The sequence below is a fragment of the Notamacropus eugenii genome, chromosome 3, assembly GCF_028372415.1.
Source record: "Notamacropus eugenii isolate mMacEug1 chromosome 3, mMacEug1.pri_v2, whole genome shotgun sequence".
Classification (NCBI taxonomy): Eukaryota; Metazoa; Chordata; class Mammalia; order Diprotodontia; family Macropodidae; genus Notamacropus; species Notamacropus eugenii.
The window spans coordinates 141,402,799-142,556,231 of NC_092874.1; the positions used below are offsets into that span (position 1 = coordinate 141,402,799).

At 37.5% G+C, this 1,153,433-nt stretch overlaps 6 protein-coding genes, 1 long non-coding RNA gene, 1 other non-coding gene and 2 pseudogenes across 15 annotated transcripts; 3 read left to right on the forward strand and 7 right to left on the reverse strand.

The window, feature by feature from the left end:
• Nucleotides 1-533, forward strand: part of LOC140531900 (Golgi pH regulator pseudogene) — a 10,998-nt pseudogene extending 10,465 nt beyond the window's left edge.
• A 96,046-nt stretch (nt 534-96,579) lies between these two features.
• On the reverse strand, nt 96,580-109,785 carry LSMEM1 (leucine rich single-pass membrane protein 1). Its single transcript, XM_072650310.1, has 3 exons — nt 109,659-109,785; nt 102,709-102,843; nt 96,580-98,029 (listed from the first exon to the last, which is right to left on the reverse strand). Exons 1-3 carry the CDS (start codon nt 109,783-109,785, stop codon nt 97,899-97,901), a joined length of 393 nt encoding a protein of 130 aa, XP_072506411.1. The 3' UTR covers nt 96,580-97,898.
• Nucleotides 109,786-131,014: 21,229 nt separating this feature from the next.
• IFRD1 (interferon related developmental regulator 1) lies at nt 131,015-151,730 on the reverse strand. The gene is made up of 12 exons (XM_072653011.1): nt 151,602-151,730; nt 144,518-144,622; nt 144,277-144,361; nt 143,610-143,734; nt 142,362-142,519; nt 139,938-139,988; nt 139,461-139,639; nt 139,222-139,330; nt 135,034-135,168; nt 132,914-133,042; nt 132,198-132,293; nt 131,015-131,368 (listed from the first exon to the last, which is right to left on the reverse strand). Exons 1-12 carry the CDS (start codon nt 151,672-151,674, stop codon nt 131,279-131,281), a joined length of 1,335 nt encoding a protein of 444 aa, XP_072509112.1. The 5' UTR covers nt 151,675-151,730; the 3' UTR covers nt 131,015-131,278.
• On the reverse strand, nt 151,719-151,877 carry LOC140533366 (uncharacterized). The gene has a single exon (XM_072653012.1). The coding sequence runs from the start codon at nt 151,875-151,877 to the stop codon at nt 151,719-151,721; it is 159 nt and encodes a 52-aa protein (XP_072509113.1).
• A 102,028-nt stretch (nt 151,878-253,905) lies between these two features.
• LOC140533368 (uncharacterized) lies at nt 253,906-284,716 on the forward strand. 2 transcript variants are annotated; one of them, XR_011976896.1, is made up of 4 exons: nt 253,906-253,955; nt 254,188-254,226; nt 257,990-258,095; nt 283,059-284,716. It is a non-coding gene; the product is annotated as an uncharacterized lncRNA (long non-coding RNA). The 2 variants fall into 2 exon arrangements; XR_011976895.1 differs by lacking the exon at nt 253,906-253,955 and having other exon boundaries at nt 254,032-254,226; nt 283,059-283,457.
• Nucleotides 269,361-437,428, reverse strand: ZNF277 (zinc finger protein 277). Its single transcript, XM_072653014.1, has 12 exons — nt 437,158-437,428; nt 352,420-352,621; nt 341,082-341,170; nt 340,745-340,827; nt 308,787-308,878; nt 295,615-295,725; nt 292,626-292,758; nt 283,131-283,198; nt 279,977-280,073; nt 275,832-275,874; nt 274,490-274,664; nt 269,361-270,875 (listed from the first exon to the last, which is right to left on the reverse strand). The coding sequence occupies exons 1-12, from the start codon at nt 437,234-437,236 to the stop codon at nt 270,674-270,676; spliced, it is 1,374 nt and encodes a 457-aa protein (XP_072509115.1). The 5' UTR covers nt 437,237-437,428; the 3' UTR covers nt 269,361-270,673.
• Nucleotides 437,429-437,569: 141 nt separating this feature from the next.
• Nucleotides 437,570-974,591, forward strand: DOCK4 (dedicator of cytokinesis 4). 7 transcript variants are annotated; one of them, XM_072653018.1, is made up of 52 exons: nt 437,570-437,939; nt 659,375-659,458; nt 662,127-662,167; nt 664,850-664,905; nt 669,575-669,671; nt 681,989-682,137; nt 687,339-687,423; nt 697,690-697,841; nt 733,452-733,533; nt 734,392-734,452; nt 737,136-737,268; nt 743,299-743,387; nt 768,745-768,870; nt 786,996-787,120; nt 788,652-788,814; nt 799,386-799,492; nt 805,019-805,175; nt 811,189-811,286; nt 811,423-811,506; nt 811,672-811,772; nt 818,058-818,139; nt 819,508-819,678; nt 821,327-821,519; nt 835,134-835,261; nt 838,755-838,889; nt 858,227-858,325; nt 875,078-875,172; nt 886,676-886,751; nt 889,660-889,760; nt 890,303-890,361; nt 908,009-908,157; nt 912,247-912,332; nt 917,828-917,923; nt 918,683-918,743; nt 929,691-929,784; nt 937,369-937,517; nt 940,449-940,535; nt 941,990-942,094; nt 945,031-945,172; nt 946,372-946,538; nt 950,615-950,701; nt 952,915-953,091; nt 954,529-954,612; nt 957,490-957,609; nt 957,982-958,103; nt 958,434-958,554; nt 960,036-960,117; nt 960,338-960,447; nt 962,994-963,066; nt 965,060-965,173; nt 967,822-967,883; nt 971,970-974,591. In XM_072653018.1, the coding sequence occupies exons 1-52, from the start codon at nt 437,903-437,905 to the stop codon at nt 972,393-972,395; spliced, it is 5,880 nt and encodes a 1,959-aa protein (XP_072509119.1). In that variant the 5' UTR covers nt 437,570-437,902; the 3' UTR covers nt 972,396-974,591. The 7 variants fall into 7 exon arrangements, with proteins under 7 accessions (XP_072509119.1, XP_072509120.1, XP_072509126.1 ...); XM_072653020.1 differs by lacking the exon at nt 437,570-437,939 and adding an exon at nt 635,829-636,928; XM_072653019.1 differs by lacking the exon at nt 965,060-965,173.
• On the reverse strand, nt 611,312-613,648 carry LOC140533369 (small ribosomal subunit protein uS3-like). The gene has a single exon (XM_072653015.1). The coding sequence runs from the start codon at nt 612,140-612,142 to the stop codon at nt 611,411-611,413; it is 732 nt and encodes a 243-aa protein (XP_072509116.1). The 5' UTR covers nt 612,143-613,648; the 3' UTR covers nt 611,312-611,410.
• LOC140533371 (small ribosomal subunit protein eS1-like) lies at nt 716,121-716,842 on the reverse strand (annotated as a pseudogene).
• LOC140497991 (U6 spliceosomal RNA) lies at nt 804,696-804,802 on the reverse strand. The gene has a single exon (XR_011964985.1). It is a non-coding gene; the product is annotated as a U6 spliceosomal RNA (small nuclear RNA).
• Nucleotides 974,592-1,153,433: the final 178,842 nt, after the last annotated feature.

A 1,153,433-nucleotide genomic window follows, 5' to 3' on the forward strand; every position in this document is an offset into this window, starting at 1 on the left:
GGAGAGAATAGAACATTCTAAAACTTTCAAGGGAAGATTCTTTAATTTTCTAAGTTATTTTTTCTCTATTACTTCACTTGGAAAGTTTTAATGGCAACAATCAACATTGTATTTGATCGAGTATGGGAGACTGATCCTGTCACAAGAGGCATTGAGATCACAGTGAACTACCTAGGAATCCAGTATGATGTGAGAATCTGGTTCCAGCACATTTCCTTTATCATTGTTGGAATTATAATTGTCAGAGCTATCAGAGCATTACTGATCGCTTTTACTAAGTTAGTTTACTCCATTTTCAGCAGCAAGTCCTGCTCTTAGCACAGATCACAGGCTTGTATTTTGTTTCTTCAGTGCTTCTCACCTGAATGAGGACACCCCTTCAGGACTGTCCAATAATCATAATCCTTGGAGAACTGAAGTTTAACTTCTACCAATTCATGTTTGAAGTGATCTTTCTGGTCAGTGCTCTTCCCAGCACTCTCTTCTTCTACCTAGCTCACAAGCAAACCTCTGAGACACATGTGACATCATGAACAGAGAAGATTCAAACCTGTCTCAAACTGCTGAAAGCTCGAGAAGCACTCAGAACATCACAGAGGAGGGAAACTGAGCAGGTTGGGTTTTTTAGGTAACAGAAATGCCTACCTCGAGTATTTCTAGACTTCCTCTCATAAGGAAACAGCATTCATTTATGCTATCAGTATTGGCAGGAGAGAGGACAAGGAGATTCAACCTTTGGGTCACGGAACATTTTCTGTATGCAATATGGCACCCACATCAGAAAAATCAAAGGGAGTCAAGATAAAAGGAAAAGACACACTGGAAGATCAAGGCAGAAGGGATTGCATTATTGCTATTCTTGGGTGATTTTTTGTTTGTTTACATTCTGATTTCATCAAGAACAAGACGGGGAAACATAAAAGTTTTTGTGATATATTGGTTTTGATTCACTTCTTATGTCCTATTTGGGAACATTTTGCCCAGGTAAGACCACAGGCCGTGGGAACATGAACTGTGCTCACTGGAGCTGGAGCCCAAAACTGACAAATGGAACAAAAACCTTCTACATTTAAAACATAATCACAAAAGAAAGAGAGACACACAGAGAGAGAATGAGAGAGAAATTTATGACTGTAAATGGATGAGAATACGACAAGATGAGAAGGTCTGGCTAGACCGTAATTTGCATTGTTAATGGAAGTACCTAAATCAAGAAGAACATGAATCTTTGGAAGCACAGAAAATGATAATAATAATAATAACACAAGCTAGCATATACATAGTGCTTTAAGTATTGCAAAGCACTCTACAAGTATTACCACATTTGATCCTTACAATAACTCTAAGAGGTAGGTATTAGGATTATCACTATTTTACAAATGAGGAAACTGAGGCAGACAGAGGTTGAGTCATTTGTGCAGAGTCACACAGTTTGAGGCCAGATTTGAGCTCAGGTCTTCCTGATTCCAAGCCCAGCACTCTATCCAGTACACTGCTTAGCTGCCTCTAAGAGTTTAACTGACTTGCCCAGAGTCACACAGGTTGCATCTGAAACAGGATTTGAACTCAGACATTCTAGGCTTAAGTTCAGCACTTTAGCTACTATACCACCCAGCTCATACCATCTATTTTTACTTAAATGATCTAAGATTTTACCTGGATCACTTCTCCTTCTATTGATACAGGTCACAACCTCTTTGCAACTCAGTAGATAGTTGAATGAGTTGTTGAGCCTCATCATCCTCCTCCAAAATTCACCACTTGATGGCTGAACTCCTGGTGAGGAGCTTCTTCTAACTTAATTAGGTTGATCTTTGGTAAACAGATACACAATCTGTTCCTGGGCCTACTGTGTTCGATCTAGCACAGCTTTCACTCCACTGACATAGCCTTCAAGAGCCCATGGCTCAGTGGAGCCCACTCAACACAGCTCAGGAAATGCAGAGCACAGCTAGACTTCAGGGAGCCACTAGCAGCACCAGTTCCCAGATTCCTCAACCCACAAATAGCTTCAAAGGTCAGTGGGAGGGCCCCTTCACCCAGGAGAGGGGAGCTCAGTCTGGACCTCCAGCAGCAGATTCCATTTTTGAAGCCCTCCACCTAGAGCCCCTGGGGGGAATTGAGCAGCTGATCTGAATCTCAGCCCTGAGTGGCAGCCCTGACAAAGTACTCAAAAGTCAAGTAACTTGCTGGAAAAATGCCCCAAAAGGGGAAAAAGAATAAGACAATAAAAGGTTACTTTCTTGGTGAGCAGGTATTTCCTTCCATCCTTTTGGATGAGGAGGAACAATTTAGGTCTTCAGAGGAAGACTTAAAAGTCAAGGCTTCTATGGGCAAAACTTCCAAAATAAATATGCAATGATCTCAGGCCATGGAAGAACTCAAAAAGATTTTTTTTTTTATTAATTTATTTAACTTTTAACATTCATTTTCACAAAATTTGGGGTCCCACATTTTCTTCCCTTTTGTCCCCTCCCCCCAAGCCAAAATACTGAGCGTTCTAATTGCCCCTGTCTGCCAATCTGCCCTCCCTCCCTCCCCACCCCTTCCCTTTGGAAGGCAAGCAATTCAATATAGGCCAGATCTGTGTAGTTTTGCAAATGACTTCCATAATAGTAATGTTGTGTAATTAATTATATTTCCCTCCATCCTATCCTGTCCCCCATTACTTCTATTCTCTTTTGATCCTGTCCCTCCCCATGAGTGTTGACCTCAAATTGCTCCCTCCTCCCCATGCCCTCCCTTCCATCATCCCCCCCACCCTGTTTATCCCCTTCTCCCCCACTTTCCTGTATTGTAAGATAGGTTTTCATACCAAAATGACTGTGCATTTTATTCCTTCCTTTAGTGGAATGTGATGAGAGTAAACTTCATGTTTTTCTCTCACCTCCCCTCTTTATCCCTCCACTAATAAGTCTTTTGCTTGCCTCTTTTATGAGAGATAATTTGCCCCATTCCATTTCTCCCTTTCTCCTCCCAATATATTTCTCTCTCACTGCTTGATTTCATTTTTTTAAGATATGATCCCATCCTCTTCAATTCACTCTGTGCACTCTGTCTCTATGTGTGTGTGTGCATGTGCATGTGTGTGTGTGTAATCCCACCCAGTACCCAGATACCGAATAGTTTCAAGAGTTACAAATATTGTCTTTCCATGTAGGAAAGTAAACAGTTCAACTTTAGTAAAGCCCCTTATGACTTCTCTTTGCTGTTTACCTTTTCATACTTCTCTTCATTCTTGTGTTTGAAAGTCAAATTTTCTTTTCAGCTCTGGTCTTTTCATCAAGAATGCTTGAAAGTCCTCTATTTCATTGAAAGACCAATTTTTCCCCTGAAGTATTATACTCAGTTTTGCTGGGTAGGTGATTCTTGGTTTTAGTCCTAGTTCCTTTGACTTCTGGAATAGCATATTCCACGCCCTTCAATCCCTTAATGTAGAAGCTGCTAGATCTTGTGTTATCCTGATTGTATTTCCACAATACTTGAATTGTTTCTTTCTAGTTGCTTGCAATATTTTCTCCTTGATCTGAGAACTCTGGAATTTGGCCACAATGTTCCTAGGAGTTTCTCTTTTTGGATGTCTTTTAGGCAGTGATCTGTGGATTCCTTGAATGCTTATTTTGCCCTCTGGTTCTAGAATCTCAGGGCAGTTTTCCTTGATAATTTCATGAAAGATGATGTCTAGGCTCTTTTTTTGATCCTGGCTTTCAGGTAGGCCCATAATTTTTAAATTGTCTCTCCTGGATCTATTGTCCAGGTCTGTTGTTTTTCCAATGAGATATTTCATATTATCTTCCATTTTTTCATTCTTTTGGTTTTGTTTTGTGATTTCTTGGTTTCTCATAAAGTCATTAGCCTCCATCTGTTCCATTCTAATTTTGAAAGAATTATTTTCTTCAGTGAGCTTTTGAATCTCCTTTTCCATTTGGCTAATTCTGCTTTTCAAAGCATTCTTCTCCTCATTGGCTTTTTGAACCTCTTTTGCCAATTGAGTTAGCCTATTTTTCAAGGTGTTATTTTCTTCAGCATTTTTTTGGGTCTCCTTTAGCAGGGAGCTGATCTGCTGTTCATGCTTTGACTGCATGTCTCTCATTTCTCTTCCCAGCTTTTCTTCCACCTCTCTAACTTGATTTTCGATGAGCTCTTCTATGGCCTGAGCCCACTGAGTGGGCTGGGATATAGAGGCCTTGACTTCTGTGTCTTTGCCTGATGGTAAGCATTGTTCTTCCTCATCAGAAAGGAAGGGAGGAAATGCCTGTTCACCAAGAAAGTACCCTTCTATAGTCTTATTTCTTTTCCCTTTTCTGGGCATTTTCCCAGCCATTGACTTGACCTCTGAATATTCTCCTCACACCCACCTCGCCTCCTGATCCTCCCAGCCAGCGCTTGGGGTTTGAGATTCAAATGCTGCTTGCCAGCCTCAGGGCTTTATGTGGGGGCAGGGCTGCTATTCAGTGTGTGATTAAGTTCAGGTGCTCAAGTCGGGGCAGGGCCGCCTCACGGGCTCAGTTCCCTCAGGGAGTCTATGCAGAGACCTTCAACAATGGATCCAGGCTCCTGCCTGCTTGGGGAGCCCCGGTCTGCTCCCGTCTCCGCTGTTGCCTCCCAAGGGGGCCTGAGTTATGGGGGCACCCCACTCCCCACTCGACCCGCCAAAGAGACCCTCTCACCAACCCCTGTCACCTGTGGGTGGAGGGACCCGCGTGCCCACTGTAGATTCCGTCCCTGAAGCCTGCTCGGATCTTTTCTTCTCGGTGCCACGGCCGCGGCAGGGCTGTACTCAGCTCCCAGTCCCAGCGCCCAGTCCACAGTGCGAAGGACCTTTTGTGAGAGGTTTGCAGGTCTCTCTGGAACAGAAATCTCCCTCACTCCAATGTTCTGTGGCCTCTGGGTGCAGAATTCGCCGTGAGTTACTTTTTTGTAGATGTTCTATGGGTTGTGGGTTTGGAGCTATGTGTATGTGCGTCTTTCTACTCAGCCATCTTGGCTCCACCCTCCGAACTCAAAAAGATTTTGAAAATCAAGTAACAGGGGTGGAGGAAAAGTTGAGAAGAGAAATGAGAGTGATGCAAGAAAACCATGAAAAGCAAGTCAACAGCTTGCTAAAGGAAACCCCCAAAAATGCTGAAGAAATTAACACCTTAAAAAACAGACTAACTCAAATGACAATGAGTCAATGAGGAGAAGAATGCTTTAAAAAGCATTCTGGAAAAGGAGGTTCAAAATCTCACTGAAGAAAATAGTTCTTTAAAAATTAGAATGGAACAGATGGAAGCTAATGACTTTATGAGAAACCAAGAAATTACAAAACAAAACCAAAAGAATGAAACAATAGAAGACAATGTAAAATATCTCATTGGGAAAGCAACTGACTTGGAAAGAGATCCAGGAGAGACAATTTAAAAATTATGGCTATACCTGAAAGCCATGATCAAAAAAAGAGCCTAGACATCATCTTCCAAGAAATTATAAAGGAAAACTGCCCTGATATTCTAGAACCAGAGGGTAAAATAAATATTGAAAAAATATACCAATCAATTCCTGAAGGTGATCCCAAGAGAGAAACTCCTAGGAATATTGTAGCCAAATTCCAGAGTTCCCAGGTCAAGGAGAAAATATTGCAAGCAGCTATTGGAGTATTGTAGAAATAAAATCAGGGTAACACAGGATCTAGCAGCTTCTACATTAAGGGATCAAAGGGCTTGGAATATGATATTCCAGAAGTCAAAGGAACTAGGATTAAAACCAAGAATCACCTACCCAGCAAAACTGAGTATAATCCTTCAGAGGGAAAAATGGTCATTCAGTGATATAGAGGACTTTCAAGCATTCTTGATGAAAAGATCAGACCTAAAAAGAAAATTTGACTTTCAAACACAAGAATCAAGAGAAGCATGAAAAGGTAAACAGGAAAGAGAAATCATAAAGGACTTTCTGAAGTTGAACTATTTACATTCCTACATGAAAAGACAATATTTGTAACTCTTGAGACTTTTTTCAGTATTTGGATAGTTGGAGGGATTACACACACACACACACACACACACACACACGCACGCACGCACGCACGCACGCACGCACATACATACATAAACAGAGAGTCCAGGGTGAGTTGAATAAGAAGAGATGATATCTAAAAAAATAAAATTAAGGAGTGAGAAAGGAATATATTGGGAGGAGAAAGGGAGAAAAGGAATGGTGCAAATTATCTCTCATAAAAGAGGCAAGAAAAAACTTTTTCAATGGAGGAGAAAAGGGAGGAGACGAGAGAGAAAAAGTGAAGCTTTCTCTCTTCACATTTGGCTTAAGGAGAGAATAACATGCTCCCTCAATTTGTTATGAAAATCTATATTGTATTGCAGGAAAGTAGGGGAGAAAGGGACAAGTGGGGTGAGGGGGACAATAGAAGGGAGGGCAAATGGGAGAAGAGAGTAATTAGAAGTAAACACTTATGGGGAGGGACAAGGTCAAAAGAGAGAATAGAATAAATGGGGGGAGCAGGATAGGATGGAGGAAAATACCATTAGTCTTACACAACATGACTATTATGGAAGTCTTCTGCAAAACTGCACATATATAGCCTATATTGAATTGCTTGCCTTCTCAGGAAGGGGTGGGGAGGGAGGAAGGGAGAGAAGTTGGAGTTCAAAGTATTAGTAACGAATGTTCAGAAATGTTTTTGCATACAACTGGGAAATAAGAATACAGGTAATGGAGTACAGAAATCTATCTTGCCCTACAAGAAAAGAGAGAAGATGAGGATAAGGGAAGAGAGGGGTATGATAGAAGGGAGGGCATATTGAGGGAAGGGGTAATCAGAATGCAAGATGTTATGGGATGAGGGAGGGGAGAGACAGAGAAAATTTGGAACTCAAAATTTTATGGAAATGAATGTTCAAACCTAAAAATTAATAAGTAAACATTTAAAATTTAAAAAAAAGAACCCATGGCTCTTTCTACATTGCCATGATGACTACAGGGCAGATATTCAGTGGAGGAGTACATTTATTATTACTACACAAATCCTACTTAATTTGTTTTCTAAATATGTAAAAACAGTTTGGCAGACTTCACTTACATAGGTTAAATATTTCTCTCATTTATATGATTCATTTTTGCAGCAATCCCATTTTTCACAGAGTGAAGGTAAACTCTTGTTCTGCATACCTGAATTATCACCAAGTCCAGTGACATCTGTTAATGAGGTTTTACTGTACAGTACCATTCAAACCATTAGCGCACATCCCAGGTAGCTTGTAACTGTATTTTTCTCATTCTGCAATCAAGCAAATTCACAGGGATGCAGTGCCCTTGTCTGTTTCACTACATTTGTTTGCTTACTTGGTGACTTATAAAAGGCAATATGCTATACAGGCTCTCTGAGGCATTATGGAAAATTACTAAGGTCCTACAAAGTAATTCTTGTTATGCTATAACAAGAACTCACATGAAACTCAAGTTAATGCAGGCCAAAGATTAAGGTCTCACCTATGTGATGTCAAATATCATCAACTCACATGGGATAAGATGAAGGATAATATGACACAGAAGACAAGGAATTGGACACAGCATCAGGAGAGAATTATGTTTTTAGCCCAGCACCAACATTTACTAGATATATGAACTTGGGCAAGTCACTTAATCTCTGTGAACTTCAGGTTCTTTATATGTAAAATGGGGAGAATAGTAGTTAAAATGCTTACCTCACATGGTCATCGTGAACAAAGTACCAAATAAATATTAGTTATTAGACATTTCTCTGGGTAGGAAAAACTCAAGATTTGATGCCAGAGAAGATGAGTTCCAATCCTGGCTCATACTACCCTTGGGACTTTGGACAAATCACTTAACCTATCTGGGCCTCAGTTCCTCCTGTTTTAAACGTAGGAGATGGATTAAATTGTTATGAAGTTCTCTTCTGGCAAGGGCCAATGATCTTGTAAATCTCTCCCTCTCTGCAAGAGATAATGAAGGAGGTATGAATTGATACACTACAATATCATTACCCACTGTGCTTTCCATCACAACTCTTTGGGCACTGAAGACTAGCAATTACTAGGACAGAGGAAGGGAAATATAGATCGAGAGAGTGGGAAAGAAACAAGTTTCATCTGTCCTAGCACAAGGGCTTCATAACCGTGGGGACCAGGAGTAAGACTGCTAAAGATCTAGGAAGCCTCTGTCCTCAAGGGGTCTGTTGGGTGAACATTTTGGGGGAAGGGTTAAGATGGGATAACTGTTAATACCAGAAGGGCACTGGGTGCCTATTAACAGTACAAGGGCCTTCTGGGTCAATTTTCTCCTTGAAGGATAAGGGAAAAGGCCAGAGAGTATCAATCAATGAATTTTGCCCTCAAAACTTAGCCTCAAAGGAACCATGCTCCTAGAATCAAAATGTCACCCACCTGACCTTTTCTCTAGTGCAATGGAGAACTGTCCATATAGTTTGTGTGTATGTCCATTTTGTCCATTTGAAAGTAGGGACTGGGTCTTATTTACTCGTCTATCCCCAGCTTTGTGCATATTAGATGCTTAATTAATGTTGTTGAATTGGTGAACATCCTCCCATATTGGTCTTGGTCTGCATCTACATGTCTCCAGAGGATAATCTGTGGGGCCCAAAAAATTTGAAGCAGAAGAACACAAAAAAAAGTTTGATAATGGATACCACAGAAATGATAAAAAATAGTATCACAATCTGGAACACAGAAAAGCAGAGCTTAAGGTAAAATAATCTTTTCTGGGGGAGCCTAGCATTCATGAAAAATGAGTGGTTTTTATAAGGGACTGTATATCTGCTTTACTAGACAATTAAGGTACTGGGGAGAAAGGGGTTCTAATATGTAGTGAATAAGATTGTTTCTGAAATCTACCTAGGCAACTTATCTCTAATTCCATCATCATCAAACAAATCTTAAATATTATTTTATCCTTTTGAACAGTTCTTAGCACCAGTAAAGAAAGGCTTTTAAAAAAAAGAATGGATTTAATTTCTAATATGAATACATTCCTTACAGTGAATGGAGAAGAGGAAGAAGCTTAGATATCAGATTCCAATATGAAATGATAAAAAATATCCCTTAAAACACCTGAATTACTTATTTTCATGCTTATTAAGCATTTTCTTACATTATCCTAACTTCCCAGGTAGGTTTCCATACCACGAAAGATTGTTTTTTAAAGATAAAATTGGATTTAACTTGCTATCCCAAATAAATCTCTCATTATAAATTAAATAAGTTGATAACCATGGTGTGGCTTACAAATAATGTAACCTCATTGTGAGTGAGAATTGAGTGTCCAAGAACTTATCAGTCCTGGGTTCAGTGACCACTGAATTCTCATGTCAACCAAAAAAGACTGATCGGAAATCAGAACAAATGTCCTACCCATCCTTTAATACCTTCCTCCTTACTCTGCCTCCTCAGTATCTTCTCTTGACATTAGTCTACAATGACCTTTTCTTCCTCTGAACTCCTTCAGCATTTGTCTATACCTGCCTCTGTGCATGGATCACATAATGCCTCATGTTTTTAGGCACAATTTCATGTATAAATGTTTCATCTTCTTCAGCAGAGTGAAGTTACTAAGGAGGAAGAACACGATATTATTATTTCCTATTGACAGGGGAAGAGATTGGTTACTGAAAGCCTTGGAACTAATTACAGAAAAGGGGCTGACATGGAGCTGTTAAACTAACAAAGGGTTCTGCCAGTCCAAGGGGTCTCTTTATGAGGTGCTAATTAGTCCCTTGGAATGGCGTAGAAACAATAACATAGAATGATGAATGATTGCGATCTTTAAAAGTCAGTTCACTTCATCTTGGAGACAGACAGGAAGAGGAACCCAGCTCCAAACAGGACACATTGTAGACTCATAGAAGTGGAGAATGGGAAACTATAAGAAGCTGTGTGAAGTTGGGAGAAGAGAGCTGCATGGTCAGAAGTAACTGTTACAAAGCATAATTGCAAACATTTCATAGTGCTTTGAAGTTTGTATCACACATCAAGATTTTTATCTCTTAGAGGCAGGAGCTATTCCTATTTTACAGATGAGGAAACTAAGGCAAACTGAGGGTAAGTGGCTTGCCTGGGATCCAGTAAGTGTCTCAGACCAGATATTAACTTCCTGAATCTCTGTCTCACATCATGGAGTGTATTGGGACAGAAGATGATTTACTGAAATCCACTGGATTATAGACCATGACGTGGTAATTCTGTATCTCCTTTTTTCCACTTTGAGTTCCTCCTTCAGGGCTATTTTCTGAGCACAGTGAAAGTCTGTTTACCTTTCTTTAAAAAAAAAAGTGTACTTTGTCCTTTATAAAGCAAGCTAACCACCAATATTTTCTGGATGAGGTGTACTTATTGGGAATACAGTCAGAAAGAGGTCATTGAAAGGGAAATACCTGGAGAAAAGAAAGAGATGAATTTAACAGTGAATGGTTTTTGCTAAAAGTTGTATATCTCTCTGGAGGTTCAGAACTAACAAGAAAGTAAAGAGAATTACAAATCCTTTCCTACTAGTTCCCAAGATGGAGAAGAGGCAGTTGTACCGGGAAGTAAATCAATAGTAGAGTGAGGGGCAAATAGGAATCATTGATCAAGAGTAATGCTCACACCATCTCTTTAATAGTACCACCAATAACTTACGATTATGAATTCTTTACCCAATTAGTATTTAAGGCTAACAAGCACACAAAACGAGGAATAAATGTCACCTAAAACCCACAGCATTTTACAAAAGAAAACCACAGAGATTAGCAGACAACTAACAATCAAGTGTTTGATTACTGTTTTTATCTCAAGTTGGTGTTTATATATACCCAGTCATCATTCTGCAGATCTCTTTGTGTAAAATCCTTCATCTCTTGCTATGCTTTCTTTTATGCTTCATTTTATATAAATGTGTATTTACTACCTACAGTGAGGTGACGCAGTCGATAGAGTGCCAGGCCTGGAGTTAAGACGACTCATCATTCTGAGTTCAAATCTTACCTCAGACACTTACTAGCTGTGTGACCCTGGGCAAGTTACTTTAACCCCCTTTGTCTCTGTTTCCTCATCTGTAAAATGAGTTGGAGAAGTGATGGCAAATCAATCCAGTGTCTTTGCCAAGAAAATCCCAAATGGGGTCACAAAGAGTTGGACATAACTGAAAATGAACGAACACCAATAATAACAGATATTTACTACCTGACTCCAGTCTACCATCTCATCCTTATTTCCTACTTCTCTCCTTATGCCTCCTGTATTCTAACTAACCTAGATTGCCAGCTGTTGCCCTATCCTGACAAGATATGCATTTGTACATACCCAGAATTCCCTCCTTCCATACCGCTGCCCATTAAAATCTTACCTACAGAATTTCTCCAGAAGAAAACAATCTCTCGCCTCATGTTTTCTCAGACCATTTTGTCTAGAGCTCTCATTTGCCCTTATCACATTTTACCTTATCCCAAGTTTTCATGTCTTATCTTCTCCCTGTTAAGTTATAAGCTCCCTGAGGTCAGGAACTATATCAATTATTCATTTTCATATCCCTAATATCTAACCTGTTGCTTTGCACACTGTAGGTGCTTAATAAATGCTTGTTGAATTGAATTATATTTCTATGTATATGCCACTTTGCCTAATACAGTACTGGATCCACAACACCAACAAAACCCCACAAACAGTATTAAGCACCTACTCTATACAAGGTATCCTTCTGCTTATGGGAAATCCAAGGTGGTGTTTCCTAAACTTATTGGATTTGGGGACAGATTGAGTAATGGTGGCTTAGAGCGACCAGAAATGAAGGCATAAACCTCAAATACTTGTATTAATTGAACAAGGTCAAAAGCAACTCAAACTGGCACAGCAGCTGTAAGAAAGAAATGAAATGACTAAGTTCTCTTCTCAATGTTGTTGTCAGGGGTTGTATCTAATTTACACAGAATGTCCCAAAAGCCATAGTGCAGTCTTAAGCTTAACATCACACTAAAACTTTTGGTACATTCTGTATGGATCAAAGAGAGTTCAGTTGTAGGGTTGATAGTAGGATAATTGAGTCAGTCTACAAAATTTTAAATTATTAATAACAATAGCTAACATTTATATAGGATCATAGATTTAGATTTTGAGGGAACCTTAGAAGCTACCAAGTTTATCTCCCCTGTTTTACAGATGAGGAAGGTGAAGTACACAGAGGTAAAGTGACTTATCTAGGGTCACATAACTAACAAGTACCTGAGGCAGGATTTGAATTCAGGTCTTCCTGGCCAGTACACTATTGATTATTTCACCTAGCAGCTTGAATTTTACAAAATGTTCTATGTATTATCTTATTTGACCCAGTGAGACAGGTACCATAGGCACAATTTCCCCCATTCACAGATAAGGATAATCAACAACAGATAATCACCTACTGTATACAAATCACTATGGTGTGTGCTGGGGGCAGGGATGGGGAAAACAATATGAAAATAAATATGATACAATCTCTGTCTCAATGAAGTTTACATTTCAGAGTTTAGTTGAATAAATTAGGGACATGCAAATTTTGGAACTCTTTTTGGTTTACACAGACCAAAGAGACTGAAAAAACTGGAAAAAAAAGAAATATAATTTGGAAAGAAGAAAGTGAACATGACCAAATTATACTGCCTCATTTAAGGCCTATAAGGAAAGTTATCAGTTGGAAAGTCAAGGGATTAAAGGGACTTAGAAGGGCTTTCAAAATGTATCTAGAAGAAATGACTAGAGAGAAAACATGCCTTCCTAATAACTGTGAAACACCATGAAATTAATGATCATTCAAATTGGAAAACTAAATTCATTTTTATTACTTGTCTTCAATAGAAGAAATAAAGAAAATAACGTTGGACAATTAGTATGCCATGAAGACCTTGTAAAAAATAGCTTTAAGGAACAAAGATTATACGGGAATGTTCCTGGAAAAAACATCACCTAAAAAGAGCAAACCAAATTCTTGTTCCCTGATTTTTGTGATGAGGTCAGCTTTATTACTCCACTTTATTTGTGTTGGATTCTCCTAAGTGCAAGAAAGAAGCTATTCATAGCCTCGCTTCAGTGCCATCCCTCTAAGGACGATAATGTCTTACCAAAGGGAATATCCCAGGGAACTGAACGGTAGGAGATAACTGGTGCTTACGTGCTCTATGACAGAATCACATCCTTGTCTCTTTCCACCTTTGCAGAAGTAGAGGGAGGTATCACGAGAACTCCCTGGAAGAGACAGTCCCTGGTCCCCAGTCTGACTACAGGCAGACACTACCAGTACCTACCTTTCCCAAGTCATTTATGACATCCTCATGAAGGATGTTGGCTCACTCAAGCCAAAGGATTCATTGGACCATTGCAACATTACATGGCATTTTGTGTATCACAGTTCAACTGAGATGAGACCTATCAGTTAGCAGAGGAATAAGGGTAATGAGCTCCGTTACTACAGAGCCCAGATGACACTTATAGAAAAGATTTATGCTTTAACTAGAGGATTGCACATGGTGATTTCTGAGGTTTCTTCCAAATCTGAAATTCTTTTCCTAAGGAAGGTGTTTTTTACTCTGGTAGTAAAGTACTCTGGTAGTACTCTGGTACTAAAGGCCCTGTTTACAATCTTTAATTCTCTTTACTTTCAGGGAAAGCATCAAATTATATGCTTTATATCCTATATTTATTTCATTAAATTAGAGAATTTAAAGTGAGATAACATTTTGTCCAACCTGTCTCATCTTGCAGATGAGTAAACTGAGACGGGGGAGTGACTTAGCCAACACACTAAATTACTGGCAGAACCGGTATAAGAAATTTCAATCTTTTGACTCCTAGGCTGGCGTATTTCATTATACCAAGATATTGTCTTCCACTGAAACAAATTCCTCATAGTTCCCATGACCACAACCCAGAGTGATCGTATTTTCACGCATTCACACCACTTTGGTCCAGCCCTTCATGCAAACCAAACAAAATTAGAAGGGCCAAGCAGACCACCACCCCAAAAAGGTCTCTGTTTTCCGTGAGTGACAGGGTCTGGCAGCCTATCAAGTATGATCAGATCAGATGCCCTCTGGCAAAGCTTGATTAATGATAAAGCTAAGCAGTACTATGGATCTAGACCTGGAGGCAAAAAGACCCTAGTTCACCTCTAGCCTCAGACACTTCCTCGATGTAAGGCCCTAAGCAAGTTACTTAACTACTTACTGCTTCAGTTTCCTCATCTATAAAATGGGGATAATAGTAGCACCTGCCTCCTGGGGTAGTTGTGAGAATAAAATGAGATAATAATTGTAAAGCAACCTGCAAGCCTTGCATATATCAATACAAGGTATTATTACTTTTATTACTTTTTATTATCGTTTATTATCACCATCCTCCAGCAGATTTCCTTTATCATGCACAAATTTGCTTTCTCTGACTCTCCTAAAATTCACCCCATCTCTCACACTCTTTGCCCAAGTCCCTCAGGAAAAAGACTATGCTTTCCTTAACAATTCACCTCCCGCCATGACTCCCCTCATAAAATAATCAAGTCCAGAGAACCCTAGATTCCAAGGAATTCCAGAGTTTCTTGCATGGCCAGATTGATTCAGAAAGCTGCCAAGTACTAGTTTTAAATTCAGAAGGCCCATATTCATCTTCCAGCACTGCTACTAGCTAACTCTGTGATTTGGGACAAGTCAACCTCCCTTCTTCAAGACTGTTTCCTTATCGGTAAAAACTGGAGGGTTGAATTTAAAATTTCCCTTCTAGTTTTAAAGCTATGATCCTAAAATTCTATGATTCTGGAAACAAGTGCAGCATGTTCATGTCCCTGCAAACAGATAAATCTTCCACCATACCTACTCTAACTCTGTGGGATTCAAAAGTACAGTGTGGACCCTCTCTGGCAAGAGCATATGTATTGTGGTAACTCTAGAAGAGCTGCATGCCTATAGTCCTGTTAAAATCAGAATTAATAGCACCCTTGCCTCTCTCTGGTTATAACACATGCCTGCCCCTTTGCTCACTCTCACAAAAGAAAGCATAAACTCAAGAAAGAGAAGCAAGAGCCTCTGGCACAGGATGAGAGGTCAAAAGCCACTCTCATTAGCTTCTTTGTTCCCCTCTACCTTGGTAGACCTTCTCAGACGTTGAACTTGGCTCATCTACCGCCTACCTGCACCTTCTGACCTTCTGACATTTCAAACTCCATCTTCTACTTCTTTACTTGTAATGGCAGTGCTTTGTGGTTTCCTTTCTTCACTAACCCACTGACCTTGACCCAATTTTGACCGGTACAAACCTTCAATAATTCCTTGAATTCTCCCACTTAGCTAACCATTCTAATCCTTAGTAGCTCCTAGCTTGCCTTGGCCTGTGAATACTTGGGGGCTAACATAGCACTTAGGACTACGTAAGCACAAAATCTGAGATGCTAAATGCTGTTAGTTCTGCTATAATGCTTTAAAAACCTGATTTTGTTCCTTAATATATTAGGAATAATATATTAGCATAAGCATATACATATTAATATATTAGTATAAGCATATCTGAATTTTGAGTTTATGTGATAGAGATGGAGGGGCGGGGTAGGGGAGGTGTCACCAGAATGCATGGGTGGAGGCAGGAGTAGCATTTTAGGGACTCAGGAAAGCAGTGTGGAATCATCTTCCTCCACCCAGAATGCTTCAGAGAAGGGAAGAGAAAAGATTGGGAGACCTCCAATGTCCCTCTCCCCTTCTCTAGCCTAGGAAGCAATGTGACACACCCAGCCCAAGGAAAAGCCTGGCCAGAGACGGTCACAGCTCACCAATTTCGCTCAAATGGTCCGGGCATCCTGGGCATCTCACAGAGAAGGATACCCACTGGGCTCAAGTATCTGATCCTAGAGCCATGCAAATTTGCTGCTGGGGCAGCTGCTCACATGATCTGTGACCAAGTTTCCACCATGAGGGTTCCTTGTGTTGACTGCTGTGGTAGCTTCAAGTGGAGTTGACTTCAGACACCCATTTCCAACTTCAGGTCTTATTCAAGGTAAAGTGCCATATTTATTGTATATCTTTTTTTTTTTTATTTGACATTCATTTTAACAAAATTTTGGGTTACAAATTTTCTCCCCTTTTATCCCCCTCCAAAACACCAAGCATTCTAATTGCCCCTGTGACCAATCTGCTCTCTCTTCTATCATCCCTCTCTGCCCTTGTCTCCGTCTTCTCTTTTGTCCTGTAGGGCCAGATAACTTTCTATACCCCTTTACCTGTATTTCTTATTTCCTAGTGGCAAGAACATTACTCGACAGTTGTTCCTAACACTTTGAGTTCCATCTTCTTTACCTCCCTCCCTCCCCACCCCTTCCCTTTGGAGGGCAAGCAATTCAACATAGGCCAAATCTGTGTAGTTTTGCAAAGGACTTCCATAAGAGTTATGTTGTATAAGACTAACTATATTTCCCTCCATCCTATCCTGTCCCCCATTACTTCTATTCTCTTTTGATCCTGTCCCTCCCCATGAGTGTTGACCTCAAATTGCTCCCTCCTCCCCATGCCCTCCCTTCCATCATCCCCCCCACCCTGTTTATCCCCTTCTCCCCCACTTTCCTGTATTGTAAGATAGGTTTTCATACCAAAATGACTGTGCATTTTATTCCTTCCTTTAGTGGAATGTGATGAGAGTAAACTTCATGTTTTTCTCTCACCTCCCCTCTTTACCCCTCCACTAATAAGTCTTTTGCTTGCCTCTTTTATGAGAGATAATTTGCCCCATTCCATTTCTCCCTTTCTCCTCCCAATATATTTCTCTCTCACTGCTTGATTTCATTTTTTTAAGATATGATCCCATCCCCTTCAATTCACTCTGTGCACTCTGTCTCTATGTGTGTGTGCATGTGCATGTGCATGTGCGTGTGTGTGTGTTATCCCACCCAGTACCCAGACATTGAAAAGTTTCAAGAGTTACAAATATTGTCTTTCCATGTAGGAATGTAAACAGTTCAACTTTAGTAAGTCCCTTATGACTTCTCTTTGCTGTTCACCTTTTCATGCTTCTCTTCATTCTTGTGTTTGAAAGTCAGATTTCCTTTTCAGCTCTAGTCTTTTCATCAAGAATGCTTGAAAGTCCTCTATTTCATTGAAAGACCAATTTTTCCCCTGCAGTATTATACTCAGTTTTGCTGGTTAGGTGATTCTTGGTTTTAGTCCTAGTTCCTTTGACTTCTGAAATATCCTATTCCAGCCCTTCGATCCCTTAATGTAGAAGCTGCTAGATCTTGTGTTATCCTGATTGTATTTCCACAATACTTGAATTGTTTCTTTCTAGCTGCTTGCAATATTTTCTCCTTGATCTGGGAACTCTGAAATTTGGCCACAATGTTCCTAGGAGTTTCTCTTTTTGGATCTCTTTCAGGCGGTGATCTGTGGATTCCTTGAATACTTATTTTGCCCTCTGGTTCTAGAATCTCAGGGCAGTTTTCCTTGATAATTTCATGAAAGATGATGTCTAGGCTCTTTTTCTGATCATGGCTTTCAGGTAGGCCCATAATTTTTAAATTGTCTCTCCTGGATCTATTTTCCAGGTCAGTTGTTTTTCCGATGAGATATTTCACATTATCTTCCATTTTTTCATTCTTTTGGTTTTGTTTTGTGATTTCTTGGTTTCTCATAAAGTCATTAGCCTCCATCTGTTCCATTCTAATTTTGAAAGAACTATTTTCTTCAGTGAGCTTTTGAATCTCCTTTTCCATTTGGCTAATTCTGCTTTTGAAAGCCTTCTTCTCCTCATTGGCTTTTTGAACCTCTTTTGCCAATTGAGTTAGCCTATTTTTCAAGGTGTTATTTTCTTCAACATTTTTTTGGGTCTCCTTTAGCAAGGTGCTGACCTGCTGTTCATGCTTTGACTTCATGTCTCTCATTTCTCTTCCCAGCTTTTCTTCCACCTTTCTAACTTGATTTTCAAAATTCTTTTTGAGCTCTTCCATGGCCTGAGCCCATGGTATATTTATTTTGGATGTGTGGGATACAGAAGCCTTGATTTCTGTGTCTTTCCCTGATGGTAAGCATTGTTCTTCCTCATCAGAAAGGAAGGGAGGAAATGCCTGTTCACCAAGAAAGTACCCTTCTATAGTCTTATTTCTTTTCCCTTTTCTGGGCATTTTCCCAGCAAGTGACTTGACCTCTGAATATTCTCCTCACACCCACCTCGCCTCCTGATCCTCCCAGCCAGCATTTGGGGTCTGAGATTCAAATGCTGCTCCCCAGCCTCGGAGCTTCGGCAGGGGCAGGGCTGCTATTCAGTGTGAGATTAAGTTCAGGTGCTCAGGTTGGGGCAGGGCTACCTCTCAGGCTCAGTTCCCTCAGGGGGTTTATGCACAGACCTTCAACAATGGATACAGGCTCCTGCCTGCTTGGGCAGCCCTGGTCTGCCGCTGCCTCAGCTTCTGCCTCCCGATGGGGCCTGAGTTATGGGGGCATCCCACTCCCCTCTCAACCCACCAAAGAGACCCTCTCACTGGCCCCCGTCACCTGTGGGTGGAGGGACCTGCGCGGCCGCTGGAGATTCCGTCCCTGAAGCCTGCTCGGATCTGTTCCTCTCGGTGCCGTGGCCGCAGCAGGGCTGGGCTGGACTCCGCGTCCACAGTGCGACAGACCTTTTGCAAGAGGTTTGCAGGTCCTTCTGGAACAGAAATCTCCTTCGCTCCACTGTTCTGTGGCCTCTACTGCTCCAGAATTCGCCATGAGTTACTTTATACAGATGATCTATGGGTTGTGGGTTCAGAGCTATGTGTATGTGTGTCTTTCTACTCCGCCATCTTGGCTCCGCCCCCTCTTGTATATCTTTTGATGCAGTAGCGGCCATGAGCTGAGGAAGGGGTGGTCTGCTCTTCTCCCCTCTCCCCTCTCCCACCTCCCACCACAGCCTGATGCCATTGAGGCTCCACCGTCTGGGTGGTACCAGAAGACCAGGATGCAGATGCAGCCACTATTTATTATAGTATTTATATATTTCTTAATCATGTAACTTGTATGAAACCATGCTGCTATGTAGCTTAGGTTCCTATCTTTTTCATGCCAATGACGAAGTTTTCGAGAGTTGTACCCCTAATCCCATTTTCCCATAGGCTCCGTAGTTTTTAATTGCACAGATTTGTATATTATGCTTTTCAGGAATGCATAGGTCACCTTATAGCAGAATTGACTTGTGTTTTGTTCTGTGGCTCATTTTCATTATAATCCCAGATCTTTTACTCTCTACCTTTGTGACTTTGGGCGTGTTGCTCATCCTCTGTGGGTCTTAGTTTTCTCATCTGTAAAATGAGTGGGTATTAGAGGGCTTATTCTAGCTCCCAGCAGATTGCCTGCTATTACATCTCATAAATGTAAAACATTCCAACATATGAAGTGCCAAACAAAGAACACCGAGTGAATGTTAACCTAGAATTTGGAGATTGGTTCAGAAAATATAAGAGGTAAGTCAGGAATTAAGGAAATGAATACACTTAATGGCATCTTTCCTTGGACAGTCCCTTATGAGCTAGTGGGGCACCTGCATGGATTGATGAACCTCTGGGTGCTATAGGAATTTAAAGGTAAATATTGCAGAGTCCAACTTTCTGGTCATGATAGCAGGCCCCTATTTACATAAAAACAGGTAAAATAAATTTGCAGCCATAGAGCTAGTAAGAATCTCTGTCTCTTCCTTTTCTCTCTTATTGGTCCCTCTTAACATCACAGTGCTCAAAGATCTGAGTGTGACTCTAGAATCAGAAGTTTTAAAAAAAATTAGTATCTTCTTTTTCTCCACCTGTTGCTGCCCTATAACCCCTAGGAAGCAAGGAAAACTGATGAATATCACTAACACATGTCCAAGATAAGACCTTTCTTGTATAAAAAGGAAAATTACAGTTATTTTTGTTGCAATATTCTCATGAGTTGGCCTGGTGCCAAAGACACTCACTGTAGAAATCTAGTAGAGCCCTACCTTGAGCTATATACTTGAAGATCTGTAAGCATCTCTCATCTCCAGCCTGAGACACCTCAGTCAGTTATAAGAAATATTCTTTAATAAATCTTATTTAGATATATAAATTTTGTGGAAAGGCTGTCCTCTCCTCTTGACTGATTTACACTCTCTCCCCCATGCCAAATCACTTGTTTAGAATAGCATTTACTACTCAATGGCAGGGAAATATGGACAAGAGCTATTGATCACCTTTCTTTTTTTTTTTTTAATCTTTACCAATCTAGACGACTGCTAAGTCCCTTCCAATTCTAAACCTTTGAAATTATGACTCTTAAGTGATTCCATAGCCTATTCTCCATGGCAACTATTCCAATCTTTCTCCTCTCTTGAGGTCCCCAACTCCACTCCCACTGCCACCTCCCTAAGCAGATTTCCTTACCTTCTACTTTCCTGATAGCCTTCCAAATATTTAAAGACAGGTGTTATGATCATCCTAAATCTTCTCTTCTTAAGAATAAATATGTATAGCTTCTTCAGTGGGGAAGACACTGAATCCTGAGAATCAAATGATAGCACTGTCATAGAAATAAAGGGAGGAAAAGGGATCCAGAAATAAGACCTCTGTAGAAAGCTCTCCTTCTCACCACAAAATCCAAATATGTCTCTACCCTTGTTCTATTGTCTGATGGCATGTTCTTCTTTGGCAACAAAGGACGAACACAACAATCCTTCTATGAGGTTGCCCTCATCCTAGCCACAGCTAACCCTTCTATTTTTACCTTTGATCCCATCGTCTTTCTTATCTGGGATCTTGCCTGATTGATCATTCTGTCTTTCATTTTAAATCACACACGCTTTATTTTTTCTTTACTTTACAATAACAGACAAGCTCAGATCTTTGATATTTGTGTTTTTAATGCCTTCTTTTGATTCCTTTACTCTCTTGAGATATTATCCTATATTTATCCAATTCACTGTTAAATTTCTTGAAAGAACTGCATAGAATTGCTGCCTCCACTCTCTAACCAAATATTCATTCCCTTACTTCCTTGCAATCTGTCTTCTATCACTCTATTGAAATTGCTGTCTCCACAGTAACCTCATTCAGTGGCCTTTTCTCAGTTCTCATCCTTAATGTTTGTGTAGATTTTTGACACTATTGACTTCTCCCTCACACCAACAATCTTCCCTAAAATTCTTTCTCAGTAAATATATATTTGTTAAGCACCTATGTATTATGCACTGTGCTATGCACTGTGCTAAGTGCAGGGGATACAAAAAGTGCAAAAGGCAGTCCCTTATCTCAAGGAGCTTTTTAGCCTTTCTCCTTTGTTTTCTTATGACAGATATCTCCTGGTTCTCATTCTGCTATTCTGAGTCTTCAACCAATCTAATGATTCACAAATTGAAGAAATTTAATATTTTTAATTTAAGTTAAGATTATCATGGCTAATGAAGACTTAGGGAGGACCTGTTAGCTATCCTCAGATATTTGAAGGGTCACATAGTGGAAAAAGGATAAGCCCCAGATAACAAAACTAAAAGCAGTGAATGAAAAGTGCAAAGTTGCAAACTTCAACTCAATGCAAGAAAAAAATTCTCTAACCACTAATGAATGGCTGCTACTACTTCTGTTGATTCCTTTGGGCACAATCACTGCTGGCAAACAGAATCTAGAAAGCATTGACAAAGATTGTGAAATCTTGTTCAAGAAAATGGGATCCCAAGACTCTAGATCACTTTCATGTTATGGACCCTTTTGGCAATCTGGTGAAGCCAAGAACCCCTTCTCAGAATAATGTTTTTAAATGCATAAAATAAAATACATAGGATTACAAATCAAAGGTTAGTGAAAATAAAGATGTATTTTTTTCTCATCCATGTGCATAGACCCCTGGTTAAAGAACAGTTGCTCTAGACCCTGGCACTTCTATTGCCCAAAATCCTATTCTAAGCTACAAGAAAAAATCTAGTCTTGGTTCATCAAGACTCTCCCAAATAACATGGTAACATTTTCCTCCCTATTCATGTATTCTCTGATATACTCTCTGCCTCCATTTCCCTCTCATGCTACCACTCCACCTCCCCAACCCCCATGAAAGAAACTTATTGGGCCAAGTAACACTTCTTGGTAATAGGAAGAGTCGCTCTTGCCCCCATATCTGTTTAGACTATGGGTATGTATGAGACATTCTTCATTTGAGAGTTTTTAAGTCAGGAAGTATTTATAAAACAATTTCACAAGTAAGATTTCTGAAATAATAATAATAATAGCTAGCATTTTATAACACTTTATGGTTTACAAAGCACCTTATATGTATTATCCCATTTGATCTTCACAGCAACATCATGGGACAGGCATTATTATTGTTATTATTACACCTATTTTAGACATAAAGAAAAGGCTGAAAGAAGTTAAATGACTTGGCCAAGCACACACAGCTAAGAAGTGTCTGAGGCAAGATTTTAATTCAGGCCTCCCTGATTCCAAGTTCAGAACTCCATGCTACCTGTCTATTAAGGTATTAAGACATCAAGTGATTTTTCTCAAGGTCATTTACTAGGAAATAAATATTCTCTAGTAGCTGGGCATAGACATTGCTCTTCAGTTTTATTTCTACCAGTCAAATATTCTAATTCATAGAGAACATAGATGCATAACAAACTGCTTCATTCGGAGATGGTAAATGTGTATTTGTTACAGGCTTTATAATAATATAAATGGGTTGGTCAACTTACAAGTGATCAAGTCAATTACTCCCTGTTTGGAAGGGGGAAATAGGTTGATTTAGTACTTTAATAGAATTCCAAACAATAACAATAACTTATTTCAGTCTTAATATTGAGTACAAAAATGGTTTGCGAAGATAGTCTCACTTTTTAAATCTAATAAATGTCTTTCTTCTCTCTCTTTGTAAATGTGTATGCACAACCTGAGTGAAATAACTTCAAAAAAAAAATACATTGTCATCAGAGCCATAAGTGGTGAGTTAGGCACACTTGGCAAGTCCCACAAAATGTTTTGTAGAGTAAGTAGCAAGTCCTTAAAACAAGTGTTTAAAGATAAATTCAGTTGAGATGAGGAAGACATCAAGAAGAGATCTCAGGCAATTCTAGGATACTATGACACTACCACCTGGGACTGCCAGGAGAGAGAGAGCAAGAGGCAAGGAGAAGCTCATATAAGATGAAATACAGGGATAGGGGAAAGAAGAAAATCTCATCTAGTAGCTTTCTATTTTAACTAATTATTCTTGTTAACTAAATATTAAGTTTAGTTGTTTCCACCTGGTGAAGGATTATACGTGGACTGTGACCTCTAGGTTTCAGCAAAGTCTTGCCCTACCCTAGCAATGGCTAGGTTTTTCTTATTCTATGAGACTTTATTTTTCAGGGTCATTTAAAAATCATCTGGCATCAGTCACATCAGGACAGCTGAAAGTCAAGCTTCAGATCTGAAGATTTTATTTCAATCATCAAATTATTTTTCTAGTTGTTTAAAACTCTCTAGAAAAGAAAGTGCTTTGGATATACAAAGTTCTCCTGGGACATGAGGTCTAACAGACTTAATTTTTTTTGAACCACAAAATTGTTGAAATCTCTAATAATGACAAAACCTTTTTTATTCTTTTTAAAGAACAAAACAAGTTGAAGGAGGATGTGTTCTGAAGGTTTAAATTTCAAATAAAATTTTAAAGTACAACTTTGTCATTCATACAGGGCAAAATGAAAGGCAACATTAATTCTCAAAAGGTTTAAATTTTTTAAAATTCTGGGATAGCACTGAACTCTCACTATAGCCATGGAAGAAGACAACACCATCTTCTTTCTGTCAACATTAAAAATTTGAGAGGTAAGAACTTCACAAATCAAGAACAGAATTGAGATAAAAATTTAACTTTACCATAGGGCCAGGTCTACATTATTTGATGTGATAAAAGTAACTGAAAAGTGGAAGCCAAAAGCCTGATTTTTATAAGGAACCTGATCCTAAAAGGGGAACTAACATTTATTAAGTACCTACTATGTGCCAGGAACTGTTCTAAGCACTTTACAAATATTATCTCATTATCTTCACAATAACTCTGGGAGGTGAGTGCTGTTATTGTCTTCATTTTACAACCAAGGAGACTGAGGCACAGAGACATTAAATCAGGGTTGGGGAAATGTGAAGTTTGAATTCAGTCAAAGGGCCACACTTGAGGACCTAGAGGGCCACATGTGACCTTGAGCCTGCAGGTTCTCCATTCCTGCTAAATGATTTGCCCAGGGTCACAGAGCTAGTAAATGTCTAAATCTGGATTTGAATTCAGATCTTCCTGACTCCACTCCTAGCGCTCTATCCCTTGCTCCACTTAACTGCCCTAAAAAGACTATAGAGGGGAAAGAAAAGGAATAAGCATTTAAACAGTGCCTGCTGTGAACCAGGCACTGTGATAAGTGCTTTACAAATGCAATGTCATTTGATCCTCACAACAGCCAAGAGAGTAATAGATCATATAACCTTGGAATATTAGAGGTGACCCTTAGAAATCAATCTAAGAAATCACCTGAAAGACCCTATTCATCTTAAAATGAGAGTAATAAGGCCCGTGGAAGCCAAGCCACTTAATCTAACTCCTACAAATACTTAATGGCAAAGCATGGAGCACAGTCAGAAATTGTGCTAGCTTCTTCAAAGCATGAGTGACTCACTTACCCAGCCTCTGCATGGGAAAATCAGACCCTTCTGTAGATTTTGGTCTTTCAGTTGTAAAAAGGGAACAGTTCCTCTGGGCACACTTGCCTTCCACATCAAACAGCTTAGACTAAATCTTTTATTATAATGATGATACACCTTGTTCTTCTCATCATTTTTGATGGAATTCAGATAGAAATCATCACAGTTGATATCTTTCTATTATCCTTTACAAAAGACTATGTGGATTAATGCATGGGTGGATAAAATAAGCTTTTTTGGGTAATCGAGTAAAAGTATTGAAAGGTTAGTTTATATTGTCTGGGCTAGCTAAAAACACCTTCAAGGTAACTTTAGTAGCAGACAGAATGTTAGAAATGTTATGTACCTCATTCTTTTCCCCCTTGGGGAGAAAGGTGTCTTTATATGTATTTTTAATTTATTACTTATTTGCTTATTTTTAATATTTTCTTAAAATTTTGAGCGCCAAATTCTTTCCTTTCTTCCAGTTGCTCTCCACCCATTGATAAGGCCATCAATAGGATATCAGTTATATATGTAAAAAAATGCAAAATTTTGCCAAAAAAAAAGGCAAGACAAAGAAAGTAAAAAATACTTTGATTTGCCTTTAGAGTTCATTAATTCTCTCTCTGGAGATAAATAGCATGTTTCATCATGATTTCTTCAGAATTTTCTCGGGTCATTATATTGATTAGAGTAGCTGTCTTTTTTTTTTTTTTTAACAGTATTGCTGTTACAATTTACAAAGTTCTCCTGGTTCTGGTCACTTCACTTTGCTTAGTTCATACATCTTCTCAGATTTTCTGAAATCATCCTTTTCATCATTTCTTCTAGCACAATAGTATTCTATCACAACCATATACCACAACTTGTTCAGCCATTCCCCAACTGATGGGCATGCCCTCAATTTCCAATTTTTGCCACCACAAAAACAATTGCTACAAATATTTTTGTACATATAGATCTTTTTTCTTTTTCTTTGATCTTTTTGGGATAGAGGAGGTCTTTATATTTTGAAAGGTTTTCATTTCATTGGTTTTGAGTTTATGATTTTTTGATATGGCAACATCTACTAAAACATTGTTGTTAAATTTTTATGGATCAATATTATGTCTTTATAATTTAGGGCAACAGCTTTAAGTTCCTGTTCAGTTAATTTGTTGAATCTTCAGGGATATTTTAAGACTTATATTTTTAATATTGGAATTTGTTGTCCACAAAAGATAGCAAGTTTCTGATGCATAATTTTTGTCACCAGGTGATGTATTGCTAAGTATTCAGTAAGTGACTAAATTTTTTACTACCTGTAGTCATGTGATTGCTAATGCTACCTCCTGCTTTCATTCTCTAAGAGTAGGAGCTGGAGAGAAGTTGCCAGTCTGTGTTGGTAGAGGAAGTTTCTCTTACTGACAAAACCACAGGTTCATTCCTTATCCCTGTCCCTTTTCTCAGATAAATATGGTTAACCAATGCACTGCTGATCTGTATGTTTTATTACTCCAGTGAAGTAGGGGAAAGGCAAATAGGAGTAGAGTACTAAGGAAAGAGAGGAAAAAAACAGATTTTTACAACTGGGATATACATTTGCTAAGGTAATTTTTTCCTGGCTAAGGGCTTGAGCTAAACAAGCAAACAAAAATGGTTATTGACTGATGTTTTTGTAACTTCTTCAAGTAGGTAGAGAAAAATGTTGACTTGCGTCTTTTTAGACAAAAAATAATTTAGTCAGCGGCTTTGGTTGGATAATGCTGACTAGTAGTAGAGATTGTACCACCACTATTTTTCCTTTTCATTCTCCCCCCTGTCAAGTTTGGTCTGAAAGAAAATCAATTCCTTTGGAAGAATGGAGTTGAGGGAGTGGAAGGTTCCAAATTTCTCTGACTGAGGAATCTCCTATAACCTTGGGGTGTTCTTTTTAATAACAAAAGAAAAGGTCAAGTATCTCCATATTGATTATAGGTAGTAGTTTAACCAGTCATTATGCTTACAAACAGGGGCACTCTGGGGTGGGTGCCAGAAATTTTGTGGATCCCACACACACCAGAACCCCAGAATCCCCATGGTAATTATGGAAAACAGATAGGCAGGAAGAGATAGAGAGTGTATCACCACTGATTGGTGGATATTCTTGGTTTTCTGTTCAGTAATAAGCTTGGGGGTTAAGCCAATGTTGTGCCCAAATGTAAGTTTGTGTAGTGATCATGTCCTGCTCACAATATTCTTGTTTTGGTTTTAATAGGTCATAGTGTCTTAAGTTTTGATTCAGTGTCTAAGTTATGATTTAGTACCTAAGACACAATTTGTAAACAGGTCACCATGTTTGAATTTCCACCTTTTGCAGAGGTTAAGTTTTTATGGATTTTCATTTTTTACTGTATTTTAGGACTTCTTTCCAATTTGAACCCTATAGAGATTAGCTAAAGAGAAAGCCACACCTGAAAGGAAGAACTGGAGGAAAATGACATTGTCCACATGAAGGTGGGGGAGAGGAGGAAGTAAATGACTAGCCCTCTTCACCATCATAATAATACTCCCCTCATCACTGTTCTCTCTCTCTCTCTCTCTCTCTCTCTCTCTCTCTCTCTCTCTCTCCCTCTCTCTCTCTCTCCATATATATATATATACAAATATGTATATATATACAAATATGCATATATATACACACATGCATATGATTTTTATGCATGTATGTATAGGTGTGTATATATGTATGTATATAGAGAGGTATATACATATAGATATACACATGTTTGTATGTTCAATCATTTCAGTTATGTCCAACTCTTCATGACCCCGTTAGGGGTTTCCTTGGCAAAGATACTGGAGTGGTTTGCCATTTCATTCTTCGTCTCATTTTACAGATGAGGAAACTGAGGCAAACAGGGTTTAAGTGACTAGTCCAGCTACTAAGTATCTGAGGAATTAAACTCCGCAAGATGGGAAGATAAGTCTTCTGGTCTTCAAACCTAGCACTCTATCCATTTATGCCACCTCTCTGCACCACATACACATACGTAGATTCAACAAAAATCTGTAATTTATTCAGCATGGAAAATTTCCATTCCCACAGATCCTAACCTTCCTATAACTGAATAGATATGATCAGTGAAAGTTGCTAAAGCTGAAGAATCATTATATAGCAGTCAACCAGGTGAGGTAAATACAGATACAGATATGTAACTTTTCTTGTCATCATTTAATTTCCTTTAGAAATTTTTTAATGAGAAAAAATTTGCAAAAATTATTTTTTTTGTACTTGATTATACCAATCTGCAGAAAGATATCTCAATAAATATAATTTAGAAGTTATTCACTCTGAGAACCTTTCATAAAATAACTTGCTATCAATTTGAGCATGCAAAATGGTGTGCAATCTTATAAGCCCACACAAACTTTTCAATTAGTTCATTCTACTTTCAGAAAGCAACCTGCTGTTTGGGTCAGTTTACCAACTAGTGTAGTTTAGTGTTAGTTGTGGACAATCTTACAACACTTAAGCTGTCCTTAATTAACCATAATGGTTTCTTAGGGAAGATTATAGCATGTAACATTAATCTACACTTGGAAATAGATGTATTTGCACTTAGTACTACCTCCTTTGAAGCTATTTCATAGCTCCCCAATGATTCTACTTCCTGCATTAATGTAGCATCTCAATTCTTGAGTCAATATAGATGCTGAGCCCATTTTTCATCCAATTCCCTTGCCCCGCAGAGTTCATCTGAATCACTGAGAGCTGTAGATCAGATGAGCTTAGCAAGGTGCAAGGAAAGAATGGAAATTAATCTTACATGCATACTAAACATATTGAAGCTAAATACTGATAGAATAGCTGCTAAAGTTGTTTATGTTGCCAAAAGTGAATTGAAATTTTACAAGCAATATCTATAAAGACGAGCAGATGGCTAGACTCCTCAATGCAATTTTTGCTTTTGTTTCAGTCTAAAGTGAGTGTCAGATATGAATGTAGCCAAGGGAACAATATACAAAGCAAGGTTTTGGTTTGGGGAAAGAGATAGGAGGAGGTCTAGTGGATTCTATTTAATTTAGGGTGTTTGTCCAAGTCTTTGCTCTGTTCTGTAGATTTAATTCAAATCAATTCAACTAGTATTTATTAAGTACCTAAATAGATACAAGGTACTGTGTCAAATGACACTATGTGTGACCCTGGGCAAGTCACTTAACCCTGTTTGCCTCAGTTTCCTCATCTGTAAATTGAGCTACAGAAGGAAAAGGCAAACTACCCCACTAGCTCTGCCAAGAAAAGAGCAAAAAGGGACATGGAGTTGAATACAACTGAAAAAACCACTAAACAACACTATACCAAGTATTAGAACACAGAGACCAAAACCCAAATAGTACCTGACCTCAACGAGTTTATGCTGTACCAGTTTCCATTTGGCTCCAGTTTACCTGATCACACACAGCTGCCCCCATCCCCTAGATGCTTCAGACAAACAGGCTGTTCCCTGTCCTCAATATTCTATTTCCAGCCTCTGCACCATTGTTCACGCTTTCCCTCTTGCCTGAAGCTCTCTCCCTCTATACGTCTGCTTCCTGGGATCCCTAATGCCCTTCTCAGTTTATTTCAGTACTATCTCCTTCAAGATGGCTTTCCCAGTTTTCCAAGCTCTTAGTGCCTGCCTCCTGAAACACTTTGCATTCATTTTGTTGCAATTTGGTATTTGTTTTGCATGTATCTTGCAATCTGTGAATATGTTATTTCAGTGCAGCAGCACATAAAGCAGTAGTTCTCAAACTCTTTGGTCTCAGTACCCCTTTATATATATTATATACATATACATATACATATATATATACATATACATATATATATATATAAAACTTAAAAATTATTGTGGCCCCCAAAGAGCTTTTGCTTGTGTTGGTTCTAGCTATCAATATCACATTAGAAATTTAAATGTCTTGGTACTATTACGAAAATAGTTTTGATTTTGAAGATTCTCCTCAAACGGTCTTGGGGACTCCCATGGGTCTCCAACTACACTTTGGAATCATTGGATTATAGAGAGTGAGAAACTTATTTTTGTTTTTATATCCCTCAGAGCTAAGTACAATGTACAGTAGGCACTCAAAGTTGGTTCATTGATTGAATACAACATGTAAACAAATAAATGCAAACTGATTTGAGGAGGAAGAGAAGACTAATACATGAGGGAAAGAGGATAGGCTTCCTGTAGGAGGTAACCCCTGAGGTGAGCCTTGCAGAAAGCTGGAGATTCTAAGAAGCAGAACTGAGGGGTGTCACAGCATCCAAAAGGTCAAATTGGCTTCCACTGGAGCAAGCCTGGAACTAGTATGGTTTCCCAAGAGAAATTTGGAACAGTGCACATCCCTGCTTATGTAGAGAACCATGCACCAGGAGTCAGCTCAGAATATAATTGACTTTAAAGAAGCAAAAGAGATTGGACTCACCATAACTGTTTAAACATTTTCCCCTATCTCTCTATTCATCTAAAACTCAGCTCTGTATGGGAAAAGAAAAAAGACCTTATTTATCACATCCTTCCATTTTGTGGAAAAATTGCCTAGGAATTTCAGATAGTAACACCAAACCACGGAGCATTTGATTGGAGTATAGAATATATGACAAAATATAATTCATAAGTAAATAATCCATAAGTAATAAATGAGACAAATGTGATCTTGAAAACTCTCCTCAAACAATGTATCTTTAACTATATTTCAAAGATTACATGAGATTTTATGGCAGATATAATTTCAGAGGAAATTTTGTTCAATATTCTCCCAAATATTAGAAGTATTAAACAGGAAGGTACACATGTTTGCTAAAGGTTTATGCCAATTTCAATCAATCAGCAAATGTCTATTAAGCAAAGCAGAAGCAAAATAGTACTTACCTTCAATGAGCTTACATTCTGTGATAAGAGACAACATGTACAACATAGGTTTATACAAAATGGATATGAGGCGATTTTAGGAGAAGGAGGATGCTGACAACTGGCGTGATCAGGAAAGGCTCCACTTAGAAGATGATATTTGAGCAGAGTCTTGAAAAAGAAGAACAACTAGCTATTCTAAAAGACAAGAGAACAGAATACACTCCAAGTATGGCAGAGGGCTAGTAGAAAGGCACAGAAATAGGAAAGGAAGTGCCACATTGCAGGGGACGGCCAGCATCCCCAAGTGGTTCAGTGGAGCGGTGATGAAGAAAAGATACAGGTCAGGCAAGGAACATAAAGAATCCCATTTATTAATTTGAGGGCAGGGGTTTATTTAGATTTTCTACAGGCAAGCAAGCAGGGTTATTCCCATGAGAACATTCAAGCAAACATGGTTATTCCCATGAGAACATTTTTAGTTTACTTCTAATACTTCCTAATCTAGTTTCTCTGGTGAGACAACCTTGGGGTACACAGGCAGGATCAGGATGTTCTCATCCTTGCATATCAGGATACAAGTCTCAAGTAAAACCTGGACAGTACCTCACATTCCGGACTCCATCAGTACTGACCCTCTACACTACATATGAGAAGCAGTAAGAAAACTATTTTGTCTAAACCATAGGCAGAGTAAAAGAGAGTGATGTAGAGCACCAAACAAAAGAAGGATTTTGTATTGAAAGCAAGGTCCTTTAGAAGTTCCAGTTCCCAGATGACATTATAATTCCATCGTGCCCCAAAAGACTATAAGACTTCCTCTGTGAAATCCAGAGTAATCATCCACATTTAAAAAACAAAATAGACCAAAAATCCATATTTCCCAGATCATGACATGTAGCTGGGTGGACAATTATTTAATTTCAGCAATGTGGCTATTTTGGACAAGTACTGAAGGATGATGGATTTGGGCCCAGAATTGAGTAGGAAGAGAATAATCTTTTTAGAACTTATAAGCAAAAAGAGAAAGAGCACATGCCCTCTTGATTTCCATGTGGATGGGTGATACAGGATAGGAGACAGGAATGAAGAAAAAAAGAGAAAGCCTTTGGAGAAATTCAATGAGACAGTCTGTATTATTATTTTACCAGGTAGAAAGTCACTAATAGAGGTAGTTTGAAAACAGGAACCAGTTGCTTAAAGGAATTTCCCCAGGCTTGTCTCACTAATTCAGACAAATTGAAGGTAGTCTGTATTATTAAAAAGTTTGGAATAAAGACCACTTAATAAGAAGTGATGATATTTATATCAAGTAACTGAAAATAGATCAATAAAGTGTTACCTAATAGAGTTCCTTGTGAGAATTGCTTTAGTAAAGAGATAAGAATGATTTGTAATTAGCATATCAGATATATGTATTTGAATAGATGTTCCTAAAGTACTTAAGGGCAGAAAATAGCTTTTCTGTTCATTAAATTAAGCAACCTTGATACTATTATCATTTGCTTAATAAACCAAAGATAGTGAACTTTAGCCAAAGTCTCCTCCAAAGTATCATAAATTTCAAATTGGTCTCTAAATTAATGAAGTTATTATATTTTTGCCATTTTAGTTGAAGTTACTTTACAGCCTTGCATAACACTAGCAAGTGTTTTGGAATCAAGTATTCTAGTGTCTGGTGGGAGAGAAGAGAGAGCAAGACCTTGAGAAGGAATCACTTGGTTGGGGGTCAATAGGGGTGGGGGAGGGTAAGATGGAAGTGTCCTGGTCTCAGTATTGATCTTTTTCTCCTCCCCTATCCTTAAAAAAAGAGTTTTGTGAAGTTCAAAAGATTGAAGTATTTGGTCTTCTTAGCAATATTTTAACAGTATCCTTAGAAAAGCAGTGATTGGTGACAGTGTCTATTTTGGGAACTGAGGACAAACTAGAAACACAGAGAAAAGGCAGCTTCAGGAGCCTACAAGTAACTGAGCAGAAAGCTCCAATACGTCTAAAGGAAACTTCATTCATGCCTCATGAAGGGAGAAAAAACTTCTAGCAACCAGGAGCCGTGAATTACCACTTTGCCATATGCACTCTCTAAGCTTGAGTCTACATTCCCCTGGACTCTATACTTACTTGTGGGGGAGACTTTGGAAGGATGTGTTGTATCAAATGCCCTTTCTTACTATACCTCCTTGTTAAATATTCATTTCTAAAAGCTAATTAAATCTGACTGTTTAGTTAATATAAGCTGATAATTGTAGGAAGCACACCAGTGGGGGCTCATGAGCTATAGCATTAGGAAAAAAGTTTCACTTCTTCAAAGATACCCCTAGAATTCAAAGGAGAAATCTGATAAGTGTGCTTTGGGAATCTGGTCTGCCTGAAGAAATGGAGAGTGAGATCCAAAGCACGTGTTACAAGTCTTTGGGAACTGATTGGTACAGACAGTGCCCCAGAGTGTGATTGTACAGAGTGTGACTCAGGGTCACACAGTTATTAAAAGTCAGAGGTGAGACACACATGAACATTTTCCTGACTTCAAGTCACTACACTAGTTTACTTCTCAAAGGATAGATTAAAAAAATGTAATATATCATATTCATTTAATACTTTCCAAGAATGCAATAGTTTCTTCCCCCCTACGTGACACTACCCACGGAACTCAGATTCTGTTTATTATTGACTTCCTGTGTCCTGGTTGATGCCCAGTTAGCAATAATTGCCCCATGTTTGTGGTCTTTCAAGCCTATATATTACCATGAGTATACTTTCCCTAGCTGAGCCATAAAGAGGTCATACGGGGCAGAAAACAAAAGAAAATAAAAGCAACCCATCTTACTGCAATCAAGACTCAGGTGGCCTGTACCTTTCTTGAGAATTCAACCAAAATAACTTTGCTTGACTTGTTCTTCATGGTACTATTGTTTGTTAGTGTCTTGTGCTCTTACAGTATCCATGGAAATGGAATTTCCATGACCTTTGAGTTGTTGAATTTAAAAATTATTGTAGTGAGTGCCAAGTATTGAATTCTAGGCTTTTATCTCTGAAAGGGTCTCTGTCAGGCTAGGAATACAGCCTGAGACTTCGGACTGTGTAAATAGTCACAGTGTGGTGTTCATGATTTATACCTCATGTGATCCTTCTTCCTTGCCCATGCATGCAGCTGCAGGAGCTGAGAGCTAGATCATCAAGAAGGTTTAATTGTGCCTAGCAGATATTCCCAATGATGGTTGTGCCTGCAGGTTATCAGATGGCATCATGTACCCAGCTGTCAACACATAGAAACATTTTTATTTAACATGAAACCTCTTCCTACCCTTGGCCACAGGTGCATTCGATTTGGTTTCTTCAATGCTTGTGGCTAAAAAGGATCTGAAATAGAAAAGCGACAAGAAAAGAGAAATGAGTAAGAGTCAAATAATTGAAAAAAAACTCCCAACATTTCAGCACTTCCCAGAGGACTCAGAATGACCCACAAAATTGCCACAAAATATGACCTTAGAATGAAAACTGCTGTATATTTTAAAATGCCTTCCAGACCAGCATGGAGCCAAAATAGCGCATATTATAGCATGGGCTACCTTTGCCTCCTGGACATCTCCTTAGTCTAGTTCAGTTCTGATTATCCTAGAGGCATGTGTTTTGGTTTAGTCAAGTATGGGGAAACCAGTTTTAATCTAGAGTTAATATGTGAGAACCAATTTATATTTAGCAATATAATGTGGAGGAAAGCAAAACAGATTTAAGAGTCAGAAGATCTGAGTTTAAGTTCCTTTTCTGTTAATTATTAGCTCTATGACCTTGGGCAGTATCTGCCTTAACACAGACTCAGGGAGGTTTGAAATATCCTAGTCCAGGACAGGAAAATGTGACATCTCCTTTATCTGCTACTTGTGTTGCCAAGGGAGGAAGTCTGGAAGGTATATGGTTCAGGGAAGTGCTTCTACTCAAAGTCAGGGGCTCTTACATTAGGGCACACAGTTCCCAAGTCAGCGCTTGCTTTCTACATTCCCTAAATGAAAGATTTGGAATATAGGCACAGCTGCGAGGACTCATCATCACAGTCCTAAATGACTGATGGCTCTTGCTTCTTAGGAAAGAATTGGTATGACTGGGAGGTGCAGCCCCACCAGATGCAAAATGGAGCACAAGACTGATGTGGCCAGAAGGTAAAGCGGGAAAGGTTTGTTGAGAGAGACACTTGTACAATGAAGGGTAGATGAGAGGGGATGGACACAGGGCAACCCTCTGGGTATGCAGAGGGAATGGGAAATCCTCTCCCTAACCAGTTATATCTGGTAGATCATTATCTGGGTCTAGCAAGACCAGACATATAGAAAGGAATAAGAACATGGGGGGTGGGAGGTGGAAGATAGGGAGAGAACAGGAGAATTGAAGGATTGTTAATGTTTGAATTCCCCAAAGGTGGGGAAAGTGCATTGGTCCCTTTGTTACAGGCAGGTTAACAACCCCTCTGAGCCTGTTTGACTTTTAAAATGTAGATCGTAATTGTGGCTCTATTTACTTTGCAGAGTTGTTTTGGGGATAGAAGTTAAGCTCTTTGAAGGTAGGAGACTTCACTTTTAAAGTTTTTATCATTAGTACCTAAGGTATTTTTGGGCACATAGTAGGTGCTTAATAAATGGGATAGATCAATAAACATACTTTGCAACTGTGAAGCACTATATAAATACATTTTTTGAAAGAGTTCTTGTACAGAAAAGTTTAATTTCCTAGTAGCTACTAGTCTAACATACCCTCTTCCAGAGACTTTCGATTTTCTTAGCATTTTATTCATTCGTTCAATACTTCTTGAGCATTTCATGAATTAGTTGGATCAGATTCCTGTAGCTGTATTATGTCAATTGCATTTTAGGCCTAGATACAAAATAACTATTATTCTGTTCACTCTGACACACTAAGCTTCCTACAAACAGAATAGTGATGACTCTAAAGATATCCTTTGTCTTGTGTATTGTTAGCCAGACTCTGTAGAGTTTATGTCTGTTCTGGAATGCTTGGCACCAAGGCTTGTAAAGTTCCCAACCCATATGTGTGCTTGCTGACACCTCAGTGTGATAGGCTTGATAACAGCTTATGCATGTATAGCCCTTCACCATTAGGAAGCACTCTCACACAAGATCACATTTGATTCTTAAAACAACCCTGAGAGGTAAGACAGGTATTATTATTATTGGTTTAGAGATCATAAGGCTGAGAGTCAGAGAAAGCACAGGGGCTAGCACAAAGTAAGAACTTAATAAATGCCCATTGATTGACTAATCAATTGGCTTCACTGAAAGATAAGAATCTAGCTAACAAAAAAGGTTATAGACTCAAACCTGGTTCTTCTGAATCCATGTATCCATGTTCAGTGTTTTTTCCTATTACAATATAATGCCAGAATGCTAAGGCCTAACAATCTCTATGCTCCCATCCAAAGTCTACAGTCATGGTTTGGGGGAGATGTTAAGTTACCATGTCACTTGAGGCCACAAATATCTGGATGACTCCCAAAATTTCTTTGCCTCCAGCTGTCCTAGTGCAAAACCAGAACAGGAACTTAGCTGTCATTGAGTTAGCTAGCTGTCAAAGCAGACAAAATTGAAATTTTGTTGAGGTAAATAAATTTTGGGAATTTTTTGCAAAGATCATATCTTTCCCTAGGAGCTTGGGAAACGTATTTATAAATTACTTTTTAGGGCAGTAGTGCTGAAAAATTTATTTTTTAATTGCTAATTTGCATTTTCCAGATAGTGTTAGTGATCAGAAAACTTTTTTACTCCCCAGGTATTTTTGTAGTTGTTGTTATAGTTACAGGTGACTGAGTAAGAGAAATAGGTAGACACTTACATGATGTGATGTCAGGGTGCCGCACAGCACCGCCTGATCCAATATATTTCTCTAGCTAGTCTGCTATAATGTGGAAGTTTATCCCACTACAGGTGATTATTTGGTTTCTCACATTGGTTAAGAAGACAGTGGGCTACCTGAACAGAAAAAGAGTAAAAATTGATTCTCTTCTTGGAGAATTTTATCCATCATCACCATAGTTATATTGAAAGTAAGCCACGGGAGCAGGAGAGAACAGAATGGACAGATAAGCACTGGGAGAGGGGAGATCAAGGACCCCACAAAGAACTGATGCCTCATCATGACATAAAAGTGACTCTGGTGCTTTGCTCGGGGTCAGGGCCCCAGCCCCCTGGATCCCCCTGACCCACGGGCCTCTAATCTGTGGGCCCTGAAGGAAGGAGACTGGAGACAAGATGATCCAGGCAACAACTCTTTATTCAGCTGAGGGTTAGGGTTTATAAAAGCTGATCCACCAATCACATACATTCTGAGCTCATCCCATTACTTCACCATCTCATGACTATTCCACATCCTTACACCCGCAGTAAGGAAGGAAGTTATCTTGTTCCTGCAGCTAGTTCCTGGGTTCCCAGGCTCACTTGTAACTTTACTGTACAGGACATTGGTATCTGCAGGAACATCAGGTTCCAGGGTCACACAGAGCTCCTGCCAGGGTGTGCATCAGCACCGTTCCCACGGGAACAGGCTTTGCCTCTGACTTGCACCCCCTGGGACCCTCTGGGCCCCTCACAACGTGCTTGAAGACTGTTAATGGAGAACAAGAATTGGAATGTCTGTTATTCTGGAAAGGCTTCAAGTGTGGTTCCAGTAACAGACATTGTTAACTTTCTAAGAACCAGCGTAGCCACTAAATACAAAGAGGTTCATCACTAATGCATTGGCCACTTGGTTATGAACTATAGCCATCCTTAACCAAGTGTAATGGAGGGGACTGGCCAATAGGTCAAGTCCTTAGAAAATGTTTTGTCTTGCTCTTCCTAGTTGATTACACAGAGCATTTATATGCAGGCATTCCCCATCTGATTGCAATCCAGGAACTTGTCCATGAGTGTTATAGAGGTTAATACAGTATGGGATGAAAAGTCTCCTAACTGGCTATAGAGTTAGAAGAACCAGTGATTCAGGAACTATTGAGCCAGAGCTAAATTCACATATGAAAGGAAGACACACAGTCTCTTTTCTTTCCAGAGAGCAAGTGAAGCAAGAATTGCTATGAATTATATGATCAGGGAGGGACAGCAAACTACATTCCCCTACCCAGTCACCATGTATCTGCAAGCACTTAGTCTCTCTATTTCTTGCATCTATTCTTCTGTAACATTAGGTGATTGACTCTCCAAAAGCAAAGTTGATCAGGGTATGAGCTTGTGTTCTTTGAAAGTTCTTAAGAATGAGCAGAGGACCCTCTGGCAGTAAAGAGTCAGTAGCAGAGATCACAGTACGTGATAGTGGCTAATGAGAGAGAAAATGCCTATAAACAGATGTGGAAAAACAGTCACTCAAAGAGAAACATTAAGAAATGTAGGCCTAGTATTATTGAGAGGAGCACCAGCTAGAGACTCTAGAAAGACACATATTCAGAACCAAGTAGAGAGTTACAATTAAGGGAAAGTTTATGAAGATTCCACAAAAGAGAGAAAAAGGCCTCAAGGAAGCCATATGGAAATACATTCAAAAAGTTACTAAAATGCATAAAAGAATACCTCAGAAATACTTTGGGTTTGGTTCCAGACTATGGCAATGAAGTGATTATTGAAATAAAACAAGTTACATGAAGCTTTTGGCTTCCCAGTGCATATAAAAGTTATGTTTACACCATACTGTAGTCTGTTAAGAGTACAATAGCATTATGTCTAAAAAAACTCAATGTACAAAAAATTGCTACCCATCATCTGAGCCTTCAATGACTCATAATCTTTTTTCTGGTAGAGAGTCTTGCCTCAGTGTTGATGGCTGCTGGTTGCTCAGGGTGATGATTGCTAAAGGTTGAGGGCAATTTCTTAAAATAAGACAACAATGAAGTTTGCCTCATTAATTGATTCTTCCTTTCACTTGAACACTTAGACGTCATTGCAGGGTTATTAATTGGCTCAATTTCAATATTGTTGTGTCTCAGAGAGCAGGGACACCCAAGGAGAGGGAGAGAGACAAAAACACACAATCAGAACACACAATATTTATCAATGAAGTTAGCAGGCTTACATGGGCATGGTTTGTGGCACCCCAAAACAATTACCCCAAAAACATGGCAACATCAAAGATCACTAATCAGAGATCACCATAACACATATAATAATAATCATAATGAAAAAGTTTCAAATATTACAAAAATTACCAGAATGTGACATAGATATGATGTTAGCATGACTTGTTGGGAAAATGGTGCCAATTGACTTGTTCAATGCAGGGTTGTCACAAACCTTCAATTTGTAAAAAAATGCAGTATCTGCAAAGTGCAATAAAGGGAAATGCATAAAACTAGGTGTGCCTTGACATTGTTGCTCAGGGATACTAATAACAAGTAAACACCTGAAAACATCAAAGAAAGAGTGGAAGTGCCTAAATGTGCAAAAAATATTTATTAATAGCAGTGCATTTGGGGTTGACAAAGAACTAGAAACTAAGGCGTTGCCCATCCACTGGGGAATGGCTGAACAAATATGGTATATGTATGTGACGGAATTCTATTGTGCTGTAAAATACGATGAATGGGAGCTTCAGAGAAGCCTTGAAAGATTCGTATGAACTGAAACAGAGTGAAATGAGCATAATCAGGAAAACAATTTATATAAAAACAATATGACAAAGATAGTCACTTTGCAAGACTTAATAACACTAATCAATGCAATGGCCAAGCATGGTTTCAGAGATACAATGATGAAGCATGCTTCTCAAGGTACAGAATTTGTATGTGTATGTGTGTGTGTGTATGTGTGTGTGTGTGTAATTTTTTTTAACTTAGGCTGATGTGGGAATTTGTTAACTATGCATATTTGTTTTGAGGACTTGGTTTCTCTTTTCTTTTTCCAGTGGGGATGAGGAAGAAGAGGGCAGGGGGAAAATAAATTTTTGTTGCTTTAAAGAAATAAAATTTAATTTTAAATGTTTTTGAAAAGACTTTTAGGCTGGGAGTTGGAGGTACTCTTTGGCCACATGTGCCCTCCACTACCTTTGTTTCTTTCAGTTTGAGTCTACTCTCTCCAGAGACCTTGTATGTTCAAAGGGAGACTATTCCCTGGTATGAGGACATTGGGTATTGTGGTTTTTTTTTTTAACTATTGTTGTTGCTAAAACTTTTCAGCAATTCTCTTTTCTTAAAGCTAAGTTCTACTGATTGTTAATGGGGAGCACACCATTGCTCTTCATGGGGGCTCAAAAGCTATCTTACTAAAAATCTCAACCCTCAGAATAACTCCTAACACCCAAAGGGAGTGATTTTCATTGCTTTTGGAGGATGGAAAGTGCCAATGACAGTATGAATTTGAAGAGTGTGTCAGAGGTGGTACTAAAATGAAACAAAGAAAAATATACATCCTACACATCCCTTTTCCTACTCTGCAGGGACAGTGACAGAGTATTTGAAGAAGGACAGAGGGTGCCAAGAAGCACACATTTTTTGACTATGTTTAAACATTAAAAGTTGCTAGTACTATAAGTGGAAGATCCTGGTCCAATCACCAGTAAGTACTAGAACTCAATCATTATCAATCTCCACATTCTCATGATGAATTATATGAGAAACAAAAGGCAGTGGCAGCTACATGGAGGATAGATCGCAGGCTGCCAGCACACACTAGGACCCAGCCCCAGCAAACCTGGAGCAGGCCTTGGGAGTGACTGCATCAGCCATGGTAGTGGCTGTTTCTGGAGCTCTCAGTCCTCAGACAGTAAGGGGGTCAAACAACAGGGGTCTTTTTGCTCACACTGGAGCAGCACTCTGTTGCTTTACTCATACTTGGATCTGGGTCCCTGTCCTTGGTGGCACTTTCAGGGTAAAAAGGAGCAATAGCTTAGCAGAGTTTGCAGCCTCAGTGGAAGGGGGACCCACTTCACAGTTCCAGGTCACTCACAGACCAGAGTGCAGACCAGGAGAATAGTAAACACCTCTTCTTAGATCATACCACCTTGGAAGAACTGAAAACTTACAGTTCCCTAGAAATACCTCTGAAAATAGCTGTACAAACCCCCTGAAGTTTGGGACAGTGCACCCTCTACCCTAGAAACAGAACCCTACTTTAACAACAAATTCAAAGTCAAATAATAGGCTGGGAAAATGAACAAACAGCAAAAAAGAAGCTCTGACTATAGAAATTTACTATGGTGACAAGGAAGATCAAAACACACACTCATAAGAAGACAACAAGTCAAAGCTCCTGAATCCAAAGCCTCCAAGATAAATATGAATTGGTCTTAGGTCATGGAAGAACTAAAAAAGGATTTTGAAAAATTACATATACACACACACATACACACACACACACTGAAGAAAATAACACCTGTAAAAATAAACTAATCCAAATGGCAAAAGAGGTCCAAAAAAGCCAATGAGGAGAAGAATGCCTTAAAAAACAAAACTGGTCAAATGGAAAAGGAGGTCCAAAGGCTCACTGAAGAAAACAATTCCTTCAAAATTAGAATGAAGCAAATGGAAACTAATGACTTTATGAGAAATCAAGAAACAATAAAACAAAGTCGAAAGGATGAAAAAATAGAAGAAAATGTGAAATATCTCATTGGAAAAACAACTTACCTGGAAAATAGATCCAGGAGAGATAATTTAAAAATTATTGGGCTACCTGAAAGCTGTGATTAGGCATCATCTTTCAAGAAATTGTCAAGGAAAGCTACTCTGATATTCTAGAACCAGAGGATAAGATAGAAATTGAAAGAATCCACCAATCATCTCTTGAAAAGGATCACCAAATGAAAGCAGTCAGGAATATTATACTCAAAATTCAGACTTCCCAGGTCAAGGAGAAAATATTGCAAGCAGCAGAAAGAAACAATTCAAGTATTGTGGAAATACAATCAGGATAACACAAGACCTAGCAGCTTCTACATTAAGGGATCGAAGGGCATGGAATAGGATATTCCAGAAGTCAAAGGAACTAGGACTAAAACCAAGAATCACCTACACAACAAAACTGAGTATCATAAGGGGTGGAAAGGGAAGAATGTCTGAGGAGAAAGAGAAAGGGAAAGGTAGAATGTAGTAAAGCATCTCACATAAAAGAGGCAAGAAAGAGCTTTTTAAAATGGAGGGGAAGAAGGGGGAGGTGAGAGGGAATAAATGAGCCTTACTCTCATTGGATTTGGGTTAAGGAGGGAACAACACACATTCACTTGGGTATGAAAATCTATCTTACCCTACAGGAAGGCAGGGGGGAAGTGGATAGGAGAGGGAGGATAATAGAAGGGATGGAAGATTGGGGGAAAGGATAATCAGAAGCAAACACTATTGTGGGGGGACAGGTCAAGGGAGAGAATGGAATAAATGGAAGGCACAGTAAAATAGAAGGAAATGTGATTAGCTTTTCAGAACATGACTGTTATGGAAGTGTTTGGCATGGCTACACATGTATGACCTATATCAAACTGCTTGCTTTCTCATTGAGGGTGGGTGGGGAAGGAGGAAGGAAGAAAATGTGGAACTCAAAGCTATAAAAGTGAATGTGAAAATTTGGTTTTGCATGCAACTGGGAAACAGGCAATGGGAAATAAAAATCTATCTTGCCCTATAGGAATAAAGAGGGGAGGGGGATGGGAGAAGGAGGGTGATAGAAGGGAAGGTAGATTAGGGAAATGGGTGGTTGGGATACACACTGTCCTGGGGTGGAAGGAGGGGAAAGATGAGGAGAAAATTTAGAATTCAAAATCTTATGGAAGTGAATGTTGAAAACTGAAAATAAACAAATTATATATTAAAAAATATATATCCCTACCATTTAGTATAGTGTCTGGTACATGATAGGCACTTAATAAATGCTTATTTACTGATTTGCTGAGGGATTTCTCTAATTATACTGCTAATATTAAGCTCTTCAGGCCATTTGTTGTTCCTGAAATGAACTCCATCCACATTTTGCTAATTGAAATCCTCTTTCTTAATCTCTAGCTCACATACATCTTCTCAGTGACTGAGGTCCAAAACAACAAAGAAAGGATATGAAGAATAACTAGAGTAGGAAGTATGAGGTAGGGAGTCCAACTTTTTTGCAAGAAGTGATGAGATTCTAAACTAGGCTCTGTGGGTATGGAGAGAAGGGGATGCATACAGTAGATGTTGGAAAGATAGACATTGTAAGATTTGACAATTGTCTCAAAATATCAGTGAGTAAGAATGAGAATTTTGGGAAGACACCCAGGACGTGAATCTGGGTGACTTGAAAAAAAAAGTGTAACCAAGAACTATCCAGTTGAAACAAAATATTATCCCCAGGGGAAGCCTGGAAAAAGAGAAGGTATAGGTTTGTTGAAAAGTATTTATATCTAAACACTTACATAAATAAAATAGAGAAAGAACAGACCAATAAATTGGGTACACAATTTCAAAAACTAGAAAAAGAACAAACCAAACCCCCAATTAAATCCCTAAGTAAACACTAAATTAGAAATCCTAAAAATTAAAATTGAGGGCGGAGCCAGGATGGCAGAGTAGAAAGATGTACACACTCTAGCTCTTCCCCAACAGCCCATAAAATACCTGGAAAGAATGACTCTCAAAAAATTCTAGAGCAGCAGAAGCCACAGAACAATGGAGTGGAGATTTCCAGCCCAGGGTAACCTGGAAGGCTGACAGGAAAGGTCTGTCTCATCAGATGTGGAGCAGAATGTAGCTTGACTTTCACCATGGGGCTCTAGGAGGAACAGGGTCAGAGCAGGGGGCAGATTCTGCAGCAGCAGCGGAGGTTCTCAAATCCCTTAACCCACAGGCGACAAAGACACTTCAAAGGTCAATGAGAGGGTTTTTTCACCTCCATGACAATGGAGCAGGGTCCTCCCCTAGCTCTGGCCCCAGGCGGTGGCAGCAACAGCAGCAGTGGGCAGTGGAGTGGTGGCCACAGCAGGCGGCAGCCAGCCTCCATTTTTGGAGCCTCAGCTTAAAGCCCCTGGGGGAATTGAGCAGCTGATCTGCACCTCAGCTGCCAACAAGGCCAAGGGGTAAACTCTTCTCCCTTGATTGTGCCATGTTGGAGGAATTGAGAACTTCCAGGTCCCCAGAGTATACCCTACTCTTGAAAAAGGACCCTAAAGTCAAGTAACTGGTTGGGAAAATGTCCAAAAAAGGGGAAAAAATAAGACTATAGAAGGTTATTTTCTTACTGAACAGGTATTCTCTCTCATTCTTTCAGATGAGGAAGAACAATGCTTACCATCAGGGAAAGAAACAGAAATCAAGGCTTCTGTATCCCACACATCCAAAATAAATATACCATGGGCTCAGGCCATGGAAGAGCTCAAAAAGGATTTTGAAAATCAAGTAAGAGAGGTGGAGGAAAAACTGGGAAGAGAAATGAGAGAGATGAAAGAAAAGCATGAAAAGCAGGTCAACACCTTGCTAAAGGAGACCCAAAAAAATGCTGAAGAAAATAACACCTTGAAAAATAGGCTAACTCAACTGGCAAAAGAGGTTCAAAAAGCCAATGAGGAGAAGAAGGCTTTCAAAAGCAGAATTAGCCAAATGGAAAAGGAGGTTGAAAAGCTCACTGAAGAAAATAGTTCTTTAAAATTAGAATGGAACAGATGGAGGCTAATGACTTTATGAGAAACCAAGAAATCACAAAACAAAACCAAAAGAATGAAAAAATGGAAGATAATGTGAAATATCTCATTGGAAAAAACAACTGACCTGGACAATAGATCCAGGAGAGACAATGTAAAAATTCTGGGCCTACCTGAAAGCCATGATCAGAAAAAGAGCCTAGACATCATCTTTCATGAAATTATCAAGGAAAACTGCCCTGAGATTCTAGAACCAGAGGGCAAAATAAGTATTCAAGGAATCCACAGATCACCACCTGAAAGAGATCCAAAAAGAGAAACTGCTAGGAACATTGTGGCCAAATTCCAGAGTTCCCAGATCAAGGAGAAAATATTGCAAGCAGCTAGAAAGAAACAATTCAAGTATTGTGGAAATACAATCAGGATAACACAGGATCTTGCAGCTTCTACATGAAGGGATTGAAGGGCATGGAATATGCTATTCCAGAAGTCAAAGGAACTAGGACTAAAACCAAGAATCACCTACCCAGCAAAAGTGAGTATAATACTTCAGGGGAAAAAATGGTCTTTCAATGAAATCAAGGACTTTCAAGCATTCTTGATGAAAAGACCAGAGCTGAAAAGAAAATTTGACTTTCAAACACAAGAATGAAGAGAAGCATGAAAAGAGCTGTCCAGTCACTATTCCTGGTTCCAGGTGACAATAAAGAAGCATGTAAGGGTGAGGAAGGATGACCAATTTGCAATGGATTTGCACTGGGAGATGATGAGTCCCTCAATTGGATGCCAAACTGGAAAATAGATGGCTTAATGGATACGCAAAATGGATATACAATTTGCTCTTCCTTTTCTCTTTTTCTTTCTATCCACATATGGACTATTTTCAAGCAGCACCTGGAAAATCCAGCGGGGGGGAAAGTGGAGATTGCTCACTATGCTTCCATGTGTCCATGAGCTTCTTTGATGGATGTTCTTTCCTGATCTTAGGCAGGTGAACATGGTGAACATATCCAGGAGTGGTAGGGATGCTGTTTCAAAAGGTCTGAAGGACTTGAGACACCTTTGAGTACACTGGGTATCATGTTTCCAGAGTGGCAGTGGCTAGTCACAGTGGAAGATTCTCTGTCAGTGAGAATGGCCATTAGCAAAATAATTGGTCTAAGCCTGGCAACTTCAACCAGTCCTGGGAGTGGTTAACAAATGTCAAGCCAAGTTGAAATATAACATGGCTAATTAGTAATATTGCAAAACTCTCATCAGAGGCAGGCTTCCCAAGACTTAACCTTGTCCACAAATTGCAACGGCAGAGCACAAAACAGGAAGGAGCAAGTGCCCCAATATCATTAGTCCCAGCAGTAGTTCTTTCAAAACTAGATGTTATTTCATGAAAATCTTTCCAAATAATTATTGGTCTTTTCCAGATTACAGTATTCAATCACATTAATGCCTCATAGTTTATTTAACCATTGTCCTATTGTTTGGTCATTTCCAATTTGAGGAGTTTATGGAGTTTTTTGTTTGTTTTTGAGTTTTGTGTTTTACAATTGCATATTATACTGCTAGGAAAATTTTTGAACAGGAGAATTTTTCCATTTTTAGTCATAATTTCAGGGTTTATTATCAATGGAATGTTTGAGTCATAGACTATGAATCTAAAATTTTACCACATGCTTCCAGATTGCTCTCTAAAGATATTTTACAAGTTTGCAATTCCATCAGCAATGAATAAGAGTACCTATTATTCTACAATTCTATAAATAACAATATTCTCATTTTATAGATGAGGAAACAAGGTCACATAAGAGTTCGTGGCAAGGTCCAGAGCTCAGGTCTCCTGCCTCCAAGTTCACTGCTCTTTGATTTTGAGAGACTAGAATGTCTGTCCCATGCCTGGGTTGGACTGTTCTCTAGCCAGTGTGACACAATGATCCCACTGCAAATGATACAAAGATCCTTTGTTCTATAGGTCAGAGAGAGCAACACTGTACTCTAGCAGCATCCCTTGCTGTGCAAAGGCCTGAGTCAGCAAGTCTTTCTGCTGACTCAGTCAGCAGTGTTGATGTCTGCTAGGAAGGCACTGGCTTAACTGAACTCTCCTTGCCAAAAACCATGGCTCCTATGAACAAGTTTATAACCAACTAACATTCAGTGGGAACACATATCTGAAGCAACCTCACAGCTGAATTTAAAATAGTATTCTAAGACAGCAGGGAAAATGATGCTTTGGTCACTAGAACTACATCTTACACTGAAGGATAGGGTCAATTATAACAGTCAATTGGTCCTGGGAAAATAGCCAAGCAGGACCAAAGAAATACTCCCCAATATATTTTCTGTTCTGGGTCAAACTTATTTATTAAGAAAAATAATAATAATGGCACCCATCTCTATAGTACTTTGATGAGGACACAGGAACCCTATGAGACTGAAAGTATATTTTACAGGTAAAGGAGCTGTGGCCCAGAGAAGCAAAATGTCTTGTCCGTAGTCATGCAGGTGGGCAGTATGGGAACCAAGACCATAACTCAGTTCTTCATCTGTGAGTCAAGTGGTCTTTCTACCTCACATTGCCTCATTTGGCAAGAACAGTAAAAGGAGGAGAGCATAGGAAGAAGAAGCCAAGGGAAAGGGTTTATGCCCAGAATGACTGCTTTGGGATAACAGAGACTAAAGGAGCAAACCATTGAGTATTAATAGGTATAGGACCTTACTTATTATAGAACAGGTGATAAATTGACTCTTTTCAACCTATACCTGTTATGAGCATTTAATCAAAATAGGAAGAGTTGACTGAGGGCAAATTTGTGGAGTTGTCTCAAAATTTACCATCCCTATTAGTCCAAAAATCAGAAGCTCTGCCATTCAGCAGTTATGAGAACTTGGGCAAATCCATTAACCTGCCCAAGCCTCAATTTACTTTCTTGAGCAATTGAGAAAATAATACCTGTACCTCATAAGGGCGTGGTAAAAAAAAAAAGAGATATAAAGAAATGGGGTGGGAGTCAAGGAATCCTGATTCTAATCTGGTTTTTTGCTATTAATAATACATTGTGTCATGTAAAATCAATATCAAATTGCTTGCCTTCTTGAGAAAGGGAGAGGGAGGAAATGAATTTAGAACTCAAAAATGCTAAAAAAAAAAATGAATGGTAAAATGTTTATATGTAATTAGGAAGTATTTAATGAAATAAATATATTTTTAAAAATAGAATATAAGCTTCTTGAGGGCAAGACTATGTATTTTTTCTTTCATATTCTCAGGCAAAAGTATCTGTCACATTGTAGACATTCAATAAATGTTTGTTGAATTTAAAAAAAAGAAAAAATTATATAGAATATCTAAATTTTCTGTTTTAGAAAATGAAATTGAATAGATCATAAACAAGCATTCTAAGAAAAAAGCACCAGGACTAGATGGATTTGTAAGTGAATTCTATCAAACATTTACAGATCAACTAATTACAATGTTAAATAAATTATTTGGAACAATAGACAATGAAGGGATCCTACCAGACTCACTTTATGAAACAAATGTGATGCTTATTCCTAAACACAGAGGAGTAAAAACAGAGAAAAAAATTATAAACCAATTTTATTAATCAATATGGGATGCAAAAATCCTAAATAAAATACTAACTAAAAGATTACAACAATATGTTACAAAGATTATACATTTTGACCAAGCAGGATTTACACCAGAAACACAGAGATGGCTTAATATAAGGAAAATTGTTTACATAGTTGATTATATCAACAATAAAAGTAACAAAAATCATGATTATATCAATAAATGCAGAAAAAGTTTTTGATAAAGTACAATATTCATTTCTATTAAAAATTTTGAACATATAATATAAATAGATTTTTTAAATTATAAAAAGCATTTACCTAAAACCATAAGCAAGCATTTTTTGTAATGGGGATAAGCTAAAAGTCTTCCCAGTAAGATTATATTTGAGACAAGGATGCTCACTGTCATCAATGTTCTTCAATATTGTATTGGAAATCTTAGTAATAGGAATAAGAGAAGAAAAAGAAATAGAAGTAATTAGAATTGAAAATGAAATAATAAAACTATCTTTTTTACAGACAATGTGTTGATATACTTGGAAAATCCTAGAGTAAATTAAAAAGTTAGTTGAAACAATTAACAATTTTTTAAAAGTATTTGTTCCCCTCAGTTACATGCCAAAACAATTTTTAGCGTTCATTTTTACAAGATTTTGAGTTCTAAATTTTTCTCCCCTCCCTTCCTCCCGTCCCCTATTTTGAAAATGGCAGCCAACTTGATATAGGTTATAAATGTGCTACCATGTAAAACATTTCTATATTCGTCACAGTTGTGAAAGAAAAACATCAAATGAGAAAAAAAAACATGAAAAAGAATAAAATAAGTGAAAAAAATATGCTTCATTCTATATCCAGAGTCCATCAGTTATTTACTTAGATGTGGATAGCATTTTTTGTACAAAAGATTTTTTTATTTTAATATAATCAAAATTATCTATTTTACATTTCATAATGCTTTCTATTTCTTGCATGGTCATGAATTCTTCCCTTCGTCATGGATATGACAGGTAGACTATCCCTTGCTCTTCTAATTTGCTTATGGTGTCACCCTTTGTATCCAAATCTTGCATCCATTTTGACCTTATGTTGGTATATGGTACGAGATGTTGATCTATACCTTGTTCATGTTCTATTGTTTTCCAGTTTTCCCAGCAGTTTTTGTCAAATAGTGAGTTCTTATCCTAAAGGCCAGGGTCTTTGGGTTTATCAAACTCTAGGTTACTATAGTTATTGACAACTGTGTCTTATATACCTAATCTATTCCACTGATCCACCACTCTATTTCTTAGCCAGTACCAGATAATTTTGATGATTACTGCTATATTGTAGCAATAATTATTACTGGTATATCATAAAATATAGGTTGAGATCTGGTATTGCTAGGTCACCTTCCTTTGTATTTTTTTTCATTAATTTTTTAAATTCTTGAGTTTTTATTCTTCCAGATGAATTTTGTTGTTTTCTCTATCAAAAAAATTTTTGGGGTAGTTTGATTGGTATGGTACTGGATAAGTAAATTAGTTTAGACAGAATTGCATTTTTATTACATTGGCTCACCCAACCCATAACATTTTTCCAGTTGTTTAAATCTGACTTTATTTCTTGACAAATGTTTTGTAATTGTTCCTGGGTTTGTCTTGGCAGGTAGATTCCCCAGTAATTTATATTGTTTACAGTTATTTTAAATAGAATTTCTCTATCTCTTGCTGCTGGGTTTGTTGATCATATAAACAAATGCTGATGATTTATGTAGATTTATCTTACATCTTGCAACTTTGCTAAAGTTGTTCATTATTTCCAGTAGATTTTTTAGTTGATTCTCTAGAATTTTCTAAGTGTAACATCATATCATCTGCAAAGAGTGATAGTTTTGTTTCCTTATTGCCTGTTCTAATTCCTTCCATTTCTTTTTCTTCTCTTATTTCTATAGCTAACATTAGGAATCAATACTGAATAATAGCAGTGATAATGGGCATCCTTGCTTCACCCCTGATCTTACTGGGGAGACTTCTAGTTTATCCACAATACAGATAATGCTTGCTGACAGTTTTAGATAGATACTGCTTATCATTTTAAGGAATTCTCCTATGTTCTCTAGTACTTTTAATAGGAATGGGTGCTTTTTTCAGGATCAATTGAGATAATATGATTTCTGCTGGTTTTGTTCTTGTTACGGTCAATTATGTTGATTGTTTTCCTAATATTGAACTAATCCAGCATTCCTGGCATAAATCCTACCTGGACATAATGTATAATCCTTGTGATATATTGCTGTAATCTCCTTGTTAATATTTTGTTAAAAATTCTGCATTAATATTCATTAGGGAAATTGTTCTATAATTTTCTTTCTCTATTTTTGCTCTTCCTGGTTTAGGTATCATATTTCTGTCATAAAAGAACTTTGGTAGGGCTCCTTCACCTATTTTTCAAACTATTCATATGGTATTGAAATTAATTGTTCTTTAATGGTAGAATTCACTTGTGAATCCATCTGATCCTGGGGATTCTTCTCAGGGAGTTCATTAACGGCTTATTCAATTTTTTTTTCTAAGGTGGGGTTATTTAGGTTTTCTATTTTCTGATCTGTTAATCTGAGTAATTTATACTATATGTATATATATGTATATTTATATTCACTGATTTTGCTCAGATTGTCAGATTTATTGGCATGTAATTAGGCAAAATATTTCTTGATGATTGTTTTAATTTCTTCTTCATTGATGGTGAATTCACCCTTTTCATTTTTGATAGTGGACATTTGGTTTTCTTCTTTCTTTTTTTTTATTCCAATTAACCAATGGATTATCTGTTTTACTGTCTGTTTGTTTGTTTGTTTTTATAAAATCAGCTCCTGAATTTATTTATTAGCTTGGTAGTTTACTTTACTTTCAGTCTTATTAATCTCACCTTTGATTTTCAGGATTTCCAATTTGGTGCTCAGTTGAGGATTTTTAATTTGTTCTTTTTCTGTTTTGTTGATATAAGAATTTAGAGAAATATATTCTCTCCTAAGCACTGTTTTGGCTGCATACCATAGATTTTTTTATATTGTATCGTTGTTATTCTCTTTAATGAAATTATTATTTTTATGATTTATTCTTTGATCCATTCATTCTTTAGGACTAGATTATGTAGTTTTTAATTAATTTTTAATCTATCTTTCCATTGCCTTTTGTTTAATGTTATTTTTATTGCATTTTGATATGAAGAGAATACATTCAATATTTCTGCCTTTTTACATTTGATTTTGAGATTTTTATGCCCTGATATTTGGTCTATAGTTGCCATGTGCTGCTGAGTAAAAGGTAGATTTCTTTCTGTTCCCATTCAATTTTTGCCAAAGGTCTTTTATATCTAACTTTTCTAACATGTTATTTACTTCCTTGTTTCTTTCTTTATTTTTTGGCTGGATTTATTGAGTTCTGAGAGGGGACAGTTGAAGTTCACCACTCATATAGTGTTGTTATTTCTTCATGTAAATCACTTAATTTCTCCTTTAAGAATTTAAATGCTGTATCATTTGGTGCATATATGTTTAGTACTAATATTGCTTCATTGTTTATGGTACCTTTTAGCAAGATGTAGTTTCATTACTTATCTCTTCTAATTTGTTTTTGGGTTGTTTTTGTTTTGTTTTGTTTTGTTTTTGCTTTTTCTTTGCTACCCCTGCCTTTTTTCTTTTTACTCCAGTGGAAGCATAGTAGATTCTACTCCAGCCCCTTAACTTTATTCTGTGTGTGGGTCTCTCTCTGCTTCAAATGTGTTTCTTGTAAACAACATATTGTAGGATTCTGGTTTTTTTATCTATTCCACTATCTGCTTCTGTTTTATGGGAGAGTTTATCTATTCACGTTCACAGGTGTGATTACTATGTATTTCCATCCATCCTATTTTTTCCTCCTTTTTGTCCTTTCTCTCCTTTCACCCTTTCCTTCTTCACAAGTGTTTTGCTTCTGTCTACAACCTCCCCTAATATGCTCTCCCTTCTGTCTCCCCTTTATTTAATCTCCTCCCCTCCTACTTCCCTATTGAATAAGATAAATTTCTGTATTCAACTGATTGTGAATATTATTCCCTCTTTGTGCCAGTATTGATGAGAATAAAGTTCAAGTAATGACCATCACCAACCCTTCCATCTTCTTCACTGTAATGTGTTTTTCACACTTTTTTATGTGAAATATTTTATCCCATTCTACCTCTCCCTTCCTTCTGCAACCAGTGTACTCCTCTTTCTCATTCCTTAACTCTTTTACATCATTCCTTCGAATTCACCTTATACCCATACCTTCTGTCTATGTATATTTCTTCTAGCTGCGCTATTAGTGGTATAATTTTTAGGAATTACAAGTGTCATCTTCTGTGTAAGAATGTTAACAGTTTAGCTGTATTGAAATCTGTATTTGCTCTTTTCCCCTTTTACTAGATATTAGAGATTAAATTTTTGGTTTAATTCTTGTCTTCTCCTTTTGAAAGCTTGAAATCCTTCTATTTCATTGCATGACCATTTCCCCCCTTGATTTATCATACTTAGTTTATCCAGGTAAGTGATTCTTGGTTATAGTCTTAGCTCCTTTGCCTTTCAGAATATCAAGTTCCATGACCTCTGATCTTTTAATGTTGCAGCTGCTAAGTCCTATGTCATTCCAATTGTGTCTCCCTGATATTTAAATTGTTTCTTTCTGGTCACTTGAAGTATTTTTTTCCTGATAATTCTATAATTTGACGATAATTTAGAGTTTTTATTTTGGAATCTCTTTTCTAAGGTGATCAGTAGATTATTTCAATGTTTATTTTGACCTGTTTCCAGGATATCAGGGTGTTTTTCTTTGATAATTTCTTGAAAGATGCTGTCTAGGTCCTCCTTTTTGATAATGACTTTCAGATACTCCAATGACTATGACATTGTCTTTCATGGATCTATTTTCCAGGTCAGTTGTTTTTCTCATGAGTTATTTCACTATTTTTTCTATTTTTTCATTCTTTTGAATTTGTCTGATTGGTTCTTGATGTCTCACAGAGTCATTAGCTTCCACTTACCAAATTCTAACTTTTATATAGTTGTTTTCCTTGATTAGCTTTTGTACTTTCTTTTCTATTTGATCAACTGTACTTTTTAAGGAGTTTTCTTCTTCAGTGGATTTTTCTGTCCCCTTTTCCATTTGGCCAAATCTGTTTTTTTAAGCAATTGTTTTCTTTTTCAAAACTTGATTCTTTTTTTCACAATTCTCTTACATCACTCATTTCTTTTCCCAACTTTTCTTTTACCTCTCTTATATGATTTTTAAGCTTTCTTTTGAGCTCTTTCATGAGTTCTTTCATTGCCTGAGATCATTTCCTATTTTTCTTTGAGGTTTTGTCCATAGGTGTTTTGGCATTGTTGTCCTTTTCTAACTTCCTGTCTTGAGCTTTCCTGTCAACATAATATCTTTCTATGGTTAGATTATATTTTTGTTCTTTTTTATTTTAAATTTGACCTCTGGTCCCAGGATGGAAGGGGCACTGACTCAGGCCTCTTGTGCCAGAGGCCACAGGACCTGGGTGTTTACCTGGTGCTTCAATGATATAGCTTTGAGACCCATAGGGGACCCTTGTTTCTGGTGCTGTGTTGAAGAGATGGGATGAGGGTGGCTGATGCTGCTGGAGGCCTTAGAAGTCTGGCAGCTTACCTAGTGCTAAGGTGGGGTCCTAGTGGTGATATCTGGTATATGCTAAAGCCAGTGGAGCATTTCTGCCTTTCCCTGGCAATACACTGAAGCACATGATGGTCTGGTTTCTGGAGGTTTCCTATTTGCCCTGAGGTAAGTTGAAGCACATGGGAGTTCTCAGAGCTGGAATCTGCTGGTTCCCCTGGCTATGCTAAGGCATGTGAGGGCCCTGGTGTTGGCATTTGCCTGCTCTACCACAATGGGACTCAGGATCTACCACTGATTTGCTGTGGTGGGACTTGCTGGGACAATTCCTGTCCTGGTCTGCCTTCTCTTTTTATCTGAGTGAGACACAACCTTCCTGACTATTTTCCAAATATCTTGGCCTCAAAGATTGTTTCACCCCTATCTTTTTGCTAGTTCTGCTGTTCCAGGATTTGTTTGGGGGTACTATTTTATGGTTGTTTGAAGGTAAATATGGGAGAGTTACAGCAATTTACTGCTTACTCTGCCATCTTGGTTCCCAGAAGCTCAGGTTTACAACATTTAATAATTTTCCCAAAGTGCAGAATATAAATTAAATTCACATAAGTCATCAGAGTTTCTATATGTTACAAACAAAATCCTACAAGAAGAAATATTAAGAGATATTCAATTTAAAATAACTCTAGATAGTATAAACTATCTGGGAATATACCTGCTAAAACAAACCTAAGAACTATATGAACAAAATTATTTTAAAAATTTATAAAAATAAAATCAGATTTAAAAAATTAGAGAAATATTCATTGTTCATGGGTAGGCAGGGCCAATAAAATAAAAATGACAATCTTACCTAAACTGATTCATATATTCAATGCCATCCCAGTTAAATTACAAAAAAATTATTTTACTGAGTTGGAAAAAAATAACAGAATTTATTTAGAAGAACAAAAGATAAACAATATTAAAGGAAATAATGAAAAATATGTAAAGGAAGAAAGTTTAGCAGTACCAGATATTAAACTACGTTATAAGGCAATAATTATCACAACTATCTGATACTGGCTAAGAAATAGAAAGGTAGATCAATTGGAACAGAGTAGACATACAATTTACAGCAGCAAATGACTATAGTAACCTTGTATTTGACAAGTGGAAATTCTTAAGTTTTAGGGAATAAGAATTCATTATTTGGTAAAAATTGTTGCGAAAGCTAGAAAGCAGTCAGGCAGAAACTGGGTATAGACTAATATCTTACAGTATTTGCCAAAATAAGGTCAAAATGGATACATGGCCAAGATAGAAAAAGAGACATTACAAGAAAATTTGAAGAACTTTGAACATATTGCCTATCAGACTTATAGATAGGTGAACAATTTATGAATAAACAAGAGATAAAGAGCAGTATGAGGTATAAAATAAATAATTTCAATTACATTAAATTAAAAAGGGTTTGTACAAATAAAAAAATGTAGCTAAGATCAGAAACAAAGCAGAAAATTGAGGGGGGAAGTTTATAGATAGTTTCTCAGATAAAGGTTTTGTATCTCAAACATATAGTTTATAAGAATTTATAAGAACATGAATCATTCCTCAATTGAAAAATGGTCAAAGAATATAAACAGGCAATTTCCTGATGAAATCAAAACAGAATATAGTCACATGAAAAATGCTCTAAATCAGTGCTTCTTAAACTGTGAGTTGTGAATTTGGCAACAGTAAAAGGTTTCTGAAAGAGCAACAACCAAAATTTAATTAAAAATCAAATGTGTAATTCATTCAAGGTGTTTCTGGCAGCATTTGTCCATGTCACACAACTTCACTGCAGCCTTGGTTCTGAACACACTTTGCACTGTGTATGCCCTCAGGCCACACAACACCAACTACTGCTGCCAAAACTAGGAAGGGTCTCAAGTGGGATAAGGTTAAGAAATTCTGCTCTAAATCATTATTGATTAAGGAAATGCAAATTAGAATAGCCTTGAGCTTTTGTTTCATACCTATGGGGATTGGCTAAAATGGTAGAAGAGGAAAGTAGCAAATTTTATAGGAGATGTAGAAAAATTGGGACTCTAATTCACTATTGGTGGAACTGTGAACTGATCCAACTATTTTGGAGAGCAATATGGAATTATGCCCAGAGTCATTAAACTATCTATACCTTTTGATCCAGCAGTACCACTACTAGGTCTGTTTCCAAAGATGATTAGGGGAAAAGGAATAGAACTTTATAGCAGCTCTCTTTGTGGTGGCAAAGAGCTAGAAATTGTGGGGATGTCTGTCAGTTGGGGAATGGTTGAACAAGTTGATGGAATACTACTGTTCTAAAAGAAATGATGAACTTAATGACCTTAGAAGAACATGGAAAGACTAGCACAAAATAATGAAGCATAAAATGAACAGAGGCAAAAGAACATTGTAACAGCAATATTGTTTTAAGAAAACTTTGAGTGACTAAGTCATTTTGACCATAATGAATACCCAAATGAACTACAAAGGATATGTGAAGGAAGACGCTATCTGCATTCAGAGAAAGAACATATACATATGTGTGTCTGTATATACATATAGACATATATATGTATGTCTGTATATGTGTGTGTGTATATACATATTTGCATCTATTGGTAGCCATCTGTAGACCAGGCTGGAGGGAAGAAAAAATGTTGCATGATAACTTTATTGCATATTTAAAAGGGATAGCAAGTTGTACATAATAGATTTGCAGTTTCATGTACAATCATCTTTTTTTTCTATTCTATGCTATGGAAATGTTTGTTTTATATTATATTGATATTTTATATTATATATGATATGTATTATCAGAATAAATTTTTGTTTTAAATTTATAAAAGAGTGCTACAGAACCTCATTACCTTGGTTTTTAGTGTAATTCAAATAAAATGGAAAGGCCCACTCAGAAAAAGGTAATAATGAAATTTGATACATTTAAGATGTCATATCTTAAGGGAAACTATACGTGTATCAATGCTGTAATAGGTGAAAGATGAAATGAGGAAGAAACAAAAGTTTGAGCTTCTGAGCATATCAATTTATTAAGTGATCCATGACAATTGCTCAACAAAAGAGTACCAGGCCTCCTCGGCTGAATGTGGTGGGGGGTAGGGTAAGGTGTAGGGGACTGGGGGGATAGGGGTAAGTGTAGGGGGGGGGAGGTGAGAGGAACAGATTTATAAACCTTAAGAACAATTAATCAATTAAGATCAAACAATTAATAGAAAACAATAAACCAGCACTCAAAATTAGGTAATTTGATTTCTAGTTGGAAGAAACTTTAGGGATTTTCCAAGTTGGAAGGGGGAGAGCAAACAGGTAAAATTCCTTGAAATCAGAAAAAGAGATGCCCCACTACCCCAAGCATCTGTATTCAATAAAAGGAACATAGAAACAATAATTAATTGACCAGTACAGAGTCAGTGTTCAGAAATGTATAGTTGTGAGAAAACTCCTTGTATCAGTCTTTGTATTTGACCAAACTTTCTATTCTGCATAACCTAGGTCCTTAGTTAAGGGCCTCTAAGCAGCAGGTAGGGGTGGTCCATCTTCCCAGCCATGTAGGACTAGGTTCAAACAATGCAGTAAAGTTTTCTCATACTTCCCACAATTGAGTAAAGTTTTCTCATGAGACAGAAATTGGATTAGACCCATAATTAAATAGAAAAGTAATTGAACTAGCTCCAGAACTGAGTCACAAGATGGAATCAGTGTGGTTCATTCTATTTCCGCTACCACTTGCTGTTCTAATCCCCTCAGTTCTCTCAATGTACAAGGCTATTCATATATATTTTTATGTATGAATATATATTTAATATATATTGTATATAATATTATATGTTATATATAATTTATATAATGTATACATATATATCATATAATATATATTTTAACCAAAAACTTTTTAAAATTCCTTTTTTACTTAAGAGAAAGCCAGGACATTAATTTTCATTTTCTATGCAATCCAAAGAATTTTGAAGGGTTTTTGGAATTGATCTTTGATTTTATTAATGTAGGAAACTCCTGGTTGGGGGCACGCTCTACTGATTCAGATCAGTATCAGATCTTAGAGAGTTCCCTGAGGGTACTGATGAGTAAGATGATTTTCCTGTCATATGCTGCAGAGTTTGGGGATCTCTGGCAATATTACATTGTTTTCTACTGGGCATAAAACCTTATTTTAAAAAAAGCAAAGGTATAGTTCTGCCAAGCTCATGTAGCCTTTTTGCCCCTAAGTTTATTCACATTCTGTTTAGAAGAGCCTCACAGACAAAGTACTTACAGAACTTCTTTGAGATTTCTTTGGATTTCTTTTGTCTGCATCTCTTTTCTCTGCTAGCTGTCACATTGTCTCTCTTAGGCATTGCGTCATCTCCCATAGGTGTCTCCCCTGTCTTATTCTCAGGCTGCTCTCTGCTACCATCTTCTGGGCTTCAGCTGGTCAGTCTCTTCAGGAGTTTTAGTTCTGCTGCTTGCAGGGGTACAAGTGGCCTCTCCCTGGCACAGGTAGTCTAACGTTCACTTTTAGTTCATTGCCTTAGTCGAAGGTCCACTGCAGCTTACCAAGAAATAAGCAAATGGAGTCTAATGTCCATTTTTAATGCATTTCCTTGGTCTAAGATCCATTGTACCTTGCCAAAAAAATGAGCAAAGGTCAAGAGAAATACTGAGGTTAGGATTAAGCCTGTCTTTCTTTTTCTTCAAGTCAGTGATCCCAGACTACTATTTAACTCAGGATTAGAAAATTGCCTGTTAAATGCCTTCTGGTAAGTTATCCCCACAAACATTTAGGGGCTCTACCCAACCAAACCTCACAGAAACCTTGTAGGATCTGAACCTATGAGGCTTTTCTGAATAGCATATGAATAAATTTAGGGGTGAAACCAAAAAGACTATGTGAACCTGGCAGGGCTTGTGCCTTTGTTTTCTTCTACATTCCCACCATTATGATGAAGACTTGGCAAAAACAAAATTCTTGATTATTTTTACATTCTGGCCTTGTTAGAAATTCTAAACACTTGAGGAGAAAGAGGAAAGTGATTTCTTTGACAGGCAACAAATGACCTAAGGAGGTTGAAACTAGGTATGCTCAGGATCCTGGCCATTTAATGTCACTACATCCCATGCCATCAGTCATCACTTGGTATGCTTACCTGAATTGATTAGGGAAGTTTGCAAGATCTGGGAAACACCTCATTAATGTGATTGGAGCTTAAGGCTGCCTAAGGTACAACATGGCAGATAAGAAGGCTCTCAAAAAAAGCAAAGGACGGCTATTTGTGTGGTGAAACTTCCACCTTCTTTATCCAAAGCATATGGAAACAACATACTGCCTCAACAGGTCTTATCACTGATATATAACCTTTAAACAAAATAACTTCTGAATTCTAGCAATATTCTGGTGCAGGCACATTGTGTGTAGAGCAACAACAGCCTTGGAGTAGTCACACAAATAAGTGTAATTAACATAAACTTTGCAGAAATTATGTGATGATTTTTGAGGGCAAAGCAGAAAAATGCAAAATACAAAGCCTAATATTAGATGAAGTAACTAATGAATGATGAATGCTTAGAAGGGGCTTCTGAATGGCCATAGAATGTAGGCATGGAGTTCATTGCGCTCCCTCTGCTTCCTCTCTTCCAACTTCCATTCCCCCTCCCCTCCCCCAATAAAAACTGCCTTCAGCTACTGGATGATCCTTCAGAAACCAAATGGGAACAAAAAAAGGAACTTTCCCCATTAGCATCTATACCATAATATGCCGCCTGCTTCTATTCAACCCCAAGCCACAGCTAGGGGATCTAAAAAAAAGGGCAAACGTGCTATTCATCTAATTACCTCCACAGAAGAAAAATGTGTTAATTAACTGGTCTTAATAATTCATAGATATTTGAACCGAGGGATCGTTAGGCTTAGGCACAAGGACTAACTAGTGTTGAAATTCAGGATCTCTGAACTCTAGGACACCCAGGAGACAGCCACAGCTTGGAGACCTAATCTATTTTTTTCCCCAAGAACAAATTTGCCACATCCAGGATGATTGAAGAACCACTCTGCTGATGAGAGGTTTGCTGTAGTCCCTTGATTCCTCAAATTTGTCACACTGCTTCCCCACTCCCCAGGAGACTAGGGGCCTATTTTTAGAACCACAACTGCCCAATGAATTAATTAGAGTTCATCTTGATGACTGCTGATTGAAACATAGAGTAGGAAAGAACACTGGTAAGTATCCACTACAGATCCCCAAATCAGGAAGAAAAGGAGGACAAAGCCTTCCCAAACTTCCATCCTTAATAAGATCATCAAAATCAGGGGAGCCTGGTAGAGACAGAGATGTACTTTACTTAGGTGGCTGCAAGGAAGGCAGTACAGCAGGCCACACACTGTCTAATCAAGTTTGTTTGCTTGATTTTGGTTTGTTTTAATAATCAGTTGCTGATTATTACTTAACACAAGATAGAGGCGGGCCCCTTTGGCTCATAGAAGGAGCTGCTTTAAAAACTTTGTAACTTGATTGTTAACCATTTCCTTCTAGGTGTCTCAAGAAGACATTTCTCCTCTGCCCCCCTTTACAACGCATAAATCAGAAAAACAGCATATGTTTACACAACACTTTCAGAGAGAAGAGAATAAAATCACCCAAATAAAAAATGAACAAGGTGAAATCACAACTGACGGAGAAGAAATAAAAAGAAAAATCAGAACCACTATGCAGTCATAAAGCAGCAACACTTAGAATTTAACATATGAATTCATATATATCATGTGTTCTACATGTCATACAAAAATTAACAAAGAGTACATAGAAATCTTAAAGAATACAATTTTAGGAGAAGAAATTGAAATTCTTGTAAAAGAAATATCAAAAGGAGGAAAAAAACTTGGTCTAGATGAATGTACAGATTCATTCTAGCAAATGTTTAAAGAATAATTAATATATTTGCTTTATAAATTATTCTCAAAAAAAGTGAAAAAGAATATGCTTTAGTGCTTTTTTGTGAGACAAATATGATTCTAACACCCAAAACAAGGGTGGATGAAGCCAAGAAAAAGAACTATAAACTAAATAATCCGTATAAGTACCAATTTTAAAAAATTAAATAAAATCCTAGCAAAAAGACCAAAGAATTATTTTTTAAAATGATTCATTATGATCAAATTGGATTTATGAAGGAAGGAGAGTTCAACATTAGGAAAACTATTGTTATACTTAACCATATTTAAATACAAAAAAATCAAAATCATGTGATTATATTAATAGATACAGAAATAATCTGTCTGAGTACAACACTTAATTACTCTAAAAATCTTACAAAGCATAAGCACAAAAGTGTCATTTTTAATATGTTAAAAGTATGTGTGTATACCCCTTTACATAAATTAGTGTTATGCAAATTCAACTTCACTAGAGAATGCTGAGAGAAATTTGCATTCCAAAGAAATTACGAAAATTTCTTACACAAAGCATGTTGTATGATGCAGGCAGCATAAAAGCGGTGGTGAGAAGTTGAGAAGCATCTCTAAGTCAGTTCTCGCATGCCTGCAGACAGTGAATGATACCGTGCTTCTCTCTCTGCTCGATAGTGACCCTGGCTGGCAGCAAACTTGCTCTTGAGGGGAAAAGAGAACATCTCATAAATGTAAACCAGTAGACTTGGAATGAAAATAAAAATAATTTGAAAATATGGAGGAGCACAAAAATTGCCATCTACAGTACACGAACTTAGCCTTGCAGTGTTGGCTGTGAACATGGTGGTGAAGGATGATGCCTGGACAAATGAGCATACAAAAGTCAGGGTTTGCATGAAGTTGACTTATCAGCTGAACACAAAGAGAAAGTGCAATTTTAGAGATGGAAAAACTATTAATTCTGTGGATAGAAGACCAGACTTAGAAAAATATTTCTTTAAACTTGATGGCAATTCAAGGCAAAGCTTGAAGCCTCTTTGAACATTTAAAGGTAAAGTACCCTGAAAGAACACATGTATTTGTAGCAGGCAGTGGTTGGGTTGCATGATTTCAAACTCATGCAGTATTTCATAATGTGCAAGTGTCAGGAAAGGCTGCTAGTTCAGATACTGAAGCAGCAAAGAAGTTCCTAGAGACTGAAAAAATAATAGACGATGATCCCTACTTGTCAGAGCAAATCTTTAACATAGACAAAATCAGACTATTTTATCAAAGTGGGTCATCATCTTGAATATACATCTTGGTGGAGGAAAAAATTATGCTGGGGCATAAAGCTTTGAAACATAGTTACTCTTCTTCTTGGAGGAAATGCATCTGGGACTTGTCAATTGAAATACATTCTTATACACCTCTCAGAAAAATCCCAGAGCATTGAAAGGAATCAGCAAGGCAATACTGTCTGTGCGTTATTTCCACTAATCCTAAGACATGGATAACTCTTATCATCTTTTAACAATGGTTTATGCACTGCTTCATTTCCAAAGTTGAGAGGTTTTGTATTAATAATGGCATTTCTTTCAAGATTCTTGGACTTTGGATGATGCCCCAGGTCAACCTCCCCATCAGAATGATTTTAATGAAAAAGCTACCTCCTCCGTTACACCACCTTATTATTACAACCTATGGATGAGGAATGATTGTGAATTTCAAGGAGTATACATTTGCCCTTGCATTTGCAGCTTGGATGCAGATAAGGATTTCTGTACATCCTATCATATTTACCATGAAATCTGGAATATTGCTAACGCATAGGAAAATGTAACAGAAGCAAGTATGAAAAGAGCTTGGGAAAAAAAATGTGTCTGCAGTTCCTTCCTGATTTTCATGGATCTGACCAAGATGAACATTTGAAGAAATGACAATTTTGTAAAATTAGCACAAGAATTGGAGCTGGAAGTGGATAATAATGATGTGAAGGTGTTCATTGAGTCTCACGGAACTGTCAAATGAAGGACTGATTGAGCTTCTAGCTGCCAAGATCACAGAAGAAGAAAGGTTCACAACCAAACAGTTGGTAGAAGCATTTCATTATTTAACTGAATTTTTTTCTTGTATATCAAAAAGATGGGTCCAAATACTTCAATATTTTTGAATTTCAAAGATTAGTTGAGGATAATATTGTTTGCTATTGTCAGATATATGAGGGAAAAAAGAGAGTCACTGTCCAAACCTCACTGGATAGCTTCATTTAAAAAAAGTTGCACAGATGATAAAGGCTAGTGGGGAACAAGGAACACAGTACAAACTTATGTTTACTTTACTGTACAGTACTGTGCAGACTTTGTCATTAACTTTGCTTTTTATTTCATGATTCTGTTTACTATCATGGTACATTATTTAATATGTCTGCTTTTTAGAACATTTTACGACTTACACAAAAGTCATGTTTTTGTATACCTTTGTTATATAGGTTAAGTAAAATGGGTAGGTAGGGGCAAATGCACATTGTGTAAAAATCACTTTAGGTAGAGGTCTGTGCAAAGCTCCACTTATGTAAAGCAAGAACTCTCTGCATATGTGTGTGTATGTGTATGTATATTAACAGAAAAATTGTTAATATCAAATATAATATTACCTATTACTTTCCACCTCCTCCTAATAATTCTAGTAATGTCAGAATTCTTGTAATATTCTTGCATTCCTACTCTTAAGATGTTAACTCTCAATTAGGTGGAACTGACCACACCCTAGTTCCTCATCCTGGGATTTTACTTTGTAAGGAACTTAGACAAACAGCTCCTAATGTCTTTGTCCTGTTTATTGAGTTTTATGGTGAGTTTGATCATGAATGGTAAATTAACCAGAATGAATGGGTATTCTTGTCTGGATTGCAGTGGGTGACAGAGTCTCATGACTAGGCTCCCTCACCTCATAGGACCCTCCTCCCCCTTTCTCCTAAAAGTATAAAAGTTTTTTCTGTAAGTTCCTTTACTGGACGTCTGTATATTCAGATGTAGGTGACTCCAGGGCTGTATACTTGGGACTATGTTATCTTGATTAAAGACAGCCTATTCCTCTACTTATAATCTTGATTTATTTCAGGGTTTAACTGTATATATATATATATATATATATATGTGTGTGTGTGTGTGTGTGTGTGTGTGTGTGTATGGATATACCTATCCATATATATGTATATGTACATATATACACACATACATATATATACACACACATTATATGTATCATGTATATGTATACACATACACACACACAGAGTCAAAATCTAGCATTATTTGCAATGGGAAAATACTGGAAACTTTTGCAATAAATTAAAAAATAAAGCAAAATGTTCCCTTTCCCCAGTGTTATTTGACATGATTCTGGAAATGCAAGTAATAGCAATAAGATAATAGAAGTAAATTACAGGCATGCACATAGGTAAAGAGGAGACAAAACTATAACTGTTTGCTGACATAAGAGTTTAGTTAGAAAACCCTAGGGAAAACAGAAATTAATTGAGACAATTAATAACTTTAGTAATAAAGCAGGATACAAAACCAATCCACAACAATCAACAGCCTTTCTACAGAGTGTTTGCTATTTCCTAATCTCACTCACCCAACTCACACACTTGACCAGTTGGGATCCCAGAGGGGCTGTTATTACTATGCCAAAGAGTTTTTATGGCAACTCTATGATTGTCTATCCTCCCAAATAATAATTCATGAGCCCCTACTGGTGGGTCCCCTTAACAATACACTTAGAACTTTAGCAAAAGCATTTGCTCAAAAAGTATAGCAACAAAAGTGATTAGAAATCAACCTTCCACCATCAACACCAGGGACAAATATACCTAGAATCCAAGAAGAGGAAGAGTGAACAAGAAATCAAAAGGACGATGATAGTGAGGCACATTTGGAGGAGTCCCACATGGCCAAAGAAACTCATAATTCTGGAATAGCAGGGACTTAATATCCTTTCTCTCTCCAGAGGGTCCTCATGAAGTTCACTATAACTTGCTCCACTGTTCAACTGGGCTGACTGTTTCTAAGGCAATATCTCCTCTGGACTGTTGGCTCATTTAGACTCTAATCTGTAACAGGTCAGGGTCAACAAGGGCACTTGCTCACTAACCAGGTCCCACTGCTGGTTGGGATCGGGCAGCCACAGGGCAGCTGCTGCCAGTTAATGCTAACCAGAGCACTGGACAGTGGCTACCAGACAGGCATGCCACTACACCAAGGGCAGATATTGCCAGGGTGGGCCAAGCAGACCACCTTGTGACTGGTCTCTTCTCAGTGTGTGGCATCTCTGCTGGACTGCTTCATCTCCTGGTCTTTGGGGCTTGCTTTTTAATGGGCAACTGCAGCTACTGGCTGGGCTTAGGAATACTGTGTTTGCACAGCTGGCATGCTACCTCCATCTTTTCGGGTGGAGTATTACAGAAGTTCATTCAGCAAGGTAATAAGCCTTAGCTTAGTATAGAAAAAGCTTCTTACCTTCGATGCCCTCAGAGTCTGAGGATTGGGGTTATCTCTGACCTCCACACGGTAGATAAGAGAAGACTTGCTTTTCCTTTTTTGACAGATTCTTCCTCAGTGAAAAACCCCTTCCTTCCATAAACAACTCTGTTCCATTGGGGTAACCAGTCCTTTTTTTTTTTATAAACTTTCCAAACTCCTCTAAGCATCTGATATAGATGAGCAGCTAGGGACAACTGTGTAAATGCAGTTTATGCCTGGGAGGAATATTTACTGGTTTTCTGGTCTCTTCAAATGCCATTAAGGTACTTAAATCTCCCACCCTTTTTAACAGTAAGGAATGTCTATTTTACCTCTGAAAGCCCTGCTCTTTACCATTCTGTGTCTTCAGCTTTTGCTGAACTCTCGCTGGAGTACCCCCTTTACTACAGTCATAACAAAAACCTTGGGGACATCATAGAAAAGGGAATTCCACTCAAAATAACTCCAAAATACAAAAAATATCTGGGAGTCCATCTACCCAGGCTACCCAGGACTCGTATAGTTATAATTATAAAACACACCTTCCTTAAAGAAATGAAGACCTTCTCATGGCTGGATCAATCAATCAATACACATTTAATACATGTCTATTATTTCCCAGTTCTATGCCAGACCAGTACTGGGAAGAAAATACTCTCAAGCTGCGGACAATATAATAAAAATAAAGATACAAGTGCCAAGGGGAAACTTTAGATAAGACAAAATAATTTTAAGAATTCATTTGAAGGAACAAAAAGTCTTGAATCTCCAGGGAAATAATTAAGAAATATAAGAATGAAGCAGGAATAGCATTTTCAGCACTCAGATTACACAGTAAGGCAGTAATCATCGCAATTATTTGGTGCTGGTTAAAAATTAGAAAAGCACCAATGGAACACATTAAATGAAATATAGTAACTAAAAATTAGAGATGGATGGTTGAACATACTAGGTAAAGACAAATTGGGAACAACCGAACTCAATAATTCAATGTATGAAAAATCTGAGAATATAAATTATTTGGGGAAGAACTCCCTATTTGAGAAGAACTGTTGGGAAGACAGTGTAGGTTTAGACTTCTAGCTTAAATTGCATACTACAATCAGCTCAAAACAGTTATAGAACCTAAGTATTTAAGGGTAAACCATTGAAAAATAGCAGAGAACCAGATCTATCACAACTATGACTGGGGGAATGGGGAAAAGTTTGTTTGGTTTTTTTTAATTAGTACTTTATTTTTCCCCAGACCCATGTAAAAACAATTTTTAACAATTGTTTTTAAAACTTTGAGTTCCAAATTTCTTCCCTTTCTCCCTCATCACCCTCCCTCCCCAAGAGAAGGCAAGCAATTTGATATAGGTTATGCATGCAAAACATATCCATAATAGTCATGTCATGAAAGAAAACATAAACCCCCCAAAAAACTCAAGAAAAAAAAAGACCAAAAAAATTATGCTTCAATCTGTATTCAGACACCAGTTCTTTCTCAGGGAAAGGACAGCATTTTTCATCCTAAATCTTTCAGAGTTGTCTTGGATTGTTGTATTTCTGAGAATAGCTAAGTCATTCACAGCTGATCATCTTACAACATTGCTGTTAATTTGGACACAGTTCACTTCACTTTGCATCAGCCCATGTAAGTTATTCCAGGCTTTTCTGAGAGCAACTTGCTCATCATTTGTGGGGGAACAAGTTCTTAACCAGACAAGAGATTGAACTAATAACCACAAATAAAACAGGTCAGCTATATGAAAGTGAAAATCTTTTGGCATAAACATAGTTAATGCACCTAGGCAAAGGGAGTGGTGGGAGTGGTTTTCATCTTTGATCAGCCATATAAGGGTGTTCATGATTAGATACTAAATTTTTTGCTATAAACCCTTTGGAGGGGGGCGTCTAGGCCAAACTTTACTCCTTACGTCCCTGGTCTGGAAGGCATGAACTCTGTTAATGTACTTTCTTACCACTGGAAAAATAGAGAGCTAGAGGCTTCCTAGTTCTCTTAGTGGGCTCTCTTTTTTCTTTCTTTTCCGCCTGCATAATTTAGGATTTCTAGGCCTAGCATCTGGCATTTGGATTAACATGGAAACATATCCTTCACTATGTGTATGGGTGTGCATATTAAATTTAAGGGTTGGTTTGAAAAATTATACTCTCAAATTGTAGAATTTATTTTTAAAATATTTTTTACAAGTTTGTGATGAGTTTTCTGTTTCTCTGTTCATCTACTGATTGCCAGTCCTTTGCCTCATTAATAAACTCATTCAAAAATTAAAGGCAGTGTAGAATAGTTGGTAAGAAAACTGGTCCTGGAGTCAGGAGAAGCTGTGTTTAAATCCTGCATCTGACACTTATAAGCCATGTGATCTGTGTAACCTGTGACTCAATCTTTTTGAACCTGTTTCCTTGTCTGATAGGTGGACCTACTTTGCAGTTTATTGTGAGGATCAAATGGGATATTATATGTAAATCACTTTTCAAATCTTAAGGTATTATAATTTAGATTAAATTTTGCTAATTCAATTGACTTGTGTGGTTCAGTGAAAATAACAAAATAACACTGAAAATTGAGTCAGAGGACAAGGATTAAAGTCAAAATGTGTTTGTGTGTGTGTGTGTGTGTGAGAGAGAGAGAGAGAGAGAGAGAGAGACAGAGAGACAGAGACAGAGACAGAGAGAGACAGAGAGAGAGAGAGAGAGAAGTAATTATAGATCTATAAGAAAGAGAATATTTGAACATTACTGCATCAAAGACTCATGTACCAGAATGATGACAACTGATTAACATGCTTACTGAAGCACGTGCTGTTACAATATACCTTAATCAAAAAGATGCTAAAAATTGCCTGGAACAAGAGAGATCCTGCATGGTTTGTGATATTAATAAAACATTAAAAATTCATATGTATCTAGCATAATTCATTCCCTTTTATGATCCTCACAATAACCCTACTGAGGTAGGTGCTATTATTAGCTCCATTTTAAAGATAACTGAGAGGTTAACTGACTTCCCCAAGATCATGCATCTGTTTTGTATCTGAGGTGGCATGTCTACATTTCAGTTTCCTCAACTATAAAATAAGGGAAGTGTATTAGATGATATCTAAGGGTTTTTTTTCCCCAGCTTTAAGAGATTTTTTTCTTACCTCTACTCAAGATACTAGGTTATTTTCCCCCTCATTATAGTCCAGGCTGGGTAGAGGGGAGACCACTAGGAAGTTAAATTTGATTACCCACATCCTGGTCATGGTCTGAGAGGTACTTAGGTAGTCTATCTAAATAAGAAACAGAATTTAATAAGTATTAAATAATAATGGTGATTCCTAGAGAAAGGCTCAATGGCTACATCCAAGTATTAGGCAATAAGACATGGTGGGACATCATTTAATTCCTGTTCTAACACATTCTTCCAGAGACAACTAGATGGTACAATGAAAAGAATACTGAGCCTTGAGTCAGGAAGACCTGAGTTCAAATTCAGTTTAGGACACTTGCTAGCTTTGTGACTGAGCAAGACATCCCCTCTGTCTGCCTCAGTTTCCCCAACTATAAAATGGGGATAATAATAGTGCCTCCCTCCCAGGATTGTTGCAAGGAATAAATCAGATAATATTTTTAAAGTGTTTGATACAATGCCTGGCATATGGTAGGGAATTAAGAAATGCTTATTTCCTTCCCTCTTAAGAATATTTGCTTCATTTGTAAGTGAGATTTTAGGAACAGCTGTAAATTAAAATGTGCTGGATCTGGAATGAGGAAGACCTGAGTTCAAATCCAGTTTTGGATACTTAGAGGAAGACCTGAGTTCAAATCCAGTTTTGGATACTTAGGAGTTGTATAAGCTCTAGACAAGTCACTTCACCCTTGTCCGCTTCAGTTTCCTCAACTGCAAAATGGAGATCGTAATAGCACCTATCTCACAGGGATGTTGTGAGGATCAAATGAGATGGTGTTTGTAAAGTGCTTAGCACAGTGCCTCACATGTCTTAGGTGCTTTGTTCCCATCCCTTCCTCTATTTAGAATATTAGAGATTAATGTATAAACCTTTGGCCATTTGCAGTTTGCTGCCATCCTCAGGATACCTATGGACAAAACCAGTTACAGTTTAATGAACAGTTGAAGGTAAGTGACAGAAACACAAATTTTGAGACATTTAAGCTGATTGGGAAATACTTTAATAATAAAAGTAGCTTAGATGTATTATGCTCCAAATACTATGTCTATTTTTAACCTTTGAGGGGGAAAAAAGAAAGAGAAACAATAAAATAAATTTCTTGAATTCAAGACATCATTGCAAATAAAGAGGTCTTCTAATAGAACACTAAAGAAGAAAATACTTGGAAGTACTGCTTGCATCCAAGGTGAGATGTCCCAGAATGAAGTCAGAATTGATTAGTGTGCTTCCTGGAGCAGACATTATCTCCTCTTAATAAATCTAGCTAAGTCAAAAGGATGGTGAAGGTTGCCCAAAACAAGGGAGGGCAAATTGTGATAGTGAGAACAGATAATATGTAAATCTGACACAAGGATATATGTTAGGAAAAAATTCATAGGCAGTACAGTCTTCAAGTTATTACGTATATGTCTCAGTGAAAACAGTGTCTAATTTGTTAAATTAATCCGGCATTTAAGGTGCTCAGCAATTTTCCCATTGACTTCCATAGACTGACTAATCCTTAACACAAAACTTGTCCATGCATCAGGACAGACCCTTTACTACCCCCAAACTGTACTATGCCAATTTCCCCATATGTCTCTGCAAAGAGAGGGTAGCCCATAGATATGGAATGATCAAACATGGACAACATACTAATTTGTTTTGCTTGATTATTTGTTATTTGTTGTCTATTAACTTATTTGTTATAAGGTAGAGTTTGGAAGGAAGAAGGAAAGGGGAGTCATTGGGAAATGATAATATTGTGAAATAAAATAAGAGTACCACAGAAACATTTAAAAAGAAAAAAATACTATGCTAATTTCCCAATCTTGTACCTTTGTATAAATCTCTTTCTCCTGGGATGCCTTCTTTTACCTGAACTAACTCGTCATCTGGGACAAAGTCAGGTCATTCCTCATCCATGAAGCCTACCCAACTATGTTCACCTGCATCAATTTCTCCCTTCTCTGAGCTCCTTTCATATGTATTCTCTGCATTACTTATTTCTACAGCTAATATTTTTAGTAATATTTACTGCTTTATAACTTGTTTCTCCAACTATATTGAAAGCTCATTGAGGGCAAAGATGAAATCTTATATTTCTTTGTAATGCTCTTAAAAACTAGCCACACAATGGGTTTTTCATAAAGAAATGTTGAATTGTTAGCAGGCAGACAATTCTGAAACACCAAAAAGAGTCTTAGGAAAAATATCTGTGAATCTAACTAATAAGATATTAATATGAGGTCCTGGCATTGGCACCAGTTTAATCAAGCAAGCAAGCATGCCTCTGTTAAGCACTTACTATGTGCCAAGTTACTGCTTTTCAGAAATTTGTTATTAATCCTAAAATCACAAACATAGACATATGCAAGTAAATATTAATATTCAGGAAATTCGGGCCAAAACACCAAAGGGAAATTTAACAAGCAATAATGACTCACATTTACATAACACTTAAAAGTTACAAAGAGCTTTACACATATCATTTCATTTGCAGCTCACAACAACCTTTTCAGATAAGCACAATTGGTATTATTATCAACATTTTACCCATGTAGAAACTGAGGTTAAGAGAGTTTTAGTGATTTACCCATGGTCACAAAACTAGCAAGTGCCCAGCTTGGGATTTGAACTCAGATCTGACTACGAAGTCAAACACTGTATCTACTTTTTCCTAATGATCTTGTATACTGTTTGTACATAGTGGTTTACATGTTGTCTCCCCCATTAGACTGTGAGTTTCCTAAGGTAAGGGACTGACTTTCACCTTTTCTTGTATCTCCAGTACTTAGCACAGTGCCTGACACATAGTAAGCACTTAATAAAGGTTTATGGACTGGTTGACTGAATCCTAGAATATTGAAAACTCAATTGAGTTCAATATCTGGAATAAGAAAATCTCAAGGACCTTGCATGGAAATATTGACCCCAGAGAATTCTGCTTACCATTTATTGTAAAAGATGAGTACAAGGTCAGCTGCTTCTGATAAATTCACTTGATAAAAATTCACTTGCTAAATTCACTTGGTTACAGTGCTATTGAGGTCAAGAATTGTGAAATCATGCAGAGCACAACTCACTTTCTCTTTAAGTCAACGAGATTCACTCAGTTTCATGGGCTGAGTCCTAATCACAACCTAACAATTTGCCTTATAAATGAAAGCTATTGGTCCTAAGGTTCACCAGGCAAGTCAATATGGATGGAATTTACCTGATGGATTAACACTAAGTAATCCCAAATACTAAAAAAAATAATTCCCCATATGTGCCCTACTGACTACCTGTCCATCCATAGTGCTATCTTTCTGTTTGAAGGATCGCACCTATTCATTCATTACTAGTCTTTAAGAATAAAGGATAACTTTATTTAACATTGTTTCCTAGCAAAAAAATGTATGCAGTATTTGTGGATGGATATTCTAATCTTTCAGATGAATTTCATCCATATCTACCATTGAAAAAAAGAGTAGGGTTGGAGGTCACTGAACAGAAGGACACTCACTGCTTTGTAGGATATTAAGTCAGGCTCTAGACGTCAGTGGCTTTGAAACCAAGCAAATTTGCTGGTTGCCACCACAATTGACTTTACTCACCTTGTATATTAAAGGAGAAACAAGCCCATAGGACTAGATTGGGCTTCAATCAGATGTGTTCCAAGAAGGTATGGTGATTGTTGAGAAGTTTATTGATAGTACCAAGAAGGTACTATTACTCAGTAACATAAATAATGCTTCAAATTATGGTCTTCATTTGAAGGGATTTCTAGTTCCAACAAGATGATTCTACAGGAAAATGATGGCCTAATGGGCCTGTGCATTACTGTTCTTCAGGGTGGCAATGGAAGGGGGTATGTGACCTCCAATACACATAGTATTCAATAGACTTGCCAAAGTAAACCCCATTCTTCTTGTACTAGGTATAGCACTTAGCCAACTCAACCAATATCTTTGGCTGGTAGTCTTACTATTAGAGGTCCTTGTCAAGGGTCATTCTTCTGTACCTGAGTGTCCATGATACCTTCCTTGGCCTTTGTGACTTTGGAAAGAAACAACAAAATCAGGAAAGTGAAGTCCAGAGAAGTTAAGTGACTTGACACACAGGTAGTAAGTAGCAGAGCTTAGAGTTGAACCCAGGTCCTCCAACTCCAAATTCAGTGCTATTTCCTTTATACTACAGTACATCATTCCTCATTGTACTACCTCTGTCTAATCTGTGTACAATAAGGGACTCTTCCACCTTTTATTTTTTCTTATTAAATTGTTGTTTGGTAGTGGGAATAGGTTGATGAAGGTCAACTATGACCTTACGTTAGACTATATCTTGTGTCAAAGGATGACACCTCCAGTGTACTTGTTCACCTTGACTTCTACTATCAGAAACAGCTATCAAGAGAGAAACCAGTTCTCCTCTGTATTCATAGCTTCAATGATCTCTTTGCTATGGTACCAGTGAGCTCACTTGTTGCCAGGTTTCTATTGTCCAGAGAAACAGGCCATATGAGTGATCATAGACAGTTCTGTATTCTGCTCCAGTGTTAATTTTAGGTATTGATAAGGTATGTTGCCTTTGGCTCTACTGGTATTTCCTGCCCTTTGATAGTGAGGGTAGAAACATAAGAAGGAAGAACAACTGACTGCAGCCTAAACAGAACCAGTTATGGCTAAGATCCCCAAATTCTGTGCTTTGCAAATTCTAAGATTGACTATTTAGCTTGGTAGATGGCATGAATGTGGAGTCTTTGCTAACCTTTTGCCAGAATAAAATCACTTCCCTGTTGAGGACCCCATCCCTATACTGAAAAAAAGAGAATAGTAGAGAATTTCCCTTTCTTGGAAAAGAAATGCAGTTCTTCCTGCATTAAAACTGTAATGCAGTGTGACCCAAGTGTCTCCACTTTATAGTTTCTCCCTTGAACTATGGGTCCCACCAACTTCTTTCCTCACAGAAATTTTCTCAAAGATCAGAAAAGGTACAAAAAAGTACCTCCCCCACCCATCCTCATTCTACTTGAAGCCATGACCCAACAAAATCACTTAACTATTCTGTGCCTCAGGTTCCTCATCTGTAAAATGAAGAGGATGGAATCAATGACCACCAAGGTCCCTTGTACTTCTAAATTTATAATCCTATAAGCATTTCCAAATGATTCTCAGCCATTCTTTCAAGTTCTAATTCCAAAGCTGATGTCCATATTCCAATACTCAGATATTTATTGAACAGGTGAACACTTTCCATAAGTTTGGAAGGTTGATAAAATATCCCCAGTTTTTCTGCAATTGTCTTTCTATTCTCTCTAAGGGTCTCTGGGGCAACTGGGTGTGGTTATTCAAATGACCTAGTGCTGCTTGCCACCATTCTGTCAATAATAGTCAAATGGATCTTGAGCTCATCAATTCAGACCCCTTCAGAGAAGAAAACTACAACCCATTCATGTCTACCAATCCTGTGTGACTCTTGATCAAGTCCTCCTGCAAATTCACTAGGCATCCCTTTAATAACTTAGAGGTCTTCCTGGATTTCTCCTAACATTAGGCAGAAACCAGTGGAACACTCATGTGTCCATCAACTATTCCTCCTTCTTGCCATGTAACCAGTCCATTTTCTTTACCTGTCATACAATTCCTTGATGACATATTTTATTCTTGGACTTCTCTGGAGTTCCTAATTAAAGACTGGAATATGCTGACACACACCATGTTATTCTTTATTGACCTCCATGTGATATTTATTCTAAATGATTCAGCAATGGGGGGGAGGGGAGAGGAGGGAGAGAGAGGTTGGAGTCAAGATGGCAGAGTAGCAGTGCAGACCTGCTCTAGCTCCTCCCCCATAGCCCTTAAAATACCTGTAAAAAATGATCCTAAACCAATTCTAGAGCAGCAAAATCCACAAAATGACAGAGTGAAACAGATTTCCAGCCCAAGACAGCCTGGAAGGCTGACAGAAAAGGTCTATCCCACTGGGCTCAGAGCAAAGCACAGCCCAGTGTGGGCCACTCAGCATGGACAGGATTGGAGAAGACTTCAGGGTGCTAAATCATGGGTAGCTGCTGTGGTTTCCAGATTTCTCAACCCACAAATGCCAAAGACAGCTTCAAAGGTCAGTAAGAAAACTCTTTCACCCAGGTGAGAGGGGAATTAATCCACTTTAGCCCTGGCCCCTGGGCAGCAGCAGCCATTTTTGGAGCCTATGGCCTAAAGACCCCGGGGGAATTTAGCTGTTGATCTGGGTCTCAGTCCTGAGTGGCTATCCTGGGGTGAGGAAGAACACTGGCATGGTAGAGCTGGTGGCAGCTATGGAGAGAGAATCCTACTTACAGGGAAGAAAAGAGTGCTTTTGGTTATGCATAGGCCAGAGTGCAGGCCAAGAGAGGAGTAAACTCCTCTCTCTTGATCGTGCCACCTTGGAAGAACTGAGAACTTATAGGTTCCCAGAGATATCTCAGAGAACAGGTGCACAAAACCTCTGAAGTCTAGGGTAGTATACTCTCCACTTGACAAAGGATTCAAAAGTCAAGTAATTGGCTGGAAAAATGGCCAGAAAGGGGTAAAAACAAGACTATTTTCTTGGTGAAAGGTATTTTCTTCCATCCCTTTGGATGAGGAGAAGAAAAGTATACAATCAGAAGAAGACAGCAAGGTTAAGGCTTCTACATCCAAAGCCTCCAAAAAATATGCAATGGTCTCAGACCATGGAAGAGCTCAAAAAGAATTTTGAAAATCAAGTAAGAGAGGTGGAGGAAAAATTGGGAAGAGAAATGAGAGCAATGCAAGAAAATCATGAAAAGTGAGTCAACAGCTTGCCAAAGGAGATCCCAAAAAAATGCTAAAGAAAATAACACCTTTAAAAATAGACTAACCCAAATGGCAAAAGAGGTCCAAAAAGCCAATGAGGAGAAGAATGCTTTAAAAAGTAGAACTGGACAAATGGAAAAGGAGAATCAAAAGCTCACTGAAGAAAATAGTTCTTTAAAATTTTAAATGGACCAGATGGAAGCAAATGACTTTATGAAAAACCAAGAAATTATAAAACAAAATCAAAAGAATTTAAAAACAGGAAACAATGTGAAATATCTCATTGAAAAAACAACTGACCTGGAAACTAGATCTAGGAGAAATAACTTCAAAATTATTCATCTACCTGAAAACCATGATAAAAAAAGAGCCTAGACATCATCTTCCAAGAAATTATCAAGGAAAACTGCTCTGATATTCTAGAACCAGAGGGTAAAATAGAAATGGAAAGAATTCACCAATCTCCTGAAAGAGATCCCAGAAGGAAAACTCCTAGGAATATTCCAGAGTTCCCAGGTCAAGGAGAAGATATTACAAGCAGTCAGAAAGAAACAATTCAAATATTGTGGAAATACAATCAGGATAACACAGGATTTAGCAGCTTCTACACTAAGAGATGAAAGGGCTTGGAATATGATATTCCAGAGGTCAAAGGAGATAGGATTCCAATCAAGAATCACCTACCCAGCAAAACTGAGCATAACATTTCAGGGAAAAAATGGAATTTCAATGAAATAGAGGACTTCCAAACATTCTTGTTGAAAAGACCAGAGTTGAATAGAAAATTTGACTTTCAAATATTAGTCAAGAGAAACATGAAAAGGTAAACAGGAAAGAGAAACCTTAAGGAACTCAATAAAGTTGAACTGTTTCCTTTCCTACATGGAAAGATGTTATTTGTAACTCATGATACCTTTTTCAGCATTAGGGTAGAACATATATATGTATATGTGTGCATATATGTATATATGTGTGTATGTATGTGTATATAATATATGTGTGTACATGTGTATATGTATGTATATGTACGTGTGTGTGTGTGTGTATACATGGACAGAGGGCACAGGGTGAGCTGAATATGATGGGAGAGTACCCAAAAAATAAAATTTACTATTGAGTGGAATGTACTAGGAATAAGAGACAGGGAGAGGTAGAACATAGCAAATCATCTCACACAAAACAGGCAAAAAAGAGCTTACAATGGAAGGGGAAAAGGAGGAGATGAAAGAAAACAAGTGAGCCTTACTCTCATGAGATTTGACTTAAGGAAAGAATAACTCAATTGGATATGGAAATCTATTTTACCCTGCAGGAAGGCAGGGGGAAAGGGGATAGGAGAGGAAACATAACAGAAGGGACAGCAAAGTGGGGAAAGAGATAATCAGAAGCAAATATTATTGTGGGAGGACAGGTCAAGGGAGAAAATAGAATAAATGGAGGGCAGGATAGGACAGAGGGAAATGTGATTAGTCTTTCACAACATAACTATTATGGAAGTGTTTTGCATGGTTACACATATATGACCTATATTGAATTGCTTGTTTTCTCAATGAGGGTGAGTGGGGAGGGAGGAAGGGACAGAATATGGACCTCAAAGCTTTAATGACGAATGTTAGAAATTGTGTTAGCATGCAACTGGAGAATAAGATGTACACTCAATGGGGTATAAAAATCTATTTTGCCCTACAGGAAAATAGAGGGGAGGGGATATAAGAAGGGGGGGTAAAACAAGGGAGGACAGACTGGAGAAAGGAGTGGATGGGGTGCATGCTATCTTGGGGTGGGGGTGGGAGTGGGGAGAAATGGGGAGAAAATTTCAAATTCAAATTTGACAAAACAAATTATATATTTAAAAAAATGATTCAGCAGCAGTTGTATTTCACTATATCTAAAGTAAAAAGGCATAAGTGGTTTAAGTGGCTTACAGAGCATGGGTATGGTACAGGGGGAACAGAAAAGAAACAATACTTACTACAAATCCAAATATAGGCTGCCTAATATCATCCCTGATCAGGTTTTCTCAACATAAAGAGTTTTGTCAATAGATCTCATCTGAAAAGTCAGTCAAATAAAAACTTAACCAGTTTTGACAAATATAAGAGAGACTTGCTAACTGAATTGCTATTTCATATAAGAGAAGAGTGAGGGTCCTGCCAAAACTAAGAGCTTTAAAAAAAACCTTGCTATTATATATTCTATTTTTCTTCCTAAAAATTTAGAACACCAGATTTACTTAGTTAATTTTTTTTCAAAAAAACAGCATTAAGAAAAAGTTTCCATTTTTGGATCAAGAAAATAAATCCATTTAATCAATACCTAGTATTGTTTTAAATCATTTTCTATCTAAATTTAAATTTTCTTAATTAAATTATTCCCTTCCCCCTACGCTTTTAAAATCTATGTCCATGGCAGAATTCCACCACCTAGTGGAAAGCTCTCTACTCTTTCCTATAAATGCTTTTTCTTTTCAGAGAATTGAGTATTTCATAGATGCTCCCAACTACAAAGTTAGCAACTATATGTACTATCTGGTAAATCACTTTTAAAATATTCATTCTAAAGGCTATAACTAGTGCAAAAAGTCTATAATCAATCAGAACTTCAGCAAAATGGAGACACAAAGGATGCCATTTACATAGGCAGAATATGGAGTGGATACTAGGAACTTGTGAAATACAGTTCCATCTTCATCATGGCTTTTTTCTTTATTATTGTATAAGTTTGATGTTCATGGAAATCAAAGTATAGATACAAATCAATAGACATCAGCTTCTGCCTACAGAGTTCTACTTGAGATGACAGAAATACCCTTTCAAGCTAGGTAATAAGTTCCACAGTAGTACAGCTATCCCAGGTTTACTCAAGTCCTTAAAACCTTCCCATGGGAGACTTTTCAGCTGTAACACCAGATTATATTTTTATGTAGTTTATGCAATAATGCTATTTGTCTTCCATTTTATTAAAAATATATAGAATTCCTGTTATATCATGCATTCTGGCTGTGTCAAGTTGCTCTCTTCCATCACAAGCAATTATCTTGAGGAGAGGGACCTGAGGGAAGGATTGAGGATAGAGGAGCTGCCTGAGGCAGTAGGGAAGAAGGTTGGGGGAGAAGGTCAATCCCCTGGGAAACCTCCAGGCAGTTTCTATGCAAGGACCCAACCTGCATCAGTAACAGACAAACTAGAAGGCAGATGATCTTTTAGGCTTGCCACTTGAATATATCATTTGGGGAAAAAGTGCAACTTTACCTGATTCTGTTTATCTGTCTCAGTGACTATTTGGACAAATATTCCTCTTACCAAGTATCCTCAGTGTACTTGGTCCATGCCTCTGTAAATGCTATGCTCCATAAAAAACAATACCCTTCTCCTCTGCTTGTCTCATTCTACTTCCAATCCCAGTACTTTATTCCTACTCCCTACATCCATTCCCCTGCAAACAAACTTTTCACACGTGCTAGCCCCACTCACACCTACACAGTACTCAACCTACAGTACCCTCTACTCTATCCCATCTGTCAACACTCCACTTCTTCCACTTTAACTCATTTCTTAATCTTTTCAATCTGGCTTAAAGTCTCACCTCTTCATTGAAATAGCTATTTGTAAAGTCGTCAGTGAACTTTTAATTGCCAAATCTTATGCCTTTTTTTCTCAATTCTCATCCTCTTTGACTTTTTTCAATTTTTAACATGTTTATCATAGGTTCCTCTTGTATACTCTCTCAGTAATCCATACCACACCTCTTATGTGTGAATGTAACTCAACACTGTGTCCTAAGTCCTCTCGTATTCTCTATTTGGTCATTTCATCAGCTCCCATGGATTTAATTATCTCTGAGTTGATATCTCCCAGATCTAGATTTCCAACTCTATTGAGTTCCAGGACCACATCACAAATTACCTACTCAGAATTTCAAACTACATATTCTATAGGTATTTCAAACTCAACATGACCAAAACAGAACTCATTATCTTATCTCCCAAATCAACCCCTCTTCTTACCATTCCTATTTCTATTGAAGACACTACTATCCTCCCAATCACCCAGGTTCATAACCTCAATGTCATCCTTAACTTGTCGCTTTTATTCACCCCGTATATAAAATCTATTGTCCAATCTTGTCATTTCTACTTCCATATCTTCTCTGATATTTGATCCCTGCCACCCATTCACATAACTACCACTTTAATTCAGGCCCTCATCACCTCTTACCTGGACTATTGCGATAGCTTCCTAATCGCTCTCTCCACTCAGCTGCCAAAGTGATTTTCCTAAGTACAAATCTGACTCTATCACTCTTCTATTAAATAGACTCCAAAAGCTCCTGTAACAGCAAAGACTCTGGCATTCACAGGAGGGCTTTTGTACAAGTTTTTGATCTGCTTTTCTTAAAGGAAAGGCAACTTTTGAGGCATCAACAATCTACTTTAATTAAGCACATATATCATTTACTTAGTTCAGGGGGGAAAGTCAGCACCCTGAACTTCAGAGTAAATACAAACAGAGAAATAAAAACCAACAGACAGGGCTTCCAACTGTCTGACCATTGCATATATACATAGTTACCAGAGAGAGAAGCACCAACATCTGTGTTTTCAAAAGGGTGGGGGGGGCTCATTAGCGGCTACCCAGAGCCTCATCTGGCCAAACAAACATTTTCCAACGAGTAAGCCCCGAAACAAAACCTCACCTCAGAGTATATATACACTTTTCAGAGCCAGAGGGCATCACAACGCACGAGAACTAATGCCTCATTAGAAATTAACAAAAGATGTGGGCCTTCCTATAAAACAAATCTCCCCTAATCAAGTTTCCCTTAATGGGCCAGTCCATTAATGAATGGAGAAGAACTTTAACTCTCATTAATATAATTAACGTTATAGCTCCCTATTATCTCTAGAATCAAATTTAAACTCTTTGGTTTGGCATTTGTAACTGTTCATAACCTAACTCCAACCTATATTACCAACCTTATTACGCACTACACTCTGCCACACCTGTCATAGCCCACTCAAAGTGTTCTTCCTCCTATTCCTCATACATAACACTCCATCTCCCATCTCAATACCATTGTACGGTCTGTCCTATGCCTGGAATGTTCTCCCTCCTCATGTCCATCTCAGAAAATTCCTAGTTTCCTTCAAGGTTCAGTTCAATCACCACATGAAACCTTTTCTGATTTCCTTACTTACAGTTCCTTCTCCCCAAAATTATCTTCTATCTACTTTGTATCTTGTATCAACTTTGTATTTTTTTTCTCTGTAAAGATAATGTCTTTATAGAGGACAGGAGTTATTTCACTTTGTCTTTATATCACTGGCACCCAACACAGTGCCTGGAACATAGTAGACACTTGACACACACTCAAACACATTTATTCACTCTCTTCTTCCCTATTCCTTTTATCCATTCCATGGAGAAAGTCAATGACATTTTTTTTTTATTATTAACTTTATTTATTTTCAGTGCTCTACAATCACTACCACATAACTTAGATTTTTCCCCCTCCCCCCTCCCTCCCCAAGATGGCATACAATTTTATATAGGTTCTACACATACATTCCTATTACATACATTTCCACTATACTCATGCTGTGTAGAAGAATTAAAATGAATGGGAGAAATCATATAACAAACCAAAATGTAATACAAAAGAAAATGATCTGTTACATTCTGCGATTGAATTCTGCAGTTCTTTCTCTGGATGTGGAAGGCATTTTGCCTTAAAAGACCATTGGAAACTTTTTTAAGTACTTGCATTGCAATGAAGCTCCAAGTCTACCAGAAAAAACTCTCACACACTGTGGTCGTTGCTATGCACAAAGTTCTCCTGGTTCTGCTCCTTTCACTCAGCATTAGATCATATAAGTCTTTCCAGGCCTCTCTGAAGTCTTCTTGTTCATCATTTCTTATAGCATGGTAGTATTCTATTACATTCATATACCATAATTTATTCAGCCATTCCCCAATTGATGGGCATCCCCTTGATTTCCAGTTTTTGACCAGCACAAAGAGTGCTGCTATAAATATTTTTGTACATGTGAGACTCTTTCCTATTTTTATGATCTCTTGGGGATATAGTCCTAGAAGCGATACTGCTGGGTCAAAGGGTATGCATATTTTTGTAGGCCTTTGGGGATAGTTCCAAAGTGCTCTCCAGAGTGGTTGGATCAGCTCACAGCTCCACCAACAATGAATTAGTGTTCCAAATGTCCCACATCCTCTCCAACATTTATCATCTTCCTGTTCTGTCATGTTAGCCAATCTGATAGGTGTGATGTGGCATCTCAGAGTTGTTTTGATTTGCATCTCTCTAATCAATAGTGATTTAGAGCATTGTTTCATAATACTATAGATATCTTTAATTTTTTTCTCTGAAATCTCCTTTGACCATTTATCACTTGGGGAATGATTTGTATTCTTGTACATTTGACTCAATTCTCTATATATTTTAGAAATGAAGCCTTTATCACAGATACTAGCTGCAAAAATTCTTTCCCAGTTTTCTGAATCCCTCCAAATCTTGGATGCATTGGGTTTGGTTGTGCAAAAACTTTTCAGTTTAATGTAATCAAAATTATCCATCTTGCACTTCATAATGCTTTCTATCTCTTCTTTAGTCAAAAATTCTTCCCCTCTCCACAAATCTGATAAATACACTATTTCTTGCTCCACCAATTTGTCCATAGTATCTTTATACCTAGATTATGTACCATAATTATTTACCTTTTCTACTTCCTCCTTTTCACATTTCCTTTAGAATCCCTTCGAATGCTTAAATCACATTTTTATCATCACATAATTTACTTTGTACCCATTCCCTCTATCTCTGTATATCCCTTTTATATTTCATAATAGATATACAGTTCTCAAGATTAACAAGTATCATCTTCCCTTATAGGGAGGTAAACAATTTGCCCAAATTGAGTAACAAGTTTTCTTTTCCCCTGTTTACCTTTTTATGCCTCTCTGGAGACCTGCATTTGAAGATCGAATTTTCTATTGAGTTCTGGTCTTTTTATCAGGAAGGTCTGGAAATCCTTATTTCATTGAATGTCCATCTCCTTCCCTGAAATATTATGCTGAACTTTGCTAGGTAATTGATCCTTGGTTGTAGTTCCAGCTCTTTTGCCTTGAGAAATACCATATTCCTTTGATCTTTTTATGTAGAAGCTGCAAAGTCCTATGTGATCCTGACTGTAGATCTTCGATATTTGAATGGCTTCTTTCTAGCTGCCTATAGTATTTTCTCCTTCACTTGATAGTTCTGGAATTTGGCAACAATATTTCTTGGTGTTTTTAGTTTGGAATCCCTTTTGGGAGGTGAACGGTGGATTCTTTTGATGACTATTTTGCCCTCTGGATCTAGCACTTTTGGGCAATTTTCCTTGATGATTTCTTGTAAGATAATGTCCAGACTCTTTTTTTTTTCATCAAGGCTTTCTGGTAGACCAATAATTCTTAAATGTTTTCTCCTGGATCTATTTTCCAGGTCAGTTGCTTTTCCAGTTAGATATTTTACATTTTCTTCTATCTTTTCATTCTTTAGATTTTATTTGACTGATTCTTGATGTTTCATAGAGTCATTAGTTTCTACTAGTCCAATTCTAAATTTCATCAAATTGTTTTCTTCAATTAACTTTTGCATCTCCTTTTCCATCTGTCCAATTGTTCCTTTTAAAGAATTATTTTCTCCAGTTAGTTTTTCTACTTCCTTTTCCATTTGTCCAGTTTTCCCAGTTAGGTGTTGTGCTTCCTTTTCCATTTGTTCAATTTTCCTTTTTAAAGAGCTGTTCTCTTCAAGGAATTTTTTTTCATACTTTTAAAATCATTGATCATTTTATCTTCTATTTCCTTCTTCAGTTGTTCCAGGAGTGCCCTTTGTGCATGTGAGCAGTTTATAGTCCCTTCTGAAGTTTCAGATGGGAGTTCAGTCTCAATACTGACCTCTTTTGTATTTGTGTTTTAGTCCTTGTCCCCAAAAAAAGATTCTGTGGTCCTTTCCTTCCCCCTTTGCTTCTTTCTCATGATGGTGAGGCTTTGTTTGTTGTGACCTCTGGTTCTTTCAGCTAGGTGCTGAAGAACCTGGTGCTGAGCTGGCTGGTGTGAGAAAGTGAAGGCAGGTGAATTCTGTTTGTGTTTCCCTGGATTAGTCCTGAAGCTAGCTTGTTAAGTGTGAAGGAGGAATGGTCTGGTCACAGGAGATCTCCTCTGCTGAGCTAGAACAAAGGCAAGTTCAGTGCTTGGTGATCCCAGCTGCTGTAGTGTCTTCTCATTTCCCCCAGCTGTCTGGGACAGTTCAGTCCTCTGCTACAGTAAGAGGAATCCCCCTTAGCTATTTTCCTAGCCTCAGGTGCTATGAGACTGTTTGCCCCTTCTTCTGATCCCACTGATCCAGGATTTTTCTGGGGAAATATTTTATGGTTCTTTCAAGGTCAACAACAGGAGTGGGAGAGAGCATTTACTGATTACTCCACCATTTTGGCTCCTGGAAGTTCAAGTAGGTGACTTAAAGATATTTAATCTGTGAGTTGAAAGTCTTGGGTGCAGCTGCTGCAGATACCTGGGCCTCTTTTCACAGTGGCTCTCACTCACTTGGCTCTGCTTGACTCTCACCCTGAGCTGCTATCCCACCATACTGCCACTTCCTCAGACCATCCTGGGGCTTTCCTGCTTGGCCCTGCCATGCTGGCCAGACTTGCTGTGCTGTGTGCTGTATGCTCCTCCACCCTTGTGGGACAGATTCTTCCTATCGATCTTCCAGTCTGTCCTGGGCTGTGAAACTGCTGCAGTCTGTCTCCTATTGGATTCTGCCCCTTCAAAATTTGGTCAGATTCTCTTTTTAGAGATATCTGAGGGAGTTTATCTAAGAGTTTAGGTGAATAGGTGCTCTCACTCCACCATCTTGGCTTTGCCTCCAAGTCAGTTACATCCTAATCCATTCTCTTTATTTCTAAACTAATTGTAAAATATATTCTTTTTATCTTTTCATTTAAACATAAAGTTAATCTTTGTGGACAAAACACAGTTCCCTCTACCTTCTCCAGCGGCACTTTTTCTACTTACGGATAGAGTTAGCTTTCTCTCCAGATCATACCATTTTCACTTCTCATTATTTAAGTTCATGACCAATCAGCTATGTTGCTTTCTACAAATAATCACCTCTTTTGTCTTATATCTCCTAGGATTCACTCAAAACTTTCTGGATAATTTTAGAACTCAACTCATGTTCTTCCTCTTTTCCTTATCAGTATCACTTTTATTTTCAATACCATTGGTCCATTGAACTCCATGACATACTGGTCTCTGTTTATTTCTATCTCCACTCAAGGGTTTGCTGGAACCAGGTCCTATCTGCTCAAATAACTGATTGTTAAATTTGCATTATGAGCATTAATAACTCAGAAATCAGCAAAAAATAAATCAGAACTCAATTTCCTGTTTTGATAATTGTCTAGATTTAAGAAAGTGATGCAGAAAATGTTAATTATGTAGACTAAACTTTAAAGTATTTTGTGTATTATTTTTTCTCCAGAGAATTAGTTGTTAAACATTTACCATCATAACCTGTCTCTATTCTACATCAATCCATACCATTATGGCAACATACTAGACTACATCATCACAAGACCTCCAATATTTGGACCTAGACCACTACCTCTCTGACCACAATCTCCTCATCTATCTCTCTTTGCCACCACAAAGTTGTCATGTAACTCCTCTGGATGGTCCAGGAATTTCTCAGTGCTTTATCCAGAAGCTCCTTATACCTGCCTAGGATATATAGCCTGGTTTATGGTCCTCATTGCTCCTGCCTTATGGGAAAATGTCAGTTTAGAATGAGCCATTCTTGCATCAATATGCCTCCAAAATACTCAAAATATTTCCAGATTTTAGTCAGACCTACAGATATTCTTGGGTAACCAAAAAGGATTTTAGCTAAGCAACTATGAACTCCTCCGGAAGACCTTTCTCTCACCCTTATTATCCAAAACTGACCAGACCTCAGTCCTAGCCAAGATAGGATGAATGAATTACAAGTAACTGTTCCCTGTCTCAGGATTTAGAGTGTCCCTTAAACATAGTCAGTACTTCTTGCCAAGTCTTTCTGAAGCCATAGAAAACCATTTTAGGACTTTTAGTTTTCCTTTCTAACTACTGTCATTACCACACAAGACAAGCCAGGACAAGCAAACTACCGTACATCTTGAGAAAGCTTCAGGATGTGTGTGTGTATGTATGTGTACATATATATATATATACATGTACACATACGTACACACACATATATGTGTGTGTGTTTTAATTTCCATAAAAATACAGTGAATTTTGTATTAGATAGTACTTTCAATGGACATTCCCAAAAGTCTTCATTCAATGCCTTCTTGTCATAAAGAGATAATCCTGGGTTCCAGAAGAATAGAGCACAAGTTCTGATGAGTTCTACCAAGTTGGAAGTGCTTTAGGTATGATCCTGATGATGGATTGTGTCTGTTGTCCAATGCCCAGCCTAGCTAAGTGTGGAAAGGTTAATCCTCAATTGGCTGGCTAATAGTGGACAAATTCTTTGGCAACCCATGAAATAGGCAAAAACAAAAATGACTCTCAGTCCTGTAAGGCCCTCTTCCTCTTCTGCATTGAGAGAATGGTGGAATGGTTAAAGAGAAGACAAATAGTGTTAACAATTACGTAGGTTTTTGGACCATCTATAGACATTAATTTAATGAATTGAATACTCCAAATGTAAGGTCCATGTCCAATAATACATTCTTAGAGGAATTAAGCACATTAATTTTTTTACATTCTTCCTATAAGCAAAAACCCAAGGGCATGTAAGGAGGGCAACAATCTGGTTGTAGTTACAGAAATGTAAGACAAAATTCACCCTTTCTACCCAGACCACTATAGTACTGCTAAGTGAAACTCCAGGGTAATTTACATGCAGGTCCTAGCTGCCAGGGGCATGATAGGAATTGAAAGGAGTTTATTTACTCCAACTTAAATACCGTATGGGTCTGATGAGTTCAGATTGAAGGAGGAAGAGAATGTCAAACAGACAGTTTAACCAGAAATATTCTTTGCTATAATAGCAGAGCATGACTGCTCAGGCATTTTTCCCCCTCAAAATCACTCTTTTAAGACTATCCAAGACCGTTGCTGTTTCAGGTCTAGAAAAAGAAATAAAAATATGCAGACAGTCCTAGATTAGAGTGTTTTAGCCAGGGCTGTCTTCCAAAATAGTGGTAAGACTGGAAGATGGAAAAACCCCAGTAGCTGAAGAAAACTCCAGTAGATGGCAGTAGTTCAGCAAAGAAGTAGCCACATGACTGCCTCTGACTGGCATAGAAACAGTAGCTTTATAAATGGTGTGGATTAGCAGTGAGGCAAATGAGGAGCATCATAGTGTAGTGAATGCTGGGAGATAGAGTCATTAAAGGTGTGACATCCAAGATGCAACTCTAGTATTCCTAAGTTCATGAGCTATTCCAGGAGTGTTCCCTTTCCCAATTGTGACGTGGAAATCTGGAGACTTTTTGTGTGGTAAGGGTAGAAGAATTTTTCCTTATTATTTGCCATACTTATTTCATTAAATATTTTTTCTTTGAATTCATAACTCACCTGCTTTGATTTGGGAGGGGAATGAAACACTGAATGAGAGTTTGTGAGAGATGGATTTGAATAAATGCTGAATCAGAGAGTCCTTTGAACCAGGATCTAACTGTCAAGGAGCTATGCCATGTTGAAGGAGCCCGGATACGGACATAAAAAATTGCTGGTATCCAGAAAACAAAACAATATCTGTTACAGACTGTGTACTGCTCAATTTTTTCAAATATTTCAAGAACAAATAATCCCTATACAAAGTAGATTGTTCATAAATACAGGGAAAGATGGAAGCAATGCTAAATACCTTTTATGAGGCAAATATGATATTGATATTAAAAACCTAGTAAGAGAGCTCTAAATAAGAAAATTATATACCAACTTCTCTAATGAATATAGCTACAGAAATGCTAAATAAATGATCAGTTAACTGAATACAGCAGTACAATTTTTAAAAATAATTTATCAACAAGCAGAGAATGAGAAAATTTAGAAGGAAGCATAGGAAGCAAAGTAGCTTTGAAAATGGTGTACAGTACTTACATGGTTTTGCAAAAAAAGTAAACAATACGAAATGTAAATTCATGGTTTTACAGTGGATTTTCTCCATGTTGCACTGTGTACATGAAAATGCTCTTTTTTGTCTTTATATATCTAAGTTCAACATGAATTAAAAAATAATAATAATTCATCATGACCAAAGTTTATAACAAGCATGCAAGGCTCATTCAATATCAGAAAAACTATCAAAATAATAAGCCATGAATTAAAAAACTCCTCCAAACATGATTATATCATATATCAGAAAAAAAACCTTTGATAAAATCTAACATTCTATATTCCTGATAAAAACACTAGAAAGAATAGGTATAGAAGGATTCTTCCCCTCAGTACAATAACAGCATCTATCTTAATCCAAAGGCCAATATAATATGCAGTGGAGAAACATTAGTCACTAACTTTTTTAAACTTGTATTATTTATAGCAGCTCTCTTTCTGGTGGCCAAAAACTGGAAATCAAGGGGATGCCCATCATTTGGGGAATGACTGAACAAGTTGTGGTATATGAATGGAACGGAATACTATTGTTCTATAAGAAATGAACAGGAAGACTTCAGAGAGGCCTGGAAAGACTTACATGAACTGATGCTGAGTGAAAGGAACAGGACCAGGAGAACTTTGTACACAGCAACAACCACAGTGTGCAAGGACTTTCTCTGGCAGACTGAGTCCTTCACAGCAATGCGAGGACCTAAAAAATTCCCGATGAACTTGAGACAAAACACCTTCTACATCCAGAGAAAGAACTATGCAATTGGATCACAGAATGAAGTAGAACACTTTCTCTTGTGTTTTGTTTTGTTTTGTTTTATGATTTCTCTTATTCATTTTAATTCTTCTGTGCAACATGACTAAGGTGAAAATGTATTTAATAGGAATGTATGTATAGAACCTATATAAGATTGCACACTGCCTCAGGAAGGGTGTGGGGAGGGAGGGTGGGAGAAGGGAGAGGGAGGGGGAAAAACATCTAAAATACATGGAAGTGATTGTAGATAACTGAAAACAAATAAAATAATTAAAACAATTTTTTATTAAGTACTTACTCTGTGCCAGATACTCTGTTAGGTTATGGAGGAAAGAAGAAAAAAATAAAGCAATGGCTACCTTCAAGGTCAGTGGGGATTCTGCCTTGAGAGACAATATATACATATACTGTATTGGTATATGCAGAATAGATACAAGGTAATAGATGGAAGGGCACTAGCAGGTATGTTTGTGGTGAGGTAGGAATCAGGAAAGGTCTTCTATGGTCCTTTCACTGAGTCTTAAAGGAGCCTCAGGGTTCTGTGACATAGAGGTAGATGTGAAGGGCAAATTGAATGGAATGCCTTGTGTGAAGAGCATGAAGGCCTTTTGGGTGGAGTAATATGTAAGAAGACTTAGGGCTTTAAATGCCACATAGTGAGGTCTATCCTTGTTTCCCAGATGAGGACACTGAAGCTCCTAGAAGGTGAGTGATTGACTGAGGCTCAAAGACAGTGTTGAAATCAGGATTCTGATCCTGGTTTTGCTGACTCCAAGGCCAGTGCTCTCTCCACAATGCCTCTCAAAGTAGAATGGGAAGTGCCTTGGGAAAAAGTGGGTTCTCCTTTACTTGAAGTCTTTAAGCAGTAGCTGGATGACCACTTGTTAGAGATGTTGTAGATATAGATAAGTGTATATATGTTTTAATTTCCATATAGATACAGTTAATTTTGTATGAAATAGATACTACCTTCAATGGTAGTTGGAAATGCTTCATTTATGATTCTGGTGATAGATTGCGTCTGTTGTCCAATACCCAGCCTAGCTAAATGTGGAAAGGCTAATCCCCAACTGGCTGGCTAATAGGGACAAATTGTTTGGCACTGTCAACCCAGGACAGCTGTGGATTAGATTCTATGACCTTTGAACTTTCATCCACTTCTTCGATTTTGTAATTGTGAAGATCCTTTTAAAACCACAGTTCACCTTCAGTGTCCTCCTCTCACCCTTTGGCCCATTCAAAACTTCCCATGAATCCTCTTTTGATTACACCATCCTTAATAATGCTTTCTCTCCTCTGAACTCCTATGATGTTTTTCAATGTATACCACACAATTTAGGGCTTAATTTTATCTTGTTTACTATGGTTTCCTATAATATTAACCTTACCTCTACACAAGAGTCAAAAGAAGATTTGTTCTGGAGTCAAAGGACCTGGGTTCAAATCACACTCTAAAGCTTACTACCTATGAGACTTTGGGTAAGACCCAACTTATTTTGGTTGGCCTCTGTTTCCTCATTTATAAAAGAAAGGTCAGATTGGATTAGATGCCTTCTGAGGTTCCTTCCATCTCCGGATTGGTAATCCTATGATCCTATACCAGATGGATATACCATCTCCTTTAGATACCAGATCTCCTTTAGATCAGAGATTATGAATTATACTATTCCCCTTGACCACTTTAGGAAGTGAGTGATTCACTGACTGATTTATCTGAGTGTTGTCTTAGAATTTTTCTCCACTTCATTAGGAAGTGGGAAGGGGTCATTTATCTAGCCTGGGGCCTTCTAAAAATCATTAAATAGCTAATGGACTCCATAAAAAGTAATGCCAGACGATGATGCTTTGGAAAATGTTTAATAGCTGGATGTGTGAAGGAATAATTTATGTGGAACTTACTTTTAAGGTTTATGTTCTTATTCAGTCATTTCAGTCATATCCTACTCTTCGGGACTCCATTTGGGATTTTATTGGCAAAAATACTGAGTGGTTTGCAATGTTCTTCTTCTCCAGCTCATTTTACAGAGGAGGAAACTGACACAAAGAGGATTAAATGACTTCCCAGGGTCATAGAGCTAAGAAGTGTCTGAGCCCAAATTTGAACTCAGGAAAATGAGTGTTCCTGATTTCAGGCCCAGTACTCTATCTACTGCCCAACCTAACTGACCTGCTTGACTAGTATTTACTTTATCACTTTCTTAAGTCTAGACTGTCAACAAAACAATGAATCAAGTCCTGATTTGTAACATTTTGCTTATTTTGGAGTTGTAAATGCTTGCCCTGAAAACTGAAGAATTATCTCTTGAGAGCCAGTAGGAGCTGGCTGCACCATACCCTTGCTACCAGACCATGTGCCTGGAGCAGAAGCTGGGAAGGGCAAGGAAATCTCAATGGCAATAAGGACTTCAAAAGCAGGTGTTTCCTTAGTCTAAGACTTATGTTTTTCTTTTCCTCCCCTTCTTCCACTCTGATTTTCTGCTGACCTCTTTTCCCTCGATGTGGTGATTGTTCTTTAGCTGTTCTATTTCTATGGCTGGGTTCAGTTTTTTCTCTTCCTCCCTCTTTGTATTTCCCACTCCTTCATCACTGTTTTATGTGAAATAGAATAGTGGAAGGAATATCATTCTCCTTCCCCCAAAATTGGTGGTGTGATTTTTTTCTGCATATACTTATAAATGTACACGTTGTCTCACCCCACCCCCTACCCAGAATATAAACACCTTAAGAGCAGGGATTGTTTCATTCTTTATTTTTCCAGCATTTAGCATAGTGACTGTCAAGTCAACAAGCATTTAATAAGCACCTACTATGTTCCAGCCACTGTCCTAAGTTCTGGATATATACAGAAAAACACAGAATATGTGCTTACTAAAAACCTTTTCCTATTGATAGACTGATCTTCATCAGTCTTTATCTGTTCTGTCTCATTTCTTTGGCCAAATTTGTTGCCTTAACTTGTAATTATCAGCTGCCACCAGGTGTCCCTCCTCTCCTTTTAGTCAGTATTGCTTCCGGTTAATTATAAGCTATTAGCAACTTAAACAGAGAACTGTTTGTGGTTTTGCACTCTGTCAGTGTACAAAGCACAGGAAAGCTTTGTGCTGAAAAATAAAATCTCTTACCTGGAGGGAAACTGGGTTCTCTAAAGTGAAAGACAGTCTTCTAAATTGCTTTAACTCTTAAAAATGATTTTTCCTTATATGTTATTTTTAAAAGTTTCATTTATCCTAGAATGAGAGGAAGGGAAAATGGATAAAATAATCAAAGTAAGAAGAAGGGCAAAGGAGAGAGAAGAAGAAAACAGAAAATGGAGGCAACTGCCAAAAAGAAAATTAATTAGAGAATAAAGATGGAAGAAGAAACAGTATAAACACTGGGCTGTGTGTGTTTATCCTTCGTTGCCAAACAAGACCATGCCACCAGAGAAATGATGACATGACTTGCACTTGACTTTGTTTTGAGTGAGGGAGGGTTATGCAGGTCACCAGCCTCACTTCTCCTCCAGAGCCATCTGAATCCAGTGACCAGATAGTCATCAGGATGACTGGAGATGGCCAGGATAAGGCAATTGAGATTAAGTGATTTGCCCAAGGTCACACAGCTAGTGAGTGTCAAGTGTCTGAGGTGAAATTTGAACTCAGATCCTCCTGACTCCTGCACTGGTACTCTATCCACTGCATCAACTAGCTGCCCCATGATTCTTTGATTTAGCATAGTCATCTTGGAGTAGTAGATTGAGAAATAGCCTTGGATAAAGTACCATATTTTGACTGGGGCAGCTAAACAAAGTCAAGTGAAAGTCATGTCATTATTTCTCTGATGGCATGGTCTTCTTTGGCAAAGAATGACAAACACACACACTCACACACTATACAAAGACAAAAAATAAAATGGTCCCTGCCCTCAAGAGCATATGTTCTATTAGGGAGACAACATGTACAGATGCAAGCATATGTAAAATGTATACATAGTAAGCACATAGTAATTGAGGGGGGCACTAGAAGCTGTGGGAAGGGATCAAGAAAGACTTCATATAGACAGTAACACTTAAAATGATTTTTTTTAATTAATTTTTTTATTTTTTTTAATGTTTAACAATCACTGCCATACAATTGCGATTTTATCCCTCCCCACCCACCCCCCACTACCTCCCTCCCTCCCCACGACTGCATACAATTCTGTATAGATTCTACATATACTTTCCTATTGAGTATATTTTCACTATCGTCATGCTATGTAGTCAGACTAAGATAAATGAAAGAATCCGTATAACAAATCAGAACATGATACACAAACAGATACACATACACAAACATGATCTGCTACATTATGTGAGTGACTTCCATATTTCTCTCTCTGAATGTGGAAGACTTTTTGCCTTGAGGTCCACCATTGGGATTTTTTTTTTTTTTTCAGAAGTTCTTGTGTTATTACAAAAATCTAAGTCTACCAGAAAAAACTCTCACACACTGTGGTTGTTGCTGTGCATAAAGTTCTCCTGGTTCTGCTCCTTTCACTCAGCATCAGGTCATATAAGTCCTTCCAGGCCTCTCTGAAGTCTTCTTGTTCATCATTTCTTATGGCACAATAGTACTCCATTACATTCATATACCATAATTTATTCAGCCATTCCCCAATTGATGGACATCCCCTTGACTTCCAGTTTTTGGCAACTACATAGAGTGCTGCTATAAATATTTTTGTACATGTGGGACCCTTTCCCATTTTTATGATCTCTTGGGGATATAGTCCTAGTAGCGATATTGCTGGATCAAAGGGTATGCACATTTTTGTAGCCCTTTGGGCATAGTTCCAAATTGCTCTCCAGAATGGTTGGATGCGCTCACAGCTCCACCAACAATGAATTAGTGTTCCAACTCTCCCACATCCTCTCCAGCATTTATCATTTTCTTGTTCTGTCATGTTTGCCAATCTTATAGGTGTGATGTGGTACCTCAGAGTTGTTTTGATTTGCATCTCTCTAACCAATAGTGATTTAGAGCATTTTTTCATATGATTATAGATAGCTTTAATTTCTTCCTTTGAAAATTGCCTGTTCATATCCTTTGACCATTTATCAATTGGGGAATGACTTGTATGATTATACATTTGGGTCAATTCTCTATATATTCTAGAAATGAGGCCTTTATCCCCGAGCTTAGCTGTAAAAATTTTTTCCCAATTTACTACATCCCTCCGGATTTTGGTTGCATTGGGTTTGGTTGTGCAAAAACTTCTCAGTTTAATGTACTCAAAGTTATCCATTTTGCATTTCATAATGCATTCTATCTCTTCTTTAGTAAAGAATTCTTCCCTTCTCCATAGATCTGATAAATACACTATTCCTTGCTTCTCCAGTTTATTCATGGTATCAATCTTTATACCTAAATCATGTACCCATTTGGACTTTATTCTTGTGTACGGTACTTAAAATGATTTTTAAAAGAAACAAAGGCTTCCAAGTAAGAGGGTTTGAGGGGAGTGCATGGCAGATATGGAGGACATCCTTTGAAAAGCCACAGGGGCAAATGGGAGATGACATAACGCACATGAGGAAAAGTAAGAAAATCAGTTTAGCTGGATCATAGAGTATGTGAAAGGAAGTAACATATAACAAAAGCTCTAAAGGTAGATTGGGACTAGATAGTAAATTGTGTATAAATAATACACAAAGAACTGTTCCTAAAGGCAATAGGGAATCATTAAAGTTTATTGAATAGGGGAGTGACATGGTCAGATTATTTTTTGCTTTAGGAAAATCACTTTGGCAGCTATATGGAGAATTCTTCTACTCTTTGATTAACTGATTAATACCCTTTGAGGTCAGGCCAGGACTCCCATTTTGGAGATCATTACTGTAGAACAGAGATGTCAAACATGGAGTCCCTAATGCTCCTCAATACAACCAGAACCAGATTAAAGTATAATTGGAGATATTTAACAAAATAAATAAGAAATATTTAAAACATGAATAACATTCATGTGTGGTTTTCTAAGTCAATATACAGCCTGCAGGAATCCTCGTATAAAGTTTAGTGACCCCTGTTTTATGTGAGTTTGAAACCAGAGCACTGAAGCACAAGCAGTTGAAATCCCTTACTCAATGTCCAATATAGTTACCTATTTCATGGTAAATATAAATTGTAATTTTACATTCAGTAAGATTACAAGCCACGTGAGGGCAAGAAAAATGGCTTCTATTCTGTACCCAACCCCAATAGGTCCTAGCACAGATCTGGGAATATAGTAGATTCTTAATCCAAACTTAATCAAAATGGAAATGTCATTATTTCATTTCATCATTATCAAAGAATCTTTCCTCATCCATGAAAATGAAGTTAAATTTTACTACTATTTTTCCAATAATAATGTTTTAATCTTCATTCACCAAATAGAAAAGAAGAGACAGTACAGAAAACCTTTCCCCCAAGGGAGATTCTGGATCTAAAGCTGCCACTATCTATTTATAATTTCTTTTTTTGAGGAAGAGGACAAAGTCATTAATTATTAATTATTAGTAATTACTCATTTCTTTTGATGTTCCATTTCTCTTGTATTTTTACTCTTGTTCCCCCTACCAAAATGTAACTTTGAGTCAGGGGATAATGGAAAGAAAAAATAAAAGTTCACCCATTTATTGTGTTATTATTTTATAACTATTATTATCATTACTGTTAAGGAATACTCTGGAGGTAGGTATCCAATGACTAATTCAATCATGTAGTTTCCAGAGAGCATACAGAAAATTACCTCTAGGAAATAGATGGGTAGTTACTCAGGGAAGTTGAGGTTTCCTATCTCCCAGATGCCCAGTTTCATCAAACCAAATGTAGACCCTGTGGTTACAGTTTATTTCAATGATGGTAAGCAGAGTTCAGGTCAGTGAAATGCTAATTAATTTATGAAATTATGAAAGGGGGGCAGGTACTCCTGAGTCTTTGTTACTCTCCAGGAAAAATCACAATGGCAATGGGAAGTAAGTCTTCAATCACATTTTAATAAGACACAGAGGATGCAAGGGCAAATAGTAAACAAAGTATGAAGACAGAGCACAATAAGAAGGATACAGAGGCAGATGACATGAAAGGGATGGAGTAAGATAGGCAGCATGCAGAAGAGAATGAGAATCACTTACATAATCGAAGGTTGGAGTTGGGAGCCCTTAAGCAGCATGGACCCAGATGGAGATGGGGGAAAGTTCAGACATCAGGAGTTTGGAGTTTCATTTCTACAGGGTTTTCGTGGGGGACAGACTAGCTGTTTTCTGTGCTACCTTGGGGTTAGTTCATTAACACACCCACATTATCTCAAAGTTATCAGTAGCATTTAGTGTTCTACTGGTCTTACTGCAGAAGTCTGGAGCTTATCTGAGCTTTACAGCTCGTAGTACCAAAAGGCCCTGAGAGCAAGGTCTAGAGGGCTTCCCCAATTTAGCAGAGACTCAGGATGTGATTTTTAGTTAATATATGATACAGTTTGCAAATTATTGATCTATTGGACAATCTATAAGTGACTTCTAAGTTCTCTTTTGCAATCTAAATTCCTACTATTGTTACTTTATACTGGCCAACCCATACCTATACTGGCTACTTATAAACTTACTATACTAACTAGAAGGGGGTGGGTCAGGGGAACCAGAACAAGTTACCATTTTAACACAGTTTTACACATAGGTTGCATAGATAGTCAACTAAGTGGAGTCACTTGACAGGTGCCAGGAAAGTCTCTCGCCTCCTAAATATCTCATTTACCAGACTGTCACCAATAGTTATCAATCATACAGCAATTAATAGACTCCTGTAATGTGCCAGGCACTGTTCTATGTGCTAGATATGAAAGAAAGGAAGGAAGGAAGGAAGGAAAGAAGGAAGGAAGGAAGGAAGGAAGGAAGGAAGGAAGGAAGAAAGGAAGGAAGGAAGGAAGGAAGGAAGGAAGAAAGGAAGAAAGGAAGGAGGAAAGGAGGAAGGAAAGGAAGGAAGCAGGGAGGAAAGAAGGAAAGAAGAGTTTCTGCCTTCAAGGAGTTTACATTTCTATCAGGAGGGACAGCATATGTGTATATGTATGTATGACTGTATGTATGTATGTATGTATGTATACATTTGCAGAAAAATAGAAAATTAATACAAGGTGATTTTTTTTTTTTAGAAAGGGATGGCAGCTGATGGGAGACGTCAAACTAAGGACAGTTTCTATGTAGAAACTAGTGTTTGAGCTGAGTTTGGGCTTGAGCCGAAGTAAACTAGGCATTCTAAAAGGGAATGGTAAGGAGGGAATGTGTTCCAGGCATGGAAGATATCTAGTGCAAAAGAACAGTAATATGTAATAAATACTTTAAGTTAAGTTAAGGAATTATTTTAAGTTAAGGAATTATCTCTCATAGAAGGGCAAAAATCCTTGAGAAAACCAATACATGAAGTCATTGATAGTTATTAATACAGAATCACAGAATGTCTGGTATGTGAGGCCTTTTAGGTCAACCCATACTTGAATAATAACCCGTTCTACAGCTTACCTGCTGTGGTAATCTATTCTTTGACATTGGAATGAATGTCAATTGGAAACTCCAGTGAGCAGGAATCTACTCCCTCAAAAAACAGTCCATTCTATTTTTGGACAGCTCTAATAGGAAATTTTTTTTTGTAACATTAACCCTGATTTACCTTTTTGCAGCTTCTACCCATCAATGCTAGTTTGGCCCTTTTGGTTCAAGTAGGAAAAAAAAATCATTCTTCTATGTGACAACCCTTTGAATACTTGAGGATAGCAGTCATATCCTAAATCCTTAAGTCTGCAATTCCTCATATGGCATGAAATAAAAACTTTTCAACATGAACTCAAGGTCCTTCACCAACAGGTTAGGGTCATCCAAAAAAGTTTTCTTGTGGGAAATTAAATAAACAAGATAAATTTACAATATAAACTTACTGAAGGAGAATAAATTTATTTTTCTCTCTTTTCCACACAGACACAAGTACATATATCATATACACAGGAAACCACTCTGGAAATATCTTTTATTGTTTTATTTAGAGTCAAATGAAGTAAAAAATCATTTACTTAGTGCGTATTGTATGCCAGGCAATGCAGATACAAGGAAAAGCACAAAACAATCCCTGCAGGCTCTCAAGGAGCTCACAGTCTAAGAGAGACAACATAAAAATAACTACGTACAGACAAGCTACATACAGAATAATCTGGAGAAAATCAACAGATTAGCATTAAGAGATCAGCAAGCAAGGCTTCTTGTAAAAGATAGTACTTTAGATGAGTTTTTAAGGAAGTCAGGGAAGCCATGAGGCAGAGAGAGTTCCAGCCATGGGGCTTAGCCATTGAAAATGACTAGAAATGGGTGATGGGATGTCATGTATGAGGAACACAAAGAAGACTGGTGTCAGATAGTAGAATATGTAGAGGGAAAGGTAGAAAAGTAGAGGAGAAAAAAAGGCTGGAAAGGTAGAGAGAATAGCAAAAGTACAATAATCTCTCAGAAGAATTTTTTTTTAAATATTAAAGACATTGCTTCTGCTTATCATTAGAACCAATTATTATAAGAAGTAACTTCTCAAGTCTTTTTAGGAAATACATATAGAGTATTATAAATTTGTGACAGATATATTGTCATGTATGGAAACAAACATTCTTAAAGGATATGTTTAAAATCTATTTAAGAGGTTTTAATGTCATTCATACCAGTATTTTAACATAGAACATAAAACATGTCAGTGTTGGAAAAAACCTTAGAACTCATCTAGTACAACTTTCTCATTTTAGACTTAAGGATAGGCATTGTAGTATAATGGAAAGAGCAAGGACTCTAAGGTGAACGGACTTGAATTAAAATCCTAATCTTTACTACCTGTGTGACCTTGAGCAAGTCATTGAACTTCCCTGGGCTTCCGTTTTCTCTGTAAAATGAGAAGGTTGGAGGTTCCTTCCAACTCTCAGTCTATGATACTATAATCCTATGAAGCTAATGCCCAGAGAGGTTATGTGATGTGCCCACAGTCACACACTGTCACACACTGGCAATGCCAAGAATAGAACCCAAGTCTTCTGACTACAAATCGAGGACTCTCTCCAGAACATGCTCTCATTCACATCATTTAGCCTCACAAAGAATTAACAACTGTTATCACTGAGACTTGAGAAACTCAACTGCCATTTCTAGAATTGTTTCTTATGGAAACAACCAAATGTCACCAACCTAGGCAATATGTTGCCTTCTTATTGTAACCTCTGGAAAAGTTCACCTTGAAGATCCTTTGTAAGTTAAGAGTCTGTGGACTTTTGCCGTTGATGCTACTCATCACTTTTTTAGTTTTCAATAGCATCCAATTGATTGAGACGGTTTAATATCAAGCTGTTTATTTTCTTGAGCTCATCGATATCCTTTCCTTCAGCTGTTAATCTTCTTGATACTTCATCCATTTTGGTTCCAGTTTGAACTTTAAAAAGGAAAATAAATTATATCAATTGGTTTGAATGTGTTCTATCATGATTCTTCAATGCTTAACATTAATCTAGGTACCATACAACTGTACAAGGGCAAGTCTGCCTGTCTGGAAGTGAAACAAACATTCTGTCAAGTGAAGGAGCAGAAGGGAGAACAGAAAAGAAAATTCACCCTTTATCCAAAAGTTTTGGTGATTGATTGGTGCCAATATTGAACACCCTTGGCTGACAAATGTAAACCTTGGTTAGGCCAAAAACATTTTTGAAAACAATAATAATCAATTTATCATCTCATTTGATCCTTACACAATGCTGTGAAGTGAGTTATTATGACCCCATTTTAGAAATGAAGAAATTTGGGTCTAGAATCATGTAGCTAGTAAGTATCTGAGGCAACATTCAAACTCAGGTCTTCCTGACTCTTAAGTCCAGCATTCTATCCATTGTACCACCACTGAAATGGCCAGCAGAATTATTCCCTTCAAAGTTATGATTACAATATCTCATTCTGAAAAGCATCCTTCAAAATGGACTTGATTCTTCATTTTGGAAACTCTATTTGTTGTGATACAACATACTTCCTTCCATAGAGAGGTGATGGAACTTGGGGGTCAGAATGTTGTCTGATATAGTTTCAATTTTTACTGGTTTTGTTTAACTGTTTTTCTTTGTTACAAGGGAAGGGTTGGTAGGATGTATCAGTATATCAAGAAATGACATAAAAACATAAAATTTTAAAAGATTCCATTTTTAGAATTATTTGAACCTAGAGCAGCCAGCCCTGGAACAATAATTCCCTTGAAATACTTTTGAGAGAGGAAGAAAAAATATTTTCAAGTCAATTAAATTCAATAAGTACTTATTTGAACGTCAACTATGTGCCAGGCACCATGCCAAGCACTGGGGATCCAAAGTCAGAAATAAAACAATACCTGACCTCAATAGAGCTACTGGCAATTTAGTAATCTAGAAAATACCACCTTCAGTTGTATTTACAAAAGTTAAAGTTTTCCAGAACTATAGAACAAAATCTATTACTCTATTGGAGCTGCTATTTATATCAGTTTCTTGAAGTTTTTTCCAAAGTCTGCCATTCAAGGACTAATTAAACTGATACGCTGCTACTGTTCTCAGCTGATAAAGTGTCATGGAAACTAAGTTTTCAGACTGGACCTTCCAACCTTGAAATAAGTGGATCATAGAGCAGCTGTTCCTCCTTGATTCTGAACTTATTTTAAATGAATTGTAGCATTCAAGTCACGAGGGAAAGATAGAAGCTGTAGCAGGGCTGCAATGTTGGGCAGAGCTAACCATGTGGTTTGAGGAGGAAGTAGGTGATTCAAGTTATTTCACAGCATCTCCACCAACATTTGTCATTTTATCCTTTGACAGTAACGCTTTTTCTTCTCTGGAGGAACCCAATTTTAAAAAGAGCCTTATTAGCCCAAGACAAGAAAGTCAAATTTTTCTCTCCATTCAAAACTAAGGATTTGTAGCTAGGAGGAACCTTAGAGTCATCTAATCATAAGATCATAGCATCATAGCTCTAGAGATGGAAGGGTCCTAGAAGTTAAGTGGCTTCCCAAAGGTGACATGAATGCCAAATGACATAGCTAGGATTCAAATCCAGGTTCTCTAACTACAAACCAAGCAACAAGAATTTGACATGCTTCACTAATGTAAATGAAAATGACACTAAAAGGAAGGTGACCTCTAATTAATTTTAATGACCAATCTTGGACCCAGAACATGGATAATGAAACACACCTCTTTCCTTTCAGTAAAGAAATGGGGAACTATGGTGTGGGATGTTGTGTACCCCGATGATGTCAACTGGTTTTGCTCAATTGTTTTTCTTTGTGATGGAAGAGATTTCATTTTTTAGGAGAATGTGGAATTATCAGAGAGAGAGAGAGAGAGAGAGAGAGAGAGAGATATTTATATAGTTCCTACTATATGCCAGGTACCGCGCTAAATGCTTCACAAATATTATTTATCTGATGTTCATAACAACTCTGGGAGGCATATGCTATTATAATCCCTATATTATAGATGAGGAAACTGAGGCAAAAAGTTCTTAAGTAACTTGCCTGGGATCACACAGCTAATAAGTGTCTGAAGTTGGACTTGAACTAGATGTTCCTCACTCCAGGTCTAATGATGATGATGATGATGATATATATAGATATAGGCACACACATATATGTGTGTAAACATACACATATGCACAGTATTTACACATATACATATATGTATATACGTTATATGTACAAAACCCATCCCTAAAGGGGACAAAATACATTTTTAATAATTCATTCTCTCTTGTATTCACTTCCTTTCCAAGGCAAACATTGTGAGCAAGTTGAGACATCAAATAAGTAAGGTATGGTCAAATAATTTAACAAGAATTAAATAAACTAAGAAACAAATTTATTCCTGTTTAATGCCAAAATATTAAAATATGCAGGTTTGCCCTTTAGAAGCTAATCCTGACATCCCCACAGCCTTCCCCATATCCTCATTCTCCCTCAAATCCCATAAGAAAAGGGTTTCTATATCAAGTCTTTCACATATTTTTGGTCAATTTCTGGTCTAAAGGCTTCCAGAAACGTTTCCTGTCTCAAGAACTATATTGAAAGTGTGTTTCTCCTTGGTCTCCTCAACTAGAAGTGATCTCCTTCCTCTAAAAGTCTCTCAGACCACTCAGATTGAGCTCTCCTGTGTGCTTAATGATTTTCTAATTTTTGTCCAAAATATTTGTATGAGTCTCATCCCCTTATTAGGTTATAAGCTCCTGAGGGAACAAAGTCATTTTCCAGTCTTTGCACCACTAGCACATAGGACAGTGATCTATAGACAACAGGCACTTAATTTCATTTGATAAAAATTTATTAATGCAAGAAGCACTTTTTAAAGTGCCTATCACTTGCAAGGTACTACACAAGTGGTGGGAACACAAAGGCAGAAATGATAAAGTCAGTCCTCAAGGAGTTAGAATTCTACAGGCAGAGACAAAGAAAGATAAGTAAAGAGGAGATAATTTGAAGGACAGTAGAATAATTAACAATGGAAGAATCAGAAAAGTCTTCCTAGAAGTAAGAAATTTTCAAGAGAAAAGAGCATTCCAGGCATAGAGGAGGGCCTACATAAAGGCAAAGGTGCAGTAGATAGAATTTCAAGTTTGTGGAGCAGAAAACTGGCCAATTTGGTTAGAAAGTGAAGTACTTGAAGGGGGAAGTTGTGAAATGTCTACAAAGATAAGTTGGAATCCACATTAATGAATGTTTGATGAATTGGTGAACTAAAATAAGGTGTTCTTTTTTTTCTATTTTTCTATAGGATCCTTCCATGTTAAATGCAAAAAAAAAAAAAGAAGAAGAAGAATGTCTAAGCAGCTGGAGATCAGTATAAAACCTAATAACCTCTTGCCTATAAACACAGTTTAGGTCATTGATTTTAACTTTACTATCATCATATATAAGAAGAGAGATAGAAAGAGGAAATGTGTACAGGATTCCCTGCACTTTGTAAGCCTTCCTTAAATTTCCTGTCAATTTCATATATGATGATAACAGTGAAAATTATAAAGTTGGTGGCAATGAATGATTTTCTATAGGCATGTGGCCCCAGTGACCACAGAGACAAGCACTTCTCTCTGAAGTAAAATAATATACATAAATAATTTTTCTTTCAGTTTCTTCAAACACTTCTATAGAGAATTCCCAGATGTGCATAACTCCTTCCAAGAAAACAATTCTTCATTGTCACAGTCTTTGTCATCATCATCATCATCACCACCTCCATTTACCTAACATTGTGAGGTTTTTGTAGAGTATCAGATTTGGATTCAAGAAGACCTGAGTTCAAATTCTGCCTCAGTCACTTATTTAGGGGCATGATCCTGGGGAAGTCATTTAACCTCTCCAAGCCTTTGTTTCTTCTTCTGTAAAATGGAGATAATAATACTACCCACCAGACAGGATTGTTTCAAGTATCGAATGAGATGATACATGTAAAGTACTTTGCAAAACTTAAAGCTACACAAATAGTAATGATTTTTATTATCATTGTTAAAAAGAATAAATTTCTTTCTTGGACAGAGTTACATCAGTGGAGGATTTTGAAATAACTACTATATTCCAAATACTGTGCTAAGGTACTGGGTCAATCAATGAACCAACAAGCATTTACTGAAAGTCCAAAAAAAAAAAAGGAAAACCAGCCTCTGCCCCAGACAGCTTGCATTCAAATGGAGGAGATAATATGCGAATATATACAAATTATGTAAATATGTCCACATCTATACATATTATGTAAATATGTCCACATATATACATATATTATACGTATAAATATATATACATATACAAAATTATATATATACACATACATATACAGCATATACAAAGAATGAAAATTTATATTCTCAAGGAATTTACATTCTTTTATTTTATCTTGTTATTTTGTGTTATTTTGTATCTTTCATCCTAGAGAAGCCATAAATGCTTCATAAAACTGAAAGATAAGTCATTCATGCCTACTCTTGCACCCTCTGGAGAAGTGCTACACAAAGGGTTGATAACTAGCTGTGAAACTGACTGAAGGACGCACGTTCTATTAAAGCCTTAAGTAACATTTTAAGTAATGAGGTCCCTGCTAGGTTTTTACTTACTTAGTAAGAAAATCACAAAAGAAACCAGGGTCAAGCTGACGATCAAGGCAATGATCAACCCCACAAAGAATAAGCTTCGGTTTCTGATTCCATTGCCTATGTTAAAAACACCTCCGATGAACTTCTTTTCTTGAGCTAATATAAAACAAATGAAAAAAAGACTTAGTGACTCAAACTTTATTCCACGGTTCCCTATGGAAAGCAGATGGAATGATAATTCAGCACAGTAGTTGTTAGGAAAACTGTGATGAAGTGGAAAGAGTGTTGAATTTAGACCTGAGTTCAAATCTCAGCTCAACTCCCCACTGTCAGTGAAACTTTGGGCACTTCAGTCACTTAACCTTTGGACCTCAACTTCCTTATCTGCAGAATGAGAGAACTGAATAAAATGGCCTCTGAGATTACTTTCTCCTCTAAATCTATGATAATGTGGCAGTGAGGTAATGCAGCGAATAGACCAAGTTTGGAGTGACAAAGACCTGAATCCAAATCCAGCCTCAGACACTTATTAGCTGCATGACCTTGGGTAATTCGCTTACCCTCTGTTTGTCTCAGTTTCCTCATCTGTAAAGTGGGGATAATAATAACACCTGCCTTCTGCGGTTGTCATGAGGATTAAATGAGAAAATAATTATAAAGCACTTAGTACAGTGCCTGGTACATAGTAAGGACTACATAATTGTGAATTACTGTTACTATGATCTTTGAGAAAGTTGATTTGAGTGAGGAGGGACTGTCTTTGGACAGCAAGCATAAATTAGTCAGTTTTTTCCTAGGACTTGTGGACTATAGATAGGACTACAGATCCCCCCCTTCTTTCCTTCATTCTCATCCAAAGAATAAGCAGGATTGGATTTGTTGTCGTTGTTCAGTCAGTCTGACTCTTCATGGCCTCCTTGGCCTCCATACCGGAGTGGTTTGCTGTTTCCTTCTCCAGCTCATTTTACAGATGAGGAAACATGTTAAGTGACTTGCCCTGAGTTACATAGTTAGTGAATGTCAGAGGCCAGATTTAAATTCAGGAAGATGAGTCTTCTTGACTCTAGACAGGTCACTCTATCCACTGTACCACTAGCTGCCCAGGTTTAGGTTACTTCCTTAACTATGGCTAACATTTATATAACTTTTTAATGTTTTCAGAAAGTTTTGTGTATACTTCAAGTCCCAAAAGTCTTAGTGCATTTTAAAGCTATAATAGCCTAAAAGTCCTAGTACAGTTTTAAGCTTTAATAGTCTAAATAGCTTTAATCGAATAAATAAATAAATATTTATATCATTAAATAAACTTAAATAATAATTTAAACTTTAGTAGCACAACTAAAACTTTTGAGAAACATATTATCTCATTTGATCTTTGCAATAACTAGGTAAAATATCTCCATCACTTCTATCTCCATTTTGCAGATGAGGAAATTTTGAATAAGAAAAGTTAAGTGATTTGGCTAGGGTCACACAGCTAATAAACAGCAGGATTCTAATGTAGGGCCTTCTGATTCTGCTGCCTATTTGCCCTTTCCTTTAAAAGGGTCAGATAATTTCCAAGAAGTCAGAGCACTCAGGTGGCAGCCAATTATCGAAGTGGGCCTATTGCTTTATGTAGGATTTATTTTTATGTTGAGCGGTAGAGAAGAAAAGTCAGGTAGAAGAGCTGGTAAATATTCTCTATCCTTTTCCCTGAAATAGGCAAAAGTATAATGGAGACTGAGGCCCAACTATTGCACTGACTATGGGATTTCTTTCTCTGAAAAATTGGGGCCCTAGAATTTTCCCTGAGGAGTTATTTGGAATAATCTTTGGTGCCTGAATCTGGCCCTGAGACATTCCTGGTTCTTAAAGGTGTTTCTAAGCCTGGTGTGCTCTGTGAAAAAAGGTTTGTTAACTGCTTCATTGCTGAGATAAAAATATAACTATGAAAGGTATTAAACTTGCTTTCACAGAACTTTTCCAATGAGGAAATCAGAAACTTGGGGAAGGATAAACTGAACTGTGCAAGTGTTCACTGGAACCCCTTTAACTCTCCTTCATCCATCAAATGTATTTGCTACAGATTGAAGCTAAAGCAGAGATATCGAACTCAAGGCCTATGGGCTACAAACTATAAGCAAAACTCCCACATGCTACCCTAATCAGATTAAAATGTAACTGGGAAATGTTTAACAAAAGAAATAAAAATACAATGCAACATAGGTAATGTTAATTTGTGGTTTTCTAAGTCAATAGTGGCTCAGATTGTTTCCATTTGAGTTTAGCACTAAAGATACCTTTTCATATATACACATGATTATGTATTTATTTTTTAAATCTGAGCAGCACTGGTGGTAAATGTCTAACAGCTGATATTCCAGGAAAAAAATGTATGCACTTCTACATTTCATCTGCACTATTAGCAGTTTCTTTGTCACTCTTCAAAGTGTAGACAATCAACAAAACAATAAATCAAGGCCATATTGGTAGCAAATGCTCATATTGAAAATTTAACAATTGGCTATCTCAATACTTTAGTAAGTTCCAGCATAGCTATGAGTCAAAGCCTCTGTTTTCATAGTTATGGAGAGTCTATAAGGTTACAATCTCTAGGGGTGGGGGACCTGCAGCCTCAAGGCCACATGTGACCTTCTAGGTCCTTGGGTGTGGCCTTTTGATTGAGTCCAAGTTTTACAGAACAGATCTTTTTATTAAGGGGATTTGTTCTGTAAAGTTTGCTTTCAGTCAATGTGAGGACCTTGAGGGCCACATAATGGCCTCAAGGCTGCAAGTTTCCCACCCCTGATGCTAAACTATAACTTTGGTTGAAATAGATCTGAAATAGAACTGAAGTGAATTTTAAAGAGAATCTATTTGAACCGATTATTTTGAGATGGGAAAACTGAGTCTAGAGAGATGAGCTGTTTAGCTAGTATACATAAGTAGCAGAGTCAGGACCATAATTCAAGTGAAAGAAAGGTCCTGTTTTTCTTTCATTCTGAATTTTAAGCTAGATGATGCAGTGGATAAAGCACTGGGCCTGGAGTTAGGAAGAAGACCTGAGTTCAAATCCAATGTCAGACAAGTACTAGCTATGTGACCCTGGGCAAGTCATGTAACCCTGTTTGCCTCAGTTTCCTCATCTGTAAAATGAACTGGAGAAGGAAATGGCAAACAATTCTAGTATGTTTGCCAAGAAAACCCCAAATGGGGTCACAAAGAGTCAGATATGACTGAACAACAACTATGCTGCCGGGACTGATTACGCATTTCTCTCCTTTATACACCCTACACTCCAGCCAACTTGGTCTATTTTTTGTATATAATATTCCATCATTTTGTAAATTATATTCTATCATTCCCTTCTATGTCTTTACAGAGATTGTCCCCCATGCCTGGAATGTTCTCCCTTTGCCTCCTCTACCTCTTAGAATCTCTAGCTTCCTTCAAGGCTCAACGCAAGTACCAGCTCCTTCAAGAAGCTTTATCTGATTTCCCTAGCTGTTAGTCTCCTTACCCAAGCCCCATCTATCACTGTGTATTGCACATGCGTGTATACCCTACATGCATCACATGTGAATATGTTATATACAAATTGCATGTTACTAGCCATATACAACATATTCACATACGAATAAGGTATTGATAGGAAGGTCGGAGGAAAAGGTAGATCACAGAGGGATCTGGGCAAGCTGAGTCAGGCGTAGCCCAATCTACTCTGCACCCCTGCTGACTGTAGAGTACAACCCTTTGATTCATCCACCCATTCATTCATCTTAATAAGTTATACCAAGTTATGCCAAGGCTCTAGTAAATGAAGTAGAAGCTTAGGTCTTTACCTAAGTCATCTACCTCTTTATTAATAAATTTTTCCCCCAAGAAGCTTCTCCAGGGGTGCTGTCTCTAGCTTGCTCAGTAAGCAATTTTCATCATCCAAAACTGGTGTTCCAGGTCTAGATTAATCACAGGCTTGTTTAGCCTGGTCTTGAGAATCCTGTTGTTGAAGATGGGGTTCTGATTCAGGCTCTGGCAGGATCTGGCTACAGCTGAAAGTCACATCCATTTGCTTCATGTATTGCTTCTGTCAGTACGAGGGGCAGAAGGCAAATTTGCCCAAATCCCAGAAATGGTCAGATTTTGTAGCACTAGACAAAAGAACTCTAGTACCTTGAAGTGGGGGATGGGAAGCTATCATTAGTCTGCATACAATATTTTGCAAAGTCTACCCACTCAGGTTACTGGTGTTTAGTCTCCTGGATAAGGAGTGTCAGACTGGAATGGATACCTGGCTATCATTTCAACTACTACCTGGGAGAGGCAAAGTTGGAAAAGCTTGTTGGTCAAGGTCCAAGTCTATTTTATTTGATGTAGCATCCAAGCCCACAAAACGTGGCACTTGTAGCAATTCAGTTGATTGAAAGCCTGATTTTGAAGTTCAGGAATATGTGGGCCATGGAGAGGGCTTTTTAGGACCACAAACAATTCAACCATTGTCTGAGCTCTGGGTGGGAGTGAAGTTTGTTTAATTTTTATCCTAAAACTGTACTCTTTGATACCCTAAGGAAGAGAATGGAGATTTAGGTGGCCTTCTACATAAGAAGTTGGGGTTCAAAATAATCTAATAATAGCTTACCAGGGCTTCAAGTTTTGCAAAATACTTCATACATACGTGTGTGTGTATGTGTGTGTGTGTGTGTGTGTGTGTAATTTGAGCCTCAAAATAACTCTGAGTAGGTGCTTATTGTCTTCATTTTTACATTTTATTGAAATTGAGACTCAGAAGTTAAATGACTTACCTAGGGTGGTGTTGCTAGCAAATATTTAAGGTCTTTTTGAAGTGCCTTCTAATTCAATGTTGCACTTAGAGTTAGGAAGACCTGAATTCAAATCATCCCTCAGACACTACTGCTATGGTCAATTCACTTATCTGCCAGTCTCAGTTTCCTCATCTATTAAATGGGGATGACAATACCTACCTCATAGGGTTGTTGTGGGGGACAAATGAGATGGTGCAAATAAAACATTTTGTAAACCTTGAAGTACTGTGCAAATTAGTAGTAGCAACAGTAATAGTAGTAATTATTTTATTATCCAAGTAAGACTAAAGCAGAGACCATTTCAGGGCAAGCCAAAATTCATCATAAATCCCAAGAGCAAAATGAAAGCAGGGGGCAGAAATAAGTCAACATACAGAATCAGGGAATTTAAATTCAGGTCTTCCTAATGCCGTTCCAGGATTCTAACCACTGCACCATGCCACCTTGGCCCAGGTTCTGCATTGATGGAGGGAGATTTTGTCCCAGGTCGTTCCCCAAATTGATGAAATTGTAGGTCTAGTTTTTTCATTTTTATCATTGCTATTATTATTGTAAGCTTTTTTAGAGCAGAACCAGCCTCGTAGCTTTTATGTCCCCCACTGTACCTAGCATTGTCTTACACATAGTGTTTCATATTTTGTTCATTGATTAAACTTGTGCCAACTCCTCCTTCATTTGCATAGGATAAGTGGGCTTTATGTCTTTGTGGTATATGAAATATTATAAATTTCCCTTAGGTTAAAAAATAAAAAGGAACTGCCATCTATGTTGATTTCCTTTTGGTGGTAATATAATTACTATAATAGTCTTACTGTCAAAGCCGAATAAAAAGAGCTATGGAGCCTAAGATTCAGTTATAGTATGTCTCTTCATGGTCACTGAACCAGACAGTTCATATCAGCCATTTTCTTGATCAATATCAATTTACTATGGCCAAAATGATCTTGCAGTGATCCATATCAGATGGGAAGAGGGCTCAGATGAATGGAGTGGCCATATCCCACTTCTATTCATTTCACAGCTTGTAACCATACCTAGTAATAGTTGACTTAAGGTTCTGAAGAAGTTAGGAGTATGTTTAACAGGAAAGGAAAAGGGAGAAGGGAGAAAGAATACTTTGAATGAGTACAGGATAGGTTACCTGCAAGTACTTGCAGTGTTTTCATGAGAAAGAGTGAATAGACCAGTTCTATTTGGCCTCAGAAGGTAAAACTTAGAGCAATGGATATAACTTATAAAGAGATAAATTTAAGTTTCACATTAGGAAAAAATTTCTTAATTAGAAGTATCCAAAAGTTGAACAGTCTGCATTAGAATACATATTCCTTGTCACCAAAGGCTTCAAGCAAAGACTGGATGACCACTTGTAGTCCATGTTCTGTAAAAGATCCTTTTTCAGGTGTATGTTAGACTACTTGGTCACTAAGGTCCTCTTCTAAGTCTGAGTTTCTAGGATTTTATGGAAAGTACAAAAGATTTTTTAAAAGTACCCCTGAAGGAAGATAGAAATTTAGGGAGAAGTTAATAAATGAGAATGGAAACTTTGAGCTGATGGCCCTAAGTGGCAGAAAAGCAAGAGTTGTGGAGAAATGCTCCTAGAATTGGTGGTGGGAGTAGGGCTGTATTTGTTCCTTCTTGGCATTTGAAAAGCTTTTTAAGAGTAACCTCCCCAGGTGGGCATTGTGGCACACACCTATAATCCCATCTGCTGGTGACACTAAGGCAGATGGATCATTTGAGTGTTGGCATTCAGTATCTATACCAAGTTTGGAACCAATAGGGTAAGTCCCTACTAGCAAGAGGTCAACAGACTATTTAAGGAGGGGTCAATCAGCCCAGGTCAGTAACAGAGCAGGTCAAAGCTCCAATGTTGATTAGTAATGGGTTTGTGACTGTGAGAAGCTGCTACCCTTATGAGCTGGACAGCACAGAGACCCAATCTTTAAAAAAAAAAAAGGAATTAAAAGACTTCCCATGTTACTTTGAGCAATTCTATAATTCTGTCAAGAATTTAGTGAACCAAAGCAAAAAGCATGATCAGTTTTCTGGTGATAAACGATTAATTCCAAATGTTGAAGATGAACCCACATTCTCATACTAACATTTGTTAATTTTAGACACACTATAAAAAAGAAAGCAGCTGCCAGACCTCAGCTGACACACACATACAGATTACATGCTGGGATCCAGCAGGAGAGAGGTTCACTTTGTTTAAGTCATTTAAGGAATCAATAACATAGAGCTTTGTCTCTTCGTGCGTGTCATAGGAGTCAATTTCCAGGGCAGAATGATTCATTGTTCCTGAAAGAAAACAAGGGGTTAAAAATAAATAGCCTAGAAAGGCAAGTTCTACCACAGAGAAATAGAGTATCACTGGAGAGTAAGTCAAGTTGACCATGATTGAGGTGATTGCCAGAGAAAGCATTGCTATAGATAATTATCTAAGTGTACAATATATCAGTAAGCTGTTAGGTTTGCATTTTTTTCTCAATTTCTCAATTTTATCAATTGTACATACTCAAATGTACAAAAAATGTACATTTTTACTACCTTCTTCATTGTTATGGTGAAGAAAATATTTTATAAACCTTAAATCTCTATAAATGGGACATTATTAGTATTACACTAAATTCCCTTTTCATGGCCATGAAAAGTTGCTGACTTTGGATCATTCAGATAAAGCTTTGGAAACAAAGGCTTTAAAAAAACTGACAAAACAGATAAGCTATTAGCACCTTGGGTTCTTTTTTGTTTTTTTTTTTGTTTTGTTTTGTTTTGTTTTGGAGAGAAAGAGTATAACCTAATCACCAAATTTTTTTAATGAGAAGGGGTAATTCATAATTAATGGACTGGAAATAAAGAAAATTATAACTACATTATCCAATTATATGTCAATAAATCTGAAAACAAATTAATGGGTATGTATAAAATTATAAAATAGGCAGATTGACAAAATAAGATAGAGTCTAAATAATCCACTATCAGAAAGAAAAATCTAGCAAGTCATAAATAAGTTCCAAAAAGGGGGAAAACCCCTAATCCAGACAGACTTATAGGGTAGATGCTATAAAACATTTTTTAAACCCTATGCTAAATAAAATGTTTGTAAAAGAGTGAAAAAGGCACCTTACCAAATTCCCTTCCTTCAGAAAAATATAATACCTAAAACAAGGAGAGATAAGTAGAGAAAGGAAATTCTAGTTCACTATCACTAATTAATATTGACACAAAATATTAACTATAATATTAACAAAGAGCTACCGAAATAGAATAAAATTGTTCTCTATCATCATGTTGATTTATGGGATAGGTCAACATTAGGATGACTATACACATAAATGATGGTAATGGCAAAAATCATTTAAAAATCATAATTTCCTTTTCCAAAGCTTTCATTTCATCTCATTGGTATGAGGAAGGAAACTTCTTTTATCAACGTAAGATTATCAATTTTCCTTCAATCTATTTTTTTAGTTTGTTTTTTGTCTGCAAGGCAATTGGGGTTAAGTGACTTGGCCAAGGTCACACAGCTACTAAGTGTCAAGTGTCTGAGGCCAGATTTGAACTGGTCCTCCTGTCTCTAGGACCAGTGGTCTATCTACTGCACCACCTAGCTACCCTTTCAAGCTTGTTATTTGAGATATTGTTTCAACAGACGCAGGAAAAAGCCTTTACCAAAATATGGCATTCATTGATGAGAGTTTTTAAAGCAATAAAAACACAGGGATAAAAGGTACATTTCTTAATATTATAAAAAACCATCTGTCTAAGTCAACAGCAAGTGGTTGTTGTTGTTTTTTTAATAATAGAATCAAGGGAATCTTTCCCAGTAATCTCAAAGACAAAGCAAATATGCCAATGTTTCCAGCATTATTTGAAATAATGTTCTAGTTATGTTAGCTATAGCAATTATAAAAAAAATTGAAGGAATAAGCATAAACAAACTTATCAGTATTTGCATATGATCAAATGTCTTAAAAAATATCCTAGAGAATCAGCCAAAAATTAATACCTCAAGGACTGTGATTTTATTGGTATAGGAATTCTTCCCACTAATGTAACTTACTATTCATCCACAACTTACTACTCAGATAACTTAATTGTCTGAGGTTCTTGGAGATTAAGTGATTTGCCCTTGGTCACATACAGCTTGTGGCAGAAGCAGTATTTTAAGCCAGGTTTTCCTGACTCCATTCTGAGAATTTTATGCTCTATCTCATACCACTTCTCTCAGAAAATAAATTGTTTCAATAACATAGCAAGATGTAAAGTAAATCCATAAAAATCAGTAACTTTTCTGTATATTATTAACAATCCTAGGAAGAAGAGAAAGAGAAATTCTGTTTAAAATAACAACCTAATATATACTAAATGTATGGGAAATGAGAGAGAGAGAGACAGAGAGAGAGCTCAGTAGTAGCTCAGGTTGCTTGTTTTTCTCTCTTTCTGAAGATAGTATGCACCTGGCATGATTTGTAGAAGAGACTTGGTAGAATAAAGACTGCGATCCCCTTACCAGGAAGGAATTACTTCCCTCTGGAGTCATGTTGATCCCTGAGAAGTGTTACAGAGGTAGACCTTCAGATTAAAAGGATATTATTGCCTGGGATTGGGGAAGAGGGGGGATAGGATGGTGTTGAGCTAAGGAAGCAGCTCAGGTACTTGCAGATTTGGAGAGACATTCAATGTTCATAGTTTGGTCACACCAATATAAAAAAAAATAACTACACTTTTCAAATTATTCTGCAGATTTAGTATTATATTATTAAGTTGTAAATGTATGAATTTACCAAAGTTCTCATTTATTTATATCAATAATATCAAGAAATATAATGGGGAAGGAAGTAGGAAGACAAGAGGATTTACCCTTCTGGACCTCAGACTGTAGTACAAAGAAGTAATTATTAAAATTATTTAGTACTATATTAAAAAATTAAAAAGGAAACCAGTGGAATGAACTAGCTAAGTAAAAGCTAGAAAAAATATGCTAAAGTCATAATAAGCTAAAAGCAAAAAACTACTAGAGAAAGAACTCTTTATTCAACAAAAACTTCTGGAAGAACTGGGAAGCAGTCTGTCAAAGCATAGGTGTGTGTGTATGTGTATTTGTATATGTATATACAAATACACATGTAATATACATATGTATACATGTACATATATACATATATATACATACACATATATACACCCTATACTTTCTACTATATTAAGTTCCAGTAGATGAACAATCTAAATGTGAAAAAATTATAAAGAATTAGAGAATAGAAGATTTTTATCTTTCAGTTATTAAGAGGGGGAAAATTTATAACCAGATACTGGATAAAAATAATACTTAAAGCAGACAGTGGTGTAGTAGGAAGAATCCCCAATTTGGTATCAGAGGAACTTAGTTGAAATTCCAGGTCTGCAACTTATGTGATCTTGGGTAAGTCATTTAACCTCTCTAGGCTTAATTCCTCATCTTTAATAGGCGAATCTTGGTGCAGATGACTTTAAAGGTCCCTTCCATCTCTAAATTTATGAGTCTATAATTTACAGAAAATTAAGAAGCTCTTCCATGAATAAAATCTTTATAGTTTCAGGGGGGAAAATAAATTGAATATCTCTTAAAAGTCAGATATTCAAAATCTAAAAGGTACTGACACAAATGTTAAGTTTAAGAGCCATTCCCCATATATCTGGTCAAAAAATATAAACTTGTCAAAAGAAGAAATACAAACTATTAACCATTTTTTCAAAAAAGTTCCAAATCACTCACAATAAGAGAAATGCATATTAAAATATCTCTGAGGTATCACTCACACCCAGAAAGATGAAAAACATGCTAAAAGATGGAAAAATTCATTGCTGGATAGAGTTTGGGGGACAGGCATAAAAATTCACTGCTAGTAGGGCTATGAATTGGTTCAACTTCTAGAGAGGAATTTATAATTTTGCAAGGAAAGTTACTAAATTGTTCATTCCATTGGACTAGGAGATCCTACCACCACTGAAACTATGCCCCGAGAAGCAAGACTGTAAGAAAAGACATATTTACAAAAAGGTTCATAGTTATTTGTGATAACAAAAAGCTAGAAACAAAATATGACTAACAGGGGAATGAATAAAATATTCATACACATACATTTACATGCACTTGTACATACACATACACATATGTGTACATATACATGCATGCATATATATATATTTACCAGGAGAGTGTGTTGCATCAAAACAGAATGGTAACAAATGACCAATGAGATTAATTTATAGACACTTGGAAAGACATGTATGAAATAATAGAGAGTAAAAATAGTGGAGAATAAAAAGCAATATCCATAATAACTGTGTAATAGGAATCAGAGAACTGGTGAGAATTTTGAATTTTGTCATTCAGAGAGACAAGTGTTCCTCTCAGTCCTGAGAAGAGTTTTGGACTATTGTGACCTCTGAGCCAAGAGGCAGGCTTGGATCACAGCCAGGAGTTTTCAAAGAGACACATATAGGCTGTGAAATAAGAAATCAGAAGGAAGGAGTTCTGACAGTTTGAACCGCAGTGTTAATGGAGCAGATACTTAATGGGCTGAGCTTGAGAGAAAGGCAGAAGAGGGGGGAGGGAGAAGAAAAATAGAAGGGAAGGAGGGAAAGAGATAAAGACAGGGAGATGGAGACAGACAGAGATAAGAGGACCAGAGACAGAGAGAAGAGACACAAAACAGACAGGTAGACAGAGATCTGTGCCCTATTGATGTCCTGGAACAAAGAACTTGGACTGAAGCCGCCCGTTTTAATTTCCTCTTCAAAGATGTAGGGAATTCTGAAAGGTCTGTTCTGTGCTCCAACTTCCCTTTCTTATGTCTGATAAAAGATGCTTCTATACACTCTTCTTTTTATGCAAGTTTCTTTACTTTGGCCTGTACTTTGGCCTGTACATTCTAGGCCTGAGGGCAGGAGCCAACACCTCTATCCTAGAATAAATTCAGTCCAATTCTACAAATGCGTATTTTGTGTATATCATGTGCAAGTGAATACTAGAATAGAAATGATACACACTCTGCTCTCTATGAGCTCACAAGTATACAGATAAATACGACACCAGTGGTATAAGGGCAAAGAAGTACAGGAAAAGTGCTGTGAGGAATTTGAAGAAGGAGAGAGAATTTTCATCGAGGCAAAACGAAGAAGTTTCATGTAGGAAGTGAGGTAAATTTCAACAGGCCATTTCAGCCATGGGTGACAGAATGAGCAAAGGCGGAGGAGGGGCCAAATCAAGAACAAGGAAGTAGAGTTTGGCTGGACTAAGCAGTAATAACGACTGTTAACAGCTTGACTGGACTTTATAGTTTGCAAACGGCTTTACAGTTTGCAGAGCATTTTAATACACTAAAAGCTTAAAGCTTCCTCCTTAAAGCTTCACTATTACCCTGGGGTAATGTAGCCTAGGGTAATATCTACCCTGTAGTAGATACGATAGATATTATTACTGTTAGTAGTAGGAGCGTTAGTATTCTCATTTTGCCCATAAGAAAACTGAGGCTCACAGAGCTACTATCAAAAGGCAGGACTTTGAACTTGCTCATCCTGAGTCCAAATTTAGCCCTCAATCCACTATGCCTCCTAGTATATGATGGGAAATGATATGCAATGAGGCTGATAGCTTAGCATAAGATGGTAGAGGGAATTGAATCTCTAGATAAGGAGTTAATACTTAATTCTGGAGGCATGGGAAACTGACTAAAGGTTTTGGAGTAGAGGAATGACATGGTCAGAGAAGTATATTTGGGCAGCTATAAGTCACTGAGGGAAGAATGAAAGGTAGTCTGGCATCACAAACAGATAACCAGCCCTGGAATCAAGAAAAGCTGGACTCAGTTCCCACCTCTTGACACTGTCAATTAGACAGGAACCAGCCTCTAACCTGTGGGTGGCCAGAGCCGAACAAAGCAGGTTAGAGGCAAGAGAGGAATCAAACAGAAGTTTAGTTTCATAGTGAGGAAAACAGGTTTGCAAACTGAAGTCCTCCTAAGGAGGGCTTGTAGCTTGTGGCCCAGATAGGGCTTTTAAACATGAAAACCACAGGACCTAACACAGTCATACCTAGGTGTTAAGTAAACAGTTTCCATGGCAGACCTACATGTGCAGGCATTTTTGGGGATGATACTGTGGAAAGAGTCCCCAAGTTATTAGAATCATTGAGCCTAGTGATTGTCTCAAGTCTTAAGGGTTGTTGAGTCTTGTGATTGTTTAGTGGGGTACAGAACCAGAGTTAGTATGTCAAGAACAGGAGTGCAGCACCTGGTTCAGTTCACTTAGAAGTTACAATCATGGAAATTGTTCAGAGTGTCAGGAGACGTGATTGATCACTTTCTGTTGTGGCACGTTGGCTGTAGCTCCAGCCCTCAGGCCAGGATCCCCTGGGAAATGGGGCTAAAAAGTTAAAATCATAAATCCCAATTCCGTGGTTTTGCTGTGGCAGAGATCATTCAGAGGATGAGCACAAGGATTTTTGTCATGCTAAGCTCAGGGCATGGCTTGCTTGCTGGAACTTAGCTTGGGAAAACAGGATGTCTCATAAAAAATCGTAACTATGGGAAGCATGGGGATATTTGCATGAATCAACAGTGTGAAGCAAGCAAAATCAGGAAAATAATGTAAATGACAACCTATAAACAAAAAGAACAAAGAAAGGAAATTGAATGCTGAGTAAGTATGATGACCCTGGAGAAGGGATGAAAAAATGTGCTCTCCTTCTCTTTTTTGATGGAGGGGGAAGGGAATAAGCATTTATATGGCACCTACTATATGCCAGGCACTGCGCTAAGCACTTTACAAATATTTGATCCTCACAACTGTGAGAGGTAGGTGTTGTTATTATTTTCTTTTTTTTACTCTTTGTTATGAGAGTGGCTTGCTGGGTAGGAGTGGATTGGGGATAGAATCAGAAATGAAAGTAAAGTAAAACAAAAAAATTAAATTAAAAAAGAAACCATAATCAAGGAAACATGATAAAAGGAAGGTTCTACCATTGTTTCTTTGGAAAAATCACCACTCATTGGAAAACTATAGTTTAGATGACAGCTAAAGAAGATGAGGGTTGACTGGTAATTTACAAAGTAACATCTATTGGAAATATGAAAAATTACTTGTCATCTCAGTTCCTGTATAAATGAGTTGGGTTATTCTTCACATCCTGTGGAAGACATGTAAGTTGAACATTTTTTTTTTCTGGAGGACGTATCTTGATTAGACTTTTCTTCTATGATATCTCCAAGCATTTAAGGAGGATTAATCATCACTGGTAACTACCTGAATGTGTATCAAGGTACTGAGGAGAAACTGAATACTAAAGGACACTAGGAAATGATTTTTTTTTTTAAAGCACATTTCAAGAGTGAATCACAAAGGAATCAGTGTTCATTCTTTTACTTAATTGGCATTCAGGTTAGGTCTTTGTGTCAAGTGGTAAAATTAGACTAGATTGGACCTGTCATACTGCTTGGCTACCTATATAGTATGAAGTCAGAGAATATTTTAGCATTGTGGAGGACTTTAGAGACTGTCTAATTGAATACCCTCATTTTACAAGTAAAGGCCTGAGAGATGAATATCTTGGCCTCATCAGTAACGTAGATGCCTTGGTTATCTTGACATGGATGCAAAACATCTTAATTATATAAAAATATCATTAAATCCCTGAATACTTTTGCCTATAGTCATATATTGCTGGCCACTTCCAGTCAGGAGTAGAACTCAGGGCTAATCCCAGGACCTAGGTCCACTCCCCCTTTCCAAAGCCTATACTTTTGCACTCTACTTTTAGAAGAGAGGGGGAAATGCAAGAGAAGAACCGAAGATCAGAGATTTGTTCAAAAAAGCAAATTCCAGGGTTTGTCCTCATGTGAGTACAGATTCAGCTCAATATTCTTCACCTCTATCTACAGTACGATAAGAATATACAATCAGAATGACTGAAGGCACTGTAGCATCCTCCTCAATGAAGAAAGAAAAGTGAACAAATATTAATTAAGTACCCATAATGTGCCAGACACTGTACTTGGTGTTTTATAAATATTATGCCATTTTATCCTCGCAATAACCCGGGAGGTGGATGCTATTATTATTGTCCCCATTTTACAGTTGAGGAAACTGAGGTAGGCAGAAATTATGTGAATGTGTTCATCTTTCTTTGCCAAAGAAGACCATGCCATCAGAGAAATGATGACATGATTTGCACTTGACTTTGTTTTGAGTGAGGGAGGGCTGTGTAGGTCACCAGCCTCACTTCTCCTCCAGAGCCATCTGAATCCAGTGACCAGATATTCGTCAGGATGACTGGAGATGACCCAGGATGAGGCAATTGGAGTTAAGTGACTTGCCCAAAGTCACAGCTAGTGAGTGTCAAGTGTCTGAGTTGAGATTTGAACTCAGGTCCTCCTGACTCCTGCACTGGTGCTGTATCCACTGTACCACCTAGCTTCCCCTCAGGCAGAAATTAAGTGACTTGCCCAAGGTCATACAGCTAGTAGGTGTTTGGGATCATATTTGAACTCAGTCTCAGGACTTCAGGCCCAGTTGTGTATACTATGCCACGTAGCTGTGGTGACTAAAAATCCAGTTAGCTTTACCATGCTAATATACTACAAAAGTCTGAAAAACGGAAAACCACAGTACGGTTCTTAAAATTTTTTGAAATCTTTGTTGTCTTCATAATTTTTTAAAATCATGATTTTTGATCAAAAAGTTGTTTCATTCATGTGTATAGCAAATGGACTAAAATTCCAAAAAAATTCCGCAGGTTTCTATATCTATAATTCGATAGAACTCTTGTTCTCTTCCTCTTTGGAGGGGAAAGTATACTCAGAATCTACTGTGGCAGTCATATTAAACAATGATGGCTGATGAATTGCAAGTCAAGATTTGTCGGGGGTGGGGGCAAGGGTGGGGGATAGAGATCATTGCAAGGAGGCACAATGCCTTTCTTCCCAGACCTTGTTACCCTGGATCAAAGCTCGATTCACTCCATACTAGTTACAATGCAGCTGATTTGTGGCCAGAGATTATATGGAGTGTGGAGCTGAAATAATAAAATAATGCTCTTTTTTTAAATTTAGGATTTTTATCCTACTTTTTTCACAAAGGATGGAAGGTGGGAAGTACAAATAAGTCATAAATAGTCATAGCTATACATAGCTATATACATGTATAGCTATATGTATACATATATATATGTATACATAACATACATAGCTGTATGAGCTCAAACCAGTTCCTGAGCAAATTGTTAAATTTTCAGCAGGAATGTATATGCCTCAGAAATTAGCAAATTCTACAAATCAGGGTTTGATTTATTGTTTTGTTGAATGATTTATTGATTAAGATAGTGATGGAGAAAATGTTAATAAAGCAGATCAAACTTAAAAATCTCTCAATATTGCTCTCCTCATGTTACATATTTACCAACACAACCTGAATATCAGGGTGGTGACATGGAGTAGGGCAGGGGAAGGCTGTTCTCTACATTATTATTTTGCTATATAACGCAAAGGAAAAACAAATGCAATAAATTTTCCACTAGTATGCTGTTCATTTTCCAACGTGACCCTTGATTGTACTTGGTAACAAATGCCCCACTTTAAATATCAGCATATGAGTAGCATTTCAGGATAATTTCCTTCCACAAATTTAAAACAGAAAAAGGTTAATTTCACACACAAAAAGTTAAGCTTACTAACAATTTCAGAACACTCAGATCACCAACAATTTGAGAAGCTGTGGGAGTAAAAAAAAAAATCTCAGACTGATAATAGTTTAAGGATTTTTTAGCAGTAAAACTGAGATACTTCTCTTTCCCCACCACAAACACATACATTCCTTCATCCCACCCTAAGATTTTTGGTAAATAGAGATATTACTGGGTCAATTCTATGTAAATGTTATTGAAGTCCACGTAATTTTGGGGGTCTTTTCCCAGGGAAAAGAGGAAATGGCATGAAGAATGAAATACTTTTAAGGAAGAATCATATTTGAAAGCTGGAAGAAACTAGAGATCATCTAATTCACCTTACAGATAAAAAAACTGAGACGTCATAGGGGTAAGTTGTGTACCTATCCAAAGTCACACAGATAGCAAGATTTTCGCATGTTTTTAGGCTGGCCTTTTAGAAGTATTATAGGGGAGTTGTAATTCACTAGTATTAAATCTTCAGATTATCCATAATACCTAGGATCAACATGAGAATACTTTTCTGAGTTATATTTGTTAAATTCCAAGAGGGGTTTATTATTAAATTCCAAACTCATGGTTCTTACTTATTACCTCTGACTGACTCATGTTACATTCTTGGATCAGTGATTTGATCCTCTTGTACCTTAGCTTCCTCCACTGGAAAATGGTGCTGCTATTAATTAATAATTAATTGATGTTTGTAAAGTACTAGATCAGTAGCTGGAAGAGTCATAGCTACAGGAACTGAAAAACAACAATTCAGTTGACAGAAGTAGACATGCTGGAATTTCCACCCACTCAAAATATGTGTCCCTAAGTAGTTACTTACTGGACACAAGAGAATTCAGCAAGCAGCCCAGAGCTGACAAATGAAATCTGAACATTGTTCTCTTGGGAGGAAATAGCATGCTGATATTGGAAGCCATGAAAATGAAAGATTGTTATATAATTTTTTAAAAGAAATTGTAAAATACAAATCTCAAAGAGTCAAGAAATAACTGAGAGAGGATCAAGTTGGGTGAGGTTTTCAGGAGTGTGGTCCAGGTCGTTGGTGCACTATTGGATAACTAAAAAGGTTCTGGATTTGAAGCCAGAGGACATGAGCTCAAATCCTGACTGTTTTACTTAGGCAATAGTCTTCATTTCTCTAGGCTCCTGTTTTCGGGCCACCATTTCTCCATCACATTGCCTGCTTTTCAGTCATCTTCCTCATATCTCTCTTTCTGCCCCTAATGCTCACCTTTGACACCAGCTTCTAATAGCTAAGTGGTTGCCTTCTCTTGCTTGAAATAACAACAATTATGATATTGGCTACCATGTACATCATATTTTACATACACTATTTCATTACTCCTTCGAGATAATGCTTTTATTATCATCTCAGTTTTGAAGATCAGGAAACAGGCTGAGAGGTTAAATAACTTGCCAAGCAGTCACACAGAAAGTAGATATCTGAAGCTGGATTGAACTCAGGTCTTCCTGATTCCCAATCTTGTGTTCTAACCATTATGCCACCAAGTTTCTGGAACCAGGTCTTTATGCCATTTATCAATGATCATTTCCAAACCATCCCTACCCATCTCCCATTTCAGCTCTCCTTTACATGTTGTCCGTCCCAATTAGAATATAAGCTCCCTCAGGGCAGGAACTATCTTGCTTACTTGTATTCCAAGCATTTAGTAGAGCAGTGCCTAGAACATAGAAATTCTTTGATAAATGTTCTATTTCTTTCCATATCTAAAATGAAGACATTGGACTAGGTGACTTCCGAAGTCCCTTCCATTTTTAAATCTATTTCTGCCTATCCACAGTTTTGAGCAGCCTACAAAGTCACAACTTGCAGCTGCTGGTCACATAGCTATTGCTATTTCTAGCCTCTCCTTATGAAACTGTCTGGGACAGCTGGGTTTGCTGGGTGTCTCAGTTTTAATAGCCTTTCTTCATTGTCATAATGACCCTTCAGTCGTACCACATTTACTAAGCCAGATGTTAGTGGCACCCTTCAAAAGCAACTTTTTACCAAGATCTCTTCAAACCTGAGCTCAAATACCTGTGAGTATTTCCACTTTTCTCTCCAGTTATCTCAATGCTAACTATTAATTTTTCTCCTTGTCACTATTTGAAAGCACTCTGATTAAAATTATAAAAATGTGACAAATAAAAATGACTTTCTATAAACACTGTTTTACTGTTTATTTTCTCTACAGATTCTTAGTAACAAGCCACAGAAACAAGTACACATTTATATTTCTGTCTACCAAATAGAAATTGCTTCCCAAAAGAGTTTAATTCAAAAGTAATAAAAATCTTTATTGAATGAATCACTGTAATTTGTTTTTTAATCCGATTTGAGGGTTATTGTGTCTTCCTAATCAGAATTTTTAAAAATATGATCTAAAAGAGTTAAATAATAGCTATTAAAAGCTATGACCATCTAGATTGAACAGTTAAAACTCCCTCCCCTCCATTTCTCTCTCCCTCCCCCACAGAAAGCCAACTCAGTCCTCAGAAGTGTGATGGCATGCAAATGACTTACACCAATTCCAAGGTTGTTTCTCAAATGGGCCAGTTCGAAATGGAAATCACTCAGGAAGCCACTACAGGAAAAATAGTAGCCAAAAATTAAAAAACTTTCTACAAGTTCCAGCACTTTTCTTTCCGCCTTTCCTCAGAGCATGTGAGTTCCTATAGGTCCTGTAAAACGCAGCATGAAACTGTCATCTATATTTAGTGTTCAATTAGACCCAGTAGTGTGGGTTCCAAATATTGATCATTTTTTTCATTACTGTTTTTTTAAACAAGTAATACTCTTTTTCCATTTCTAGAGAAGGAAGGGCCAGGGATTTTTGTGAACCTATCCTAGCTTCAAAAAAATGCTGTGATGAAATTGCTAAGAACTATTTCTTCAGATCCACTTTTAAGTTTGGAGTTTATTATGCCTCTGTGTAAAGTGATACTGGGATTTTTAAGGTCTCTTTCTCATATTGAACTGCATATAAATATCCTGGAGAAGGCTGGAAATATTCCACTGGGCAAGGAGGAGTCCAGCTTAAGTAACAGTAGCTGTAGACTACACTGTGATTGCTACAGTAGCCAAAATAGGGGCTCTTTTTTTTTCAGGGCCCGTCTTTCAATAATCCTTCTTGTATCTCCTGTTCAATATGAAATAGGAAAGGAAATAAACTCTAGAGTTTACCATATATAAGTAAATAAGAAACAAAATAGATAATTTTTTATAAAGAAATTGTCATATTCAGCATAATATGTTCAAGCTACCAGTTAATCAATAAACATGATTAAGCATGTGGTGTGTAGCAGGCACTGTGCTTACGTGCTAGAGATACAAGAGGCAGAAGGCTGTCCCTGCTCTCAAAGAGCTTACAATGTTATGGATTTGATTGAGAACAGGACTGAGAATCCTAATTTACATAGATAAATTGTTATTAATGGAATCAAAGCCTTGTGAACACCTTCAGCAAGAATTATTTTCATATCTAGTAAGGATTTCTTGTTTCTCCAATGATACACCAAAAACTTTGTCACCATTGATTGGAAATCAGTTCAAGAGTTTGTAAAACTTGATTAGCTCATCTTTCACTGGGTCACTCCCATTGGATTTTTTTTTTTTTTGACAACCTGAAAAGAGTACTTTATACATACTTCATTCATTTGGTTTTGGTCATTAAGAATTATTCTTTCAATCATCTCTTTCAAATTTTCCAGACAATAACATTGCCCTTTCCCACCTCTCTTCTGCCTTCCTCCCCTTTCTCTCTCCAGTCCACAATCCCACCCCATCCCCACCTAACAGTACTCTTTTTGGAATATTTCACTAGACTAATATAGCTATTAACCAAATATTTCCTGTACCCCTGACAAAATTCTCATATCCCCAGAGTATAAGAACGTTAATTCCAGGGTTTCCTGGAACTACATTCATAGTTGACACTGAAAAGCTAATGGCAGGAGAGAAAACCTAGAGAAAAGGTACAAACACCCCATTACTACCACTCAGAAGAAATTAGTTGTTTTAATTGGTAGAAACATATCCCTATGAAATTACCAATGAAAAAAATAACTGTTTTATAAAAGTTTACTTTTCAGTACATTGGTACAGGGACTTTTAGGGATATTTTTTGCCCGGCCCTTTCCTCAAAATGGAATTTCTGAGAGGAGCTCACAAATGAAAGAAAGGGGCTACAGGGTAGAAGGAACTTGCAAGGTGGGAAGACAGCTGAGTCATGTTATTTGGCAGCATATTGTGCAAAGTCAGCTACTTGTGCAGAGTCAGTCTGAGTGACCCCAATTTAAAACTCTGTTTAGATTTTGAGGCTCCCCAAATCTCTCACAGCTAAAGTAAATGTTTGTGAGTTTTCTCATGTGTGTCCTCATAAAGAATGTGTGTTTCTTGTGTTCATAGTTTCTTCCTTGTTGCAAAGAAATGATTCCCAAGCTGACTCCCAAATTACAAGCAGTAGAGGTTGATGTATTTGAGGATAGAGGAGCACTATGGGTCCAGTTGTGGTGCTGCATCATGAAAACAGCATCAAAGCAGGGATTGTGCAAAGTCAGTCTGAGTGACCCCGTTTTAAAACCCTGTTTAGATTTTGAGTATCTGCACAGTCAGTCTGCCGTAAATGGTTGTCCAGAAGCAGCCTTGAGCATGACCACTGATGCCTTCTCCCTATGATGCTGTAACACTAATTCCATCTCCTCATAATTACATATACCAATCAAAATACTTTTGTCCTTATATGGAAGTTGTTTATTCCTGTCTATAAAAAGCATCTTGAAGTTTGAATCTGAGCCTGTGGTACTCCAAATACTTGATGCCTTAGTATACTAATGAACTCCTTTGTCTTATTTTCTGAGTTTACCTTATTGACTAGGGTGAAGCTTGAACAAAGATTTCCTTTAACAATATGATATATATGTATATATTACATATATACACATATGTATAACATTTATTGCCAATATTATTTAGTGACATCTTATATTTTGATTTCATTCAGATCTGCAGAAAGAAAAAACAGAAAGTATTTTATATCTTAATTGAAAAGAAAGTAAACAGAATAATCCTGCCTTGGTTTAAAAATAGGCTATTTTTCCTATTTGGAAACAAGGTGGAGAAAAGAGTGTCCTCTTTCACTGGTGGACTTAAATGAATTAAGCAGAGCTGGGTGGATCTTAATGACAATTTAGTGAATATTAATTCGATGTTATATATTTTTTAAAAATTTACTTTCCTCAAGTAGTTTCCATGAATTAATTCATGATTTCTCATAGATTAAGGCACTATCATTATCGGCATTATAATTTACATATCCACTAGAAAACATTAATAATATTTGAAGACAATGGATTTTGTGTGCAGTAAAGTACATCATATGACCTTGAATGCATTAACCTTTGGGAAAGTAGCATTAAACTGTATGCAAATCTAAGAGTCATAGTTGTTAATTTCCTTTAAATTAACTATGTAATAGACATCAGTTTAAAGGAATATAGGGAAAAGTAAATTTCCTTAGACTAGACTATTTTGGAAAAAGTTATACTTTTTAAGTAGCAAGTAATTTCATTTTTTTAAAAAATCACTTAAATGATGCATTATTTTGGCATAGTATATAGACTAATTGATGGCAGCAAAGAATCGATGGCCTTCCTTTTTTATTGCAGTCATCCCTTCACTGGGTCAGTCTGCCTTGAAGTCAGACAACAGCAATCAATCCCTAGAATGATATCATGTTCCCTAACCTAGCGAGTAAGACCTTAGGAGCAAACAGAACCCTCGCAGCTACTATTAGACCACCAGGTGCTTTAATAGTTTTTATATACTTGTACCTGAGCTAGTTCTCCCCTGGGAGTACTTTATCACTTCAGCCTGTGAGAGGACTTTATTGCATTGTTTGAACCTCGCCCTGCATGGCTGGAAAACAGTACCATCTCCACCTGTTGCTGAGCCCCTTAAGTAAGGACTTAGGTTATGAAGACCAGAAACCTGTCAGATCCAAAGATTGATGCAAGGAATTTTCTCACAGTTTTTAATCTCAAGCAACCGATAAGTCTTACTTGAAAACTGACCCCAGATTGGTTAACCAGTTATTGTTTTCATGTTCCTTTGATTGGATAGATCCTTGGGGAGACACCTCTTTTTCTGATTTCAGGAAATTGCACCTGCTTACACTCACCCTCCCAACTTGGAAAGTCCCTAATCTTTCCTCCAACTGGAAATCAAATTACCTAATTTTGTATCCTGGTTAATGGTTTTCCTTTAATTAATTGCTCTTATTTGACTAACTGCTTTTAATGTATAAAACCTGACTCCTCCTGTATTCGGGAGCCAGTGTTTAAGATGAGGGGCCTATAACCTATTGGCTTGCATTGCTTAATAAATCAATATACTCAGAAGCTCAAATCTTTGTTTCGTCAGTCATGTCATCTTCTACCTGCCACAAGCTCACCTGTCTTCTTTTGGCCACTCTAACAGAGCTTTTAAATCAGAAATCTAACACCACATATCATTGTCCACCCAAATGCCTTATAGAAATCTATCTAAACTACATCATCAATTAACAAATAGTAAGTTTGTCCTATGAAGCACCACGCTAAGCACTGGGAATAAAAAAAATGCTTTTTGTAGAGTTTCCTGACTTCAGGGAGCTCACATTTTAATAGAGGAGATAACATGCTGACAATCACGCCCATCGAATATATATACAGATGGAAGCAGTGTCAAAGAAAGATAATCTCAGAAGAAAGGTACTAGGAGTGTGGGGAGAGCAGGGAGGGAGGCTTCAGCAGAAAATGGGAATTGAGCTGAGTGTTGAAGGAAACTAGGGAAACCAAGAGGCAGAGGTGAGAAGGTAGAGCACTGTAGGTATGAGAAACAGCCAGTGAAGAGGCATGAAGTTGGAAGGTAAAGTGTGTGCAAGAAACATCAATTAGTGTCACTGGGTCACAGAACACATGGAGGTGACTAAAGTGTAAGAAGCCTAGAAAGGTAGGAAGGGGGCAGATGGTGAAGGGCTTTATTTTTTTTTAATGTATTTTTAATTAAGTCTATTTTTGCATTTGCTTTGAGAATTACCTATTGCTACCCCCTGACTTTTTTACTTCAGCTGAAGCATATTAGATTCTCCTCCAGCCCTTTAATTCTTTGTGTGTCTGATTCAACTGTGACCCTTGCAAACAACACAGTGTTAGATTCTGGTTTCTAATCCATTCTGCTGCTTCCATTTTATGGATGTGCTGATCCCATTCACATTCACAGTTATTTCTATGTACTTCCCTCCTTTTTGTTTTCATGTTTTTTTTTAATCCTGTCCCTCCTCAAGTCTATTTTGCTTCTAACTCCTGCCTCTTTCAATCTAACCTCTTACATTATCCCCTGTCTTTCTCCTATCTCCTTCCTGTCTGCTATCCTATTATATTCTTACCTCTTTGAATCAATTCCAATGAGCATAAAGCTGAAGCATTTCTTACTACCACTCCCCTCCTATTTTCACATTCATTTCAAAAGCTTTAAAAGTCCTCCCCATTCTCAACCCCTTCTCTTCGCACTTAGAACAGTGACTGGAACATATGTCACTTAATAATTGCTTCTTGACTTGACATTTCCAACATCTGTTATTTCATCAGCCTGGTTCCCTCCACTGATTCACACTGTGCACAGCTCACAACAATCTCCATAAGTTGTTGTGACTCAAAGAGGTCATTACCTGGTGACCAGGACTCTAGTGAACAACCTCTCAAAATTTAATTTGTTGGACCAGAACCAGGGGTGGGGACCTTGTGGCCTCGAGGTCACATGTGGCCTTCTAAGTCCTGGGGCGCAGTTTTTTGACTGAGTTCAAGTTTTACAGAATAAATCCTTTTATTAAATGGACTTGTTCTGTGAAGTTCGGACTCATTCAGTCGAAGTGCCACACTTGAAACCCTAGAGGGCCACATGGGGCCTTGAGTTTACAGGTTACCCACCCCTAGACCAGGCCAATGCTCAGTCTTTACAACTTGGAAGGCCCTCCTAGGGATTTGTATTCTGCTGACATGGCTTTCCAGAACATAGGGTCACCTTCAACACCAAGTTATTTGGAATAGGATGTTTTAGGAAGAAAGCATATGCTACAAGTTAAATGATTAAAGCAGAAAAATTCTCTGCAAATGTAATGAAGAATTATACTTATTTATACGTAAAGCTACTTCCTAGGATGTTGGTCAGGAGGAAGCCAAGGCAAAATAATCCAACATAAGAAGTCTTTTTCCAACATACCACCCTTTTCTTGAAGATGTCTAGTGATGGGAAACCCTATACTTCCTAAAGCGTTCCAATTCTAGTTTGAAGCTTTTCTTGTATTAAATTTTATATCAGTCTCTGTAAATTTAGCACCTTTAGTTTTTGGTCCTGGGGCCAAGTAGAATAGATCTAATTCTTCTACGTAAAAGTTAGTCAGGTATTATATTCCTCTAAGGATTCTCTTCTCTAAGGTAGACATTCCCAGGTCCTTTAACAAGTGTTCATGACATCATCTTGAGATACTTTACCAGTCTTGCTGTCTTCCTCTGTATTTTCAAATCAATAAACGTTTATTAAACACCTACCATGTGCCAGAATTTTGCTAAGTGCATGAGTATGTTAAAATTCTAGCCCCCTGACCATCTCTACCCGCTTCTAGTCAGCACAGTAAGTATATAATTAGCCCAAATAAGGGAGCAATAGCATGAAGACTGCAAAGGGGAATCTGGAAGTGACATACAAACCATCCCAGAGATCTAAAGAGCATAGTTTTAAAATCCTATCATATATTAACCAAAATTCACAGCCTGGTAACATGATGAATCAGTGGAAGTCAGCTAGGCTTTGCTGCTAAGGCTTTCTACTCCTGAGATATGCAATTTCCAGCCCTCCATAGCTCCAGATCAAAAGAATATGGAAAAGGTGCTGATAACTTTGAGATATAACTGCAGTTTTGTGGTAACATTTGAAATGATTTGATATTTGCAGTGAACTTTACCCCAAGGTTGTGACAGATAGGAATATCCCCCCAAAAAAACCCTACTAAAAATGAGACCTCAAACTCCTGCCCCCTGATCACCCTTTCCTTTCCATCTCCCATCCATGGTTACTTGAGTGATACTCCGCCCTCCCCATCCTTTTCCCCACAATGCCTGCTTTTCCTATCTTCACTATCACATTTCCTGTCTCAGTACTGCTGTGTACCTCTGTACCGTCTCTCTGCCTTAATGGACTTTTTGCTCCCATACCCTGTGTTTAATTAGTGTTGATTGCCGCCTTGGTTCCTGCTAATCATGATCTTCCCAGTGTGATTATCTCTATTTCATAATTTATCATTTCAATGGGATACAAAAATAAAAAAGCAAAAGTACTTCCTGCAACGGTTCTCCTGGACAATTTCCTCCTAAAACTCCTCAGGGTTTCCTGAGAATGAACACGGTACTGAAGATGTACTGTGGAGGTAGTTAGAAGCAGGTCTATTTCCTGAATGCTATGCAGGCCAGCATGGCTTTGTTTTTTGGGTTTTTTTGAAGTAGCCTAATATAGTGAAGAGAATATCAGATTTGGGAGTCATAAACACCTGGGTTTAAATTCCATTTGATAGTAATATGCTCATGAAGAAGTCATTTACTTCACTTCCAAAAGCTTGTTTCCTCATTTGCAAAATGGGGCAAAACGTGCTTGTAGTACTAGCCTCAGAGTTTGGAGAATCAAATGTTTTGCAAATCAATAATTATCTCTCTCCCCCCAAACATACTCACACCCGTATTCAGAATGTTCAGTCAGTATTCCAGGAGAGTACAAGAAAAAATTAGGATGGTCTTGTTCTGTATATGCATGATAGAGAGCATCTTTTCCAACACCCACCCCTTTCAAAGCATACAGACATCCTCTCACTGATTTCTGTTGGTCATCCATCACATAAGGGCATTCGTATTGTGTGATTGATGATAAAGCCTTAAGTGGCTGCTAGTAGTCAACCTCAATAGTTATGCTAAAGAAGTGTTACCACCCCAACTTCCTCAACTGGGTAGCAAGTACTTCCAGTGAAAGAAGGAAAGCTACATCTACCTCCCTTCTTTTTTATTTATCCCTTGCAGATTTTAAGTAAGCAAGTGGGAGTACCTAGATAATGTCTCTTTGGAAGGTCTATCAAAAAGGTCTTATCAGCAACTTTAGCTAGTAGCAAATACAGCTAAATATGATTGAGCTAGTTTGACTCAGCCCAGCAGTGGATTAACCTGTCAGCCTTCAAGAAGCAAAGTCAGCAGAGCAAGGCAACAATTTGTCTTCTGCCAATCCCGTGTCCCAAAGTGAGCTTGGTAGGTGGTCTAGGAAGAGACTCCTAGGGTCAGACCTCTTTCCCAGGGCTCTGTGTAAGCAAAAGGGAGAGGGCACCTTCTTGTTTGGAGGGGAGGATTCCTGTGTAACTACTGCTATTGCCCTTATCTTCTCGGTAAACATCCCACAGTAAAAGTCAATTGATGTCAATTGGTTGACTTATGGGGCACATAAGATGGGAAGTCCATCAATGAGCTAGAAACTTCAACCCCTCTGATTTATACCTAGATACCATTCAGCTTGTCAAGATGAATGTTGGTTAGGCAACTAGCCCAAGGCAATATTGTACAAACAGTGATGTCAAGTAAATATCGGTTATCATTTGGCAACCATATCATACTATTCTCACAAATGAAGCTTGTACAAATTATTTTTTTTCAGATTAACTGTGTACCGGACCTTCCCTCATTTTTTACTTGTAAATTTAACTTTGTCCCTATTAATAATGAAGTCTTAATTATTATTAGATGGGCCATGTTCTTTGATCAACTAGCCATCTCTGCCTTTATCCAAATCATTAATAAAAATATTAATTTAGCACTTGACCTTGCCGAATTCTTTTCCATAATTACTAATCTAACATTCTACCCCTGTAAAAAGAAGAATTAAAGTTAACCTGGCAAGATTTATTGTTTGAGAAAGCATTCTGGCTACCTGATCATCACATAATTTCTACATTCTAGATTTTTAATGAGTTTCAAACTTTTAAACAATGTTTTGTAGAATATTTCAAAGAATTAGGACATTAGAAAGTTGATTTTAATTTTTTTTGGTGTGCTTGCCAAAGAAAAAATATTTCAAGGAGGTATCTAATCAGTCCTGTTATTAGTCATTAGCTCTTTGTATCAATCATATGGCACACACATTTACAGATTTTTGGCATCACATAAGACAGTACAAAGATTAAATCTGTTTGTTCTTCCAAATTTAATTAGGAGTATTTACCTCAATTAATAAAAAGCTTCCCATTGTTGGAAAAAAAAACACTTAATGAGAAAAGACTTTTATTTTAAAGCAATGAACACATGGTCTTACACTGGAGATAAAATCAGTGTTATTGCTTTTAAAGATGTTTGATAAGTGCTATGGTATATAACATTTCATTAATATTAAGAGCACTGTTGTCTAATGCCTTTGTGTAGCTGAAAGTTTGCACATATTGTGCAGTGGAATGCCTTATAAGTCCAGTCTGCTAACTGAACAACTAGTTATCAAGTTCCTTTTAAAGGGCAAATATAGCAGCTTTTTAAGAGACTAAGAAACTTTCAGAATTCGGTCAATTATTTTTCTACCTTATGGCAAAAATTCATAAACCTTAAGGGGTAGAGATATGGATTGGTAATAGTCAATTAACATGAGAGACCTTGTATACAATTTATAACATGTCATGTTCATTCAAGGAATTATCTGAGGTGAACCATGAAAATGTTTGCCCTGCTTCACAAATGGATTCTGATCAAATATTATAAAAACTTTATTAAAAGTTTACTAATTCTATATACAAAGAAGCTTCAATAATTACACTCATTTGCAATACTGCATTAATAAATGTTATACAGTATTAATAAATGTTATAAGGAATGGGCCCCATTACAAAATTTATCTAAGTTATATGTTCACCCTGTCCCCCACCCCCCATGATAAAAATTATTAAATACTTTGGAAATTATAGAAAAGATTGTTGAATTAGGAAATGAATAGTTGTCTTCAAATAGCCGAAATCTAGAAGAATTCTCCAACGTCTGCTCTCTTGTCACGGCATTTACTCCTAGCTTTTGTTCGAGCTTTGAATGCTGCAGAGTTATATAAATGCTGAAAAAAACAAAAACAAACAAAAGAACAACAAACAATGAGTCACGTAAAACTCGTATGTGCTTACACGGCTAAACTTTATACATTTTTTGGCCTAACACTGAAAAGGACCGTGTTACAAAAGGTGAGTTTACAAACTGGTTGTTTGAAACTATGAATTTTCTTGTGGAAATGTTACATATGTTTAGATTCAAAAGCCAGAACAATAGACCTATTGAGCCTATAATGTACAATTTCTAAACTGCAATACTCCAAACATGCTTCTGGCCTCTGCTCCACCCTTTCTCACTTTCCCCTTCATTACTGACAACCCACATACTGCCACAGAGAATCTACACATGAGGTAGTGCTACAAGGTAAGAACCTAAGAGATTATCTATGATCAATCTCAGACAGTGACAGGACAGCTGTCAGGGGGAAGACAAAAGACAGGAGGAGAGAAATCTCAAATATAGGGAGCTAAGACAAAAAAGGGAACTTTTTCAGGTGTAGTCATTCCTAGGCAGCCATTTGTGTTGGGGGTAGAGGAGCGTCATTCATAAATAATATGTGTACATGTGTATGTGTGCTCATGTGTACCCACAAACAAGTCAGGTAGACTATGCAAAGGATTTAGTCAATCAAATCATAATTCAGGAATACGAAAAAAAATCCCAACCCAACAGAAATAAAGCTAAGGCCATAGCAACAGCATCATCATCACAGTAACATAAAATCATTAAGTCCAAATCACTGGAAGATATGGTTAAAACTTATCTACTTCATAGTGCAAATGTTATTTTTAGTTCAATTTTTCTTTAATACATTGAATAAGGCTTTAAAAACCTACCCTTTCAAAACGAGAAATTTTCATTGTTTTAAGTGTTGCGGCATCAAGCATCACTGGTGGTCCAAGCTCAAATACATTCCGAAGAAATTCATTTGACTAACAAAATAAACCAATGAGAATTTAAGATCTGTCAGTAAATATTACCATAACAACCTTAAAGAATACCAGCGTAAATAAAAATTTCAACAAGCTGTTTTCCATTTCTGGACTCATAATAAATTGTCCCTACATGTTTTATACTTAAAGAAAGATATTATGGCACAGTGAATAGAGGGCTAGCCCTGAAGTCAGGAAAACAGGGGTTCCAGTCTTGCCTTTGACATATATTGGCTATGGTGACTCTGGGCAAGATACTTAATCTTAGTAATTCCAGGTAATTGTCTAAGACTATAGAGTTGCAAAGAAAGTAAAGACCTGCATTGGCAATGGGAGTTTCTTTACCCAGGAGAGTTTGCTACACAATAAAAACATTGTTACGGTTCTTATCCTTATCACAGAAACTAAATTTTTGTGGTAGACTGAAATAAAGATATTCCTAACTGTACAGTGTATTTTCAAAAAGTTTTATCAAAATAATCTATTTACTTCTAAAATATCATATGAAAAGCATTCATTTGCATCCCAAATATAAAAGTTAAACTTATTCAAAATTTGCAACTTTGAAGAATTGCTCAAAATGTTAAAAAGAAAACATGCAGACAATGACAGCAACTCACCTGTAGATGATACTGCAACCCTGTTCCCAGAATCTCCTTAAAAGTATCATAAGTTTGTTTTTTGACCCAGCAATCGATATACATACGCTCAGGTCCAAATTTAACAGTTTCTGTTTGAAAATCACGTTCCTATAAAAAAAAAAAAAAGGAAAATTTAAGGCATTTCCTTAAGTAATTAAATTTCTAACCACATAAATGTGCATATACGTACTGAAATAAATGCACTGCTCAGTAGTTTTGCAAAAAGTGACTTGGCTTTCTATCCAGACACTTAAAACATGAATACATTTTTAAAAAGTCATAGTTTGAAAGGACCTTGGAGGTCACCTTAGTTTTACATTCTATTATTTTACAGATGTGAGAGCTTAATTAGGCTCAGGTAAGTTAAATGTCATATATTAAATAGAAGAGCCAAAACTGGAAAGCCCATCACTTTCCAGTATGGAGCAAAAAACACCAAACTTTCCCACTGAACTTGGAAGTCAGAAGATCCTAGTTTGAAACAGCTCTGTCCCTTAATGCCTCTATGTATTTTCTTGGCAAAGTCATAATCTCTCTGGGGGTCTAGTTTACTATTCTATAAAATAGGGTGACTGATATCAAATGGTGATATCTAATGTCTCAGCACTCTGTCTAAAATCCTATGATTCCAAAATTATTGCTCTTTTTAAGACACTATATCAAGGACACAGGAAGCTGTCTTCCTGTATTATCTTGTATGAAATTTCCAAATTTTTACAGGCAGAGGAATGACAGCCTGGGAGTATTGTATCCTGGCTATATTTCCTTACATTCTAAGTACTCAAGTAAGGTTATTAGAATCACAGAATTTTAGAACTCTAAGGTCCCTTGAGAGATGAACTAGTTCATTTCTGCTAAGTTACAGTATTCTAAATTTTATGTATATTCAAATAAAAACTATTATCACAGCATTATTTTAAGAGCAAAACAATGGAAAATTACAGTAAAACACAAAATGGGCATGGGAGGGAACAATCAATTAATATGTCTTTATTAAACATCTATGTGCCAGGCATAAAAGACACATAAGTTGTAAGGATGCAAAGTAACTGATTATTTCAACCCAAGGCCCTCAAATGAATAATATAAAAGGAATATTTTTAAAAAGTTATGTGGTGAAGAATGATTGTGCTTTGTGATTATGATGGAATACTACTGTGCTATAAGAAAGAATGAACAGGATGCTCTCAGAAAAACCAGGAAAGACTTACATGAGCTGATGCAAAGTGAAATGTACTGTACACAAGTAACAGCAATATTCCAAGATGATCAGCTGTGAAAGACTTAGCTATTCTTAGCAATACAATGATCCAATGATGAAAAATGCTATCTATCTCCAGAGAAAGAACAGATGACGTCTGAATACAGATACCAATTTTTTTTACTTTGTTTTACTTTGTTTTTCTTGGATTTTTTTTTTTGCTCTCTTTTTTTCACATGACTATTACGGAAATGTTTTACATGACTACACAAGTATAATCTATATCAAATTACCTGCTTTCTTAATGGGAATTAGGGGGGAGAGGAAGGGAAAGAATTTGGAACTAAAAGTTTTAAAAATGAATGTTAAAAAATTATTTTTATGTTACTGGGGAAAAATAAAATATCAAATTTCTTTAAAAAGTGGTGACTACAGTAACAAAGCTAATTCTACAAAAGTCATGTACTTCTAACATAAAAGCTAATCTAACGTCATATAGCCCAAAATCTACAGCAGTTAGTACACCTAGGCTAGGCAAACAGCTTAATCTAAAGACAGAGAATGAGGCTGAGAGAAGCTGTAAATTTTATTCCCAGCTCTACCAATAATTAGTTATATAACTGATTTAGGCTAGCTACTACCTTCTCTGTGCCTTAGTTCTTCATCTGTAAAACTGGGATTTATATTGGTCTTATCTGCCTCAGTGTTTTTTGTTGGAAAAAAAATGAAAAATTACTTTGAAAAATTAAAAGTGGTAATATTTAATTTACTGTGGCTCTAACTCACTTTATGAAATCTCATTCTTTACTAACAGAGTATACAATAATTATTTGGCTTTTCTGGTGACTATAAAAGTAGCTCCAGCATCACATAACTTAGGCAAAGAATTTTAGATTACCTCCACGGCTCTCAGAACATCTCTGAAGACAGACCGCTGCTTCCTTTTGTCAACTTTGGCTCTGTGTTTATTCCCATCGGTAGCCAAAGCTCTGAGCTTCTGAGTCAAAGACTCCATGTCTTCATAATAAAAATCCTAGTAAAGAAAACAAAACTGGTTTTTCCTGGTCATATTTCTAACCTTTTCTAAAGATCACATTGTAAAGAGATTTTCTTTCTGGAAAACAAGCACTAACTTCCTCATCAGTATCCCGCTATTCCTACACTTTAGTTGAGACTTTAGCATATGTATATAAGCATGCTGACATGTAAACATCAAATGCAGGACCACTTATTTGCCAAACACTTTCTCAAATGGATAAAGCAGTTGCCTTTCCTCTTCTAAATTCATTTCTATAGAACAGTTCAACCTGACTCTGTATTCCAAGTCTGTCCACAGCACTGGGCAGGAAATAAGGAGACACAACATGGTCCTTGCCTGCTGGGGATGGAAGCTTAATTCCATGTGGACAGTCTTGGGCAGGTAAAGGTGGGAACTTCTAAATCTTAGAGTTCTCACGAGACCCCCCAGGAAACGACTGGGAATCGAGGTGAACCGAGCTGTCTCGTGTATTTCCGCCTCTTCCCGTGAGAGACGTGATGGGAGAGAGCTCTCCCCGCCCTCGAGATTGTCCCGGATCTGGGCACACCTAACAGCACGGTATTCAGATGCAAACTATGCTGCTGGAGAGCTTAAGTAGGATCAGGAAAGCCTTAAAGTTCTCTTAGGCGGAGGGGCGCGGAGCGGACAGGACAGAAGGCTCCGCTTTTCCTCTTTCTTCTCTCCCCTCCCCCTCTCTCCCCACTTATACTTCTACTTCCAATCTCTTATTGTAAGATCTTTGCCTCCTTGGGAGATTCTTCGCTCCCTCCTAAGGAAGAATTCCCCTGCACTTGTAACTAGACCCTGAAATAAAGCTCAACCCTTGTTCGACTCTGGAACGTCCTTTCTCTCATACGAGCATCCGGTTTGGCCAGCCGAAGACCTCCGATAGAGGTAAGGGAAGACTCGGGTAGCCCACAGGCCTCTAGGCCTGGCACTTGCCCAATAGGACCTTGGAGTTGGAGAAAGGAGGCAGATACACCCAAACAAACAACTTCTCAAGGCAATCTTGCATGCCAAAGGGGTGATACAGACTGGGAGTCATCTACAATCAGATAACTGAACCCACAGGAACTGATAAAATAACCAAGGGAAAACATGTAGGGAGGATAGAACTTCGGGGAATATGAGGATCCAGCAAAGGAGGCTGAAAAGGAGCAGAGGCAAGAGGTCAAACAGAATGAGAACTGAGATAGAAGCCACTGGATTTAGCAATTATAAGATCATAGGAGTCAAACTGAAAGGAAATGAAAATAAGTCAAAGAATTGAAAATTAATTAAGATAATCCCTTCTAGAAGTTTGGCTGTCAAAGGAAGAAGAGACCTAGGATGATAACCTGATAAAATGGCAAGGTCAATGCAAGGGTTTTTTTTATTTTAAGGAAGGAGGAGACCTAGGTAATGTTTTTAAGGGACCATAAAAGGAGCTAGTGGATAAGAAAGAGTAAATGATTAAGGGCAACAAGCTCCCAAAAGAAATGAGACAGAAGGGGATGGAGAGAACAAGTAGAGTGATTGTGATACAAGGAGAATATCCTACCTCTTAATCAGAGATTGGAGGAAAGGAAGAGATAACGGGTAATGGTAAAGAATAGTTCTGAGGTGAAGAGTAAAGAGACAGTAGTTTGCAACACAAGCCTCTATTTTATTAGTCAAAAAGAAGATAGATCCTTCCTAAGGATCAAGGAGGCAGATATGTAAAAAGCTCAAGGACAGAGAACATCTGAATAGCCACTATGAAGAGTGTTAAGAGTTAAGCAAGGAAACACCTAAAGGATTTCCATGTAGCAGTGAGGGCTGAGATGAAAGCAGAGAACAAATTTGTAGTATATTCAGTGAGCACAAGCTACGTTTCTCCAACTATTCAGCTGACCAAAATATTCCAAAAACTAATAACACTTCCATCTTGCTAGTTAAACTTTAAACCAAAAATTTGGAACTATGCCCAAAGGATTACAAAACTGCACATACCCTTTGACAAAGCAATACCACTACTGGCTCTATATCCCAAAAAGATAAAAGAAAAAATGACCTACATGTAGAAAAATATTTATAACAGCTCTTTTTTTGGTGTATAAGAATTGGAAATTGAAGGGATGCAAATCAATTAGGGAATGATTGAACAAGTTGTGACATAAAATTGTGATGGAATGTTATCACACTGTATGAAACAATGAGCAGAATAGTTTCAGAAAAACCTCAGAAGATCGATACGAACTGAAGCAAAATGAAGCAAACAGATCAGGAAACCATAGTATACAGTAACAGCAATACCATAACTATGATCAACTGTGAGAGACTCAGCTACTCAGATCAATACAATGATTCAAGACAATTCCAAAGCACTCATGATGAAAAATGCTATCCACCCTCTAGGGAGAGAGCTGAAGAACTCTGAATGCAAACAGAAGAATATTTTTTCACTTTTTTTTTCTTTCTCAACATGGTTAACAGGAAAATATATTTTACATGACTTCTCATATCTAATAGGTATTATATTGCTTGCCTTCTCAGTGAATCGGGGAGGGGATGGAAAAGAGAATTTAGAACTCAAACTTTAAAAAAAATTGTTAAAAAATATTCCCTTTTATGCAAAAACAAAAACAAAACAAAACCCTCCCACAATAAGATGCCAAGAAGTATGACTGGTTCTCTCTAATTTCAGAAGTTTGTAATTATCAAAGAAAACAAATTCAGGACTTGAGCAAATCAATACATGTTCTTGGAATGTGTTCATTACAACTAAACAAAGTGTAAGAATAATAGAGAAATGCTTTCAGAAACATGGTAGTAAGACTGGTAGCAATTCTGAATAATTTATAAATAGTGGGTAACTTTTGGAAATAAGAAAAGTTTAGGCTTTGAAGTTCATGCTTTCTGCCTACTTATGACTAGGTATGCCTTTGTACAAAGCTCACCGTGAATTCTACTTGAAATTGCTTACCACTGTCAATTCCAGAAAATCTGCCTTTTGAAGACAAGGATGAATCCAGGCATGGAGACACATTACACTGTTCTACTAGTTATTCTCAAACCTAAAGAAAACCTTATTCTACTCTCCTCTACTTGGTGTTCTCTCACTATTTCAATTAGGATCTTACAACAATATGTATGGTAAGAGCCCCTGTTATCAATCTTTAGACATATTACAGTACACAAGAGCTACAGACTTTAAAAATAAAACACCCTCCAATTTTTAGGCATGCTGTGGAGAAACATACACGCCACTGCTTTACTCAACTAGATGCCAGATTTTATGTCCAATTAACAATTAATCTGTTCCTTAATAAAAGAATTAACACTATTGGTCTTATTAACCATGAGCTTGTATCACGCTAAGGCTAATTGCACTAGACTTGGCATCAGGAAGATTTTGAGTCCTGTTCAGAAACCGGTGGTGAGATGGGCCAAGTGCATAAGAATACTGGGCCTGCAGTCAGGAAGACTCATCTTTCTGAGTTCAAATTTGACCTCAGACACTTACTAGCTATGTCACCCTGGGCAAATCACTTAACCCCGTTTGCCTCAGTTTCCTCATTTGTAAAATGAGTTGAAGAAGGAAATGGCAAACCACTCCAGTATCTTTGCCAAGAAAGCCCCAAAATGGGGTCACAAAAAGTTGGACAGTACTGAAAAACGACTGAATAGATACTGTATGATCTGAGAAAAAAAAAACATCACTTAATTTCTCTGAGGTTGTTTACTTAGCTATAACATGGGATGGACTTACCCCACCTACATCTTCGAATAATTTTGTGAATCAAAAGAGATATATTGCAAAAGCATTCTGTAAACTACAAAATACTACATAAATTGTATGTAACATTATTACTCCTTTGATATTTTTAGGCATTCAAGCCAACCTAATGAGCTTGCAATTCTTGTACCTATTTAATGCGATCTTTTTTCCCCTTGAGATATACCAAGTCTTCACATAAATAACAGTACACAACTCTAAATCCAAAAGGTTGGTAAAAGAACAAAAAAATCAAGTACAACTATGCCATAAACAACAAATATAATTCACTAAGCACCTGACATACTTACATTATCAGTTTCTCTTGCAAGTTCAAAAAGAAGAGCCAAAGCTTCACCAGCAGCAATTCTCATGTTTACATCATCACAAGAGAGCAGGCTCGGAAGTTTGTGTAAATGCCTAGAAAATAGTTAGTTGTTATTAGACTATTAAAAAGAACTCTTTCCAAATGAAATTAACACCTTAAATGTACTATCAGAAGATAAATATTGCTTTCTGGAAATCAAACAGACAAAAATTAAATACATACATCTCAATCTTTTTCTTCACTTCACTGATTGGGCAGATAGTCAATAACAATGTCCACACTAAAAGAGAGCTGATATGAAGCACTGTATTAGGGGTGCTGCAGATGCCATTAGTGTCTTTCTCTTTGTGATATGACTTGGTGAAGATATTTTCCAAACATTCCATAGTTGAATATAACTCCTAATTCACAAGAACATAAATTAAAATGACCAATTTAAATTTTATTATACTAGACCAGGGGTGGGAACCTGCAGCCTTGAGGCCACGTGGCCTTCTAGGTCCTTGGGTTTGGCCTTTTGACTGAGTCCAAGTTGTACAGAACAAATTCTTTCATTAAGTGGATTTGTTCTGTGAAGTTTGGATTCAGTCAAAGGACAGCACCTGAGGACTTAGAGGGCCACATATGACCTACAGGCGGCAGGTTTCCTCCCCCATATACTAGACACATAATAAAATGTATTTTAAATTTTATACTTACAGTAATGTCATCTGTGGCAATAAAACAGCAAACTCCAAAGCAAGTTGTACACTAAACACAGAAGAGAAGGGAGGTAATTTAATGCCATTTTATTTCTATTTAATTGAAGGCTTTCTAATTAAATTGTAATTTAAGTTCATGAGAAAATTGTTTAAATTACATCTATTTCTGAAGTCTCTAAGAGCAGCGCGGCAGAAAAGCATTGGAGCAGGAGTTCACATACTTGGGGACTAATTCTGGTTCTGTTAGAATTTGACTATGGATTTTGGTAAATTTTTGCATGATCCTAGTTTTCTTTAAACAGTTTCACAAGTCTAACTGATAGAGAATGGAATAAATGGAGGGCAGGATAGGACAGAGGGAAATGCAGTTAGTCTTTCACAACATAACTATTATGGATGCGTTTTGCATTGTAACACATGTATGACCTATATTAAATTGTTTGTTTTCTCAATGAGGGTGGGTGGGGAGAGAGGAAGGGAGAGAAAATGGAACTCACAGCTTTAATAATGAATGTTAAGAACTGTTTCAGCATGCAACTGGAAAATAAAATATACAAGTAAGGGGGTATAGAAATCTATTTTGTCCTACAGGAAAAGAGGGGGGAGGTGGTAGTATAAGGGAGTACAGACTGGAGGAAGAGATAGATGGGGTACATGCTGTCCTGGGGTGGGGGGTAGGGAGAGAAGGGGAGAAAATTTTGAATTCAAATTCTTGTGGAAGTGAATGTTGAGAACTGAAAAATAAATAAATTATATAATTTTTTAAAAAAACAAGTCTAACTCATATAAATAATATAAATTGTATTATAAACTGAAGCCATCAATTCTATCCCCATAATCAAGAAAGATCACTAATTCCATTATCTCCTCTCCCTAATCATATCAAATGAAATCTTATACAATTCGTCAAAAAATGTCATGAAATACATTTAAGCAAAAGGGAAAAGGTTAAAAAGAAACTGCTTTGTCAGCACCTAGGGTTGATACATTTTTCTTTATATTAATTTGGATAATTAGTCAGTTAGATTTTTATGCTAGATCAAGTTAAGAAATCTCACTCCTGTAGAAACAAAGAAAAATGGCATTTTTCTAACTAAAATCAATCTACTTGTTATCTTTTGTGAATGAAACAGAATTTTTTAAATGCTCAAGGACAGTTATTTTAAATTAACTCAAAGTTAATTGCTAATCGCAGAGAAGTTTACTCTTTGCTCCTTTGTCAATCCAAATCCTAGGACCAGACTTTTCTTGGGTCAGATAGAAATTGCTTTTTGCCTAATAATGACTTATCCTAGACTAATTACATATTATCAAGGTCTTTGCAATTACTGCCACAACATGACAGGAATTTTTCTTTTCTATGCATTACCTGAAATCGATTGTATACAATTTAAAACAATGAGTTTGAAAATAACCTCTATTCCTAATTAGTTGCCAAGTCAGAAAATCATAAATTTAGAACTGAAACAGATCTAACAGGCAATCCAGTCCAATAGATGAGGAAGCTGAACTGGGATAAGTTAGGTGACCACTAGCATCAGACATCTAGTAAGCATCTGAGGCAAAACTGGAACTAGAGTCTTAATTTGTAATCCTTATTCTATAAAAATTTGAGTTTTAACATTTAAGATTTTCTAAATCAGAAGAAGTACGTTGAAAACAACATCTCTGAATCTTATCTAGTCCAAGTAATCATTCAAATCCAATCTAATAAGCATTAACTCTGTAAAGCACTCTTCTAGAGTCTGGGGATGAAAGGTCCAAAGTAAAATGCATACCCCTAAGGAGCACACATTCTAGTTGAAGAATAAAACAGTTAAGCATATATGTAAGCATCTGAAGAGGAAGAGAGTACTTAATCAAAGTACTTCCATTAGTTAAGACCAATAGTAGATTGGCTAGACAAATCAGCAAATGGAGCAATTATGGCTCAGATTAAATCCTAGCCCTGCAAGGTACTCCTGATTCTCTGCCCCATTTGAAGAAAAAAAAAAAAGAAACAGCTGATATTTATTCCTGCTACATACTTAGGTAAGTAGCCAGATGCTTTATTTTTTTAAACTGTTTGCATAGCTGATCCTAAACTATTCAAAGAAGATGGAGGATAGGATTATTTTAAGAGATTTTCAACAACCTTCCTTGGTAACAGATTCTATTATTTAATGGTACGACATACTTTAACTTTCAAAAATCTGCCAAATTAAGATTCAAGATAAAAATCTCAAAAAATAAGAGGCAAGAGATAAAATTTGATTAACATTAAATGCTGTCCCTAAAACTAAAGGAAAAATCATTAAGGACTACTACTAAGAAGAAACAGAGATGATTATCAAAGAAGAAGAATATTAAAATACATGCACTGCTTATGCGTGGATTCCCCTGAGGAATACTTTAACTGGGGACATTGACGCATAATACTTACAGCCTGTCTAGCCTGGATACTAGCTGTTCCATCACAAATTATTTTCCTTAGAATAGGTCCAAGAGTCTTTAAAACCTCTTCACTTTCAATTCCAGGCCCCAGCTGTACACAAAGAATACATGCCAGTCCTGCAGCTGCACGCTGTTCATCGCTTTTTCCTGCAGAGTAAAACAAAAGTAAAAAGTAACTGACTATGCAAGGGCCACAAGTACATTAACCTTGATTTAGGAGGGAAAATTAGCATTTTTCTAAAAATGGCAACACTATAGTGATATTTGACTTTATAAAATGCCTATTCCCTAAGCTCCTATAAGTGTTGTATGGATAGTTAAAACAAGTAATCTTTGTAGCCTCTGTATAGTCAATAAATGCTTAAAATTTAATAAAATATGAAAAGTAAACAAGAGCTTAGGGCAGCTGGGTGGCACAATGGATAGAGTGTGGAGCCTGCAGTCAGGAAGACTCATCTTCCTGAGTTCAAATCTGGCCCTAGACACTTACTAGCTGTGTGACCCTAGGCAAGTCACTTAAACTGTTTGCCTCAGTTTCCTCATCTGTTAAAAGAGCTGAAGAAGAAAACGGCAAACCACTCCAGTATCTTTGCCAAGAAAACCCCACAGGGTCACAAAAATTCAGACATGACTGAAATAACTGAACAACAACAAAAAGAGCTTAATAACTGCTTGCTGATTGATTTCTCCAAAGCATTTCAGACTATTTCTATTACTGCTTAACCTAAACTACATCTTTAAACAGGACTTTGATCTGCAAAATACACATTTACTTGTATATTTTTTCTTTCTTTCTTAGGGTTAATACCATCCCTCTCCTCACCCCATCCTCTAAGTGTGCCTGAAGAGTCCTCTATCACAGCCACTGCTTCCACCTAAATGGAGATGTGTTCTAATTTATTTTACATAATCTATTTACTATGTATTATATACAATATATTATATATTATTTTGTATATATTTTACAAATATTATATTTATTTGTTGGTTTATTTTAATTTAGATTAATAAAAAAGCCAAAAGGGAGAAGGATGGGTGAGGAGGAAGAAGGGGGGATTGCCTTTAGAATAAAAGGGAAAATTTTCTCCTAGGCTAGCAGTCTACATAGAGCTCTTTGTAAAATTTTCCTTAATCACCCCAAAGGAAGGCAACTCACAATTTTTATGACCATTATAATGCTATTCTAAGGAAGGTGCAAAACATAATTAAGACTTTTAGCAATTTTTAAAAGTATTACCTTTTTTTAAGCAGCGTTCAATGCTGTCTGTTAATGTTATTCTTCTCTCCAGAATAAATTCATAAAGAATTTTAGAAGCCATTGCATTTTTAATGCCTTCAAGAGCAGCCTGCCTTGTCTTCGCACTGTAGAAAACAAAACATTTGGACATGATAAAGCTAAAATATTTTTAGATTGACATTTGTTAGCTTGTTTTTTAATATCTCTAGGACTCTATACATTTCAAGTATTTTCTAATAAAATCTAAAAATACTTTACTCACAAAAAAACTACATGGTTCTTATGAAACTACTCAATAGATTTGTTTCTCCATTTTCCTCTTTCATCACATTACCAGATAGAAGGACAAACCTAAGGCTACTTTTGTACTTTCTAGTTAAAAATTAATTTTCATTATGCCAAATATATTTCAAAAATTTTTAAAAACCCAGGCATCTACAAGTCGCATGTAAACACCACTCTAAAAAATTACTCATTTTAATCTATTTATCTATATTCAGGTGATTAATTTCATAGCCTGGGTTCAGAAGCCAAAATAAAAAGAAAAACATTAAAATTCAATAGCTTGGGCCTTAGAAAAAATATATGTAATAACAGAGAACTACCTACACAAAAAGTAAAGCAATTAATATGTTCCACATGATTTTCCCCCCCAAATGCTGCTTACCTCTTGTCAAATGTTAGGTCAATTAATCCCTTCAGTTTGTATTCTAAATCTTCCTGAGTTCCTTCTTCATCAAGGACTTCTGGCCCTAATGAAATATAAGCCAAGAAATATGAGCTTTAATAAAAAGAGGAAGGAATAGGGCAACTGCTTGTCTCAGTTTCTAAAAAGATTTTCCATCTACTCTTATAGTTGCATCTACTTATAGTTTCATCTATTCTTACAGTTGTAAAAGGAAGCATACCATCCTCAGCAAAGCTAGCAGGATCACTGAAACCACTGCAATGGCTCATAGTTTCAATTGATGCATCTTCATCACTAAAAGGCTGCACATTTCGATGTTGTCCACCTGAGAGGGAAGGAGAAAAAGTCAGACAATCTGATAATATATTCACCTGATTTTCATGAGGATTAATTGACCTAACATTTGACAAGAGGTAAGCAGCATTTGAGGGGGAAAATCATGTGGAATATCTTAATTGCTACAGGAGTGACCCATTTTGAGCATTTTGCTTCTTACACATGAATACGACCTATATCACCATTATTTACGTATGTAATGTTTCTTCTTAATAAGACCATAAAACCATGACCCACAAGGACCTCTAATGTCTAGCAGAGTTACACACATAGTAACTCCTTAATAATAATCTCATTAAGGGAACCATATGATAGTGAAAAGAGCCAGACTTGGAACCTGGGGCTATGTCAGTCTATCAATCAATAATCATTTATGAAATGCCTACTATATGCCAGGCACTGCGCCAAGTGCACTGTATATAAGTTTGAATTTCAAATCTTTTATAGCATTAGTATCTATATTACCTCGAGCAAATCACTTTCTGGGCCTCAGTTTCCTAACCTACAAAATGAGGGAGTTGGAATCAAAGATCTCCAATTCCTTCCAGTTCTATAATCTTAACAACAAAAGTCCAAATTTATAAAATTGAGGGGTGGAGCGAGTATGGAGAAGTCATTCATAATGGAAATGTATTCATTACTTTACCTCAACAAACTCCTCATTCTTAGCCTAATCAGTGCTGACCAATACAGATTAAGGATGGGATTACATTTATATACATGATATTTAAAGAAAAAGAGGCTTTTTTGGTTCTAAATTACTAATTCAATACTTTCACATTAAAGCCTCCTTTTGGAACTATAATGCTTCAATTATCCTAACCAAGTGATATCATCAATTTGCATAGCAATTTAACTCATATTATTAATATTATTTCAGATTTCATGTGTGATTTCATTGGCTTAGGCACCTCCAAGTAGAATGCAGATTCTGTACCCACTCTGCAACTTACAGTCTCAGCTGCTCAAAACGCAGGGAATGGAAAGGAATACATGACAATGCCCAGAACCCAAGTTAGTATTTGCCAGAGGGGACTTGAATCAGGGTTCTCCTGATTCCAAAGTCAACACCTCTCACCAACATACAATGCTGCCTCTCCTTTTTAGGATTAAAAAATTTTACATCAAATACACTTGACAGTGATGATAATGAGAATCACCCAAAATACTGAACAAGATAAGTATGTGTTTGTATATGTGTGTATCTTAATAGAGCACTGCATGATTATGCCTACTATTCTCATGTCCAAGAAAGAATATATGTCATAGGAACCTTCAAATTCTTGTTTACAAGAATTAAATAGACATTAAATAAACATCTCCAACTGTTTTCACTAGACCATGATTGATAATTATCAGTAAGCACAAGTGTTTGGCTTTGATAGTTTTCTAGTTCTATACTTAACTCTCTGTAATTATTTTCCATAATGTAATCTTTATAGATGGCCAGCCTTTAAGTGCTACACTATTATCCACAAAATATTAAAAGATCCCGAAGAGCAAAGAAATGGAAACAAAGCAGATGCCCGTTGCATAAGAAATGGATGAATATAACAAATGGGCTAACAAATTGTTAATGTGATGAAACTGACTCAGCTATAACAAAGAATAAGATGAATATAAAGCACGGAAAAAAATTCATGAACTGAAACAAACTGAAGCAAGCAGAGCCAAGAGAATAAAATACACAACAACTAAGAGAATGAAAATGGAAAGAACCCACAAAACAATAAAAAATAAATGTTGCAAAATTACAAACAAGAAGGTTGGCTACAAAGAAGAGATATTTTTTTGCAAAGGTGGGTTCACTGGGGTGGAATATTGCATGTGCTCTCAGAATTTTTTCCCTATTCTTCCTCTTTTTATTTTAATTCTGTAATATGGAACGGCTCTCTGGAAAGGGGAGGGGTAACATGAGGAAAATTTAGGCAGATATAAAAAGATATCAGTTAAAATTTATCTTTAAAAAGCATATTTATGTAATGTACATTACTGGGTCCACACAGATGAAATCTTGAAGATCTAACCCTAAAAATTTTCTTCCCACTTGCTGTCTCCTTCTACATGGGTCATTTTGATCCTAAATTGGTACCTACCAGAACCAAAGAATTTGATTACATGAATTTTATCACTTTCATTGTAGGAAAATGGTGACACAAGTCAACACAAATCTCTAAAGGAAACTTTGAAAAGCTCCCTTTCATTTCAGAATGTCTCCGTTTGTGCTACTCTTTAAGTTAACATACTTGTAGAAGAAAGAGCACTGGATTTGGAAGCTAGACCTGTGTTCAAAACCTGACATTTACTAGATACACGATACCATAGACAAATATAGCTATCCCTTCCATATCATGGGGTTATGGGCATGAAACCCTCACAATCTAGAAAATCCATATAGGTGTTGACCTCCCTTCATACCAGAGAAGAAGTCTGAATTTTTTGTTTTTCTTTTATGGGGTGTTTATGATACTTTATTATAAAATTTGGGTTAAGTATTTGGTCACAGGCTCTGAGTTATTTGGTTGCCTTTGCATGTCATTCTAACTTTGGCACAATTGCCCCCAAATTCCCATTTAATTTCTTATGTTGGCTCGAGATATATGGAAACCATAGTGGGGAAAGTCAAGATGTGGAAGGGTAACTAGTTTAACCACGTTGAGACTCATCCGTAAAATGAAGTTAATATTTGAAGTCTGTAATTCAGAAGATGATTATGTGATGTTGCTATATTTATAGCACTTTGAAAAATCTTATAAAGCACCACCATAAATAGAAGTTGATTATCTATAGCACCTTTCAGTTGTTATGGAAAAAGATAATATAAGATAACAAAACTAGAACTAGAATCTGTCCCCATCTTTCCATGGACATCCTCTAAAGGATTCCACCCAAATACGTATTTAGCATGTATTAACTAGACAGTACTAGATTAGAGAGTGTAGAATTGACAAGGTTAAGTCTCAGTCCTCAAATCCAAATTTAAGGAATTTGACCAAGATCAGATTCATATAATACAGAATCATAGGATTTTTAAATCAGGAAGGGACTTTACAAACCACAACAAGCACTTAAGTAGGGCTTTAAGATTTGCAAAGTGTCTTACAAGTATTTATCTATCATTTCACTCTCAAAATACTGTGAGGCAGGTATGATTCACCCTCTTTACAGATGAAGAAATGGAGGCAAAAGAGGTTAAGGGACTTGTCCAGTGTTGTACTGGCAGTGTCAAACACTAGATTTGAACTCAGGACTTCCTGACTCCCAGATGGCATTATAAACTTTGTCACAGCAGCCTCTCAAAGTTAACTAGATCAACAATTCAAAACCACCAAAGCCAGAATGACTAATTAACGTCCCATGTTAGAGGAGACACTCCTTTTGGACCCACCAGTATCCCATTTCCCATGGTTCATCTTCCTCCCACCACTGCTTTCTCTCACTTGTTGCCACCGTTTCAAGGGTCATAGGCAACAGATCATATTCTCTAGGGAAATATATTCCTCCATTCCAAGGGTAACTGCACTAGATGGGAGCAGACTGTCTCCTGTGTCAAGTAAACAAGCATTTATTATGTGCCGCTGTTCCCCGTACTGTCCTGAAGTACTGGGGATACAAAGAAAGGCAAACCACAGTCCCTGCTCTCAAGGAGTTCACAGTCTAATGGGGAGGCAACACATAAACAAATATGTGCAAACCTGCTATATACATGATAAACTGGAGATAATCTCAGAAAGAAGTCATTAATATTGAAGACCATGACTCTGAAAATGCAGAGTCAGGAGACCTTTGAGAAATACATTGCAAGGAAGCCCATATCACTGAAAAGTAGACAGAAAGAAGTTCTAAGGATATTGGAAAGGTAGGAAAGGGCCAGGTTACAAAGAGCTTTAAAAAGAAGGGATTTTATATTTGATTCAAGAGGTAATAGGAAGCCACTGGAGTTTACTGAATAAGAAGGCAGGCTGACATGTTCAGATCTATACTTTAGTCAACAGGGAAGCTGAGTGGAGGATATTCTGGAGTGGGGAGAGAGCTGAAGCACTGCAGATTATTGAAATAGTCCAAGTGTGAGGTAATGAGGCTCTGGACTCAGAGTGGAGCAGTGTCAAAGGAAAAAGGTGGTATGTAGAAGAAATATTATGAAGGCAGAATTGACAGAACTTGGCAACTGATTAGATATGTGGTGATGAGAAAGAGTCTGACACTTATGCTGTAAGCCTGGTAACTGAAGGTAATATTGGTGATAGTAAAAGGGAAATTAGGAAGAGGAGGGGGTTTAGGAAAAATGACAGATTAATTAGCTCAGTTTTGGCCATGCTGAGTTTAAGTTTAACATGGTTTGAGAAGTGAGAAAGGATAGAGGTTAGGAAAAAAGATCTGAGAATCATTTGCATAGAGATGATCACTGAATCCATGGGAGAATGTCTAGAATCAGTACCTGCGTCAGGGCACAGCACTAAGGTAGGATCTTAAAGCCTTTCCCACCAGCACCAGAGTGCACTCCCACCAGCCCCCAATTCGCTCCCTTCACAGTAGCCTCCTTAGCATAAAGATCTTTCTCCATGTCTAAACAGAAAACAGATTATATCATGGGAAGAAAAACCAAAAACTTGAAAATACAGGAGTAGGGTTTGACAACTTGAACTTAAAACTCAGATGCAATGCAGTTACAGTATGTTTCTAATACACGAAAGGCATTAATATCAGCATTACTCATGCTCCCACTATCACGTCAGTTTCTAAGGTCCTTCCCCCCTTCCATAATTTCTATGTTGACAATATAACAAGGTTCATCAGAACACAGAACATGAAAGGAATAGAGTTGAAAGAAACCTTAGGAAAGTTGTCTAAGTTTGTCCTCATTTTACAGTTAAGATAAATGAAGTCCAGAGAGGATGAAGCAAATTATTCAAAGCCTCTTGGCTACAGAATCAACACTAATTGCCAGAAACAGAAATCAGTTAAGTTTATGTATACATATCACTTAAGCACCCAAATTTGATGAACACATGCTTCAGGAATGATGCCAACTTCATTCTTCACTGACCACACATCTAACAACTGATGTACAAAGCACTCTATTTTGGAAACATCACCTACTTGGGATAGCAGCTGAAAACATTTTCTTTTGAGGGAGAAAGTGGGCTAGTTTGGGGATGGGGAACCTGCAGGGCTGCTTTTATTAAAGGGATTTGTTCTGTGAAGTTTGGATTCAGTCAAAAGGTCGAACCTGAGGACCACACGTAGCCTCAGGCAGAAGGTTCCCTTGATCTAGGTCATAATTTGGAATGGGGAACTTCTTCCATTGATACAAGGCTGCCAGGGGTGCTGAGGTTTTGTCTAATCACGCAGCTATTATATATGTCAAAAGACAGTACTTTATCCAAGGCTATTTTTCTATCTACTACTCCAAGATGACTATGCCAAATCAAAGAATCAGACATTTTAGTGAAAATCAAAGTTGAGAGGCAGAGAAAAATAGATAAAATATTGTTTTAAAAAGCATTTTGTAGAACATAGCAATTATTCAGTAAGTTTTCTGATAAGAATACAAGCTTTAAGCAGGGAGTAGTAATCCTATCAGTAAATTCTAGTAGTGAATCCTATGAGCACTGTTCCCAGAGTTCTAACTCAGAATCATCCTCTAAGCTAAAATTTTACCTATTCTATATGCAATAAGGCAAATCATTCTGAATTTCAACTATCAGTGATGTTCATCAAAACTTTACAAAAAACTTGCATTATTTATTTACATTCTTACATTGACTGATGATATAAGACACTCAACCATCTAAGAATATCTTGGAAGGCTAACGCTGTGTTTTGGTTTTACACTGTTTAGTTCTATACAGAATATGAGTTTAGCTCAGATGAGAACAGTAACTCAACTATAAGTAGAGAAAAAATGAATAAAGCAAAGTTCTCATACCATTTGCTCATCAGGAATCAAAGAATATTTTATACATCAGTTTCTAAGGAAGGAAACAAGAGTTTCTGGGGGGTTTTTTTTTTCGTTAATCTTTTACTGGTTTGGTGCTCTCCTCGCCCTTTCCTTCTCCTTTTTACTAGTTTTCAGACTATCTGGTGGATGAATGTAAAGAGATGTGTGTTCCTTCAAGTCATTACTTCACGCGAATTCGGTCTACAACTGCAAGTATCCCCCAGGGAAAGGAATAAGAGTATTGAGGGGAGTGGGGGGCAGTAATCTGAGTCTGGGGAGAGAAGAGCCATGTCCTGAGATGGCAGTAAGGGCCAGTGGCTGCTAAAGCAAAGGCTGACGGATGAGGGAAACCCAGCTCCCTGCTGCTGCGCTCCAAGGCCACCCCGGGAGGATGGGGGGCAGGGAGGGGGGGAGGGGAAGTGGAGATCACCGACCCGGGGGATGTAGAACTAGGATCCCTGCTGTCACCCCCCAGCGTCTGACGCAGGAGCCGGCCGGTCCTACGCACGGGGGGGGGGGGGGGGGGGGCAAAAGGAAAGGTCAGAAGCAACCGGGAATCCCAACTCCGAGATGGGAAGTGCCAAGGCGGGCGGGTCACATTCCCCAGAGACTCCATTTTGGAAAGGGGGTCAGAAGGGAGGGGACGGGAATGTCCCGGAACGAAGTCCAGCAACAGCAGATAAAACAGTCCGAGACCCTTCTGCGACCTGCCACCCCGACCACGGGAAAACACCTTCCTCCCAGCCGCCCGCTTCCTTCTCAGGTTCAGGGACCCAGCGCACACCCCCAACTCGCACCCCGCCTCTTCTCCCTAGGAGCCCCACGGCCTCCGCCATTGTGCGCGAGGGGACAGCGCAGCACCGTCTCCAAGGCATGTCGGAAGTAGTAGTTCTCCTGTCCCGTACAGGGGTAACCCCCAACTAGATGGCACGGAGGAGCACTACAACTCCCACAATGCCCGAGTCCGGGGGCGACGCGTGGACTAGGCCGACAGCGACGGGGATGCCGGCTGTAGGACGGCCCTCACCTGCTGCCGCCGCCGCTGCCGCTCCTGCGCCGCCGCCGCGGTGGGGAGTGTTCCGCTTCTTATTCTTCGGCATCGTGGGACGCCCGGTGCCGCCTGAAGTTGGAAGCACAACGAGGATCAGCCGATGGAGCTGCACTTTTTACTCGTGCGTCTGTGCGGAGGGTGACTAAGAGTTAAATCTTCGACTAACAACAAAGGCGAGAAACGACGAGGGGAAGAGTGGGCGATGGCGGCAGCAGAAATCCCCGTGAAGAGCTGTGAGCGGAATCGATACATGTTTCTCTCTAGCGCGGGAGCTAAGGCGGGGCGGGCTGGGGCCACAACGCCTTATGTACTGGGGCCGCTTGTCGTCACCATCTATGGGCGGGGCCTCCGCCCTTACCAACCAATCCGGACGGACCAACCGACCCCTGCTCCTCACCCCCGCCCCGCATCCGGTCTGGTCTGTCAGAGGCGTAGGCTCCCAATCCCATCCTGCAAGACGCCGCGTGGAACCTAAAGGTCGGGCGGTCGTTGCTGCGCTGCATGCTGGGGGATGTCGTTTCTAGGAGCGCAGCGATCCGTAGGAGCACTTTTCCTACTCCCTCAAATCAGCTTCTCCCCTTGTCTTGCCGGCTTCGCCCACGTGACTTCGCCCTCGTCCCCGCCCCCTCTGGGTCTCCGCCCAGTGAGTGAGTAATAGGACCGACTCGCGTGTTGGACTGCGCCCCTGGGGCCCTTCCCTCTTTTACGAAGCCTCACGTCAGCCGCCGGGGAATCACGCTGCAAGTCCGCTCTCTGATTCACACTTCTATTTTCTCCGCCGCTCTTTTCCTTCCTCTCTTGGCCTTGCGTGCGTCGGGTCCAGGTTGTCTGGTTTGTTCCCAAAGGACATGTTCTCGTTTACTTAGCTTCTTGTAGCAGCCGCGGAAATTTTCTACGAGTCAGTGCTGTTATCAGTTTACTGCCCCGCCTTGCCAGTACGGGGCTGATTTGGGGGTACAGCTGGGAGGGCCAACAGCCACCCTCCACGGTGTTTACAAGTTACCCACGCGTGACTCCTTCCCAACCTCTGTCATTCCGGGCCGGTTGGACTCATCTCCACTGAAAGATCTCCTTAGGCCTGTGCCTTCTCTGGGGTGGGAGGGGAGCCAGGCCCTCGTGGGCAGCGTCAGCCCGCGCTGGTGGTCCTACGGGCTTCAGTCGTTGGAGGCCAGCCTCTTTAGGCCATGGAAAGAGACCATCCCTGCCAGTGAGGTCAGGGGAATGCCCTGCAGCTCTGGCAGCCGTAAGCGCGATTCTCTGGAGTTAGGATGTTGAGATCTCGGGCATCCAGCTCAGCCTCTTTGGGTCAGCATCGTATCGGTTATTGTAAATGGGATCGATGTGTTCCATCTATCCCCCCGCACATCCTAAAAACCACTTCCTTTGACCCTGCCATCTTTCTGCGTCTTTCCACTCACCACCAGATCCCTAGAAAGTCCTCTCTCTTCCTCGCTTCTTCCTCCTTTCTCAGACCTTTCTGGAGGGTTTAACCTCCCACCGCCAGAAGAAAGCGCTCTGCCCGCGGACACCGTCGCCTTGGTCATTCTTGAGCTTTCTCCAGCCTCCGCACCACTGACCTCTCCTCTCTACTCCCTTCTCTCACGTTCCTGTGCCTAGGCTTTGGGGAAGCTTCTCTACTGATCCTTTTCCTGCTTGCCAAGCCGTTCCTGCTCAGTTTTGTTTTTGTTTTGCTGGATTACCATCTCTTTGTATTCCGACATCTCCAGACCGTATCCTGGATTCTTTTCTCCCTTTACACGCTTTCGTTTGGTGATTATCCCCTTCGGTTTCAAGCATCCAGTTATGCAGATGAGTCTCAGATTCATGTATCTAGCTTTCCTCTCTCCTGGTTACCAGTCCTGCCTTACCAACTGCTGACTGAATGTTGCCACCTTGCTGTCCCATAGGCATCTCAAATTCAGCTTGTCCGAAACAGCTCATCTTCACCTACAAAACCATCCTTTTTTCTTTGTAAAATTGTTACTTATTTTATTCTGAACTTAAGAAATAAAGCAAGCATTTCCATAACGTAGTAGAATAGAAAAAAATGATTGTACATGAAACTGCAAATCTAATAGGTATTCCTTTTAAATATGTAATAAAGTTATGCAACTTTCTCTTTTTTCTTCCCCTCCCCCAAGATACCACCAGACAATATGTATGTATTAATATACAATATGTATATATACACACAAACGTGTAAAACCATTCTATACATACTTCTATTTATCATTTCTTTCTCTGGTTGTAAACAGTGCCTTCCCTCATATGTCCTTGTAGTTAATTTGGGTATTTATGATAGACAAAATGACTCAGTCACACCAACCCTCTTGTTTTATATTTATATTTCTGTTGAGGTTGCCACTCTCAGTCACTTAGATTTGCAACCTCAGAATCATTCTCAACTCTTTCCTCTCCTTTGCCTCAGTTATTTTCTATCTTTTGCCAGTTCAGCCTCCATAATATTTCTCTCACTTCTCTATACTCACATGGCATCAGCCTTAATTAGTTCAGAAGGTAAGCTCTTTAGGGCAAGGGCTGTTTCATTTTTGCCATTTTATCCCCATTGCTTAGTGTGTTGCTTGGCATATAGTAGATCGTGAAGAAATGTTTGTTGAATTGAATTGAATTTGTTCTCTGCAGCTTAGACAAAGAAAGACACCTAATGTCATTAGGTATGTCAAGATAAATTAATTTGCAGTATAACCAAATTTGTAGGATTTCATTGAAACTCTTCAGTTGGAAGGAACCTCAGAGATTATATAATCAGGAGTTTTTAACCGGGGGCCCATGAACTCCCAAGTAGTCCATGGATAGATTTCAAGGGACCACTGACATTTGATGGGGAAAAAAATATATTTTTTTGTTTTCACTAACATGTAACTTAAGTTTGTCATTTCCTTTATTTAAAAACATCATTCTGAGTAGAGGATTATCGATTTCACTAGACTGTCAAAGTGGTTCATGACACAAAAATGGATCTAATTCATTTTGTCAACTCCTATCTCATTCCTCACAAAAACCATTCCAAACTATGCCCTATTTCCTTTACCCCTACCCTGAACACTTAAAGCAGATGACTTTATTTCCTACTTTATGGAGAATGTTGAGGCCATTTGGTATCAACTTACTCATCTCTTCTATTTCTCAGCATAATCATATTTTTTTTCTTTCTTTCATGGAGATGGGGGATACAGTAGTTACAGCATTGGATCTGGAAACAGAAGATCTGAGTTCAAATACTACATCCGATAGTTTCTAGCCATCTGAACCTGGGCAAACCATTTAACCTCTGTCTGCCTCAGCTTTCTCATCTATAAAATGGAGATAATAATAGCACCTGCCTCGCAGAGTTGGTGTGAGGATCACATGAGATAATATTTGTAAAGTGCTTAGCACAGTATCTGATACACAATAGGCACTTAATAAATGAATGCTCCCTTCCCTTTCTATTTTTTCCTTTGGTCCTAGAGGAAGAGGAATCTCAATTCTTCACTTAGGCTAATCTCTCTTCCTGCTTCCTTGATGCTATACCTTCCCCATCCTTGAGGATTTTGTATCAGGAGTCCAACCCTTTTGTTAGCATTTTCAATCTTTCTCTTAACATGGCTACTTCCTTTCTATTTGCCTGCAAACATGCATAGGTCTCTTCCATCTTTAACCTTTCTCTCTCTTCTAGCTACCATCTTTCATTCTTTTTCCTTCCAAACTTTTTTAAAATTTGTTTATAACATTTCTTCTACTTTCCCACTATCGATTTTCTTCTCAATAAATCTCCTGCATTATTGTTTCTGTACCCTAGCTGTTCTGGTGTTTCACTATCTCTAGCTCGCTGGGTTTTGTTCTCTCTAGACTAGCTCATGACTTAGCTTTTGTGCCTACCAGATCTGGCCTCCTTTTTTTTAAACTGACCCATGTCAATCATGTCTGGTAGCTTCGGTTGCGCTTTTTGTAACCAGTTCTGATCTCTGCCTGTCTAGATACAATTCTGCCTAAATCTCTTAGTCCCCATGGCCCTACCCCATGTCTTCAGCTCTCTTGTTTGACTACTACTACATTAAACTCCCGTGACCCGGTTAGCTGCCTTGCCACCTAAGAAAGGTTTTATATCATTTGTTGATGTTCCAATAAGAAATGATATTTTGTCATATTAAATATAATAAATCAAAACTTTACCATATTCATATCTGATAAATGGTAACAGACAAATATGAGTTAAAATTCTAAATTTAGTAAAAATCAAAAAGTAAGCACATAGTTATTATGTAGTAGGGCCTCTGTTATGCAATGCAAAAACCATAAAGATGAATTCAGAAAATTGATTGATTGGCAAGTTTTAAGTTTCATTTTTATTAGGCTGTATTCAAGTATAGTTTGACTTTATTTGGAATTTTGCTAATGGAGTTCAGACAAAGGACTTTAGCACCTCTGGGCTTTGACTGTTTGGGATCTTCCAAAAGGTTCAGAACAACCAATGACTACATCAGGGTCAATTCTTAGCAAAATTGTCAAGCTTGTTTTTCCCCAAATTCCTCAGTTGGTCTCTTTTTCTTTCTTCAGATTTTAGTGGCACACTTTTCATCTCTCTGGCACCTGTATCCTTATTTCAAGTAATTTTAATGAGCACTTATTAAGTGACTATTGTGTGCTATTTTAAATTACATTACTCATACTGCTATATGTGTGTGAAATAAATGTGCTGTACCATTCTTATTGAAATCTAAGTGGCTTTAGGTGTAGGTATAGTTGATATAAATTTCTAAAATAAAAATATTTAAGTCAAGAGTAAAGAAAGGAAAATACAAATGAGATTTCAGTGTTAAACTAGAATAATGCACTCAGTGTCCTTCATTTTAATAGTTCCAAGTACTCTACTACTTGGTGTTGTAGCAAAAAAGGAATGGGGTTGGGGTGGCACTGGAGGCAAAGAGAGAGACAAAGACAAAATCAAAATTGTTGCTCAAGAATTCATATCCTGATGGGGGGAACAACATGTACATTTATAAATACAAAGTAATGTTAGTGGGTGGGAAAGCAGTAGCACTGATGAGATCAGGATAAAGCCCTTTGCCTGAGAGAGCTGCTGAGCTTGGCTTCCAAGGTAGTTAGGCACTTGAAGAGGCAGAGATGATGAAAAAGAACATTCCAGATATGGAAGACAGCATATCCAGAGACACCAAGGCAGGAAATGAAATGCCCTAGATGGCAAACAGCAAGCAGTCCAGTTTGACTGGAATGTAGTGTGTATGTGAGGGGGAGTAATGTGAAATCATACCAGAAAAAATAAGCTTGAGCCAAAGATCATGAAGGACTTTAAAGTCCAAACAAGGAGTTTTTATTTTATTCTAAAGGAAATATAAGTAGCTAGTAAAGCTTCTTGATTAAGAGAATGTTGTGGCCAACTCTATACTTCAGGAATATCAGTTTGACATCTCTGTAGAGAATGAATTGGAGGGAAGGGAGAGATTAGAAGCAAAGAGAATAATAAGGAACCTATTCAAATAGTTCCATAGCAAGAGGTTATGAAGGTCTGGAATAGAATTCTGTCCACATGAGCAGAGAGAAGAGGTGAGATGTATGAGATATTGTTGAGGCTAAAAATAAGGCCTGACAACTAACTGAATATTGAGAAGGCAAGGGAAAAGGGAGGAGAGGGAGAGTGAAAAGTCAAGAATAAATAACTCTCCAGTTACGTTGTGGACTTGACTGGCTGGAAGGAAAGCAGTGCCTGCAACAGTAAAAGGAAAGTTAAGGGAGGTGAGTTCTTTTTGTCCTTTCCCCCAAAAAAATTTGACTTCAAGGAAAGAACTGATAAACTCATTAAAATGAATGAGTTGTCATCCAGCAATGTCCAACTCTTTGTGTTCCCATTTGGGGTCTTCTTGGCAAAGATTCTGGAGTGGTTTGCCATTTCCTTCTCCAGTTCATTTTATACAAGAGTAAACTCAACTAAGTATCTAGAGTAAACTTTTAATTCATTATTTCCTGACCCTAGGCCTAGTGCTTTGTCACCTACATGGGCAGAGCACTGTACCTAGCATATAGTGGAAGAGAAAAAATTTAAATAAAACAACAGTCCCTGCTGGTCATGTAGCTTATAGTCTAGTAGAAAACATAGCATACATAATATGTAAAAGTGACACGTAAGTACATCAGAGATGCAAGAAAAGTGCTATCTGTGAACCAGATGAGAAGGTTGTCTCCAAGGTAAATCAGAGAAAGCTTTCTGGGAGGAGCTGGACTTTAAAGACTGAGTAGAAGTTGTATTGAATTCCTATGGCATTCTGTGCATAGGAAATGTCATGAGTAAAGACACAGGCATTGGAAAGCACAGGTCATATATAGGGATAGCAAGCATTCCAGTTTATCTGGAATTTTGAGTATGTGGAAAGGAGTAGTATTAAATTATTAATTATGAATGCCAGACTAATGATTCTGAACTTCATTCAAAAGACAATAGGGAGTCATTGAAAAGTACTGAGCAGAGGAATGACATGACAAGATCTTTTTGTAAAGGCCTAATTGGTAGTATTATAAAAGTTAGTTTGGAGAGGGAAAAGAACAGAGACAAGAAGAAATGCTTAATAAGTCATTGCAGTGATGATAAACAATTTTCTAGAGGACTGAGGATGAAACATACAACCTACCTCCTGCCAGACGAAGGATAGATTTAGAATGCAGAATGACACATTTTTTGGACATGGCCAGTATAAGAATTGGTTTTGGTGAACTCTGTGTATTTCTTTTGAGGGTTTTCTTTTTTTTTTCTTTTTCTTGGGCCTGGTTGGGTTGGAAAGGAGAAATAATGAATGCTTGTAAAATAAACCGGTAAATAATTTTCTAGTAGTCCCCTAGTAATCAGGGCTTGAATTAAGTTGGTGGCAGTTCGAACAGTGCATAGGGAAGACAGAAATAAGATTCTGAGAATTCAGAAAATTTGGCAACTGATTGAATATAAAGTGTAAAAGAAAAAAGTCAAAGAGAACAACCAAGATTTAAATGTGACACATTGGGCAAAAAATGCCACTGATAGAAATAGCGAAGGTTTTGGAAGAAAGATAAGACATTTGGTTTTGTAATATTGTGTTCAAGATGCTGATGGGACATCCAGATGGAGGCAGTTATCAATGCAGGTCAGGAGCTGGTAAGAGAGGTGTGAGTTTCCTGTATAGATTTGGAAGTTACCTCTGTAAATGTGAGAGTTGAAGTGGGGAAAGACTGCCAAAGGAGTGAGAAATGAAAAGGAATGAAGACAAACCCTTCAGGAGCACACATATTAAATGATAGGGAAGAGGAACATCGGAACAGGCAGAAAAGTAGTGGTTAGAAATTTAAGAGAAACAGGAGAATATGGTGTTCCTTTAGCCAGAACAGAAATGAAAGCTAGGAGGGGGTGGTCAATAGTTTGAATGCTGCAGAAAGTTCTAGGAGGATGAAGGATGAAGGAAAGCCATTGGCTTTCCCCATTTTAATTTTCCTCTGTCAATAAATTTATTCAGAAACAGTGTTGACAAGAGTAGGTGGCAATTTTCCTTCAAAACAAGGGTTGAACTAATGCTTCAGGGTTATTTTACCAGTTCAGTAGAAGCTCTGCTTCATTCCAGATACAAAAGGAATGAAGTATGTCCAACCCATCTGATCAAAGGCTTCACTTCGTTCATAGAGCTCATAGGTCAAATTCATAGAAGTTTTTTGTTTGTATTTTTATAGCTTGAACCTTTCTATATGGCATTTTTACCCTTATATTTTTTTTACTTTTGCTAGGTTCAGTTTCCAATGACCCATTTCCCCCAGCTTAACCCTGATATGTTTGATGAGTTCTAGAGAAATGTTTGATAAACACATACCCTGCATAGTTAAGGAATACTCAGATACTGTGACCAAATATAGGAGTTTTCTGATACCCCACTTTCTACCATTTTTCTGTTTTTACTCCAGCCCCACCCCCTCTCCTTTTCTGTGTGTGCTTTGTTGTTACAGCAATATGTTGTTACAACACTATAGTACTTTGGAACAGACTACTTGCAGGAGTACCCTACTAAGTCTCATGTTTAACTTAAGGTCTATACAGTTTATTACTCTAGGCCTAACATTGAAATTTCTTTTGTCTTTTCCCTTCTTTACTTTGACCGGAATATTTTTATTTTAGAAATTGATATCATATATGCCTATGCCTAAGGCTACTTAGATTTCAGTAAGGATAATGTAGTACGTGTTTATTTCATAAATGTATAGTAATGTAAATAATAAATTCAATTCAGTATCTTCAAAGAAGATGTGCAGAATATGAAGTGCAGTGAAGTTATAAATCAAAGCCAGAACAAATCAGCAGGTGTTTACTGAACATCTTCATGCAAGGCAAAGACAACTGCCAGCCCATCAAACATGATCAAAATCTTGAAAATTATCACTAATCACTCTTACAACCAGTCCTAGCCATTACCATCCTATATCGTGCAACAGCATGTGTTTGCTTTGAAGTCTCAGTTTATATTTGTTGCATTCAGCTTTTATGTGCTGTTAAGGTTTATCTGCCTCACTTAAGCCAAGGGAAATTAGGCACTAGATAGTATACTATAGGCCAGTGATTTCAAACTCAAATAGATACAGATCTCTGCTCATTTCATATTGACTTAGAAAACCACAAAGTAACAATATCTATATTGTAATGCATTTTTATTTATTTTGCTAAACATTTCCCAATTACATTTTAATCTGGTTCTGACAACATTCAAGAGTTTTATAGACTTCAATTTATAGACTTCAATTCCTCTGTTGAAGGGAGCCAGCAGTGTAGGTCTGGAGCTGGGAAGAGAAGTCAGGACAATAGGTATAGATTTGGAAGTCATTTCTGTTATATCATAGTACATACTCGTATCTATTTAGAATAGCATTATTGCATGACTCTCAGAAAAGTATAATGGCAAAGTTTCAGTATATTGAAAAGAGTATATTACAGTGAAAAGAGCATTGGCTCTGATGTCAGAGGACTTTTACTACCTTTGGGCAAGTCACTTAATCTCCTCAGTTGCCTCAATTGTAAAATGGGAGCATTAGACTCAACAGACACTGGGGTTCCTTCTAGCTCTTGATCTATGACAGTATTGAGAGGCATAGATTTGTGGCCAGAGCACTAAACATGAAGTAAGAAGATCAGGGTGCTAACTTTTCATTACTACCCCACTTCTGTGTGGCAATGAATAAGTCCTCAACCCTCTGAGGAAGCCTGTAGTTGCCTCATCTGTAAAATAAGGATGCATATTCTTACACAATGTATCTCATGGGGTTGTAGTGAAAAAACAAAGTGAGCTATTATCATAATCCACATTTATATGATTATAGTTCACATCTTTGATCCCAAAGTAATGTAGTCTCTAAAAAATAGGCAGTCTTTTGTCTGTCCTCTATAGAACTTAAAACCTCCTGAATTTAATAAATGATAATCAAGATTACCTTATTAATAATTCAGTCATTAATCTTTTACATTTTCTCTCAGTTGTATCATTGAAGAATTTTATTGGCCCCATTTTGCATATAGACAAACTGGGGGGTGGGGAAGGGCAAGGTGAACTACTCAAGGTTACACAATAACTAAACTGAGATAAAATTCCAACACCCACTCCTCCAATCTATTACGGAATACTACCCCCAAATGATTTATAAGTAGCATTTATGCACCCTGGGGAGTTTTGGGACAAACACTTAATCTCCCAGCGTTGTTTTGAGAATAAAATGAGATAATTTGCAAAATATTTTGCAAACTTTAAAGTGCTGTATAAATGCTAGCTATTATTATTGAACCACTCCTATATGATAAAAGAAAGTAAAACAATTTTATGGCAGTTCTCATAGAATAAAATAGAATTGTAGAGTTTTTATAACCAAGGGATCTGGTAAATCACCTACCCTATTCCTTCAATTTTTATTGAAGGGAAAATAGACCCAAAGAAGTTAAGAAACCTTTCCAAAGTCACACAATTAACTAATGGGAGAGTCAGAACTAAAATTCATATCTCTCTACTCCTAGTCTAGTAGTCTTTTCACAACATCTTGCCTCTAGCTTAAAGATTTATAGCCACACCAGTATGACTTGAGGCAGAAAAAATGGAATTATTTCCTCATCTTTATTCCCACACTCATTTAAAATTGGATCACATATATTGCTACTTTTGTTTGTAGATTCAGAAATTCCTCAAAAAAGTTCATAGTTGTCATAGTGACCATAAAATTATGAACCACCACTCCAGTGTTCGTCTCCATGGTAGTTGAAATTCCCCCAAACAAAAAGCCTTTAATAAAGCATAGTGATCCAGTGAGGTGTTTGCCTCCTACCAGAATTTGCCAGAATACCTGAAATGCTATTGGCATTATAATTCCATAAATGATCTTCAGCTCTACAGAGAACAGGAAAACTAGACTAATAATTGTGGTTAGATTTTTTTCCCCCCTCGGCCCAGTGCCATTTCTAGAAAATATTATTTTGCTTGCTATAAAGTTGTTCAGGAAGATGGAGTTGAGTCTGTGGCATATATACAGCCTAAGTCTGTACCTGTATTTATTTTTTGGACTATACCTGTGATTTTATTGGCATGAGGAACCACTAATGTGGAAATTCCTTCTGCCAATGCAGGTGATCACCTACTCTGAAACTCAGCGTGTTAGAGAATTGCCTTTGATCACTGAGTGTTTAAGTGATTTGCCCACAATCACACAATCAGTATGTATCAGGGGTTAGACGTGAACCCAGGTCTTTCTAATTCAAGGCCATCTCATGACTCTACCAGACTGCCTCTCCACTCATTTTCAACCCAAAACTAAGACAATTAACATATCACAGTCACTAGGAAAAAATAAAATCAAATTATCTAGCAATAGTACATACATTATTAATATAATTCAATCAAAATTGTTCTCTCCAAAATTACTCTCTTAATTGAAAATCTAATGACCTTTTCTTGATCCTTATCCTTCTTGACCTCTCTGTAGCCTTTGACACTATTCATTATTCTCTTTTCTGTGATGTTCTCTTCTCTCTAGATGTTCATGACGGTGCTGTCTCCTGTGTCTCCTCCTAGTTATCTAACTACTCTTCAGTCTCTTTCTGCTGGACCTTCATCCAGGTCACACCCTCTAATTGTGAGTGTTCCACTTAGGCTATCTTTTCTTCTTCCTCTACATTATTTCACTTGGTGATCTCATCAGCTCCCATGAATTCAATTTTCATCTCTATGTTGATAATTCTCAAAGCTACTTATCCCACCCTAACCTCTCTCTAGTCTCCCATCTCCAACTCCCTATTGGACATCTCATACTGGATGTCCTGTAGGTATCTTATTCTTAACATGTCAAAAAAGGAAACCATTTTCTTTCCCCTCAAACCTCCCCCTCTTCCTTTCTATGACTACAACCATCTTCTCAGTCATCCAGGCTCACAACCAGATGCCATCCTCCACCCCTCACTCACTCTCACCCTCTACGTACAATCTGTTGTCAAAGTGTGTCAATTTAACATTTATAAAATCTCATATATGCTTTCTTTTCTACTCTGACACTGTTGGCGCCCTAGTACAGTCCATTATGTCCTCATTTTAGTAGTTTTCTGGTTGCCCTCCCTCCCACAAATCTTTCCAACTCAGTCCTTCTCACATGTAGCTGCCAAAGTGATCATCTTAAAGTGCAGGTCTAACCATGCCTTTCTCTCACCTCCAACAAATTCCAGTCCCTCCCTAACACCTCCAGGATCAAATATAAAATCCTCTGTTTGACTTTCAAAACCTTTTATAACCTGCCCCCCCTCATCATCTTTGCAGTCTCCTTACGCCCTACACCCCACCATGTGTTTCACAATCCAATGACTCTGGCCTCCTTGATATTCTTCACAAAAGACATTCATTCCATCTTCCAACTACAGGCACTGGTTGTCCCCTGTCCAGAATACTTTCTCCTCATCTCTGCCTCCTGACTTCCTTCAAGTTCCAGATAAAGTTCCACTTTTGACAGGATATTTTCCCTCAGTCCTCCTTAATTTTTGTGTGTCCCCTCTGTTGATTATTTTCAAATTATATACTTCGTATTGCACGTAGTTGTTTGCATGTTGTAGCCTGAATTAAACTGGGAGCTCCTGGGGGCAAGGCCTGTCTTTTGTATCTCTTTTTAACCCCAAGCACGTAGCATAGTGCCTGGCACATTGTAGGTACTTAATAAATGTTTATTGACCGACTGACTGATTTTCTAATACAAATGAAAGCTATATTTATAAAATAACATGATTGTCTGGAGAATCAACATGGCATAGTGAACAGAAGGATAATGTTGGAGTCAGGATTTTACCTCTGACACATACTGGCTGTATTACCATGACCATGGGAAAATCACTAACTTCCCAGTGTCCCTTTGCAGCCCTCAAAATTATAAATTATCTATTTTGGTGGAGGTAGTTTCAATCCCAGGAATTTCTTATGCTGATAAAACCATAGACCTTCTCCCTCAACACCTCCAAAAAAAAAGGATGCTCTTTGAAATCCAAAGGAGGTTAGGATTTTTGTTTAGTTTGATACTGTCATCAATTGTAGTATTGTCATCTATTATTCCCATCAAGGATTACAAAGAAGCAAGGATCCACCTATAATGTAGCTATAGGTTTTTCATAGCATACAAACTACTTATGGATAACTCACTGAAAAAAAGATACAATGAGATATGCTTTTGTGTCATTAATATCTTTTGATTTCTATATGGGTCCAGTTCTTGAAAATGAGGCTTCATTTAGACTGACCTGAGGTGATGAAATTCTAGGTGGGATTATATCTCTGGGTATGAAGAGAAAGACTGCCTGAGGCACAAGTCTTAGGTAAAGGAATTTCTGTACATGCCTGAGCATACAAATTAGGATCAAATCCATTAAAAAAAGGCACTTTGAAGTTGATACCAGTCTCTTTGGCATGATGAATCCACTAATGCTATCCTGTTGACCCTGTTGAGATATATTGATTTAATTTCCCTCTCTACACAGTGCTGGAGGGAAGGAGGAACAGTCCAATCCTAATCAGCCTACATCATCCTAGCAACAAAAACAAAATATTCCAATGACACACTTTGTTTTTCTAGACAGCCTTAAGAATTTTCTCTCCTCTCCTCTCCTCTCCTCTCCTCTCCTCTCCTGTCCTTTCCTCTCCTTCCTTCATGAATAGAGACCTCCTTGGACTTGGAAAGACCTGGTTTCAACTCTCACATCTGATACACATTGGTTTAAAACATGGGCCAATGACTTGATCTCTCAGTGCCCCAGGCAATTCTTTAAGATTATAAATTACACCAAAGGTGGGAATCTGCATTGGTAGAGGAAGTTCCTTATGAGGAAGAGCTTCCTACATTGACAAAATTACTAGTCTAGTTAAAAAAAAAGTCTGAAACACAAACTTATCTGGAATTTCAGAACAGAAGAAAAAGTGAAAGTTTAGGGGAACAGAGGGTAAAGGCTCAGGCAAGGAACACAAGAGAGCACTGATAGAGTCAGTTAAGAGGAGATCTAATGGACTGAGTTCCACTAGGATGCAGTTGATTATAGGTCCTGGAAAAAAGTGCCACCCTAACTTCAAGTGCCAGCTTCATGCTATTAAATTATACCATAGTGTAATATTAAAGATTAAATAGAGAGCCAGTTTCAAAGAGAAGATCTGGATTCAAGTACAGTCTATGACATATTGACTTTGAGATAAACCATATTAAAAGGAAGATACAAGGCAAAATTCAGGTCAAGAGAATTAAAAGGAATTTATTAAAAATGCATCAAGGTAGCAACACATTCAGTTGCTGATCACTGAAGATCATTGAGGGTTTCAGAAAGGAGCCAGCTTTTATTGATAACTTTCATTAATGAGATCAAGACAATTTGGATAGGTACATGTCAGTAACAGGGATAGGTTATTGCAGATCAGCAACTCCCCAGTGGCCAATTGTAAGGGCTATCAGGTACTTCTATGGGATGTATAGCAGATAATAAAAAAGCTGCAGACTGCATAATGCCTCCTCCAGCAGTGCCTCTCCCAACACTGATTTACTAGATGCACTGGAAACAATAGGCCACTGAATCAGCATAGCTTTCAATGGTCATTTAACCTCTCAGCGCTCTGGACAACTCTAGAAAACCACAGAGAAGGTGCCAATCCGCACTGGTATAGGGAATTCTCTCACCCTGGAGTTCCCTATACCAGTGAAATCACAAGTTCATTCTGCACACTAGGGGAATGACTTAAAGGACCAGCAACAGAGTCAACAATGTGAACACCTCAAGAGTTTCTAAGAGATGCAAACACCCAGTTTTTTATTCATCCTAAGGTAATAGCATCCTAAATAGGTCTAAGACACTGGTCCACCTGCTAAAAGTGGAGTATTTTTGGTGCTCAAACTACCCATCGTAATATCATTTCAGGTAGAAAATCAGAGAGCCATGTTGGGGGCAGATCTTCTTTCCTTCGTTGCACCCATTGTGTGACCTTTTGAAACCAGAAGGGACAAATTGGCCAGAGTGAAATACAGCTTATATTAATCAATCAATCAATCAATCAAAATGTATTAAGTCCCAGGCACTCTGCTAATCAGTGGAAGCACAGACAAAAGTGAAAGTCCCTACACTGTAGGTTCTTATTTTCTCCAAAGGGGAGGGAAGACATGTAGATGTATACATAGGAGACAGTTTGGGGAAGGAAGGCACCAAAAGCTGAGGAAAGGGAAAATTATGCCACACTACCTCTTTCCAACCCAAATTCCTGGACTTTGTTTCCTTTCTTTGTCTTCTTCTCTCTACCAAAAGTCGACAGGGCCACCAGTTTCTCTGATTAATTCTTTCATTTCTTCTACATCTGTTGGCCTCCCACTCTTATCAGTCCACACAACCAGGGTGGGTCATGGAAAAAAAACAGTAGTATGTGGGAGACTTCAAGATGACATTGGTCTCCACAGAACACCAGGTGGTTTATGCTAGACTAAAACAGAGCTTCTGGGAAAGTAAGGAGAGCTGGAGAGGGGCTATCTAGGGAAGGGAGAAAGGGAAAAAGATGTGAATTACTGACCAGGTAAAACTACCAGGGCTAACTTTGGCAGTATGGATGTTTTTTACTATTTCTAACAAAACATCCAACCTTTATTTTGCTTATTTATTAAGGTTTTTTGTAATGATAATTCTATTTTTTAATGTAAAATTTAACCGTGTTAATACAGCACAGCATGTTGAGTTTTGAAAAAGATGCTAGACCTATCCTTATCCTGTAGGCAGAAAGAACATTTTGTGCCAGCCCTATTTACTGAGATCACGAAGATAATAAATTGCCATTTGGGCTCTGTTTTGATGTATCTGGATGGGAATCTGCTGAAGTACACGGGATAGTGTTAGAGAGAAGCTTATACATTAAATAGATTTTTCATAAATGTAGCAACAGCTGATTGGAAAACAGAACTCCAGAAATAATTTGCCAGTCACTGACAAAATAAAGCAATGAAGAAAGTCACTCTTTCAGAGAAGAAAAAAAGACTTGTAGTCAAACTCTATGCCTTGACGGATAGTTATATGTGTAATAGTTACTTTGATTCTATAAGAGAGACTTTTGTTTCAGATGCTGGAATGAACCTTCTGGCATTCAGAATTATTCTAATTAAATAATAAAAAAAGTGAATTTTAAAGTGTAATCAGATATTTAATGAAACCCAAGATCATAATTAGTGGTAGGGTTGATGTTTATGTCATATGTTTTTGGTAGATACAGATGTTTCAAACCAATAGTTATCATTTGAATTTAACAAATGTAATGCTTAATAGATCTGAATTTTAAAGCAGAAATTCATAACTAGTATAAAAACAAAACACAAATCCATAATTGGTATAAAAATAAAATCACTAGATCACCTGCTGATTGACTGCCTCAGGGGTTCCCCTCCCTGTAAATCTGCCCAGAAACAATAATCAGAAATAAGGGGAAAGACCTAGAGATGTGGGCTCTTGATGAGGGCCCATCATGTACATAGACTACTTGTGATTGATGTCCATGGGCCAGTGGAGTTGAGGGGCTGCACATTTGCATTCTTGTAATGAACTGCCTGACTCTTAATCTTTTGAATGCTTCTTTTCTCTTTGGGTATCTCACCCATAATTTCACATGGGCAAAAAGGTTTAGCCAAGAGAACTGCCAATAAAAAGTCAAAAGAATCATATTCTTTTTTCAAAGAAGTCACTTCAAGGAGAAATGTGTGTTGTTTGTGTTTATGCCATTACCCACTAATAAACATATTAGGATGAAGTGAAAGTTGGGTGAAAGAGCCAGAGGAATGTGTCTCTTCTATCCAGGTTATCAGACAGAAGAAAGTGCTCCTCAAGGTATTTGTAACAGGCTTTGGTTTTCTTGCTTCTCGTTGGGTAGGGCAGGGTGCCTGGAGAGAATTTGGAACTGAAAATAAAATAAAATTGAATTTAGAAAAAAAAGAAAGGAATGTGTTGTGTTAAGTAGACGTGTTAAGAAGGAAACAAAGGTCTGTACCCTGATCAAAGGGGGACCTTTGAGGAAGTCAGTCAGCAGGTGATCAGGATTGCACACTCCTCACCCCAATATCATCCACAAGAACTTTGTGATCAGCAAAGTCTGTTAACCTGACTTGCCTGGATTAGATGAGGTTGGCTAAACAGGTTATGATTAAGAGAGCTTTACATTAGTTGTCTAAGTGTAGCTGACCAAATCAATATCGGGTACATAGGAACTTCCCAGTAAATAGGTGGGTCAATCAGTGATCAAACATGGGATTACTTCTGTCATTGAGGGCCCAGCAACAGTCTGGTTCTCATAGCTCACTATTGTGGCAACCTATTGTGGCAACACTGTTGGCCACACTGGTTCTCTGTCGCTCAGTCACTGGGGCTCAATTGTTTGGCCCTTCTGAGGAAAGTCTCATTGCTTTGTTTTGAGTTTCCCTACATGAGGACAGTATTGCTCAGCTACCTTTATTTAACAATTACCTCATTCCTGTCTTTAATGGAAAATAGATTCTAAAGGTTAAATGGTTCTACAAAGTCCATTCTTGATTGTTAATTTTTCTCCAGGGTGTAAAGTGATGTCACCAAAGTGGCCAGGTGAAAGGCAAGCCAAGATCTGATAACCAGGAAGATTATCTAATTCAGTTGAATTACTCAACTGCTTCCTCCTGTTCTATATCTCTCCAGATGATTCCTTACTCTTTCCAGGTCACTTTACTCTTTGGATCTGGGACCAAAGATCTAGATTTGGGAGTCATCTGAATGAATACAGGTGATGTTACAAAAATAGATAAGGTCTCCCAAGTAAAGAATATTTATTGAAAATAACAGAGTTAAGAAGTCAACGTTGGGGTATGGCCATAAAGTATTTAAGGAATATGATAAAATCTGGACAGATTTTGCCACCTCCCACATAAGGAAAAGGAGACAGATGGAAATAGCTAGAATTACTGATATCTAGAACTGGATTAATCAAAGTAGAAAGGAGAAAAAGGGTCTATCTAAGGATACAAATTCAATTGGTCATTCATCAGTACTTACTAAGTGCAGGCACTGCTAAGTGCTAAGCATATGGAGAGGAAAACACATAACAATGATAATAGAGTAGAAGTCAAGGAGATGAGACCATTTCAAGAAGGGCAGGGAGGTCAGCACATTCAAATATTTCAGCAAGACAAAAAAAGGAATAATAACTGATATATATATATTATATATATAATTTTTGCAAAATGTTTTACATAAATTATCTCATTTGATTCTCTCAAGTCTGGGAGGCACTGCTAATAAAATTATCCTTGTTTTACAAATAAGACCCTCTTGTAGTCTGAGCTCCAGTGCTACTTCTATCAAGAGCCCTTTCCTGATTTTCTCGTTCATTAGAGACATTCTCTACCTGTGTTTTCAGTGCTGGGGAGAAGAAAGAAAGACTAAAAGAGGACAAGTAACCAAACTAGTATATCTTGGAGGTAGGATCTGAACCCACATCTTTCTTGTCTCCAAATTTAATGTTTTTATTTTACTATGCCATACTACTCCTCCAAAAAAAGAATTTCGGAGAATAAGGTGGTTATTAAAATAATTTCAGTAGAGTGATGAGAACAAAAGTTTGATTATGAAAGCTTAGAGAGCAAATAAACAGGATATGATAGTCTGGTGGTAGATCATTAAGCTGAGAAATTCTATTGAAACAAAGAATTGAAATATGATATTAATTAAAGGCAGTATCAAGATCAAGTGAAGATTTTGTTGGGTTAAGAGAAATGTATTCATATCTATGGGCGTGGAGGAAGGAACGCATGGAAAGGAAGAGACTGAAGATTCTAGGAGGAAAAAAGGTTTTTGAAGAGGAAGAAAGGAATGGAATTAGTGGGGTAAGTGGAAGTTTTAGCCTTGGATAAAAGGGATATTTCCTCTTCTGAAATGGAAGAAAATGAAAAACAAAAAGTAGGCATAACAGGAGAGATTGTGAGATTAGAAGAATTAATTACTGTCCTGAGACCTGCTGTCACATCTCAGGAAAGTTTCTGTTTCATCCACCCAGAATTCTCTTCACTGCTTTCTAAGATGATACTGTAAACCTGCCAAAATAGTCTATAATAATGTACCAAGCAGTATTTATGAGTATTCCTCCCTCTCAAGAAGTTCAAATCAGGTAGAAGAGCCTGACAGCTTCACAGCAGGCTACCAGTGAACTACAAACTACTTGAGAGGCAAACACTATTTCATTTTTTGCTATGTATCCAGCAGAATGCCTTGCATATTATAGGCATGTAGTAATCATTTGGTGAAGTGTAGGTAAATGAAAGGACTTGGTTAATGGATCAATAGAAATCACACAGATAGCAGAATATTATTATAGCCTGGCAATTGTGTAGAGATTTTAGGAGGATGCATAATATACCAGACATGGCTTTATATGAGCATAGTTCCTATAGCTGCCTAAATCTATCTTTCCACTATTCATATAGCCTTCTCCGGCCTCTATTCCCCATACCCTTCTATTCCTCCTCCCCTCCCCTCCTTTCCCTTCCCCTGTTTCTCTCCCTTCCTTTCCCTTCTCATCACTTTCCCTCCCTTCCCTTCTTTTTTCATACAAGATGAAAGTACATCCAAGTACAACCTGAGAACATTACCCTACTGGTAATGTTGAACTGGTGAACAGCTCAGGCCTGGTGGAATATCTTGAAAGTAAAAATCCATTCAACACTGAGAGAAATTATACAATAAATTACATTTTGGAGTTCCGTTTTTTTATTATAGACCCAGAGGAAACCAGTGGCTAGAGACACTAGAATAAGAATTTTCAAAGTAGGTGGGGGTGGGGAGGGATATCAGCTTTGGCAGGGCTACTTGTGGTCTGGACTTGACAAAGGAACAGAAACTGCTGAGTCATTCTTCCTACACAAAGAATACTCAGAAAACATCCTTCCAAATACAGTCTTCCTGCTGGTAGTATTGTATGAATTCTTGTTTCTTACGCCACTTTAATATGTCCACCTTTGACTCTCATCTCCTGGCTCCTGCCCTGTTATACCTATCTTCTTCTTTGCCTAATGTATATTTACATTCTGATTTCCTGATTACTGAGTCTGTTGGGTTTTTGATTCATGTCATTTCTACATTAACCTCCTCTAATCTAGTCCTTGAACAATATCCAAAAGTCCAGGCATTTTGTCACTGTGGCAACAAGTTAGTCAAACTTCCCTTGATAAGATTTCTATGAATCAAGGCCTGTGAATCAGTACAACTACTCCCTCAACTAGGAGAAATAATAACTTCCTTGAAAAAAAAAAATTATTGATCTTGTAAAGGCATTGTGGGAAGGTAGGGGCAGAGATAGGGTGAGAAAGCCAGGATAAAACATACAGTATGATAAAAGGGAAGAAAAGAAAGTCCAGGGAAGCTATTTTATTAATTTCTTAATCATTTCTATTTGACCTAAAGATGCTTCCAAAATTACAACCACTTTATAAATGTGGTTTATTTTATGCTATAATACCTCCTTTGAAAGTCTCTCCCTAATAAATATCTATTTTTGTAATATATGAAAATCATGATGTCTAGGGCTTTAACAGACTTAAAGATCATTTCATTCGAAGTCTTTATTTTAAAGATGTTAACTGAGCTCCTGAAAGGTAAAAGTCATAATGGTAGTAATTAGGAGACCTGAGATTCAAACTCTTTGTATGAGATTACTCTACTGAGTTTCTTTGGTTTCAAATCCAGTGCTCTTGCCACTGTATACTGCTGGGCCTTATCACATCACTGTATGAGTCTGATTTAATTCTGACTTGTTGCCTTACATGTATCAATTTGACAAACATGATTAAAAATTTTTTTTTCTTTAAAAATATCAATAGCTGTTTAATTTGTGTTAGCCAAAACCTGGAAGCATTTCTAATAAAGGATGACAAATTATGGTATATTTCTGTACTTAAATAATACTTATAAATATATATTTACATAAAGTGAAGCACTAAATATGGCAATATATGAAGGGTTACTATATGAAGAGGTCAGGAGAATGATGGATAAAAAATTTAGTGTTGGAAGGACTGAGAGAAAGCAGTCACATTAATCCACTGATGATGGAGCTGCAAATTAGTTTAACTAGTTTAGAAAATAATTTAGATTTATTACCCCTCCCCCTAAAATTACAAGATTCGTCGTACCCTTTGGCCCAGCCTCCAGCTAGAAGGTTTATAACTTTAAAAAGGTTATTGATGGGAACAGAAAGATGTATCTGTATGAAAATATTCATAGCAGCTCTATTTGTAATAGCAGAAAAGTTGGAAACTAGCTATATTTGCTTACAGTTGTCAGGTGTGTTCAAAGTTCATCAGTTAAAAAAACCACAAATATGCTTTAATTTCATCAGGTGTGTAGCCTTGAAGCAAGTTAACTTGATACAATCCGAACATCAAATAAGTTCATCATATGAAGGGTCCTGATTATTTGTGGAGATGTCCTACTTCTTTTGAACTCCTTCTACAACTCTCCCAGCTAGGCACCTCCTAGTCTAACCTTCCACTATGTCACCTCCTGAATCTTTGGGTTACTATAATATACTTATTGTAAAACACAGAAGGGGCAGCTAGGTGGTGCAGTGGATAGAGCACCAGTGCAGGAGTCAGGAGGATCTGAATTCAGATCTCAACTCAGACATGTGACACTCACTAGGTGTGTGACCTTGGGCAAGTCACTTATCCCAGTTTCCTCATCCTGGGTCATCTCCAGTCATCCTGGTAAGTATCTGGTCACTGGATTCAGATGGCTCTGGAGGAAAAGTGAGGCTGGTGACCTGCACAGCCTTCCCTTACTCAAAACAAAGTCAAGTGCAAGTCATGTCATTATTTCTCTGATGGCATGGTCTTCTTTGGCAACGAAGGACAAACACACACACACACACACACACACACACACACACACAACTCTCCCATTTCAGGAAAATCTCTTCACTTATCCCAGGAGGCTGACACCAGTACAATTTAACAAATATTTATTAAGTGTATACTGTTAAGTACTGGGGACGGAAAAACAAAACAATCCTTGCCCTCAATGAACTCACATTCTATTAGAGAGATACAAAATGTGCTGAGAAAAGTAAAAATAGGGCAGTTTCAAGAGAGAACACCAATAACTGACCAGTTAGGAAGAAAGACTTTGCTGAGGAGGTGGCACCTGAGCTGAGCCACCCCCTCCTTACTTAGAAGCAATCTGGCTACAGTGTATTAAAGGAAGAGTTTTATTAAAAGAAAAGGAAGTCAAAGCCATTCTATTTTGTTGTTGTTGAGTCATTTCAATCACTCATGACCCCATTTGGGCTTTCCTTGGTAAAGATACTGGAAGGGTTTGCCATTTCCTTCTCCAGCTCATTTTGTAGATGAAGAAACTGAGGAAAGCAGGGTTAAGTGGCTTGCCCAGGGCCATATAGCCAGTAAGTATCTGAATGTAGATTTGAACTCAGGTCTTCCTGACTCCATGCTTGCTCTGTCTACTGTACCACATAGTTGCCCTTTCTATGTTTTACAATAAGTATATTATAGTAACCCAAAGATTTAGGAGGTGACATAGTGGAAGTTTAGACTGGGAGTTAGGAAGATCTGAGTTCAAATCCTGCCTTATGCACTCACTTAATCTTTTGGTGCCTCAGTTTCCTCATCTGTAAAGTGATAGTTGTACTTGGTGGCTTCTAAGGTCCCTTCCAGTGCTAGTTCTATAGTAGTGTGATCAATACATATCTTTCACTGCTCAGGCAAAAAGAATGCTCTGTGACAATTTCTTCTCTCTGGTTCCTCAGTTATTGAGGGGATCACTGAGCCCAAGAGTTCTGTTCCTGTTCGGGCTGGGAATCACTAGCTCTTCCATGCAGAGGTCACAGTTCCTGAAAGGAGGCAGCAGATCTAGAGCCAAGCCCTCACACCTCTCCTTCCTGAGGTTTACAACTTCTGCATAGACACAGAAGAACTTCCTAGGACTAGAATCACGGTGTCATTTTCCCCTTCTTCTTTTGGGCTCTGCTTTTGTCCTGAGTTAAAAAAGAGCCCAAAACACTAGTCTTGTTTGCAAATAAAGTGTCAGAAACTCAAAATCTACTCTCAAGCTAAGCAAGCATATGCCAGTAAGAGTTTCTGCTCAGGTTGGCAGTGAAAGTGATGCAGTGAAATCCTGTGCAGTTTCCTACAATTTAACTTTTATTAAAAATCCACCAGTGGTAAGAACATCTTACTTAAGCAGTATATTCAGTTCCTCCCACCCCAAGCTCTATAAACCCCTTATTTCCTGAACCTTGATTTGGGAGTTGAGAATGGTTAGCATGCACATAATCTGGAGGATGGAATGAAAAAGGATGCCTCCTCCTACTCACTCTCCTCCAGCTAGCAGCCCTGACAAGTCTTCCCTGTTGATCAAAGGTGACCAGGGTGGAGGCTGATGACTGGCATGAAGTGAGGCAAAATTACAGGCCCCACCACTTCCTCTGTCCTCACAGTACTCGTCCTGAACTTGAGATTACACCATCCTGGCCAATGGTAATTTCCCTTTAGGATGGTGCAATTAGTCTCCCAACAGCACATACCCTATCTCTGCTGTCTGTCTTACTAAGGCAAGGTACATTGATGAGTAGCTGAGTATAGAAACATCAAAGAAATAGTCTCAAGATGTCATTGTGCTTTAATCATCCTCCATTCATCATACAATAATGCATCTGAATATGCCATGTGTGCTAAGGGTTGGGTCTCTGGTATCTGTCACTTTCTTATACATTGCAATCTAATTTATTCCTATTGGGTACAAAGAATAAATTTCACAAGCATAAGACTGAAGAAAGAATGTTTGGATGGAAATTGTTCTGAAAAGTTTTGGGGGTTTTAAGGCAGAGGTCTCAGACACAGGGTCTGGATGCATGTGGTCTATAGCAAATTTGAGCATGGCCCAAACCAGATTAAAATGTACTTCTTATATGATTTTAATGTGTTATATATACACATATGTATATTATATATGTATGTGTTTACATATACCTATGCATACATACATATGTATGTGTATATATACACATGTGGGTTTTTTAAGTTAATATGTATCCCACAAACCACATATTTTATATAGTTTGCAGACAACACAGTTATACATAGTTAGTGTTCCCTATTTATATTTGAGTTTGATACCACTGTTTTAGGGGACTGCAAATTCAGTGTGAGACATCAGTGTGATGTGGCAACCAAAAAAGCTAATAGGATCTTGGGCTACATTAACAGAAGCATGCTATCCAGGAAAAAAGAAGAGAATAATCCTCCTCTACCCTGCTGGGGTCAGACCTCATCTGTGTTTGATTCTAGGTATGATGGTTGAAGGATATTGATAAACTGGAAAGTATCCAGAAGAGGACAACCAGGATGGTGAAAGATCTTGAGTCCATGGCCATGAGATTTAGTTGAAGGAAATAAAGTGTATTCAGCCTGGAGAAGAAAAGATTCAGGAGAGATATGGTAGCTATGTTCAAGCATTTCAAGGACTGTCCTGTGGAGGAGGGATTAACCTTACTCTGCTGGGAGACAGAGGACAGAAGCAGGAACAATGGGTGGAAACAACAAAGGAATAAATTTAGGCTTGATGTAAGGAATAACTTCCTAACAATTAGTAGTCTAAAAACAGAATAGGTTGTTTGGAGAGGTGATAGGTTCTTCCTCCTTAGAGGAGGTATCCGGTCATCCAGAGACTCCCTGACCACTTCTTGGCTATATTCCACTAGGGATTGCCTTCATGTATGCATTATGCTAGATGGCCATTGACATTTCTTCCAGATTCTTATTGTTTTTGGCTCTGCTTCTGAGATCCATAGTAATTCTCAAGGGTTCTAACAAGATGAGCCAGCCCAATTTAATTTGTTTTGGTGGTGGTGTTATTATTACTTTACTTCAGTCCAATTATAAAAGTTGGCCTGGTCTTTGAAAGTTTTCAGATCAAGGCTAAAAGATTTTTTCGAAGTTTCTCCAATAGGGAATCACAAAAATTACAGAATTAAAAGGGGCCTCAGAGTTCATCTAGTTCAACCTGCACCTGAAAAAAAATTCTCTCTACAAAGCACCTAATAGATCATCCAACCTTTGCTCAAAGACTTCCAGTGAAAGGGAACTTACTATCTTCCTAGGTAGCTTATATGAGTTTTGGATAATTCTAATGGATACAAAGCTTCCCCCCTAATTTCAAGCCTAAATTTGCCCTTTTATAACTTTCTGTCATTGCTGATTGTTTTGCCTTCTGGGTCTAAGTGGATCATATCCAATCTCTCCATATGAAAGTCTTTCAAATGCTTGAAGATATCTATCCTATTCCCCCTGAGTCTTCCGTTCTCCAGGTTAAACATCTTTCCTTCAACTGATTGTCATAGGACATGGACTCTTTACCATGCTGGTTGCCATCTTCTGGTTGCAGACTGATACTCTTTCAGTTTATCGATGTCCTTAGTGGTGCCCAGAATCAAACACAATACTACAGATGAGATTTGACCAGAGCAGAGTACAGTAGCATTACCTTATCTTTATTCCTAGAAGTTATAATCTCTTAATGCAAACTAAGATGGTTAACATTCTTGACTTTCACTTCACAGTTCTTTCTACCTTAGAAAAACCACATAAATAGGAGTCTTGGAGACAATCATATCTACTCAGTCTGGTCAGGCTAGCCCTATGGAAAGAAACAACCCCATCCATGCTTAACTTCTAGAAACAAGCATTTTTAAAAGTGCCTGCTCTGTTCCAGGTACTGTTCTAATTTGTGAGGATAAGTAGAAAAAAGCAAATACCTTTAAACTCCACTTTTAGCAGAACCAAAGGTAGAGATCTTTCTAAAAGGTCCATAAAGACCCTCAGCAAGCAGCACAATGAAGGAGAAGGGAGAATAAATCTTCATTTGCTTTGGCTACTTTTAATGGGAAAATGCCACTATAGCCATGTGTTTCCAGTAATAGATACCCTGGCTGCTGGCCAACCCATGCAGAGCTGCCAGCAGGGATAGAACAGCTGCAGCCCCACAAACCACTGGCTCAGGTGGGATAATAATAATGATAACAACTCACAATCGTATACCACTTTAAGGTTTGCAAAGTGCTTTCCTCACCAAAACCTTCTAAGCTAGGCAGGCAAATATTGGTCATCTCTGACAGACAAAGGAACCGTGTCTCTGAGGGGATAAGTGACTTGTGTCTGGTCACAGAAAGTATTTGAAATGGGAATGATCAATCAAAAACTATTGATAAATTACCAAGTATGTGCCCAGTATTATTCTAGCTAGGCACAATGAGATTTCAAAAAAGTAGATATAAGACATGATCCCTACCATGGAACCCTGGTTTATACGGTGAAATTGAAGATCTTGTTGGGGAGGCATGAAACAATTAGTGAAAAAAAGACAATGCAGTGTAGGCTCCTTGAAGGCAGGGGTTGTTTTCATTTTTATTTTTGAATCCCTAGGATATATACGCATTCTTTTTCTTCCTTCCCTCCCTCCCTTCTTCCCTCCTTCCTTCCTTTCCTCTCTCCCTCCTTCTCTCCTTCCTTCTTCCCTCCCTCCTCTCTCCTTCCTTCCTTCCTTCCTTCCTTCCTTCCTTCCTTCCTTCCTTCCTTCCTTCCTTCCTTCCTTCCTTCCTTCTTTCTTTTAACTCAGACCTATGATTTCATTGGTATAAGGAGTTCCTGGTGAGGAACTGTCCGTACCAATATAGATGGACACAGACAGACTTTACAATTTATAGTCTTAGAGAGTTGCTAGGTGAACCTTCTGCCTTATCTTGTGGGTAATTAGGCTTCCACTGCACTTCCTGTAGTCTCCTTTGCCACAGTCTCTTCTAAGTACCCTTTTCCTCTTCCTTGTTTCCCAGAACTCCTGTATGTGTCTTTACTTATTAGAATATAAATTCTTTGGAGGCATCACAGTCTTGTTTACTTGAATTCGTATACCTAGTTGGTAGCATAGTGCCTGGAACACAGTAAGTGCTTAATAAATGTCCTTTCCTCTTCTCTCTCTCCTAGGTGCCTCAGTAGCTAGAATGTCAGGCATAGAGTCATGAAGACCTGAGTTCAGATTTGACCTCAGATACTTACTAGCTGTGTGACCCTGAGCAAGTCACTTAACTTCTGTTTGTCTCAGTTTCCTCACCTGTAAAATGAGGATAATAATGGCACTTACCTCTCAGTGTAATTGTGAAGATCAAAGGAAGTATTATTTGTAAAGTATTTAGCACAGTGCCTGACACATAGTAGGTATTATATAAATGTCTCATTACTATCTCTCTTTACCTGTTATACCATGTCACCTCATTGTATATTCACATTCATATAGGATCAACATTATATACCACTAACTTTTTTGGGAGGGAGAAGGATGAAAATTGTGATTTTCTTGGGGTCGATAACTCCCTGTAACCTAACAATACAAGTCAGCATATATTTGCTAATTCTAAGCACTTGTCTTAGGGATAAATGGAATTTGAAAATTCCCTCCAATATAACTATAGGCTTGGTGCTATACCTATAGACATAGGTATGTCTATGCCAAAAAAAAACAAAAAACTGAACTACAGATTTGGCTATGCTTTAAAATGACATGGAAAATAGAGACCTCCCCAACAGATAAAATAAGAATTGTGCCTTGCCATTCCTGCTAATACAGCTGTCTCCTGTTCAAGAATCAGGAAGATTCAGTTGTTGAGCCCAAATATCTCACTGTGCATCAAAAACTTCAGGTAGCAAGATAAGCTTTACATCTTTCTGAGATTTCACAGGCCTCAGAGCTCACTGAGCATGACAAACGCTTGTAGAATAGAATTAAATCACAGCGAGCTATTTCAACAAGCTTGGAACCTGGCTATTATAGGTCAGAGAACAAATGATTTATTCAAGGTAACATAAGTAAACTTTGGGAATCTGTCTGCACTGGGGCAGATATGTGGTATAATGGGTAGAAGAAAAATTGGGAAAAGAAATAAAAGTGGTGCAAGAGAATTATGTGAAAAGAGTCAACAGCTTGGAAAAAGAAACAATTCCTTAAAAAGTAGAATTGACCAAATGAAAAAGGAGAGACGAAAGTAGACTGAGGAAAATAATTCCTGAAAATAAGAACTGGGCAAGTAGAAACTAATGACGCTGCAAGGCATCAAGAATCAATCAAACAAAATCAAAAGAGTGAAAAAATAGAAGAAAATGTAGAATACCTCACTGGAAAAACAATTGACCTGAAAAATAGATACAGGAGCAATACAATCATTGGATTACCCTGAAAGCCATAATCAAAAGGAGAACCTGGATGTCATACTCCAAGAAATTATCAAAGAAAACTGCCTGATATCCTGGAACCACAGTGCAAAATGGACTTTGAAAGAATCCATCAATCACATCTTGAAAGAGATCCCAAAATGAAAACTCCAAGGAACATTATCGCCAAATTTCAGGACTATCAGGTCAAGGAAAAAAATATTGCAAGCAACTGGAAAGAAACAATTCAAATACTAGGGAGCCTTATCTATCATACTCCTTGCTCCCTATTGCCATTTTCTGGTTTTTCCCTTTTTCCATCACACTTTCCATCACCATTCCTTCTTTGAGGTTCATGCTGTTCATATCTATCACCCAATCAAAATCTTGGTAGCTGTTGTCTAGAGACCCCCAGATCACTCACCTCAATAAGTTCAATATCTGACTTACAATTTTTCTCCCCTCCCCTGACTCCTGCCCTCATACTGAGGAACTTTAACATACCTATTGATTCTCCCTCAAATACCCTAGCCACTCTTCCCGTGAGCTAATCACCTCAGCTACATACAAAGATAGTCATACACTTGATCATGCCATAACCCTCTCATGTATTACCTCCTTTTTAAAGAATTCTGAAATTCTCTTATCTGACAAAATCTATTAGCTTTTTATCTCTCTTTGCCTTCCCTTAAAAATCCCTATTCTTTGCCAACACTTGTGACTTCTAATCCCTTGACCTTTCAATTCCCTCATTAGCCATCTCTCCTGCACTAGCCACTCTCTCCTCTTTCCCTTAGTGAACCAATTCAGTGTTACACTGTCCTCCTCTCTTGAATCCTTAGCTCCATTATCACATTACTGATTATGCCCTGCCAAGCCTCAGCTCTGGATCATTCCCATTATTCACTGCCTTCACTCCTATATCCATGCTGCTTAATAAAGGTTAAAAAAAAAATCACACAACTATTCTGATTGTGTCCACTACAAATTAATATTGTTGGTCAGTCATGTCCAATTATTTATGACCGTTTGGACCCTAGCATGCCAATACTGTCCATGGACTTTTCTTGGCAAAGGTACTGGAGTGGTTTGTCATTTCCTTCTCTAGTGGATTAAGGCAAACAGAGGTTAAGTGACTTGCCCAGGGTCACACAGCTAGTAAGTCTATGAGGCTGGATTTGAACTCAGGTCTTCCTGACTCCAAGCCCAACCCTCTACATAATGAGCCATCTGGCTTCCTGCAAATTTATATTATGCAACCTCAACTAGCTCAACACTGCTGCCAGACAATCCTATTGTACCTCCCTTATCAACTCACTATCCAACTCTTCCAACCCTTTTCATCTGTCTCTCCATCTCTCCCTCCACCTTCTCAGCTGAGACCTCATATTTTGTAGAAAAAAAATTGATGCCATCTGCTGCAAGCTCTCTCTTCCCTCCTCTTCCTCATCTCCTATCACTCAGATGCCTTCTGTCACTATCTTCTCCTTCACATATTTCATATGACGAAATGACTTTACTCCTCAACAAGGTTACTTGTTCTAGTGATCCCATTCCATCCCATCTCCTCCAACAGATTGCCTCCTTTGTCATCCTCAATCTAATATTTTTCATTCTCTCCCTATTTACCTGCTTCTTGTCTACTGCCTAAAATGCCCTCCCCTCCCATTTTGAGAAAACCTTAACTTGATCCTTCTATCCACGCTATCATTTCAACCTCTTATGGACTCTGTACCAAAACTTCTCAAAAAGGCTGTCAACAATAGATGCTTCTATGTTCTCTCTTTTCACCTCTTCTCTACCTCTTACAACCTCTGCTTCTGTCCTTATCATTCCACCAAAATTGCTCTCTCTGAAGTTATCTTACCTCGTAGTTGCCAAATCCAATGACCTTTTCTTAGTTCTCATTCTCCTTGACCTCTCTGCAGCCTTTGACACTGCTGACCACTCTCTCCTTGGTACTTTTCTCTCTAGGTTTTTGGGAACTCATTCCCTCCTGTCTCTTCTCTTACCTATCTGACTGCTCCTTCTCAGTCTCCTTTGCTGGATCTTCATCTGGATCATGACTTCTAACTGTAGATGTCTTTCAGAGTTCTGTTAGGGGCTCTCTTCTCTTCTCTCTCTATTTTACTTCTTGATTTCACTAGTTCCCATGAATATGACTACCATATATACACTACTGATGTTCAAATCTACCCATCCTACTCCAATCTCTCTACTGACCTCCAATGACATATCTCTGACTGCCTTTCAGACATCTCAAGCTGAATGTCCAGTAGACATGTTAGACTCCACATGTCCTAAGCAGAACTCATTATCTTCCCCCTAAAGCCTCCCTCCCTCTTACCATTCTCCCCACCCCTCAGGCTCACAACTTAAGTCATCCTTCATTGCTCACCATCCCTTATTTCTCATTCCTGATCTGTTGCTAAGGCCTGCCAGTTTCACCTTTGCATCTCTCAGGTATGCACCTTTATCTCCTCTGACACTGTTACCAATCTAGCACAAGCCCTCATCACCTCACATTTGGAATATTGCAGTAACCCACTGGTGGGTCTGCCTGCTTCAACTTTCTTCCCACTCCAATGAATCTTCCATTCAGCCATTAAAGTGATTTCTCTAAAGCACAGGCTTGACCATGTCACTTTCCTATTCAATAAATTCCAATGGCTCCCTGTTACCTCCAGGATCAAATAGAAAATGCTGTTTGGCACTCAAAATTCTTCATCATCTAGCCTCCTCCTGCCTTTCTACTCTTACATCTTACTCCCTACATACATTTTGATCCAGTGACAATGGCCTCCTGCCTATTTCACAAACAACACATTCCATCTTTCAGCTCTAGAATTTCCTCTGGCTATCCCCAATTCTTGGAATGTTTTTCCTCTGCATTTCTACCTACTGACTTCCTTTAAATCACAAATAAAATCTCAGCTTCTATAGGAAGCTTTTCCAACTCCTCTTAATTCCAATGCCTTCCCTTTGTTAATTACTTTCTATTTATCCTATATATAGCTTGCTTTGTATATATTTCTTTGCATACTGTCTCTTCCATTAGAATTCAAGTTCCTTAAGGACAAAGATTATCTTTTGTTTCTTTTTGTATTCCCAGTAAACATTAATAAATGTTTACTGATGGACTGACAGAAATACTAATGATTTATAGCAAGCAAGTTCCCAAGTAGGTACAAGTCCATGCTATGAAAATTAACAATCAAACATTTGCTTAGAATACTTATAGCTTGGATTTTCACTTGCACATATTTGGGTTGGTTTGAGAGACTTAGGCTTCCGTTCCTTGGTCTTACCACTTACCAGTTGTAAAACTTTTAGGAATAAGACTAACTATCATTGCTTTTCCTTCCTTCCTAGCTAATTCCTTTTTTATTTCATTTAAATTTAGCCAAAGACATATTTCTTATATGCTTCATAGTTTCAATTTTTCTGCTTTTCTCTGTGATTCCTTAGGTTATTCAGTTTCCTTTCTTTTGGAAGAAAAGGCACAGGACTCAAAAGCACTGGTAGCCTTTTTTTTTATCCATGACTTTCCCTGGAAGATGACGGGAAGTATTTTCTAAGAAGGATCTATTCCTGTACAAATACTGAACATTTCAACACTAGGCCAATAGAGAGCACTACCATTCTGCAGCTCCCCTTGCTTTTCCTTTGCAGGAAGCAAAGAGCCAAAAGCTGAGAGACAGGCTTCTCAGTTCTCACATACACAATACAGTTCATTTTTTGTTTCTGTCTACTCAAGACTTTGGAGCTACTATTTTACACAAAGGCATTTTAATTGTGCACTGATAAAATGTCAGGATTGTTATGCACGAAGAATCTGTGTATTCTAACAATTTCCCCAGGGTTAAGAGAGACTTTTGACCCTGTCGGTGAAAAGTCATTTTGCCTATAAGAAAAGGGTTCTTATAATCGCCACAGTCATTAGCTTGTCTTTGCACCTATATAGCATTGTAAAGCTAAATTGATACCAGAAGCCTGTAGTCGGCAAATGTGTATGTATGGTTATGGTTGTTATGTTTTTATTTTTTGACCTTTTTTATCCCTAGAATTTATGCTCATCACATAGTAGGCAGTAAATACTAGTTGACTCAACTTGTTGGATGCCTCACTTGCCAACCTAAAGTGGTGGGTTGTTTTTTTTTTAAGTACCTTACTGTGTAAACCTCAAATGTGATCAAGCTTCATTTCCTGAGATTATGATCTTTTAGAGAACACAGCAGCTATGGACCTTTAAAAAGAGAAACATAGGCTCTACATTAAGGAAATGGGTTGGTCATCACTAAATTAGTAAACAAAATTTCTCAGTTTTGGACTAGCAGTGAGAAACTGATAAAATCCTAGTTCAACCACTTTTAACCTGTGCAACCTTGAATTTGATTTCACTTCTCTGGGCCTCAGTTTCCTCATCTGCAAAATGAGTAGATTGGAATCAGTGACATCTAAGGTCCCTCCCAGCTCTAAATCTTGTGATACTGTGACCACTAAGAGTCTCCCAATTCTGAGATTCTCTGATTCAGTGTTATCTCTATCCTAGCAATTTCATATGAAAAATAGGATGAGGCTATATCTTCTTATGGTAGGGAAAGGGAATAAACATTTATTAAGTATTTACTAAGTCCTAGGCTCTATGTTAATAACTATAAATTTTATCTTATTTGATCTTCACAACAACCCTATGGGACAGGTACTATTAATAGTCTCATTTTATAGTTGAGGAAACTGAGCCAGAGATTAAGAGACTTGCCTAGCGTTACAGGACTAATAATTGTTTGAGGCTGGATTTGAACTGTGCTATCTAACTGCTTCAGTGAGCTGCCTCATGAGATTCCTTGACAGTTTGCTACCATTCTGGTTTGACTGACCCTTCTTTTAATAGAGGCTGTGTAGTATGTTGGGAAAAGCAATCAATTCATCAAGAAATATTTATTAAGTGCCAGGCAGGTTGAATCAGTGGTGTGAGGTCTTAATTCCCTCACTTTGTGCCTATCTTTTTCCTATATCACTGACTTTTAGGTCCTGAAACAAAATCTCGGAGATTCTTGACAGAGAGGTAATCTTTGCCTGCCAACAGAGCCCCTTCAGATACAAATGGCAGCAAGGAGATGGCCCCATTGCTCCTCCTAAATTTCCTTAAAAAAGCCTGCACGAAAAGAGTGCTGCTCTTGGGAATGTGTCCTTAGCTGAGTCACACCATACCCGTTATATTATTTTTATAAACACAATAACCTGCTCAATAAAATCTGGACTTATTAAACTTTAATTCAATTCTATAGATAACTTATTAAGTTCTAACTATATTCAAGGCACTGTGTTAGGTTCTAGGAATATGAAGAGCACAGATCCTCCTCTCAAACATTACAGTCTAAGAAATGAAATACAGAAATAGCTATGATACAATTGCTAAGTGCAAAGGTGTTATAGGATTAATATCTCCCAGCATTTCTTCATAACATTGGTAAGGAAGGTCCAACCCTTCCTTCTTCTTGCAAGAGAGATTAGTTTTCCCTAAAAGGCAATAAAGAACACAGCTGTCTCTAGGATTTGATTGGCCATGGCCTCCCTTGATTTGAAATTGCCTCCAAGTCCAAAAACCATGAGAGTCACCATACTGTGGTGGCTAGGTGCTGTCATATCCTTGTTGTATATCCTTTCTACATTAAGGCAAAGTAAACCTTCTTTTGCTAATGGTTCACTGATTTTCAAATAACTTTCACTGCATCCTAACAAAAAACCTCAACTAAGAGAGGGCTGTTATTAAGCCTGCCTCTAACAAAAAGAGAGATCTAGGTAAGGGGTTACGAGAAATTTGCGGAGAGAAACATAACTTTCAGCTTGGGCTTGGGGGGAATTAGGAAAGCCTCAAAGAAAGTGGTTCATGTGATCCTTTCATGGGCAAACTATGCCCCTTGAAGACCTCTAATTTTGAACGATGTAATGGACCTGTGATGTCCTAACCGGGAATATTCCTTGTTCAGTGTCCTCCACCCACACACTGCTCACTCTAAAAACAAACTTGCCCACAATTCGGTACTAGCCAAAATTGGGGCTTCTAACTTTTCACTATTATTTACTCCATAATGGTTTTGCTACACAGAAGGAAGGCACTAGCAATCAGATCACAGTCCCAATATGGGCATCATTGGCAGCTTTATGGATTCACAGTTTCCCAAAGGTGATTCAGCCCACTTTCCTACTCCTAGTTCAATTCTAGGTTCAACCCTTTTGTCTATTTGCATCATCTTTTCAAGACATACATACTGATAGATGATTTTCACATCATTGTCCTTCCAGATTTGTATCATCTGAAAAATATGCATTCTTTATCTACTTGGGTTTTACTGTATGAATAGTCTGACCAAATTCCTTTCAGTGATTATCAGTATCATTTAGGAGGCTCTGTAATATTTTATGGTCTTAATGCCATGACAATATCATCCACACAGGAATCTGAAGGACCTCACCATCTATACAGTATACCTCTTCAATTCAGATCTCATCCATGACAGAAGAGAACATATCTTCCTGTTTTGTGCTTTGACTAATATTGATCAGAAGGTCATTGAACAAGGTTGCCTCTGTTTGTCATTCAAGGATGCATAGTCAAGCAATTGTGCAATTTTGACATCTTTATGAGAGAAATGTTGGAGAAAAGCTTTTAAATCTGTTTCTCCCCCCCCCCCCCCCCCATAAATCCTTCACTCAGGATCTATTCAATGTACCAGAAGCATTTCTCTGGGTTTTTTTTTTATAATACTTTGTTAATCCCAGTTCCACATTTAGATATCTATTATTCCTCACTCTGACCACGTGACTGTTTTGGGGGTTTTTTTGCCAGTTTTTGTATGTGGTCATAACTGGTAACATGCTTCAATCTACTTATATGCACAGTGCACCTTCTATTAGGTTACTTGAAATTTCAATTCTTCTAAGACTGTGACATTCAATTATTTGCAACAATTTAATCTCCAGAAGAATATTTGTGTTAAGAAGATAGGGCTTTGTAATATGGAAATTTATTTTTCTTGACTATGCATACGTTACAAGAGTTTTGTTCTTTTTCTTTTTCCAGTGGGAAAGGAGGTAGGAAGGAAAGAAAATAAATGCTTGTTAATTGAAAAAACAAAATTTAATTAAAAATATATAGGGCTTTGCTGTAGCAGGTCCCTTAGGGTCGGTAAGCACTGCAGTCTTCCAAATGCAATCCATCCAAATAGTCTCTTTTTATCTAATTTTGTTCTTAGCTCATGCTTATCTGAAGGAAATTATACTTTTTGTATAAGAATATTTTTAAATTCTAGAGATTTTAACAGGACATGTATCTTTTTGGTTAACAGTGATTGCCAGTGTGACTCCTGAATCTCATGAAAGACTATTACTGCTTTAAAGCAACACTATCATGAATCCTTTTGTAAACAGAGGAGTGTCCTCAGTATGTGTAAATATTAACTTAATAGAGGGACAGTAAACAGAGACATCTGCAGCTAGTATGGAATCATTGTGAAGTGAAGATCAATCTGAATAATAGTAATGTCACATTTATATGGCACTTAAAGGTTTTCAAGGGTCTTTCCTAATAGCAACCCTACAAGACAGTAAGTGCCATTATTATTTTCCCCATTTTACAGGTGAAGATGCTGAGAGTTTAAGGGGATCTGTTCATGGTCATACATCTAGCACGTTGCAGGGCCAGGATACTAACTGCAGTGCTCCCCATTACCTCCAGGATCAAATGTAAAATCTTGTTTGGCTTTTAAAGCCTTTCTCAGTGTGACCCTTTCTTACATTTCTAGTCTTACCATTTAATCCGTTAGCTTCCTTACTGTTCCTTACACAAGATATTCTACCACCCAATTTTGTGCATTTTGACTGGCTATCCCTGGAGTGCTCCCCTTCCTCATCTCCCCTCCTGGTTCCACTGACTTTCCTTCAAGTCTCAGCTAAAATCCCACATTCTACAAGAAGCCTTTCTCATTTGTCCTCAATGCTAGTGCCTTTCCTCTGCAACCACCCCCAAACCTGTTTATTTTCTGTGTGTATATAGTTTTTTGCATGTTGCTTCTTGTATTAGAATGTGAACTTCTTGAGGTTAGAGACTGTTTTGACTTGTTTTAGCACAGTGCCTGGCACATGGTAGACACTAAATACATGCTTGTTGACTTGATATGAAAATGCATCTTTAAAGGATCTTTTCAAACCAGATATCTCCCATGTCTTTAAAAATATTAAGTTATTTGGTAGTGGTAGCTGTGAAGATAATTTTGTTCATTGGTTTTACTGGGTACAACATCAAGGAAGCTGTAAAATGGACTTATCTATGAAACTCTACTTGCCTAAGGTGGCCGTCGGTGTCAAGGAAGATGTCTTGTACAGAGCTCAAGAAGAATGTCCTATTAATGAAAGGGTTCTCCAAATGTTCCTATTAACAGAAGGCATTAATTGTGTTAAGCCTATAACCCCCAATGAAAAGCCTCCTCAGCAAAATCCTTGCTTACTTGAAAGAGACTGATTTAACTATCCACACTGGAAAAACAAAGAAAGTGACAAAGGTATTATACCTAAATTATGGCAGGTAGCTTGATGAATAGCCAATTGAATTGATCCATATTTATCCATCTGACCATCTATCCATCTATCTAAGAGACAGCATGGTATAGTACACTTAGAGTCAGAAGCAACCTGGGTTCAGATTTTTCTTCTAACACTTACTAGTTCCATGCTATAATAATAGCACCTATGTTTCAAGGTTATTCTAAGGATATGAGATGTTTTTTAATAAAACAATTTAAAGTAAAATGATGATAATAATGACTTTACTATTTCTCTCACAGTGATGTTACAGTTATCAAATGTGATTATATATGTGTGTGTTTGGGTGTGTGTATATATATAGATAGATAAATATTTGTGTATAGGTGTGTGTACACACACACACACATACATACACACACACACACACACACATATATATATAATATATACATATACACACCCACACCTATACCATTGAAAACCTAAAAGCATTATATAAATGTAGGGTGTTTATCAAAGGAGATTGCTAACCAACTCGATGAGTTTACAGGATTATTACCCTTTAATTGGAACTTTTGAATATCTACTTGAAAGGAATATCTACTTGAAGATGTCTCTTGGAGGATAAATCTCATTGATCATGGAGGAAATGATTGGCTTGAACCCCTGTAGAACAGAGAGTTATGGGAGGGACTATCCTTTGTGTTGACCTATATGAGACAGTATTAAATTACTGACAAGTCTTTTTTTCTTCTGGGCTTTCTCTCCCCACTCTCTCCCCCAACATGGAGGACAAACCAGAGCACAGCAAAATTGATCTAGATTTTGGTTGTGTTACCACCTTCCTCTCCATCTAGGAGATGCTAGTGGCTACTTTGCAGCAAATGAACATGGAAGTTACAAGTGCTATCATACGTATAGAGTCCATAAAAAGAGAGTTGGGCCCCAAATTTCTTGCCCTACTCTTGAATAAGCAGTGCTACAATCTCTCAGCCTAAAATGCTTGGAGATATGACAACTACATGTTCAAGTGAGGAAAATGACTAAATTCTAGCTTCTTAGATTGAGTATGGGAAATTTCCTGGCCAGAACTCAGTCCTAGAATTTGGTCTTCTAGTAAGAGAGGGATTTCTTGAACAGTACAAGCCTTGAAGTTTCCTCTTTAGCCATTTCAGTAAAAGTCCTCAAATCTAGCTTTTATCAAGACAAGGGGGAATTTCTGGGTAACTCCTAACTTTTAGAAAGAGTTTACACACATGCCCTGAAGCTAGAGGAATACATTTAAGCCATATCATGGGAAAGTAGAAGATCTAGACATTGCCAATTGCTATTATCATTACATATTTGGACAGTGTAGGTTCCATGAGAAAGGAGTTTGCTTCTTTATCAAACTCAAGTTCATTTCTTTCCATGGGGAATCCAAGCCCCTTAAGGTTGAGTGCCTGCATGAGTTCCTGAGGGTAAAGGCAAAATCCAGTAGAATGTCATGGGATTGACTATCTAGCAATATCAAGTTTGTTTGCGTTTTGAGGGGACTCCAGATCATAGGTACTACTGTGATTCTAGAGAGATTCTGGAGGACTTTAGGACTCCAGTAAAGGTAGAACTCACTGGAGAAGGAAGAGATTCATATTGCTTATATGTGGGTTATTTATTGTTTGCAATTTCTGTGGAGTATAATAAAGGCTGTCCTGTACCTGATGTATACATTGTTACTTTTAGTACTTATGTAGGGTCTGGGGAGCCTTCTCCCCAATTTTCAATTCTTTCCCACTACAAAGAGAACTGCTATGAACATTTTAGAATATATAGGTTCTTTTCCTTTCTCTCTAACCACCTTTGGAAATAGACCAAGTGGTGGTTACTGGGTCAAAAGGTATTGGTAGTTTAATAACTCTTTGGGCATAATTCCAAATTGTTTCCAAAAATGGTTGGAATGTTTCACAGTTCCACCAACAATGAATTAGTGTCCCATTTTAGTCCACATCTTCTCCAACATTTGTCACTTTCTTCTTCCATCATTTTAGCCAATCTTGCAGGTGTAAAATATCTCAAGGTTGTTTTAACCTTCATTTCTCCAGTCAATAATGATTTAGAGCATTTTTATGTAACTATAAATTGTTTTGTTCTCTTCTTTGGAATACTGCCTATTCATATCCTTTGACCATTTATCAATCAGAGAATGACTATTATTTCTTTATACATTTTTTATATGAGACCTTTATCTGATAAACTGTCTGTAAAATTGTTTCCCAATTTTCTGCTTTCCTTCTGATTTTTGCTACATTTGTTTTATTAGTATGAAACCTTTTAAATTTAATGTGTAGAATTATATTCAACTTATTTTTATATTTCTAAGTGGCAACTCTAGTTAGAGGGACCAGATGCCAGATTGAATCCGGTTTGACTCTATGTTAAAAATATTATGCAAAATTACATACTATAAGGGATATAGAATCTTGCAGACAGCAGTTTCTAAAGAATTTTCTTACTGATGCAATTAATAAAAGTTGCAGATTGCTAAGCTTTGGCATTGCTAAAAGAATAGTTTGAACAGATACCCAGATATGAAATGCAGGATGCCCTCTCAATGCTGTTGTGCCATATAGCTTTACTTGAATATGCTTCTTTGTTATAAGGAAGGCTTTAATGGTAGAAGCTGAACACAGTGAAGGGGAAATGATTGTGATATTAAAGACAAAACAAAATAAATTTTTTTCAGCCACAAAACTGAATAAATTGGAGCATTCCATCCCCCTGTATGGAGAGAATCTGTTCACAGAGGCATCTGTCTCTTGTTTCTTCTGCCATGGGACAATGAGGAAAGAATTCTCATTGGTTTATAAAAGAAGTGAATTCTGTGGGGAATTATTTGAATGCTCTATTGCCAAAGAAGATTGCGGAGGAAATAATTGTTCAGGTTGAGATACCTATATTTGAGAGATGAGAAAAACTCTAATGGCTGATATAGTAAGCTGACCTGGAAGTCCTGAAGCTGTATCCCAGGCCTGAGAGACCAAAGATAGACTTGAGGTTGGGTTAGGCAATTTTAATCACATCCTGGATATAATCAATGGCCTATTATCATCATAGAAAAAATAGCCTTCAGTTCAGAGACCCAAATTAAATCTTAGAGGTTTCTCAATAATTAATACACTTTGGCTAGTATTTACCCCCATTCAAAAATTTCTGGGAATGTTAAAATCATTTTAGCCCCAACTTCCCAACAGATATTTAATTTTCTTTGGGTAGGGAACTGAGATTACAAAGGCATTTAAACTTAAAGCAATGTCCATCAAACTGAGTCCTCTGGTCCTTCCCCACAACTCTGATCCCTGTCTTAGTAATAGTTTGGCTGAATTGCTGTTGTAGTATGAGATCCTTTTAGCCTGGCTCTTGGGTTTTACTGCCACCTGCTTGTCACTCTCATCCTCTGTTGTGGATCTCCTCAGGGACTTCTGGCCAAGTAGCTGAAATTCTTTTCTAATATCACCAGATGCTACTCTGTCCATCAATGAAGCTGGTTTTTTTTCTCTAGTATTTTCAGCTCAATTCATTCTTTGCATTGGCTCTAGGCCTACAGAATTATGGGAAAAGGAGTCTTCAGAGAAGAATCATATCCATTTTGAGCCAGCATAGGCAGGAAAGAAAAACGTTGTTTTCAGTTCCTTTCACTGTAAGGAGTAACCATTTCTTCTGCGGTCTACAATTTAAATGAGGAGAAGAGAGGGTAAAGTTGCACTGAAACCAGAACTAGCAGTTGTGATTTTGACTAATCTTGAATCTGATATCATAGACCTCAGCTGTCTTGATACTCATTTAATCTGTGTCTGATAATCAGTAGAAAGATACCCAATTGTACCTAGAGTTGGCTGATTTTTAAAAGCTTGGAGTTTTGAAGGAATACTTACTTGATTTATTATTTTTTTAACCTTTAAAAATGAAGAAATTGCTATAAATTTATGGAGGGCTTGAGCAGAAAGCCCCATTTGGACAAAACATGCACTTTGTATGTATTCCCAAGTCTGTGACTAAGGCACCCCAACCACCTGGTGGCAGCATATTTAAATGATGGGTTAACAATGTGAGTTTCTTTTTATGTTCTGAGTTGTTCAATAGGTACATACCCTTGCTGAAGGTTAAATGTACAGACCTCAAGGTATTAAATGATAACAAATGCCATTCACAGATCAAAAGAGGGAAGGAACCTGGAAGTGTCAGTTTCAGGCCCTCTCTCTAAGTCCCAGCTTGGTCCTAGAAGCTCTGCCATAGTGACTCTAGTCTTAAGGGTTCCAACACCTAAAATACCATCACTGAGAGCAATTAATGAGGCTCTGGTGACACTAGCAATCAGCATTCTTTCATGGCTCCCCTAGGCTTACGTCAGGTATTTTTGTTCTATCCTCCTCCGCCCAATGGATTATAAGATGGTTATTTTGAAAGAAATCATCATCTTCACAAATCTCATTGCTACAAGTGAATCACCCAGTGCATTTCAAAGGCAAAATTTGTGGAATTCTTTATCATTTGGCAAGAGCTTAGTTGTAGAGATTTGGCATCCATATTTTATTAATTAGCTGATACAGGAAGCATCCCTATGAATCGGAGTATTGGAAAACTGACATCAGCACAGGATACAGCTAGTACCGCCATTCATCTTTATTTCAGAGATATAATTCTATTGGGAGGCGAACTTCAAGTACAGTATTAAATTAACAATAGAATTTGGACTAACTGGAACTCACAATTCAGTGGAAATTTTTTATTCTTTACTTTTTTGGGGAGAAAAAAGTCAATAAAAAAGATCTGTTAAGGAAATTTGTATCTAGAACTGGCACCAGCAGTACGGAGGATACCAGAAAAAGGCAAATGTCAAGAAAACAAGTTGATATCAGATAGTTTATTTAAAAAATAGGAAGATAGGGAAGATGGCAAAATAAGACAGGAAGCTACCTGGCTCTCCTAAATTCCCCCACAAATAACTTAAATAATGCCTAAAAGTAAATTTTAGAGCAGCAGAAATAATCAAAGCAGTCATCTAGCCTAAGATAAATTGAGAGGACTTTATAGAAAGATCTGATCTCCTGAGGTGGTGGTCTAGCCTGATTGAAATGAAGATATCAGAGTCAAACTCTGAGGATAGCTATGTACATGACAGCCTTAGCCTCAGAAACTTATACACACACACATACATACACACACAGTGTGAGGGGTTGGGTGACTGATTTGGTTAAGACTATGGGGCCCTCTGCTGGTGTTGGATGTGAGGCCCAGGTGTGATGACTAGATGATCAGCTGTGGCTACATGCCAAGAGGAGAAAGCATGTGCTGGTGAGTATGGTTGCAGAGGGATGGGGTCCTGCTGGTTATGGTGTAGAGTCCCTGGTTTTTGGTTCAGGGGCAAAGTGGCCAGCGGATACTTATAGCTTACCTGAGGGACTACAGGGAGCAAGAGTGTTTGCACTGGCAGTGGTGCTAGGAGCTCTGGTTATGGCTCTGGGGCAGAGAGGAGTACCTGAGGTCACTTAGAAACCAAGGTATGAACAAAAGGAAGAGTGACCATGCCTGGTCTTGGATTATAGGACACTGGAAGAACCAAAAAGTCAAAGACCTTCAGGTGAAGCTCAGAAAACAACAGCACGAAAAAATTGAAACCTGAGACATTATCCCCCATACCCCAAAAGCAGAGATGGACTGTGATATAAAGTTAACAGCCAAGAAATAAGCCATTTAAAAATAAGTAAAAAACAGAAAAAACCCGACCATAGCTACTATAGTGGTAGAGAAGATCAAAGTTCAAACTTAGAAGACAAAATAGTCTCTTGTAAAAATTCAAAGAAAAATGTAAAGTAGGCACAAGCCTCAAAAGTATTCTTGGAAGAGCTTAAAAAAAGAGAAGTCAAAGAAAAATTGAGGAAAAATAGGTATAATGCAAGAAAACCAAGAGAATTATGAAAAGAAAATCAACCAATTGGAAAAAGAAAAACCTACTGAAGAAAATAACTCCTTAGAAATTTGAATTGATTAAAAAAGAAAGGAGTGGCACAGTGGATAGAGAACTGGCCCTGAAGTCAAGAGGATCACAGTTCAAATTCAGCCTCAGACACTTACTAGTTGTGTGACACTGGGGAAGTCACTTAACCCCAATTGCCTCCAATAAAAAAAAAAAATTTTGAGTTGGGTAAGGGGAAGCTAATGATTTCATTCAAGAAATAATAAAACAAAATCAAAAGAATGGAAAAATAGCAGAGAATGTGAAACATGTCAGAAAAACAACTGACCTAGAAAATAAGAAAAGATAATATAAGAATTGTTGGGCTACCTGAAATTTATGATAAAAATGGAGTCTAAACACTATGCTTCAAGAAATTACTGAAGAAAGTTTCCCTGAAGTAGAATAAAATAGAAAAAAAATCCATTGATCACTGCCTGAAAGAAATCCCAAAATGAAAACACATAAGAATATTACAGCTAAGTTTCAGAGCTCCCAGATCAAAAAGAAATATTACAAGCAACTAGAAAGGAACAGTTTAAACATCATGGAGTTACAGTCAGGATAGCACAAGATTTCACACCTGCTACATTAAAAGACTGAAGAGCATGGAACTCCAAAGAGCAAAAGAACTGAGTTTGCAACCAAAAATTCCGTACCCATCAAAACTGTGTGCAATCCTACATAGAAAAAAATGGATATTTAATGAATTGAAGGACCTTCAGGTATTCTTGAGGAAAAGATCAAAACTAAATGGAAAATTTAACTTACAAGAACCAGGAGAAACATAAGGAAGGTAAATATGAAGGATTAATACGGGATTTAATAAGGCTAAACTGGGAAAATGACATGTGTAACTCTTAAGAATGTTATCATTTGGAGTTTGAATGCAGATCAAAGCACACTATTTTCATTTTATTTTTTTCTTGTTTATTTCCTTTTGCAAACCAGTTTTTTTTTTGTAAATTGTTTCTTCTTTCACAACATGACTAATATGGAAATAGGATTCGCAGGATTGTACATATATAACCTATAACAAATTACTTACTGTCTTAGGGAGGGCGAGGGAAGGAGAAAATTTGGAGCTCAAAATTTTATTAAGAATGAATGCTAAAAAATGTAATTGAAAAAATAAAATACTAGTAAAAGGGGGAAATATGGTTATTACTAGGTAGTTTTTTAAAATTATATGTAAAAATAAATATAAAAAGCTTGGGATTGAGTTGATTATGATGGAATCATCCTAAAAAATAAAATTGGGCAGGGAGAGGTAAAATTAGACTAAATAACCTAATCTTAAAGAATGAGTGGGTTAAAGAACAAGTCATAGAAACAATAATTTTTTTCAAATGATGATAATGAGACAACATATCAAAACTTATGGGATACAGAAAAATCCATAATCAGAGGAAAATTTATATCTCTAAGAGCTTGTTCAGTCATTTTCAGTCATGTCTGACTCTTCATACCCATTTGGGATTTTCTTGGCAAAGATATTAGGGAGGTTTGTCATTTCTTTCTCCAGCTCATTTTATATATGAAGAAACCGAGGCAAATAGGGTTAAGTGACTTACCCAGGGTCATACATCTAGTAAGTTCCTAAGACCATATTTAAACTCAGGAAGATTAGTCTTTCTGATGCCAAGCCGTCACTCTATCCACTGTGGCACCTAGCAGCCCCCAGTAATCTTGTGACAAGCCTCAAAGACTCAACCTCTCATATAGTCCCTTATAGTTTTATATACATATACTCATTTGAGACTCACAACAACCCTGTGAGGTAGAGAGAGTGCTATTATTATCATTTCACAGATAAGGAAACTAAAGCCGAGAGAAGTTAAGTGAGTTGGCCACTTTGTCATCAACAGGGTGACCACTAGTCATCAACACAGACTAGGCAATGAAGATACAAATGATCAGCTACTAGCCTTTCTCAAGTCCTCAAGAATATTCAAGAATCTGTGTGTACGTATGTATACACACATGCATGTGTACATACACACATCTATTAACAAATGCATACATGCACATGCAAGCACACACACGTGTGTGTACTGTATATCTATACATGTATGCATTTTTATGTACATATATATATATACACACATATATGCTTGCAGAACATGATTTAAAGGGGCAAGAACACAAGGCTAAACTCTATGGCAGTCTCCATGTGAACTAATGTCTTAAATTTCACACCCATCTAGGCACAGAACTTTCACCTCTTTCTTGTCTTCATTTTTCATAATATATGAGGTATATTTCAGTATAGAGCATGAAAAATAGACTCTCTCTGCCTGATAAAGGTGATCACTCAAAAATAACACTGTAGATTTATGATGCAAGTTTAAAATGAACTGTTTCAATCTGATGTGCTGTCCTTGGTACACAACAGTAGGACATGATCCTGGAGTTGCTCTTCCAAAAGTAATAATGGATTGTTCTGATGAATTTTTCTGTCCATTCCCCTTCTTTATTTTTTTCTTCTAGACCCCTGACTTCAATAGTATAGGGATTTCCTGGTGAGAAAAGTTATTTCTATACAGGATAGTAGTTATTCTATAACTTATAGTCTTAAAAGTTGCCTGGGGCACAGAAAGGTCTAGCGATTTACTGAAGGTTACACAGCCAGTATGTGTCAGTGGAAGGACCTGAACTCAGGTCTTCCTGACTCTAAAGCTAACTCATCTGCTTCTACCACTTCACAGTCCATGATATAATGATGCTACTATTATTACTAACAACTATAATCTTTGATTTAGCACTTTATAGGTACAAAGCACTTTACTGACATTACTATTGCAAAATTTGATTCACAGTCCAGAATAAGTCAACTGGCAGTCTTATGTTCTCAGCCATGGTAAGCAATGACTTTTTCAGTCTATCTTCACCTTTCAGGTTAACCCCCTATTTGCCCTGGCACCTGGCTTCCCATTGAACCCTAACATTTTTTCCAATGTGATTTCTTCTTTCATAGAAAAGCTCTGCCAATCCTCTTTTTAATCTCACCTCAAAAATCTCCTATAAACCTACTTCCTTTGTGAAATCATCATTAGTGAAGAAAGGGGAAAGGAGACTATCTTTATATCTAAAACCTGTTCTCAAATAGACTCTTTGGAGTCTACTCCACACAGGGAAAAGAATAAGAAAGTAAGATCTGAGTCAATATATAGCAGAGATCAGCAGCACTTCCCAGGTCCAGAAGGAAAGAACACATCTGGGGAGTTCTGGGCATGGATAAAGCAAGAATAAAGCAAGTAAACAGAAAGATAGGCCAAGTTTAAAGCCAGGGGTTCAGAAAGTTAACCAATTTAGAGGTCAAGGCAAAAAATAATCCATTGAGTTCAAGAGTTCAGTGCTGAGAGAGGTCAACATGGAGCAAGGCTAAGAAAATACCAAACTGATATTCCTAAAGCATAGGTCACACTCCTGCTCAAAAAGCTTCAGTGATTTCCTATTAGCTTCCAGGTTAAAATACAAGCTCTTTAATTTAAAAAACTTTACTATCTGACTTGCCACCTGAATGTATTTCCAAATTAAGTTCACATTACTATATTTCACATATTCTATGTTCCAGCCAAACTGAAATATTTTCTTTCCACCCTTCACTCCCTGACATTCTATCTCCTTTCTCACAGTCTGTCCTCTATGCCTAGGTGATGTCCTTCTACACCTTGGTCTACATCTTGGAATCCGCAGCTTCATTTAAGACTTAGCTCAAGTATCACCTCCTTCAGGAGGCCATTCTCTCCCCAATTGCTAGAGTTTCCCACATTACAAATTGCTTTTTCCTTTATACACATCTTATATATTTATCTGTATACATCTTGTTTTCCTTCCAATAGAATTATGAGTTCATTGAGGACAAGGACTGTTCTCATTTTTTCTCATGTAGTCCCTGCTTGGCTTTGTTGGAGAATTTCTCAACTTGGGTCCCTGAAGAGCCTTAGCAGATTCTCACTCATCAATTGGATCTGCTAACTAGGAGTTAGAAAAAAAAAAAGAATATCCAAGCTGGGGGAAAAAAAAGATTTAATAGCATGTTAAGGAAGACTTCTTTTTTTAAAAAATTAATTAATTTATTTGTTTTCAGTTTTCTACAATCACTTCCATATATCTTAGGTTTTTCCCCTCCCTCTTCCACCTTCTCTCCTTCCTCCCCACTCCCTCCCTGAGATGGCGTGCAATCTTATATAGGTTCTACACATACATTCTTATTAAATACATTTTCACCTTAGTCATGTTGCATAGAAAAATTAAAATGAATGAGAGAAACCATGAAAACAAAACAAAACATAGCACAAAAGAAAATATTCTGCTTCATTCTGTGAACCAGTTTCATAGTTCTTTCTCTGGATGTGGAAGATGTTTTGCCTCAAAAGTTTAAGGAAGACTTCTTACTTGTAGTAGCTTCAACAGGTTTAGATTTTTGTAACTTTTCAGGCCTACTTAAGAGTACACTGCTGCAGTTTAGGATAGATAAGTAACAGCTTTCTCAGGAGAGGGAGGTGCAGAGGAAGGGGGAACATAACAGGGAGAAAAAAGAAGTTTGGAGAAGTATTTAGCAAGCAACTGGCAGTGTTTTTTGTAAGAATTAATATCAATCAGTAAAGATTTGCTAAATACCTATCATGTGCCAGGTGCTGTGCTAAGCACAGGGGATACAAAAAAAAGAGGCGAAAGACAGTCTCTGCCCTTGAAGAGCTTACAATGTAATGAGGGAGACATTAGGCAAATAAATATATACAAAACAAGCTATATACACAATAAATAGGAAATAAATTACAGAGAGAAGACAAGAGAATTAAGATGGATTAGGAAAGGCTTCCAGTAAAAAATAGGAATGGAAGCCAGGGAGGTCAGTAGAACAGGAAGGGGGTGGGAGAAAGGAGAACAAGAATTCTCTGTCCAAGGTAACAAAAGAAGAAGAGTTTGACCAAATACTTTTATAATTGTTAAAGAAATCCACTTAATCTGTGACTGCAGGGTTGAGGTAATCTTTTCTGTATTCTTGACTTTTAGAAATATCTACACGTGTCACCTTATCCAAGGACTACGCGAATAGTTTTTACAATAGGGGATGAAACCATCTGCTTTACTATGTCCTTGCACATTGCAGAGACTAAATTGATATTTGTTGAATTGAATTGTTAAAGAGAGATTGAAAATTGGTGGGAGTGTGGATGTATGGTGATGGGTATGCGCATTGGGGTAGTGCGTGTAGGGGAGCTGAAGGAGGCTTGGGTGATCCAAGTGACTCAGCTGAATCTGTTCACTTGTGAGCCTAGATAACCAAGATGAAGGAGGTATAAAATACAAGGCAATCAAACCTAAAAACATATGCAATTGCAATGTCAACTTTATTTTGCCTTTGTAGGCTTATTATTGGTTTACCATAGTGTATCTGGGGTTGTGCTCTCTTCTTACATTTAACCTCAGGGGTCAGAGCCAAGAATTTTCTTTATGTTTTGAAAAATTCAATTTCTTTTAGAACACCTAGTTGAATGATGTTTAACATATTTTGAACCAAATTCTATCCATATCAAAGTTACTTATTTGTTCGGGGTCAGAGCCCGAACCCCTGGATCCCCCTGACCCACAGGCTTCTACTCTGTGGGCCCTGAAGGAAGGAGACTGGAGACAAGATGATCCAGGCAACAACAACTCTTTATTCAGCTGAGGGTTAGGGTTTATAAAGGCTGATCCACCAATCACATACATGCTGAGCTCATCCCATTACTTCACCATCTCATGACTGTTCCACATCCTTACACCCGCAGTAAGGAAGAAAGCTTATCTTGTTCCTGCAGCTAGTTCCTGGGTTCCCAGGCTCACTTGTAACTTTACTGTACAGGACATTGGTATCTGCAGGAACATCAGGTTCCAGGGTCACACAGAGCTTCTGCCAGGGTGCGCATCAGCACCGTTCCCACGGGAACAGGCTTTGCCTCTGACTTGCACCCCCTGGGACCCTCTGGGCCCCTTACAACTCCCCCTTTTTGTTTTTGCAGCTCTGAGGTACCATACAAGCAAGTCCAGGGGAGCCACAGTTTTGATCCAAGTCCGTAGTTCTATACAGGTGAAGTCTGGTATCTGTCCCATCACAATCACTACTATTATACTGCTCTGCACCTCTGCCCACATTCTTGCTAACCCTCCTACATATAGTACATATAGCTAATTAGCAGGCCTAAGGCCATAGCAGATGTAAAGAAACAAGCAATCACAACACAGCTAATACATAGTTTTTGTCACATCTGACAGCCAGATGTTGCACCATCTCTTTCTACAGAGAATGTATACTCTTGAGTTTGATACCAAGTATGATTTACCTTAGCAGGGTACATAGCAAATGTGGGTTGCTGTATAATCATAGCAAAGGGGTCTGATTGAGAATTGATACATCGAGGTAAAGTACAATACATATCATCCTTAATACCTCATGGTGGTGTGTCTGGTCTTGAAGGAGTGGTGGCCTAATAAGTGAGGATCCTGTTCCAATCACAATAGCAATATATACATCTGAGTAACAATATACATACATCTGACATCTGAGTGACCTGACATCTGAGTGACAACATAAATACAACTGAGTCTAGGATACACATGACTGGTCCGTGAACAGTAATACGTAACTGGCACATGAATCCTATAGGTTCAGCTGACTACTACAGGAGGAAGGAGGAAGGGAGATAACGGCTGCTGCTGGGGCAGACTGTGTCCTTGAGGGAGATAACGGCTGCTGCTGGGGCAGACTGTGTCCTTGAGGGAGATAACGGCTGCCTGAGATGGTATTTAGGGGCTAGAGGGAAACATATTTGGGAAAAGTGATTTCAGTATTAGGGTCCGAGGACATACGTTCCAGGGTCCGAGGCCATACGTTCAACTGTATACAATGCGAATTCAGTCTTAGGGCCCAAGTACATCTGGCCAAACTGAGGGCCCACTACGGCCAAACTGAGGGCCCACGTCACTCCCCCTTTTTGTTTTTTGATGAAGAGAAGAACCCAGATCTACGGCGTAAGGCAGCCGGCATCCTGATGAGAGGGGACGGAGAGCCGTCCCAGGCACACAAGGTCCCGATAGTGGAGAGGCCACAGCAGTCCAGAGGGTAACGAGCCGCAGACAGTAAGTCACATAGAGCCAGAACCGGTACCTCCAAAGTGGAAGACACGAAACCTGGAGGAGACAAAGCTGGCAAGGAGGTGAAGCAAGCAAAGGCCAAAATCGACCAGAAGGGGTTAAAAATGGTGGTTACGTCATTCTGCTGTCTTCTGAACATACGTCCCCACACTGTCCCTACATGCTTAAACCCCCTGAAACTGGCACAAAAGTACCTGGAGCAACGATCGGGGGATATGAAGGACCTTGATGACCCCACACACCCCACCTTCCCGTCTGCTTTCCCTAGTGTCAATCAAACCTGTTATGCATCCAAAGCTGTTGAACCCACCATCCAGACTGCTTTCCCTTCCACAATCTTCCTACCACAGACAGGTAGCACACAAGGCATAGCGTCACTACCAGAGCTGTAGGGCCATACACAAAAGAGACCCCTAACTCGAACTGCACAACTGAAGAGACGTCCAGCAATGTTGCACAGGCTTGTTTATGTCCATGCTGGAAGAAAACTCGTAGAAATGAAGTGGAGAATACATGCACACATGGATTTCAACCTTTGCGTGTCAAAATAGCAAGATCTTTTCTGCTGCAGCACATCTTCCAGAAATCTGTCCGGTGCCTTTACAACAGTGTCACTTGAAGACAAAACCGTTTACAATGATAGGGAAAGCGAAAGTAACATTCCTCAAATGAACCAAAGCCGTAATCATCACAGAATGCCCAGGGAAAAGGCGCAGGGGAATTTCGTGTTGGTAACAGTATAAGACTGAGTACAGAAAAATGGTACTTCTTTTAAAATGCTTCTACACAATGAGGACATCTTAGGGTGAAAGGAATGTACAGAACTGTTTGATCATACCAAGTTCAGGTAAACTAATATCAGTGTTCCGATAAAACTAATATTGGTGTTCCCAGTACAAAAGGGCTCACATATGTTGCTGGTCACTTGCTATATTCAGAGAAATTTGCTATAGAAGGAAAAGCAGGGACATGTGGCATACCAACTAAGACAGGGTAAAACATCCCTGACTCTGTTTGAATTGGGTAACAGTGCAATACTCCAAACCATGCAGTATCTATTCCATAGCCAGACTCAGGACTAGTCAGGTGAGAAACATTCCTTTTTCCAGGACACAAGGGAAAAACTGACCAGGAGGATCCCATCCTAGAGTGAGTCTAGAATTGTCCCCTCGGTGTTTCCTATCCAGATACAAACTTCACCTGTTAACAGTGCAGGATCACAGTCCTTCTGAGTAACTTGTGGCAATTCTCTCAGATACTGATTTAATGCAAGCAACGATACCCAAATTCAAACTCAAACGTAAAATGAAACTAGCTATAGTCCCAAATGCCTTTACCTTAAACAGCAAGTTTCACTGCTCACAGCTCAGAACCAGACACAGTTCTTTCTATACTCATGGAGTTGCAATAAGCAATGAAGATTAACAGGGCTCACATACATATGGGATTTCATTTACAATCCTTCCTTCTCAAATTTAAAACTTGTCCTGATGTAAAAGTCAATTATTAAAAATCTTTTCTATCTATTACAACTATTGAGCAAGTCACATTCATTGTTTATGAATTATGTAAGCTAAACAAATATCTTTCTTGGGACTGATGACCTTGTCCACATGAAAGAGGCCTTGGCAGTTTGACAAACTAAAAGGAATTGGTATGGATCCCATGCTTGCCAAACCCCAAACATATAGGAGGACTGTTCTGAATGGGCAGAACCAGTCTAAATAAAATTTTTACTCCGTTCCTTTTTTTTTACACAGTAATCAATTAACAATTTTAGGTTTAGCATTAAAACAGCAACTGCAAAACGTAGGGGGAAAATACCTGGTTACTCTGAAGGGCAATCACATAACACTATAAGACAAGGGTACAGGACAGGTAAAGTTTACAATAACATAACTTGCTTTACACGAGCTTCCCAACATCTCTAGCCTTTTGTAACACAATTTCTGGAATACCACGATCACTTAATGTACAATACAAGACAGTGTTATTACAGTTTAGGAACACAATAGTAACCCAAACAGTGAACTGTAGGTACCATTATTTACATTTCCAATATACACTCATAAGTGACTAGCAAGCACTGCCTTCTCCTCAGGCTTGATCAGTGGGACACTATACCCCTGACCCATGGTTCCCGTTTAACTGCGAGGCGCTGCTACCCAGCGACTTCTTCCCGCTTCCTGCGAGGCTCTCTCTGCGCTGTTAATCAGCGACTTCTTCCCACTACGCGCGTGGGGATCTCTGCGCCGGCTGACGGCGACTTCTTCCCGCTGCGCGCGCGGGGCTCACTGCGCTGTCTAACAGCGTCTTCTTCCCGCTCCCAGCGGGGCTCCCCCGTCTCCCCACTGCACGCAGTGAGGGACTCGCGCTGGCTGTCCAGCGACTTCTTCCCGCGGTTAGCGGGGATCTCTGCGCTGCCTGGCAGCGACTTCTTCCCGCGGTCAGCGGGGATCTCTGCGCTGATGAACAGCGACTTCTTCCCGCTCCCAGCGGGGCTCACCTTACTCGCTTACGGGCGTTTGGTCCTTCTTCCCAGCTACGGGGGGCCTTCGGTCCCTGTACTTACCCCAGTCCCCAAAACTTTGTGAATCTGCCCTGTCTGAACTATCCAATGAGAAGTGACATCATACACTTAAAACAATTACAGCAAAGAAACTTGTTCTCTTTTTGGTGAGACATGAGATGATTAAAACACTAGTTGGGTTGCCTCCATAGGATGAGGGGAAAAAGTTCCCCAATTTCTGGTCTGTCTCCCCACCTTCACAACCTGGCCAGGGTTAAAAGGTAGAAAGAGAGAGAGAATTTTACCAACAACTTTTCAAGGTACTACCCAAGTTATTCTAGTGGGCTTAGATAGCAGCCCCTACTAAAACTGTACATACATTGTTTCTTGGTACGTGTTTCTGACCTGACCTGAACTGACTTTAGCAGTCACAGAAACTAAACAAGAGGAGTTCCTCTCTTTCTCTCTCCCATTCTCTTCCCTGATGCTGCAGCCATCAGAGAGAAACAGAGGGGGAGGAAAAGAGATAACTGCATTCCAACCAGCACAAGGGCATCGGCGGTATTAACACACAAACACATGCACACAAATTACAGAAAGACAGAACACAGACACAGACACTATGTACAACCTAGGTATGTGGCTTTCTTTCTTTCACTGTGGCCACTCGGTACCATTGTCTGAGGCGTTGAGTCTCCTTGTTGGGCTTGGCTCTCCATGCTGTCAGGTTTGTCCCTCCTTCAGGTCCTGGGCTAGAGTATTGTTGTGGCAGGGCTCCTCGGCATTCTGAGGGCCAATGACCCTTTCTTCTACGCTTTGGGCATGGTGTTTTAGGCCTCACTCCTGGCCTGCTCCTACAGTCTTGTTTAAAATGACCTGTTTTTCCACAGCCATAACATTTCTGTCCTTGTCTCATGCTGGCAGCTTCAGTTCTATACTGTCTCTTTACCCGTTCCTTCACATGAGCCGCGAATGTTACCGAACCTACATCTTCACACCTTTGCATCATCTCTTCCACTCCTGCAGTTCTGGGCAATCCTGTCATAGCCATTCTGCCATCTGTATAAGTTCCTGTTCGTTTTTTCTGTAGCTTTGGATATAATCTCTCTGGACTAAGCTCTCTACCTGTTTTATCTATAAGCAGGGTTACTCACAGTCTGTAACTTTCTTCTTCTTGTCCCAGTCAGCCGAGTGCACGTCTCTCCCAAGCTCCACAGAACCACCGGGGCACTGACTGGAGCATGCAGGTGGCATCACTCTCGTGCGATTCCGAGCCCACGCCTTGCAGGGGGACCTCGGTTTCCCTTCCGGTCCCTGTTCGGGCGCCAATTGTTCGGGGTCAGAGCCCGAACCCCTGGATCCCCCTGACCCACAGGCTTCTACTCTGTGGGCCCTGAAGGAAGGAGACTGGAGACAAGATGATCCAGGCAACAACAACTCTTTATTCAGCTGAGGGTTAGGGTTTATAAAGGCTGATCCACCAATCACATACATGCTGAGCTCATCCCATTACTTCACCATCTCATGACTGTTCCACATCCTTACACCCGCAGTAAGGAAGAAAGCTTATCTTGTTCCTGCAGCTAGTTCCTGGGTTCCCAGGCTCACTTGTAACTTTACTGTACAGGACATTGGTATCTGCAGGAACATCAGGTTCCAGGGTCACACAGAGCTTCTGCCAGGGTGCGCATCAGCACCGTTCCCACGGGAACAGGCTTTGCCTCTGACTTGCACCCCCTGGGACCCTCTGGGCCCCTTACACTTATTGTCTGGTGGGGGCAGCTAGGTAGTGCAGTGGATAGAGCACCAGTGCAGGAGTCAGGAGGACTTGAGTTCAAATCTCATCTCAGACACTTGATACTCACTACCTGTGTGACCTTGGGTAAGTCACTTAACCCCAGTTGCCTCATCCTGGGTCATCTCCATTCATCCTGATGAATATCTGGTCACTAGATTCAGATGGCTCTGGAGAAGTGAGGCTGGTGACCTGCACAGCCCTCCCTCACTCAAAACAAAGTCAAGTGCAAGTCATGTCATCATTTCTCTGATGGCATGGTCTTCTTTGGCAATTAAGGACAAACACACACACACACTTATTCTCTGGTTATGAGTTAAGCACCTTTGGGAGCTATACTATTTAGCAACAAAGCAATAATTGCCCAATTGATATACATTAGGCCAATGAAAATGGCATATAGGGATCTCCATCTCTCTACATACATTTATAAACATATACTGTGTGTCAGGCCCTGTGCTAAGCACTGGATTACAATGAAAGGCAAAATAGACGTTCTTGCTTTCAAGGAAGTTACATTACTTATAAGTAAGACAACACATGGTCTGGGATCAGTGTTTCTGTTAAATGCTTAACCACAGGCTCTCCCCCCCAAAATGTTCTCATAATACACTTTTCAGTTTGATTTGCATTGCTAACATTTTCTCCACAACTTGAAGTCACTCTGAACAATCAACACAACAATAAGTCAAGTCCTATTGTAGCCTTTGCTGGTTTCTGAGGAAATTCACACTAAAAATTTAACAGAGTGAAGCAATTAGCATGAGCTCTGAATTACCCTTGCCTGGGATCAACATTTCTCTATGTGGTTGTTTGTAGATTCTTTAGCTTGCCATTCTAACAAATATCATTGTTTTTTATCCAGTGTTAGTTACTGCTTAATAACAAAACCATTTCTTTAAAAATAAGGGGGGGAGGCTTATATAAGAAAATTATTTGAAAGATTTTGAAATTGCTCTCTTATAATTCAGTTAAGTATCCTGTTAATGAAAAAAATGGAGAAAACACTATCTGCATAATTTAGAAGACACTTTTGCTTGCTTTTCAACATATTACGAGATCCTCTTGCATCTGCCAACAGAATAAATTGACATGTAGCAAACAATTAATGAGTGACTCACAACCTGTAAGGACTTGATGCCATAAATTATTTAGCTGTTTTCAGAAAGAGACAAAATGAAGCTGTGGCCACTGTTTTCCTAGAACCACTTAATTTTATGATCATAAAGAATTAACTGTTTTATTTCAGAAGTACTCCATAGAGATATATTCAGAATGCTGGTGTTAGGTTTAAGCTAAGTCATTTTCTACATTCATGAGGCCAAGTGATTAGAATTACATGGCAACCCTCACATTCACTGATGTCTGTCTCTTCACTGAGCAAAAGTTCACAAATTCTAATTATTGGATATCTGGACTAAAATTCACTTTGAGTGCTAATTACTAGAGCTCCCTGAGAACTCTAAAAGAGGCAACAGGGTACAATGTAAAGAGCTGGAGTTCTACAGTCAGAGAAAGAGGTTCAACTCCTGCCAAATTCTTACTACCTGTCTGACCTTGTCCAAAGTCGTGTTAGATTTATGATTTATTATTATTTTTCCATAGGCTATAGATTTATTATTTATAAAAAGGATTGAGCTAGTTGTCTTCTGTTTTTGTAGGCTTTTCTAACTCTAAAATCTGTACTGTACACATTTAATGTACTAATCCCTTCCAGCTGAAGTGGTCTCAGGAACCCTTGAGATTCTACTTTGAGAACTGCTGCTCTAAACTGCTCAAAGTTTTTCTTTGGATAATTTTTTTTTCTAGTTCAAGCAGCCAAATACTCAGAGCCAAAATCCACCTTCCCTTCCAGACATAAACAGAATGACCATATTTGTTATGGATAAAGGAGGCCCAAAGATATGGGAATGGATGGTTACTGTGGAATTTTTATTTCTTGTGCAGAAATTTATAGCCCCATTCAATGCAATGCCATAAACCACCCAGAAAAAGGAGCATCAGGTAGTTTACTCTTCTGAAAATGAATTTGAGGCTCAGAGAGAAGCATATGCACACTCACATCTGCCTAAATCTTGGTATAAATGCAATTCAGAATAAATCTTTATCTGGGATTTTTTAAAACACTGAGTCAGAACCATGCAGGAGAGAGACAGACAGAGAGAAAGAGAGAGAGAGAGAGAGAGAGAGAGAGAGAGAGAGAGAGAGAGAGAGAGAGAGAGAGAGAGAGAAGAAAAAGAGAGAGAGAGAGGAGATTATGTTGCTGCATGTAGGTGAACTGAAAGAATGGATGAAGCATTTATTAAGCACTTAAATGCCTGGCACCCTGCTAAGTAATAGGGATACAAATGGAAAATCAAGACAATCCTTGCCCTCAGGGAGCTTTTAGTCTAATTATGCTAGGTACAGATCCTTTCTTGATTTCCTTATCTGCAAAATGGAAAGACTGGACTAGTTGAACTCTGAAGTCCCTTCCAGCCCTGATGTTCTGTGATGCTGCAATTAATGTGTTGACTTCATACTATTTAAAGAATATCCCCCCAAGAAATGTTGCCTATGAACATCAAATTGAAATTGTGGCTCCTCACTATTGTCTGATAGTTTTCATTTGGTGTATTGAACAGAGTTAAACTGTTGGTCATATAGTGGGAGAGAGAACACTGGATTTGGGGTCAAATGAGCAGATTAAAACCGTGGGTCTGCCACTTAGAAGTTAATATGATTTTGGATAAGGGATGTAATTTCTCAGTTTCAGTGACTTCATCTGTAAAATGGATCTAATAATACCTGATCAAATGAGATATATGTGGTCTATCATAAATTGCAAAGCACAATCTAAATGTCAGTGGCTATTTTTATTATTCCACGTGACACACTGAAGAGCATTGGAGTGTACTTGTCCCCTTCGGGAGGTCACCAAAACTAGGGTCAGTGAATCCAATTAAATCTATGCTCAGTTTACTGAGCCAAGCAACAGGAAAGCAATTGATGATGTGTGATAAAGGACAAAAAGAAGGACAAATCAATCTGGTTCATTTCCTGCGTGGTTGTCCTCACTAAACACAGTCCATTTCATACCCTGACAGAGGCATGCAGTAAAGGAGATTGGGGAGAAACTGTATACAAGAACACAATCCTACTATCTCCTAAATCCATCAGTTTATAGACAAAAGCATTATAAATTCACTCTTCTACAGTTACAGATGTGTATTGTATCAGGGATAAAGACTGCCTATTGTGTTACCCATCTCCTGATAGAGAGATGATCAACTTAAGAAGCAAAATAAACATATATTTTTTGAAATGGCCAATGGGGGCGGAGGAGATTTGTCTTCCTTGTCTATACATAATTATTACAAGATTTGTGTTTTCCTTTTTCATTTGGGGTTGGGAGTTGGGAGGAAAAGGAGGGTTAGAAATTCACTTCCTCCCCCCTTTCCCAAATGAGAAGAGAACAGAAGGAGGGACATAAGGAATTATAAACACAGAGTAAAGCTTTGAAATTACATGTTGAATTCATTACATGCTTAAAAAGAAAAGCAAGCTCTGTGTACTAGAGATGTGCAATTTCTTGTGCAATCTTGTTGTACCATGTTTATGGGAATGTTCATTTTATTTAGATGCTTATATTTTATTTAGTTTTTGTTAAATTCAGACAAAATGGAAAAAAAGACTAAGTGCTGTTAATACTCATGAAAAGAAGTAACAGTTAACACATCTGAATCATATACCATGTATACTTTAAAACAAATAAGCTAAACTTAAACTAATCTTTGATACTTTCATTATTAATCATAACTAGTGAATAGTAAATTAAATTGTATTTACATCTGTGTTAGAAACAATTATAGATAATGTTGTCATTGCAATTTAAGGTTTGCATATATTATTGATTGTCATGACAATATGGGGAGTGCAAATATTACAGATATAATAATCCTCATTTTACAGAAGTTCCTTGAGGACAGGGATTGTCTTTTGCCCTTGTGTATTCTCAGTGCTTAGTGCCTGGCACATAGTAGGTGCTTCATAAATGTTTATTGATTGATTGATAGAGCTCAGACAGGTTTTTGTGTAGCTACTAAGTGTCAGAGGCAGTTTTTAATCTAGGCCCCTCCAGATAAATGCAATGTTTCTTTTCACTTCATCTAATATGTTTTCTTATATTTCCAACTCAGGAAGTAGGCCTCAACACTTTTTATGTTATCATGCATCTTCCAAGCAAAAAGCATTGTTTGACCATGTTTACCTTTAGTTCCTACAACTGACATATAAACAGAACAATTAGTTAATTTCCTAATTGTTCTTTTCTAATACTTTTAATAGCCAGTCGACTTACATAGCTATTTAGCTCAGTTGGTTAGAACACTGTGTTGGTGAAATTGAAATGTAAACTAAGCTTACAACACAGGTTGAAAAGTGGAGGAAGGAAGTAGAGAAGAAAGGAAAGGGAAAGACAAAAAGCCGAGCTTAATGAAAAAATAAAAAACTTCCTCCCACAGATTTTCAATAAGTTTTGAGGAGCAAATAGTGGTGAAAAGAGCTGAGAGGCACCAAAGACCTAAAGATCACCCCTAAGTTGGTGTGGCTGGTCAGTTGGCTGACAAAAGGAAAAGCTTGCTGAGCTGCCTCTTCACACAGAAGCTGTGAAGGAGCAAGGAAGAGAGGAGGACATAGCTGATGGCAGAAGGAGCCAATAAAAGTCCCAATGGCACCCAGGCTGCTTAGAACTAGCAAGGATGCTGACAGCAGAGAAGAGAGCTGTTAACAGAGACAAGATGGAGCAGTTCTGAGGTCTAGACTGGAGCCTGGGGGAGAGGGTGAACAGCTGTCAGTAACTCAGTTCTGTATGGAGCCTTGAAGAACAAGCACAAGGAATCTAGGGTCAGGGTGGGGAGCTGCTGAAGAGGAAACCAGGTCGGTCAGTGGATAAACGTTTAAGGGCCTACTATGTGCCAGACTGTGCTCAGCACTAGGGATACAAAGAAAGGAAAAACAACACAAAAGAGTCTCTGCTCTCAAGCAGCCCAGTGGGAGAGACAACATGAAAGCAACTGTGTACAAATGCACTATATAGAAGACAAATTGGAAATAATCAAGAGTGAAGATGCCAACATTAAATAGTTCCTAAGGGTATCCGTGTGTTACACTAATGTCATGCTAATTTGGATAATTAACTGTTATCTTCCTTATATTCCACACTATCTGCATCTATAATCACATGTATTTCACAGTACAACCAGGAGTAGAATAAGCATTTATTAAGCACTTACTATATGCCAGTCACTATGTGAAGCAATTTATAAATATCATCTCCTTGGATCCTCACCACAATTCTGGGAGGTAGGTACTATCATTTTTTACACTTGAGGAAACTGAGGCAAGTATAGGTTTAAGTGTACAAGGTCACAGATCTAGTAATGGCTACAGCTAGATTTGAACTCAGATCTTCCTGATTACAGGCCTAGCACTCTATCCATTGTGCCACACAGTTGCCAGTAGTCCTCAGTGACAACCTCCTTACCTCCCAGACATCCCCCACCTTCCTTGCCACCACAGAAAAACTGTTGCTTAGTCTTACATTTATTCCCTCAGACTGGAGTTAAATAATGTCCCTTTGTGTCCTTCAAATCGAAGAGAAACAATGTCGCTGGCTTTCTCCTTCACTTAGGAAAATCAAAAATCGATTTCTCACAGGACTAGAGTCAAGAGGGTATATACCCAGCCTCCTGGAGGTTATCTGAGAGCCCTTCTGACTGTACTGACCCATCTCCTTACCCTACCGCCATCTCAGAACATGAGTTATAAATATAGGAATATAAAAGTTCAAGAATACATTATATGTCTAGTCACTGCATCCTGGAGTTCATTCCCAACAGTAGAAAAATTCATATCACAATTCTGCTTTTTGAATTCATAGTCTAGTGATGTGTATGTTTTACAAAGGGAGCTCAAGTGGGGAAATGTGAAATATAGTATTTGATACAGAACTTAAATATAGACTCTTGACTATCCAGAAAATCCTTTTCCCATTATTTATTTTCTAATAATTCTGTATAACCAAAGATGTACCATAGCTCTATTCTAAAAGTTCCCAGATACAACAATTAAATTAGCAAACATTTACTGAGCTTGTAGGTATGAAGTACTGTGTTGGCATTGGGTACTATTGAATGGATCAAGTAGCTACCAGTTACTAGGCAGGCTAATATATACATACATACACATACATACATACATACATACATATATACATACAAACATATAATATGTATATGTTATACTTATACATATTATATGTATTATAATATGTGTATATACATATTATATGTATGTATATGGGTATATGTATGCGTATATACACACATAGAGTAACTAGAGCTATATGTAGGATGATGGCTATTTGATCCATATAGAATAATAGGAAATCTTTAATAAAAGAAAACTATAATAGAAAATCTTTTAATTGACTTCTTGAGGCAGAACTTTGGAGCTGGACCTTTGTATGTACATAAAAAGCACAGAAAAACAAAAGAACTCTCTCTCTCTCTCTCTCTCTATCTATCTATCTACCTATCTATCTATCTCTCTGTCTTCTCCCCCTACCTCTGCCATCTCTGACTACATCTTTCTGTCTCCTTTCCCCTCTTTCCCAACCCCCCTCTCTCCCTCCCCTTCTTTCTCTCCCTCCCTTCCTTTTTCCCTTTTCTTTCTCTTTCCCTCCCTCTCTTTCCCATCTTCTCTTTCCCTCCTTTGCTCCCCTCTCTCTCTCTCTTTCTTTCCTCTCTCCCTCTCCTTTTTCTTCCTTGTCCCTTTCTCTCCCTCTCTTTTTCTCTCTCCTCCCTCTCTCTCCCTATCCACAAAGACATAGCTGCCTTTTTTGGTCTCTGTTGTCTGTTTTCTTTCCCGACCTTAGATGAATGAGTATCAGAAATAAACTGGATCAGGTTACACCTTTGTGAGCTTTTTTTGGGTGGGTGGAACAACAATAACAACAACAACCAAGAAAGCCAACTATCAGTAGCCCAGTATTAGAAGTATACAGTAGAAAAGAAAAGAATGCTAAAAAATAAATACATTTAAAAAAACAAACAAACTCTGGTATTTAAAAAAAAAAAGTACATAGTAGAGTCAGTTGGTAGATACAGCAACTAGTCCTGGTGAGGAGAAAGTCCTGAGAAGTGAACTTTTTGACCCTTCCCAACAGTGAATTGACTCAGCTGCCAAGATACCATGTCCTACAAAAGAGAGACTTATCACTGGTTATGCCACACTCAGAGGTGAACCTCGTGGTGATAATTCTTTGTTTGAGTTAAGTTTGAGTCCACTCTCTCCAGGATCAAGGCATTTTTATAAAGGATGGAGGGTACTCCAATTTGGGAGAAAGTTTTCATAGCTTTTTCATTCCTATGCTTTTTCAGTAAATATCCTTTTGTTAAAGGTAATCTATATTAATTGGTTATTAATGTTATTGAGGAGATCACTGGTCGCTATTGTGTTGGTGCAGTGATCGATGGTTAGATAATATTGTGGAAATACTAATTGTTAATTGATATTGAGAAGCTAGTAACTGATTGACTGATATTGCAGAGAAATGCACTGGAAGAAACCCAAGAGTAACAGTCACAGAAAAAGATACCCCACAACCTCTTAAAGCTACCCTTAGATTATGAGGGAAGAGGTAGCTTGGCTCTGGAGACCCAGTCTGCCAGCAGCAATGAAAGCTGGGATGGTAACCCCATTCCCTCCAGCCTGAGGTCATCTATCTATTACATATATCCTTATTTTGTATATGGTATATGTCAACTAATTAGCTCCCTGAGTCAGATGTGAGCTCCTTGAGGGCAGGGTCTATCTCACTTTTGTATTCCCAGTGCTTTGTAGATGTAGAGTAGATGCTTAATAATTGCTTTTAGATGGATGGATTCTGAGAAGCCTTGCTCCCTTATACCAGGTCAAAACAGGAACCTGAAGATAGAGAGCATATATATCTTGTACATATGTGTCTTGTACCCTTTTCTTACAAATAGGTGGTAAATAAATATGCAAAAGTGCTGGCATGTCCAAGTGGTTAAAGAGCTAAGGTTAGTGAGGAAGAGTTGGGTTCAGGTCCTTCTTCTCATACATACTGGTTCTGTGACTTTGGCAGAGTCATTTAACCTCTAAGTGCTTCAGGCAATTCTCCAAGACTACCTCCTTGCTCCTGCTATTTGTTCTTCACTCTTGAAGAGGACCAATGATATCACAAGACTGATGTCTTGACTTGCAAGTGAATTGGATTTAAGTGACGCAGAGCTGAGCAAAGTCCTCAACCCCACTATAGCCCAGAGTCTATAAGTGAATACACAAGACTAGGAGTAACAGAGCACTAATAAAGACACTTTGCTGGCTGGGAGCCCTCTATACCAATGACATTGTGGGGAAGTGTTCAGCTGGTGGCTGGCCTGCTACTATCCAATAGATCTTGGAGTCACCTTAAGGTAAATGCTGTTGCTCTCCACTCTTTGAATTTCCAGGCCAGCCTAGCTTAATTAGAAATCATTTTCCTTGAATTCCCTAAATCTGACTAGCTCAAGAATAGAAACAACTGAGCTTAGCACCCAGTTAGCAAGATTAATGAGCAAAAATAGGAACCTGCCAGATGGCTTGTTTCCTATGCCTCACAGGAGGGGTCCAATTGTGCCAAGTAAGCTACTCTCTGGCCTCACCTGCCTTGATCTCCTCTACTCTCAGTGAGATGCCAGGTACCTTATGGCTTCTCTGGTTGCAAGGTTTTGTGTTTGGCGATCTATAGCAATGCTAATCAAAGGAATTTGTATTTTATAAACTGATTGTAGGGTATATTTCATGCTGCTTGGGCTAGGTGCAGTTTGCAAAGCTTGTCCCTGGCCCCAAGATTTCTAGTTAAGGCTCTGATGATAACAGGTGTCCCACTTCATTTAAGGTAGTATCAGATACCATCAATGTGTATGTGAAGTACCTAAGGGAATGTACGATGTCTATGTTTTGTGTCAGGCAAATTTTTTTCAGAATGAAAGATTTGTGACTAGAAATTTGGGAACTACTGATCAAAAAGAAACAAACAAATAGATAAATTTAAAAATAAGCCCTCCAAAACTCATTAATTGGATAATAAACAAATATCCAGCCCACCCACAATACAAAGGTTGTTCTTTTAGCATTAATGCATCTCAAGAAAGGAAAGTGCGGATTTCAGCACTTTCACTATGCAGACAAGTGCCACAGGCATAATTAACCCAGACTAGCTGCTACTGCTCTTCTGTGTGCTGAGTGATTGATCGTCAGTAAATTCTTGTGACCTTCAGAGAGTACTTAAACAGCTAGCCCTAGGAAAAACTGGAACCGGGACAATTTTTAAAACCTCCCTTTTCTACTTCTTTTTCTTATTTCTCTGCTCCTGGTACCCCATATTCTTCTTCCTCCCCACTTTAAGTTGCCCATTCTCTGGTCCTCCCCCTCTCAAAAAGGACCTTAAGGAAAGGACCTGAAATAATCGCTTAAACTTTCCTAGAAATTCTCACAGAAGTATTTGCACTTGAGCTTTCTCTCTGATTTTAGGGATTCTTCTCCTTAACAGCATTTTAGTTAGCAGTGAGCAGATGGATAATTTTTTTTGTGGAGGGGGGACTTACTAGTGCTCCTGAAATCAAGCCATTAGTTATAATGTGCTGATCCTGTGGATTCTACATGGAAAGTTACTGTTTTGTGAAGTCTGAAATATAATACACCATAAATATTCTTTGCTGAATGAGTTGAACCATGAGTTCGATGGAATGAAGCAATCCCATTACTCTGATTTCAGTACTGATGTTATAGGGCTCCCTTACTCCAAAATCAATGCGGCCCTAATACCTCAGGTGAATTTAAGTTCCATACCATCAGTCATCAGTTGGATAGCTCCTTGATGTTTCCAAAAAATTTCAAACTCCACCCACAAAGTCTAAACCATTTTCTTCTCCCTTAAATTTTTTCCTCCTCCAAACTTCCCTATTTCTTTTGAGGGGACCACAGTCTTCCTAATAATCAGTCAATAAAAATTTGTTATGTGCTTCCAATGGGCCACGCATTGTACTAAGTAAGCACTGGGGATACAAAGAAAAGTGAAAGACAGTCCCTGCTCTTAAAAAGCTTAAGATGTGGAGAGAATCACAAATAACTAAGTATACACTATATGCATGAGGTTCTGGAAATAATCAACATGTAAGGGAGATAATCATCTAGGGAAGGCACTAGAATTAAGGAGGATGAAGAAGAAGGATGTAGAAGGTATGATTTTAATTGGGATTTGAAAGAAACTTGGAGGTGGATGGGGATGAAGACTGAGAGCATTCTAGGCATGGAAGACAACTACTGTAAATACCTGAAGTGAGGGCATATAGAATTTCATTCCAGGTACAGCAAAGAGACTTGTGTTACTGGATTGAAGAGTATTGCCACGGGGAGGGAAGAGTGTAAGGTTTAAGGAGATTCGAAAAGAAAGGGAAGAGGTAAGTTATGAAGGGTTTTGAATAACAGAGGATTTTATATTTGATTCTAGAAGTGAAAGAGAGTCATTGGAATTTCACAGGAGGGAAGGGGAAGGGAATGACATGATCAGACTTTTGCTTTAGGAAGATTACTTTGACAGTTGAGTGAAGGATGAAATGGAAAGGGGAGAGATTTGTTTCAGGGAAAACAACCATCAGGCTATTGCAATAGTCCAGACATGAAGTGAGAAGTGTCTCCACCAGGTTGGGTGGCAGTGTCAGAAGAAAGAAGGAAATATATACTAGAGATATTACAAAGTTAAAGTTGACAGGGTCATGGCAGTGAATTAGATATGAGTAGGGGTGGGGTGATAGAGAGTGAGGGGTGGAGGAGGACATCCAGGCTGCAACTTGCAAGATGATGCCACCCTCTGCAATCATAAGGAAGTTAAGAAGAAAGGAGAGTTGGGAGGAAAAGATAACAAGTTCAATTTTTAACAAGTTGAGTTTATGATGTCTACAGGACATCCAGCTCAAGATGTCCAACAGGCAGTTGGAAACTGAGACTGGTGGTCAGTAGAGATGTTAAGTTTGGATAATTAGATTTGGAAATCATATATTTGATATACCAAATGTGATAATATCAAATATGATGAGTCATATTTGAGAATCTCAATAAAGATGATAAATGTGAGCTGAGGAGATCACCAAGTGAAATAATATGTAGGGAGAAGAGAGGAAGGGTCAGGAAAGAGCCCTGTGAGTCACTGTTAGCAGATGTAACCTGGACAGGGATTCAGCAAAGGAATCTAAGGAGGGGTTTGGCAAGGAAAACCAGAAAAGAGAAGTTATCACAAAAACCTAGAAAGAAGAGAATATTAAAATATCAAATATCAGAATATCAAAAAGAATAAAGTGATTGACAGTGTCAAAGGCTGCAGAAAGGTCAGGAAGGATGGAGAGTGAGAAAAGATCTTTAGATCTGGTGATTAAGAGTCCTTTAACAATTTTTGGAGAAAGAATTTCTGTTCACTGATGAGGTTGGAAGTCAAATTGTAGAGTTAAAAACAGAGTAAGAAGAAAGGAAGTGGAGGTACCTATTGCAGAAGGAATAAAGGAGATATGGGATGATATTTGTAATCTGATACTTTCTCCCCCCTTCTTTCCTCCCTCTTAACCCACACTGTAGTCACTCACCAAGGACTACTTTTCAGTCCTATCTCTAAAATATCTCTCACATCTGACCCCTTCTCTCCATTCATCTTCTCTTGTCTGGACTACTGTAATAGCTTTTAAATTAGTCTTACATCTTCTGGGCTCTCCCCTCTCCATCCTCTGCAAAGCTACCATCACATAGATCTCACTGTATTAATTCCCAGCTCAAAAAACTTCTCTGGCTTTCCATTGCCTTTGGGATAAAATACAAACTCCTTAGCCTAGCATTTAAGGACATCCACAATCTGGCCCCAGCCTACCTTTCCATCTGTATTTTAAATGACTTCCCTTCATGCACTTGATTTTCCAGCCAATTAGCTGCTCCTCTGTCTTAACATTTTATCCCACTTATGACTCCTCCATGCATCCCCAACCTTTGTATTCATGCTCAACCATGCCTGAATGTATTCCTTTCTCAGTTCTGACCCTCACAATCTTTGACAACCTTCAAAGCCCAGTTCGGGCACCACCTCATTTGAGTTTTTGCTTATCCTTTCCATTATGATATTATTTTATTTCATCTTCAAATTAGCTCATATTATACTTTCTATCTGCATACTGTATCTGTCCACTAAAATGTAAATGTGTCATTTTTGCATTTATATTCCCCAAACCTAGCACAGTACCTTATGAATAGTAGTTGTTTGATAAATGTTTGTTGAATGGAGTTTACAAGACTTTCTGAACCACCGGGGATGAAGGGGGATGCCTGGGATGTGGTGGTATGTGTGAATATTCTTACCAGAACTTAAATGTAAATGTGGAATGTTAATTGAGTAAATCAATCAAGTCACCCCTCCCTATTTAAAGTAAGCATTAAGATGCCCTGGTACCTTAATCAGGTGAAAACAAGCAATAGACCTCATTCCTAGGCTTTGATTTCAGTCAGTTAATCAATCGTAGACTTTAGGCTAGGTGTGAAAAATTCTTGGAACTAGAGTGACATTGCACAGGAATCATGTTTGGATAGGATGAATAAACAAGGGCAGACCCTAGGACTCATCTATGAAATATCAAACAAGTTGAGAACTGAGGTTATTCCAAAGCTAGGAATGAGAGTGGTATTTCAGTAAAATCCCTGAGGAGTAACCAGTAGGCAGGGAAGTAGAGACTCTGTTTTTAGTTTGACTTAGGTGTCTCCAGACCCCTCCTCCCACACACACACACACACACTTTAGCTGGGGGAGACCCAGTGAAGTTTTCAGAGGATTTTAGACTTCCCATCTTTCTCTTGGCATCCTAGCAACATTCCTTGTTATAGTGGAGGCTGGTGGTCAGAGGCCACATCAATAATAAAAAAACAACAGATTGAATACAGATTCACAGCTCTATAAAGAGTTCAGTAAAGAAACTACACTATGCCTTAGGCAAATTTCTTGAGCACTCCTGAGAAGAAGAGAAAGGAACAAGAAACTCACTCTTCAGATGTGCTTCCTAAGCTTGAGCCCACTTTTCCCTGGATTTGGTATGTACTTGATGGAGAGTGTATCACAGACTTTTGGAGGAGTGTTTTGTATCATCTTAGTAAATACCCGTTTTAAAAAAAGCTAATTGAATCTGACTGACTAAAGGATTATCAACTCATTAGATTGGGAGCTTGATCTGATAATACTATCCCCATTCCCATTCAGGGTATCCCTAGAGCCCTGGAGTGCTGGGGAGAGGGGCATAGTAGCCACATTCTGGGTAGGAGTTAGCATAGCAGATTCAGAACATTTGTTACCCACACGTTCAAATGAGTGCCATCCTGGAGAAGATGTCTTGAAAGGATATATATTAATCACAACTATTCTAGCTTGTTCAAAGCATTATTTTTTAAATCTATTTGTGTAATTTCCTTCAGACATAAAACACATGATTTAAATATCCTTAGTAGTGGTAAACCTGATTCACTAAGGGGAGGATTTTATTATTATTATTTTTTAAATACCCAAAAGTCATTTAGTGCCACATTTGACAGTTAATCAAGCTAGAGGGTAATCCTGATTTAGGTAAAAAAAAAATTAGGCAGTGAGATAAAATGATGAGAATAAGTTTCTTCTGTGACTCAGACACTGACTGAAGGAAATTGTCCCACAATTCAAATTTCACAAACATTTGGAGCTGTGACAGCCTATTAGCTCCATCTACTAGGAAGGTTGGAATCAATGAGTGGCCTCTCCAGAGGAGTACTTGGAAGGATTGCACATTTCACTTAGGCAATCCCATATCATGCATCCTTTAAGGACCAGCTCAAATGACACCTCTTTCAGGATTCCTTTTCTGTCCACTCCAGCTGGAAGTAATATCTCCCTCTTAAGAATTCTTACAACACACAATTTGTATCTTTCATTTGGCATTTATTCTATTCAGTTCAATTCAAGTCTCCAAGCACTTATTATGTGCGTAGTACATGTTTGACATTGTGCTAGGTGATGGGGATACAATGACAAAAACAAAACAATCTTTACACTCAAGGAGATTATATTCTACTTAGGGAATATAACGTTACATTGAGAAGTAAATACAAAACATAGAGAAAATAAATATAAAAAAAATGTTGAGTACAAATTAATGATCTGAGGCATCAGGAAGTTCCTCTTGTAGGAAATGGTACTAGAGTAGTGTCTTGAAGGAGATTAAGAGTTCAGAAGCATGGAGATGAGAGAGAAAAGCCTCCTTGATGTAGAGGACAGCCTGTGGAAATGTGTAAAGATTAGAGAGAGAACAGAGGGAGGGAGGAAGGAAGGGGGAGAATGGGAGAGAAATCCCACTGATCAAGGCAACTTGATCAGTTTTGTGAGTTTATATGTAGGTGAGCTGTTTGTTTGTTTTTGTTTTGTTTTGTTTTTGTACTATGGTGGTATCTTCCTATGAAGACTGGGAACATATCCACTGGTATTCCTTTAAGAGAATTGAAAACATCTCTTTAACTCTCCATGACTAGGGATTATTGAGTTGGCTTTAGGTTTTGTAGGTCATAATTGAGCCTATAAATGGAGGCTAAAAGACCTGGGATGACCTTTTCTTTTGAGAGATCCAGAAAGAAAACTGGACACAAATCAGTAACCACAGATCTTAGTTTTAGCCTGGATACCAGAGAAGGAGCAGGAAACTTATATAGTAATAGAACCTTTCCTCTGGGAGTCACTGATGACAGCTTTGGAGCAGACATATTACAAGTACATGTGCTTTCATCCACAGAGCCTGAGCGGTTTTAGCAAAAGGAAGTAGCAGACCTCTAAACCACATATCCTCAGGAGAACTCCGGGTTATAAGATTCTGACCTCAACCATGGTACCATATTTCAGCCCTAGAGAGGGTAGCTATGGAGAGAGAAATCATCTTTCTGAGTTTTGGGAATTTCTTTAAAACTAAATACTAAATTTTACTTTTTTTCAATTAAAAAAAATCTCTTTTTCTCTCCCACCTCTCCCTTCCTTATTAAAAAAATTACCTTATAAATATGTGTAGTGAAGCAACGCAAATAACTGCATTGACCATATCCAAAAAATATGTATCTCATTCTACACTCTGCACCCTACCTCCAACATCTCTTTGTTAAGAGGGTGTGTTTTATGCTTCATCATTGGTCCTCTGGAAGAATGATCAGAGTTGTCAAGTCTTTAAAAACTGTTTTTCTCTATGATATCGTTGTTATTACATATATTCTCTTGGTTCTGCTTTCTTCACTTTGCATGAATTCATACGTCTTCCCAGATTTCTCTAAAGTTATCCCTTTTATGATTTCTTATGGCACAGTAATATTCCATTATATTAATATATCATAATTTCTTCAGTCATTTTTCAAATGATGGGCACATATTATATTTTTCTCACCATAAAAAGAGCTACTATAAATATTTTTGTGCATGTACACTTCTTCTTTCTTTCATCTCTTTGTTAGTGGTATTACTGGGTCAAGATATATGCATAGTTTAGTAACATTTAAGGTATAGTTCCAAATTGCTTTCCAGAATGGTTAGACCAATTTATAGCTCTCCAGAAGTTCTTTTGCCCTATAGTCCTTCCAACATTTGTCATTTTTCCCTTTTTGTCATCCTTGCCTGTCTGATGGGTATGAGGTAGAAACTCAGAGTAGATGTAATTTACGTTTCTCTAACAATTAGTGATTTGGAGCATTTTCCATGTTTGTTGATGACTAGAATTTCTCCCTTTAAAAACTGACTATTTACATCCTTTGAATTTTTATCTATTAGGGGATGATTCTTAGTCTTATACATTTAGATCACTTCCTTATATTTGAAATGAGACCTTTTTCAGAGAAACTTACTGCAATGAATTCCCTCCAGTTATTGTTTTTTTCTGAATTTTAGCTGTATTGATTGTGCTTGTGCAAAAATATTTTTATTTGCTTTAGTCAGAATTGTCCATTTTATCTTCTGTGGTCCCCTCTGTCCCTTATTTAGTCATGAATTATTTCCCTAGATATGAAAAATAAATCCTTTGTTGTTCCTCTAATTTTTTTTAATGTCTCACTCTGTTAACAAGTGTTAGTGTATTCCTTTATTTACTCTTAACTTAACAGGACTAAATTAAGAATACTAAAGGTACTCCTTTAATGTCATTTCCTCCTAACAAAGAGATATTGGATGCAGAGTGCAGGGTGCAGAATGAGACACATATTTTTGGGACATAGCCAATGTAGAAATTTGCATGGCTTCACTATACATATTTATAAGGTGCTATTTTCAATAAGGAAAGAAGAGGTGGAAGAGAAAAAAATTTAACATCATATACTCATTTAAATTTATCTTGGTATACAGTATGAGATGTTGGTCTATCCTAGTTTCTGCCAGAATGCTTTCCCATTTTCCCAGAAGTTTTGTCAAATAGTGAGACCTTTTCCCAGCATCTGGGAGTCTTTGTGCTTATCAAATACTAGGTTGTAGAACTAATTTTCTTCTACATTTTTTTATACCTAATATGTTCCACTGATCAATATTTCTATGTCTTGTTCAGTCTTTTCAGTTGTGTCTGACTCTTTGTGACCCCATTTGGGGTTTTCTTGGCAAAAATACTGAAGTGTTTGCTATTTCCTTCTCCAGTTCATCTTACAGATGAGGAAACTGAGGCAAAGAAGGTCAAGTGACTTGCCCAAGTTCCCACAGCTAGCATGTATCTGAGACCAGATCTGAATTCAGAAAAATGAGTGTTCCCAATTTCAGGCCCAGAACTCTATCTACTGTGCCATCCAGATGCCACTTTCTCTTAACCAGTAACAAATAGATTCGATGAATAATGCTTTTTAGTATAGTTTAAGATATAGTACTGCCAAGCCCCATCCCTTCTCACTGCATGGTAGGAATTCTCTAACTTAATTTTCTGGAAGATTGAGAACCTCTTGACTGAGGTTCTACTGTGTAGTTCTGGAGTTTGTTGAGCAGCAAGAGACTTAGTTATTACTATGTACAAGAGCAAAATACTACCTATACTTTTACCTCTGACATGATTGTAAGTTATTTGCATTATTTTAGTCTAATGGGAAAAAAAGGATTCCCTCTGTAGCAATCCTAGTTCATTCTCTTTTGCAGGTAGTCCGGATCTTTAGGATAACAGACAAGCCCAAAGAGCTCTCTTTGTTCCTAGTTGAAGTTCGTACTCACCAGAGTGCTGGGGGAAGTTGCCTGAGAACTTGAGATTTATTTCCCTTCCTAGGAAAATTCCAGCATTCTTGGATCGTGGACCTAGAGCTAGAAGGGACCTCAGAGGTTATTGAGTTGAATTCCCTCTTTAAGAGATGAGGAGCGGGGCAGAGCCAAGATGGTGGAGTAAAAGCAGGGACTTGCTTGAGCTCTCTCCCAAACCCCTCCAAATACCTATAAAAATGACTCAGACAAATTCTAGAGCAGCAGAACTCGCAAAATGACAGAGTGAAACACATTTCCAGCCCAAGACTGCTGGAAAGATCGACAGGAATGGTCTGTTGCATCAGTCTGAGAGAAGAGTAAAGTCCAGTATGGGCCATAAAGGCACAGGCTCCCCCAGGGAAGACCTTAGGTGACTGTCACTGGCAGCTATGGTGGTTTCCAGAATTCTCAACCCACAAATGCCAAAGACATTAGCATACTTGACAAAATGTTGCCCAAGATGACACAGCTAATAAATGTCTAAGCTGAGATTTAAATCCAGGCCTCCTGGACTCCAAATCCAGAATTCTACCCACCGCACCATCACAGCTAGAAGACTATATAGATCCCAGGGGAAAAGATAGAACTCACTGGAAAGGGGAGAGAAGTTGAATAAACTATTTATGGGTTAGTATGTATTCTTTGTTTGCTTTTCATTTTCTTTTAGGCAAATAAAAGCTCTTCTGTATCTGATACACATTGTCACCTTTCATAGGAGCTGTTGTTTTTACTTATTTACTTATTTTATTCATAGCAGCGGAGATATAGTTCAAGCCAAATTGTGACGTTCTCAGAGAAAATTGGTTAGGGAAAAAAGAAGTTTTACCCCAAGATTGACTCTATTGTGTTTATTCAAAGATAGGATACATAGCCAAGAGGTATTTCTGGAATTCTTATATGCTACCCAACACCTTGTATTTTTTTCCAGTAAAGCTAGGGTATTTAACTTTTCATTAGTATAAAGAAGGAAACTCTCTTTTTGATTGCTTCCTCAAAGTATTAAATGACATGTATCATGTGTACAGTTTCCAGTTTCCAAAGTCTACTAAAAGTTTACTTCCTGTCACTAACAGAAATTATTCTGAACGAGACAGAGGTCCAAGGCAAAAGGCTTAGTAGAAGACTCTTTTGTAGTCTTCAATCAAATTGAATAATAAATAAAAATACTAAAAGAATGACAGTCTGTTAATAATAGTCACTCAAATAACTTTCCAATGACTACTTATTGCACTTGATGACGCTACAGGCATTTCACAATTCACCTACCACAGTATGGTGTTTCAGTAACAAATTTTAATTGATCAGATGAAGCACTTGTTCCATAGGAGATAGGGGAGGAGGGAAGCAACATGTCAGAAATGAAAAAATGAGAAAAAACATGAGCTACTGTAGAATTTGGCAACATCTTGTCAAGCATGCTAAGCTGGCCAGGCAGACAGCCAAAAACCCCGGAGTGTGCTCTCCTTCAGTCCAGACTAACTACAAATAATGGATGATTAGAAGAGTTAATTATATTGAAATAGAATTAGCAATAAGTAAACATGAGATTGTTACAGTAACATAAGAATGTGATGTGTATTTGTGCTATCAACTGATTTAATTACAAATGTGGTTTTCAGTGAATAACAACATCAACCACAAAAATAATTTTAAAAAAAAATCACACATTGGTTGTTGTGGTTTAAAGCAGCAGGCACAAAAATGCCACTATGTGATAGGAGTTTACCAGCAATTACCCTCAAATATGGGTTGTTGAGAACACACACACACACACACACGCTCACACACACACATACACACACACACACACACACACACACACACACACACACACACACACACACACACACACACACACACACACACACCCTTAGGCTACTATAACATTTCCCAAACTGTTTGCAGAACTCTTTTATTCAATGAGATGTAGGCAAAAAAAAATGAAGACGATATAAGTACGGGTTTTGAAATTTTTTTTCATTATTGCCAGAGCCATCTCTAAGTATTCTAATCACTGAGGTAAATTTAGTGGGGTGGAATTCAATGAATAGTTCTTCCCCTTTAGGGACAGTCATGCTGGGTAATCCCCAGGAGAGAGCAGAGGGGTAGGGTGGGGCTGAGTATGTGAAGATAATATCTTCATTTTTGATCAGGACAATCCAGGGAAGATATAACAAAAGTGTGGAAATGGCACATACAAAGGACAGCCCACTCCATCAAGTCTTCTGGGCAATTCCCAGAAGAAGACAGTAGGGAGGAATACATGGCAGGCAGAGTATGGTGGAACAATACTTAAGGTGAGTCCCAATTTAAAGCCGATAGAGTTTGGCTTTTTGGCTTTTCTACATTTCCGACTCTGTCAGGGTGGGTGAAGGATGTCAGGGATGGGAATGCAAAGTGATAGGGGTATGTAGAGATGTGTTTGTGGCCAAAGGAAGATAGAACCCCACAGATAATCATTTTCAACTGATAAAGTAGAAGCAAATGTCTAGTCCTTTTCAAAATTTCTTACTTTACCTTAAAAACTATGGAATTGACTCCTCATAGACTTAGAGAATGAGGGCAAAGCTACCCATATGAGGTGCATGAATAAACAACCTTTTTTAAACTTTTTGGATGTAGTTTTCCAGTGGTCCTTAAAGGAGACATATTTATTTGGAAATTACTGAAAAATTGGATGTGACAAGGGCATTAATTGAAATTACCAGGAACTCAGAGATACTTCATGCCACATTTAAGTGCCAAGTATGATTGCCCCTCTTCCACAGAGGGCTAATTAGATAGACAAAGATGTTATGAAGGTTTTCTAAAAATGTCACGTAGAATCACTGGTGGGGCCCATTTGTTAGCTATCCCATTGAATTCATGGAGGCTAATGAAGGCAGCACTGGAATGAGGGGTTTTCCAGCTCATAGGGTTTGAGGTGAGTTGAGAAAATGGATTTCACTGGCACACAGCTGAGCTTGAAACTAGCTTACATCTGGATAACCCCTAAGGGAGAAAAAAAATATAAACTCATGCCTTTTTCTCTCAGTCTCTTGTCTATTTCCTGGCAATGCAGCGTAGAAGCTGCTCTTAATATAAGACCCATTTTTTGACTCTTCTTAATCTGTGGTTTAGATCCTGTTTCTGTCCCTGCTACAGCCTCCTGTTTCTGGCTCTTCTAAGCAGCTGACCTATTCACTCAATGCCTGGTGTTATTAAATCATAGATCTTCAGAGTTGGAAAGTGCCCCAGTGGCCATCTATTCTAACTAGCACCTGAAAAAGAATCCCCACTACAACATACCAGACTAGTGATCATCTGGCCTTTTCTTGAAGGTTTCCAATAAGAGGGGAACTCACTGCTCCCCACATAGCCTATTCCAACCTTTGATGACTGTTAGAAAGTTTTCCCTGACATCAAGTCTACATTTGCTTTTGCAATTTCCACTGACTACCTAATTCTACTCTTTTGGGTAATATGGAACAATTCCAGTCCCTGTTCCATTTGACAACCTTTAAAGTGCTTAAAAATATTTATCATGTTCCTTTTAAATCTCTTTCAAGTAAAACATCTCTGCTTCCTTCAACCAAGCTTCACCAAGCACAGACTTGAGGACCTTCATCCTTCTGATCTCGTCTCTAGGCATTGGATATTCTCCTATTAAAGTATTGAGCCGAGAACTGAACACAGTACTCCAGATGTAATCTGATCAGGAGAAGGAACAACTGGACTGTCCTCTTTTTTTATTCCTGGAAACTATATCTTTCTTAATACAGTTCAAGAAAGCAATTAATTTTGAGGGCTGCCAGATCACACTTTTGATGAATATTACATTAACCTCTCTTCCTCCCTTCCCCATCCTACTGTGCTGAGCCTAATTCAAGCTGATTTCTTTGTAGTATAATTCCAGTACTGGAATTAAATGAGACATTCATAGATCATTTAGCAGTTAACAAAAGGAGTTTTACTTAGTCATAGCTTAGAAAGGATTCTCATTGAGGGAAAAATATTCATTTTGGATGGTCATGTATCTCTTTACCTCCAGAAAGAAAGGTATATGGTCAACAGACTCAGTCAGTCAATAAATTTTTATTAAGCCCCTATTGTATGCTACACACTTGCTAAGTGTACAAGTATAATAAAGACAAGAAACTTACAAAGCTGATTGGCAAAGATAACATTCAAAAGGAAACTCAAAAAGGATAGATGGTACTGGGAGCATGATAAAGACTGAAGGAGTCTGCCAGGTGGGAAACAGATTCATGAAGTGTTCAGAAATCTGCTAATTCTGAAGAGCCACAATTATAGATGGGCTGTAGATGAACAGGAACCTAAGTTAATATTTCCTGAGGCCATTAGTTGATTTCAGTTTTAGAATACTGGGCCAGTCAAGTTTTGAGGACAGCTTCCTTAGTTTTCAGGAAAAGAAACCTACATTGGTGAGGGGAGAGAAATCTTGGCCTATCACACCTTACCTCTTCCATCTTGGGCATGTGAAGCAGATTGTTTAGAAAATGAAAAGCAAGACTAGATATTTATGCTGATTACATTTCATTTTATTAGGTTCAGCTATATATTCTAACCTGTTAAGTTTTAGAGGTATCCTGATTCAGTCATCCAGTGTGTTATTAATGTGAGGGAAGGGGAACTGGGTACTTTAGCAACTGAGCTTGATGAGGGAGCCAATCCTCTCCTCTTAAATTAGGTTGTTGTTTCTTGATACCCACTTCCACCTCTTCTAGAACTGCCCCTAGTGACTTTCTCCCTTGCTCCTGGAGCACAGGTGGGTTTAACCTGCACTGTGGATCCTGCCTACCTATGGTCTTCAGCAAATCCCAGTACAGTCTCTACCCAGGACCTGTAAGACCATTCAGTATTGTCATATCACGGCAATTTCTTACTCCTAAGAAAAGTAAACTTTCCAATAGGCAGAAGTGGAGATCCAGAATTTTATATATGTATTCTGCATTTGGGAATGTGATTCTTCTGGGCAAGATGGCCAAACTGAATGAAGAAAACACTAGATAGCTTTGTGGATAAGCTTTCCTGACAAGTTCCCCATTTGAGTCACAAATCTTCCTTGGTTAATTACACAATTAATATCATTGTTTAACTTCTGACTTTAGGATTTCAGCTGAGCTTATCAATAATTTTTTCTGACACTATTCTCTGGGCCAGATGCTATCTGGTCCATGAACACTTCATGCTCATAACTTTGAGGCATTCATCTAGAAGTTACAGGAAGCTTTCAATGAAGTTTCATTGCTAAAAGTAACAATAAATGGATCTACAATCTCCAAAAGAAGTGTTGGTGTGGGAGTTCTAATGGAATCAAATGTTTCTGATAGACCAGTTTATGGAGGATTTGGCAGACATATTCTAAGATGTGCAATAAAGAATTGAGCTGAGGACACCTTCTGGATAGAGCTCATTAAAGGATAAGATGAGACCTGGCTCAACACCTTGCCAAGCCCACAATAAACTTCTTAAGTGCCACTATTCATTTTCTTCCCATTTGACCCCATGATTCACCTCCTCCCACCCTTCCATAGATGGTTTAACTTTGACATTGGTGGGATGGATCTAATTCATAAAAATGGACCATGTTTCTGTTGTAAGATACCTAGGTCCAATGCAGAAACATGGCCAGCCCAGCGTCCAAAGGGGAAAAGCAAGGTTTCACAATGAAGGGTCAGGTGGAACCAAATCTCCCCGCTGACCCTCTTCACCTAGAAATGTGACCTGTTGATTTTTGTCTTTCTACTTGGATTTACCAAAAGAAGGCTGTGTCTAAGCTCCATAGGCTTGAGGACTACTTCTTAAACATAAAATTTCTTGGCCTAATTGGGATTGGTTGCCCCTAAAACACAAAGTAAAGCCAGTGGTCTACCATTAATATCTTCAAATCAGGACCAGAGTCTCAAGATACCAGCTTTTTATGGACCAGATCATGAGAACATGGTAAAAGCCATACTTTGACATGACATAGTATCCAGTGTCTTCAGTAATCTTGGGGGTCAAACAGGTGGCTCAGTATGACCTGGACAGTACTTAGGACATTAAGTTTGTTCCATTCTATCTACCGACAAGACAACAGAAGGAAAAGTGAGTGAGAGGCAGAATAGAATGTAGATGGTTCAATAATTTCAATTCAATAAACATTTATTAAGTACCCATTTTATGACAGACACTAGGGTAAACAACAGGAATAGAAAAAGAGGCAAAAAACCTAGTCCCTGCCCTCAAGGAGCTTGCCATCCAACGGGGGAGACAATATGCCAACATATATAGAAAATAAGCTGTATACAGTATAAATAGAAAATAATTAAGAGAAGGAAACCAAACAGGTCAGTAGTCAGAGTAGAAAAGGAAGAGCCTTCCAGGCATGAGGGACAGTCGAAGAAAATGTCTAGAGCCAAGAGATGGAGTGTCTTGTTTGCAGAGCATCCAAGATACCGATGTCATTAGATCAAAGAGTATGTGTCAGGGAGCAAGGTGTAAGAAGACTGGAAAGGCAGGAGAGTGTGAGGATATGAAGGGCTTTGAATGCCAAACAGAAATTTTTGTATTTGTTTCTGGAAGAAATAAGAAGCCATTGGGGTTTATTGAGTATGGGGGGGGGTGTGTATGATATCATCAGACTTGCATTTTAGGAAAATCACTTTCATGGCTAAACGGAGAATAGATTGGAGCTGGGAGAGACCTGAGGCAGGCAGACTTATCAGTATGCTATCCTTGTAATCAAGGTGTCAGGTGACGAAGGCCTGCACTAGAGTGGTAGCAGTGTCAGAGGAAAGGGGAGTGTATTTGGGAGATGTTGTAAAGGCGAAATTGACAGGCCTTGGTAACAGCTTGGATGGGGGTGTGGGGGTGGTAAGAGACAGTGAAGAATTTAGGGTGATTCCTAGGCTGCAAGTCTGAGGGAGTAGGAGGATGGGGTTGCCCTCTACAGTAACAAGGAAGGTAGGGGTAGGGGAAGGTTTAGGGGTAAAAATAGATAAGAAGTTCTGTTTGGGATATATTGAGTTTCTGATGTCCACTGGACATCCAGTTGGAGATGTCAAAGAAGATCAGAGATATGAAACTGGAGGACAGAACAGAGATTGGGGCAGGAAAGGTAGATTTGAGAAATAGCATAAAGACAGTAATGAAATTCAAGAGAGCTGATAAGATCATCAAGTAAAGTAGCTTTTCATGAACTCATGTTTTCTTGACATTTTTTATCAGTGAATAGCAGGTTACTTTTAATCATATTCTGATCTCCAGGGAGATCAGACAGTAGGTCATCTTGATAAAAAACAAAACAAAACTGTCCTCCAGTGTTTGTACTAAATATATCTATTCCGGAAGCTACAGAAGGACAAGCTTAAGAAAGGGATGCTACAGTTTTGGGGATGTATAACAGAGTTTTCAGGGAAGAGAATAGAAGGGAGGCACTGACAAGCATGAAGGACCTCTAAAAGATTCCTAGAATTGAGAGGTTCTTGCCTTCTTTCATTCTATTGCAATCCTGAACAAACTTTTCATGGATTGTCTCTGTCCTCCAAGTACTTTTCATTAGACTCTTACTGCTAAAGAAGGATTTTAAGAATTATAAAGATGTCCCCATGTCTCCAGGACTAACATACCTAGACTCACAGATGCTATCCATTCTGATAGGATTAACTTCTCCAATACTAGTTCCTTCTCTGAGTTACATCGTCTACTTAAAAATTTTAACTATTATTTCAAAGAAATTAATATATTTAATTACATTATTTATTCAGTTTTTTATTTAACATGAAAAAAGAAAGTTCTCATACACATAGAGTACAAAAAGATTTTCTGTGAAAATATGAATCTCTATTTTTCAGGGCTTGTTATTTTTTAGAATGTGTAATAAATTCTAGATGTCACTCGAAACAAATTAACATAGTCTGGCAAGATGAATCCATACAGTGGCCAAGTCCAAAAATTTATGTCTCTGCGCCTTGTATTGCTCCCTTCTTTGTCGAGAGGTAGGTAACGTGCTTCGTAATAGGTCATTTGGAGACATGATCAAGGTCATTGCTTTGATCAGAGTTCCTAAGTCTTGCAAAATTGTTTTTCTTTACCATGTTATCTGTGTATAAATTGTTCTTCTGGTTCTGATCACTGTTTCAGTTCATGCGATCCAGGGTTTTCTAGAACGAACTTTCCTCACTTCCTATGGTGCAATAGCATTTCATTACATTCATACACCACAATTGTTTAGTCACTTTCTCATTGTCTAAAAGGCAATCTAAAGCACTCCCTTAGATTCTAGTTCTTTTCTATTCTCCTTCTTAACTGTCCCCCTTCCCCACCCATCTCCTCTTTAGAATCAGTAAATTTGTTTTGTTTATGACTATTTCTTTATGACTATTTCCTTGCTGGCACTATATTCTATCCTGACCGCCTCTCCCCTGTCCTTGATGGTGTGCCTGTTGAGTCAAGGTATTTCTGCAACAGATTCTTTCAGCTCCTTTTCTCTTGGAAACTTTCCACAACTGAAAAAAAAAAGAAATTATTATCAAATTGGATTATACCAGTGTCCAAAACTGCAATCCTGGGAATTTACCTGAATTTGAATTAAAAACTACTCACAATAATGCCCCAAGCCCCCGCACACTAAAGATCCCTGTTTAGAATAATCACAGTCTATCACAGGACCTCATATTGTGGTGAGAACAAGAACAAAAATTTTAAATAGAAAGTATCATATGTCAAGGACATACATGAATAACAGACTCTCCTCACACCTGCGGCACCTCAGAAAAAACCCCTTATTTCCTTCCAGCCCCCTAGTGATGGAAAGTTTCAAATCTAGCCTGTTCCTGGCCCTGTGTCCAAACTAGAGAAGTTGGAAATCCGGGGGTGACAAAGCCCACTGGAGTGCGGTCACCTCCATGCCCCCCACCCCAAACATTTACCACAGCAACATTGTAACCATGATGTCTAGAAGCCACCGTTGCTTCCTCAGGTTCTGGAGTCACCACTGTTTGATGGGAACACTACCAGCATCTTGGGAAGAGGAGGTCTGCATTTAATCGAAAAGCAGAGAATGCATTAAGCCCCATGTCAGGCAAGCAGCAAGAGCAAACAATTCTCTGGGTACTTCAATAATGATAACAATTATGATAACTAGCATTTATAGAGTATCTACTATTTGACAAGCCCTATGCTAAGCGCTTTTGAATATGATCTCATTTGATCCTCACAACAGCCCTGGGCAGTAGGCTTTATTATTATAACATTTTCACAGGTAAGGAAGCTGAAGCAGGCAGAGGTTAAATGACTTGCCCAGGGTCACACAGCTAGTAAGTGTCTGAGGCAGGATTTTTGTCTCTCATCTTTTCGACTCCAGGCCTAGCACTCCATCCCCTCCAACATCTGGTTGCCACATCAATGCTGCTTCAGTCTCTAAGCTTGGAAAAGAGGGGAGGTAAAATAGCTAAGTTTCTCAGCTGCCTAATAGGAAATCATGCCATCTATGTGGTGGGAAGAACTGTCTTTTACCAAGTTGGCTGCTCCCCCGAGGTCAGCTCTGTAGGTATTTGTCATGGAAGTTAATTCTTCAGGTTTTATCAGCTGAGACCTCTCAGTCTGATGAGGGCCATGATTTGGAATTTTGCACAAAAAAACTTTGTGTTTTCTGTATATAAAGAAACGTCCCCTTGGAATGATGGCCTCTTATTTTGATATGTAATTAAGTAGGTATGAAAGATGTTGATCATGTCTCCTTGACAGAACTTGTAGATAATGCTTCTTGAGAGGAGGGCTGTTGCATCTTTTGTTTGTGTATTCCCAGGAGGGTTTTAATAGGGTACTTTCCACATAGTAGGAACTTGAATTGAATGTTCCTATGCATTGACATCTTTCAGTTTGGGGTTGATTTGCTTGCCTTTGGCTATTGTGGAATAGAACCACCCCTTGGTACTGAACATCTGAAACGTTGAGTCAGTCTTGAGTTTCACAGTTAAACAAGCAGAGAGACCCTCTGTTAAAAAAAAAATCTCTCCTACAAATTCCTCCAAGTGGAATTTCTCTTTTTAGAAACTACTCTTTTGAAAAACAAAATTCCACTGAGAGCTGTTAACTGGTCATCCATATCTTTGTGTTTATCATTTTTGTTGGATCACTAAGTAGCTGAGATTCCTGAGTAAGGGAAGTTCTAAATTGGGGTGAGGTAGGAGTGGGATATAGCTTCTCCAGTTACCTGGGACCTTCAGAATCTAAACCCTGTGGAAACTGCAAGCCTTGTGTGTCATAAAATGCCAGTGTTGTTGTTTTTATCTGTTACACTACCAATGGAAGCTGTGATGGGACTAGCATTTTTCTGACACAAATTCTTTCAGCCTCAGCTTCCCAGATGGCTCCAGTTTCCTTTAACTATGCAACCACATTGGCTCCAACTTCCAGTTTCCCCCTTCCTCTTCCCACACAATGTGATTGGCTTCAGTTTCCTTGACTCTGTTTCCTGGTCTGGGGGCAGAAAAGACTGCCACAACACATTGTCTGGGACTCACAGATTTGGTGAATGTTTTAACACTATGGCAGTCACCAAGAGTGGCCGTGCCCTGATGATTTACTGACCAGTCATGTTTCCAAAAGGAGACAGATAAGAGTGAAGACCTGTTTCCAAATACTGACCAGCCTTGTTTTCAAATGGAGACAGCCAGGGTGGAGATGAGGTGGGACATCCCAAGAGAAGCTAAGTACCAGTGTATTCTTGTGGCACATTCTTGTTGCATTAGGGCAAGGTAAACCTCTTCCTTTCTTAAATGTTCAGTGACTTCTGAGTATCTCATTTCCTCCCAAGATCAAATCTGAACTAAGAGGGGGCTTACCTTAGAGCCATTACCTCTGACAGAAGCTATATCAAAGTACAACTAAGTTAATCAAATATGTTAAACACAATAAAATACTAGAAGTTATAAGTGATCCTTAATAATACTCAATAACATTAATCAAACAGGTTAATCAAAATACAATAAAATAATGAAATAAGTGATGTTTAATAATGCAATACTTTATTAGATATAATGCTACTTCATGTGTGCAAAACAGTGACTCCTGGAAAAAAAGAAATATCATTTATGATTGCCATTCAGATCGATGAGAATGAAGAGTCAACATAACACATTCAACTCCAAACCATGCTCAGTACTTTTGAAGTACTATGAGTCATGGAAGGGATTGAAGTGGTGAGGGCAATCAATTCTAGAGCTCTATTGCTATTAACATACAGGAAAACCAGATCCAGTTTCTCCCTCTTTTATTTTCAATTTTAAAACAATTCCAACTTTTGGTCAGGTGAGACTTCTTTTAAGGCATTTACAATATAGACCACAAATGAATGTTTTTTTTTTAACATTAACCAACTGAGTCCCAAATAATAATTATGTGTGCTAACTTCACAAGCCCTTGACCTAATTATCTCCATAGTATTTCTAAGAATTAAAGGACCCTAACTTATTGTTGTTGGTCTAAAGTCCCAAGCCTAATAGCTTAATTTTAGACTTAACCTCAGATGTTCCCCTACCAACAATCTATAATTCAAAAGATCTGATATTAAGCTTACAAACTTTTTGACTATAGGAAATTGCCACTAAGAGTAGGGACATTGCAGGGAAATAATGTCTCCCCAACTTCATGTCACTTCCAGGTAGGAGTAGATCGTCAACTTGCATTCAGTCAGGCTTAAAGTCTGCCAGGTGTCAGTGGGGAAATTGAGTCAGGAGAATCCTACCTCAGCCCAGGCTGAACAGCCCAGGCTCTCCCACCCTTCCCATGAGATCACCTTTTTTAGTTCATACCAGCATCTCACAGGCATCATGGATTGGAGACTCAGACTGCCTTTCTTGCTATCCATACCTGGAGTTACACTCAGAAGAAGAGTCAGTTAATAGTCCCATAGAATCTTAAAATAGCAAGTTCCAATAACCAGGTTTCAGATGTGACTATAATTTCACCTTGGCTAAGGAACATCTTTTGAGGCAAGTCTTAAGTGGCTTACATGCCTTTCTATACATGTTCTAGTTCCTGATTAAATAACAATCATAAAATCAAATTTACCATTAAAACCTTAACTTTTCCATCAATGCCAAATTTTGCCTGAGGTTATCTGCCTCTAGGAAGTTCAGACTAAAATTCTTTTCCCCGAACTAAAGATGTCTCTGATTTAGTCTCAATAATTAATTCAGTCAATTGTTTTAATACTAATTGCTTTTACATCACTTTGTAACATGTCCAATTTTTCTCCCCATCTCTCCCCTCCCCCCACTCCCTAATACCTTGCATTCTGATTACCCCTTCCCTTAATGTACCCTCCTTTCTATCACACCCCACCTTTCCCTTATCCCCATCTTCTCTCTTTTCTTGTAGGGCAAGATAAATTTCTATACTCCATTATGTGTGTTTCTTATTTCCTGGTTATATGTAATAATAATTCTCAACATTTGTTTCTAATACTTTGAATTCCAACTTCTCTCCCTGTCTCCCTCCCTACACATCTCCACTGAGAAGGCAAGCAATTCAATACAGATTAACTATGTGTCATTTTGCAAAAGACTTCCATAATAATCATGTTATGTAATACTAACTATATGGTCCTCTATCTTACTCTATCCCCCCTTACTTTTTTATTTCCTCATTTGACCTTGTCCCTTCCCAAAAGTGTTTATTTCTAGTTACTCCCTTCTCCCATTTGCCCTCCCTTCTATCATTCCCTTCACCCCACTTGTTGCCTACTCCCCTACTTTCCTGTAGCATAAGATAGATTTTCATACCAAATTTAGTAAGCATGTTATTCCCTCCTTAAGCCATATGTGAAGAGAGTAGCTTCACTTTTCCCTTCTCCCTTTTTCTCCTCCATTGAACAAGATTTTTCTTATCTCTTTTATGAGTTATAGCCTGCCCCATTCCATTTCTCCCTTTCTCTTCCAAGTATTTTCCTCCCTCACCCCTTAATTTTTATTTTATATCTTTTTTTTGTGGATATCATCTCTCTTGATTCAACATAGCCTGTACTCTGTGTGTGTGTGTGTGTGTGTATGTACAATCCCTCCACTTACCCAAATACTGAGAAAAGTCTCAAAAGTTATAAATATTTTCTTTCCATGTAGGAATGTTAACAGTTCAGCTTTAGAAAGTCTTTTCTGATTTCTCTTTCTTGTTTACCTTTTCATGATTCTCTTGATTCTTGTGTTTGAAAGTCAAATTTTCTCTTCAATTCTGGTCTTTTCATCATCAGTGCTTGAAAGTCCTCTATATCATTGACTGACCATTTATTCCCTTGAAGTATTATACCCACTTTTGCTGGGTAGGTGATTCTTGGTTTTAATCCCAGTTCCTTTGACTTCTGGAATGTCCTATTCCAAGCCCTTTCATCCCTTAATGTTGAAGCTGCCAGATCCTGTTGTATTTCCAAAATACTCGAATTGTTTCTTTGTAGCTGCTTTCAGTATTTTCTCCTTGACCTGGGAACTCTGAAATTTGGCCACAATATTTCTAGGAGTTTCTCACTTCAGGTCTCTTTCAGGAAGTGGTTGGTGGATTCTTTCAATATTTATTTTGCCCTCTGGCTCTAGAATATCAGGACAGTTTTCCTTGATAATTTCATGGAAGATAATGTCTAGGCTCTTTTTTTGATCAAGGCTTTCAAGTAGTCCCATAATTTTTAAATTGTCTCTCCTGGATCTATTTTCTAGGTCAGTTGTTTTTCCAATGAGATGTTTCACATTTTCTTCTATATTTTCAAACTTTTGGTTTTGTTTTTTAACTGCTTGGTTTATCTCATAGTCATTCATTTCCCTGAACTCAATTAACTCTTTCAACAAACTATTTTGTTCAGTGAGCTTTTGAACCTTCTCCTCCATTTGGTTAATTGTGCTTTTTAAAGTCTCCTTCTCCTTATTGGCTTTTTGGACCTCTTTTTCCAATTGAGTTAGCCTCTTTTTAAAGGTATTATTTTCCTCAGTATTCTTTTGGTTCTCCTTTAGTAAACTGTTAACTCACTTTTCAAGCTTTTTTATTGCCTGAGCCCAGTTTAAGTTCCCTTTGGATGCCCTGGAGGCAGGGGCCTCGACTTCCTGTGACAGTAAACCTTGTTCTTCCTCATCCCAAAAGATGGGAGGAGACACCTGTTCACCAAGAAAGTAGCCTTCTATGGTCTTATTTTTTTCCCTTTTTTGGGCATTTTCCAAGACAGTTATTTGACTTCTGAATCCTTTGTCAAGAGGATGGTCCTATTGTCCCTCCTTTCCCCAGTGCTGTGTTCAAGGTTGAGATTTGATTCAGTGGCTCGATTTCCCCAGGCTTTGGGTGGGGACTGGGCCATCACTCAGGGCTGAGGTTTAGATCAGCTGCTCCCTACTGCCAGAGGATTTAAGCTGAGCTGCTTGGACAATGGACCTAGGTTGCTTCCCAGCTACAGTAGCTACCTACAGTCTGCTGCTGCTGCCTCTGCTGTCACTTGGGGCTATTGCTGAAGGAACCCCTTCCTTCTCATACAGCTGGGAAAGCCCTCCCACACTGACCTTTGGTGCTTTCTTTGTCCCTTGTGGGTTGAAGGATCTGGCATCCTCCCTGCTGGGAACGCTGCCGCAGAGTCTGTTCAGGTCCTGTTCCTCCCAGTGCCATGTGGCCAGGGCTGGGCTCCACTCTGTTCTGTGTCCCATGAGATAGACCTTTCTGGTTGGTCTTCCAGGTTACCTTTGGCTGGAAACCTCTTTCTCTCTATTGTTCTGTGGCTTCTGCTGCTCTAGAATTTGTTGAGAGTCATTTTTTACAGGTATTTTGTGGACTGTGGGGGAAGTGATAGAGTATATGCATCTTTCTACTTGGCCATCTTGGCTCAGCTCCCCCCTCCCCACCCCCACCAGATCCAGTCTCTTTTGCTTATCTCTTTTATGAGAGATAATTTGCCCCATTGCATTTCTCCCTTTCTCCTCCCAATATATTTCTCTCTCACCGCTTAATTTCATTTTTTTAATATATGATCCCATCCTATTCAATTCACTCTGTGCTCTTTGTCTCTGTGTGAGTGTGCGTGCATGCGTGCGTGTGCGTGTGCGTGTGCGTGTGTGTGTGTGTGTGTGTGTGTGTGTGTGTAATCCCACCAACTACTCAGACACTGAAAAGTTTCAAGAGTTACAAATATTGTCTTTCCATGTAGGAATGTAAACAGTTCAACTTTAGTAAGTCCCTTATGACTTCTCTTTGCTGTTCACCTTTTCATGCTTCTCTTCATTCTTGTGTTTGAAAGTCAAATTTTCTTTTCAGCTCTGGTCTTTTCATCAAGAGTGCTTGAAAGTCCCTGATTTCATTGAAAGACCATTTTTTCCCCTGAAGTATTATACTCAGTTTTGCTGGGTAGGTGATTCTTGGTTTTAGTCCTAGTTCCTTTGACTTCTGGAATATCATATTCTACACCCTTTGATCCCTTAATGTAGAAGTTGCTAGATCTTGTGTTATCCTGATTGTATTTCCACAATACTTGAATTGTTTCTTTCTAGCTGCTTGCAATATTTTCTCCTTGACCAGGGAACTCTGGAATTTGGCCACAATGTTCCTAGGAGTTTCTCTTTTTGGATCTCTTTCAGGTGGTGATTGGTGGATTCCTTGAATACTTATTTTGCCCTCTGGTTCTAGAATATCAGGGAAGTTTTCTTTGACAATTTCATGAAGGATGATATCTAGGCTGTTTTTTTGATCATGGCTTTCAAGTGGTCCCATAATTTTTAAATTGTCTCTCCTGGATCCATTTTCCAGGTCAGTTGTTTTTCCAGCGAGATATTTCACATTATCTTCCATTTTTTCATTCTTTTGGTTTTGTTTTGTGATTTCTTGGTTTCTCATAAAGTCATTAGCCTCCATCTGTTCCATTCTAATTTTGAAAGAACTATTTTCTTCAGTGAGCTTTTGAACCTCCTTTTCCATTTGGTTAATTCTGCTTTTGAAAGCATTCTTCTCCTCATTGGCTTTTGGAACCTCTTTTGCCAATTAATTGAGTTAGCCTATTTTTCAAGGTGTTATTTTCTTCAGCATTTTTTGGATCTCCTTTAGCAAGGTGTTGACCTGCTTTTCATGCTTTTCTTGCATCTCTCTCATTTCTCTTCCCAGTTTTTCCTCCACCTCTCTAACTTGATTTTCAAAATCCTTTTTGAGCTCTTCTATGGCCTGAGCCCCTTGAATATTTATTCTGGATGTTTGGGATAGAGAAGCCTTGACTTCTGTGTCTTTCCGTGATGGTAAGCCTTGTTCTTCCTCATCTGAAAGAATGAGAGGAGATATCTGTTCACCGAGAAAGTAACCTTCTATGGTCTTATTTTTTTTTCCCTTTTCTGGGCATTTTCCCAGCCAGTGACTTGACTTCTGAGTGTCCTGTCCACACCCACCATGCCTCTAGATCCACCCAGCTAGTGCTTGGGGTCTGAGATTCAAATGCTGCTTCCCAGCCTCAGGGCTTTTGGTTGAGGTGGGGCTGCCATTCAGTGTGAGATTAAGTTCAGGAGCTCAGGTGGGGGCAGGGCCGCCTCATGGGGTTCAGTTCCCTCAGGGGGTTTATGCAGAGACCTTCAACAATGGATCCAAGCTCCTGCCTGCTTTGGGAGCCCCTGTCTGCTGCTGCCCTGCTGCTGCCTCCCAAGGGGGCCTGGGTTGTGGGGACACCCCACTCCCCTCCCGGCAAGCCAAAGAGACTCTCTCACTGACCTTTAGCACCCGTGGGTGGAGGGACCTGCGTGGCTGCTGGAGATTCCATCCCTGAAGCCTGCTCCAGTCTGCTCCTCTTGGTGCCGCGTGGCCAAGGCGGTGCTGGGCTCTGCTGTAGTCTGGTGCACAGACCTTTTGCATTGGTTTTTCAGGTCCCTCTGGAACAGAAATCTCCTCCACTCATTGTTCTGTGACTTCTGCTGCTCCCAAATTTGTCGGGAGTTCTTCTTTACAGGTATTTTATGGGCTGTGTGTTTGGAGCTAGCATATGTGTATCTTTCTATTCCACCATCTTGGCTCCTCCCCCCAGATCCAGTCTCTTAAGACAGATAAAAACATCTGGGAAATAAGACATCCTCTAAAGAGGAGACCTAGGTTAAATAAACGTCTGCAGAAGAAGTAATTAGTCCTTTGACTTCATCTGGCTCCAGATCCTTATTACTTTGTCTCTGGAATATATGTTTGATGGTTTGCAGAAAATAACCATGCAATCAGCTATTGACATTGTAATAATAATAAAGGTCCAAATATATACTTGACCTCAAAGCTAATTTATAAAGTGCTTTAGAAAACAGTAAGCAGTTAGGTATGCTCATTATTTAGTAAACTGATTCTTTTAAAAGGTTAACAGTATAAAAGACTTTTTGCAAGAGGCAAAAATAAGGAAGAAATAGGAGAATATAATTTGATTGAAAGGGGTACCTAAGTAGTGTAGTGAATAGAGTTCTGGGACTATAGTCAGGAAAACTCATCTTCCTGAGTTCAAATCTGGCCTCAGACACCTACTAGCTGTGTCACCATGGGCAAGGCACTTAACCCTGTTTGCCTCAGTTCCCTCATCTGTGAAATGCCTTGGATAACGAAATGGGCAAACTACTCTGGTATCTTTGCAAGGAAACACCAAATTGGGTCATGAAGTGTCAGAAGTGACTGAAAACAAGTGAACAATAACAACAGCTAATTTAACTGGAAGGAGGAGAAAAAGAGAATAAGTTTTGGATTCATGATCTCCAGTAGCACTGAGCTTGCTGGATATTTGATCCCATGTCAGTGAGACCTTAGACCACACAATTCTCTGCCAACATTCCCCAGTTAGAGCAAGCAGAGGGGACAAGGGGACATCAGCAGTGAGATGCTTTACTCTTCTTTTTTTTTCAATTAAAATACATGCATGGAAGTCTGGCTGTTCAGACAAGGCCGTATGAACCTATCCACTTTGACACTTTGCCTAAATTGTACACAAATAGGACCCAGAAGGATATATTAGCTTAAGAGCTTTAAAATCCCACACCTATAAAATAAAAACTAATGTTATACCTTTTCATAAATACTACAGGACTGCTATAGTATTAACATTACAAATAGTACAAGTCCACAGCAATAGTATTAGATAAGGCTGGCCCTATAAAGTTATGAAGTATGTGGTTTTTATCTTCTATATCTTCTCATGTCCCTTTTATGCTCCTCTCACCCTCCTCTTAAACACTAACCCAGTCCAGGTGCCCAGTAGGGTCTTTTTTTTTTTTCATGGAGGGGGGAAGTGAGGCAATTGGGGTTAAGTGACTTGCCCAAGATCACACAGCTACTGTCAAGTGTCTGAGGTCGAATTTGAACTCAGGTCTTCTTAACTGAGGAGGAGCTTCTCCAGGGCCTTTTTTTTTTTAAGCCAAGATATAAGCTTCTATTATGCCGCAGAACTAATGTTGATGGTATTACTGTTATCATTATTTATGGCAGTAACTCATTTTAATAGAATAATGTACAGAATCTTTCTGCAAAATCACATGGCAAATGAATTGCTTGGAAAGGCAAGGGTGTTGGATGTCCTGGAAACTATTAGCTACTGAAAAGCCACTGGTTAGCTCATGGAGCAAGAATTACAGATAATGGAGAAACTACTTGATTTGCAGATTATATCTCACAGGTCCTCAAACAGCCACTCAATGGGATTCAGTTATTCAGACAGACGCCAAAGGTGAACAGGGTTCTAGTATTTGGCACAGTAGGACATCAGCTCATCAAAGGCAAGGGCAAGGCCATTTTTATCTTTGTGTTGCCAGTGCCTAACACATAGTAGGTGCCTAAAAGTTTGTTGAATTGAATTGAAAATGTGCTTTCATCCTATCCTTCCCAGCAAGAGATCCAAATGAATAGATGGTTTATGTTTATATGGTGCTGATGATTGCAAAGTCCTTTTCATATATTTCATTTAATCCTTTATTAACGAGTCAGCAAATATTTATTACAGATCTACTAGGTAACTGGCACTGTATTAGGCACTGAGGGTACAAATACAAATGAAACAAATCCTACTGTCAAGAGGTAGTCATTCTTCTGTCATTATGTCTTAAGAGAGGAACATTTAGGGGCAGCTAGATGGGTCAGTGGATAGAGCACTGGTCCTGGAGTCAAGAAGATCTCAGTTCAAATCCAGCCTCAGACAATCAGTCTCTCCCCAAAGAAAAGAGGAGAACATTTGTTATGGGAACAGTTTTGGCATTTTTAAAAGAAGAGCATTTCCCAGGGGTATGTGCATTTTAAAAGAAATTTGCTTAACCTAAAAGGACGGGTCCTAAATGATAAACTTTCAGACAATGGGACAGGATTGGGGAGGAAGAATTTCAATAAACCCCTCAAATCCCACTTCATAGTTATGAGGGTAACCATGATTCTGCTCTCATACCAAACAACATGACATAGAATGGAAGTTGCTGTGAACAGAGTTCATGAATACTGTCACAAGCTGTGGTTCATTATAGAAAAAGGAAATATCTCTTTTCCCACCCCCACCTCAGTCATTCTTCATATATTTTGTTGTTGAACAAAGTATAAAAGGCATTATTCAATAGCCAAGGACTAAAATAATGTCACAGACCTTCAATGAAAATGATTAGGTGTTAGAAACTTGAATGGATAGGGGAATTTTCCATTCTGCCCCTTTAATGCTTAACCTATGATTATAGTAAGAATGAAGCTCTAAGCTTGTGCACTTGGTAGGAACAAGAAAACAGGTATTCCATTGGTGGGTTAGATTTTTGCATGGGGTGCTACAAGCTAGTCTTATTCTACCATCTACAGTGAGGCCCAATTATTTTAAAAGCACAAAGAGATAATAACTATTCCATTGCCTCACTGAGACACATATTTCAGCTCTAAATGGATTTGGAGTAAGGGCATGGATTTTGCTCTATGAGTGAACTATTGATGGAAGCAAAGAGCTTGTATTCAGTCCCTCCTGTTTCCCATCTCATATGAGTTTTTTTTTTTCTGACATAAAAAAGTGCTACTGTGTGGAAATGTAGGTTTAAAGATTGTGGGTATCTGTTGATAGGATGTCTATACTATTAGGAAAATGGGGTTAAATACTGAACTCCCTTTGACTATTTTTTAGCACACCTAAACCATTGGTACAACCCCACTGATGGAAAAGATGTCTCCTGTCCTTACCCTGACTGACTTCTAAGGAACAATTTGGTCCCTCTGACTAGCTCTATGGGTCTTAGTGTGAACAAACTCCTTTCCATTTTAGCTTAGTCAGGACAAGGTTGGGAGTTTTTCAAAAGGAAATTTTCGAGGTAAATTAATACCAAACAAAATACAAAAACAGGTAATGAAGGAGTCTATAGAGCATGGAAATCTTATCTCCAATATGGACATATTGGACAACATAGTCTACAGGGTACCCACCACCATGTTCCCCTTTCTCAGCTTCAAACCGCCTTTTCATTCTGTGTGTTTCTACCCTCTGTTGGTTCCCATTTATTTCACAGTAGAGTTGGAACAAGAGGTGACTAGGAGGATAGTACATATCATCTCACTGTTGCATGGGTTATATGTCCTGGAGCAAGCAATCAATCCATTAATTTAAAGGCAGCTAGAGGAGAAGATAGAGAGCTAGCCTTGGAGTCAGGAAGACCTGAGTTCAAATTCTGTACAAGTTGCTGAATTGCTGTGAGAATTAAACAAGATAATATATTTCAAAGTGCTTTTCAAGCTTTAAAGCTCTGTACTAATGTTAGTTATTTTTAAAGTATGGACAAAATAATATCAAGTGATTTGGTTCCATCTGTAGCCTAGACAGGATACCAATTAGGATCATAGGAACCTCTTTGTCCAATATCCTAGAAATTCTGTATGGGGTTCTAGCATCCCCAACTACCCTTCAGGATAAGCACAAAATGGAATGGCACTTGATACATAAACTTCTAGATTTGATAGCTAACATTTATATAGTTACTTAAGGTTTGCAAAACACTGTACATTACCTCATTTGAGCCTCACAACTGGGAAGTAGGTGCTACTATTATCCCTTTTTTATATATGGAGAAACTGAGGCTGAGGTATGTTAAATAACTTGCCCAGTGTTACACAGCTACTAAATACCTGAAACAGGGATTTGAACTTAGGCCTTCTTGTATTCAAGTCCAATGCTCTATCGATGGTGCCATCTAGTTTCCTAGAAATGAATGGGAACTATGAGGTCATCTAGTCTAACATAATCATTTTACAAATGAGGAAACTGAGGCACAGAAAGGTTAAATGAGTTGTCCAAGGCCACCAAGTAGCAAGTAGCAAAGTCAAGGTTTGTCCCTAGTTGCTGTGACTCCAAATCCAGCACTCCTTATGCTGCACTACTAAGTGATATTAATTATCCATGCTATGACACACATTAACCTCATTGATAACCCTGAAAGTATTTAAGCTAGAAAAGAAATTTAATCTTTTTTTTTTTTTTTGGCCCCTATATTCATTTATTTATTTCTTTATTTTTTCATTTTTTTTTTTTTATTTATTTAGCTTTTAACATTCATTTTCACAAAATTTTGGGTTACAAATTTTCTCCCCTTTTCTCCCCTCCCCCCCCAAACACCAAGCATTCTAATTGCCCCTATGACCAATCTGCTCTCTCTTCTATCATCCCTCTCTGCCCTTGTCTCTGTCTTCTCTTTTGTCCTGTAGGGCCAGATAGCTTTCTATACCCCTTTACCTGTATAAGAAATTTAATCTTGTTAAGATTCATGGACAAATTTTGAGCTTAATTTGGGGAGGCAGCCTATGTAAAGACTTGGAGGTAGAAGGTGGAATATCCAGGTATCAGCCTAGTTTAGCTTCACTAGAGAGGGACTAGATCAGGGTCACACAGTGTGTGTTAGAGTCAGGACCTGGAGATCTCCCTGATACTAAGGCTCAGCTTCTGATATCCTCAGACTGCTCCCCACTAAAGGGATGTGGCAGGGAGAAAAATAAAGCGCCCCTTACATAGACCAGGGGTGGGGAACTTGCAGCCTCGAGGCCATATGTGGTCCTCTACCTCCTTGGGTGCAGGCTTCTGAGTCCAAGTTTTATAGAACAAATCCTTTTATTAAGGGAATTTTTTCTGTGAAGTGTGGCTTCAAAGGTCTGCACTTGAGGACCTAGAGGGCCACATGTGGCCTTGAGACTGCAGGTTTCTGTCCCCTGTTCTAAACCATTCAAGATCATAGGACCATATGCAAAAATATCACCCAATACGAACTTTAGAGTAAAAAGTTCTATTAAATGTGACAAGAAAGCAGACTGTATTCCTGATATGAACCTTTCTGTGTGAAGATGTAACAGGTATTAAAGATGACATAAACCTATAGATTCCCATCAGCAGAACACACTGGAGAAAATTACCTTTAGATGGAAATCCCACTCGGGGTGGTAGTCAGTACTAAATATTACTTTGAGACCTATGGAGAACTATCCTCAGTCCCGTGGGAATTACTATTGAGGAGAACTCAATCCTTTATGGTATCAAAGCATGGAAAAAAAAGCAAGCAATTTGAACTTAAATGTCAGATTTCCCCCTGAAAGGACAGGGATTCTTTTCTGGCATTTTTAAGCACATTGTGTCAGTGAACATTCAGAAATCTGTCCTGCTGTCTTCTTCAATACCATAGACCAAGATAGCTGGAGACCCTAAAAAAACCCCTAAAAACCCACATGTGGAACTTCCAGAATTGGGCCAGTCCTAGATAATTACAGACCTGTGAGAGCTTTTTGAAAGTCTTTATCGTGGGATGCTAGGCCTACACTGAGATTCCCTAAATAAGGAGGTTCCTAGATTTAGACTCTTGGAATGATTCCATTTCCTCCTTTGTGTGTCCATACCTTTAAATACGATGAATATATTGTGAACACCAGGAAAAAACAAAACAAAGCAAATGTGACTCTTCTAAACTATCAGACTCTGAATAAGCTGGTTAAAAATAATGCTAGTGTCTTTCTTCTAAGATCACCTCCAATATATCCTGTATATGTTTTGTTTATAAATGGTTGTTTGCATGTAGAGTCTCCTTGAAAGCAGGGCTATTTTTTGCCTTTCATTCATTGTATCCCTAGCATTAACAAAGTGCCTAGCATGTAGTAGATGCTTTAAAAAATCCTTGATGTAATTGTTCTTTTTACATACCACTCTCTTCCTTTCAGGATTCCCATTTTATTTTGGTTTGAACTCTGATTTTTCCCCCTTCTCAACTGATTCCTAAGGTCTGGCAGCAATTATAATTGGCAATGAAATTGGGGACCTTAATTCTTAATCAGAACCCTGGGAGATTAGACCCTAGGAGCCTTAGACAAGCTGGAAAGAATCTACAAGAGCATCTAGTCACAGGATCATGGGAAGACAGAGCTGGAGCTGAAAGGAACAGAAGAAGCTATGTATTCAGAGGATCATAGATCTATTGCTGGAAAGGCCCTCAAAAAGCCAAGCCCCTCATTGGCAGGGGAGCAAACTAACTGAACTAAAGTCACTTGCATAAGACTACATAGCTAATAAGTATCTCAGGTAGGTTTGAACCCAAGTCCTCTGACTCCAGAAACTGTGAGCGTTCCACTGTACACTTCTGTCTCTCTCAAACCCCTCATTTTACAAAAGAGGAAAACGAGGCCCAGAAAGGTTGTTACTAGTCCAAGTTCCCACAGATAGAATAAGTAGTAGAGCTAAGATTTAAACCCACAACTTCTGATTCCAGGTCCACTCTTTGTTCTGTTATGCTATATGTAGCAAAGGTTCTCTTCTCCATCTTCCTCTGTTCTTGTTTATAAACTTTATTGTGAAATTCTAAGTTTCTTTTTAAAAATATTTATTCATTTTTAAAAATTTATGGAATAAAGCAAGCATTTATATAACATAGTATACTTTGAAAAATGATTGCACAAATAATACAAGTCATTCCCCAATTGATAAATGGTCAAAGGATATGAACAGGCAGTTTTCAGAGAAAAAAATCAAAGCTATCTATAGTCATGTGAAAAAATGTTCTAAATCACTATTGATTAGAGAGATGCAAATCAAAACAACTCTGAGATACCATTTCACACCTATCAGATTGGCTAACATGACAAAACAGGATGATGATAAATGTTGGAGAAGATATGGGAGAGTTGGAACACTAATTCATTGTTGGTGGAGCTGTGAGCTGATCCAGCCGTTCTGGAGAGCAATTTGGAACTATGCCCAAAGGGCTACAAAAATGTGCATACCCTTTGACCCAGCAATACCTCTTCCAGGACTCTGTCCCTGAGAGATCATAAAAATGGGAAAGGGTCCCACATGTACAAAAATATTTATAACAGCACTCTTTGTGGTGACCAAAAACTGGAAATCAAGGGGATGCCCACCAGTTGAGGAATGGCTGAATAAATTGTGGTATATAAATGTAGTGGAATACTATTGAGCTGTAAGAAATGAGGAGCAGGAAGACTTCAGAGAGACCTGGAAAGACTTATATGAACTGATGCTGAGTGAAAGGAGCAGAACCAGGAGAACTTATACACAGTAACAACCACAGTGTGTGAGGATTTTTTCTGGTAGATTTAGAACTACCTTGCAATGCAAGGGCTGAAAAAATTCCCAATGGTCTCTTAAAGCAAAATACCTTCCATGTCCAGAGAAAGAACTATGGAATTCAATCGCAGAATGTAGCAGATCATTTTCTTTTGTATTATGTTTTGGTTTGTTTTATGATTTCTCCCATTCATTTTAATTCTTCTATGCAACATGACTAAGGTGAAAATGTATCTAATAGGAATGTATGTATAGGATGTATGTATGTATGTATAGGAATAGAATCTGTATAAAATTGTATGCCATCTTGGGGAGGGAGGGGGAGAGGGGGAAAGGAGGGAAGGGAGGGGGGAAAATCTAAGTTTTATGGAAGTGATTGTAGAACACTGAAAACAAATAAAATAATATAAAAAAGATTGCACATGAAACTGCAAGTCTCTTATGTACAACTTGCTATTCCTTTGAAATATACAAAAAAGTTATCATGTATATTTCTTTTTTTTTTCTTCCACCCTAGGAATGGCTACCACTAGACACAAATACATATATATGTAAAATCATTCAGTATATACTTCTATTCATACATTCTTCCTCTGGATACAGATCTTCCTTGATATGTACTTTATAGCTGATTTGGATATTTATAATAATCAAAATAACTTATTTGCTCAAAGCTGTTCTTAAAATAATAATGTTGTTATTAAGAAGCAAAGAGATAGGGGGGCAGAGCTAAGATGGTAGAGTAAAAGCAGGGACTCACTTGAGCTCTCCCCTAAACCCTTCCAAATACCTGTAAAAAAATGACTGTAAACAAATTCTAGAGGACAGAGTGAACAAATTTCCAGCCCAAGGCAACCTGGATGATTGATGGGAAAGGTCTGTTGCACTGTGTTGGGAGAGGAACACAGTCCAGCATGGGCTGCACCTGGCACATATAGAGCCCTGATAAACTCAGAGCAAGCCTCAAGGGACTGAATTACTGGTAGCTGAGACAGTTTTCAGACTTCTCAATCCACAAATGCCAAAGACAGCTTAGAAGGTCAGTAGGAAAGGTCTGTCAGAACTGGGTGAGAGAGGAGCGTGGTCCAACCCTGGCCCCAGCACAGCCCTGGGGTGGCAGCAGCGGTATTGGTGGCAGCTACTTCCAGATCTCTTGGCCCACAGATAGTAAGGGGATTAAACAACTAATCAGAAAGAGATTAGAGGGATTTCTTTGCTGGAACTGAGGCAGGATTCTGCTGTTTTGCCCATGCTTGGAACTGGATTGTAGTCCTTGGTGGTGGTCCTGGGGCAAGAAAGACCACTGGCATAGCAGAGCTTGTCACAGCAGCCGAGAGGGGACCCTCCTCACAATTTCAGGGCAGAAAAGAGTGCTCGTAGTCACTCACTGACCAGACCACAGACAAGGGGAGGAGTAAATACCTCTTAGATCATATCACCTTAGAAGAATTGAAAACTTAGAGGTCCCTAGAAGTATCTCTGAAAACAGCTGCACAAAGCCCCTGAAGCATGGGTCAATATGTCCTTCACACTGGAAGCAGAGCCCCACCTTAACAAAGAGTTAAAAAGTCAAGTAATTGACTGGAAAAAATGAGCAAGCAGCAGAAAAAATTCAGATTATAGAAGCTTACTTTGGTAACAAGGAAGATCAAAACATACACTCAGAAGAAGACATCAAAGTCAAAGCTCTTACATCCAAAGCCTCCAAGAAAAATATGAATTGGTCTCAGGCCATGGAGGAGTGCAAAAAGGATTTTGAAAATCAAGAAAGAAAAATAGAGGAACAATTGGGAAGAGAAATGAGAGTGAGGCAACAAAATCATGAAAAATGAGTCAATAGCTCACTAAAGGAGACCCCCCCAAAAAAGACTGAAGAAAATAACACCTAAAAATAGACTAGACCAAATGGCAAAAGGGATCCAAAAAGTCAATGAGGAGAAGAATGCCATAAAAAGCAGAACTGACCAAATGGAAAAGGAGCCCCAAAAACTCACTGGAGAAAATAATTCCTTTATATTTAGAATGGAGCAAATGGAAGTTAATGACTCTATGAGAAATCAAGAAATTATTTTTTAAAAAACCTGAAAGAATGAAAAATAGAAGACAATGTGAATTATCTAATCAGAAGATAGACCCAGGAGAGATAATTTAAAAATTATTGGACTACTTGAAAGTCATGATAAAAAAAAAAGGTTAGACATCATCTTTCAAGAAATTATCAAGGAAAACTGCCCAGATATTCTAGAACCAGAGGAGGAAACAGAAATTGAAAGAATCTACCAGTCACCTCCTGAAAGACATCCCAGAAGGAAAACTCTCAGGAATATTATAGCTAAATTCCAGAGTTCCCAGGTCAAGGAGAAAATATTGTGAGCAGCCAGAAAGAAACAGTTCAAGCATTATAGAACCACAATCAGGATAACACAAGATTTGGCAGCATCTACATTAAGGGATCAGAGGGCTTGGAATATGATATTCTTGAGGTCAAAGGAACTAGCAAAATAGTGTAATAAATGAAGGGGAAAACTGACTGTAGAGGAATTTAATGCATTCTTGAGAATCCAAAGCTAAATAGAAAAACTGACTTCCAAATACAAGACTCAAGAGAAGCATGAAAAGGTAAACAGGAAAGAGATATTATAAGGCACTTATTAAAGTTGAACTGTTGACATTCCTACATGGAATGATTATATTTGTAACTCATGAGTCCTTTCTCACTATTAGGGTATTTAGAGGGTATATATATATATATATATATATATATATATATATATATATATATATATATATATATATATAGACAGAAGACACAGGATGAGTTGAATATGAAGGGATGATATCTAAAAAATAAAATTAAGGGTTGAGAGAGGAATGTATTGGGAGAAGCATAAAGGGAAAAGTTGAATGGGAGTAAATTATCTCACATAAAAGAGACAAAAAAAGCTTTTACAGTAGAGGGGGAAAAGGAGGAGGTAAGAGGGAATGAGTGAACCTTAGTCTCATCAGATTTGGCTTAAGAAGGGAATAATATATACATTCAATTGGGTATGGAAATCTGTCCTATCCTATAGAAAAGTATGGGAGAAGGGGAGAAGAGGGGGATTAATAGAAGAGAGGGCATATAAGGGGAGAGGGTAATCAGAAACAAATACTTTTGAGGAGGAGAGAATAGAATAAATGGGGAGGGCAGGATGGAATGGAGGGAAATACTATATTTCTTTAACAAGATAACCATTAAAGAAGTGTTTTGCATGATTACACATGTACAACCTATCTCGAATCGCTTGCCTCTCAATGAGGGTGGGGAGGTGGGGAGGAAGGGAGAGAATTTGGAACTCAAAATTTCAAAAAATGAATGTTAAAAACATTTTACATGCAACTGGGAAATAAGATATACAGGCAGTGGTGTGTAGAAATCTAGGTTACGCTATAGGAAAATAGAAAGGGAAGATGATAAGAGAAGAGCAGTGGGGTGAAAGAAGGGAGATTAGTTTAGGTGAAGAGGGTAAGCACAATGCAGGCTGTCATGGAGTGGAAAGAGGGGAGAGATGAGGAGAAAATTTGGAATTCAAAATCTTGTGCACATGAATGTTGAAAGCCAAAATAAATAAATTGAAATGTGGGGGAAAAGAAGCAGAGTTACACTGAAAAAAAGAGACATATTGTTTGGCTTGGATGAATTGGAAAGTACATTGGGAGAGAAACGGGAGGAAAATTATGTATTTCTTTTTTATTATATTATTTTGTTATATAATTTTAATTATATATTTTATAATGTATTTAATGGTAATATAATATTTCATAATGATTCCATTATTACATTATCTCAAGTATAATTGGAAATTATATTTCCAAACTATATTTCTGATTCTGCCACCATCAGAGAATTTCACGTGATGAGAACTTGGGAAAGCTAATAGGTTTCTTTCTGTAAGCCCTTCCTCAGCCTGGTAGAAGTGTAAAGCTGGTGAGAAAGACACATTTGGAGCCGGTGATTAACATAAATCTTTGTGTTAGGATCCAGCATAACAGGCTTTTGAACTCTTATCCAGTGATGAAAATAAAATGAATCTAGTCATCTGTAGGAAAGGTTCACCATCTGCTAGCCTGTTACTTACTTTCTTGGTGATGTCAAGCTAAGTCTCAGATTCTATTACAATTTTAAAAAGACATTCTGTCCTGTGAATACAGAGGTGTCATCACTGACCTACATTTAGATGGTCATGTGCTTGGAATTTGTTTTCTAGTATAATGGATTTTTCCTGTTTTGTATTTTATCTGATTCCTCTCACGATCACCAACATAAAATTTTTGAGGTAGATGGCAGGGGTTAGGGAGGTTCTTTGCAACCTTGGAATGAAATTAAACAAACTGATTTGTTCCTAGAAAGAATCTTAGCCTCATTAGCATCATGGTATAACTTCAATTGTGCTAAAATAGTATTCTTATTTTTATATGTTAACCAATCGTCTTTCAGGGGATTGTGTATGGTTTCTGAGTTAGTACCAATCCTAGAGCAATATAGGGACATAAGTCTGGAGCAAATCATAGTTTGCTCCAGTTATTTATGGGGGAAATCAGATTAAAATAAACATCAAAAGCCACCTTAATTGGTGGGGAAAAGTCATTAAAACATCCTGAAGGGAGGGCAAATGGAAGAAGTGAGAGGCACTCACAGTTCCGGAACTCATTAAAATTCAAGTGTGTGTGTGTGTGCGCGCGCGCGCGTGCACGCACACACGTGTGCATATGCGCACGTGAACTCAAATCTAGCCTCAAATACATATTAGCTGTGTGAACCTGGCTAAGTCACTTATTGCTGTTTACCTTAGTTTCCTCACCTATAAAATGCCCTGGAGAAGGAAATATTAAATCATTCTAGCATCTTTGCCAAGAAAACCTCAAAGAAGTAACAAAGAGCGGCACATAATTGAAAAACAACCGAACAATTACTACGTCTATTTCAAACTTCTTTCCCCAAAAGACAAAAAAAAAAATCCTTAAATAAAATATAGTTACCCAAAATAAGGCCACACATTGACTGTATCTGAGAATCTGTTTTATTTTGTACCTCTAGTTTATATTCTTTCTCCTCCCTCTCTGACATGGGCAGCACACTGGTACAAACCCTCATCTCACACCTAGTCTACTGCAAGTTTTCTGGTTGGCCTTCCTGCCTCTAGTCTCTTTCCATTCCAGTATACCTTTCGCTCAAAGTAATAATCTTCCAGAAGTGAAGATCTGACTAATATCCCACCCCCATTCAAGAAATTCCAGAGTCTCCTTATTTTCTTCCAGGATACATACACACACACACACACACACACACACACACACACACGCACGCACTCTACATGCTCTACCATCCAGACTCTTGACCTCCAGACTCCATGCATCTGCACTGATTATCCTCTGTGCCTGGAATGCTCTCTCTCTTCATCCCTTTCTCCCTCTTGTGCAGTTGTTTCAGTTGTGTCTGACTCTTCATGATCTCATTTGAGGTTTTTCTTGGCAAAGATACTAGAGTGCTTTGCTATTACCTTTTCCAGCTCATTTTACAAATGAGCAAACTGGGGCAAAGTATTAAGTGACTTGCACAGGGTCACACAGCTTATAAGTTTCTGAGGCTGGACCTTCCTGATTTCAGATCAAGTACTCTATCCACTTGGCCACCTAGCTGCCTTTTTCTCCCTGTCTTCATTCAGATCTCAGCAAAAAAAATCCCACCTTCTGTAAGAAACCCACCTGGGTCTCACTTAATGTTCATGCCTTCCTTCTGAAATTTCCTCCAATTGATTCTGCATTTATTTTGTTTGTACATAAGGGTTCATATGCTTTCTCCCCCCATAGACCATGAGCTTCTTGAGGACAGGGATTGATTTTTTTGGAGGTGGGGTGATTTTCTCTGTATCCTTAGAGCTCACTCCAGTGCCATACTTGTTGCTGATGATGCCACTCCATCATTTCGCAGGCAAGAGGTGAGAAGTATGGTTCTTCACCAGTCTCTGGGAGTTCTATCTGGACATTGCCTTGATGATAACAGGGATTAATCTAGCTGCCACTGCTCAGGAAGCAGGTGTAATGTATGTCACCCCTTTCCCAGGGTTCTGGGAGTTTGGGAGTCTCTGCTATTAGCTTAAGCCCATATTGCTGGTGTTACCTTAATTTTAGGGGTTCCCAGCATCTCAATTCCATTTAAACATTTAATAGTTTACCTTTAAAAAGAAATATTTACTTCAAAGCTATAACAGGAATAAATATATAAATGTTCCCTTGAGGTATGGGGAGGCATAATCTCCCCCTTATACCATCTTGGTCTCTAAAACAAAGAAGGAGATTAGGTTCACAGCTTAGTTAAATGTCTATATAGTATAGTTCTACCAAATTTCATATCCAGAGTTCACCTAAGCTTATATCCTGGGTCTCTGGCTTCTCAGGGCTTCCCTGCTGGGCTTGAAGAAATATAAGCCTATCTCTAGAGATTACAGGGCCTAAAAGGTGGGGGGAGGGGGAGGTCCTTTCCCTTAACTAGCTCAGTTCATGGTGCCCTTGCCATTGGTCAACAGGACCTTTACGCTTCCGCATACCTCTAGGAAGAGAGAATGAAACTGGTAGTTTTAAAGGTGTTGCTTATTAAAGCTATCAAGCTAATTGAGTAAAGCTATTCCTACCCATTTAGTGGGGAACACAGAACCTTTTCTCCCAGAAGCAGCTGTCTGGCATCTCCATTGTAGGTGAAATGGGCTTGTGTCAAAACCTTGTGACGTGATGTCATCATTGTATAAATTGTCCTCCTCGTGCAGGTCATTTAACTTGTATGTAGCAGTATGCAGAAGAGCTACCAGGCTCCTCTGAATCTTACTCGTTTGTCATCTTGTAGGGCACCATAATCTTCTGTTACATTTATATATCATAATTTGTTTAGTTATGTCCCAATTGATAAGTACTCATTTTGCTTCCAGTTCTTTGCTGCAACTAAAAGTTCTGCTACAAATATTTATGTAAGTATGGATCCTCTTCTTTCTTTTTTGTAAATAGTGGTCTTTAGGAGTAGTGTCAACTGGATCAAAGGGTATCCACAATTTAGTGAATTTCAAACAAATTGATTTAAAGCCTGGTTGAACGATGTCACAGCTTCACCGACAGTATATTAACTTCTTGTCCTCCTAGATTCCTTCCAATAATTGTCATAATCCTTTTCCCCTCCATTTTTCTGAATATGATTCATTTGAGGTGGGACCCCAGAATTGTTTTAATTTGCATTTATCTTATTGACAATTTAAACAGTTTTCATAATTGTTAATAATTTACCTTTCTCCTTTTGAGAACTATTTATTTATGTCCTTTAACATAAAACTGATAGGAAAGATGGTGAGCAGTTTTGTTTTATTAGGGAGTGGTCTTGTTCCTATATATTTATATCAGTTCCTTATCTTTCTTGGATATCAGATCATTTTCAGTGAAATTTGAAGCAAACATTTTCCCCATCTAACAGTTTCTTTTCTAATTCTAACTGCATTAATTTTGTTTAAAATTTTTAAATTTCTATAAATTATGTGATCAGAATTATTAATTTTATTTCCTTTGATTCCTCTCTATGCATTGTTGGCTAAAGAACTTTTCCTCTCCATAATTGTGAACATATATCTTTCCCTGCTCCCCTAATTTAGTTATAATATAACTTTTTATATCTAAGTCTTGAATATATTTGGAACTTATTGTATATGGTGCGAGATATTAGCCTAAGCTTAATTTCTGCCAGACTGCTTTCCAACATTATTTTCTGTTAAACTATGACTTCCTATCCATACACTGGGGATCCTAAGCTTTTATCAAATATACATTGCTTTCAATGTATTTTATCCTTTCAATTTATTGACTTCCCCCACCCCCCAAATATCATGGATGATTGCTGGTTTATAATATAATTAGAGGTCTGTTACTATGAGTCTCCCTTCCTTCCTCCTTTTTAAAAAAATATTTACCTTGTGGCTATTGAATTTTATTTTATTTTATGTTTTTCTAGCTCTGCAAAGTAATCCATTAGTAGTTTGATTGGTATGGCCCTGAATCTGTAAATTAATTTTGGTCATATTGTCACTTTTATTATATTTGTATGGCCCAGCTATGTGCAGTAAATGTCTCTCCAATTATTTAGGTCTATTTTTATTTCTGTAAAGATTATTTTATAGTTATGTCCACTCAATTCCTTTGTGGGACTTGGTAGTTGGACTTTCATATGTTTTATACATTCTGTAGTTATTTTGAATGAAATTTCTCTTTCTATCTCTTTGTGCTGAATTTTGTTGGTAATATACAAAAAGGCTAATTTGGGGGACATTTTTCTTATGTCTTGCTATTTATTGTTTTGATTTTTAACTACTCTCTAGGCTTCTCTAAATAAAGCATCATGTCATTTGTGGGGGGAAAAAGGAATAATTCTGTTTCCTCGTTGCCTGTAAATATTTTTTCTCATCTTATTGGCATAGCTAGAATTTCTAGAATTATAACAAATAATGGTGATGACAGTTAATATTCTTGCTTTACCTCTGATCTTATTGAAAAGGACTGCAGTGTTTCTCCATTACAGATAATGCTAATTCTTGGTTTTAGATCAATCTTATTTATTGTGTTAGCACTAAAATGATTAAGTACATCAGTTGATGCAGGAATTTTAATGTAAGTTTACTTTGAGATAAAAAATTTTATTCTAACTCTGTTTTCCTTATTGATAAAAAGTAATGCTTTGTGCCATTTGACGCAGCCCAGCCTTTTAAGGCATCGATTCTTTAAGCCTATGTTTTCCATTAAGGAATGGTCCCTTTGATCTCGTACTCTTATATGTAAATATAAATAGTTTCTTTTGCTAACTTAATGTTGTTACTTTATGAAAGAAACTACCCTTCCCTCTCTATAGACAAGGACATGAACAAGAGAATCTTTTTCCCTTCACCAAAAAAACCTCTCTCAAACATAGTGGCCACCCATGTTATTTGTTTCAAGGATAATTTTGAAATAATCAAGTAGATACACAGTGAGCCAAAGAATACTTTTCAGAAATGAAAGCTACTTTATAAATCAATGAGATAAATTGTCCCCAGAGGATAAACCACTCTTTATAAGTAAGTTGGGTACTTAGAAAAGAAACATATCATAATGAGGGAAGGAGAGAGAGAGAGAGCACTAAGTTTTACACTGAAGTCTGACTTAATAGATTCCAACTTCTAAAATGTTTAGAAGAAAAGTTTGAAGGTTTTCTTCATTTAAAATTTATCATAAAAAAGTCTTTAAGTTCTGAGTGGTGTCCTTCATAGATTATAGGCCTTTCACAGTAAATCATCCATTTAGAGCCAGCATTAGACAAACTTCAGAAGTGGGAGGCCAAGTGATTGTCCTCAGTTTTTTTTTCAGGAGTGTTCATCAGAGTGTGGAAATGGTGTTAGTGGTAAATTGTTTTTTTAAAAATGGAATCATTTTTAATGTATCAAGGAAATTTGCTGTAATTTTTACTCCAAGGACTGTCAACAAAGCTAACCCCTCCCCACCAAAAAACCCAAACCTTATCACTTTTTGTGGATTTTCTTTTCTATATGGTGAGGGGGTTTGGAATAAATAATCTCCAACACCCCCTTCTACACCTAAAACCCTATGATTGATTTTGGTATAAAGATAGATTTTTATATGCCAGATTTTTAAAGGGTATTTAAATTAATTTCAATTAAACAAGTATTCATTAAACAATTAGAGGGTGCTGTGCTAGGCATTGGAAACATAAAGATAATAAATCACATTACACCACCCTCCAAGAGGTTAGAGTCATTTAAAAATATTTTTATTTTGTGTAAATTTTTTAAACATTTATTTTTAAATATTTTTAATTCTAAATTCTCTCCTTCCCTCCTCCCCCTCCGCTATTCTTGAGAAGGCAAGTTGTATGATATCAAGTATGCATGTGAAATCATGCAAAACTTATTTCCATATTAGCCATACTGCAAAACACACACATACACACACACACACACACACACACACACACGCACGCATTCACGCACAAGAAAAATAAAGAAAATAAAAAATGCTTCAATCTGCACTCAGAATTAATAAGATTTCTCTCTGGAGGTGGATAGCATTTTTTTTTTATCCTGAGTCTTTTGGAATTGATTGAAGAGCAGCCAAACAAGTTGTGATATGTGATTGTGATGGAATACTATTGTGCTATAAGAAATGATGAGCAGGATGCTCTTAGAGAAAGCTGGGAAGACATATATGAACTGATGCAAAGTAGAGTGAGCAGAACCAGGAAAACACATTATCCACAGTAATAGTAATATTGCATGATGATCAACTGTAAATGACTTAGCTGCTCTGGCTATTCTGCAGTTGATGGGCATCCCCTCAATTTCCAATCAAAGAGCTTATAGTCTAATAGAGAGGGTTAAAATCTTTACAAAATGGGCATTATGCATTTATATGTGCATGTACCTACATGCATTAGCACACATACATCCACATGTTTTTATTATTTTTTCTAGTTCTATAAAGTAATCCTTTGGTAATTTAGTATGGTAAGGCACTAAATCTCTAAATTAATTTAGGTAGCATTGTCATCTTTATTATATCGAGTCTACCTATTTCTGTAACGAGTGTTTTATAGCTGTTGTTCAGTTGTTTCAGTCATGTCTGATTCTTTGTGACCCCACTTGGAATTTTCTTGGTAAAGATCCTGGCATTGTTCATCATTTCTTTCTTTTGCTCATTTTACAGATGAGGAACAAACAGGGCTAAGTGACTTGCCCAGGATTACACAGCTAGGAAGAATTTGCGGCTGGAACTGAACTCAGGAAAATGAGTTTTCCTGACTTCAGACCAGGTACTCTATCCACTGTGCCACCATATTCAAATAATTCTATGTATATATTTCAGTGACTGAATTCCTACATATTTCATGTATACTGTAGTTATTTTGAATGGAATTAATTTTTCTATCTTTTCTTTATGGATTTTCTATAGAAAGATGGACAATTTGGGGGGCTTTATTTTATACCTTATTTTTGTTGTTGTTTCCATTCACATTGTTGTAAAGAGCAACTGCACTGGTGTTATTGGAATAGGGAACTCCCAGATAAAGAAACTCCTTCTTCTCTGTAAGTTAATAGAGTCCTGAAAACTTGACTAGAGCATTGGGAGGTCAAATGACTAGCAGAGGATCATAGTGCCATAACGTGTCAGAGAGGGGACTTGAACTCAAGTCTTCTTGGCTCTGAGGGCAGCTATCTATCCACAATACCACTGGCCACACACCATGCATTCAGGCAGGCACAGGCTTGTGTTTTACAACTTCGCCTTTTAAGGGCTAGGACTTACAGCTTCCTGTGTTTGTTTCCCTTTCTGACCTACCCTCCTTGTTCAAAGATTTGCAGTAATCCAACAAGCATAGAACACATCCCGAAACACATTTATATCATACCAATTTCCCATAACACTGATGGAGAGGGAAGATCAACAGTATATTTTGGTAACCATATACCCCACTAACCACATAAAATTGTTTGGCCATGAGTAAAGGGAAGGAAGAGCTGAGGGATCCTTTTTGTTACCGAAAGGAACATGTAATGATTTATATCACGTGGTTTAGGGGAAAGAGTCTAGAAGACCTGAGTTCAAATCCCAGCTCTGATATTTAATAAACTATGTGACCTAAAGTAAATCACCTAATGTTTTGGGGACTTTAATTCCCTTATCTGTAAAATGAAGGGCTGGACTGGATAACTCCCAAGATCCTTCTCACTCTGAATTATGTCTTTAGGTATGTAGTTTCAGCACTTGTACAGGTTGATTTTTTCTGTTAGGTACTTTCCTTGCAATTAGAGTACCTTTCACACCAGTTGGTAGTGGTTGCCTTGGTCTCCATCATATGATATAAAGTAAAAGGCATGTGTTTTATCTGGGATCCAGATTATAACAATTGATTTCCTTTGTTTTCTATTTGTAGACCCACATAATTATTCAAACAGCTTAACATATAATAAAATACTTGTTTCACATAAATACGAATATTTAAAGAGACATTCAGATGTAATTTTGTACCTTTCTCACTACTCTTCAATGAACAGTCACATTTTAATCTAACCAAAACCTTATTTTCAAAATTTAATTAGGTTCTTCTTCTCCTTCTCCTCCTTTTTCTTCCTTTTCTTCTTCTTCCTCTTCTTCCTCCTTCTCTTCCTCCTCCTCTTCCTCCTCTTCTCCCTCCTCTTCTCCCTCCTCTTCTCTTTCTTCCTCCTCCTCCTCCTCCTCCTCCTCCTCCTCCTCCTCCTCCTCCTTCTTCTTCTTCTTCTTCTTCTTCTTCTTCTTCTTCTTCTTCTTCTTCTTCTTCTTCTTCTTCTTCTTCTTCTTCTTCTTCTTCTTCTTCATCCCTATATCTTAGATTTAAATCCTAAGAACAGTGGATTCAGAGTTAGAGATCTGAGGTACAAATCCTAGGTTTGTTACTACGTATCCCATCTTGATAAGTCATTTCAACACTCTGAGCCTCATTTTCCTCACTTGCAAAATGGAAATGAGAGTACTTGATGATATTTACGAATTTTTCTGACTCAAAATCCTAGGATTTTCCTAGGTTTGTTTAGATATCGCAGACTATAAACATATTTGGCATCAGAATAAGTTTGCTTTCTCCAATCAGCTACCAGTTTTTCCTTATTTCAGTCACAGGAATCTATTCATCCCGCTTTGGTAGGATACAGAAAGTAGGACAACCTAATGGATAACCTAAATGGATATCCATTTAGGATAGTTTTAGGTTGTCTTTGTAATATTCTTTTTTTACCTTTTAAATATTTTTTTGATTTTTTATATGACCAACATTTCCCAATGTGTTTCTTTCCTCTTACTGTCAGAGGGACATCCCTTGTAATACACAATAAAAAGGAGAAAAAAGTTCCAAAGAATAACCAGCAAACATATCACCTTAGTCTAGCATTAGATATAGTGTTGCATCCCTACAGTTCCCCACCTCTGAAAAGAATTGTAGAAGGTATATTTTCATATATCTCCTGTGACAAGGACCAAGCTTCCTCATATAATTTTGCAGCATTCAATTTCAGTTGTTGTTGTCGTTCATTCCATTTACATTGCTGTGATCATTGTGCCTTGTTTTTTTCTTGGTTCTATTGACTTTGCTTTGAATCAGTTTGTTTTCTCATTCTTTTCTGAATTCATCCTATTCATTGTTTATTATAGCACAATACTTCATTCATGTACCACAAGTTGTTTATTTTGATGGGTATCTATTTTTACTTTCAAATGCTATCAAAAAACTAAAAGTCTGTATCACTCTCTATTTCTCATTACCCCCTGTTTTGTGTAGACAGTATTTTTTTCCTTAAGGGAAAGATTCAATGTATTTTTGCTGTCAAGCCACTAGGAGTCCTAAGTCTAAGAGCTAGAAGAAATCCTAGGGATCATTTAGTCTAACCAGATTACCCCACAGAAGTGGTGCTCAAAGTCACACTTGATCAGAATCAACAAAAATATAACTTTCATTGAAAAAATATCATAGATATGAAACTACTGCTTATGTTGGGAAATTCTACATTTAGAAGATTAAAAGAAACATTACAAAAGCAACTAAAATTGGGTTACAAGAGCATAATGTTAGTTCCAATATCAGTATTATTTTTTTCAGTTTCTTCATTTTTTCATAATTTATTTACCATTTATTTTAAAAATTCATTTCTAAACATTTTGAGTGCTAAATTATCTCCCTCTATCTAGCCCCTCTGCTCACCCATTGAAAAGACAGGAAATATATCAGTTATACATGTGTAGTCATGCAGAACAAATGTCCACATTAGCCATATTGCAAAAAAAAGCAAGAAATAACCATTACCTGTATTACAATAATTTAAATTTTTAAATTTATTTTAAAGACTGGAGTTTTCTGTGTCATCCAGACTGGAAGTGCAGGGACTACTCACAGCCTTGTCCTTCTCCGATTAGCATGGAAACCTTGTCTGCTCTGTTTCTGACCTGTGCTAGTTCACCACTCTTTAGGGAACCAGGTTGCTCCTTTGTCCCCCTGGGTCATCGTAGCAATGCCAGAGTTAGTGCAGACATCTGATTAGCTCAGACCACTGCAGCTCAGAATCCTGAACTCAGCCTCCCTGGTAACAGTAAGACACATAGATGTGTGCCACCAATGTTCAGGTTTAAAGATATTTTAAAATAAGATGGAGAAATACCTAGAAAAAGTACTACTTTTTTTTTCAATTGATAAGAGGAGGGACAGTGGATAGAGTGCCAGACCTGGAGTTAGGAAGATTTGAGTTCAAATCCAGCCTCAAACACTTACTGGCTGTGTGACCCTGGGTAAGTCACTTAACCCTGTTTGCTTCAGTTTTCTCATCTGTAAAATGAGCTGGAGAAAGAAAGGGCAAACCACCTAAATATCTATGCTAAGGAAACTCCAAATGAGGTCACAGGGAGTCAGACGCTACTGTAACAACTGTCCAACAACAGTACTTAATACCTATCTTTATCATTCTAAGACCTCGGTTATCACAGATTACACTTTAGTTCACATGGCAGCCTCTGACTATTCTGGTTTTTTGAGGAATAGTGAAAGAGTAGAATTTTATCAACTTGCTGTGAGTTCTGGGAGCAAGACTCCTGCTTCAAGGGTGGCATAGTTTTAATTCTGACTATAAATTTTAGAAAGTATATATATATATATACATATATATATATACATATGTGTGTGTGTGTATATATATATATGTGTGTATATATATGTGTGTGTGTACATTTTTTGTAATATATACACACATACATATACACACATATGTGTGTGTAAAAGCATATATATATATATATATGTGCACATCTACATTCTGATTAGTACAAATACTGAATCCTCTGAAGTGGCTGCATATATTCAAATGTACACTATTCCAAGGTAATATTATGTAAAGTATGGGAACTCTTTTCAACCCAATAGACAGATGCAGTGCAAATTTAAATAATGTAACCACTTCTGAGGATTCATTATTTACTCTAATTGGGACCTTAGCTATATTTGTTTATGCATGTGTGTGTGCTGTGTATATAGGTATATGTATATATGCATGCATTTCTTTTCATGCTCTGGTTTCCAGCTTCACTCTGCTGTCAGAAGAATAAATCTCTGTAATTATGGTTTGAAAGCAGTACACATATATACAAAAAAAATTACAATTTCTTGGGTCTTTAAAAAAAAGTCAAGGGCCAATTTGGAAGTCCCTCTCATACCATAATTCCCTACCATTTCGTTGTATTATGTTGTTGTTCATGAAAGTTATCATGTTATAGTGGTTAGTGAGCTGGCTTTGGAATCAGACATCAATGAACTGAGGCATTTGGTATGTTTTTACCATGTGTCAGGATCAGTGCTAGACTATGGGCTACAAAGTCGGAAGCATTTAGTGCTTAGGCTAGTTTGGTTGGACCACATGCAGATTAATAATAATGACAGCTATTACTTATATAGCGCTTTAAGATTTACAGAGCACTTTTTTACACGCATTGTGCCATTTTATCTTCACAACAACTCTAAGCAGCTGGTGCTATTATCCCCATTTTACAGGTGAGGAAACTGAGGCAGTTCCCAGGTTAAGTGATTTTCTGAGAGTCCCATAGTTACAGATTGTGAGACTGCATTTGAATTCAGGTCTTCCTAGCTCTGGCTCCATCACTCTGTCTATTGTGTTGTATACCTTGGGTGGAGAGAAGGCTAGAAGTATTGGCTAGGACTCAGTTGTAAAAGTTTTAGGTGCCAGGCAGGGGTGTTTGCATTTGATGCTAGAAGTAACCGCTTCACATCAGCAACCTAAGAAGACCTTGGTTCAAGTCCTGCCTCGGACATATATTGACTATGTAACCCTGGGCCAGTTTTGAATTCTTAGTGCCATCCATGGGCAAATCTGGAAGACTAACTTGGACAGCAAGTGCCAGTTTATATTAGAAGAGGTAATTTTCTTACCAGGAATTCACTATACCAGAGAAATAACTAATTTGACTTAAAAGATAACTTAAGGAATAGGGACCTGGCCTTGGAATCAAAGCAAATGCTTAGTCTCTCCTTGCTTCAGGTAACTCTAAAAGTGGATAGAACCCTGGATTTGGAATGAGAAAGACCTGAGTTCAAATCCTACTGTAGACAGGTACTTGCAGTTCCAACCTGGGCAAGTCAGCTAGCCTCTGTCACCCTCAGTTTCCTCATCTATAAAATGGGGATAATACCTAATTCCTAGGGTTGTTGTGAAGATAAAATGAGCTAATATTTGCAAACCTTACCGTGCTATATGAACACTGCTTATCATCATCATTATCTAAGATCTGCTTTGGTAGGAGGAGTTTCCACATTAGATGATTTCCTATACTGATGAAATCAGAAGTGATTTTTCTCTAATATTTCTTCCTCCCCTGAAGTTATTTTATAGAAAATAGTTTTGTCACTACTGTTCTTAATTTTATTTTACATAATACATGAGTTTTACATTTAATTTTACAGGATCATTCTTACTTAGGGTTCATTTGGAAGCATTCTGTCCAGTAGTTTTTATGCACTTATTTCTCCTAATGAGTTAATCAGCTTAGTGATCAGCTGATCTATCGTTACATAAGCTATAGGAAAAGACTGAGGCCCAGAGGTAAAGAAATAATGATGAAGAATCAGAATTATGTCCAATTCATTGCTTGGCTCACTAGATCCCATGTACCACTTCTATCTTGAATCCCCACACCACTCATGTTCTCTTTGCAGGTTTTTTCTTGTTCCTCCAGACCCTAGTTATTAATCAACTCTTCCTCTCTGTTTACCCTGTTTTCCTTCTTGAGTGACCAGGCTCCCTCAAGCAGTCAGCTACCTGTTTGGAATGCCAAAGTATTTAGAATTTGTTTATTGCTATAGGACTATCACCCCAAGTTTTCTACAAAAGACCCTTGGGCATTTATGAAACCATTTTATCTCTTTAAGCACTTTTTAAAAAATATGGGTTATATGCCACCCATTTTCATAAATAAACTGAACACTCCTTGAGACAGTGGCAACATCCTGCATATATTTTGACAGCTTGATCCAAATGCGAGAATCTGTGAAATTGGATAAACTCATATAAAAATGGATGCAAAAAACCATCCCTCCCTCAGAGAGCATCAAACATTTTATTCACTTCAAAATGCAGCCAGAGAAGGAGACACTCCTGGGAGCTCAGAGAGTAAGGAAATTGTGCAATGTAAACCTAGTGAGGATCTGAGGCCTATGGAGATCTCATCCCTTCAGTAAATGAAAGCCAAACAGAAAGCAGGGGAATAAAAAGGAAGAGTCAATCATAACAGAATTAAACTGCCAAAGGTGGGGGAAAGCAAGATTCAAGCGTCCATTAGCATGGTGATCAAGCCAAAAATGACAACCTAGGTTTCAACTTTGCAAATGCATTTAGTCAAAATTTTGCAGTGGCTGTAACATGTCTTTTAATTTTCTTGGAATTCAGTCTGCAAAATAGGGTTACCATCCATCCATAACCTGCTGAATTCTCTCTGCTCTTTCCTTTCTTTGTACAAAGTTATTGGTATTGATGTATATGTATATTGATGTATATGTACCTGTTTTATGCTGTAATTATAAGTACTCCATTTATACCAAGACCATTGAGAAAAGACCTACATCTGTTTTTCCTCAATCTCATCTCGAAAGTGTCAATCATTTGATTCAATTGACTATTTATTAAGGACCTGCTATATGGATAGCACTATGAATGCTAGATGCTGGGGGAGATCTAAAGATTAGATCCTTGCCCAGATAATGATAATATCCTTCCTATTGCCTTCAGATATGCCCAAGTCTTCCATATCCTTATATATCCTTCAGTAGCTCCTGCCAGCCTCTTAAACTATTGTCCTATATCTCTCTTCTCTTTCTTGGCTAAACTCCTTGACACAACTCTCTACACCTGTTGCCTTCACTTCCTCTCATCTTATTCATTCCTCAACCCTTTGGAGGATGGCTTCTGACTTCATTGCTCAATTAAAAGTGCCCTCTCCAAAGGTACCAATGATTTCTTTATGACCAAATCTAAAGGTCTTTTCTCAGTCCTCATCTTTCTTGGCTTATCTGCTGCATTTCACCTTGTGGATCATTTCTTCCTCCTGGATTCTTTCTCCTTTCTGTGTTTTTATGACTGCACTCTCCTGGTTCTACCAAGTCTACTGACTTTGCACAGCCCTCCCTCACTTAAATTCAATTCACTTGTAAGTCATGGCATCACTTCCTGATGTCATGGTCCTCAGTGAAGGACAAACAGCAATCACCACCACCTAACCACTCCCGTTTCCTTGGCTGACTCACCCTTCATATCACACCCCTTAAAGTGGGTTCTGTCTGAAATTCTGTCCTAGGTCCTTATTTCTCTCAGTAACCTTATCTGTTCCTATGGGCTCAACTAGTATCTCTACATAGATGACTCACAGATAACAACGGAAAAATAAGTATTAAGTTCTTACAATGTGCCCAGCATTGTTCGAGGTGCAGGGGATGCACCTACAAAAATGAAAAAATCTCTACTCTCAGGGAGTACACTAAGTAGCTATATGATTTTATATAGCATAAATATAAATGAATAAATACAAATATACACACATAAAATAGCAGACCAGGTAGTTTAGGGAGTGAGGACACTGGTAATTTGAAGGATCAAAAAAGTCTTCATGTACTGCTTAATGGAAGAGAGGAACTTCATGAGGCAGAGGTAAGGCTGGAGTTCATTCCAGACATGGAGGACTGCCACTACAAAGACATTAAAGGATATTAAAGATGGACTATATCATGTGTGAGGAACTGAGAGAAGGCCAGTTTGACTGAATCAAAAAGTATGGGAGAGGGAATCATGTCCAACTTAGGACGCAAATACAATAAAGAGCTAGATTGTATAGGTTTTAACAGATAAACAGAGGAGTTTACCTTTTATTACAGAGGAAGTAGGAGGCCACTGGAGTTGATTGAGGAGTCACATAGTCAGGTCTGCACTTAAGGAGATTTACTTTGGCATCTGTGTGTAAGGTAGACAGGAATGGGGAGAGACTTGAGACCAGTGAGGTGGTTGCAATAATCTAGACAAGGTGGTATGAGGACCTGAAAGATGGTAATAGCTCTCTGAGTGGAGAGAAGGGTTTAGCTTCTCTAGATGTTGAGGTAGAAATGACATTTGGCAACTGATTGGCTGTATGAGGTGAGGGAGAATGAGAAAGTTAAGGTAAATGTTGGGATTATGAACCTGGGAGACTGGAAAGATGCTGCTGCCTTCAACAGAAATAGGGCAGTTTGGGTGAGGGAAGGCTTGAGGGAGAAGATAATGAACTCCATTTTGTCTATGTTGAGTTTGAGATGTCTCAGGAACAGCTAGTTTGAAATGTCCAATAGACAGTTGGTGATGCTCAGGGGATGTAAGATTGGCCTACATTTGAGATTACAGACAAACCCATGGGAACCAATGTCATCAAGAGAGGATATAGAAGAAAGGAAGAAAAGGACCTATCTAGAACTGTCTTGGGAAATATCTCTAATCTCTCTCATAAGCTTTAGTCCTAGGTGGGCAAGCATAGAGCTTATATTCAGTTCATGTGTGAAGACAGGCCCAGGAGATATAAATCTATACCTATATACACACATACAAGCTATACTACTATTGTTGGTAGAGGAGAACAAGGGTATAAGGGGGAAGGGTGGTGTAGGGACTACCTGCTGGGGGAGGAGTCTAGTACACCTAGTACCTCATATTGGACATATCCCACTTTGACCACTATACTAATTTATAGAGGGGTGGAGGGAATATCCACATAGATGAAATAACTGGTCCTTGAAGTTCTGAAATTTGTGTTTTAGAATTTATTAGTCAAGAAGCATTTATTAAGTACCACATGCCAGGCAATGAGTAGGGTGCTATGAAAACAGATATAGGAAATTAAATAATTCCTCTTCTCAAGTATTTACATTCTAGAAGGCACCAACACATAAATACTTAAGTCTTTAGAGAGTAAATATCTTCAGAATACATATAAAATAAACAAAGGTAGGTGGGTAAGAAGGGTACTGGCAATTGTGAGCATCAAGTAAGACTTCATATGAACAGGGGCTCTTAACCTTTTTTGTGTTAGAGCCCTTCAGTAGTGTGGTAAATCCTATATATCCTTCCTCAGAATGATGTTTTTAAATGCATAAAATACAGAGGATTATGAAGGTAAGCTGTTGTATCGAAATACAATCATCAAAAATATTTATAGAAGAAAGTACACAGATTTCCTCATTGATATAGAAAGTGGTGACATGCTGTATCTTTGGAGAGAGGGATTTTTTGAGGCAGAAGTGAGAAAACATTTCAGATATGAACTGAAATGATGGATAGTACAGATATGGAGATGGGAAATAGAAATCCATGTGTGATGAACAGGAAGCATCGGTAGGGTAATATATAATGAAGCTGGAAAGGAGGATGGGGCTAGTCTATGAACTGCTTTTAAAACCAGAGTTTTTACTTTAACCTAGACGCAATGGGGAATCATTGGAGTTGAGTAGGGGAGTGACATTTATGGAAAATCATTTTTGCAGCTGTGTGATGGATGGATTAGAATGGGGAGAGACTTGAGGCAGAGTATAAACACAAGTTATATCATTTATGATTGATTAAAAATGGTGTTTAAAATTATTTCTAGAAAAAAAGGAACATAGCTGATTATTACATAAGATTGTTTCATGGGAAAATCAAATTCCATTTCCAGCACTTTTTCCAAGAAAAAATTTTGGGAAAATTTCCAAGAAAAATTTCCAAAAAAGGTTCACTACAGGATAGGTATAGAGGCAAAAAGTTAATTAAGGTTTTGAGGAAAAATCTATTGCTGGATGATAAGTCTACCTTACTAAACTGGAAGTTCACTGAGGGCAGGGGCCATGGCATATAGCTTTGTATTCCCCATAGTGTCTTTTGTGCTTTGCAAATAGCAGTTGTTCAATAAATATTCCAGCTGAGTCATGAGGGTATGTTGAATTTGCTTTTTAATTGCTATTCCAGCAAGATAGGAAATGTGTGGAATCAAGAAAATGATAGACTTCCTGAGGCAAGAATTTTTTACCTTTCAGTTTAATACATCCTTTGGGATGGGGGCACTTGTAAAGCCCAGTTAGAATGGGCAAAGTGTAACCATACTGCAAGAAGTCTTGGCCCTATAAAAATATTGGTTCAGAGTATCACAATCAGGAAACAATGAAATATATGGATTCAGAAATACATGATTCCTGAACAGATTATATAAAGAAAAGCATTTTTTTGGTGATCCCAGTCTGTAATTTTATTGGGGAACTCCTGGTATGAACATTTTTTTCACTGATGCAAACAGCACTTTATGTGTTAACCTATCTTTAGAAAATAATTTTGTATCATCATGGAAAAATTTGAAAATATGCAAAATCCTGCTATTTAGCATTGCATTGGAATCTTGAAATTGAAACAAATTTAAAAAACAACTCTTTACAAAGACAGTTATACTTTTAAAAAATTTGAAATAACTTTTTTGCTTGCAATTATTTGTAGGACAAAACTAAATCCTACACCAGATTCTAAGTTAGATTAGTGTCAAAGTAATTGAGACAGATTTTTTCTTTCTCTTGGAATGTGAGCTACCTGGCTTTCAGTACCTCTCATACTTAAATGTAAAATTGGAGCAAAGCCATCCCATGAAACACGGCAACAGAGGAATTCCATTGGACCTATACTGAAAAACTAGGGATAATCATTTCCCTTCCAACATCTTGAGTCTATACGTTTCTAAAGTATATTGCTGTTTTTTAGTTGTTTGCAGTCATGTCTGACTCTTCATGACCCCATTTGGGGTTTTCTTGGCAAAGATACTGGAGTGGTTTGCCATTTCCTTCTTCAGCTCTTCTTACAGATGAGGAAACTGAGACAAAGTGGGTCAAGTGACTTGCCCAGGGTCACATTTGAACTCAAGTCTTCCTGACTCCAGGTCCAGCACTCTACTAATAACACCTACCTACTCCATGGATTGCTGTTCTGTCATTGAAATTAGGGTCATTATAACTCCAAAGCAAAATTCAGCAAGGATTTATTAAGTGTTCATTGCATATCATGCACACAGAATGCCAGAACTACAAATACAAAAATGAGATACATTCTGCCCTCAAAGAGCTTATATTCTACTGAGAGAAAATAACACATATCTAGACAAATAAATGAACACACACACACACATACACACACACAGAAAATTCAGTCATTTCAGGGAGGTGGGTGGGAGGCCACTAACAACTGGGACAAAATCAGCAAAGGCCCCTTGGAAAAGGGGGCAATCAAACTGAACTTTGAAGGGAGCTAGAGATTTCAAGAGGCGGAGGGAAAGAAGGAAGATAGAGGGAGGAAGAAGATGGAATTCTGTTCTTGGGGAACAGCAAGCAGTCCAGTTTGATGGTGCTGAGGGGGAACAAGGCGAAGAGTAGACATAGAAAGACAGAGAAAGAATATGTGTAGGGAGGCAGTTATTGTTAAATCATTGTAGAAAGACAGTTTGGAGTCAGATTTTGATGGGTTTTAATGCAAGTAAAAAACTTATAGAATTTTATCTTTAAGATGAGAGCAAGAGCTAATAAATAGGAAAAAAAAGGCTTTTGATTGTACCAAAATAAAGAATTTTTCCATTTGTTAAAAAAACCCAAACACTACATTTATGGAAAATTAAAAAATGATGCTCCCGATGAGGGCACAAAAAGATCTGCTTTTTCTTACTTCCTGTAGATGTCACTTGAGCTTAGCTTTGAAGAAAGGTAGGGATTCTGAGGCAAAGGTGAGAAAAAAGTACATTTCAAGTATGAGAGCTTGTACAAAATCACAGAGGGGGGAGATTTTTGCCTTATGCTTTCATGCCAAGAGTTCCCTTTGCCTGCAGTCACTCTCCCAAGAGAATGGCACAATGAAAAACCAGTCACTGTTTTCTAAAACAATTCATGTGGAAATTTTATTCAGAATAATTTAGGTAAAAGTTGTAAGCATTGCAAAGGAATAAGCACATTTAAGTTGTCTAGACTTCATTTTCCCTTGGCAGGTGACCAAAGCCTAATCATGATCTGCTGAATTCTGGACCACAATTCCATGTTTTCTCCTTTTGGATTGATCTCCTCTCTTAGAATCAGAGAAACTGAGTTAGAATGTTGTTTCTGCAAGTTATTCCTAGTCTTTTCCAAGGCAAATCACAAAATCTTTTGGGAGTTGAGTTTTCTCGTCTATAAAATGACAGGGTTGGACAAGATGATTTCCAAAGTTCTCTCTAAGTTTAAAACCTGTGTTGAAATCTGAACTGTCCTTTTGTGATTGGGTTTTAAAGCTAGCCCAACATTCTTGCTGCTGGCTATAGTTTTCTCTGGCTTTTTGAGCCTTTTCCTTGGAGCAACTGGTTCAAAACGCTGCTTTGTTTCAGAGCCTGCAGATTGGAGACATCCTCGCTGATGATGGGGATGTCATCCTCTTTTAGCCCCTCAGCACTCAGGTCACCTTCGCTGTCAGACAGCACACACAGGAGGGTGTCATTTTCATAGGTTGGAAAGTAATACCTGAAAACACAACCACACATGCGTAAGTAACCTCATCCTTAATGGACGATTGCAGTCAGCTGTAGTCTATTCTGTTCTTGGTAGTGACAGCTAAAACACTTGCCAACAATGTATGCTGAATTTTGTAAACACTGCAAGCAAGACAACATTTGAATTGTCTACACTTTATTTTTCACTGGCAGACCTCTTTAAGCTGGATGATGACCAGGGACAATCCCCGTGAATTCCAACATGTCATGCTTCCTTTTTCATCTATTGCAATGCTTCCTAATATGTGGCAGTAAAGGGAACTTCCCTTTCTCCAGACTCTGGGATTCTTGCCCACTTGGCTTTCCTGTCCCCTTTCTGGGTCAGTTTTCCAGGTCAATCAGAATCCAGATTTTCTAAATACATATGACTTGAGGAGAAAAGGACCACCACAATACACTCATTTCAGGGAGGTCCAGCTGTTCCCTGGGTGACATTCAAACCAATTAGAGGAAATTGAAGGCTCTGGAATCATGGCCACACTCCAATATCAGAATAATTCCTGTTGGTTTCAAAAAAGCATTTGGATGATTTCAGGACACATTCTTATCCCATTCTTACCCATTATTTCACAGGATATCAGGGAAAGTGAAGTAGACATTGGTGTCCACAGCAGAGAGAAGGAATACTTCCAAATTTTTTGAAAAGAAGAAGTGAATTAAAAACAAAGATGTGGGGAGAAAGATAATAGAAGGGAAGAAAGGAAGGGACTGTAGGGGTAAGAAAGGAGAAAGAAGGGAGGAACAGAGAAGAAAAGAAATGGGCAGAGTAGAAAAAAAGGGAGGACAATCTACTTTCCCAGGCTTCCTTCATGTTACTACCATTCTAGTCAATCTTCTACTTAGAGATATAATAAGAGCATAGATTTTGGAGCTAGAAAGAACCTTAAATGTTAGTGGGTCCAACTGTCTCATTTGACATACTGGGCAGCTGAGAAACAGAGAAGTAAAATGATTAAACCAGGATCGCACAACTAGTAAACGTCTGAAGTGGTGGGATTTGTCTTCTATCACTTTCACCATGCTGCGGCTCAGACTTGTCTTCCTCAAAGCCTTTCATCTTGGCATAGGTTGTCCTGCATTCCATCCTAACCTCTTAGAATGCACAGTTTAATTCAAGGCTTGGCTCTGGCCCACCTCTAACAGGAATTCTTTCCTGATCTGCCCCTTGTGGTTAGTGTTTGCTTCTTTTTCCTTCAGATTACTGTGTGTATACTTCTTTGTTCACATGTTGTATCCCCTCAGTGTAAGAGGCGGACAAAAAACTCCTTAGGGTTGGAGCTATTTTTCATCTTGTCTTTGTATCCTCAGAACCCTGCACACAACAGACATTGAAAAGGTGCTTGTTGGATTAGAGTGGACAGAAAGGAAAGATTGAGACTAGAGGGAAGGTACTGGAACATTCTGGCATATTACATACAGGTGCACCCAATGATGAATGATCAGCAATCTATTGAACTCTCAGTACCACCACTGAGTCCAAGTGATGGCTGTTGGTGGCACTTTCAGAGCCAAGCACTGATAGATAAGGGAGACTGAAAGAAAGAAGAGGAGAAAGAAAGTGTAAGAAAGGAAGATGAGAGGAAAGAGACAAAACAGAGTGCAGAAAATTAAAGAAAGATGTAATGCTGTACACCCATGGTCATAAGGGTGAGGATAATGAGTTGTGTGTGGTGGGATGTGGTATTGTGTGGACAGCAATTACTCCAGGCACAACTCAGCTTTCTCTACCTTTTGAGTGATGTGGGGAGTGCTGCCGTGTGTGTGTGTGTGTGTGTGTGTGTGTGTGTGCATAAAAATACATCCACCTATGTCTTGAACCTCTAGGTTACCTCAGCCCTCATTCTTTAGGTCCACAATTATCCACATAGGTCTGCTGCTTTAAATATTCAATTAGAACAATATCCAAAGGTCCAGGTCGTTTGGAGGTAATAAGAGTTAACAATGACATAGTTTTAGCAAGGTACTTTATATACATGATCTCCTGTCATTATCACAACAGCTCTTTTAGGTAAGTTCTGTAGGTATTATTACCTCCCCAGTTTACAGATGAGGAAACTGAGGCTCATAAAAGGAAAGTCCAGAACTCTTACCATCCTGCCATAAATTATACTGCTGCTCATATGATCTTGGTGATTTGGGGAATCGCACACAAGGGGAAAGGAGGGAAAAAAAGAGAAAATTAAAGCAAGATACAATACTCTACACTAAGTTGCCAAAGCAACATGGAATCTTAGAATCAAAAGGGATGTTGGGAGATAATCTAATCCAGTGGTGTCAGGCTCAAATAGAAACTGGGGCCACTAAATAATACACAAGGACCCCTGCTGGCCTTATGGTAACTTGGAAGACCATGTATAAATTTTATCTATTATTATCTATATCATACATATATACATATATTATTATATATAATTGTTATATATAATATATTATAATAATCATATATAAAATTATCATATATATTATATTATAATCTATTATTATATTATGCATTATTATAGATAATACCTCTATTATATTTTGTATATTAAGTTTTATTTTTGTTTTTATTCAATTTTTATTTCTTTGGTTAAATATTTCCCAATTACATTTTAATCTGGTTTGGGTGGCACTCAGGAAAGTTGTGGGGTGCATGTTGGACACCTCTGATCTAATCTGACCTCCTCCCAATATAGGAATATTTTCTACAAAAGACAGCCATTCAATTTCTGCTTGGATACTTGCATGAACAAAAAACTCATTATCTTATGATATGGTCAGCTCCCTCACTGAGCTGAAATCTGCTTGCCTATCTGTAACTCTTTCTCACTTATTCAAGTGTTTATGCCTTTTGGAAAAACACAGAACAAGTCTATGCCCACTTGCATTAGACAGTCATGAAGACATTTGGAGATGCCTAACATAAATTCATCTGAGTTTTCTACCCACTTGGGAAGATGCCTACTTGAAGGATGACTCTCAGGATTCATAAGGTCCTTTTCTAAGGAATCCATCTTGGGGGAGGGATAGAGTTGTGTAGACTCCACTGAAGCAAGCACACTTTGTAGTGAAATACAGTAGAGAGATGGATTTGGAAGCAGAGGATGTGGGTTTGATTTCTGGCTCTGTCACTTATTACCTGTGTGACCTTAGACTATTATGGCCTCAGTTTCCTCATCTGTAGAATGAAGGAGTTGGACAAGATTGCCTCCAAAGGTCTCTTTCAGCTTTAGATCTATGACCCAAAGCTTCCATACTGGAATCTTTGGGGGACTTCAACTTCCCAGGAGCCTTCTGAACTGGTGTTATCCAAGGGATATATAAGATCTTATATGTGTGTGTGTATATGTATGTATGTATATGTATGTGTATATATACACACACACACATATATGCATATATACACACATACACACACACACAGGGTCCCTCAAAACAAGCTTGAAATATGGGCCAGGCCAAGGGAAGCTTGTAGGATTAATAACTCACATTCAAGCAGTTGCAAACCAGCTAGTCAGTTTTTCAGCAATTTAATAATATTGAAATGTGGTAGGTAGGAAGATGGGGGAGAAGAAAGATAGATACATGTAATCGATCAATACTTACTGTGGCTGGTCCCATGTGGTTCTATCAGGAAGCATTGATATGTGTTTAGTTTTCTCCATGTGATTCCTTAATTCAGCTTTGGACGTAAATTTCAAGTGGCAGCCATAACATCTACATTGGTGAACTTCCCTCCGAATGAAGTTGACTAGTTTTACTTGCTGATAGAAATGTAATCCTGGGAAGATAGAAGGAAGTAAAATCATGCCAGATGATTCATTAGACAATTGCTTTTGCAATCTCGTCCACTGAGGTATACTGGCAGCATACTTCTAATTCAGTCTTGGACAGTTGTCAGGTACATTGAGAAGGTAAGTGATTGCCTATGGTTAAGTAGGATATGTACATATCAGAACTAGGATTTGAACTCTGGTTTTCCTGATTTCAAAGTCACTCTTCTATCCATCTTGTCATGCTAGCTCTCTAATTTTAATCACATTTATTAATTTATCCAAGTATGGTAGCATGAAGGAGTCCCACAGTGCTGGATAAAGCGCTAGAAGATCTGCCTTCAGGTCCCACCTCTGACCCAGATGGCTGTGTGGTCTGGCAAGTCAATCTCTCAGTGCTCTAGGTAACTCTCTAATACTATATGTTGCAAAAAGGCTACTGACCTGCACTGGAAGGATAGACTTCCCTCAGGAGTTCTTTATACCAATGAAATTACAGTCTTAGTTTCAATCCCTGGTCCTTATGATAGCATAAGGTATCAACAGGGTCAGTGGTGGATGGCTGGGTCTTCTAGTGTTCATGTGTGCAAAAGAACTAAGTTTTTGCATTCCCAAAGAAAAAAATCTCAGGAGATCTGTATTCCTAGGGTGCCTGCGAGCTATACTTGGCTCATGGGCTGCATATGGGCTTCCAGCTTAGGATGAAGCACTTGTAAAAAGGACCAATAAAGGGTATGGAGAAGTCAGATTAAAAAACAATGAGAGCGTGAAATTTCAAAACACCTGTGAAAAATTACTTTTAAATAGAATCCTCTGTTATATAAACATGGAAAACATTTTGAGCAGATAGTTTCCATCTCTGACTATAGAAATGTCATTATAGTTTAAAAGAAGGAAAATTTAGATTTTCTCAAAGTCAAGAAAAGGTAGATCTCTTCCTACCTTTCCTCTATATATTATTTAAAAATACACACACACACACACACACACACAGTTTCTCTTTCACTCTCTCTATATATGTAGTAAAAAAAAAAAAAGATAAAAGAATCCAGCAAAACACACAATCTTACCACCTTCTAGTGGTACATAAGAAAAGCACATTTAAGATTGGTAGATTGTTTTACAGACTCTTAATGAAAAATGTGTCATTGCAGGGTAGAGTATACCATACTCACCAAGTTCTGATTTTATTTTCAGAAGATCAAATTCATGTGCCTCCTGTAAATAAATATTCATTATTCATTTATATACATTGCCACACAAATTCATAATCCAGTGAGTTCTTATAGCATTCATGTTGAAGCTTTAAACAGAAAGTGAGTTTACCATGAATTCCTAGCATTTCAAGCTCCTTAGAAGCTCAAGTTGTGTCCAACAACTTCCTTTTCTGAATTCTTTAAAATCTAAGTGCTATTTCCACCTCCCAGAAGAAACAGATCACATGGACTGGAAATACCTTTTCAGCAGTTACGGCAGTGTTTCTTAAGCATGTCCTGCATGTATTCTACAATCTGACCAAAGGTGTCCTCAGTCTTCCGGTAGAATGTGTCTGTCACTCCTGCACTCTGTATTAAAGTACTAGAAATCCACCATACTTCACCATACTTGATAACCTTGAAAAGTTTCCTGTTTTACTTTACTTTATTAAAGCATGTGTTGTACAAATGGTCAACTCCTCCATCTCCCCAGGCTCTCCCCCAAAATACACTGACTTATTTGATTTCTCTAATATAAACCCTCTTCTCACTTATGAAATACCTGCTAAGGAGGCTCCATTGGGAATTTGGGAAGGTAGAATGAAGTAGATAACCTTGGAGGTCCTTTTCAATGATGTGATTCTGTAACATTTCCATGTTAGGAGTTTTTCACCTGAGGTCTATCAATTTGTTTTTGAAAAATATTTTCATAACTGTATTTTAATAAAGTTGGTTTTCTTTATAATTAATAAACTTGTATTAAGCCCCTACTATGCGCCAGACACAAAGAGGCAAAAGATAGTCTCTGCCCTCAAGGAGCTTAAAAGCTAAAGAGGGAGACAAAATACAAACAAATACACACAAGGCAAGCTATCTATAGGATAAACAGCAATTAACAGAGAGAAGGCACTGCAATTAAGAGGGGTTAGGGAAAGCTTCCCATAGAAGGTAGGATTTTAGATGGGACCTAACGGTTGCCAGAGAGTCAGTAGTCAGAACACAGGAGGGAAAGCATTCTAGGAATGGGCAACATTCAGAGAAAATGCTTGGAGCTAAGAGATGTAGTTATTCCTTCCAAGAGTAGGAATACAGCACCCCTGGGATCCAGAAAGATCCACATAAAATTTTTTGGCCTTCCCTTCACACCAGAGAAGTCATCTGAGTTTTTTTTTCTTTTATGGACTCTTTACAGACCTTATTGTTAAATTTTGGTTAAGTATTTGCTCATAGGCTACATTATACAATACTATACATATATTTTATGCATTTCTGAGTTTCTAAACTTTTTCTGTGTTATCTGCTGGCCTTCATGTATCATCAAAAGCTTCTACAAAACTCCCCCTCAAATTCCCATTTAATTTCTTATGTCAATCCGCGATATACTGAAATTGTGATGGGGAAAATTGAGATGTGGAAAGGATAATTGTAGTATCTTGATGGTGAAGCAACCAGGAGGCAACTGTGTGTCTGGATTGAAGAGTATGTGTTGGGGAGTGAGATGTAAGAAGACAAGAAAAGTAGTAGGGGGCTAGATTATAAAGGACTTTGAATGACAAATGGAGCATTTTGTATTTGATCCTGGAGGCAATAGGGAGCTACGTGTGTGTGTGTGTGTGTGTGATAGGATTGGACTTGTGCTTATAATCCTATGTATCATGTTTCATACATTTAGGAACATTATTCTGAGAAGGGGCTCATGGGCTTCACCAGATTGACAAAGAAGTCCACAGCACACAAAAGGTGTGCCTTGTTCTTGGATCAGACTTGTCTTGTGTCCTTTAGAGTTCCCCAGGAGCTGCCAGAGGCTTGTACTAGGTTTTTTGGGGTTATTCTGATCTTGGTTAGATTCTTAAGGTTTCCACGAAGGAGAATAGGATCAGATTTTTGACTCAGACTGGACTTACTGTCTAGATTCTAGATCCTTCCTCTTAGTTGTAAGATCCAAGAGTGAGAAATAGAAGGGATCTTGAAGATCAGCTAGCCCATCCCCTTATTTTATTTATAAGGAACCTGAAGCCCAGAGAGGGACTTGCCCAAGATGAGCTAATAGTAGAGACAGATTTTGAACCTAGTTTCTCTGGCTTGAAAATGAATGCACTTTTCACTTTACCACAAAGTCCTCCAGCCCACAGCATGTCTGAATGATAGATTCATGGTTTGTGGATATTTTGTTGTTCTGATTTACATGCTCAAAATAGGCAACACCCATTCTTAACTCAGTTTAGACAATGTCTAGCATAGGCATTATGCTGAAATAGGCACTCCATGCCTTTGGTAAGTTCATCATCATCATCATCATCATCATAGTTAGCATTTCCATAGCACTGTAAGTTTTGCCCACTGCTTTATATATATTATGTCACTGATCCCAATAACAACTTGTAAGGTTAATTATGTTAATGAGAGTTAAAGATCTTCCCCACCCATTAATGGGCCTGTCCAATAAAGAGAAGCCTGATTAGAGGACATTTGTTTTGTAGGAAGGCCCACACCCGTTAATTTCTAAGGAGGCACTGGTTCTCAAGGGTTGTGATGTCCTCTGGCTCTGAAAAGTGTAGATATACTCTGAGGTGAGGTTTTATGTTGGGGCTTACTCATTGGAAGTGTTTGTTTGGTCATACTAGACTCTGGGTACCTGCTAAGGAGCCCCCCACTTTTGAAAATCCAGATGTCGGAACTTTTCTCTCTGGTAACTATGTATGTATGTAAAGGTCAGACAGTTGGAAGCCCTGTCTGTGGGTCTTTATTTCTCTGCTTGTATTTTCTCTGTTGAGACATGTGTTTGATTAAAGTAATTGTTGACCCCTCAAAAGTTGCTTTCCTTTTAGAAAAGCAGATCTAAGAACCTGTACAGCAGGTCCTCTGGTGTATGCCGGGGTCCTTGCTGTTACATAAGTCTGTGAGGGATGTGTTATTTCTATTCTTATTTCACAGATGAGGTAACTAAGGGTAAGAGGGGTTAAGTGACTTGCCCAGGGTCATATGGCTAGTAAATGTCTGTGGTGGGATTTGAACTCAGGTTTTCCTGACTCCAAGGCCAGCCACTGTGCCACCTAGCTGCCCTAGGTCATATATATGGAAATTCATTCCACTTCATCATGAAGTGTTTAAGTAGAGACAGATAGTCATGTGCTGGGCATTGGGCACTGGGTCTATAGTTAGGAAAACTCCTCTTTCTGATATTTCTTTAATGGTCTGGCAGGGTAACTTCTAAGTTCTCAAAGTCTATGGGTTGGCAATCTTACACAGTCACCTACATTAATGACCAGGTGCTGCTCTATTTTTTAGGTTGAAGCGAGGAGCTTGAAGGGCATTCCTGCTTCAGGGAGCTCTGCTTCCACATGAGTTAACATTCATGGCCCCATGACTACCTTCTAGGCAGAGGCAAAATTATGATCATATGATCCTAGCCTTGTTCATCTTGCAGTTTTAATTTTGTTTTAAATAGAAACATGTTGTAGTGAATGAGAAGGAAAATTCTTAACTGTGGGATACTTCCAGTTTTCTTTATAAAAGTATGACCCTGGCCCTGTTTTTCACAATGCTTGCACTACAGCTTTGTACAGCATAGAACAGATTTCTGTAATCTCTATCCAGGGCAAGAAGCCCTGGAATGAGACTCAGAACTTGGACATATCTCTACTGACACTAGTCTGAGTGCTTATCTTCATTCATATTTGCCTTTTTGGGCTAGAATTATACCAAAATTAACCTAAAAGCTTAGCCACACATGTTGGATCATTAAATCACATTGAGTGGATTATGTGTTGTCACCATACTTCCAAACCTTGCCTTCAGGATAGGGATAGATAAGAGGTTCTAGGCAGCTAGATAGTGCAGTGGATAGGGCACTGGGTTTGTAGTTAGGAAAACTCTTCTTTCTGAGTTCAAATCTGGCCTTAGACACTTACTAGCTGTATAACCCTGGACAAGTCATTTAAACTCAGTTTCCTCATCTATAAAATAAGCTGGAGTAGGAAATGGCAAGAAAACCCTGAATGGGATCACAAAGAGTCAGACATGACTGAAAAATGACTTAAGAACAAGAGGAGCTAGCTAACGGCTGTTAAGGTTGAAGTAATGATCTGTATTCTTTTTATATAACAATGCAAACAACATCTCACCTCCATGTGGATATGTAATTTTTCAGTAGTATCTGCTTGTTTTTCACAAAACAAACAAATGGCACAGACAGGGTGTTCTTCCCAATCAGACCAGTCACTGCATGCAGAAAACATAAAACAGAGATTGCCTTCATTATTAGTTTATCAGGTCACAAAGCATTAAAAGAAGCAAAACAATGGTAGCTGGGCTATGGAGGAAGAGACACATTCATCCATTGTTGGTGGAATTGCAAGTATGTAGAATCTTTTTGCATTGCTATCCAAAAAGTAAAAGTACATGATAAAAGCCATAAAGCTTTCTGCCATTGGGAATACACCTGTAAGTATTGTTACAACAACAAAAAAGAGCTAGTTATTCTAAGATTTCAGCAGCAGAAATATATATTATATATAATATATGCATGTATATATATATACATAGACACATAAGTATATATTTCATATATACATATGTGCATATGTTTGTATATATACAGGTGTGCATATACATACACACATATGTATATGTAATTTAAAGATGGAAATAGTCTAAAGGTCCACCAGTAAGGGAATGGTTAAATTAACTGTGGAACAAGAGTGTAATGGAATCCTGTAATATAGTGGAGACTGCTGAGTATGAGAGATACAAAGAAATCTGGAAAGCCCTGAAATAATGCAAAATAAGCACAACTAAAAGACTAACTATCACTCCTGGGAGGAAAAGTATATGCAAATGAACAGAGAACCCTGATAAGGACTTGGAGTGAATGGGTAAATTGATTGAAATTAATTAATTTAAAGGTAAATAGCTATTAGGCAAATTTAGCTGGTAATATTCTCACTGTAATGCCTTTGATAAAAGATTCAAAACAAACAATGAAATAAATCGATGCATTTTTTCCAGAGTGTGTACGTGGGAGGTGTGCCCGAGCCCTCTGTGCCCAAGCCTGCTCTGTGCAGTGGTTCATAGGTGGGTGGCACTGGCCAGTAGGTTCTCCCCTCCCAGTCTGCCAGAGGGAGACCAGCCAGATCTTTTTTCAACCTTGACATTTACCCAGAGATTGTCACAACACATTATGTTTATCTTTCAGCTTTTGAAATTCTAAGAAGTACCATGAAATTAATATAAATGACAAACAGGTGCTGATTCTTTTTCTCATATTTTCCTCTCCTCCAAACAGTTATCCCACTACTGAACGAGTGGGAATCATGAAACAGCAGTTGTTTCTGGCAGACTCTGTTCTGAGACAACTAGGTCTAATTTGCACAAGGAGACATATCAAGGGATGTGTTAACTACAGCCACTGAGTGTACACACAGTCAGGCAAGATGCTGGGAACGTGTTTCTGCATGACAAATGGGGCATACTGCATTTCAAAACAATCTGTTTTTTTTTTCCCATCACAGAAATAATGGTTATTTTACCAGGAGCTCCTAGGGAATCTTGTAGTAGAGCAGACACCCCTTTTTCCTCCTTTCTCTTTCGAAATGCTAATAATTACCTTCAGGGAGGCAGGTATCAGGGAATGTACTCTTCTTGAAGTCTACCCAAAGAGCAAGGAAACTTAATACTTAGAATCAATGACTACTCAAGAAGCCACTAACTCCTAGTGGGGTCTTATATGACTCATCTCCCTATTTTCAAGGGTAGAGCAGAGAGAGAGAGAGTGAAACAGAGCTGGGAAAGAGCAGGCAGAACAGAGTAGAGCAGCTAGTATGAGTGAGAGAGGGAGTAATTTTGTCTAAGGGGGTTTGTTTGTGGGGATGCCTGATGGAGGGAAGGTTTGGGGATGGCTGTCCTCCCAGCAATGATAATGTGTGTAGATTTCTTTGTTGCTATGATGTATTTGGCTTTCTGGTGTTTGAATAAATGTCTTGGCTTTCTCTTTGAGGACGAGAGTTTATACTTTGCAAATTGACCCTGGAAATACGCATGCATATCCTTAGCGGCTGCTGTGGGTATAGCACTAGTTTCAGAGGGTACCCTAAAGAAATGCTGTTTTCCAAAGTCTAGAGAACCTACTGGTTCCTTGTTACAAAGAAGATAGCAGACCTTCTGTTACCAATTTTGGTATTCACGTTAGTAAAATATTAATTAAAATCCCAGGAGACCAAGAAAAAAAGCCAAACAATTTGTAATGAAAATAGCACGAGGCAAGCACTTCTTAAACATGATAACTAAGATGCAGAAGATGCAGGTGATTTCCAGTTAGTCTTAAGACAGGATGAACAGTAATTCCCCCTCCTCCACTTCACAGATAGTCAGTTAGAAGGGATCTCAGAGACTATTTTGGTCCAACCCATACTAAAAAAGAATCCATTTCACAAGTGGTCTAGCATGTCTTTGAACACTGGAAACCACTACCTTCCCCAGCCATCCTATGCCATTTTGTGATAACTAATTGTTAGGAAGTTCTGAATTTGCCTTAGTTTGACTCTTTGCAACTCCCACTCCTTGCTCCTCCCAGTTCTGACTTCTGGGCCAAGGAAAGCAAGTCTAAGTCTCTCCCATATGACACTGCTTCAGATATTTGAACACCCTCCTTCCCACAAGTATTCTCTTCTCCATGACAAACATCTCTAGTTCCTTTGGTTAATCCTTATTATAGTAGCAATTTCATTCATTCTCACTGCCTTCTTCTGAGTTCTTTCCATTTGATCAATGTTCTTAAAATATGGCCACCAGAATTGAACATGATCCTCTCAATGTGGTCTGATCTGGGCAGAGCTGACAGTAATTGGAGCAGTCCAAAGATCACATCACTTATTTCAAGTTTTTAGACCAACTTAATAATGCAAGACACTCTGGGATGCAATTTCGTCTTTGAATTATATATCTCTCTCTCTACACACACACACACACGCGCACACACACATACATACACACACACACACACACACACACACGCCTTAATGGCAAAATCTAGTAGCAATAACAATTGCTTTGGCTATTATCTTAGAAGCTCTTTTCAATTAACCAATTTCAAATCAATGAAGTTTTGCTTAACTATAGTAAAAGATCTGTTGTCAAATACCATCAAATAAGAGTCAAGTCACTGAATTCATGGTCCAGTGAGAAACATGTCCCTGTTACTTCTCTTAGACAGCACAACTGCAAATATCAATTTTAATTCTCGTGAAAGAAGAGGCTGCAAACAACAGCACCAATACTTACTCTTCCTGATGGTCGAGCAGCTCCTGATCATCTTCCAACTGAACTTCTTCCCACGACTTTCCGAGCTCCTGTGTAAGTTAAGACAAAAAGATCAGGAAGACGAAGAATGGATCAAGAATATGTTCACAAAGCTGCGGGAAGATTCCCAGTTCTGTTGCTGAATTTAAAATGATACAAACTTGGAAAGATTTATGCAGACTCTATGCTTGTCCTTCTCACAATGTCTTCACTTCACGAAGGGAAAACAGGAATTCTCAAAAATTTCAATAAGTACAATTTAAATGGAAGCTCATTTTAAAAATAAAGAATCATTCCACTCATTTGAAATTGGTGATTGTTTTAAAAAAAGGTTGACAGTTCTAGATTATATGTACTCTCTGGATTCTTTTAAAATGAGTTCTATGCCTCTATTCAACTAAAATTTTAAACCATCTCCCAAAAGCAAGGGAATGGAAATAACAGAGTGAAATATTTAAACCACCCCTGCCTTTTAGTAGCTTATATTCTGCTGAATCTAAAGTGCTTCACAGCATTTTTGATTTGAGTCATCTAATGTAACAGAGTGAGCCACGGAGAGAAGAATCGTTTGCATTTTCAAAATTGGGCCTAGTGAAGACTGACACCTATCTCATGTTTGTCATCTGACAATCAACCAAGCTAACAAGAGTCTTTTCCTCATCTAACTTGACTAAAGGCAATGAATCTTTCAGCCACCGTAACTCTCAGAGACCACTTACTGGCTAGATTAGAGGAATGTTGGTCTATTAACAACATTATAAATCTTTTCCATTGTTTCCAGAAAAAAAGATCTAAATCATGAAGGCTACACTAGAATCCATTTCCTTTCTCCCCTGTCAACTGGAGAAAGTGATACTTGAGTAGTCTTGTCACTTGTATGTGCAGCTGGACCAAAGATGCTCGGTCTAATAGTTTCTGTTTTCTCCTCAAATCCTGTCCCTCAGTTTCAGCAGATCTTATTTATACAATCTTAATGCCATCTGTCCCTTTTCTGCCCTTTTCTGCTCCAGTGATCTAGACAAAAACAGCTTGCATACTGGTCTGGGGAGGACAAGGTATAGTGGGAAACACTACCTTTCCCAAGACAAGTCAAGCCTGAGAGTTATGGGGGCAAATGAGGCATTAGACTTACTCCCTCTGCTTTTTAAAAAGATGAGGAAATTGAGGCCCACTGATGTAAAATGACTCATATAAGACCGAATAGCTAATGGCAGAGACAAATGGGTAGCTAAATCTATGACCCTACTATCCCACTACCGGCACACTACCCACTACCCAGAAGCACCCTATGCTTCTTTCATGGGAAAAAAAAAATTGGCCTAAACTTTCAAGTTCTGGTATCACCTTTGAATACCAGTGCCTAAGAAATTGTCTTGATTGTGGTAGGTGCTTTATGAATGTTGAATCTTAACATTCAAATACAACAGGTATTCAAATATCCTCACAAAATCAAGGACTACTAATGCTACCAGAGGCACTTTCCTCCCCTTTTTTGAGGGGGGAAAGGGAGGTGGGAATAGGTGTGAAAAGGGAGAAAAATAAAATTAATACATCATTTATCAGCTTAATGAGAGGTTTCAGTGTTGTCACAATCTATGAGGCTAATGATGCATAAAGTCATATGTCATTGGGGCACTTCATCACTAAGTCGTTGGAGTAAAGATGGGATAGTTACTTCAGAAACACACAACTATGGTGTGAACTCTGCATAAAAACAATTATGGCGTATATTTATGTAGTGTGTTATAAAGAGTACACCACTGGCAAGAACCATTATATAACTTTGCTACAACATAAGCAATCAGATCTTAGTGAACAGAGACAGAAATAAGATATGTTTGAGGCAGCTAGGTGGCACAGTGGGTAGAGTGCTGGGCTTAGATGAAGAAAGACCCAAAGTGAAATCCAACCCTAGACACTTACTGACTGTGTGACCTCAGGCAAGACACTTAACCTCTGTTTGCATCAGCTTTGTCATCTGTAAAAATGAGTTATAATAATAGCATCCCTTCCATCCACATTGTTGTGAGGATCAAATTAGATAAATTGTAAAGTGCCTACAACAGTGCCTGGCACACAATAAGCACTATATAGATGTTAACCATCATCATCACCATATTTTGAGTGGCATCAACTCCTTTGGGTATTGAGGTATTGCTTACTCTGGGACTGAGCTGAGGCCTTACTGGCTACATTCTATCTCGTCCAACTCTTCGTGACCCTGTTTGGGGTTTTCTTGGCAGAGATACTAGAGTGGTTGGCCACTTTCTTTTCCAGCTCATTTTACAGATGAGGAAACTGAGGCAAAGAGGTTAAATGACTTGCCCAGGGTCACACAGCTAGTGTCTGAGGCCAGATTTGAACTCAGGAAGATGAATCTTCCTTACGCTCCATCCACTGAGCCACTTAGCTGCCTTAGGCCAAGGCATGAGATAGAATTCCTCATTTGGATTAAGAAAGATGTGAATTCCAGCTTCTGATAATTGCTGCTTGAGTCACTTAAGCTCTTCTTAAGATTCAAGTATCACCTAAGTTTTGGATAGATTTTGATCAGCATGGATGGAGTCACAGATCTTTTGCCAGTAAGTACCCAAGGATGATCATTGTGGATGTCATCATCCACTTCTACTCCTTGATAGTTTATCATTAGAGAGTAGCTTATCATTGACTTTTTGTCATTAAATAGCTTGATCAAAAAGTGATAAGAAAACATCTTCAACTGCCAAAGTAATTTGCAATATCCTTTGAACTTAGTGCAACATCCAAGGACTTATCCAGGAAGTACAGCAGAAACTGCATTCAACTGTGGAAGGAAATGAAAATAGAACCCACACAGTGAATTAGGAAAATAGCTATTTGTACAAAACAAGTACCCAGACATTTATGTAGATCTCTCTTATGGTACAGCTAAGTTAGCCATTTACTAAAGGACCAGGACTCAGAGGAAAAAAAAACACAACATAACTTTCTAATTAAGAGATCGTGTCTGGTAATGAATCACATCATGAAAGAACAGAACAGGAGAAAAACAAAGTTGGGAAGACATGTCAATAAAGCCTTGTGGTCCACCCCCTCAAACCTCTGCATCAGATGGCTCATGCGAGGGTTGGAAAAAGTATGTGATATGAAAGGCAGACCCACACCCACGCACTTAGACAAAAGTGGGTTAGGAACAGACGAGGAAGGCAATGTGTTTTAAATGTGAATGGGTTCTTTTATGACAGAGACCTACAAGGAGAGCTCCTTGAAGATTCACTCAAGGTCTCGAAGTCACTAGAAGCAGCTTGTTTTTGTGTATCTTAAGAGGAAAAAAAATTTTTTAAATCAAGGAAGACTGAAGGTTCAGCAAAAATAAAAGCCAGAGCCCCACAAAACCTGGCATGTGGAGAGAATGTAGCTGGTGCCTGGATATTAATGTGAAAGCAGGGAAGAGTCAGGGAGACCAGAATTAAAATACAGCCTAACACACTTATGTGCTGTATGACCTCTGAGCAAGTCACTTAACTGGTGTCTGCCCAGTTTCCTTAACAGTAAAATGGAGATACTAATAGCACCTAACTTGAAGGGTTATTGTGAGAATCAAATGAGATAATATTTATAATTAGCTTAGCATAATACCTGGCACACAGTAGGCACTATATAAATGCTTATTCCCTTCCCCTCACCCCACCTCCTTAAAGCAGGAAAAGCTGGGAATAAAGCTATATAGCTTACAGTGACCTAACCACCCTGAGGGTTATCTCAGTCCTTCTCAACCTGCTGTAGGGGAAATCAAACAAGGGTTTTTCTGGGTGACCTAGAACATGTAAATGACCTAATGAAGCAAGTGGAATCACAAGACCTGGGTTCAAATCTTGACTCTGATGTTTACTATCTGAGACCTTGGGCAAGTTACATAACTTCTTTGGGCCTCAGTTTCCTCAACTGTTAAATGAGTGGGTTGGACTAGATGACCTTCATGGCCCAGAAACCAGTTCTTTAAAATACCTGCCTGAGAAGAGGTCCGCAGATGTCAAATCAAAGACACTGCCCTATAGGAAGCAGCATTGAGAATGGGAACAGGGAATGGGGATATTAACACACTTCATCTTTCCTTCTGATTGCCCCTAAAGGAGCACTTTTAAACGATGAGTGTTTCCTTTCTGCCTTCCTTTCCATTTTATATTTGGTCAAATTTCTTTATAAATAAAATTCTATTAAGTAGCTAAAAGAACAAATAGGAGGATCATAGATTTAGAGCTGAAAAGGACCCTAGAGGCCATTCAGCCTAATCTCATTTACCCTATGAAGAAACTGAGACTCAGAGACTTCAAATGAATAATCTAGGTGACCCAGAGAGTCAGAATCAGAGGTGCTTTCTACTGTACCATCCTGCCTCCTACTTTAGGCAGGAGGCCTAAAACCAGATGACTCCAGAGTCTTTATGCCCCAGTTTTCTCTAATTCTTTTTTTACTATTAAAGGTTCTTTTCCTCCTCTCCCCCTCTCTCCCCCTCAACTACTCATTTGACAGTTAATTAAAATGGTTTTAATTCCCAATGGCCTAAGGAATTCATGACCATATCTCTCTTACATTGGTCACAACTCCTAAGGTGGTATGTAGCTGGTAACCTGGGAAGCAGCTTCTCTGGACCCATGCCTCAAACACACCTGTAGGCAATTCTTCACAGCTCCCTTTGGCTCTGTTAGAGAGCATGCACTTCATCATATAACTCTAAGGAACAAAGTACTCGCTAAGCTCCGAGCACTTAAGGGTCTTGTTCTTTAGCTCAGTAGGGCAGAGTATGGTGCTAAGGCTGGGGGGATGATTTTTGCATAGGCCACCTGGTATCAGTTACAACCCTGGCCAATGGAAAACATGAACCACGAGGCGGACTAGGCCACAGCTGGGGGGAGGCATTGGTACAAATCCCTTTTTGCTACTACAAAAACAACTCACAGCATATCTTATTACTATTAGGACATCACATCAGAGTACAACACAATAAGAATTTGTTTGTTGTTCCTCCTGGTCACAATATTACTATCTCAGAATTGTAATGAAATTTAAAACTTTGGGTTTTTAAAAAATATACATACATGTATATGTATATATATGTACACATATAATACACACACACACATATGTGTATACACACACACACATATGTATGTGGTTGGTGACCTTGCACAGCCCTCCCTCACTCAAATCAGTCAACTGCAAGTCATGTCATCAACACGAAGTCATGGTCCTCTTAGAGAACAAAGGACAAACACAACAATATATATACATATATATATCTATATCTATCTGTCTGTCTATCTATCTGTCTGTCTATCTATCTATCTATCTATCTATCTATCTAGATATAGACATAGATATATATATATAAATTGGACTTATAATGGTGTAGGGAACTCCCAGTGAAGAAACTCTCCTTACCAATATAAATCAGTTCCAGTTCTACAATTTGTTCTCCTAGGAAGTTGCCCGAGGGCACTAAGAAATTAAAGGACTGGCCAAGGGTGATCTAGCCAGTAGGAATCAGAATCAGTACTTGAATCCAGAACTTCCTGACTGCAATATGGGCTCTCTAGGCATTAGGACATGCTGTCTCTCATTTTGTCCATCTCTGTATTTGAAAAGAGACAGAACGGTGTAAGGAATGGTGTGACAAACTCAGTATAGGAAGACCTAGGTTTCAATCATCCCGCCCACGATACTTATTAGCTGTGTGATCATGGACAAGTCACACTGTGACTATATGATGATGACATATCTACTGTAGTTACAGTTTATTAATCATTTGGCAAATAAGAATGCTACCTTTAACACCAGGCAGCTAGGTGGGCCAACGGATAGAGTGCTGGACCTGAAGTCAGGAAGACCAGAATTCAGATCTGGCCTCAAGACACTTACTAGTTGTGTGACCTTGGGCAAGGCATTTAGACCTGTTTTACCCCACTTTCTTCATCTGTAATACGAGCTGAAGAAGGAAATGGCAAACCACTCCAGTATCTTTGCCCAGAAAACCCCAAAAAGGGGTCATGAAGAGTTGAACGTAACTGAAAACAACTCACCAATAAATGTAATAATACATACAGTACTTTGTTAACTTGAAAGTACCATATAAACACTGGTAATTATTAGTCTTGAAGCTTATTATTGAAGTCTTTGTTAGAGAAGCTGGAAACATTACACGTAGGACACATGGAACCCTAAATACGTGCATTAATAGCAGCCATGCCAAGGTGAAATTGACAGGGCCCAACAGTTTACACCAGGAAAGGCTGGGTGGTTCTGTTAAGGACAGAAGGTTTACAACCATAGGAGCTGCAGTGAACTATGGGTTAGTAGTACATTTACTTTTCTAAATGTGCCAGAGGAAATTTAATGATCTGGTTCTTTGAAGTCTTGTTGAGAAGATGAGTTCCTCTGGCCATTGGGTGCTCTCCTAAATCCCATGCTGAGGTATTAGTTTAAAAGAGTCTCAGAAGGAAAGAGCCCTATTCAGTTCTCCTCCATTTTTTGCTGTACCTCCCTATTTCTTGGAGGTTTAATACTGAGGCCCACTCTCTAATAAATTCTGCTGAACCCTGAAGGCACATTTGCTGGGGGAGATGAGATTGAGTGATTTTAGGAGAAGACTGGAGGACTCACATGATGCATGTGGCTTTGCTGTTAGCTAGTTGTGAAACATTTGTCATGCACCATGGTAACTCACAGAGCCAGCCTGCAAACACACGCTAAACTAGCCTCATGAGGAGAATTTTTTTTTTAAACTTTAAATGCCAAAAGGATTAGAACAGGCAGAAATTGCTCCCTCCAGCCAGGAAGAAGATTTACATCCCAATTCAGGACACGCATGTTCCTTTTTGGAAGATAAATGTATCACCCTTAAAAGAAAACAACTTTACTGGATCCAATTATGCTTTTGTGGACAATGGCTATCGATTTTAATTCAGCACTCATAACAACAGGAAAAAGCCTCTCCCATTTGCTCAGAGGAAATGTCAATGAAAGACAAAACTCTTCTATCTGGCATCCTATTCCATTGTTAAGTCAATTGACCCTCTATGCATAACTGCCTACCAATCTGCCATATGCAACCAAGAATGAGTGGGTGCTCAGGTGGGTGGCTGAACCCTAGGCTGATCTGGTGGGAGATGTATTCTGGTGCTGTATCACCATGGGGATGTTCCTGGGCCAGCTCTTTCAGTCTCTGATGCTGTAGCTGCTATGATATCTCTAGTGCTAGTAGTATGTCCCAAAGATACCCCAGAGATCCATATAACTGGACAGAGATCTGTGTATAGGTAGGCCTGGAATGAGGCATGGGAGCAGAACCAGGAATAAACACCTTGCCCCCCAGGAAAGGGCACTGAATAATAATGATGATGACTGAGATTTATATAGGACTTTCAGGTTTACAAAGCACTTGGCTAAGATTTATCTCCTTGATCTTCACAAAAACCCTTTGAACCAAGTGCTGTTCTTATCTCCACTTTCTAGATGAGAAAACTGAGGTTAAGCAAGGTTAAGTGACTTGTCCAGAGTCACACAGATAGCATTGGTCTCTGGTGGGATTTGACCTCAGATCTTCCTGAATCTGAGTTCAATGTTCTTTCCACTGTTGTGACTATACCCTGGAAACATTATGAAAAAACGTGGAAAAGAAAAAGCTAGGGGTAGCTAGACCCTCCTTGAGAGGTTCTGAGCCTGGTAGATCACTTGAAGCACTGGAGGGCTGAGCTGCAGGAAGGTTAGAGGCAAGTGGGTATCAGCACTAATATGGTGAGCCCTTGGGAATGGGGAGGCAGAGCTAAGTTGCCTAAAGATGGCTGAAATGAGTCAAGAAAGAAAGAAAGAGAGAAAGAAAAGAAAAAGAAAGAAAGAAGAAAGGAGGGAATAGAAAAAGGAAAAAAGAAAACTTATTTTAAAAATTTTTCATAGAAGCATTATATGTAACTGCAAAAAATTGGAAGCAGCCCTAGAGCAGCTAGGGGATGCAATGGATAGTGTTGAGCCGAGAGTCAGAAAGATGCATGTTCCTCAGACATTTGCTAGCTATGTGACCCTGAACAATTCACTTAACCCTGTTCACCTCAGTTTCTTCATTTGTAATATGAAAGAAATGGCAAACCATCCCAGTATCTTGGCCAAAACAAAGCCAAACCAAACCCAAATGAGTTGCAAAAAGTTGGATGCAAAACAACTGAAACAAGTGAAGGACAACCACATAGGAAGCAACCTGCCCACCTTTGGGCTAACATCCACCTGGTCGCCCAATTATATGTGGTCGCACTGAGCTATGTGATCTTTGTGAAGTCACAATATGTAACAGCAATGTCCCACAGACTAACAGGGATTTTTGCAGAAACGGTGAGTTTTCTGACTTTTGAGACTTACTCTCCAAGGGGTAGCAGGCCATCCCTACCTCAGATGACACCTTAGCCATTCCACCCTCTTGCCACCATGTCTGGGCAGAACTACGAAGCAGATCTAGTGGATCCTTCCTCTCTCTCTGCCTTCAGGTTTTCTGCAACCTTGGAATACCTAGGGTTTCTGACGATGGCCATACATGAATTTTTGCTCTCTCTGTTAATAGCTCATGCTCTGTACTTCTGTTTCCTTTTAACCCTACTTAAAAATTTACTTGCACTATGACCCCCATGGGTTAATGTGTTTGTTAGTCCTCTCATGTAATATTTATACTTTGATAAGGCCTTTCTGGACACAACAGTCTAACGTGGCAGCTTAGTGGGAAATAGTTCTGTGCAGGCAGGACTTTTAGGTGCCACTTAAAAGAAAGCCATTTAGGTATTTGCTGAGCTATGGCTTAAAACTGCAAGCAGGAACCCTCTTGGTCAGTAGGGGATTTGATCACTATCCTTGGCAAGGGTTGGGGTGGGACAGGGTGAAGTGAGACATGGGGAAGGGAGAAGGAAAACTTGAGGTAGCCAAATAGGAAGCCAGGCAGTGTTAGCCCACTATTAAGGATGCCAGCTCTGGAGTCAGAGGACCCAGGTCTGAATCCTGGCTTTGCCATATATTAGCCACATGACCCTGAGAAATTTAATTCATCTCTCTGGCCCTCACTTTTCTCATCTAGAAAATAAGAAGTGGGAATTCAAAAGTTCTCTTCTGCTTCTGAGTCTATGATAATTGTGTTTTGATGTAAGGCCTAAAGTCAACATACTGCACATGAAAAACAGGTCATATGAGTGACTACTTTGAAATTTGTTTTAGTTAAATTGTTAATATTAAGATTGCTGTTAAAGTGGGTGACATTTTATTTTATTTTTTGTAATCCACAAATGTTTGTTCAGCTGTTTTATAAACTCACCATTCTTATGAGGAACATAATTCTGAAGAGCCCTTCAGTTGCATTTTGACATTAGTGCTAAGTAGCTTGTTCAAAAATTAGAGATGGGTCTTTAACAAGATTGTGTTTGCAGTACTTCAATCAATTTTTTAATTAGGAAGGGAAAACCTTACCAAATAATTAATGACATAAAATCGGTCATATTCTTTATTCTTAGCATTGATCCTGCGGTGCTGCTTTTTCCTCATGTGATCCTTAAGTGTATTTTTGTCTCTGAAGAACTTTTCACAGTACAAACACTGCAAGCTAAAATAAAAGCATAAATGATATCTGAATTGAAAAATTTCTCAGTGTGCACTATAATGGTACATTAGACTGTAAGAAGTTTTATGGGCCCTTTTATTGACCTCTGGGTCACCAGCAGCTTTGGGGTATTTAGAGATTGTGGTGTTGTCTGATTTATAACCACCTGTATTAAATTAAAATGAAAAAAAAGGAAAGGTTTTTGTGCCAGGGAATATCTTGGGAATAACTGAAAACATTGTACAGGTTCCGAAATGTAAATCAACCTCTTTTAACTATTTAATTCTGGGTCCAACTCATCCTCCATCTGAAGTGTCTTTTTGTATGAATGTGCAAACTTAAATTGCTAGTTGTTCTAATGCATAGTATGATCAGGACAATTGGCATTTTTTCATCCATTTAGTTTTTCCCAAATATATGGTTAGGCCAATCACTTTTGAGTAATTATTGATCCCACTGAGGAGGCCTTGTCATACTATGGAGATGGATGTAGTCAGCACACGATCACCTACAAACAGGCATCTTTGGAGGACCTCAACATTTATATACATGCTTAAGATATCCTCATGATAGTGAACTCCTCTGGTGAGCAGACATCTTCCTGCATTATACCTTATTTGACACTGATAATCAGATAATCAATAATGGGTCACAAAGACTTCTATTTTCAGCAATGGATAATATTAGTGTAAAAGATAACATGTAGGAGATTATGACTAGAAAATGAGGTAAATTAATCAGTTATGGGGTAAAGAGTAATATAGGTCAGCCCCAGTATCCACTGTCTATTGGTATCCATGAAATATAAAATAACCTGAAGGAAGGACTCCAGAATCTTGGTTGATGAGGGTTAATGGGAAACATGGACAGAAATGCACAGGATGAGAAGGTGGGACTGGTTTGCTCTGTGCACCAATGAAGAGGATACTTAGAGTGATAAGATCACAGATTTAAGCATTATTCATAATCACCCACTCTCAGTCAATCAAGCTTTAAAGGGCCAAGCAAATACTTTTAAGAATTCATGGAGCTTTAGCTAAGGCTTAAAAATCTTATACTGAAATAGTCATCTTAATAGGATTTTACCTTTGGGATTAGAATTATTTGCTACAACTTCTACTAGGGGATGTTTTTATCTTCATTTTTATAGATAGACATGGAGGCATGATGGAGTTAAGTGTGCAGCTTGGGATCAAGCAGTGTTGATATGAAAATTAGAACTAAATGCCTGTTGAGAATTGCCCATTGCTTCTTTGGGGCTATGGTGACTTTCCGGAAAGACTTCAAAAGGATATTCAGTAACACCTCATTAGTTTGCTTTTACCAGGAAGGCAGGTGCTCCACATAAGTGCATTTCCCCAATAACTGAAGCTAAGCCCTTTAACCACTGATGCTTTTAAAAGTTTAACCATTTCTGATGCAAATTCTTCTAAAATGTCACACACACTCTCTTACCTTCTTACGCTGGGTAAGCTGAATGTAATTCAACTTAATCTTGATGACTCAGAGTCATCCCTATGAAGCTTCATTTCTGTCTTAAAAGATAAAGGTGCTTATATTTTGAAGAAAAATTCTCCTACCTACCCCTGCTTGATAAGGTAGGATAGACACTGATGATTAACCAGCTTGTAAATGGAAATCTGGAGTGACATGAGGAAGCAGTGAACTACAGAAAGTGGGAAGGATTTTTTAAAAAAATTAAGTTAGAAAGGTCAACTTAAACTAAACACTTAAAAACAGGGTGAAGTAATCACAGTCTTACAACTGTAAGCCTCTAGTCTATTCAATCCAACAAGCCTTTATTAAGCTCCTACTATATGCAACGTACCTGGCAGATGGTTGGGGGTATACGTGACAGTATCTGCTTATATATGTGAGATGAAAATATAACATTCAGTCAAGTAAGTGTACACATGGTAACGTGAGGCAGGAGAGGGCACTTGAGAACTATGGAGATCAGAAAAGAATTCCTGTAGGAAGTGGAACGTGAGCTCAACCTGGGAAGGATTCAAAGAGGTGGAAAAGAGGGACTGCATTCTTGGAGGCAGGGGATGGAATGCCAGTTTCAGAGAACAGCAAATCATCATGTCTGGATGACCTACTTCACAGGTCATTTTGGGGCTCAAATAAGATGATACCCAAACCCTCATTTCACAGATGAAGTGCAGAGCCATGCTATCATAATTATTTCAATAGTTACTGAGGTGTGTGAAGTTAATTATCCCTACACTAGATGGCCCCCAATTTTGCCATGTTTTTTTTTTTTTTTTGAGTTCTTAGGTATATACAGGCTGTCCCAAGAGTGTTAGTGCAGTTTTAAGTTTATTAAGCTAAAAACATAACAGTTTTTCTATCTCCTCCCTTCCTTCCTGGTTGTTAACTATTATTTCTTTCAACTGCACTAGCCTGTTTCCAGGCTATCATTCTAATCTGCTATTCAGTTTTTATGGGTTGGAAAACCAGACAACCAAGTTTTTTTAGAATTGTGTCTAAAGTAAAGTTCTGTATAAGGACCCAAGAAGCTACAGAGTAAAGGATTTGGGGGTTCGTGCATAGGCTTGGTGGACAACTCTTTCATCAACTCAGAGTCTCAATTTTAGATCTTACATCCCATCCCAGATAATCAAGGTTTCTCAATGTTTGACCCCTGGTTAAGCTGCATTTACAGGAAACGTGAATTAAAATTAAATGGAAATATAATCTAGGAGAGTGAGAATTATTCTTCAATGCTCCAACCTTTTAAATATTTCAAATAAGCAGGTTATACTTCACTAATTACCTTTGACTATTAAATCAATTAAAAACAACTCCATTGAGATGAACATGACTTCAGGGTATACTTCATAAAACAGTACTTACTTGTCAAGCTTGTTCTGTAATATCTCAAGAAATTCATTGCAATGTACAATATTGTCTGGCAGTCCAATGTTGAAAGCATGCTCTCTTGCCATGTGGTTTAAAAGGACAGCCCTACAATGAAATTAAGAGATTAGATGAGATTACTTATAGAAATAATCACTAGCTAACAGTGAAAGGCAGCTAGGTGTTGCGGTGGATAGAGTACCCAGGTTGGAGTCAGAAAGACTCGTTTTCCTGAATTCAAATCTGGCCTCAGACACTTGACTGTATGACTCTGGATAAGTCACTTAATTCTGTTTGCCTCAGTTTCCTCATCTGTAAGCTGGAGAAAGACATGGCAAACCAGTCCAGAATCTTTGCCAAGAAAACTGCAAATGGGATGATGAAGAGTCAGACACAACTGAACAACATTAGTGAAGAAAGCAGTTAGGTGGTGCAGCAGATTGAGTGTTGGACCTGGAGTTAGGAATCATAGAGTTCAAATTCTACCTCAAATACTTCTTAGCTATGTGACCCTGGGCAAGTCACTTATCCTTCTATGTCTGTTTCCTCATCTGTAAAATGGGGACCTCTCTCCCAGGGTGGTTGTGAAGATAAAATGAGATATTTGTGAAGTACTTTGCAAACCTTAAACACTACATAAATACTAGCAATAATTATTACGACGATTACCTTAGAATTCATCCCCTTCCTGCAGCTCCATATTTCGCTAGTCTAGGCTGCATCTCTCATCTTTGAGTAATTCTCTCCCAGCACCTAACTTCTGCAGTAGGAAGAACACTGCTTTTTAGAGTCATAAGAACTAGACTGAAAGTTCACCTCTGCTACTTACTATCTATGAAGACATATCATATAATTTCCCTGGGTCTTCATATCTCTATCTATGAATTAGGGGGTGAGAGAAGATGACCTTCTAGCTCAAAATCTATCACTGTATTCTAGTACTGTGTTGAACATCAATGAAGAAAATCTCAAAACCAAAAGGACTTTGCCCACTGTAATTATATGTTAATATTCCTACTGGTTATTCAATTCTTTCCAATCCAGATTTTCTACCACTTCCCTTCTACTGAAACTACAGTCTCAAAAGTCCCTAATGACCCCTTAATCACCAATCTAATTACTTTTTTGAAGGCTCTCTTGTGATTTTTTTTTTTGCTGATCCTGGCAGCAACCATTCCTAATGAATGAATACTCTCTTCTCCCTTGGCTTCAGAGATACCACCTTGTCTGGATGCTTCTTCTACTATTTTTATTATTTCTTTTCTGCCACCTTCATGGATACCTCATTTTCCCCACCCCTTCCTCTCCTCTCCTTTCTCCTGTCCTGTCCTCTCCTAAAACCTTAAACCTACTGTACTCTGAAACTGGGACTCCATTGGGGGGACCCTCCTAGCTTGAGAGTGATTATCAATAGTAACTGTTGCTGTTTCCCACCCAGTCCGATGTCTTTCTTTTTCTTGACCTCGTTAAAGGGGCCATCCCCTGGCTACTTCTTAAACAGACCTATTCAATGAATGGGCATTGCCTCACCCTAAGTGAGTACCTGCAAAGACCTTGACCTAAAGGGCCCAGGGTCTCCCAGTGCATCCTGGGTCATCTCCAGTCATCCTGAGGAATATCAAGTCTCTGGATTCAGATGGCTCTGCAGGAGAAGTGAGGCTGGTGACCTTGCACAGCCCTCCCTCACTCAAAACAAAGTCAAGTGCAAGTCATATCATCATTTCTCTGAGGGCACGGTCTTCTTTGGCAACGAAGGACGAACACAATCCCCACCCCTTAATAAAGGTGACCCCTAATAATTTACTGTAGCTTCCCTCCATACTATCGGCCTTGCTATCTCATTCTCACATTTTCAATCACCATGTCTACACAGGTGACTTCCAAAACTTCGGAATACTGGGAGAGAAGGCTGGCCTTGGAGTTAGGAAAACTTGGGTTTGAATGCTGATTCAGATAGTTACTAGCTCTATGTCTCTGGGAAAATCATTTAAATCTCCCTGAGACCCATTTACATTATCTATAGAATATAAAGGGTTGGACTCCATGACCTCAGGTAGAGGACCAATGACCAGAAGAGGGTAATGTCCTTAATTTGCATGTGAACTGGACGTCAGGCAGAGCTGTGCAAAGTTGTCAGTTTCACTCTCCTCCACAGTCATCAAAGTCCATTGACTAGACAGAAGTGGGGACAACCAGTGATGGCCTGGGACTTTGGCCTTTCTTAGGTCTTTCCCAGGTCTCAGTTTGTCTCACTACCAGCTTTCAAAATGTCATACTATATATCGAGCTCTGATTTCATTTTTGAGCTTCAGACCTGTATTTCCAACTGTCTTCAGGGCTGGATGTTTCACCTCAAACTCAACATGTCTCAAACAGGGCTTATTGTGTTTCCCTGTAAATCTGCTCTTTCCTTTTGACTTTGCCATTTTAGTGTGCTGCTTAATGATACTCTTTTTTTTTTCCTGTAGCTAGCCCCTTTCCAAATAGGTCCCCTCTAAATAGGAAAAAAAAGAAAAGAAAAAATAAAACTCTTCTGACAAATTCAAATAGTAAAACAAAACAAATTCCACATTGGCCATGGACTATGATATAAATGAAAAGATCATCAAAAGTATTATGAATTGAGAAAACGGTAGAGAACAAATAATGAAATATGCGTTCACCTCATGGTAGGCAAGTGGAGGCCTACTAGGATACAATACTGTATATACTGTCAGATATAGTCATTATACCCAGGGTTTTGCTTCATTGTTTTTCTTTGTCACAAGGAAGGGTTCATTCTAGAGGATTGATTAAAATGACTAAGATATAAAAGACAAAAGTCTTGCATTAAATTTACTTTTTAAATTAAATTAAAAAAAGGTATGTCTCATTCTGATGTATCAGCTAGCACTATGAATTCTAGTTTTTTTGGTACGTTATCACAAAATCTCAGTGTAACCAAAAGAGTCCAATCTGTAGCAGTCTAAGAAGTCTTTCTACAATATCCCTAAAGAATAGTCATCCAGCTTGCCACTGAGACCTCTAGTGAGGGGGAACTCACTACATCTTTTTGCAATCCTTTGAACTTTTGGAAAGCTTGAATTCTTAGAAAGTTGGTGAATTCTTGGAAAGAAGGTAAATCCATCAATTTACCCATTAGGGCAGAGCAGAATGAATCTAATCCCTTCTATACATGACAATCCTTCAAAGACTTGACTACCACTATCATATCTTCTCTAAGGATTCTCTTCTTCAGGTCCAATATACCCAGTTCATTTGGCAGATTCCTATATCACACTACCTCAAGGCTCCCTTTAGAGTGTCTGGGTTATCACTAACAGTAATTAATAATTATCATTGTTAGAATTAATAATTATTACTAATAACTAAAGGTTTACAATAATGATTATATATAATATATATGTAATTTAATCATACATTTATAATAATATAAATTATATATAATGTACAAATAATGAATAATTATACATATGCAATAATAATACAATTAATAATAAAGGTTTACAAGCTTTGTTCTTCACAATAAGAAGGTAGATAGTCTCAGCTAACATTCCACCTTCTGCAAGAAGTCATTCTGGTCCTCTTTAATCTTTAGTGCTTAGCCTCAGATATTATCCCCAGTTGATTCTCTATAAACATTGTTTGAACATAGTTGATTGTATGATGTCTCTCCCAACAGACTGTAAGCTCCTTTAGAGTAGAGACTGACTGTTTTTCCCTTTCTTTGAATTCTCAGCACTTAGCAGAATGCCTGGCACATAGTAGGTGCTTAATAAATATGTTCCGAGAGACTGACTGCAAACATTTTACAAGAACTTCAGAGAACGACTTGTTCATGGTCACACAGTTAGTGCTACTACATTGTAAGCTTATGAGAGCAGGGATTCTGCCTTTTCTAAACTTTGTATTTCTCCTGGTACCTTGGCACAATACTCTGAACAAAGTAGGCACCTAATAAAGGTTTGCAGAATATGTGAAATATGAAAAGTATATAACTTTAAGAGTTATAAAATCAATCAACAAGCATTTATTAAATGCTTACTACGTGTGAGACACTATGCTAGGTGCTGGGCTACAAAGACAATAATGAAATTGTCTCTCCTCTCAAGGATTTTACACTCAACTGGGGTAAACAACATATATATATATGGTAGGTTTACACAGAATAAAAATGTGCAGAATAAAAACAAAAATCAATCAACCACTCAATCAGCACTTATTATGTGTTCACTAGGAGCCAGGCACCGTTCTAAGCACTGGAGATTCAAATAGAAAGGAGGAATGAATCCCTTCTCTCAAAGAGCTTATATTCTAATTGAGGAGACAAGTGCTACATATATGTGTGTACAATATAGTTAAATACAAGGTAGTAAGGGTAGGAGGGCATATTAGAAATTGGGTAGGGGAGATCAAGTAAGGCTTTATGCAGAAGAGGGTACTTGAGCTGTGTCTTGAAGCAAGGTAGGGATTTGATGAAGCAGAGATGAAGAGAAAGAACATGCCAGGTAGAGGAAATGGCAAATGTATCCCATACACCAGTACCATTAGAGAGATAAACAACTGTTACATGATGTCATACATATGCTGACTAGCCAGTAAGGGAGGAACTAGAAGATATAAATGGGTAGTATGTGCACCAGAAGTACATGAGTTATTGCACCATGTCTGGATTACAAGACCAAGTTTTTGCTCCTTTCTACTCGGGTAAGAGATTCACATGGCTCTAAAGATAAGCTATGCATTTGCTCTCTGATCTGCAAAATAACTTGCTCTTTATGTACTTATTCTTCCAAGTTATGGGGAAGGAAAGGAGACAGTGCCCTGTTACATGGAAACTGTTATCTAGAGTCAGGGGAAGAGCCTAAAAACTACCTAATCCTTAACACTGTCCTTTTCTTTTTTTCCTACCAGGGATACCATCACTGCAGAAGTACAATGGCCCTCGGGCCATTTTGTATCTTTCTTTTTTCCCCCACAAATTGCCCAAGGCCAAAGAATTTATCACCCAGAGGCAAGACTCTTCCTGATGAGCTCGTTGGTGTTCAGTTACTCTGTTCTTTGCAAAGCAGGCAAAGACTGCTGCTGGGACTATACTCGGAACCTCTGTATCATAACAGACACCTCAGAGCTTGTGCTCCATTGGTTGAGCTTTTGGGAATCCATGATCAACTCCACACCACTATGAGACATCAGAGAAGGACATTTAATACAGGCATCTCTTCACCTTAAAACTGAACCTTCAGTCTTATTAATATAATCTTTCAACTTAAGATGTGTGGGGAAAAAAGAAGGTAAGGGCTCAGCATCCTTTGTTTCCCGGTTTGTCCCATAAGATCCTCTGATTTCATGGCATCTGACAATTCAATGTGATTGTCACTTGATTGGGGGTAAGGGTTGTCTTTATTTACTCATTCCATATTTGCCATTTTGATGGGATTCAATCAAGCATGATATTTTAAGTTGTCCAACTTTACAACTGTTTCTAATCATCTGTTTCACTATTACCAGAAAGTTAGCTTCATCTCCTAATTACAATTACCTCAGCCAGCATTTCAGTTTCCTGCCTTATAACATTTCTATCTTGAGTCCACAAATCTACTTTTACACATAATTACAGATGATCCTTCATGAAGAATTCTTAGAATCACACAATTCAGAGACTGGCCATAATTTTCAGAGATGCAATACTATTTACTGACGTTTTCCCACTTCTACACTTTAAGAAAATGATTTACTTACACAATTTTCCCCAACTTCAATGTTATTTTTATATCCTTGTTAACATTTTATACTCCTGATAGAATGAGCTTGGGGCAGACGAAAGGTTAAGTTAAGGACTGCCCAGCTGCTTTCCTTTGACTGAGGTGTAGAGATGAGAACGCTGCCTCTTAGCCCTCTTCCTCTTCATTTGTCTCTCTTTTCCCTCCACTGGGCTGAAATGCCAGCATTTTATTGCACTTTTTGGATCTTTCCAAATTATACAGATAAGGGAAGGAGCAGTTATAGCCTGGGTTGAGAGTACAGGGCTGTCGGGGCTCATAATGAACCTAACCTGTGGGGAGCTGCCTGAATTAGCTGGGCTGCAGTTTCTCATTCAATATTGAGCTTCTCTTTTGAACATGTAGAACTTCTGAAGGAAAAAAGAAATTTTAAGAAATCTGGATAGCAACTGATGCTGAAAGATTTAAGATTTTTTCACTCCTCTGCTAAGAAGAGAGATAAAGATATGATTTCATCACATAATTCTTTCCTCATTTTAGTGGGAAATTATCAGAGGAAACATGGAGGGTAAGGAATTGAACTAATAAACAGAATATCAATAACAATTCATGTTCTATACTTGATGGTCACAAAGTACTTGACGTATGTTTTCCTTTGATCCCCTTAACCTTATAAAGGCACAAGTTACAGGTACAACATCAATTTCAGTAGTGTCTCCCACAGACACTAGATATATCTATTGTTACTGAATCTTTATTGTCTTTAGGGTGTTGAGGAATTGGTGGCTTTAACAGTCATTTGTGACCAGGACTATTTTCTTGCCAAGGCTAGAAAATCTGGGTGAGGTACAAGGAAAGGTGGAAGAGTCCTTATTTCTTTAGTGAACATTTCTGACCTTTTGCCTTACAAAAAGGATGAACAAAGAAAATTCTTCTTGAGAAGAGACATAACTTGATATCTTGAGATATACGAATGATAGGACTATATCATAGAAATGAGGAGTCAAGCAGTGTAAGTGATGGTCAAAGCTGACCTGCTGGGATCTTTGATCTTAAGCAATGCAAATGACAATTTCTGTCGGCTTTATTATTGACTATCTTATACTAAGAAAATAATTAAGTTGTTCTGCCAGGAACTTTAATATTTATTTATTTCTCAGCGGTTAGGGATTTTGATGTGTAGAAAGTGACAAGAGCATTTGGAAAAGAAGTTGCTTAAGTTTATAAAATTCATACTGTTACATGAAGAAATGAAACTCTGAGAGATTCAATGATTTGCATCCAGAACCTAGAGAAGCTGGGTCCTGAACACCGTGCTTTTGACTAGAAGTCCAGTGCTATTTGCCCTACACCATGTAGTCTAAAAAAAATGTGGAGTTTTAGACTAATAAAAACTCTAGTCCATCCTCTATTTAGATGTTAAAGTGATATTCCTAAGTATAGGTCTGACTCCATCCTCTCCTATTAAGTACCTTAAAAAAAACCCCAAAACTTCAGTGGCTACCTACTGTATCTAGGATTAAACATAAGACTGAACACAGCTGGTGCTATAGTGGGACAGAGCTCTGAGCCTAGAGTCAGGAAAACCTGAATTCAAATCCAGCTATAGACACTTATTAACTTTGTTACCCTGGCAAGTGATTTGACTTCTGTTAGCCTCAGTTTCCCCAACTATAAATGTGACTAACAATAGCACTTGCTTTGCCAAGTTGTTGTGAGGATCAAATGAGATAATATTTGTAAAAAGCACTTACTGCCGTGTCTGGCTCATAACAGGAGCTATAGAAATGTTTGGTTTTTTGCTCTTCCTCCTAAAATCCTCTGACTTTAAAAGGCCTTCATAACCTGGCTTCTTTCCACCTTTCCACACATGACTTCTCACACATGACTTTCCACCATATACTCTGTGATCCAGTGACATTGCAGTGACATTGGTCTCCTTGTTGTCCCTTGACCAAGACATTCCATCTTTTGACCCTAGGTATTTTCATTGGCTATCATGCATACCTAGGATTCTCTCCCTTCTGGCTTCCGTCAAGTTCCAGCTAAAATCATGTTTTCTACAAGGCTTTCTCAATCCCCCTTAATGCTAGTGCCTTTCCTCTGTTGATTAGCTCCAATGTATCCTATATATAGCTTGTTTGTAACTAGTTGTTTTTATGTTGTCTTCACCACTGGATTGTGAACTCCATGACAGCAGGGACTTTCTTTAACCTTTCCTCATATTCTCATCACTTAGCAGCTAAGTAGATAATTAAGAAATGCTTGTTGACTGACCTACTGATGCCTACCTTAGGAAGGAGGTGAACCCACAGTCCCAAATTCCCAATACTTAAATGTCTGTGTCATCTGAATTTCAGATAATTTTGAAACCCATCTGCCTTTTCTCTTAGATATTAGGTGCCTTAAAAGTAGTGACCATGTTTAATCTATCTTTGTGCCTTTTAGTTCCCTGGAGTGATATGAACACTTAATAATATGCTTAATATTTGTTGGATTAAAGATTCAACTACCACATCTTTCTATGGGAAAGCTCAACCATGGAATAAAAATGTCATTGCAGCTACTTAGAGATACAGTTTGATACTAAGTAATTGAATGTTAGGTGGCTCCTTAGATTTTTTTCCTCTCCAAATTTATTTATTTGTTTTCAATGTTCATCAATCACTTTCATAAATTTTAAAATTTCTCCCCCTCCCTACACCCTCCGCAAGATGGCATGCAATGTTATATGGGCTCTACACATACATTCTTATTAAACACATTTTCACATTAGTCATGCTGCATAGAAGAATTAAAATGAATGGGGGAAAGCATGAGTAAAACTAAACAAAACCAAACATAATAAATGAGAAAATAGTCTGCTTAATTCTGTTCTTTGGATGTGGATGGCATTTTTCATCATGAGCCCTTTGGGGATGTTTTAGGTCCTTACCTTGCTGTGAAGGGCTAAGTCTATCAGAAACAGTACTTGCACACTGTGGCTGTTACTGTGTACAATGTTCTCCTAGTTCTGCTCACTTCATTCAGCATCAGTTCATATAAGTCTTTCTGAAGTCTGCCTGTTTATCATTTCTTATAGCACGATAGTATTCCATTACATTCATATACCACAACTTGCTCAGCCATTCCCCAATTGATGGACATTCCCTCGATTTCAGTTCTTGGAGGTGGCTCCTTAGATTAAGGAAGTGCAACTCAAATTTTATCTTTTAGTAATAATTCTTAGGACCATAGATTGTGAGCTAGAAGGGAACTAAGCAGTCTCTCCAGTTTCTTACATATGATAGAATGTAAGAGCCTTGAGGGCAAGTACTGCCTAATTTTTGCTTCTGTATCCCTGGGAGCTAGCACAATGCCTAGCACATATTAAGCATTTAAGAAATACTTTTTGACTGACTGGTGAGGCAATTGACAAAATAATAGTCTCTGAACATTAAAGTCACTAGTTCAATGGACCACCCCTAAAATAAAATAAATGTTTCATTATTTGTATGTGAAAAGAGGATGTGTAATTTTCTGGTAGTGGCACTGATGGGCTGGTACTGAGGCACATGAACATTACATGATGCCCACTGTTAATAACAGCATCAATTTTGGGAAGGCTGGGCAGGATTAGTCATATAATTAATGACAATGGAGCAGACCCTCTTACTGCTAAAGGTAACTGGCTTTCATTTATCTTGCTATTCACTTCACTTATTTGTTCTAAGTGTAAGGACAGATATGAAGACAGATAAGATATACTTTTTACCCTTGAAGAATTTACAGTCTAAAAGAGAAGAGATAACACATTTCCAATGTTACATATAACACAAATTAGAAAACAAGCATGAAGAACACAAAGTGATATTAGATAAGGGAAAGATTACTGGCAGATAAGGAATGTCAGGTACAGAGGGAACAAAGGGATGGTGGCGCTGGCAGATAGTTGGGTTTAGCTAGAATGTAGAACGTCATATGAGATAAAGCTAGAAAGAGAGAATTGAGATAGATTGTGAGGAATCCTGAATGGCAAGATGATGAGTGTGGCAATAAGAATAAGGGCTTTGGAAGAGTGGACTAGCATGAGGAGATCTGCACAGTGGTTAGATCAAGCAGGAGATGGATTAGGAAATTATTTTGATATTTCAGTTTAGAGGTGAGGAGGGCAGTGTCAGTGAAAGAATAAGGAAGTGAGATATTAGAAAGACACTGTAAAGTTGAAACTCACCAAATTTGCTGATGGACTGGATGTGGGAGACAAGGATAAGGGAAACTGATTCTCTGATGACTGAGATTTTTGAGCCCCCAGTGAACAAAGGTGGTGTTTTTGATACAGACATTGTACTCTCTTAACATTCTAAAATTTGAACCAACCCTCTTGTCTCAATTTTAAGTATGATCCAATTCCTCTTTAATTTCTCCATACAAGTGTTTCTTATTACTTTGTTCTCTGCATATATGGTTTTAAAGGGGGTAGCAGGCTATCCTTACAGAGCACCATGCTATGCGTAGAGCCTCCCCCTAAAATTCCCCTACTCCCTAGTCTTGTATAGGGAAGAAGAAAATATAGAGGAGTTAGGGCAGCTAGGTGGCGCAGTGGATAGAGCACCAGTGCAGGAGTCAAGAGGATCTGAGTTCAAATCTCACCTCAGACACTTGACACTCACTAGCTGTGTGACCTTGGGCAAGTCACTTAACCCCAGTTGCCTCATCCTGGGTCATCTCCAGTCATCCTGATGAATGTCTGGTCACTGGATTCAGATGGCTCTGGAGGAGAAGTGAGGTTGGTGATCTGCACAGTCCTCCCTCACTCAAAACAAAGTCAAGTGCAAGTCATGTCATTATTTCTCTGATGGCATGGTCTTCCTCAGCAACCAAGGACGAACACACACAACAGAGGAGTTACAGTCTGATGGTGGTGCATGGATTCGTTTTTGTATACCTACCATTGCACATTCATGTTTGCTTTTATGCTTTCTCATGTTATAATATTTAAGTTACTAAATGAAAAAAAAGCCCTCAGAAGTTTGGAGCTGATGATTTAAATAGATGCCTTAAAAATTATCTAGCTTGATATGGTCTCCCAGATAGCCATCTATGCAATCCCCCTGACACAAAACAGTGTTGCTTTTTTTTATTATATGGAGGTTTTTAAAATAAATTATTTTATTTTAAATAAATATTAATAAATTAAATATTAAATAAATAAAAATAAAATATTTATTATATGGAAGCTTTAAAAAATTTATTTTCATGTTGTTCTCAGGCTTCTGATTAGTTCAAGTATAGTTCTTTTTTTGGTCAGACCCACTCCCAATGAATATGGCAAGAAGATTATGGAAACAAGATTCATCATCTGTAAAACAAACTCAATAATCTTTAACACATTGTCTTTAAAACTCTGAAATAAAATTTTTTTAGCCTACTGTCTTTTTTTTTTTATAGATTAAAAAATCATTGCATTAATTGATGCAGCTTAATTCTTTAAGGTATTCTTAAATTCTGGTCCTTTTAGTATTAAGGTTTCTTCTATTTCCAAAATTTTATTCCTCAATTAAGTCTTTACTGGTTCAATAAACCAAAAGATTTTCAGCTGGAGCCCCAATCCTGCTGCTTTTTACAAATAAAGCATTTTCAATTCTTTTCATTCTCTTCAAGACTTCAAGGCTGTTTCTTTGAAACATTTAGAAAGAACAATTTAAACTCCATCTTTGCTGTGTCAGAAAGAATCTCGAATTCAGTCAAAATCATTTCACCAAGAATCTACTTAGTCTCCTGTCTCAATCCTCAACAGTCACAGCCTCAGAGCAATGAAAATAAAGTAGGATTTTCTTGAGAAGATGTCAGACCTTGATACTTACATGGGCTCAAAAATATCTTTTTTTAAGTTCTATACTCAGATTTCTCATTTCTGACCTAAATTAATTATTAGTTTATTTTTAAGAACTTTAAATCTCTTCTGAAACATTCTGCTCTTGTTTTTTGCTCTCTGAGGAGTCTACCTGATTCTCTCTCTTTTAAGAGGTTGCTTGTTATTCAGTCATTTTTTCAATTGTGTCTGACTTGTGACCCTATTTGGGGTTTTCTTGGCAAAGATACTGGCGTGGTTTGCCATTTCTAAAGCTCACACAGATGAGGAAACTAAGGCAAACAGGATTAAGTGACTTGCCGAGGGTCACACAGTAAGTGTCTAAAGCCATATTTGAACTCAGGAAGATGAGTCTTCCTGACTTCAGGCTCAGTGCTCTATCCACTGTGTCACCCTAGCTGCCCCTTTCAAGAGGTAATATTTGGTTAATTTTCCTTGTTCAAAGAGCTTTAAGGTTTTACATTATCCTTTCTTCTGTTGGTTTATTTACTTGTGAACTAGGTAATTATTTAGTCTGTCCATGGACCTTTTGGTCTCTTAGCTTTTCCCTTGTATTCTCCCTCATTCGTATCTGGATTCTCTTCCCATTCTTGACCCCCTTCCCCCTTCCACAGCTACACAAACCCCTTGAAGCTTGGATGCTTGCCATCTTCAAACTTTCTCAGGTTGGATGATATAGCGTTTGGCTGGTTTTGGGTCTTTGCACTAATAACCTTTGGGAGAAGAAGGAAATGGAGAGTCCTGGCCTCAGCTGAGTTTCCAGTCCCCTTTCCCTCAGGCCTTCTGTTTGATCCCCTCATGTCTGTCTTTGAGAATAGTGTTCATTTCCCACCCAACCTGAATTTCATCATCTGGTCACTATAACTTTCCTTTGTGTGACTAGTCAGATATCAGTGTCTGCTACCTGACTCTTGATGGGTTGGTGACAGATGAAGAGTAGGGCTGGTGATATTGACTTTGGTCTAGTTACTTTCATTGAGAATTCCTACAGTCAGAATTTAGGCTACATTTCTGAGAGTTTGTCCTCACTACAGTGGGTAGTAGTGTAGGTTGAGATGTTGAACAAGAAGTCTAAATATTAAAGTTTCTAGAGTCAATTCACTTTTTAAACCTATTTGGGGAGGAGGGTGGTTCTTTCTTCTTATTATTTAGATTCAACAACTCTATACCTGGTACACAATTCCTTTCTTTTTAGGTTTTGAGATTGGAGAAGTTGTCAGGGAAGAACTTCTCCACCATCTTGCTGGCTATGTGATATATGTGTCTCAGCAGATCTTTGTTAAATGACAGAGTTTTAGAAACCTGATCCTTAAGAAATTTTTATCTTCCTACAGCTTTTTGTTGTTTTTTTTTAAGAAAAGAAGAAAAGGGAAGGGACAATATAGGCCAACAAAATAAGTCTTACTCAGGATACACCTTCTTGACTTCTAGTAGATGCTGTTGAGGAGTTCTAGTGGGTCAGACCATAAGGTTTAATGCTTTGGGCCAGTCCATACAAAACAAAACACACACACACACACACACACACACACACACACACAAGTTTGCAAATAAAAGAAAAGTGAGCATTTGAACATGTGAAAAACTCAAACCTGTTTCCTGTGAATTCTTCACTACAAAACATACACACTCCATGGAAACTGGTATCATATCTTTCATGCTGTTGCTGCTCTAGAATTTCTTTCTGTAAAACAAAGGCAGATTTGATCAATATTAGTTTAGCAAATTCATGATTAAGTGCTTTTGAATTACTTTTTACCAACTTGTCATATAATCAACCAAATACTACTTTTTAAAAAAAGAGGGTGGATGGAAGTTGAGGTGAGAACACAAAAGGAGAATGAGCATCTGACAATACCCTAAATCTCTACCTTCAGTAACGTTCTGTTGCCAAAATTCATGTCTTCAGTCTCTAATTGCTTACTGAACATTTCCATCTGAATGTCCCGCAGTCACTATAAACTCAGCATGTTTAAAACTGAACTAATCATCTTCTCTTCCAAATCAGCTCAGCCACTCTCCTGACTTCCCAATTGCTGTCACCACTAAAAACACTCCTATAATTATTCAGGCTAAAAACCTTGAGAGTCATCTTTGATTCATCTTGCTGGTTCCTCCTCCATATGCAGTCAAGTCAATCATCAAGTCCTATTGATTTTATTTTTGATTTAAAATGTCTTTTCAATCCCTCCACTTCTTCTTCATTCCAAATACAAGCATGTATTCCAGGCCTTCATTGTATTGCAGCAGGATTACTATAATGTCCTCCCTACTGTCAGTTTTTACCTGATTTTATGCATCTTATGTACTACTGCCAGATGAATTTATCTTACATAGATACCCATGCTAAACTTCCTCAATGGCTCCTAGTTTCTTACTCTATTAAGTCTAAACTCATCTGCCTTCTCCCTCCATGGCCAGTCTTGTCTGACCTACTCCCTAAAACACATTCAAACTCCAGTCATTCTTGGTCTCCACATTATGTCACAAAGATATGATTCTCATTCTTGCATCTTTACCCTAGATTACATGGCTCTTACCTGAATACTTCCACTTAATTTAAGTGATGCCTACATTTCAAGGCCAAGCTCAAATCTGAATTTCTTCCATGTAGCTCATTCTCATCCCAATCTCCTCCTCAGAACTTACTGTTCTCACCACATGATTTAGCATTTAAATATATTTAATTGTATTAGTCATTAATTGTTTTGTTATAGAATATCTTCCCAAGCTCTTATATGCTACATTAGGGGATGAACCATGTCTTATGCCTCTACAATTCCTTACTGCACCTGACAAAGTGCTGAACTTGCAGTAGGTACTCTATATATACCTGATTGTTTTATAATATATTACTGAACTTCACACAGTCTGGAAACTCACCAAATTTCTCTATGCCAATCACAACAGGTATCCTGAGCTTTTTCTGCTCTCTTTAAGACTCATATCCCACTCCCCAACCCCAGTCTCTCTGCTGAGGACCTCATCTCATACTTTATCAAAAAAGAAAAAGTCATTCCATAAGAGTTCCCTCTTCTCTCCTCACTTCCCATCTCTCTGATATCAGTCACCCACTCTCTCCTCCTTCCCTTCAGTTTATGATCATAAGACGGCCCTTTAGCCCACCAAGGCCAACACCTTCTGTCTTCCTATCAGATTGCCCCTGCTATCATCACTCTCTAATGTGCAGTTTCACCCTTCCTACTGGCTTCTTAGCTGCTGCCTATAAATACTCCCAAGTCTCCTTTTTCTTTAAAATAACTCTCACTAGATTAAACTATGTGTGCCAATAATTGTTCTATATCTCTATTTCTCTTCTCTACTAACATCTTTGGGGAGAAAAATATCTATTCTAGGTACCTTACATTCCCTTAAACCCTCTGCAACATGGCTTCCAATATTATTATTCAAATAAAACTGCTCTCTTCAACTTTACCAGTGATGTCTTATTTGCCGAAACTAATGGTCCTTCTTGATCCTCAGCCTTTCTGATCCATCCACAGCATCTGACACTGTCGACCATCTTCTCTTTTTTGATACTCTCCCTTGTCTGAGTTTATGCGTATCTGTTCTCTTGGTTCTCCTCCAACCTGTTTGGCCACACATTCCTCAGTCTCTTGCTGGATCTTCATCCAGGTCACTCCCACTAACTGTGGAGATCCCTCAGGGCTCTTGCCTGAGCTTGCTTCTCTTTCTTCTAGATTCTCAGATCCTATCTCCCATTGGATCAAATATTACCTCTTGCAGATCATACCCAGATTTTTGTATGCAAGCCTAGTCTCTCTCCTGAGCTCCAGTACCACAATACTAATTGCCTGTGGAACAACAAACTGGATATCCAAAGGCATTTCACACTCAACATGTCTGTACAAATCACTTTTTTCCCCAAACCCTCTCTTCTTGTGAAATTCCTTATGAGGAACTTAATGAGTGCACCACCTCCCTTCCAGTCACCCAGCTTTGAAACCTTAGTATCACTTTTGACCCCTCTCTCTTGCTCATCCACTAATTCCTGCCAAATCTCATCATGTTTACTTTCACAGCATCTCATATATGTCCTCTTCTTTCTACTCACACAGCCACCACCCTAGTTCACGACTTGATCATTTTTGTGTGCTGCAACAGCCTTCTAATTGGTCTCCCTGCATCTCTCTACTCCAATCCACCCTTCACACAGCGGCCAAATTGTATGTCTGACCATGTTACCTCCACCTACTTATTAATGAACCTCAGTGGCTCATTGTTACCTACACAATCAAATATAAACATCTCTGGTTGAATGTCTTTACAATCTCACCCCTTCCTTCCCTTCCAATTTATGAAGATTCTATTCTGGTCCATACAGTCTATGACCTCTAGATTCCAGCATATGGCCTCTATGCTGTTCCTTGACCATGAAACTTTGCATTCTGTCTCCGTCCTCTGCACATAGGTTGTACCCCATACCTGCAATGCTGTCTGTTCTAGCTTCCTATGCTTAAAATCCTTGGCTTTCTTGAAGTCTCAAACTAAACGCTACTTACTCCAAGAGGCCTTTCTTGGTCCTGCCTGCTTCTGCTGCTGTTCCTTCTAAGGTTATCTTCCATCTACTCTGTATTTTATGGTGTAAGATGTGCTCTGTGTATGTTGTCTACCTCATCACTATAATATGCTCCTTGAAAGGAATGACTTATTTTTATTTTTCCTTTGTATTCCCAGGGCTTTAGTACCTGCGTGGAACATAGCAAGGACCAAACAGGTTTTAAAAAAATTAATAATCACTCTCTTATTCTTTATCAATAGAGGACATAATATTGATATTTAGCTCCACAATGAAAAAAAAATTTAAAGCTACCAAGTTAACAATACTTCTATCTGAAATTTTTTTTGTACTTTTTCTTCTTCTTAGTACATTTTTTGGTTTCTATTTCTCTTGATTGTGTTCCTTCCTCTTTTTTTATTAAAACTAATTTATTGTTTTGCTTCTATGTGTGAGAAATATTTACTGCTGCAAAGTTTTATGTACTGTGCCTTTAGAGGAAAAGCAGTATACACATTTTTTTTTAAAGGAAAAAAATCAGAGTTCTGACTCCCATTTCTCTGGATCATAACCTCATTCTCATAAGAGCCATTCCAGTCGGTAATTATTTTGTCTGACTTAGGGTAGGAAACAGCTTTATTGTATTAGAACTTTGTATATATTGACCAAAGACAGGGAAATATAATGCACTTAAACAGTTTAGCTTAGGCCTTCTTAATTTTCCTTTGTACCTACACTGGGAGCAAGGAATGAGATCGCAATCATTTAAACTCTTGCTGGGTTCCTTAGCTCATGAATGAACAGAGGAAAGAACTGGAGGTATTCTACTTGTTGTATTGCCGTACTTGGTTATGGGAGTGGAGGTGAAGAGTTGGAAATAAGTTTTTCTCCCTCTTGACAGGTGTGTGCACTGTTTGTGCAGTCCCCAATACAAAGATCTCCAAACTTAATGTCATTATTACCACATGCTTATAGTACCGTTATGTCTATCCCAAAATCCACCAGGAAATGAACTTGTGCTTGTTTTATAAATACTTTTGATCCTAAAAACCAATGAAAATCCACTGACCTTTGTTTTGTACTCCTTTATACTACTGCCCCCCTCCCTTTGCATCTCCCTTCTCTATTTTATTTCTTTAAAAATGTTTTATTTTGATACCTCTTGTTTTCATATCATAGTCATCTTTAGATCTTCTCTTTTTCCCGTCCCTTTGGAACTGAACCCTGTTTTGTGACCAAGAAATACAGTTATGCCAAAACCAGTGAATACACTAACAATGTGTAAACTATTATGGTCTTGTAGTCCTCTACCTCTCTGCTGGGGGCTATCTCTAGTAGTCCTGATCTATATCTGGCCACTGTATCCAGATGGTTCCAGAGGAGAAAGTGAGGTTGGTGACTTTACACAGCCCTCGCTCATTTAAATCCATTGTATGTCATGGCATCACCTCCCCAATGTCATGGTCCTCTTCAAGAATGAAGGGTAAACAACAAATTTCTGTCCTGCTTGTTACCTATACGTGAAGGGGCAGCTAGGTGGTGCAGTGGATAGAGCACCAGTACAGGAGTCAGGAGGACTTGAGTTCAAATGTCACTTCAGACACTTGACACTAACTAGCTGTGTGACCTTGGGCAAGTCACTTAACCCCAGTTGCCTCATCCTGGGTCATCTCTAGTCATCCTGATGACTAAAATCTGGTCACTGGATTCAGATGGCTCTGGAGGAGAAATGAGGCTGGTGACCTGCACAGCCCTCCCTCACTCAAAACAAAGTCAAGTGCAAGTCATGTCATTATTTCTCTGATGGCATGGTCTTCTTCAGCAATGAAGGATGAATACATGTGTACATGTACATGCAACAAGTATACACAAGCATACATATATAATACCCATGTATGTAACTATGAGGAATTCAGAGAAACGTGGGCACCAGCATCTGAATTTGGTAAAAGGTGAAGCAAACACAAATTCTCTTTTTCTCCAAATCCCTCATATTTATCATTTTATTCTGCGCAGTAGTCCATTACATTCACAGACCACAACAATTTCAGCCTTCCTCAATCACCTTCTTCACTGTTCTCAAGTTCAGTGACCAATAAACTCCTTGAAAGGCAATTTAACCATCAAAATCCACTTATCCCCAAAAGGTATTACCCTCAAGCCTTGGCCAAATCAGGCGGCAAAGTAGATAAGTCACTCTGTGTTTCAATGCTGTACATTTTCTCTCTTGTGATTTATTAATAGCAATGCACTCTTCTGGGTAAATGAAAAACTCCTTCTTGTAAAAGGAAGAGCTCATTTTAACCTCAAATAGGAGGGCATGGTCAGGAAGCATATAATCACTACTCGGCATAGGTCAAGATGCCCTGAATGGTGAAAAGGTTGGGACTTAATAACTGAAAACTTAGGTGGATTCCATGTGATCTGCCCACATACACTTTGTCAAAATACTAACCACAGAGCAAGACAGCTTTAATGCAATCAGACAAGGCTAGTCTTAACTTCCAGGGGTAGGATTCTGGGGGTGTGGAGGTAAAAAGCATAAGAGTAATGAAGTAGTAGGCTTATTCAATAGATTACTTTCAATAGTTGTTTTAAATGTTAAAGCAACCACAGGAGCATGGACCTGCTTTCTGAAGTGAGGAAAGTTGGAAAAATAAAAGCTGCCCTTGTCACAGTTGAGAGAAATGATTATTAATAACCAATTATGGGGGAGATCCAGGCTTTTTACCTGTCCTATTTTCTTGTTTGAAGCCCAGTCTTTGAAGGATATTACTGACCTCTGCCAAAAATTTACCCCACTTAGACCCTTTTATCTAAGGTATCCTGCCCATTGTGTTCCACTCAAACAAGTTTGGGTGGATGTAGATCCTTTGCCTACACTGTCCAAGGCTGGAGGTGGTCTGGGTATAAAGGTAGTTTCTTTGTCCAAAAGTGACATGAAGTCACTCGTTGGAGTAAGTCCACTTCTCACTGGAATATTCATTCTCTCATTAATTGTTAACTTATCAGAATTAATTGCCACCTTTACGAATACCGACTCTTCCAAGTGAACCCACAGTCATGAGTTGTCTTTGATCTAAGAAGGAGATGGCCAAATTACCATTCCTTTTATTAATAAAATGTAACATTATTAATGAAATGCTTAATTACCCAGAAATTATGTCTCTTGAACTTTTAAAATGTCACACAGTCTTAGGTAGTTTGATACACAGAGACAACATAATTTGGAAAAATGTAGGGATAACATTCCGGGAAGGTGGTGTTTCTAAGGGGAAAGAGAAATCCAGCAAAGAGTTAAGTATAATTATCCCTCACACATTGTGACTTTCCCCATTGTGGTTTTGGTATATCACAGGTTGACATAAGAAATTAAATGGGAATTTTGGGGAGTTTTGTGGAAGCCACAGACAACATGTAAAGGCCAGTAGACAACGCAGAAATAGTTTAGGAACTCAAATGCATAAAATATGTGTAGTATTGTATAATATTAACATAGTCTATCTTTTAATACCATAACAATTCAGATATCTTCTCTGGTACAAAGGGAGGGTTAAAAATTTCTGATTTTCCAGACTGCAGGGGGTACCATTCCCCTAATCTCCTCAGATGTGGAAGGGAAAAGTGTGCTATGAATGCAGGTCATTTTTGTTGTGGCCTCAGGGACTGGGATAAGAAATGGATTTATGATTTCACTAGTCTGTGGAACTTTATGTGAGCAGACCTCTACCACTGCATATCCAATTTACCCTCCTGGAGAGGATGCTGAGAGATTAAGTGATCAATGCCAGATTACACAGCCAGTAGGTGTCAAGTCTTGAGACTTGAAGCCAGGTCTTCCTGGCTTTTAGGCCAGTTTCCATCCATTATGCCACCCTGGATCTCTGTTAGCTTTGCAGAGAAATAGAAGGTACAGTTCCTGCCAAGAGGGAACTTCTATTTCATCTTTTCTTGAGCACAAGATGGCCTGGAATTCTTAGGAAAAGTTATCTTTGTGGTTCATGCTTGGCCTGAACCTAAACAACATGTTAGAGATTTGCCCTCTTCCTTTAGTGTAAGTACCCTTCCACTAACAGATCACCACTACAACTTTAGAAACAGCTGGCGGTGCAGTGGATAGAGCACTAGGCCTAGAATCAGGAAGACCTGAGCTCAAATCTGACCACAGACACGTACTAGCTGTGTGACTTTGGGGAAGTCACTTGACCTCTCTTTGCCTCAGCCTCCTCAACTATAAAATGGGAATAATAACAGCATCTATCTCCTAAGGTTGTTGTGAGCATCAAATGAGATAATGCCTTTAAAATTTCTTAGCACAGTACCTGGCACATAGGAGGCACTTAATAAATTATTTTTCCTTCCCACTTCCTTTCTTAAAAAGTAAATATGACCGAACAATTGACCACCTCATCATGAGCCCAATTTCCAAAGTATGTTTCTGTCAAACCAACATTATATCGCTTGCCTTAAACTGTCTAGACTGGGGTTTCTTAAATTTTTTCCACTTGAGACCCTTTTTGAGTTTTGGCAGTATTCACTGGCACTACATGGCCTGGGGGCACATGCAGTGAAAATGTATGTGCTTTGTGTTCAGAACCAAGGGTGCAATGAAGTTGCGAGATGCGACATAGGCAAGAACTGCCAGCAACACCTTGGATTCATTATATATTTGGTTTTTAACTCATTTTGGGTCATTGCACACTCAGAAACCTTTTACTGTTGCCACATTTTTTCACAACCCCCATATGGAGTCACGACCCACAAGTTAAGAAAAGCTGCTAGGCTAAGAGCCCAGGCTGCTGAAATTATACAGGAACTAGTCATCATACAATTTTTGTGCTAGAGTAGACCTCAGAGATCAGGTAAACCAACTTCAAGAAAGGTTACCTTACTTACCACACTCTTAGTTACTGACAGAAGTAGCCAGAGAGCAAAGGTCTACTGAACAATACTTGGTCCTGTTCTACTATATCACATTAGTCTTTCACCCAAAGGATGCCCTTTCTACCCTACGCTTCTGTGCATTCAGTCCACAAAGGCACAGAATAATGTCAAGTGATTAGACTGCTAAGAAAAGAAGGAAGAGTGAGTGACAGGAGATGCCACAACCTGCCAAAGGAAAATCATTCTGAGAATTAGTGCTTGGCACATAGTAGGCACTTTATAAATGCTTGTTGATTGATAGCATCCGGGAGCTGACAGACCAAGACAAGTCATCTAGCCCACCCTCATCCCAACAAGGGCAGATGTTCTGCAGCCTTCATCTGTTGCCTATCTATATAAAATAAAGAAAGAAAACTAAGGACACAAAACATTCACTGACAGTTGTCTGACTGATCTTGGTCACAAGTCAAAAAGTATCATTTTTTTGGTGGGGAAGGGTGTTGGTGCTTGACAAATCTGCTTTTTTGGTTCATTGCTCAGATATCATATGCAATTAATGACTCATTTAGCTGGCATCACTGGGGAACAAGATGGTCTGGATAAGGGAATTTTCCAGATAACTACAAGTACATCCTTTAAGTACAAACACTTGAATTTAAGTTTTTGAAGTAATTCTTGCTACAATATGCAAGGAACAAAGATCACCATCATAAAATGTCAGTTACTGAATTATAACTCATCTTGGGACTTAGGTCAAGTCACTTAGACTCAGTGGGAACCAGTTTCCTCATTTGTAAAATGAAGTGGTTATATCTTTAAAGCTCTGAAACCTGGTGACTTTAATACTGGGATCATTGCCGCAGAGAACACTACTATTGTCCTTCATTCTCAAAGAGGACCATGACATCAGGAAGATGATGTCATGACTTGCAAGTGAATTGGATATGAGTGAGGGAGGGCTGTGCAAAGACACCAGCCTCACTTTCTCCTCAGAGCCATCTGCATCCAGTGACAAGATATAGATAAGGATGACTGGAAATGGCCCTCAGGAGGCAGGTGGGTGAAAGGGGAAAGAATGAAGGATCTCATGTCAGACCTGAGTTCAGACCTTGCCTCTGCCACTTATCCCCTGTTATTTTGGGTAACAAGATGGCCTAGAATTTTAAGAAAATGTCATGCTTGAGCTTCAAATTCTTATTGGTCTGGGCCTCAATATCTTGTCTATAAAATGGAGCAATTAGACCAGATAACTTTTAAGGTTCCCTTCAAGCACTAAATCTATGACCTTATGGTCCTATACCTAAGCTACAGGGAAGGGATGGTGAAACTATTGCCAGGAGTATTGAGGGGTGAACCATCTTCTCTCCCATGCAAACATTATCAATCAGTAGACACTTATTAAGCACCTACCCTGTGACAGGCACTGTGTTAAACACTGGGAAAAGGGAAAAGAGGCAAAAGACAGTATCTGCCTTCAAGGAACTCACAGTCTAATGTGGGGGAAGGGGAGGAGGAGGAGGAGATAAACAAATATGTACTAAGAAGCTACAAAACAATAAATAGGAATTAATTAACAGAGGGTTTGGGCAAGGCTTCTTATAGAAGATAGGATTTTAATTGGAAATTATAGGAAGAAAGGGATGATGATGCAGAACATTCCAAGCATGAGGGGAGGGAGAATGATAGCCAGAAAAAATGCCAGAGTTCAAGAAATGGAGGCTCTGGTTCATGGGACAGTCAGGAGGATGGGGTTACTAGATTGAAGAACATGTATTGTGGAGTAAGGTGTAAGAAGACTGGATAAGGCATGAAAGGATCTAGGCTTATGGAAGATTTTGAATGTCAGGTAGAGGATTTCATATTTGATCCTGCAGGATCAGCTTCATTGGTTGAACAAAAGACGGATTGGAGTGGGGAGAGACTTGAAGCACGCAGACCCATCAGCAGGTTATTACAAGAGGGTGATAAGCAGGATGAAGCAAGGCCTCCCTGCTGGTGTGCTCAAGGCTGGCCTATCATACTATTAAGGAGAGAGAAAGACTCAGGTTGGACCTCAGGACAGACAGCGGAGCTGTTCTGTACAAGTCTACTGTCAATGGAGGCCTTTTTCTGTATGTAGGTGCTTGTGAGATTGATATATAAATATAGCTCAAGAGAGTGGATTGTTAAATTTTCATTGTGAGCATTCAAACCTTGGAAATCAGCAAATGCTAGAAATCAAGGTTTGAGTTACTGTGCTGTTAATTGTCTAGGCTTAAGAAAGTGATACAAAATGTTAATTGCACAGATTAAACTTGAAAGTGTGTTTTCAGAAAGACAGTATTAAACATTTACTGGAGCATCAATACAAACATTTATGTTAAACAAATACTTCTATAAGATATGGATACCAGTATGTATCTCAAAAATGTGCTCACACACTCACACATGCACACACACACACATACACACACTCACCAGACAAGCCTTGTTTTGTATTATAATTTTTCATATGCTGGATCATGCTGTAAGACTGTTTGATATCTTGAGTACAGAGCATAACAAAGGGATTGACAGATATGAATATATGTCCCAAGACAAGTGAAAGTTGTATCCCAATAGTACCTTCTTCGACAGTCCCATCTTACCAGATTATGTCTGTATCAAAATAACCAAGGGATCCCATTTGAAATTCCCACAAGTGAAATTGAAGTTTGTTTCATCTGCCTTCCTACTGATTTTGCAACGACTCCACTGCCCTTCAAGCTGGAGGTGATTGTCTCTCCTACCCTTGAGACCACGTTATTTCTCTAAAGTTCCTTCCCTCTGTTGATCTGTTGATCAGTTTTTATTGCTACCAGTTTTGAGTCACCCACCCCAACCTCCCCAAATCCAATCAGATTAGTCATCTCTGCTTTCTGGCTGTTATTTAGGACACAGCTAAAAGTGGCTAGAGGAAACCAGATAATTGAGTATCACATGAAAAATTAAGTCAAATATGATATGTCTCAGAAGGAAAAATATAACTATATATAACTAAACTTCTTTCCGGTGTGGTGAAATCCAGGTAATTTGTGGAAGTTATTTTCATTGGAGTTAGAGGTTTTGTTGTATATTTTTTGGTGCCTGAGGTTGTCAGATACTCAATTAACAGATAATTGGACATTATTTTACACAAGCAAATTTTTTTTCCAGGAATGTTTGATGCATGCTCAGCAATGATAAAAGACAAAAGCCTGACTATAAATGGAGATTTGAGAGAGGTTAACTGTATGTCAAATTTGTTAGCATGTGACAGTTAAATCTAAATGTGAAACAAATCTAGAACAGGGTTTTGAAAGAACATAATCATGGAGGTTGCTATTGATACTCTAATTTGGTAAACTCATCAGTGCTCATAGGTTTAATGATCATTTCTATGCAAATGACTCCCAGAGCTTGACTGAGTCTTTCCTATCTTGTAGTCATGTATAACCAGTAACCTATTAGGTATTTCAAAATGGATTAAGCATCCCAAACTCAACACATCCAAAACAGAAATCATTATCTTTCCTGTTAAACCTACTTTTCTTTTGAAATTCCTTACTTCTATCAAGGGTAGATCATCCTTCCAGTTATGCAGACTTACAATCATGACATCATCCTTGATTCCTCATTCTCACTACCCCATATCAGATCAGATGCCAAATCTTAACATTTTTACCTTTATGACATCTCTTTTGTCTATCTCCTCTCATTCAGACAGCCTAGTTCAGACCATCATCACTTCTAGGTCAGATTATTGCAATGATCTCCAAGCTTCATCTTCCCTCACTCCACTGTCCACATACATAGTCACCAAAGCGATTTTCCTACTAACCCCTATTCAAATTCCAGGTGCTTCCTATTAATTCCAAGGTAAACTATAAATTCTTACTTTTGACATTTAAAGCCCTTTACAATATGGATCCAACCTATCTTTTCAGTCTTATAAAGATATTCTTCTTTATGTTCTCTGTAGTCTAATGAACTTAAAAAAAAAAAAACAACCCAAAAAACAGTTCCTCATATATAGTATGCTACCTTCCATTTCTCTGCCTTTGCATGGACTGTGCCATCCTGGAATCCACTCACTCCCTTCTCTCCTTTACCTCTCTGAATTCCAAGCTTTCTTCAAGACTCAGTTCATATGCCATCTTCTACATGTAGCCTTTCCTCATTCTCCCAGTTGCTAGACACCCCCTCCCTGAAATTTGCTTTTATTTTGCTTATAACTATATATGTATGGTCTCCTTTGTAAGAATGTAGACTACTTGAGGGTATGAACCGTTTTACTTTTGTCTTGTCAAAGCATGAAATGTCTAAAACACCAGCTCCACTAGCAAGCACATTGCCTGGAATAAAGTGGGTTGTAACAAAATAAAAGGGTTGTTGGGTGACTGATGGAAAGTTTCTCTAGTGAATTATTAGAAATTATTTTGCCCAACTATATGCCAAAAATCTGAAAACTTATATAAAATAGATAATACAAAATGTTCAAATGAACAGAGCAAGAAATAGAGAATTTAAATAACCTATCCTTGGGGAAAAAAACACAAAGTAACCATAAATGAATTTCCAAAGTGGGTGAAGAACTAGGACTATATGAATTTGGAAACAAATACTATCAAACATTCATTTGGAAGATTAAAAGGTCAAGAACATTCAGAGAAATAATAGGACAAAAAGTTGTAAGAAAGCAGGACCAGCAGTACAAGACCTCCAATTATACTACAAAGTACTAATTCTCAAAATGTTTTGGTCATGGTTAAAAAATGAAGAGGCAGATTCACAGACTAATTATACAACACACGGAAATAAACAAGCTTAGTAACCTATTGATCAACAAAAACAAACACTGCAATTACTGGGGTAAGGATTCACTACTTGACAAAAATTGATGAGATAATTGAAATTTAGAACAATACCTCATACTATATATACACCAGTAGACATATGTCCCAAAGGGTTATATGATAAAAAAATTTAGAACAAAGAAGAAATTACATTTCAGAAATAAGTATAGAAAAAGCATTCATGACCAAACAAGTGACAGAGAGCATCACAGAAAATAAAATGGCCAGCGCAACTAGGAGGGAAAAAAGTCTTTGCAGCAAGTTTGCCAAATAAAGGTTTCTTTATGTATATGTATATGTGCATATACATTATATTTATACACAAAACTGTTCAAATTCATGCCAATAAGAGCCATTCCCTAAATGATAAATGGTCAAAAGAAGTGAACAATTTTCAAAATAATAAATAGAAGTTATCAGTAGTCATATGAAAAATGCTCTAAATCACTAACAGAAAAACAAATTAGAGCAGCTCTGAGGTTTCTCTTAATACCCATCATACTAGCAAATATGACAAAACAGGAAAATGGCAAATACTGGGGAGCAGCAGGAAGGCAGGTATGCACTGCTGATGGAGCTATGAATTGGTACAACCATTCAGGAAAGAAACTGGGAACTATGGCCTAGAAGTCACTAAGCTGCGCACACCTTTTGAATCAGCTATACCTTGACTAGGCCCATATCTCAAAGGATCAGAGAGAACAAAAGTGTAAAAATGTACAAAAATATTTATAGCAGCTCTTTTTGTAGTGGTAAAGAATGAGAAACTAAGATAAACCTCATAAACTAGGAGATGGGTGAGTAAAATTATACTATGTGAATGTAAAGAAACACTTATTTTGCCATAAAAAAACCTGTTGACAGGGTGGGTTGAGAGAGAGCTGGGAAGGCTTGTATGAACGGATGAAGAGTGCAATAAGCAGAACCAGGAGAACAAGTTAAATAAAAACACCCACCCTGCACAGGAAAAGCAACTTTGAAATTATTAAAAACTTTGATCAAAAAATGAAACCTGAAAGCACTAACCTGAAAGAAAGAAAGAACGGCCTCAAGCTGCAGATTGGGACAAATATTTTTGAACATGGTCAGTGCAGAGATTTGTTTTGCTAAACTAGGCATATTTGTTATAGTTTTTTAAAATTTACATTGGGGGTAATTTCCATGTGGGAATGAAAAAAAATAAATTCCAATTATCTGAAAAAAAATTTTTTGAAATGAATCTGGAATGCCTGCACGATTAAGTCCAAACTCTTTATCCTGACACTCTCCCAAGACGGGCTCAGTTCTTCTTTTGCAAACACTACAAATACAGAACTTATGCTTGAACAAATCTGTATTATTTCTTCCCTGAACACTTTGTCCACCTCCATGAATCTGCTCACTCTGTTCTTTTTACCTAGAATGCTCTCTTCTACAACTTTACTTAAAAAAAAAAAAATCTTACCTGCCCAGCAAAGCCTAATTCAAATGCCATCTCCATGAGTTCTTCCTTGATCATCCCAGCAGGAACCTAATCCCACTTCCTCTGCACTCTTAAAATATTGAGTTCATACCATTTAACATGTGTTGTTTTGTATTGGAGATAAAATCTCTTGGAATTTACTTCCACACATACCCACAATCTAGACCAATGGTTCCCAGTGATTTAGTGATTTTTGTTTTTTGAATCTCTTTCAACAACAGCAAAAAACCACTAGGAAAATTTAATACACTACTCCTTTTATGTCTGCTGCTTTTTTCCTTACTATTTACAGTTTTATTTTACTACTATTTTGCATATTTATCACTTAAATGGCCAATAAAAATATTAGCACAAACCCCTTGGAGCATTGTTATAAATACCCAAGAGGTTTGAGAACCACTAGATGGGAATCATTGCTCTAGACTACAAACACTATAAGGAAAAGATCTTGCCTGGTACAACTTTCTATATCACAGAGTGCCTTGTACTAAGGAGATACTCAGTTAATATTTCTAGAATGGATGAAGAAACATTCAGCTTACCTAAAATATACAACATATCTAGGAAAGGCAAATGTTAATTCATCCATGGAAAAGTCTCTTTCTGCAGAGTGAGTTATAGCAGATTTGTTCTCATAGTGGTTTCTCTCATCACCTCTCTACATATGGACATAGTAGGCACAATTATACCCTGGTTTCTATTTTAGGCATACTACCTGGAAGTTGCCCAAACTTTAACATGAAAAGGACATTTGCTTGAAGAAACTTGCCTATTGAGAACATTATATATCCTAAGAGAGGGGAACCATTATACCTTATTAAAAAAAATTCAAGAGCTTTTACAAAGTGAGCAAGTTTCCACTCTAGTGAGAATACAAAGTCATCATTGCCAACCTGAACACTCTATAGCTATGGTTTGAAGGATCTCGGGTTTGTGTTTGAGATTGTATATGTTGATTGTGCAGTTAGATGAGTAAATTCAGTGGGTATATTTGTTACCATGGAAACAAATTCTGAGAAAAGAACTCAAGCTGCAATTCAAGACAAATGAAGTAATCCGCTTGCAGCTCTTCTCTAAATGGAATGTGGGTGAGAGTTATCGTACAGAACTTTGGAGGAAATTTCAGGTGTGGCAACACTGCATTACACTGAGTTTTTGCTTTTTATGTTTTTTAAACCTGTGAGGATCTAAATTAACCTGATAAAGAAGTGGTTTTCTCTCTAAGTTTCCTCAAAGAAGACAATTCTATATGATGTTTGCTTCTTCCAGAAAAGGGTAACTAACGTGTTAGACATTTCCCCCTTCTCCTCAGGGCATGGAACTGAAGTGTCTAAAGGAATCATATTTTATATGGCAGTCATTGAGTTATACATTTAAGTACTTAAGAGTTCTCCACTCTTAAGTCAACTTAATGATCAGTCATGTTTCCAGAGGACCAAGGATGAAGAATGCTACTTATCTCCTAACAGAGACATGATGGACCAAACACAGAGAATGAGACACATAGTTTTGCATATGGTCAATATGGGAGTTCTTAAAAAAAATGTATTTCAGTTTGTTTTGGGACTAGGTGTCCTTATTTTATCCAGGCTGAAAATACCATGGCTACTCATAAGCTTGACCACCTTACCTGTTCTGGACCAGAACAGAAGCTTTGACCTACTACTCTGTTACTTTCTTGGGTCAGAAAAGCAGCCTGGTGACCCACTACCATATTGGTGCTGAAGTTAGTTCAGACACCAGATAGGTTTTAGTCCTGTTTCAGAACAAAACTCCTGAACTCAAGAGACACCTCAGACTCAGTCTTCACACTACAGGTGTGTAGTTATCATGTTGGGTGGCTATGCAGATTTTTTATAAGGGTTTCCATTTTCTTTTTTGGAGAATGAGGGTAAAAGAGTAAATATTTGTAAATTGAAAAAAAATTAAAAATGTTTACAGTAACATCAAATGAAATCATGACAGAAATGAGAGGCAAGTGGTTTAAACTCTGAGACTCTGACAGCTACTCTTTTTATATGAAAAATGCTCATGCTCCTCCTTCCTTTAATTCAGTTCATCAAAAGAGGAAGAGGGGTTTTTCTAAAGTCAAACTGAAATATTCCCACTGCTTACAAGCTTTTGTTGTCTTTGTTGTGGTGGCTGTTATAATGGATTATATTCAATGGCTCCAGTAACAAAGGAACTTCCTTACAATGAACTCCTAATACTTCAAGCAGAAACCTGGCAAGTTCTTCCACTGATTTGCCAAGACACCTGGATCCCCATGGATCACCCTAGTAGACAAAGGAACTTGCTATTCTGGACCTAGACTTTTCATGGGTGGAAAAGGACAAATTTTAAAAACTCTTTAATAGTTTTCTAAAGTGTGTGAATTGCTAAAAAAAAAAAAAAAGAATCTGCCAATTCTTTAATGCAGTTTAACTAAATCAGGGTTGAACCTCAGATCTCAGAGGCAAAAGTGGCTATTTACTGATCCTCTCTGAACACTGTACAGAAGCTTTATGTTCATTGATTGTGAGGGGTTCTGGATTTAAAATAACACTTACTCCAGGTAGTTGACCAGCCAGAAGGCATGTTACTGAATGGAACGAGCCCTTCAGAATGTGGGCAGGAATCACTTAAAAGGAACCAGTAAATGTCTATAAGGTCTAAGGATTTCTGGACAGACTGGAACATTCTGACCTCAGATTACTACATAATCTCTGGAGACTGGGGCTGGCAGTCTTAGAAGACTATGTATTTTAGAAAATGTGTGTGGGGAGAACAGCATTCCTTTTTTTTTTAGCCTGAATTCTGTTCTTGCAGTCCAGGGCAGTCTAGTACATCCTACATCTCTTCCTCTCTCATCTTACCTTGCCTCTCTGTGAAGAACTAAAGTGGTTTGTGATTGGCAGGTTGTAGAGTGTAATCATGTTGGAAACAGGGTTGAACTAGTTAGTCTAGAAGAGCCCTTCCAATTCTAAATTTATGACCTTATGAACCTAAATTATTCCATTTATCCTTACTTCTCACTTCTGGTGTTAACTCTTTTTTTTTTTTTTTTTTGGTCACAATTACAACTTCAAGACATGTGGTAATGCCAGCACTCTGTTGTTCAGGATGGTTTGGAGGAAAAATGATACACTTGTAAGTCACTGAACACTTACCTGCCATGTTGTTACCCTTTGCTCAAAAAGCGTTTATAGTTCCCTATTGCTCTAAGGATAATACACTCTTCTGCTCAACATTTAAAACTCTTCAGAAGCTGGCTCCAATCTATCCTGCTAGGCTGATTTCACACTATTTTCGTGTATTCTACATTCTAGCCAAATTAGAATTAATGAGTACATAGGAAGTAATTTGTTCCCCATATGAGAGATTTTATCTCTTGCCTCCAACCTTTGCATATTGTCCCCAAGCCTAAATACTCTTTCTCTTCCCCTTCACCTCTTGGATTCTCTAGGTCCGTTTTTAAAAACACACTTATTTTAAAAAATTATGGAATAAAACAAGCATTTCCATAACACAGCAAGATTAAAAATACAAGATTGCTCATGAAATTGTAAGTCTGTAATGCACAACTCGCTATTCCTTTTAAATATATAATAAAGTTATGTAAATTTCTTTTTTTTCTTCCCTCCCCACCCACCCTAGAGGTGACTACCATTAGACATGAATTTTTATACACACACACACATACATACACACCCATATATACATACATATGTAAAATTATTCTGTACATACTTCTGTTTATCAGTTCTTTCTCTGGATGCAACAATGTCTTTATATGTCCTTTGTAGTTAATCTGAGTATTTATAATAGTCAAAATGACTTCTTCAAAGTCATTCTTAAAATAATGTTGTTCAAGTCTTTCCATGTTTTTTAAAGATCACTGAACTCATCATTTCTCACAGCCCAGCAGTATTTCATCACAATCACATCTTGTTCAGCCATTCCCCAGTTGATGGACATGCCTGCAATTTCCATTTCTTTGCCACCACAGAGAGTTGCTATAAACATTTAAGAACATACAGATCCCTTTAAGGCTCAGAACAAGTGACACCTCTTACACACTGCCTTCTTTTATTACTCTTCTCCACCCCAAAGAATCAATGCTTTCCCTCATTCGTGGAAGGCTTTGTATTTACTACACATACACTTGGTCTACATGTTGTAAACCACCTCCACTCCCCTTTCCCCAAGTGGAATATAACTTCCTTGAGGTCAGGAATTATTTTTGTTTATGCCTTTGTATTCTCAGTGCCTTGCACACAGTAGGTACATAATAAAAATCCAGGTCTCACAGAATCACACAGTTGGAGAGTTGGAAGGGACCATGACAGCCATCTAGTTCAAACCATATACAAAACGAATCCCCACAATAACAGACCTGACAAGTGGTCATCCAGGCTCTACTTGAAGACTTCTGAAAAGAGGAAATCTACTACCTCCTGGTCCGTCCATCTCACTTTTGAATAGCTCTAATTTTAAGTAAGCTTTTCCTGATATCAAACTTAAATTTGACTTTTTGTAACTTCTACCCAAATAGAACCAAGTCTAATCACTCTTTCACATTACACCCCTTTAAAACCTTGAAAACAGCCATCATATCTACATTTCTCCCTTCATCTTTTCTTCTCTGTGCTAAATAAACATGCCTAATTCCTTCAGATAACCCTCATAAAAAAATGGACTTAAAGCCCTTTACCATCCTAGCTGCTCTCAAGCAAACTCCCCAACTCATTAATGTCATTCTTAAACAGGGACACTTGGATCTGATAAGTCATGCATACTGTGAGTATGAATGGGACTATTGCTTTCCTGTTACTAGAAGGTGAGCCAATCATAATGCATCTCTTTATTCTTCTATGGTCCATTTCTTCCCTGAAGTGGAGGATTAGGAGAAACTCACATTTTTGAAATTTAAAAATTCCTGTTTTAAGGCCTTACTGAAGCATGCAGAAATGATTATGTTTTTCAAGGTTGTTCCAGAAGCACACAAGCCCTTGCAGGTCTGTGCTAATCAAGAAAGGCTTTCGGGACAGATCATATATATGCCTATCCTTGGAGCACCAGCTTAGCTAAGTTTGGAGAGTTCTTTATTAGCTTGGCTACAGAGTAATAAATTATTCCATCACAGAAACTTCTAAAAACCATCTACCATGATGCAGAGGACTTGTCATCTATATCAGTGTATGTCATACATACAATAACAAAACCATGGCTCTTTGAAGTATGTGTGTGTGTGTGTGTGTGTGTGCGTGTGTGTGGTGAGTATATACATATATACAGACACATATACGCATAAAACTTGTGTGTGTATATATATATATATATATATATGTATGTGTAGGTATATGTAAACTTCTTAATAGAGCTGTCCAGCTGTGTGTGTGATTTAAATTTGTTTTAAATACATTTTAATTAAAATTTTTTGTTGTTTTTTGTTTTAAAAGTTTTACTCTTAGCTTTTATTTTTAGACCACTCTAATTTTCAAATATATTTAGCTTCTCTCCCCTCCCCAGCAAACCATCTCTTATAACAAAGAATAAAAGAGAAAGAAAAAAAGCAACTTAGCAAAACTAACATGTCAACCGAGTCTGACATTTCTGTGTCAGATTATTATAATATTTCATATGTAATGCTCCATATCCATAGTTTCCTATCTTTGTAAAGAAGAGGGGGAGGTACATTTCTCATCTGGGGCCACATTTGGTCATTATAATGAGAAAGCTTTGAAGTATTTTTTAAAAAATATTATCTTGATATATATCATGGCTAGGCTATGCTGGGACCACTACTTCTGTTCTAATTCTTCTAGTATAATTGGTAGGAGATTAAGTAGGCTGCAAGTCATCTGGACAATCAAAACATAATTTGCAAGGTTAATATATTGGATAATTTCACCCACAAAAATGTTTAAAATCACCTTAGGGTAAAATAATATTGTAAAACAAGAAAACCATAAAATACACACACACACACACACACACACACACACACAGACCTCCCAGTCATAAATTCACAAGCTCTGTGACTTTATAAAAACAAACAAACAAACAAACAAAAACCCAAACCCAAAGAGAAACATGACCTACAGGGACTAGGTTATATTAATGGAATTACAGAACTGAGAAATGACAGGAAGGTCACAGATGCTGCCTATTTGAATTTCAGCAATGCAACTGATGAAATCAAATAAAATTTTAGAGCAGAGCAGTCTTGGAGAAAAATTACCATGTATGGCTCAAAGATCAGTTGATATACTAGATAAAGGGCAAAAATAAAGAATCAGGTGCCTTCCTCCTACTTGGTACAAAGTGTCAAGTGTGGCATGGAAAAGATTAGCACCCAGTCTCTTCTGCATTCATAAGTGGAAAATGAAGGAAACATTAACAAAACTTTAGGTGACTACAAATTAGATATAGTACTTACTGTGTTGGAAGCAAATAAAAATTGTAATTATAGCTGGACATGCCCATGGAAATGGGTATATTTAGAAGGAAAGTAGTTCTTTCATATTGATATACCACAGGCAAAAGACAGGAAGAAAAAACAAAAGCCAAGGCTGAGCAAAGAATCTATTAGCAATTACTTCACATACAGCGATTCTCCTGGCTGAATGTGTAAGTGGCTTTGAGTGAAAAACAAGGGCAGTCCCCCATGGCTGCTCCCTCAATTCATGAATGAAAAATCATTATTAAGCATTTGCTTTCCATGTGCCAAGAACTATTCTAAATATGGGCGATAGGAATAAAAGTAAGCTAAATAAGTCACTTGCCCTCAAGTAATTTACAGTCTAATGGGGGAAGCCATTATAATGTTAAGGGAACTAGTCAAGGTGATTCCTGACCCTCAAACACCAAATTTCATTCAAAAGCTACACCCATGTCCTAGAAGACCATGTAAGGGGCAAGTTCTTCCTCGGATTTCCTGGTTTCTACTTTTGAAATATGGCACCATTCTTTTTAAAACAGAATCAGAGTTATAAAATACCTTAGGGTCTATCAAGTCTAACCTTTGCCTGGATGAGAGTACCTTCTACAGCATCCCCAACAAGTGTTCACCCAATCTTCCACAGGTGATCTCTAATGAGGGGAGAACTCACTGTACCTCGAGAAAATCCTTTTCCTTTTGGCAAAGCTCAGTTGTCAGGGTTTTCTTTTCTTTTATGTCATACCTAAATCTGTCTCTGAAACTTCCATCCTTTGTTTCCCATTGTGCCTTCTGGGGCAAGGCAGAAGTTTAATACTCATTCCATATTTCAGACCTTCAAATACTTGAAACTAGTTATCATGCCCCTTTCATGTTTTCTCTTCCTCAGGTTAAAGATGCCTCAATCTTTCAGCTGATCCTTGTATGGGATGACCTTTAGACTCCCTTGAATGGTGAAATCACAGTACATTGGTTAGTGATATCCTGAGTCTAGTAATACTACTGAGAGAAATGATCACTTTTCTCTTGTATTAATAACTAATTATTGAATCAGAACCAAGGCTTTTCCCTTTGCTATTTCCTTCTCTAGAAATCAACCAGTGTGAGAAGTCTCTCTAAAAGATTTGCCAAGCCGGGATGGCTGAGATCTAATCAAAGACAGCAAAAGAAATTCTAAATTAATAGGTTAACAGGTGCATTCCTGCTTATTGTGTTTGCTCCAACAGGTCTGGGGAAAATGTGGATCCTCCCTTTCATCAGACAGGTGATATGGAAACTGATAAGTCTTTCTGACCAAAATTTGGGTGATACAACTCACGTACTCCAAGACCTCCATTGTAATATAACTTACCCTTTCATTGTAATATTCATTCTCTTATTAATTGTTAACTAATCAGAGTTGATAACCACCCTCAACACCTTCCCTACCAAGGATATATAAACTGTGAGCCCACTGCCAGGAGAGGTCTTTGGTCTAAGAGAGAAATGACCAAATGACCATCCTTTTATTAAAAAGCTAGCATTATTAAGAAAATGATTAAATTAGCAGAAATTACATCTCTTAAACTTTTTGAGTGCCACACTATTAAACACTACACTATTAAACACCACACTATCATGGTGCAGCAGATAGAGAATTGGCCGTAAAGTCAGAAAGATCTAAATTTTACTCCTTTGTGTAGCACACAGTGGGCTGTGCCACCACGGGCAAGTCACCTAACCTCTCAGTGACCCAGGGAATTCTCATAATACAAGTTGCAGAGAAGCTATTAATTTTCGTTGGTAGAGGGGATTCTTCATTAGAAGATCTCTAGATCAATGAAATCTCTGGTCTTATCCAAAAATAAAACCATCAACCATTGCCATCCCTTAAAATCCATACAATATTTTTCTCAAAATCCTATAAGTTAATTGATACAATTATTAAAATCATCATTTTACAATGGAAAAAAATTGAGACAGGTATGCCCATTCCCACATAGCTGGGGCTCCTAATCTAGCATTTGTCCAATTGCATCACTGTCTTTCAATGCTCATCAGTATAGAAATTTATTACTCTGCTATGACTTCATTGTTCCAATAGTCTCAGTAGAGGCCTAAAAAAGGGTCATAAAAAGGTAGTGGGGGAAAATGGCAGACAGGAGGTCCTCTCTTATTCCATTTATCTTCTTCTTATTATCTCTTTACTGATGACTTTCAAACCAACCTTTCCTGCCCCAGTCTCTCTCCTGACTTCTGATCTTGCATCTCCAATTGCCTATCAGACATCTCAAACTGGATATCCAATAGAAACTTAAAGAACATTTCCAAAATGGAACTTACTATTTTTCTCCTAAACCCTCTTCCATTCCTACCTTCCCTATCACTATAGAGGGGGGCAGCTAGATGGTGCAGTGGATAGAGCACCAGTGCAGGAGTCAGGAGGCCCAGAGTTCAAATCTCACCTCAGACACTTGACTCTCACTAGCTGTGTGTGACCTTGGGCAAGTCACTTAACTTCAATTGCCTCATCCTGGGTCATCTCCAGTCATCCTGATGAATATCTGGTCACTGGATTCAGATGGCTCTGGAGGAGAAGTGAGACTGGTGACCTGCACAGCCCTCCCTCACTCAGAACAAAGTCAAGTGCAAGTCAGGTCATCATTTCTCTGATGGCATGGTCTTCTTTAGCAATGAAGGATGAACACACCTTACCATAGAGGGCAATAGCATCCTTCCAGTCTCTCATGTTCGCAACATAGGAATCATCTTGGATTCTTCGTTATCTCTTACCCCGCCATATCTAATCTGTTGCCAAGGCCTGCTGACTTTACTTTTGCAACATTTGTTAATAAGCCTCCTTCTCTCCTCTGACATTGCCACCACCACTCTACTGTAGGCCCTTATCGCCTCACACCTGGACTACTGCAGTAGCATTCTAGTTTCTCTCCCTGCTTCAGGCCTCTCCCCAGTCCAATCCATCTTCCACTCAGCCACTAAAGCCATATCAGCCACCAAAGTGATCTAACTAAAATGCAAGTCTGATCATATCACCCCCTTAACTCAATAAATCCCAATGGCTTCCTATTGCCTCCAAGAGCAAATACCAAGTTAACCTAGTCTCCTCCTACCTTTCTAGTTTGTTAATACTTTACTTCCTGAATGTACTCGTCTATCCAATGACACTGGTTTCCTGGTTATTCCACAAACAAGACCCTCCATCTCTTAGCTCCCTGCATTTCCTCTGGCTGTCCCCCATGCCTGGAATACTCTCCCTCCTCAACCTTTCTGACTTTCTTTAAATCCCATCTAATACAGGAAGGCTTCTCCAACCCTTCATTCCAGTGCCTTCCCTTTGTTAATTCCTGTTTACCCAGTGTATACTTTGCATTGCCTGTTCTCTCCCACATTAGTTTGTAAGTCTCTTGAGGTCAGAGACTGCATTTTGTCTCTTTTTGTATTCCTAATGTTTAGCACAGTCCTAGGCTCTTTATGTTTATTGATTAACTACTGATTGATTTTCTCTATTCTTAGGGCAAATGGGGAGGGAGCATCAGCAGATTGGGATGCCACGCTGATTTCCTCTATCTCAGTTCTCTTTATCCCTTTATTACTGTCCCTCTAAGGCTGAGTGGCTTAGTAAAAATTCACATAAGCAGACCTGTTTTTCAGTTTATATGTCCAGATTATACAATATTTTTCCAAGAGCAGGGGTAGAAACACTGACACCCAGGAATTCAGAGGGGGATAAAATCCTGAAGAGGAAGAAATCCTGTAACAGATTACAAAGTATGATTTCAATGACTCTTCAGCTTTTGATGAAGGAAAACAAATGAATAAACTGAGTGACAAGGAAAACTAAAGCAATAAGTAATGAAAAAAAAAGGTCTGCCCAATGCACTGCCACTAGAAATGAATCACAGAGTGCCAGACTTCTTTTGAGATAACTTGTTTACAATTCCAGTGTCCAGACTGCTTACCAAATGGTAAAGTCACTAATGCATTAGGAAAGATGATGGACAGATCTTTAGAAAAAAAGAGGGTGGAAATTCTGAGCTATTTACTCCCAGGCACAGAATGAGCAAAGTGAGTTGTGCAATTGGGAGATAAAGTAAATGGGATTAAGCCTGATGAAGCAAGGTGAAGGAAGGGCTTGGAAAAGGCCAGCTCACCCTCTAGTATCCAGGAAGGGATATATATGAATGAGTCAAAATGATTCAGGAGGGATGGAGAAAACTGACTTGTTGGTCACAGTGGGTATCTCAGGATACTGACTTCAGGTGGCCCTGGAGCCCCCTGCTTCCAACTCCTTTTGAGTAGCACAGTCTTATTCTCAATTGACTTAGGGTATCATTGAAGTGCCAGAAATGTAGTCCATGTGTGGATGATATAATGTTTTTCAAAAAGGTAGAAATTACTTTTTCTTTTATGGGCAGAACAGATACTCTTCTGTGCCTAGGGATTTTAGGTATTTTGTAAAATAAGAATTTATAAACTGTAAACTCCTTGAGGGCAGGGAATATCTTTTGTTTCTTTTTTGCATCCCAGTGCTTAGCACAGTGCCTGGCACATGTGAAGCACTTAAGGAATATTTACTGATTGACTAGGAGGGAAATCAGAAGCAATCTGATTCATTATAAATTCAAATCCGGCCCCAGACACTGGGCAAGTCACTTAATGTCTGCCTCAATTTCCTCCTCTGTAAAAAAGGGATAAATAACAGTGTCAATCTCCCAGGATTTTTATGAGTGTAAAATGAGCTAACTTATCTAAAGCACTTTGCAAACCTTCAATGCTAGTTATACATACCTGGCCCAAAGATTCTATATAACACTTAAAACTACATTAGACAAAGAAGTGTCGTAAAGATTTTTAGTGACTCTGTGACCTCCACCATAATCCCACTCCAGAACAAGATTGCATGCTGTTTCCAAGGAAATCACATCAAATTCCTGTAAAGAATCTTGAGTGGTCAGTTAGACAAGGAAGGGCATTTAAATAATCACTAACAGATGAGAACCAGTTGAATAAAATAAAAAAGTCAATAATATTCATTGAATATCTATTGTACACAAGGTGCAAACATCTACAGCGATTATTGCTAACCTTGATACACTATATACAAGTGTGTAAAGCATATACAAAACACCCATTTGCCTGTGGTAAAATATAGTAATTTTATAACAATAACTATATGGGGATAGCCCTTATCACAAAGACTACAATTCTTATGTTACTAAAGATGAAAATGAGATGACGATGAGAATCCCTTAAAAATCCCTCTTCCTCAAGCATTACATATCACAAGCTCACTAGCCTTTAAAAATGAATAGATGAAAATCTCTAGACCACAACTGTTGTTCAGTCATTTCAGTCATGTCCAATTCTTTGTGATCCCATCTGGGGTTCTATTTGGCAAAGATACTGGAGTAGCTTACCATATCCTTTTCCAGTTCCTTTTACAAATGAGTAAACTGAGACATACAAGGTTAAGTGACTCACTCAGGGTTACACAGCTAGTAAGTCTCTGAGGCCAGATTTGAAGGCCAGGTCTTTCTGACTCTAGGATTGGTGCTCCATCCACTGTTCCACCTAACTACCCCACACCACAAATACACCCTCCACAACGTCCTTGAAAATTCAACAAATAAATTCTACTAGACCCAGAGCATCAATATACATAAATATTGCCTACAAATGACTGTATCTGATATTCATTCATAAAATTTTAAGAACATATTTACTAGATACTGCTGTACCAAAAATACTCATAACCCTGAAAGCACATGAAATGAAAAGCTTTTAAAACAAAGAGACCTAATAAAGGAAATTGAAACTCTCTGACAATAGGATGAGAAGCATCTCATCCCTGTTACCCTTACTGCTTGCTACTAGAGTGGTTTGCATCTCCCACTGGATTTATCTTTTAAAATGTTTTCATGAGTCAATGGAAGACAAGCTAATATCTATACTTTTATTCAATTATAAAAAGTGACTTTTCTGTCCATCTGTACAATAGCCCAAAGAAAATGAAATATTAAAGAAGGATAGAAGAACAGCAACTTGTCCTTAGATTGTTTATTTCTCAGCTGTCAAAAGAGATGGAAAGAATGATATGTCATAATCATAATTATACTAACATCTATCTGTATATAGCACTTAAGGTGTGCACAGCACTTCACAGACATTTTCTCACTTGATCCTCAACAAAGTCCAGATGAGCCCTGGAGAGGTTAACTGCCTTTTTTCTACCATATAGCTAGTAAAGATCTGCCAAGGCTGGCTTCCAAACCAATTTAAACATTTTACAAAATTCATAGGGATCTATAACATAAAACTATTTCCTCCTGTTCTTCCTACAATGCAGTAGAGGTAGATTAATTATCCTCCTAGTATCCTTCATTTTTTCTGAGTTGAGGAACAGGAATTACATTAGTTTTTATTTTAAACTCAGTGGTTGATTTGGTATTCAATGCAGAAGACCTAATACCTATCACCATTAATAAATAAAAGCATATGAAACAATAGTCATGGCATTTTCCACTCAGATATAACACGCAACACAAAAACATTTAGCCAGAAAATGGCCAATAAATGCTAAGAGTTAAGGACTGGAGGAGATCAGCATTTAGATTAGTTAACAAATTAAAAATGAAATCATGACCCACTTTTGTCTTTGGATGCATGTAACATAAACCAGCTTTCAGCACAGCATCAACCTCTAAGTTTCTTAAATTTTTAGAAGCAATCTCCAAGGTAACTTTTTTTGCTTTGGGTTCCCCTTGAAGTGTTGAGGAATGCCAAGCAGCCCTGGGGGATGTTCATATTTCTCTGCCAGCATTTAATACATTAAGATTCAATTCTTCAGCATTCAGTGTAGGCAGGAGGGATTAGCTACTTGATGTGAAACACCTAAAACCAAACAAGCCCTGCCATGTCAGGGAAGGTTTAAGTCAACTAAAAAAAAAAAAAAGTAACATCAAGATTGCATGCTGTTTCCAAGGAAATCACGACTGCTCTGGGTTTCCTAGACAGTAATTGCAGGAAGCATAGAGATGATACAAGAACTCTTGAGAAGTCGGCTTTCTGCTGGTTACCAAGATTGCCAACTGGTGTCAAACCACAGCACACTAGCAAATGATTGCTTAACTGGATGCTAAGTGCCTGATATCCAAGAGATATGATCTGACTAATATCTCTCCTTCTTGAGAGACATCAGTACCTCCCACCCTTTCTAGAATCATAATGTTAGAAGCAGATGCCATCTGCTTGCTACACAGGATAGAAAGGCCATATTTTCCTTTCTTCTATGACACTCACTGGGGTGACTTGAAGAGGAGGAAAGAAGTAAGGGCAAGTGTGGGCTGAACTTCTAAGAAGTGTGAACAAGAGTGTGGGAGACAGAGAGTTAAATGAATGACTTCCTTAGGTGCTCAAATAAAATGGATCAAACGTAATGGGTAAGGAGAGGAAGGAAGAAAACACAGGTAGCTAACAGGAGAAATCCAAGGCCTGAGTGCATTTTTCTGGTTGAAGAAAAAACTGAGGGAAAGTCTACATGAATAAAAGTAGGAGTTGTTAGAAACTAGAATCAGTAGCTCAGGAAGAATGTCATCTATCCTCCTTGCAGATTTCTAATACCATGATAGAATAATCATCACCATGAGATGGCAGAGTATATATAGCATTGTCTGGAATCAAAAGAACTGGTCAGGTGGCTTAAAGGTCAACTCCAGTTCCAGGAGGGTTCTCTAAGGATATCCTACAATCTTGGAAGGTTATCACTGAATTAAAAAAGAGATATAAGACTCTCAGGCACCAGGGCATTAGTAATTCTTGTCTTCCTCCAATTTAGGGAAACCAATAAGAAATCTGAGTTTAAAAAATCTCAGCAATGGAAGGGAAAAAAGTGAGTTTTATCTTTTGCTTTGATTATTTTGCAGAAAAATCATTCAAGAAAACAGAATTTGGTTGAATCTGTAACAAAAAGAAATGAATCAAAGACTAAGCATTTGTTAAGTACCTACTTTATATGTCAGGCATTGAGTTAACACAGAAGATATGTAGGTAAAAATGAAACAGTTTCAGCTCTCCAGGAGGTTACCGACCTGACATGAGTCTTTCATGCTAAAGTTCTACTTCAAAGCACCTGAAGCTGGTCAAACAATTATCAAGAAGTTCGGGAGCACAGTGGATAGAGTGCCAGGTCTGGAGTCAACAAGACTCATCTTCCTGAGTTCAAATCTGGCCTCAGATACTAGCTGTGTGACCCTGGGCAAGTTACTAAAACCCTGTTTGTCTTCATTTCCTCATCTGTAAAATCAGCTGGAGAAGGAAATGATGAACCATTCCAGTATCTTAGCTATGAAAGCTCCAAAAGGGGTCACAGAGAGTAGGACACCACTGAATATGATTGAACAAACAAATAAAAAAGTTTGAATATCAGTATCTCTCCCCCAGTAATAATTTTATCTACTGCACTCTTATTTATATCTATTATCCAAGAAAAGTAGGTGGGAAACATTACTACCCATTCATTATGAAATGGAGTTACTACTGTATCTGCCAAATGAGTAAGTAATCTTTGTGTCATGCCATCACTTTTCACCTGGACTATTACAATAGCTTTCTTGATTTTTCTCCCTGAATCTAGTCCTTCCTCTCTACAATCCCTCCTCTACTTTGCTACCAAATTGGTATTTCTAAAGCTTTATAATCTTGTTCAACAAAGTTCAGCAACTCCCCAGTCTCTGTCTGACCAAATACAAATTCCTCAGTTTGGCATTTGATGTTCTTACAATCTGGTGCCAGTCTATCTTTCTAGAATGATCATACGTTACTCCCCATCATGCACTTTATTCTCTAGCCAAATTGGTCTGCTTGCTGTTCTCCAACATGACATTCTCCATCAGTGTCTTTTTTGACTTGTTCTCTATTCCTGGAATGCTCTTGCTGCTCACTCCAAGTCTTGGAATCCTCATTTCCCTTCAGGGCCCAGATCAACTACCACCCCTTCCAAGAGGCTTGTCATGATTTCATTCAGTTGTTAGCCTTTTCCTCACCCTGCCCCTAAACAGTATCATTTATTTGCCATAACTCCTGTATTTGCTTACCTGCAAGCACATTAAATCCCATCAAAAAGTAAGCTCCTTGAGGGTAGGAACCACGTTTCTGTTGTGTATTTATATCTCATAGGGCCTGGCACATGGGGATACTTAATAAGCACTTGACTGATTGATGGTGCAAACTAAGGTCAAGCAAAGAAAGGGAGAAATGTGTACTTTTTTTTAATACTCCTGCTGACTGTTTTAAAACAGTCTGATCTTGTAGACAAAACAGAGAAAACACAAGCCAGTTCGGGTGTATTATGTTTATCACTACAAGTGAAAATATTAGAGAAAATTAGTACAAGACAAGATTTCGATAACATATTCTTTAAGAGGTGTGTAATTTATTGGGGGTGAGGTAGGATGGGAGGGAAGTAATATCTAAAGCTCCATTTGTTTCAAAAACACTGTATTTCCTTCCAACAGAGAAAACTGTCAAATTGGTTAAAAATTAGATAAAATATTTATTGCTGCCATTAAGAGAGTTTCTGAAGTGATATCTTTTAAATCACACAAAATTCAACTGTAGTTTCTTCTAATTTAAATAAAAGTTATATTTCACTACTGAGTGCTCATAAACACTAAATGTTTGTTGCAACCAGCAAATGAGTTGAGCATCAACATTTACAGTGGCAAACATGTACAGAGTTACATTAGAGAAACACTGAAATATTTTATGTACTTAACTGGAACAAATTCTAGTAATTCAAGAAGATAGGGCCTAAGTCAGACATTCTATTATTGACCAGAAGTAGTGATCATATGGTTCGGGTGAACATTGTCAGCACTTTAGGATGTCAGGAAAGAAGATCAGTAAAGGTCACCTTTTAAACCATCGAAGGCCCTGTCCAGTCTTCAGTTTCCTAGCTTATTGTTACTAGGAGAACCTAACTATGTTAGGTATGATAGGATTGCTTCAAGTAATCAATGCATAAGCATTATGTTACTTTGATATATGTTTGGAAAAAAGAGGGAAGTCAAGAAATCTGATTTCAATCATTTAACCAAAGTGAGACTTTCTTCAGATGATACCACATCCACCTGTTTCTACTTCAGTGGAAAATTCCATTTCCCACTTTGCTAAACATAAGGGGTGAGGATGGGTTGATCTGTTCTTTCTTCCCTATGCATTACTCCCACTCTACTGATCTATCATCACAATCTACTTCTGTTCTTTTAAAGGCTAATTTCCCCATGAGGTTCATCTTTCTTTTCCCTACCTTGCCTTGTGTCTTAAGCCTCAGGACTTCAATATGACTGTTAAATGATCCATGTGGTACCCTGACCTCCCTGCTCCTCATTCTCCAGGATTCCAGTCATCTTCATCTTCTCCTGCTTCAGTTACTTACCAGCCTTTGACTTTATTATCACCTGGCAGTGTTATTGCTTCAAGATCTCAAAACTTGGGACTCTCGTTCTCTGACCATAACACCCATAAACCTGCTCTTGGTCCCCATTAAAAACTTCCCATTACTTTATTCTTTTAGTTCCTCCTAACTACGCTTGCCTCTGCCCATTTCAATTCTGTCCTCACAAATACTCCGGAATCCTTCACTCTCTTGTTTTTCCTTTTGTGCACAGTTTACAAAAACCCAACCCTGATTTTGCTTCTGTTACTTTTGTTCTGTTTCAAGGTCAAATGGTGTGGCTGGAAAAAGTCACATGGGAGGAATATAAGGAGAAACATGTGGATAATAGCTGTTTCTACAGTCTGGGGAAATTAAACTAAGGTAAGGAGATGACAGGATTTAAAGGAAAATGGAAAAAAAAATTTTACAAAATTTTTTACTTTTCCTAATTTGTTAGCTCATGGTTAATTAACTTTTTTTTAAAAAAGAAATACTTCCTTAAATCTGTTTTTTTATTAAGGTATTATAGAATCTCAAATTATTTGTGGTAGAAAAAGTACTTTTGCAGGGATTAAAATGACCCTACCAAATAGTAATCTCTAAACATTAAAAATGACATATTTATTGAGCCATGTGCTTAATTTGTAGACTGAAATAAAGTAAGCATTAATGCACAGCACATTCCAGGGAGAGGGGAGGAGGAAGCAAAAGAGTGATCAATTCAACTCAATGTTAGCTTAGGGCATTTTTCCATGACTGTTGAACCCCTAGCAAGTGTCAGGCAGCTAAAGTTACACTGAAATGTGTAAGTGATGTTGTTATCTTAGTGATGATCCAGGAAACAAGATAAAAACAAAATTTCTGCGTGAAGTCAACACAAAATACTTCAGTCGTTGCATAAATTACTACATGTGTTCATTAATACTTGGGTCTTTCCCCCAAAGCAAGTGGCATTAAATAAAAAAAAAATTCTTACCAATCTCTGTTTTTGTAACTCTTCTCTAAGAACTCTATCTTCTGGTAAAACGTCACATAATAAAAAATAATTGTCTTGCTCCTCTGTTGAGAGATTAGAAAGATAAGTGAGAAATATGTATTTCTAATGCTTTTTCCTCAAAAGATTTATTTTTAAAAATACATATCTCTGTCAAGACTTATCCTGGCATATGGTTCTGTTTGAGCCTTTTTCAAACTGGGTAAGACAAGTAAAACTATTCAATTTTAGCTATTATGAAATTAATTTAAGATTCCAAGATTATTATTTTGCATTCTTGGATTGAAAGGAATAGAAAGAAGCTGAGTGGCATACTCACCAAATGGAGCTTTGGAATTAGTTCTTATGACACTACAGAAATCTGTGATAGGCTGCTCAGTGAACCTCTTCCTCCAATACAAAACATACCTTAAAATAATCCAAAAACAGAGAGTTGAAGGGAGTTTCAGTATTTCTCTAGAGTGATAGACTTTTAGAAGAATACCTATTTACCACAAAGTGACAAATTAGTTCATGATGGAAAATTGCTTGGAAATTTGTGATAAAAAAGGAAAGGCACTGTACTGTGCCATTTGTGCTACCAAATTTGACATTAATGTTTTATGAAGTTGCCAGGCCTAGAGGCCTGTGGGCTACCCGAGTCTTCCCTTACCTCTATCGGAGGTCTTCGGTTGGCCAAACCGGATGCTCGTATGAGAGAAAGGACGTTCCAGAGTCGAACAAGGGTTGAGCTTTATTTCAGGGTCTAGTTACAAGTGCAGGGGAATTCTTCCTTAGGAGGGAGCGAAGAATCTCCCAAGGAGGCAAAGATCTTACAATAAGAGATTGGAAGTAGAAGTATAAGTGGGGAGAGAGGTGGAGGGGAGAGAAGAAAGAGGGAAAGCGGAGCCTTGTCCTGTCCGCTCCGCTCCCCTCCGCCCAAGCGAGCTTTCAGGCTTTCCTGATCCTACTTAAGCTCTCCAGTCGCATAGTTTGCATCTGAATACTGTGCTGTTAGATAACAATAGTGTGCCCAGATCCAGGACAATCTCGAGGGTGGGGAGAGCTCTCTCCCATCACGTTTCTCACAGGAAGAGGCGGAAATACATGAGATAGCTCGGTTCACCTCAATTCCCAGTCATTTCCTGGGGGGTCTCGTGAGAACTCTAAGATTTAGAAGTTCCCACCTTTACCCGCCCGAGACTGTCCACATGGAATTGAGCTTCCATCCCCAGCATGAAGTAAAATGATATGGCATGGAAATGATTCAGTTGTACTGGCTCCTCTCTTTACTCTTCATCAGGTGCTGTGCTCTCCAAAGTCCCTAAATGATGTCCTTATTGCCAAATCCACTGGCTATTTTTCAGTCTCATTGTCCCTGATCATTTTGCAACATTTGATACTGTTGTCCATTCCCTCCTTTCTTAGCTTCCATGACACTATACTTTATGATATTCTCTTCTATCTTAATTGTTCTTTCTCTGCCTCCATTGGCTCATCACCCTCCTCCTGTCCCTTTAACATGAGTGTCACCCAAGCTTCTTTACTTGACCCTTTTCTGTGTCTACATTCTCTTCCTTGAAAATAACATTAACTCTTATGGTTTCAAATATCATTTCTAGGTAGATAATTCTCAAATCTATATTTGAGCCCTCTACTCTTGTCCTTTATCTCCAAATATCTGCCATATATCTATACATGAATATGCTCGGTCACTCCCTGACATCTCATACTCAACATACAAAAAATATTTCTTAAAGTACTTTTGTGAAGACCTCTTTGGTATACTTATTACAATCTAACCTGTATCAGTGATTTGGGTAGATTATATATCTACCTTGTATGCTTTACTTTGTTAGGCTGTGAAGTGTTTCACCTAAACAAAAGATGAAATCAGATTACTTGAAACTAGATCCTCTACATGAGAAAGTTACTTAGAATGTATACTGATTTCTACAATTATTGTAAAACCTACATGCAAACAAACAGATGGGCAAAGAAAGGACAAGCAGGAAAGGGCTGCTGGGGATGGAAGCTCAATTCCATGTGGACAGTCTCAGGCGGGTAAAGGTGGGAACTTCTAAATCTTAGAGTTCTCATGAGGCCCCCCAGATAACAGCAGGGAATCGAGGAGTGAGACCGAGCAATCTCGTGTATTTCCGCCTCTTCCCGTGAGAAACGTGATGGGAGGAGCATCCCCCTCGAGACTGTCCCGGGTCTGGGCACACCTATTGTTATCTAACAGGCACGGTATTCAGGTGCAAACTATGCGGCTGGAGAGCTTAATTAGGATCAGGAAAAGCCTGAAGGTGCTCTTAGCGCGGGAGGGGCGCGGACAGGACAGAAGGCTCCGTTTTTCCTCTCTTCGCTCTCCCCTCCCCCTCTCTCCCCACTTACACTTCTACTTCCAATCTCTTATTATAAGATCTTTGCCTCCTTGGGAGATTCCTCGCTCCCTCCTAAGGAAGAATTCCCCCTGCACTTGTAACCAGGACCCTGAATAAAAGCTTAACCCTTGTTCGACTCCGGAAAGTCTCTTCTCTCATACGTTTATCCGGTTTGGCCAACCGAAGACCTGCGATAGAGGTAAGGTAAGACTCGGGTAGCCCTCAGGCCTCTAGGCCTGGCAAAGGGCAGCTTTTTAATCACTCTCCTCCCTAACTTCAATCAGACTGTAAAGTACTCAAGGTCAAAACCTCTGTTTCATTTAATCTCTACATCCTCAATGACTAAGTAAGTATCTTACACATAGTTAAGCACTGAACACGTTACTGAATTCACTGTATGTTAATAACTATTACTGAATTCAGAGTGTTATGTTCAGTTCTTGTCATCCTGTTCTAGGAAGGTTATTGATAATCTAGAGAGTATCCATAAGAAGGCAACCAGGTTGATTAAGGTCCTTAAATTTATGTCATGTAAGAATTAGTTTAACAGACTGTCTTGGGATGTTTATTGTAGAGAAAACTGAGGGGGACCATGGTAGTTTGCACATGGAGAAAGAATTACACATGTTCTGCTTGGTCCCAGACTGTAGAATTGGAAGCAGTGTAGGGAAATTGCAATGAGCTAGGCTTGATGTAAACAAGTGCCTCCAGAGGTCAAGGGTAGCTGCTCTTGGGAGATCCTCATGCAAATGTTAGAAGGCTTTGATCTGCGTAGACAAGAGGAATGGTCAAATGAGATATTCCTGTGGTACATTCAAACCTTTTCCAAAATGATCTTTTAAGTGTGATGTCAACGTATCATCTATTAAATAGGCCAGATTTCATATTCTCCAATAAAACTGAATATTGGGTGATTATCAGTTATATAGAGAATTGTAAAATCAGGTAATAAGAATTCAGTTGTTAATTTCACTTTTTATAACAACATAGTAAGAGTCTACACGTACAGTTTGGGTCTAAATAAGACAAACTGAATGGTGGGAGCAAGATAGACAAGGTTACAACTCACTCGATGAATGTAATGAGCAGAGTTAGCTGCTGCACACTGGCTAAATTTAAAAGCTTAACATCCAGACCTCCATTTCTGATGAGAGAGGGGGAAAGATGACAGGAGTCAGTGATCTGTTCATCTTCCCATTTATCTAACAAGATTTATGCTGCCAATTGGAAACTCATTTGTCAAATGGTACAAGGGGAGATTGTAGTTGCCTTCCCAGGGAGAAAGGAAATGGAAAAGTTGGCTTCATGTGCAACAGCTAAGCTATCTACAGACACAGCTGATGGATAAAATAGAAACTTACAATAAAAGACCAGACCCTGTAACAGTGACAGGTGTCAATTAAAAAAAATATAAAGGAGAAAAACATTTGTGTGTCTGGATGTGAGAAATGTACATATAAATACAACATCCAGCCCAGACATAATAAAAAATTAAGAGACCTGACAGATCTTATTAATTTGTATTTGATTCTTTGTATTCCCCCATATTAACCAAAACCCTCCTCTGCATAGTAGCTGCTGTGAACAGATTGTGAGTTGCTCAGGGACCGGACTGTTTTTTGCCTTTCTTTGTATCTCCAGCACTTAGCACGGTGTCTGGCACTTAAAAAACTGTTGAATGAATACTCCAAAAGTATGGGTTATAATATAAGTGGTGATATAAGGGTTGTATTTCCTGTTGCACTCCCCTTCCCCTCCCCCCCACTATTCTGGAAGGTTTTCCAAATAGTAGCTTCCTTACCCCAATAATAATTTGCCTTCTGTTATTTTACTCTCCCCCGCTTTTTTCCAAAATTTCCCTACCCCCAATTACCAGATATCTTGAAGTATTGCCAAAAGGGTGCTGATACCTAAAAGAAAAGTCAGAGAGCTTTGTTCTCAAAACTAGTTGGGAAATTTCAGTACTGGTATCTTCCATGGACAATTTGCTAGTTAGCTGCATGTGGCAACAATGTAAGAGCTCTATAGAAAGAATGAGTCATGATTCTTTGTCTAATAGATAAATATAATTCAGAAAAGAGAAACATAACGGAGCACAGAATCATAGATTTAGGGATGGAAGGGATCTGAGAAACCACCTAGTCCAGGCTGCTCTTGTTACAGATGAAGAAACTGAAGCCCAGAGAAATTAAGTGATTTGCTCAATGTCTCATAGGAAGAAAGTATCAAGGATGGGATCTGAACTCAGTTCTTTTAGACTCTACAGTCAGATCTCTATCACCTATGTCATGCTGCCATTCCAAAGGCAAAAGAGACAAAAGGACAACAGTAGTATCCATGTTTGTTGTTGTTTAGTCATTCTTAGTTGTGTCCAACTCTTTGTAATCCCCTTTGGAATTTTCTTGGCAAAGATGCTGGAGTGGTTTGCCATTTCCTTCTTCAGCTCATTTTGCAGATGAGGAACTGAGGCAAACTGGGTTAAGTGACTTGCCCATGGTCACACAGCATCTGAGACTGGATTTGAATCCATGAATATGAGTCTTCCTGATTCTAGGGCTGGCACTCTATCCACTGCACCACCTAACTGCTCGATAGTAGAATCAGTACATGTACTGTAAATGAATATTAGAAGTATTAAATGAAACAATAATAACAGATTTATATAGAATCTTACGGTGTACAAAGCACTCTATTCACAACAACCCACTGAGTTATGCACTACAAGTATTGCTATCACTGTTTTACAGATGAGGAAATTGAGACTTGGAGAGGGTAAATGACATGACCATGGTCCCACAGTTAGTATCCGGAAGTTTGAGTTGGGGGTGGTGAGAACTGGACCTGAGATCTCCTGACTCCAAGTCTAGAACCCTTTGAACTTGCTTCTCAATGAATGACATACTTCATTGTCTCTTTATTCAGTAAAACTGACAGTCCCTGAGGGCCCTGCTTAATCCTTCCTTACAGCAGTGAAATATGGAACCTCCTAAGATAACTGAGAGTGAACATCATGTGATACATCTCAGTCCCTAGGCTTGTTTTTGATGCACAGTGTGTTAAAACTACAAACATGCTATTTGAAATGTTGCTCACAGACATCACCAGTAACCTTTTCATCCTTCATACCAGAGTTCTATCAGGAACTGAACACAACATTTTTTCAAATATACTGGAGAGCAAAGCAAAGGAAGATGAATCCAAACCAGGATGGAGCTGTGATCCTACAGCAATCTTGAGATACAATCTCATCTGGAAATAACCATCTATATTTCCCTCCCCTCCCCTTCCACCCCTCCCCCCCAAATCCCTTTCTACCCTGGAAGAGGAAATGGGCAAGAAAAAATAAAGGGAATATAGGAGAGAATATCAGAAGAACAAAAACAATATTCCACTAAATCCCTGCTACCTCAAACCCTACTTCACTGACCAGTTAGTGACAGGAGCCTAAGGACTTGTCAAACTACATCCGAGGGAGGGGCAAAGACAAGATAGCTGAGAGGTAGGAAGAAGTGCCAGGCATTCCACTCGACCAACTTCCCCAAACAGACTAGAAAATGTACCAGATCAAATCCTGATGGGGAAATCTAGAAAAAGTCACAGTCATTTTCCTAGCTAAGCTTGGCATCAGGAGACAGACAAAGAGGTCTGAGGACACTGGAGGCTCTGAGCCAGGAGTACATGGAGCATTGCAACATTTGGGGAGAGACTGTGCACCAGGGCAGTAGGAAAGTACAAAACTGTACTGGGGACTTTCAGACTTACAGGGGCCACTGAAACAGGGACAGGTGTCCACTGATAATTTTGCTACCCACTGTCTAGTTCTGGATCAATATCTAGGGCAGACTAAGAAGACTTGCTCAGGGGAGTGGTGTTCCTTGGGCAGGGAGGTCATGGGTGGTATACTGAGAAAGGACAAAGTTCAGAAGCCAGCAGAAGCAATAGTTCAAACCCTCATAAAGAGAGCAGGATCTTAATCAAAGTATCTGCTGAGGAATAGGAATCTCAGAGCAAAGAGTAGCCTACATTTCTGCCACTCTGAGCTTTCCAAATGGCTAATAGGGCCTGAATCCAGCATTTACTGGATGTCTACTCATGCACAGACCTAAACCCAGATGAACTTGTAGAGCTCAAACCAGGGAGGCAGCAATCAGATCACTTTGGAAGCACTGAAAACTTGCCGGTCCCCCAGCCTATCCCTAAGGCCCTAAATAACTCAATAAAAAGCGACAATGAGACCAGCACAGTACCTTCCCTATAGAAGTGAGGCAAAGCCCAGACCTAACATCAACTCCAAAATCAAGAATCAGACTGGAAGAATGGGCAAACAAGAGAAGAACCCCATCAAAATGAACTATTATGGTTGCAGGGATGCTCAAGATACAAAAGCAGGGAAAGAGAATAACTCCAAAAGTCTGCAGGTAATGACTCAGAAAAGAACAACAAAAACCAGCTTGGGGACAAATTCAACCAGAATTCCTGGAAAAGATGAAGCAAGAGTTAATTTAAAAAATGTAATTAGAGTGCTTGAGGAAAAACTGGGAAAGAAATGAGAGCTATGGAAGAAAAAATTGGAAAAGGAATTAGTAGCTTGGAACAAGAATTATAAAACCTTTGTCAAACAACAAAGTCCCCCCAAATTAGAGTCAACCAAATAGAAGCTAATGATTCCATGAGACAACAAGAAATACTTGAACAAAGACAAAAGGCTGAACAAAATAGAAAATTTAAAGTATCTCATAGTAAAAACAACTGATCTAGAAAACAGATTGAGGAGAAAAAAAATTAAAAATCATTGGACTGCCTGAATGCCAAAGAAAAGGGGGCCTGTACACGATATTTTTTAATATCTTGAAGGAAAACTGCCCAGATCTTAGAACCAGAAGTCAAAAATGGAAATTAAAAGAATTCACTTATCATCTTCTGAAAGAAACCCTAAAATGAAAACTCCCAGGAATATCATAGCCAAAATCCAGAGAAAAGATAGCATAAGTAGCCAGAAAGAAAGTATTTAGGTACCAAAAAGCCACAATTACAATCACATGTGATATAGTAACCATCAACATAAAGGAGAGAACTTAGAATATGATATTCTAGAATGCAAGAATAAGAGCTTACAGCCAAGAATAACTTACCAACAAGGAAAGGGAAGAAGGGCAAAAGGGGAATTAGAGGGAGGCAAGATTAAGTGAAGAGTTAGTGCTAAGCCAAAAACCAGTAAGGATACAGAAAATATTTGAGGCAGCAATAATCTGAGAGGAATCTGATGGGATCCCCATAAATTGGACAATGAATGAATAGGTTAAGGCATGTAAATGTGATGGAATACTATTGTGTTGAACTTGTATCAGCATAATGACCAACCAGAATTTCAGAGGGCTAATGATGAAACATGCAACTTACTTCTTGACTGAGAGATAAAGGACCCAGAATGGAGGATGAGACAGACTTCTTTTGGATGTGACTAATGTGGAAATTTGTTTCAGCTGACTACACATGTTTATAGTGGGTTTTGTTTCTGTTATTTTCTCAATTGGGGAGTGCGGTAGGGTAGGGTGGAAGGCTGAGATATTGGCCGACTAAAACAAATTAAATTTAAAAAACAATAAATAAATACTTTCCAAGACACATGGGCACTTAATTTTCAGGACTGGTCAAGGCATATAAACAACTCATTTTCATGTTGTATAAGATTAGCTAACTACAAACCAAGGTTTTATCACTTGCTATATCACTGTGTAAGTCCATTAAGTGTAGAAGAGTTTGGTTTGGTAACTATAAAAATCGATGGTGATTCTAACTGCTTTTGCTAAGGTGCTACCAGATTGATATTCCAAAGGAACTCTGAGAGCCTCAGTGTTACTATAAATAAAAAATTATTTGTCATTAATTCATCTTGCTCCTTTAGAATGGGTTATTAGGAGTCAATACTGAAAACAATAAATGGTACTAAATGATAACTTAATTGGCAACTATCACCATCTTCACTTCTCACCAGAAGGTCAGTACCAATGACTTTAAAAAGGGGAAGCTCAAAATATAAGAGAAGCAGTGTAGAGAAGGGGCAGCTAGGTGGTGCTGGTGATGGAATGCTGAGACTGGAGTCAGGAAGACCTGAATTCAAATCCTACTTCAGACATTTACCAGCTGTATAACCTTGGGCAAGTTAGCCCTGTTTGCTTCAGAACCTCATCTGTAAAACGATCTAGAGAAGAAAATGGCAAACTATTCCAGTATCTCTGCCACAAAACCCCCCCAAAAGTGTCACAAATTGTCACATATGAAAGAGTAATGACAAAAGCATTATAATACAAAAAGTATCCAGGTCAAAAATACCTAGGTTGTAGTCTCATCTCTGCCACAACCTACAGGATTTGAGGCCCAAGTCACTCAAACCTCTAAAACGCTTGTTTCCTTGTCTATAAAATAATGTATGCAGACTAGATCTCTGAGTTAATTTCTAGCTCCAACATTCTACAACCTTTCATAGTATCTTTCACAGATTTGCCAATAAAAATATAAGCCCATATTCTATTAATGCAATTGTCTATGCATTTGCACATCAGTGGAAATGTCTGATGAATGAAAAAGGCATGGAAAATTGAAGTCCGGCTGTTAAGTTAGGTAACTGCAAATGAGAGGAGGGCAATGCACATAGCAGCGTGAGGCAAGAAACATTTCTGTTTTGTCTGCTGGAAACAATATCATTGCAACAAGAAAAGCAATTAAATTGTAGCTCTATGCATGCAAGTGGGTTAGCTAACAGATTCAATCTTTTCAGTGAGATCTCCTTCATTAGAATAACCAGGGGTGCTGCCTTGAGGCCACATGTGGCCCATTAGATCCTCAAGTGAGACCCTTGCAGATTCCCTACCCCTGAAATAACCTAAGAGATCAAGTGTTGAATTTAGAGTGTTTGTGTTCAAAACAGGCATTTTCTTTCTTGGAGCCAGAATAAGCTCATCTGCTTATCAACTTTGTATCTTCTAATAAGATTGTATATAACTTTTAATAAGAAATGGCAACTTCTCTAAGTATTTGTGTTTGTATGTATGTGATCTTCCTGTATCTGAATCTATGTGAAAACAGTTCCTGTTCCATGAGTCTTTTTTTTTCTATTTTTTTCCTTAAGAAAGCACCCAGGTTATCACAAAGAAGGAAATCTTTTGCTTTCTATTCAAAGTGTCAAAGGAGCACTTGACCACTCAATAGGATCACATCAAGTTAAACCTATAGTATAGAAGGTACTATATAAATAATGGGAATGGAGTCCCAACTAAATGGGACACCAAACAATGACAAAAACTTTTCATTAACTATATATTATAAGATAGGCATTAGTCACAGGAGACTAACGAATTTCTTGAAAAGGGAACATGTTTAAGGAAAGAGATGACCACTCCTGGTAGATTTGAATTAGGTACACCTCTTTTTGCTGCACTTTTCATTTAATTAAAAAGACTGACAATGTTGAGAATTTTGGTATCAAAATCAAAGAAGATATCAACTAGTCAGCAATATAGCCATATAAATCAGATCATCAAAATTAAAATTTCCTATTAAAATCAAGCACTGTCCGTTTTCATTTCCTATTTTACTTCTAATATTCACTTTATTGAATGGATGCATCTTGTGGATGACTGATCCTTACAGTTATTTCTAGACTCCTAAACATGGAGGCCTATTAAATAACTAATGTGTGATTGTCTTCCTCCCCTCTGTCCCCCCAATTGATAAAAAGATCAATAACCTTGACGAAGAATTAGGGAAATAGATAAGAATGGATCCAGTTTCTTAACTACTATATGCAGGCATAGGGAAAAAGATGCAAAGCTGGATTTTTAGGAGGAAAGAGAGGAAAAAGTTTTATGTTTCTCCACTGACCATCACTGCTGGTTGATTAGCTGTTTCTTCAAATTCCAAGGGAATTTCACATCATCAGGACAGAATAAAGTAGAAGACAGAATAATTTCACACAAATAGAAAAGCTGACCTTAGTGAGAATTAGAATAGCATACTTACTTGATGGTTTTCTAAAGTATTAGCTGTTATATCATTACTGCAGAAAAGAGCTAACAAGAGACCCTTTACTTTGAAAAGGTAAACCCCAAACAATAAAATTTTAGGTTTGATTACAAAGAACAAGATACCATATATAAAGAAATTACTAGAATGTGTGCTATGTTTCTACATTCACTGTAAAGGAGAGGAAAGATGGGGAGAGAAGAGGGTACAGAGGGAGTGAGAGAGAAAGACCAAGATGAAGACCAGACAGAGACAAAGAGATGCGAACAGAGAGACAGAAAAAAACAGACAGAAAAAGGTACAGATGCACAGATGGAGAGGAACAGAGAAAGAAAAAGAAAGTGAGAATAAGGGATTGAAAAATAAATGGTACAGATAGAAATCAAGTAAAAGCAACCCTTCATAAAATATCATATATCCACAAGATGCTCAATAAACATTTGCTGTCAATGCTCAAAGTAGGATTAGAAATGATATTTAAGGGGTGGGGGAGGGAGGGAGGAAGGGAAAGAATATGGAACTCAAAGTTTTAAAAACAAATGTTAAAAATTGTTTTTATATGCAACTAGGAGAAAATAAAATATTAAATTTTTAAAAAAAGAAATGATATTTAATAATTCAAAGGACAGAAGCCAAGACTAGAATAGCACCTTTGGCTAAGCAGGTAGTTCCTACTCCTAAATATAAGTTGCATTCTGGAAGTGTGTTTGTAAATCATTTGATTGGTTCTTAAAACCTACTTTTTCATAAAAATGATTTAATAGTGGTTTGCACTCTAGGGACAATACACAAAAGCCTATTTTACTCATCATTAGTGTAGAGGCAACTGGTCATAAGGGACAGAGTAATCCTAAAGTTAAATGCTCATAAGTCAGGGACTGTCTGTACTGTGAAATATACCTGATCCACCCCAAGAGGCTAGGAAAGAACTCCCAACAGGAAGATGGACTCCAGTAGACAGATGGCTTCCAATAGCAACATGTGTAAAGAGTGTGACAAAGGGAGTATTACCAGCTGGTGGGTAAGTTTCCTCATTTTCAGGGTTATCAGAGTAATACATAGTAATACAAACAAACACACTCTAGTAAGCAATGGAGTACAAAGATAACAAATACTAAACAACTGGAAACTTCAAAGGGAATGCCTGCCATTTACCTTGGCCATATTCAATTTACATAACTATAGGCACATACATATATGTACACACAGAATGCTTTTTCCTCTAAAGAGAATCAGTTTCACTCCTACGTGAAATGAAAGGAAATGTACCTTCGGAAATCAGCAACCAGCTTGACATCAGCTATGACAATCTTGTGCTCAATAATCATGTGCTTCAGAAGTTTGTCTTGTTCAGCCACGGGAAAATGTTCTTCACAGAAGATACAAGGCACAGATGGGGAACCTTCTAAAGTGGTGATGCCACCTGGACTTTCTGGCAGGGAAAGAGGCTCCAAGATACAATCCCTACTGTCTGGGGGAGAAAAAAAGAAGAAAAGCTGAACATAACTCCTAGGATTGATGATTTTTCACTTCATGAATTAAAAAACCCGAAACAAAGTTGATCTGGAAATAAAAAGGGAAAGGGGGAAGACTGCGTGAATGAGAGAGGGGACTTTATTATATAGAGCTCTCTTAACTGAAAGGAGGGGCATAGTGCATGGCTGGCTCAAACCTCCTGGGCTGTGCTTGCTGGCTGGAGTGGGGGAAGCCCATTTGCTTGGGCAGCTGTCCAAGGTTTCTTCTTGGCAGTTGGCCAATGGCAGCAATCCCAGGGGCGCACCTGGAGGGGGAAGGCTGCTTATTGCTGAGTTAGGGCTGTGAGGACCAATTGTGACCCAGGGATGGGAGTCATGAAGGCAAGGGAAGGAAACTCGATATTCTGAGGATGCAGATGCCAGGCAGGTCTCGAAGCTGCTTCCTGCTGCACCTGCAGTTCACTTCCTGAATACATTTACTTGCCATGCAGCAAACAGGGGAAAGCCCTTGTACTGAGCTGGGGTCCCTGTTGATGCAGAATGTACCACCCAGTTGACAGGTTTCTATGTTGTTTTATGCCTATCTGTTGCTTGCTGAATTATCATGCATCATGATTAAAAAGACATGCACTGTATGTAGTGGAGATTTTTCCATCTTGCTTGAGACAGTATGTCTACAACTACTGTCCACTTGAGAGATGAAGGGAGCTAGCTGAGAGCACAGGACACCAAACTGGAAACAAGAAATAGGGCTTTGCAAGGGGACAAGGCAGCAAGGACTCCTAAGTAGCAGTGCCTATCAGTGCTAGGCTGGAATTCCAGGTCTGCTACTCTTGTGCTGACTAGAGAGTATTTAGTAACCAGGCAACCAGAAGGAAATGTCTGGCATCTTAGGGAGTGCAAAGTACCTACATACCCTGGAGGCAAAATAGTGTTTCCATAGACAATAGCTCTGGAATTAGATTAATCTCAATTTCCTCCTCTTTCAGCCTTCACAAGCAATGAATAGTTTACTAATAACTTGTCTAATAGCACATAGTCAGGGATTATCCTCTGGCAAACATTCTGAAAAGGTAGCCGCTAGTCCCTTCCAGAGAGAGAAAAATAACAATTTTAATAGGGTAGGGGAGATACTCCCTCCTCCTATTAATGATAAATTAGAGACAGAACAAGAATTATAGCATTTATAAAGCGCTTTACAAATATTATCTTATTTTATCTTCCCAACAACCCTGGGAGGTATGTGTACTTATTCTCTCTGTTTTACATATAAGGAAACTGAGGCAAACTGAGGTTAAGTGATTTGTCTTGGGTCACACATCTAGTTAAGTGTCTGAGGTAGAATCTGAACTGAAGTCTTCCTGACTCAGGTTTAGTGCTCTATCCACCTAGCTGCAATGAATTTGCACTTCCCTCAGGGGTCAAAGTTCCTATGTACCTCTTCTGTATTTTTTCCCCTTTGATGGTGAATCCAGAATCTCCTCTTCATCATACTCACAGGAAGTCCCTTCATTGTGCTCAGGCTCATAGAGCTAACCAAAAGATAGGTTCACCTTCGCTGGTTTTCATAGCATTCCTAGGCAACTAGCAAAATCCCTGCTGAGTTCTCTATGATTCTTTTGGGTCCTCTCTGACTTCCTGGTACAGCGGGACAAAGAAGTTCAATTTCAATCCAATTCAGTAAACATTTATCAAGCACCTACTATGTATCAGTCATGCTGACTTTCGTATGACACTGGAAGAGAGAGTGAGACTGACTACTTTGTGAAACTCTGCTTCACAAACCCAGTTTACAGACAAGTCAAGACATCCCTAGCAACACCACTGGCCCTCCGAAAATGACAGATGAACAACAACTATGTGTCACACACAGTTGTGTGGTAGTGTATGCACAATCTAATGTAATCATACTATGTAAAAACCCTTTTAAGAATTTTTTCTCCCTTTATCATGAGTTTTCCTGTAAGTTACCTGTTTCTGTTTTCCTCTATTTGAGCAGAAGTCCTGGTTCCCTGCTCTTAGCTAGGCACTGTGCAAGAGTACAACTTAAAGTCAACTTTTTCATAGCAACTATATTAGGCTCTTCTGCTCTCTGAAATAGACAACTTTTTTAAAAAAGAGAATCCAACCCTCTTGCAGCTATAAGTCTTTAAAGATACTATATTTTTTTAATGGGTAGTTTAAAGGATTTACAAGGATGATTTTGAAAGAAAACATGGTATGGTACACAGAGCCAGTCTTAGGGGCTCAAATCTTGCCTTTGGTACATTTGGTCTGGGAGACCAAGAATAATTCACTTAAATTCTCAGTGCCCCAGGCAATTCTCCAAGACTAAATTGGATAATAATTATATGCATTGGGAGATGAGAGTTTCCTGACTGGGAGTACACTATAAGAATGAAATTGCAGATCTGAACTCCAAAATTTTGATCAAAAAGATTTTTTTTTTGCTTTCCTCATCCTCCCACCCCTACCCCAGATGCTTGCCTGCATATGACCCTTCAAAGATTATAACCATTTTGATGGCAGGAACTATATCTCATTTATACTTACTTGCTCCTTCAGCATCTTCTCCCTCCAACAGTTCACTGCATATAGCAGGTACTTTAAAAAGTATATAAAATGGGAATAAATGGATGATATACTTCTCATAGAACAAGGATCGATCATAGACTTGTTATTTGATCTGGACTGTGACAATGGGAGTTCTTTAGCAACAGAATTAGAAAGAGCTATGCGATGTTCCCACTGATTTTAAGTAAGGTCTTTCTCAGGAAGGTTTTGGCTTCTTTCAAGTAGATGTCTGTGTTAGTGAAGTCATGGCCACATAAATCACCTCTTCATCTTTCATTCTGACAGGCCATTTGGCATAGGAATAGAATGGCTACCAAAATTCCCAGGTCCCAGGCATAAAGAATTTGGGTCCTCCAAGCAAAGGTAGGGTAAATCGGTTAGGGCCACACTATCTCCATAGTTCCCTTTTGGCTCCCAAACTACTTCATACTCATCACAGTAAATGACTAGTGCCAAAGTACCTTCTCTGGTCCTCATGTTGTGGGGTGGTCTCCTCTGTTGAAAGGCATGGTTAACTAATACTAACAAAAGAGAAGGTGACTTTGTGCTAAGAAAAGCAGCCTGGTATGGTGGGAAGAGCACAGGATTCAGAATCAAAGGGCCTGATTTCCAATGCTGTTCTGACATTTATCATCTATATGACTTAACTCCTGTAGGCCTCAGTTTACTCAGTTGTAAAATGAAGAGGCTGGACTGAATGATCCCTGAAAGTCCTATCTAGATCTAGATTCTGTTATTATGAAAATTTCTGAATAAAAGGAGTATTTTCCCTTACCACCAGGCAACTGACATATTAATTCACCCTGGAAGGGACAAATTCCTTAGGCAAGAAATGTTTAGCCAGTAAACCTCAGGAACATCACATCCATGATCTTAGCACCTATAAAATGCACGATCCCAGAATGCACCTATATAGCAGCAATGGTAAAAAAAAAAAAAAAAGTCAACTTGCTATTAGTGGAGGTAGAAGGCAATGATTCCTCCTGTTTCAAAGCTCTTTGCTTTGAGGACCCTCTCTAATCTAGGAGAGAGAAAAATGTGTACCAGTAGCGAGCTGGCAAAACCATTTCCTGAGCCCTGTCTCAAAAGACCAGAGGCCACATAATAACCACAAATAACTGGCATTTACATAGTCTAAAGTGTTTGCAGTTGCTTTCTTTACATCCACTGCATGAGGCAGGTAGAATGATGGCATACTATTCCCCTTTTGGCCTTGCAACATAAGCACCATTTTCCAAAATCAGAAAACATTTGCCTTAGTTTCCTATCCCCTCTACCACTGGTGGTACATAATCAATTATTCAATAAATCCTCATAAGGGCTAAGGAAAGAATCTTCACCAGAAAATGATTGATTCTCTGATTTTCTGCTCTTCTCTCATCTCCATAAAACAGCTTTGTGACAAAAGAAAGAGCATGTCCCTATCCAGATGGAGGAAGGAAGGTTGCTTTCAGAAGGAAGATTCATAGAAGGATAGTTTTAGGGATGAAAAGAATCTTACAAATTATCTAGTCCAAACCCTTCATATTAGAGATAAGAAAACCCAGGTCCCTTGCTCAGAGTAACAGAGTAAAGGACTGCAAGGCAGGGCTGTAATTTGAACAAGTACCAATTCCCCTGGATTAATAATCGGTTACTTTGTAAACAGAACTGCTGAATGAATGTTAGAATGTTGCAGAACCTTAAAGTCAGTCAATAAGCATTTATTAAGTACCTACTATGTGCCAAGTCCTATGCCAAGATCTTGATTATCATTTTACAGATGAGAAAACCTGAGGCACTGAGAAATGACTTGATTTTATTTAGTAATGACCAACCTCCTCTAGCCACTAATGGTCCTTATAAAACACTTAAAAGATTTTATTAAGCATTCATGCTCAGAACAGTGCTAAGTGCTAGGGGTACAAATACAGAATGAAAACAGTCTCTCCTGCTCCCCAGGAGCTCACTTTCTGATGGGAGAGAGGGCACATATAAAGGAATGGTGGCCAGGGAAGGGCAGAAGGTTACTAGGCTGGTGAGTGGGTCCACAGGGGATCAGACTAACATCCAGGAGCAATGGCAGAGGTGATTTGACTGTGGCTCAAAGATCCAGAACTATAGGGGGAGGTTGGCAGGAAGGCCGTTGTTGAGACTGAGGAAGAAGATGAAGTCAAGTAAAGTGTGCTGCCTAGGGTTGTCCTAAAACAGTAAACTAAGAGAGGAAGTCACTAGTCAGAAGAAGACCCCTGTCTCCTCCCCTCACCCCCACAGTGTTCCTCATATAGATTCCCAAAGTGGGTGATACCACTGGAACGATGGGAGGAAGGCGGTATTTTTTTTGAAATGACCCAATTGAAAAAAACAAACAATAAAGGGTTAAAGACAGTAAATTTCCAAGGGGAACAGGAGGTGGGTAGAGAGGAAGGAGTGAAGTGCTATACACATAGTTTTGTACTTGTTTGTTGTTGTCCTTTTCATCTGTGTTGTGACCCATTTGGGATTTTCTTGGCAAAGATAATGGAGCAGTTTGCCATTTCCTTCTCCAGCTCATTTTATAGACAAGGAAACAGAGGCAAATAGGGTGAAGTGACTTGCCCAGGGTCACACAGCTAGTTAAATATCTGAGGCTAGATCTGAACTTCTTGACTTCAGGCCTAGCACTCTACTCATTGCACCACCTCGATGTCCAGTTCTGTATGTCCATAGTTGGTGCCAAATAAATGTCCGCTGAATTGAACACTCTCAGGCATAAATACAGAAGCACTTTTCTAATAGTTTTATAAGTCAGTGGTGCAAGTCTCCTTCCCTAGTACTACAGACCCTCCTCACCTTTCACTTGGATTATTGCAAGAGTTTTCCAATCAGTCTCCCTGTTTACCTTCCATCTACTCTGTATATATCTTGTATATGCATAGTTTAGATGTGGTATCCCTCATTACAGTGTGAGTTTCCTAAAGGCAATGGCCTTTTTTTTATCTGTCTTTGAATCCCCAGTGCTTAGCATAGTGCCCAGGTACATAGTGTCATTTAATAAATGCCGAAAAAATAAATAAATTTATTAAATTTATTTCAAAAATAAACAATAAAAGCCATTTAATAATGACTGTCAATAATACTAGCTTCTATTTTGTGTCATTTATATAATAAGCTTCTTGACTGTCAATATTACCATTCTCTTTTTTGTGCAATTCATATAATTCTATTTACATTTTTTCAATTATCAAGCATTTCCTTCCTTTCCTATCCACCTCTCTCAAATGAAGAAAATCCTTGTGACAAACATGGTAGTCAAGCCTTTTTTAGCTTCAGTTTTCCTATTTGTAAAAAAAAAAGCGGGGGGAGGGATAATAAAAGTACCTACCACACAAGGTTGTTGTGAGGGTGAAATAACATGTAAAATGTTCTATAAACCTTAAAGCTCTACACAAATGCGATTATTATCATTTTCAAAGCAAAAACAACATCCCATATTATTAGCTATGTCCAAAAGCATGGGATTCATTCAATCAGCATGAGCTGATTTAGGCCACCATCTCTCTATCAGGGGTGAGCAGTATCCTTCATCAGGAGTCTTTTGGCGTCATCACTGGTCAATACACAGATCAGAATTCTTAAGTGTTTCCAAATTGTTTGATTTTCCAGTATTGTGGTTAGAGTACAAACTGTTCTAATTCTACTCACTTCACTCTAGGAAGGTTCACTGAAGTCTTTCCAGGCTTCTCTAAAACTGTCCCTTTCAGATTTTCTTACAGAACAAGAGTACTCTACCATCATCTGCTCCACCATTGATGGAATAGTTCCTCTTTAGTTTCCAGTTCTCTGCCACCACAAAGAGCAGCTATAAAATGCTTGTGTATATATAGGACAGTTTTCTTCTTTCTTTGATCTCTCTGAGTTACAGGCCTAGTAGTAGTATTGTGGGATCAAGGGTTTCATAACTTAAAAATTGCTTTCCACAATAGCTGTGCCAATTTATAGCTCTATCAACAATACACTGACGGCCCTGTTTTCTAACAGCCCTACAACATTTATCATTTTTCTTCTTTGTCTTGTACTTTTTTTTTTGGAGGCAATCTGGGTTAAATGATATGCCCAGGGTCACACAACTAGCAAGTATCTCAGACTGGGTTTGGATTTAGATTCTCCAGACTCCGGGGCCAGTCCTCTATTCACTAAGTTAGCTGCCCCATCATATACTTTTTAATCACTAAAACAAAATGCCTATTTGAGCTAGGAGAGGCCTAGTAGAAAGAATACCGATCTAGTCAGAAGATCCAGGTTCAAATCTCAGTTGTGCTATTCACTACCTGTATGACCTTGTGTTGATCACATCACCTCTTTACTCACTCAGTTTCATCTCTAAAACAAGGATAAGAATAGTTACACTGTTTCAAAGGATTTAATCATGGCTACTATGTATACAATTGCTAGCACTGATAAAGGTTTGCAAAGGATTTCATGGATATTATTGCATTTTAACTTCATAATACTTTGGGAAGTAGACACTATTCTTATTCCTACTTTACACAGGAGGAAACGGACCCAGACAAAGGTTAAGTGATTTGCTATTAAATATATAAAGCAGAACTTGAATTCAGGTCTTCCTGGGTCCAGGTCCCGAGCTCTATCATGGTACCACTTAGCTGCCCACATGGTAGATTTAGAGACAGAAGTTTTATGGAAAAAAAATGAAAACAAATGTTGTATTCTATTTAGGCTGCAGTCTGCCATAAACAGTTTAATTTATCATTAAATCTATATCCAAGACATTTCTAGTTTAGAGAGACAGGGATGTCCAAACTGCCATAACCCTCCCACAACTTCCAACATGACTCTGCCCCAAGATTTTTGGTAACATTTATAGTAACAGTGAAAAAATAAAAACAATTTTAAAATACAGTTTGGGTTAGCATCCTAGAATCAAGTCACCAAAGTCACTACCTCATTTCTGCTGGGCCACTCCCCTGGACGAATCCCTGGAGTCGCCCTCAGAGATCTATATCAAGAATCTAAATTAAATAATATGAGACTGTAAGAATATCTCCAATTCAGTAGAGGAGGGAACTTCCCCTGGGGTGGACTGAAGTCTAATCCCTTTGGGGATAAAGAAAGATTACCCTTTAATCCATTCACCAAATGAAAGGTCTTTTTGTTCTCAACCTATCACCTGCCAATCCAAGGGCCTTTTCCCCTGGGAGTCTGCGATAGGCTTTAGAGAAAAATATTATTTCTTAATGTTTTCAGTCTTACTATAAGTGAAGTTTTAAATATGCTTCCTCAGAACAAAACTATGGAATTATTTTGTCCCAACTCTTCAGTTTAATAGTGAAGAAATTGAGGGAGGTCCAGAATGGCCAAAAGGGCATTCAGATGGTGAAGTGCATAGACTGCTGGGCCTGATGGCAGGAAGGCTCATCTTCCGGAGTTCAAATCTTGCCTCAGACACTTACTAACTGTGTGACCCTGGTCAAGTCCCTTGACTCTATTTGCCTCAGTTCCTCATCTGTAAAATGAACTGGAGAAGGAAATGGCAAATCATTCCAGTATCTCTGCCAAGAAAACCCCAAATGGGGACATGAAGAGTTGGACACAACTGAAAAATGACAGAAAGAACAAAAGCACATAGCTGGTTTTACTTAGAGGTAGGTCCAGGGCTTGGGCCTAGCTTACTTGACTGTCTGTCCCAGGATTAATGATTTGACATTAATAATGTTAATAATATTATTCTTAATATTAATTAACATTAATAATGTTAATAATAACATTATTCCTAATAATGTTAACTCTTCTTCAGTTAAACTTGCTGTATCTTCTACAAAAGATTTGTATTCTGGACCTAAGGGGAAAATGTTTTTCAGGTTTATTTCTGCTTTGTATTACAAATCAACCGGTTCTATACAGATGCCTACATATATAGTCAACAATCCTGAAGAAAAGGTCCTTACCTTAAAAATTCATTGTTTAAGACCCTCCCTCCAAAAATAGCTATCTAATAATTGGATTGAAGGAAAAATACCTTTCATTGTTTGTGACCAATGTTCTGACTTGGAAACTCTATTTACATAGCTACTGAATTAACCACCATCCAAGGACTTGAGTTTATATCTTATTCTGTACACAGAACAAGTAGTCCTGGCCCTAGGTGATATCTGAATAGGCAGCTGCTTCCTGGGTGAGACAGGAAAGATAAGGCAAAGTCCACTTGTTAGATGGTATCTCCCCAGGGTGCTGATGGTCCTAGAATTAAAGATACTCCAGTGAAAATGGCTTTTTTTGGAAGGTTCTGTTAAATCTAGGTAGGGTAGGTTGTGGAGGAGGAAAGTGAGAGATCACGATAATCAGTTGTCTCCTGAAATGACCACTGCATACATTCATCATCCCAATTCACTCACAAAGAGCAGGGCCTTTGGGGAATGGGGACTCAAAGCAAGGAAAGTTCTTTTGGAGGAAAGGAAAGTTCTGCAGCATAGTGTAGTTGGACGACTACAGAAGGCACATCAGCATAAGGCCACCAAGGAATGACCAGGGACTAGGGAGAGTGTTAAAGATACTTTTATCTAGTCACCTTTTCATTCTGCTTAAGGCTCATCCTGAGAGTATATTTACTATACTGGAGACCCTCTGTACTTACATATGGGTGGGGGTGGGGAGAGAAGAGTGTATTATGGTGTAGAGGCGCCCCTATGCTGATACTGTACTAGTACAGCCATAACTGAGCCTTATGGGCAGAGAAGGTTTTTACCACAGGATACTTCAGTCAATCACCTTCCCAAATCTTTCTGCTTTTCAAGGCTTTGGATTGTATGAGGAAAAAGTACCTCTAGTAAGGGCTTCTCTCTTTAAGATCTTGAAGCTTCTGCTCATTTCCAACTAAAAAGGGTGGAGGGCATATGCTTGGGGAAGCTTCAGGCAGTAGCAGCAAAGGAGGAGGGGGAGGCTGGGCTAGTCTGGCAGAGGAAGGCAGCTATATAGCGCTCCCTTGAACAGAAGGACTGAGACCCAATTTTCTACAAATAGCTCTTTCATATGAACCACCTTCATCCTAGGGGAGCTGTCTGCTTTCAGCGAGGGAGCACAGTACAGTGAAAAGAGCACTGATTCCAGAATGAAAGGACCAACATTGATAGCTCAGATGTGATGCTCCCTATCTTGGAGGCACTGGGCAAATGAAGTATCATGAGCCTAGGTTTCTTTATCCGCCAAAAGTAAGAACAGATGAGATGGCCTCCAAGGTGCCTTTTAGCTCGAGATCTAGAAACCTAGGTTTTAGTAATACTTCTCAGTTTTTCTTTAAAATTCTTGTCTATGGGCAGGATGGATATTTTTACATAAGCCTTTTCCTGTCCCTTCACTTGGATAATTCTTAGTCACCTTAGGAGTGATTTCATATAGGGAGAGATTAAATTTCAGGGTTTAGACTGGATTGGGTGTCCCAGTTCTCTCACTAACTAAGTCACTTTAATCTTTTTAAATCTGTTTTCTTAGCTGTAAAATCGGGGTATTGGACTCTATCACCTTTAATGTCCAAACTAGCCCTCTCTCACTCAAAAAAAAAAAAACAAAGCAAAGTCAAGTGCAAGTCATGTCATTATTTCTCTGATGGCATGATCTTCTTTGGCAACGAAGGACGAACACATACAATGGTTTTCGAGAGATCCAACAGATATATAAATTGGAAATGCTACTGATATCATGACTTGAATATTCTAAGGCAGGGGTGGGGAACCTGCAACCTCGAGGGCATATGTGGGCTTCTAGGTCCTTGAGTGCTGTCTTTTGACTGAGTTCAAGTTTTACAGAACCAATCCTTTTATTAAAGGGATTTATTTATTCTGTGAAGTTTAGATTCAGTCAAATGGCCACACTTGAGGACCTAGAAGGCCACATGTGGCCTTCAGGCTACAGGTTTCCCACCCCTAGTCTAAGATTTCAGGAGATTAATTCTAATCTAGTGAAACAGAACTAGACATGTAACTTGGTCATAGTGCCCAGGCTTTGCCCCAGGAAGCACACACACATCTTCTCTACCGTCCTTCATTAGGTTAGGTTGCCTCACTCCCAATCACCATTCTAATGGTTCCACTAAAATGAAACCCCATTATTAGTAGCCACATTTCCTCAAGGCCACACCCTTCTGTCTCCTTGTTGTTTTTCCTTCTTACCTAGAATTGGGAGGTCCTAAAATGTTAGCTGCACTGTGACTCTGGAGCATGGCTATCCTGTCTGCTCTGATTTCAGTGTAATTTCACCCAGGAGGGATTATTTTGTGTATTATACCACTTGCCTCAATTGACTTTGCCATAAAGACAAGGATGACCAAATATGGCTCTCAAGATAGCAGAACCTAAATTTCTAAGGTATTTAAAACACTGGGAGGCTAGGTTTCTCCTCCTTCAAAATTATAAAATTCTTTAATGCTAAGCAGGAAGTTTCTTTCTTAGTAGTGTTTAAGAAATGAGGGGAGAAGGAACTGAAAAAGAAAGAGTATGAGTAAAGAAACTAAACAGGCAAATCAGCTTTATTTTATTTCTTCTAGATTATTCATGCATCTGGGAATCTCTTCAATTAGTTTATCCTATGAAATCAGGAACTATCCAATGAAGGAGCAAAAGATTAATGATTTAGATGGATCTAGAAGGGCCACTAGAGGTCATCTAGTCTAATCCCTTCATTTCATAGATGAGAGTAGGCGAGTAATTTGTCCAAGGTCATCCAAATGGTAAGTGGCAAAGCCAAGATGTTAGATCTATGTATGTAGACCTTTCAATTCCAGATTCGTTATGTTCTTTCCACTCAATCACCCTGTAGTTATTTAAGGTATGGTAATCTGTAAGCATTTTAAGGGAGAAAGATCTTAGGTAGTGAATCCCAATGTGAGAAACATAAAAAAGCAAGTCCTTCATGTAAATCCACATTTAATAAATGATAACTATTTGGCTTGGTTGTGGACCAATGGGAACTCTTTTAAGAGGTTCTCTAAGAGGTTTACATAGTGTTTCAATAAAGGTATGCACAGTGAACCTGAGGTTTCTTGGTGTTTACAGAAACACACAGCTAAAAATCTTTCATCTTTTTTAATATTTTATGGCTGTAAGGGAATTAGAGTCAGAGCTTTGAGTAAGCACATGCAAAATCCACTCCTATTAAGCTTTTTTTATTTCATTAATATTGGTAAAATATGCTTGTGTGCGCATACATGAGTGTGTGCACACGCGCATGCATGGGCACACACACACGCACTCTACCACCCCTTATCCCTTCCCCCTCCAAAAAAAAAATCAATGGTATAAGATAGAGACAGAAAGTTGAAAAAGAGCACAATTCATAATTTTAATAAACTTTTTCATGAGAGAGTAAATGAAATTAAATACAAAATAAATGAAATTAATCAACAGAGTACAGAAAACCATATATAATAAAATGAAGATTATGGGGCCTCTTCAGTAAGATCCAAAGTCACTTAAATAAGATTGGTCAAGTAAGCAAAACAGGAAAAACCCAACGTGCATAAAGACTGTAGATTACCATTTTCTCTTAGTGCCATTTTGCTGATTTCTACTCTGGTGTTGGAGCCAAGTGTAGGAAGAAGCAAATGTGCAGGTTGAAGTGCAAATGGAGAAATATGAGGCCGAAGTCCAAGGAGCTTAACCGTGGCTGACCACAGAGGTCACAGAAACAGAGAGATGAAATGCCAGGATTGTGCTTTCACTTGGCTGGTCTCTGGAAATGTCATGATAACCAGAACTGTATCAGCTTTCTGCCTCAATCAGAACTTTTTCTACTATTTGAATCCTCTCTGACAGACAGAGGAATTTCTGTCTTTTAATTACATCAGGAAGATCCATTTGCCTGAAATCCTTTCAATTAATCTTGTGCCACAGACCCTCTTGATATTTTAGACTGACTGGCTTCTGTGGCTAGGTGTAAGTAACAACTGTAAAATAAAATCTTCTTTTTTGTTAAACAAATGTATGATGCTAAGACTAAGATTTGCAACTAAACAGCAACCTATAGAATTAGTCTGTTATTACATAAAGCTTGGATAGACACAGTAGATAGGAAAAGAGATGGGTCCAAAACTCAACAGGAGGAAACCACATTGGGTTTTAGGTGGGAAATTGTTGTATCAGGGTTTTCAAGAATCCCAGATTGTTCCCTACCACAAAAGCTCATCTTTTCAGTGATGGTCTAGACCAAAGGGTCTAGATTTTTAGGGGAGGTTGTGAACTTGGATGGGGGAAAAATTACATCTTCATTTTGACTATACTCGGAAATTAAACAATTTTTAAATTGTGACTATATGCAACAACTGTAGTACCTGTTACTTTAACAATAGAAATTAGATATTTTCATATAACATTACAATTGTTGACTATATCTCAAATTATCCTTTAAAATCAGTACTATTTTGAAAGTAGTTAATTAGTAACAGGATTATTAATCTAGTTAATAGATCTGCCATTAGATATTTAGTGATGACAGTCTTTCCAATTCCTTTATAAGTATTTTACTTTATGTATTTAAAAATATGACTCTGAGAAGTATAGAGATATCATGGGACTGCTAAAGAGCTCCATGACAAAAGAGGATTAAGAACCCCTATTTTAAATCAATATTCTTCATATTCTGTATGTTTGTGAATCATGGAGCACCACGCTCTCTGAAGATTCCAAATTGCAGCTGATCCAAAGGATGTTGTAATGGTCCTTGGTGGATATATGTAAGCTCCAGCATATTCCAAAAATTACTTGTACCCAAGAAGTGACATAAAAGACAGTATCAGGGCATGTGACTAGAAAAAGAAATGGGCCATCATGGAGAAAAATCGAGGAAAAATAGATGCACAGAGTAAATACTGCACTGGTAAACACAAAATGTTAATAGACCAACAAGAAGACCTCCAGCATAGTAGGTGGATCCTCTGTGGAGGATTTATAGAAGGATGAGAGTAAGAATTACACAGGAGGAGAAGGTGCATATATAAATATTATGGGTTTCCATCTACACCAACTGATGAGATGATTGATCTATAGAAATATCAAAATATAATGGTGACACGAAATTATTATCTTTGTTAAAGTAATAGAATATCTCACATTTCTATAATGCTTTAGGGTTTACAATGTACTTTCCTCACAGCAACCCAAAGAAGTAATGTGGACAAGGCAGGTGCATCCATCTGTTTATCCATCTATCCATGTATCTGTTTTTACATAATAAAATAAAGTGGCCATGGGTGGATGAAACAGATTCCAAGTTTGTTTGGTTTTTTTTACAACCAATATGACAACTAAAATGTCAGTATATAGAATTTACAAATAACTGATATAATATCTACAAGAACAAACACCTACTTCAATTCAAATGATATCACCTGTCAGTTTCATTAAGTGAAAATATAAATTTTAAATAAAATAAGTGAAAAAATTTACATCATCAATAAATGACTTTACTTATCAAACTGGTAAATATAAGTAAAAATGATAGAAATCCATGATGGCAGAGGGGTGGAGAATAAGGTATACATTCATAATGGAATTGCAAGCCAGTGTAGTCTTTTTGGAGAATACATTGATTTAAAGGTAGAAGGAACTGAGAAATCAATCAGGTCAATCCTTCATTTTACAGAGGAGGAAACTCAGATAGACAGAAATGATTTGCCCATCACTACTAAAGCAGAAACTATCAGCAAGAATATGAATCCAGGACTTCTGTGCTTAAATTCAGTCTCTTCCATGATAGCACAGTTGTTCAAAAGCTACAGTAGCATATTATCATTAAGTTGATTTGGACCACTACTACTATTGGGAATATACTGCTAAGGAAGTAATTAAAAAGGAATAAAGATGTGTATATAGATGCTGAGAGCTATACTATCTATAATATCTAAGAGTTACAAACAACCTAAATGTACAATGATTGGCTGTAACTGAATAAACCATGGTCTATTAATATAATCGAATGCCACAGGATAAGGATAGTGACTAGATGTTAAGCCCCTACTCTTAAACATCACTTATGATTTCCCCCAAACAGCTTTTGTTTATGTGGATTGTATCTATCAATATTTAAAATTATGAAGAGTTTTGACCTCATAGATTCACTGAAAGGGTCTCAGGGAACACCAGAGGTCCCTGGATCACACTCTGAGAAACTCTGATATAGGAGAACTTCCATGTGAATAAACTACTTCAGATTGGCACCGTCTTTGCAACTAAGGATCTTTGAGTATTACTTAGAGAGCACTGAGACATAAGGGGTCTTCCCTAGGACCACACAGCCAGCACGTGGCAGACGTGGGGGTTGAATTAAGATCTTTCTGCCTTCAAGGTCAGCTCATTAATCCACCACCTTACAATACTTTTCTCTCTAATCTAATACTATATAAATAGTTCTATAAAATGACAAGTATGAGGAATATCAACTGTCATTATTTTTCCAAAATAATTCAAAGTGAAAAAAGCAGGACAGGAATAGTATATGCACTGACTTCAATTACCTTTACAAAGCCTAAGACATTTACAACCATAAGAATGGGAGGGAATTTAGATGGAGTTACTAATAAGGTATTAATTAGTACATTTAAGTATGCTACACATTTAAAATACAAATACAGTGCTTAGTAGGCTTTAAAAATGTAAGTCAGGATCTTCTTTAATTTGCTTATTCTACATTATGAAAGACTTTCTGGAGCACAGGGAGATGGAGCTTCAATAGATTTTATGGTTGTAGGGCCAAGGTAGAAGGGATGGCTTCCATCGGGATATACCCTAGAGTGGGGGATTCTTTGACTATCTCCCTTCCACCAGTAGAGGGCAGCTAGTAGCTAGAGAAGAAACAAAAGTCATCTGACACTGTGTAGGGTTTAAGAAAATGTTCAGCAGTAAGCCATGAAATAAAAACGGGAGTTCTGATTAAATCTCAGTTAACCATCAATTCAATTAACCAGAAAAAAAGCATTTCATTATTATTTTGGATTAATAAGGGTTTTGTTGAACGTCAAGGACATGTTTACCTGGTAATGTCCCTTTAGAGAAATGCTGTTTAAGACCAGCTTATTTCTAATATGAAAAAAAAATAAAGGGACTTGGACACTTCTATTCTATCTTGTCTCCTACCTCTCAGTTTTCTGAATATTAGAGTATAGGAAGAGAGAACAAGACTGACCCCAGAGGACAGGCAGCCCTGTTTTTTTGAAGTATGCTCTGTAATTCCATTTTCTAAATGAGTTTTTGTCAAACAGAAGCTTTATAATACCATCAAGTGAGGTTGAGTTTAATGTGACTTACTTGATTTGATCTGACAGGCAATTATTTTGGAGTAAATCCTGTAGTCAATTTTTTAATGAAACGGGTCAATAACTTGAAAATCGTAAATCACCTGTCCAGTGCTCCATATTAAGTATAATTAGTACCTTTGATAGAAGCATAAATTTCTGAATTATGGGACAAATATATCTCTAAAACATTACATAGTTGTGCCATTTCTGCAGGTCTTATTTCACTTTCAAATGTTCAGTGTTTAAAAGATCAAGTACTTTCTCAAAACATAAAATGACTTTTTCTATGGTATACATTAATGATGATAGTTTTCTAGGTACATGTGAACAAAAATGACATAACCGATGTACATGAATATTTTTAAAATGTCTATAACCACCTCACCCTTTCCTCAAGACTTTCAGGTCTATATTCTAATTCTAGAGTATCTATACTTTGTAAAATTATATACATTAATGGCAAGGGCTTCCCCCATAAGAAATATGAGAATCTTATCTGTTCAATGAATGACTGAAAAAATAAGCTTTCTTTTAAAAAAAAAAATCTCATGTTAGACCAAATATAGGTTAGACTCCTTCCTAGAATCCTATTTCGTTCAAACCTCAGTTCAGGCACCATCTTCTAAATAAATCCTTTCTTGGTCTGCCTAGTGGCTAGTCCCCCAACCCCAAATAATCTTGTATTTAGTTTGTATATATACTTATACATGGACATGTTTTCTTTTCCTATAGAATATTAAGTTTTTTGAAGAGAACTCTTTAATTTGTTTTTTTAAATCCCCATTGCCCAGAATTATGCCTAGTACATAGCTCCTTCCTTCCTTCCTTCCTTCCTTCCTTCCTTCCTTCCTTCCTTCCTTCCTTCCTTCCTTCCTTCCTTCCTTCCTTTCTTCCTTCCTTCCCTTTCTCTCTCTCTTTCTTTCTCTTTACAATGCAAACAGCCCTGGCTTTATTTTGCTGATTCTGAATAAATTATTATTGACTAATGGGTAGCTTTTTAAATTTTTATTCTTTTCATGGGTTTCAACGATCAAAAACTGTACTACCTAGTGATCTTCTTACTGTGGATAAGTCTGTAATTAGACAGGCTGTTTGGACAACAGATTAGCGTGTGGCCGATACCATGTTGAAAGCCTTTCCAGTTTTCAATAATCTAGTGCATCTCCTCCTATTTGCTGTCCAGGATGAAAGCTCCCCTCCACATCACAATGAGGCATTACTGTAAGATTCTGTGGAAGCCTTTTAGACATGATCAAATGAACTGTGTGTACATAAGTACACATATAATCAATTAGGGACTCCTTTACAAGAAATTTTTACTCTTCAATGAATTTTTTTAAGGGGGAAAAGACTATTGTAGTCAAATAATTCTTTGTGATTCTTGTCTATAGCTAAGGAATCTCCTGGAAATGGTCTGGCTGCTTAGATATTTAAGTTTTTGGTTCTAGCCTCCTCTTCTTAATGTTTACGATTACATTATATTATTATACAGTGCAATGCTTTTACAACATTTACATTTAGCACTCTTAGCTTGAATGAATATAGGTTCATTTGCTCACTATCTTTATAGCCTTAGGCAAGTCACATAACTTCTCTAGGCCTCAGTTTCCTTCACTGTGAAGTGTTGACTGCTCTATTTGTGACCCTAGTATGAGGCAAGCTTTCTGGAACTTTGTCCAAGGGGTTTCAGTTACTGAGATACCAAGATAATTTAAACCACTTCCATTGAAAAGGCATGATAACAGGACTCTAACAGATTAACAGTTAAGCTTTCTTTTAGTATTGGTGTGTACCTGGATAAAGGACTGGTCTTACAGTCAGAAGCTCTGGATTCAAGTTTTGCTTGTGACATATAATAGCTCTGTGACCTTGGACAAGATCATGGGAAAACCTGTGAGACTATAAATTACAGACAAGCTTCTTATCTGCATTGTTGGGGGAAGTTCCCTATATCAGGACGACTGGGTACAAAACAAGGTATTCCAGAGATTTTCCTTGGTTTTGGCAGGAAGAGGCTTACAGACGAAAGGCACGTCAGAGCTAGAGGAGATTGTCCCTTAGAGATTATCCTGGTTCAATGCCTATATTTTACAAGTGAGTAAACTGAAGATCAAATAGGATCTTTTCACTATTACTCTTTTGGACCTTTAATGTTAACGGCCATCAACTCCCTTCCTTGACAGTAAATTTACCACTAACATTTCCTCTGCCACGTTACCCAGGAAATATTTTCCTTCTTTCATTCACTTCCACCATATTCATTGACTGTCCTCAGTACTCAAAGCATTGTAGAGGATTCAAAAAAAAAAAGAGAGAGAGAAACAGTGCCTGCTCATCAAGGACCATTAGGAAAGAGGAGATGCTTCACTAAATAATTGTAACACAATAAGCCGCATCGAGATTGAATATAATCTAGCATTTCCAAACGGGCTTATACGTAACACCAAGCAACATGAGTGTCTAATTACTAACAGAGACACTGAAGCATTAGATTTACTTCTTGGTTTCAAGTCACATAGCAGCCCCTGGGGGCAGGTGGCCTGGTCTCAGTCTGGGGTCCAGCATTTGACAAATTGGTACATTCACAGAGTTCTATCTTTATCCTTATTCTCCCAGCTGCTCTGCCAGCTTGAATTCTAGTTGCTCTCTCTCTCTTTGTATTTTTTAGAAACAAAAAGATGTAATGAAGTGTTGTGGATATATTAAAACTTCTCTGTTTATTTGTACAATGATACTTCTCATTCCTCAATAGACAAATTTTAGTTTCACAGATTGGATGTTCCCATCTCTTTGGGGTCATTCCCTTGTACAATATGTTAATTTACCATGTAAAATAATTTGAAAAACTCTATCAAATGATCAAAGGAGAAAATATATGAAAGGCACATTGCAAAACCTAAAAGTGCTCTAGAAATGTGATTTTTTAAAATAAATTAGAATAGATAGTGATATTATTTGTAGCTATGATTACTGCTGTTGTTATGCATCTATCAACACCCACAGTTCAATGCTGATTATTTTCTTTTTTGAGATAGGGAAGGTGCAGGGAGGGGAGCTGGATCTTTGATTTCACTAGTATAGAGAACTGTGGATGAAGACATTTCCTGTACTAAGGTAGATGGGCACCTGCTCTGCAGTTTGTGACCTTACCGATCTGTCTTGAACAGAGAAAGGTTAGTGCAGGGGTGGGGAACTGCAGCCTGGAGGCTTCATGTGGCCCTCTTGGTCTTCAGGTGAGACCCAGGTTCCCCACCCCTGGGTTAGTGCCTTCACAAGGTCACACGGCCATCAGGACATGCTTGAGGCAGAACTTGAACTCAGGTCTTCCTTCCCTTATCTACTAGGTCTTGTTGCCTTTCTTCATTCGCTTATATGTGTCTTTTAAAACTGCAAGGATCTGTGATTTCCTTCGTGTTCCTTTCACTGACAAAGACTGCAACCCTTCCAAAGCCTTCACATTTTAGTACACGGTTTTTGTAAGTTGCAATGTTGGAAAAACTTCCAATACTTGGTGGCTAAACTTCTAAGACTTGAATGTTAGGCTAGGTTGTTCCTCAGACCACAGGCAAGACTATACTTAAAGTCCACTGAGCTTGGTAAGATTTGCCAGAGATTGTGCTCTACTTAAAAGTGATAGCCTTTAAGAATACGGGGTCATCTTGATGCCAAGAGACTTTAGGAGATAAGATACAAAATGAATAACTGGGGCAAGTTAGTTAATGCAATTGATGCATATTACAAACCATTCATATAGGGTAGCTTGGTGGCTCAGTGGTTAGAGGACCGGGCATAGAGGCAGGAAGATTTATCTTCCTGATTTGAGTTCAAATCTGGCTTCAAATATTTACTAGCTATGTGACCCTGAGCAAGTCATTTAACCCTGTTTGTCTCAGTTTTCTCATTTGTAAAATGAGCTGGAGAAGGAAATGGCAAACCACTCCAGTATCTTTGCCAAGAAAACCCCCAAATGGGGTCACAAAGATTTGGACACGACTGAAACAACTCAACAACTATAAACCATTCGCTGTTCCAGGAAACAATAAGGAGGATAGGAACTGGGGAGTGATAAGAATGGGCTACAAGCAGAAGCAAAGGGAAAAAAAGTTTCTCACTTTTATCTGGTAACTCAATCACAGGCACCGGGAGAAAAAGAGGGGTGGTAAGTTTGCTGACTACAGTCGGTCTATCAGTCAATAATATTGCACAGGCACTATGCCAAACATTGGGGATACAAGAAGAGACAAAAGACAGTCCCTGTCCCCCAGGAGCTCATGATCTAGGGAGAAAGACAACAAGCTAAAAAATATTTACAAACAAGCTATATATAAAGTAAATAGGAAATAATCAACAGAGGGAAAACACTAGACTTAAGAAGAATGAGAAAAGACTTCCTGTACCTGAAGGAATCCAGAGATGTCAGGAGGCAGAGATGAGGAAGGAGAGCATTCCAGGCATGGGGAACAGTCAGAAAAAAATGCCCAGAGCTGAGAGCTAGAGTGTCTTGTTTGTGAAACAGCAAAGAGGTCATTGTCACTAGACTGAAGAGTGTGTGGTGTAAAGTGTAAGAAGACTTAAATTCCCTGGGCCTTACTTTCTTTGTAAAATGAGGGAAAAAGACTAGATAACCTCTAAAATCTTCTGGTCCTAAATTCTATGATGGATAAAATCACTGAAGATTCCCAGGCAATTAAATTTGGAGCAACGACTCATGGAATGAAATAGCAGTATCAAAGTGTTGGAAGGAGATCTTAAAAGTGAGGAAACCACCTAAGATAATGAGATTAAAACAAAATACTAAACTAACTGTTTACTTGAAGTCATTTAAACATAATCAATTTACCTTTTATGAGCTCCTAACCGATAGTTCACATAAGCCACATGAAACTGGCATACCTTCATTATCTTCATAAAATAATGACAAGCAACCAAGCGAAGGAAAAATTAGGGGCATGGCCTAGATATCGTCATTGTAATCCATTCACCATGCACGGGACACTTTGATCTGGAGAAGGTTAAACTGATTACAGAGATTTATTTTTTCCTGACCTCAAAATTAATACAGACAGAACACAGAAAAACTCAGAAATGATGAACTGTCTCAAAAGCCAGTCAGTGAATTCATCTTTTTTTCTTTTTAATTAAGAAAAAGTGATAAGCCCACATTCCTAGTGTTCTCAAACTGATGACCTGCTGATTGTCAGAAAATTCTAGACAGGAGGGAAAAAAAGAAATAGCTCATGATAAATCACTGAAATACTCCACATGCAGCATACAGGACCACAGATTTAGAATTTAAAATGACTTTGGAGGTTGTCTTCTACCTCCTTATTTTATGGTCCAATCCCCTTATTTTAAGAATGAGGAAGCTGAGGCCTACAGAGATTAAGTGACTTGCCTCAAGTCACATAATTAATGAATAAAAGAGCCTAGATTTAAAAACCAGGTCCTCAGATTCAAAATCCTTCTCTCTTTACTGGTGGATCATACTGTACCAATGTGCTAGGCTGCATTATTTTCAAGAGCTTTCCAATTGGGTATTCCGATCTCTTTGGCATGTGCTTACACCCTTTGTAAAGGATGAGGTCCTCTCAAATGAATTTCTGTTTTTTTCTTTGTGCTCTTATAGCCTAGCAGAGTGCAGTAGAAGTAGGATACAGGTTTATTGATTTAGAACAAGAAGGTACCTTAATGGTCATCCAGTCTAATCCTCTCATTCTATAGATGAGACATTAAGGCCCTGAGAGTTAAGTGACTTGTCCAGGATCACACAGCTAGGAAGTGACTAAAGAAGAACTGAAGCCTAGATATTCCAGATTCTGTGTTCAACACTCCATACTGCCAGTAAAGGTTTAATAACTGCTTGTTAACAGATGTTCGTTATTAGGAAAGAACCTTTCTTTTAGATGTGGTGAACAAAGCAAAAGGCTGTGTTTTGGATTCTGCTTTTTCTTAAATCTGTAACTAGCACTAACTTTTCTATTGGGGGTCGGTTTTTATCTTTTTATTTCTTTCTTACTCTTTTGTGTTTTCCTCTTGGCTGTTTCCTTAGCCACAAAAAAAGAGATGCAGTGACTCAGGATGAGTGAAACCTTCTTATGACTCCAATAAGGGGCCTTTAAATTAGGCTGTAAAGCAAATTAGATATGCACTATCTCTTGGTCCTACCACCCACCCCAGAAATATACACAAAAGAACCAGCTCCTGCAAAAATAAGCAGATGAATCTATTTAGACTTCTCTGAAGGGGGCTCAGACAAGACTGGGGTTGTTACTTGCCTTTTCTAGGAAAGGAGCAAAGCAGTGCTTGCTGCTTAAGAATTTCAATCATCTGTGGGAGGAACACAGTGAAAGCCTTGGAAATGACAGGTCTGGGCAAGTAGCCACAGCTGCTTATTGGGATGTTCTAAGGGTCCAGTTCTTCAGGTAGCCTGGACAAAGTCAATGTCAGTACAGGAGGGAATTTTATGCCCTAGGAATTATAATGTTGCTTTCTACAATCACTCTGTTTGCTAGTAAAAACCTTAAGTTTTTACTCTAAGGAAAGCTAATGTAAAAAATAAAAAGTGGTTTCTTCCCCTGGCCAGCTGGCACAATCACTAACTTCTACAAAGGCAAAAAAACAGAAAGGGAGTTGGGGGTAGAAAGCAAGATGCTGATAGGCAAACTCACACCTACTCAAAAGCAGGGAGTCTTCTGTAACTCTGCACTCATCCTCTCATCCCATCAGCTGCTAGGACTTGTCATTTCATCTCTACAAACTTCCATCAGACTCCGTTCTGAATGGAAATAATGCTGGACTTAGAGTCAGAGAAATTGGGTTCAAATCCCAGTCTGACAGTATTAGATGACCTTGGGCTTCACTTCTCTGTCCTTCCAAGTTTCGTCTGCCAAATGAGGAGTTTGGACTTTATGTTCGGATCTGATGCTTGTTATTCAGGTCTAAATCTAAGATCCTACAATCTTCACCCTAAGACAGTCAGTCAGTCAACAAACATTTAAGTGCCTGCTGTCACCTCTCAGTTGCACAAAAACTTCCAAGTTGTTCTCCAATGTTTGCCCACCTCATCCTTCATCCAGAATGAAAAGTGCTCACTTTCTTTTCAAATTACCCCATATTTCATTTATCTGTGTGTGTTATATACCTTTATAGAAAGTGGACTCTCTGAAAGTAGGTAATGATCTATTTTTGTTTTTGTCTCCCTAGCACTTGGGCCAGTGATGTGCACATAGGAGGTGCTCAAGTCTTTTATTGTTAACTATGAAAAGACCATGGGCATTGTTGTGAAAAGAAGTATTATGGAAAAATTGGAGGAGGGAAGGGAGACTCATGAACTCACAGTAGGTCCATTCACTGAGGCTGAAAACAATTATAATTTAGTCCTTTGAGGGCAGAAGTCCTTAACTTGGGATTCATGAACTACTTGGTTTTTTTTTTAATCCATTTTAGCAACTATGTTGTTGTTCAGTCATGTCCAACTCTCTGTAACCCCATTTGAGTTTTTCTTGACAAAGATATTAGAGTACTTTGCCATTTCCTTCTCCAGTTCATTTTATAGATGAGGAAACTGAGGCAAACAGGGTTAAAGGATTTGCCCAGTGTCACAAAGCTAAGTGTTTCAAGTTGAATTTGAATTCAGGTCCTCCAGAATTCAAACCCAGGGCTCTATCCATTATACCACCTAGCTGCTCCAATTTCAATGTAATTGATTTCCTTTGGAATCCTGTGTATTTTATTTCATGCATCAGGTAACATCATTCTGAGAAGGGTCCATAAGCTTCGCTAGACTGCCAAAGGGATCCAACAGATAAAAGGTCAAGGAGTCCTCTTTTAGGGGGCTCTTCAAGAAGGGGTATCATGAAGGTAATTCATGATGTAACTCTCCCAGGAGGACTTCTTTTCTGGGCAGAGAGAGGTTAAGTACACAGCAATTATGGAGAATGTTAGCAAGCCACTTAATAAATGCTTACTGATTGAGATATGGAGAGGATTAGGAAGACAGAAATAAATGAAGATGTTAGTTTGTCCATCATATGATAAACAGCATGAGACTAAATACTGGAGTTTCACTTTCTTTAAGGCCAGATGCCTATACAAGGATGTATTCCCTTTAGAGCATAAGCTCCTTTAGAGTGGCAAGTATGGCCTGTCACTATGTATTAATCCTTTCCTCCCCTCTTCCCTTATCCCGAATAGCACAGACCTATGGACATACTGGGGTAGCTGGGTGGCACAACAGATAGAGGGCTGGGCCTGAAGTCAGGAAGACTCATCTTCATGAGTTCACATCTAGCCTCAAACACCTACTAACTGTGTGAACCTGGACACAGGGTTTGCCTCAGCTTCCTCATCTGTAAAATGAGCTGGAGAAGGAATCTGCAAACTATTCCAGTATCTCTCCCAAGAAAACCCCCAAATGGGATCACAAAGTGTTGGATACAAATGAAACAATTCAACAGCAACAAGGACAGAGGGACTGGACCTGTGATTTCACTGGTGTAGGAATCTTTTGAATGAGGAAACTTTCTCTAACCAATACAAACTTCTCTGCCAATTAGTCTTAGGGAAATGAGGGTCACAAAGGTAGGATGCATTAGAGATGGGACCCAAATCCCAGCCTTCTAGGATGATTTTTAGTCACTACATCATGACAGATTTTGTAGACATGTAATAAATTTACAAATTCTTTGGCAAATGTAGATTTTAGTTTCAGATACAAATGACTATCTTTTTTCAAAATGTTCAAGGATATATGTATATATTAAGGACACTGTCAGTGGCAAAGTTCCTCAGGGTTAGCTGGCCCTTTTTACCTATAGTCCAGCAAGGCATCTATTCATGCAGTTCTCATTTTAACAAATTTAATGCAAAGAAACCTCTGGAAATGACTTAAGTGGTAAGCTTGGAAAAATTGTTTCAGAGTATTAACAGCGGTTACTTTCCATCACTTATTTATGCCAAAACTCTTTAATCTTTCACTTTAATAGGACTGAGCATCAATACAATATTCCCAAAGTGACAGATTTTTTTTGGGGGGGCGTCTATGGAGAGAATGTTATAACACTGAGATAAAATGAAATATTGTCAGGGTGTATTTATATAGATCATAATACAGTGCTGAAGTGAAATTAAGCACTACCATTTTGCATTTACTGAAAGCAGAGAACAACGTCAAAACAGAATGGAAGTTGTCAAATTATTTTTTAAAAAATTCTCCCCCCACACAGTTATTTGTTTAAAAAAATCATATGACATACAGCATGGATAATCGGAGCTGTAATTATAATGTAGGGAACCAATGAGATGGTTAAATACAACTAGTTCACATCTCAAGCCAGGTAACCATCTATTAAGTATCTAATGTGTACAAAACACTAAGTTAGGCAGTAGGAGTTGCCAGGATGAAAATCAATTGTCCTCAAGAAACTTACAATCTAATAAGGAGATGAAATGCTTATATGAATAAGGATAATACCAAATAGGATATAAAGCAAAGAAATGAAAGAGATTGATAAAACACTATAAGGGTTTTGAGGAAAGTACTTTGTCTATTTTGAAGTCCTGATAAATGATATAATAAATGATAAATCTGAGTTACTATTAATTTAAGCAGGGAATTATTATAGAGAATAAGAGATAAGTTTCAGCTGGAAGGTGGGAGACAGCAAGGATGAGGAAGTATCTGAGCTAGGCCTTGAAGGCAGATATTTTAACAGGAAAGGCATGTAGGGAGGTTCCCTTCAATTTATGAGTCTTATCATCTTAGAAGATCTAAGGAATCATCTCAACTATATGGAGCTAAGGGAAGACAGAACAAGACTGAGAAGAATAATTTAATTTAATGAGGTAGCAAAATAAAATTCTTAGAGTTGAAAGGGACCTTACAGAGGAACTGATCCAACCCATTTTACAAATTCACTTGAAAACAAGGAAACTGAGGTCTGGAGAAGTTAACATAAGTAAATAAACGGCAGATCTGGGATTCACAAATAGCTCCTCTGAGCTCACTAATGAAGGTGAAGGCAGCTCTGGTTTTCAGGGTGGATCTAGAGAACCTATCCACACAGATGAGGTTGATGCACACACTGCCAAAGCTGACTCAGTGTTTGGGAGGCTCGGAAGGAAAGTGTGGGAGAGAAGAGATGTTAGGTTGCATATCAAACTCAAGAGTCTTGCTTATTGACTTGTTGCATGTCTGTTAAATCTAGACAGTATACCAGTGCCATGCCAGAAAATGGAACCATATCCACTTGAACTGTCTTAGGAAGATTCTGAAGATTACCTGGCAAGATAAGGTACCAGACACTGGAAAGCCTGAGTAGAGGCTTGGTGACAGAATGCACAATTCTTTTCCGAGGAAGTTCAAAGGTGCTCACCATTAGACTGGTGAGGAAGTTTTCACCCACAGAACTATCAAAGGTCATCTACTAAGTCACAAAGGGGTTTAGATCATATTTACTGAGGCTTTAATCCCCTTCCCCTAATTAAAGATATACAAAATCACAGACTTTGAGAGCTAGAGGGGATCTCTGCAGCCATCTAGTTTATTTTATACCACAAAGGAATCCCGATATAACCAGTAAGTGTTATCTGGCCTCTGCTTGATGACCTCCAAGGAGGGGGAATCTATCATCTTTTGAGGTATCCCATCACATTTTTGGATAACTCTAATTGTTGGGAAGTTATTCCTAATGCCAAGTCTAAATTTGTCTCTTTGAAATTTCCACTCATTGCCCCTGGGGCCAAACAGAGCAATTACAATTCCTCTTCTACATAGTGGCCCTCTAGACATTTGAGGAAAGTTGTCATGATCTCCTCAAGTCTTCCCTTCTCTATGCTGAATGTGCCCGATTCCTTTAATAGGCATCCTTCATATGAAATAGACTCAAGACACCTCACAATTGCCCTCTTCTGCACACCATATCCATGTTCTTAAATAGCTCTGACCAGAACTGAATGCAATACTCCAGATGAGGTCCAGTGAGGGCAATATAAAATGAGACTGTCACCTTTCTACTTCTAGAAATTGTGCCTCTCTTAGGCTTATTTGTCTCCCCTTCCTTTTCCATACTCCCAGTAATTCTGAAAAAGGAACAAGCAAAGATGTAAAGAAATCTATTGAAATGTCAAAACTGGGGTAGTAGACTGTAGAAAGGAACACAATTAAACTGAATAAGACTGATGGAAGTATAAGGAACTCATTGTGGATAAATATAAAATAACGAGGCTGAGAACAATAATTCCACCCAAAATGAATACCCCCTTGGAAGTCATTGCCTGTAAAACGTTGAGCCTAGACGAATAAATGGTTATTGGAGGATGTGATTCCAAAAACTTTAGCTCACTGTTTAAGAAACAAAATAGAATTATAGGATGTTTATTACCTTGGTACAAGTCAGAGGATGTTATTCAAAGACTAAATAACTGAAGTTATATTTGGAACAAGGGTGATTCAGGTCATCTTGCTACAAAAGCAGTTGTTTTTTTTAAACAAGTATAGAATATACAGCTAAGGGCAAGCAGAATGATAGCCAGGCTTTGACTAGAGGCTTTGTTATTCAAGAGGATTAGACAAATGAGGGCTGCAGTCTTTAAAGGAGAGAAGATTATGAAGTAGCCTCATAGAAATACACACAATTCTAGAGGGAATATGAAAACTGAAAAGATAATAAGGATTTGGGGGTAGTGTTACAAGCAGTCACATTCAGACACAAGGGAGTATGAAAATAAATTAGGGCAGAGGTTAGTATTAAAGAAACTGAAGACATTTCCCCCCTCCCTACTTCAATACAGAATGTCACCATTATTATTTCATATGTACACAGGGTCTTTCTTTCCAGAAATGCAAGGAGAAATGGTTAGCCTCTGAAACACAGTCTTACATAGAGCTCAAATGGATTGATTATTTTCACTAACTCTTTCTTTTTTGAAAAGGCAGAGCATAGATATAACTTGGCCATTATCATCCATATGAAATATTAACTCATGCCATTTGTTAGCCCTTTATGAAATCCAGCAAATGTAATTTCCATAATTTCATGCTTTTTATGGACAAAATGTTCTGATGCGGGGAAGGAGGGAATCTTTGGTTATTAAAATTAAGTAGATTGTACTTAAAATAGTGATGAAGAGAGGCTTAACACAACTTGAATTCCAGTTTTGCCCCAGACTAGCTGACTGTGCCTTTGCAAATGAGCACCAGATCAGGAGATAGGGTTATTCTATATGGGTTATGGGCCCATCAGTTGGGAATGTTAAGTGTGCTGAATAGGTGCTCAAAGATCCCTCTCAAGTTTGGCAGGTGACGTTAGCCATCCTTGCTTTCCTGGCTTTCTCCAATTGTCTGAATAAATCATTAAAAAGGAGTTCTTCTAGAAGCTAACTATGAGAAATTTTGGATAGGCAGCGGAAATAAGAAGCTGCAGAGGAGTTGCCCTTTGTCATGTCTGAGTTCTCCCCCATGGCTGGTGTTGCTCAGGTGCGGCCCATGAATGGGCTGGCCCCGGTGCCTTTCTCAGTCACTAATGGGCTCACCTATTTTATTACCATCTAGAACCTCACAATCCTCAGCCTCAATTTTATTTTTGAGATGCTGCTGGGTCAGAAGTTAGTGGTACAGACTTGGGGGGTGTGGTCTGACCTCCGCACATCCCCTGTTTTTATTCTTCTGCTCCCTGTCATGTCAAGTACTCCTGTTCTGAGAAAGAAAGAAACCAAACACTTGCCCTGTTGGACTAACAGAAGGACAGAGTTTAATGAGAAGCAGTGAGTCCCATTTGCTCATGAGCTCTTCCAGCTTCTCTTCATGGTTTTCCATCCTAACTACTATGGGGGGCGGGGGGAGACAAGTCTGTGTGGAAACTTTGGAGGAGTTGTCCTAATCTCTACCCCATCCTCTTGGCCATCAAAATTAGCAAGGTCTACCCACTATGCCTTGAAAGAAAACCAGCAGGACTTCAAGGAAAATGATGACAACTTAAAATTGAATCCTGAGTGAAAAACTCAATCAAAGGCACAAGAAGACTATTTATGGCTATCAGGATTAATTCAAAGGGTCATAGATTTAGAGCTAGAAAGGGCCTGAGATGCACAGGGTTCAAGCACTTCACTTTACAAAAGAAAATGAAGCCCAGAAAGATGATGAGACTTACCCAAGGCTGGAGGCAGAGTGAGCATTCAAATCTGCTCCTTTTTCTCCAGGTTCAGTGTTTTTCCCATTGAACCACACCTGCCCTCTGGTTGGCAGCCTATGACAAATATGCCACAGAAGGTTTTCAAGAAGACCCCCAGTTTCCCCATTTTTAAAATGAAAGTGTACTTGAGAGATTCTTCACTTTTTATGCGTCATTGACCATTTTGGGTAGTCTGGTAAGCTTATGAACCCTTTCTCAGAATAGTGCTTTTCAATAACTAAATGCTAAATTTTAGCGAGATGTTAATGGAAATTCTCATTCAAATTCATAGACCTCCCCTGAAATCTATCCCCAGACCCTTTAACTATCCCTTGGTCCAATGCTCTCTAGGATCCCATATAGCTTTAAATATTAGTTTTATTATTTTAAAGTGTGTAATATGGCCTTAGTGGAATATTTTCTTTTATCTCCTATCGGTCCTTTCTCTTGCCTCCTAACTTAGCTCTACATTTTAGGTACTCCATCTTGGTCTTGAGGAGTCTGCTTTGTGTGTCTCAATAAGGTATGTTAGTTGATAACTGAGGCTGACCCCTCCTAGACATATCTTTCTTTAAAAAGGAAGAGTAAAGCAGTTCTCCCATCCTTTCTTCAACTTCTCTGCCTTTGACTGATTCCTTATCACATTCTCAAACCTTTGGCTCATTTCTTAATCCAACTGCACCCTCATCAACCCAGTTCCTAGCAGATGATCTTCTTAATTTCAAAGACTGGTAGTTTTTCTGTTGTGGACCTCTTCATTTCCCTTTCTCCACATCTCAGAACCTGAGTCTTCACTCAACTTCTTATCCTTCCATGCAGTTTCAGAGTATGGGATAGCCCATCTCTATTCATCTTCACACAACTTCCAGAAGAACCTTCTACATGCATAAGCTTGACTATGATATTTTCCTATTTAAGAACCATGAATGGTTGCCTGTTGATTTTAGGATGAATGCAAATTCCTTAGATGACCCTTAGCCATCTGGTTCCAACCTACCTTTATAGCTTTATTTTACAGTTTACATGTATTATGTTCCAGTCAAACTGGACTACCAGGTATTTGCTGATTTCTTTCCTCCCATTCCTGCCTTCTGAACGCATACTTGAAGTTTCCCACCCTAGATTATGATCCCTACTATGACAAGCTCTCTCACTTTAAGGCTCAGCTCTTGATCTTTCTTAGATCCTTTCCTAGACCTTCTCCCCCTTCCCCCACTGAAAGTCAGCTTTTTTCCCTCAAATTTTCTTAAAGTATTTTGTTTGGAGTTCTCTTTCATCCTTATCATATTCCACTTGGCTTAATAATTATTTGTGTACATGTGTTATCCTGCCATTATGACTATAAACTCCCTGAAGGCAGGTGTTATGTTGTTTTTTAATCTCTGTAGTCCACCTATAACTTACCACATAGGCAGTTGTTTAATAAGTATTTATTGAATTGAATGACTACATTCCTGGAAACCTATGGACAGTCTCCTTGAAAGATTTTCATCCTTCCTTGTTCAGATTAGCATAGTGAAAATTCACAGAAAAGCAAATTTTTAAAAAATCTATCTGCCTATCTAGACATCCATCTATCTATTTATCTATAAGACAGGTGTGGCTTGTACCATGTTATTCAGTAATCTGTTCATTGCAATTGCTTCAGCTCTCCCTCAGAAATGGGAAAATGGCTAATGATTTCTCAAAGTTCAAAAAGGAGAATTATGTTAACATGCTTTATGGACCCAGAATCACCATCGTTGTGTTTGTCCTTTATTGCCGAAGAAGACCCTGCCATCAGAGAAATGATGACATGACTTGCACTTGATTTTGTTTTGAGGGAAGGAGGGTTGTGCAAGGTCACTTCTCCTCCTGAGCCATCTGAATACAATGACCAGATATTCGTCAGGATGACTAGAGATGGCCCAGGATGCAATGGGAGACCTTGGCCCCTTGAGGCCAAGGTCTATTCAGGTATTCACTTAGGGTGAGGTAATGCCCATTCAGTGAATAGGCCTGTTTAAGAAGTAATCAGGGATGGCCCCTTTAATGAGGCAAAGAAAAATAACTACATCCAGAAAACAGCTCTTAGGTGGAGCTTGGACAGGGGTGTAGTGTTGTCCAATCTATGGGCTTCAGAATACAGTAAGGTTTAAGGTTTGGGGAAAGGAAAGGAAAAGGAAAGGAAAAAGAAAAGGGAAAGGGAAAAGGAAGAAATCTAGCCAGTAAACCCCAAGTTAACTGGGCATTCTCTGGCCATCCAAATTTACCTTCCTTTGGAGAGGAGAAGGAAGGGGAGGGGGAGACAAACAGGAGAGGAGGAGCTGAGTTATCCAGCTGTGTCTACTCAGATTGTTGCCTTCTTCCCCAGAATCAAAGAGTTTAAGAGCTGGAAGCTATCTAATCCAACCCGAGCATAAAAAAGAATTTCTACCATGATATACCAGTCTCCATTTAAACATTTCCAAGCAAGAGGAACCCACCATTTTAGAAACATCCCATTCCACTTTTGGACAACTGTCATTGTTAAGAAATTTTTCCTGATACCAAGTCTAAATTTCCCACTTTGAAACTCCATCCATTGCTCCTGTTTCTTCTGCCTTCTTGGTCCAAAGAAAAGATGTCTAATTCTTCTTCCACATGCCCATTCTTTAGTTATTTAAGGTCATCTATCATGTCTTCCCCACAGCTTTATTTTTCTGCAAGGCTAAACTTGTCCAATTCCTTCAATAGATCATCATATGACACAGGCTCAAAGCCCTTTTGCCATCTGGAGTACCCTCCTCTGAATACTGTCCAGCTTATCAATTTCCTTTTTATAAACTGTGGCACCCCAGAACTCAACTAAATATTCTAGATGAGATCTCATGAGAGGAGAATATACAGGGATCCTTTTTCAGGGAAATGATGCCTCTCTTAATATAACCCAAGAATACATTAGCATTACTTTTCCTCCCTATCAACTTCATTAATTAATAATTTTTTTATGTATAAGAAACCACTTAGATTATCTAACTTAACCCTTACCACATGTGGAATTTCTTCAAGAATTATTCCCGAAAATCAACCCATTCTTCAAATCCTAAATTCTGTAGAGCAAAGAATGATACCTGGACATCAGTATCTAAAACTAGGAATATGAACCATGGTATTATATATCATGAACAAGAAAAAAAAATTAAGCCACACACATGAATGCAAACCCTGAACAAAACACCACAAACAAAACCAGATAGGATTCAGGTACTATCCACAGAAATCACAGAATTCTAAAATCTGAAGCGAACTCAGTGACCATTTAGGCCAACCCATAACTGAAGAGATAACCCCAATTTAAATATATCCTACATGTGGTCATCTACCCTCTACTTGCAGACATCCAAGGAAGGGGACTCACTGCCTCCTAAATAAAGCAGCTCATTTTGTTTGTGGAAAACAAGTGTTTTCTAAGTTGTAAAAGTACTTAGGTAATAGGAGTCTGAAAAAACTCACAGCAGAAGATTTGGGGTGCTTCTATGACTCTAAGGAGTTGGTAGCCATGTCACCTCTCTATTCCTGGAAGCATCTAACTAGCAACTGCCAGTTATCATTAGCTAGGTGTTTTAGAAGGGAAATTACCCCTTATTTTTAGAGTACATTGGTTACAAACCCCCACCAATTTGTCCATTTATAATTTATGAAACAGTAACCAATCTCTGGCTGAGTTTAATTTATGCAAAATACATATAAATTCATTGTGTTTTGTTTCATTATATTTGGGGATAATGAAACAAAATCAGAACATCTGCTAGTATGTTAAATGTCTTTCTAATTAAATTCAGCAGTTGAATGAATCAATTCATTAGCAACAAGCCTGGTTTATTATCTCATTAATACAGATGGTTAATATCAGGAAAGGAAGAATCAGAGAACTTCGAAAAGTGCAGCAACAATGGCCAAGTCAAACGTGCAGAGGCAAAAACACTATTTAGAACAAAGGGCACAGAGCTTGGCTTTTCAGAGATTAAGAATTCCTGTCAATTTGTTTAACATGAAAAAGGAGGACATTTAAAAGATAGGTAAAAACAGGAGGAAAAATATAGTACAAGGCTATCAGAAGCATAGTGATGAATGGGCAGATACAAATGAAGCTCATTCAACACCAGGGACAAAACAATCTATTATACACTATGAAAATGAAATACAGTGAAACTCTTTACAGAAGCTTGTACTTATTTTAAAACTTAAACAACCCACCCACATTTTAGACCCAGATTTCATTATTTTTTTTCATTTCCCTTTTAAAGATTTTCTCCAGTGAAGGCAAACCAGGGGAAAAAGACTAATAAACTGGTGAACTCACTTACCCAGGGGTCAATTACCCAGCAGCCTCCACTATCTGGAGCTCAGCTGGACTCCAAGGACTGAGCCTAAACAACCTTTTTTAAGATGTCACAAAGCCAATAATACATTTGTTTTTGTTTTATACTCTAGAACTACTATCCCTAACCCAGACTCTGTCTCAAAGCCTATTTACTTTTATTTGACATGAAATTCTACTAACTAAAGTAGCCTGATTTCCCAGGCAGCTATAGATTTAAAGGACAAAATTAGATGAATTATCAGGAGGCTGCTTAAGACAGGCACATTGACAAAAGAAAGAAATAACAGCTGGTAGCCTAACGTTAGGAAAACAGACAGAAAAACTCTAAAAGCAGACATGAGAATTGAAAAAAAGAATAGTATTTTCATATTGTGTTGGATGGTGTCAAATAACCCTACATGCTTTCCTGAAGGTTTTACAATACAGTAACTGAAGTTTGTGGCTCTGAGTCATTAAGAAAGGTTATATGATGTTCACTACACTCAGCACTTTGTAGTGCATAGAGAGTCAACCTCAGAGTAAGAAGACCTGAGTTTAAGCCCAGCCCCTGACACATACCTGTCCTATGACCCCTGGCAAGTCATTTAACCTCTGGGTGCCTCGGTCAACTAAACCTATAAATTGTCAAGTGGGTACAGCTCTGCATTTCGGGGAGGGAGAGGACTTTCTTTATTGGGAGTTAGTTCCTGGTACGAAAGAAATCATAGATATGGATCCCAACCTCTTCTCCCATCCCCCTCTTCCCCCAGTCTCCATCTAAGAAGCCAGAGAACCATTTAATGAAATTTTAAAAGTTTTGTAAAATCATTACCATGAAGTGTAAAATGATTAACATAATTGCAATCACGCAAAATGAAAACATAAATATTAGGGCATTTAGAAATTAACTTGATATGATGGAATACATCATTTTCTGACAATGCTGGAGAAATAAAGTGTTGGAATACTTTACCAAAAGAATCTGTCATGACTGGAGAGAGGCTGAAGGGGATGGGGGTGGAGAGTGGATGATGGCAATAGGAACTGGCCCAGCACTTTCAGTCTGGGATATATTGGGGCAGGGAGAGGAGAGAGGGGAATAACAGAACAGGAAATTTAGAGCATCTCTCTTCAGAACTGAGGCAATGGCACCAAGCCTCATACCTGCCTTCTTCCTCATGGCTCTATTTCACATCCTCCACCAACTGGAGCAAAGAAAGGGAGGTGGTGTGGTTTCTTTCACGATCTTGAGAGTTATTTTTTTATGGGGTAAACCAGCTATCTTTGTGGAATGGTATAAATTCAGTTCTGCCCAGGGGCAGAAAGGGAGGTGAGATGCTACATTCATGAGCTCTCACAGATGCAATAAAACAAACTTCCCTTTTTACAATATAGTAGCTCCTCTGTCTGGGCTACAGTGAGGATCAGAGCACAGTTCACAGGATCTTAAAGCTAGAGTTGGAAAGAACCTCATAAGCCATCTAACCCAACCCCCTCCATTTATTTTTTAAATTAAATTCTTTTTCAATGAACAAACATTTATTTTCTTTCCTTCCCACCATAAAATCCCAGAAATAAAGAAAATAAAATACTTGTAACAAATCTATATAGTCAGGCACAAAAAAAGTCCACATTAGCCATGTCCAAAAAATGTATGTCTCATTTTGTGTCCTGATTTTCTTCTCTCTCAGGAGGTGGGTTATATTTATCATTGGTCCTCTGGAATCATGACTGAGTATTGCATTGTCCAGAGTTCTTATGTCTTTCAAATTCGTTTGTTTGAACAACGTTTTTATCATTCAACAAACTATTTATCTGGTTCTGCTCTCTTCACGCTGCATCAGTTCATACAGGTTTTCTCAGTTTTCTTCACAACTATTGCTTTTGCATGTCTTACAGCACAATATTCTATAATATCCACATCCCATAGTTTGTTCACTCGTTCCGTAATTGATGGGTACCTTTTTAGTTTCCAGTTCTTTACCACTACAAAAAGAGCCTCCACATATATTTTTGTTCAAATAGGTTCTTTTCCTCATTTTTTGATCTCTTTGACAGTCCCCTCAATTTACAAATGAAAAAAAGTCCCAGGCTTTATGACTCTCTCTTAAACTGGGAGTATGTTGCCTGCACTTAACAGGAACATTTTCTCCCCTAAAAGCACAGAGAACAAATAGTCCCTGATCTAGGATAAAGCTCACATTGGGTGTTAGTGCTCACTGATGTCTTCTTAAATACTTCAGCTTTTGGATTTTTTGACTCTGTTGCTTTGACTTCAGAGATAGACTCCCTGGCCTTTTAGCCCTTCAGTTTAGCCCCTTTCTATGGAGAACTGAAACTCCCTTGGCCTCTGGCCTGGGTCTCTGGTTTCCAGACTCCTCTTTTTCTCTGAACTCTCATACCAGTGGGATCCAAATCCTTCTATCCAGACTTCCTGGCCTTCTCAGTCTCTACCCTACCTGACCATTCCTGAGTTGTCCTTAGATGACATAACACATAAAAACCAGTTTTTCTCTCTTTCAATTTTGCATCATTTTTCAATTCAACAGTCTTCTTTTATTGAGCCTTCATATTTTTTTTCTTTGTATCATATATAACCTTCTTTGCTTTTCAGGATATGAAGTAAGAAAGAATTATTATATATCATAATCCTGACTGAGTCTCTGCATCCACATCAAATTTTGCTCATTTCCATATATGGAACAACAGAAACCATTAAAAAAAAGAGAAAGGAGTGATGATATTTTTAAGAGCCCGAATTACTGCCTATCAGCAAAAAGTTATTGACAATTATTTAGCTTTTGCTTCTGTTTGTTAGAAACATCTACCAGATAAACGGGATTAGGTAACTTTCCCATTAGCACCCAAAGATCAATAAGTTGTTTCCAAACTGCTGAATTTTACTGAATGCAAATTAATATTCCTGCTTATATTTTCAAAATATTGTAGCTTAGAATGTGAAAGGGATGAATTTACCAATAAAACAGAAATGGATAGCAGATTAAAAATTTGAATTCAACAATAAGTTGCTTTCAGGAAACATAAAAATGAGAGACACAAAGACGAAATAAAGGGCAGGAGTAGAATTTAGTATGTAAAAAAAGCAGTGATCTTGATCTCAAAGCTCAAGTGAAAACAGATTTAATCAAAAAACGAAAAATAGAGAAACTACACTGTCAGCAATATTATTCAATATTGTTTTTAATCATTTAAAATGCCTAGACAATATAAAATACCTAGACAAAATACCTGCAAAAACAGACTCAGGAACTATATGAACATAAACATAAAACACTTTATAGAAATAAACTCAGATGTAAGTAACTGAAGTAATATTTATTGATCCTGGATAGGTAAAGCCAATATAATTTTTTAAATGACAATTGTCCTTAACCTATTTATTCAATGTCATCCCAATTAAATTACTAAAAAAATTTTTACTGAGTTAGAAAAAATAATAACAAAGTTCATTTGGAAAAAGAAAATATCAGGAACTTAAAAGAAACCAGGGAAAAAAGATGTAAAGGAAGTAGATTCAGCAATATCAGACCTTAAACTCTATTATTAGGCAAAAGCATTGTTAAAGTGTAATAAGTCTATTTTTGATTATTTTAAATAAAAATTTTCTTGTATAAATAAAACTTATGTAGCCATGAACAGAAGGAATGCAGAAAACTGGGGCGGAGGGCGGATTTCATAGACAATCTCTCAGATAAGATGTGATTGGCTTAGAATATTGTGGTGGAATAGGAAATGATGAGCTGGTTGATTTAGAAAAACATGGAAAGACTTAGATTTATGAAAGAAGATACTATCTACCTCCAGAGAAACAGACAAGTGGAAATAAGAATGGTACGGTCTTACAGATGAGAGTATGAGTGTATATGTGTATATTTATAGATATCTATGTATATGTATCCATGTTTAATTGCAGCCTTCTTTAGGGTAGGGGCAGGGAAGGAAGGGGAAAAATAAATTTTAAAGTGCACAGCAGGGAACAAAAGAAAACCAAAGCAAAGAAAAACTGGGAAGCTTTGAAAACAATATATAGTATTTATTACATATATTTTCTTGAAATAGAAACTTCTTATTGTTTTATATTGAATCCTCTAGTATGGTCTGCTGTGTACATGACAGTTTTTTTTTCTTTCCCATTTTGTATTTAAGTTTAAATACTTAAGCCTGAGAGATATAAAAACAAATTCAGTAAAATCTTTTAAAATCACAGCCTCCCCTAAATATAGTTATGTAAACAGAAGCCTGACAAAATATGGGTAATTATTCCTATCCCCTAATGGTGGGAATCACTGGGATATCTCACATAAATACAGTGTGGGCTTATATATCTAAACTCGTACTTAATGGTGCCCCTAAGCTTAAAAACAACAACCACACCCCCCCCCCCCCCCCCCCACAAACAAACAAACTCAGATTCCCTTCTCATTATCAGACAGATTTAAGAAGTTACTAAATCTGGGTTTTCTGGGAAAGAGCTTCCATGATGCAGGTATCTTTTCAGGGGAAGAAATCACAAAAATGCCACTGTGCTTAATGGCTATTTTAACAGAGATGCTCTGTAGGAGAGCTGAAGATGTTGCTGTTTCATTAGCATTAACAAGTGTTGCTATGGGTACCAGAGTGGAATCATCAGTACACAAGTGAATGAAAAGCAGGGAATTGAGGAGTAAAAAAAAAATGTTACTGTTAAAAGTAAATAAAACAAAGCTATACTGCCCATTTCCCCAATAGTCTACTACTTGAGAACATATTTAAACTAAGTATAAGAACATTTTTTGACATTGTTAATAATTGTCATATCAACTGGTATGTTATTCCAACTTTATTAACTCTTTTGAAAGACAGAGGTTTGCTTTCTGATTTCTAGATTTTGATTTCTGTGGGATTCCCAAGGGGAGGGGAGGGAAGAATTGGTGACTGAGTAAAGAAAATGAGGCAGATGAAAAAAATGAGAGACAAAAGCTTGAGACTTTGCTAGAGAGTGTTAGTCACAAGGATGAGGGCTAGGGGCTTGTGGTAGGGGGTACCTACTAAACAAATTCATTAAACTTAGTCTCTAACAGAATGGAGAAGAGCTAATAAGCTACTCACTATTTTTTTTTACCTGAAGAAGGGAGGAAGAAAGAAAAGGTTCATACATTATGCCACTAACACCCGAGTGTGATTTAGTTTTATGAGACCACTTGTCATCACATTGGAAAAAATGAGAGCAGTCAACAACCACTGACTACAAATGGGACCACAGCTTTAGAGTAGGAAGGAAGCTCAAAAGCCATTATCTGAACCTCTCTCATAACTTTCTAGAAATGCCAAGAGCCTCCTACTGTGTTAAGCAAGGTAGGGGAGAGGAGGACAGGAGAACCTAATTCATTAAACTTTTATTAAATGCTTCCAGGTACCCTGCTAGGCACTGACTTTGAACTATAGTAGCCTTTGCTCTTGAAGAGCTTATATTCTTTTGGAGGGAGCCAGGGACTAGGCTTCCCACCCATTAAAAAGCTTAAGTTTGAGTTAAAGAAGATGCAAGAGAGAACAATATATTTAGAGTTTAACAATACTTTAGAGACTGTCTAGTCCAACTATGTCATTTTATACAGGAAGAAACAGGCCCTATGAGGTTAAATGTTGACTAAGGTCAAAAAGTCAGGATTTGAACTTGAAATGCTGCCATTTTTTCCACTGCTATACAATTAGCAAGTAATAGAAACAAGATTAGGATTTAGATAAGCAGATATACTTGACCTCTTGGCTTGTATGGGAGACATTGAAGAAACTAGCCTGACTAGATTAAAAGGCACTTATTGGACAATAGTGGGGAACACATTACGAATGGCCATTTGAAAGTAACTCATAACAGGGTATTAATGTATCTGTTTTCCCACAGCTCCACCAACATTTGTCATTTTCCTTTTCTGTCAATTTCACCAACTGATGGCTCAGGAGAAGAAGGTGAGGTTGGTGACCTTGCACAGCCCTCCTCTACTCAAATCACAGTCAACTGCAAGTCACGTCATCATCTTGAGGTCATGGTCCTCTTCAAGAATGAAGGACAAACACAACAACAATTTTACCAAGCTGACGAGCATAAGGTAGAGCCTCAGAGTTGCTTTAATTTATATTTTGCTAATTACTAGAGGATCACTAGCCTAAGTTTCTAACCTTGAAAACTGCCTCTTAAATCCTTTGCCCATTTATCAATTGGGAGATTGCTCTTATTCTTATTCATTTGACTGGGTGCCTTATATATTTGAGAAATGAGGCTTTTATCAGAGAAAATTTGCTGAAAAGATTCCTCCCCCCACCCCTGCAGTTAACTGTTTCCTTTCTCATCCTCAGAATGACTAATTTTGTGTTTGCAAAAAATTGCACAGTTTTATGTAATCAAAATTGCCCATTTTATCTTTTGAAGTCCTCTCTAAGAAAGATCTTAATATCACTGATAACCATGATGGTTTGCTTACTGATCTGAAGCCAGATATCTTGAAGAACGAAGTTAAGTGGGCCTTAGGAAGCATTGTTAATAATAACGCTAGTGGAGGTGATGCAATAAAATGATAAAACCCTAAAAGATGATGCTGTTAAAGTGCTGTCTTCAATATAACAGTAAATTTGGAAAACACAATAGTGGCCACTGGTTTGGAAAAGATCAATTTACATCTCAATACTAAAGAAGGGCAGTGTCAAGGAATGTTCAAACTACCAAACAATGCACTCATTTCACATGCCAGCAAGGTATTGTTTAAAATTCTTCAAGCTAGGCTTTGGCAACATGTGAACACAAAATTACCAGAATTGATTGTTTTTTGAAGAGGCAGAGGACCTAAAGACCAAACTGCCAACATTCACTCAATTATGGAGAAAGCGAGGGAGTTCCAGAAAAATTTCTACTTCAACTTCACTGACTACACTAAAGCCTGTGACTGTGTGGATCACAACAAAAGGTGGCGGGTCCTCTCAAAGAGATGGGAGTGTTAGGTCATCTTACTCACCTCCTGAGGAACCTGTATGTGGGGCAAGAAGCAACGGTTACAACTGAATGTGGATCAACTAATTAGTTTAAGATTGGAAAAGGATTATAACAAGTCTGCATATTGTCACCTTATTTAACTTATATAGAGAGTATTTAATTTGAAATGCAGGCTGGGTAAATCAAATTGAAATTAAGATTGCCAGGAGAAATCTCCACAATTTCATATTTGCAGATGATACCACTCTGATGGCAGAAAGTGAAGAGCAGTTAAGAAGCCTCCCGATGAGGATGAAAGAGAAGAGTGTAAAAACCAGTTACAAGATTAACATAAAAAAACCCCAAACAAATGAAGATCTTGGCAACTGGTTCCATCACTACTTGGCAAATAGAGAGAAAAGAGATGGAAGCAGTGACAGATTTTACATTCTTGGGCTCAAAGATCACTGTAGATGGCAACTGCAGCCATGAAATTAAAAGACACCAGATCCTTGAAAGGAAAGCTATGGCAAATCTGGAAAGTATATTAAAAAGCAGAGACATTACCTTGCCAACAAAGGTGTGTATAGTCAAAGTTATGTTTTTTTTTTTCTAGTAGCAATATATAGCTGTGAGAGTTGGACTATAAGGGAAGTTGAGTGCCACAAAATCAATGTTTTTGAATTATGGTGCTGGAGAAGACTTCTGAGAGTCCCCTGGACAGCAAGAAGATCAAATCAGTCAATACTTAAAGAAATTAATTCAGGCCAATTACTGGAAGGTCCAAGACTGAAACTGACACTTAAATACTTTGGCTACATGATGAGAAGGCAGGACTCACTGGAAAACACCCTGATGTCAAGAAAGTTTGAAGGCGAAAGGAAAAGGAGATGGCAGAGGATGAGATGGATATATAGTATCATGGAAACAAAAAACATGAATTTGGACAAACTTCAAGAGAAAGTGTGGGTGGGGCAGAAGGGCCTATCATGCTACAGTCCAAGGAGTCAGTAAGAGCTGGACATACTGAACAATTGAATGACAACAACAACTACCTCTAGCCTGGTGGAAATATAAATTGCTAATGGCCAAATAAAAAAGCTGTTAAAATTATCAAGTCATTAGTGAAATGAAAATAACTTAAAGATATTACTTTATGACCTGATTGTCTTCCCCAGATGCTAGTGCCTTCCTTTTCCTCATTACTTTGTATTTATTTTATTCACTTGTATTTACTTGGATGGGTATATGTTGTTTCCCCAGATAGAATGGAAGCTCTTTGATGTTCTTGTATACAGAAAGCTGAATTCAAGGTCTGAAAGATCTGGGTTCACGTTCAGCTCCTGATAAATACTGGCTATTTAATTCTGAGCAAATCACAGTCTCTCACTACCCCCAGGCAATCTTCTAAGACGCTAAATTGTAGAATAGTTGCTGACCTGCCTTGACTGGCAAGGAGTATTTGTTCATTGGGAGTTCCTTATACCAATGAAGTCACAGAATATATATTTATGTACCTTCACAAAAGTCTTATTTTGATGCCTTACTGTGGCTTGGAAGTGATGTAGGATCCCTGTCTCATTCAACTTCAAACTAATCCATTCCACAGTTTACCCAAAAACCAACAAACCAAATAACAAAAGACTTCTCCTTGACTTTGTCATCCCTTCAAGTTACACCTTGCCAGTTCCTCTTACTACAAAACTTCTAAGAAAGAAATTTACATGCTTTTACTTCGTTTGTCTGCTAAAATTCTAATAATCTGATTTCCATGCTTTCTACTCTACTGTCAAGATCCAATGTTTTTTTTTCTCAGTACTCATCCTTAGTTCAGTCATCAATTCCTTTTGATTCCATCTCCACAATATCTTTTGTATCCATCTTTTCCTCTTTATTTTCAGTAATACTAGCCTAAATTTATATCTTCATTTCTTCTTACCTTGACTTGCAATTGGTACTTAAAACCACTTAAACCAATTCCAGTCTCTTCCCTCTTACAATCTATAGGGCACATGACTACCATATTATTCTCTCTAGTGCCCAGTCAAATGCTGTTACTCTCTTGCTCAAAAATCTTCAATGTCTCTCCATTGCTTCCGAAATAATTAGTGATTACTTAGCCTGGTATTTCAGGTAACGTAGACTCAATCTACCTTTCTGGCCTTCTTTCTATCATGGCATTCATGTATACACGACTATGCTATTGGTCAAGATATACTATTCCTCAGATGTTTTCCTGAATTTCACATTTCCCCCAAGTATTTGGTCTAACTGTGTTCTTCTCTCCTATCTCTGCCTACCCAAAATTTATTCTTCCTTCAACATATAGTTCATATTTCACAGCCCCTATGAAACCTTCCCTGATTACTCCACAAATGGAAGTGATTTCTCTTTTTCTTGTGCTCCTGCAGCACTGAGCCTCCACTGTTGCACTTATCATACATATCCTATCTTGTACTATAGTTAGGGTGTGTGTGTGTGTGTGTGTGTGTGTGTGTGTGTGTGTGTGTGTGTGTGTGTGTGTGCATGCGTGCATGCACGTATCTATATCTTCTTATGTCCCTTGCTAGACCATAAGTGACTTAAGGGGCAGGAACTATGTTTTGTTGACGAATAAAAAAATCGCTTATTAAATCTGCATCTGGTTTCTCATCTATTAAAAGGAGAAAAGAGAACCTACCATATATGCCCTAAAAAGGAACTTCACAATTTTGTTTCAAGCCACTGCCTTGAGCCAGACCTGCTTATTTATATATGAATATGCTGTTGATTCCCACAGGCTGGTGAAATAGGCTGGTGGCTGCTACACCCTTTACTGACCCCACCCAAATCTAGTTCTTTCTCACCTTATCAAATAATAAAGTTACTTTGTAAACCTTAAAGTAGCACTACATGTAAGCTATAATTATTTTTCTAATTCTAGACAAATGGCAACTTGGTTTCCTCCCCTGCTCACCAAGATTCTTTGCAAGTGAAACACATCCAGCACTTACATCATAGTCACATACTTAGGGCTATTTAGGTCATCAATTTTGAGTAGAAAGGGATACGAGTTTACTTATTTCACTGTCTGCATACTTTGTTCAGGATGGGACATCTTTTGGACTTAGAGGCAAACATAGACTATATATTTAAGAGTGCCCAATGTCTTGGGCATCAGAAGTGAGTTTGAGTGTTTTCTCTGTTATACACCCTGTACATGATGCCTGGAATCTCTCTCCTTACCTATATATCTATATATATCTATCTATATATATCTATATCTTCCTTCAAAATTCAATTCAAGTATTACCTCCTGTAGGAAGCCTCTCTTGATCCCCCAATTACTGGTGCTTTTTGAAGGTGAAAGCATCTTGGATATATTTTATATTTAATTGCCTATGTACATGTACATGTTGTTTCAGCTCCAAAGAATGTAAACTCCTTGAGGCCAGGGCCAGTTTAGTTTTTTTTGTCTTTGTATTCTTGGAGCCCAGCACAGTGTCTAGGACACAGCAGGCAAAGAAATATGTGATGAATGAATGTTGAATAACTATGAGCAAGTTACTAAATCTATTTAAGTCTCAGTTTTCTCATTTGTAAAAACTAGTATAATGTTTGCGCCACCTATTTCACAGGGATGTTAGAAGTTTTGTAAATGATAGAATTTTATATAAATATGAGGTATATGATTTGTGACTTCCTAGCCACACATACTAATACCCAGAAGCCTCTTGAAGTAATTTGTTAGTTCTCTCTGGGAGAGGATTGTGCCCCTGATTTAACTCAATATAATGCTCCTTTGGCTCCTCAGGAAGTCATATGGCACAAATGGACTTGGATTCAAAGGAACTGGTTCTGATATACCAGTACCTTTGTGGCCTCAGGCAACTCATATAACCTCTCTTGGTCTCAGTTTCTTCATGACCTCTGAAGTGCCTTTTGATTCTCAATCTCAGGTTTATTTTAATTTATAAGCCATCTTGCTGCCAGAACACTTTCCCTAAATGTGTCACTATTCTGGCTCAAGAACTAATAATGGTTCCCACTGCCTCTTGCACCCTGACTCCCCAGACTTCCTTTAAAGACCTTTCATTGTCTGACCCAATTTTAGTTCTTACTACCTTTGCTCTAGTTGAAAATGCTCACAGTTCCAATCTATATCCTCCCTTGGACATGTAATCTTAATAAGTACTCTTGCTTATGCTGTTTTTCTAACCTAAAACACTTTCCCCTTCTTTTCTCTGCCTATCCAAATTCAGCTAGTACTTCAAGGTCACCTTCTCCCTCCATGAAGCCAAATTTCCTAGTCTCTGTAAGCTTATCACACTAACAATCTACATTATACTATTTGGCAATTGATCACTACATCTACTATTCTATCCTGCTCTTTAATGTTGTCCTATATTAGTTCATAGATATTAGTGTCTCTCCAACTGTACCATAAGCTTCTTAAGGTCAAGAATCATGTTTCCTATTAACTTGTATTACCTACAGTAGCCTACTTCATTGCTGGGCACATAGTAGGTACTTAATAGGCAGTTTTATGATCTAAATTGAACACTGAAGTAAGGAAAATCTAAGTTCAGATCCTGTCTTAGAACTTCTTAGCTATTTGATCCTGGGTAAGTAACTTAACATCTGTCTGTCTCAGTTTCCTTATCTATAAATCAGGGATAATTGCACCTATGTTCTGGGCTTGCTGGGAGTATCAAATGAGATAACATTTATTAAGTGCTTTGCAAACTGTAAAGCGCTATGTAAATGTTAGCATTCTTCTTATTTATCTTCTTATTTTATTATATTTATTATATTATCTTTTTCTTATTATTAATCATTCAATGATTTAAAATTAAAAAACATGGAAAGATTGATCACGTGTTGAGTACAATCACAATGTTTTTTTTCCCTAATTTTCAGGGTGACTATGTACAAGGTCCATTAGCACACCAGAAATAAAAAGATGAGACTCTATATCCGTGAGCCTCTACTCTGTTTAGGGAGTCTCCACTGTTTCATTGGTATTGCTCAACCAATTCATTTCAATTTTACAGTGATGTAATACTTTTAGGAGGGAGGAAGGGTGTGGCAAAATAAAACCACCAATAGCAGACTGGGGTTCAGAACTTCATCATTGCTCTATATTTTAAAATTCATTAAATGCAAAAGGGAAAACATCTTTTTCACGAGACTATAGTAATTAGGAGATTGGTTCACTTTGGCTACAATCTAGAGTAGGAAATAAGACAGCAAGGGTAATTTGGAGTCCAAGTACAGAGGGCTTCTCTTGAGTGGGATAGGGATGTTGGGATGGTGACATGCTTGTTGCTAGTTGAATGACCATGTTAGCAGGTTCAAGCAAGTGCATTGGGAAAAAAAGAGTGTTAATGAACAATGTAAAACTGAAGAGAGATCTCTACTGATATGCTACAAGGCTCTATATTTGGCCCTTGGGAGTATGTGTTTGTGTGTTTGTGATGGGGGAGATAGAATTTTAAAATTAATGACTTGGATAATAACTGGAATGCTTATGAGGTGTTCAGATGACATAAAGCTATGACAGGATAGCTGAATGACAAAATCATCATTCAAAAAAGCTTGAGACAAAAGGTCCAAATTAATTCTCTAGCAAGACAAACATTAAATACTAACAAATGTAAAATCACAGAATTATAGTTCCAGAGATGAAAAGGATCACAGAGACCACAGTTCAATCATTTTATTGTTCAGATTAGGAAAATGAGGCTTAGAAAGACTAAGCAATTTTCCCAAGGTCACACAGCCAGATTTGTCTGGAGCAGCACTGGAACCCTGGAGTTCCTGACTATGTAGTGGGGGACTACCAAGGTGGAACACAGCAGAATGTGAGATATGATTAAATTACTGATTAGTTTCGCTAAACTACCCTTTGTTTCTCTTTCCATTTTATTTGTTGTCATAAGGGACAGTTCTCTGGGCAGGGAAGGAAGAAAGGAAATGTTGGGAAATAGAGGTGATGTAAGATGAAAAAAAATCAAATTTTTTTGAAAGGGCAATTCAATGTCAGGAAGCATTAATAAATGTACAACATCCAGAAAAACACTGGTTGGCCCATATTTCAATTCCTGGAGTAACACTTAAGAGAGGCACTGAAAAATTGGAGCTTGCCCAGGTAACAGACTGTGAATCCATGTCATAATAAGAACTGTTAGAGAACAGCCCTTCATATGTAGAAAGCTTAGGGGAGATAAGGAAGTTATCTACAGATATCTGAAGGACTGAAATGTAGAAGAAGGATAAACATATTTCAGTAATTTCACAGAATAAGTCTAAGTTCTTCCCTCCCTCCAAAAACAAAACCAAAACAAAATGAAAAACACCTAGAGCTGTTCAACAAAGGAAATACCTGCCTGGCAGGATACTAAGCTTCCTACTTTGCATATATTTTATCATTACTTTTTTGTTTCTGCCTCCTTTTTTTTTTCTCTAAATGAGCTCCTTAAGGGAAGGGATGATTTTGTTTTTGTCTTTATATTTTCAATTCCTAGCAAGGCAGACAATTGCAAGAAAGGGTAACAAACAGGGAGGAAATGACCACCTGAGTGCAATGCTGTAGACCAGAGATTAGTGAAAAGAAAGGTGTAATTTTTTCCCCATCCAAATTCACAGGCCCCCTAAAATCTATCAACAGACCCCTTGGGAGTCCACGGACCCTAGGATAAGAACTCCTGTCATGAGGGAATGCCTATGGTGAATGGAAGATTAGATTTGATGACCTGTAAGATCTTTTCTAACTCTAGATTCCATAATTTTATGATTTGCAAAATCGTTATTTCTCTTTAGCTAAAGCAAACTCCTGAGAATTCTGAGACTGCTGACATACTTTATGGATCATTCTGGCCAACTGCTTTTCCTTTTTTCCCCTGGTACGGACGTTCCACTCATTAAAAGCTTCATTATAAGGACAACAAGAAGAAAAAGAAGAAGGAACTTTAAGTGGTACCATTGGTTACTAGCTGGCAATCTGATAATACTTATTATGAATAGCATGAAAATGGCTAATTTAAACTAGTTGAAGTATCTGGAATATAACTATCCATATTATCCTTGCTCTGCAATACCCCAAATAATTGTGAATTGACTCTTCAATGAGAAAATATACTAAAACTGGCTTTGTTTTCAGGCTTTGCCTCACATTCTTTCTTTTCCTAGAAAGATGTGATAATAATGAAAAAGGGTAACTCACAAATATCATTTTTTTTTGTTCACTACTTGACATATTGAATTTTTTAAAAAATGCAGTTTTAAGTAGTACAAATCATCTATTTTGGCCTTCTTTTACTATTTTTCTTGTTTATTCTCACTACCAGTAAGTTGTTAGATTTTTACTGCTAAGACATTAAAGTCTAAAGTGCTGCTTACACCTGGGAATTTCTTATTTTCTGTGGGTCTCACTGGTTTATGGAATGTAATGCTCAGAAAAAGTTTAAGAGATAGTAATATTAATAGTCATGTGTTTTCATCACTAAGGAATTCATCACCAGTAATCAATCTTCTTAGGATAATGAGCCTCTGAGTTTAACAGGATTGGTCCTTGGAAAGCAGATTTCGTTTCTGGGATTGTAACAGATTTTTTTTCAGTGGGATAGAACCTGCTAGAATTCATGATCCACGGACAGCCTCCAAGAACCTTTAGTAATGAATATCATCAATGAAACGTATGAGAAAAAAGATCAGTTGGTCATGCACAAAAGCAAAGAATAAGATGATAAGACTGCCAGTATGACACATTATTGTTCTTATGATGTCAGGAGCAGGGATTAAGTGATATGCCCAATTATCAGACAGTTATCATGTAGACTAAGGATTAGAAGCCAAGTTTTCTGACATTGAGGCCAACCCTAGGTAGAGTTCCACCCTTGGAAGGACTTGTCATTCAGTCACTGGCTCTGTGGCCCTGGATGAGCTACTAGAACTTTCTCAGTCTTAATTTCTATATGTGTAAAATGGGGATAGCACCTATCATGCAGTGTTGTTGTAAGGCTCAGATGAAATAATACATGAAGGTGCTTTGTAAAACTTGAAAAGAATACTAAAAAAACCAAGGGAAGGAGGCCCCCAGCATATCAGGTTGAACCCCAAAGGATAACTTCACACAAGGATAAGGATGAGTCACATGACCAGAGACTACTGAGGAGATCACAGATCCATTTGATTTCATAGTTAATGCTTTCTCCACACTGTTGACAGTAACCTCAGTGCAAACGAAAGCTCTAGGAGCTAAGAAATGTGAACTATTAGAGCATGAACTAACTCCCTCAGCTTAATATATGGATAAGAAGAATCTTAGAAAAATCAAGTAACTTACCCAAGATCATACAGCTAGATAGTGCTATGCCAAGACTAGAACCCAGGTCTATTGACCATTAGTCCAAGAGTCTTTCCATTTTCATTTATAGTACCTACCACTGTACCAGACACATAGCATTTATTAAATGTTTATGGAATTGAATTATACCATGTCACTTTTCCATGAGGTATGTATTTTTGTTTGTTTTTTTCATAAGAAAGCCTAGAAAATTCTCTGTAAGCATGGAGTGTTAATATCTCATAGAGCTAAAAGACAAGTTTGTAATTGGTGGCATTTTCTGCAGCTGTTTTTTGGTCCTGACCCATGGCTAAAATCTCTGGGATTTGAGCATTATTGGTATATAGCTTGAATTCCTTAGACAACATATTATACCTTGACTTAAAGTAGATCATAACCTTTTTCTAGCAGCATTTCATGCATTATATAAATTAATTGAGATTATGAAGGTCCAAACAGAATTATAGATATCTATTTCATGCAAACTGCCCCAGCAGCATACATGTGAAAAAGACAGTTCAATTTTGTCTTCATTAGCAAAGTGAAATAGAGAACTGAAGCTATATTCCAGACAATTCAGACATGCTTTTCAACTTTAATTAGTTATCCAGATAATTTTCTACTCTTTCTTTGCCCGTGAAGACAGCTTCAAACTAAGCAAAATTAACTTTGTCTTGATTTCTTTGTCTTGATAGACCAGCTCATATCATTATAAGAAACTGGATTGTACCAAGTTAAAAACCCAATTTAACCTCTCTCTCTCTCTCTCTCTTTCTCTCTCTCTCTCTCTCTCTCTCTGTCTCTCTCTCTCTCTCTCACACTCACACACACACACACACACACACACTCTTTAAATTAAAAAACAAATAGGGTAGGTTAATGGTTTAAGCAACAGGGTGGAAACTCACAAGGCTGATAGTTTCAATCTAGATTCTTTACTAATAGATATGGGAACCAGGAGATGCTAGAAAAAATATATTAGGTATTCTGTAATGATTGTCTAATTAAGAAAATAATTTTTCTTTAAAAAATAACTTCTTATCCCAAATTATATGGAAGTTCAAGGTACTTCTACTCATAAACATAAGGAAGTCAATTGTAGTTCAGCAAGAAAATAGTACAATATAAGAATATCAATATTAAAGAGAGTCATTTGTAGCAGCAAGCAGTTTAGAGTCTCTGAAAGCATTCTGAAACTTCCTAAATATTAAACTCACTATATTTGTTCATCTTATTCAATTCTAGGCTGTTTGAGGCCAGCCTCACTGAGATCAGGCCAATTCAGTGATCTAGGTTCATTGTTAGAATGCAAGGAGGCACTCAGGAACCATAAAAAAAAAACAAAAAAAAAACAACCCCAAACCAACTTGTCTTGTAAGTAAAAACAATACAATTCCTAACTAAATTAAACTAAACTCTACTCCACTGTACTTTTTTATTTACCACAGCAATTGGCAATTTGTTGTTGTTCAATCATTTGGTCACATGCAAGACCCTGCGGACCATATTACGTTAATACTGTCCAAGGGATTTTCTTGGCAAAGATACTGGAGTGGTTTTCCATTTCCTTCTCCAGTGGATTAAGGCAAACACAGGTTCAGTGACTTGCCCAGGGTCACACAGCTAGTAAGTGTCTAAGGCCATATTTGAACTCAAGTCTTCCTGCCTCCAGGGTCAGCACTCTATCCACTGCACCACCTAGCTGCCTCGTCCTATTGGCAATACTGGGTTAACAACAACAACAGTGACTGTAAGGGCAATAAGAATTCATTTTAAAATCTGGGGAGTACTCATTCACCATAGGCTCTACCTCAAGGAGAAGGAAAAAAACCCCAATAGTTTAGCCCCAGTCTACTAAATTAGTCAAATGCCAAGAATAGCTTCCCTGCCCCCTTAAAGAGAAGCCAGATTATTCTACATAAAACTGGAACTATTCCTGTCACATAGGCTCAAGTCAGTATCCATCTGCAGCACTTGAACAGGAGGTAACAACTGATAGACAAACTTGACAGGTTATCCATTCAGCTATATGATGTCATCCACTTTGTTTTTTAAGAATAGATAGTCCAATCTAATTCATATTACCAGATTTCACAAAGGAGGCTTTGTGGTATTTGTGAACAGGAGCATTTGGAGGGCATCCTCATCATTTAACGAAAAAACCCCATCATTCTTCTGTTTAGTCTTTAAATATGGTATCATACAAGATTTATTTTACTTGCTTTTCCCCATGCATCACACTATATCTCCAATATCTGTGATATTCCAAAGGCTAGCCTCCATCTCTTGAATGTTCTTCCTCAGTCCTATCCCTAGCTTCCTAAACTCAAGTACCACCATCTACATAAGAAAATAGTTGTTAGAGTATCCCCCAGAAATTATTTTGTATTTCTTCATATGCTGTTTCCTATCTCCCCCCCCCCCAAAGGATATAATGTCTTTGAAAGAACTGTTAAGTTTGTCTTTGTATCTTCAGTACCAGGCCTAAAGTTCCTGTCATATTGTAAATGCTTCATACATGCTTGTTGAATGAATGAATGCTATTGGTAAACATACTTAGTTAATATATATCTCATGGTAAATACCTCATTTGATGCTAATCAGAAGATTATCCAGGGAGCAGATATTTTCAAAGAATGATGCTTTTTGGATTCTAATTTAAAATATCATATATTGATCCCCAACAAGGATGTCAAGGACAGAGAAAGGTTAAATATACAGCAGCATTTTTGTGCTACCAAAAAACTATGAACTAAGTGGTGTCCATAGAAAAGAATGGTTCAACTGAATATAGCACATGAATATAATAGAATTGGGGCCAATAAAAAATGGTGAATATGAAAAATTCAGAGAAACATGGTAAACTGTGTATGGATACAGGATGATATGAGCAGAATTTGATTAATGCTACACACAATGATATAAATGATATTAATGAAAAGAATGCTAAAAGGAATGAAACTGAGTAATTATAATAAATAATCTTGTTTCAAGAGAAGAGAGAAGTAGAGAACTATGAGAGCAGAATGCTGTCTACAGTCTAGCTTGCATACAGTAGTATTGGTTACATTTACTTAATGATTTTCCTTTGTTACAAAGTAGGGTGTTATGGGAGGTGGGATCTGCAAGTGTGGAACATTGTATATATTATCCGATTTTTAAATGATTTTGGTTTTTGCTAATGTTTTCTTCCTTTATAAATTTAAATTTAATTTTCAAAAAAAAAATTCTTTGTAAGACATGGCTTTCTGGGAAGTGTGGTGGAGAAGACTATATGGGAAAATTTAGCTGATGTGATAAACAAAAGGTATCAAATTTTATTTTAGAAAAAAAGGTAGGGGGAGGTTCATATCAATTTGCCAGTGAGAGGGAGATTCAGAAACAAAAGGCATAAAGAAAATATCAAAAAAAAATTTAAATTACACATGATATTCAACTTTTAAGAGAGGGAACAAAGAATGATTATTAGTAGAATTGAATTTTTAGCAATTTCTAAGAACCAATGAAACCTGGGCTGTTAACCACAGTGTGAGCATTCCTGTCTTCATTCTAAAACTGTCAACCCAGTGTATCAACAATTTTGACTTAGCAGAAAATTCCCAGCTGTACTGACTGATCTGTTAAACTGTGAATCAGAACAGAGCAGGGGTTATGGGAGTGGTACCTTTAAAAGAGCTCACTAAAACATAGATTTCAAGATTTCAAGGACATGCTCCTCATTAGTGCACTCTAGCAAAAGGCTATGGCCATTGCCTTTCTTTTGATGTGCTCTGGGGTTGGAGGCTCAGCAGGCAGCTTTTGAAAGGCTAAGGTATAAAAGTATTTTAAAACACCAGTGAGGTGAGTCTAAAAAACCCTATCATTCAGAGTACTTACTATCTGTCAAACAGCGCACAAAAGTGTTTTATAATATTTGAAAGAGAGCTGGGCAAGGGAGCAGTTAGTATAAATAGAAGAGATGTAGCCCAAATAGTAACAAGAGGATTCATTTTATTTACAGTCTCATTTTTAAACAAAGCTCATTACAAATCTTGAGGAAGCAATATAGTGAAAAGACTTTTATCACAACTGGACCCCAAAGTGAATACCCACAGATAAGAGACTCAGAAGATTGCAGAAGGACTAATTTCCATCTAAATTTTCAACCAGGTACTTAAGTGAAATTATTACTTTGTCAGATGATCAGGGTTCATGTTCCTATCTTCATGCTTCTGTTGTGAATGGAAGAAACTGGCAATTAAATGAAGATATTCAGTGACTTGAGCTCAGTTTTTCAACTTTTGTCTCTTAGATTTGAATGGGGCAACTAGGTGGTGCAGTGGATAGAGCACCAGTGCAAGAGTCAGGAGGACCTGAGTTCAAATCTCATCTCAGACACTTGACATTTACTAGCTGTGTGACATTGGTCAAGTCACTTAACCCCAATTGCCTCATCCTGGGTCATCTCCAGTCATCCTGATGAATATCTGGTCACTGGATTCAAATGGCTCTGGAGGAGAAGTGAGGCTGGCGACCTGCACAGCCCTCCCTCACTCAAAACAAAAGTCAAGTGCAAGTCATGTCATTATTCTCTGATGGCATGGTCTTCTTTGGCGACGAAGGATGAATACACATCAGATTTGAATATCTTCTCATTTTCATCTTATTTCATCTAATCTAGATTTAGGGATATGATTATTTCTTAGGATTGCTAGGAGCTTAGGCAGGGAACCTGTGGCATGTTGTAAAAAGAGAGGACCAAAGCTTTGTAATTCATACAGAAGACTCATATCTTTATGTCATTAATACTTCCTTAAAGATAAAAGTCTTAAGTTGCAGGATATGACAGACACCAAATAAGATCACACAAAGAAAATGAAACAGAATATTTAAGTAGACAGGAAACTCATGGTTCTTGATATGGGAATCATTGCTGTTTTGATACCATAAGACCATTTTGGCCAACTTGTAGAACAGAGATCTAGAATACAGAAGAATCAAAATACAGTGAAGGGAAGTTCAATATGACCTACCTGAATAAGCTGTTGATGCCAACAAGTAGGAAATTGATTTTTTTTAAAAGAACAGATGACAGTAAAGACTATCATAACATCCCTAAAGAATGTTAACTGATAAAGCAGTTCTCACAATGACCAAAAGAAAGCTAGAAAAGCTGTATCAGTAAAAAAAACCCTTGGTGTCCTTGCCAAATTGAATTATGGAAGCCAAGCACAGCATTCATTAACAAAATCTTATAAAAGAGGATGGTCAAAGATTTTGTGCAATATTACTTCATAAGACAACAAGGAAGTCGTGGAGGGAAGAAAGTAAGTGTAACTGGGAGGCGATGACGTATTATGATGGCCAGAGAATTGTCTTTGGAGTTATAAAGGCCTGGGTTCAAGTTTTGCCTTATTTAATCCTACACACACATAATGGCTGTAGGACCCTGGCCAAGTCAGTCAACCTTTTATTGCCTTGGGCAACTTACTAAAACTGAGGTACAGAGAAAGTTCGGATCTGCATTAGTATAGGGAGTTTCTGTCTCAAGAGTTCCACAGACAGATTAAAATGCAAGGTTCACTCTAAAAAAATAAACTTTGTAGAAAGATTGCTGGGAGTGCCAAATAAGCAAAGCCATCGCAAGGGCATTTAACAGATAGGAAAGGGAAAAGATCTGTTAAGACTTTGGAAGCAAACTCTTTTCTTAGTGGAACCACCAAATTTGGACTCTAACATCACACAGATCAAAATGTGCTATATGTGCTACGTAAGGACCACAAAAATGGGAAAGTCAGCTAGACCAACCAAGTGTACCCAGACAAAATCTAAGCTGGAGGTGACACAGTTCTGAGGGGGTTGAGGGATTAATTTTAAAGGCATCTGAAAAGAGGGAGGATACTGAACGGATAAAAAATAATAAGAATTTATTACTCTCCCCAAAAAGGCAACTGAGAAAATAGGAATAATGACTGACCAGTAGTTTCCTACTTTCCTAGGTCTACAAAATTTTTATGAGAATAATCTACATTCACATGGAGGTATGCTTGATGGAAGTATAAGATGTTATCATGCAAGCTTTTTACAGATGACAGTCTGCCAGAGACTATATTTCTATAGTTACAAGAGTGACCAAATGGTGCAAAGAATACAAGATGCAACTGTGGTCATTGTTTGACTATGAAAAGATCTCATTTTCGTAGAACAAAATACTGCTTTAAAGGATCTCCTCAACAAAGTGTTCCACATTCTGGACATAGCCAATATGGGAATTTGTTTTGTGGGAATTTGGGAATTTGTTACCAGGGTTTTGATTTTCTTTTAAATTGGGGGGGGGGGTGAACAGGAGAGAGAAAATAAGTATTTGATAATTGAAAATAAAATGAAAACCAAAAAAAAAAAACCATATAGAACTCCTTGGGAGAAAGTGTGGTCTATCAACAGGAATACTGGATTTGGAGACAGATAATTTGGATTTGAATCTAAGCACTTCTACTAACTACCTGTATGGCTTATGGGAATACACTTGATGCCTCTTGGTTTCTATTTCCTCTAATAAAATCAGGAAGTTGCAATAAATGACATTTCTACTTTTCCATATATGCTACTATGGTTCCTGAAAGATGTAATAATAGGGAACTCTGACATTTTTCTGATTATTAATTAGTCATCAAGTGGGACATAACACAAAGAAATATATGCTTCACAAAGTTGTTTGTTGTCATCATGGAGGACTGTCCTGCCCAAGGCCAAATGAATGAGGGTTTCTCTACAGAATGCGAAATTTTGCAGTTTGGGGGTTCCATTGTGTTGATTGCTGATCTTGTAAATAAGAATAATGATCACTCAAAAGAACTTAGTATATCTCATTTGTTGAATAGAAAAAAAATTGTCTCTATTTTGTCCTATTTTTAAACAGATTTTTTAAAAAAATATTTAATTCTCTTAGTCTCTTAGAATTCTCTGGGTTATATGGGTTAAGATTTAAGTCCAAATTCTTTTCCCAATGAATTCACAACCAGTTTTTCCAAGTACAATTGTTAAGTAGTGAAAACCTACTTAGGTTTTTGTTTTCCAAAGGCTGGTCAAACACTCATCTTTTGTATACACTTGCTTCCATATCTGATATTTCTGTTTTATTCCATTGATTTTTTCCCCCTTCTTTTTCACCAAGGAACAGATAGTCTTGATGGTAACTATTTTGTAATATGCTTTAAAAATCTTGAGGTTTTAAAAGGCCCTCTTTTATAAACCTTTCTTTTCATTGTGCTCCTGAATTTTCTTGTGTGTTTGTTTTTCCATTGTTGGGAATATTATCTGACAGTCTTTTTTTCTGATAGTTATAAAAAAATGAGCTACCCAAAGATTTTCATAGTAGAATTTTATGTAATTACACACACACAGCTGGAATTAGCCTAAGTCCAACAAAACGGTAATGATTAAATAAGTTGTAGCACATTAATAAAATGGACTACTATGTAGCAATTGAGATAAGCCAAGGACTTTATGAAATAATACAAAATGAAAAAAGCAGTACCAGGAGAATGGAATACATGCAAACTATGATCATATGAGGAAAAGTGCATGAAAATGGACAAAGAATCCCACTGGGGACTTGGAGGGACTGAAAATGTATTACGATATTTTACATATTCAAATTAGGTTGTGTAAATAATAATAATAATAATAAGTTTATTACTAATATTTCTCTTTTTTAGTAAAACATTTAATTTAAAAATTGGCCTAATTGTCTACACTGAAAAAATCAAGTGGATAAAGAATGCCTTGTGTCAAAATTGTGATATGTGGCTCAATGGGCAATTCTCAGAGACAGTCAGTTAGTATCTATCTATCCATTTATCTACTCATCATCTATATCTACATGTCTTGGTTAGACCTAACAGAAGGACAATGAACTGTGAAGAGAATGGAAAAAACAGAGAATGAGCTGGATTACCTTTCTCTTAAAGTATCTTTACGAAACAAAGTCTCATATTTTTGACATCAGTTTTCTTCCAGTAATGATGTATGACTGTAAGTCATAGAATACCACACTCTCCAAAGGAATAAAGGGATAGATTATTTATGGGTGTTGGAGAGACACATAAGTATGAATAGCACATTACACATTTCAATATTCCTTCTGACCTTTTTGATGATTCCTCTCTAGCTCCCTGATCTAAGAACCTTAGAATAGCTACATTGGATTACCCTTTAGGGTCAGTCTTAAAAACAATATGATTTAATGGTCAAGGAGAAGGTTGAATTATTGCCTTAGTCCTTACTCCCTACTTGACATCTGAAAGTCATAGAAAGAGCAAAGGATTTGGAAGCTTAAGAACTGGGTTTTGTTTGTAGTGGGTTAGCACACACAAGTAATACCTGTCAAAGGGGAGGCTAATGTTAGTGGATCAGTTGAGCTTAGGAATTTTGAGATGCCCTCGGCTAAGCTGATCAGGTGTCTGCACTAAGTTCAACACCAAAATGGTAAGCCCCCAGGAATAGAGGGCCACTAGGCTGCCAAAGAGGCAGGTGGAGATGTGTGTACGTGTGTGAGTGTGTGAGAGTGTGTGTGTGTGTGTGTGTGTGTGTATGTGTTGCCCCAAGTCAGAAACAGTGTAGGTCTTAGCTTCCATGCAGAACAGTAGTGGAATCTAGCCCAGGAGTGGCCACTGAACTTTCAGCCAGGACAAGATAGGGAGACTCTATCTTCTCTTTTTATTTTGGCTCCCCCCCCATCCCTCAAGACCTGGTTTTCAATCCTTGCTCTCCTACTTCTTAACTGTTTATTGAAATCTCTCTAGGTTAAATTTAACTTTAACTTTCTCCTTGGTCAATGAGAAGGTTGGGATGAAATTATTTCTAAAACCCTGTCCAGCTCTAATTCTAATTCTAAATTCCTTTAATAGAAGAAAAAGTATTTTCATTCCTCAAAATAACAATGTTATTAATTATAATAAAGAACAACCATAGTAAAGTTTTGCCAGGACACAGAGATGAGGAGAACAGTATTCCAGGCATGAGGATAGGCAGTGAAAAGGAATAGAGTCAGAGGTTGGCATATCCTGTTCAAGAAAGAGCAAGAGTACATAGAAAGAAGTGTAAGTGTTCCTAATGGAAAAAATAGGAAGAGGTCAGCTTGTGAAAGTCTTCAAATGACAAATATTGTATTTTATATTTGATCCTTGAGGTAATAGGGACCCATTGTAGCTTATTCAGCTGAGTGTGTGTGTGTGTGTGTGTGCGTGTGCATGTGTGTGTGCTTTAGGAAGTTCACTTCAGCAGTTGAATAAAGGATGGATTGGAATTGGGAGAGACTTGAGGCAAGGGACAAGAACTAGAGAACTACTGTAGTAGTCCAGGTGTGAGGTGACAAAGGTTTGCACTAGGGTGCTGGCTGTGTGACTGGAGAAAAAAAAGGACATTGTAAGATGCTGTTAAGGTGGTAAGAAGGAAGAAAAAAAGGAAGGATATAGCCATTTATTAAACACATATTATGTGCTGTGCACTGTTCTAAGGGCTTTACAAATATCTCATTTAATCCTCATAACAACCCTAAGAGACTGATACAACTCACTCTCATTTCAGAGATAAAGAAACGGAGGCAGACAGAAGTCAAGTGACATGCCCAAGACTATATAACTAGTAAGTGTCTGAGGCCACATTTGAACTCAGATCTTCCTAATTCCAAGTCCAGTGCTTGATAAGCTATTAACACAGAATGGTTATATCGTCTGAGTCTAAGAGACGCATCAAGGAAGACACCTAGGTTGCAGACCCAAATGACTGGGATGATGGTGGGGCCCTTGAGAATCATAGATGGATGAAGAACTGGTTATTTTTTTTTAGAGGGGAAGAGGGAGGAAGAAAGAAAATAGGTTTGATTTTAGATGTTCTGAATAGCTTACAGGGCATTCAATCTGAGTTGTCCAAAAGTGAGTTGGTGATGAGAGACCATAGCTCAGAAGAGAGAATTAAGCTGGGATGTAGATCTGGACATAGTGATGATAAAAAAAGTCTTAGGAGCTGATGAGATTACCAAGAGCAATAGTGCAAACTCTATACCTTTAGAGGGAGCAGAGAAGAGGACTCCAGAAAGAAACTGTGGGGATACCTGTGGTTAATGGTTGTGACCTGGAAGAACATTCAGCAAAGGAGACTGAGATAGTGCTGTCAGATATTTAAGAGGAAAGCCAGGAGAGAAGAGGGTCACAAAAATTCAGAGAGGAGAAGGTAATCCAAAGTGTCAACTTCTTCAATAAAGTCTGAGAAAAGACCATTATATTTGGCAATTTAGAGATTATCAGAAACTGCAGAGGGAGTAGTTTCAGTGGAATGATGAGGTCAGAAGCCGGTCTACAGAAAAGTAAGAAGATAAAGTAAGAAGAAAAAAGGCAGAGTAACATATGGTAGAAGGCTTTCTCAAATAATTTAGTTGAATCAAGTCAAGTCAAGTCAACAAGCATTTACTAAGCTCTTACTATGTGCCAGGAACCATTTTGTATTCTGGGAATGGAAATACAAACAAGAAGGATGATAATCCCTACCCTCAAGGAGCTTACCTTCAAATGAGAGAAGAAAATATATAAAGGGGAACTGAAAAAGATGATGGTGGTAAAGGTCCCTGCTTTCCCCCTTAAAGGGACATGGCAGAGAAAGTCTAATGAGTTAGAACTGATTCCTGGGGAGGAATGAAGACATAGTTGGCCTGGGACTCCTCCTTAAAAATGGATATTTCTGGGAGGAACCAGATAATCAGAGGGAGAGACCAGAAGAGCTGGAAGATTTTTCTAATGTGGGAAACAGCCCAAGGATGGAGAAAGCTTCCAAGGAGAAGAGGTTTCTATAGCATGGTAGAGAAAGGCCTGTGGACATGAGCCAGAAGAGCAGCCTAGAGAGGAATGAGATATCTCTGAGAAGAAGAGACATATAGGACAAGGATGATGAGATCAAGAGAGGGTTTTTTAAAACATGTTGAATGGTTTGCCTTGAAAGAAGGACTACCTCTTTATCTGAGGCAGGGATGAAGGAGGTAGTCAAAGAAGAAATATGACTTATAGATGAAGAAGAGAGAAGAAGAGGAGAAAGAATCTCAAATTTTTTTTCAGTGAAGTATGTAGGAAAATCCTAGGCTGAGAGGGTTGGGTAAGGGGAGCAGAGGTATTGCAGGGCACCTGAGAGATGAGAATATTTGGAGAAGCAGCTTCGATGAGTGGGCTAACAAACTGATTACAGACATTTAAAAGAGTGCCTTGATGCAGAGAGGGCCCAGTTGAGATTAGAGAACATAAATTTGTAGTGGACCCAGTTAGCACTGTTTCATGATTTTCTCTAGCTCTGCTAAGCAGCATGTGAATAGGAATGAAAGAAATAGATGGTAGCGATAAACCAAAACTGGAATGTGGTAAGCCTTCATCAGCTATAGGTCAAGGAGGCAAGAGATTCAGGTGCAGACAGTAGCACAGAGTTGAATTGATTCATCAAGGGATGAATGGAAGAAAAAGTTGTGTAGCCAGTGCAGGAATGATGGCCCAGAAAAAAACTAAGAGGTAGAGGGATGATGCGGACAAATCAGGGTTAGGAGTCACAGCCTTAGGACTATGCAGGAAAATTATCTAGGAAGAGATAAAATAATAAAAAATCATGGCCAGATAAAATACTTTCAGGGCACGGAAGTAGAACACTTGTGGATGGTGTCAGGATCAAGGAAATTATCAACTTTATGTGAAACTAAGGTGGAATAAAGGAGTAGGTCATGTGAATTAAGTTGGTTGAGGAACAAGGAAGTTAAAATATTTGAGGGAGCATTAATATCTGTGTGGAGGTTCCTTAGCATGAAGGCAGGGTTGAAGAGGAAAAAGGCTGCTCCTTGACAACCAGCTGGATTGGCTGATAAATTTAAATAGTGTGAACCTCAAAGGAAGAGAGGTGGCTGCCTTATGGTGGTAGAGGTAGTATTTGTAAGAAGCAATGGGGAGGCAAGACTATTCTGAATCTGAGGTGTGAGTGTTTAGGTCTTATGTAACTACACAGGTACACAGTGGCCCTTAGCTAAAAATATGATTGGGTTGATATGTGAAAGAGAGAGACTAAAGAAGATAGAGTAAGTTCAAATTCATTATGAATATACTATATAAGAATGCTGACAATCCTAGGACATCAAATCTGTGATATTCAAGTGCAAAAAAGAACATGAAAAGAATACAGTCACAGTCATTCTGCTGCCCAAAGATAAAACCCGACTGTAGTGAACCTTAAAGGATAAGGATCACGCCCATCTATGACTCACTTTTACACTGTGTGAAATGCTTAATCAATTAACAAGTGTTTATTAAGCACTTATTATGTCCCAGGAACTGGGGTAAGTGCTGGGAGAATGATGAAAAAGTGGAAACTGTTCCTGTCCTCAAGGAGTTTATATTTTAATAAAGGAAAGAACATGTACATATATAGCTGTCTGTAAGATAAATAGAAATTAAGTACAAAATAGATATACAGTAAGGCAAACAAGGCTCAGCAAATAAAGAAATTGCTGATATACAACACAGCTCAATGTCAGACCTCTGAATATGGAACTCTGGATTCCAAGTTATGGTACTTGGGCCTAAAATCTCTGCCTTGCCACTTGCTAACACTGTGACCTGGCACATCATTTAATCTCTCTGGGCCTCAATGTCCTCACTGTAAAATGAAAAGGGCTACAGCTTGATACTCCCTTACAGCTCTAGATCTGATCTTATGATTTTCTGAAAATCAACATGTGAGGCTTCTTTGACAGCAGCCAAGGTGCCTCATCCATTCTTTGGGACGCCTAGCCTTCTTCATCAACAAACATGAAGTGGAAATGTTCTTCCATTCCTTGTTCTCACAATGCATGTCTCCTTTGACCTTGTAAAAGCCATTGGAGTTTGTTCTTAGTAATTTATTTGCCTGACTTCTAAGGAGTCAAAGCAGAATATGAACTGGGGTGAACAGCTCTTTGAAAATGAAACCCAACAGCTTATATGAATGTTAAGTGTTGACCTACAGAATTAATTCAGTCAGGCCGCTTTCTCCCAGTGTTCCAGCCTGACATTTCTCTTTTGATTTTACAGTATCGTTCTCTGTCTTCCAGTTGGATACCTTGATCCTTTGTCTCCCAAATGATATTCTGCTTCTTTGTCTTCCCTGGAGACCTTAATTCCAGTTGCTCTCGATTCCCAATCCCCTGTGAATTCCCTAGATCCTCATTACTTACTTTTTAAGCCTCTTGTCCAGGGACTTCCCTGCATGACACTTATGTGACTAAAGCTTTGAAATAGCTTTCAGTGAAGGAATAAAATATTTTTTTGTACTCCCTAAACACGGCTGCTGTTTTCACCAAAGGAGCTAATTGGGAGAAAGCAGAGGAACACTTTAAATTGATACCAATCTTCTTTCTTAATGAAGTGGAAACTACTATCTTTTTCTCTTTTTGAAATAATGGGCTAGATCCTTTTCCCCCCAAAATTATCTCTTCACAACAAATGCATTCAATATTAGGAAAGAATACACAATAGACAATTTGTACATTGATCTCTGAATTAAATAAAGTCTATGGCTGTTTCTATATGGGGACAAACACAGGGAACCGGATCTGGTATGTAGACAGTGCAAATTAAGAGAAATTCTGCCATTTCAATTTTACAAAATGTTTAAAAGAAAGAGTACTTTAAGTTTTAATATATTTAGGCAAAAGAAATTCATGTGTTTTGAAACTGCTATATAATTATCTGTAGTAATATTAGGAAAATAAAAAAGAAAAGGAGAATAGGAAGATGGAGGAAGCCACAAGACAATCTAAGAAATTAAATTGCAATACATCATTAGCACCAGATGGCATTCATCAGAGACTTCAGAAGTAGCTGAGCTACTAACAAAACATGCCTCTTATAGGGGAAAAAGAGCTACTACCCTGAAAGATCAAATTGTGGCAACATGGGGTCTGGCTCAGGAAAACTGGCCAAAGGTGACTTTGGGATTTATCAGCAGCCAAGTGAGAAAAGATTTTGAGGTACAGTTATGAATATAGCTAGGTAAGTTTAGAATCACACATACATATATATTAGAGACAAAGAGAAAAGGTGAGAAACAGATAAAATGGCAGAACAATAATTTTTTCCCTTTATAATTTTATCATTTGTACAGAGATAAAGTTTAGATTTTTGGAGTGTCTAAAATAAAATTCAAGGGGACATCATGAGAAAACTCAGATTTGGGTACAAACTGGAAAATATTCTTAGAAAATTTTAAGTAAACTTGGTATAGTTGCAGATTTTAAAAGCATTTAAATGAATTTCCTATAAAGGAAATCAGTTACGAGACTTCTTACCTATAAAATTAAGACCACAATTTTTCACACTTATATTCTAGAAAATGACTTGATCAAAAAAAAAAAAAAAGAGCATTGTTGTGTTCCTCCTCTTCTCCCTTCTTCCCCAAATCAGGTTTTTAAATCAATCACAGAATGTCAAAGTTGGTGGGGTCCCTAAAGTTCAAATACTCCAGTAGTTCTCCAGCCTTTTTGACTTTGCAGATCTCTTTTTAAAGAAAAAAAAAGACACTCCTCCATGACATAATCATTCTATTAAAATACATGTTACCCATTTTCCAATCATCTCTTAATTCTTGGATTAGGGTTCAGATCCAGTGAATACTTTTCCATGAATAATTTCTTTCTTCTGATAAATTATCCATTTTAGTTTACTCTGTCTCTACCCAGTTAAAATGGAGATTTCTATTGTCAATTACTTTCAACTTTTGAGTTAGGATACTGTTTCCTGCAAAGAGCCTTTCCTGATTATACTGTCAGAACTGGTCAGTCTACCAATCAGAATTTATTTAGCACTTACTATATATTTATACTATGTTTACATGTTGAATTTCTAGAGTAACTGTTATCTGTACCAGTAATCTGGTATTTCATCTTCTGTGTGTTGCTGTGCAACAATTTATGTGGGTGTATATCTCTTCTCCAACTAGATCATAGGAACCTTCATTTAGAGGTAGGAAAATAAACTGGGCCCCAGGGAGGTTAAACAATTTGCCCAAAGTCACATGGGGAGCAAGTGAGCAGAGGTGAGATTTGAACCCAGATCCTCTGACTCAAGACTTCATGCTCTTTTCATGGCAGCAGGATTGTTAGCTCATAGAGAATAGCTGGTCATCCTTCCTTAGTATCTTTCACAGTGCTTAGCAGAATGCCTTGCTAAGGCACTCAACACCAATTTGTCAAATAAATGATCAAGGAAGAGGCACTTTGAAGGACAACTAGAGAGATGACAGGACTTGCCTTACTTAGTCATGCATGGTTAACACTGCTCAGTCACTAATGCTAATTCCAAAGCAGGCTAAGCTTACAAAAAAAGGGAAGAGAGGCAGCTTCAAAGATGTGACACCATATGCTTTAAGGCAGCAGACCCCAACTCAAGGGATGGGAATATATAGGTAAGCTATTTACATCTAATTCCTCAACTGTAAGGAAGGGTGAATAGTGGCAACCTGGTATCCTTGTGAAGAATAGTGAAAAAGCAAAATGATCTGCATGAACACTCTGTATGTAACTTGAAACATTAATGGAAATCATAGTGAAGGTGTGGCATAGACAAAGAAAAGGAATACAAAGTTTAAAAATCCCATCTGCATAGGTAGGATCAGCATGAAAATTCTGTTCCTCTGCAGGTTGTTGCAAAATGTACAGAGGAAGATTTTGATTAATGATAAAGTCTTTAGGGCTGGCTGTCTAGGGAAAGTTTAATATTCATGAGAACTAAGGTCAACACACAAGACTGAATGTCCAGAAAGTCAAGCAGCAGGCACCATCTGCTATAAAGGGCTGAAAAAAAAATTCTTGGCCAGATGAGCTGGTAGACTACACGGACATATGGAAGTGTCTATAGTTCAGTCTAATATATACCAGCCAGTTGAATGATTTAAAATTAGCCTCTCTTCAATGAGGTAGTGGCATTCATTACAATAAGCATAAATTGAGAACTAGGCTATTAGTTCTGATCTGTATTTTACTCATTTAATGACCCCAGGAAATACTCAAACCTGGTCCTAATTTTCTTGGTCTTTAAGAGGAAAATGGCAAGGAATTCACCAGCAACTAGTGAAAATAAAGCACTGGAAATTATTTCATGTTCATATCACAAAGTTTCTGATTAATGGCCCTAAAGGAGAAGAACCATGAGCAAAAAATGCAAACTGGAGTTTTAAGTATTGCATTCATCCTTTGTTGCTGAAGAAGACCATGCCATCAGAGAAATGATGACATGACTTGCACTTGACTTTGTTTTGAGGGGAGGAGGGCTGTGCCAGTTCATCAGCCTCACTTCTCCTCTAGAGCCATCTGAAACCAGTGACCAGACATTCATCAGGATGACTGGAGATGACCCAGGATGCAATGGGAGACCTTGGCCCCTTGAGGCCAAGGTCTATTCAGGTACTTAGGGTGAGGTAATGCCCATTCAATGAACAGGCCTGTTTAAGAAGTAGCCAGGGGATGGCCCCTTTAATGAGGCAAAGAAAAATAACTATATCAGGCTGAGAGGAAACAGTAACAGTTACTACTGATAATCACTCTTAAGCCAGGAGGATCCAGAAGAGAGCCCTTAGGCAAGGACCTTTCTCTGATGGCATGGTCTTCTTCAGGCAAGGAAAGATGAACACAACAATCTGTGAGTAGACACAGCTGCCTGAATGGAGACCCAGCTAGCTGGGTAACTCAGCTCTTCCTCTCCTGTATGTTTCCCTCTCACCTTCCTTCTCCTCTCCAAAGGAATGTAAATTTGGATGGTCAGAAGATGTCCAGTTAACTTGGATTTTACTGGCTAGATTCCTTTCCCTTTTCTCCTTTCCTTCCCTTCCCTTCCTTTCCTTTCCCAAAACCTTAAATCTACTGCACTCTGAGGTTCACACATTGGACAACACTAGGCCCCTGCCTAAGGGCTCTCTTCTGGACTCTCCTGGCTTAAGAATATTTAAGTATATTATCAAAATGAAGCATTCAAAAAGAATTTTTTCACCTTGTGAAAAAAGAATGTTTCACCTTGACTGAAGTCATTTATCCCCATAGATAGGTCTATGATCTTATCATTAGAAGTATTTCATCCAACAATGCAGACTATAATCCATTCGCACCTTCCTTTTCACTCTCGCCCAAATTGGCCAATAAGTCTTTACAGGTGTCTACCCAATACTTTTCGAGTCTGCCTCTCCATCTCTCCTGATGTGAAAGGTGGGTTATTTATTCCTCACTCTGGCAATCAGCCCAAATCCTTTTCTTGTTAAACATTCCTTGATATTAATTTTTATTCAGTTGCTTTATGCTTTGTTTTAACTTTTATGCTTCTCATCACCTTTCCCACAAACCCACCTCTGTTTGGCATTTTAAGTCTTTTAAAACTTGGCTCCAGACTGTCTTTTAAGCCCTATTATACATTATTTCTCCCTCATACACTTCATAGTCCAGGTGAACCGTCCTTCTTGTTGTTCCTCCCACATGATGCACCATCTTCCATCTTGTGACTTTGCTTAAACTATTTCCTTAGATTTCATTCCCTTCTCAGCTCTATGTCTTAAAATTCTTGGTTCCTTTCTAAACTTAGCTCATATATCATGAGGGATTTATTGATTCTAACTACTTGTGATTTTTCCTCCCCAAAATTACGTGGTATGTACTGATATATGTAGATGCTGTCTCTGCCAACAGAATGTAAACTCCTCAAGGGCAGAGGATAGCTATTTCATTTATTTTTTCCTTTGTATCCGCATAAATACTTAATAACTGACTGGTTTTCCTGGTTTGCTTTTTGAAGATGATATGCTTCTTCCTGTCCACATATATCTTGGACAGAGCTCTCAATTATCCTTTGAGTGACCAAAGGATAGCTTAAATTCTTCAAAAATTAAAGTATCCCATGATTTGCATTCAGATAGTATTACCATAAGGATAATGGCAATAAAAATATGGGCCTTTGTTTCTAGGGGTAACTTTTCCTTAAAAGCACTAAGTAATAGACCTTGATCCAGCAAAACCATTGCTATGTCTACATATCCTAAAGATATCCAACAAAAGAGAAAAGGACCTATTTATACGCAAATATTTCTAGCATGTCTTTTTTTTGTGGTGTCTAAGAACTAGAAATTGAAGGGATACCTAAACAAGCTGTGTGGTTTATGACTGTAATAGAATAGTACCATACTGTAAGAAATGACAAGCAGGAGGATTTCAGAAAAATCTGGAAAGACTTACATGAACTGATGCATAGTGAAGTGAACAGCACCAGGACAACACTGTACACAGTAACAGCAATATTGTTTAATGACTTAGCTGTTTTCAGCAATACAATGATCCAAGATCAAAGGACCAATGATGAAGCATGCTATCGGATTATAGAGAAAGAACTGATATTCTTTGAATACATACTGAAGCATGCTATTTTTCATTTTCTTTCCTTTTTTTTTCTTTTGAGTCTTCTTCTACAAAATGACTTTTACATAATTACACATGTATAACCTATATCTGATTGTTTACCATTGCAGGGAGGGGGAAGCAGAGGGAGAGAGGGATAGAATTTGGAACTTAACAATTTAAATAAAAATGTTTAAAAATTGGGGAAAAAGGGGCTCTAGTTAGAAAAAATAAGTTAAAAAATAAAAAGATGCAGTATTGAAACAGAAAAAAAAAAGCACTAATTTCTTGGATGCAATTCAATTCTCCCATACATTCTGGACACAGTGTATCCATACACAGTATCCACATGAAATGCATATACTGATGGATCAACTGTATAGACTGTTCTTTCAACCTCGAATTAGTCTGGAAAATAGGAATTCTTTACCTATCCTTTATTTATTCTGTGTACTTAGCAAGGCTGAGCTCTTTCAAGTGGTGGCAGATCTTCTCTGTGTCTGCACTTCTTTGTTTAATGAACACTCTCATCTTCACCAAGTCTTACTTGGATGTCTCAGTGTAATAGCGAGATGAGTCTGGGTTCTCAAAGGCAATTCCAGCATAAGCTCTGGCAGATTCCACTCCACTGGAAAAGCTTCTGGTAAGGTCCCTCCTGGCAACAGAAATGCATTCTGAGCACAAACCTAGTTAAGTATATAGAGACTCATCACTGATAGGCTGATTCCAGAGCCAGGGTTCTGAGCAATGTCTCCAACTATGAGTTACAAATAAAATCTGAAATCTACTGTCATACAGTCAAAGAACATATCCAGGATGTAGAGATGCATACTTTCTATGCAGACTACATACTTTTAGAGGAGTTGTTAAGTTGTCCATTAATATTAGCTTATGCTAGGTGTGAGAATCTATTTGTAGGTGACCAATGAGGGAATACAGTACAGGAGAAATGGAATCATATTAATCTTAATGTCTTCTTTATTAATGAAAGTAGAAATCAAAAGAAAGCTGTAGTTAAAAGGAATAATGACTCACAGGTTCTCCTTGGAGACAAATAAAGGAATTGACTGTTGGTTTTACTGTGTGCCCAAGGGCAACAAAAATATTTCCTGAGACATTTGGTCATGTAATAGTACCTACCCATGGTCACTATTATCAAAGAGACTACCATGAAAATAATAATAGCTTACACACAACCATCTGTGGCTAAAGATGAAGAAGTAGAGGAATTTTATGAAGAATTTACTAAAACCTTTCAAATTAAATAAAAACCTGATAATTTGGTGGCTTCTTGCAAAAGTAAGAATGGATATGAATGGGGGGAAATATATTGGAAAATATGATTGAAGGGTAAGAAAGGAGATGCTAGAAATTTGTAGGTACACATATATATCATAGATGCATTCTTTGCTTGTAGACACTAGATTTATAGTTATAACTCTTATTAGTGTAAGAAGTCTTTACTGCTTTAACTACTTCAACCTAAATTAAAAAAAAAAAATTCATGATTCATCCCTATAAAAGACTCCCAGTGGGAAATTTCCCTTCAGTAACATAAGATCAGCAACTTATGTGTAACTAATGTACAATCTCAGAGAGCTGTTGGGGTTGTGGGAGGTTGAGGGACTTGTTGACTTATTGTTCATGCAGACAAAAAGATGTCTGAGACAGGGTTCAAACCTAGGTCTTCTAGACACTCAGGTCAGCCCTCTATCCGTATTCTGTGCTGTCTCTTAAGAGTGATATAAATACATGTTAGACTTTGCCTAATTTCAAGACTTCATAAAAATATTCTTGTCTGTCTAAATTTAATTCCCTTCAAGAGTTAAAGAACTACCTTCAGCATGATGTCTTTCCTAGTTTCTCCAGCTGCTAGTGCTTCCCTTTCTCCTAATGCTACCAGGCATCTGCTTTGTGTGCATTTAGCATATTCCTATATATGTTCATTGCCTATCTCCACTAAAATTCAGGATTCCTGAGGACAGGTTTTAAGTTTTGTTTTTGTTTCTATAGGACATACCCCAGAGCCTGACACATAGTAGGAACTTAATAAATGCCAGTTGAGAAAAGAATCAAGGCATTGAACATGGTAAATATCAAATAACATCACAAAAAATGAAACTGATTCTATTTTTAATTTTATATTGTTATATTACATAGGAATGCTTCCTTACTGATACAGGACTCATTCTTTAACCAGCCATCTCTATAATAAAACCACTGACCTGGTGGAGCAAAGATGAAAGCTGATACAAAGGCAGAAGAATAAAAATGAGGGAGAAATATGGCACCCAAAATGAACTCTAATGTGAACTATCTAAAAGAGCTTTGGATATTTTAGAAAAAAAATGGAAATGGAATAAGAAAATGCCATTGCCACTAATTTTATAAATTTCATGCAGAAGCTTAACTTGCTATAAACTAGTCACCATAACAAGAAGACCAAAAGTGTTAAAGTCCGCTTTAATCTGCAAACATTTGATTTACTCATTGAGAAGAAATACATGCCAGCCAAAGGGAACCCCTGTTCAGAATATGCGTATTTGAAAAATCTTATAGATAAGGATGGGACAAGATCATATGAGCTGTTTTATCTTGTGGAACAATAGTAAGAAGAGGTGATGATAGATGGTAAAAACCAGTTTAAGGAGAGATTGATAAGAAACTCAGGTAAGCAGTCATTCTGAAGCCATTCAAGAATGAAAATTGGAAAGTAAGCAACAGAGAAAAGATCGAAGGGTATTTAGATCCTGGTAATAAACTTTTTTTCATCAGTGAGGACAGTGAAGCCATCATATTGGGAGTCAACTTCACAGTTCTAAATGTGCTTATAAAGGAAGTGGAAATAATGCTGAGGAAAACAAAAGTGAGAAAAACAGAGTAGTGGACACAGAGGAGGTCTGTGCTAGGAGTGAAACAATCTTAAGGGTGTCGAATAAATTCTTAAAGCAAAATAATAGTAGCTAACATTTATATATGGCTTAAAAGATTAAAAAATGCTTTACATATATAATTTCATTTAATTATCATAACAACCTGAAGAAGGTACTATTATTATCCCCATTTTACAGATGAGGGAACTGAGAATGAGAAAAGTTAAGTGGCTTTCCAGTGTTAATGAGCTAGTAATCTGGGATTTGAACCAAGTTCTTCCAGATTTTAAAGGCCATAACTCTACCCATCTTGCTATGCTCCTTCCACTGAGACATAAAACAAAGATGCTCGCACTGTAATGGAGGAGACCTTCCAGAAGCCAAGTAAAAGAAGTCCTCCCAAGAGATGCTAAGGTTTTCCATTTTCATGAAGACAGTATGCTGATTGCATTGAGGAACATGGCAAAACCTCCTAAATGAGAGTCAAAATATATTAAAATAACTATACTGAAAGATCCAAATGGATAAAGAATACTTATTGTCCAGGCCAATAGACAATTTGCAGAACCTATCCAATAGCACATATTTGGGAGACATCTAGCAGACTGATAATAATGTGGGCTCAGTAATCAATATTAGGAAGACAGTCAATAAAATTTTCTTTGGGGAAATAGAAAAGTTCTTTTAATGAGCTTAAACTTCTCCATGAAATAAAGGCAAATCTCCATACTAATCTTCCAGTGATGGCACATGTCTGTAATACTACTACTACAACCACAACTACTATTACTAATCATGATGATGATAGCAGCTACCATTTATATAATGCCTACTATATGCCAGACATCATGCTAAGTGCATTACAAATATATCCTTTGATCCTCACAATAACCCTGCGAGGCAGATACTATTATTATCCTCATTTTGCCATTTAGGAAACTGAAGCAAACAACAACTAAGGGACTTTAACTGGTGTTACACAGATAGTCAGGTTTGAGCTCAGGGATTCCTGACTCCAGGCTCAGTGCTCTATCCACTGAACCACCTAGCAGCTTCTAAGTTATGGAACGCTAAAGTTTTAAAATGAGGATCATTTGAAAGGCAAGGGATATACACATAATGGCCCTAGGCAGGTTAGAAAACATTTTTTAAAAAAGCAAGAAAAAAGATGAAATGGTATAAAGATGTCATCAAAGAAATGCATGAGTGAAAAAGATGGGCTGGTCTTATAGCAAGAGCAAGGGATAACTGATGAATAGCCTATTAGCTCTATTAGCATCCTCATGCTATTGAGAGAAAGCAAGGAAGGCCCCCAGCACATAGGGCAGACCTCCACTGGTGAACTTACAGGAGGAAATGAGAGTCACACAGGATAGTTAGGCATGGATAAGTTATGATCTGTATCCCTAGAGAGAATACCACTATTAGTAAAATTACAGATCCATCTGTGTAAAAATACTATCTCACTTAGTGAATAGTAGAGGGAAAAACACAAATGACCACTAGCAAATGATCATGTGGCTTGACTTTCCATAAGGATGTTTTCATTTTTGAGAAGGGACCTGACTCTAGACAAATCTAGATCAAATGCTTATAGAAATAGCAAATTTTAAGAATTGATAATCTTTCAGAGCTATATACAGAATCTGACTTAAGGATGTCCTAATTGTTTTTCTTGTAAAGAGAGATATACAATTTTTTAAAAAAGGAATGAGAGCAAAGATTATATGACTTGAGGGATGAGAATGGTCTCTTACCCTTGTACACATCCTGTCAGTACACTGGAGCATAGAGGAAGGTCAGAAAGGAGACAGGAAGAACTGCATAAAAAGACCATGACTCCAGAAAAACAGAAGCAGACAAAGGTCAGCTCCTTCACCCTTCTTGCATTTTTTCTTCTGATTTAGCATTGCTCTCTGCATTCTGAATCTTTACTCTGGTAACAGCTTTTCCCATTTGCCTTGGATGGTTAGATTACACCTCTCCATAGCCTTCCTGGTATACCAACTCAGACTAGCTTTTTGGTTTACTCTTGCTCCCTTCCTAGATCAATCAGCCTCTCTGCTACAGCTCCCCTTCCTCCTTACTTTTCCCCTCCTTCAAGGAGTCACACCATCAACCACACAGCACCCTTGCTTTGGGCAGAATCCAATAAAGTAAAAATGTTTGTCAGACCTGTGTCAAAAGCAGTCTACCTTTCCATCACACTTTCCATGAATGTGCATTCTGAAGAAATGGAGTCCAGGTAGCCTTAAACATTTTAGTTCATCCTCAGTAAACACTTGTTGAATCAAGCAAGTGAGTTGCTTAGAGAAGGCTCCATGAATCATTCTTAAGCTCATTTATAAAACAAGAAAGGCAACATTAATGGCTGTGGTACTCAGGAGATTTGGGTTCTAGTCTCAGCTCTGCCACCCAGATGGGTGATTTTTATCAAGTCATTTGACTTTTCTGGGATCCTGTGTCCATATCTATGCGATAAGAGGGGTTCTCTGAACCCTTCTGACTCTAAAATTCTATGTTATAATGCTTTTTTAACAAACAACTAACAAAACAAACCAGATCAGCAGGTGAATTTCTCACCTGCCACATGTGTGGAACATGTATGATTTTATTGACAAATAATCATTTAATCACTGATAGTTTCTACCTCTCCCCAACTTTTCCAACAGTGGTTCCAGAGACAGTTTAAAAAAATTCTACCATACCTACATTCTTGAAGGAAATGAAAGTTGATCAAAGAATGCAAATTAAATTTTTATGACTCTAAATAATGCATTAAATAGCTATGGTTACCTGAATTAATAAGAAGACTAGGTCTGAGTACTTTAGAACAGTATGTCAGAATCTGATTATTTAAGAACATTGTCTTTTTGTTCCATTTTTTAAGAAAAAGTCCTTCTATTTCAAATGTGCTAAAGAAGGGACATTGTAATACCTCAGTGACACACATTGACTTAAAGAGAGAATGTTTTCACAACATGCTAAACTAGAATGATTTTGTACAGAGAGATATTTAGTTTAATGCATACATACCAGAGAGAATTTTAGAAGAATCTTAGCTCTTGATGTTCTGAAATGAAACCCTACTTCTTGGCCCATATGGGGATCACCCTATGGTATTATTGCCTTATTGGAGGGAGGCACCAAGCAATACTCATTAGGTACCTACTACGTGCCAAGTACAGATCATTGGAGTTACAGAGACAAAAATGAAAAGAAACTTACTTTCTACTGGGAAAGTATATGTTATGCTATTCTATTTGACTATGGCATATATACTAAAAGTATCCTTACTCCATTGTGAAAATCAGAACAGATGAGCATAGATTTGAGGATGAGAGGGATCTCACTTTATATTTAAGAAAACTCAGGCTCAGGGAGAATGACTTGACTGTGGTCACACTGCTAAAAAAAAAAATGAGGAAGAATTTGAACTCAGGTCTTACTATCTCCAAATCTACTACTCTATCAATTACACTGTTTAGCTGCCTACACTCAAGGAATAATTCTCTATTATTTAATACTGAAATTGGTTATAGCCATAAATTATATCATATTTCTCAGGAGGTTTTTGAAAACAGGATAATTTCATATTATTACCTGTAAAACGAGAAAGGTTGGATTAGATGACCTCCAGAGTCCCTTCTAATGTTAATTCTATGATCCCATGATGTAGTCTACATAGGCTGTTCATTGAAAGGATGACCATAAAGCATAGGTGTGCTGGAGCATGCTCTAACTGGCTGGGAAAGTAGGTTGTTAAATTTTCACAATGAAAATTTATACTCTGGAAATGGCAAACTACAAATTAGGGATAGATTCCTTGTTTTGTTAATTGTCTGGATTTAAGAAAGGGCCAGAGAAAATGTTAACAATGCAGATTAAATTTAAGAGTGTTCTGTGCTGCCAAAACTCCCCTGCCTTGACCTAGCAGATTTCTCAAAGTACATACCCATGTGTACAGCATGGAATACTCACTTTCAAAAGGATAAACAGCCCACCAAATTTGCATTGACAATGCCTACAATTAATAATGTTCCCAGAGAATCTCAGAGCTTGAAGGGGACTCAAGTGACATCTAGTCAAACCTTGACAGAATTCAGTACAATTGGGATGACAACTTACTGATCCAGAAAGAGACCCTGAGAAAGCCATCTAGCCCAACTCCTTCATTTTGTAAATAAGGACTTTGAGGCACAGGGAGAAACTGAGGGAACTGCCCAAAGTCACAAAGATGGTGGAGCTCAATCCAGGTCCTCTAAACCCAATGTCCTTTAGACTCTACCATTCTGACTGTCTCTTCCCTCTACATCCTTTCCAACTAGACACTCAGTCTTCAGTTGAAGACCTCTGAAGGAGAACCCATTAAGGTAAACACTTTCACTTTTGGAAAGCACAAATTGTTAAGATAAATCTGTCTCTAATTTTCACCTAACGCTGTTAGTTTTGCCTTTGGAGATCCAACTGAACAAGTTTAACCCCTCATCCTCAAGGCAGTATTTCAAATCCTAGCAGACAGTTATCCTGTCCACTCTAAGCCTTCTTTTCCGTAGGCTAAAACATTCCATTTTATTTTTCCTTAAATAACCCTTATATGCCATGCTCCACAAGGCTCTTCTCCCTCTTATCAGTATCTGACTTTCCCTACATAGCACAGCTAAGAGAGCACACATTCCAATGAAAACTTTTCAAATATAAGCAAGGAAGGGAGTTTATTTCTTTTAGGATCATTGCCCAACCACCACTGGGTTTAGCCTCTGCATGATGGGAGATTAGGGTTAATTGACAGCCCCTAGAGTGGTTAATATATGGATACTATTAGCTGCATTCATATTCTCTCACCTCACAAAAAGGGCAACTTTGTAAACCAGGAAAATACATTAGCAAAGAAATCCGTTGGATTGTAAATAATTTTCTAACATTAATGCAAATCTAGAACTGTATCTTCTTTCACCTCTAAAGTGCATAAAATGGGATATTCTATTCCTTCAGGACACATTCTACAGTTGTGTTGGGGATCATAAGGAAGGAATTGAACATTAGAATGATGTTCAGTTCAGTAATCTGGTGCTAATAAACTCAAGGTCATGAAATTTATGCCCATATTCGGAGTATATTCTATTGGGTTGACTTTCAGGATAATATAGTAGAAAAAGCACTGTCTCTGGACTTGTACAGGTTAACCTGACTTCAAATCTTACCTTTGATGCTTGCTATCTGTATGACCTTAGGTAAGTCCCTTAATTGTGAAATGAGGAGTTTGGCTAGATGGTCTTTGAGGACCTATGTTGTTCACCTATGATCCTATGAACTCAGCCAGGTCAAGAAAATTTCAAGGGACTGAGGATGTTTTTGAGGTGCTAGGTCATACAGCCTTTAATGTGTTGGTCTCAGAGTTAGAATGATCCAAGTTCAAAATTCTTAAGATTTAACTAGTCAGATACTTACCAACTGTGTGACCCTAGGCAAGTCACTTAACTTCTATCAGACTCAGTTTCCTTATCTATATGAAAAAGATTTTGACCTCAATGGCTTCTAATATCCCCAACTAGCTCTAAATCTATGATCTGTGGTCAACATGAGGAGTTGAGGGAAACAGAGTTGTGAGAGCATGCAAAAATAAGAGTGGTAGTTTTACTGCCAGAAGAACTTTTCCCACCAAGAGTCAGCGTCTAGTACAATGTCTTCATTTTAAAGAAAAGAAAACCAGCCTAGAATAGTTTTCTGGCTTATCAATGATCAGAGTAGCTCTAGATTGGCCTAGATCCCAAATCTCGTGATTCCCAGTCCAGTGTACCATGATGTCACCATGGTATTGTGTAAGAGAGACCACTAGGGGAAAAAAGAACTGGAAGCACACCATCTTCTAATAGAGGGTTTTCACAAATGAAGGGTAAATAAATTATCTGAAAAACCAGATTATAAGAATTACCCTGGCCCTCTTTCTTTTTTCCATTGTCCTCCCCTCTAGCCATTTTGATGGCCTTGTTTTTCAGTAAGAAGTCTGATTGACATTCTATTATTACTCAAATGATTCCTACTATTAATTAGTTTAGAGATGTAATCACGATCAGTGAGTACAAGATATTTTCTTTTCTAATTGGCTATTACTGTTGAATACTAACATGTTGCTTAACAGAGCATTGTGTTAAATATGCAACCAGTTCAGTGTTAGAAATTAAACATCTATGCATATTTTGATAAACACACTCAAAATAATTTATAACAGGTGTGGCCTCTGTAATTACAAGATGACTCATCTTTCATGGCAGAAAAATTAAAAAATCAAGCCTGGTGAAAGCATGAGGCTGATCATGAACTTCTCTTCTTTGTAAAAATGAACATAATTAAAAAATCAAGCCTGTCCATTTCTCTAAGTAATAGGTGACTATAAATTTTTTTTTCTATGCTAGACTTGTAACTTCATGAGTAGAGGGAACTCTCCAAAAGAAAATTCCCTCTACCAAAGCAGATACCTTCTCAATAAAGGACAATGAGAAGTTACTTCCTTGCTCAAGGTCACACAGTCAAGATGTATCAGAGGCAGGTCTTGAATACAAGTCTTTCTTCCTTATTCTGAGGTTAGCTTTTTCTCCACTGTGCCACACTGTATCACACAACTTAAAGCTGTATACCTATTGTTACATCACAGAATTAAATTTGTCTCCTTCCTAGCAGGAATATACCACATGATATCCATTATAAGATATCACAGGCATTTGTCCCTTCAGGTAGATTGTAAGCTCCTTGTGGTCAGGATCCATGCGGTCTAACTTCTTTTGTATCTCACACAACATTGGGCATGTACTAGGAGTTCAACAGGTACTGGATGACTGATTTAAATTCATCCTATTGAGATAACTCAATAGCACCTCATTTCTCCTAAATGTCGTTTAATGCATTCAAGCCACTCGAATTATCATGAAGGTATAAGCAAGTATGCCACATACCTTGCTGAGAGCCCAAGATACAAAGAAAGGCAAAATGTTCCCTGCTCTCAAGGATCTCCCAGAGGGGTGGGTCAGTAAACTCTGCTCTGTTCCATGGCCACAGAGTTACCCCCTAACCTTAGGGAGCAAGTTTTGAAATATATCTCCACTTCACAAAGTGGATCAGATAAAAGAGTGTATTAATGAATGGGCTGATGGAATATACGAGCTCATTTGTCAAATCTATCATCACTCCTGGGGAAAAAAATCCAAAATACGTGACCTACTGATTATGGCTCAGTGGTGTCATCTTCATCTACAAATGTCATCTACATTTTGTTCTTGGAGAGGAAGCAGCCTATATTCTCTACCTGGAGTACTGATTCATTTCAGGGTAACTTAGTTTATAGTCTCTGATATAGGATCTGCAGCATAAAATAACCCATCACTTTGTGGTAAGAGTCTAAACACATAAGTAAGCACAGACACTTAAGGACTAAACCAGTACAAGTGAGAGAGCTTGTTCATTTTGTAATTTCCTACTCATTCTTAGATGACTACTGAATTACACTTAGAAGGAAGCTTCCTAAATCATGTATTTGGAGATGTCACAAGACTATGCCAGAAATGTATAAACTGAATAGCTCTATCATTTTCTTACTCGAGGACCAGGGGAGCTATGCAAAAAATGATTAACCCCTCCCCCTATATGATATGAGGCTCAACACAATTCAGTTACTGAGAAACAGAGCAGAAACCCATGCTTAAAGTGACCATATGGACACAATGAAAAATTAAAGGGCAGTGCTAGTAACAATTACTAGCAAATTTCTGAGGTTCTAACAATTGTGTCACTGTATAGGCAATGTCAAAGACATTAGGAGACACCGGGTTGAACTAATGGCTCAACTTGAACTTCTAGCCAGAATTATCTTGTATTGGTTCAATCACCCTACGTGTAGAAAAAGGCATTAGTCTCCCCCCTTCACTGAATTCACATTAGATCTTGGGTACAGACAGGTGGGCAAGGAAGGAAGGTGACAGCAAGGGCACTGACATAAAGTAATCTTGTTCTGAGAAGCAGAAAAGTGACAAAGATAAATTTTACCTAATTCCAAATTCTGCCAAGGGTCTAGAACAGGGGTGGAGAACCTGTAGCCTTGGGGATATCCTTCCATCCTGCTGATTGCCTGGAGATTCTTCTCTGATTGGCAAGTTCCTCCTGGAACTTCCATTTTGAGAACGTGCCCAGGCCAGACTTCAGCCATGTTCATTCCTGGTCCTCACTTCTCTTACCTTCCTCCCTGCATTTCAGTTACCTGTTGTGTGTTGTCTTCCTCCAATGGAATATAAGCCCCTTAAGAGAAGGAACTGTATTTTTGGGGGGCTGAGTCTGTATTTGTATTGCCAGCGCTTAGCACTGTGTACTAGTACACAAGTCTTCTGACTCCCACAAAAATTGGATTTAAGTGAGATGGAGATGCACAAAGTCCTTGGCCTCACTCTGCCAGAGTAATCAAAGTTCAGTGGCAAGACAAAAATCAAGACGACTGGTGATGGCTAGGGATGCAGTGGATGATCTTGGGTCTTCGATGTCTAACCAAGTTCCAATCATTCCACAGCACCTGCTTCTGCCATTGGAACAAATGGTTCCCATTCCATAAGGGAAGTCTTCACAAGCTTGGAGTAGACACCTCCCTAGGTAGATTGGAAGCCCATTGGTCACCTTCCATCTGGTTTAGCTGCTTTGCAGAAAGGGTTACAGGAGTGTGACCACTCCTCTTGGAGCCACAGGTGAGAGTTAGGTGGCAGGTGGACACCAAAGGTGAAAAGCAACTCTGAAAAGGGCTTGGCAGCCCTCCCACCAGAGGTACTCAGTCTTCCTTGACATCTGTACACCCTGGCACACAAGTAGCATACAACAAGTAAATGCTTCTTGACTAAAAGGGTGGCCAGCTCTGGCTATAAGGTTTGGGGGGTGGAGTGGGATTTAGAATGAAATTTGCTAAGAATTTGGTAATTTAATTTTTGAGTTAGACTCTATCCAAGGACCATTAGTTATTCAAGTACCAAAAAGATTAACAAAAGTACCATAAGATTGTTTCAACTATAAAGGTGTTTTCTTTGCCTGGCTCCAGTATTACGTGTGTGTGTGTGTGCGTGTATGTGTGCATATATATATACACACATACACATATGTTTCTATGTATACACACACTCATATTTGTCTTTCATTCCCATCTCACCCCAAGAACTCACTGCAAGAATAGGTTCATTCTACTTTCTCTCATATTTTGGCATGTGCTTTGCCACATCAAGCTCATTCTTGGAGATTAAGCAGTATCCAGAGAAAGAATTTGGGGAAGATAACTTTCAGAGCCCACTAATATTTTCTTTCTCAGTCTGGAAATTCCAGAAACGCACCTACCAGTAGCAGAAATCATAATCATCAACACATTTCTCACCCTTCCCAGGATTATTTTGTAAAACCTAGAAATTCTGGAGATTGGAAACATTAAAAGAAAGGGGAACTGATTGCCTTTTCTGCTGGTTTTCTTCCCCACCGAAGGAGAAAAGCATGAAAGGTATATGAGATTTGGCTTAATTCAGCTCTACAGTATATAGCTTGCTGACAGCATGTTGCTTCACAGATAGCTAGAAAAGCTTAACTACAGCCCTCCAAGTCCCAGCCCATCTGGAAACAGCCCCAAAGATGATGACACAGGGCCCTCAAGGACAAGTATGGCAGGACATTGCCAGAGACTGAATACTGGACAGGTCAGCCTTAACATATTCTTCTACAAAGCTTATTCACTGAGGTAGAGGGAAGTTTGACTCTTCCTAAAATAGTATCTCCTTTTAACCAGGGTACTGAAATAAGAAATTCATTCTCTCTCCCTGGTTAACCCACCAACTTGTGTTGCCTCTTATGTGCCTGTAATCTTGTTTTTCTGGTTTTCCTGAAAAGCTTGCCTTCTGCAACTCTGAGGAAGAAGGCGGCAAGATAACAAGTCTGGATGGTATTAATTGACACTGTTGGTGTTGTGACGCCTTTAGGATGTTTTTTAAAGATTGGGGCATTTTCTTTTCTAGCAATATCAGCATAGATCTGTTTTTTCTAAGAGACAGACTAAGATGACTTTTTTCCTACATGTCAACCAGATAAGAATCATAATATCTTAGATAGATAGCACTCTTACTCTGGAGACCTCTTATCTTATTTGGGCTCCATTATCTATTATGAGATGGATGAAGAAAGCAAGTGGTGTTATCCTGTAATTACAAAAGGAGAAATTGAGGCAACAATGAAGACTAAGTCACAGACCTGTCTGGTAGTAAAGTTGGTACTGGAGACTATGCCTCCTCTCTTAAAATCCAGTGCTCCAGACTAGATTTCAAAGGGCATGGAGACTTCCTGGTTGTTGTCCATATGCACAGGAGGGGATGATGATGATGATTTGGTATGACCTCACCCAGTAATCAACCACAAAATGTTAAATTAGCAGAGATATCAGAAATCATTCCTCTAACCCCCTCATTTCATAGATGAAGAAATCCGGGCAATGAGAAAGAAATGGACTTGCCAGGACCACATAGCTAGCATGTAAGCGAGAAAAGCTGGATGGAAGGTGAGTCTTCTGACTTCAATAAATCACCATGCAGTTATTAATAGCTTACTATGTGTCAGGCACTGGCCTAGGAGCTGAGGAAGCAAATTCAAAACTGACAGAGCCTCTGCCCTTTTCAAGTACCATCAGTACTATGTTCACTACCCAAAGAATACTAAACTGGAGGTCAAAAGATACCAATGCCTGAGTCACTAACTGTGTGACCTTGGGTAAGTCACTTACCCTTGCTAAACTTTTTTCCTCATCTCTAAAGTAGGGATCAGAGCAACACCTACCTAACAAAGTTGTTGCAAGATTGGATGAGAAGGAACATAAATCCCTCTTTAAAACTCAATGCTATATAACTATCTGCTAGCATCATCATTATTACCTGTGGGATCTTCTCTGACCTCCCCGTCACAAGAATGATCACCCTGTCCTTGCAGCATCTTGCCAAAACCTTACTCACAATTTCTCTTGCTTGTATCATAATTGTTTGTGTACATGTGTCCTCATCTAGTCCTTAGTCCCTAACCTCCTTAAGAGCAAGGCAAGACCTGTGTGGTTTCTATGGAGTTTAGATCTCTGAGGTCTAATCTGGTCCTAGCCACCTAACATAGTGTCTCACACATGATAGGCACGTAGAAAATAGAACTGCACTCATAAATTCTCGCTGAAGTAGTAGATGGTGATATGAGAAATTTCTGGGATCCTTGTAGTCCTAGAGTTTCTCAGAAAGCAAGAGTTTTCATCAGACTTCTCATTAGGACTGGCGATACTGCTGAGAGAGTCCCTCCCCTACCACCTGCACCTATACCAGGCGCTAGGAACAAATGCCTGAGCAAGCTAGGGCCCTCTCCTGCAAAGGAGTCTGGGAGAAGCACCTGGTATAGAAGGCTAATTTCAAGTGCTTTTCGTGGGAGTGAGTGAATGCTCAGGTGTGGCTAGGGGGAAGCTTGCAAGAACACCTCTGGTATTTCTGCCAGCTTTCCTCAAGTTCCATTCTGTATGACTGGCTGCTGAACCTCTGGTAGAGGCATCCTGGGGCAGATGTGACATCTCCATGTTTCCCCAAGATGTCTCTGGTAGGTGAATCTCCAGTGTTGTGCTGTACTGTTCCAAAATCCGACACCAAATATATCAAAGAAGGAATCTGGGCAATAGTGACAGGTCCTCCATCCCTGAGCATAACTCCCCATTGCATAGGAATGGGTCTCATACTAAGATATTAGGCTAGGCCTAGAAAATCTTACAAGTACTAGCCTAGACTTTTATAGCACTTCATAGCTTTAAAACTGCTTTATGCACAGTAGGTAAGTGCAAATATTATCTTTTTTTTTACAGATAATTAAATGGAGTCTCAGAGCAGTTCCCCATAATTTACTTGCTTGTACATAGTTGCTCGCATAATGTTGTCCCTAATAGATTATGAGCTCCTAGAGGGCAAAGATTGTCTTTTGCTTTTCTTTGCGGCCCCAGGGTTTAATAGAACATCTGGCACTTAGTAGGTGCTTAATAAATGTTTATTGACTAAGTTACTCCAGGTCACGAAGTTAGTAAGAGGTGGAGCCAGAGCTCAAAGCAAGGCTTTCTGGTTCCCAGATTCAGTATTCTTTCCATTATTGCATGCTACTTTAGAATTAGAAGGCATATCTTGAAGGAGTTGTTTTAGATCAATTCAGTGGGAATACTACAATACACAACAGGCAAAAAACAAAAAATGCATGTTTTATTAGGCTGAGTTTTTACTGATGAAAAATAGAAATGTGTTTGATAACAATGCTCTTTTAAATTTTATAGTAATTTACAGTTTTGAAGTAGTCTGGAAAAATTTTATGTAATGTTATGAATGGGTTACTAAAGGGGAGTTTGGGGGTAGAATGCTAAATGTGTGCTGCGATGTTATGAAAGTCAACTAATATAAATGTGACATTTATGATGTAATAAGATTTGTGCCTTGTTTACACATATTATCTCATCTGACCCCACAACAGCCTTTAAGCTAGTAATTATTGTTCCTATTTCATAGATGAAGAAACTGTGGCTAAGAGGTTAAATGACTAGTTAGAGTCACAGAATAAATGCCTTTCAGGTTTTCCTGATTCTAAGTCCAGCATTCTATGCACTCCACGGTGGCTTCTCTTTATAACATCCCTTTGTCCATTCCAAGAGAGATAACGGCTGGTCTGAGCTAGGAAGCCATTTCCTGTAATTTTGTAAACTGTCTTCAGCGAATGGTTTCAAGTCCATCTTTTGGTAGTCCTTCATTAGATTACACTGTCCCCTCCTTTAATGCTGATTTCAGGAATTTCTAATGGCATTAAAACAAAAAACTGAGAGTCACTTTTCCATTCAGCTTTCTCATTTTGGTCCATTTCCATTTTAAGAACCTCTTGTAGAAACAAATGTGAAAGTTTAGGAATCATTTTCTCTTCAACAGTCAGCTTGTTGACAATTCTAAATGTGACATCTCTGGGTCTTAAATAACCTTCTTGAGATGCTAGCATCTAGAGAACTTTAATTATATGTTTCCCCCAAATGAGAGTTGGGTCAAGCACTTGGTCCACCAAAATGAATACCAAATAACTCAATAATTAACTGTCTAGGATGTGGAGGTGGATAAACATTTGACTCAGCAGCCAGTTTAAGATATATAGCACTGACAGAGGTACTTTTAAAAAATAATTTCAGGGTTAGGGAATTTTGATAATAGAAGTGGCTGGTAACAGCACTTTTAACTTTGTGGTGATGAGACTCAGTTTTTGACCACACAATTATTAACTGTAAAAGCAAAAAACAAAACAAAAAAGCCTTCAGCAAAGGTGTATCAAACCTTATCTAGGGCAAAAATAACTTTTTTCCCCTCCTGAAATGGCAACTTCCAAATCACTATTACAGCTCTCTGCATTCTTTGCCCGGAGGCCCTCTTTTCCTTCAGGGGAAAGGAGGAAGAATCCGGGAAGTAGGAAAGCAATCTGAGACGGGTGGGCAGAAGGCAGAACTGGAGCGGTCACTCACTACTTGTGCACCCCCGGGAAAGTAATTTAACTCTCTCCCCGCTCCTATTTTTGTGATTGTTGTTTCTCCATCAGTAAAACGAGGAGGCTGAGCTTCCTTATGATCCTGCACCTAAAATCCCAGAAAAGACACATCCTGGAGGCTCCTCCCCCAAAGTTGGTTGCTCACCAAAGAGGCTCCTCCCCCAAATTTAGTTTCTGACCCAGGGTGCTCCTCCCTCAAAGTTTAGTTTCTTATTTCTGACACCATACAAAAGTCCTCCAGAGAACCCAAACCCATAGACTGGTAAAAGTAACTGTGATGGCCAAAACGCAACCCAAAAGAGTGTTACTGAAAAGTCCAGAGACCTCTGAATCGTCTCTGAAGCTGAGTGCAAGCTCTCTCCTCCTCTTCCCTTCCTTCATGTCCTCGGTTCCCTGACAAGAGTTCCAGCAACAGTATTCTACCCTCAAGGAGACTTTGGCAGAGATCCCAGAGAGGTCAGCGGACACAGCCTTCCTCCAGTGCGGAAGAAAACTGTAAGATACCGCTACACAAATGTCCAGGAACGAACATTTCATACCTGGAAGACGCAAGACGCACATAAAACAAGTTTCTTGATGCCAAACAAAGCCCAAAAGAGTCTAAGCTGAGGAAATGGAGGTGGAAAGACTTGCTAATTTGCAATGCCATACATACACGCCCCCAAATCAATCCACCCAACCGAAACCGATTGAACGGGTAGGAGCTCAAGTGGGGAGCTACTTCAGAACCGGAAGGGAAGAACCAAGAGAGGGTTCCCTAACAGCTCGGGGAGGGGAGGTGGCATTTCCTCCTCCTTTCTCCACCCGCTCTAAGGCAAACAGCTGCCAAATATGCGCCTCCGCCTCCTGCCCTCCCCGGGTTCACAGCGCCATTCCCAGGGCACACGTGGCTGCAGAAAGCTCAGCCTTTAAGACTCTGGCTAGCTCCTACAAGTCAGTTTGACTTGAGGGTTTGTGTTGCAGCAGGGACGACTGGAATAGAAAGCAGGAAAGAAAACTAATGCCACTGGCACCAAGGGCCCTGCTTCAAGGGGGCCACCAAACTCACCTGCATCACTGAATTTGCTGCTGCTGCCGCCAGCACCATCTTCTCCAGCTGCAGCCCCCTCAATCCCAAGAGAAGCCATTCCGCTGGGAGAGTGGGGGAGAGAAATGAGGAGGTGGGGTCTAGTTCCAATGAGAACCTAGGACTCAGTTTACACCTCACCTCACCCCACCCCCAACTTCAGCCTTTCCTCCACTCCCCAACGTAGCCACCAACAGCTCTTATTCAGCAGAACCGAACAAGGGAGAATGGGAGGGACCTCCATAAGCCCCACCCCAATCGCTAGGGTGTCCTGTCCCTTCTCTGGAGTGAGGTGGAAAACTACACTTCCCACCATGCATCGGGGAGTGCAGAGGAGGGAGGAGGGAAGAGGGGGGGAGTGGAGTGGAGGAAAGCAGTGGGGGCGGTGCGCCCGAGAGTGCCCCGGCGTGTTCGCTTAGTTCAGTGAATCAGAACAATGCCTGCGCGTCTGAATCCCCGGGAGCGCGTCTGAGGAAGCTGCGGAGAGGTGCAGCAGCGGCCCCAGCTCCAGCAGCCCGAGCAGCCTTAGCATCAGTCGGAGCACAGCCCGCGCACTGTCAGCGCTTGGGCAGGCTCCAGTCCTGACCCTTCTCCCTCTTGCCCAAGGACTGAGAGCGCTGAGCTGCCTTTAGCCCTTTCGCTGCTGCTGCTACTCTGGCTTCTGGTTTATTGTTTTGAGCTCCTGAGAGGAGGTGTGAGAGAGGGACAACAGAATCTTCCTTCAGCCATGTGGATACCTACAGAGCACGAGAAATACGGCGTAGGTGAGTCTTTCTCCGGGCGAACTTTTATTCTCTCTCCTGGGCTTGCAATTTTCCTCTTTCTCTTCTTTTCTGCTCTTGTTATTTGCCCCCTATATTTAGGTGAGGCTGGAAATGGATAGTTGGGGCATAATATAGTCCCCCGTTTGTTTCCCTCTTTTGCCTTGATACGGTGCTGTGCTATGCAGATCATCTCAAAGCGGAGAGAGATACACACATCCTTGCCCCCCCCAACTCGCTGGATTGGGGGCTCGCGCCCGCCCCAACGAAACCCTACGCACCCACCCCCTTCTCTACCACCCTCCGCTTTCAGATCCGCTGGCTAGCGATCAGCCGCCGATGCAAAGGGAACGGATCCCTTAGTTCTGCGTTGCCGACTCTCATCTCCGTCTTTGGAGTTTGGAAGTGGAGATGGGTGCATGTGTGTGTCAAGTTGCAAGGGAAAGGGCGAGCCCCTTTCCTAGTCTTCCCCTTCGTCCCTTCCCCCCCAAACCCCGGGATTTGAAACGACAATCAGCTGCAGAGATTTCCCGGGAGGAGGGTTGGGGACAGAGAAGAGAGGAAGGGGAGGGGGAAAAAACCCGAAACCAACAAAACCAGAAAGGGAAGGCAAACCCTTCCTTCTGGCTCGCATGAACATCCCCAGAGTGCAAAATGTGCAATAATCTACAAAGGACAATTCTGACAGGAGACTGAGCCCGTTCTATTTCCTTCCCCAACGCCCTTCTCCTCTCCACCCCCCCCCCCCCGCACATTTTTGTTTGTATTTTGTATTAAGTGTTTTTGAGGGTTGGGGGAGTTTCTCTGTGAATTTCCGTTGAATTGCTCCCTTTCCTTGTCATTTGAAAAGGAACGAGGACTTGGTTATGTTTCCACTTCTGGCTACTGCGTCCGGTCCGATCCTGGGGTCACTGCGGGGAGCCGGGCGTGGGGTGGGGTTTTTTTGGTGGGGGGTCAGTTGGAAAGTGCATTTTCAGTTCTGGGGAGTGAGCTAGGGATAGCCGTGGGTCAGACGGAGGCAGGAGGGTACGTTTTAAGGAAAGACCTGTCTGACTTTGGCGTTTTGAGAAAAAGGAAAACAGTGTAACACTCGCTCCTCTGTGCAAAGGTGAACAACAAAGGACATTAATGTTGACTGATGAACGCTGGATTCTCCCTTCCTCTCCCTCCTCCCATTTAATACGGACTAGAGTTCCCGTTCTTGTTTGAATTAAACTGGGTTCTTCCCTTCTCCCCATCCCCCTCCCCTCTTTCTGGGTTTTCAGGATTTGCCTTAAAAAAAAGAAAAGAAAGAAATGGGGCTTTCAGTGAAGGTCCTGAAACACGAACGGGCTAACCACGGCCCTAAAGGTCTCTCTGAGATCAGAACATTTATAGAATTTATCTATTATCCCCTTATTTCTTATCTGCCATCTACTGCCGCTAGGCAGTGCTTTTGAAAAGGGCAAATCTCTGTAGATGTGGATACTGTGGAAAATCTGCTTTCTTCCCATCTCATTCGTTTCCTGCAATTAAAAAAGGAAGATCAAAGTGCTGTTTGTGGGAGTCATTTTCACAGGGGACCCTCTCTCCCCAATTTTGCCTGGAGGAGAGACCGTGGAGTCCTCTGAACTGACTTCGTGAAGTGATTAAACAAAGTCAGCTCATCTTTTGCTTGACCTACTAAAAGCCTTCGTTCTGTGTTGAGTGGTTAGCAAGACAATAGTTTCTTCTAGATGTGTTTGGAGTATGTTTGACAGCCATTCTTTCCAGCTTCCTTCTTTTCCTTGGTCGCTTTTATATTTTTTCCATATTTAGGTAGAAGCCTAAAGAGTTTGTCTTTGTTTCTGAGCTTGAGGAAGAGGGTATCATCTCAGTATCATCTCATTGCACCGGGTTTAACAATTAGTGCAAGAAGCCAAGACCCATTCAGGGCAACCCCGTCCCATTTGGAGTTGATCCCAGATGTTGCTTTCTTCCAAGTGTTAAATTATAGAGATTATCGATGGGATTCATTTTCTTTTATTTTTCTATGTGCCAGGTCACAGCTGGGTTGCTAGTATCGATTAGCTCCCCTAGTCTCTTTTCTTTACTGCTGTGGGCAGGGTCTGATAAACCACTCTAGGGTTTGCTGGAGTAGCAAACAGGATATTATCAGTGAAGTATTTCAAGCTGCAGCAAAATCACTCAGATTTGTGTGGTGGTAGTTGTGATTTGGAGGCCACTTATCTGAGTGGGAAAAGGTGGCAAAGGAAGGGGGAGAGTGGAAAGATGAGTATTTCTTGCCAGAATTATTGCTTCCCTTTGTCATTTATACTGCAAACCTTTGAGGGCTAATAATATTTTTTTTTATTATTTTTCAAGCATTTGGCTTGTGGTTGCTTAGTTGTTCACCATCCATCTGTTAGAATTTTTTGGAGTACTGAGAAAAATTTGCTAGGATACTCCTGCATGCGGAGCTTCTTTCTTCACCATGGAGAGAACTATTTGTGGCTGTTAGTGCTTCAAGGCTTCTTCTCCTCCTCCTCCCTTTTACCCTTGATATAAATGTGTGTGTTTTCTGTAGTTCTTATGAATACCAGGGAAGAGTATTTTGTGGTTATCAAAGATTTGCAATTCTTGGTTCAGTTCAGTTTCATCAGTAATTGAAATAAATTGATCCTTTCCAACCTGAAGTGTTCAGATACCTCTGAAAATCTACCACTTTTACTGTGGGACTTTTTAAAAAATCTGTAGTGATCCGTGTGTGTCCACAGAGAAAATATTTGTGTCTTTAATATATCTGTGTTAACATTTCACAAATATAATGCATATTCTTCATTTTCTTTTATAATAAATAGTATATGTATACATGTACATGTGTGTATATGTAGATGTACATATATGTATGTGTGTGTATATATATTACATATATATATTTCAAAGTGGTTTGAAAATGTAAATTCTCTCACCTGGGCAATAGAATAGCCTATAGTGTTTAAGTGATAACCCACCTTTATGTCAAAACCATCTATGTTTTGTCATGGGCCTGAATTGTCTAAAATTGGAAAATTATGAAAGATAAGAATCAAACTAAATTTCTGAGCATAATATAACTCTTTTCTTTTTAGTGTGATTAAAAAAAGTTGTTCATGATGAAATGAGGATTTTTTTTTTAAGTTGAACAATTCTGGTTATTGACTCCATCAATTAGCAGAGTAGAAAAGAGGCATTGGACTCAAATGCCAGAGACCAGGGTTCCAGTTCTGAATTTACCATTGACTTGCTTTGTGTCTTTAGGCACAAGTCAGTAACTTTGTTGGGCCTCAGTCTCTTTACCTGTAAAATGAAGGAGTCAGACTACGTGATGATTTACATTCCCATAAGCGGTAGCTTTACAGTTTTAAAGCTACTAATCACATGTACCCTTTAGAAAGAAGAGCAAAGCTTGCTGTGTGGTATATACTTTTTCCATGGCATGCCAAAAATGATTTTTAAACAAGATGAAGAGCTAAGCAAAAGCCACCCGGTTTCTTGGAGGGACTGCTAGGATCCAGGTGGCAGTTGCTCACTTTCACAGTCTGTCTGATCCTTTCAAGAGGAGTTCCTCTGATGGTGAGTAAAGCAGATTCCCCCCGCCCCCAAAATGTTTTCTGATTTCCTGCAGACTGAATAATTTTACAAAGATAAAGAGGTCACCTTCCTTCTCTGTGTAAGTGGGGATTGCCCACAGAAATAGTTCAGAGCATTGAAGGCGTAACTGCTCCAAGATTCCTTCAGCAGATAGTTGTGTGGTGCCTACAATGAAGAGACATTCTGGCATGCAGCATAGAAAAGAGGCCTGAACTACAAATGAAGGGACTTGTGCTTAAAGAAGGCTCTCCCATTAAACTAGCTCTGTGCTCTAGGGCAACTTATTTTTAATCTTTCTGAGCTGAAATTTCTTCACCTGTAAAATGTGAATAAAATTTGCCCAGTCTACCTCACAGTGCTTTTGTGAGGCTCAAGTGAGATAACAGATAAAAATACTTTATAATCCTAAAACACTATATACAGATGAGTTATTTTATTGTCTCTAATATCCCTATGTGGATTAGTTATTTTTTTATGTTCCATAACCATAGACAGCACTTCTAACTTTGTCAGCTATCTAGTTCATAAATGTACACCCTTGGCTGGGCAAAGGATTAGGGATGAATCAGTGCAAAGCCATTAACATAACAGGTAAAACAACTCTGAATGCATGTTATACATACTAACTCTAGTTAATAGTATAATCTTGTATGTGAAGGATCTACTTAGTATTACCTCTACTATTGTACTGTTGTCGAGATCAACATTAATATTATTACTAGTCATTCATTAATCTGACAAATATTTGTTAGGTCAGTCAGGGGATAGCTATAATACAAAAAAAAAGACAAAAGACCATTCTTGTCCTCAAGGAGCTCAGAATCTACTGAGGGAGATGACATACGAAGAACTATGTACAAACTATATACAGAAGAAATTGGAAGTAAGCAACATAGAGAATTCACTAAAATTATGGACTATATGTTCTGGGTATCGGAGGAGATAAAATTTTAATTAGATGGGGTATCTGCTCTTGAGGACTTCGTAAACTTACGCAGTCTTAAAAAAGTACCTGCCTATATTTTTCAGGAAGAGGAAAAGTATGGTATCATACAAAGAGCATAAGACTTAAAGTTAGAAGATCAGTTTTGAACAGCTGTGTGGAAAGTGTGTGACCTTGGACAAATCACTTATTCCCTAGGAAGCTCCATTTTCCCAACTGTAAAAAGAGGATGATGACTTCATAGGATTGTTGAAGTGAAAATACTGTATAAACTCTTAAACACTATATAAATATAAGTTATCATTTTCTAGAGATGTTTTGGCTTAATTTGATTTGTTTTTCTTTTTAAAGTCCTTCTATTGTAACAGAACTAATTCCTGCCTCTTTATAAAAGTTATTTTAGAGTGGTATTTCCTTCAAAAAGAAAATATAATTATACTCTTTATAATTAATTTGTTTTTAGTTTTCAACATTCACTTCCATAAGATTTTGAGTTTTAAATTTTCTCCCCCTCCCTGTTCTCCCATGTAATTGTACTCTTGTCTGGGAGAGAATAAGGAGAGTGTGATTTTTCTTTTAGTTTTTGTTCATTGCTATTGCAAACTCATTTTACAGAGTTTAAAAAGAATGTTTATTTCATGACTTTTTTTGTTTCCAAATACTGTGTGGTTGTAATGCTATGGAAGCAGCATTCAGAAGGAATCCAACTGTATACACTAACTGTATAATTTTGAACTTTTTCTTAAGTATTTGGGGTAAGAGTGATTTCTATCTCTTGGTAAAATCTCACCAATTGGTTTGAACACATTAGGAAGATGACAGATGCATGTGGTTTAGCATGTTGTCTGCTTTGGTATTATACTATCGATTTCCTTTTCTTACAACTCCTTCCCAAGTGACAATTCTTCCAGAAGGACCACATTAGACCACATTTTCATACAATAGATCAATAATTGTGCCTTCCTTTACTTCTTGGTTGGAGGATGGTTCTTGAAGTGGCAGAATCCTAGATGATTATAGTCATTTAACTTAACCTGTTCTTAACAGTTTTAATAATAAATAATAATGTTCAAGAATCCTCATGGTGATAAAAGCTTACATTTGTGTGGCTCTTGTTTTGAATCAGTTTCACTTGTACTGTGTTTTGATTATCACTGCAACTGGATGAAGTAGGAACAGATTTTACATAAAAGAAACTGAACTTAAAGAGGTTTTGATTTGTTTTAGCTCAATAGGGGTAGAGTCACAGTCTCATAGAAAACTTCCTACAAGGAGACCAAAATAGAAGTCCTCTGTTAGTAGATTCATTCATTCATTCCTTCATCAACAACTACATGAACAACAAGCTATGTTTAGTGTTGGGAAAACTACAGAAATGAATACCTTGGTCCTTACACTCCAATGTGAGGTGGAAATTGGATGTGAAGTCAAAGAGATCTGACTATGACACTTACCAGATGTATGACTATAGGCAAATTCTTTCTTTCTCTTAAAATATTATATTTTCCCCCCAGTTATATGTAAAAACATTTAAACATTCAATTGTTTTTTGTTTTGAGTTCCAAACTGCATTCCTCCTTCCCCTTCCCTCTTCTTGATACAGTAGTAAGCAATCTCATATAGGTTATACATGTGCAGTCATGTAAAATTCATTTCCATATTAGTCATTTTGTGGAGGAAAACTTGAACAAAAAAAAAGATGAAAGGGAAGAATAGTATGCTTCAGTCTGTACTCAGACTCTATCAGTTCTTCCTTTGGAGGCAGATAGCATTTTCATCATTCGTTCTTTGGAATTGCCTTGGATTATTGTATTGCTGAGAATAGCCTTAGTTGTTCATTGTACAATATTGCTGTTATTGTGAACAATGTTTCCCTGGTTCTGCTCACTTCACTCTGTATCAGTTCATGTAAGTCTTTCCAGGTTTTTCTGAAATCAGCCTTATCATTTCGTGTTGCACAATTATATTCCATTACAATCACATACCACAACTTGTTCAGTTGATGAGCATGCCCTCAATTTCCAGTTCTTAGCCACCACAAAAACAATTGCTCTAAATATTTTTGTAAAAATAGGTCCTTTACCTTTTAAAATGAAAATCTCTTTGGGATACAGACCTGGTCAAAGAGTTCATGCACAGTTTGATTGCCCTTTCGTCATAGTTCCAAATTGTTCTCCAGTATGGTTGGATCAATTCAGAATTCCACCAGCAATGCATCAGTATCCCAGTTTTCCCACCTCTCCTCCAACAATTAACAATTTAGAATCCAGTAGGAGAGATAAGGATGAAGTATCCAAGATGTTTGTTCATTGAGTTTTTGTACTTACAAAATGGAAAGCAGCACAATGTGGTAGAATGGATGAGTGCTGGATTTGGGGTCTGAAGGCCTGGATTAGAAGCTTGGCTGAACTACTTACTACCTCTGTGACTTTGGGCTTGTAATTTTACTGCTGTGGACATTGATTTCCTCATCCTTAGAAGGAGAATGGATCTAAGATAACCCCTAAGGTCTATACTGGCTCTAAATTCATGATTAACTGATGATTATAAGTGAGTGATCTACAAGGTACTACGAATCAGTTAATCAACAAATACTTATTAAACACCTCCTACTTCCCAGGCACTTAACCTCAGTACTTAGCTGGTGTCTGACCCTTGGTAAGCTTTTAATAAATGTTTACTGACTTGCTGACACATACAAAGAATGAAACAGTTCCCACTCACAAGGTGTTTACAATGTAATGCAAAGTAGTTATGAGAAATTGGTAGGAAAGTTGATCGGCTTATTAAGCATAAGGTTTTTGTTCTCATTTGGAAACACTGTTTGTCTTTAAAGCTATTTCCTTGCAATTGTTAGTGGACAAGATAATTAGAGGCAAGGACTACTTGTTTTTCATCTTCAGTTCTAGCATAATGCCTTGCTTATAGAAGATCCTTAAATATTTGTTGGGTTGAATTGAGAATTTTAAAGATATAAAATAGATTTAATTGTGAGCGTTCTCATTTATGAGTAGAAGATGATTCTTCATCCTTTTTCATCCTAAATAAATAAATATTTCAATTAACTCTCCCCCCCACCAAAAAAAAAAAGAATTAGAAAGAAAACAAGAAATTTGGCAGTACAGATTTAGAAAGTTTGAAGCTGAGATATTTTTTTGGAGTTTAATTTCTGTAAAAGACATGATCTGGGAAGGATTCTTGGAGGAAGTGTCACGTAAGTAGGGTAAGAGTTTAAGAATTTCAGTGAACTTGCCTCTTCCAGAATTCTTTTGAGAATCAAATCCTCTTTCATCCCTGCTATTACTCCTGAAAATGTTCAAACACTGCTAGTCACAATTACAGATCATTTAGTCATTCTGATTCTATAAGAGGAGGGCCATTGTGGCATAGTGGATAGATTGCTGAATTTTGTAATTAGGAATCCTACCTAAGTTAAAATACCACCTAACACTACCATCCTAGAAGATCATAAACAACCTCTTAATCTCCTGGTGCCTCTGGCATTTCTATGACTCATCAGTCAAGTTATATATTTGCTACCATCTTCATGGGTGTGGGTTATAAATTCATAGATATTTGATATGCCCTAAGTATTCATTTCACTTAGAAGATATGTCCCTCAAATCCACTTACTCAAAGTCAAAAATCATTTATACAAATAACATTAACAAAAAATATTTAAAAATGTTTAGTAGTAACACCGTTACTGCTTTCATTACTGCGTATTGTCTGAATCACATTAATGAAAAAAACTTTGTACATAGTAGATTGTACAAATTTAGAGAACAAATGACCAGATCAAAGTTCATATGATATGATAGGCATATGACAACTATCCTGTGTTTATACACTTTCTACAATACTTACAATGCCTTCTAAACGTAAACTTGGTTCTGATTTGAGCAAAAAAAAAAAAAAAAACCTAACCCAACCTCAAACCGAATAAACTGTTACTTCTTAAACATGGGATAAATGCATTTCTTTGTTCTAAGCTGTTGTAACTTTTAAGATAGGTGCCTCTCTAATTTCTGGAATCTCTTCTTTCTTGGACTTAAAAAAGTAATGAGACCAATCAACTATGTATTGATCACTTATTCTTAGACTTTATTTCCAGGGTAAAAGAAAAAAAGCCTCTTATTGACCTTAAGAAAGGAATGCACAATCAGTTTCACCGGGATGCATTATCAGTTGTAGGACTCCAAAGGAGAGCATGCCACTTGGCATCAGCTCCTCCATTTGACCAAGTTTGCTGATCGTAATTAGAAGGAATGAGAAGGCTTATGTGACTTGTTTTCTAAATAAGCTGGAGCAGTAAGCTCAATTGTCCTGATTACAGCACAGAACTATTGTGAGGATCAAATGAGGATAAAGTTTGTGAAAGAGTTTTTGTGAAGTATTCAAGAAGGGGTCAGATGACCACTTGTTGGGATGTTGCTTGAGGGGATTCAAGCTTCAGGTTGCTGTTGGACTCTCCTTGAAATTCTGGATTTGTTGCTTCTATGACTAATCCTAATGAGGCTAAAATCATGGGGTTCTATTCCTATATAGGTCAGTTAGTCATGAAAAACTACTGTTTTGCCTTCTAACTGGTCTTCAGTCATAAGAATAATATCATGCAAAACTGAAACCATTACAGGAAAATTAATTAGTTCAAAGTGAATGCTCTGTTGACTGTGGGATAGTGTCACCTTTGTATACAAAGGATGACAAGCACATTACTCATTCACTTACTGAATTGAATTATCAAAAATGTAGATGAAATACAATCAGATTTATCTTTGAAGTGTCAATTTATCCCTTTTATTAGTCATGTAATTGGTTGGTGGCCCAGTTTATATAGTCTTAGATTATTTTTGATATTGTGAGTAGACAAAGGGACTTTTCCCCAACTGTAGAACTGTTGTTTGGTTGTTTCAATTCTATCTGATTCTCTGTGACCCCATTTTGGGGTTTTCTTAGCAGAGATATTTGAGTGGTTGGTCAGTTCCTATTCCAACTCATTTTACAGATGAGGAACTGAGGCAAAAAGGACTGTGACTTGCCAAGGGTTACACAGCTTGTAAGTGTCTGAGGTCAGATTTGAACTACAGTCTTCCTGAATCCAGGTCTGGTACTCTATCCACTGAGCTACCTAGTTGTCCCTAACTGTAGAGCAGCTATCACTTTATTGATGTATATTCAGGACTATAAGAATAGGTATAATAATAATTAGCATCTAGATAGCACTTTTAAGATTTGCAAAAATTTAGTAATGTCTCATTTTACCAGTAATACAAATGAAGAAACTAAATCCAGTACTGTTTAAGTACTTTGCTCAGTCACACAGTTATTAAATGTGGGACTGGATTTGAACTCAAGTCTTCCCGAATCTATGTCCAGCATATTCTATTCACTGTGCCATCTACCTTCTAACTCACTAAAAGAACTAAGTTCTGTCATTGATCTTTGTAAAACTGGTAATATATAAACTTTTATTTTTTCTTAAAATAGTAAAATTTTCTTTCTCATCAGTATGTTCTTTGGCTAAGGTGCTACTTATTTCTATTTCTGTGACAGTTTCTACCCAAACAAATATTTTATGCCAGATTGCACATGTTTTTGAGGTTTTCATAAAGTATGTTGAACCACAGAATGCATAAATAACATTTTAGTAAATAGAATTCAGAGTTATTCCTCCTTGTGTTGCATAATAAAGCAATAGGATTATGGGATTTTAGATCTTGAGTGTAAGGAATCTCAGAGGCCAGCTGATTTATAGGGAGGTTTAAATTATTTATTCAGTATCGCAGAGGTATTAATCATTAGAATCAGGATTTGAACTTGGAGCTTCTGACTCCAGATCCAAATTAGCCTTAGGGAAATATTCTTATGTAGTTGAATATTGGGGTAAATATGTAAATAGTCCCCAAAGACTCACCAGTTTATACCAGCACTTCAATATTTGTAAAGCACTTTCCTTATTTGCATGATACTATGGAAATCGTGCTGTATTTTGGAGTCTGAGAGGATGGGATTTTTAATATGGGCTCTGCTGCTTATTTCCTGTGTGACCTTAGATAAGTGACAGGCTCTCAGGGCTTCATTCTTCTCCCTCATGAGATAAGACCACTGAGTTTTAAGGTACTTTTCAGCCCTGAATCCATGATATTATCAATAATAGCTTGCCTTTGTCTGGTGCTTGTCATATGTTAGCTCATTTGATCTTCACAAAGACCAAATGAGGTAGTTGCTATCATCTTCATTTTACAGATGGGGAAACTGAGACTGAGAATTGTTAAATGACTTGCCTGGTGTTACACAACTAGTGTCTGAAACAGGATTTAAACTCAGATCTTATTGATTCCAAGTCCATCTCTAGCTTCTTAGATCCTGTAACTCTTGTAAGGAGGGTGGTTCTAGTATTGTTGTCCTCATTTTACATATGAGGATACTGAGGCACAGTTAAATGAATGACCCATCCTCATAATAACTAACTAGGGTAGAGCTGGCTTTTGAACCTAGACTCCAAATTCAGTGCTCTTTCTATTACATATATTATGCAGCATTTGACATCCTATCAGAGATGACTTAGCATGAATGAAAATTTTTTTTTATTGTGATACATAAAGTGCTTTGAATGTAAAAATTGAGCTACCTACTGTAGAGGTAGAGGGTATTTCCTTTGGAAGAAAGGGTTGACTGGGATGGGTTGTATCTGAAGCAGCTGACTTCAGTTTGTCATTCAACTCTATTAAGTTTCCTCTTCCAGAGTTATAAATTTAAACCAATTTTCCTCTCCAAAATAGTTTGCTTGCATGTGATACTGCTACCGCATAACACCCTCTCTCAACCATTGTTATAGTCACTTTGGGCCTGAGTATTCACATTGCCTTTTTAAGTTCACATTGTGAAAAAAGAGAATATTCATCTCTTCTCTAAAGCTATGAAACAAATTCACATTTAATAAAAATTCAACACCCTTTATGAAGCACTCAGGAGTTTCAGCTTGAGAATGAATGTGCACATTCTATTATATTGTAAATTCTCCACCCCAGCACCTCCACACATCCTTTTTTTTCCCCCTTAAGACAAGAATTTATATCCCAGAAATATTTTGGAAAAGTTTGTTATGGTGCTTAACTCAGTTTGACCAGACTCTGGTTTGCTGTTACAAGAGTTTAAATGAAATAGCCTCACTTTTTTAGTGATTGTCCAGTCTGACAGAAGAGTTAAATGAATAGATTTCTTGCCCTTGGGAGCTTGTTAAGTAAGCCCTCTGGTTTTAATGTAAACTGCTGTTTATAATCTTAATACCATTGTCTGTTTAATATCTCTCTCCCTCCCCTCTCCCGCTTCTTTCCACACCTTTCCACACCACAGCCTTGGTCACACACTTGTCAGTGATCCAAATGTTTTTTAATTATTTTTACTGCATGTGCATTTTCCTGAAGAATGACCCTGCTTGGACTGATCTTTTCACACCTTCCATATGTATCTCCTTGTGACATATAGAACCAGCAAATGATCCAAGTGTTTGAAGTGCTTCCTTGTTCTTTTGTTTTCTAGGGGCTGCTGCTTGCAACAAAGTTATGGGAGTTCTAACAAATTTCTAGGTATCCTTTCTTATGACTTATTTCCTGGCTGCCGAAGAAGGTGAAAATCCACCTGCTATTCTCACTGGATCCTAGAAATGTGGGGGCAACTAGGTGGCACAGTGGATAGAGCCCCCAGCCTTCAATCAGGAAGACTCATCTTCCTGAGTTCAAATCTAGCCTTAGATGCTTTCAGGCTGTGTGACCTTGGGCAAGTCACTTAACCATATTTGCTTCATTTCTCTCAACTGTAAAATAATCTGGAGAAGGAAATGGCAAACAAACCATTCCAGTATCTTTGACAAGAAAACCCTAAAATGGGGTCATGAAGAGTGAATACACCTGAACAACAATAACAAACACCGGAGATGTGACAATGGCATGAAACACCTAGAATGTAACTGATCTGGTACTGAGGAACACTGCTTCTCTGAATAGAGTACTGAGTTCATTCATCTAACAAACATTTATTATGTATACATTACGTACTGCACAAATCTGTTTGATACTGGGGGAAAAGGAGTGAGTGGAGATAAAGATGAATAAAACTCAATTCCTGCTTTCCAGAAGCTTAAGATCTAGTAAGCTAACTACAGAGATAAGTAGAACACAAAATAAAATATAAGTAAATAAGAAGAATGCAAAATAGGATGAGATCTGGGAGAAAACTTCAGAAAGGAAAGAAGGTTAGGGTGTGCTGGATCCAACTTGAACCATGATTGTTAAATTTTCAGCATGAGCATTGACATCATGATAATAGGCAAATGTTACAAATCAGGTGATGTTTGAATTGGGCCTTGAAGGAGGTGAAAGTAGAGAAGTAAGAAGCTTCTGGTCCTGGGGAACAGGCCTGTCCTTGGGAGAGAGAAAGGAGACAAAAATCATGTTCTTTATCTTAGTTTAGTCCTTCCAGTGGTTCAACACCAGCATGACATGGAACATCCACTGGGAACCAGAAATAATCAACACAGTTACTGATATATATGTGTTTGGCACTGTGCTGGACTCCAAGAAACATAATGTGCCTTCCTGTATTTTTTTCTTAAGGTATTATATGACATGTTTGCTTGTTTCAGAGGAATTAGTTTGGTGTTCAGAACAAGGCAGGTATATTTTTCTTGCATATTTTTAAAGTGGAGATTTTGACTTGAGATGATGATAGTGACATGGCTTACTAAGACTCTACAGTTCAGATGTGTGCCTGAGGAAATAGTTCTCTGATGGAGTGTCTCATATCCTGGCCAACTCAGCGTCCTCCAGCAGAAGAATAGATTTTTTTTTTTTTTGGTTAGTTGGAGATTCTCCCCACCCTGCTTGAGGTAGACAGCTGTAATGAATGACTAGTTTTCAAGTACAATAGAAACACCTGAGTTCAGCTACAATTTAAATAGCTGGAAGATGTTTTTCTTTTTTCTCTTCCTTCCTGGGAGGATTTCCACCTCAGCCTTGGCTGATCTTATGCTTAATGTACAATACTTTGCCTTTAAAAAAAAAATGTTTTCCAAGATTTGGCAAAGGAAATAAAATGGGTGCAGTTTTGTTACTCTTTTTCAAAAAAAATACTTGGAGGGGTAAATATAAGTGACTACTAAATATTTATAGATAAATAAGAGTTGGCTAGGGTAAGTGCTTTTTCTTTCCTCCTTTCTTTCTCTCTCTTTCTTCTCTTTTTATTCCTTCCTATCTTAAAAGGCAGTGAAACTGTGGGTTGGCCATAATCAGTCAACAAGTGTTGCTAAAGTATGAACACAACATTAATTGATGCTCAGAGAGACCTACTTTTTCTCTCCCTTCACCCTTCTGCACCCCACTCCAGACCAGCTATCTAGCATAAGGAATGCCCAGAGATAGAAGGCAGATTCAAAAGAGGAAACTTCGGAATGTCAGTTTGGTAGCAGCATACCAGTTCCTCAGCCCTAGACTTGACACCCTCCAAAATCTGTCCACAGCCTGTTTTCTGTCCTAATTTCATGATGCTACTTTTATAGGCTCTGAATTCTATTTAAACTAGACTACTGGCTATTAGCCAGACTCAGCATTCCATTGACTGCCTCCATGTCTTCATATATGCCTAGAATATACTTCCCCTTCATCTCCATCTCTCCAAATGTTTTCTTTCTTTCAGCGCTAGAGCCCTGGTACCCCCTTCTTCATTCAGCCTTCCCAAATTCTACTCCTTTCCCCCATTCTTCTCTCCAATGACCCTGTATTTGTTTATAATTTCCAGCAGATTGTAAAGTTCTTGAGGAGAGTAACTATTGAATCTCTATTGTGCAAGCTCCTCAGTAAAAGCTTATTGAATTGATTTATATTAAAAAAAAAAAAGGGACTGATATAAGAGTTTGCTTGGATGGAGGGTTAATAAGATAGGAATATCAAAGAGTGGAGAGGTTTCTTAAATGGAAGAAAAATGCATCGTTGAAATGATGGACCATTATGATAAAACTGAGTAAGCAGGAAAATGAGGGCAGAACTGGGCTGATAGACTGGTAAAATATGGAAGGAACTGATGAGCTGAAAGACATGTGCAGATGTAGGTTCAAGAGTAATTTTTATGTCTTGACTTCTAAATATTTAGCTCTGTTCTTTCTCCTGAGATCCAGTTACACATCAGCAGCATCTGGATGTCTCCAACCATGTGATCCATAGCCATCTCCTAGTCAATGTTTCTAAAACCAGAGCCAATCATGCCCTTCTCATCCCCACCCAGTCTATCTCTCCTCCAAAATTCCCAGTTTTTTTTGAAGTTTGCCACCATCATTTGAGTCATCTTTAATTCTTCACTCTTCTCTCTCCTTCAAATCTAGTCATTTACCAAGTCTTGATTCTATCTTTACAACCTCTCTTGCATCCTTCCCTTTGTTCACATGACCACCACCCTAGTTGAAATCCTTCTCATCTTTCACCTGACTATTGTATTAGCATCCTAACTAGGCTCCCTAATTCCTTTTTCTTACTTCTCCAATATGTTTCCTACATAGCTGCAAAATCCTAAAGCACACACAGTTCTGACCATGTCACTCCCCTGCTTAGGTATCTTCAGTGGCTCCCTATTGCTCTAGGAAAAAAAATTAAATTCCTCTTTTGAGCATTTAAAACCTTTTGTAATATGATTCCATTGTATCTGTTTGGACTTACTTCACATTATTTCCCTTTGTCCCCTCTGTTTTACAGCTGTGGTTGTCTACCTCCTGTTCTCTGAACTTGGTATTCTATCCCCAGTCTTTGTGCTTTTGGACAGGCAGTCCCTCCTGCTTAGAGTACACTCCCTCTTGACCTTTGCGTTTTAGAACTAGCTGCCTTTAAGGCTCCTCAGTTCATGTACCATTTCCTGTGAGTCCTTTCTTGGTCACCTCAGTTGTTAATGCTCCATCCCTCCTGAAACTGTTATACTTACTTGTCTATGTGTTTTATTCCCCCAAGAGAATGTGAGCTCCCTGAAGTCAGGAGCATTTCACTTTTGGGTTTTTTGACCTCTAGAACTTAGCACAGTGCCTTGCATTTAGTACAAGCTTGAATTAAATTAAAAGAACAGGTTTGGGAGGAGTATGGGAGCAGAAGAGCTGGAAGGACTGCTAAGAGATAGGGAAATTCAGTGTCTTAGAGTCCCGTGGTAAGGGTGGTGTAGTTGTAAGCAATGGTGAGATAGAAGATGTGACCAAACCAATGGTATGAATGACTGAAATACAGTGGAGATGGAGGATCACAGGTCATAGATGATAGTCCTTCTACAATGCCATGTGGTATTTATGGTTTGTAATAATGCAATGCAGTGGTTTATCCCAAAAAAACAAAACAAAATAAACTTTTGAGTTTTATTCTGATTCTGTGAAAAGTCTCTGTGGCAGGCAGGGTTAATGAGATCCTGGAAGTGATCTGTTTTTATTTCAAACTCTACATATGATTCGCTGTATGAACTTAGACATGTTGCTTCATTTCTTCCAGATTGTGGGTCTCCATAGTCCCATACAGCTTTCCCTTAGAACTCATTAGTGAGCCTCTCACAATCACAACTTTGCTGTTACCTTTGACTCTACTATCAATCACTTCTCCTGTCCAGTCACAGTCACCCCCATTGCCACCAGCCTAGAATGGGGGCTCTTCACTACCTACGTGGCCCATTTCAATAAGTCTCTTAACAGGTTACACTTAATGATCCCCACTTTTCACTCACAAATCTTATCTTTCAAGCTGCTGCCAGAATTATTTTTCTTATGCATTGGTTTGTCACATCCCTTCTTTGCTCTAAAAATTTCAGTGGTTTCGTATTGTCTCCTGAGTAAAGTTCAAACTCCCAAGCCTAACATTCAAGGTTCTCATTTTAACAAGCACCTAGTAAGTACTTTACTCTACTATGCCAGGCCCCAGTGCTGAGGATAAAAAAAAGCGGGAGAGGGGAACTTTGAAGGCGTTTACATTTTAATGAGGGCAGTAAACAGCATGTAACCTAGGGAGATAGAATATATTATATATTGTGCATGTACACAATTTTGAGAAAAAAAGACATTAACAGCTATGGAAAACCTAGAAAGGCTTCTTGGAGTAGGTGGAATTTGATCTGAGTCTTGAAAGAAGTCAGAGAAACTTCAAGATGAAGGTAAATTTATAGATCATTCCAGGCATGGTGGACAGTGAGCACTGAAGGAGGCCAGTGTTGTTGGAACATGAATAGTGTGTGTGGAGGAGACCAAAGTCTAAGAAGCCTCGAAAGGGATGAAGAGATCAGGTGATGAAGTCAGATCAAGGAGTTTATATTTACTTCATATTTTTAGTTTATCCTCCACAGGTTAGTGCAGTTTTACCCTCCCAGCCCCATTAATCTAGCCTTCTGTGCAGTGCGCACAAGCCAAACCGACCCACCAAGCCTATCTCTGTGTGTTGGCTCATTCAGGGAAGGCAACAGGCATTTCTACAATATTTTTTATTATCTCATTTCGTCCTTTCAGCAACTCTGGGTGTTGTTATTTTCATTTTGTAGATGAGGAAACTGAGGCAAACAGACTTGGGTCATACAGGGTCATACAGCTAATAAGTATGCAAGGTCATATTTGAGCTTAGGCCTTCCTGACTCCACCTCTGGTGCTTTAGCCACTGAACCACCATCGACCTCAGCAAAATCTGTGCCTGTAATGTTATGTTCCTAACTACTTTTTCATTGAGTGCCTCAGTGAACTCCCAAAGCCCTTCCCGATTTCCTTCCTCAGTGCATCTCAGATAACACATTGTTTGATAGTCCTCCAATTATCTAATAGGTAGTATGGTTTACTTAATGAATTGGGCTTTTGTCTTAAGCTCAGTGAAGGGAGGCAGCTATGTCTTATCTAAAAATAAGTTCTGGACTTGTCTTTTATCTGAACCTAAGATCACTGATTTAAAGCTGAAAGGGACTTTCAGGGGTCTTTGGTTCAACCCCATCATTATACCGATGAGGAAACTGAGTCCCAGCAAAGTTAAGCAACTTGACCTGTTCTTCTCGTAGGAGGAGAAATGTTTATGGAATTAATTTCTAGGTTATTCTTAAACTTTAATAGTGCTTGCTCTCTGAAACTGTTTTTGTTTTCCTAATAAGACTGGTTTATGTTCAGAAAGATAAAAATAATTTCTGTATGATATTGCTTAGTCCATGTGCTACTAATCTTTCATGCAAAGAATTGAAAAAAAATATTTGCTGATTTAGCAATTGTGTGTGTGTGTGTGTGTGTGTGTGTGTGTGTGTGTGTGTGTGTGTGTGTGTGTGTGTATCTTAAACTGCTTAGGCTTCCATAAAGCTACTGTCTTTGCTTTTGCTTTGCTGTATTAAAAAGATTCCCACCGGAAACAGATTTTGTCCCTACTGCTACATTGGCCAAGGTTGTTAACATCTTATTTGTAGACTCTCAGCTATAATTTTGCAGTATATGAGAAAACCTCAAAGAAAATATATTTTAGAAAGAGAATTCCTTAATTATTTTAAGTATCCCTTTGCTTTTTTATCCCAAAGAACTCATGAATAGAAATATAATGAAACTCTAAGACATACAGAAAGGCAAAACACCATGTAAGATCTCATTTCCCATTCAGTTTAGAGCACTGGCTGCCCATACTGTGCAAGACTGGTCAGATTTCACTGACTGGTCGCATTTATTCCCCTAATTGGAAAAAATTAGGACTATTAATCATTGTGACACAAGGCAAAATGTCACTGTGGCATGATATTCTTATTTTCCACCTGAAAAATGAGAGCCTCTGAAAGCAAAAACAAACTCCTCCTTCCTACCCCTCCCTTCCCATTTGCTTTCTGGCTGCCATTCATATAATATATCAGACAAAGACTAGCCAACCACTGGTCCTATTTAAACACGGGAAGAAAGCTGTCCTTCCTTCTACTTCTACAGAAGCAGCTGTGAAAATGAAAATGTGTGTGTGTGTGTGCGTGTGTGTCTATGTTTGTTGCCAGCTATTGGGAGGGAAAAGAAACCCTTAATTAGGGTACCCCTTGAAAGGAGAAATCTTTCTTCATTTGCAATCCAAATTAATTATTTGTAATAATCTGCTTGGTTTTTTTTTTTTTTTGTTCTTAGCAAAAATGACTTAGGTTTGAGTTGTATTTTTATTATTCTGGATTAAACCAGAAAAGAGTAATGTTTTTGGAAATTGCCTGAGTTGTCTTATGAGAATAGTAATTTTCTAACTACAGAAGTAATTAGGGATGTAGCACATGAATTATTCTGGTATTGGGTTTTGTAATTTTTGGTGTTTTGGCAAACTTAAAATGTATTTAGGCATGTGAATTTTTTTTTAATAAAAGGAGCCTTAATTACATTTCTAGAAACATTTGAAGTAAAAAGTAGATAGAACATATGCAGATTTAACTTAAGTCATTTTTACCTATTTGGAAGATATCTGATCTTTATTTTTAAGGGTTCATCACAACTAATCAGTTTAACAAAGCAGAATTAAAACAAAATCCCCAAGTGAATATCAAGCTATTTGCTAAAAAAACAAAAAAAACAAAAAAAAAACTTTCTTTAAGCTTTTTTGTTGTTGCTTTTTTGCTGTCTTAGCTGAATTTGGGTCTTTCGCTAGATTTCCCTAAAACATTATCCATGCTCCCCGTAGAGCTCAGGTAAGATGTGGTGTAGGTGAAAAGGACTTGAGGTCAGGATATTTGTTTTTTCAGGCTGTGTTTGCGACTTGCTGTCAAGGCACTTAAATTTTCTGAGCCTCATTTCCCTCATCTAGAATATGAGGATAATAATTACTGCCATTAGAAGCAATTTGCGTTAAGTAGTGAGTAGGTAGAATGTTGGTCTGAAGATTTGAAAAAACAGGGTTCAAATCCACTTCTGACCCTACTTAACTTTAGTCTGTTAACTTCAGTATGGTTCAGACAACTCCCTAGGACTTTATGAAGTCATAGATGGTGTGGATAAGTTAGGTCAGATATGGAAGATGCCAATCTGCATTATTGAAGGGAGTGTTCCCTAAGCTGAAAGCATGGATCCCTCTAAATTACTAAGCCTTCCTGTGTTCCAGTAATAGTTGTATTGTTTAATCCCATGACCAAATGGGATAGAATTCTCCTTAGAATGTGCTTGTTACATTTATGTACTACTTCCAAAGAATAACAATAAACTGATATTTCCCCTTTCTGCAAATGGTAGAGAAAGGAAGATATTGCCATGTAGTTTTTAGTTATCTGATGTGTTTGTTTATTATTATTGCTTGCTTTTGGGGTTATTTTATTTTTAAAATGCCTAACAAAAACTTCATTTTAGAGTTATCTAACACCTAACAGTGTTACCAAGATATGATTTAACCTTATCACATTTTAACACCATACAACAGGATAAAGCTGTCTATACTTGGGAATCAACAGGATGGCAATACAATGGAGCATTAACAGCAGTGTGTTACAGTTTAAATGTTAATTTTCAAATCAGCTGGGTGTCCTTTGCCAGATGTCTCCTGGAAAGCAAAGTATAGCTTCCTTCTTGGGAATATGAAACCCCTGGTAAGAAAGTCGGAAAAATCATGAGTTTGAAAAGTTTTGATGTAGCTTTCTAATGTGGTTTAAGTTTTGATCCCTCTAAAAATCTCCTCTTCATTATTGTTTGACTTGAAATGTTTATAATTCACTTTTCTTATGACTTTAAGAAGATCACCTTATGATTGTAATAGGGCCTTAATCTTTCTAAAATGCTTACATACCCATCATCAAATTGGATACTTTGGGAGACATTGTCCTTATTTACCGTCTGTACCCACCTTGTTGTGTTGCGTGAAATACCAGCTTACGAGAAAACTGACCAAGTTCTGTGTATATATAAGTCACTTGTTATTTAGATGATGAAACAAAGCCCCAAAGAGGTGGTAGGGTGAGCTGTCACACAGATAATGAAGAATAAATAGAACCCAGGTCTCTTATTTGTATACATGTATGTTTATGTTCCACCTACTTCCATTCTACCCTTTATGGAAACATAATGGTGACTTGTATGAAGATGACTTCTACTTACATTTGCCCTTACCAGTATTGCTGTTGTTTTGTCATGTCCGACTCTTCATGACCCCGTTTGGGGTTTTCTTGGCAAAGGTACTGCAGTGGTTTGCCATTTCCTTCTCCAGCTCATTTTACAGATGAGGGAACTGAGGCAAACAGGGTCTTGCCCAGGGTCACACAGCTAGTAAGTGTCTGAGGCCAGATTTGAACTCAGAAAGATGAGTCTTCCTGACTCTGGGCTGGGCACTCTACCCACTGTGCCACCTAGCTGCCCACACCAAATAATATACCAAGACACATTTGGATTAGTGACACCTTTGGATTAGTGACACCTTTCTTCACAGAGAACTCTGATTGTCTTCTCTCTTCTTCTGTCCTCCCTCTCTCCTATTTTCTCATTTCTTGATTCCCACTTCTCTGTTTTGAAATGTATACATGCTATATTTGCTCATTGTAAAGAATTAATCTACCAATATATTCCACAATCGATGTCTGTTTTTTACTTGTCTATGGGTAATTAAAACTTTTGTGTGAAAGTGGTAAATTTTGCGTCTTCTCCTACCCAAGATAGTTACCAGAAGTTTTCATTTTTGGAGATAAAAAGTTTTAAAACTCTTAAACAGCATTTCCTTTTAGGCTGTTGCAGAACAGAGAGCTGACATTGCTACCATTCTTTTTTACTCCCCTGACAGCTTGTCAGCTTACCTAACTGAGAGAACGTCAAAAGTTCATGGAATATAAAGAATCTAAATTGGAAAAATACTTGTGCTAAAGTAATACAAGCCTGAATTTAATATTCATCACCCCTTTTAACTGTCTTGCTTTCATCCACAGATCCTGAGCTCTCGGAGGTTTAAATGAGCTGTCCTAGTATCCTAAATACTGCAGATTGAGCTTCTGGTTTTATTGGAAGCCTTCTCATTAAGCTTAGTTTTGTGGGATGTGGGATATGGTTTGCACAATGACCTTGTGTATCTGTAAAGAATAGATAGGGAGTTATTTTTGAGGTTCTTCCTGTTGATGTAACCTGTTTCCTTGGAGTTCAGAGAGCATTGTATTTTCTCTTCTAAGGATATATGTTCATTTTTTTTGTGGGTACATAGGTTCTATGTGTATTTACTTGGGTCTTTAACATCTCCCCCTCCCCCCCTTTTTTTCTGTGTGATACTGATGGCCTCTGGTAGGTGATAATGCTTTTAAATGTTGTCAGCCCCACTTGATGACTATCTGGCACAGTTTTTAGAGATTTGGGAGGAAAAGCATCTGGTTTAAGTTTACTCCCCTCTCCATCTCTGCCTTAACCAGTTGTAATGTTGGAATTTGTTATCCCATTTCTAGGATTTGAGGAATTGACTAAGGGATCTTAACTTCTAACTTTTCCTTCAAACAAGAGACAAGCCAGAAAGCACAGATCATTTCCTTAGCCCTCATAATTTTATTTCTTTGGTTTAAAATCATCCTGTTCATCAGATGACTTCTACAATGGATTATAGCATCATACATTTAGAGTTGGAAGGGACAAATATCATCTGGTCCAATCACTTCATTTTAGAGATTAGGAAACTGAGGCACAAAGAGGTTAGATAGGTTATGGCTGTCTGAACCCATGTAGTAAAGTTGGTGCATTCAGAATTTTCAAAAGATCCAATAATTTTGTTGTTTGTGGTTTGAGTGTAAGCAGGCTTTAGATTTTGCTTTTTCAGTGAGGGGAGAAGATAAGAAAGTAACTGAGGGGAAATGTTGATACAAGAAAGATTTTCTTGATTCACTTTTTATCAAAATGCACATAAAACTGATGATTTAATCCACATGCCTAGTTGCTGCAGGGAACAAAAATGATGTCCCTGTCACTGTAATTGAAGCAGATTCTGTGGTTCAGATAAGGGACAATGCAGTGATGTAGATGGGAAGCCCTGGGAGAGAAGGGAAGAAGAAATGGGAAGTTGTGAGTTCATATGTTTTTCTAGTATTGCCACATTTCCTTTTCTGGCTCCTTTGTTGGAGAGAATGAAGAAAAGAGATGCCCAGGAAGTTTCTTTTCCTCCTATCCAGATCTTGGAAAATCTAGCTATATTTGTCCTAAACAAAGGTTAAAAATGATAATCTCCGTGTTCTTTTATAGAAATAGGAACTGGCATTGTGATTTCATTGGTATATGGAACTCCCAGCTATGGATGCTCCCTCAAAGAATGTTGACAGCTTAGCAATTTATAGTCTGAGATTTGCCTAGGAAGAACCCTGAGAGGGTTAATGACTTACCAAGGATAACAAGGCTAGTATGTGTCAGAGGCAGTACTTGAACCCAGGTCTTTGTAGCTTCAAGGCCAGCTCTCTGTCCACTAGACTGCACTGCCTTCCTCTCATTCATACAGTACTCATTGTACAACGCTTTGTTCCCAACAACCCTGTGAGGCTGGTAGTGTAAGTATGATTGTTCCCTTTTCACAGATAAGAATACTGACTTGCCTGTGATCACATAGCTAGCAGTGCCTGAGATGTGGGAGAAGAATGCAGTTTGGCCTTACAAGCTAACTATGTGCTGTGTGTTATGGATTGCAGAATTTTGTGTCTTTAAAAAAATGCACACTTATCAAAGGTAATAATTTAAAAGGTTTGCCCTCATTCTGTTCCCCTTAATGGTTTTTTGTTCCAAGTGGCTGCTTATTTTATGTACCTGTAATCATGACCCTGCTTGTCCACAGCATCATGGCATTTGCTCTTGGCTCTTGCTGTCTTCATTGCTTTCTCCTCCACACAGATGGCAGTCTGTTTTGAAGGTGGGTAGCACAGCTGTAAAAACAGCCTACAGTGTGGTCATTTTTATGTACTATGAAAAAGATGGATAAAGAAAAGTAATGGGAAGGTTCCCTTACTTAAAAAAAAAAAGAACAATGCACTTTATAGATGAGCTGTACCGTCTATATGTTATTGAAGAAACAAAGCTGTATTTCAAGTCTGATCCAGATGTTAACCATAATCTGCAGCTTTCATTAAAAAGAATGAGATATGGAGTAATCTGCATCGTTTCCTGACAGCAGTGCGGAGAGAGAGATCAGGAGAGAGGACGATTCATTCCAATGACTGTGCATTGCAAAGCTGGGCGCACAGTAGGCATTTAATGCTTAGTGAGGTGAATTGATTGTTGTCCCATCACTGTATTCTATTATTAGTTTCAGAAGTCTTGTTTCCAAGGAATTATGTTCCCCAGGTGTGCTTCTCCCATGATACAGCATGCATCAAGCTTGTGAATGCCACTGAATGGTGAATGGTCATGCCTAAATAACTCCCCATAACACCCTCAGTGACGAGAAGAGTTACTGTAATGCAGCTGTATTTTGCCTTAAGCAAGGGTAATATCGTTGAAGAAAATTGGAATTTATGGCAAATGATAAATTGGTGAGTGAGGGAGGTGGTGAGTATTTGCTTTTTTATAAAGATTCTCCATAAGATTCCTTTTTAAATAGGTACACCCTCTGTGAATTTTAAATACTTCCAATGAGTTATAAAAAATAAATTTCCATACCATGTTTGAGGACATATTAATTGTATAAAGCAAAGCGTACATTTGCCTATCCTTGTTTTTTTCCATTTTCTCCATAAGGCTGTCAAATTTAACTTTTCCCTATTGTTGCTGTTTCTGGTATCAGGAAGAGAAAATTTTGGCCTTAGTGGGTCTTTTTTTGGAAAATAAAAATACATTTCCTCAGCTTTTAGTCACAAAGTCAGATATATAAGCATATTCCTTTAGTAGCAAATAGGACCTATTCTGTAATACTCATTTTTCAAAAACTTCATTCCTGTGGGGTAGAAATAACATAGGAGACATTACTAATAATAGCCAGCCTTTATAGGGCTTTAGAGATGTCTCATTTGATCCTTACAACAAACCTTGGGGGATAGGTATTGTTATTCTCATTTGACAATTGAGGAAACTGAGGAAGAGAGAGGTTAAGTGACCTTCCCAGATTCACATATTTAGTGTCTGAGGCTGGATTTGAACTCTAGTCTTCCTGACTTTAGGTCTAGTGCTAGAGATCCACTGTGCCATCTAGGGAAACTATCACAAAAAAAGGGGGTGGAGTGCAGGATTGTAGAATTATCACTGAGAGCTAATTAAAATAATGTCATATGTGCTGGAGAGCATTAGAATATATGCAACAGGATATAATCTTGCTACCCTTGTCTCTGTGCTTGACAGCAGCCTCTAGATTCTACAGAATCAGCCCAGATTAATAGCACCAAACACTTACTTTGGATATTGATTTCTGTCCCAGAGGTGAATTAATTGCATGAATGGCCACTGTTAGGGAAGATGGAATAGTTTGTTGGGGAGGATCCCGTTCACCTTTGTTTACCTTGAAACATAGATTACATCTTGATTTTCTAGAACTTGTTATTTTAAATGTTGCCTTAACTAGGGATCTAACTTCCATTTTGGTTGATTCACCATCCCCCTAATCCCCTTCCTTCGAGAAAGACTGACTTGATATTGTTCAAGGATCTTGGGCTGATATTTAGAAGGTGAAGATATACTGAGCTTCAATTGTTGCCTATTCGACATTTCAAGTTGAATGGGCTGGAGACACTTACCATGATCCAAACTACTCATTCTCTCCAAACCTTTCTTTCTTCCCAAATTCCATGTTTACATAGAAATTTTTCCTGTCTGCTAAGTTCATAATCTTAGTGATATCCTTGACATCTTACTCTTTCATCCCATATATCCCCTTAGTTGTCAGATCTCCACCACATCCTAGAATCTGATGCCTTCTTTCTTATTACTTATGAATAAGGTGATGACCTCGTTCAGGTTATCACCTGTCATCTAGATTATTAGTCTCCTTGCCTTAAGCTTCTCTGTTCCTTTCTCTAGATTACTGCCAAATTGATTTTCTACCAGTACAGATCTGACCCTACTCAGTAAAGACCAGTGACTGCCTCTTGTCTCTAGGATAAAATAGAAACTCTTCTGTTTCGCTTTTAAAGCCCCTGCCTGCAGCCTTATCTCTACCAGCTGCATTATATATTTCTACCCCTTGGCTATCCTGCCATATAGCAAAGCTGCCCTTTTCTTTGTTCTCCCTCCAAAACTCCTTGCAGCTCTTTTCCTTCCTCTTGGCTTCATAGAGATCATCTCTTCCTTGAAGACGCAGCTCTGACACCACTTCTACATGAAGTCTTTCCTGATACCTTTAACTACTAGAGCCTGCTCTCTCTTTCTAATTGTAACAACGGTTAACTAAATTAACAATTAACTAAACGTAGTTGTTTCGTAGTCTTGTCCAACTCTTTGTGACCCTTTTGGGGGGTTTCTTGCCAAAGATACTGGAGTGGTTTGTCATTTCCTTCTCCAGCTCATTTTACAGGTAAGGAAACTGAGGCAAATAGAATGAAATGATTTGCCCAGCATCACACCGTTATTAAGTATCTGAGACTGGATTTGAACACAGGTCTTCCTGACTCCAGGCCTGGCACTCTATTCACTGTCCTTTCCCTTCCTAATTACCTTGTAGTCAACTATTTTGTATTTATTTTCTATATATACATGATATATGTAGTATGTATACACCCCCCACACCCTTATGTTTTTATTCCCAACTCCCTTTCACCTTACAGTGTAAGTTTCTTATGAATATATTTAATTCTTGATATATAGAGAGGTATAGGTATAGATACAATATCTGTATCTCTAGCACTCAGCAGAATGTCTGGCATGTTGGTGGCACTTCTGTTATTGTGCAGGCTTTTTTAGCCAAGTCTGACTCTTCATGACCCCATTTGGAGTTTTCTTGGCAGATACTGGAGAGATTTGCCATTTCCTTCTCCAGCTCATTTTACAGATGAGGAAACTGAGGTAAATAGGATGAAATGACTTGCTCAGGGTCACATAGCTAGTAAGTGTCTGAGGCCAGATCTGAACTCAGGAAGATGAATCATCCTGATTCCAGGTCACTGCATTATCCCAGCTGCCCCATACACTAAGTGAGTGCTTATTGATTGATTATCATTTAGAAGATCAAGATCTATTTCACTCAAAAAACAAACCATTCTTACTGATCAGTAATCTTAATATTGAACCCTATTATCTCTGCAGTTGTATTTAGTTAGAAAGGTGCATGCCCAGGGGATACTTTACTTAAATGAGTCTAGTTCTTAAATTGTAACTGGTAGGGCTATGTGGTTGTACAGACTCTGGGGGGTAGAAATGACTGTAATTTAAAATGCAGTAATTGGCAGTTTGGTACAAAATGCAGGTTTTTGTTGCAGCCAAATATGGAAAGAGTATATGTGCATTTATTTTTTACTCAAATACACTTTTCTTTGCTAGAAAATTGGTCTTTGAGTCAAATTTATTTTTGTGCCTTATCTTTATTAATAATGAGAAGATACAGTGAAAGGTCCTCAGGCAATTATACCTGTGTCAGTGGGGGAGGAAGGAACTCTAATACTCCCACGACTTCCATGGTCTTTGAAAGCCAAGGACCAAATAGAGCCCCTACACTTGGAATAAACCATGGTAATTGAGCTGATCAGTGAAGTAAGAAGACAAAAGTATGCTGGGAGAGGTCTTAAATTGCTGGAGAACTGGAATCTGGAACCTTTTGGGGAGTGAATTGGAAGCAGCTAGGAAAAGGACCTTATTACTCTGAGTGGAAATATATCCCTTTCCTCATGTCTTTTCTCTGTAGACTCTAGAATAGAACACCAAGCTCTGGGTTCACACAGACTGAGTTTAGTTTAGAGAGAGGAACTATCCCAAATCATACGTCTTGACTTGCTTTGTCTCCACCATTAGTTTTCTTTCAGAACTTCAGAATATAATTTGTGTCTCTGCAGATATAGTGAAGCAGTCTTAGTTCCTGCGTAAGCATTAAAGGTAACAATGCATAATAGTTATGGGAAAGCACTTGTTTTCCTCACAGACAATTCAAAGAAACATAAAGGACTTACAGTAGCATATAGACAAGGGTAAAATTTCACTCTCCTTTCTGGTGGATATTCCATTCTTCAGAGACCTATGTAACCCTGCCACTTTATAGTGCCCTAGAGTTTGGGGGTCATCTGCAGTCATCCTGATCTATATCTTACCACTGGACCCATAAGGCTCCAGCAGAAAAAGCCCTGCCTCACTTAAATCCAATTAATTTGCAAGTCATGAGTCTTGGTCCTCTTGTAGAAGGAAGGACTTAGAGTAACAACAACAACAGCCTCGGGCTTTATCATTTGTCCTCAAAGAGGTGTGAATCCTTTCCTTTTCAACTCCCAGTAACTTTATCAAGCTGTCCTACTCTAGTCACTCCCTACCCTAAGACCATGGAGCCTCTAAGGTACTATTTTATAGATGAGAAAACTGAAACCCAGAGAGATTAGGTAAATTGACCAATGTCTCACATTTAGCGTCAGTCATAAAATTTGAACTTAGATCTTCCTCACTTTGAGTCCAACTCTGTCCATTCCAGCAGGCTGTTTCTCTTAAACCATTCCTCTTTATCTTTCCTTAGCCTTTATGAAAGCTTAAAGAAAAGCCTTGTTAATGGAACAAGCATATCATAGATTTGTGGCTTTGTGGAAAGCAACAGATGAATCATTTTCCTTCCAAAGTGTCAGTCACCTTTAAATTGAGCAGAGAGGATCATGGGCTTCTTTCCAGCTAAAAGCATTGAAATATGAGTGAAGAGAAAGAATGTGGAATTGGGTTTTCAAGACCACAGGAGAAGTGTCTGGACTGAATCTATTTACATACGTAGATTTATTTACCTCCAACTTATCAGTTTGCTTTAAATGAAGAATTTCATGTTTGGATCCCTCAAAAGGAGGATTTAGAGATAATCTACTGCTGGTGTTCATGTGGTCTCATAGATCAGAAATGACAAATGTGCTCTTAGTCTTTTCCCTTTGCTATAAAATGTGGACATAGATATATGAAGATAAAGCCTAATCATGTGTGGTTTTGTTGATTTGTAGAAGACTTGATATAGCTGGCCATGCTTTTTCACTCTTTTTGCTTCTGTTCTAAAGTTGCATGACAATAACATGCTCATATTGATCTTTTTCCTCTTCTGTTGTTTCCAAGAATTTCATATGCATGTTTTTTGAAGTTATTTGCATTTCATAGCATTTTTTTTTTTACCTCATTTGACCATATAACTTCTTCTAAGGGATATTCCTTTGATGATAGTAACAATGGTAAAAACTAACATTTATAATATATATCAAGGTTTTCAAAGTCCTTTTTATAGTCTTATTTAAACCTCATAAAAAACTCTGTGATATAAATGCTGCAAGCGTTGTGATTCCCATTTACCTGTCAGGAAATTTGAGTCAGAGAGCAGTTAAATGACACACCTAGGGAATCAACAGGTGTCTGAGGTAGAATTTGAACTCAGCTCTTCTGACTCTAAATCCAGTGCTCTATCCATCATGTGACATTACCTGTAAGAATAGTTTTTTTCTTTTTTGGACTGACAGTACATATATGTATATATGTATATATATAGTATTATAACATTCACAAAATGTTTACATTCCATTCTTTCTGTGAATCTTATTCTAAGGCAAAGGTGTGAGATACACCCAAAACACTTCCCAGTGTGGCCCAAGCTAGATTAAAATGTAATAGGGAAATATTTAACAAATAAATAAAAATTCAGTAGTCTATAAATAACATTTTGTTTTAAAACTAAGTCAATGTGTGACCCACAGGGTTCCTTATACTTGGTTTAGGGGCCCATGGTTCTGTTTGAATTTGACCCTGTTGGCGTAGAGGCAGGCCCTGACTAGTGGGGAAAGTATTTTGAATAAATACTAGAATACTTGCAGCCTGGCTATTCTCTGGATGATAATTTCTAACCAGTAAACTATGGACTTTTTTCAGGGTATCATTGCAAGACATCCACAAATCCATATGTGAATTCATAAATAAACACAGTGTTTGTAGACTGAATAATATCAGCATTCATTTAGTAATCACTAAATAGGTGGCTCAGTGGATAGAGTGGACCTGGAATCTGGAAGGCCTGAGTTCAGATGTAGCCTCAGGCACTTAGTAGCTGTGTGACTCAGGGTAAATCACTTAACCCTGTTTGCTTCAGTTCCCTTATCTGTAAAATGACCTGCAGAAGGAAATGGCAAACCGCTCCAGTATCTTTGCAAGAAAATCCCAAAATGGGGCCACAAAGAGGCACAACCAAAAACAACTAAACAACAGCCAATACATGCCAGGCACAGGGCCAAGTGCTAGAGAGAGACACAGGTATAATAAATGAAACAATCTCTCCTAAAAAATAGTTAACACTCTGTTGGAGAAGACAACAAGGATGTACATTAGTATATACAAAATGAAATAATACATCTCACACTTTTCATGCATCACTGTTTTTCAAATGTATGTAGATATTATTACAAAGAACAAAGCACATTGGAAAGCATGATTGAATTTGTGTCAGTTTTGCCCTTTTGTATTTTCTTCCAGGAAGCCTGGCATTAACAGAGAGAGCTAGCTTCACAGTAAGTAGTCAGAGTTCTGGGCCTGTTTTTGATAGCTGTGTCAATGCAACTCTCAATGCCCTTGCAGGCCTGCAGGCTAAACCCTCGGTGCCCCACTTCACTGCGGAGGAGGGCCTTATATGCTTTGGGAAAGGGAGTTTCCTCACTGATGAATTCACAGGTGTGGTTAAAAAAATCTGTAAATGTTCTTAATAGAAACTAATATTAAAACCTTTAGAATGGGAGGTTCTATGCATTTTTTTTTTTTTGTTAAAAAGGAGTCTTTCTACTTTAAAAAAAAAGAGTGGGTATCATTGCTCTACGATTTGACCATAGTTATTGTGGGGAAAGGTGGTGAAGATTCCATCAGTGTGCTTGGGCCTGGTCTTGTCAGGCCCAAACTAAAACCCTGCTCTAGAGTGGAAATGCCTAGATTTTAAAGCCCTTTGTGATGACAGTTGGATGCCCATTGATCCCTTTGATGTTGGCTTTAGGCAGAAGTAGAGTAGGAGGCAAAAATGTAGAGGATCAAGAGACAAAACCAACAGGCCCTTAAAGCAATGTTTTCCATGCATAGATTCTAAGGCAACATTGTCAGGGTGGCCTCAACACCGCCAGTCCCAAAGCTTTAACACTAGCCCACTTTAGAACTTCCTCAGTTCTGCTGGAGGCACCATTATCCTTCTCTTAACCCAGGTTCATGAACATTTCTGTGTATAAGTCTCACTTTGCCTCAATATAGTATAAATTTAAGGAAGGAAGTGGCTTCATTTTTCTCTGTCCCATATATACAACATGGTGCTTTGCAGTTAGTAGGCACTTAATAAACATTCCTTGAATTGAATTAAATGTTGTGATCAGTACACTATATAATAAGTAAAACTCAAATGTAGATTTGTAACTATATAGTAAGTAAGTCTCAAATGTAGAGGGAAAGGACAGAAGTCAGAGAAGAAACAACAAATGGGGCAAGTAGAACATGTAAAGATGTTTTTTTCTTGTGTGTGTGTGTGTGAGAGAGACACACACACACACACACAGATAGAGACAGAGAGACAGAGACTTTTATGTGCAAGGCCAAATAGAGTTGCTAGTCCATATGGTGGTGCAGTGGATAGAGCACCAGTGCAGGAGTCAGGAGGATCTGAGTTCAAATCTCACCTCAGACACTTGATACTCACTAGCTATGTGACCTTGGGCAAGTCACTTAACCCCAATTGCCTCATCCTGGGTCATCTCCAGTCATCCTGATGAGTATCTGGTCGCTGGATTCAGATGGCTCTGGAGGAGAAGTGAGGCTGGTGACCTGCACAGCCCTCCCTCACTCAAAACAAAGTCAAGTGCAAGTCATGTCATCATTTCTCTGATGGCATGGTCTTCTTCAGCAACAAAGGACAAACACACACACAGTATTGAGTCAGCCTCCTCTTTGTACTACCTTTTTGCTGCCTGAACCACTATGGCTTTCTTGATTGACTTACTGACTTTTGTGTGTACTGCTTGGAAAGAACTAGTAACTCAAACACATGGCTTTATTGGTATGGGGAACTCCCAGGTGAGGTAACTCTTTCCACCAGTGGTGATTACCTTTTCTATAATGTACAGCCATAGAAAGGTTACTTGTAGAGCACTGAGTGATTAAATGCCTTGCCCAGGGTCTCAATGCTAGTATGTAATAAAGATGGGATTTGAGTCAAGGTCTTTTTGACTTTTTGAGATTGTCTTTCTACTCAGGGTTGCTTCAATTATAACAGTATATGACATTAACTCTATTAAAATAATATGCTATACTTTTTTCTTTTTTGCGCCTGGAGAACATGGTTGCTTTCTGGATTGATTTTTGTTTGTACTATTTAGGCAGCCTAATTCAGTGATAGCTTGCGTTTTTTCTATCAGCAGTACAAATCACTCGTGAATTTTTTCCTGGTGCCCTGGTCAGTATATATTTCTTGCATGTTAAAGGTCTAGCATCATTTAGTATTGCTGTGCCCACCCTGCTGAGCAAGTCATGATCTCTTGATGGTCTCTTTTGTCTCTTTTCTGTGTACATGTGCGTTGCAGGTGTGGATATTTCCTAAGCACAATTATTAGTGTGCTCAGCAACCCTCTGGAGCAAGTGAAGCCTAAATATTACCCAACTTAATAGCAATTTTAAAAGCTAAAATAGATCCCAGTGAAACCCTTTGGAATTAGCTGTTGACAGCTTTTGAACAAATAGCATATTCTTCAGAGCCATTTCTGTTTGACTGTCTTATTAATCTCTATAGGAAACGGTCCCATTGGGACAACAGGCTGAGGACCCGCTGCCTACAAAACAGCTGCCCCACCACTAAATCTTTAGGAAGATACAGTGGAAAATAATGTAGTGCAACAAGGGTTATTGTCTAGAAAAAACATCTTTCCGCACTCTTCTGCTGAGTTGAAACCAGTTATACTAAAGCTGGGAAAAGTAATTACAGATCCCAGAGGGAAAGAAACAGAATCTTTCCTTTTCTTCTCAGTTGATGCATTGAGGAGATGATGCCTTTTTTCTTAAGATTATATTTTTTCTTTTTTTTTTTCTGAATAGATCTACTCATGTATCTGTGAAAAACCCAATTCTAAATTAATCAAGCAAATGTATAGAAGGTCAGAGGGATTACATTGGATCTAGCATAGTCTTCAGTTGCCCTTTGAGTTATTGAAATGCCAGATGTCTTTGGTATCAGCCAAATAATAAAAGGCTGCATGATCAGATTTGTTGTAGTGAGGGAGTCAGAGAGGATTACTCTTGTTCCTGTTACTCACATTTTTCTTTTTCTATGATTGTTCTCTGTCCAGCTCAAATTAATTAATGTGGTCCTTCTGGTATTACGCGTAAAATTTTCTTGTCTAGTTATGCAACATTTCTGTGTGACATTCTATAGGTAGTGAAACATTGGAAAGGATATTTATGGCAAACATTAGAATTTAGCGTTGTCTAATTTTGGAGAAAGAGGCCATGTAATATGGTGGTCTGAGTCAGATCCCAACCTTAATACATTCCGATTGTCACCCTGCCTCACTGGGTACTTAACCTCTTAAAAAATGCTGGCAGATGGAGTGACAGAGAAGTTGCTAACCTTCATTGGTAGAGGGAGTTTTCTTACCTTGAAGGTTACTCCACTGATGAAATCACAGGTTAGATCCCCATCCCGAATTTGAAAGAGGGCAATTGATGGGAAAATTGACCTTTACTTTTGGATGAGTTTCCAGAAGAACTAATCTCTGTGTGACCCAAAGATAAGAATAATGTAGACTTCTAATTAAGGATTCATTCATTTTCTCCTTCTTAGCAAATTGACTGAAGAGCTCTCTTCTTTCTGTAAAAAAAAAAAATCCTGTAAGATAAGTTTCTGTACACGCACTCTTCTCACTGTGCAGGGAATAATGATTTATATAGTGACTACTGTGATCCATTTGATTTTTGAAATAATCATGGGACTTAGGTACTGCTATTATCTGCATTCTACAGTTGAGGAAACTGAGGCAAAGAGAAGTTAAATGGCATGTCCAGCATCACACAGCAAGTAAGTGTCTGAGGCCAGATTTGAAGTCTGGTTCCCTGACTCTGGGCCCAACTCTCTATCATGCCCTCCAGCTTGTCTATGTCCGAACAAAATATGTTCAACATAAATTGGAAATAATCAATAGAGGGAAGGCCTTAGGGATTAAAGAGGATAAATTATTCTGGGCAGTCAAGTTTTCTAGGAAACTGAATTTTTACCCATTTAAGCATTTTTTGTACCTTTAAACCTTACTTAATCATTTCTTTATTATTGTTCAGACCTTTGATTTTATCAGAGGAAAAATTACCTCCTCTGATGTGGGTCTGAAAATGATTTCTAACAATAGTCTGAGAGTTGCCTGGTACACTGTTCATAGTTACTCAGACTGCATGTGTTCAGAAGCAGGGTGTGTTCTTAACTCCAAGGTCAAGCTGCCTCTCATTTCCCCATTTAAGCAATAAATTAAAAATTAGGCATGAAAACTATTTTGGATTAAAATATTTCAAAACATACATACTCTTTTGTCTTTTAAAATTCAGGGCCATCATTATATCTAATATTGTACTGTGCACAGGGCTTAGAGGGTTGTTGATGCTTATTTTAAATGGCATCCTATTACTGCATTTTCTGTTCTTTTGAGTTTTCCTGGGAAACTTTGAGGGTCTTCCCTTACCAGACTGATTCTTTTATGAAGGCAAACTAGACTACCTTTTGCCTCAATTCTTACCTAGCTTTTAATTACTGAATGGGCTTTGCCCCAGACAAACTGAGGCCTGAGAAAGATCTTAAGACCTTCAAAAGGCCAAGGTCTCCCACTATTTTTGGGTCATCTCCAATTGTCTTTACCTACGTCTTACTATTGAACACTGATGATTCTGGAGGAGAGAATGAGGCTGATGACTTTGCATAGCTCTGTCTCACTTAAATCCAATTCATTTCCAAGTCAAGACGTCACCCTGCTGGTGTCATTGAACTTCTTTGAGAATAAGGGTGAACAATAGTTTTCCTTTCTCCTCCACTGGGGTCACCTTTCACATCTCCAGTTTGCCATGTTGGTGTCTCTTTCTCCTGATTTGCTGCTTCTAATTTATTATAGGCTTTGAAAGTATGTAACCAGGGTTCTCAGAATTGCATATCAACTAAAAGAAAATAGATTTTTGAGCATTTTGTAAGTTTGCCTAAACTGAATGGAGTTGTTTGGTGGTTTGAAAGTTTTTTGTTAGTATTTAGTTTTTGGCATGTTTCATAACAGTGGTAATTGTTGATGGCTCAGTCTCAGATAGGGGAGGTGGTACTGTAACTTCAGCTTCTTCCCTAACTATGTCATAGCTAGGAAGCCATAGATGTGACAAATTGGTAAGGGAGGCGGTGTGGTAACTTGTAGTGAAAAGAGCAGTGAGCAGGCAGGAGACCTTCAGTCATGTTTATTACTCGTTTCATTTTGGGATAGTCACTTCAACTGCCTGGGTCTCAGGATCCTCATCAGAAAAATATATTGGACTCAATGGTCTTTGAGGGCCTCTGGAGCTTCAGATTTTAAATTCTGTGATCTTTTGTCTCTCTTGATGATTAAATTGTGGCCTCTGTAGATGACATTGTTTCCTAAGAAAAAAGGCAAACCAGTAACCGAGTAGTGCCCAACTATGTTGATTTTTGTTCTGTTTAGCCACAGGGCTAGCGTTTTTCAAAAATGCCTTCCACAATTGAACATTTCATTATTTATGTAGAGAGTAATTACATCCAAAAACCAATGTTTGGGTGATAGAACTCTGTTTAATCCCCTGAAGGTTTAAATGTTAAGGTACTAAGCAGAGCTTTCCTTTTGCGTGTCTGATTTTTTTTTTCTGCCCTTAAATTGTATTACTGCTGAATGTACTTGGAAAGCTTCATCACAGAATTGATAATGTCGTGCATGTTAATTTTTCTGATAAGGCCCACACAGTGTGCTGTTTTTGAAAGACTGTTCTGCTTAACTTGCAATTTTTCATGGATTTGTGCTATAAACTAGGCTGACAGTTGTCTACCTGGTTTTCCCTTTCGATGTTTTGCAAATGTAGTCTGTAAGTAGGATTCCAGCACTTCACTTTCTATTAAATGACATGGTCAGCATTTTACTAATGCCTATTCCCATGTTACCCAGCCTTGTTATTTAAGGGGAATTTTATGTCTTCCCTGACTATTCAGTCATATTGAAAACACTCAGTTTCTTGCACTTTGAGTGTATATTATTCAAGGGGAAATAGTCTCCAAAAAAACCTTGTTTAATATATGAAGCATAGAGTAAAAGCCTGAGTAAAAAAACCTAGGACCTGAGTTCACATCTGGCCTCAGATGCTTACTTAGCTCTGTCACCCTGGGCAAGTCACTTAACCCTGTTTGCCTCAGTTTCCTCATCTGTAAAATGAACTGGAAGAGTTGGACACAACTGAAAATGAGCAGTGACACCAAAAAACTCTTATCTGTGGAAGATATTGTGGACCTAGAAGGCTTGAATTCATTTCTCATTCTGCACCCCTACCCCACCTCTGAAATATCTGGGTTGATCAGAATGTTCATGAGAATTTTAAATTCATTTGTATATATATGTATGTGTATATGCATATATGTATGTATGTATGTATGTATTTTAAAGTGTAGTGCATTTGTTTTCGCCCTAATTATAACTCATATCAAATTTAGGACCATGGAAGCTCAGCTGGCTCAGTGGATGGTATTTTTTGGTCAATAAGAACTCCGTACAAGTGAGTGTCATATCCTGTGTTCTCAGAAGAGTTGTAAAACTAGACTTTAAATGAGATGTAAATGACTATGGTATGAATCACATTTGCCTGCTCCCAGTCCTGAAGATTTTGTAGTCATATCCTTGCTCCCGTTCAGAGCAACAGTGAATAAGGGGTAGGAAAGCAAAACCACATGCAGGAATGTTGTACTACTAGTGTGGCCTTATAAAAAACATTAGGGGACCCATTAAATTGCTGATAAACTTCTGCCTATGGCCTGCCCTCCTCATGTTCTACATTGTCCCAGAACATGAGAAAGTCGGATAGCTTGAACAATTTTCAGAGGAAGTCCTGATGTGCATATAGTTCAACTCTTGTCATCTTACATTTGAGGGAACTGAGGGGAAATTGCTTGTGTGGGGTATGATAGCTGTTTCTCTGCAAGGACAGGACTAGAATTCAAGGTGCAATTGATTGGAAAAGCAGAGCCCATATTACTTAATGAGATAAATGATCTTCTCTAAAAGAATGTAGATAAAAGTATGGGCTGGATAAAAGTTTATTGCTCTCCTGCCATATTATAATCAATGACTTGAACAGATCATGCCTTGATAAATCTTTTTGGATGTCTAGCCATTGATTGGTCAGCTTCTTGGTGTTTGTTGTAATGTTTGAAACTTAGGTATATGTTTCTGTTGGGTATGGGTTTTTTTTATTATTTTGCCATAAGTATTTTTTTTAAAGTTCCAAGTAACCAGCATATAATTGGGTGCTAGGAGGATATTAGTGACCTCAGCAAAAATTGATTTCAGGCCATCCGGCTGGTAGCCAATAGCTTTGCCAGCTTAGCTACTTGACCACCTGCTTCTGTTTTTCTGTTCCGTTTGCAAATGCAGGGTATTTGTTCATTTTCTGGCATGTGAAGTGATTTGTTTGTTTTTTTCCCCCCTTCTTTTCTATTCTGTGTGTGTGTGTGTGTGTGTGTGTGTGTTCCTCCCTTCCTCTTTGTTGTTTTCAGGATGAAGAGGGAAAAAGACTGGTAGTGGTCATTCCCTTTTCCTAGAGAATATAATGACCTTACCTGAAGTTCTTTATCACACAGCTCCCATATCTTTGGTCTCTTTACAGGCTGCCTGGTTTTCAATGAAAAGGTTAAATAGGAATACTAGCTCAGTGACTATCCCAGTTGTTGACAGTTGGCACATCAGGAGCAAGATAGGTAACATCATGATCACCTCCCCTTCCTTCTTTGCAGCACATAACACACACTGATGTGGAAGATGCATCTGAAGGAATGAGATGGATTCTTCACACTACCAGAACTCATTGTCAAATGAGGTCTGCCCTTTCAGGGCAATCATCTTGGTATGTAGTGTGATTATCGGAATGATTCTATCATCACTCAAAACATTTTTGGAATTCTGCTTTTGAAATTGTTTTCTGACTCTGTTTATGTCACATAAGACCACCTTGTTTCAATTTTGTTGTAACACTTTATTTTTCTACATCCCTTCCCCCTACCCAGAAGAGTATTAATTGTCTTGATTTCCCCACCTGATTTAATTGCCCACCTGGGCATTAATGATTTTGAACTATGGAGAAGAAAAATCACATTTACCCTCAAAGGGTAAATATTTCTTCCATTCAAAAATATTCAGAATAATGTGGCACAGAAATGGGAGGTAATGAGGTTCGATGAGGTTCATAGATTGAGAGCTAAAATGGACATCAGAAATCTAGTCCTACCTCATCTTTTTACAAATGAAAAAATTAAAGTGTGGAGATTTCCAGTGATTGTGCCGATGCCTCACAGTTAGTGAGTGATGGAAGCAGCATTCAAAGTCTGAATTTCTGACGCTTGGTCTTGTTACCTTTCTTGATATCATGCTGCATTTCCACAATGGAATTCCAGATAAGGTATCAGCTATGGCTTCGGTGGAATGAGTCCTTTGGATCATTATTTCTTCAAATAAGAGTAATAAAGCTTTTACTTGAATGTATACATTCTCAGATTTTTTTTTTTTGTTAGCCTGTATTCCACTGGTACATACAATTCAACATGTGAGAAAATCTTTCATTGGTGTTCCAAATTCCTGCACAAAGCAGAATACACACACACACACACACACACACACACACACACACACACACACACACATACACACACACACACACACATACACATACTGCATTGTTGCATATACAGTAAAGTATTTCTTTAATCTGCATTTGAGAAGCTTTCTATTGTTGTCGTGTGTTTTTTTTTTTTTACGAGATTACCACTTCCTACAGGATGAAATATTTTTCAACCAGAAACAGTATTTGTGATTTGTCCTGGAGGAAGGAAAGACAGGAATTGACTTGGGGGAGTAACTCTTAAGGAAAGGTAAATAGAAGAAAGATTCGAACTAGAATCCATAGCTCTAAGGTTGATCTTACTTAAGAGAGTTTTTTGACTCACCTAGTTGGATCTCAAAGCTCTTAAAAAAAAAAAACACAACTCAAACAACTTTGCCTTAGTTTACTCAACTGTAAAATGGGAATAACATCAGCACCTACCTCCCAGAGTTGTGAGGATCAAAGAAGATATTTGTAATAGTGCTTAGCATGGTGCTTGGCACATAGTAGGCACTGTATAAATGCTTATATCCTTCCCACAAGAATGAGAGAGAGAGATTATTTGGTGAGGTTGCATGAATAAGTAAATAGTTGGATGGCACTCTTTTAGCTCTTACTGCATCTTGCCTTTTGTTACCGCCATCTGTGGCAAAAATCACAGAATGTTAGAGTTAGAGGAGACCTGAGAGGTAATTGAGTGCAGCTCTCTCATTTTGTAGTTAGGAAATTGAAGACTAGAGAACATCGCTATTTACTGGCATAATCATGCCTTGAACCCACCATGTCTTCTTACTCTGAGTTTAGGGCTCTACGTATCTATATGTACATACATTGGGACACAGACTACACAAAGGCAGCAATTATGTCTTATGTAAATTTTGAGTTTCCCTGAGCAATGTTCAGTATTTAATAGCTACTCAGTGTATATTGAATTGAAGTAAGGGCAGCTTTTCAGACTGTAATTGGCGCTTAGTTGGCGCTTAATAGATGCTTGTTGACTTAGTGCTGGACTGAAAGGGCCTTTATACCCTGAAATACTTTAAGATATACAGATTCTCATTATAGCTTTGTCTGCTTGTATCTGAACTTAGTATTTTCCTTTAACTGAATTCTGTAGAGAGAAATAGCAGATTTACTGCTCTTCTGAATTTTCCAATATTCATTAAAATCCCGCATTTTAAAGATCAAGAGAGAAGCATCTTTCATGTCTGTGATGGAGGGTCAGTAGTGTTTTAGGTTAAGAATGGGTACGTATTTATATATGTAGCAGATGATAAAGCCAACGACAGCATTTTATCTAATATTAACATCAGCTATAGAAATTGAATTAATGTCAAATACTACAAAAAATAGAAGTGGACTTGTTCATTAATTGGAAATTTTAGAATTACTTGAAATTATAATAATTGATTGGATCTATTTACATGACTATAGTGTTCAGTGTTGAAAGATTTGCAGTCCATTTCTCTCCTCCAGTTAGTTAGACATCCCTAGATAATGCAAGATTAGCAACACATGAGAATACATAATTTCTCAAACATTTGTATAATTTGGCCTATATGTAGAAGTCTTTTTTCTAAGTGTTATCATCAGGGCAAGGGAGGTCTGCCACAGTAAATTAGTATGTATGATAACAAAGTCAGGACAACCAGGTGACTCAGTGGATAGAGTGCTGAGTTTGGAATGAGGAAGACTCATCTTCCTGAGTTCAAATCTAGTCTCATACATTTGCTGGCTGTGTGATCATGGTTAAGTCACTTTACTCTGTTTGCCTCAGTTTCCTCATCTGTAAAATAAGCTGGAGAAGGAAATGGCAAACCACTCCTGTATGTTTGCCAAGAAAACCTCAAACAGAGTCATGAAGATTCAGGCATGCCTGAACAATAAAACAATGCCTAGGGGAAATGTCAATACTTGGTTAGGAAAGGTGGAGGGGGCAGCACTGACCTGTGGTTACGTACATTTCTGGAGTTGACCATTTTCAGAAGCAATCAATTGTGGAGAAGGGCTTTGTGGTTGGTGGGTTTTCATTCCTTGTTGTCAATCTGCAAGTGCCTCAAGATGTTAGCATCATAAGAAACCCCAAAGCTGATGAATAATTATTGACTAGTTAGGGAATTCTACCTTTGGGAAAGCATGATACTCACATTGAGTTAAGACATCTATTTCCCCAAATAAAATTTTCTGTTGTGATCCACCATATCACTTGTGGAAAATTGGGGAGGGATACAGCTAGTCCATGAGTTGGACTAGATGGCCGTTGACTTCTCTTCCAATGCTCATATTTTGTTTCTGTGATTTTATTTTTCATTATCTGTTCAATTTCCTCTTCTTACTCATACCCTGAATCTTCTGCTTATCCACAAGTACCTTCTCTCTTCTAAAAGCATGGAATACATATCACATACAGGCAGTGACACCTGTGTCAGGTTATTTAACTTTGCAGTGCTCTAGGTACTTCCCTAAGACTAAGTGTCAAAGAAGCACCATTGGTAGAAGGAGTTTACTCTCCTGGAAGTTCTCTCTACCAATGAAACCATGGGTATAGTTCATAATCCCATGCATACATACAGTGCACATGTGTGTATATCAATACAAACAAGTGTATATAGAAATAATTTATATAAATTTCTATGCAGATTTACTTATATAGATAAGTAAGTAGAATAATCAGCTAATTTTGATTTTTTTTGACAGTTCTCTCATCATCAGTAAGATGCCATGTAAATATGTCAAATGAACTAGTTTTATATCTATTAATACATATGTGTATATGTACATAAAACTATATATAATATATGTGTGAGTTTGCATATATTCATGTGTATGTATATATCATAAGTAAAAGACCATTGATAATTTGTGTGACAACTCAGAATTGTGCATTATTGGCTTATGTTGTTGTACATATGTATATGCATATACAAATATACACAAAGAATATATTTTCTGTATATATATATGTATATATATTCTTTGCTGTTTGAAGAATTCTGTGAAATTTATCAACTGCTGGTAAAAATAGTGCATTGAGTGGAATAATAGATTTTTTTTCTTTTTTTGGAATTTTCTGGCAATGTAGTTTAATGAAATTCTAATTCCTTATCCTTTGTAGCATGCTTATACTTCAACGGGCAACTTTCACTTTTTCCCTACTAGTGATTGTGGGACATCAACAGTATACAGAATGTAAGGAGAACAAGTATGAAGCAGAAAAAAATGCTCTGATGTCAGGAAGGTGTATTAGTGTCAAGCAGAGGCCTTCATGCAACTGGAAGTATTTTCAAACTTAGTTTAAACAGTGACATGTTAGAGTACTTCTCCCTGCAGTCAACAGGAATCCATTTAGTAAAAATCGGGTGAGTAAGGAGGAGTCATTCCCTTAGGGACAAAGAGCCCCACATAACTAAGTAGCTCCTGAAGATATCCCTGGAGACAATAGGATTGGTAAGGAACACAGTACAGCATTTTTGAAATTCAGTGAAAAGTGAAGCCTCACACTATACATCTGTTTCCTGAAGGTATTATTGTGTGACACTGTTGTATATAAATGTGGCACATATTCATGACCTTGTTTAGTATGCTCATTTTTATTATGGTGAGGGATTAACATATTAATATTACATTAATAATAATAACTAATATTTTAAGGTTTGCAAAAGGTTTCCAGACAGCACCTCATTTGATTCTCTCCATAACCATGTGAGGGAGGTATTATTATTATCATCTCGATGAAGAAACTGGGGTTTCAGAGAGGTTAAGGAGCTCACCCAGGGTCACCCAGCCTGAACTCAGCTCTCTGGCCACTGAGCTTCATGAACTAGGAAGTACTCCATAAAAACATTATAGTTTTTTTTTTAATGTGAAGCTTTATGAAAAAGAATAATTAAGCTCCAGTTACTTATGAAAAGAGTTATTCAGACTGCCATCCCTCATAGTGGATAAATAAGGAATATACACCACTTTATTTGGAGCTTTTTAATATCTAGAAGGTAGCATGGATTAATGGATTGATTGCTTGGTTCAGAATCAGGAAGACATGGGTTCAGGTGACATTTTTAGTGCTAACTTTGTGACCTTGCCTCTTCCTCAGTTTCCCTTTTAGTACAGTCAAGATCCAAATACTGTAATAACTATCTACATCATAGGGTTGTTATAATACTTAGAAATGGCATCATGTATTAATTTCCTTAAACACATTAAAGCATTATTGTGTCCTTTGTTATTTTCATCATCTTTAGGATCAAGAAAAATAAATATCACAGTTTTAATGAATTATACTCTTCCTTTAATGAAAATTAACCTTTCTTAGGGAATACCTTTGTGATTTTAATAGAAAAAGTTCAGATTCACTCCCCTATCTCTGACCGTTTAAAGTATGTCATTATGGGTGGAGAGTAGTAATGATGCCCTGTTTATTTTGTTGGGACATTTCTGGGAAGCTCAGAATTGGGACTCTTTGTCATCCTTTACTTACTGTCACTGTGGGGGAAAAAATTACTTGGCTTAAAGGTTCTCCAGTTTTTGTTATGCTACATTAACCAAGATGTGCAAATGTCATAAGTGAACTATCGATACTGCTTAAGCAGTCCAGAGAGACTGGTCTCAGTGCTCAAGTTGTTATACCCAAGGGACCTTAACCTTTCTTCCCTTCATGAATAATTCATGTGTTACACTAGTAGATCAGCACAACCTTTATTCAGTCTGAATGACCAGAAAGTTGTCAGGTAAAAAAAAAATTGTTGCTGCAGAAATTTGGAGAATGGAGTTATTGAGCTACGTACTTTCAAAGTTTTAAGCATTCTGAGTTTGGTTACAGATTATATGCTAAGCAGACTGATCTCAGCAGCTAAACAAAACCCTGTGATTACCTCTTCCAGCCAATCAAATTGGAAGCTGTATGAAAGAAATACTGCCTTCCAGGATGAAATTGCACTTCTTCAATTAGGTTTTCCAAGCCAGGCCTAAAAGACATATTTAGCATTGCCTTCTGTTACCCTGCCCCTAGACAGATTGGAGCTCACTGTTGGTAGCCTTAGAGTTTATTGCAGTGGAAGATTTTCTTTTATTTTAAGAGTATGTGGTAGACACGTGCCCTATTCAGCTTAATGAAGTGGTATACAACTTTGATTAGTTTATAAAAAAATGTTTTCCCTAGCTTGTTCTCCTGTATGGACCATATACCAGGTAATAACAAATAGGATAAAATTCCTGAGATGTGCATATGCAGATATTAAGACTAAAGCCTTAATATCAGGTTAGGTTCCCAACACAGGGAAAATACAAATACGATTCACCAATTACTTTGCAACATTTCTCATAAAACAATGTTTATTTGTGCTTCTATTTTCAAGACTAGTGTTTGTTTAATTAAAATTGTTTTTAAGTCTTTAGAGTTATTAGCCTGTTTGCTGAGCCTGGCTTTTTAATTCCATACCCAGGAGTTGGGAAGTACTTGTGAATACTTTAGTAATAATAGATGTAACTACTCAAGGACTGTGCTGTTAATTTAAAAAAAGCAGACATTTAGCTTTAGGAATGGAAGTGTAAATAAAAGCATAATTGATTAATTTGCTGCTTATGATTTGTCCCGTCCCTCTCTCTACTCCAGGAGACACTAGCTGTTGACAATGGCAGTGACATTTGTTTAAGATCTTCACCCAAATGGTCCATACAAGAGTGGTTCTTTTAACAAGTGGCTGTCAGATTTTTGCTCATGTGTAGCCCAGAAATTCATGCAAGAAAATTGAGCTAATGCCATTCAAAAAACGATAAAGTCTTTTAGACTAGCTTCATTTATGCACACACACATATATACATATACACACATAACATATATATGCACATCATACACACATATATATGGCATGCTGATCTCCTCCTTGCTCCTGCAAGCATTATATTTACTTTTAGATCTACCTTACATGTCACTTCTTCTATTAAGCCTTTTTGGATTATTCTAGCACAAAATATTTGATTTTTCTGAAAGTCAGTAATAATTTAGTTTGTGAGAGGGTTTGTGCTATTTTGTTTCATATATATATATATATATATATATATATATATATATATATATATATATATATATATAAAATTTCTAATTAGATGAAAGAACTAATTCCATATATTTATATCATGGTTTGAGCTATTCAGAGATCTTTCATACATGTCTTACTCAGTATTTACCATTTTCCTGTGTAGAGAACTGGACAGATAGAAAAACAGGGAAGTTGCAGTTTACTCAGCAAATCGTTGAGTACCCATTACATGCGAATCATTGTGATAGACTTTGTGGGTGATACAAAATAAGAAAGCTTAAGACATAAAACAGAGACATGAAAAAGTTTCCAATCCAATAGGGAGGATAAACCATGCATAAATAATTGTAATGATTAAACCCATATATAAGAGGTACCATATAATGATAAAGGCAATAGAAATCAAAGGATGGAAATTGATCATGAAAAGCTAGAGGTAGTGTTTGAGTTTTGCCTTGAAGGATAGTAGTAATATGAAGGCTAGAGCTTATGGGGTAGGGAATGGGTTATGGGAACAGGAAAGCATCACGTGTATTAAGTGGGGCAATGACTGGCAATGGAGAGTCTGTGTATTGGCTTATCACTGCCAAGATGTCAGTCCAACTGTGCAGGATGTTGAATACAAGGCAAAGGAGTCTGAACTTTGTTTAGCCAGAGGGAGCCAGTGAGAGTTTTAAAGCAGAGGAGCTATGTGGTCAAAGAAATGTTTTAAGAAGATTAGTTTGTCAATAGTGTACATGACAGAATAGAGTGGGGAAAGACCAGAGGGATACAGAGAGAGACTAGGTAGACTTTTGCCATATTTTAGGTGTGTGGTAATAAGGACCTCACCTTGGATAATAGCCATAAGACTGAAAGGGAATTGAGGAAGGTGGGAGAAATTGTGATAAAATTGGTTTCTAGATGTAGGGATTGTCAAAGACAATATGGGTGTGTGACCCAGGGTGGGAATGAGAAAGAATGGTGGTGCCAAGGGAAGTTGGAAAATAATGATGAGTTCAGTTATGTTGAGGTGACCTGGTATATATAAAAATGATATGGCACTGTCACATAGCTGATTTGTGATAGATCAATCCCTTGACTCCTAGATAAATGCTCTTTCCATTCCCCCACAGTGACCCTGTTGAATGATTCTTTTGCATCTCCCATGGTGTAGACTACAGTTTTGGATACCTCCTGTAGATACTAAATGAGTACTTGTAGACTTGATTAATTGAACTCCTGTAATTGAGGTACACTTACTCAGACAGAATGGGATGAATTTTATGTCTATTTAAGCAAATACTTTCTTAATGGCTAAGTAAAATTACAAGAGAAAAATCTAGACCAAACTGGTTTTAAACCTTTGAAAGAACTTGAAATATTTGTTTACAATTGACAAACTAATTCTGATTCACTCATCCACTCATCACAAAGCAGGTCCTTTAGAGACTTCTACCAGACCACATGTTATTAACCTCATTTGATTCACCTTGTATATTTTAAATGATTTTATTTTTTTTAAAAAAAATCTTTATTCTGTGAGGTTATTATGTGTAATGTTATATCTTTCTCCTTTACAAAATGTTAACCAATGAGTTTGAACTTAAAAGTTGGTGCTACCCTTGCCTATCATGCCTCTCCTCGGTGCTACCCTTGCCTATCATGCCTCTCCTCTTGGAAAGGAGATAAACTGTTTTGTATTGGTTTAACTTGACTAAGAAGAGCTGATGAAGTCATTTTATTTGGTTTTGTACATTTCCTATTTTTCCAGTCAAGAGTTTACTTAAACAGTTTGGGTTGGAGCTGCTGTAATTCTAAGCAGAATCTTCTTTAGATCTTTATTGTTTCTTTGTTTCTAATTGATTTCAATCTTCCCTCTATTTAGTTGATATGGCTTCAAATTGGACAGCACTCACACAGAATGACTGCTATGTTGTTAGCCAGTCCTTTCCTCTATTAATATTCAAATACATCTAACAAACATATATTTGATAACTCCTACGTCACTATATGTAAGACCCTGGGCACAAGGGATGCAAAGATGAAAACCAAATAGTCCCTGTTTTCAAGAAATCTGTGTTCTACTAGCGGGGATAGCAGGGAGCACAATGAAGATATATAAATACTAAGTTTATACATAGTTCAGTATAGAAGTCCTGAGAGTTAGTTGACACATGAATAAATATATGATTCAGCAAGTCTCAGAGTTTGCTCTTACATATGCAAATTAAGTGACTGGTCCAGAGCTGTATATCTAGTGTCAGGCAAGATTGGAACCCAACTTTTCCTGGGTCCAAAACTAGGACTCTGTTAAGCCATATAGATTCTACAAATACAGTATCAATTTTTGTCACCCTAAAAACAGCAGGAGGAAAATGGCTATAAGAAGCTTAGTATAAGATCCAGTTAAACCAACATTTTGTGGTTTTTTTCACTTTATTTAAAAAAAATTTTTTAATTGTTTTTTCCCCAATTCCATGTAAAAACAATTAACATTCATTCTTTAAAATTTTGAGTTCCAAATTCTTTCTCTCCCTCCTCTCCCCCATCCTTGAGAAGACAAGCAATTTTATATAGATTATACATGTGCAGGCATGCAAAATGTATTTCCATGTTGTGAAAGAAGAAAACACAGAAAAAAAAGAAAAATAAAGTTAGAAAAAAGTATGCTTCAATCTGCATCCAGACTCCCATCATTTCTTTTCCTGGGGGTAGGTAGCATTTTTTATCATTAGTCCTTCAGAGCTGCCTTGGACCATTGTATTGCTGAGAAGAGCTAAGTCATTCACATTTGATTATCATACACTATTGCTATTATCATGTCATATTGCAGTTTCAACCAGAAGACAATATATAGACACAATCAAGAACATATCTCCTGTTATCTATAGATTTATTTCTTTTCATTTCAGACTTTTGGACTCTCCCTTGTGATGTCAGTGTATAAAGAGATGGCAAATATCCCTTAAGAAGTTGGGGGAAATAGTTGACTGGACTTCATGAAGATAGCTGTGCTTGAGAGAATATGATTTTAAAGGCATTTAACAAAAAGCAGTATGATGTAGTGTAATGGTTCTCAAAGTGTAGTTCAGGAAATGTTGGATCCCCAAGACCTTGATGTTAAAATTATTTTAATAATAATACTAAGATGTTTTCATTCTATAGTAAATATTGATAGTCATAACCCACATAACCAAAAGTTTCTTGGACCCACTCAGTAATTTTTAATAACATAAAGGAGTCCTGAGGCTAAAAACGTTGAAAACCACTGGTATAAGAGATAGAACATTGAACTTGGAGATAGGAAGGCCTCTGTGATCCTGGGAAAGTCAATAGTTCCTCAGCCTCAATTCCATCACATGGGGATAATACAAGTTAACTATTTCATGGGGCTGTGAATTTCAAATGTGCTTGGTAAAGTTTAAAAAATTTTGAACTGCTGTGACTTAATAATAATTTATTTTCAAATAATCCCAAAGAGGAAAAGATTTCCAAAAAAAGAAGGAAATCATATACGATAATTTTATTTACCCTTCTAAGTGATCCAGGAGACATCAATGTCTTCTGAGTCTTGTAACGGTCTATACATATATCAAAGATGAACTTGATCAGAACATAGGATGGGGGCAACCATCAGGCTTTCACAGGTGATTTTCTACAACAAATCACATCTTTATAATCGCACAACCAAGAAGTATAGAGTCTGTAAAACCCTGCTGTGTCCATCTTTTTAAAATAAATTCTTGATAAAATTTGGTTTAGGATAACAAAGTATGCAGCCATCAAAGACTTCTCTCCAAAAAAAGTGTCGCCCTTGTAAAAGTCTGTCACACAAAATTATGACTGTTAAAACCATGGAAGTAACACTGCGTGTCAACACCAAGTAAGGCATAACACCAGGGAATTTGTTGACCAATGTTAGAGAAACTATTCTGAGCAAAGTCCAAAATACGATTCCTATTCATGATGATCTTCTCCAAATGCACCTATTAATGACTGATGACATACTAATTGTGCTAAGAACCTAGAATAGTACAAAGCCTCTTTAATGAGATCTAGAGTAATTTGAGAGACTAAGCTAATCACACACAATGGAAAAATAAAGTAGATAAAAAACATATTACCCAGATCATAGCATGTAGTTGTAGAGACCTATTGCATTCATTTGTGTGCACACATGTGGATGTATATTTAAATTCCATTATATGTCTCTTTGATGGGTACCACAGATAGAGAATGGGCTGGGATAAGTATTAAGTAGTAGATCAGGTTTGATTACATTTTAGAAATTACAGAACATTTTTCATGATTTTTAAATTCCTTGGTGCTAAAAATGCTCTTTATTTTTAATATCAATATTTTTCTGGCAGTATTATATGAGTCCTGGAACAAAACACTTTTATCTCAAAAGAATAAAATCACACCTGATCCAAAAGATATTGGAAAGATGAATGGTACATGTGAGCCACAGCATGTACAGCAGTAATGTTAATTAGAGCTAAAGATCTTCCCTGCCCATTATTAGGCCTCACCAGGAGTCCATTAAGGGGAGCTTGTTTTGTAGGAAGGCCCACACCTCTTGTCAATTAATGAGGCACTGGGTCATGTCCTCCAGTTCTGAAAAGTGTATATATACTCTGAGATGAGGTTTTACTTTGGGGGTTTACTCTTTGGAAGAAGGTTTATGTGCTCAATGAGACTCTAGGTAGCTGTTATGGAGCCCCTCCCCCCCTTTAGGAACCCAGGTGTTAGTAGCTTGGGTCTCTGGTAACTACGTATATATGTAATGGTAAGACAAGTTGGATCTCTGTCTGTTGATCTGTGATGTATGTACTGCTTCTGTTCAGACAGAAGCTCCAACTCCTGATCTTTATTTCTCTCCTTGTATTTTCTATCTTGGCAAATGCTATAAAGAGATTGTTGACCCCTCAAAAGTTGCTTTCTTTTTAGAAAAACAGATCAAAGAACCTGTGCTAGCGGGTCATCTTGGATGCCTCATGGTGTTTGCTGCTGACTTTTGTTTGGTTAATGGCTAAAAGCCATCATTGGAGACACTGGAAAAGATGAGTCAGTTCATGTACAGGAAGTGAGGAAAAACAGGTTCACATCCAAATTCTGCATTGCTTCCTTTATGGAAGATTATCAGTAAGAATGCCACAGAATTCTAAGATATTCTGATCTGCTGTGGTAGAAAGAGTTCTCACCAATAAGATTATGGATCCCTCATAGTATCAGATAGCATATAATTTGACTGGAGAGATGTTTGAAATCTTTTTTGTTGACCATCCTAAAATCTTGAAGAGAATACTATTTTCTCCTGAGAGACAACTGAAATGTTGATGTGGTTTTTGTCTTTTTTCCCCATTTAAGATTTTTATTATCATTATGAACACTTATTTATTAAAACCCTCTGTTTTCATTCGATTTAAATCTAGAAGGGACCTTACGAATCATCCTGTATATGGTTTTTTTCCTGCTTTGTTTTCAGTATAGAAATTTTAAAACTTGATTTAGTTGATTTTAAAAGGTTTCTTTTTTGATGCATATATCTCTTCTCCTTTCTTCAGGAAATCTATATGTTTGTAGTTCCCAAATGCAGACTATATCATGTGAGTAAAGTTAGTCAATATTGAAAAATAATAAATAGATAAGCCCTCTCAGCACTTGCTTAAACTAATCACAGGTAATAAAATTGAAAAGCTTATTAGGACTCTCTAGAATTTGTAGCTCAGTTCCAAACAGCTGGTACATGTGTAATATTGAGCATTCAAGAACATGTGCACACAGATAAACATAAAGCATAAGTGGATCGAACTATGTGAATGATTTGTTCAGTAACACAACACTGGGGCTATTACTGAAGAATAGTTTACAAATAAAATGAAGTCTGCCATAATAAACGATATGGCAGAATTAAACAGCATGCTTCTCTCTCCTGGAGTCTCTGGGTGACATTAAGCTGACTCGATGTCTTGGAAACTGTAGCAACTTGTAAGTGCTCAGATCACTTTCAAAGCTAACTCTAAGCCTTTGTAATTCCTCCTCTTTCCTCCCTGGCCTCTTCTCTTTCCTCTAAGAGATACAAATTGGGGAGGATCGGCTTTCTTGGTTACAAACCAAGAGAATAGAAAGTAACCAGATTAATTAAAGGAGAGTTATTGACTTAAAGGAAAGAGATAGGCAGTTTGGGCTGTGTCTGCCCTATCTGCCGTTTGCTTTGTGTAGTGTAATTACCTGGTTAATTGATCAATTCTGATAGTCTCATTAGATGTTGACCTTTTCCCCAAACCTGGTTGGCTCTCTCCATTGCCTACATGAATCAGGTGACTTCCAGAGCTCTACTTCACTGAAATTTTATTTTGTCTTCAGGATTTAACTTTCCTAGTTCTCTTGAAGGTGAACAGAATGGATCATGGGTAAAGAGCTCTTTCATCTCCCAAATTCAAGAAGAATTATAAATAAAACCGTTAGCTTTTTTCTCTGTCCTTGCACACTCCCTCTCCTGCCATTGTATTAAGGTACTGTCCTCAAGCTGAGTGACCAGATCTCCAATTAGTTATTTCATTCTGTCCTACTATATTTCATTATTATGGGGACACATCTTTCACCCTTGAAATGTTACTATTGCCCCTCAGGTAGAATCTGGCAGCTGCTGAAAGGACCCAGAAACAATATGCTATCGTTTGAGGAAGGAAAGGGGTGTTTCTAATTGTAGCCACAGGGAGAGACTTGGAGAGGTACTATGTAGTTTATCCTCATTGGAAGATAGCCAAAATGCTGAGGCTTAAAATGCCAACTTAACAGCTCCTCTTGGAAATTTTGTTTTAAGCCTTTTATAGTGTCCCAACACCATGAGATACATTATCCTGACTCTAAAGAGGTGAAAGGGAAAATATAATAAAGTGGTCACTATAATAAGACCATAATGAAAGGGCCACTATGTAAATAGGTTTTTGGGAATTCATGTAGACTGATGCTACATGTATAAAGGACTCATACCAAATGGAATCCACATGTCCCACCTCAAATAACATTACATTCAATCATTAGTGAGCTCCTGGACATACACAGGGCTTTGCTAAGTGATTCAGTGCTTGTGCTCAATGCAGAAAAGGAGGCACCTTTTGCACATGTTAATGTATAGATTATCACTGTGGTATGAAAGACTGTGGCTCGTGAAATAAAGACGGCCGAGAGTGGGTTCTTGTGACTGCAGAATGAGAAGAAAATTGCAAAGAGCTTAGCAAAAGGAGAAAGCCCATGGCCTCTTGTATTCCAAAGACCTATTAGATCTGGTAAAACAGTTGGAGTCATCATGTACTGGATAGAGCGCCAGCTTCAGAGCCAAGAAGATTCCACTTTGAATATTCTGGTTATGTGACCCTTGATAATTCCTTTAACCTCTCCGTGTTCTAGGTAAATTTTTAAAGCTATAAATTGCAGGCGATGTGTCAACCTTTGTAGACAGTGGTTTTCCATCCCAGAATTCTTCATACCAACCACAGGTTCAGTCTCTATCTTCATGATGAGCAGACTGCACATGCAGAATAGTTGCCGATTTGTATTGGTAGGGAGAATTTCTTTATGGAGAATTCTTTAAAGAAATGAAATTACAAGTTCAGTTTAAAAAAAAAGAAAATGAAAATTTTTTTTGTATGATCTTTTTCCCAAGGAGTTTATAACAATTTACATGGATTTATTTTTAAGGCTATCCCTCACCCCTTAGGGGAGGGAGATTTCAAATACTGTTTGCATAATATAGAGGAAATTGAGACAAAGAAAACTTTACCATATGATAGTAACTTGATCTTTTAATTCTCATGTTCAGTGACCCAGTTATTCTCCATGTTGTTTCTAAGGAAGTCATTATAGTCAGCTGTCTGTTGTCTTCACTACCAGAGGTGTAGATAATCTGTAGATCATTTATTGGGGAGCTTGAAATGCATTTGTCCTTTGACATGCACTTGCTCCACTGTTCTGATTCTACTATCAGTAGCATGAGACCCAGCTGGATATTGGAACAGAAGCAGCCGTGGATAATCCACTTGTGGATCATTGCAGAATAACTATAATAGTGTTTTTATATGCAGCTTTATTCAGGGACTGCTTTTCTTCAAAAGGTCAGTCCATGAGAAGAAAGCATTTTCTATTTGTCAGCGTGCTTAATGCTAAACAGTTTGTTCCAATGGTGCAGACTATTCTCTGAATATTTTTTTAAAAAGTGAGCTCTTAGCAGGATGTGAACTGCAGCTCGCAAAGCCCCAAAGGGAGGGTAATTAGTGAGAGTTAAAATTTGGAATATACTCTGGTGAGTTCAAAACAGATTAAAGGAATCCTCAAAATTCTCTTGGGAAAGATTTTATGAAGCAGAGAATAGAGTTTTTAAAATGATTGAAGCCTCCAATTCTCCAAAATTAGCATTATGAATGAATAAAAAAAATTGATTAGGTATCAGTCAATATTAATATTAATAATATTTATTATTAAGCACCTACTATGTGCCAGGCACTGTGCTAATAAAGCACTCAGGATGAAAAGCAAAGCAAAAAACCAATGTTTACTATATGCTAAGCTTTGTGCAAATGTCTGAACTGTAAGTAGGAGACTCTGCCCTTGAGGAACTTATATTCTAAGAAAGAGAGACTACACATTGGGAATTCATGGCCAGAGAAGAGTGTTTTGTGGATGGTGAGTGGAATAATAGGATAATCCATTTTTGTAACCTTTGCGGAGGGAATGGTAGTGTTGAGATGGTTAGAATTTTTGGAGCAAAAGGTAAAGTGTGTGTGTGTGTGTGTGTGTGTGTGTGTGTGTGTGTGTGTGTGTGTGTGTGTGTGTGTGTTGAGAGGGCTGGGTAGTATGTGCTGCAGCATCCATGGTTCCAGTGAATTCAGAGTGAAGTCACTTAGCTCTTCTAAGGCATTGTCTCTGGAGGTTCAATTTAGAGCAGCAGTAGCAGCTTAGAGAATTATTTACATAGGTAGACATATTGTACACACACGTGGGGTTTGATACAGATGACCGCTGTGTCTTCTTAAAAGATCACTTTTGATATTGCACCATAATGGACTTTCAGGAACGTTGGACTCAGAGTTCAGAGACCTGGATCCTATTCCTGGGTCAATCATTTACTAACCTAATAGAATTTAAGCTTCATATGAAGTCTGGGATGGTGCTTGGCCCATTTGGCACAGCGAAAAGAGCACTGGACCTGGGATGTGACAAATTTGAATTAAAGTTTGACCTTAGATACTTATTAGCTATGTTATCCCGGACAAATCACTTAACCTCTGCTTCAGTTTCTTCATCTATAAAATGGGGATGATGATAACAATAGCACCGACTTCCCCATGATTTTGTAAGGAAAAAAATGAGATAATATTTGTAAAGTGCTTTGCAAACCTTTAAAGCACTATAAAATGCTATTTATTTTTACTATAGTTTTAAAAGTGTAAGGAGCTCGAAGTGAGGAACTTTAGTCTATCAGTGTAGATGGACACCCCACCAACTTAACGTTAGAGACATGCCTGGGCCATTTTGAAATTTAAGTTTTGCCTGAGTCACACACTGGTTGTGTGAGTCAGAAGCAAAATTCAAGCCCAGGAGAGAACCAGACTTTCCATTATGCCATCCTGCCTCTCTCCTGGTACGGCTGTTTAATAAGCATTTGTCGATTTGATTTACTAGCCATGAGGCCAGAGACAAGTCAGTTAACCACACTGACCTTTCTTCCTCTATAAAGTTAATATAATAGTAACTGCCCTGTTACTGTGAATCACAGTGAAATCATGAGAATTTGGTAACAAAATGTATGTGACAATCCTTGGTGTTATTACCTGCAAGAGAGTGACATTTTCTTATCAATAATACGATCATCTATTTTGTTTTATCTTCCTGCTAAACTTATATGAGAGTAGACAGTACATCTCATTCCAAAGCACTGTAGAGGAAAAGCATGTTACCACTACAATTTAGTGTTTTGGGGGCACTGAAAATGTTTTCAGTGAAAGATCTTTTGTTGTTATGTGCACAGTAAGATGTGATTGACAGGAAGAAAAATTCTCTGTTTGAAGAGATGGATCTCGGATACCCATCAGCTGCATTAGAGGTTCTCCCTTCATGAACTCATTCAAACTGAGCCAATATTCCTGGGAGATGAGACAGTCTTTATCTCAGGGAAGAATAAATACCAGTCTCCATCTTTACAGATCCTTTGCAGGGAGTACTTGTCTTGATTTATAGTAGACAGTACTCTATGTATCAGCTGTAATCTCTATTCATGAAACAGGGAAGTTGTCTAGCAATTTTAATAACTGCAGCTTTAAGGACTATGTGAATGATATACATCATTCTAATATTCCATATTACTCTATTTATGAAGCTAAGCACAAGTCAAAATGCAGGACTGTTAGGGTAAAATCTAGGCATGTGAAAAAATGTTGCTCACAGTTTGCAGAGCACATTTTCTTGAATAGTAATGATAATTATCAGCTCTCAAAACTGCAGGTTCTTTCGGCTTCAGTACCCTTTCATGCTAATTCATGATGCTTTTCAGCTAAGATGAGTAAGTTGTAAATTATTACACATAGTGAGAGTATGCTGATTGGGAATTTGTCACCTCTCTTACAATATTCCTCTTCCTTGTTGGCTGGTAGCTGGGAAGCCAGTCCTACTGGGTGTCTGGTGTCTTTGATCATTCTTGGTATCAGGTCCACATTTGGGGATTCTGTACAGGGTTACTGTGGATCCTTTTCTGTGCTCAGACTGCATGCTCCCTGTATGACTGGTGAAAGTGTACCTGACAAGGTCAGGTATACTTTTACTTTGGGACTCTTTTCTTTTTTTTCTTTTTTCTTTTTTCTTTTTTGCAGTGAGCTTCCCTTCAGAGAAAGGAACCAAATTTGATCTGAGTACTTGGAAATAGATTTGGAGCAGGCAACTATTAGTGCTGGTACTACTCAAATCTCAGTTTTCTCACATTAGAGTTAGAAAATTTTAAAGTTAAAAATGACCTTATAAGAACAATTAGTTCAGTCCTCTTATTTTACAGATGAGGAAATGGAGACAATTTCTGATGGCTCAACTTTGAAATGTTCCAAAAATATGTTGAGTGAACTTCCTTCTGTAGGAATATTTATTGTCATGGGGGAGTCACAGCTTCTGCTGCTGCACGCTCTTGTTCATTCGTTTCAGTTGTGTCCAACTCTTTGTGACCCCAATTGTGATTTTCTTGGTAAAGATACTGGAGTGGTTTGCCATTTCCTTCTCCAGTTAGTTTTACAGATGAGGAAGCTGACACAAACAGGGTTAAGTGACTTGCCTGGGATCACACAGAGGTACTAAGTGTCAGAGACTGGATTTGAACTCAGGAAGATCAGTCTTCCTGACTCCAGGCCTGACACTCTATCCACTGCACCAGTTAGCTGCCCTCTTATGGGCTTTTAGTGGACTCAGTGTGAGCCAGCATTAGGCTGTGAAATGACCATTTTATTCTTAGGCTACATTAATAGAATATTGTATTATATTCAGGAGGGAAATATTGTTCTTCTCATGCTCTTTGCTAATTCGCTCACATTTAGGATGTTGGATTGAGTTCAGCACATCACACTAAATAATATCTATTGATAGCCCATCACCTTCATTTCCCAATATATCCTTTCCCCCTCCACCTCAAAATATTTCTTTTATAATTATTAATAAAAAGGGGGAAAGGGATCGGTCTAGGAAAACTAACATATTCATCAAATCCAACATATGCTGTATTCTATTTATGTGATCTACTTCTGCAAAAAACAGGGAGGAATGCTACTCACCACAGTTTAAGAGAGACAATAGCAAAAGATTTCCAGAGGAAAGAGTAGAAACAGCTCTGGATGTGTAGTCAGAGGACTGAAGTTTGAATCTTGGAACCTACTAACCTGTGCAACCTCTCTGGACTTCAATCTTCTCATTTATAAAATGGAGGGGTTGGACTAAATCACCTTTAAGGTATGATCTAGGTCTAAATATATGATCTAGTCATTTTAGAGTCAGGGTCTAGAAATCGTGCATATGTGATTTATATTTCTAGACCCCATTCCCCCTATCCCCAGCTTTCCCTAAGGTTCCTATCCTTAACCCTCTTCTCTCTGTTCTTTTGTCTAATAAACTCTTTTTCTCTCATGATTTTGACTATCACTTCCGCCCTCATGATTTTTCACAACTGTATTTCCAGTCCTGCCCCTTTTCCTCCAGCTCTGGACCTGTATTTTTAACTGTCTACCAGATATCTTGACCTGAATATCCTGCTTGAATTGCAAATTCAGATTGTCTGATTTAATTTTTGTCACCTTTACTTATTTGAAGCTTTTCCTGATTTCTCTTTCTATTAATAATACTGCCATTCCCCTAATCCACTAAGGCTCAAAAATTTCCAAGTCATCTTGGGTCTATCCTTTCTTTCCCTCATTCTCCACATTCAATCAGCAGCTGAGTTCTTTTGATCTCAGAAATATGTTTTTTTCTTCCAATCTACCTTTCTGAAGATAGAATGAAAATTTTCCCCAAGTGGGAATGTGCTGTACAAATGTAAGCCACTACTGCTCTCAGGACAATGATGACTTACTGTCTTCTTCTGCTACTACTATTACCTTGGATTATCTGCATTATTGTGATAGCCTTCTAACTGTTCTACATACCACTGATTTTTCTTCTCCTATTCATCCTAAATGGCTTATCTCTGTTAGATATCTCCACATAGTTAACGCAGTTTTCTAAGTCTACCATCTTCTTCATAGCCTCAAACCCCTACTGTCTCCTGGATTAAGTCTAAACTCTTTCACTTAACACTCAAGAAATCCCATAATTTGAATTCCCCTTCCATTCTGAAGCAACTTCTCCTTCCTTAGGTTTCTCCCAGTTCTTGGCATATTGCTTTCTTTGCATATCTCACTTAGGTTTGTTTGAATTATTTGAAACCAAAGAATCTGAAGGATATAAAATTCAAGCAGTGTAATTAAATTTCATTTTCACTTTCTGATCCTCAAGTTGTGCTGATCCAAAAATTACTTAGCAATACCCTTCTTATATAAGGCATTTTATTCCTTTATTCAATTAAATATGGTATATACTGATCACAGTTAATTTATTGTTTCCTTTTATGTGATTGAAGTCACTAAAAACTCAATAAGTCAATAGGTTGTGATAGCAAGACTGTAATATCAATGTTTGTAATAATATATCATTTTTATCCCACAAAGGTGAATACATATTACTCTAAAATAGTGATGAAGTTTAAGGAATACATTACAATATTTCCCATCTGTTACCCTAAACCCTGCAATCTCCACGTTGCCATGGAAACTGACATTGATACCACATGGCATTATTAATCTCTTTTCTCTGGTAGTTTTTGAACTGGTAGTAATAGAGTACGGGAGTAATGCAAATCACCAAGACTTATAAAAATACCCCCATAGGCCACTAGATTGAATGACTTTTGACTGCAGACCTTAGATATTTTGGTATTTCTGTTAGATACATCTAAATATCTTTCTTCATTTTTTTAATTCTACTTAGTGGCTTCAGTGGGCACTTGGAATTGGTCCTGCTTTTGAACCTGTCTGTGGTGTATTTTCAATTAATCAAATGAGGTTATTTTTGTGATTTAAAATCTGTTCCAAGGACATTTGTACAGCATGCCTTCCATTTGCAAATTTTTGTTATATCAGAGGACAGAGTATTGTCTTAATGCTTCAAGTAAAAAATGCTGTTCAAATAGCCTTCAGGATTAATCAGTGACCAGGAAACTCACATCACACAAGTTTTATCTGTAGGAAACCATGCTGTGCTACATGTGGACACAATTATCAGTGTAATAACGGTTTAATTTGGTAGAAATTCTGTAGTAAATCAAGACCTATTAAGTCCATTCATTAGTATTCAAATCTTGAGAAGGCAGCTGTGATGAAATGATTTATTTATAGTTATAGACCAGTTTGTTAAATGCTAACACTTAACTATCACATGGTGCCCTTTAGTTTCTGATTTCTGAACCTTCTTTTATAAAGAGTAGAGTCAAGAATGATTTGCTTTCCATCAGTTTTTAAGAAATTAAAATTCAGAATGGAAACTAATATGAACAGGACCTTTTTTTAAAAGAGCATTTGAAGCAATTATTTTTTTTTGTATGAAAGTGTTTTCGTTTTTTAAAGCATCCCTTTTCCGCCCTCACCTCAGATGCAGCCGGCATCATGTTTATTTCAATTTAGTTTGATTAGTCAGGAATAATAGGAGGCCTCTGTCTCATCTCAGTGGGTTCTGAAAAATACCCGCAGCAATTGTGACCTTATTAGACATAAAAAAATGTGATGTGTAAGAATGCAATATTTGCTGCATGATACTGATCACTTGTAGTATATGCTATGTCCAAGTGACTTGACTGTTGGTCCAGCCAACAGTATTCTTTCCTCCCATCTGATAAACAGGTAGGTAGTAGGGAGAGAGAACTTCACATTTGCCCACCCCCACCCCCAGCTTCTCTTAATTAGAAACAAAAAGCACTCTTTGAAAAAAGACACAGGTGTACAAGAAAGAAACCCTAGGACCCAGAAAAAAAGCATCACCACCATTTTTCAAAGTTAGCGTTGGACTAGAATGGAACATACAAACATTAGATCTTCTTTGGTTCAGAGAAAACATAGAGAACTCAAGGTTAGTCCCAGATGTATGGGAAACAGCATGGTGGACCAAATCCTAGGGAAACTGAGTTCTAAGCCCCATTGTGCTGCTAACTAGATTTGTGGCCTGAGACCTCTTTGTGCCTCAATTTATGTGCCCCCCCCCCAAATAAAGGGGGTCTGACTAGATAAACGATAATGTCTTTTCCATTGCTAAGGTCTGTCGTCTGTCTGGTAACAGTTTCAACTGTGGGTTCCAAAGAAAAAGTTTCAGAAAGCTCTCCTTTGATTTTTTTTTAAATTACAAAATTACAATTTTAAATTACAAAATGATATCAGTACTGCAGTTGAAATCCATTTTTTGTTTTTTCACTTATTAGTAATAATAATAATAATGACAACTAACACTAATTGCCAGAAACTATACTAAGAAATTGACAAATATCTCATTTGATCTTTACAACAGCCCTGTGAAGTAGGTGCTATTATTATCCCCATTTTACAGTTGAGGAAACTGAGCCCAAAAGAAGTTAAAGCATTTGCCTAAGGTCACACAGTTAGTAAATGTCCAAGTTTGGTTTTGAACTTTGGACTTCTTGTCTCTAGGTCCAGAATTCTATGCTCTGCATCCCTTAACTGCCAATTAGCAATTGATGGTATCAGGAAGATGGTGACTCTTAAATCAGGGTTTTCAGCCTCTTTTTGTTGGCATGGATCCATTTGGCAGGTTGATGAAACCTATGGACTCCTTTTTAGAATAATATTTTTAAGCACATGGTATAAAATTGCCATGCAAACAAAATATTTTGAAATAGTTATCTATGTCTGTCTGTCTATCTATCTTATTTAAAAGTTAATGGAATCCAGGTTAAAAACTCCTGTGATTTAAAAGAAGAGAGCAGAGATGGTTGCGATCTGTGTTGGTAGATGGAGCTTCTTCCCTTGGGAATTTTCCATACCATGTAGTCCCTGCTTTCTTTAGAAAGAAAATCATATGTGGATTTGGGAGTGTCCCCAGTCTGGCTGGGGCCAGATTAAGTGAACTGTAATTAGGTTCTATGGATGTTTTGGTTGCATACTAATTTTAGTCTGAGAGGAAATAGTGACCTGGAGATAAGTGTCTGGATGTGTGATTACCTGAGGAGATGTGAACATAGGAGTTTGAAAATCCTGCAATGGGGACGATCATGGGGATTCTTCTGTGAGAATCTAGACCTAGCAGGGAGAAGGATTAGAGAAAATGAAGTGTTGCACAGCCAATTCTGGGAGGTCGAGGTGAAGAAAGTCTAGAGAAGAGGCTCCATTCAGAGGAACTGAACTGATTGGTTGTTGTCCGCGCAGAATCAAGAACGACTATTTCAGGGAATTTCTCTGGGCACGCAGGCTCCAGGGATACAATTTTGTTGAAGTTCAAGGGGCTTTGAGAAGTGCAGTTTTGACCTGAAACTGAAGTGGGGTGGAGCTCATGTCTGGAGAGAAAAGCACCTTGCTTCTTTAATGATTATGGAACTGTCAGATCTAGCTCAGTGGGATACAGAGAATTGGAAGTAAGGGTGAACTAACAAGGCAGGACAAAATGCCCTGCGGTGTCCAGATTAGTGAGGAGCTGGCTGAATCAGAGGGCATAGAGCAGGGTATACCTGGAAAGACTGCATCAGGCTTACAGCTGAGTCAGGATAATTGAATAACAGGAGAACATGTACCTGTCGCTTCCCTGATTTCTAATTTGTATCCTGAGATTCCCTGGTTTCATAATAGAATAACCCATGCTATGACCTTTAATTAAATCTAGCCCAACAATGTTTATTTTGTCTACGTTGTGCTACTTGCAGTGGTCACTCTGGGAGTGGAGTGGAAGGGTGCTTCAGAAAAAGTGAAGGGGTAAAGGGCTTGAAATCTAGAAATTTCCATTCATTCCTGAGGAATCTCCCAGAGAGTTACCCATCCATTGATCAATGAGCATATATTTATTTGTTGCCTACTATGTGCCAGGAACTGTGTTAGGTTTTAGGAATATAAGATAAAAAGTAAAAAAAACAAAACAAAACAGGCTCTGTCCTCCAGGAGTTTAAAGATGAAAGTAGAAGTATTAACAAAACAAATACTAGGTGATTTTTATCAGAGGAGAGTTCTAGCAGCAGAGTTGATCAGGAAAAGACCTAATCATGAAAGTTGTGCTTGAGCCAAGTTTGAAGGAGACTAGTGATTATAAGAGACAGAAATGAGGGGCATTTCTGACATGGAGGAGAGCCAGTAGAGAAAGAGGGAAATAAGAAATGGATTGCCATGTGCAGGAAGCAGCAAGAAATAGATTGACTTCACTGGGGAACGGATGAAGGTGAGTTGATTTGAGATAAGCCTGGTTAAACCAGGTAGTCAAGTGTTCTTAATTTGGGGTCTGTGGTAGATTTCAGGTGATCTATGAGCTTGGATGGGAAAAAGTGGCATCTTTATTTCAGTAGCATTGGTTTGCTTTGTAATCCTATGCATTTTGATTTTATGCATTTTAAAACATAATTTTGAGAAGGATGTCCATCCTTTTCACCAGACTGCCAAAGGGGTCCATGACACCCAACATAGCAAACCCTTTCCTAGAGGTAATAGGGAGCCACTGGAGTTTAAATCAAGGAGTGACATGGTCAGAATGTGCTCCTATATGTAGTACATGTACATGTTGCAGTGGAGCTTAGCTCCAGAGTCTTCTGTTTGGGTGAGATCAACCTGGGGACCATGCTTCATGGCCTGCTACTTTTCAGTTGATCAGACAACCAGATCCAGATGAATAGATCAGGAAGGTGATTTCTCTTTTCAAAGTCATTCATTTCTCATTTTCCCTACAAATGTCATGAATTTTTATAAAGGCATCATGGGCTGTTTAAAATTTTTTTTTTATTTTTTACATTTTTAAGCTTTTTATTGTCAAAATTTAGTAATTCATGTTGGAAATAGTAGTATGGAATCTTTCTGGTAACAAGCAGTGGATTTTCTTGATATAAATGATAAATATTTTATCGTGCATAGGATACAATTTATCCTATATATGGTGGCTTTATTTTCCTAGGGGAAAGCAAAAACAAAACAAGTTTTCTGATACTTTGCCATTTGTCTCCTTTATGGCTTTATTGTGGCTGTTTATGGATTCAACTTGAATATCAGAGAATGTCTTAGAAAATTTAGTTATAGAGAAGCTGTAAAGCTTTAATAGGGAAGGGATAGTGGTAGAAAATATATACACCCCAACTGGAAATGACTTTCAGTTGAATGTCTTTGAACAAGATGTGGGTTGTGCAATTCTATTTAGTTCATATTGATCAAGTCCCCAGTGCATTCAAGGTACTATGTGCCAGGTATTATGTTCTCAGAATATGGTGGTTGTGTAGGTATAAATGTTTCAGAAATGCCTTTTGACTGTGATGGAAAATTTCTAGAAGAGGTATAATTTTCACAGCCAAAATATGACATTTTAGTAAATACTATTCTTTTATCGGGAAAAACAAAACACCAAAAATAGTATCAAAAAGTGTGAAGGAAAAATAAAACATATACAAATCCAATGTCTAATCTTTTGAAAGTATCTTGATATTCTATGTGTTAAAATATCTTCTCCATAAGAATACTTGATTTACTTCCAGTATTATAAATTAAATTGATGAGCAAGAAATAATGTGATTTTCACTTAAGTTACAACCAAATCTACCAGATATTGCTAAGGGTCTGTCTGGGGCAGGGTTGGAGCAGGGAAGGGGATGGTAAAAAGGATGACATGCTAACACTGGACAGGAATAACCTTACTGTATAGTTGCAAAAAGTTTCCAGTGGGTTTTGACTAGAGCAGCAAATAGCACTGGATGGTAAAGGTTTTGCCCCAGGGTGCCAACATTGGGCAGGTATGTATGTTTCTTTCCGATTGACTTTCCTCTCTTGGCCATGTAGCTTTTCAAGTTATTGCCATCTTCTTGTTCCCTCCCTCACTTCTGGATGCCACTCCCCAATGATTCTGACCCTGTCATTGCCCCTTTCCAAGACCCAGTCTGCCCCCATTACTGACCTGGTGTCCAACTAAGCCAAACTACCAGCATCATACCCAGGATTGGTATCGGATCATAGACTTGAATCTGGAAGGGACCTTAGAGGTCATCTGAGCCAATAGATGACCCCATTTTACAGATGAGAAAACTGAGGCTTAGAGATATGAAAGGAATCAAACAAGGTAACTCACGAGCTTAGTGGCAATTGAGGGATTTGAACCCAGGGACTCTCTTCTTCTATGCAACCCTGAAAATGATGTCATGAACGATTACTCCTGTTCCTGGAAGTTAGTCTTTATGTATATGTCTTCTCCCAGATAGGATTCAAAAGGGAGATGTGGAAAGTGGGGCTTGAATGAAATAATCTCTAAGATCCTTTCCAATTGTAAATCCCCTAATCCTTTGATCGTGTCATCTCAACACTAATGCTGAGCCTCTGAGAGGAGATGTAACAGCCTATATTCATCCCAGATGTTTGAAGATGTACAGACTAAAACAGTTTAACTAGAAGGCCAGTTAAGTGCTGATTTTCAGTGCATAAAGAAGTCATCATGGAAAGCTAGGATGTGCTGTGGAAGAATCTCTCAAATTGTTTTAATGCCTTTTCTTTCCTTTCCCCAATACTTTTCTTCACTAATTGGCCAACTATCAGTCCCGGGACACGCCCCATTTGGCCATTGTTTGGGTCCTGATTGGCTCAGAATAAATGTAAATAGCAGTTGTTTCTGTTTTATCCAGAAACCCAGGAAGTCTTTCCTCCCCAGATTGTTTTGTTTTATTAGATAAAGAGGCCATTCTCTGCCTCATTTCTTATTTAACCTTAATCACTGAATGAGCATTACCTCAGTCAAACTGAGACCTGTTAAAGACCTTAGTTTAAAAAGGCCAAGGGCTTCCACTGCATCCAGGGCCATCTCCACTTATCTTGATCTATACCTCACCACTGGACTCTAATGGCTCCAGAGGAGAAAATGAGGCTGGTGACTTTGCATAGCCCTCCCTCACATATATCCAACTCACTTGCAAGTCATGGTGCTCTTCGAGAATGAAGGACAAAGAACAACAACTTTTCTTCATCGAAGTCTCAGTCAAGTCGAGTTGAGTGTTTTACTTGCCTCACTGGGAGGCAGCCTATGGAGAGGACTGTCTTTTACACGTAAATATAGGAGATCAGGGTAAGGAATGCCCAAGTGGGGAAACTTCCTTTTCCAGTGCAGGTTGGCACCTTTTCTGCAATTTATACAATGTGAAACCTGGTAAGAACCATTTCTGGTCTCCCTTCATGCTGGTGCCATCCCTTTGAGATGATCTTTTATTGAGAACATATCTTGTTTGTTCGTAGCCCTTTACATTTTGTGTCTCCTAAGAGATTGTGAACTTCATGAGGGCAGGGGGCTGTTTGTGCCTTTGTTCGTATCCCCGCTGTTTAGTACACTGCCTGGCACAGAGGAGGCACTTCATAAATCCTTGTTGTCTTTACTTGAGAATTGCCTGTAGCACTGGAAAGTTAAGTGATACACTCAGGGAAGATCTACTAGCTGGTAGGAGGCAGAGGTAGCACTCTGAATCTTCCTCTCATCTTTGAGGGGCAGGGGAACATTGACTGGGTGTTAGTAAATATACTGCTAGTCTCAGATGATGTTTGGGTTTGTTTTCAGGCATGGCTTTTCCTCCTCATTGTTCTTTTTTATCCTTTGTTACACAGGATGGCTTTCTGAGTAGGGAAGGGGCAAGAAACATTTTTGGAAGTGAAAGTGATGTGAAAACAGAGGTATCAATAGATATAAGAAAGAAAATTAAAACGTTCCGGATTTGTTTATTCTGACATTTAAAGGTCATAATACCTGTAGAAGTCAGTAAAATTTCTTCTCCATATCCTGTCCTTGATGTCTTCTCCCATGGTTAATTCCCATATGTCTCAGATTATGTTAGGAGAATTAAAATAGCAAACCCTTAGACTAGAGCTTCTGAAGGTTTAGTGTGAGCCTGAACTTTGCTGAACTATTTTATCTGAATGAGCCCAGTAGTGTTCTCTGTCTCTAGTTTTGTCTATTTTATCTTCCTTAAAGGCGATATCGACTATTTCTTTCATTATAACTCTTGCGTCTGGTATGGTGCTTTGTACACTGGCACTGGATGAGAGTTGTTGACTCTGCCGAGAGTTAACTGGGAAATCAGATGTGGTGTTGGTTAGACAACAGAAGAAATAGAGAATGTTAAACTTTGCAAGGAGAGCCAAGGGAGAGGAGAGTGATAATAAAGAGCCCAAGAGGGAGAGATGGTGAAGAAATGTTTAATGAGATAAGGGACGTAGTGAGTTGGGTGGAATAATCAAGAGATTGAAAAATTAATTAAGCTGAGGTTTTTCTTTCTCTGTACACCCAGAAGAAGGCTTCTCTTGATCAAAATCCAACTCTTCTTTTGGGAGTTAGATATGAGGACTTAAGGAAGTATTGTTCAACTTGACCTTCTATAATCAATTTAAATTATAATAGTTTTCTGTTCATTTCATGGTACCTGATCATATTATTTCAACATTTTTTTGGCCTCATTGTGAACTCCATCGTTATAGTCCAAGGGCCTTAGAATCCTCAGGCCCTAGTTTCAGATCTCATCTCTGACACTTAAACTGTATGACCATAGACAATTTACTGGAATAATTAATAAATATTATAATTCAATTACATTATGGATTTTGATTTTAATAATTCTCTTTCTCTTAAATGACTAATTTGCTTAGTCAGAAAGTCAGGGTGGCATAATGGTCCCAAGTCACTTGCTTACTAGTTATTAGTCTTGTAACTTCAGCCAGATAAAGTAAGATGATAGATTTAAAGCTGGAAAGGACCTTAGATGTGACCCTGTTCCACCCTTTTATAGATAAGGAAACTGAGGCTTAACGATGTTAAAGGGCTTGCCAAGAGTCACACAGTTAACTAAGTATCTAAGGTAAGATTTGAATCTAAGTCTCCCTGATGGCAAATCCAACGCTATTAAACCCCCTGCTATGTCATTTCATGTTTCTGAAACTTTTCCCTGGGCCAAGATTGGAAAAATGCTACAGTAGTATAGTCTTTCCTGGCATTAACTGTGGAGACAACGCTAGAGTTTAGTCATTTCACAGAATACCCATGGAGGGATACCTGAGATAGAACCTTGATAAATGCTATTTTGTTATAACTTTGATTTTAGAATATTTTACATTGGTTTATAAGCTTCAGTGAGGCAGATGCTGTCCTATAAAAATAGATTTTGGTATTGTAACTAAATCATTAGTACATCTTGAATATTGATTGTCATTACTAAATATGATAATTATGGGATTGTATCTACTCATCATCTTCTCCTCTTTCTCTTTTCTCTTCGCTCTCTTTTTCCACCACCATCTCCCTCTCTCTAGTAGTTTTTTTTTTAATTTTGTGGCTCAGATACTGCCTTGAAGATCTGACCTTTTGATTTTAGAGATGTTAAATAAGTAAGACATTTCATTGCTAATGGTGTATTTATAAAATCATTCCTATTAGGGACATCAAGCCTGTGGGATAACAATCATATGAAAGGAGTTCAATGAACTATGATGCATCCTTATTCCTTCTGGCTCTCTTCTCCCCCACCTTTTCCCCCTTTTCTCTCATTTATCAACTCTTTCTCTGTCTCTGGAAATTTACTTTATTTTCCTTTAACTTGTTATCTAATTCTTCCCCTCCTTTTCCATCTCAGTTTAAGTAGTTCAAAATCCCCATTATTCATCTCTTCCATCTTGTTCTGTTCGTTTTTCTTTTTCTTCACTTTTTTCTAAGAAGAATTTCTTTACCTTCTTTTCATCATTAGTTCTCTACATTTCCTTTCTATTCTCAACTTTATTTTTTGATGCATGATCTGTATACATAATCATTCCTTATTTAATCTCTTTGTGTTCTTTATGGAATTAGAGTTTCTGAACTTTCTTTTCTAGTGAATTTATATATTGCTAGGGTTGGAAGCTCAATTCCATGTGGACAGTCTCGGGCGGGTAAAGGTGGGAACTTCTAAATCTTAGAGTTCTCACGAGACCTCCCAGGAAACGACTGGGAATTGAGGTGAACCGAGCTATCTCGTGTATTTCCGCCTCTTCCCGTGAGAAACGTGATGGGAGAGAGCTCTCCCCGCCCTCGAGATTGTCCCGGATCTGGGCACACCTACAGCACAGTATTCAGATGCAAACTATGCTGCTGGAGAGTTTAAGTAGGATCAGGAAAGCCTGAAAGTTCTCTTGGGTGGAGGGGCGCGGAGCGGTGAGGACAACAAGGCTCCGCTTTTCCTCTCTCTTCTCTCCCCTCCGCCTCTCTCCCCGCTTATACTTCTACTTCCAATCTCTTATTGTAAGATCTTTGCCTCCTTGGGAGATTCTTCGCTCCCTCCTAAGGAAGAATTCCCCTGCACTTGTAACTAGACCCTGAAATAAAGCTCAACCCTTGTTCGACTCTGGAACGTCCTTTCTCTCATACGAGCATCCGGTTTGGCCAACCGAAGACCTCGGGAGGTGAGGTAAGAAGACTCGGGTAGCCCTCAGGCCTCTAGGCCTGGCAATATATCATTGCCTTTTTTACATCGTGCTCCATTGTCCCATTTTTCTGTTGTGCCTCTCTCTTAAAAATGTCAATTCATAAGGGAAATAAAGGGAAAGAAGCATATTATTATTCCCATAACAGAACGTTCCTGTTCCCATGATCATTCTTTGTCCCATTCATTTACTGTCTAATCTGCTCCTTGGGTCTGTTTCTTCCAACTCTTCTGTTTGCCCTCAGGAATGGCAATTTAAATTCTCCTGCGGCAGAAAATTGTCACAGAGGGACAGTAATCTCTCAGAAAAAGTAGTGCACCAATTCTCCCATGGTAAAGTCTTCATCTCCTATTACAGAGGTATACTTCTACATTGAAGAACTCTTTTGTAGTACCTTACCTTTTCATGCCCCCTGTTTCCTGTGTCTCCCTTCCACTAACCTCTCCAATTCTTCTTCACTCCTCTTTTCAATGAGGGAAACTTAGAGTTCTCTTCCCTTTCTGGTTCAATTGGATTTGATAAAAGGCACATTAGATACTCCCCTTGTCTCTTACCTTCTCTTTTCTTGTTTATTCACTCAGTCACTGCTATTTTGTCTCACAAAGTACATTGATTGACCTGTAGGACGGTTATAGGATTCACTCCTTAGTGTATCATCCCTGCTTCTCCACTGTCACTTTCTTCTTTCTTTATATTATTTTCTCCATTTTTCCAGTGTACTTTAATAAATCTCTTAATAGCCTCCTCTGTTGTTTTTTTTTTTTTAACTCTTTAGGTCAATCTTTCTCTTTGGGGGATAATTTATTTCCTTACTTATTCTGTTTCTGATAGCTGTATTTATTTACCTTCCTTGTGTTTCTTTTGTTTGGGGTATTTGCAAGTCAAATATTCTGCTTATGCTTAGATTTTTTTGTTGTTTTATTTTTGTAGAAATGCCTGAAATACTTTGATTTAACATACATATTTTTATTGATGACTATAATGGCTCAGATGTGTAGGGTATGTCAGAAGAAGTTTTCAGAATACGTTATTCCATTCCATCCTTAGGTTTCTGGTGTGTGTGGAATAGTCTGGTGTTACTCAAATTTCCTTTACATTTGAAGGTTTTTCTCTTGGCTTCTTGCAGAATTTGTTGCTCGTCATTGAAATGATTAAATTTAACCACTATGCTCTGGAATTGAAAGGATACTTTTTGCTGGTTTTTTTTGGAGGAAATCTGTGTGTTCTTTTAATGGATTTTTTTGTTTTCTTTATACAGAAGCTCAGAAATTCCTGTATTATTTCCTAAATTATAGCATTCAGGATTTTTTTTTGACTTGAACATTTTTCTGGGAGACCTTTAACCCTTAAGTTATCTTTTCACATCCTGTTTTCATAGAGATCATATATTCTTTTAGCATTATTGTCTTTGGCTTGTCATCTTTTAGCTTGTCCTTCACCTCAGACACTTGACACTCACTAGCTGTGTGACCTTGGGCAAGTCACTTAACCCCAATTGCCTTATTCTGGGTCATCTCCAGTCATCCTGATGAATATCTGGTCACTGGATTCAGATGGCTCTGGAGGAGAAGGGAGACTGGTGACTTGCACAGCCCTCCCTCCCTCAAAACAAAGTCAAGTGCAAGTCCTGTCATTATTTCTCTGATGGCATGGTCTCCTTTGGCAACAAAGGATGAACACACACACACCTCAGCATATGTGTATTCTGATTCCCTTGTTCACTCTGGTGTCTTTGGGGAGACTCCCTACTGTGGATTCAACTTTTTATACTGTTCATTATTTATGCTATGTGGGATATAAATTTTGACATTTGTTTTTTTTTATTTCTCTTTCGAATGATTCTGACACATTTTCTTGTAGGTTCATACTGTCTTGAGATTTCACAGAGTTCTTCATTATATCAGGCATGGATTTACTCCTCTGCATCATGTAATATTTTATCTAGAGAACTTTGTAATTTTTTTTATGTCTTAGTACTTATCTTTCCTTTCTAGCATAAATATACTCTCTGTTGATTTATCTGCTTGAATGCTAGGTTTCTGACTGAATTTTCTTTCTTTTGAAATATTTGATAGTTTTAGCTTTTTGTCCTTACATTTCCTTGTCTCTCATTTTCTGATTCTTCCCTCTGTGATTGTAGACATACCTCCTCTATTCCCCCTCTGTAAAAAAATTTCAACCTCTTCCCAAACTGAAGAATTTATTTTTCACTGACCTTTGACCATACCCTTAGTAGTTTCTGGTTGTACAGGAGCAACTGCGGTTGAATTTTAGGCCCCTTTTCTTCAGATTGGATATAGCTACTCATTTTGGTCCTCTGCCCCAGTATAGTCTATATCTCTTCATCTGTCTTGTTCTGGCAGGGCTGTATTTTTTGTGGGATTTGGGGTAAGGGTGAGGTCAATGTTCTAGGCAAAATCTTTATAGGCTTTGGGTTACCCACCCTAAGAGTCCCCCCCCCTAAAAAGCATGACCTTCCAATCCATCTAATCTCTTCCTCTTCATGTGACTGAAATGAGTCAAAATTTCCTGCTCTTTCAGTGGAGTGGTGATGGGCAGGGGATAGGCTATGTTTATGGATTTTGTGTAGCAGGAGGGGAATCTTCCTTTGAATCCTAAACATAAATGTGTGAGCCAGTTTGGGAGCCCTATTATGGGGTGAAAGTTTGTAGAGGAGAGGTGCTAAGTAAGTACTTTGAGAATTAGAATTATTCAATTTTAGTTCATAAGACAGTTGCCTTATTAGACTCCTTGCTCTATAGTGCTAAGGATTTAGTTGTGATTGGTCAGCCTCTAAAAAGTATATTTCTTCTATTGTGAGTTTTTTCAGAATGAGTGGGGACTGGAGAAAATGTCTAGTTGATCATTTTGTTGGTCACATGACCCATGCAAAAGGAGAAATAGTTTTTCCATGTATCATTAGGAGGAATAAAATAATTTATCTCTAGATTCTGTTCGGTTTTATAAAGATTGCTGGAGCAATTACAAGTCTAGCTGGAATTTAATGTAGTGTGAATAGCTCATTTCGACACTCTGACTGGGAGAGGAATATTGTTGTATCTCAGGACATAACACTACAGTGTTTCAAGCCTCAGTGCTCTTTTGCTGAGCAACATATATCTTGAATGTGCCTGTTTTTGGGAATCTCAATCAATTTGTAATTTGTGTGTGTAATAATATAAAAGAGGAATGAAACTAAAAGGCAGTTAAACTCATATTAATTACTGTGAACAATGATCCTGGAAAACAATAAATATATTTCCATCTTTTTGATAGAGACACCATAGGATCATGTGATCATAGATTTAATGGTAACTGGACCTCAGGGAGAATCTAGTCTAGCTTCCTTATTTTATTGATGATAAAACTGAGGCTGAAGATGTTAAATGACTTGCCCAAGGTCACCCAAGTGTTAAATTTCAGAACAATAGTAGCCAAATGGTACATATGCTACTAGATGTAGTGATTTTTAAAATTCACTTTTAAAATAAATTTTTATTTATCTTTTGCTTATTATACATCACCAGAATTTTTTCCCAATATGCCATCTCTTTCTCCTCCCAGAGAGCCATCCTATAGGATGAATATTATTTTTAAAGAGAGAGAAGAAAAAAAGAAGGAAGAAAAGACAAAAAAAAGCAAAAGTGATCAGTACATCGTAAAAAACCTGAAAATATATGAGATATACCACACCATGGAGGCAGCTAGGTGGTACAATGGATAGAGCATTAGGCTTGAAGTCAGATTTGACTTCAAATCCCATCTCAGAAGCTTCCTAGCCATGTGACCTTGGGCAAGTCACTTAGCTACTTTTTATGACTGGAGAAAGAAATGGCAAGCCATGCCAGTGTCTTTGCCAAGAAAACTCCAGGGACAGAGGTCCACCAGGTCATGAAGAGTTGGCCTTGCCCGAAATGACTCAACAATAACATATTACACTATGGTTTTCCTACCTCTACAGAGAATTTGTGTTGGGGTTGTCTTTTCGTATTGTGCTTTGGAACTATATAGTCATTTCATTGGCCAGTCTTGCTTACCTCTTTTTTTTCTTTTTCTTCAAAGGGACCGTTCAAAGAATAAGGCTAATATGAAATTAATTACCGATATTGAAAAAAAAACCTTCAAGGCTTAAAAAGAAAATAGCATTTTGGTGAATTTCTCCTTCTCTGATCAATTTTTGGAGCATGGATTGTGCTTAGGGTGACTAAATAGAAGTCAGGGTACAGCATTTAGGAGAGACAGGCTTACCAACTTCAACTCTGTTCTTAACCGTTTTATTCAGGGCTGCACTCAAGTCAAACTTGGAAAATATCCAGTCTTCTGCTTTTCTTATTTAGCTTGTCTCCTTTCTTTTGCTCCTTCTTTTCACTGGCACCCATTCTTATCTTGGAAGCCCTCTCCCCTTTCTGTATAGACATCATTATAACCCAAATGGTAATTTCTTTCTCCTGAACCGAAGTTCTGGTTTTATACTTCTTTCTCAAAAACTCCACTTCGAAACCTACTGACTCAATGTTGTTGCTTCTGAGAGCTGCTCTTATAGGTTTATCTTTGAACTTTGTAGGATCAATGATTTCTTCATCATGGTTGCTCTCTTTATCAAATATAGCTATTAACCCTTTCCTACCTTCTCTTTCTAGATGGAGAAAAAGTTATTATTAGCTAATAAGGCTTAATGTTTAGTCTTCCTAAGGGTATTTAAATTTTAATGGTGCTTGATCCACTAAAAATTCAAGGAATTGAACCAAGGATGATAGAATTTTAAGGACTAGTAAGTGTAGTGGATGGCACAGTATATAGAGTGCTGGGCCTGGAGTCAGGAAGACTCATCTTTCTGAGTTCAAATCTGGCTTCAGATATTTACCAGCTGTGTAACTCTGGGAAAGTCACTTAATCCTGTTTGTCTCAGTTTTCTTATCTGTAAAATGAGCTGGAGAAAGAAATGGCAAAGTACTCCAGTATTTATGCCAGGAACACCTGAAATGGGGTCACAAAGTGTTGAACAAGATTGAAAAATTACTGCACAACAAAAAAGGACTAGTGAAGGAGATTACTTGGTCAAGGAGGTCATCTAAGATCATGGTTAACCCTAGTTCCTAGGTGATCTCAAGAGTCACCCTGCTTTCCCCACTGATATTATGTATAGATTTTGGGCTGTCTCCCAAAGAGAGATGGCATATATTCTACCATATCTCTATGACTAGCAACATATTAATTCATTCAGGTCCACTGAGTATCCTCCTTGGAACAACTCTGTGGGAACACACTCTGATCAACAGTGCACTCCTGGAAATGTGATCTTTTCTGCATGCTAGTAGTATGCATGATTTGGGATTAGAGCTTCGGTCCTGGTAATTTAAAGCTGGTCCAGATACCTCCAAAATACCCTTTCTTCAATCTGTGTCCTCATGTGCTACTAATGGTTCCAAAATCAGTTCAGAAGTAGATAATCCTGTCATTTCCTGACAAAATATAGTAACTTTCTGGGTTTTTTTGATGTTATTCTATATTCACTATGACCAGTTATCATATTAAGCCTTCTTTTTGAATAAATTATTTGTATTGTAGAGGCATGAAGCTTCTTAGTTTACATACCTGCACCTTTTTTTGTTTCTTGATTCTACCTGATTTTTTTCCAACACGGTTTTTTCCATATGCCTTTTGTTTGGTTTTGTATTGAAGTCATTGGGTTTCAGGTTATATATTCAATTAGTTTGGAGAATTTTATCAGTTGCATCATACAACTGTCCTGTGTCTTCATCTTGTACATCTGGTGTTGATGTATAAACTACCAGTATTTTAACGGTACTTATGCCCATTTTGAGCACTTCAAGGGGGAAATAATAGTGTCTTGTTGCATTTATATCTCTTTGAGGAGAATCTGTTCGCTGTAGCTTCTTAATGTCTTTTGGGTTTGTAGGATGTCCTAATGGATGTTGTTCAACTACTCTAGTAATGCCTCGATTTAATTGTTGTTGGATAAGATGGCCGATCAAGAGAACCAAAAGTTAAATTAATATTTATAAATGATCTAAGATCTATAGGATTCCTGGTACTTTCTATCCTTTTTTCTGCCATCTGTCTTATTGCATGAGTAGAAGAGGACCACAGAAGGCTAAAGACCATTTTGCAGTTTTGCCAGTGTCTTGAGCTTAGAGAAAAACTCACCATCTCATGATTAGTCTTTTGGTACTGAAGTGTTTAGTTAAGTTGGGCCCTTGGATAGTATAAATGTCTATGTAAGCAGCCCTTCTGGGATAATAAAACCTGACAAAACTTGTATTTTACTAGTGCAGTCTTAGAGAACCCAGAGTACTTTAGGTAATCAGTGGGAATTTGTGAAAGTTTAAGAATAACTCAAGTTAAAATCATTGTAAGTGCAAAAATAATATAGTGCAAACTTACAATATTCAATTTCTTAGGAATAAATACACAATTTCATAATAATTACATAATAAGTTATACAGATTACACAATAAAGTACACAAATACACAATTCCACAATAAATTACTGAAATTATGCAATAAAGTACATAATTACACAAATATACAAATTCGTAATACACAGTTTCTTAGGAAAAAATTAACAAATTCTTAGGAAATAAGTATAGATGAATTGAATCAATCAAATTATCCTGGAAACCTTCTAGAAGAGGTTTTTGAGTTGCATTTTGACCCCTACATTTCTACTTCTTGACTCCTGTCCTTGCTTGACTCTGAAGTTTGTTTAGCAGCATTGTAAGTTAGTTGATTCCAGAAGGGAAAAAAGAAAAAAAGTAATTGGAGTGGGAAGGTAAATGGGCTTTTAATTTTTTATTACTGATTAATGGTTTTCACACATTGATATGAATCTCAGTGAGCAAATATATACACGCACATAACTAAACAAGTAGAATCTGCCTAAAATGTAAAATTCCCTGGAAAAAAAGAGATTGTGACACAGATACCAACCAGGTTGATGTAACTTGACCCAACTGGAGGGACTTTTTGTTACCAGTCTTAGTTGTTGTTTAAAAGACTTTAAATAACTCCTTCCTGTCTTGGTTTATAAATATCTGAAGAATGCTTTCTTTTTATTTGGCTGAACAAGTGCCATAAGTCTTGATACTTGAACATATGGAAGCTAGAGCTATTTGAGGTATTCCAAGCAGCAGTATTAGCCTGTCTTTGTTGTGATACTTGTTTTTTTTTTTTTTTTTTGGCAATGGTATGCAGCAAAGCTAATTTCTTTCCGGCTTCTTCTGACCAGTGGACTTTGTTGATGTGCCTTGGCTATAGTGTGAAAGGATGATCTCTTGTCCATCCTATTAATAACGAACTTTATTTTTCAAAGGACATATCTTTTCTTGGTTCAGTGATACTGGTTCATTAGAAACTATGAGCATTCCTCCTTCAATTATTGCAGGTAGAACCGTGACCTACTGACACAAAAGTGCTTTCCTGAGCCCTGTTGCAAACGAGTTCTTCATGAATGCCTGTCATGAGAGACAGTGTGAACAAAGCTGCAAAGTGAAAGATATGGCAGGCCTGATTGGAAGTACTTGTTCTCTTGCATGGACATGACCTTGTGCATGACTCTTATCTTCTCTGTGCATAGATTTCTTCATCTGTAAAACTGCATTTGCCATGACCTCCTTCACAAGGCTATTCCATGGCTTAACCAGAAAATGTCTGTGTGGGGTGCAGAGGTCTCTGGTAAAGGGCACTATATAAATGCTAATTATTATTGCTTTTCTGATAGAGCTCCTGCTTTCTTTCTTTTCCCATGGCAAGGAGAATTAAGAGTCTCTCAGACTCCTTCAGTATAAACTTAGGAAATTATAGTTTTCTAAGAGGTTGGGAATTCTCTCTGGATATCATGAGAGACTTCAAAGGTACTGAGAGATCTGAGTCGCTAAGTTCCACACAACTGTGTTTTTTTTGTTGGTTTTTTGTTTTTGCTTGTCTAGGCTGAAGGGAGCCTTCTTTACCTTGTGGGCCCTCTTCTGAAATGCTTTTCCTCTTAGTTTTTGGGATTGGTTATGATACAGATTGACTAAGGCTGCATTGTTTTGAATAGCTATATAATTGCGGTGGAATCTGTAAGCTTTTTGAATATCTAGAGAGTAGTATTGTACTTGGAATTTTCATAGGGAGAAGAAAAAAGGGAGGAGGGAAAGAAGGAAGGAAAGAAATATTGGTTAATACTATATGTCAAGCACGAAACACTTTACAAATATTACTCCATTTGACCCTTACGATAATCTTATGAGGAAGTACTCTTATTATCCCTATCTTACAGTTGATGAAACTGAGGCAGAAAGAGGTTATGTGCCTTGTCCAGGGTCGGTGTCTAGGCTAGATAAGAGGCTAGATAAGAACTCAGGTCTTCCTGACTCTAAGACCACAGTTCTATCTAATCTATCATCTAGTCACATAGGGACTGTCGTGGGTGGGAATTTATAAAGGTGAAATGGTTGGAAAACCATTTAGGCATTCAAGTAAAAATTCCATCATGGCTCCTAGTTCATAGTCAAGATGAATGGCAGTAAATGGGTGGTAAAGGTGCTGTAAAAATTCAGGTACATGTGGTTTAGTAGAGAAACATTCATTGTTTCTGCAGGCAGAGAATCTGCACTCAGATTCTACCTCCCATGTGTTTGCTATCTTTGTGACTATGACAATTTGCCTCCCTTGCATTTAGTGTCGCAAACATTTATAAAATATGGACATCTTGTACTGTGTGTCCTCTGAGATCCCTTTAACTTCTAAATCCATGTTCCTATGATCCTGAGAAAGGATGGAGGGTAGTCTCTAAACTATACTCTTTATGCTAAGAGGTATCAGTATTGAACTCTGAGATTGTGGGGATAGAGAATGTGGAAACATTGAAGTACAGTGGTGGAAAAAACATCAGTCTTAGAGTCAGAGTGCCTTAGTTGGAACCAAAGGTCTGCTCTTTACTACATGTATGATTTTGGATGTCACCTCCCTTTCCTAGGGCACAGCTTGGTGGTGGGGTAGATTAAGTGGCCTTGGAGTTAGGAGGATCTAATTTCAAATCCAGCCTTAGACACCCACTAGTTGTGTGACCCAGGGCAAGTCATTTAACCCTGTTTTCCCAGTTCTTCACCTATAAAAGCTGGAGAAGGAAATGGCAGACCACTCCAATATCTCTGCCAAGAAAACCCCAAATGAGGTCATAGAGAGTCTGAAATGACTCAACAACAGCTCCCTCGTGGTCTTCAGTTTCCTCAACTGTAAAGGAGAGGGTATGGATTAAATGATTACTTCAGTCTTGCCTTTAGTGTCCCAGGTCAAATTTTTAATGACATGTTTTTTTTTTTTAAACATATAACATCATTTAGTCGACTGTATTATGCATTTATCCTCAAGATAATTTTAAAAATCTTTTTTCCCTTCTCTAACAAATCTCTTGAACTCTTCTGTGTTTCTAAGGGGGACTATTGCAAAGCTAGCATATAGCACTTCTAAAAATCAGGGCAAAAAGAATTTCTTCAGTGACTGCCTTTTTCTGAGTGCTTCTCAAGTACTTTGGGACATTTTTCTTTTCCTATTCTTGAACTTTCCATGCACCCTCTCTAATTGTGCTTTTTGAAAATTAAATATTTGAACACAGTCTCCAGACTCCCATTCTTCCTCTTTTAATAAATAATACCAATTTAAAACAGATAGAAGTTAGTATTTTATTTAAGATTAAAATAACAGGCTGACAAGTAGATGCAAATAAGGCTTCAGGGAAAGAAAGAGGAGATGCAGATGTGAAGTCTTCTCATTATTGTACTGATTCCCTAACAGCCAAATATGCTCTATCTGAGGGCAATGACTATGAAGACTTTTTTTGGTTATTTTAGCCTACATTGATCATAAAATTTGAGCATTCACAATAACAATAGTAATAACCATTCACATACATGTAACGCTTTAAGATTTGCAAAGTGCTTTTCGTACAATATCCTTGTGTAGTAGGTATTTATTGCTGTTTTCTCCTTTCAGAGGAAACAGACTCAGACATTAAAACAATTGTCCATCCAGCTAGTAAGTTTTGGATCCAGAATTTGAACCTGGGCATTCTGACTCTAAGCCCTCCATCCTTTCCAATATCCAATAACTACCTTATAGTTAGTACCAGAGAAGTTAATATTTAATTATATTCTGTTGTATTATATGTGTGATTGTTTTTTCTTTTGAACTAAAATGTAAGCTCCTCAGTGAAAAGGACACTGGAATGAAAGTTGAAATTTACCTAGTCCCCATTTTGCTCTTAGTTGGTAAATCGCTAATTCTTTTTGAACCTTAGTTTCCACATTTATAAAATGTTTTCTCTAATGTCCCTTTCCAGGTCTCTGTTTTTCACATTTGAAAATCCTGGAGGAGAGACTTTGTCTTATAATTTCTTGGGTCCCATATATTGAGTACATGATGTGAGCATAATAAATAATTATTGATTGGATTAATGAATTAGTAGTGATCATCACAACAAATTACTTTTTCTTTTAACCATAGGGACCCTGACAGTCTTTATGCTTTCTGACCAAAGCTTTTGACATTCTGTAGACACTTTTTTTTGTTTCTGTATTTGTGGAGTTACAAAATAAGCAAACTTTTAATTTTCACTAGAAGGCTGCAGAGACCGTACTAGTTTCCACACCTGGCTCCCTAATTAACAGACTGCCACTGAATTTGTTAATTTGACACTCTTTACATTTCCTCTCATTTGGATGAAATGAAACCTTAGCTTCTTCTTTTTTTTTTTTTTTTTTTGAGGTTTGGCTTTATACCCGGCCATTTTCTCAGACTGAATGTTGTTTTATGCATCAGTTACTCTTCATATGTATCCATGACGGTTTTGCTGGCACCATTTTAGGAAGGGACTAATGTTTGTAGCCTGGCCTTTGTATCTGCCACTCATTACTCCCCTAACTCCTAAATGGTTGTGTATAAGAGAGAAAATCACACTGAATCTTTGAAACAACTCCTCTTCTTTCAGCAACGAATCAATGATTATCCTTTGTGACTGTACCTCTTTCCTTATAGGATTCCAGATTGAGAGCTGGAAAGGACCTTAGAGGTCACTGAGTCCAACTTCCTATTTACAGATGAGTCCCAGAGAGGTTATGTATCTTGCCCCTGCTCACATAGCCAGTGTCTGAGGCTGGATTTGGATTCAGATCTTCCTTACCCCAGGTCCACTGCTCTGTCCATTATGCTGTCTTTCCTTTACTCAAAAGGAAGTTTCTGCCTTAACTTACTGTGGTCACAGAAAGTTTTAGTGCTTCTTGTGTTCAATTAATCACTGAATGGGTGTTGCCTCGCTCAAACAGAGACCTGTTAAAGACTCTGGCTTAAAAAGGCCATGGTCTCCCTCTGCCTTGCCGGCCATTTCCAGTCGTCCTGATCTATATCTCCTCACTGAACCCAGATGGCACTGAATGAGAAGGTGAGGCTGATGACTTTGCACAGCACTGCCTCACCTAAATCCAATTCATTTACACTTCATGATGGTATTACCTCCCTCATGTCATGGTTCTCATCGAGAATGAAGGACAAGCAACAGCAAAAATAAATTCTACAAATGTGTAGTAAATGCCTACTATGTGCAGTACACTCTAGGAGAAGATAGAAAGTTGATTAATGCCATAGTCCTTGACCTCAAGAAGCCTGCTTAGCTGTCAAGAGTTGGGCTTTACTTTGGTGTGGCAGTTCAGAGTAGACCAGAATCTATGGGAAGAGGAATAAATTTTCCCTCACTAGTTTTGAAGAAGAGTAGGATTGCTTATGGAAATTTCACCACTCCCTTGGACTATTTTATACCTTCCCCAAACCTTAGCCCAAAATTAGCAGCAGAGAATTGATCCATACTTTGTTGCATCTCAGCTTCAGAGAGCTGCATTGATGCACAATCATCTGCAAACAGAAAATCATGCACCAACATTGCTCCACTTTGGTCTTGGCTTGTAGCCTTTTCAAATTGAAGAACTCGCCATTAGTACGATAGTTGACCTTGAGGCCATGTTCATCCTCATTGAAACCTTTTGACAACATGGCTGAAAACATCATGCTAAAAAGCATGGGAGCAAGCACACAGCCCTGTTTCACTCCGTTGGTGACTGGGAAGGCACGAGAGCATTGTCCACTCTCCAGAAACCCGGTCAAACATGCCATTGTGAAATTGACGTACAATATTGATGAACTTCCCCAGGCAACCAAATTTTGACATAATTTTCCATAAGGCCTCACAACTAACAGTGTCAAAGGCTTTAGTCAGATCTACAGACGTTGTGTACAGACTTCTGTTTTGCTCCTGGCATTTCTCCTGGAGTTGTCAGGCAGCAAACACCATAGCGACTGTTCCTCAGCCGTTTCTACCCGTGTTAATTTTGGCTTAATAATTAAAAAGAAAACACAGGTGCTCCATCAGCCACCATCACACCATTCATATGTGGAACTGTTGATTACAACAAATGGAGAAGTTTTGAATGCTGTGGATAAGTTCACTTACTTTGGTGTAGTATGCTTTCCAGGGATGTACATATTGACAGTGAGGTTGATGTACACATTGCCAGAGCTAGCTCAGTGTTTGGGAGGCTCCAAAGAAAAGTTTGGGAGAGAAGAGGTATTAGACTGAATACCAAACTGAAGGTGTACAGAGCCATTTTGCTGACCCCATTGTTGTATGCCTGTGAAACATGGACAGTCTCCCAGCGCCTTGCCAGGAAACTGAATCGCTTCTATTTGAACTGTCTTAGGAAGATTCTGAGGATCACCTGGCAGGATAAGGTACCAGACACTGAAGTCCTTGCTTGAGTTGAACTACCACGCATTCAAACTATGCTTCAGAGAGCACAACTCTTATGGGCTGGCCATGTTGCTTGAATGCAAAATGTGCTCTTGCCAAAAAGACTGTTTTATGGAGAACTCACATGGGGCGGGCGATCACATGGTGGTCAGAAGAAGCGATATAAGGACACTCTCAAGGTCTCTCTCAAGAACTTTGGATTTGACTGTGTAACATGGGAGACGGTGGTACAGGACTACGCAGCATGGCATGTCCACACCAGAAAGGGTCCTGTGCTCTATGAGCAAAGCAGAATTGAGACAGCACAAAGGAAACGTAGGATGTGCAAATTTGGAGTATTCACCCCAAATGCTCACAGGGACTATCTGTGCCCAACCTGTGGTAGAGCATTCTGAGCTCATATTTGTCTGATGAGCCACAGTATACACTGAAACTTCACTTTATCATGGTCCTCTTCGAAAACAAAGGACAACAACCAACCAATCAACCTTCCTCAAACCTATACAGCTGGTGAGTAAAAGCCCTTGTGGCCATATTCCTATCATCTGGTAGTAATGTCTTCATTCACTTTTATATCAGCTGCAGCTCCCTCCTCTCTGAGATGCTTGATGGGTCCAACATAGTGATCTATTTGGAAAGAATTAAAGACAGAGTTTTGAAAGTAGCCCATGCCTGATATCTAGCTATTATTTAAATGTATAAATTATAATATTTCTTATTAAAATATTTGTGGGAGACTAACTTCAGTTTGACCTATCACATTTGAATCTGATTTGCACAGGGAATTTATTTCTCCCTTCCCCCTTTTCTTTTGTTCGGACCTGTTATTTCATTTATATGGGGAAACTCCATGTAGATATTTCCTCCTCTCTTAAGAGGTCTTATTATCTTTGAGACCTGGGGCAAGTCACTTAATCATCTTTGTTTCAGCTCTTTATCTGAAAAAGGAGCTGGAGAAGGCAGTGGCAAAACCACTCCAGTATCTTTGCAAAGAAGACCCCAGATGGGTCACCAAGAGTTGGACACAACTGAAAAGATTAAACAGCAATACCATCTGTAAAAAGCCCAACGGTACTAGCAACAGTAGCTCATCCAGTGGGATGGGACCGGACCGGACGGGACAGGACGGGTGTGGAGAGAGGGAACCAGCTGCCCTTGGGCAGTAGTTAAGGGTAAAAGGCTTTGGTATCAAATCTTTCAATAAGCATTTATTAAACACCTAGCATTTGCAAAGCCCTGAGTAAGGAAGGCACTGGGGATATAAATACAAAGAATGAAAATCCTAAGACTCAAGAAGATTACTGTCTATTGGGCAGAATAAATCTGTAGAGAATAAATGAAAGATAGTTCAATATAAGGTAGTTAGAATGGGAGGACAGTAAACAGTTGGAGGGATCAAGGAAGGTTTCAGGTAGAAAGTGGTGCCTGAACTACATTTTAAAAGAAGAGTAGGGTCCTATGACACTGAGGGTGAGGAGGGAGTACATTCCAGTTTGGGGGGATGGCCAATGCAAAGGCAGAGAGCTGGGAGATGGAGTGCCACATTGAGAGTGGCACCTTTGGCTAGATAGTAAAATGTGGGAAAGGGAGTAAAGTATAATGAGACTGGAAAGATATGGAAGTGCCAAGTTGTGAAGAGTTTTAAAAACTAAATAGCAGCTAGAAGGATAGTGACAGGACTCTAACTCTGTAATGTCTGCCCTTCAAGCTTGTGTACTACATATTTTTTCCTTGTGAACTTGTTAACTTAATACTGCATCCTGATGAAAGCTCCACCCTTCTTGGTCAACATCATTTATGGGACACTCTGCTTAGCCTAATACCGTGTTTTAGGGGGTCTCTCTCTCTCTCTCCCCCCTCCCCCCCTTCCCTTTCTCCCTCTATTTCTTTCTCCCCCCTTCCAGGGGTGCATTGATTTCTGACAGTTTTGACCTATAAATTTGATTTTGAAGACTTTTCAAATCTTTATTTCCCTCATAATGAGGAGAAGCTTCTCCCCATCTCTCGCACACATCCTAGAGCCTTCTTTCCCTCTTCCCCAGCATGGAGAGAAGCCAGGTTTCTCATGATGTACGCTATGTTTCGTGGCCTCAGCTACATGATGAGTCTGGGTTTATTGTGTTATAAGACCCAAGGTTCTCAATAAGGTTTTATTGAATAAATGATTAAATGAAAGAATGAATGGTATGGCTTTTCATAGCAGAAGTCTCTATATTTTGTTTGTTATAATCAAAATGAAGCACATACCAGTGGGCAGTAGTTTGGAATAATACTTGGGTAATAGTTAATACCAGGTTGCAAATTTACTAATATAGCCAATTTAAAAAATTTGCATGTCTAAGTAGTCATATATAATTAGTAGTTATTACTAGTAGTATAAGAAAGGATTTATTATATATTGGCAACTCCTTTAATCTTTGATAGTTTCTGCTAAAATATGTAAATTAAGTAAAAATGGAAATAATTAGGATTCATGGCATAAGGAGAAAGGAGCAAATAGATAACGTAAAGAGTTAAAAGACAACTAGGTGGCTCATTGGATTGAGTGTTGTGCCTGGAAACAGGACAATCTGAGTTCAAATCCAGCCTCAGATGCTTATTAGCTCTGTAACCCTAAGCAAGTCAGTTAACCTTTGCCTTAATATACTGGAGAAGGAAGTGGCAAACTGCTCCAGCATCTTTGTCAAGAACATCCTATGGACAGTACTGTCCAAGGGTTCATCCTCTTGTAGCTACAAAATGATTAACTTGGTTTTTCACTTGATGGAGTAATTATTCATTTTGATTGTTAAAATTATTTAATCTTAATTGTTCAGTTCTGGGTGCCCTATTTTAGTAAGATCGTAGATAATAAACTGGACAGTGTTTAGAGGAATATTTATGCCTATGATGACTGGTTGGAGTGTTTGAGCATGTTTAGGCTCTAGAAATGTTGATTTGGGGGTAGAGAAGTGGGGTCATAATAGCCTCTTGAAGTATTTGAGAGACTGTTGTTTGTTGGAAGAATTCTATTGAAGTCTAAAGATTTTCCTTGAAGCAGTGTGTAGAAATTGCCTGGAGTCTGATTTAAGCTTGATGAAAAGAAAAACTGCCTAACAATTACATGTAATAAAACATGGAATGACTGCCTTGGGTGGGAGTGAATTTCCTTACTGTGGAGGTCTTCGAACCGGGACTGGATCGCGACCTTGTCATGGATGTTGAAGGGGGAATTTCTGTGTGGACATAGGCCAGAGGAGTTAGCTAGCCTGAGGTCTTTTTCAGCTTTGATATTCTGTGACTTTAAGGAGACAGATCTAATTGAAGCCAGAATAGAAGAGAGGGAAAATTGGAACAGGACAAGAAGTAAAGGGCAAAGCAAGAGCAGGGAACAATTTAAGTGTGAATGAGAGACTCATGGGAAAGATGGCCTGATAAAATGTGGCAGGTCACTGGAGTTTCGGGGTACCAGATGGTCTTGATGGTGTGCTTTATTGAACTTCACAGAACTCTGCCAGCAAAGTGAGTGAGTAAAGGAGTTTAGCAGGTATGAAGTTAGTGGGATTTTTTTCTCATTGAATTACCACATAATTGTTGATTTCATACAATGCAAGAGGAACTGTACCAAGGTACAATAAACATATTTATTTGGTGGGAAGATGGAAATGTTTGTTAGATATAGTAAGGCATGAAAAAAAGGAACTTTAAAGTGTAGTCATGGAAATTATCAATTTCAGAAGTTTTGACTTTAGCTTCTATGATATTTTATTTAAAAAGTTTTCTGTATCATCTGTTATTGTATTGATAATACATTTTTTGTTTTAGTATAATCAACTGTCTCTGATTGAATAATGTGATTAAAGATCTTCCCCATCCATTAATGGGCCTGGCAAGATTTGTAAGAAGGCCCACACCTTTTAATGAGGCACTGGTTCTCAAGGGTTGTGATGCCTTCTGGCTCTAAAAAATGTATAAATACTCTGAGATCAGGTTTTACTTTGGGGCTTAGTTTTTTGAAGAAGCTTTGTGTGCCAGATGAGACTCTGGGAAGGCACTAAGCAGCACCCCCCCAAGGGCTTTGAAAACCTAGATGTTGGTGCTTCCTTCTCTGATGATTATGTATGTATGTAACGGTCAGACTGTTGGATCTGTCTCTTGATTCATGATGTATATATTACTTATGTCAGACAATTGGAAGCATGTCTGTTGATTTTGATTTCTCTGTATTTTCTCTGAAGTTGAGGGTGCTGACCTTTTCCCTGAAATAAGTGAATGAGAGATGTGCTTGATTAAAGTGATTGTTGACCCCCTCCAAAGTACCTTTCCTTTTATAAATGCAGATCTAAGAATCTTTGACAGCCCCTCCCCCCTACCCTCCCCCACCCCGCTATCCCACCCCCATATATGTTGATGTGCTTACTGATTCATTCTTCCAGTAAAAGATAAATTGATTATTTTAATTAGTGGTTTGTAATAGTGATTATGGAAGCAGCTGTCAGCTCAGTGGATAGAGCCCTGGGTCTGGAATCAGAAAGACAGGAGTTCAAATCCAGCCTCAGACACTTTCTAGTTGTGTGACCCATGGGAAGTCATTTAACTCTGTTTGTCTTAATCCACTAGAGTAAGGAGATGGCAAACCACTTCAGTATCCTTGCCAAGAAAACCCCATGGACAGTAGAGAAATCCATGGGGTCTTGAAGGCTCAGACACTACTGAGCAACAGACAATAATAGTAGTGCTTATGAGACAGCAAGGTGATCTAGTGGATAGAGTGCTGGGTCCAAGTTAGAAAGACTTCTCTACCTGAGTTCAAATGTGACTTCAGACACCAGCTGTGTGATCCGTGGCTAGTTACTTAATCCTGTTTGCCTCTGTTTCTCCATCTGTAAAATGAGCTGGAGAAGAAAATGGCAAGCCACTCCAGTATCTTTGCTAAGAAAACCCCAAATAGAGTCACAAAGAGTCAGATATGACTGAAATGACTGAGTTATTACCAAAAGAAATTCAAACAACTAGCTACATTTTTATAATAAAGCCGGAGTGGCAGAGTATGGAAGAAAGAGATCAAATTGCCATGGGTAAGTATTTATTAGTTAACTTTTATAACAAGAAAAGCTTCCATTTACCCTCCTGCTTTTCTAGGTTCAGGGAAGGAAATGGATGAAACATTCAGTAGGAAATAGCCTTGTCATTCTTTGACTAAGGAAATGACCTAGAAGAGGGATAATATGTCACTGCCCCTTAAGAAAAGGAGTCCATTTCATTGAATCCCTTTATTCATTTCTGTGTTAAAAGAGGGCACTGAGTCTCATCCTTTTAAAAATTTGGCCTTGCTCTCCAGGCAACCCTGAATTCTGTCCCTTTATATTTCTTGACCTAAGCACTTTTGCCTCATCTATTCATGTCTTACTTGAGGAGTCTTTTAAAAATACAAAAGACAAAAGAAAGTATACAAGTGCTGATTTTTGCTGTTATAACATTTGTAAGGGTTGTGGCAGGGAGGGAGGAAGGGGATGCAGGGATACTGCCAGCTGAGACCTTGTCATATAAATACAGACAAAAGAGGAAGTTTCTATCATCAGCAAGACTGACTATACAACAAGAGGTGACGTGTTTACGGTCTAGGGATGGCACTGTGTTTACCCAGTCTGGAGTCATGTTTGCACAACTGCTTCCTATACCTCCGGAGGGAAATACTCTTGTGGTGTAGAAAGCACTGTCCAGCTTATTAAATCTCAGAATAGTTGCTTTTTGAGAATAAATTATAGGAAAGTTGGGACTTAGTGTGATTAAAAACTTAGGTGATTATATTGTCTGCTAATAGAAGAAGACTCAAAATTATATGAATGCTTTATATAAATTTCTTTTTCAATGCCTAGATGATTCATCATCCAAGATAGTTTTCTCAAAGCAACTGTCAGCTTATATAGTGCTGTTTAAAAGAAGTTGGGCCTTACCGTGATCTACCACTGACTTTTTCATTGTGTATCTTTGTATCTTTTTAATGTTGAGAGGGAACTATAAAGTTGAGAAATCTAATTTTGAGGCAGACAGGAAAGCCTTATTTTTTTTCCCCAAAAAGAATTTAAGAAAACAAGTGGAGGAAACACTTATTGCAGCTGGAAGTACTTTTTTTTTTTCATAAACATGACAAGATTCCTTTGCCTCTTGGTTTACTCCTCAATTATATGTGTGTTTGTGTGTGTGTGAAATATATGCGTGTGTGTTGGTGTGTGTATATATATATGCATATATAGATATACATATGTATCTATGTGTGTATACATGCATATATATATTCTATATTCTCTGTTTTCTTAATCTTTCGGATCTATGTCACTAACTTACTGAATCCTGTCTCTGGTTCTTTCTGCCTGTGTGATGATGGGCAAGTGATAGGTAGGTGGTATAGTGGATCGAGTGCCACGCCTGGAGTCAAGACCTGAGTTCAAATCTAGTCCCAATCACTTACTAGCTGTGTGAACCTGGGCAAGTCGCTTAACCCTATTTGCCTCACTTTCCTCATTTGTAAAGTGATCTGGAGAAGGAAATGGCAAACCACTCTGGTGTCTTTGCCAAGAAAACCCCAAAAGTGGTCACTGAGAGTCAGATGGACTGAAAATGACGAAAGCAACAAAGAAACAGAAAAGACAATGGACAAATGATTAAATTACTATGAGTCTCAGTTTCCTCATCTGCAAAATGGAGATGATAATAGTAGTAATCCTTCCCTTATAGTGAAACCAATGAATGTTTATTAACAAAGAAACTTAAAAGATAGTTCCTACTTTAAAGGAACGAATAGTTTAATGGGTGAGACAACATGCAAGCAACCATATACAAACAAGTTCCTCTTTATGGAACAAGTTGGGAGTAAGCTTAAGAAAGACTGGGAAAGATATTTTTATTTTTTGGATAGGAGGTGGTTCTTCTACTGAGACTCAAAGGAAGCCAGGGACTATACAGAAGATTAGAGTATTCCAGGCATGAGAGAGAGCCAGTGAAAATGCTCAGTCAGGAGACTGCTTGTTCTTTGTGAGGAATGGCAAGGCAGCTGGTGTCACTGGTTCACAGTTTACGTGGAGGGCAGTAAGAGGTAATTACACTGGGAAGGTAGGAAAGCATGCCAGGTCATGGAGGACTTAAAAAGCCAAACAGAGGATTTTGTATTTGATGCTAGACATCATAGGGAGCTATGTAACTTTATTGAATATGATAATGATACAGTCCGACTTGAGTGTTCAGAAGATCAATTTGACTGCTGAATGGAGTGGGGAGAGAGATTTGCAACTGAGTGACCACCCTGTAAGCTATTGCAATAGTCTAGGTGTGAGGTAATCAGGGCACCTACCAGGGAGGTGGCAGTGTCAGCAGAGAGAAGGGGGTGTGCAAGAAATATTTCTAAGAAGTGACAGGACAGTGTGGTTGCAAGGTCTAGGTAAGATAATTCTTGTAAACCACTTATAGACCCTAATCCACTATATAAGTATTAGTATTATTATTGTGTTTAATAATAATTAGTCCTATTTTCTCTTCTTGTGGTTTAAAAGAAACAATGCTGTGTTGATTTAATCTCTCTTTCTCTGTCACTGGTTCTTTCTCTTCCTGACTTCTTGATTTGGGTCTTTAAATTATTACTGATGATCCTTTTTTCTTTGCTTTATTCTGTTTTCTTTAGTAATATTCACTTCCATGGTTCCCACTATCACACACATGCACATATATGTATATGTAAAATACTCCTAAATCTATTGATCCATTCTGAATCACTTTTTTTTGCGTAAATCTAACCCAGTTTCTTCACCTAAGCATTACCACCATTACTTTAAACTCATTATGTCCCAAGCAGAGTTAATTTAGTTTGACCTAAATGATGTGGATAGAAACAGTGCCTTAAGAGTTAAAATAATATTGATTGATTTTGTGAAGCCCGGTGCCCTAAAGTCTCCCCTTACCACAACTTCCGCTTGTCCTGGATCATAAGATTCCCTGTCCCCACACCTCATCCTGGGGAAGGAATTTCCGTATCTTGTGTCATTCATAGCTCTCACCCTGTGCAAGATCTTGCAAGACTTCTTTATCTTGAAAGACTTACCCTAGATCTTCAACCCCCACCAGAAAACCCTAAAATCATCTTATATAAGTCTGGTCCTTTGCCTTTGTTTAGCTCCTTGCTAAATCTCAGACCTGCTGCTTTTGCGTCAATAAAGCTCCCAATAGCTACAGAGAAGGTCTAAGTGAATTCATTCACATTTTGAACCAGCTCTCCCCTCTCTCTCTTCAACATAAATCTGTTTCTTTCTTTCAGTTTCTCTGTCTTTTCCCATGGCACCTAGTTTTCCGTATTCAAAACCTCGAGTTTACTTTTTTAAAAAATTATTCAATTAATTTTTAAAAATTATTTGTGTCTCTCTTCTTCATTGGAAAATTAAAAACCCAGAAAATCAAAACTTTATTAAGGAAAATGTGTAGACAGGAAAAATTATTTCCCACAGTAGACATATCTGAACAAATAAATAGTTTTCATTTTGTACCCTGAGTTCATTACTTCTCTGTTAAGAGGTGGGTAGCATGCTGCATCACTGGTCCTCTGGACTCATAGTTGGTCATTGTATCGTTGAGAGTACTTAAGGCTTTCAGAGTTTTGTTTTACAATGTTGTTACGGTATATATTATTCTCCTTGTTCTCCTCACTTCACTTTGCATCAGTTCATATAAGTCTTCTTAGGTTCTCTATTTTCACTTTCATTAACCCTAGCCCCTCATGTCCAGAGTGTCAGCTTAATCCCTTAGCAATTAGCATTTACTCCTTCTTAAAAATTACTTTATATAGACTTTACGTTTGTTTGCTTGTATGCAAATTGTACAGCGTAAGCTCCTTGAAGGCACAGACTGGTTCAATTTTGTCTTTATCTACCCAAACCCAGCATGATGCTTTCTGCCTAGTATGTGCTGAATAAATGTTGGTTGAATTGAGTACTCTCATTGCTTGAATGACATCTTCCCACTTTTCTCCCCACTATACATCTTTTATGTTGCTTCTACAATAGTCATGGCCTGAGAATGCCATTCTTTTTGTTTAAAAATCTTTAGAGTCTCCCAACCACCTTCATGAAGCTTACATTGAATAGGGGAATGTGGTCAGACTTTTAAATGTATACATATGTATCATTATACAATAACTCTGTAATATAACTGGAGAACAGAAAAGCACAAGGGTCTGCAAAGTGCTTAACTGCATCAGGAAGGAAACACTGGTATGGGAAAAGGTTTCTTGGAGGAAATGATACTGAAGCTAAGCCTTGAAAAATTGAGTAGAAATTCAGAAGGCTTTTGCCTTTTGAACCTGTATTGCAAGTGGGTTTTCAGGCTTAGGGATTGCTGAGAACAGAGACAAAGACACAGAAAAAGTGCTGGGACAGTATGTAGCCAAATTTGGTGGAAGTATAGCATGTGAGAAGAAAAATAAGGCTGAGATAAGACTATAGCAGTAGCGAGATACCAGTTTATGGAGGGTCATGAATATCAGTTTTACAAATCAATGACAAATGAGTTACAAATTTTATAAATTACTTGGGCAGGTCAACATTGAAAAGTTTTAAGCGGAGAAGTGCTGTGGTTAAATTTGTACGTAAGGAACATATGTATGTATATATACTTACATATATATGTATGTATACACACACACACACATTTCAGGCACAAATAACTAGGTAAATACTGGGGCCTTAGAGATAAATAGGGAAATGAGGGAAAGAATGACTTAAATCATCTTCTCCATCCCTTCCTACTGTACTTCATAGCCAAGAACTTTGAAAGTTGTGGGAAAACAGCAAACTGGAAAGTTTGAAAAATATGAGCTTGTACCATATGGTCCTGCCTTGTGGGCGTGTATTCCTCTCATGTATGTATCACTCTTGTAGGGTATGTTAGTGCAGGGATGCCAGTAACTTTTTCTCTATGTGTAGATTTCATCTCACTGTGAATGTTTGTTTATTCTATTTTTGACATCACATCCTTTGTGTGAAGTGCCTTGAAGGTTCCAGTGACCAAATGCTTTATATTTTTTTCAGGGTTATGCCATTTTGGCCTGGTATGACCAGAAATCCTTCTGGGAAGGTGATCTTTCTCCTTTTTTCTCTTTTTTGAACTTCTGTTTAAGAGCTTTCCCAAGAAAGCAATGTCTTTGAAACTGTGGTTTAACATTTGGTAGGAATTCCTGTGGTTTTTATAAAGCTACCACAGAGAGGTGGCCTGTGGCATTGGGGGGCTCCAGTTCTGATAGATTTAAGGTATTCCACCAAAGTAAAGATTCTATAACTGCAAAACCTAAGCAGTATTTTCATTTCCTAGTGGATCTAAATACCCTCTCTCTTCCTTCACATTGTACCCTTTAATGCAGACATGCAGAGTAATCCAGAATAAGTATATAAAAAATAGTATCCTTAAAGAATAAACCCACCATTGGAAGACAGTTCTGCTTGTATTTAGTAACCCTCTTGAAGGTCTGGTATATTCAATATTCATTCAATAAACAGATGTCGCACTTATATTTTCCCATTATAAAGTAACCTCTTTGAGGACAGGATCTGCTTTTTGCTGTTTTTTTGTATACACAGTGCTTAGTGTATACCTGGCACACACTGTCATAAAGTGCTACATTAGTCACATGATAACTGCTACTAAATACTATTTGGTGGATTGAGGCAAGCAGGACTCCTCATTAGTCAGTGGTGCAATCATAAACTAGATACGACCGTCAGTTTCCTGTATGTATGTGTGTATATATATGTATATACACACACCTATTATGGAATTCCTTGGACATACAGGACAGATGGCCCTAAAATTGCTTTAGAAAATTTCCCTTTTAGCTGTGAACTGTTAAAATAATTAATCTCTTTTTAGAAATAATTTTTATTAGTATCTTTTGTTTTTACATCACCAACATTTCTCTTAGTATTCCTATCCCTTTCCTTTACCTGGGAGCCATGCCATATTAAATTTTTTTGTCAAGAAAGTAGAAAAAGAGAAAAAAAATCACCAAAACTGATCAAGATATGGAAAAAGTCTGAAAATATTTGTCATGTTTTATGTTGACCTCCCACCTCTGCAAATGAGTGGAGTAGCTTCACATATCTCTTCTTTAGGGCTGTTTGTTCATTATAGGTTTGTGACGTTCTTTTTTGATTACTTTGCTGTTTTTATACTATCCATTTCCATCGTTGTCTTGATTGTGTATATTGTTTTCTTGACTCAGTTTACTGCAAGCTGCATCAGTTCATGTAAATCTTTTTGTGATTTTTCTGCATTCATTATGGCATGGTAATATTCCATTACGTTCATATACCACATTTCTTTTAGCTATTCCCCCACTTGATGGGGATCTATTCTGTGTACAGTTATTTACTACTACAAAAATGTGCTATTATAAATATTTTTGTGTATATGGAAGTTTTTTTTCTTATCAATAACCTCTTTGGAGTATGGGCCTAATAGCAGAATCTCTATGTCAAAAGGTATAGACATTTTAATCACTTAATTTCTAATGGTTTTTCATAATGGTTATACTAACTCATAGCTCTACCAACAATTCATTGAAGTGATTGTCTTCCCACAAGCCCTCCAACATTGACTTAGTCTTCTTGTCTTTTGTCATGATAACCTACTACTTTATTTTCCTTTATTCCACCAAATAGAAAAATTGGGGGAGAGGATTTAGGAGGCAGTTATGTTACTTTTATTATGATATTTTAGGTAAGTCTATTCCATGTGAAAACTTACAAAGCATTTTGTTTGCACCTATCCTATATATACTCTTCATGCATTAAAGTTATTAGTGAGTTATATCCTCTTCATTGATTATATACTCCTTGAATGGCAAATATATATATGTGTGTATATATATCTATATGTACATGTATATATATAAAATTTAGTTATTTATTTTTAGTTTGCAACATTCAGTTCCACAAACTTTTAAGTTTTAATTTCTTCTCCCTTCATCCCTTCCCCCTCCCCAAAATTGCATGCAATCTGATATAGACTCTTCATATTAAACATATTTACATATTAGTCATGTTGTAAGAAGAATTATAACCAATGAAATGAACACGGGAAAGAAGAAACAAAACAAGACAAAAAAGAGAGAGCAAATAGCTTCAATCTGTATTCAGATTCTGTAATTCTTTTTCTGGATGTGGATAGCATTTTCCATCATGAGCCTTTAGGAGATGTCTTAGAACCTTGCGTTGCTAAGTAGAGCCAAGTCTATCAAAGTTAGTAATCATACAATATGGCTATAGCTGCGTACAGTGTTCTCCTAATTCTGCTCCCCTTGCTCAGCATCATTTCATAGAAGTCTTTCTAGATTTTTCTGAAGTCTGGGATGGCAAATATGTTATTTGAACTTTGTGCCTACACAATGATTCAGATAGAGTTGGCTTTTAAGGAATGCTTTTTTGAATTAAATTGACTTGAATGCATCAAAGTACCAAGCATTTTAAAATCATCTAAGGTATAGTAAAGAGCACTTATATTAATATCTAGAGAATGCTGTAGCAATCACACTGAGATTATTAGATAAATAAAAATAGCAGAAGACACCTCAAATACTATAAAAAATAAATTGTGTTTGTAAGCCTTTAGACATATTTTTATGATGTGTAGTATACAACTTTCTTGAAAACATAAGCTTTTGCTATTATAGACCTGTGTTTTTCAAAGTTAGTGTGACATTGAGAGAAATCGTTCCGTTTGTTGTCTAAAATACCAAAATCAAATAGGCTTATTTTGGGTAACTTTTACTGTTGTAATGACCTGACATAAAATAAAGGCTGTTCTGAAGATTGTGAAATACACTTTATATAAACTTGCCTTTCAGTGCCACCAATATTACTGTCACTTTGTACAGAGATGATAAACTTAAATGAAGAATTACTTCATTTTTTTTTAGTATAAATGTCTCTGTATTTTTAACCATCTATATTTTGCTTTGTGCTGCCAAAGCTTTTCAAACAATACTTAAATTTTAGTATGTTTGCTGTGATAATGAGTATATCAGCTCAGAGGAAAGGCGGTATTGATTTCACTGAGGTTATATTGTGGTTCTATGGTGTTACGGTTCATTCCCGTTTAGAATTCTCATGTTTATATATTTTTCCTGGCTAAAGACACATATTTCTACCTTTACGGGCATTGCACACAGAACAATTTCACACAGATAATAGAAATAAATCAAGAAACAAACAGAAACAGGCTATTTGACCTCCATCACAATAATACTAAGATTAAGAATCGCTCCCATTTATATTAAGCTTTAAGTTTTGCAAATGTTATTTCATCCTCACTACCACCACTGGAGGCAGGATTGGTAGATTTTTGTTATTTCCATTTTATAGATGAGGAAACTGAGGTGGGAAAAGATTAAATGACTTGCCCAGGGTCATTTGGCTATTAACTGTTTGAGGCCTGATTGGAATTGGAGTCTCCCTGCCTCCAGTACCAATGCTCTGTTTGCTAGCTGCCTCTATCACTGTTATCATGTTAGGGTGATCAGAAATCAGTTCTTTCCTCATTATAATGGAGATGATTTCATATATATATATATGTGTATATATATACACACACATTTACATATATGTATACATATGTATACATACACACAATCATTCTGTGCAGAATTTATTTTACTTTAGTATCTTAGTTGGTAAGTACATATATGTATATATATCTAAATGTTCAGCATATCATGTAAAATAGTTTATTTTATTTACATATAATTAAATTAAAAAATGAACTATTTAATCCTGCCATTGTTCAGGGGCTTCAGTTAAGTGCACACAGAGATAATAGTTTGTCATTGCTATGTCTGAATGACACATTTATTCACATGGTCTTCTTATTTTTGCTTTTGTTTCCCTCCCTCTTTATTCTACTTTGGTGGGAAAAGTTAGGAGGAGGTCAGGCTATTTATGACTTTGTTTTGTTGAGAATTCCTGAAGGAAGCTGGATTAGAAAAGGATTTGAGGAAGAGAGGGAGGTAGGCTTCTTAGATAGAAAAGGGCATGGAGAGGGACCACATGTGTTTTTTTTTTCTCCTTGGGTCTTGTTTAGTGTTCATTAGCACTATCAGTTGAATAAATTAAAACTGAATGAATTACAAAATTCCTAAAATAGTGACTGTTTAAGCCTTTGAGCACTGCCTTGTGTTGTTTCCTCACAGTCTCCTGAGGATAGACAGTGGGAATATTAGATAAAATTCAAATCCTTAAAACGAAAGAAAAAAGCTATAGAGGGATTGTCCAGTTTTCTGTTTATGGCTATTCATATTGTGTTTAATTGCATGTTGTTAGTAATAGATAAGTGGATTATGTGCTCAGGTTTTTTTTTTTTTAAATTATGAAGAGATTTTTGTTGCAGTAGTATTTTAAAATAATATATATGGGATTTAATTTGTAATGGATCCTGCCAAATGAATTCCTTTTGATTTGTATTTCAATTGTTAATTGATTAGATCTTTTTTGTTTTCATATTTAAACTTTGCATGAAAGTTGATATTTTTGAGTGAGCAAAGTAGCATTTCCACATGGACAAGTGTCCATCACCCTTGGGCTTCGGCCCCCATCTCTAATTGCCCCTGTAGGCCAACCTGGCCCAGCATCCACCTTCCAGTCTTGATGTGGGGATCAAATGAGATATTCATTAAAGCACTTGGCAATGTCTGACATGTAGCCTAATAAATGTTTGTTCATTCCCTTCCCTTTCCCCCTGAGTTATTTTAGAACTAATCTGAACATCCTGGAAGGAAGGTGATCAGATGCAAGATAGATTTCTCTGTATCAAAAATGGGCCTCTAATTTTCCATACCCTGTTTTCATATTATACCAGTTGGTCCTCCTTCTTGAGTGTGAGCAAGAGGAAGGCTTATAAAATATTCTCACTAAGATCTTTATTTTGTTGTTAGATCATAGGAGAATGGATGACTTGGCCGAGGTCACACATGCAATAAGTGACAGGGTTTGGGAGGAAATTTAGCTCTTCAGACCTAAGTTGAGAATAATTTCCACTGTGTCAAAACCAATGATGTTATTGCATCATAACCCTGGCTCAAAAGAGGCATAATATAGTGTGGTTAGAACTATGGTCTGAGTCTTAAGAACCAGATTGTAGTCTCCGGTTTGCCACTTATTTGTAGTATGACACCAAGCAAGCTAGACGATGTCTTCCCATTTCAGTTTCCTCACTTATAAAATGTAAGATGATATTAGCTGATGATTTATGGCTTTTCAGTGAGTAAAGTAAAAATGAGTGTTGTCTGCCAAGCACTTTGAGTTCTGGGAACAAAAATTCAGATGTAAAAATATGTAAGCGTATTTTTACCTAAGATTTTCAGAGGAGACTGTCCCCTTTGGCTGGCTCATTCTTGTGAATGCTGTGGTTCATTGTTGAGTCATTTCAGTTGTGTCCAACTCTTTGTAACACCACTTGGGATTTTCTTGGCAAAGACAGAGTGGTTTTCCATTTCCTTCTCTAGCTCATTTTACAGATGAGAAAACTGAGGCAGACAGGGCTGAGTGACTTGCCCAAGATCACACAGGATGAAATGTCTGAAGCTAGATTTAAATTCAGGGAGATGAGTCTTCCTGTCTCTAGCCTTGACTTCTTATCAACTGCACCAGCTAGCTGCACTCATTCTATAGAATAAGGAATTGAAATTTGCAAGCTCGTTGGTGGTTTTCGGAACAAGTAATTATTAACAACACTCTTAAGTGTGTGAGTACCTTGTCTGTAAGTGCATTGACCATACCTTTTTTGTTGGTTCTTTGAATGGTCAGAAATTATAAGCTTATCACATTAATGTTGGCATTAGTTGGACTTGTTTTTAGAGCAGAGATATACTTATGATATTTCCTTATTGCAAGTTAGAGTCAATTGAGCTCTGAAGAGCTATCCTGTGAGATTGGAATGGCTGCATAACAGGAGCTACCATTTATGCTTGATGCATTTATTAGAAGGCAACCTACCCAGAAGCATAATAAAGCTTTGTGTAAAGGTTCATAGGAGTCAGTAATACAAGCAAAATCATTTGACAGCTCGAAAATAAGGCATTATTTGAATGTAATCCCTATGTTTTTTAATAGAAGGTTTGGATTTTGAGAGACAGACTTCTCTAAATGGCATGGTTCTCAATTTATACCAAAGAATCGAGCTTCCTCTTCTCAGGAAAGAAGCATTAATCTTTAATAACATGATATTTGCAGTGTAATTTGGTTCACCCAGATATTGTGGAGGAAATGGTCGTATTAGAATGGACTGTCTGTCACTTGACAAAAATTAACTATGAAATGCACAATGTAGCATTATTTACTTAATTTCAAATATAGATATGCTATTGAGTTTCAAACTTGTACCAGGTGGTCCCCACCTACCTTCTTTTCTTCTTTTAAAATACACGAAATGGCTCCAGTGGAAAACATTTTGAGTGCGGAGTTAACAGGACCTAGATTCAAGGTGCATCTCTGCCCTTATGAGTTAGGCCTTGGGCAATTCACTTAATTTTCCTGGGACTTAGCTCTTTCATCTATAAAATGAAGGGGTGCTGTATATTTCTATTTTCAGATTCACACAAGTCCTGCTTTGATGTCTTATCCTCATGTGGAATTCACCAAATGTTCTTGAAGGTTATGCCAACAAAGCAAAGATGGTTCTGCAAAATTTGAATGAATGAATTTACAAAGGAATAAATTTATGAGTGAATAAATGAAGCATTTCGTAAGTGTTTACCGCATGCCAGGCACTGTGCTAAGTGCTGAGAATATCAACAACAATAATGAAAAGGTGCTCGGGTCAAGGAAGTCACGGAGAGGGTGAGTGGAGCATATCTTCTCCAGGAATGGTAGTGATGACTTCTCTATTATTGTTTTCTTAGAGGCTCAATGTGGCAGGGCATGAAGGTGGCCAGAGACTCTGCAGTGTCTAGATTGGATGAGTAATGCAAAGTCTCACCAGTCATGAGTACAAGTTACCACGGTAAGATCTAAAGTTCCAGGTTGGAAATAATTTTGAATTGAGGAAGAGTAGCTGGAGAATGAGGTATAAGTCAGGCTTAATCTTATCATGATCTTCAGTTTGGATTGTTTTGTGGTTCTCCTTATTGCAGTCATCAACATACTCTTTTTCCTTTTTCTTCTTACTTCATTTTGCATCAGTTCCCATCTTCCCTTGCTTCTCTGTACTGTATTGATCATTTTGGTCACTTATTATGACAAATTAATAATATTACTTGTTTGGCCATTTCTCAATTAGTAGCTTTGTTTACAATTCTTTATGAAAACACAAAGTTTTGTTACAAATATTTTAATGTATATGGGATGTTTCTTTTTATTATTGGCAGTGGAATCTCTGGGTCAAAGGTACAGAGATTTTAATCACTTCTTGACATAGGTTCAGTTGGTTTCCAAAATTGAACCAATGGATAGCACCACTATCAGTTTGTAGCCCTGTTTTATAAGAAAGAAGCTCCATATTTTTAACACTAGATTTTTAACATATTTTAATAATTTTAACAGAATTACATGGGCAGTGCTACATGGCTACAGCTTGTAGAATATCATAATTTTAGGAGAATAACTATTTTGGGTGACCCAAAGGGCAATGGAAAAAGAAATGCTAGATACTAGTACTAACAATGATTGTTGAATGTAAAGCAACATAAAAGATGTAATTTAGTATATGTCCATATGCTCAGAAAAGGAAGTGACTAGTTAACTTTATGGAAGTGAGGTTAGGTGTACAGCTGAATGCTGCTTTGTTGATATGCATGAATTCTTAAGAGAAGCAAAAGAATACCCCTAGCATGGTGTGCAAGTTCACTCGCAATAATTATAAAACCTGGCATCTCTCTCTCTCTCTCTCTCTCTTTTTCTCTTTCTCTCTCTCTCTCTCTGTCTTTTTCCCCCTTCCTCTCCCTCCTCCTTCCCCTCCTCTCCCTCTTCTTTTTTCCTTACACAAACGCATTAATTTGGAGACTCCTTTACATATATTATCTCATTTGAGCCTCACACCCTGTGAGATGAGTGTTATAAGTATTATTATTTCTGCTTTATAGATGAAGACGGTTTGTTCAAAGACGTGGGTGAGCAAGAACTATGTAAGATGAGAACAAATAGAAACTAGTGGAAAGAATATCCATACCATTAGATGACAAAGCCATTGAAGGAACAAATTAAGCTCTAGATTCAGATCAAAGAATCTGGGTTCAAATTCAGCCTGTCATAGTTTCTGTGACCTTTGGCAAGTAACTTAATCTTTCTGAGCTTCATTTTCCTTATCTTTAAAATGAAGTTAGGTGACTAAATGATATTTAAGGGAACTAGGTAGCACAGTGAATAGTGTGGATAGATCTATGCCTGGAGTCAGAAAGACCTGAGTCACATCTGTTTCAGACACTTATTAGCTATGTGACCCTGGGAAAGTCATTTAACTTCTGTCTTGCCCAGTTTCCTCAATTGTAAAATGGAGATAATAATATAATAATAACGGGGATAATAGCCTCCCAAGGTTATCATGAGGATCGAACGAGCTAATATTTGTAAAGCACTTAGCACGGTATTTGGTATATAGTATATGAATGCTAGCTATAATCACTTTTTTTATCATTAATAAAGCAACAATATATTATTATTATCTTCCCCGTTATACAAATGAGAAACTGAGACTCCAGAAGCTTTAATGGCTTGCTCATGGTCACACACACAATATTTGGGATGGGATTCAGACTTGGGTCTCTTGTGGCTCTCAGTTTAGCGTTTTTTCTTTTACACTCTGCTGCAGTGGTAATGCAGACGCTGTGAAATCCAGTATCAATTCACGTCCTTATAATCCTCATCCAAAGGGGTCTAGTTATTAAAACAGCAAGAGTTTGTGGGCAAATTAAAGGCAGGTCACGTAGTCAGAGTTAAATATAGCAGATACTGTGTATCTCAGATTCACAATGTATTAGAGGCAATCTATTTCGACATCTATCTGCCTGGAAAGCCTTTCTCCAAGAATTCCCAGCAACTCATCACCTAGCCTTCTGTGGGCAGCCTCTAGTGAGAGGAAATGCAATATATCTCAAGGAAATCTTTCTCACTTGGAACTAGATAGTTAGGAAGCCTTTCTGTACATAAGATTGAGTCTGCCTCTAGTCTGTGCACTGGGGCCAAGCAGAAGAATCTCATCCTTCTTCTACATAGCATTCCTGTCTTCTGAAAAAGGGTTTTGTATTTCTGGTTAGACTGTTCTTTATTATGACTGCAGTAACATGAGTGGAATTTATTAATTTATTTCTTTTCCTAGGAAACTTATAGCTTGACTCATTCCTTATTTGAGTGACAGGTTTATTTGTGGGAGTTTATGGAATGTGGACACATCACATCTACAGATCATCTGCAAACAACTGAACGAAGTCCTCATCAGACACTGATCTAGCTGGATAAATCACACTGTGTAAAGTAGGAATATGACAATAGACAGCTATTTAACCGTTTGTTGTTCCAAATTAAAATCAATATCCCACTCATACAAGTTGATTGACATTGAAGAAGGTTTGGTAATGATTCAATATCCATTTTTAAGTGCCCTCTATACATCTGTGCTGTTTAAAATTATATGAGAATTACTTTATTTACCTTGCAAAAGACAACGTATGATTGAGATAAAAGGAATCATATGTTTGTATTGGAGCCTGTAAAGTTGGTGATTAAATAGACTGTTGCTTCATTTCAAGCATTACTTCCAATTCTGACAAGAAATGTAAGCTCATCAAAATTGTGAAATTTAGTACCGTTTTGGTTTTTCTAGCATTGCAACAGTTTCAAAATAGCTCTGAGAATTTTATGTGAAATAGTAGAAAATGAAATTTGGTTTGAGGCTGCTGAAAAAAATTTCCACATATGTGCTACCTCTCTCCCTCTCCCTTCACCAGGCTGTAGTCTTAGATTTCCCTATCATGTCCTGAGTATATTCCCACCCCACACTCCACACCCCCTTTAACTTCTTTTACCTGTTATTTTCTTCCATTCTAATGCAAGCTCCTAGAGAGGACTGACTTTCTTCCTCCTTCTGTCTCTGTCTCTCTCTTTCTATCTCTGTTTCTCTCTCAGAATAACGATTGCTACTTTTAAAAATGTGTAAAGATTGGGGCTGTATAATGACAATCAAATGGTTTGAAAGAGTTACAGAAAGTAGTGTGTTGATTTGGATACATATTTCTAAGAACTGTAGTGTGCCAAAAGTCTTAGTACAGTTGAAGTGTAAATGGCATTGACTTTTGGGGGAGGGTGCCCTGTATAAACTATTCATTAGCATTTCATATTATATAGCCTATTTAACTTAGAGTTCTTTGTCAAATGGAAATGGCGGTTGACTTGTTTTACAGTTGGGTAAATAACTGAGTGATCCTTAGGAGATTCCAAATAAGCTCATTAATTTCTCTTCTAATCATTCTCAACCTTTTCTTTCAGAGAGATCTTCACTTGAAACCATTCAATTAAGGCTTGTTGATTGTGGCAATAAATTACTTTATTCTTAATCTGTACAATTAAAGAGGGTTGTGAAAAGAGCAAGATTCTTGCATTTCTCTTTTTTTGCTTCATCTTTTTCTTCAAGATTGTTATTGTTTAGTTTCAAATAAGAGATCTACATGACTATCAGTGCTGATAGTATATTGTTGTTGAGTAGTTTCAATCATGTTCAATCATGTTTGTGGCCCCATTTGGGGTTTTCTCGGGAAAGATAGTAAAGTGCTTTGCCATTTCCTTCTCCAGCTTATATTTTAAATGAGGAAACTGGGGCAAACAGGGTTCAGTGACTTGCCCAGGGTCACACATCTAGGAAGTGTCTGAGATCAGATTTGAACACATGAAGATGGATCTTAACTCCAAACCCAGCCCTCCATCCACTATACCATGTAGCTGCCTAGCTGATAGCATAGGATAACACTATTATTTAGTTATCAGTGTGAAGTGTGATGCAGGTAAATGATAACTGAATTCTGCCCTAGAAGCTGGTTTTTGTGAAATAGCTGCGTTACTGACATAATTTGTTATGGTAAAATCAGTATCTGAAAAAACTTGAAACAATACATCACATTTTATTGCTGCTCTGTAGAAGTCTTCAACATACTTGTGTAGTTATATGTGAGGAGGGTTGTTGGCTTGTCCTTCATTCTCCAAGAGCACCATGACATCAGAGAAATCATGACATGACTTGCAGCTGACTTTGATTTGAGTGAGGGAGGGCTGTGCAGGTCACCAACCTCACTTTCTTCTCCTGAGCCATCTGGGTCCAGTGGCCTGATATTCTGAGGAGGGTAATAATGCTAATAATAACAGTATTTATATAGCATTTTAAGGTTTGTGAAGCACTTTATAAATATTGTCTTATTTGATCTACAACAACTTTGGGAAGTAGGTGCTATTATTACTTCTATTTTATAGATAAGGAAAATGAGTCAGACAGAGCTTAAGTGACTTGTGTAGGTTCACACAGCTAGCGAGTGTCTGAGTCAGGATTTGAACTCAGGTTTTCCAGACTCCAGTGCTGCACTCTATCTACTGTACCACCTAGCTTGTAACTAATAACTTGTAAGTAATACTTTTGGTAAAGGTAAAATGTGAGATTTGCTTTCACTTTATGATTTTTCCACTGCAATTTTAGGTCAGAAATCATTTCCCCCCCTGCCCCTTCCTTTGAATTTTTACTTTAGGCAGCAAAGAATATTGCTTCCACATGGGAGTTTCATCCAATCTGAAGTATATGTTTTAAAGGTTCTCCGTAATAAAATTAACCTCTTGTGATTATATAGTGTCAGACTCTTAATTTCTTTGATGGCTAAAATAGTAACGAGTATGGAGGAAGAGAATTATGGCTACATTACCTCAGTGCTTTTTAAGGTTCATGATTTTTACCAGTGTGAGTATACTTGCTGCAGAAGTCGAATAGCATGCCTTGATGCCTAATAGTTTCATAATTTGCCTTGGCAAAAATAAATAGATAGGTAGATGAATCCATCAGCTAGTAACCAACTGTTGCAAGAACAATTAGAAAGATTTTTGGTTTAATGTGTAAGATTGATGGCCTGAGTAAATATTATAAAGCAGATTTATTCATTTTGGTAAGTTGTGCAGAACTTATCTGGGTATATTAACCAACATACTACTTTCTACTCTGTGTTAGACGCTATCCTAGGTGCTGGAAATACATTGACATAATTGAAGCAGTCTCTGACCTCGAGGTCACTACATAATAGTGTAGTACCAATGTGATACCTATAGCAACTACTATGGATATGCATATGTATTTCCAGGGTAAATTCGCAAAATAGAAACTCTTCCTCAAAGATGAAACCAAGATATTTATTCAAATACCAGAAAGCCAGTTCCACCATGGTAACAAGGACGTTTGTACACATTATCAATACAGGGAGCACAGCCATCCCCAAGCCTTCCCTCCATTAGGCCTCCCCACAAACAAGCTCCTTTAGGCAAAATCATACCCTCTCTCACTCACACTAGCTGTTCTGCTCTGCCCTGCCTCCTCTCTCAATCAGCTTCACCTCACTCTCTCTTCCTGCTGTACCCTTCCTACTCCACCCCTCAGGCAAGTTCCTCCCTCCTTTGGCTTCATGTGTCTCAAGCTATGGCTGGGCCAAAGCCCAAGGCAGATCATGTGGGCCTATTAAGAGGCAGAGAAGATCTTCAAATTCCCTTAACATTACTGATAGCTTGAGGGGGTGGTAAGGTCTAGTGAAGTTCTTTGAGGATGGTTGAGTCTTGGATATATCCGAAGACAGAGAAGGATTCAATAGATAAGGAAAGTTTGAATATTTGAGAGAGAGGAGGGATGATTGAGACTGCAGACTGAATAAGACATAAGGTGGAGGGGCGAAGGGCAAGGAAAAAGGATACTTCATTGTGGGAGACTGGAGAGGAGGGTAAAGTGGAGGATAATAGTGGGTTTTGAGATGAAGAGACCAAGAGAAGAGAGGTGTCCCAGTAGAATGGGCAGCCTCAATTTTCTCAGTAAAATAGAAGGAAAAGTCCTTAACTGAAATAAAGGTGAGAGGAAGAGGTGTGGGTGGCTTAAGAAAAGAGAAGGTTTAGAAAATCTTTTTTTCTGAAGTGAAATAGGGAATCAATTTGGGATTAACAGAAGGTTTGGAATTACTGTGAGATGAATCCAAATGGGAGCAGCCTTGACAATCATGCCCATCATGTACTTTTGCATATATGTAGCCTTACAGAATACCTAGCAGGGATATCATTCTATGGATGGGCTGTGTGATTCATCATCTCCTCTTTTGAGACATGGCCTCATATGGAGAAGACTTTGCAGAGGAGTTACATCAAACTTTGAAAGCTGGTATAGGCTCAAACCATTATCACTCCAGAGGATGAAAATCCTCTTTTTAATTAAGAACCCTAGGTGCAAAATAAAAATTATTTGACCAAAGTCCCTTAGGTCTCTTGGCTATAAATTCAGTTTACTTTTCAGCAGATAAGACTTACCAGATACCTGAGTTTCGGCATCAGTTAATTGGGGTGCTCCCTTTTAACATGTATTTTGATACTTTGAAGTTTTCATAATTATACAATTCTGTGGGAAGTTTAAAATTTGCCTGTGATAATAGGAAAAATATGTTATTTGGAAACTGGGCCCATAGAATTATTTTTGGTTTTTATTGTTTTTGGAAGTCATTCCTGGGTTTGACCATTTCATTAATGACCTAAGTTTTTAATATTTTTAATGACATAAGTTTCATTGGGATCAACAGATTAGGCTGGCGTAAATGAATGTCTTGACACTGGAGGGTGAATTTTTTCACATCAGCAGTATCTGAATTGGTTTGGTTATAAGCACTTAAAACTAATAGTTGTAATGTACTCCTCTTGACTATTGATATTTATTTTGGAAACTTAGGAATTATGAGTCATGTAAATTTTGCCACTATATATAAACTACAGGGGAAGGGGAAGCTATGTGGCACAGTGGATAGACCACTAGGTTTGGAATCAGGCAGATTCTTCTTTAGTTCAAATGTTGCCTGAGACATTTACTAGCTGTGTGTCCCTGGGAAAGTCACTTGACCCCATTTTACTCAGTTTCCTTATCTGTAAAATGAGCTGGAGAAGGAAATTACAAATAGCACCAGTACCTTTGACAAGAAAACCCCAAATGTGGTCATGAAGAGTTGGATATGATTCCACAACAAAAATAAATGTTGGTGATAACAATGATGAAAAGCATGATCCCTTCATTCAGGGAGCTTCTAGTCAAATAAAGGGATTTTGTGTGTGTATGTGTACACATATAGATATATACATATGTATGTATGTATGTATATGTATGTTTGTATAACTATAATTCAAATCAAATTGTAATAAATCTACAAGAAGGAGTACATATAAAGGTATGACAAATCAGGGAGGAAAGAGTCACTTCTATCTGAGAATATTGGGAAAAATTTCATGGAGAGTCATAGCAAGAGACTTTTCTGTTTGTATTTTTACATCTGAGAAAGAAACAGAAACCATAGGACTGAGAATGACTCGTGTATTATTATTCCAGGCCTTTTAAACTGTGAGTTTCAAGAATAAAGGAATCCAATTTTTCATGCTGTTTTTTTTTTAATCACTTAGCACACTATTAACTGGTACTGATTTTTATTTGATGAGAATCAGGACTGGTGGTAGCTTTATTCTTGTAGTGACTGAATTAAAATTTGAGATTATACTTTTCATCTCTTTCTAAGCTTTTTGAGATTTATTAAATATGCTTATGCCTATATGTAAGTATTTTGAAATGAGTAAATAGTTTTAGATATATTCCATGGTAGGGTAAACTGGTATTCTGAGAGTTTAAATGTATATTCTTTTTAAAAATTAAGATGTTGAAAACAAGGCCATTGGAATTTTATTGAAAAAGGAACTTTCCTATTTCTTGGTGATAATTTAAACTGGAGAATCAATGGAGAATGATTTTCTTCTCAATATATGGAATTTCATTTACACAAAGTCTTGTTATGAATAGAGGTTGTACAGTGTATTCATCTCTTCAAAGCTTAAAAAATGCAGTTACTGGTCTTTTCACAGAAATGAGCTGTTGCCAAAATACGATGTCTAAAAAATACCTTAACGATTTGTCCAAATGTTGCCAAAAGTTAACCAAAAACTTAAAAAAAAAACCTTTCAGAAAAATGATTCAGGTCATGTACTTCTTACAGTAGTCTTTTCCCTTTAGCCTTAACATTCAGGTTATATAACTTGTGTGTACATATTCTTTCAGATTCTCCAACTTAAAGATGAAAATATATATAAAAATACAGCTTAGTACAACCACCTTCTTTGCAATGTACAAGTGTTATTCTGAAATGAGCCGCCTGTTACTTGTAGAGTTTTATATTACTATGGCACAAAACTTGGCAGGAACCTCTTTCAGAGCCAAAACAGAATCCACATTGCATATCATCGAGGATAGTGGCTTTGTTCAATTGCTCTGCAGCTACAACTTGCTTAACCTCCTTTGCTAATGTATGGAGAATATTCGGCAATCCTCAATTTAGCTCTCAACCTTTAGGAAAGGAGGAAGGATGAAGAGATGTACCTATGGTGTTGCATACATCAGTGTGAAACTGAGAATGTATTGATATTGTCCCTGAAAGCTTCCTTACTACAATTCTAGGTTGGCCCAAATAGGGCCCATGAGCTAGTAACAATGATAAAATGTCCCCTTTGCCCATCTTTTTACAGGGGCACCAGGGCACAATATGTGTGGAATACAACTCTCTAAAATAATCCAAAATACATGTGCTCTTGAGTTGATTATTCTGTTGATAATCTGGATTATTTTTTATAATCCTAGTTGTATTATCTTTTGTCCACAGTGAAGGAAGAAGCACTACATAGTTGAGAAACACATCTTTTGAGGACAAATCCACAGATGTTGGGTTGTAGCTGGGTTAATTTTGAGTTTAGGCTTTTTTTTTTAAACTATCAGTCTACCAGGTTGTGGAAGCCCTTTGGTCATGGCCTACAATTAAGGGAAAATGAGTTGTAAAGGCTTTGAGTTCTGAGCTTTTTCATATATATAAGCACCAGTATAATGATGAGTTTCCTAATGGAGATCAGAGCTGGTTAATGAGGCATTCTCTTTCAGTAGTGTGTCTAATAGTAATTCAGTAATAATTGCTTTGTGTTATGATTCATATTCCAGAGTCTCCAGTAGCAATAATACAGCTGGTCTGAAAATATCATTATAACGTTAACAGGGCATTAACCTACTAAACCCTTGTTCTCTAATGACCATGATTTTTGGAAGGAAAAAAAAAGAGCCCATTTGGCTGAGATTCTATCTCAGGCTGACATTTTCCTGTAATAGAAGATTTGGGGTTCAGGGAGGGAAGAAAATGACAGGAAATGCAAGTGTTGGGCTGTTTAGTTTTAGGTTTGCTCTGTTATCTGAATTATATATGATTGCTAGAAAAATAGATGGACATTCTTCAGACAAGTTGGCATGGGATTTTCTACTTTTTAAGTGGCAGACCATGTGATAGGCTGCATAGGGGACACTACTTTGTCATGAAATAGCCCTATGAATGCAGCCAAATACCTAAGAATTCTCTTTGTGTTGTGTGACCATTTTCCCTTTCTGGATGTGAACCAGGTTTTCAGCACAGGGTTAACGTAACCTTGATTTAAAACACAGTCAGAGTGATTTATCTGAATGGAGTTTTTTAAACTAGCATATGAAAAGTATGGTAGTAAATCAGCATCTTTTCAGAATGGGCAAGAAATGGAATCTATATTTAGGTGCTAGGAACCATAAAATTTCTTGTCATTTCTAGGAAGAGGCTCTTCTCTTGGTCATATGTTAAGCATGATTGTACCCACTGCGCTTGGAGTAGAAGGTGGAAAAGATAATTCTCTCTGTCCCTTTCTAATTCAACAGGTAAATTACAAAAGTTTTACAGACCCTGAATCTTTCCTTCTTAGAATCTGATTGGGCACTATTACTATTGTAACACGTTCAATCACATAAATCTTTTGGGAAATAGAAATCATTATGTATAAGTTATTTTTCTTTAATATGTTCTTAGTCTTGATGACTTTTTGGGAAAAAAAGAATACTTTTATTTCTCTTTTCATTTGCTTTCTTCTTTCATTCCTTTTCCTTTCTTGCTTCCCTCTCTCCTTTCATTTGTTCCTTCATTCTTTCCTTTTTTCCTTCTTTTCTATTATTCTCTTTCTCCTTCTTCCCTCCTGCTTCTATCTTTTTTTTAATGACCCATGCACCCTAGCCTTAACTTGATCCTCAAAATTGATTAGCACAGACCATTAGTGAGCACCTGACTCTTCTGCAGAGATGATTGGCTCCTCCTTGTGCAGTAGAACAAGGGAGAGCTACATACATATTATGTATATGCAAGTTTGGGGGCAGTTAGGTGACTTAGTGGATAGAACACTGGGCCTGGGGTCAGGAAGACCTGAGTTCAAATTTGGTCTCAAATACTTACTAGCTGTGTGACCCTGGACAAGTCACTTAACCTCTGGTAACCTTAGTCCACTGGTGAAGTTAATTGCAAATCATCCCAGTATCTTTGCCAAGAAAATCCCATGGACAGTATTGGCATACCATGGTCTACAGGGTCATGAAGAACTGGACACCACTGAATGACTGGACAACAATAATTCAAATTTGAAGAATTTCTAAGCTGGCAAGAAAGGTTTTATATAATTTCATATTAGGCTGAAAATCAGAAAGATTCATCCCATTGAATAGAATTTAATTGTGTTATTGAGGTGGGGTTTGTTGCATTGAGCATCAGCCTCAGATCCAGGAAGACCCAGGTTCCAGTCCCACATCTGACAATGAATAATTATGTGACCCTGCGCCAATTCCATCACCTCTCAATGTTTTAGGTAACTCTAAGACTAGAAACTGCTTAGATGATGCAACCTGCATTACTATAGGGATTTTTCTGATCTGGGAGTTTGTGTTATCAGTGAAATTGCAGATCTAGTCCCTAGTTCTATGTTGTACCACATACTTTCTGTTTTGTATTCCTCCATGTATGAAGTTACCATGAAGTTCTACTATTCTTTTGTTTCCTGAGATTGCTAGTTACCATTAGTGAACCATGAAGTTGGCTTTCTTGTTATGAGGACTTCCTCCACACATACATCACAATTTGTGTATAACTTGAGTAAATCTTTAGCTGTTGTCCCAGAGACCTTGCATGACTTGTCTGTGGTTACACCTCTAGTGAGGCAAGATTTGAATCCATTTTTCCAACTCCAAATTTAGTAACCTCTCTTCTATAAAACACAGCCTTACTAATGCATGCTTTTTAAAATAAAAGTTTCTTGAATGCTTTCATAGGTACAACCTGAGTAACTGGGATATGTGAAAACAATATGAAATTTTATATTTTACACAGTTTAAAATGTCTAATACCCATTCCAAGTCTTATGTGGCAGGAGAGAAGGTTGGTGCCTACCATGTTCAAGTTCCCCTCCCATCGTCTAATTTAGATTTTTATTGGCTCAATATGGAACCTAAAACATCCAGACATTTTGACAAGGTGAAAGCATTTGTGATAGTTTATTGATGGGATGATGGGCATGGAATCAGTAAGACATGAGGTCAAATCCTGCCTCATACACCTTCTTGCTATATAACCCCAAATGGTAAATTATTCCCAGAGCCTCAGTTTCCCCATTTGTAAAATGAGAATATTGAACCCAGTGACTTTAAAGTTCCATTTTGGCTCTAAATCAATGCTCCAGTGTTTGCTGTAACACGTACTGATATAGTAAAGCAAAATAAACCAATCTATTTTAATTTTTTGTCCATGGTGATATGTATATTAGTGCATCAGTATTTGCACATATGAATATGGTGTATGTTTGTATCTGCCTCTTCTTTAGCCCACATGAGAACAACATTGGAGATTATGAGTCAGGCTCATGCTGGATTGCCTAGTAAAATAAGTTCCTGGAAGCTGAGGTCCTCCCTCAAGCTGAATTGCCAGGCATTCAAACTTTCCTGCAGAGAGAGTACAACTCAGATGGGCTGACCATATAGGCTGAATATCAAACAAATGTTGAATTAAAAGACTGTTTTACAGAGAACTAGCACAAAACAAACATTTACATGGAGGTCACAAAAAGTGGTACAAGGACAAGCTCAAGGTCTTTCTCTAAAACTTTAGTATCATTTGTGAGACATGGGAGATACTGGTACAAGGCTGCCCAGCATGGCATACTTGTGTCAAAGTGCTATCCTTCATGAGTAGAATATAAGTAGTGCAAAGGATATGTGAGGTGCAAGAATCTAGAGATATCTTCATCCCAAATGTTCAAATGGATCATTTGTGCCTGATCTGTGCCAGATTCTTCTGAGGTCATAGTGGACTGATCAGCTACAGTTGAACATGGTCTACCACAGTCTACTTTGACTGTTGACGTTATGATGTCATTGGTCTTCTTTGAGTACAAAGGACAAACAAGGATACTGATTGGTATGCTTGTATATATTTCTGTGGGTTATTGCTTTTCTTACAACATAAAGATGAGTTAATCAATTTAGATTAATTAGAGGCCTCGGTGACATAGTGCAAAGAGTGCTGAAATTAGGAAGATCAGAATTAAAATTGTGTATCAGACATTAATTTACTGTGTGACCATGAGCAAATAATTTAACTACTATCTTCCTCAGTTTCCTCAAATGTAAAATAGAGATGATAATAGTACTGATCTCCCAAGGTTGTTGTAAAGGTCACATGAGATTATATTTATAAAGTGCTGATCACAGTGCCTAGCACACATAATGGGCACCTAATAAATGATTATTAGACTCCTAGATAAAAGGAACTGGGGATATAAAGTGAGGGAAAAATAGAGATAGAAACAGTCCCAACTTTCAAGGAGCCTACATTATTAAGGGGAAGACAGTATGCACCTAAATAGGCATATCCATAAAAGATGAAAAAGAAAAATAAGGTACTTTTTTCAGTGAAATGGACTAGAAGCTGATAGTAATTTCTGCACATGTAAAAATCTGGTGTAAGCTTGCATTTCACAATTTTTTTCTCTTCTGCTTGAAATATTTTAAAGTTGGAATAGATATTGCATTGAAATGGTTATTTGGAATAATTATTTGTACTTTAACTAGCATAGAACTATTTATTTTTAGAGAATCTGAGCAAAAAGACACAAATGGTCTCTGTGTTGAGAGGTATTTGTGACATTTCATTGTGGGGCATGTGCTAACAATTAAGTGACTTCTAGTCATTATCCATTATCGAAACATTTGATGGATACAGCATTGAATAATTAGAAACTATTTCTTGAAATATCAAGCTGTTTTCATGTAACATTTGAAAGATCTGGCCATATAAAGAATTTTAAAATCTGAAGGCAAGAGGCCTTGTCAACTCAGTTGCACTGAAGAATTGGAAGCTTCCATTGGGAATCTTCTCTGGTGCCCCAGAAGGTTTTAGAATCAGAAATTCTTGTAATGTGATTCTGACTTTGCATCTTCCTCCCTGCATCTTGACCTGAAAAAGGGGGAAATTCTTCTATTTGGTATTGATGGACTTTAAACTCAGAGGGAGGAGAATATGGCTTTTAGAAAATCACATTCTTTCTTTTAGTCTCTAGTCAAATTTCGGAAGATTATTAAAACAATAATAATCTTAGTTTCAAAATTATACAGGACAGTATATGTTGCTCCAAGTAGTTGTACCCTGCAGTTAATGAACATTTTTTATATTGCTGTAAGGTCTTCAAAGCAAAGGTACTTAGAGTATCTTGTTTGATCCTCAAAACAATTCTATGAGATAGTTTTTGTTAACCTCACCTTATGGATAGAGAAACTAAAACTGAGAACCTTTTATAATCCTCATTTTATAGTTGGGGAAATTAAAACTGAGAAAAGTCAAGTAACATGCCCAAAGTCACATGGCTACGCAGTGTCTGGGGACAGTTTGAATGCAGCTGAGTCTTCCTAACCAGTGGTTTGCTTGTCTATCTTCTATATTATGTGGATCTAAATGCAATAGGCGCCTTGCCTATTGAAAAGTACAGTGAGATTCTTTGTGTATGAGTTATTCTCTCCCATTTGTTATTCTCTCCCATTTGTTATTCTGCTGTTTCCTGGGATTAGAGATGAACTGGATAGTAAACTGAGGCTTCTCCCTCACCTGTATTTCAACAGGTGAGTCAATAAGTATTTCTTAAGTATGTGAAATGTACCTGGTACTATGCTAGATATGCAATTTATAAGTAGAAAATAGTCTCTGTCTTAAAAAAAACTAATGATTTAACTTAAGAAATAATTCATCTATAGTAATTAAAAGAATATAGAATGTGCCTGAGGAATATGCTTGACAGCTAATTATATTGAAGTTTTCTGCAGTAAGCCACCTAAATCCATGAAATAAAGCTATTCAGTTTATTTAATTAGGATGCGCAGGATGCTTTTCTTTCTCAATTTCTTCTAATGGTCAATGCTTATTATTAGAATTTGACTGTTCCAGTGTCCTTGCTTTACTTCTTAGAATGACTTTGGTCTTCTTACAAAGTAGTTTTCATCAGCTTCTTGCATTTTAATTCATTTGAAAGATAACAGGGTGATATAATAGTTGGAACTTTGAGAGACTGGACAGTATACAACCCGAGAAGTCTCTCCTCCCAAATATCTACTCCACTCACCCCTCTCATGCCCCCATTATTGAAGTTAACGTTGTTATGCTGTTTCTAATTAAGCTAATTCAGAGTTCATTTAGATTTCTCTCTTTTTTTTAAAGCTACAAATATACTCCTTGGAGAGAGTAGTCATAATTTCATTAAGCTACTTTAATCATATTCTAACATTTAAAAGCCTGACTGAGGGAACAGAAGTTTTGCTATAGATAGAATAGAGCAAAAGGTATTTTAGGCTTAGAATTAAATTGAACTGAGTTGGGATTAGTAGGTACTTAGAAGATTACTTGTGTGGAGTTCTGCCTTGTGGAACTTGGTGCAGCAAGAGGGTTGGTTGAGAGACAGAGAGAAAGGGATCCCAGGTAGTGGGAGAAGAATACAGAAACAGGGTGGTAAGGAGCCCAAGAGAATCCAATGTTTGCTTTGGTCTAAGCTAAAATTTTGCTTAGGGCTTTTCCCTAACCATATTTCATTTAACACAAGGTTAAACACAAGGTTAAAAGCTGTGTGTAAGGTTTTCTATTTTTATTATGAACTTAGCAAATATAGATGTTTCAATATATACCTATATAATACACATCTACATACATAAATGTATGAATAAAACAAGATTGATTGTATATGTAATTATGAACTTTTGTTATTTTTAAGTGTATATTAGATTTAACATGATATTATTAACCTTGCCCTTCTTGTCTACTTCTGAACTTTCTTGTCCTATATTTTATATATTTTTTAAATGTCTGATTCATACTCAATTCTTTTCTTGTTTTTTGTATCTATCACTACTCACCAGTCCCCACCTCTAGCAGAAGTCATCTCTTGTAACAAATAAATTTATTTAAACAAAACAACAAATTGTCCTTGTCTGAAAATGTCTCCTTTTGCACATCTAGTTCATCACCCCTCTTCCAAGTGGTGAGAATTTGTTTCGTTAGAAGTCTTCTGAAGTTATGATGGGTCAGTGCATTGATCAGAGTCCTGAAGTCTTTCACAGTTACTTTCCATTATATTATTTGCTACAGTTGCATGTATTATTCTGGTTCTGCTCAAGAATTCATTTATTTGATGTCAAACATGCCGCTAAATGCTAGATACAAAAATAAAAATGAAACTTCTCCATCTGTAAGTAGTTGATAATCTATTGTAGGAAGGCAACTATAGATATAGTAGATGTAGATGTAGACATGTGTGTGTCAGTGTATGCATATATATATAAATACATATACGTGTGTATTTGTGTGTGTGTGTATATGTATATGTATATATACATATACACGTGTATATTTATATATTTAAATGCAAAATATGTACAAAGTAATACAGGGTGAAAGCACTAGTTACTAGGAGATCCAGATAGGCTTCCTGTAGGATGTAGCCCTGGAGCTCAGTTTTGAAAGAAATAGGGATTCTATGAGACAGTGATGAGCTGGGAGATGTGGATATGAGGATAACCAGTATAAAGGCATAGAACTGAGAGAAGGAATGTTGTGTATGGGGAGCGGCAAGTTGGTCAATTTGACTGGATTGTAGAGAGCATAAGGATGAGTGATGTGAAATTGACCTGTGGTTGGAATTTGATTGGAAAGGACTTTAAATGCCAACCTGAAGAATTTGGGTTTTGGCCAAGAGGCAAAGCTTCTTCAGGCAGCAGTTAAATAGTCAGACTTCATGTTCAGAAATGCCAGCTTGGTAGCTGTCTGGTAAATATATTGAGGTGGGGGAGATTAGTGGAAAGGAGACCAATCATGGGGCCACTGAAGTAGTTTGAACAAGAAATTTGTGTCAGATCTGGCAACTGATTAGAATTGAGTATGATTGCTAATTTGTAAACTTAGTTGAAGAGAAGGATGATGATTCCCTTGCTAGAAGCAGAGAAGTTTAGGAGAAGGAGTGGGTTTTGGGAAAGATGATGAATTCTGTTTTGAACATGTTTGAGATGCTTGTGGATCCAGGTGGAGATATTTAGATATGGCATTGGAAAAAATGATGGGAACTAATAAAACCATCAAATGAAGGAGTGTAGGAAGAGAAAAGGACTCAAGGCAGATCATTTGAATCTGTTCATGAATCTGAGGTGGAACATATATTATGATCCAACATAGCAGAATAGATTAGAGCTGGCAGGGACACTAAGGGATTATCAAACACATAGGAGAAGCAGAAAAGAGATCAGGGTTATTGAAACAGAGAGAGTAAAAAGTATACAGGAAGAGAGGAAGATCCACCACATTCAACACTGCATAGTGGTCAAGAAAGATGTGGACTGAGAAAACTTTGGTTTTAGAAATTAAGAAGACCTTAGGTAAGGAATCAAATCAATCCATTAACTTCTACCCTCAATTAATGTAATTACAAAGATATGATAATCCCAATACCTGATAAGGTGAGAACAATTGTGGTGACTCGGTAAATCATTCCATTAAAGAGAGAGTAAATCAATTTGGGAAGCAGTAGAAAACTTCGAATCATCATATGAAAAGAAGTAAAAACTACTTAGGAACTACATTGGCTTTGGTTTAGGAGACTTAGTTACATTCTGTGGGGTTTGTAAAAAAAAAAAAAAAAAAAGCGCAAACCAGTTCCAATGCCAGTATTTGATCTGCAGTCCAGAAAAGTGTGGCAAATCAGTTTTAACTAAGGCCCTGAAAGGGAATCATTTGGGGAGGGGATAGAGAGGAACATCTATTTCCCTGTCCCCTCTTCCCCAGCTTTGGCCCTTGGATGGTCTCATAAACTTACAAAGATTGGAAGATTTTGAACTTCTAATCAATGTCTGAACTCTGTCTTTCAAACATCTATGGCTGATGACAATGCTTGTATCAGGAACCAAGGACAAAATAGATTAGGAAAGGTTGCTTTGGAACTCTATAAAGGAGTCCAATAGAAAGCTGTACAATACATAAAATAATCTTCATGAGATGAGGTTCAGGGAGAAAAAGATTTCTACCAAAAGGATTTCCATTAACTGTGTTACTCCTTTGCCAAATGTACTCTAATCTTGAACCTGTTTTCACCTGGACTTTCTATATGTTCTTGTGCAAGAGGGTGCCCCCAAATAGGGGTGTTTTGCACCAATTTTTCTTGCCATACCAGCTTAGAAAATACTAAAAGTTATATAAGTCTGACGGGCTAAATTATATCAACTGATATTGATAGAGAAAGATCCTTTCTGAAGGCTTGTTAGCTATAGAAAAACTACTATTAGCCATTTGGGATTACTCCTAGAACTCTGAGGTAGATATAGTCAGCTCCCTTCTGGGCACCCAGCCTACTTATCCAAGTTAGGGTTGATAAGGAAAGCATTAGAGAAGAGAATAGAGGATGATGTTAATAAGATTTGAGCTATAGAACTAGGAAGACTACAGGGATTACCTCTATTATCTTGAGGAGGTATGAGGCAATATTCTCTCCTGAGATGCTATGAGTAACAGAGAGTGTTGTAGATGGCTTAAGGAGAGAAAGTTTTGAGACTTTCCCATGGGAGGTATAATAGGGAAGAGTAAAAGTATTGCTGCGTCAATGAGAATCTCATTGAGATTGGTTTTTGTTGTTCAGTAGTGTCTGATTCTTCATGACCCCATGGACCATGTTGTCCATGGAGTTTTCTTGGTAGAGGTACTGGAGTAGTTTTTGACATTTTTTCCTCTGGGGGATTAAGGCACAGAGTTATTACCTTTTCCCCCTCTTTATAACATGGACTCTAAATTTATCCTCTTCTAATTTCAAAAGGGATTATTTCAAATACTGTGACTTCTCCTCTTCTTCCAACCAAAGATCATTATAGATCAATTTCTATCTCTATACTTAGTTGAAATCATTTTAAAAAAAAGATTAGCATAGGGCAATTCATTCTTTTGACAAGTGGCTCACACGCTGGAATTTGCCATTATTATCTTTGAGGTGATATGTTACCATAAAAAGAATTTTCTCTCTATGGTGTTTTTGCTTAGGCAGCATTTATCATCTGAAAGAAATAAATACTTTGCTGATTTCCCAGTTCTATTGAAATTTAACTTAAAATAACAAGTCTAAAAAGTTTTTTGGCTTCTTAAAGTTTTTAGCTTATAAGAAAAACCAGTACGTAGTCACCACTGGAATCTGGGATGCTTTTATGTAACTCATTTCCTCATAATTGGATGGTTGCTATTAATTCAATCTACAACAGATCAATGCTGATAAAATATGGTATTTTTTTCTTTGTAGTAGAGAGTAAGTGGTGGTATTAAAACTAGTTTGAATGCTTCTAGAAGAAACAGAAATCAATTGACTAGAAAAAATTAGCTGCAAATTTAATATGAAAAATGAGCCCATATGGGAAAGGTAGAGAGTGGCTGTATACTTCTTTGTGAGAAGATAATATTTAAAGGCCATGGGTGCATTTGTGTACACTTTCACACGCTCAATACCTCTATACATTTTCAACAGTAAAAAGAACCTGGAGAGTTTTTGTGTGTTTACTAATACATTGGTATGCATCTATTCTTTCTATTTTAGTTCTTTTCCTTTTCTTTTGAATCTCTCGCTATAATGCCTGTGTGTCCAGAAGCTCTTCATAATAGCACCCATATGTTGAAGACAGAAATGATAAATTCTTTGTTGTTGAATTGGGAATTTGACTCTTTATGAGTTAAACCTTTGGTAAAATGCTGATGCAAATGGCAGTATGTCCTCCCTGCCACTCTCATCTCCCCTCCAAAACCTCAAAGCCTTCAGACATCTTGAAGCCCATGTGAGTGTGATGGAGTATTGCCTTGAGCCTTATGGTTATATCCTTTATTCTCTCCTTTAGAAATGAGGACAGCGCAATTTCAGAACTGAAATAATGGTTATGGCTTTCTGATTTACTGCTGCCCATTGGGCATGTTCAAAAGGAAAAGAAAGCACTTTAATGCAAATGATGGTGTGCCTCTGAGTCAGAGCCCTCCTCCAGTTGGTTTGCCAACATCTTTTTTAGAAGGCAGTTTTTCTCTTTAATTGCTGTTAGATTTTTTTCTCTTTGTACTGACATGATGTGTAAACCCCCGAATATCCTTGTCCATACTTAGGAACAGGTAAAGTACCTAGCTGCTGTGAAGAGAGCTTCCTGAAAGGTGGACACAACTCTTCCTTTACTAGAGGACTTGAATGAAGTGCCTGGAAGCTCTGAAAGGAATCCTTTTATGTGTCTGTCTGGCTGGAGATAATAGACTGAAATGGCAAATAAACAAAAAAACAAGGTTTGAGCAAAGTATGGGAAGCAGGAGAAAAGAGCTGTGAGCCTAAAATTGAGAAGAAAAAGAAATTTCTATTTTACTAGTTTGTGTTGGAACAGATAATTAGCTGGGGTAGAAGTGGAGGAGATGGAAGGAGGGTGGGGGGAATGGCCCCAATTCCATTTTTGCCAGCATGGCAACAAGAGACATCTGGTTTGGGGGCATAGCTGGAATTTGTTAGTAATTTACTCTTCTCATATCTGTTCGTTTTCTTCTGTGATTCTGTGACAAGAGGAGAAAAAACAGCTGCATTCCAGTTTCAGCCAACTCTGACTACAGAATGCACTGAGTTCTCTAACAAAGTAAAAAACTAGGTATAGCTTTAAGGCTAAGATTGATATTTTTGCTCTTTTAATACTCCAAAATAATGAACTTAGAAACGAGGCTTTGTAGATTTAGTGTTTTTCAGTTCCTGATGCCATCAGAAGATGGCATGTGGAAAGTAAGGGAGTGACTTTTCTGGTAACTTGTGGACTAATATTCACTCCGATCCTGAGAATCCTTGGAGAGCCCTGAACTAGGACTGAAGGAGAGTTATTACTGAAGAGGACAGGGTCTGAAAATTGTCATTCTGAGTCTCCAATTCTTTCAAAAGAGGGGTTGTGTAGTTTTCTGCTGTTCTGTTCTCAACAGAAAATCCTCAGTGAGTCTTAGTTTCTATTTGAAAACAGAAAGACTGTTCAGCATTGATTTACCATGTTCATTCTGTGGGAAGCACTTTATGGAAGGGTCTGTGTGATTCACAGTTCCTTGTTAACCCGACAGTAATCACAGGGCCTTTATATACCTGTCACAAATTTTTGGACGTGGACTGTTTTTTTTGTGGAAGCCAATTTTAAGCTCAGTGAGAGAACAATATGCCCCTTGCCTTTTTATGGAGTACGGTCAGGCCTTAGGCGTGGAGTTAGAAGTGGATGTAGGAAGGCATACCATGGTAGAAGAATGGAATCCTGAAAATGTGGTTACTACTCATGCTATGTACATAGAGTGAGTATGTACAAGCCTCACATGAAATCACAATCTCAGTGCAGTTCATTTCTACATCCCTTCCCCCCACAATCTCCTATGAATCAGAGCATCCTTTCCTTAGCTTTTAACCACTGAGAGGGTGCCCTGAATTCAGAATTGTGCCATTAAGACAGGTTGTATCCAGGGCCTGTTTGATAGAACATCAGTATATATGGAAAAAACACTGTGCTAGTGAGTTCTTTTTTGATCTTGGGTTTGTAGGACCATGTGTTTAGAGCTAGAAGGGACCTTAGAATCCAATCTTATTTTCTAGATGAGGCAATTTAGACCCATATAAGTAAAGTGACTTCTCCAGGGTCACACAGGGCAGTGGCAGAGCTGAGATTTGGACTCAAGTCTTTTGACTCCAAATTCAACCCTCTTTCCACTATATCATACTTCTCTACATTAGGTATTACTTTTGGCCCTGATTTACCCAAGGTTTCTCATTCCCTCCAGCTTTTATTACTTCCTAAGAAAAGAGGCAAGACTTTGTAATTCTTTCTTATGTCCACAAAAATCAGTTGAGTGTAGACTTGCCCTGGGGTAGAAAGCATGCTGTTTACTTCTTTTTAATAACGACAACTACATCTAATAACGCAGCTACATGCTAAAGTTGGTCCAGGAAACCAGGACAAGAATCTAAGGAGGTTTTGATTTTTTGAGATTAAGAATATGTTTCATGTTATTCCTCTACTCAAGCTTCAATGACTCCTTATTTTCTCTAGGATAAAATGTAAAACACAAGACATTCAAAACCTCCTACAATCTTGTTCAGTCTTAACATTCCAGGCTTACTGAAATTTGTTTCTTCTCACACACACATTCCAGAAAAATTGGCCTAATTGTTGGTCACTGTTTCCTTTCCATATCCTAACTCCATGTTTTTGTCCCATCTGGCCTGTGTGTTATAAAAACAATATCTCTTCTTCTTTAGCTCTTAGAATCTCAAATTTTCTTCAAAAGTCAACTTGAACCCACCTTCTATTCTAAAGCGATTCAAAAAAATTGTCCTCAATAGTTAGTGTACTTTCCTCTTTTTTTATCCTTGACCAATAGCATTAGAAGACCTGATCAAGTTCAAGTCCCAGAGATTACTCCTAATGTATTTATTGATATTTGTACTTAATTTTCTCTAATGGAATGTAAGTGTCTTGACGACAGATGCATTTGTATTCCAAAACACTAGGCCCTTGCACAAGCTCCACTTCAGGGCTGTTTTCTGGACTCTCCTTCCTGGTTTAAGAGTGGTTATCCATAGTAACTTTGCTGTTACCTCACCCTAAGTGAGTACCTGAATAGACCTTGGCCTCAAGGGGTCAAGGTCTCCCATTGCATCCTGGGCCATCTCCAGTCATCCTGATGAATATGTGGTCACTGGATTCAGATGGCTTGGGAGGAGAAGTGAGGCGGGTGACCTGCACAGCCCTCCTTCACTGAAAACAAAGTCAAGTTCAAGTCATGTCATCATTTCTCTGATGGCATGGTCTTCTTCGGCAACAAAGGACGAACACAACAACCTGGCACATGGTAAGCATCATTTGGTCCCTGAAATAAAATATTGGAGTGAGTCTGCCAGTTAAGTCTTAATGAGTTCAGAGGCTTCGTTGGAGAGTCATTATTTGTATAAAGAGAACAATAGTTCAGATCTTTGCTCTGTCATTTACTATCTCCTTGAATTTGGGCAAGTCATTTAACCCTTGGATCTTAATTTTCCGTATCTATAAAATGAGGGGGTTAGCTTGATAACCTCTCGTGGCCCCTTCTGCTCTAAATCTACCAATTTTATTATTTTCCTGTATTGGGGATTCTGATTTTGTTTTTGTATTGTTAGTGCCTCGAACTCTGCCTTTCTTATACATTGTTGTTGTTCAGTTGTGTCTGATTCTTTGTGGCCCTGTTTGGAATTTTCTTGGCAAAGATACTGCAGTGATTTGCCATTTCCTTCTCCAGTAGATTAAAGTGAACAGACCTTAAGTAACTTAGCCAGGGTCACATGTCTGAGGTTGTACTTGAATTCAGGTCTCCCTGACTCCAGACCCAGTACTTTATCCACTGAGCCACCTAGCCACCTTCTAGGAAAATGGAGATTAAGTGACTTAATCTTGAGTCAAACAATTAGTAAGCATCTGAAGCTGAATTTGAACTCTGGTCTTCTGACTCTAGACCCAGCACTCTAGCCATTGAACCATCCAACTGCCTCTGTCCTTGCACATAGCAAATGCTCAAGAAGTTCCTGTTGTTGAATGATTCAAAACTGGCAGTCCTTTGTACTCTATCAAATCACTGGGGAAAAAACAATATAAAAGACAGGTGCCTTATTGTTGTACCTCTGTTCTCATTGATCTCTGGCAAATGATTTTAGCTATGTCTTCCTTTTCGGACTGGTAGGCTTGGAAATTGCTTTAAAGGGGTAGAAAATACTGCTCCAGGTAGAAGGAAGCGCACATGGCTATTAGAATATTCTCTTACCCAGGGATTTTTGCATTTGATGATGATGATGATCATAATCCTATCGTTATCCTACCTTATCCTGCAGGCCAGTATTACTCCATCCCAGTCTCTAGAATCCTGAGTGTAGTAGTAGCTGCCTTCTGGAGACCCAACCTACCAGTTTGAGTAGAAGTTGGGGAATGCAGTTATTTCTTCTCCTCTTTCTCCTTTTCCTTCTTTCCCTTTTCCTCCCATCACCCCATATGGTCTCTCTCTCCACTTGGGGTGCCATATCCTTATATGTGGTGCTTTCTCCATAGGAATATAATTTTTGGTTGTTTATATTTTGTAAGAACTTTGGGGTATAGGGACTAAATTTTTTAAAAATTCTAATTAATTTATTTAGTTTTTTTCTTTTTTTTCAAAAAGCTGGAACAGTTTACTTTTTGTCCTTTGCAGTTTTCAGTTTTGATTTCTTGAAATATAGCTCTGAAAAAACAGGCTTTAAAAAAGCCTGTTGTGTTTCAAATGGAATTACTTGACTATTCCTTTAAACCTAAATTATTGTTGCTTTCATTGAATGGCCAATAATAACCCCTTATTGTTTAGGTTTTGATGGCTTAGATTGAGGCTAAATGGCAACTATTTTCTATTCTGGTCAGAAACTTTGAGGGTCTTTCTCCACCCCACCCCCACCCCCATTGATATTTATGTGATAGCAATTAGGTCATTTTTTTGTTTCAAGATTTCATCCACTGCAGTCTGGGCCATGGTCTTGACCTATGACCCACCCCTGGACCTTGATGATTCCAGAGGAGAGGGGGAGGCTGACTCCAGTTCTTGTGCAAATCAAGACATTTCTATTGTGATGCCATTGATCCTTGTGTTTGTCCTTCGTTCTTGAAGAAGACCATGACATCAAGATGATGACATGAGTTGCAGTTGACTGTGATTTGAGTGAGGGAGAGTTGTGCGAGGTCACCAGTCTTACTTCTCTTCCAGAGCCATCTGGACTTTGAGAATGAATGATCAATGACAATGACAGCAACATTCCATTCTCACTCAAGGAGTATGAGGAGGTACTCTTTGTTGTTGTTCAGTTGTGTCTGACTCTTCCTGACCTGGGTTTTTTCCTGGCAAAGATCCTGGAGTTGTTTGCCATTTACTTCTGCAGCTTATTGTACAGATGAAGAAACTAAGGCAAACAGGGTTAAGTGACTTGCCCAGGGTCACACAGCTACTAAGTATCTGAGGCCGGATTTGAAATCAGGAAGATGAGTCTTTCTGGCTCCAGACACAGTGCTCTATTCACTATACCATCTAGCTGTGAGGTCCCCTCTACTACACAAAAATGGTTCCCACCCTTATCCTTGACATTTGAAAGTCAATTCAAGATTCAACAATTCAGCAAGCATTATTAAATGGTTTTTCTACCAGTCTCGCTTTACTAGCTCAGAATATACTTGTCAAGTATTTGTTGAGGGACTACTGTGTTGTAGCCATGGAACTAGACTCTCATAAGGAAAATCTGGCTTCTTGAATTACAAATTATATGGGATAAAATGTGTTTTTTTAAATGAAAACTGATCTGTCTGTATAATCCAGTTATCAGAATGAGGTCCTGTACTTAACTGTCATCTCATTTTAAACCTGAATCATTTTGTAATTAATCCAGTTCAGGTAATTGCTCCTGTTTTTAAAAGGATTGTAGAAATATCCAATTTTCATAGGTTTCAGTGTATTTAATTATATACCCAGGTGACTGGATTACTTCTGAAGTGGACAGTAATGATTTGTCTAAACAGGATTTTTCATCTTAGGTAAGAGGTGAATTGAATTCTTTCTAATGAGTCTTTTTCTATTCCTTTATATAGCCAAAGGATATTATTACAATAATTATAATTCTACAACTTTTTAAAGTATGTATACTATACTAAATGTTGTACAAAATGTTTAAAATATATGATCCTTGCCCCCTAAAGCACTTAGAAATATCATCTGAGCTAATTAAGTTGGCACAGTGGGGCAAGAATTCAGAATTTTTATGATTTTTTTCATAAATTACTACTTGTGATAACCAGAAACTTCATGGAAATGGGAAGGAGAATAAGTGTATCTTAACAATATTCAAATGGGAAGGAGAATAAGTGTATCTTAATATTCAATTGATTTTCCTCCATGGTGAAGGAATGGGATGTTCTGATCATATAAAGTTATAATATATATCAAACAAAATTTGCCAGTTTTTATAGAATTAGAGTATTAATTAGGCTAGACAATTTAATCTTTATTTTGTCATTGTTCGGAAATTCCTTGAAAAGACTTTAAGAAGAATATGTTGAATTAATGAATATTTTATGTGGATTAAAGGTAAAGTAAGTTTCTAGAGATCACATCCATCAAAAGATAGTTAATATAACCAACTAACACTAGAGTTAACTTTTGCTTTTGGGAGGATGAGGGTGGGGTCTAATGGAGAGAGTATTAGTAACCTTGATGAAAGTAAAAAATATATTTTTTTGGTAAGGTTAAAGTGTTTTAAAATCTGAACTTGAGCTTGCAACCATAGATATTCTTGAAATTCTGTTTATTTCTGTAATTTTCAGCTGGGAAGGAATATTACCAAAACCTCCCTTTTGGAAAGAATGAAAAGGGATAGAATGTCATTCTGTAATTCAGAGTATCTTCTTCCATATAAAGACACATTTTTATTATTTGGGATTTTAGGATATATCCTCCAGAGGTCATTTTCTCTGGGTTGGATTTTTATAAGTACAGACAGGTTTTTAAAGATATGCCCGTGGCATACGTAAGATATGCCAATAGAGTATTCCAGTTGGTAGGATGCCAAATAATAAGAGTGCTCAGTATTAAGATAAAATGATCATATACTTATTTCTTCATACTGATGTATATTAACTTCCGTGTCTGTATATTGACACATGACTATACTTTATAAGTGAAATATTTTGGTTTTATTGGCTGTATATTTACATATGTATACAAACATGCTGTTTTAGCACTTTTTTAGAGATGATAGCCAAATTCACTAAATGGGAGTAAATATTGTATTTATTCAGCTACCATTTCTAAGAATAGTATTGGAATAACTCCATTCTCATTAATGAAAACACTAATTCTGTAGTACATGATGTGTGATATGCTTTGAAGTAGACTATATCCTGAAATGCTACTTATGTATTACTTGCATCTAATAACTTTACATGGATATTGGAATGTTTTGTAACATGACACCAACTCCAGGGATCTTTTTTTTGTTTTGTTTTGGGGGTGAGGTGGGGGTGAGACTGCTTTATACAGTCATTTGGCCAGTCAACAAGCTTTTATTATGTACCAGGCACTGTGCTAAGGCCTAGGGATGCAGAGAAAGGCAAACTCAGTCCTACTCTCCTGGGGCATTGCATTGATCTTTGGAACTTCTGTTACTAAATTCTGGTGTGGGGGATCCCAAATCTATCACAGAATTCTATTCCATGGTAGTACAATAATGTCCCAGTCTTTTTGAAGTGTTTTTTTTTTTTTTTTATCCAGGGAAGAAACAGTATTTTTGCTGTATTTAAAGAGCAAAATTCCTTCCACTTCATGGGCATTGCACTCATGAAAACTATAAAATTTCATATGTGTGTACATACAGCTTTCAATATATTTTATTTAGCTACCTCTTTTCTCTAGTTCAGCTATATACTTTGTGCAGAAGAATGCTATATCTTAGCTTCAGGTACAGTTGTACTATACAAAATCCACAGTTGGTGGAAAAATGTCCAATTAAGAATAAGGATACCTTGCTGGAAAGGTGTCTAACAAAAGAGTATTAGAAATAAAAACAAGCACATGGTCTAGCCAACCATACCTCTCGATTGAAGTAATAAGAGATCAGAGCCACCAAGGAGTTTACCCCGACCTCACATATCCAATCATTTGCCAAATTTTGTCTAGTTAAACCTCAGCAATGGCTCTCATATCTGGTTACCATCTCTCTACTCACATCGACCTTTACTCTTGTTCAAGCTCTCATCACCTCTCACCCGGATTACAGTCTCCTAATTGGCTACTATGCCTGAAGTCTCTTCCCTTTCCAAGTATTCTTCATCCAGCTTTCCAAGTGATTTTCCTAAAGCACAGGCTTCATCACATCATTCCCCTACTCTGTAAATTCCAGTGGCTCCCTATTACCTCCAGTGGGTGAATGTTAACTCCTCTCTTTAGCATTTAATGCTATCACAACTGAGCTCCATACTACTTTTACAGCCTTATTACACAATGCTCACCTTCACATATTCTTTGGTATAGGTAAATTGTTAGCCTTGTTTCTCACTCCTCTTCCGCTATCTGACTTTGTAGAGGTTGTACCTTACCCTGGAATGTACACACTCTGTCCTCAACTCTGCCTCTAAGAATCCACTGTTGTTTTTTTTCCAAAACTCAGTTCAAATCTACCTTCTATATGAAGTTTTAACTGATTTCTACCCTCTCCCCGGTTGAATGGCTTCTCTTCCCTTTCTTCAACAAATTATCTTGTTTCTATTTTGTATGTAGTTGTTTTTCTGTGTGTGTAATATATGTAAATACACATGTGTATGTGTCTCTGTATATGTGTATACATACACACATACATATATAGTACATACATATTCAATTATGTTCAAGTTTTCATGACCCCATTTGGGGTTTTCTTGGCAGAGATACTGGAGTGGTTTTCCATTTCCTTCTCCAACTCATTTTACAAATGAAAAAATTGAGGTAAACAGGGGTAAGTGACTTGCTCAGAATCATACAGCTAGTAAATTTCTGAGGACAAATTTGAACTCAGGTCTTCTTGACTCTAGACCACTGTGCCACCTTGTTGATGTAGATAAATAGTCTTCCTCTGTACATAGAAATTAGACTTTGTGGGATCACAAACTTAAGAGTTGGAAAGCACCTTCAAGGGAACCTTGGTCAACTTTTTGCTAGAGATTTGGGAGCAGAAGCTGACAAGCATCAGAAGATTTGCCCAAGGTCCTAAGTGGCAGGTGCTGGGTCTTGAACCTGGTCTGCTCATCTAACTCTAAGATCAGTGTCCTTTCTATCATACTAACACTGCATTTAGAGACTTTCTGCCAGATGCGATGACACCCAAAGGGCCATCTTACAGCAGCAAAATGAGCTGTGGCCAACCACAACATTTGTTTTGGTGAGCTGGCAGTGATGCTGCAATTTATAGAATCCTAGTCTTAGAGCATTTCCCTTATTTCTGTTCCTTTTTTCTCAGAGCCTGTCTAACTAGATAGTTACTAGTTAACTAGACATAAGCTCATCACTTGAACAGAGTAAAGATGATTTTAGGGAGTCCGGCTTTTCTGTTGATGAGTTTTGGGGGGGTAGGTTTTGTCTCTGACTGGTGTTAGCGGTTCTATTTATGTAAATTGTGAGATAACACACACAATTTCAGCTATTTGGTGCTGTCTGTATTCTTCAACATATGCTTGCCATTTAGCATTTTCATAGCTGTACTGATCAAGCCCTGCCAGGCTTGTTAGCGGTGACCTGTGAAATGTATATGACTGATATTACACTGACCTTGGGGCATGCAGGAAATTTCCACCATCACCATGTCACAGGGAAGTGAAGGGTTGTTAGCTTTTTAATGGCCTCTGCTAAAGGATTTTGGATCCTGGATGTTCTTGCTTCCAGGCTTTGGGAATGAAATTGGCACTAAGCTGGGTTGTTTACAAGCACACAATCTGTTGGGACCCTAAAGGGCTTTCCTCTGTTGCCAGTTTCGTATTAAATTAAATTAATTAGGTTGGTTCCATTGGTCGAGGAGAAAAGGTCAGAAGGCCATTGTGTAGTTGGACCTGCATGGCAGTTTTTGTTGTTAAACTGCTGGACTTTCCATGGTTAGTTTCCCAAAACATTCATTTCTCTGCAGGTTGCCATTCCTTCTGCAGCTCATTTATTTTATTAGGTAGAAGTGGGAAAGGGTCTTGTTTCTCTTCTATCCCCCCCCCCCCCCGCCCCTTCTCTATCATTATTCAGTGCTTACAGTTTCCTGTGTAGGTTTAATTGTGGGAACTCAAGCAAACTTTTTCTCAGCCCACAGTATCTATCATGTGAATGTTCGTTCCTTGCTGCCTCTCAGCAGCATGCAGCCCCAGATGGAAATATGTTAACCCAGGTTCCTGTGTGAATGTTCAGCAGACTTTATTTAAGGAAACAATTGCTTCTGTTTTCTGGACATTTTACTGAGAAAAGCATTTATTCTGTGGCAATGCTTCATTCATCCGACATTTTGGGGAAATGAGCTTTTCTGGAAAGTCTTGGTTTTCTTAGTAACTAAAGTGGGCTTACCCAGTGCCTTGCTGGAATTTGTTTATTTCAGCCATTTCTAATGATAGGACTATACCTGTGATTTCATTGGTATAGAGCACTTTTAGGAGAGAGCTCCTTCTGCTAATGGAAGTCAAGTCCTCCTTTGCAATGTATCGTCTTTGGAGTGCTAAGAGGTTGAATGATTTGTCCAGGGTCACACAGTTTATGCCTGTATCTATAGACATGTGTGTGTGTGTGTGTGTAGATGTATACGTGCATACATGTGTAGATGTGTATATATGCACACACACAAGCATGCATATGTATAAATCTATCTATCTATGTAGATGTATATGGCATAGATTGACCCCCAAGTCTTCATTGCTCTGAGGCCAGCTCTGTCTGCTTTGCCGTGCTGCTTCTCTATAATGGCAATGTACCACATATTTTTCTGCCTTCTTATATGACAACAAGACATCATTTAAACCCTTGTTGATGACTCAGTTGTCATTTTGGCCATTCTGGGTCTCTCCGGTAACATATGGACATAGCTGAAGTATCTGGCTGCCTATTTGGTTTAATAGTTACTCCATTATGGTCTACAGTCAGCTTTCTCTTCTTCCTGCTGATCTTTAACCATCCCCTCACCTATTTCCAGTTTGTTTTTGCTAATGTGCTCAGGTTCCTTACGGATAGGCTGTGTAAAAAAAAAATTGTGCTTTGACTGAGGACCTCATTTACGTTTGGAGTAAACATGACTGGGGGAGGAAGCTTTTGGTTGTATAATGGCCTTTTTCTCATCATATAAAAACCAGTACACAGTGGATAGGGGTCCAGTTTCTTGAACTCATTTGACTTGGAGTCAGGAAGACATGAGTTGGTGTGCAGCCTTAAATAATTACCAGCTATGTCTTAACTTCTGTCTGCTTCAGGTTCCTTATTTAAAAATTGTGGACCATGATGGCACCTGCCTCTCCCAGGTGAGGATAAAAAAAGTTTGTCAAGTACACACCTTAAAGCATTATGTAAATTCTAGTAACAATAACAAAAATAATATATCAAAACTTTACAAATATTATATCATTTGATTCTCACACAACCCTGGGAGGTAGAGGCTCTTATAATTTCCATTTTACAGTTGAAGATGCTGAAACAAACAAAGGTTAAGTGACTTGCCTAGGGTCACACGGTAAATTTATGAGACTGGATTTGAACTCAGGTCTTCCTGATTCAAGGCCCAGTGCTCTGTCCACTACGTTAAATAGATGCCTTAGTGGCACAAATCCACAAAGGTTGTTGCACTTGATATTTTCTGATGCCTAAATATTTTTTGCTGTGTTCAAGGTCATAGGAAGGGAACTTGTATCTGGTATGTAATAGATGCTTCAGAAACAAGTCAGATGACTGACTTGTGGGCCTTTCAGTAATTTCTGTATATGGTGAATGAACACTCTCCAGTCTGTTGTTATGAAGAATAACTTATTTTACATATTGATTTGTTTCTGAAGAGCTTTCTTATAATAAACTAGCCTCATGGACATAGAATCAAAGAAGACTCTAGAGAATGCCATTTAGTTCAAAGTGCCTTCTCCCACCCCCCTTCGCTGCTTCAGATTTATAAATGTGGAAACTGAAGCTTATGGTAGCCATATGATTTGTTGAAGATCATGTAGGTAGTTAATATCAGAGGCAGGGTTTGCACTCACATCTCCTGTATCCCAGATCTTGCTTGTTCCATTTTACTGTACTGCATTTGTGGAGTGTCTCTGTTCCATTTGACCTTCCACAGCAATTAGTTTAACATCTTATTTTGCTTAGAGAATGCTTTCCTTCTCCCATCTCAAGCTATTTTGCCTTTATAGAAGAATAAATTATACTTGGTTTTTACGTTCATTGTTTGTATTGAGTGTGAGGTTTTATCAGAAGGGGATACTAGCACCATATTTGGTTAAAAATAAAATATTAAGTTTTTTTTTAACTGATCTTGTTCACTGAAGGAGTTTGCTAAAATGAGAAAGGCAGTGACAGACTTGCCATTTTGGAAGTTTGTTTTCAAAGTCTGCTCAGAAATGTTTTGTCTAATATACATTTTAATCATGCCTTGGATTTCCTTTGTAGTCAGAATTGCCCAAGAAGAGCTCGTGACCAACTATGCAAATTTTGTAAAAAGTCAGGAGGTTATTTCCTTCTTGTCTTCTTAAAGGAAGACCATATGTTAGATTTTTGCTTTCGCCTCTACTAGTCTAGTAGATGATGCATTTCTTCTGATCTAGCAAATGTTTATATAACCATTTTGTTTAGAAACATTTTGAATGACCTCTGTCTTGCGAATGCTATTTACAACAGTTATACCTTATGTTACTGTCATTAGCCTCTGCAAAATTCACCTACTATCATCTGGATGCTACAAGTTAGCAACCGAGTAGAGATGCCAGCATTTTAAGATTGTTTCAAGAATTTTCATATTTATGTCACTGGAAGACTGTTGTGTGATTTGTGAAGATGAGGATATGATAGACCAGATGTGTATAGCTATTTCACATTGCCAAACAATGTGAAGGAACAAAAAGAAGTGAAAAAAAAGCATTAATGATAATGAAATACTTTGTTGGTTTTCAAGAAAGTCCGACAAACCAGTCTTTTATAACAAAAGTTTTTCTTTAATATTAAAAATTTTTTTGAATTCCAAATTCTTTTTCCTTCCAACCCCTCTCCCACCTATTGAGAAGAAAAGTAGTATTCTACTATTTTAATACAAATAGTGTTAACGATGCTGTAAAATAATAGCAACAAGCAAGAAACATAAAGAAAGTAGAAAGAAACATGCTTCAATCTTCACTCCAAGTTCATTAGTTCTCTCTGGAGGTGGATAGAACCCTTCATCATGGATCCTTCGGAATCATCTTGGATCATTGTCTCGATCAGAGAAGCTAAGTCGATCGTCGTTACAACATTGTTGTTACTGTGCAGAGTGTACTTCTGGTTCTGCTCGCTTCATTTTACACCCGTTCATATAAGTCTTCCCAGGTTTTTTTGATAGCATCCTGTTCATCATTGCTTAAAGCACAGCAGCACTCCCTCACAGTCATATGCCACAACTTGTTCAGCTATTCCCCAGTTGATGGGCCTCCCTTTAATTTCCAGTTCTTTAGCTCCACAAAAAGAGCTGCTATAAATATTTTTGTACATATCAGTCCTTTTATTTTTTTTAATCTCCTTGGGATACAGACCTAGTAGTATCTGTCATCGTTTATCAAAGGTTTGATCCAAAGAAACAAAACAGAATCTGTTTCCCCCTTTATTGAAGTTTTGTCCTAAGAATAAACAGAATGGGGTCCCTCTTTACCAGAAGTTTGTTCAAGAACAAACAGAATGAACCCAGAATGGGATTCCCTGTTACCAAAGGTTTGTTCAAGAACAAACAGATTGAGGTTCACCTTTATAAAGGTTTGATTGAGGAACAAATTTAGACTGTATGTGTGCTATAATGAGCTTATTAATTCTCATTAAGTCAGAGAATCATACATGCTTGGGAATCAGAAAAAAATTCTGAACTCAGAGATAAACAAGCTGAAGGAGACCTTTTATACACTTAGAGTAATCCCAAGTCAGGATGAATGTGTCAAACAAAACACAGTCTCCATATGTGTTATCCATAAAATGAGAAAGGAATTTCTTAATAGGATAGATTGTCAATATAATAACACAAGAGAAGTGTCAGAGTGCGAACTGAAATTACAGATACAGGATGTCTGTGTTTCTTCTGTCATTTGCTTGACATAATATAACAAGAAAACATAAGTAAAGTCCTATTATTGAAGATAGTGTCTGGTTCAAGGAGACGTGCCCTTGGCAGTCATAAAAGAAGAAAGCTCCTGGTCAACTTCATCCAGCCTTGTAGTTGGTTAAGCTCCGAGTGAGCCAAAAATGTCTTTCTTCTAATTGGCCTATCCAGGCTTTAGGTCTTTCTCAGGTGATGAGGGGCTCAAAATGGTTCACATGGCATTAGCAAAAGTTTCAAAATGTCACTTTATAGGCTTTTCCCCCTCCTACCACGAACTGATACTTGATATAAAATATACAGTATGTTCTTTTAGTGTCTCATGAAAAGTAGCATCCACTTTCATTTCTGGTGAGTTTTGTGATAGAAGATGGTAGCCACTGATTAGAAGGTTCATGGTGTCTTTCATCCTAGGAGTAGTGTATAAGACCCTATTTTGGGAACAGTTTCCTCATTTGGAAAACGAGAGGACTGAACTCTGTGACCTAAGAGAAAGTCTAGTCTTAAGTCTCTTAAATCTATGAGTTTCTGCCCTAAATTAAAGATCTAATGTAATCTATCATTGTTGTGATAGTAGTGACTGTAGTTGTAAGAGGGAATGAAATATGGGTTCATAATACACTGAAAGGTAGGAATGTAAATACGTGGGCCCTCCTGTGTCCCAAAGGACTCTTTGTATTTGATGAGTTTGGCAGATTTCTGCTAGAGTTAATAGACTATTTGTCACCCTCTTAAGGAAATAACACAGTAATAATGTTTGGAATTTATAATAGCAGTAATGATGTTAATAATAGACAATTACATAATGCTTCATCATTTGAAAAACACATTGTTTACAAAAAAAGCCAATGAGATAAGTAGGATAAATATTATTATCACACTCTGGGAGGTAAATATCTTGCTGAAAATCACACAGTAAATGTGGTTGTGTGTGGTTTGTCTTTCATTCTCGAAGAGGACCATGACATCAGGAAGATGGTGTTAGGACTTGCAATTGAAATGGATTTGAGTGAGGGAGGGCTGTGCAGAATCATCAGCCTCACTTTCTCCTGCAGAGCCATCTGGGTCCAGTGGCCAGATATAGATCAGGACAACTAGAGATGACCCAGGATGCATTAGAAGACCTTGGCCTTTTTAAACTAAGGTTTTAAGTTCTCGTTTTGAGGTAGCACTAATTCATTGACTAGGTCTGTTTAAGAAGTGAGTCCAGGGATGGCCCCTTTAATTAAAAAAAATCCAACCTGGAGAGGAAGACCCTCAGGGTTGCTGGCTGAAAGAGAAATAATTACTATTTGCATTCATTCTGAACCCTTGGAAGAGGAGAAATAACTATTAAGCGGTGCTTGGGCCGGGACCTATTCTTGGTCAATTAATGAGATTTCTTTCTTAAAAACCATACCTAATATAGTGTTAGAACTGTAACTACAACCAAGGTCCTCTGACTAGAGATCTTTCCTCTCTATCTTTCTGCTTATCAATTTGAAATGCATTAATCTATTCAAGAATGATTAAATGTGTCTGTCATGTGCAATAAATATACTGTTAGGTTCTAGAGGGCATTCACTAGGTCATTCATCAGCTCAATAAATATAGAGCATTAATTGTGGATAAGGAAGCTACTAAACTGTTAGGGTATGCAAAAGACTAAAATAGAGTTCCTGCCTTCATGAATGTTATAGTCTATTAGAAAAAGCATATAGCTGTGTGACCCTTGGCAAGTCACTTAGCCCAAATTGCCTCAAAAAAGAAAGAAAGAGCATATATAGAAAAATAATTGTAATGTAAAGGAGAATATAACATTTTGATGGATTTATGGTTTTCATCAATCTGGTTGTCTAATTAATGCAGCCTATAGCCCCACTAATCCTAATTTTTTTTTTTTTTACCTTTTCCTATAAATTCTACATAGAGAAACTTTCTGGAGGCCATCTTCTTTGTCTTTTATATTGAAGTAACAGCTTGCTTCTCAACCATCCATCTGCTCTCTCTCATTTTTTAAAATGTTTTTTGCCCTCTGTTCCTGCATCTCCTCAGTAATATCTTTTACACCACTTATTAAGCCCAAATGACACTTGGCAACATTGAAACCTACTTATACTCATCTTGTGTCTTTCCAGTGGCTTTTGAGTTATTTGTAATTTTTTTAATATCATGCTATATACCTTCTCTCATGTATGAAGAATGTGAAAGTAGAGAGAGAGATTCTCATGTCAGAAGATCAAGGAATGACAATGGAGAGTTGTAGTGGATGGTCGAGCAGAAAGGACATTGGATTTGGCAGCACAAGTCATGGGTCTGAATCTTGGCTCTGCCATTTTGTGTTTGCCTGACCTTGGACAAGTCCCTTCACCTGAGCCCCAGTTTTCTCATCTATAAAATGATAATTATAATAGTTGCACTACTGACCTTACAGGGTTGTTGTTTCAATAAGATGCAATATAGATTTGTCATCGTGAAAGAGGTGACATTTGATATAGATCTTGAAAAATTAGTCGGAATTGGACAGGCAGAATTGATTGGAAAAAGACTTCCCAAATAGATGCCCTCCACAGCTCAGCTTGAGGAAAGAAATCAAATCCGAAAAGCAGGGAGCATTATTATGGAGCAACAAACTGTTGAGTTTAATGAGAGCCTGGGGAGTTTTTAGGGAAGTTGTGAAAGCAAAGATTTTGAAAGGACACTGAGACCAAAGAATAGAAAGCCTTGAATGAAGGAGCTTTCACTTTATTTTACATTCTTTTCATTTGGAGTTGGGGTTGGGATGATGTGGTGAATAAACACTGGTCTAATGCTATGTGTTTTGTTATTTTAGGATTGAAATGCCCTAAATAACCCACTAGGCCTGATTTAAGCCATTCAGTTGGTATTTTAGGGCTAGTATTATTAGAATGAAAGGAGACTCTTGCAAGTTATTTAGCAGTTAACAAGAGGAAGTTTACTTAGCTTTAACAAAGAAAGGATACTCATTAGGGATATAGCTCTTAGCTGTAATTGATTTCATATGAAAAAACTTCTGACCAATAGAGCTGGGTATGGCCTCTCAATGGGTCTTGAGACATCAGGCAAGTCTAAAGGCTCAGACTTCTCCAGAAAGACCTGTTTAATGCCCTTAGATGACCAGGATCTCAAGAGCAATCCAGGAATTCATCTTCAACCTTGACTCTCTGGGCCTGGGGTGGGGAACCTGTGGTCTCAAGGCCACATGTGCTGTCTAGGTCCTCAAGTACAGCCCTTTGACTGAATACAAACTGCAGGTTCCCTATCCCTGCTCTGGGCTAATCAAGTTTTAGGACAATTTCTTTGCCCTTTTGGGAATGAGAGGAGGAGAAAAGACCATGTAGATATAGATCTTATTACATGATAACAAAATGGTTTTAGCTTATTCCATAAGCATTTGTTAAGGGCGTACTATGGGTTTAATAACATGGTAAGTTTAGGGGGGAGACGTACGGAGGTTGGGAGAGAGCAGTGTTCAGGTAGTGGAAGGTGTACTAGACTAGAACTATCCTGGTTCTACTGTGTGCCAGCAAGATGCTGAACCCATAAAATGAGAATGATAATACTCAATATTATATATTTGATAGCTCTTGTGAGGAAGGCATTGGTAAACTCAACTGGTAAGCAAAAATGTATGTTATGCTTTACAAGTGACTGTGTTGTATAATGGATAGAGCTGACTTTGGATTCTGGTAGCCTTGGGTTCCAGTGCCATGGGTGATAAAGACTGACTTGTTGCCTCTGGGCAAATCCCTTAAACTTGTCCTGCTCCAGGCCATTCTCTAAGACTTTAAATTGCTGAGATGATGTTATCTGCATAGATTGAGAGTTTCTTTCCTGGGAATTTCCCATATCAATGAAATCACGAGACCAGTCAAGGAAAAAAAAAAATCATAGTCTAAGATTGCATTGAACCTTCTTAGCTACTTTCCATTCCATGGATTTACTGTGTTGGTTGTCTTTCTTACTTCACTGAAGTCTTAGAACTGATCTATTTGAGGCATGACTTCATGCATTATTCAACCTTTTCACTAGCAACCTGAGTTTCTGAGTTTGGTTGACTATAGATATATTATAAGCATGTCTTTCATCGTATTTATATAGATTTTTTTTCAAGATACACTCAGTATGTGTTACATACAAGGTCCTTGAGCTAGTCCTTTTTGAATGGGCAATTAATAAATGAACTTTTCTTATTATTTTTTAATCATCATTCAAAAACAGCCTACACATTAAATACTTTTCTCAGCATATTAGAATATCTCTTTTAAACAGCCTTCAGACTGTCTGCTTTGATAGAATTCCTGGAGAAACAGAAAAGATTATTTCCTCACTATATTCTGTTGCGGTGGATTGGATAAAGATGGTTCAGAGGTATTGTACTTTATATTCAAGAGGTTTTGTGTCTCTTTTTTTTGCTATATGTACAATTTAATTTGCTTCCAATGTAGACTACAACCCGTAATATCCTACATATAGCTGACTGGAGACCCAAATCCCATTAAGACTGACTGGCCAATGAACCAGTTGTTTAGATCTAGAAACAGAAAGAAGAGCACAAGATAATAATTTTTTATATTCAGCTAATCTATGCTTTCATCATGTCCAGCTTTGAATGAATGAATGAATGAGTTGATAGAATTTGGAATTTGCATGTTGGTAAGGTATAGGAGAGTGCTACATGGTTTATGAGATTATAGACATCCATTTGGAAAGGTCTTAGACTTAAAATCAACAAGCATTTATTACGTAGAGGTCACCTGGGCCAATCTGCTCACTTTGCACATGGGGAAACTGGGACATGGATAAGTAGACTGACTTGTTAGGGTCATTTAGTAAATGGAAGAGCCAGAATTCAAAACAAAGTCCTCTAGCACAACTAGGGGCAGCTAGGTGGCCCAGTGGATAAAGTGCCAGGCCTGGAGTCTTTCTTTCTGAGTTCATATTTGTCCTCAGACATTTACTAACTGTTTGGCACTGTGTAAGAAACTTAACCCTGTTTGCCTCAGTTTCCTTACATCTGGAGAAGGAAATGGCAAACCACTCTAGTATACTTACCAAGAAAACCTAAATGAAGAGTAGGGCATGACTGAAAATGACCAAACAACCTCTAATACCAAATCCCAGTGATTTTTCTACTTTGACATGTGAAGAGAACCTAAATTCTTAGTCAAATTCAGGTTTTTGACACTTTTTCTTCCTTTTCTTTACATGTGGAACCTTTAGCAAATAACCACCTCTTCGCATTTCAGTTTCCTCATTTGTCAAAAGAAGGGCATGCCATACATTATCTCTTAAGTTTTTTTCTTCCAGATTTTGTATTGTAAAACCTATTTTAGTTGATTTTTATAAGAAGTTTGAACTTTGAGTTCATTTCTCTCTCTGTCTCTGTCTCTATCTATCTGTCTTCCTATCCATCCATGTTTTCCTGGAAGCATCCTAATGTCAGAGGTGATTGAATTTACAATAAATTTTAGCCAATAATCAACATTTTCTTTGTTTATATAAGCATTGCCTCATCTTTAGTGAAACATGTAAGGAATTTAATAGCTGGTTCATTGGCTTATTGCTTTTTGCTCTCCCCACTCTGCACCTTAGCTTGACAGTGAATAAAATCAAAGTGTCTGCCAATCTTACACCACCATACTCCATTGCATATGCTCATTGTATATGCACTGCTGCTCATCAAATGCCCCTGGGTGAAAACCTCCTAACTGTCATGTGCTTATTCCATGCCATTAGAAATAAATTTACATGGTGGCATATTCATGAATCTAGAAAGAACACTATATACAGTCATCTCTTGATTAAAATGTTAATATTTTTTCCCTAAAAGAAAAACAGGACAATTTTACTTTGGGGGAAAGTCTCTAATTAAGAGTTTCTATAAGCTGTTCTGAAAAGGAAACATTGTCAATTTCAAAAATTGAGTGCGTAATCATTTAAACGGCAATTGAAATTCTTTCTTCAATGAAGCCTTATTAGCACTAATTAAACTTCTCAGAAATCAACACAGAGAATAGTTTTTGATATTTTAATCTAATTTTCATTTTTAAAACGTGTAAACATTTCCAGAGCTTCAGATTAATTTATAGCTATCAGATTGTGCGTGCGTGTGTGTGTGTGTGTGTGTGTGTGTTTTGGGGGTAATTGTGGTGGGGGTGGAAATGTGCATTCAAAGCCAGTCACCTGGGGATTGTCCAAATATTGCAAAACATTGTTAAAATATCAAGTGGGCCTTGGAGTAAAATTCCATAAATAATCAAAAAAGCCAGATGCCTTACATCAGCAAATAATCTGTGAAAGTGTGCCAAAATTTCCTAAGCTCTCCTTGTCTACTGCTTTAATAAGCATATTTAATGTGGCTTTAGATTCTGAGCTGTTATTACAGTACCATCTCCCTAAAAACATTGTGCTCTCTAACTCAGACTAATTGGTAGAAAAGGCAGGTTGAGTCCGTTAAAATTCCAAATCATGCAGTAATCTGAAGGAAATACACATTTATAAATTTTGATATATAGCGTATACACCAACACATAAGAATAACAAAATTTTTGTCGAATATAGCACTTTGTGACTGATTTTGATGAACGGGTGAGAAGAGTTTGTGTTTATCACATCATTCAATCCAGAAGCAGTTATAGAGCACCCACTGAAGTAGCTAGCTGATGCAGTGGATAAAGTATTGGTCAATAAGAAAGATCGGAGTTCACATCCAGCCTCAGACACATTCTTGCCATGTTCTGGGCTAATAATTTAACCTATTTATTTTAGTTTTCTTGATATAAAGTAAAGATAATTTGAATACTTCTGTTGCAGTGTTGTTGAGCAAATAAGAGTATTTGTAAAGTGCTTAGCGCAGTCCCTGACACACAATTGATACATAATAGCTTCTTATTTTCTTCTTTCCTTCCACCCAGGATTCTGTAGTCCATATCTGGATAAGCCTTATAAGGCTGGGGAGGAAGAGTGAAACATGGGCTCTGTCCTCTGAAGACTTTATTTCCTAGTTGGGAAGAGAATCTGACATGAAGCAATATCAAACAATACAAATCATTAAATGACAAATTGGTATGGACATCAAAGAGTTAAGAGTAGTTTACATATAAACTGATAATCTCTAGGGGTTTGGAAAAAAATCCTTATGTATGTTGTTAATTTGCTCAGAAAATCTCTTTTCTCCTAAATGGTATAAGGTAACTTTTAAGCTTATCTGTTTTTCAATACTTACACATTTAAGGTCAGTGGGCTTCCATTTCCTCATCTGGGAAATGTTGAATTAGATTATCTTTAAGGTCCTTCCATCTCTGATGTCTACAGTTCAGTGGTATGTATAGGGATATGGGGAAGAGAGTTTGGGGGGGGGGAGTAAATTTAGCTAGCTTCATTGTAAGAATAAACTTTTAGTAGTACCTTATACATAGAAGGGATTACGAATAGGGACAGGACCTGTTATTTCTCTGGCATAGGAAACACTTTTGTGAGGAAACCCCTTCTGGGGAGCTATTGTCAGTCACCTTCTCTTGGCCTCTTATAATATTTTGTTTTGCAGAGTTCCAATTCACTTATCAAGTAATTTTTATTATGTGTTATAATTATCTTTGTGTCTTATCTCCCTCCTAGTATGTCACCATGACAGAAACAGGGAACAAATATCTTATGTAAACTTTGTATCTTCTCCAGGACCTACCATTGTACTGAGTCCATTGTAAGTAGTTTTAAAAAATGATGGTTGGATAAATCAATGCATCAAACCCCTCATATTTTCCCACCATTTTGAATGGCATTCTTGCTGGTGTCTATTTTGATTTGTGTCAAAGCATTTATGAGGTGTACGGTGTTAACAGCCAGATTTACCGTTGTCATGTGTTTTATTCAGTGACTGGCATGGTAGAGCCCACTTGCCTTGCAGAAGTATATTATGAAAGGTTCTTTGCAGCCTAAATGGAGAGTTAGAAAGGACTAAGGGCGATAGAATTTTAAACCTACCCCTCCAAAACCCCACAAATACCCAAACCAATCTAATAGCACACGTAAACCACTAATAGTGTTTGTGTTGTGGTTCTTTGTGCAGGTAAGTTCTATGATCTGCTAATTGTGCTGCAAAGTCTGTGATGTCATTGTTATACATACTCCCTGTGTACAAGCTGATTCACATCCCTTCTCTACCCTCAGTCCACTGTTGGGACGTTAGAGGTCCTGTGCCAGAAAAATTCATCACCTTGAATCCAACTTTGTAATGAGCTTCTCTCAACTTAGCTTAGTCTTTGGCAGATGAACATACAGAGTGATGTAGGCTCTGACAGAAATTAGCCCTTGCCTATGTAGCCTTCAAGAACCCAGGGTCAGCCAGCCATTTTCACACTGTGAAGAGGTACCAGAATAGGATTCTATAATGATTCATGAATTTCACTAGGAACATTAAACAAAGGAGTGCAACTTTTTGTGGATAAATGGCAAGAGTAATCTTAGTAAAGTTGTTGATGTCTTGGTATTTTGTAAGTTACTACCATAATTATGAATTTTTTTCATTCTTGAAAATTTCCAAGTATCCAGAGGAAGTAAACTTTTTGCCAAATTCATGAGCCTTTGGCTTATGGTTCCTAAATATAGAATGATATTTTATGTTAGGGCTTATATCCTTAGGACTCAAAGTAAAGGCTCTTAACACTTTGTAAGAGCTGCTAAGATAGAGAATGAAGACTATTTGGAAATTTCAGTAGCTATACAACTGTGGCAAATTATGGTTTAGGAACAAATTCTCCTATTGGTCTGAAGCAAAAAAAAAAAAAAAGGTTCACAAGAATGAAGTAACATATGGCGTTTCGTTTCACTTAAGAATTCATGACAGCCAAGAAAAACCACTAGAAATGTAAGCAAATAAAAAGAATAGTTATTTGGGGTTTTATCGCTGTAATCTTTTTTAGTGGAGAAGTACTTGGTGAGGCTCTTTCTTTCCTCCCTTTGACAGGGTTCAGATCAGAAACACTCAATTACTTTGGTTCTTTCAGACATCTATTCTGAAATGTGAACTCCTAATGTACTCTTAAATGTAAGCATGCTTTCACTTTTATTTCTTGATACTCAGGACTGGAAGCTACTGGCAATGAAGATAAGAGGCAAACACAAGTGAAAGTTACAATATGCTTGAGAGTATGAGACTGCCAATCTTCTCAGAGTGTTTAAGACTCCTTCAACACTTCCATTATTTGTAATCGAATGGTTTTATCCTTGAGACTTTTTCTTTGTATCCAGCAGTAAGAGTTATTTTTACACATACATGTGACTCTTCAAGTGGTCTTTGTATGAAGCTTTGACCATTGGTCACTTTGATACAATAAAGAAGCTTATAATGAAGGACCTTGGTTCTTATCAGTGGCCCTTTCTTTGTATAAATCAGACATATACTGAGCACCTACTGTGTGCAAGGCATCATGCTGGCCAAGAAAAACCAAAGGATACAATATGGTTCATGTCAGTAGTAGTTTCAGTCTTTAGTTGAAGAGAAAAGATATGAATACATGACAAGGTAAACTGTAAAATAGAAAGTTAAATTATCAATTTTTTTAGCAAATATTTATTAAATATTTTTCATTCCGCATTATGCTTAGCATTGAGAATATGAAGGCAAAGATGAAACAGTCCTCATCCTCAAGAAGCTTACACTCTACTGGGAGGAAGTGATATGTAAGCAGATTTGTAAACAGAATATACAGAGTCCTTGGGAATGTAGAGGACACTCGATAATGGGAGGATTTGTACAGGCCTCAACTAGCAGGTGGCTCGTGAGCTCAGCCTTGTAGGAAGCTAGGGATTCTGTGAATCAGAGGTGAGGGAATGCTTTCCTGACATAGGGGAGGGACCCTCTGTTAGAATGAATGGAGGCAGGAGATGGAAAGTTGAATGTAAGGAAAAGCAAGCAAGCCAATTTGTCTAGAATGAAGAGGTCATGAAAGAGAATAACATGCAGTAAGCCTGGAAAGATGGTTGAGAAACAGATTGAGAGGGTATTTACATGCTAATCAAGAGAGTTGGTATTTCATGCTAGTAGCAATAGGGAGCACTTAGAGATTCTAGAGTAGGGGAATAACAAGGTCAGACTTACTCTTTAGGGATATCAGGTTGATGACTGCCAATTATATGGAGGATGGATTAGATTAGATTTAATGGATAGACTGTATTGTGTAAATCAATAAGTATGTATTAAGGACAGCTATATGCCAGTTTCTGTGCTAGGTGTGCTGGGAATGCTAAGATTATTTAACAAGTGGAGAAAATGCATAAATATATAGGTGTATTGAAAGTAGAAGGGATAATCTGGGGGAGGAGGCATGACCATCAGAAAAAGATTCATGTTGAAGGTGGCGATTAAGTGGATTTAAAGAAAAATAGAGATTTTAAGAGGTAGTTGTGAGGAAAGAGTGAATTCTGGGTATCAAGGATAGCTAGATCAAAAAAAGAGCAAAGATGAAAGAAGTGCCACGTTTGACTGGACCATATGGGAAAGGGATTAATGTGTTATAAAGATGGAAAGGTAGTATGGGATCAGATTGTGAAGGGTGTTATATGTCAAATAGAGGATTTTGTATTTGATTCTTGATGTAGGCATTAAATATCAAGTAGAGGATTTTATATTTGATTTTTAAAGTAACAGTGAGCCACTAGAATTTGAGTAGGGGAGTAAAATAGTTAGGGAAATCACTTTGGCAGGTATGGAAGATGGATAGGATTAGAGAGTGATTTGACACCATAATCTAGGTGAAAGATGAGTGATGCTTGAGCTTTGGTAGCGTCCAAGAAAGTGAAAAGAAGAGGACAGTTGTGAGAGATGTTGAGGTAGAATTGACAGTACTTGACAGAATGATGGCATATCTGGGATAGAGAGACAAGGAAGAGTAGAGGAAGACTGTGGGGGCGAGGCCCATTAACTGGAAGGATAGCACTGCCCTTAACACTAATAGACAGCTTAGAGAGAAGGGAAGTTGTGTTTTGGACTTGTTGAGTTTGAGATCAATCAATCAATAAGTAGTTATTTAGGACATACTGTTACCTAAACCCTGGAGATAGAAAGACAGACACCAAAACAGTCCCTGGTTGCTAGGAATTTACACATTATTAGAGGAGGAAATATATATATATATATATCAGTAAATATACTACGCCAGTTTGAGGATGATACTTCATTTAGAAGCTGAACTGAGCTGATTGCTTAGAAGCTTAATGAGTGTATTGAGAGTAATATGAGAGTAATTTCTTCCAGGCATGGGAGAAAGCATATGCAAAATCTTTGAGGCAGGACGTGGACATACAAGGAAAAGGCAGAAGAACTGTTTGAAAAGGAAATATGATATAACGAGAAGGTTATAGCCAGTCAGATTGTGAGGAGCTTGAAATACCAAGTGAAGGTACCTATGGGATATCTATCTAGTCAGAGATGTCCTGTAGGCAAGTGAAGATATAGGACTGAAGTTAGTGAGAGAGACGAGGGCTGCATCTATCTATGTAATATATCTGGGAGTCATGGACTTGCACCTCAGTATCTGATGCTAATTGAGCCCATGGGAGCTGAGGAGGTCGCCTAGAGAGAGAAAAGTTGTAATTATTTTTTTTACAGTAATTAGTTGATAAGTGCATGCATGGGTAGTAAGTGATAAATTGAAAGCATGGAGAGAAAACACTGTGGACTGAAGAGAAAGATAAAACCATGTTACAATGATTGCCTTGTAAAAAACAAGTTTTGTAGAACAACTGTCTTGATATAATTGGCTGGGGTAGGGGTATGTGTGGTTGAGGCTGTCTCTAAAAACAATATGTTGTGGATCTGGTTGCCAGGAATCCTGCAAGTGCTTCTCTGAGCCCATGCCCGTGTAACAGATGAATCTGATTGCTTTTTAGGCAAAGAGAAGATCACTTAGCTTCCAAAAACTTTTCACTTTTCGTCAACTGGGAGCTATCTTTTGCTTCTTCCTGCCTCAAACATCCCAAGGACCTAATCCAAACACTTGGTGTCTTTTGAACCAACAATAAAATAAAACACTCAACATGGTTCAGAAAATAGGAAGAAGAAAGATATAGGAGATTATGGTGGTATTTCCTTCCTTTCCCAGTAGCTTCAGAAAACTTTTTCATTTTTTACTTCCTAATCCACTGTGGAAAAGCCTTCATTTTGTCTCTTGGGTGCTCTATTCTAGCAATGGAGCTACTTGTGATGTGTCTATTTTCACAAATTTCTGTTATAACAACAACAATAAAAATGCAGATTTTCCACAGAATCCATCATAAAGATATTTGAACTATATTGCCCAACGTCGTATCCATTTTTGGTTAGAATGAATGATTCATTGTTGTGCATGCTTTTGGTACTATATCAGTCAGGCTGCAGTGAGAAGTACTAATTTGTTTGACTGTCTATCATTACTTGTATGTGTGTTGGATGAGATAAGAATGTTCAAGGTTTGTCATGCTTCCTATCCTCTAGTAGTTCACAATTTGAGTTATATTAAGGGGCTACACGTTTTCCTAGCTCTTTGAATATTCTTTCAATTGATCATCTGTAAATTTTTATTTTTGTTGTACATATTTTACCATTTCTGCTAGGTTAGGGCTATAGCCTTAGATGTCTAAGGGATCTTGGTTCATCGTCCTCATTTAACAGATGAGGGAATTGCGGCCTAAGGAGATGAAGTGACTTGTTTGAGGTCATATGGGTAATAAGTGGCAGAACAGGGATTTGAACCCGTGGCCAACTCTCAATCCAATGCACTTTCTATGGCATCAAGCTCCTTTAAGATAGGAAATATCTATTTCAGCCCTGATTACCTAATAGTTAACATAGTACCTCGTGTTGCATGTTCAAATCTTTGTTGAAAGAAATTTCTAAAGGGGCAAGCCTCCGGAGAAGTTGACTCAGAGGGGCCCTGCTTCTACAGAAAAGCTCTCTTTCAACCACTCTTCCCCATCCCTTAGTCTGACATTAAGGTACTCATGACTGTGTCCTCAGCAAACATTTATTGGGTAATTGCTTTTTTGGAGGTGGCATGGGCTAACAAGACAAATAAAAAATGGTTCCTGCCCTCAGTAAGCTTATACTCTTAGCCCTAAGAACACTGATTTCCTTCAAGTAATATTCATTCCCTGCTTGAGTGAAGAAGGTAAGTGAACTAGAGAAATAAAGAAGAAAGACAGAATGACATAGTGGAAAGAGTGAGATATTTGGAATAAAAGGACTTAGGTGAAAATCTTGTCTCTGCTACTTACTACCTGTTTGACATTGGTCCAAGTCACCTTTCTAGGCCTCAGTTTCCTTATCTGTAAAATTAGGGGTCTGATTATGAATTTAGCGTAGTACCTGGAACACAGTGAATGTATGTTAATAAATGCTTGTTGATTTCAACTTGTGAATGCTAATGTGAGGGGAAAATGGAAAGAAAAAAGAAATCCAGATTATTATAAATTTTGTTCATTTTTCTGATACAAATATATGGAATATGCATAATTTTCTTGATTCAGTGTAGTTATATATTTGCTCAGAAATGAAAGCTCAGAAAATAAAATTGATCCATGAGTGGGCTGAAATTGGGTCTAGTTTTATATATTATAGTCTCTTCGAACCATTATATAACAATTCTGTACCACTCACCAAAATGCTGATAGTGGTATTCCTAGTTTGTAACTTCAAGAATCAGGGTGAGCTCATGCTGAGAGGACATTGTGCTTTTCTACTTTAAGATTTAGAGAGATCCAAGGGATTCCCATTGTCCTGGCTGGCATATTTCGAATATCAGTCCTGCTTTGGAGAGTTTTCCTTCTCTGCATAGGTACCAGAGGCGAATCAAAGTTATCACTCTCTACAGAAGCAGGACAGGAAATCCTTCTCTTACTGTTTCCTGCCAGTTATTTTGTTTGTAGAACTAGGCTGCATTCCCAGGTTTGGTTTTTTTTTTTTTACCACCTAGTTATAAATAAAAAAATAAAGTTACAATAAATGCCTTCTTATTTGATTTGCCTTAATTTCAATATTCTTTTAAAATTCTGACCAGCGTTCGACCTTTTAATTATCTCACTTTTTTGTCAGCTGCAAATTTGATAAGCAACTCATCTATGCCTTCATCTGTGCCTTAAATAGCAAGGAGCAAAGTATAGATCTTTGGGCCACTCCATTTGAGTACTCCTTCCAAGTTAACATTGGTCCATTAATGATTAGGTAGCTGGGTCCAACCTTTCAATCTGTACCATCACCTAGCCCACATCTCTCTTTTTTTTTTTTTTTTTTTTTTTTTACAACAAGAGCATAAGAGATAGTGGCAGAGGCAATTGGAATATAAAAATCCTCATATGATCTAATCCAGAGTGAAATAAGCAGAACCAGGAGAATGATACAAATAGTAATTATGATAATGTACATGAAAGCCACAGTAAAAGATATCTGAACTCTGATTAATTACAGTGATAAACCTTGGTTCAGGAGAAGACATGATGAAATAAACTTCTGTCACATATGAGAAAAGGGAACTGTAGGCATGGAATATTCCATAGACTCTCAAAACAAAGTTGCTTTTTGAATTGGATTTGCTTAAATATTTTTTGCGTTAGACAACAGGGTTTGGTATGGTGGAGTGTGTATCAGGAAATGACCATGGTATAAAAGACATATGGCATCAGTAAATCTTTTTTAATGGGCGAATACTATACAGGCAGGAATATCACAAGAAATGGTTTTGATTTTCATGAGGCTTCTATTCAAACTGTGGAAAAATAACATAAAATTTGGATGGACTACTGTTAAGGCCAATTGAGTGGCAAAAAACAGTAAACAAGCATAATCTTGCATAACCTCTTTTGGCTGAAGTGATACTGGATCTTCGTTATCACTTCTCTAGATGTTTGCTAACCATCTCTTCAATAATACATTGTAGAAGTTTTCTGGGAGTGGAAATAAAGCCCACTGACTTGAAAATTGTTCCGAATTCTTTGTCCATTCTATAGAAAGTAGATACTTTAATTCCATTAAGTTCCTGAGAGTTACAGCACAAAACTTTAGATAGAACACATTCTGTATTTTACACTAGATGCTCATGCTGTTTCTCTTAGAAGGGAAGTCAGCCTTTAGTTTCCTGTGACCACACCTATGATGAGTATTTCTTTCCTATGTGTATATTCCATGTATGCCAAGGGAATTGATTGAAGTCTGAGATACTGCAGAAACCTCCTTTGTTTCTCTTGTTTCTTCTTACCTGGTCATGAAGTCAGATCCAGTATGGAATGAATGTAGTGTGCTGTATTGGGGAGGAGGGGAAGAAAGCACTGATCCTCCAGACTCAGACTACCTGAGTTCCCCAGACTTACTAGCCCCCTGACTATCAACATCCTTAATCCCTTGGTTTCCTTTTCAGTAAAATGGGTCAAGCACTATCTAACACACATAATTGCCATGAGGAAGTGTTTTATAAATTTTAAAGGATTATAGAAATGTAACAGAAGCAGTGTGCATAATGGTTAGAGAGTTCCCCTTGAAAAAATGCTGATTTTAAGTCATACCTTTGCACATACTGGGTCAGCTAGGTGGTGCACTGGATAGACTGCTGAACCTAAAGTCAGGAAGACTAATCTTCCTGAATTCAAATCTGGCCTCACACTTACTAGCTTACTTACTCACACACAGACTGTGGCCATTTCAGTTGCTGTATGAAGTATTTATAAAGGTATGGAAGGTATACTTTTTATTCACAACATTTCATCATATTTTTTGTTGCATTGTTTTGAAATAAAAATGTTATCTGCATAATAAAACCAAATTAGTTCATTATTTCAAAAGTTAACCAGATTTTGAGATTATATGCTTCACATCAAGTTACTTTTCAAAGGAAAAGAAAATAACTAAAAACCTGAGGAGCCGTGATGTGAACTATGAGATAAGTCTGAAATACTGAGGGTATGTCAGTGTTATGAAACATATAATGCTGGGGGTGAGGTGGGGTTGTCTCTTGCCCTGACCTTTCTTTTCTCTTTTAATCTCTTATTGTAGAATAGTAATAGAATTTCAGAAGTGGATGAGGCCTATAACTATTACTTAAAAATCTTTAACCAATATTCTTTAATTTTTAAAGTAATCCTGTCATTTATTATTCGGGCTCTGTTCCTTTGAAGAGTCATCTGTAGCAGAGTAAAATCATCAGCCGGTGAGGTATATTTTCTAAGGAAAGCCTAAGTAGGAAGTATATAATCCTCAATTACCACCAGACAGGTAGAAAAGGGTGCAGCTGCTGTTCTAATTTTCCTCTTCAGTCAGTCTGCTTTCATGTTTGCTTCATGGATGTTTTGTGTAGTAGAGAGAAGCAGCATGGCATATGTGGTGGCTTGCTGGACATGGAGTGAGGAAGACCTGAGTTCAAATCTCATTCCTAACACATGCAAGCTGTATGACCTTGGTCAAGTGATATAACTTAACCAAGCCTCAGTTTCTCTTATCTATAAAATAGGGATAATAGTAGTACCTACTAAACAGGCCTATTATGATGGTCAAATGAGATAATGTGTATAAAATGCTGATTTGCTCTGGGGAAATGCCTATTAGTTTCTATCCCATTGTTGCCTATGTGCAAGATATTTTTGGATGATTTAGTTAAAATTACCCTATACTCCAAAGTCTGATTGTATCCTTAGAATAAAATGGGCACCGAATAGATAAAGTGTTTTGGGAGGTAGGGAAATAGTAGTATTACGCAGAGCTAGGATTGGGTATGGGCAAAATTGTTGCCTGGAGTACATCATTCAGGGGATGTTGTGACAGACATTTTTGATGTCAGTTTTAGTAAATACATATGTATAAAAGCTGATATACACACATATACATACACACAGTAAGTCCTTAAATTTCATGGTCGTAATATTCCTAAAAAATGACAGGCATGTTGATACATTGGACCTATGGGACATAGGAGATTAGGTTCTCCATGGCCACCAAAAATTATAATCTTTTACTATAGATTGTTGAAAATACACTCTTTTGCATACAATTCTTTATAACAAAACATTAATTCTGATAATGTATAATTTTCCTAACACAGTTACCATGAAACAACCCATAAAATGTGGTACACAAAGTAAGTTGATAACATGCATAATATTTTTCTTGTTAGTAATTCCCTAGAATTCTGTGATCTTTTGTTCTAACACCTCAATTTTTAAGAAAAAGTTGATTTTAGACAGTATTAGCTTTCATTACACGTGAAATCTATGGTGCCATACGTGCCAAACAGCAAATGAAATTCTTGAAAACTAAAACATTTTTTAACCTGAATCTTACTTTCCACAATGTCACATGGTGGTACGTCAATGTCATACTGTATACTGTACTGATGTAAACCTCTCTACCTTGGCCACCCTCTGAAAACCAAGGAATAGGTTGCTGCTGTACACCAACAAAAGATGAGCTGCTACTATACAAATAAGACTTGCATTTTGTTTTGGGAACATAATTGCAACACAAAACTTGAATTTTAAATGTAGACAATGAAAGTATACAATGAATGCCCAGGGAGTCTTTACAGTAGTAGGGTGGACAAGACCAGTAAACCTTCTGGTAGGCTACCAGCTGCTCCACAAAATTGGCATGCACGTACCTCTTATTTTTTTTCCTCTGATGGGCATAATTGTGAATGTGTACAGTTACCAACTTGAAAGTGAAGTGAAATTACTAATAAAAATCACAAAAATTAAAAGTGGGAATGTTGAGGATTGACTCTGTGCGTGTGTATTTGTATCTATAGATATCATTGTTCTTCGTTCTCAAAGAGGACCATGACATCAGGAAGGGGATGCCATGACTTGCAGTGAATTGGATTTAAGTGAGGGAGGTCTGTGCAAAGTCACCAGCCACACTTTTTCCTCTGGAGCCATCTGGGCCCAGAGGCAAGATATAGATCAGGACTACTGGAGTTGACCATGTAGATAAAAAGATAGATAGATATACACATCTCTCTCCCATCAAATCCTCTGTTGTGACAGAAAAAAAAATCAGTTATATAAAAACTGAATGGTAAATTGACTCTCTGATAACATATACAACTTTTCATATTCATAGTTTTTTACCTTGCTATTGAAAGGATGGAATATGCTTTATCATCTATACCTCTTGACCATAATCCTACCTTCCATTAGCTACTCTTTTTCACCTAAGTTTTTGTTTTCATTGGGTACGATGTTCTTGGTACGTTACCTTATTCTGTATCAATTTATACATATCTTCCTAGGTTTCTTTGAATACTTAAAATCACCGTATTTCATTTTGTTCAGCCATTCCCCAATTGAAGAACATTTTACTTTATTTCCAGTAATCTTGCTAGTAAAAAAAAAAAAAAAGATTACAAGTATATTTATAGTGCCAGGCTGTGGCTTAGAGAAATTTATTTTGTGGAAAGTCAAGAGTTATGTAAATACAACAAAGGTGCAAAGCTTCCAATGAGCAGTATTGGGCAGAGGTAGAGGTGACAATGAGAGGTTTTGTGGTGTGATCTTTAAATGTTAGATCGTGTTGTTGAGGGTATTGTTTTTAAATTTTTCAGAAGTGCCCAGATTCCTTATCTAAGCTTGATTTTTATATCATTTGTTTTTGTTAATACTTAGTGATGTGTGTATGCTTGTAATGGAGGGAAAATATAGTCACCCAGCTAATAATAATGTTAGAAGGCGATATTTATATAACATAATGGAGTTTGTAAAGTGCTTTACAGAAATGATTTCATTTGTTCAACTCTGATTTTAGTTGTATAGCTCTCGCTGCCATTTTCCTTTTAGATTTTGTTTCCTACTTTTTAAGTAACATCATGGTCATTGAGGATGTCCAATTCATTTTCTTTTTCTGTGCTTCTCCCTGCAAGGGGCAGGAGAAGAAAGTCATGATGTTTCTATTATCAATATTCTGATTGCTGCTCTTTACAGATAATACTACTTTACTCTGACCTCTGACAGACCATTAGCTTCCTAGAAATATAAGAGTTTTTAGCTAACTCAGTGGAGTTCATTTCAATTCTATAAGAATTTTGTAAGTTCTCCCTTTATGCAGATTGTTTTGCTGGGTACTGTGTGGGGAAGAGATAGAAAGTTTAGATTACTCTTTATTCCTTGCTGGCATTAAGTTTATAGCCTATTAGGAGGATGACTTAAACCAAATGATACATGAGGAACAAATAAAATATTGTGTATTCATTCATTCATTAAGTGTGGTTTGAGGAGAGAAGTTACCAGTAGAGAAATCAGAATCAGTGAAGGAAATGGCTTTGAGTTGGACTTCAAAGGATAAGTTGGGCTGGTGTTTAGTGTATTAATTACTCAGTTCAGTGACCTCTTAATTCTCATCCTTCCTAATCCCTATTAAATAGGATTCAATAAATGGTGGTCAGTTTACTGGTGATTAATGCCTTTGTATGTGACTGGGTGGTCTTCAATTTGTCACCAAGATCATACTTGTCTTGTTTTAGTCTGTTTTAACCAGTTTGGTATGGTCAGATAAACTCAATATCACCACCTTGAAATAATGAGGTCTTTTATAGAAGTAGAAATCACACACACACACACACACACACACACACACACACACACACACACACACTTTTTCAATGTTCTGTTACTATTAAGTAGGGTTTTTTTTGCTTTTTGCTTTTTTTAGCCTACCTATTCACACTGCCTTTTGTGCAAGTTTTGAGAGGGCACAGATGATGATAGAAGATTAGTACATACAGCGTTTGAAGTTTTCTAATATGTGGTATTTGAAAATGTATATTCATTAATATAATATTGATTTTTTTGAATGAAAGGATCTGGATTTGTTAGTACTTGTTTTTTATACAATAATGAACTCTTTTAGATCATAAAATTGGGAAAAGGACCCACATGTGCAAAAATATTTATAGCAGCTTTTTGTGGTTTCCCAAGAACTGGAAATCTAGGGGTGCCCATCAATTGTGGAATGGCTGAACAAGTTGTGGTATACGAATGTGATGGAATACTAATGTGCTATAAGAAATGACAAACAGGCGGACTTTAGAAAAACCTGAAAAGGCTTATATGAATTGATGCTGAGTGAAGCAGAACCAGGAGACCATTATACACAGTAACAGCCACAGTGTCTGAGGACTGTTTTTGATAGACTTAGCCCTTCTCAGCAATGCAAGGACCTAAAAATTTCCAAAGGACTCTTGATGCAAAATGCCATCCACATCTGTTTATTATGTTTGGTTTTGTTTAGTTTTACTCACACTTTCTTCCATTCTTTTTAATTCTTCTATGCTACATGACTAATGTGAAAATGTGTTTAATGGGAACGTATATGTAGAGCACATATAAGATTGCGTGCCATCTTGAGGAGGGAGAGGGCAGGAGAGGGGGAAAAATTTAAAACTTATGGAAGTGAATGTTGAAAACTGAAAACAAATTTATAAATTTTGAAAAAAAATGAACACTTTTAAAATTAATTTTTTAATTAATTTTTATTTAATAGATAGGAGTAAGCACACAAGTGTCCGTAACCAAAGAATAGAAAGGCTAAAAACTAAAATCATGATGTTCTGCCTAGAGTATTTCATATAAAAATACATATATATATTAAATTTAACATGATAACAAAACTGTCAGGTTTGACCATCTCCTTCTGATCTTCCTTCCATTTACATATTTTTTAATGTTTTATTGATATAATTTGAATTCCAATTTCTTTTTTCTTTTTTTTGCATCACTCTCATTATTCACTATTTTCTCTACAAAATAGAAATCCTTCATAACCAAGAAGCCCAGTCAAACCAAACAAATTGACGCATTGTCTGTGTCATATATACTTCTTTCTTTGCTTCTGTCTATGACCTCTCTGCCCCTCTTTATTATCAGTCTTTTGGAGTTATGAATGGTCACTAAATGGGTCAGAGCTCTAGGATCTTTCAGAGTTGTTTTCCTTTACATTTTTGTGTTCATCATGTAAATAGTTCTTCTTTACTGCTCATTTATCTCAAATCACCTTCAGTACTTCATTTTCTATGGTCATCTCTTGGTTAAAATACTCCTTTCTTTTTCTTCTCATCACAGAGTCATAAAAATATTGAGATCTTGAAGGAACTGTGTATACATATATATATATATATGTATATGTTTTAAATCCTTAATTTTTATTTTATGGTATTATAAAGTCTCAGTGGTGGAAGGGGAAGCCATCTAGTCCAGTGGATACATGAAACAGGAATTCCCTCTATATCTCTACAATCCTTTATTTTAAAGCATTTGTTAATCTTCTCTAATACTATCCTTATGGACAAGATGAAGATATGTAGGCTAGGGATTTTAGAATGGCTAGACTTAAAGGGTAGTCTTAAATGACTCATTGTTCCTTTGAAGAAGGGTGGACTATAGTGAGTGCCTTATAGGATCCATCCCGAATATTTTTATTAATGACTTTTATAAAGCCAGAGGAAATACTGTCATACTGGAGATAACATGAAGATGAAAGAGATAGAATAATGCATTGGATTAGGCAGGATCCAAGGAGGCCTGAATAGATTGCAGCAATGCTCTGAATTAAGCAATATGAAATACAGTAAGGCCAGTGGTATGCAAGAACCAGGGCTTGGGAGAGACCACTGTTAAATGTGTGTCAGTAATTAGGGCTTCCTAATTTATTGTTTTATTGATTGTTTAGACTTAAGAAAGTGTTACTAATCCAGATTAATTAAAAAGTGTGTGCACAGTTTCCACCCTCCCCACCCCCCCACCTCTCAGTCCAGCCCAGTTATTAAACTTTTTCAGCATATCCCCTCTAAGGCTAATTGTAAAGTCCTTGTTGTTTAGTTGTTTTTTGGTCATGTTTGACTCTTTGTGACCTCATTTGGGGTTTTCTTGGCAAATATACTGTGATAGTTTGCCATTCCTTTTCCAGCTCATTTTACCGATGTGGAAACTGAGGCAAATAGGGTTTAGTGAATGTAAATGTTTGAGGCCAGATTTGGACTCTGGAAGGTCTTCCTGAATCCAAGAAGGTGATCTATCCACTGTGCCATCTAGTTCCTTCTATACTTTCACAGTTCCAGGATGGAACAGGCAAGGCTAGAAAACAGTTCTTGTGAAATAAACTGAGAAGCTTAGTGTTTTGCAAATTCCATCTAATTCAAATGTACAATATGGGAACCACAAAAACCTAGTGCTATTCTAAGTTGAGAGGCAGCATGCTGTAGTGGATAGATTGCTAGACTAGAAGCCAGGAAGACACAGCTTTGAGTGCCAACTCCATCATATGCTGCCTGTATGGCCATTCTGTGTTTAAGGCTGCTCTCTAAAACTGAGTTGTAGAGAAAGTGCTGGTAGAGAGACTGTCCTCATCTGGGAGTTCTCTATATCAATGAAACGACAGATCCAGCCCCTATCCCCTATTCTAGGCTGCATTAGAAAATCATAATTTCCGAAATTGGGGTCATCATCATCCTATTGTGCTTTGCCATTTTCAGCCCAGGATTGGAGTCTTATGCACAGGTTTGGCAATCATATTTTAGGAAGGATAGATAAACTGGAATGCAAATGGGGTGGTGAGTGAATTGGAAATTGTGTCAAAGATCTAGGGAGGCTTAACCTGGAGAAGAGAAAACTGGTGGTGGTGGTGGAGTGGGTGGGTATGGGAAAGACACAACAGCCTTCATATATTTAAAAGGCAGTCATGTAAAAGGAAGTTGAGATTTGGTGGTGGTGGTGGTGTTTTTGGCTCCAAAGAATGAAACAAAGAAGAATGAGTTGAAGTTACATTGAAGTTACATAGAAATAGATTTACTCAGGATGAAGGAGCTGTTTTCTAACAATAAGAGTTATTCAGAAGTATAGAATGGGCCAACTTGGCAGGTCATAGGTCCCTGTTCACTGCATGTTTTTAGGCGCAGTTAACCACATATATGTTGATCATATTGTGGAGGGGATACCTTCTGAGGTTTCTTCATATTCCTAGATTCTGTGATTTATGTAATTTACGCATTTAACTTTTGTGTGTGTGTGTGTGTGTGTGTGTGTGTGTTTAGAAATTGCAAAAGGATCCTGTTTTGTTGTCAAAATAAAATTGTTTACCACTTTTGCTTTCAAATGAAAAGGGAGGAAAAAGTCAGGACAACTGCCTTCAAAAAGTCTTTGGCAGATGAAAAGGAATTGGCTTAATGCAGCTTTGTGACAAGGTGTAAATGGTTCCTCATTCACTCTGTTGTTTGAATTTTGTGAGGTAATTGTGAAAAAGCAAAATTCCTGTGTTTATTGGTTTTCATGATATAAAGTCTCATTTTTCCATTGTTGATGGGTCCAGCAACATGGTAGCTAATGGAGTCAAGTGTATGACATGGCATTGAACTTGATCAAATTTTTAATAAGATTTTCCATAGGAGGTAAGTGAAGCAAATCAGCACTGTGGTAGAAGCAGTCAACGTTATGGTGTGATTAAAGAACATTTGATCAAGAATAGCTGGAGCTACAGAGTCCAGACAAAAAAAGAGGTTTTGTAACTAAAGGCAGCCAATTCTCTGGCCATGTGAATAAAGTCATATTGTTGTGGGAATGATGGAAGATTGTTATCCTAGCCTCCTGATGTCCAGGTTAGTCTAGCCCAGGAGCTAATCTCGCCCTTACTCAATGGTGGAATTAAATTTTCAGAATGTCCTTTAAAATGATCAAGGCCTTGTGACAGGATATCATGCAAATCTTCTTCAGATCCTCTGAAATTATTCTAGATTAAGGTAGACCTCCGTTTTCCCACTGAGACCATCCCATCTGATATTGTCCTGTAACTGAATTATCCAAATGGATGATCATTAGATATTTTTTCTCTCTTCTTTCTTTTTTTTCCTAATTCTCCCTTGAGGTTGTAAGTCTCCTTATCCTTCATTTGCATAACTAGCCTTGAAAGAGCAAATTTTGTTTAAAAAACAAACAAACAAACCCACCAGCTACTGAACCAAAGTTTTATCTACTTGGTACTCTGGCTGTGACATGAGGCACACAGCAAGGACTTAATATTTCATGTGTTCTTTTTGTATGTGAATGAAACAGAAGACTGGATGGAAAAGTAGTAGGCCTTATATGATGAAAGAGATTAAGTGACTAATCAAACAGAATGATTCTGTAGGAAAGGACACAACTGAAATTAAATGAAATTCATGGATTACTATATACCACTTCCTATTACAAAAATAATGAATCTTTTAACATTGTATCACTCCATATTGCTTATAGTACCAATTCTGAACACAAAGGAAAATGATTTCACTTACATCAGAAGTTTTTATTGTGATTTTTCTTTATTTTTTGGAGGGTATGGATGAGGCAGCTGGGGTTAGGTGACTAGCCTAAGGTCACGCAGCTAGGAAGCGTCAAGTGTCTGAGGCCAGATTTGAAATCAAGTCCTCCCGATTCCAGAGCCAGTGCTTTATTCACTGTGCCACTTAGCTGCCCCAGTTTTTATTATGTTTTAAAGGATCGTTTTTGTTGTCATCATTGTAGATGTGCATTTCTTGCAGTTGGTTTAAAGATGGTAAAAGGGTAAGAAGAAGAGTGTATATATGTATCCATGGTCAGGTCACTTAAATTATCTAATACTCAGTTTTCTTTTCAGTAAAATAATTAAAATAATACCTGTACTGGTCTTACCAGATTATTGTGAGACTCATATGAAGCTTGGTAAACTTATAAATGTCAAAAACTTTCATCTTAATTTTTTGTTATTGTTAATGTGTCAATTCATGCTGTTGTTTTTCTTTCTCTTACAGTTATGGATCCAAATGCTTCTCCCATTTCCTATCTACTCAAAAAGTGATTCTTGTGAGATTCTACCTTTGCTTTTTATTATCTCTATAACCCAGAGGAAGCCACTTTCCTTCTTCTGTTTTCTTCACCATAAAGTAAAGGCATTGCCTAGATGATCTCTAAAATTCCTTTTCAGCTCTAAATCAACGATGCTACTGCCTGACCCTGTTTGGTTTGAGCTCTGCTTTCCAAATTATTGAAGAAGGTTTTTGTATTTTCCTGTAGCTCATAAATGGACTTGAACTTCTTCTGAAGACAAGTATTTCATAAATATGAAATAAGTTAACTTCAAAATAGATTTGACCTCTAAATGAACGTGGATGACATCATGGCTATAAATATTAATATATATATATTGAAGTTCTTTACTTAATTCATAACTTCATTAATGTTGGTACCCCTTCAAAGTCTCCTACAGGGTGTCTTTCCAATAAGCATCTAAGCATGTGAGGTGTTTTCCCCATGAAAGGAGACGTGTACTTGTTTTTCATAGGATAGGAAATGGATTTGTGATTTTATTGGGACAGGGGATTCCTAGATGAAGAAATTCCTTTTCCCAATACATGTTAACACCTCGTCTGTAATTTCTGGTCTTAGAAAGTTTTGCAGAGTACTACTGGCTGGTTCGGTGTCCTGGTCAGCATCTCATAGTCTTCATTTGTCCAAGACAAGCATTGAACACAAGTCTTTTTGGCACCATGGACAGCTTTCTATATGCTATTCTATGGGTTTCTTATCTTTCAATTTTTTTTTAGTCATTTGCTTTTAATAGTTGCCTTTGCATAGATTTGAGGGAATGTGAAGTGCTCACCTCTGTAATGCTAAATTGGAAGCGACTGAGGTAGTCACATAACTGCTATCATACTCTCAGAGAACTCAGTGCATTGATCCCCTGGAGTACTTGAGATATTTTGTCTCATGGTCATGGTTAGAGAATCTTGAGGGCTGCTAGACTGAGCAATGGATAATGCTGGGCCTGGAGTCAGGAAGACCTAGGTTCAATCCTCAGAAACTTAATAGCTATGTGACCTTGGGAAATCGCTTAACCTCTGTTTGCCTCTGTTTCCTCATCTGTAAAATGGGAATAATGAAGACACCTACTTCCCAGAGTTATTCTGAGAATCAAATGAGGTAATAATTGTAAATAACTTAGGACAGTGCCTGGCACATAGTAGGCACTGTATAAATGCTAGCTTTTATTATTATTTTTACTCTTCTTACAAAGACCCCATGTAAAACCGTCATTGTCATTCTGCAGTGATATTGTATGATTTTATTACCAACCCACTTTAATGCCATAAAACCTTGCCATAAGAGAGCTTTGGCTAATCATTCATTTATTTCCTTTTTAAAGAGCATTTCCATGAAATGAACTTCCTTTTGTAATAATGCTTCAAATAATATCATGTTTTCTGGGAAGCAGTTAAGGACATTTGCAGGGGTGTAAGTAGGTGAATAAACATTCACTTGCTCAGAAATTCATCCTTTATGTAATAGTAAAACCACTTTTAACTAATGAAAGTATCCCCAAACTTCCAATTCTGAGAACCAAAGTGGATCAGTAAGCACCCCAACATACACAGGGGAACCTGCTATCACAGGTTCTTAGACCTGCATTCATAAAAGAAGGCAACTTTTGAGGGGTTAACAGTGACTTTAATCAAGCACGTGTATCAATCCTTTAACCAGGCACATATATCATTCCCTATTTCAGGGAAGTCAGCTCCCTGAACTTCAAAGAAAATGCAGAGAAATTAAAAGTCAACAGACATGCTTGCCAAATGCCTGAACTAACATACATACATCTTTACCAGAGAGGGAACATCTAGGTTTCTCAAAATCAGAGGGCTCTTTAGCGACTTCCCAGGATCCTCTTCGGGCCAAACAAACACTTCTAGTCAGTAAGCCCCAGAGTAATCAACAGACATGGCTTCCTCTGTCTGACTGTAATTCAACAGACAGGTACAGCTATCTGACCAGTTACCAGAGAAGGAAGCACAGCATCTGGGTTCTCAAAGCTGGGGGGCTCTTTAAAGGCTTCCCAGGGTCCTCATCTGACTCAACAGTTACTCTTACAAAAACTAAGCTCCAAAGTAAAACCTCACCCTCTGAGTCTTTGCACACCCTTTAGAGCCAGAGGGCATCACATCCCTTGAGAACCAGTGCCTCCTTAACCAAAGGTGTGGACCTTCCTACAAATCTTTCCCCACCTGACAGTGGGTGGAAAGATCCTCCTTAATCACATTATTCAGAAGCTTTATACTTCTTGATTAAACTAAAACAAAAACAGCAGAAGATGCTACTTTACTTGCCATTACACAAAGTTTAAAGAAATAATCATCTCTGTATTAGTAATTTGTTTTTGTCCTCATTACTTTTCCTTTGACCTACTATTAGGGACTTTTAACAGGTGGCTATTCCCTGTTTCCAGTCTCTGTTTTCTAATCCATTTTGCACACTGCTTTCAAAGTCATCTTCCAATGTACAGGTATTACCAAGTCACTCCTCTGCTCAAGAACCTTATATGACTTTCTATTTCATACGATGAGATACAAACACCTTAGCCTAGCAGTTATGACCTTTGAAGGTCCCTATCATCACCTTTCACACTACTTGCTTTTATGCACTTCTGTCTTCCAGTTAAAGGAGATGACCTGTCTTCCAACTCAAGAGGGTGATTAATGGTTTTCTGATTTCTTTCTGTCCACTCCTGAGACCCTGCCTTTGGACCAACTCTCTGCTGTTCCCAGAGTTTTCTACTCCTATATATTTCAACTGGTTGAAGTCCATTTAAAAAAAAAGATTTAGCTCTAGTGTATCCTCATCCATCATTTTCTGATTCATTTTTCTATGTGCTTAGCTGACTGAAAATGATCTCTCCTTCCTCAGATTTTTCCAAGAATATGTTATTTCAGCATTTATTTTATCATTTTCTTACATTATGTTGTTGCATACTTGTATGTTTTTGGAGTGTGTATGTCTAGATTTGTGATTTTATCCATGTGGAGAACTTCTTGTGGAAATTCTTTCCACCTGGTGTTGCTCAGTCTCTATAAGTAATGGTCATAGAAAACTGCCCAGAACACTGAGAGATTAAGTGATTTACCCATGGTCACAAAGGTTCTATACATACATAACATGCATATATGCATGCACATACATATGTATACACATGCACACATATGCACATATATGTGCATATATAGTTATATAATTATATCACCACTAGTAGATTATTATTAATTTTTTTAAGGGTAGGAACTAGATCATCTATTTCTATCTATATTATCTATCTAGTCTCAAACTATTTGTCTTCTCTCTCTCTCCCTCCTTTTCCATCTCTCTCCCTTTCTACCTCCCTCCTCTCTGTCTCTCATCTCACTTTTGTATCTTCTTTCTGTCTTCTTCCTTTGTCCTTCTCTTCCATGTGACTGTGACATTCTCCTTTTTTGTCCTCTGTGCCCAGTTCATTTCCTTAAACATAGTAGGTGTTTAATAAATGCTATCTGAACTTAATTAAACTCAGTAGAATGGCGAATTGCCTAACATCATGTTAATTTGTTGAGGCAGTAGTAAAGATCTATGGTGTCTGTAGAGATAAAATTAGATTGGGACTTAGAGTGAGTTTCAGACCTCCTTTTGTGCCATATGTTCTCCAGAGCAATGATGAAGATGCTTGTTACTGTCTATATTCACACAAGGATATTTTTGCTTAAAAAAAAATCATAAAATTAAACACCATAAAAGAAAGAAAATAAGTAAATAAACATGTAAAATAAGGAATAAAATTCAACATACAACTTCTAACACATTCTTCTGAATATTTTTTATAAAATAGATCCACAAATTAGGCAAACTGGGCAAACTCTGAAGATTCCTTTTCCTTTCTTCCAAATCATTTGATGTTTAACTGCCTCGAGCTTTTCTCTTTTTTTCCTTTTTCTTTTCCTCCTTGCCTCCGTTCTTTCCTTCCTTCCTTCCTTCCTTTTTCCCTTCCTCCCTCCCTCCACATATATAATTGTAATGAGTTAAATAGTAGTATTTTTGTATGAGTCTAGATTTAGATCTGAGAGGAATCTTCAAGGGCATCCAGTCTAGTCCCGTCCTTTTATATTTGAGGAAACTGAGGAGAGTATAAGTGATTTACCTAGGATCACATCAGGAGTAAGGTAGCAGGGCCAGGTCTTGAACCCGGTTCCTTCTGACTCTAATTCCAACACTCTTTCCACCATGTTTTCTTTTCACAAACTGATGAAATTCTAATTCTTCCTGAAGTGAAGGCCCATCAATATCAACATCCTTCCAGTAATGCTTCAATGGCCATGGTTATAGAGTACCACATTCTCTGAAGAATTAAAGTTGAAAGTAAAAAATGTGATGGAGAAATGCATGAGGAGTGAGCATAGCCTATAGCATATGACTAGAGAATAGTTTTACTGGATAATTAATGTAAAGGATATCATCGGAGACATAGATGTCCTGAAAAAGGAAAGATGTAGATAATAGATTTTAAAGTAGAACCAGTGGACAGACCATGGAATCCTTTGGTATCTATGCAATTTCCAGAGATTTAGATGAAGGCTCCCAGCAGGTTGATTGCGTCCTTTCTGGAGACCATTCATAAGTGTCAAGGATAAAAAGGCCTGGGCGAGCTTAGATTTGTACCCTTTGAGGAGTGCCCACACAGATAAGACTACAGATCTATTCAGGGATGATACCTAGGCCACATGCAGCAGAAACTATCTAACTGAACACTGAAAACTAGGCAGGAAGGGGAAAACACATGTTGAAAAGAAGTTTGTTTACATAGTATTTTCTATTGCCGGAATTCACTAAAACAAATAATCAGGCAAGAATTTCTTAATGATGTATTAATTTCATGACTGTATATTACATGGGACAAAAACCAAGCCAAAGTCTATAGAGGCTCAAGAAATCTACCCTGATGCTTAAAAGCAAAATAGCTAATTATTGTTTTATATAATTTCATTTTCCAATGTGGTCTTCCCCCTCTCCCATCCAAAGATTAATTTCTTGCTACCAAGAATGAAAATAGAAAAAAATTCAGGAAAAGTAAATAATACATTAATAAAGTTGACAGTATATGCTGATTTTTTTTTTATATTCATATTCCCCTCACATCTGCAAAGCAGGAAAGGGATGTATGTTTTTACATGTCTTCTTTGGGATCAGGTTAAATTATTGTTACACAATACTTAGTTTTAGTTGCTTTTATTAGTGTTCTTTCATTTACATTGAGGTTTTCCCTTTGTTCCTGCATGCTTCACTTTGTATCAGTTCATGTCTTCCCATGGTTCTATATTATCTTCTTATTCATCATTGTAATGATTCCATTACATTCACATACCATAATTTGCTTAGTGATTCCATAATTATTTATCATTGTCTATTTTGTGCCCAGGTTTTTGCTATTACGGAAAGTGTTGATGTAAATATTTTGGTGTTTATTGGAGCTTTCTTTCTATCTATCTTTAACTTCCTGGGAGCATATTATTAGCAGTGACATCTCAGGGCCAAAAGGTATGTCCGTTTTAGCAACTTAGCAACAAATTGTTTTCCAGGATGATCATACCAATTGGCTGTTCAAGAATGAGGACATTAATGTGCCTATCTGTCTTTCTACTGACCCTCTAGCTTTGACCAATCTCATCTTTTGTCATCTTGGCTAGTTTTCTGTGTGTGACATGAAAGAAAACTCAGTTATTTTTATTTGCTTTTATCATACCAGAATGCTCATCAGAGTTATTAGATGCAAAAATTTATTTCCCACCTGACGGTTCTTCTTATCCTAGTTGCACTGATTTTGTTAATGCAAAAGTTTCCGATTTCATGTAGATTCAATTCTTTTTTTGTATAAGCCAATTAACTGTGAAATCTGGAAATGACTCTATCTCTTGTTCTTTCTGTATTACAATTGTAACTTTGGTTTAGTTTTTTGATAAAATTTCTTAGACTCTCTGGAGAGTTGGTGGCAGTATGGAATAGCTACATTATATTACATAGTCACATCTATTCCTCCATGATGATAGAAAACTGACAGTGTTTGAATTCTAGAAACTGGGAGGATTATAATGATGGCTAGAGTGCTTTTATTGAAGAGTACATATTTTTTTAACAACCCAAATAGAAGAACAAGTCATAAAAATATGAGTCCCAGGATATTTAAAAATTACCTGGTGTTTAGTCTTATGGCATACTAAAAAGCACCAAAATGAGAACACTTCTTTGTTCTCTATTCTTCCGTATGTCAAACCTTTGAATCTGATCTGAGGAATAATAACGTATAATTAGTACTAGGTGGTGGTGACTTATATGGTGGCAGGTATTTCTATAAGTATATATATTATATAGCCTATCATTAGCTCTTCTGATTTTTATGGGTTACTTTTAAAAAAGTACTTTATTTGTTCCTCTTTTTCACAGAGGTAAGAGTTGTGTCTAACCTATATGACTCAGTGCTAACTATTCTTTAAAATTATTATAGTTGAATTAGACAAACATTGGATGGCACAGGATAAGGGGTTGGGGGTGGGAGATAGGATATGCCATTTAACTAGGTTCTTTTATCTATTCCTCTTACCTAAATCATGTCTCAAAGTTCACTTACTAGTTCCTTAGTAAAAACTGACCTGGCATAATGCATAGAGTTACTGGAATTAAAGTTAGGAAGTATCGAAAAGTATTGTGGTACAACAGAGAGAGTCCTGATTCTGGAATCAGAATATCTTGTTTCAAATCCCAACTCTGATGCTTATTATTTGGGCAAGCCACCTATCTGTACCTCAGTTGCCTCATCTGTAAAATGTGGTTATTGGACCAGATGCCCTCAAAAGTCCCTTTTAGCCCTAGAGTCCTGATCCTAAAATCCTGTTAGAATTGGATTCAGATCTTACATGTGTCATTGGCTAACTGGGTGTCTTTGGCAAATTCACTTAGCCTTCTTTGAGGCTTGTTTTCATCTCAAAAACAAGGAAAATGCCTTTAAAGCAAGTGATTCTTAATTTGGAAACCATGAGTTTGTTTTTTGTTAAGACAAAATTTTATAAGTATATTTCACTGTAATTATTTTCCTTTATAATCCTATGCATTTAGTAATAATAAGCAATGATTATTGCTGTTCAGTTATTTTCAGAAGGAAGGGGCAAACCACTCTCCTTTCTTTGCTAAGAAAATCCCAAATTGGGTTACAAAGAGTTGAACACAACTGAAAATGACTGAAGAACAACATTTAGTGTTGTTGAAACTTACTGAAAATCCTTCAAGAGTTTCCACAAGTGTAAAATGAGATTGTTGCAAGAAAAAAAAAGTAAAAGTCTCATTTGAATACACACACACACACACACACACACACACACACACACACACAAATCTAAGAAACCCCTTTGTACTGTCAGTGAGTAAAATAAGGGGGAAAGTTTATTATGAGGGCTATGGATGGGGTCTAGACTCAGCTACTTCTTAGTAGGGTAACAGTCATCATTGTTTGGGTGGGTGTATGGTAGGGGAAACAGAGCCTTCTATTTCGCATTCTGGGTCTAGAATGTAAGAATTCGATTTGAGGTAACAGATGGCAGTTGATATGAAAGAAACAGACTTAAGTGAATGTAGGCCTGGAATCCATAACTGAAATATGCTTTTATATTTGTTTTTCAAAGAACTCCAGCAAGGCAACATTGTCAGATTTTTTTAAAACAACATCAAAGAAAAAGAGAGAATCTGTATACTAGTGGGAAGTTCCTACTAAAGGGAATACTTATTTGTATTTACAGAACACTTCTGTGTTAGGGTTAGCTGAATTTAAGTATAAGAGGATAGCTAAAATATATAGTCTCACCTACACCCTAGAAGGTCATAATTAAAGTAATTCTTCTGAAGAACGAGTTGAAACAAAGCTTGAGTAAAACTGAATGACTGACTTTCTTAAAGTAGTTCCAAAATGCCTCAGTCTATTTATACTAATTATAAAACGATCTCATTTAATGCTAATATAGGCTCCTTGAAGGAGCATGCAGTTTGTCTCATTTTATCTTCATTCCCCTCACTGAAATTATTTTTCTGTAGCCCTGTAATAATGATGATGGTAAAGATGGGAAGAAAGTCATTAATAACTGACGTTTACATAATGTCTTAAAGTTCATAAGGAGACTTAATATACATTTTCCTCATTTATACTGCAATACAACTTCATGATTTGGGTGCCACTTCCTTTTTATTAATGAGGAAGTTGAGATTCAGAGGGAGTTCAGTAGCTCCCCCATCCTCACACAGCAGTCAAGATTTGTATTTATGTCTCCAGTGCTAGGCACATAGTAGACACTTAATAAATACTTGTTGCTTAATTGATCCATCAGAGTGCTTTCAGATAGAATTTGAACTCAGGTCTTCTTGAATCTAAATCGAGTCCTATGTCCACAATGCTAAATTGCAGAGTGCACCAAAAATCTTAGCTCTGGTTTTAAAAAGCACTAAGATTTTGGGGATACCCTGTACATGTATGTGAATAAATACATATAGACATATGGATATATTGATGCATGTATATGACAGTGTATAGATAGGTCTTGATTTTTGCGAATAAAGAATCCCCTGAAGTGGTCCTATTATTTTTTGTTTCTCCAGCTGAGTTTTGTTACTACTTTTTCTACTTCTATAAAATTATTCTGTGCTATTTTGACTGGCATAAAACTGAGTAAGTAATTAAATGTAGGTAGTATTGAAATTTTTAATTTTTATTATATTGGCTCAGCCTACCCATGAGAAATTACTATTTCTCCATTTATTTAGATCTGTTTTGATTTATATAAAGGGTGTTTTGTAATTGTACTCTTACTGTATGCATCTTGTCAGGTAGACTAAGTATTTTATATACTTTCTTATTTTAAATAGAATTTCTCTTTATACCTCTTCTGCTGGATTTTGTTGGTAATATAGACACGCTGATGATTTGTATTGGCTTGTTTTATATTCTGCAACTTTGCTGAAATTGCTAATTGTTTTGATTAGTGAGTTTTTTTGTTGACTCTCTAGGGTTATCTAAGTATACTATATGTCATATGTGAAGTTTCATTTCCTTATTACATATTATTCTTTTCCTTCAATTTCTTTTTCTTGTCTTATTGCTATAGCTAGCATTTCTAGTGAACCATTGAAGAATAGTAGTGATAATGGACATCTTTGTTTCACTCCTGATCTTACTGGAAAGGCTTCTACCTTATTTCCAGTACAGATAATGCTTACTGATGGTTCTAAATAGATACTACTTATCATTTAAGAAAACTTAATTTATTCCTGTGTATTTTTAATAGGAATGATTGTAGTATTTTGTCAAACATTTTTCTGTATTTATTGAAATCATTATATGGTTTTTGTTATTTTTGTTATTGATATGGTAAATTGTGCTTATAGTTTTCCCAGTATTAAACCAGCCCTCAGTTCCTGGTATAAATCTAGCTTGGTGTATGACCTCTATAATATTGTGTTGTAATCTCCATCCTGTATTTTATTTAAAATTTTGCATCAATAGTCATTAGGGAAATTGGTCTATAGTTTTTTTCCTTTGTTTTTGCTCTCCCTTATGTAGTTATCAAAGCTCTATTTGGGTCAGAAAGAATTTTGTAGTGTTCATTCTTTACCTATTTTTTCCAAACAGTTCATACAGTATTAGAATTAATTGTTTAAATATTTAGCAGAGTTCACTTGTAAATCCATATGTTCCAGAAGTTTTTTCCCCCCCTTGGGGAGCTCACTTATGACTTACTCAGTTTCTTTTTTTGAGATAGTTAGTAAAGTATTCTCTTAATTTGGATAATTTATATAATTATATAAATAATTAATTTATAGAATTATAAATATTTATCTATTTTGTTTAGATTGTCAGTTTTATTGCCATAGAATTGGGCAAAATATCTCTTCATAATTGCTGTAATTTTGTCGTGGGTTGTGCATTCACCCTTTTTCATTTTGGATACTGGTAATTTGATTTTCTTCTTGCTTTTTCCCCCACAATCAAATTAGCCAATGGTTTATCTCTTTTTTTACTGTTTTTTTCCCATAAAATCAGCTCCTACTTTTATTCATTAATTCAATATTTTTTTCTTTTTAATTTCACTAACCTTTTCTTTGATTATCAGAATTTATACTTTAGTGTTTAATTGCAGATATTTCATTTGTTGTTCTTCTATTTTTCTAGTTGTATGTTTGATTTATTGATCTGATGCTTTTCTCTTTTATTTATGTAAGCATTTAGAGATATATATTTTTTTCCTGTACGAACTGCTTTGACTCCATCCCACAGATTTGGTGTGTTGCTTCAGTGTCATTATCTGTAAATGAACTTATTGGTTGTTTCTGTGATTTGTTTGTTGATTCAATCATTCATGATTATTTTTTTTAACAATAATGTTTAATCTGTGCTTCATAAATCCTTTATAAAATGTAATTTTTGTTGCATTATGTCCCCCCAAGACATAGTTAATATTTTTGTTTTTCTGCTTTTATTTGTAAGGTTTGGATGTCTTAATATATGGTTAATTTTTGTGAAGGACCTTGCAAACCTGAGTAATAAGTATGCTCCTTTATGTTCCCCTTCAATATTCCGGAGGTCTATCATAATCCAACTTATTTAAAATTCTATTCGGCTCTTTAACATTTTTCTTCTTAATTTTATGGTTGGATTTGTCAGTATCTCAGAGGGGTAAATTGAATTCCTCCACTAGTTGCCTCTGGTACTTTTGAAAGTAAAAATATAGCTTCTCTGATTTTCTTTTAAGTAGATCTATTTTTGTTTTGATTTGTCTGAGATCATGATTGCTACCCTTGCCTTGTTTCTGTCAGCTGAAGCATAATAGATTCTACTATAGTCTCTTATTTTAACTATGTGTGTCTCTATTTTAAGTATATTTTTTGTAAACAACATATTTTTGGATTCTGGTTTCTAATCTGTTCTGCTATCATCTTCTGGTTTTTGGGTGAGTTTATTTTATTTGCATTCACAATTATTATTTTTAGCTATGTGTTTCCTTGTATCCTGTTCTCTTTTATCAATTTTTTTTTTTTTTACTGGTCCCCTCTTCAAGACTTTGTTTCTGAGTCTCACCACTTTTATTCTACCCTTCCTCTTATTCCTCACCCCACTCCTTTAAGCCCCTTTCATTTTTACTTCCCTCTTTGGTAAGATGAATATTTATACCTAAGTGTGTATTCTTATTTTTCTTCCTTTGAGCTGGTGTAGATCAGAGTGAGTTTCAGGCATTGCCCACTTCACCCCACTCCCATTTTACTCTTCATTGTATAACCCTTTCCTTCCATATCTCATTTAAATAACATAGTTTTCCCATTCTTCCTCTTCTTTCCTCCTTCTGCCTGTGGATCCCTCTTTCTCATCCTTCCATTCCTCTGATATCTTTTCAACATGGTAGACTCACACCTATGCCCTCTAAGAAGATTCTAACTGGCCTTGTGATAATAATGTTCTTGGGAGTTACATTATCATCTTCCCATATAGGAATATAAACAATATAACCTGTTAATTCCCTTGTAATTTCTCACTCATGCTTACTTTTTTATGCTTGTCTTTAGTCATGTGTTCAAATATCAAAGTACACAGAGTTCAAATACCATGGATCCACAATAAGATTCACACAAGATTTAGCAGCTACTGTTGCAAGGGAGTGGATGACTTGGAATATGATTATAGAAACGAAGGAGCTAGGATTATAACCTACCACAACATACCCAGCAATACTGAGTATAATCCTACAGAAGAAAAAAAATGGATATTTAATGAAATAGAGGTATTTTGAGCATTCCTTATGAAAATAGCAGACAATGTGACATTCAAATGTAAACCTGTACTTTTGGAAATCACTTTATCACTTTAATTTTTTTTTATATCTCTATGTCATTCTGAAATTTGTGATACTGTCATATTGATTGATTGTGTATGCCTTGTCTCTTTCAATTGCTTATAAGGATCTGTATCATGGCCTAGTGGCTAGAAGTGAGTCTTACAGTAAGGTGGCCTAGGTTTGTATGTTGGATTTGTCCCTAGTTATGACTGAGTAGAAGGCACTTAATTTCTCAGAAGCTTAGTTTAATTATCTATAAAATAGACATGATGGTTGTTGCAAGGAAAAGATCTTTTAAGCCTTAAAATATTATATGTGTATTTAAGTGTATATCTGTGTCTATCTATGTATACACACATGTAGATACTATCTTGATGATGATGATGAAGATGGAAGCAGAATATGGGGAAAAAGACTCCTAACTCCATCAGTATCAAATAGGCCTACAACATTGGTTTTTAATAATTTTATTATGCAGACACTGAGCTGTGTGAAAACCTTAAATTTTCTTTTTCTAATATAACATAATAACACTGAATTAAGTGTCAAGTAGATTTTTAAAGGGAAAATTTCAAAAATGAAACCTTTCATTTGTTTAATAGGCAAGATAATTTTTCAGGGGAGAGAGAGAGAATTCTGTTCTTTTAATGGTTCATCACTACCCAGTTAATTCATGTCTTTGAGATATTTGATTACGTGTTTTTGTTTTGTTTTGTTTTTTGTTTTCTAAAGTAATATGAAGACCAGTTTTTAAAGTCAGTAATACCATCATTCTTTTAATCTTCTAAATAGTAGTTTGACTATGTGAAGGTAAATTGAACACTAATATCACAGAATGCTGTAATTGGACTAGTGTCATATTTATGTAACCTGTGTGAACTAAAGTGAATACTGAAAAGTTAGCCAAACAAGACAGCATCAGGTTTAGGGTTGTCCTTGTTTGTGGATAATTCACTATAGGCAGGAAGTGAACCCAGCGACCTTTGGATCACAAAGCATCGGATTATGAAGAGATTCAGAGAGCACTTCACTTTTTTCTTAGTAGTAACCTACTTGGAAGTTTTAACTAATGTAAGATTGGCCCAAAGTCAACAAATACATTAAAAGATTTTATAAGTACTGTAGCCTTTTTTCCCCTCCCGCCAAAAGTGTCAGATTTTGTTGGTCTTTGTTTCTACATGCCCAAAGGTATGAAACTAAATGTGTTTTTGGTTAATTTATTATATATTCAGTCTTGATTATGTAGTGGTTCTCCTGGGGCTTGTCCTTCAGTTCCCACTTAGACTTGCAGGTTTTGCCCTTGGAGAGGTGACTGACTCCTGTTCTCAGGATTCTCTAAGAGTGACCCTGATGAGTTAGGTTTCTATTTTCACTCATTAGCCCTCACTGATGCACTCCCCACTATCATTTAGACAGTAAATTTATTTCACTTTTAGTGAAGGCACTTTATGAGATGGTATAGTAAGAAAAAAAAAAAGCTGGTACAAAATATTTCACCCCAAACCTGACGTACACTCCTACAACTACATGCAGTGTCCATGAAAAGTGAGGGCTTAAACTTAGACTTGTTGGGAACATATGCGACCAAAATGTAAGCTCTGCTCTTTGTTCCTAATTATCCATAGCTAGCATTGTTATCTGATTCAAACACTCATTGTCTTGAAGTAGCTTCCTCTGTTGGGTGGCTATCCTGTCTTTCTACATCCTGTTTGTCCATTTTTGTCCTCATGCTGTGTCTCGCTGTTCCTGGCCTGATTCGATGTCTCTTCCAGAGTTGTTCCAGTAACATGTGGGAAGGAGAGAGAGTGAGGAGAAAAAAACTTTTTCCAAGAGCAATTTCCTTTTAGGATCTTTAATTCAACTCTGAAACTAGAATCTTTACCTCTTGAAGTTGGAGTCTTCCCTTGCTAGACTAGCCTATTCTTGTACTAATTTCTGAAATATTCAGTTGTTGTAGTGGATAGAATGCCAGACCTGAGTTCAAATTTCCCCTCAGATACTTTCTAACTGTGTGACCCTGAGAAAGTTGATCCACCTCTTTTGGTATCAGTTTCCTCCTCTGTAAAATGAGGATAATGATATCATCTAGGGTTGTTGAGAAGATCAAATGAAAGAATAACTGGAAAGCGCTTAGCACAGAGTCCGGCATGTAGTAGTCATTATGTAAATGTGATGAAGGACTTTGAAAGCCAGAGAGAGAATTTCATATTTGATCCTGAAGGTAATAGAAAGCCAGGGGATCTTAGTAATTGGGGGAGGGGCATGCTATGATCAGATCTTCATTTTGGAAAGATCAGTTCAACAGCTGATTGGAGGATGGATTGGAGTAGGGAGGGACTTGAGGCAGGGACATCAAACAGCAAGCTATTGTAATAGCCCAACTGTGAGGTGATAAGGGCTTGCACTAGGGTGGTGGTATTGTCAGGAAAGACGAAGAGGTGTTGGTTATGAAGGTGGAAATGACATGTCTTGACTACTGATTGGAATCTAGACCACCTTATGTACACATGTAAACTTCATCCTATCTGTTGATTGATTCAGTTGAAGCGTCTAGGACTCCAGGTGCCTTCAGTGCTTTCCTTGATAGCTAGATGGAACATTCCTTTACAATTTTCTCCTTTTGAAGCATCATCGTTATTTCTTCATCTAGCTAACTACTCCCAGAACTCCCTTAATGTAATATCCATCTCTCACTCCAAGATGCTTCATTAAATTTAATGATCTATAAATACGAATTGTTGTAGTTTGATTACAAGAATTTATTTGTCCTCAAAGGTCATTTATAAATTATATTATATGTATGTAATTATATATAAATTTATCATTGTAAATTCAAATGGTAGGAAAGGAGATAGATCTCTTATTCTTTTCCTCCTGTTCTCACTCTGGGCATCAGCTGCAAGTCAGTGCCAAAGTTACCAAAGCAGATATAGACCAAGATGGAACACCAGAAGTCATCCAATTCAGCCTCCTCACCTTAAAAAGAGGAAACTGAGGCTTATGAAGGTGAAGTGTCTTGTTCAAGATCATGCAAAATCAAAAGGTGTGTTTAAAGCCAGCTCCTTTCATTCTAGAGTGCACATTTTCCATTGCACCATTCCGTAGAGGAATTAAAAAACAACAACCCAGCACCTTTATATGGTTTGCTTTTGTGTGTGCATGAATTTGTATTTACTTAATGTTAGACTTCTGTTGCTTTAAGTGTAGATTACAACTTTAATGGACCAAGGCTGTGTTTTTCCGATGACATTTATAGAGATTCCTAGAGGTCAATAAATGAAAAGTATTTCCCATAAAAAAGGCAAACACAATTGTCATGTAGTTTTTAGGTTGATGGTTATAATGATAATTTGTGCACATATGTATAGTTTTAATTATTTTAGAAGAAAAGGTGTATTACAGTGCCTTCCCAAAGTGCCTTCTATATCCCATCACCATAAATTTACTAAATGATAGCTAAGGGAAAGATTCCTGTTCTTACCAGCTAGAAAAGTGTTGGGAACGGTCAGACCTTCGTACTATGATGTTTAGAAATGAACACATGTTTCCTAAATTTTACGTGCTGGTTTGAAACACTTGCCTTTTATTTATTGATACTATTTTTAAAAGCAAATGACAAAGTTTACTCTTCTCAGATTATGAGTGTTGACTGCTTCTATCTCTTTGAAGCCTTTAGCAGGACTTGACTATGGCCTTTTTTCTCTTAGAATCCAGAAGTATAGAGTGTTAATCTTGCTATTTTCACTGACCTGTCATGTACTTGACATAATTGTCTAACCTTCTTCATTATTCGCTCCTAAAATAGATGCAAAGGAAATTACTATGGATTGGAAGTGAGAGCCTCATCTCTAAAGTCACCGACTATTCAGGGCTACACTCAAAAATTAAGATAGAAGTGGAAAGCTAAACTAGAGATCATGTAATCCTCCACCTTTGTTTCCCCCATGAATACACTTGTGTCCAGAGAGGGTAAATAATTTGCCCATGTCAAAAGCTAATGGTGGACCGAGACAGGGCTAGAAGCCACATACGTCTCTCAACTTTTTTCATCTTTAAAAATTTGAATCATCTCAAATTTGTGTCTCAGCCCAGCCATAAATCTTGGTGTGTGCTCAGGCAAGTGTCTAAATCTTTCTTAGCCTCAGTTTACTTATTTCTAAAATTAGAGGCCTGAACCAGGTGATTTCTAAGGCCTCTCCCCATTGAATTTCTTTTATCTTTAATGTAATTTTGATTTTAGGGACCAGCAACTATTATGGCAGAGAGGGGCAGAGGGGTAAGGACAGAATCAACTAGACTACTGGAGTTGTCCTAATTATATAAAACACTCACAATTTTACATCATTAAGAAGTATTTAGTTTTACTGTTATCATTTCCACAATATTTTTCTCACACTCTTTTTGCCTGTCATTCCTCTTCTGAGATGTCTACTGTAACCTTATTTTGTTTTGAAGTATAGTTATTTGATGTTTGCATCCTGTGATGTGGCACATTTATTTTCAAATGACCTATGACCCTTTGTAGTATGTTCTTAGACTTCAGAAAAGTAGGGAAATATGCCTTAGAGAACTGTAGCTAGGGCAAAATGACTTTTATGTCACAAGGTGGGAAATTTAGAGAATGTAAATTTGTAGCACCATCTTGGGGGCTCTTCTTCCCATGCACCTGTCTCTGTGACATTAGAGGGAATAACTTCTTGGAAGAGGGTGTTTTCTTCCCTGTATGCCACCTACCTTCCCATTAATGAGTCTTCTTTCCCCCTTTAACACTTAAAAAGTCTCCTCCTCCTCCTCCAGCTCCTCCAGGTTCCACCTTAAGGGAACCTCATCTACATCTTGCCCCAGGAGCAGAAACTGCTAGTTAGCTAGCCTCCTTCCACATAATTAAAACATTCACAGATCTTTAATACCTCATCATTCCATACATCAATAGCTTTTATAGATGACTTTTAAAAGGGTTCTGTTGTTATTTTGTAACCATTTTAATATGGTATTCAAGTTACAAGCTTCTTTAATAACCCACCTGTATGTTTTTATTATTTATAATATGTTACAGACTATTTTATGCAGTTAACAGTAGAAGGACATATGTTTTAGCCTCCCCACCCCCACCCATTGTCTTTCCATTTACTTAGCAAATCTCATCAACCTCTTGGGCAAAATAGATCAAGTGACTACATCTCTACAGAAGTTACTAATTTTCATTGAATTACCTAAAAGCCATATTCTTCTGCTTCATATTGGGCCTGGAGTTAGGAAGATCTGTGTTCAAATATGGTCTCTGACACTAACTGTGAGACCTTAGGCAAGTCACTTAGCTTGTTGGCCTCAGTTTCCTCAGCTGTAAAATGGAGATGGTAATAGCACCTACCTCCCAGAGTTTTTATGAAGACCAAATAAGATAGTATTTGTAAAGTGCACAGCATAGTGAGCACATAGTGAGTACTGTATAAATGTTAGACATTATTATGGTTGTTTTTTCTAATTGCCTTTTTCCTGTTTGTCTCTAAGACCTGCTGAGTCACATGTGATTTTCTGTTTTCAGCTGACTTCTTTTGATCCTTTTTTTTTTTTAAAGCAGGGGGCACTTGATCTCTCATAAACCTGAATTGAGTGAATGTGCGAGCCAATGAATCTGACGTAGGAGTTGGTTAACCATAAAGACTAGTACTTTATGTGCGTGAAGTACTACGGAGGAAATTTCTTCTTCTTCTTTTTTTTTTTTTTTTACAAAAGATTTTATTAAAGATCTTTACAGAAGAGCTTCGGGCACACCATTCCAGGTGTCACAGAGTCCTTTTATGCAATGGGCACTGGCTGGGGCATAGCTGGTTGCTCTGCCTTCCTACTCTTCTCCTCTGAGATGGGGGTGGTAGGAAGAATCTCATCCTTGGGCTCTACGATGCTCACATGGTCAGGCAGGGGCTTCTTAGGGCCAGTCTTGCCACTTGGGTCCCAGGGCAACATGATTTTGACTTTAATTCCCAATACACCCTGTCTGAGGAGGACGTGGCGCACAGCTGTGTCGACATAGTAGTTGACAGGGTCTCCACTGTGGATCATCAGACCATCCACAAACTTCATGGACTTGGCCCTCTGGCCTCTGAGCTTACTGGACACCATCGCCTCGCATCCTTTTGCTCCACTCTCTGTAATGAAGCGGAGGACACCATAGTAGGCCCTACACACAGCAAGACCTCCCAGGAGTTTGTAGCGCGGGGACTTGGCCTGGGCAATAGCACAGAGACCTCTAGTGGCCACCTTCTTGGCATACAGCTCTACACTGCCTTCGGGGAAGCCAAACCTCTTCTGAACTACAGCTGTCAGTTCCCGAATCTGGTGACCCTTCTCCCCAAGAACATTCTGAGTCCTGGTGGCCAAGATGATGGTTTCTGTCCTGGTTGGGGTAACTCGAACTTCCACTCCAGAATAGCCATCGTCAGCCAGCTCCCTGGTGAGAAACTCATTCAACTCGGCTTTGAAGATGCCATCAGCAACAAACTTCCTCTTCTTGGAGATCTGCACCGCCATCTTGCACCGACAGGAAAGCTGGAGGAAATTTCTTTGGAGAACTTTACCAACAAGATAAACCTCCTTATGTTGTCAATAAATCTGTGAGGACTCAATTATCTTTTTTCCATGAGCAGTTATGCTATTTTTTTAGCCTAGTTTTGGAAGAATGGAAAATTATGTTTTCAGGGAATATATTTGTGGAGCAGTTGTACATATTTCAGGAAATGAAAACTAGCTCCTTGAGTTATACCTCATCACTCAGACTTTTATATCTGGAAGGGACCCTTACACATCGTCTCATCCAAGCCTCTCATGAGGAAACTGATATTCACATGGAGTAAGTGACTTGGCTATGGTCACAGAACCAGTCAGTAGCAGAGCCACTCACTTCTCAACTAGAATTGAGAAGACTAAATTGAGTTTTTAATGAGGGTATCATGCATGGTGATCTCTAAGGTCACCTTTAGTTCTAACAACATCCAACTGAATTTTGGCCTCCCACTTGAAAATTGAGAGTTCTTTTTACCATGTAAGGAATTCCAGAATTAGGGAGCCTTTGGTGGTCAATTGGATTAAAGGTGGGAATGTTTCATAAACAAGTACAGAGTAATTAAGGAAGGAATAGGGATTTGACCTATGATTTCATTGGTTTAGGGAACTTCAAATGAGAAAACTGGGCATAATTACAGATCTGAACCTTCTCTGCATTTTACAATTTCAGAGAATTGCCTGGAGCACCGAGAGTTTACATGATTTGCCTAGGGTCAGACAGGCAGAATATATCAGAGGCAAAATTGAACTTTTTGACACTGAAGCCATATCTCTACCTCTTATTCCATACTTTAGGCTTAGAAGTAAAGAAATCTTCAACAAATAGTCCAGAAAACTATTTCCAGAATGGGGTAGTTAATAAAAAAAAAACTGTCCATGCTTCCTAGGGGCATTAAATAGTTGTAGGAATTTCTGTAGGAAATAGTTTAGCAGAAAGCAAACAGGCATTGAAAGACTCCAGTTTGAGAATTAGAGGCAGTGCCTTGCATCTGTACCAAAAAACAGCAAGGGATGGAGTTAATGCCACATGAGATAACATGGTGTTTTTTCTTGGTTACTGGGGGGCTGCTTTATATAGACCGCTGATTTGAGTGGACAGTCCAGACTGCTGGCTAACCATGTGTTCTGGCCAGCTCTTATTCAGAACAGTCCAATGGTGGGCGCTTCTCTACAGTATTCAACACTCACAAAAAAGGCTTTCTGAACTATAGGAAAGTATACTCAGTAACAATAGAGTACTGGTTCTGGCAGATATACCCCTCTTGTCTCCATATGGAAATACTTTTGATCTGAAGGGAATATTGGTCCAGAAAGGTGTGATAGCTTGCATCCATCAAATCTCAAGGCAACTGCATCCTTATAGGCTGGTTTTTTATGGTTTAACTAGAAAGTCACAATCATGACAGTTATGCCACTACACTGGACCAATCAAGTTTTGTTAATTGTCTCCTGATATTTAATAGAAAGTTATCCCAGCATACATGGTAGAGACCCTAATGGATACTGCTCCTGCCAGTGGTTTGTTTTTTAGTCCAACAAAATTTTACATTTATTATTATTGAATTTAATCTCTTTCCAATTAAACTAGCTTCATGAATTTTAAACTTTGAAAATTTAGAGGATGAAATTAAAACATGGAAAGAGAAGTGGGGTAACTAAGTATATTGACGAAGTAGAGCTACTGTGGTTTACTTTGTGTCAGAAGAAATGTGAATGATATAAAGTCTTGGAAAGCTACTCACTCTCTCCTTTTTTTTCATAAGTGGCATTTTCAGGTTCCTTTTGTGTTTTCTATCTGGAAGCTTGAATTTATTTTGTTTCCTGTCTATTTAGTTTTTATGTTAGGGAAGGGGTGCTGCTGAAGGCATTCTTTGTTACTATTAAAATAATGCCTCATCTATCCGTAAAGTTTGGGTCAGAGGAGACATAGCATTGGCCACCTTGAAAAATAATTAATATTTTATATTATATTTGAGAACTGCTCAATAGAATGTGATTTAATGAAAAAAAAATTGGCATGTTGGGCAATATTACATTTTTTCCCTGACCCCATTTTGCCTCTTCCCATTTCCCTGAGGATACAGAAAATACATTTTTAAACCTCTATAATTGTAATTTCTTATCCACTCTGACAGCTACACCTCAGGGTCTTACCTCTCCTGAAAAAAATTAAAATAACTGTAGTTTCTGACCTTCATGTCATACCAGTTGGGCATCTTGACTGCATTTTTCAGCAGTATTCATCAACATTAGCTTGTTGAATGCCAGGAAACTGTTAAGGAAACATCTTCGCCAGTACTTTCTTTTTACTCTGGTAGAAAAGTTGGTAGTAACTGGTGTTATTGTGTGGGGAAATAGGGAGAATGCAAAAGAGAGGTAGTTGCCAGGCAAAATATGCTTTCTGTGAAAGTTGACTGTGGCATTCATTTCAACATTATTTTCCATTATGTATATTAAGGGAGCATGACACTGGAATTGTGCACATAGTAGGTACTCTGTAAAGATAACTAACAGGTCAAGTAATTTAGCAATCAGTTTTGAGGATGATGTATTATTGCATTTAAATGTAGATGGGGGAATTTACCATGCCTTCAATCCAATGATGAAACGACAAGATAAAGTTGTTTAATGTTGAGCTAACTGATCCTGCCTCCAGAGCTCATCTTTTCCTTATACTCCCCATGTTGCTGAGAATGAACTGAATTGCTTCTCAGATGGAGGCCAGGCCTAAAGCACTGTTGGCTTCCCTGCTTTTAAATAGACTGGTTCACAACATTCACAGGGGTGAGGCATGAAATTGTCATCCTTAAAAAGGTTGCTACTTTCAGCTCCTGGTGGGTAAAAATGACTAAGAATTCTGTTTACTGCTTCAGAGATTGTGAGTAGGTAAAAAAAACTAAAATTTTGTAAAGAAAAGTTGATTTGATTAAATATCTAATAAAATATCTAATAAAGTTTGACTTTTGGTTCTGAATCTGGAAATAAGAGTGGTATACATGTAAGCTTCACATACATATATACATACATGTTAAGGCAACATCACCTAGTGCATAGATGGCTTAGATATTATACAGGAAGACCTAGGCTCAAATCCTTCCTCTGATACTAACTTTAGGAGTAAGTCACAACTTCTCAGCTTTAGTTTTCTTGTCTATAACATGGGGACAATGGGGTAGTAATACCTCTAAGTTGTCAAATGTGGTTGAGGAGAAAGAAATAATAGGTAAAGGCTTATATATCACACAGAATCTATACAGCCCTTCAAGACATGAAATGGGAAGCACCGTGCACAGGAGCACGAAATAGCATCGCCACAAATGACATAGATTCTATTACAATAGGGATGAACTCGGTTACCAATGTGACTGTAATTTTGAATGCAGTGAGACCTCAATTTATTAAAGATGAAAAAAATAAAAATGAAGCTGTATCTCTAATCATTCTGAAAACAAATCAGTTCTTTATATCTTTCTAGTGTTTCACTTTAATTCTAGCCTCATACTTTAGGATTTTTTTTGAAGGGCTTTTTCTGTATCATTATCATAGATAGAGAATATTTAGATACCTGTCTTTATATTGAGCAACTGTAGCCTTACACTTCCCTTGTTATACTAATGCTGTCCTTTGGGGATCCAGGCCATCACATCATGGCATTTTACCCATTCTGATTAGTGTCTCATGTCTAACTCACCTCAAACTTCTCTCCCCTCTCCCCCATCGTTCTATGTTTTCTCTTCTTAGGCTAGATATCCTTAGCTCCTTCACCTGATTCTCATGGCATAGTTTAATTATTTTCACCACTATTTTGGCCAGTGGAATCTGGATGCACATCAGCTTGTCAGTCTCCATCCAAAATTGTGGCACTGGAAACAATGTTCAACATGTCTGACCAGGGTAACGTGTAACATTCTTGACATTTTTGTGGTTCAGTCACTTTCAGTCGTGTCTAACTCTTGGTGAGCCCATTTGGGGTTTTCTGGGCAAAGATACTGGAGTGGTTTGCCATTTCCTTCTCCAGCTCATTTTACAGAAGAGGAAACTAATGTAAATAGGGCTAAGTGACTTGCCCAGGGTCGCATAGCTATTTAAGTGCCTGAGGCCAGATTTGAACTCAGGAAGATGAATGAGTCTTTTAAGGCAACAGGGCTTCATAGCGAGGAAGTCCAGGCTTTGGTTCAAGTCCCACCTCTGACAAAACAATCGTCTATGCAGACCACACTTTTGAATCTAATTTGCATCATTAAAATTTTCTCCTTAATTTATTAAGTCTAGGCATGCACCAGATCCCCATTTTACTTTCATTTTAATGGAGATGCTGTTGAACCAAATGAACATCTAGTACATGAAGTATGTGGTAGAGAATTTTTAGTGGATAGAGTATAGCAGACACTTCTTTGTTCTCCTTGTCTATTACTGGCCTCTCCTCCCATCCCTGCTCCTATCAGAAGAATTTGTACTTCAGTGCTTCTGTGTCATGTAATTTCATTCCTGTGGTTATTCTCTTAATTGAGGCAGCTTGTAGCACCTCTCTGATTTAGCAGAAGGACTTTAAGGGTTACTTTGGCAACAAAAGAAAAGAAAACAAAGTCATTATTTGCTCACCTCAGTGATGCTCACCTCTCCACCTTAGTTAAGCCATGCCTTTGAAAGAGTCCATCTTCGGGGCAATATTTGGAGTGTTTCCAGTATCTAGGTGCTACTAGAATTTGTGTTCCATTTGCATATAGCCTTTGAGAATTCAGAGTCACCGCCACACCATGATGAAACACCACTTCAGGACTTTGGTGCCAGAAAAATAGGCAAAGGAAAATTTTTGGTATTATAAACCAACAGGAACCCAGAAAAGTTGGGTTTAGAATTGAACAAGAGTAATTCTCCAGTGCATTTGGCCCATGTCCACTACATGTACAGGAAAAGGCAAAAGATAGGCCCTGCTTTCAAGGAGCTCACAATCTACATATGTGACTAACACTGGTTTGATACATCCTTGACCAATTTGGCCCACACCTTTTGACCATTTTAATTCCAGTTGGTCTTTACATTTTTGTCAGCTTTCCTCCCCAGTAGTTAGTGGGGCTATATTTGCTCATGAAAGAAGGAATCAATGAAACCTAAAGATTAACTCAGAAAGAACTGAACATTTCTACCTTTGATCTATGTGTCCTCTAGGCCCAAGAATAATCCTTGCCTTTGTAATTTTACGACTACCTCTCTGTCATTTAATGGTACTACTGCCCAGAGATATATGTCCTGGGAAGCTTGGTAGAACCCTCCCGATGCCAAGAAGGTCTTCATTTGCCTTGGCATACTGACCTCTAATGTGGCTTCACATCTGTGGCAGAAAGTTACTCTGATTTCCTTTCATTCAGAGTTGCCTCAGGTCCCCTAAGAATAACTGAATGATAGCCTGGTCAGCTGTGATATGAGAACTCCCTGATAATTAGCTCTTTAAAAAAACACCTCCATCTTTCAAATTGGATTTGTTGAATGTGTGCTGACACTGTTTCCCTTGCCACCACTCTTTTTGCCTGTTTATGTGTCTGCCACTCTCCTTTCACATTGGTCTGATTTATGAAATCTGAATGTCTCAGCTGGTGGAATGGTTCACTATTGTATTTCTTCTCCTCCCCTCCCTCTGCCCCAGGACATGAAAATATTAAAACACTTGAAATAAAATTAAAGGTTGGATGGACAGTTTAGAGCTAAAACCCAATTAAAAGCATAATAGATTAGTGTAAGTACTGAAAATAGGCTTATTTGTTGTAGAACTTAGAAATGAAGACAGTGGTTTTTTTTTGGAGATCTTTGTTTCTTGGGCTTATTTCAGATGGCATCACTTTTAAATGGCATCTTTTTTTTTTACACAAATAGCCATTTTAGGTTCAAGTTTTTTGGTTATACTAATATTTAACTTAAAAAAATCAAATGAATAGGAAGAAGATATTTCTAACAACCAGCCACACTAAGCTGTTCCAGGGTTAAGAAAAGGTGCTGTGATAGGGGCAAAATCAGTGGAGAATTAGGCTCATTCAATTTGAAACCATACCTTTTCTTCACAAGGCTTATAATCTGAAATTAACCATGAGAAATCTCATTTTGTTTTACAGGTGATACAAAATAACATATCCTAGGTAGAATTTACCAGTTAAAAGTTTTGATTGGAGGTGAGGAATTTTACAAGGGTCTAGGAATATCCTGTCAATTCTACCTCCCAACCTGCTTAGTGAACATAGTCAGAAAATGTTAAATGTCTTGAGTAATCTAATTGTACAGGATTTACCTGGGTACTCCTGAGATTTTTATTTTTTCCAAAGGTATTTGTTAGTTGAGGGGAAAATTGATTTTAAAAATCTACTCTCTACTTCTGAAGTTTCATTTTTCTAATCTCTAACATTTTCATTTCTCTTTCTTCAGTATTCACAGTGTGGAAAGATTAGCAGCAGAAATGATTCTTTTTATGTTTCAGACAATATTAACCCATTTTGCCATATGGCAAGTTAATGAGGCTTGACTTGTTTTGAAATTATGTTAAATTTATCTTGGTTTCTTCAAAAGGTGCTATCAAAACAGTAGATTTTATATGTTTCTGTCGGCCTTTTATCTGTTTCTCTATCCTTCTACCTTTTCTATTTGATTCTGCATTGATTCAAATAGACTCATACTCCAGTTAAAATCAAATTTAATTTTCTCTGATATGTTAAGATTAAAGTTAGGAAATTATTAAAATGTGATTCTTTTATTTATGTTCATTAGCTAAAGAAAATAATTCTGACTGCCTTTTCTTATGAAAATGTGGCATGTATATGGAAAAGATTTTGCTTGAAACATAGAATGACTTTATAAAACAGTGAAACTTTGTGAAATAGAAAGCATCGTAGAAAAAAAGATTGGCATTAAACCGTTAGAGTGAGCCAGGGAGCAAGAAGCAATACATCCATTTGTTTATCACATTCGAGGTCCTTAGAAGTGGATTTGGAGCTAATATAGGCAGATGACCTGGGTTCTAGAATTTATTGGAACATACCATGGCTATGTGACCAGTGCCCCAAGGCCCCAGGCAACCCAAGAAGGTACTTTTCTACAACATCAGAGGAAGTTCCTCATCTGGCACACTTGATAGCCCAGGAACCTTTATCACATCTGGGGAAACTGAAGTAGAAAAAATTATTAAACCGGGGCCATGGGGCCCTCATCAGAAATATAACCCAGCAAACCTTTGTCCAGCATTATTATCCTTATTGCAGATCTTTTAGTTTAACTATTATTATGTGACATTATGAAATAAAAATTCAAATAAGCATTCATTGATGCACCCTTTTTGCCTGGCAGAATCCTTACTATGGCTGTATTTAGTACAGAAGGACTAAATACAAGGTACCCTTGTCTAAGAGTGAAGACAGATGAGAGACTGCAATACCGAAGGGACTTCTTTGTGCGGTAGTTCTGTGGGATGGACCCTGAGGATCCCATTACACTGAGGCTCCATTGTAATGATGTATGAAATTTAATACAAGTCCTGAAAAAAATTTTGCAGCAATATTTTATTTGGCTCAAATAACTGTGCTTGAATGAATTTACAAGATAAAGCTATTGGTTTTGTGTTTCTAAATAAAATAAGCAATGCTTTAAGGTATAATCAGTGGAGAAAATGGATGTTTTAAAAATGGTACAGAAATTCTGTGAAGTGTAGTGCCATGAAAAGAGTGATGGATTTGGAGTCCAAACATCTGGATTTAGATCACAACTCTGACACTATCACTGTGACCTTAAACAAACCTCAGCACTCATTTTCTCCAATTATAAAATGAGAGAATTTGACTGGGTGACCTTTAAGACCCTTCCACTTAGAAATCCACAGGCTGGTGATCATTGTACAGTTACAAAAACTCTTTCCTGTACCTGGAATGTACATTCTCATCCATTAAGCCTACTATGCTATTTTCATTTTCCATTCTTCTTTCTCTCCACAAATTACCTTGCATTGGACTTATTTGTCTATAGGAATCCTTTCATTCTTCAAAAGAATTTATGTTCCTTGAGGGAAGCTGTAGCAGAGTAGTATTAAGCTCAAATAGAAACTTGGCCACTAACCCATATATAAGGATTCCTTTGGGCAGGATATTTATTTAGAAAATCACATATTAACATTATCTATATCCTATTGTATTTTTATTTGTTTTGGTTAAATATTTCCTGATTACATTGTAATCTAGTGGGTCATACTCTGGAATATCCCTTGATACCTCTGATATAGAACATTGTACATTATTTGTACATAGTTTTTCTGGTTGAATTCTTAAATATCTGTGCTTTGAATACCTGTTTGAATAGGGATTTCTGCATAGCTTTTCTTTTCTCTTTTCCCACACTCTCAAGCTCTTACAGTGTTAGTGTATTTAAGATGAGGACAAAATGGTAATGAATATTACCTTTACTAGCAGTATGACTTAAATAGTCATACAAAATTCTTTAAGCTTTCTATGACCCAAATAGGGGTGTTATGACAAGATGAAAAATTCTAGTGAATTCTATGCTGCAGACGGCCCGAGTTTCAACATTCATACTTGAGTTTTCCATTATTGTTTCTATGGAAATAGCACCATAAAAAACTAAAAACCCAGCAGGATTTTTTTGGTTGCTAGTGCATCTCATTTTGATCCAAAGGGGATTGTATTATTTGATGAGGTTGATTAATATTTCTCATTTACAAAATGTCAAGCTGTCAGCTGTTCTGACAAGGAATATTTTTGTATCCTGTTTATCACACTCCAGTTATGGTTTGTCAGCATTTCCATTATAAACATACATTTTTTTTTTCAGGGGTTGATCTAATACAAAAAGAAAAAATGAAACAAACCAAAAACCAAAAAACTCTAAATTTCTGAATTGAAGTAAGGCAGGCATTATTGCAATGAAATCATTTTGAGCATGTTTGAAATGTGCATAGCAAATTTCCTTTGAAAATATGTTATTGCAGGCATAACTTAAGACGCAGAAATGAGCAAGTATAAAGAAAGGATAGCCAATGAGATGATTAAAGGGCTAAAAAATGTACCCATGATAAAGTTAACGTAATTGGACTTTTTTTTCCCTAGAGAAGTTTGAGTAGGGATGGCATCTGTCTTCAAGTATATCAAATGGAGATGTGCAACCAAGCAACTTATAAGCACAGCATAGTGAAGGAAATAATAGAAGGGGCAGCTGAGTGGTGCAGTGGATAGAGTACTGGGCCTGGACTCAGGAACACTCCTCTTCCTGAGTTCAAATCTGACCTCAATTACTAGCTGTGTGACCCTGGGCTTCACCCTGTTTACCTCAGTTTCCTCATCTGTAAAAATGAACTGGTGAAGGCAATGGCAAATCACTTCTGGTGTCCAATGTCAAGAAAACCCCAAATGGGGTCATGAAAAGTAGTACAGGACAGGATAACAACACAAAGAAATGAAATGGGTTCCCTGTCTCCTTCCTATTGAAGGATTAAAAGAATGCTGTAGAGAAATTTGCATCTAATGGTGCAGAAATAACATTCCCCAAGAAAACCCAAAATATCTCACATTTTGTTTGGTGCCCCTTCACTTCAGCACAAATATATTATGTACCTACTATGTGTAAGGCACCTTAGGTGTTACATAACAGAATTGCACTAGATGATCTCTAAGGTCTCTTCCATCTCTTAACTGATCCTTTGGGATTTGGAAGTGATTTATTCAGTGGAGGAAGCTAGTGGTAACATCTGGATTAAAAACCATATCTTCTGATCCTCCTCCCTACACCAACTGTGCTTCCTTTTCTTAAGTAAAAGGCAGGTATTTTCTACAGAGCTGTTAAACTTTGGAAAGGCTTATTTAGAAGTGTTTTCTCATAAATATAGGCTCATAGATTTAGAGATGCCCTTATATCAGCAAACGTCAACATCCCTGCTGACACTCCCACAGATTCCCTAACCTCTCAGTCCCTATGGCTTCTTGTATACCATGACAAGCTCCTTTACTCTGACTCAGCTTCCCATCAGAGTAATCACACACCAGATTTCACCATTACCTACAAGTGTCTGATGTCTAACATCCCTAATTATAAGCTCTTGATATATCTTTACCTGCCCGTAGCCTTTTATCATTCTGTCTCTATGCCTCCCTCCTCTTGAACCTATTCTCTCTCAATGAGGCCTCTATTCCCACCACTCCTCAGTACTCCCTTCATTACCCTTTCTGTAATCTCACTCATCCTGACCTTCTATAGTTAGCCAGTTCAGCTCCACACTGTCCTCTACTATTGAACCCTCCTTCACTGCCCTGCCCCTTTACTCCCTGATCCTGTCACCACTTCTCCCTGGCTAAGCCTCAGCCCTGGATTAGTCCCAGCATTTACCTTCATCCCTCCCATTGATCTAAGATGGAGGAATTTGTACCAATATGCTTACTGGGTATGTTACAGATTCATGTTCTCCAATTTTATCTGGGCTCTCACTATTGCAAGGAAGTATTTTTATTTTTCTCTGTTGATTCCCTGTCTTACTCCTCACAAAATCTTTTTGGAACCTCTTTTCATCAGGTGTTCCCTATTTATCTCTTCCTTCTCTCAGCTGAGAAGTGAAAAATTACTGAGAAAATTGAGGTCAATTGATGTGACTTCTGTCTTCTCATATTCTTTGTCTCTCCAAATCCATTGAGGACATCACCCAATCTTTCTCCTCTCCTCCTCTCACAGTCTTTCTTCCTTTCCTGTAATCTAGTTCTCCTTGCCAAGTACAGCCCCTCTATGTGTTCCTTTGATCTAATACCTTTCCTTCTACATTAGATTTTAATTCTAACCATCCTTCTTTTTATTCCTCAACTACTTCTTGTTTTGTCAACTCCTTACTACCTCCACACATATTCAGTGAGTCTCTCCCATCCTTAAAAAACCTTTACCATTCCCTCCCGTTCCCTTAAGCTGAGTCCTGAACCTTTCTTTTCTTTCTCGGCTAAGCCCACAGAAAAATCTCTCTGCACTCCTTGTTTCTACTCTCCTCACTCTAAATTACTCAGACTATTACTATTTGGCTTCTGTCATCATCACTTAACTGAAATTCTGCTCTCCTAAGTTACCAGTGAGATCTTAATTGCCAAGTCTAGTTTTTTCTTTCTTTCTTGTATTCCTTTACCTCTCTGCTGTCTTTGGTACTTTTGCCTTCCTTTTCCTTCTGGATATTCTCTCCTCCCCATGCTTTTGTGGCATTAATCTCTTCTGGTTTTCCTCCTAACCCTCCCTCTTCATTTCCTTTGCTGACTAATCATCTATAGCACACACTCTAATCACTGATGTCCACCAAGACTGTTTTAAGCCCCCTGCTTCTCTCTCCACGGACTTTCTTGGTGCCTTTATCAGCTCCCATGGTTTTAATCAGGATCTCTATACTTAGGTCTCACAGGTCTACCTTTCCAGCCCATTTCTCTCCTGACCTTCAGTCCCACATTACCGATTGCCTTTTGCACATTTCAGATTGGATGTACAAGAGATATCTGAAATTCGGCATCTCCAAAAGAGAACTGATCATCTCTTCTCTCAAACTCACTCATCTTCCAACATTCGCAATCTTTTTTAAGGTACTCCCATTCTTCCAATCTCCCAGGATAACTTTGATGTTACTCTTAAATTCAGCCCACACATCTGATCACTTGCCAGATCTTACCATATCTACCTACACAGCATGTCTATAATGTGATTACTTCTTTAAATTCGCACATTTGCATCTTTAGTTCATGCCCTCATTAATTAGTATTTCTGTCTTAAGTCTCTCCCCCTTTCAGTCAGTCCTCCACAATGCTGCCAAAGTAATTCTGCTGAAGAGGCAGCTAGGTAAGCTGTGGATAGAAGACCCAGCCTGGAGTCAGGAAGACATGAGTTCAAATTCAGCCTCCTATAATTAGTAGCTTTGTGACCCTGAGCAGGTTACTTAACCTTTGATTGCCTCAATTTCCTATTCTGTAAAAGGAGGATAATAATATTATTTATTAATTATAATTATAATATATAAAAATTTATATATGTAATTATATATAAATTTACATATGAATATATAAATAAATATATATTAATTAATGACATACTGTTAATATATCATATTAAAATAATATCTCCCAGAGATGTTTTGAGGATATATTTGAATATTTGTACAATGCTTTGCTTACCTTAAAGTGATATAAAGATGTGTATACACACGTGTGCTAATTATTATTAGTCATATTATCATTATTGATGCTGTCATTATTGCCCATCTGACCATGCCACTTCCCCAGTCAAGCAACTTCAGACTATTTTTGCCTTTAGATAAAATATAAACTCATTTGCTGAGCTTTTAAAGCTCTTCACAACCATGCCCCAGTCTGCCTTTCTGGGTTCATCGTACGTTAGTTTCCTCACATTCTGTGATCCAGGCAAGCTGGTCTTCTTTGTATTCCTTACACAAGGCATAGCATCTCCCATATCCATGCATTTACACTGGCTGTGATCCATACTGAGAATTCACTCCTTCCTCCTCTTTGCCACACACGATTTCTCTTTTCCTTCAAGATGCCTTTCAAGCACCTGCCTTTAGATGAAAACTTTACTCATTTCCTGAAGAGCTCATACCCTCCCTCTCCAAGCCACCTCATAATCCCATGATTTGTGCTTATCTCTTGATAAATCATTTGCACATATTTATATATGTATGTATGTCTCCCCATTGGAATGGGAGGAAACAATGGGCACGACTATAGCAATATAGATGAAAAGACCCAGCCACCACCATAATGCATTCTGAAATTCTAGTCACCACATTTATCCCTGAAAGAAAGGTGAAGAGACACCCTTCCCCACCTCTTGTCAAAGGTAGTGGAGGGTTCATGGTTGTGGAATGTGCCATTTAAGGTCCAGTTTTTTTAAAAAAAATATCGATCAGTTTTACTGAATTTTAAAAAAAATTCTTTGTTATAAGGAATGACTGGGGAAGGGAGAGAAGAGGAGAAGGTGCAGGGGGAAATTGTAGGCTACAAAAGAAAAGAGACATCGGTAAAATCTATTTTTTTTAAAAAGAACATAAGCACCTTGCGATGAAGAATTATTTCATTTGAATTTCTGTCCTCTCGCCTAGCACAGTGCCCCACACATAGCAGGGGCCTAATTAATATTTGTTGATTAATGATAGAAAGGACTTTGGAAGTCATCTAGTCCTGTCTACTCATTAAAAAAAGCCAAAACTAGCAAAACTTAATTGATACTTTTTGTTTTTTGACAATTCCCAATACGTCTAGTCCCTAGGAACCCCAATATTCCTCCCTCCCTTTTTCAAGGCATAAAACTGCAGTTTATTGACTTAATTTTTACAATGAATGGATGCAGCTTTTGACAGCTGTAGTCTCTGCTTCTCTAACAAGAGGATGGATCTTTGCTTCTTCAGTTATCCTACAGTTCCAACATTAGTCATTGTTTTTAATCAGTGTTACCTGCCTTATGGTATATATGTCATCATTATTAATATTCTTCTTCTTGTTCTGTTTTCTTTACATTTTACAAGCTCCCATAAATCAACTTATGTTTCTCTGAATTCCTCATAATGATCTGTTCTTATAGCACGGTGATATTTTATGAGATTCCTGTACTACCTTTTGTTCAGGTTTTCTCCACTGAGTGGACCAATCTCATTTTACAGGAGAGGTAACTGAAGCCCAGAAACTTTCAGGAGACTTGCTACAAGTCACACAGTGGCAGGATTCAAATCATATTAACATCAACAAACTTCTAAGCATTTCTCCTGACCCATAGCCACAATTCATCCACATTGTTATTTTTCACCATTTCGGATTGCTTCTACAGTAATAGTTACAACCCACACTTATAGAACACTACAAGATTTACAAAGTGTATTTGTCACAACAGCCCTGTGAGCTACTATAGCCATTGATATTAATAATAGCTCACATTTATAATAATTGTTTTACTATCATAACATTGTATACACACACACACAATCTTATTTGATTCTTACAACACTGAGAGGTAGAAAGTTGAGAAATTATTATTCCCATTTCAGAGAAGAGGAAACAGATGTGAAGTATCGTGCCTGGCATCTTACTCTAGGACCAGACATCTGCAGGGAACTAATATATTTCATTCTTGTTGGGTTGGAACATGAATACCCACAAAATATTCATAAATATGTTGTACAATTAGCAACTTTGACACTCATGGGCAAATGCAAATTAGAGTTAGGACTATGTTTTTCCTGATTTGGAACTTGGACATTATAATTAGTTCATGGTTATTTGCATTAATCTGGGAGTACAAGGTGACTAGGTGGTGCAGTGGCTAGAGTGCCGGGCCTGGAGTCCAGAAGACTCATGTTCTTGAGTTCAGATCTGGCCTCAGACACTTCCTATCTGTGTGACCCTCGGCAAATCACTTAACTCTATTTGCCTCAGTTTCCTCATCTGTAAAAAGAGCTGGAAAAGGAAATGGCAAACCAATATTTTTGCCAAAAAACCCTACAGTTATGAAGAATCAGACTTGACTGACATGACTGAGTAACAATGACAATAGTAACTGTAAGTATTCAAGTCCTTTAGAATGTGGTTTTGTTTATATATTTGCATATGCATGGAGTTGATCTGGAAATTTGCAGTACTTCAGTGAAAGCAAGGAAGTGATTCTGTGATTTTGGGAGAGTCTGGAAAGGCAGTAATGTTTCCTTTCTCCTCCTTTATCTCTTTGCTTACCTATTCCTCACCCCACCCATTCCCCATTTCTCCAGGTATATTCAGATGCCCATTTTACCAGCTGCAAAGAGACAGTCGGCAACGATGCAAAGGAGCCTGGAGTGCACAGTCAAAGGCCATGGGTTCAAATGCCACCAGGGCTATTTACCACCTCTGTGACCTTGGGCAAATGACTTGACCTCTTTAGATCCTTCTCTTCTCATCTGTAAAGTGAGGGGTTGGACCATAGAGTCTCTGACATCCTAACCAGCTTTGACTTTATGATTGTCAAACATACCTCTTTAACTTTCCTTTAAATCACACACCTTCCTGGGAGCAGGAGAGTAAATTATTTTGTCTTAAAGTGGCTTCTGTTTCACTGCAAGCAAGTCTAGGGCAAGCAAAGTTTTTTATACTTTACATAAATAGCCTTCTGACAATTGCGTTATTAAATGTATTTTAAAGATGCATCTATTACCTATAACATTTCCCTATGTAGCTCACTTCTTTTCTACTTAGTATTACATAGTATTAAACAGTATCTACATAGTATTAAACAGACTCTTCAAAATGTTTTGTATCATAAAGCTAAATTTTTCTTTTGTTTAAATTTTTAGCTTTTATTTTCAATTTTATAGCAGAAAAAGTTACATAAAACTCTTATCTCACTGACTTTAACATCAGTTGATGATAATTGTGCTGGAGTCAAACTATGATAATGAATTTACTAGAAGTGACTTCAGATGGCATCTACTCCAATTGTCATATTTAACAGACTAAGAAACTGAGGCCCAGATGATAAAATGATTTGTCCAGATTCACATATGTAGTAAGTAGCATCACAGTTTTACCTGGATCCTGCCAGCTCTTAATAATAAAACAACGACCACAGCAAATAGTCATAATAATAGCCATAATAGAAACAAGTCATTGACGATACTATAACTCTTTAGAATTTCTTGGAGGCAATTAGGTGGCACAGTGCATACAGTACTGGACTTAGCATTGGGAAAACCTGAATTCCAATGTAGCCTCAGACCTTTACTACCTGTATATCCCTGGGCAAGTCACCTAGCCTCTCACTTAACCTCTGCCTGCCTCACTTTGCTTAGCTGTAAAATGGGAACAATAATGATACCCATAACTCAGGGTTGTTGTGACAATAAAATGAGATATTTGTAGAGGGCTCAGTACAGCATCTGGCACACAGTAGGGTCTTAATAAATGCTTGTTCCCTTCCCCCACTTCCCCTTTAAACTTTACAAAATTCTGTTCCAGCAGGGTCATGCAGGGAAATGGAATGAGATTCAGAGTTTAAATGACTTGGCAGTGATCACATAACTGAAGCAGGATTTGGTCCAGTATTCCATGCCGTATTTCCTTTCGATGGATTTGCAGACAGTTATTAGTAAGAAAAAACAAAACAAAAGAAAAACAAAAAACAACTGTTAAAAATCTCCCTTTCAGTGTTTAGGCTCCTTTCTGTGATTCAGTATCACTTGTCATTGAGTTGAAGAGAAGGAAATCAACATCGGAAACTCAGGCAATTACATTCTTATTCTTGCCCTGGCTGGGCCCCAAACTGAGTGAGCTGTATGTATGTTTCCTATTGTGTTTGCTCTACCGTAGAGCTAGAGTGAAGTTGTGCTCTATATTATTATTGTGTTGTGGTATATGATGAGGGTTGGAAGGTTTCCTTGAGTACCCATCAACTTTGATCCTAATTCTTCTGGAGGTTTTCCTTCTGGCCTGAAATTTCTCCTGCTTGGTGTCAGGTGTGAGGCACTTCTGGAGGCAAAAAGATCAAGGGCATGTTATTTTGGCCATGACATTTACTGCACTTATTCTGCTTGTGATATGCATAGTACTTGCTGGGTCTAGGCATGCTAGAGTAGCAATTTTCAAGCAACTACAAATTGATTCCTTCCTTGTACAAACCTCATCACCCTTATCCCCGTTCTCTCTATAATACAGCAGCCAGAGAGGGCAATGAGGAATGCTTTTTTCTTCTTTTTGTTTTTTTGGTTTCCCCTCCCATCTTGAGGGTTGAGAGGAGGACTTAATAGAACATATTTGTTAAGAAGGACTCACTTTCCCCTAATGCAGTGGCCTCAGGTTCACTTATCCTGAAAACATTGAATAGGGACTGCTGAGAGGAAAAAATGGGAGCACAGGGGAGCTTCTGGGAGATGATGAGGAAGGTGTGCCAGTGTCAGTGAGCATAATATCTAGGATCCATTTGAAGAGTACCTGAAGCTTGCCAAGAACTGGAGAAAATGTTTTGAACAGATAGTTTTGGTACTGATAAATGGAATCAGCTGAGACAAGTGAATACATATTGGAAACACAAGCTGGTAGCTGAGATAAAGGCAGCTCACCTAAACTGGTTCCAGTTCTTGTATTGTACAAAGACTACTGGGATTGTGTATGAGTCTTTTGTAAGTACTGTGCCCCAAACTGCAAATAGGGAACTGGAGGAGCTCCACTTAAGGGGTGCTGTGTATATCAATTCCTTTTATTATTCCTAATATGCTTTATAATAACATGGATTATTGATTCATGGGATTATGACTCTGGAGATGGAATGGTTGTTTGAAGTCATTTAGTTCACTAATCTTATTTTATAAATGAGGAAATTGAGGCCTGAAATGTCTAGTCTGAGTGGAAGTGACCTTGAATACTATTTGCGACAACCTTCTCATTTTACAATTGCATTATGCATGCCTAGCTCAAAAATTGCATATTTAGTTATTTAGTGACTGCCAACAATAAAGTAGGTAGTTTGTGATGTTGAGGAAAAGCTCATCTCCTCTAAAGAAATTTTATAGCTTGTAGGACGAAGTGTAGAACATCGAATTGGTTCCAAAAAAATGTTCTATATTTTAAAAGTAATTACTTTGCTCATTATATGTTATATTTGGCTGCGATCAATTAAGGAGGTCTTTTTCCTCTTCACTTGGACTAATTCATCCAGAAAAATTATTTAAAATCTTCTTTTCTTTTTATGGAATAAAAATATTTGATACCCATTACAGTAAACACTTTAAAAATAATCTTTGGAATATAGCTTCTTTACCAATCACAGAACTGAAGAGTAGGAAGGGACCTCAGCGATTAGTGTAATCACTATATGCTTGTTTTATTACATGTTCTTTGTCTCTCTGTTTCTCTCTCTTTCCACATCCCCATTCAGATCTGTTGTCACAAATTTATCTACCCATCTTATAGACTGCTCTGAGTTTGACCACTTTGTCTTTCTTGAAAATAGTCTGTCTTTCATAAATTGCTTTCTTTATAAAGGATAGGGATTATTTTAAATGCAGATAAGTTTTGCTAGCAAACAGCAAAACTCTACATGTGTTGTGTTGTCCATTCAAATATACCAGGTTAGGAATATGTGAAAAATATCAAGGAGTTGAGCGCCATAAGACAAAAGGTATAACTAACTTCACAGCTGTGGAATTGTTATTTGAGTCTTTCAAGAAATCCTCTTAGGGGAAAAGAATAGGAACTTCATAGGTTCATTGGTTTTGTCCTGGAAGGTACCTTAGAAGTCAGTTAGTCCAACCATGGCATTTTATAGATAAGCAAACTGAGGCCCAACAGTTTGCCAAGGTCCCATAGACAGAAAGTAGCAGAGCTGGCCCAACGTCTTCTGACCATCAAATCAAATGTACTTTTCACTTTATCCATCTAGACTATGAAAAATAAATTAACAGATACAAACAATTCTCTTCACTGAAAACTATTTTTGTCCCCTGACTGGGAGGTAAAAACTAAAAATATCTAAAGGGTTTAAAATGAAGAATGTTTTAAATAGAACTGTGCTGGGGACTAAAGTGGGATTTAGTCGGAAACTCATTTTCCATTTTTACCTTATTCTAGCCCATCCCCTACAAGTCAAAGACTTGGCTATACAAACTCAATTTTCTTTGAGGACAATGATCCTGAGCATAGCTATTCAGGAAGGAGAGCACAAAACCACTTGTCCTTTCATTAATATTCTGGGATTGGTTCTCAAAGACAGTTAAAAGCCTTTAGCTTTTTATAAATTAAAAATAATAGAAACATAACAAGTAAGGACTTTGTTCTCTGATCTAGAAGGTTTGAGGTTATTTAATGCAGGCTTCTGCCTGCAAGAATGATGGTATCTCTTGATCAGTGAGAATGCAGCTTTGCTCATTTGTCCTGCCTGGTTTCCTTGGATATATTTTATAAATTGAATGGAAGTAAACACTGAATTTGAAGGAGTTAGAAGGGATAATAGACACATTGTTAGAATGAGGTGGAAACATTTGCCAAAGTTCCCTACATTAACTTAGCACCAAGTGCTTGGAATTTTGTAGTCTCAGTGTGACCGATTAACTATACATTGCCCTTGACTTAGGTTACATCAGGAGATGCCCTTTCTTAATAATCATTTAGAAAAATCAGTCTACCTGGTGCCAGGTGTACCTACGTTTCCAGAACTAACAATGCAAGAGTGCTAAAAGTTTCAGCTCATAAATTTCAGTTAGGAGAAATTCGGGGGAAAGGGAGCCAGCTCTATGAAAATCTCAAACTGAGTCTTTCCATGACTACATTTGATAATCTGAAAAAAAACACCAACAGCTAGCACTTATGTATTGCTTTAAAATTTGCAAAGTGCATTATGTGTAGTCTTTCATTTGGTCTTTATAATGATGATGTGGAGTAGGTGCCACCATCACTCTCATTTTTTCAGATGAGGAAACAGGTTAAGTGATTAAGAAGTTAAATGGCTTGCGGGTTTGAACTCACAGGTTTTCTTACTCTTAATTTTTGTGTCCTATCCACTTTACTGCTGAAATAAGTTTTCATTTCTATTTTACAGCCATGATGATAGACTATATTAAAGTATGTACTTGGTAAATATAAGATATATCATTTCCATTAAATTTGATATTTTGAGTTCTGCTTTCTGACACCTGTCATTGGCCTGACCCCAGAGTTCACTGGGGAATGACAGTGAGTATTGCTTTCGTTGCTTAACTATGAGTCACTGCTAGCAAGACTGGAGGTGTCCTTCAGAGCATGGGGTTAGAGAAAGCCCCAGTAAATCACTATATGGACATACCATCAAATTTGACAAGCGTAGTGGAAAGGGGGACGTATACTTAAGAGAAAGGTAGGGCGGGATTGCATTGTATTATTGACTATGAAAATGGTGATGGGCACCTTAGGTACGTGTTTGAAAGGTGAGAGAAATACATAGTGAGTAGAGAAAAGGAGACAAATAAAGGAAGTCATTTCATTTGTATGATTTGTATGTTGACAGTTTTGAATTAGTCTTGTGGTGTTTATTAGCTTGTTTTTCTCAGTAGTAGATCCTAGACTTCAGAAGATTATCCTCCAGTTTGTAAATTACTTTTTTTATTTTGTTGACTTTTAAGAGCTTGGTACAAAATTCCCATACTCCCTCTTTCTTATCTAGATGATCATGATTATTGATATTTACCTTTTTATGTCTGAGTCCCTTTCAGGGACAAAGCCTCTCCTGCTTAGTATGTGCCGAAGAATCATGATGTAAGTTATTCTGGGCTTCCAGAATGGATATTACCAAGTCCATTCACCAAAGGTGAAGATTTTAATACTGATTGCCCGGCCCTCACTCTTGACGCAGAAGAAGGCCTGGTTTGGAACCTTTCCTCTGCCACATACTATGTATGTTCCCTGCTACAAGACACTGAATCATTCTGACCTAAAGTTTTCTCATTTTTATGAAGTAGATAATAACATTCACACCCACAACTTTTATAGGTTGTTGTAAGGAATAGATTAAATGATGACTGTAAAAAAATTTGGAAACACAAGTTGTTTATCATCCTCTTGAATGCTATTGTGAGTCGTTTCAGTTGTGTCTCACTCTACATGACCTCTGTTGGGGTTTCTTGGCAAATATACTGGAGTGTTTTGCCATTTCCTTCTCCATCTCATTTTACAGAGAAGGAAACTGAAACAAACAAGGTTAAGGGACTTGCCCAATATCACACAGTTAGAAAGTGTCTGAACCCAGATTTGAACTCTGGTCTTCCTGATTCTAGGGATGGTACTCTAAGCACCCTGTCACCTACCTGTCCTATGTTCAATGTGGAGCAGGTTTTGTTGTTTTTTTTTTTTTTTTAACTTTTTATGTGTCATAAACTCATTTGACAAGCTAGTGAAGTTTGCTTTTCAGAATCATGATTGTTGTCTACATCCATGTAGGAAGGCAGTTCTAAATTTCAGTTAGAGGTTAATGAAAATAAAGATGTAATTTTTTTCCCTTCCAAGTTCATAGATCCCCTGAAATCTTTCCATGGGCTTTGTGGAGAATCTCTGGACTCCAGGTTAAGAACCCATATTGAAGAGGGAGTGCACTCCCAGTGTGGAGAGTTTAGAAGGGTGTGTAGCTTATGGCATGAGAACAGCAAATAGGTGATAGAGTGGTTTGACTGGGGTTGGAATGTGCAGGATCCTGAATGGAAAGAGATGTCATAAGAAATGTCTGGATAAGTAGGCTGTGACCAAATTGCACATGGCATTAAAGACTGGCTAAGGAGTTTGTATTTTGTCCCACAGACAATGAGTAATTACTGATGGTTTGGAGAAGGGAAGTAACATTGTCAGACTTGTGGTGCAAATCAATCCAAAGAGCACTTGTTTTGGAATTGATCAACCTGGGTTCAAATCCCATTTTTGTTGCCTTGGGCAAGTCACTTTTCCCCTGTAGCTCTCAGGTTCCTCATCAGCCACAAGAGGAGGTTTTACTAGGTGGTTGCCAAAACGCTTAGAGCACTAAATCTAGAATCCTGTGGTTCTATGCATTGGCAAAGTTATCTTGGCTGATGAAGAAAATGGAGGCTCGGAAATCAGATAATGACTACTATATTCCAGGTAATAGATGATGAGTGTCTGTACTAGAATGGTGGCTTCACCGGTGGAGAGGATGGGAGAAATGTGAGAGAGAAAGAACTGACAACTTGGCACATGTAGAGATGTGATGTGAGGAGCAGCCAAAGTGGATATTTCAGGCCTAAGTTAATGGGAGGATGATGATGCCATCAATAATACAAGGAAGTTGGGAGGAAGGCAAGTTTTAGGGAAAGAAAATCAGTCCCATTTTGGACATGCTGAGTTTGAGATGTAGGTGGGATGTTCAAGTAGAGCTTTCTAGGGAACCAGAACATCAACTGGAGCTGAAGGAAGTTTTGGACTCATAAACATTGAGCTAAGATTTGACATGAACTGGAGAGAAAAATAAGAGAGCCATGGATAGAACCTTAGGGGACAGAAGGAGGAAAATGAAACAGTAAAAGAGAATGAGTAATACTGTCAGATCAGTGGGAAAAGAACAGGAAAGGGGCAGAAAGTATCACAGAAACCCAGAGAGTAGAATTTCAGAAAGGATGGTTTGGTCAGCAGCGGCAGATGCTGGAAGCTGTCAAGGAGGATAGTAGTTGACAAAAGGCTATTAGATTGAACAATTAAGAGATGCTGACCCTGGAGACAGCAGTTGCAGCTGAGTTGTCAAGAAGGAAACTAGATTACAGGGGTTTGAGGAGTGAATAAATAGTAAGGAAGTATGCAGTACATCTGAGAAAGACTAGCAGGGAAATATATACAGGGCTTTAGAAAGATCACTGTCCAAAACACTTAAAAAAAAAAAAACTTGTGGTTTTTGGTTAAAAGTACTAAAACCTTTAGCTGTCTGGAAAACTTGACTCTTCAGAATGACTAATTTTTTGAGGGTTTAGGGGTAGCTGAAATTGCTGTCGTTCCTCTATTTCTCCCAGTACCTGCCATAATATCATATGGTTATAATAATTTGTCTTCCCATGCAAGTATAATTTCATCCAACTTCTCAGTGCAGTTATTTTGCCCCTAGTTTATTTTGATACTTTAAAATAAGTCAATAAATTTGGGGAACAGATGGGGCTCAGAAAGCTGAATGTGGCTTATTAAACTCAATGAAGTCTTTTTGTCCCATGCCACTTTACTTGAAAATGATGATAATAACTGAAATAAAAATCTTTGTAAAGTGTTTTATAGAGGTAATCTTTGAGCCTTAGTGACACACCGGGAAGGGTACTGGCTTTGTTGTTAGAACTTGGATTCAAATCCTTCCTTTGACAATACTGTTATCACCTTAGAGAAATCACAACCCCCTTGACACCCTCAGTTTTCTCATCTTTAAATGGAGAAGTTGTCATTGATTGGTGACTTCTGAAGTCTGTCCTAGCTCTAAACCTATGCCCCTAAGATCCCATGAACCATATGAGCTATTGTTCTTCTTGCGTTATGGATGAAGAGCCTGAGCCTCATTGAGGTTAAGAAACTTGCCCCTGGTGTCATGGCTAATGTGTCAAGGTTGGATTTGAATGCAGATCTTTGCTGACTCCTAGTTCTTAAGTAGACATCCAGCATCCACTTAAAGGCCTCCCTTTATGGGAAACTTGACTACCTTCCAACACAGCCCTTTTTCTCTTATTGCATGTACATTCGGACAAAGTTGATTTTTTTCCTGTTGCTTGTTTATTATTTGTTTTATTCTTTGTTGCATGGATAGCCCTGTGGTTAGGGGAGGCACAAGGAATATATTTGGAAATGAAGATGATACAATGATCAAAAAATATCAATAAGCTTGAAAAAAACTTCTTTTCCTAGTGCTCTTCCTTCTATCCTTTTGGGGTTAAGGAAAACAGGCTAATCTCTCTTCCACATGAGAGCCTTTTCACAGACATTTGAAGACTTTCATTTTGTCCTGTCCTGAGTCTCCTTACCTCTAAGATTAATGTCCATATTATTATATTAGTAATATATTGTAATAATTTCATGTATAATTTATTGTACTTTATAATTAAGATATTATAGAATTATAAAGTGATATGTGATGTATAAATATAAAGTTATGTGTATATAATGTGTATAATTAGATAATATATAATAACTATACCCAAAATGTAATATCATTATATATGATATATTATTATAAAGCATGATTTGGAGTCCCCTCGCCATTCCTTTTGACTTCTTCTGGACATTCTCTGGTGTAACAAAGCCCTACATGAAATGGATCTTGATAGCATTTCTACTACTAATTAAACATGGGATCTTGAGCAAATCATTTAATATCTCTTGAGGGTCCACGTTTCATCAGTTATAAAGCGATAAGGTTAGACTAGATTATTTCAAAGGTGGCTCAGTGGATAGAGCACTGGGCTCAGAAACTTACTAGCTCTCCTGGCACCAGTCACTTAGCCTCCATTTTCCTCTCTTTCCTCATCTGTAAAATGAGGATAATAAAAGCACTTAGCTCTTCAGGTTGTTGTGAGGGTGGAATGAGCTCATATTTGTAAAATGCTTCTTAGCTTAGTGCCGATGTTTCCTTCTAATTCTAACAGTTTCTGAAATTGTTTCCGAAGGTTGTTGGACCTGAAAGAGAACCAAACTTATGTCAGTGTGATTATAGTCTACTAATTCCTCATTCTTCGCTCTTGATATCCCTCAGTGGGCACCAAATCTTTAAGGACTGGGTTGGGTTCAAATGACTCTTGTCACTGAAGGCAAAGTTGTTTTGCAGCCAATTTTCTCTGCCAACAAACCTTATTAGGCAATCATGTTTTCAGCCCAGGCTTCAGAGAATATGTGATCACTGAAGCCAAATACAATTCTACAAGGAGTGTTAATGCTTTTACTCCCTTTCCAAGAACAAATGTAAATTCCAAAATTTGTTTTTCACAAACTCAGCAGGACCAAACTGCTGACTTAATGAGGAACATTAAGGGTTGAAATGAAGGGGGGAGCTAAAAAAAAAACAAAACACCTTTTTCTTTTTTTTTTTAAACTAACATACCTGCCACCAGCTAAAGATTTGTGTGGAACAGAATTTTTACACCTTTGGGAACTTAGAGGATTGGTGGTGCATTTTGAAGAGTTTCATATGCATGGCTTCTATTTGGACCCCCATTTATGAGAACAGTTGAAGCTGAAAGTCAGTATGAGCTAATATTCCATGCAAGTTGAAAAGGACCTGAGCACAGTAAGTAGTGGGGATAAAAGTAGACTAACCTTGGCAGGTTACAGGCAGAACCTTGTAACTACTACGTGGAATGTCAGGCTCTATTTATCTGCCAGGTCTATCTGAAAATGTCTATTTTCTGCTAACAGGCTGGAATCTCAGTGATGGATATTTAGTTGTGTGCATGTTTTTATATGAGTTGAAATACATGTAATAATAATAATGATAATAGATAGCATTTATATAGTGCCTGCTAAGTGCCAGGCACTTTGCTTAGTACATTGCAAATATCTCACTTAATCCTCTTGACCACCTTGAGAAGGAGGTGCTATTATTAATTCCATTTTACGGATGAGGAAACTGAGGAAATTGAAGGTAAGTGACTTGACCCAGTTCTCATAGCTAGGAAGTGTTTGAGGCTCAGATGTGAATTCAGATTGTTCTAACTACGGGCTGGGTGCACTATCCACTGAACCACCTAGGTGCTCCCATTGTGTAGGTCATGTATTTTTCTTTATGGCTCATGATTCTGTTGTCGAATCTGCTTTGAGTCTAGTCATTGAAATGCATCCAGTGGGCAAAATCACAGAATCTGAGAGCTGGAGGGTATGAAGTGACCATCTAATTCAACCCACACATGAAAAGATTCCCCTCCCCCTACAACTCCCATGGTATAACATACTCAACAGGTGATCATCAAGATCTCTGTTTCTTTTAAATTGCTATTTCTTCATTGCCATACACTTATGATGAAAGAATCCACAGTCAAAGGCATAACACAAAGATCCCTGAACTGGTAATCAGTGCACCCTTGTTTGAAACTGAGCCTTGCTCCAAACATTTGTGACTTTGGAAAATCCCTTCACATCTGGAGCTCCCTTCCCCCATCTAGACAGTTAAATGGTATAAGCAGGATGTGTTAGATTTTGGAGTGAGAAAGACCTGTGTTCAAATCCTATCTCAGATAATTACTAGCTGAGTGACCCTGGGCAAGTTATTTTAACCTTTCTCAACCTGTTTTCTAATCTGTAAAAATATGGAGAATAATAGTACCTATCTCACAGGATTGTTGTGAGGATTAAATAACTTGTAAAGCATGTTGCAAACTCCTCATCCAAAAGGGCTTATATAAATGCTATCTCTTATTATATGTAAAATAAGGGACAAGAGGGAAGTTAGACTACAGGATCAAAGATCCTCTCCATCTATAACATTTTGTGTTTCTTAATCCATATTTTTCTTAGTCTATTCTGCTGCGGTCACTGATAGAACAGTTATAATTAATAATATTTATAGTCTTATAAGTGTCCAGAAGACTTGAATAATTTGTGTGGCTTGAGACTGCTAAAGCTATCCAATTAGGAACGAAAGTTAAAATATGGGAATATATTATTTAGTGTTTATATGCAGTCGCAGTGAAGGGCAGTGCTGTGGATAGAATTTAAAGATGTTAATACATATGTGAGGTGAGGTAGGGGAGAATGGAAGAGAGTTAATCTTCTGGTTTCTCACTCTTCTCTCCCTGAATAAGTAATGATCATGGAGATGATAGGGATACCACATATAGTTATTCTCTATGCAATTCCCAGGGTTATCATGATACAGTAGTGGACATATTAAATTACTAAACTGGAGCAAATTTTCTTGATCACAGCAGAAGAGGAGACTTTATTCTTGTGGAATTCTTCAGGGAATTATTGTGGTCACCAAGGCTGCTTCTGTGAATGTGTGAGTGTAGATGAAAGATCTTTTCTAGCATTGAAACACATCCTTAGTGCTAATGAGAACTTTTCTCAGTTCTTGGAGCTATAGCCTGGAAAACTTCTTGGGGATGCAGTATGAAGATAAAAATAGGATAGATTTATAACTGTTCTGACACATTGTTTCCAAGCATTGACAGTCCCCAGATGGAAGTTTTTATGATTTTTTTTTTGGTGTGGTCTTTTTAATTCATACATTTGTATTTGGAATGAATTTGGAATTTCTTTACACACAGAGACACACACACACACACGTGCATGGATTATGTGTGTGTATATAGGTATATGTATTTAAATAGCAAATTCAGTTCTTTACAATAGATCCGTTATATATAGCTGGCCAAGGCAGAGTGCTGAATTTTTGGAAATTTCTTTTGCCATAGATAAGCATTCTCTATAAAGGAGAGCGAGATGATAGCCAAAAACCTGTTAATTGAACACTTTCTTCTCATTTTAGAGGCAAAGGAAAATAAACATTTTCATCCTGAATTAAAAAAAAAAAACACAACTCAGTGCTATTTAAGCCCTCAGTAAAATGGAAAGGGCTGCCCAAAACAGCATTAACATTTGAATTTATGGCAGAGAGCTTAAAATGCACAATAATTTTCATTCTCTGATTATAAAATGCAGAAATATTCATATCTTTTAATATGGATTGAAACTATTGGCTTTTAAATTACACTTCAATTGAATTGTACAAAGAATATGAACCCTTGTATCCTCTGATTGGCAATGAGAATTGTCCTTTAAATCCTCACATCTATGGAAGAGTATATCTTTCTGATTTTGGTGCACTTTAGATTATTTATAGTAATTAAACAATTACTTTTTCTTTTTAGTATTTTTCTCTCTTTTGCATTCTAACCTTTCTGTAGGCACGTGCAAATTTGTGATTCAGATCGAAAACTGGGGATATATTTCTTGGCCCTAATTTAGTATCTTGTGTAACAAGTATATTCTTTTTCTTTAATTACATTTGGCGCTCTGACTAGAGCTGTTGTCTGTTTTTATGGATATTTTGGAATATTGGAGTACTTAACTAATTTGTTTGGCAAATTTCACAGCAGAAGAGAAGAAAGGACAACCCATTTGAAAAGATTTCTCACTAGTCAAGTTGAAGAGTTTTAACTTTAATTAGGGTGAAAATGGATTCAAGGGTCATGTTTCTTTCAAAGAGAGCTACTGAGTTACACACAAAGCAACCTGGATTTCAGGTATAATAGACAACATCTAAAATTAATAGCTGACATCTTTATTGGTAAGAAGAAAGCCATACTGCCTTATCTTATAAAACTGGAAGATGAATGGGACATGGGTGTGATCATGGAGAAGGGATTTATTTTCCTTTAAAACCCTGCAAAGAGATTTAGCTCATTTGTAGTTGATAGATGCTGAGAGGTGGTTGGTGACTTTCATCTCTGTCCCATTTCTCTGATTTGAAATTAGAATTTTCATGAGTCTCTCTCTGTTTTTGCCAAAATTTAAAAAATTCTATTTCTTCTGTTAGCTTTCAGTTTTTTCCACTGGTATTAACAAAGGGAGGCCATGCCTTGAAGAATTAGCAAGAGAGAAATTTGGAAAAAACAGAATGCACTCCCAGTGCATTGTTCAACTGAAATATTTGGTTAGAAACATCTCATGAGCTCATAAACTTAAAGCTTCCACTGCTCCCTAAAACCCTGTCTAACTTAAACATTTTGTGACTCTGAGAACTTTCAGTCTTTACCGTTTTAGATCTACAGCTAGAAAGTAATTTGTTGATCATTTAGTTGTATGCCGTCCATTTACAAATGAGGAAACTGAGGTCTAGAGAAATTAAGTGACTTGCCCAGGATGACAGTCAGTGGTGGATCCAGGATTCGCCCTTAGAGCTAAATAGGGTGCTCTTTTCTTATCTGTACCAGCCTACCTCCCAGGACTTCTGGGCACTGAGAAGTATTCCCTGAGCCACCATGCTTTTGTCAGATGACTCTTTATTGTTGTGTCTCTGAAAGGGGTGTTAGGATTTTTCCCTGCAAATATTATATCGCATTTAGAGGAAGATGAGCAAAGGTGGAGGGGAGGGGAGAGTTACTGTCATCGGGAATGGTCCCAGAGCTGTATTTTGAACCAAGATTGGAGAACCGCAGCTTCCAGGATAAAGGGGGATCTTAGGGAACAGTTAGTTATAAGGATCCTTGGGCCCAAGAATAGTGAAGGTGAATCTAGCCCCCAATTTTCCTACCCTTTGTGTCTTTAATACCGGCCACACCAAATCTTACCTCCTTCCCCTGTAACCCCTTCCCGATTGTCTAGGTTCCTTAATACCTGGGTGTGATGGTCTGTAAAGCAATTTGGTAAACATTGCATCAGTGCATCAGTCCCCATACTCTTGCTTGATGACCAGCCCACTGTCATTTCTGGTTATAAAACTCTCCGTTTCTTACCTTCGTGCTACTATATTGACTATCCTTGATTGGTGACATGTTGGAGCCTTCTCAATCCCACTTTAGGTCATTTTGTTGCTTTTTCATTGACCTTTGGTGTCCGTGGTATGCTGTTTACTCACAGCCATATTGCAAGTGTCAATGTGTAAACAAAAAAGTATTGAGCAAGACTGTATTAGTTATGAAATGCCAGAAGTATAAAATTTAAATATATTAGCAGAAATACCCATTCTGTGCGTTTACACATAGCCACTAATTGCTGCAGTGAAAGCAGAAGAAAGTAGTTGAGACAACTAATGATTATAATTGACAGTAGGACCATGACTAATATTTTCATTGGTCTCATGTGAGAGTGACATGGTGAGATAGAAACATTAGTGCTTGTAAATAGAAATAGAATTTTAGACCTTAGAATGAACTGCAGGAGACCTTAGAATCATCTAGGAAACTAAAAGCCTAGATATACATCACCCATAGTGAATTGCAGAGCTAAAACCTGAAATCAGGTCCTCTAAATTTATTTTTACTGCATATGTTATTTAGCTGAAGTAAAACATAGGCTGGTGAGGTTTTTGTGGCAGTTTATTTAATAAATCGAGTAGGTTACCTCAATCTCTGTGGTATGTTTTTGTTTCTTTGTTCTAATGCCTTACATGAAGCTGCAGAGAAATATTTTTAATTTCTCCTCCCTCTAGCCCACCCCATCTGGTCTGCCCCATTTTGCAAAGGAAATGGATTCAGTTTCTTGACCGCAGTTAAAATAGCTCAGCAAATATTCTGCTGATGTTGAAGTATGGTATCCCAGGTGAGATAACAATGTTGAAAAAATACTGTGAAAAGAGCTTTTTCATTTCTCCAAGTGTAACGTGACCATACTGTGGTGGTTACAGGTGTACACTGAAAGCATGACTAAAGAAAGAGAACTTTGAGTTTAGTGTAAAGGAGATTAATGGCTAAACTCAAAATCTTACCTCTTGTTTAATAGTATACATTTGGAGAATCGTTCACAATGGAGAATACATTTGATGGATGCCAGAGAAGAATAATTTTAACAGGCAGAGCTAGAACTTGGCATTTTTGCATGTGGGGCAAAGTCTATTAGTTGGGCATGAGCAAGTGGAACGAAAGGGATCCTTAGTGAGTTCCAGGGTCCAGCAACATCTATTGTAGAGACAGAGACCCTGCTAGGACACTCTGCGATGAGTTGTTGGTGAGGTTGCTGGGAAGAACGTTTGTTAGTTTCTTATTGAAATTAACCTTAGCATAATAACAACACCTAGCATTCGCATAGCGCATTAGCGTTTGTGAAGCACTTTATATAAGTTAACTCATTTGAACATCTCAGTGACCCTGTGAGGTTCATGTCATCTTTACCCTCATTTTATAGATGAATAAACTGAGACAATGAGGCTAAGAAATTTATCAGGATCATAGAACTAATAAGCATCTGAGGCAGTATTTGCACTTAAGTTATCAGGAATAGTTAATTGTTTCTCCACGCTTGCCATCTTAGAAGTTTGTTTATTGGGAGAAGAGGAGGTTGTGGTAAGCTTTAGAGTCAGTGCTCTTGGTGGTGTCTTCAAACAAGTCTCTGCCATCAATTTGACCATTGCTAGGCATATACCATAAGGAAATGAAAGACAGAAAAGTGTCATGTACAACAAAATAATCACAGTCATTCCTTTTGTGATTAGAAACAACTCAAAATGAAGTAGATATCCATTAGTTGGGGAATGATTAAAATAATTGGGTACATTAATATAAGGCAATATACCATAAGAAATTATCATAATGAAGAATTCAGAGAAGCCCAGGGAGGGTAGAGTGAATTAAGCAGAACCAGAAAAGCACTGTAAGCACATGACTACAATAACATAAAGAATGGGAGAAGTGAAAAAAAACAGAATGGTATGTAATTATAATAACCAAGATTGGCCCTCTAATTGGGAAAGTGCACATTTTCTCCTTCTTGGGAAAAAGAAAGTCTCATGCAGCTCTTAGTGAACCTAGGACTGAGCTGGAGCCAGATGTCCTCACATCTCACAGATTCTGATTATTAGTGTTGGAAATTCCATCTTGTCTAATCCTTTCATTTTAAAGAGGAGGAAACAAAATCCTGGAGTTAATGCCAGAACAGGAACATAGGTAATTGTTGACATTTGAACTCACTTTGGGCCATGGAAGTGTTATCCTTTGTAAAACAATAACCCCTGGCCTTAGAATTCAGGGGAGGAGAGCAGGGATGGAATCTGTCAGTGCTCACAGTAACACTCTGGTCCTGCCAACAGTTTAAAGTAATGGTATATTGGGAGATTACCATCTCCATTTTAATTTAGCAAATATTTTTGGAAGATTTAACAAGTACTTAGGAGCTACCTGTACACGTACTATATTTAATATATAATAAGTATGTATAGTAGGAGCTTCAGCTTAAGATCTCAGGAGAAAGACAAGACATACAAATAAAAGATTTAGGGCACCATGTGAGGTAATAAGGGACAAAGTTGAATATAATCATGTACCAGAATACATGATGCAGGTGGTAACTTATGATTGGTCAAGAGGGGTTGAGGCAAATGATTCAGTCTCTTATAATCAAAATTCAGAGCCCTGTGAAATAATTGAATAAATGAATGAAGCCTTTAAGTTAAACATTGTGCAGAAATACTATGTTAAGTACTCGTACAAAAATAAACACTGGGGCCGCCACACACACACACACACACACACACACACACACACACACACACACACACACACACACACACACACACACACACACACACACACCCTTCCCCTTTTTCCCCCTACCCCCAAATCTCTTTAGCAACTGGTGGTGTGTACTCGTAGAACGCTTGGACCTAGAGTCAGAAAAATGCAAGTTCAAATCTGGCCTCATACACTTCCTAGCTATGTTACCCTGGGCTGCTTCAGTTTCCTCTGCTGTAAAATGGGGATAATTAAAGGTCCTACCTCCCAGGATTGTTTCAAAGATCAAATGAAATGATAGTAGTAAAGAGTTTAACACAGTACCTGGTACATAGTAGGTACAAAATAAATATTTATTTCCTACTTCCCTCCCTTCAGTATATGGGAAAGAGGTGGCAAGGGAGGGACATTTTGATCCTGAAAATTTCAGCGATGGTGAGTGGGGTTTTAGGGTCCTGAAATGATGGGTCTGGAGAGACATTCATTAATCAAGATTGTGGGACCCCAGGTCAGAAGTTCTGGTAATTAAATGGTAAAAATCTCTAGGACATTGTCTCTAGCATGGGCAGTAAGGTGGTTGTGAAAAGTAGATGGCCAAAGAATACTGAATAAACTGATAAAACTAGTAATATCATGACCATTTTACAGATAAAAAGAGACTTAAAGTCATATACCTAGTAAGTTCTGGATGTGGGGCTAAAATCCAAATCTTTTGGCTCCAGTACCAGGGTTCTGTCCATTACATCATAATCAGTAACATTTATTGTTTGAGGTGCTTTACTAAATGTGGGAGGATACAGAGAAAAGCAAAAGATATACCTACCCTCAATGGACTTAGAGGCTAACGGAGAAGACAATGGTAGTGACCACCAAAGATTGAGGAGGTGTGAGTTTCAGGGTTGATGTTCTCTTGCAGGATATTGAGTTTCTTGAGAGCACTAATGAAGTCTAGAGAAGTTCATAGCTTCGCTATCTTTGATTTGTCAGTGCATGCACAAAGATGAGAGAAACAATTTTTTAAAAATAATGATTGATAAGCTGTTTTGTGGTTTCATAGAACTGTGTTTTGCTACATATTTTTTAAAAGCAAATTGTCAATTTTTAATATGTAGCTGAATAAGAACTTGTATCAGGAAATAAAGTTAGGGAGTCATGACTAATGCCATGAATTGTAAGGAAGAATGGGAGGTTCTTGGGTTTGACAGGGTAGTTTTGACCACATATTTAAGAAACAGGGACTGGAATGCTCGCCTACCTTATCTTGACCTACAGGCTCTTTTGTCTACCATCAAGGATGAGTTCAGATCCCAGCTTCTGCAGGAGCCCTTTCCTGGTACTCAGTGCGGCTAGTACCTTCCCTCTGAGATGAGCTTTTATCAACTTTGTATTTATCTTGTATGCCAGTTTTGTTGTTATTGAGTCATTTCAATCATGTCCAACTTCATTAACCCATTTGAAATTTTCTTGATAGAGATACTGGAGTAGTTTGCTATTTCCTTCTCCAGGTCATTTTACAGATGAGGAAACTGAGGCAAATAGGGTTCAGTGACTTTTCCAGAGTGACACAACTAATGAGTGTCTTGAGGCCATATTTGAAGTCAGGAAGATCAGTCTTCATGACTCCAGGGCAGCACTCTTTCTTTTCTTTTTCTATATAAACTATAGATGTTTATATATTGTCTCCCTCATTAAAATGTAAACCTCTAGAAAGCAGGAGTTTCTTTGAATCCCAAATACTTAACAGTGCCTGGCACACAGTAAACACTTAATAAATGCTTCTAGTTATTGTTGATGTTGGAGATAGCACAGAACTTGGAGTTAGAAAGACCCAGGTTCAAATCCCACCTCATACCATTACGATCTGCATAACGCTGGATAAGTCACTTAACCTTTCTATGATCTCAGTTTCCTCATCTATAATACGAGGGGGATTGCTGCAAGACTGACTGTGCCAGATGCTGATTTTTCCTACTTAGCCGCAGTTGTTTTCCCCCCATCCTCAAATATCTTATTCTTACCTTTGTAGCTTTGGTATGGTCTTTCACCTGAATGCTGATGAACAGGATTAGTAATGTTATCATTACAACCAGTAGTATTTACTTTGTCACTTTGAATATTTAGACCATCAGAGGTAGCATTGTATAGTGGATAGAGTGCTAGACCAGAAAATATAATAACATTTATTATAATAATAGTAATAATAGCTAGCATTTATATAGCATATTAGGCTTCATATGTTGCTTTATCAATACTATCTCATTGTATCTTCACAATAACCCTGGGACATAGGTGCTGTCATTATCTCCATGTTACAGACGAGGAAATGGAAACAGACTGAAGTAAAATGAATTGCCCAGGGTCACACAACTAGTAAGTGTTTGCAAAAGAATTTGAATTCAGATCTTCCTGATTTTAGGTTTAGAACTATATCTAAGGTACCACCTAGTGGCCAGAGTTAAACTTTAGAAGGTTTGGGGTTGGGAGTGGGATGGGAAAAAGCTTGGGTTCTACTCCTATCTCCAACATTGAGAATATTAACTTGGGTACGATGATAGGCATGTCATCCTCTAGGTTGCATGTTGGTAATCGCCATCTGTGGGAGCGCAATTTCTACTTCCCAGTGAAAGCCTACATCTCACAATCCTCTGCTGGGGCTTTACTCCAGTGTCGCCTTTATTATCTCTTGAATGTCCTTGCTTTCATACCCATCCCTAAGGTGCCACCATCGAAGGACCTACAGTTGCCTGAACTGCTGGTTATTGACTCTGTTGTGTAGCCATGGGCAATTACTTCATTTTTCTATGCTACTGATTTCTCATCTGTAAAATGGAAATAATTCCCTTAGCCTCTATTATGAGGCCTAAATGAGAGATATTGTATCTTAAGTGGTAGTGCTATGTAGATGTCAGTTATTGTTATTATTCTTAGCTTGGATCAGGACAGAAAAAAGGCACTGGCCAAACCTGCAAGAAACAGTTACAGATCTACAGAAAGATAAAGCCATAGCATTTCCAGATCAGGCTTCTGCACAAATAAATATATGTAGATCTTGCAAAAATTATAAAGATGCTTCTTCCTGTGCTGTGAGTGATTAGCTGAAATACTATTGTTACTTTTTCTATGGATAAACTAGTAAAGAAAACATGAAATTGGTATATATTCTCACCATTTTCCCAAGATTTTTTATTTTGATCATTACTCAGTTTTTTCCCCCAAAATAGTTTTTGGTGGGGTTAAATCATAATTGGTAGCTAACCTAACCAATGAATGGTATGATGAAATCTTAAAGCTACATTTGAAATTATCCTGTTTGGATGATTGTATGAAATTTTAAGAAATCTTAATGTTGTTCCCTTCACATCTTTATTATAGAATTTTAGGAAAATCTCCTCTGTATTTGATTTTTCACCACCTTTAAAGTGCTTTATGTCAAGTTTGGTGTCGTTATATGAGGAAACAAAAGGACTGATACTGTCCCTTTTTCCCTCCAGTGGGTGTGCTCCATTTTTTCACTTTTTATTTGTCATTTCCAAGACAAAGCAGAGAAATGGGTTCCTTGTAGACATCTCTCATCACTGTGAAAAGGAGCCTTTCATATTACCTGTTGAGATTGAGTCTCCTAATTTCCAGGTCTCCAGATGTTTTTACTCAGTCTCCAAGCATGGTCCAGTTCCTTTGGCAACCTATTAAAGAAAGACTAAACTCTGTTCTCCTCTTGATTGAGAAAATGATGGGGGTATTTGAGATGCAGAGCAATCATTGTGTCTGTTGTCAGAAACTTTTCTCTGGTGGATGTTTGATAGCAATGTAGCTCTCTCTCCTCTATTAGGTTTCTTTTAAACCATTAGTATATTAATAGAAAAATAGTTTATTTCTTGGTTTCTGTAATGAGATTTCCCTTTATAGAGAAATTAAGTGGTGAAGCTCTAATTGTAGATCTTGGTGAACTCCTTTGTTTTTTAAAACAAAATTTCTCAGTCACACAGGGCTGTGTCTAAATGCCTCCAGATATAATGGAGAACATTCTCTTGTGATTGGCTTCATTAAGTCCATCTACCTTATGAGGTAAATACTGGGTAAACCTTAAAACATTGTGCAAATGGGAGGTTTTATTTTTGTTTTTTCTTTTAGACCAGACCTGAAATCTCAGGACTGCAGACTGACTAGCAGCTGCTTTGTAACATATGGTCCTTGAGAGTTGTTTGGGGCAAGGAAAAGTTAAGTGACTTGCCTAGGGTCACCCAGACAGTAGATGTTAGAAGTAGGACTTGAATCTAAGCCCCTTGGACTCTGAGGTGGGTCTTATTATTTCCATGATTTATCTCTTTTACCTAGGAGGTAAAGGAAATTAAGTTAAAAGATGATTCCTATGGTCCTTCTGTCACTTGTGCATGGAAATGTATTGAAGAAATAAGTAGTTGGGATATATGTCAGGACTTATTTTAAAAAGCCCACTGGGCCTACATGTGACTGCCAGTCGGTAGCAATTTTTCCTTGAACCGTCTTTATCTTTGCCCCACTTTAAGACATCTCATTCTCCAGTGCTAATAGCACTGACTTTCCCCTGGAGACAGAGGTATAGTTGATTTGGGGAGAGAATTGCTTTAGTCAGCACACGGTGTGCTTCTTTTGTAGAGTTGGTGACAGAGTTGGAGGGCTGGCAGAAGTTTTATGTGGTGAATGTGGAATGTGGCATTGAGCTCATTTCCAGATCCTTCCCTCCTCCCACCATTTTTAGTAAAATTTAGTGGCTTACATTTCTGGTAGCTTGGGCTGTTAGCACAGCAGGAAAACAATAACATCAGACAGAACAGCTTAGCATATAGTGACCAAAAGGGGATATTTCTGTTTTTCTTTTTCTTAAAGTAAATGCTTTCAGTCAAATTCAAGTTTAGAAGGACACAGCTCAAGTCTCATGTGATTGCAAGGTCTGTAATCAGTGTGCCTATCCTCCGAATATAGAAAAGAAAATATTTTCAAGTAATAGCTGTGAGATGTCAGCAAATGATACACTCTTGAATTGATATCCTTTCCTCTTTTTCAAAAAGCATTTTAGGGCCAGAAGGACCTTGTGAACGCTGCTTAATCCCCTGACTTTGAATGGAACCACACTTAACTGGGGCAGACAGATGTGAATTCAGAGACATTCATTTGACCATGTATATGATTCCAAGTGGAAAATGCCAATTAGAAACCCCTCTAAATGATTCTATTTCCCCTTCTTTTCTTCCTTACCAACATTAGATTAAAGAGTTATGGTATGAGGTCATGCACACAAGGAGAGAGGAAGAGATAATGGGAGGGTGGGGAAAGAGAGTCAGAGGGATAGAGACAGAATTTGATTAAATAATTTAACATTTATTAAGTGCCAGTTGGTGCTAGGTGCTGTACTAGGCAGAGGAGATACAGCATACACAAATAAGTAAATACGAAGTACATACAAAGTAATTTTATGAGAGAGAGAGAGAGTGAAAGTGCTAATAACTGAAAATGTGGTGTCTGAACTGTGCTTTGAAGGAAGCTCAGGGGTTTATGAAGTACAGTGTTAAAAAAAATCATGAAAGTGATCTTGTTACTTAATTCTTCCTGCATTCCTCTTTTTTGACCTAGTTGGTGAATCTTCTATGATTCACCTCATTTCTGAGAAATACATGGAATCGAAATTCTCCAGTATAATCACCTGTTTTTGTACTCAAGTCTTGAAAGAAGGTAAAGATTTTAAAGGGTAGAGGGGAGGAGGGAGGACATCTCAAGTGGGGAGGGGCAGTTGTGTCTTCCCTGCTGAACCAAGAATGATTTTCTCATGTACACAGAGTGAAAAGGACCTGGAATTACTCAAGGACCTTTATTATCTATCAGAAAGCACAGGAACATGGTATATAATATCATATCATGGTACATTGGAAAGAAAAATGTTTGGATTGTCAGATGATGTGCGTTCTAGACTAGGCTCTACCACAAATTGTTTTTGTTTTTGCGATGCAATCACAGTTAAGTGACTTGTGCAGGGTCACCCAACTAGTTAGCGTCAGGTGTCTGAGACCGAATTTGCACTCAGATCCTCCTGACTCCAAGGCCAGTGCTCCTGAATTGCCCCACAAACTAGTTGCTTATCCCTGGTCATGTCGTGTACAGTAAGGATTACAGTTGGGTTTAGTGCTTCAATCATGATATAATAGGATATAGATATTGGTTTTTTACTTGCCTTTCTTTGTGCTGTCTTAGTTATCAAGTTTTTCTGGCATCTTAATGGATCAGAACGTGGTTCTACTAAGAGGGCTAAAAGTACCAATTAATTTCACACTTTGATCATTTCTTCAAATTACACCATAACTGTAATGCTTTACAGATTACAATTTGTTTCATATGTTATTCTCATTTGATGCTCATAACTTTTTTTTCCTGAGAACAAGTGGTAACACATTTTACAGATGAAGAAATTGAGGTTCAGAGAGGTCAGATGACTTGCCTGAGGTTTGTATCTACTAATATGTGTGTTATGTTCTCCCATCTCTATCCCACAGTGGAGCATTGTTTGTTTTAGTTTGTCTTTGTATCCCCAATACCTAGCATGGTGCTCGATACATAGTAGACACTTACTGAAATTGAATCATAATGAAATTAGACTGGTAACAAATGATGGAGCTGGAGGATGAACCCACCCAAGTGCAGTTCTCTTTCTATTGTGCCAACCTCCTTCTGTTGTAGAAGTGTCTCCTGTTAAGAATGCTTGCCTTGTGAAGCTTGAGACGTAGGATAGCCATTGTTTACTGGTTCTTCCTTTCCAAGCCAAGGCTGGTGGTTTTTTCTCCTTCCCCTCATACCTACCCCCTCAGTTTCTTGATAGCTGTCAGAAAGGATACTGTCCGATGCCTCAGTACTCCCTGGTCTCCTTTCTCCCACTCCAGACTATTTGATCCATGCTGTTCTCGCTATTTCCTTTCTAGCTTCTACTACGTACAGTTAAAGCAAGGGTTTTTTTTTTTCACCCTTTATTCCAGCAGAATACACATTTCCTTAAATTGGTTCCTTTTTCCTATCTTTTCCAGTCCTTATCTAGTAGGGTAGGTACGATAGAGGCTAGATCTAGGTTTTTATTAGTAGAGGATATTTCATGGTGAGGAAATTCTACTAATATTACAAAAATCTACCAGTGCAACTTGACACCCTTTCTACAACTTGGTCATTGAGAGGATAGTTGCTTTGCTTTGGGTCACATAACCATTATGTGTCAGAGGTGGGACCTAAAACCAAGTCTTTCTGACTCTTGGGTTGGTTCTCTATCCATTTCACTATGTTATTTCTTAACCTTTGTCCAATAATACAAGTAAAAAAAAGTCTACTTTTCACTTAATTCCTCTTAGAAACTCAGACATCCTAATTTTTACTGAGATATAGTAGCAAATGTTAGGGAGACATGACTATTAAGGAAAAGAAAAGCCATCTACTTTGAAGTTAAATTTGACATAATAAAAAAACCAGTGCCATTAAGCCATGAAATGTGTCCAAAGGTCCATTCAAGAATTTCCACAAAAGTCTCACTTGCCTTCTGATCCTCCTCCCATTAATGCTGTATTTTCTCAGGCATCAATATTAAAAAGAAAACTATTTCCTCCTCAGTGCTGTTTTAAAATTGGTATTGTTTTATAACAGGATAGATACACAAAATGTTGCACAGAACAGCTATATAGAATCTGAGTTACATTAACCAAGGTTGGCATTGAACAGAAGTACTTTATGTATGATAAGTGACAAAACAAATCATTTCTACGAGAGAATGTGCTTTAAATAACAATGTATGATTTAACAAATTAGCTTTCAGTATATAGCTTGAGTAAAAATTGAGGAGTAATGAAAATTAAAACAAGTAAAAATATTGACTTTGCTGTTACAAGGCTCATTAGTAACATTATCACTGCATGTAATAGATTAACATTTGAATGTCTTTAATCTAGATTTGGAAAAGCCATCCAATGATACAGAATACCACCCATCACTGACTCCCTGTCTTGGGTAACTCTTGACCACATCCTCTAATAATTTCACCATGAGGAATTTACACAAAATGCCTGACGCCTCCTTTGATTTTTTTTTCTGACATTGGGAAGATAGCAGTGGAGAAACCTGACTCTCCACATATCTTGCTTTGAGCTCATCATGGTACCAGCACATCTTTTCTTCTTATCATACAATTATTTGGTGACCACTTTAATCCTGTACTTTTTCCAAATTTCTTGTTAATTATGCATTACAATCTGTTGAGTATTACACTCTGTTGTTAGTTATATGGCATACTTTCTATGTCTCTCAGTGTCTTCTGTGATATTTATTTTTCAGTTCTTTAGAAACTATTTTGTTCTGATGTCTTGCTGCCATATTGTAATGCTGATAGAATGCTAGCATTTAGAAAATCATGTTTTTCTCATGTGAGAAACTTGAGGTTATTAAATGAGCTTCATAATTTCTCAGAAGCAATCTATGCCATTCTCTTCTTCCTGTTTAACTCTGGGCTATGATTATTGTGCATTTCTCCTGTCTTTTCCATGTTTCTGTGAGATGTTGATCAAGTGTCTGCTGTAGTATGAATGATAGATATTTTTCATCCATTTGGTCTTTCTGGTGTGGATTAGGTCAGACTCCTAGTTTGAATGATTATGTAATTCTTCTTGAAGAATCAACATCATTTAGGGGTTTGTTGTAATCAACATAATGTCATAGATATGAATGATAATATACTTTAAATTGCTTTGCATTTTACATTATAAATCCCTAGAGAGCACAAATAGAGTGCATTCAACTTTTATTTCCTAGAATCTGCAAGGTGATAATTTCCATTTCTTTAATTAAAACTTCATATTTCTCCTAGCACCAAGTCAAGTCCTCTTTATAATAGGTGAGAGGCCACCTGCTATAATGATTAGAACTCAAAATTTGAGGTCAAATTTCACCTTAGAGAGTTAGCTCTGTGTGGTCTTGAACTAAGTAGCAATCTTTCAGGTCATCAATGACCTCATCTCTAAAATATGCATAAGAATGCTTTCACAGGTTTCTTGTAAATATAATGTCTTATGAACTTCAAAGTGTTATATAAATACATCAATAATTAGTGATAATTAAAGTTGGAAATGCCAAGTAGCTATAGATCTTAAAGACACAGCATTTTATGTGATCATTAATAATATTCACCAATTTGGAATGTTCATAGTGATTTATCTTGCATTGAATCATCACTTTTATACAAGTTTTGTTCATTTAGATTTTTGAACATCATAGAATCCTGGTAATGATAATTAACATTTATATTATTTTAAGATTTATAAAGGGATTTTACATTTACATGCAGTCATCCTTACAGCTGTCTTTCAAGAGAGATAAGAGATTATCTCAGTTTTATTGATGAGGAAACTGAGACCCAGCCATTAAACTGCTGCTTTCTAAGTATATAGCCATATAGCCTTTTCATTCCAAAAGTTTAGTTATTTTAAAGAAGAGAAAGTGAATTTCCCTTTGAATGATAGAGTAGTTTCATTATGACTGAGGGATGACATCTCTCTCTCTCTCTCTCTCTCTCTCTCTCTCTCTCTCTCTCTCTCTCTCCCTCTCTGTCTCTCTGTGTGTGTGTGTGTGTGTGTGTGTGTGTGTGAGTGTGAGTGTGTGTGTCTTTCTGTCTGTCTGTCTGCCTCTGACTCTGTTTCTCTGCTTTTGGTTAGGAAATAGTGGCAAAATATTGTGTGCTTTCCTAGCTTACTTAAAGCTATTTAATTTTAATATGTTGGTGAGCAGCATTCTCCACTTATTTAAATGAATAGCATAGCACATGATAATAGTGGATATGTATGAAATATCATTCAAAAATGTAATGGAAATATGAATGAATGGTTGATCTCAGATTTTTTAAGACTTCGCTTTATCTTAGGTTTATTAAAATGTTTATTAATCCTCAGGAAACAAATGGGGAGAATGGGAAAAGATGAATCAAACTATGTATAGCTTTCCTATGCAATTGAAGAATTTTATCAAACCTTTAATGACAGAAACAGAGGTGCCACTTATGTTGCCCCAATCATAATTATTTTAAAAATTATTTTTTCATACGTTTGCATTGCAGTAAGTTTGAAAGGGGATAGTAGGATATAGCCTTGTCACCAATGGAACCCTCTCTTGTGACAGAGTAGTAATTAAGCAAACATGTACAATACAGTGACCATATCTAGCAATTGAGTTGGTACTTTTGTAGCACTTAAAGGTTTTTAAAACACTTTGTGTATACAGTTTCATTAGAGCTTGACAACAGCCCTGTGAGGTAGGTGCTGCGTCGTATTTCCATTTTCAGAAGAATTAACTGAGGCAGATGGAGGTGTTGACTTGGCCAGAGTCACATATCTAATTTATGAGGCAGGATTCAAATTTAGAGAGAGTGCTGATTCCAAATCCAGCTTTCCAGCCACTTACCGCCTCTAGGTGATAATGTGTCCTTCTAGTTCCCTGCCCCTCTGTCATGAGAAGGGACATGTATTTCTTTGTCTTTTCTGTGGGGACTGTTGTTGTTTTTTTAGGTACTGAAGAATTTGAGATTAAGGATTTTTGGAGTTAGGGATTTTTCTTTTTACAGAGAGAGAGAGAGGTTCATATAAATCTTCTCACATTTATTTGAATTCCTCACATTAACCATTTCTTAATGCACAGTATTGTTCTATTACGTTAACATACAACTGTGGTTTTTTCATCATTCCCTGAATCATGGGCATGCTTTCCTCTGTTTCCATTTTTTTTTTGTTGCTATAAAGAAAGTTGCTATAAATTTTACTTCTTTGACTCCTTTTGTTCCACGGATCTGCTTTTTTTTCTTCTAACCAATACTAAATAACATTGATGACTTCTGTTTTATAATACACTTTAAGGTTTGACAATACTGTATCACCTTCATTCATATTTTTTTCTCATTTGGGGGCATCTCTAGTCATCCTGATCCATATCCTGCCACTGGACCCAGATGGCTCCAGAGGAGAAAGTGACACTAATGAATTTGCAAGGCCTTCCTCATTTAAATTCAGTTCACTTACAAGTCATGGCATCACCTTCCTGGTGTCTTGGTCCTATTTGAGAAGACAACAGTTTTTGCTTATTATTTCTTTTGAGGTTAGAGAACTTTTATTCCTTCAAGTTAATTTTGTTATTCATTTTAGTTTTATACCACACTTCATTAGGTAATTTTATTCATATGGCATTAAAACTGTAGATTAATTTTGATTGTATTGCAATTTTTATTTCACTAGCATGACCCAACCATGAACACTGAATAACTCTTCAATTACTTCATTGTCCCTGAATTACTTCTAATTGTATTTAATTCCTCTGTGATCTTTTTATAGCTCTCAAAGAAAGCATATATTTTATATTAAAAAAGGAAAAGCCAACTAAAATCCTGTGATAGTTTGCCTGACTTAGATCATCTTTCTTTGAAAGATATGCATTTGGGAACTGTGAAATGAGAATTGGTATTTGTTCTACAAAAAGGAAATAGCTATTTCACAATGAAACAGAGCAGAAAATTCAGTTTATTTTGTGGCTTTATTTTATTGCATCACACTTGCAGTTTGGCAAGATTTGCTAGAAAGGCTTTATCTAAGACTCAGTCTGACAATGTTAAATGAAATGAGAATAGATTGTTGGAAATATTATCTGAACCTTTTTTTGGAGCTTATGTTATCTTGTTTTATTCTTTAGTACTTCTTGGCCTTTCCCTACCCCACTTCTCTGAGTAGATTACCTTCTCCTATAAACATGAGGAATTATGATCAAGGGGAAAGTCTTAGCTTCAGATCCTTTGACCTTTTGCATAACTACCTTCCTCTTTTACTTCCTCTTCCGTCCTGGAACTGGCATCTCAGGGCTGCTTGCACTGGCTTCAGACTAAGTGTTTGATCCTTTGAGGGCCCATCACCATTTATGGGCATACAAGTCAAAGCCAATGTCTTGAATGACTTCCAGAAGGGTGTTGTTTTCATTCCATTTCAACAAATGCTTATCATGGTGCCATGAATGGAACACTGGGTTTGGAACCAGGAAGACTCTAATTGGGCCTCAGACGTGTACTGTGTGACTGAGCAAGTCACTTTACCTTATTTGCTACATCATTTGCAAAATGAGCTAGAGAAGGAAATGGAAACTAATTCTAGTATCTTTGCCAGGAAAACCCCAAATGAGGTCATGAGGAATTGAACAAGATTAAAATGAGTGAACGACAATAAATTTGTGCCCAGCACTTGTATTATAGACCTTAGTTTAACATTGTTGTCGGTCATCCCAGTCATACTCTCCAAGAGTTCACTTCCCCTCACACCCTCTTTTCACGGTCTTTTCCCATTCCTTTATTTTGCTGAAGGGTCAGGTTATCTGTGTGCAATTCTGAGCATCTGTCAGCTGTGAATATCAAGTTGTGTCACACTCAAGAAGATTCAGCAGAAGGGGTCTTAGATTAATGCACTTTTTAAGGCTATATGTAGGGCTTTATTTTTTAGAAATTCACCATAACATATGAGCAGGCCTATGTTCAGGCCTGTGTATGTAGGATTGTGTTAGATAATGCATGTAACTCAAACCTTCCATAACAAAACTAATCTATAATAATTGACATGCTACTTCCTGTCATCTGAGAAGTTCATGATAGCTGAAAGGAGCCATAGGTGTAATCTATTCCTATATATTCATTTTACAGATGAGAAAATGAGGTAGAGTTTAAGTGATTTGCTACTTATCCAGTTGGTTGCTAATTCTTGTTGACTTTACTTTCAGAATTTTCCCTCTTTTCTCTATTTCCATGGCCTGTACTCTAGTGAATTTTCTGCTTTTTCACTCTATTGCTCTCATTGCCGATGCCCTAGACTAGTACGATAGTCTCTTTATTCATCCCTCTGCCTCTGTTGAGTCTCTCCTCTGTTCATTTCAATCTCCACACAACTGCTAAAATGATTTTTTTTGAAACAGTTCTGACTGTGTCACTTCTCTCCTCAATAAACTCCAGTAGCATCCTGTTACCTCTGGGACAGAATACAAAATCATCTGGCAAACTTCCGTTTCAGCATTGTTATGTATTGCTCATTACTCACCTTCATTCCTGTATAGTTTTTCATAGTATATTTTCTCACAGTTCTTCACATGTGGCGCTACTTTACTGTCTGTCTTCTACTTTTGGAATGCATTCTTTCCTCAGTTTTACCTCTTATTCTTTCCATTTTCCTTCAAGACGCAGCTCAAGTTTTCTTCTTTATGAGACCTCTCCTCAATCTTCAGTAGCTGGTGTATACCCATTGCCAAATAACCTTTTATTTATCTTTACATGGTTTTGTAAGTACATATTGACTCCCCTTGAAGACAAGGGCTACTTTATATTTTTGTCTCTTATCCCTTGTCTAGCACATTGCCTAGCACATAGTAGGTCCTTAGTAAATATCTCTTGGTTGACTGCTGACCCAAAGTCAATAGGTAACAAATGGAAGAGCCAGGATTTGAACTCATTTCCTCAGACTGCACTGCCTGCACTTTTTCAATTTCACCACAACGGCTTTGTTTGGTTTTCAAAGAACCATCCTTCATTCATTGAGGGAAATTCTAAATGAGAATTTTTTGAAGTCAATCTGAAATGAATTTTATAATTGTTCTTATAATGTCAGTCCCATATATGAGAAATTTTTAGGGAGAAAAAATCATATATGAGATAATTTACCACAAAGTGGAAATTTGTCTTGATTTCTCTTCTCAACAAAAAGATTGCATTTTGAAAAAAATATCCAGAAACATTAGGCAATCCTGGGTATTTCTGGTTGCAGCTGAAAGACATGACATCATAACCCAGTGTTTCCCTAAATTATTTTCATTTGGTAGATCTGTTTCCTCTTGATTTAACTCTCGTGTGTTTGAGTATTATGTTCTGATGTCTGGTGTTAATTTTAGCTCAGAATCATAAATGGACTTGAGAGTCCCCTTGAGTTGGTTGTTAGAACATTTTAATTTGCCTGATTTACCATTTCTGGAGGGAATGGTGTTGTTTCCACCTTGGAGAACAAACAAAGATTTGTATTTTAAAATTTAGCTTATCACATTAAACATTCTGAATGAAATGACAAAAGTCAGTTTTTCTCTTTTTGAAATTCAGGCAGTGTGGCATAGCTAAAAGAGCACTGAGAGTCTGATTAGAAGACCTGTATTCAAATTATGGCACTGATAATTTCTATGAAAATTATTGCTGTTGTTCAGTCATTTCAGTCATGTCTGACTCTTCATGACTCCTTCACAAAGATCCTGGGCTGGTTTGCCATTTCCTTCTCCAGTGGGTTAAGGCAAACAGAGATTAAGTGACTTGCCCAGGGTCCCACAGCTAGTAAGTGTCCGAGGCTGGATTTGAACTCATAAACCTGAGTCTTCCTGATGCCAAGTTCAATGCTCTATCTATGTACAAGGAGTGGAGCTGATAGCCAAACAAATGAAGAGACCTCTTCTGATGGGGGTGGGAAGGGAGAAGTTCCTAGTCAGGAATCGGTTCAGCTCTCTGACTCAAAGGCTCTGGTTCCTGCTGAGATAGGAGCTATGAGAATGGAAAAGAGGAAGAGACTTGCTAGAGCATAGGGACTTCTCACCAGCTGTTAGCCTTGGGCTTATCTTTTTTTGTGGTGATTATTCATTTCTTTCTACTCTTCATGACCCCATTTTGGAGTTTTCTTGACAGAGATTTTGGAGTGATTTGCCATTTTCTTCTCCAGCTCATTTTACAGATGAGGAAACTGAGGCAAATAGCATTTGGGGATATGCTCAGGATCTCGCAGCTAGAAAGGGTCTGAAGCTGATTTGGAACTCTGGTCTTCCTGACTCCAGGCCTGGCACTCTATCCATTGTGCCACCTAACTGCCCACTCTCTGAAGATAACCTTCAGTAAATCATCTTAGCTCTGCACCTCATTTTTAATCTATAAAATAAGGGAGTACAGATTTGATGGTTTATTTGCCTCTCTTCGGTTTCAATAAAAGGAATTTTCTTTCATTCTGGCTCTGACTATTCTTAGGTAAATCCGTGAATCTGATATCCTCTGTCACATTTTTTTTTCTGTCCTTCTGCCCCAACTTCTACACTAATCGTCAATTGTTGAATGTTGCTATTTCTGTTGTCTTTACAAAACCCAATCCATGCTTACATCACAGGATAAATTTTGGGCCACTCCTCTTGAGTGATAATATCACAGAACTGCTTAAGAATCAGTCCTATAGATGTCTTTTAGCAAATATACCAAAGAATATTGTTCAGTTGATATCCTGACTTATAAAACCCATGGGAATGTCATTGATTTTTTTTTGAAATATGTTTTTGAAAAGCATATTATTGAGTCTGTAAATGAGAAGTTATATATACTTAATTTCCCAACCAAATAAAAATATTTAAAATGTGTCTTCAAAGTTGCTTATTTTCCAACTGCTTATAAACTCATTCCCATTCTCTAGTTTATAAACATTTAATGACAAATGATGTGACTTTTGTTACATTGGAAGGTTAGATGACATGCTATAAATTATCTCTTACAGTCATTGCCAGTTTTCGAGGAACAGTTCCATATGGCCTATCATTGGAAATTGGAGACACAGTTCAGATCCTGGAGAAATGTGATGGTAAGTGTGCTGCTGGCCCCAATCGATTTGGGCTGACGTGGACTGTCAATTCATTACATGTATTTTGTAAGTTTATGAACTTTTCCCTAAATACAAAACTAGTCTCTGTTGAAACTTTTATAGGTAACTTACTAAGAGATTCCCAGCCCCCCATCTATCTAAAGTCATAAATGAAAATAATAATTAATTATGTTTTGTGATTTTTCAAATTTGTCACTTCTGTTGTTTTTTCTCCATTTTTGCTAATATTAAGAAGTGTTATTTTGACAGTATGCATGACTCATATGCCATTTGTGGTATCCTCAGTGTTTAGTGCTTAAAAATCATCGTAGTAGTCTCTAGATGAGGAGATGGTTATAAAAAGGTTATAAAAATGACTTGCTAGTTGCTGTCCAACATGGAGTTAGAACGCTTGTCTCCAACCTGCTAGCTCAATGTCCTTTCTACCTGAAACTTTCACATCTACACGCAAGAAAATATTTACAACAACAACTTAAATTACCTACTTTATTTAACCCTGTGGGAACTAAACTTAAATTCTTCATTTCTATGGAACACAGGTATCTAAATGGTCAAAGACAGTTATGGTCATGTGACAGATACTGTTACACAACACTAGGACATGAAAAGTTTATATCTGATTTCCTTCTAAGACAATTTCCTTAAGAAATTTTCTAATAAAGGAAAGCCTTATTGTAATATAGCTCACTAGTACTTGGATTCACATTTACATGACTTGAATAATGTTTACTAAGGAAAATGATTGCGTTGGATAAGAGGCTGGCATATGGGAAGAAGCAACATAATGTAGTGGTCAGAGGATCCTTCTAGGAGTTAGAAAGACCTAAGTTCAAGTCCTGTTCCTAACATATATCAGGTTTGTGACCAAAACCATGAGGTCACTTCGCCTCAGAGCCCAACTCTCCATATTGTAACAAAATCGCTAAATTTCCACACTGGGAGTTTCTTACACCTAAAAATCCCAAGTCTAAACCTACTTCCAAGAAAAACAACAATCTTGCTTCATATTTCAAAATAGCTCTTGAAGGAAAGTTATGTGTAATGAACATAACTTATGAATATATTTAATTATGGCTTCCATTTTATTTTAAGTTAGGTCATGGGATCAGAGTTTTAAAGCTTCATGGGACCTTGGAGGCCATCAGGTCTAATGACCTCATTTTTTTAGATGAGCATTCTGAGAGATTAACTGTCTTGCCCAGGGTCCCACAGCAAGTAAGTGTCTGAGGCAAGATTTGAATCTTCCTGATTCCAAATCTAAGACCCAATCCACTGCACCAATGTGTAAATCTGCTTTATTAGTGTCTGTAAGCAAAGAAGCTTTTATATTTGGATGAGTATATTTGAAAACGAAAAAGTATAAAGGAGAAATAAGGCAATTTTTATTTTTCATATCTAATAGAATATATACATTATTCCCTATTTGTATTACACCTTAGGACTTAAAGTCTGAAATATAAAGTTGGCAACATTTATAGAAGTTGTTTCTAAAATAAAATGTTTCAAGATATTCTTAAATTCACCTTAATCATTTACAAAATCTTAAAAAACAGCTTCATACTAGTCAGTTTTAAATACATATCAATATCAATTGATTATAACCTCCATTTTTATCAGTTGTGGATTTGTTAAATTTATAGGTCAAGTAATGTTGCTAAAACCCTAAAATCCACATTTAGCATTGAGAGAGTACACTCTGCTCATGAAGCTTTAGTCCAGGATAGGTTCTATCTATACTTGAGGCAGATGACTTCACTTTTTCTTATGATCATAGTTAACCAACTTGTCATTTTACTTAGTGTGTACTTGGTTACAAGAGGGATGTAGCTGAAATAACAAAGTGGTATAGTTGCAATCCATCTCTAACCATGAGAAAACAATCCAAAGCCCCTGTCATACTGCTGAAGATGCATCCTGGCAATGTCTTCTGACTCCGTGTCTCAAGTATGCTAGAGACAGAGCCTTTGGGAACCTCACTGTCTACCTTTTCCAGCCAGTGTAAAGAGAATCTCCTATAACCAGGACTGTAAAATGGTTGAGTGCATCCTCATTATTTAATCTATTGATAAAGTAGATGAGACTCACAAAATAGGTCTGAATGGAAATATTAATGCAGTCCCTCCTCATGCCCCATTCCATCCATCCAAAGAATGCTTCTACCAGTAATCCTTTGCATCAAGAAGAGATGTTGTTCCTGTAATCAGGTTCATATCTTTCTCAGTCAGGTTCATGTCTTTCAGTTCCATTTTTGTCAAGTATAAACTGAGGAGTAGTGAGAAGATACGAATAAAGCTACAGGACATATTACTATTCCATATTATAAAGAGAAACTTTGGAAGGCTCTTAAATTTTTTCTACTTTCTTTACCAGATTTCCAGGTAATTACATGGGTAATTTAAAGTCAAAAGTACTCAAAGACAAAAGACTTTAAATATGATTTTAGTGAATTTTCATTTGTATACTTTTGTTAATGCAGATTATATTTAGTTTAGCAATTTCCAGGGTTTAATTTGTTGTATTTTAATAAATCTCATATTTTACATATTTAATTTATACATGTAGACTATCTCCACATTGTTAAGGAGCGGATAAAGTTATTATTCTTTTCATTGTTTTGGTTTATCAAAATACATTTATTTCTCCACAGGCTGGTACAGAGGATTTGCCTTAAAAAACCCAAATATCAAGGTAAAAACACTTGTTTCTGACTCTAGTCCTAAGTATTTTTGAACAAAAATACTGTTATTTGAATTATATGTGTGGTTGAGATAGTGGGGACTGTACATGAGAACAATAATGGAGATTTAAATAATTTTAAAAACTGCTTTGAACTTGGATTGGATTTTAGGATGGTGACCAAATGTTAATCCTATGTGGATCTTGCAGATTGAACTGGGGGACCTTAATAAGCTCATTATGCAGGAATATAATTGCTAACATGTTGGATTGCTAGAAATCAAGTGGGGAGTTGGGAAATGCATTAAAAAATTAATGTCAGCTAAATGTTTTTGACCATGAAAATACTTTCAGTATTACTTGTCAGATATATTGGTGAGGAAAATATATCTATATCTATATGTGTGTGTAGATAGATAGATAGATAGATAGATAGATAGATAGATAGACAGACAGACAGACAGACAGACAGACAGACAGACAGACAGATAGATAGATAGATAGATAGATAGATAGATAGATAGATAGGTATTCCCCTTTAAGCCTTATTCCACACAAATGGAAGAAATCTCCTGGGTTGTGGCTATGAAAATGTAGGAAAGCTTCATTCCTGATAGCAGTAAGAGAAATTGGGGTTCATTATCCTTTATATATTTATATGAATCCTTATTAGAAATTGTATAATAAATGTCTGCATTGCTAGACTTGTTTAGTCTAGTGATTCTTAAAGTGTGGCACTCCTTACCCCCTAGCCCCCCATTCCTCCCCATTCAGGGAGTCCACAAGGTCAAAACTATTTTCATCATAATACCAAGATATGTTCATTTCTAATACAGTAAATATTGATAGGTATAATCAGCATAAATAAAAGCTGTAAAGAAGTTTTGCAGAGATGGAAGACTTGTGGTAGGGTAAAAGTAGGAGGAGAGAGAAAACCCTCTTCTTTTCAGCAAAGCTTTGCCATTGTACTTTAAAGACACTCAATTTCAATTGTTTTATTGCTGTTGTTTATTCATTTACATTGTATCTACATTGTGGCATTGTTTTCTCAAGTTTGACTTGTTTCACTTTGCATCAATTTGTAGAAGTTCTCCCTTGCTTCTCTGTAGTTATCAAATAAGTCAGTGTCTGTTTGTTTATCCTTCCCTTACTTTGCAGTGCCTTGCTATTTACAAACTGGTGTTATACATCTAATATTTTCTCCTTCCCCCCACTTTTCATACTAATACCTTTTGCCCATTTTTTATAATCTGATACATTTCCCCTTTTTTTAATCTGTCATTTAATGACTAGTTAATTATTAGTACTCCTATTAAATTGTATAGCATTTTTCATCTTAAACACACACAGTATTTTTTAATATAAGATGTGTAACGCGTTTGAATATACTCTCTCTCCCCCTTTTTCTAATTCTTCTTAGCAATTTTATTTCTTAAATTACTCTGAAGACAAAGAGAACCTAAAGAACATAACATTATCTCACTTCATTTTCTACTATACACTCACCCAAAGTTGTCATTTATCATTTGCCACCCGGATGCAAATTGAGCTTCAATTTTTAATTGGTTATTTGAAAAAAAATTGAAAAAAATCTACTCAGACAATTGCCATCTTTTCACTATCTTAAAAAAGATGAGATCCTTTCTTACACTTATTCTTTTTGTTAAGTCTGTTACATTGAGATAAATACAAATATTGAGAAAGAGAAATGGGTCTCTTATACCTATTTCCTAATACTGAATGTGCTTTTTTAGATTCTATTTTTAATGCAGTGATAAAATATTCAACTGGCATTTGTTTGCCTGAATATTTCATTGCATTTGTCACCTGGTGACAAGTTGAAAAACCTTTAGGAGGTTCAGTCATCTCATGGACAAGAAAGTTACTTCCCTTTCTCTCCTTTTGACATTTCCCATTTGTTTTCTCTTTGTTGTCAACAAAACAAAGCTGTCCATTGACATCGCTTCTGGGCACGGCAGCAGCGGTGGCATGACAAGCCTTAACTGATGCTACATTGTCAGGAAATATTGGCCAGAGCCCTGTATGTACGTGTGTTTGCATGTATGTATGGGTATGCCTGTGTGTGTGCACACATATACACACACATATGTGTATACATATATGTATACTTGTATATACATACACATGTATTTGCATATATACACACATGCATGCACACATATATGAATGTATTTATGGCCCTCAATGCCTAGTGGTCATATTTGAATGTACATCCTAACGGAGGGCTGGGCTAGACTAGGAGGGGGAAAGTCAAAAGGGTTCTAGTAAAATATTCTAAAAGATATAAAGTTTTCCTTTCTCACAAAGAAGGTTAAAGTTTGTCTACAAAATAATCCATCATATTATATTTTGAATCCATCTGAATAATATTATTTCTTCTTGAAGGCTTTAAAATTTTTTCATTTTATTTTCTGTTGAAATATTTACCTAAACTTGAAAACCAGTAATTTTTATAAAGGGTTTGAAAGAACAACTAAGCTGGAATGACTAGAATCTGGTTATATAGATTACATGGTAGCAATTTTTAGATTTTTTTTCACATCCATAGTAGCTTTGTTGTTTTGTGGTTGGTTTTATACATATGACTTGTGAAAACCAATCCTGCCTTAACCATAAGCAGCTGGCTGCAGGATCTTTGGGGAATCTTAATGAAAACTATTTTTTCTCTTCCAGGGTATATTTCCTTCCAGCTACATTCACTTGAAAAATGCATGTGTTAAGAACAAAGGGTAAGAAATGAGTCTTAGTTTTTAAGATCTGATTTTGAACTTTTATAGTCTTTGTATTTAGCACAATTGGTGATAATAATGATATTAATAAATATCACAATCATAATAAGAGTTTTCATTTCTACCATGCTTTAAGGTTTGCAAAGCTCTTTAGAGATATTATCTGATAATATCTTTACAACAACCATGGGAGGCAGATATTTCTCTTATCCCCATTTTTACAAGTTGTGACATCTGAGGCAAACGGTAGTTAGGGAAGTTGTCCAGTTGGAACTCAGGTCTTCCTAACCCCAGGTCCAGTGCTCTGTCCATTGTGCCACCTAGCTGCCTATGCAAGTGGTATTTGTAAGATGTTAAGTATGTTGCAAGGTACTAAATATTTTCCATTGAAATGATTAATATGGTGGATGGAACCAGAATCAAGACTTTTTCTACTGTGACTGCAGCAGAATGATTATTAATAATAGCTAGCATTTATTATTAAATGCCTACTGTGTGCCAGATATTGTGTTCAGTGGTTTCCGAATATTATCTTGTTTGATCCCCATACTGTGTGTGGGGAAGGTGCTGTTATGATTCCTATTTTATAGCTGAGGGAACTGAGGCAAACAGAGGTTAAGTGACTTATCCATGGTCTCACATTTAGTACATTTCTGAGGCAATTTTTTAACTCAGGTCTTCCTGACTCCACTTAGCTGTATTTATTATTATCATTATTATTTTTAGTTATTGTAGCAGCAGCAGTAGTAATCACAATTGAACTAGTTGAATCCTGCTGTAATATTTTTCTCTACTTTTATCATTAATTATTAATAAACCATGTCTGGCTCATCTCTCTCTGTAACGTGTGGATGATAGATAGCACAGCATAGGGGATTGAGTTAGCTTTAGAGTGAAGAAGACCCACATTCATGTCTTGCTTCTGACATGAGCTGCCTTTAGGGCTGTGTGTCAGTCCCTTAGTTTTTCAGGACCTTCCTATCACTCTCTAAGACTCTAAATTCCAGTTGAATTACCAGTCTGCAAGGATAAGGTAATTGCTGCAGTGGGAGCTTCCTACTTCAGTAAAGTCATGCGTCCAACCCTGTTCTTCCCCCTCCAGAAAAGGCAAGATGATGAATAACTCTCTCAGAACGTAAGTAATACATAAGTAATACCCTCAACATTTTTCTCCTTTGCAAAAATATTTTTATATTGTAGGATGTTTGTAAAATACCTTATCTGGAATGGTCTTCCTGCTTAGGATAGAGAATAGTGTTGTGGAAAGCTTGCTCACCTCGGAGTCAGGAGGCCCGAGTTCTGGTCCCTCTTCTGCTACTAAGTTAAGGGTTGGCTTTTGGCAAATTAATTTACTTCCTTGGTTGGGCCTTACTTACACCTTATCTGTGAAATGATGGGAATGGGCAACGTGATTTCTAACAATTTCTTCTAGCTTTGACTCTCCCTCTTTAATAAATTTATGTATAAGAAAGCAAAAAATTAAGATTTTAATTGGCAGGTTTTTCTTTTTAATGATTTTAATTAAAATTAAGATTTTAATTGGCAGGTTTTTCTTTTTAATGGTTTATGGTCACCTCCTTTCAAGAGAACTTGGCGTGGTGACTATCTGGCTAATGTGGTACATAAACTCTTCTTTGAATGGAAGCAGGAGAGATTATATATAAAAGAAACAGATGTAGTAGATGGTCCTGGGTCACTAAGATGAGTTGGTGGCTGTCATTTAGTCAGTGAATTTGACTCTGAGCATTCTGACAGCTGATTTTTTTTTTTTAAGTGGGGGAGTGGAGGAGACATAAATTTCCATGTTTTTGCTTTGTGACAAGAAATAACCACCTTCATCTGCAAACCCTTTTTAAAAAACTAAACTTGAACAAGAATTTCTCACTTGGAACCTAACAAAAAAGGCATTTTCTACAATATCTTAAACTATGGTTTTGCAAAATAAATAGAGTTGCAGTGGAGACAATTCTCATATCTTCTCTATATAGCAGCAGAGGACATAGCATTAAATCATAACTCAGTAAAGTCATTTCTGTGAAGGATAAAGATAATGAGGTCCAGGTCTTTTTCTCTCTGATGGATTAACTTAATATAGAACTCCAAATCTAGATGAATAAAGAGTTATGTGTCCATTAGACTGTCTCAGATATCAAATGATTTCTGCAAGCTTTTGTCAAGCTCTGAGTCACACTCAGTTCACATCCAAGCCCCCTAAGTACCAATATCTGTGATGCTGGTTGAAGTCAGAATCATGAGCTTTAGGTGCCAGATATGAGAATAGCAGAACTGTCGGACTTTTGGGTAAATTAAAAATTCCCATCTACATTTTGCCCAAATGGAACATCAACCAGCTTAATTGCGGGCATGGAGCAGCACAAAGGTTATTCCCATAATATTTTCAGAATAGGGTTTAGATCTATAACAAGCAATTGTAACTTGAAATGATCGTGTAGAAGTGACAACTTTACCTAGGACAGCAGTTTGAGGGAGATGTCTTATTAGCTCAAGTATCCCTGCATGGACCTTATGCTTTAGCTTATGTAAAGCCAACACTTGCTTACCTGTTGACATGTTAAAAATTCACCTCTAAAGAGCTGACTGAATTAACCTTGGCTTTGCAGTTATGACTTATCATTAAGTCCTGCTGAAGCCAACCACATAAGACAATTTTGATACATATGTGTGAAGCTGTTTATTCTCCTAATCAGTATATGTAACTGTTCCCTTTAGAGTGCTAATTTTAGCATGAAAAAAATTTCAGCCCATTATCCCATAAAACTGAACTACATTCTTAGTGCTTTCTAATGACAAGATATTCACAAAAGGGGCTTGCAGTTTTAAATTCAAATAGCATGTAAACAGTAAGGGAGTTTTGATTTTATACAGGCTGTGCCTAAGTCATATTTTTTAAAGATCCAGTGGGATTCCCAGCTACTTGCAGTGATTCCCACCTCCCTGAGGCGGAGCTTTTTAGGCCCATTTAAAATATTGTTCATTTTAAGTGTGGTAGCTAACTACTAGAAGAACAAAATGACTAATATTCTTTGAAATATCCTGGTTTTCTATTTACCTCTTAGAAATTATTGCTTACCAGAACAAGCCGCCAGTCCATTTCTCTCAAAGCTGGTTTGCTATCTTTATGAGTATTTCTTTTTTTCCTTTTTAGATGCCCAGTTTTATAATTTTTACACTTTTTTATATTTGGAAAAAGGAGAACAGTCACTAGGCAGGCATAATTGTAGCAGCCCTGTAATATGAGGAGCTCAGACTCCTGTGATGAAGAGTATTCAACATGTGCTTTTATTTTTCTAAGTGCCTTTAATGAACTTTTGAAAAATACCAGTTAGAGTTATTTTAGTGATTTCCTGGGAAAGAGACATCAAGCAAAGAATTTCATCTCTCATTAGGACCTTTTGGTTTGAATCGATCTCATTATCTGTTCCACTGGGTCATCCTTACTTGTCATTCTTGAGAAGATTAAACTTGACAAACATGGTATCCTGTTCATCTTAAGGCATAGAATTAGATGATCGTAGAATTTGAGAGCTGGGATTTGTTCCTGCAAATCAGTATTAATTCTGACCTTGTAACTCTAACTCTCATAAGATGTGAAAAAGTTTGTCACCTGGAACTGAGACTCAGTGGAAGTAGAGACTCTCATGCCAAGTAATAGAAAATAAAAATTCATCCATTTCATTGCCCTTTCCTTTTCATATCTCTTCTGTTTAGCAAAGGAACTTATTGATGCATTCATTTCCTCCTCCAATTCTCTCCTCTAGTATATTTGCTCTAGTATATTTGTTAGGATATTGTGCAAAATATATTTTTCAAATACAGATCTTGTCCACTAGAGGCCTATCCTTCAAAGGAAGATATAAAGGATGGAAAGTTGGACCTAAAAAACATGGTAACTCTTCCAAGAAAATATAACATCGGTATTAGCATGGGGATTTGAGGTCCAATAATAAAAAATATAATTATGGCATCTCTGAATCCTCAAGTCAATTCAATAAAAATTAATTAGCTAATATAGACAAGGTGCTTTATCAAGTTTTGGGAATACAGAGACAAAAATCAAACAGTACCTGTCCTCCCAGAGTTTACATTCTACTGGAGGATCCAGTATGTACACAGATTAGCAAATAAAATATAAATTCAGTAAAGAGAAAAAATTAACACTGTAGAAAAAGGCATGCATAAAAATCTTTCCGTTGGAGATGATATCTAAACTGAATCTTGAAGGAAACTTGGCATTAAGAGACAGTGAGTGGTGAGGAAGGAGAGCAATCTGGTTGTGTGGGATAGCCTGTGAAATGAAACAGAGATAGGAGATGGGGTGCTGAGTTTGGAGAAGCAGCACGCATGTCAGTTTGCCTGTCATTTTGCTTGAATTAAGGGTAGTAGCAATATCACATAATTCTGGAAATGTTGGTGAGACTTAGGTATTGCAGAGGTCTCTAAATGACAGGCTGAGAACTTTGGATTTTCTCTCTATCCCTAATATTGCTTTATTAATCAGAAAGGGATGGCCATCTGCAGATTGAAATAATGATGAGGACTCTCTTCCCATCCCCATTTTCCCATTGTGATATATAAAACAAGTTTATTGTCAGTAGTATTTGAAAATACTGTTGTGGGTATTTTTTAAAATATATTTTTAATATCACAGGCAGTTTGAAATGGTAATTCCAACAGAAGACTCCGTTATCACAGAAATGACATCAACTCTAAGAGACTGGGGAACCATGTGGAAGCAACTTTATGTGGTAATTAGCTTTTTATGGTGTTGTTGTGGCAGAAAATAAATTGAAATAAAATATCAGAAATGTTAATAACTGTGCATATCATTAAATGTTAAGTTTTCTGAAGGTGCGATATTGCCATCGTGTTTGAATGCTTTTAAGTGATTCTCTCCTAACTTTAGTAAAGGCTGATTTCGTTCATTGTAAACTCTCCAAGTATCTCTGTGGTTCCCTGCTGCGGCTGAAGCATCTTCTAAATCATCAAAGAAAGATCAAATTATGTTTAGTACACTTTTCCTCTTAAATGTGTTCCCATATATTCCCATTCCATTTCATCAAAATACAGCACACTTGGTAGGTCTTAGTTAACTGGAATATTTGGTTAATAAAAGCACCTTTTTCCCCCATTATATTGGAAAAAGACTTGATATGTTGTATTTTTTAAAAAGCATCAAAGTATGTTTGATAACCAGAGAAAGCTGATAGGTTAGTTAATTATGGCCAGGTTGATGGCCTTCCTCTGTATGCGTGTGTGTGTGCGTGCACGTGCGTGTGTGGGTGTATGTGTGTTTCAGTCCAAAACTGGACCAGCTTTTCTTTAGCTGCCTACATGGTACAAGGTCATTCAGGTCACTCTTATTTCCACTGTGCTTTCTCCTCATGCTAGAAATGCTCATATTAAGACATTTCATATAGGACTGTTCTTGCTTATCAACACAAGACTGTTCCATCTTTCTGACTCATCTTTCTGAGTTCAAATCCAACTTCAGACACTTAACAGCTGTGTGACGCTTGGCATGTCACTTAACTCTGTTTGCCTCAGTTCCTCATCTGTAAAATAAGCTGGAAAAGAAAATGGCAAACCACTCCAGTATCTTTGTCAAGAGAACTCCAAATGGGGTCACAAAGAATTAGACAGGACTGAAAACAGAAAAGGAGTGGTTAATTGTTTAACATACATTTATTAGAAGACATCAGTCAGGCTTTATGATTAAATTGACAGCCAAGATTTATTTTAGGAGACAAAGGGCACATATAATAAATTTAAAACATTACTGATATATTTCTTTTGAGAAGAGGTTTTGTAAGGATTATACCAAAGAGGAAAAAAAAATTTTTTTCCAGAATGAGATATATAGAAATGAAACAAGGGGGAAGTAGTTTTTCTGATTCCTGCTACTTGTACAATTGAACTATTGATTGAGGAAAGATAGAGCTTAGGAAAATGCTACAGTAAAATAACTGATGTTGATACTGTAACCCTGCGTCCTGCAGCAAGGTAGTTGGAACAGTCTTGTGTTGATAAGCAAGAACAGTCCTATATGAAATGTCTTAATATGAGCATTTCTAGCATGAGGAGAAAAGCACAGTGGAAATAAGTGACCTGAAGGACCTTATACCATGTAGGCAGCTAAAGAAAAGCTATTCCAGTTTTTGACTGAAACACACACATGCACACACACACACACACACACACACACACACACACACACGATATACTCTATGGAAAAATGAGCAAAGCCCAAGCAAAATTCTTAACTTAAAACAATAAAACAATGACAAATGGGTACTTTTTAATGGAACTGAAGAATCATTTGAAAGGAAGGTGAAAGCCACAGCCACCTTAATATCTAATATGTGCACTTGGGCAATGGGTCAGTCTACCACTGTTTGAAGGAATGGAACTACCCTGCTAGTAATCTGCTTTACATCTGTCTTCTTGAAAAAAAATGTTGGATTATATTTTCCCTGATCTAGTTTTTCATAACTTCATTTGATGCTATGAACTGCTGTTTTGAAGATCATAGTCAGTTAATTTGAAAACTCACCAAGTGAGGATGCTGGATGCTGACCACCCTGTAGGAGGCAAACAGACTGGTCAAAGCCAACTCAAAGCTTGTTTTGTTCTGAGCAACAGAGAATGCATAAACAGTAAGAACGGACAAATTTTCTTGGCGAATCAGGAAACAACAGATTATTCCTAGATAACATTCAGCTGTATCTAAAAACAGCCAATGCAATTTCACCTGGAAAGATTGTGCTTGTCCTTTGTTTTCTAAAAGAACCATGACATCAGGGAAATGATGACATGATTTGCATTTGACTTTGATTTGAGTGAGGGAGGGCTGTGCAAGGTCACCAGCCTCACTTTCTTCTCCTAGGCCATCTGGATCCAGTGACCAGATATTAATCAGGATGACTGGAGATGGCCCAGGATGCAATGGGAGACCCTTGCCCTTTTAGGTTAAGACCTTTTCAGGTACTCAGTTAAAGTGAGGTAATGCTCATTCAGGGAATAGATGTTGCCTCTTTAAGAAGTGAGTTAAAGGTTGGCTCCTTTAATTAAAACCAAAACAAAACAAAACAAAAAAATCAAGCTGGGAGAGGAAGACCCTCAGAGTTGCTGTTCCAAAGAGATACAGCTGCCATTGTCATTCATTCTTAATTTACTCAAAGCCAGGAGGGTTTAAGTGAATTAAGTGAAGGGAATGATTGTGGTCAAATGTATGAGCTTCAGTGTGAACTGGGGGAGGAAGGGGGATGGGAAGGAAGGAAGGCAGTAAACCCCAAGTTAACTGGAAATTTACCTTCCTTTGGAAGGGAAAGGGAGAGCTGAGTTACCCAACCAGCTGGGTCCCCATTCAGGCAGCTTGGTATACTCATGGCTCAGGAGAGAAAGTAAGGCTGGTGACCTTGCATAGCCTTCCCTCACTCAAATCAAAGTCAACCTAGAAAGATAATTGGGGAAAAAAATATATGCTTATTAGGCAGCCCAATGGAAGACAATTACTCTGATAGGTTTATCTTCTCTCACTGTACATTTTTGTTCCAAGAAAGTGGTACTTTATTAATGGTGATTGTGTGTCACCAGCCCCATATTTTGGGTCATGTAAAGCACGGTGACTGGCAGGTGTTTGTGTCAGTGAAGATAGATTCAGGGCAATCAAATTCTGTGACAGAATAGAATAAGGAAAGACCAACAGGAGTATAAGGAATATTGATGCCTAGCAGGAACACTGGCAGGGAATTTCCAGTGGAGGAAATTACGAACTGATTCTTAAACTTAGAGCATTTTCAATCTGAAGCACCCTTCGACTTCACAGATGAAGGAATTGATGTTCAGTGAGGTTAATTGGCTTGGCCGAAGTCACACAGCTAATTGTCAAGGGACAGATTCCAGTGAAGGTCTTCTGTTAGCTCTTTGTTATTCTTGAACTACAGCACAGCTACTGGATTTTGATTGAGCAATAATCATATATACATTTGCTCACCTAATGAACACTCTTAAGTGCCCAGTGTGCACAAGGCATTACTGTGGCTGTGTAGGAGATTCACAGAAGTATATGACAGCGCCCTGAATGCAAGGGGTTTACAGCATGGGAAAAAGATGTGGATACAAGGAGACAGAAGACAAGAAATTGTGTGTAAGGGATGCGGAATAAGATAGGTACAAAGTCATATGTTGGCTCAATGAAGAGACTATTTAAAAATGTGAACATGAGTGAGAGAGAAAAAGAAGGGATTTCATTCAGTACATCCAAGAAGATTCAGAGAAATTGGGCAGAGGTCGGAGTTAGGAATGGGATGAATGGGAAAGTTATCAAGAAAAATAGAGTGTGTTCAGAGAAAGGCAAGTAGTTCAGGTTAAATCACTTTCAGCTAATTAATTAGCCCTAAAGGTGACATGGTATAGTGGAAAGAGTAGATTTTGAATCAGTTCATGTTTCAGCTCTGAGAGCATGCTTGCTGGCAATATGACCTTGGGCAAATCATATAACCACTTAAAGCCTCAGTTTCTTCATCTGACAAACATAATAAGGATGATAATATTCAGCACTACCTACCTCATAAAGCTCTTATGAAGAAATTTATCAATAATATTTTAAGAGCTAAATGATGTTCTTTTATTATTAAGAGGCAGCATGGTATGTAATACAGCTACGTGGCACAGTGGAGAAAGGTCTGGATTTGGAATCAGGAAGACCTGAGTTTGCAGCCAGTCTTAGGCACTTAGTAACTGTATAACCTTGGGCAAGTTACTTAACTCCTGCCTCAGTTTCCTCATTTGTAATATAGGGATAATAATAGCACATACATTCCCGGATTGTTGTAAGAATATGATGAGATATTTGTCAATTGCTTTGAAAACCCTAAAGCACTATATTGATGTTTGCTGTTGTTAGGCCAAGGTCTCCCATTGCATCCTGGGCCTTCTCCAGTCAACCTGATGAATATCTGATCACTGGATCCAGGTGGCTCAGGAGGGGAAAGTGAGGCTGGTGACCTTGCACAGCCCTCCCTCACTCAAAACAAAGTCAAGTTTAAGTCATGTCATCATTTCTTTGATGTCATGGTCTTCCTTGAAAACAAAGGATGAACACAGACAGACCTGTTGTTATTGGTAGTAATAATATTATTATCATGATTTATAGTAAGAGTTTCATGCTCAGAACTGAATTTGAATCATGGCTTTCAGATTTAATAGTTTTGTGACCCCGAGCAAATAATTTAGCCTCTTTGTGCTTTAATGTCTTCATCTCCAAAATGAAGATAAGAGTTTCTTTACTAAACCCTTAGGACTGTCATGAGACAAGTACTTTTTAAATTTTAAAGTACTCTTTAAGTGTGGTTTAGCTTTTGTTGCTATTAATTCTAAATTCTGATATCAGGCCAAACTAATTTAATCCCCTTTTCCATGGGACTGCACTTCAGATACTTGAGAGCAGTGATGACATTATGCCTTGACCAAGCTAATCATCCCCTGCACCCTCAAGGATCCTTGGATGATGTTACTCTTGGTCATTGTTCTCAAGTTTTGCTCCAACCTGTCATTGACCTCCTTACAATGTCATCTACCCACTATGGTTAGGTTTCCTCATTCTTAATATAGGGCAGAAGCCTTTTCTTTGAGGTCCATGCTATTTATCCTCCAATTTGGATCTTCATAGCCTTTATTTTTAGATCCAGAATATTTCCCTTGTTTTCTTGATGAGTTCAATGTCTAGCTCATAATCTTTATCTCCACTACAACTCTTGGTCTCCTACTAACTCTGTTAGGTACTAGGATTACAGAAACAGAAGTGAGAATCATTGTCCTCAGAGAGTTTATATTTTACTGCAGAGATACCATCCTTATTGGTGAATATATTGGCATATGTGCATATATGTAATATGATATATATGTATTTCTATATATGTATATAGCTGTGTAAATTTTGGGGGGAGGAGGGAGGCAATTGGGGTTAAGTGACTTGCTCACAGTTACGCAACTAGTAAGTGTCTGAGGGCACATCTGATCTCAGGACCTCTTGACTGCAGGGCTAGTGCTCTATCCACTGTGCCACTTAGCTGCCCCTGGCAAGTATGAAATTTAAAAAAGTTATAAATATTTAAAATTTAAGCTCTACACGTATACACATATGTTGATGAATATACACATGGAGAAATATATGCATACACGTGTGTAATGTTTGTGTATATAAGTATGTTTCTTTATTGTGTATGTATTTAAATATGTTTCTGTGTATATATATAGGTGAATATGTATACATATACATACATATGCATCAATAAATGTTTTATCTCTGCAATAGAATGTAAACTCTGAAGAATATCTATATGTAGATATTTACATACGATGTGTATTTTGTATGTATATTAACCAATAAGTATGTGTATGTCCACATACATGTATATCTACATACACACAAATACTTATATTTGTTGGCCTCAGAAGGCAGAAGTTTGGATAATGACACTTATCACCAGTGTTTATCCTGCAAAAATCCTTCTGACTCATACCTCTCTGATCCTCGCTTTCTTTTTCTCAGGAGATGAAAATATTTGTGTAATACCTCCCAGAACAGGTTACTTTGGGGATGGTGTTCTGTGAAGCGTAAAACACTAGATTAATTTGTGATGTTGATGATAAGAGTTGAATGTACTGGTTAGACAAGGAGGCAACAAGCATTTATAAACATTATGTGCCTGGTCTAGTGCTAAACCCTGGGCATACAAACACAAGCAACTAGTCTCTGTCCTTTCTCATGAGAGAAGAAGCATATAAAAGGAAGCTAAGAAGTTGGGTGTGTGGGGAGAAAGTATGCAAGTGAGGCCATGTTGACAACATCTGGGAAAGTCAGAAGCTCTGTGGATTTACTGTGTTTCCCTAACACAGTTGCTTGAGATTAATTAAGGCACTCTGCAATCTTTCAGCATGGCATACATATCCATTATCTTCTACATGTGAAAAGAATATAGACTGAAGTACACTCTCAGCACAAATAATATGATTTTCACAGTTAAGCTAAGGATCTATGCCATACCTTGAATTTTAGAAACTATTCTAAGAACTGAGCAAGGAAGGACAGACAAAAACATCATTCCTCATCTCAAGGAATTCATGTTCTAATGTGCAAGACAACATAGATACAGCTGTATATGCACGGTTTTTTCAAAGTAGATGGAATATGATCTCAGAGAGAAGGAACTAGCCATGAAGTTAAGAAAAAGTCCCTGCAAAGGTGAGATTTCAGCTGAGTTGTTGAAGGAAACCCAGGGAACCAGAAGAAAGATTCAAAGAAAGATTTAGCATTCCAGACATGAGAATTGAAAAGACTTGGAGTCAGGAGATGGAATGTCCTACTTGAGGAATATTAAGAAGCAGATGTTACTGCATCATAAGTACATGGAGGGAGTGGAATGGAAAAAGCCTGGAAAGAGAGAAAGAAGAAACAAAGTCTTGAGGAGTTTAACATGTAAACAGACCATTTTATATTGGCTTCTGGAGTTAGCAGGGAGCTACATTTGTTTTATCTGAACAAAATTGTTTTATGTATAAATTTAATGACCAGCAAAATTCAGAAATTTCAGAACATAGGATGAAAAAACTAATTCACTGTAACTCCATTTTATGCAACTGGACAAGTAAATAACTGGAATGATGCTTCTCTGTTAACACTATGGATATTTTGTTCAATGTCATCAGAGGAAGTACTGTCTCTTGAAATTATGACCAAGGGGCTCTGTAATCTTCTGGCATTTTCATCATGTTAGAATGTAAATTGTGCTAGAATGTCAATATGGTTAGAAACGTACATGATGGGAGTTTATTGAGTAGGTGGTGACAACATGGTCAGGCATACACTTTAGGAAAATCACTTTGCCTCTTAGAAGAAGGATTGGAGAGGGAAGAGATGAGCCAGGAAGACCAACTAGCAGTTATAACAATAATCTTGTCATGGGACTATGAGAGCCTATATTATAATAGTGGTTGTATCAGAGGAGAGGAGGGGGAACATAAAAACAATAGGACTTTTCAATCCATCAAATATGGGGAATTATAGAAAATGAGGATTTGAGGACAACATCAAGGTTATGAGTTTGGGTAACTGATCTGGGTTCCGTAGTAAATGGGAACCTTAGAAGATGGAAGAGTTTTGGGAGGAAGATCATAATTTGGACATGCTGAGTTTGAGACACCTTTAGACGTATAATTAAAGACGTGCAAGAGACAGTTGTTGATGCGAGATGAATTCAGGAGAAAAGTTAGAAAAGGCTATAGTGATCAGCGAATCATTTTCATAGAGATGATCATTGAACTCATGGAAGTTGATGATATTTCCAAGTGAGATGGCATACAGAGAGAAGAGAATAGAGGCAAGGGCAGCACTTTGAAGGATACTTATGTTTAGTGGAAATGATTTTCATGAAAAATAAACAAAAGACACTGAAGAGTATCAGATAGAGAGAACCTGGAGAGATCAATGTCATAAAAACCCAGCGAAGAGTGTTTATCCAGGATAAGAGGATGCTAAACAGTGTGCAAGCCTACAAAGAGGTTAAGGAGGATAAGGATTGAGAAGAGGCCAGGAGACTTGGCAATTAAGAAAACATTGGTAACTTTGGAGAAGCAGTTTCAGTGAAGAGATGCCACTGAAAGTCAGTTACATGTGGCTTGGATTTTTCATTTCTAATTATTGTCTTTCCCCAATCCCTTTGCTTTTCTCTTCCTTTTGGTGGCGACAGCATAAGAAATACCTTCGGGCTCCTTGGTCATTGCTGTTTAATGGTATAGAAAATGTATAACTGCATTTTTAAATAGGTAATGCCAGTTATTACCAAATATCCTTACTAATTGAAAACTTATTCATCACATAAAAGTTGATAATTTTGTCAGACAGCTTCTTACTGTAAGAACATTTTAGCAGGAATGGTGATCTCTTAATATTTTTAATGCTACCTTCTTCATGTAGTATCTTTTAAAAAATCTATTTCAGTAGAATGTAGAAAAAAATCCCAGAAATCTGACTTGAGCCTGAGAACTTCACTTCTAAGTTAAATTATCTTGTCTCTTAGGAAAAACATTGAGTTTTCAAGATTTAGTTCACTGCAAATGACAATGAGAATCAATCACCTCTTTCCCTTTCCCATATAGTTTAATTGCTATAATCACAGAAGGCTCAGAATATAATGAATGTAAAGACTTTGTGAAGTTTTAATATGTAAACAAGATGCTCTCACCTTTGGGTAAGTCTTTGATTAGGTGACAAGAAACATTTTATGATTGGTTGAATTAGCTACATCCCTTGAGCCTTTGCCTTAAAATAGCAAGTCCATTTTGGAGCTGGCCAGTCCAGGAGGTACAAATTTTAGGTTTGGGAGCTGTAGCTAGAAATGGAGGAAAACAAAGACCCTTTAAAGGGAATTGCTGTGTGGGAGGAGAAATTTTTCTTTTTTCCTCAAACCCTTACTGACTGTGGCTTTGGACACCCTTGTCTGGTATGAGAAAATTCATCTAACTGGGAGTAGGGAGCCACATTGAGGAGAGACAGGCATAGAAAGACAGACAGTTTTTCTAGAAGAAGCAAGTTTCAGGTAGTATGAAGTATCTGTAGAGAGAATTGCAAGGTATGTACTAAAGAAATAGCATGTCCAGGGCACACAGCTGAGTAGAGTACTCAGCATAGAAAGCTGCACCCTCTGCAAATGGGGGCTGTACCTCATTAGTTGTGTGAGGCCTCCACAAAGGGAGAAAAGATTTTTGTAGAAGGAGCTGTGGGTTACCCATTTTCCATAATACTCTCTATATGTGTCCTTCATTACCATTATATTCTAACTTTGAGCCCATGGATTCTATCTATCATCTATCTATCTATCTATCTATCTGTCTGTCTGTCTGTCTGTCTGTCTGTCTGTCTGTCTGTCTATCTATCTATCTATCTATCTATCTAATCTATCTAGTATACCCTAGGATTTTTTATGGGATTATTTTATGTCAACTATTTTACTATATTATCTAAGTAAATGCCTTTGCCAAGAGTAAATTAATTTTACTAGCTGATTGTTAATGACAAGGTTAATGGTAGGGGTTAATGAGTTTCAGATGTAGAAATGCCAGAGGGTCACCTCTAGAGACCAATGTAGCAATCACACTTCTAGAGATTCCACCTTCAAGTAAGCAACTAAGGGGGTGTGTATTTTGTTTGTGTGTATGTGTTGACAGTGGTGTTGGCAGCAGAGGCAGCAACACTGGTGGTGGTGATATTGTCCTTTGAATTTCTTTAGTTTACCTTTTGCTGGAATTTTTGAATTGATATATTTTCTTTTGTCAGTCTTAAAAGGCAATTTCTCATACTTTCTTATTTCGTTACACTTCAGGAATGTGATAGTCAATGGTTACTAGGAAAAGAGCAAAGTAGAAGCCAAGATTGACATGATAGCAGAAGGGATCAATTTTTACTAATTGTGATACTTCTCTAGATCAAAGAGGCAAGCAGATCAGAGCACTAGGAAGTCTCCAAGGCATAATACCTCAAGTTTGGGGTTCGAGAGTTAGAGAAAGATTTAGAAAATAAAAGATTTGGATCCAAGGATAAAAGTCTGTTGGACAGATCCCAAGTAGTTGAGTCAGTGTCTTAGTAAGTTGACCAGCAGTAAGTCAAAGTTAACTAACAATTTGTCAACTAGCACAGTGTTGAGCTCTGGGGATACAATGAAAGGTAAATAAATAAAAAATAGATAGATAGTCCCTACTGTCAAGGCCCTCATGATCAAATCAGGCAGATAACATACAAACAACTCTGAACAAACTGCATATATGAGGAATACATTGGGGGTAATCTCAGGGACAAAGCACTAACAGTAAGAGTAGGAAAGGCTTCTTGCACAAAGTGGGACATTACCTGAGACCTGAGGGAAGCTAGGGAAGCCAAGAGGCAGAGCTGAAGAGGGAGACCATTCCTGGCATGGGGGACAGCCAGGGGAAAAGTTCAAAGTAAAGAGAGGGAGTGCAGTGTAAGAGGAGCAGCAAGGAAATGAGTATTACTAGATTTTAGAGTACATGTAGTGGCATAAGGTATAAGAACACCGGATAGATAGGAAGGGACCAGGTTAGGAAGGAATTGTGATTAGGATAAACAGAGGATTTTTATATTTGATCCTGGAGGTGACAAGAAGCCACTGGAGTTTATTCAATGGGATGGAGAGTGATATGATTAGACCTGTGCTTTTAGAAGGTCAATTTGATGCTGAGTTGAGGATGATTGGTGTGGGGGAAAATGTAGCAGGAGACTAACCAGCAGCCTATTGTAATAGTCCAGGTGTGAAGTGATGAGGGCCAGCTCCTGAGGAGAGAAAAGGATATATAAGACAGATGTTATAATGGCAAAACTTGACAACTGATCGGATACAGAGTTGAGTTAAGAATTAAGGAGACACAAGTTTTGAACTTTGATAAGTAAGAGGTTAATGGCATGCTTGGCAATGTTAGGGAGGTTAGGAAGAAGGGAGAGTTTTGAGAAAGTAAAATGGATATGTTGACTTTATGATAGGACAAGATAGGAGGCAATTGGAAATGTGAGATTAAAGTTTTGGAGAGAGGTTAGAGCTAGCTGGACAGGTAGCTCTGAATCCCTGGGAGTTGATGAGATCACCAAATGAGATAATATCTAGAGAGGAGAAGGTTCAGGTTAACAGGTATCACATAGATGAAGGTCCATCAAAGGAGATACAGGCATATTCATACATGAAGGAAACCAGGGAGAGCAGTGCCGTGAAAACTTCAAGAGCAGAGAGTATCAGGTGAAAAGGGTGTTTGGGTGTCAAAGGTTGCAGAGAGTTCCAGAAGGTGGATCCTTTCAGAAGTATGTTAGGAGTTTAGAGAAAGGTGAGGGGAGCAGTTGGTGCTTTGAATGTTGGATAGTACTTGGTAGCAGAGAAGAATGAACTTCAGGAACATGTAGCAGGAAACAGCATGAGCATATTGTAGAGTGTGGACTATATAGGGGGCAAGGAGAAAACTGGTTTGAACAGAGAAAAATGTTTGTATTGGAAAGTAGTAGAAAATAAAATTGAATAGACAGTGGAGCTAGGTTCATATACAGGGCTGAGTACAGGAGTTTGGACTCAGTCGTAGATAATAGATAATAATCAGAGATACTTGAACAGAAAAATGTTGTTTAAAAAATATGGGAGAAGAGATTCTATCAGATGTGCGTGGCATGTGTGCATAACCTCATATGATACTGTTTCACAATTCTCCAATGTGTTCTTATGATGTATTATTCCATATTGTTGTTTCGTCATTTTAGTTGTGTCTTAACTCTTAGTAACTCCTTTTGGGGATTTTCTTGGCAGAGGAATTAGAGTGGTTTGCCATTTCCTTCTCCAGGTCAAGGCAAAGAAGGTTAAATGACTTGCTCAGGGTCACACAGCTGTTAAGTGTCTGAGGCTGAATTTGAACAATGGCTGGTTTCCCACCTCTGAACTAAGGTCATCCTAACTCCAGGCCTGGCACTCTATCCACTATACCCCTTATTTGCCTTATTATTGTATATTACAGTTACCTATATGTGTATCACTAGGTTGTAAGCTCCATAATTTTGAGGACTATGCTTTGTTTTAACTTTTTTTGTTGTCCCCTGTACATTTCATAGTGCTCTGCATGCTCTAGATGCTGAATAAATATGGACTGAGTTCTGGGCATGTGAGTGTACATACTGTAATTTAGAAACTAGCTGATTGATCCATTTGGCAGTTAGATGATGCAGTGGATAGAGCACTGGGCCTGGAGTCAGGAAGAGTTATCTTCTTGCATTCAAATCTGGTCTCAGATACTTACTAGCCATGTGATACTGGGCGAGTCACTTAGTCTTATCTGCCTCAGTTTCCTCATCTGTAAAAAGAGCTGGAGAAGGAAATGTAAAACCACTCCAGTATCTTTGCAGGATCATGAAGGGTCAGACACAATTGAACAGCAACAAAAATTCATCTAGTCACTGTAAAGATACTATCTTTGGGGTTAATTAATGAATTTGTCTTCCTTTGAATCTCTTTTTTAGAGAAATGAAGGTGATCTCTTCCATCGACTTTGGCACATAATGAATGAAATCTTAGACTTACGACGTCAAGTGTTAGTTGGCCATCTCACCCATGACCGCATGAAAGATGTGAAGCGGCACATCACTGCTCGCCTGGACTGGGGCAATGAGTGAGTATTTCTTATACAGAAGGTATTTCAGGTAGCTGAACATAGTAGAAATGAAGTATGAATAGGTAGTATATGGTTGTAGATCCTAAAAGAACCAAATGTAACTTTCTCCTGTTCCACCGACTAGGTGCACCCAAGCGCAAGTCATTTATTTTCTCTGTCTCAGTTTCTTTCTTATAAAATGAAGGGTGTGCACTCGATGACCTTCATGGCCCCTTTTAGCACCAACCATAAGATCCTGTGATTCTTTCATTTACTCCCAGAGCATATTGTCACATACAAGGTCAGGAAAAGCCAGCTGCTGCTAACTCAGTTACTCTTTTTCCAAATCAGAAAATCAACAAACATTTTTTAAGCATTCTCTGTGTGCCAGACACTGTAGTAGGCCCTGAGAATATAAAGACAAAAATGACAGGAGCTTCCATTCCATCAAGGGAAGCAGTGCTGGACTCTGGCAGCCTTGTGTTCTTCTCCAGTTGTGGAGAATAAGAGCATGGATGTCCTTGCTAGAAAGGAAATACTCAAGGGAATTATTCTGGCCAATGTTGCCACTGACTCCCATCTCTCCCCTTCTTCAGCTGGGCCTTTCCTTTTGGCCTGGGTGCTTGCGCTTCCTAAGTACCTCTTCTGCATTGTAACATTTATCGTGAGAAGGTCACCAATGGAATCGTGTGAGAAATCCCACTTCTCTTAACTTTAAAGGAAAAGTCCTATGGCTGGCAGAGCTGTGATCATTTGTTATGCATACAAATGAGCCATTTTGCAGCTTATACTCTGCTTAGGATAGCTCTGTAGATGAGATCCCCTCTTGAAGGGCTTACTTTAAGCCCTAAACATTGCTTCTGTTTCTTTCCCCCAGTGGTAGGAAAGCACTTTTTTAACTAACATATCTAATCACTCACAAACCTCAGAAAGCATGCTTCTGGCTAGAAGCGTATCAGGCCTTGAAGCTGAGCCAACGCCTAGCCCCAGTCCCACCATTAGAGGAATATCTAATGTCCCTTCCAACTTTAAAGATATTGATTCTAGATGCCTAGAACTCCTTCAGGGAAGATACCTGTACGTGGGATGTTTTTCTTTTATGTTTATGGTGTGGTATATAATAATGGTGTGTTAATGGAGTCAAACCTGAGCTGAGCTAATTCTGATGCTTCTCTGGTTTTAATATGATTTCTTTCCTTACCTTTCTTGCAAAAAACGGATCAAGCAGGAATTACCTCTTACATGGTCTTCTTGCCTCCAGCCTCTCCCCTCTCTATTCCATGTAATTGACCTTGGCCCACTACTCATCTTAATAGATAAGTCTTCAATTATTTCCTAGATCAGCCTTTAGAGGTAGCCCATTGCTTACTGATATTTAACTTGGCATTCAAGACTTTCCACAATCTGTCTGCCTTTCTGTGTCTTATTTCTCCATCATTCAAAATCCATTTCAGCCAAGCCACACTACCCACAGTCATCTGATTTTGTCGTGACCTTTCTTCCTTTATCGCTTTGCACCTGCTGCCTCCTCCCCCATTGAGAATGGTTTCAATACAAATGTTAAATGTGATAATGTTTGTAAAATGCTTTGCAAGGAACCTAGCACATAGTAGGTGCTTAATAAATGCTTGTTTTTTTCTTTTCCTTTCTTTCTCTCCTCCCCATCTACATCTGACAGGGGTGGGGAACCTGTGTTCTTCTAGGTCCTTGAATGTGGCCTTTTGACAGAGTCCAAGTTTTACAGAAGAAATCCTTTTATTAGGGGGATTTGTTCTGTAAAGTTTGGATTCAGTCAAAGGGCCACACTTGAGGAAATAGAGGGCCACATGTGGTCTTGAGGCTCCTTCATGGTCCAACTCCAGTGATGTCTCTGTGTTTGAAGAATTCCTTGTTCCCATTCCACAGTCTATCATTCTGAAATTCTGTGTCCTAGGCACAGGGCATATAACTTGTATCATACAAGTCTGTGCATTTATCTTATCTGACTTAATATGTAAGATTCTTGAAATCTGGAGCTTTTTGTGGTCTTGCCTTTACGTTACTAGCACCTTGCACTGTACCTTTTGCATAGTAATTACTTAACAAATGGCTGTTAAATCGATTTAGTCCTGAAACCAAGTACTGCCATGTTCTTTTTGGAGTCCTTAGTTTTGTCACATTTGCAAAAGATGGTGATTTGAATGAAAAATGCAACTGCAGTTATGTAGTCTAGATAAAAGGTGTCAAACATAGAGTCCCTGGCATGCTGCCTGCAAGAGTCCTGAATGCCGCCCCAACCAGATTAAAACGGACTTAATACAATAAACATAAATACAATACCACATGGATTGTGGTCATTTGTGGGATTTTGAGTTAATATGTGACCAGTCATTATCTGTGTATATTTGAGTTCAACACCATTGACCTAGAGTGGGAGTGGGGAACCTGCGGCCTCGAGGCCACATGTAACCCTCTAGGTCCTCAAGTGTGACCCTTTGACTGAATCCAGACTTCTCAGAACAAATCCCCTTAATAAAAGGATTTCTTCTGTAAAACTTGGACCCAATCAAATGGATGCACCCAAGGACCTAGAAGGCTACATGTGGCCTCGAGGCTGCAGGTTCCCCATTCCTGGTCCAGACTACCAAATTCTGAGTATGTTGGGGGCTCTTCCCTGGGTTAAACAGAGAGCTCACATTGATAAAGGGTGGGAAAAGGGTATTACAAAATGTGATATAGTGGGAAGAATGTTGAATTTGAAGACACAAGGCCTCCATTTGAATCTCTGGTTGGCTACTACTGGACAACCTTAGTGACCCCAGCCATGCCAGTAAATTTCTCATGGTCTAACTTTCTGCCTCTATAAATAAAAAAATTATGGGCTCAGACTACCTGACCTCTAAGGTTCAGTTCAGTTCAGTCTAACAAGCAAATCTAAATGTTGTTAAAGTAAATGTCACTAGTTCACATCAGTGTATTAGATGTATTGAAAGAGGTTTGATTTATTAACAAGAGAGTTAAGTAGGTTGTCATGTTAAAAACAATTTCAGAAGTGGATACAAGGGAAGGATTGATCCCCTATCCAGTTGAAAGAATAAAGATGAAGTCAGAGGCAAAAGGCAAGGCTGGAAATAAGTAGGAAGGAAGATACTCATTTTGACTGAGCAGTAATTCCTTTTTTGATGTATGTAATCACTCCACTGCATTTTGGCCATTTTGGGCTGTTTTTTCTTTTTCTAACAATGAGTAACAGGTATCAAAGCATAAAATGAATAGTGTAGTCTACTTATGTTATCTGCCTCATGGGTGAATTTTCTAGATAACAATTTTATTTCCTATAATCCCCTGTTTAAGGTGACACATATTGGTTGTTTTTCTTTATTACATATATTTCCTTTAAGTGAATACCTTGCAAGTTAAGATGCTTCCTCTAGGAATTTACTTTCTAAACAAGATATAGGGGAGTGGACTGAAAACAGCCTGTTATAATAAGAAACATAGACATAGCTACCCTAAATTAAAACTGACTGTGCAGTCTAGCTTTTTAACTTTCAGGTTAGAGTTTGAAATACTATAAAATGGGAAACACTTATACGAGTTGATGAGAATGGGAATTGGCATGAAAAAGCAGTCTTTTTACCAGGTGGAAGTAGAGTGTAAAGGGTATTCATTCATTCTTTGGTCATTTGTTAAAGTCCTATGTACAAAACATTGTGCAGTGCATTAGGGTGAGCATCAGATCATTAGGACATATTTATATAGCATTGAACGTCTCATAGGTTTTGAGAGGAACACAATGCATTATAACTAACATAATTCCTTAGGGTTTGCAAAGTACTTTGTGTACATTATCTAATTGATCTTTATAATAACATTTTGACCTGATTGTTAATTATGATTTTCTTATTCTATAGAGGAGAAAACTGAGGCTTTGGAGGTGGAGGACTTGCCTGTAGTATTACATTTAGTGTCAAAATTTTAAATCAGATCTCTTCTGACTACAAGTCTAATGTTCTTTCCCCTAGCCAGTTGTGGGGAACCTGTGGCCTTGTGGCCACATGTGGCCTTCTAGGTCCTTGGGTGTGGCCTTTTGATTGGGTTCAAGTTTTACAGAAGAAATCCTTTTATTAAGGGGATTTGTTTTATGAAGTTTGAATTCAGTCAAAGGGCCACACTTGAGGACCTTGAGGGCCATATGCGGCCTTGAGGCCACAGGTTCCCCTTCTGACCATTCTGCCTCTTAATGCTTTTATGAATCTTTATAAAATGTAACACATATTTACTAATTACCTAACTGATGTAAATAAATCATCACAACTAGGAGATCAAAAGACCCTTCAGAATCACTTTAGCCACTGTACATTTGATGTTCATGCCATATGGTGAAATGGGATCTCCAAGGGCAACCCTACTTTATGATATAAATATATACAAACTTTTGATAGAAGATTCTGAGTAATACTGCCTAGTGATTTACATTAGGGGGAAATACAAGTTTATAGAGTAATTAGTAAAAGACCCAACTAAGGAAGATCATCCTTGAGAAATTTCAAGAATAAAACTGAAAGGATAGCAAGCAGACTCCCTCCTCCAAATAGAAAAGATCTGTCTTTTTTTTCCCCCTTCATGCAGCAATACTTTGTCTTTAAAATCATTTTTGACAAAGTTTGGTCCATTTCATACTGTCAAGATTTCTAGAAAATTTTCACTATCAGTGATGGTAGAACCGTCATATAACCCACTCATTTCTTGAAGTCTTATTTGGATTATTTATTTTGCTTGACACTACCAAAGTCTTTGAAGTTTATTCCTCTGTTAATCCTCAGTTCTCCCCTTATGCCCTCTGTTGACTGTCTCAGAGAGGTTGACCTCTGTTGACCTCACAGAGGTTCTTATCTGTCACTAGGTCACTCTCTCCTCATCCTTCTCACTAAATCATGTACCATTTTTACTTTCTTTATGTATTTGACCTTGGAAAGTGATATTCCTAGTGATGGGAAAGCTTCATTGACAGTATCAGCTTTTTGTATTTACTAGTAATTTCTTGGCTTTTCTCATTGACTTATGCTACTGATTCTTACTCTAGTTAGAGAAACTGCTTGAGACTAACACATATATAAGAGTGACTGCACTCAGCATGGTGGAAAATATACCTAAGTTTAAAGCACTGTAAGAAAATATACATTTTTAGCCTATTCCACAGAGGCAACTCTTGTAAATTTCTTTGTCTTGTTTTCCAGACAACTCGGATTAGATTTGGTGCCTCGAAAGGAATATGCCATGGTGGACCCTGAGGATATTAGCATCACAGAACTCTACAGACTGGTAGGTATTTAGAACCTTACTTTCACTTATTCTCTAAGTGCTAATTTTGTGGTTTCCATGGTGTTCTCAATATTTGCCTAATTTATCAAACTTAGAGCTTCATAATGTTCCAAATATAATTTAGAGATAAATTCAAGGAAGTTGAGAATTAAGGTGACCGTGCCCTAAAACATATTTAAATTTTACAAATGTCTCAGAATAATGTGACACCCTTTAGGATGTCCTCCACTTGACAAGTACCAAGAAGATAAGTTTGAAAATAAGTTTTATTTTCCTTCACATATTTCTCTGCATTGTTCTTGGTCCCAGGATGAATTGAGGTCACTCTTTTGTGTTTGCTTTTGTCTTATATCACCCTTATACAAATCACTCTTCCAAATTTCCAGATCCTCTTGATTTAAAAACTAAACCAAAAAACCTCCCTCACTTATTTATTCTTTTTCATTGCCATTATTATCAGACCAGTTCTTGTTAAAATTTCTATTGATTCTTTCCTGAATACTGCAGTATCATCCTAACTGGTTCCCCCATCTCTAGCCTTTCCTTCTTCAAATCTATACTGCACAGTGCTTAATATTTTCTAAGCTACTTCTTTGGTCATATCATAACCAAGCCCAAAGACCTAGAGTCAGTTCAGCAAATTCATTGAAGTTCATCAACTCTTAAGTGTGTGCTGTATACAAGGTACAGTGCTGACAGGGCAGGTATGGAAATGAAAAGGCATGTAATTTCTGCCCTGATGAGACTTACTGTAATTTTATGGGGGGGGGGTTATATACATATATTTATTTGCGTATGTGTCCATGTATATTCTCATCACATGTAAGACACATGCATATATACACACACAGACATATGAAGAAAATAGAAGGTAGAGTGTGTTAAGAGCAAGGAAAAGAGAGTGCTGCAATAAAATCTAATGCAGAAGATATCACTTTAAGCTTGGGGAGTAGAGAATATGCAGAGATGTTGAAGGAGTATGTTTCAGTAACTGAGAGTTGACCTAGGCAAATTTACAGAGATAAGAGAGTCTAAAAGAAGATCAAGGGGAAACTAATATATTTATTCAATGTTTATTCTGTGCTGAGGTATTGGGTTATGTACTGAAGGACATACATTGATAAGATGACACATGTAATTCTTGCTCTTCGGGACTTGATTAGAATCCAAATTTTTTTAAAGTTTGTTTGTTTAGTTTTAGTTTTCAACATTCATTTTCACAAGATTTTGAGTTCCAAATTTTCTCCCCACCTCTCCCCTTCCCCCACCCCAAGACACTGTGGATTCTAATCACCCCTTCCCCCAATCTGCCCTCCCTTTTATCACACCCCTCCCTTCCCCTATCCCTATCTTTTCACTTTTCTTGTAGGGCAAGATAGATTTCTATACCCCATTACCTGTATTTCTTATTTCCCAGTTGCATGCAAAAACCATTCATAACATTCGTTCCTAAAACTTTGAGTTCCAATTTCTCTCCCTTCTTCCTTCCTCACCCATCCCCTCTGAGAAGGCAAGCAATTCAATATAGGCTATACATGTGTGGTTATGCAAAAGACTTCCATCCTGATCATGTTGTGAAAGACTCACTATATTTCCCTTTATGCTATACTGCCCCCCGTTTACTCTTTTCTCTCTTTTGACCTTGTCTCTCCCTAAAAGTGTTTACTTCTAATTACTCCCTCCTTCCATTTGCCCTCCCTTCTATCATTTCCCCCACACTCCACTTATCCCCTTCTCCTCTACTTTCCTGTAGTGTAAGATAGATTTTCATACCTAATTGAGTGTGCATGTTATTCCCTCCTTAAGCCAAATGTGATGAGAGTAAGCTTCACTTTTTCCCTTTCACCTCCCCCCTTTTTCCCTCCATTGAAAAGGCTTTTTCTTGCCTCTTTTGTGAGAGATAATATTCCCTTTTCCATTTCTCCCTTTCTCCTCCCAATATATTCCTTTCTCACCCCTTAATTTTATTTTTTAAATATGATTCCTTCCTATTCAACTCACCCTGTGCTCTGTCTCTGTCTCTGTCTGTGTGTGTGTGTGTGTGTGTGTGTGTGTGTATGTGTGTGTGTGTATAATCCCACCAACTACCCCAAATAGTGAGAACAGTTTCAAGAGTTACAAATGTTATCTTTCCATGTAGGAATGTAAACAGTTCAACTTTAGTAAGTCCCTTATGATTTCTCTTTCCTGTTTACCTTTTCATACTTCTCTTGATTTTTATGTTTGAAAGTCAAATTTTCTTTTCAGCTCTGGTCATTTTATCAAGAAAGCTTGAAAGTCATCTGTTTCATTGAAAGACTATTTTTTCCCCTGAAGTATTATACTCAGTTTTGCTGGGTAGGTGATTCTTGGTTTTAATCCTAGTTCCTTTGACTTCTGGAATATCATATTCCACGCCCTTCGATCCCTTAATATAGAAGCTGCTAGATCTTGTGTTATCCTGATTGTACTTCTACAATACTCAAATTGTTTCTTTCTAGCTGCTTACAATATTTTCTCCTTGACCTGGGAACTCTGGAATTTGGCTACAATGTTCCTAGGAATTTCTCTTTTTGGATCTCTTTCAGGAGGTGATCAGTGGATTCTTTCAATATTTATTTTGCCCTCTGGTTCTGGAATATCAGGGCAGTTTTCCTTGATAATTTCATGAAAGATGATGTCTAGGCTCTTTTTTTCATCATGGTTTTCAGGTAGCCCCATAATTTTAAAATTGTCTCTTCTGGATCTATTTTCCAAGTCAGTTGTTTTTCCAGTGAGATGTTTTACATTGTCTTAAACTTTTTCTTTCTTTTGGTTTTGTTTTGTCATTTCTTGGTTTCTTATAAAGTCATTACCTTCCATTTGCTCTATTCTGATTTTTAGAGCTATTTTCTTCAGTGAGCTTTTGAACTTCCTTTTCCATTTGGCTAATTCTGCTTTTTAAAGCATTTTTCTTCTCATTGGCTTTTTGAACCTCTTTTTCCAATTGAGTTAGTCTATTTTTAAAGGTGTTATTTTCTTCACCATTTTTTGGGGTCACCTTTAACAAGCTGTTTACTCACTTTTCATGATTTTCTTGCATTGCTCTCATTTTTTCCCAGTTTTTCCTCCACCTCTCTTACTTGATTTTCAAAATGTTTTTTGAACCCTTCCATGGCCTGAGACCATTGAATATTTATTTTGGAGGTTTTGGAAGTAGAAGCCTTGACTATTATTCCTTCCTTTGATGGTATGCTTTGTTCTTCCTTATCTGAAAGGATGGAGGAAAATACCTGTTCACCAAGAAAGTAACCTTCTATAGTCTTATTTTTTTACCCTTTTTGGGGCATTTTCCCAGCCAGTTACTTGACTTTTGAGTCCTTTGTCAAGTGGAGGGTATACTCTAGGGACCTGTAAGTTCTCAGTTCCTCCAAGGTGACACAATCAAGGGAGAGGGGTTACTCCTCTTCTGGCCTGTGCTCTGGTCTGGGAGCAACCACAAGCTTTTCTGCCCAAGATCCTCTCCAAAGCCTCCACTAACTCCACCATGCCAGCACTCCTTCTCATCCCAGGACCTCCACTCAAAACTGAGACCCAGATCAGCTGCTAGATTCCCCTACGGTCTTTAGGCCCAGGGCTCTGAAAATGGATGCTGCTGCCTCAGTGACTGCCACCCTGGGGTTGTGGCCAGATCGAGTTCCCTTCTCACCCAAGTCAAAGAGCTTTCTCATTGACCTTTGAAGCTGTCTTAGTTGTATGTAGGTTGAGAAATCTGGGAACTGTACCTGTTGCCCATGATTCTGCGCCCTGAAGCCTGCTCCAGTTCTGTACCTAACTCGCCAGTGCTCTGCTCTGAACCTAGTGTGATAGACCTTTCCTGTCGGACTTCCAGGCTGTCTTGGGTTGGAAATCTCTTTCACTCTGTTATTTTGTGGCTTCTGCTGCTCTAGAATTTGTTTAGAGTCATTTATTATAGGTATTTTATGGACTTTGGGGGTAGAGCCATAGCAGATTCATCCTTCCACTATGCCATCTTGACTCTGCCCTCTAGAATCCAAATTTTGAATCTTGTTGTTGTAGATCTTCTTATTTGCCCCCATCTTCCCTTTTTCCATTTTGTCTCCCATTGTTCTCCTGTGTGAATTCTGAATTGTAGCCAAACTGGTTTATTTCCTGTCCCATTAACTTCCCTTGAGCTTATTCATATAATTATCATATTTACTGTTTTGATTATCTTAATCTTATCCACTCTTTGAGGTCCAGATGAAATTTCTCATCAATTCATCTCCAAAGCATTTATTAAGTATCTACTCTGATCTGAACAGTTTGCTAGGCACTGAGGATACAAAGGAAAAAGTGAAGTCATTCTTACCTTCATTGTGTTTACATTCTGCTGCTGGGAATATATATTAAACATGACCCTAAATATGTAAATACAAAGTACATAGAAAATAATTTCCTAAGGGAGGGCAAGTGAATAATTGAAATGCAGTTTTACAACACTTATATGTGCTAACCGCTGGGCAAAGTGCTGGGATCCACAAACAAAAGCAACCTAAGCTGATTTCAAGGAGCTTTTATTTTAATAGAGGGAGAGGATACATATTGTGGAGTGGTGGCTAGTAATCACAGAGATGGTGAGTAAAGTTATAGGGGAGATGATTGATGTGTCCTTCTTAGTATTATTGGTCGATACGAATACAGTGCTTAAACAGGAACTCAAGAAAGTAGCTATATACACTGGGACACAGAGCAGATAGGAAGAAGATTGTGGGCTGGAAACATGATATGATGATCTGAGACTGACTCCCCAATTAGGATAGCTGATGATTTGAGACTGACTCCCCAATTAGGATAGCTTAGTCCCAGTGTGGGAGTTGCAAAGTTGAATCAGTTTAGTGTTCTAGCATTTGGTCTCGGGAGGGCATCTGGTCCAGGAATGCTGCATCAAAGCAGATGGGAAGATAATCAGAGTGGGTGGTGGGAAGCATCATCTGGGAGGGAGAACACTATGTATGACCTAAGGGTCAGGAAAGGCTCTGTGAAAGAGATTGTACCTGAACTATAGTTTGAAGGGAAGCCAGCAATTCTCTAAGATAGAGGTAAGGGGACCATTACATGTGTAAAGATGTAAGGCTGAGACATTAAATCATTATAGTTCCTAGAACAAGAAGTCCAGGAGTAGGTTCTGGTTAGCAAAGCATATGGCAAGAAGATTGTGAGGTAGAGAACTAGAACCCATCTTACTCTGTCTTCTGTTCTCCCTCTTTCTTTCCTTATCTTTATTCTTTCCTCTCCTCCACCTCTCCCTTCTCCTCTTTTTGAAGCGCTTTACCTCCCTCTCTCCTTCCCCCTTTTTGAAATATCTTAGTGACAAAATGAACTCAGAGATAATTTAGTCTCCATATTTAATTGCTTTTGATATCAGGTTAGTTAATATCTGTATATTCTTCACTCCCCCTCCATTAGAAGTAACATACCTCAATAAAAGGTACATGATGGTAAATTAGTAAGCATTGCATGGTTGTGAGTACTTATTGTTTGTTGAATTGCATGCTAAAGTATTAGAAATCATTTTGCCTAAGCATGCCATTTTACACATGAAGACACAGGCCCCAAAGGTTAAGGGACTTGCTCAGGGTTATACTGATAATGAGGAATAGAGCTAGGATTTGAACATAGGTCCTTTACCTCCAAATCCAGTATTCTTTCCCCTTTGGTTATAATTCAGGCCCTTTATTGAATAATAATGACTCACCTTTGTTTAGTAGTTTTTGTTGTCCAGTCATTTCAGTCATGTCTGACTCTTTGGTTTGCTTGGCAAAGATACTGGAGTGATTTGCCATTTCCTTGCCTGGCTCCTTTTACAGGTGAGGAAACTGAGGCAAACAGGGTCAAGTGACTTGCCCGGGGTCATATAGTTATAGCTAAGTGTCTGAGGACAGATTTGAAGTCAGTGAGATGAGTCTTCTTGACTCCAGGTCTTGGCACTCTATCCACTGCAGCATACAGCTATGCAGAATTTCCTCGTGATGAAGTTGGGCCTAGGGTTTTTATCTGTTTTATAGGTGGGACTAAATGACTTGTAAAGATTAAAGATTGGGTTGCAGCTGAGATTCAAACTCCCATCTTACGTTGGAATACAAGTGTTTTTCTTTCTATATTATGCTACCATGTAAGCATGCTGTGGTGTCCTAGTCTTACTAGAGTGAGGAGACAGGCCACTGTGACATGAGTTTGTTTTTCTCTCCAGGAGAAAGGGCTAGACTCTTTAGAACTGGAAGGTGCCATGTACAGTCCCTCCATCTTCTAGGCATCAAGGATTACTGAGGAACCTACTATTGTGACATTTTCACCGATAATTCCATTAAGCCTTTGGAATGTTTCTGTTAGTTACTGTGCCTCTGAGTCCTGCCTTTTTCCCATGAGCAACTCCTCAGTCTTACATTTGAGGCACAGGTTTCTGCACTACCTCTTCAGAAATCCAGGTTAAAACACCAGGTGAATTACCTGACTCGAGGCTTTGGACATCACACTTAGCAATTCATTTTCACCTAGTTGTGTTTATCTGAGTAATGAAATGTGTTAGACCTCATAAGGTTAACATATGTCTCCTTGGAATGCTTTCCTTGGTGCCAAAAGACCAAATACAGATCTCTCGAGTGGCTAAAAAGCAATTCTTCCCATCGTTCCTTTTCCCCCCTCTTTAACTGTTCTTCCTATTTCTACCTGCAGAGTATCAAAGTGGATTATTTTTTATGTTGCAAAAGGATAATTTTGGCAACATGCCTTGTGATTCTTGGAGGGTAAGCAGAGCAATTTGGGTCTAACAATGAGCTCATTATACGAATAAGAATTGAATCCATCTAAGGAATCTTGGAAGTATGGGGAAGGCCATAGCTAAACTCCGGTGAAGGGGGTGTGGAAATAGGCAATCTTCCTATGTTTAGGCTGTTTCTTACATAGGCCAAATATTATCATTCATAAGATCAAGGCTTTAGATCTAGAAGACACCCTGAGACCCTCTAGTCCAAACTCCTACTTTTTTATATGAGAAAACTCAGGTACATGGAAGTTGCAACTTGCCCATTCACAGAGGCAGTCATCACCAGAGGCATTAGATCTTTAGTTCCACAATTTCTTGCTCTTGCTATTGTTGGGATTGAAATTAAAGTAAACTGAGGCACAAAGTTCCAAGCACATTCAATTTATTGATAAGGATAGCAATTACCAATAAATAGGTTCTCTCAACTCCAATCAGTGACAAGACCATGAGGTAGGGCTTCCTAGCCTTCATGTAGTTTTGGGAGGTATAAGAAAATGAAGAAGAGGAAACATAAAACGGTATAATTGGTTACAAAACCAGAGGCATCATGGATGATGGAAAAGAATATGATTGGATAGAAGTCAGAAATGCAGGGCTAGCAACAACCTCTCCTTCCATCTTGTTGCTATGGAAAACTCATTGGCAGTATTCAACTGCCAGTTCAGACTTTCCTGAAGGACAGCCAGCATTGCAGAGATAACAGCTTTCCTGGCATTCACCTGCATCTTGCAAGGCTTGTTAGTAAGATAACAGATCTCCCCTTAATTATACATGGGCAGTAAGATGTGTAGAGACAATATATTCCTTAGAATTAAGGTGATTTATGAGGCAACTTAGCTCAGAGAAGAAAGCTGAACTTCTGAACTTAACAGTGAGACAAAGAAATGTGGCTTAGACAATTTTACAACATATTGGAGGTGATACAGGATAGAATCAATTAGAAAATGGAATCAGAATGAGTTTGATTTTCTCCCTATTACTGTAATGCTGCCTTCCTAAAAATATTTTCAACTGCTCTCTATCATGACTAATTTAAAAGAGGTGACCTGAGGCAGTATGGCACAATGGGTTGAGAAGCCACCTTAGAGCCAACCTCTGACACACCATGGCTTCAGGACCCTGGACTTGGTACTTAATGTGTCTGAACTTGAGACTCTTGAATATGAATTGGAGAATAGGTGTGGGTCTGTGCTGGTAAAGAGGATGCCCTCTTATGGAGTTGTCTATATATACCAATGAGAACATGGATCAGGCTAAAAATTAAAAAATTGTAATCTAACCAGATCCAGAATTATTTCTCCAGACTAGTCATCTGAAGCTTTCATTTTGGGCACTCATGCTTCAAATCAATCAGAAATTTCCCTCATCAAGTCACAAGTAAAACTTTTTGGGGTAAGGTGGTGCAGATTTATAGAACTGAGGGGAAGACAGCAAGTTTCTTAGGTTTTATTCCTGCTTCAAAACCAAATGTGAGTGCATAAAAATAGAACCATATTGGTGGGGAATAGTGGGACTGGAGTGGGGAGGGGGAGAGGATATTTGACACAGACTATAGGTGAAGATTTTGCTATTTAGATACGTCTTTAAAGAGTTAACTGGAAAACAAACCGAGCTCCTGCCTCATCCAGTGTCTTGAAAAATTACCAACTTTTCTTCCTGTCCCCAAGCCCTCCCCTTCCTCCCCAGGGAGCTGTTCTTTGCACCTATTGAATTTATTACGATGATGAATTTATCTAGTTGGTTGTAGTTTTTATAAGTTTGATATTTCAAGTGGATCCAATTAATGATAAAAGGTAGTAAAAAGTGGAAGATATTGGTGCCTGTAATTAGGTTTTTCAAAATCTTTTTGTAGCAAACAGACTCATCTTAGGGTTTTTTTCCTTTTGGTTCTAAGTAAAAATCAATCTGTGGTGATGATTACATTTTCACATTTAGATAACATGTTTGAAATGCATTTGCAATTAAATTTGAAGTACAGCTTTTGTAATAGCTAAGGTAGAACTGGAGTTATAGCATTAGGCAAATAGCCTTTAACAGTGTTTACTTAATGCTGGACTATTGCTTAGGGACTGCCCGCCAGTGAGGGCCAAACCATTTTTCCCTTTCATCATCTCAGAAAGACCTGAGTTTGAATCCTGCCTCAGACTCTTACTAGCTGTGGGACCCTTGGCAAATTGCTTCACCCTTCTTAGCCTTAGTTTCCTCATCTCTAAAGTGGAGAAAATAACAGAAACTGCCTTGCAAGGTTGTTGTGAATGTCAAATGTGATACTATTTGGAAAAGGCTTCACAAACCTTAAAGAGCAGTGTAAGTGTTAGCTATTATTATTTTTGCAAGTAGAGTAAGATTTTGTATTCTCAAGACTGCGTATGTCTCCCGTCTTCATTTTTTCTTAGTGCCACCAATGATTTCTTCTCCTGATAGGTTATTGTAATGTTATTTTTTATTCTTACCCTTTTGTGAGATTATTGTTATTAATCATTATTGTTGTGAGTTATCTTGGTGGATGGAAGGGAGAGGTCCCTAGGATAATCTGCATTTTAATGTGGTGTAATTCCTTTATGTATTCAGCAAACACTTATTAAGCACCTGCTGTATGCAGAGCACTGACATGGATGTGTGTGAAGATACTGAGTTTAGATAAAACAAATACTTAAGCCTTTTCCTCTAGTTTTGAGCTTAAAGTTCAGCAGGATATACAGGTCCATAGATAATTACAATACACTGCATCACCTGTCAAGTATGATCGATACAAAGAAAGTATTAAGTAAATTCCAGTAATTGCACACTCATTTGCCATAGAACATCTTAGAGAAACACCATACTTTTCTTGTACTTATAATTTAAATATTTTACTCCTTAGGTTTTTAGTGTATCCAAATTATAATAATTGGAATGATCATAGAGATTTGAAGAATTTTGTTGTTTTTCTTTCATTATTCTAAAAGTCACCTAATTAATGTCACTTTTCTGCAAGTAAACTGATCAGAATAGATCCTGGAACCCAGATCAAGAGCTGGGAGCAGCCTCAAAGCCTTAAGCCAGCCCTTTGATTTAACAGATGAGGAAACTGAGAACAGTGATTTGCCTAAGGTCCCACAGGTAGTGAGTAGCAGAGTTTAGATCTGAATTCAGTTCCCATGACCTCAAGTTCTGTGCTCTTTTTAATAACACCACATGAAATACCTGATTGAAAGTGCTGGCTAATGATCCATGAACTTTTTTAATGAGTTGTATTATTCCTAATTTTGACACATAAATAAGAGCTCTTGGTTTTCCATTAAACCAGTTTGGGTACTGGAAGAAAAAAAACAACAACAGGAATTTCTCTTCTGACTAGGTCATTCGTGGTTACATGTTTTATGTTACATTGGGAAACTGTAGCTGCTTCACACTCTGTGCCTACCCTTTGATCTGATGGGGCACTTGACTATGCTTGGCCTGTTCTGATCCTTCTTTCTCTTTGGATGGGTATCATTTAGATGGAGCACCGACACAGGAAGAAAGACACTCCTGTACAGGCGAGCAGCCACCACCTTTTTGTACAGATGAAGAGTTTGATGTGCTCCAACTTAGGTGAAGAGCTGGAAGTCATCTTCTCACTTTTTGATAGCAAAGAAAATCGCCCAATCAGGTAACCTGCATGGCATCCTCATAAGACTGTATTTTTTACATTTTTTTTTAATACTGTAATGGTAAATGTGTTTGAATGACAGGCTTTCAAACTTAAGTATGGCATTGATAGCCATGCTTTGATAAAAATGGTTTTATGTAGTTCATTTATAGAGGACTAAGTATTGCTACTTGGTGATGTCTTGTTCTTTCTAAAAGAATTGATGCATGTATGTACGTATATGTCTTTATTTGTTCCAAATTCGTACTTCTTGAAACTTGTGTTATTTCTATCTTGTATTGAGTACAGTCTCTTAACACTGTAAACTCTAAACACTCTTAACAAAATAATTGGAAGCATTTCTTTTGCAATATAGGGCTTTCAAATGAATTCTGTTTTAAATCTTGGTTAGCACTTAAAAAAAAACTTTACATTTCATATTCTTGGAATTCAGAGCCTTTGTTGCAAGTGTTTGCAGTATTGCTTTCAATATGTACTATCTTCTTTGTAGGAGTTTTGTTTTTGTTATTTTGTGTTCAACAGCTACAAAATAATCCTTCATTACTGGGGGGGAAGTCCTTTCTCTCCTAAAAAAAGCAACTGACTTAAAAAATGGAAATTAAAATTGAAGAAAAAATGACTTAAACTGCACCTTAAGTGATACTGTACTAAAAGCTTGTGATATGTGAAGGAAAATCTGCATTGCCCTTTGCTAAAGAAAAAAAGAGCATATTTTTGCTTATATATATAACCTGTTAAAATATCAAAGTGTTTGAGGACTTAATTTGCAAGGCGTTAAAAAGAACAAAATCTTAATTCAATTGTGTATATGAAATATGACTTTTTTGGAGATAGTTCATAATTAGCTATAAGGTAGAAAAGAGTAGGAAAAATGAATTTAATCTTTAGTTTGTTCCTATTATGCAAAATACTTACTTTTAAGAAGCACCTAGGGTAATCTCTCTTGGAGAACTTTTTAATTAGATTAATTCCATTCAACAAACACATTTATCTTGGGTCTGGTGGGTGCAAGGAATACAAAATTAAACAAAACAACCAAACAAAAAAGAAATATTCCATTGCCCTCAAGGAGCTTAGGTTCTACTATTGATATCACAATACTTACAGTATATGATTTAATAACAAACTGAAGCATCATTTAGCGAGTAGCTCTTTTTACTTGATATTTGTTTATAGTTTTAGAAATTGGAAATGATTCAATTTTGTCATCCAGTTTTAGTTTTACTCTCCTGTTTCTGCCTTTGCCTCATGCTCCAGATAGTCATTTTCTCTCTTTCCTATTTCATCTATCAGTCCAGGTCTGGCAGAGAAATCTTTTTTCTGTTTAATCCTTCATCTTCCCAGCCTCCTATTATTCTCCCAGATAACTGGCCAATGACTTCATGGTACTCTCTCCTCTTGCACCCCCACCCCATTTACCCTCCACACTCTGGAAATAATCTGATAAATTCCTTCACAATAATTTGAAAGTGATCTAAGTTAAGATTATAGATCTTAATGTGGAAGAGACCTCAGAGGCCATCTGATTCAAACCTCTCATTTGACAAATGAAGAAACTGATACCCAGAGATTGTAGCTCACTAGAAACCTCACGTGAAGCACCACAGGCTGGATTTGAACTGAGTTCCTTAGATTCCAGAAGTATACTTTCTACTGTACCAGGCTGGTACAGTGAATAGAGCACCAAACCTGCAGTCAGGAAGACTAGAGTTCAAATCCAGCCTCAGACACTAGTTTATGACCCCAGGCAAGTCACTTAACCCTGTTTGCCTCAGTTTTCTTACCTATGAAATGAGCTGGAGAAGAAAATGGCAAAACACCCCAGTGTCTCTACCAAGAAAACCCAAAATGGGAACACAAAGACTTAGACATAGACATGACTGAACAAGAAGAACAAAGTCGTGTTACCTCTCCCAGAAAGTTTTATATTTCAAGGGGACAAAAATTAAAGTTTCTTAAGCTTCAGCTAGAGGTGAAAGAAATGAAGAGGGTAGAGGTAGTAAGGGTTCATGTCTAAAATCATTTTGCCCAGGTAGTTTCCTAAAGGTAAGACTTAGTCTCATTCTATGTCTCACTGTTTTTCAATTTCCATCCTATCAATGACTTCCAGTATATCATCTTTCTTCATAGAATGTACCCTCCCCCTCAATAGTAGACTCTGTTTCTATGCAGGAAATTTCTTTTAACTTAAAAAACTCCTACATGGATAGAAGAGTAAGAAGAAGTTGAGAGAGAGTTTATAATTTAAAATAAAATAAAAAAATTTTAAAACAGCAATATAAATTTGATTAAATTCATATTCAATCAAGTTTTTATTGTGTTAATGAGAAAAAATACTTGTGCTACCTTCTCTCAGAATCCATTACACAAACAGACACACACACACACACACACACACACACAGTTTCTTTTCTTTAATTAATTAATTTTCAGTTTTCTACAATCACTTCCATAAATCTTAAATTTTCTCCCCCTCCCTCCCTGAGAAAGCATGTAATCTTTTGTGGGTTCTATACATACATTCTTATTAACCACATTTTCACATTAGTCATGTTGCATAGAAGAATTAATGGGAGAAACTATGAGAAAACACACACAGTTTCTGTCTTTCCCCAGGTGAAAGTGTTCTATACTGAGATTTCTCTAGCATTTTCCTTGAGCGTTTCTTTTGAAAAGACTGTGTAAATATTAATTATCTCACTCTCCTATGTTTTGTAATTATATCTGTACGTATTTCCCCCCTTAATTAGATTTTAAACTCCTGGAGAGCAAGGTTTTTGTCAGAGATATCTTTGTAACCCCAATGCCCTATATAATAACTTGCACACAGTTATTTAATAAATTTTTGCCAATAGCTATAATACACAGATCACAAACTTCCTTTTAACCAATAATAATAATCTAATCCCCAAAGGAAAACTTTTGCCAGACTTATTATCACAGTTAAAATGACAAAATTCAATTTCTTTGTTTTTATCTTATCCACCAATTTGTGGAGACACTAGTGAGTAACAAATTGGCGAAATCAGACAATGAAAGGAAGGAGGGGGAAAAACGTCTCAGTTAATAAGCCTGTGAGGAAAAGCTAAGCATTATGGTTAAATTCAACACTTCAAGGACTCTTGATTTCCTCAGTGTGGGGTGTCCTTTCACTCATTCAGATGACCCTTTCTACCCCTATACTTGTCTTAGTAGTCAATCTTCATGCTATAGATGAATAAAATTTATTACCTGTTAATGAACTTTATGATCCAAAATTTCTCTGAACATAGCTAGGATAAATCGTGGACAACAGATATCCATAGTATCCTAACTTGTACTTGAAGTCTCTTCATCTTAACCTACTAGAACATTTGCTCCACTGGAATAGACCCAAGTGACCCAGTGCCACCTTGGTACCAGGGTTAGGAGTTGCAATAACACATTAGGACATGGACATTTATAGACTCCCTAACTTCCCAGTCCCATAAAAAGATGGAATTGGAAGCCAGATTATCTGGATATTATAAAAATTGTGTTTCTCAAATTATTCTTTGCAATTGTATAACCATTTCATTTTTACTGGTACTTCACACTGAGTGCCTAATTGATTTTGATTTTGTAATATATAATAATAGTATGTTGGACACCTTTCATTTTAATTCATATGCAATAGAACTCCCTGCTATTAACTTGCTTTTTTTGCTTCTCGCCAGGGATTATAAATTTTCTTCTTATTGAATAAAAAATAGGCACCAGTCATAAAGGGTTGCTTAATTTTCTTTGAACAAGGTCTGTTGTTTTCTGCTTTTTTTTTTTTTAGAAATTGCTACTTTTATTATTTGTCTGCAAGCTAATTACTTCTGCTTAATATGAATATGCCATACTTGTTCAAAGTGATTGACTTCTGAAGCATATTCATTGAATTATAGAACGGGAAGGTAATCCAGAGATCATCTAACGTCTATAGATCACTCTTTGAGATGCCTTACAGCTCTAGATCTATGATCCCTGAAAGCCAGAAGGTTCAGTCTGCTTTCCATGTATGCCAGAGTCAGTAAGCTAGTGAGGTGTGCTATCCAAATTGGTAAGCTTTATTACTAAAAGAGATGCATGACCTCATCATTGAACTGCTTGTATCACTTTACCTCTCACAGAACTCTAGGCAATTTTCTGAGACTATAAGTATGGTGTGAGCTATATTGGTAGAGGGAGTTTACTCACCGAGGAGTTGCCTATATCTAAGAAATTATTGGTCTGGTCCCTGACCTGATTATCAATATTATTATATTGTTAATCACAAACTCTTTGTATACAGATGAATCCTTTCAAGAAATGATACTTAGTCTCCTTCCTCCCACTTCCCACTTAATGACTTTCCACCAAAAATTAATTTTTGCCAAGAAAGTTTCTTTTTTTAAAAAAATTCTCAACTAAATGGTTTATTTATTTTATTTTTGGGAAGTTTCTTTTGTAAATTTTATTTTTCTCAGTTACATGTAAAATATATTTTTGACATTAGTTTTTTTAAATGAGTTCCAAATTATTTTCCTCCCTTCCTCCCTTTTCCCTTCCTTGAGAAGGTTAGCAGTTTTAAACAGATTATGCATGGGCAATCATGTAAGACTTTTCCATATTAGCCATGTTGCAAAAGAAAATGTTGACAAAAAAAAGAAGAAAGTAAAAGAAAGTATATTCAGATTCCAGTTTATGTTCAGACTCTATCAATTCTTCTTCTGGAAGTGGATAGTGTTTTTCCTCATAGGTCCTTTGGTATTGTCATGGATCGTTATGTTGCTGAAAATAGTTAAGTTATTCACAGTTGCCCATTGTACAGTACTGCTGTTACTGTTTACAATCTTCTCCTGGTTCTGCTCACTTCACTTTGTGTCAATTTGTGTAAGTCTTCCCAAATTTTACTGAAAACATCCTGCTTGTTACTTCACTGAAAAGCTTTCTCAGTGCTTTGCCCATTTAAGCCTTAAAGACAAACTTTATACTCCTATCCATGTCATGCTTTTTTGTCTTTGCATATAGTGATCCTTACATCTGAAATTCTTTTTCAGTCTTTTGTCTATTTAATTCCAAAAACCCATTAAAGTTGATATCAAATGTGATTTCTTCCATGAAGGCTTCTATACTTTCCCCATTAATAATGATCTTTTCCTCCCTCCCCTTAGACTTCTTGTAACACTTCCTTTGGAGTGCTGATGTATTTTTGCAAGTGTTATTTTGTATTTTATTGATGTAAGCATAATATATTATATTTATGTATGTGTCTTATTCCCCTGTTAGATGCTAAGCTTTGTAAAGCATGCATCATGTCTTATTAAAATTCGGTAGTTCTCCCAGCACAGTGCTTTCAAATGGAGTGGATGTTTAAATAAATGTTAGCTGAATTTTAGTTGAATTGAGTAGAAATGCTAAGTGTTGAAAAGGGATAAATTTTTACTTATAGAAATTAAGGCAATTCATAATAGTTTTATTAATCCTTGTTTATTATCATTTGTTGATTATTCAATTGTAGATCAAATCATATTTCAGTGAATAAAAAACAGAGTGATATAGAACAGATATATCAAACATGTTCCCATGGGTTGCCTTTGGTCTACAACTTTCCCCAGTACATTTAGAACCAGGTTCAAATGTAATTGGGAAATATTTAATTAAATAAAAATAGGGTAAGACATAGATAATGTTAATATGTGGTTTCTTAGTCAATATGTAACTGCAGGAATTCTTATGTGCAGCTGAATGGCTCCTATTTCTATTTGAGTTTGACATCACTGGTGTGGAGGATAGACTGAGGAAACCTGAGTTCATATCCTACCTCATACACTTACTAGTTGTGTAACCCAGGTAAAATCACTCAACCTCTTAGAACCATGAGTTTCCTCATGTGTAGAATGAGGAGGTTGACTCAGTGGCCTTCAAAATCCAGCTCTAAATCTAAGATTCTGTGGAATATAATAATAAAGAACTCTGCATAAACTGAGACCTCGGAGAGATCTTAGCTTAAAAAAGCCAAGGTCTCTCACTGCATCTGAGACGATCTCCAGTCTATAACTGATATATCCTGATCTATGTCTTACCACTAGACCCAGATGGCTCAGGAGGAGAGAGTGAGGCTTGTGACTTTGGACAGCCTGCCACACTAAATCTATTTCACTTGCATGTCATGACATCACCTTTTCGATGTCATTGTCTTCCTCAAGAAAGAATACCAGATAAAAACAAAAAAGATTTCCAAATCCAAAACTGCAACCCACTTATTTCAACCATATTTAATACTGTGGCGTTTTTCTATAAGAGAAATAGAATTTATATACTTCTTTGGAATTGTAATAGATTTTGGTCTGTACCATTTTGGACCTTATTTTACCTGTTCAGATTCTTAGTTTCAAAACCCGGGTGACATCCATAAAGTCTTCTATAACTATCTTGCCTTAAGTGAATATTTTCATCTTCTACACTTTAACACCCACTTTTAAACTCTTCTGATGCCTGTACCATTGCTTGGATAGTTAACCATAGTTAACTTTTAATCTCTCTTCATGCTGTCTTGAAACTTTCCAACTTTATGTTGTTGCTTTACTTTTCATTTGTATGTCTTATTTAAACTGAAAGTTTCTTGAGGGCAGAGACCACATCATACATTTTTCTTCATATTTCCCTTGGTGCCTTGCATAGAGTAGGTAGTCATGAAGTATTAGTTGACAGTTTGATATTTAAAAAAAACCCCACAGTTCCTAAATGCTTGCAAAACTCCATGTTTTGGAGATATTAAGTCCTAGGGTAAATAAGGCCAATGAGAGTAAGTCAAATTCCAATATACTTAAAGGAATATTTAAGTTCTTCCTACGTACAGGGTAGTAACAATGTTAATAAAAATTTTAGCTGAGATGATTTAGCATGAGAATGAATTAGAAACAAATAGATCAATTGACAGTATATACTGTTTTTCACTTCCTTAGTCCCCCACCCTACCACCCCCCTTTACAAAGAAAGAATTAGGGAGATTATTATATCTCTTCTTTGAAGCCAAACTTGTTCATTATAATAATTCAGAGTTTTGTTGTTTGTTTCTTTTACTTAAATTGTATATTAAATTTTTTTTGCTGGCAACTGCTATTAAGCCAGATTTCCCCTTTCCTGTATCTACAAAGTTTATGTTTTGAATCCAAGTTCAAGAGGAATTATTAGGGAATGCTGCATTACAAAATGGATGGCTTGCTAGCTTGCGTGATCTCTCTCTCTCTCTCCCCCTCTCCTTTTAATATAAGCTATGTATTTGTTTTGCCTATTTATCATCTGTTAAATCAGTCACCGGTAAGCCAGTAAACATTTGATAAGTGACTACTATGTATCGGGCACTGTGCTAAGTGCTAAGAGATACAGAGGAAGGCCAAAAAACAAACAAACAAAAAACCTAAACAACAACAAAAATATCCCAGTTCCTGCCCTCAAGAGCTCACAATCTTAAGGGGGAGACAACATGCAAATGACTGTACAAAATATAGATGCGTAACTAACTGAGGGAAGTCGGGAGCATTAAAGAGCATCAGGAAAGGCGTCTTGTAGAAAAGATGGTATTTTAACTGGAACTTGAAGGTGGCTAGAGAAACCAGGAGACAGAGGTGAGCTGAGAGAGATTTCCACTCATAAAGGACAAAGAGTGTAATGGCAAGCAAAGTGATATATTTTACTGTTTTTGTTTTAGTATAATCAAGTGCCTCTGATTGAATCTTGCCTTTATCAACCAACTGTCTTTACTTGGAGTAGAGTACAGAAACAAGAGTTTCTTTAACTAGAAATAGTGAATGTATTTGTATTGTTAATGTGATTAAAGATATTCCCCACCCATTAATGAGCAGGGGAATTTGATTAGGGAAGATCCTAAGGGACGCCCACACCTTTTGTTAATGAGGCACTTATACTCAAGGGTTGGGATGCCCTCTGGCTCTAAAAAATGTATAAATACTCTGAGGTGAGGTTTTACTTTGGGGGCTTACTGACTGAAAGTGTTTGGCCAGATGAGGACTCTGGGAAGCTACTAAAGGAATCCCCCAGCTTTGAAAACTCAGATGTCGGTGCTTCCTTCTCTGGTAACTCTGGGGTCCAACTTTACAGTGAATTCAGGCAGAGGAAGCCATGTCTGTTGATCTTTGATTTCTCTGTATTTTCTTTGAAGTTCAGGGTGCTGACTCCTGATCTAGGTGAATGATGTATGTACTTAGTTAAAGGAATGATATGTGCTTGATTAAAATGATTGTTAACTCCTCAAAAGTTGCCTTTCCTTTTATGAATGCAGATCTAAGAACCTGTGATAACAGGCCCCCTTGTGCATGTTGGGGTACTTACTAATACAACCAGTTCAGCAGATACAATGCCTTAAGTGAGATACAGTAAGGAGTCCAGAATCACTGGATCACAAAGTATATCTGGGGAGAGAGGAGTAAGGTGTAAATAAATTGGAAAGGTAGGAGGGAGTCATGTGATGAAGGACTTTGAAAGTCAAATAGATGATTTTATATTTAGGACTTGAGGTGACGAGGAGGTTCTGGAGTTTATTAAAATGGCAAGATTATCAGATTTGCTGCTTTAGAAAGATGACTTTGATAGCTTTATGAAAGATTAACTCCATTAGGGAGAGACTTGTGCCTGGGATACCAACTAGCAGTTTACTGAGGTAATGAGGGTCTGTATCAGAATGGCGCTAGTTTCAGGGAAAAGGGAACATATAGGAGAAAGATTATAAAGGTGGAAATGACAGAACTTAAAAAGCAGTTGGATGGGGGGTTGGTGTGAGAGAGAATGGGGAGTTAGGAATGATAGGAAGATTGAAAGCCTGGGTAACTGAGAGGATAGTGGTACCCTGGATAGTAACTGGAAAATTTGGAAGAAGGCTGCGTTTGGGGGGAAGAATAATGAGTTCAGTTTTGGATGTGTTGATTTTAAGATGTTTATGGAACTTACAATTCAAGATGTTTAATAGTTTGTAATCCAAAAGGCTGTTGAAGACCTGAGACTGGAGGTTGATACAGAGGTTGGAACTGGATAAGTAGATTTGAGAATCATCTGCGTAGAGGTGATAATTGAATCTTTCAGAGCTGATGAGATCACCAGACAAAATAGTATAAAGGCAGAAAAGAGAGGGCCCAGGGGCAGTTAACAGGTATGACCCAAATAATGATCCATCCATCAGTCTGTCAGTCAGTCAGTAAGCATTTCCTGAGTGCCAGGCACTCTGCTAAGCGCTGAAGGATAAAACAGCAACAAATGAGGGGAAAAACAAACAACCACAAAAAAGACAATCCTTGTCTTCAGGGACCTTGCTGTCTAGTGAGGGAAGGTACCATAAAAAAGGAAGTAAAAAAAATTTCCTTTTTTTCCTTTTCTCTTTTCTGTAGAGAGGTACCTGAGTACCTTGTGTGGGAAGCATGATCATGATAGATTCTAGCCCAAAGGGGCAGAGCCAGGTGGTAAACAAAGAGGAAGCTGGCTTGGGATTCATCCTTAATAGATCATTGTTCAGTGCTCTGGTCAGAGAACCAGAATATATACCAAGGTTGCTGATGAAGTATAAATACCAAGGCTCATGCAGTTTTACAGTATAAGGAGGTTCCTGGGCTCTGATCTGGATGGGGGTCCAGTCTAAAGGAGTGAAGTCAGGGGTAAAATGAGACTGAGAAGGAGCATTAGGGACAAGGAGAGCTAGGATAGAGTTGTGTCAGACACTTTGAGAGAAGATTTCAAGGAGAAGAGGGTGACCAACTACAGAGAGGTCAAGAACAGTGAGGATTGAGGAAGGTTATTAGATTTGGTGAATAAGAGATTGGTAACTTTGGAGAGTGATGTTTTGATTTTATGATGAAGTTGGAAACCAGATTGCAAAAACAGTGAGAGAAAAGGTGATGGAGTATTGGTTATAGACCACCTTCTCAAGGAGCTTAGCCACAAAAGAAGAGATATGGGTTGATAACCAATGGGGATGGATGAATCAAGTGAGAGTTTTTTGAGGACAGGCCATATTTATAGGCAATGGGGAAGGAATCAATAGACCATTAGACAAGGAGAAACTGAACATAAGTGAGAGAGTGGAGGTGATAAAAGGGTCAGTTTACTAGAGAAAATAGAATGAAATGAGATCATGTGCATTTAGAAGGATTTGTCTTGGCAAGAAGTCAAGACATATGAGACCAGTGAAGGGTGATGAAAGTTAAAAATGTATCTCAGTGATATGAGATGAGAAATAAGGGGAAAGAGGGAGCAAGTGGAGAATGGTTTCATTTTTTTCAGTGAATTATACAAGATTCTCAGCTGAGAGAGTGGCAGAAGGTATGGTGAGGGGGAACTAAAGGAGATTCAAAGAAGAATGGATGAAAAGATTTGGAAAAGCCACTGTGGTGAACAAGATAGAGTCAGTTAGAGAGGTACAGAAGAATTGCCTTGCCATAGTGAGTGCCCGGCTGAGATTAGGTAAAACAAATTTATAGTGGATCCATTCAACATGGTTTATGAATTTTGTGTAGTTTATTTAGTGAGTGGTGGGAAAGGTGTTTCAAGGTTGAAGCTTGGAAAGAGACTCAAAAGAAGAGAACAGTGTAGAGTTGAACTGATTCACCAAGAGATCAAGATAGGGCAGGGAAGAGGGCATAAACAGTGCAGAAGTGATGTCTTTAGAAAGAGCCAAAAGGTTGAAGGATTACAAATGGCAGTGAGGATGAAAAATCAGATTTGGAGTTGTAAGGGCAAAGGAGAAGTGAGGGAGTTAGAATACTTCTTGTTTTCCACTGCCACTTCCATATACACCCTCTCTACCACCATCACTCAGGGACTTCTCTTCCTTTGAGGTTTACTCAGTCCCTATCTACCATCCAATCACAATTTTGGTAGCTCTTTCCTAATGAGCTGCAAGATACTTCCTTTATTTTCACGAGTTCAGTGCCTGACTCACAATCTATATTTCTCCTCTCCAACTCCTGCCCTCAAACTCGTGGACTTAAACATACATATTGATATTCTGTCAAACACTTTGACCTCCCAGTTCCTCAATTCATTCATTTCCCATGACCTACTCCTCCAGCCCACTTCAGCCAAACATGGAGATGGTCATATTCTTGTTCCTACCATCTCCCACAAATGCACTGTTTCATTTTGTTTATGGATTTATGAAATTCCTTTATGTGGTCACAATCTGTTGTTTTTCCACCACGTTTCAGTGAGAGATACAGCATGGAAGGAATGGGGAAAAAAAGACTTAAGATGAAAGCAAGTGAAGTCAACTAGCATTTATTCTGTGCCTACTGTATTTGTTTGTGTGAGCTTGGGCAAGTTACTTAACCATCTTTGAACTTAATTTCTTCATCTGTAAAATGACTGGGTTGTCCTAAATTCCCTCTGCCTAAATTCCTTTCTGCCTAGCAGCTGCAGTAAATAAGAGTGCTAGACCTGGCGTTAAATAGACTTGAGTTCAGGTATGACTCAGGACACTTACTAGCTGTGTGACCTTGGGCAAGTCACTTAACTGTTACCTGCTTTAGTTTCTTCATCTATAAAATAGTGATAATAAGGGCACCCATCTTTCAGTGTTGTCAGGAAAAAAAATAGTATTTGTAAAATGTTTTGTATCTCTTAAAGATATATAGAAATGTTTGTTGTTGTATTCATTATTGGCTATTCCCTGGCTTCCTTTAAGGCTCAGCTTAAATCTTAACTTCTTCAAGAGGGCTTTCCTGCCAACTCCTGTCCATCCAAGGCCTTCTCTATGATTGCTTCATAATTATTAATATTTTACGTGTTCTTTGTAGTTTGCATGTTGTCTTCCTCATTAAAATCTGAAGGTAACGGCCATATATTGGCCTTCTTTGGATTACCCATATTTAACACAATATCTGGCGTGTAACAGGTGCTTAATAAATTCTTGTCATTATTGATGATGACAGTTGTAATTCCCTCATAATTCTTTACTTTTCTGATTGATTTTTTTATTAGTCATCTATTAGAGTCTTTTTTTTCCCTCCCCTGTCCCCATCCTCCCTCCCGCCTGAAAAACCACTAGAGTTCTCCCTCATCTAGCAAAACCAGGGATGCATCTTTTCCTACAGTGAAAACTTCAGGTCAGTCAAAGTGCAGTTCATCTGCGGAGTTACCTGAGGGAACTTTGTGGTTCACACTCTGTCTCTGAGTTTTTCTCTTCACTTAAGCTCTTAATAATGCTCAGAAATGAGTATTGAGGCTGCCTGAAGATAATCTCTAAACTTGGGACCTTTGGGGCTCATGGTAGATACCTATTACAATTTATTACAATTTTAGGATTAAGATATTTTCTGAGATATCTTACTGTCAGCAAAAAATCTTACCCAGTCTTCTTTTAAAATCTGCTTTCTTCAATTGATTATGAAGCAGCTTGAACTGAAGGTTGACTGAAGGTCCAATTGCAAGCTTATACTGATAAGATAAACTCTCTTGGCAAAAATAGATTTTGAGCTGGAAGAAGAAAGCCAGGAGAAGGAAGAAGAGGGGCATTTAAAAAATGATTCATCTCTGGGAAGTATTTTAATTAGCAACATATTTGCCAAAGTAGATCAGCTTAAAATTGATTTGGGAGTCAAGAGAAATAGTTATAAATGGAGACCCCAGTGAGCTACTTCTCTGAATCCACTTGGTAATGTGAATCTATATTTCATCAATCCATATAGTCAGAGATATATCTGAATCACCTTTTCTTTATTCCATTATTCACCAAATTTTGTCCCAGAGAGGTAGAGCTGTAAATATGGATATGGATAGATAGGTAAATATGTCAATCAATAAACACTTATTAAGTGCCTGCTGGATGTCAGGCACTTTGTGAAATGCTAAGGATACATGCACAAAAAGGCATTTCCTTGCCTTCAAGATGCTTACAGTTTGTACATGTGTATGTCTGTATATGCATACATATTTAATATATGTATATATTGTACATGTAAATATGTGTATATATATATAACGTGTATTATATGGATGTATAATATAGTATATAACTACATAATCTGTAGTTTAGCTTTAGAATTGCCATAAAGGTCTCTGATACAATGGATAAAGGGCAAGGCTTGGAATTGAAAAGTCTTGGGTTCAATTTTGAGCCGCACATATCTTAGGCAAGTCACTTAACTACCTTCAGCCTTAGTTTCCTTCTATGCAAAATGAGAGGATTGAACTTGATGTCCTCTAAGTTCCCTCTCAACTCTAAATCTATGATCCTACGATCTTGATCTCAGAGCCAGGATGGACCAGAGGTCATAATAACTCAAATTTTTTTAATTATCTGTTAAGGTTGACAAAGACTTTTCCTTACCACTTTCTAGCTTGTTGTTTTCTGTCTTAGTAAGGGGTATGGATAGTATCCCACCTTTCTTGGGCTGACTTCCCATAGCGAATCTTAGACCATGAAATCATGTCTGTTATTTCTGTGCATAAAAAAGGTTTATTGATTAATTTCTCTAAATTTGAAACCTATCATCATGAAATTTTTGCACATATCTGTGTCTGATTTTTCTCCTTTGTAAACAAGCTTTAAAATGTTATACAAATTCGAGTTGCTATTATTATGTCCTTATCCATTGGGAATACTAAAATGGAAGGTGCTTTTTCCCTTGCTTCGTATAAGTTCTATTCCATCAACAGATATAGATTCAGTTCGTCTCCCATTCTACCTTTTGACTTAAAAGAGAAGTCCAGAATTTAGCATCTGCTTTTCTTGTAGCTGAAAAAGATCTCTGGGTGATTTTTGAATAATTGGTCATAAATTTACTGCTGGAAGGATTTTAGAGTTCTTAAAATCCAACTCCCTCATTTTTATGTGGGGGGACTAAGATATTGAAAAGTTAAGTGACTTACCCAGGGTGGATGCCGCTGTTCAGTCATGTCTGACTCTTTGTGATCCTATTTGGAATTTTCCTGGCACAGATTCTGGAGTGGTTTGCCATCTTCTTCTCCAGCTTGTTTTACAGATGAGGAAACTGAGGCAAACAGGGTTAAGTGACTTGCCCAGGGTGACACAGTCAGATTTGAACTCAGGTCTTCCTGACTCCAGATTCTGTCCACTGTGCCATCTAGATGCCCAGGGTTACATAGCTAGTAAATGTATTACTCAGGATTAAATCCTTCACTCCTACTATAATCATGCCTCCATGACAGCTTCCTAATCTGTTTCTGGGACTCTTCATCCATTTCTTTCTTCTCGTTGATATCTAAACCAATGCCACTTCTCTTTCTCACACCACTGATCCTCACCCAAATGTTCTCCTCTCCTGGTTCCTGGATTCCGTCAAGTGAGTGAATCTTTTTATATTTAACTACTCTAGTACCCCATTTACCTCATCTCATTCCATTTTACCATTTCAGACATGGCACATTTTACTGAGTCTCGATGATACCTGACATCAAATTGATCTCCTTGAATTGAGATCATGTTCACTTTATTCATTGAGTATACTTGGCACATTTGTGTATAAATAATAATTTGAGCGCTCTGGGATTATAATTACCTGCATTTTTCCTAGATTTTGCTTCTGGTGATTACCAAGCCTTTCTCTTGCTATTTAGTCATCTTTTTGTAGTTGTATCTTCTGGTTTCAGGCTTTCTGGCTTAACACACACACATACACACACACACAAACATGCACATACACACGCACGCACACACACACGCATGCTGTGTGAAAGTAGTTTTCTTCTGTCTATTCTATGTTCAGTTTATATTGATTGTTGAAGCTTCTATTTTGTGGCATTATAAATTTTGAATGTGTTTGGCCTTTTATTCAGGGTGAGTAGAAATAAATTGGCATATTAATTCTTATCTCTGTTGTGATGATGCACCTTACTTAATCTTCAGCTAAACACAACTTCAAGCTGACTAATGTGGCCACGTAAAAATAATATGGTTCACTGGCTGAAGTCATCCTTTGTAAGTTTCATTACCTGTCTTTACTTTTGTATGCTAAGGCTTCATTAATTAAAGTCATAAATTTGTCTGAAGAATAATCCAGTAGTGTATTTCATTGTTTATCAGAGAATATACTTAATGTTCCTTAATTCTACCAATGAAAAGCCATTAAAAGGCTCAGTCTGTGAACTTTCTAGCATGGACATGGTTTTTAATACATAGTGTGATTGTCTCGGATTCAGGGAAACTGAAAGCAGCCTAGTTAACTGAGTTCTTTTCCTCTTGTGGCATGCACATTGATTGCTTAGTGTGAGGCAGTTCATGCATATTATGCTGTTGGCATTGGTTTTACTTGAGAGAAGAGCAGCTTGGCATTACTCCTGGAAAAATAGATCAAGAATTTAAACACAAGTTAAAATTCACTTTCTAGTCATGAATTTTCTGAGGTTCTTATTCTTCCTTTTCTACATTTAAACTTTTCTTCTTTCTTGAAATGTATTTTCATATTAAATTTATATTTCTTAAAATCTCTTTCCTCTTTGAAGTTCCATATCAAACATCATCCTTTCCTTAACCTTGCATCCTCAGTGAATACAGCCCTACAAATTCTTTCTCTGATGCTTACTTCCTGCCTGAGTTTGAGGAAGGCATTTAACACTCCTGGATCTCAGTTTTCTCACCTGTGAAATGAAGAGATTGGACTACAGAGATTTGGAGGTCCCTTCCAGCACTCAATACAAGGTCTTGTGGGACCTTTGAATATTTACCCAAAGTACACAGGAGTTGATAGGTCCTTGGGAATATAATAAATAAATGATTTTTCATTCATTTATGAATTGTATAGGTCATTCTATTTAAAAAAAAAATGCTGTTCTTATTGATAGTTAGACTATATTTCTGTTATAAATAAGCCAATTTTCTTTTACTTCTCTAATGATATGGCTTGCTTAATTAGGGCTAGGGCAGTCAGAGAGATAACGCTCATTCTGATAACTCTAGGGCTGGCACTCTGGAAATTGATGCTTCCTATACACTTAAAAAACCCCAAGGTTTATCTACATCATTTATTTTTATTTCCCAATATATATTTCCCTCTCTCAGCACAACAAGCATATTTTATGTTATCTTCATATGTAATCTTCTAACTTTCCATGGAGGAGCACAGTGTGTTTCATTTCTGTTCTCCTGGACCAAGATTACCATTCATCAGAGTTCAGCTGCCCTTTGGTATTGCTTTCAATTTACATTGTTGTAGTTACTGAATTTCCTAATCTCTTGGTTCTGTTTATTTTGCATTAGTTCATGGAAATCTTCCCACACTTTTTGTCGTAATAGTTCACCACATTCCTACGTCAATTTTTCCAGCTATTCTCCAGTCAGTGGACAATTGCTTGTTTCTAATTTTTTTGCTAACAAAAAAAAATGCTGCTGTGGATATTTCCTCATGCTCCTTAACATTCTTCCCCTGCTCTCAGATACTGGTGCCTCCTTCCCCATTCCCTCATTACCTTACAGAATTTTTTATATGTAAGAATTACATACATCTATATAGGTATTCAAAAATCTTAGTACTGTTTAAATTTTTGGGACACCCTACCTGTATATATGGTCTCCCTTGATAAAATGTGAGCTCCTCGAGGGTAAGGATTATGTTATTTTCTCTTTGTATCCTCAATATTTGTTGATATACTAAATAAGAAATGATGGACAGCTAAGTGGTACAGTGGAAAGAGCACTGTGCTCAGAATCAGGAAGACTCATCTGGCCTCAGACACTTACAAGCTATATGACCCTGGGCAAGTCACTCACCCTTGTTTGTCTGACTTCCTTATCTGTAAAATGAACTGGAGAAGGAAATGGCAAACCACTCCAGAGTCTTGGCCAAGAAAAACTCGAAATGGGGTTACAAAGAATCTGACACAAGTGAAGTGATTCAACAACAGTTACAAATAATAAGTGATAGTCATTGATTAGCTCATTTGCCCGGAAAATCTGTATTACTTCTAATACTCTCAAGACTGCTGGCTGTCAGTATGTCATAGGACTTTATGTTGATCTAACTCCATTCCCTGCAATCCCAGCCCACACAATTTTTCATTTTAGGTACCAGTATAAATGTAGCAAATAGTTTAAGATGTTTAAGATGATATTTTTAGATAGATACTTCATCTCTGATTCTTTTCTGGATTCTGTTAGGTATTTGATAAAAACTGTTAGAGAAAGAATGTACTGGAGATTTGGGGGATTATTCATTCATCCCAGACCTGTGGAAATATCAATATTCAATTGTGTGTGTTACATAGCACAAAGCAGTGTGAAGACAGCAAAGGGACTGCCTTTTAATTCTCTGTGCACTGTGCAAGAATTTCTCATTTCATACATCATTTACAACTTATTGTAGTGTGGTCCCATAAATTCAGCATGTATATTTTATGTAACTTAGGGATATTTATTGTTGTTTTGAAAGTTAAGCATATTTGGCTGGAAGCTGATTTTATTGCGGTCTTAGAGAACTAATAGAAAATTCTGTTCCTTTTTTTCCTCCAAAAGCAAAAGAATAATTACGTTGGGGGGAGGGGAGAGAAAACTGGTCAGACATCTTGTTTGAGAACACATTTCTGTTTGAGAATATAAATAGATGAAGAGGGTGTTAAGGGATTCTTCTGTGAACTTGGCAATATCAGCCGCTCTCTACGGAGCATTTCCTGCTTTGTCTAGACGAACTTGGCATGGATTTCATTTGGGGTAGCTGTATATCAGTGACCCACAGTGACCCTCCCTCCAGTCTTGTCTTTACAGGGAATATTGCTTTTTCTCTTTCTTCCTCTGTTCAGTCATTTGCATGAAAATCAGAATACTTGTCATTGAAGAATTAACCTGGTTTTGCAGTTTATGCCTGATGTAAGTCACAGATCTCAGTCACATAGAAATTAATTGCTTCAGAGACAGTGGTAATGTCGTTAAAGAGGATAGTGATTTTAAAAAAGAAGTAGATCAGCAAGATGGATTGAATTCTTAAAGAACAAGGATCACGGGATCCTTTATACATAGGAGGACCAAGCTAAAAATGAAAAATAAGAGACCATCTCTCTGTCACATTCAAATAACATGTTTATTTGATTTTACTATAGGTTTTCAGCTTTTGTGTAGACTAGACTTTCAGGTTTGAGGAAATTAGAATACTCATAGAGAAGTGGCAGTCAGGTGACCAACTTTCTGTTCCCCAGAGCACCAAGAAACTGTCTTCCCTTATAGGGTACAATATGTTAGAATAAAAGCCAAGTGGATTAGTCTTCTCCTAATAACCTGTGGGTTTTTTTTTTTTACAATGATAAATTTTTGTTTTTCAGTCTTTAAAAGTTCATATTTTAGACAGACTCTTGAACTGGTGGTTCATCGCCATCAGCTCTTTCTCCTTTTGTGCTCGTTTCATCTGAAGGTTTTCCAGAGCCACCACCTTCACCATGCAGTTCCATTAACTTTCCCAATTCAAATCTGGGCTTCTTGACCATCTTGATTTTTTGGACAAATACATCATGGAGAGGGTAAATGGACTGGCAAGCCTTTTGTATGTCTTTTCCAATGCTGTCTGGAATTAGTTTATTGACAACTTCTTTCAAGTCATTTGTATATACCTCTCGGGTCATGATTTCCATCATTTCTTACGAATTTGATGGACCTGTTGGTGCTGGGCATAAGAGGTCTTATGGATCTGGTTGTTGCATTTTTTGGTAAAACCAACACAAAAGAGGTGGAGCAAGTACCCATCAGTAGTTTTGACATCTACATGGGCTTCAATTATGATCTGCCACTTTTTGACCATGGAGCACATCTTGTCCTGGGTAAGGTCCATTCCGTGGAAATTAGTCAAACAATTTTTATCCTGAATATCTTCCATAATTAACTTGAACTTACAGAAAGCAGCCTCATCATTCTGCAGATCAGCAAGGCTCACTTCAAAAACTCGACCCTTGAGACCATCAGAGGCAAGTTTTGTTCCTTGAGTCCACTCTTTCTTCGAAAATGGACCAACCACTTTCTTCTTGGCTCTTTTTTTGCCACCTTTGGTGAGGTGCTTATTCTTGCCCATCGCCGTGATCCTGCTCTGAAAGCCAAAAAAGCATTACCTGTGTTTTAAAGGCATAGGCAGACTGGTACTTCAAAGCTAGGGTTTGGTCTAGTGTCGCTTAACCGCCCCTATGCCAGAAGATAAGTGTAAGGAGGGAAAGGATGTGGGATCATCATGGGGTGGGAACTAAATCTGTGATTTAGTTGTTGATCAGACTCCCTGGTGAAGAAACTCACTTTAAAAATGAGTATTGAATATTTCGCTAGCACTCTCTCTTCTTCTCCAGCTGCTAGAACCTCCTTCCGATTCCCTAATTACCTTGGATGTGTTCTGTATATAATTAGTATATACCTATTTTCAAAGTGTTCAAAAGTCTTGTCTGCAACTTGTAGTCTTAAAGAGCAGTGAGAGGTGACATGACTTAAGCAGTCACTTAGATTCAGAGGCTAGACATGAACCAGGGTTTCTGCCTGAAACTAAATCTCCATAGGAAAAAAAAAAAACCCGTTTCAGAATTTTTTTGTGTATATCTTCCAGCATGTGTTTTCCACATATTTAGAATTTCCAAATATGTATGTGTGTATGTATGTATATATTGTACATATTTGCCAAATAAATGATCAGCTACATCATGTATCTTGCTTCATAAAAACTAGATATTAATTACTCTAAATTCCTCATTGTAGAAAACTAAGACCATACCTAATGATTATCTCAATGAGGAACAGTATCCTTTACTGCATAACCCGAAAAGTAGTATTTTGGCCCCATTTAGATTGGTTCATTTTATGCAATTGAAGTGATGAATAACTATTTTCTATGAGGTCTTAATTTTTTGCATTTTAGTTCAGAATGCTTCCTATAAAGTGCAACAAAAGAATAAATTCTTATTTCCAGAATACACTCAAGTATTTGAATGATTATGGCAGTTAGCTTTGAAAGTCCAATGTGTATAATATTAGCTCTTCCTAATGGAAAGATGGTGTAGAGCTTTATAACGTTTTCGTTATTTCCCTTGCTCTCATTTGGGCCATCTTTACCCTTGATCTTTTCAGAAACCTCATTCACAGACCAGGAGTATAATTTAGTACTTTGTTATTTGCTAGATTTATTTTTTAAACTTTACTTTAAAGGTTCCCTGTCACTGAAGCTGTCCTTAATAAGGATTCACTGCTACAAAGGTCAAAATGATTACTGTCTGTAGATCAGGATGATTACTGTATCTGGAAATGTCAAAGATGCACTGTTTGCAATGATCACATTATGTAAATTTTCCGTGGATGGAGGTTCACATAATCTTACTGTTTTTAAGGTTCATTGTCGCATGGTTGCTTCTCTTGGCCAAGTCCTGCTGTTATCCAGTTCCTGTTTTGAACACTGAGGACCCCTTTTTCTAGCTAACAGTAGAACTTGTGTTAACTGTATTTTTTTGATGTTATTTATGTATATCTAGTATTCTTGAATTTTATACAGCTGGGGTCAGTCTATTTTTTCCCCTTAAATTGCTATATAGGGTTTATTAAAAAGTCTGAGAGTCAGTTTTAAACATTAATAGTTTAAAATCAGACTAAGCCTTTTGGACACCCTGTGTAATAAATGGTACATTGAACAGTGGTGGTATTTTCAGAATTATGCTTCAGTTACATGTGGGGAGAGGTTTCTCAGGATTTTCATCTCAAAAACCCTTGGGTAACTTTTATTTCACATCTCCTTTATCTCAAGTTAATTATTCAAATAATGTTTTTAAAAAACATGTTCTTATTTTGTATGTAATGTAACACCTAGCTTAATTGTTTGGTCTAATAGAAAAGTGGAAGCATTTTGCTCAGTCATGTCTGATTTCTTCATGACCTCATTTGGGATTTTCTTGGCAAAGGTAATAGAGGGATTTGCCATTTCTTTCTCTAGCTCATTTTATAGATGAGGAAACTGAGGCAAACACAGCCTGTCGAGGCCAGAGTTGAACACAAGAAGATGGGTCTTCTTGACTACAGGCCCAGCACTGTATTCACTGTACCACCTAACTGTTCAATCAGAAGCCTAGATGATCTAAAACTATCAAGTCTTACCCTACCTCCACCTCTCAGAAATGAATATTCCTTCCAAATAACTTTTTTAAAATTAATAATTGCATTTACTTAGCATATTAGTGATAAGAATAAGTAGTATCCTTTCCCTCTCTTGCTTCTCTCCTCCCCCCAAAACCCCTTACCAACAATGAAAACCAATCCAAATAGTTCAGAAGCACTGTGATCACCAGGGGAAATCAATTTGGGATTAAAATTTGGCACATAATGGATAAGCTGAATATTTAGAGTCTACTTTTCCTTTTAATTTAGAGTTTAATTTACTATGCCAACATTTCTTATAAAATCCACCTCAAATTAAATCCTTCAATGGAGTAGTATTTAAGGAAACAATTGGTAAAATATTCAGTCATATGAATTTTTAGCGTTGATTTCTAAGAAACCTCAGACAATGGCTCTCTTTTGATCTTGCTCATCTATGGAAAAGCCCATCATGAAGATTCTATCTCTTTTAATTTCCTTTTAAATCAGAATACCGCTAATGTTCCTTCAAGTTTAAGAATAGAAACCAAATCCTCTGTTCCTCAGACACAACCTTCCTTGGCTTATTAAATAAAAGAACCTTGCTTTGGCTTCCCCAGTTCCTGGAATACATTTCCTCTTTATCTCCTCCCTGTAGAGTTCCTCATTTAAGATGAAACTCTGGAGGCTTTTCCCTTAAGATCTTTTAATGCCTTGTAATTGCTAGAACCTCCCTTCCCCAAATACCTTGTATTTACCTACTCTTTTATATTTGTGCTATGTGTATGTTTTATATATACATGTCCTATATGTGCATTTCTTATTACAACGAAAGCTCGTTATAAGAAGATATCATTTTTGTTCTCTGTGTTCACTTTTGCAGTAACTTGCACCATTTGGCTTTATTTAATTTAATTTAGTAGTTTTCAATTTTTATTTACTTAACATGTTTGTTAAATACTTGTTGATGGATAGATTGATTAATAACTGTAATTACAAAGATCTACTTGAGAAGTGATTTTCATGAAATGCCCAGTAGGGACGTTGCTTCAGCTATGTACTCGTCACCAGATGTGGTGATTTTTCCCCCAGTGATCTGTCATCATCCCTTATTTACCATTCTTGTCTTCTGGTAATCACCCACAGCTCAAGAGGAAAAGATAATATACTCTGCACAGTGGGTTCTGAGGACCTGGGTCCATAGCTCTCACCACCATTGTGTCATTGTACAATCTTAAAAATAGCAATAAATCTTCATCTTGGAGTAGTATGCCAACCACAAATGATTACAATTCTGGGCCAGATAGATGTCATAGCAAATGTAGTACTGAACTTGGAGTGAGGAATGTCCGAATTCAAATCTTTCCTTAAACCGATAGCTGTGTGACCTTTAAGTCCCATTTGTCAGTGTTAGCATTCTCATCTTTAAAATGAGAATCATAAAACAACTTACCTCAAAGGGCTGTTGTGAGGATCAGTTGATCAAATATGTAGACAGTAGTTTGCAAATCTTAAATGTGAGTTTTTATTGTTGTTGTTACTGTAATGATTATCTAGCATGCGATATAAGAGCAATTCCAAAACCTTTCACTGCCTCATCCTTGGCTGGTGCTTCATTGCTTGCACCAGAAAAATAAATTATAATGGGAGTACTTATTCTTTAGAGGGAAAATTTGTTATGGTCATTTTGAAGGAAACTGAGAATTTGCAACCTGAATCAGAATAAATCATGGCAAACTCAGTAGTAATATTCATAATATTTTAAATGATTCAAGATATTATCAATGTGAATGTTCCTCTAACAATGCAGAAACTACTATATCTTAGTCTCTGCTGGTTCTTTATCCTCATCACAGGAGACTTGGGCTGTTCCTCAAATGAAAACCAAAATTTATTGCTATTTTTTCATCTTTTTGAAGAACCAGTAGGCCTTCCATTCTTTCAGTATAGACTTTGAGAACCTAGGGTCACATCCACATCACGATTAGGAACAAAGGATATCAGTAGAGTAGTGATTTACATTTTTTTCCAAAATAATTTTACTTATATTTACAGATTGCTATTGTGATGCCACCTAAGCACCTCTCTTTATTTCCAATCCTTTTGCACCCAAATATTTCTTCCCTCTTTCTTCCTCCTCTTTCCCCTCTCTGTTCCTGTCTGTCCATTCTTCTTCCTCTCTGTCCCGCCTTGTGTTCTTTCTGTCCCCTTCCCCAATACACTGCCATTTCCTCTGATATATTTTCCTCAACATAGGAAGATGACATTAATGAGTCATTGAAGTTTGAAAGTCATAGAGTTAAGAGAACAGTCACCAAAATGCCCATATTGAAGAGGAAGCTTCCTGAGGATTGGTTGGCCCACTTATCCATTAACACTAACACTTTGTGTAATCATTGCTACCTTATAGTATGTCATAGTATATCTGTAGGGTTGCCTGACTGGTTCCAAGTCACTCCTTCCTATTCCTTTAACTTTTCTTTTGTCTATGCCCTATTTTTTCTCATCTGACACATCAGGTTAGCATGAGCTAATGTACGTTTATTAGCCTTGGGACTAAGTAATATCCACAACTGTAACCTAGGAACTGGATTCTCACCAAGCTACATCATCCTCTTCCTGAGGCTTTCCTCATTAACCCATCGTAGTCTGATACTCTTTAGAATGTATCTGTAAGAATCAAGTAGCTGAGAAAGAACATGTGGATTAAATATAATTACATCTAAAGTGAATTTGAGTTTTCACCCCGGGAGCCAGAAATAGAAGAATGTAAAGTAAGATGGGGGCACAGTACTGGATTCCAAGTTCAGCATTCTTCTCACCAAACTATGACATTAAATTGTCCTTGATCCTTCTCTTCTTGACTTAATGTTTTACCGATTCCTAACTATGAGTGATGATACAAAGATTATCTATTTAATTTATTTTTCTTTTTATATAATTTATATAATTTGAATGTAACAAACCAAAAAATAGAGATTTTGACATGTAAAGTAGAACACATAAAGACGAATGCATTTGAAACAGAATCTCTTTTCCGTACCATTTGCTTTATAAAAAACATATATAATAAATTTAACATGTTCTTTCAAAAATGTTCTGCTTGTTTCTGCTTCTTTTTGAACCTCCTTATGTTCCCCTTCATGCACTAAGCACAAAAGGTCTTAATGGATTTTCCCCTTTCTTCTTTTTTTTTGGAGGGTACAGTGGGGATCACCATTGCCACTCTTCCCTCACTTTCCTAATAAAAAAGAGGGGGAAATACTTTGTAACAAATAAATATAGTTAAGCAAAACCAATCTATATTGTAGTCATTTTCCACACTTGGAGTCTATCAGCTCTTTTTCAAAATGTGAGGAACAAACTTCAGCGTAGACTCCTTGGAGATAAATTCTCATTATTTTGATCAGAGTTCTTTAGTTTTTTCAGAGTTGGTTTTTCTTTACAATGTAATAGACATTGTAGAAAGTTCTCCTGTTTCTTCTCACTTCACTTTGCATCAATTCATACTTTCTAAACTTCTCTGAAATATTCTCTGACACCACTTTTTGTAACACAACATTTCATTTCATTTCAGTATCATAAATTGTTTAGCCATTCTCCAATTGATAGGTACCTCTTAGTTTCTAGAACTTCTTTTTACTCTTGCAGATCATTAATTCCTCTGTAACTGCATGGTCTTAAACAGTTCTGTAGGATATTGAGTAGTTAAGTGACTAGCCCAGTGTCACACAGGAAGGAGGTATCACAGGTAGTACTTGAACTCCAACATGTTTTTCTGACATCAAGCTGGACTCTTCATTCTGAATGTGGCATCTAAAATACCTCTGTCTGTGTGTTTGCATGTGTACTCACATACTTCTAGTAAAGGTCCACTCTTGTAAAGTAACTGCTCTGAATTCTTGAGGGCAAAATTCTTTTTTTAAAGTTAATTTATTTGTTTTTAGTTTTCAACATTCACTTCCATAAGTTTTAAATTTTCTTCCCCTCCTTTCCTTCTCCCTCTCCAAGATAGCATGCAATCTAATATAGGCTCTACATATACATTCCTATTAAACATATTTTCACATTAGTCATGTTTTATAGAAGAATTAGAAGTAACGGGAGGAACCATGAGAAAGAAAAAAACAAAACAAAAGAAAAAAAAGGAAATAACCTGCTTCACTCTGCATTCAGACTCCATAGGTCTTACTCTGGATGTGGATGACATTTTCCATCATGAGTCCTTTGGAAATGTTTTAGGTCCTTGTAATGCTGAGAAGGGCTAAGTCTATCAAAGTCATTCATTGTACACTTTGGCTGCTACTGTACAATGTTCTCCTCATTTTATTTCCCTCATTCAGCAGCAGTTCATATAAATCTTTCCAGGTTTTTCTGACACCTGGAAAGCAAAATTCTTGAAGGTATAATTCTTATATTTACAGAGATCTCAGATAGCTCAAACACCTGATCCTGGTAGCCAAGGAGGTCATCCACAATCCTAAGAATATTGAGTAAGAGTTGGAAGGAATCTTGGAGGTCACTGAGTCCAAACCTTTCACTATATTTGAAGAAATCAGTCCCAGAGAGGTGGAGTGACTAGTCTACAGTCACACAGATAGTAAGTGGCAAAACCCGAATTCAATTCTAGTGACTCCAGATCCAGGACTTTTCCTGCCACACTATGCTCCAGTTCTGCCTGATTCTTTCTGAGTGAAAAGGCTTTTGAGCTTGGGAAACTAGCAAGCAATAGACTGAGGATTGGCCTAGGTAAATTTAGAGAGGCTCCTTACCAGCAAATTGGCTATGAGATAATTAGTTGTTAACAGATCGTCACAGAAACTTATAAAGATAGGTTACTGAGGCATGGAGGAGTTGAAGACTCATCCTCTTGAACTAGGATCTTGGCTCTTAACTAGGATCATGGACTTGGACCTGGAAGGAACCTCAGAGATCTTCTAGTCTAACACCCTACTTAACTGATAAAGATGTTGAAGTCCGTTGACATTAAATGACTAAACTAAATGCCACAGAAGCAGTAAGTACAAGAGTTTGTATTTGAACCCAGTTCTGTCTGTATATCCAGCCCTTCGCCATACGTGATGTTATCTTGAGATTTATATCTTTGAGTGAATGAGTGAGTGTCCACACCGATAAAATAATGCATTTTTGTGGGTACAGAAATGCCTCAGATGTATTCTAAAAAGGTCTTTGGGAGGCAGAGAATCAATGATGGCGTTGGATGAGGCATCTTAGCTCCGTTTTCCCACTTTGTCTGTGGCCTTGTTGTCAGGCATGTGTTTTATATGTGTCACTACTCTAATCCAAATGATTTTGAAATACAGTGACTCTTCCCCCTCCCCCTGAAACCATTTGCTGATTAGTTTTGATGTTACTGCACCTACTTAAAGAGAAAATGATGAATCTCTGTAACAACCTTAGGGCACCAAATGAATGACAATGATTTTTGTAGCTCACTCAGGTGAGCTAAACTGTTAAGATATTTAAAGGAAGAATTACTTGCTTATCCATTATGCAATTTGTTAAGCAAGGATGGTTGATTTATAATATGTTTGGTAATTACTTGCCACATTTCTCTATATATTAGCTATCTTCTCTTAAATCTACTTTCTTTTCCCATTTGAGCCATGTTTGGTAAAGGGATTTGTTGTTTGCTATGGTTTAATATATATTGATATTCTTTCTGCCACAGAATATGATGTAATCTAATAGAAAAAGCAGATCCAGATTTGCATTCCAAATCACACAGCAGGAAAATCTGTCTAGACTACTGGAATTAAAGTAGTGATACTGGTTCCACTTTAAAACTTCTAAAAAAATAGACTAGGTTGGGATGATCTTGCTTAGCAAGGTCACTGGCAAACTCATGGCTTTGTGACATACACGTGATGAATAATTTCAAATTCCAAAATCTTTTGTTGGACCATTTATATTGATCTCAAAAGCCTTCATTATGCCATTCTGGTTTATCAGAAGACAGACAAATGAGAAATTGTTTTACATGTTTCAATAGTACCAATCACCAGTGCTCTCTAAGAAATGTAAAATTTAATATCCTATCTTTGACCATTTTGTCTGGGCTGCATTCTTAATGAATAAGTGGTGTAGTTTTTTGTGACTGGCAGCTAAGGAGGAAGGAGGAAAGTATTCCTTCTAACCCTCAGGAGGTTTTGTTAATTGAAATCTAGTTCTTAGATCTTTTCAGATGAGCATTTTATGTTCCATTTGGTAAAAACAGATCTCTTTTTTTCCCAGTCTCATTTCTAATTTGATTTCTTGGAAGAAGCTCTAAAGAGTACATTTTCAATCAGTGTTTAGCAACCTTTAAAAAGTAATGTGCCAAGTCTGGGATTCTCTTTGTTGGCAGATGGGATGAAGAAAGGGGAATTAGAAGTGTTACTGAAATGACTCTCCCCTCTCCTCTATAGCTTCTGGAAAGAAGCAGCCACACCTTGTACTTCACCCCATATAGCACAATTTATGTAGTGGTGTGTGGGGATGGGGATAATGGATAAGCATGCTAGCTGCTAATACAAAGGCAAGGGGGCCAATAGCTGATAACCTGCTTTTTTGTCTTAGAAACTACTTTAAATCCAATTGTTATGTCTAATTCAGTGTCTCTCAAGAAAATCTATATATTTATCAGCTAGGTGATAGCTGCTTGACCTAGAGGAAGGAAGACTTGAATTTGAATCCCACCTGAGATTCTAGCTATGTGACCTTGGGCAAATCACTTAACCTCTGCCTAGGTTTCAACATCTGTAAAATGGGAATAATAATGCCACCTATCTCCCAAGATTTAGCAACTGAGTAGTACAGCGTTGCTTAAAAGGGGCATGAAGGGATTAAGTGATTTAGCTAGGGCCACACTGCCAGTGTGTGACAGAAGCAAGACTCAATCTAGGCCTCTCTGATTCTGAGACCAGGTCTAAGCACTATACCACACTGTCTCTCTCACTCAAATATAAAAGAGAAGTGAAAAAAATAGGCAGTCAGTATTTCTTAACTTCTCCAGATATTTATCGTATTTAATTTTTAGGTTAAGTACTTTAAACCTATAACCATAGAGTGATTTTTGTTTTTGTCACTATCCACAAGGCTTGAAATGGGAAGAGATGAGCTTTCTTTTATGGTGAAGAAAAATGCAATCTGTATTCTTCAATTACGTTATTTTAAAAAGAGTGTGATGAAATTAGCTTGGCGACATCATTCTCTTTCTGTCAGGGACAGTGTTTCTTATATGGAATGATAACATGTCCATCTTAGGAGGATATGATCTGGGATTTCAAGTTTCATTTCAGAATCCTTGTAATCCTTATTTGCCATTTCCTTTCTCTTCTTTTTTCCCCTTCCCTTTCTCCTCTCCAGACCTTCATCCCCTTCCCTGTTCTTGAATGCTCAAACCAGCGTAGAAACTGTGCTGTAATAAAGCATACACTGGTTGCTTCTTCCATGAAAAAAGACCTGAAAGGGAACAAGAAAATATGAAATAAGAGGTGTAGACTGAGAAGCTAAACATGCCCTTAACATTTTAGGTCATATCTAGGGGGAGCTCTAAAAATATTCTACATATACCTTAAATATATATTCATGTAATTTTGCCTTGGAGATCTCCATGTAGCTCCAATTGAATTTAACAAATTTATTAAGCACTTACTATGTGTGGAACACTATTGAAGAAGATACAAAGTTTTTATAACCTTTTCCCTGCCCTCATGGTGCTTATACTCTAGTAGAGAAATATAGGATATATACACAAATAACTTTGCACAGAATAATGATAAATACCTGAAGAAAACAAACAAAATGTTAAAAAAAAAGAAAAGTAATTACCTCTAAGCTCATCTTGAGTAACTTATCATGTCCAAACTCCTAGAAACAGACTTCTAAAAGACATAATGACTTGAGAGACTTGAAAGCATTTTGGTAATTCCCTGAACTTCTTTTCCCTCTGAATTCCTTGGACCAAAATTGTAGTGACATAGTTCAGACTTGGTAATGATTGCAGGGTGTTTGAATGCTGCCTTGGAGTTCACTGCCTGAGGCAGCCACTTCAGTGCTTCCATTATAAGTACTAACTCATTGAAATTTATTTAGGACTTAGAGTCAGAGGTAGCTGGCATGTTAACTATTCTTGGACTTTTTTTCGGAATTTTATTTTTTTGGACATACATATAGTATGTGTTAATTCATATAGGAAAAATCATTTTAAAGTTACCTTTTATTTGAAGAATATGATCTGCCTCCTTAGAAATATCCTAGCCTTTTTCTTAGTACATTGGTAATTATGTCAAACATTAATCATGCATTAAAGAAAAATGTATGCAAATTTCAAAGACTGATTAGATAATTATTTCTAAATTAAGTAGATAAAGATAATTTCAGGATACCACCTATCCAATTCATCCTGCTGCTTACTGCTGCCAGATTAATTTTTTTCTGAAGCACAGCCTTGAAAATATCACTTGTTCCTCCTTGGAAACATTTGATGGATCTCCATTACCTCTGTAATACAGTTCAAACTCCTATAGCTCATCACAACTTGATTCTTCCCTATTCCCCCAAACTTATCTCCCATTATACACTATATGAACACAGCTATGCATTAATTGGTTTTTTCCTTGTCCCTTGAACCTGCATTCTACCCTTCCCCATAACTCCCTTCCCTCTTCCCTTCTTCCATTCCCCTTGCCCAGAAAATCCATATCCTTTTCGATTTTTCCAAATCCTACCCTTCATTAAAAAACTAGTAAGAATACAGAGGATATCTATTTTCTCGCTATGTATGGTCTTCTATGGTCACAGAGTAAGCGATCTGTCAATTTCTGAATAAAGCTCATTAATTCTTCTTTGTGTGCCCTTGATCAGACTCCCCTTCTGCTTCTTCCAAGATATTTATCTCATAATTTCATTTTCTCTTGTATCTTTAATCTGTCCTGCTTCACTATGAAGGAGCCTGAATGGTAGTCTTTCTCATGTACCCACAGACATGTGCAATTCATCCAAATGCTAGGAAAAAAATCTTTCCCTGGACCCTTTAGACTCACCTAGTTATTGGTTATTGGTTAATCCTTGACTGCCTCCCCATTTTTTGCTGAGCACTTCCTCATCATCTGGTCCTTACTTGACCACTTATGACCTGGCTTCTACACCCAGACTCTTACTCAAACTGCTGTCTCAAGGATCAATCATCTGTCATCACCAAGGCCAGTATCCTTTTTTTTCTGTCTTGGTACACCTTGATTTTTCTGTAGTTCAGCACTGTTGATTATGCCTTCTTTTTTTTTGACTCTCTTTCCTGTTTTCGCTTCAGAGATTCCACATTCTGTGGATTCTTCTCCCACCTTTCTACATGTTCCTTCCTTATCTATCCTGACCTTTTTGGCCTCTTCCCAACACCTTTACCTGGTGGCTTTCCAAAGTTCTGTCCTTGACCCACTTCTGTTTTCTCAATACTCTCACTCTTGATGAATTTGACTGCTACTTTGTGTGGCATTCAAAGCCCTTCACATCTGACCTTGTCTTATATTCATATACCTCCATATATTCTATGCTTCAGCAAAACTATGTTTCTTGAACTTCTTCCATACCTCTGCTAACATTGTTCCTTGTGTTCAGAAAGTTTTCCCTTTCTCTCTTCACCTATTGAATTTCTACCCATCCTTTATAGCAGAGGTCAGATTTGTTTGTAGTACTGCCCACTCTACTCCCAAATGAAGCCAAACCAGATAAAAATGTAATTGGAAATATTTAAGAAAATATTTAAAATGCAATGGAACATAGATAATATTTATATTGCCATTTTCTAAGTCAATTTGCAGCCCACAGGAATCTTTATGTATGGATTTTGTGGCTCCTAATGCAGCAGAATGTGGGTGGGTGGAAGGCTGTATCTGAGGACCTATTTGAGTTTGATACCACTACTTGAAAACCATACTGAAATGTGACCTTATTCGTAAAACCTTTGGTTTGTACAGGCGAAGGAAGCATTTTTTTCTGGAGTTCCAGGATCTGGCTTCAGATTCTGCCTCTGATATTTGCTATCTGTGTGACCTTGGGCAATTCACTTGAGCTTCCCTGGTCTTTAGTTTCTCATTTGCATTGATTGCATGAATTGGTTGAAGCTAGATGACTTCTCATATCCTTTAGCTCTATAGCTATGATCTTTGAACTTCAAAAAATATTTTCCTTTGCCTTTCTCTAGTATGCATATCAGCTATTATGATTTTCTACGTATCATAGTGGCTTAGGAGGGGAAAGAGAGACTGGTGACCTTGCACAGCCCTCCCTCACTCAAAACAAAGTCAAGTGCAAGGCATGTCCTCATTTCTCTGATGTCATGGTCTTTTTTGAAAATGAAGGATGAACACAGACCTGTGGGTAGACCGAGCTTCCTGAATGGAGATCCAGCTAGCTGGGTAACTCAGCTCATCCACTCCCTTCTGCCCCCCACCCCCTTCCTTCTTCTCTCCAAAAGAAGGTAATTTTGGATGGCCAGAGGATGCCTAGTTAACTTGGGGTTTATGGGCCAGATTTCCTTCTTTCGTTTTCTTCCTTCCTTCCTTCCCTCCTTTCTTCAGAGGTAGATGCTGTTATTAGCTCCATTTTACACATGGGGAAACTGAGGCAAGCAGGGGTTAAATGACATCCAGGATCACATGGCTCATAAGTGTCTGAGGCTGGATTTGAACTCAAGTTCTCGTGATTCCAGATTTGTCATTCTCTTGTACCATCTAGCTATCCCTATTAGACTGAATTCTTCCCAGGTTTTATAACTGGAAGGGACCTTGGAGATTCAGGCTCCTCATTTTATACACATAGAAACAAAGATCTTGAAGAAGATAAGTGACTTTCCCAAAGTCACACAGGTAGTAAGTAGCAGGTCCCCAAAGTCTTGAACTCAGAATTTCTGTCATCAAGTCTCATGTTCTTTTGCTTAAAATTAATCCCTCCTTTAATGTACCCTACCCTACCTCTAATCCCCCTTTTATCTTTCTCTCTCCCTGTCGAGTGAAATGTATTTCTGCATTCAGCTTGTGTGTGTGTGTGTGTGTGTGTGTGTGTGTGTGTGTGTGTGTGTGGTTCAAATCCATGTAACAGCATTGCCACTCTTCTCATTTGCCTGAAGGCAGTGAGGTGGGCAGAGTGAGTTTCACATCCTTAGTTGTTCAATAACCATTGTTAGGTAACTGAAAAGAGGAAAGAAAATCCATAGTACCCCACAGTCCATATTTCACTCTTTGTCTGAATTCCTCCCCTCCAAAAAAATTCCAGCTCATGTCTTATGCCTTTGATTATGTGCTTTACTTTCGTAAGCAAGGTAGTGGCAAGCAAGCTGTACCACCCTAGAGCTCCCAGGTTGAGTAAAGTAGTTGTTGGTTCTCATGCAGTGCTCTAGGCTGCAAAGGTAGTTGTAGGACCTGGGATACGGGTGAGTGTGGGGTGCAAGGGAACCACATGGAATCTCATTTTATTACTAATCAAAATGCAGCAGGGTACAGTGTATAGAAAGCCAGCCTTGAACTGGTAAGGATTCAAACCCTGCCTCCTACCTATGTAAGCCTGGGAAGGTTCCTTCCCCTGTTGGTGCTGTGGTAAGTCTCTATGACTATAAGGGGCAGAGAAAAAGCCACTTTGCCTTGACAGAAGCACTTTCCTCAAGAAGGCAGTTCCTTGTGCCACTGAAATCATAACTCCAGAATAGTCCCTGTCCCTGTTTCTAGCAACATCTATTGATTCTAAGAACAGTCATCCAGAGACAGAATTCAGCAAAACATAGCAACAAGAACATTTCTTCTTCCAGTCCCCATTTCTTGTTCTAATATTCCATGCCTAATGCATACCTGTCACCCCTCACCATTTCTTGAAATATAAACTATTTAGATGTTTAGGCACTCCGTGCAAGATAGTCTTAGGCAGAACTGGGAAGCTGGCAAAAACCTGTCTTTTCCCTTTCTACATTTCTCCATTCTCAGGTGTCTAGTGTGTCCTTCTGGCTACATCCATCATCATTCCTCTATCTGTATTGAGATGACCTCACCTGGCCCTGCCAAGCAGCTACCAGATTTAGACCTTCCTAATCTCTTTCCCATCATCTCCCATCCCCGTTCATATAAAAAAAAAAAATGTCCATTAAGTCAGGGACCTAGTCTCTCTTATAGCACTTTATAGGGGCTTAGCGTTGGTAGCTAGGTGGTGCAGTAGATACAGCACCAGGCATAGAATCAGGAAGATTCATCTTCCTTAGCTCAGATCTCAGGTCAGACACTTATTAGCTGTCTGATCCTGGGAAAGTCATTTAACCCTGTTTGCCTTCGTTTCCTCATCTCCAAAGTGAGCTGGAGAAGGAAAAGGCAAACCCCTCCAGTATTTTTTGCCAAGAAAATCCCAAATGGGGTTGCGCAGTCAGACAAGACTGAAATGACTGAACAAATGCTGAATGAATGTTGTGTATACGATGCAAATTGACAGGACAAACTAAGGTAACCCAGTTCTCCTGACTTCAAGTCCCATGATCCTTCCCCTACCAGACTGCTTCCTCTGTTAAACTGATCTGAGTTCATTCATGTGACATGATTGGGGAGGTGGGGGGATGATAAACTTCTGCAACTGTCCAAACATTTTAAAAATATACAATCTAACGTTCTTTTGTTACCCAACCCAGGAAGCTTAATTGCATTTTAACAAGATTTTTTCATAAGCAGGGTTATCTTAACCCAAAGGTATGATGATCAGAGGTAAAATTCCAGGTGCTGTTATCAGGCTGCTGAGGGAATACTTCAGTCAGCCGAGTCTTTTATTGTTTTGTAAGTCATATTCTGTGCTGTGTTTAGGCATAAGCTCAAACTTGGCTCTGGAAGCATGATACACATTAATGAGTAAAACTGGTAAGAAATAATATAGTAGGCTCAACTTTCTATTTTGACATAATATGAGGAGGAAAACAATTATTACTTGTAACTCATATGTCAAAGTTAGCTCTAGGCCAAGAATAACAATTAGTTACCTCTAGAAAGCTCTTATTCATTGTACAGTCATTGTTTCGATGTGGTTTGGAGACCACTGCTGTGAAGTCCCAGGGATTTTCCAAGTGGTCTACTGCCTAATGTCTTATAGATAATAATATTACAATAATATCAGGTAGCCCTTTTTCTGCCCCAACTGAATTTCTTTACTTTTTTTTGATCTCTTATCATCCACCCCTGAAAAAATCTATTCAGAAGTAATTTTTATACCCATTAATTGTGGTAAGTTTTTTTTTTCCACTGACAAATGGAGTAGGTGGTCCCATCAGTTCTTTTATTTCATTGTGAAATGATTCATTTCTTATGCATTGATATTTTCTGTGACTTTTGTTTTTCTTAGAAGTGCCTTCTTTTACTGAATACTCATTTCTGAATTTGTGAAAGCATAAATCAGACACCCATTTTAATTTTATTAAGAATTTCTGCAGATGATTAAGAAACAGAAGTATTTTTTAAAATTTAGACTTGGCAGGGAGCCCATAAACTGAATAAGGGTTGAACAGATTATGGTGTATGAATACTATTGTGCTCCAAAAAATAATGAGTCAGGCAGAAGTCTTCAGAGAAACCTGGGAAGACATTGTGAACTGATATAATACAAAATGAAGTTGGCAGAATCAGGAGAGTAGTTGATACAATAACAACATTGTAGTAAGCAACTTTCAAAGACTTAGAGACTCTGATCTATCTACATGCACAGTGACCAGCCACTTTACTAGACAGCTCATGATGAAAGGTGCTCTTCATGGCATGAAAGTTTATGAACTCAGAGTATAGATTTAGACAATTTTTTAAGATATGATCAGTGTAAGAATTTGTTTTGTTTGACTGTACATCTTTTTAATAGTTTTTTTTCTTTCTCAGTGGAGGGGAGGGGAGATGGGAAAGAGAGCAGATTTTCAATGATTAAAAATAAAATTTAATTTAAAGAAAAGACTAGCAAGCTCCATGTGAAACTCCAGTAAGGACGGGAAAATGAAACTTTGCTTCATACTCATTCTTCATTTATTTAATTTCTGGCTATACTTTTGGAAAGAAAAACAATGAAAGCATGAACTTCAAATTCTTTTCACTTCTCTGAAAGGCATTTGTTTTTACCTTATATTTTTCCGTTTCTGGATTGTTGACTTGCAGAGTTTATTCTGAGAGAAGCAAACTCTTTTTATTTCAGGTGCTTGGTTCTTGGTCAGTCACGTCTGACTGGGCTTTTCTTGGTAGAGATCCAGTGATTTACCATATCTTCTCCATTGGATTAGAGTAAGCAAAGGTTAAATGACTTGCCCAGGATCACAGAACTATTAAGTGTCCGTGGTCATATTTGAATTCGGGTCTTTCTGAGTCCAGCCCCAGTACTCTACCAGCCAAGACACCTAGCTGCCCTCATTTTAGGTGTTAGCCTAATTTTTATAGAGGTAAATTTTATGTAAAATCCATAGTTTAGAATAGTATTTACCAAAATTATAAAGAATGAAAAGGTTTGAGAATAAAGGGTATAGAAGAATGAAAAAAAAATAAAGTAACTTCTTAAAATTGAAAACTTTTTTTTCTTGCTTTCAGTGAGAGGTTTTTTTTGAGACTAAATAGGAATGGTTTGCCAAAGTCTCCAGAGAAGCCTGAAAGACATTGTTCTCTCTTTGTGGTGAGTGTACCTTATTTTGATATGCAAGAAAACTTTTTTCCATTGTACTTATTTAAATGAAATAAAATTGTTGTTATAAGTAGAAGACATGGTTCTTGCTTAAGATTGCTAGTTAGCTCATCAATCTCATGAGGATTCAAAAATTTGGCCATTCATATAGCATCAGTTGTAGCATTCATAAATCTACATTTTTTTTCTCCTTTTTATATGGGTCAAATCCTGTTAGAGTGACATTGAAAACTGAATATTCATTTGCTACACTAAAATGTTGTTGACCTTTGCTTTGAAGCAAGAAACTTACTGGTTATTACTTGGAATCATTCTTTGTTAAAAGGAGCCATATTTGTAGTTCCAATTGCATTTGTAATATGATTTAATCTCTCTCTTTGTCTCTGTCTCTCTATTTCCCTCTCTCTTATCTGCCTTTGTGTGTACATATGTATGTATGTATGTATGTATGTGTGTATGTATGTATCTATCCATCTATCTATTTCTCCTTCTGATAATTGAGTACAACAGAACTTCATTTTAGAAATCTAGTTCCATTTTGAACTATTTATTTTTCCATACATGGTAGACTGTCTAGTATCCTTAACTGGTTCCCTGAAAACATGATGTTAGATGAAATAATGTTACAAAGGGGCTATGATTTCCATAAGAATAAAGTCATTATTGTGATATAATCTTAGTCCCAGCAGGACCAGGTGGAGATAAGCCTCTTTTTGTGTCCAGTTGGTCAACTACCATTTACTAAGTGCCTATTTTTTGCCAGGTACTGGCAAAGTAATACACCATACCCTTTCAATGTTGTTCTTTCACGTGTGGCTGTCAAATGACCTTCCTTGATTCCTTTGGCAGGATCTGGGTAGCAGTGAGCTAAGAAAGGACATCTATATCACTGTGCACATCATTCGAATAGGTGAGTAGGGCAGCCTGCCAACCCTAATGACACATTTGCAAATGATGTGCAAGTAGCTAGGAGAAAAAGGCAATGAGGTTTGGATATGGATGTGATGCATTTCAATTCCATATGTTTGAATACATTTGGGAAAGAAGTCTACCTGTGCTTTTCTTCTGAATACCACTTGTTTTTTTTCTGGTGCCAGTACTGACAATTTAAACCTATGAGTTTTTAGTCCTGATCTGGGAATAGCCTTACCTGCCCCCCCAACCCCCATTATAATTGGAGATAAGTATATTGGTAATTCTTTTATTTTTAAATAGTCAGTGACAACCAGGTGTTTTGGTGGTTTTCCTTTCTCCCTTGGGAGAAAAAATAAATAAGAGAGGTTTTCTGTCATTATGCAAGATTGGGGGAGGGAAGGTAGGCCCACAAGAGTGCTGTCTTTAAAGTTTATTTTTGTATTCAAGTAAAAAAAAAAAAAGACAAATCCTAATTTTGGAGGATGGTGTGAAGTGGTCTTTTGGGGCTAGATTTCCTACAGATTCATGAATTCTTTATATTATACATGCATAAATCAGGCAGCATACATTTCCCCTGTGTTATTCTGGCATAGTAAATGATTTAAAATGAAGGGATTTTGTAGGTTGGAAGCATAAAGTAAAACAAGAACTAGTTAAGCCATATGACTTTTCTGTTGATACTGACAAGCTGGAATTGGAAATTCATTCCCTTTTCTTTCAGGATTATAGTTTTGTTTTGTTTTTTCCTCAGTACTGGCGTTGTTCTATAGGATTATAGAGCCCCCATGTAGAACACAGTGTATTTGATCTTCATTTTATTTTTGTCCACATGAAACAATCTGCATTGTACATGGAGAGAGGAGAGTTTATAATGTCATTTTGGTGCAGACATATGTGTGTGGGGTCTTTTTGTGTGTGTGTATAATCCCTTCCGAAATCCCTTTTGAATTTCTTTGTCTTTTTATGTTCGAAGGACAGCAGAAATGAGAAGCAACCTATTTGCTTCTTTTTTGTTTTCTTTTTAAATGGTTACATAGGAACATTTTGGGGAGGAAATCTTTTGATGCATTAAGAAAAGCTAAAGTGAATACTGAAATACATTTCTTTGAGGGAGATTCAGTAAACCAGCAAGGTGACAAGAGTAAAGACTGCTTATATACGTACTCCTTTGTTGTCTTTTTCAAATCAATAATGCAACTTGATGCTACAAAATCTAGAAGAAGATAGTTTTGTGGGAAGTCTTTCAGATTTTAATAATATCATTCATAGCATTTTAGGTTTTTGATAATGGTTATTTATGAATTTTCTGTAGTTAGAGGAATAAGATAGTGTTTCCACCCCATCCCCAAGATCCAAAATATTCCCCATTTCTTAAAGGGGGATAACAGAGAATGTATTTGGAGCAGACCCATTAAAGCCAAGAGATTTTAATAGGCACCATGCTTGCTTCAAATATATAACAGTTTAATAGCTGTTATCTCTTTTTATCAAGTATTTCACAGATATTAATTAGTTGAAATGAACATTTAATTAGCAGTTAATCCCCCCCAGCTTTCAGTGAATGCGTAACTTCATTGGGATTATTGAAAGACCTGCCAAAAAGGTCAAGAGATTTTTGGTTAAACGTTTGAGAATGAGATTTGGAGCAGTGCCCTGTAAGAAGAATTTAGGCTTCCTCTGTTAGCTCTTTTGATGTGATGAAATGAAGGGGAGAAGGAATTGTTATCTTTAAGAGCCAGGCACGTTTCATGTCTATAAAAGTGTCCTAGGCATCTTCTTATTGGGTGAGAAGCGGGTGCTGTCCAGCACTAGCTGGGATAAATGAGATATGATACACCTTGCCATTTACGGCTTTGCTTCTCAGTGTTTAAGATTGGGTCTTTGATTCTGCAAGGAAAGCATGTTTTCTCAATAAAGAAAATTTAAAAGTTTGCATCTCTTGTCCCCTTCTTTGCCTTCCTTTTTATTCCTCTTTTACTCTCATTTCTTTATCCTTCATAATTTTTGGAAATAGCTTGTTGTTGCTAGATGCTCTCCTTTACTCTCCTCTCCTCTTTGTTCTTGCTTAAGGGCCTTTCCTAGAAATATGGCTAGAGTTCTGGGCTGCTCAATAATCAGACAGTTGAGAACTCTAGAGTTGACAGCACCAGTCAATTGAGTACTGTAATTGTATCAGTGTTGTAGTGTGTGAGACAGAGCCAGAAGGGAAGACCTAAAATTGAGTCTGTCAACATCTAAGTGTTGTGAAGCAAAGAGAGTTACGCTTTATGGGAGGTGGTGACAGAAACAGCCTATACATGTTACTCATTTGAGAATCTTCTCAAGCTGTCGTGAAAGTTATGTTTCTCCTACTTTATTGCAAACCTAGATGAATGAGGCAAAGATGACTGAAGAACATCCCATGAACTTACGTGGAATTCTAGAACCTTAGAGTGCTAAGGGTCCTTAGAAATCATTTTGTCTAATCTTATCCTTTTACAGATGAAGTAATTCAGGACCAGAGAAGTTAGGTGACAAGACATGGGTACTTAGTATCAGAGGTAGGGCTAGAATTCAAGTTTCCAATCCTCCTTTCAATCACAGCATTAATTTAATTCTGGACTGCCATGTAGTTGGGCATGACTCATGAGGATGGCTCCAGTCAAGCGGCTATGTCCTGTTATTGTTTTACTGGACAGGTCGAATGGGAGCTGGAGAGAAGAAGAATGCGTGCAGCGTGCAATATCGGCGGCCCTTTGGCTGTGCAGTCCTCAGTATTGCTGACCTGCTGACTGGAGAGACCAAGGATGACCTCATCTTGAAAGTATACATGTAAGAAATGCTCAGGCATTTGTATTTGGGGAAAAGATGGTGAGATCACTTATATCCACTCCCGCTGGAATAGAGAATGGCTCTTATTGGTATTAGTTATGGGTGATAGGACATAAAATGTGGATTTCACAGGTCCATTCTGAGAGGCTCAACTTGTGTAGCATTATGGGGATAAACTTGCTAACTGCCACTCACTGTAATTTTCAAATGACAACTATAAATTCTCAATGAATATGAATATTGATAGTCCACCTTTTTTAGCTTCTCTGCTGTAGGTTTAAAATTTCAAGATGGAGTCCCCCATTTTTTTCTAGACCACTTTCCTGAGCATCAGTTAGTAAGTTCTGAGAGAATGAAAATTAGATAACTGGGCGTGATGGCACATCCCAGCTACAAGCTGATCGATCTGTTGAGCTCTGAAGTTGTGAGCTACACTGGGAAGCTGATCGACTATCTGGACTAAGTTCAACATTAATATGGTACATGTCCAGGTGAGGGGGGGCATAAAGTTACCTAAAAAGGGGTAAAACTGACCTAAATCAGAAAGAGAGCCAATCAGCTGCCTCATGCTCAGTGGTAAGAAGGATTGAACCCTTGTAAAGCCCCTATACCACCATCCTGGGCAAGATGAGGAGACCTAGTCATAGAGGGAGGGTGGGGAAGGGGAGAGAGAAAGAGAGAGACAGATAGACAGACCGACAGAGAGACATTGATTATAGGCAAATCAGTCTTAATAGTAACCCAAGTAAATGTCATTGTTTCAAGCTAATAGTCTCTAGTCAGAGGCTATTTGATTACCTGTTATTTGATTTTCATGACATCAATCCAAGGCTGCCAAGGAAATAAAAGAATATATATCTTACATACAAGTGACTTATCTATAAAAGCTTTTATTCAAGGGTTTACTATAGCCAAGCAAGTCTTAAACAGTGAGTGGAAGAAGCATATCTGCTGAAGGGCACCCTTAGGTCCTTCTAGGAGAGTGACATATTCTGTCCATTTCTGTCAATCCTCTGATCCTATATAACCTACTGACATGCTAATGCAAGGTCCATGTGAAGTTCATTGAATGAAGCAACAGGACAGGGTGATTTCTTTTTTATGGTAGTTAGCTTTGAACTTGGCAGCCTTCTGATTAACAGGTAGGCAAGTGGCAACATTTTTCCTCTATTCCAAATATGTGCTTTGGGACATTTGGCTGTTATAGTTGGGCAATGAAATAAAAAGGATGGCCAGCTTAGCCTTAACCCACATAGAAGTGGGTCCCATTTACTTGACCTTGTGGGTATATTGCCTTTTTCTATTTGTCTCTTTTTGGGGGGTGAAGAGAGGGAAGTATGGACAGGAAGCCCTTTCCCACAGTCCAGAAATATAACAAATGCCCTCAGAAATGTTTTATAAGCAAGCAGAAAGCATCATAGTATATAAATGTATGTGTGCATATGTTACCTAATGAAAGCATTTCTTATCTGTACTAAAAATCTTCTATAAATAGGAGATATTGTTACAATTATATTGAAGATGTCTTATAGCAAAAGGATTCTTAACCTTTTTCATATCATGGGCCCCTTGGGCAGTCTGCTGACGCCTCTGGATCCCTTCTAAGCATAATGTTTATTAATGCAGAAATAAAATACATAGCATTACTTTGGAAACTGATTATATACTGAAATGCATTTAGTGTAGTTATCAAAATATTAAATAAATTATGGATACCAGGTTAAGACCTGTCTTACCATATAATGTCCAACTATACTATAGTATTAATTTATACAACAACTTTCATCATAGCTATGCAGAATTCCTTTATCTGCTTTCTGTACAATACATTGGCAAAAGTCTCTGGGAAAATGGGATTAACAAATGAAAATATTACAAATATTTTTGGTATCATTTGGTGCTCCTAAACACAGGTATAGGGGCTTAGTATAATTGACAGATTACCTGAATGAATCAGAAATTTGGATTTGAATCACACTTTTTACTATCTTTTAACTTTTTGACCATGAATTATTCACTTCCTCTCTTTGTGTCCCAGCTTCCTTATCTGTAAAATGGGGACAATGGCTCAAAAGAGCTTCTAGGGTTTTTATGAAGCTGCAGCTATCGCCACCAGAGTTTTAGCACCACTATCATCAATAATAGCATAATATATATGTATACACACACACACACACACACACACACACACACACACACACACACACACACACACACACACACACATATATATGTAATACCCCTGCATACACACATGTATATGTCTCAGTCACCCAAGTTAAACAGGGGTTTAACTTCCTTCATAAAATTGAAGTTCACATATTAGGGGTCTCTTGAATCTTGAAGGAGGCTAAAACAGTAACACAACATATACTGGGAAGCTTGCTTTTAACAGTAAGTTAGAATTAATAAAGTCAGCCATTTGATATGCTTCATCTCCCCAGCCCCAAAATACACAGTGTGTTTTATAGCTAAGTTTGCATATAAATTTGAATTTTTTTTTTGTTTTCCAAGAAAATTTTTGTGGGAAACTTTTGACTATTGAGCAGAATATTTCTGGGAGACCCTCTGAAAATACTGAATATTTCAAAGATTTGGGATTTCATTGGTGTGTTATCTTTTTACTAGTGTAGGTAAACAACCCTTCTATGTTTTAGATGAGGGATTCTCAAACTGGAACCTATGAATTTTATACATACACACACACACATGCACAAACATATTTGATTGTTGTCATTCATCCTCAAAGAGGATCAAAATGACATCACTGTGATAAAGGCAAGTTTCAATGTGTCCAGCTGTGGCTGATCAGACCAATATGAGCTCAGAATGCTCTAGCACAGATTGGACACAGATAGTCCATGTGAACATTTGGGGTGGATACTCTAAATTTACATGCACATACACACAATTGTATTTCAGTAAAATTGGTTTCCTTTATAATCCCATGTATTTTATTTTATGTATTTAAAAACATTAATCTGTGAAGAGGTTCATAGATTTCATTAGTGTACAAAAGAAATTCCATAACAAAAGAGGCTAGGTAAACCCCTGCTTTATAGACAGTCTCTAAGAGTTGGAATGTCCAGTAAATTTGATCAGCTGGTGGCGAAACTTCTGGAGATAAGCCTATTCAAAGCTGAACTTGTTCTCAAATGACATTTTATGTATTTCTTCTCTGAGCATATCCAGCACACCCAACCTAGGGCCTTCTCATCCTGGAGAGTTCTGCCAGAACTTGTGTTCCCACCCAGATAGCCTCCAAGGACTCAGAGTCAGCTCTTGAAACTCATCCATGCGTGCCATAAATTACACCAGTTTATTCTAGTAATTATCTTAATTTATTTGATTCATATCATTTTTATGTGTGTCATTCATGTAAGATTTTTGTATAGGAACATACTTAACACATTCCCCCCCCCTCCCCCCCCCGTTGCCATGGATAGATTTCCTGTTATCCATGATTTCTTGGTTCTCCATTTCACAGTATCACACATTTACCAATTGGTTGGTAAACTGAGGTCTTTAAGCAAGGAGAGCTAACCATCCCATAAGAATATAGAAACCTTTGACCCTGTTTTAAAATACATAAATACTTGGCACTGTTCTGGGAGCATGTCAATGCTTTTTTGTTTGTTTTTGTTCAGACCTGTGCTTTCACCAGTGCTATATCAAGAACTTCACTACATGGTGCAGATGAGCATTTCTTTTGTACTTTATGGCCTTAGGTAACTATGCCACAGTGGTGAAGGGACTTGTCCACAGTCACATAGCCAGGATGTGTCAAAGGCAGGATGTGAATCCAAGCCTTCCTGACTCTAAAACCAACCACTTCTGTCTACTCTACCATATTGTTTTTTGCCTTTAATTCAGTGCAGGGCTAAAAACTGGGCCTGCAATTTCGTAAGGAACTCCTTAATATGAAAACTTCCTCTACCAGTGAAGATTGACACCTTCTTGCAACTCAGCTGTAGAGAATTTTCTAGAGCACTGAGAAGTTAAATGTCTTACCCATATAAGCCATTCCCTAATACGGCTAAAATTCATGATCCTGGTCTCTTTCAAAGACAATTCACTCTGAAACATGTTAGAACCAAGTAATGGATTTGCAGGTCCAATCTTGCCTGGTTCCCTAGTAAAACAACAAAAGCATTAGTTTTCAACATTCCCCTTTTAGGGAACTGAAATTCTCAGCAAACATAATGGCATCAAGGCTCGCAGCTTTATTTGAAAGTGCAAGTAGCAAGTGTTCCATCTAGCCTGCTTAAGGGAAAACTGAGGGAGAGACAGCTAAGTATATTTTCTTTGATCATGTGAAAAGCAGAGTAAAAGCCAGGAGTCCTTGCATTGCCCATATGGCCCACGACCTCTCTGGTGAACATGTCTTAATGCTATATTTTCTCATCATCAAGTAAAAGCACTGGGTAATTCCAGGGAGTATGGAGAAGCCTCAGAAATATTGACTATGGATGGTCTTTATAAGAACTGTCAGCTAGGGAGAAATAATAGAAAAAAAAATAGGAACTTAGTTTTTAGTTGTTTTTTTTTTTAAATAGGAGAGGGAGGGGGGAGGGAGGGAGGGAGGGAGGGAGGGAGAGAGAGAGAGAGAGAGAGAGAGAGAGAGAGAGAGAGAGAGAGAGAGAGAGAGAGAGAGAGAGAGAGAGAGAGAGAGAGAGAGTTTCTTAACTGACAGCAAATCTGATGAGTCTGGGAGTTCTGTTAGGAGCTGCCAAATCCCATGCTATTCTGGAGCTCAAACACAATATTAAGGAATATTTTGAAGCTCTGGTTTGTGATCCAGAAATTCTGGCCTTAGACTTTTTAGAATAAGCCTTAGTTTCATTTTAGCTTTTGTTAGTTAAAAGAAGACTTGAGCATCGATGTTGCTTAGGTACCTAGTAAGATGTCAGTCAGCTTTTCTCCTTAACCTACTGAGTTAAAAAAAGGAAGAAAAAAAGCTTCTGGAAGGTAATTTTGTTTCTTACAGCTGGTCATGTAGAATGGTTTTATTTGATGTCAGTTTTCTCATCATCCAAGTTTAAAAGCTCTATTTGGTGCCCTACTGTTAAGAAAGTTATATGTGTGACAAATAATGTCCATCGAGGAAGACCCGTGAATGGCAAAATAGGTACAATATAAAACAACAGCTTCAGATTCAGGGTGTTGGAAAAGATAAAACAGGGGAATAATTTCGATTTTAATCACAGAGGCTGCCTTTTCTCAGCTCATGGAGAGGAACGTTAGTGGCTAATACAAGGTGGCAGCTTATTTGGGAACACATGTAAGGGCCAGAGACGATGACCTGAATGAAACCCTAGCTAAGGATGTGATTGCAGTAGGAGAAAAATAGTCCCAAATGGGCTTAAGTAGTTAAGATTTATTTATTCTAGGAAACATTTTCTGAATTGAATTATACTTTGTATAAAAGTTTAATTCCTCTGATAAATTCTGAATATATTTTGCTTTGAAGGTTGTGATTAGAGGTTGATATCCAGTTTAATTTTTATTGTAGTAGAAACCTATCAAGACCACTGACTTCAGTAGAAACCAGTGATTGGGGAACTTTTTGGTCTAGAGACTCCTACATACTCTTAAAAATTCTTGAGGACCCTCCCAAAGCTTTTGTTTATGTAGGTTATATCTATTTATCCTATTGAAATTAAAATGCTATAATATTGTTATGAAAATAATTCTTTACTTCTGCAATCCTTGGAATCCCCAGACAAAGCTTTGAGAACCACTGGTGTAGACAACGTCACAGTAGCCAGTATTCAATTTAGATTTTTCTTTTGTTGACTCAGTTTGTAGCAGAAGTGGACCAGGGGCTCTCATAGGGGGTCTTATTTTTCTCAGAACAGTTATCATGAACATCATGGTAAAAATCCAACATAGACCTTGTCTTAATGATGGGGCAAGAAGGAAGTGTTTATGATCAGGTCCTATTTTTATTAGAAAGGTCAGATCAACTAACAAGAACTTGCTTGCTGTCATGAATCATTAAGTCTTAACTGGGTTTCACTGTTTTCATAGGTGCAACACAGAGAGTGAATGGTATCAAATCCATGAAAATATCATCAAGAAACTTAATGCCCGCTATAATTTGACAGGCTCTAATGCAGGTGAGTTTATGCTGTAAGCATATACCTGGACTTGGTTGTTTTTTAACCTGTGTGTTTTTCCTGCTAAAAGTGTTAAACCTACATTCCATCTGAAAAGAATTATTAAGATTTTAATGATATCTACCTATTTCCTAGATCTCTGCCAGATTATTGCAGAATCTATCAAAGAAGACAAAAGGCCTTGAACTTGTCCATGGTTCTTAAGAGATCTAAATGGATATAACTGAAAGCTAAAAGAGAAATAGTCTTGGGTCCATAGCTATTGTGTAGAAATTGGTGTTTCAAACCGAAATCTGTCATCATTGCCCAATAAAACCTTTTTCACTGCCTATCATTGGCTGCCAGCAAAACATTTTTATTGCATCTGAAGACAAGCAGATTTGTCAAGATGTGACAAGAAGGAGAGTAATGTTTATTCTAAAAGAAGGATTCAATCTTTGGGAAGAGAGAGTATGTCAGTAGATTGATGGATACATCACATGAAGAAAGTCAGGTAGAACAGACCTAACTTTCCCTAGTGCCTACTACAATGAGAAAAATAAAATAAAATATTGAATTTAGAATTTGCTGCTTGGCCAGTCATTCTCACCTGTGAAGATCTTTTTGGATACTGACTCTCATCCAATATATTAATAATCCCTCCTAGCAAATTTAATAAGCATTCCATCTGTAGCTTCATCCAACTCATTTCTATCAATGTTAAATGGCACAGAGCCAAGGTTAGATCCCTGGGACACTCAAACAAGAAATGTCTCTCCAGCTTGATACCGAACCGTTTTGGTGTAGCAATTCAGACGGTTTCAAATTCCCCTCTAGCCTTATATCTCTATATCTTATCTATAGAGATAAGACTTTCTTAAATGTTTTGTTAATGTTTGTGTAAACTGAATCTAAAGTATACTCTTGATTTAGCAGTCTAGAAATCCATCAGGAAAGGAAAATTGTTAATAATGATGACCTAGATTCCTAGAGAACTTGAACATTTACAAAAAGCCTGACACATTGTAGGTACTTAATAAATGTTTGTTGATTAATTTATTGATTCTTAACAACTCTGTGAAGTTGTTGTTATTTTTATATAATTATAATTCTTATTTATATTATATGTTATAATTAATTGTTATTGCCCGTATTTATAGATCATTACATATAGTATGTCATTTTATATGTACATAAATAGATATAATGCATATAAATATAATTATTTATATGTTATATTATTATATATTACCACATTTATAGATTATTATTTGTTGTTATAGATTATGAAGAATCTGAGACACAGAGAGTTGAAATGACTTTAGCAAGATCCCAGAAGTCTCTGAGCCAATGCTTATACTCAGGTTTCTTGAGTGTACGAGTGTAGGGCTCTTTTTGCAGCCCCAAAGAAGAAATGAAATTTGAACTTTAGGTTACTTGACTCCCAATTTTCTGTTTACCTTTAGCACTTCAGTGATCTGCACTCTCATTGGTATTGGCCTTTCCTTCATGAATGTGGTTGCTGTGCCTACAAAAAAAACCAGCAAAAAACCTCGTCACTCTAAAACCAGCTTTGCTGATACGTTGCTGCACTTATATATTTTGGTCCTCAGACAACACATGAGATTAAGGGACTGCATTTGAAATCTTTTTTCATCTTGGCAGGATCTGCTAGAAATTGCACTTAATTCTGAAGACCATTCATTGACTCAGGGTCACAATTAGGTATCAGAGGAGGTCTTTAAGGGAGAATGTTTACCTTATCAAACCGTGGGCATTAAAAAACAATAATAGGTTCCATGTATTTAATGTTTTAAATCTACAAAGTGCCAAGTGTATTCACTCTTTCATTTTACCTTCACTACCATCCTGTGAGCTAGGGAGTATGAACATTTTCTTAATAGCCATTTTACAGATGAAGAAACTGAGTCTCTTGGATCACTTGCCCAAGATCATATAGTAAGTAGTGGTCCATTCAGAACTGGAAACTCAGATCATTTAAATCCAAGTCCAATGTGTTTTCTGCTGTGCAATATTATTATCAAATGAAAGAATAAATGAAGATAGAAATGAGTTTTCACTGGGACTTAATTCAGTTAAAGCTCAATGTGTCTTCATGTATTTCATTTGACTGCTATAAACAACATTCCAGATTATTTTCAATGGTGAGGTCAGTTGCCTCCTCCCTTTCCCAAGAGATAGGGAGGAAGCCTTGATTTGACCTAGTAATGACGTCCATCATGCATTTGAAACTGGAACCCAACATACTCTTGAAAATATTCATGAGCAAGACTCTGGGCACCTGCTGTGAGATATCCTTGAGGGAAGTAGGAAGGGACTTAGAAAAGCAAAAGAACTCTTGAAAACAGTTATCAGTTCTATTATAGTTTCTCACATTGTAAAATTTTTACATTAACAATGTCATTTACTCAACCATTCTTTTTTCAGGAAAATCAATATTAAAAATCAGTTGAATGACACTTAACAGGAAGCTTTATGATTTCACGCTAGAAATTCTTTTTTTAATTTTATTTTTAATTTATGGAATAAAACAAGCAGTTCCATAATATAGCACAATTGAAAAGATGATTGTACAGGAAACTGCAAATCTAAAGAGTCAGTGTGTGATTCAGAGAAAGTCAACGATATGTTATCAGATGATCGAAATCTGTTGCCCCTCTTTTGGAGGATGGAGAAAACTTGGTAAATGTCTCTTATGTTGATACTATGAAAAATCGGGAATTAAAAAAAAATTTCCCTTGAACTTTACAAACACCAAAGACAAAAAAAAGGACACTTTCACACAATGTAAAACAGAAATAACATTATATATGATACCATAAAACTTTAATGCAACTTCCTTTAGATATATGTTAATAACACATATGTTATATACATTGTATAAATATGCACATGGATAATACATACACATACATTAAATAAATTTATCATGCTCCTTTCCAAGCCATCTTTCTTGCCCTTGTTTCCTTCTAGCACTTCTTTAAACTTGTTCTTTGGAAGGTCTGCCCAGTTGGAGATACAAGAATACAGTGGTCAGGACACTGGATTTGAAAGTATAGAACCTACTTTGGTTCAAATCCTTCTTACTCCCTATGCAAACTTTGCTTCTTGGAGCCTTGATCATTTATTAAATAAGGGGATGGAGATCATTGCATTTAGACCAATAAAAATGTTACAGATCACTTAGTGCAACCCTCACCTTTTGCAGGTGAGGCAATAGGCCGAGACGAGTCAAAAGGCTTACTTACACATGGTAACACTGTTCATTTGGGTGAAAGCCAGAATTCATAAGCAAATCCTCTGATTCAAGGTTTTCCACTACCCTGCCCTCACTCTTCCTTCAAAATGAATTTTTTTTTTTGTTCCTGATTTTCTTATTTCTGTTAATGGCATCATCATTTACTTGCTCATAAAAGCAAAGGAGATATAACAGTATAATGGACAGAGAACTGACCTTGGGGTTACTAAGCCCTGGCTTCATGTCTTACCTCTGACAAAGTTGGTGTTCAGGGAAGACTGACCCCTCTGGTGAGGGCTTGCCAAGTCATTTTTCAGGGCTGCTTATCCATCTTTGGTGTCCACCTGGCACTCAACTCTCATCTGTGGCTCCCTGAAACTATAGCATGTACACTAGCCACACTTTGGTAAAAGTGTCTCAGCAGATGTGCTAAACAAGATTGAGAGTAGCCAACAAGTCTCAAACCCATTGATGAATTACGAGGATATCAATCTGAAACATGCGTAGACTTTCCTCAGGGGAGTGAGTGGAATTTTTTCCATTGGTCATGAAAGTGGCCAACCCAGGCTTCTATGGAGTACTTGGATCTTGGTCAGACCTTGAAGATGCCAAGGTCATCCACTGCATCCTGGGCCATCATCAGCCATCTTGATTTTTGTCCTGACATTGGACTTCCATAACTTTTGAAGAGACTGTGAGGTTGAGGATTCTGTGTAGCTTGGACTCATTTGAATTCAGTTCATGAATGAGTCAAGATATCATCCCATGATGTCATTGGTCATTCAACCTACCAGTGCCCCAGGCAGCCCTAATACTCTAAATTGCAAATCTAATTCTAATCTGAATTGTTACATGGAGTTTTTTCACCTGAGATTCCCTATGAAATGAAATCACAGACCTGATGTGAAACAAACAAAACCCAGTAGAGGAACTCAAAAGCCTCTTCACTCATTTCATCACCCTAAGTCCTTTGACCTCTGAGTGCCAGCCTGTTTTGTCTTTTTCTTCTACATCTTTTTGCTTCTCTTAATTGCCTTTCCCCCTCTCTTCTGTAAACATCTTAGTTTCAAGAATAGCACAGACTCTTGGGTTGTGTTATTTGCCCCATGCATCTCCAGCCTCTACTTGTGTGTCCTTATTGCTGATTTCTTATCATCTCCTCCACCCATTGGCTATGGATATGTCCCCAAACTCATTCCCCAGTGCTGTGTTTTTCTATTTCTTTTTTCCTAGGGAGCCCTACTTCCTTTGTGTGTATACAGCTGCCGCCAGGATGTGAATTATTCTCATACTTGCACTCTCACCACAAAATATTAAAAGAACTAGAAGAATTTCCAAGTGTATTGAGTAGATATTTTACAGAAAAATCTCAGAAGACCTAAACAAGAATTGTCCAGGACCAGAATGCCTTAGTACTTTGTGATCTGCACCATTTGAGGGAGTTTCTACATAGAGCACATCATGGGTCCATTGAACTATTATTTATCAATTTCTCATGTGTAGTAAGCACTTAATAACTGCTCACTCGACTTCTTTCTTTTTCTCTGTCATATCTGTCTATCTGCCTATTTATCTATCTACTGTAGAACTTCAGCTCTGACAAATTTACCTCATCTTCTCTCCTATCCCATATCATGCTATTTATAGGGATAACTCTGTTTGACTGTGTTAAAGGCAGTCAATACTGCCAATACAAAGGCAGGATGAAGAGAGAAAGAAATAGACAGACATTCAGAGAGAGAGAGAGAGAGAGAGAGAGAGAGAGAGAGAGAGATATCAGTGGAAACCAGAGACTGACAGATTATGTGACTGAAAACAACTGTTATGTCTCTTTCCCTCTACATTCCCATGTCTCTACAATTAACAGAAGACTCTCTCTTCTTTCCCCACATATCTTGATCTTAGACCATTGACTTATAAATTTAGAAATGGATAGGACCTCTGAGTTTGTTCAGTCCATTGCCTTCATATGACAGTTGAAGGAGCTAAGATCTAATGTGGTTAAGTGATTTTTTTGCAGAGGCACACAGAGTATGTGGCAGAGACAGAATCTGACCCCATATCCTCTTCCCGATGCTGTTGAGTTCACTTCTGACCTCTCTTTTTTCACCTTTTATTTGCAGAATGCTGTCAGATTTCCTGACTTTGGTTGATCAACTTGCTATTTGATTTCCCATTTCCATCATTCTTTTCCTGAATAAAACTACTAGGCAATAATTTTCCCTTTTGGCCTCTGGAGTGATCCCTGACCTTTGTCCTCTCTTTAAAATTGATTTTAGACTGAGCAGTAAGAATCATCCTCTCCAAAAATTGCTCTAATATGTCATTTCCCTTTTTAGAACCTTGCCGCCGTCACCTCTTGAATGAAAGCTCTTGAGCAAAAATTGAGTCTGATACCCCCAGTGCCTTGGTGTCTCCTCCAGAACTTAGCACAACGCTAAGTAAATAGCAGTCACTTAATAGATGTTTGAAATAAATGATTGCTTATTTGTTTAGTGTCTTTTTTTCCTTTGGATTTTAGTTCCACAGGGACAAGGATAGCATCTCTGGCATCTTGTCTCTGTCCTCATACCTGTCTCTGGGCAGTGGGTGATTTGTCAATATTATTGAGTGAATGACTGACTTATTGCCCTTAAAACTCTGAAAATAGTGGAAATGCAAAAAAAAAAAAGTATTCTGAACTAGGGAATTCCCGTATATCAGCTTACAATCTTGGCGCCATGCTTGACTTCTCACTCTCACTCACCCCACATATCCAGTTCACTGCCAGATTTTGTCCTGTAGATCTCAGCTCAGCTTACCTCTGTGCTCACCTCTCATTTGGACTTTGGCTGTGTTTTTCTGATTGCTCTTCCTGCTTCAAGACTCTTGACATTCAGTACATCTTTCATTCACCTGACAAAGTAATTTTCCTAAAGTGTAGGTCTGACCATATTACTCCATATTAGTAAACCCCAGTGGCTTCCTTTTATCTCAATGATCAAATGTAAAATTTTTTATTTTGCATTTAAATCTCTTGTCAAACTGCCCCCCCCCTTTTGTTTGCATTTTCATACTTCTTATATTTTGTTGTTGTTTGGTGTTGAAATGTGTCTTACTCTTCATGACCCCATTAGGGGTTTTCTTGGCACCACTGGAGTGGTTTGTCATCTCCTCCAGAAGAGGAAACTGAGGCAAACAGGGTCAAGTGACTTGCCCAGGATCACACAGTTAAGTGTCTGAGGTTAGACTGGAACTCAGGAAGAGGAGCCTTTCTAACTCCAGCCGAGCACTCTATACACTAGGGCACCACTGAGCCACCCTCTTATTCTTCTACGTGTTGATTCCAATCCAGCTACAGCAGCCTATTGGCTATTCCCTGAACATCTCCCATTTCTGTTCCTTTGTACTTGCTGCCCCCCTATGTCTGGAATGTGCTTTCTTCCTCATCTCCACCTTTTGCTTTACTTGACTTCTTGGAAGATTGAGATCAAATTCCATTTTCTATGGGAAGGCTTTCCTGGTTGCTGAGTTGCTAATACCTTCTTTTATGAGATCACCTTCTGTTTACTCTGTATGTATCCTATATATGTAGCTATTTTCATGCCTGTTTCCCTCATTAGAATGCCCTCAGGGCAGGTACTGTTTAAGAATTCTTTTGTATCCCTAATACTTAGCACTGTTACTGGTATGTTTTAAGTATTAATTGACTAATTCATAGAATGAATTGACCAAACTTTCTGTCTAAAATTGTCAGTAAACATTTATTAAGCACCTGCTAAGTTCCAAACACTTTGCTAAGCATTAGGGATACAAAAAAAGACAAAAGACAGATCCTGTCCTCAAGGAATTCCCATTCTAATGGGAGTGGGTTGCTGAGACAGAAAAGTAAACACCTACAGGATAAATAGAAAAAAAAATTAAAAGGAAAAAAATACTAGAATTAAAAGGGATTGGGAAAAGACGTCTGATAGAAGTTGAGATTTGAGATGAGATTCAGAGGAATACAGAGAATCCCATAGGCAGAAATGAGGAGGGAGAACATTCCTGGTGTGGAGGACTTTTTCATGGAACATTGAGGTCAATGTCACTAGATTGAAGAATACATAGTGGAGAGTAGGGTGTATGTAAAACGTTAAACATTTGTTGTTAAGTGATCAAATGAGTTTATAATTGTAAACCACTTAGCACAGTGCCTAGCATACAGTAAATGCTATATAGATGTTAGTTATTATCATCAATTATTGATTTTTATTATTATCATTATTATTACATGAAGCCACCAAACTACAACATTAGAATACAAAGGGAATATTTTGAATATGTCACATCAAAAGGAGAGAGGCAGCAGGACGTAGTGAATAGAGAGTCAGTCTCAAAGCCAGGAAGATTTGGATTCAAGTCTTTGTCTCCGTTACTTACTGGGTCTGTGATAGTGGACAAGGTGCTAGGTAGGACAGTAGTGTCAAATACAAATAAAAAGGAATTCCTACAAAACTGCAAAATAGCGTGATCTGCATTGTATTGTATTTTTATTTATTTCACTAAATACTTTCCAATTGCATTTTAATTTGAATCCTGTCCTAATTTTAAAACAAAGTGTCATCTTCATTAATTAGTAGAACTTTTCTTATTTGGAAGTTCTCTGTGCCAAACTTAATCCCAGTCCCTGTCATTATCCACATCAAAAATATTCACAAAAACATTTAATATACTGAGAGCAAATGGCTTTTATGACATTTCCAAACTTCAGAATCAAGCTGAATTTTAGATTTTTAAGAGTGTAGCATGATATTAAGTCAATTAGATTGACTATGGAGAATTCAATTCCAGGGCTTGGAATGAAATGTATCCCAGAATCATTAGATTCTACTCATTAGCTATGAGTTATGACAGAAATTGTCACATTATCATGTTACCTGTACATGTATCAGATTTTAGTACCTATGATATCTAAAGTGCAAAAATCCAAAATTAGGAAATTTGCTGTTGAAATAAGCTTCTCGAGGAATCTCTGTCTTCAAAAAGATATGTTACATTTGTAGTCTTGTTATGTTTCTAGTAATTTGGGGGGGGGTTAGCAGCTATGATATAACAAAAAGCAAAGGTATTGGTAAAGATATATATAAACTCTTGGCTAAAGGTTCTATTTTAAGGCACATATGGAATCCATAGTATTGTACAGGAAGTAAATACTGCTATGTATGGTAGTGCAGAAGATTGCTTTGGGATGTCAGCTTATTTCTTAATGGACGCCAACCCCATGAACTTGTGTCCAAAACATGCTATTTTTTCCTTTCTTATCAATGATTCATTATAATTAGAGTCCTAATATTAACTTCTTTGACTTTAAGTTGCTGAGTTTGGAAATCATTTTTCCAAATATAATTAAGAGCAAAGTAGGAATTACTGATGCCCCCTATTGGCCTGAAATATACAATGAAAAATTATCATTGCATTTCTTAATGATAAAACCAGGTTCTTTTCAGGGTCCTCAAACTCTTTGGGCCTCAGTTTTCCCTTTTACAGAATAAGAATGTTTTTTCTGAATGACCTTTCAGTTCTCTTCTGTGTCCAATAAATGGACAGTCCATTTATTGTCTTTCATTCTCAGTATATGAACAGATCACCTGCTTTTTTTAGTCATACATATCTCTGGCAATATCTTTTACTCCAGTGTTTACATATTAGTCATGAGTGGTGACATGCTATACCCTACTGGTGTCCTTGTTTTCACCCTAGACAATGCTGTATCAGATATTTGAAGGCCAAATCAAGTGAAGGAGAAAATCTGTACTGATTTTTTAATAACCTCTTATTTGCTGTCTTTTGCATTACGGTTTTTGCATAAGAAACCTAGCAGATTAAAATTCATATTAGGGAACTATCATGGTATTGTGGAAAGCACCTTAGCTTTGGAATCCACAACCCTGCATTCAAATCCAATCTCTCACATTTATTACCTTTGTGATCTTGGGCAAATCATTTAATTCCCCTGGGCCTCAGTTTCCTCATTTCTAAAATGAGGAAGTAGATGGCTGCTGAAGTCTCTACTAGCTCCACATCCATTTTCCTGTGACCTATATTAGGAAGATTAAAAAATAAAATGAAGCCTGCTAATAAAAGAGTGTTCTCTAAGTCCACATAGTCCCATTGCCCTGGTCAGTAATAATAATTCACATTTGCATTGCGTTCTGTAGTGGACTCTCTTCACTGTATTCTTGTGAAATCAATAGTACAAGTATGTTCATTCCCATTTTAGATGAGGAAACCAAGACTGAAATGGAAAATGATGGGTCCATGGTCAGGAAGATAGTGGATATTGGACTTCAGTCTCTAACCCAGGGTTCTTCACTTCATAGCCTGTTTCCTTTCTATGCCATGTAGACAAAAGAGATGGATTATACAAGTGATTATTGTTCAGAAACTACATATTTACAAAATATTCATAACAAGAATGTAACCTTCTTATAAGACTAGTCAAATATCATATGAATTAGAAAAATATGTGTTAATTTTTTGCTCTTATTAATTGGATTTCTGTTAAGAGGAGAAGCTTCACAGTTGAGTGCATTCATGATTAAAATGAAAATTAAGAAAGGCCCAGCGTAAGACTCCATTGTAAGGCACTGCTTTTATAATTGCATTTCTTAATCTTTTTCTATAAATAATAATTTATTCATTTTAATTGAACTCTTCAGCAATGGTGGTTCTGTTCACCAAACAATACTATATGCAATAATTAGGATCTCTAGTAAAAGGAATTTTGACTTTTTCAGCTAAAGACAAAGTTACTCAGCACATTTTCTTTCTGTTAAGGTGAAGTGAAGGACACTGATACTGTGTGTTTTGTTGATCACTGGGAGAAAAACACATTATTGAGCATTCTACTGACTTTCTAGTGGTTGGCCATGGATTGGCCAAAAGAGATGGCTTGGGTCATCACAGAAAAGAAGGCAAACTGGTCTTAGGAGAGTCATGACCTGGAAATTCCAATGGCTTGTTGAATTTTTTATGTGATCCAGAATAACAAGTACTATAAAATGATGGCATGGTTTATACTGTAAACTCTGTAGTAGACCTTCTATATTCAATGTGTACAAAGTAGTTGCCTTTGAAGGCTATTCACTTTATTCCAGTGGTACCACCATTTCTCAAAAGTTTTGTGAAACTCCTCATATCCCTCAGGATTTCAGCAGAGTTCAAAAAATATTTTCTACAATGGCAGCCTAACTGGAATAATTATATAACCTCCCAAGGAGATTATACTGCAAAGGGACTGAAAATATCATGTTTTCATGTGTCTGCTTAAATCAGTTCTTGACCTGGGGGAGGTTATGAATCCAGTTTCAGGGGGCTGTGAATTTGGATAGGGAAAAAAAAAATATTTTCATTAACCCTTAAGTAAAATTTAACATTTCCTTCAGTTGTCTAAAACCTTATTCTGAAGAGGAATCTATAGGTTTCACCAGACTGCCAAAGGGATCCTTGACACAGAAATGGCTGAACTCTTGCTTTAACTAATGAAGCTGTTTTTCCTTATTCATACCTTAAATTAGGTCCGCAGACTGCTTGCAGTCTGCAAAGTGGTCTGTGGGTTGGAGGTTGTGCAGGCTTCTTTTACATTCTCTCCATTTTTCGGGGGCCAAATGAAGTCCTTTGACAGACTCAAGTGGCCCTATGTTGTTCAGGTCTTCCCCAAGGGAACTTCACATAGTCAGTTTTGCTGAGGATCTGTCTTTTCCCAGGCCAACCAAAATCCTTTAGCAAACAGCGCAGTGGTTATTGTGCAGGCTTGACTTCAGTGTTCCATTGTCGTGCAGCTAAACTGGCATATCTCTTTATAAATTAATAGTGTATAAGGGATTGGACATGGGATCTTTGCATGCTACCAGTAACATTCTAGGAATAGCAGAGGTATTTATAAATTCGGTTTTCAAATTTCACTTTGACTTAGAATCTAGAAAATAATTGTTAAAGGAACAAAAACCTCTATCTTTGGGAAGTTTTGCTGACACCCTATGGAAGTTAGTGATGTTGCAATATGAAAAGCTTACCTCTCCTTCATACTGTGTTTTGCCTGTTTTTTTCTTGTCAGATTATTATCAAGAAATATTATTTCTAAGTGAATTGAAATCTACTGGTTACCATTTGTCACAACATTTTTCTTCCTATTTAGTTTTTAAGAATGTTTTTCTTCCCTCTCTTTTCTTGAAAATCTTTCAATTACCTCCCTTGCATACTTTCATACTGTCCTGATAGTTCCGTTTCCTTTTTTGGCAGTCAACACTTTTTCTGATATTTTTAGATTGTCTTCAAGCCCTTCCTTCCTTAACTTTTTTTATAGCTATCCTAAAAATATGTTGTTTAGCAACAGATTTTCCTTAAAATTCAGTTGTTTTGTTTTTCTGATTTCATTCATTTTCTAAATTCATTCCAATGTGTCACGATTAGTTGTAAGAATGATTATGAATTTAGAATGTTGTGAGACTGTTGTCTTTGAGTATCATGTTGTAAAACCTTAGTTCTTGAGAGTACTTGAAAAGAGAGTAAGTAGCAGAAGTTGCCCTGGTGGACATTCATTTCCTGTATTAAAAGTAGCAGGTGAGCTCCTTGCCAATTGAAAAGCACATGAAATCTGGGGGAAAATCAGATTATACATGAAGAAGCCATATCTGAGAAAGTGCCCAATATTGCAAAACTGGTAGAAGATGCTGAAATGTATTTGCCTTATTTAATTTATTGTCAATGTGTCTTATTTGTAATTTCTTACAAACTTAGGCATGTACATGTATGCTTCCTTTATGGGATTAAGTAGAATACAAATTGATCACAGATCATACATATGCATAATTACATATATTTATATGTGACAATAAATATACATCTAATTTTAGGCCACATTATACCTTCATCTCCCTTTATTTATAGTCATCTTTTGAGTTATATGTTTTAAATGAGATAATATTTATTAAAATTGATTAGTACGTAGTAGATGCTATACAGGAGGCAGCTAGGTGTCTCAATAGATAGATCACTAGGCCTGGAGTGAGGAAGCCTGGGATTCAAATCTGACCTCAGATATTCACTAGCTGTGTGACCCTGGGCAAGGCATTTAACCTCTGTTTGCCTTAATCCACTGAAGAAGGAAGTGGCAAACTGCTCCAGTGTGCTTGCCAAGAAAACTCCATGGATAGTAGAGACTGTAGAGTCCTGAAGAGTTAGACATGACTGAATGACGACATAGAATTTGTGCTTCCCAAGTAATAAATTCTAATTCCCTCTCATTTATATTTTCACATCAACCCTGTAAAGTAGAGATGCTAGGTATGATCCCATTTTGCAGCTGAAAAAACAAGATCACATGAGTTAAAGGACTTGTTAAACATGCCTATCCACCAGCAAACATTTATAAAGTGACCACTATGTGCCAGACAATGATGCTAGGTGCTGGTGATATGAAAATAAAAATGAATCAGTGAGGAGCTTTGCATTCTCTTTGAAAAACAGCATACACCCCTACAAGTAAAGGTAAAAGACAGAGAAAGTAAAAAGTAATGTCTGGGTCTGGGTCGGACATGGGTTGGGCTGAGGAGCTAGCAGCTGAGATAAATGAGGAAAGGCATCATTCACAGGGCTTCTTAAACTTTGCCCACTTATGCCTTCTTCATTGCTTTTTAAACTGAAGGAAATGAGCTGAGTTTTGTAGAAAGCTAAGGATTCTGTGAGGTGGAAGTGAAGAGAAATGGCATTCCAGGCATGGGGAGTAGTCCAGGCAAAGAAAAAGAAGGTATGATCCTCTCTCCTTAAAGATCTACCTTTGTGGGGGAAGAGCTTATTGTTCATATCCATGGAACAACTGGAGAACAATAAAAGGCATCATATTATTGAAGGCCAGATTTTTTGGTATGGATGCTAAATGCTAAAGGAGATCCATGGAAAGAAAAGCGATTGTTAGTTGTGGTTGTCAAGAAGAAGGTAGTCTTTTTTCTTGATTCCAAAGAAGGGACAGGATTTGATTGGAGGTGATGAGGTGGGGTATAATCTGGGAGTTAGGGGGTATCATGAAAAAAACTAAGAACTGAGAAATGAGGCACTGTTACTTTCCACCATATCTGTTGCCTCCAGCCCTTTGCATGGGATGTTCCCCAGGCTCTCCTTCCTCACCTTTACCTTTTTGGAATCCCTAGCCCCCCCTCACTGTGCAGCTTAACTGCTACATCCTTCAAGAGAACTTTCATGATCCTCCCAGTGTAAGTACCCTCTCCTTACCCCCAATACTTGGATTTCTATCCTGTGTTTATAGGTTTCACCCCCTAATTGCATGCAAAGTCTTTGAGAACAGAAACTCTTCCTCTTCCCTATTTCTATCAGAGGCACTACCATTTTTTCCAGTCTCTTGGCATTTTCTTCAGCTCTCTCATTCTCCTTCAATCTTCATATCTACTCAGTTGCCAAATCTTTTCTTGTTTTATCTCTACAACATTTGACCCCTCTGCTTCCATTTGATCGCTAGCTAGGTGGCCCAGTAGATAGAGTGCAAGTGCTGAAGTCAGGAAGACTCATCTCCTCAAGTTCAAATCTAGCCTCAGATACTTACTGGCTGTGTGACCCTGAGCAAGTCACTTAACCCTGTTTGCCTCAGTTTCCTCATCTGTAAAAGGAGCTGGAGAAGGAAATGGCAAACCTACATCTTTGCCAAGAAAACCCCAAATGGGATCCCAAAGAGTTGAACACATTTGCAAGGAGTGAACCACAGCTCCACTTAGACATGCATCAACCATATTGCTTTAGGCCCCATTACTTATCACTCGTATTTTGTCAATATCCTCCTCACTGGTCTCCCTGCCCTCAAGCCTTTCCACATAATAGCTAAAGGGATCTTCCTTAAAGGCACTTTTGGCCTTTTCACTCCCCCTATTCTGCCACCTTCAGTGACTCTCAGATGCCCCTGTGATAAAACATAAAACTCCTTTACTCAGCTCTGGTCCCCCATGTCTGAATGGATTCCCTCCCCACCTCCACTTCATAGTATTGCTAATGTACTTCAAGATTCATCTACTTTTTAACTACCTTTTTTACTACCTTTTACATGAAGTCTTTCCTGATTCCCCCCAACGACTAATGCCTTTCCTCCCTATGCTGTATATATCTCATGTTTATTTGTATTTATTCTTTTATCTGTATCTCCTTCTACTTATGTACATAATTGTCTCACCAGATAGACTATAAGATTATTGATGTAGGGATTATGATTTATATTAATAATAGTTATTATTATTATTTGCATAATAGTTTAAGATTTACAAAGTGCATTATGTTTATCTCTTTTGATCCCCTGGGATGCTTTGATTCTGCCAGTTTTTATGAGGAAATGAGGAAACTGAACTGACCCAGAATAAACAGCTTGCCCAGGATCACTCATCCAGCAAGCATCCAAGGCAGTATTTAAAGTCATGTCTTCCTGACTCCAAGTATGTCTAAGGCCTAGAAAGGTGTGTGGTATGCAGTGAATTTTAAATAAATGCTTGTTTGATTGATTGGCCTAGAATTAGGGAAATGGTAGTAAAAAGAATAAAGAAGAAAATTTTATGAGAGGGATTGAAAGATCTTAGTGACAGTATATTTGGGTACAAAGAAGAGAAGGAAGGGCAGCTAGGTGGTGCAGTGACTAGAGCAGTGGTCCTGGAGTCAGGAGGACCTGACTTCAAATCCAGTCTCAGACACTTGATGCTTCCTAGCTGTGGGACCTTGGGCAAGTCACTTACCCCCTCCCCCCCAATTGCCTTGCCATTCCCCCTCCAAACAAAACAAAACAAAACAAAAACAAAGAAGAGAAGGAAATTTATTTGAAAAAATCTATAAGAAAGAGCTTACCAATTTGTGGGCTGTGGGCCCCTTAGGGCTGAAGAGTTATTATAAAAGTAGCCATATATTCATGTGGGATGAATAAATAATATTTCTCACACATATATGCAGAATACTGCTTTCAAATATGCTAGGTAAAAACTGTTGCAATTAATAAAATACACGAAGACAAAAAGTTATCAGAGATGCTTTTAAAAGAGCATGTATTTTATTAATCAGTGGGTCGTAGTATCTATAGTCTCAGTCTCATAGTATTTATAAGTCTCAGTTCTCTTAACTGTAAAATGAGGAGGTTGAACTGATGACCTCTGAGGTGCCTCTTAGCCCTAAATCTATTATTAAATCTATTATTCTTAGATCCTAAAATTAGCCATTGCTATTCTGCTGGTGGAGAGTAGTGGTAGGACAGATGCTTGGCAGCAAGTTAATGAACTTGGTTATTTTAAGAAGCAGCCATTGGGATCATAGGACCATTGACTGGTCATCTAGTTCAAATCTTTCATTTTTAAAGAAATTGAAGTGCAGAAATTTCTAGACCTCTCTTTTGAGACATAGAACTAGAAGAATCACAGTACTCTTGGTTTTAGTAATGCTGAATTTAAGATAATCTATTTGAGAAATCAATTCTCACCATTTTACACTTATCATCAGTAAATAAATGCCACTCATTTTTGGAGTATCATCGAGTTCGTTTTATTCATAGAAGATAATTTCATTTTAAAACATAAAATCTGTGCCTATTAGGCATTAACTCTCCATTTATAAAGAGACAAACAACAAACGTGACTAACGAGATGCATTCAGTTTCTGTTTACTCTCCAGGGCACATGCATGTATGCATGTGTGTGAATGTGTTTATGTGTGTGTGCGCGTAGGTTTCTTTCTCTGCATTGTGTAGAGTTTCAGATAAAGAGAAGAGAGGTCAGATGTTTTGCAGAACCATTAACATTTAGAAAACAGCCAGGGCACAACATAATATCCTAGAATTCCTTATTCAATGTCAAAGAGAAGAACCCTTCATCAGAAGCACCAAAGAACACTCATTTTGGAGTGAAAGAGACCTGCTGGGTTCAAATTCTGAGTCTGCCCTTTACTACCTATCTGACCTTCTTTCAATTCAATTTTCTCATCTAGAGGTTTGGTCAAGACAGGTGGAATTGTCACAGTCTCTTTCAATTTTCAGTTGTGATGGGGAATCATATGCTAAACCTTTTTGTTTTTTTAAAGACTAAAGTAGTTTACAAATATCCCTGAGCCCCCTGATTTTCTTATTCACTTTATAACTTTTTAGAAGCTTTCAGGTATTTTTGAGTTGTTGAGAAACTTGCTTATGTTCGTGCCTTATATGTAGCAACTAGCAAAAACAGCAGTAGCCAAGTGTTCAAATAAAGGATAGACGCAGTGTATTGCCCCATTGCTCTAAGTGCTGACATTCTGTGATAGCATTTTATACACACACACACACACACACACAAACATACATGCACATGCATACACACATGCCATATGCACTGTACTTTCCTCACACATAGCAATTACCAATTAGTATTGCCATGCAATCTGTAGTGATTTCTTTGCAGAACCATGAATGAGCTACTTTTAAAGCTTTGGGTCACCTTTTTCCATATACATACATACATGTATATATACATATAGATAATATATATATATACACACACACACATATACACATATATACATACACTCACTAGCTGTGTGACCTTGGGCAAATCACTTAACCCCACTCATCCTGGGTCATCTCCAGTCATCCTGATGAATATCTGGTCACTGGATTCAGATGGCTCTGGAGGAGAAGTGAGGCTGGTGACCTGCACAACCCTCCCTCACTCAAAATAAAGTCAAATGCAAGTCATGTCACATTTCTCTCATGGCATCATCTTCTTCTGCAAAGAAGGATGAACACACACGTGTGTATATGTTTATGTACACATGTGTGTGTATACATGTGTGTGTCCATCTATCCCTCCCCCATCTTTTTTTAATTGATGAGGATACATTTATATTGACCAAGGAAAAGGGTTGTCTGGTTCCTTTTTTATTAAACCAGCAAAAATCTAGTACTCGTAAGTGTGACCTATTTCAGGAAATACTTTGTAATTTGAATTGCTACCAGCAAGATATAGTGGTACACTGGTGATAGTACAAAAATCACATACCTAAAAAGGCATGTTATTTTGTGGTAACATTGCAAGGTCTACATGATAACTTTTCCGGAAACTGAGTTAATGATATAGCAACTTCTGTTTGAGATAGTGATCAGCAAACCACAAAGGTCAAAAACAAACAAAATTAAGTTTTCTGTATCCATGCTGCTTCATACTCTCTGTCCTATTCTTAAAATACCAAAAGAATTTACATGACTAGTTTCTTTTTTCTATATTTCTGCATCTCTTGGCCATAATTAAAAACCTTCTCTGCCCATTAAGCATGTCCTGTATTTCTCATGTAGACTTACGAATAGTATATTTTGTAGCTCTTGTTTCTGTCTCTCTCTGTCTCTCTCTCCCTCCCTCCTCCTTCTCCTCCTCCTTCTTCTCTATGTCTCTATCTCTCCCTGTCTCTTCCCACTTTCCCTTCCTTCCCCTTTCCATCCCCTTTGCTTCCCTCTGATTCTCAGATGATCCAGTTTTTCTACCGTTCTGAAATAAAACCTCATAGCCTCTTGAATGAATTGGGCAAGTTTGGTTCCTGTCTAATTTAGGCTTCTATATTTGGCTGTAATTGGTACTTAGGACAATAGTACAATTTTTCTTTTTTTCCAGAAGAATTACGTTCTTCAGATTATCTATCACAAGACTTTGTAAAGTGCTGGAAGCAGATAAAGATGATGATTTTTTCCCTTAGTTATCAAACTTTGTGAAAAATCTACAGTTAGGAAAATAGGAAAAACAAGTATGTGATCCAACAGTATTCTTCCTGTTTTACGTAGATCAATCAATGAATGCCATTGTTTGTAATTACTAACTTCAATTACTAACTTTTTGTATGATATGATATTTAGATGTTCTTTGAGAAGATGTATAGTATACTAGATAGATAATTAGCCTTAGAATCTGGATAGCATGGACTCGTACTCTACCATGGCCTAAATTGATTGAGTGAACCTGGACAAGTCATTTGCCATTTTAGAGTCTCTGCTCCTGCAACTCTTAAAGTCTATAAGCCATAGAGTAGTTGCTGCATTTGTCCAGGGGATTCCTTCTCAAGTGAAAAATAGGATCGCAAGTCTGAACAAAGACGGGGGAAAATGTCCCTTATGTGCTTTTTAGCACATATAGGACACCAGTCAATCAACACAAATTTATTAGGCATCTAACAGGTTAGGCACTAGAATTAAGAGGGCTTGGGAAAAGTTTTCTGTGAAAAATGGGATGTTAGTTGAGACTTAGAAATAGCAGATTAACTACCTTACATATCCTTTCTCTTCTCTATTTACATAGAGAGTCTCTTCTGACTTGAATAACATCTGTGGGGTAAACATTTTGACTGTTTTACGCTTTTTAGTTTGTGACTTGGGATTATGTACTTTAATTTTGGATGTTTATAAACTCAGGGCAGCCATTTAAAACTTGGCTTCAGTAAGTGTGATGTTAAAAATGTCTACATAAGAATAAACAGAGAGTTTTCTTTGCACTTAATGAATGAAAGCTATGATTTTAAATGTTTATAGGGAATTGTATCTAGGAGTCATTACTATTATATTTTCCCTCTGGGAACTTTTATTGTGCTGCTGGCAAAGAGACTTTTATCAAATAAACCTTAGGTGCTTACTGTACTTCTTCTTACCCTCTAACTGGTTACTTGTCTCTCTTAGTAGAAATAAGCTGGTTTTTTTTTAAGGAGGTTTTGGATAGGTCCCATGAGATCCTAGATTGTAAGAGGGAAGTTCATGTCTGAGCCTCTTTAACTTGTTTAATAAACACTTTTTCTTAATGATGGTGATCTAAATTACCTTTAAAAAAAATCGTTTCCTCTGGGAAAAGCACAGAAGAAAGGGATAGTGAGGGAATAAGCATTCTGTTGCACCCGCTGTGTGCCAGGCACTGTATATGCTACGTGCTTTTACAAATATCATTTGATTTGATGTTCACAGCAATTCTGCAAGGTGAAGTATTGCTATTTATCTCTGTTTCACAGTTGAGGCAACTAAAGCAGACAAGTTAAGTGACTGGCTCAGAGTCACACAACTAGTGAGTGTCTGAGGTCAGATTTAAGCTCTTCTTGACTCCAGGCTCAGCAATTTAGCCACTGTACATCCAGCTTTCCCCATGCCACTACAGTTCCTTTGTTTTATTGGTACAAAGGATGACTGTCACATAAAAAAGGCTTAGCTTTCAGGAAGAAAGCAGGTGTGAATCACAGTAACAGAACTCTGTGCGTATGTTGTCCCAAAAGTCTTAGTAGTTTTAAGTTTTAATAGCTCCATAGCTTTAATGGCATAAAATTATACTAAGACTTTTGGGGCACCCCATTTTAGGGACCTACCTTTCAGAAAGTGTTAGCCTAGCAGGGTCATGCCACATCTACAATATTATGTTCAGTTTGGGGAACAGTGATTTAGGAATCACTCTGCCAAGTTGGAAACAATTAAAAGGAAAACAGCAAAGATGGTAGAAGATCTTTGTTTCCATGGTATATGAGGACTGGTTGAAAGAAATGGGAATATTTAGCCAGAAGGTAACCCTGGGGCATAGGGGAATATGGTGAATGTGTATAATCTGTACCCAAGCCCACATCTCTCTTCTAGAGAGGTAAATCTCTTCATTCACTATTTGGTGATCCAGTGGATAGATTTCTCTCCATGCAGTCAAGACAACCTGAAGTCAAATCCTTCCACGACTTTTATTATTCACCAAGAAAAATTTGACAAAATTTCTGTCTTATCAGTAAAATCAGATAGTTGGAGTTGATTTATAAGGTCTCTTCCTACTTTAAATCTGTGATTACAAATTGTTCTGAGCCTTTCTGTTCAGGTGCAGGCATACAAAGGCTAGATTTGCTATCCCATGCAATCATATCCCTCATCTCTTTTCAGGATCAAACTTTAAAATCTACCTCTTCCTCAAGGCCTTAGCCAGCTAGCTCACTTTAATTGGGCATGGCTCCCGAAGCTCATTGTGCCCAAGCCTTTCACTAGCTGCACCATATATTCTGACATATTTGTCAAATGAAAGTTTATTTTATCCTCACTTAATGAAAGTAAAATAAGGTTTTTTTGCCTGTGCAATTTTAATAAATTTGACAACACATTAGTGCTTTTGAAACCCTGGAGATCATATTATTAAAATGGAGATCATATGTGAGGGATATAGAGAACCTTTGGACCCTTTTGGACCCGTGGTTAAGCTACAATTATTTCATTTTGTGTACTTTGATGAACGTAAAATAAGACAATATAGCCCTGCAGAAAATTCTGTGGGAATTTTTGTAGAGAAACAAAATTAAGATTGTGATTATATGTTTAAATTAATTTGCAGTCACTCAGAAAGTTTAGTTGTCCCTATTAATGTGTTTGACATTAAGTTTTTAATAAAACATGAAACAGAGAAAAAGAAAGAAATGGTCACGTACAAAGCACTTCATAAGTAGTTTTAATAATAGCACATACTAATTTTTGGCACTAGATTTTATTTATGCACTGGTGAAAATACTCTCCTTTTTATTATTGAGTTTATTGGTAACAGAGTCGCTGACATATTCAAAAATTAATTTTGCTGCCAACTCTAAACAATGCTGAAGTAGCTACATTGTTTACTCCAAGCGTAGGACTTCATGAAGACCCTCTAAAAGAGTAAGCCAATAAAAACCTATCTGATTATTAAACACTTCGTGGTTATGCATTAGAAATATGTTGTTCTCTAGTAGAATGCAGAGGGAAGAGAGAAGTAAGGAAAGAAACCTATCTCTACATTTTGTTGATAAGTATGACCCCATGACCTATAACCACAAGTTTTGGAGTTATATGTACCAGGTTCTTTGCTGAGGATGGTTCGCCCAGTTATTTCTGTGCCCCTCATTTTGCTTTTACCTAAATATTTCTTCTGGAACTTCAGTATATAGTTAACGTATACATCTTTACAGGTGTGGGTAAAAGGATCTCCAGCTTCCATATCAATATTCAAGGCAATAATAGGACAGCCTTTACTTTATACCAGGAAAAATGCAAAACCCCATAAGTAATCGATACAGTTCTTTTTCATCTCTTCTAAGAAGTTGATTCTCCCCCAAAAGGAAGGATTCCCAAACTCTCCAGGAATTTTACATTGTTCAAAAATTCCTCCCTTCTATAGGTAGGAAACTGGCCCTATTTCTAAATCTTTTCTGAGAGTCACTTGATTGAAAGGATTTGCCACTTCTGTCTTTGCCATTATTAACTGCATTGGCTCCCAGCCCCGCTCTATAACTAGGTCTGCTCTTAGCTCTGCTGCCCTCTGCTGTACTGCACTTGTTAGGGAGATCTTCTACTTTGCCTTAGGTTCAGAGCAAAAGACAAGTTTGGAACCACAACTTATCTCCTACTGCAAAGATTTAGTCACTTACCTTCAATGTTATGCAAATGTCAATACGTGTCTTAGGAATTTAGGAGATATCCTTAATCTTCCCAGATGCCAATAGACATCCATACGCCTTATAGAAAGATACATCTCCCTCATCAAGTGGATCAGGATACTGCCCTGACCAATGTAAGTTTCCTCTCTACTCAGATATGAGAACTGGAGCTACAGGCTACCATTGGTTGAGACCATTCTCTAGGGAAAGGAGGGTGGATTAAAGAACCAAAAGAACATTTCAAGAGAAAGTAAGAATCATCATATAACTCCCTCATTCAGAGCTCAGAACAATGCTGGTACCTTTAACATATATAAGGAAATTGAAAGGATTATTTGCCTTGTGTGGTGAAGAGGGGAAATTCAATTTTTAGTTTGAGATATCAACACACACATCAACTCAGTCACACTGGTAAATATCTAGTACAAGATCTCCAGAAAAGAGTTGGAAATGTGGTACTTGAGCTCTAGAGAGAGTAATCAGTACTGTCTAGGGCTATAGGTCTGGGATTTATCTATATAGGGTGATATTTTAAGTTGTGGGGATACATATGGTCACTAAAGGAGGGAAAAGGTAATCAGGAAATGAATAAGAATACTGCCAACTTCATTAACCCTCTTGATCCTGAAATAAAGGATTTTTCATGAGAAAGCTGAAATTGTAAAATTTGTGGGAGACCTTTTCCTCATCAAATAGTTCCTCAGACTTAATATGTTAATACATGATTTTCTTTTGTTTTTGTTCATCAAAATTGTTGATTGTAATAATACTGATTTAGCACCAGTGCTTTTCAAAAATATTATTTTAAAAGCATTTTTTTTGTTTGAAGGAGATTGTGCATCTTGATTTTAAATGAACAATTTAGTGACCTGTGGGCCCTCTTTCCTTGCTGTGTAACAAAATGTGACAATGTGGGCCCTGTTTGGCAATTGTGATTTTTTTCTTTTTCCTTGATTAAGCAAACCCATGATTTTGTTGTTTTTTTCTTTGTTGTATGTTTATTGTATTTTCATTCTGTGAAAGTGAGTCTGGTGGCATGGGGATGAGTCAAGAACAAGGCAAGTGTGTAGGGCTATCTAATTCCACCTGTCTGTGTTTCTCTATCACCTAGTTCTTCTTTTGAAGAAGTTGGACCATTTGAAAATGATCCTTGTGAGATGATCTCCCCTGGGAATTTGAATTTTCAAAACCTTCCTGACTAAATATTTCCATTCTCTTCTTTCTGACACAATTCTAAAATAAAATAAGATTACCTTCCAGATCTATCCCTCTCCTATCTGGGCTTCTATTTGTTTCCGATCAACCTCTTCTTTCAAAGTTCTTTTTGAAGTTCCATACTGGTTACAACCCATAGGCTATTCACAGCCTTCATATGCCACTCTGTTGCTCTCTGTGTTATATTTATTTTCCATTTTTTTGAGACTGTTGTGTTCCATGCCTCACAGTCCCACTGGTAGAATTTCGATTTTTATAAACATGGGCTGTTGTTTTCTGAAGTTTGGGATGATGGAAAAAGAGCAGGAATAACAGATACCACCAACATGGCAAGAGAGGATTGACTGGCCTCACGGTGAGGCACAATGGGTGGAGAGTCAAAGTGTTCCACTCCTTTCAGCTGAAGCTGAGGAAAGTGAGCGGAACCAGAACAACTATTAAAATAAACAACATTGGAAAGAAAAATAACTCTGACAGACCTAAGAACTCTAAGACAATGAATAACCAAGACTCCAGAAAACAGATTAATGAAGAAAGCATGCTCTTGATCTCTTGATAGACAAATGATGAAATCAAGATATAGAAAAAGAGTTTTGAAGAAGGAAAATATATGAATTTTTGCCCCTTGAATATACTTATTTATTACAAGAATGTTTTTCTTTTTATATTTGAGATACTGGCAATAGAAGAGTAGACAGATAGTTAGCTACGTGACCCTGGGCAAGTCACCTAACCCTTTTTGCTTTGGTTTTCTCATCTGTAAATTGGGCTGGAGAAGGAAATGGAAAACCACTCCAATAACTCTGCCAAGAAAACTTCAAATGAGGTCATGAAGAGTTGGACGTGACAATAACAAAACTAGTAATAGAGTCACACACAAAAAAACCAAAACAAGACAAAAGAAAGATGTCAATGAAACATTTTTTTTTAAATGCAAAGAAGTCAGCAGGTTAATCATCATTTACTAAGCACCACCTAAGTGCCAGGATCTGTGCGAAGTGCTGGAGATACAAAGAAAATTTTTAAAAATCAATAACTACCCTCAGAGAACTCAGTTTATAGTAGATTAGAGTGAGGAGAACTGATAGAAGTTTAGATAGAAGGAAACAGGGAAAAGCAAAACATTTTGAAATTAATGGAACCAAGAGGAATGGATGGAAGTTGTCATGTCACAAATTTGGGCTTAATAGCAGGGAAAACTTGCCAACCACTGGGGTTGTACAGAACTGGAAAAGCTGCTTGGTCTAGTGGTGAGTCTCAAAAGTGGAGGTTGCATGACCACTTTTTTTTTTGTAAATAGTATTTTATTTTTTTTCAATTACATGTAAAGATAGTTTTCAGCATACATTTTTTAAAATAAGATTTTGAGTTTCCAGATTTTTCTCCCTCATTCCCCTCCCCAAGAAAGCAAGCAATCTGATATAGCTTATACATTGCATGACCACTTCTTAGGCATGTTGTGGCTGGGGGTGGGGCTGTTGGTTTACGGGTATGGGTTGACGCTAGCTAGTTTTAACATTTTGGGAATCTGTGATAGTGCCTTAACTTTGTCAGGCCTTTGCACCTTATAAAACATATTTATATATGTTCTCAAGAAGTCTACAAGCCAAGGAACTAAGAATTACTATTTTCATTTTTCAGATTAGGAAAAGAAAACTTTGGTTTGTCATTCATCCAAAGTTACTTAGGAAATGGCACAGGTGATGTCAGACTATATTCCAATTCTAATTACATCAAGACCATTCCCATGGTCTTTCCACTGTTGCCACCTACATACAGATGCAGTAGAATTATGTTTTGTTTTTTTCTTCCTTGGGCTTACAGAACCACCTCAATAAAAGCTTTTAAATTACATCCTTTGACGATGTCAGTTACTAAATCTGTATGCATAAGTTTCAGAGGGAGTCAGTTTTTTTTTTTTTTTTACTATATTTGACTCATTGCCCAATGAAGCTAATTGTGAATTTCCATTATATATAGAATATTGAAGAATTGCTATTTATTTCATCATGAACACAGATATTGATACCTCAAGATAATATTGTGAAAATAAACCTCATTTTTTTCCAGGTTTTGTTTTCCCTATGACGTTTAAATATGAAATTGCTTCTAAGTCTTCCAGAAAAAAAATTTTTTTCCCCATATTTTTAAAATGAAATATCCTAGACCAACATGGCGGTCTCTAGATAAATGAAATGGGAGTATAGTAATATTATCCATCTTGATGAAGCTTGTAAATAGGATGGTAGCTCAATTCATCATATGCTTTGCTTTGTGCTGAGGCATTCTTTCATTATCTTGATTTCTTGCTTATGGAGGAATAAATTTGTGGGTGACTTGCAATTGGGAGTTTTGTCAAAACTTTTTAAATGCAGATCTTTTTCATTTTTGTTTTGAAAGAGGAAACTTTTGAATTTAATCTTTTGTAATATTGTGGTTCCATCTTATGCTGATGATAGAATGTTATTTTTATTCTTTTTTTTCTAGGATTAGCTGTTTCCCTTCAACTCCTGCATGGAGATATTGAACAAATCAGAAGAGAGTACTCATCAGTATTTACTCATGGGGTGTCCATTACAAGGAAGCTGGGGTTTTCCAATATTATTATGCCTGGTAGGTAAAAGGAAGAAGCAAAAGTGGTGAACTGCTTTTTGTTTCCGTGCTTTTGTGTTTTTGTTTTTTTTTTTTTAATATATGAGAAATGTCCTTAGTTTGAGGGCAGGGAATGGGGTGTGGTTCTTGGATTTTTTTTTTTTTTTTTTTTTGGTCTCTGTGTGTCAGCATGGTGGCCCAAGCTCTTAGTACATGATTGTTGAATAGAACTGGAGATGCCATTGGTGCAGTCTAAGGCAATGGAATGAGTTGTAGCATTGAATGACAAAAGGAAAAATCAGCAGAGGCACAATGTGGATTCTTTAGGTCTAGAGCAAAGAAAAGTAATTTCAGGATCTTGGTTTAATTTCATCTGTAAAAAGACAAATAGAAATGAGAGGTCTAGCCCTGGGAATAATGTACCTCCTTGTGGGTCATTCAGATGAAAATTTGACAAGAGCAGTTTATTCCCATAAGACTTCCTCACTCCCTTCAGCGTGTATGTATGTGTGCGTTTATGTATGTGTGTTTTACCCACACACCTGCGGCATTTGAGAGCATGTGTGTACTCACATGTTATTCTGATTAAGGAAGTAAATGCCCCCTTCCCCCCAAAAAAACCAGGAAAAGATAAAAACTGGATTTAGTTTGGAGGTAGAGCAGGTTGAAGGCACAAAATAATTAAATGATTACTATTTTCAGGGGGAACCAGCAACCTAATCTTTTTCAGTGAGGAAGGTAAGACTGTCTGACAGCTTTTGAATATCAAAGGAATTTTCAGGGTCGGCTAGAAAATTGACACCTCTAAAGTTACTAGGGAAATGTCTAAGACTTAAGACTTAAGAGGTCCTTGCTACCTTTAAGAAAATAAACCTTTTAAAAAAATTTCTGTCTTTCAGACCTGTTTCCTAGTTTCAGGACTGAGAATATTGGATAGCTAATTAAGGTTCCAAAATGTAGTCATGTCACTTGAATACTTGACTTGGATGTGGGCTGCTCCAGGGAATAGCTGGAGGGTGGTAGAGGGTGGGAAGATGGTTCACTTCAAACTGGCACCCTCACATTCGCCCCTAAAGAGTATCCCCATATTTTCCTTTCTCCTCACATCTTTTAATCTCCCTCTGTATCTGTGTCTCTTGCTCATTCCTTTTCTTCCTTCTCCCTCTCCCTTTCTCTCTTTTCTCTTTTTTCCACTTTCAGGAGTTCTTAAGGTTTTTTTGGTTTTTTTTTTGGCATATGTCATAGACCCCTTCTTAGAATAATGTTTTTAAAAGAATAAAATAAAAAACTAAAAAAATAGGATTACAATTATTTATAGTTTTCAAAATTATTTAAAAAAAAAACCACTGAATCCAGGTTAAGAACCCCTGCTCTGTTCCTTTGATTAACTATAATAGAGAATTTAAATGTATGTAACAACTAACATTTATAAAGCATTTTAGGGTTTGCCAAAGTGCAATGAACTTTACTGAGGTAGCTGTGTGATGCAGTGGATAGAGAGCATCTTAGTGTTGACTTCTTATAGTCATTGTATATGATATATATTTGGCAACTAGGTGAAAAGTGAATAAAGTACAGGCTTCCTGGTGTCAGGAACACGTATTCAAATTTGGTCTCAGACACTTGCTAGCTGTGTGACCCTGGGCAAGTCATTTAACTTCTATCTGCCTCAGTTTCCTCAACTGTAAAATGGGGTAAATAATATTACCTTCCTCCCTGGGCTGCTGTGAGGATTAAATGAGATATTTGTAACGCACATAACAGAAACTGAAAATAATAGGAACTTAATTAATGGATGTTACACCCCCATAAAGAAGCAGATTGATACATCATGAATTATATGTAACTTCACATATAATCTTAAAGACATGAAATGATTTTATGCACATCCTAATTTAAAAGCCCATGGAATGGAGTATTTTAGGTTTGTCTGTTCAACTTGAAATATTTCTCTTTGGAAAAAAAATTATAAAATGGTTTTTTATTTGTTTATGGACTTTAGGGGTATACTGGGAAATATTTAACAACTGTCTGGGAGTGGAGCGGGGGAATGTACTCAGAACACACAGGTTTAATCTGCATCATTAATACTTTCTTAAGTCTAGACCATCAACAGAGCAATAAATCAAGCTCTGATGCAATTTCAGAGGTGTAAGTGCTCACACTGAAAATTTAACAGGCCATTACTGCTGGATCCAGTGTACTACTGGTGGACTTCAAACATTTTAGTCATGTGTGGACCCGTGGCTCTCTTGAGAAACACAGGTTCCCCAACACTGACCTATATGTGAAGAGCAAGGATTCAGAAGAAAACTACAGAAGTTTGCAGATAATTTAATAGGTGATTTTCATTTCCCCCAAAAAAAGAGTAAAAGTGAAATGAAGGGTGAAATCTTAACTAATTGACAGTATTTTCAAAACAAGCATGTGAAAGCTACTATTGAAATTCTCTCTATGGAAAAAAGAATAGGTGCAGCTGTGTGTGCTGTTGTATTTGAAATTTTGATCGGATGACGGAACAAGAAGTAGAGATGACAAAAAAGCTGACTAGTATTGTCTGTAATAATCTGTTTTGATGTAACAATTAGTGGTCTTTCAAGAATGAAAGCTTAAAGGCTGTGAAAATGTTTCCAGAGAGGGTAACCTCTTTGGAAAATATAGTTTAGCTGAATTTACACAGTCCTACTATTATTGGAAATCATTGTTTACAATACTGTTTACTTCTGGCTTCAGTGACTCTTACAACTGTTCATTGTTTCCTTCACTTGCTAAAAATAATGGGTATTTCCTCCATAAAAACAACAGAAATGTTCCCATTGAGACACAAACTGATGTGTTTGGCTAATATGAAAAACATTCTAGAGTGGTATGTAACCAGCTGTTGCTAAAATTCCACAGCTCAGTCTTTGGTCAGACTTATTTGAGAGTTGGAAAAAATATGGAGAGAGAATTTTGCAGCATGTCACTTCATCAGCTCAGTAATTGTCTGGGCTGCGCTATTCTGATGCAACTCCTGTCTGGCTTTAATGATGGAAATGAAATTTCTCTAGAGCTCCCATCAGTCTCCTCATCTTTTTCCTCCCCCTCCCACAGTAATGAGGAGGATGCACTACCAAAAAGGACAGTTTAGGAAGTGAAATGAGTGCAGTTCAGAGGCAGCGAATGAGGGATTTTTTCTAAAGGTCATTCCTTTCTTTTCTTTTTTTTTTCTTTTTCCCTTTCAACCTCTTATTCTCCTAGAAAAAGAGAGTTGTGGTTTTGTGTTTATGTGTGTTTCAACAGCTGGGATAAATTAGAAAACTGACTAGAATTTTTCAGATGGGGAAAATCCAAGAGTAAAAATGTTTTCTTTTGTTATAAATCCTGCTTTCAACCTAGGTTAGTTAACTGTCCTCAGTGGTCATTAAAGAATTGTAGCTGACACCTTGAAAATGAATTTCACTTTGATCAAAAGCCTGACACAGAATATGTAAGCCCTACATTTTTTTTCAGTCTCCTACTTTTTTGAATTGTAATTGTCCTTCATTTTCAGTTTGTACCATTAGCATTCTGATAGGTATAGGGTTAGGTGAGTATGTGGTTCTCCAGTTGGTGGTTTTAAGAACAGGAATGAGGTTTTCCTATAGAATGGAGTTCTCCTTGCTCCAAAGCTGGACAAGAAACAGACAGATACTGAACTCTTTTATGTAATCTCAGAATATAGTGTAAGGCCAGAATGTTTTTTTAATAGAAAAGCCAATGGAAAATAAATCATTCTTTCCTTAATCTTATTTGAATCAATCAGGACACTAGATGGCAAGAAGAACCAGCCAAATCCTTGAATTGTCTGCATTTGTGCAGACTACACATTTTGTATCTTGATGCAACAGTCTGGTTTAGTAGTAGTCTCACAGTAGATGTCTCATTAGACATTTATTTTCCAGGATGTATTTGTAAGGAAACAAATATACTCTTTTATAACTTGGACTATATCACCACTGCCTGACAGCTCAAGTAACGTTGATCCAATCTATATGTTAATGGATGGTAGTGCCATATAGTTGCCATTGAATTGGAATATATTAAAAGACTACAATGATATGTTTTTTAAAAAATTGGACCCATGACTTTATTGATGCGGAAAGTTCCTATTGAGAAACTCTTTCTCCTAATACAGATCAACATCTTTTTTTGTAATTTAGAGTTTTTGGGGGGCACTCAGAGATTAGGTGACTTGCCCAGGGTCACTGAACCTAAGTCTTTCTGGTGTCAAAGGCCACAATACCCCACTGTCTCAATGATAAAAGAGAAGCATATAAAGTATAAAACAAGACAAGCACATGTTTGTGTGAAGGCATGGGAAGTTTCTCTTTGGCCTTTTTGACCCTTCTCTGTCAGAGTTTCTTGCTTCCTTTCTGATTCCCTAGTTCTAGACTTTAGCACAGAGATCCTCAGCCTTTTTGGGGTCATACAATCTTTGGATAATTGGGTAAAGCCCAACATCTATGAAGCATTTTAAGGTTTGCCAAAGTGCAAAACAGTTGGGTAAAGCCCCTGGATCCTTTTGTGGAATAATTTTTTTTAATAGTTGAAAGGAATCTTAAATTTCAGTTAGAAGTTAGTAAAAACATAGAAGGATTTTTTTTTCCAGTTTAAATTCAAGGATTCCCTAAAATCTATCCATAGACACCAGATTAAGAAGACTTACTTTAGCTTATGTCTTACTCTTATATGTTCTTGCTCTCAGATGGTGGCAAATCAGTTGTTGAGTAATAAACTATTTAAAGTAGCAATGTGGTTAATATTTACAGGAATATTTGACAGGGTAAAATGTAGATTAATGAAGTTTTTGAGGTAGCGTACTTTGTGGCAGTTATATTAACAGAGTGGAGGAAGTGGTAACCTATTGGGTACCCCTTTGGAAAAAAAAAATCACACCATGTTAAAGGTCTTGTTTCCTTCCTGTTAAACTTTTCTGACTACACAGCTCTGTATGAATGCTAATACTTGAGTCTGTTACCCTAAACACAACTTAACAGTGTTTTTTTTTTAATGACTTCTGCCATTCAGAATTCAGTGAATACATTTCAATGATCATACTAAGGTCTCTTAGAAATTTAGTATTGAAAGGGACCCTTAAACATCATCTGGTCCGTCTTTATTATTTTATGTTTGAAGAAAATGAGACCCAGTGATTTGTGTAGTGGGTTGATTGAAGGACGTAGTGATATCCAAAAAATCCCCCAACCACCCATTAGCACTTGTTTCAACTCTGTACTCCTGAATGTTTTGGCAAAAATAACACACTTTGCTGTAGTGGCAAATAACAAGCTGTGAAACTCCTAGAAGCATATGGAGGGATGGTAGTACTGGGAGCATGTTCTCATCACTGATGTTTTCCTTTGAAAGAAATCATATTTTGATTTTTTTTAAAGGTTTGAAGTTTTTTAGCAGATCTTCCCATTGCATTGTCTCCTCCCTTTTTAAAAATCCTATCTTAATAAAACTGGCAGAATAATATTTATAGATGAATCTAGTCATGTAACTCCTATGATCAAAAATCTTCAGTGGTTTCCCATTGAGGACTGAATGAAGTTTGGATTCCTTCACCTGGCATTCAAGGTTCTCAGCAATTCTGAAAGCTTGGTGCATGGTATGTAGTATGTTAGTTCAATAAAGGCCTTGTTTCCAGTTTTATAAGAAACAGATTCAAATTTATAAGGAGTCATTCCCCAGTTAACGAAAGGTTAAAAGAAATAAATAGTAATTTGCAAAGGAACAATCCAGTTGATCTACATCCATAGTAAAAAAACAAACAAACAAACTCTATATTGCAAGTAATTAGAGAGAATGCAGGTTAAAACAAAAGCTAGATTCCATTTAATACCCATCAGATTGGCAAAGTTGACCAAAAACAAAAACCAAGGTTAATAACAAATGTTACAGGTATTCAGAGGAAACAGGTTTATAAAGGGTGTTCTAAGTGGTTGAACCAACATTAATTGGGTCAGCCATTCTGGAGAGCAACTTTGAACTATCCTCCCAATGACACTAAACTGCCTATGTCCTTTGCCCTAGTTGTATTACTATGAAGCCTGTATCCCAAAAGATCAAAGAAAGAAGTGAAGGACTCGTGTACAAAAGTATTTTTAATGTATCTTCTTGTAGAGGTAAAATAATAGAAACTAAGGAGGGGCTAGTCAGTTAGGGAACGGCTGAATAAAACTATGTAAGTAGTTTCAGAGAAACCTAGTAAGGGTATAAACTGATGGAGAGTGAAGGGAACACAACCAGTAGAACAATTTATGTAGTGAGAGCATTATAAATACAGGCGACTTTGAAAGATGCAAGAACTATGATCAATGCAGTGATCAGCCATGATTCCAAAGGAATCATAGTTCTAAAGTAAAGCGTGCTGCTTACCTCCTTCTGACAGGAAAGTTATGAATTCAGGATGCAGAGTGAGACATACACATGTATTCATAAAATACATCCCCTCCTTCTCCAAAATAAAGTAAGAAATAAAGAGGAAAGAGTCAGGATGCCACAGTACTGTTTACTAACTCACACATCAGATACCTAGGAAATTGTTGAAGTATGCATTTCCCTGGGACCAGTGCTACCATTGAAAAGATGTCAGGTTTGCAGTCAGAAGACTTAGTCTGCTGCTTTTCTGTCTGTATGACTTGGGGTACCTTACATGTCCACTCAGAATGTTAGTCTTCTTACCAGTAAATTCAAGGCATTGTATACTGTGACCTCTGAGTTCCTTGCCATATGATCCTGTGGCCTTATAAAGAAACGGCTAGTTGAGTACAAAGCCCTGAGGAAATATAGTGGAAGACAATTATGTTTTAGAAAGATTAAAAAGTTGGAGGGTCCAGATTGCTGGCATTGGTAGAGGAGTTGAGGCCTGGGTGGTTGGAGTGGAGGGAAGGAAAAGATTGCCTTAGGCTTTGAGGATGTTAGGAAAGTAAATTCTCCCATCTTTCTTTAAAGGGAAAGGCAAACTTCACCTGCTTCCATCAAAACTGCTGCTTTGAATTATTTTGAATATAAACATGGCCGGAAAATTCTTTGCCTACTGATGCTATTTTTCCATTATATACTGAGATTATTCTGTTTCTGCTCCCAGTTACCTGGTTAGGTTTCTTATTTGGGCTTATTCATTGTCTTCAGCACCGATCTCATGGGTTGATGTTAATTAGCACTTATTTCAACTCTGTACTCCCGAATGTTTTGGCAAAAATATGGCACTTTGCAGTAGTGGCAAATAACAAGCTGTGAAACTCCTAGGAAGAAGCATATGGAGGGTAGTACCAGGAGCATGATCTCATCTCTGATGTTTGTCTTTGAAAGAAATCATATTTTGATTTTTTATTAAAGGTTTGAAGTTTTCTAGCAGGTCTTCCTAACTGCATTGTCTCTTCCCTTTTTCTTCCTATCTGAATCCTATCTGAATAAAACTGGCAGAATAATATTTATATATGAATCTAGTCATGTAACTCCTATGATCAGAAATTTTCAATGGTTTCCCATTGAGTATTGAGTGAAGTTTGGATTCCTTCACCTGGCATGCAAAGCCCTCAGCAATTCTGAAAGCTTTCTACCTTTCCATGTTTATCCCCCCCTTTTTTTCCTCCCTGAGGCATTGACTCAGATAATCTGAGTTCTGGGAAAGACCTTAGCTTTAAAAGGACAAGGTCTCCAACTGTGTCCTGAGCCATCTCCCAGTCATCTTGACTTAGGTCTTGCTACTGAACTCCAGTGACTCTCGAGAAGAGAGGGAGGCTGATGACATTGCACAGCTCTTCCTCACTTAAATCCACTTCACTTACAAGTCAAGACAAAACCCCTCCTGATGTAATTGGTCTTGAGAACCAAGGATAAAGAGTATCGATAATCTCAGTATACTCTGCACCATAGCTGAACTGCACTTTTCTAATTCCCCATATAGCCCTGTGGTTTCCTTATTTTATGCCATTTGTTTGGGATATTATAGTGGGGATTAATTTCATGTAAAAGCTGGACTAGATGTCTGTTGATGTCCTTTTCAACTCACAGATTGTGTGCTTTAGCTTCCATGGTTCCTTAAGCCTGAACAATCCTTCCTAATTCTTCTTTAATTGTTAGAGTCTTGCCTATCTTTTAAAACCCAATTAAAATGGTATCTCTTTCTTTTATGAACCTTTCCCTTATTTCCCCTTTTGGTAATGGCCTATCACTCCTTTCCCCATTCACCACACAGTCTCACGTAACACTTTGTTTTGTACTTTTCTGAAGTTCTTGCTATTTGTTTTATACTCTATCTGTCCATGTTCCTCATCTCACGAGTGTCTGGAGGACTTTGGTTCAAATCATGTCTCTACTATTTATAATTTCTGTGACTGTGAAGTCATTTCACATCTTTCATCCTCAGTTTCTTCATCTGTCAAATGAGGATATTGTACTAAATAGGTTTTAAGGATCCCATTTGACCCTAAATTGTACGACCCTATAATCAATGATTTGTTGCAAACACGGGAATAAACATATGCTCAGTAGGGCATTGCCCTAATGTTCTTCTACTGAATTCGATGACAAAAAGAGCTCACTTCTTTTCATCAGAAACTAATATTGACCAGTTCTCTCTTAATCTCAGGTATTTTCAGTTCTGGATGATCAATCAGCAAGCATTTGTTACAAATGTACTTGCTATGCCCCAAGTTCAAAGGATGCTTGATATGTGTAATCCCAATTTTGAGGGGAAAGAAGAGATATGGGGTATAGTGTAAATAGGGAGAAAATTTAATTGATTCTAGGAAATATGTGGACTTCAAGGAAAATTCTTAAGTGATAATAAATTTTAAAATTCTGCATAATATTATCTGTGAATTGACAATGTAATTTTTAACAGTGACCCTAAACATGTAAGATATGAAAATAAGATGAAAGTGGATTCCCTTTCCTCAGTCCAATTGGATTTACTTTGTCTTAAGGCCAAGGATACTAACCACTTAACAGCAGGGAGAGTAAAAGGGAGTGGGAGATGGACTGAAATTTGCTCTTCTTCCAAGAAATTAGTGAGAAAAATACAAGACAGAAACAAACTACTCATCACTAAGCTGCCAGGAAGGCCATGTCCAAAGAAGATAAAAGAGCAGAGCTTCTCTGCCTTCCAAGAAAAGTGAGAGCCTTCTGGAAAAAGTCCTCAGAAAACCTGTGTTGTCCTATCCACTCCTTCTGGGGTAGTTAGGACATGTCACTTTCTTATGCTTTTTTCCCCCTTTTGGAAACAGTTTATTTTAGTTTAGATAAATGTGGGGGTTTTTGGTTAGCGCATTAACACATTTTAAAAAATATATGTTATTGATGTCTTTGTTTTTCTGGAGGCAATGAGGGAGGCATGATGGAATGAGACCTGACCTTAGAGGCAAGAAGAGCTAGATTCGCGTTTTCTGACAAACACTAGCCCTGTGATGAAGGGCAGGTCATTTAACCTCTTAGTGCTATAGGCTATCAGTTTTCAAACTTTTAGTCTCAGAACCCCTTTATGCCCTTAAAAGTTATTGACCACAAAAAGCTTTTGTTCATGTGATTTATGTCTATTAATATTTACCATGTTAGAAATTTAAATTGATGATACTCTAAAATATTTACTAATTCATTAAAAATTACAATAACTCCATTTTGTATTAGTATAAATAACATCTTTAATGAAAAAGCACCATTTTCCAAAACAAAAATAAGTGAGAAGAGTGATCATTTTTCATATTTTATAAATCCAGTGTCTGGCTTAATAAAAGACAGCTGGATACTAATATCTATTTTCTGCATTTAATCTGTTGCAATATGCTATTTTGGTTGTCAAATATGAAGAAAGTCTGGCCTCATACAGATCTGTAATTGGAAAAAAGAGGAGCATTTTAACATACAGATATTGTCTTCGCATTGTCAATAAAAAAGTTTTGACCTTGTGGAATCCCTGTAGAGGTCTCTGGGATTCCTGGGAGTCTGGGGACCACACTTTGAGAATTATTACTGTAGGTAGTAGTGCCCAGAGCTGCAGCAGATAGAGCATTGGAGCTGGAGTCAGGTAGATCCTAGTCCAGTTATGTTCTCCAGACACTTACTAGCTATGAGATCCTAGACCACAGGGTCCTGAGACCCCATGTGACCTGTTGGCAAATAACTTCTTTTAAGTCAACCTCTTAATTTGTGTCTACCTCAGTTTTCTCCTCTCAAAGTAGGCAACATCCACCTGCTAGGGGTTTTGTGAGGACAAAATGAGATAATATTTATAAAGTGCTTTGCACACCTATTATTACAAGGTTCTAGGTAGTAAGACAAAGAGTCAGAATGACCTCAGTTTAAATGAGATTCAAATAAGATAATATCTCTAAAGCTCTTTGCAAATCTTAAAGTGCAGAGTAACTCTATTATTTTAGGCAAATATGTTCTTGCAGAGAACATGCCTCCCTGCGTTGGTAGAAATTCCCCCATATCACTGAAGCCAGAGGTTCAGTCCTTCTCCCTCTGTTTTGTCTTTACATCACTTATTTCAAATCTTACCTCATTCTAGATTGAACCCTCTCTAGTGATAAAGAAAAAAACATCTGATAATGTGTCTGTGCTGGAGTCATTCTCCTTAGACTCCTTCTTGCTAAATTTGGGCTTGTTTTGTAACGCCTCACCTTGATGGTTGGAGGCAACATCATACCTACATTGCAAGCTCTTATTCTCTTTATATCTTCTGTCCTTAGCTAAGAGCTTTGCATTTAGTAAGCATTTAATAAGTGTTTTTTCGTTCATTCGTTATGATAGGAATGGCCTTGGCGGGGGTACCTTTTTACAGGATGAAGGACAAAACAGCTTCTGATAAGGGGATCAGAGGGATCCCCTTTTCAGACTAGCCCCCTTCCCTGAGACCTGTTGTACTGGCCAAGTAGTGCTCCTCTCCCCATTCCAAATAGCTAGAAATGTAACTTGATATCAAATATAATTATGTCAATGATAAGGAAGGTCATATATTCAGGTTCCTTAACAGGGAATGACAGGCATGGAGTTTTCTTTAAACTTTGAATCTATTCAAGGCTGCGCTGCACACAGTCATTAAAAATTCCTCATAGAATTGAGGTTGATGAAAGAAGTTGCTTGCAACATAAAGTAGGAAGAGTAAGTCAGAACAGATGTAGTCATGGTGCCCAATAAATGTTAAAGGTCCTATGGTAAGGCTCTCTGCACATTGGATATATCTTCCTTGGAGTATTTATGGGAGAACGTGAACAAGTATGGTGCAGGGTCACAGAACTTGGATTGGTTTCATTCTGCACCTTCCACCAGAGGGAATGTCTCATCACATTGACTGAGTCACAAATTCATTGAAGGATCGAAGCAAAGGGGCTAGCAAAATAGTAAAGCGCAATCACGTGCACAAAGAAAATCAGCTATTGATGTTTAAAAAGTTTCTCAAATGAGTATGTCATGAAAATGAATTTATAACTACCCCTATTGAGGAGGGTCTTACAGTGATGCAGATGGCCAACTATTTATGCCTGCTTGTTTTGTCTGTGTTATCCATAAATCCACCCAACATACAAGTACCTTGTGGCATATATATTATAGCCTGCTCACAGCCTCCATGAGCCTTTCCATTGCCCTCTCCGCAATACTCATTTTTATTGCTTCACAGGTAGCAGCAATGTATGAAAAGTTACATTCTAAAAACTCCTTTTTAAAGTTGATTGGTTGGAACTTGTAATGCATTGAGTTCAGGTGCAAATGACCATTTATAGCATGTCTGTAAGAGAATTTCTTCCAAGGTACAGAGGCAGGAGACTCAGTAGCACTGGTCATGCATTTCTTACTTCCAACAGCCCTTCTCAATCAGAGCAGTAGCATTCGTAGCAAACTTGGAATAAGAGGGGAGGAAGAAAGACTAGGAAATATGCATTTTATATAGCTCCTAATGTGTGCCAGGCATTGTGCTAAATTCTGTACGAATATTATCTCATTGGATCCTCACAACAGGCCAGGAATTCGGTTTTATTGCTATCGTTCTCATTATACTCTTGAGGAAACTGAGCCTGAAAGAGTGACTTGCCTACAATCACATAGCTATTAAATGAAGCCAGGTTTGAGCTCAAATTGTCCTGACTCCAAGTCCCAGGGCATTATATGATGCATGGTTAATTGTGGCTAGGTGCGGTACCATCAATATTTCTTTGTCTCTTCTTTTTCCTGCTAAAACGACAACAGTTGATCTCTGGCTGGCAAGTGGTGAGAAAGGAAAGTAGTGATTAAAAAAATACTTCTCGCTCTCCTGAATTTCAAGGGAACTTTTTTTTCCAGTGTGGTTTTGGACTGACTAAACTTGTGTACATATTTGGGTGGTGCCTGAGATAGGTGTATTCCCAAGGAATACTTCAGCATTTCTATACTCCAACCCTTCAGCGATCTGTTATTTCGTTGGTATAATTACTTCCTTCACTAGCACAGAGTGTAACCTCCCAGTATGCCACAACAGACCTCTTCGTAAGTTGTTGTTCTCGGCCAGGTCTAACTTAGGCAAATCCAGTGATTCAGACTTGAATGAATCAAGTAAGATACTGGTGGGTCAAAAAAAAAAATTTTAAAAATGTATTTACTAAGAGTAAAAAATAAGAAGGAGTCAGTTTCTAATGTTTAAAAGATAGTAACTTAGACAAAAGAACAAGTCCCTTCCATCTGCATATTCAGCACAGTAATCATTGGCTCAAGTACAGAAAGTAATTTTCTAAGAGAAGTGGGAATTCCGCTAAAACTTTTCCCACTTCTTCCACATAGTATGGAACTTTTATGTCTGGGCATCAAGGATGATATCTGGTTTCGTTGAAGACTTAAGTGCCTCTTCGTAAGCTCAGTGCCTTCCTTCTCATAATCAATCACCTGGTATTCATTTTGTACACATTATTTATACACTTACATGTATAAATGTTGTGTTCCTATTAGAGTAGAAGGAAAACTTCTTGAGCACAGGAATCAAATTGTTTCTTTTGGCTTTGTGATCCTTTTGGTTGTCCAACAGAATACCTGGCACATAGCAGCAGGTGTTGAATAAATACTTGGTGATTGATGAAGTCAAGTCAGCTAGCATTTATTTAGTGACTAAGCAGCAGGCTTTGTTCTAAGAACAGGGATACAAATCCCCTTAATAAAAGGATTTCTTCTGTGAAGTTTAGATTTAGTCAAATGGCTGCACTTGAAGACCTGGAGGGCTATGTGACCTCCAGGTCAAAATTTTCCCATCCCTGCAATAGTCCAGGCATGAAGTGATAGGGGCTGGCAGTAGGGTTCCAGCAGTATGCAAGAAGAGAAGGGTACACACGTGAGAGACGTTGAAGAGGTAGAAGCAGGAATTAATGTTTGGATGTGGGAGAAAAGAGAGGATGAAGAGTTGAGGCTGATAGATAGGTTTTGAGCCTAGGTGACTAGGATAATGGTGATACTCTCAACGGTAATAATGGAATTAGGAAAAGGGAAGGATTTGGGGGAAAAGATGAGATCACCTTTGGAAATACTGAGTTCAAAATGTCTATAAACTATCCAGTTTGAGATGTCTAAAAGGCAGTTGGTGAAATTGGATAGCTTAAGACTAGACAAATATACCTGAAAGTTATTTGCATGCGGTGAGAGATAATTGAAGCTAGGGGAATTCATGGGATCATTTGTTTGTTTTACAGTGTGGCAGAACTTTCAGTCGGTATCCTAGTTTTCAGCGACCCAGGGTTATCTCTTTGCCACCCTGAAGCATCAAAGTGGGACTTTAATGGTGAAAGTCACACAAATGCCTGTTCATTAATCAGTTTTATATACTGTCTATCATATTTACTCTTGTAAATAGTCATTTTTTAAAGGAACAACCTAAGTGGCGATGAAATCTGGCAACCTACTTTACAGGTACTGCAGCCCCTATCTCCTATCTCCAATCAAAGTTACTGAAGGCCAAAAGAGAAAATTCTAGTTCTTGCTGCCAGCAGCATTCTTAAATGATTCAACAACAGAATCTCATATACTTTTATTAATGGAAATGACAATCCAGAAAATGCATTATGATCTACTTTACTGCTTCTGAACTCTAAGGAAAAAGTCTTTTCCTCTGTCCTAAAACTGAGACCTCCTGTAAGTGTTGTCTCCTTCTATTACAATGGTGAATTCTTGGAGGAAAGCAATGTTTTCCTTTCCTAGCTTAGCAGAGTACTTTGCATAGAGTAAGTGCTTAATGAGGGTGTTTTTGTTTTTTTCATTTATTCATTAGTTCAAAGAGTGCATTAATATTTAATACATAAGTTTACCTACCTCAAGGACTAAAGGAAAGCTGTTAAAGCAGCCATTTATTGGGTTTACTTTGTGTAGACAGCTAAGTGCTTAAGGGAAAATAAAAAGTTTAATAAGAAATGGTCCCCAACCTTAGAAACTTTAGAATCCAGTAAGAGAGGTATGACACCTATGTAAGTCACTCTTTTTATGACTTATAAGTCATTGAATAGTTAACAAAAGGAGGGTTTTGGTTTTTTTTTAGCCCTAACATAGTGCAGTGAGGTGGCACAGTGGATAAAGCCCTGGATAGTGTTAGGTAGATCTGAGTTCAAACTTGGCCTTAGACTCTTTATTAGCCACATAACCCTAAGGAAGTCATTTAACCCTGTTTGCTTACGTTTCCTCATCTGTAAAATGAGCTGGAGAAGGAAATGGCAAAGTATTATCTTTGACAAGAAAACCAAATGGGACCATGAAGAATTAGACATGACTGAACAACAGAACAGCAACATAGGGCTGATATTTGGTGAGGCTCCAGTGGCTCTTAGCTTCTCTACACTTGCCTGTTTATCTGATTAGCAGGTTAGGGGGTGGTGCTTCAGGGTGGCCCTGGCCCCACTTGGGTGGGGGACCTTTTATACCTCTGAAGGATCAGGAAACCATATCTACACTTCTAGAGGCCACCAGGAAGCCTACAGCAAGGGATGACATTTTTAGCCTTGGTCTACCTTCAGGCCATTCAAATACTGACCTTGTGTCCTTTTCCTAATCCATATTGGGGAGGAATTCCTGTAGATATTAATTCTATCACAAGTGCATAAGAAAGTCCAAACAAAGCTTTATGTCAGGGCTTTCAAAAAGGAGTAGGGTAGGGTTTATATACAGAGAAGATGATATTTGAGCTGGACTTTCAAGGGTGAAAAGAAATTGAGATGCCTATAAACCAGGATAAAGGGACAGAATAGTTAGAGGGAGGACATTCCAGGCATATCATAAACCAATCCTTTATGCCATAATATTTGTGCTTGATTTTTTTTTTCAAGTGCACATTTGAGTGGCAAAATTTTTAGATCAAGAACACCTCCCAAGCCAAGATGTAGAAAACAGCATGTGCTAATGTTGTTAATACAGAAATGTATTTATTGGGAAGAGACATGTATAGATCTTTAAATATGAGGCTATTTTTGTTATTCACAGGAATTTTTTTTTTAAAAAAGAATTAAACCAAATTCAGAGAAACATTCCTTTTTGACTTTTTTTCTGGTTTGCATTGTCATTTTTAAAAAATTGAATTCTCTCTTTTTTGGTGTTTTTATTTTTTCTAAGTTACTCCTGTATTTCTAAAACAATACTAATTTTACCTTGGAAACTCACCGTGATGCCCTGTTTTCTTGAGGGTTTGTCAGGTACTAGATCAGAAAGACCTGGGTTCAAATCTCACCTCTGACATTTGCTTCTATGACCCTAAGAAAGTTATTTAAATTCCTAGATCCCTGTTTCTTTATCCGTGAAATAAAAAAGTTAGATTTGTTGTCCTCTAAAGTCCCTTCCAGCTCTGTTCTGTAACCTTCATTTAGCAACAGTTACCTGAGTATGGAAGTAAAAACTCCTGTCTGAACAGGAAGTTAATAATAAAAATTGCTGTCCTCTTCTTTGAAAGATTTTAAATGGTAAGGACAAAACCATGTGGAAAGCACACAAACTCTTTTTTGGAAATGACAATGATTTCAGAGGAAAGAAATGTCATTCACCAATTCACAGGGCACTATTTTCAATTTCCTTTCCGACTGAGTTTGGAGTCTATTCTCCACCTTTTTTGTGTTAGAAATAAAGGTTCTGTTCTACGTGGTTTATTCTTTTATATGGCATTGTCATTTTCCGTGTTTGATGAACCATCTGTTTCCTGGTCAGCCAGACTTGTGTTCATACCGCTGGAGTGGTGTGGTTGGGTTTTATTTTTTGTTATGGATGAGGATGCCAGAATAAGCTCGATATTTATGGAAGAATGTCACGAGATTTATTGGGATAGCCCACAACACTGAAGAACAAGGAGTCATTTCTTTTATATGTTTGAACACTGTCCTGGCTGTGTGATTTTGCCAGTTCCCCAATTTTTACCACCATTACTCAAAAGGACTGATGATTTACTTTCTCATTAGTATGATCTTAGTCGTAAAGGGTGGGCATGGGGGAGTCTTGCTCATTTACAAAAATAATATTAATTCACACATTTGGAACTGTCTTACATCCAAATAAATAAAATGTCCATCTTCACCATCAAATAATTTTGATTATGCCTCAGGCAACTCTCTATGGCTAAAAGTTGCAAAGTAGGTGCCTATCTGGCATTGGTAGAAGAAGTTTCCCTCCAAAAGCTTACAAGTCAGGTAAAAAAATGACAAAACAGAGCATCTGAAATAAAATGTGAGTACATGTACTTCTCAGTGGTTACTGGGCATCTGTGTTTACCAATAACAGGTTAAGGTGATTAGGTGAGATAAGAAAATATTCATCTTCATTAAATAATCAACTGAAAAATAGTGAGCTCTGCCTCCCCCTCTCCATCCCTTTTTTTCCCTCCCTATTTCCTTCTCCTTCCTTTTTCCTTTACATCTCCCTCCTTCTCCCTTTTTCCTTCTCCCTTCCTGAACCCCCCCTATGTAGCAAAAGTCACTTTGAATTTAGAGACTTTTCTCATTTTGTCCGTAGCTTCATGGTACTTAAAGCACTAGAATGGATGTGATTGCATGGCAGAATGTTGGTTACACCTTGATACTAGAGCCTAATCATAGAATATTAGGAGTGGGCGGGACCTCAGGTCTGACCTTGGTCAAATCTCTCATTTTGTATATAAAGAAATGAAGACCCAGCATTCTAGCAGCAATGAGCTAATTTTGCCCACAGGACTTTTAAAATACTGAGATTTTTTTTTTTTTTTAAAAGAGCCCCAAAGCCTATTAATTAAGCAGCTGTTATGTTCAAACTGTAATATAATGAGATTGATCTTCATAAGTCTCTTTATTTTAGCCATACCGTGTTGATGGGGTTGTGATATATCCAAAGAATACTGGAATGTGGGACCATTTTTCTAGTCATTTTTAGATAAAACTGCTGAGGCAAGGTATTCACCTTTCAGCATTGCAGATGTGGTGTTTGGAGAACAATTAAGTATATTGGAAAGAGCCCTGATGTAGGAATCAGAAGACCTTATTGTCCATGCTGGTTTTGGTACCTGCTAATAACTTGGTGACCCTGGGCAAGTCACATAATACTAGTGATTAATAACAATAATAATAATAGCTAACATTTATATAAGTACTTACTTGTGCCAGGCACTGTGCTAAACTCTTTACAGATATTTTTTCATTGATCCTTACAACAGCGCTGAAAAAGTAGATACTATTATTATCCCTCTTTTATAAACCAGGAAATGTCTGAGGCTGGTTTTGAACTCACATCTTCCTTACTACATAAAGTACTGGGCCCCTAGCTGCCTCTGTGAGATGCCTGTGGAATTAAATTGAATTTTGTAGATGAGGAAATTGAGCCCTAGGAAGGAAGTTATTTTTTCAAAATTGTCCAGCTAATTTGTCACAATAACATTTTTTGTAGCAATATGGCATTGCAGAATGTAGTGTATAAATATAGTATATAGTATAACAGAATATATAATAAATATAATGATGTAACATATAAATGTTACATATTATGATTTGAAGGGGAGGAAGGGCTAGGTTTTACATCTTTCATGGTTAAAGTGAAGCTACAGTGCCTCCTTATGGTGTGATGTGCGCCAGATTGTTTGTCTCTTAGAGTAGTACATACAAATCCTTATCTCTCTGTGATATCTAACATAACTTTGGTTTTGCTTTGTTGTGTTTTCTTAATAGGTGAAATGAGGAATGATTTATATATCACCATAGAAAGGGGAGAGTTTGAGAAAGGAGGGAAGAGTGTGGCCAGGAATGTGGAAGTGACCATGTATATCATTGATAGTAATGGCCAGAACTTAAAGGTATGATGTCACTCGTCCCTTTTTATACAAACTGATTTCATTCTCATTGCTCTGAATTAATCTCCATTTTTAAATTTATGGAACTTTACATCTTTAACTCTGCAGATTTTTTTTCTTTATATCATTCATAAAATAAGGTTCAAATAAGATTTCTTTCTTAATTTATTTTAATAATTATATGTTGTATAGTAATTATTTTATTCATGTTGTCAGGTTCCAATTTGTGTCACAATTATTACTTAAACACACCTTATTTTTAATTATTTAGGGGCATGGATTTCTTCTCTCCCTGACTCCACTCTATTTGCTCATGGTTATCATGGATAGACACTTGACTCACCTTTGTAACCCCAGAAGAACTATTTTTTAAAAAATCTATCAGTGTTGCTCTTCTGTACTTTTCCCGAATAGAGAGGATGATCTGTCTCTTTTTATTTGAGAGTTTCTTTATTGGCAGAAACATTTACCTGGACCCTAAAAGTAATCCCTATGTGATTAGAGACTGTAGTTACCTATTCATATGATAGAACTCTTTCAGCCTCTTACTAATTCCCCAACTGAGGTGCATCATCAATTTCTAAGCTTCTCCTTTACATAATGACATAGTATATATAGTTATGCTGCTGGTCAAATACAGTATTGTCTTTTTTTAATGTAGGAGTTCTTAATTGGGAGTCTGTGTACTTATGAAAAAATTTGAAAAGTATTTTATTTTTCCCCCAATTACATGTAAAGACAATTAACATTCATTTTTAAAAAATTTGAGTTGTAAATTTTCTCCTTTTCTCCCTCCCTTCCCTTTCTCCTCCTTGAGACAGTAAGTAGATTGATTTAGGTTATATATATGCAATCATGCAAAATATATTTCCATATGAAAGTTTTGATAATTTCATTTCAGTATAATTTATTTTCTTTGAAACCCTAGGATTTAAATACATTATTCTCAATAATGATTTGTAGGCTTTACCAGCTAAAGGGAGACAGCAAGGTGGCTTAGTGGATAGATCTCTGGGCCTGGAGTCAGGAAGAACTGAGTTCATATTTGGCCTCAGACACTCACTAGTTGTGTGACCTTGGGCAAGCCACTTAACCTGTGTTTGCCTTAATACACTGGAGAAAGAAATGGCAGACCGCTCCAGTATTTTTGCCAAAAAACTCCATGGACAGTATTGGCATACTAGGGTCCATGGAGTCATAATGAGTTGGACACAATTGAATGATCCAATGACACCAATGTGGCAGCAGACTTTATTTACCAGACTTCCAAAGGGGTCCATGATACCAAAAACAGAAAGAATTCCTAGATGAATATGAATAAATGAGACACATCTTTAAAACAGTGAACCTCTACTCGATAGGGTTAAGCAGATGCAGCTTGCTAGCAGGTATTTTACCTACAAAGGAAAAAGGTCATTTTACATGAAAAGAGTACATGGAAAACAGATATATGTATAGAGGAAAGTAATTGCTCTGCTGACTTCAAAGTAATTTGAAAATGAAGCTGTCTTTAACTGTTTGTTTCTTTTGTTAGGATTTTATCTCCTTTGGCTCTGGTGAGCCTCCAGCTAATGAGTTCCACTCCTTTGTACTTTACCACAACAACAGTCCCAGATGGTCTGAACTGCTGAAACTCCCCATTCCTGTGGATAAATTCCGAGGCGCCCACATCCGCTTTGAGTTCCGACATTGTTCCAGTAAGAATTGAGTATAATTAATTATATTGCCTTGTCTTGTCAGGGCAGTCTGCAGAGTGAGTAAACTGAGTGTTCTGAGGCAGGGTGGAAGGAAGGCAAGTGCCTTGGGAAAAGGATTTTTATTTAGAAGGGTTCTTTATTTCTAGGTGAGATTCCCAAACTTTTCAATCTGTGGAAACACAAAACTTGTTCATACAGAACAGATATGTAGTGGGGGCCTAGATATGTACAGTCAGGTCATACAGTCTGATAATTCCAGAGTGATCAAGAAGCAATGTGGAAAAGTAGAATGAGTGATACTCTAGAGTGGGGGAATGTGAGTTCAAATATATCTTTGACACTTTTTAGCTGTGTAACTGTGGGTAAGTCATACAACTTCTCTGAACTTGTTTCCTCATCTATAAAATGGAGATAATCAGAATCAGACTTAGAGCTACAAGGTACCTTAAAGGCAAACTAGTTCAACCTCCCCATTTTACTAATAAGTAAAATAAGTCCCAGATAATTTCATTGACTTTCCCAAGGTCACACTGGTAAATAGGTGGCAAAAAAATGATTTGAACTGACTCTTGATTCAGCACTCTTTTCACTGAACTGTATGACTGACTAGCATAGCACCTAGCTCCAGGACTGATGTGAGGCTAAAATGAGACTAGATAGGTAAAGTGCGTTTGCAAACCTTAAAGGACTGCATAAATACGTGCTGTTATTACTAGTGCCACCCATCATCTTACCGAAAGAAACAGATTCAATATAAAATAATAAGAACAAGATTGGTATTGCATAGTTCTTAGTAATTTGATAGATGCCAACGTAAGTGCTAATGCAGCAACCATTACGATTAGTGGTCTCTTCTGAGGTTTTTATGAGCATCTCTTCTAGTTTATAAGGTTAGGCTTTGTTTATAAGGTAGAGAGTCTGGGCGCACATTGAACTTGTCATCAGAAAGAACTGAAATCAAATGTCCTTTAAGAGACTTAGGAGCTAGGGGACCTCAGGCAAGTCATTTAAATAAATCCAAGCAGTTTGTTTTCTGTAAGATGGGGTAATAATAATACCTGCTTTATGAGGATGTGATGATAAATGAATAACACAAGGGCTTTGGAAGGGTAAAAGCCACAGAGATGTTATGACTACTGTTATTCTACTTTTATTACTATTACCACTACATCAACATTGCTCTGCAGTTTTTCCCTAGTCATTTTTGAAGCTGAGATGACAGAATTATGGCATATTAGGATTTGAAAGGATTTTAGAAATCTTGTTGTCCAAAAACCTCTATTTATAGATAAAACCCAGGGAGACTGAATAATTTGTCTCTGTTGCCATTACTGTTCATTATTTTCCTCTGTTTTCCTAATCCACAAACTATTCTACTTATAGCCCATTCCCCTCAGCCTTCCCTGGCATATACCGTGTGTGTGTGTGTGTGTACAGATGCAAGCATGTAATTATAAAGAATTTTACTTTTGCAAAATAATAAAACTGGGGAAATTTAAATATCCATAATCTTAGAGATGGAAACAGTTTCTAGTTAGTTCAGGAATTTTTAACTTGGGAGCCACAGATTTCCCTGGAGGAGAATTTCTAGATTTCAGTGGGTTCATGAACTTGAACAGTTAAAAAAAATATGTCTTTATTTTCAATAACTTCCCACCAGAATTGAACATTTTCTTCATTTATTTAAAAAAAATTCTGTGGAAGGGTCCATATGCTTCACATAACATAAAACATAACATAATATAACAAAAAAAGGTTAAGAACCCCTGATCTAGTCTATGGGAAAAGAGAGCATAAGCAGTAGCTCATTTAATGCTGTTTATACTCTTTCTTCTCTTGGATTTTTTCCTGTTTTACTCTTCTTGGTCTACATCTATCTCTCTCAGCACTCCTTTTTGGTCTCTTTCACTGGGTCTTCTTTCTTTTGAAATTCCCTAAATGTGGGTGTGCCCCTGAAAAGGTTCTTACCAGGAAGGCCCCAATTTGATCTCCACCTCAGAAATTTATTAATTGTGTGATCCTAAAGTAAGTCCCTTAACCTCTGTGCCTCAGTTTTCTCATCTATAAAATGTGCGTGTATGTATGTATGTAACAGTCATGAGCAACAAATCAGATAAAATATGTAAAATACTTTGCACTATATTGTGTGCTGTAATGACAGTGTGATGGATGTGATGATGATGATGATGAATATAAAAGGAAAAACATGTATCACTAGCTTTGCTTAAGAAAGTTCCTTATGGAGGGGCGGAGCCAAGATGGCGGAGTAGAAAGACGCACATACACGTAGCTCCGAACCCACAACCCATAGAACATCTGTAAATAGCAACTCACTGCAAATTCTGCAGCACCAGAGGCCACAGAACATTGGAGCGAAGGAGATTTCTGTTCCAGAGGGACCTGCAGACCTCTCGCAGAAGGTCCTTTGCGCCGCGGACTGGGCACCGCGGACTGGGGGCCAAGCACAGCCCTGCCACGGCCGCGGCACCGAGAGAAGCAGATCTGAGCGGGCTTCGGGGACGGGATCTCCAGCGGCTGCGCGGGTCCCTCCACCCACAGGTGACGGGGGTCAGTGAGAGGGTCTCTTTGGCGGGTCAAGAGGGGAGTGGGGTGCCCCCATGACTCGGGCCTCCTCGGGGGGGGCAGCGGCGGAGGTGGGAGCAGACCTGGGCTTCCCAAGCAGGCAGGAGCCTGGATCCATTGTTGAAGGTCTCTGCATAAACCCCCTGAGGGAACTGAGCCTGAGAGGCGGCCCTGCCCCAACCTGAGCACCTGAACTTAATCTCACACTGAATAGCAGCCCTGCCCCCGCCAAAAGCCCTGAGGCTAGGAAGCAGCATTTGAATCTCAGACCCCAAGCGCTGGCTGGGAGGATCTGGAGGCAAAGTGGGTGTGAAGAGAATATTCAGAAGTCAAGTCACTGGCTGGGAAAATGCCTAGAAAAGGGAAAAGAAATAAGACTATAGAAGGTTACTTTCTTGACGAACAGGCATTTCCTCCCTTCCTTTCTCATGAGGAAGAACAATGCTTACCATCAGGGAAAGACGCAGAAGTCAAGGCTTCTATATCCCAGCCCACTTAATGGGCTCATGCCATGGAAGAGCTCAAAAAGGATTTTGAAAATCAAGTTAGAGAGGTGGAGGAAAAGCTGGGAAGAGAAATGAGAGACATGCAGTCAAAGCATGAACAGCAGGTCAGCACCCTGCTAAAGGAGACCCAAAAAAATGCTGAAGAAAATAACACCTTGAAAAATAGGGTAACTCAATTTGCAAAAGAGGTTCAAAAAGCCAATGAGGAGAAGAATGCTTTCAAAAGCAGAATTAGCCAAATGGAAAAGAAGATTCAAAAGCTCACTGAAGAAAATAGTTCTTTCAAAATTAGAATGGAACAGATGGAGGCTAATGACTTTATGAGAAACCAAGAAATCACAAAACAAACCAAAAGAATGAAAACATAGAAGATAATGTGAAATATCTCATTGGAAAAACAACTGACCTGGAAAATAGATCCAGGAGAGACAATTTAAAAATTATGGGACTGCCTGAAAGCCATGATCAAAAAAAGAGCCTAGACATCATCTTTCATGAAATTATCAAGGAAAACTGCCCTGAGATTCTAGAACTAGAGGGCAAAATAAATATTCAAGGAATCCACAGAACACTGCATGAAAGAGATCCAAAAAGAAAAACTCCTAGGAACACTGTGGACAAATTCCAGAGTTCCCAGGTCAAGGAGAAGATATTGCAAGCAGCTAGAAAGAAACAATACAAGTATTGTGGAAATACAATCAGGATAACACAAGATCTAGCAGCTTTTACATTAAGGGATCGAAGGGCATGGAATAGGATATTCCAGAAGTCAAAGGAACTAGGACTAAAACCAAGAATCACCTACCCAGCAAAACTGAGTATAATACTTCAGGGGAAAAATTGGTCTTTCAACGAAATAGAGGACTTTCAAGCATTCTTGATGAAAAGACCAGAGCTGAAAAGAAAATTTGACTTTCAAACACAAGAATGAAGAGAAGCATGAAAAGGTGAATAGCAAAGAGAAGTCATAAGGGACTTACTAAAGTTGAACTGTTTACATTCCTACATGGAAAGACAATATTTGTAACTCTTGAAACTTTTCAGTATCTGGGTACTGGGTGGGATTACACACACACACATGCACACACGCACACACACATAGAGACAGTGCACAGAGTGAATTGAAGAAGATGGGCTCATATCTTAAAAAAATGAAATCAAGCAGTGAGAGAGAAATATATTGGGAGGAGAAAGGGAGAAATGGAATGGGGCAAATTATCTCTCATAAAAGAGGCAAGCAAAAGACTTATTAGTGGAGGGATAAAGAGAGGAGGTGAGAGAAAAACATGAAGCTTACTCTCATCACATTCCACTAAAGGAAGGAATAAAATGCACACTCATTTTGGTATGAAAACCTGTCTTACAATACAGGAAAGTGGGGGATAAGGGGATAAGCAGGGTGGGGGGGATGATGGAAGGGAGGACATGGGGAGGAGGGAGTAATTTGATGTTGACACTCATGGAGAGGGACAGGATCAAAAGAGAATAGAAGTAATGGTGGACAGGATAGGATGGAGGGAAATATAGTTAGTTTTATACAACACAACTGTTATGGAAGTCATTTGCAAAACTACACAGATTTGGCCTGTGTTGAATTGCTTGCCCTCCAAAGGGAAGGGGTGGGGAGGGAGGGAGGTAAAGAAGATGGAACTCAAAGTGTTAGGAACAACTGTCGAGCAATGTTCTTGCCACTAGGAAATAAGAAATACAGGTAAAGGGGTATAGAAAGTTATCTGGCCCTACAGGACAAAAGAGAAGATGGAGACAAGGGCAGAGAGGGATGATAGAAGAGAGAGTAGATTGGTCATAGGGGCAATTAGAATGCTTGGTGTTGGGGTGGGGGACAAAAGGGGAGAAAATTTGGAATCCAAAATTTTGTTAAAATGAATGTTAAAAGTTAAATAAATAAATTAATTTTTAAAAAAAAAGTTCCTTATGTAGTTCTATTCACTGAAGATTTATTAAGTGCAAGTCATCTGGGTGGTATGGCTACAGAAATAGTATTGGAAAAGCTCCTGCCCTTAAAGAGCCTTCGTTCGACTGAAGTAGCCCAGGTAGCAACGGATAGCAACCAGTACCCGGAATATGCTAACAGCAGGATGAATCAAGGGAGATTTGGGAAAGACAAGGATTTTAAGAGGCAGAAATAAGAAGAGAAAGGATTGCAGGCATTAGGCAGCAGCATACGGATATAGAAATGTACAGAAGTAAGATATGAATTTTCAAATTTGAGAAAAAGAAGAAAACTCATTGTTCTTTCCTTACCCTCCCCCCAGACCTTACCTTCTTCCTAATTTCTCTTTTACTATTGAGGGGCCTACCACATTCTCTATCACCCCAGCTCATAGCCTCAATGTCCGCCATGACTTCACTTGCCCTTGGGGAAGGAAGGGGTTCCTGTCATCTAGTCCATTATCAGATCTTGCTGTTTCTCTTTTCACATCTCTTATTGCTCCCTTACCACTCATATAACCACCCCCTTAATTCAGGTTCATATCACCTATCTTCCGGATTGATACAATAACTGTTTGATCTCCCTGCCTCAAAACCTCTCTCCTCTCCAATATGTCTTCCACATAGTTGGCAAAGTGATGGGGCAGTGAGGTGGTGCAGTGTATAGAGCACAGGTCCTGGAGTCAGGAAGACTAGTTCAAATTTGACCTCAGACACTTACTATCTGTGTGACCCTGCGCATCACTCTTCCCCTCAATAAGTTCTAGTGGCTCCTTGTTAGCTCTAGAATCAAATAAAAAGTCATCCCTTTGACCTTTGAAGCCAGACATAACCTGGTACCTTCCAAACTTTTCAGTTTTATGGCATTATCTTCTACATATACTTAATAATTGAGTTACAGTGGCCTTCTTTCTCTTCCTTTTATGTTACTCCATCTTCTGTCCCCATGCATGGAATCCTTCTCCTCTGTACCTCTATCTCTTAGAATAACTGGATTCCTTTAAGACAACTCAAATCCCACCTCTTATAGTAGGCCCTTGTAGGTCTCCTAGTTACTGTTTCTTTTCTAAGATGGTTTCCATCTTCTCTGTGTATATCTTATGCACATGATGTCTCTTTTATTAGAATGTGAGCTCCTCAAGTAGGGGAATGACATGGTATCTGGCCATCTTTCTACCCCCAGCCCTCACCTGGCAGCCCACTGCAGTGGTGGAAAGGTTGGGGGTAGTCCCTTCTATATTTGAACCCAGTTTCCGTTCAGCACCTCCTGACTCTTGATTCTTTCAGTTTCACAGTGAAGTAGATTTCGTCACCTTATAACACCAACCCCTTGGTATTCCAAAATTTCAAAATAAGCTTCTAAAGTTCCACATATTAGATTGAAACCAAGCAGGGAATATCTGAACATGTTCTGTAGAACCTGCCAGGAAGAGCTCCATCCTTAACTACTTACCCTAGCACCGTTTTTGGCTCACTGATCTTCTACCCTGAATGACCTGCATCACCTCCACGATTCTCTGCTTTCAGGCATTAGTTTCTGATGACCATTGAAAGAAATTATATCCCAATGCTGATGGGGTCCAATAAAAAGTCATATTATCTAATATTTCCTACTGCTGATATATTTATTATATTCCAAGTCTCTTTTTTGTCCCCTCCTACCAGCAGATGTCTTTGCCTCCTGCTTTCCTAAGAAATTTCAAGCTATTCATTGTGAATTCAATCATATCTTTCTCCACCCCTCAAAACTCTGTTATATCTTTATCCCTGTCTCCAAGGAAGGATTGGCCCTTGTCTTTGACTTTCTATTTGTGTCCTCAATTCCATCCCCTCCTGTCTCTTCCAGGAGCTTGCCCCATCAGTCATTCCCTCTCTTTCATCTTCATTTTCTCCCTGACTAGGATATCATTTCCTCCTGATTAGGTAGGAAAGAAGGGCAGGCATAATGCTACATAGAAGTTTATAATGATTCAGAAGTTAAGGAACTGGATTCTTGCTACTTAAAAAAAAAACAAGAGTGCCTCTTTATCCCTCATTTATCAAGACCTCATATAATTGTTCAGAATTATGGTCCTGTTTTAATGAGTTTGCTTCCTTAATTTTGTTTTTTTTGTTTTAAAGAATGGACGCTAAATATGAGGAAGCCGTTTATAACCTTGATGTAATTTCTGCTAGTTTTACTCACTTTGATACCTTTATTATTTTAAAAAACATCTGGGTCAAATGCATGTCATAAAAGACAAAAATGCTAATTGGTAGAATACACTTTTAAAATTACATCTCAATAAATCTTTCCCTTCTAAATCAGAAGTTCTATAACTGAAAATATCATTTTATGTAGATATATCTCCCCAGAGAGCTTTACTTTTGTGGATCTGATTAACTTTATTTCCTTTATTGCTTTCTGATCCTGTCTGTCTTGAATGGGGGAAATTAGTATTTTGGTTTTTAAAGTAGAACCTCATTTCACCTCTAGTTTTCTGGAATTTTTAAGCTCCAGGAAACAAAGTCAGCCTTTCAAAATGACTACTTAATAGAATTCTGCTGAACACTGTGTGAGAAGTTTTTCCAAAGAAGTAAATACTTGTATAGTCAAAGTGCCACTCTGTGTTTAAATGAGGCAGCTAGGTGGTTCAGTGGGTAGAGTGCCAGGCCTGGAGTCAGGAAGACTCATCTTCCCAAGTTCAAATCAGACGTAAGACACTAACTGTGTGAGCCTGGACAAGTCACTTAACTCTATTTGCCTCAGTTTCATCATCTGGAAAAGGATATGGGAAACCACTTCAATATCTTTGCCAAGAAGACCCAAATGGGGTCATGAAGAGTCAGACAAAACTGAAAAATGACTGAACAGCAGTGGTTAAATATCAAGGTTGTACTATCACTAAACCTTAAAGAAGCATTGTTCCTAACTCATTTAGCCATAGTCTTAGGGAAAGGATAGCACCCGTAATTGCTTTGATATAATAATTTCTTTGATATAGCAATGTTCTAATGTGGAAGCTCCTTCTATCAATATTATACCCTTAGAGAATCACCCAGAGCACTGAGAGTTTAAGTGATTTATCAGAGGACATGACCAGTGTTTTTCAAAGAGAAGACTTGAACTGGAGCCTTCTGTAATCAGTTCTTTAATTACTACATCTTGATTCCTCTCTAGACTTTGTTTTAGGGCCCTTCATACACAATGCATCAGTTAGCTGACTTCACCCACTTATTCACTGAATGTTTGCTGTCTTTTTACTCCTTTTTTCTCTTTCTTCTTATATTCGTTCATCAAGTCTCATCTCCTCTATCTTCATGTCTGCTATCTGTTTCCTTCTCATTACCTCTCGTTACCTCCCTTATTACCTTGTATTGTAGTAACCTTTTAGCTGGCCTCACCATCCTCAGTCTCTTGCCCAGCCAAGTTGTCCTTCCAGATGCTGTCAGAATAATATTACTAATACATGGTTCTGATCATCCCGTCCTATTGCTTAAAAATCTTCAATGACATCTTTTTGTAGTACTTTAAAAATATGTAATTTCTTCAATGGTGGGAACTTTCTCCTGTAGTAGAGATGGCCACCCCTTACAATGCGGTCTTTGTGAGACTAAACTGGGAGGAAAGAGCCTCTATGAATTAAGAGGGCCACAGACTTGAATTTGTCAATGCGCTTACGATTTTCAGGAGAGTAGGGATTGGCACAACTTGCATTTAGCTGGAAAAGCCTTTAAGAACTCAGGGTAACCTGCATGAGGCATCAGTATAAGATAGTGGAGCCAATGATTCCGTACCTTCATGTCCCTCCAATATCTAACTCTAGTCAACCTTCTCAACTTTATCTCATGGTATTTTCTTTCACATGACATATGCAGAAGCCAAGTTGAATTCCTCCACATTCCCCAAACATGGCCCATGCTTTTCCAGTTTTGTGGCCCATGATGATCCCGTTGCCCAAGAATCTAGATTACCCTCCGCCCATATTTCCATTGTTTGAAATCCCACTCATCCAGCTCCAATACCACTTCTTTGTCAATGTCAATTTTGATTTCCCTTACCCAAATGTAGCCCCTCTCCTCTCTCATGAACTCTCCTAGAGCTTTGCATCTCTCATGCATCTACCATGCTTCTCTGTGACCATGATTTATCCCCATTGCTGAATTACTAAAAACCATGAGCTGTCTCTTATTCATCCTTATTTCTCACTCAGCCATTACTGTGCTCAGTACATGTTTAAAGGGAGCTGGGTGGCATAGTAGAGGAAATTTCAGGCTTGGAGTCAGGAAAAGCCACGTTCAAATTTGGCTTCAGATAATAACTTTGTAAATCTGGACATCTCTGCTTATGTTTTCTTATCTATAAAATGGGGATAATAATAGTACTTGCCTCTCTGGAGGTTGGGAGGCTCACAATGAGATAATTGTAAAGCACCTAGTGCAGTGGTAGGTACATGATAAGCACTATGTCGTTATTACATCTGTTAAATTAAATTATGATTGTAACTAAACTTGGAGAGAGTAACTCTGAGAATAATCTTCTGATAACATCTCATGCATTGGAGAATTATTTTTTATGTACTGGAAAGTGAAGGAAGAACCAAGGCCACAAAATAATATTATTCCAATCCTTGTTTTATCTTGGGGAGGAAGTTTGGCATGTTTAGAAAACACACTGATTCTTTCTGGCCTTCAGAGTTTGTTTAGAGTAATTATAGGATCATAGATTTAAATTTTCAAAGGAGCATAGAGATCATTGAATTCAGCCTTCTCATTTTAAAGATAAACAGACTAAGTCCAGAGAGGTTAATTGACTTGCCCACGGTCACACAGGCAGTAAGCAGTAGAGCAGGGATTGTGACCAGTCCTTAGACTCTTTTCATTGCTCTTTCCAATGAACCCATATTGCCTCAAAATCATATGGTTGGAGCAGTTGTTTGGTGTCATGGATAGACTGGAGCCTGAAATCAGGAAAATTCATCTTCCTAAGTTCAAATCTGACCTCAGACAGTTAGTAACTGTGTGACACTGGATAAGTCACTTAATCCGGTTTACCTCAGTTTCTCCATCTGTAAAATAGACTAGAGAAGGAAATGCTAAACCACTACATATCTTTGCCAAGAAAACCCCAAATGGAATCATAGTCAAGACACAACTGAAATGACATGATAACGGCAACAACCATGGCACTAATGAAGCTTCCAGGCATACTTAACATATTATGAAAATATAATGTCTATCTGACAACAGTCTGTTTTATTGTCCTTTCATGTTCCAAAGTGAAGGAGAAATTCTGTGCCACAACCTAGGCTAGTAGCAGCCAAGCTGGTGGCTCAAAGCATTGAAGTCATTTACTTCTGTACAACAGCAAGGGAGTGGAGTCTGGATAATAAAGGTCCCTATGGCCTTGCGGAATAGGGTCATCATCTCCTTCTTCTTCATGATTCTATGATTGGTTTTTTAAAATTACATGTCCATAAACATAAAGTTTTTTTACTTATGCTGAATTATTTGTGTATAATTCCTATTAATTTTTTTTTTTTTACACAGCAAAAGAGAAAGGTGAGAAAAAGTTATTTGGCTTCTCTTTTGTTCCTCTGATGCAAGAAGATGGTAGGACCCTGCCAGATGGCACGCATGAGCTCATCGTACATAAGGTAAAGTGAGTTAGAATTTAATAACCTGTGAAGAACTGTAAAATAATCATTGTAGATTAAAGCTTTTGGCAATGCCGTAGTAAATAAATCTCTCTTATAGTGTTTGGAAAAAAGGAAAAAGTTACAAATTTTCTAATATCAGGTTATCAGGTTGTTAATCAGAAAGATTATTAGGAAAAACAGAATTTAGTAAAAGTATCTTTATATGCAACATCTTTTTAAAAAAAATTTAATACTAATGTTTTATCTTTCTTAGAGGGTAAGAGATTGGTCTAGATGAATGGTATCAAATTCAAAATAGAAACAGATCCTGGCAAGTTGTAAATTGACTTAGAAAACCACAAATTAGCATTATCTATGTTGCATTCTTTTTTTTTAAAGTTTCCTAGTTACATTTTAATCTGGTTATTGCCAAACTGGGAATTGGGTCTGTGAACTAGATGACAGCTAAGACCCTTTCCAATTCCAAGAGTTTATAATAGGTTTTAGGCAGTGTTGCACAGTGCAGAAAGCCCTGAGTCTAGAATCAGAGGACCTAAGTTCAAATCCCTACTCTGCCATTTACTTCCCGGGTGACTTTGAGCAAGTTATTTAACCTTCCTTGTCCTCAGTCTCCTCAACTATTAAATGAGGGGGTTGGACTCAGTGATGTCTGAGGTCCATTCTCAATCTATATCTATGATTCTGCATTCACTCCAGGTAAGCTCTGGATCTGTGATCCTATGAGCCAGTCTGGAAGATGCCTAACAAATATTACCATCAATCCACTTTCTCTAAAAAATTAAAAAAATTATTTACATACTTTGTTTCAATACAGATGATATTTTTCAACAAACATCTGACAACCCCTTATAAATAACGCATTCTTCTCAAAACTATTTTAACATTTATGAAACAAATAGGAGTAATGTATCCTTTTAGTGATGACTGTTATCATCATTATAAGCTGTATATTAGGCAAGTAGGTGGTAATGGCAATGTGCTGGGCCTGTCATTAGAAAGACCTGACTTCAAATTCAGCCTAAGACACATAATAATGGTGTCACCATTGAGCAAGTAATTTAACTTTTTTTTGCCTCAGTTTCCTCAACTGGGTTGTTGTGAAGATTAAATGTGATAGTAACTGTAAAGTGCTTAGCCCAATGTCTGGCACACAGTAGATGCTAAATTAATGCTTGTTTCTTTCCTTTGCACCTTTGGCTCTAGTTTCCAAATTTGTTTTATATCCCTCTTTGCAACTCTTACCATATGTTTTTGAGTTCTTTTTATGTTATTTGTTATGTTCCAGAAATATGCCATTGCATAATGTCCTATAATTGCTTTAGACATTCCCCAGTGGTTGAGTACATATTTTCCCCCTGGATTTTTAAGAAACCATTACTAGTGCTTTTCTGAATATTTTTGTACATGTGGATTTTTGTGGTAGTCAATAGCCTCCTTAGAATATAGTCTCCCCAAGAAAATATCTGGATAAAAGAATATAAACAGTTTAGTACCTTTTCTTGTGTGATTCCAAATTGTTTTATAGAACTTTACCCACTTTTGATTAAAATCCACTAATAGCTAAATTAATTTGAATATGGATTAAAATTTCTCCCCCTGATATGTGTACTTGGCAAGTAAATGAATAACTCTAGTTTGTGAGGAAAGCAATAGGTGTTTCTCTTCTTATTTTGTTTTTTAGTGTTTCTAAAATAATGGATCAGAACTTTAGAAATGATTCATTGCCTTCTTACATGTCAAAAACAAAGAGCCAGGGAAGAGGAGGTATTTAGAAATTTTACTAAGGAGATTATGTAAATGTGGAATCAAAATGGAGACTAGCCTCCATCCTGGCTCCAGCAACCTTCTTTAGTCTCCAGTTTCTAGAAGAGTAAGATTTCTTTGAGTTCTAAGAAAATCCGTAAAACTGTGGCATTCTTCTTAATGTTAAACAAATCTTTAATTTGAGTGCTTTTGTGATGAAATAGGATTTCATATTTCAGTGACTACTCTTGGTATAACCATGGATTACTTCTTCGTTTCTGACATCCAGCATGTAAAAAAAAAAAAAAAAAAAAAAAAAAAGAAGAGAATGATCTTTATCCCATGAAAATCCATCCTTTGGCTTCAAGCACTGCTTCTCTCTCCTCTGATCTCTCTCCCCCTCTCCCTATCCTTTCCTTCACTCTTGTTCCTTCACCCTATACTCTTCCCATTTACTCCTTGTCTGTCCTTTCCTTTATCCATCCTCCTCCTTATCTCCCTCTTTCTTCTTCTTTCCTCTCTCCTCTATTTGTATTCACCTCACTTAATGTAGTACCTACCATACTGTGTGAGCTTAATAAATGCTTAATCTATCTGGTTTATTTATCCTTCTCTCCCTTCTCTGCCACTCTTCTTACAGTTCCCTTCTCCAGCAAACTGACTCCCCAATGCTGCATCTCTGAATGATCATGTTTAGAAGTATTAAGATTTTCCCCATACTTCCTGTTTTGTCTTCTTAGCTGAACCTCTCACTAATCTCCAGTCCTAGATTAATCTGCTTCTTTAGTAAGTCTTTTAACATTCAAGGGTTAAGGTTCTTTGGGTTCCAAGGTCACTCTTCTGACTTCTGGATAACAGCTTCAGTGATATGGCCTTCTCTTCATGCATATGGCTCCTTTATCTCTGTCCCTAATTCCTGACAGTCCCATCATCTCATCCTCTCCTTGTCCTTGTCTTGCGACAAGATCCATGCTATTTTTATTAATGCATTTTGGATTTTCTTTTCTTCTTTCTGTCTAAGGAATGATCTAATGGGCTCTGTGGTCCTTTCGTCTTAGACCTACCATCTTAGGTCTCCATGTTGCTATCTCCCTGTCTTTAGTTTTTATTTATCCTTATTTACCTTTTTCTAGTTTTGCCTCTCCACTTCCTCCTCTTCTAATCTATTTCTGTCTCTCACTGTTCATTTATCATACAACCATTCATCCATACTCAATTTAGCTCCATGTAAGTTACTTCTTCATTTTATAACATTACCTTCATCACTTCAGAGTATATATTTGCACTTGCAGGGCAATTTCCAGACATTTGTTTTATGTTTTAAAGTTGCTTGAGACTGGCATTGAGATCAGGACACCGACCATTCTAGCCCTTGATGTGTATGTCTACTTCACAATCTCAACTATCTGTTTGGGTCAGGAACATTTTATCATGGCCTTCCGTAATCACCCAATTCTGAATGCCTTATCAGGATACCACATGGATATTTTTGAAATCCACTGGAGCCAAAAACATGGAAAAACTATGGTATTGGGATGATTATTAATAAATTTCCAGTGTCTCTGTGAGCCATTTAGGAAACACATTCAGGTGTATAGCACATGAGTCATGTTACCATGTTTTCTGTACATCTTGACCAGATCCTATGAGTATTTAAAGTGAGGAATTATTTTACTTGTAACCTCTCTCCATCATTCCCAGCTGCACTCCTCACTCTCTGTCCTTACCCTCTTGGCACCAACCTTTTCACCTTGGACATGGCTCCATCCTAAGGCCTGTTCTCGTAACTGGAAAAGTTTCTCTAGCCAAGATCACCATTTGTTGGGGTGGACAGGACATGGTCATGGCACTACTGACTCCCTGCTTTTCTAAACTTCTCGCTTCACTTGCTAACAGCTTTTCCTAAGTAACCTCCTCTCCTAGCTTCAGCCTTTTGCTTTCTAGCTCTTTGTTTTGTGTTCTCTCTCTTCGTTAAAATTGAAGCTCCTTGAGCACAGGGATGGTCTCCCTTGCTTATATTTGTTTCTCCAGCACCTAGCTTTGTGACAGGCTCATAGTTAGCACTTTCTAAATGCTTTATCAGTTAATATCTAACCTTTATAACTATAGCTACCTTGCATAGCTTGATGCCCTCATCCTGACTAGCAATTTACAGTTCAGCTTTTGGTTTCAAAAACCTCATTTAATATGGCCAGAGGGCTATAAAATCATGCATATCCTTTGATTAAATAATAGTACTACTAAGTCTATGTCCTAAAAAGATTTTTTTAAAAAAGGACCTATAGGTACAAAAATATTTATAGCAGTTCTTAGTGGTGGCAGAGATTTGGGAATTGAGGGAATGTGCATCAGTTGGGGCATGGATTGCTGTCTATGATTGTGATGGAATACTTTGTGCTATAAGAAATGAAGAGCAGGACAATTTCAGAAAAATCTGGAAAGACTTCCATGAACTGACATAAGGTGAAATGAGCAAAACCAGGAGAACACCATATATAGCAACAGCCACCTTGTATGATGATCAGCTGTGAACAACTTATCCATTCTCCACAATATAATGATCCAAAATAATTTTAAAAGATTTATGATGAAAAATGATATCCACCTCCAGAGAAAGAACTGTCAGTGTCTACATGGAGACTGAAGCATAGTTTTTCTTTACTTTCCTTATTTTTCTTATTTTTTCTCTGTTTGCTTTCATAACATGACTAATGTAGAAATTTTTTAAAGCCTTCGTTAAGTCTCAAAAGCACAATGAGCATTTCATCTCTTTAGTCTTTACAGAACTGAATTCTCTCTCTGTTATTCTTATTTTACACTCTCATTCTCTGTCTCATCATGTATACCAGTTCTATGGGATGATTTTTTTTTCACCTAAAGGAATTCTTTTATCATTTATAAAACATGAATGAAGTTTGTACAGTTAATAGGAAATTATCAAGATTTTGGGACCCAAGCTGGGCCAGAAATTTTTTAAAAAGTACCTAAGTCAACACCGAGTTATTCCGAATGGGTCCTTCTGCCCCTTGGGGTCTTTGTACACAGACTATTTTGGAGGTATCATAGCTTAATAAATTAGTAAGTTTTCATTCTTATGGGCAAAGTTTCTGATATATAATGTTCTGAGCATAGTTTTTGAAACTAGCTAAAAGACTTAATGTTCATGATGAACTGATAAAATGATTTTTAAAATAGGTACCAATGTTCCAGAGACATTTAGGAGATTCCGTATTTAAACTGTTGTTGATTCTAGTGTGACTGAATGTTTCCAAAGCAGTTTTAATCTACACACAGATGTGCTTTTCTTATAAAGTAATTGGGCCTCATTAAAGAGCTAGTCTCATTACAGGCCTGTAAAATTTACACTTGAAATCATTGAAGTTCTTTCTTTTTATATTCAACTTTATTTTCAGCTCCAATTTCTCTCTCATCCACCTCCCTCTGCCCCCCATTAAGAAAACATAGAACACATTTCACAAATTTTCATGTCATCCTTGCACAGAACCCATACTAATCTTCTCTGTATTGTTCAAATTTGAGTAAATGTACTGCCAAAGCAAGCACAAAATCATTGAACTTTCACCAGGTCAATTAGCTGTTTCAGGATAGAAGAATTTTTTAGGAGCCTTTTATGTTAATTGTTGAAGACATGGTAAAACAAGCTGTATTTTTTTCAGGGAGGGGATATCTTTTTTTTTTTTTTATAGGCCAAATGTCATTTGTAGTTCTACTTTGAAAAAAAAAATTATTTAGTTTCTTTTTTCTTTTTTTTATAAACAGTGTGAAGAAAACACAAACCTTCAGGATTCTAGTCGCTACCTCAGACTTCCCTTTTCCAAGGCCAGTCTCCTTGGGACCAATAATCAAGCAATAAAGGCCACTAAAGAGTCCTTTTGGATCACATCTTTCCTCTGTTCCACTAAACTCACACAGAATGGTAGGTGGGTTTTTTGAAAGCTATTTATTCCAGTGAATTTGTAAATGACATTTCCAAATAAACACTGAAATATTGAAGAATTTTGCACTAGAAAATCTGGTTGCTCCTTTTGTCTGTGCCTTTTCTAATAAGATGGAAACAACTGGGACTCAATGATCCATTGGGTGTATACAATTTAAGAATGGCTCTAAAATTAGCTTACCATTGGAAACCAAATGTATAATCCTTAGAATAAGTCATCAAAACCCAGCTGCTTCAAAACAAGAGAGAACAAACAAAGGAGGCATCACCTTAATCTGCTGTTTTATGGTTCTTTATCCGGTGCTTATTGCTGGCTTCTGAAGAAAAGGCTGGTTTTCTTTAATTAGATGGATATTGCTTTTCTGTTCTAACATTACTTTTTATGTCATTGATTGTTCAGCAAGTTATGATTAATTTTTAAGCAAGCCCATCTTCTTGGTAGATCATTATGGAAACAATGTCTATACTCAAGCAGGTAAATGAATTTTATTTTTGAGCTTTTGATGTCTGGCTTCCATCTCAAATGGCAGACTAATAAGGCAGATTCATTATGTTGATAAAACAACCCGCATATTATAAGATATAGTTTCTTAAAAAATACTCCTGTGTGTAAGTATTGGTGTTTTTCCTTTTATCCTTTTCCTGTTCCATGATCCATTGTTTATAATAAAAGAGGTTTATCTGTTTGGCAGGGTGGAGGATGAAACATAATGCTACAGTATTGAGCAACTTCAAATTGCCTTTCCATTTCAGTGCAGAATATTGGTTTACAAATTGAATTCTCAATAGTTTTCTACATTTGTTATTCATTTCTCTCCAAATCTGCTGCATGAAAAGTGTCTTCTGTCTGTCTGTCTCTCTCAAATCGTCTGTAATTTACAATTTCTAGAGCTGCCCAGAGCCCTAAGAATTGATGTGTTACATGACCCTGTCTGTCAGAGGAACAACTCGAATACAGGTCTTGCTAACTCCAAGGCTGAGCAAGGCTGATCTAAGATGCCATGATGCCTTTCAGGGTCTATTACCAATTAACTAAAATCTCCATTGGTGCAACTTTGTAAATAAGTGCAAAACATTTACCATCACTCATGAATTTTTATGAGGGCCATCAGTCTGCCCCTGTGAAGGTTATAGAGTGAATCACCCTTTTATCTACTTCATACATCAAAGGATATCTGTTCATCTCAGGCAAATTAAGCATGTGGCTGTCCCTTAGGCTGAGATGGCATTTAATTAGATTGCACACTTCTCCCAGTAAAGAGTTATAAAGTACCTCTAACCTCATACATATTGGTGATTTTTAGAAATACCTTCACCAATAATCAACTCTCTACTATAAAAGATGGAGGACTATATATGATTATTTCTACAATGAGAATATTAATGGTAGTATTTTAGATAGATACTGAGCACCAGGGGCTGATAATTAACAGCTGTATTTTATAAGAGGAAAACAATATTTAAAAGGAGATATAAACGTAATATAGGATAGGTGGAATTAAAGTATTGGATGTCTGCCTCTGCTGAAGGCTGAGTCAATTTTTAATATAATATTTTTAGTACAATTGAAACCTTACAAATGTTAAATTATCATTTTTGACCTTAATTAAACTTGCCCATTTAAGAGGACAACCAACTGAAAAAACAGGAAATGAGTCATATATTTTGACTGGAAGGGGGAAGGGAGGTGATCTTCCAGAATGTATACCTCGATGCCATTATCTGTTTCATTTAATGCCATTTAAATGATAAGAATAGGAATAATGTTAACATGAAACAATTTCACATTTAATACTACTATGTTTGGGAAATAAATGAATCTTATTTACAGCATTAAACTCCAAACAGACATCTTATTAAACATTTATCATGTCACTGCACTAGGTAATGGGGAGAAAGATACCTGAAATATGGACTGCAGATGCTTACATTCTCATCAAGGGGATGGTGGAATGATGTGAATGAATGAATGAAGGAATGAATGAAAAAGCATTCCGTGTTCATGCTTTCCATGTTCAAATCACTATGCTCAGCACTGGGGATATAAATCAAAAATTAAGACAGACATTACTCTCAAGGAAGGGAAGGGAGAAGGAGGGAATAAACATTTATATAGCGCCTACTATATGTTGGATAAGAGTGCTACAAATATCACTTCATTTGTTCTCAAGGAGGTCATGTTCTAATGGGGAAGACTCTGCATAGAAGTTTTCGGCTGTAAATCAGATCAGTGTCCTGATCCTGAGGGTGCAAATGGCAATACATCATCTTTGATGTGATTTCTACAGATAAAATCAGAGTTTTCTGATGTAGAACCATTTCACAGTGCCAGGGACTTTAAACGCAAAAACATTCTTTTCTGGGCCTTCAGTAGTTATGGCACCTACAGTTGCCAGATCACATCTCCATGGAAGTTGCTTCCTTGGATGGTGAATATAGCTGCTGGAATAGAAACAGGATAATATTTCTTTTCGGGGGGAAGTAGGAGTGAGGACAGAGATGCTGCTACTCCCAGGGCTTTTGGGTATGCCTTCCATCACTGGCAATTAGTTAGCATTTGGTGTTGATAAGGGAGAGGAAGCTAGAGTCCTTCTCCATAGTGATTGCTATCATCAGTAATGGCTTTGGGGCTCAGGATGGAAGTGGAGAAAGTGGTTTGGAGGGCACCGCCATTTGTAAGGCTTTTCGGTTCAGGATCCTCAACTGTCTTCCTCATGATCCAAGGGCAGGTGGTTGTTGTTGGTAGTGATTTCTCTGGCTTATGCTGCCTTCTGTCTTTTCTTCAGGGTACTCTGCTACTTTAGCTAGGTTGGCTTACTTAGGCCTACAGGTAGGAAGTGGTCGGCAGTTGGTAAGGATAGTTAGCCCATTTTCCTCATGAATTGGTTGCCCAGATGATTTTTACAGGAATTGGACTGTCAACAGAACCAGTGGTCTGAGTTGGCTTACTTAGGCCTACAGGTAGGAAGTGGTCGGCAGTTGGTAAGGATAGTTAGCCCATTTTCCTCATGAATTGGTTGCCCAGATGATTTTTACAGGAATTGGACTGTCAACAGAACCAGTGGTCTGAGTTGGGGAGAGGATCTTGTCACTTCCAGGGTTTTAAGGCTGGCTTATCTACCTTTTGGTAAGAGTTGATCAGCATGTACACAAATAACTATTATGCAAATTAAGACAGAAGTACATGCTCTTAGTCATGCAGATTTTCCAATAAATGTAATAGCTTGGCGCTATTATGGAAAGCTTAGTGATGTTTCAAGATCCATGGAAGTATGCTAGATGTGGTTTCTGTTCTTCCAGCAAGAAGAATAGTTAACATCTTTATACCAGTTACATGTTTGCAATGCACATTACATACGTTATCTCATTTGATCTATATCATAGCTTTCTGAGATCAGTACTACTACTATCCCAATTTTATAAATGAGGCTAAGAGAGGTTAAAGTGACTTGTCCCAGGTCACATAGCTCATAAGTGTCTGGTGTTGAATATGAGTTCAGATCTTCCTAATTCCAAGGCCAATACTCTATCCAGTATGCCACCTGGTTGCCTTGATTATAAATGAAGATTGAGAGCAAGGACCACATCATAATTTTGTTTTGTTTTCTGTGCTGTCCAGTATGTATTGCAATGAAAGTATTAATGTTGATTGAATTGAACTGATGAATTTCTGTTGGAGTGGTAGATCATGACATCTAGTTCACAGATATCTTGTGACAGAGTCACTGAAGTAGAGATCATGGATTTTTGAATATTGGCTTAGGTGCAAGTCTCATTACAGTCTGCACGTGCCATGTAAAATAACATTTTTAAAAAACATCACTTGAGTGAACATTCCATTAGTGTCCTGCTTCATTGTGATGTGGCAGAAAGAGACCCGAGTTCATGTCATAGGCCTTACACTTGCTGAGTTTCCTTTCCTTATCTGTAAACAGAAGGAACTAGACTAGATTATTTTCTTTTAAAAAAAATCTTTTTTATTTTCTATTTATCAAACAAATATTTTTAACATACAAAGAACAGAAAAGCTGTGCGCTTTTTTGATATATAAGTGTTTTAGTGTATACTAAGTTTAGCATGGTAGGAACAAAACTGCCCTGTTGGTATCCCTTCATTAATTTGCTTCTGTATTTTTTAAAAAATGTCTTATTGATCCTTTTTTCTTCTTGCATCACTATCATTATCCTCTATTTTTCCCTTTTGTCCCTCCCTCTGGTCCCAGAAGATGATTTTCTTTGTTGCTTTTTTTTTCCTGTTTTTAGAGACTGTGAATTTATGATCATTATAAATGGCTTTTTAGGCATCCCTGGATGCACTTACCACTTTTGACATTTGATTACATCTCGGTAAGGGACAATCACACTTTAGTCTTTCTACTCCTCCCTCCAGTGTTACCCTTATAACCATCGTAATCAACAAGTATTTATTAAGTGCTATGTGCCAGGCACTGACTGGCCCATTCCCCACCTATATGGAACATCCTTCCACAGAGTGTCTGAGCTGTCCAGGACAGTCCTTGATTGATGAATAAGAGGTATTGGTAATACACACAAGGCACAGATGAAAAAGAAAAGAGAGATAGTAGTTGAGAGCGACAGACTAAGGAAAGGTAGAGTAAAGGGATATGACCATGTAGAATGACTCTTTTGTAACAGTATTCTTGGAAGCCAAAAGTTGGGTCAAGTGTAAAAGGTACCATGAAGGGAATGGAAGGAGACAGCACAGTAGTGGAAAAACAAAGGGTCTGCTTTTGTAGCTTTAGCGCTCTTGCATATTATGGAAATATAAAATATTCAAAATATGATTACTTACTTATAAGGAAGATTTTAGGTCAAAATCCCAGGATTGTTCATTCAGACATGCATATTAAAAATATAGCTCAAATACTTTGGAGTTACAGAAAACTCATCTCTTCTTTAAAATACAGTAATTTAGGAAATGAATATGTTTGCCCAATTCTTTGTTATCCCTGGGGGACTTTTTCCTCTCCTCCTCTGTGAGAGTGTCAGATTTGTAGATTTTCAACTCAATGTGAAGTTGTTCATGTTTTTCTATGTTTTTCTACCAAACTGCTTGAGATCATGGCTATTTTCTGTGACCTCTCTGAGATATTTGTTTTTCATTCTTTCTGTTCACTACATGTAATTTCCTACTTAATCTTAAGTACTCCAGGTTTTTTTCCCCTTTTCTTAGTGTTGTCATTCTGGCTGTCAAGGAGTCCCCATTAGATTTCTCCTGAAACAAATGCTCTGAAGTAATTTCTCACTTATATGTAGGTTTTATTTTTGAATCCTAGCAATCCTAGGATTTTTGAATCCTGCTCTGTGAACCTTCCTGTTCATTCAGTTTTACTGAATGCTAAAATGGTTTCCTCCCCTCTCATGTTGATCAAAAGGTCAGTCAGTCATACTGTGGTATTTCCATATCTCTACTGCACTCTGTGCATTTATATTAAATCTCAGATATGTTGTGGGTATGTGTGTGTGCACACATGCATATGTATTGTGCCTGTGTGTTTTAAACTGCTAGCTTCATGTTATCAATCACCAGGTTGCCTTGCTACCACCAGAGAGGGCCAGAAGATCAGGGAAAAAATTATTCACTCGATGAATGAAGGAAATGTAGCAACAGAATGGCCTGGACCTGCTTTAGTCTAGCTTTCCAAATACTGACTCATTCACGCAGGCAAGGCTAGAACTTTTCCTACTACCTACACAAATACAGGTGTTTGATTGGTGAATATATGTGCCCGTGGATATGAGGACCTTTCCCACTAAATGACATCGGTTACTTGGATCTTGCTGCAAAGCACCTGATCCTAAAAAGGGGATGTGTTAACTGACTTCTAGGTAGACTTGACAACATTGTTACATGAGTTTCTGTGTTTTGGTTGGGGCTTGTTTGGGATTTCAGGTTATTAACAGTTGAGTGTTTCCCTTGAATAGGCTAAGATCTCCTGTGACTACTTATCTTCCTTTTATTTTTTGTATAGGAGATATGCTTGATCTTCTAAAATGGAGAACTCATCCAGACAAGATAACAGGCTGCCTCTCCAAAATAAAAGAAATTGATGGCTCAGAGATAGTAAAGGTAAACTCTCCCCTCCGCGATCTCTGCCCCCCCCACTTTTGAAAAAATTCAAAGAAAAAATCTGTGAAAAGGATATGGAGGGGACATAAAAGAACAAAATGACATTTTATGAATTTTATTTTTATCTGCAAAACAGTTTCTGCAAGATACTCTGGATACCTTATTTGGAATTTTAGATGAAAATTCTCAAAAATATGGGTCAAAGGTGTTTGATTCTTTGGTGAGTATAAATTTTTCCTTAATTGCATATTAATCATTTTGCCTCTCAGTCTTGACTGTTATAAAAGCATTTCGGAAGGATGAAATTAAGAGGATATTGGTTCAATTACAGGTAACAAAAGGACCTTGATTTGCATCAATTTAATAAAGCTCAATTTTCTTTTAGGTTCACATAATAAACTTACTGCAAGATAGCAAATTTCATCATTTCAAACCTGTAATGGACACCTACATTGAAAGTCATTTCGCTGGGGCGCTTGCATACAGGTAAGGTCTTTTATCTTTTCATTGGCTTGAAACCTTTTTTCAGTCCTTCCAAGCAACAAGCTACGGATATAAATTTAAATTTATTTATTTAAAATAAATTTAAAAGGTAGCATAAGAAGAAATGATGGACCACACATGTAACATTCCCAGAGTCTGAGTCTAATGTAAAACAACAATAAACATGAAAAAATCTGATTGCATTTTATTTAAAGTCTCAATGAAAAAAATAACTTCCCAAATTATAGTCTTAAAATTAGTATGAAACTAAAGCTTTGAAGATTTTTCTCTTTTAATTTTTAGTTCATCGCCTTACAATCTAAGGTAGCTAACTGTTTTTCCTCCTTGACTATGAGAAATTATACTTATTTTCAGTTTTAAAATATTGACTAACTTCTAGAGGAAAAACAAACTTTTCTGTCACATCTGCTAAAGTAAATTAGATAGCTGTGAGGAGGCTATTTCTTACTCCTTCTCATTCAGTTAGAAGTTACAGCACAATAAAAAAATGCCAAGGAAAAGTTGTGTCTTGGCCAACCTCTACCCTTCACTATCCCAATTGGTAATCGCTATCAAGTAGCAAATGCCGCCTTCAGTGCCTAGCATAGTCCTTTACCTGCAAATTGCTAGACTGGGTTGAGTGCTACCTTAAAGATCATCTAGGCTGAACCTTCCCCATTTTACAGATGAGGAAACTGCCACTGTGAAAGATGACATGATTAACCTGAGGCACACTACTAATGTAGAAATCTGGGACCCAAATCTAGGACTTTTGACTCTCAGTACAATGTTTATTTGACTTTTAATACAATTTAAAGCTTTAATTTCAGTGGTGTTGTCCTTCAGTTGATTTTTTAGTTATGTCCAACTCTTGGTGTCCCCATTTGGGGTTTTCTTGGCAGAGATACTAAAGGGGTTTGTTATTTCTTTCACCAGATCATTTTGCAGAAGAGGAATTAAGGCAGATAAGGTTAAATGCCTTGCCCAGAGACACACAGCTAGGAAGTGTCTGAGACCAGATTTGAATTTGGGTCGATGAGTTTTCCTGACTTCAGGCCTGGCACTCTGGCACATGTACATTACCTAAGAGATTTGCACCAAAGCCAAAATTCTTAATGCTCTAGCATTTGCTTTACCCATCCTACTAGGTGGATAATTGTAAATTAGAAGGCATTGTCTTCTACTCAGAATTTGAAATTCATCAGTTCAGCTGGAAAGGAGAAAGGAAAAAAGGAAAGAACATAGGAATGAAGGAGATGGGGAGAGGTAGTAAAGTAGCAAGGAAAAGAAGGAAGGGGAAAAATGTAGGGAGGGAGTGGACTTTAGCCTGACCTTCTTAGCTCTACAGCTAGAAGACATGCACCTATATGACCTGGATTTTACCTGTTACTTTCCAATTTGTTCAGTATATATATATATTCTACTACTTTAAATTATGCATCAAAACAACATTGAGACTGTTTTGTTTTTACTGTTCTACCTTATGGGGGGATACAGCATATTTTTGCTTCCCAGAAGAAATAGTACACATTGCAAATGGGAACACTGTGAATGACACATGGGTACCTTTGGTTCGGCCATTTCCTGGCTTATGTGTTGAGATTTGCCCCTCTAATCTTTACATTAGGTGAGTTAGTTTTGTGTCTAATTGAATCTGTGGGCAATGACTTGCTCCACTGTCAGTGTGATTTTATGCCCAGTATGAAATGCAACAGCATCAGGAAGAGGTCAGTGGTGTTCTCACAGCTCGACTGTCCTGCCTAAGCACAAATTGGAATTGGAATTTAGAGAGCAGGAGTGTAATTACCTACATTTCAGATTGGCTAGGGAGGTAGTGGGCCAATCATTCCTAACCAGACAAATAAGTACCATGGAATCTTATAAGACTGTGAGTGGTCAAAGCTCCCTGGAATAGCTTGTCTTAAAAATAGCCCCTTCAGCACCTGTCTGCCCTATGGGCATCTTCATTTATTCACTCCTCACTGCGAGGGAAGAGATTGACTTTTTGAATGACTGTGTGACCTATGTGTTCTCTTGAGACTAGAGCAGCTGTGTTGATCAAGCAGAAAGAGCACTGAATTTGGGGTCAAAGGACCCAGGATCAAATCCTGGCTCTTCTGCCTTACTCTGTGTTACTTTTTGAAAGTCTCTGAAATAACCTGGGCCACCATTTTTTCATGTATAAAATGAAAGATTTGGTCTAACAGCCTCTAAGGTTCCTTCTTTCTCTAAATCTGTAATCCTGTGACCACTCCAGCTCAAGGTGAAAAGACTGATTTGGGAGATCTTAATAAAACAGAATTATGTCTTTGGCTAAAGTTGTATCTTTGGACAACACATTTCGATTCTGTGGAAATTATTCTCTGTGCACTATTAGAATTCTGTGATAATGAGTAAGCGTATTCTTTGGCATCAAGTCCAACATCTGTCATAAAGCCATAGAGGAAATAAATGCATTTGGGAAAAATTTTGTCTTCTATACTGTGCCTCATCTTACATAGACATATGCATACTCAATGCCTCTAGAGTTCATTGTTCACCCCACACAATTTCTAGGGTGCATCTCTTTTTCAGGAATGTATCCTAAGACTGGACCAGATATTATAAGACTTTCTATCAAGTTTTTCTTCCAGAAGATATCCCCTTAATAGTTAAATTGAACTGAAATTCATGCTCCTAAGGTACCTAATGGGCCCTCTCAGTAAACAGGAAAGTGTATGGCCTGGGGGTATAATGAAAGGCTTCATGGAGTAATTGTAAATTGAGCCAAACTGTAAAGGATGGGTAAAATTTTATCAGATTTAGACATGAAGAAAGCTTTACAGGAATAGGAAATGAAGTGAGCCCAAGTTTGAAGGCAGAGAACAAAAGGTATGAGTGACTCTTTACTATCTAATTCAATTTGATATACATTCATTAATTCATTTCTATATGGCAGGCACTGTGGAAGACATTACAAAACAAAAATGGGAAACTCAAGATGCTTACAGTACTGCTGCGTACAACATGTACACAAATAAATTTAAGTTAAAGGAAGGAGAAAAATCTTAACAGGCAGATCAGGAAAGACTTTCAAACAGGAGGGAATGAGCTGGTCCCTAAAGGAAACTAAGTTGCTAAGAAGCAGAAGTGAGGAGGAAAAGTATTCCAGTTATGGGAAACAGCCTATTCAGAAGCACAGAGATGGGAGGTAGACACCTGAGTTTGGTCAATAGCCAATTTGTCTGGAATACATGATACGAAGGGAAGCTTTTTGAAATAGCTCTGTGAAGGTTGGAGACAGTTGGTAGACAGTTTTAATTCAAAACAGAGGCATTGATATTTTATCCCAGATGTTCCAGGGAACCATTGAAAATTCTTGGGCTGATGGGTAACAGTGAGTCCTCTGCTTCAGGAAAACTTTGGCAGTGATAGATTGGAGAGGGGAGAAACTGAAAGGAAAGAAACCAGTTAGACCATTGTAATAAACCAAGAGAGAAATGAGGGGAGCTGAACTCAGTAGTGGCAGTGTTGAAAGATGGTAATGGATTGAAGTAATGATGTGGAGGTAGAATTGACAAGTGATTGGATATTGGTATGAGTGAAACGAAAAAAAGTAAAGAATGACTTTTAGGTTAGGAACCTGGTTGGCAAGAAGAATGGCAGTATCCTTAAGAGAAATATAGAAGTTTGAAGGCTGTATGTATGGATTGAGGAGTTTGAGGATTATGTTTCCAAGAAGAGGGGAGGACAGAGCTCAAGAAAAAATAGAAGAGTTAGTCTTGGCAAGAAACTGAAGCAAAGGGATAGGAAGTAGAGTGATATAGAATGGTTTTAAGGTGTAGATCAAGGGCAAAGGAAGTGCTCATGATAGAAAGACCCTCTCTTTTATTGGTAAAATGGGAGGCAAAGTCTTTCTCCTAAGAGAGAACAGGGGAGGGTTGTTCCGGGGGTTTGCAGAGGGAATAGAAAGTTTGGATAACCAGAATAGGAAGTGTTATAGAAAGTCACTCAAGAAAGAAAGAAAATGATTATTGCATCAGTGAGGGCCCAATTGAGATTAAACTGGAGATTATTCTGAGGATGAAGAACAGGAGGAATAAAATATTTAAGGCAAGAGATTATGGTCCATGAGAGGAATTTCAGAATTCTGCATCATGGAGGTAGTGTTATTATTATGGGTCATAGTTAGATAAAAAGTTTGATCATCCCTGTGGGGTGGGTGAGATGGATTAAAGATATAGACCGTGGGAGTTGAGAAGACTGATCAGTCAGGTTGTTAAAGCGTATATCAACATATGTAAATTTAAGTCTAAGTCAGAAGTGTTGAGGAAGAGAGGAAAATGGAGTCGCTTTGAGAAGAGAGAGAAAATAACCTGAAGGTCAATAGATAAATGTAGCAAGGATCTATTCTGAATAATATAGACAGTGGAGACCTCAAAGGTGGGGAGTTTGCTAAAGAATGGCAAGAAAAGGTTAGTGTGGAATTGGCAGTGAAGACCAAGAATATATTTGGTACTAGTTTGTTGACCTGGGGTGGGGATGAGGCAGAGAAGAGAGCAGTAGTGTCCCGTGTGGAAGGGATTGACTGGGGATGTAGGTAGGTCAGGAGAGGGCCAGTTTTCCATGAATACTATGAGATGGAAAATGTGGACAGAGGGAAATGTGTTATTCATAGATGAGAGGGGTCCAACTAGAGTAGTGAGACTGAGGAATAGAGAACAGGGAGTCTGGAGAGATGAATTTGAGATAGAGGGACCTGACTGAGTAGTAACTGAGGAAGCTTTGGCACATGGTGACTTCAAATCACAGGGATTAAAGGAAGAAGAGGTGGGACTTTGCTAGTCATATGTTGAATAAAAGAGCAGATGACTGAGCATTCTACCCTCGGACCTTGAGGTTATGGCAGAAAAGATCAGGTTTGTGTTTTTTTTCTTCTTGTCTCATATTGACAGGAAAAGAAAGTTGTGTCAGCAAGAAGACTGGTTGGTAAATCCCTGGTGATTACATTCCTAGGGTATGACTTTACTCACACTCAATGCCAGTTCTTTATTTTATTCCAAAATGGCAGTTTAACCCCTAGGCTCCTCCCAGCCCCACAACATTTAGTATGGGTTCCCCACAGGATGGCTACCTTATATTGAAGGTACTATTACATCCCTAAAACTGTAGCTTATGAACCCTCACTGATGTTTTTACCTTTAATAGGCAGCCAGAGGGCATAGTTGGCTTAAAGAAATGTTTTTACTGAAAAGGCATAGTAATAAAAGTAGCATGAAAATATTTTCCCCATAAATCTGGGGTATACCCTTTCACAAATACACCCCACATGAATCAGAAAAATGATCACAGGTAAAGACCATAAGGAGAGAGGACCACCCATATGTAGGGAATATGTATGACCATGGTCAAGATACCCTCCATGTGAAAGATGTACTTGGCTCTTCAGTCACTGGTATATGGGACCTTAGTCCTGGATAGGGTCCTAGCAACAAGAGTCCTGGGATCTCAGTCCTCCAAGATTATAAGGTTAATTGTTTTTTGTTAGTTTATTTTTGCTTTTCCCAAATGACTCAATGAAGTAGAAAAATAGGCAGTCCTTCCACCTGTGGGAACAGGTTCCTTAGCAAGGAAGATACCAAATTCAACCCCTGAGCACTTAGTGATAATGAAGGGCTTGTACATTATTGGAGTGATACAAGGCAGAGTAATTGCAGCAACCATGTGGTTTAGAGCACAAAGGCTTCAAAAATCTGTCCACAAGAATGGCCAGGGGTCGGGAGTGTTAGAGGTTTGGTCCTCTCATTTTTATAAATTAGGGAACGAGTCCAGAGAGGTCAATGACTTGGCTAAGGTTGAACAGGTGCCAGAGTTGGGAATCAAATTGAAGTCCTTGGTAAACAAATCTAGCATTCCTTCCACTGTCCTATGGGACTATAAATGTTTTGAAAGCAGTATTTAAAAAAGAAAATTTAAATTAATGACATAAAGAAAGTGCAGGAGGAAAAAACAAAAGCTAAGATAGAGTTTTTCCTTCCTGGCTTTAGAAGAAATGATGATGTTGCAAAGTTAGGCAGGGGAAATTGAGGTTATTACTCATTGGCAACATGACAGATCTAAAATTAAGGGTCTATTAAGGCCTATGATCATCCACAGTCATCAATTAGTGACATTCCTGACAAGAAAAAAAGGCTTCCAATAGTCACAGTAGGTATTTAATTTGGGTATTTGATTTTTACATTGATTATTAATTATTATGAGAATTAGGAAAAAATATCCATGCACTGCATATTTCCCCTCTATTTTTAGAGATCTTATAAAAGTTCTTAAGTGGTATGTGGACAGAATAACAGAAGCGGAACGACAGGAACATATCCAGGAAGTTCTAAAGGTAAATACAGTGCAACTAACAAATGCCCCAAAGAATTTTTCCCTTGGTGCAAAAGGACTGGTGGTGATAGATTAGTAAAGTTCTTGCTCATGGCATTTAATTTGGGGATTTTGAAATTATGGCTCCCCCAGAAAGTTAAAAAATTAAAATCTTCTTTGAGCTTTTATTTCTTCCCACTTTTCCCAGAATCTACTGATTATTTTGGATTAGTGGGAAGGAAGAACATAAAAAAAGTGGTGATGCCCACATACCATACAGAGGCATATTAAGAGTTTATTTCTTTAATCATGACACCAACCTCCTTCGATGGAACCATATTGAAATTATTAGACTCAGAATTTTCACATCCAGTAGGATGAATTTGTGACGAGAAAGAAGATCTGTGATTATCAACCATTCCATTGGAATGTCTGGATATAAACTCACACAGCTCACTTACTAATTCTGCGCCTTAGGTTTTTGTGTTTTTTTTTTTTTTGCAACTAAAACTGCAAAAGACAACTCCTTACTCAGAGGTATGTTGGAAACGTCCTCCCCCCCTTTTTTTAAAATAAAGAAATACAATCTTAAAATCTTTGTGGTTATCTAAAGAATGATATTCCAAATTAAAACAAGGTAGTATTCCTAGTCATGTTGTACTGTCTGATATTAGAAGATAAGGTCAAAGGGCATTAACATTTTTTAAAGTCATTATTGCACAACATTACTAAATTACTTTAGGAGTATTGAACAGAGTCCAAAACTTAAGTTAACTAAAAATGCAATGAGGACAAAATCATTGACAGAAGGTTAACTTCTCTGTTAAATATATTCCAGACTAATGTTCATGTTATCTTGTCCCTTTTGATGTTTCATATTCCCGAATAAAATTCAATTGAAGAAATTGGTTTTTCTAATAATAATAGCTGACATTTGCTTAGAACTTTAAAATTTACAAAGTGCTTTTTGTATATCAATTCATTTGAGTCTCAGAGCAGCCTTGTGAAGTCAATACTGCAGCTTTTCTCTCCATTTTATCAATGAGGAAATAGTGAGTGAGAGAGGTGAATGTGCGTTCCAGAAGGGAGAGCTGAACCATTCCATAGTCAGCATTCTCTTTGCTCTGCCAGGCTGAATCATATAGCCTTTCTGATAATCCTCCTTTTTTCATCTTGTGAGGGTGTTGGGGAAAGTCCTTCCTGAAATGAAAAAGTTCAAAATATCTATTGGGCCTTAATTTTTAAAACAAGTGTTGATAAATGTCCACTCTCTTCTTTCATTTGAAAAAAACTCTTTTGAATGGTCTCTTGGGGAGTGGGATCTGTGCCATTTGTTAAAGTGCCTGGGTTTCCTTTTGATGTATGTGAGTTTTTTTTCTCTCAAATTTAGGCACAGGAATATATCTTTAAGTATATAGTTCAATCTCGAAGGCTGTTTTCTCTTGCCACTGGTGGACAAAATGAAGAAGAATTCCGATGCTGCATTCAGGAGCTCCTAATGTCAGTACGGTTCTTCCTTTCCCAGGAAAGCAAAGGGTCTGGAGCTTTATCTCAGTCACAGGTAATTTTTGTTAACTGCTGAATAGGGGAGAAGTTGTTTGCAGTTTATTTTTACAAAGCAACATAATTGAATTTCAGTTTATAGCTTCACCCGTCATGATTTAAAATAGTTTTTTTTTATTCCATCAGCCCTAAATAGCAGAACTTGAGTTCTTTATTTGCAGCTTTTTCCTACCTGAATTGAAAAGATATTGATTTGTATCAGGACCATTTCCAGTTGCCAGAAAGAATATTGGTGGCTGGACAACCTATTCCCATCATAATTATGGAAGGAATTTCATTAGAGCCAATATGGTTTTGATTATCTTCCTAAAACCCCAAACTGCTTTTTTTCATCTCTTGAATTCCAGCCCCGATTACATGGCTGAGGGCCAAACTGCATGTTGTGGTACTTACACGTTCCCTAACTATCCTGGGGCAGATTAAAATGACTGCTGCAGCTGCCCTGATGTCAAACTTAGGGCTAACGGAGAAGGTACCGGGCCTCAGGGCATAGTGCAGGAGTCACTGGGTGGTACAGCCAGCTGAGGAATGAAGATCTGATTAAATAGAGATTTGGAGTTTTGGGCCCCACCCTCCAATCAGGAGGCAGAGACAGTAGGAGCTCTACCTCCCCCACCCCCAGTAAGTTAATGGGGGCACATTATAGCTTTAAAATCTGTTCTTCTAGGTTATCTGTAAACTGGTGATAAGTTGGAGAGCGTAATGTGCCATTAAGTGTACTTAAATTGTTACCCACTTACATCATGTTTCTGGACTTTTTTAGAGGCTTCCTTAACTAGCTCTGAAATTAAGGAAGCCAGTTTGATGAAGTATAATAATGCCTTAAGTTTGGATAGGGCTATATGGTGTTCTAAGTGCTTTCAGATGTATCATTATCTCATTTCATCATCATAACAAACTCTTCAGGGAGGTAGGCCAAGTACCAGGTATTAAGACGTTAATATAGTTATCCCTTCCACATCAGAGAGGTTAGAGGGACAGTGCTCCCATGATCTGAAAAACCCGTGTAAAATTTTTTGGCCCTCCCTACCAGAGAAGAAGTTTGAATTATTATGGTATTAAAAGATAAAATATGTTAATATTATACAATCCTATACATATGTTTTCTGCATTTCTGAGTTTCTAAACTTTTTCTATGATGTCTGTTGGCTTTTGCATGTCTGGGGCTTCCACAAAACTCCCCCCCAAAATTCTCATTTAATCTATGTCAGCCTGTGATATATGGAAACCTCTATGAGGGAAGTTGTTATGTGGAAGGGATAATTCTAGTGACTTATTCAAGGTCATACCTCTAGTCAGTGGCACTGCTGAAAATAGAAGTCATCTCTCCTGCCTTCTGGTTTGGTGCTCTTTCTACAACCCAGTGCTGCGCTCTTCTGAGGCTGGGTTTTCCCCAGACTATTCTACCACTCTCAGTGAATTTCCAAAATGTCCCAGTTGCTACACTTAAGAAAATAAACAATAGATAATTTTATCTTTTCCTTTTAAGGTACCGTACCTACACTTTCTCTAATCATCTCGTCCCTTCCCCCCTTCATTTCAAAATACTTAAGATAATCCCTCAGAACACTGAGATTTTAAAACTCATTTCACATGGTAATTTGAGGTTAATTTTAATTCTTTTTCCTTCCTCTTTTTTTTTAAAGGCTGTGTTCCTGAGCTCTTTCCCAGCAGTGTATTCTGAGCTGTTGAAACTCTTTGATGTTCGTGAGGTAGCCAACTTAGTGCATGATACTCTGGGCAGTCTGCCCACAATCATGCATGTGGATGATTCCCTTCAAGCTGTGAAGCTTCAGTGTATTGGAAAAACAGTGGAAAGCCAGCTCTATACTAACCCTGGTAGGATGATAATTCTCTTGGGTGAAACAGACTCTCTAGAAAACTTACCGTGTCTTGCATTCACAGGTCAGCAGAATCTATGGAAACATTCTGATAACCCCAGTTCATAAGAGCATCATCGGTGTGGAATATTGAAGCTAAATTATTTTTTATCCATGCTAAAAGCATGACTAGTAGTATTCCTGTTTCCAGAAAGAATAAACCATAATGATGACATCACTAAACACACTGTTATATTCTGAGTCTGTGTGGCAAACTTGCGTACTTGTGTTTAAAATTTCATTTTTAACCTTAAGTAAGGCATGAAATAAGAATTTTTTTTTCAAAACTTATGGAAAAAAGAATAGGAAACTGGTGTAATAAAGAACATCCATAAAACATAGAGAAAGAAAATGAATAGGGATTTTTTTTTGTTTCATTTCTTCCAAAATCAACTTTTTGGGGCTAGTTCTATGAAAATAGTCCATTTCCTAGGAAGGGGGATTTTTTGTTAAGGAAGTTTGGGATCCTGGATATCCACCGTGTTTCTTTTGTATCAATTTAACCATTTTGATTAGTATGGCATATTGCTGGAACAGTTACACAATTAATCACTATCATCTTTTGAGGATGAGTTGAGCTTTTGCTATTTTGTAGACTGAGTGCCAATGAGATGCTAGGGACTGTTGAGTGCTCCATGTGTGACCATGTAACAAAAGCGGGTTTGACACACAGGATGGCTCAGCAGGTTGGTAAGTGGATGAACAGAGCTAAAGAGGTATATAAAAGCAGCACTTTTGAAGAAAGAAAATGTGAAAGATGATTTCTGAAACAGTTCCAGGAATGTTTTTCTAGTCCACTAAGACATTATAATAGTTCATCTTGAGACCAAAATAACATTAAACCAAGAAATTTGTCCTAGTGACTTCCAGAGTATGCACAACAAAGCACCTACTATGGGCAAAATGTTAGGCCCCAGTAAAGATTTTTTTTCCTTAAGAGGTAGCCAGTACACAATCCTTATCCTCAGAGGGCTTGTTGTCTGGTAATACAAACAACCTCAGCGTGAGGTTGTTATCACTTAAATTTGGTGGGGGGGAGGTAGTTTCCTTTATATGTAATAGCCTTGCTCTAGAGATCAAAAAAAATATATATATATATATTTTTTTTAACTTGGTGTGTATTAAGTTTCAGATATCCTAAGTCCTCTTGGAGAGGATAAAGGTTTCCTAAATGGGGCAGGAATAAAATGAATTATAGACTAGAAATGCAGAATGAGATACACATTCTCACATGTGGTCAGTATGTTGAGTTTTTTTTCCTCCTGGATCATACATATTCATTACAAGGGAGGGCTTCATTCAGAGGGGTGGAGGGAAAGGGAAAGGAATAAACTGTTAATCACCTACTACGGGCCAGCCACTATGCTAGATGCTTTACAAATATTATCTAATTTGATCCTCATACTAATTGTAGGAGGTATGTGTTGTTATTTTCCCCATTTTACAGAGGAGGAAATAGGGTAGGCTGTTGGGGAACAGTAGATTGATTAGCAGACAAAAACAGTATCAACAAGATTTATTTTTTAAAACAACTGCACAGAAGAAAAATAATATAATATGGAACAGAAATAAGTTAGAGCATAGTTATTACCACTTTCTTAGATTTTATATAATATATGTGATATATGTGACTCTGTCTCTCTCCATAGATATAAACATACACATTTAAAAAAAATATATAACACCTTTTTCATGTTCATCATATATGGAAATGTTGGCATTTGTTGATTTCTAATTTCATAGTAAGAGAGAAAATTATTTTAAAAACAAATAATCTAGAGAAGAAGCCAGTGAGAAAAGATTCCATTGGAACAGATAGATATATCAATTCTTTAATTTAGTAAATGGAAGAGTGAAACAGAGATGAGACTCTTCCACAGAAGCAACACAAGAATGCAATCTTCTCTTAGAGAGTGAACTGGTGTCTCTCTGATGAAACAGCAGAAGTTTATATTCTGTGGATAGGTCCTTGCAAGTAAGAAGAATCCAAGTAAAACCTCCAGGAAGGGAGAAATAGGGGTTGGTGGTTCCGTACTGATCATATTAGAGCTGGAATAGTTAATCAGGATCATAGAATTACAGCTATAAGGGAGCTCAGAAAAAATGAAGGGCTGATTACAGAGACAGTGTCAAAGAACAAGACTTAGTTTTGTAGAACAATAATTTATTATGCCAGAGTGATGAGTTGAGCCCTTAGCTAGGGTCAGAAAATGAATTTCAGGAAGACCAAAAAGAATGTTCTTGGCAGAAGACCTGAGCTGATCAAGAGTGCTGAAATTGATCAAAATTTGACATGTAAAATGTCAAAAGGAGATAATGTGAGGAACAACATGTATAATAACGGAGAACCATGGTTGTGGGTGATAGGCCTAATAATTCTCAGGTAAAAATAAATGGAAAAACAGCCAGGAACAAATGCTTATGGTCTCAGATATCTGTCCTATTATGACAGTTTTATAATTTGTATTAGCAAGATATGATTCATATCTTCCATCTGGCTGAACATTCTGTAGTAAACTTATATAAAAATATTTTTTAGGTCTGTCTTTTTCCCCAACCAAATGATCTCCATCATGCTTCTGCTCTTAGGGTCATGGATTTCCAGAGAGGTACAAACTTGAAAAAAAATCAACTATATGGGTTCAGAATGAGGGAAACGTTAATACTTTATAATTCAACCAAACTGCCCTTCTCTCTGGTCCTTACACATGGTATTGTGTTTTCAGTGCCAACACTAATGCCTGTGCATGGAATATATACTTACTTCTCACCTTTACTTCTTAGAATCCCATACTTTCTTTAAGATAGACTTAAATACCATTTCCCACTTGGTATCCCAAAAGTCTTAGTGCAGTTTAAAGTTTTGCTTTAAATGTGTGCCCACACACACAACTGTACAAAAATGTACATATACAAAATCTTATATATACATATATACACACATATTTACATACAATAGCAATAAAATATAAGTTCCTTGAGAGCAGAAATTGTCTTTTTTTCTTAATCTTTGTGTCCCCAGTAATTAACACAGTGCCTGGCATGTAGATTGCTATGTAACAGTCCATGAGAAATATTTAGTAATTTTAGTTACATGCAAATGAAATATGATCAAATAGCATGAGATGAACCTCCCCCCCCCCAAAATAGAATGATGATATAATTTCAGCCCGCCTGAGTTGTGAAGGGAAGGTGGTAGTCTCCATGTTGTTGTGTAAAAGAGAGAGTAGATTTATTCTGCTTGACACCTTCAGGGAAAAAGTAGAATTAATGTGTAGAAGTTAGAAAGAAGCAAAATTTATCTCAAATAAGTAGGAAAGAAGTAGTTGAGTGAGTAGTGGATTAAGGTTGGAGTCAAGGAAACCTGAGTTCAAGTCCTTTCTCTGAAGTGTTTCAGAAAGGTTGTTGATCTACTTTGGCAATAAGTTTCCACATTAGGAATGAAATTATGTACATGGTTAAATAGATGAAAATATTTGGTGCTGATAATGACGAACTTACTAAAAGTTAAAATTGGCCAAAAATTGAATAGGCTGCTTTGGGGGATAGTGAATTTCCTCACATAGAAGTTTTCAAGTGGGGAGAGGGGTAACTGTAATGGGGATTTGTGCTAATGAGTAGGGATTGGATTAGATGATGTCAAAGGTCCCCTTTCCACTTTGAGTGTAGTTGCCTGGTAAACAGATAATTAATGCAAAGGGAGGTTAGATTATCTTGTGGGACACTTCACCTTGGCTACTATAGAGACTAATTAATTCCCTTACTCTACTATTAGATGCCATCAGGTAGCATAGTGGATAGAGTTCTGGAACTCGAGTTAAGAAGACCTGAGTTCAAATCCAGTAGAAACTCGGTCAAGTTTCTACTCTGCTATCTTGACTCCACTTCCCTGCAGGCTCCGTTTTCCCTTTTAAAGGTTCACTGAGTCATCTTCTCTTTCTACTCAGGAGCCAGTAAAGGAATCCTATCACTTTAATGCTAAGTCATACATGACCAGAATCAGCAGTCTTCATCACACCCAAAGTGCCTGACCACTGAATTCACACATGCTCAGTCACTTATTAGATTAAGTCACTTAACCTCTATGTCTCGTTTCTCATTTGTAAAAGAGATAATCATATATAATATATAATAATAAAATAACATGATGATTGTAAAGTGTTGCAAATCTTAATGCACTATATAAATGTTGTTATTATGGCTTTAGAATTTTAGAGCTGGTCACCCAACCTCCTCATTTTACAAAAAAAACCCCAAAAAACAAAAACGAGACCTGCAATTAAACAACTTTCCCATGGTTACACAGGTAATGATAAGGGGGCCCAAATTTTCAGGTGTCGAATCCAGGATTACCACACTGCCTCTCTTACAATATAGCAGAATGCCTCATTCCACCAGCTCCAGTCACTTTCTCCCCTGTTCAATACTGGACAACCTCCCTTACCATTTTCAATATTATTTCTAAGTCAGCAAAACCTCCTTATAACATCATCTCATGATTTACCTGTTACAATTAAATTATAGCTTAGCTCATGTCAGCTATACTTCACACTGATAGTTTGCTGATTAGGTTTTAAAGAGGCATCCTAAACTCACAGGACAGGTCTTAGCAAGACACCTTAAGATTGTCGTTCATATTTGGCCATCTTTTTTAAAGTTTACTTTCTTTGGTGCATGATTAGTCTTATTCATTTCATTTGAATCTTGTTAATTTCAGCTGTATAAAAGGCACTAAAAAGCATTGTGTAGATTTTGATTTTTGTCCAAATTTCCAATCATCTTTGCTGCCATTTCTTCCTGTGCTCTAAAAGAGATAAGTAGGTATTTGTGGATGATTTCAGAATTTATGGGAATTTTATCTCTCTTCTTTGAGATAAATCTGGGGGGTACTGGCTGCGCATGAGAGAAGGCCAGGGAAGCCTTGGGTACCCAGATAAAGAGCTCCAAAACCTAATGTAGGGATCTTGAAGTTAATCTGCAGCATTTACAGGCTTTAAGGAGGAGATTGGCAGGGTCAGCCTGGTGACTTGACAGCTTTGGTAGTAGCAGTCAGAAGATATTGGATGATAGCAATTGGTTAGAAGTGTGGGTGGGGAGATGATCAAGGAGGAGGTTATGATAACCCAGCCATGAAATGATAAGGGCCTGAAACAGGGCAATAATGTTTGAAATAGCAAAGACGCAGATATCAAATTCACAGCCTCTGCAAGATCAGTCTGTTTTTACTATGATTTTCACATTTATTTCTGTTTTGTTTGCGCTATTTGATGCTTGGCAATTTACTTTAGCAGCTATCTGCAGGTGCTGTAGCAGTGAAGCTATTTTCTTGTTAAGTAAAAGTCCTGTGTGTCTGTTCAGCTTCTGGATAATTGTGTTATCAAGCTAATACACAGAAGTAGACATAAGGATTCACACTATACATACTAAACATATGCTATTGATAAGAAGCTTGCATTAAAAAAACTTCGCAAAACCCAAAAGGTCATATAAGTTTGGGGTTTTTTTTTTGATCTTCTCAATGGGGAAAAATTTCTTAAGAAAATATAAAAAGGGTTTTATTATTTTGCACCAATAAAGCCTCCAGTCCTTGTTACCAGGTTGTGCAGCTTTCTTTGATACTGCGGTAAATTTGTAAAGGTTATGTTGAAAGTATATTCCAGAATTACTTCTCATAAATTAATGGGCTCCCCTGATTCTGTGCCATAACATGCCAGAAGGATGTTTGGTGGGTGGTATCTATTATTCTGGCAACAGCTTTGAAGATAAAGGCTTACTGCATTTGATGGGTGCTCAGTAGCTTTTCTTTCTGAGAACTGTAGTTAAGGGGCAATTTATATTGATTTTTATTGCAGCAAGAGCTACATACAGAGTTTTGTTTGTATTTCCAAAATGGATTGGGTTTAAAACTTTGCTTCTAATCAGATGTAAGCTAAAGAGACTGAGGGGTCTTAAAGCAGTCAAGCCAGGTACGCTGCAGTTGCTTCCTGCATGTTGTCAAGTGTGATGGCTAGGGATAATATTAAGTTACAATGATGTAATATTTTAAAGTGTAAATTGGCAAACATTTTTCATATTTGCTGTAGAATGTAACAAAGCACAGAGAGGATGCTGTGCAATTATAATGACCGGGTTTGGATTTAAAAAAAAGTGTTGAAGATGTACCTTCTACCTTTTATTGCAGTCAGGGTGAGGGGGTAGGGATTGCACATACTGTCAAACACAGGTGATTTGTTTATTTTGCTGAATTTTATTTCTCATTCTTTTTAAATTTTTCTTTGAAAGGATGGCTGGCTAGGTGGGGAGGGTATATGTAGAAACAAATAAGGTGTTAAAGACAAAAGATAATTTAAAATGTTTGTGTGTACATACATACATACATATGTGTGTGTCTATATGTGTATATATATATATACATATATATATATATCTTTGCATGAGTGAGAATGTAGGAGTATTAAAGAATGCACAGATATTTTCTGGTAGTCCAACAATAATCTTTAACTAAAATCAGTCAAGTTTTGACTTTGCAAACTCCTCTTATTTCCTCTGCATACTTTCTCCTTATCACCAATCCCTTTCATATCAAACTAACCTGTATTGGAGTAGACTCTGCCATGTTGGGAAAACTCTTACTTAAGCGTTGCCATGTTATCTCCAAGTAGCAGAATCTTGAGAGCATTTGCCAAAAACTTATCTCAAGTCCAAGTTCCTGGATTATTTTAAGGACTTTCCCACAAAATAGCAAAAATGTTGTCAAACTCACATGTTAGCCCTGATGCCTGAACTGAATTAAGTAGTTTTGCAGATATATGTGTGTGTGTGTGTGTGTGTGTACTCTAAATTATATTCCATTTTTTTCCTTGGAGAAGACAAAATAGCCAAAATAAAAGTAGACTATCCAATGTCATTTCTGAGTCTGTACACAGAATCAAGTCAGTGTTATGCTTTTTCATAAATTGGTTCATTTATATCTTACTATGGTTCTCCTTATGTTCCCCTGTGAACTGAAAGTGACCCTAGGTTCTTGAAAGATATGTCAGCAGAAAAAAAACCTTGGCAAATCATAGTTAGCTCAAAAGACTTCCAGTTTCAGCCCAATGACAGGTTGCTACCAAAGGACCAGCCTAGCTGAGTTAGAAAAGGCCCATCCCTAGAAAGGTAGACACCATGGGATGAATTATTTTGAAAAAAGGCAACTGATGCAGGCCATTTACTTAGGGATGGAGAGACGATGAGAATCGTCAGTGGAAGGTCTGTGTCAACTGGTGAATGATGATTCCATTTGGAATAATAATTCTCAAAGCAATTTTATGCAGGCTTCCTGATCCTACTTATCATAGTTGTAAAAAATACTGTTCAGTATAAAAGAGCATAAACCTTAGACTTACCATGTTTTGGGGCAGGGAGAAGGAGAAAAGAATACTCATCTCTCTAGCAGTGTGATATGTTAAGCTGCAGTGTGATATGTTAAGCTGCAGTGTGGTATATTAAGCAGAAGTGTGAAATTTACCTCCCAGGTGTCAGTCAAAACTTCCAAATGTAGTTGAGAATTATTCAACTAAACAAATAAAAGCACAATAGAACATATATTAATCTGTGGTGTTCTAAGTCAACATGTAACTGGCATTTCTATTTGAGTTCAACACCACTGGTATAGTGCAAAAAACATCAAACTCCTGATCTTGGCTTTAGCCCCTGTTCTTCCATTTACAAACCATGTGAACTTCATCAGTTGCCTCTCTGAGCTAGTTTGTTCAACTGTAAAATGAAGGTTATGACATTTGGGCTACTCTGACAGGGTTGTTGTGAGAATGGTGTAAAGACTGAATAATTTCATTGCCTTAAGAAAGTCACTATCTCTGAAGGCCTCAGTTTCCTTACTTCCAAAGTGATGGGACTGGATTGGAGATGATCTCTAATGTCCCTTTGGTGTCTGACATTTATGAAAAGCCTTTCTATGAAGATAATGTCTGTGGAAGCATTTGAAAGCATTTTTCCTTTGTAGGGGGAAGCCAATAGTGTTAACATTCTTATGAGAGTATCCCATTTTCAGAATATTTTCCTCACAATCCCTTTGTAATTGCATGTGTCTTGGCTGGGTTTACTATTGTACATGTGGTACATAAAAAGAATGGGGGCCGTTTCCAGTCATCCTCATCTGTATCTTGCCACTGGACTTTGATGGCTCCAGAGGAGAAATTTAGGCTGGTGCCCTCCCTCACTTAAATCCAATTCACTTGCAAGTTATAGCATCATCCTGCTGATGTAATGGTCATCTTCGAGAATGAAGGACAAACAAGAATATGAAAAGAATGTTATTTGTGACTGGCCTTGTGATCTAAAAAATCATTGGTTGTCAGGTTTTTTTAAAATGCATCTTTAATTGATGTTTTTAAAAATATTGCTATTACTTCCCAAAGACATCTTTCTCCCCATTGAATCTCCCCATGTGACAAAGATTGTAATTAAGCAAAACAAACCAGTACCTGTACTCCAGTGTATACTCCATTTCAAGCTCATTAGTCACGCCACCTCCTCATTGAGAGGAGAGGGCTGTGTTTCACCACAAGTCTTTTTGGACCAAAGACTGGTCGTTGTATTGGTCAGATTTCTACTGTCTTTCAGTGTTGTTTTCCTTTGCATTATTGCGCTAATTGTTCTCTATTTTGCTTACTGCATTCTGCTTCATTTCATAAACACGCTCCCAATGTACACTGAGTTTTTGATCATCTTTTCTTATAATACAGTAAATAATCCATTGCATTCATGTATCACAATTTGTTCAGTCATTCTCAACAATTGCTTTCACAATCAGCTCCTGACACAGCACAGCCAGATTGGGGGGAAAAAATGACCTTCATGAAATAATGAGCCTCTTTATCACGACCTACTCTAGCTGTCTTCAAATGGGCAGATAATAGACTCCCAAACCACAGCGTAGGGGCATTTTGGCAGAACTCATGTAAACAAATTGAGGCTTTTACAGAGAAGTACCCTTTGCTTAAGGAGACATTGTGTGCTACCCATCCTGTACACCCAAGATAAAGCAGAAAGACTGATTCTACAGGCAATCTACTTTGTCACATTGTGTATTACTGTTCTTTTTTTCTATGAGGGAATTCCCACATAAGGAATATGACTGGAAAGAAAAGTTGGTGGCCCATGGTTCTGTTTAGATGGAGTACACTTGAAGTGTGTCCATCCTTTCCTTAACTTTTGGGGCTATTTTTGGAGAGGCTTGATGCTAATTATGGCTCCCTCTAATCTGTTCCTAGGTTGCCTCAGTCAGGAAAAACTTCTTTCCCTGTGTTTCCTTGGCTTTCCTTGAATTCTATCTACTTCAGCAGGACATTCTGCTCATCTGGTTTCTAATCATCTCCATGTGAGGTTGCCATGCCTCAGCTGCTGAGGTGTCTTGCTGGCATCCAACTTATTTACATGCCCTATCTGGTGAGGATGAGCTGTGGTGGCCATATGGGTCTGATCACACGACTCATTTTAATATCACTCCTTCTCATGCCAAAATGCTGATTTATGGGATCCCTGGCCAGAGTCCTATTCTTGGAGGAAGCAAAGATCAGCTTAAGACTTTGAGAGTCATTCAGGAGAGAAACTTTTAAAGTTCACACTTATCATACTGGAGTCAGTGTTGCTTCCTTGACTAAGAGTCAGCAGAATGGGTGAATATGAGATTGAATGGTCATGCATTGAACCTCCCAAGCTGAACAGCAAACTTTTTTCATGTTTTAGCCTTTACTTTCCACCAATCTGTGTTTAAAAGATTCTTGCTTAAATTGCATTTTCCCTGCTTGGTCAGTTTGGGATTTTTTTTTTAAGTTTTAAAGGCAAGAATTAGCATTTTAAGCAGTCAGCTAATTTGGCCTTCAGAAAGTCTGGGAAATGAAGACAGAATAACTAATGACACAGGCTCGTGATCATGGCAATACCTGTACACATTAATTTCATAATTTGCATTGGTTGACACGACACCTGGTGATGCAAAGACAAGAGCCAGTGTGATAGAGTGGATACAGTAATGGAGTTGGAGTCAGGGATCCCTGGGTTCAAGTTCAATTTCCGGTATTCAGTAGCTCCATTACATAACCTTCTTGAGCTTCAGTTACCTAATCTACAAAATGAAAATAATAATACCATCAGTTACTGCTTTAGAGGATTGGTATGAGACTTAAAAGAGGTAATTATCTATAGCACCTCTCTGCAGTTACCCCCCAATTTCCATTCATAGGAGCCCCAACAAAAACAACTACCATGTTCTAGGTCCCTTCTGGGTAGGTGCTCCTAAAACTATAGCTACTGAGACTATACCAATGTATACCTCTTTATAAGCAACCAGAGGATTTAATGAAGCAAAATTTTTACTAAAGTGGTATATAATGAGCACAATATCTCTCCTGTAAACCATGGATCCATTTTTTTTTATAAACCTATCCATTGTGTACTTATTGATTGCAACAGTAGAAAAGCATATGTGTAGGAAGTGCAAAGGAGGCAGCTAGGTGACTCAGTGGATAGCATGCTGGGGCTGGAGTCAGGAAGAGCTGAGTTCAAACCTGGCCAGGGACACTTAGTAGCTGCCTGGCCCTAGGCAAGTCACTTGACCTCTTTTTGCTTTAATTCATTGGAGAAGGAAATGACAAACTAGTCCAGCATCTTTGCCAAGAAAGCCCCGTGGACAGTATAGTTGACGGGGTCATGAAGGGTTGGACTTGACTGAACAACAACAAAGAAATGTGTGTGGCCAAGACAGGTGTTTATAAGGACATTTTCACCTCTGTTGCTGGGTCCTTGATATCTCCTAGTGCTGTTTTTGTATTTTGTATTTCTCCTTGCTAGGTGCAATTTATCTGCCATACTAGATCCTTAATTCCAATGATTGTCCATAATCTCTATGCTGCACGCTAGTTGAAATCCTGCTCTAGGGTACTGCTGTGTACTTTAGGAAAGATACAGAAGACCCCCAGGAGTAGCCCAGGAGTAACCCAGCAGTAGCAGATATTTAGTTGAAGACTCCATTGTCTCCAGCTTTGGACTCAGGTGATATCTTGGCTCCTGGTACTGCTACATAATTTTGGCCATGGGGTATTACTTTTCAGGAGAGAAATAAAATCCATATTGTAGAAACCAATAGGAGTTTCTATTCTGTTGTTGTGTTGTTTGCAGTCATATCTGACTCTTTGTGACCTCATTTGGGATTTTGTTGTCAAAGATATAGGAGTGGTTTGCCATTTCCTTCTCTAGCTCATTTTACAGATGAGGAAACTGAGGCAACTGGGGTTAAGTGACTTGCCAGGGTCACATAGCTAATAAGTATCTGAGGACTGATTTCATCTCAGGGAGATGAGTCTTTCTGACACCAGGTCCAGCACTCTATTTATTCTGCCACCTAGCTGCCCTGTCTTTATTCTAGGATATGTTATCTGAGAAGCATCCCAGTTTCATGTGCCAGATTCTTGACTCCTCACTTACTGAACCTGTAGCTTGCACCTGTAGCCCCTCTCCTCTCTTTGTGCTTCTGATACAAAATACCATCAACTAAGGAATTTAGGGGAGCTAAATCTCCTTCCCATCCTGCTATGCTTTTCAAGAGACACAAGGGAAGATATAGTGAATTGCCAACTCTTGCTTTTCAAAGGGTATCCGAAGCATGACTTATCCCTTAGCTTACTAGTGGCTGACGTTCCATTTGTCATTTGCCCTTATCCAATAGTCAGTTAGCTACTATTGACTGAGGAGGTTTTAAATTCTGATCAGTAACTGTGGCCCACATGCTATTATATTATAGAGTTATTTAAGAAACTCTTCCAAACTTTGTTATTGGATTATTTAGATAATTCCTAAATTTTGTATTCTTAGGAAAACTTGTAAAGACCATTTTTTTAATAAAAGAAAGGCAGTATTCAAAGTTTAAAACCACCAAGTAACTGTTAATTACTATTAGTAGTAAGCAAGCAAGCATTTATGAAGTTCTTTCTATGCAATAAGAGTACAAAAACAAAAATAAAAATCCCTGTACTCAAGGGGCCTAGCCAAAAATTTGTAGGCAATGAAATCCTATGCTTTACCTGATCTTCACAAATGGATTTCTATTTAACCTTTGTAGCTCATGTTCTACAATGGGTGTGGTCTTAGAATGTAAATCATATTTTTATAAGTCGTATCTGTTGTATAGTAGGAAGAGTAATGGGTTAAGGACTAGTCTGTCAACCTCAGTGACCATATCTGTGCTTCATTGTCTATATCTATAAAACAAATATATTATTATATATACCTATATATATAATACCACTTACTTATATACCATTTATATATATATATATTATACCACTTACTACTCAGGGTTCCTGTGGGGAGTCTTTTGGGTTTTTTTTTGTAATTTTTGTATACTGATTTTTTTATTATTATTTTGTTTGTTTTCAGTGTTCTACAATCACTTCCACATATCTTAGATTTTTGTGGGGAGGCTTTTGTAAGCCCTAAAGTACCATATAAGCATGTGCCTGGTTATCAGCTTTATTATTAGTAATACACAGTAACAACTTCAAAGATGATTTTTCTTCCTGTCTGAGTGAATTACAATTCTCAATATCTCCAAACACTTTGAGCTTCTAGCTTCTCTTTCAAATAACTTTTGGTTTTGTAGACAAATATTTAAATTTATCATTTAAAAGATCCCTGCAGTCATTTGCTTCATAAAACAGTGGATTATTCTGTAATATTAATTACCTTCCAATTAATTTCTTCTTTAAGTCTGAATTCTCCTTCTGTTTTCTTAAGGTGAAACATACCACAATTCCAAATATTTCTCTCAGGTAGTAGACCTGAAGCTGTGTTCTACTGAGTTGGAACCCAAAGGAAAATTTCCAGACATTGCCTTAGTGCTTGGTTTCCACACAGAATTACGGGATAACTGTGCATATTTACTGTAGAAGCTTCCATTTTTGTTTGGGTTTATCCTTTTGACATAGATAAGTAAAGGGGCAGGAGTACCAGTTAGAAATGGGAGGATATAACATATTAATGAGGTCAGGGTCAAGCATACAGGCCAAATGACATTTCTAGAAACTAAATGACTTGTAAGAACTATATATAAAGCTTCCAATAGGTTCTATCAGTCTATGTGATGTTGCTCACACGAGAGCATTTAAAGATACAGCAAATAATAGAAGTGGTGCCAGAGCTTTCTGTGGGTAAAAATCCTTGCCCACAGGTGCCAAAAGTTTATCCTGTTCTGTCTAAAGGGACCACGTTGGAGGAAAAAAACACAGCTGATCTCCAAAGTAAGAGTCCTTGGAGAGCACAAGGCACTATGTGGGAGGCCAGATGCATTCATTCATCCATCTGCAAATGATTTAAAAAGTACTTAAATAAATACAAAAATATTTTTATACATTTATGCCAAAGTATTCAGATGTGCCTATTCAATGAGAATAATAAAGAAAATACATATATAATTTTTAAAATGAAAACTATATATTTTAATATTGTTTAAGAAGGGAATATGTTCCAGTGGAACCTCTGAAAGAAGTGACACTAATTACTTTTTCCTTTTCAGATTCTCGATACATACTTCTGCCTGTTGTTCTACATCACCTCCACATGCATTTACAGGAGCAAAAGGACCTCATCATGTGTGCACGTATTCTTAGCAACATATTTTGTCTCATCAAGAAAAATAGCTCAGTAAGTAAACAGTCGTGGGATATAAACTTCCATAAGTGTCTTCTACAAATCAAATAACATTAAGATGTGGAGGTTAAAAAAAATGCCATCACTAAGATATAAGCCTCTATGGCACTTGTTCTGATTTTCACCTGGGTTTACCTTTTCTTCTTTTCATACTGAAATAATTTTTCTTAGATAGTGGGACTGATTTTCACCAAGCAAAACACTATTTCTCTGAGCACTTTAGATCCCCCAACCTTCGATTTAAAGAGAAGGCTGTAATGGAAAGTGAAAATAAATGGACATCTTGAGGCATCCCACAAGTGTCTTCAATTTTGATATGAAAGATATTCTTTGGGAAGGACAAATTCCTTCCTACAAAGCAAAGATTTTATTGTTATGAGGTGGTCTCATATAGTGGAAAAAGCACTGGAATTGGATACCAAGACCTATATTCTAGCCCCATGTTTGCCATTTAAGCTCTCTGAGTCCAAAGATCCTCATTGTTAAAGTGGAGATGATAATATCCATCCAGCTTACATTGCAGAATTATGGGTGTCGTGTGAGAATGGATATGGGCACATTTGGGGAGTTGTGAAGCGTTATTGAAATGTAAAGTGTGATTTAGTGGAAAATACACTGAATCTGAGTTATAGGACCTAGGTTCAAATTCCATGTCTGATGCTTACTATCTGTCTAAATTCGGGCAAGTCAGCTGAAAATCTTGGATCTCAAATGTCTTATTGTTGTTACGATGAGGGTATTCAAGGCTTCCAAGGTCTCTTTTAGCTATGTTTGACATTTTATAAGCATTATTATTATTGTTCAGATTCATGAAAATCTTCATGACAAGACTGGATCAGTAGCTGGATCCTAAAAGGACAATCCTTTTGGAATAAATCCCCCTGGAACCTGGAAATACCATATCACAGGGCTTCGTAAATAGGGAGCCACAGATCCACAACTGGTTCATACACTTGGATGGGGAAAAACACATTTTAATTTTCATTAACCTTTGGTTTCCTTTGTAGTTTTATGCAATTTATTTTCTGCATCTAAAAGCATTGTTCTATGAAGGGGTCCACAGGCTTCATTACTCTGCCAGAGGAATCCATGACACAAAAAAGAAGAACCCTTCTCTTAGAAGTACACCTATAGCATCCACCCATGATTTCTAAGTTGCAAAGAGTTTAATCATCTCCTACCTATTTCCCTGAAATCCTAAGTTTCAATATCTTTGGCATCTTGGGAGTGCAGTGGATAGAATGCTGGACCTGGAGAAAAATTCAGTTTCAAACATAGCATCAGATAGTTACTAGCAGTGAGATTCTGGACAAGTCATTTATCTTTTGTCAGCCTCAGTTGCCTCCACAGTAGAATGTATATAATAATAGAATCTACCTTCCTAGGGCTGTTGTGAGTATTAAATGAGATAATATTTGTAAAGCATGTGGCAGAGCTGGAAACATACTTACATATCATCATCTCCGTTGTCGTCTTTGTTACCAGTTTGAGTAAAATTCTAGCTAGTACCTAAAAAAGAACTTTCTTATAATTTGAAATATTGAAATGCTCTTGGTACTTGCTGGGCAGGAATTCTAGGTGTTAGATTACAAGTTACCGTTTTCCTCTTTATAGGTATAAATAGCTTTCTTGTCCAGTTTTGTAACTCCAGCACCATTACTGAGGCATGGTGCTCCTTGGCAGTGATTTTTTTCTTTTAAGTAACTTTCCCATGAGCCAGATATATTACTGGACAGTGACTCTTCCTATTCATTTGTGTTTTTTTCTCTCTATTAGTCTATGCTTGTTATCTCCTCTCGATTTTCCTTACTCCTTTTCTAGTAAAAAGACTTGATAGTAGGTGAAATTGGGTTATGGAATTTTGACTCCAACTCTCCTGGGAATAGAGCTGTTGCTGAGAAAAAGACCAGAACTGCTTTAAAGGATGACTGACTTTTACTTCAGTTATATTACATAGGCCACCAGACCTCATTAGAGACTTTGAAAGGGAAAATGGGAGTGAATGGAGAAATAAGGAGGAGGAGGATAGAGCAGTGTTGTGAGTGAAAGTCTGTATTCTTCATCTCATGAATATAGGAAAAGAGCATCACATCTTGCCTTGTTGGATTGGTTTTTCTCAAATTCTTATTACTAATGAGAAAATAAACAGGGTTTGCTGTAAGTATCAGGTGAAGTGATTTTGAATTTCACGTTCCTTTTGGCTTAGAAATGACAGAGAGTCTCCAAGTAACAGGGAATGAGATTCTGACTCACACTCTGAAAATGGGGGCTGGGAGTAGCCAAGAAGATATCTGTAAGTTTTCCAGGGAATGTGTGCTGTACTCATAATATATATTAAGAAGTAACTTAACATATTAAATAAAAGACCCGACTGTTAGGAAGATTTGCCTTCAAGCCTTGTCTTTGAAAAAGACTATGTGACCTTGAGCAGGTCATTCCCCTTTCACTCATCCAGACAGTTCGTTGCAGATAGGGTACCAGACATGGAATCAGAAAGAATCTAGGTCCAAATTTTTATTCAGGCACTTATGGTTATATGACCCTAGGCAATTCGTTTTGGTGCCTCAGTTCCAGGGGGATGCACGCAGTTGGACTCACGGGTCTCTAAATTCATTCGAGCTCTAATTCTGTAACCAATGGGAAATTGTTGATCTGTATTGACTGGTATAGGCAGTTTCCATAATGGGAGTTCTTCACATGGATGTAATAACAAATCTAGACTCCTACCCCCAGTCAACCCCCAAACACACATACGTTTACATATATGCACATAATATAAGAAAATGTGTTATAAATCTCTGGCCACCAGTCCTTCAGTATTTGCTTTCTTTAAGGCAGTTTTGCAAAACAGCTTTCTTCTAGTGGTTTACCACTTGTCCTCAGACTGTTTCCATGTGCAGCTGTTTTGAGTCCTAATTACCAGCAGCTTGGAATCAAAGTGAAACAGTGGGCATAGTGTGTCTTCCCAATTCTGGTAATTTCAGACATTGTATTAGAACTGGCTCAGACAGATTATCTTTTACAGTACTGGTGCATTTGGCCTGGCAGAAAGGTTCCAGGCTTGTTACAGAGGGCACAATTGCCTGTGTATCTCAATTTTTTTGTATAGGGATTTTATTGATAATTTTAAAGAAGTTGTTAACCGTTCTTTCCTATTTCCTAAAACATTTCTGGGACAGAGACAAAATATATAGTAAAAATGTAAAGATTATTAATGGCACAATTTTAGTTGGCCGACTACTGGCTAATTCTACAGCCCTGGGAAAATCACCTAACCTTTCTGACTCTCTGTAGTCTCACATAAAATAAAGGAATTGAACTAGACAATTTCCAAGGTTCTTTCCAGCTCTAAAATTTTATAATGCTTATTCTCAATTTGGAAAATCCGTTTTTCCCTTAATGTTTAGAAAGGGAAATAGAAATTTATGTTATGTTCATCACAAATCCAGTACACTTATGTGTAAATATTTATATTTTTTCTCTTTAGGAAAAATCTGTTCTGGAAGAAATAGATGTGATTGTGACCAGCTTGCTGGATATCCTTCTGAGAACCATATTAGAAATCACTAGTCGTCCTCAACCCTCTGGCTCGGCAATGAGACTTCAATTTCAAGATGTTACGGTAAGATCATGAAAAACCATCAACATTGGGAAGGGAACAGTTTGTACTTGTTAGTTCTTTGATTATTTTAAGGGTAGGTCAAAACTGGGTAATGTGAGGAGAGATATCATGAGTGAGTTCTTTTCCTTTATGATGAGTATTGCCATCTTGTAGAGCATTTTATTTCTGTGAATTTTCAATAGGTTTAGCAAACCTGGAATGGATTGCTAAAAGGCAGTACAGCAATGATTTAACATTTAAAAATCCAAATCTGATTTTTTTTCTTATTTTATTTCCATTAAATTTTCTTGATTGAAAATCTCACAGCCAGAATAAAAGATTTTTTTTTAAGTCAGAAAGAATGAAATAATTACAGAGAAGTAGAAAGAGCCTTGGATTGGGACATCTACCTTAGGTAGCTTTGACACCCTAATTAGCTATGCTACTGTGACAAAGTCCACTAGCTTCTCTGATTTTTTTCCACATCTAAAAAATAAAGAATTGGCCTGTCTGCTCTTTGGGGAAACTTTCAGCCCTACCATTCTCTGAAACCAGGAAATACACATGTAACATTTTGTTGGACTTTTGATCTCCTCATACAGACACTCTATTCAGTGGTATGAATTCCAACCTATCTAGGCCCTTTCACCTTGTGTGCCTCTTGTCCATGTCCTCTTAAGGACATGGATCTACCCAGCATACTGGGGAGGCCTGCCTCTAAGTGTCTACATTGCTTAGAAATCTCTGGCATACATTTCCAACTCAAAAATATAATTTAGAAATTGATATTAATATATTTTTATATTTAAAGCTCACCATCACTGGACAAAGTTTGGTTTGATCAACTTTGATAGACTTGGCTCTTCATAGCAATGCAATGGTTTAGGACAGTTTCAAAAGACTCATGATGGAAAATGCTATCCACATCTAGACAAAGAACTATGGAATCTGAATGCAGATCAAAACATACTATTTTCACTTTTCTGGGTTTTATTTTCTTTCTCGTGTTTTTCCTCTTTTGTTCTGATACTTCTTTCACAACATGACTAATGCAGAAATATTTTTTTTAATTTTATAGCCCCTATGTATTTCTTTTTTAATTATTATTGTATTTATTTTCAGTGTTCTACAATCACTACCACATAACTTAGATATTTTTTCCCTCTCTCCCCCTCCTTTGCCCCTCCCTCGCCCCTCCTCCCTGAGACGGCATACAATTTTATGTAGGTTCTACACATACATTTCTATTAAATACATTTTCACCATAGTCATGTTGCACAGAAGAATTAAAATGAATGGAAGAAATCATATAACAAACCAAAAGGTAATGCAAAAGAAAATGATCTGCCACATTCTGCGATTGAATTCCATAGTTCTTTCTCTGGATGTGGAAGGCATTTTGCCTTAAAAGACCATTGGGAATTTTTTAAGTCCTTGCATTGCAATGAAGTTCTAAGTCTACCTGAAAAAATCCTCACACACTGTGGTTGTTGCTGTGTACAAAGTTCTCCTGATTCTGCTCCTTTTGCTCAGCATCAGATCATATAAATCCTTCCAGGCCTCTTTGAAATCTTCCTGTTCATCATTTCTTACAGCACAGTAGTATTCCATTACATTCATATACCACAATTTATTCAACCTTTCCCCAGTTGATGGGCATCCCCTTGATTTCCAGTTTTTGGCTACCACAAAGAGTGCTGCTATAAATATTTTTGTACATGTGGGACCCTTTCCCATTTTTATGCTCTCTTGGGGACAGAGTCCTCGAAGTGGTATTACTAGGTCAAAGGGTATGCACATTTTTGTAGCCCTTTGGGCATAGTTCCAAATTGCTCTCCAGAATGGTTGGATCAGCCCACAGCTCCACCAGCAATGAATTAGTGTACCAACTCTCCCACATCTTCTCCAACATTTATCATCTTCTTGTTTTGTCATGTTAGCCAATCCGATAGATGTGATGTTGTATCTCAGAGTTGTTTTGATTTGCATCTCTCTAATCAATAGTGATTTAGAGCATTTTTTCATATGACTAGAGATATCTTTAATTTCTTCCTCTGAAAACTGCCTGTTTATATCCTTTCACCATTTATCAATTGGGGAATGACTTGTATTCTTGTACATTTGACTCAGTTCTCTATATATTTTAGAAATGAGGTCTTTATCACAGACACTAGTTGCAAAAATTCTTTCCCAGTTTTCTGTTTCCCTCCTAATCTTGGTTGCATTGGGTTTGGTCATGCAAAAACTTTTCAGTTTGATGTAATCAAAATTATCCATTTTGCACTTCATAATGCTTTCTATCTCTTCTTTAGTCAAAAATTATTCCCTTCTCCATAAATCTGATGAATACACTATTCTTTGCTCTACTAATTTGTTTATAGTGTCATTCTTTATATCTAGATCATGTACCCATTTGGTATTCTTGTGTATCATGTCAGGCATTGGTTTATGCCTAGTTTCCGCCACTCTGTTATCCAATTTTCCCAGCAATTTTTGTCTAACACAGAAATATGTTTAATAGGATTGTACACGTGTAACCCATATCAGATTCCTTGCCATCTTGGGGAGTGGAAAGGGAATGAAAGGAGGGAGAAAAAATTTGGAACTCAAAATAAAAGTGAATGTTGAAAACTAAATAAACTAATAAAAATATAAGTAAAAAAACTAATAAACTTAAAAAATGAAGGATTAAAAAAGAGTTTGGTCTGGGTTAAAACTACTGCTACAATAGAAAATTTTATTTGCATGCACTGATAAACATGATTTTTCAAATGTTATCTGTAAACATGTCTGATCTTAATAGTATGCCAAACACATCTTCTTAAGAATGTTTGTTAACTAGAGATAAATTATTTAGTTACTCTGAGCTTCAGTGTCCTTCTCTGTGAAAATCAGGGTTCAGACAAGATAATCTCTAAGTTTCCTTCTAATTCTGTTTGCAAGGATCCTATTAAATAAGCTTCCTTTGGTGCTACGTGAAAGTAAAATTATTTTCCTACTGCAGTATGAAATTTTGCTTTGCCTTTAAATCACTTGGCCTTAAAAAGGTTGCTCAAGAAATCAACTATTGTTAGCACTTCAGATCACCTACCTACTCTTTCAGAGCTCAGCTTTACCTGAGTGGGCTGAGTGAAGCAACTAAGCAGCATTAAGCCTAGCTTTCCCACCTTTGTCATATCAGGGAATAGAAGAAAAGATCTTTCTTTTAGATTTGAAGTGGAAGATACCATTGTTTACAAGGAAACAAACAAATAAAACCAGCTTGCAGAGAAAGTTAATTTCCTTTTAATATTATTTGGGATCTTCATGACTTTTTATAATGAAAGTATATCAGCTTTCTAGCAATAGGCATTGCTCTTAATCCTGAAATTGAAATATAAAACAAGACAAGATTTTTTTAACCTCATAAAATTTTTGCATGTGTTTGAAATAGTCAAAAAAAAACCCCTCTCTGAATAGAAAGGAAAAACTCATATATGTCAGCTTAATCCTAAATCATTTTTAAAAAATCAGTTCACATCTAAATCAAACAACTTTGGAAGAAGGTAGTGGAATGAATGCTGGACCATGAAGTCTGAAGATCTGTGTTCAGATTCCTGCACTTTGATTTGCTAGTTGATTGTGGACAAGTCAGTTAATCTCTTTCAGTTTTCCTGCCTATCAAATAGGATCACATTACTGATGGCACAGTGGGTGCATCATTGTGAGAAAAGGGCTTTGTATACTGCTTGAATGTTCTTCTTCCAACTAGGGCCAAAAGCTTAAATGTAAAACAAATGAGCTTTAAGCTGTAACAGTGTAATGGCGTGCAAATTAAATGCCTTTTAAAATGTGATGTGTCTAAAAAGAAAGGATGTGATGAGAGAATTTAAAAAAAGAGAGGGCAGTGATAGAGTACTAAGGAGCCTTCCTAGCTGGGCCATGTAACATACTTAATTGGAAAACACAGTGACCTATCTTTCTGAAGGGAAAGCTCACTCAAGATGTAACCAATGACTTTTGCTGTACCTTTTTTTTTTTTAAAACACATCCTTAGTTGCATATTACCTTAGACATTCAAAATATTTTCTCTTAGGAATGGAACATGTCGATTTCACTTTTTTTTTATAGAGAATAAGATTTGTTAGTAATAGAAAAGATCCACTGAAATAACAGTCCTATGTCACATGTCATAACTTTGCTATGTTTTACAAAACTCAAGTACACACACACGTATGAACACACGTACACAGAGCCCAGAACCATCTCAGTATGGTGCCCTGAATGCTATGACCACGTTGAAAGATGTTATTCTTTTTCAAATGTTATTTGCAAACATATCCACTATTATATCTGTTTTATGTTCAAACCAGAACTCTGAAGTCACATTCTATTTTTCCAAGCCAAACTAAGAAACACATTAGCTGACGGTTAACTAAAGGCCCTCACTTATACAGGATATCACAGTAAATGACAAAGAAAAATATTCTCATATGTAGAAGAGTACTTTCTCACAAATTGCAGTGCTGTAGATTGGAGAGGGAATACTTGCAGTCTGAGAATCTCATGATTTTATGATTGAGTCCCAGCTGGAAAACCTTACTACTTCCCTGTAGAACTACTGTTGCCAATTGCTGAACAGCTTTCTCTTCTAAAAAGCTTATCTATATTCTCCAGAGAGCTGCTGTCAAAATGGACCATCTTTCAACTTAATTGTAGCTACTGTGTGACTTTTTTTCTCTAAGAAAGCTAACCCATTACTTCAGAGCTATTTGAGTTCTTTTGTGAGTCAGATCCACAGCCACTCCCAGCCAGCAGAGCAATAGCCTGGCAAATTAATTTATTGTTTTTGGACCACTTTATTTCTACCTCAGTAGGAACTCCCTGAAGCCTGCTTGATGTTTGGGTTGGGCTGAGTAAATTCCTTTAAATTCTCATCGTCCCCTAGGCCACTAATAGTAGATCCATTCAAATTACCCCAAAGCTTAGCTACACTGATGGGACAATGTGTAATTAGTATCTTTTGAGCTGCACTTTTTCAAATACACACAAATTACTCCGTACCCTAAACTAGAATAATAATTATAACATTTAAACTATACTTCAAGATTTTTAAATAATTTGCCTCACAATTGCATTGTGAGGTAAATATTGATGGTATCTTGAGGGTATGCTCTATGAGAAGGAATAATGACAGAATATAGAAGACTTTGAAGTTACTGATTTGGAGCCTACTGATGTGTGTTGTTCAGCCAAATTATAAGACGGGAAAGATGAATCAAAGGAAGATAAAGTATTTTCCTTCCTATAGTCAGCCACACTCCAGATTCTAAGGAAAAATGAGGCTTGCAAGAGTTAAACAATTTGCCATGGTCACACCCAGATTCTAAGGAAAAATGAGGCTTGCAAGAGTTAAACAATTTGCCATGGTCACACAGCCCATAAGGGTCAGAGCTCTGATTCAAACTTGGAGATTCTGAATCTTTTCATTATATTGCATTGCTTCTTTCACTTCTATTATGAATCAAACTATGTTCTAAAAGGATTTAGGGACATGTAGTTATATCTTTTAGCATAAAACATGGAAAAATCTATAATGTGGGAATCATACCCAATGACCAGTATGATAACAAGCTTTTACTGTATACCTAATTCTAGGTAATGGTAGCCTTATTTTTCAGTTTTAAAGAATTGTACTTTTCATTATTCTACCAACTATTCTTTGAACTTTAAAATGATCCTTCTAACTGGATTAAGTGCCACTGTAATTGGCTCCTTTCAGTGTTCTAATCGTACATGGATACAGATTTTATAAAGAAGCATAAATGGCTATTTGCCTCACACTCTCAAATAATTGGACTCTAGAGTTTCTTAGAATTTGCAAATGCTTTTCTTTCTTTGCACATAATTCTCTCAGAAGGCCTTTTCATATCCAGTTGACTTGTCTCAGCATAGGTCATTTCCAGGACAGATGTTTTCTGCGCATTTGTGTAAAAATTTCTTGCAATGTGGGCTTATGACTCCCCAAAGTATATCACATGAGGAAGTTTTTAAAAAAAATATTGTACACACAGAGACAGACAGACAAATAGAAAGATAGGTAGATGCCATATGAAAGTTGATATTGCATGGTAGATAGCTGCCTGACATGGGAGTTAGAAACACCTGGAGTCAAGTCCTATATGTGACACATAAAAACAATGAAGCCAGGGGCAAGTCCCCGTATTACCCACAGAAAGGCACTAGTCAGAATCGGTGGAGGCAGTTTACACTGGGAGTTCCCTGCACAGATGAAATCACAAATCTGGACACACACCCTTCTCAAACCACCCCTAGCATCTCTATAATGGACTGTTTCTGTAACGGTAGCCTTACTCATAGTTTATATGTATATATATATGTGTAAGTGTATGTGTGTGTATGTGTGTGTGTGTGTGTGTGTGTATATATGTGTATATATATATATACACATATATACACACACACACATATATTGCAAAATCTTTTAATAGTAAACCTAAAAAGTTAATTTTAGCTACCTTGTATATTAAAGAATACCTGTACTAAAAATTAAGTGATTCTGTGCCAGGGAATATTTCTTGTCTATTGTATTTTTTTTTACCAGTTATGTGGACCTTGGATTGCTTATATTAATATTAATATTAAATATTAATATTTCTGTAGTCTAGCAAAACTAAGAAATCTAGTAGTAGAGCTAAAATTTTCTTCTCTCCTTTATTAAATGAAGATTGAAAAGAAGTGTGATAACTTTTTTAAAATGAAAATTATCATTAGAATTGGATTAGGATAGAAAGAATCAGGGAAGGTTTGATGACAGTATCATAAAATTTGGAGCTGGAAGGGACATTAGAGATCATTCAGTTCAATGCCTCTGTAACTCTTCCTCCACCCCATTCCTACCTCAACACCTCCACCATTATACAGGTGAGGAAATCAGTTCCAGGAAAGCTGAATAATTTTCCTAAGTTTAAAGTTCCAAGTTCATGACTCATAGGGATTTTAATTATGGAAAATCAGATATTGATGGAGATTTTTTCCATTGCACTGGAGACCCCAAAGATATTGATATACCTGAAGATTCACATATCCCCACTTCCCAAAAGCCCTTTTGGTAAATTCTTTAATAAACTTGACAAATCAGGGGATTTACACAGTCATAAAAAAATAGACTTAGTAGAATTAAGTAGCATTCTAGGTGATTTTAAACCAGTTCTTCTCAGCTCAAGCTTGGACATGCCTAAAGAGATACCAAGTGCTATCTAGCTTGAGAAAGAGAATTTCCATAATTTTTCTGATCACGAGCCTGTTTGCTTATCTGAAAATCTTGTTCATCATGAGTGTAATATCCTGATATCAGAATTGAACCAGTCCTTTGACTTCAGTTCCAGTACTCTTCCCATTAGTTCTACAATCTTGAAGATTTTATACAGTCTTGAAGATTTTTGATTAATAGCAGTATTAGGAATGAGATTGTCATAATTACATTAGAATTAATTTATCACCATGAGTATACTGCCTTTCTCCCATTTACCAAGACTCAAAATGGCAGACTCATCTTTGACTCTTATTTCTCCTTCACCTCTAATTTCTAGTTGTCAAGTATTACTTTACTTCTACAGTGTTTTTCCATCCTCTCTCCTTTTATTTATTTTCATTGCCTTCATGACTTCACCGTATTACAGTTGGCCCTCTCTTACAGTTGGTTTCTTCCTTCTGTTGTCTGCTATGGCCAGAATGAACTCCTTGGAATATAGCTCTAATCGCAGCATCCTTTCCCACATACAATCCTCAAAAACCTTTAGTAATCCCACTTTGTTTACAGAATAGAGTCCAAACTCCTTGTTCTGGCATTCAGTGTTTTACACAATATAGCCCTCACTCACCTTTCTAGACTTACTTCCTAATATTCTTCACCAAATAATAGCCCAAACTCTGACTGAATTGATCTGTTTTTCAAAGTGGTCTCTAAACATAACTAATACTTTCCCTTCTATCCCTCTTTTGATCATATCATTCTTTATTCTAGGAATACATCCCTTCCTTCTCCAGCTAATGAAATATTTTCCATCTTTTAAAAACCAGTTTAGTTATTTTTCTCTGTAATAAAGCACTATTCTTTCCCTTACCCCTACAAACCAGATGTAATCTATCCCTCATCTAAGTACCTTTAAACATTATACTTTTTTGTGTCCTGGATAATTTTCTGCTTTTTTTGTAGTCATCTTTACTCCTGTACTAATTCTTAAAGACAAAGACTTTGAATTAGTCATCGTTATAATATATGTCACTTGATTAACTCTTCTTGTGCTTATGTTATAACACAAATTAATCATGATATTCATAGTTTTTAAAAAAAAAGGGCAAAAAATGAGTAAAGAAATCTGTAGACTTGTACACCTATCTGTTTTTAAAAATTACTGTAATCTGTGATTCCCTGAACATTTCAGATTTAAAATATTTGTGTTTTCAGTGCAACCTCCTTGCTCAACTAATCATTTATCCTCCTCCAATTACAGCAATAACATTTTAAACAATGCAAGCACAAGAGAAAAACCATCAGTGTAAACTGATTCTAGATTTACAGAATTGCAGCTTAATTGGAATTTTTTCCCTGCATCTGTACTTACACAGAACATAAGTGTGATTTTTGATAGAAAAATGTAGAAAGTTTGAATGGGAAAGTTAAGGCGGTCCATTGTTTTTTGTCGTAGATATTTCGTTGATCCATGGAAGATACCTTTCCTTCTTCTGGCTGACAGATAATCACTTATTGCCCTAAATTATTATATTGAATAAACTTTGTCATTTTAATATTATGGAAAATCTTTAAAAGAGAACATTAGTAGTTGGCATATATTTGAAATCAATAAAATGATATATCTTTTACCATGTCCTGGAGTTCATCAGACTGAGTGCTTTACTGAGATTTGTTGGGCAAATAATTTCATGAAAAAAAAATGCCCTGTCTTTAGGTCCCAAGTTCTAGAACTTAGGAGAGAGCTCTGGCTGGTCAAAATTGACATCACTTTTGACTTTTCAAAAGTTCGAGAGATATAATTTCTGGGTAGTTAATCATTTTAATAATAATATTAGAATGTTGCCAATAAAATGGGTCAGTGACATTCTGTAATGCCAGAACCCAGTCATGGTGCTAGGCTCATAGTTTATATGTTGTTGGAAGAGTGAGTGTTCCCGAGGGTGGCAATCAACTCTGATAGGTTAACAATGAGAGAGAATGAATATTACGAGAGGTTCTAGTGAGAGGCTGGGGGAACATAACTCTGATCATGTCATTTGCTTCCAAATCACCCCCAACCTCGGGAGCAAATATAGTCAAAGGGTCTATATCCCCCACTCAAGCTTGGGCAGAGAAGACTATAGGCCATAGTTTAGATCAAATTCTTTGTAAGGTTGGATAGGGTAGCAATACCTAGATGGAGGAGAATGTTAATCCTATCTGTCATCATCAGTTCTATCCTTCAGAGGCTAAGCCTTAAAATGAAGACTTTCAAAAAAGGGGGAGAACTCTGGATATCCCCAAATTATTATTTATTAATAATAATTTTCTCAATTGTATATGGGAAGAGCTGATCACTAAAGTAACTAAACCTTACGCCACCTAAAAATTTATATGCCACAGCTAAGATCTTGAATTATATTTAGAAAAAATAGGTTAAAATACTGTTAAAAATAAATTTTTCATTTCACTTAGAAGTCAAGCTATTTTCTTTAATAAGAGGTGAATCCTCTAAATGGTCTTCAGGGAATATCTCTGCTTAGCACATGTCTTACTAGTCTTACCTAGAGATTACTATGGCAAGGTCCATTTTTGGAAGGAGCAACCATCCTTTCCAAAAGACATATATAGAAAAAGATAGTTTTGCATCATAGCTGTTAAGTAACATTCCAAAATCAGCTGTGAATATTTAGCATTTACATAGCACTTTAAGGCTTGCAAAATACATAAATTATCTCATGTTATCCTTACAACAACCCTGTGAAATAGATGCCATTATCCCTGTTTTATAGATGAGGAAACTGAATCTAGAGAGGTTAAGTGAATTGCCCAGGATTACACAGCTAGTGACTGAGTCAGGATTTCAACTCAGAAATTCCTAACTCTAAGTCTATCACTCTGTGCCATCCAGTTGCTGTTAGCTACCACTGTGAATGTAGAATCTGTGAACATCAAGGACAATCAATCATTTTTCAGTCATGTCGGCCTTTTCATGAGACCCTTTGAGATTTTCTTAGCAAAGATACTTGGAGTGGTTTGCAATTTCCTTCTCCAGCTCATTTTACAGAGGAGAAAACTGAGGCAAACAGGATTAAGTGACTTGCTGAGAGTCACCCAGGTAGTAAATGTTTGAAGTCAGATTTGAACTTAGGAAGATGTCTTCCTTACTCCAGGCCTGGACACTCTATCCACTGTGCCACCTAGCTGCCCCATGCCTCTTGAAATTAGCAGCAAATATATTAGAAATGTTTCCATTTGCCTACCTACTTAGCCATCATTTTATACAGCGTGAGTTCAGATCAATTTTCACTTGATAAGTTCTTTCACCAGCCATGATTTTGTTAAAGGGACAGAATGTTGAGTAATACCATACTTAAGGCATTGAAGTTTCACATACTTCACAAATTAAGTGTTCTCAGATATATATATCTATATATATGTAGACATATATATATAGATATATATATATGTATATAAAAGAGCAGAAGAGAACCTTTTAAGTGCAATCATCTGTGGACCAGAGTCTTTTCTCTGTAACTTCTGAGTGTCTCCTCCCTTCTTAGAACAGGTCCACTCCATGTTACCATGTGCTTGCCTCAATGTCTGACTGAACACAGGCCTCAGAGAGGGACCCTAAAGGGTCACCACATCAGTAAAAGCAGGAACAGAGTCATTGGCCCCAATGCAGTCTATTTTTTCTTCTGAGGATGACAAATGTTCTAATACCACCTTGTACTTATAAAAGGACTGCTGATTTACAAATGCCAACATGTTCTCTTGCACAGGCTCTCTCTCTCTGGGAATATGTCAGATCAGTAAAACAGTCCCTTAACAATGAATGTATCTCAACTCCTTATTCTTGGAATAGTATCATGTCACAGAATGCAAGGTCATGGAGGGTGGAGAGTGGGTAGAAAGCGAGAACTCGAATTTGAGCTTTAGTTGTTCAAAATGAGCATACTTAGAAAGTGATGGAGCTGAGGAGATATCCTGAGACCAGACCACCCCTCCCACACACCTAACAAGCTAACCCCAGGGTTGATCTGGGAAACAAAAAACAAAAGCCTGCTTTTAGCCTAGACACACATCAGCTCAACTTAAAGATCTGTACCTTCTGAATGAAAGAACCAAAAGCTACAACACTCAGCCAACATCATGAATCGGAAAAAGCAGACGAAAAGTGAAAAAACCATAGAATCTTTCTACGGGGATAAGGACCAAAACACAAACACCAAAGAGGTTAGAGCTGAGACTGTACTTCCATCTGAAACCTCAGATGGGACTATGAATTTCTCGCAAGCACAACTAGATTACCTGGAACGTCTGAAGAAGGATATAAAAGAAAAACTGACCAATGATTTTAAAACTATAAAAAAAGAATTCACTGATGAGAACATCACCCTGAAAAAGAAAATTGAAGAAATGGAAAAGGAAGTTCAAAAATTAACTGGAGAGAATAATTCCCTAAAAGGAAGAGCTAATCAAATGGAAAAGGAAATCCAAAACCTAATTGGGAAAATTGATCAGATGGAAAAGGAAACCCAAAACCTAACTGGGAAAATTGGTCGAATGGAAAAAGAAGTACAAAAATTAAATGGAGAAAATAGCTCCTTAAAGGGAAAAATTGGTCAGATGGAAAAGGAGATGGAAAAGCTAACTGAAGAAAACACTACGATGAAGATTAGAATTGGGCAAGTAGAAACTAATGACTCAATGAGGCAACAAGAATCAGTCAAACAAAATCTAAAGAATGAAAAGATAGAAGAAAATCTAAAATATTTAATTGGAAAAACAACTGACCTGGAAAATAGATCCAGGAGAGAAAATCTAAGAATTATTGGCCTGCCAGAAACCCATGATGAAGAAAAGAGTCTGGACAATATCTTCCAGGAAATCATCAAGGAAAACTGTCCAGAAGTACTAGACTCAGAGGGCAAAATAGTCATCGAAAGAATCCACCGTTCCCCTCCCGAAAGGGATCCCAAACTCAAAACCCCAAGAAATATAGTTGCCAAATTCCAGAGCTATCAAGTGAAGGAGAAAATACTACAAGCAGCCAGAAAGAAACAATTCAAATATCAAGGACACACAGTCAGGATCACACAGGACCTTGCAACTTCTACATTAAAAGATCGAAAGAATTGGAACCCAATATTCCGTAAGGCAAAGGAGTTGGGACTTCAACCAAGGATCAACTACCCAGCAAAGTTCAGCATAACATTTCAGGCAAGGAGAAAGTCATTCAACGAAATAAGGGATTTCCAGAGCTTCCTGACCAAAACACCAGAACTCAATAGGCAATTTGATCTTCAAATGCAGGTCTCCAGAGAATCATAAAAAGGTAAACAGAGGGGAAAAAACAAAAACAAAAACTTGCTACTCAATTAGGGCAAACTGTTTACCTCCCTATAAGGGAAGATGATACCTGTTAATCTTGAGAACTGTGCAGCTATTATGATAAAAGGGATATATGTAGAGGGAACGGGCATAAAGTAAATGATGTCATGTCAAAAATATGATTTAAGTATGAGAAGGGAATGTAATAGGAGGTGTGGAAAGGGGGAAGCAGAAAATGGCAAATTATATCACAGGAAGAAGTACAAAACTATAGTAGAGGGAAGGAGGGGAGGGAGATGAGCATTGTTTGAGAGGTACTCTCATCTGATTTGTTCAAAGGAGGGAACAATAATCTTAAATAGATAAGCCTAACTAGCTCTATAGGTAGTAGGAGGGGAAGGGGGAAGAAAGGGGAGGGTGGCTAAAAGGGAGGAAAGAAGCAATAAGAGTAAAGGGGACTAAAAGGGAGGGGGGTCAAAAGAAGGAGGGGAAGGCTGCAGGAGGAGGGGGAGAAAAGTGAATACTATTGAGGAGGGGAAGGGAGACGGGAGAGCTAAAAGCACAAATGGTGGGAAAGAGGTTGGAGGGAAATACACAGATTGTAATCATAACTGTGAATGTGAATGGATTGAACTCTCCCATAAAACGGAGACGGATAGCAGAATGGATTAAAAGCCATAATCCAACAATATGCTGCTTACAAGAAACACATTTGAAACGGGGGGATACACATAGGATAAAGGTCAAAGGATGGAGCAGAATATATTGTGCTTCAGCTCATGTAAGAAAGGCAGGAGTAGCAATCCTAATGTCAGACAAAGCAAAAGCAGAAATAGATCTAATCAAAAGGGATAAGGATGGAAACTATATCCTGCTAAAAGGCACCATAGACAATGAAGCAATATCATTACTAAACATGTATGCTCCAAGTGGTATAGCATCCAGATTCTTAGAGGAGAGGTTGGGGGAGTTGAAGGAAGAAATTGATAGCAAAACTATACTAGTGGGGGACCTCAACCTCCCCCTCTCTGAACTCGATAAATCCAACCTCAAAATAAACAAGAAAGAGGTTAAGGAGGTAAATAAAACTCTGGATAAGGTAGATATGATAGATCTTTGGAGAAAATTAAATGGGAATAGAAAGGAATATACTTTTTTCTCAGCGGTACATGGAACATTTACAAAAATTGACCATGTACTAGGACATAAAAATCTCACAATCCAGTGCAGAAAGGTAGAGATAATCAATGCATCCTTTTCAGATCATAATGCATTAAAAATTACATGTAATAAAAGGCCATGGAAAGAGAAACCAAAAATCAATTGGAAACTAAATAATCTAATTCTAAAGAAGGGTTGGGTTAAAGAAGAAATCATAGAAACAATCAACAATTTCATTCAAGAGAATGTCAATAGTGAGACAACATACCAAAACTTATGGGATACTGCAAAAGCAGTTATTAGGGGAAGTTTTATATCTCTGAATGCTTACATAAATAAAATAGAGAAAGAGGAGATCAATGACTTAGGCTTGCAGTTGAAAAAGCTAGAAAAAGAACAAATTGAAAATCCCCAAGTAAATACCAAATTAGAAATACTGAAAACCAAAGGAGAGATTAATAAAATTGAAATTAAGAAAACTATAGAATTAATAAATAAAACCAATAGTTGGTTTTATGAAAAAACTAATAAAATTGATAAACCTTTGGTCAATCTGATTAAAAAAAAGAAAGAAGAAAACCAAATTACTAATATTAAAAATGAAAAGGGTGAACTCACCTCCAATGAGGAGGAAATTAAAACAATAATTAGAAACTACTTTGCCCAACTTTATGCCCACAAATTCGATAATCTAAACGAGATGGATGAATATTTTAAAAAATACAAATTGCCCAGATTAACAGAAGAGGAAGTTGAATACTTAAACAACCCCATCTCAGAAAAAGAAATTGAACAAGCCATCAGTGAACTCCCTAGGAAAAAATCTCCAGGGCCAGATGGATTCACAAGTGAATTCTATCAAACATTTAAAGAACAGTTAATTCCAATACTACATACACTATTCTTGAAAATTGGGGAAGAAGGAGTCCTCCCAAATTCTTTCTATGATACAAATATGATTTTGATACCCAAACCAGGAAGAGACAAAACAGAGAAAGAAAATTATAGACCAATTTCCCTAATGAATATAGATGCAAAAATTTTAAATAAGATTCTAGCAAAACGAATACAGCATCTTATCACGAGATTAATACATTATGATCAGGTAGGATTCATACCAGGACTACAGGGCTGGTTCAATATTAGGAAAACTATTAGCATTATCGATCACATCAACAACAAAGCTAACAAAAACCACATGATTATCTCCATAGATGCAGAAAAAGCTTTTGACAAAATACAACATCCATTCCTACTAAAAACATTGGAGAATGTAGGAATAAAGGGAACTTTCCATAAAATAATAAGCAGTATCTATCTAAAACCTTCAGCAAGCATTATATGCAATGGGGATAAGCTAGATGCATTCCCAATAAGATCAGGGGTGAAACAAGGTTGTCCATTATCACCACTATTATTTAATATGGTACTAGAAATGTTAGCTGTAGCAATTAGACAAGATAAAGATATCCAAGGAATTAAAATAGCCAAAGAAGAAACTAAGTTATCACTCTTTGCAGATGATATGATGATTTACCTAGAGAATCCCAGAGATTCAAGTAAAAAATTACTAGAATTAATAAACAACTTTGACAAAGTTGCAGGGTACAAAATAAACCCACACAAATCTTCTGCATTCCTATATATTAGCAACAAAGTCCAACAGCAAGAGATAGAAAGAGAAATCCCATTTAAAGTTAGGGTAGACAGTATAAAATACTTAGGAGTCTACCTGCCAAAACAAACCCAGGGATTATATGAACACAATTACAAGACACTTTTTGCACAAATAAAGTCAGATTTAAGTAAGTGGAAAAACATTAGTTGCTCATGGGTAGGCCGTGCTAATATAATAAAAATGACAATTCTACCCAAATTAATATACTTATTTAGTGCCATACCAATTAAACTATCAGACAATTACTTTCTAGAGCTGGACAAAATAATATCAAAATTCATTTGGAAAAACAAAAGGTCCAGAATATCAAAGGGACTAATGAAAAGAAATGCTTGGGAAGGTGGCCTAGCGCTACCAGACCTCAAACTCTACTATAAAGCAGCAATTATCAAAACCACTTGGTATTGGCTAAGAAGCAGAGAGGTAGACAAGTGGAATAGACTTGGCACTCAAGATGCAATAGGCAAGGAATATAGCAACCTTCTGTTTGATAAACCCAAGGACCCCAGCTTCTGGGATAAGAACTCATTGTTTGACAAAAATCGCTGGGAAAACTGGATAACAGTGTGGCGGAAATTAGGCATAGACCCATACCTGACACCGTACACAAGAATAAAGTCCAAATGGGTACATGATTTAGGTATAAAAGATTGATACCATGAATAAACTGGAGAAGCAAGGAATAGTGTATTTATCAGATCTATGGAGAAGGGAAGAATTCTTTACTAAAGGAGAGATAGAATGCATTATGAAATGCAAAATGGATAACTTTGATTACATTAAACTGAGAAGTTTTTGCACAACCAAACCCAATGCAACCAAAATCCGGAGGGATGTAGTAAATTGGGAAAGAATTTTTACAGCTAAGCTCGGGAATAAAGGCCTCATTTCTAGAATATATAGAGAACTGATCCAAATGTATAATCATACAAGTCATTCCCCAATTGATAAATGGTCAAAGGATATGAACAGGCAATTTTCAGAGGAAGAAATTAAAGCTATCTATAATCATATGAAAAAATACTCTAAATCACTATTGGTTAGAGAGATGCAAATCAAAACAACTCTGAGGTACCACATCACACCTATAAGATTGGCAAACATGACACAACAAGAAAATGATAAATGCTGGAGAGGATGTGGGAAAGTTGGAACACTTATTCATTGTTGGTGGAGCTGCAAGCGCATCCAACCATTCTGGAGAGCAATTTGGAACTATGCCCAAAGGGCTACAAAAATGTGCATACCCTTTGACCCAGCAATATCGCTACTAGGACTATATCCCCAAGAGATCATAAAAATGGGAAAGGGTCCCACATGTACAAAAATATTTATAGCAGCACTCTATGTAGTTGCCAAAAACTGGAAGTCAAGGGGATGTCCATCAATTGGGGAATGGCTGAATAAATTATGGTATATGAATGTAATGGAGTACTATTGTGCCATAAGAAATGATGAACAAGAAGACTTCAGAGAGGCCTGGAAGGACTTATATGACCTGATACTGAGTGAAAGGAGCAGAACCAGGAGAACTTTATGCACAGCAACAACCACAGTGTGTGAGAGTTTTTTCTGGTAGACTTAGATTTTTGTAATAACACAAGAACTTCTTACCAAAAAAAAAAAAATCCCAATGGAGGATCTCAAGGCAAAATGCCTGCCACACTCAGAGAGAGAAATATGGAAGTCACTCACATATTGTAGCAGATCATGTTTGTGTATGTGTATGTGTTTGTGTATCATGTTCTGATTTGTTATACGATTTCTTTCATTTATCTTAGTCTGACTACATAGCATGACTATAGTGAAAATATACTCAATAGGAAAGTATATGTAGAATCTATACAGAATTGTATGCAGTCGTGGGGAGGGAGGGGGGTAGTGGGGAGTAGGTGGGGAGGGATAAAATCGCAATTGTATGGCAGTGATTGTTAAACATTACAAAATAAAAAAAAATTGTTCCTAAAAAAAAAAAAAAAAAAAAGAAAGTGATGGATCCATTATTTTTGAGAAAATAGATACAAGTTATTTGGAATGCACCAACGCAGCAACCTCAGCTATTCAAACACAATGAGAACCAAGAATTCAACTGAACCATTTTAAAGGACCTACTAGATGCAAGATAACATGCTAGATATTAGAGATAAAAAGACAAAAGGAAAACAATCTCTGGCCACAAAGAACTTTGATTCTACTGGGATGGAGAAGAGTGAGATGTGGGAGGAATAAGAAATAATAAAAAAGACTTCTGAGAACTTGGAAAAACAAAAAGGCCCATGTGCTTTAATTCATATTATTTGTTTTGTTTTACCTTTTGTGAAAGCCCATTAGGACCTCATCTAGACCAGGGCTTCTTAAACTTTTTCCACTTGTGACCCCTTCATTGCTTCTTAAACTATGGGTCTCAACCCCATATGGGGTCACGATCCACAGTTCTAGACCTTACTGCTTGTTTTGGGGTCAGTTATGGGCTTGGTTATCTGACTAGCCCATAGCAAATCAGAGAGGAAGACAAGGCGCAGCTGGAGACAGGCTGAGACACACTGAGAATATCAGGAAATATCAGTCAGCTGTGTTAAAACAAAAGTGGACATAGACAGGCCACTTGGAAAAAGCTCATGCAAGAATTCAAAAAGCATAAGAGTCTGGGGACATTTCATATAAAAACAAAACATCCAGTATCTTCTGACTGTCTAGCCCCTGAGGCCACCATTGTGTTATAGCACAGTGTAACCACTGCTGATACCAGATGTTACATGGGTACCCACATAACGTAAACTGACCTAAAATAAAGGCCTCCCATATGTAGAGCTGATCCTTTGTTAAAGCATCTATGGAAAGACACATACAAGAAGTAAGTGGGAAAAGAAGTTGTGGGTGAGTGGTGATCTCTTCCAATGAAAGGACACCCACAGTATTGTGATCCCAGACCCATTGAAGAAGAATATTATAATGAATTGAAGTTATCAAGATATTGTTCTATTATGCAGTGTGTCTTCTATTTAAATAGGCAAGGATGTTTATACTCTGTTTTTGGAAGGATTCTCATAAAAATCAAGATTACTTTTTTAAAACACTAAGTACTTAATGGAGGACATGGTAATTTTCATTTAATGGAAAATATCTCATTTTTTGATGATGCCAACCATATTAACTCCTCATAGACAGGCAGGGTGTCACAAGGGCTAATCTGTTATTTAAGAAGTAATCCCTAGAGATAAATTTATTTTTAACAAAAACTGGTAGCTTCCTCTGAATCTCAATAGGTTTAAGTAAAATAGATGGTTTCTCCTTACAATGAGAAAAGAATAACTATTTATGAGATTGTAAACCCTAATTTAGATCAGGAATTCTTAACATTTTTGTGTCGTGGATCTGTTTGTTGCTCTGTTGAAGCACACAGACCCCTTCTTCGAATAAAGTTTTTAAATGCATAAAATAAAATACATAGATTTACAAAGGAAACCAATTATATTTAAATACAGTTATCAATTTTTTTTAAAAGGTTCACAGATCCCTAGTTAAGAAAACTTAAAATTTAAATCAACGAGACTCATGGCCTACAATGTCACTTCAGGTCGTGTTATTACCTGCCACAATACTTGGTGTTTTCAAGTTTTGCAAAGTACATTTAAGGAGAATATAGACTATTTCAATGATGACAATGATGGTGATAAAACTATAATAATCTATAAAGTGCCTGGTTTTTACAAACTGTGTTACAAATGTCATCTCATTTTATCCTCACAACAGCCCTGAGAGGCAAGTCTGATGGTTATTCCCATTTTACAGCTGGGGAAACTGAGGCTGTGTGAGGCTAAATGAGTTGTTGAAGGTCACATGGTTGGGAAATATCTTCAGCAGAATTGGAATTCAGATTTTCTCAACTCCAGATTCTCCTGAGTGGGGAGCTTTGCTATAATATATGCTTTTTTTTTTAATTAGGGGGAGTTTGTTGCCTGCCTCCTTTCCTTGTTACGACAGATGACAGACAGACATTATCAACAGCTTCTTGATGGCTTCAACACAAAAGAAGAACTAAGGGTAAGTGACTCTTGACTTTTCTTTTCTCTCCTCAGTGTCTCTCTTTGTTCTCTCTTTTCCCTTTATAATTAAAGCAATATTGTTTATACTTGCTGATTTTAAAATCTGAGTTGTTTCTCAGCAGGTGAGGAGAGGAGTATCTAATCAATAGGGTAGACTTTTTAATTTACATTGGCTCTTGGGGTTTCTGGGAGTTGAGTGAAACAACTCCTTCTTGTTTCAGTGAAGTGGCCTTAGTAGCACTTGTCCTTGCTAGGAAGTTATAGACAGGACAAGCTAAAGAAAAAGTCTTCTTTCTTTCAAACAAGCGACTATGGACCACAGTATTATTGGCAAGTTCCAGAGCCCTCTCTCAGGAGTAATTTCATATCCTTTGCCACCTAAGGTCTAATCAATATGATGTCAGCCTGACAGTTTGACATTAAACACCACAAATTTCAAGTTGGTACAAAAAAGCAGTCTTTATATGTGACTTGGGCAATATTCCAGTTTTTCTCCTAATGTCCACTAAAGCCTTGTAGGCTCACTTTAGTGACCAGAGCTGTTGGCAATTTTCTGCCCTTCTTACATTCATTTCACCGTTCTGTTACCTGTCCTTATTTGTCTAGGTAAGTCAATATGGCAGATTGACAAATACTCTACTTGTTGAAGGATTAAATACTCTGGTCTACCTTGGCAGTGGAGAGACCTGCCAAATATTAGAGAAGGAAAGAAAGGGCTTTTCAACTCATGTGGTAGGGAAGGGAGCAAAAAGCAAAATATGGCATCTTATCTGTTCAGAACAAGCACATCCCCTTACCCTCAAGAATGCATTTTGAATTTGTGCTGAGAAAGGGCACTAGACCTGTATCTCTCATTTCTGATACTGTGGATTAACAGATATTTGGTTGTCTACAGAATCTTCTAGGGATATCTTGCTGTTTGGGAGTTCTTGACTAATGCAGCACAAACCCTGTTAGGATAATGCTTGATACAGAGACTGCTAAAGGATGCACAAAGCAAGACATGTGTGTGCATGTGTATTTCCCCTGAGGCTAGAGTCAAGTATTGAACATGTGAATTTCAGATATGCTTCTGGAAACATGGAAATCTGAATTTCTCAGATGAAGATGACTGTACAGCGGTATTCTTTGAATTCCTAATCTGTAACATTATTTGTGCTAACAAAGTTATAAGCTCCATGAAGATGTCGAGAGTACAGGAATTTATTAAGCACCTATTACATACCGACAACTCTGCTAAGTGGGCAGGACACAAAGAAGGGCAAAAACCGTCTCAGCTATCAAGGAGCTCATGTTGTAATGGGAAAAACAACAGGCAAACCACTTTGTGCAAACAAGATTATAAGCAAGATAAACAAGTTAATCTCAAAGGGAAGGCAGAAGCATTAAGGGGGACTAGAAAAGCCTTCTTGCAGATGATGGTATTTGAACTGAAACTTCAAAGAAGTCACAAGGCATAGATGAGGAGAGAGAATTCCAGGTATAAGGTACAGCCAGTCAAAGCACTGAGATAAGGAGGAGATTTTGTCTTATCTAAGCGTTATACCTCTTCTAGTGCCTAGAAGAGTGTGCTGTAGATAGTAGGAATTTCATGTTTGATGAATTGAATTGCTTTTGTTAAACTACATTTTAATGGAAGAAAGATATACCTGTGTATTTTTATCAATCCATGAGAAATTTATTTGTTTTAATAATAATAGCTAGCATTTGTATTAGCACTTTAAGGTTGCAGTTATGCATGTGTACGTGAAAATCTCATTTTATCCTGACAACAACCATTTAAGGTAGATGCTGCCATTACCACCATCTTCCTGATTAGGCGTGCTGACGCTGAGAAAGGACGAATGTCATCTTAGGGCTTCCTGGCCAGTTCCAGCCTTCTAGTATGCTACCATCTTACTGCCTGGTTATGATGTTCCAAGCAATGGGTTAAGTTTGGGGCATGTAAGGGCAAAAGTTAATAGTTCCTATTCCCAAGAAACTGATGTTCCAGCAAGGAAAGCAATAGGTACAGGTATAGATATATATTAGACATGCAAAGCAGATACATAGTAACCATAGATGAGAAGGCACTAATAGCCCTGGAAGGGTAGGAGAGATAGATAAGGGAAGGCTTCTGATAGCAGTGATGTTGGAATTGATTCTTGAAGGGACACTGAGGTTCAGAGGGCTGGAGGGGGAGCCTTCCAGACATGTGCCAGTGCAAAGGCATAGACCTGGGAAATGGAGTATTAGAACAGCAATTTGGACAATATGGTGGTATTGTAGAGTGTATGAGAGAGAGGGAGGGAGGGAGGGAGGGAGGTGGGAGAAGAAAGGGTTGGGGCAAATGCATAAGAAGACTGGTAAGATAGGATGCAATTATGAAGAGCTTTAAATGCCAAACAGAGAAATATGTATTTGATTCTTGAAATGAGAGAGCCAATGGAATTTTAGTAGGAAGGTGGCACTGTCTAACCTGTGTGTACTTTCAGAAAAATCACTTTTATGGCTCTTTGGAGAACAGAATGGAATGTGAAGAGACTTGAGATAGGGAGACCAAATAGGAGACTGTGACAATAGTTATAGCAAAAGTTGATACAAGGCTGACCTAGGATGGTGACTGCTATGATATGTGTCAAGAAAAGGTGAGGTAGGTGAGAAATACTGTACAGATGAAAACAAAAAGATTTGACAACAATATGTGGGATGAGAGTAAGAACTTGAGAATGATGCTGACAATACAAACCAAAGTGAGTGAAAGGATGTGATGCTTTTGATAGGAACAGGAAAGTTCAGAAGGGTCACTTTTTGAGAAAATAAAATGAATTCAATTTTTTGAACATGTTGAGTGTGAGAGAGCTACGAAGCATCCAGTTTGGAATATCCAATATCCAATTGCTTTTTTTCAGACAAGTTTAGGAAAGAGCCTGGGCTCGAAATATATAAATCAGGGAGTCATCTAGATGAAAATGTTAATTAAGTTATGGAAATTGATGAGGTCACCAAGTGGAAGAATATATAGAGAAAAGAGAGGATCGCCCAATGGAACTTTGTGGGTACATACACAGTTAGTGATACGGATGAGGACCCAGAAAAGGAAACTGTGAAGGAGCAGTCAGAAAGATAAGAAGACAACCAAGAGAGCATTTTGATGCAAACCTAGAACAGAAAGAATGGTCAGAAAGAGAAGGTGGATAACAGTATCACAACTTACAGAGAAGTCAAGAAGGATGAGAATTGGGAAAAGGTCATTAGGTTTGGCATTTAAGAGATTGCTGGTAACCCTGGAGAGAGCAGTTTCAGTTGCATGATGAGATCAGCAGACAGATTGTCAAAGGTTTATAAGTACAATAGAAAATTCTTTTACATATTTCTATAGACTTGGAATGATATTGAAAATAGCAGCAAAGCATAAGTTGAAAGAAATGACCAAGTAGACCAGGATATTGCTTTTGAATGCTTTAACATGCCCACTAACAAGAATAGTGTATGTTACAAGATCTGAATAAAAGTATGCACTTTTCTCATTCCAGGTAACCAATAGAACTTTCTCCAAAAACAGATTGTGATGATTTCTTCCTCAATGATAATTTACACGTACATCTAGGAGAAATCTACAAAAGTGGTGTACATGCCTTAACCATTTGTATCGTAACTCCTGTGTAGGTTTGCAGCAGAGAATAAAAAAAATGAAAAAAATCTATTAAATACATAGCAACCCTGATGGTTACAGCCATTTTCACTGGGAATGATGGAGATATTTACCAAGTATTTCTGAGAAATGAACACTCACAACTAGTCAATAGTAGTTGTGGGAACCCAGTACGTTGACAGTAATAAAATTGGAAGTTCTTATTAAGTTATGGGAAAATGTAAGTTAGAGATTTTGAAAGTTAAATGCAGATTCTATAGCAAAAATTATTCCTGCTACATGTGTATGGGAAAAAAGCCTAGGAGTTTTAGTGGATTTTAATATCATTAGGAATCAATAATATATGTCATGGCTGCCAAAAAATACTAATGCGATCTTTTAGTCTCCATTGAGAAGGTCATATGATCCAGAATGAGAGAGGTTATAATTTCTGTATGTACTCTGCTCTGTAGTGACTGCATATGGAATATGGTACTCAGTGCAACCAACATGTCATATTTCATGAAGAATATTGATAGTTTAGAACAGAGGTGGGAACCTGCAACTTAAAGGCCACATTTGGCCCTCTGCATCCTTGACTGCAGCCCTTTGATTAAGTCCAGACTTCACAGAACAAATTCCCTTAATTAAAGGATTTGGTCAGTAAAACTTGGACTCAATTGAACAGCCCCACCAAAGGGCCTAGAAGGCCTCATGTGGTCTCAAGGCTACAAGTTACCCACCCTTGGTAGAAGATATCTAGAATGGGATAACCAAAATGGTGCAAGGGACAGTAGATCATGTCATAAGATCAGTTAAAGAAACTGGGAATTTAATTAGGAAAATTGAATATTTGGGGTGGGGGAAGAATGGGGAAAATCGTGAAAGCTGTCTTCAAGTATCTGAAAAGTTTGAATATGGATATCACGTGGTTATCATATATTCTACTTTGGCCCAAAGGGTAGAAAGAGGGACAGTGGATAGAAATAGCAGAGGTATGGGTCAAAGTTCAATTTTCCTAAGGTTTAGAGCTATCCAAAAGTAGAATATGTTGCTTTAGGTGGTTAGGGGTTCCCCATCACTGGAAGTGTTCAAACAGAAGCTGAGTGACCAGTTGTTGCTATTGTAGAGGGGATTCCTGCGAAGGTATAAGTCGGAGCCAGATGTCCTCCTACATCCCTTCCCGCTGTGAGATTCTGTGATGTCGTAATATTAGTTTCTCTCATGTGGTTATTATTAACAAGTAATGCAGAGACAGGATAACAAAGATGTTGAGCTCTCAAGCCAAAAAGACACTAAGGAATCTAAAGAAGTATTGTCCAACTTACAAACTCACTGTATTCTAAAAGTTTCAAAAATTCAATAGGAATTTAGTGAACGTAGGCTATGAGTCAGATTCTATGTCACATGCTGGGAATACGAAGACATAAGTGAGACAGTCCCAGCCCTCAAGGAATTACTTTTGTGTAGCTTGTTTATTTAGGATCCAAAATGCATTTTCCCATAAAAAGAGTGGTGATGAAGTCTGCAAACCAATCCATGAAATTCCACTTAACCTTTGAGGTAGTTAAAATACTTTAAGACTTCTATGAGAATTTAGTAATGTGGAGGAAGAGAATTCCAAGGTAAAAGTCATGGGCAAGAGAAATGGAACATTAGGAATCTCAAATAGGACAGTATGTCTGCACCATGAATGTATTAGAGAGTGGTCTTTTGAAATATTAGTGTGAGGCATTGTACTTTTGAATTGGAGGCAACTTGGTGGCACAGTGGATAAGAGTACCAGATCCGAAGTCAGAAAGACTCACCTTTGTGAGTTCAAATCTGGCCTCAGACACTTACTAGCTGTGGGATCCTTTTTGCCTCCGTTTCTTCATCTGCAAAATAACCGGGAGAAGAAAATGGCAAACCCTTCCAGTATCTTTGCCAAGAAAACCTCAAATGGGGTCATGGAGAGTTAGTTGGACATGACTTTGAATTGAACTATAGTGGGAAAAAATACTGCCATGATAACTGTTATTAAACACATACTAAGCAAAACCTAGAGAAAATAAAATTAAATAAGGAATGGCCTAAACTTTATTTTCTTGAATACTAATACTTGAGGAAAGGTAGACAATTCGAAGAGGATGAGGAAGTAATTGAGACTTGTGGAGTGAATGTAAAGGAGATTGGGAGACACTTGCAAGGGATGTAGAGGTTAATGGCATTGATTCTTTTGTCTAATTAAATTTCACAACTATCAGCTTTTGCTTGAAATAGGTGTATTGCCAGCACTATCCTTGTGCTTCTTGCCTTTAAATAGGGGCTTTTCTTTTTTTCAAAGACTGAGGGGAAAGAGAAAAGATAAATTCTTAAAGCTATTTAGCAAGAATTAGAAGAAGAAAGAAGGTAGGAGGTGAGGAGTAGAGGAAGAAGATTGCCTAAAGTGATAGGTCTGAAGCACCTAAAATGGGGAAATACAACAAATATTGAACAACCACATGTAATAACATGTGAGGACAGTGCGGGGCATTGAAAAGTGTGCTACACTGAGAGGTAGAAGACATGAGTAGGAGTCTTGGCTCTTTCACTCAGCAGCTATGTGACTTTGAACAAATCACTTCACTGAGTCTTGGTTTCCTCATCTGTAAAGTGATGAGATGGCACTGGATGATCTTTAGGGTCCCTTTCATGTATAAACCTATAGATCTTATGTATAGGATCTCCAGCAGGGGGAAAAGTGGATAGGGATGAAGATGATGATGTTGACAACAACGACACTAATAAAATGCAATTATATAGGTATTTAAGGCTTGTGGATCACTTTACGTATATTATCTCATTTAACAAGATACAGAAAAAGATACTTGGTGGCAATGGTTCCCCATTTTGGTTATTACGCAGGTTTAGTGAAGACAGAGAAGCTGAGTGGCCTTGTGATTGGTTAAGGGAACACAAAGGCAATGTGTGGCCCATTGCTGGTAACTTGTGTTTATTACAAGTGAAATGACTCTAGTCTTTTTTTCACTATACAATAATGGTAAATTGAAATCAGTTTTTTGTATACTCTGAATATCTAAAGTAATTTATTAGCCTAAATATAATTTGAAAGCTAACTGACTATAATAAATGCAAATTGAGAATTGCTTTTTGATTATTTGCTTCATGGCATGTTCATGCTACTGTTTCCTCACCTACTGTAAATAATTAGAAGCTGATTTTCCTTAAGCTCCTTATTTGCAAAGTTAGACATATCAAATAAATAATTGAATTCTTCCAGTGTATAAGATTTAGGGTTTCTGTAAACTGCAAAGGCATCTTTAAAATATCTTGATATGCTTTACAGGAAAAATGGTAATGACTGTGCAAAAAAAGAAAAAAAAACAGGAATCCCTATATAAAAACCCTAGAGTGTTAGCGTAACTAAAAATTGCCATCACAGCAGAATAAAGTCAAACTAAGGTCCTTGTAGCTGGAAATTGTTCTTTCTGTTTACTAATGTTAACTCTCCCAGTTTAGAGACTTTTAGCTGCCAGTGTGGCTGAAATGAATATTAAGATAATACAGAGATCAGTAGGTATTAAACCATCACTTGAAATTATAATTAATTCTGCCTTATATGAACTTGGGTGGTCTTATCTTTTTCCAGGGTTCATCAGAGAACTACAGTCTTCTGAGTTTTGTTTCCCAATATTTGGGAAACATCTGTGGGGGGGATAAAATCTTAATTTTATGGCAGTGATTGTAAAACATTAAAAAATAATAATAATAAAATTAAATTAAAAAAAAAAGAAAAGAAAAATCTGAAAAAAAAATATTTGGGAAACATCATTTGACTGCTGTCAGGGAAGTAAGACTCAGAGGATAGACTTTCTTAGCAGTAAGTCTTATAGGCCAACTCTGTCCCTGGAGAGTACCAGATCTGTGGTTTAACTAAATCCCCAATACAGCAAAGCATTTTGTAATAGGGCTTAACTGTATTAGAGCCCTTACAAAATGCATTTGTTTCAATGCTGGTTTTTCTGATGTTTAGTATTCAAAGCCACAAAAAGCTTTTCTAGTTCAGTAGCTATGAAAACACTTTTGAGATTCTAGGCAAATTGCAGAAGCCATTTCCAATAAGTATTCTGAAGGCCACAAATATTATGTGGCAAAATGAGAGCTGCATGAATGAAGACATAAAAGATTCATGTGTTGGTCACAAATAATGACATAAGTAAATTATTTGACCACAGTTCAGATGGATCAATTGATATCTTTAGAAGCTAGATGTGTAAGTCAACTCTGGTCAGCAATACAGAAGGGAAATATGAAGGATGACAGTGATATTTCAGTCTAATAGAATTATATATCTCTAAGCTGCCCAAGAAGCCCCATATAATACTTGAGGGCCCAGCAGATAGAAGGGTCCCAGGAGGACTATCTGAACATATATAGGAACTCCCATGGTAGGCCCCTACTTACTCATTGAAAACCTTGAGAGTGCAGGCATTTACAGCATGTCATCAGAAGCCTAGGACTATGAAACACTGCATTTAGAGAAGAGAACTGGTAGTTATCCACTTACTTTAGATCAGTGTTTCTGCTTATTAAGTGTTAATCAGCCATAAGGCTGTAGTTTTTCTGCAGTAATGGTAAGAATGGTAACTAGTAGTAAGGCGCCACCTTCTCCATTTTTTCAAACACAAAATACTACCAAATAGTATGTAAATTACATTTTCTTGGGGTCAAAATTTCCAGCAATGGCACTGACTCCCTCTCCCACATTTTGAATGATTTAACAGACTTGTTGATGGGATCAAGAAGTAATAGTAATTCCTTTTATTATTTCCTAGCTTTTCCCAACAAGGAAGCTTACTATATGACTCAGTATTACACTGCCAGTTCTGGGTTTCCTTGGAAGTACTGCTTGGGATCAGTGTGTGTAACTGTGGCTCTTGATATTCTTACGTTATGGAATTCTGGCTCATGGAATTCTAAATCTCATTTCAACTAATTATGCTACGCTATTATATGGGGAGGAAAATACCAGTCTCCCTCACTTGGCTGTAGGTGTTGGTAAATTTCTATCTGTTCATTTGGGGTTTGTATTAGTCTCATTTATTTTCAAAAAAATTCTAATTTGGCAAGGTAATAGCTAATTCAGGGACTTGAGAAATGACTGTTCTATGCATAAATCAAAATATACTAATGCCTACAAAGTACACAAAGTCATTGCTCAGGATCCATAGCCATTTTAAAAATACTTTTCAGCTTGGCTAGAATATGTTCAACACTATTTTACTCTATTGATGCACACAGTTTGTTAGTTGTACATTGTTAATTTGAGTATTTTCTCTGGGCCTTTCCATAGCCTGGTGCCTGTTAAGTTTAGACAGATAGGCACCATCTAAACCAGCACCTTCCATGGACACTTTGAAGTTCACTGTTTGTTAACTGTGAAACCACATGATAATAAAGAATGTTTGCTACGTACCTGTCAGATCCCAGTGGTACATACATCTTTTGATATCATTTCAGAATATGTTGCTCATTTGAGTATTATATAGAGAAATCTTTAATTTTACATTTTGGAAATGAAGGAACTGAAGTTCATAGAGGTCAAAGATTTGCCCAAAGTTATATGATAAACAAATGGCAAATGCTGAACTAGAAGTCAGTGTTCTCACTGATCCTTTAAAATGTTCCGCTCCAGCCTTCGGCTGTAGTCACATCTAGGTTTCATCAAGTCTTCTGACGAGGTTTCTCATGAAAACCTTATGGCTAAGCTGAAGAAATATGGGCTAAATGATGCTACAGGAAGGTTAATTTGTAGCTGGTTGAACAATTATACCCAAGTAATCTTTGATTCATGGATTGAAGTCAAAGTGCCAGGGAGCCTTTAAGTCACATGCTATGGGGCCCTGACCTATTAAACTGTTTTCTTAATGATTTAAGACTTAGAAAGTATGCTGATCAAAGTTGCGTATGACATGAAAATAGAAAGAGAGAACATCTATAGCTTATATGCTATATAACAAAAATGGAATTTAAAAAGATCTCAACAGGTTGAAATAAAAGGTCAAATATAAAAGATGAAACAGTTCAGGTTACTCTGAGGATTTGCTACTTGGGTTCACAAAATCAATTGCTCAGATGTCAGAAGGAAGAGGTGTGACTTAGCAGCTGTTTATGTGAAAAAGATTTAGGGATTTTAGTTGACTGCCAGATCAATGAATCAGTAATGCGATGTGATTGCCAAAAGAAAAAAAGTAAGTATTAGGCAGCATTAATTAAAATGTATGATGTCTCAAGCAAAGGATACAAAGGAAAAAAATATGCTATATTCTTCCTTATCAGGTCACACTTGGTGAATCATGTTGGGTTATAGTTACTGCAGTTTGAAAGGGATAGGGACAAGCTCAATGATATTCGCTGAAGAGGGTAGCCAATATAGGACCTTGAAAACATGATCATGTAATGATGATAGCAGTAGCTAACATTTATGCTATTGCGAGTAAAATTCTGAGAGACAGAGTCCTGCTTATGATTAATCAATTTATTAGATAGGCTAGCAATAACTGATAAATTGAGATCATTGATCTCTCTTTGTGATCAAAAGACAGAAGGTGAATGTCTCAGGCCTCTTTAAAATCCATCTGTTTTCCTGACAGTACATCACCAGGTTTTCCCCTGATAATCCTGATTGGTGCACATTTTATGAGGAGGTAGGCTAAGTGTTCTCAACTCCTTCCCGTTACTTCATCCTTGAAGAGAGGAGAGCCGGCTGGGGAAAGTAGCCTAAGGATATTCAGCTACCTCTAGCAATTTGGGCTGGAAAAACCACTCCCATCAGGATTTCCCTGGCTTAGTTTCCCCTTTGTAGACCAGGTTACCCCAACTTTGATTAGGAAGCAAGGACCCAAGAGTCATCCTTGGTAGTATGGATAAGCTCATGCTGGCTTCTGTGCTCATGGGGTAAGCAGAGAAACCCAGCCCAAGTGTTGGAAGGGACTAGAATGCAATCATATTCCTTAGCCAGCTCAGACTGGAAGAAGTTTCTCTATTTGAGCTAGATTGAAAGATGGGGGTTCACACAGAAAAAAGGAATATTACATTTTAATATTAATGCAGCATTAAAGTTAATTTTCATTATACAATTATATTGAAATATAATTTCAATTATACAATTATATATAATTATACAATTGGCATAATCTTTTATCTTATTTGAATCTCACCACAACCTTGTGGGGTAGGTATTCTTTTACAGATGAGGAAACTGAGGCTGAGAAGTTAAATGACTTATCCAGGTCAGGAAAAATTCAAATTCAGATCTTCCTGACTCCCAAGTTCAATACTTGTTATGCTGTGATCCCTAACTGTTATGTGTAGAAGAGTCAGAGTAACTAGAGATGATCAGGATGAATAAGAAAAGATTTGGGGCACGGAGGAGTATAAGGAGGGAATGAAGGAATGATAATTTTCCTCAGCTATTTAAAGGACTGTCATGTGAAAAGGAGATTAGATTTATTCTGTATAGCTTATGACAGAGCTTGGATGAATGTGCATAAGGAGCTAGTTTTCTGTTCACTGAAAGAATGAACTTTACAATTTAGAGATATCTGAAATGGATTTGTGCTAGACATAGTGATATACACTTAAAATTCTTGCTATTGGGAAGGTTAAAATTAGGGTTAAGGAAGGTAGGTGGCACAGTGGACAGAGCACTGGGCTTGGAGGAAGACTCATCTTCATAAGTTCAAATCCAGCCTCAGACACTTAGGGTATGACCCTGGGTAATTGCCTTCGGTTTCCTCATCTGCAAAATGAGCTGGAGAAGGAAATGGGAAATCACTGCAGTTTCTTTGCCAAGAAAACCCCAATTGAGGTCACAAAGAGTCATACACGACTGAAACAGCAACAACCCCAAAATTAAGGTTGGTGATGGCTCATGCTCAATATTTTTGAGCCCACTGTTGTCAGTACTATAGTTTGGCACCAAAATAGTGAGCTCTCAGGAGGAGAGAGCCTAAGGAGGCAAGAACTGGCCCATATCAGAAACAGAACAGGTCAAAACTTCCGTACTGATCTGATTAGTGGTGGTATCAAACAATCTAGCCTTAAATGTGTATTAAACACATATCATGTGCCAGGCACTGTACAAAATACTGGGGATACAAAGATGCAATAGATATTTCCTGCCTTCAAGGAGCTCACAATATAATGGCTATCAGCTCAGAGCTGGCCACTCAACTTCCAGCCTGAGCAAGAGAGAACTAGTCCTCCCCAAAATGTATTGGACTGTTCTCTCTGTCTTTATCTCTCTGTCCCTTTCCATATCTCATAACTGAAAGTGTTCAAGAGAAGCCTGATTATCAAGGATAAGGAGAATTTCTGTAGGCTGCATTAGAATCTCTTTAAGATCTTATTTCTCTGCATGAGTTTATGTTGTGATATTAAGATTTAATTAGCATATTTTGGCACAAAAATAGCCTGTTGTAGTGAATAAAATGTACCAGCCCCAGGGTCAGGAAGATCTGGGTTCAGATCCTACTTTGATTCCTACTTGTTGACCCTGGGCTACTCTCATAAGTTGCCAAGCAGGTACAGATCTGTACTGGGAAGAGGATTTTCTTCTTGGTAAGTTCCCTATACTGGTTTCGTAAACTATCATAAACAATCATAAACACAAATAGTCCTTGGTACATGGTTTTTTGTTTGTTTGTTTGTTTTCTGTCACTATTTTCAATTTCTCACCAAATAATAATTTGGCCCAAATTTTTGATATCAGAATGAAGTTTGGCAGTTGGGTCTGATGGTTCTTTAAGTGTATTAATATAATCTTGCTTAAGCAGTGCAGAGGACTCTAAAGTGGCTGCTTGAGTGCTTTCTGGTTTTTTGATTAATTGTGACATGAACAGTATGCATTTTTTCTTCCTCCTTTCTCGACCGAAGTACATTAAAAAAGCTGCTTTTTGTTGTTGTCGTACAAAGTATAGAGGAGCTCAGACTTGAGTGCCAAGACCTTGAGTTGTTTGAAGTTGTTCCTTCACTGGAATGTGACAAAAAGAAACCCTAAAAGTGGAGGCGAGGGAAATAGCTGCATAGTGATTAGACTTGCTCCCCATCATCCTATGCTGCTCATTATACACCCACCCTGTTCTGTGGGCTGCAGCTTTGCACATACGCTATTGTTCAACATACGTGAACCCATCAAACTCCTGTTGTTTGTAGATTACAGTTATTGTCATGAGTTTGCATCAGTGTAGAAATAGAGAGGGCAGTGAGGTGGTGTGGTGGATAGAGTGCTGGACTTGGAGTAAGGGAATTTGAGTTCAAATCCAGCCTCAGACACTTACTAGGTGTTTGACCCTGGGCAAGTCACTTAATCCTGTTTGCCTCAATGTCTTTATCAGTGAAATGAACTGGAGAAGGAAATGGCAAATCACTCCAGTATCTTGGCCAAGGAAATCCCAAAGAGGGTCACAGAAAGTTGGACATGACTAAAACGACTCAACAACAGAGAGGGCAACTAGGTGGTACAATAGATAGAGCACTGGGCTTGGAATCAGGAAGGCTCATCTTCATGAGTTCAAATGTGACTATAGAAACCAACTAGCTGTGTGACCCTGGACAAGTCACTTAACTCTGCCTCAGTTCCTTATCTGTAAAATGGGCTAGAGAAGGAAATGGCAAACCACTCTAGTACCCTTGCCAAGAAAACCCCAATGAGGCTCACAAAGAGTCAGACACGACTGAAACAGCTCAACAAAAATAGAAATAGAGGGTGTCACGGAAACTGAAAGCAAAGTAAGAAACCTTTGACTTGAGCAGACTCTGCTTCAGAAGCTGTCTTTCCCCTGAACTTGCTTTGATTAGCGTAGGATGTTGCAGGTTCCTCCTTCCCCCCAGTTTGACATAAACATGAGGGGATGAACCAGAAATTATAATAATTTCTAGGATTCTTAAAACATTAGACCTACTTGCAATTTATTTTCTTCATAATGCACCTGAGGTCTCCAAGTGAAGTTTATAAAATATAAGTATTATTAATGTAATTTATTTCAGTTCAGTAATGAAGGTACCATGAACACGAATTCTTTGAAACTCGTCATTGCCTGCAATCTGCAGCTCAGAGCACAGAAATGTGCTTTTACTGTATTTGATCCTGTCCTACTGTATCCTTTCATTCTGTCCATTCTAGCTGCATTATTTGTTCCTGTTTTCTGATAATCTTCTAAGTTTTTGAACATATCTTTTGAAAAGAATGAAGTGAATTACAATTGTCTTTTCCCATAATAAAGTCAGTTTGGGGGTCATATTTCTTGCTTTGGCTATATCTTCTTTTAAGGCAAAACTTTTACCTCAAAAAAAAGTTTGAAAAAAATGCTTCTTTCATGTGTCCATGGATCCATGAGAGATTTCAGAGGGTCCATGAGCTTAGACGGAAAAAAATATTTTTAACATAGCTTACTTTTTACAATCTCTTAAGAGAAGTTTAGCATTTCTTTCCAATTATTTTATGTATAAAAATCCATGATTCTGAGAGTGGGGCCACAGGTTTTGCCACTGCCTAATGCAGGGGTGGGGAAGCTGTGGCATTGAGTCCCCATATGAGACTAGAGGGACACCTAGAGGTCCGCAAGTATGGCCCTTTGACTGAATCCGAAGGTGACTTCCCATTCTGCAAATGGATAGATCTCCAGATCCAATGATCTCCATCTGGAGGCCATAATAAATAGAGACATATATGAATAGATGAAAAGCCATAAAACAAAAATATGGGCAAAATGTTTATTGATTTGATTAAAAAGCTCCTAGAAATGGAGCTGGAAAAATGCCATACCATAAGCAAGAAGGGTATTTTTACTTTTTTCTTTCTGTCTTCTATTGATTTGAATGAAAACCTTAATTTTATTTACAGACGAGTTACGTGTTTAACAGATTTGCTACTGGATTTATTAAACAGAATTCTAGCATTTTTGTTTACAACATTTCACTGCTACATTTCAAACATATCAGAGGAATGGAAGCATACTTTCCCGAGACCTCTAGTATTAGCAGCCTGTTTTGTTTTAATTTGGAATTTGCCTATTAGTGCTTCCATAATAGAACCAAATTGAGCTGCACAGAGAAAGAGACAGAGGAAGAGAAAGGCAGACATACATAGAGAGACAGACACACAGAGAGAAAAGAGCCTATTTCATGTTTTTTCAAGGGTACTTTATCTTCTTGGTTTCCTTCCAAAAAAAGGAAAAGTTATAATATTGTGGCAGAATTTTGATGCCCCATTAAATATGTTTTGGGAAAGGGCATCTTCTAGCATAACAACAGGTCCTTTGTCAGGTTATTCTGCTTGGTCAATTCAAAAGGAGCTTTTTTGCAAATATGTCTACCCCTCTGACATGTCATCTTTGAAGAGTGTCTTTAAAACCTCAGAGTTATTTTCTGTCCTTCTCTAAGTCTGATATTTTGAAAAATGCCATATAGTACAGGCAAAAAGTGTGATAAGTCATTTTCCTCCTATAGGGAACTGGTACTCTTTTGTATTCTCAGTGCTGAGTTCAGTAAGGGGAGTAGGGGCTTAATAAATGCTTATTGTCTGATGGATGTGAAGGCTCATTCATAGACAACTTGTTGGAGTTGGAAGGAACCTTAACAATCTGTTTGTCACACCCTTTCATTCGATGGATGAAGTAACTGAGGCCCAGAGTGGTGTGAATTATAATAATAAAACTATCATTCATATAATGCTGTAAGGATTACAGAGTGTTTGTCACATGCTACCTCACTGGATCCTCACAATAGCTTTGTGAGGGAGTTGCTGTTATTTTCCCATTCCTGTTAGAGAATTAGAGGAATCAAGTGACTTGCCCAGATACAGCTAGTGTTTGAGGCAGGATTTGAACTCATGTTTTCCTGACTGGACTCCAAATTCGGATGTCTGTCCACTGGACCACTTAAGTCTCAGATGACCAAATCTAGTACTTTCTATATTCCCTGTCTTAGGAAGATCAATGAACATTTCTTAAGCACTTAGTACGTGCTAGGCACATGCTAAGAACTGATGATAAGTAAAAGCTGGTCCATGCTCTCAAGGAGCTCATATGTAGATGGGGGATATAACATGTAAATAACTGTGAAGGCAGAGTTTTATTTTAGATGTCTCGTTTAGATTTAAACACAAATCTCTAAAACTGACAAAGAAAAATACTTATGATCCTGGAATCATAAAAAATTCTCCTAGTTTGAAAAGTCTTGGTAGTGTGAAGAAAGAAATATCAGTCAGTAAACACTGATTAAGCACCCATTATGTGCCATATACTGTGCTAAGTGCTGGGGATACAAGAAGAGGCAAAAGGTAGTCTCTGCCCTCAGAGTTCATGATTTAATGGAAATAGCTAGCATTTCTATAGTGCGTAAGCAGCAATAATATCTCATTTTACAACCCTGAGAGATTGGTGCTATTATTATCCTCTTTTTACATTTGAGGAAACTGAGGTAAACAATTACATAACTTGCCCAGGATCACACAGCTAGTGTCTGAGGCTAGATTTGAACTCAAGTCTTAACTCCAAGTCCAGCACTCCTCTTGATGTGGGTTGACCTTAGTGTGTAGTTCAAGCTACTGGAAAACTTCCGTTCATTTTCTTGTTCCTAAATATAATGGCAACTAGGTAGCAACATAGTGAGTATAGGGCTGGATCTGGAGTAAGGAAGAGCTAACTTCAAATCCAACCTTTGGACACTAGCATTGTGACCCTAGGAAAGTCACTTTACTCTGTTTACCTCAGTATTCTCATCTGTAAAATGAGCTGGAAAAAGAAATGGCAAACCACTTCAGTGTCTTTGCCAAGAAAACCCCAAAAGGGGTCAAAAGAGTCAGGCATGACTGAACAGCAGTGACAGAAACAAAAACATTGAAAGTCTGGGGAGTGAGAGTAGGAGTGTTCAAAGACAAGAAGATACTCTGAGAATTCATTGTTATGGTTATCTGCTGCACTATGTGACTCCTTTTTTCTGTAGTTGTTTTGTTTGGAAAATGCAATTAGCTTCAGCAATTTTTGACGTTTCTTTCCTCTTCCTGTTGTGGGTTTTTTTTTTCCCACTTGGATGTGTTAGCAATTACAGGAAAATTGGAAAAATATTCTTTTTTTCTCCATTCTCTCCCAGGATTTCCTGCTGCAGATTTTTACTGTGTTTCGAATACTGATACGGCCTGAGATGTTTCCAAAAGACTGGACTGTCATGCGCTTGGTTGCTAACAAGTAAGACACTTACGTGTTGCTTATAAATACAGTTTTCTGTTCAGGGGAGAAGAGTGTATGAAAGGATCTTCTTGAGCTCTCAAATTACTTTTCACTGTCTTCCCATTTCCCCATATTAATTGATCTGCTAAAGTAAGCATGACATATTGGGAAGGCATTGTGGTATATGGGGAAAAACGAGCCTATGCACAGGGTGAGAACTGGTTTTAATATGCACTTGCCTAAGTGGTCTATGTATATATTTCCAAATCCTCAGATAAAGGAGTGATAAAAGCTTTTGGACTATAGAGCTTTTTATTAGACATGCCCAACATGGCTTCAGTTGCAGCATACATTTATAGAAGCAGACGTGTTAAAACTTTGCAAAGTAGCAAATCATATAATATGGCATAATGTATTTTAAATAACTGCAGAAATAGTGTTGACAGTTCCAGCTTTTCTGTTTTTGCAGACAAATCAGGAGTGTTGCTGCAGCCCTCTTTAGGGCCTGGAATATTTAGTGTGATATCGTGAGAAGAATGAAATTCAATTTCAGTTCAGCCACAATCCAGGGTCCTGCATTTGTAGGTAGTGCTTAGCACAGTGCTGGTCTATACTGGGGGCTTAAGAAATGTTTATTGATTGGTTGACTTTAATCCCATATGATCCACAAATCTAGATGGGAAAGTCAGTAACAGAAACAAATGCTGCTTCTTTGCCCTCTTTAGGATAAAAAAATTTTAAAAAAAATTTTTTAAGCCAGTTTTGGTAACCAGTACTTGGGTTTGAGTTTTTGTTTTTTTCTCCTGAAGGCTAATGAGTTATTTGCTTTAGCTGTGAATGCAGTTCAATTCAACAGATATTTATTAAATGCTTCTCACTTATAAAGCCTTTATAAAGTGTTAGATGTAGAAAGACAAAACCCAAGGAATTCCTGCCCTCTGGGAGCTTATAGTCCACCAAAAATTAAGTGGTTAACCAAAGGAGTTACAAATCAAGTGGCTCTCAAGGAGACTCAGCCTTTGAGTAACCATACAGTTTTTTAGGCTTATTAGTTTGTTTTTAATCTGGGACTAGCATTAATATTGCTAGATCTGACCTTCACTAATATGTCGCAGTTTTCCTTTCTTTTTAATTACTCTTGTATCTTGCAGTTTTCCCCAACATACAGATTTTTTAACATTTAGATATATTTTTCGTCAAATGAGAAGAAAACTTAGATGACACTTCTTTAATTTAAATATCCATGTAAAACATGACTCAAAATATAATAGCTGGTATTTTGTCAGAAATTCATCCTCAGTTCCTATCATTATGGGGCAGCAAGGTGGCACAGTGGATAGAATATGAGCCCTGCAGTCAGGAAGACCTGAGTTCAAATCCTGCCTCAGATATTTACTGGCTGTATGACCCTGGCAAGTCACTTAACCCTATTTTCCTCATCTGTAAAACGAGCTGGAGAAGAAAATGGCAAACCACCCCAGTATCTTTGCCAAGAAGACCCCAAATGGGGTCATAAGGAGTTAGAAATGACTGAACAACACAGTTCTGTCATGATATTATTACATAAGAAATGCAGTTGGTGCTGATGAAGGTCTGGTCCTGCAGGTCCAGCCTATCATCCAAGAGATGTTAGGTGTCAGTTGCAAACTGCTTCATTCTATAAGGTGATCAATACTATGATTTCAGCAATTCTGACCTAGAAACTACCTTTGCTCCCCCCTTTCTACAAGGCATCGTACATGCTTCTTTTCTCATCTAACTCTTCATTTTAAGAAGGGGATTTCCCTTTGCTGAGTTTCTCCAGCATGGATATTGGGAGACGCGGGAGGGACATGGCATAGCCCTAGGTCAGAGGATCTTTGAGATGGATGTCTGTTTGGATTGTGCCAGTAAGATTAATAATACTTAAGGTATATATGCAGTTTAAGCTTGTCTTTCACTACTACTAACTCCCTTAAGGACCCACTTGTAAGCTCCTTAAGGGGAGGGGCTCTCCTTTGCATCAAATACAAATTTATTTCATTTGATCCTCACAGCAACCTCTTGAGGTAGATGCTGTTGGCCCCATTTTAGAGCTGAGGAAACTGAGGCAGGTAGAGGTTAAATGACCTGGCCAGGGTCACAGAGCTTGTAAATATCTGAGGACGGGTCTTCATGACTCCTATAGAACTATTGCCCATACCTTTCTTTAAATCCTCTGTAATGGGTCTACCCAACCTTTCTGTGGGCATGCCTCTCGATCTTTTGGCTTTGTGTGGACTCCATTAGCACGTGTCTATCTAGATGACTGGTCTGCTTCCTTTTACATGCGTGCGTATCTTTGACAATACACTTCACCTTGCTCATTCTCTTCATTGGTATCCTGTTACAGCCTACTTCTAAGCATCTCGTATGCATATCCTAGACTCTCAATCAATGAAGCCTTCTCTGAATTTCCAAACTTAAAAACAATCTCACCTTCTTCAAATCCTTCACCCTCTTTTGCAATTATCATACTTCTGCCAGAGTCGCGTGCGCGCGCGCGTGTGTGTGTGTGTGTGTGTGTGTGTGTGTGTGTGTGTGTGTGTGATTTATTCCTCCTCTCCCTACCCCATGATCAAGTAAGTTCCTTGAGGAGAGACTCCCCACCAAGTCAAATCAGTGCACATTTATTAAGTGCCTACTGCATTCCAGGCATTATGCCAAGCTCTGAGACAACAAAGAAAAGCAAAAAAGTAGTCTCTGTTATCACAGAGTTCACAGTCATATCATATTTCCTTTGGATACTCAGTGGGTAGCAGAATGCCTTGTAGCAGACTTCATGAAAGTGTCTTGAAATGAATGGGATGCAGATTGAAAGTAAACTGAGGGTGCTTGGTAAATGTAATGGTGAAAGAGAAATCAGTGGCCCAAGTTGGTATAGGAGGAATATAATGGAAATTGAAATTAAGCAGCAAAAATACAGGGCATTTTAGATATAACCATCTCCCCACCCTTCCCTTGTGCATATGCTGGGGTATTAAAATAAATCATATTATTATGTATTGGGGGGGGGAGGCAGGTATAAAATGCTTATGAAGACATACCTATCACTGAAGAAAATGAAAGGTTTTTTTCTCGTTAAGAATTGGCTTGAAAGCTTTCCTTCGTAGTTCATCACTGTTTTATTCCTGGAGATCACTGTGCTTATTTTAGAAAACTTTATGAAATCGTTGACTTAGAACTACAGGGAAACTTAGATCATCTAGTCTAATGTCATAGTCTTGAGAAATTTACATCTAGCTCAGTATTTTCTCATTCTAACCACTGTGTACAGGTATGTTTGGCTTTACAATGGGTCTTTCATGGTTTTAGTTTCAATAACCTGAAAGTTTTGGCTTGTGATAATCACAAATCAAAAAAAATTCTAATTTAAAATCAAATGGCCCTATGAACACATACATCTGATTCTAACATGATGTGAATCTGTGTCTATTCTGACAGATAAGGAAATTCAAGCCCAAACAGATTATACTGTTGAGTTATCAACATTATTATGTTGAGTTATAGGCAGTTGGTGGCACCATGCCTAGAGCACTGGATTTGGAGTCTGGAATATCTGAATTCAAATCCTGCCTCAGACACTTACTAGCTGTTGACAAGTCACTAAACCTCAGTTTCCTCATTTGTAAAATGGAAATAGTAACAGCACCTACCTTCCAAGGCTGATGTTGTGAAGTTCAAATGAGATAATATATACAGTGTTTAGCAAACCTCAAAGCATTACATACATGTTACTGATTGCTATGATTGTTATTTTGTGGGTGACTTTCTCAGGGTCACACAAATAATAAGAAACTGTAAGCACAGGTTCCATGAATCCTAAGTGTAATATTCTCTCCAACATACTGTACTACATTGAATATATCAGCTATACATGTACATATAATATATATGGAGGGGTTCTTAGAGATCATCTAGACCCACACCCTCATTTTACAGATAAGGAACTTAAGGCCCAGAAAGGTTAAGGAATTTGCCCAAAGTCACAGAAAGTAGCACATCTAGAATTTATGGTCTAGACTCAATGGTGTTCAATAATTTAGGTATGGGGAGTCATGACCACTTTCCCTGCTCCTCCTACGCACCCAACCTTGAAGAGTAAGCCAAATCACTAAAAAAATAAGTGTGTCACATTTAAATACATAAAGTATATTATACTTTTGTAATATATTTGGAAAATGAGCCACATATAAAGCAGTTCTTGGTACATAGTAAGCACTTAATAGATGATTATCTATTCCTCTAACAGAGAGAGAGAGAGAGAGAGAGAGAGAGAGAGAGAGAGAGAGAGAGAGAGAGAGAGAATGTGTAGGGATGGATAGAGAAATATATATGCCTTACAATGAGATCTGAGAAGATAGTAGTGAGAATGTGGTTAATGTGTAAATCCAACTTCCATTCCACTTATGAAGGCTTCATGAAAAAAAAGACACCAAGACTGTTTAGGAAAACAAAAATGTTAGTTTAGTCAAAGAGGAAAATCTATGACATAGGGAGAAAAATAGGTCAGAGGCGTGATGAAATGGGGCAGCCCCAAAGGAAAACATATACCTAGTATTTTGCCATTTCTGCCCAATGGATCTGGGATGTTTTCTACTTCAAAGATCATGCCATTGTTAATGTTTCCCCTTTAAATTCCCTCCTATGTCATCAGCAAATTCAGCTTGCTAATTAAAGTGAAAAAAACTTTTTTTTTTGGTGAGAAAATTATAAGGGTACACAGTTTTGGGGCAAATTTATCATTCCATTTTGTCAGTTTCTAATTTTTTGCCACCACAAAAGTAGTTGCTATAAATATTTTTATACAAATACGTCCATCCCCTGCCCTTTTTAAAAAATGTCTTTGGGATACAGACCTAGTAGTGGTATTGTTGGGTCAAAGGATATGCATGGTTTTGTAGCCCTCTGGGCATAGTTCCAAATGCACTCTAGAATGTTTGGATCAGTTTGCAACTCCACCAACAATGATGTCCCAATTTCCCCACATCTTCTCCAATATTTGTTATTTTCCTTTTCTATCATATTAGCCAGTCTGATAGGTGTGAGGTGGTACCGAAGAGTTGTTTAAATTACATTTCTCTAATCAGTACTGATTTAGAGCACTTTTTCATGTGGCTGTAGTTAGCTTTGATTTCTTCTGAAAACTGACTGATCATATTCTCTGACCTTTTGTCAGCTGGGGAATGACTTGTATTCTTATAAATTAGACCCAGTTCTCTATGTTTTGGAGAAATGAGGCCTTTATCAGAGACACTATAAATTTTATTTCTCAACTTTCTGATTTCCTCCTAATATTAGCTGCTTTGGTTTTGTTTGTGCAAAAACTTTTCAATTAAATATAATCAAATTTATCCATTTTATATCTTGTAATGCTCTCTCTTGTTTAGTCATAATTCCATCCCTTATACATAATATGACAGGTAAACTATTCCATATTCCCCTAATTTACCCATGGTATCCCCTTTTATGTCTAAAACATGTAGCCATTTTGACCTTGTCTTGGGTATGAGATATTGGTCTATACCTAGTTTCTGCCAAACTTTTCTATTTTCCTAGCAATTTTTGTCATATAGTGAGTTTTTATCCCAAAAGCTTGTGTCTTTGGGTTTAACACTAGATTACTGTGGCTATTTTCTACTGTGTATTATGTACCTATTCTGTTCAACTGATCTACCACTCTTATTTGTTAGCCAGTACCAGATTATTTTGATGATTACCATTTTTTAATGCAATTTGAGATCTGGTATGGCTAGACCACCTTCCTTCACATTTTTTTTTTCATTAATTGCCTTGATATTCTTGACCTTTTATTCTTACAGATGAATTTTGTTACTTTTTCTAGCTCTTTAAAATAGTTTTTTTGGTAGTTTGATTGGTATAACATTGAATAAGTAAATTAATTTAGGTAGAATTGTCATTTTTATTATATTGGCTTGACCTACCCATGAACAATTAGTATCTTTTCAGTTCTTTAGGTCTGACTTTATTCATGTGAAAAGTATTTTGTGCTTGTGTTCATATAGTTCCTTGGTTTGTCTTAGTAGGTAGACTCTCTTATTATTTTATATTATCTACTGTTACTTTAAATGAAATATCACTTTCTATCTCCTGCTGCTGGACTTTGTTGGTAATGTAGAGGAATGCTGATGATTTATGTTGGTTTATTTTATGTCCTGCAACTTCATTAAAGTGTTGATTATTTAAGCTAATTTTTTAGTTGTTTCTCTAGGTATATCATCCTAACATCTGAAAAGAATCATAGTTCAGTTTCCTCATTGCTTATTTTAATTCCTTCAATTTCTTTTTCTTCTCTTATTGCTGTAGCTAGCATATCTAGTGCAATATTAAGTAGTAGTGGTGATAATGGGCCTCCTTGCTTCACCCCTGATCTTATTGGGAAAGCTTCTAGCTTATTGGGGATGGTATTTCCAATACTATAGTTTACAAGCCTTATGATTATGAGTTTTTATCAATTAGCCAGGCTTAATTAGTTTCTAATCAGGAGTATTAGTAAGGTGTTATGATAAGGCATTTTGTATAAACTCTCCCCCAAAAGTCTGTAATGTACTCTTCCACCAGTACCTACAGAATCCAGGCAAAAGTGAGCTCAGACTTCAAGAGCACATGGCCAGAGGACTAACTCACAGCTCCCAGTTGCTAGAATTCTTTTCTCTTTAACAGGGTACTCATCAAGTTCCCCTAAGTTATAGTATAGCTTCTATGCTGGACTTCTTGCAGAATATAAAACCTGCCTTCCACATTTTGTCTAAGTATGTTTTTAGCCCCCAGATTCAGGCCCTGAGTAAGCTATTCCAGGGATTCTGCTAGGCTTAGAAGTTAAAAATAACAGCAACAAAAAACTCTCTTTGTCCTTTGAAGTTCACAAGGCCTTCCTCCAGTCAAGGTGTAAAAGGGAAAATACCAAAACTTTGGCTGGGGACTTGCTGTTCTCTCGTCCCCAACACCAAGTTCCTTCTCATGGGCTTACCTGAAAGGCTCCCACCACTAAGCTGTCAGATGCTTACAGCCTTCATTCTAAACTAGTTCATGTGGCCTGGCCAAGCTCCTTAACCAAATCAGAACATTTTCTGGTTAATTGATCTGATGAATTTAGTCAGAATTGATCTGATGGTTGGCTACTTTGGGAGGGGGTGGGACATGGAGTGATTCAACTGATTAACTTAATAGACCCCAACCCTATACCCACAGTGCCTAAAATATTGGCTTTTGCATAGTAGGTGCTTAATAAGTGTAGAATTATTGTATTTGGAGGGTTTCTTTATTTTTTTTCCACAGTAAGTTAACAAGGTTAGGGCATAAGTTTTAGAATATGAAGTGTTAGGAGATGGAGATTTTAAGAGGAGATAGGACCACTTGGTGGGTTCAAATGGCATTTGGAAGCGAATGAAATGAAATATTTTAGTTCCTGGAATTTCTCTTCTCTCTCTCTCTCTCTCTCTCTCTCTCTCTCTCTCTCTCTCTCTCTCTCTCTCTCTCTCTCTCTCTCTCTCTTTCTCTCTCCGTCTCTCTCTCTCTCTCTCTCTCTCTCTCTCTTTCTCTTTCTCTCTCCGTCTCTCTCTCTCTGTTGAGCCGTGCTGTATCAGAGAGTACAGTGTCTTTTGTGCCTGAATTTGCACTGCAGAAATAAATTAAATGACTAAGTGTGATAAGAGTACAAATCTCTCATTGACTGCATGTCAAATAGACGAGGTTCCAGTAGTTCCCATCTTCAGGAACGATGCATAAATGAGCAAAAAACTGAGAAATAGAGAAGCCAATGAAAAGAACTTTTGAAGCCAAATCATTCCATTCTGGCTGTGCTGGGTGTAATAAATTAGAAGTGAACAACAAAAAGCCCTCCAGGCTATCCATTTTATAGTGAGGCATTAGTGATAAATACACGGCTTCACGTGACATCATGCTTGGCGTGTTATATGACTTTCCCTAGGCCTTAAAACATTTGTCTTTGCTAGATAACCAGGAAGCATTGTCGCATTGGGCAGTGAACTTAATGTGATCTGTCACTGCAGATAGTATCTAGAAGCTGAGTCATTTGGTGGTACAACAAAATGAATATTGCCTTTATTCCCTATCATAGACTGTAAAGGCTGTTAGTAAGTTGTAGTGGGAAAGACCCTGGATTTATATCAAGAGGAACTTAGTTCAAGCCTTAGATTTGTCATTAGCTATCTTGTGTGACTTCCTTAATACCACAATAACCTTAAACTGAGAAAGCACATAGGGTGAGCAATTCCACAGGGAAGTGCTGGCATTGTTCTGTTAGACTAGCCGTAACCAGGCCCAAAGGTCCACCAGAAGACCCAAGGGTCCGCCAGAGGGCCCAGCCTACCACGCTTTGTCATCCAGCCAGAGTGGTTTGACACCAAAGAACTTAGCTCATTTCCACCTTTGAGAGTCAACAAGCAGTTAGTTGTTGGGTATATTAATCTTTTCTTCATAATAATCATTCTCTTATAAAGTGCCTAGTTCATTGGTTTTTTTCTAGGACATTAGTATGAATCCCAGGCCAATTGTGTTTCATTAACATCCAAGGAAGTGTTTGCTTGTTGAGAACATACTGAGGATTAGTTTGATAACAGAAAGCAAGGTTTCTACTTAAAGTTCAGGTGTGGTATGAAAATGCCTTTATTGTCCCATCAACTAGAAGACCTAGAAAAATTGTTAGTGATAACTAATTAAAGTATCAGAGTGTAGATGAATTGTCTCATTTCTCCAGCTTAGAAATGTAAGAGTTTTTTTTTTACCAGATTTTGTTAGAAAGCTTTTGTCTTTGTTAATAGAGAATATTTTTTAAATTAAGTTTTTGTCCTTTGCAGATAAAATACTATGCCTGAGTGCCCTAAAAGGCATCCACTTATATATAATTTGGAACTGTTATGATTTCATCAGTCATAACACTTGTCATCATCCGCAGAATACTGTAGTTCATAGAACATAGGAAGAGTATTTGGGACTAGACCTGCCATTTTGTTGGTATAGGAAACTCCCAAATGAGGAAGTTCCCTTAATACAAATAAATTTCAGTATTTTCAAATTCTCAGTAATATTTCAAGTGTTTTCTTTTGGAAGTTGGTAGCACTTATACTTCAAAGCAATTAAAGCTTAAAATTACACTAAGAGTTTTGGAATACCCTATATATACCCATGTGCACACACTAAATATTGTCGATTTTCTGAAGATTTGTTTTTCAATAATAGGGAAGTAGAAAGAAAGGGGATATGTGAGGGAGTCTCTTACATGTGCCCTTGATTCCCAGATTTATAAGTCTGAACTTTAAAGAAAACCCAAGTAATAAGAATCCATTTTTCCAAACTATAGAAATAAGTAATGAGGCCGGAAGGTAGTGGTATAAGCAAAAAGTACTTTCATAGGCAATAAGAATAACTGTAGATAAATAGAAAAAGCCATTCCTGATTTTCTTTTAGCAAATAATTAGAATAAGCCAGGAATGAGAGTTGAGGTGTATACAAGACCCCAGAGCTTCAAAAGAAAGGGAATTTCATGTTAATGTGTTGAAATGTCATTTAGAAACTTAGTAGATAAAGAAGGGGTTACTTCTCTTTTTAGGTCTGTTGTTTTTTTAATAATACATATTAAGTGCTTGTTAAACCTTAAAAGACAATATAAAAGTGATTAATACTACTACTACTACTACTACTCTGCTACTACTACTACTGCTACAACTACTCTACTACTATTACTACTACTATTTCTAACTGCTGCTACTACTACTACCAGTACTGTTGTCCATTTTCCTTTCCTCTAACATGAAAGATTCTTATCTTATTTAATTCTCTGCTTATAACTTCACACTGTCTCTTCTGCCTTTATCCTACTCAAATGGACATTTTTCAGCTGCATTACTATGTCCCTTCATCAGAAACCCCAAAATTCTTTTAATGTAAAGATGAAGGAAATTCTGTAATATGTTGGTTATATTTGTTGTCTTTCACTTGTTTGAATCTTTTCCATTTATGTCTTTATGCAGAGCAAGATTGTATGTGCAATCAGATTTTGTGAATCATCTAGATAATTAAAAACACCTCATACCTTTACATCTTCATTGTACTGTTGCAATGTCTTCAGAAAAAATTCCCCTCTTATTTTTAACTCATTTATCTACTCTTATAGATTATCCCAATTACTGAGAAATACAAGCACATGTTCCATTCAATTTTGAAAGAACTCAGCTGGCCCGGGCAATTACAAACTAATGTACGACTCACAATTTTTAGTTTGGTTTTCAACTTACTTGATTGCTTATACAACTGAACAATAAAAATTGTTCCATCGGCTTTCCTTTTGTTTGTCCAGTAGATGCTTTATGCACAGGAAAGCCTGCTCTGAAACTCCAGAATGTTCTCTTCTGGCTGTTCCTCACCTGTCCACATTATACATGTCCATAAAAGTCTTTTTAGGTTTTGCCTCTTCTCTGAAACCTCCCCTATCACTTCAGCCCACTTGGCATCTCCTTTCTTTAAACTCTGACAGCACATCTGGTCTATCTGACACAATTCACCGCTTCCTTTTTGATGGTTTCTCTTGTGACTTAATTGCCTCCTATGAGTAAATCTTGCCTTTCCAACAAGTTTAGAAAGAAACTCCTTGAGAAAAAGGACCAGTTGTCCATACCTCTGATATTCCCAATACCCTTCGATGAGTACGAAGCATAGAGTATCCATTCAGTAGACGTTGACTTATATTATGATCTCTTCCTCCTGCCCTCCACCATAGGTCTTCCATGGCATGTAACTCATTTCATATTGCTTATGAGACATGGTTCTATTTTACTGAGAAGACAAACATAATTGTATTTAATCTTTGCCTGATTTAAAAGCTGTTAAAATGATTTGTGACCAACATATTACAAAACAACAAAATACCATTTTTCTCTTCTAAAGCTCATTGAATTAGTTTTCCTAAATAAGATTTCATGACTTGAAAGTGATGATGCTTTTCCTAGCGTTTCTAACCCTTTCTGTTTATTATACCTTTGCCTAATATTTCACATATAGCTCTACCATTTATCTTTTCTACTAGTTGATTTTTATTAAAAGTCAGTTCTTCGCTGGCACAAGGTGAAATAAGCAGAACCATGAAAACAATTTATACAACAGAAACAATATTGCAGAGATGATCAACTTTGAAAGGCTTTGTAATCTTGATTAACACAATGACCAAACATAATTCCAAAGTATTGATGATGAGGCATGCTCTCCATCTTCAGATAGAAAGTTGGTGAACACAGAGTGCAGATTGAAGCATATTTTCTTTTATTTCTTCTTCTTCTCCTTTTTGGATAAGGCTCAAGGGGGAATTTGTTTTGTATGACTACATATTTGTAATGTGTTTTCTTTTCCTTGCCTTCTCAATGGGTGGGAGCAGAAGGAAGGGGAAAGAATTTAGAACTGAAAATAAAATTGAATTAAAAAAGAAAAAGAGCCATTTCACCTATATGCTTTTTTCTTTAATTGCCAGTGTCATCATTACAACAGTTTTGTACCTCTCAGATGCCCTTCGTAAGAATTTCTTAAATGAAAACTTTGATTATAAGGTAAGTCTCTACTTAAATGATTGCCTGATATTTCTTTATTTGTGTGGTACTAAAATAAATATATTCTTCCTGCTTTAGCTAAAAGCTCTAACTAAAAGGTTTGTTTTTTTTTCTTAATAAATGAAGTCTTGTAGCAGTAATCTTTTAACCTGCTTAAGTGGCCAGCCTCTGTAATGCCAACTACTGGGGGGAAGGAGGCTAGAGGATCACTTTATCTTGGGATTTCTGAACTACTGTGGGTTATGCTGATTTAATTACCTGCACCAAGTTTCGCATTACTCCAGGGAGCAAGAGGTCACTAATGTGGGGCAAACTGACCCAGATTGGAAATGGAGCAAATAAAAGCTCCAATGACCTTTGGTAGTAGGATCTGGCCCATCAGTAGCCCCTGTACTTCCAGTCTGGGCAAGATGGGGAGACCAAACCTTAAAACAAAACCAAAAACCTTGGGAAAGAAAATACAACAGAAGCAAAATAGCAAGTTTCAGGTACTTTAAAAAAAATATTATGATTGCTTTTTAGTGCTGCTTCCTCTTGTCCTTCAGATCATGTGAGTGGAAGTCCAGAATAATGTTATTGGAAGACTCATAATATTATTATTTTAATAGAACTCGGTGAAGAAAGGTTAAAAAAAACAACACTAGGTGAAACTATATATTGTTCCTCTCTCGCATTTCTTACTTAAGATATATCAGACTTTGATCAGGGGAGATATAATGTCATAGCTTTCTTCTTATTCACAAGAGCTAGTCTTATTCATGTAGAAGTACACGAGGACTTATGAAATCCAATTTTCCGTCAGACAAATTAGCAATAAAGGGAGTGATAGAGGTAAGATAAAGGAAAGAGTGTTGGACTTAGAAGCTCTGGGTTTCAATACCAGCTCTTTTCCTTACCAGCAGTGTGACTTCAGACAAATTATTTTACCTCTCATGTCTTTAGTTTCTTCAAATTATTTCTAATGTTTCTTCCAGTTCTAACATTTTGTAATTCTTAAATAAGATCAGAAAAATGGGTTGAGCCACCATTGGTTCCCCACTTTATTTCTGATATTGTGCTAATGTTTTTTTTTCCTTTTCCTACCTTTTAGTATGAGAAATTCAATACCCAGGATATTAACCTGGGTTCAGAAAATATTTATAAATATTGCAATTTAGAAGATTAGCATTTTCTTTTTATCTTTGTCAATATCTTTGGGTTTTTTATATCACTTTCATTTCTGAATATTTCTTATTCATCTTCTCCCTAGGAATGGGGAGAAGAGATACCATTTGTAACAAAGATTTTAGAAGAAAGGCCAAAAAAAGTCCATTTTGTAAAACTAACCAACATAGCAACCTAGTATATGTATATTCTATGTATGTTCTATTCCTGCAGTCTCTGACCTCTGAAAAAATGTTGGAAGATTTATTTTCTCATCCTCTCTGAGGCCAAGCTTTCTTATTATATTTAAAAAGCCTGTTGGTGGAACTTTGGATTGATTTAGCCCTTATGAAATGCGATTTTTGACTATGCTAAGAAAGTAACTAAAATATCTATACCCTTCAACCCAGAGATTATAGTTTTAAGTATACATATCCCCAAAAGTGTCAAAGACAAAAAAAAAGGCCCCATATAAACCAAAATATTCATATTCCCATTTAATTGTAGTAGCAAAGAACTGGAATCAAATGCCTATCAATTGGGGAATGGCTAAATAAATTATGGTTTATAAATGTGATAAAACTACTGTGCTCTAAGAAAGTGATGACTATGATAAATTCAGAGAAGCATGAGAGAATATATGAAACAATGAAGAATAAAGTTTCAACAATCAGGAAATTAATATACAGTCACTAGAAAAACATAAATGGAAAGAATACAATAAGACAATAGAAACTGAATGCTGTAAAATTATAATGACCAAACTCTGACTTCAAAAAGCAGTATAATGTGTCTCCCTCCCTTTCTCAAAGTTGAGAATTATCAGTATAGAATACTACATATAATAATGACCTTTATTGATGTGTTGGCTAGTTTTGCTGGACATTTTGTCTTTTAAAAAAATTTTTTTTATGAAAAAGGGTCTCTGAAAGAGAAAAGAGATGTATTAGGAAACATAAGTAGTATAAAAACAAAAGAAATCAATAAACATTAAATAAGTAAATTATTTTGCAACGTTCAGTTTTGGTTTTTGGTCTTTTTGCTGCTTTTTCATAGTCAGTTGTGCATATTGTTTTCTTGGTTCTGCTAACTACACTTTACATCAATTCATACGATCGTTTCCATGCTTCTTAATGCTATGTCATTTTTTTTTTTACAACATAAATTCCATTGCATTCATGTACCACATTGTTTAGCCATTCCCTAATTGATGGGTATTTACTTTATTTCTAGTTCTTTGCTACCATAAAAAAGAGCTGCTATGAATATTTTCATGTACATGTCACCTTTCAGTTCTTGATTTTTTGGGGGGTATATGCAATAGGTTCCTGAGATCAAAGGGATGACTTTGTTTAATATAATTCCCCAATTTTTTTCCACAGTGTTTGGACAGATGTGTCTGTCCTTCTGTGACCTCTACAGTCTTGGCTTTTTCCATCTTTTGTTGTCTTCTGATTTTCTGTAGGTGAAGTTTTGATAGCAATTAGGTATATTATGTGGTTGTTATTCTTCTGAGAATTTTTTCTTCATATCATTTTGCCACTTAAGAATAGCAATTTCAAAATGGTATTTTCATAAGTCCATCCCAAAATTAAACAAGAATGAATTCATCTTTTTGGTATCTGTCTCCTTGAAAATATTCTGGCATGTAATGATATACAAAATAATTGGACATTTGATACAGATCAAGTTAGACACAACCTGAATTGTGAGTAGTCATTTCAAGGAGACATTGCAGCATTTACATATGTTATTCTTCCTTTAGATCTGGGATTCCTACTTTTACCTCGCTGTCATTTTCATAAACCAGTTGTGTCTGCAGTTGGAGATGTTCACACCTTCCAAAAAGAAAAAAGTTCTGGAAAAGTAAGTACCAATATTGGCTCACGTAATAAATACTGGACTGTTCAAGATATATTTTTCAAATCATTGGAAATTAATGACTACTCTAAATGACCTCAACGGCTTTTTATCTCCAGGAAAAAACTTGAGTTTTAGGATAAAAATGTGATTCTTTTTCAAACATACATAAAACTAAATGACTTTTGATGTCTTTTTCCAATTCTGAGATTCTTGTGATCAACTATGGAGGATTAAAGCTGAAAATAAAAGGGAAAATGAGAAGCCAATTTATCTTTCAGTTTCAATGATTTGGGTTTGCTTGCACAAGGTATTCAATCCTTTCTGTTTTCTGAGTGATCTCAAATTCGGGATATGAAGCAAATAAACTCAAGAAAGTGAGTGTGTGACTTAATTGGGAGATACTCAAATATATTGATTGTGTGCCACTTGACATTAGTTGGTAGAAATATATCACCTAATTAGGAATAATTTATTATCATAAAGTGACTTGTCATTGTTTGACTATTTGTGAGATTTTCTTTAATCTCAGATTTGTTCATTTTCAGATATGGTGATATGCGGGTAACAATGGGTTGTGAAATCTTCAGCATGTGGCAAAATTTAGGTAAGTAATGAAAAAACCATTTTCATTATACATGTAACAAATATGCTTTAAATTGTACTGGCAACGAGGAAGAGCAATATCCAGAAGACAAAATTTGGAAGCAGACAGCTGTCAGTGGAAACATTCACAGAAATTCTTCAATTTGATGGGATTTGCAACTTAAGTTTTTCTGCAGTCTTTTTGGAAAAAAATTATTAGAACCAAAAATTAAGTGGGATGCTCTGCTCTAAGGCACCAAAATTTAGGGAGTATACTTCCAGTCCTCTAGACTTCCTTCATCTTACAGTCCTCAGCTGGTTCTGTTCCATATCATACAACTGTCCCTTCTCCCTCATTTAGCTTCTGGCTACTTCTCACCCCAGGCTTCCATCACGACTGTGATTGTTCAGTTGTTTCAGTCCTGTGTGACTCTTCATGACCCCATTTGAGATTTTCTTGGCAAAGATACTGGAGTGGCTTGCCATTTCCTTCTCAAATAGGATTAAATCATTTGCCCAAAGTCACACATTGAATGAGTGTTTGAGGTCAGATTTGAACTCAAATCTTCCTAACTCCAGGCTTGGCTCTGGATCCACTGCACCACCCAGTTGCCCATAAGAAACTCTCAAAAGAATTCATAGGGGCAAAGTCAGTTCATTTTCAATCCTTTTCTCCAAGAATTTGATGTTCAGTTATTCAGCTACGTCCAATTTTTATGACCCTATGGGGTCACATATTGTCTATGGAGCTTTCCTTGGCGAAGGTAGTGGAATGCTTTGCCATTTCTTTCTCCATTAGATTAAGGTAAATAGAGGTTAAGTAATTTGCCCAGGGTCACACAGCTATTAAATGTCTAAGGTCACATTTGAATTAAGGTCTTACAAACTCCAAGTCCAGAACTCTATCCACTTAGCCACCCAACTGCCTCCTATCCCAACTGTACCTGACTTCAAATGGCTTATACAAAAGCTACCCATGAGATGATGAAGGCAAAGTAAAGAGGGGCTTGGGGGAGGATTAATGATAATTACAGTAATAATTAATAATGATAAGTAGCTAACACCTTAGGTTTGTAAGTTACTTTACATGTTATTTAATTTAATCCATACAACAACCCTGGGAGGTACACAGTATTATTGTGTCTTCATTTTTCATGCAAGGAAACTGAGGCTGATGGAGGTTAATTGACTTGCCCAAGGTCAAACAGCTAATAAGTGTCAGAAATAGGCTTCAAGCCCAGGTCTTCCAGGTTCTAAGTCCAATGCTGTATCAACTCAGTTAGCAAGCTGCCTCAAAATCTCAAAGTCTTCCTGTAATTCTAGGTAGCTTTCCCCAGCACAGCTTGACCATGCTTCTGTCCTAGGTAATATCCAGGACAGTAGCAATATACTAGGTTCTCTGCCATTCTAGCATTTCTATCTCCTCATCAATGTAATGCAATGATTTAGAACATCACCTCCCTATGAAATGTTATAACCTAAATTTCAAGACCTTTTCTTAGACCCACCCCTTTCTCACAATCAGATTTTCTTTGTTGGCAGGATGCCTAGATATAGTCCTGAAAAATACAATAATCTTTGTATTTTGATAATTAATTGATAATAAATATTAAAATCACTCTAAGGACCCCAAATTGAAGCTGCGAATTCTCTAAAGTTCAGTTTGAGCTGCATAAAGTATTAACTTTGAGCATCATTATTCTGGAAAATTTTATTCCTTTAAGCCACATCATAAAGGGTATGACAAAATGATTTTTAAACTTCTACAGTTGCTAAGAGACTGTTATTTCAATTTGGTTAATCTTCCCCACCAGATAGGGCATATTATTTCTACAAATTGGTAATGCAGACCTGGTTATACTAGAAAGAACTAGCATTCAGAAGAGAGATTGTTTTAGGATTTCATTGGCACTAGATCTTCTTTTCTCGACATTTATAACTTATTTAATTTGATCACTATTTTCAGCTATGTAAATTTATCTGAAAATTCTGCTCTTTTGTCATTTAATTTCTGTGGTTTATTAAAGTATTATCTCTTTGAATTAAATGTGTGATAAGTTGAATGCTTTTTCTATTAGTTTTTTTTTTAAGAATATACTACAGAACCAAGTTTGGACATGTTATAAATATCACTCTTGCTACTTGAGAGTATGGGATATAATGAAGGTGTAAGTATTGATGTTGCTTGCATTAATGGGTTTCCTTACTTTTCTTTCTCCCAGTACACAATAATAAATCTACATCCTAAAAGAATATTCAGTGAAACTGAGGTGTGTACATTCCAGACTTTTGAGTAATTAATTATTCAGTTTAAAAAGTCATCCAAAGAGACTGCCAAGAGTTGTCCTGGACAGTTGAGAAAAAGCACCACTCTTGTCCCCTGATTAAACTATGAAGTCCTTGAGGGCAGGAGACTGCCTTTGTTTTTTGTATTGGTACTAGCACTTAGCATAATGCTTAATAAATGATGATTACTAAATGCTTTATCATCCATCCATTCATTTATTTCTTCTGTACTTGAGGTAGTATTATGATGAAGTTAACTCTGGAGGTTGTATCTCTTCAGTCTTCTGCATTAGAAATGTATGGTATTTTCTTGGCCTTTTTCTGTCTTTCATTAGAGAACCTATTTCAATGAAATGCTGACCCTGAGTTCCACAGGGTTGTAAATTTGAACTAGTTGTGGGCAGAGCTGTCCTGGATCTGACTCGTGGTATGGTGTTCCCAGATCTTGAATAAAGATGTCTTTTCCAGTAAAAGCATATCTCGCTAAGTACTAGGCAGTAGTGCCAACAGTCCACATCTGTGATACAGCTTCCAAAGTGTTCAGAACAAACCTCAGGGCAAGCTATGGAATAAGTTTCACTTGCTTGTCGTTTGTTTTCTGATGTTAATTGAGTGCAGCTGAAAGCTTTGGCTAAAGAGGGTTTAGAGGTTCCTGGCCTCTAAAAAAAGAAAAAGAGTAGATGCTGGTGCAGCTTTGTGGTCTTCATCATTGGACCATATTGCTCAGATTTGTGCTTTGATGATCTAGCTGTAATATGATAAATGTTTGCTCAGACCCACCCTAACCCCTAGTTAATATAGAATTTTCAGATTCCTAGACTTGTGTAATAACATGTAGTTGATTTGGGAAAGATGACTTAAAGGCTCTTGGAATCATCCAGACGTAGCCCATGTGCTGATTTAGATGTATAGATCTATAGGATTCTTATATGGCAAGATGTATTGTTTCTAAGAGGGAAGCAAACTACATGAATGATTTTTCTCCTATTCCAATTCCCAAGGAGTATTTAACAGTTTCCTAGTGATCAGTACTGTAGCTAAAAAAGTACAACAAATTTAAGAGACCTCAATTTACATTGTTGAGTGACTTGGCTTCAGCCTCTGGAAGATGGGTCTTATTCTATCAAGGAGGACAATTAGGAAAGGTGGTTAATCAGTCAATAATCGGTTAATATACGCTTACTAAGAAATCCCTATGAGCAAGGCACTGCTGAGTTCTAGGAATAGAAAAAAATAGCAAAAATAGCTTCTGCCTTCCAAGCTTGCTCTATAAATATATTGCATGTCTATAAATAAATACAAGATACATACATATGGTATGTGGAAACCAACCTCAAAGGCAACGGCATCAGTAATTAGGGGGACCAGAAAAGGCTTCTTTCAGAAGGTGACATTTCAATTGATTTTTGAAGAAAGTCATGGATTCCAGGAGGCAGAGGTAAGGAGGGAGTGCATAGAGGATAACCAGTGTAGAATCCTGAAGGAGAAAGCTCAGTGTATGTGTAAGGAACAGCTAGCAGTCCAGAAGAGCTGGACCATAGACTCTACAATGAGGAGTAATATATAAGAAACCTAGAAAGGCAGTGAGTGGTCAGGTTATAAAAAGCTTTACTTGCCAAACCAAGAAGGTTATCTTTGGACCTAGAGCTAGTGATCATGAATGTGATCAGAATTAAGCTTTAGGAAAATCACTTTGGCAAAACTATACGGATGATGGATTAGAGGGAAGAGATTTGACACAAGGAGACCAATTAGGAAGCTATTGCCAAAGTCCAGGCAAGAGGGGATATACAGTTGATCTAGCGTGGTGGCTATGTCATTATCAAAGAGATGTTGTGGAGGTAGAAATTACAAGATTTGGCAACAGATTGGATATGTGAAATAATTGAAAATCAGGAGTCATGAATAACCCCAAAATTAGTTAATTAAGAGACATGCCTAGATCCATCTTTAAAACAGTGTCACATCTTTCCTTTATTTAGTGAGTATTTCTCAAAGACTTATTAACCTGTAAACTCTTTCTACATTTTCCATTTTCTAATCAGGAGCAGAGGATCATTTATTTAGAGCTGGAAGGGCTCCCAGAGGTCATCTAGTCTAGCTTCTGCAATTTATGGATAAGGAAGTTGAGACCCAGAAGGTTAAGTGACTTGCCCAAGGTAGCACAAGCAGTAAGTATGAGAAGTGAGTTTAGGTCCCTTGACTCCAAAATTTTCCACAGGACCATGGAGTCCTCAAGGTTTCAGTTCATTCTTTTGTTGTTTCTTCACTTTCTTTATGCCTGATACCAAGTCTATCCTTACCATTAGAACAAAAGAATAAGTACATTTTGAAAGGTGTTCCTTTTTCAAAAAGGAACTTAGAAATGCAATATATCCAGAATTTTGAAGATATCTGTAGATAGTAAGGGAATTTTTTCCAGGAAAAAAATGAAGAAAAAAGTATTTAATACCTTTTATTAACACCTTTTATAAGATTAAACGTGCCTCTCTGAAGCTACTGACAATGAGGACTGTGACCTTAGCTTTGGTAAGACTCAGTGAGCCTATTTTGAAGGGTACTTAATTTAGTAACATAAATATATATTTTGCATAACCTGGTCTACTCCTATTATTCCTATGTTTGCTATGTTATATTTAAAGTGTCATTTGTTTGGAGTGACATTTTGGCAGAACCATAACTTCCGTAGTATAGGACCTGGCTTCACTGGAACAGCTCATAGTGTTTTCACAGCTCCATCACAGTTCCAACTATCTTTTAGATAGTTGTCCATGTGCTTCCCAGCATTCCTACATAAGGAATCTACCAAAACCTTGGAACTCCTGCTCTTTTAGGATCCTGGTTATACCAGTATACCTCTTGGGCCAACCATCTGTTGATTCTCATTCTCATGATATGCTCAACTGACTCTCTTTTCCATTAATATACATTTTTAGTAGAATTTCTTGTGCCAGTTTTTTAATGAAAATTGTCATTAGCAACATGTTGCAGCCTCCATGTGACACTGTGTTCCTTTGTTATGCCTAATGGTTTATTTTTTATGTTGTAATTCTTCAGAGATCATGTGTCCATGAGTCACAGCCATGAAGTATCATTGGGAGAATATTGGTATGAAAGAGATGGGCTTGTTCAAGCAAAAATTTCAGATTTGCTCATTGGATTTATTTTTAATTGCTTTTTATTTGTGTTATAAATATGGTTTTAAGCTGTGTCTCTTATCTGTCCATTTTTAAAGAAAATCATAAACATATGTAAGAGATGAAGAAACATGTTCAAGAATTCAAAGAATATTTTCAATTTAACAAAAAATAGAGATGAGGATAGTTTCTTTGCTAGGCAGAGATTAGTGGAGCATTCCATACTTTTAACTAGTTTATTTATTGTCCTCTGAATTAGACATGCCAATTCTTGACTTTGTGCCTTTGTATAAACTGTCCCCCACACATGAAATGTGTGGAATGAAATCTTTCCTTATCACTGCTTCTTAAAATAATTAGCTTCCTTCAAATCTTGGCCCTTGTGTTACCTTCTACAGGGAGCATTTCTTGATCCCTAACTCAGTTCTCTTCTATTTACTTATCTGGTAATATGTTGGTTTCCAGGGACTAGCAGGGGGTGCTTCTAGTTTTTGTCTTAGTAGCCTTGCATGGTGTCTTGCATGCAGTAGGTATTTAATAAATGCTTGTTGAATTGAACTGAATAGAAGGGACCATCACCATTCAAAGAAATTAAGATGACTTTTTTTTTCTGGAGTTAACATGAAGTAGACACTACTGTTTGTCAAGCAGAAACAGAAAGCATTCATTTTCTGGAAGGGTAATGAGGAATATAGGGAGAAAAAAGGAGAAAAAATCTTGAAGCTTATTGATTATTATTTTTGCCATATGCAACTATCTAATAAAAAAATTGGAAATGTTAATTCTATTTAATAGTATTGGAAAATCATGTTTTTCCCACTTTCAGAAAGAAAAGAATGGAAAGGGGAAAGTAATATGCTTAGTTGCAAGTTTATCTATAAATACTAAGTTTAATTATAAGATTCCTACAAGAACTCACTGTAGACAATGTTTCAAGCCCTATAGTAAATAAGGGGATGTGGCTCCCTAGTTCTTTGGGTAGGCAGATCTGTTTAGAGGCGTTCAATTATGATTTTTCCCAGGTTAATAAATTATTCTAATTGAACGTTTTAGGGAGACCTGACCCATGATTTCATTTCTATAGGGAAGTCCCAGTGAGGAAACTCCCTCTACCATAAGTGCATATCAGCACTTCTTTGCAACTTAGAATCTTTAAGAATTTCTTAAAACAAGAGAAGTTCAGACCCTTGTCCAGGGTCACAAGTGTAGCCCCAATGTGATATTCACAGTGCATGAATATCCTGGTGCAGTTCTGAATCACGAAATATAACAGTGTTCTTCTCGAGGTCAAATAGTCTTGAAGAGCTGGATTGTGATTTCCCTTGACTTGTAGATTTCTTTCTCTTTTATCTTGAACTACTTAAGCAAAAAGGGTGATAAATTTCTTGTTTCTAATTTTTTTATGAGTAAATTGATACCATTTCTTGTGTTCACCATATCTCAAGTCTTTTAAAAGCAAATCAGGACCACAGGAGCGTATTCATCCATCTCTCACTCAAAAGTCAGTAAAAGGAACCCACAAGTAGAGGAGGTAAAGAAACATTCTTATCTTGTTATATAGTAAAATCTCCTGAAAGCAGTGCTGGAGTAATGGCTAGAAGGCTGTGCTTGGAGTCAGGAAGACATGAGTTCACACCTTGCTTCCTGTAGTCCTGTGTCACTTAATTTCTCCTAGTATTAGTTTCCTCCTAGTCCTTAGTTTCCTTAGTATTCCTGTAAAATGAATATAACAGTACCACATACCTCACATATAAAGGGCTCTGCAATCCTAAAAATGTCCTATGAATTCTGTAGAATATTAAATTGTACCATCTTCCATGATGTAGTCTTTAGAAATTATTTGGGGAAATGAAGGTCAAATAATGCTATACAAAAATCTTATTTTACATATAAAATTCATCATTCTAGAAATACTCATAAGCAAACTTTTTGTCTTTGGGACACAAAAACCTCTTTAAGAAATATATATATATGGATTTTTTTTTTCTAAAACACCCATTCTTCTAAGGTTTTATATTTCTTTAAATTGTTTTTGCTACTGTCTAAAATTCATAAGAAATTTTATAAATACATATATTTAACATAACTTTAAATAATAGCAATTTATATATCTTCATGATTAATTATATACGTACATATATAGTTTTCTATGGACTTTAAACAATAGTTAGATTAATGCATTATGTATGCATTTTTAATTTGTTATGAACTTTAAACAGTAACAATCAATTCCATTGATATTTATGACTAAACTTCCTTTTTTATATGTATCTTTATGTTTTCAGTTATAGCTGTGCTTTCTGGCAATGGAGGGGTTAGTCATTACTACCAAGGTCTGTCTTCTGGCATTTATCTTTCAGCAGAGTTCATTTATTCTATTTTCAGATTAAGTAAAATTCTTACTAAATATATAAAGCAGGCACTTTCTCCCACATTTGCAAACACAGCATCTAGTGACTGCTGCAGAAAAATCAATAGTTCCTAAGCAGTCTGTTCTGTGCACAAATATGAAACTCCAGGGGACTGAGTTGCAGGTGTCCTAAATGCTTTATAACAAGAGTATGTGACTGTTAGGGATGGAGAATCCGTACTAACTCTACTGTGATAACAGAAATTTGTTTTGCTGTTGTCATGTTCTACAAAGAGCCCAGAGTTGTACCTTGTTTCTTAGGAAAGGCTCTGCGATGAGGTCTTTTCTTCTAAGGGAGAACCTATGGAGGTTCTCTCAGTATTATGTTACCAAGGTACTTTTTATAGTCTGCTATATTGTAATGGGATGTAATTACATTGGAATGTAAGTAGCAATTGTTTCTTTCCTTAGATTTGTCCCCCAACACAAATAAAGTCCTTAGTAAGTGGAAAAATATCAGTTGCTTGGGGGGAGGCCAAGCCAATATAATAAAAGTGATAATTTCTACCTAAATTAGTTTGCTTATTTCATGCCATACCAATCAAACTATCAGATAATTATTTTCTAGAGCTGGAAAAAAATAATATCAAAATTCATCTGGAAGAACAAAAGATCTAGAATAGCAAGGGAACTAATGTAAAGAAAGGGAAGGTGGCCTAGCTCTGCCAGATCTCAAATTGTGTTATAAAGCAGCAATTACCAAAACCACTTGGTACTGGCAAAGAAACAGAAGAGTAGACAAGTGGAATATGCTAGGTACTCAAGACACAGTAGGCAATGATTATAGCAATCTACTGTTTGATAAACCCAAGGACCCCAGCTTCTGTGATAAGAACTCACTGTTTGACAAAAATTGCTGGGAAAACTGGATAAAAGTGTTGCAAAAACTAGGCATAGACCAATGCAGAAAGCAGAAAACTGGGAAAGAATTTTTGCAACTAGTATCTGTGATAAAGGCCTCATTTCTAAAATATATAGAGAACTGAGTCAAACGTACAAGAATACAAGTCATTCCCCAGTTGATAAATGGTCAAAGAATATGAACAAGCAGTTTTCAGAGGAAGAAATTAAAGATATCTATAGTCATATGAAAAAATGCTCTAAATCACTATTGATTAGAGAGATACAAATCAAAACAAGTCTGAGATACCTCATCACACCTATCAAATTGTCTAACATGATAGAACAGGAAGGTGATAAATGTTGGAAAAGATGTGGGAGAGTTGGAACGCTAATTCATTGTTGGTGGAGCTGTGAGCTGATCCAACCATTCTGGAGAACAATTTGGAACTTTGCTGAAAGGACCACAAAAACGTGCATACTCTTTGATCCAGCAATACTGCTTCTAGGAATGTATCTCCAAGAGATCATAAAAATGGGAAAGGATCTCTCATGTACAAAAATATTTATAGCAGCACTATTTGTGGTAGCCAAAAACTGGAAATCAAGGGGATGCCCATCAATTGGGAAATGGCTGAATAAATTATGGTATATGAATGTAATGGAATACTATTGTGCTATAAGAAAAGATGAACAGGAACACTTCAGAGAGGCCTGGAAAGACTTATATGATCTGATGCTGAGCCAAAGGAGCAGAACCAGGAGAACTTTGTACACAGTAATAACCACAGTGTGGAAGGAATTTTTCTGGTAGACTTAGAACTTCATTGCAATCCAAGGACTTAAAAAATTCCCAATGGTCTTTTAAGGCAAAATGCCTTCCATATCCAGAGAAAGAACTTTGTAATTCAATCGCAGATTGTAGCAGATCATTTTCGTTTGTATTATGTTTTGGTTTGTTATATGATTTCTCTATTCATTTTAATTCTTCTATACAACATGTCTATGGTGAAAATGTATTTAATAGGAATGTATGTGTAGAAGCTATATAAAATTGTATGCCATCTCGGGGAGGGAGGGAAAGAAAAAAATCTAGATTGTATGGTAATGATTGTGGAACACTGAAAATAAATTAAAAAAAAAAAAGATTTGTCCCCCAAGTACCTGGCATAAGGCCTGGTACATTGTGAGGTAAAGGCTTGTGGGTTGATTGAAATTGTTCTAAATTCCTAGACAGGGATGTGATTTCAGGTTTGATCCCCGAAAGAAAAGGCCTGTCAACAGAATAGAGCTTGTCAAATTCATATAAGAGCCTCTTGGTAGAGAGATTGAAAAGTGCAACATGGGGTTAGGAAAAAAAACACAAATGGAAATTAATCAACTAGTCAACAAGAATATATTAGGTAGATGCAATGTGCCAGACACTGTTCTTGGTTATGGGTGTACAAAAACCAAACAGCCCCTGCCCTTGAGGAATTTACTTTTTAATCAAGGGAAATAAAACATTCGCATATGAGGAAATACAAAGTAAAACAAGGTATTTTCAATGTTGGGTCTAGAAGTTGGAAGGATGAGAAAGGAAAGATCTTAAGAGGTGGCATTTGAGCTGAGTTTTGAAAAGAACAAGGGATTGTCAAAGACAAAGTTCAGAATGGGGTGCATTCCCTACTTGGCAACCAACCTCTTCTTTAAGAATATCACTTTGGCATTCAGATGGAGAGTCATTTGAACAGGGAAGACGCTGGAGGCAAGGAGCACAATTAGGAGGTTTTTGCAGTACAGGTGAGATGTGACAATATGGTGGTAGCCATGTGTGTGCAGAAAATAGTACAGATCTTAAGCCATATAGGGTCAGAGAGAGTTAAGCATCAAGGATGATTCTAAGGTTGCATACCTAGAGAACTGGGAGGATATAAGATGAAATCCCTAAGAGAAATAAGGAAGTTGGTATTGGGAGAGACAAAGTAGTTCATTCTGCTTTGGATAGGTTGAGTTTGAGATGCCTGTGGAAGATCCAGATGTCCAGTTAGCAATTGGTGATGTGTGACTAGAGCCCAGTCGAAAGACTCGAACTGGATATATAGATCTAGGGGTATTTGCATAGAGTCATCTACATGATAATTGAACCTCACAATTCATGGAGTCCCAAAGAAAACAAAGTAGAGGAAAGACAAAAAGACCCAGGAATAATCCTTGGTGTACACCCACATTTACTCAGAGGAACATGGATGAGGATCCAGTAAAAGAGACTACAAAGGAGTGACTAGTTAGATAGAAAAGTAGGAGGAGAACTAAGGATGAAATGTCTTGAAAACCAGGAGAGGAGAAAACACTTGGAGGAAAGCATGGTCAATGATCAATAAATAAGTACAACTCTCTTCTTACTCATTTATCATTAATGCCATTGTCCAAATGGTCTTCATAATCCTTTGTCCTGATCATATCATTCCTTGGGTCAAAAACTTTCAGAGACTACCTAAGGCCTACCACATGAAGTATAAATTCCTTAAACTGTCACACAAGGCTTTCCACAATCTGGCCTTGTTTCACACTACTTCCCTGTTCCCGATTCTTCTTTGTTTTTCCCTATCTCTCTGCATGGGTTCATGCTGTCTCTCATGTTTGGAATAGACTTCCCCACCTTCAGTCCTACTCCTATATATCCATCTGCTGAAATCCTTCTTTTCCTTTAAGGTTCAATTCAGGTGTTACCTCCTCCATGAAGCCTTTTATGATCCCTCTAGGTGGAAGTAATCTTTTCCTCTTTCAAATTTCTCTTATAAGGTACTTTGTACTCTGCCTTTCTTCATGCAATCTAATGGACGTTTTGACTATTTATGTATGTATGTATGTCTCATTTCACCTTTTAAACCTTTTGAAGGCAGTGTTTTATTCTTTGTTTACCAAGTACCTTTCAGAGTGTCCCAGTAGAGTAGGTACTTAATACATGTTTGTATGTTAGAATTTATCTGATTTGAAAAGGAAAACCCAGATGCAAAAAAATAATAGACAAGGAGTGAATAAAGTCATATGAGGGGAAATAGGATAGCTATTCCTTTATTCAAAGAAAAGTATCTCAGGGCTGAAGTAGTCACTTGCAATAGAATCTTGCAACATTGCAATGAAAAGGGTCCTAGATTGGAATCAGAAGGACCTGGTCTGGAACCCAACCTACATCATCTACGTTCTCTTTCAGTGACCTTGGGCAAGTGACAATGTCCTTAGATGTCTGTTTTCTCACCTGTAAAATGGGAGGGGGGGGCGGTATTGGACTGGATGATTTTTAGGGTTCCTAGGCTGATGTAGACCATAAAAGGAGTTTGTTTCTGCAAGAACCTTCCATTTGGTAAGGAAGAAAAACTACTGACCTCCTTATTAAGGGAAGATCCCAAAATGAACTACAGAAGATTAGCTGGAATGAGAACAAGCATCCTTATTAAATTCTCTTACATCTAGTCTGAGGGAGAAGAAATAAAAAGTAATGGAAAATTAGAATAAGGTTTCCCCTTTTCAGATAGATACCAGATATTTAACTTAATTATAGCAGAAAAAGTCACCAGTTAATCTCTTGCTCTCCATCTCCTCCTCGCTCTCCTTCTCTCCCTCAATTTTCTCCTTTTTTCTACCTCTTTTTTCCCCCCCACTAGGGGAAAAAGCCCTTATAACATATATATAAAGTAAAAGAAAACTAATTCCCTTATTGGCCATGTGCAAAAAAATATGTTTTATTCTGCACCCTGAGTCTATCACCTTTCTGTTGACTTTATCATCTTTGGAATCATCATAGGCCATAACCGTAATCAGTGCATAAGTCTTTCAAAGTTGTCTTTATAAGGCTATTGTTTCCAATTGTTCTTCTGTTCATTTCACTCTGCATCAGTTCATATAATTCTTTCCATGTTTCTCTGAAACAATTTCTAACTGCACAGTAGTATTACATCACATTCATATGTCGTAAATTTTTCAGTCATTCCCCAGTTGATTGTTACCTCCTCCTTAGTTTCCTGTTCTTGGGAATCACAAAGAAAGAGCTTCCATTGTTACTTATGTGCATATGATTCCTTTTCCTCTCTCAGAGATTTACCTCAAAGCATTGGGACAGCTAGGTGGTGCAGTGGATAGAGCACCAGTGTAGGAGTCAGGAGGACCCGAGCTCAAATCTCACCTCAGACACTTGACACGCAGTAGCTGTGTGACCTTGGGCAAGTCACTTAACCCCAATTGCCTCATCCTGGGTCATCTCCAGTCATCCTGATGAATATCTGGTCGCTGGATTCAGATGGCTCTGGAGGAGAAGTGAGGCTGGTGACCTGCACAGCCCTCCTTCACTCAAAACAAAGTCCAGTGCTAGTCATGTCCTCATTTCTCTGATGGCATGGTCTTCTTCGCAAGGAAGGTTGAACACACACACCTCAAAGCATTATTTCTTCATGTAGGAAATGTTGCTGCCAGATCCAGCACTTGACAGGATGGCATCTGCTTAGATCATATGTAGTTAATTATTGTAGATTCCATTCTAAGCCATTCGAATATGACAACTTGTATTGCGACATAAAATAATTGTATGTGTCATCTGAGTTCACTGCACAGAAGAATGAGGACAGTCAGATAACATTAATCAGGAAAATCTGTCTTGAAGAGCATTGTATTTTCTGACCTAGAAAAAAATATGCATGGCTTTTAAAACACTTCAGATGGTTTCCCTGGTTACCTAAGAGTAATCACTGAACAGAAGCTCATTTACATATCATTGTCCCTTGTAGAAGGCTTGTGCTCCTGGTAGTATCACTTTCTGAGCTAGACTTGTAGGTGATAGTGTAGTTGTGTGACCTTGGTTGAATCACTTTGATTCTCTGAATTTCTATTTCCTTAAATGCAAAATAGGAATAATAGATTACTTTAGAATAGCGGTAGACAATATTTTTTGTTCCCTAAACCCCTTTCAACAACAACAAAATATGTTGTGAACCCCTAGAGTAATTTAATATACTACTTCTAATATTCTTTTAGATTTATTCGTTGTTTAAAGTAACTAGAGTGATAACTTTTGTCCCCAAACTTCCAAATTAAAATTTATATTATATAATTATAATTTTAAAATTTATTCTACCTATAATAATGAAAATCATATAAAATCATGGGCAGCTAGGTGACACAGTGGATAGAGCATCAGACCTGGAGGCAGGAAGACTCATCTTCTTGAGTTCAAATCAAATTCATACATTTATTAGCTATGTGACCCTGGGCAGGTTATTTAACCCTGCTTGCCTCAGTTTCCTCATCTATAAAATGAGCTGGAGAAGGAAATGACAATTCACTATAAGTATCTTTGCCATGACTTTATGGGACATTCTGTAAGAATTAAGTAATCTAGCAAGTCCTCATAACATGGCAATTATTTACTGCTCAAGATAACATTGAAGATTTTTTACTGCAAATCCTTTGGACCATCATCATGAACCGCCAAGGAATTCATGAACCACTATTTGGAAAATGCTGCTTTATAGGATCATAAATATAGGTCATCTAGTCCAACCCCATCAATTTTACAAATGAATCATTTGAGGCCCAAGGAAACTAAATGACTTTTCCAATGTCACAAAGTGAGTGGAAGAGGTAGGATTTGAACCTAAATACTCTGATTTCTAGGGCCATTGCTCTTTAAACTGTTCCATGTAGGCCACAGTGAAGAAAATGCCCTGAAAACTTCCCTAAATATGAACTATTATTATAATTTTGATTATTTAGAATGGGTTTGTGAATACTTGATACCACATCCATCTATTTATTTATGGCCCCATGTTATCCAGGTCATGAGGTCACACTGTAGTTGCTGGGAGATGATTTCCATGCCTGTTTAGTCATGAGGACCTCAACTTTTTCTTTCTTTCTTTTCTCTCATCCCTCATTCTTTATTTTCTTCCCTTTTGAAGGACATCCTGGGGGCAGCTATGGATAGAGTGCAGGGCCTGGAGGCAGGAAAGACTCATCTTCCTGAGTTCAAATCAAGCCTCAGACATTGACTAGCTGCGTGACCCTGGGCAAATCACTTTACCCTGTTTGCCTCAATTTCCTCATCTGTAAAATGAGCTGGAGAAGGAAATAGCAAATCACTCCAATATCTTTGGCAAGAAACCCCAAATGGGGTTACAAAGAGTTGGCCATGACTGAAAATGACTGAACAACAACAAAGAACATGCTTATTTGTACATTAGCTTTACTTTGAATACTTTTCTAACATTACAAGAAAGTGTATTTATACTTGTGCAGAGAGCTGCTATTGTACAGTGTAACTTTCCTGCATGGCTCGTTTTCTGGGCACCCTGTGCTTTGTGCTACCTTAAGAAGCAAAAATAAAAGGAAATATAATTGATGTGCATGCATTTAACTCTGAAATTGGCAAATGATTGTGGACAATATGACTTTGGATCCAAAATCTAACACAAAAGATACAAGTTAAAAAGGAACATGAAAAGAAAAAAATGACCTTTCTTTTGCTCAGTTTTATTGATGGCTCAGTTAGGTTTGAGTTAGTGTTTTGATTATTTATTTTAGTCTGTACCAGCAAAAGTTGTATTTGGAAAAGAATGCAGTATGATTAAAAATCTATATTCTTTTAAAGAGAAAAGGCAATCTAGGCAACTACAATCAATCTAAGATAGATTAGGAAAACAGATCAAACTCAGTAGAATAAAAGCTTCTTGAGCGCAGATACTGTTTTGTTTCCATCTTCAGTGTCCTAGCACAGTGCCAACCCCATACTAGGCTTCAATTGAATATTGAATATCCATTTATCTTTTATATCATTTTCATATACCATTCATCATGGATTATATTTTGTAGTATACATACATGAATCATGAATATTCCTAATCTCCCTTGGGTTATATACACATATATACACACATACATACATACGTACATATTATTCCTGGCTAGTACTTCTCCATAACTTGTAGTCATATTGTATATTTGACATAAATATTGGTATTAAAGACATGAGTTTTATGGCAATGCATACCTTAGAATCATTCAAAGTACTTCAGAATTTTCCAAAAAGAGTCCATCAAAAGTGAGTGTACATTGTTATAAAATGGCATGTTCCATTTGGCATCTCTTTGTTGTCTCCAATCTATTTTTTTCTATAGAACTCTTGTAATGACCTGGTTTAGCTGGATTTCATTTTGAGTGCCGCAGCATTGTTTTCTACTCAAATTGTTTTTATGATGTGATCCTGCTTAGTCTTCCAGCCTCCTACTTTCCAATGTTTTGGAAAGGAATTTTCATTTTGTATTAAAATTCAGTGTTGCCTTTGACTTCCATATCTCTCCAAGAGGCAAGAAATTAAGTTTTTATTCTCTGGGGCAATTTCTAGTCCTTTGTATTTTCTGTTATGTCAACTGTCTTGAATCAGTTAAATTTCTCTAAGAAACGGACATAGAGTCTACTTTTGCCCATTTCCTTTATTCTTGGAAAGGTTAGTCCATTTAAACAGAATTGGAGCTGCTGTCATAAGCCTCCCTTGTCTTCTTTTCTTACATCTCATTTGGTTTTTACCATGACCTTTGCTCAGTGATCTGACCTCCATGACTCTTCAAAGGTATTTCCATTTTGGTAAGAGTCTTGTACTGTAGCCATCCTGTAGATACTAACTCTGAGCCACGTCTGTGCTTACTGTTTAAAAAAGCTTATCATTAGATTGACTTTGGGGTGATACATTTTTTGACTGGAAAATATCTCAGAAACTATTTACAAAGTCACAGATGAGTAGTAGTCTGTGTTGTTTATGGGCATACATACCTCGATCCTTGAAGAGTTGAAATAAGATTAAAGTCAATTCTATTCTTGCCAAATCACAGAGTCTCAGAAGTGGCATCAGTGTCAGAGGACAAGTCCAACCCATACCTGGATGAGAATCCATTCCACAAACCTTCAAAAGGGAAATTCACCAAACCCTGAGGAATCCTGTTTTACTTTAATAAGTTGTTAATAAGTTTTATTTTGTATTTTTTTCCCCTTATGTCAAGTCTAAATTTACTTTTGTTAACTCCTACCCTTTGCTATTAGATCTGCTCTCTGGGTCTAAGAAGAACAAGCCTAATCATTATTCCATAAGACACCCATTCAAACACTTGAAGCACTATGTGCTTCACTACCAGCCACCTTTTCTTTCCCCCAAGTATTCTGGTCTCCTCAGTTCTTCTGACTGATCTTTGTTTGTTATGGTGTCAAAGATTCCTTAATTTTTGAAATATCTGGATTAAGTAGCAGTTTGCATCAGGTACTAAGTATTTCACTTATACTAACAACCCACAGTTGAGTAGAGGTACAGTTAATTGAGTGTTGAACTTGGAGTCAAGAAGATCTGAGATAAAAATCCTTCCTCAGATACTTACTTAGCTGAACAAGTCACTTAACTTCTTCATGCTTCAGTTTCTTCATCTGTTAAAAAATGTGTAAGTTTGTGATTTGTAAGCTCTTTAAGTAGCCATTGTTTCATTTTTTCATTTATATCCTCAGTACCTAGTATAGTGCCTGCGCATAGTTGATGCTTAATAAAAGCTTGTTGATTGATTGAAAACATCTCCAGTGTTCACATTATATCATTTTATTATATTGTAGAGTAGTGGTTCTCAATTAAAAAAATTTGTCACAGAACGTTATTTCTTGCTGTGAGGAATCCTGACACACAATGGGAGAGTTGAGAAATTCACATGCACATATAAGTTCAAGAGACTTCAAAACATACCCTTTGAGAACCACTGTCTTTGAGCCAAAATGTTTTTCTAAAGGAAAAAACTTCCCATTTCAAAGGGGATTTCATGGGAAATGAGATTTACTTTCCAAAAATTTACTCTTAATCAAATTTTCCAAGGACCTCTCTTTTCTAGTATGGGATAGATCCATAGTTGAAGACTGTGATGTCTTCTGCTCTCTGTTTCATACCATGCGTTTCCTGAATCACTGTCAAATTCAGATTTCTCTGTTTTATTTAGGAGAACACAAGCTTCATTTCATTCCTGCACTGATCGGCCCTTTCTTAGAAGTAACCTTGATACCTCAGCCAGACCTACGGAATGTAATGATTCCTATTTTCCATGATATGATGGATTGGGAGCAAAGGCGTAGTGGCAACTTTAAACAGGTAAGCACAAACTTCTCCCCATGCAGATGCAAAAGATCATTGAAATGCATTTTAGAGATCATCAGATTCATAATAAGCTCTTTAAGGGCTGCAAACCATTCTTATCTTTACATCTCTGGTACCTAGCTGACATGTAATAGAAACTCATAAATATCTGGCCAATCAAATTGAATTAATTATATTTTGGTAGAAAAAGCACTTGACTTAATAAGGAATCAAGAGACCTGATTCCCAATCCTGTCTTGATATGTGGGGAAAGAAATATACTGGGTAAAGAGTCTAAAGAGATTCCTTCTAGTCTTGGCACTGCCGTTAATTAGCTGTACTTTGGATGGCTCAACCTCTCTGGACTTCAATGTCCTTATCTATAAAATGAAAGAGTTGCATTAGTTCTTTACTAAGGTCTCTTCCAGTTCTAAATTCTACAATTCACTGATTCTAATATCTCTCATCCTGCCATAACCAATCTGTTGCCAAAGCCTGTTTCTTATACCTTTAGGACATCTCTCCAATATGCCCCTTTCTCCCCTAATACAGCCACTATTCCAATATAGGCCTTCATTAATTCCTGCCTGGATTATTTAAATAGCTTGTTGATGTGTCTGCCTAGCTCAAATCGTTCCCATCTGCACAACCCCTTCCCCATTCTAATGTATCCTCCATTCAGCCACTAAAATGATTTTCCTAAAGTACAGGTCTGATCTTGTCATTGTCCCTATTCAACAAACACCAGGAGCTCCTTATTGCCTCCAGGACCAAATGCACAATGCTGTACATGTCATTCAAAGCGCTTCATAATCTAGGTCCTTCCTCCCTCTCCAGCCTTCTTATACCTTACTCCCCAATATGCACTCTTCAGTCTAGTGGCACTGGCCTCCTGGCTGTTCCATGAGCAAGACGCAACATCTTTTGCCTCTGGGGTTTCTTTTTGGCTGTTCCCCAAGCTTGAAATGTTCTCCCTCCTCTGTTCTGACTGCTGACTCCCAAGCTTCCTGTAAGTCCCAACTAAAATCCCAGCTTCTGTAGGAAGCCTTCCCCAACTCCTCTAAATTCAAGTGCAAGCCCTCGGTCAATTACTTTCTATTTATCCTATATACAGTTTCCTTTTTACATATTCGTTTGGGTGTTATCTCCCCCTTTTGATTGTAAACTCCTTCAGGGCAGGGTATCCTCTGTGCTTAGTGTAGTTCTTGGCCTAGAGGAGGCACTTAATAAATGTTTGTTAATTGATTGATTAATTAGTCATATGATCTTGGATGAATTACTTTATTTCTTTGGAAGGGCCTCAGTTTCCTCCCTGGTAAAATGAGTTGGCTGTTCCAGGTGATCTCTAAAGTGCCTTTTTTTAGCTCTAGCTTTCGTAAGCCTAGACTTCTATCTCTTAAAGCCATCAGTATCGTTTCTTGGTCAGAAATGGGTCCCACTTGGGCGAATCCTGGAGTTAATGGTTTTTGAGAATTGCTTAAATCCTCTGAGCTCTGGATGTTGTATTTGTAGAAATAGTTGAGCTTTGTTCATTTCATACATTGTATGTTGTATTGATCTCTTTAAATGGGTGAGGATTAATTTGAAGGGGAAAAGCAATTGAAACACACGAGAAATGCTGTAGTAACGCTGTGATTGTTCACAGACTTAGGTCTCAGTAATTCAGTTTCCAATCTTAAAAGGAAAGATTTTTTTTTTAATGAAGAAACCAAATCTTGTGAGAATTCAGTTGCTCCTGCCACTCTCAAGCACCTTTTGTCTTTTACTTTCAGCTACTAAACTTGCCATCTGCTTATATCTAAGACTCTAATCACCCATAGGATTGAATCGGTCCTTGGATTGATTCCTTTCTCTGTGATGATGCAAATGAACCATTGCAGAAGTGTTAGAATTAGTTTCAGGCCTTGGATTGGAAGCTTCTTAAGAAAGTGAAATATATTAAAGTATTCCATTGGTGAAACATCAGAAGATCAAGGCATTTTTCCTGGTTTTGTCATCTTCTTCCTCCTCCTCCTCATCATGTGACATTTAAAAAGGTTCAAGAGACAGTTTCTTGATAATTTAATCATTTTATTAATAAGATCAGTAGGTTATTAATAAAAGGGTGGTCGTTTGGCTATCTCTCTCAGACCAAAGACAGTCATGGAAGCAGACTCACAGTTTACATACCCTTCAAAATAGTAGATGGTCCAATCAAATGTTAGTGTGATTGGAGGTGGGTTATATTAAAATGAAGGGCTGAGTATCTCTTGGATAAGGAAAGAATCTCTAAACTCAACCACCAGTAGTTTCAAGCTGTCAATTCAAGGAATGTATACCCCACCTTTGCAGATGTTTTTGTACATTTTGTACATTTTTGTGTGTGTTTTGACCGCATAGTGTGATTCTCTGCCTGCTGTGGTAATCAGGCCAGGGTTGGGTAAGCAGACAAGGTTTAGGGCACTTTTTCTAGCTCCTTCCTCACACCAGGAGGTGAGCAGTGGGATCCTTAAAAGGATGCTCAGACACCCACAGGGCTGCCGAGTCCCACTGCTACTTACAGTGAGAAACGACTCTATGACCTGGGCCACCTATGTGCAGGGTTGTGACTAAAGCTCCCGGTATATCCGCACTTGCTGCTTCATCACTTGCCTGTCACCATAGGACTTTGAGGCATAACAGTAAAATGGTATGGGTGATGTCTTTTGATTTGTGCATAAAGATTTAAGTGAAGCAGAGTTGCGCGAAGTCATCAGCCTCACTCTCTCCTCCAGATCCATTGTAGTCCAGTGGCAGGACAGAGTCAAGATGGCTGGTGATGGCTCAGGCTGCAGTGGATGACCTTGGAGTCTAACCAAACTCTAAGTGCTCCACATCACCTGCTTCAGCTGCCTTCACGGCCATTGGAACAAATTGTTCTCATCTGCTCATTCCACCAGGGGAAGTTTTCACATACTAAAAAAATAGAAGGGTCTAATTTATACAAAAATAGTCATACCAATACTTATGGTAATAAAGAACTGGAAACAAAGTGGATCCCCATCATTTGGGGAATAGCTGAACACTGGTGGCATATCTCATAGTACGCTATGGGGAAATTTGTACAAACTAGCACAGACTTGTATGAAATAAGTATGGCATCTAAGAAAGACCACTGACTTAGAGTCAAGGAGACCCAAATTCAAATCCAGCTGCAGAAACGTTAAATGTATCATGTGAGGCCAGCCACATAACTGCCTCAGTTTCCTCATCTGTAAAATGAGGCTAATAATATCTACCTTGCAGGGTTATTGTGAGGATAAAATTATGAAGCATTTTAAAGCACTTTTCAAACCTTAAAGCACTACAGAAATTGTTTGCTGGACTATACAAAAAAAAAAAAACCCCACAGTACTGTAAATGGAAAGAACATTAAAAGAAAACGGAATTCTAGGTAACTGAAAACTAGTGTTGGTGCTGAAGAACAGAAATGGAATTTACTTTTCTCCTCTCAGTAGAGAAGTTGGGGAAGAGGGGGGCAGGTTGTCAATGGGAATTGAATGTGACATACATCATAGAGGCGGCTTCTGAATTAGGGTCCATATCCAGCTGGGAGAGAGACCAGTGTTTATTCAGAAATTATTGTGATATTGGGGCGGGGGAAAACACTAGTAAAACTTTTGAAACGCACAGCCCTAAACTCTTGTTGAGAAAGTGGTCCTAACTCTTTACTTGAAATTTTTTTTTTGAGGCGGGAGGCTCTTTTAAAAAAAAAAAAAAAAGAGTTATGACTTGCTTTCCATCACAGCCCCTCAGTCAGAATTCAGGCAGTGGAGCTGGGCTACTGGCATTTTTGTTTGAATCCATAAATAGATAGCTGCCTTAGCAGCAGCAAATGCTACTCAGCCAGTAGTTTGAAGTCACGTTGTTCCATTTAAATTAGCCCTAAAAAAATTCCAAGGGGACCATCGCTGTCGAACACACAGCAAGTAATGTGACCTATCATTAAATTTATATTTTTTTCTGAGATGAGAGCATCTTATATAGCTGTTTTCCTTGCAAAAATACATGCATATCTTTCAGTTTGTCTAGAAATTCTACTTGTGAAAGAGAAGAGAACACGGCTAATACTTGGCTATGTTTCAGGTGGAGGCCAAACTGATCGACAAATTGGACAGCTTGATGTCAGAAGGCAAAGGTGATGAAACTTACCGTGAGCTCTTCAACAGCATGTGAGTAATAAGTGTATCTCATCTTCATTTCATTCAGTGGTATTGGTGCAAGAGATAGGGGACTCAGCCTTAGTGTGGACGAGAACTGCACAAACAGCTTTGGGCTCCTGAGAGCGCTTTGTCTTTCTGAAGTGTGAAATAAAGTATAATTGCCTAACTCAGGCAAATGGCTCTTATGATATCAATGATTAGACTTGTCTCTTTATTTTCATCTTTGATTGGGACAGGTTGCATGTGTTACATAACAAGATTCTCTCTTTTCATGCCTAATGATTTAAAAATCAGGAGATGTGCTGGTGACTGAGTGGAGATGATAGGGGGAAGGGAAATGTGGGGAATCATTAAGTTACTGGAGGAGGCTTTTCAATCAAGCAAGGTAAAAGAGTTGCATAGCTCTTGTGGAATTAATACAATTTGCATCTGTCCTTAAAAATGAAACACTTGTGGATTCCTTTCTACAAATATCTCGTTGGGACCGATTGCTCAATGATTATGAATTGCTTATTAAGATTTTCAGATTAAAATTTCATGGACACATTTTAATTTAGTCTAAACTCTGTTTTATATGGAGGCAAGAAAGGACTAATGGGCCCTGCTGTGCAGATCCTCTATAGGAATTTTGATGTTGTTCACACAAGTAGAATTAGTTTCTAGTCACAGATATGGAATTGTCAATTGATCTTCTACAGTGTTTGAAGTAGTCTGCATTTGAAAGAGTCAAAATAGATATATGAGAATGATTTAATGCTTTGGAAGTTTCAGGCTGGTCCTTTATGTTCTCAAATTTTTTTTAGGGATGTGCTTTAAAAGCCCTGGGATGCTTACATGTCTACCTTTTAGGAAGGATTTCTTCTTGTTTGAAGAAGCAATTCCCTTATTTGTTGGTTATAAAATGTTTTCAGAAGTGCAGAATAATGCAGTTCTAGGCTTTGTAGTTAAAGGAATATACTAATATTTACTCCTAAATAGCTGAAAGCCAAACACAAAGTTCCCAAAACAAAACAAACAGGATAGCCACTTGTGATCCATAATTTAGAGCAAGGATAGGATGCATGAGATAATTTTGTGAATGACAAGCAGGCCAAAGTTCAGTTGGCATGTGTACTAATTGTTATCGAAGCATTGAGAGAAGTTAGACTGAAAGAAAAAAAGTGGGGGAGTAAATGAATTGTCTTGGAAAATGATAAAAGTAGTTCTTTGTGCAACTTTCTGCACAGCACCATGTTCATGTGATTAATGCCATAATTAAACTCAAACTTTTATTAATAATATACCAAGTACTCATTCATCCTAGTATGCAGGATATCTGTCTTTCTCTGACAAGAGTTTAGCAAGAATTCTGATTAAAACCTCCTCTAATATAATAAATTGTTTTCTACAACAGCTCTTAGACAGGTTCTTCATCTGGGGTTTGAAAAGAGAACAAAAATGAGAAAGCTTTCAATGAAATGATTCTCTAAAGATTTGTGACTCATTTTTTGGAATGAATTTGTAAGATTAGATGCTTACATATTTCAATAGTGCCTCTGATTTGTTTTATTAAAAAAAGCCTGATAGCATCTAATTTGGATGGCTTATACATAAATATGATTTTGAAATAGAGGATGATCTCTGACATTGAGAAAAAGGCAAGCAATTAAAATATTAAGCCCTCTGCAGTTATGACTCTTTTAAGGTACCTGATGCATTATATTGACATTTTCATCCTTCCCTTGCCTTTTAAGCATAGTTTTCTAAAGGTGGCAATAATATTCTGCTTTCATGCTTTTATAATTAGCCTGGGGGATAAGCCAACACCTAAGTGATGATTAAATGTCATTTGTACCTATGGTCAGGCAAATGAGAAACCCAAACTGAATTTCAGGAAGTATTCCTTTGGTAAGACCAACCTTAATGAACTGGTATAATCATAGTGAGTCATCACATAAATTAAGAGTTTAGAAAATACATGAGGTCAGGGTGCAGATCCCCAGTTGGTCTTTTTAATTCATGCTTCCTTATGCATTGCTTGATAGTCATTCAAAAGTAGAAAAGCTATAAGTAACTCAGTGCTGCCAGAATGTAAAGTTGGAGTTGGAGGTGGGTGGAGGGGGAAGGAGAACTTAACCTAGCAAGATTACTTTCCTTTTTAAAATGGCATGGATTAAATTCATCAAAGAATCGGTAAAGGATTGATGTGCTTAAAAGAATGACATCCTAGCAGTGATTTGCCTTTCTTCTCAAGAGCTTAATGATATTTATGTATACCCATCCATGTGTGTGTATGTATATATGTGTGTATGTACATGTGTGTGCGTCTATATAAATAAAATAGCTCTTTGGATCCATTTCCTTACTGATTCATGTAGCATTTGGGGGACATAGGTAAGAATCATAGTGCCATTCCAAACACTGATAGTTCATCAAACCATAAACCATCAAGATTCTATGACATGCCCAAGTTACTGGTTATCAGGACTCTGCTCTGCTGACATCTATTCCAATTTGCTTTCCATTTTGCTACATTGAATTTCCATCTTCTGTTCAACATATTTCTCTAATGCTAAATGTAACTGGAGTGGTCTTGGTTTTATGAACCCCAGCTGGTTCAGAATTGTAGAGGGGCTAAGGATTTAATGTGAAGTACCATCTCTGTTGGATATACCCAGAGTTTATCCAGGACAAACCTTAATAACCATAACCAAAATAGCCATTACCCTCTATTGTTTTGTCCTTACTCTTTTTGACTAGGGTTATTTCAATGTAATGTCTATTTCTTGCCTTGCTGAATATGTTTGGTTTAAGAAGTCACCTAGCTTGTAATAACCTGGTAATTGTCATAAGGAATAGTAGAAAAAATAAAATACCTCATAATAGTTTAAGTGTGATTGTTTCAGAGATAATGAACATTTTTTTTAAAGCAAAACTATAGTACTCTCCAAAAGTAGCAGCCTGAATTTCTCCATATCTCCCAAATAATATTTTCCCAAGGTACTCTTTCTGTTGAAGACATATCAAGTTAAAAGGACTAAATTTCCAATGTCACTGAACTATTTTGAATGTAGCTTTCCTAAGTTTTTATTCCTTATGATAAAAGCTTCTACAAATAAACAACATAAGAAAAAAATGATACTTTAGAAATTACCAGACAGTTCTAGTCCTCAGTGACAAAAATGTCACAAAATATTGGGAAAAGTAGAACAGTGTTTTTTCCTAAATTAAAAAGAAAAACTTTTAGCTACCATTTAGTCAAGAAAATGCCACATAGACATAAGAGTTGTACAGTGTGACCCTTTGGGGTATATGCCCCATCCCAAACCTTATAGCATAGCACCTAAGACGAACATGAGCAAGTTAATCTATTATTGAGATATTTTGCTCTGTCTCCCAAAATCTCCAAGTGTTATACAGTGGGTCCCAGTGTTTTTCATGTAGCATCATCAAGTAATATTATAATCTCACATGAAAAGAGATGTCAAACAATTCCTAGGAATAAGATGGGAATGACTAATTTTGCTCAACTTAAAAATCCTTCCTTTCCAACCTATTTTCTATAAAGAGAGGTAATGATAAATGAATTTCCCCACAGTGAAGAGTCACAGGACCTTGAGTCTGAATCCCTGCTTTGCCACTTGATTCCTCTGTAACTTTGGACAAATCCTATAACTTCTCCAGGCCTCAGTTTCCTCATCTGTAAAATGAGAAAGTTAAACTAGATGACCAGTAAGGTCTCTTCCACCTTAGATCTAGAATCCTATAATCTAAAGACTTGGATCCTTATCTGAACTCCAAGACTGAATCTTGAGTTAATTATGAAAATATGTTCTACCAAGTTTCTTACTTCTTGGGGCCAGGGTATGTTACCTAACCTCCCTACTTGCTGCACCAGAGAGCTGTGAAAAGTAATGAAATTCATATCTCTAAAACAGAAGCTTTCATGTATTTTTAGAACTCATTACTTTGACTTGAATTCTTTGTTTTTGAAGCGATCAAGTATGTGGTTGTGCATGGCAGTCATTTCACAGAGCTGTTACATCCTCCTAAATTGATTTGGCAGGCAGATCTTGAATTAGTACGTGGTTCAATACTGTTTTGGCATTTCAGTGTGAACAAGGTGCTGTTCAGAGGTTTCTTATAGGGAGAACTGTACATTTATTAAACGCTAGAAACAACAAAAAAACTAAGAGACCTTCCCCACTGATTAGTCAGGCTAAGATCCATCCCTTCCATATGCTACTTTCCCTTCACTTAGTCTGACAACATTAAGAGAACAAGCACAGGGTGAACTAACAAAGCATATGCGATTGGATGCAGAAAGAGAAACAGCTAGATAAGTCCAGCAGACTGAGCAAAGGGATGCTAAATTCCAAGAAATAAAAAAGAAAAAAAAAAAGAACTTGGGAGTGAATATAACCACAATCTGGGATCCAGCAATAAGGCTTCATCATTTCTCTTAAAATTCTAGATTTATTGATTCTTTTAAAAAACGATGCCAGGCAAGTCATCTACGTAGTTCTCGCTCATATTTAATGTTTCTTCCATTTGTTTCTAGCAAAATATAGAAAAAAGGAAAGAGGAATTGAAGAGGGCTTTGGATTGAAATAATCTTCATTATTAGTTTGGAAGGGGGAAAGCCTCCCTGCAGCAGTGGACGTAGGATGTTCACTTTTATCTCCGAGAAAAAGTTCAGTCTGGGAGTGCTAAAAGAATTCACTGATCTTGTTGATTTTTTTTTTGTGGGCTGGGAACCAAAAAAACCCAACACAGCTCCTAATTATTATGACTGTTGTTATTTTACGTTTATTTAGTGCCTCGACTCCAAGGTGCTTAAAAATAAGGGAAAAATGTAGGAGGAGAGATGTGGTTCAGTACTTGTCATCAATCTGCTTTAACAACCTACATAGAAAATCCTCTGTGATTAATGACTAAATGAATGAAACTGTTGAGTGAGTGCACAGATAGTACAATATGTATTGAGTGGGCAAATGTTAAGTGAAAGGAAAAAACGCAAAACGTCATACCGTCTGTACAAGGATTTTCCTGTAGCAGTTGCATTGCAGTAAAATTGCCTGGATGAAGATGCATTCTACTGAGAGGTAGGAAAACATTTTTATGTGAATAAAACAATATCCTACTGAAAAGAAACTTGGAGCTACTCCTGTATTCCATGTGTACCATGTCCTTTGATTTTCCAAGATGCAAGCTTCTAACAGTCTAAGGGGGACTTGGAAATATTTTTGAGCTGGGAGATGTCTGTGTGTTTTGAAAATCTTATGCATGTTTTTTGACTTGATGACTTGGATAATCTGAAAATCAATTTGCTTTGTCAATGCTTCCTGGATTAGAATTCCACTATTTGGTCCATATCCTAGGTAAGACATTGTTTGCAAATTGTGGTACTTGTGAAATGTTGCAGTGGTTGCTAAGGTATTTAAGGTACTGATGAAGTAAAATGGTTGTCATGGTGACTGATAAAAATAAATGTTGAAATTGCCCTGGGTTCTTTTCTTTTCCAGTCTACTGAAGAAAATTGAACGGGAAACATGGAGGGAGAGTGGCGTATCATTGATTGCCACTGTAACCCGTCTAATGGAGAGGTTATTAGACTACAGGTGAGCTTCTGCACAATGCTTTCCAGAAATCTTGGGCCAGGGTTAGGACATCAGCTGGTTAGATTAGAATAAAGATTCCATTTGTGTAATCAGTTCAAAGGCCTGACAATCAGAACATGAGACTTTTTGAACTTAGATAACTGACTCAAAACCAAGCCAGTTGGAAATTCTTATTGGCCAGTTGTGGGAAAGTCCTAGTAAATGGGAATCCTCTTCTGAACATCTACTAATCAAGCATCTTTCTGATACATAGAACCACGGATGAAGAATTAAAGTGGTCTATGATGGGACCCAGTCTTGTTTTTTAATGACAAGAATATTATATTACTGTCTTTCTAAATAATGAGATCAATCAAACCCTCTTCTTTCTTTTACTATATATTTGTTTTTTTAAAGCATTTATTCCTATTAAGATGATTAAATTGAAATAAAGGGTTTTTTTAGTGTCCATTTTATGTAATGATGTATCTCCATCACATTTATATCATTTCCTGTAATACTCTATTTCCCAAGTAATTTTATTCTCTCTTAACCTGGAGATGTAATCCTCAGCACAAAGTTTAGGTATGGAGCTCACAGGCATACCTGGACGGGTCCTATACAATCAGAGCATGCTATAATATAACCTTTCTTCCAGTGGCTGAATGTTTAATTACGTTCCTGTCTCCTATGATTGTATAATCTTAGCTGGCGTCTGTTGTTTCACGAAACAAACTGCATTTGTCTGTTGAGACTTCTCACTATTGCATTTTGTTTTAGGGACTGCATGAAAATGGGAGAAGTGGATGGCAAAAAGATTGGCTGTACAGTTAGCCTACTGGTTTGTAAATAATTTTTTCTCTGTATATATGTCTGATTAATTTTTTACTAATCATAGAAATGCTGATGTGTACATTTTTGCCTAGATGCTTCTCAAATGAATTAAAGATTGACTTTCAGAGGAATTTTGCAAATTACATGTTGGATTCAGTACCAAAATTAGATATTCAGCTATAGCAGAATGTTCCCATTATAATCTAGCTAGGAACAATAAATATCAAACTCTGTAGTAGAATCTGATAATGATAAAACAAACTTCTTGAGGAATAAATTCTCAGTGTTATAAAAGTTGAAACTGTTTTAACATTTATAGGACACATTTTGTTCCCTTTGGAGATAGCAAAGTGTCACTTGATTGAATTTTTTTCACCTCAATGTATGTAGACTTCCCTTCTTTTCTTTCCTTTCAGAAAGTTGAATCCCATTTCTAGGAAAGAATAATGAGCCCTCTTTTTGCTCCCCATTGACAATTTTGTATTTTACACAGTAGTTTTCACATTTTGGCTTTTTCACACTTTGCATTCACAAAGCAGCCATTGTTAGCTTTCGGATTATAAATATCTCCCAGTATTTGTTACTACTTTGTAGATTTCCTAATTGCATATAGAACTACCATACCATTTCTAGGAGTCCATTTTGAGGAGTAATGCAGTACTTGCCTTGAAATAACAATAATTATGTAGTAAATTGTGCTTTGAAAATCAAGTTGTTTTAATGTACCAAAACTATAATTTTATTATAGCTTGTTTCAAGGATAGGAATTTATTATCCAATTGCCAGCTACCCTCCAAGATAAACTAAGGCAGTAATTACATAGCAAATTCTGTGTAACTGTCTTTTAAATCTGTTGGTTGTGTCTTTGTAGATTAAAATAATGACCTTACATTTAGAGGTTAACTTTTCAAGCATCTTTATCATGTGGATTAATGCTGTAGAAAAATGTCTTTCACTCTAGTGTGGAATGAAACAAGGTGTGTTACTACTATCAACCAATCAATCAACAAATATTTGTTAAGCAACGACTATGTGCTAGAGACTGTGCCAGGTGCTTGAGGACACAAGTTATAAAGAATGAAATAATCCCTGCTTGAAAAGAATTTTATTTTCCGTTTGTACTACCTTTTAGATATCTTCTAATGTTTTTATTCTCCTCTGGCCTCTCATTGTCTAGTCTAAGTCCTATCATTACCACTAGTGTGGTGATGTGGTAAAGCTTTGTGACCTTGAATTCCATGTAGTCCATAACTTCTCCCATTTGACTTCAGCTTTAAATCATATCGTGCCTCCTTCAGCACCATTTCATTTTACTTCATAGCATTCACGTCCGTCCTGCCTTTCTTTACAACCCCTCTGTTATTAAGAAGACTTTAATATTATTGCAACTGATTGCTTCTGTATCTCAGATTTGCATTTTCTATCTTCCTTTAACCCCATTCAGCTTCACTGGTATTAGCATTCCCTCAAACGCATATATAACACAAAACTCTGCTACTCTGCCCTTGCCGCCATGAATTATCAACCTAATTATCTATGTCTTACCTCATACTCATGCACCTGGAGACAGTAGATAGAGCCCTGGGCCTAAAGTCAAAAAGTTGAGTTCAAATCCAGCCACAGACATTACCTAGCTGTTTAATCCTAGTCAAGTCACTTAACCACTGTGTGCCTCAGTTTCCTCTTCTATAAAATGAAGATAATAATAGCACCTACCTATTAGGGTTGTTTTAAGGATAAAGTGAGATACTATCTCAAAGTGCTATAAGAATGTTAGCTATTATTATTTTAGAAACACATATGAAGTCTCTTCATTCATTGGTATTGTCAGATATTCCACTCAGCTTTGATGTCTATGACTTCTTAAGTTCATGTTTTATATTCCTTCCCTCACAAGCCTTAATGCTTTTCTTTTTTTGAGGCAGTCAGGATAAAGTGACTTGCCCAGGGTCACATAGCTAGTAAGTGTCTCAGGACAGATTTGAACTCAGGTCCTCCTGACTCCAAGGCTAATGTTCTATTCACCTAGCTGCCCCCAAGCCATACTCCTTTTTAAAATTTACTTTTAATTTATTTTAATTATGAATTTTAAACACCAAGAAAGAGCATCTCAACATACACAGAACAGAAAAAAGATGACTCTATGTTAAATTGCAAATTGTCAGTTTATACACTTGCTTTTATGCAATAATAAATTCCATGTCATTTCAAAACTGTTCTTCTCTCTGAATTTCCCTCACTCCTTCCCTGTGTAGTTCTTAAAACATCCCACTGCCCTCCCCCCCCCCTTTTTTTTTGTATCACCACTACTGACCCTAACCTCCCCTCCCTAACTCTTCCATTACAAAATCCAGGAGGAAATAAAAAAGAAAAACCTTTTTAAGGAACAGGTATAGTCAAGTAAAATGAATCCACAATGGTGACCCTGCCCAAAAAATGTGCACCCACTTTGGAAACTTTAGTTCATTACCTTTCCATCAGGGGGTGGCTAACAGGCTTCATCATGTGTACTTCAGAGACATGTTTGATTATTGTGAGTTTTTCATTTCTTTCAGTTTCATTTCTTCATTTTTTTCAATTCTTTCAAAATTGTTGTTGGATTTATTTGTTGTTGTTTACAATCCTGTTTTCCTTGCATAAATATTTCTTCTTGTTCTGTTCATTCAAGTCCACTCTACATTAATTCATACAACCATGGATTCTGTGGAATAAAAGTCCATCACATTTAAATTCCAGGTCATTAAGAATTTATTAAGGCTTACTATGTGTCAGACACTTTTACTACACACCAGCCAAAATATGCCCAGCCATTACCCTATTGATGAGTACCACCTTATATTTTAGTCCCTGCTTTACTGCTTTCAGGATTAGCAAATATATTTTGCTTGCAGTTGTCTTTTTTGGTATTATCTTCCCAATTCCTGTGTTTTCCTGTTGAATGTGATAGATTTTATACCAAATTGCCTTACTTTGTCCATTTCAGATGAGTAAGATTCATCTAATGCTCATTCCCTTTGTCCTTTACCTCCATGTTTCTGTATTATTCTCATACACCCCAGTTATGAAAAATAGCAACTTTTACCTCCTTTTTCCTCCTTTAAATACTGTTTTATTTCTTTTTTGTCCTCCCTCCCCCCCTCTCCAAACCCTTAGAACAGAACCAGTCAACCCTCAGGTCCTCTGTCTTCACTCTTTAATTCCTTTAATATTCTTTGAAGACTTTAAGATTCTGAAGAGACACTTATTTCTCCCTATTCCTCCATTAGAATGTTAGTACTCCATCCTCATATAGGCTCTTCCAGATGATCAAATAAATTTACCTTTGTAGATATCTCCTGATTCTTGTGCTCATATCTCATAGTTCCTATTCACCTCTGGTCTTTTCCTCAGAAATGCTTAGAAGTTCTTCCATTAAAGATCCTTTCCTTCCTCTCCCACCCCCTATCTCCCATATGATTATACTCAGTTTTATAGAGTAAGTTATTCTTGGTTGTAAATCTATACCTTTTGCTTTTTGGAATTTTTATTCCAAGATCTCTCATTTAGAGGAGAAGCTGCCAGGTGTTGTGTGATAATGACTGTGGTTCTTTAGTACTTCTTTCAGGATGATTGTAGTATTTTTTTCTTTGACATAGGAACCCTGAATTTTGGCTCCAACATTACCAGGACTTTTCTTCTTGAATAATTTTTTTCAGGAGATTAATATTGGATTCTTTCGATCTTCCTTTGCCCTCTGGTTCTAATATACTTTAGCTATTTTCATTTTTAATTTCTTGAAATATAATGTCCAGGCTTTTTAAAAATAGGTTTTCAGGAAGTCCAGTGATTTTTAAATTATCTTTCTTTGACCTAGTTTTCAGGTCATTTGTCTCATATCAGATATCTCACGTTTTGTTCTCTTTTTTTAAATCTTTTGATTTTGTGTTCTAATATTTCCTTTCATCTAGTGGAGTCACTGATTTCTGTTTGATCTGTTACCTTTTTCAGGTAGTGAATTACTTGGATAAGGTTTACCACTTCTTCTACTCTTCTAATTTTTCTTCCATAGCTTTTATTTAATTTTTTCTCTCGTGCTTCCTTTCTTCTAGGTATCCATGTAATTTTTTGCACAAAATTCATTACCTTTGAATCTCTGTTTACATTGTTATGAAGTTATTCTCCCCTTACTTTTGGGGGGGGCATTTTTAGATCCATAGTAATTGGTGCAGTGTAGTAAATATTATAGTATAGATCTATAGTAATTAGTAGGTATTTTCCTTAGTTTATTCATCCCTTTAGATCCTGAATTGGAATTTTCACAAAGAGCAAGTTCTATCCTCTGCTGTGTTTTGGTGGAATGATATTCCCTGATTGATTTTTTTACTGGGTGCCTTGAATTCCTGTATTGAACTCTAGCTCCTGGTGCTAAGTCCCAGGGGTTATTTGAAGTTCAGAGCCCTGGATCTTCAGGAACTTCTCTGGCATCTCCGAGCAGAATGTTAGGGATACCTGCGCTATCCTAGTCTGAGCTCTGTGGTATCTTCAGTGGTACTTTCTACTCCCCATGGTTTCCAGAGTTCCCACCCTTGGGCTTTCTGACCACACTGAGGATTTGGGGGAATGGGGGTAATAGGATAGATGCAATTCTTGTTGCCTCTGTACACATATCCCTAAAGGCTATACATATCTCAGACTGATAGCACTGGGAAGCTGCTACAGACTTTTTTACCTGCGCTGATACTAATCCCCTTTCCTACTTGCCCATCTGATTCTAGCTGTTTTTTGGTACAGTTTTGGGGTAATAGAAATAACCTAGTGCATTTAGGTGACTCAGTGGATAGGCTACTGAACTTGGAATCAGGAAGACCCATCTTCATGAATTCAAATCTGGCCTCAGACACTTTCTAGCTATGTGACTCTGGGCAAGTCACTTAACCCTGTTTGCCTCAGTTTCTCATCTGTAAAATGAGCTGGAGAAAGAAATTGCAAAAGATACTCCAGTATCTTTGCCAAGAAAACTCCAAACCCCAAGTGGGGTCACAAAGAGTCATACACAATTGAAACAACTACACAGCAGCAAGAGACAACTTAATTAAGTTTCTCTTTAGATTTCTTGATCACTGGTCTGGTGAGAATGTTTGCTGGAACAGGCATATAGGAGAGGGGCAGCCTACCTCCCATTCAGGTCCATTCTTCTTTTCATTATTTTTTGCTGCCTAATCATTCATATCTTAACTCTTGTCCTAGTGACTCTCTCCTTGGCCCTTTTCTCTTGTCTTTATGTTCTTTCTCCCTAGATGTTCTCATCACCTGTTCTCATCACCTCCTATTGGCTCAAGTAGCACCCCTGTGCAGATGGCTCCAGCTGCAGTGGAGAGGGCACTGGTTCCAGGGTCAGAGGACCTGAGTTTAAATCCCACCTCTGATTATCACTGCCTATATAAAGTTGGGCAAATCACTTAACCTCCAGGATCATGGTTTCCTCATCTTTAAAATGAATTATTTGACTAGATTGCTTAAATAGTGCCTTCTAACTTTAAATAGGCGAGCCTGTGGTCCTATGATTCTGTGATACCATGATCTATGTATCTATCAGTATTCTCTCCACTAAGCCCCAGCACTACATTACCAGCTTCTTGTTTGGCATTTCCAACTACATACCCTATAGACATCTACATTCAAAATGTCCAAAACAGAGGTCCTTCTCTTTCACCCCAAACCACCCTCCTTTTCTGATTGCTGTTCAGGGCACCACCATCACTTAGTCACTACTAACCATCTCTGCTACCCCCATATCTATTCAATGACAAAGTCCTATTGATTCTCCCTCCACAGCATCTCTTGTATCCCTCCTTTTTTGTTTACTTATAGGGCCATCAATTTAATCAACCTTTCATCATTTTTTTCCCTTAACCACTGCAGTGGTAGTATCCTAATTGGTCTGTCCGCTTCTGGTAGCTAGCTGTCTATTCCAGTGCATCAAGCACACTGTTGCCAAAGTCCTAAAATACTAGAATACCTCTCCCCTATCCTTAAGGGAAGAATAAGGAGGAATAGAGAATAAGCATTTATATAGTTCCTACTTTGTGCCAGGCACGTGCTAAGCACTTTGCAATTATTTCATTTAATTCTGAGGTAAACAGAAGTTAAGTGACATGCCTCAAGTCACACAGTTAATATGTGAGGCTAGATTTGAACTCAGATCATCCTGCTTCCAGATCCAGTGCTCTATCCTCTGCACAACCTCAAAAAATCTTAAGAGCATCTTTCTGCCTTTGAGATAAAAGATAAAATGTAAACTTTCCCCCCACACTCCATTTAAAGCCCTTCACACTCTGGTTCCACCTTGCTTTCCAAACTTATTGTACATTATTCTCCTTTAGGTAGTCATCATTTCAGCCAAGGAGGCCTACTTACCAGTCCTTGTACATGATATTTTATCTCCAGCCCCTGTAGTTATGGGCAGTCTATCCTTCAAACCCAGAATTCACACCATCCTCACCTCAAATTTTTGAACCCCTCATTTTATTGAATGTTTAACTCATGTGCCACCTCCAACATGAGCCCTTTTGTGATCACCTTAGTTGCTAGTGACCTCTATTTGCTTTGTTTGTATATATTTTTCTTTGTTTAGCTTCATGTATATTTGTATGTGTTTAGCTTCTCCTTCACCCCTCCTACCCTGTTCTTTCTGCACTGTGTGAGAATATGAGCTACTTGAGGGTTGAGATTGTTTTGTTATGTCTTTGTATCTTCAATACCTGTCATAGTCTCTGGCATGAAGTGCTTACTAAATGTTTGGTGATTGAACCTATGGATCACATATTGATTAAACACATATAATGTTCATTGGTAATTTTAGGCATCTTGAACAGGCAAAAGATACTCACATTTTTAGAGCAATTATTGTTTCAGGCTAATGTAAGAGAATCTATAATTAAAGGCCCTCATATATCATTCCTAGGCTGACCTTTTAATTTTTATACCATATGGAAAAATCTTGATGTTTTTTAACTGCCATATGATTAGTATCGTCTCTTCCTTTTGGTCCATTTTGATGAATCCTTTGGAAGGATAATTTCTAAAATACTTGTTTTTAAAAAGTTCCCATTTGTCTTGTGAAAATCATGACTTAAATTCCAACATTAAGTTAATAATGTGCATAATTTTTGACATGACTAATACTAGAAAGTATAATTATTGTTTTGTTCTATGTGTCACAAGCATGTTTGCCAGACACATGCAAAAGATTCCTGTCTACTGGCAGTAATCATAAAATGTTTTCTAAAGAAACACTTTTCCTTCACAGGAAAAAAGGCTTATTTTGTTCTCAAAGAAAGCTCCTTTCCTTATAAGCAAGCTATTAGAGCAAATCATCCTTTGATAATTTCAGAAACCCTGCTGTGGTGCTGTTAGACACTGTGTTTATGGTACCACAATTCTAGATAATTAAAATGATTTTTGGTTAATTTAAGCAAGAGGGCTATGAATAGCATTGTTTATTGAATTTTTTAAAAATGCCATAATCTACAGGAAACAAAAGGTAAGAAGGATAAATGAAGTATCTTGAATGTGGTCAAAATGGAATATTTGCATTCTCTGATATCTTCCTCATATTTCTAGCATGTCATAAGTGGATTAGTCCCCAGATAAGGAGACAAGTGGAGAGAAAGTAAACTAAAATCTTTGGCTAAAGTTTGCTACAAGCTCTTTCTAGTTTAGGCAGTATCTGGGGAAAATGATTCACATTTATGATGTTTCAATGGTCATCTGACTCAGGCTTTGATGGGATTTAGATGAGGCGTAATTGGGGTTTTGCCTCAAATCTGCTACAAATTGGTTGCAGCCCCTTTAAGAAGGTCACTTTAACACTGGCCCTCAGTTTGTTTATGTGTGATATGAGAAGGGTGGACTATATCATGGATTCTGAATCTGTTTTTTGTGGCATGAACCCCTTCAATAGTCTGATGAACCCTGTGTGCCCCTTTTCACAATTGCATTTGTTGCCCACATTTCTAATTGAATTAAATGCTAAATTTCAGTTAGGGGCTAGTGAATATAAAGATGCAGGGGTTTTTGGTTTTGGTTTTTCCCCACCCCAGTTCAAGGACCCACTAAAATCTGCCTCCAGATTCCTTTGGGGGTCTGTGGACCCAAGGTTAAGAATCTCTGGGATCATTTGCCCATTGAAATGTAGGCTCATTGCAAGTGGGGGTTGTTTCACTCCTTGTACTGGAGTCCACAGTGCCTACCACAGTTCCTGGTACATAGTAGGTGCTTAATGAATATGTTGATTGATTTAAGTTACCTTGCAGCCCTGACGTTTGTTTGATTTTTGTTTCCACTTAAAACATGTTCTTTGGCCTAGAATTTCACACTCAGTAGCTATTTCTGCCCAACCCTAGTCCACAGTCAGACTCTGATGCTCATTTTCCTCAGCTGTAATTTGATGATCCTCACTCCATCAAAAAGTATAAGTAAAGAAAGGATGCTTAAGCTCCTTAAGAATCAGCTGGAAGGAAGACCTGCTCAATAAAGGTACATTAAACACAGGCTTTAAAATATGGCACACCTCTTAGAATAAGTCTTCACTTTTCAAGTTTCCGGAGCTCAGCTAGTAGCTCTTCTAATATTGCGACTGGGTAGATGTACTCATATTATAGACAGACTTACTCTGATCACATTCCAGAAATAAATTTAGTTGTGTGCATGCAGCTCAGAATAAATTTTTCCATAGCAATTATGTTATAACTCTTGGTTCAGTGCTCACTCTATCCTACAAAAAATAGCAATCCATAATGTATTTGAAAGACATATGTATATGTGTGTGTGTGTGTATAGGTGTATATATATACATGTAAATATATATGCTTATATACATACATGTATTTGTTATATATTTATCTATGTATCCATCCATTTACCCCTGTAAAAGCTGCACATAGGCATGTGCACACACAATTTATCAGAGTCATGGCTTCAGTGCTATAGAGAAACTCTATTGGATGGAGATCTGTAAATAACTCATAACATATGGTGTTAGAAAATGGCCTGTGGCCTTGAAGTATAATACTTTATCAAAAGAATGTTTAACTGATATAAATTGAATTGCTGCTTCCTTAAATGTTCCATTGCTAAATCATGGTGGGGACTGACAATGACAGGAGAGCACAAGCTTTGGCCATTCCTACCAAGCTCAAAAACTCCAGGCATGGCTTACGATAGATAAACTAAACTGGCTGTCTTTCATCAGAGGACCAGAACAGCCAACTTCAAAAAAGGCTATCATGATATTGGCCACTATATGTATAATATGATAATATTCATAACATGATATATAATATATACCTAATAATCATAAAATCAAAATAGGGCTTTTACTAAATAATTAAAAGACTGCAGGAAAGCTAGATAAGGACCAGATGCATTTTAAAAGTTCTTTTATTAAATTATTTGTACCTTAATATTGATCTAGATAAATTTTATTAACTTTTTACAATCAATTATTTTCAGTACATTAAAAACTATAACATTTCATTCACTCCTAAACTTTCATCATGATTCTTTGTCTCTTCATTCTCATTTACATTTACTCTTATCAGAGCTCCATATATTTTTATCACCAAATAAAATATTTGTTTTATGAATAAAATCCCTATTGATTCATATGTAGGACAAGTGTTTTAAACCTAAACCAAAAATACTTAGCATCTGTCATTAGTAACCTAGAGTAGGAGCTTACTCATCATAGAATGGTCTCTTCCATCTGTCCTCCACCACATGGTTTTTCAAAAAACATAACAGGTTCACATTTTGTCTATCACAATACCATTTTTTATTTCTTAGATAACTTTTTAAAATAAATCTAAAATTTAATGATACAATTGAATGCAGTTATTTTGCACGATGACTCTACGTTTGTATATTTATGTACATTTATGTGTGTATTCATAAAATTCCATTTATAAAATGTATTATTCAGTTGTGCCTGATTATTCATGATTCCATGGACAATATTGTCCATGGAGTTTTCTTGGCCGAAATACTGGAATGGTTTTGTCATTTCCTTCTCTAATAAAATGTGTAGCATTTTATAAACCACTTGGTTGTGGAAAAGCCATAAATCAATAACCTTTATGTCAACTTTGTTACAATCTTGGTTATTTCCAGCCACTGAGTCAATAAGCATTTATTAAAAGCTTACTCTGTGCCAGGCACTGTGCTAACCTCTCCAACTCTTTGCCTCAAGAAGTTCACATTCCAGTGTGGGAGACAATGTGCAAATAACTGTATACATATAAGAAATATACTAAGATGGGAGTAGCACCGAGGAGGGGAAGAATACCAGGAAAGAAGCTGGCATTTGATCTAAATCTTGCAGGAAGCCAAAGAACCCAGGAGACGGGGGGTGAGGAGTTATAGTTTGTCAGGAATGAGTGATAGGAAGTGAAAAGGCAAGGAGTCAGGAGATGCCTTGTCTACTGTATGCTGACTGTTCATTGATGATTAAAAATGCATCATGGCTTAGGAAATAGAGGATGAACTTGAAAGTCAGAAAGGCCTGGTTTTAAGCCCTGCCTCTAATAAATGGGGAAGTCACTCAATCCTTATAAGTGGCCCGGTTAACTATGATTGTAATTTATAGGTAAGTTGATGATCTGCCTTAGTGTAGTGAATTTCCATACTGGGAATTCAGACTGATAAGATCTAGATTAGGTCTAGACCTAACTTGCATCTCCCAAAAACATGCAGACAGGGAAAAAAAAGTGGAATAAAGAGAAATTTAAGCATAAATGGTGGTATCACCGTACTCCCCACTTAAAATAAGCTCTGTAAATTTCAAGATTTTCTTTTGTGAATATGGGCTTAAAAAATGAGGCAGTTTTTCAATTTTCACCTAAGAACTGCAGAAGAGTATGAGACTGAGAACTCTTTGGCCTTAATGAAGCTTTTTATGCTTACCTTCTTGCTACAGAACTTTTACAAAACTGAGCTGAACAAAGAGGAGATGTATATACGCTACATTCATAAACTCTACGATCTGCATCTGAAAGCACAAAATTTCACAGGTAACTTGACCATTTGGGGATTGGGGAAAGTATTGGAGATGGTTACATTAAGCCGTCACTTTCATTTTTAAAAATTATTTTTTATTCTGTTAAATGTTTACTAATTGCATGTAAAAAAATTAACATTCACTTTTAAAATTTTTGAGTTCTAAATTCTTTCCCTGCAGTCTGCCATTCTTCCACCTCTCGAGAAGGCAGGCAATATGATATTGACTATACCTGTGAAGTTACGCAACTACATTCACTTTCTTAATCCAAAATCAGGACTTTGGGATTTCAAAGTAGCATGGCTACCTGGAGATTATAATTCACAGTACATGTAATGCATGATCTAGTAACTATTGTTTCAGAGCATCAGTATGATAAGGGACCCTATCGACTGTGGGTATGGCTATTTTGCAGTTTTTAAAAGAATGAAGGCACTCTATCTTTCTGAAATAGTTGCTTATATTCACAAAATTTCAACTTACTGCTTTTAGCTAAAATCATTATGTTTGGCTTTATATGCCATTGATGCTGTTTATTTCATACAAACCAATGAAGTTTTTTGCTGCAACTTAGATATTTCTCATGTATTCATTCCAGGCCTTGTACCTAGTTTAAATGCCCTTTTGTTTTAAAAGTAAAAAATCTCAAACAGTATCAAAACGTAAGCATTGTTAACACTCAAAAGAGCCTTTTCCCTGTATTGTAATTCTCTCAATTGATATTATTTCAGTAATATGAAACAATAAAATGAGTATAAAGGTGCTTTGGGAGGACTTCTGGCATCGTAGCTCTTGGAATGTAGAAATGATTGACCAGGTACATGCAAGAGGTAGAAAAGAAGGTTTACTTAGCTTGTAAGGGTGAAGTCAGCAAACTGAGGGCAAGGATGTATGCAGATGGTTCTGGTTGAGTGTCTGGTCCTTCTTCTCCCCAGGGGATATCTCTGACAAACAGCAGATCTAGACCTCCAGAATGAGGAGGCACCATCCCACCCTGGGCTTTATTATATGCTTATGGTCAGCCACATCCCCAATGCAAAGTCTTCCATTATGCATAAAATAAAGTCACTTTTGTTTTCTAGCTGCTCCCATGTCAGAGGCTACCAGCCCTCATTCCTATGTGGCGTGAAATCATAGCTGTTGCACAGGGCTTTTTCCCTCTGTTACAGTGCCTAAGCCTAGGCATAGCCTAATACTCAAAAATTGTGTTGATGGATGGGCTGACAAATCTCACAATTTATCTGCCTTCTCAACTCCAGCAACCTCTATTTCTCCATGTTCAGACACACACAGGCATCATTCTGTGGAACTTCAATTGTAACCATACCATCTCCCAAGATCACTAACTCTGAGATTCTTTTCTCCACTTATAATCATCCCAATTCATAAGAATCCGGTTCTCACTCTCACCATAACCTCCATTCCTGGCCCCTTCCTGATTCCCCTAGTCATCTCTGTACTCTCAATTTCACTTACCTCAGTACCCACTCTTGACTATGTCTGTGGTTAACTACTTGAGTGATTTACTAGGAGCTACTCTAAAATCACTTGCCTCAATTGACCTTTTACCATTCCCAAACTGCCAATACTCAACCAAGAGTAAGCCCTACCAGATGATTTCTTTGCTTTCCCCAGGCCATTAAACTTTCCTAGCAAAGCCAAAAAATCAGTTGTCAACTCATGTAAATTTATGCTGTATAACCTTAGTGGATTCACTGGTTGACAGTCCTATTCAGCACTGATTGACTTCCTGTCTAATTCTCCATAGTGGCTGTTTTATACCTTTCCCCCTCTCCCAGTATCTCCCTCTCCTCCCATCACCCAGAGCAAATGACTTAGGCTTCTGCCTCCTACCAGCACTGAGGTGTAGTACTAGAGTCTAGAAGAAATACTAGGAATGGATTTTGGAACAAGCTATATGAGCCTGTGGTAGCTTATATAAACAAAGGAGAGAGCCTAGAATTAAGCCTTGAAAAACATCCACATTCACCAAACAGGAGGTCGAAGATGAAACATCAAAGGAGGCAGTTAGAAAAACAGAGGAGAAATAGGGAATAGTCTCACAGAATCAAGAGATGGAGAGAGAGGGAGGGGGAGAAAGAAGGTGCCAGGGAAGGAAGGTCAAGTAGGATGAGAACTGAGAAAAAGCCATTGGTTTTATCAGTTAAGAGATTGTTAGTAATCTTGGAGGAAGCAGCCTCAGTAGATCTGGAAGCTAAGTGGTTGTGATATGAGCAAAAAGTGAGGAATGAGAGGCAGCAAGTATAGATGATTTCTAGGAGAGATTTAGGTTAACAACCTGGGGGCAGGGGAATGACAAAATCAAGTAATGGATATTTTTAAATGAGGAGAGCTGGGCACATTGAAAGGTATCAGGAGATAAATCTGTAGGTCAGTCAACCAATCAATAAGATTCTTTAAGAGTCCACTATGTACCAGTGATTGTGTTAGACCCTGGGCATAGGGAGAGCCTGAATAGGACAAGTTGCTGGGACCATCCTTGATTTTTCTCAGTAAAATAGGAGAGGAGATCCTCTATTGAGGGGGAGGGAGATGGATTGCTGGAGGAAGCTTGAGAAAAGAAGAAAAGGCTTTGAATCCATTTTAGAGAACATGGGAGAGAATTATTCAATAAAATGATTATAATGAAACTATATGTCCAATGAAATTGTGGTGGGCTGAGCCTATCGGTTATTATGCCTTCCACCCATGGCATGAGAACAATATTGTAAAGGTGAGTCACAGAGATAATACAGGCTTGAGGATCCACAAGATATGAGCAGTATTAAGACAAGGGGTAAGGGTAAAGATGAAAGGGTAGAAAACAGTATAGGGTTGAAATGTTAAATTCTAAGGTCAAGACTATAAAGGGAAGGCAATGAGGCCAAATCAGTTAAAGACTGTAAAAGGGAAATCAGTGAGACCACAGGAGAGGTTATGGGGTAGAAGAACAGAGAGAGGGTGGAGGGACTAAGATTTTGAAGTGAGGAAGGATGAATATAGGTTTAGAAGGCATAAGGCAGAGGGAGAGATGGAAGGATAAACATTTATAATCAAAGAGGAAAATAATTTAGGATCATGGAAGTAGCATGGTTCCAGGTAGTTTCAAAGTCTTCATGTTTTACCATCCCTTTGAGTGGCTAAAGAGAGGCCACAGTGTTCCAGGAGATGTCAAGTTGTCAAGTTCAAGGGCAGGGGGGTGGGACGGAATGCAAGTTTTTGAGCCATGTACTAAACTCTGTGAGAAAAAGAAAGAGTGACTAGGGAAGTGGTAGCTTCTAGCGACAAGGATCTTAATGGGTGCTATAGACAGATGGAATGAACCACAACAGAGGAGATAATGCTGAGTGGCAGACGGCCTGGAAGTAGCAATTAGTAGCCAGGAGTCTACTGACTCAATTCCTGGACAAGTGGGTAGAGGATATGAGACAAGCAACACCATGTACTGAAGGAGGTGACCAGAGATGCAGTGCCTCTGGAAGGGAACTGATTTTCCATGTGTAAGAAAAAGGAAAGAATGAAGAGCGATAAATCTATGGTAAAAAGACATTTTACCATAGATGGGGAAAGATCCAGAGTGCACAATTTCGGGGACAGGTTGATAAGATTAGAAAGAAGGGAAGGAATTGGTCTGAATTAAATAGAGATGAGAGAGGAGTACATTGTCAAGTGGAGGGAGGTTTTGCTTGGGCAAACACTGATTGAGTCAGGGTTGGCAGAAGAGTTGGGAATTTGTTAATTATAGGATTAGGAAAGTACCAGTTGGCTTCTCACCCCTAAGTTCTGTAATGATGAAGGGCATTATTTATTCTGGGGATCAGGGAAATTAAGGTAGGCATCTTTGATAGTAAGTACCTGGTGGTTGGATTCCTCTCCTCCCCAAACACTCACACTTGGTACCAATTCCTTTACTTCATCCTAAAATGACAAGTACACATAGAGTGTGTATTTGGCTTCCATTCAGCCCTGGTGTCCTCACAGTGATTCCATAGTCCCAACAGTAAGGGACTTTGTGTCTTGAGGCCCCTCGATGGAGTCTGACAGTGGAAAGTAAATTCAATATTTGCAGAAATCTGGACCATTTTTTTTCCAGTGACTCAGGACAGAATTAGTACTACCTGCCATAACATGGTAGTAGCTTTTATGTCAAGGAGGCTTCTAGTTTTCAAGAGAGGCTGGGTCCCTGAGTCCAGTGAAGGCAAAAGGTTGAGCAGTTTTGGAGCAGAATCCTTAGTGTCTGCTTTAGCCCACCTTCCTGGGCTCTATGTTCCTAGACAATAATGGCAGATGGTACTTGATGACCCAGGGCCTAGTCAATTCTACCATCTTAGGACCAGCAAACCACCTTAAAGAGTATTCTAGTCTCTGAATTTCACCTTCTCTTCCTAACAGTTCCTGCTGAGATTCCTGGGCCAGCTGGAACTCTGAACACATATTTCTCTAAGAATTGCCTTGAGGGCAAGGACTGTCATTTTTCATCTTAGTATACTTAGCATTTAGCAGAAAGTCTTCCATATAATAGGCAACTGATGAATACTTGTTGAATTGTGCTATATGCGGTAGTTTTTATGGTGGGTTCTAATGGTATGCTGTCATACGTATTATGGATTACATTGACTTTTGTGGGTTGGCCTGAACATAGAATTACTATTTACAACCAAAACATTTTGATTTCCAATCACCTGATCTACATAATATTTTTGCAACTAATTCTTCAGGTGAAGACTATTTGGATTTGGGAATTGTTCAATTAGTGAAACAGCAAAGTATATATATGGGCACATTTTTATTTGTTAAAGCTTGTAGAAGAAAAAAGCGATCTTGAGTCCATTTATTCCATCTAGGTGATAGAGACATTTTGTTTCCCAAAAAGGAAGCCTACGTATGTTTCTTTCTGTTCTAGAAACAGATCAGTCTTTTCCTTAAAAGTGTTTACCCAATTTACACTTAGGATTTTCATATTCCCCAAGGAATAGGTTATTTTTTTCAAATAATATTTTATTCTTCAGAGTTTAACATATGTTATAATTCATGTCCTCATTCTTTTGTATCCATGGGAAAGTAAGACTAATGAAAAAACTTTATTTTATGGGGGTGGGGATTGTGTTTAAGTGGGATAAAACTTTTTCAGCCCTTTATGAGTTCCTTCCATTCTGATTGAACTTCACCATTTTTCTCTCTTCATTCATCATCACATCTGGGAGGTTTGCACAATTCCCATTCTGGCCAGAGCATGAGGATCTACATGTTGCCCTCCTGTTACCCAGAAGAGCTACCCTAGCTAGTACAGCCTGTATAGTAGCACTCTATGCTTCAGCAGTTCCCACTCCCACAGAATTTGAGCCTTCCTGCAGACGTCACAGGTTAATCTACTACTTTTCATACCTAAAACAAGAGGGTCAAATCAGTAGTCATCTACTTTAAGCCCTCCAGTGATGATACCTAATGAGGTAGTTCACTTTCCTTTGGGGCAGCTCTAATAGTTAAGAATTTTGACTTTATACTAGGTCTAAATTTGCTGCTGTGCCATCCATTCTTGTGTGCTGGCATTGAATATCCTCCATGCCTGCAGTGTTCTGCTTTCTCTCCTTCCCCTCTGACTTCCTTTAGAATTCAGTGCAAATCCCTCCTTCTGCAAAGGGCCTAGTCTGTCTCTCTTTCCCTCCCTTCCTCCCCCTTTTCCCCTGCTCCCAGCTGCTAATTAATGCCATCCATCCATCTCTCTCTCTCTATCTACCTACCTATCTATCTATATGTAGTTGTTCAGTCATTTCAGTCATGTCTGACTCTTTGTGACCCCGTTTGGGGTTTTCTTGGCAAAGATTCTTCAGAGTTTGCCATTTCCTTCTCCAACTCATTTTGTAGATGAGGAAACTGAGGTAAACAGGGCTAAATGACTTGCCCAGGGTCACACAGCTAGTATGTGTCTGAGGCTAGATTTGAACTCAGGAAGATGAGTCTTCCTAACTCAAAGTCCAGCACTATTCACTGTGCATCTAGCGGTACCAAATACAAGATATCTATATCTATATGTGTGTGTACGTGTCACACACACACACACACACACACACACACACACACACACACACAGTAATAGTATTAGTAGAAATCAGGAAGCAAGGTTTTAGAAGATCCAGATTTTGACCTTTATTAGCTTTGTGACCATAGGCAAGCTGACCTTACATTTACTCATAATTAAACTTGAATTTAAGGGGAAAGGGAAAAAAAAATTTATTAATGCCTGCTATGTGCCAGGCATTATGCTAAGCATTTTACAAATATCATCTCATTTGGGCCTCCCAATAGCACTGAAAATTAATTTTCCTACCTCTCAAGGTTGTTATATAAAAAAAAAAGACTTTATGTGCCTTAAAACACAATAAAGTTATGAGTTATTGTTTTAAAAGAGAAGAAAACTGATGTGTCTAAGATGTGCAAAGACATGAGAGTTATATGCAGATACAAAGAATAAATTGCAACTTTACAATATACATGTGTATAGAAATCACTTCATGGTGGAAGGTAGGATGCAATATTAAAAATAAACCATTATAGTAAAGGTAAGAATAATCTGAAAAAATATTCTACCTAAAATTACAGCATTTTTACAATGTCAGTGAGACAAATATCCCTTTATTTATTGCTGTTCATTTTTCAGATAAATAGAAAATTTAAGAAAACAGCAGGACTGTATATAAATAACATACAGTTATTTGAGTTTCATGTACATTCAAGAGTTACACTGGGGCAGCTGGGTGACACAGTGAAAAGAGTGTTGAGCCTGGAGTCAGGAGGACTTGAGTTCAAATCTGGCCTCAGATACTTATTTACCGTGTGACGCTGGTACGTCACTTAACCCTGTGGGCCTCAATTTCCTCATCTGTAAAATGAGCGAAAGAAGAAAATGATAAAGCACTCCAATGACAAAACTCTGCTAAGAAAACCCCAAAGAGAGTCACAAAGAGTCAGACATGACGAAATCAACTAAACAACAAATGAGTTACATTGATACTAGTGGCTATGTGGCATAGTGGATAGTGATGGACCCTAGATCTTTGGGTCTCATTTCAGACACTTGACGTCTTTGTGACCCTGGACAAATCACTTAACCTCTCTCCAAGTCAGTTTTGTCACCTGTAAAATGGGGATAATAATAGCATCTGCTTCACCAGATTGTTGTGGGGTCAAATGAGATAATTCCCGAAGGGCTCTTAGCAAACCTTAAGGCATTATGTTAATGCTAACGATTAATATTGTAATGACTCTGATTCCAAGTACTGTTATGCCCTCTGAAAGATCTAGAATGATAAGTTGTGAGTGAAAGGAATGACTGATGTAAACATTTTTCAGTTCTATCCAATATGGCAAGTAAATTACATTAACATTTTAAGGGGAAATTATTATAACCTTTTGATTACAATGATAAATTGGCAGAATAAGATGGTGAATAGCCCTAAAATCAGGGTACACATGTTAATGACAACATTATCCTTTCTTCCAAGTTGGCTGAAAATTTCTCCATATGAAAGAGTCTACCACGTAGCCATGTGGCTTTTAAGGTGTTGTTGCAATGAATGTGTTTTCTCTTAACTTTCAGAGGCTGCTTATACTTTACTCTTATATGATGAGTTACTGGAATGGTCTGATCGGCCCCTCAGGGAATTTTTAACCTACCCCATGCAGACAGAGTGGCAACGCAAAGAATACCTTCACCTCACCATCATTCAGAACTTTGACAGAGGAAAAGTAAGTGACAGTGATCGGTCATGTGTCTTGAAGTGATAATTAGAAAATTTAAGAAAACAGCAGTAACCTCCTTAAGTTCATTTAGGAGCCATCTTGGTTTAGTAGAAAGAGAGCCAGCCTTGGGGTTAAGATCTGACTTCCAGGCCCCTCTCTACCACATATAGACTGTATGACTCACAGTCCCTTAACCTTAGTGCCCTAGGCAATTCTGTAGGACAATCAATTGTGGAATAGCTACTGATCTGCTTTGGTAGAGGGATACTCTTTGGAAGTTTCCTTCAAGGAAATCGCTAGTCAGATTTTTTTTTTAATTAATTAATTTATTTTTAGTTTTCAACATTCACTTCCATAAGTTTCAAATTTTCTCCACTTCCCTCCCCTCTCCACTCCCCAAGATGGCATGCAATCTGATATAGGCTCTACATATACATTCTTATTAAGCATATTTTCACATTAGTCATGTTGTAGAGAAGAATTAGAAGAAATGGGAGGAACCATGAGAAAGAAAAAACAAAACAGACAGTAAACAGACTCCATATTTCTTTCTCTGGATATGGACGGAGAGATTTTTTTTCTAATGTCATCTTCTCAACTTTTCTTTTGCATTTATTATTATCTGGAGCTTCCAATTGACTGTCCCTCCACCTTTGGGGAGTTTTGACTACCACCTATTTTCAGCTGGTTTGTCTTTTCCTTTTTAGTTTCTGACCCTCATCCAGTCTTCTCATAATAACGATGATGATGATGATTAAAAACAATGATAGCTAATTTACGTGTGTGTGTGTGTATGTGTGTGTATGTGTGTGGTGTTACTGTGGGCCAATCACTGTGCTAAGTGCTTTACTATTATCTTAGTTGATGTTCACAACAACCCTGGGTGGGAAGTGTTATTATTATCTTCATTTTAAAGTTAAGGAAACTGAGTCAAACAGAGAACCAAAATGACTTGCCCATGGTCACACAGCTAATAAATATTTTAGGACAAATTTGAATTCATGTCTTCCTGACTCCAGTCCAGTACTGTATCTGCTACACCACCTATCTGCTCTTAAAAATGTTCTATAGTATATGTCAATTTGTTTATAACTAGAGTTAAGTAAAATTTAAAATTTCATTTATATTGGAGATTCTGCAACATTACAATGTGCAATAGAAAAAGCATTGAATTTGGAGACAGGAGACATGGGTTTGGATCTTAGCTCTTCTACTTTCTACCTTTGTAATTATGGGAAAAATAACCCCAGGGGACCTCTGTTTCCTCATTGGTAAAATGAGAGATCTGAACGATAGGATTTGTACAGTTCCTTTTAGTACTATATTTATAACCCTCTGACCACAAAACTAAGATGAAGAATCATTCATCAACTCATTTGTCTTAATATAGCATTTCAGTTTCCTTTCCTTCAGCCAGTTCATGTGGAATGAATGATACAGTTTAAAGAGTTCAGGATTTCTTCACCATAGGACCTGGATTCAAGGCCTTGTTCTACCTTGTGTATGACTTTGGGCAGCTCATTTAACCATTTTCTTGATCTGTAAAATGATGTGGTTGGCTTCTGTGATCTCTAAGATCCCTAAACATGTTACCCTGTACTCTATAGCTTGGCATTTACCGGGAGGTTTTTATATTTTAGCTGATAATTCAGATCCATCAGTGATAGGTGCTTTACATGTTTCTAGTTTGGGGCTAGGGGAAAACCTTATAATTCTACCATATATCATAGTTCTCTCAAAAAAGTGCAATTTGATACATCTCAAAATTTGAAACAAGGAAAATGCTTCTTTCCTATTCCACCTTTTTACCTTAGTTAACAGCCTTGATATCCAGTTCTTGGTTGTGAAAGAAATCCCTCTGTGCCCTTCCACAGTCAAGTCTCTCACCTGTTGAGTTAATTGCTGGTCACAAATTCAGTTTTATCTCTGTCTGCTTGTATTAAGCCATTCCCAGAGGTTTGTGTTAGATCAAAGCATCTATGTAGTGCTGTGGCCAGCAAATAACCCAAGTTGGCAGGTGTTGTGTTAATGCCTCCGGATCTAGGAGTGCAATTTAGGTAATTGAGGAGGAAGGGGTAGCCATTGTGGTCCCATCAGGAGGGGGTAATTGCTCCTCGGTGGTCAGCGGTGATTATCCCTAAGCAGCCAGGGCCTATTTCCTCTCCTCTCTGGCCACTATTGAATTGAAATTCTAATGAGGAATATGTGGATATGCAATTGAAATGACAGCTGAAAAAATTGTTTCTGCATTCAAAACTAGCGGATGCTGTTGCTGAGACTTTAACCTGTTTTTTCTCTGTGATCATGAAAGCTTCTTAATACTTTACAGGCCTCTGGGATTAAACACACTCACACACACATGAATTGGTGGGGTGGGAATAGGTCAATATTTTCACAGGAACATGGTGAAAATTAATAAAGAATTTTTTTGGGGGGGTATGTGTGGAAGTGAGGTGTCTAAACCTGTGATTTCATTGCTGTGAGGAACATCTAGTGTAGAAACTTTGCCCCAACTCTCCTGACTCTTATGTAGGGAATGTATTGTTAAATATATAACAACTTGCCTTCTGGGGGAAAAAATATGCACATGGCACACATTTGAGTTTAGTCCACATCATTAGTATTTTCTCCATTATTTTCTTAGATCTAGACAATCAATAAATCTATCAAGCCCTGATTTGTCATCTTTGCCAGTTTCTAAGGTGTAAATGCTCACACTGAAAATTTAACAATTGGGTGGAGCTGGTTCAAGCTGGCTCCAGCACACCCCCTCAAGACATAATATACTTTAGTGATAAAAATTAATCTGTGATGTCTAGGTAATTTGTAATTTCCAAAGCAAAATAAACTACTTTAAAAGGATCTATTATAATTAAGAGGTGTAAGTTACATGACAAGATGGCCAAATTGTTCCTATGTCATCTCTTTTGTCCACAGTGTTGGGAGAATGGTATTATCCTGTGCCGGAAGATTGCAGAGCAGTATGAAAGCTATTATGACTACAGAAATCTGAGCAAGATGCGGGTAACATACCTGTGTAATCTAATCAAGGGGTGGAGGGATCACCTTTTTCCAATTAATTTTCTGAAGGACGTTTGTAAAATCAAATTTCACTTGCAATAATTCAAATCTTGTTTTAAAATGTTTTTAGACTGTTCCCTGGGAAATAGGCACTGAAATTGGAAACAGAAAATGAAACTACCTGATTATTTTCCTAGACCTCCAATTTGATTACTTAGGGAGGGGAGGATTTGGAGATCATTAGTACCTGATCTATTTTTGTATACTAAATCTTCAGCACCTAATCTATCCTATGGGGGAAATTTGGGGCTTTTATAAAAAATGCTCTTCAGACTCTCACAAGGCAATAAATACATACATGTATTTCTCTGTAACAACCCATCTTGCAAAAATGTGCCAAACACAGCATTGGAAACTGTTCAGTTAAACCCAATGAATATTGGACTGGGTTTTCTTTCTGAAGGAGTAAACTTTTGTTAGTTTTGTTACTGAGGTGGGGTGGCAGTTCTTGACCACAAAGAAGAATGTATTTTTAAATGTAGTACATTACGCTGGCTCCGTCAGGCCTTGGAGTTTGAGATTCGGACTTTGACTGTTGCAGTTTGGCATCATGTCCCTGCAATGGGACTGAGGGTTGCAATGCTGAGTCGTAGTTGCCCTTGGGTGCCATAGTTACTATGATTTTTTTTATAAACTCAAAGCATTAATCATCACTTTTGCCGTTTCATGTAGAATCATCCACAGAGAAAAAGCTTTCACATGCAATGATAGTTTTTACTGTGGAAACCCTTGTGATGCTAAAACCATGAATGGGAAACTGTATTTACTTTGTAAATGCCTCATGGTTTCAGCATTAACTGAATTATTTTGTATTGGAATTGTTGCCATAAAACTATCTAGTCTAAGGAATGCTTACATCCTCTGGAGTGAAAAGTTAACCATCTAGAGGACTGAAATCCACAAGTAGAGCACACCAGACTACCAAATTCTACATCACATACAAGTGTAATTTATTATTCATAGAAATAACTTGATTCACCTGTGTTTTGAAAGATCCATTCCATTCCCTCCAGACCCTCCCAAAACTACTCCAATTTTCTGTCATTTCTTCCACCCATGAATTCCAGGAGACTAAAAAGACATGTGAAATCAGTCACTTGAGTTCTGAGTAAACAGGCATTGTTTGATTTAAAATGCAAAAGATTTTTCATTGTGGCATTCCATATTAACCTATGTTTCATTGTGAATAATGCATTGCACGATTGTGTTCTGAATGAATAGTAAGATTCAGTGGAACCTGAGGATATATTTCACCCAAGGATACAAAGATGTATATGAAAACCATCTTTCTGGAAATTAAATAACAAGGTCCAATGTTCAGGAAACAGTAGACTCTGTCAATTATCAGTGTTAAAGACCAGTCAAAAATGTTTCAAGGTTTTCTTTTGCTTTCTCAGATGATGGAAGCCTCTTTATATGACAAGATCATGGACCAACAACGTCTTGAACCAGAGTTTTTTAGAGTTGGATTTTATGGCAAAAAATTTCCATTTTTCTTAAGAGTGAGTTCATGAGCTTTTTAGTTTTCTTACCTTCTTCCAACACCAATTCCTCCAATTACAAGGACCCCGAACTGCTTTACCCTTTCTGAAAATGTTAGAAAATCCTTGAATTATTTTTAAGTTAGCAATCCAATAATAATTTACAATAGCATAGATTTAGAATTATTTAAGTCCATCAAAACAAGGATTATTTCTCTTATCTAGATTTATTGCAGGTTATTATTGGATATACTGTGTTGTATAATTATAGTTGCTTTCTCTTTTTAGTCTTATACACCTATGTTTCTACTTAATGTAATTAATGCTGCAATTTTTATAATGGCAGTATTAGGGGTAGGAGATGGAATTATTGGAAACATCAAAAAGGTGCGGTAGTTCTACATCTTGGAATGTAAAACTGGAAGAAAAGATTGTTTTATTAATTGAATTGTTTTGTGAAAGAAAAAGTCAGCCCTATACCAGTAATGCAATTCCTACTGGCTTCTACTACTAACCATTTTCTACAAAATAAATTGTTCATAAAGCATATATTCACAAAAAAAGTTCTAGTTATATAATACTAAAGAATAAGATGCTGGGCTCCATTCTCTGTCTTTCTTATGTTAATGCCAAGAAATGAATGAAAAATTGATCATAGAGTCACTGTATTCTTGAGATACAATACTTTGATACCCAAGTCCAAGGTTTTAGGAAAAATAGAATCAAATGCTTTTAACCTCAAATATTAAGATTTAAAGATGTTAGTTAGTTAGATTAATGGTGCCCCAAATTTTATTTTTTATCTGAAGATATACTTGGGAGTATGGGGTTGGGGTAGTATAAGAGGCAGAGATGGAAATAGAATTCCTCTTAAAAGTTTCATACTCCAAAACTCCAATCAGGTCAAGCAAAGTATCAATTTGATAACTCATTGACCACACATCCAAACAATTGATTGAATTTCTTTATTGACATGCTTTCTACACCAAGCTGCTTTGGCATCGTGTAGCCTTTGGTTTACATTTCACTTTAATAAGGAAGCATTTACATACTTGAGACATGGGTAAAAAAAAGGGACCAAGGACCAAGAAGTGAGATTAGTCCAACTCAGCACATAATCTAACTTTAAAAAAAAATGAAATTACTGTCAAAAGAAACTACTTTTATTGAGTTCAAAAAGAACAAAGTTAACATATCAGAGTTTTGAAAGGAGAGCCTTTATTCGCAAACATGCAGGATGTGGTCCATATATATTAAAGTGTACACACACACGCACACGCGTGCGCGCGATGGTTGAAGACTTAATTGCCATGTACTAAATCACAAAGAAAGGCTGTATTTAAAATGGGAAGTAAAAGAAACTATTTCCCCCATCTCTCACCAGTGTAACCTGGGATCTCTACTCAAGACATCCTAGCTCAGTATCTATGAAGTATAATATGAACAACTGTAGATATCTAGAAAGCATAATTAATGGCAATTAAAGAGGTAATAAGAAAGATCCGTAAGAGGTATGAGTCATTAATTTTCAAAGGCAGTTTAGCAAATTAGAAAACTGCATCAGTTAATAGAATAAATTTCATTAAATAAGCCCCTTGAAAATGTTTTATCCAGGGTATATATCAATTTCTAAATCATTTCTCTTTTTAAAAGATGTTTCTTGCATATTAATATGATTTTTCTGCTGAACAGTAGGAAAGTGTTGCCCTCTGTTGGCTAAAAATGTGAACTGCAGGACTACTCTTCAAGAATCATTTTTCAGATGTCCTATCCATTGGCCTTCAATTAGAACGTTTCTCTCCCCTCATAGGACAATTAAATTAAAACCGGAAAATATATACAACATTTATTTTTTCTTATGGAAGATAGTTTAACAAACGTGACTGCCACAACAGAAGCTTTACTTTCTCTGAAGTTATTGTGATGTGAAATATAACACAAATAGAGATGTGTGTCTATGTATGCATGCATGCATGTAGATATATGTACATATTTGGGGGAAGGTCATGACATATGATTAGGAAATGGAAATTCTACTGTGGAAATTTCATCAATTAATGCAGATCAGCCGCTTATCTGTAACTTACAGACTTAGAAGTTGCTTTGGGCAATAAGAATTTATATCCCATGGCCAATATGTCTCAGAAGCAAAATCTGAATGGAAGTTTTCTTGACTCCAAAGCCAGCTTTCCACTCTGCTACATAGCAATTCCATCATACACACTACCCCTCTCTGTACCAAGTTGTAATAGAGCAAGGTCCCAATGTACTGCATTATCACACCAAATAGTAAAGTTCATTTCAAAATTATTTCCTTTCCCCTAGTATCCTCATGGAACTGGTAAAGGTTTATTTATAACTCTAAGGTTTTGCAAAATTGTTGTCACACACATGCAAGCATTGCCTTAAAAAACCAAGTTCAACCATTTGATGACTGATGAGTTAGTTTCAATCATATGTCTACATAGAAGCCATTCACGTGTTGTTCTTTGATGATGAGAATTGGAGATTGGGGAGTATGATGGTTTTTAATGGGGACTGTATCATGACTTTGGTTTATAGAACTTAGATCAGGGTTGGACCATGAGATTATCTAGTCCAAGTCTCTCATCTTACTTGTGCGTGTTTACATTCTGATTGAATGGATTGACTTTGTTTTCAAAGTTTCATACTCTGAGCAAATGATGCACTCCTCTAAGAAAACCTGTAAGACTTAGAATAGCGTACGGCAAGAGGTCATTTCAGAAGCTGCAGAACAAAGTATGTGGCTTTTAGTTTGCGTATTTTGGAATTAGTCGAGCTCATTTTCAGACTAGTATTACTTCATGTAATCAAATTGATGCAAAGACGTAAGTTAGCGTGCATTTTAATATTTGCTTTCCTCCACAATGTGATGGTACTTCAGACATCTTGATAATTTGCTTATTATTTTATTTTTCTTGCCCTACCCCTTCTAGAACAAAGAATTTGTTTGCCGAGGGCATGACTATGAAAGGCTGGAAGCTTTCCAGCAACGGATGCTGAATGAGTTCCCACATGCCATTGCTATGCAACATGCCAATCAGCCTGATGAGACCATCTTTCAGGCAGAAGCACAGTGTATCCAGACATGCAGAAGGGTGGTATTCTGGTTAAATGGCATCAGCCATTCACTGTCCAATTTTTTTCCAAGATTGTTGAGTGGTTACTCTATGGGGGAGGAGGGGTGCCAGCAGGGAAAATTATGTCTACATACCATGTCTCTATGTCTGTATGTTTCTGTCTCTTCCTGCTCATTTAATTTCGCTGGTTTCCTGGCAAAGTTTCCAGCTGTTCTGTTTTTAAATGATGATTGGAGCTGAAAAGAAATCCTTTATACAGGAAAATCTCCTTTTAATTAAAATTATTCTCCAGCACAGCCATGCTTTTCAAAGCTATTTTAGCAGTTCCTCTTAAAGTAATTTGCTTCCATATTATATGGTAGCAACTAGCTCAATTCAGAGAATTACGCACTGTTTATCTGCATAATTCACTATCCCTTTTTCTGTGGTATTTTCATCCTGAAATGAAGGAATGGGGAAAGGCAGAATGGCCTTTATTAATTGCTATTAAGAATCTCACCTACCACTGTCTAAAGCACAGTAGATCAACCAATTGCCTAGTAGTTAGAGGCAAAGTTGATTAACCCTGGTACTCTTATCTGACTCACTCAATCTCTAGCTATAAAACAATTATTCTTTAATCCATTTGGAACCTTTTCCTGGGCACCCATAAATACTCTTTCAAAACACAAACCAAAAAAAAAAAAAGGGAAAGGAAATTATTAGGTATTGAAACTTTTTTTCTTAAAATAAGACCCTGGAAGGTTAAATGACTTGATGATCTTATAAGTAAATGTTTGAAGTAGTTTCTTATAATGCATTTATATATTGAGTTATATCGAGATTGATAAAAACAGATCAGTCATAAACAAAAATCAAATTACAAATTAAAAAAAGCTCTTCATAAAGTACTTATGCCATTGAAACACACACACCAAATTTACCCCCTAGAGCCAGCAGCAATTGGTTCATGGCCCAAAGATTTTAAAAATCATTTCTCATAATGGGGACTTTAGTTATTTTCTGATGATTTAAAAAAACAAGTGTGTGTGGGGGCGGATATAGGGGTGACCCAGAACTGAATAGGCCCACACAGACCTCACCATACGGGAGCAATCAGTGTTTACCTGCAGTTTGAGTCTTGAAAACTTTTAGATCCAGATAAACTTCCTTGGCTTTTGCAGTTCCAGGTTTCTTTCCTTAATCATTTGAATTCAGATCTGCAGATATATGCCGTAACTCCTATTCCTGAGAGTCAGGAGGTCCTGCAGAGAGAAGGCATCCCAGACAACATCAAAAGCTTTTATAAAGTGAATCATATTTGGAGATTTCGCTATGATAGGCCATTCCACAAAGGAACTAAAGATAAGGAGAATGAATTCAAGGTACCGTCAACTTCTTTCATGTGGCACATCTCCTCAACTATATTGTAAGCTCTTTGAAGGCAGAGAATGGATCTTTTCATTCTTTTGAACTTTCTAAAGCAGTTAACACATAATATAGTAGGATCTATGTAAATAACTGTTTAACTTGATAATTTAATTGAATTAAACTTTACTAGCAGATTTGTGTAGCTAAAAGAGAAATGGACTAGAATTTTAGTCCCATTCTTACCACTGGCTTCATGGTTTGGGGTAAGTCGCTCTCTCTGGGCTTCAGTTTTCTTATCGGTAAAATAAGGGATTGGACAAGAATGTCTCTAAAGTCCCTTTTATGACTGTTATGATTTTAGCATTGAATAGATTACGGAAACTTCAAGGAACTTTATACAATGGGATGAAGTTTAAATATGATGAATTTTAAATAAATTCTGTGCAGTAGAAAACAATTTCATAAAATCTGGAAAATCTTATTAGTTTGTTTTAATTGCTATTTTTATTAGAAGTATACTTAGGAACTTGTCATATGACCAGGATGAAGACATATCTTTTTTTTCTGCCTACTTGTCTAGTCATCTGACTCTTCTTGTATATTCCATATACTATTGTGAGTTTAGGACTTGCACCCATCCAGTCTGGGGAGAAAGGCAAGATTCTTCAGCAGACAGAATGTAATATGGTTTCTATTCCTGAATGCAGGGATATTTAGGAGACCAGATAACATCACGTGAAACCTAATCATTAAAATTAGTTTGATGAATAACTGCTTCCATGATGGCTCCTATATAAAAAGATGCATAGAATTTTAGATTTAGGAGGGACTTTAGAGATTATCCAGTAGAAAGCATTTCTGGGAAATGTTTCTAGAAAACATTCTGGTGTGGCCAGTACTGCAAAAATAATTAAGTTCTTAGTAAATGCTTATTGTCGATGCGTATTTCTTTTGTTATCCAAGCACCTATATTTTATACCTAATTCTTATTATTGAAAGCCTCATTTTACCTATTTAGCTCTTACCCAAAGTAGGTCTTTTTGGGTAGATATGGAAGGGGGAGGGCCATACAAGAGACTTTATCAATGTAGAAAATTTCCAGTGTGGACACTCCCTTTATCCAAGGCAAATCAGCAAGTCATCACTAAGTAATTTGAGGTCTGAGTACCCAAGGCCCTGGAAGGTTAAATGACTTGTTGATGAGCTTATAAGTAATGTTTGGGGCATCTAGGTAGCTTAGTGGATAGAGTGCCCAGAAAGACTCATCTTTGTTAGTTCACACTTGGCCTCAGACATTTCCTGGCTTTTTTTCTGGGTCTATACTTTGAGCTGTTCCAACTGGATAAATCCTACCTGTAGGGCTGGTATTCTGCTGACATAACTTGAGAGTCCCAAGTCACTCCTATATCACAGTGAGGTACTAAAGTGAGCTGAGGAATTCCACTAAAAATGACAAAACACAGAATCTAGCTTTCTTTTCTACCTTAGAAATGAACTGTGATGTACTAGAGTTAGCTTCAGAGCCAGGAAGACCTGAGTTAAAGTTCTTCCTCCGACTTACTGTTTACGTGACCATGGACAGATGACTTACCCTTTCAGTGCTCTGGGTAACTCTCCAGCACTGTACATTGCACAAAATGTGCTGACCTGTGTTGCTAGAAGAAATTTCTTGGTTCATAATTTTCTTATGCCAGTCAAGTTACAGCTCTAGTATTTGGTCCTTTGTCTACCTTCTTGGAGTTGTGGGGGGTGGGGGGAAAGGAAAGGAGAGAGTGAGAAGAAATGAGACAGTGAGGAAAAGAAAGGGAGAGAAAGGAAGAGGAGGGAGACAGAGAGAAGGAGGGGAAGCAGAAGAAAGAGAAGGTAGGAGAGGGAGAGAGAAGGAATTAGAGGAAGGAAGAGGAGAGAGTGAGAGAAGAGGGACGGAAAAGAGAAGAGTGAAGGAGGGAGCCTAGAGAGGGAGAAAGGAGGATTAAGGGAGAGAGGAGGAGAGAGAGATAGGAGTGGGAGGAATGAAGGCGAGAGAGAGGAGAAAAAAGAGTGAAGTAAGAGAAGAGAGAGAGAGTCAGAGAGGGGAAGAGAGAAAGGAGGAGAGGGAGGGGAAAGTGAGAGATGGGAAAACAGAGAAGGAGAGCAAGAGAGAGAGGAAAAAAGAGAAGAGAGAGAGAAGAGACAAAAAAAGAGGAGGAAGAGGAGAGAGGGAGGGAGGAGAAGAGGGAGAGAAGGATGAGGAGAAGAGGGGTGGGAGAGGGAGAGAGAAGGAGAGGTGAGAGAGAGGGAGAGAGGGAGAGGGAGAGAAAATATGAATGGATCCTTAGTTGAGGACCTACATGGGGATAAGAGAAAAGAAACTGGTTATTTATAGAACACTTTAGGTCAAAATATACATTAAAAGAGGCATTGCAGCTACTTTAAGGCTATTTGTTTCCTGTTTATTTGTGCCCTAATAATTATAACTGGTACCGAAGGGATTACTGAACAAGGTCTTTTCATAACCAACTCTGTCATGATACATGGTCCCAGCTTCTTACTGTGATTGGTCAGCCCAGCTAGAAGAGTTAATATGTCTAGGTAGCTATAAAGATAGGAATAGGTAGGTTAGTCAGTAAAGAGAAAGAGAGCACTCTGTCTTGTTTTACAAAACTGTGTTGCCATCTGCCATTTCCTAAGGGGCCCTACCTCTCAACTTAGGGGACCATTGCATTTGAGAATTCTTAGTATACAATATCTGTCTGAACACTCAGTGAGTTCTTCTTTTTCCCCTAAAGCAAATTAACCGTAGAAGAAAGGCCAAAGCAGCATAGAAACGTATTACTCTGGTGTCCTTATTTTACAGAGCCCCTTTCTTTTTAATCATGCTTTTATATATGTAGAGCAGCTTCTCTTACAGTCAAAGGACACTTCCTATATTGGGGAATAGGACAAGTGTTAGACCAACCCCATGAAGAGGGTAAGGTTTGTCTTCAGGCTCTTGTTTTCCTCTTCCACCCGAACTTGCTCCTTCTGCCTTAATGTGGCTTCAGCCCTTCCCCCCAAAAGACAGTGTCCGGGAAGATGAATCATTTCATGTGATGAAGCAGCATAGAATTATAGGAAGAGCATTAGGACCATAGGTTTGAAGCTGGCAGGGGCCTTTGTGGGCATATAGTCAAACACCATCATTTTGCATTTGAGGCCAAGTGAAGTTAAAGCAATTTGTCCAAAGACATACAAATAGTAATTGGCGGAGGCAGGATTCAAGACCAGACCTGGTGATTCCGAGATAAATGCTCGTCCTGCCTCACTAAATAGCTAAGGTGTAGGCTTGATTATTCCAGTAATCAGCTGTGTGACATCGCCATTTAATTGGCTCAAGCCTCAGTTTTTTAATCTGTGACATGAAGTTGGACAAGATGGTCTTTAATATCCATCTTAGCTCTATAATTCAATTACTTTGATGTATTTACTAGTTTATCTTTCACAAAAGTTATGTTTTTATTCATTGCTGCTATGCAGATATGACCCTAAGTCCCTAAAGACTACTGGCATGTTCTTTCAAGCTAAAAATGGGTTTGAGTAAGGACCAGCCTAACTTGGTCTGTAGAAGCTCATCACCAAATTGGCCAAAAGATCGTGGATTTTTTTAGCAGCATCTATCTATCAGACATAGATAGAGGGGCTCATGATCTGTGTTGGTGGAGAAAGTACCTCAAAGTCATGGATGAATGAAATATTGAAGTTAGCTGTCTAATATCTAAGCCTTAAGAAATAATGGGAATTTAAAATTGGTGTACCTGTTTGAGATAAAACAGGGAAGAAAACATGAAGTCTGTCTTTACCCATTATAGTTGACTTGGGGATATTGAACACCGACAAAGGAAGAAAAAGGTATTAGAATATATACAAGAGAAAAATGGATATGACCATAAAGACAATGCCTTCCCCATTGAAAGGGCAGGGGAGATGTTACAAGATAACAACATGTTATAAAGGCATAACCAGTTTGACAAAGCTGGCAAAAATAAACAAAGTATGAGAAAACTGAACAGTAAACATTAATCTTAGCTTAGTAGTTTGCTTTCATTTATAAATTTATCTCTGCATTTTCTAGAGTCTCTGGGTGGAGAGAACTTCACTGATTTTGGTACAGAGTTTGCCTGGAATTTCCCGCTGGTTTGAGGTGGAAAAGCGTGAAGTGGTAAGGATCAAAGTTTACAGCTAAGCAGTTATTCACAATTTTTTACTTGGAACCCATGGTATTCATTGTCTGAGTTTTTGTTTGAGTCTGTCCTCCTTCATTTGAACCTTGCAATCAGGAGTTAAGGAATGTTTATCATACTAAGCACCATTCCCCAAAAGATACCATGTTCAAAAATAACAATGTTCTTATGCCCACTGGAAGCTTTGGGGCATATTTAGCCCCATAGATGTGCTAGCATATTAGTGCTATATTATGTGTCTTACTGAATGCTTTGAAGCATCCATAATGGCATTTCATTTGTATAGGCAGATCCAGGCTTAGAAAGAAAGCCAAATGCAGATAGATGGGAGTCATCTGGAAATCTTGGCTAAAGAACCAAACACCATCCTAATCAATGCTACCACTTCCAATTTCCAGATTTGAGAAATAGAGGTAGCAGCATGAACCAACCTAAATGTCTTGCTGAGCCTGATGGTTAGACCTATGCTGCCACCATCTACCAGTTTTAGTTCCACTCACTCGGACCTTGCCATAGCCCTGGGGTCTTCCAGCACCTGATCTCCCTGCTTCATAAGTTTTGTTCCATCTCGTAGAAATGAGGCCAGCTCTCCCAATGATTCCCACCTGCTTTCATCCAGTATGAAATATGCTAATAGTGAACTCATTTACAGCTACTTCCTTGTAGCCTTTCCAAAGAATACTTACCTTGCCAACAAAGAAGCAGGTGCAGTTGATCTCCAGAGTCATCTGCCAAGAATCCCTTGTCCTACCTGAAATATTCAGTGAACAGTGAAACCATGCCTAACGTGACATGTTTAGTTAAACTAATAACTGAATGACATCTTCATTTTGCAATGGCAAAAAAAAAAAAATCTCAAGGAGATTCAGTTCCCAAGCAAATTGAATATATAAGGGAAATTAGAACAAGAAAGTTCCATATTCTGTGGCTTAAGTAGATATTACTGAAATGCTCATTTTTTTTACTTATTATGTTCTAACATGCTCATCATTTAGTAGAAATGTTGGGGCTGGATGCGGGGTGCATGGCATGGACAGTCTTGTCCCATTTGCAAAGTTTAGAAATCCCCAGCAATAACCTAGGAATACATTGCTGCATTAGGTCTACAACAACAAAAACTAGGGAAAATAGCGTGTCCATGAAGACAAAGAGACAGTATGGAAAGTAGCATTTGAGATGTCACTCCTCTTTCCTTAAAAACTGATTGACATTTAGTCATCCAAGTTGTGACCTAACTTTAGACTATATGGGGAAGCTTTTGCATGAGGCAAAAATACTATGCATTACTCCTTAGTGATCGATTAAATTCTAAGTTACCATGGTTATTTCTCTTTCCCCAGTATTGGTCTTAGATGTTTTAAGAAATTTTTAATACCAACTTTACCTTCTTAACTGAAGGAAGCTAAACCTGGTTACTTTTTAATCCAATAAGCCTTTGTCTTCAAGGGGAATATTTTTTGTTTTGTATTCAATGAACTCAGTCAATAATTAGTCAAGAAAGACTATATTCATATAGACTATATTCATATATTTATATGTATTTTCCAAAGCTTTTGTTTAACAATTAATCATTTCCACCCCACTGCTTACCAGATAATTATCATTTAAAAAAAAAATCACTGTACACCATCAATCATAAAAAGGCTGCCCTTCCACAGGAATACCCTGGAATTTAAGCCACTTTTTTTTCCTGCTTAACTTCCATCTTTTCCATAAAGTTGCTAGCTTGTGGTCTCCATTACATTCTTATGCAAATACCCTGTTTCTCTTACTAGACCGTATTCCATGAAAGCAGGAACTGTGCCTGATTCATCATTGCACCATAATCTCTAGCACCATGCCTTTACCCATAGTAGTTGAGTGGTAAATTTTTTTTGATGATCATCATAAAAATCACAAAGGTGTGGTATACTTCTCAAATAGGTTATTAAAGAAAATAAAAATAAATTTTAAGAAAGATATTCAGTCACATATAAAGAAGAGGAATTTGCTTTGGAGAATTAAATTGAATACAGTCAGTTCTTGATTACTCATTTCAGTGGATTGCTGACAATCCCAACTTCCGTTCAGTCAATGAGTGAGTGTAGTATGATATAAGAATTCATGAATCTCAAAGGGTTATGGGTAATCCAAGTGGGCTAATCAAGCCTTAGAGTTATTTAGTGTGCTTTTGTGACAAATTGCTTCTTAGGTGGAAATGAGTCCTCTGGAAAATGCAATTGAAGTGTTGGAAAATAAGAACCAGCAGCTGAAGACGCTGATTAGCCAGTGTCAAACTCGGCAGATGCAAAATATTAACCCGCTCACAATGTGTCTGAATGGTGTCATAGATGCAGCAGTTAATGGTGGAGTTTCCAGGTACCAAGAGGTAAGGATTTTATATCAAAGCAGCTAGCATTTATGCTGCTTTAAGGTTTCCAATATGCTTTACATGGTGTCTCTTTTGGCCATCACAACTCTGTGAATCAGGTGATGTTATCATCCCTGTTTTATAGAAGAAATCAACGCTTAAATGACTTTTGCCAATGGTGAAGCTTGTTGAGGCTTAAGTCGACATAGTGGACCATAGTACAGAGCCAGTGCCACCACCTGTCATCATCTTATCAATCCTCTAAATCTCAAACAGAATGATGGATGATTCCATACCACCAGTTGCCATTAACATGAAGAAAGTTTGTTCAAGAATATAGTGCCTCAAATAATTTTAGTTAGAACACACTCATTATATGACCTCTGACCTTTTCTTATAATTCATCTCTTTCATGATTACTGACTTGTCGTAATGGCAGCACTTAATGTTACAGCTAACCTTGGTCTCCAGGGACCAAGTCTAACTACTTGCTTATCAAACAGTTGTAATTGATTCGATATTTTTCAGATTTTATATCATCCATTGAAGACCCACTTTAACACCTCAGTGGGAGACAGAGGTGATTCTGGGTTCTCAAAGAGTACGTATGGTAGCAGCAAGCAAGCTGTGGCAGGTCCTTCTAAGCTAAAAATGCTAGCAGACTGAACTGTTAGACAAGCAGCAGCCTAGTAATGTTTAGATAGGCTCAGGGTGATGAACTTTTGACCATAGCAACTCTCATAGACTATCAAGTCTGCATTCTATGTTTTGTTTTTGGGAGGCAATTAGGGTTTAAGGAACTTGCCCAGGATCACACTGCTGTCAAGTGTGTGGATTTGAACTCAGGTCCTCCTATCTCCATGGCTGGTGCGCCATCCACTGCATCACCTAGCTGCCCCTGCAATATGTGTTCTCTTGAGTCAGTTAAAATGTGCCAGCCATTGTGCTAAACTTGTAGAGATACAGTCCTTGTCCTCAAGGGTCTAATGTTCTAATGGAGGAGAGACAAGTACACACAATACATACAGAACAAACGGGGAAAGAGCCTCAGTGACAAATGATGGATCCTTATAGCATTGAGGAAATGTTCACAAAGTCATAGGATGAGAGCTCAAAGGGGCCTCAGAGTCCATTTAGTCTAAAAATCTGTGATTTTATAGCTAAAGAACCTGAGACACAGAGTAGTTAATTGACTTTTTCAAAGTATTCACTGAGGTAAAATTTGAACCCAGGTGCTTTGACTCCACATCCATTGATCTTTGTTACTGAACATGTACCCATGGCTTGTCTTCACCCCTACTCAGAGGCAAAGATCACAGTTTTTAAAAAATTTAAATTTAATTAAATTCAAATTAAATTTCATTTAAATTTTAAAATGTTAAAATTTTAAACAATTGCATTTGTATGTCTCCCATGTGCAATGGATATGACTGACAATGTCTGTGTTTTTGGCAGGCATTCTTTGTGAAAGAATACATTTTAAACCACCCAGAAGATGGAGAGAAAATCACACGCTTGAGAGAACTGATGCTTGAGCAGGTAAGAAAGGATTCACCTTGCCAGCTAATGATATGATGACTCTTTTCAAATATTCCAGGATCTGTTATTTGCATACACGCACACACACACAAACACACACACGCATGTATGTATATGTAGTTAAATATATGTAGATATCTATCATATCTCTCCCTATGTACAGAGATATCGATCATATAGATATATATCATAGACATGAAAGTTCTACCTAAGTCTTTTATCTTGGTTTGAAGTGCAGCTCAAAGGCTATAATCGCAGAGTGAAAGCTTTGGTAGATCTTACCAAACTGGACAGGGTTTGGGTACAGGCTGGTGAGCCTATATGTTTACCACCGCAGGACAAGTCTAGGCCAGTTCAGTAAGGTCTGTCACCAGAATTTTAGCCGTGAGGAGATAGGAATTTTCCAGGCACAAGTAAGTCATGAAATAATTTATTAAGACATAGAAAGATTGCCATCTGCCTCAGGAGAGGGTGTACCCACAATTTTGTTCATGGATCTCAGAAGAAGTAAAGTATGTTTTTGTGGCTGTTGAATTTTTTTAGTGATATCCTCCTACTCTCTGTGACCCCAGTTAGGGTTTTCTTGGCAAAGGTACTGGAATGGTTTGCCATTTCCTTCTTCAGTTCATTTTATAGATAAGGAAACTGAGACAAACAGGGTTAAGAGACTTGGCCAGGATCACACAACCAGTAGGTGTCGGAGGCCAGATTTGAACTCACCAAGAGGAGTCTTCCTGACTCTGGGTTCAGCGCTCTATCCACTGTGCCACCTCACTGAACATTTGGATTGCTGGTTCTTACCTGTTATTTGACTATCTCCACTTCTTCTGCCCTCTTCAAGGGAAAAGAAAATTCAATGGTGACTAGACTGAATTAACTCAATTTCCACATCTAGGAAAGGATGCGGTTAAAGAGAGCCTCTGAGGCCCTCTCCTAATCTTGGAGCTATGATCCCAGCGTAGGCAGAGTCTAACAAGCACTTGTGTTCTGTGAATGTTTTGCTGTAGAAATCACATCAACCTTCCACTAAAGCAGAGATTCTTAACTAGGGATCCATGAACTTATTTTTAAACAGTATTTTGATAGAATTGATTTCCTTTGCATTTTGTTTTATAGATTTTAAACATAATTCTGAGGAAGAATTCATAGGTTTCACCAAACTACCATTGGGATGTCTGATACAAAAAGATTAAGAAACTGCACTAAAGTGTTTGTTATCCACTTTTTTCAAAGTCTCCAAAAAAAAGAATTTTTTAAAATTGCTTAAATTTTTAAATAAGGAATGGATTAAACCCAATTGACTTTTCTTTAAAATATTATCTTTTAAGAGATGAGACAGTATGAAGTGATATGTTTTCAATCCAGATATCATATCATTGGATTCTCATCAAAAGTGGTACCATTTTTCTCTTTCATTTCAATGAGAATTGTTAATTTTTATTTTTACAAGAGAAAGTAGTTGAGCACAAAGGTTGGTGAGCTCTTCCCTCCTCCCTTGCCCATACCAGAGCGGTCTATGGATTGGAAAATGTTTGGAAAACTGTAACCTCAATTTGCTTGAGATGCCCTTCAGCTCTGTATCCCACTAGAGTTCATACCGTGCACAATGAATTATATCTTCCAGACTTGCATGTGCCAAAGTTTTAAAAATAAAATGCTAACAGTGAAGGGGTTGAGATGATAACTCAGAACTATGTTTCTTTAATGAATGTTTTCTTTTATGTTGTTATGAAGGCACAGATTCTAGAATTTAGTTTAGCTGTGCATGAGAGGTTTGCATCTCACTAATCAATTATTGATTTTAAATCCTACTTAGAAAAATTATATATTTGACCATGTGAGCATATTTAAAAAATAATGATCGAATCTCCTATCAACGTCAAAGCATTTCAATACTGTCCGTAACTGAACAAAAGAAATTGTGATTGTGTATTTCCTTCTGCCCTTTGATGGACCTTCATAGGTATATGACTATTTTTGAGGTAGTAGAGTTGATCCTTCTTTAAAGTAGACAGATGAGGATATATAAATACAGACACATAAATTGTAACATGGTAAGTATAAAGAACTTTCCTTGGAGCCAGAAATAGCTAGGTTCAAGACCCACATCTGACTCATACTGGCCACGTGTTCTGGGCAGTTCTATTAACCTAAACGTCCCTGACATCTCTCTAAGACTATAAGGTTCAGAGAAGGTACAGGTCTGCTTTAGTAGAGGGAGATTCCTTATCAAAAATTTCCTCTATCAGAGAGTCTCAAAGTGTTCTGGAGATCCATGTGTGTCACAGAGACTCTTTCCAGGGTTTGAGATGTCAAAGCTGTTTGTACAATAATACTAAGACGTTTTCATATCTAATATAGTAAATATCAGTAGATATAACTCACATAAACAAAAGATCTTTGGAGGGTCCTCAATAGTTTTGAAGAGTGCTGCACAAAAACTTGGAGAAATTCTACCCCATGCCAGTAAAATAACAGTTACAATCATAGTTCTACCTAGACACTCACATGAATTTTGAAACCCGGCAAGAGGGTTAGTTGCTGTTATATAAACTTTTTTTTTCATTTTTCTCCTCTTAACAACTCCAAGAGGGATAGTGTAGAGAATTGTGGAAAAGAGATTAATAAAAAAAAAGAAAATGTTAAGAATCAGATGGTTACAGAGAGTTGAAGAACTGAGAACAATCAGTCTCATCTTTCCTGTGGTGAGGCAGGGCACCCACAGCTGCTCCTGCCCACTCTTCTTACATTCCCCAAGAAAGAAACGTTCTTTCGCCACTGACAAAGTGGTGTGGGTTCAAGTTGATGGGTTGAGGTGATGACTCAGAACTATGTTTCATTAATGAATATGTTTTCTTTTATGTTGTTGTTATAAAGGCACAGATTCTAGAATTTGGTTTAGCTGTGCATGAGAAGTTTGTACCTCAAGACATGAGGCCCCTGCATAAAAAACTAGTCGATCAGTTCTTCGTGATGAAGTCAAGCTTGGGTATACAGGTATGTACACAAAAAACATCACACAAATTGGTCATAGAGGGACAATCAGTCTGACTGATATGATGTGCTTTTTGGTTGAAGGAAGGATTAAACAACCAATAGTGACATCTTTTGGTCATTCTGTTATACTACACACAGAGAAAAATCTCAACTGTTAAGTCTTCTCACTATTGTTCACCTTATTACAGGGTGCACTTGATAAAAATGATGCAAACTTATCTTTCTATACCTGTATATTATGAGAATTTTTCTTATTTAAATGGATTTTAAGTGGAAATCATAGATAACGTATGGAAATGCTTTCTCACAAGTTACTCTGTTCATTTGATTACTGTTCTAAAATAGCATTTCTTTTCCCTAATATATTCTTAGGAGTTCTCTGCATGTATTCAAGCCAGTCCTGTCCATTTCCCTAATGGAAGTCCTCGGATCTGCAGAAACTCAGCACCTGCTTCTATGAGTCCAGATGGTGCAAGAGTAATTCCTAGGCGTAGGTAAGTCAGAGACTGAATTATTTTATATTTCAAGTCATTGGCATTTTCACAATATGATCTGGAACAATCCTCTCATTCTTTATGGCATAATTTGTCAAATACACTATTTCTTAATGAAATAATTAACCTGCAAGACAGCTGCAGACATCTGCCGCTGGTAAAATAGCAACAGCATGAGGAATAAATAAACTCAAACGTTTGACTCTGTTGAGATAAATGTGGGATGACAAAATGTGATGTATCCTTTTTTCTTTCATTTTATGCCATACCAGCATGTGATAAAGAGAAATTCCAAGACTGAGTTAACAACCATTTTTCCCCCTGTAACAGCCCATTAAGTTACCCAGCTGTCAACCGGTATTCTTCCTCTTCACTGTCCTCACAAGCCTCTGCCGAAGTAAGCAATATCACAGGGCAATCAGAAAGCTCTGATGAAGTCTTTAACATGCAGGTAATATCGGTTATTTATTTGGTCGTATTTATACGTTCATTCCTCCCCTTCACCTCCTTGCCCCAGCCCTACTGTAATCCTAGAACTCCCGAATCATTTTGTTATATCAGAAGTGTGAACTTGAGAGCAAACAGTTATCTCAGAGCAAACTTCTGATAATGGTGATGATAATTAAAATAATAACTGATGATTCTACACCATTTTAGAGTTTGCCGAAGACTTTATGTATATTGTAAGCCCTTGTAACAGTATTGTTCTCTTTGGGATGATGGAAAGTATTTCTTCCAAAACTACCCCATCTTCTCTGAGAAAGCATGTCCCTACAGTGAGGAAAACCTAGTCAAGCTATGCCTTGGTGAGCTTGAAAACCTATGTATCATTTTGTTCTTTGGTGATATCCACACTAGATATCTCAAGATGAACTGGAAAGATGGATATTCTTAATATTTTAAGTGATCTTTTTTTCTTTCACATAACAGGATTGGGGGTTTTCTTATATGAAAAGCATAACATAGTGTAGCCTTGTCAATTATTTATGTAGTCAAACTTCATCAGTGTTGACTGTTGCCCTCCTATATACACGTGAATGTGGGGAGTGATGAAAAGATGTATGTACTGCAAAATCAGCTGCGTGAAGCATGACATCTGTCATTTTTGATTACTTTATCATCTGACTGTGTGGTATAGTGGGAAACCCAATGGAATCAAAGATTCTGGGTTCAAATCCTGGTTTTGCCATGTACTACCTGTGTGACCTTGGTCAAGTTAATTAGCTTCTCTAGACCTCAGTTTCCTCTCTATAAGATTAGAAGGTTGCTTCCAACTCTAATGAATAATCTTAAGAAATCCACCAAAATGCAGTTTGTAGTAGTTCGAAAAGAACCTGGTCTAAAGTTGAACTTTGTACAATTTATGGGGAAAAAAAACTTTATCAATCAAATTAACAGCAGCAAAATTACCAAGAGAATAAAACCATTTTGTTCTCTTAAGCAGTTGAAACGAGCCAGAAGCACTCATGTACAAGCCCCAAAATCAATTCAGTCCAAAAACACTTAAGTTATCTGCTGCGTGCAGAGCACTGTTCTAGGAGACAAACAAAGTTTTGATAAAACAAACTCTAGCCAAGTAAGTAAGAACGTCATTTCAGATAAAGCATTTAAAACACATTCTCATCTATTTGCAAACGCAGATTCTGTAAGGATCCCTATCAGATAAAACTTTGAGCTATGGTACATACTTGACACTAATGAAACTTCATTTCTTTCAAAGTATTGAATAATTCATATTCCTAATTCAAAGTCCTTCCTTCAATAATTCTGAATTAATAACTTCTTATTATATTACAAAGGGGTCTTTTCATTTAAGATAACATACTGACTTAAAGAAAAGAATCGGTAGTTGTGTATAGCCTTTATAAAGCATTTCTGTATTTTTTAAAGCCTGTGAGCATAGTTTGATAACAACTTCCCGTGTATTTCCAGCCAAGTCCATCTACCTCAAGCTTGAGTTCTACTCATTCTGCTTCACCTAACGTGACCAGCTCAGCCCCATCCAGTGCCAGAGGTCAGTGCCAGAGTAGGAGGTGGAAATGACATTGCCTGGATATCCCTTCCTGCCCTAGTAAACTCCTCCTTCAGGACCCTTCACTCTGCAAACTGCAGAGAAAATGCGGGTCTTAACTTTGGAGAGAGTAGGGAATTCAAGAAGGGGCTTCCCTTTTAATGCATCCTAATACCCCTGTCCCCACCAGACTGACCATCTCGCCTTCTTTTTTTCCTTCTAGCCTCCCCTCTCCTGTCTGACAAACACAAACATTCCAGAGAAAACTCTTGCTTGTCTCCTAGAGAGAGACCATGCAGTGCCATCTATCCTACTCCCACGGAGCCTTCACAGGTAGCACTCATGGGAATGGGAGGCTTAGTTAACCAGGTGCAAGGGAAAAGGTAATAATCTAATGTTGGACTGCTTAAAATCACTGGTATTTCTCCAGAGAAGTTGACTTGAGCTTCTCTAAGACAATGTTACAGGCAAAACAGGGTTGGAACAAGATGCCAAATTTGATTGCATATAGTGTACAAATTGCATTCTCTCTGCCCATGGAACTCTGTGAGTTCCTTTTTGGTCATATTAGCAATCAAAATACATATAGTATTGTCTGGCCAAAAGAACATGGAGGGAAATAGAGGTTCTGACCTTCATTTTCCTCCTCTTGGTCACAGCCTCCCAACTTCATGCAGCTTTTAATGTTTTTTTAGAATGTGGTATGCGTGTTAAACATCGTTCAGGATGCCTTTCGTGAATTAGAATACATCCAGAGGGGAGTGACGAAGGTGATAAAAGACCTAGATACCATTGCATAGGAGTACTGATTGTTGACGCTGGATTTGCTGGGGCATATGATAATTCTTCATTTGAAAGATTGCCATTGTAAGAAAGGTATTCATTGTGTTCTGCTTAGCCTCAGAGGTCAGAATAGGGATCAGTGGGGAAAGCTGCAGAAAGAAAGCCTTCACTTCAGTGCTAGGAAAAGTCTCCAAGAACTAGAACCATTTAAGAATGTTAGAACATGCTGCCTCAGAAGGTAATGAGTTTTCCCCTTCACTGAAGGGCATCAAGCAAAGCCTGGATGACCCTGTGTCTGGGAATCCTTTAAGGAGATTCTCATTCAGCTACCAGTGAGCCTAGCTGGCCTCTCAGGTTCTTTTTGAACTCTGAGATTCTGTGATTTTAGGCTCCTTTGGAAACATACTACTTAGCAATACCTTTAATCTGCTTAAACCCGATGGGACAGAGTTTATATTCGGCCTCCCTCTGGTGTCATCCAGGAACCATAGAGGTGAATAGAGATCACCATCACAACTCAGAAAAAATATTTTGAAACCCTCTCTCTCCTTTTTTCATTCAAAAAGTATTCGTTAAGTGACTACTGCGTACCAGCTACTGTACTTTGGCCTGGAGATAAAGACAAAAATCAAACAGTTCCTGGTTTCAAGGATTTTATACACTTTGGGAGGCAAGGGGAGTGGGAGGAAGGAGATGTCTTTTCTGTCTCCTTTCCTACCCTGTATGTGAAGAAATTTCACTGGGATTCAGAGACCTGAAGATAGTTTAAGAGTTGTAACATGATGTAATGTTGAGGATCCACAACTCTTTTTGGTCTTACAAATTGTGTAGAGCTGAATTTAATCTCTGAACATCCAGCAGGTAAAATCTAAGTAAATTCTAAATCCTTTCTGTCTTTTAACAGAAGTAGAGGGTTTGATTTTTTCCATGCATTTTCTTTTCCATATGATTTTCCCAGAGAACAGCAGCTTTAGCTTAAAACTGAAAAGAAAGAGCTATTTCCCTTGATTGGTTCATCTGTGCTGATTGTGTGATCTTCTTGTAATCCCAAGGCACCTCATCTGTAATACCCTGGTATCTCCCAGAAATTATGTCTGAGTGCATTTGGCTGAACTAGCTAATCATTTTATTTCCCTTTGTCATTTGATGTTGCAAGGGAATTTCAATGTTGTTCCATCTGCTCAAGGAAAATGCTGCCAACATAGAGGACTCAGGAAGTCATGGGTACTTGGAATCTCTTGAGTTCCTCCCCTTGTGAAATTTTATGCTGTGTTGACACAACAAACAACTCTCAGATCATGCCTTTTGCCATGTTTTAATCTATTTTTGAGGTCACGTAGTCTAACTTCTAATACATGTTTTCTAAATTTTTTTTGAATAAAGTCTATTCAAAATATTGAAGCCAGTGTTTTATCTTTAATTCTCATTTGGATTTTATTTACCATAATAGCATATATGCATATTTATAAAGTGTCCTATAGTTTAACTTATTTTTAACACTGAAGTCAAGAAAAATTAATCTACTTTTTGTTGACTTTTTAAAAAATTATCAAATATTTTTTTCTGACTTTCTTACCCAGAGGACCATTCTTTGTCACAAAGAAGGAAAAAGAGGGATCATCTCTTGTTTTTAGCAGAGATTAATAGTATATTTAATGTTCTACACCCATAGTCCTCCCCCTGTCTTTGAAAGAAGGGAGACTCATTTTCTCATTTCTTCCTCTGGGCCTAGATTGGCCATTAAAATTGCATAGCATTCAGTTTCATTGCAGAGATATTTTAAATACCAATTTTGTGGATATTGCTACGTAGTCCAATCCAACTTCTGAATGTTGTTTTTTCCGTTCTGAAAACAAATGCATCATTTTCTTTCATTTTTTATTTTTTGTGAGTTTTTGTTGTGGTGGTGATTGTTGTTTTGGTTTGGGCCTTTTTCCCCCTGAAAGCATAACCAGATTCTTTTCTTCTAGGTTCTTTGTTCCATATTTTAGATTATTTGGAACCAAGTTCAATTGTAAGATATTACATTCTAAAGAGTATTTTAAGTCAGCATGTTCTGTTGCATTATAAAACATTCAATTCTTCTGAATTTCCAGAGGATGCTGTTTAACCATATTGGAGATGGTCCTTTGCCGCGAAGTGACCCTAATCTTTCAGCACCAGATAAAGGTGGGTCTAAGCCCAGCCCATGTGCTTGAGATTTCTTTGTCTTCATTTTCAAAGTCTTATGTGTCTAATGTGGAATGCCCTTGCCCTTATCACTCAATGAAATATTTTTAATAGTCAAAACTGGTTTTCTCTTTTGAAGGTTTAATGAGAGATCTACACTCATGACTGTTCCTCACAATTTGTTTTCACATAAGACTTGAACATGTACAGGGAGCAAGAACGACAATCGTCAGTTAGTGGCTTTCTGGTGGTGCCTTGATGGGCCACGGTGGGAAACCTCTGTTCTTTAGAATAATAACAACAATAAAAGGTTGCCAGTTAGGTTCCTTGCCTGATGTAGAGAGAATGGTAACTTTCTAGATTGATTCCATGCTGCCATTCTCCATTACAAAGTGCTGTCTCACAGCCTCATCTGTCGTTTGCAGTGACACTGGCTTAACTCTCTGTGCAATTAAATGGTATTTAAGAATTACAATCCAGTGCATAATGGAACGTGCCTCGTGTGAAAGTCACTTGAAAAAGAACTAACCACATTCTTAGTTGCAAACAGCATATTAGCATCAATCTGTGCAGCACAGCACAGGATGAAATGCAGATTAAACTTGTCCTCCTCATCCATTTGGGAATAAAAATGGCCTTTCAGGAAATCACCCATTTGCCTCTTTCAGGGTCAAGCTTCAAGTATGGAAGAGGTCCACAGGCAAATGAATCAAAAGCCTTTAATGGAAATGTCCTTACTGAAATGCATTTTAATTGCCCTTCATTAAGAGCATAGCCCCTCACTTTCATTTGAATGTACTGGCTAATGAATATAAAACTTTTCAGTACAAGTCACAGATCCCTTAGGTCCTGACTGCGGAGAATTTAAAGGCTGAAAATGTCACTTTGATGCTTACAAATCCGATAGTGAATTCTGAAGATTGAATTGAGAGGTATAAGATTGTTCACTTCCACTTGCAGTGTTACTTCAAAAAGAACTGGGGCTGGATTTTTTTTTTAAAGGATTTCAAGTGGGTTCCACGTAATCGTTTATGGTACTCATAGGTGTTTGTTGATTCTAAGCTTTGTACGGTATTAGCCAAGTCCTTGAAGTTGCCAGCAGATGGCAATGTCTGTGTAGGCAGCTTCCTATAAGATCTGCTGAACTCATCTTGTTTTTGAAATCAGTCTGTACGTGTATGTATAATGCATACGTTAAATATGTATACATATATAAGTATGTATATATGATATATATACATATATACATACGTGTGTGGGTATAAGGGGGGGGAGGGAGAGAGAGAGAGAGAGAGAGAGAGAGAGATATTGAGATTGCCTTCAGGGCTTGTTTGAAAAATGCTTGCTCTAGATTGCAACATCTTTCTGGAGACTAGAGCCACTTCATCAGCCAATCAGAGAGAATGGGAGAAAGAGCGAGAACATCCTTGCTGTTCACTGGCATCTCTCTGGCCCACTATAGCACATTTAGGAATTTTTCTGAGGCCCCGGGGCCTCCTCTGTCCTCCAAGAGCATGTGATCCAGTTGTTTTGATTTTCTATCATGGCCCTTTTTAAATAGCACTGCCCCACAGTTGGATGTTAGCATTTCGTTGCTTCTCCTTTAGGGTGCTATTTGCCAAGAAAGTTTCATAAGAAAGCAAGTTTTAAAATAGTCTCAAGGATATGTCCGCCATCTGTTATCAAGCAACTAAACAGTTTCCGATTCTCAATAAGCTTCTACAATCCCACCTAGAGTTAAATAGTTCTATTTGACAACTAGACTGAAATGAAGAAAAATACTTTCACCAAATTAAATGTCAAATGCAAGTGTAAGTAGCCCATGAAATAATAGCTTGGTATTCAGAAGGTTTCTTATTGGGTTTTTTTTTTTTAATTTCTTGCTTTGATTTTCATTTTGGGTAATTCTGACTTTCTCCTGGTATTAAAGACTCATTAAATCACAAAGAAGAGCTGGAACCATGTGTATTTCAGCTTTCTTATTCCCTTCCAGCTGTGAATCCCACCCCTAGCAGCTGGAGCCTGGACAGTGGGAAAGAAGCCAAGAACATGTTGGATAGTGGGAAACTTATATCTCCCCCTGTCCCTCCAAGACCCACACAGACTGGTGGGTATTTGAGCCATCACTTCTGTAAAATAATTTTTACTAATCACTCCATCCTATCCTGAATTACTCAACGAAAGGTAGATGTTCATTTTCTAAGAATGAAAGACTGAGCAGGTCACTTGTTTTCTAATGTTCTCCCTTCTACTCTGAGCTGCTATTCTTCTGTAAATATTAAAGAAAATCGATACTGGAACAAGCCAGTGAACCTTTCTGCCCAGCAGTATGCTGCTTCTGACTCAGATGTTTGTAGGAAAGTGACACCCTCCATAATATTATCATCAGAGGTTTAGAAATGTTACCTAACCTTGCTAACTCATTTTCATCTCATTATCCAACTGGTTCTTCTCAAATTTGATGCTAATTCAGTTAACTTTTTTTTTTTCTAATCGTATTCTGACCTGAAACCAAGTCAGTCATTACAAAACAGAAATCCAGCGGTTATTGATTGGCTACAAAGAGTGCCTTGCACGTAGCAGGATTGATAATTATAACAATAATCATTTATTTGTTGATTAGAGAGTCCTTCTATTTAAGGTTATATGAAATTGCCTTTTGTTCATTCCATGATAACTAGGTTTGTACTTTGTTAGTTTTCTGAAATGACCCCCATGGCATTTGTTAAATTCTAGAATTTTTTTTTTTCTTTAAGGAAACAAAGATGATTTCATAGCCTCTTTCGTCCCCCACACCCCCACAAGTAGTGTGCTCTTCTGAGTTTATGTTCTGTATCTATCAAGGCAGAAAGGCTCCTAAAAAAATCTATAACTGGGTCTTTAAAACGGCTCTTGTATGATTTAACAGCTAGACTAACAACTTGTGTTTCTGATGCAGCAATCTATTGCCCCTCTTCAGGCTAAGACATAGGAAGGCCAACTTGAAAGCACAGCTGTAAGGATGAACTTTTAGTTCAGTTAGTCTCAGGAGTTAGTCTCCTGAGAACTTGATTTTTCAAATAGGACATACCTTAACTTCAGACATGACCCTTATAGGGTTGGAGGCAAGGGAAAAGATTGGGGACTGAAGACTATGACCTCCCCCTCAAATCTCTGACTTTCAATGATTCTACTTATAAATGACCCATGTTCATGTTCTGAGAATCAAAAACTGAGCAGGTCAGTCGTTTTCTAATGTTCCTCCTTCTACTTTTGAGTTCTGATTGCAAGTCAGGAAGTACCTGTACATGTATACATATTTACATGCATACACATATGTTCTCAGCCATTCATTCAGCTATTGATGGAATTACTTCTTTTGGTAGGATTGAAGAAATCACAATGATATTGCTACTGAAATGAGCTTTCAAGTCTCATTTCAGTAAGCACATCGAAATGTGTTTATGGTGTCTCCCAATAATTTGGATTATCTCACACAATCCAGTAGTGACATTTATTTGACTTTCACATTGACCAATGGATAACTCAGAACAAGCCAGAGATTTCACAGGCTGCATGTGTGCAGTTAACCTAAGTCCATACTTGACCTAACGATGTGAGTCAAGAGATATACATTTCTTTCTGCATGGATTGCATATCTAATCTGTTGTGAAGTTTCCATTTGTGTTTGCTGTTTTGGTGATCTTTAGCTGTCTACATATCTTCCTTGCATCTACTGAATAGTTTTATGTCACCAACCAGAATATATTTAAAAGACCGGTTATCCTAAAGCAATGTGCAACAATACTTGGATATAGGAGGATCTGACAAGCATTCTGTTTGTAGGCTTAACCATGTCATATCAGATTGTCACTGTCCATCCACACTTAAGTGTTGCAAGTTGTGGTTTGATTCATAGCTAAAAGATCTCTGGGATAAAGAGTCAGTCTTTAATGTGGTTCTACTGTAAATGTATTTGTGAGAAGGAAAGAGAGGTCTGTCTTGCTGTGCCAGAGAATATAAAGTACAAATTTGGTCTTATCTCTGATCACATACTGCTGCCTATGCACCACAGTCACATACACAATGTACTTTATAAAATGCAAAGGAAAGCGGTGTGCTCACAAATGCTGGTTGTGAATATTTTAGCATCAAAGGAGAATCTAGTTAGTAGAGAGGCTAGCCCAAGCATTATGGTTTCCTACCAAGTTTCTGGTATTGACAGAATACAACCACTTCATGTTTGAAAAAACTTATAGGATGATGCGCAGTCCTAGGTGTAAATGTAAGAGGGTATAAACAAGATATATTCCTCCATCTTGTATTTACATAGTCACATGTATCCTGTTTGTTGTCTCAGGAGTGTTCGGAAGGTGAGGGAAAGGTCATACTCAAGCAAAGGGACTGCTGATGATTCTGCCATAAAGTTCTATATTTCTGGCCTGTGGTGCTCCTTTAGCTACCCAGGCCACAGGCAGCACTCTGGGATGTGTAACTAACTGTTATTCCATCAGTGAAACACCAGGCTCTCAGGACATCTAGCTCTTGACATGGACCCTCATGAGTGCAGTGACTTTCTGTCGCCTTGAAGTTTTGTATATGTTCACATTTAGGATCTGTTCTAAACCAGGGCTGGTGGTGGCTTAACATACTAACCTTGGGTATGAGAAGAAGGGAGGGGATTTATTTATTTATTTATTTTGGTTCCTCAAAAATGAAAAGGCTACTTGGAATGAATTGTCTGGCTTCTTTGAGATGAAATCTTTCTGTTTACAGCTTCACCAGCAAGACATGGGACGTCAGTCTCCCCTTCTCCTGCTGGACGATCTCCGATGAAGGTACAGGAACCTGGGGAGACAAAGCTTCACATTCTCAGACTCATGACTCTTAGGTGTACACTGGAGTGTTCAACCTCAAGGAGATAATGTAGTTCAACAAATATGTATTAAGTGATTATGCAAAACAAAACAAAACAGTGTTAGAGATACAAAGATGAAAAATGACAGTTCCTGTCCTCCAGGAGGTTATTGGTCAATAGAAGACAGAAGGTAAGGCAGAATACTCATGGATACATGCACCAAGGTAGGACGAAGGAATTGAGAGTGAGAGGAACTCAAGGACATGGGAAGGTTTCCCATGGAAATGGAGGAGGAGGGTATAGCATCTTCCCTGTTGGTTGCTTACTTCCTGAATGCTGCACAAGGCACAAATTCAAATCACAGACATCATTCTCCCAAAACAGTCACAGACTGTTTCACAGAGGGTAAGAAATAAGCCTCTAGTAATAGGCATTGAATTATGAGAAATACGTAGGTCAGAAAGACCAATACGTAAGTCAAAAACTTCCCAATCATTTTCAGCAGGCTTTAGGTCCAGCCTTACTGAAAAAAAAAAAAAAACCAGCACGAATTAGAAATCAGGTGACTGTTCTTCAAGTCCTACTGGGTCTTTTTTTATGAAGGGAAGTGGCATACTATAGTATGTGTTTCCTTTGAGATCATTTGAAATGGCCTTCTGGAATTTGAATTAAAAATGCATATTTATGATTGAAGGAGAAGGGAGCCCAAGTGTCTGTACCCTTCCAAAAACAGAGATGGACAAATTGGAAAACTTTCAGAGATAAGTTTGGATTGGGAAGAAAATATAAGCTACTTAAAATTTCAGTACATAAAACATCCACCCTGGAAAACAAGAACTGCATTTAGTCTCTTAAATTGAATCAGACAGAATTGTCAATATAATCACTTGGTGATGATATAAGATCTAAATTTTAGCATAATCACCTTTTTTAGAAGCTTTTGCAGTAGAGGTGAGTATGAGGTTGAAGTGAGAATTTCAAGAATTTTTGCACCTGAGTATATGAGAACACACAGGTTTCTTGTCCATTTTGCTGATGAGGTGTTTCCAAGCTAATGGGAAAGAGAGACAACTTAGCCTCTCCAAACAAATTGTGGTAGGTCAAGGAGACCTTGAGTCATCTGCATTGTTAATAATGCCTGATTGTACAAGGTAAGGGCCCTCAAAGCAGAACTGGAGGAAATCACAGAGAAGTATGATTTCCTTCCTGCTGCCAGACTTTCTACTCTAGCAATTTGTTGGTGAGTTAAACAGTCTCATTATTTTAAATCTGAAAGATGTGTGTAGAATCTGAATGACATTGAGAGCTGTTATTTAATGATGAGGTGTATATATGTGTGTGTGTATGTGTGTGTGTGTGTATGAAGTATGAAAATGGTAGAGTAGAACTTTTTTCTGTATTTTTACATCTAGAGTAGAATTTAATAACATAGCCCTCATTGGGACAACCAAGCTCAAGGAAGAGGGAATACCATCATGTTTTTATATTTGCCCTATTACCTATGACATGTTGACGCAGGACTTTATGCAGGTTTGATATGATAGTCATCATTTATGAGGCAACCTGGTATAATGGTATAATGGAGAGAATGCTAGACTTAATTCAGGAAGCCCTAAATTTTAATGCTGCCTCAGATGCTTCCTAGCTGTGTGGCCCTGGGGGGTGTCACTTAACCTTTGTTTCCTCTACTGTAAAAATGGAGATAATAGCACCTTCCACACAGGGTTGTTACGAGGATCCAATGAGTTAACATATGCAAACATTGAAGCCCTATATAAATATATTATGTGCTAGTTTCAAGTCCTTCCTTTGACATCTCCTAGCTATGTGACCATAGGTAGATGGTACCTCATGGTACCTACCTGAACCAGTTATAGTGAGATACGCATTAAGTGCTTCTGAAATTTTAAATAACTATGTCAGTGTCAGTTATTGTTGTCATTATTATTGATATAAAAGCACTTTCTGCCCATTATCTCATTTGAATCCTATGAGACAAGTAATTAAATATTCTTATCCCCATTTTAAAGATGAGAAAATTTAAGGCCTCAGGTTAAAGGACCTGCCCAATGTCATACCAGCTCTTAAATGACCAAGACTCAAACCCATCTCTTCTGACTCTTAAGGCCAGCACTCTAAACCTGATGCCATGCTGTTGCTCATAAGAAATATTTTGGACAAATCCTTACAAATAAAACAAATCCATGGAAAGGTTACCTAACCTATAGCAATACTGGACAATACCTGAATGTATTTTTTAGTAACCATTAGGCATGTTGACGTGTTATCATTTAAAACAGGGAGAAAATGAGAAGAACAGATTTGAAATCCGTATAAAAGTAGCACTAGATATCACGTGTTGTCACTCCAGAATGACATTAGAGGGCACACTGATACCAAATTAAAACAATCTGAGAATAAGAACCAAATCCTAATGACTAGCATTAGCCACCCCACCATGAATTTAGAATATATTTTGGTGACAAAAACAGAGTCATGAATTGGGATCATTTAAGAGATGGTCTCATGACTTCATATCATATTTCCTGCCTTCTCACTGGGTAGGGAAAAGGGGTGGAGGGAATTAGAGAATTTGGAACTGGAAAAAAAATTAAAAAAAAAAAAGAAATGCCCTTAATTATATATAGCTTGCCTAGAATTGGAGTTTGGGAACTAGGCAGCATTTTTTTTCTTTTAAAAAACAGGAAAGATTTTTGAAGGTGCTTTTCTGAGATAACAATCTAGAGTGAAAGCAAAAGAAAATAGATTGAGTCTTATATCAGTAGCTTTGAAAGTGGATTCTTTCCTACCTTCTGGAACCTTATTTAAAAGGTGGGTTGCTTTTTTCTAGACCGTCAGTCATGTGCCCAGAGAAATTCTGCATCATTACCTCCATGTCTGAAGATTCTATTTCCTCCTTCCAGGCCCCTAAGGGGTTTCAGTGCCCTCCCCTTGTTTCTCACTTTTTAATTCTTTGGTCTCTTTTCATATCTGTCCAGATTACCAACTACCACTGATCATTTCAGTCTCTCTCTCTTTTGCCTTCCTAATGATGATAAAGGTAAATAAGGCTCATCATGTGAGTGATGGGATGGGTTAGGATGTATTTTGTTTTTATTCTGAATGACAAAACCCCACAATATTAAAAATATAAAAGGAAGAGGGCAAAGCTTAAATAAAGAATAGACCCTGTCCTCATGGACCTAAGACTATTAATCAGCACATTTATTAAGTGCCTTCTATGTTTCAGGCCCTGTACTAAGCCTTTGGGATCGTAAGTGCAAATCAGAAAACAATCCCTAATCCCATGGAATTTACATTCCAATGGGAGAGCCTATAAATATGTGCAAATGAATACAAAATAGTAAAATATAAGGGAGTTTGGAGGGCATTAGCAGTTGAAAAGGAAAAGAGAAGAGGCTTTATGCAGATTATACTAGAGCTGCACATTAGGAGAAAGATTGTGTGTGAGGCTAAGGCAAGGAGGAAGTTGTATTCCAAGTGAAGAGGATAGCCAGAGGTACAATGGTACTGAGACAAGATTTGGGGCACCATGTGTGAGGTGATACAGAGTGTGTGGAGGAGGAGTAATAGTCCAGGGAAGCTGGAAAGGTAGAAGGGGGTAAGATATAAGTACATAAAAAAGATCAAAGCACAATGTTCTATGTGATTTGCCAAGGACGGTTCTTGACACCCAGGAAGCAGGCAAAGCTTTGTGAAGGAGGTGGCATTTGAGTTGAGTAGTATGACATAATAGAAAGCTCATTGGCTATGATGTGAGAGGACCTGAGTTCAAATCCTGCCTCTGATGCTCACTACCTTGGTTTCAGTTTCTTCATCTATAAAATGAATTGTTGCACTGAATGGTTTCTACTTCCCCCCTCCCCAGTTCTAGAGCTTGATTCCTAGGGAATTCAACGGGCAAAGATGAATGAAAGAAGATATTCTTGGCAATTCACTATTGATTTGATATAACCTCTCTGTCTCTCTGCTTTCTCTTTCTGCTCTATTTTCTTTTCTTTCTCATTCTTCTGTCTCTTTCCATTTTCACTTTGCTTTTGAACAGGGATCCATGCAATCATTTACCCCTTCTCCAGTGGAGTATCACTCTTCAGGATTAATATCCAACTCGCCGGTGTTGTCAGGAAGTTACAGCAGTGGGATCTCATCTTTGAGCCGGTGTAGCACATCTGAAACTTCAGGCTTTGAAAATCCGGTGAATGAACAGACAGTCAGCATGTCCACCTACAGTGTGCCTGAAGAGCCAGTGAGGAAGGAAAGTAAAACACCGCCTCCTTACAGCGTTTATGAACGAACTTTGAGGCGCCCTGCTCCGCTACCTCACAGCCTTTCCATCCCTGTTACTTCGGAGCCCCCCGCCTTGCCACCCAAACCTCTGTTGGCCCGATCAACCAACCTAGAGAATGGCAGCAGGAGGACCGAACAAGTCCCTCGGCCCAGACCCCTTCCTCGGAAGGTCTCTCAATTATAAGTCACTTTTCTATTCCTTCAAAATGAATTCTTTACCATTTACAAAGTAATAAAGTATGGTGAGAAGAAATTTAGTGTAGGCACTTTAATATTTTACCCAGATTTTTTCTTTAAATAAATGAAATAAAACTTGCTTATTAATATTATGTTGCACAATATTAAATAAAATTACTGATCTAGAAGGCCAGATATTACAGGAAGTGTGGATGAGAGAATTGCATTAAAACATTCTAATTTGAAAGTGGTAAATAGTGATATAGACTTTTTTGTATCTTTTTATGTTTACTTTTTTACATAGTCTAATCTAAAATCAACACAATGCTGTCATTTGTGTTAAAAGTTGTATACTTTTTACTGAATACTTGATACTACAAGAAAGCTTATTTAAATCAGTGCACATTCTAACACAATTGTCCTTTTTCTAGAAGACTTCAGTAAATAGGGCTCAGGTTTCTGGCTTTTTCACAAGCAGAATGAAAATCATACAGCATTGGAAATCAGGTTGAAGGCCAGTTACTTAAAGTCTATATTAAGGGGTTGCAAGCATCAGGTTTGAGGAGTATCTTTGTTCTGGAGACAAAACACTCCTTTCAGACTGCTTTTGAAGTTTGACAGCTGTCTACATATGGAAAACTATACTTGGAGGATTCATTGATATATCAATTCGTCAGTGTTCCTGTCTCCACTGTATCTCTTTCTTTTTAAGGTGCAATTGACTTTCAGTATTCCACCAGCTATCCTAAGCAGAAGACCCTGTAGAAATGTTTACTTGGATTTTGTACCTGCTGACTTCAGAAGGTTCTTTCATAAAATTGGTCATTGCCAGGGAACAAATGTTCCCATATTAAATAGGCAAAAATGAATGCGTCCTATTAACAAGGATACAGGAATCAATGCTGGACAGTATTAAATCAATGCGTCTAAGTGAAAGGGTAAAAAAAACAAACAAAACCCTTCAAGAATATAGATTAGTACAACAGCATGGCATCAGAACTTGTAAAAGGCAGAGGCATCATTGACTCTCTTTTCTTCACAAAACAAGAAAATTCCTTCCAGGCTCTACTTTCTTAACAGTGGAGTTTCTCTCACTTAACTGATCATCCCTTTTGTCCTCTGGTTGGAGAGGATAGCTGTAGTCCAAGCTAGTTTGAATTTCCCAACATAGCATCTGTAGATCTAGCTAGTAATGCTAATGCCCCAGTTGTAGGAGTGTGGAAAAGCACCTTGTATGTAGTATGTATTTTGTATCTTTGTTTTTTCTTTAACTGACTGTTTATAACACTCACTTGATAATAGACGTATGAACTGTATTTAAAAATCATACTGTTAAAATATTTTCCCTCTTTTGTTGGGAAGCTCATGTTGGTTTAACTGTGTTTGCTTTTGTTGATAGCCTAAACTGGAAGGTGGTGACCACTTTTTTATATTCTCTCAATGAAACCATCCAGCAGGTATACGCTGTTGAGGCTGGTTATAGAGGTTTTCTATAATAAATGTTCAAGTATTTTTGTACATAACTGGTTAATTTTAATAAGAGATACCATTATGTGTAAAAAAAAAAAAGCAAACAGTTGTGTATGCAGTATGATTGTTTTAATTATGCCAAATACTTTATGTATGAAAAAGAATATTTGTACATATGTGCTTTTAACAATAATTCTGCCATATTGACTTTACAATTTTGAATGTCAGAAAAAATTAATATATGTTAAAATATTTATGTTTAGTGAAAGTATTCATAATTGAGAAAAGAAACATATGAATTTGAGCTTTGTATCTTGCAAGTTTTTGCAGTCTGAAATTTCTTGAACTTGCTTTTGATTATAACATTTTGTGTTTATAATCGCATTCTAAATGATGTGGGAGGTTCCCTATTTCTGTTGGTATAAAGAGGTAAAGCTGCCCATTTAAACACGGTGTCCCTAGTAAGATAACAAAGCCTCTCTGATTTCTTTTCCCTGTGTAGTTTAATAGATTTGTTGACTAGTGCTTGAGCACAGTATGAATCAGTGTTATTTGCTCTTGAAGCCATTTTTTTTTATTTCTGGCAGTGAACAGAGTTGTTGAATTTATCATGTGCGTGTTACTGAAGTCAGCTTTTGCAGCAGATTATTTCATGAGATTCTGTTTACCCAGATGTTCATGTTGGTTGCTGCAGAATGGTAAATATGAAATAAAATTACTTGATTAATCTTAACATTTTCATATTTTTTGTGTGTGTTTTTGTCTGGAGGAGTAGCTGTGTAAATCTGTCTCCCAGAGTGAATATTTCTGACTGGTCTCTTGAGACGACTGCTTTCTTCTCATGTGGAATAGTCCTCATCGTAAGACTTTTCTCTAAGCTACACAATTCATGTTTGTAATTCAGAGAGGAAGGATGGAGAGGGTACCGGCTTCAGCTTCCAGTTGGTAGAGAAGTAGTTGAATTTACCTCTTTGGCTGACCATTTAGTTATTAGTCTAACTGGGTCCCTATTTTACCCTCCAAAACACCAGAAAAGGAAGGACTTAACACAAAAATCACAGCCAGCTGCAACATAAAGCTGCCGATGTACTTTCCCTTTGCCAACTGCAACAAACTGTGTCTGGGAGCCAGCTGTTTCTAGTGAATTCCATAAAAGCGTACCAGGGAATGTAATAGGCCACAAGCACTGTATTTAAATAAAGCTTTCCTTTTGCTTTGTGAGCTGTGCATATGCCACAGACAAGTTTTTTAGTTGAAAGTACATACTAATCAGACTCATTTCAAAACCTTATGACAATGCATACTTGTAGACCATCATCAAAAGTTTATAAAAGATTATTTCTCAACATAGCTCTGTGGCATCATTTTCAGTGTTATAGACCAAAGTGCTACTCCCTCCTCACCACTCCCCATGTATTGTTTTCTTGTTCCTTGAGATCTGGGACTGCCTTTGCTTTTGTCTTTGTATCCAAGGTGAGTGAGTGGTGCCTAGAAAGCAGTTAATAAGTGCTTTTTCATTCATTGATTCATTCATTCAAGAGGTGGTGGTTTGAGACACTTTTCCTTATAGCTGAGGCCATAATTACGGCCCAGGGTGCTATTTAAGTGACAGTGTATCTCAATACCATCATGAGAGGAGAGAAGGTGGAGAAAGAAAGGAAGAAAATAAGAGTCACAGTTTTATTTAATTGATCCATACTATATCACCCATTAAAAATGTCATTTAGAAACTTTATCAGAATAAAGGCTTAATTATTGTAAGCCTTGTTCAAAATTTGAGGGTAAATTTTCCTGAGTCAATTAAGTGTTTTATAGCTATTTGTGCTGAACAAAGTAATGTTCCTTTTTTATAGAAGACTTTGAATTACTCATAAAGACAAAACAGTAATAAATGTTCATGTTAAGAATGTTACCATCACAAGGGGTGAGGGAAGAGAGGGAGGGAGGGGAGAGAGGGAGGGACAGAATTTGGAACTCAAAATTTTTTTTTTAAGTTTAAAAAAATTTTAATATGTAATTGGGGAAAACAATTTTTTTTTTAAAAAGGTTACCCACTATAAGACCCAGAAAGCCTTTTAGCTATTATCATCAAACTGGGTGTGCTGTATTTTGTCCTTCAAGGGCTTACTTTCTAAATATGTCATGAATTTGCAATTCCTTAGCATAATAGATTCCTTTCACCAAAATCATGTTACTTAACAGATAAATCCTAGAGATTTGCCTGAGGTAAATAGAGTTTAAGTGACTTGCCCACTCATACAGGTAGTGTCATAGGCATGATCTGAGCTCAGATCTTTTTCACTCAGTCCAATACTCCATCCTCTTAGTAAGACTAAGGTAAGACTAAGGTATAAACCCTCTGAATTCAACTAGAGGATAGAAGAATATGACTAATTCCTCAAATGCACTGTTAACTTTATAAGAGAGCCTGGAAGGCTTTTAATGTGACATTTTTAAGAGCATGACAACTGGAAACTTCTAATATTCTTATTACATAAGAATATTAGACAATATCATATATAGTATATATATATATGTTATTACATAAGAATATAATATAATATGACCTCACTAATCCAGAGATCACTTATCTATATACATAGTGCGTATGCCAGAGTCAACTCATACCACATTAGAATACCAATCTTTTTCAATGTGAGCATTTTCACCCTTAGAGATCAGCCAACACTACATATCAGGGCTTAATTTGTTTTGTTGACTGTCTAAATTTCAGAAAGTTAAAGAGAAAATGTTAATTATGCAAATTAAACTTAAAGGTATCATCTGTAAAATGTTTTTAAAAGGGAGAGAGTAGGTTGTTAAATATTTACTAGCAAACCCCTACTTATCCATCTATTTAATCCTCCCAAGAACCTAAAAGTAAGGAAGAAAGGTTTATGAACAACCAAACTAGATGCCATATACTCCATACATTAAAGCTGATGCACTTAACTCATAGAAGAAGACTTCATTCAGAGCCTAGTTTTTTGGGGTTTTTTTTGCCACATTCAATCAAGAACATTTACTTGGTTTTCCAACTCATGGGAAATTGTAATTTCTTTGAGAGGAGGGGTTGGAGTAGTTTTCATATGGCTATCCCTAAATTTGTCTCTCTGCAACTCCTATTATTCCCAGTTCTGTCCTTTGGGCCAAATAGAAAAAAATATAATTAATATTCCATAAAATAGCCTTTCATATACTTGAAGACAGCCAACGTGTGTCCCCTTGGTCACCTCTTCTTTGGTTAAACAATCTCAGTTCCTTCCACTAGACTTCATACAGCATTAACATAAGGCCTTGCACGATTCTGATTATATTTCTCTGGATGCTGAAATGTGATGCCTCAAACCAGATACTTTTCCAGATATTATCTGAGTAAGTGGAACTATCCCCTTCTTGTTCCTGGATGGGATAGCTCTCAATTCAGCCCAAAATTACATTAGCTTTTTTGGCTGCCATGTCACATTACTGATTCATTTTAAGCTTGCAATCTACTAAAATCACCAATCTTTATCAGAAAAACTATTGTTTAACCATGTCTCTTCCATCTTGTATTTATGAAGTTGATTCTTTGAACCCAAGTGTAACATTTTGTATTTGCCTCTATTAAAATTTAAACTTAATTTGGTTGACTGTTGCAACCTGTTGACTTTTTGGGATCCCTGACTGTCATCTAAGGTGTTAACTACCACATTCATTTTGGCAATGTGCAATTTTGAAACACATTCCATCCAAACCTTCATCCAAGTAGTTGATAAAAATGTCAACTAGCACAGGACCAAGTGCAGCTAGGGAATCTCCCATCCAGTTAACATCAAATCACCACTCTCTGAGTCCAGTCTTCTAATCAATTCCAAATCTTTCTAAATTTGTCATCTAACCTCCATTTCTCTATCTCCCCAACAAGAATAGCATGAGAAACTTTGTGAAATTATTTACTAAAATCTAGGTAAGTTATATTTCACATAGAAGCAAAGAGACCTTCTGGCCTGAGGAACCTCTAAGTACACTACAGTTATAGCATTGTATAATATCTGATATTCATTATAATAACACTTTCATCTCCAAAAAATTAGCTTATGTTCAATGTATGCTGTTTTAGAAAGCAAGAATAAATGTGGCACATTTTAGAAAGATTTCTATCATAAGCCATTAAAATAAAAGTAATTTTGTACTCAAAGGAGTAAACTTCAATTATCTTTTAGATCATTGTGACATTATTCTAATGTAATTGAAAGGCACATTACGCTAACTTATAGTGGGAACAAAAAGGCATCAGAACACATTTTTTTCAAAAAAAGGTTATTTTTTTAGAAACATTAATACTTGAACTGAACTATTAGATTCTTATGTAGCACCCCTCTGGAGTCACTCTTTCAACTCAATGATAGCTTGAGTCCCCAGAGGAAAATTAATTCTCTCAACGTTTCTAGGGTTCACCCTTCAGGGTTTGGGTTGTACTGAATGGTGAGTCTCTAACTGACATTGATTACCAGCCAGAATTAATTAAGCTTTACACAAAGAATATTTACTATTATAGTATAATGTTAGTAGAAAACTAATTTCCCCAAAAGTGTGGAATATGCTCTCCTATTGGACACACAACGTCCCTGGGGAGAGCAGGCTCAAACTTAGAAAGTCCATTTGGTAAAAAGGTGAGCTCATAGCTCTGGATTGTTAGAAGTCCTTTTCTCCTTTGATGGAGTACTCATAAAGTTCTCCTGAGGTGTAGCTGTCTACTGGACTCCAAGGGTCAGTGCCTTTATAGAATCTATAGCTTCATTTCCTCAGTCTTCCATCATGTGTCTAGTGTGCCCTCTTTGACCTTGTAGATGGATGCATTGCTTTCCTATTCCAGTCTCAACGTGATATGATCAATGGCAGAGGAAAGGTGCAAAGAAAAGAATTTGACATGGCCTCTAGGCCTATTACGCCCTCTCCCCTCCCTGCTTGTTGTTCAGATCTAGCTCCCAAAGCTGGATTATTCTTGCTCTTTTGCTTAAATCCTACTGATGATATTGATAGGAATGCCTAATTCTCTCAATCAACCTCAATACATTTAATCATCTGATTTTACCTAATAGCTCAAAGCACTTCAACCATGCCAACTCAGTCATGGATTTGCTCAAAAGAATATAGTTTATTATGATGATGATGATCCAATGAAAGTATCTAGGAATGACTGAGACATCTACTTCATACCTTTGATGTTATAACTTAATTGAAGAAGTATTTTTCATCTCATAAAAGTATCAGAGCTAGATTATCTTATTAGTGACATTAATTTGGGTTGAGGGGAGATGAAACAAATATGCTTAGAATTTATCAATAGGATTTATTTGAGTGAGTACTGACTATTACTGAACTCCAGGTCAGGAGATTGGATAGAGTTCTAGCTATTTTTTATATTAGCTAGATATCAATTAAACTTCTCTTATACCTCAATTTCCATAAGCTGCTTTTTTTGGAGATGAGAGTGTTATTGTAATGAATAAATTGGTAGTTCTGCATGCCATGTCTACCTTCTAGGTCTGTAGTAAGGATCAAATGAAATAATAGGTATGAATAAGCCTGAGAGAAGACAATCTACAGGAGAAGATGGGACAGAAGTGAAAAAAAATGAGAGGACATGAAACGATATCCATATCATAATTATAGAACTGTATGTGAAAGAACTGAAGAAGTCTAAAAAGAATGTGGAATAATGTATTTTCAAACAGCTATAGTTTTATTTTAAAAAAAAAACTTTGTGATAACTAGGAAAACAGTTCTAAAACTGTAGCTATTTGAAAATGTATTATTCAACGTGCTTTGAGTAGTAAGAAAGCATGTACTCTGGTCATCTTTAATCCACTCCCATAGAAGCCTGGACCCTACCCTTGGGCTCTCAATAAATGAGCTTTTCTTTTTTAAATTTTGAGTTCCAAATCTCCCTCGCCCCTCCTGTAACCACTGAGAAAGCATGCAACGTGACACTCGTTATACATGTGAAGCCATGCAAAATATATTTGTGTATTAGTCACATTACACAAAAAAGCAAGAAAAATAAAGTGAAAAGATATGCTTCAATCCCCACTCAGAATTCATCAGTTCTCTATCGGGTGGTAGACAGCACTTATCACTGTAAGTCCTTTGGAATTATTTTGGATCATTGGACTGATCAGAGTAGCTAAGTCTTTCTCAGTTGATCATCATTACAATCTTGCTGTAACTGTGTACAATGTTCTCTTGGTTCTGTCATGATAAGTGAGCCTTCACCTTATTCTGTGTGGAGCCACTTCCCAGCCATTTCTAAACCATGCCAAGCTTGTGCTCCACTCCTTGTAGCTCCCCTTTATGCATTATCTTCTCCCAACAAAATACAAACTCCTTGACTGCAGGGAAGGAAGAAAGAGAAGGAACAAAGGAAGGGAAGGAGGAAGGAGAGCAAAGGAGGAATGGAGGGAGGGAGAATGCAGGAAAGAGGAGAAACGGAGGGAGGAAGGACAGGGAGAAGTGAAGGGAGGGAGAGAAGGAAGAGAAGAAGGGAGGGAGGGAGGAAGGAAGGAGAGAAAGGAAAGAGAAGGAAGGAAAGAGAGGAAAGGATGAAGTGAGGGAGGGAGGAGAGAAAGGAATGGAGGGAAGGGTGGAAGAAGGGAGGAAAGATTTTTAAAATATCCACACACCTGATCCTCACCACAACTCTAGGAGAGCAAATGCTGCTTAGAAGATTTTAAGTGTGAGTCCACTTTCCCTATAAATTGGTGCAGTACAAGGGAAAATATGTCCCATCCCCCCATGTTGTAGGCAAATGTCTCTACTTTTATTCTTACTATATATTCTCAGTAAATAACCCTTTGTAAAAGCTAGTAGATGTTGATTAAATGAAACTGAGAAGCTAATCCCTGTCAGTGACTGAAAATTCCAGAATGGGGGCTAGAACACATGAGAATCACACACCCCACCCTGCCCCCAACCACTCAAGAGTAACCTTAGACAATGGTCCACCCACTGCTTTCATACAGCTAGTGAGCAAAGAATGTTTTTTACATTTTTAAAATACAATAAATAATTTAAAAATATCAAAAACATTTTAAAGCTTATTAGCTGTACAAAAGCAGGTAGTGGGCCAGATTTGGCCCATGGACTGTAATCTGTCCTTTTCTAGGACCTTATGAGAGAGATGGAAACAGCCTAGTTGTAGGAACTGGACTTTCTAGTCTACACGTGCGTGCGTGCGTGTGTGCGTGTGTGTGTAGCATCCTATAAAATACACTTAGAGGTATTATTACGTTCATTTTCCATCAAAGGAAACTGTGGCCCAGAAAGGCTAAATGATTTACCCACTCACTAGTCACAGCCACTCAGTGTCAAAATTAGGATTCAAATGCAGGCCTCCCCTAACTTCAAAGTACAGTCCTCTCTCCATTGTACTAAGTTGCCTCCCACATGAACATATGTACTGCAAGAGCTCAGAGAATGGATAATTAACATGGATGAGATGAATAGAGCTGGTCTCAGTGGAGGAAATATGACTTGACCTTAACTCTAAAAAATAAGGAGGATTTGATTAATGAGAAAAGAAAGTGAAGACGGTTTCAAAGTAACTCAGTGAGGAAAGAATGAATCAGGAAGGAATATGGGATTTGTTAGTGAGGAAATTAGCCTGGAAAAATTAGAGAGTTCATGCCGGAGATAAGAATTGGCTAAATAAAGATCAGACAGATTAGTGAGGGGCATCTTGAATGCCAGGCAAGCATTCAGACTTTAAACTATAAACAGTAGGAAGCTAGTCTAGGTCCTGTAGCAAGGGAATGACACGATCAAAAGGTTTTATGAAACAATAATCTGGTAGCTATGAGTAAGAAGAATTGGAATGTGCAGTGACTCTACACAGAGGAAAGAGTAGGAAGCTGTTTCAAACATCAATGAAAAAGATGATAAAGGCCTAGAACAGAGTGCTGATAGGGGTTGCTGGAAAGAAACAAACAAACATAAAACAGTTCAAGAAATAACCTGAAGAATTCGGTGACTAATTGGATATAGGCAATGAAAAGGGAAGAGGACTCCAACATTTTGTACGTGGGCACGAGGATAGTGCAAAATTAAAATGAAAAAAACTAGAAAGAAAAACTGGTTTAGTGAGAAAGACGAAAGGATGGCAAAGTGCTCAGGCATGATGGGAGACAGAATGGAAGCAAGAGATATAGGCTGATCATTTGAAAAGTTAGGAAGTTAATACTAGAATTTATTAAAATGGTTTTTATTTGTTTCTAAAATGAAGACATTCTATCTCCCCCGGTCCTGGAACAACAGACTTTCAGATGCAGAAGAGAACTCAGGACACACTTCTAAGTTTTGCACATTCCTGACAAAGAATCCTTCCTCCAAATGTGTCTGACTAAGGTTTTCCTATAGATCATTTCTAAGAGAGAATCTGCTATTACCTGAAGCAGTGCACTCCACTTTTGAACAGCTGTAAATGTTAGAACATTTTCCCTGACATCAAACCCTCTCTGTTCACTGACCTGTGAAACCAAATAGAACAAGTATAATCCCTCCCCTTTCCCACAAACATCCTTCAGACACTTAAAGACATCTGTCATGGTTCCTGTAAGCATACTTTTCCAACTACACTGCAACCAATCTTCTTTGGGATGATTTGAGACTCTTGACAATCCTGGTTGAGCTCCTTTTGATGTCTGGCTTATTAACATCCCTCTTCAAATGTGGTGGCCACAACTGAACACAACGCTCCCAGATTCAGTGTGGCTAGGAAAGACTGGACTCTCACTTCCCTAGTACTGGATACCATGCCCCACTTCACCCAGCCTAAGCTCTCATCAGCCTCTGTGTCCACCATTTCATGACTGACTCATCTTGAGATTGAAGTTCATTAAACACCCTGAATCTTGTTCACCCAAACTGTTGCCCACTCACAATTTCCCCATGTTATAGCAATAAAGGCGATTCTTTCAAACCAAATGATATGAACTGACTGTTATCCATATTAAATTTCATACTACTTGATTTGGTTCACTTTTACATCTTATCAAAACCTTTTTAATGATTTTGTCAGTAATATGCTTGCTATTCCTTCTATCCCTAATAAATGTATAGCACTCTTTCTCTGCTCTCCCTCTATACATCGTCTAAATCAACGATTCAAATGCTAAATAGCACAGGTTCAAACATAGCTATCCAGGTATTCTATTAGAGATCTTGCTCCAAGTTGACATTGAGTTGTTAATGACTGTTTCTCTGTGTATGGTTGTTCAGTGGGTTTTGAATTCATGGAACTGTATTATAATGTAGCCCATATTTCTCCATCTTTTGATCAGACAATATTTCATACATTCCTATAGATCCTATATATATAGATATACATATGTATATCTATCTATCTATCTATCTATCTATCTATCTATCTATCTATCTATCTATCTATCTATCTATCTATCTATATGTATAGGGAACCTGTAGCCTCAAGGCTTCATGTGTGGCCTTTTGACTGAGTTCCAGTTTTACAGAACAAATCTTTTTTATGGAGATTTATTCTGTGAAGTTTGGATTCAGTCAAAGAGCTGTAACTTGAGGACCTAGAAGTCACATGGCCTTGAGGCTGTAAGTTCTCCACCCTGGGTTAAACCATCATCTCTAATTAAATGATTCCCAAAGTGCCTAACACATAGCAGGCACTTAATAACTATTTGTTGATTGACTGATGTTCAACTTAATATGTCTCTTGAATTTAGGCCTATATCTCTAGTCACCTGTTGGCTATGTCTAACATTCAGTTGTCAAATCAGCATCAAAAATTCAAAATATTCAGACCTAAACTGAATTTTAAAAAGCAGCTTCCTAAGAACTAGTGCTATCAAAAATCAAAATAACTGCTTGACAATATGCTACATTCTCACTTTCATGAGGCAGCGAGTGTCAGCACACTGGATAGAGTCAGGAAGACTTGAGATCCAACCTGCCCTCAGCTTATCGCATCCCAGGCAAATGAACATCATCACTGTTTGCCTCAGTTTCTTCAACTATTAAGTGGGATTAATAATAGCACCTACTTCCCTGGCTGGTTGTGAAGGTTGAATGAGATAATAATTGTAAAGTGCTTAGCATGGTGTCTGAACATGTGCTGCTGTTGTTCAGTCACTGAGCCATATCCAATACTTCATGACCCCATAGACCATAGCACACCAAGAACATTTTAATACTGTCCATGGGATTTTCTTGGCAAAGATACTGGGATAGTTTGCCATTTCCTTCTCCAGTGGATCCCCTGTACCATGACCTGTTTATCTAGGGTAACCCTGAATAGCATAGCTTGTAGTTTCAATAAACTATGCAGGCAGCTCTACCACAACAAGGCAGTGATCCAGGAGGGATCTGGGAGGGCCTGGTATCATATAAATTATATCTGTATAAACGATATTTATATAAACGTTATATGAATGCTTATTCCTTCTGCACTCACTGGAGTTCAGGAAAATCTGAGTAACTACTTATGGAGTGTGTTATAGTAAGAATTCTTTTCAAGGTATAGGTTGAACCAGCTTGCTACTGAAGTCTTATCCAATTGAAATTCCCTAATTTTGCAAACCCAATGTCTGTCTTCCTAAACCTTCCCTATTATTTTTTGCCTTCAAACACACAGAAGCAAAGGAGCTAGTGGGAGGAGGACACTGAAGAACACAGATAAGGATGGATAAGGGTGGGAGCAAGATCCTTCAGAAATCAGGAAGGGACAAGAATTAAGGCAAAAAAAGAAGAGGATGAAAATGCTTAGTTCTAATCTCCATAAACCATACCCCAGTTTCTGGGGAGTTAATCCACTAAGCTTTGGTGTTCCTGTTCTGGGACTAAACTGTCTTGAACATTGGGTGAATGGGTAAATGCAAACTCACCTTGGCCACAGGCCTCAGACCAGATTATTCTTCATGTCCTAGCTAGCTATCTTGCCACCTGCTCAACCATCACCTTTTTTTCCCCCTAAGAAAATAAATTCCGACATTGGTCATGTCTAAAATACACACACACACACACACACACACACACACACACACACACACACACACACACACACACACACACACACACACACACACCTCAATCTATATTCTGAGTTTATCACCTCTGTCAGAAGGTTGAAATATACAACATGATTCCTCTGGAATTATGCCAACCATCATCTTTTGCTTTGGGCTTAGTAATCAAATCAAAATCTCCATTACTTCCTGGAAATCAATCTGCCGTTGCTTCTGCCAATTAACTTCCATATGGATCCATTCACCATCCCTTTAATTCCTAAGTCTAAAATTCTCTTGGCCACCACATCCTCACTATATGTATTCTCTCTCCCAAGTCAAATATAAGTTCCAGAAGGGCAGGAACTGGTTTGTTTTGCGTGTATCTCCATCACAAAACAAAGTATTTGGTACACAGTAAACACTTAAATGGCTTTGTATTCATTCATTGTTTCATTCACTCATTCATCACCTGTTTGGGAGCTCAAGAAAAAGATGCACTAGGTTTAGATTATTTTCCTCAATGCTAACTCTTACTTTTAAACTGAATTGATTTTGATTATGGAGTTAACTTAGCACAAGGGGTGGAGGTCACTGAAATTGAGTATCAGTACTCCATTGCCACAGCACAGGATCATATAAGCAGCCAGACATCAAGTGACGCTGGTGAATAGGCCATTGCTGGCTCAGGAGTTTCCAAAGCAAGTTTCTCTTTGGTAATCCATTCTTGCTGTTACTTGCTTTTATGGAAACTGCTAACGTTTCTTAATGGGATCGAATGCTGAGAGTGTCACACTGAAAGTTTGTTCAAGCAAGATGCAGCAATGATTAAGAAGGTAGCTTTTGCCAAGAGCAGACTAGATTGCTGCTGACCAGAGGGTGAGATAATGATTTAAAAACCATTGTGAAATTGTTTTTGGCCTCCTGTGTAACCATGAAAACACCTATCAACAGCCTCTTCATCTAACTACTCACTTGTGTGCAGTGCTGGGTTGGGAACATCACCTTCAATTAACATTTAATAATGGTATACAAAGCTAGAAAGGAAAGGAGGACAAATAAGTGCCTGGCTTGGCACTTCTGTGGTTCCTACAAGGATGAGCAGAATTTGGTCCCTTGACTTAACATCAATGGAAGGTTCATTTGTTGGATGAACAAAGACATTAAAAACCTACTATTTGCAATTTAATATGAGGAATACAAAAATTTTAAAAATGATACTCAACCTCTTTGCCCTTATAGAGATGACATTTTAGTAGGAGGGATGACGTACCCCATTTAGATCACTGAATCAGAGATTTATAAGTGGAAAGGACCTTGGGATTATCGAGTCTAATCTCAATTTCCTGGTAAGAAAATTGAAACCTAGCGAGGTTAATTATAGTAGTGAGTACTATAAGTTGAATAAAGAATCAGTGTCGACTAGCTGATAGAAAGATGACCTTGGAGTCAGGAAGAAAGTTAAATCACTTAACCTCCCAATTATCTAAGCAACTCTAACACTTTAAGGGATAGAGCAGTTGAAGATCTTTGGTACAGGGACTTTCCCCATGGGGAGTTGTCCATAATAATGAGATAATAGATGTGGTCCCCATCCCCACCCTCACTCCCTTACATACACAGACAGTATAATGTCATGGGAAGAGATAATGAAGGATTGCTCCCTAAAGAAAATGGCATTATACTTGAGCCTTAAAGGATGGGTAGGAATGGGCATCTCAAGCTGACAGGGAACAGCATTTTATTTGAAGAAGAAAGAGCATGAGCAAAGGCAATGAGGCAAGAAAGCTTGTGATAAGTTTTATGAATATTAAGTAGTACATTCGATGGATGCTTGAGAGGCATTAGGTTGGAAACAAACATTTAAAAGGCAATAACGATGGGAAGGGAAACAACTTTGAGAGAATTCAGATTTTAGAACAAAGTCATAACCAATCATGACTTCAGAAGACTCATGATGAAGTATACCTCCCACCCCTGGTAAAGAAGTGAGAGACTATAAGCACAGAAATACATATGTTTTGCCTGAATGTGCATGTTTATGCTAAGTGGTAAAGTGGATAGAGTTCTGAACCTGGAGTAAGGAAAACCTGAGTTCAAATTTGACCTTAGAAATTAATTAATATTTAATAATGGAGTATCAGTACTCCACTGCCTGGGCAAGTCATTTAATCCTGTTTGCCTCAGTTTCCTCATTTGTAAAATGATCTGGAGAAGAAAATGGCAAAGCATTCCACCAACAAAACCCCAGTTGGGGTCATGGAGAGTCAAACATGACTGAAAAAAGTGACTGAACAACAAAATATATCTGTTACAAGGGAAAACTTCAATTTGGGTTAAGCAGAGAGGTAGATTAATGACCAGTGATGGGTATGGAAAAAGCATCACTAAAATACTTTAAAATTTGCAGAAGAAAAACAGAGAAGCAGACAGCAATTTTGTTACTACCCTGTTAAATTGTATACATGTACATATGTATATATACATGCATATACGTATATTCTCTCTCAGACTAGAAGTACAGCAACCACTCATGGGCTTAATCCTCCTGCTAATTAGCAGGGAAGGTTGGATGTGCTTTTTTCCCCACTTAGGCTAGGTTAACCCTTCTTAGGCAACACGGTGCTTGGCAAACCCCATCCCCACCCCCAATCCATCCTATTGGTGATGGACTTAATGTGGACACAATCATCTTTATGCTGCTCAGAACTCCTGAGCTCAAGTGAGTCACTAGCCTCAGCCTCTCAAGTAGCAGAGATTATAGGCATGGGTACCATGCCTATCTATGTAATTATTTTTTAAAATTACATAGCATAAGTTCACAGGGTTTTTTAATACAATCCTCTTCCCTCTCTTTGTATTTTGAAATATTTTGTTTTTGATGATTAAGTTCAAAATAAAAATTGAAGTATTAAAGAAAAAGAGACGAGGCAAGACAGAAAAGGTTGGGGGCCAAATCGTGAAAGACCTGAAATGTTTGGCAAAGTTTGAACTTTATTTGGAAAACAAAGGGATGCTGCTGAAGTTTTTTGAGTGGGGAAGTGATATGATCAGAGCAGTGCTTTCAGAAGATTCATCTGGTGGCTATGCATTTGATACACTGAAGGAGGAAATCCTGGAACCAGAGGCTATTACAATCATTCAAGTGAGAAGGAATGGCTTGGATCCTGAACTGTGGTGATGAAATTGGGAACAGATAAGAAGGGGCAGGTCTGAACCTACTAGCTGTGGGAAAGTCTCTTAATTGCTGTCTGCTTTAGTTTCTCCATCTGCAAAATAAGGTTAATAATACCATCTACCTCCCAGGGTTGTTGGAAGAGTAAGATGGCATAATATTTGTAAAGTGCTTTCCAAACTTTGAAGTGTTATAAAAATACTACCCATGAGAGAGTCTGTAAACATTTGCATGAGTAACAAGACTGAGTAGCTAACTGATTATAAGATTTCTATCATGGGTGATTCGGGGGCTATTTGACTGAAACAGGGGAATTTCCAATAGAATATAAGTTCATTGAGGCCAGGGACAGTTTGATACTTATTTTGGGAGTCTTGAAGCTAGTAGATTCCAAATGAATGTATGTTGAGAGTTGAATTAAATTGAGCAGATTCAGGGGAGAGATGAGTTCGGTTTTGGATTTTTAACTTTGAGGGACATGTCAAGAACAGACACTTAGGAAAAGTATGCTAATATTATCTTAAGACTGATCATAAATACATGCCTAATTGCTCAAATGAATAATATAATCACTGCTGGAAGATTAGATTACAAACATCCACTCTGCATACATTTAAAGGTGAGTGTTATGTCTAACAGGGACAATGTTTATCACACAATAAGGGACATGACTATTCCTCCTTGGGGGAAAAAGAAATTGATCCTAAATGAACTTATGATTCACAGTTCTGTAATTCCGTTTTGCACATCCTCATTCCTAAAGTGGGCAGGCTACCAAGAAGAGCAAAACTCTAAGGTGATTGACTCCTTAATGAGTTCCAGAAGACAAGATGTTATTTTTGTTTTTATTTTTACTCCAACATAAGATGAACCACTATCTGTACATATTCAGTCTGTGCTATTGATTGGGTCATGATTCATGGTATATCTGAACCTTACTTTTTTTTCTCAATTTCATAAGAGAACTAAGTTTGGTTGATCAGTTTGAGAGAAGCATAGATGCTTTAATGACCTTATAAGTAAGATGTTATTCCATCACAGGCATTACTCTGAGTTCAAAGTCAGGAAAAGACTTATGAAAGCTCCACTTTTCTCATGTCTCATGGGAGATAAGCCTGCCTACTGAATCTTTTATACTACCGATAGCATACTCCCCTATCGTGACTCCCCTGTATGAAAAAGTAAATGGCATCAGTGCTAATAGAAGCATTCACACTAACGGCAGTTAGTAAAGCAAGAGTAAGAGAAGGAAAAATATTAAATCAGACAGCACGGGCTTAATAGTGTGTGTTGATTGATCTGGAATATATAGATTCAGAGGATACAAATTTGGAAAGGACCTTGGAACCTACCTAGTACAATCCTGAACTACACCCTCCAGAATATCACTCCAAATATTGAACACTCCCAGTAACAGGAAATTCACTAACTCTTGAGCAGTCTATTCCATTTCTGGATAGTTATAATTGTCCTTATGTCTTCCTCCCCACTGGACCAAATTTGACCAAGAAGAACAAGCCTAATCCTACCACGAAGGTTGCTTTTATGTAACAGTGCTCTTTCCTGCCTCCCATTCGGTTTTCTTCAAAGAAAATTTCCCAGGTGTTTTCTACAAGCATGTATTAATGAAGTTTTAAACTTTTTTCATTACTACTATTATTATCTGCTTTCTAAAAAAAGCATTCAAAATAATATTACAGTTTGCATTAGAGAGAGCTTTTTATCATTGCCACATACAGGGATTAGGTTTTATTTCCACTCTTTTATAGACAGAGAAGCTGCCAGAAGGGAGATCTGATGGTTTTGCCAAGGTCCTGACATCATGATGTAAGACTTGTCTAACCATAATCCTTCCTAAGGGGCTTCATTTTAATTTCCTGGAATGGCCAGGATCATAGCAGTGTTAAACTACATGATAGTATTTGAGTATTTCTCAAAAGATCTGACAAGTAGAAGATCACTTTTTTTTAGTACCTGGGAATATGTCTGCCCCGAGAAAATCGCTAAAAATAATTTATGGACAATTGTTAGTCTAAGTTCATTCAATTTGACAATCATTTATTAAGCACCTACTATGTGTTAATAACTCCTCATCTCTAAGGTTATCTCCAGTTTAACACCTCTACAATCACAGGTTCTCTCTTCTATTTGAACATGAGAGCCTTGAGAATAGGGACTATCGATTGCTTTTCTTTATATCCCCAGTGCTTAGCAGGGTCTGGCTCATAGAAGGATGTGATCATCCTGTGTGAGGCCTTTCAAGAGTTTCCATTGCACTGACCTTCATCTCAAACCCACGGAGGAACGATCATTTAAAATATATTTTTCTTGTAAGCAGCTTTAGAAAGGCTGCTGGACTTGGAGACAGAGGACCTGGATTCCAAACTGATTGTGCCTTTTGACTTGTCTAACTTTCCTTCATTTCCTTACCTGTAAAATGAAGGTGTTGCACTAGATGTTGGGTAGTTAGGTTGTGCAGTGGATAGAGGGTTGGACCTGGAGTTCAGTTCTATCTAGTTCAAATCTACCCTCAGATGCTATGTAACCCTGGGCAAGTTACTTAGCCCTGTTTGCCTCAATTTCCATTTCAGTAAAATGAACTGAAGAAGGAAATGACAAACTACTCCACTATCTTTGCCAAAAAAACCCCAAAAAAACCTCCAAGTGGAGTCACAAAGGGTCAGACATGACTCAAACAACTGAACAAACACCAACTCTGCAGCATAATAGTGTGCGGGACAGCTAGTAGACTTGAACCCAGAGGATCCTAACCCTCCACACTAGTTGTCTCTCAGTTTTACCATGCTGCCTCTCATTATCTATGATTACATTCATTGAAGTCAATCTAGCAGCACTCTCCTCTGCCTTCTTTCCATTTCATAGGACAGTGCTTTTCCACTAACTTGTCATCACTTTCAGTATGAAGGAAAAAATCTACTATTATGTAATTAGAAACTGTAATGGGAGGATTTTTTTCAATGCCCCGCTCTCCCTCCCATTACTAAAGAGGAAGTTCCAAGTATTCTTTCTCTCACAGCCTTGAGGACAGCATCCACCGTGATGATTCAAGAAAGTGCTAGTGAATTAAATAACCTGAATCATGGCATGGTTCCTATCAGGTTTCTGTGGATGTTGAACAACACAGGTGGTGATTGAGAACCTCTGAGGACAGAAGTGAAATTAAACAAAGCAAAGCAGCAGATATGTAGTGGAGTGATCTGAGAGTTCAGTTTCTGCCCTCTATAAAAGAAGGAATTGGTATTTCATCCTACAGCTCTCCAATCAGATGGGAGAGGAGCTGCAGAAGGTAGAGTCAATCAAGAATAAATAATCGATATGTCCAAGTTAATTTGGAGAGAGTACCAATCACTTGGAGGATAAGGAAAAGCTTCATGGAAGAGGTAGCATGGAGATGAGCCTTGGCAACTGGGTGGCACAGTTGATAGAGCACTAGGTCTGGAGTCAGGAAGATCCAAGTTCAAAAGCAGCCTCAGAGATTATGCAAGTCACTTAACTATTGTCTGCCTTGGTTTCCCTATATGTAATTCTAATTCTAATTCCGTTTCTAATACGACCTATATCTCTCAGAGTTGTTTTATGGATAAAATAATATATTTGTGAAATACTTTGCAAGCTTTAAAAGCATTACATAAATGCTAGCAATTCTTTTTATTTCTGAAGGAAACTAAGGATAATGAGAGATAGAGATGAGGAGGATGTGCATTGGTGAAGAGATATGGGGGTGGGGGGGGAAGCAGAGCAGGTATAAATCTGTGTGAATGCACACAAACCAGAGGTAGAATCAATATGATAGGAAAGGGTTGTTTTTTTTTAAACCCATCTACAGATAACAATGCTGGGGAAAGTGATCTATTGATCACAGAAGGTAAAAAGAAATAAATTTTGAGTTAGATCTTAAATGAAGTTGTTGTTAAGTCATACATAACTTTGTGACCTCATTTGAGGTTTTCATGAGGCAGATAGTGGACTGATTTGCTGTTTCCTTTTCCAGCTCATTTTACAGATGAAGAAACTGAGGCAAAGAAGGTTAAGTGACTTGCCCAGGGTTACATAGCTAGTAAGTGCCTGAGGCTGGATTTGAACTCACATCTTCCTGACTGCAGGCCTGGTGTTCTATCCACTGTACACTGCCCTTAAATGAAGTAGAGAACATCGGTTAGTGGGGAAGAGAAGGAGGGGAGTAGAAATGAGAGGTATCAGGAGGATGTGAGGAATAAGAGGAAGGAATGACGGAAAGAAATGACAGAGAGAGGAAATATGTGAAAAGCACTGTAGATACAAATAGAATGCAAAATGGTCTTTGCTTCCAAGGAACTTATACTCTAATAGGGCAGGAAGACTTTGCTGATGGGAGGGGGTGAGATAAGGGAATAAAATAAGTCCAGAATTGTGTATTGTCACAGCTTGAAGAGACTTAGTGTTCATCTAGTTCTGTCCCCTTTGTTTTAAAGATGAGGAAAGCGAGGCTCAGGCAGGTTAAGTGACTTACCTGAGATCACACAGCTAATAAGTGACCGGCAATCCTGAGTCTACCACTCAGGCCCTCCAGTTCCCCAGTCAGTGTTCTTTATGGCAAAGTAAAGCCCAAAAGTTTGAAAACAGCCTAAGTAGATTTTAGTAGACCTACTACTTAAAAAACAACAACAACAGAACACCAGAGAGAAAATGGATACTAGTTGTCGCTATAATTAAAAACAAAAGCTCTAAAGCAGTGAGCTGCTCTCAATCACTGTTACAGGATAGAACAGAGCAGTTTGAATTTCCATACTTTATGTCGTGTTTACTTCTCAGCATTCCACATCGTGGCAGAAGAAGATAGCAAGTTGAGCAGAAGTCTTTCATTTTGACAGAATGGGCAAGCTGTCACACATCAGCTATCCCCTGGGTGCCAAGTTAGATAACTGAAGCAGGGTCTGTCAATAACATGAAAGCAGCATTTCTGAATGGATTCCAGTTGGATCTGAGGGAAGAAACAAAACCTGGGCTGCATTGTTATGAATAGGCCAAGTAGAGGGGGAGATGTCACAGCTTGAAGGGACTATGTGATCATCTCGTTCCTGTCCCCTTCATTTTATAGATGACAGAACTGAGACCTAGGTGGTTAAACCATTTCCCCAGGGTCACCAGTTGGTAAGTGACTGGCACTTGGCTTTATACACGTAAATAAGGTCAGCCTTGTGGGAAACCTTTTATTGTTTAAGTTTTGCAAGGAATGCATTAGTTCTTGAACTATAGAGGCAGCATAGCTTTGAGTCCAGCCTCTGAAACATGTTTGTTGTATGACCATGGGCAAGGGTACTTAACCTCTAAGTGCCCTGTGATAGCTCTCTCTTTAAGACTGTTGTTTAAAGAGGAAATGCCTATGTGCATTAGCAAATGGAATGTCCACACCAGGTGCTCCCTATAATGATAAAACCACAGGGGAGGGGAGGGGAAGGGAAGGGAAGGAAAGGGAAAGGAAGGGAAGGGAGGAGGGAAGGAAGGAAAGAGGGAGGGAGGAAGGGAGAGAGGGAGGGAGGGAGAAAAGAAAGAAGCGACATAGTGAGGAAAAGAGAGGGAGACACTTACAATATGTGTCAAGCATTGTAGATCAAATAGAAAAGTAAAATGGATCCTGCTTCCAAGAACTCATGTTCTAATGAGGGAGGCAAGACATATGGAAGGATTCAGCTACAAGTCAGTTGGAAATGTGCTGTGGTTCTTAAGGTGCAGCAGCAAAGCAGATGGCAATGCTTTTTCTTTAATGTCATTTCAAGTGATTAAATCCTATCATTTTCTAGTCCTGAACTATTTGACAATGCCAAAGACTTTGGTTTGGTGACAAGAACTTTCTTTCTGAATCTTTAAAGGATGTGGCTACAGTACCTGCAGGACCAGTGCTAGGCTATTTTTTTCAAAGGAGTTGCTTCCAAGTATGATGCCTTCATGCTCTGCACGTCGATAATGACAATCAACTACCTAAACATTTATTAAGTGCCTAATATGTATCAGGCACTGGGGATACAAAAAAGAGGTAAAAAACAATCCCTGCCTCAAAGAACTCAAGAAAACAACATGTAAACAAAAATGAGAACAAGGGAAGAAAATTATAAAAAGATAATTAACAGCTTGTTAAAAGAGGCACAAAAATACTGAAGGAAATACCTTAAAAAACAGAATTGGTCAAATGGAAAAAAAGTGGTTCAAATGTCCACTGAAGAAAATAATTTCTTAAAAATTACAGTTGGGCAAAAAGCTAATGATTCCATGAGACATCAAGAAACAACACAAAGTCAAAAGAATGAAGGAAAAAAAACAGAAGAAATATGAAACATCTCATTGCAAAAACAAGTGACTCGGAAAACAGATCAAAGGGAGATAATTTAAGAATTAGTGGACAACCCAAAAGTCACAATCAAAGAAACAATCTAGACACTATATTTTAAGAAATTATGAAGGGAAAACTGTCCTGATAATCCTCAAATCTGAGGGTATACTAGAGAAAGAATACTTCAATCACCTCCTGAAAGAGATGCAAAAAGAGAAACTCCTAGGAATATTGTAGCCAAATTCCAGAGTTCCCAGGTCAAGGAGAAAATATTGCAAGTAGACAGAAAGAAACAATTTGAGTATTGTGGAAATATAATCAGGATAACATAGGATCTGGCAGTCTCTACATTAAGGGATCAAAGGGCTTGGAATATGATATTCCAGAAGTCAGAGGAACTAGGATTAAAATCAAGAGTCACCTATCCAGCAAAACTGAGTATAATACTTCAGGGGAAAAATGGTCATTCAGTGGAAAGAAAAAGTTTTTTCAATGGAGGAGAAAAAGGAGGAAGTGAGAGGGGAAAAAGTGAAGCTTACTCTCATCACAATTGGCTTAAGGAGGGAATAACATGCTCACTCAATTTGGTATGAAGATCTTTCTTACACTACAGGAAAGTAGGGGAGAAGGGGATAAGTGGGCTGAAGGGGATGATAGAAGGGAGGGCAAATGGGAGAAGGGAGTAATTAGAAGTAAACACTTTTGGGGAGGGACAAGATCAAAAGAGAGAATAGAATAAATGGGGGGCAAGATAGGATGGAGGGAAATAGTCTTACACAATATGACTATTATGGAAGTCTTTTGCAAAACTGCCCATATATAGCTTATATTGAATTGCTTGCCTTCTCAGTGGGGATGGGTGGGGAGGGAGGAAAGGAGAGAAGTTGGAATTTAAAGTATTAGGAACGAATGCTAAAAATTGTTTTTGCATACAACTGGGAAATAAGAAATACAGGTAAATGGGGAATAGAATCTATCTTGCCCTACAAGAAAAGAGAGAAGATAGGGACAAGGGAAGGGAGGAGTGTGATAGAAAGGAGGGCATATTGAGGGAAGGGGTAATCAGAATGCAGGGCAGCTAGGTGGTGCAGTGGATAAAGAATCAATGCAGGAGTCAGGAGGACCTGAGTTCAAATCTCACCTCAGACACTTGACATTCATTAGCTGTGTGACTTTGGGCAAGTCAACCCCAATTGCCCTATCCTGGGTCATCTCCAGTTATCCTGATGAATATCTGGTCACTGGATTCAGATGACTCTAGAGGAGAAGTGAAGCTGGTGACCTGCACAGCCTTCCCTCACTCAAAACAAAGTCAAGTGCAAGTCATGTCATTATTTCTCTGAGGTCATGGTCTTCAGCAATGAAGGACAAACACACAACCAGAATACAAGGTGTTGTGGGGGGAGGGGAGAGTTGAGGAGAAAATTTGGAAGTCAAAATTTTGTGGAAATGAATGTTGAAAACTAAAAATAAATAAATAAACATTAGGAGGGGAAAAAAAGGCCTTTCACACATGCCCTCTTCTCTTTTCTAACCCTCTTCTAGCCCCCTTCCCCCCATGTCTAGACTTTCATAATAGCCTGCTGATTGATCTCCCTACTTCAAGTCTCTCCCCTCTGAATACAACTTCAGTTCACTTGTCAAACTGATCCAACTAAAGCCTGAATCTGACCATTTCAACCCCATCCCCCTTTAAAAACTCCATTTGCTTCTTACTAGCTCCAGAATTAAATATAAAATTCTCTATTTGGCTTTTTAAAGTCCTCTATAACCAACAACTCCACCCCATCTTTCCAAGTCTTCTTAAATGTTACTCACACTTACTCTACAATCCAGTAACACTGGCCTCTTTGCTATTCACATAAGATACTCCATGCCTGAATTCCATGCAATTTCAATCACACCCTCCCTACCTGGAATGTTTTTCCTCTTTTCTTCTATCTCCTGGTTTCCTTCAAGTATCAGCTAAAATCTTACCTTTTTAAAGAAAGCTTTCCCACTTCTTCAGAATATTAGTACCTTTCCTCTGACATTAACCCCATTTAACTACATTAACTTTTTATTTGTATACTGTTGTTTGCATGTCATCTAGGCCATCACCAGTCACCTAGGCCTTTTGTCCTGCCACTGGCCTTCCACGACCCAGGAAGAGAGAGTGAGGCTGATGACTTTGTGCAACTCCGCCTGTCACTGGTCCCTTTAGAAAATGAAGGACAAACAATTATCTCCTCCATTAGAATGTGAATTCCATGAGGGAGGGGAATCATTTTTGTTTTTCTTTGAATTTCAAACCTTAATATAGTGCTTGGTGCACAGCAATTGCTTATTAAGTATTGACTGATTCATATAAATCTTATGGGGCTCACTATTCTTCATTTCTTATAGCATAAAGATATTCCATTATGCTTAGGTACTAGAATTTGTTTAGCCAGTTTCCAGTTGATGAGTATCATTTTAACAATTTTTAAAAAATAAATTTTCATTGATATCTTTTCAACAAGACCAAATTTCACCTAAAATATATCCCTCTCCTCTTCCTCCAAAACAGTCACCTCATAAAATACTACTATATTAATAATGATGATGATTAATAATATTTATATAGTGCCCTAAGTCTGCAAAACATTTTACAAGTGTTTCTTTTATCTTCACAACTTTGGGAGGTAGGTACTACCCATTTTACAGATGAGAAAACTGACTCAGATGTGCCAGGGTCACATAATTAATAAGTACCAGAGAGTAGATTTCAATTCTGGACTTAATGACTACATGGCTAGTACTCTATCCTCTGTACCACCTAGGTTCTGCTACGTGTAATAAAATAATATTTTTTAAGAAAAAGAAAAAATAAAACTGATTAAAAAATTAAAAATGTTTGAAAATATGCACGTTGTACCATATCTATTGACCTCCTGTCTCTGCAAAGGAGTGAGGTCAGGATGTCTTCTCATCCCCCTTCTTTGGAGTCATGCTTGTTCTTTGTTATTTTGGAACATTTACTTAAATTGTTTTGTAGTTGTTCTTTCCATTTACGTTGTTGCAGTCACTCATATTGTTTTCTTAACTCTTCTTACTTCATTCTGCATCATATTGTGTAAATCTCTACATACTTCCTTCTATTGATTACATTTCCATCAAACTCAAGTGCTAGTTTTGTTTAGCCATTCCCCAGTTGATGGGCATCAACTTTGTTTTTATTTCTTTGCTGCTAGGGGCAGCTAGGTGGTACAGTGGATAGAGCACCAGTGCAGGAGTCAGGAGGACCTAAGTTCAAATCTCACCTCAGACACCTGACACTCACTAGCTGTGTGACCTTGGGCGAGTCACTTAACCCCAATTGCCTCATTTTGGGTCATCTCCAGTCATCCTGATGAATATCTGGTCACTAGATTCAGATGGCTCTGGAGGAGAAGTGAGGCTGGTGACCTGCACAGCCTTCCTTCACTCAAAACAAAGTCAAGTACAAGTCATGTCATCATTTCTCTGATGGCATGGTCTTCGGCAACAAAGGACGAACACACACATTTCTTTGGTGCTACAAAGAGTGTCATCGTAAATACTTTAGCGTATATGGAACTTTACTTTTATCATTGGCCTCCTGGTATATATGCCTAGCAGTGGTCAAAGTACAGGAACATTTTCATCACTTTATTTGCATAATTCCAAATTCCTTAAAGGATTATTGGAACAATTCACAGCTCCATTCGCAATGCCTGTCTTTTCACAACAGCTCCAGCACTGACTATTATTCCCATCTTTTGTGAACTTTGCCAATTTGCTGGATATGAGATGAAACCTCAAAGTTGTTTTGGCTTTTGTCTTTATTAGTAATTTGGAACATTCTTTCATGTGGTTTTAATATTTTTATGATTGTTCTTTTGAGAATTGTTTTAATATATCCTCTTGCTGCTTGCCTACTAGGAAATGAATTTTGCTCTTGTATATTTTTTATTAGTTACCTATGTGTCTAGTATAGCAATGACACATCCAATGATCTTTTCTCATTTCTAATTCTTCTTAATATCTCTTCAGTCTTTGACACTATTGATTGCTGTTTCCTCCTTGAAATTCTTTTCTTTTTAGTGTTTTGGGGGATATCACTCTCTCCTGGTTCTCCTCTTACCTCTCGGGCTTCTTCTCAGTCTCTTTTTTTGGAAGGGCGATGGCAAGCAAAGTAGGATCTTTTGCTGTTTTTGTTTTAGTATTATTAGGTGCCTCTGATTGAATCTTGCCCTTATCAACCAAGAGTCTTTCCTAGGAGTAAAGTGCAGAAACTAGAGTTTCTTTAACTAAAAACAATATATATATATATATGTATTTGTATTGTGAATTATTTTAATGTGATTAAAGATCTTCCCTGCTTATTAATGGACCTGCCCATTAAGGGGAGTTTTGATTAGGAAAGAGTTGTAGGAAGACCCACACCTTTTGTTAAGTTTTTATCGAGGCACTGGTTCTCAAGGGTTGTGATGCTATCTGGCTCTAAAAAATTTGTTTAAATACTCTGAGGGTGAGGTTTAACTTTGGGGTTTAGTTTTTGGAAGAAACTTTGTGTGCCAGATGAGACTCTGGGAAGCCACCAAGCAACCGCACAGCTTTGAAAACTCAGATGCTGGTGCTTCCCTCTCTGGCATCTGTCTGTTGAATTGTGATGTATGTATTGCTTAATGTGAGACAGTTTAGAAGTGGTATCTGCTGATTTAGATTTCTCTACATTTTCTCTGAAATTCAGAGTGCTGACTTTTCCCCCTGAACTAAGTGAATGATACATATGCTTGATTAAAGTGATTGTTGACCCCTCAAAAGCTGCCTTTCCTTTTAGAAAAGCAGATCTGAAAACCTGTGATAGCAGGCCCTCTTGTGTACGTCTGGGTGCTCACTTTTACAGGTCATTCAGATCATGCCTTCTAATTGAAAGTGTCCCTTAGAGGTCTCTCCTGGGCCCTATTCTCTTCTCTCTCTATTATACTTCACTTGGGGATCTCATCAGCAACCATGGACTTAATTACCATCTTTACGCTGATAATTTTCAAATCTACCTATAGTGCCCAAAACCTCTCTGCTGACTTCCAATCTTGCATCTCCAAATGCTATTCAGACATCTTGAACTAGATGTCCAACAGACCAGTACTTCTTAAACTTTTTCTACTTGCAATCTGTTTTTGTACAACATTCATTAGTATTGGGCGGCAGTACAGATTGCACATGCTTTGTGTTCAGAATCAAGGCTGTAGTGACATTGTGCAATGCAACAAAGTGCTGCCGGAAGCACTGGGGATTAATTACGTGTTTGATTTTGAATTAGTTTTTGGTCGTTGCACGTTCAGAAACCTTTTACTATTGCCAATGTTTTTTGTGACCCCATATGGGTTGGCTTCCCACAGGTTAAGAAGTGCTGCAATAGATATCTCACCTTCAACATGTCCAAGACTAAGCTCATCTTTCCCCCTAAACTTTCCCCCTCCATCTTTCCCATTACCTCCTTTTGGTAACTCTATCCTCGCAGGCTTACACCTTATTTCCTACTAGGGACTCTTTAATCCCATTCCACTGGCTAGTTGGCTGTTCAATGAAGAAGATACTCCATCTCTCAGCATTTTCTCTGGTTGTTCCTTATGCCTAAAACCTTCCTACTCATCTCTGCCTACTGGCTTCCCTAGCTTTCTTTAAGTTCCAACAAAGTGCCCATCTTCTAGAGGAAGTGTTTCTCAACCCTTCTTAATTTTAATTCCTTCCCTCTCTTAGTTATTTCCCGTTTATTCTACACATAATTTATGGTATTTGTTTACTTATTGCTTCCTCAATTAGATTGTGAGTTCCTCTGAGGGTAAGGACTGTCTTTTGTCTCTTTTTTTGTGTCTCTGGCCTTAGCACAGTGCCTGGCACATAGTCAGTGCTAAGTAAATATTTATAATATCATGTTTATCATGTTATTCCCTTCAGCATCTTGTTATATCTTAATAGGACTGCTATTGGTTTTCTGTAGATTTATTTTGTAACCTGCTACTTTACTGAACCCATTGTTTCAATTAATTTTTTGATTGATTTCCTAGTATTTTCAGAATAAGGTATCATGTCGTCACAAGTAGGTATAGTTTTGCCTCCTCTTTGTCTATTTTTGTGCCTTCAATTTCTTTCTCTGATCTTTTTCCTATTACTGGTACTTCCAAGGACTATATAAAGAAACAGTAGGGAAAGGGAAAACTATGCTACATTTATTGTAAAAGTTCATAGTATTTTCCTTCTGCACATAATGCTAACTTTTGGTTTCAGATACACTATTTCATTTTCTTTTCCTTAAGAGTATTTTATTTTTTGCGATTACATGTAGAAATAGTTTTCAACATTCACTTTTATAAGATTTTGAATTCCGAATTTTCCCCCCTCCCTCCCCACCCCTTCCCCAAGGTGCCATGCTGTCTGATATAGGCTATACATGTACAATCATATTAAACATATTTCCACGTTAGTCATGTTGTGAAAGAAGAATCAGAACAAAAGGGAAAAACCACAAGAAAATAGTATGCTTTGATCTGCATTCAGACTCCAGAGTTCTTTCTTTCTATGTGGATAGCACAGTCCATCTTGGGTCTTTTGGAATTGTCTTAGATCATTGCATAGCTCGGAAGAGCCAAATCTCTCAAAGTTGGTCATTGTACAATGTTGCTTTTACAGCCTACAATGTTCTCCTGGTTCTGCTCAATTCCCTCAGTGTTAGATTCACTGTTTTAAAAGACTTTTCTCAGTCTGTACTTTTAAGACTCTTTGTTTTTAGCATAAGTGTAATTTGTGGAAAAATTTTGCATTAATATAATAATTTAGGTTTGAATGTTTTTGCTTTTAATGTGATTGATTATGTTATTTATTTTCCTAGTCTTGAAGAATTGCTGCATCTCTGGATTGTCACAGAAATAGTCCTGGACTAGGAAATCAGCAGATCTGGTTTTTAGTGCCATTTCTATCACTAAATAGCTGTGTGATCTTGAGAATGTAATTTAGCCCAGTCCTAAAATGGGAGATTAAGAGTAGGTGACAAGCAGCTTTCTAGCTCTATAAGGCTATGAATTCTATAAATTGTTACTTGCTGACAGCCAATATATACAAATCAAAATATACCTTGAGATGAATTCCCAATATGCTATAAATCATAACAATGTATGTGTTACCATGGGGTCCTCCCTGCAAACTACAGAGTGGTCCCAGGGACCATGGACTTACTACTGAGGTAGACATATAGATGTGGAATAGATAGAGTATTTGTTGGCAGGCCCTTGTGACATTACAGAATGAATATTATTTTTATTGCTGTTGTTACTTCACCATATCATTATTGCCATTCCCAACTTGTCGCCTTCTTTGCAGTAAAGTAAGTGCTTCTCTCCTATACATTTTTTGACGAGACATTACTATAGAATGTGCAAAACAGAAATAAATCTAAATACTCCTTTTGCTTGCAACAAGAACTACTTCATTTAGGTTGATAGAGAAGGGTTTCTTTCAAATCATCAACTTGGTCACCAGCTGGTTTGGGGAAAACAGTTTCTATTTGTATTGATGTAAGCGGATGATGAAGCATTAGACCACTGCCTGCAATTGACCAGGGCTTGAATTTTGGGTCTGGACTGACAGCAGTTAAATTCAGAATGTAGTGAAATACTCTTCTTGGGGAGAGAAATGAAAGCAGATGGTGAGGTCAGCTTGCTAGCTACATTTATCTAATTAAAGGCTTTACACATATTGTCAGGTAAAAATCAGCTGTCAGAAATTCCACCTGGCCATAATTGATCATCATTAATAAGTCTGTTACAGACTCTGGTTGCCAAAATCTTAGCTATGATCATCTAATCTCAACTAATTAGAAAATCAACTGAAATAGCTGAGCATAGCATTACTTTACCCAATCAGAATGGAAATGATGCCTGACTGTGAGGAGAGGGAAGGAACATGCTTGTCATGAGAATATAATTCTTAAGCAGTAAAGCAAACCTTCAAGACCAATCTTTTAGTGATGGTTGTTTGTCTGCTTTGGCTGACTTCCTGATAATGACAGGTATATTGTGGATGCAACGCTATAGCAATGGAAGCAAATGAGTTTGGAGTTCCCATCTGCCCTTTGGAGAATGACTGGGATACCCTCTTGACCTTTTCCCAAGACATCTTTGCCTGAAATGTCAATTTGCATCAATCCCTTGAATGGTATTAGCTCAGGCTCCTCCAAGCTGTGAGGGAAAGAATGACTGACTTTTGGCTTGCTTTATCTGGAAAGAAAAAGAGGCTGATAAAATATTTTTCATTTGAACAGAATAGAGAGAACCCATAAGTTCCATTTCATTACTTATTAAAAATAACTATTCTCTTCATTGTCCAAACAGATTGAAATGTATTATTACTGGTCCAATAACAAAACACCTCATGCCTATTATCTGGAGAGTTGCAATGGGCATGGTACAGGGATTGGAGGGAGGTAGGGTGTAAACCTGTGATTTCACTGATATAGAGAACTCTTTATATGGAAATTTTTCCACTGATGCAGATCAGCAACTTGTCTTTAATCTGAAGCATCCATAAATTAAGTAACTTGCCCAAAGTCATAATAGCTACTATGTGTCAGAGGCATGATGTGAATCTAAATCTCCATGACTCCAAGGGCAGTCTTCCATCCATGCTGCCACCTTATCTTCTATAGTGGACATAAGGGCATTTTAAAAGCATACCATTTATTGTAACTGTATTTCTGAGTTGACAATACCCATTAAGGGCTATTTCTCAGACATGTGCCATAGCTCTTTGTCCCCCAAAGTTACTTTATGAATTGGGGTAAATGGAAGGGACGTTTATCCAAACTATTTTATAAGCTAAAAAAAAAAAATCAGAGAATTTCATGGAGATTTTCAGACATCAAGAAATTAGAAATGGGTACAGAGATAAAGGCGATCATATAAGAGTAGGGAGCTTACAAACGTGATTCTGTTCCTTAGGCAAGAATAACTCCTTTGAAGTAAAAGAGAGTTTGACTTACCTAAGAAGTGAAGGATTAATCTCCAAGTAGGAAATATTAAACTAAATAATATTGACAAATCAATTCTTAGTAGAGTGTAGTCAAGAGAGTTATAATTTGCTTTGTCAGATGAAATCACACTGATTCAGAACTTGGAACCCCCACAGCACTTTTTATTCTTCAAGGAATATTCCCCAGCATACTTTCCCAGAATCTTAGAATCACAACAGTGCAGAATTCTGGAGGTGAAAGAATCATAAATCAATGAGTCTAAGGCATACCTGAATAAGAATCCCTGCTATAACTTGCAAGTTATTCACCCTTTGTTTAAAGATTTTTAAGGGGGAGGAACTCACTGATCCTAAAGCAGACAGCTTGATTTTCATATATTTATTTTATTTTCATATATTTATTTTCAGACAGCTCTAATTATTTGGAGGGGTTTTCTTACATAACGTCTAAACTGGCCCTTCTCCAGATTCTTCCCATTGTTCCTGGTTTTGCACCACTGCAGCCAAATAGAATAAATCTAACCTCCTTTTTGATGACAACACTTCCAAAGGCTTGAAGATAGCCATTATGTTCTCCCTCAACTTCCTAAGTTTCCTCTTCTCCAGCTTAAAAAGCCTCAGTTTCTCTACGTTGTGTTCTCCAATCTCTCTCTATCCTGATGAGACATTATTTCTTTCATATGTAAACAGTTTGGTTGCTTAAAGGAACAGAAAAATAACTTTTATGTCAGGGAAATCAACTTGTGAAGAAATATAGTCTTGAATAAAATGTCAGTGAGATATACTGTGAAGAAGACTACAGAGAGAAATGAACAGACCTATTTGTAGACAGAGAAATAACTGAATGACTTAGGACATTATTGTCTCTTAATTTATTTACATGGACTTTTCCCCCCTAAGCTTAATTTTAAGGTTATTATTGATGAAATAGTATAGCAAATAATTGGCAACTATGAGAAGATTAAATAAGGACTGTTGGGTTCATACCTGACCTAAAGATAGATTTCTTGAGGTTTGAGTCGCTGACCAGCAAAGGGTTCTGATTTGAATCTGGGAGTATGAAAAACGTAAACTATGAAGAAGTTAGCAGGAGAGGAAACTGTTGGAAAGGCTTCAACTGCTTTGCTGGGAAAAAGAGGCATTGCTTTACTGATTGAAGAAATAGTTAAAATAGTTTCTGGTAATGTCAATGAAAAATGGATTGATTTTGCTGTTATTAGAGCTGATTGCCATCTAGTATCATCTTTATATTGAGAGAGAAAAGATTTGAGATGCCTGGTTGCTCCTTAAAAACCTCTCTGGTTTAGGAGGAAGGGATGGGGGAGGAAGCAGAGATGTGCTTTGCATCTATTTTGCAATGGGCTCTGCTCTCTGATTTGCTGTAAGAAATAGCTTGACCAGTTGAAAGTTTACTGGACCTATCAGAATCTTGCCAATGGAATTGCTGACTGGGCTTGTCTGAATTGTATAACGGGCCAACCTGAGGAACCCTGTGGTTCTCTGGCTTAAAGGGAAGTGAGTATCACTACAGAAGGATAAAATTTATCAGCATCCTCTTAAGGGAAGCTGTGAATTTAAAGAACTTGTCATTCCTTCATTAGCTCAAGAGAAACTGATAAAGAGACTTAGATTCATAGTGGTGACCCCTTTATGGGAACCTCAGACCTTTTGATAGGAGGATAAGTTGTAGTTCACGAACTAGTGCAGAGAGTAAGAGTAAGGGGGTTGTGGCACAAAAGGACAACACTGGCCACCCTCTGCTGAACTCTGTATTTTGTGGTTATCCTTCTTTCCTACAATGTGTGACCAAAACTAAACACAGTACCTTAGATGTGTTCTGATCAGAGCAGACTTAGCTCAGGACTGCATGCTTTCTTGATGGAGTCTAAGATCACATTTCCTTTCTAGGATTCCACATAATCCTGTTGACTCATAAGCAGCTTGCAGTTGACTAAAATCCTTAGGTCTTTTCAGACCAGTTGTCATCTAGCTATTCCTTCTCCATATTTGGACTGAATCCCATACTTGCACAGTATTTCACACATGGTCTAATCAGGACAAAGAAAATTGGGACTGTCACTCCCTTTGTGATGGACATGACAATTCTCAACATAACCTAGGATTAGCATTAGTATTTTTTGACTGCTATGCCATACTGTTCATTCATACTGAGTTTATTTCACACTAAAATCCCTGGATTTTTTAAAAAATAGTTTTGCTTTTTCATTTTACATACATTTATAATATTCTGTCAAAAGAAAGATGCTCATCTTTTTTTGAGACTAGATCTTCCTATTTCATCCAATTTGTAAGTGCTGTGGCCATTTGCAGGCCCTAGTCTACTACTAATTAGATTTTTAACCTGCTCCATTTCTAACCTGGGTCAGTTCAGCCCTCCTTAGGAACCTCGTGGCCTTCCCGCTGCCAGGAGCTTTTCATACTTGTGCCAGGTTTAGTATGGAGAGCCAATAGACTTGGCCTACTGCAGCTCAGAACTCTCAAGTTCAAACAATCCACCAACCTCAGTCTCCCCAGCAGCAAGGACCATGTACCATCATGCCTGCACAAAACCTCCATCAGAAGTAATCATAATTCAGCAAAAATCAGTCCCCACATTGGCCATGATCCAAAACATGTCTCCCTCTGCATTATAAGTTCATCACCTCTCTCTAAGAAGCTAAGTGGCATATTTTATCTTCAGTCTTCTGGACTAATAATTTATCATTGCATTAATCAGAATTCTAAAATTTTCAAAGTTGTCTTTTTACCTTACAATGTTGTTGTATCGTATACTTTGTTTTCCTAGAACATGAGTGACAGAAGTAATAATTTGCTGATTACTTTGCCAAAACAGAAAGATTAGTTGGAGGGGTGCCAAACTCTCCATCATTTTAAGTGTTCAGACAGAAACTAGATGACCACTCACACTCAAGTGACATTATAAGGGAGATAGATTCCTATGTGAAGGGAAAAGTTTGACCCAAATAACCTCTTCTATGTCTAAGATTCTCAGATTCAAAGATTTTATATTTATACTGGTTGAGATTTCCTTTACTTACATACTATACCCCTTGGTCCACTGACACTTTCATGCTAATTGTGTTTCTTGCTCATACAGAATTAAAGAACTGCAAAACTGAAACAACTTCTCTAGGGACTAATCATGTGTATGCTAGTAAATGTTTAACAATGAGCTTACTGGGAAAAATGTATACAGGACCCACTTTTAAGTTTAATCTGTATAATTAACATTTTCTCCATCACCTTCTTAAATACACACACACGCACATATACTCAACAACAGTAACTCAACATGGCACGTAGAGTCTTCTGTCCAGGCTATACATTGCTGGTTCCTTCAAATACTCTACATATGGCATGGAGTCACTTGCCCTTCACCATTCTGTTTTCTCTCCTCTCTGTTACTCTTAAACTACAGCACCCATACTGTGACTGAATGCAGTGCACCATATGTGATCTGACTGGGGCACAGAATAATAGTACTCTCAGATCCTTATTCCTAGAAACTATTCCTCTTTCATTAGAGCCCAAGATTGCATTAATTTTTTTTTTGACTACCATATCATGGTGCTGATTCATATTGATTTTACAAGTCCACTGAAAACTCTTATTTTTTTCTGATTATCTGACCATGCCTCATCAATCTTCAACTCGCAATTTGATTTTTTAAAGTATAAGATTTTATGTTTATCCTTATTAAAAGTCACTTATTAGATTTATCTCAGAGCTTTAGAGCAGTGGTGTCAAATTCAAATAGAAAACAGTATCACTAAACCATACATAAGGGTCCCTGAGTGGTCCATTGTAACAGCAAGCACCCTGGCATACAAAGGAGGACCTGCTGCACAGGTTCTTAGATCTGCTTTTCTAAAAGGAAAGCAACTTTTGAGGGGTCAACAATCTCTTTAATCAAGCACGTATATCGTTCACTTAGTGCAGGTGAAAAAGTCAGCACCCTGAACTTCAGAGAAAATACAGAGAAATCTAAATCAACAGACACCACTTCCAAACCGTCTGACATGAGGCAATAGACATATCACAAATCAACAGACAGATCCAACTGTCTAACCAGAAAGTGAAGACCAACATCTGGATTTTCAAAGGAGGGGACCTCCTTAGCGGCTACCCAGAGTCTTGTTGGGGAAACAAACATTTCCAATGAGTCAGCCCCAACAAAACCTCATCTCAGAGTATATATACACTTTTCAGAGCCAGAGGTCAGGAGCCTCTAGTCCAGTGACTCAAAAGAAATTAACAAAAGGTATTGAAGTCTATTAATGAGTGGGAAAGATCTTTAACTCTTCTCCCCACCCACCATTAACCTTGCATTAACATTACATCCATATGGATTTAGAAAACCACATATTAACATTATCTATGCTTTATTGTATTTTTCATTTTGTTAAATATCTCTCAATTTCATCTTAACCTGCTTCAGATTGTAGTCAAGAAGTTGAGAGCTCTGTGTTTGATACTTCTGCTCCAGACTGACAAGATCTTTGTGGATCTGGATGCTGTCATTCATTGTGTTAGCTATCCCTCCCAGCTTTGTCTGTAGACAAGCATTAACTAAATGCCTCCTGTGTGTCTGGCCCTGTGCTAAGCACAGGAGATACAAAAAATAACAAAAAAAGGATCCTTGTTCTCAAGTTCTAACATGTAAATAATTATATATCTGCAAGATCTAAACAGTGTTAAGTAGAAGGTAATCTCAGGGCAGGGTAGCTAGGTGGCACAGTGAATAGTGCTGGGTCTGGAAAACTAACTCATCTTCCTGAGTTCAAATCTGACTGCAGACATTTACTAGCTATTTGACCTTGGGCAAGTCATTTAATCATTTTCTGCAGTTCCTCATCTTTAAAATGAGCTAGAGAAGGATATGGCAAACTTTTCCAGCATCTTTACCAAGATAACCATAAATGGTATCAAAAGAGTAGGATATGACTGAACAACAAATGTCAAGAAAAAAGTACTTAAAGGAGAGGAGGAAGGGGGAGACCAGGAATGGTGTCCTACAGAAATGAACTGAAACCAGGACGCAGTGGTAAAGAGGGTTTGTATAATAATAGTAAATCATTTTAATATTGCCTATTATATGCAAGTACTGTACTAAGCACTTTATAAATACCATCTCATTTGATCCTCACAACATTTTCCAGATGAAGAAACTGAGGCAAACAGAAGTTAAGTAACTTGTCTAGGGTCACATAGCTAGAAAGTATCTAAGGCTGGATTTGAACTCAGGTCTTCCTGTCTCCAAACCTGGCACTCTATCCATTGCATCATCACCTAGGTGCCTCTATCATCTATACATCTGATAAGCACATCATCGATCCCTTTATCCAAGTCATTGATAAGAATATTAAATAGCACAAACCAAGCACAAAACACTGGGAGCCTCCTACTCAGTCAACATTAAATCAATGACAAGTAGACTTTGAGCCCTGCCATTCAAATGACTCCAAATCCAAATAATTCAAATATCATCTAGCCCACATCTTTCCATCTTTTTTCACAAGAACACTATGTGAAATTTGTTAAAGACTTTACTAAAATGGAAATAAATTAAAACTAGAGTTTCCCCTGATCTACCAGCTTAATAGTTCTGCCAAAAAAAGGGAATAAGATTAGTCTGGGATGATCTATTCTTGATGCATCCATACTGGCTCTTTGTGATAACCACTTAAAAATGTTCCCTCATAATCTCTTTCATGGTCTCTTATAAAATTTTTCTAGAAATCAGTGTCAAGATCACTGGTCCATAGTTTTAAAATTGTATTCTCTACATATTCCCTTCTTAAAAATTGAGAACATCAACTTTCTTAAGTTCTGTAGTACCTATCCTGTTTTTTTGAGATCTTTCACCTGTCACTGATTCAGCAATCACATTTGTCAATTCTTTGAATCAATTGTTTAGTATTTATTATGCATTTACTACATGCTAGGCATTTTGTTAAATGTTGGAGATACAAAGGAAAAGCAAAAATAGTCATTACCCACAGGGAGCTTATATTGTTATGGGAGAAACAACATGTATTTGACTATATATATATATATATATATATATATATATATATATATATATATATATATATATATATATATATATATATATATATATATATATATATATATGAAACATACAGGAGAGATGGGAGATAATTTTAAAAAGGAAGGGTTTCTCAGCTGGGAGAGACAGAGGAAACCTCCAACAGAAGGGAGTATCTGAGCTAAGTTGTGGAGGAACCCAGAGATTCTAAGAGGCAAAGATGAGGAGGGAGAACATTGAAGACTTTTAGGTCAATCATTTGGGTCAAATGATTTGAATTCATCAGAGGCAGTCAATACTTTCTGGACATAATTGAGGTTAAGCGACTTGCCCACTCACACACCTAATAAGTATCTGAGGCCAGATTTGAACTTGTCTTCCTGACTCCAGGATCAGTGCTCTTTCTACCACCCCACTTAGCTGCCACTCAGGTACTTTCTTAATATCTAGTCATTTGTTTCCTTATACCTTTAGTAATGCCCCTGTCCTGAATTAATTTTCCTTTCCCTTCATTTAAAGTTAGGTAGACCCATGAGAGGCAATATTTTATACTGGAGTGAGTACTGGTCTTGAACTCAAAAGAGGAATTCAAGTCCTAACTCCACAATCTAGTAACTGTGTGACCTTAGGAAAACCAATGAACTGTTCTGGGTCTTATCTTCCACATCTTTACTGTAGAAGTGTGGGAGGCATGGCTCTACAATTCAAGTTTAACTTGAGCATGAAATGAGGCACTCAGAAATCATCAGACATTTAACAAAGGAGATTTGCTTTGCCTTAATACAGCAAGGATATGCAAACAAGAATACAGTAGCATTTATCTTCAGTTTTTGTAGACAGCTTCTTTTACCTCCTCATTGACAGAACAGCAAGTGGTCAAAGTATTGGGACTCAAGCATTCACAAAGCCTAAGATATCTGGACTTCATGTGGCTGGAACTTTTTATATCCTTAGGTTACTAGGAAGCTGAATTAGAGACAATCATGTTATGGGGCAGCTTTGTACTGGGCCTACCTGATATTGGAAACAAGGTGGGGAAGGTGTGATCCAATCAGGGGTTTAGGGAGGAAGGTGGAAGACAGTTTTTTGTTTTGTTTTTTTTTTAGGTAAAGCCTTTTCATGTTGAGGTTGGGAAGAAAAAAGCTACTTCAGGGTAATGTTGGTCCTATGACAGGGAATAATAACATTCATGCTACCTACATCTCACATGGTTGTGAGGAAGGTACTTTGGAAACCTATTCTACTCCCCCATCCTGTATTATGTAGGGCTACATTATAATCATGCATCTCTGTCTATCTTATGATAGATACCCCAGGGAATTCTACAGCAAGGCAGGTACTCTCACGAACATCCCAAAGGGCTCAGAACATTTCCCTTCTCAGATAAGAAATAATTGCTGATAAGAATCATTTTTGCATATTTTAAACACAACCACCAAAAGATTCATGAAATAAAAGTTATGTTAAAACTGTGATACACACTTGATTACAGGGGAAGGGGTCATATTTCTCCACACTTGTCTTGGAATTATGAATTTCCATTTCAAAGTTTCACAGCTCACAGCTATTAAAAGGGGGAAAAAGTTGATAGTATGGAAAAAGTTTTCACTGATTCATAAGTGAATTCTCAAAGTCAAAAGCAATGAGTATTATAAGTAGAAATTGGTCAGTGGCTAGATAGGTCAGTTTGGGAATGACTAGGGCATGGAAACTACACCAAAGGGCCAGTGAGAAGGGGAAATGTAAGTAGCAGATCTTGATAGAGTATAAAGAGCAGTGAATTTGGAGACAGAGGATCTGGTTTCAAAAACCTTGGCTCTTTTCTTTACTACCTTTGATTTCTTTTGTTAATTCATTTACCTTCACTAGGCCCCTTTCCTCATCTGTAAAATTGGAGATGGGATTGAGGATGAATTAGATTAACTGTAAGGTGCTTTCTAGCTCTAAATCTGTGATCTGATGTAAGTAGAAAAAAAAATCCAGAAAAGTGTGAAGTTGGGGCCAGGGAGGTCTGGCAATGGGCAACAGATAAATCCCAGAGTACAATATCAGGTGTCTGGCAGTAGGATATAGGTAGAGATCCATACAGAAAAGCAATGAAACATCAAGGATGTCAGGGTCCAGAAATGGGGACCTAGTCACAGGGGCTGATGTTCAAGGACAGTATTTCTAGTCTCTGGAAGGGTTGGTGAAGCAAGTCCCAGTAAATATACCAAATGGTCCTAGCGTAACAGAGCTTCTGGATAGGAAAACAAGACAGAGACTCAGCCACAAGGGAATATCCTTGTAGGAGACTGTTTACAAAAGAACAAGACAATGAGTTGGATTACTGGAACCATGATGTGAAGTCCTACTGGGACCAGAAGAATGATTCATTCGATACCGAAATGGTGAGCTATTGGTCATGGACTTCTGGGCAAGAAACAAAAAACCGGAGAGAATAGAGGTTGATTTTTCATCACTGCTGCCAGTAGTTTTATATGGTGGAAGCCATCAATAAAATTCCCCCACTGGTCCTGATCTCAAAGGGTAGAAACTTTGATCATTCAGTCCTGTTCTCTTCAACTCATAGACCACTCAGCTATCTTCACATCTATTGTCCAAAAATCAGTTATAGATGAAGATCTCATTAGCCTCTTCCCTCAAGGCTCACCACTCAGCACACTGGGAGAACTTGCCAGTTCTATTACTCAAGATGTCTCACTGGATAAATGGTCATCAAAGTCCAGTGGAATCTTCCTCTTTCATAGCAATCAGAACCATCAGTGAACAAAGATAATCTATTCTCTGTCTCCACACCTTCACACTTACTGTCTCCCATTCCTGGAATGCTTTGCCCTCTCAATTCTATTTCTTTATTTTCTTGGTTTTTTTTTTTAAAGACTCAGCTCATATCCCACCTTCTGCAGGTCTTTCACAATCCCCCTAGCTCTTAGCTTTTTCCTTCCATATACCTTTCATCTCCTTTGCATATGTCTTGTATATAGCTAGTTATTCATACATTTTCTCCATCATTAGAATGTGCATTTCTTGAAGCAAGGAACTACTTTTGCCTTCCTTTGGATTCCAAGTGCTTAGCACAGCGCCTAGCACATAACAAATGCTTGATAAATATTTATTGATTGACTGGCTTCCAAAAAGAAAGACAAGAGAAATGAACCCCAGAATCAGCACAGTATCTGAGAAAAAAATTGAAATGTGTGGACTAAGGATTCACATATAGGAATGATGGGCATGTGGCCAATGATAGAGCATGTCTAGCATGAATCAAAACAAATATTAGTCTGAATACTTATGAAGTTGATGGAGAAAGCTTTTACTGGAAAACAGAGTGGGAGGGTAAAAACTGCTCACATATATCTGCGAAGCTAGATACCACATAGAGTAGCATAGGAAAGGATATCATTGGAGAGAACCATTAATTCATGGGAACTGATATTCAATAGAAAGGGTCAATTATCATACTCAAACACCATGTCTACACATGAATGTACAGAGTTAAGACTAATAAACCAAAGGTCAGCCAGGAGATCTTAATGTAAAGAGGTAAATTCAACCTCATAGGTGAGATAGGACGCCCCTGGAATATGGTGTTGAGAGATTAACCTTTATTCAAAAGAAATAGATAAGATCAAAGGGACTGGAGAGCAGTAAAACAAAGGAATACATTAAAAAGAGAACAATCTTAGGAGGAAATCCATGAGTCAGGAGAAAGTTATTTGGTCAAGGATCAATGGTGGTAGAAAAAAAAAAGCATTTCTGTGATGGAAATATACGACAAACCTGCTGGCCAGAAAGAGGAAATGAATAATAATTGAAGTAAACAAATAAATTGGAAAGGAAGGATGATGTAATAATATTGATGGAGGGCTCCAACTGTCCAGACATCTACTAGCATCTTCTCTGCTAGAAGCAGAGCTGTTAATACAACGTTGTCTTGTATTAATGATAATCTAGTTTTTTAAAAGATGTAGGAAGTAACAGATGGATTATTCTACATGTGATTTTGACCAATAAGGAGCAACTGGTTGCCAAAGTATAAATGATAGGAAACTTGGGAAGAAGTAACCATACCATCTTATTATTTGGGATAGATAAGGAAGGAAAAGATGGGCAGAGTTCAACATAAAATCTAGATTTTGAAAGAGCAGATTTCAAAGTATTCAGAAGAGGATAGCTAACCTTCCATGGCTTAAAAAATTCTGTAGAAAAAGTCAGCTCAAGAGAGATGGAATGTTCATTTAAAAATGCTAATAAAAAACACAAATGATTCTAATGAAGAACAGGGAAGATGTCAATGCAGACTAATGTGAGTGCCCAGGGAATTCATTGATCAACTTGGGTTATTAGAAGACTTGTACAAGAGATGTATAAGCAAGAGTAGACAATTTACAATGAATACAAAGGAGTATCATCATTTTTTAAAAAAAATGTTGGTTATGCCAAAAGCCTGGAATAGTTAAGGCTAACTATGAATACCAACAATGACAAAAAGGCTGCTCTGTATGTGTTTAGTTATGTTGGGGGTAAGACAATAGCTAGAACCAGGGAGCACAGTGGATGAGATGATGATAGCCTATGACAGGAAGAAGGTAGAAACAATTTATCCTGTTTGACTTCTGTTTTCTCTGCCAAGGAGGATGATTTTTAGCTTGAGTCGTATGATTGTGGGTATAGGGATTTTCAGCTATTTGTCCAACTTCATATAATTGAGTTATTGGCAGACCAGGTGTCTTGACTCTTGCCGAAGTGTTCTTCTCATTATACACCTTTTTTTCTCTATTAAAAGTTCAGGCTTAGAGACCAAGACATGATGGTCTGTATATCATACACACATATACATGCATGTAGTTATACACACGTATGTATATATGCATGCATGTAGACAAGCATGTATGTATCTGCTTAGGGGATCTTGGCATGCTTAGTAACTGTGTGAACCTAGGCAAGTTGTTGAACCCCATTTGCTGTAGCTTCCTCATCTGTAAAATGGGGATAATAATAGCACCTACCTCTCAAGATTGTTGTGAGGATCAAATGAAATAATAAGTATAAAGTGCTTACTTAGCACAGTGTCTAGCACATGGTAGGTCCTCAATAAATGTTAGCTATTATTAGTGTTTCCTGAACCTTCCCATAATCAGCATTGGGGATGGAAGAATAGATAGGAGCACAATGTGTCACTTTACAGTAAATAATAATGTTCTGCTGTGTTCATTATCCTGTGATTTAATGGGATTCGGTACTGAAATTTTTTTTTTATCAATGACTTAGATAAAACAATACTGCCACTGCTACCATCGCTACTAATGTCACTGCTGCTGCTACTTCTACTACCACCACTTCATATTAATTTATTTCAGATTTCTAAAGGACTCTCTTTGCATGAAACCTACATGATAGAGATAATTATGATGATGATAACATAAAAATCATTATAATGATAATAATTACTACAGCTAGCGTTTACATAGTCCTTACCATGTGCCGGATACTATGCTAAGCACTTTACAAATACTAGCTCATTTAATTCTCACAAAACCCTTCAAAAGTTTGTTAGTAAAATTATCCTCATTTATTGAGGTAAGTGAGACAGACAGAGACTCAGTGACTTGTCCAAAGTCACACAGCTAGTAAATAAGTATCAGAAGTTGGATTTGCACCCTGGTCTTTCTGACTCCAGACCCAGTGCTCTGTCTACTCTGCAACCTAGTTGCCTCATACAAGCATTATTACCCACACTTTTCAGATGAGGAAACAAAAGAACCAAATGATTAAATAGCTTTCCCAGGTCACTGAAGCTAGTATGTGTCAAACCAGGACACGATCTTCTGATTTCTGACTTTTAAAATGAATTATTTTTCTGGGATGCTATGCTACTTCTTAGAAAACCAATATAGATGAATAGCTTACATAGAGTTTTAAAAGGGTGCCATGGAAGAGCACTGAGGTTAGGAAATTTGATTGGAATATAGATCTCATAAAGGGATATAGTTTAAAAGAAATCTGGAAAAGTAGACTGGAGCCACATTGTAGAAAGCCTTAACTACCAATCTGTATTTTATCCTGAGAGTAATGGGGAGCCAGTGAAGATTAAATGATTTGACCGAAGTAACACAGCTCCTAAGTGTCCTGAGTTCAAATCCAGTCTTGGACACTTACTAGTTATGTGACCCTGGGCACATCACTCAATCCTGTTCACCTTAGTTTCTCATCAGTAAAAGGGGTTGAAGAAGGACATGCAAAACAACTCTAGTATCTTTTCCAAGGAAATCCCAAATGGGATCAGGACAGCTGGACAGGACTGAAACAAAGTGTTGTAGACCCATCATCTTGCTTGTTTAAAACAATAACCCTGGGATAAGAGTAGTAAAAGTATGATTATTCCCATTTTATAGATGAGGAAACTGAGATTCAAAGGATTTCAGCTCAATGTGCCAATTTTGTGCAAGGTGCACAAAACAAAATACAACCCACTTCAAAAAAATGCAAAAACAAAAATTAAACAATCTCAGCCTTCCATGGGGGTTTGATAAAGTATGCACAAAAATAAAGGTAGCACAAGGAAAATTGAGAGTTGAGGCTTTACAATGAAGGTGATCAAAAAGGACCTTATGATGGAGGTGGTACTTCTGCTGCATCTTCAAGTAAGACAAGGATTCCAGGAGAAGGAAGCACATTCCAAGCCTGGGTAACATATAGCTAGGGAGAATGCACAGAGGCACTGGGTACAGAGAAAATTAGTAGCTGGAATTTTATAAATCATTTGTAAGGATTGGAAAGCACTTTAAAAATATTATCTCATTTGATCCTCACAACAACTCTGGGAGGTAGGAGTTTTGTTATCCCCACTTTACAGATGAGGAAACTAAGGCTGAGGTTTAAGTGATTTTCCCAAGACCACACAGCTTGTATGTGCCTGAGGGAGTATTTGAAATGGGATATTTTTGACCTAGCATGTCCTTAGGAAAGTTTGGTTGGAATATAGAGCTCACAAAGAGAAGTAGTTTAAAACAAACCTGGAAAAGTAGGCTGGAGCCACATAGTAGAGGGTTATTAAATACCAATCTATATTTTAACCTGAGAGTAATGGGGAACCATTGCAAGTTAAATGACTTGGCCAAAGGCACATAACTTTAGTTGCCCCTAGACAGGACTGGAACCTAAATCTTACTCAAAGTCTGGTGCCAATTTGATTCTTCCATGCCAAACCATCCAGGACTACAAAACAAAGTAAAAGACTGAGAAACAAGTGCTACTCCTTTCGTAACGCTTAGGTGTGGCACCAGAAATTAGACTTAGAATGAACCAGTGTCACTGAACAGCTGTGTGTAGGTTGGAGAGGCAGGGGAGAACCCATCAAATAACTTTAAGGAGCTGCTGAAATTGGATCTTGACTCCACATTAACCTCAATAAAAATGATATATAACTCTGGGAACAATTGTGTTTAACCTCACGGAGTAAGATCAATGCAATTAAAATGAATATTCTCTGGAGGTTGCCATATGATGTGCTCCTTGTGCTCTCTGTCATTTTAAGGCCTTTGTATTTTAGCAGAACTAGAGGAAAATAGGACTCTTTTGTATGAAATTAAAAAAAAATTATAGGCAAACAACTATTACCAAAAAAAAAAACCCTAATGATTATGAAACCTACATGCCACACTCTAAGTTCTCTTCTGATCATTTTGATTATTCAACAGGAATTTTAAAGTACTTCCTTCTACTTACATAGTAAGCACATAGTAAATGCCATATCCTTCATTCATTTATCCATTCAAGGTAGTGTGTGGTACTGAGGCTACAAAGATAAAATTGAAACAGTCCCTGGTGTTAAAAGATAGATCTTTGTCAATATTTGGTAGCTACATACTTCAATACATAAGTACTTGGAAACACTATAAACTCTACACTTAGAGTGGTCTTAGATAGCCTTTGTGATGTGCTATGACCAATAAATCCCTCACCTGATTGGTAACCATCGATGATAAGCCTCAACAAATTTAGCTAATCTGACCTTAGAATGACAGAGTACTCTACTGGGCCATCACCCTGGTACAAGCCCTCAAGACCTCATATATGAATTAATGCAATAATCTTCTGGTAGATCTCCCTACCTCTAATCTCCCCATTCCAGTCACCTTCTACTTGGCTGACAAATTAATTTTCCTAAAGGGCAGATCTGACAGTGCTGCACTGTATTCAATAAATTCCTATGGTTCCCTATCACCTCCAGGATCCAATATAAAAATTCTCTAGTATCCAAAACTCTTCACAACCTACCCTCACTGCCTTTCTAGTCTTCTTCTTACACTTTATGTTGCACCAGGTCTCTTCAATCAAGTGACATTGGACTCCTTGTTGTTCCTCAGAGAAGACACTCCATCTCTAGACTCTAGCCATTTTCTCTGACTTCTCTCCATGTCTGCAATTATTTCCCTCCTTATATATACCTCCTAGCTTCCCTGGCTTCCTGTAAATCCTAGTCAAACATCTTCTACAGGAAGCCTTCCCTGATCTTCCTTAATACTAGTGCCTTTCCCTCTATTGATTATCTCAAATTGACTCTGTACAGTATATAGCTTTTTTGTATTAAGTCAATTTCATGTTTTCTATTTCATTAGATAGTCAACTCCTTGAAAGCAGAGACTGTCTTTTACCATTTTTGTTTTTTCCTCTAGCACTTGGCATAATGCCTGATGGAAGGTGCTTAGTAGTAGGGGCAGTTAGGTAGCACAGTGAACAGATCATTAGACCTGAAGTCAGCAAATCCAGCCTTAGATATTTGGTAGCTGCATGACCCTGGGCAAGTCACCTCACCTTTCTTTACCTCAATTTCTTCATCTGTAAAATGGGAATAATAATAGCACCTACCTCCCAGGGTTGTTGTGAGGATCAAATGGGATAATAGTTATAAAGCACTTAACACAGCACCTCGAATATAGTCAGAGCTATAGAAATGTTAGTTGTTTACGATTATCATTATTAAATGCTTGTTGACTGCTGATGATAGCATGTATCACTATTATGGTTTTCAAGAATAATAACACAACGTCAAAAAAATGACATCTGTCATTTTTACACAGCGATAATCCATATATACACATTGTTTTCTATTCTGAGTTTTCCCACTTATTATAAAACATGTAACTTATCATGTATTTACACAGTCTACATGTTTGTCAATTTCCATAACTACATTAATGCCAATTTCATTGTGTGATTATGCCTTAGTTTTCTCAGGCCTTTCTTTATTTTGGGTCATACGGGTTGCTCCCATTTTTATTATTGTAGTTGAGCCAGTGATGAATTGTTTGCTAAAAATACTTTACATCCTTTGGCCTTATGTCCTTGGGGTATATTTTTCAAGATAGAATTATTGGACCAAAGGGTGTGAATACCCACAGCTCCTGTTACACCATGCTGGATTGCTCTCCTCAAAGACTGGTCTTCTTATACATAACAAAACATTGACAACACCATTTATTGTAGTAGTAAAAAAAAAAAAAAAAGGCAACAAAAACCTGGAAATAGAGTGCATGCCCATCAACAGGGGAATAGCTAAATAAATTGTGATATACAGATGTTACAGAAATTGTTATGACATGAGAAACAATGAATATGAAGAATTTAGAGAAACTTTGAACAACTTATATGAATCAATGCAGAAGAAAGCAATCAAAATCACAAGAAATATATACACAATGACCAGGAAATGTAAAGTAATGTAAAGGAAGACAATGTAAAGAAGAATAAGCCTAAAACATCTGAACTCATTTCTATGAAATAACTTATTTTTCTTCCAAAAGACTGATAAGGAAATATATCTTTTTTCCTCTCTATAGGGAAGTGGTGAACTATGAGTACTGTCAGACATGCTCAATGTTTTGGTTTGTTTTACTCAATGGTACCTTTTTGTTGAAAGAGAGTGTCCTAGGAAATGAGTTGTTGGCAAATGACACAATATATTTTTAAAGCACATTATTTTTTAAGTAATAACCAATTTAAAACATGACATTTCCTCCAGTGTTGTTTACCCTATTTGCACTCACCATGATGGGCCATGTCCCTAGAGTGCAGCTGCTTTTAATGTTCTTAAAATTCTGTAAGGTAACCCAGAGGGACTGAATTTCTAGTATTATCACTTAGGAACCTCACCAGTAAGCTTCTCACTGATAACTAGTCAGACTTAATTAGCTTTTAAAAAACATTACTGAGGAGATAAAATGAGAACCAGAGTAAGAACAAAAATGTTTCTCACAAACGAAAGCCAATCCTGGGATTTCTATCTCAAGAAAACCTCTCGCTCCATTCTGAGTTACATACAGCTAACAGATGTGGATAACTCTGATCCAATGGGGAAATTTGGAAGTAGAGAGGATTGGTTAAAGCCCCAGCCCTCAGGGTCTTTGGGGTCCTTAAGTCCATGTTGAAATCTGAGCTGATGCCTCTGTCCTGTCTACAAAGTTAGCTTCTCTTGCCACCAGTTCATTATTGTTGCTCACTGGCACTCTTCCTCTGCACACCAAAGGCCCCTGGGAAATACTCAAGGTCCAACAGTATCTCTAAAGAATTTTGTGTCATAGAAGATTTCTTGGTTATACTAGTTTGAGCTGCATTCAGAGCACACCATCTCAGCAAGAAATTACTTTCAACTCTAGATATAAGCAAAGAGTTATGAAGATGATAGAAACGCAAAAAAAAAAAAAAGATTCAAGGTAACCACCAAGATTCAAAATAAAATACAATGGCGATGAGACACAAGGATAATGAACTCTTACAGCAAAATATGGCCTCACAGTTCTCGATTACTGAAAGTCCTTTCTCCTTGTAGAGTCCTCATGAAGTTTCCATTAGATGTAGTGCCCTGCTTGACTTGGAAGGCTTGTGCCTTTGTAGAGTTCCTAGATTTCTCTCTTCTCCAAGGAGTCCTGTTCTCTGAAAGAGGCTTCCCTCACTGAGTCTAGTAACTAGTTAGTACTTGGTGTGTCTTCTGGATGCAGTATCTATCTCTGGTCTAGTCTCTCTAGTGACATGGTTAGTGTAGGAGATGGGGGAGTGTAACACTATATCTGGGCTCACTTGATATCTCTCATACAGATGTGATGGTCTGCCTCCTCATGGTGCTTCCAAGCCTGGAGTCCTTCACCAGTGTACTGGCCACCATTGAACAAATTACATATATAGGTATATGTATATGTATGTATGTATACATACATACATATATGTATGTATGTATATATACACACGGGTGTATACATGTATATGTGTATGCATATACATGTGTACACATATGTATAATATCGTAATCCTAGACTATGCCTTATTCTTTTAACCAAACACAAGATTCCCATGTGGCTTCATCTAATTTCATCCAACAGTGGAAGCATTTTAATCTGCTCAAATTGATTAAGGACTTGTTCACACCTAGTTAAAACTTTTGATTAATTGAAGTGTCTGGGTCTTCCGTGATTAATTGGCGTGGGGATAGCACCCTAGCCCTTAAAAATGTTACAAAAATGCATTTTTACCTGTTTTCTCATAGCCCAGCCAACACTGGGTTTTTAATCATTTTAATTTATTTTGTTGGTTTAATTAGTAGTATCTTAAGATGGTTTTAATTAATAGTTTTAATTTTTTAACTGTTAATGAAGTTGTATTGTCATGCATACAATAATTTATAATCTGGATGTCCACTAGAGTAAACTATACATTTCTTTGATCACTTGTTCATTAGTTAATATGGGAATTAATACATATATATGTATGTATGTGATGCTATATACATATACATGTGTCGTTTATTACCAGTAGTCATCTTCAATTATGTTTGTCACACATATATCTTCCACATCCTATTGCTTTTTCCCTCTCAGAAAAATATCACAACTTTGAAGGCAAGTAATTTTGTTTTTAGTTTTTCAGACTTAACATTTTACAATGAACCAGTATTCAAGGACCAAGAATATAACATTTTAGTTATAAAATGCTAGCAAGGGTTGAATATTTCTCAGAATTTTTCCTTTTACATTATGTGACAAAGCCTTCAAAAGTGATAACATTTTTGACACATTCTAGAGTTTAACATTGCCTCACACAAGGGCCAGGAGAGCAACTACTTGTGGTCATTTTTGTTGAGGCTACAAAAAGAGAAAAATCGCCTTGATTGAAACATAAAAGACTTGAACTGATCCAAACAACAAGTATCTAGTAAGTACCTACCAAAAATGAAGTATTATGCTAGATACAAGGGGAGGGAGGAGATATAAATCTTAGAACACAATCTCTGTACAAAGTCTAGTTGAGAGCTACTTATGAAAATAAAAATACTAGTCTATAAACATTAAGTAAGTAAGAGAAATTCAAACAAATTTTGAGGCTTGAGTGAAGACAGTGATTATCAAGTAGAGGCTATTCAGACAGGCTTCCTGGAAGTGGCATTCAAGTTGAGTCTTAGAACATGGATAGAACCTTCAGAGAGATGGTGAAAGGGCATTCTGGACAAAAGAAAGAGAAAAAGCAAAGACAGGGAAGCAGGAAAACATGGTATGTATGTGGGTACAAAATAGTACAGAACACAGGGTAATAGGAGAAAATTGTATGAGTTATGATTGGTGACTGGTGGTGGAAGGTCTTGAATGCCAAACAAATGCTGATGGGATTATGAAGTCCTAGCAATTAAAATACAGACTCTGGGGGTAAAGGAGTATTTCCATCACTGTTGCCAGTTGAAGAATGGGACTTTGGAAGGAAAAGTAAGTTTTGTGAAGTAAACAGCTCATTAGGAGGATGATATATGAGATGAGAATTTGGATTTCTGGACCAATGTCATTTAAAATATAGAAATGAAAATATAGATTGTTGGCAAGATATGGATTACATCTAGTGAGAATCAGTCAAGTACATTGGCTTGGCAATTTTTCTGATCTATAGAACTGCAAACTCAAAGTGGGGGAGAGAAAACTGACTACATATGTCTACCAAACTTGATTCCATAGACAGTTAGTTACTATGATGTAGAGGGGTTCATGAAATTAAAAAAAATATGTAAAGATCTTTCAATATAATTGTTTTCCTTTGCAACCCTTTGTTTTTCATTTGATATACTTAAAAACAGTGTTCTGAGAAAAGACCCAAAGACTTCACTAAACTGTCAAAGGTACATGACATACAACAAAGTTACAAACCTCATTGTAAGATGAAGAGCTAAAGAGTAGCAGTAGAAATGTCTCCCCAAACCACCAAAAATCTGGTCAGCAGCCCAGGGACATGGACCTAGTTTGAAGGGCATTGACTCCCCATAAGCTGGCCTCCTTAATTCCTTTAATTCCTTAGAAAGCTAGGTCAGGGAGTAGAGCCTTAAACCCCCAGACTAGCTGAAACTCAAGAATAGATTTAAATATTTTTAAGGAGAAACCTTCCTAGCCTGTGAGAATTAGGGCTCTAGGAGGAACTAGGGCCCTTGGAAATAGTACTCCTTCTATGGCCATGCTGTAGTCTTCACTCATATCTACGAACAATTTTAAAGCTTTATAAAACTGACTTCAAATTATGATTATTTGTGTTAAGTAATGAGCAAATTCGTCATTATTGTACAGCTTTCAATTGGCAAAATGATGGTCAAGTCATACTTAAAGAATAGGGAAAAATTTCAGAGACCCATATACTCTATTTTTCATTTTACAATCTAGAAAGCTAAGTAAGGATCAATTAGTGCTCAAAGATAAGAAATCAGGGTAAGCATATTATCAGATATTGGCTCTGCAACAAAGAGTTAGATATCCAATTCTAAGAATATACGGATTGAGAAAGGCTTCAATCCATTAATTCCTTAAAACAAAAATCATGGCTTGTCAAAAATAGATAAGCCAGTAATTATGTGTAGATATAGACTGAAATAGCTACATAGAGCTAGCTGTTATATAGTAAAAAACGCAGTGGATTTGAAATCATAGGCCCTGGATGCAGGTCCTGGGTCTACCAATTACAAGCTGTGGCACTGGGCATATTACTTCACTTAAGTGAGTTTTGGTTTCTCCATCTGTAAAATTGGTCTAATGCTTCCACTTTTGTTGTAACAATATTCATAATTTATGTAATGTATTTTTACATACATATGAATACATATGTACATATCAAATACACACATACATATATATTTATACACAGAGATATGTGTATAGACTTGATGCCCTTCCCACTGAGTGCTAGTTCCATAATGAAACCATAGAGCAAATAAATCTATTTACCAAAATGGGTTTATTTATTGAAACAGAAATCAGAAATCTTATACAGCAAAGAATATATCAGAAAATACACCAAGTGAATAAACTGCCACTAGGAGCAAGAGAACTCATCTCAACAAAGGCAGCATCTCAGTTTTTGCCCAATTCTCCAAAGTCCCTAGTGAGTTCACTGGGAATAGGGACATGATTAAAGTGCCATTCCTCTACATTTTGGTTTCTTTTCAGAGTCTTTTTCTTCTTTCAGGGACTTGAAGAGATTCTGGAACCATAGGTCTTTTCCGTAAAAGCTAGGAGTCAGAAAATTGACAATCTCTTCTCCCAAGCTTTCACCAGTTCTGTCCCTTATGTGGATGTGGAACACTAAATAACCAATCTCCACCAATAAGAGTTTTTTCCCTCAGATTACATGAATATCTGTGTGCACATGTACACATAAATACATACATACTTGTGTTAAAATTGTATCTTGTTCTGGTCCCTCTGACTGCCCCCTACTTCTAGTCAGCATAGTGAGTTTATAAGTAGTAATAGCAAGAAGATTGCAAAGGGAAACCTAGAAGTCACATACAGGTTGTCCCAAAGATCAAAAGAGCATAATTTTCAAATTATTTCATATATTTACTTAAAAACATCACATCTTGGTAATATGTGCCAAATCTGGTGAAGTCATCCAGGCTTTGCTATCATGACCTTTCAGCGCTATGATATATAAATGTCAGACAAGTTCCAGCCATCTTCAGTAAGAGCAACAGAACAGCAAATGGTGCCAAAAATTTTGAGATGACATGTACTTGTTATCTTTAAAGTTTTACTGACAACTTTGAGATGATCTGGATAAGTTAATGAAGTAACTCCAAGGTGGCCCAGATAACAGTCTGTCCCCGACAAAACCCTATACAATGAGATCCCAAACTCCTGTCCCTTGAGCACTCTTCCATCACCATCTAGGTACATGATGCCAACTGTTCCCAACTCTAATTCATGGTTACATGGGTGATTTTCTGTGCCTCTCCACCTACATGTGCTCTTCCCCACAATGCCTGCCTTCCTCCACCATCTTATCACTCTCTATATCTGCATCTACATTCCTCACTTTCTCTGTACTTTCTGTGTTATTTACCCCTACACCCTCTGTGCCTTATTAAAGTGTGATTTCAGCCTCACTTCCCACTACCATCATAGTCTTTAGCACCCAAAGAACTGGGCATGCCTGCTCCGTTTTATAATAAATTATCAATTGAAACTTTATGTATGCAATGTATGTATATTCATATATATATATGGAAGATGGATATATGGATAGATAGATAGATAGATAGATATCCTTGGAGTCAGAAAAATATCTGAGTTCAAGAACTGCCTCTGACATTTACTGACTGGATAAGTTATTTAACCTCACAGGATTCTAGAAAAGTCTCTAAGGATACAGATTGCAGAAAAGGTGCCAATCCGAAATTACTTCTTCTGGGAGTTCCCTACAACAGTGACTTCACAGCTCTAGTTCTTATTCCTAGGGGTGTGTTGTGTTGTGTGTGCGTGCGTGCATGTGCGTGTGTGTGTATATACACATAATGCCATGATTTTATTAGCATAAGGAAATTCCTGGTTAAAAAAATTCCTCTACCAATCAATGCCAATTGATACCTTCTCTACAAATTATAGTCTTAGAGAATTGCATGGAGCACAGACTTTACATGATTTGCTAAGGTTACACAAATAATACCTGTAAGATGTATTGTTGGTCAGTCATCTCAGTCACATCTGACCCTCCATGACTCTATTTGGAGTTTTCTTGGCAAAGTGTTTTGCCATTTCCTTCTCTAGTTTGTTTTACAGATGAGGAAACTGAGGCAAACAGGGTTCAGTGACTTGCCCAGGCTCACACAGCTAATAAGTATCTGAGACTGGATTTGAACTCAGATTTTTCTGACTCCAGGCTCAGTCTTTATCCACTACACCACCTCGCGCATATCTGTCAGAAGCAGGACTCAAATTCAGGTCTTCCTCGCTCTAAGCCTAGATTGCTATCCTCTATGCCATACTGCTTCTACAAAGTGACTTTTAAACCATAAAATTTGATATAGGTAAGCTTTAAGATTGCCGACGATCCTGCCAATAGGCATAACACTATTGCTGATCCTTCATATAACTGACTGGTCCTCAAATGTGAGGCAAGCAAAAGAACTGACTCCGTTATGAATATGAACCCACAGATATGTTGTGATAAAAAAACTCACAAATTTTATTGGTATGGAAACAAATTTTGCCCAAATATCTGAGAAAATTTTAATAACTCAACAGAATGTGTATACTGCTGCTCTACTATGCAAAACTGCCTTAGAGCAAATGCAAATAAGAAAAATAAGCATGTGACTGACAGAGAAACAAACCAACTGGAAACTGAGGGGCATCAAAGAAAATCCAATTATCATCTTAGTGGCTGAGGTATCCTTGTTAAACATCTAATGAACTTGGAATTTGTTATACAACAGTGACATTTCAAAAGACAGATAACCATCATATAACTGGGAGATTTTAATCTCAATAACAAATCATTACAGTGTACTTGGCTAGTGCTGGTTATTGTTATTGTGTACTAAAACCAGATTAATCTAAGCTATAAAACTAAAATAATAATACTTTAGGATTTATAGAGTACCTTTTCTTAAGTTCACCCCCTTCTTTTCCTCTGGTACTGAGAAAGCCAGTTCATTTCTCTCTGGTGTCATTTTCAGAGTAAAACATAAAATTCACCTGTTAAATTCCCTTCCTTCCCCAATAAATTTTTAATACTATTTCCTGCCTCACCACAATCCTTTACAATTATACAGCAACTTTTATATGTAGACCTCCAACTGTTTCGCAATCATTAATTAAGTCTTGCCCTACCTCTGTGAGGGAGGAGACAAATATTATATACCCTGCAGTCCTCTGTTGCTGAGGTGGTAGAATGAATGACATTTGCTGCTGTCATTTAGCATCAGCACATGGTGTTCTGACCTGTGGGAGTAAAGGATGTGCTGATTCTGCCAGAAATGCAGATGATGCAGAGCTGTCAGTATACTCTATTGAAGGAGGATGGGGTGCCTTTTTCTCTAAAATAATTCTCTGTTTCTCCCTCCCTCTCTCCTTTCTCACTCTGATCTTCCTCCCTCACTCCCACTTCCTTCCCCCACAGGCCTCACATTGTGACTATATCAACATCAAAGCAATCTGATAAGAAGTGGGGGAAAAATATAGTTTCATGATATTTTGTCCATCTGATATTAAATAACTGATTTAATTATTTTTTTGTCAAACTGATTTTTTTAAAAAAAGTAACAAGTTGCTCTGGTTTTATGAAAAGAAGAGACTCATCCTGATGTGCCACTGTCCTCCAAGTAAGAGATAATGGGCTAGAAATCTGGGTTCTTGAAAGTAAGAATGTACTTTCTGGGTCTATTAGGGCTATATTGAATTTTGCAGGTGAATTGTTTTGAAAGATCCATTTTCAAACTGAAAAGATTTCTGAATCTCTTCATGTTCTTTCCTCATTTTGACTAAGAATGCTAGTTTTTGGAACACAAAGGATTCAGTATGATGTTTATTTCCATTCAGAGCAGGCACACATTTAAATGGATCACACCAGAGTTCTACCAGCTGTTTTTCTTTAAGAATATTTGTTTCAACTAAAGTTCCAATTGCAGATAATGCCAACATCACAAATGGTTTTGACCATCTATATGACCGAAAATGTATTCTGAGGAGATAGAAAAATATTCCTGTAGCAATCTGGCCATATAAATTAAAAGTATTTTTTTTTTTTAATTAGCAACACTCCAGCAGCATTTCCTTGGACATAAATGAATAAAACAATGAGACTGTTGTGAAAATATTTGTGAAATTTCATGATTTTGTGATTGCCTATTTGAGTACCTAAATTTTCAAATTTGCTAGTCCACTTTCTGGACTAGACAGTGTGTGGCACAATAACACTGGATCTAAGGTCAGGAATCCCTGAGTTCAAATCTAGCCATAGATTTACTATGTGACCCTGGGCAGGTTACTTAACCTCTATCTACCTCAGTTTTCTCGTCTTTAAAATGAGGATAAGAATAGTACCTACCTTGACAGGTTGCTGTGTGGATAAAGAAATAATATCTGTAAAGTACTTTGTAAACTTTAAAGTGTTATATAAAAACCAGTGATCATTATCATCATTATCATTTGTTGGTACAGAAAACTCCTGTAAGAAAACTCACTCTTCCAATGCAGATGGAGAATTACTCAATGGAGGCACTGAGAGGTTAAATGACTTGCCCAGGGTCACAAAGTCTCATGACTTGAATCCAGAACATGGCATAGATCTTCTGTTTGTTCTATCACTTAAAGTACCTTTTTAAAAATAGAACTAGAAATCAGAGTGCTAGTAGATTTTATTTTGTAATACAAACACGTATATGTGTATATATTTATATGTATATATTTATACATATGTGTGTATATATTTCTGCTGTTCTGCTTTTCTCCAGTTCTACTAAAACTATTATGGTAGTGTACATGCGTGCGCACATGCACACACACACACTATATACATATACACACACATAGTAGTTCTGTTTTCCTCTACTATAGCTTATCTATGTTATATATATATTCATATTCATAAAACTTGAGAGGCAGTATTGTATAATAGGGATCAAGAAGATCCGAATTCAAATCCTGAAGCAACCTTAGTAGTAGGAGTTAGTAAGTTGTTTTTCTTTTAATCAGGAAAGGGTATATTTACGCAGATATAAACCAACTATGAATGAACCCTTGTTGCCACCAGTAAAGAGAGGATGATTTTCTTAAATATGTAAGCAGCTTCGCCTGGGAACTCAAGATGTAGAATCAAAGAGAAAGTAGGTCTTTGGTAGAAACTAAAGCTGATTGCATCTGATTTTATAGTATCAAAGGTTGAGTGCTTAGACTGAACAAAAGTTACATACATTTTTCCCCAAGTACCTGAGAAAAGGCAAACGTTGTTTTTCTTCCATCTCTGCCCTCATTGAATCATTTTATTTGCACATTGGGGGATTGATGGGACATTTTCAGACAGGGCAATGTCAATTGATAATCATGGTTCTATATACCTAGTGGAATTGTTTGGGATCTGATGACAATATCCTTTCATGGGGAATATAATAATTCACTGGATAAGTAAAAGCTACAGAAACTGATCTCATGCATGCCTCCTAGTTTTACAAAAAGGCTCCCCTTATCACAGAGTAAGCCATAAAATGATAGAAAAGCTGAAAGAATGAAATGAAATAAAAATTATAGTTTGAAGGAGGGGATGATGGTGGTGGAGGTGGAGGGGAAGACAGTAATAGAAGAAGGAAGAAAGGAGGGCCAGGGTTTGTTTGACCAGTTGGGCAGCACTCATTACTGCTTAACTCTCTGCAGTGTGCTCACTGTTTACTCCATCCCTGAGAGACATGCTGCAGCATTAGGGGAGGGGCCACTCATTTCTCCCCATTCTTCTTGTTTTGGGAACTGATTATAAATAAATGACAACTGCCTTGTAAGCAGTGGGGCCAAGTGACACTCAAAGCCCCCATGCAAGAGCAGCTGATTTCTGAACAGGACACAATGCCAGTCTTGTTTTCCTTTGTTTGCTCCTGTCTAATCAGTCACTCGGTGGGCAGCCTCTGAGACTTTAAGAAGGTAGATGCTGGTGACTCACTTAACTAAATCCAAAATTCTTTTCATCTGTAACCCTGGGACATCAAAACCAGAAATCATGTCTGAAGCAAGAATAAAGAAATCAGGTTTAGACCAAAAGGAAGATTCTCATCTTTCTTGGGTAATGCCAGTTGCAATGTTATTTCTTCAAAAGAAAGAAGCTAGAAAACAGCTTTTCTTTAAGCAGGTTTGAATTAAACTTTGGAAGATTCCTCAAATGCCAAAGCATACAAATAGCCCTTAGGTGGATATTCCCACTCCTGTAGATTTGAAGCCTGAGTCTACATACATACAGCAAAAGGAGAATTGAAGTAATTACCGGAATAACTTAAGCCAAAACCAAGCCCAAGCCATTTTTGTCTCATTTATTTCTATACCTCAGGCAAAGGTAGTTTGTAGATTCATTATCCAGGTAATTGGTTCAATTTCCACCTCATTCTGTGGCTACATAGGGACATAGCCTAAGGAAGTGTCGAGGAAACAAGAATACTTAGAACCAGCCCGTGTTTTGCACAAGCACATCTTTTTATTACTGACATAGTGCATGCCATTCAGACCAGGGCTCCAACAAACAGCTTATGGAGGGTACAAAAACAGGTCGCACGCATAGCCTGAGAAAAAAATAGGTATCAGTGTGTTGACAGCTTCTCCTTCCTATGCCTTCTCCTCTGTGCCACCATTTTGGCTATACCTTGATGCTACAAGCAATACCTACAGAGTACAATCAGCTCTGCTATAATACAACATATGCATTCTTAAAAATTACCCCTCCAACCCTGTGTGTTGGAGCACAACTCTCAAAACCTTCATCAATGATCCTAGAGACACTCACACACAAAGATAAGAACCTAATTTAAAAAATGATACCACAACTTCATATATGTTAAATGGTTAAAAATACATAAATACTATAATAAATAATGGCAGTCTTGGCTATTACTGGGCCTGTGCCCCAGTTCCCATGTCTCAGGCTGGCAAAGTTGATGGACCCTTATCGGCAGGAAGGTGACCTTGAGAGACTCCTGATAGGCAACTCAGGGACTGGGGGGCTGGGAGCCTTGCCCATGACTGTGGAGGAAGATTTGGGGGGGTTGGAGAGAGAGAGGGTTACAGACTAGCCCTTCTCTGACAACAGTATTTACAGCACCAAAAGATAAACAGTCAATATAGTGCGTTACCTTGAAGAAGAACTGAGGTTTGCTGATAGAAGTGAGCCTTGGGAGAGTTGTAGCTTGTGAGTTATACTGAAGTGGTGGAAAGAGGGTGATCTGAAATCAGAAAGTGGTAATATCAGATGTAGAGGGGCGTGGCTCATTGTCCTTTGTAGCTGGGGGCAGTTTTCTGCTTCTTGTGGATGAAATAGTCCAGGAAAAAATTCTTTATGTTCAAACTGTTCCCTGATACATCCGTTGCAGTGGAACAAATTCTTCCTTTTAAACATTTTCACAGAACTGACTGTAGTTTAGTATCAGGAAACTAAGTGACTCGGGACACAGGGATTATGGCATCATGGATAGAGAGAAGTCCTTGGAGTAAGGAAGAGAGAACTTCAAGTTTTGTCTCTGACATGCACTGTCAGTATGAGACTTGCCATGTCATTTAACCTCTCGATGTCCTGGCAATTCTCTAAGACTAAAAAGTTAGAGAGTTAGAGATGCATTAATTTCCATGAGTCAGATGAGTGTCTACTTCAGAAGTCACAGATTTGGCAAACAACAAACAAGCAAAAAAGTCTAAATCATTAATTAAAAAATTACCCCTCCCCCCCAAAAGGTGAAAAATACACAAAAATACACAACCAGTATTATTCTGAAATGTGTCACATATAGCATCTCTTCCCGCCCCCATCAGTCCTTCCAAAACCCATTTGAGTGATACCATGACTTTGAAGCTCAACTGATTCTCTTGACCTCTCTACTTTAAAGATTATTATAATCTTCACCTGTTTCCCAAGGTGTCAGCAATCCTCTCAAATTGTATTAGTGTCAAGTTACCGAATTTGCTCTCAATTTCACCACCCGTTAGATAAAGCCTGACTCCAAGGCCAGCACCAGCAGACCACATTGGGTTGGCATAAAGTCACTGATAGCCCCTCTTTGATTGCCACTTTCCAACCACTTATGCCTTTACTTGACAGTAGTGTGATCCAAACCATGCATTACTGGCTTATGGAAGAAAAATGTCTTGTGAAATGGAATCAAAGGCCTTAGTGAAGTCTGGATATATTACATCTACCACTTCCCCCTTGTCAATCTGTCAAAGAAAAAAAAAATTAGTCTGGCAGGATTTATTCTTTGTAAAGAATGTTGGCTACTCCCCAGGAACATTCATATTCGCCTACTAGTTGGCAAACCAGCAGTTGATTTGTATCTACCCCTATATCGAGGTTTAGCACTGCAATGGGATTGTGACTCTATAACATTTTGAATGTAGAGTCAGTTCTCTAGGAGAAGAGCTCCTGCCTTGGTGCTGACATCCTAGTATTGACCTGACTTTAACTTCCTGAAAGCTATATAACAGCACATGCTCTAGCACTTGCTACGAACCTGGAGTGTTTCCAGGTAAGGGCCAAATGAAATGTGCATGTGCTCTCAGGATTTAGCACAGTGCCTTGCTCATAATAGACATTTTAACACTAACCTTAATCCTTGGACTCTAACCCTAATTTTGCTCAGGACTCCAACTCCCCTTCTGCCTCAGATCCTCCAACTCTAACCCTAATCCTAACCCTCAGACTCTAACCTTAACCCTGATTGTGTGACATGGGTCATATTACTTAACTTCTCAGGGCCTCCATTTCCTCATCCATAAAATGATCTCTAGATGATATTTAGGGACTCTTCCTTCTTGAAATTCTATTCATGATTTCTCATGGCTACCCAAACTGACCTGATCTGCCACAGTCCTGGAAACAACTGCCTCAACCTATCATCCATCGTCTACATTGGTCCTGTTGGAGTTGAGGTATGTGGATATTTTTTTCCCTGCATGCCACCTTCTTTTTTTCTCTGGGTGGGATGGAAGATTCTTCCTAGGTTTACTGTGAGGAAAACAATTATTTAAAATTTAATGTATAACTTAAATTTGGGCTCTCCCTAGTATGATGTTTATTGTATCTCAGTATTGTTGATTCATTAGTAAATCCGATCTCTATTTTCCACACAAATCTGATTCTAATTTTGTTTTGTACCACTCTCTCTTCTTCTATTTCTACTGAATTTGGGAGAAACATCAGCTTCTACCAGCTTCAAAATTACTAGGCGTGCCAGTACTCCTGAGATATTTAGGTCTTGATCAGAGCACCTGTAAAGCTGACCCTCCCCCCTCCAAGAAAAGATAGTTTTGATCTAGAGAATTTTTCTTTTATGGAATACATGCCATCAGGAAAATGATTGCTATATAAAATAAAAAGAGGGAGGGTGAGAGAGAAAAGGAGGGAGGGTGAAGGAGAGAATGAAGACAGTTCCAGTGACTTCACTGTTACCCAGAGAGGCAGCCACCTGTCCACCTCTGTCCACAGCCACCTGTCCACCTCTGTCCACAGAGACATTGGGGGCCTGCTGGATTTCCTTTCTACCTCATTGTTTCACAGAACCAGTCAGTCATTAGGAAGAGAGAAAGCAAAGATCATGAGTGAACATTGCAAAGAACCTGACTGAAAACGGCCTCTGCTACTTGTAATCAAACTCAGTCTCCAATATATAGCAAGTGCTTAATAAATGCTTATTGAGTGACAGACATCAACTTACCAATTCAGAGGACAAGGTTGTATCTCAGCTACACCTCCAAGCATAGCTTACTTACTATTGGAAGCTTTGCCAATGGAAGGAATCCGTTTGTTTTGGGGAAAGCTAGCCCATGTTAAATGAACAGAAATTGATATCCTGGAGTCCAGGCTATACCAGTCCTCAAGTCATTGAGTTAAAGAGGAGTCTACTTCATTCAATAAAAGAAAGTGCCTGTACTGGTAAGAGCTAAGGAGGGGTAAATTCTTCCATAGAACTTTCCCCATTCAAACAGCTAAACAAGTGATAACCATTACCATGTGTTTGTGAATTAATTCATGAAAAATATTTTATTAAGTTTACTATGTATTAGGCATTGTGTAAATGCTGGAGATGCAAAATGAGATAATTCTTGCTCTCAAGGAGCTTATGTTCTAATATGAATGATAGTGTAGAAAAGTAGTGGCCAGGGAATACGGATTTTGTCTGGGGAGTCAACGGAATGGGGAGTAGAACATTAGGAAAGACCAAGAACACCTGGTAGGGAATAAAGTCTTGGCTAGAATGTCTGAGGCTTCTATAAAGGGAAGCTTTGGGAGGAGTTTTTTGCTCTGCTTTCCAACCCTTCTTCAATCAAAGGGGAAAGTCAACTGAGGGTACTGATGAGGCGTGAGTACCACAGCTGAAGCAATCTCCATGATGATGAGCTTCCTGGTGATGAGCTTATCCTGAGGGAGCATGATAATGGAGGAGTCAAAACCAAGTAGCACAGCTGGTGGGAAATGAAGGTGTCAGTTCTTAACTATAAAATTATCTAAAGAAATCAGTGAGTTGCATGAATGAGAAGGTATTTATTAAGCATTTACTATGTTTTATGCACTAAGCCTATGGAATATAAATACAAAGGAGAGACAGTCCTCAAACTTAACTTACATTCTAATGGGGAAGACACCTTAATATCAACAGCACCACCCCTTTCCCAGCTGCCCTGCCGGGAATTGTTTATATCTTTAGGTGAATTGATGAATCCAAGAGAAGCTTTGGAAGCAGGAAAGCAGAAATCAAGCCCATCACTTCTCTTCTTTGGGATTCTTAGTGTATTTAACAGGGTAATGCTCTAGACATTTCTTTTTCCTGTTCAAATATGTGCAAAGAATTAATGTAAATAAAAGACCTAGAGTCATTTTCTTACAATAGTTACAACTCAGGCTCTTAAGATTAGAACGACACACACACACACACACACACACACACACACACACACACACACACACACACACACACACAAACCAAAAAAAAACCCAACCAATTCAACAACAACGGTGAAACAAGATGAAATTACATTATAATGGGATAAGATGAAATGAAAATCATCTGCAGCCTAGCAACCTGCACCTCAATTATTTATGAAATTTAAAATGTGTTAAGGGAGTTTAAGCCCTCCTATTCCTGATTCCTGTGGGCTGGTTTCTTAGGCAAATGGACAGTTGAAAAGGATGGAGATATGACTTTTAAAAGCATAATTAGCCTTTTCAGGAAAAAAAAGATTAATTTTTCCCCCAAAGGAAGTTAGTTGCTTGAGTGAATCTTACACTATTATCTTCACTTAATAAATCCCTTGAGAATGTTATGTGCTCTTATATGATATATTTGTATATTAAGAAAAAAACAAAAAGGAGCAAACTTCAGGGCCTTGCCTCCTACTTTATCAGAAAAGAGAAGCTGTCAGTTGTGAACTGCCCCTTTAACACTCCAAACTGCAAAACCCTTTTTATCATTCCGCATCTCTTTTCTTTTGCTCCAATCTATGATAGAGTGCATCTACTCTTGGCCAAAACTAACCTCTCCACCTGTGCCCTTTATCTAAGGAGATACATATAAAGTCAGTTGCAAATCTTAAAGCTTTATGTAAATGTGAATAATTACTATTATTACCCTTTTCAATTTGCTCACCCAGGAGCTTGGCCCCTCAATCATTTCCCCTCTCTCATCTTCAATATTTCCATCTGCTGGCTCATTTTCTGCTGCTTGCAAGTACGACCAGGTTGAAGGAGGGAGAGAGAGGGAAAGGGAAAAGAGAAAGGAGAGGAGAAAGGGAGGGAAGGAGGGGAGAGAAGAGAAGAAAAGAAAAGGGGAGAGAGGTAGACAGGCAAAAGAAAGGGAGAGTGGGAGAAAAGAGGGGAAATAGAAGAGAGAGCAACAGAGACAGAGAGTAGGGAAAAGGGAAAGGGAGGGGGACAGGAGAGACAAGAAGAGGGAGTAGAGAGAAAGTGGGGAGAGAGAGGTGGGGTAGAGAAGGGAGAAAGAAAGGAGAGAGAAAGAGAGATGGAGATGGAGAGAAAAGGGGAGTGCGGGAGAAAGAATTCTACTTATGTGGTAGGGAGATTTTATAAAGAATTTGGCAATGTATGTGAAAAGGAGCATGGTGTAGTGGAAAGAACATTGGATTTAGAGGCAAATAACCTAAATTCAAAGTCCAGCTCTGCTCCTGCCAACCTTGAACATGTTATGTGATTGCTGTGGACCTGAGCTACTCTTTATTAAAGTGAAGTAGTTGAACCAGATAAAGAGCAAGATCCCTTCTAGCTCTAAATCTGTAATCTTTTGTTACTCAATAACTTCAACGCAATGTTAGGCACAAGGAAAAAAATAAGCCTATAGAAAGTTTTCCATGAAACCCAGCTAAATCAGGTTATACTGAGAACATTTACAGGGAAAAAAACTGGAAGCTGAAAAATAGGCACAAATGTAGCAGCAACAGATTTTCCATTGTTTTTATAGTGACCTGTTCCTACCATCAATGACAGTAAAATCACCATGTTCAGATCCTCAGTACCCAATATTTTATGAGAGTAATTGGAAAGGAACTTAAGAAGATGACCTTGGGAAGAGGAGTTGAATCAGAACACATGTAGACTGATGAGATCTATGCTCAAGTTGACACAGTTTTGAAGATTTAAGGGAATGATTTTCAAGACAGGTCAGGGAAGTGAAGATACCCAAACTTTGGAAACTACCCCAAAAAGGGAATCAAGAAGATATCAGTAATCACCAGGTCATTGCCTGACTTTTTTCATCTTTACAAAATTCCATCTTTTAGGACTAGTATTCTCCCTGTAATATCTTTTAGCTGCAAATCATAGAACATCACAATTTCCAAAGAATCGAAAGTATTGGTAGCACAGAAGGCAATGGAGAGATGTGTGATATATGTAAGTAGATTGAAGCATGTTGCTCACAATGAGTTGCACACAATTGACATTTTGTACTCAGGCAGTCACATAAACGCTATCAGTCAGGACATGCATGATCAGAAAAAGAGATGTACCAATAACATAATGTGAACAAGAAGTAATAGATAGACAATCAAAGTTCTGCATGGACACATAAAAGGGCTAAAATATCTTGAAGAAGGCTTCTTATACATTGGGTTCCTCCACTCTGAAGGAGGTTTCCTTCCTTCCTCTCTTCCTTCCTCCCTCCCTCTGTTCCTTCCTTCTTTCCTTCCTTCCTCACTCCCTCTCCCCCCTTTCTTTCTTCATACTAATAATCACATAGGAGGAAAAGGACTTCAGTATAAGCTGATGGAGAGAGATGCCACTGACATCAAGGAACCATTTAAATATCTCAGGATCTTCAGTTGTGATTTACAAAGGGCTTTATATATTCTGTCTCATTTAATCATAATAATAACGCTGTGATATAGTTAGTGTGTTATTGACTCCATTTTTCAAATGAGGAACCTGATTACCTAGGTTAAATCAATTTCCCAGTATCGTACATCAAGTTAGTGGCAAAATGGGAACTCAAATCCAGGTCTCCTGATTCCATCTACATTGCTCATTGTATTATGTCATTAGGTAGTAAACTTAAGATGCTCGTTATCCTAATGGGTAATACTTTTGTGCTTTAATATTTTGGAGATCCATAATTTCATCAATATTGCTACTTCTACTGCTGCATATGACTACTACAGGATTGGATTTGGAGCTAGTAGAGATTGTAAGATGTGATCTCATCTGATCCCCTCATTTCCCAAATGAAGAGAAATCCAGAGGTTTGCCATACTTAGTAAATTCCAAAACTGAAAGTTGAACCTAGGAGCTCTGATGCCCAAATGATATGCTATTTCTTCTGTACCATACAGATGCTATATGCCTCTCCATGACATATTATCATATGTGATTACTGTATGTGCTCTCCAATAAATTCTCTGCTGATGATATGCCCTGGTTGTTCTACCTCTTGTCATTGTACTACCTGTACCCTTCACCTCATTTCTACTGTCTCTCATTTCTACTATGTGACTGACCCACTTCATTTTCATGTGATAAATTGTCATGACAATTTTCAAGTGCAAGTTGATGATGGTCACATGTCACAATGTATCTACATCCACTTTGCATATTTCCCTTGATATTTGAATTATTTATTATTTTAATTCTTTCAAAAGAATAGCATTTCATGATACTGCTATTAACAAGATGGACTTTTGCCAATAGCGAGCAGTTTGGGATTATTGAAAGCATTGTACAATTTTCTAAATCTAATCCAGTTCAATGTCCTCCTCCTACTCAATTGTAGGCCAAGTATATTGTCCATCTAACACACTTATTCAAGTAATGCATATTGATGGACTAATTTGCAAGGCTGTCCATCCAGCTGCATGTCAGAGTTCAGCCAATATGCCTTATTCATTTACTTTGCTTTTACACTGTGGATGGCTGGACCACTCTTATTCACAATATTGTTAACATCACTGAATAGCCTTTGTATTGTTACAGAGCTCAATGGAATTAGCATGGCACCATCTGCAGTTAAGAGCATCTGGAGACCTTCGCCAGAGATAGGGAATGCTTCTTTTGTTTAGAAATAAAGAGGTAATACAATAAAAAATAAAAATAGCTTCATCAAAGTATAGATACATTCATGTGCAATGGGTTTACCAAGATAAATTAGGATATTTGAGTCTAAATTCTATATCTTAAAGAAACAAATGGTTTCCCCCCAAACTGTTGCTTGGTGTCACTATCAGAAAAAGAATATTGGGTTAGATGGGCCATAGCCTGACCAAGTATGCCAGCTCTAATGCTTTTATCACCCAAGATCAAGAGATACAATACTCTTGGTCTTGTCTGTCTAATTCCTGTGTTCATTCCAATGAATCACTGCTATATTCTTCTGCTTAAAGTATTGTGAATAAGAATAACCTCATTTAATGTATGCATACATTTATTCAATTCATTTAAACAATTTTTCATAAGCTACCTATTTTATGCAAGACATTAAGGATAAAAAGATCTCTGATTATTGGAATCATGTGGTCTTGAGCCCCCTAAAACATAATATCAAAGCCCCCCACCATCCAGGTTAATGACGGACCCAGACACTAGTCTGACTCAAAAGGGTTCTGGACTAATTATTCAGTTCAGCACATAGTTTGTTGCATTTTTTATGGGTATTAATATGCCTCACAAATAACTGCATGTGGTGGAAGGAAATGACAAAATTTTTCCAGTCCCTCATTTAGACTCAAGACCAACTTCCAGAAATCAGTATAAATGAAAATGGAATCTTCTGAATACTTCAGGGTTGTATAATTGCTATGATGGATTTGTATTTTACCTTCTTGGAAATAGGGAGAAATTCATACTTTTTAGTAGAGGACAACATAGAATGGTACTTTCAATATCATCCCCCACTTTTTCTTCCTATGATCTAATTTCAGAGAAAGAGAAAGTGCCCATTACCAATGCCAAATCCTCTATTTGTTCCCTTTATTCTATTTCCTCTTATCTCCTCTGTCAGGTTGCTCCTTTGTTCATCCTCCCTTCTCTTTCGGATCTTCAGTCTCTACTCGCTAGCTTCTCCACTTTCTACAGGCATGTCCAGATATCCCCTATCCTTAAAAATCCAACCCTTGACTCTCAAGCTAACATTTTATAGCATTCTGTCATTTCATTGCCAAATTCCTGGAAAAAGCTGTCTACATTTGTTGCTTCTCTTTTTCTTTAAATCCCATTCACTTTTCAAACTGTAATAAACTACCCTTCTCCCTTTTGACTGAAATTGAACTCTCCAAGTTTACCAAGGATTTCCTAATGATTAAGTCCATGGAGCTTCTCTTAGTTTTCATTGTTCTTGACCTCTCTGGGGGTGTGAGAAACTATTGAGCATTTTTCCTCCTGTATAGTCTCTTCTCTCTGAGTTGTCATGACGTCTCTGTTGATTCTCCTCCTTTCCGATTGCTCTTCAGCCTTCTTTGATTGATTAAATATCTATGTCATTTATGTTATGCATCAATGTGCCCAAAAGCCCCTGCATCCTCCTCTGTTTTCCTTCTACTACACTCTTTCCTTTGTCATTTCATTAGCTCCCATGGGTTCAGTTATCATTTCTATGAAAATGACCTCCAAATTTACAGTCAGTCCTCATTCCTTCAGTCTCCTAAGTACCCACTTTATATTGTCAGCTCTCTGCTGGACAGTTCTACCTTTTTGTTCTATAGACATCACAGATGCAATATATCCAAAAGAGAATTCGTTATTTTCCTCTAATATCTAACCCCTAGGGCATCATTATCCTTCTAGTCATCCACATTCAAAGTTTAAGTTATCTTTGACTCTTCTCTCTCCCTCAAAATCCTCCCCATAGCTATCAGTTGCCAGGTCTTATGAATTTTACTTCCATGATTTTTTTTTTACTTTCCATGATACGAATTTTACTTCCAAGATTTTCCATGATATCCCCTTCTCTTTACTCATGTAACTGCCACCATCGTTCAGACCCACCCATATCACATTTCACTCAGAATATTGCAACTGCCTCCTACATGGTCTTCTTGATTCTAGTCTCTTCTTTCTTCAATACTTCTTCCATACAGCTCTATATTAATATTCCTGAAGCACAAGTTGGACCATATCACTCCCTGGTCCAGAAGTTTCAGTAGTTCCATAAAGCCTCTAAGACAAAATACAAACTCCTCTCTTTCATAGTTAAATATCTTCACAATCTGTTTCCAACCTATCTTTCTACTTTGATTTTCTGTTGCTTCCCATCTCCCCTACTTTATATTCCAACCAAGCTAGCCTACTTGGTGCTGTCTATATACAACATATGATCATCTGCCTCCATGCCTTTATGCAGGCTTTCCTTCATGATGGGAATATTCTCCCCCTCATGAAGCAAAGTTGCAAAGAGGGTGAGTGAATAGGCAAAAACATAGAGGCAATATACAAAGGTTACTCTTTCTGATGAAAAGGAAGAGAAATTTAGGCTGACCCTCATGTCAAGTGAAAGTGTGTGTTTTTGTTTTTTAAGGAAAGGGGAAACCTGATAATGCTTGTAGAAAAAGCTAGAACACTGGATTCAAAAAGAACTACATTCATATCCCGACTGATACTTACTAGCTTGTGACCATGGGCAAGACATTTCACCTCTCTTCTGTTTGCTCCTCTCTAAACTGGGGATAATAATAGTCATAGTTTTAATATTACATCATTAGTAGCACATCAGTGCTAGCACAGAATTGCTGAGCATCAAATGATATAGTACATATAAAGCTCATTGCAAAACTTGAAGAATTATATAAATTACATCTTTTAGTATCAGGAATGATAGGTGAAAGGGCAGCAGATTGTGATCAGAGAAGGAATTTTCAGACTTCAAGATCTTGGAAATTGAATATTTTGGTCATTAAATATGACCACTGTTGCTGAGGGTAGGTAATGTAGAGTGGAGATGGAGGTCATGGCAATTGAGGATGCTGATGAATTCAAAAGCAAGGTTATTCAAAAGGGTGATCAATGTGAATATAGAAGTGTACAAGAATAAATTCAAGGATTGGAGTGGAAAGGAAGACTCTAAATGAGGAGAAAGTGTGACTGATAAAAAGTTTAGCACTGTACCCAGCACCTAATAGGCTAAATTAAATGTTTATTGATCGATTGATTGACTGACCATTGGGATCTGGTCAAAGTAATAAAATTTCAAGAAATGACCTTCTATGGAGGACCAGTTGCTGACTGCTGGTGATAGAAGGGAGAGCCTAGGAAAGGCAGTGTGGAACAAAGCATTTGCCCTATGTTTATGAGAAGCTATGGTTCTTTCTGGGTTTCCTCATTTCTACTTGGTCTATTGCTCTTCTTCAATCTTTATATCATTGTGGTAGAGTAGGGCTACACTGCTTCATAGTCTGTCATTTTTCTGGACTTTGCCTGACCAATCCTGGAAACAGTTGTAAGAATTCAAGTGTGTTTAGAAGGAAGTCAGCTTTCCATCAGGAAGAGAATGGAAGGAATTTGGGAAGATACTAAAGATGAATGGAGAGTTGTCTGTTTTTTAAACAAGGGGGTAGGAATTTCTGAAGGTATTGTAGAAGTAGAGGGCCAGAAGGAAAGGAAGGTAGGTACTGGAGAGGGAGGACTTAATTGTCTAGCTATAAGGATTCCAAAAGGAAGCTAACAAAAGGTATTTTTGCCTATCTAGAAGAAGGTTCTGAATTAAAGGAATTAAATGTGTTAGCTTTGGACCAAACTTAGTGAATTGGCTCCAGGGTTCTAATTAGAATGTCCCCAGGGCTTTAATTAGAGTGTTGGTGTGGAGATCCTCTGCCAAAGGTGTCTCCTCTCATGGAGCTCTTTTCTCTCTCCTACCAGATTGATGTGGCTTGAGGTGGGAGGTTGACAACCTGGCTCAGAGAGCCTGGAACAGAAAGGTGGCCTCTTAGGGAAAGTCTTCTAAGGAAGACCTTCTTCAATTGATTTCAGTGGGGAACAGTTGTGCATAATTAAATTAATTGCATTTCTAATTCGACCTCCACATTAAATAACTTGAAATAGATGCTTGAAATAGTCTCTGCTGGTGACCTTTTCTTTTAATTTTTCTTCAGATGGCCACATCTGTCATCTTTCTCTCATCTTGCTTTCTTGTTTTGCCTTAGTCTTATCTTCCTTTCTTCTGTTTTGCCTTATTTTCATATTTTTACTTCTTCTGCTTCCCATCTTTCTAAACAGACAAATAAACCTCTAGATACTGTGTTCCTGCTACTTAATTCAGCAGAGAAAAAAGTAACTCCCAACTGCAATTATGAAGCTTCCTTGTTAGCTCAAACTATTAATTTTTATGAAAACAATTTCAACAAAATATGTCCTGAAATTTCAGTAGGGACAGACCAAAAACAAAGATAAGAAAAAAAATCAAGTCTCATCCTTGGAGAAGCTATAAAAATCACTGGCAAGACCATTGTATTAAAGACACAGATCATAAGAGTATTGTCTTTTTTCTACATCTTCATAATTTATACTAAAGATTACTGAAAATAGCCCCCTACATGTAGGAAACAGCTGCAGAAAAGTTTATAGGATGAAAAATTCCTCAATGTTTCTTTGAACACATGTTTGAAAGAAAACAGATTAGATCCATGAGTATTCTTCCAAGAAGAGTTCTTTACACTCCTCATATCTTACTAGCATTCATTATAGTTTCTGTTACTTGACCCCATAGATCATAGGATTAGAAATTTAGAGCTGGAAGAGACCTAACTGGTCATCTAATCCAACCCCTTCATTTTACAAATGAGGAAAATGAGAAGTTAAGTGATTTGCCCAAAATCTTACAGGTAGTAAAGAGGCAAGCTAAGCTTCAGACTCCCCTCTTTCCCACCTCTGTGCTTCTGCTTCTGCTCTTCTCTCTTCCTGGTGTCCCTCCCCCTCCTGCCCCAACCATTTAGAGACAGCTCAGGGGTAGAATGGATAAAGCAAAAGACCTGAAGTCAGGAATATCTGAGTTCAAAACTAGCCTCAGGCATTTAACAAGTTGCATGACCCTTGTCAAGTCAATTTAACTTTGGTTTGAGTCAGTTTCAACAACTGTGAAATGGGTATAATAATAATAATAATGTCTACCTCCCATGGTGGTTTTAAACATCAAATGAGACAACACTAGTAAAGTGCTTTGCAAACTTTAGAGTGCTCTATAAGTGCTGCCGATTATTCTATTTCCACTTGAATCCTAGTTCCTAGCGTAGTACCTGGCACATAGCAATCACTTAATAAATGCCTAGAAGTTGATTGATTGTTGAATTCCTACATATCCTTCAAGATCCAGCCACTTTTCCCATAAAGTATTCTTTGATCTTTGAAGTTGAAATGATTTTTTACTTCTTAGAACTGGGAAGAGTATTTCATTTGGACCTATCCATTATGCTTATAATTAACAAATTAAACAAATGGAGAAGTTTTGAATGCTGTGGTTAAGTTCACTTACCTCAGTAGTGTTCTTTCCAGGGATGTACACATTGACAATGAGGTTGATGCACACATTGCCAGAGCTAGCTCAGTGTTTGGGAGGCTCCAAAGAAAAGTTTGGGAGAGAAAAGGTATTAGATTGACTACCAGACTGAAGATCTACAGAGCCATTGTGCTGACCTCATTGTTGTATGCTTGTGAAACATGGACAGTCTACCAGCACCATGCCAGGAAATTGAATCACTTCCATCTGAACTGTCTTAGGAAGATTCTGAGAATCACCTGGCAGGATAAGGTACCAGACACTGAAGTCCTTGCTAGAGCTGAACTTCCAAGTATTCAAACTATGCTTCAGAGGGTGCATCTCCAATGGGCTGGCCATGTGGTTTGTATGCAGAATGTATGCTTGCCCAAAAGACTATTTTATGAAGAACTCGCATGGGGCAGGCGATCACATAGTAGTCAGAAGAAGCAATACAAGGACACTCTCAAGGTATCTCTCAAGAACTTTGGATTTGACTGTGCAACATGGGTGACAGTGGCACAGGACTGCTCAGCATGGCATGACCACATCAGAAAGGGTATTATGCTCTTTGAGCAAAGTAGAATTGAGACAGCACAAAGTAAACATAGGATGTGCAAATTTGGGACATCCATCCGAAATATTCACACAGACTATCTGTGTCTAACCTGTGGTAGAGCATTCTGAGCTTATGTTGGTCTGATCAGCCACAGTCAGACACACTGAAATTTCACTTTATCTTGGTGATGTCATTTTGGTCCTCTTTGAAGACGAAGGACAACAACCAACCAACCAATCCATTATGCTTACTAACTTTTGTAGCATAATTATTCATTATGCTTACTAACTTTTGTATTCTAGTTATTCATTTATGTCTCTTTGCTAAACTTTTAGGGTGCTATGAAGGATGGAACCATGTCATTTATTTTTGTGTCTCTTTTAGAACCAACCATAAGTTTCTGGGCATAGTAGATGCTTGTTTCTCTAATGAATTAGTTTAATTGATGTGTTAGCAGTTGATAATGATTCAATTATAATTGCTTTGAACAATAGACATATATTTTAAGAGAGATCTTCAGTATCTTAATTCAAAAGTATCTTTAATGTGTGGGAGTGAAGCATAAAGATAGGCTGATTTTTGTATAAAGAGACCTTTTGTTGAATCCTTAATTAAATCCCTTGGTAGCTCTCTCATCTGCAAGAGTGTAAGGTGGACCATTCTTCTTCTTTTCAACTAACATGAGGGACAGCATGAAGTAGTGGAAAGGGAGCCAGGTTAGACGTCAGGAAGACCTGAGTTCAGGTCCCAACTCTGACAAACTAGCTGTCATCCTGAATAAGTCACTTAACCTCTCAATTCAATTCTCTGAGACAATAAATTGCAGAACAGGTGATAATCTTTATTGTTAGGAGTTAACTCTTTTAGAGTTTCCTATACTGAAGAGATTGCAAGTCGTGAAGAAGGCAAGTGACAAACAACATAGGAGTCCTATTATTCATATGCTAACTCCTGGTTCCTCATAACGAATAAAGAATTAGTTGGTCCCCAACTAATGATAAGAAACCACCACCTGATCAATTGCAGAATGGCAAATGATATCATTCTCTCATTCATGATAGCATGGAGGGAGGAGGTATACAGTCTTTATTCAAGTGCTAGATGAGTAATTGTCCAGTATTGTGTAGTGTGGCTTTTTTGGGGTTAGACTAACTATTCCTCAAGAGCCCTTCCATTTCTAAAAAAATCAAAACCCATAATGTGTTAAGAGGTTACTGACATGCCCATCTCTTTGTGGTTCAAGGACAGAGACTCTAGGACTTCACTGCCAAAAGATTTCATCTTCTCAGTCTCTTATTCTCACATCTTACATAACTCCCCTTCCCCCTCCACCTCCATTCCACTTTCACATTCATCTTAAGGCTCTGAAAAAATGTAAAGTCATTCTTCTGTTCAAAAAAGTTGGAGACTGCCCTAAATACAGATCATTCTTCAATTTGAGAGTGCCTTGTAAATGAGACTGGTCAAAGGAGGTCTGGTTTTTAAGATGAAATAATTTCACAACCTGTACCAACCTGGCCTGAAAGAATTCATACATGTTTCCAAAGGGAACAATTTACTTGCTTCTTACCAATAGAATCAGGTCTATCTCATATGTCTTTAGAACTTGTCAACTCTAAAAGGAATGACCTCTTCTGATTGGTTTCTATACTTCTAATAGTGTTCCTTGACCTCCATTTTAACAAAACTGACATTATAACTCTAAAATATCACTAACCTCTGTTTCTGGGGTCCTGGAGATTCAGTCTATTAGAAGAGGTAATTTAGAAAATGGTGCCCTATTAGCCTGAGAGAGTTAATGCAATATCACAATGTGAGCAATTGAATCCATTCTTGTTTGGTAGGTCCCTTAGATTCTTAAATAATACTTCAAATTTCAGCAATTGTCCAAAGAATGAGGCAGAGTAGGTTTTGACTCAGTATGTGTGATCTGAGGAAAATATAATTTCTTTTTAAACTTTCAGGTAAGGTTTTATTCCTTAGGTGATTTATTTTACATAATTAACTTGGAAATTTTTGGCAAAGGGGAATGTAAAATATTGTAAGTAGATTTCAAAATACTACATTTAATATGTAAAAAAAATTTCTACTCAGAGTATGCTTCTCTAAATTTTCCCCAAGACTGTGATTTCATTGATGGGATAGTTCTTTTACTAATGCAGATTGTAATTCCTCTACACCTTAGTAAATGGTTTCATGAGTTAGTTTCATGAGCCCCTGTGCTCACCTTCCTAGTGATACTTAGCTAGTTTGGTCCTTAGAGAGTAAATAGTCATCAGGACTGTACCCAGAATTTTTCCAAACTGGTGCAACCTACCAAACATTGTTCTCCACTGCAATATCCTTTGAGATTGCAAGGTCACCCCCATGTCACAAATACAATACAAACTGCATTCATCATTCTCTCTTTCTTTGATGTTCTACCTTTTTTCTCTGCCTTTCTCCCTCCCTCTCTCTCTTCAAATTTTGCTCCCTAGAAACATATTTGTTCTCCCTTATCCTAAATAACCACCCCTCAAGCTATTGTCCTGTTCTTTCCCTCCCCCCTCCCCTGCTCCCTGCAATTGAGTTTCTGTTTCCATCACTTAACTAAAATCACTCTTTCAGAGGTCTTACGTGATCTCTAAATTGCCAAATTCAATGACCTTTTCTCAGTTCTTATTCTTCTTCATTTTATGCAGCATCTGATACTGTTGATCAGCACTTTATTTTAATAAAAATAATTTTATTGAAGTCTTTCATCTTTTATTTCAATTATTTGTGAAATGGAGGGGTGGTGGAGAATCACCTGCAAATTGAAATCTTATTTATTACAAAGAAAAATAAGTAGGCATCATCCCCACCTTTGTGATAACCTTTTTTTCCTTGTACTCTATGATAACATTTTCTCCTGGTTCTTCTCTTCCCTTAACTTATGACCCTTCTCAAGACTATTCATTGTTTCACCAGGGGGCATCAGCTTTTATTCTTTCTCCTCTCATCTCCTCTAGAAGATTGCTCTGACAAATCATTCCTTCTCTTTCTCATCCTCATTCTCTTCCTTTCTACTGGCTATTCCCTGCTTCTTACAAACATGCCTAATTCTTCTCCATCCTTACAAATCCCTCATGGGGGGGGTGGAGCTAAGATGGCACAGAGAGGGGGGACTTACCTAAACTCTCCCCCAAACCTCTCCAAAGACCTTTAAATAATGCCTTATGACAAATCCTGGAATGGCAGAACTCACAAAAGGATGGGATGAAACAATTTTCCAGTCAAAGACAACTTAAAAGTTTGGTAGGAAAGGTCTGTTGCACCAGGGTGAGAGTAGAGTGGCATATCATGTATGCTATGCCAGCACAGACCCAGTTCTAGCAAACCAGAAGCAGGCCTTGGGAGTGAATGAATCAGCAGCAGTAGTGGCTGTTTCCAGAGCTCTCAGATAGTAGAAGGTAAGGGGGTCAAACAACTGGTCAGAAGGAGATTACAAGGGTCTCTTTGTTGGAATTAGAGACAGGACTCTCTTGCTTTGCCCATACTTAGATCCAGGTAATAGTCTTGGGTGACAGTCCTGGGATGAGGAGGGGCACTAGTACATCAGAGCTTGTGGCCACAGTAACTTAGGGACCCTCCTCACAGTTCCAGAATAGAAAAGAGTGCTTGTGGTCACTCACAGACCAGAACACAGGCTAGGACAGTAGTAAACACACCTCTTCTTAGATCATACCACCTTGCAAAAACTGAAAGCTTAGAGGTCTCTAGAAGTATCTCTGAAAACAGCTGCACAAAATCCCTGAAGCTTAGGACAATATACCCTTCACCCTGAAAGCAGAGCCTCAATTTAGCAAAGAGTTAAAATTCAAGAAATAAGTTGGGGAAATGAGTGAACATCAGGAAACAATTCTGACCATAGAAAGTTACTATGGTAACAAAGAAGATCAAAACAAGCATCTGGAAGAAGACAGCCAAGTCAAGACTCCTACATCCAAAGCCTCTAAAAAATATATGAATTGACCTCAGACCATGGAAGAGCTCAGAAAGGATTTTAAAAATCAAGTAAGAGAAGTAGAGGAAAAATTAGGAAGAGAAATGAGAGTGATGTAAGAAAATAATGAAAAAAGAGTCAACAGCTTGGTAAATGAAGCACAAAAAATACTGAATAAAATAACACCTTAAAAAACAGAATAGGTCAAATGATAAAAGAGGTTCAAAAATGCAATAAGGGTAAGAATACCTTGAAAAGCAGAATTAGTCAAATGGAAAAAGATATTCTGGAGAGAACTCCTTAAAAAGTAGAATTGGCCTAATGGAAAAAGAGGCACAAACATTCACTGAAGAAAGGAACTCATTAAAAAATAGAATAGACCAAATGGAAAAACATGTAAAAAAGTCACTGAAGAAAATAATTCCTTAAAAGTTAGAGTTGAGACAGTGGAAGCAAATGACTCTGAGACATCAGAAAACAATGAAACCAAAAGAATAAAAAAAAATGAAGACAATGTAAAATATCTTATTGGAAAAAGAACTGATGTGGAAAACAGATCTAGGAGAGATAATTTTAAAATTATTGGACTTACTGAAAGCTATGATTTAAAAAATACAGCTAGACATTTTTAAAGAAATTATCAAGGAAAACTGTCCTAAAATTCCAAAACTAGAGAGTGAAATAGAAATTGAAAGAATTCACTCATCGACTCTAGAAAAGAGATCACAAAATAAAAACTCTCAGGAATATTACAATCAAATACCAGAACTCTCAGGTTAAGGAGAAAATATTGCAAGCAGCCCAAAATAAGTGATTCAGGTATTGTGGAACTATAGTCAGAGTAACACAAGATTTAGCAGCTTCTACATTAGAGGGTTAGAGGGCTTGGAATACAATAATCTGCAGGGTGAAGGGCTAGGATTACAATGAAGAATCACCTACCCAGCAAAACTGAGTACAATTATAGTAGGGGAAAAAAATAAACATTCAATAAAACAGAGGACTTTCAAGCATTCCTGATGAAAAGACTAGAGGTGAATAGAAAATTTGACTTTCAAATACAAGATTCAAGAAAAGGATAAAAGGTAAACAGGAAAAGGCACTCATAAAGGCTTAATAAGGTTAAATTGTTTACATTCCTGCATAGGAAGATGATATTTGTAACACATAAGAACTTCTTCATTATTATGGCAGTTAGAAGGAGTATATATCGACAGAGGGCACAGGGTTGAATTAAATATGATGGGAAGATATCTTTAAAAAATAAAATTAAGGGTAAGAAAGAGGAATGTATTGGGAGAAAGGGAAAGGGAGAGGTAGAATGGGGGTAAATTATCTCATATAAAAGAGATAAGAAATAACTATTACAGTGGAGAGGAAGATGGGGGAGTTAGCAGAAAATGCTTGAACCCTAATCACTTTGGAATTGGCTCAAAGTGGGAATGACATACACACTCAATTTCTTATAGAAATCTATCTTACCCTACAGGAAAGTAGAAGAGGAAGGGAATAAGAGAAGGGGGTGGTGCTCATAGAAGGGAGGGTTGTATTGGGGGTGCAATAGTCAGAAGCAAAACAATTGTGAGGAGGGACAGGGTGAAAGTTGCAAGAGAATAGAATAAACAGGGTGGAATTAGGATGGAAGGAAACAGCAATCCTAACTGTGAAAAAATTTTTGAAGCAAGTTTCTCTGACAATGGCCTCATCTCTTAAATATATGGAGAAATGAGCCAGATTTATAAAAGAGCCATTCCCCAAACTGACAAAGGATGAAAAAACCTGAACAGTTTTCAGATGAAGTAATTAGTTATCTATAACCATATGAAGAAATGTTCTAAATCACTACTGATTGGAGAAATACAAATTAAAACAGTACTGAGTTACTACCTAATACCCATTAGATTAACTAGACAGAAAAGGAGAATAATAAATACTGGAGGAGATGTGGGAAAATTGAGATAATAATGCATTGTTGGGGAAGTTGTGAACTGATTCAACCACTATGTAGAGCAATTTGGAACTATGCCCAAATATTTATGGCAGTTCTTTTCTGGTGGCAAAGAATTGGAAATTGAGGGAATGCCTATCAACTGGAGGAATGCTGAACAATTTGTGGTATATGATTGTGATAAAATACTGTTATCATATAAGAAATGAGAGCTGGATACTCTCAGAAAAGCTTGGAGAAACTTACATGAACTGATGCAAAATGAAATGAGTAGAACCAGGAGAACATTTTACACAGTAATATCAATATTGTAAGGTGATCTACTGTGAATAACTTAGCTATCCTCAGCAACACAATGATCCAAGACAACCCTGAGGGACTTGTAATAAAAAATACTATCCATCCCAAGAGAAAGAATTAATGGAGTCTAAATACAGATTGAAGCATATTTTTTTTACAGTTTTTATTTTTCCTTAGGTTTTTGTTTTTGTCTCTGTTTTATTTTACAGTGTGACTAATACGGAAATATGTTTTGCATGATTACGTATGTGTAACTTAAATAAAATTGCCTGTTTTCTCAATGAGGGAGGTTGGAAGGGAGGGAGAGAATTTGGAACTCAATTTTAAAATGAATGTTGAAAATTATTTTTACATATTATGGTGGAAAATAATATATTAAATTAAAATTTAAAAGAATCCCTCATGTGCCTTTACCATCCCTTCAAATTACAAGACTATAGAACTTTTCCCTTTATCAACTAAACTCCTAGCAAAAGCTGTTTCCTACATTTCTCTTCCCTCGCACTTCTCAGTCCCTTGCAATTTGACATCTAACTTCATCATTCAACTGAAATTGCACTCTTCAAATTTATGAATCTCTTCACTGACAAACTCAATAGCCTCTTCTCAGATCTCATATTTCTTGACCACCTTGCAGAACTGACACTCCTTACCACTTTCTCCTGGATATTTTCTTCTCTCTGGATTTTTGTTACAACCTATCTCTCTTAGTTCTTCTCTTACCTGTCTGAGTACTCTTCGCTCTCTGTTGTTGGTCATCATAGTTACGCCACCAAAGTACTGTTCTGAGTCCTTTTCTCTTCTCTCTTTAAATACCCTCTTAATGACCTCCTAAGTTCCTGTGGGTATAATTATCATCTCTATGCATGTGATGCTATTTGGCATTTGAATTCCTGCACAACTGGGTTCCACCTTTCTTTTTTATGGTTATTATATATTACTCTGCCTTATTTACTTTTTTAGTTCAGTCAAACTGACTTTGCTGTTCTTAGCACAGAATATTGCATCTCCTATCATTCCTTTACCTCTTAGCAAAATTTAATTTCCTTCAAAGCTCTGTGCTATCACCTACATGATGCCTTTCCTAATCTTTTTAGTTACTGGCATTTCCATCTCCCTCAATACCTTCTTTTTAATATATTTTCTAAGTACTTATTTTGTATATACTTATCTGTGTACAAGATGTCCCTTCTATAGAATGAAAGCTATTTGAGGATAGAAATTGTAATATTTTTTGTCTATTTATCCTCATTGCCTAGCACAGTACCTGAAACATAGTGGGTGCTTGATTGGTTCAACTTCTTCCTGTCTCTTAGAGTATATGATCCCTAAATTGATATGCTTAGCTTTCTCCTCTCCCCAACTCTTCTGGTTATTTCAACTATTTCCAAGGCTCCAGTTTTCATCTTTATGATTACAACTCCCAAAACTCCATACATCCATCTATCTATCTATCTATCTATCTATCTATCTATCTATCTATCTATCTATCTATCTATCTATCTATCTATCTATCTGCTTCTTCCTTCCTTCCTTTCTTTCTTTCTTTCTCTGTATCTTTTTTTCTAATTATACATCCTATTCTCTCCACTGAGCTCTAAGTCCACATTTCTAATTTCTTATATATAGCTATACATGGTTGTACTGAAAACTTCTACTGGTCCAAAACTAAACTTGCTTTATTCCCCCTCAGCAGCAACAACATCACAAAAATATCTTCTACCTCAAATATCCTTATTTCTATTAATATCTCTATCCTCCCAGTCATTTAAACTTGAAATTTAGAGGTTACATTTGCTTGTTCTCTCTCCTTCATCTCTTTCGTCATTAAATTGTCTGATTCTTCCTCACAATATTTCCTGCATTTGTCTTTGCACTTATACTGCCATCCCTTTAATTCAAGTCTTAATTCTCTCTCTTTAACTATTGTAAAAGCCTCGTAACTGGTCTTTTTGCCTTCAAATTCAACCAACCCTTTCAAATTCATCCTTCTTATCATTGCATAAGTAATATTCCTAATTCACATATGTGACCATGAACATCCTTGCTCATTATAAGGAGAATAGGAATCTTTGCCTCAGTGACAGAAATATTACCAGTTCTACCCCTCTCCTTCCAGGGATATCAGGTATTTCATAGTTGACATTCATGAAACATTTTATATGTCTGTTGTTTCTCCTTGATCCTTATAACAACCCTGTGACCTATATGCTACAAATATTACAGTTTTTATTGTTACAAATGAGGAAAAGGAGATAGAGTCATTAAGTGACTTGTCCAGGGTCACACAGGAAGTATGTATGGTGGGAATCTTGGTCTTCTTGACTCCAAATCTAGTGCACTTTCTAGCATATCACATTTTCTCTCAAGGATTATTGCTTATCTTTAACTCTTATTTGTCCCTAGGAAGCCATGCTAAGAGGTAGAACCAAGAAACAGTGAGGCACAGCAGTTTCCTAGAACACTGAACTTTGAGAGGTCATTGAGTAATGACATAAACACCTCTACTTTATCAACAGAGTATTCCCTTGCCTCCCAACTCTGTTGAGATTTTATACTTTCCTGTAAAAGAAAGATGATAATGACTGTGTAGTTTGATTTACTGTTATTCATTCAGCTTGTTGCTGAGTCATTTCAGTCATGTCCAACTGTTCATGACCCTGTGGGGTTTTCTTGGCAAAGATACTAGGTTGATTTGCCATTTCCTTCTCCAGCTAATTTTACAGATGAGGAAACTGAGGCAAGCAGTATTAAGTGACTTGCCCAGAGTTACACAGCTACGAAGTGTCTGAGGACAGAATTGAACTCAAGAAGATGAGTCTTCTTGAATCCATGCCTGGCACTCTATCCACTGCATCACTTAACTGTTCCATTTATTTGGCTACTCTGGTATATAATTAAACGCTTTGCTATTTGACCTTTAGTTCTTCTGTGGTCTATTAATAGCAAATCCTCTGAATGAGAGCTTGGGTAACTGCTTCAAACTAAACTTAGAGTACTGAGGGGGATACTGAGTCTTTTAATGTTAAGAAAAATAATAGCCATTGAAATGTATGTATTGTTTTGAGGTTTACAATGCACTTTAAATGCTTTATGTTAACTGATTTTTCACAAATCTTAAAATGCTAGCTAACAAACTATTATTATTACTCAGCCCCAGCCTGACACTTAAGACTGCAGCACTACTGCCTCTAACCTCCTTCTCAAGCCTTATTTCCCTGGGTTCTCCTCAGAGCACTCCAAAGTCCACCCAGATTGGATTAACTCTGGTTGCCTAATTTTATCCTATCCTCTGTGTCCTTATGCTTCAGTACAATGTGTCCTTTTCTTTTATACCTGAAACACATTCTCGGCACATCTCTGTTGATTGAAATCTTCTAAGGTCTGGCTGAAGTACCATCTCTTCAAAGCATTCCCTGGTTCCTTCACCTCTGAAAGTGAGCTTTCTCTTCTCCTATTTCAGATAGCACTTACTTCTTTTATTTGTCCATAACACATTCTGCTTTGGAGCACATTTGTTTTCATGTCTTATTCCTAGACTCTGACATCCTTAAGGGCAAGGGCGAATTTTAATTTTTATATTTTTCCAAAAATAGTACTGTGACCTGAACAAAGTAGTCATTTAACAAATATTTTTTGACTTGAATTCCCCTGATAAAATATTGCATTTAGACAATAGGTATATGAACAGCCATTGACTGTTGCATCAGAAGTGCGGGGGAAATTGCTATCTTCATATCTTTTTGAGTGTCCCTGAAATGGACACTCAATATGGACATATTTAAGCAGAATTAACTGATAATTTCTTCAAACATGCCTAATACATAATGTGTAAAATATCATTTGAATTTACCTTTCCAAGCATTAAGTTATTCTGAAATTGCATGGACCTATGTTTCTTTCAAAAATGTATAAAGAAAATAAGTCTGGAGCACTTAAAAAAACATTAATTTTCTGAAGGAAGAGTTAATAAAGATTATAAATGGATAACAAATACATACTTCATATATAAATACATGTGTATGTTTGATGCATGTCTATCTATATTATACATACATACATATATGCACACATATGCAATATGTGTATGTATTTATTTATGTGTATTTGTAGAACTAAGGTCATTGTGTTCCTTAGTTTATCCTTGAAATCATCCAGAGAAGGAAAGTGATCAGATGCCACAGCTAGTAAACAGGTTTTGTGCTGATTTCTCCTTGGATGAATTAAGAGTAATATAAAGCCTAACTGATAATTCCAAATGAGAACTTCCATAACTACTTTCAGAAGTCTGTTCTGACATACATGCTACCAGCGGTGGGGAACCGAATGCCAAAAGGCCACATGTAGCCTCTAGGTCCTCAAGTGTGGCCCTTTCACTGAATCCAAACTTCACAGAACAAATCCTGAATGCTTACCCCTGAACAATCTACAATCAATATGATGCAATTCACAAGATTTCTTTCCATGAAAGAGACGAATTCAATCCTGGTTTGAGTAACCTAAAATAGATGATAGCAATGTAAAATGCCATTATTTGTTAATGCTTTTAATTCTTATTATTCTTTATTTTTTCATTTGTTTCTTAAAGGTGTGGGGGTGGGCCAACATTAGATCATATAAGTGGCACTGGCAAAATATTACAAATATTTTTGTTGGAGTTGCAGAGGCTCTGAAAGTGATACAAGTTCTCTCTAGGTTTCCTGAAACTTTCTGAAAGGTATTCTTTTCAGAACAGTATCCTGAAATATTATTTTTGTCTTTTGCTATACTTGAGTCTATAGATATTTGCCTATAAGGGGGTAATTGTAAATAAGTAATGAACTTGAATAACTAAGTACATTTGACAACACTGGGGAACTTTTTTAAGGAAATTCTATTGCAAAGGTGAATGACAAAAGTTTTCCAAAGAAGGATAACTAAAGAAAACAAGGTTACATATTGACAGAGATGGACCTTTTACAAGAAAAATTGACAAAGCTTTTCCCAAGGGTTCTTCTACCTTCATCTTCCACACTGCCTTTACTTACTCTCACCATTCTACTGGAACCCAATGCCCTTTTGCTCTCCAAGCCTCCCAGTTGTGGAGCCTCACCCAGGACTACCCTTGCTGATCAGCACCATACCCTTAGGATTTAGTTCTTTGCTCTTTTCTCAATCAAAATGTCATTCCCTCAGAGCTTTGTAAAAATTTCTTATTCTGTGATCAACCATTTCATGCCAAACTGATAATATCCAAATGCATTACTCTTTCCAGATTTTTATGTTCTTTGAGGAACCTAGAAGTAAGGAACCTGTCTTCTCTGCTGAAGGAAGGGAAAAAAGCTATAAACACAGGAGCTGATTTCTTCCTGTGGAAACTGGCAGGGAGCCAGCTAGGCATTTCTATCCTCCAACAAGATAGCTTTGAAGTCACTAGAGCTGGGAGGTCTGGAAAGGAGAAAATATCGTAGCAATGGGTGGGGGAAAGGGTCAAACAGTCTGAAGTTGAATTTGTACCAGAGATACAAGGATGGGTCTCTATTAGGAAAATAATTTTCATGATTAGTTGCATGAACACCATGGACTACATGATTATACTAAAAATAGGCATGAAAAATTGTTGTTTAATATAATCAAAAATACAAATCTAAAACCAAAGACTAGTCTTTTTTAAAAAATGAGAAATGTGAAAAGTTTTCTGATAACTATTGGGTAAAGCAAAGGTGATACTCTTCCCCCGGAATTCAACTTAAAACCAGAATACTAGTCATAGTAATAAGACCAAAAAAAAAATTAAAGGTATGAAATCTCCAAAGAGCAGAAAAAAATTAACCCTTATTTGCCAGTGACATGACAGTTTATTCAGAAAACTCCAGTGAATCAGTAAAAAATTAAAAGGACTAATAACTGTATTAAATAGCAAATACAGAATAAATTCATAAAAAGTCAACATTTTTATACAGGACTAACAAAAGACAGGAGAAAATAATGGAAAAATACATTCAGAATAATGCCTTGAATATTTGAAAGTTATCCTACCAACACACACACTTTCAGGACTCAGTAGCCCAGCAATTGATAAATCCCAAAACATAACTTCCTTGGGAAAGAACTACCTATTATTTGACAAGAACTATTGAGAAAACAAGAAAATACTTTGACAGATGAGGATTAAACTAACATATTATCTTATGTGCCACAATAAGGCCAAAATTTATACACTCTGAATATTAAAGGTCACACAGAAAATAATAGAAAAACAAGTTACATTTCATAGATATGGATAGGAGAATGATTCTTAACTAAGCAAGGATTTAGATGGTCACAAAAGATGAAATAAATATTGCCAATTACATGAAACTGACAAAATCAATGCAACTAGGATAAAAAGGAAAGCTATAATTGGGGGAGGGAAATTGGATCAATATTTTTTTGAATAAGGGCTGATATCCAAGATGCATGGAGAACTAAAACAAAAATGCAGGAACAAAAGTCATCCTCTAAAGCACAGGTTCCCAAACTTATTTGGCCTATTCCCCCTTTTCAAAAGAAAAATTCTTCATTACCCCCTCAAAAATCTACTTTCTTTAACTTTCACTTTTTTTTGAAATTTGAATCATTTCAAAAACTATAAAATATTTTTAAGTGAGGCATCTTAAATTTAATAATGTATTGTAAATTTGTGGGGGGTTTTCCTGTACTGAAATTTTGATGACAAAATATTGCACCTTGCAACTCTATGATATTGTGTTATAAACAAGTCATTACGTGTTCATATTCCTGCTGATATATACTGGACTTCCTGATAATGTCACCTGCCAATACTTGCTTGTTGAATCTGTTGGCAGACTTAACAATTGACTGGTTATGACTTGGATTTTGTGTGTTTATTTGGAAAATAATGCAATCACTGCAACTTTAACGCTGTTACACAACAGATGAAACGTGTGAACAGTTTTTCAAAATTTCCTTCTCTTCTTTCTTTTTGCTTCCACCACCCCTTATTTTTATTAAATGCCCCCCAATTGCACCGTAGGCTACTACTGTCCCCCTGGATCACTCTAGCATCCCCCAGGGGGTGGTAATCTATGGCAATCTATGCTTTAAAACAGGGCTGCACAACAAAAGGCCACAGGTTAGGAAAAGATTTCTGATGGCAGTCATGTGACTCACTGCAATCAACCATCATCACTCTGTTTCTAGTCTAACCTAAAGTAGTTTACAAATTATGCAGGTTTGCTCTAAAGGATAAATGGTGAAAGGGAATGAAAAACATTTTCAGATAGCTAATGAGTGTTGCTTATAAAGACTTTTTGTTCCCCCTGATGAGGTGGAGTGGGAGGGCAAAGTGGGAATAAAAATAAGTAGCCAAAAGGAAAAAAAAATAGATATATTGAGGCATTTTTTAATGGTGATAAAAAAACAAAAGGAAAGTATTAAGGAATGCAGAACAGCTTTGAAAGTTATAGGTTGATCCTATATACTTAAGAAAAGCAAGCAGTACATAATAGTGACTTGTAATTTCATGTACAATCCTCTTTTTATCTACTGTATATATGTGTGTACATATATAAATGCAAACGCCCATTCTGTTTGGTGTTAAAATTCAGAATAAAAATTAAAATTAATTAAAAAAACATAAAAAGAAAGGTTATGAATATCAGTACCCCATATTTCAAAAGTATCATTTCCTTTTCTCTTTCCATCAAAATTGTCTGTCATTACCCTAATGCTGTGCCCTCTAAAGTCTATCAAGAAAGAAAATAGTCCTAAAAACTTAAGCTCAATAAGGATTGAGTGACTGATAATAGCTTAAATCATAACTGAAAGGCATGCCCCATGGGGAGAAGGGGAGAGAAATAGGATCATAAATTTAGCACAAGAGGAAATCTCAGAAGGTATTAAATATAATCCCCTCACTTTACAAATGAGGAGCCTGAGACCCATGGAATTTAAGTAATTTACTTAAGATCACACAGATAGTAGAGGGTGCCAAGCCCTTCTCAGGAGAAACACAAAGAAGTGGCCAATTATTGAAAATTTTTGAATAAAATTCCCATATAAATACATCCAGTTTTTCATTGAAAACAAAGTTCAATCAGGGTCAACAAAAGCAAGACTAACTCATCAAATTCATATCATCTGACAGTGAATCCAGCCCAGAAATGGTTATTTGAAATGGTATGTGCAAATGAGGTCAATTAGTGCTAGCACATGTTAAATCTCAACAGTGGATGCAATCTGCTAATTTCAAGTGGGTAGGCTCTTGACACAAATGAGTTGTATCATTGACATGACAATGCTTACTGTTTTTGAACACGAAGTGCATAAACAAAGAATTTTCGCTTTATTTAGTAATTGTAATAAGGATGAAGCAAATTTGTTTTAGAACAAAAATATGCTCCTGAAACTTGAATATTTGGTTGATTTTTAAAAAATTGAATATTCTCAATCAATGCAAGGTACTCAAATTCCTATTCTGATTCAGAGAGATAATGTAATTACATTTATTAAAAAGTTAGAGGTATGAATAATGTATTGGCAAAATAGCATTTTTCATATATTTCTGTTTTAAAATTATTTGTCCTATATAAGAAATGAAAGAAAGTAAAGATCTTATTATTATTCAGTAGATCAGTCTATGGAGTCAAGTACTATTTATTTAAATAACCTAGATGTTTCTAAGTATAACTGTATAAAGATCTCATTTGCCTGAGATACATCTGTTACATTAAGTATGTCTCCATCTGAACAAGAAGGGTTAATAGGCTTATCTGTGACAGTATGTTGAAATAAGCAGTTGAACCTGAAACTTCTATTACATTTTTACTATAGGTAAATAAAAGTTTTCTGATCAAACAGAAATGATAGAAATTTTACTTTTATAATCTCTTATTAGGCTGAAAAGAAGTTTTCTGCTTTCAGTATTATAAGATGAAAATCTATTATTTGATGATTGGAAAAAAAGATTTTCTACTATCAATATGATCAATATATTGTATTTTGAGAAACTATGCACCACCCCACTCCCATCCTCTGCAAAAGTTAACCCAGGACACTAACAATGTTGTTATTATGATGCAGTGTTGGACTTGGAAAAGCTTGAGTATGAATCTTACCTCAGACATTTGTTAGCTATGGGACCCTGGACAAGTTCCTTCATCTTTCTATATCTCAATTTCTTCACCTGTAAAATGGAAATAATAATAGCACTTACTTCACAGGATTGGTGTGAGGCTCTATTTAAACAATATATGTAGAGTGCTTAAAGTAACCATTAATGTACTATACAAATGTTAGCTGTTTATGTTATAAATGTGAAGTTATGAAGGAAATATCTGTTAATGTCACTTCATTTTATGTTTAAGATTTGTTTGTTATAAAATTTTTTTGAACAAAATACAAGTTTAGAAGGATCTGAAGAAAAATATTGATATGATCCAAAGGTCTGTATTTAATGTAACCATTGTTAAAGTTTTGCACTCAGTACATCAGCAAATTTGGAAAACTCAGTAGTGGCCATTGGATTGGAAAAGATCAGTTTACATCCCAATCTTAAAGAAGGACAATTTCAAAGAATGTTCAAATTGCTGAACAGTTGTACTCATTTCACATGATGCCAGCAAGATTATGCTTAAGATTTGGTAAGCTAGGCTTTGGCAATGTGAACCAAAAATTACCAGAAGAATAGGCTGGTGTTCAAAGAGGCAGAGGAACTAGAGAACAAACTGCCTACTGGATTATGGGGAAAGCAAGGCAGTTCTAGAAAAAACATCTACTTCTGCTTCATTGATTACACTAGAGCCTTCGACTGTGTGGATCCCAACAAAATATGGCAAGTCCTCAAAGGGATGGGAGTACCATAACATCTCACTTTTCTCCTGAGGAACCTGTATGAAGGCCAAGAAGCAACAGTTAAAACTACACATGGAACAAGTGATCGGTTTAAGATTGGAAAAGGAGTATGAGAAGGTTTTATATTGTCACCTTATTTATGTAACTTACATACAGAGTACAAGGTGAGAAATGCCAAGTTAGATGAATCAAAAACTGGAAATAAGATTTCTGGGAGAAATACCCAAAATCGCATTTATGCAGATGATAGCACTCTAATGGCAGAAAGTGGAGAGAAATTATGAAGCCTCTTCACATAAGGGTGAAAGAGAGGAGAGTAAAAGTTGGCAAAATATCAGCAGTAAAGATCTTGTTGACTGGTCCCACCATTTCCTGGCAAATAGAGGGAGAAGAAATGGAAACAATGTCAGATTTTATATTCTTGGACTCAAAGATTACTACAGATGGTGACTGCAGGCATGAAATTAAAAGATGTTTGCTCCTTGGAAGGAAAAGCTATTGCCAATCTGGACAGCATACTAAAAAGAAGAGACATTATCTTGCTGACTGAGGTCCATATAGTCAAAGTGATGACTTTTCCTGTAGCAATGTATTTGGCTGTGAGAGTTGAACCATAAGGAAAGCTGAGCACTGAAGAATCGTCAGTTTCAAATTGTGTTGCTGGAGAAGACTTCTGAGAGTCCCTTGGACAGCAAAGAGATCAAATCACTCAGTACTTAAATCAATTCAGGCTCTTCACCGGAAGTGAAATACTGAAGTTGAAGTTGAAGCTTAAATAATTTGGCCACATAATAAGAAGATGGGACTTGTTGGAAAACACCCTGATGTTGGGACGGATTAAAGGCAGAAGGAAAAGTGGATAGCAGAGGATGAAATGGATAGTGTTCGAAATGGATAGATAAGTGTTAAGGATACAATGAACATGAACTTGGACAGAATTCAAGAGGTAGTGGAGGATAGAAGGGCCAGGCATCCTATGGTCCATGGGGTCATGAAGAATCAGACATGACTGAACAACTTAATAACAGCAACCATTGAAGAGCTTTGTGCAATTCTAGATCTAGCAGATTTTAGTATACTTTATATTTTAAGGGTCATGATATATGTACATTTATATGTGTGCATCTGTGTGATGCAACAGATGAGGTAGTAAAGGGGTCTTTTAACTACCTTCTCCCAATAAGGGGATAGAACTCTGGGCCAAACTCATGTTTAGTTGAGAAGGAGCCTGCTATGTAAAGAGAAGGGTCAGTATTATTTTTTATTGTGTCAAGTTCTTTGTGATCCCACCCAGATGCTCCAGGGAAAGTCATTTAAAGCTTAAGTACGGCTCAACTAAACCTTAGCTCTACACTGTTCAAAACTACTTCTTCAAGGTTCAGATCTTCTGGTAAACCAGTGATTACTTTAGATTTATTATTTTCCTGATTGTGGTAGTCTATTTTAAGAAGAGTAGTTGCAGAAATTCTTGTTACTCTCTCTGGACTCCATTTGAGCGACCCAGCTGTTATGACCTCAAATGCAAGAAGTTATCTTCAAGGATGGAAATGTCACTTATTTTTAATAAATGACAGGAATAGGGACTGAAAATGTGATTTCATTGTCATAATAAATGCCAGCTGCCAAATTCAGCCTACAACCTGTGAGCTAAAAATGTTTTGGTTTTGTTTTGTTTTGCATTTTTAAATAAAGGTTGTTGTTGTTGTTTTTTTTAATATTTAGGGAACTCCCTGGTGACAAAATTTCTCCCATTAGTGCAGGTCAGGACCTTCTCCACAACCTATAGTCTCAAAAGCTCAGAGCTCTGAGAGATTATATGACACACTTTGGTATGTGTCAGAGGGAAGGATTTGAATCCTGGCTAGCTGTCAAGCCACTAAGCCACAATTACCTCTCATGTTCAGGAAAAGAGTTACATGCTAGTAAAAACACTAAGACACCTCCAGACCCAGGAGTCATTGTTAATATGTGAAAAGCTTCAGCAGTTTGAATGTGAGGGGGGAGGAAGGAGTAAACTTTCTCCTCTTGCATTAGAAATTCAAGGAGTCAGTCATGTCAGCCAGCCAGTCTTTTTAAGTTTGTTAACTGACTGATTTGACAGAATATTCTACATTCTCAGCATACTAAAAGAGAAATCTGAGGGAGGAGTCACTCCTTTTAAGTTTTTTTGAATTGAGATGATCTTCCTGACTCTGGGGCCAGTCCTCCTTGATGTAGTCCTCTCGCTCTCCTTCTATCATGGGACCAGGGGATTTCTGTATCATCCTTAAATCCTTCAACTTGGCTGTCTACAAAATTGGCAAGGGGAGTTCAGTTAAGCTCTGTGAATATCTATCTATTGCATGCTTGTTTCAGTCTAGCCCCTACTCTGCTTCAGAGAGCACAACTCTGATGAGCTGGCCACATTGTTCTAATGCCAAATGTATGCCTGCCAAAAAGACTTTTATGAGGAACTCACACAGGGCAAGCATTCATATGGTGGTCAGAAGAAGTGATACAAGGATACTTTCAAAGTCTTTCTTAAGAACTTTGGAATTGATTATGTGACTTGGGAGATATTAGCACGGGACTACTCAGCATGGAATGCCCACATTGGAGAAGGTTCTGTACTCTGAGCAAAAAGGAATCGAAACAACTCAAAGTAAATGCAGGATGCACAAATTGAGAGTATCCACCCCAAATGTTCATACTGATATTTGTACCTGGTCTGTGGTAGAGCATTCCAAGTTCATATTGGACTAATCAGCCACATTTGGACACACTGAAACTTGACTCTAGCATAGTGATGTTGTTTAGGTCCTCTTTAAGAGTGAAGGACAACAACCAGCCTCTTCTATGTTGTTTGTCCTTCCTTCTCAAAGAACACCATGACATCATGGAGGTGATGCTATAACATGTAGGTGAATTAGATTTAAGTGAGACAGGGCTGTGCAAAGTCAGCAGCCTCATTTTCTCCTCTGGAGCCATCTGGTTCCAGTGGAGAGATATAGATCAGGATAACTGGAGATGGCCCTGGATACAGTGGGAGACTTTGACCTTTCTAAGCTAAGATCTTCAACAGGTCTCAGTCTGACTGAGGCAGTACTCATCCAGTAATTAAGGCTAGATAAGAAATGAGCTTCTTTACCTAGTCAAAAAAAAAAAAGAAAAAACAATCAATCTGGGAGGGAAAGACCCTCAGGGTTTCTGGCCAAAACAAAAACAATTGCTATTTACATTCACTCTGAGCCAATCAGGGCACAAACAATGAAGTCTGTTCATTGGAGCCAAAGTGGAGTTTGGCCTGGGACCTACTTAAGAAATGCTGGAGGAAAGATTGTTCTTGTCATTTATCTTTTCAGATCCTCGCAGTGTCTCCATTAATGCTCTTGTCTCATGTCTCCTTTCAGTTCTACCCTTATTTTCCACTTAGCCATATTTGTTTCAGCTGTGTATTCTAGAGACCTTCAGGCTTCCATTCCTGCATTTTAGCAATTCTCACTATATTGTATCTTGATTTTTCACTTGCTCTCAGCCTGATTTTTATTTAATAGGAGTCAGGGAAATTAAAAATGAAAAGCAAATTTTCCTGAAAATGCAATCATCATAATCTTATACCAAATCTTGCCTTTGAGTTACCAGGCAAATTCTAATGCTTGTTCCATACACTGGAATTGTAAGGTCTGTCACCTAGCAGCCATTCCAAAAGTGGAAAAAGCCCAGGGCTGAGGGTTCAGGATCAGAAAATTAACCCGGGGGGTGGGGGTGGGGTGGGGGTGGGGTGGGGGGGGGTGGTTGTTTGACATTGCTGCTACCTTAGGGCCATATCAGAAGTGCACTTGGGTTTGCATTTTAGGGCCCATTATGTCTTGATTAAGACTCCCCTGGATATTCTTTTTTAATGGAATTTGAGGAATTAAAAATGGCTTCACAAATCACTTTTTAATCTGGTGAAGGAAGCAGAGAATGAAAAACATCATGCTGTCATCTTCAAGTGCAAGGAAAGTTGTAAATAAAGAAAACAAATTAGGGGCTGGTTCACACCTCATCAGCTACCTAACAACCTGTTACCAGTTAATTACACACCTTTAAAGTGCAGTACAAGAGGAATTATTCAGAAGTCAGTTTCTGCTGGGTGGGGAGGAGAGGTGGCAGACAAGTGTTTTATCTGAGTAGGACCAATTTTAACCATTTAAATTACTTGGGGAGGTGCAGTGGAAGTGAAAGAAGGTTATTTTGCAACAAATCAGTTCAATAGCATTATTTCAATACACATTTTTAGGATTAGAGAGAATCTAATACCCCTGCCTCTCCCATGCCTCAGTACCTAGAACATGGGTTTTTAAGATGGAATCTTTGAACTTGGGGTGGGGAATTTAAGAACTTGCATGGGAAAAAAATCAAATTTTTATTTCAATATAATTGATTTCTTTTGTAATCTTATGTATTTCATTTTATGCATTTAGATGCATTATTCTGAGAAAAGTTTCACCAGACATGCAAAATGATCCAAGGCATAAAATAAAGTTAAACAACCCCTGCCATAACGTCTCTCCACCGTAGACTCATTCTGATCAGATAGGTTTCTGTTAAATATTTTTTAGGAAATAGATTCTCTAGTCTCTCTTTGTGACCTAACATATTATACCCAAAGGAGAAATGGCTCTGAGGTCAAAAGACCTGAGTTTAAATCCTGCTGCTTTACCCATCCATGGAAATTGAACAAGTAATGGTATATGAAAAATGTAATGGACTATTATCATGTGGGAAGAAATGATGATAAGGGAATGGTTTCAGAAAAACTTGGAAAGCCTTATACAGAGTAATACAAAGGGAGGTGAGAAGAACAATTTACCAGTAAACAGCAATATTATAATAAACTGTATGTGTATAATAAACAACACAATGACCCACCACAATTCCAAAGAATCAGAATTTGGCTAATATGAAAATTTGTCTTGTATTACTTCAAATCGGTAAAGATTTTGTATTTCTTGCCTTCCCCATGAGTGGGGGATGTGGTAGAAGAGGGAAAGAATTTACAATGGAAAATAAAATTAAATAAAACTAACAAAACCTGGTCTTGACTCTTCTACTTACTACCTGTGTGACGCTGGTTAAAGTCACTTCTTGGGTCTTCGGTTCCTTATATGTAAAATTAGAAAGTTGGACTAGATGCCCCTCCCAGCTCTAGATCTATCTATCATTATACATTATACATATAATATATAGCATCATACTATAATTTAATCAATAATTAGAACTCTAACTTACACAGTTAAGGGAGATTTGTCCCAGATGTCAGTAATTTTGTTGTTGTCTTTGTTGAATCATGTCTGCCTCTTTGTGACCCCATTTGGAGTTTTCTTGGCAAAGATTCTGGAGTGATTTGCTGTTTTCTTCTCCAGCTCATTTTATAGATGAGGAAACTGAGGTAAACAGGGTTAAGTGACTTGCCCAGCGTCACATAGCTAGCAAATGTCTGAGGCCAGATTTGAACCTACAGTCTATCCACTGTGTCATCCAGGTGCCCACAATTTTTGTCAGGAATTTAGAGGACACCAAAGACATTGAAGGTTGAGAGGAGGGGGGATAGTGGCTGACTTTCATGCCTGCTTATGTGCATGACTGCAAGAAAAGTAGGACCATTGATGCTCCTGAGTCATCAAAAATATATTTATCTGCCACCAGCTAGCCTTAACTCTGATTGCCACCTTCCCTCTAATAGGGACTAGATAGAAAATTCTGATTTTTTTTTTCATGGCAAGGACTCCTTTGGTGGTCCAGTGAAACCTGTGGATCTCTTCTCAGAATGTTTTTAAGTACATAAAATAAATTACATAGGATTGCAAAGGAAACCAATTATATTACATTCAGTTATCAACATATTTGTTTTTAAGTTCTAAGACCCCAGGTTAAGAACCTGGTATAATGGAAGTCCTAGGCCTCTCCTCTTCTGAGATTCTGCTGGGTTTCAACACTCTGGGAGCATTTCACTCAAATTGTGACAGGTCAGGGAGTTTGAGGTTGAAAATGGCAGATGGTCCCTGATCTTTAAGCCTCTTGTAGGAGAGGACCTGAGCACTTGGGCCCAGGACAACATGGTGATTTTCATTCTCTGCTTCCTTCACTAGGTTAAAAAGTGATTTTCTCCATACCCCTGGAAAGTAAGGAGATTCCCTGCCTCTGAACTAGAGCCATCCCCCTTGGCTTGTCCAGCACCAATAGCTTGGGACCACCTCCTCATTGACTTGAGGAAAGGATCAAGTCCACGATCCTTTGCTATGAAAATGAAAGGTTTGACTAGATGAGCTCTTTTATTCCTTCCAGTTCTAAATCCTGTGATACAAAGGGAAGCAGCTCGATAAAACAGCACAAGCATTATTAGCTCCTGAATCAGAAAATTTGATTCAAATCCCTTCTCAAAAGACTGTCTACCCCTCAACAATTCCACTGCAGGAACAGACTTCTGGAGAGGATGAGGTTCCCTATTAGTGTATATGGAGGAAGGAGATACCATAAGCCTCTCTCTCTCAGCCTCATTAGGTCCTGATTCCTTTTCCCCCCTGTAACCTGTCCTTAGAGGAAACAGAAGGCACTGAGGGACACCTACCAAGAGACCATATGCTCTCTTCTGTTGGCCCTTTCCCTTCCCTCCCCCTTTCCAACCTTTCCAAGGTATAAATATCCTTAGCCTGGGTCAGTCACTTGTTACGTCTGTCCTTCTTTCTTGAAGAGGACCATGACATCAAGATGATGACATGACTTGCAGTTGACTTTGATTTGAGTGAGGAAGGGCTGTGCAAGGTCACCAACCTCCCTTCTTCTCCTGAGCCATCTGAGGCCAGTGGGCCTGATATTCATCAGGATGACTGGAGATGACCCAGGATGCAATGTGAGACCCTGGCCCCTTCAGGCTAAGGTCCTATATAGCATTGTCACTTTGAGTGAGATACACTCACTCAATGAATAGGTTTCTTTAAGTAGTTTCTCAAGAGATGGCCCCTTTAACCAAAAAAAAAAAAAAAATTAAACTGGGAGGAGAAGACCCTCAGGGTTCCTGGGTAAAAGAGAAACAATTACTATTACTTTACTAAGAATTTATTAGACAGATACTATGTGCTAGGCACTGTGCTAAGAACTGGGGATGAAGAAAGGCAAAGGACAGTCCTTGCTCACTAAGAGCTCATGATTTAATGGGTTAGGTCTCACTAACCCTGCACTGCCTAAAGGGTAACTAACTAGTTAGGAAAAAAATTCAAAATAAAACTTTGTACTTATATTTCTCCTTCTTTTCATACTCAAACCCCTAGAAGAAGAAGCAATATTCATTTCTATTTCTCCTCTTACTCCCTTCTCATTCTGGCCTCTTCCCCAAATTAGCAGAGATGTCTTGGTTACTCGAACCAATATAGCCTTTTCTCAGTCTTCAACCTCCTTGCCTTATCTACAGCTTCTAAAGTTGTTGACCGTTTGCTCCTGCTGGATCCTTTTTTCATTGCCTGGTCTTAATGATACATTTCTTTTGTGTTTATCTTCTTACTTGTTTAGCCCCTCCTTCTTAGGCTTCTTTTTTAGGTGATCATACATGTTGCATACCCTCTAAGAGTCAGTGTTTCTAAGAAACTCATTTCTCTCTGTCTTAGTGAAATCCTCATCTCCCATGGATTCACTTTTGTAGGGGACACAAAACTACTTCCAATTCTGCATTGCCAACTCTCTACAGCACATTTCCAACAGGATAATTCCATTGGCATCTCAAACTCAATAGGTCAAAAAAAGAACTCTTTATCCTTCTCCCACCCTAGTACTCATCCCCTTCCAAATATCCCTATTTTGGTTGAGAATACCACCATACTTCCACCTTGGCAAGGCATCTTGAGTTCTTCCCAATCATTCACCCCATATATGTCTGATCAGTTATCCAAGTCTTAAAGAGTCTACTTCTATAATACCTCACAGCTATTTTTGCTCCACTGACATGACTATCACCTTAGTTAAGGCCTTCATTAGTCTTTCCCTCAACAATTACAACAGAATTCTAATGACACCCTGCTTCCAATCCCTCCCTTATCTAATTCATTTTCCACCTAGCTGGCACATCAATACCCTACTTAAGAATTTTCAGTGGCATCTGGCTCCTCCTTTTCCTTTCCTGGTTTCTTTTGCATTATTGCCCTTCACATACTTAATGGTTCAACCAAACTGGCTATTCCTGAACTTAGCTTTTCATCTGTAACTTCCATGACAGTTGAAAAAAATTCTAGTTACAGCTATGCCATCATCAGTAACCTGCACTGAGTACCTGCTAAGTAAAACATATTTTGAAGAATTAGAAAGGAAGTAGAAGGAAGAATCAAAGCTGTTGGAAAAACATCCAAGCTTGAAGCTAAGTTATTTCAATAAATTAGAAAGACTTTCAATTTTAAGTTGGAGGAACAAGGTTAGAACCTTAGTTCCTTACAACCTGTCTGATCATGGACAAATTTAACCTTCTTGGGGCCAGGACTTCCTTTTCTATGAAAATGAAAGACTTAGATTAAAGGATTTCTTTTATTCCTTCCATTTCTAAATCTGTGATATAAAGGGAATCAACCTGATAAAATGTAACAAGCATTAACTCGGAAAAATTAGATACAAATCCCATCTCAAATGAGATGATATTTGTAAAAAAGTGCTTTACCTAGTGCTTGGCATATCTTAGGTGCTTAATAAATGCTTGTTCCCTTTTCTTCCTTTCTACGCACCTCTGCTTCCTAATACCTTGGGTAAGTAACAACCACCCTTGGTCTCAGTTTCCTCACCTGTAAAATCAAATTGTTGGGCTACATGGCCTCTGAGTTACATTCTAACTCTACCTCTGTGATCCTATGTCCTTTCCAACTCTATGATTATCTAATAATCTTATAGTATGAATAATTTAGCCACACTGTAAGGAAGATCTCTGTAGCTTTTCAGCTCACCCTCCCACTGAATTAAGCCTCTTTCCTCTTGTTTTATTCTCTGAGTAAATAGAAAACAGTTGGCCACTGTGTACCTGGGACTGAAGAGCAAACAAAATTATATTTAAGCCCATCAATATAAGTTGCCGAATGTTATCTAGCTCATGCACACATTCTCACTGAGTGATTTTTTTTGGCATGTTCTGCTTTGAAAAAGTACATAGTAGCAAATGATTTTATAAATAATAAAGTTTTTATATAGTTTTTCATCTATGCTTCTCCTTTACACATTGGGTTACAACACTGTCACTGGCTGCTCTTTTATCCCTTTGGATTTCAGGTATTACTTTGGAAAAAAAAATAGCATAATCCCAATAGCTTTCAAAAGACTGCTTTGAGGAGGAACTAATACAAACCATTATAATGAATGAACCTTATAGGACATTTAACTTGGAATTTGGAAGACCTGGTTTCAAACCTCATCTCATTCACTCATTAACTGTGTGACCCTAAGTTAATAAATATGTATTAAACACCTAGTAAGTGTCAAGTATTGTGCAAAGGTGTGGAGATACAAAGAAAGGTCTCTGTTCTTAAGGAACTCAGTCTAATTGGAGAAACAACATGCAAGTAACTGGGCACAAATAAGCTATATACAAAAAAATGGGAAATAATTAATAGAGGAAAAGTTCTAGAATTAAAGGGAATTAGGAAAAGTTTCTTGTAGAAAGTGAGATTTTAGTTAAGACTTGAAAGAAGCTAGGGAGACCAGGAGATGAAAATGAGGAGGGATAACATTCCAAGCTTGGAAGGCAGCAAGTAACGATGCCCATCAAGGAACAGCAGGAAGGCCAGTGCCACTGGATTAAAGAGCAGAAGGGAGAAAGGGGGGTGTAAAGTGTAAGAAGACTGGAAAGGTAGGGAAAGGTCAGGTGATGAAAGGCTTTGAAAGCCAAACAATGGATTTTGATTTGATCCTGGAGGTTATAGGGAGTTTTTGGAGTTTATTGATTCCTCTTTGGCCAAACAATAACTCCATTACTTCCCCTTCCTCTGAGTTCCAAGAGGATATTTATGTATATAAATTAATGTATGTCTTTAACAAATTCAGTTCAAGAAATATGTATTGAGCACTTGACATGGGGAACTGTGTTCCAAACAGAATAGGATATGAAGTTTAGATAAACATGCACTATGGTCCAAGTATAATAGGTTGCCTTCTCATGTATACTGCTTGTCTTCTCAGGGAGCGGGGAAGGGGCTGTAAAGAGGGAGAGAATTTGGAGCTCAAAATTTTTTTAATTTTTAAAATAAAGGTTAAAAATGTTTTTTAGAGAAAAAAATCTCAAAAAGACAAAACAAAATTCTGTGTAGATAGGAATCAGTACAAAGTTCATTACATTCCCCCACCCTGGAAATTTTTAATAAAAAAGGTTTACAGGAGAAAAAAATATGTTTTATCCTCTGTGGAGAAATTCTGTTGTTTGCACAAGATGATGTAGGCACTGGTTCCATTTTTATTATGGAAATGTCTTTGGCACTGCTACACATTCACCTAAATCAATATTCTTAATTTTAGATTATAAACTCCTAAATATAAAGACCTGATCTCCCTGTCATCTGACATCCTGTGACACTGACTATACCACTTATTTTTGTAATTAATTATACATTCTTTTAAAAATATACTGCACAGATTTTTTAAAAAAGTCTTTATACACCATGTTGTTAAAGAATTAATTCACTACTTGGCATTTCCCTGCCTTAGCAAAGGTATTTTTATTAAGTATTTATACAAGGAGAGAATTAGATCATGGACATGCAAGCAGATTTCATAGTCATACCCTCTGGTGAAATGTAGGTAGCTGGCCAATTGATGGTTTTATGACGGAACTGAGGAGACAAACAAGAAGTTGGAGGGGGTTACTTGATACTGAGTTGAAAGATGAATAAGGGGTAGTACAAAGATGGGAGAAGGAAGTACAAAGTTAGAAGACTGATGTAGGCATGATAAACAGGACATAGTAGTTGACTTATAATTGACATATTCTAGGAACAAGTGTTGCACACTGAACAGGTACTTGCCATTCGTCTGCATAGGGATAAAATAATTTCCCATTAGAACATATTTCCCCATAGTTTCTTTGTGTGGATGTTATCTAGTCTAGCTGCAGGTTTTTGCAGGGATTTCACCCTCTCTTTAAACAAAGCAAACTTTGACTTTGGGTCAAATAGGCTTAGGGTCCTGATTTCACAACGTCTACTGATAACATGTAGTATATACTTAGCAAGGTTGTTGTAAGGCTCAAATAAGAGAATGGATTTTAAAAACACCTTCTGAAATTTAAAGTGCTCTGGGACCATCAAGCTTAATTCATAATTATATTAATAATTACTACTGGCAAACCACTGATTGTTGTTTTTGTTGTTTAGTTGTTTTTCAGTCATGTCTGACTCTTCCTGACCCCTTTTGGGGTTTTCTTGACAAAGATACTGGAGTGGTTTGCCATTTCCTTCTCCAGCTCATTTTACAGGTGAGGAAACTGAGGCAAATGAGGTAAATAAAGTTAGCAAATAAGGTGTCCAGTGTCACACAGCAACTGTCTGAGGTCAGATTTGAATTCAGGTCTTCCTGACCCTAAGCCAGGGCTCTATCCACCGTATCACCTCGCTGTCCCTGTGCCACCTAACTGCCTCAACAACAACCACTGATATCTGCTGACGAATATCAAAGATCTCATCAAAGCTATCTGATGATATGTGTCTTTCCTCCTTGATGTTAAAAATCAGGAACCTGTGCATATCCCAATCAATGCATATAAATTCTCCTTCCCTTGGCCTTGTTACAATATGACTCTACCTTATCTACCGTTATCGATTCCTTTCAGCAATTAGAAATCAGTTTGAAATTAGTGGTGTCATGATGTGGTGTTGTTATATATTAGAAACTTAATTTGGCTTTATTTCAAAAGAAGGAAGAAATTCTAAGTTCAAATCAGACGGGCAATTAATTTAGTACACAGTCTTTCCTCTCTTTGTATTCTTTCATGGGAATCCGTCTTCCACTGTTGAACTTGGGAACACAACTTCAGAAATGCTCCTTTATTCAGACAAACCTCAAGAGGTTTATGACCTTCTCTGCCACAACTGGACCCCGAACTAACCCAAAGTAAGCTTCTTAATCTAGAGTCACTGACCGAAACAAAAGTTAGGGAAGTCACACTTGTCTTAACTACATGATGTTGCACTTAAACCCCAGTGACATGCCACTCTTAGATCAATTAATCTCCTAGAAGGTGGTCTACACATATGCATATAGGTACTAAAATGACGACCTATTTATTTAAAGTATCATTGGTTCTTGTTTTGTTAATGTCTTTGTTTTGCATAGTCAGATATTGTGGAATCTAGAGTGTCTTCCCTATTCCACCCCTGGTATAAAACTACACACTGATCTCTCTTACAAAGCTTTCAAATGTTACTCAGTGGTATTGCTTCGAATGGCCTACTAAATACTATTGACAGAACCTTAAATTTGATTCCTTTGCCTTTCATTCTCCAATTATAGTAGACTTTATTGGGCTTTGCTTTTATCTAATCAATCTAATTATCCTTTCATTTGTTAATCTGTTGTATTATATAATTTGTTCATTTATTATTGTCATATACTTACCTGCATATTACATGTACAAAGTATGTGTATATATAGCACATATGCAGATATATGTACATGTATTGTTGTATACATCAATGCTCACATACATATATAAAATGTATACATGTATTTAATGCCATATATGTAAATATATTATACAAGTTAAAATTTCCCTAGGATGTAATAATGCTATTTTATCTACTTCCATTTATATGCATATATAAATGCATACTACACATACATGTACATATATACAACCTATTTTATATAATATAGCCAGCCATATAGAGCCAGAAAAACTCACTTCTCTTTTTCTTTCATCATTTTTCATCCTACACTAATATAAAAAACATAATTTAAAATGAACAAATCTTCCTCATTAAAACAAGAAGACCTAAATGATTGGTAAACAATGTTTGGAGGAGGAGATTTTGTTCCAACTGAATTATTTCTTGCACATCCAGAGAGAAACATTAACTTAGAGCAAAACTGTAATGGGAGCTGTCCAATTCCGGACTCAGAGCCAGGTATTATCTTTGGGCCAGATGATCACCCAGATACAGAGTCATGGAATTAGTCAATGCCTGACCAAATTCATATTCCTCCATCTTGATCATATGTGTTTTTATCCCTTTTAACATTTTTCTTCATTGGTTTAACTTATATATTTTGAAGTAGTAGTACATCAGAAAGAGTACTAAACTTTTCATTTTTATTGATATTTATGTATTTATGTATTATTTATTTCCAAATGTTTCCTTCTATTCCTCCCCTGTCCCTGGAACTATCCCTTTTTTAAAGAATAGAAAACTGAGGAAAAGAAAGAAGTGCAGAAAAACTGTTATGTTTATCAAACTGAAATGTTTATCAAAGGATTTTAACAGTATTGGCAATATTGCACACCTATATTTGTCTATCTTTATAAAGAGGAAAGCAAGGTTAAGGCCTGTAGTTTTTTTTTTTTTTAATAATCTCAATATTTTTCTTGTGATGTTGTATGGTAGATTACAGCTTCCAAAGAAATTAAGTTGAGGATCACGTAAAGAACACTGGAAAAGTACATAGTGGTAGCCAACAGCTTACAACACCCAACAAGATCTTGCTAACAAAATGTGCAACTGAAAAAGAAAATGGGCTTTCCATGTAGTAGGAGCATGGGACAACTGATGGAAAACCCATGGTTCCTGCTGGAATCATCTTCAGCAAACTAGAAGACCTCAACAAGGCCCTAAGCACATTAAATGAACCCCTTCTCATTAATTTATAGGAGAGCATGGATAAGAGGATGGGCATATATAGATGGAAAACAGCACCATAGGGAGTACTCATATTGATTAAATCACATCCATTTAGAAATTAAGATTAGGTTAAACCTCTTTTGTTTGACTTGTCTTTGTAATAGAAACTGGGAACAGAATTCATTTTGCTATGTCTGATTGTAGTTTTCTATTCACAATTCTATTCTGATTTGGTAATGAACTATGTACTTTCTCTTTCTAGAACAAAAGAAGGGTATAGTTTTCACAGGATAGGGTAGCCAGTGGTACTGATATTCTACATACACAATCGATTCTTGCTGCTGCTTCTCCACTGCCAGGCTAGTCCTTCCATGTTCCTTCAGGGGTTGCATCTGGAGCAGTTATCTCAGCTAGCCTTTTCTTGTTATGTCTATGTTTGACTTTTTGAAAGCTAGATTACACAAAATTAAAATAAAAAGCTTATTTCATGATTAAAATTTCCCTTTCAGTACAATAATGGTCTTTTCCTGGAAACTTTAATTAGAATATACATATATATCTCAATGCCACTTAAATAAGAATATTCTTGATTCTTCTTAATTTAATATGGAATGGTGCAATGGCAATTAAAATAGTATCTTTTGCTGTTTTTTTTTTTTTTTTAGCATGATCAAGTACCTCTGAATCTTGCCTTTACCAAACAAGAGTCTTAACAGGGAGTAAAGTACAGAAGTAAGAGTTTCTTTAACTAGAAACAGTTTATGTATTTGTATTGTTAATTATTTTAATGTGATTAAAGATCTTTCCCACTCATGGATGGGCCAGCTCATTGTGGGAAGCTTGATTAGGGGAGTTGTTTTGTAGGAGGGTCCCAAGCGCCTTTTGTTTTTTCTATTGAGGCACTGGGTAAAAGGGTTGTGATGCCCTCTGGCTCTAAAAAAAGGTATAAATACTCTGAGTTGAGGTTTTATTTTGGTGTTTAGTTTTTGTTAAGAAGGTCTGAGAACCAGATGAGGACTGTGGGAAGGTTTTAAGGAGCCCCCCAACTTTGAGAACCCAGATGTCATGCTTCCCTCTCTGGTAACAAAGGTCAGACAGCTGTACCTATCTGTTGAATTATGGTTAAACAGAGGAAGCCATGTTTATTGATTACTTTGGGGCTTACTTACTGGAAGTGTCTGTTTGGCCAGATGAGGACTCTGGGAAGCCACTGAGGAGCACCCCCAGCTTTGAGAACCCAGATATCATGCTTCCCTCTCTGGTAATTATGATCAGACAGTTGGAGTCCAATTGTCTGTTGAATTGAGGTGGAGAAAGCCATGTCTGCTGACTTTTAATTTTTCTCTATTTTCTTTGAAGTTCGGAGTGCTGAAATAGGTGAATGATACATGTTCTTGGTTAAAGGATTGATACATGTACTTGATTAAAGTGATTGTTAACCCCTTGGAAGTTGCTTTCTTTTATGAATGCAGATCTAAGAACCTGTGATAACAGCCTCCCCGGTGCATGTTGGGGTGCTTACTGATAGAAATGGCTGATTTCAGGTTAGAGAATATTTTATATATATGTCTATATATATATATATATATATATGTATATATGCACACACACACACACACACACACACACATATATATACACATACAGATGTACATGCTGTATATGTGTGTGTGGATGTGTGTGTGAGTGTGTGTGTGTACTATACATGTGCATACACTTATATATAGGTATGTGGCTACATGAACATAAATATATTTATACATATATGTGAGTTTTAATATCTGTGTATTTCAGTTCTTGATTTAATTTACCCAACATGTTGGGGAAAACCAATCTGCATAACAGTTGGTGTTTCATCTCCTAGTGTTAAACCCATCTTTCCTATGTGGTCTTTTTTGGATCTGTTAATCAAGTTTCCTGCCTTCCCCCAGACAATAGCCTGATTGCATGTGTCCTGCAGGAACCCCTTACAGAGAAAAAGATTTAATTTGTATCTTAATTCAATATTTTTATGCAAAATAGTAAAAATACTATTACTTGTTTCAACATTTCATCATTTTCAGCATCAGTCACTTAATAGAATTCCTTCCCTTTGATTTCAGTCTGACTTTCATATTTCTTTTCCCTCTGTGACAACTTGCTTTGACCTCTTTGACCACAGAGAAAAAAATCATCATATCATCATCATCATCACTATCAAAAATATTTATTAAGTGCCTACAGGGTATATGTCACTGTACAATGAGAACTGCCATGGGGATTGCTAAATTTCATTAGCTACGGTCCCTGCTCTAGTTAAGGGGCAGGCAACAAAGTCTTAGGTAAGATGCTCATCTTATCTGAAGAGGAAAATATAACAGTATTCTAGAGTGTGAACCAGGCACTAACCCATACTTCAAACCCAGCATTTTAATTAGAAGTTAATTAAAAGATGCATGTACTATTAGCAGTCTCATTCCATCTTGTTTGATTGCCTATATCTCACCATAATGGAATCCCCTCCTCCTCTCACCCCTACCTACCCTTTTGACAGGAGTAGAATGAGTGTTAGCAATGTACTATTATTTGACATCCTTCTTTTTATAAAATTGAATTTCTTTTGATAAATGTCAGAGGGGGACAAACATTCTTCAGTAAAATGAGCTGAGCCTGGAACAGATTTGTCATTGCCACCTCACCAGTCATCTCTTTTGCTTCTGACAAATACAGTATGTCCCAAGTTTGTCTGTCCTTGGTGACCTTAAAGAAATGAAAAACTGATCCCGTCCTTCCTGATTTGGGCACTTGTAGATGGTCACAGATGGTATGCTAGAGAAGATTAAACTGTTTAAATATGCAGTCCTACTACAAAAATGTAGATGACACACAGCAACACAAATTACTTGTAAATATCCATAGTCATTTGTAGTGGTTTAATGTTGTACTTTGTATTTTGATTCTTTAACTTTAAATTATTCCATTCATTTTAAATTTTGTGAATTTGGATATATTCAATGACCCCTTGAATAGGAATGGCCCCTCGTTAGGAAATACTTGTTTAGAGAAGATGACCTTCAACTCTATGATTTTATGAATGCTCTTGATAGGCTAATACTTCAAGAAGCTACATTTTTATTAGTATGGGTATGCCACTGACAAAATTGCAATCCTTTGCAATCCTTCTATAGTCTAGTGACAAACCTCACTGAGCTCAACTAGGATAAATTCTTTGGATAACAAATTTTCAGACCATTGCTGAACTGCACCCTTAAGTTTTCCCATTTGGCAAGATGTTCCAGAGTTTGTCCTCAGCAGGTCTGGCCTTTGGGAATCCAAGATCATCTCCATATCATCATTAGGGATCAGAATAGTATTTTAGGAAAGGCTATTCCAATAATGTGGGTAAAATCCAGGTGATCTGGTGTTATCTTTTATGCACCAAACAATGACACATAAATAATAAGGGAAGGAAATTGACATGGAACAACAGGTAACCTCCATCAGAATAACCCTTAAAAATACATGATATGAACAGTGATATAACAAGTATTTTTAAAGATCCAGCAGAGTGGAAAGACACAGGCAAGCAGAGGGTGTGAAAATTATAAACAAGGACCACTGAGATGGACAAGTCTGGAAATTAGCATATAGTCTTATTGATTAATATTATTGGCCTTCTTCCAGGAAGCCAGCCCTAGAAGCTGATGGATAATTTCTCTCACTTTGACAAATGGCAGTTCTGTAGACTGCCTCTCTGATTATTGTTAGCCTTTGGAGAGTGATGGAGGAAGGAGGTCATATTTAATTGCTTTTGACAATGCTATATGCTAAACATTTCTAATTAAACTCAGTAGAATATAATGTGGACTAAAGAATGTATGAGATGACTTTATACTTCATTTCTATACTCCTGGCATATTGTGGTATTTATTATTATTATTTATTATTGATGACAATAATGGCTGGTAAGTGCTTTATACATATTATTTCATTTGAACTCTGTAAGGTAAATACTAGGTATTTTTATGAAGCTCCAAGAGGTAATGTAACTTTACCATAGTAATACAACTAGTAAGTATCAAAAGTGGAAAACAAATGAATAAAGGTTTAATATGTGCTAAGTTCTAGGGGTACAAATAGGAAAGCAAGACAGTCACTTCTCTCATGGAGCTCACATTACAGGAGGTTTCAGCTACAAGTTAGACACAAAGACCTAGTTGTCCTTAGGATATATCAATGAAGTAGATGGTAATGGATTTAAAATGTGACTTACATTGATTAAAAAGTGTTATTTATTTGTTTCAAGGTCCAGGCTAAAAGAAGGACTAATATTTAGGGTGTGAGAAGATAACTAAAATTCCTGGGGCTCTTAGGCTCTTGGGTAATCTCCACCAGGAAAAGTGGTGGCCAAGGCAGTGACAATAATTTGACCCACCTGGCACATACCACATCCTATATCTCCCTCAGGATACTTGTGCTTCAGCTAGTCTGCTTTGTAGGAGTTTGATAGTGAGTGGTAAAGATGGTAGAACCCTTATCCAGAATATAAAGAATGGAGCCAGAAGAGAAGGGATGGATTGATTATATGACCACATCATGAAATGGTGGTTCTGGCCAGGGACCTACAGTCAGAGGAGAGGACTCAGGAGTGGATAGGGTGCTGGCCTTTGAGTCAGAAAGACCTAAGTTCAAATAATATCTTAACTCCTTATTAAGGCCCTGGGCAAATTGCTTATCATCTCCCAGTTATGACATTCTCATCTCTAAAATGGAGAGCAGCTATAATAGACCTATCTCATAGGGTTGTTATGAAGATCAAATGAGATTGTATACTCATTGAAAACTTTAAAATGCTAGCTGCCAATAGTATTGCACTCAACAATCCTTATTAAGTGTCAGAACTTATCTCTGTCACACTTAAGACATATTACAGTTTTTTCAGTTTTAACCTGGAAATGGGAAAAGAACAGGCTGTCTTAAATTGTTCACTATTGAAGTATATATCTAGATTGTGAAGGCTTTGAAGGTAGATACCATGACTTACACAATTTCTTTCCCACAATGCCTAGTATTGTGCCAAGTATGCATCATTCAATGAATAATTACTGATTACTCCATTTATTAATGAGAAAATATAAAGAATATAGGTCATCCCAAATATTTGGATCACTGAAAGAGTACTGAAAATTTGCATACTTTCAGCCAATGATATTTTAATATACTAATTAGAGGAGGGAAAGAGTTTCTAGAACTTGTCAAAGATCATTTGAGCATATGTGATACCATAAGTTATACAATACTTTTTTTTTCATGGAGGGGCCAGGCGAATATGAAGGACATGAAAAGAGTTTGTGCATTTGTGTTAATAATGGGTTTTTTTCCAGTTTTTTCAATTCCCAGCTGTTCTTGAAAATAGCACCATATATATCTGAGTGCTTAATAAATTTTATTTGATTATGCTAAAATGAAGAGTCTGAAACGAAAAGCTATCCCATAATCCTACTGTATTTTTCTCTTTTCTCACTAATTTCCATTTAATTAATAAGCTTGTTTAATTTTTTTCCAAAGAAAATTCCATTCTTCCCACAGATACTATTAAATCTGGATAGATAGATACATAGATTTAAAGTTTGGGAGGGACATCAGGGACCATCTAAACTAACCCTTTCATTTTGAAGATGAAGAATCCTAAACCCAAAGAAGTGAGGTATATTTCCAAATATCTTTTATTTTTATATAACATTCTTTTTTGAATATATATCCCTCCCCCTTTCTTTGCCCCACTGTGAACTGTTCTTTGTGACAAAGGTTAACATGAGAAAGGTGGAAGGTAGTAGAGAGAAAGTAGTTCAGTGACATCAATAAATCAACTGAATCTGAAAGTATATGCCTGGGTGCACTGGCAGCCACCAGGGGCATTACATGACTTGCCTATGATCATACAGCCATGACACATATATGTATCATAAGCAGAATTTCAATTCAGGTCTTTCTGATTTCAAGGCCATCCCCTCTATCTACTATACTATACTGTCCCATGTTGAACAAATGAATTAACAAAGAAATAAGCCCAACCCTATGGATATAAGGCCAAGTAGCTGGAAGAGATATATATCAGATAGAGATGTTTTATAAAGCTGGGCAAGAACAGAAAGAAATACCCAAAAGTAGTGTGGGTAAAAACCAAGAAATGAAATAGATGTCTTATATAGCACTGCCTTGAGAAAACAGATGTATCAAGCAAGTTTCTTTTTCTGTTACAGGTAACTACATGTTACCATTACCCTTTGCTTATTCCGATGTTGCCCTTCCCCCCCTCCCCTCCTCCAGCCTGAGAAAGTAAAATAAAGGGTTTGCAAATGTAACACCAACATCAATAACCGTTCCCTTAGAGAATATAAATACAGTTATTATATCTTTAATATAAAGAGGATTGTTGTTTGTCTTTCATTTTAAAGGCCAGTTGGTTCCCTTTTAGCCTGTTTGGCCACTGTGCATACTACAGCTTCTTGAAGCCACAGGTGAGAACTGGGGGGACACTAACAGTCCATGAAGAGCCCTGTATAACCCTCACACCACTGGTAGTCTTTCTTGGACACTCCATACATCCCTTAAAGACAATAGAATTTTGTGGGAAAACAGTTTAGTTATCATCTGGAGAGAGTGAACTGTCATGGTTGAGACAGGCTTTTTGAAGTACAGAAAAAAAGGATTCCAAGAACCTCTTTCTTGACAGTGAGTTTATTATCACCTTTGAAATGAAAGCTACATTTGGAGAGAATTGAGTTTAATTTTTATCTTGCAAAGAAGATGTATTAAAAGGAATTCGTGACAGGCTTTGACTGCTGCCACTATCGTGAGAGAGTTGAATGGTTGGAATACTATTCCAGTGTCTGTGAGTTAACGGTCAGAAGTGACTAAACATGATCTTTATTTTGATATATTTGTCGTACCTGCCCACCCCAGAAGGGGCTGCTATTCCCTGAAATTTGTACACAATCACAAGTTGGGTCCGCAGGAGGGTAATTGAACAATACTTTGGGTTCCAGGAATGACTCTGTTAATAGCTACCCACCATTCGAAATCACAAATCCTTCCCCCACTCTTTTTTGCAAAAGACTTTCATAATAGTCATGTTGTGTAAGACTAACTATATTTCCCTCCATCCTATCCTGCCCCCCATTTATTCTATTCTCTCTTTTGACCTTGTCCCTCCCCAAAAGTGTTTACTTCTAATTACTCCTTCCTTCCACTTGTCCTCCCTTCTATCATCTCCCCCCACCCCACTTGTCCCTTTTTCCCCAACCTTCCTGTAGTGTAAGATAGATTTTCATACCAAACTGAGTGAGCATGTTATTCCCTCCTTAAGCCAAATGTGAAGAGAATAAGCTTCACTTGTTCCCTCTCACCTCCTCCCTTTTCTCCTACATTAAAAAAGCTCTTTCTTACCTCTTTTATAGAGATAATTTACCCCATTTCATTTCTCCTTTTCTCCTTCCAATGTATTTCTGTCTCACCCTTTAATGTTATTTTTTTAGATATCATCCCTTGTTATTCAACTCACTCTGTGCTCTCTGTCTATATGTATATATATAAAATATATATATGTTTTTATGTGTGTGTGTGTGTGTGTGTGTGTGTGTGTGTGTGTGTGTGTGTGTAATCCCTTCAACTACCCAAATATTGAGAAAAGTCTCAAGAGTTACAAATATTATCTTTCCATGAAGGAATGTAAACAGTTCAATTTTAGAAAGTCCCTTATGATTTTTCTTTCCTGTTTACTTTTTCATGATTCTCTTGATTCTTGTGTTTGAAAGTCAAATTTTCTATTCAGCTCTGGTCTTTTTATCAAGAATGCTTGAAAGTCCTCTATTTCATTGCATGACCATTTTTTCCCCAGAAGTATTATGCTTCATTTTTCTGGGTAGGTGATTTGGTTTTAATCCTAGTTTCTTTTACTTCTGGAATATCGTATTCTAAGCCCTGTGATTCCTTAATGTAGAAATTGCTAGACCTTGTGTTACCTGATTGTATTTCCACAATACTAGAATTGTTTCTTTCTAGCTGCTTGTAACATTTTCTTCTTAACCTAGAAACTCTGGAATTTGGTTACAATATTCCTAGGAGTTTCTCTCTTTGTATCTCTTTCAGGAGTTGATGGGTGGGTTCTTTCAATATTTATTTTGCCCTCTGGTTCTAGAATATCAGGGCAGTTTTCTTTGATAATTTCTTGAAAGATGATGTCTAGGCTCTTTTTTTGGTCATGCCTTTCATGTAGTCCCATAATTTTTAAATTATCTCTCCTGGATCTATTTTCCAGGTCAGTTGTTTTTCCAATGAGATATTTCACATTGTTTTCTGTTGTTTTCATTCTTTTGGTTTTGTTTTGTAATTTCTTGGTTTCTCATAAAGTCATTAGTTTCCATCCCCTCCTTTCTAATTTTTAAAGAACTATTTTCTTCAGTGAGCTTTTGAACCTCCTTTTCCATTTGGCTAATTCTGCTTTTTAAAGTACTCTTCTCCTCACTGGCTTTTTGGACCTCTTTTTCCAATTGAGTTAGCCTATTTTCAAAGGTGTTATTTTCTTCAGCATTTTTTTGGGTCTCCTTTAGTAAACTGTTGACTTGCTTTTTATGATTTTCTCGTATCACTCTTATTTCTCTTCCCAGTTTTTCCTCCACCTTCCTTACTTGATTTTCCAAATCCTTTTTGAGCTCTTCTATGGTCTGAGACCATTGCATATTTATTTTGGAGGTTTTGGAAGCCTTGATTTCCTCTGATGGTATGCATTGTTCTTCTTTATCTGAAAGGATGGAAGAAAATACCTGTTCACCAAGAAAGTAGCCTTCTTGCCCTCTCCCCCCCGCCCTTTTTTTTGGCATTTTCCCAGCCAGTTCCTTGACTTTTGAGTCCTTTTGTCAAGTGTAGGGTATACTCTGGGAACCTGTAAGTTCTCGGTTCCTCCAAGGTGACACAATCAAAGGAGAGGAGTTTACTCCTCTCCTGGCCTGCACATTGGTCTGAGAGCAACCAAAAACTTTTGTGCCCAGAATCTGTGAGTAAAATTCCCTCTCCACAGCCCCCTTCAGCCCCACCACACCAGCGCTCCTCTTCCTCACCCCAGGACCATATTCAGGGCTGAGATTCAGATCAGCTGCTTAATTCCCCCAAAGGCTTTAGGCAGAGGGCTTCACTGCAGTGGCTGCTGCCAGCTAGGCCAAACCACGTTCCCCTCTCACCCAGATGAAAAAGCTTTTTCGCTGACCTTTGAATCTATCTGTGGCATTTGTGGGTTGAGCAATCTGGGAACTGCTGCTGCCAATGGCTCCCTGAAGCCTGTTCTGGGTCCTGTCCCTGCCACACCAAATGGCCCATGCTGGGCTGTGCTCCATACCTAGTGTGGTAGACTTTTCATGTTGGCCTTCCAGGCTGTCTTGGACTGGAAATCTCTTTCACTCTGTCATTTTGTGGCTTCTGCTGCTCTAGAATTTGTTTAGAGTCATTTTTTACAGGTGTTTTATGGGCTATGTCAGGGAGCTTTTACAGGTCTGTCTTTCTACTCTGCCATCTTGGCTCTACCCCTATTCTTCCCCCATTCTTATGCTTCCAAATATTGATCACAGTAGATTTAATGAGCTTTTATCAAGAGCATTTACAAATGTCACAGTAAGAATAATTGGCATGTAAACATACCTTCTTCTCATCCAAGACTGCATTCCCGTACACATGTTATCCATGGAATAGTGAGCTCAAAATGAGAATAGTATGGTAATGAAGCACACATCTAAGGGGCATCTGTGACTGTAGTAGCTCAAATACCCCAACTGTGATAGACTTCAATGTCCTTTCATGATCTGTAGAATTCTCACAAAGTTCACTGCTGGGCATGGTACCTGTTCTGGTTAAGTTGGTCTGCTTCTAGACTGGGCTTGTTCCTCATAGGGCATCATGTCTCTGCTGGAGATATAGCTCCACTGGCCTCTGAGTGGAGACCTTTTCTTACATTCATTACTCTTTTACATGCATTACTGATATTTCTCTCCTCCATAAGAAGTCACCTTCTCTGAAGCTGCTTTGGGTGACTCTTTGTCATCTTCCACCTGATAGAGTGTGATTAAGGGACTGTCATGAAGTGCAAGCCCTTGTACATGGCCAGATGTGTATTCTCCCCCCAAAAACACCAAATAGACAGTAGCTAGGTAAAGGATATACATGCTTCAACCCTCATCACCCTGATTATCCATATCACAACATTCTATATTGTTAAAATATTTAAATATGTCTTTATATTTGTTATTTCATTCATAAATTGTATAGCCAGTAAATTATATTTTTGAGACTATAAGACCAAGTATAGGGAGGAGCAAGAAGAGGAAGGGAATGGAAGAAAGGAGGGAGACAGAGAGAGAAAGAGAGAGATAGTGAGAGAGAGAGACAAAAAGAGACAGATAAAGACAGAGAGGGACACAGAGTGGAAGGAGGAGAGAGAAAGAGATGAAAGCTTATTTTCTCTGGTTTATTAATGAATTGGAGTGGAGGTTTCCCTTACCATTTTCCCTTCTTAAACTTGCACAGTCTCCCTGCAAAGCAAAGTTTCTAACAGTTCGCCCCCTCCTCGCCATTTCTGTTGATGGAACATATACACTCTCAGATCATTAGACTCATAATCTCAGTTATTTTTTACTTTTTCATCTCCACCAGAAATTAAATCAATTATCAAGTATTGTCAGTACTAAAACATCTCTCATTTATCCCCTCTATTCCATTCCCACTCCAACTACCCTAGTTCATATACTTAGCTCTTCTTGCCTAGACTGTGTAAGAGTCTCCTAAGTGTTCTTCCAGCCTTCAATTTATCCTCAGTTCAGTAATCCTAACAATCCTAATGAACCACTTTGATCATGCCACTTTTCTCCTGTTTCTTAAATTTCTTGTCCACACTCCCTAAACTCATTGGGGAGAATTATGCTTGCAAATACTTCAGTGATCTATTTTGTTGCATCAAATCAACTGATTTGACTACTTTGAACCTCCATTTAAGGAGGGTGCCCATGCCAGCTCTCTTTTTCATTTGCCAGCTAGCCACACTCATCTAGACTTCTCTATCAAGCCTCTGCTGAGGGAAACCTTCCCTTTCAGTTTTCCCCTCCCTTCTTCATTAGAGTATATACTCCTTGAGGGCCAGGTCTGTCCTGTTTGTGAATGCTTTTAAAAACATTATTGAATCGCAAACACTTGAAAAAACCATCAAAGCTTGTTTCTAAGCACATAAAACCAGTTTGTCTAATTGCACTATAGCTCTGGTTGTTTGACTAAACTGATTAATTAGTTAGTAACAAAGTCTATTAGTCAAAACAGTCAAAGGGTGTTTATTTGTTGAGTTGTTCTTTTGGCTGTTACCCAAGGCACTTAGGCTAGAGATTAGTGGGAGGAAGAGCCAGAGGCTTCTTTTAGCTTTCTCCTTAGAGTGTTGTCTTTGGGGTAATAATCAATCAATCAACAAGTATTTATTAAGTGCTCGAGGCCCTGTGCTTTGGAGGGCCTTGAAATAATGCCAGCTGAGTAGCAACTTGGAGAAGCAAATCACTATGGAGGAGATGACCAATGGTTGCTTAAAAAGACCTGAAGTTTCTCTTCCCATGTTTATCACCAAAGAAAATCAAGTGGAGCTTCCTTCTCTTTTCACATGTCACTTGAATATAAATGTGGGAGGCCAGAGGATGGAAAAAGGAAGGGTCAGATGCAGAGTGTCAGACTGATTTGTTCTGGGTACGTTGATACCTCAGCAATGACAGGCACCCATCTAGGGAGAATACTGTGTCTGGGATTTGGAAGTTACTCAGCTAATGTCTCTTCATAAAGAATAAAATGGATATGTCCAATTTACCTCAACTTGCTGGAGGTAGTTTTCTCCCCTTATGAGACTGTAAACTCCTAGAGGGCAGAGACTGCCACTTTTTCATCTTTGTATCTCCAGCATTCAATAGAGTGGGAGGCACTGGATAAATGCTTATTGAATAGAATGTACTTTCAAACTACAATCACAGCGAACATACATAATCATCCTATGGATCCCTTTTATCCTTTCTTTTGTGGGCCCTGGCAGTCCATCAGAAGAATAGGATTTATTTGATGAATTCCCAAAGAAAAATGGTTTTTTTTTTTGAATACTTGTTGCTTCCCCTCAAAGCTCTTTAAGGCAGGAGTAGGGTTGTTTTGTCTCTGTGCCCATGGTGACCTATACATAATGGGTACTAATAAATATTGGTTGAATTGAATTGAAAGTCTATACTTCAAGTCAATATCAACTTTAAAATTAATCTTAAAGCAACTGTTCTTGGTATTGTTCTGAAAAGCAAAATTTGAATCAAGCCCCAAAACACTTATTAAGTTCCAAGAACTTGGGAATGTCAAGATAGACAATAATAAAACAGCACAAAAACCCCTAGTCTCTATTTGTCAAAGAGCTCACAGTCTAATGGGAGAGGCACTATAACTATGTATGAACAAGATAAAGACAAGAAAAATTGGAGATGCTTTCAGGGGGTCTAAGGGGACTAGGGGACTAAGATTAAGGAGGATGGTGAGAAGCTTATGAGAATGTAAAATATCTGAGACTTGAAAGAAGCCAGGGAAGGCAAGGGGAATGAGGTGGAGAGTTCTAGGCATAGGGACAGCCGGTAAAAATACCCAGTCAGAAGATAGAGAGTTTTATGTGAGAAATAGCAACAAAAAGCACTCAATGCAAGTTCTTAGGCCTCTTACAAAGTAGTTTCTTAGGTACTGGTACTTTCAGCATGAGTGGAAGATTATTAAAAGTACATTCTAAAGATAGTGGTGTTTTCCAAGCACTATTTATACCCAAAAAGAATAGGTTCCTTGGTGTGTTTCCACTTACTAGCTCAGTTCAGCTGCTGCTGTGTAGGGCTAATCTCTGCCCATCATGTTCAATTTGCTTTGCAGCTTTGAGTCTTGTCTTAGACTGAGAAAAGTCAAATTAGGCTCCAATATAAACAGCTTTTGATTAATCAGGGACTGATTACTCATTCTGTAGCTCTCCTTTTTGCTTCTGCTATTGCTTTTCACCTTTTTTCTATTTGTTGCATGACTTGTTAGCGCCTCTCCAGAAGGTAAGTAGAGAAGAACATGAAAAATGAAGCTTAAATCGACAATTTGTTTCTTAAATCATATTTAAAAAAAAAGGTTTTTGGATTAGCCATGATTTTTCTTTATCAGAGCTTCCTTTGTCTGTCCCCACATTACTGAGGCAGTATTTAAATTCTGTTTAAATGGAGCAACCAGTTATTTTTTAAAAAAATTGGTTTCAATTAATCCACCTACCTCAGCTGGTTTTTGTAGATATGTTTATTACATGCTATTGTCGATTAACAAAAGCAAATTTATTCAATTAAGATTTTTCTTTTGTTGATATTTCTGTTCTTAGCCTAATAATTTATTTTCTTAATTATCCTCATTAGTTACTGTTAACCCATTAGAAGTAAGTTAGAAAAGAATCAATTAGTCTTAGGACAAACAGTAAAAACTGAGGGCCAGGAGCAAAAGGATATATTTTGTATTCCCAGCTTGTATGCCAACTTGCTGCATGACATTAATAAGATTACTTCACATCTTCACGCCTATTTCCTCATCTGTGCCATAGGAACAATGATATCCACTCTATAGAGTTGTCAACAAGCATTTATTAGGTGCCTACTATGTGTCAGGCACTGGATAATGATAACTAGCATTCATATAGCTTTTAATGTATTCAAAGGACTTAACATATAAGCCATTTGATCCTTAACACAACCCTGTAAGGTGGGTGCTATTAGTAACAGAGACTGTTTACAGATAAAGATACAAAGGATGAATCATATAGATACATAAATGTCTGAGCCAGGATTTGAACTCAGGTATTCCTGACTCCAAGTATAACACTCTATCCACAACACCACCTAGCTGTCTAATAGTTATCACTGGATTGATAAAATTAGATCAGAGATATAAAAGTACTTGGGAAATCTAAAAGTCTTACTTGAACATAAGATATTATTATTATTATTATTATTATTATTATTATTATTATTATTATTATTATTATAATGTTTGTTAGATTCAATACATTCAGCTTGGATATGTTAACATCTTTATAGGAGAGAGAAGCCATCAGCAAAATAAATGAAACCTAAATCCCCTATCCTCCTTGATCTTTCTGAAGCATCTTAAAACTGCTAACCACTCCCTCTTTCTTGGTATTCTCTTTCCCTTTGGCATCTATAACACTAAACTCTCATGGTTCTTCTTTTTTCTTTCCCTTTTGCCATTTCTTTTATATCTCTTTTTGCTGGCTTCTCATTCTCCTCTTGACCCTGACCTTTATATCAGAACTATTACCAGGGATATTGACAAAGCAGAGGGCAGAAAGCTGAATGCGTAATTTGCAAAAAATAGGACTGAGATGGCAACAGATTTGGGATTTGCTACTGTTGTGGGCATACAGGTATAGATTGCAACTGGAGATTTCAGGAGAAGGAAGAATAGTATCTAAATGCCTATAAAAATATGCCAATTGTTATTATAGAATATTGTTGAAGTTTTAGTTGCTTCCCTAGAGCAACTCAAACTCATGTGAGCCTGCAATGTTCAGAAAGAGTAAGGCTTTATTGATGAGAGATTTCCCTAAAGTGGATATTTCTCTGAGTGTCTATCTTAGAATCTACCTGGTTGGGACCAAAATCAGAGAAGCCATCTTGTATTCTCTAACTACTAATTGGTGGTATGAGGCAAGTTTGTACCATCTGACCTTGTCATCTAAGCTGCTGCTGCATCCTCTTGGGGTACTTAACTTTCTTAGTTCTGAAACTCCTTATATGTGTTCTGGATCCATTTTTCTCATTGACATGTAGTCAGAGTGTCAGTGAAAGAATAAATACTAAAGTCCCAAAGGATGATGGCAGGGGATGTGATAGAGAGAAAGACTGAAGAGGTGCTAAGGCTGTTAGAGGAACAGCCAACTTATTTTTGCAGTCTGAAACTGATTGCTCTCTCCTCTGAACACACAAACAGTAAATGAGTAACATGGGACAATAGGATCACAAGTTCAGGGATGGGAGGATTATAGCATGATAAGCCTAGAAATAGAAGGGATTTCAAAGGGCATCTAGTTTCATCTCTTCATTTTAGAGATGGGGACATTAAGGGTCAAAAAAGGTGAAATGAATTGCCCAAGGTCACATAGGAATAAGCTTTGGAACTACCACCCTGTGACTGAGCAGTTCTGATTGGTCATGGATTCAAATATACCTAATCCACTATATCTAGGAGACCTCATCCCAGCCAGCCAGCTTGAGGTCCTGGGTATCTTACTGTCTTCTCTATTGCTGAACACATATCTGTGAGAGATGGTCTCTGAGGATCTCTCTCAGAAGTGAAGCATCTTCAAGGGGGTGTTTCTTGTCTTGTTGAAACATTTGCAGCAGGTTGATTTTGTAGAAGAAATGTTTCAACATATTTTGTACTTTCCCAGATTACTCCCTATATTTTCCCAAGATTACCCCCTTTACTTTCCTAGACTGCCCTCTGTATTTTTCCTCTTTCCCTCCTTGTTTTTAGATACATAGCAGGGAGGAATAATACCTTCCCCTCTCTTTTTTTTTTTTTTTTAGGGCTAATGTGTGAAACTGTTGTATTTTTTGTTCTCTGTTGCTGAGGTAGATTGCCATAAATAGATTGTACCTTCAGGGCTTGCACCAATGAGCCCCGAGGAAGGGGGCTAGGGAGAGGGGATTGTGGTTAGGGCCTATATAATCTGTTGAGCTAGACACAGCTCCGCTCTCTTCAGTTGGTGCCATCTGTCACTCTGAGGAAGCTCTTTCTCCAGAAAGTCAATAAATGAACTATTCTTTTTGCTAATATCTCTGAGTCTGATTCATTGATAAGGGTCTCTGTACCCCACACATATCTATCTCCCTCTCCTTTTCTTCCTGCCTTCTACCTGTTACCTTGGATACAATAATCAACTGCCAGTGACTCCAGAAAGTTTGTGACAATAGCCATTTATGGCTCCCCTCACCATCTCTGTAAGTCCCTCAAACTCCCTTCTCTGGATACCACTGAATTATCTCCCTTTCTTAGAATGTAAAAAGTCCCCCTTGAGAGGAGGGACTATATTACTTATGTATTTGTATCTCTCTTACCAAGCACCATGCCTGGAACATAGTGGGTACTTGGCAATGTCTTCTCCTTCAATTCAAGCATTCTTCCTTCCTTCCTTCCTTCCTTCCTTCCTTCCTTCCTTCCTTCCTTCCTTCCTTCCTTCCTTCCTTCCTTCCTTCCTTCCTTCCTTCTTTCCTTCATTTGTCACAGCCCCACTTCTTTAACCATGACTCCAAATCCAGCATTCTTTCCACTTTACTACTTTATGAAAACCTTCATTGTCTGTATTGCTCCTTTTGTTGTTAATTCATAACTATATAACATATAGTGTGTGTGTGTGTGTATGTGTGTATGTTTTCCCAGAGACTGTAAACTCTCTGAGGATTTAGATCATTTCCTGGGGATCTTTTTTTTTGTAACTGGCAGGTGCATTGAGCAAATAGGAGAGATATAAAGAGTACTTGCTAATATTGTTAAAGGTCAAAGGGACTACATTCATGTCTTGGGGCAGGGGAGATCTTAAGTTTTGGCTCTCTTTTATCACAAAAGAGTAAATGACATATGAGACATTCCTTTTGTCATTTGCAAGTTGCTTCTAGTTCCCCAAGAACCACCTCTATAAGAGAAAATATTAACCTGTACTTCCCATCCAACTATGGAATGCCTTCTCAGAGAGGGGGGGGCACTACCTTCCATTGACTTAGAGACTCATCCTGTTCATTCAACAAGTGTTTATAGAGCAGTAGGAAATATACTAGATACTGGTAGTAGAAAAATAAAAACAATAACTTGAGTGACCTGGTATTTGTTTGAGGGAAATTCATGAAGACAAATATGTAAATATAAAATATATACATAGGAAATACAATTGGATATGGATAGGCAAACAATTTATGAATAAACAAGTGATAGAGAGCAAGTTAGGTATAAAATGAATAAGTCTGATTACATTAAATTAAAAACATTTTTGTACAAATAAAACAAATGTTGCCAAGATCAGAAAGAAAGCAGAAAATTGGGAAATTTTTATAGAGAGCTTCTCAGATAAAGATCTCATATCGCGAATATATAAAGTTCGTCAAATCTATAAGAACGAGTCATTCCCCAAATGATAAATGGTCAAAGGAAATGAACAGGTAGTTTTCCAATGAAGAAATCAGAACAATTTTATAGTCATATGAAAAAAAATGCCCTAAATCATTATTGATTAGAGAAATACAAATCAAAACAACCTTAACATATCATTTTATGTCTACCAGATTGGTTAAAATGATTGAAGTGGAAAGCATCAAATGTTAGAGGGAATGTGGAAAAATTGAGACAATAATTCATTGTTGGTGGAATTGTAAACTGATCTAACCATTTTGGAGGGCAATCTGGATTTATGCCCAAAGAGTTATTAAACTGCCTCTACTCTTTGACCCAGAAATACCACTATAAGAACTATCCCAAAGAGGATTAGGGAAAAAGAAAAGAATCTATATGTTCTAAAGTGTTTATAGTAGTTCTCTTGGTGGTAGCAGAGAACTGGACATTTCAGGGATGCCCATCAATTGGGGAATGGCTGAACAAGCTGTGCTGTATGATTGTGATGGAATACTAGCGTGCTGTAAGAAATGATGAGTACAATGATCTTAGAAAAACTTGAATAAAATAATGAAAAGTGAAATGAGAAGAACCAAGACAACATTGTATATAGTAACAGCAATATTGTTTCAAGAAGAACTTCAAGAGAATAAGTAATTTTGACTATTATAATTATAGAAATTAACTTTAAGGGACATATTAAGAAACTTGATATCTGCATCCAGAGAAAGAACTGATGGATAGAAGTATATATAAAATAATTCTACATATATATCTATGTGTGTGTGTGTGTGTGTGTGTGTGTGTGTGTGTGTGTGTGTGTGTGTGTGTGTGTATCTTTACGTTGAGGGGAGGGAAGAAAAGAAGAAAAAAGAAATTTACATAACTCAGTTGGATTTGCAATTTTATGTGCAGCCATCTTTTTCATTATACTATGTTATGGAAATGCTTGTTTTATTCTGTAAATTAAACATAAGATAAATAAATCTAAAAAAAAAGAACCAGAACTCCCATCAGAGGTGTGACCATGAGCAGGTAAATGGATCAGGATTGGCCTCTTGTAGGGGGAAGCACTTGAGTTTAGTTTTGAAGGAAACTAGAGAGTGCACCAAGTTTATAGGTGAGGAGGGAGAGTGGTCAGAAGTATGAGGAAAAGCCTGTGTAAAATTGTAGAGGTAGAATATGAGATGTCACATATAGGGAGCCACAAGTAGGGCAGTTTGGTTCATGGCAGGATTTGTATTTTGTGTTGAAAGCAGTTGGGAGCCCAGGGGAAAACAAACAAACAAACAAACAGCAACAACAAAAACAACAAAAGAGCTTGTTACTAAGGGGAACTGGCATGAATAGGTTTGTGCTTTCATAATGTAATTTGGGGGTTGTGTGGAGGATAGATAAGAAAAGGCAAAGTTTTGGAGGTAGGGAGACCAAATTAGGAGGCTCTTGGAGCAGAGTACAGGCTGGAAGCAATGAAGATCTGAATTTGGTGGTAGCCATGTGAAAGGGAATATAAGGATAGATGTAAGAGATTTTGCAACGACAGAATTGATAAGATTTGGCAATTTAGTGGATGAGGGAAGAGGAAGGATCAAAGATGACTTTGAGGTAAAACTCTGCACAAAACAGAGGTTTTTGTACCCCCAAAGGAGGGTGAGAAAATACTGTCAGTTTCTTATAACTCAGCTTCTGGGTCAGTTGTACACATGGCTTTTCAAGTAGGCAGGGACTAGGAGAAACTTGTGACATGAAAGATCTGGTAACTTATTTTTGTGAAGAGTTCATCGAAGCTGAGGACAAATAGTAGCTACTCGGTACATTGAGCATTATGGATTCAGGCCTTTGAAGCAAGTCCAACTATTCTTCTGCATGAATGAGTATGTTTATTGAATGTATGTTAAGTTAGTGTGTACATGCTAGATCAATGACGTTTCTTCCCTAATAGACTCTTTGAGCTGACATATATTTACGTAGTACTCAAGGATAGTTTGGGATTCAAGAATCTCCAGACTCTTGACTCTGGTACTGAAGGCATGGACTCCATTTCTCTCTATCTTGAGGGCATTCCTAGATGGTCCATGATGAAGACTTCAGTTAAGGGCTCAGGACATGATGCCAAGTACTGAATGCTGCCTCTATCTTTAGGATCTCCTTCCCAGGCTGCTATCCCTTTATTTTATCTGTGACTTGATCTCTGCAGATTCTCATTTTCACTGTCTCCATGCATTTCTCAAGCTTGGCTTACACCATTTTTGACATCAACCAAAAATCTTTGCTAGCCTTCTTACTACTAGTCACATTTTTATGTCATAGACACCTTTAGCAGACTGGTGAAATCTATAGACCACTTCTCAGAAAAATGTTTTTAAATGCCCAAGACTCAATATACAGGATTACAAACCAAACCAAATTGTAATGAAATTCAGATATGAAAATATTTTTAATAAACAAGTTGTTTTAATAGACAAGAATGTACTCTGTTCAGCATCCTGGTGACTCTCCTCTGGACATTTTCCAGGTTATCAGTGTCCTTAAGTCATGAACTGAACTCAAACCTAGAATTGAATACAGTACTTCTGGTGAAATCTGATGAAGTGGAGCTATCACCTTCTCTATCCTGGAAGGTATCCTTACCTTCTTTCCTCAGCATAGCCAAAGGTTACATAAACTTAGGAACAATGAATGTTACTTTAGGATCAGTGAATGCTAATAGATGATTTTACTAGAATAAAAAAAAAGTTCCTGCACTAGAAGAAGGCAAAAGCAAATGTCTTCAGCCATCAGCAGAAGACAACTCTGTTCCCACCCCCCACAAACATCCCCTCAGAAAGTTTCTCTTCTCTGTTTTCAGGGAAAGACCCCCACAGGTCTACCTTGATCTCTGAGAAGTCATTGACTTCATTTAGAAATTGGATCTGTGCTTATTATTATTTTTTGTAACTTGGTGACTCTTCTGGCTTCCTATATTTTTATTTTAAGAATTAATTAATTTTTAGTTTCCTACATTCACTTCCACAAGATTTTGAGATCTGAATTTTCTCCCCCTCCTCAAGACAGCATGCAATCTGAGATAGGCTCTACATATATATTCATATTAAACATATTTTCACATAAGTCATGTTGTAAAGAAGAATTAGAACCAATGGAAGGGACCATGAGAAAGAAGAAACAAAACAAACAAAAAAAGAGAGCAAATAGTATGCCTCCATCTGCATTCATACTCCATGGTTCTTTTTTCTGGACATGGTTAGCATTTTCTTTCACGAGTCTTTTGGAGTTGTCTTAGATCCTTGCATTGCCAAGAACAGGTAAGTCTATCAAAGTTAGTCACTGCACAGCGTTGCTCTTATTGTTGTTATTATAGTCATTGCACAACATTCTCCTGGTTCTGCTCACTTCACTCAGGATCAGTTCCTGTAAGTCTTTCTAGGTTTTTCTGAAGTCTGCCTGCTCACCATTTCTTATGGAACAACAGTATTCCTTAATATTCATATACCACAACTTGTTCAGCCATTCGCCAATTGAAAGGCATCCGATCAATTTCCAATTCTTTGCCACCACAGAAAGAGTTGCTATAAATATTTTTGTACATGTGGGCCCTTTCCCCACTTTTATGATCCCTTTGGGATACAGCTCTAGGAGTGGCATTGCTGGGTCAAAGGGTATGCACAGCTTTAAAGCCTTTTGGGCACAGTTTCTGGTTTCCTATATCAATTTATTCTACCTTATAATACTTCTGAGTCTGAAAGGATGTTGACTGTCTTATACAACTTTGTCATAGATAATCACGGCATACAAACATGCATACATATATACACAGACAGAAATATGCTCATAAATCCACATAAAGATATTCACTTATATATCCACATGCATACTTGGCCCATACTTGACAGACAAACATGTGCGGCAACCCATCTTGGTGACATGAATGAGAAGTTGAAAATTTGTTGAGAGTTCAGCAGCTTCTGGTGTGTGTATGAGGCTCTTATTGTTAGATAATTTTTATACTCAGTGTTTGCCTAAAGAATGATTTTTAAAAAGTCTGTGCTTATGCAAGAAAAATAACACTGATTTTAAATTAAGGTATTGGGTATAGAATTCAGCTGTCTCTTACCTTCCTGATCACTACACACACACATACACACACACACACACACTCAAGCACAGGTTCAACACTCATAATACTTTGCACTTTCTAGACTCCAGAATAACTATTGACATGTCAAAAAGCATTTGGGGCATTAGGTTGCTGATTTATGATTTGTATAAGGTGCATTAGGATTCACAGTATTATGAGGTTGCATGTCTTCTCCAGGCTCTTATTTATAGTCATAAATCCCCCATATTGATGAATATGAAGAGGGTATATAGATCCAAGAATAATAAACCAAAGAATACATCAAAAGGTGAAATCATATGTCCATCTCACATATAAATAAAAGATCAGTGCATTTGTGCCACTAGACTTTTATATTTGAATTTGAGGAAATGCACTGTCAGGTGCAGGAAATCATATAGAACAACAGGAAGAACACTGGCTTTGTGACCAATGGAACTGTACTTGCATCCCACAATTGAAGCTTACTGCCTGTGAACTTGAATAATTCACTTAAATTTCCTGCATCTCAGTTTCCTTAATTGTAGAATAAGGAAGTTTGAATTGATAACCTTTCAGTAGGAATTTTAGGAACAAAATCATGGAAGAAACACTACAAGCAGGGTTTGGGAGCTGGTAGATTAGATGAGTTGTTGTAGGGACATAAAATAATGGAAGTGAGAATGCAGTGTGCTCCAGTGGAAAGATCAGTAGATCTGGAGTCTTAAGACTTATGTTCAAATCCCATCTTTACCACTTATTGCCTACATGACCTGGACAAGTCACAACCTCTCAGTACTCTAGGCCAATGGTGTCAAACTCAGATAGAAACAGGGGTCACTAAACCACGCAGAAAGGTGTCTGAAGGCTGCATATTGACTCAGAAAATCACATATTAATATTATCTATTTTGTTGAATATTTTCCAATTGTATTTAATCTGGTTCTGATGGCACCAAGGGATGTTGTGGGCTGGTGTATGACACCCCTGCTCTACACAATTCTCTAAGATGTTAAGTTGCAGGAAAAGTGCTGACCTGAATTTATAGAGGGAGTTTCCTCACCATGTAATCATACTAGTGAAATCCCAGGTTTAATTCTTATAGCACTATATACATGACTATGCAAATCACTCTTTCTAACCAAAACAAAAATGGGAGTTGAGGGTAGGGACTTTCATTCACTGGTGATGACACTCTCTTTGGGAGATGGGGTATATAGGCTGAAGGAAAAGGGGAGAGGGACAATTTTCCCTATGGCACCTCTAAAGTTACTGCTGTGGGCTTTGAGGTAGCAGTTAGGTAAAAACTCTCCTGAGGGCCTAATGGGAGGGAAAATGGGGGTGTGTGTGTTACGAACTTGCATATCAAAGAAAGGGAGTGAATAAGAAAATGGTGGAGGAATAATAGATGAAGTATAGATGTGCTTGTAACAGAGACAAGTCTCACAATTGGCTATTGTAGGGAGGGTGGGACTTGACCCATCTTCCTTCCCTCCTCTTGGGGTCTATGCCATGGCCTCCAACTTGAAGATGTAGAGCATTGGAAGTTTAAGTGACTTGCCCAAGGATTCATAGCCAGAATGGGTTAGAAGCAGAACTTGGACCTAGGACTTCTTGGATCTAAGACCAGCCTGCTATCCACTAAGCCATTCTGTTGTCACACATGCATAAGTATGTACAAAGTAAACAGGCACTAATTTAGAGAGAGTACTTGGAGCAGTGGTGATTGGAGAAGGAATTATTAAAGGCTTCATAGACACAATGGCATTTTAGTTGAGTTTTTGGTGGATACAAGGGACCGTGAGAAGTAAACGTGAGTAGGGCATGGCATTTCAGGCGTGGAGGCAAACTACTGAAAGGCACATAGGTTAGAAATGGAATATGGTTTGTGAGGAGCAGCAAGAGGGCTAGTTTGGCTGGACCATAGGGTGGGTGAAGGGAAGTACAAGTACTAATTGAAGAGGAGTTGGCTTCAGGTTGCAAAGGATTTTAAGTGCCAAATAGAAGAATTTGTACTTGATTCTAGAACAGAGAGCCACAGCAGTTTGTGGAGCAAGGGAATGATATGATCATAGCTGTGTGGTAGAATTACTTTGGTAGATAAGTGGAGTTTGTATTAGAGGGAGGAAATTTTAACTTAGGAAGAACAATTAAGAGGCTATTGCAATAGCTCAGGTGAGAGGTGATGAAGGTTTGAAATAGGGTGGTGCCTCTGTGAGGCAAGAGATATGAGGGATATAGAAATGATGAGATGTGGCAACTTTCTGACTATGTGAGATAAGGGAGAATGAGGCATTGAGGATGGCACTGAGGTTACAAACCTGGGTAATGAAAGATAGTGAAGCTCTTGACAGAAATCGGGAAGTTCAGAACAGGGAGAGGCTTTGGGGGAACATTCATGAGCTCTGCTAAGTTTAAGATGCCTACAGGGTACCCAATTCAAAATATACAAAGTTGAGTATACCCAACACAAAATACTCAATAGGATGCTGGTGATTCTGAAGTGGAACTCAGGAGAAAGGTTAGGACCAGGTGTACAGATCTGGGAAACAACTGGTAATGGTAATTAGATTCACAGGAACCAATGAGATCACCAAGGAGGAGAATGTTAAGAGAGAAAAGGGTCTAGGATAGAATCTTAGGACACACCTATAATTAGGTGGTGTGATATGATATGCATATGGATCTAGCAAAGCAGGCTGAGAACGATCGATCAGACAGAAGTAATACAGAGCATGAGCCTGAAAATGAGAGGTGAGTAGATCTAGGAGAAAAGTTAATTATCTGTGTTGATAATTCATAGAGGATGGGGTTTAAAAAAATACCCATTATATTTGTCAACATAGACAGTTGCATACATTTTGATTTTAAGTTTGAATACTACCCATGAATATTATCGAGGTACTATTTACATGAATTTATTAATAAATACTATGTTGTTCTTAATATACAGGAATTTCCCTCTCTGATCTTCAAATCTGATTTGAATTAGTCCTTGTACACTGTGACTTATAGTCAGTGTTACTTTTCAAAATGTTACATATATGTGTGTATAAACATGTTTATGTGATATATACAAACATATATGCATGTATACATATATATTTCTTTTTTAAGAAATATCATTTTAAATGTACAACATGCCTACACATTTCCTGTCTGAGCTTGTACCAAGACCTCTTCTAATGATGTCCTTTGCCTAGAGACCCTATTTAAACTATCACCATTCTGTCCCCTAGGCACATTTCTCTTGGCTCTAACTGAAGGCCTAATCAGTATGAAGCAAGCTCTCAATGCTGGGTCATTGCATCTCCAGGGCTTGGGAATAGCTGCTTCAGCTGTTTGGTGTTATTTAGAGGCTGTTAACATCTCTCTCCCTCTGTGCATCTTTTAATAGAGCCTAGGCATACAAACTAGCCAGGAGTATACTTTTTGTGTTTGACCATGTTATTTCTTTAAATGCAATAGATTGAACCAAGACAACAGGGTAAAGAACTCTTTGCCCCATGTGGTAAAAGAGTAACATCCTAGTCCCTCCCTCCATGCAGATTAAGCTAGCTTTCCCTTGAATAGTACTGAAACATTCCTAAAGGCTCGGTTGCCTCAGGGACCAAGGGCACAGACTGTTGATGTCATTTCATCATCCTTTGGGTACAAAGCAGTTATGATGAGCTAGAGGGGGTCCCTGATGCTTGACCATTGGATCAAGATGAGAGATTTGCTCAGCCTAAGCAATTCAAAGGTGTTTCAATGGTTACCCTTGTTGAATATCCTTCTCCTGCTTTAACTAAATAAAGCTCCTTTTGTTAACTGTTGAATGACCTGACTGTCTCAATTTGTTCTAATATGAATCCTAAACTAGGAGAAGTGGCCTGAACCAAGCCCAGCCTACCATTATGACAATTGGTCATATACCCCAAGGGAGATCAAAGACAGAAGAAGGGTCCTATATGTACTACATGTGCACTCATAGATGTATATGTATAAATATATGTGTACATGTGTGTATACATGTATGTGCACTACATATACACATTGATGTTGTTGTTGTTACATATTGGGTAGGGGCTTTATGGAGGATGTATGGGAAGATATGGACAAGATTCACACAGGATGCAAAGATGTAAATGGGTTTTGGATTATTCCATCAAGGGTATTCATCCTCCAAGGGGATATCCAAATTGATGAGATCTTAAATTCACCGAACAAAAAGATAAATGATTTTGTAAGGGGTTAGAGCTTGACATAAACATTCATTCAGTTATGAGAGAGAATGTATAGATGGAGTAAAGATGACTTCTCTCACTTTTATCCTTCAGGAAGGGTACTTCCCAAATAAAGAGGGGAATAAAGGAAAATAATGATTCCAGTAGAGCAACCTCTTTTCCAATAAAGCATCTCTTTTACAGAGATGTATGTACAAGTCGATTTGGCCCATACATGCCTATTCTGTGTTTGAGTTTGGCAAGGAAAGTTGGTGGAAGAATAAAAGGAAATGAGGAAAGTAAGAGAGTCTGGGGCATCTAGTTTTGAAAAAGAGGATGAAAATCTTCAACATGAATCATCACTAACTTTGAATATTCTTGACAATTTAGATTATTTACCATTTAAATGGTAACAAATAAATTTGAATGAATAATCCCTAGAGTTTTCCTATCTTCACTGATACATGAAGTCTACATATCTAACAGTTATTTCTCAGTTACAACTTAAAAAAATCCATCTTAAGTATCTGGAATCTAATATTCATGTGCATTTATATACAAATAGCAATTACATTCCTAAGTATATCACATATAGAAATACAATGGAATGTGACTGATTGTTAGCAAATATTTATTTTGAGTTAATTATTTTTTTACAAGATTGCAGAGTTACCAATATGAATGTACTTAAAATTGAGTAACAACTATACAAAAAGTGTCTTATTTTTTCCAGATGGCATGATTTATATTCAACTATTCATAAAACACTTGAAATGAAAGATGGAAGCAGAATTATGAAAGTTTCACTATCCATTCAAATAGGAATACAAGTTTCATCAGAGTTGCTATAGTAACAGTTTTCCTGAGAAACATTTAAAAATATGCTGGCTCAATAGGGGCTGTGTCAAATTCAAGCTTTAACTTGGAAATAGTGAAGGGCTATAATTTTGGATGCTTTACAGGATGCACTGATTACTGATTACAGAAAGTAGGACATGTAAAGGGTGAAATAAAGAGTACTCTATAGGGTCTTGTACCTCTTACTTGAGAGGCGGAGTGTCACAATAGAGATGGCTGGTCTCGAAATCATGAAGACCTGAGGTCTTCATGACATATGCTGGCTAGGTAATCATGAGCAAGTCACTTAACCTCTTAGTATCCCCAAATAACTCTCTAAGACTGTAAGTTATGAACAGGTGGCTAATACACAACTTTGAAGGGAATTTCTGTACAGGGATTGTCACGAACCATTGCAGTCTCAAATCCAGATTACCTACTCCCCTTCTTTGCCCTCTCCCAAAAAACTTCTTGCATATTGTAAGTAAGTATGGGCACATAGCATTTATAGTGACAGTGGATAGAGTGGTGGGCTTAGAGACAGGAAGACCTGAGTTCAAATTTAGCCTCAGACACTTACTAGCTATGTGATCTTGGACAAATTATGTAACCTCTGTTTGCCTCAACTGTAAAATGGGGATAATAATAACACTTACCTCCCAGGGTTGTTATGAGGATCAAATGAGATTTTTACGAAGTGCTTAGCATGGTGCCTGGAACACAGTTGATGTTATAAAATGCTAGCCACTACTATTATTAGTATCATGAATATGTAGATATTTACTTCATTTTTCATTCAAATTAATTCCTGATTATACTAGAAAGTTTGTGTTGCAGAGTAGTGGGTAATAAGGTTGGATAGCTAGGGTAACATCAGATTAAAAATGTCCTTGAAAACTAAACTGAGAATTTTTGATATGATGTGGTAGGCAATCAGCTGCCATCTTGGCTTCTTGAACAAGAGTTTATTGAAATGACAGAAGTAATGCTTTAGTACAGTTATTCTGGTAGAAGTATGGAGAATAGACTGAAAGAGCAAGTCAGGGGAGTGAAACCACTCAGAAGGTTGTTAGAAAAACTAGTTGTAAGGAAAGGGGCAACTGGGCTATTGTATTGCAAATACTAAAGACAAGAGACATTTTAAAGAAACTGTTGATATGATAAGATGGCAGATTGAACATAGTGGATACAAGTATGAGAGAAATTCAAGATGCCATATTTCCCCCTCAATTCTTCTCCTTGGAAAAAGTTGTGTAGTAAATCTCAAAAAAGAAGCAGATGCTAGTCTGTACATGCGGGTGTTCAGATTTGGATATAAGACACATTCTGGGAGGGTAAGAAGAGAATAGACAAGAGTTATTCTCATTTTAAAAAGCCGGAGAAATTGGAGTCTTTCTGAAGCCCCTCTATGGAACATAGATCTGTGTTCTAAAATATTTGATGGTCTTTAGATAATTGAACCGCTGGGGACACAGTAGTTTCAAATTCCAGGAGGCAGGAACTCTAGAACTTTCCAGCATTTAGCACAGTGCCTAGCACATAGTAGGTGCTTAATAAATCTTTATTGATTGATTGACTGGTGTGCTGGATAGAAGACAAGCCTTAAAACTAAGAAAATAGGGGTGGAAGTCCTGCTTCTGACATTCACTGACTGAGTGATCATGAGAAGGCCATTTCTCAGTCAGTGCTTTAGGCTACTCTCAGAGAGTCACCAGCATTGGCAGAGGGAGTTTCCTCATCTGAGGGTTCCCTATATCAATAAATTCACAGGTCGGGTCCACATTCTACTTTGATGCTCTTTATTGATTTGAGACGATTCAATTAAGAGGCATAAAGTGTATAAAATGATTTGCAAATTCTTTTTTTTTTAATAATTACATTTATTTATTTACCTTTTAACATTCATTTTCACAAAATTTTGGGTTACAAATTTTCTCCCCTTTTATCCCCTCCCCCCCCCCAAACATCAAGCATTCTAATTGCCCCTGTGACCAATCTGCTCTCTCTTCTATCATCCCTCTCTGCCCTTGTCTCCGTCTTCTCTTTTGTCCTGTAGGGGCAGATAGCTTTCTATACCCCTTTACCTGTATTTCTTATTTCCTAGTGGTAAGAACATTACAGTTGATCCTAACACTTTGAGTTCCAACTTCTTTACCTCCCTCCCTCTCCACCCCTTCCCTTTGGAAGGCAAGCAATTCAATATAGGCCAAATCTGTGTAGTTTTGCAAATGACTTCCATAATAGTTGTGTTGTATAGGACTAACTATATTTCCCTCCATCCTATCCTGTCCCCCATTACTTCTATTCTCTTTTGATCCTATCCCTCCCCATGAGTGTCGACCTCGAATTGCATTCTCCTCCCCATGCCCTCCCTTCTATCATCCCCCCCACCCTGCTTGTCCCCTTATCCCCCACTTTCCTGTATTGTGAGATAGGTTTTCCTACCAAAATGAGTGTGTATTTTATTCTTTCCTTTAGTGGAATGTGATGAGAGTAGACTTCATGTTTTTCTCTCACCTCCCCTCATTATCCCTCCACTAATGAGTCTTTTGCTTGACTCTTTTATGAGAGATAATTTGCCCCATTCAATTTCTCCCTTTCTCCTCCCAATATATTTCTCTCTCACTGCTTGATTTCATTGTTTTTTTTAAGATATGATCCCATCCTCTTCAATTCACTTTGTGTATTCTGTCTCTATATATGTGTGCGTGTGTGCATGTGTGTGTGTGTAATCCCACCCAGTACCCAGATACTGAAATGTTTCAAGAGTTACAAATATTGTCTTTCCATATAGGAATGTAAACAGTTCAACTTTAGTAAGTCCCTTATGACTTCTCTTTGCTGTTCACCTTTTCATGGTTCTCTTCATTCTTGTGTTTGAAAGTCAAATTTTCTTTTCAGCTCTGCTCTTTTCATCAAGAATGCTTGAAAATCCTCTATTTCATTGAAAGACCATTTTTTCCCCTGAAGTATTATACTCAGTTTTGCTGGGTAGGTGATTCTTGGTTTTAGTCCTAGTTCCTTTGACTTCTGGAATATCTTATTCCATGCCCTTCGATCCCTTAATGTAGAGGCTGCTAGATATTGTGTTATCCTGATTGTATTTCCACAATACTTGAATTGTTTCTTTCTAGCTGCTTGCAATGTTTTCTCCTTGACCTGGGAACTCTGGAATTTGTCCACAATGTTCCTAGGAGTTTCTCTTTTTGGATCTCTTTCAGGCAGTGTTCTGTGGATTCCCTGAATATTTATTTTGCCCTCTGGTTCTAGAATCTCAGGGCAGTTTTCCTTGATAATTTCATGAAAGATGATGTCTAGGCTCTTCTTTTGATCATGGCTTTCAGGTAGTCCCAAAATTTTTAAATTGTCTCTCCTGAATCTATTTTCCAGGTCAGTTGTTTTTCCAATGAGATATTTCACATTATCTTCCATTTTTCCATTCTTTTGGTTTTGTATTGTGACATCATGCTTTCTCACAAAGTCCTTAGCCTCCATCTGTGCCATTCTAGTTTTGAAAGAACTATTTTCTTCAGTGAGCTTTTGAATCTCCTTTTCCATTTGGCTAATTCTGCTTTTGAAAGCATTCTTCTCCTCATTGGCTTTTTGAACCTCTTTTGCCAATTGAGTTAGGCTAGTTTTCAAGGTGTTAATTTCTTCAACATTTTTTTGGGTCTCCTTTAGCAGGGAGCTGATCTGCTTTTCATGCTTTTCTTTCATCTCTCTCATTTCTCTTCCCAGTTTTTCCTCCACCTCTCTAACTTGATTTTCAAAATTCTTTTTGAGCTCTCCCATGGCCTGAGCCCATTGGGTGGGCTGGGACACAGAAGCCTTGATTTCTGTGTCTTTTCCTGATGGTAAGCATTGTTTTTCCTCATCAGAAAGGAAGGGAGGAAATGCCTGTTTGCCAAGAAAGTAACCTTCTATGGTCTTATTTCTTTTCCCTTTTCTGGGCATTTTCCCAGCCAGTGAGTTGACCTCTGAATATTCTCCTCACACCTACCTCGCCTCCTGATCCTCCCAGCCAGTGCTTGGGGTCTGAGATTCAAATGCTGCTTCTAGCCTTAGGGCTTTTGGTGGGGGCAGGGCCGCTATTCAGTATGATATTAAGTTCAGGTGCTCAGGTTGGGGCAGGGCCGCCTCTCAGGCTCAGTTCCCTCAAGGGGTTTATGCACAGACCTTCCACAATGGATTCAGGCTCCCGCCTGCTTGGGGAGCCCCGTTCTGCAGCCGCCTCTCAGCTTCTACCTCCCGGGGGGGGGGCCTGAATCATGGGGGCACCCCACTCCCCTCTCGACCCACCAAAGAGACTCTCTCACCAACCCCCGTCACCTGTGGGCAGAGGGACCCGCATGGCCGCTGGAGATCCCGTCCCTGAAGCCTGCTTGGATCTGTACCTCTCGGTGCCGTGGCCGCAGCAGGTCTGGGCTGGGCTCCGCGTCTGCAGCGCGACGGACCTTTTGCGAGAGGTTTGCAGGTCCCTCTGTGGGTGGAGGGACCCGTGTGGCCGCTGGAGATCCCATCCCCGAAATCCGCTCGGATCTTTTCCTCTTGGTGCCGCGGCCGCGGCAGGGCTGCACTCAGCTCCCAGTCCCGGCACCCCGTCCGCAGCGCGAAGGACCCCCCCGCGAGAGGTTTGCAGGTCCCTCCAGAACAGAAATCTCCCTTGCTCCAATGCCCCGTGGCCTCTGGGTGCAGAACTCGCCGTGAGTTACTTCCCTATAGCTGTTCTATGGGTTGTGGGTTCGGAGCTATGTGTATGTGCGTCTTTCTACTCCGCCATCTTGGCTCCGCCCCCCCCATTTGCAAATTCTTAACGGGCATTGCAAATGTCAGCTATGATTATAATTCCTTTGACCTTAGGCAAGGTGCTCCACCTTTCTGAGGCAGATTCATCTGGAAAATGAGGACGTTGATCTAAAATTTCAAAGTCCTTTGCAGAGGCTCCAGAATGAGCCTGCTACTTCTTTCTATATAATAGTCATACCAGGCCAGGCTTTAAACCTTCGCTCCATAAGGAAGGATAGGGACCTTTTGTTGCTGAAGAAGACCACGATATCAGAGAAATGATGACATGACTTGCACTTGACTTCGTTTTGAGTGAGGGAGGGCTGTGCAGGTCACCAGCCTCCCTTCTCCTCCAGAGCCATCTGAATCCAGTGACCAGATATTCATCAGGATGACTGGAGATGACCCAGGATGAGACAATTGGGGTTAAGTGACTTGCCCAAGGTCCTTATCCAAGGTGCTCTATCCACTGCACCCCCAAGTTACCCCGGAATGGCTGGTGGAGTTGGAGGGAAGAGTGGGCTGCCGCAGGTGGTAGGAGCTCCCACGCCACAGGGAGTGGAAGGGGCGGGGTGAGGTGACTCATAGAGGCAGAGGCACAGGTGGGACCGGGGGCTGATCTCTCTGCCCGAGGGACAGAGCTGACTAAGGTTTGGAGAAAGAGAGGATAGAGCACTAGTGCAGGAGTCAGGAGGACCTGAGTTCAAATCTCACCTCAGACACTTGACACTCAAAGTCAAGTGCAAGTCACGTCACCATTTCTCTAATGGCATGGTCTTCTTTGGCAACAAGGACGAACACACACAGACCAGAGTTCACTCCTCCAGCCCTGTTTGTTCCCCGACTGGGACTCCTCCTCAAGGTCTTGTTGTTAACCACAGTTGCATGTGGCAAGTAGGTTTCTTTGGGCTTTGTTATTTGGATTTTTAAGGACCTGTCTATTTCTTTTTCACTTTTTGGGGGCATGGGGAACAAAAAAACCACTTAAACCTTTTCTTCTAAGAAGAACGGGAGGAAAAGTAAAGAGTCGCAGACCTGGGAGTTATAGTTTTTTCTTTACAAAGTGAAAGAACGAAGAATAAAGTTTGACTGCATGGATTTCTAACTTCCCCTGGGTGAATCTGGCCTTAGAACCTCAGTTCTGGAGGATACCAAGCCCTAGAGATGAGAGAACACACTCTAACTAAAGAGACCTGGCCAGAAACTTTCCTAGCATCCTTTGAGGCTGCTCTGTAGTAACTTTAAAAATTTTTTGAAGAAGAATTTGGTAGTGTGGGAACAGATTGGAATTTGGAGACGACAGCTGGGTTCAAATTGTGGCTCTCTATCCTCCTGTGACTTTGGGTAAATTACCTGTCTCAAGTCTCTGGGCATCAGTTTGCTTCCCTGTAAAATCAGAGGGGCTTGAACTTAATCTCTAAAGGCCCTTCTAGCTCTAAATCTGAGACTTGTACATAACATTCAATCTTCTTTCTTTGAATGTCTTCCACAGTGCCTGAAACAAAGTAAGCTCTTAATACACTTAATACAAAGTAAGCACTTAATACACTTAATACAAAGTAAGCACTTAATATTCTCTTACATTTACTTGAGCCTTTGAAAGCATTCTTTTTCACCTCTGCCTCTTGGAATCCCCAGCTCCGTTCAAAAGTCAGTTCAAGGGCCATCTTCTATAGTAGGCCTTTCCTGATATTTTCACTTATCAAGTGCAGTGTGAAGACCATAATAAAATATAATAAAAACTTAATTCTTGCAGATTAAGCATGAAAAAGTCACAAGTAACTGATGAAACCCTTATAGTCAATTGAAAATAGCCCTGGAATCTGAATATGGTGCTAAGACCAACTTTAGATAAATTGATAAAGCAGAAATTTAACTTTCACAGTCTCTCCCCCTTCCTTTCCCCTCTCCCCTCTCCCCCTTTCCCTCCTACCTAGTAATCCTTGTTCCACTCAGCTAGGAAACGCAGCTTACTGTTTACCAAGTCCATCGAAGCTTTAGGATCTTCTAATTTAGAATATGAAGGGCTTTGAGTTCACCTACCATTTCTTCAGTTTAGAAATGAAGAAACTGAGGGCCAATTGAGATTTAATGAATTTTTTAAGGTCACACAAGTAATAGGTAGAAGAACTATAAGGTGACCTCAGGTGGAAATAGAAGCGTTTAATTTTCACAGACTGCAAAATGCGGATTATTAACACCTTACAAATACTTGAGAAAAGGTTCTGGGAGTCTTAGTAACTTCCAGAAGAATGCAAATCTAAGACCAGTTGTACTTTCTAATACATGAGAGTTAAAATAATGAGCTGCTTATTTTCAGCTGAGATAGTTTTAAAGACTGGTGTTTTTTTTTTATCAGTGTATGAATCCTCTTTGTTTTTTAAAACAATTTTAAAACTCTTGAAGAAACAGCCTTATGGTCAGAATCAAAAGGTAACTTCATAAATCTGCTACTGCTTCATAAAGAAAAGGCATTTGGCATTGAGAAAGCATGCTCTACATATAGCCTTTTTTTTTTTTAACCTTCTCACTATCCATTAGCAGCAACCTTGTGTCCCCTGAACCCTACTTGAGAAATAAATAAGCAAGGACTTGGTATTGATCTTTGAAAGTAGATCTTCAAGGCAGTAGTCATATCTCTTATCCTATATCTTCTTTCAAAGTTTTTTCAGACTTTCCAAGGAGGAAAGAGTATGTAGTTTGTAGAGATATCTTCTCCCTTGCTTTGTTCAAGGACTTTGCCAGTAGCAACCCTCTTCTCCAACAATTTCCCATTCATTTCAGAACTATGTTACATGAAAGTTCTTACAGAAAATTTGTGCGAATCTAATGTGGAGTAATGGGAATTGAGTTTATCTAAGAGGAGAAATGTGGGAAATTAGCCTAGAGGTACAGATTATATGAGGAAGATGTAGAGTTTCCATCTGTGGAAATCTTAGTATATTTTTGCAATTGTTTTAGATTTGTCAACTTATTAGATTTGCATTACAGTAAGGTAATCTTATTTGTCCCAAGAGAGAACAATAAATACCATAGATTAGTTCAACGCATTTATTTAGTGCCTAGTCTGCTATGTAGAGTGATATTGATGAGGTTGGGAAGACCTAGGTTTGGGGAATTGGAACTTTTTGTGATCTTTCTGGGTTTCTTAACAAATGTTAATAAATTGGCTTCATAACACTTTTCTTAGTAGAAGCAAATGATATTATATAACATGCTACTTATAATTCTAGTCATAAACTTTGAGCTACCTTAATGAGTTTTATACTGAAGGGCATACCCATTACCTACTGTTGCAAGCCTTATTAATAGTGATATAATAATTAGATGAAGATAACCTTTTGAGCTAGAAAGTAATTCTATAAAGGAATATTCAGTTTAAAAAAATAGAGAATGTCAAGGAAATATAGACCATATGTGCCTCTTAAATTGTGTGGGCTTCTGAACAATGTAACCTCCTTCTAACTGCAGGGCTTTGGTAGAGAGAGTTCATGTGTATATGTGTATATGTGTATATATCATATTTATAAGGTGAAGGTTCACAAGATGCAGTTAGTAATTGGTACAGCTACATCCACAATATAAACTTCAATTCTCTTCATTTTAACTATTGCCTTCACTTCTTTCTCCTACACTTGTGACATAAACCACAAAGTCTTTTATTTCTCGTTTTTTTTCAACATTTTTTTATGTTTATTTATTTATTTTTAGTTATTAACATTCATTTCCACAAAATTTTGAGTTCCAAATTTTCTCTCCATCTCTCCCCTCCTCCACCCCAAAATGTCATGCATTCTGATTACCCCTTACCCTAATCTGCCCTCCCTTCTATCACACCCCTCCCTTCTTTTATCCCCATCTTCTCTCTTTTCTTGTAGGATAAGATAGATTTCCATACCCCATTACCTGTATTTCTTATTTCCCAGTTGCATGCAAAAATAATACTCAATATCTGTTCCTATAACTTTGAGTTCCAACTTATCTTCCTTTCTGCTTTCACACTCATGCCCAATGAGAAGGCAAGCAATTCAATATAGGCTACATACGTGTAGTTTTGCAAAAGACTCCCATGATAGTCATGTTGTGTAAGACTAACTATATTTCCCTCCATCCTATCCTGCCCCTGCCCAATTATTCTATTTGCTCTTTTGACTTTGTCCCTCCCCAAAAGTGTTTACTTCTAATTACTCCCTCCTCTCATTTGCCCTTCCTTCTATCATCCACCCCACCCCATTTATTCCCCTCTCCCCTACTTTCCTGTAGTGTAAGATAGATTTTCATACCAAATTGAGTGTGCATGTTATTTCTTCCTTAAGCCAAATATGAAGAGAGTAAGTTTCACTTTTTCCCTCTCACCTCCTCATTTTTCCCCTCCATTGAAGAAGCTATTTCTTATCTCTTTTATGAGAGGTAATTTTCCCCATTCCATTTCTCCCTTTTTCTCCCAATATATTCCTCTCTCACCCCTTAATTTTATTTTTTAGATATCATCCCTTCCTATTCAACTCACCCTATGCTCCCTCTGTGTGTGTGTGTGTTTGTGTATTTAAAATTCCTCCAACTACCCAAATACTGAGAAAAATTTTAAGAATTGCAAATATATTTCCATGTAGGAATGTAAACAGTTCAACATCAGTAAATCCCTTAGGATTTCTCTTTCCTGTTTACCTTTTCATACTTCTTTTGATTCTTGTGTTTGAAAGTCAAATTTTCTATTCAGCTCTGGTCTTTTCATCAAGAATGCAGGAAAGTCCTCTATTTCATTGAATGACCATTTTTCCCCTCGAAGTATTATACTCAGTTTTGCTGGGTGGGTGATTCTTGGTTTTAATTCTAGTTCCTTTGACTTCTGGAATATCATATTCCAAGCCCTATAATCCTTTAATGTAGAAGCTGCTAGATCTTGTGTTATCCTGATTGTATTTCCACAATACTAGAATTGTTTCTTTTTAACTGCTTGCAAGATTTTCTCCTTGATCTGGGAACTCTGGAATTTGGCTACAATATTCCTAGGAATTTCTCTTTTCAGATCTCTTCCAGGAAGTGATCTGTGGATTCTTTTAATATTTATTTTGCCTTCTGGTTCTAGAATATCAGAATAGTTTTCTTTGATAATTTCATGGAATATGATGTCTAGATACTTTTTTGATTATGACTTTCAGATAGTCCCATAATTTTTACATTGTCTCTCCTGGATCTATTTTCCAGGTCAGTTGTCTTTCCAATGAGATATTTTACATTATCTTTTATTTTTTCATTCTTTTGGTTTTGTTTTGTAATTTCTTGGTTTCTCATAAAGTCATTAGCTTTCACATGCTCCATTCTAATTTTTAAAGAACTATTTTCTTTAGTGAGCTTTTGAACCTCTTTTTCCATTTGGCTAATTCTGCTTTTTAAAGCACTCTTCCCCTCATTGGCTTTTTGGACGTCTTTTCCCAATTGAGTTAGCCTATTTTTAAAGGTGTTATTTTCTTCAACATTTTGACTTGCTTTTCATGATTTTCTTTAATCACTCTCATTTCTCTTCCCAATTTTTTCTCCACCTCTCATTTGATTTTCAGAATCCTTTTTGAGCTCTTACATGGCCTGAGACCATTGCATATTTATTTTGGACGTTTTTGGATGCAGAAGCCTTGACTTTTAGGTCTTCCTCTGATGGTATATATTGTTCTTCCTCATCTGAAAGGATGAAAGAAAATACCTGTCCACCAAGAAAGTAGCCTTCTATAGTCTTATTTTTTTTCCTTTTTTGGGACATTTTCCCAGCCTGACTTTTGAGTCCTTTGTCAAGAGGACGTTATACTCTGAGGACCTGTAAGTTCGCAGTTCCTCCAAGGTGGCACAGTCAAGGGAGAGGAGTTTACTCCTCTCCAGGACTGTGCTCTGATCTGGGAGCAACTACAAGCACTCTTCTGCCCACGATCTGAGAGTAGCATTCCCTCTCCACAGCCTCCACCAGCCAGTGCTTCTTCATTCCCCAGGATTACCACTCAGGGCTGAGACCAAGATCAGCAGCTTGATTCCCTCAGGGTCTTTAAGTCAAGGGCTCCAAAAATGGATACTGTTGCTGCAGCGACTGTTGATGGCTGGGTCAGACCATGTTCCCTTCTTACCCACGTGAAAGAGCTTTCTCATTGACCTTTGAAGCAGCCTGCTCTGGTCCTGTCCCTATCAGCCACGTGGCCAAGGCTGGGCTGCACTCTACTCCACACCTGGTGCGATAGACCTTTCCTGTTGGCCTTCCAGGCTGTCTTGGGCTGGAAATTTAGTTCACTCTGTTGTTTTGTAGCTTCTGCTGCTCTAGAATTTCTTTAGAGTCATTTTTTACAGGTATTTTATGGGCTACAGTGGGGAACTTCTACAGGTCAATCCTTCTACTTCACCATCTTGGCTCTGTCCACTCAAAGTCTTTTATTTCTTAAAAGTGGATTGATCCTAGACTAAATTGCAGAGTTAAAAAATTAATTTCACTCTCTAGTTCACCATCTTCTTCATCTTTCTTTCTTCCTATCTTTGAGGAAGGAAAGCAATTTCAGACTAATTCACCCTCAAATGTCAAGAACTTAGTAGATTCTATAATACAACAAATATTATGTAACAGCTCTGAGCAAGAGATTATGTTAAGCCTTAGGGTCACATAGACAAAAATAAAAAACAACCCTGAACTACAAAGAACTTATATTCTGTTGGGGGACATAATATGTAAATATAAGCAAATATGCATAATTTGGTGGGGTAAGACAGCTGCAGGATGAGAAAGGCTAGACAATGACATGGGACAGAGTCTTGATGGAAGCTAAAGCAGAGATGAGGGGGGAGTGCATTCTTAAACTAGGGGTACTGTCTTTGTAAAGACTCAATGGAAAGATATGGAATGCTGAGTTCCAGAATTAGCAAGTAGCTTATTGAGCATGAATATAGCATGATTTCAGTATATTGTCAAAAGTGAAATCATGATTTAATGTATAACTGATAACAATGGTAAGTATAATTTTCAAACCACACTATTACTTTTGAAAATACATTTTTTTTTCATCCATTACTATACTTGGAGTTTTAATAATGGCTTTGGGACCACCCTTGTGATTTAATTGTTATAGGGAATCATCAGGATGGAAACTCCCTCTACCATTGCAATTCTTTGGGAGTTTTCAAATGTAAAACCCAAATAGATAGAAATAGTAATAATAGCAACAAACATTCCCATTGCATTTTAAGGTTTTCAAAGTGCTTTACATAGCTTATTTGTCACCGTCACCTAAATAGCATCCTCCCAGTGGTATTTACATTTTAAAAGATATGAGAAGATACCAATACTTAATTCAGAGGAATAAATCTCTGATAGTATATTTTCAGGGACTGGAGTACCTTAGTTGAAGCTACAATCAGTCAGACAGCTAGGATTTATTATGGGATTATTATGAGCCACTATTTATTCCTTATTCAACTGAACACTGGGAATACAAAGAAAGACACAGTTTCGGCTTTCAAAGACCTTCCTTTGTGATACAGTTAGCAGCATGTAAATAACTAGAAACGTATAAGATATACTGAATAGATGGAAGAAAAGCTGGGAGGAACTAGGCACTAAGAACTTAGATGGACAAGGAAAAGTTTTCTATAGAAGGTAACATCTGAGCTGGGTATTGAGAAAGCCAGGGAAACTTAAGAGACAAGATGAGAAGGCAGACCATTTGAGCTATGTAGTGCAAAGACACAGACAAGAAGATGGAGTTCCTAGTGCTCCTTGTGGAGAGGGGGAGTGGTGTGATATGCATGGTCAGACTTGTTCGGACCATGTAGCTAGGTGACACAGAGGATAGAGCACCTGGCCTGGAGTCACCCTGAGTTCATTCTGGCATCAGATACTAGTTCTGACCCTGGGCAAGTCACTTAAACTCTGTTTGCCTCAGTTTCCTCATAAAATGGAAATCATAATAGTACCTATGGGCAAGGGTTGATGTGATGATCAGAGATATTAATTGTAAAGTGCTTAGCACAGTGCCTGGCACATAGTAGAAGCTATATAAATGCGAACTATCATCATCACCATTATAATGTTTTGGAAAAATCACATTGGCAGCTGAGTGGTAGGTGGATTGAAGTGTGGAGAGATGAGGCTGGGACACTAGCCAGACAGCCATTGCAATAATTATCTATTACCATACTTAAAGTTTTTAAAATGATTTTGGGCCACTTGTAAATTTCACTGGTTCTAGGGAACCAACAGAATGGAAACTTCCTCTATCACTGTAGCACTTGCAGAAACTTCCTCAATTCCCAGTCATTGCAATGGTGCATACAGAGGTGTTGAGAGTCTGAACTAAGGTGGTGAAGGGTGTGAAAAGAATGAAGGGGATGTAAATGAGAGAAGTTGTAATGGTAGAGATGATAAGATTTGGTAATAAATTAGATATAAGGGGTAAGGTAGGGTGTGAATCTGAATGACTAGAAGAATAGTGGTGCCCTTGAAAGTAATAAGGAAGTTCAGAAAAGGGGAGGAGTTTTGGATAAAATTAATTAGATTTAGATATGTTTTAGATGTGTTGAGTTTGAAATGGCTATGTGGCATTCAGTTTTCCGTATCTAAAAGGCAGTTGATTAAGTGCTACTGTAAGTAGTTTAGCAGAGGCTGGGTTATATAGATCTTAGAATCATTTGCAAAGAAATGATAATTGAACCAATGAGAGCTGAAGCTATTATCAAGTAAAATAATAGAAGTAAAAGAGTAAAGTAAAAAGAGGAGAAGCCTTGATGCTCTTAGGTGACCAGGGAGTCATATTGATAGAACCAGAAGCTACCAGGAAAATGAATCAAGAAAGGCAGCTTGAGAGTAGACTTCTTCTCTCACTCCTAGTCAAGTATTAGGAACAGCTGTTGCATTTAAGGGGAAAAAAACCCTAGCCTAGCTTATTACAGGGAAAGAGGGGAATCTTGGTGGGTATTGGTCTTATCACAGCTACACTTATAGAAGTGCTTGTGTGAGGAGTACCTTGTACTCTAGAAAATTCTTGGGCTAAATTTCCATATTTCAGCATGTGCTGAAAAAACAATTCTACAAAATCTATTTTATACTAGACGTATTTCACTTCACAAAGCAGTACATTTTGATACTAAAGTATTATCAGCTGTACTGTTGTATATGGTAGCATTTCAATGAATTTTGGTCTGTTGGGTTTAAGATGACAACTTATTGAAGGTGAATTCCTGGTCAGACATGCACATTTCCTATATGTGTCACATAGATATCACTCCGAGTTAATAAGGAGAAACTTTTTCTATCTTTAGTAACTTTTTTGTTTGTTTGATAGAATATATGGAGAGATACTGTTCTAGGCAGTTCTCTACTATGAATGGGTTAAGTTTCAATCATTGGATTTTGTCAGCTCTTGGGCACTCAAACATTTTCTTATAAAATCACTGCTATAAATGGTGATATGTTTCCAGGCCACAAAAGCCTACTCGGCCCATAATACACCTGAAGTACAGTACTATAAAATTTAACTACAATTTATAACATTGTTTCTATGGGAAAATACATTTAAGAGTTTCAATCTGGGATGTCAGGAATGTTTCTGCTGCAGTTAGAGTAACAGGAGTGTTTCTTTCTCTTCACCTCCAACTTCTCCTTTTTTCCAGTGCTAGGCTTTAGGCAGGAGTTGTATACTACTTCTAAGCTATTGGTAGTTGTGGTGTTCACGGTCTTAGACAGGTGCTTCACTTGACTCTCTGGACTCCCTTGACTACTGTGTCCTAGCAGCCTTCTCATCCTGGAAAAGTCTTTTCGTTACCAAATCTCAGCAGCCTTCCTCGGTCTCTGCTGCCTCTTTTCTGTGATTGATCAGTTCTGCATGGAACTCCATTTTAAGGAGGGACTCAGGCCATGTTCACATCTTCATCTAGGCTCTGCTTTTAACTTGCCAGACTTCTTTCTCTGCCATGACCTCTTGTGGGTACCTACTTCTCTCCTTGTCCCTCCCCCCTTTCTAGCTTCCTTTTATGTTTCGTTTTCCCATATTAGGATGAGTACTCTCTGGAGGCAAAGATTTTTTCTTCTTCTATAAGTATTCCTAGCACCTAGCACAGTGCACTTGGCAAATGCTTGCTGACTTGACTTGTTTCATAAGAATGACACTGATGGTACTGACAGGCCCTGCTAGGATAGGGACTCCTTGGTGGGGTGTGAAGGGGGACTGGGAATTTAGGGAGGGTTGAACATCAGGTCATTTCCTTTCTTCTAGGTCCTTTGATTCATTGAAGGCACCTGACTGGTATCAGTGATGACCATATCAGCTCCTTCATACAACTTGTGTTATCTTGGGCAGGATTTTTATTCTCCTTGGGCCTCAGCTAACCTCCAAAAGAAGGTACCTTATTAATTAGTTTGTTTGACTGCTACTGCCTTCGGCTGATTCCTCTGTAGAAACTGGATGATTTACTCTCATTGTCAGACTTGGACTCCTGCAGCAGTATTCTGATGTCTTTCATTGGGATGGACCAGAATTAGAATGTGAGCTCCTTGAGGAATTTTTGTTGTGGTTGTTGAGTCATTTCAATTGTGTCTGACTTGTAATGATCTTGCGTCAGGAAACTGAGGTAAGCATGGGTAAGTGACTTGCCCAGGTCACACAGCTAGTAAGTGTCTGAGACTGGTTGATTTGAATTCAGGAAAATGAGTATTTCTGACTTCAGGCCCAGCACTGTGCTACCTAGCCACTCCTCTTTAAGGACAATTGAGTGACTATTTTTAATCTTTATTTGTATCCCCACAGTAGAGTGCCTGGCATAGAGTGATCACTTAGTAAATGCTCATTGATATGACTTGAGTAGCACAGGTCTTTATGTCCTTGGAGTTGAGAATTTCTGAAATTCTTTTGATATCTGGCTTCTGTTTCATGACTGCTCCTGCTAAGACTGTGCCATGTAAAATGAAACCAGCCTGCCATGCCTGATCCTTTGGTTGTCTACTTTGTTTCCTCTGGAGTGAATCTAATAACTTGTCTAAGTAGCTTGGATACTACTGCTGCCTATTATATATAAGGGAAGGCAAAAAAGGACTAAAATTCTCACCTAATTTCCACTATTTTCTTCCAATTTTCCTATCTGTCTTTTTTAGCTTTGCCCTTCTCAGAAGTGGTGGTTCAGGATGGTAGCTTTGTGGAGGTGGTGGGGGATGTGTTCACAAGGTTTGCCATGGATTTTTCCCTTCTGATGCTCCCATTTCCTTTTGTTGCCTCAAACTTCAACAGTGACTGGCATAAGAGAATGGCAATAATTTGAGTTTTCTCTTCTTTTCTTTATCTAGGTAGAGACAAGTAGGTGGCACAGTGGATACAGTGCTGGGCCTGGAATCAGAAAGACTGAGTTCAAATTCAGCCTCAGATACTTACTAGTGGTGGTCATATCATCTAACCACTGTTCTCCCCAATTTTCTAAACTGTAAAATGGAAGAAATAATAATACTAATGCTTTCCACAATTGTTTTGAGATAATATTTGCAAGTTGCTTAGCTTAGTTCCTGGCACATAGTAGATGCTTAATAAATGTTTGTTTCCTTCTTTCCAGATACTAGTGGGAGTGGCGGTGGTAGGGCAAGTATAGGTTATGGCTACACATGGAGGAGAGGCTAATATATTTATCCTGTATTACTTTGTATTATGGTTGTCTATGTGTGTCACATCCTTTTACTGGACTGTGAAGTTCTAGGAGGTGTATGGTCAATAAGACAAAGAGAAAATGTATCTCTTCTTTAGTACCTGGTACTGTGCTCTGTACAGAGTAGGCCTGTAATAAATGCTTACTGAATTGAATTCTGGGAGAAGGAAATCTTCTGTTTGCTTGTGGTGATAAAAGCACTTCTAGGTGAAGTTTAAATTTGCCCTGTGTCTCTCAATGATTCACTAGTACCAGTTTACTGTGTAGGGGTCAGCCATCTAGAGTATATAGGTAGAAGTACAATGTTAAACGACATTCAAGGAAAAAATTTCATGTTGCACCAGTTGTTTGGTGTTGAGTTAATAACCTTCTTTTAATACTATAAAAACTACCGGCTTGAAACAAACAGTTTGACAAAAATTTCCTAAATTTAGATGCATCATTAAGAAACTAATGTCCACCTAGTGCTGTATTAGCTATCATATGGAGGACTTGGAGAGTTTCATTATTATGAGCATGAGAATTGTAATATTTTACTGAGACTTAACTGTGATTAAATCAACAAAGATTTAAAGGAAAAAGCAAAACATTAAAAAAAGTATTTGACAATTAAATTTTTTTTAGTCTGATATGTTAGTTTCACTTGGTTATATATGTCATAAATTATAAGTAAAGTTTTATGATTGTTGAAATATAAAGTTAAATTCTTTGTGTTTAAGATGAAATGCTGCAAAATAAAGTAGTCATATAGTTCTCAGCTTTCTTCTTTCCATTTATCATTTTATAAAACTAGGCACTGATTAGGGGATTAAGTTCTTTTTATATCATTCTACAATTGGTGTTGAGAGTTCAAGGTTACTGGGGGCTTTGGAAAGTGTTTGTCCTAGTGTGTTATTGGAGAGAAGTGACTCTTGGCTGTTGGGTAAGAGTAGATGAGTATCCGTTGGAGAAGGACATGTTTTCTCCCTCGATGTTCCACCTTTTTTCAGGTAATCAGCTGGCTATTCCTTTTCCATTCTGAAGGACAACATACATCCTCTTAAGAGAAGTGTTAGATGATGTTGTCAGTGCAGGAAGTGGAAGAGGAACTGGATTGGGCCAGGATGAGTATTTGAGTACATCTGTATGCTGTCTTTGAGAAAGAGGGTGGTAAGGAGGACTTAGGATTGAGGAAAGAGGTTGAATCAAAAATAAGCCTCTGTTAAGTTTTGATTCAATTTCACAGACATTTATTAAATATCAGCTACGTTGAGAACACTGTGCTCTGTGCTAGAGTTACAAAGGTAAGAGAAAAACAGTCCATGCCCTTAAAGGAACTTACATTTTAATTGAAAGACACAGGTTGTTGTGTTTGTCCTTCATTCTGGAAAAGAACCATGACATCAAGATGATGACATGACTTGCAGTTGACTTTGATTTGAGTGACAGCAAATATACAGATAGATAAAAAAAGGGTTGTAGATTGGAGGATGTTCTTTAAATGTCATCTGAACAACTTCTTTGTGATAGATAAGTTCACATCTTGGCAAAAAAGTACTGGATTTGAAATCAGATGCTCTGGTTTTGAATCCTAGCTCAGCAATTCAATAACTATAACAGTGAAGAAGTCACTAAACTTGTTTGGAAGTTTACTAATTTGCACAGTGAAGGGAGGGAATTAGAATTTAAAATTCCCTCTCAAATAGATCTCTAACGTCACAATTCTAAATTTATAAATTTACTTTGAATGTAGGGACCAAACGAATTTGTCATTGTGTGTGTGTGTGTATGTGTGTGTGTGTGTGTGTGTGTGTGTGTGTGTGTGTGTGTGTATTTTCATGAACCTGGCCAAGAGAATGGAAAGAAGAGAAGGAGTCTTCATGCCTACTTTGACCTCCTAAGGAGCCTTGTGATTCACTGTGATTCCTCTGAAGTCATTTGAAATCCTGAGTTCAAATCCTGCCTTTGAGGTTTACTACTTCAGTGACTTTGGGGAAGTTACTCACCTTGGGCCACAGTTTCTCTTTCCAGATAATGAAGGGATTAGACTAGATGGCCTCTAGAGTTTCTTCTGGTTCTAGATTTATGATCCTATGAACTTAAATTTTTTTTTAAAATTTCTTCCTCAATGAATAAAATTTCCTCCCTTTTACAAACCTACAAAAGACCAAGTGATGGATTTCTCAGTAAAGAAGGGGTAGGTCTCAAGTTTTCACTCACATCCTTTTCTATGCAGGTGGCTTGAGGGAGGTAGTTGAGAAGGAGAAAAATAGGGTTGTCTCATCTGATGCCAGCTAGAAATTGAGAGTCACTGGGAGGAGGAGAATGGGGATGGAAAAAGCAATGCATTGGTCACCATATTCAGAGTTAGGAAGACAGTTTTGGTTGTGCTTCAGACAGTAGTTTAGCTATGTGAACCGGGCACATCACTGAACCTGTCTGTACCCTCAGCTTCCTTCTCTGTGATATGATGAGAGTGATCTGCATGGCTTCTAAGATCTCTTCCACCTTTAAATCTATGGTCTTGTGAGAAAGATGCTGAAACAAACGTCACTATAGGTGTTTTTTAGTAGGGGCTGGATTAGAGGGTGGGATTTAGCATGGTCACATCAAGGCTGTGTTACTGCAAAATATGCAGTTCTTCACTTCCCCATTTAATGTTGTTCATCCTGCCATTTGCCTAGTTCTAGCAAACTATGTACATCTTAGGATCCCATGGAGGGGAACCTCTGATTCTGTAGTACTGATTTTGATACCTCATGTTAGTCAGTAGCAGGAGATAGAGGCAGAACCAAGCAACTCTGACTGGGCCCCCCTCTAGCTCCTTCCTGGTTCAATGTTTACTATGATAACATGCATGCTCAGTAATTCTAATGACTTTCAAGGTCCCTTCCAGCTCTAAATCTACTGTTCTATCAATATATTTAATAGTGAAACTTATTCCTGGGTGTTAGCTTGTTGTTTTCCTGTTAAGTAATTGCTATTGAAGTTCTAAGATACTGCAATAAAATTTTGAGGCACTGTGATGACTCGATGTCCAGCATTTGTTGAACTTTGGAATGGGTCATTTACATAGCTCAACTTTTACAGGCTTTCTAATATGCACTAATGGTAGTAGGGAATGACATTGATATTTGGGTGTTTTTTCAGTCACTCAACTTGCATTCTTAAAATACTATATGCCAGACACCGTGCAAAGCTCTATCCATCTGTCTGTATGTCTATTTAAGGATACAAAGAAAGGCAAAAACAATCCTTGCCCTCAAGGAGCACACTGTCTAATGGGCATAGATAGTGACTTGTGTTTGGGGACACACAGTGGCTCAGTGAGAGAGGGCAGCTGGTATTCTCTGAATCGACAGCCAACAGCAATCCTTGTCAGGCTTTTGACATATGTTTTATTTCAGGAGATATAGTTTGATCCATCATATATTTAAATTCATTTAAAAAACTGCATTACAAAATATTCTTAGGCAGCATCAATAAAATGAAAGGGAAGGTTAGGGCTGGGTGAATTAATTTCTATGCTGATTAAAGCATTCAAATGTTAAAAAGTGCTTTATTAGTAGTAGTCTTGATAAAAAAAAATTTGCTTGATTGGTCAGGAAGTTGATTGTAAAACTCCTTCATGAAAAGAGAAGCCTTCAGGACAAGGATAAACTTCATATTCTATACTGTATCATATTATTTCTCAATATTAAGAAAACAGTGACAAGTGCATGGGAAGCTACTCAGAAGGCAATTGAATGAACTTGTAGGTTTCTGGTCAGAATCCATTTGGTTATACCCACCACTTCTTTGAATAAGTCTTGACAACTCAAAGAAGATCTTTTCATCAAGACCATTCAAATGATGGAAGTCTGTAGCTACCACCCACACAAATCATAAACATTGAGTCTTTACAACTTGTCCAGAAGTTTATTCTGAGAGAGAGGTCATTGTTATGGCACTTAGACAAATGCCCTGTTATATGTTCTCTTAGTGAAAAATGGTCATGGTATTTATTTTCAACTTCTGAGGAATAGTCTTGTTTGTATCTAGTGGGCACGTTGAGAATTTGTGACTAAGGCTTATGTAACAATTTACTGGATAGACAGTCTGTCTGCTGCACTGGCATCCACAGAACATTAAAGACCTAAAAGAAGACCATCATTTCCCCCTCTCCCAGCATATTGGGTAGACTCCTTATGGACATAGAATAGGATCACAAGATGTGGATGAGTTGCATTCTTTACCACTGGAGAGAGAGCAAATACGAGATGACAGATCCATGAAAATATTAGGCTCTACATAGTAATTTCCTTGCAACAAATCTGTGTGGTTACTAGTATTAGTATCCCCATTTGCAGAGAAGGAGCCTGGTAGATGTTCAATTGACTTGCTCAAAGCACAGTGCCAGCAAACAGTGAAATTGGGACTCAAGTCTTCTTTTTTTTTTTTTTTTTTTAACTGTAAGTCCAGTGTTCTTTCCAGACACTTGAGAAGTTGCTTCCATTTAACAATGGGGAATAGGTTGGTTGGATTCTGGTTCATTTTATTTTAAGTTGATTCTGATGAGCTTTACAATGAGTTTTTAGCTGTTTCTTTAAATTCTACCCTGTTTGGAACTTGTAGCACCAGATTCACTGAGAATAGCATTCAGATATAGAATACAGGTGTGAAAGCGATTTCCTATTAAAGGGCTTTCATGTCACAAATGCCTTTAAAAGCAGAGTTATATTGAAACTTTCCATAAGTATACCAGGCTTCTAGCTGGGAAGGTCTTAATAAGTCACTTAGTCTTTCCTAGACTCACTTTCCTCATCTATATAATTGGGATAATAGTGCCACCTACTTCACAGGTTTGTTATGTGGATCAAATGAGATAATGTATGTAAAGTGCCTTGCAAAGCTCAATGCTCTCTCTATAAGTTGCCTATTGTTGTCCTTCATTATATTTTGTAGTTAGCCTACGCTCTACCCCCTCAAAAAAGTACGCTGACTTATATTGTGTGCCATGGATATATTTAAAAATTTAGCTCCTAAAGAACTCATGCCAACAAATTTGATTGTTCCTTCAGTGCCTAGAATAAGACAGAGCTAGTTGAAGTGCTTTGAAAAACTGAACGAAATAGTTTTTTTGCAGATGAATTTTTGAGATGGATAATATATGATTTTCAGTTCAATGAAAATGTTATTCTAATTTAAAATGGTTAAGTAGAGCTTTCCTGGTGGGAAACCTGTGGCCTCAAGGCCACAGGTAGCCTTCTAGGTCCTTTGGTGCAGCCTTTTGACTGAGTCCAAGTTTTACAGAGCAAATCCTTTTATTAAAGGGATTTATTCTGAGAAATTTGGATTCAGACAAAGGGCCACACTTGAGGACCTAGAGTGTCAGATGTCACCTCTGGGCCACAGGTTCCCTACCTCTGTGGGCCTAATCAATTATAATTGTAGAAAACAGTAGACTTTAATATTTGGTGAATCTTCAAGGTTCTTAGCTAGAGATAAAAGTGTAATTGGCTGCTTTTGTCAATACTGTTGACAACTATACTGTAGTTTCCATTCCATATGTTCCTAAGCCATTAGCAATAAGAATGTACTTTTTTTCTGTTACTTCCAAAATGGAACATATATCTAATGATGAGAAGATGGTATGCTTTTATGCGTAAGGATGAAAGTGTGTTTGTAGTGAAATACTAGTACTGGAGGGCATGTGGGTAGGCACAAAGGAATTATCAATACCAAAAAAGAAAAGGAGTAAGCCATTTTGATTTGGGGATGGGGAATTTTTTTCCCCAGGGAAGGCAGTGATTTGGTATATGTATTTGAGTTGTTTTCACTTGTAGAAGTTAGGACATATGTTAGTTTAGTTCACAGAATTAGGTGAGAGGAAAACTAGCACTTTCACCCCTAGCTCTGCTCATGACTGTTAGTTACTTCTTAAAAAATTTGATAAAGTAGTCTCATCCAGATTTTTAAAAGAAGAATAAAGGAATTTTAGTGGTTTAGCTAAAGGATTTTAACTTTAGTTATAAAAATAGTTTTTGAGATATTACACTTATTTTTTAATAAGCTTATAGTTTTTGCTTTTATTCTAATATGAACAACCTACTGCACAAAATATACAAGGAAATGATGAGAGCGCAAGACCCAAATGACGCATTTGTTCCAGGGTATTGAAAAAAATTAGTTGATGTGATGGCTAAGCCACTGTCAGTGATCTTTTAAAAAACTGTATAAACAGAATAAGGCCCAAAGGAGGAAAGATGGATAAATGTTATGGTTTTTGAAAAAGAGAGTGATTATTGGGAGACTATAGGACAGGGTGCTTGACTTTGATTCCTGGTAAATTTTTAGAATATATTATTAAAGGGATGGATAATGAAGGTTAGAAAAGGAAGTGGTGATCACTAATGTAACTTCCTTTTTGGGCAAGTTACATACTGGTAGACCACGGGAACATTGTAAATACTAGTTTACTTACGTAGGTGATAAAAAAGTGTTTATTAACCATTTATCTTGTGCCAAGTGAAATGTTGTAATTTTGTGTATTTCTTTATGATTAATAGTATTCAGAGTTCCAGGAAGAGGTAGAGGGATAGATGAACTGTTTCTTTTTTTTTCCCCCAAGAACTTCTGAAAGGTCAGGTCTTAGTCTGGTCAGTGAGCAATATGGCCATTTGTATTGGAGGATAATTGTAGAATTAAACAGCTTATCTGAGGTCACTTTTTCCACGTTGATCACATTAATAACATTTGCTGTTATCTCATAGATTACTAACTTTTCCCCTAACGTTTTTTGGCCAAAATAATTCTGAGGCTTGTATATTTTCTGAAAGTTTATTAATTCATTAAAATATTAAGAGGAAAAGAAGGTAGACCCCCTAACTTGAAACTTGATTTCAGAATTAGAAACATGAGATTCCTCAGGAGAACTTCATGTTACTGAATGACTAATGAATAAATGAGCTAAGTGAATGTAATCTTATCCTCCAGAGGTAAGGTTTGCAGTCATATCAAAATTGTTTTGAGCATCTTACCAGTGTCGTATTTTGAAAAAAATAAATTAATTCAGCTTAACGTAAAGATGTACAACCTTATAATGTCTGTAGATTCAGTCTTATGCACATTAGTATATGCAAAACTAAATATTCTGGAAGAACTGATTCAGTTTCCATAGTATATACATCTGATTAGTTGCTCACAACACTGTTTTTAGTATTAATGTGGCTAAAATTCTGAATTCAATTTCACTATGCTCTAGTTACCTCAAAGACTGTAGGCCTATACCTGGCTGACTGTTTTGTAAGTGCATAGTGTTGGTCTCTAGCTCACAGTTAGATGGGAAATGGGGGAGACCTTGAATAAAACTTGGTTTTGAGTCTTAGTGGAATTATTTATTGTCACTTTGGGCAAATCAATTCTACTTTCTAGGACTGACTTTCCTCACTTTGAAATACAGGTATTGGAATACATGATCTCTGAAGTCTTCTCCAGCTCTTAATTGTCTCTGAGTCTAAGGTGTAAGTTTATTGGTGCTATTGGAAAAAATAACCACTTAATGTGAGCCCCACTGATAGGGTATCTGTCCTGTCATCTTGGTGTACAAAATTCAGCATTTACAAATACTGAGTGGTTCCATGAATGTCAACATTCATGGATGAATATTATATAATATGATGAATATTATGTAATATTAAATACTCTAGAATTTGGAGTTAAAGGATCTGGTTTCAAATTCTGACTGCTAACTATAGTAATTTTGGGTAAGGGATTAAAGATTCAATTTCATTGTCTGTAAATTGGGGCTAATGGTAATTCTTGCCCTTCCTATTCCTGTGGACTGTTTTGTGGATCACAGGAGATACAAAACAACAGTGAAAAGTGCCTCTTAAAGTATGAAGCAATAGACAAATTTAAAATGTTAGTAGTAATATAAATGTGATTAATCTACAAAAAATAAGTGTGAATTTATTTTAGCCCTAGTTTTTCGAAAATAAAGTAATTGTAATAAACTTTTGACTTTCTTTTTACTCTTTCCTTTACAACTTTTCTCATATCTGTTTATTATCTGCCTACACATCCTCTACCTTATTGTTCAAATCCCGTCACTCCTTGAACCTAGACTGTTACAATAACCTCTTTGTAGGTCTTCTTGCCTCCTGTCTTGCTCTTCCAAGTTGATGAAAGAAAGAAAAAGCATATATTTGACTATGTCAACCCTCCTCCCCTCAGATCTTCAATGGTTTTTGTATTACTTCTGGAATAAAATATAAATTCCTTACCTTGGCATTTCAAACCTTCCACAATCTGGCTTCCACTTATATTTCCAGTCTTATTTCACATTACTCACTTTCTTGTACTCCTCATTTTAAGTCAAACTAGTGTGATGGCTACTCCTTTTACTCAACATTCTATTTCCTGCCTCTTTGTTTTTGCACAAGGGGTCTTCCATCTCTAGAATGCATTCCTGCTTAACTTCCACCTAGTAGAATTCTGTTTCATTTGCAACACAGCTATGACAAAAGATCTTTTCTGATTCCCCCTCACCCTTTCCCAGCTATTACCTTAGTCAAGAAATTCCTTTCTATATATCTTATAATTACGTATGTATATGTATATATATACATACACATATGTATATATCTATCAACACACAAATGTATGTATAAATATAGATATAAGTACAAAAGTGGTAAAATGGATGGAACACGACTTAGAGTGAGGAAGACTTGAATTCAAATGTAGCCCAAGACGCTTACTAACTGTGTGACCCTGGACAAGTCACTTAATCTCTGTTTGCCTCAGTTTGCCTCAGTTTCTCAACAGTAAAATGGCGATCATAATAGAACCTGCCTCCCATGGTTATTATGAGGACCAATGAGACAATAATTGCAAGCATTTAGCACAATGCTTGGCACATAGTAAGAGCTATATAAATGTTAGCTATTATATACTTTCTACCCATTCCTCACCCCTATTGTATCTCCTCAGTAGAATATAAACTCTTTGAAGGCAAAGACTGTTTTGTTTTCATCTTTTGATTCTCATAAGCCATAGTAAACATTTAATAAATGTATGAACTGCACATTTGTATTAGTTTTTAAAATATATTCTGAGAATATTAAATATGAAAGTTGGTGTAAGATGCTACTATTAGGTTTTCTTTTCCCTCCTGAATACTTTTTGACAATGTTGGACTTAGACGGTCTTATTGATTTTCTGATGTATTCAATTTTACACTTTAGATATACTTCACTTAAATGAGCATGGCTTTTTGATGTACTTGCAAATTCAGCTGTTAATGTGTATAAGAAATTGTGTAGATCTATATTGTTGGGAAATACACTTACCTTTCAGAATTTTTTCTTCCAAAAGTGACATTTCACCTTAGAAGAGGTGATTGACTTTGTTAAATCGATGGTTCTGCATGAAATAAGGACTTTCAGGACTTATTAAGCCCAGTGACAGTTCTAATTAGATGTCCAAAAAGTATATTTCTCTACTAATTGATGTTATTTATAGTAGCTGTGAGTTTTTCCTCTCCCCTATTTGAAAATTTAACAGGAGCTAATGAGATTTGAGCATTTGCTTTAATATATCATGGATTAAATTAATCAAAATGTCCAAGTCACTGTTCCCAAATGTATTACCTTCAATTTCCAGAAGCACAACTAATGAAATGATAACTCATTTCTTATGAACACAGTGAGAATAATAAATAAGTGAAATGATAAAAAAAATTCCTTACATTTGAAATCCTTAATATGGTGATCTAATTTTTTCAAATACAGAAGAATAAATGTTCTTGGCGAGACTGATGAAACATTTTTTGTTCCATAAGTTTCTCTAGAAAATTATTTATAGTTTTCTTTCATTCCCTAAATATAGCTAGTTTTGCTATTGTTAGCCTATAATGGATTAAATGGAGTTACAGACTTGTAGTTTTTTGTTGGAAACCAGTTACATCAGAACCTTGACTGATGTGGAGGGGTTGCTGTCTACTGTATTTCTTTTAAGTTGATTAAATATTACTCTCAGGAAAAATTTAAGAGTGTGTACAGTAGATTTTTTTTTATATTAAATATAGAATCCTAAATACAGTAACATATTATCATACTTTTAGCTTAAAAACAAATCTACAAGTCAATCCTGAAGGATTTTGTTAATATAGTATCTATCCTTTGAAACTGACTCTTTTTCAATGTATTTTTATTTATTTCATTAACTATTTCCCAATTACATGTAAAAAATTTCTTTAACATTCATTTAACAAAATTTTGAGTTCCAAGTTCTGCTCTTCTGCAAGTCCCTTTCCCCTTGTTGAAAAGGAAAGCAATTTGATTTTGATTGTACGTGGGAAATCATGTAAAACATATTTCCATATTAGCCATGTTGCAAAAAGAAAAATATAGACAAGAAACCTCAAGTAAAAAATATGCTTCAATCTGCATTCAGCATTTATCAGTTCTCTCTCTGGAGATGGATAGAATTTTTCATCATGGGATCTATGGAATTTTCTTGGTCATTATCCTTATCAGAGTAGCTAAGTCTTTCACAGTTGACCATCATTACGGTAATGCTGTTACTGTATACACTGTTCTCCTGGTTCTGGTCACTTCACTTTGCCTCAGTTCACGTAAGCCTTCTTAGGTGTTTTTCTGAAACCATTTCTTGGAGTAAAATAATGTTCCATCACAATCATGTACCACAACTTGTTCAGCCATTCCATAATTGATGAGCATCCTCTTTATTTCCAGTTTCTTGCTACCACAAAAATAGCTGCTATAAATATTTTTGTACAAATAGATCACTTCTCCTTTTCTTTGATCTTGTTGGGATACAGACCTAGTAGTGATTTTGCTGGGTCAAAGGGTATGCACTCTCTTTCAGTTTTTTGGGCACAGTTCCAAATTGCTCTCCAGAATGGTTGGATTAGTTTGTAACTCTACCAACAGTGTATTAGTGTCCCAAATTTTCCATATCCCCTCCAGCAAACATTTGTCATTTTCTTTTTTGTCGTGTTAATAAGTGTGAAATGGTATCTCAGAGTTGTTTTAATTTGCATTCTTTAATCAGTAGTAATTTAGAGTATTTTTTCATATGATTACAGATAACTTTGATTTCTTCTTCTGAAAATTCCCTGTATCTTTTGACCATTTATCAATTGAGGAATGGTTCTTATTTTTATAAAGTTGTCTCAGTTCCCTACGTATTTAATAAATGAGACATTTATCAGAGAAACTTGATAAAAATTCTACTCCCACCCCCAGTTTCTTGTTTTCCTTCTCATTTTGGTTGTATTAATTTTGTTCATTCAGTCACTTTTGAATTTAATGTAATCAGAATTATCCATATTAATTCTTGTAATCACCTTTTATGTCTAAAGCATTTATCCATTTTCACCTTATCTTGTTATATGTTGTGAGATGTTGGATACCTAGTTTCTACCAAAGTGCTTTCCAGTTATCCCCAGCAATTTTTGTCAAAATGGTGCATCCCTAACCCCAAAGTTTGGATCTTGGGGTGTATCAAATACTATATGACTATTATCATTTACTACTGCATATTGTGTACCTAATCAGTTTCACTGATCCACTACTCTATTTCTTAGCCAGTACCAGATTATATTAATATTACCACTTGGTAATATAGTTTTTAATCTGGTTCTGTAGGCTGTCTTCCTTCAGATTTTTTCCCCATTAATTCCCTTGATATTCTTGACTTATTGTTCTTTCAGATGAATTTTTTTCTAATTCTTTAGTAGTTTTATTGTTGTGGCACTGATTAAGTAAACTAATTTAGGTAGAATTGCATTATGTTCGCTTGGCCTACCTATGAACCATTAATATGTCTCCAGTTGCTTAGATTTTTGTAAAAAGTGTTTTATAATTCTTTTCATGTAGTCCCAGGATTTGTCTTGACAGTTAGACTTCCAAGTGTTTTATATGTCTGCAATTATTTTTGAAGGAATTTTTCTATCTCTTCCTTCTATGTTTTGTTGTAGTATATAGAAATGGTGATGATTTATGTGGATTTATTTTGTATTCTACAAATTTGCTAAAATTGTTGATTATTTGAACTATTTTTAGTTGATTCTTTAGGATTTTCTAAGTATACCATCATATCATCTGCAAAGAGTGATAGTTTTGTTTTCTCATTGCCTATTTTTATTCCTTCAGTTTCCTCTTCTTGTCTTTCTACTATAGCTAGCATTTCTAGTACAATTTTGAATAATGGTGTTTATGATAGACATCCTTGCTTTACACCTGATCTTACTGGGGAGGCTTCAAGTTTAACTTTATTACATATATTGCTTGCTTTTGGTTTTAGATAGTTACTATTTATCATTTTAAGCATGGCTTCATTGATTCCTATGCTTTCTAGTGTTTTTAATAGGAATGGGTGCTGTATTTTGTCAAAGATTTTTCCTACATCTATGTAATCCTCTGATTTTTGTTGTTTTTGTTATTTACATGGTCAATTATGCTGATAGGTGTCCTAATATTGAATTATATTCCTAGTATAAATCTCACCTGATCACAGTATATGATCATTGTTATATATATTGCTTTAATCAAATTGCTTGTATTTTATTTTAAAAAATTTGCATTATATTCATTAGGGAAATTGGTCTTTAGTTTATTTTCTGTTTTTGCTTTACCTCATTTAGGTATCAGAACTATATTTGTGACATAAAAGGAATTGGGTAGGTGTCCTTCTTTACCTATTTTTTTCAAACAGTTTATGTGGTATTGGGACTATTGTTGCTCCCTTTTGTCACTACTCCCTTTCTCTTATCCCCTTTTCCTCCTGTTTCTCTGTTGGGTTAGAAATATCTAAAACAAATTGAGTGTGTATATATTTTTCCCTTTGAAGCAATTTCAATGAGAATGAGGTTTAAGCATTATCCCTACACCATTTTCCCTTTTACTGTAAAAGCTCTTCCTTGTATCTCTCTTCTGTGTGGAAGCGTTCCCCATTCTTCTTCTCCCTTTCCCATTCTCCCAGGACATCCCTCTTTCTTACCTAGCACCTTTTTTTATATTATCCTAAGAATCAACTCACTCCCATGCCATCCGTCTATATAAAATTTTTCAAAATGCTGTAATAATGATAAAGTTCCTAGAAGTTGTGTGTATCCTTTTCCGACAGAGAAAAGTAAACATTTTTTTAAACACAATTGAATCTTTTATGATTTCTTTTTAAGGATATCTTTTTATACTTCTATTGAGTCGTGTTTCAAGGTCAAATTTTCTCTTCAGCTCTTGTCTTTTCATTAGGAATGCTTAAAAATTCTCTAATTAATTATCCATTTTTTTTCTATCAAAGTATTATATTCAGTTTTGTTAGGTAGGTTCTGGTTGGCTATAATTCCAGGTCTTTTGCTTCCAGAATATCATATTCTAAGCCTTCTGTTCCTTTAATGTGTTAGCTGCTAAATTTTGTATAATCTTCACTGTTGCTCCATGGTATTTTAATGGTTTCTTTCTGTCGGTTTGAAGTATTTTCTCTTTAGATCTCCATTTTGGCTCTTATATTCCTGGGAGTTTTCATTTTGGAATCTTTTTCAGGTGGTCTGTGGTTTCAATTTCTTTTTACCCTCTGGTTTGAGGATATCAGGGCAGTTTTTCCTCTATAATTTCTTCAAATATGATATCTGGGCTTTTTTCTTTGATCATAGTTTTATATAGTCCAATAATTCTTAACTTATATCTCCTCAGTTTGTTTTCCAATGATATTTTCCACATTTTCTTCTTTTAAAAATTCTTTTAGTTTTGTTTTATTATTTCTTGATGTTTCATGGGATCATTAACTTCTACTTTCACAATTCAAATTTTTAAGGAATTATTTTATTCAGTGAGTATTTTACTTCTTTCTCCATTTGTTCAATATTTTCATCAGTTAAGGTTTGTGTCTTTTTTTCCTTCTGGTCAATTCTGGTTTTTAAGGTGTTCTTTTCCTTGGTGTTTATTTTTGTGCCTCTTTTACCAAGCTATTATATTTTTATATATTTCTTCCTTTGCTCTAATTCCTTTGCCTAACTTTTCATTTACCACTTTTATTTGATTTTGAAAATAATCTTTTCAATTCTTCTAGAATTCTTGTTGGACTTGTGTCCAATTTCAATTTTTTCTTTGAAGTTTAGTTTGTAGCTCTTTTGGTTTCACTATCTTCTTCTGAGTTTCTGTTTTGATATTCTCTGTTACTATAGTAGCTTTTTAAGGTCAGATTTTCTTTTTCTTGTTTGCTCAGTTTTTCTACCCTATTTCTTGATATTGAACTTTATGTTAAAATTGGGCTGTATTTCTAATATGGAAGGGGGAGAGAGGTACTGTTTTAAGTTTCAGATTTTTCACCCTCTTGTTTTCAGAGCTAGTTCTTGGGGTTTGGAAGTTTTTGGTGAACAGAAAGGAACCTAAGAGATTATTTAACTCAACTCACTCATTTTAATTACTAGCTTGAAGTCATGTAACTACTTAGCAAGAGGGCAAGATTAGAACTTAAATCTTTTCATATGTGGGCCTGTACTCTTTCTCCAAATGCCCATTTAGTTGGAATTAGAATTTCCTTATAAATTATAAAGATAAGAGCATTTTTCATAGGACTACATTGGGTGACTAAGTTGAAATAATTCTTTTTTGTAACTGAGTCTTTCATTTCAGACTGCTGTTTCTGAGTAAATATAGGAAACAGTCTTGATTTTCAATAATAGTAAAAATAACTGACATTTATATAATACAATGTCCAATTCTATACTCTCAACCTCTCTGTGGATCACCATTCACTCATCTCCTACTGCTGCCTGGACTTCTTGAACTTAATGTCTTGTAAACACCTTAAATTCACTAAATCATTATCTTTCTCCCTCAAATCTTTTCCTCTTTATAGCTTCCTATTACTCTCCATCTATATCACCAGCCTCCTAGTTACTTAGGCTCATTACATAGGTGTCATCCTCAACTCTTCACTCTTACTCCCCCCTCACTTATCCAATCAGCTACAAACTCTAGTTCTTTCTACCTTTGTGACATTTCTTTTATGTACACCACTACTCTCTTCTGACAATGTTACTACACTGTCACGTCATTTCTTGTCTATTGCAATATAGCTTGCTGATTGGTCTCCCTGTCTCAAGTCTCTCTTCATTCTAGTCCATCCTCCACTTAGCTGTAAAATTGATCTACCTAAATTCAGGTTTAACCATGTCACCCTCCTAACTCCTCCCATTTAATCAAATCCTGTGGATTCCTGTTACCCTCAGGATCAAATGTATAATCCTGTTAGACTTTTGAACGCTTGCTAGCCTGTCCCCTCACCATACCTTTCTAGTCTTCTTATACCTCCTTTTCTCCCATGTACTCTATAATCTAGTCATGTGAGCTTTCTGCTGTTCCTTAAATAAGACAGACTGAATTTTCACTGGCTGTCTCCTATGCCTGTAACTGTCTCTTTCCTCATCTATGCCACCGACCTTCTCTATTTTCCTACAAGTCTTAGCTAAAGTCTCAATTTCTCCAAGAACTCTTTCCTAGACTCCTATAACACTAGTGACTTTTCTCTGAGGTTATTTAAAATTCATCTTGTGTGGTTTTTGTTTGCATGTCATTGTTTGCTTGTTGTTTCCTCCCATTTGACTTTGGGCTTTTTGAGAGCTGGGACTTTTTTTTTTGGTCTTCTTTGTAAACTCATCATTTGGTACAGTGTTTGACACTTACTTATTAGGCACTTAATAAATGCATTGTAATTTGATCTTTGAAACAATCTAATTTGTTTATGATGTGACCTTTAATACTGAAGTCATGTAGCCTTTGGATGCTGTAAGTAGATACTGTTAATATTATCTCCATTTTACATATTGAACCTGAAATAGTTTCAGAAAATTTAGGTAACCTGCTAATGATCATACAGTGAATATTAGAAGTGGAATTTGAGGTCTCCCTTGGCTCTAAGTTCAGTGCTCTTTGCCTTCTATCATGCTGCCTTTCAATTAGTCCACTAATCAATCAATGAAACAGTAAGTACTAAAAGACCACCTTGTACCAGGCACTGTTAATACATTGAGGTTAAAAAGACAAAAGTGACAAAAGTGCCAGTCCTTAAGTAGCTTACATTCCATTGTGGGAGAAATAAGCAATTTAACATATACAAATAGACAAAATAAATATGAGTTTATTTTTCAGTGAAGGCATTAGCAGCTGAGATTTTGGTGATCAAAAAGGACTTCATGTAGGACCTGGTTCTTCAACTAATCTTTGAAGAAACCTAAGTGGTAGAGATGGACAAAATGTCACTAAACTAAGAGGTACAGATGAGCATCATGTTTACTCTGGGCATTTGCATGCAAAAGATCTATGCAAAGGCATGGAAAAGTGAGACAGAATGGCATGTGTGAATAATGTCAGAAAAAAAAAAGTAAGTTTGGCTGGACCACAGAGTATATGAAGGGAAGTAATCTATTTTTTAAAAAATATTAATTAACTAATTTTTAGTTTTCAGCATTCACTTCCATAAGATTTTGGAAGAATTTACCTCCTTTCCCCTTTGTTCACCCCAAGATGGCATGCAGTCTGATACAGGCTATACATATACATTCATATTAAACATTTTCACATCAGTCATGTTGTAAAGAGTTAGAATCAATGGGAAGAACCATGAGAAAGAAGAAACAAACAAACAGCAAATAGTATGCTTCGATCTGCATTCAGATTCCATAGTTCTTTTTTCTGGATGTGGATAGCATTTCCCATCATGAGTCTTTTGGAATTGTCTTAGATCCTTGCATTGCTAAGAAGAAGTAAGTCTGTCAAAGTTAGTCATCGTACAATGTTGTTATTGTGTACAGTGTTCTCCTGGTCCTGCTTACTTCACACAGCATAAATACGTGTAAGTCTTTCCAGGTTTTTCTGAAGTCCACCTGCTCATCATTTCTTATAGCGCAATAGTATCCCATTACATTCATATATCACAACTTGTTCAGCCATTTGCCAGTTGATGGGCATCCCTTCAATTTCCAATTCTTTTCCACCACAAAAAGATCAGCTATAACTATTTTTGTACATGTGGGTTCTTTTCCCATTTTTATGATCTGATTGGGATACAGACTTAGGAGTGGTGTTACTGGGTCAAAGGGTATACAATTTTATAGCTCTTTGGGCATAGTTCCCAATCAGTGGCAGCAGTTGTAGTTTCTAGATATCTCAGCCCACAGACACCAAAAACGACTTGAAAGATTGGCAGGAAAAGTCTGTTGAAATCTGGGTGAGAGTGGAGCTCAGTCCATTGCAAGTTGCCCCAGCAAGCCCTGGCTACAGCAAGCTAGGCTTTGGGAGTTACTGAATCAGCAGTGACAGTGGCAGTGGCAGTGGCTGCTTCTGGAGCTCTCAGCCCTTAGACCATAAGGGGGTTGAACAACTGGTCAGAAGGAGATTACAGGGGTCTTTTGCTAGCACTGAGGCAGGACTCTGTTGTTTTGCCTATACTCGAATCCAGGTTACAGTGCTGAGTGGCAGTCCCAGGGTGAGAAAGAGCACTACAATGGCAGAGCTTGTGGCCCCAGTGGAGGGGGAGCCCTCCTCACATTTCTAGGGTAGAAAAGAGTTCTTCTGGTCACTCACAGACCAGAGCACAGGCCAGGAGAGTAGTAAACACCTCTCCTCAGATCATACCACTTGTAAGAACTGAAAACCTACAGCTTTCTAGAAGTATCTCTGTAAACAGCTGCACAAACCCCACCACTCTGGAAGCAGAGCCATACTTTCAAAGAGTTAAAAGTCAAATAATGGGCTGAGAAAATAAGGAAGTGACAGAAAAAAATTAGCAGCATTAAGAGTGAAAAAAATTTGAAGCAAGTTTCTCTGGTAAAGGCATCATTTCTCGGACATTTATAGAGAACAGAGTCAAATTTATAAAAATCAGAACCATTCCCTAGTTGATAAATGATCAAAAGATACCAGTTTTCAATTGAAGTAGTCAAAATTATCTATAGTCATATAAAACAATACTCTAAGTCACTATTGAGTGGAGAAATGCAAGTTTAAAACAATTCTGAGGCACTACCTCATACCTATAAGATCGGCTAACAGAAGAGGTAAAAAACAAATGTTTGAGAGGATGTGGGAAAAATGAGACATTAATGCACTCACCGTTGGTAGAGTTGTACTGATTCAAACATTCTGTAGAGCAATTTGGAACTGTGACTAAAGGGCTATAAAACCATGCATACCCTTTGACCTACCAATACCACTACAAGTTCTGTATTCAAAATGAGATTAAAAAAAAAACAAAAAGGGAAAGGACCTATACGTATAAAAATATTTATAGCAGCTCTTTTCTGGGTGCAAAGAATTAGAAACTCAAGGAATACTCATCATTTGGGGAAAGGCTGAACAAGCTATGGAATGTGATTATGATAGGATACTATTTACCCATCAGAAATGGTAAGAAGAATGCTCTTGGAAAAACCTGGAAGGACTTACATGGGCTCATGCAAAATGAAATGTACTGTGTACAGATGATCAGCTGTGAATGACTTAGCCATTTTCAGCAGTACAATGATCCAAGACAACTCTGAAGGACTTAAGATGAAAAATAGTATCCATCCCTTGAGAAAGGACTGATGGTATCTGTATACAGATTGAAGCACATTTTTAAACTTTATTTTTCTTGAGTTTTTTTGTCTATATTTTGTTTTACAATATGATTATTATGGATATTTTTTCATGACTACACATATATAATCTATATCAAATTGTTTGCCTTCTCAATGGGGACTGGGGTTAGGGAGAGAGGGAGGTAGGGGGGAAATTTGGAACTCAAAATTTTGAAAACAAATGTTAAAAATTGTTTTTAAATGTAACTGGGGAAAAATAAAATACTCAATGTGAATATCATTTTATTAGCCTATCACCACATACAATATGCTAAGATATGCCCCAAAAGGACACATGAATATGATATAAAGTTCACATCATAAAGTAGAGAAGCACAATAAATACTTTTCATAATTATAATTGGGGAGAAATTCCTGACCAAATAAGGAATAAAGAGTACCACAGAAGATAAAATGTATTCTTTTATTTATATAAAATGAAAAATATACACAAATTAAGTCACTGTATTTAAAAATCTAAAGGGAATTATTTAATTTGGGGAAAAAATCTTTTCAGTCATTTTCTCTGACAGACATCTAAAAGTCAAGATACATAAAAAACTGATTCAAATAGATTTTAAAGAAAAAGCCATTCTCTTATAGATAAATTGCCAAAGGATATAAACAGACAGTTTTCTTTTTTCCTATTTTGAATTTTTTAAAATTAATTTTGAACTTAAATAGAAAAGACAAAAAAGATTTCCCTGTATACAACACAACATAAAAGAGGATAAAATATAAAAATTACTTGTGGATGAATTGGATTTAAGTGAGACAGAGTTACACAAAGTTGGCAGCCTCACACTCTCTTCCATAGTCATCAAAGCCCAGTGGCGAGACAATACTCAGAATGACTGGATGACCTTGGTGTCTGATGTCTGACCAAGCTCTAAGTGCTCCACAGTGCCTGCTTCAGCCACCCTCATGGCCAGTGGAACACATTGTTCTCATTTACCCATTCTGCCAGGGAGTCTTCACATACTTTGGGTAGACACTCTCTGCCTGCAAGTTACTCTTAACCTGGTTTAGCCTGTTTGCTGAGACCATTTACTGGAATGTGGCTGCTGCTTATACTACACCTTCTTGGAATCACAGGTGAGAGTTGAGTGCCAGGTAGACACCAAAGGTGAATGAGCAGCCCTGAAAAGGTCTCAGCAAGCCCTCACATCAAAGGTACTACTCCTCTTTGAACACTCCATACATCCTTCCTTGATCATACATATTTATTAATACATTTTTTTCCTTTTCCTCTCCATCTGTGGGTGTTGGGACAGGGTAGGGAAGGAGGTGAGGTTATACTGAAGAGGTCTAGCTATAATATTGGTTTTATTTTTTAGAGGAGAAGAGAGTTAATGAAGCATTTAAAAATGCACCAAATAGAATAGAAGGAAATTCAGAAAGACACAGATGAGCAGGACAGCTTTGAAAGTAGCACTGAATTTCTTAGGTTCTTAAAAGAAAAAGCAAGCTGTATATAATGAAAAGTTGTGGTTTTATGCACAATTTTCATCTGTACGTAGAAATACTTTGTTTTTAAAATTAGAATAAAAAAATTAAAGGGATATGACTTTGGCATCTTTATGAAGACCAGATTGGAGAGATGAAAACCTGGGCGCAGGGAGACCAATTAGGAGGGCACTGCTATAGTACAAACAAGAGGTTATAAAGGCTCAAATTAGGATTCTGGCAATCCATGAGGAAAAGTTTTCTGCATTGTTATTTGTGAAAGGCTGTCTATTCCCTTCTCATATTTTCATCAAGAATATTGTTTATAACCCACATGTACAAAAATATTTATAGCAGCTCTTTTTGTGGTGGCCAGGAATTGGAAACCAAGGGATGTCCATCAATTGGGGAATAGATGAATAAATTATGGTATATGAATGTAGTGGAATACTATTATGCTATAAGAAATGATGAGCAAGCAGACTTCAGAAAAACCTGGAAAGACTTATGTGAACTGATGCGAAGTGAAATGAGCAGAACCAGAAGAACATTTTACACAGTAACAACCACAATGTGTGATGACTTACTTTGATAGACTTAGCTATTCTCAGAGATGCAAGTATCTAAGGCAATTCCAAAAGACTCTTGATGGAAAATGCTATCCACATCCAGAGAGAGAACTTTGGAGCCTGAATGTGGATGGAGGTATACTATTTACTGTCCTTTTGTTTTGCTATTTAGTTTGTTCTTTCTTGTGGTTCCTCCCATTAATTCTAATTCTTCTTTACCTCATGACTAATATGAAAATATGTTTAATATGAATGCATAAGTAGAGCCTATGTCAGATTGCACACCATTTTGTGGAGTGAGGAGGGAGAAAATTGGAAACTCAAAATCTCATGGAAGTTAATGTTGAAAACTAAAAATAAATAAATTTTAAAAAGTTTAAAAAAACACGAAAAACATCTAAAAAAAGAATATTGTCTGTGTAGGCCATTCTCAATTTATGTAGATGAGGAAGTATTGACTCATATGAGTCAATAGATGCTGGTATGCTAATGCCTTCCTCCCTGCCATGTGCCCTCTCCATCTGCAATTTTCCCCATTGTTTTTGGTATCTTTTCTTTGAAATGTCTGGCAAATCAGTTCTAGTTGTGGCTCCAGCAGGGATTTCTTCTGTATGTATTTTGTCTTTCCTAGTCCTGTATTTCCCCAGTGTCTTTTTCTTCTTATTCCTTCTTCCTTGTGTATAGCATACCAGGTACAGAGATGATAGCTTCCAAATGTATCTCTAGTATCATTGATGATGATAGTATATCAATAGGGAAATACTAGCCAATCCAATTCATTCGACTTCCATTTATTGCTCTCTTTTCAGTTCATCTATAAATGCTATTGGGATGATCTGTCTTTATTAGATCACACATGAATCTTTGTGTAGATTTTCTTCTCCCCTGCTTTTCACTGTTTTGAGAGAAGATATTCCTTGTCTTCCATCCTCTTTTGTAATGTTTTACATATAAGCTTATAAATCATTATTGACCTTGGTGGCCATATGTTTCTAGTCTAAAAGGACCCAGTGGGAATGTAGTAAACCTCCTTCTCCTCCATCTCCTCCTCCTCTTCTTCTTCCATGATTTATCTAAGATTAAAAAGGCAGTAGATATTTCCTGGCTGAGGTGATTCCCGGGCTTTTTGGTTTTTTATTTATTTCAGTGACTACTTTAGGTTAAACTTGCTCTTTGGTGACAGTTGCAGACAATGTTTTTATCTTCACCTTTTATCTTTATCTACTTTTTAGTTTTTTTATTAACAGAAATTTCATTTATTTGGATAGAACTATTCTGAGCTATTGTAATCACACAATCTTCTCACCTTCATACTTTCTTCTAATTTTCTGCTTGCCTTAATTAGTTGATGATTTGAGTACACAGAGATAGCTTATTCTGAAACAACCTCCGTGTCAATTACCATTCATTCTCTTTTATGGATTTCACTGAACCTGTTTTCTATGCATATTCAAGCTCATTAAGGGACAGTGAAATAAGAAGCAGACAGATTCCTTGCTTTTAGGGGAAGTTACGTTCTTGCTAATTATCCCACTGTATGTGGCCTTGGCAGATCTGATTTTGCCTTTTAGGTATTTGTTTGCTGTAGTAATAAATGATGGTTTTTGATAAACTCCTGGTTTTTGTTATACTATTCACTTCTAGACATTGGAAAAATAGACCTAATTTAGTAAAATATTTGTTGACTACATTATCGATTTTGATTTTATTCTCACTAAAAATAATCAAAGATTGTGGCAAAGAAATTGGATATTTACCTATATCTTTTAAAAAGTTGGTAACTTTTTATTCAGTTAGCTCATTTTAGTATTATATGTCATTGATCTTTGCATTTAAAGATCATCAAACAATCCATTCTACTAGGTCTAGCATGATAAAAATGTGGGAAACAATTGCATCTCAGAATGAGCATACTTTTTCCAAGACCTGTTCTGTATTTCCTTCCTTGTTGTTTTCTTTATTAGAACTATATTTTTATTCTGTTATAAATAATGACATACAACTACAACAGTACTTAATTTATTATCTCCAAGGAATGCGGAAAATATCAGGATTCAATACTAAACATATAGTTGAGTATTTTTTTTTAATGTTCTAACATCCTCAAAATAGGTGGTTGAATTCAAAAAAGTCTTTCATAACATGTTGGGGAATGGTTATGAAAAAAATTAGTTGACCTTTTCTGTTATTATGCATATATACATATATATTACACAAACGCTGTTGTGATTTACCTCAAAGTAAACAAAACAAAGATTTTTACTGAAATTAAATCATGTTAAAAGAAATAAAACAACTTAAATTACAGTTGTTCTTCCAGGAGTGCCTCATTTCCCAAATAAGTAAAACCATTCATTTTTTACAAGAGGGCTATCTACAAGAGTGGAATTCATATTCTACACAAACTTTGCTCTAAGTAGTTGCTTGATAAACTTCACTGATTTGACATCTTGATCATCTTGTTCTGTATAAATATGTTGGTTACTTTATGTCTACATGAACAGAATATTGGGATGTTAATATGGTAAAATAATTAATCTTTTAGAGAATTGTATTTTTTCATTAATGAATTCATGATAGGGTGACAATCAGGCCTAATGTTCATCATGTCAATCGGTGCTGATCAATTCTCTGTTGCTTTCTGACTAAAAAGCCAGCTACACTTTGCACATTTGTTTGGTGATACTCCTGAAAATTCCAAATTGGTTCTTGTTTCTTTGATAAGGTTATGTTAAAGTTGATTAACCTCGAATATCCTGATTGCATTTACTGAAATAACTCATTTCTTTTCAAAATTTAATTTCATAAATGTAGAATTACCATAAGGAAAAGGTACCAATTTTTAGTGTTCAGGTGCAGTAAATACATATTTTTTTGAGTACCCAAGACCCTTTACCACCTATTGCTGTGAAAATGAACATTGCTAGTCAGGATAGCAAAGAGATGCAGGAAGCCTGCATTAAAAAAATATGCATTCTTACTGGGTCTTTGAGGGACAGATAAGATTTAACAGGCGGAGTAGAAGGCAATCTTTGTGAAGAGACCAGTGAAGAGTAGATGATTCTCCAAAATTACTTTATTGATCTCTAAACATCCAAATCAAATGACTTTTTCCACAATCCTCATCCTTCTTGACATTCGGTTGAATTTTACACTATTGGTCACCTTTTCCTGGATACTCTGTCCTCATTAGTTTCCATGACACTGCTCTTTCTTGGTTCTTCTACCTATTTGATCATTCTGTCTCCTTTGCTGGTATTCATTCTTATTATTCCCCATTAAGAGTGGGGGTCCCCAGAGTCTTTGTCCTGGGATTTCTTCTCTTTTTTCAGTATGCTCACTTGGTGATATCAGGCCCCATGGATCATTTATCATCTCTATGCAAGTGCTTCTCAAATGTGTGTATATGTATACATGTATGTATATGTATATATACACACATACATGCATGTGCATGTATGTAGTCCAAATCTCTTTCTTGAGCATCAGTCATGTGTCACAACTATTTTTTGGTAGTTGGTATCTTGAATTAGGTAACCCATGGGCATTTCAAATTTAACATGCCTCCTCTTTCCAACTTCCCTGGTATTGTTGAGAGCATCAGTGTTCTCCCACTCACCCAGGCTCATAACCTGGATTGTCTTCCACTTTTTACTCACTTGACCCATATATGCATTTTGTGGCCAAATCCTGCTGTTTCTATCTTCACAATATTTCTTTTATCTTTCCCATTCTCTTCACTCAGACAGCTACCAACTTAGTTGAGGCCTTCATCACCTCTTCCCTGGGCTATTGAAATAGCCTAATTGGTCTCCTTGTCTCAAGTCTCTTCCTGCTCCAATCCATCCTCCCACTCAGCTGCCAAAGATATGTTCATACAGTAGATGGTAGATCTGACCATGTCATACCTGTATTCAATAAATTCTGGTTAGAGTCGGATAACATATTGCCTCTAGGATCAGATATAAAGGCCTCTTTTTGGCATTTGAAGCCCTTCATGACCTGCCCCCTTTCTTACTTTATAGAATTCTTATTCTTTTCTCTTTGATTCAATAACGCTAACTTTCAGTTCCTTGTACATAACACTACATCTCCCATCTCTGTGCCTTTGCATTGGCTATACCCAATCCTGGAATGCTCTTGCTCCTTACTTTTACTTTTTAGCTTCTATGGCTTCCTTCAAGACTCAGTTTACAGTGAGCAAGACTTTTCCAGGAAGTTTTCCCTAGTTCCCTTGGCTCTGAGATTGGTTTCCATTTACTTGCTATGTATATCAATAGTAACTTTGTTGTTTCCCTCCCAGCGTGGTGTAGTTATTTTTCTTTGCCTCATTAAAGAGGCCATTCCCATCTTAAATAGACTTATTCACTGAATGGGCATTACCTCACCCTAAGTGAGTACCTGAATAGACCTTCGCCTAAAGGAACCAAATTCTCCTATTGCATCCTGGGCCATCTCTAGTCATCCTGATGAATATGTGGTCACTGGATTCAGATGACTCTGAAGAAGAAATGAGGCTGGTGACCTGCACAGCCCTCCCTCACTCAAAATAGTCAAGTGCAAATCATGTCATCATCTCTCTGATGGCATGATCTTCTTTGGCAATGAAGGATGAACACAACAGCAACAATCTTGTACATACCTAATGATTTCATGTTCACCTTTTTCATTGGAATGTGACTTCTATGAGGACAAGGGTGATATTACTTTCTTACATCTCTAGTACTTAGTATATTCATTCATTTAATAAGTGATTAATCAAGTTACCTAGAATTTTTTCTTAAAAATTACTCTTTTCTCCCCTTCTGTGTTCACTTAGCTGTCAAGTATTTTCATTTCTATTTTGCAAAATGTCTTTTGTATCTGTTCTCTCCTTTCCATTTATGACACAGTCCTAGTTTAAGGATTCATACCCTCCTCAATGGACTACTGGAATAGCCTTATATCTGTTTCCTTGTTTCTAATTTTTTCTTGTTCCAATATACCTGCCTGAATATTCTTCCTAATTCATAGTTATGATGTCATTTAGATATTTAGAATACCTAGGATCATAGATTTAGAACTGGAAGGGACCTTAGAGGCCATCTATCTAACCCCCTCCTTTTATAGATGAGGAAACTGAAGTTCAGAGAAGCTCAGTGATTTGACTTCAGATTATATAGGCAGTGAGAATCAGAGGCAGGATTTGAACCTAGTAGCTTTGACAGTAGAGCCAATATTCTTTCTACTACATTATATTGCCTCCTACCAAATCAAATAGAATCTTCTTAGCCCAACATTCCAAGTTCTCAATTTTCCACTCAACTTATTTGCCATATATGACCTGTTCTCATATTTGGTGCTTTGGACCAAATCTGCTATTATCCCTGAAATTATTTTTGACATTTTTGACAATCTGACTTAGCTCAGGCTACCAGTGCCCGGTTTATGCCGCCTTTTTATCTTCTGCTTTTGAAAAAATGCCTGGGCAGCTAGCCTCCGGGCTCTTTGAGAATAGATGCTGTTTTGTATCCCATAATACCTTACATGGTTTCTTGCACAGTGTAATAATGTACAAAACATGTTTAATGACTGAAATATGAAAACCTGATAATTCAAAGTAAGTATATATCACATACTGTTACACCATTGTCTGTTACAATGAATGTATCATTAAATTATCAATCAATGCTGAGTCCACTGGCCATTTATCGCAGGTTGAAGTCAATCCCTCCTTAGCAGAACTTTCAACTGAAGAAGAGGTTTTAAGGGCCATTAGGCTCCTTTTATGTGCCAAAACACCTGGTGCTGATTCTATTCCAGTTGAGATTTACAAGATAGGGGGACCATTCCTCGTATAAAAGCTGACTGAAATTTTCTAAGTTATATGGCAAGAGGAGGTTATCCCCCAGGAGTTCAAGGATGCCTCCATTTTCCATCTCTATAAAGGTAAAGGGAATAGATTGTCCTGTGACAATCACAGGGGTGTCTCTCTCTTAGTCATTGCTGGCAAGATTCTTGGTAGAGTCCTCCTTAATAGACTGATCCTTCACCTGGAAGATGGTTATCTACATGAGAGCCAGTATGGCTTAAAAAGGGTCAAGGAACAGTCAATATGGTGTTTGCTGCCCAACAACTCTAGGAGAAATGCCAGGAGCAGAGCAGGGGTCTGTACACAACGTTTGTAGACCTGATCAAGGCCTTTGACACTGTTAGTTGTGAGGGCTTGTGGAAAATTATGTCAAAATTTGGTTCCCCAGAGAAGTTCATCAGTATCATTTGTCAATTTCATGATGACATGTGTGCCCGGGTTCTGGATAGTGGACAATGCTCTTGTGCCTTCCCAGTCACCAGTGGAGTGAAACAGGGCTGTGTGCTTGCTCCAGTGCTTTTTAGCATAATGTTTTCTGCATGTTGTCAAATGCTTTCAATGAAGGTGAGCAAGGCATCAAGGTCAGTACAGTACTGAAGGTAAATTCTTCAAATTGCAAAGGCTACAAGCTAAGACCAAAGTAGAGGGAGGGTTGGTGCATGATTTTCTGTTCGCCGATAATTATGCACTCAATGCAGCCTCTGAAGCGGAGATGCAACAAAGTGTGGATCAATTCTCTGCTGCCTGTGCTAATTTTGGCTTAATAATTAACACCAAGAAAACACAGGTGCTCCATCAGCCACCACCACACCATCCATACATGGAACCATCAATTACACCAAATGGAGAAGTTTTGAATGCTGTGGATAAGTTCATTTACCTTGGTAGTATACTTTCCAGGGATGTCCACATTGACAATGAGGTTGACACACACATTGCCAGAGCTAGCTCAGTATTTGGGAGGCTCTAAAGTAGAGTTTGAGAGAGAAGAGGTATTAGATTGACTACCGAAGTGAAGGTATACAGAGCCATTGTGATGACCTCATTGTTGTATACTTGTGAAACATGCACAGTCTACCAGTGTCATGCCAGGAAACTGAATCACTTCCATCTGAACTGTCTTAGGAAGATTCTGAAGATCATCTGGCAGGATAAGGTACCAGACACTGAGGTCCTTACTTGAACTAAGCTGTCAAGCATTCAAACTATGCTTCAGGGAGCTCAATTCTTATGGACTGTCCATGTTGTTTGAATGTAAAATGTACATTTGCAAAAAAGACTATGTTATGGAGAACTTACATGGGGCAGGCGATCACATGGTGGTCAGAAGAAGTGATACAAAGACACTCTCAAGGTCTCTGTCAAGAACTTTGGATTTGACTGTGCAACAAGGGAGACCCTGGCACAGGATTGCTCAGCATTGTGTGCCCACATTAGAAAGGGTACTGTGCTCTTTGAGCAAAGCAGATTTGAGACAGCCCAAAGGAAACATAGGATGCGAAGATTTGGAGTATCCACCCCAAATGTTCACATGGACTATCTGTGCCCAACCTGTGGTAGAGCATTCTGAGCTCATATTGTTCTGATCAGCCACGGCTGGACACACTGAAACTTGACTTTATCATGGTGATGTCATTTGGTCCTCTGAGAATGAAGGACAACAACCAACCATCATTAAATTATCTGAATTGCAAGTATGAAAATACTTTTTGGAAGAGGCCAATGACATATTAAGATTTAGTGTGTAAATGAGTAAGTTCTCTCCTCAACTCCTGATATTCCTTTAAAATTATACATTTGGGACCATTTTGTTTCCTTACACTTTTTTTTTTATTGTCTCATATATGCCTTACATTGAGTAAGGTTTAATTGGTAAATGTATCATAACTTGGTGTTTTTATTGTTAAATTTTATGGGTAACTCCATAAACAGTAACTTGTAATGAGCAGGCAAATATACAAAAGAAGCATTCTTATGTAGAGTGCAATCTAAATAGTCACCTCTGTTCTTCAGTTACAACGTTCACCATAAACTCCTTATAGTCCTTGACCTTTTTGTTCAGCAGACACTTCAGAATAGTTAGTGCTGTCCTCCCTCTGCTTTGATCTCTAGACTGTCTTATATGGACCACTTGTATAGCAGCTCTTTTGGTTTTTTTCCCTTGTATTCAGTGTGAAGGACACAACTTATTTACAAGTAGTTTTTTTTTTAAACTTTAAACTGCCTAAGCTTATTTTAATGGCGGACCTTTCCAGCATCTAGTCTTTGGCCTACATGCTCCTTCCTCTTTTTGAATAAATATGATATTCCCTCTGGTGTTGGAGAGTCTGTGAACTGTGGGTGCACTGCAGAAAATTTCTTTGAATGTATGTTGAATTGCTTGTATATTTGAGATTACTCAGGACTGTAATAAAACTAATCTGCTGGTTGAGAATGTTTTTTTCATTTTGCCCCAGGCCCATTTAAAGAAGAGTAGTAGAGGCGAGATTTGTCCAGGGGCTAATTCTGGGCAGAACTGTGAAGCAGAAGTCTTGTGATCCCTCAAACTCTGCTTTCTATAAATGTTTCTCTTCTTTCTTCATTTCTCCAACATGGCTTGATCTCTTGATTACTCTAGTAATCTGTAGTTTCTTCTTTCCCCTCTTCTCCTTTCCCTTGCTCCCTTGCTTGAAATCTTTCAAGAAAGAATCTGACATCAGTCCTTTATATCTTAGTATGAGTTTTCAGTCAATATATTGCTTTTTTTCAGGAGATAGTTTTCGTCTTATATCCTCTCTAATTGTGAGTTTCCTCATAAAGGAAACTTTTCAGCAGTGTTTTAGAGGGCCTAGAGAGGCATTTCCTTGCTCTTGAAATTATAATTCTTTAGACAGGTACCTATTCAATGTATATGTAATGAATCCTAGTGAAATAAGGTCTATCTGAATAAAGACCTTTTATAACTTTTATAACACAGTATAAGTACCACAGTTACTGGAAGAAGTAACCAAGATAAATGGACCAAAACAATGAAGGATTATAAACATCTCTCCCTCCCATTGGCTAGGATTAGAGACCTCAAGGCAGTCAGAGTAGAATATCCAGACAGTCTAGATCAGAGTTTCCCAAACTTATTTGGCCTACTGCCCCCCTTTTCAAAAAAATTACTCAGTGCTCCCCTGGAAATCTACTTTCTTTAACTCTTTAATTTTTTTAAAATTGTATGATTTCAAAAAACATAAAATATTTTTTAAAATGATACAGCTTCAACTTCTTAAGATATTGTAAATTTGTAGGGTTTTTTCCTGCATTGAAATTTTGATGAGGTAATATTGTGTCATGTAACCATATAGTATTGTATTGTAAAAAAATTGTATTGTAAACAATATGTGCACATATTCCTGCCCATGCATGCTGGACTTTCCTCCAACATGACTGACTCACTTGCCAAGAGCAACACTTGCTTGTTAAAACCTGTCAGTGAACTTGACCACTGATCATTTTGTGTGTTTATTTGGAAAACAGTGTAATCACTATGACTTGAACTCTATTACATGACAGATGATACATACACAAAGGGTTTTTCAAAATTTTCTTCTCTTTTGTCTTTATTATTCCACTGCCTCCTTATTTTTAATTCAATGTTTCCCAACTGCACCTGAGGCTACTCTTTCCCCCCTGGATATTTCAGTGTCCCTCAGTGCACAGTATCACCTACTTTGGGAACCTATTGACTCTAGATGGTCCTGGTATAGAATGCAGACTGCACAAATTTGATATTTTCATTTTAATTGTTTGTCAGTTGAACTTTCCCATTATCAGATGCATTTTTAAACTGCTCACCCTCTTATATTCCACATTTTATTTATTTACATTCCTCCTTTCTTTGTTGTCTCACCACTGCCATCTTACTCTGACTTCTTATGGTTCTCCTATTTTTAACGATGATATTCAATAGATGATAATGTTTTTGCTTTTGTTTTTTGAGCATTCTCATGTAGTGATTTTAGAGCATTTTTTTTTTGAGGAAAGGCCTTGTTTTTATCATAAAAAATTTTTGGGTCCAGACCTGGGTCCTTATCTTTACCACACTATCAAAAGTGTCCATAACACAAAACAGAATAAGTACTCCTGCTTGCATTGATGGCCAAGAAGTTAAATTACTTGCCCAGGGTCACATAATTAGTGCCTGTCAGAGACAGGACTTGAACTCAGATTTCCTTGTCTGCAAGCCATTCCTATACCCAGTTTGTCATGATGCCAATTTTCCTCAGTAGCTATAATTTTTTTTTAAAAAGAGAAATGCCAAACATTTAGAAATGTTAAATAGCAATGCGAAAATCCAAAATTTTTATTTTGAATTTCAGCAAGTATGTTAGATAGAAAAAGTAAACTTTTGCTAATTCAGAATACCATCATTGTAGAAATAAGCTCCAATTTGGATTAATAGCTGAAATTCCTATAATTATTTTGTGTTGTATCTGAACAGTTAACACATGCATGAGGGTTATCATTTCATTAACTTGAAATTCATATGTCATCACTTACAGGTAATATTTTTATTAATCTATTCTGTTAAGTTGGAATTAATATGCATAAAAACAGTATTTATGAATGTAGTTGGAAACTGTGTGTTACTGTGAAAATGACTAGCAAACTGCTACTTGATTATAGTAGATTGCTTAGTTAATTACTAAGGTTACTAATCTTACTCTTGAAGGATAAATGATGAAACACTGTTCTTTCCTCTTAATGAGGTGGGGGACTCCAGGTGAAGAATATCATGCATGTTCTCAGGTTCAAGGGCTTTTTGGGTCACTTTTCACTATTTTTCTTTGTTATAAAAAAGGAGGCATATTATAAAAAAACTGACATGAAAACAAAAGACATCAGTAAAAGTTTCAAAAAACAAATGAAACTAAACAATTAAAAATAGCAGTAGACTCCCTCTGATGCTTTTTCCAGGATTTACTGTAACAACATTTTTCTTTTCATGAGAATAATCAGAACCTATTTGTTATCTCTTGGTTTTCTTTCTTTTAATTGTTTTATATTTTATTGTATATTTAAATCAAGTCAATAAGCCTTTATTAATCATTTTTGTACCAGCTCTTGCACTAAGTATTGGTTTATAAAGAGAGACAAAGAAAAGCCTGCCCTCAGAGTTGACCAGTTTTTCATATGTTCCTATTCTTCTGCCTAACAGATTAAGTTTTTAAACATCTATTTTTTTAGTAATCAATTGCAGCTCCTCAGCTTTTGGATGGAGGGTTAGAATTCCCTCTAACAAAAACAGTTCTGGTTCAAGATAAAGAATCCTCATCTTGTTCAGCATTGTCAGCACTGTCTTCTTGTAAGGATTGACTTTTGCTTTGGGACTCCATGTGTGATGCATTTCCCTTTTCAACAATTGTGGGCCAATTATGTTGGCCCACTTTTACTTTTCGAATATTTCCTCTTGCCTTCTTGTTCCTCAGAAGCCTTTCTTGACAAAAACTGGTAAGTCAAACAAGTTTTTAAAAAAGTGACATGTTTAGAAACTGGAGTTACTTTCCACACATTTGCATAAGTCTAAGTATTTGAATGATTATTTGTAATATAAAAGTAGCAGGGCAAAATCTTGTAGTTTTGACATTTTACTTGGTGATAGTGGATTACCTTACTCTTTTTTAGTAGCTCTGAAAAAAAGAACTCACTTCACAATTTCAAAGTACTTTATTTATATCGTGTTTCATCCTTAAAAGAACTTTGCAAAAGTTACAGATATTTTTATCCCTACTTTAGAAAGCAGAAAATGGAGCCCCAGAGAAGTCAGACAGCTAACAAATGGAAGAGCAGGAATTAAAACCTAGGTCTTTTGATGCCAAGTCCAGTGTTCTTTTCCCTAAAAAATGCTGATTCACTGTAGCCAACCTTATTGTGATTTGCTGTCTTATGACCTTTTAGATTCCTTCCAAGTGCCTACCTTTTCCCAAGTGTTTAATTAAGGCTGTATTTACAGACCTTCATTTATAATGACTGCCATCTTACTTATTTGCCATCAGCTACTTGGTTCTTATGCTAATATCAGTAGCAGTTTAATAATTTGCTTGGCTTTCTGCTCTTACAACCTTCTAACCTCCACAGCTGAGGTCACTTAATCCTTATTTATAAGGTTAACCCCACTGTGTCATAGAGGTACTCACCAGTGGGCAATATTCCCAGGATATTGAACTTGTTCACTTTTTTTATGCTCATGGGAAAAAGAAGTCTTCAGGCCCTATCACCTCCACTGAGATTCTTTTCCGATTGTTTTATGTCCGGCTTTCATTCAGTAAAAACTTTGACTGAAACCAACACATCACATGGAATTTTGACTGACTACCTACCCTCTCTGGAGGTACAATAACTAGGATAACATATGTTAGGGAGTTCAGAGGGGAAATCCTTGGATTCTCCTCACTGAGTTCTTGCAAGTTTTTGGAACCTTACCAGCAATTCACTTCCTTACTGTCTCATACATTGTCATGTTGTACATATGAGAGTTGGGCTGATTTGATCAAGGTAAACCATGATTGAGAAACCATATTTTAATCACAGAATTTAGCAGTTGGAAGGAACCTCCAGTAATCTATGCCAAAAAGAATACCCACTGAAAAGTAATTGACTATACTAAAGTCAACTATGAAGTCTACTATATGTTGTTTGATGACCTCCAGTGAAGAAAAAGGAACCAACTATTTCTAGAACCTGCATACTCCACTTTTGAACCATTCTACTTGAACTGAAACACACATATGCAGGCAAACAGAGAAGCATTTCCAAACATAAAAGAGAATACAAAAAGAGGATTACATATGAAACTTCCCTCTATTCTCAGGCAATACATAAAAAAAGTCTTTCTCTCTATCTCTCTCCTCTCATCTTTCCCTCTCCCTCCCCCTTTCCCTTTCCCTCCCTCTTTCTCCATCTCCCTCTCACTTCCTTCCCTCCTCTTTCCCCCTCCAAGAGAAAAAAAAAACACCCTCATAACAAATAAGTATAGTCAACCAAAAGAAATACATCTAGTGATCATACCCCAAAAGTAGGACTCTTTCCAGATCTTGAGACCATCACCTTGTTTTAGGTGGTAGATGATGTACTTCATAATTGAACCACTTTAATTGTCTAATTTTTCCTAATGTCATCTAAATTTGTCTCTTTGCAACTTTTAACTGTTGTTCTTGGTTATGCCAGACAGAACAAGTCTTCCATGTGAAAGCATTTGAAGTATGTGAAGATAGCTTTCATCACACACACACACACACACACACACACACACACACATGCACACACGCACACACACACTTATAAACATATACATATGTTTAAAGTGCCTCTCTTTTTTCTTCTTCAAGTCTCTTCCTCCTATTCCCATTGTAATATGCACTGTTTCAATGATCATATTTCTGAATTTAAAAATGAACATTGAACATATTTCATTAGAACAGATAGCTAAATTAAAAACCTTATTTTTAGTGATGAATATCAAGCAAAGATCTGGATTTCACATGTTTTCTTTATCAACACACTGAAGCAGGCCATTGGAGTAGAGTCAAATGTGTAGAGAGAACAACACACTTGATTGTATTATTATAATGCCTGACCACTGTTACTGTGTTATTTGGAAAAATATATCCACTACTAAAAATTTGAGGAAGGGGGAAGCTCAGAAAGGTGAAATAAATCATTTGGGAAATGAAAAAGTTTTATTCTCAAATGAAAAATATTTTGAATTTAGTGTGAAGTATTTTACATTCTTATGTGATGCCCTTTTCTACTCCCCTCCATTTTCTTCAGCTGTTTTTAAGATTGGAATTCTGGGTTTGAACTTTCCTTTCTTTCTTAGGACTTTAACCTGCAAGTATTACAAATAGTATGGCAAATATTAAAGATTCATATGAATCTGGATACTTTTATTCACAATTCTGTACTGCAGCAATGAACTAGATTTGTTTACTAGTTAAGAAAATAAATTTCTCAGGGCTCATGTTTTGAGTGCATATAATTTTCATGATCCCTAGAGGAATCAGGTTACTGATAAACACTATTCCTTTTCCCCACTTTGAAGACTTTTTTGAAGCATTGGCTTATTGCTGGTAGGAAGATGTTGCCTAAGAGATATGTGCCTTTAGTGGCCTGTTAGTTTGGGAGGTATTGGGTGTTAAAGGAGGATTAACACCTCTGATACGAGGGCATAGTGAGCCCTTTTCAGGGTTGCTCCTCTATCTTTGGGGTCTGTCTGGCACTTGGCTCTCACCTTTGGTTCCAAGAAGTTGTAGCATGTGTAGTGACCACACCTCATCAAACCATCTTGGCAGATGGGCAAAACCAGGCCGAAGGTAACTCATGGGCCTCCAACCCATCTGTGAATTGTGGGGGTATCTACACCAAGTGTATGAAGGTGTTCCCCAGTGTAATGGGTAAATGACAGCAGTCTGCTCCAATGGCCATGAAAGTGGCTGAAACAGGCACGGTTGAGTGCTTAGTGCTTGGTCAGACATTGAAGATGCCAGGGTCATCCAGTGCATCCTGGGTTATTACCAGCTGGCTTGACTTTTGTCCTGTCACTGGACTTCTATGTCTCTGGAAGACAGAGTAAGGCTGATGACTTTGTGCAACTCTGCCTCATATAAATTCAATTCAAGCATGCATCAACATCACCCTGTGATGACGTTGGTCCTCTGAAAACAAAGTACAAGGAGCAGTAGCAACAGTTTGGTAGGTTAAAACTTGTAAGAGCCCAACCAATGGAAAATTTTCAAATGTTTCTTATTTTTTATTCACATTCAACTCAACATTTATTAAGTACCTACTATACAATGTACTATGCTTTAATACATAAAAAGGGAAATAAAACATTGCTGGCTCTCATGGAATCCAATTTAGGAAGGGAGATAAGGCGCACACACACACACAAACTTTAAGTGGATTGTGTCTAAGATGATGATTTTTAAATCTGTGAGAGGAAACTATATACTAGGTTTCTAAGAAAAAAATGTCATGAATGGCAGTTGGGTGCTCAGACTAGCCTATAAAAACCCTTTTGATACCCACTGATAATAGCCTGCATTTATTTAATGCCTTAAGATTTACAAAGTCTCATAACAATTTTGTGGAATAACTCGATTGAATGACTCGTCCATAATCACACAACTAGTATCTGAGGCAGGATCTGAAGTCAGGTCTCAGCGCTCTGTCCCCTGTACTGCCTGACTTTCTGCCATATGCTCTTAGCACTGTAGTACTTAACCTCTCTGGTCATGCAATGACATTTATGGAAACTATTGTTATATATTCAGAACTCTGTTTGGAGATATCAAGAACACGCCTTCCACTATTCTATGAGTTGGAAGGGGTTTTCTTCCAGCTACAGGCCATAGGAGGGTGGGCTGTGCAAATTTAGGGCAGCTCCAGATTTTTTCAGCATGGGAACTAGAGGCACCAAAGTGGAGTAGGGGAAGGACCTCTAGTGATGGTGGTGGGAAACACAGTTGGTCGGAAGTCTCAGTAGAAATCTTCACTCTTGCTTTTTTTTCAGTCCTACCAGCTCAGCTCCTTGGTCATCCCCTTCTTTTTCTTCATAAGTCCTGAAGATTGGTCTGTCTTCCTTCCATTTGACTGTTAGGATTATTTGCTTCCAATCAAGGCTTCTCTGTTGCCTAAGTTCACTATGAAAAAGGAGGCAGTCTTCTTTTTTAAGAGATTCATTTCCTTTGGATATTTATAAATAAAGGGGAGAGAGAGAAATGGAGTCAGAAATTCCTTTTCTACATTCCCCATAACTTTCCACGCAAGCAGGGATAGGCAAAGCCACATATAGCTATCAATGGTGATTCTTGCTACACTGAACAAGGAGAATAAAATTCATTTACATTTCAGAGGAAAAGCAAGCTGAGGCTATCCTGAGAATTTATTGCCAGAGCTAGGGTGGCATGGTAGAAAGAATAGTGCTTTTAAATGAAATATAAAGAGGTGAGATAAAGAGGATATGGTTGTTAAAAGAAGTCTTGCTTTGGATCTTGACTTGGTCAATAAGGTAAACTCAGGAAAAAGAAGGTAAAAATATTTTATTAGTACACAAAGGCAGTAAACAGTTGGGTAAAGCAGTTATGGATTTCAAACTGCTTTCTGCTTTTATATATAGGAGTAAATGACTTCCTTGTAAGGGCAAAAGTGTTTTGATTGGTACATATATCATAAGGAGATGGTGCCTCAACTCTTCATCCATGTCTAAGTTCTCACATGTAGGATATTCCTGGACCACCATTCCCTGCAAGTGAGCTATACATATACCCAAAGATTTAACATGAATTCTCTGAGACTGACTGCACAAACAGCTGAC

Excerpts from the sequence above, each read along its gene's own strand:
- LSMEM1 (XM_072650310.1), bottom strand. The coding sequence starts at position 109,785 with ATGAATCATTCTGCCCTGGAAATTGACTCCTATGACACGCACGAAGAG. Across the intron at positions 102,844-109,658 it reads TGGATCCCAGCATGTAATCT|CTCAAGAAAAGAAGTTCATC; the intron begins GTATGTGTGTGT and ends GTTTTATATTAG. Across the intron at positions 98,030-102,708 it reads TTTTGTGATTTTCTTACTAA|TTCAAACTGGAACCAAAATG; the intron begins GTAAGTAAAAAC and ends TCCTTTTTAAAG.
- IFRD1 (XM_072653011.1), bottom strand. The coding sequence starts at position 151,674 with ATGCCGAAGAATAAGAAGCGGAACACTCCCCACCGCGGCGGCGGCGCA. Across the intron at positions 143,735-144,276 it reads GACCTAACATTTGACAAGAG|TGCGAAGACAAGGCAGGCTG; the intron begins GTAAGCAGCATT and ends TGTTTTCTACAG. Across the intron at positions 139,640-139,937 it reads TTGCCACAGATGACATTACT|GAGTTATATTCAACTATGGA; the intron begins GTAAGTATAAAA and ends CTTGTGAATTAG.
- LOC140533366 (XM_072653012.1), bottom strand. The coding sequence starts at position 151,877 with ATGTATCGATTCCGCTCACAGCTCTTCACGGGGATTTCTGCTGCCGCC.
- ZNF277 (XM_072653014.1), bottom strand. The coding sequence starts at position 437,236 with ATGGCTTCTCTTGGGATTGAGGGGGCTGCAGCTGGAGAAGATGGTGCT. Across the intron at positions 341,171-352,419 it reads CTGGTTGCTGATTTCCGAAG|GTATGTTTTGTATTGGAGGA; the intron begins GTACATTTCCTT and ends GATTATTTTAAG. Across the intron at positions 283,199-292,625 it reads TTTATGTCATTAATTATTTG|GAGCTCGGAAAGTCGTGGGA; the intron begins GTAAGGTTTTCC and ends TAACTTACACAG.
- DOCK4 (XM_072653018.1), top strand. The coding sequence starts at position 437,903 with ATGTGGATACCTACAGAGCACGAGAAATACGGCGTAG. Across the intron at positions 669,672-681,988 it reads TGTGGAAGCAACTTTATGTG|AGAAATGAAGGTGATCTCTT; the intron begins GTAATTAGCTTT and ends TCTCTTTTTTAG. Across the intron at positions 811,287-811,422 it reads ATGGCTCAGAGATAGTAAAG|TTTCTGCAAGATACTCTGGA; the intron begins GTAAACTCTCCC and ends TCTGCAAAACAG.
- LOC140533369 (XM_072653015.1), bottom strand. The coding sequence starts at position 612,142 with ATGGCGGTGCAGATCTCCAAGAAGAGGAAGTTTGTTGCTGATGGCATC.